General features: G+C 45.5%; 3 protein-coding genes, 4 long non-coding RNA genes and 1 pseudogene across 27 annotated transcripts; 2 read left to right on the top strand and 6 right to left on the bottom strand.

Moving 5' to 3' along the window:
- Window positions 1-2,225: 2,225 nt before the first annotated feature.
- Window positions 2,226-21,613, bottom strand: LOC120888936 (uncharacterized). The gene is made up of 2 exons (XR_013425488.1): window positions 20,129-21,613; window positions 2,226-19,613 (listed from the first exon to the last, which is right to left on the bottom strand). It is a non-coding gene; the product is annotated as an uncharacterized LOC120888936 (long non-coding RNA).
- Window positions 21,614-44,383: 22,770 nt separating this feature from the next.
- On the bottom strand, window positions 44,384-49,163 carry Sox4 (SRY-box transcription factor 4). The gene has a single exon (XM_078020600.1). The coding sequence runs from the start codon at window positions 48,366-48,368 to the stop codon at window positions 46,959-46,961; it is 1,410 nt and encodes a 469-aa protein (XP_077876726.1). The 5' UTR covers window positions 48,369-49,163; the 3' UTR covers window positions 44,384-46,958.
- Window positions 49,164-91,362: 42,199 nt separating this feature from the next.
- Window positions 91,363-121,944, top strand: LOC110598537 (uncharacterized). 9 transcript variants are annotated; one of them, XR_013425487.1, is made up of 9 exons: window positions 91,378-91,763; window positions 104,163-104,237; window positions 104,653-104,802; window positions 109,733-109,987; window positions 112,573-112,767; window positions 116,310-116,484; window positions 117,717-117,832; window positions 118,324-118,457; window positions 119,066-121,944. It is a non-coding gene; the product is annotated as an uncharacterized LOC110598537 (long non-coding RNA). The 9 variants fall into 9 exon arrangements; XR_013425481.1 differs by having other exon boundaries at window positions 91,363-91,763; window positions 112,573-116,484; window positions 117,773-117,832; XR_013425480.1 differs by having other exon boundaries at window positions 91,363-91,763; window positions 112,573-116,484.
- A 127,573-nt stretch (window positions 121,945-249,517) lies between these two features.
- On the bottom strand, window positions 249,518-883,273 carry Cdkal1 (CDKAL1 threonylcarbamoyladenosine tRNA methylthiotransferase). 6 transcript variants are annotated; one of them, XM_078020596.1, is made up of 16 exons: window positions 883,158-883,273; window positions 882,263-882,306; window positions 873,972-874,143; window positions 872,261-872,373; window positions 799,866-799,950; window positions 727,005-727,101; window positions 714,238-714,286; window positions 694,920-695,040; window positions 640,699-640,802; window positions 556,029-556,195; window positions 525,263-525,408; window positions 478,529-478,709; window positions 453,825-453,887; window positions 385,352-385,435; window positions 382,459-382,623; window positions 249,518-249,697 (listed from the first exon to the last, which is right to left on the bottom strand). In XM_078020596.1, exons 3-16 carry the CDS (start codon window positions 874,136-874,138, stop codon window positions 249,572-249,574), a joined length of 1,668 nt encoding a protein of 555 aa, XP_077876722.1. In that variant the 5' UTR covers window positions 874,139-874,143; window positions 882,263-882,306; window positions 883,158-883,273; the 3' UTR covers window positions 249,518-249,571. The 6 variants fall into 6 exon arrangements, 5 of the variants coding, with proteins under 5 accessions (XP_077876722.1, XP_077876718.1, XP_077876719.1 ...); XM_078020592.1 differs by lacking the exon at window positions 249,518-249,697 and adding an exon at window positions 339,634-340,024; XM_078020593.1 differs by lacking the exons at window positions 249,518-249,697; window positions 883,158-883,273 and adding exons at window positions 339,634-340,024; window positions 882,735-883,146.
- A 41,299-nt stretch (window positions 883,274-924,572) lies between these two features.
- Window positions 924,573-995,496, bottom strand: E2f3 (E2F transcription factor 3). 6 transcript variants are annotated; one of them, XM_005329151.5, is made up of 7 exons: window positions 995,119-995,496; window positions 935,656-935,767; window positions 934,233-934,452; window positions 933,007-933,165; window positions 930,018-930,132; window positions 928,967-929,102; window positions 924,573-928,057 (listed from the first exon to the last, which is right to left on the bottom strand). In XM_005329151.5, the coding sequence occupies exons 1-7, from the start codon at window positions 995,494-995,496 to the stop codon at window positions 927,795-927,797; spliced, it is 1,383 nt and encodes a 460-aa protein (XP_005329208.1). In that variant the 3' UTR covers window positions 924,573-927,794. The 6 variants fall into 6 exon arrangements, with proteins under 6 accessions (XP_005329208.1, XP_040138036.1, XP_077876725.1 ...); XM_040282102.2 differs by having other exon boundaries at window positions 934,233-934,434; XM_078020599.1 differs by lacking the exon at window positions 995,119-995,496 and adding an exon at window positions 993,937-994,281 and having other exon boundaries at window positions 934,233-934,434.
- Window positions 995,497-995,863: 367 nt separating this feature from the next.
- LOC144366386 (uncharacterized) lies at window positions 995,864-1,008,814 on the top strand. Of its 3 annotated transcripts, none has more exons than XR_013425479.1 (3): window positions 995,864-996,290; window positions 1,005,973-1,006,121; window positions 1,006,332-1,008,814. It is a non-coding gene; the product is annotated as an uncharacterized LOC144366386 (long non-coding RNA). The 3 variants fall into 3 exon arrangements; XR_013425478.1 differs by having other exon boundaries at window positions 1,005,973-1,006,479; window positions 1,008,348-1,008,814; XR_013425477.1 differs by having other exon boundaries at window positions 1,005,973-1,008,814.
- An 82,616-nt stretch (window positions 1,008,815-1,091,430) lies between these two features.
- Window positions 1,091,431-1,092,189, bottom strand: LOC101978398 (uncharacterized protein C4orf17 pseudogene; annotated as a pseudogene).
- A 6,475-nt stretch (window positions 1,092,190-1,098,664) lies between these two features.
- On the bottom strand, window positions 1,098,665-1,103,096 carry LOC144365917 (uncharacterized). The gene is made up of 3 exons (XR_013424639.1): window positions 1,102,819-1,103,096; window positions 1,100,310-1,100,446; window positions 1,098,665-1,099,479 (listed from the first exon to the last, which is right to left on the bottom strand). It is a non-coding gene; the product is annotated as an uncharacterized LOC144365917 (long non-coding RNA).
- Window positions 1,103,097-1,122,915: the final 19,819 nt, after the last annotated feature.

Genomic DNA, 1,122,915 nt, shown 5'->3' with positions numbered 1-1,122,915 from the left:
GCCACTATTGCAACATGTTGTGTGAAATGATATATTGTCTCATTTTCCTGTGAGCCATCATTATGAACAAGTCATCTAAGGTCCACATAATTATAGCTCCCTAAGGCCATCCCTAGCTCTAGAACCTTCTCCAACCTAATCTGGTTACCTTCGCCTTTGCTGTTTTGAAATTCCCCGTGGTGGCCATTAGTGCTAGTCACCAAGCCCTGCTTTGAGAGGTAGGGCCGTTCCCAGCCCCTTCAGATGGAGTCCTGTGGTTGTTTGGCCAGGGAGATGTGGGTAGAAGTTGTGTTCCTGTCTCTTCCTGGTGGAGGCCTTAAGATCCATGTGGTTTTCCCATGTTCCCTCTCCAGCTGTCAAGGCTGATGCATCCTAGGTGCCAGAGCACTATCATTTGGATCTAGAATGTCCTCCAAAGACTTGGTGAACAGAGGGTGGCACTATTGGGGGGTAGGAGAGGAGTTGAGGTCTCTTGGGAGGAAGCAGATCACTTGGAATGTGCCCTGGAAGGATGTGTCATGTACCTTGCACCTGTTTTCTCCCCCTCCCCCTCCCCCCAACCTTCCTGGCCACCAAGAGGTGAGCAGCTCTACTCCACCTTATGCTCCACACCATGATATTCTGCCTTGACATAGCAATAGGGCCAAGCGACCCTGGACTGGAACCATGAACCAAAATGGATCCTTCCTCCTCCAAGTCATTTTCCCCCGGTTTCTGTCATAAAAGCCAATAACCAGAGCGAGCCCCCAGCCAACTCTCAGTGGTCATTTTAGTACATGAAAACTAAGACTTCCTGTCATGATCCACTGAGATTTGGGGGTTGCTTGTAACGCCAGCACCACCTGGGTGACTCTGGTCAGGTACTTCTGTTCCCTACCTTTGCACAGACACACACGTGGTTTCCGTATGGTTTGGAGATCTTTGAACATTCCTACAGAGGCTCACGTCCACTGCCCACAGCAGTGTCCAGGTGGGATTCAACCTCAGTGGTACAGACTGTGCTGGGCAAATGGTTTTTTAAAATAAAACGTTAGCTAATTTTGTTGAGGAAAAAGAAAAAAAAGCCCACCAACCAATTATTAGGAAGGGAGCAGAATTTTGGGCACTATGCCTTGTTTTTGCACCTGCCCACACGGTCAAGGCCTTCCGTCTTTGTAGTTGGCTTCCCAATTGGATCAACTCCAGGAATTTTTATCTTACTGTCTTTCTTGAGGCAAATCATTGGTTTTATTTACCTAATAAAACTGAGAAGTCATTAACTTCTTCGTGGGGTTATGATGAGGATTAAATGAGATACTAAATTAAAGTGCTAATCCGGGGGCTACGCATAATAATAGTTACCATTCAATTTCAAATACTCCTGGGGCGGGCCTAGCAAGTTCCCTGTGGTCAGAAACATTGCCTATTTGGAGAAGTTCTTCATTTTCTGAATTCCCAGCAATGATCACTTTATTGAAAAAATATTTTTAAGATAATGAATAACCATCTTTTTCCTTTCCTGAAAGGTATCTGGAAAATTAAAATACTGTTCTGTTTCTAAGTCCTACGGATAGTTGATTTTGCTTATACTCCTGCTGTTGCAATTCCATTGTTTCTAATTGTTTCCATTTCTGAGGGTGACACCCTACAAGCTCCACAGGGCACAAGGCCCTCCCCACTCCTCCCAAATGTGCTGTAGCAGGGCTTTGTCGGCTCCCTGTTCACTCTTCTCTCTGAAGACACAAGTACCCCTTGCTCTCCTGCTGGTGTTTTTGATGTGGGGGGTGGAACCCAGGGCCCCTGCCTCTGACTCCACCCAGCCCCTCTACCTCCTATTTCCGATCCTCACTGGGCCCTCAGATCCTCTTACAGCCACCATTCCCTGTGGGCGCACTCTGGAAACTCCAGGTGGGATTAAGTGTTCCTCCTCCAGGGCCCTATTGCCTGTCTACCCTTTCAGGAGGGAATGGATTTTCTTAAGAATGGAATCCGCTTGGTGCATGTCCCCTGGCTCTGCCACTCACTAGCCCGTGATCAAGCTCACGATCCAGTCACTTTGCCTTTTGGAGCCTCCATTACCCCGCGTAAAATGACACAACACCACCTGCACGATGGGACAGGGAGACCAAATGTTATCAAAAGTGAAAAGCACGGAGCACGCCAGCCTGAGGAGTAACAAGGCAGCTGTCATTCGACGAGTACATTTTATTTCTAGTAGACGCAAAGACAGTTAAAGTACTAGAACAGTAGATGATGAAATTTATTTTGATTCTCAGCTCTAAGCCTCTGGAATTGCAATCAATGATCTTCCTTAAGGATGACGGACATTGAAGACAAAAGCTACCCAGACTCAGGGTACACGAAGTCCCATCAGGAACTGGATTTACTAATCAGCAGCACTGTGTTCATTACATTGAAACGTAGAAGGAACAGTAGACCATCGAACCACCTTGAGAGACGGAAAGGAACCCGACGTATTTAGTTATCATATTGGACTGGACAGTATTTCATCCAGGCGACCGCAAAGTTCCAAGGATCTCTCTCTCTGTTCTGTGTACAGTTGTCCTTCTGAATCCAGGGGGCTTGGTCCTGGGACCCCAGCAGATACCAAAGTCAGTGGGTGCTCAAGTCCCTTATAGGAAATGAGGCAGCGTTTGCATGTAGCCCAGCCACACCCCTGTACATCCTTAATCATCTCCAGGTTGCTTATAACACCTTCTATAATGCAAATAGTTATGTAAATATTTATGCTGAATTTTTTTAGGGAATCATAATGACAAGGAAGAAAGTTTGCATAAGCTCAGTACAGACTCAATTATCTCTAAAGCTCTCAATTCACATTTGGTTAAACCTGTGGATGAAAACCCACAGATAAGAAGGGCCAACTGTCCATACATGAAGCACTCATGTAAGGCTAGTTCCCATTTTCCCAATAAGAAGATCGTTTTAAAAGTTATTTTGACCAACATGAATCTATGCACTCTCAGATCAGATTTGTACATATTCTCTATGACAATTTAGTCACATTCATAAATGTAGAAGTCATCATTTAGTAACATTTCTCTCTTTTTTTCAGGCCACTTGCAGTTTATGAAACAATTTTCTCTTCCTACACATCATTTGCCACTTGTCTCCCTTAATCAGAGTTGGGTATCTTTATTCTCATTTAAATGGCTTAAAACACAGCTCTTTGAGCTCCCAGTGCCGACATCATAAATCATTTCCCAAATACTCCTGCACATGATTTTAGCAATATTATTCAATGTGCAGTTGAGGAAGCCACCCCACGGCACTTGCTTTACTTTAAAAGACTGATTTACAAAGATAAAACTTGATGGTCACCACAGCACAACCCAGAAATAAATCCTTGTTTAAGTCCCCACAGGCTCTCCTGGCCTCCTTGCTGTCTTATGTAGTTAGGCGGCTGCCCTAAGCATCCCAAGGCAGCTAAAGGCATAAAGGTGGAGGCTCACGGAGAACCCCCAGTAGAACTTGTTCAAGATAAAGGAGAGATTACATCGGAGGCAACTGGGTACAAGGCAAGCCCCTTTGTGGAGGACCTTTCCTGGGGACAGATCTTACCTTACATTTAGAAATAGGCTGCTGTAACCGTCTTGTTGCCAAATGCTCTCTTGGGTCATGGCAGAGCTTTTCCATGTAAGGGAAAAAGGATCCTGACCAACTCCACCTGTGTCTCTCCCGACAGCCCAGTCGGCGGCACCTGCCCCTCTTGTTGTGCTGGACGCCTGAACCAAGAAGCATCTCCAGGTCCTCATCCCAGCAGAGGCTGAAAAGACCTGGGGTGGGGGGAGCTGGGGATGGAACCCAGGGCCTCAGGCCTGCACTCCACCACTGAGCCACCCCACCCTGCACGATAGCCTTTACATACAGTTTACAATATTCCCGCTGTGGTTGGTTCTTTTTCTCCCCAGCACCTCTACACCTAGTGATTTTTTTACTACCACCTGACTACCCCTTCATTTGTGCTTCTTAAATCTCACTTCCTGTAGAATTCTTTCTGTTCTAGAACTTTGTCTGAAACCTCTCCATTAGTCAGACGGGCAGAAACCTTTTAAGTCAAAGGCACCTCACGACTTGGGATCACGGCAGGGTTCTTGGGTGGTGGCCCTGTGTGGAGAAGGCCGTCCTCACAGCCCACGTGACTGATGGTAGGGGAGCGGCAGACACAGCCTCCAGGAGAGGGAGGAACCCCATCCTGTTCTTGGTTGAGCGGCACCCAAGTGGGGTGTGACTCCTGGTTCTGTTTCATAACTCACCTCTCATATCTAACACAGCATCTGCAACCCAAAGGCAACCCAGGGAATACAAAGGCCCTTACCTGCTGCCTTTCAATTTTGCAATAACTGTGTGCTCCAAAATTCATGTGACTTGTCTGTCGTGGCTTTTTATTTCCTGTGGAAATACTTATTTGAGATGATAACAGCCTTAAACAAGAATAAAACTGAATGAATATTTTGCTTTGTGGAGAAAGGTATTATTAGATTTTCTCCTGCAGGCTTTAAAACCTAGACACACACACACACACACACACACGCACACGCACACACACACGCACACACACACACACCCCTCTCAAGGTCATCTTAGTCCTAGAAGTTTCTGAGACAGACATTTTTATTATAGCTTTGACTTAATCCAGAAAGCTTCTCACCAGGAGTCACAATTAGAAAGAGAGAAAGAAACACATCTTTGTTGCTTTTTATAGGTTGAGTTGGTTTTTTGTTTTGTTTTTCTTTTTTGAAACAGGGTCTGGCTATCACCCAGGCTAGACTCCAGCAGGGGATCCTCCTGCCTCAGCCTCATTTAGCTGGATCTGCAGGTGTGAGCCACCACACCCAGCGCCTGCCACCTGGAGCCTTCTCTTATGCTCTCTGTTCATGGCCCTGTGGCTCCGGTGTAACGTGGACTGCGAGTTCCTGCCCCAGTTTGGAACAGACAACCTGGCCTTTGCCGGGGCTCTCCCCTGCCCGGTGACGGCAAGCTCTCTACACTGCTCCAAATTCACTTTCCCTTTTGGTTGATGTCAGTCTCACCATCCTCCCTCTATTTTGGAGCCTTTTCTTCTCTCGTGACTTACTGAGTTGCTTTTTATCTGCGGGCAAGCTCGGCCCTCATCAACAGAGCTGGGGCCGGGTCCTCTTCTCGGAGCAGGCAGACACTCTGACCGCAGGCTTTCCCAACCCACACCACAGGTGGCCCCGTAAGCAGCTGCTGGTAGCCCCCGAGGACAGACCCTCGTTTTCAGGGAACCATACTGGGGTCATCATCCTATTTAAACTCGGGCAAAGAGGCAACCATTTGTCTTCTCCTTCACAGCCAGCAATTTTTCCCTGTAATAAATGACTTCATTCTGCAGCTGGAGCTACAGAGGTTAAATTTACAGCTAAGTACAATCCTTTACTTGTTGGAGCACCTTCCAGAGGATTCTCTCATTTATTAGCAAAAATATCACTCTGGGCCAGCAATAAAAGTGGGATGTGCTCAGGCAGAATTATGAAGAATGAGGGTGAGAGCCTGGCGTGGAAAAATCTAGATGATTAAACCAAAAGTGTTTCTCGAGTCTCCTCCTAAACGTTGGAGAAGGGTCTTTTCGTATCCCCAGGCCCAGTGTCCCCCAGGAGTCAAGGCCTGGCCGTCTTCTCCTCCTCTTCTTCCCCGTGTCTGTGCAGGCCGGCCTCGAGGGCTGCTGGCCCCCACATCTGGACCTGCAGCCCAGGTCCCCTTCCTTGAGCCAAACACCACAAACCCAGCCACTCACCGGACATCCCCGACATGCCTCTCACGGGCCTCGCACTTGACATGTCTTCCCTCATCTCGTCAGCTTTCTACATGAACCGGAAACTCCCCTCCACCTTGCTTGTTCTTGTTAGCAACACCATGATCTACCCCAAAACATGAAGGGCCTTCTTCCCCCTCTTCCCTGCTGGAACAAAGGGCTGTCCATCTTGGGTCCTTGGCACCTCTGACGGCCTTCCCCTCTCGTCCTACCCTCCCATTCAGGTAACACCCTCCCTGCCCTGTACCTAAACAGTATAATAGGATTCATCATAGGTTGAACATTAGTGTCCCTGCACCATCCCCCAAACCCAACATGGAAGTCCTGGCTCATAATGTGGCTGTATTCGAAGACGGAGCCTCGAAGGGAGCAATTAAGGTTGAAGAGGTCATAATGGTGGGGCTCTGAGTCTTAGGATTAGTGGCCTTATAAGCAGAAACGCTGCAGACCTTAGTCTCCCCCCACCCCTCTGTCCATGAGCCCAGGGAAAAGCCAGGTGAGGACAGTCAGAAGGTGGCTATCTGTCACACCCCATGCAACCACTGTGTCTAATTCACACCTTTCTAGAACCCTGACACACTGCCTGCACTTTCAAGGTGTATCTTCCCTATGAAGCTGCGTACCTTATTTATCAATGCATTTGGAGTACTCTATCAGTGATGCCAAGAAGAGCCAGCCTCACCAGAAACTGACCTGTCACAACTGGTTCAGGGACTCCTGGCTTCCAAAACTGTGAGAAAATTAATGCTCTGTTGTTGAAGGCACCGAGTCTGTAGTTTCTGTTACAGCAGCCCACATTGACTCATACAGTCTCCACACAAGTCTCCTTTGTTATCACCACAGTACTACGCCCAAGCCCTCTGAAGCACTGTTCCACCATGCTCTTTGTAAAAATTCAATGCTAGTCACATTATGCCTGCACTTAATAGGTGGGAAAAGCTATCAATGGCTCCATCCACTGCCAGAGTCCAAACTCAGCTTCTGTGATGAACTGGCCATATCTACCTCTCCTACCATCTTCCCTGCCACACATCAGCATCTCCACCCATCTTAATCACATACAGCTCCCTAATGGGCCTTCCCTCTGTTGCTCTCTGTCTCCCCTTCCCTCGCCCTTCCACAGGGGGACTCACACCATCCCACCCTACTGAAGGTCAATTCTTCAGCCGGGGTCTCCTTCTCACGGCTGCCTCCCCTGTCCTTCAACCTGCAGGGAGCTGAACCTGGCCTCACTTTAATGTGCCCCTCTATTAGGAGGTGCCCACACTGTCTGGGCTTCCTGTGTGTGTCTGCCATGGGAGGCCACGGGCCTTATTTATCAATGCATGTCTAGCACCTTTTAACATCAGTGTCTGGCATACAGTAGGCACTCAATGCTTGTTGAATTGGAAAAATGATGGAAGCCTGGGGAAAATATGAAAACAGGTTTTCCTTCCTGCTCTGTGAAGACACCTGACCTCCTTTCATCTCTGTCACTCTTGGTCTCTCTGGAATAGCCTCAGTGCTCCTGTTTGTTGGGATTTTTTCCTTTCCACTTGGCATTTAGTTCTAATATGATGGATCCACCAGTCACAGGTTCCGCACCTTCGACCCAGTTATTGATTTCACAAAGGGATTCATAAATCCTGGCCGGATCCCTGAGAAAGGCCATGTGAACATCGCCTTTTATTCTGATATTGATTCTTTAGTTACCTTCACATTTCACCTGCTTACTTACCCACTGAGTTCGGCTGCCACTCCGCCCTTTAAACCACGTCCACTGAGGGTCCACCGGGTCACCAAAGCTGCCCACTCATCAAGCTGGAGTTGGTGCTGTTTGCCTTTCCCTCATCCCCTGATCTTCCTCCCGCACCCTGTATTTACTCTGCAGACGCTCAGATTTGATAAAATTTTCTATAAAAGTTTCAAGCTTTTTTGAAATTGAGTTTAAGCTCCAACTGAACTATATTTCTATTATTTTCACTCTCTGCGGAACTAGGACTTTCAGACACAGATACTCAGTGACCCCTTGTAGGATGTGCCTGGGTCACACGGCATTGACCTCTCCTTAGGGTATCAAAAGCCACGTATGACAGCAATTTCTGTCTATTGTCACCATGTCACCAAGGAGGTTTGTAGTCTCTCCACCCATGTCCTCTTTATGAGAATCTGCAGGAGAACTCTTTCACAGGTATTGGGATCAAAACATGTTTCCTTTATAGTCTGGCTTTAATCTTATGGGTAAGTCTTATAATTGAGCAGGCTTCCTCTTGCTTTAGTCCTCAAAAACACACAGCCAGATTTGCTGCTTTTACCTTGCACCTGTTCCAGGTGAGAAGGTAAACCGTTTTGGTGTGTGCTCATTTGATCCCTCACTTTAGTTTTTCTAGACCCTTAATTTCTGTCCAACAAATTATCTCAAAAGTTAAGTTTCACTTTTTTGTACTTCTGTAAAATGTGTACCTGAATCAGGACATACGTAACTTCCAGTATCTTTTTACAAGAGGGAAACTGAATGTCCTCGTGAGCTACTAAACTTACCGAAGGTGCTTTAGGAATGGCTAACCAGTGATGCCTGTCTTGCTAGCCTTCCTCTTACTGGCTAGCTATGAAGTAAGTACCGCAGGGTTTAGAATATCGTGGATGCTGGGGACAGAACCTGGGACCTACCTGCGACACCACTGAGCTCTGCCGCTGACCTCACTCCCAGCCCTAGAATCATTTAGATCTAACGTGTGTGGGCTCTCTTCAGTCTTTCCATAAAAGTTTTAGTGTTCGACCCAGGAAAATCAAAGTCCACACATGGCGACGTCTAAAGAATTGTAACTCATAACCCTCAGACCTGAGGCTGTGGTCAAGTGCTAGACCCTCCCCACACACTTCCATTTTCATTTCCTCACATCTGTAAGAACAAGGAGTACATGCCTCTGGCCTCCACAGCTCTGCGAGATTATAGCTGCAAAGGCACTTTAAGAAAGGAGCACTATATGAGTATTAGAGAATGGCTTTGAGTCAGAAAATACATCATTATCATCTCTACCTAATGATATCTTATACACAGAGCTTCTGACTCCTCTAAGTGGCACAGGTCACAGGAAGGATAAAAAGATATTCATGGGAAGGTTTATTAAGTTAAAAGAAATGTGACATTGTAGCCATAGAAATGAGGAAGGGAGCTGGCTGAAGTGGTGCACCCCTGTAATCCCCAGGGACTCGAGAGGCTGAGGCAGGAGGATCACAAGTTAGAGGCCAGCCTGGGAAACTTAGTGAGATCCTGTCTCAAAATAAAATAAAGAAACAGGCTGAGGGTGTAGTTTAGAGGAAGAATGCTCCTGGGTTTAATCTCCAGTACCATTTGAAGAAGGGGGGAGGAGGAGGAGGAGGAGGAGGAAGAGGAGGAGGAGGAGGAGGAGGAGGAGGAGGAGGAGGAGGAAAGAAGGAAGGGAGATGGGTCCTAGAGAAACCTACATGCAGCTAGCCAACTTCCACTTTTGTGTTTCTATACCTCCATGGTTTTTAATCATTTTTTTATGGTGGTAAAATAGAGACAACAAAACTAACCATGTAAAATAAAGACACTGTGCCCACCTAAAACTAAAAAATAAATATATTTTTTAAAAGCCTGCAGTTCAATGGCACCCGGCACATCCACAGTGTTGTCTGGCCATCTCCATCTTCTGGCACACCCCATCACCTCCACAGAAGCTCTGCACCCACCGGCTAACTCCTCACTCACCGTCCACTGCTGAGGGCCCCAGGGATCGGTCCTGTGCACGACTGTCTGACTCCTCAGGTAGAAGATGAAACTTCCTTCTGTGCATGCTTCTCCTCCTGTCCATCCAGGTAATGGATTCTTTTCCTTCTCTGTGACTAATTTTCTTTTTCTAATATCTTAAATTTTAAACCATGTCTTGCTTGCTCCCATGTCTGGGGCAGAGTGAGAATGTGTTACCTGAATTCAAACCTTAGCCTTGCCCGTTCCTATGACCAGGCAGTATCCTAGTTTCATGGGCTTGACTCCTGGCACCCAGGCAAGCACTGACCGTGCCCTCTCCCTAGTGAGGCTCTGCCTCTGGCCTCTGGCCTGGCCACTCTGAAATGCCTGTGACCTGGCTCACATGGAGGGAAGAATGGAATAATATGGGTAAATCAGTACGAACTCACTTGAAACATGAGTTCATTTATGAAAGCTAATGCATTATATAGAGATATAGATCAATTCCAGGCACCAACTATTAGCTCCCTGAGAACGTCTACTCACTCTTGTGTAGCCTCTGTGGAGAGATGAAAGGTATCTGTTAAACAAATTCAGAATAAAATGCTTCCTTTGGACAGATTTTACCATAAAATCTAAACATTTAAGAAGAGTAGGACATATGCTGAGCAGAAGAGGAAAGAAAAAGGATTCTTACGAGTTTATTATGTGCCAGATAACCTTGCCGTGTTCATATTCAGGATTTCATGTCATACTTACATGAACCCAGAGGGGCAGGTGTTACCTATCAAGCCCTCCTCTTAGAGAGGCTAAGTACATTAGTCACCTCTCTGTAACTATTTTAAGTACCTGAGAAAGTCAACTTATAAATAGAAAAGAATTACTTCAGCTCACGGTTTTGGAGGTGCCAGTCCATAAATGGGTGACCCCATTGCTGTGGGGCTGTGGCAAGGCACCTCAGCATGGTGGCAGCTGCAGGAGTGCTGGAGAAACAGAGAGAAAGAGGAGGGACCAGGGTCCCAGTGTCCTCAAGGGCACAACCCCAATGACGTGGTCCCCCATAGCGCCACACCGGGGACCAAGCCTCTAACACACAGGTCTTTGGAGGAACATTCCAGATGCAAACCATAGCACTAAGGAGCCTGTGCCAGCTTGTAGGGTGTAAGAGACAAAGCTAGAACCCAACCCCAGATACGCGCCCTTGAATTTTCATTCCTTTTTCATTTCTATACTGAGACCACTAAAATCATTCTTAAGTGTAAATTGGCAGTTTATTATTTAATACTTTACTTTTCTGTGAAATGGCTCCTGGAACTTTGAGCTCTTGACTATAATTTGTGTCGAGAAGGAAAGAAAAACTAAAAGGATTGGATGGTGGATTAATTGTATCTGAGAAGTGAGGTGAGGTATGCACTCACGTACCTGGTGAGCAGGTGTAGCAGGTGTAGTACCCCAACCTAGGCAGCAAAGCTATCGATCAGCATTGAACATTGGTTCTAGGCCCCGAGCTGATGTCTTTCAGGACTGGCCTCAATATAACCAATACATAACTCACAGATTCCAGGGTCAAACCGTCCCCAAGTCTCTGGGGTTAATAATGGAGAATATTAACAGGACTTCCTGGAACCTGACCTGTTCCAGAATAATAATAATAATGCCATAATTCAGATATATTGACTTTAAAAAAGACTGGTGATCAAAATACATTCGCACATAAAGTACCATATAGAATATGGAATTTAAAGTATGTTAAGAGGTTCATTTTGGTTTTTGAAATCTATTACTTAAACTATATGTTAACTGAATAAACAGGAAAAATGTACTAAGTATTTATTGTCATTATAATATCACTTGAAACCTTCTGTACTACCCAGAAGTAGCAAATATAACAGTGAATTTAAAACTCTAGAAATTCACAAACTTTCAACCAACAGTCTTAATTAATAAGTATGCTTGTAGTTTTATACAAAACCAAAAGGAACAAAAATTCATACAATTTTTTAGATGACGTTTGCATTTACAAGGAAATCCTTCTAGGTGCATAGTTAGGGGTTTCAAATACAACCTATCCTTTCACTAGCAGAAACCAAAGGAAAGCCTAATCTTCTAAAGTCATTTTCTGAAAAATCTGTCAGTGTGGCCTCTTTGCTTTGGCCAAATCGTTTCTTCACCCATTTTTCTTTTAATTTGTAAATCTGCAATCCCTCCTTCTCCAAGGCAAAATGATTTTTCTGAGATTTTTAAACATAGTCTTTTTTTGGTTTTGCCATTTGTTATCATCTGTACCTTCAAGTTCAGAGCCATGGATTGACCCACTATGACATCATGAACATGGCAGCCTGTCACAGCTCAGGGGTAGCAGTCACCATGCACAGGGTATCATGGAAAATTACTCTGGAGTGGCTGCAATGGCAACTTATTTATTAATGAGATGATCTTCAACTTTCACCAATATGGTGGACAGGCAAACTGAGCTGTAATCCCTAATCACCACCACAACAGAAATACTACATACACTCAGATCCGTGTGTGTGTGTGTGTGTGTGTGTGTGTGTGTGTGTGTGTGTGATGTAACCACAGCCTATGGGCACAGAGACCAGAGGAGTAGCAGGCCCTAGTTCACGGGGCATTTCTGTGCTAGGACAGGAGATGTAATATTGAGCCATACAATAGTGCCTCTACAGCTGAGATCTCTTAATATCTCTTCATAAGAAAAGAAGGCAGAAAAACCTCTACTTTCCCTCTAAGAGATTCTACAGAGGTGTTCTTACCAGCCTGCAGACCCACATAAAAAAGTCCTGAGAGGTCAAAATTTCAAGCCTGCATGGATAGAGCATTCACATTTTTTATAATTATTTGTTTCTTTTCTTCAGTGCTGGAAATTGAATTCAGGGCCCATGTGTGCTATGCATACATTACCACTGAGCTATGTCTCCAGCCCTAGGGTTCACATTTCTATTACCACGGGAGGCAGGAAATCCAAGTGAAAAATTGCCATAAGAGGAGCATCAGAAGCTGGGGTTGCAGCTCAGTGGTAGCGCGCTTGCCCAGCATGTGTGACCCACTGGGTTCGATTCTCAGCACCACACACAAATAAATAAAAATAAATAAATAAAGGTCCATCAACAACTAAAAATATTTAAAAAAAAAAAAGAGGGGCATCAAATCAGTAAAAGTTCTGGAGCTCTGGCATCAACAAGACTGCTCTTACAGCTGCTCATGAACTCTGTGGACACTTGCAGCCACGTAGGACTCCTATGGATACCACGATCCTCACAGAACACGAGCTCACAAACAAAGAGAGGTTATAAATAAAGTATGTCTAAAACAAAATCGTAAAAAAAGGAAGTAAAACCATAAAGAGTGAGCAGAACAGTCTCCCAGAGTAGGCAGAGGTGGAAAACACAGTTATAGAACTTTTAAAACTGAAAAGTAATGAAGGGGTGCCTTAATTGGAGTTCTCCCAAGAGTAGACTCTTGGACAGGAACGCAGGAGTTGCTGGCTTATTAGCGAACTGTATGGAACTGCAGGCAGGTAGAAAATGGCCTGGGGAGAGGAAGGCAGCCAACCAAGGGTGTGCTACCAAGGGCACTTACATGCTAGGGAACGAGAGCCCACCACGTGGGAATCCACCCCGATGTGGTGCCAAGCAGGCTGGAGGATTAGCCTACCTGAGGGGCGGGAGCGGTGGGTATTCAGTGCAGCAGCTCCTGAGAGTCATTGTTGTGGGCTGTGGAAGGAGTATTTGTTTCCCCACAATTCCAACCTTTAGTTACAGGGACAAAGTATACCGCAGTCCTCACGGCTGGAAGTCAGCCAGAACACACTGAAAGATCCCCCGGGCATGGGTGAACCCCTCACTCCACACTGAGTTGCAGAGAAAACCCGAACATGGCTACAGGTAGATGTTACAAAGTGAAAGAAAGGCCAGAGGAAATATCCCAGAATGAAACAGAGAGATGAAGATAAAATGCATGAAAGAGAAAATAAAAAGCTTTCGAGGTTAAATTGAGAAGGATAATCATATATTAAGTACTTTTCAGAAAAAAAAAAGTACGGGAAAGAAGAGGAGAAATTTTTCTATATTAATATGTGTTTATAAATCCTTGAGAATTTAGTTTTGATGACAGACATGAACAACACACCGAAAAATTCAAATCCTCAAGAAAAATAAAATAAGTGCAGCCACAACATAATGAAGATGGAGAAAACCAAAGACAACTAACTATTCATGCAACCAGGGGGGATGACTGAAATAAAGACATATTCCCATCCTTACATACGAATACGCAACCAATGTAACTCCATATCACGTACAGCCACAATAATGGGATCCTAATTGGAACAAGTTATACGTTTGGGAGGAGGACAGAGGTACTGGGGATTGAACTCAGGGGCACTCAACCACTGAGCCACATCCCCAGCCCTATTTTGTGTTTTATTTAGAGACAGGGTCTCACTGAGTTGCTTAGTGCCTCACAGTTGCTGAGGCTGGATTTGAACTTGTGATTCTGCTATCTCAGTTTCTCAAGCCACTGGGATTACAAATTGCGCCACCGCGCCTGGTGGAACAAGTTGCACTTATTCTGTGTATGTATAACATGTCAAAATATACTCTACTCTCATGTATATCTAGAAAGAACAAATAAATAAATAAATGGAAATGAGAAATAGTAAACTTCCATTAGCAATAATATAGATGAAACCATGAGATCACAATATCATCAAAGTGCTCAGGGAAGTAATGTGGAATTCCACAGGCAGTGTAGCTATCATTCAGGAACGAGGCAACACAGAGATGCTTCAAACCCACAAAGACCTAGGGGCCTGGGAGAGTAACTCAGTGTTGCGGTGCTTGCTTAGCAGGCGTGAGGCCCCGGATTCAATCCCCAATAAAAGCAAAGTAAGTAAAAAGGACCAAGACACTTTGCCATTTGCCTACTTTGAGCAAGAAGGAAATGATACTTGATGGAAAGAACAGCAAAAAAAAAATTAAATAAATAAAAAATAAAAAGCAATTCCTAGGCCGTGAGAAATGTAGATAAGCATTCACGAGAAAACCAAGGATAAGCAAACGCAATTAGAAGAGTTGAGGGGGGGGATTAAAAACAGGGGAAGCCACACAACATCAAATATTGAAAGAGGAGACTGAAATTAAGACGTTCTAACAGGTTTTGTGTGGTTCAGGAAGACGGAGATAGGAGCAGTGAATTTCAGACTTTAGGTGTCACCTGAATGGTAAATGGAAGGGTCGTCCTCACAGTACCTAATTCCCAAACTCCAGAACTGTGGCAATCGAGATACCTGGCATCCGGGTCAACAGACAGCCAGATTACCCGAATGAACAGAGTGGAAAGTCCAGAGAGGGACCCCCACCCCCCTGCGCCCTCCCTCCCGGCCAGTCACTTGGTTTTCAACCAGCATGTCAAAATCCAATAGGGAAACAAGTCTTTATAACAAGTGGTGCAGAAACAACTGGTTACCTACCTGAAAAGAAAGAAAACAAAATAAACCGGAAATTAGTGCCATGGAAAAAGGCCATCGGACACAATGAACATAGAAAATCTGGACCACACGGATCCAGGGGAAAAAGACAGGCTGTGCCTACCCATCTAGACGGGTCTTACAGTTAACCATGAGAAAATGCTATGAACAAATATTCATGCCAATGAATTTGAAAACACAAATCTGAAATTTCGTAAAATGTCAAAATAGGTTCAAGAAGAAAAGAAAACCTGAATTTGCCTGGAATCACTAAGGAAATCAAGTCAGGAAACATAAATCTGTTCCCAAAAATGGCATCATTTTACAATTTTTACTAAGTGAAAGAAAATAAGAGGAAGGGGACAGACACGCTCCATCTTTCATAAACTATTCCAAAACTGGAAACTGGAAAAAAAAATGAGCCAGTTCCTACCTCATTTTATGGATCTGATATAGCCTTAATACTCAAACTGACAAAGGATAGAGTAAGAAAAAGTATAGTTTAATCTCATTTATTAATATAGATCTGAAAACCCTAGTGAAATATCATAAAACTTAATTTATCACTGTATTTTAAAAAGTAATAAATCATGAGCAGGTCTGGTCTACCCAAAGGATATATGAATCATTTAGCATTAGAAAAATCTATTAAAGTTATTTAACCAAATAACAGGTTAAAGGGGGTAAATGATCAGATCTTTTAATGATTTCAGATAAACAATTACTAAAATTCTTGATGTGTTCATGATAAAACAAACAACTTAGCAAACGAGGAATGGATCTGCCCTTTCTAAATGGGATACAGGATATCTTAAAACAACTTTAGCTAACGTTGCCCATCATGGCAAACTGTCAGAGTCTTCCCTTGATGGCCAGGGAAATGACGAGACGCCAATCTCGTGGTTTCTTTTCGATATTGTACTGGATGTCCTAATAGAACCATGAAGGAGGAAATCAGAGGGTGTGGAATTGCCCTTTGGCATCTACTACCATGAATGAAGTGGTTTTAGGAAGAAACTGTGTTGTTTGTTAAATTCTCTCGCTAAATTACGAGTGGGGAGTTGAGGGCTGGGGCTGACGGGATCCAGGGTATGGGAGAGAAGGTGACTCAACAGCTCTTTGTTTGAAATAGAGATTTTAGCCCTGACACAGAGAATGCAGACCTGGGAAAGGAAGGGCTTCACCGTCAGAGGCCAAGGCCAGGATTGCAAAGGGCAAATGATCTTGCAGCCAGATGTTCAAAGCGCTCTATCTGAGTAAGTCTTTCAATCTTACTCAGAATCTTCGGGAAAGATTTCTACACCTTCTGGGAATGATTTTTTTTTTTTTTTTAACTTTAAAACAAAAGAATGAATACCGATCTGGCTCAGTGAGAAACAGAGCCAGAAAAACACAAGAATGGATAGTCTCAAATAGAAAATAACTCAAACAGAAGAGGAACCCAGTGCCAGAGATAACTCCCCTGAGAACTCACACAAATTTGGTGCCTTCTGATAGCAGGGACTTGGGCAAGGAAGTCAAGCAATTTCGTGACAATATTAAGGGTTGAAAACCACGATGCTCTAACAGCCAAACTTAAAAAAAAAAAAAAATTGCAAAATGAGTCTGAAAAGCTTTGGGTTTAGGAGCTGGTGGAGCTCAGTGCGGGATCCTGACCGGCACGTTCCAGGGCCAGGTTGGACCCCCAGCACTGAAACGTCACAAATCTTTACCATCTGAGTCCCACTGGCTGTGAGGCTGTACCCCAAGTGCTGTCCCCTACTGATCAGTGACATGGACATGATGAAGCAGAAGTTCTGAGGTGTGTTTTAGGAGATTCACTGGATCCCCAGAATTCACTGATGAAGTTCTTATTTCCTCTTAGGCTTTTGGAATATTTCACCAGAATATGAAACTGCCTGGGGAACATGGAATATGAAAAAATAAATTCTTTAGGGACTCTTAATTTCCTGGTGAATATGATTTATATTAGAATATCTAGGCAGTGAAGTTAATGTCAAGGTATAAATCAGTTCAATTAAAAAGTGAATATCAGTGGGTGAGACGCTGTTTACCTGTTATCCTGCCTACTCAGGAGACTGAGGCAGGAGGATGGAAAGTTCAAGGACATTCCGGGCAACTCAGCAAGACTCTGTTGCAAAATAAAAAACAAAAAGGACTGGGGATGTAGCTCAGTGGGAAAGGGCCCCCAGGCTCAATCCCCAGAACTGCAAAACAAAACACAAAAGTGAATCTCACAGTGATCATTTAGCTTGAAAATATATATATATATATCTGTATCTTGGAACATGAAATAATTTAAGGTGACTAATCTGAACTACAAATAGTTTTCATTATGGTCAGAAGGCATTATTACTATTTTGTTGATATTTTAGCTTTCAACTCACATTATTTTTAAAATTATAACAATAGAAGCATCAGCTTTGTTTTAATGGATAGACTTAGTAAATACGAATATTCTGGCAATATAAATATTCAGGAGTTATAGGAAGTTTAGTGTACCAGTGTTAAAATCATTTCCAGAACATGAGAGATATTCTAGTTCTAGTTCCATAACATGTGTCCCTATTATTAGTGGAAAGTCATCACTAATGTAACCAGTATTCACCACGACCCCTAGTCCTGGGGATTGAACCCAGTGAGACTCTGACACTGAGCTACCTTCCCAGCCCTTTTTATTTCTTATTTTGAGACAAGGTCTCATTATGTGGCAGGGGCTGGCCTTGAACTTGTGATCCTCCTGCCTCAGCCTTCCAATTCACTGGGATCACAGGTGCGGGGCACCATGCCCCGTGCACACACTTCTTTATTCATACAAAAGCCTTTTCTTTTTTATATCCCATGTTCCCAGGACAGTTTCCTATTCACATGAAATATTCCAAAAGCATAAGAGAAAATAAGATCTTTCTCTATAAATTCCGGTGTTCCAGTGAATCTTGTAAAACACACCTCAGAACTTCTGCTTCATCATGTCTGTATAGCAGAGAGTTGGGGATCAGCCTCACACCAGTGGGACTCAAATGGTAAGCTTTTTTATGTTCAGTGCTGGGGGTCCACCTGGGCCCCTGAGTGTGTGGGTCAGGAGCTCCCCCACTAAGCTCCACCAGCTCCTGGATCCGGAGCTTTTCAGACTTACTTCACCAGCCACTTAACTCCTCTGCCAATGTTGCACTGGATTTTTTTTTTCCCAAAAAACATTATTACCACTTCAATGAGCCCTTTCTCTTCATCATATACTTTTTTTAAATTACAAAGCAGGATATTTGGGGGAATGGTCAAAACTTCTTGGTATGTGATTGGAGCTCCATTTCTGAACATTCCTCATAGGGCTGGAGACTCTCGTCCTTTCCAGAAGACTGAGGACTCTACCTGATTCATCCTTATCTCCTTCATCACAGGTGAGCCATGAATTTAGTCACAGTTTCTGTACTAAAGCTCTTTCCTGTGAGCAGACATTCCATACAGCCAGGATCAGCACGTGCCAGCCTAAAGTAACTTTATTGTTGACATTTTTCTAGAAAAGCAAGCAGCGAGAGCTTCCTTACAAGGTGAGTATTTGGGGAATTCATTTCCTCTCTCCTCTCCTCTTCCTTAACTCAACTGAGCAGCACATGAAGATTTCTCAGACCCGACAATCGTGACCTCCTTAATGAATGACAGTGACCTGGATGCTACAATATGCTCTGACTCTCAGTGTCCGTGATGGATGACAGAGCCAGACCTCCGCTCAGATGGCAATACGTTCATCACAGCCATCAAAAATTACGCTTCCCCACTTTTCTGACCTCATCACTGAGTACCCCTTCAGTTCCAATCCCCCTGACACCCCAGTACACCTCCAGGCCGACCCCAACACTCCTTCAGCAGCAGTTACACAGAGCAGGGAACCCTCAAAGCCCTATGCAGCTCCCCACAGAAGGTGCGGCCAATGATCTCATTCAAGAAATAGGAGGAGACCTTAAATGGCTTGTACCTAAGGGAAGAGGTTTAAGCTTCCATGGGGCAAGGATTTTGCTTCCTGATATTTACAAACCCCACCCACCCCTTTGGCTTGCATGGCCTTGAGTTGACACTGGAGCTTCTTGGCCTTCCCTGAGGCCAGTAATCACGGTGTCACACAGGCCACTTCTTGTCCGCCTTCCTCTTCAGTCGAACAGGCAAACAACAGCATCTCTCCGGGAACTGGGACAGACAACCCTTTCAAAAATCACGGGATGAATCATGCCTACTTCATATCCTGAACACAATTAGGTCCACTTCCAACTGTCTACCAACAATGACCAGAAAAGGCACGCAGAAGTAGCTGCATCTGAGCCTCCTTGTTAACCATTTCGACCTCAGAGCCCCAGTTCAACTCCACACCAGCAAAACAGACACACACACACACACACACACACACACACACACACACACACACACACTTTTGGCAGTTTCATTTGCTCCAGACTCTCAGAAGACATCAGAAATCTGCAAAAACAGGAAGAATCGTGGACTGTTTTTTCAGTTCATCTTCTATTAATTTCTCTTTCTTCAGATCTAAGGTTTTCAGCTCTGCCACTTGGATAGAAGTAAAGTACTTACAAAAAAAATCATATCTTCAGTTTCCAGTAGCTATTCCTTTTCTCAGTTTGGGGACTCATATAACAGGGAACAAAAACCTATATGAAAGAAGAGGAATATAAATATCAAATACCAACATAATTACTGTGATTATATATTACATCAAGCCCTGATTTTTCCTGCAACCAACCATAAAGTTTGTAGCAGCATGTGTTAAATAAGAGTCAATTGTTTCTAATAAAAGGAAGAAAACTGATTCTTGAGACTTCTTCCTGATTACCAGATTCATCTTCAAGAAAACTTTTACAGATTCATCTTCAAAGAGATTTTGACCTATATACAGGACAGTCATCGGATACACACACACACACACACACACACACACACACACGCATACATATTTGTTGTTGTTGTTTGTTTTTCAGGACTAGAGATGGAACCCAGGGCCTCAGGCATGCTAGGCAATCATTTTGCCACTGAACTGCACCCCCATCCCTGAATAATTTCTTAGAAAGTCTTCTGGATCTCATTTTTTTTTAAATAACTTGATGAGAAAGAACAAAATTATTAGAAAACAATACATTTATACTCAATTCATGGGAGAGAGCCTGACCTCAGACAGCAGAATGGAGGGGGCATCCTGAGCAGGAATGGTGCAGCCCCTGCAGTAAGATCTGCACAGGAAGCTGTGCGATTGCCCTGCCTCTGCTCCACCAGTGAATGCTGCCCTGTGTCCAGTCTGTGCCCTTTCTCTGGGCGGTGTCTCTCAAAGTCTGGGCCACAGACTAGTGGTCGGCAGACTGTTGATGGTGCACAGGAGGTTGGCTTAGAAATTGAGATAAGAGTTTAAAACTTTTATAGCAACATGAGAACTACTTCATGAATATTGACTCTAATAATTTAAAATCGAAGCATACCCTTTCAATATATTGATTTCTTTACTTTCATTTTTTCTAGTAATTCATTTATATGACATGTTATAAAAGAACCTGCAATACATTGAGAATTTAAGATTCCAAACTGGTTCTTTACCCCAATATAAAAATTACTCAAGAGTTCCATTTCTCAAACTTTAGTGGCCACATACCACTCTGATGATTTTACCATGTCTTACACCAACTTTATTGTTTATTCAGTATCTTCTTGAGCAAATAACTTTTTATTCAAATAATTTTAAATGATGCTATATCACCACCATAAGTCCAGTATCAATGCAAGTAGAAAATAATTATAAGAGCAAATTCCAGGAAAAGTAAGCAATGCTAGTTAATTTTTAAAATGCAATAATATAGGGCTGGGGTGGAGCTCAGTGGTAGAGAGCATACCTTGCCATGTAAGTAATTTAAAATAAAATAATAAATAACAATCTTCAAGTAATGACAAGCCTAACTGATTTGCAAAGGTGTAAAAAAACGGTGAAAGAATAAAAGAACCGTCTTTGTATCTTATCAGCCCATATAAAAAAAACAGATATTGAACTCAATATTTCTCAGTTCCAGACAAAGAAAATCCAAATATCCAAAAGATATTTATCCCTTCTTAGGAAAAAGTGAATCCTTAGAATTAACTCCTAATGAAATTGAAGAAGCCATTTGTCCGACACATCTTCTTTTACCAAGTAGCCTTGTGAAGAGAATTTGAGGCCTTCTGAACTGGCGGGGTTCTGGGGTAGCCCAGGGAGTAAGGCACACAGGGTTTCCCTGCCCTGGATCCCGGGCATCTAGTTTGAGAAAATGTTTCTGAAGACCATTTATCAAGGGAGATCTTCATCATTTTGAAACTCTTTTCAGCAAAATCTTCAAATGAACTTTCTAAAAGAAACTACAAGTCGTTTCAGTAAGTATTATCAGTGAAATGGATATAAGTTTCAGAACTTGTACTGGGATCTGAAGAAACCACATCTCATGCATGGAACATACAACTGCTGCCGTTTCGCACACTCTGAATAGGAGCTAGGCACTTTGCTAAGTTTATATGTGTGTATGACTACACATACAGAAATATACATGTAATGCCTACATGTATGAATATGTTACATATGAAGTATAAGTGAGAAATGTATATGTCATATATTTTATTTCATTTTAATATACATTTAATATCATTTTATATTTTATAAAATTATATAAATCTGTATGACAATTAGATTAAGAAATAATATATAAATATATAGGAAATGAGGTAATTATATACTAAAGAAGATTTTGTAATGTATACCATATATTCAAATATAAAAGTGGACATGGCTGGTGGACTGCAAATTAGTGCAACTAATCTGGAAAGCAGTATGGAGATTCCTTAGAAAACTTGGAAAGGAAACACCATTTGACCCAGCTATCCCACTCCTCAGTCCATACACAAAGGATTTAAAATCAGCATACTATAGTAACGCAGCCACATCAATGTTCATAGCAGCACAATTCACAGCAGCTAAATTGTGGAACCAACCTAGATGCCCTTCAACAGATGAATGGATAAAGAAACTGTGGTACATCTACACAGTGGAATATTACTCAGCATTAAAAGAGAATAAAATCATGACATTTGCAGGTAAATGGATGGAGTTGGAGAATGTCATGCCAAGTGAAGTCAGCCAATCCCAAAAAACCATAGGCTGAATGTTCTCTCTGATAAGTGAAAATGGAGAGGAGGAGGCATGAAGAAAATGAAGGAACTTTGGGCAAAGGGGAGGGAGTGTGGGGAGGGTACAAAGGGGCAGGAACGATCATGGAATGAGACAGACGTCATTACTCTAGGTACATGTGACTGCACATAGGGTGTGACAACCAGAGAAATGAAAAGTTGTGCTGCAACGTGTACAATGAATCAAAGTACTTTCTGCTGTCATATATACCTAGTTAAAATAAATAAATTTAAAAAAACAAATATGAGTGTGGAATCTCATTTATTCTCTCTCAGTGGAAACTGGGCTCAAAGAGGTCTGGTGAGCTCACTGGATCATCAGCAAACATTGTCTGAGTGTGTGCTGGTTGCAGTTCACCATCCTAGGCACTGGGAGAACAGGCTACACAGCCACACAGGGTCATCTGTGTCTTGGCAGTGGCTGGGGGGAGACAGGAGAATCCATGAGATAATGGCCAACTGCGGTCATCTGTGAAGAAGCGCAGGGGCGGGGAAAGAGCCCTGAAGCCGAGATCTGGATGAAGAGCCAAGCACAGAATGAGGAAGACCGAGACGGAGCAGTCCAGGCACAAGAAACAGCTACTGCAAAGTGCTGAGACAAGAACACCTTGGCATGTTCCGGAAACAAAGAATGCAGGGCCGCAATCTCCTGAGCAATGGGGAATGCCGCCGTCAGGGTCACAGAGGCCCTGTAGGCCTGCTGAGGAGTGAAACTTACTCTCTGCAATGGAAAACCTTTGGAGGGAGCGACACAATCTGGAAACTACCCCCAGGGCTGGGGGTGTAGCCCAGTGGTGCAGTGTGAGCTCGGCACGCACAAAGCCCTGGGTTCCATCCGCAGAGCCCGCCCCCCATCCTTCTGGATGCTGTGTGAGGAATACGGTATATGGGGGGGGGGGCGAAAAGGGAAAGAAGACACAAAGTTCAAACCTGTGCAGAGGTCTCCACCTTCAATGGTTGGACTTACGGTTCTTGGACGTTACAATGGTGCAGAGTATTTTACAGTCAGCAGCAGTCACACTTTGAATTGGATTCTTGGATCTCTTCCCAGGGTAGTGATATGCAGTCCAATCCTCTCTCCTGATGCTAGGCAGTGACGGTGAGCCACAGCCTGCCCACCCAGCGATCACCAGGGGAAACACGGACACTCTGGAGTGTTGCTAAGCTGCCACGGTCAGTAGGTGGGGTGTATTCAGTGCATTGTCAGCACCCAGAGGTCTCAGATTACTACAGGTTCCTCAGGACGTGGCACCATGGTAAGGCAAGGAGCAGTGGTGAACTGGCTCAGCCAAAAGAGACAGTGGCCTGAATAAGAAGTGGGAACTAGGGATGGAGAGCAAAGGGCAGGTTTGAAGATAGCACCAGCTGGGCTTGCCGTCATGTGCAGGAAGATTCAGGGTGAAGGAGGAGAAGCGGAAAGACCCCTGGTTCTGATAGGAGCAAGTCTCCTCTGGTTTCATGGACTTGAAAGAGGCTGAATTAGGCTTAACCCCAAGTCTGGCTGCCCCGGCTCCAGGGCCACTTGTCCATCGTTCTCATCGTCACTGAGTAGAAACCCTGGTCTTCCCCGTCACTTACCCTAAGCTTGATGTAGCACGTGCCTTCCCCAAATCCTTGGATCTGGGTCTACTCGGGATGCAGATTCTCAGAGCAACCAGAGAGGGGGAAATCCGGAACCCATGTTGGAGAAGATGCCTGGGACCTCCGTGGAGGGAGCGGTGTCAGCCGAGAAGCCTGCTAGCCTCTCAATTCCTCCGCCCTCCTGCAGGAGATGGAAGCAGCACCCAGTGGAAGCAGCATTGGGAGGTCACAGGAGCAGTAGTTGCTGGTTTCGATCAAGAAAGAGAGATCCAATGGGCAGAAAACCGAAAGGGGCTATGACATTTGGCTAATGAGCTCCAGAAGGTTAGGAGGGAATTTGTATTACAGCGGGTTCTGAGGTTAAAGAAAGACGAGGCAGTGGGGACACAAGTACAGATCAGACTTTCAGGCAGTCTTAGCCCAGTGACAGGAAAAGAAGAGGTAGACTGATAGTTTCCAGAGAAAGCAGAACTGAGAATGATAATGTCAATGTATGCCATATGGGAAGGCAGTTTTCAAGCATTATGCAAATAAATGATTATTCTTTGGCCACATCATATGCTGTCTTTGACTTATTTCTTTTCACCTCAATGCTCCTATTTCCAGAAACAAACTTTAAGTGAAATAATAAACCACATTTAATATTTTTTGGCATTGCCAACATAATGTCTTATGCAAAAAAAATGAGTAAAAACTTGATTACTAAATAAATAATGTCAAAATACATGCAAGTGTTCAGGATGATAGTATAGATTTCTCCATTAATTTGTGTTCTACAGGGTACGTTGCTACTAAGCCCTATGTTTCTTTGTAGCTGTCATAATATGCCCCAGAGCGCTGAGCATAGTAGGTATTCAATTAATATTTGTTGATAGATTTTAATCACCTATATGAGTTAACCTCCGGCTCTTGCTTCCAATGACAAACCATCTTTTGGCAATAACCAAAATTACGATGCAATTACATTAAATTGCATTCAAATATATGGATTATCTCACCCCTTTCCCAGTGAAATCCAGATATGCTATTTTATTTTGCCAATTAAACTACCCCTTTATCAAAAGTCCATTAATCTCCTGGAGGTACCACCGTGCTCATTAACTAAATGTCAGGTAGGCACCGAAGCTACTTTGGATTTCACTTAATAAACCAGAGCAATTTAAAGTAATTAGTCATATCTTGTGAAAAGAAGCCAAAGTGTAGCCTGTTTAACCTGCTAGCCATCTCATAAGCCGGAGGGATGGGGACCAGGAGGCTGCTGCTCTGCCAGGGCTTTCAAGTCAAGCAATTATTTACCCTAAAAAAGGACGGAGCTGGCTGGAGGAAAATTTTAAAAAGTCATCCCAAATGTTTATAAGACATCTGAGGGCTGGGGATGGAGCTCAGTGATAGAGCACCTGCCCAGCTTGTGTGAGGCCCTGGGTTTGATCCCGGCACTGGAGAAGAAAAAAAAAGAAGACGTTTATAAAACATTTTTTTAAAATGTTAAACAGTCCAATTTACTGCTTAGATTCAGCTTATTTGTCTGAAAACTTATTTTAGCAACATCTAAATTATAATTTTTCTTTTAATCCAGTTTCCCATTTTAATGATTTGCTTTCCAGAATGATCAGCAATTCTTTATATTACTTTAATACCAAGAAATGAGTTATAAAATGTGTGACTTTCCACATGGTGATTTTCAATATATGGATTATCATTTGGTTTTATTTTAACTCTGTACACTTAGACATTAGTGTACTTAAAAATGCTTTCAAGAGGGGAATGAAATTAGGCTACTCTATTGACAAGCTCTTCAATATAATAGACTGGTTATTATAAGAATCAGAAAAATTATAGACAGTTCTTCTATATTAAGATACTGATAAAATAATCTGTATAATATTAATTATTATAAAATGAATTTATTCCACATCTTACAAAGTTACCATAACTAAAGAATTAAACAAATTGACCCAATTTTGGGTATCCATATTCTATAAACCGCATTATGCAAAGGCCAAATGATGTGCTTCTCTCATGTGAAAGCGACATGACTTATTAACCTGCTGTGTTAATATGCTACTTCAAGAAGTGAAAGGTAGTCAATATTTACTGAAGACTTTCTATATCCAGATACTTTCTGTAGGTCTCTTATTTAACCTTCACAACACACTCTAAGGTGAATACAATCCTCATTTAACAGATAAAATGAGTTTCTGGGCTGGGGCTGGGGCTGGGGCTCAGTGGTCGAGCGCTTGCCTCGCACACATGAGGCACTGGGTTCAATCCTCAGCACCAAACAAAAATAAACAAAATAAAGATATATGTGAATCTGTGAACAGGGTTGTTTTTCAAAACATTTATTTTTAAAAATAATAATAATAAAATAGATAAAATGAGTTTCTGCAAGAGACACCGGGTTGGTGTTTGAAGAAAGAGCTAGGGCCTCCAACATGGGTTATTTCCCTTTATCAAAGGGTATTCCTCAATAAAACAAAAATAAACAAACAAATAAATAAGCAGAAATGTGTTCTAGTACAATCAAAACATCCACATTTCCTAACAAAACATGATCTCAGATAGTCATTTGTAAATTCCTCTGATTTTTCCTTTGCATTAAAACCTTGCTACACTTACTTACTTCCTAACCAGCTGGTTGCCTCACGGATGCACAATCCAGGGAGCAGACATTTAAAAACGGGCCTGTAGAAGGCGAGAGCTTACAAGACTTTTGACATTTGCAGAGAGAGGGGTGCATCAGAAGTGACCCAAACCAGATGGGAGTGGAAAGGCCCCCAAGAGGGCGCCCATCCTGAAGGAAGAGCTTTGAGCTGATGAAGAGGTGGGCAAGGGGACACCTGGAAGCCCGCAGAGGGTTCAGGAGCACACAGGAGAGAAAGTGCTGCATGTTCTGGAAACAGAAAACATTTGTGTGCTCCTGAAGTATAAGAAGCAGACAACTATAATGCACCAAGAAAAAGAAATGTGGGGGGAAAATAAATAAATAGCAGTGTGAACAAACAAGAAGGAGGAAGAGCAGCGGCAGCGGTTGAGAGCACAGAGGGACGGAGGGTGGCAATGAGTGAGTCCAGGAAGCTAAGCCAGGCCCAGCTCCCCAGGGAGCCCACCAGCTGCAGATGTGAGCCCTCCTGAAGGGGTCGGGGGGCTTCAACCGTGAGTGAGGTGGCTGGCTTTCTATCTCATTCTTTACTTATTTTTTGGTGCAGGGATGGAACCCAGGGCCTTGTGCAGGCCAAGCAGGTGCCCTACCACCCAGCCCCACTCCAGCCCTGGTTTTGGGTTTTGAGCAGATCACGTTGAGGACAGCGTGAGGCGTGGACTGACGCAGAGCAAGACTGGACAGGGAGACAGCTGGAAAACTGACAATCTCACAGGCTGGAGAGCCGGTAACGGGGGCCTGGACGCATGGTGGCAGAAGGACTGGAGTCGAAGAGGCACGTTCCAGGGACACAGAGGGCGAAGACACTGTGATCCTGGACTTGGAGGGAAGGAGCGCTGAAGGAGCCCACTCCAGTGGGTGGACAATGGCGTCATTCATCCAACAGAGTAACCATCCCCGGAAGAGCAGCCAGGAGGGCCGGCCCAGGAATTCATGTCCAGACCTGAGAGTGGAGGAGACGGGAGACACTTCGGCGGAGCTGGTTGGTGAGGACTTCAGCAGGAAGGCACGGGCACCCGGACACCGAGTCCAGGGGTCCCCAAGTGCTGTGTCGTGTTTGAATCCATGAATGTGAAGAAGAGCACCTCAACTCCACGCTCTGCCTCACTGGGAAAGGTGGGGATGAGAAGACAGAGCCAGGGACCACCAATGTCTAAGGAGTGGTGGGCAGCACAACGCCCAAGAGGAGCAGAGGGATGGCGAACTAGGAGACGATGGCGGCACAGAAGTTGAGGACTTCACGGCGGAGGACTGGTCAGTAGCATCCAACGCTTCAGACAGGACCAACCAGGCCAAGAAGGAACAGCACCCACAGGGGACTTAGCAACAGAGAAGACCTGGACTGACTTGGCAAGAGCCCGGTCAGCAGAGCGGTGCGAATGAGCGCCAGGCGCGAGTTCTCATCTGATAGAACTTCCTGAATGAAACAAAGAAATCATCCATAGCTCGTTGGCTAAAGGCGTTCACCAATTGTGAAGTTTACACTTTTTTTTTTTCCCAAGCAATTTCATTTAGTTGGCAATTAAACAAGTAAAGCACTTGTACAGGCTTTTCTTAATTACATATTTCTTAATGCATTAATTTTCATGCACAAGCAACCCCATCTGTGAAATGGGTTTGCTGCAGTATTGCATTAAAGCTGGGCTTACATGCAAAAGCTATTGTTAACTCAAACCAGTGAATGCAGTTTGCTCATATGGAATATAATTACAAGAAACTTAGAATATGATTCCAATGCTGAGAATTTGCAATCACAGTCTAGTGATGATTTAAAAACTATGTCCTGAAAAGTTCTTTCACCTTCTACAGGTATAAATACCTCCAAAGATTATTTTCATAGAATGAACTCGTTTTTGAGTGCTGATGCTAGAGATTAGAATTAACCCCTAGGAGTATAGTTAATCGTGCTGTATTAGGCTTTTACTAATAGCATTTTTCTTCAGAGAATGTGATGTATAAACCAGCTTGCCTAAGTCAAGGTAGTGAGAACCCTCGCCTCCTGCATATTATTTCAAAGACATTTTTTTCTCCTCCCTCAGTTCACTTATCTAAGTTTTAAAATAATGAAGGCAAATAAAATAAACTTTTCTTGAGGTAGAAGTGTTCCATGGCATGGCTGAAACTGAAGCCTATGCTGGTAAATATAAGACATGAGGTGTGGTGTGTGTGTGTGTGTGTGTGTGTGTGTACGCACACGCTTTTGAGAGGGGAGAGAGAAAGAGATGAGAGAGAAAGAAAGAGGATCAAGAAAGGACAGACAGGAGGAAATCCTCCCTCTCCTCTAGTCCTGCTTAGAAGTGTTTATTAAGAGTAAGGTTCCGGCATGGCTAACCTCCTTGTCTCCTTCTGAGAACAGCACGGAAGTCAGCGGAGAGAGGGCCCTGTGATGCTGTGGAGCCGTCAAAGCACCAGAAACTGCACCCTTGACTTCTTGCTGGGCACAACAGTGACCTTCAAAACTAAGCCCAGTCCTAGAAGGGCGTCCGTTCCTTTTGGTGGAGAGAACGGGTTTTACGCATCATACACAGTGCAAGACACACTCCAGGACTGTGCATCTCTCACCTGGGACTTAACAAGCAAAGGGGTTTAGTCACACCACGTAGGTGCACCAATGTCTTCTGAGTTGGGAAAGGTACTCTGTTCCAACACAGGGGTAGTAAGGGCTACTTTGATGAAAATTAGGGTAGAAAAATGGTTTACACTTATATATATGTGTGTGTGTGTGTGTGTGTGTGTTTGTGTATGTGTGTGTGTGTGTGTGTGTGTGTGTGTGTGTGTGTGTGTGAAGAAGCAGGAGTGGTGGGGCACTCCTGTGATCTCAGCAGCTCCAGAGGTTGAGGCAGGAGGATCTTGAGTTCTAAGCCAGCCTCAACACTGTAGCAAGGCCCTAAACAACTTGGTGAGACCCTGACTCTAAATAAAAATATTTTATATAAAAAAGGGGGGGACTGGGGATGTGGTTCAGTGGTTAAGCCCCCTGGCTCAATTCCTGGTACAAAAAAAAACAAGCAAACAACAACAACAAAAAGCAGAAAACAATCAAATTAAATTTTTAAAAAACCCACATGATTTTTGGCCATAGTGCAACTAAGAGTATGGTTTTGGTTTTGTTGTTTTTGTCTGTTTTTGTGGTGCTGGGGCTCTAACCCAGGGACACACACACACATACACACACACACACACACACACACACACACACACACACACACACATACACACACACGCCAGACAAGGGCTCTATCACTGAGCTATGCCCCAGCCCCCAGTTTATGAAACTTTTTTTTAAAAAATCACTTACATTTAATAATAAAAGACATTTCAAGCTTTAAAGTTTTGTGCCCATTGAATTTTAAAAGATGAAAAATACAGAAGAAAATTTATTTTAAAGTCTCTTTTAGTAGGGGAGATTGAATTTAGGGCCTCACACAGGCTAGGCCAGTGCTCCACGGCTGACCTACAGCCCCAGCCCTATTTCAAAGCCTTTAAATTAGATCAAGGCAACTATGCCTGATTTTTGGCCCACAATTATAAACTGTAATATCTTAAGAAGAACAGTTATCTTAATTTTTGCAAGAGAGAATACAGAATCGATTTAAGAAAAAAAAAAGGTAAGTTTTCTTTGTTTTGAGATTTTAATTAATTTTGGGATAAATAGATTTTCCCTCTAATGTAAAATCTGGCCTTCTCTGTGGGTTAACACTTGTCGGGAAGGTTACTCACCTGGCAGTACCCAGGCCTTGTCCTGCCGGGAAGCTCTCTACCCCCAGCTACACCTTCTAGAGTGAAATCTTCTATTTGGAGACAAGGGCTCCCTGAGTTGCTGAGACCGGCCTCCAGCTCTCCACCCTCCTGCTGGCCTCTCTGCGTGCTGGGGCCTCCGGTGTGCGCCATGCGCCCGGCTCGGAAAGTCTCTGGAGTGGAGCAGACGGTAAGAATTCCAGGACAGCTCAGCAGAGCCCCCGTGCTCAGAATTGACACCAGACAGAGGGTCAGGCCTGGAACCCTGGAAGGGGCAAGGGAACAGAGGACCGCGAAAACCGAATCACCAAACCGTGTTGTCAGAACGCGCAGAGGAAGCCCAGGGTGAGGAGAGGGGAGAAGGAAGGGCGCAGGAGGTTCCGGGGAGCTGGGCTTGGAAGGGCAGGAGCAGATGGTGGAACAGGGACACCCCGGAGTACCGCGAGGGCTGGTCTCCTGCCTGGTTACAGAACAAGCAGAGCAGCTTCGTGTCCAGCTGCGCCACGGAGAGTCCTGACTCCTGAGCAGAAGCTCTGAGCTAAGGGTCACCATGAGCGCTGGCCTGTGCCCTGGGGTGCGCCTGCCAGGCCCCAGGAATCATCCCAGCGACCAGTCAGACTGACAGGGGACAGAGGGTGGCCCTGTGCATCTAGGCACAACTCCTGGCGGTAGGCAGCAGGGCAGAACAAGCATCCTCCATCTCCAAGGAGGCAGAGAAGCACGGAGGTGCATGTCTGTAATCCCAGTGTCCCGGAGGCTGAGGCAGGAGGATCTCAAATTCAAAGCCAGCCTCAGCAATTTAGTGAGACCCTGTTTCAAAACAAAAAATAAACAAGAATTGAGGATGTGGCTCACTGGTTAAGTGCCTTTGGGTTCAATCCCTGGTACGGGGGTGGGGGGGGGGAAACAGTAAGATTAGCTACAGGAAGCTCCAGAAAAATCCAAGAATTTCATTCTATTGAGACAATTGTGATCATTGGAAAAATGAACTACCAATGAATGACATGGAGCCCAGCTGGCTTTGGTGGAATCATGATTTGCTTGTTACTTTATTCTCAAATAGGAGCTACTAATCTGGTGGATATGAATATTGTACTTAAGGCAAATTTTGATTTGAGCAAAATATTTCCTAAAGTTGCATATTTCCTAAAGTTCTCACCCCCGATGTGGTGATTCCTAAAGGAGCCTTTTGTTTTCTTTCTTCTTTCCTTTCTCCTGTCTTTTTTTTTTTTTTTAATATGTCGGAATGGAACCCACAGCCTCCCAGCTAAGCCTGTGCTCCCCCTGAGCCACACCCCCAGTCTCCCTGTGTTTTCTTGGTGTGTGTTCAGAACCTTGTTATTTTTAATAGTGGAAAACCCACATGACATAAAATTGACCATCTTAACCGTTTTCCCCCACCTTTCTTTTCATTTTTCCTCTCTAGCTTCCACATAGGAGACAAAACAGACCTTTTGTTTTCCTTTGTGGCCTCATTCTTGACAAACTCTTATTCCTTCATCCATTAGGAAGTCTTGCAAATGAAATCTAATACATTGGTATTGAAGACATTCATAAAAGTGGACTTGTTGATCCATGTAAATATGATGGCTGTTGCTATTATCTGTGAACAATTCATGTCATTGCTCACTTTTAAAACATTACCTGGAATCATGAGCCATACTTTACATACCTGCTTTATGCAAAATGGACAAGAGGGTGGGGTGGATATCAGACTGCCGAGGTTCAGTTCTGCTTCTTATTAACCATGGTCTGGGACAGATTGCTTCACCCCTCTGTACTTTATTTTCCATGCAGTGTGCACCATTATCTCTTAAAGTTGGCATTAAATACAACAATGTATCTGCCCGGAAAGAGCAAGTATCTAACAGGGGCTTCATACAAGTTGCTGTTGACGCCATCAGTGGTGGTAGGGGCAGTGGCAAAGCCTAGTGGTCACATCTACGTGCCTCCGAGAAAGCCAGCCTAACTTCCTATTTGAGAACTGTGTTCTCTGTCTGTCTCGGGCAGGCAGCCAGCCCAGGGCCCAGGGAGGCTCGGTCCATGTGGGTTTGTTCCCCCTGCCTGACGAGGAAGGAGCCCAGGGTGCTGTTACTGAACTGGCTGCACGTAGCTGACAGTCAGGGCTCTGGGTCAGCCTCTTGCTGGACCTTCCCTCCTGACCACAGGACGGCACGGCTTTCTGAACTTCATGCCCTCCACATGCTGAGGAGGAAGGAAGCAGGACCAGGCGCTCCGCAGTGGCCTCTCACCCACTATCAGGCAGGAAAATCGCCCCAACCCCCTTCCCTGGCGACTTGCCCCAGGACCTCCCCTGGGACACAGGCTGCTGGGCTGCCACAGGCAGAAAGGGGCTGGGGCGTTGCCATCTGGCGTCTCCCGCCCAACAGTGGGAAGGGGATCTGCCACCGAGGAAAAAGGTGGCCTGGAGTCTGCCACTGCCGTCCTTCTCATTATCCGCCAGATCTGTTCCTTCCAAAGGCTCACTTGAGATGCCCAGGCCCAAATCTCCTGCCCTTCCTCCACCTCCACACAAGGGCTCATTGTCAGAGGCACAGAGGCCCACAAACGCCCTCCCATTCCCCAACGCATCAGAGCAGGTCCTCGTCAACCAGCTCAGAAGTTCACAAACATCCCTAAAAATACAGGGAAGCCCTGGGCCAGATGGGCTCCGTGGCCGGGCTGGGGCGGATGACTCACTCTTTTGTCCCTTGTGTTCCAGAGTTTCTTTCTCAGAAATCCCCCTGATCTCATCTCCCTGTTTTCTTCCTCTTCCATTAGATGGATCAAATGTCTTTCAAAATATCACCTTCCTCTGGTGGCAATGTGACAGCAGGAGGACAGTGGGAGAAAGAGGGGGACCAGCAGGATCGAGTGTGTGTGTGTGTGTGCGTGTGTGCGTGCATGTGCGTGTGTGTGCGTGTGTGTAGGAGGATAGAGAAAAACAAGATTTGCCTTTTAACTTCACCCATTAACTTCCCAACATAATAAAAAAAAAAAATACAGCAACACTTTCTGGCCATTTGAGGATCTGAGCCCTCTCGTCCTTTCCCACCCCTCCCTTCCTACCTGGTACAATTTCTGCTCCCCTCTTGGCAAAAAAAAGAAAACAGTAGAAGGTTACAAAGATATACAGCTGCTGAAAAACGTCCTCAGAGCGGGAAGCCCCTGTCAGCACAGCTCTCGTTTTCCACCTGTCCTTCAGAGGAAGCACCTGGGCCCTCTAAACCCCGCTCTCTGCAAGACTCGCCTAACCAGCTGCCCTGGGCCCATCTTGCTTTGCAAAGATAACAGAGAATCCCAGGCACACAGCTCACCTCTCCGGGAGCCAACGCAGGCCCCAGAAGTGGAGTCCCGCTGGAGAGCTGGTCAGGGATCACACCACTGAAGGAACAGGTGGAAATCATCCCTCGCCAGCTCAGATCACTGGAGAGTAAGACATGAGTGGATCCACGATGGGCCCGCCAGCAGCAGATAAGGGTGCTGAGGCCGAGCACCCACAGGAGAAAAGGTCCACGTGGTGGAAGACAGGACGCCCCAAGACAGCACTGGTGTGACCAAACTCCAAGTAGATGGGAAAGTTGGGGGCTGCTAAGAGGAGTGTGGGCTTCATGTTGAGGGATGAGCCTTGGTCTTCAAAGGCCCTTCTGGAGAACCAAGACCACGCAGCAGGGTGGGGTTCCCCTGGCCTACTGTCCTGTGAAGAGCATTGATAAAGCTGCTTGGGAATGGCCGCCCTCAGCTCACAGGAGCTGGCCCTCCACACCACTAGCCTGGTGAAGTGGCTTCCTGGTGTCCCCCTTCCTGGGGTAACACTCTGCCTGCTCTGGGAACTGAGTGAGGTCGGGAATCCATGCAGACACACAGAACCTGCCTGCACAACCTGGGAGTGTTAGCATGGGTCCCGAGTCCCTCCCATCTTGATTTAGATAATCCTGCCACAGTCTGCAAGGGCCTGAGGCTGTAGAGCAGCATCTTGGGAGGCCCCAGATAACGCTTTCAGGAAAGGTCAGCATATGGTTTGTGGGTTGCATAAGAAATAGGTGGTCTTGAGAGCTCAATTTGAGAAATATTGTTAAAGCATTCCATTAGGGGATAATCCTATTAAATTTAGAGAATTTGGCAGAACAAGGATTTGTGAAGGAATGTAATGTTCTGGGGGACGTTAAGTGTCTCTGAAACACTGAATAAATCTAATAACAATAACTCCTTGCGTTTGTGAGTTGCCTGTAGACACCAAGTGCTTATGCATGTGCTGTGTTAATTACCGAGGGCAGGACCATCAGAAAATTCTACTTGTTGGAGGTTGCTGTCAGCTTCCTGGAGCTTTTGACTCTTCTCTGTCTCTCACAGGATGGGCTCCAGAGTAACTTTGTCTATGTTACCTTGTGGTGGCTGAGCTACCCTTTCCCAGCCACCCGCTTTGCCCCTAATGGAAGAGGATAGAGCCCACAAAACACACAGAGGTCTGCGAAAATATTTATAATGAATTCCTCAAGTGTGATTTGCAAACCACCTGCATCAGAAACATTATTGTTGGTTTAAAAATACAGACATGCACAAGTTCAAATTCCACCTCAATACGATCAATCCACATTTCCAGGCATGAGGACTGGAAATGCAGCTTTTTGACAATCGCCCTAAACAATCCTTACGCATGCCAGCCATGAAGGACGGTTGTTCCGATGTTTTCAGTGGGACAACTAAAATCACAGGCTGCCCAGCAGGCTGCGGGGCCAATGGCGAACATGTAAAATATAGCATATGAAAAGAATTCCGACTCACAGACCCACTCCTGAGCCCATGAATCCCCATCCAACCTAGGACTGGGAGCCCAGGGTGGTTGGGATACACACAAAGTTTAGGGAGAGCCAGAAAGTTCAGTAATTGAGATATACAATATCTTAATGCAATGTGTGTGTGTGTGTGTGTGTGTGTGTGTGTGTGTGTGTGTAACTGGGGGTTGAACCCAGGAACTTGTGCATGCTAAGCATGCACTCAACCACTGATCTATACTCCCAGCCCCATGTAATATTTAAAAAAAAAAAACCAAAATTATTACATAAGAATATCTATGCTAAACCTCTGAAAGGCACCATCAGTGTTCCTCACACTTCCCTTTTGCCTGAGGCTCTGGTGTGGTGTGCTGGGCACTGCCAGGAAGGCTCTTGGTTCCCCAGGTCACTTACTAACTGGGATTCATTCCATCTGAAGGTGGAGCCCGGGACAGAGAAATACCGACCCCCTCACCCTCCTTGGCCGCCCAGAGGGTCGGAAGGTGAGAGCCTAACTTCATTAATTTGGACACACTCTTCTTTCCTCGGCAAAGGAACGTGAAATTGAGTGCCCTGGTTCTTAACCAGACAGAATTCCATTCCGGTGATGGGATTAACTTGCCCAAGACATACAGGCTCATCAGAAGCCTCACGCACTGTGCTGATGCTCAGTTTAGGGACTCTGGGCAGCAATTGTGATGGCCAAATAGGTCCCTCTGTGGGGTGTCTCTGTGCCTCAGATGGAGCTTTCTGATACTCTTCTGGGTGTGTAAAATTCTAAATCCTTTATAAACATCAATGATTGGCATAATTGGTGTAATTATAGGTATCTAAAGAGGAGAAAATGTCTGTGTAACAGCTGCCAATCGCGGGTTTCAGGAAACAAGCAGTCACTTGTGGAGCGCCGGGCGCGGGGCATAAACGCTGGGGTAATACCATTTCCAGATGGACCAGCTTGAATCAGAGATGGCACCGAGATAGGGGAAACGCGCATCCTCCCAAAACAGAGCCATGCACAAACCCAAGGCTGGCGAATGGCAAATGCCACGGGGCTGAGTGGAGGGGGGCGTGTCCGGCCACATCCGTAAGAGCTAGAGGTGAATAGTTTCTGTGGCCTTTAAGCAGGTCTAGTTTTAGTTGTTCCGCTGTTTTTAATGCCTGTGTTAATGGTAGCAGAGACTAGAAAGCAATCGTCACTAGTTTGCATATGTCTGTCTTCTTACCAGTGGGCATGGCAGGACAGGAGATTTTTGAAATTCCTCCACTCCCCAAATATTTGGGGCTGTCTTTGTTCATAAAGCACTGTGGCTTTCTGAGCAGTTCTTACAGCCGATTCTGTGAATGATACCTACCTGAACCTGAACACACGGACTCCCACTCTTTTGGACAGCTTTGGACAGGTTTGGAAGAGTTAGGGGAATTAATTGGGAGAAGTTGAAACAACCTAGAGGAACTGACCCTCCGGCAGATTCCCAAGGCCTGTGAGCAGTCCGCCTGCCCACGAGGAGGAGGTGGGTCACCAACCTTCTGCTGAAGGTGAGCATCCCCTCCCACACTTCCTGAATGTCCTCACCTCCTTTTGTCCAACCACCCCCACTTCTACAAATGAACACCTTTCCTGGACCTAACTAGCATCTTCATTTTAAACCGTGAACCTATCTAGTAGTTAAGAGACTAAGGACAATTTAATCAAAATATTTCAAATCATATTAGTGTTGTAACATCTGCCTAACAAGGAAAGGAATTTTTGTTTGTAGGGGACAGGATTTTCATGGTGACATTGATAGTGAGAGTGAAGCTTTGGATCGCAGATGATTTTACAGGGCAGAAGGGCCCCAAACGTCACACAGGTGTTGGGGATTTGGTAGGCTCCTTCTGCTGATGGGGTCAAATGGCCTCTGAAGTTCCTTTTTAACCTGAAGAGTTTAAAATTCCATGAGCGGCGACTCCGTGATGATATCCTAAGGTGTATTTTTTAATAAAAAAAAAGAATTCTTTTTCATTTTAAAGAAGACTCTTTTATGTAGAACAGATGAAAGAGGAACTGCTCTGGTTGTGTTGTTGTGGATTTTCTTTGTGCACGCTCCCGTCAAGACAGAACCGGGTGGTGCATCTCGGGCTCTGAGATGACTGGATAAAGTGGGATCCCTTTGTGCTTCCAGACAGGGTATCCCTAAACCTCACCCAAAATACCTTTTGCCATTTTGCCCTGTGGATGTCCTACCCGTGGGATGTGGAGTGACAGGATCCGTGTCATGGGCACAGAGAGAAACCAGACAAGAGTCCCTGATGACATGGTGGTGTGGGACCAGAACCTTCCGGTCCCTCAGTTATTAAAAGTCAACCCAGTAGTTACATGTATCCTGAGACATGCCTGGAGCCTCCTCCCCTCCTAAGTCAACCGGAGATGCCTAGAGTGGAGAGATACCCCCTCCCTGCTTCAAAGCCTGGCTCCTACAGGGTGTGGGGAAAGCAAGGATCCAGGGGACCTAATGGCCACGGGTGTGGTCCACGCTGTGTCTATCACTGAGCCAACTCTCCCCCAACACCTGTGGGTGGAGGATGGCCTCCTGGCAGGTGGCGGCCCCCTGCTGGTTTTCCCAGGCACATTTACAGGGTTTTTTCCTGATGTCTCCATGTGGTTAGAGCTCTCCGGCCTGAACTCTTCCTGACCATTGTAATTTCTGCTCCCTAGAGTGTTTTCTGTAGCCTGCTTGCTTCCTGGACTCCTAGTTGTGTCTACCTGACTCAGAGACTCACGTCCTTGCTCTTACCTTGGATGGTAAAAGGCGGATAGTGGACCCCCTCCAGCCTCCCTCCCGGCCCAGCTTCCAAATCAGATGAGCGACTACGGGAGAAGGAACGCCCACCTCTCTTCCTACAGACACACACTCCAATCTCTCCAAATCGTTGTTCTGGAGAGAACCTTGAGATTTTCCCATCAGTCGGCTTTGGAATGAGTCAAGCACCCACTTCTCCATTTTCTCCCTTCCTCTTTTCCAGCCGTACACTTACGTGGACCGGGACTGATTATGGCAGAGACCTTGGGCTTCCTCTCCCTCCGACAACGGCAGTCCCAGGCAGAATGTGAGGGAGGGCTATCAGGTCCCAGCAGCGGACATAAAGGTCAGGGACAGGAAAGTGAATCCGCTCACTTAATCGGAGGGTGGATACTGCAACGTGGGGTCAGAAGCGTCCTGCAGGCAGTTCACTTTTTGGTGAACGATCACTGAGGTACCAGGGCGTGCACAGCTATCTTGGTGAAGGTGAGACACAGAGAAAAGAAGGATTGAGTGCTGGAAGTCAGTAGAGGCCCATAGGGAGACTAAAGCAAGACCTGAGCCATGTGAACACCTGCAGCTTGAGGCTCCACGAGGAACTGCTTAACCCGTTCCCAGAGCTGCCTGCCTCGTGGCGGCTCCTTCCTCCAGAGCTCCTGTGAGATCTCCAGCTTCTTAGAGCCACTCATTTCTTTGCAATAAAGCCCCATGATTTCAGGTCCCCTGAATGAATTTCTGTGCCTTGCAATCACAGCCTAGCAACCAAGCAAGACCAATAACAGAAACAAGAAGCGGCCCGAAGAGTTCCAATGGAGGAGAGCTGATCTCTGTTTGGGCCAGCAGTGCTGAAACTGCTGTATTTCGTCGCCAGGCCCAGTGCTGAGACTCTCTCTAGCATTCTATTTTTTCATCCATGTGTTACCACAACCTAGGACAGAAAAATTTCTCAGCATGATTTACACATGTCTCTGCACACATGCCAAAATAACCTATTCCCCTTCTGTAGAGGATAAAATGATTGCTTCAAAGTTTGGTTTAATTTTGAACCTTAGTGTGTTTAGACTTATCTTTAATTTTTCCTCCCCAATACCCACTTTACACCTAGCCATCTTCAGGGTGAGAAAATGTCAAAAGAGCCTATGCCTATAACACGAGTCTTTCCACTTCTAGTAGCTACTCAAGAAAAACACCCACATTGGAAAAGACGTATATAAAAATACATGGTTATAACCATGAAAGCCAGAATTCATCTTAGCTAGTATTTCCTTAATTTACTTGACCCTGATGTTTACAGAACACCCATGATACCCTAAAAGACACAATTTGGGAATAATCTTGGGTGAAACCATTCGAGAAATACTTTTTGCAACTTCTGTCCCCAGCTTCCCAATTTCCCCTTGACAACTTTTGGATTCACTGGATGCTCATCCAAAAGCTTAAACTGAAACTCTTAGCAAACTTCCAAATGTACTTAGCACGACCTCTTTCAAAGACAGGCCTCTGAACCTCCTCCTGCCCAGGGGAGGAACAAAGTGCAGTGTGTTTTGAGGCTGCAGCCCCACAACTTCCCAGGAACTTCAAATAAATTATTCAGAGTCTATCTTCTCCAGGGATTGGCAAACAGGAGAGATAAAAGGCCCACATAGGGAGTGTGGGAAAGGGGAGGGAGAGAGCAGGGGCTGAATGCTGGGTGGGTGGGTGGGTGGGGATTCCAGAAGAGACGATTTCCCAGGTTTTAGGTGTTGGAGCTGGGGAAGTCAGGACGGGCACTGGTAAGAAAGTGGCAATTAACCACACTGTACAATGGGAGCTAATTGATCCTTAATCAGAGCCAGGTGCTCAGCTCTTACAAAGCAGTCACAGGCAGCATCCAGGGAGCCAACCATCACCGGACACTAGGGACAGCCCCAGAGGTCAGGGCGCTCTGCCTGGCCTCCGGCTTCTCCCCTGCATGCTGTGTCAGGAAACAGCCCATTTACTGGGTTTTAAACTAGAATCATGTAATTGGAAAAACAGCTCAAGAACCGAGGAGGCTGAGTCAATCATGTTTCAGTTATTTCTTATGTCCTACCCTTTAGAAACAAACAAACAAAAAAACTTAAATGGAATTCTCATTCGAATGTCTCGTATGTAAAGCAAAGCAATCCTGTGTAGGAGCGCACCAATGAGTCCCAACTCCGACCTGAAGAAATCTGCAGGGTGAAGGAAGAAGGCCCTGTGGAAGGTTCCTGCTATGACTTGACTTGGGCCTGGCTCCTCTGGCAGGACTCCAGAAACCAATTGCCCTGAATTGAAACTGTCAGAAGAAAATAAAATGGGCTGAATTTACGATCACCTGTATCCACAGACATCCACACACAGAAGTGCTTTGTTAACGAAGGCACAGACCAAAATGCAGCCGCCGGGTCACACAGCCCCCTGGGAAATACCGTTTGGTGATGTGAGGTTTTTTTTTTTTCTTCTTCTTCTTCTTTTAACATTTAAGCAGGAAAACAACACATGCAGGAAACCATAAAACCCTTCTAGTTAACTGTAGCCAACGGTCAATCTCATTAGGATAGAATGGTTAGGCTGCGGCCTCTCCATGCAGGGTCCGCACTTTCCCCGGAACAACTTCCAATTTTCACACTTGTTGGAAGCTGTCAACAAAGCAGAAGTTCCACTCTCTATATTTATACCCTTTCCCTTCTCCTCTGCCTTCTAACCTCAGTCCCCTATGTTCCTCTGTGAGCACACATTTGAACTGGCGCGCGCACACACACACACACACACACAGACACACACACATACGTGTGTTTACTCAATTAATTAAACTGACACTTTCAGCTGGAGTGGTAGTAGACATCCTTGGGAAAATCATGGGGATCACAGGGTGGAGGGGAGCTGGTTGTGGTGGGGAGTGCAACCAGTCCTGGCCAGGGCCCAGCCCTGGGGAAGTTCATTTCTCTTTTACTCAAATGGAGAGGACATCTATTTTAAGGTATCACTTCTGAGCTGACTGAGGCGCTCAGGAAACAGGGTTCCAGGGCCCTCCCCTTCCCTGCTGGGCTCAGAGCTTGCCAGGCAAGGGCTTACCACTGAACAGCACCTCCTTTCTCATTCTGTGACCTCAGTCACCAGCCACCAAATCATTCTCAACTCAGCTTCTCCATGTTAAAAAAGTGGGTGGTGGAGAATAATCCTTTATCTACAAATTTATGGAGAGAATATGCTAAAATGCAATGGGAGCAGTAATTTCCAAACTTTGGTGAGCACTGGAAATGTCTGGGGAGCCTATGAGGATCCTACCTCCACAGTGTGACCGAGGCCTGGTAGTCTGCAGAATCTCTACCTTTAAAAAGAATCCTCCAATAATCCTCAGGCTCTACCAGACGGGAAACATGGACTCGGGGCCTATTGCTGAGCCTGCAGTGTCTCCCGTGTGGCTGGCAGGGTGCTGGCTTGTACAGGCCTGACCTTTCTATAACAGCCATGAGGTCAGGGACCTGGAGGTATTTGCTGAGCACCCCCAGTGGCTGGGCACTACCCGCATCCCGCAGGAAACAGGGGTTCACTCCATCCTCACAACTGTACACCTCAGACAGCAGTGGATTTAATGATTTCTTTGAACCCTGAGTTTCCAAGAGGCTAAGAACTCTTGACAGCAGCCTCTCCCTAGGGAGCCAGTTTCTACCCGGTTTTCACCAAGTGCAGGGCTCCCATTTCCCACAGGCAGCCTAAGATGCAAATGCATTTTGGATGCTCTGCAGGCCCCATGGAAACAATGCAAATGTTAGGTCAACAACTAAGAAACAAACCCTTGTTATGCAAAAAGAACTAAGGAAAGCAAATTTGGGGGTACAAAATGGATTCAAGGTCTAGTCTAATGGGAGGGTCTGGTCTGGTGTCCTGGAGTGCTGGAGACCTGAAAAGGTGGACGGAAACCATTGTGTGCAAGGCCTTGACATGTGAATCCTGCACTTTACTCTGGGCAAAGAGACATCGAGGTAGACACTGGCACATGCCTGGAGGTGCCCTGCCCACTGCAGCTTTTTGATAGCTATAGTGAAAAATCTAGAAATGTGTGTGGAGGTGATTTTCAAGGCTGAATCAGAGGGTCAGGGGTAAACATGAATGAACATGGGCTGGAGGGGGATTTTGCAGGACTCAAGGGGCGGGGAGGGGGAGAGCAAAACAAAAACCCCCAGAAAGAAGGAGCAAGCACACAACCTTCCACCCTAACAAATCCATATAGGTAAAATGGATTTTCATTCCTGGAATTCATCCTTTTTTTTGGGGGGGGGAAACATATGCATCTTTCATATACTTTCTTGGAGCTCCTAAATTGTTTAAAATTTATAATTAATGCTGGTTAATCCATGAAACCTACACTGCTCAATAAACCAGTCACAAGACAGAAAAAATAAAATTTATGATGAAGCATTCTGACCAAGGCATTCACCACACCATGTTTGCAAATTGGTGTGTTTCCTACAACACAGGACGTACTTGGTAAAGGGTGACATCCACTATCTCCTCAGAGTCCCTTTGTGTCCCCTGTCACCCCAGACCCTCAGCAAAGATCCAGATGGCCTTTCCAGGCACCTGACCCACCAGCCACAGCATCACCTCGCATGGGCCATTATGTTTCTCAGTACCTAAAGGGTTTCAGCTAGGTATCGATAAAACCGACTTCAGCAAGTAACACTGATTTACATTTCTGATGGAACACAGGGCCAGAAGCAGTGTCTTTTAAGAAAAATTGCTTGATAATCTTAAAAGAAAATCTGAAACCTACTCTTTTCCATTGATCCAAATTATCCGGAAGAAAGCCACACTAAACTATTGGGTTTCTTAGGTTTGTTATGCCTTGAGCCACCGACCATGTATCATTTCTGAATGAAAATTGATTCAGAAGAAAAAGTCCAAAAACACATTTATTCTACTACTTGCTAGGAAATACATACTATATGTTGCCTTTAAAGGCTTAAATGTCGGATCGGGGTTGTACTCAGTGGTAAAACACTTGCCTCATATGCATGAGGCACTGGGTTTGATCCTCAGCACCACATAAAAATAAATAAATAAAATAAAGACTTGTGTCCATCTACAAATAAAAATAGATTTAAAAACAAACAAACAAACAAAAAAAGCTTAAATGTCTATTAAAATCCCTTGAATTCCCCGCCCCTCCCCGCCCCCAGTGCTGGGGATCAATTCCAGGGCTTGTTACATGCTAGGCAAGCCTTCTACCACTGAGCAACATCCCCAGTCCCATAGTTCTTAAAATATTTTAAGCATCTGCCCTTACATGGAAAAATCAAGGGAAAATAAATAGTTCTAGCAGGAGAACCATACAAAATAAAAATAGCCTTCACATGCATCATTAAAAAAAAAAAACCGGCATCATATAGGTCAACTAATCACAGTAATCATCACCATGAGGATGAATATTGAACTTGAGCATTGTTCTGCACAAGAGTCCTTCCTCCTTTCCCCCAAGATCTCTGAAGAAACCTAAGGTGCTGGGCTGTTTCAAGATCTTTTTTAAAAATGGGATATTCTAACTGCAGAATACACATGTAATTAAAAACTTGTTAGGAGCACACATGAAAAAAATTGGAAATTAATAGCTATCTTTAGGAGATGAATTATATTAAAACAATCATTGTATTATTTTGGAGAGGGAAAAACTACTGCTTCTTACTGAACAAAATGCTTGTTTTGGCCTACAGTCTCCAAGAATCTCTTCTTCCAGCTACACATTCCAGGACCCAGGCCACTCCCTCACCTAGCAGCAATCCAGACTGGGGGATTACTCCCCAGCACATCTGCTCTTTAACCCTTCCTCTCCAGTGCTGAATGGCTGAGACACATCACGTTTTACACATTTTTACTTAACAGACATTTAGAAGTGAAGATGGCTTTTGTTACAGCTAATGGAGATTGGTGGCCTCACCCCAATAAACAGGAAATGGTGCCACTTAAGTTGTATGTTCCAAACCAAATAGTAATGGACCCAGTGAACCCAAGGCACTTTTGTGTCCTCCCATACTGCTGCACCTGGTGCTCAGAAAGAAAAAGCCCTGCCAGATAAAGCCCACCGTGCTGTTCAGACCGAGTGGGCTAGCCAGGCACTCCCATTGTGGTATTACCCATGCAGGGCACAGCACAAGATGGGCGATCTGGGCACATGGTGAAGACTTACACACCTTTTGCATTAGCAAAGGTGTAACTAGCAAAGGCTTTCTCCACCTCTACTAATAACTTACCAGGCTCATTATGTTCTTCTGGGTGCAACAAATCCTAGCTACTACTAGATGGTCAAGTACTGACAAGGTAAGGAGAAAGCAGCTTTAGAAGCATAAAACAAAACCACAAAAAGACCTGCCGGTGGGATCAGTGAAGAATCCCATCCCCCACGCCCCTCCCCCCTTCCAGATTTCAAGACAAAGGGTGTGCTCCCTTAAATGCAGTAAACTCAGAAAATTCCTCGAAAGCTGCGTGGAGTTGACACACATTCAGCTGACGCCATCATTTCGGGGTCAGGGCCTGCCAAATCTGGCCAAGAGGAACTTGGTACTTGCCAATAAGGTGGCATTTAGACCCTGCTTCTCCAAAGCCAAGGCAGATGGGATGGGTGGTCTACCCACAGGGTAGGGCCCTCCTGATCTCAAGTGCTGGGCAGAAGAATGACAAAAGTCAAGATGTAGGGTTCAGTTCCAGCTGATTTTATTTCCTTCTCAAAAAAAGTTATTTACAGAAGGTATATATCAACAATCTGACAGGCAGTGAACTTGACATGATTAGCTGGCATGATTTTTTTTTCTTTATTTTTTTCCTCCCCCAAACATTGTTTTTGTGGCCTTGAATTTTAAGACAAATATTCTACACGGCATATTGCACAGGATGGATGGCAAAAAAAAGTTTAAAAACAAAAACCCTTAACGGAACTGCCTTAGAAGGCAGACGTCCCGGTGCCTGTCCTTATTTTAAACATACATACACACAATCTTTTTGCTTATTATAATACAGACTTAAATGTACAAAGATGTTCTCCACTTTTTTCAATCTTAAACACAACAGCTATAAACCGGAACACATATGCTATCATCATGCCATAAGACTAAAACAATTATATTTAGCGACAAGTAGAAAGGATTAAATAGTCAAATACAAGAATGAAAAACGCAGTACATAGTGTCGCGAACTCAAATCGGCATTTAGATAGATCCAGTAGTTTAAACGGCACGTTTTTGCTTATAAAAAAAGTGCAAAAAAGATGTGGTTTACAAGTTAAAGCTACAGGATCCCTTTTTGCTGTAAATGCACCAGTTTTAAAGCCTCTGGACAGAAGAGTATTTCGTCTAAATATCTTGTTTTTCTTAAAAAGCACTGAATGCTTGCCTAATTCTCCTCCCCATTCTAGAAGCCTGGGGTTGAAAGGGTGGACACTGGTGGCAGGTTAAGGGATGCTGTCACTTTAAGAAGCCTGCAGATTGAAGTGTAAACATGGAGAAATTAGGGGCTGATTTTTTAAACTGTGTGAGATATTAACCAGCCGCCCTGTTATAAAATCAGGAAATCCAAACAGCGATTTACACCGATTAACACCCCCTTTATATATTTTTTACAAAAATACACTGAGAAAATAATCAAACGTTTTCATCTCTCTTGTCTTTTTTTGTTTTTTAAAAGTGTCAAAAGTCTACATTTAAATATAAAAAATTAAAAGTTAAAACTCTAGCCCTTCAGTGAAGGAGACGTAAAATGGCGTGGGTAACAACAACTACAAAAAAAGAAAGAAAAGGAAAAAAAAAAGAAAAGAGGGAAACAAAGAAAAAGAGAAGAAAGTTAAAAATAAAGCCAAAAGAAAGCCAAAAAAAGAAAAAAGGGATAACATAAGAAAAAAAAATAAAGGTTTGGCCAGTATAAATACGTCCACATATAAAATGGCATCTGATTACATTTACAAGGAAAAAAAAAAAACAACCAAAAAAAAAATAAAAATAAAACCCCAAAAAACGAGGATGGAGCATCGGTGAGGGAAAAACACGTCTTCTCATTTACACCTATAAGGAATAAACACATACACACTGAGAAAAAATTTGGTCCTGAATTGTTTTTTTTTTAAAGTCCAGCACAGATTTGAGTTGCGTTTGAATCCTTTAAAGAGTTAAGAATGAAAAAAAGCTGGTGATAATTCTGTTGTAGGAATCAAACATAGCGCCATCTATCTGCTTCTTATATTACCCTACACTATTTTAAAAACTGCTCAACAGTCTTATACAGAAATCTTTAAAAGATAGACAGGATAACATGCTATATTAACCCCACCAGTGAAATAATCCAACACCATCACGATTCCGAGTAAGAGAAGAAACCTTTCCCCGAGCCACTCGCCCTCCGCGGCGCGCGCGCCTCAGTCTCCTCCCGGCGCCCGCCGCGCCCCGGGCACCCGCGCTGCGCCCCGGGCACCCGCGCTGCGCCGGACCCTCGGGTCCGCGTCCCCCGCCCCGCCCGCCGCCGTGGCTCCCCGGGGCCCCCAGTCCCTTCCCCGCGCGGCCACGCCGCCGGGCCCGCCTCGTCTCTCCGCCTCTGGCTGCAGGGACAAGGAAAAAAAGAAAGAGGGACAGAAAAACCAAAAGGGGCGTTCGCCAGCGTGGAGTCTCGGTCCCTGCGCTCCCCTCCGCGTCTGCGGGCCGCAGACCTTCGCCCCGAGCCTTCCTCCCCCGCAGGCGCTGCCAGGGGGTGGGGGCGCGCAGCCTTCATCCCCGCTCCTCTCTCGACCAATTAACCCAGTAAAAACAAAAGCAAAAGCCACCAAAGAGGCGAGGCGAGAGGGCGAGATTCCTCCAGTCTCCAAAAAACTCCCCGGCTTCTTTCTTGCTGGGGGTGCGCACAAGTCCGGAAGCTCGCTGGAAGGAGGGGGGGGTCTCTTCAAGCAAAGGGGAGGAAACTCGAAGTAGCTTTTTCGCCATCAACAACAACATCAATAACAATAAAGGTCGCCCTGTCTACCTCGCCTCCTGCGCGTCCCTCCGCGGGGCCGCGGCGCCACGGCCCGGGAGGTGGGGATGCGGCGCGGGTCCAAACGCCCCCGCGCTCCTCTCCAAGCCAGCGCTGCTCACTTTTTTCTTTATCTTCTTTTTAATTTTCCCTTTTCTCTTTCAACTCTTCATCTGTTTTTTTTTCTATTTTTCTTTTTTTTTCTATTTTTTCTTTTGTTTTCTTTATTTTTTCCTCTCTCTTCCCCTCGTCCCTTCTTCTCCCCGCCCGCACCCTTCAGTAGGTGAAGACCAGGTTGGAGATGCTGGACTCCAGCCAGTCTCCCGAGATCATCTCGCTCACCTCGGGCGTGCAGTAGTCCGGGAACTCGAAGTGCGAGCCAGAGCCGGGCTCAAAGTTGAAGTCCAGGTCCCGGTCCAGCGCCGACGACGAGCTGAAGCTGCCCAGGGACATGCTCTCAAAGTTTGAGCTGGGGTTCAGGTCGAGCAGGTCGTCCTCAAACTCGTCGTCCGAGGATGAGCCCGAGGAGGAGGAGGAGGAGTGAGACGAGGTGGAGGACGCGTGCGAGGGCGCGCTGGACGGGGCGGGCGAGGCGGCGCGCAGGCTGGCGTAGCCGCGGTGGTCCGCGGGCGAGCGACTGGCGGCCGGCGACGAGGCGGCGCTGCTGCGGCCGCTCAGGCTCGGCGCGTCGGGCGAGCAGCCCGCGCCCCCCTCCTCGTACAAGCCCAGGGGGTCGCTAGGGTCTGCGCCCGCGCCCAGGCCGCCCACCGGCGAAGCCGACGCGCCCAGGCCGCCGAACAGGTAGACGCGCTTCACCTTCTTCTCGGCCAGGTGTTTGCCCGGGGCCGCGAGTGCGGTGGAGGCCGAGGCCGCGGCGGAGGCCGAGGCCGCGGCGCTGGGAGTCCGCGCCTTGTACAGCGCATGGTGGTCGGAGGCCGCCGCGGCGCCCAGGGGCAGCAGGGCGGCGCCCGCCTGCTCGGCGGCGAAGGAGGCGGCCGCAGCTTTCCCGCCGCCGCCGCCGCCCGCCAGGACCAGCTTGGCGTGCGGCTTGCTGACCCCGCCGCCCGCGCCGCCCGCCACCTTGGAGCCGCAGCTCTTCTTCTGCGCGGGTTTGGAGTTGGCGCCGCCGCCGCTCGCGCCGCCGCCTCCCCCCGCGTTGCCGCTCCCGCCGCCGCCGCCGCCGCCCCCGTGGCTGCCCCCGCCGCTGCCACCGACCTTGTCTCCCTTCTCCCCGGGCTTGGAGGCGGCGGCGGCCGAGGAGCCGGAGCTGGCGTTGCCGGACTTAACCTTCTTCCTGGGCCGGTACTTGTAGTCGGGGTAGTCAGCCATGTGCTTGAGGCGCAGCCGCTCCGCCTCCCGAATGAAAGGGATCTTGTCGCTGTCTTTGAGCAGCTTCCAGCGTTTGCCCAGCCGCTTGGAGATCTCGGCGTTGTGCATGTCGGGCGACTGCTCCATGATCTTGCGCCGCTCGATCTGCGACCACACCATGAAGGCGTTCATGGGCCGCTTGATGTGCCCGCTCGGCGTCTTGCACCAGCTCGGGTCGTCGGCCTTGCCGCCCGTGGAGGCGGTGGAGCCGGGCGTGGGGGAGGAGGCGATGCCCAGCTCGAGGCCGGCGCCCGAGTCCGAGCTCTCGCCGGCCAGCAGCGCTTCCGTGTTCTCGGCGTTGTTGGTTTGCTGCACCATGGCCCCGGCTCCGCGGGCGCCCACGCGCGCTCACACCCTCGCGGCGGCCGCGGCGCGATCGCCGGGCCCTCCCGGCTCCCCGGGCCAAGCACACGCCGAGCTGGCGGACGCGCGCGGCTGCCAAGCGGGCCCCTCAACTCCTCGCCGGGGCGGAGGTGGGCGAAGAGAGAAAAGTCCCCAAACGATTCGGGAGAGGAGTACTCCGCCTCTCGCAGAGGAGTTATAGTTCCCAGACTGGAGAGCCTCTCTCCCCCGCTCGCTGTGGGTCTCACCGCGCTGCAGCTTGCTCGGTGTGGGCTAAGGTGGAAGAGGAGTTTCTTGAATGCTGGTGCCGAAGCTTCTTCCACTGCAAGTTTCTCGCCGCCTCCCAGGCAAGTCTCTCTCTCTCTCTCTCTTTTTTCTTTCCCCTGAAGCAGTTGATTCCAGTTCACGAGCGCACTCGGTAGCTCAGGAAAGCGACATAGTCTCTATCACTGAGTCCCTTTCCTACAATGCAAAGCAAAAACGACTCTGGCTCCGGGACTCTCTGTGGGCGGAATCGGCACTAAGGAGTTTGTGCAATTATTTTGTTGCAAGGTAGGAAGCCAAAAAGCCTGCGTGCAGCAGACTGGCATGAATAAATGTATGTTTCCCCCTCCCTTCTGCAAGAAGGGAGCTGGTAATGGCAGAGTTCCTCCAGTGCAGACTCTTAAAGAGCGTGCAAGAGCTAGAGACCCACGAAACAGGCCTCTTCCCTGCACACACAGTTTCTCTTGCTGCAGCTTAGAGCAGACCCCAATTCCGCCTCGCGCCTCTTTATCCTTTCACAGACTTGGCCTCAGCCAATCAGCCGCTGTAACTAACGCTTCCTCGTGCCAAGCCCCTCCTCCGGGCTTCCCATTGGCTTGGAACCCGGTGCAATAATAATCTCCGCGTGCAATGAGAAGCTCCAAATCTGACCTCATTCCAATTTACAGAGCAAACTTTTTAAAAGGGCTAGAAGTACAGCTGAGATTTCTGCTGCCTCTTTTTTCGTTTTGCTGTGTGTGTGTGTGTGTGTGTGTGTGTGTGTGTGTGTGTGTGTGAGAGAGAGAGAGAGAGAGAGAGAGAGGGAGGAGAGGATGTTAATGCATGAAATTATTAAGGGGAGAGACGGAAATGTATTCTAACCATTATGTTAGATAACAAGGGGCTTGGAAAGGGGGGTAAGGGTGAAATACTGTAAATGGAAGCTTTCTGCTTAAAAGCCGAGTGATTATTTTTATTAGTTCTTTTCAGCATTGGAATAAAGAATCAGCCTCTAGTGCAAAACCTGTTCCTGGGCTCCTTCTTAAAGCCCAAGATGTAAGGGGGGGGGAGAGGGAAAGCCACAACAATAAATCAGTGGATATTGAAAACCGTTAAGAAAGTGGTACCTAGACACCTGTCATCACAATTATTTTAACACCTTTAGGTACAGCACAGATGCTGATGTATTGTGTAAATCTCTTCAGAACAGTTTCTCTGCTGTTTGTGGAAGGCAGAGAAGATGACTTTTTGCAGTAATTGCTTACTCTTAGCCAACAAGGGTTAAGGATGGTTATTTACAATGATTGAAACTCCCCGGTAAATCCTGAAGAGTCCAAACACAGGCACTTTCCCTTGAAACACATTAGGTCGTGCTCCATAATGACCTCAATGGGAGACTCTTCATGGGGTTTTGAATAGGATGATAATGGTGAGGAAAGGATGGAAATGGACTTTAGTTTCTAAATATTTGTTTTCCACCTTTTCCAAAGGAAAGATTGGTTCACTCTATTCCTCTTTCCCCTCAAGTCCTCCTCTTCCTCTCCCTCACGTGTTTTCCCTACATGTGTGTTAATTGTATCAAATGGGACTAACTGGTAGCCCAGGAGGACCCAGCCTCTGAATTAATGTTAGGCCTGGTGTCCAGTCTTTCTTACTGGTTTTGTCACTGTGGGTCTGGGACTGTCTCAGTGAGGTCATCTGTAATTTCAGAACACGAAGCTCCTCGGTAGATGGTTGTGGGTGTTCAATGACTTTGGGACTGTAGGGGGACTGTTCTTTCCCTCTGTGAATGCTGTACCCTTGGCCCCTCACACACTGGTTCTAGTAAACAGCAGCTTGTTGTTCAAGAGGCTAAAACGGGACAGGATGGCTACTGATGTGGACATTTCACAGATCATAGATGTGAACCACTCAGGGCCACATGGATGTTGTCCTCATGATGACGATGTTCCAAGATAGCAATCCCAAGAAAGGAACTTCATGAAGAATATTGAAGGATGTGGCAAGGACACTGGGCCTAGGTATTCAGATGACACGTTCATTTGGCCACACAGATGAACCTATTTCCCATGATCTGAGAATTCAAGTTTTAGTAAAAACTGGCCTTCCTTAACACTTTCCTGAGGTCAGTGATAGGTGGGGTCAGGCAGGGCCAGGCCAACGTAAAGTCAGCTTTGCACTCAAGGGCTGGATAGTATATTTCCATCTTTTTTTTCTTGTCAAATCTTTAAAGTATGTAGGCCCAGGTTGTCAGGTTTAGAATTTTAATGAAAAAAACACCCTATGGAGAGAGCTGATTGGATCTCTAAGGATCAACCACAAGCAAGAATGTTTTAGTGGATAAAAGCAAATAATTTTTGCCCATTAGCTACCTTGGGTATTCACTACTACTTTTTTTCCCCCCCTAGAAGAGTGAATCTTAAAACAAAACCAAAAAAAGCTCCCAACCAAAAACACAATGACAACTTTTTTTTTTTTTTGCATCACAAATCTAGTATGTCCTCATAATAAATTTTTGTCATTTTTTCTGCTATGCACAGAAACACACCTGTAAATGTTTTTTTTCCAGTTGTTGATTGACCTTTATTTATTTACTTATATGTGGTGCTGAGAATCCAACCTAGTGCCTCACATGCTAGGCAAGCACTCTACCAACTGAGCCACAACCCCAGCCCTGTAAATGTTATTAATCTGATATAAAAATGATCCTAAGAAGTCTGTTATCTATGAGGTCAATGTTTTCACTAAATTAAAATAAGAGGATAAATATATTTATTTTGGGATTTGTACTAACTAATGATTTGAGGGTGTAGCTAGTTTGATAATTAAGTTGAGTGAGTTTCATCATAGTTGATTATATTTCTAACATCATTTACACTTTCACCATTGAATATGATTGGAGAAAAAAATGGAAGTTAAAATAGCCATACCAATTATGATCATGTTTAAGACAGATTTTTTTTAAAGAGTGTATTAAAAAGTAGTTGCTGGTCTAATTCTGTTGTTAGATATTTTTCTGTATTCAATTCATCAAACAGATTTTAAGACACACCTCTACTTTATATGCCACTAAGGAAGAAAAACTACCAATGGGGGGGGGGGAAACAGTTTTTATCCTTCTGTGTGGAGGATACCTCCCTGTTGAAATGAAAAGTTTTCTCTTTAAAATGAAATATGAAATCAGTAACTTCCACTGACTTTTCTAGATGATTTTTTATGTAGATACACATGAGTGCTTAGACTTCTGAAGTAGATCTGTTCTTAGGTGTTAGATTGCTTAGAATGTGGAAAAAAAAAAACATGTGACAAAGGGCCTCTTAGTAAAGCCATCTTTCAACTGGGTAAAGTATGTGCATGCAGGAATGTATTGGGCTTCTGAAAACCAGACAATGAGAAAAGATTTCTGTGTTCTCATTACCTAACTTCATATGTTTTGTAATCAGTTCTCCATTACTGACATTTTTTTTCCCAAATACCAGCTCTTCGGTGGCCCCTACTTGATCAGTACTGAGTGTTCCCTCTGCTGGTTTTGCAGTACATGAAGTAATTCTTAATGCTACTCTTAGCTGTATTAACAAAAAGCCAAGATCATTTTGCAAAAAAAAAATAAATAAATAAAAATAAAAAATAAAATAATAAAATAATCCTGCTTTAGAATAATAAACTAATTGTCTTCACTGGCAATGATGTTGAGACATTTCAAATGTTGAATTAAGGTAAAAATAAAAAAAATCACATAAATAATGGAATCCATTTGAGATGCACACATAATGTCTGCAAATGCATTTCTTCTGTCACATACCTGCACAACATAAAACGTTGTGTAGGGGGTATAGATGAAAATAAGATTCTCTCCCTCTCCCTAATATAGTCCTATAGAACCAAGGGGGAGAAAGACCTGGCTGGAGATTAGTTTAACAGATCTCCTGGATTTGCACGGATTTGCACGATTTTTGCCTTGCCTTGGTTGTAGAAACTGTGATTGTAGGAGCTGGTCTGACCTGACAAGTCTTCAGTTCAAATAAAACAAAGAGTGGGGAAAACCCTATTGTTGTTACTTTCGTTGACGGGGAAGAAGCCCCGGGAAACCTGATGTCAGTGGCCTTTGTCCACTGAAAGGCCCCAGGCTTTTTGTTTCACACTTTATGGAAAAAGACTTTCCATCCAAGGCTGATTTACTCCTCAGTCAAGGAGACAAACATAACTTGCACCTCATCTGTCTGGGCTGATAAGGTGGTATTGGAACTGGACTAGGGGAAAGGGGTGGTACTGCAAAATATAATATATACATAATTCTTATTTGCAAGGTATCAAGACAGAATTCCGGGGTAAGTGAAGTATGATATATTTTTACTCTTAGAATAAACTGAGATATAAGAAACCCTCATTGCTAACAATTCCACTTTCTCTCCCCTCATAATCTCTCACTAGCCACAGTAGACTCAAGTAAGTTCTACAGAGCAGTGCCAATCAAAGCCAACCCATTACTCCTTTCCCCTCAATTTCCTGAGAACAAGCAGAAAACGAGCGTTGGCACGGGCCACGTAGATTGGAGCAGAAGAGCCGGCTCTCTGCAGGTAGAGCCGTGGCACACCCACGCAGAGCTTGGATGGCTCTGCAGCCAGCCACTTCCACTCCCGGGAGCGCGGCCGCCAGGTGGCAGCGCTGAGCCTCCCTGCGCGGGCGAGGAGGCGCTGCAAAGCGTGGGGTGGTCAGCTGGCTTTCTTCTCCCTCCTGGTCCTCTCCCGAGCGGCTGCACCCTCCACCACCACTTTACCTGCTTTACGTAGCGGTGGGAACGCTCGGCGGCTAGCAGGGCATTTTTTGTCGGTAAATTCGGACCCCCCCCCCCAATAAATCAATTGCCGCCTCCCGTTCACTTGTCCGAAGGTCCCGAAGTCTGGGGAGGCACGCCCCTCCGGTCGGGTCAGCCGAGCGGGAGGTGGCGGGTCCCCGTGCTCGCTCCGTCTGCAGAGGCAGGAATGGCTTCGGACGCAGTTCCTCCGGAGAGCGGCTGCCGCGAAGCCGCGCGCTCCGCTTCAGGACGCCCGAGGCCACCCCTTCTCCTAAGGGACGGGTGCCCGCTCCGGAGCCCGGGCGCGCGCCGCCAGGGACTCGGGGTGCCGGCGCGGCTGAGCCTCGCCTGTCGATCACCGTTACAGGGAGGAGACAAATGGGGACCGACTCGGCGGCGCTTTCTGGAGGAAAGTCTCCCCGACTGTAAACGCGTTCCAGGCGACCTGTCACCAGTCTTGGGTTTAGGTTTCACGGCCCGGGAAGTAGCCCAAGGCGCGCGCGTGCACGTGCACCCGGGCGACCCGCGCAGCGCCCCTGCGCGCCCCCGACCTCCTCTGAAGTTGCGCGGGCCGTGGCGGGCGCGAGAGGCCGGGGTGGGGGCCCTTTCCCCAGCGCTCGGCTCCTCCTCCTCCCGCACGCCCGGAGCCAGCTGGGCCAGCGGCGACTGTGCCCAGTTCCGCCACTGACCGGAACTGGCAGCCGCTGGCACCCGGCCCTCTGGGTGCCCAGCGTCCTTCACTCCGACGCCTCAACGCGGTGAACCTGGCGCGGACCCACGCTTCAGCGAGCACACGACCTTCGCCCGCGGGTGGACACCCCTCCCCGTCCCTGCAGGCGGAGGCCCCATTCAGCGCGCAGCTGCTGCGTCTCTTTCTTGAGGGCAGAGCGCGGGGGGCGGGGAGGGGATGTGCGATGCGCCGCGGGAGGGAAAAGGCGCTGAGCCAAGGGAGGTTGACAGTTTGGTTGCACCCGAATCCTTAAATGTCCCTTTCCCGGGGACCTCAGAGAAGCCAGCGTGCCTGGGTGCCCACTCGCGCGGAGAAGGCAGAAAGGCTGGGGGACGCGGAGGCGCCCCAGAATGCCAGGAGCCCTGGCCAAGGGGCGCGGCCTACGCTCCGGATGACTCGTCCCCCAGCAGCTGGAGGAGGCGGCTCTGGGTCTGAGAGAAGGGAGCATATGGCAAGTAGATAACAGGCTGCGCCCCGGGCGCAGTTACTTGGAAGCCAAGCTCTGCCGAAGGCTCGGCTTGCTTTGTCCTCTTGGATTCGCTGGTCTCTCCGCAAGCAACCGCCGCAGTCAGGCCTGGCGCAGGCGTGGAGCAGGGCTCCCCACCCGGCCCGGGCGGTCCGAAACCAGCCCAGTGGCCTTGGCAGCGGTGTGGGTGGGGACACGCCCCGTGGATTCCCCGCCCCCACCCCGACAGCCAAGTGGAAGCAATTACCCTTGGAAGCCGGTGGGGAGAGCGGCTGATTTCACTTATGGAAAAACGCTGGAGCAGGGAGCAACCCTCAGCCAGCGTTAGCAAACCCGCTGACCTGCCACTGGAGGCCGTGCGAGGGCGGCCGGGGAGGCCACGGAGTGGGCAGAGGGAAGCAATGAAAAGGTCAGATAGCAGAAAGGGGGCGGCGGAGGAGGAAAGGCGCTAGACCGCAGAGAGGGGAAGACCGGAGATGGCACCGGCTGCCTCGGGTCAGCGGAGGAGAGAGGTGGGTGCGTGGCCGGCAGCTGGCGCAGAACGCCCGCGCTCCGCCAGGCACTGGACCTTTTTTCTCGATGTGGTCCAGCGCCCCTACTCCCAGAGCAGGCACGTGTCACGTGGGAAGCGGACGGCGCCTAGGGCGCGCGCGGGAGGGGAGGGAAGGAGCCAAAGAACCCCGTGCCCGCTCGGTGTTGGGCGTGCTGCACACCTGGCTTGGGACTCACGCTCTGCTCCCAGCTACCGCCTCTCGGGCTGGAGAAAGATGAATGCGGTGCGGGAGGAGTGGTACCCGCGGTGAACTCAACATTTATAAAGCTCCTACTGTGTGCTGAGCGCAGCCCCGCTCCCCTCCACCGATGGGCCTTTACTGTTCTGCTATCCTGCAAGCTAGAAAAGAATCCTGTGTGCATTGTAAAAGAAATTCACATTTTGAACCTTAATACATAAGCAAGCCGCCAGGCCAAGCGGGGCGATTGAGACAGTGTGGACTCTGGCAAATTAATCTGTGGATTTTTGTGATTTTCTTCTCTGCTCCCCCAAGCACAAGACTCCCCACGCTTCCTTTCCCACATTCTCACAACCCACAGATCAAAATTTAAAACAAGTTAAAAATAATTTATTGGCTTTAACTCTCAAGGCCAATAACTAAAGGCTACTCTTTTCCTCAAACTTAACTAATTTTATAAACGTCAGACCCAAAATACTATCTGGGTATAACGCCTACTTGTAAGCCTGAAATAAAATTTGGAGGTGATATAGTCTATGCATATGTCATTATTTTAAAAAACATAATGCTGAAACAATACTGTGGTAGAGAAATACAACCTACCTAATTTATAATAAAACAGTATACACTTCAAATGTGTGTCATAGGGCTGTATTTCACAGGAATGTCTGAACTGCCGGGAAGAACCAAAATTATCCCTACTACTGCCCAGATGTGAATTATGGACAATGGGTGCCAGGCAAGTTCTAAGTAATGAGGGCAGTATTGATATCCTGAACTTTTATATCAGACCTGTGAGGTTGAAATAGATTTGCCTTCTGGTATTGGTGACTTTGTGTGGCCCTTTTTCTCACTAACCCTGAGTTTGTCCACTGACTTGGTTCAGCCCCTGGGGCACTAGCAAGCTCTCATAAGGAATTGGCTCACATGATTATGAAGGCAAACCAACCCCAAGATGTGTCCTTGGCAAGCTGCAGACTCAGGAAGGGCAGTGGTACACAGTTCCAGTTCAATGTCCAGCTTGAAGACAGGAAGGAGAAATGCTCTCTTACTTGGGGTGTCGGGGGTGGGGTGGGGAATCAGCCATTTCATTCTATTAAGAACTTCCGTGGATTGAGGATCTCCCACATTAGGGAGGGCCATCTGCTTTACTCAGCCTATAGGTTAAAACATTACACACACCAAAACCAAACAAAAACACCCTCACAGAAACACCGAGAATGTCTGAACAAATATCCGGGCATCTCACGACCCCGTCAGCGGACACATAAAATTAAACATCACACATAGTTACCAGGGTTCCCTCTTAGAGAAATGACTTTATTCAAGGATGGCTTGGAGCATAGGTTAGTAAGTACCCATCCAGAGAAAACTGGAGAGTTCTTCAATCCCGCCTTCTGACATCTGGCCCCTCCAGCCAACAAATAACAGTACAGGTCCAATGACTGAGATTTACCCTCAAATTAGAATATATATTTTTCCTAATTAAGATGGATGTTATCTGATAGACTACGGCTAGGCAGTAATAGCTTACAGTAGGTGGTGACTTTTCCTGAGGCTCAGGAAGGTTCTGATATGGGTGGGAGCAGACCCGGCGGGAGCAAAAGATCGCTGGCTCAGGGGTGGTTTGAGCACAGTGCTCTGGCTAAAGGACATGGCGTGACCGGTGAGGAAAGGGAGAGCCAGAGGTTAAAGCTTGCAACCCTCTGTAAACATATAGCTTTAATTTCTTGAGGCTGGAAAGTCCCTGGTGTTAATATGCAAGATAGTATCACTAAAACAGCTTAGAGTTTAAGGTATGTTGTAGCTTAACTCAGAATAGACTCAGCTTTCCTTTTCATGTATGTGCCTCAAGGGGAAAAATTTTTAAAAGGCTCCTGAGGGAAATCCATATCTTACCATGTGATTGGAGGATATTCTTCACTAACCTTCCTTTAGAAGTGATTTTATGATGATAACCATGGTCTATACCATAGTCCAAATTTCGGGTCTCCAGATTTTTAGAAGATTCTACTTCTTCTTTAAAAGAGTAGAGAAAATATGTAGGGAACACTCCCTCGGTTCTCAGAATCAAACCCAGGGCTGGGCATGTGCTAAGCACCACTCTACTATGGAGCGCCAACCCCAAGAAGGTTCGTTTTTGTAGTAGCAGGATCAGACCCAGGGCTAAGCCTGTGCCCCACCACTGCGCTCTGCTCCCCCTCCCGCTGGAGGTGACCTGTATCATTTGTGCTCATAGCACTTAAGGAGGCTTGTGACCCTGCCTAGAAGGATTGGAAATCTGCTCACCTCTGTATCCCAGCAGGGAGGAAATTGGGAATGGGCAAATACTAGAGAGCTGTTGCAGATTATCTATGGAATTGACAAGCTTCACCTATCAAGTGTTTGGGTCAGGTTTTTTGGGGAGGGGGAGGGGGTATCTGTGACAAAAAGACCTGACAAGAACAATGTAGAGAAGGAAGTTTATTTTGGCTCATAGTGTCAGAAGTCTCAGTCCATAGACCCCTGACTCCATAGCCCTGGGCTGAGGGTGAGGCAGGACATCACGGCGGAAGCCTTGGCAGAGGAGAGCAGCGCAGACTGTGGCCACCAGGAAGCCGGAGAGCTCTGCTCACCACATTCAAAACGTAAACCCCAAAGTCATGCCCCCAGTGACCTTCCTTCTCCAGCCACACCCTACCTGCTGACAGTTAGCACCCAGTGAATCCATATCAGTGGATTAACCCACTGATGAGGTTGTAGCTCTCATAATCCTTTTACCTTTGAACATTCTTGCACTGTCTCACTTAAAAACTTAGGGGAGACCCCTCAGATCTAAACCGTAACATAAACACTATTGCTCTTTCAGCTTCAAAATAAAACAGTTATGCTCTTCCAGGATTTTTTTTTTTTTTATATACCTGAACTAACATTTTAGGGTACTGTGATTTGTTGTTTTGTAGTGCTGGGGATTCAACCCAGTCTCATGCCCACTAGGGGGGTGCTGTACCACTGAGCTACTATACCCAGCAGAATATTTTTTAATCACATTAAGATTTAAAAAGCAATCTTTAGAGACATAAACACTTGTACTACTGAGTATGACGTGGCAGTAGCAGAAAGCTATCGTAAGTAAAAGAAAAGACATTATAAAAACCATTTAAAAGATTAGAGATCTACAGAAGCATATGAGACCAGAGGAAGTAAAATCTGGAAAGAGAAAAGGCTTTTCCGTATGAGCAGAGGCTTCCCAGCGGTGTTCACAGATGGAGCAGACAGCCCTGCTGGAGGGAGACGATGGGGGGGGGGGGTTTATGGCCATGTGGGTTGACGCGGACACACGGCATCATCGGATGGACAGCCATTTTTCCTTCCAGGATATTTGCTGAGTGCCAGTGTATACATGAGGCTGGCAGGTGGGGTCACAAAGACAGAAATCAGCTGAAGTACCTAGGGAAGGGACACGCAAAACAGAGCACCCCCTGCCTGGTGGAGCCCCTTGCTATGCAACATCTCTCTCTCTGTCTCTGTCTCTCTCTCTGTCTCACACACACACACATACACACACACATACACACACACAAACACCCCCCACACACCTCCCTTTCAAAACGTTTGCTAGGCTTTCAACCTGGATGAGGAGGGAAGCTAAAGAGCTAAGTTCCAAATCTCAGACAGAAAGGCCTACCAGACTGTCAGTCAGAAGACCAGAAGGAGCCTGGGGGTAAAGCAATGGTAGAGCATGCCGCTTAGCAGGCACGAGGCCCTGGGGTCAATCCCAGCTCCCAAAAGAAAAAAGTACAGGAAAGTCATGCCCAAGGAAGGACTGGACTAGAATCCAGAATGGCAGAGTAAAATGTCTTCCTAAGGTCTCTTGTCCCTGAGATGACAAAATTCCCCTGGAGGTTGGAGTCTGCAAGAAACACAAGAAGATCCTGGCCCTTGAAGCAGCTGAAACCTCAGCCTGATTGAGCCTAACTCAGAATGCAAGCCAGAGCCCAAAGGCTGGGTGCAGTGATCAGCCCCCTCCATTCATCTGCCCCCACACACAACCACAAGCCCTCTCTGGGGAAGGAAGAACTTCAGTCTCTAAAGTTCTTTTCCATACAGCGTACAACAGGAGACACAAAATAATGAAATGTGCCAAGAGGCAGAAAAATATCATTAGTCGAAAGGACAAGTAGATGGTAGATGTGGTCGAGCAGGTCACCCAGAGGTTAGAGTGACCAGACATGGACTTTAGCTGTTCTGAGGGCTTTTAATACAATAAAATGTGGGAAAAGTAGAGGGAAAGATGAAGCATTTACAGAGAATTGGAATCTTTAAAAAGCAAACAAATGGACATTCTAGAAATACAAAGTACACTATTTTAAGAATTCATTGAGTGGGTTTTATATACAACTAGAAAAAGAAGAGGATCAGTGAATCCAAAAAGAGTCAGCAGGAAGTATTCAAATGTAAGTCCAGGGGGAAATGAAAAGGGTAAAAGAGTTTGAGAGGCGTGTGACACTGAGCTGCTGAGACCTGGGCAGGAGAGGGAGGGAGCGGCCCGGGGCAACCCAGGAGGAGATGTTTCCTGAGAATTTTACAAAATCAATGGTAAATATCAACCCAGAGGCCCATGGGTCTTAATAAGCCCCAAGTTGCTTAAAAACAAAGAAAACGACTCCTAGATACAACTTTGAAAACAGCATTAAAGAGAAAAATCTTTAAAACTGCCGAAGAGGGGGAAACACATAGGAGAGTATGTTTAGGATGAAAGATTATCCGAAGGGAGAAAATGTGAGACTTTTGGCTAACTTTTCAACAGATACTATGGAAGTCAAAAGACATCTAGGGACATTTCTAAAGTGCCGAAAGATAAATAATAATAATAAAAAAACTGTCTCTAAAATTATACAAATCAAATCCCTAAAACAAATGAATCAAAATCCCCAAAACAGATGAAGATTACAAAGAAATTAGACAAAAGCTTAGAGATTTGGGGTTTGACAGACATACACGCAAAGAAAGATTAAAGGAAAAATTTATGATGAAGGGAAATAATCCCAAAGAAAAGTACAGAAATACCGGAAGGAATGAAAAGCCTATGAAAGTATAAATATGTGGGTAGATTTAAAGGGGTATTGGCTATTTAAAACCCCATGGTGGCCACATCTTTGGGGTTTATGTACAACAGTGAAACAAGGCAGCTATAGCCCAAATCCAGGGGGCGCTGCTGGGGTGAAACTGATGTACGTTTCCTACGGTGTTTGGGAAGTAGTAAAAAGTCAAATAGAAGATCTCAACTACCGAGACAGGTCAAGCCCCGTGGCCCAGATCCACCCTCACCGGCCTCTGCAGGGCCAGGCGCGCACAGCGGGTCGGGTCCACCCTTTCCAGGCAGGGCAGACAACCTCCAGAGCCTAGCCTCTGGTGCAGGACCGCCCTTCCTGCCAGCTGACTACCAGATCCACCCACTCCAACTTAGGCAGATCCCAGACCCAGGATGCAGTCCACTGAGGGACAGCAGCAGGGTCTGGAAGCCCAACATCAAAGTGAGGTACAGACAACCTGCACAGGTACTACAAGAATAGAGGGAGGAAACTGTAATATCTCAGAGAACATGAAAAACAGGGGAAGAAAGTGCCCCAAACCAACCAGGACACTGTAATAACAGAACCCATGGACAGCGGAGTTGATGAAATGTCAGGAGCTCAGAAGGTTCATAATTAATATGATCTGTGAACTAAAGAATGACCTAAATGAGCAAATACAGGCAAAAATTGATCACTCCAACAAGGAGATGAGAGACAAATACAGGTAGCAAGAGATTACTTCAAGAGAGGTAGAGACTCTGGAAAAAAAAAGTCAGAAATCCTTGAAATTAAGGATGCAATAAATCAAATAAAAAACTTGATAGAAAGCATCACCAACAGACTAGATCACTTGGAAGACAGAACATCAGATAATGAAGACAAAGTATACAATCTGGAAAATAAAGTTGATCACACAGTGAAGAAAGTCAGAAACCATGAACAGAACAGCCAAGAATTATGGGACAGCATCAGAATTCCCAATCTAAGAGCCATTGGGATAGAGGAAGGCACAGAGTTTCAAACCAAAGGAATGCACAATCTCTTCAGTGAGATAATATCAGAAAATTTCCCAAACATGAAGAACAAATTGGAAAACCAATACAAGAGGCTTACAGGACACCAAATGTACAAAATTACAACAGATCCACACCAAGGCACATGATAATGACAATGCCCGGCATACAGAATAAGGATAGAATCTTAAAAGCAGCAAGAAAGAGAAATCAGATCACATATGGGGGGAGAGCAATTCTTACCTTAGCATATTTTTCCACCCAGACCCTCAGAGCCAGGAAATCGTGGAACAGCACATACCAAGCTCTGAAAGAAAATGGTGCCAACCAAGAATCTTATATCCAGCAAAACTAAGCTTTAGATTTGAGGATGAAATAAAAACCTTCCATGATAAACAAAAGTTAAAAGACTTACAACTAGAAAGTCTGCACTATAGAACATCCTCAGCAAAATATTCCAAGAAAAGGAAATGAAAAACAATGATGAAAAAAGTTAAATATGCACAGGCAGATTTTAAGGTAGCCACTAAACCTCTGGAAGAACAGTACAAGCGGATATAAACCAAAAAGCTAATAAGGGAAATAAAGTGGATTATTAAAATATTTGATTAATTCAGAAGTCAGTAGGGAAGGCAGAATCAAGAAACAAAGCATAGATAGAATAAGCAGAACCCAAAGAACAAGACCAGACTTAGAAGCAAACAGAATCCCTCATACAAATGGACTAAACGTGTCTATCAAAATGCCAAATTGGCTTATTAAAAGACCCAGCTCTATGCTGTTTACAAAAGACACATTTGAATAGTATTGCACATATTTTGAATATTAGGTACAGAAGACAAGTTTAAAAATAGACGGATAAATAGACCAATGCTGTAAAGCACTAGCCAAAAGGAAGCGGGTGTGTTTCCGTTAATATTAAAGAGATTTTGAGGCAAGAAATACTTCTAGAGATGGAACATTTCATAACAACATAATGTAATTGAAATGTAAGTTGAAGGCGCCACATCCTTGAGTAACCCTGTGGTCTCACTGGGTCCCCTACTGATCCACGTGTTGAAGCTTAATTGCAATGCAGTGGCTTAGGGAGGTGGGGCCCGTGGGGGGTGACTGGGAGGTGGGGGGCTGCAGCTACGTGAGTGGGATCAGTGCCCTTGTGAAGAGTTTGAGGGGGCCCACCTGTCAGGACCCAGCAAGGAGTGCCATCTATGACGCAGAGAGCTCAGCCTTCTCCAGACGGGGGCTGGGCTGACCCCTTGATCTTGGACTTCCCAGCCTCGGAACTGTGGAGAAATAAACTTCTGTGGTTCGTAAACTACTCAGTCTAAGCTATTCTGTTACAGAAGCCCAAACAGACTAAGAAATTGACTAATAGCTAAAAACAGCCAAACACCAATAAGATTCGAACACTGTCAACTGATTTGACTTCATTAACACAGACGAAATAATCCACCCCATACTGAAAATACACAATCCTTATTAAATTTTGTGCCTTACATCAAGTTTCAGTGATTTCAAAAGACTAGTATTTCACAGAATTTGCCTTTAATCACAGTGGGACTAAATTAAAAATGAATGAAGAAAATGTTATGAGAATAGCATTTGATGATGAAATTTTACTTTGAAAACTAGGCAGCCTATTTTTAAATAACACATACTTCAAGATTAGAAAATAGAAATTATTTTCAACATATAAAAAATAAAAAATATGGCATCAAAATATACGCAAAAGGAAAATTCACAACTTTACATGTATATGATACAAAAGGAAACCTAAGACCTCTTGGGTTCCAACTAAAGGAAGTATAAGCAGTAAATCAAGTTTAGTGAAAGTAAAAGGAGGAATAATTTAAATATAAATGCAGAAATCAATGAAATCCAAAGCAGTTGTACCGCAGAGAAAAAAATAAGTTGGTTCCTGGAAGTAATTAATACTCCCAGTAAATGAAGAGGGGAAAAACCCCCACACAAATTACCAATATTGTGAATGGAAGAATTGTCTTCACAATTTGAAATCACTGAAACTTGATTCAAGACAAAATTTAATAAGGATTGTGTATTTTCAGTATGGGGTGTATTATTTTATCTGTGTTAATTAAGTCAAATTAGTTGACAGTGTTCAAATCTTATTGGTGTTTGGTTGTTTCTATCTATTAGTTAATTTCTAAGTCTCATACAAATAACATGGACATGAGAAAGTTTATTAAAAAAAGTTTAATAACTGTAGATTAATCAATTAACGATTTGAAGGAAATGGGAAAATTACCTACAAAACACAACTTATAAAAATTGATACATAAGGGAGAAAATACGAATAATTCTACCTCAATTAAATAAATGGAATTCATAATTTAAAAGCCTTCCCACCAGGAAAACATTAGGGTCAGGTGACTTCTCTATTGAATTTTCCAAAATCTTAAAAGAAAAAAACATCACCAGTTATACAAAATAATTTTTATAAATAAAATCCAAATTCCAGAGAAAGAGGGGATGCTTCACAATTCTTTTAAACCATATAATTTCAAAACTCAAAATACAAGGATATTATGAGAAGAGAAAATTACTTTCCATTATTCTTCATGAACACAGATGCAAACAATTTTTTAAACATTTTTGGTATCTTTATTTCTGCAGACCTAGAACATTTATAAGTTCGTTTTTTGAAATACAAAAATATGTTCAAAACTGTAAGCAGATAGATTCAAACATTTTCAACAAAGCACTAGTAAGTGAAATCCAGCAGCATATAAAAGGATAATGCATCATGACCAAGTAAAGTTCACCCCTGGAATGCAAGGTTGGCTTCATACTTAAAATAATCAATGAAATTCACCACATAACAGATTAAGGGAGAAAAGCCATATGATCATCTCAATAAGTTCACACAAAGCAACTGATAAAATTCATATTCTGTAAGGATGGATGGAGACATATATATATTCTTTTTCCTCCCCCCAGGAAACTGGATGCAGAAGGGAATATTTCAATCTCATAACCTAAAATAGTGCACACAGTAGAATTTTGAACATTTTGACTGAAGTCATCCCAGTGGCTTGGGAGGCTGAGGCAGGAGGATCGCAAATTCAAAGCCAGCCTCAGCAACAGTAAGACGCTAAGCAACTCAGTGAGACCCTGTCTCTAAATAAAATACAAAATAGGGCTGGGGTGGGGCTCAGTGGTTGAGTGCCCCTGAGTTCAATCCCTGTAGCTCCCTTCCCCCAAAAAATATATTTACCATTTAAAACAGCATCAAATATCACAAAATACATAGGAATAAATTCCACAAAAAAAAGTGAAAATCCTCTTCTCTGAAAATTCTAGAACTTTTCTGAGAAATTAGAAATGAACTAAATCAAGAGGTATACCATGTTTTAGGGTGGAAAACTCAATTTTGTAAGTTGCAAATTTCTCCAAAACTCACTTCTTGATCGTTTATTTGTTGGAAATATTCAAGCCAACCATAAAATTAGGTAGAAATATGAAGGACCTGGTATAGGTAGAACCATCCTGAAGAAGCAGACCAAAGGTGGAGAACTTCCTACACTGTCAAGGTTTAAGATGGACAGTAATTAACCCAGGGTGGTACTGGTATGAGACAAAGTGTAAACCAAATGAACAGAGAGTCAGGAATAGACTCCATCCAAAAAGGAACTTGATGTATAACAAAGACAGCCCAACAATCTTGCAGGTCCCTATTCCCAATAAATGGTGCTGTGGCAACTGTACATTCACATGGAGAGAAAAAATAAAGTTTGACCTCTACTTTACATCAGGCATAGAAAATAATTTATATTTATCACAGACCCAAGTATGCAGAGAAAATATGGAAGATACCTTTATGAACTTGAGACAGGCAATGATTTTTGCACAGGACACAAAAACACTTCAAGGAACCAAATACTGGAAGAAGGTATTCATAAAACATGTATCTGATGAGGGCTGTCCTATTTTCCCATTTAAGAAAAAAACAGCCCAAGATCTTGAACAGGCACCTCACAAGAGTTTTATAAACGGCCTTGAAGCCTATGGAGAGAGACCTAGCCAGGAAATACAGGATCAGATCCCATGAGACACCACCCACTAGAACGGCTGATGTAAGACAATGACACTGGCCAGTGTGGTGCAGAGAGGGGCTATGTGGAACCCTCACACACTCGCTGGCCATGTGCATTGGTACCATTCTCTGGAAACTTACACTTCTTACTCTACTTACACTACTGCTTTGTCCAGGAAACTCACACCTGATTCATACTAACTCCCCCCACACACACATACACACAAAATAAATATGTAGTTACACTCAAAGACGTGACAAGGATGTGTATGCCCCAAACCTAGAAATATCCCAACTGCCCACCAACAGAAATATGGATAAGTAAATTATGGCATTTTCATGGAATGGAATGTTACATAGAAATAAAGGAACAGAAGGTATTTCAGCAAAAAAAAAAAAAAAAGAAAAAGAAAAAAAGAAAGAAAGAAAAGAAAAGAATATAAAAGAATATTTGTATGATTCCATTTATTTAAAAGTCAAGAAAGTTAAATTGAATTGTTAGAGTAGTGGTCACCTATATAAGAGTGTTTAATGAGAATGGTTATAAGAGAACTTTTAGAATACTTGAAATACTCAATATATTTATCTGAGAAATGCTTGCATAAGTGTATATTTATGTAAAAATCTATCAAAAATCATACTAAAACTCAGTATTGTGTATATCTTTAGTGTATATATACCTTAATAAAAAGATAAATAAATCAGAAAAAGGCAAAATTATTTCTTAAGTCTATTAGTCCACTTCCTATTACCATAACAAAATATCTGAGTCTGGATAGTTTATTTAGCAAACAGGTTTGCTTATCTCACAGTTTTGGAGGCTGAAAGTCAAAGATCAGGTGGCCCCAAAGATCAGCCTCCAGTGAGAGCCTCACAATGGCAGGGGTGTGTGTGAGAGTGGTCAGCGTGAGATGGAAACGGAGAGCTTGCTGTATCAACTTGCTCTCTTGGGGGAGGGAGGTCTGAGAAGAGAGAGAAGAGAACCATGTAGGAAAGCGGCCGGCCGAGGTCACTACATGATGAGGCCGCCAGGCAGTGCCGAGGGCTGGAGATGTTTCCCGTGACACCAATCCGTGGACGGTGGCCCTCAGCCTGAGCAGGGGAGCAGGAAGACAGGTGGCTGGGGTCACCTGGGGCTGGGGTGGGTGTGTGGCCGAGGGGCGAGAGGCCAGGGGTCACTGCAGCGTTTGCGAAGGAGTCACCCAGGGGCCAAGAGCGCAGAGGCAAACCGAGGGGAAGGGGTGGGTGGGCACAGGAAAGCCTGGGCTGAGCCTGGAAGTGTGAGATGGACACCCGGGGACGCCTGGGCGCTGCCCCCGAGGGTCGGAGGCTCCCTAGGCCCCGGGTTCAAGTCCAGAGCACAGCTGCTCAGTATTTTGGATGAGTCACTCAAGATGTGCCCACGTTGCCACAGACGACGGTAGGCCTTAGGTGGACCGGAGGACAAGGGACAAGAGGGTGACGGGCGATGGCAGCCAGGAGGAGCAGGAAAGTGGGAACCGGCTGGGTGGTCTGAGTGCCAGGGAGGAAGCAGGCGCCCAGGAGGCTGCCCGGGTAAGCAGGAGGGCTGCGGGGACAGGAGGGCTTCCGCAGGGAGGCAGCTGGCATCTGGGCGAGGCTCCACAGGCAGGGCTTTGGAAGAAGGGGCAGCAGGCCCAGCGCCAGGTCCGCACGCTGTCCTTCCTTCCTTCTTCCTTCCTTCCTTCCTTCCTGCCTCCTTCCCTCCCTCCCTTCCTCCCTTCCTCCCTTCCTTCTTCCCTCCCTCCCTCCCTCCCTTCCTCCCTCCCTTCCTTCTTTCCTTCCTCCCTCCCTCCCTCCCTTCCTTCCTCCCTTCCTTCTTCCCTCCCTCCCTCTCTCCCTTCTTTCCTTCCTCCCTCCCTCCCTCCCTCCCTTCCTTCTTTCCTTCCTCCCTCCCTCCCTCCCTCCCTTCCTCCCTCCCTCCCTTCCTCCCTCCCTTCCTCCCTCCCTCCCTTCCTTCCTTCCTCCCTCCCTCCCTCCCTTCCTCCCTCCCTCCCTCCCTCCCTCCCTCCCTCCCTCCCTCCCTCCCTCCCTTCCTGCCTTCCTCCCTTCCTCCCTTCCTTCTTCCCTCCCTCCCTCCCTCCCTCCCTTCCTCCCTCCCTCCCTCCCTTCCTTCCTTCCTTCCACCCTCTCTCCCTCCCTCCCTCCCTCCCTTCCTCCCTCCCTTCCTTCTTTCCTTCCTCCCTCCCTCCCTCCCTTCCTCCCTCCCTCCCTCCCTCCCTTCCTCCCTTCCTCCCTCCCTTCCTTCCTTCCTTCCACCCTCCCTCCCTCCCTCCCTCCCTTCCTCCCTCCCTTCCTTCTTTCCTTCCTCCCTCCCTCCCTCCCTTCCTCCCTCCCTCCCTTCCTCCCTCCCTTCCTTCTTTCCTTCCTCCCTCCCTCCCTCCCTTCCTCCCTCCCTCCCTTCTTTCCTTCCTCCCTTCCTTCTTCCCTCCCTCCCTCCCTCCCTTCTTTCCTTCCTCCCTCCCTCCCTCCCTCCCTTCATTCTTTCCTTCCTCCCTCCCTCCCTCCCTCCCTCTTAACCTCCTGCTCTGCTCCCTGGGGAGGGGGGTTCTTCACACTCCACGCACCCTGCTGTCTGTCCTCAGAACTGACAGATGGACGTCATACCTACAGAGTGGCGCCTCCACAGAGAGCATAAAATGAAGGACAGACTCCCCAGGCCCTTGTGACTGAGGAGAAGGGGGCGGCCGCAGTCCTCAGAGGAGGAGGAGCTGGGTGTTTAGTGGGTAAACAAATTGTGTCCCAAGAACACAGTGTGGCCGAGACCCGTTATGTCCGTCACCTGCCCGGCTCCTGCGGTCAGCCGTGGTTGCCTCCTGGATGTATAGAAGCTCTTGGCTGCTTAGAGTTTTAAAGGTATGAAGTGAAATACCTAACAGAATGTGGAAGCTATGGCCAATCCCTGCCTTCACCAAGCCTTTGGCTAGAAAAAGTTCCCTGACTGCAGACCTCTCGGGAGCAGGGTGTGGTGTTAATTAGATAACGGATTGATTAAAATACCGTCTCGATATTTGCTCGTGGACCAAACAATGATACATTTTCCCTTGTCTCTCTGTGTGTGGAAGGGGGTCACGTAGATCCGTCTTAGTCCTTGGCACATACCCGCATTGTTTGTGCCAAATCAATCAGTAGAGACGGGAACACTGAATCATGTGTCAACACTACCATGAAAAAAAACAAAAAAAGGTTCTGGTACCCAGAATGGGCACCAGGAAAAGCAGCTGGCCCCTGTTTGAAGGAGGAAATAGAGCAAACACCAGGTACTCTGGCACCATGACTGGTTCTGGTCTAAAATACCCTAGTGCGTCTACGCTTTAAGAAGTAACTTTCTAGTTCTCTTCCTGTTGGGTGAAGCTCCCTTTGGACATCTTTGGTGAGAAGAGTGCTCTGAATGGCCCTGTCCGTGAGTGAGAGTGGAAAACAGCCCTGACAATGGAAAGGTCCAAGGTCTGCTTAGGACTGTCCAGTCTCGGTTGCACCACGGTGCCCTGATGGTACCTGGGGATGAGGAAATGTGCCCCCACCAGGCAGGTCCCATGTGGGCAGACAGGGTGTGTTAGCTTTCCAGGCTGGTTGACCTTAAGGAGCAGACCTCTATTCTGTGAGGGTTCTGGACACAGGAGTCTGAGGTCGGGGTCAGCAGGGCCCTGCGCCCTCTGAAGGCTCCAGGGAGGATCTGCTCTCTGCTTCCTGTGTGCGCCAGCAGTCCCCGGTGCGCCTTAGCTGGAGGATGCGTCACCCCCGTCTCTGCTTAGCTGGTACGTGGCGTCTCCCCGAGGTTTCACCCACGTCTCTCCTCCCCTAAGGGGACCACTCATGTTGGACCACCTAAACGTCCTCACCTTCACGTGACCATTAGGACATCCGTGTGTCTTTCTCCGATGCAGGCGGACAGCGCCAGGTGCCCACTTGGGCGCAGCGGCAGGCCAGCTCACTCGGCTCCTGAGACACGTCGTGCTTTGCCCTGTGGTGACCAGCTCGTCAGTGCCGGCCTTCATCAGTGGCCACAGGTTCCTGATGGACCGGGCTCCCTCGTGGCGCACACTCTCTCCCCCCGGTCCCTTGTCAGGAACCTAGAAAGTGCCCCCTACGCACCGCTCCTGTCCCTCACTCCCTGCCGCCCCCCATATGCCACCACTTCAGTCCTCTCCTCTCCCTACCGTCCTTCTCTACGGCTCAGACCTCGAATGTCCCCAAAGGTCCAGTCATGGAGGCTCTCCCCAGGGAGGCAGTACTGGGCCGCGGTGGAGTGTTTGAGAGGTGGGACCTACTGGGAGGAGTGAGGTAATGGCTTGTGCTGAAGTGGGTTTGCTCTGCCACTTGCCCACTAGGAAGCACTCTGTCACCACAGGCCCAAAACGGTGGGGCCAATCCATCATGGACTGGAACCTCAAACTCAATGAAAATAAACCTTTTCTCTTTATAAGTTAGTTATCTCAGTAATTTTGTTACAGTAACAGGAAGCTAACATTCTCTTTTGCTCACCTGTTGGAATCCAGCCTTGAATAGATCCAACTCTTAGCCTCTGAGTTCAAGCCTGAGTAGCTGGGTACTGTGAGGGGAGATCCCACAACCATTTACCTGGTCAGCTTTCTCTTCAGTTCTCTACAGATGTGTCACCCCCTCTGTAAGACCCATGAGCCAGTGTCATCCCCAGATGCCCCATCATGCACACCTGTCCCCTGAACTCCTAATCCATGGAAGAAATACTCAGGGACTTTCTCTTAGCTTCAAGCCCCTGATTCTGCAAATTAACCTTAATCTGTATCCATCACAGACTCTTCTTTCCACATTCAGCAAGGAAAATAGTCTGTCTGTGGTCTTCAGCTGCTTGCCTGGCCTCTGGACTCCACCCTTTCTGTCCCCTGGCCGTCTCCAGGCCTGTTTGTCATGGTCCCCGACCTTCACTCTCCAGCCCCTCAACTGGCTCTTCCCTATTGAAACATTATATCTCTTTCGTTTTCTAGAAACAAGCCTTCCCTCACCCAAAAGCCCTTCTTCAGCCTGTTGTTCACCTTCGGGTTTAAAAAAATCACTATCATACACTTCATGTCCTCAGAATTTTGCAGGTGCTCTGCCTTTAACTGTGATCTTCTCTCTCTCCTCCCGTTCTCAGTTAAGTTATCTGTATTTTCTGCCTGCAGTTACACACATTCGTTCTTAGATCCAGCTGATCACTAACCACCTGCTTGTTGCTGAATCCCGTGCCGTCTTCTCTGGTTTACCTGCCTTTCCTGCAGCAGGTACTACTTTTTTAAAATTCCACTTCCTGAAATGTTCTCTGCTTGGTTTCTTGACACCAGGAACTTCTCATCTTACTCCTGAGTCTATGATGTGTCTTCCCATTTTCCTTTAGAAGCCACTCTTCTTCTCGCTGTCTCTTAAACATTGTGTTCTTTGGCTTCTGTCCTCCACTCTGGTGAATTTACAATAATTTGCGAATCTGTAGTTCTAGCTGAGATCCCTGCAAAGACGCACACCCTGTATCCCAGCGCCCGTCTGACAGTTGACTGAAGTGTTCCACGATGCTCCGATGCACCTTCAACAGCAGGCTCTGCTCTCCCAGCGCCCTCTGTCTTGCCTCAGCTCCTGGATCCCATCTGTTGATCCTGACCACAGTGATGCCCAGGAGACAGGTACCTGCAGCAGATACTTCCTGGGACTCAGCCCACCTCCGGCCCCTGTGCATCTGTAACGGCCTGTGCCTGTGTCTTTTTTGCCGGAGGTTCCTTCGAGCCACAGGAAGCTGCTTCCCCTCGTGGGTCCCTAATGGACATGCTGGGGAGTCAAGCCACCAGCCAGTGACCAGTGGGGATTAGTTATTCGTGGTCCAGGCCCTCACCCTCTTGGGTGGCCCAACTGGAGGGCACTTGTCCTCCACCATTTCCCAGGGTTTCCCCGGGGATCAGCTCCACACAGCCGCGGCACAGCACGCCTGACCCTGCACACTCTACTGTAGCCTTTCCTTCTCCAGAACATTCCTCCCTTTCCTTCCAGTGTTCCCTGTTCTCCCAAGTGAAGGACTTGCCTGGAGTATTTGCCTGGAGGACTCTCTCTCTAGGAAAACCAAAGTCAGCCTCCGTCCTCCCCTCCTTCCCTCCCTCCTTCCAGTCGGTCCCACCACGTCCATGGAGCCACCTGGTACCCACCGTGAGGAGGCAGCATCTCTCCACTCCCCGCGTCCTGCTGCCTGGCTCACTGGGACCCTCTTCTGCTGGCCTCCCTGCCCACCTCTAGTCTTGTCCCCTTCAAGACCTCCTCCTCCTCCTCAGGACAGGGGTCATTGAAATGTGCAGATTGGAGATGTCACTGCTGCACCAAGCTTCTTGGGCTCTGTGGCGGTCCCACACTCACAGCAGATCTCCAGAAGAGCTCTGTCCTCCCCACTAACTGGGATTTAGTGTCCTTCCACCAGCGTCTCCCACTCCTTGTCTTTGCCAAGACGGACATCGAGAGGCTCCTCCTCTGTTTTCTTCTAGTAGTCGCACAGTTTCAGGTATTTCAGTTTGTATTTAAGTCTTTCATTCATTCTGAGGTCGTCTTTGTACATGAGATGAGGAAGGGGATCCCCTTTCATTTCCCTGCCTTTGACTATCCGATGGCCCTGGCACCGTTTGTTGAAGGTGCTCTTCTTTCCTCACTTGTTTTGGTTCCTTTGTCGAAGATGAGTGGATGACAGACGTGAGGTCTGGTTCCGGGCTCTCTACTCTGTCCCACGGTCGGTCCGTGTGTTTTCATGCCGTCTTGATTACCATAGCTCTGTAGTGCGCTGTGAAGCTGGTAGTGCGAGGTTCCCTCTTGGTTCTCTCTGTTCAAAATTGTTTTGACTATTTGGGGTATTTTGTGATTCCATCTGAATTTTAGGATCTTTTTCTTTTCTACTTGTGTAAAATATGCTATTGGAATTTTGGTAAGAACTGCCTTCGATTTATTGTGTTGAGTTGTATGAACAATATTAATTCTCCTGATCCATGAGCAGGGACTATCTTTCCATTTATTTGTCTTTCATCAATTTTTGTTTGTTTGTTTTTTGTTTGTGGTATTGAGGCACCCAACCACTGAGCCACATCCCCAGCCCTTTTTATATTTTATTTAGAGACAGGGTCTCACTCAGTTGCTTAGTACCTCGCCTTTCCTGAGTCTGGCCTCAAACCCACAATCCTCCTGCCTCAGTGTCTTGAGCTGCCGGGAGTATAGGCATGCACCACTGTACCCAGCTGTTTTTGGGTTTTTAATGTACAAAATCTTTCCTTAAGTATTTTATTTTATTTTATGCTATTGTAAATGGGATCATTTTCTTGATTTCTTTTTTGGATAGTTCATTGTGAAGTTATTCTTTCATGTCAGTTCATTAATGTGATTATCATTTGAATTCTGTTAAGGCAAACATGATCACATTTTAAAAGAAAAATGTTACTGTTATATCTATCCAATTTTGCAAAATGTGGACTTCAAAACTTTTTTGTCTACCCAGGCCTTTAATCTAGAAACATTCTTTTCCCATTTAAAAGTATTTCAAGATTGTATCTATGTATTCCAATCACACTGATGGAAATGGGTATCCTAGACTCGACATCATATTATCTGGAATGTAGGTGTTCCGCTAAAGGATGTGTATTCATCTCCTTTTGTTAATATAGTAAAATACCTAAAATCAGGTACTTACAACGAAAAGGGATTTGTTTGACTCACAGTTTTGGAAGGTGAAATTGCAAACAGCATAGTCCCAGCCCTGAGAGAGGGTCGCCCACCCCTGCTGCGTCATGTCATGGCTGATGGCATCACACATGGAGGGGAGCACGTGAGAAAGAGGGTTGGAGGGAGGGAGGATCACGGTGAGACGAAATGCCCAAGAGTGACTGGAAACTGTCCAGCTGGCTTTGATAAGTGCCTTTCCTAAGAGCCAACTCAGGACCCACACGAGATCACCGTCCCTCGGAAGGCAGCACCCCGGGGACCTGAGGGCGTCCCACTAGGTCCCCTCTTGAAGGTCCCACCACCTCTTAGCACTGCCACGGTGAAGACCAGGTTTCCAGCACGAGAGCCCTTGGGGAAAACACCCAGACCACTTTCAAACCAACAGACACAAGCCACGCTTTATTTAACTTCTCCTTTTCTTCTTACTGGGGTAGATCCTAGAAGCAGGAATGTTAGAATGAGACCCATTGCCCAGAGTCCCGATTCCATCCATTATCAAGCTGCTTGAGCAGAAGAGGGTTCCTTCATCCCTCTGTGTCTCAGTTTCCTCATCTGTTAAAAAAAAAGTGATGTCTCCACTTTAGACTTGTAATGAGGATAACTGAGACACCATGTGTAAAGAGTCAGCACATAATAAACTCTCAAAAATAGCATCATTTTCATCACCATCCCTATTACACTATTTGTTAGTTGAAAAAGAAACTATGGCTTTATCTCGTGTATCTTCATCACAGTGCTGTGTTGTGGGTGGGGCCATGATGTGTATATCACTAAGAAACGGAGGCCTAGAGAACTTAAAGTCACGTGCCAAACAGCAACCACAGATCATGTGCAGGTGCTCTTCACGTGCCAGGTGCTGTTTCAAGCTGTTGTGACGATGCTGCACTCCCCTTTGGTTCTAAGATTCCCCTCCGGCTCTACAACTCTCCTCAGATCTACGACAGAGTGCGTGGCTGGACAGAACAACGAAAAGAATGAATGTAAAATTCGAAGTTTGGGAGAAATGCAAAAGCACCTTTTGTTTTAATTTAATTTAATTTTTATTTTATTTTATTTTTTTTTAAAGAGAGAGTGAGAGAGGAGAGAGAGAGAGAGAGAGAGAATTTTTAATATTTATTTTTTTTTAGTTCTCAGCGGACACAACATCTTTGTTGGTATGTGGTGCTGAGGATCGAACCCGGGCCGCACCCGGGCCGCACGCATGCCAGACGAGCGCGTTACCGCTTGAGCCACATCTCCAGCCCATGTTTTAATTTTAAATGCAGGAACATCTGAAATGTAGTAGTAAACTTCTACCTGCTCTTTGGTACCATCCAGAGTAAACAAAACAGCCCCTCACTCACCCACCTTCTTTGGGGGGGTTGGGATTTTGTAACACAAACTTCCACGAGTAGCCAAGCCTTTTGAAGAAAACAATTTTAATTTCAATGTCAGGGCCAGCTGCGGGTTTGTGAGGTCTGGTTCAGGCTGGACTCAGGCTAAGGCACACTTGGAGCTCTCTGGGACAGAGTGACCCTTCTCCTTCCTCTGTGCCATTGATGTGCCTGTCACACTCAGGCAGGGCCCATGATGGATCTTCCGGTGCAGGTGTGGCGAGCCGAGGCTGGGTGTTGGAACTTGCTTCATTCCAGGCAGTCTGCTTTCATGTTGATTAATTGCCATCAGGAATAATAACTCCGCAAAGCAGACCATCAGGAAGCTACAGAATCGATACGTTCAGCCTCAGAATATGCAAAACTAGTCACTGTCTCTGAAATGATTAGAGGTGCACTTTGTGTTCCACGTGCAAGGAAGGCACGAGTTCATCCCAGCGGAATTTCCAAATGCGTCATGGTAGAGTTGGAAATGTTTAGTTTTTAAAAATAAGTCGGCTTTCAAAACTTGCCCCCTCGGCCCCCTTGAAAGATTTTCCAAATTTTACCACGAGAATCAGTGACTAAGGTTGGTGCTCAAGGACGGTAGGAGTAATAGGCTCCCTTATGTCTAGGGCTCCAGCCTCCTGTCCACCTTGGCATCCTGGCCTCCTACATGCTGCTACCAAGGTGATCCTAAACCCAGACATGGTACCACGGCCCTGGGCAGGACCCTTCAATAGCTCTGGAGCACCTTCTACCTGTAAAACCCCACTCCCACCTGTAATTCTCAGGGGGGTGTTTAATGGCCACCTGTGGCTGCCCTGCTGATGTTGAGAGATGCCGCAGTCACAGCACCCTCCAGTTCTCTCCGGTCTAAAGCAACAGCTGTTCGTTTTCCACTCATTCCAAGTCTGCCCTCCAAGGGGTCTAGCTCATGGGGAGCATCGCACAGCCACATCTGCCATTCTTTTTGTTTTATTTGATTTTTTCAGTGACTTTATTGAGATCTTGTGCATGAACAACTCATTCACTCATTTAAACCACAATTCCCTCGTGCAAAGCACGCAGTCCACTGGCAGTTAGCAAGCTCACAGAGTTGTGCGTTCCTGGTCACACTCTGTGTAAGAACACTCTCGTTACCTCTATAATCATTCCCTGCCATCCATTCCTCCTAGGCCTGTCCAAGACAATCTATTTCCATCACTACTGCTCTTGGTTGTCTTTTGTTACGTGGAAAATAAGTTTCTAAAGGCCACCACCTTGGTAGCAGTGGAGACTCACGCCGCAGCCTGAAAAGAATTTGCCCTTTGTCTTTCGTCATTGTGCATCGGTCAGAACTGACCAATGGCTGAGCCCAGCTGCAGTGGAGCAAGGGAATGACTCTTCCATCTGGGGACAGAGGACAGCTGGGAGTCTTGGTGAGCCCTTGTCCTGCCTGTCTTAATGGCCTCTGTGTAGGACGTGAGTTCAACACAGCTCTCGGTGACGGTCCTTCACGACGGGTCCGTCCCCTGTCCACCTTGCCGGCCTCCCTGTTCTCTGGTTTCTTCTCACTGAGGCCATTCAACCTATTCCAACAGACCACAGTGGCTCTCCCTTTGCCCAAGGCTCTCACTCTGCCCGAACGCTCTTGCCCTTGTCTTCATCCAACAATCTCGCAGCCGCACTTCAAGACTGCTCTTCAGTGCCACCTGCTCTTGGGAAACTTGCTGCCACTTTGGTTTCTTTGGTGACCCTCTCTCTGTCCATTGCTTGGGGAGCTCATTTCTGTGTTACCACTATCACGTTTTACTGTCACTGAGTGTCCCTCTCCCAGGTTAGACAGAGTTCATTGAGGGAAAGAATTCTGCCTGGGTGACCACTACCCTAGTCTCTCCATCCGGATTTTTTTTGCTCTATCTCCTCTTTGGGAATCTGGTGAAAATGCTGAATGTGAGGCAAATTGTCTACATATTGTGAATAATTTCAAAGAGTCCTGGGACACATCAAATCCCTCCGTGGATCTGAGGACGCCTGGCCAATACCCCCACACTGATTCCCGAATTCATCAAAATAGCACTCAGTTACCAAGGGCCTGACGTGCAGCAGACGATTCTGAGCATTTCACAGAACCCACTCACTTATCCCTCAATCACCCTGGAGGGCGGATGTTATAATCATCTCCACTTTACAGATGAAGAAACCCAGGAACAGCATCCAAGTCACTTGCTGGAGACTGGTACTGAGCCTGCTATCTTCACCACAACATGACCCTGCTTCTCAGCCTCCCTGGGAGGCTGTACACAAAGCCAGGAAAAGAGACTGCAGGCATGTCCGCAGCATGACTCACGGAAGTAACGCAAGCATGGTGTATACCAGAACAGTTAATGAGCTTAAAATCGCTGAGCATCTGAAGAGGCCCAGCAAACAGACGTCTTGTAATGACATGAGCTTTCTCAGTGATGCAGATAGCATAGGGTGTAAGCTACCTCCAGCCTTCAGGTGTGTCAGATACTCAGTACCTGCCTGTGTTTCAGTGCTGGGCTTGGAACCCAGGACCTTGGAGAGGCTCTACCACTGTACTCTGCCCCCGGCCCACATGCGCCATGTTGAATTTGCTGTGTCCTGAACAGACCAGGTGACAGGAGAACGCCAGCAGACCTTAGGATATCATTGAATTTGGAGCCCAGCATCGACCGTGGGGGAGGACTGGATGGGAAAGCACAAAGCGTCATGGGGTTTAGGGAAGGCACAGTGAAACCTGCCTCCTGGGCCCCGGCCAGGGAAGTTCTGCAGCCAGGAGAAGGGAGAGAGCTGCGGGGGAGGTGAGATTTTTCTTCCTTTTTTATAAGAAGGAGGCTTTCCAGTCTTTGGTGATAAGAAAGGGCTTTGCAACTCCAGTCCAACGTGGCTACGAGGGTCACTCAGGTGGCACTTCAGGAAAAATGGAAGGGAAGGTAGGAGAGAGAGAGAGGACGAGAGACCAGTGGGTGACCATCACGGGTCAGTGACCACAGTGAGTGGTCCCAGACAGGGTCTCTCAGGTTGCCCACCTTAGAGCTCGCATTCCAGTCATTGATCCAGAGGACACTGTCAGGCACTGGGTTGGAGGAGACTTCTCTTGCTTTCAGAAACGTGCAGCCCACTTGCAGAGACAAATCGGAATCTTAGGGATTCTACGTCAGCAGCTCCAGTGCTGGGAGCAGCTAGAGGCCTGGAGACGGGAGAGCATATCCAGTGTCCTCCATTCTGCATGGTGTCTAAGGCCAATCTGAGGGGTTCTGCAAATTGCTTCAGGAGCCGCATCTCCCAGGAAGATTTATCTCTTGTAGTTCCATATGTGGAGCGCCCAGGTGTGCACAGGGCTAATGCACAGCCTCAAAGTTTCTGAGGATAAGACTCTCCATGTTCGGAGCACGGACAGATGTCCAGATCAACCTTAGGGATCAGGGGTAGGTGACGTTGGTCTTTATACAAGTTTGTGTCCTCGGTAGCCAGGGTTCTTGCCTCTCCACCTCTCAGATTGCTGGTGATACTGCCCTGTCCTTCTTTATTGTCCTCAAACTCATCCATCTCACTGGTGCTAGATAATTTGTTTTCTGAGCATCAAAACAGTCTGATTAAAGAGAAAGACCCAAAGAACGAAGTAACACAGGACTTCCAAAGAAAAATACGTGGAACTAAATTTGGAGAAAAATGTTATTTCTTTTTTTTTTTAATACCCTAGAAAATATTGCCTTGTGTTGCTGAGTAAGTCATTTAAAAATATTTGCATGGAGATGTTTTCAAAATGGTCTAATATTAGCTGGAAGAGGCTTTCTAACTAAACTGTTTTAAGGTACAAACTCTATGGAACTCTTAATCCAAAATACAGTCATTTTCTCACGCATCATCGAAAAGGCACTCAATCAAGCTAGCTTTCCACGAGCCACAATAAACGGAGACGCTAATTATCCAGTCTGCATCTCAAGTTGTGCTGTAATTGGCTAACATTATTTTTTGCCCCTTTGGAGTTGGATGCGCTTCAGCATTCTAAATTCCAGTCTCTTCCTGCTTCAAAACACATGGACAGTTAATAGAGTACATTTGTGTCTCATTTGATTTTTGATTTTGTAACGATCTCTCTGTCTTTTCATTTCTGTAACCCATGGCTATGCCTCTCTTACCAGTCAAAACATAAATTTTCCTAGAGACCAGCCTCTATAGTCCTAGAGCAAAAGAATTTAGATCTTGCAACAATGATTTGCGTATTTGGACCAAGGATTCCCTCCACACTGTGAATTTGCACCTGGATGCAAATCTGGGCAGAGTGGCTCAGAAGTGGGCTCCAGGGAGAGGGGGTTGGTCATATGTGGAGATGGCAACCAGGTACTCAGACAGGACTGAGTGAAGCCCTGACTTTCACCCTGTTTGGAGACCTGCTTAGGTGTGCAGCCATTAGATGTTGGCGGGTCAGTTGAATTCATGTCAGTGGCCTATGGTTGTCACGGCCTCTCTGGGCCGTGCACAGGAGAGGTCATCAAGACCTCTGGCTGCTTGTGAGGTTTCTATTCAACTGCATAAACTCAGCATGGGAATGTGTGTCTTTCCTGCTCGTGGCCCCTACTGTTCTTGTACTGGGCACCCCGTGTAGTCTTGGAGTGTTCTTTGAGATGCACGGCCTTGGGGTTAGCACCCAGAGGTTGTCTTTTTTGGTTCTGAGTTTGCTATCTGGATCAGGTTATCCTGGGAAGAGGTGGGCTTATGTGGAAGACTGATCCTCTCATTTCTTTTCACCCAGTGAAAACGTCAGGTGGTTAGACTGCAAACCAAATATACATCCGTTGGGAAGAGTAGACTCCCAGGAGAAAATATGAACAGTTGAGAATTGCTGGAAAATGAGATAAGGTGCATTCTTTCCCCCACTTTTTTTTTTTTTTTTAGATAAGAAAGGACTGTAAGTTACCCTGGAATTCCGCTTCCTGTTTTAAGATGTGAATTTGGAACCATTTAGGAACAATTGCTTATCCACATCAAAAGGGCAAATGAAACTAGAAATACCTTTTAATGCCTATCCAATTACCTGAAGACGATTTTGCAGGTCTAAGTAGAGAGAACATGATTTTAAAATGAGAGAGGATAGCTCAATATGTTAATCTCATACAAAAATTAAATCAGATTGCTCATCAGAACCATATTTTACCTAATGTAGTTTTACTAAATAGGGATTTTCAAGAGTAGCTCTTACCACTAATGCACTGATAACACTAGCTAAGGGTTATGCACTACAAGAAGATTTAAAAAAAAATTAAGCTGATTAGAAATGTTATGAAATTGCATTGGTCTATTAAAGAGCACAGTACTCATAGGTGGGCTGCTAAAGATGTCACTGAGCATTCAGAAGCTGTCTCCCCCAAATTCCTCTCCTTTTGTGCTATAGCATGTGGTATACAAAAGCATCTCACAAGATGATGTGAATAGCCCTCTTTTTAAGTCCCTGCTAGGATCATTGCCTCTTTCAAAGGGTGACTATGTTGATAACTTGGGCCCTGAACTCCTGGAAGACCCTGGGGTTACGTTTAGGCGTCCTGGCATCTGTATTTACTCCAAGTATCATCAAGGACAGAATAAACAGCATTGCAAGGCACGTGCTCTGTTTTCTGTAAGTACCTACTATAATGATAAGGAAATAGAAAATATGATGCTTTCATGGTAGTTTTGGGATTTCCCAAAGAACAGAGACCAAAATGAAATATTATATTTAAAAAATGGGCTCTCATGTGTGAAAAGATTGGAAATTATTAAAAATTCAGAGTAGAAACTGTCATTAACGAGACAAGTTCCCACGGTCACAGAAGTTCCTCGTGGGCCTCTGAACTTCACATGGTCACATTACTTGATTCTAGGAATGAATCCTGTTGCCACAACATACAGGAAACAGCAGTGTAGACTTGGGGCTTGTGGGAAAAGCACATTCAAATCATCAGCTGAGATGGAGTCCTTGAGTTTTGTTTTGTTTTTTGAATGATTTCAGATTCCCACACGGCCGCGAGGCAGGTCTCAGCCTCCCTGCAATGGTGGTTTCAGCCAGCCAGGCTCCCCTGCAGCATGGTCAGTGAAACGTGCCCAGCTCTGCCTCGTTTCCCAAGCTCAGCTACACTTCTCCCACCCCAGGACCTGTGTTGGGTCAGGAAACCCAGAGCAGCGAGAGAAGCACCGGCCGGAACGGGGTGTAGCAGACATCACCAAGGCAAAGTGAGGAAGAGCAGGTACTGGTTTCTCTGGTTCCACTGGCTAAGGAGCACCCAGCGCACCCCTCACACCGATAGAAAGGAACCTACAGTCTAACACTCAAACACAAAGGCCAAGGGAGGAGGCGTCCCTAAGCACAACCAGGAAAACGTCGACTTCCACTCTTGAGTAGGCAAATAAATCCATTCATCTCGTACACGCCACAGATGTCTTTATTGATTGTGAGTGGTCACAGCTCTCTTTCATGTTCCAGGACTCTGGGTCTGAGGAGAGAAGGGAATGGGGCCTGTCAACCTTTGCATGCAACTAGGAAAGTTTATGGCTGGCCAGGTGCAAACGCCGCCGTATCTAATCTTGCCCTGCGTCTGCCGTGCGGCAGCTGCAGCCGTTGGAGGGAGTGAGGGGTTACGAAATATCAAGGAAATGTTTACGCAGTACTGCCCAGAAATTCACAAGCTGTTTGCCACTCGGAGTGACAGCTGTTAATAGGGATGAGCCTTTCATCCTGAGGTCCCAGCCGTGGGTGCAAAGGTAATGTGACCCATCTGGAATCCAAAGGGGAACGGGGGACCCTCGATCTGTCTATTTCCTTTACGGCACTGGGGCCGCTCAAGTTGCCAACCACCTTTGAGTGTTCCTTCATTACTTCTTCTGGTTTCCCGTGATTGTGAGCAGGACACTCAGGGCCCTAGTGACCTGAAAAACAAAAAATGTCCTCTAATCCTCATTCATGCCCAAGGATATTGGAAAGGTGGATGATGTGATTCGGGAAAGGTTAAGGGAGGTCTTAAGGAGATAATGTAAGGGGCCTGGGTCGTGGCTCAGTGGTAGAGCACTTGCCTAGCACATGTGAGGCACTGGGTTTGACCCTCAGCACCACATACAAATAAATGTATTCATTTATAAAATAAAGGTCTACAAAATGAGATAATGTCACATAACAGGAAGATTTGTTGGAGTTGTCCACACAGCATGGGGCAGCGTCGTCACCACTGGCTGTGAGAACGTGATCGTGCATGCAGCCCCAGGACTCTGGACTGAGTTGGGACGAGGCCCTGGAGCACCAGTTTCCTCCTCGGTCCCAGGAGAAGATCTTGGCCAGGTTGCTCTAGGATTTGCAAATTTACACTAAACACATACCTTCCGTCCAGAACAAGGGCAGGCGCTATGTCAATTAGACAGAAAGACTCAGCCTGCGCCTCATCTAACAGTAGGGGCAAGGCCAGCACGGGCCAAGCAATTGCTGGCTGATGTGCCAGTGTGTAGCACGTAAGGTCAGAGTGTAGAACACCTGCAGCGTGGTTGGTGACTGTGCACCCTTGGGTTCTGACTTAGCTCTGTTCTCTTCAGGTTTCTTGTTCCTTAAATGTTTTGAGGCAACCACATAGATGGCATCGGGGGCAGGTTGGTAGAACTGCACTTGCTAAGTGGGCTGGAAACCTGGTGACAGAGGTCTCATCAAAGAGGAGTTGTTTCTAGCACATGGCAAGGAGTTTGGAGGTCCCAGGAGGGGCAGCCAGCAGCTCCACACAGCCTCAGGCCTCCGCTCCGTCATCTTGGAATCTGATTTTCATCCTCTTTCACGAGCTTACCAGGGGGACCGTCCAGTGACTTCTGCTTTTGCCACATGGCCAGATCTATATCACATGCCCACTCCTAGCTGCTGGGGAGGCTGGGAGAGAAAGCACCTCCACGGGATCCATTGCTACAGTAGAACCAAGCAATGATCTGTCAGTAAGGACGAAGCTGAGGGTAGTTATCAGGTGTGCATTAGCTAAAGGCGTCCGGGGGACTCAGGTGGGGAAGACAAGCAATACCTTGGATGATAAGAGAACTCAGAAGGACCTCGGGAGGATAGAATAACAGGATGAGTCTAACATGCAGGATTCAAGAAGGTTGAATGACAGTCTTGCCCCGGAGGCGGAACTATCAAGTTGGACGCATGGGAGATAGAAGGATCAATTGATAGAATTTCAGACAGGATGGGAGAAATGTTTCTGAAGAGCACCCTATAAAAATGTTCATTCACTTTAACGTACCCAGCAGTATGATCAGCCATCAAAAGAATATCTGACATTTCTTCAATGTATACTGTTAGGTCATTTAGGATTGTGAGATGGATATATTATTGTTATAACCCACATTTTATCTTTGAGAAAACTAAGGAATTTTAAGTAATGTGACCAAGGCCTCCAGTGGGTAGATGAGCAAATCCAGACTGGAACCTAATCCTAGAGCTCTTATTGATGGTCTCTATGTTATATAGTATTCCCCAAGGGAAAGGCATCTATTGACTAAAAAGCTGAATAGATCTTGGGCTATATTAAAAGCATCATGATGTTTATGTTTAAAAAGATGGTAGTCACGGTCTTTTTGGATCAGAACACATGTGCAACGTTGCGATCGATTCTAGAACCCACACACAGGAGCGGAGAGCTCCTTCCTACACTGGTGCCACCTTTGCCTGTCTCTGAGGATAAGAGGTCTGCTCACCGTCTGCCTCTGGGATTCTATCACTGACCCCTCTGTAGCCCGTGTCTACACTGCAGCACATTTTAGTTGTTTTTTCTCCAGCCAGTAAATTTATTCAGGTTCCCACCTAAATAGGCAACCCCACAGAGCCCCATTTGTAGCATGTGTGTCTCGTTCGCTGTTCCTGAGGGGTCCTTACTGACCTTCCTCTTCAGAGCCTCCAACCCCTGCTCCTTACACTTCTCTCCTCATCTTCTCAATTCCCACTCGTCGTATCCAAATCCCCAGCAATTGCCAAATTCAAGTTCCTCCCCAGTGATATCTGTCTTTATAAGAAGTTTACAGACCAGATGCTTCTATCTGAAGGGCTGCCCTCTTATCTGGTGTGCATCCAGAAGACATTCATAAATCCACTAGGATGTCTGGTTTTGGCCAATGTGCTCTCCTACAAATCAACAGAACTTTTAGTTCATCACCACACTGTGAACCTGAGCCCGGCGTAATTTTACTAGCTTGCTACTAGTTTTCTCACCACACTATTCTTAACCCGAGAAGGCTCGCTGCTTTGGATCTTTTACACTCAGGCAATACTTTTGGTGGCTGTTGCCGTCTTTGACTTATCCTGGGAGTAGTGGTGCGTTGAGTGATAAGGGTGAATAAAAAGTGGCTGGTTCCCTTTTGGATTATCAGAGCTGTAGGCATGAGTGGCAGAAAGGATCTAAGCAAAGAAAATCCATTATCTGCGTCTGTCCCTGGATTGTCATCTGCCTTGGATTGTCATGTCCAGTACCATGTCCCCTGAAAATGGAACACACTTGAATCACTTTGGCAAAACATTTTGGAAGTAGAGAGCTTCACAGAGTATGGACCTAAGTATTAATTACATGTACATTAAATTTACACTTCTAAACTTTACCATCTCAAAGTCCTAAGTCTTGCTGATTTTAACTGTTAGGCCACTTCTGTAAGCAGCAGTTGTAGGGAGCAATAGCTTTCAGGGATAACCGTAAAAGAGGAAGTGAACCAGCACTTAATATTTTGTGAAGATGCAGAGAATAATTTCTACCTGATAGTTATTTATCTTCTTGCAACTTTTGGCTCTTGGCCAACTGCTGAGCATGATTAGAGAAAGAAATTGCTAAAGAAAGTACGGATGGAGAGGCAGGGTCCGGCAGCAATGCGGAGGAGGTGAGTAATGGCACGTGACTAGACTCTTAGATGGACAGAATTCCTCCAACTGATAGCGACCACTATCACATCAGTGCTTATATTCTAAAATAGCACTTTAAAACTTATAAAAGCACATTCTCATGCATTATACATTTGTATGCTTTACTTGCAAGTGTTTTCATTCCCAGCTTGAAATTTATAAGCCTGAGATGGAGGTGGAAGCCATTTACCCAGTGTCTCCTGTCTCCCAGCTCCAGGATTTCTCTCCCACACTGCACACACATGCTTATTTAATCTCATCTCTGACCCTCCATTAATTTCCATTCCTTGAGTGAACTGAGAGGAGAGAGAGATTGAGAGAGAGAGAGAGAGAGAGAGAGAGAGAGAGAGAGAGAGAGAGAAATGTAACCAGGATTGCCATTAGAATATGGAACTGGTAATACCTGGAGTACAGTTCCCAGCATGTCCAGATGCTAGAAAGAACCTTACATTAAATAAATAAAACCCAACCCCACTGTGTATTTGTCCAAAGATAGACTGCATTCAACAACCAACTTTAAAAAGCTAATAACATTTACACAATGTAGCGGGGAGAAAACAAGCTCTATAACCTAGTTTTTAAACCTATACTTACAGCCTATACTTTAGTGTATTTTACCAAACAATATTATTTAGAAGGCTTATGGCTTAGTGCAAAACAGAGCTAAGGGGGAAAGAATAGCCTGAAAGTGTTCCTCGGGCAAAAGAAATCATTTAGGTGACTATTCCATTAAACATGTTTTCATAGAGGGATCAAGTAGCATGCAATTATTTTGCAATTACCTTTCAGCCCCTTGCTCTGTAATTATTCATTTGGTCATATGTGCTTTACAAATTAGCGCCCCCAAAGATCTAAAAAGAACTACATAGGAACATGGTGATTATCTTTAGAGTTACATGGCTTCTCAAAGGGTAATTGCCATTTAATTTGCTAGCTCTGAATTCATATCACGACCGCATGGTAATCAGACACTTATAGGGTGCCTTTCATGGCTGTGGGTCCTCAAAATATTGTGCAGGGCTAAACCATGGGAAAGGTCTTAGGAACAGGCACAAATCCACCATGGCGAGGGTTATATGTTGTCACATGCTCTTGACTTGTACAGGGCTTGCAGTAAACACTGTTGAATGCACGTGTGTGTGTGTGTGTGTGTGTGTGTGTGTACACGTAGGTACGCATACACCCCCTGTAGCCTCCTCAGCTCTCCCATAGGCTAACTGACTTCACTAGGCTGAAGAAACCTTCACCCAGTCAATTCAGGACCATTCCATTTAAAAAGTAACTCATATTGTTTAGATTTGGTCCATGGTCAAGTGAAAAGAAACAAATATTTCAACTTTCTTTTAAGAATCAAGAAAAATGTAAGTAAAAACATCATCATTAAATACTAGGAGTAAAAGTACAAAGTTTGAAAAAGACAGCACAAAAGATACCAGAGACTACCTAAGGCCATTACAGGCCGGAGAACCCTGTGTCTGGTAAAACAAATCTACCTTGAACATGAACCATCCCTTGGTGTCTATGGGGGATAGGTCCAGGACGCCCCTGAACATACCAAAATCTGTGGGCATACAAGTCCCTCACATAAAATGAGGTATTATTTGTGTACACCCTACACAATCCTCCAATATACTTTAAATCAGCTCTAGATTATTTATAATAACTAATAGAGTGTGATATAAATATTATTAAGCAGTTATTTTTATATTGTTTGGAATTAATGACAAGAAGAAAGGTCTGTGTTTGTTATGGTTTAGGTACGAGTTAACTTCCAAAAGCTCATATATGAGAAAATGCAAGAAGGTTTAGAGGTGAAATTATCTGGTTATGAGAGTCTTAATCTACTCAGTGCACCAGTTCACCTGAATGGTTAATTGGGTGGTAACTGTAGGTGGGTGCGTTGTGGCTGGAGGGGGTGTGAACTGGGGATGTGCCTTTGGGGTATGTATTTCGTCCTTGATGGGCCAAACCTAGTCTCTCTGCTTCCTGATTGCCATGTCCTGAGCTGCTTCCCTTCACCACATCTTTCTGCCATGATGGTCTGCCTCATCTTGGCCCAGAGCAATGGATTCAGCCATCTATGAACTGAGACCAAATAAGCTATTCCTCCTCTAAATATTTTTGTCAGGTCGTTTGATTACAGTGGGGGGAAAACACCTGAATAAACTGTGTGTATTTAGTACAGACAATTTTTTCCTAATGCTTTTGATCTACAGTTGGTTGAATCTGCAAATTTGGAACTCACGGATGTAAGGGCCAGGTGTTATAAAATGGCATGGCTTCTGCAAAGGGCAGAATTATTGGCTACTTTAGCCTAAACTGTTTGTGCCGAGCCAACTCCTATTGATTCGCAAGAGCAAATTACGAAATATCCAGCAATTTAACAGATTATTAAACTGTTGGGATCCTGAACTCAGTCACAATGGGAGTATTTATGCTGCAAACCAGGCTTCACCCTGACTCAGGCAGCCAACTTACTAGCCTGGTTCTGAAGTCAAATATCATTAAAAGAGCAGCATAATGAAGAGACCCAACTTTCTGATGAATCTATGGACAGGTCTATCTACTCACCAACTCAAAACTTTGCCCCTTGTCAAAGGGACTCCTAAGTCTAGTTTTTATTTTTCCTTCTTTCTCTAGTTTTTTTTTTTCCATCCCACTTAGAGACTATTACAACTAAACACTAATTTTTAGGAAGCCTATATTTGAACATTAGTGGTAAAGAGAACGAGATTTGAATTTGAACCCAGATCAAACACACCTAGGTTTGAATCCACTAGCCTACTTCACCAGGTGTATGATTTGACCAATATTCACTTCTTCAATCTTTTGGTTTTATGTGAAGGGACATAGAAATACCTAACTAATGGAGCCATTGTGAAAATGGTAATGGTATCTTCCTTATCGGGTTGTTGTAGGAATTAAATGGGTTACTGTTATAATAATTGTGGGAGCTGACGGGGATGTTAATCGGCTTGACTGTGGCAACCATTCCACAATGTATGTGTATATCACAGCATCACACTGAACAACTTAAATATGCATGTTTTTGTCAGGCATACTTGATCATTTTGGAAAAAAAAGAGAGAGAGAAAGCCCTTTACATGTACTTATTATTGCATTTATTATGGGGGAATACTAAGATTATCATGGCACCTTAGAGACACTTGGTTAACAGTTAATGTTTTTATTCTTTTTGCAGTTCTGTTATTATGCAGAGTTGGTATTTGATTCAAAACGTCTTTTTCTTGCAGGTGCTGGGAGGCTGGTGTCTCTTGGGCCATAGTCTGGCCATATAGCGAGCGCCTATTGTCACATCTGATGCTGTGTTGGGGAGTGGACTGTGAGGTCTCAGAATGAGCCAGCCTGGATGGGCTGGACAGGGGATCTACAACCTGCCCAGGAAGGAGCAGGAGAGCAGGAACAGGAGAGCAGGGCGCCCTCGGCCTTCTCCCAGCCCGTAGAACTTGCTGCCTGTGATGCTCAGACGTGGTCTACATGGGACACCCAGCTTTGCTCTGTGTTCTCCTGCAGGGGCCTGCTTGAAGCCCAGAGACCGAGGTGCTGACCTTGCTTCTCTTTTGTCTTGGTGGATGGCCAGATGGATGGAAGTTAGGGATTCTGCGCCCCGCCCTGCTCAGCTGCTTCTCTGCCCTCTCCCTGTGGGGATGGCTCTACCTTCATTGACACTATAGAGAAGCCAAAGGGCAGGGACACAACCTGTGGGGCCCACGCAGTTGCCACCCTGAGGCCAGGGGGAAGGCGGAGCCCACTTGACCTCCCAACCCCTTGCCCTCTGGGGACCGTGACCTCTGGAACCTCTAGGCCAAGCTTCTCCTCCTGAGGTTCAGTCTCGTGACAGGGGAACTTGAGCTCTGAGTGCACAGTGGGTCTGGGCAGGTGGGCAGATTGACCAGAGTCCACAAGTGCGAACAGGAACGGGCTGTGGGGTGAGAGGGGAAGCTAAGTTCTGCCCATAGCGACCCCGAATCCATGAGGGTGTCTGCCAGTGGGCATGGGGAACTCTAGGATCCCCATGGAGACCAAGAGCCTCTATGCTCCAGTCTCCTCAGTAAAATGGTGTGACGCCAGTGTCCATTCTCCCATGTCCTTTCAATCACCCCTAGATCACCTACAACACCCAAGAAAGCTTTATGTAAATGATTGCATGGTATCATTTATGGGGCTGATTTCTAGCTGTCAATGGGGTAGCACTGAGTAGAATTCTGAATGCTTTAGAATTCTCTCTTGCTGTAATCCCAGTGGCTCAGGAGGCCAAGGCAGGAAGATTGTGAGTTCAAAGCCAGCCTCAGCAATTCAGTGAGACCCTGTTTCTAAAAATATATAAAAGGGGCTTGGGATGTGGCTCAGTGGTTGAGGGCCCCTTACCCCGAGTTCAATCTCAGGTACAAAAAAAAAAAAAAAAAGAAAGAAATCTGTCATCAGCTGGTCCCAGCATGCCACTGACTGTCATATAATAGAAGGGAGTCCGACGTGGGTCAGGACGCGTCCTGGGCCTGCTGCCCCTCTGTCTGCATGTTGCTACAGCGAGACTCATCCTTTTCTGGGCTTCAGTCCCCCCTGCAGCTGTAAAAGCTGAAAGAATCAATTCCTCCACACTCTGCACCCAAGGAGCCTGGCGAAGGGTCCGTGCCGTGTGAATTAATCAGTTTGGAAAGTAGAGTGCGTCTTAAAGGTGATCATCGTAATCGGCTGGTTCCCCCAAAAGATCTCTGTAAGAAACACATTCAGGGCCGGGGCTGTGGCTCAGCGGCAGAGCGCTTGCCTTGCACATGTGAGGCACTGGGTTGGATCCTCAGCGCCACATAAAAAATAAGTAAATAAAATAAAGGTATTTTAAAAACACAGTTCAATGTTCAGCTTAATGAAGTCCATTAACTAATCTTCTAGCCTCCTTCTGTCTCCTTCTCTTGCCTCGGTTCTTCTTGAACTTGCTTCCTTATTGAGTGATCCTTGGGACACAGAGACTTGGCAATTTCACCTTGGAAGTGCTTTGATTGACTAAGGGGAAGGTTCTTAATCGAGATATCTAATATAATTAGCTTCCCTTGTAACCCTACTGACTGTACTGCATGGGCCTAGAAAACCATTATCAGAATGACCCATAGCCTTCTCAAGGTGGCCAGAGAGTCTGTGGCAAACAGTAAGTTAATTAAATACTCATAAAATAAACCAGAATGGAGGGCTCCAGAAGGCTGAACAAAGTGATTTCCCCCTTATCTGTGCAGAAGAGGGCAGGTTTCCTGCAGAGGTGGTGTGTTTGGTCCGTGGTACCAGAGGTTCTGCTCCAGGGCTACTGGGCCCCATCCCTCAGGGGCTCCATGCGGCTGAGCATTACAGGCAGAAGCCGTGGTGGAGCAAAGCTCCTCACATGGTGGCCTAGGAGTAGGGATGGGGTGGGGTGACCACAAGGTGTCCTTCCAGGGCACAGCCCCCATAGCCTAACTTCCTCCCACAAGGCCACACCTGAAGTAGTGCCACCTCCCAGTGGCACCATTCCCCCAGGACCAAGTCTCCAACACACAAACTTTGGGAGATATTTAAGATCCAAACCAGAAGAGGCATTGGAAGCCACATCCTCTCTGGCCTCTCCTTGCAAAATGCAAGGGAAAAACAGAATACGTGCTTTATTCTTCTGAATAAATACATGAAATCAGCTGAAATATATCAGCCATGTAGTTTCAGTTGACTTTCTTTCATAAAATGTGTTATCCATTTCCCACTCCCTTCTTTGTATTTTAATTTCTTAATTTAAGTTTTTAAAGTTATTTTTTAGCTTTTGGTACTGGTGGTTGAACTGGGGTATGCTTTACCACTGAGGCCCTTTTTTTAAAAAAAAAAATTGAGACAGGGTCTTGCTAAGTTGCTAAGGCTTACCTTAAACTTGCAATCCTACAGCCTCAGCCTCCCCAACCGCTGGGATTAAAGACGTGCACCACGGTGTCTGGCTTTCGTCTAGTTTTGACCTTTATGTTTACTATCTAGAAATTTTCTCTTTCAAGTGGGAGTCATGTCAATAGAACTAAGTGAGAAGCAAACTGAAAAATAAAATTCCTAAGAGAGAAATGAAAAAAAAGTCACTGAAAACCTCCTACAGTGAGAAGCAGGGCGGAGTCCAGGAGGGATCCTGTGCAAGCTCTTCGTGCAACGTGTAGATGTGACCCTGGCTCAGAATCATAAGCACCTGTCCTGGGGTGCTGGTCCACAGAGCCCTCAGTGCGTTCCGAGTGCCCTGGAAATCACGGGGACACGAGGCGACCTTCAGAGATGCCTCCTTAGAGCAGGGTGCTAGGCAAATACTAGCATTGTTATTCTTTTTAGTACAAATTCATAATTGTCTCTCTGTTAAACATTGCAGCAAGCTAAATTAAGTCAGCATGATTACAGTCATTAAACCAATGCCCGGTAGTGACTGACTTCTTATGTTAGCCATTCCTCAAACCACTGGGGCAATAGCACATAAGGCTTCTGCTCCATTGTCAGATTAATGGGGGTGCACCACCGTGGTCCACGAACAAGCATGCTCTCCGCCGTTACAGCCGCCAACGGTGATTTAAGGCCACAGCTGCACCCCTTTACTTGGGGTCTTCCCTACTGCTCTGACCATTCTGTTAGGTACCATTGACTAGTTCATGGCAGCTTACCAGTATCTTAAGGCAACTTCTACCTGTCAAAAAGAAAAAAAAAAATTAAAAAGAAGTGTGCTTTTAAACCCAAAATCTGGGCAAGAATTCTCCCAGAATTATTCTTGTGACCCTGAAATGAACCCAAACCGTAGGGACAGTGATGGTTTTAACCTGCGTTCCTCATTGGAAGGGTCACCTAAAGAATGACCTGCCATCTTCGCACACAGCACAGAAACAGTTAAGTCCGGAAGGCTCTGAGTTAAGGCTCCGGCCACCCAAAGCAAGCAGTGCCTGAGGCACCTGCCAGGGTGGGGGACAGGAGGTGACCGCTGTCCTGTAGTCGCCCCTCGCATTCGAGGTCATGCGCCTGGTGCCACCTTAGCCACTGGCCTGATGCTGCAGAGGACACTGAATGATGACTCCCTGCGAGTCAGCTGACTGCTCTGTCATCGCTGCATGCCAGCCCGGCTCCACAGTCTCCTGGTCGCACTGCGCCCCAGCAGAGGCATCCAGCTGGGCACGAGGCGACCGAGTTTTAAAGTTCCCTTTTCCTGCTACTACTTAACATTTTTCACAGGAGGATCATTTACCTTCCCGTAGCCAGGAGCAGAGATGCAGTCGGAAGGCGCACGGGGGCTTCTAACTTGGCCGCGTGAATTTTCAGCTGGGCAGGTACTGCTCGGGGGACCCCGTAACCAAAGTGCCTGTGACGGGACAGGGCAGGCTCTCCACCACGTGTGTGAACAGTGTGGGGGCTTCTGAGTAAAGGCTAGGACAAAGCAAGGGTGCCTGCCACCGTGCGTCTGGCTGGGGCCTGGGCGACTCACTGCATGACTCACTGCATGGCCGCTGCGGGACTCCCCAGCTCACATTTGAGGCTGGTCCCGGGGCTGGCGAGATCCTCTCTAATCAGTTAGAACGCGGTTTAAAAGAGAAACCAGACTCACTGACCTAAATCAATCCCAGTCCTCTCTGGATGCGGGACAGCTGTCCACTGGCTGCGACGCCACCAGCCATCGAGTGGAGAACGCGGTGACTACAGTCTGCAGGTGGAGACTGAGAGAGTGACAGTCTCATGTTGGTCCTCTGATGGCTTCTTCTAATTTTTCCTAAATAATCATGATCGCTAAGCGTACAGTGGTCTGGATGAGTCTTCCCGCCATGCAGTTCCCCGCAACTCTGGCTGGAAATCAGGGTGCTGGGCATGTCCCGGTTGGCATGGGCTGTCTCCTGCAGTTCACTGTGCAGCTAGGATGGGACGGCAGGCAACAAAGCAGGAAGCAGGAAGCAGCACTCTGTCTTCTCTTGTGATGTTAGCGGAACATAACTCTTCTCCGCAATGATGCCTCTGTGTGAGTGTGTGTGTGTGTGTGTGTGTGTGTGTGTGTGTGTGTGTGTGGCATATTTTAATTCATCTGATCGAAGAGCCAAACAGATATCATCGTGGATGTGGTTTTTAATGATTGGGGAGGGGGGAAGACAGCCTGTGGAGACAGCAATTTGAGACAGCGGCGCATTTAGGTTATTGCCAATTTGAAATACTGGGTTTGTGAAGCCGAGCCCTAAGGGACAAGCTCGGTAACCGAGAAAGAGATCGTAGATAAAGAAATAAAAATGACAACCGTGGTGGGGGCCCTGCAAGGGGACCATCAGGGCATCAGTGTGTGGATGGCAATTTCGCCCGGCTGAGATTGAATAATTCATAGATTGAAATTACCCGGCTTTCACCTTTCCATTTAAACCGGCATGATCTGAATCTCTAATAAATTTTCAAGATAAAGTAAAATGCCAATTTGAGTCTGAAGAGCTTTTAAAAGCAGATGCTGCATCCCCGAGTCTTTGGGCACTTTTCACCGTTATCCTGTGAGAGAGCTGGGCTTCCGTCCCCAAGCCCCATTATGGGGGAAATGACGGTGATTACGATAGCAACAATAGAATGCCATCAAATGATCTCTAATTTACCTAATTTGCTAAGACTGACTGTGGTTTTAACTCCCATTGTGTGTCACCATGCCCGGGATCCGAGGATCTATCTCGCGCTGGAACAAAAGTGGGGTGGCGTGTGTCCTAGTTACCTCCGAGAGACCAGCCTCTTAGGTTACAATGTCTCTTTCAAATGGTTTGCATTTTTGCATCTTTTTTTTTTTTCCTAATGCCACTATCCTATATTCCTGTTTGGGGAGAATGGTGAGCCTGTCATGAGACGGGGGTTTATTCTTTGTTAGGGGACAGCATTGACTTGTTAATTTAGACACCTTCTTTGTTTAGTACATAGAGCATGTGTTTACCAGGAGGGAGGAAAGATTCTGAGAGTAGCTGAGTAACGCAGCCAAGATGAAGGGACACCCCCGTCTGCTTCCAGGTTAGAAATCCTTCCGGGGAGCTGTCATCTTGGTGCGGTGTGTTACGAACCGCCCAGACTGAAAAGCAGCCCAGGTGGCGCGGCCGGTGATCACCCCTGTGGGCTCTCGCCAGCGGCGGAGCGAAGCTCTCGGGCGACCTGTTTTGTCTGTGTCTGCTCAGTGTGGAGAGGTCTGTGCTCCTGGGGAAGCTTTTCTCCGACCTGCTGCCCTGTTGGTCCGAGGGCAGTGGTGCCATCCCGAGAGGACAGGGTGGCATGGATCACAAACCCTCCCTGGAGAACAGACTCTAGCCACTTAATAGGCACAATGACTTTTTGGAATTTTCCTTCCAATAGCAGGAAGATGGCAGGTGGGTCGCCGCCAATCAGTGGTGTGTCCGGGTCTTTTGCCTCAGGTAGGGTTCTGAGGCAGGTCTCAAACACACCTGTCTGGTATTCCGGGGGGTTTTGCGTGAGACTCTCAGCTCTGATATGTGCCTTAACTCATCATCACGGCTTCACCCCTGCCAGGGTCCAGCACCCACAAGCACCTCGTCACAAAGAGGTAAGCTGTGCTTCTAATCATTTATATAATCCAATGTGCTCTTCATTGTCTGATCTTGGTGATTCTGTTATCGTTTCTTCCCACGAGTTATTCTTACTGCCCTCCGGGGTGACTCGCAACTGCTTTTATTTCTGTGTTTCTCTAAGTTCAAATGAAAACATGGTGTTTTTAAAAGTGATTTAAATTTAGTTTTTGTTCTCTTTATCTAGCAAAATACATTCAAGGTTTTAATGCTTTTCAAAGGGAGGGAGGAAACAGTTTTACTTAGTGAATAATTTGTTAAAAATAGTAAGGAATTCACTGGGTATCAATTCTCTTTCTACATTGTTTTCTTTGGATGGTTCTCATTTCTAATACTGAGCCCATTATTCTTATCTTTCGAGAAAGAAGCTCTGCTGCTAGTGACAAAAGACTTTTTAAACCCACACTGCTTCTGTGCCAGAGTGTTTTCTTTTTTTTCTGAACACATCGTCTTGATATTCAGCAAAGGGTTTTTGATTTCTGGCATCCTAAGTCTCTTTGATATTCGAAGTTTGAGCAGAGTCACCATTGATTGAGCAGAGGGGTGAACAGGTCTGGTATTTAAGGAACACACGGTATCCAAAAATATCTAAGAATAATTCAAAATCAAACCTTTATCACTTTGGGGAAACTCATTAGAGACAAATTATGTTCCTTTGATAAGCATGGCAACTTTGGGACCTATTATTTTTTGAATCAAGTATTTGTGCTTCAGAGTTCTGGGCAATGAGATTTGCTTTGTTTCTTTAGGATGCAAGGGCCGGAATATTAGTTTTTTATTTAAAATATGAGCAAGAATTTACTCCTGTGTTCTAGTGTTTGATGAGATTGAAATTCACTTGTTTTATCACAAAAATCAGATTTATCCCATAGAACTGCTGCCTCAAAAATCTTGAGTTCTACTATCACTTTGAAGTCAAATTTCCTTTTCAAACTTTAAGTGATTGAGAACGATATTTTAAAAGAAGTTCGTTAGTTAATTTTGATCCATTTTTGACAACTCTTCCACTATTTATGGACACATCCTACTTATACAGCTCCGGATATGTATGATATAGGAGGAAAAGACTACAAGGAATATTATTTGAAAATAAAAAATCACCACGAAAAACAATGAGCAGGGGATAATTGAGGTGAAATCGTAGACAACAATGGCTTAACGTTGAATTTTAGGGTTTTTTTTTTTTCTCTTTCTGCTTGTTTTTTTGGTGAACATGAGTCACGTAAAAAAAAACCAAAAAAACAAAAAACCCTCCGTCTTTTCTCCGAGTCGTCAGCTACAGTCACAAGGAATGAGAACACATTAACACATTCAGAGAATCCACAGACTGTCTCTCCTTTAAGATTGGACATGCAAGTTCTGTCACAAATTGTCATTGCTGCCCATTAGTTTATATGGAGTTTCATCTTCTTACCCTAAAGTTCAACTTGGAGAAAGAAACGAAACAACATAAAACGAAACAGTCAAAATTCTTCATGGGCAATATCTTCACTGAACATCTGTTAACTAGTCAGCAAATGCCTTGGTGAATAGATGTGTTTCACAGGGAGTCAAATAGGATATTCATCGTTGGCAACTGCAGCTGGATTTCTCTGATCAAACTATTTTACGAGAACAATGAATGCCTGGCATAATTCCTCCTAAGTTTTAAATGCCTTTGCCCAATACCAATATTTGTACTCTACTAGTCTGCCGCAGAAGAAAAGATGGGGAAGACAAAAGAATTAGGTAAAGATGAAAGAAAACACTCCATTATTGGTACATATTTTTCCCCCAATGGAATGATCAAACAAGGTAGATAATGTCTGCAGATAGTTTGTTCTTTTCTTTCTTTCTTTCCTTTTTTTTTTTTTTAAAGAAACTGTTCTCTCTAGTAAGAACCTTTTAAATATTCTATTAGGAAAATATTCAAACGTAGAGAAAAGAAAAAAAAACCCAAACTGTAAGTAGCTGTACCCCAGCCACCCAAACTCTGTAAATAACATTCAACTCTACTTGCTTTATTACATATCTATGCAATTACCCATCTCTTGATTCACCTATCAATCCATCTAATTTTTTTGGATGTATTCCAAAGTGAGTTGCAGACAGACATCAATACTCTTCACCCCTAAGGATATGCCTGCTGACGTGTTTAACCAGAATTCAACATTTGTTGACAGTGATTTCTTTTAAGTAAAATTTGTATGTGATGAAGATAGAATTTGGGGGTGGGGAAAAGCACTGTTGGTTTGTGTGTGTGTGTGTGTGTGTGTGTGTGTGTGTGTGTGTGGCACAAACTCTCTCTTTAGTATGAGGAGGGCAGGATGCAAACCCTCAGGACTCTATATTATGACTGGGAAGGTACAAGTCCCTGGTTTATGGCAAGGGAGACATTTGAGGTAGAGGCAGATGAGCCCTCCCCAGCCTCCGCCCGTCCAGGCCCAGCCTCACCCAGCAGGCCCGTCATCAGCGTGGGGATGGGAGGTGCAGGCCTCCGTGGTGATTCCCAGGGTCTGCTCTTGCCTCTGGATGGGCTTTCCTTTCTCTTGGGGGCACAGGCAAAGCAACCCAGTGGCCTCTTGGGCAATCGCCCTGTCTACTGCAGCTGCAGCCCAGTGGCCTCTTGAGCAATCGCCCCGCCCCTCGACCGCAGCCTCCTCTGCCCCTTCTGCTGCTCCCCAACCTTCCCCCCTTGGCTTTCTCGTCTCCACTGTCTCCTGACTCCTCGTGCTTCTCTTCTCACGGGGACCAATCTCATCATTTCCCAGGTCACTCTGCAGCATGCATTTTCATGGAAATGACTAAAGGAAGCCAAGAACAGGGATCCGTATCTTTGGGTCTGATGAGTAGCGAGAGGAGGGTGGCCCTCTCCAGACCCCTTCGCTCAGCTGCCTCTTGCATCTGGTCCTGGGCTGAGATTAGTCGCTTCTCTCTTGACCCCACACCAAGCTCCTCTGAGATTTGTGTCTCTGTGCCACCGAAGAATGGGGACGTTTTCTGAGCTTCCAGAATGTGCCAGTGTCCCAGACGGCAGCTTCCACCACCGGCTTCAGTCCACAACGTTCGCATTCAGAAGCAGCAGGGCCTTGGGCCCTGTCCTTGGCTCCGGGGGATGAGGGGTTCCCGAGCTGCACCCAGGAGCAGCCCCTCCTCGGTGGTGTCTCCCGGGCCCTTCTCGTCCGTTAGGTTCCGCAGCCCACGGTTTTCACAGGACAGTCTGTGCGAGGCCTTTCCTGCCTGGAATTCTTCCCATTTGCCAATTTTCATGAGATCGTATTTGACTGGAACAGACTGGCGGAGAGTCCAGGTTTTGTAGCAAAACAAATCTGGATCGTAACTTTGGTTTTGCCACCAAACCGGCAGCGAGACGGCAGGCAGGCTAGTGGGTGAGCCTTACTTCTTCAAAGTGTGGCCGTGAGTCTCGGATGACGTCGGTGTGTACAGGCAGTGCACAGGTGCAGTGTGTTCCCCATGCCTCGTACGTGTCCCTGGGCACGTCTGTGTCTGGCGTGGTGCCTGGCACCCGCTGGATCACCCTGTGAACCCACTGTGCTCTATCCCGGTGTCACAGAATGCCCCCATCCTGGAAGCCAGCTGGCCCTCCACCCGCCGGCCTCCTCTGTGCGACCTCCCACGCTGCCTGGTTTTCCAGGGTCCACGCTTGCTCACCCCAAGGGAAATCCCACTCAAGTTCTTCCTTGAGCTCTAAAAATATCCCGTCTTCCGGCCCAGGGTGGAGCCCAGTGAAGGACGAAGCCCCTTCAGGGGGGTGTCCAGATCTTCCCAGGTGTCCCCCAGGAGAGTGGGCCTTTCAGAACTCAAGGTCACAAGATCAAATGGTGGAAGTAGGACTAAAATCTCATTTTAATAAAGGGGAAAAGCAGAGGGCCTTCCCCTCCAGGAGGGTCAAAGAGTAACTCATGCAAGATCAGCTTCCCACACGTCCTCTCCTGACTCTTGATCATGGAGGACACAGGATGGAATGCAGCGGATGACGGGGGTTCCACATGGGAAATACGGCCCTTAGACCCATGTTTATAGGGGCCACTGGCTGGATCCACGCCTCACAGGGCCACACTCTGCCCCTCGGCTTTCCCTGTCATGTCCCCACCCACAGGGCCAGGAGTGAGTGGACCAAGGAGACATGTCACCCGGAGCCTGGGACGCTCTGCATGGCCAGACCTTGGAGTCCTGATCTACCGCTGCTCCAGGGCCTGCAGACTTCTGCGCAGGGACAAGCTGTACCGCCAGTGCACGCTCTCCTGGGTCTCACGGGTGGATGGGGGAGCAAGAGAGAGCTGGGGGAGTGCTGAGGGAGGGGACGGGCAGCCAGCCTGAGGGTACCCACCGCATTCTGGTACAGAACACCAGAAATGGGGAGAATCCTAAATTTGATCCTGGTCTTAGGAAGATGTATTGGTCAAGGTCAGAGCAGAGACCATGTGTGAGTTAGTAAGATGCTTGTTTGATTAGGACTTTGGGCATCAAGCATGTGCCACGGAGGTCCCGGTCTGTACCCTTGCCCCACCAGGCCCTGCTCACTTTGGGTTGGGTACCAATTGGAGCCGGGTCTCAGACCCCCAAGAAACTGATCAGTGTGCCATTGTTGTACGGTGGGTGGCTAAATTCTTTACCGTTGGGACAGAGGGAAGGGGGCTGTTTGCTGGCTAAGCCCTGGGAAGCCTGTTCCCTTAGCGAGGCCTGCCGTCTACACGTGTTTTTGAAAGTTGGTACATGCTACAATGGCAGAAGTTCTGTGCTGTATCGATGTAGCTTCCAACAAGTGGAAACAATTCTCTCCCCTTCTCTCTATTTCTACTCTTATATCAAAGGCATAAAACAACATGGAGCAAATTTTATCATTTTCTCAATTCCCAAATGAAAATTCAAAGGGCAAAAAGAAGGAAATTTAGAAGTACGGAAAAGTGACAGTCTAAGAAGAAATGTAAACCTCACCCAGAGTCCTGCTGCTTGTCAGCGGGACACTGTCACGGCCCCGTCTCAGCTGTGAGGGTGCGCAGCACATCCTGGGTGCAGCCTGACTTTGCACACCTGCTTGGTAAGCTTCTGGGGGGGGTGTCATTGTTGTTTTTGTTGGTTTGTTGTTGTTGCCATCTGAGAATTGAACTCCACACACACTCCACCAGCCTTCGATCAATTTACACCCTCAGCTCTTTTTATTTTGAGACAGGGTCTCGATAGGTTGCTGAGGCTGGCCTTGAACTTGTGATCCTCCTGCCTCAGCCTCCAGAGTCGCTGAGATCACAGGCGTGTGCCACCAAACCCTGTTGTAACCTACTTTAAAAAAAAATGTGTTTACTGGGTACGTTTCCAGATGACTGAAACAGTGTTTTACGAGGCATCAGGTCTTTCCAGACTTTTATTATCATAAAGGTAGCTGGACGACTTCTTGGAATTTTAATCTGGAACAATGGAGACTCTATTGGGAACACTGGCCTGTTTCCTAGGCTGATCCTCTTCCCTTTTTTCTCCTGAAGCCTTCATGGGGCCGCAGACTGGGGCAATCTGGGTCTTCCTTGGTCCTGGAGGCAAAACAACAGCCCCTGTTTTCAAAAGTGTGTCCCTAGGGGGATGAGCAAGCTGGGAGGCCCAACATCTCCGAGTCAGAGGTAGGAGAGGGGTGAGGCTCTGCTCTGAGCATGTCCAGGAGGCTGGAGTCCTCGGGAGACAGGTGGCCACCTGGGGCGGCAGAATCCAGGAGTCGGTGGTGACCCCTGGGTCCTCCCCCGGATCCTTGTGGCCTTATAAAGGCTTCGCCGAGGGACTGGCCATGCTGGCAACTAGGAAGATGTATTGGTCAAGGTCAGAGCAGAGACCATGTGTGAGTTAGTAAGATGCTTGTTTGATTAGGACTTTGGGCATCAAGCATGTGCCACGGAGGTCCCGGTCTGTACCCTTGCCCCACCAGGCCCTGCTAACTTTGGGTTGGGTACCAACTGGAGCCAAATTCCTGTCATGCCAACCCAAGGTTGGGCCACCATCCCGAGGGATGGAGCCGAGAGACTGAAACTTGAAAAAGAAAAGAAAGAAAAGGTGGTCACCCACCCTGGAGGGTGGCGATACACGAGTCTTAATTTGTTTAGAAAGATGATATGGTGCTAAGCATCAAGAGAAATTACGTCCCTTTCCTAAATAACACCCTTGTTTATGTGTGACTTAGTATTCCTGATAATTCCCTTAGGATAAGTTCCTGGAAATGAAATGAACAGAAAAAGAGGAAGGCCCACGGCTTTCTGTATGTGCTGTGTTGTATTTGGGAGTTGTTGTATTTTTCAAGTCCACGGATTCCTCTATTTATCTCTGACAAAATTCTAGTAGAGAAAAGAGGAAAAGCAAAATTAGCCAAGCTGATTGATCATTAAGTATAATCGACCATGAAGTGTAAATTTCCATTTTTAATCTACTCCATCCCAGAAGACTTCAATTGCTTTATTGATAAGCCCAGGAGATAGTTAATCATTAAGTATTTAAACAAACAGTAATAAACTTGCACATGAGAAAGTGACACACACACTTTATCAGTTAGGGTATTCTGTCAAGAAACTCTCTAAAAGGCCAGAAACAGAGAGGTGTTAGAATAACACGCCCAATCCCTGCAAAACCCGCCTCCCAGCTCTTCCCAGCCCTAAGGAAACTTTCACAGACTCCGGGGCCTGCCCCAGCAGCCCGTCCTTGGGATGCGATCGTCTTTACTGAATGAGGGCATTTGTTATGGGGTAATTGGGGAAAAACAAGACTACTTGGGCTTATAGCGTTTTCAGGCATTTCTGCACACGTCTGACTTGACCAGTGTGGAACCAACCAGAGAGAAAGTGGAAACTGAGGCCCAGCGAGGTCAAAGGTCTCGCCAGAGATGCCACAGCATCAAGAGGCAGGAGGGGCCGGGCGGCTCCCGTGGCTCAGCTCTCGGGAGGCCTCTGTATTTCTCACGTGACGCAGCTCCATCTTTGGAAGACACGACGTGTGCCCAGGTACAAGGTGCTGAAGACAGTTGAGACACTGGTGTAAAACCTGGGGGAAGGTCAGCGGACTGGAGAGGTGGAGTGGCCCGGCGAGGGACAGGAATGAGGAGGACCCGGGTTTAGGAGAAGGTCGGGGGACGACTCGTCTGGCCCCTGGGCTTGAAAGCGGATCAGAGACCGACACCACGTTTACCGAGGGCTTTAAGGCAACCCAAATCATTCTGCTCTTCCTTCCTCCCTGTCTGCTTCTAGGCCTAGGAACCTGCAAAACCTGCCCCTGACTCTTGCTCACAGCCACACCACGGCGCCGTTCACCACCCACTCAGGACGCGGCTGCCCGTGCCCACGCCCTCCACACCGCAGACACGGTGACCGTCCCATTTCAGAGGCGGTGGTCCGTCTCCTGCTGGACAGCTTCCTCTGCTCAGTCTTCATACCTGGCTCTCAGAGGACCGAGGAGGCAAGAAGCACTGCTCCTGATCTCAGCCGAGTTGATGCTCAAGAGGAATGAACACTCTCCAACATTTCACACCCCAGGGCTGGGCACAGCGATGCCTGGGAGGCTGCGGCAGGAGGATCACAAGTTTGAGGCCCACCTGGGCAACTCAGCGAGACTGTCTCAAAAACTCAAAATGGAGAGTACTGGGAATGTAGCTCAGTGCTGAAGCACCCTGGGCTAAACCCCTATCATCTTAGCAAAGGACTGCACGGGTTATGAGACAACTGGAGAGCACAAGACCATTCGGATCTGCAGCGTTTTCAAGCATTTCTGCACCCATCTCATTCGACCCATGAGAAACAAACCAGTAAGAATGTGGAGACTGAGGCCCAGCGAGGTCAAAGGTCTCTCCTGAGATGCTGCAGCATCAAGAGACTGAGATTGTGCCCAGCTCCCTCAAAATCCCAAAAGAATCTCAGGCCCCAAATACCACCGAGAAAGGCACCGTGACAGAGGTGCTTGGCTTCATTGGCCTTCGCTGGACTCTTATGGTCAACGGATCCTTCAGTCGAATTTGCAGGGGGGCTGAAGTCCCCTCTCTGGACCTGCTTTGCCAACGAGGTCGCAGCTAGTCTTCCTTCACCACTTTCGGTTTTCCCGCTGCTCCCACCTGAGCTGTCTCACGCCTCTCACTGCCCTGGACTCAGCCCACCTGGGAGCCCAACAGCCAGCGCTGCTCCCGATGGTCCACTGCAGACGGCTCAGGGCCCACATGGCCAGCCGGGCTCTTTCCTCGCTCCTTGGAGGATTCTCCCTCGCAGGAGCCACCTTCCCCGTCTGGGGCTGCCGAGGACCACCAGGACCACCTCACACAGACCAGCTCTCCCGGGAGCTAAAGGTCTGAAAGAAGCTCTGAGGATGAGCAGTGTGGGGCAGGGGAGGAACTGAACAACTTTAACACCAGGTTCACCTTTTAATTCTTGCACCAGGAACCCGACTATATTAACAGACCAACCTTCAATGTTCCTGAGTCCTGGTCTCAGAAGTGATTCCTTGGGTTAGCAATGGTGGGCCTTGGGAGAAGGTCAGTTTACAGGAGGAGGCATCAAGATTTCAGGCAGAAAGTGTGCGAGGTGGGCTGAATCAGAGCCGTCTTCCACCCTGGCTTGGCCACCGACTAGCCGTGTGGCTCTGAGAGGTTTGTTTATTCTCCCTGGGCCTCAGTTTTTCAATTTTAAAAATGTAGGGAACAGCAACTCCTGGAAATGTCATGAGTGCTAGCTATGCACATCCAACACGTAGAACACTCAGTGAGTAGGTGCTCAATAAAAACCAGTTTGGACCCAATGCATCCGAAATGACCTACAGTGCGCTTCACACAGAGCCTGGTGTGAGGTGCAAACAGGCACCGTCCGATATTGAAACTGCAAAGGCCAGAGATGCTCGTGGGTTTCCCTAAACGAATCTGGTCATGCCAATAAAAGTAAATATGCATGAAAGAGATCATTTGTCTGGATATTATGAAACCTAGTTCTAGTTCCCATTCTGGTCATTTAAAAGACCAGAGGGAGGGGTGCCTTATAGGACATCTCTAAACCTGGTGCAGCAAGGGGGCTCTGTGTCAGTCATTCTCGTGTTTTCTGGCTAACGAGGCCCGGCTGGATGGAATCTTTTGCGGGTTTGCAAAGTTGAGGCTGCTGGCACAGCGACATTGCACCACATTTGCAGATCTTGGGCAAGTTCACAATGATGCATTGTCTTCCCTCCTCCGGGGCACGAAGGGTTGTCTGGAAAAGGCCTGCTGCTGCCATTAGGAGCCTGGGCCGCCAAGTCTACAGGGCGACGTGAAACAGAAATAAACCACAGGCTCTCAACACGTTTGCAAGTGATTTACAAATGTGTTTACTTTAAAAATAAGCATAACACACAGTCTTGTATAATATTATGTCTAGAGAAGTTTTGTGACTGTAACGTGCCCACAGCAGATGCAAGTCATGCCTTCTCTTCTATCTGGTAGGGACTCTCAGCTTTATCCCAGTGCATTTTGGTAAACTAAACCCATCTTGATTTCCCGATATTTTGCTTATATCTCACTTTTATTGAGTACTTTTTTCTTGCATACTTGAAACCGTGTTTGAGTAAGAGGAACAGCATGACACTGAGAATTGCTAAATCAAAGCACCTTTCAAGCTTCCCAACGAGGTGGATGGAGGAGGGAGGCTGAAACTGGGGGGACGGCCATCCTGCATTCTTTGGTACTTCACAGGCTGTGAAAGGTAGAGGATGTGAGTTTGCAACTGTGAATCAAAGGATCACAGAGCGAATGGAATCATCTGGTCTGACTCCAGGTCTCATGCAACCAAATGCCTCAATCTCTGAGACACATCATAAAGAGCATTTCTCAACATGAAGCTCTTGAAACACAGAGGCCTGGGTAGCCTGGCTCGAAGGTTGGGAAAGGCTTTGCTATGTCCAAGTGAAACTTCTCTTGCCTCCTTAATATATGCGGAAAGTAGCCAGCCAGTGCTCTTGTGGTTGACAACAGGCTGAGTGGGCCAACCCTGGTTCCTACTCACTTTCCCAGGTGGCTTTGCCTCTGGGAGGAAAGGTGTGAAACGTGTGGGTCAGTGGGCAAATACCTACTGGGTTAGCGTGAAGCAGGGCTCTGGATAGCTTTGATTTTCTCCATAAAAGATGACAAATTGTCCAGCAATGCTACTTTTCTTGTCTTGGATGCAGATGTAATGCCTGGAGTTGCACTACCATCTTGGGGTCATGAGGCAAAGACCTAAGGAATCAGCCGATCCACCCCCAGTAAGTAACCTCTCACCTCCAAACTTGTAAGAAAAATCTACCTCTACTCCCTTAGGTCACTCTTGTTGGGTTTTCTATTATTTGCAATTGACGTTGACCTACCTAAAAGATTTCTTGTGGCTGAAAAAACAAATCCATGCACTTCCTGAGACAGCTGTGTTCCTACTGCAGCTCTATAAACTCCTTCCATCCCCAGGTGAATCAGTCTCCTGAAGGTGCTGGTTCTTTGCCACCCCCTCTCTGCTGATCGCTGCTCAACTGCCATCCCTGAGCCTGCCCCGTCCTCAAGACCACATGTCCTGAGTGTGTGTGTGTGTGTGTGTGGGGGGGGTGACAATGATGGAATTGATTTAGTTTCTCGTAGTTATTAGTTTGAAGAACAGAGTCACTGACTCTTCCTGATTTAACTGCACAGAACAAACCGTTGACTCACAGTGCCGTCACCTGCGTCTGCCAGTCCCTGAGACTCACAGAAGAGCAAGACAAACACTGAGAGGGACAAAGACACTACCTCCCGGCCATCAGCCACGTAGAAAATGCCACCTGCAGTTTTCCGTCACTCCAGGTAATCACGGACCTTCTGCCACCGAAAATAAAAAAATAGAACTCAATTTCTCTTAGAATAAGCAAAACTATCCTTAGAAATTAGATAGCTACTAACTTTTAAAAAGATGGTTGCATTAGATTTTCTTTAAGTCTCCTTCCTGCTCTGTCTTTGGAGAAATGGCTGCTCTGGGGCTGGGGTGGGTACCCTCCTGGAAGGCGCTGGTGTGCCAGAGGCCAGAAATCACTGGAAGAGCTGGGGAGTCGTGTGGGAAGGCCCAGAGCCAGCTGGCGAGGTTCCACCTGGCCCAAACCCAGGGCAACTTGAGCCTCGTCATGCAGACTTATATCACCAGTTTTAACCCATCAAACCAAACAGGAAACAACGAGTCCTCACGCATTAATAAGCCATGTGAAAATCTGACCCTGAAGTTTCACTTCTCCACATGGGTTTTCACTAGGAAGGGGAAATCTCGCCCTGCAGGGGAGAAGCCCGGCAACCTTGTTGGAAGCAGGGACCTGAGGCCACCTGTAAGGGACAGAGTGCAATCGTGCACCACTTAGCGGGGTGGGGGGAGGGCGCTCAGGGCCCCTCTGTGCTCCCCCAGATGCGCAGCCTGAGTCTGACCTGGGGAGCAGCCCAGCGTCCACAGGAAGTAATGTCCTGCCGGGTGCAGCTCCTGCTTGCCTCAGAAGTACGTCGGGCTCAGGAAAGGAAAAGGTCCAGCATCTCTTTCCAACTAAAGACAGGTGAAAGGCCGCCATGCGTGGCTCTGGACTGGATCCTTGGGTTATAAGGAACACCTCTGAGGCTGTTGGAGAGACTTAACGGTGTCTGAGGATTCGGGGACACCCCATGTCAGTGTGAGTTTTCTTTGATGCATGTATTGTGGTCCTGTAGGAGAACCTTCCCTGACGGCAGGAAAAACCTGCCGTAAAGTATTCTGGGTGATGGGACATTAGGCCACCAACGTGCCCTCCTGGATTTCTGTGATTTTGTGATTATTTTGAAAGTTAAAAATAAAGTGTTGTCTATAATGAGTCTAAAGATCAAAGTGAATCTTAAAAGCAAAACCAACAGTTTCCCACCATTAAAGATCTGACGGCCACCTCTTTGCTGTGGAGTTTGCATGAGGAGAAACTCAGCTTTGTTGTAGGAAATGAGTGGATATATAGCCCATAGGGCAGGCTCATGCTAGACACCTATTGGATGCAAGGCAAGGCGCTAAAAGGAGTTTTTGGAAACCAGTCTTATGTGACTGTTTGCAAAAAGCCCCCAATCTGCCTACATGCACGACCCTGATGGCAATTCCATTGCATATGATTCTAGTAGATAATACATTCATTCAAAACTTTTTTTTTGTACCAGGGATTGAACCCAGGGGTGCTTAACCACTGAGCCATGTCCCCAGCCCTTTTTCCTATTTTAATTAGGGGTAGGGTCTCACTGAGTTGCTTAGGGCCTTGCTAAGTTGTTAAAGATGGCTTTGAACTCAAGATCCTCCTGCCTCAGCCTCCTGAGCCACTGGGATTACAGGCATGCTCCACTATGCCTGGCCTTTCTTCAGATTTTCCCCCCAAATGTTATGCATGCAAATAAATGCAAGAATAAAGGAAATTCCACTATGGGTTCACAGTTGGTGTGATAGTGCAAAAGAGAACGATCACATTTGTGGTAAACTGTAATTCTTGGAGCCTGACTCCTGTGACATACCCTTGTATATGCAGCACATGTCTCGCAGCCTTTTGTGTGTGTGTGTGTCAGGGATTGAACCCGGGGACACTTAACCACTGAGCCACATCCCCAGCCCTTTTTAGTTTTTGTTTTGAGACAGGGTCTTGCTAGGTTGCTCAGAGTCTCACTAAGGCTGGCTTTGAACTTGTGTTCTCCTGGCCTCAGCCTCCCGAGCCGATGGGCATTTGGTAGACTTGGTCCAGCCCCTCTGGGGCTCTCATCTTTGATCTTCACTGTGGAATGGGTGACCCGTGTATTGGAATCAGACTTGCAATATTAGGGATGATTTATTTAAAGCAACGGATACTCCAAAAAGTCCAGTCGCCTGGTGGCTCATGGGGCCTGGCGGGTTCCACGGTGGAGAGAAGAGCAGCAGCTCACTGTAGAGTGTGCCTCCTCTACATCCTTTCAACTCCACACGTGCGAGCCAAGTCCAGATGTGACCACAGCCCTCATCGAGTTTCTCCCAGGCCCTGAGTGTAGATTTCTTTCCTCACCAGAGTCACACACCAGGGACAGCAGTGTAACTCCTGTAGATATCAAATCGCCGTGCACAAGACAGAGAGACCCAAGGAGGTTTCCAGTTTAAATGTTCAGGGAGGAAGCCTTTTCCGTTTTTGAGTCTGGACTCCAACTAGACCAGGGTCACTTAGTTACGGTTGCCTAACCAGATCTTAGGGGACGAGCTTTTGGGTGATTGGCTAAGGCGAGTCTTTTCTTCATTTTGGTAAAGATCTCGTTCTTATTTCTGTGGTCATGTTCTGATGGGAGCCAGGGGTCAGTCACTTGTTTAACAAATGCTCCAAGGGCCCACGGCCTGCCCATGAGCAGGGGCCTACCCTTGGGCAGGGCCACCAGGGCCCTTGTTTTTGTGGACTTTGCTGCTGTGTGGATGCTCTGGGGTGGGCTGCAAGGCATTCCAGTGAGGGAAACTTGGGAGTTCACCCAGATCCAGGCACCAGCCAAACACACACTTGCCTGGTCGCGTTACAACCACTTTTTTCCCTAAAAAAAATAGAGTGAACAACATTTTGAGAGCTTTTGGAATTCTGCGGGGTTTGGGGCACTTGTTGTTCAATCCACATGCCACATAGATATCTTGCCTGTGTTTCATGTATAATGAGGACCCTCTGACCAATTTTCTGGTTTGTTTTTTTCAGATATTGGAATTAATCTGCCCCGTTCCACCCACATCTTCCTGCCTGTTTCTTTGACTTTGAAAGGAACACCCCCCCCCTGACTTCAGTGAGACTAAGTGGGGAACTAACATTTAAAAAGGAGCACAAATGACCACGTCCTTGTGGGCTCTGGCTTTGTGGCGGTGTGCATAAACTACTTTCATCAATGGGGGAGGAATTCTAGGCCGGCTTCCCGAGAGGCAGTAGGATGCAGGAAGGAACTGGGCTGTGGCATCACCCTGGCCACTTGAATGTGATCTTGGGCGAGTGACGTGAACTCTATGACTCTCTCATCTGTGAAATGTGAGAATGTGGGTGGAACTATGTCTCCCTCCCGTTTGATTCTCACATAGCGCTGTCGCGAGAATTGAGACAATCTATGTGAATGGTTCGGGCTCATTCAGGCAGGGCTTCGGCATGCCCAGAAATACCTGGATGGACTCTGTGTGTCAGCCTTCCTGAGATGGATATGTGCCGACTTACCCCACCCTCTAACATGTCAGCATGGTTCATGATGGTTCATCTAGCTGTCGCAGGGCTGGGAATATGGCTCAAGCAGGAGCGTGCTCGCCTGGCATGCATGCGGCGCTGGGTTCGATCCTCAACACCACATACAAATAAAAGATGTTGTGTCTGCCGAAAACTAAAAAATAAATATAAAAAAATTATCTCTCTCTTTCTCTAAAAAAAAAAAAAAATCTAGCTGTTGCATTAGTTAGGATAGGCTGAGTCATTCCGCAATAACAAGCAAACCCCTAAATCCCAGTAGCTTTCAGAGAAACAAATAACATCTACTCTTATCACTACTATTATTATTATTATTATTACTTTTTTAAAAATAATAATTTTACCCCAGGTGCCTCTCCAGGGAAGGTTTCCTTCTTACAATGATTCAACAAATCATTGCCTCCTTATCAAAATAGACTTCCATGATGCTGAGGCCCGGACAGAGGGTCGTGCAAGGGAGCCCTGGGGATTCATTGTGTGACTCATGTGAAATGTCATTTATGTGCACATTTCACTGGTAAAAACAATGGATATGGCCAGACTGAAGCTCAGGGAGCTAAAGAAATGCAATTCCTTGTGTTTCCAAAGACAGGACGGGAAATATTAGCAACCAGCACTGATAACTCCCATTCTATGCAAGTAGGTGATCTCTAATTGAGGGAGCAAAGAACCCCTGAGAGCCAGAATTCTTAAATTTGCAAGCCATGTAAAACCTGCACTGGTCACTCCAGTGACTTCTGAAAGTGACACTCTGTTTTAAAAGAACAAATCTGCTCACTTATATATTACATGATTTGTCTTCTCATTTTTTTTCATCTTTTCTGCACTTTTGGGAGACAAAGAAATGGCAATGCCAAGCACACGGTGAGTGCTCTCAACTGATTGACTGATTCGCACCATCAAAATGAGGTGTGAGTCAATCGATTCTCCTTCCCAAAGGCAGTGGATGAGCAGAGTGCATTGTATGTCCAGAGTCACGAGGCAGCGAGGAGCCCGAGAAAGACATCCGCGCGTCCTGCCAGGAGCCACAAGACTGCTTTATTACTTCCTTGAGAAAAATTGGCCCCAGAAGAGTTATTCATGTTTGCTGGCAGTTTCCACAGGTGATCACCGCTGTTAACCTTGGACTGCTCTCATGACAGAAGGTCAGGGGCAAGGATGCTGCAAAACAATGGCAGACACAATAGAGCAGTGTCCCGCCGACAGGTCACGGGAGAGCATCTTCAAGGAGAGAAGGACACACCTCGCACCTCTTAAATCTCAGCTCCGACCCCATCTCCTCCACCAGAAGTTGCTGAACCCCAAACAGAGCGAGCAGCTTCTCTGGCTCTGTCTCTCTTCCTGGGCTGGAAAGTCAGGTGTCTGTGGACAGCTTATCCATCTTCTTCTCTGGATCTTGACCTTGCTAAGATGCAGATCAGGTGTCAGAGAGACTTCTTACCCCAGCACTCTTAGTCAGCTGAATAGAAGCCCCACGTGCACTTCAAAGACCCAGACCCCAGCTCTCGCCTCTGCTCCTTGTTGTATTTCAGAATTTTAAACCAACATCCGGATGCAAAGAAGGGGACCCGGACAGCTGTGCGTCTTCTCTCCACCCGGCGCACCTACCAGGCAGAAAGAGAGACTGTGATTCTGTTGTAGAGCCGAGGCTGTGGGTCCAATTTTATTTGATCCCCAAACAACCAAGCTGATTCACTGCCAGATCTGGCCTTTCCTTCCAGTATACCTCAATCTCTCCTAATTGGCCGTGAAATTCCTGGGAGTTGGCGGTTTCGGGCATGGAGAAGGTCGGTCTTGTTAAACGCCCCCAGGTCTCATTTTGGCAGGGGGGGGGGATGGGGCTGGCAGCCCTGAAGTGAAGCAGGTGGAGTGAGGATTAGGTCACATGGCGGGAAGGGGGCTGTGGTGGGCGGCAGCTGGAGGAGTCCCAGGTGTGCGTGAGTTGGCAGGGGTACAAAGAGCAAGTTGCAAACAGCTCAAAGTCCCTGGGCTGTGCAGCTGCCTGGCTGGCACTGGCTTCAGACCCACCTGTAGGTTGACGGGCACAACCCACCTCTACCTTGGGGGACCTGGAAGGCCTGAGAGCGGACCCCGCCCCTCCCAGGCAGGAGGCTGGAGGACCAAGCCTGGCCCTGACCACCCCTGGGAGCCAGCTCATGGCACCCGGTCACTGCCCAGTGCCTGAGGCAGGGGGCAGCCCCAGGAGAACTAAGATAAACATACGCAGTTTCTTTCCATGCCTAGAAAGTTAAGAGGAAAAAAACAAAACCTGAGCCGAAGACTAAGTCAACGGGCAGAGATGATCCAGGGCAGGACAACAGGCTCAGGGCCTCTCCCAGCTGGGCTGCGGGAGCCCGAGTCAACACACTCCAAGACCAGCCCTTCCCGGTGGGTGGGGCTCTGCCCTGCTGCCCATCCGCTGCGGTTTGGGGGGATGAGGCCGTCTGTGGGCGGGGTTGAGATTCAGAGGCCGTGACCTGGGGAACAGCTCTGGGTCTCCAAGGGCAAAGGGAACTGCGGCTCCCACAGGTGAGACGGCAAAGGGCCTCACCCGCTCTCCACGGGAAGGCCGGCCCCAGAAAGCCCAAGCCAGGAGAAGGCTGCTCTCCACTGCTCCAGCCCTGTGCTTCCTCCTGGCTCCCCAGAGGCACAGGCGTAGAATCTGCTGCTTCCCTATAACAGAACCTCAGCTCAGGGGTAAGAGGATGCTGTATTGGGGTCTGGAAGGTTCCCAAAGGCCCGTGTGTTAAAGGCCTGGTTCAGCTTGCTGTCATGGGGAGGTGGTGGAACCTTCCAGAGATAGGGCCTTGTGAGAGGTCTTTAGATCATTGGGGTGTGCCCCCAAAGGGGATTACAGGACCCTGGTCTCTTCCTCTTCTTCTTTTAAAATATATTTTTAGCTGTAGATGGACACAATACCCTTGTTTTTATTTACTGTATATTTGTGTTTATGTGGTGCTGAGGGTGGAGCTCAGTGCCTCGTGCGTGCAGGGTGAGCCCCTACCACTCCTCTTCCTCCTTCACTCCTGGCTCATTTCATCTCGTGCTCCCTCCGCCATGATGAGCTGCCTCCCCACAGGCCCAAAGAGATGGGATCAACTAGTCGTGGACTAGAAATTCCCAAACTCGGAACCAAAACTGCCCTATTCTTTGCATAAGTAGATTGTGTCACATGTTTGTCATAGTGATGGAAAGCTGACCGACACAGAGGACAGTGGGGACATGCACAGTTGTCACACATTTGCCCCTGCAGACCACTGTATCTGGGTGTGACCGTGTGACGCTATTGCCAAGGAGGACATCGGGGAGAGATTTCCTAGTACAGGCAACACCCATGGTGTATTCACCCTCGTTCAGGACTTGGAATGCAGCTGGGGCTCTATAATTCCTCTTTCTCCCAGGAAGAGGAAAGCCATAGACTAAACGTGACAGAGCAGAAGGAACTGGGTTCTCGGTGCCATTGCTGATGCTGTGGCACCAGCCTCGACTTCCAATCCCTGGTCTCCTATTATAGGAAGCCCGTGGTTCCCAGACTTGGGTGGCCGTATGAGTCACCTGGAGGACTCATAAGATCCAGAGGTTCTGGGTGGGGCCCTAAAACCTTGTATCCCTAACCCCAGTGATGCTGATGTCACCCAGGTTGAAGCCATCCCACCCGACACCCCACCTTCTAAATCCTCAACGGCCAGCCAGTCCACCTGACCCCTCACCCCCGGAGAGGGCTCAGGACTCATTTACCACAAGTCATGAACGCCCAGGGAGGTCTGCCATCTATTTGGATTCTGATCAGAGAGGAATCACTAAATCAAAGAATTTCTATTTTTGCCTACAACCAAATTTAATCATTTTTCTTTTGCATAGAGAGTAATTATACACATCTATGGGGTATGGCGCGATCATTTGATAGATGCACGTGAGGCATGATGATCAAATCAGGGTCGTTATCACTTCCCATTCCCTAAACATTCTCCATCTTTAAAAACACCCAATCAGCTGCTGGGAACACCTACCCCTGCTGTGCTGCGGGACACTAGCGCTTCTCCTGTCCAACTCCACTGTGCCGGCCATTAGCCAACCCTCCTCTCCCTTCTCCCCACACCCTCCTGGCCTTTAGTGACTGTTCTCTGCTCTCCTCAATGAAACCAGCTCTTCGTAGCTCCTCATGGGAGTGAGTATGTGCAGTATTTGTCTTTCGGGGGCCTGGCTTGTCCCCCGTTCCTTCTGTGGCTGCAAGTGACAGGATTCCTTTCCTCCTTGTGGCTGTGGAGTGTTCCGTTTTGTGTAGACCCCCCCACGTTCTCCTCATCCATCCTGATGGGCTTCTTGGTGCGGCGTGCTCACACTGTGCTGTTGCTGTTTGTTCTTTGTTTAGCAGCGCTGGGGATGGAACCCGGAGTCTCGTGGGCGCTAGGCAAGCTCTCCACCAGCTACATCCCAGCCCCAGAGTCTCTGCTGTTACCCACCAGGCGGCACTGGAGCAGAATGGGGGAGACATTCAGAGCAGGAGAAGGTAGCCTGCAGCCTCTGGTAGCAAGGGCTGGCTCACAACTCCACCTTCCACTTACAGGTGAATGGCCTGGCGCTGTTTCCTCCCCCAACTGTGGAACCTGGGGCAACTCTTTCCTCATCTATAGAGCTTATCAGATGGGCTCGACATCAGGCATAAGTGCCACTGGGGAGTCAGAGAAGGGCTGAACATCCGTCACCGGGAACAGGGTGTGGGGACTGTCACAGAGTACCTCTATGCAGCATGGTGGATGACAAACAGTAGCACAGGCAAACCCTGAGACTCAGGGATCAGTGAAAAGGAGATGCAGTGCATGTTACCAATTAAAGAATTATAGATAGATGCATTCCAAATAATACCCATTACACACAGAATGAAACAGATCCATATTAAATACATCAGAATGGTAATCTGTGAGGTGGGACATGAGAACAGCACAGGAATGTGAAGGTGAGGATTTGAACACTAATGAGCATCCATCAGATTGACCCAAACCAAAGTGTCTGACAATCCCAAATTTGAGTGAAAACGAGAAGGAAAGGGGGCTCTCAGCCCCTATTGAGAGGAGAGTGATTCGGTCTAAGCCTGGTGCCGCCCCTGGTTGTTTCCAATACGCACTTCCTCTTCTACAACACCCATCGTGATTCTCGAGGATAACTTCATGTTCCCGTCCCCTTTATAGCCAGGTGTGGCCATGTGAACAAGGCCCAGACAATATCATATGACTGGAAGTGTCCTTTGAAGTTTCCAGGGCATTTCCTTAAATGAGGGAATCTCAGTAAGTGATTGGGAGCAAAGGTGGATGTCAGAGAGCGATGGACATGGTCCAGCACACCCAAGATCTTCCCCTGCACCTGGCCCAGCCCAGACCCGGGAGTGAGGACTCTCGAATGCTCTTGCTGTCCTTGGAGGAAGAGAAGAACAGCCCTGGAACACACAACGTGATCCTGCCATATGTAACTTGGCCTTTGCAGTGCTACCCCGCGAGAGGAGAGGGCTGTCCGGAGGGGCCCACCATCAACAGAGGCTAAGTGGAGAGGTCTGGGGAAGAAAACGTGTAGTTACTTTCTAAACATCTGCTTCAGCCTGGAGACGTGTTGACCAGCATAGTGCCCCCTGTCCCACCGTTCCCCTTTCAACAGATGCACAAATATCTGGGTTTGTTCCCGACGCCTAGGCACTGCCTTAAAGAAAGATGATGAACTCAATTTGTTAGCTCTTTCCTAAAAAAGAAGACACTATGGTTCTTAGTCAGTTGACTTGTCTCCATAACAGTGTGTCTACCACTGAACACCACAGTCCACATCTGTTCCTAATGAAAATCTATAATCAGCAATGCCCACTGCCTTTCAAAACTTATTTTCTTCATCCCCAAACTATGCACAGACCTGGCCAAAGCTTGTTTCTGTTGTCACCAGGACATAATGGCATTGCATTTATTCCAGGATGAATAAATCAACAGCGATTCCAACTAGAATCTGTGTCAGCCACTTAGGCTATTGCAAATTTGAGCCTCAACTACAAATGGACATTTTCATTTATTAAAATGCTGAAGCAGGCAGGTTTGGTTTGGTTCGGTTTTTAAGTTCATAACATCCAACCCTTTATGAAACTTTGTTTCAGGTCACAAGGCTAAAAGACGTTTGATAATAAAAACAGCTCGCGTTTTCAGTAAAAACAGATTCTCGAGGGAGCAGCCTCAGGACACACTTTTCACAAGAAACATTGATTTGTAAAACTTGTGGGCTTTGAACAGAGTATCAGATTAGGCCACCTCTAGAACAGAAGGCCAACTGGCACCGGCGCCAGCTGGCCAGCTCCGGTCCCCGCAGGATGACTTTGTAAGAAAGGTCTGAGGCCCACTCTCGGCCAGCTACTGCTGCGTGAAAACAAGCCAACTCAGAGCAGCCTTTCCCAAAGTACAGTCTGCAATCCTGGTGAAAGTGTAGCAGCCCTTATCCTGGGAGTGACAAACCCTACATCTTTTCCTTTTCTTCCTCTGAGAACAGTGGATCCTCAGTGTGTTTTCTGCAGGGAGCCATTTTCAAAGGGAAGGACATGTTAGAAGCTTTGGCAAATTTCTGTTTGTCTCAGAGCTAGAGGAGGCAGGGTAAGTGTGTCAAGCAAAAGAACACGAGACTCAGCCACACTGGTGCACGTGACATGGGCAAAGGGAGGCCCAGGAGCGGTGGGGTGCCTCCTGGCCTTGGAAGCAGCTACGCGTGGCCTCCTGCTCAGGAGCAATGAACTGCTGTGTTCTAGGAATCCGAGGTGGCCACAAAACACGGGTCACTTGAGACAACATCAGGTTCTACTCCCAGGCTGATGTTCTAACCAGCGTCTTGGAGCTCTGGCAGATCAGCAACAGAACAGTCTGGGGGTGTGAAGGCACATCTTAAAGGATGTATCTTATTTAGCTAAAATCTATATTATTACAACAGGGATTTGAAAGTCATAATTTGAGATCTTAAGAACAAAGTGGAGGCTGGGGATGTAGCTCAAGGGTCAAGCACCTTCGCAGCATGTGTAAGGCCTCGGCTTCCATCCCCAGCCCCTAAAAATAAACAAAACTGAAGTGTAAAATGAGAGAATGATTTCAGGGTGGTCTTTCTCTTTCTTTATTTCTCTCTCTCTCTCTCTCTCTCTCTCTCTCTCTCTCTCTCTCCCCCCCCCCCGCCGCCCCCCAAGGAAATTTTTCTTTTTGATGAAAAGAAAACTGATTTTCAAGGAGGCAGGCGGCCTTCAGGCCAGTAGGGCCATGTTGGGTTTTGCTCCATCAGTGAGCTTATGTGTAGAGAAAGAAAGGAGTGGGTTTGTGTACAGAGATCTGCAGGAGATTCTCCCAGAGAAGCCTGAGAGAAGTGGGGGAGTATTCCAAGGCCAGCTCCTCCTCTCCAGGGAGTAGGTAAGGGACCCTCTAAGTCACTGCGGTGAACAGCAGGGTGTCCTATGAGGTCGGAGACCAGAAACTCCTGGCACCTGGCTGAAGTCTCCAGACACTCAGTCTTAGCATCCGTTTGCTCAGGGCCTTCTGTGCTGGGCACAGGAGTCCAGGGCTGTTACTTTGCATGAGCAACTGAAAGGAGCAGAGGAACCAGGGAGCACAGACAGAAAGCACGTCCTCCGCTCCTCACAGGCCTGAGCCGTCGCCTGCAAACTGTCATCAGAAAACATAGATCCAGGTCCAGAAGCAGCTGCCGTCACTCAAGACTGAGAGCCCTGAACAGAAAAGAGCCGGCTTCCCGCCACCCTGCCTCCTCCAGAGCCCCGAGGAGCCTGGCACAGCTCACAGGAGGCCCCTGTGTCCAGGGGCTGGGCACAGCAGGGACCTTCCTCCAAAGGGCAGGGTTACAGCTCCATGGTAGAGCCCCCAGGTTCAGTAGCCAATAACAAGTAAACAAGGCATGAGCCCCACAAGGGCAGGGGTCCATGCCTTTGTTCACTCTGTGCCCCTTCCCTGGGCGCTGGCAGGGCCTGGGCAATGCTGCCATGGAAGAATGTGATAGAGTCAGTTGAGGCAGAGAGGCAGAGAGGCCCTGCCGCTGTGCCGAGGGCCGTTCTCACCCACAGGTCACTGAATACCACCTCATCTGTGCCCACAGCCGCAGGCTTGAGATGCCTGGTTCCCTCGCGCAGAGAACCAAGGCACTCAGGATGCGCTTCCAGCAGGTGAACAGCCAGACACGGGAGACTCCAGGCTTCCAGACGTCCAGCCAGAGCCGGGCAGCACCTCTGACCCTCTGCAGAGGTGCCTTGGGCCAAGGACAGAGGAATGGGGTGAGTGGCCCTCACTCTCATTCATGTGTTTTTTATTTCAACCAGGGTTTGCTGAGTGCCTGATACCTGCCACCCGCTATTCTAGGAGCAACAGATGGAAGAATGGACAAAAAGCATGGAATCCCTACGCTCGTGGGGCTCACATCTTGTTTATTTATTATTGGGTATTGAACCCAGGTGGGCTCCACCCCTGAGCTATGTCCCTGTCCTTTTTATTTTTTGTGACAGGGTCTCCCTAAGTTGACCAGGTCGGCTTCCAATTCGCCATGCCCCTGCCTCCACTTACATTTTAAAAGCCAGCAGATAATAAGACAACATTTTCAATGTGCATCCTATTGAAAGAAAGGTCTTTCAATAAATTGCATGCAACAGAGTTTACCTGAGCAGAGAATGATACAGGAATTCCAGAACCAGAAGAAATTCAGAGAGCAGCCCGGCACTCCAGCCAGGCTCTGAGGGAGAGTGGGGCAGGGGCAGGGGGCATCGCGTGGTTGGCTAATACGGGTTCTGTCCAGTTTGGGCCTGGTGTGATGAGTTGGCTGCCCATGATTAGCTGGAACCCAGCTATTTGTGATTGCCTGAAATGCACTGTTTATCACACACACACACACACACACACACACACACACACACACACACATTAAAAAAAAGACATACTACTGGGTCAAGATTTGGTTTGTTTACGTCTAAGTCTGCATTAGAACTCAAAATATGAGACAGCTGGAGACTAAAGGTGTCCTGCATATTTTTCTTTAATTAGCAGTCGGGCATTTGATGTCATGAGTGCCAAGAATAAATATGAAACAGAGGACGAGGGGGAGGTATGTAGAGAGATACGTGGGGTGGGGAGGTCCAGGGCGTCCCTTGAGAAGGTCGCAGTGGAGTGAAGACATCCAAGAGCCCAGGATGTGCAGAAGAATATTCCAGCAGCCGGCAGAACCCGGGCAAGGCCTGCGGCAGAAGCATGCTGGTCACCTGGCAATGAGTAGGAAAGAGGGAAGAGGCTAGAGGGTCCAAAAAGTGGTGAAAGAGCCCGTCCACAGAGCCTGAGACGCGAAGTGAGAAGGGTACGGAGCAGAGAGGTGTACTGAGCTGCCGGAGGTCCTGCTCCTGGTGGGAGGGGTGCTGTCCCTCAGCTGCTTGCACTGGAAGCCTCATTGGGAGCACGGTGCAGCAAGGGCCCTTGGGTTGTTAGAGTATCTGAGTGCTTGTCCCCCCTTCTCCCTCAACAGGAATCCCCCCAACATAAGTTCCCCAAAGAGCGAACATTTCCCGTTGTGCTCCACAGGGTCTGGAATACAGAGGGCCGTCCGGCTGACCCAGGCAATCACCACCCAGTGGGAAGGAGGTGAGAACTTGGGGTCCATGAGCTGCTCTGGGGCTCTGCTTCTATGCCCTTCCTTCCAATGTCCACTTTGAGTAACAGAGGGCAGGAGATGGGCTGCCTCCTGCTGCAGATTTGAACCAATGGCCAGAGGCCTACCCCGGGCAGGTGGGCGGACTCTGAGGAGGCAGAACAAGAGGTGCAGGAGCAAGGACCCACTCTTAGCCTCCCTGCGAGGTCCGTGAGCTCCTTCTCCAGGCTCTAAGGGGGTTTGACAGGGGGTCCTGCAGGGCCACACTTCACCTGGGCTTTCTGGCTCTGGGGGCAGGAAGCTGGGAAGGAGCCCGCAGGCACGGAGTGGAAGACTCCATGGGAACTCTGGTTTTCCTCCAATGGGACTGGCTGAGGTCCAAAAACTCCAAGGGGTCCTCTGGAAAGAACTGCGGACATGTGTCCCCAAACCAGAGCCCATCACACTGTGTTTGCTTTATTTCCCCCTAATTCTTTTTTACTAGAAAAGCAAAACCATTTGGGAACCTCCAGTGGCTGATACAAAGGCAAAGGAATTGGACTGTGAGGCTCTAACCAGCATCTGCAACCAGACAGGATGGAACTCGTCTCAACCGAAGGCGGAGCTGAAGGTTAAAAGGTAACTTTGCCTACAGGTTGGGATTTGCACACACAATCATCTGAGCGCTGAGTCTCAGCACAGATCCCGGCAGAGAGGTTGGAGCTCATCTCACACCAAAGTCTCAGGTGAAGGGGGACTTGACAACTGAGATGTCTCTAATAAGTGACAAAAATTATGTGAGTAGTAATCGGACGTTTTTCGAGCTAAAGTCTCTATTGAAATAGAAGGCGTCAATGAGCACTCTTAGGAGACCTGCTTAGACGAAAAACAGAACGGGGATCACGAACCCCATTAACTCACATGTCCCAAGCCTCTAATGAAACATTCCCGAGGGATCGGGAAGGATGCGCTGAGCCTGCAGAAACTTTGCAAAGCTCACGCATCCACTTTGCAAGGTCGGATAGCAGAGTCCTCCATGGATCTTATAATTCGGATTTATGTCTCCAACGCAATAAGATAATAGCAAACGAGCACCTGCTTGCCTTTCTGGAGGAGGAATGATGGGCTCTCTAAGGACATTCTTTACTTTGCCGCACTGTCTATTTTTTGTTTCTATAAATTCTCCACCCTGCCCCAGGTTGGAGCTAAAAAAATCTATGGTTACCATCAAATCAATTTCCCCGCAGAATGAAGAATGCGGCGACCACCATCCTTAAAATTCATCGTTATCCGTTAAGAACCCGGGTCTACAAGAATCGTGGAGATCAAGAGGGCCTGCGTGGTGAGGGCGAGAGGATGCCGGGGAAGACGAGATCCACATGCTGATTATTTTCTGATAAAAGTGTTTGCTGTATCTGAAAGTGGAGGGAATTAAAAATAATCAGATTTGTTTAAACCCAGTTTCCCTATTATTCTATAGGTTACCTTAACCCTCTTCTGACATTGATTTTTCAACAAGGGTGATTATTTTTTTCAGACATAGAAAACAGCCAAACTGAAGTTATTCATACCTATGGGATTATTCTATAGTTAATTTTACTATTCAAAACTTGCGAAAATTACATGCTACAGAACATAGTCATGGGTTTCACCAGCAGGGCGGGTCTTTCCAGCAAAATCACTATCTGTCAGCCAAAAAAAAATCAAAATAGAAAATAGCAATAACAAGCATAATTGATTGTGCACCTATATGTGATAGGACTTTATGTGTAGTTTATCTCTAATCCTTCTCAACAACCCTGAAAAGTAGTGCTAATAATAATTCTTATGTTACAGAAGTCATCCCGGGTTTAATAGAGCCTTGTCCAAGGTTTAACAAGTGTAGAGGGGGACCGTGGAGCTCAGTGGCAGAGCAAATGCTTAGCATGCTCGAGGACCTGGGTTCCATCTCCAGCAACCCCCGTCCCCAACAAAAGGTAGAACCAAGACTCGAACGTGCATCTCACTCCTGCCCCTGAGGACTTTGCACTGTTGTGCTCTCTCAATACCATAGATAGTAGGTAGCCACCAACAGGAAGTGCAAGGACCCCAGGTTTCATAGATCAGATCCCAAATCCACCGTGCAGGTCCATGAATTACTTCAAGTGCATCTGCGTGCATTCTTCTAATCAACTTCTAATCAGCCTCCTTAACTGCATTCATATTCAATGGGCGTCCCTACCCAGTAATGGAAATAGAACTGGTCTTGTTTGCCTTGTGCGGATGGAGCACCTGCTGTGGTTTGGCACCAGGGACAGGACAGTGTGCAGGTCTCAGTCTGTCACCAGTGCTGTGGCACGGCGGCTGTAAGCTCTGCAGCAAGTTTTCAAATGCATTGATTTTTAAGCTCAATACCTCTGCCGCTGCGTCTCATTAGTTGCTTCAGCCGACCTCCGCTCCACCCACAGGACGCCTAACCGATGGTGCAGCAAAGCTTTGCCGGCTGCATTTTTGTTTTTTATTTGTGTTATCAGAAGTGAGAAGTCTTGCATTGGAGGCCAGCTCTGCATTGGAATCATGGGCTTCTCTGCGCATCAAAGTGGGGATGGGGACCTCTGTCTCCAGAGTTATGGCTCAGACCTTCAGCGTGACCCCCAAACATTCACCGTCTCCTGTCCAGCCCCACCCACGAAAATTCTCTTTACCATCTGGACCCCATCTTTGTTCCCCAGTGCTGGGGATGGAAGCCAGGGCCTCGCACGTGCTAGGCAAGTGCTCCACCACTGAGCCACGGTCTACCCTGGACCCTGTCGCGGTCATCTGTTTCCTTCACAGTCCTCAGAGCAGCGGTGGCGTAGAGGGGCCCTCAGCGAACCCTGAAGGAGGAGAGAGCCATGTCATTAGCACAGGAAAGGGCCTGGGGGTGACAGTCCTCCAGGTGGACAAGACTTCATTCTGTAATTATCCCAGCTGTCAAAAGTCATTCCCAGAAAGCGGTTCCCGGGAGGGCCACGACATTGCTGTAGGACTCAGTGAGGATGTGATTCTGAGGGAAGATGAGTAGTGACCGCCAAGTGCTTTCCTTGTGCGCTGCTCTTCCGAAAGAGGCTCTGGGTACACAGGTACCTGAGCATCTAGTTAAGACCCAAAAACACAGTGTTTAGTTGTCCCCCATCGGCCCAGTTATAAAATGTGGGTACACTATACTCTACTCATTAATATCATCTGGGTCCTAGAAACACATAAACCCACAAGATGTCATGGTCTGGATCCGGGGTGTCCCCAAAGCTCCTGCGTTAATCCAGGGACGTTGAGAGCTGTGACGCCCACCAGTGCATCCTGGTGGTAACCGTGGGCAGGTGGGGCGTGGGTGGAGGAGGTGGGTCACAGAGGATGTGTCCCCAGAAGGGACCGTCTTCCCTCTGGCCTTCCTCCTTTCCCCCTGGCCGGCACGAGTGGAGAAGCTTTCCTACTCCACACCTCCACCATGATGCCCACCTGGCGTCCAGAGCAACCCACCCCTTCGACCATGGACGAAACCTCTGAAACCAAGAGCCAAAATACACGTTTCCTCCTCTAAGTTGCTCCTGTCTGGTCTTTGGGGCACAGTGACAAAAAGCCGACTAAGCCAAAGAAACCACTTTTTAAATGGAAGTCTTGATATTTTGTCTTTGAGATCTAAGAAATGGGCTTTCCTGAGCAAAGCTTCCGTCTCGGCTGAGCAACGGTACTTTCTGGTAGACAAAGGAAATGCTGTGTTTCTTTCCCGGGCCGGCTTCCTGACGTCCACTGCTTGTCCTCTGCCTTTGGGTTCTCGCCGGAGACCACCAACATTCTCAGACACAGTGAAGTAAAGCAGGAGAGTTTCAGAGCGCTGGGGGCTCCCCCCGGGACCATCCCAGCCAGATCCCAGGTTTGCTGTGGATCGTAAGCATGACAGTGTGAAGCTCGACAGATTCTTCTGGAATTCTCTGTTTGTTTTCCTTGTGATCTGACTCACATAAAATCTATTTTATTTCTTCTTCCAAACTCCTAGGGAGTGTGGTCATATGATTCTAGCAGAGGAAAACATTGTCAAAATAGGATCGAGAAGTTATCACTCTTACATTGTTTTCATTAAATAAAGAGCTTCCATGTGCAGATCTAATGCTGTGACTTTATATCTTAAATTATCTAACATATACTACAGCGTTTTAGAATTAGTGCTATTTAGTCTCCTTGGTATCATCATAGTTTTTTATATGCATCTTAAAGAAAAAGTCAATACATATGAAAACAGAGTTATTTTGAGAATGTATGTACTTACTTTCCCTGTTAAAACTATTTAATTGCACACACACTCATACACAAGGAAAAATTAGATATTTTACTCACAAAAAGCTGACAAGGGTTACCTCAGGGTCATGAGAGTGACGTTCCATTTTCTTCTTTGTGTTTTTCGTGATTTTCCAAACTTTCTGTAACAGCCAAGTGTGTTTAACAAGAGTATACACCCAAGCAATTATAGTAATTTGCACAGATTCCTATACTATAAACTTCCAAACAGAAACTTTAAAATGAACTTTTAGAGTCGGTGGCGTTCAGAAGCAAACTGTGTGTTATTTCTAAGTTCTGTGCTCTATTTTCACTGTGGCACAGTTTTTAATGGTGTTTTGGTCCTCATAGAAGAAAACAGCACCTTAAACCAAAGGCTTCCTCACAGACCCTCATTTATCTAGATTTCAAATGCATTTTAGGTTAGGGAGCAAAAGGGAGGCAGAGAATGGGTGAAGAGGGTCTTGCAAAATCATGGCCTCAGGCAGAGCTGACAGTAGTACTCAGGAAGATCTACAGCAGAAGGTGGGTCTGTCTGGACAAGGTGAGACTCTGGTAAGCACTGTCCAACTCTAAGGTGGCCTTCCCTGGGAGAAAAACAGAAAATGCCACAGCATGAAGCCCGCCTAAAAAACCTCGACTGAATGCAAGGGATGGAAAGAAGGCCTTTTAATAGAGAATAAATAGTTTATTTCAAGAGGTACATTTGGTAGCCGGGCACAGTCAAGTATTCCTGTAATCCCAGTGACTCGGGAGGCTGAGGCAGGAGGATCCCCAGTTCAAAGCCAGCCTCAGCAATTTAGTGAGGCCCTAAGCAACTTGGGGACACCCTGTTTCTAAATAAAATATAACAAAAGGGGCTGGGGATGTGGCTCAGTGGTTAAGCATCCCTGAGTTCAATCCCCAGTACCAAAAAAAAAAAAAAAATGGATTTGGCTGTAAGGCCTCCAGGATCACATGGTGGTGCAGTCATGGAGCTCTGCTTTGCCGTCAGGTAGCATGGGGGTCTGAACCCCGCTGATTTTGTGTGTCTGTGTTCCCATCTCGGTGCACATTTGCGTTTTTATAGGAACATATCTTTTTTCCCACAGCTTTCATGAAACCCTCAAAGGGCCCATGACCCCAAAAGATTAAAAACTAATGTAATAGGAAAAGCAAGAGCTTCGGCTTCAGAAAAATTGAGTGCAAACTTGTCGCTCACTCGCGGTGGGAGCTGGAATGAGTTGAATTTCTGGAATCATGATAGATAATCATGTATTCCATCACACACGTTGAAATAACACCTAAGTACCCACAGCCGTGTCTGCCACATCCCAGATGCTCTGTACATGGCAGCTATTATTAGATCTATCGCATCCTGTAAATAGTCTGGAATGTTCTGGCAAAGCCTGTCTCGTCAGGTGTCCATCCCCGCATGTCCCTGAGTTGGCAGAAACCATATCTCCGCTCTCTTGCCCCTTGTCATTGACTCTTCATCGAGAGCGACTCCCGTGCCCTCCCCACGCTGTCCATTTAACACTCGGCAGAGCCCTGGGGACCGCTGTGACCCAGTCCAAGGGCAGCCCAGCCACGTGCTTCCCGGCCAGGACCTGGGTCTCAGGGGTTCCTGCGCACTCCTTGAGGAGGGTCCTCTGCACAGGTCTCGGGTCACGGGAGCGCCTGCCCAGGGCAACGGGCCTTGGCTCTGCCCAAGAGTGGCAGGAAGAGGGCTCCCAGAGCCGGATCCACGTGCCTTTCAGTGACAAGAAAGTACCCATGTTAGCCCCTCCAAATCCTGATACAAGTGGGACCAGAAAAGCACCAGCATTGACTTTGCTCTTGGAAATATTAATTCTGGGACTTAGGAAGCGACGGTTAAAACTTCACTTGCGATTCAGTCGTCTAATGTGTGGACTTGGAAGAGCTGGACCTTACCCTAAGAACTTCATTGTAACTCCCCCTCTGCTGCCTGGGGACCCCTGTGTACCAGCTTTGAGTTTTCATTTCATTTAAAGTCCCTATAAACCTGGGCACGTGGTGGGGTGCCTCAGCGAGGATTCTCAGGAGCCCCACGTTTTCTTGGTCCTCTCTCACCCTGACCTCTCTGACCTCGGCTTCCTGCTCCCCAAGGTGGCTGTGGCCCTCCCCACCTCCGGGACCTTGCTCTTGGGGGTAGCTGCCATTCCCTAGAGACTTGGGACTGAAGGGCCTCATCCTCCAACAGAGCAGGCCACGCCGTGAAACTGTATCTCAGGGAGCCTCCAGGACTCCAGGCAGCCTCCCGGGGTCCTCTGACTCAGGCCCAGGGTCTCCCTTCCCCTTCTTTGAGACTGGGCACAGTGTTTCTCTTTTTTTAATATTTTTTAGTTGTAGATGGACACAATATCTTAATTTATTCATTTTTACACAGTGCCGAGGCTCGAACCCAGTGCCTCACACGTGTGAGGCAGGTACTCCACCACTGAGCTACAGCCCAGCCCCAGCCCCTTGGGTTTGTTTAAGTTGTTGGTGGATGTTTATTTTATTCATTTATTTATATGCAGTACTGAGAATCGAACCCAGTGCCTCCCACATGCCAGGAAACTGCTCTACCACTGAGCCATCACCCCAGCCCTTGCTTTGTTTTTAAAATAACCACTTTGTTTTCTTCTCATTAAGCAAAAACTCTACGAAAGGACCGAGTACTACCAATACCCACCCCCAAATTTTCCTTTTTGAAAGACTAGGTTCTGATTTGTCATTTCTTCCTGAGGGATAATCTCAAGACCATCAATTTACCAAATGGAATCTGGGTTCAGGAAGGCTGTCACTGCAGGTTGATTGTTAACAGCAAAACAATGATGATGATGATGATGATGAGGATGATGATGATGAGGATGAGGATGAGGATGATGATAAAAAATTAATCCAAAGTTCCAATAATGGGAAATGGTTAAATAAATGATAATAGTCTGTAGGCATTGAAAGAATCACCATAAAGAATATAGCAACAAGGAAACTAATCACGAGCTAGTGTACGTTAAACATAGGATGCAAATTTCTGAGTAAGAGAACACTGAGCTTGCAAATGCAAAGAGAAGGACAGAGAAAGCAAAGGGTAGTGTGTCGGTGGCCGAATGTGGCTCCGTGTGTCCTTGGTCTCTGGAATAGAATTGTGCAAGTTCTAATCGGCACAGACTTTCAAATCAAATGAATGAAAGATGAAATCAGCTTTAACATATGGGATCATCCTGAAAATAGGAAGCTTTGAGCCAAAGAGTTGAGAGAGGAAGCCATGAACACCTTGGGCATCTCACAGGAATCCCCACCAGATTCCTAAATTCTGTGCTGTGAATTCATCTCTTATTAATCTCAGTGCTACCCCAGTTACGGGTCAACCCAATGCTCTAGAAAGTGGTCAAGAAATGGGCAAAATCCCAGGATTCTCGCAAGCAAAATGTGTGAGGGTCCACACTGGACCCACGGCCCCTCGCCAGCAGCCAGCTGGGCCCGTTCCTGCCCAGACTCCAACGAGCTGGAATTTCTAAGCCTCAGCATGAGGGAAGCAGGGCATTATTGGAAAAAAAAAGGCATTTTCCAGCCTCACAGTCAAGACCCCCTAAAAGGGAACCAAGGACTTTGAGAATAACCTAATGTCGGGTGCCACGCGTGACTATGCTCCAGCATTTCCTGTGCCTTTGGCTGTAATGAGGACATGGAGGCTTCCATGGCAGGCACTGGTCCTGGGCCGCTGTCTGGTCGGAGAGGCAAGGGGAGTACACATTCTAGAAAGAATTCTGCTTCAGCTGGTTTCTTTTCAAAGTGTATTCTTGGTGCTTGTTTTTCCTAAAGATGAACAGAAGTTAGTCACTCCCTCCCTCCCTTACAGGCAGTAAGATGAGTTGTTTCAAACTTGAGTTTTTCTGGGAAAAGTGGCAGTTTGCAGAAGCAGCCGGCTCCTCAGACTCTGCTCCCCTCCCCTGCTGCTAATGAAGCAAGCCGAGGACACTGTTTCAGTCTCAGTCACACCGTGTCCCCGGTCTCTTTTTCCAGCCCTCTTCCACCCACGCCGGTTTCCCTCCTCTACCTGGTCCCCCCACTCGTGTTATCGCAGACTTGAGCTGCGCCCGTCTCCGGGGAATGAGAGGGGAGATAGGGGGATGTCAGTTGCCATCACAGCTAACGAGAGCCTCTCCCGCGGCGTCCCGTGAGCCCTGCCAGCCCTGGGAGATGCCCGCTATCGCAACCTTCGGGCGGTTTGGAAACTTTTCAGGTTGTTTGCGTTAGTGGATTTGTTCCAAGCGAGCACATGTTTTTCAAAAAACGAATGCCAAAGATAACAAAAAATGCAAAGGAGAGGGGGGACGGGGGACTTATCCAGAGCCAGGAGTGAACCAGGATAAGGACTTACTAACAGCTGCACGTTCAAGGGCACTTGCCTCCCGCCACATTTATAAGGACCCAGAAAGACGGAGGTTAAAAACAATGTTAGTCAGCCGCTCAGGAGGCAGTGACTGGGGACCCCGCCATGTGCTGGGCATCGGCTTCATGTCCCGTGGGGCAGGGGTCACTGCGCTACTCTGGCTTAAGTTGTTTACAGCTGAGTTGGAGTGGTCCTTGTTGACGACGCGGTTTCCCAGCAATCTTCTCCAGCATTCTGATTACTGTCCCCGTCATTAGCTGCTGTCATTTGTTTTCGGGGTTGATGGTCAGCACTGTGATTGCATTTAGAACGCCGAGTGGGTTTGCATGATCACCGGCTGCACCTCTGGGTGGCAATCACTGCCGTTTCTTGAACCCACTTTAGATTAGAAAGAGCAGGCCACTTGGCTCTCTGAAGGAGATGGAGAAAGATGATGATTCTGTGCTGCTGCACTTCAGCAGGCACAGAGCACGTGGGCTTCCAAGGCTTTGCTATCATTCATTAATCATCCAGCCCCGTGCTCCTGGGCTCTGGGCCACTTGGGCCCCCTCTGATCTCCGGACGGGCCTCGGAGGCTGGGGAAGGGTGGCTGGCGGGCCGCGTTCCTCCCTCCCTGTCAGGAGTCCCACCCTTTTGCTGGGCCACCCCACCCGCCTGGGATCTGCACAGACTGGCCCCATGACTTGTTTGAAGTTTTGTGTTTGATGTTCTCTGAGCGGGACATTCCAGAGTCACACGTGGTTATTTGGGATGACGTGAGGTGTTGGATCCCCACCACAGTGGCTCCCCTTCACTCACTCACCCCTTCACTCAAACCTGCCCGAGCTCTCCTTTGGACAGGCAGAGGGTCAGGCGCCGGAGAAGGAGCGCAGCCGTCCCGCCATGGTGAAAACACGGGCAGACGAGATGCCTCCCGCCATCCAGGGGACCCAGGGGACCCGGAAGACCCGCTCCTCCTGGAAGGCTGAGGGGTGGCCTTTGGGGGGGCACTGGGAAACCCCAGTTTGTGTGTGTGCACTGAGGGGGAGACGGGGAGGGAGGGAGGAGGAGACGAGGTGAACAGCGGGATCCATTATCCCAGGGACAACACGACGTGGAATCGGGGATCAGAGGTGTCAGTCACGTATTTGCCCAGATTACAGGTTTGTTGTAAAGAATGACGGCGACAGAGGCTGGAAAGACGGCGTGGAGGAAGGTTCCGGAGGCCTCCAATGTCTGCTGAGCAGGGCGGACTTCTCCATTCAGCAGAGTCCCCGCTGGTCACTAAGTGATTGGAAACAGGACAGAACGCCCAACAGGAATCTGCACCCACGGCAGTGGGGGAGTCGGGGACATTAGTTAGTGGATGAGAAAACAAGTGGCCAGATGACCAAAGAACAAGCAAGGCCAGGAAAGCGGACTCTAAGAGGGCCACTGGTCACCAAACCAGGGGAAGACTAGAGCAAGGGACGTTGAGACCCACACGGCTGACTGCAGAGGGTTTCCTGATTTTCTACCAGTCGGTCAGTCAAGAGTGCGAATGGCAATTACCAAGAACACAAGCCACAAGGGGCTGGGGTGGTGGCTCAGTGGTAGAGCGCTTGCCTAGTGTGTGTGTGAGGCCCTGGGTTCAATTCTCAGCACCACCTGTGAGTAAATTAATTAAATAAAGGTCCATCAGCAACTAAAAAAGAAAAACATTAAAAAAAGAATAAAGCAACAATAAATGTTGGAGAGGATGTGGGGAAAAGGCACACTCGTACATTGCTGGTGGGACTGCAGATTGGTACAACTACTCTGAAAATTTGGAATGGAACCCCCATTTGACCCAGCTATCCCACTTCTCAGCATATACCCAAAGGACTTAAAACCAGCAGACTACAGTGATGCAGCCACATCAATGTACATAGCAGTTCAATTCATAATAGCCAAACTATGGAACCAACCTAGGTACCCTTCAGTAGATGAATAAAAAAAGAAAATGCAATTCATCTACACAATGGAGTATTACTCAGCCTTAAAGAAGAATGAGATGGTGGCATTTGCCAGTAAATGAATGGAATCAGAGAATATTTTGCTAAACAAAATAAATCAACCCACAGAACCAAAGGCTGAATGTTTTCTCTGAAATGCAGATGCTAATTCACAATAAGAAAGGGGGGGAATAGAGGTGCTTTGGATTAGACTGAGGGGAGTGAGGAGAGGGGAGGGGTTTGGGGGCAGGGATGATAGTGGAATGAATAGGACTTTATCACCCCATGTGCATATGTGACCACACGACCTGCGTCATTCCACGTCAGGTACAGCAGAAGAGTGACAAGCTATGCTCAAAGAAAAAAAAGTGTGGCCTTTGCTTCCTCTTCCGCTCCTCCACTTGTAGGTGATCCAAGGGTTCAGCACTCTGTGAATGTGGGATCTTCTTTGCTCCTGGGTTCCTGCCTGCACTCCCTTCTGACTGTTTCCAGCCTGTGGTCCACACCAGCCTCCACAGGACACGGACCATGAGGCCTGCAGATTACAGAGATGGACAGGAAGCTGGGAGTGTGGGCCTCGACACCACGTTGGCCATTTCACTCAGCACCACAGGCTTAGGCAGCCTCCCCCAACTCAGACAGCCTCCCTCATGACAAGCAGCCGTGTGTTTGCTCCCAGACACAGACGCCGCAGCGCTGGCCCTGATCCACAGTCTTGTTATATAAGGGAAATACAAGAACAAAGTGGGAGCAGATACCATTTATTGAGCATCTACAGTGTGCCAGGTCTCAACTAGCCACCGGCCTGCATTATCTCACTTAACTCTCTGACTCCATGAGGCAGCTATTATTATGCCATTTTTAAAATCTGTTCTAATTAGTTGTACATGACAGCAGAATGCATTTCTATTCGTTGTACACAACTGCAGCACAACTTTTCATTTCTCTGGTTGTACATGTAAAGTCGCACACGTATGCAGCCATACATGTACCTAGGGTAATGGCGTCTATTTCATTCCACCATCTTTCCTACCTTCATGCCCCCTCCCCTTTCCTCCCTCCCCTTTGCACAATGTTCCTCCATTCTCCCCAGGCTCCACCCTCCTTTATGGATCAGCATCCACTTATCAGAGAGAACATTCATTTGCCTTTGGTTTTTTGGGATTGGCTAACTACACTTAATGTGATATTCTCCAACTCCATCCATTTACCTGCAAATGCCATAATTTTATTCTCTTTGAATGCTGAGTAAGACTCCACTATGTATATATAACACAGTTTCTTTATCCATTCATCTACTGAAGGGCATTTACGTTGGTTCCACAGTTTAGCAATTGTGAATTGTGCTGCTATGAACATTGATGTGGCTACATCTCTGTAGCATGCTGTTTTCAAGTCCTTTGGACATAGACCGACGAGTGGGACGGCTGGGTCAGATATTGGTTTATCCCAAGTTTTCTGAGGAATCTCCATACTGCGTTCCAGATTGGTTGCACCATTCTGCATTCCCACCAGCAATGTATGAGTGGCCTTTTCCCCACATCCTCACTAACACTTACTGTTGTTTGTGTTCTTAATAGCTGCCGTTCTGACTGGAGTGAGATGAAATCTTAGAGTATGCTGCAGTCCGGCTGCAGCAAAATAACCAGGGGGTGACAAGCAACTTGTGTACATTGATACAGCAGGAGTGGGAGCCGTTTATTGTAGGGCAGGAGGGGTATATATACATTCCACACAGCTTATCTTAATTAACATAAACCAGATACAGCAGTCAACCAATAAGGAATCTCCACACTTAATGGCTCGCTGGCGTTATTTCACAAACCACTCCCTCTGGCAAAATGCCAGGTGCTATCCAGACTTGTTTACAGACCTTAACAAGAGTAGTTTTGATTTGCATTTCTCTAATTGCTAGAGACGTTGAACGTTTTTTCATATATTTCTTGATCGATTGTATTTCTTGTTCTTAGAAGTGTCCGTTCAGCTCCTTGACCCATTTATTGATTGGGTTGTTTGTTTTTTGGTGTTAAGTTTTTTAAGTTCTTTATAAATCCTGGAGATTAATGCTCTATCTGACACATGCTCTTAAAATGTAGGCTCTCTGTTCACCTCATGGATTGTTTCTTTTGCAAAGAATAAGCTTTTGAGTTTGGATCCATCCCATTTATTGATTCTTGATTTTATTTCTTGCACTTTAGGGGTCTTAAAGAAGCCGGATCCTAATCTGATGTGATGAAGATTAGGGCCTACTTTTTCCTCTATTAGGTGCAAGGTCCCTGGTCTAATTCCTGGGTCCTTGATCCACTTTGGGTTGAGTTTTGTGCATGGTGAGAGGGTTTAGTTTCATTTTGCTGCATGTGTATTTCCAGTTTTCCCAGCACCATTTGTTGAAGATGCTATTTTTTCTCCAATGTATGTTTTTAGCACCTTTGTCTAATATGAGATAACTGTATTCTTGTAGGTTTGTCTCTGTGTCCTGTATTCTGTATCACTGGTCAACAAGTCTATTTTGGTGCCCATACCATGCTGTTTTTGTTACTATTGCTCTGTAGTATAGTTAAGGTCTGGTATAGTGATGCCTCCTGCTTCACTCTTCCTGCTAAGGATTGCTTTGGCTATTCTAGGTCTCTTATCTTTCCAAATGAATTTCATGGTTGCTTTTTCTATTTCTATGAGGAATGTCATATTGGGATTTTAATTGGAATCACATTGAATCTGTATAGCGTTTGGGGTAGTATGGCCATTTTGACAGTATTGATTCTACCTATCCAAGACCATGGGAGATGTTTCCATCTTCCAAGGTCTTCTTCAATTTCTTTCTTTAGTGTTCTGTAGTTTTCATTATAGTGGTCTTTCACCTCTCTTGTTAGATTGATTTCCCAAGTATTCAAGGCTAGTATCACCCTGATACCAAAACCAGACAGAGACACATCAAAGAAAGAAAATTTCAGAACAATATCCCTGATGAACATAGATGCAAAATCTCTCAATAAAATTTAGGCAAATCGCATACAAAAACATATTTTAAAAATAGTGCACCATGATCAAGTGGGATTCATTCTAGGGATGCAAATTTGGTTCAACATATGGAAATCAATAAACATAATCCATCACATCAATAGACTTAAAGATAAAAATCATATTATTATATCAATTGATTCAGAGAAAGCATTTGACAAAATACAGCACCCTTTCATGTTCAGAACACTAGAAAAACTAGGAATAGTAGGAACATACCTCAACATTGTGAAAGCTATCTATGCTAAATCAAAGGCCAACATCATCCTAAATGGAGAAAAATGGAAGCTATCTCTCTAAAAACGAGAACAAGACAGGGTGCCCTCTTTCACCCCTTCTCTATTCAACACAGTCCTTGAAACTCTAACCAGAGCCACTAGACAGCAGAAAGAAATTAAAGGGATGTGAATAGGAAAAGAATAGATCAAACTATCATTATTTGCTGATGACATGATTCTATACTTGGAGGATCCAAAAAATTCCACCAGAAAACTTCTAGAATGAACAAATGAGTTCAGCAAAGTAGCAGGATATAAAATCAATACCCACAAATCAAATGCATTTCTATACATCAGTGCTGAATCCTTTGAAAGGAAAACTACCCCATTCACAGGAGCCTCCTTGTGCCATTTTATCGTCAAGGAGAAAGAACCAAGAGCAGATAAGGGACAGCCCACATTAGTTCAGATGGGAAGAGGAAAACCACCAGCCAGCAAGATGCACCATCTTAGCAAAGCATCCTACCAAACCTGACTCCGGTTGCTCGATGCTGAGACTCATTGTTCTAGGCTCCTCCAGACAAGGATGAAATGAGCTTCTGTGCAGTTTTAAATGCAGGAGCCTCAGTTACTCAGAATGGAAATAAGGGAATGAGGAATAGATACACACACGGGTGCACTGGATAATTAAAACGAGGTCCTTCCAGCACCAAGCCTTTTGTATGTTCACCCCTTGGGTGAGGGTCCTTCTAAAACTTTTGTGCACTAGTTAACAGACATACGGACTTGGTCCAGCCCCTCCGAGGAGGTTCCTTAGAGACAGGGGAAGCTTTCACTGAGGCCGACAGACCAGCGCCTTCGCCATGGGGTGGGAGGGGTTCTCTTGTGGGTTCTCACTCGGTGTCACCCCTCCCCACCATAATGAGTTGAATTTTGTCCCCTCAAATTCACATGTTGAAGTCCTAAGGCTTAGACTTGTCAGGAGACAGGATCTTTCCAGGGGCAATTGAACTAAAATGACGTCTTTAGGGCTGGCCCTAATGCCACCTGACTGCGGTCCTCAGAGGGGAGAATTAGGACTGAGAGACATGCACAGAGGGAGAGACGGTGTGCAGGGCCACGGGGCAGGAAGGCCATCTTCAGCCCAGGAGAGGGCCTGTGTGCCCGCAGTCCATGCGGGGAACCAACTGTACCCAGCCTGACCTCAGGCTTCCCGCCTCCAGGCATGTGAGACATGGACGTCTGTCGCTGAAGCCACTCGGTGTGCGGTACTTTGCGCTGTGGCCTTGGAAAACTCACACAGGCCCTCAATTCCAGGAGAGCTGAAGTCCCCTCTCCCTTCCTCCTGTCATCAGCTAGAGTCAGAATCCACACTGACCGCGCCATGTTCTCACCAGGACCTGGAAGCCTCCTTCGCGTCGCGCTGTGCGAATGGCAGAGTCTGTAAGAGCAAGGGCTGTCAGACCACTCTTCCTGGAGGGGACAATTCAAGGAGTGAGTTACTGTGGAGGTGGCCACCACTTCTGAGCCCAGGCTGCTGGAGCAGGTGCTGATGCTCAGACAGACAGGAGCGTCTACACCGCGCGCCAGGAGTATTCCAATGAGGTTTAAAAACAGGCACAGGCAGCTTCTTGCTTGAGAAGTGTGAATAACGGGACGGCCAGGTCAGCAGCCTCCTCGCCGCTCCTTTTTAAAGTAATTTTCAAGGCAAGTGCCAACACAACTCTCTCAGTTGGCTACTGGACTAGTTAATGACTCCCAGCTCAAAAGGAATGACTTTTTTGAATTACCCACTTGACAGGACTCCTGGAGGCAACACCTCCCCCCCCCCCAGCTCCCCTGGTGGAAGCCAGCAACTGCGTTTAGTCAAAGCCAGTCCTCAGGATGCACTAACCCCTGGCTTTGCTTTTCAAGAAGACGAGGTCCACATCAGAAAGCAAGTGAGCTTCTTGCTGTTTGTACTGAAAGTTTCCTGGCGAACAGTTCCTGCAGGCTGCTCGGCCCAAGGGCCTCTTTGTCTCGGTAGGTCTGACTCTGCGAAGGCAGTTGGTCACCTACGTGGGGTGGCCAGGGGACTCCGGGAAATGTGCCCCTCTCCAAACCCATCAATTCCTCCGCTGGCTTGTTGCGAAAGTCTGAATTTCACAATGAAAACATCATTTCTGCATCAAAATGTATCAATCCTGGAACAATTCACCTCTTCTTCCTACCTGAACCTGCCCGCCTGGATGGGGCCCACAGAGACAGGTCACGCGAGCCACACCAAGCTCTGGAGGGTGAGATTCAGCTTTCCAGGGAGTGTCGGGCAGCCCAGGAGCCGGAGCAGAGCCCCAGGCTGAGGGTCAGTGTCCTGCGGAGCTCCGTGAATGCCGGGGACGTACTGGAGTCTTCTGTGATCGGCTGCGGTGCGTGCTCAGCTGCTCAGTGGGCCACCTGGGTGAGCGAGAGCCAGGTGGCATTTTAAACAGCCCTCGTGTTTGCATGGCTTGGGCATTTCTACATCTCTGGGTGGCTTTCTTTGTGATCCCAACCCTGATGGTGGCATGAGAAGTCCGGCTCTCTGTGAGGGTTTTGGGGAGTCACCGGAAAGAGATGGAAGGAAGCTAAATACAAATTTCTGCTGGGTCAGGTTTGGTGGCCCTGTCCCTGTAGCAAAGTGACTTCTCAATGTGCCTCTTGGACGTGGAGAACAGTGACGCTGTGGGGATCAGGGTCAGGAAAGGACTTGGGCTCAGGAGCAGCCCGTGCAGAGGGAAGGGAAGCCTCTCGGGCTCAGGACAGGGGCGTGGCGGTGGTCTAACATCTCTCTTATCTGGTGACATCCAGGGGACCTGGGGCCAGTTGCCCCCACTATGTCCCGGGGCAAAACGAAAACATAGGGCTGTTTGTTCAAAATGCAGGAAAAAAGGGTGATGAAAGGTTTTAAAAGAGCAGGCCTTTTCCTTTCTTCCAGGTCTCTCTCTTCCATTGTCATGGTGTATTTTTAAGTGCACTGTTTGATTTTAATCAGAGGAAATCGACATTTTAAGTTATCAGTATGAATTTTACCACTCATCTTCCTAGAAAGCAACGACACTTCTAAAAGGCATTTAACCATTTTAATCACCAACGTTACGCAGTTTGTACGTGAGATGTGTCTGGGCTGCTCTTCCCGAGGGACCCTGAGCGAGCCCCTGGGCGAACTGCCTCACCTGCCTCTAGGTCCACTCCACCGGGCAGTGTGGGAGGAGGGAAGGGAAGGGCCAGGGCGACCTCGCTCCCCGCCCTTGGCGCCCCCATTTCCAGCGTGTGTGTCTGCTCACGGTGGCAAGAGCTGGGTGTGGAAGGACAGGAGAGGGCTGCTTGGTCACCTCTGCCTTAGGGTGCATTCGAGGACTCTCTAGTTTGAAGGGACAAGGTTCCCAGAGCCTGCCTCACTCAGAGGGACAGACCTCCCTGCTTCCCACTCCCTGGGACTCTGGCTGCACACTGATGCCCAAGGGTCAGCTGTCATTCTGTGCCCAGTGGAGGTGGGGTACTGCAAGCAGCCAATGACCGTTCAGCTGAACCACTTTTTGGCTGCACTGTGATGCGGGAGCAATGTGTCTTTGATAGAAACCACACTGCAAACGGAATTTGGTCTCTTCCCAGGCTAGCCATGTGTGGCACCCTCCTCTTTCCCGATACTGCGCAGTGGCCCTGAGCCCCAGCTCCCAGTGACACTCCACAGTGTTTGATGGCACCGGACGAGGAAGGCCAATACGTACCTAAGAGCGTTTTTTAAATGGACGAGACTTCCAACCTCCGGAGGGCTTGTCCAGATGAGACCCCGCCAGAAGCCCAGAAGCACCTGTCGGAGCCGGCGGGAGGCACGGCTCCTGCTGCCTCTGCCCAGGGGTGCTCCCCGAAATTATTAAGACTTTCACAACAGAGACAACCTGGCATTTAAGCAAGTGGCAGCCCTGTGAGCTCAGGCCACTGCCCTGGGCAGCTGTGGGCCATGTGAATGTCCACTGCCGCCTAGATGGAGCAAGGCACCGAGCTGTCACCTAAGCTCACTTAGGGACCCGCGGGCCACCTCCCATGTTCCTCCCTCACCACTGCTGATGTCCCCGCGGCTCGGCCCCATTATCTTCCACTTGGTCTCTCTTCCCTTCGCTCAGCACGTCTCAAGGTGCAGTAGCTCTGCTCTGAGGACCTGGCTTCTTTCCTGGGCTATTATTTTTTAGTTGTCCTTCTGCCCCACCCCCCAAAGAAACTGTGTTGAAGTTCTGACCCCCAGGACCTGGGATGTGGCCTTCTCTGGAGATGAGCATCAGGCTTGATATGCACAGACTCAGTTCTTAGGACCACTTTGAATTTTAACGCACACACCTGAAGGACGTCAGTGTTGACGTATCCCCTTTTACAGAGGAGAAAGGTAAGGCAGAGAGAAATCAGGGCCTTGCCTTAAGATCACACAACTTCTCAGGAAGAAGGGGGGTTTAAACTGCGACCGTTAGACTCCAGAGTCTCAGCTGTTACCCGTGGTTCTATGATGACAAGATATTTAATTTTAGATTTAGAAAACCAAAAGGAAGTTGGAGCCCTACCTCACACCATATACAAAGATTAACTCAAAATGGATTGAAGCTCTAAATCTAAGAGTCAGCTATGAAACTTAGAGAGGAAAATAGGTGTGAATCTTTTTGATATTTGATTAGGCCACACCTTCTCAGACAATGATACCAAAAGCACAAACAACAAGAGAAAAAAATAAAGTTGAACTTTATAAAATCTAAAAACCTTTGTGCACCAAAGAACACACGATCAAGACAGTGAAAAGACAATCTACAGAACAGAAGAAAATATTTGAAAATATGTAGTTTACTAGTATGGTAAAGACTTAGTAGCCAGAATACATTTAAAAACATTTACAATTGAACAACATAAAGTTAAACAACCCATTTTAAAAATTGGCAAAGGACCTGAATAGATATTTTTCCAGAAAACTTTTCATGATAACTTACAAGCACAGGTAAAGGTGGTCCACCTCATTAGTGACTAGGGAAATGCAAATCAAACCATGATGTCATGGCTCCTTATACCCATTAAGACGACTTAAAAAAAAAAGTAATAGCACAGGTCAGGTAGGGTGTGGAGAAATAAGAACCCCGTAGCTTACTGATGGGAGTACAAGATGGTGCAGAAATGGTTTGGCCGTTCTTCTAAAAGCTAAGCATAGAGTTATCAGATGACTCAACAATATCACTTCTTGGTATATACTCAAGAGAAGCAGATATTTTTCACCATGATATGCAAAAGCTTACGTATGAATGTTCATACCAGCATTATTGATACTCACCGGAAAGTAAAACAAACCATCCATGGGTGAGTTTATGAACGAAGATGGCACATCTATGTAATGGAAAAGTATGCAACCACACAAAGGAATCAGTCATTGGCACATCCTTCACCGTGGATGGACTTGGGAAGACTTTACCATGTTTAAACAAATCAGGCACAAAAGGTCACATATCTTGTGATTTCACTTAAATGAAATAGATGAATCTCATGAGGTAGAAAGTAGAGGAGTGGCTGCCAGACATTGAGAGAGAAGGGGGTGAGGATGGCTGGCACAGCAGATGGCTCTGAACTGGGGTGCTGGCAATGGGTGTACCACCTGGTGAACTCACTCGAGGCCACCGAATTGCACACCTGAAAAGAGTGAATTGCATGCTGTGTAAACGATATCCTCAAAACAGCTGTCACGGGTGCCGATAACACGGGTGCACGTAGTTGGAGAAGGTCCCTGCGTTACCTTATGGAGAAGGCAAGTTTCCTTTGCTTTGGACTAAAACTGCCCCCAAACAATTGAGGATTCAAACCACAAGATTGAACATGGATGCTCTGATTCAAGAGGCTTTAAGAGGAGTAGAAATTGAAAATGCAATGTTTGTTCTTATTGTCAAAAGAGACAGTGTGTTGACTCTTGGGTCTGGAGGTTTCTGACCCCTGGATTTGAATTTCTGTTAACAATGGGATGCAAATAGGTTATGCTGAAGCTCTCTCATCTTGGTCTTTATTCTAGTTAGGGAAAACTAGCACAACAAATGGCATGGAAATCCCTACCATTGCCCCTGAGTTCCCCCTCCCATGATTTACTCCAGTGTGTCCATTCCTACACAGCTCTGAACACCCCGTGTAGTCACACGACTTTGTGGCCACACCTGAACTTTGACCTCCATGTTCCCACTGACAAAGGACTTCGGGCAAGCTGCTCCATGGCTTTGAAAGTGAGTTTTCCTACTGATCAAATGGGCAAAAATCATGTCTCCTTTGCTAGGGATGTGCCAAGATTCAACAAGGTATCTATCTTAAAGGACCTGGTAGAGAGTAGGTGCTCATGAAACGGGCCGTATGGTGATGAGGGATGAGTGGGAGAATTTCCTACAGACCAGATAACATGGGCTTAGTAAATATATGCTAAATAAACACACAAGTGGATCACTGCCTTCCTTCGGGAGCACACCCATGAAAACACTCATCTGGCCCAGCATCCCTGATGCTGCCACCCTTGGCTGCAAGATGCTCTCGTGACCTTGGAAGGTACCAAATGCACCTTCCAAGGTCACGAACACCAGCTAGGGACAGGCTGCTCGGGGACATCATTTTTCTTTTGATTATATTTTCCCCTATTGAAGAAAATGCACTCGCACCGTGTTTTGCCAAACCGCATAATTTGCAGAATGAACTGCAGTGCCACTTGGAAAGACCTCGTTGGGTTTGGGCCACTGCTGGAAAGTTGTCGTCCTCATTTAAGACCATTGTTTTCTCTGGCCAGTTGCCTCTCGTCTCCAGATGAAGAGCCTCTCTGTGGTGCCTGGAATCTTGATGTTGTTTTCACTTTTATGCTAAATTTCACCAAATTAACCCCCCTCCCCCTGCCATCAAGCTCACCCTCGATTTCAGAAATAAAAACTGCTCTGATTCCCCGTTGCAGAGGCCTGAGCTTGTGAAAATCCCTCTCCCCCACTGGCCTTAGTCATCTTTGGCCTAACCCAGCTGGCCATCTGCTTTCGTTGGCAGAAGGAAATAGTACTTCTCTCCATTTAGAGTGATGCTGGCCTGGGGCTTAGATCTATAGCATTTACAGTGTTAAGGTGTGTTCCTACTATCCCCGCTTTTCCTAGTGTTTTGAACATGAAGGGTGCTATATCTTGTCAAATGCTTTGTCTGCATCTATTGACATGATCATAGGATTCTTGTTTTTTGAGTCTGTGAATGTGATGAATCACGTTTATTGATTTCCGTATGTTGAACCAACCCTGCCCCGCCCTGGAATGAACCCCACTTGATCATGGTGCACTATTTTTTAAATATGATTTTGTATGAAATTTGCCAGAATTTTATTGAGAATTTTTGCATCTGTGTTCATCGCAGATATTGATCTGAAGTTTTCTTTCCTTGATGTGTCTTTGTCTGGTTTTGGTATCAGGGTGATGCTAGACTCATAGAATGAATTTGGAAGGGTTCCCTCCTTTTCTATTTTGTGGAATACTTTGAGGAGTAATGGCGTTAATTCTTCTTTGAAAGTCTTGTAGAATGCGGCTGAGAATCCATCTGGTCCTGGGCTTTTCTTGGTTGGTAGCTTCTGATGGACTTTTCTATTTCATTACCTGAAATTGATCTGTTTAAATCATGTACGACCTCCCCATTCAGCTTGGGTAGTTCATATGTCTCTAGACATTTGTTGATGTCTTTGATATTTTCTATTTTATTAGAGTATAAATTTTCAAAATAGTTTCTAATTATCTTCTTTATTTCAGACGTGTCCATTATGATATTTCCTTCTTCATTTTGTACTTTAGTAATTTGAGTTTTCTCTCTTTTCTCTTTGTTAGTATGGCCAGGGGTTTATCTATTTTATTTATTTTTTCAAAGAACTGACTTTTTGTTTTGTCAAATTTTTTCAATTGTTTCTTTTGTTTCAATTTTATTAATTACAGCTCTGATTTTAATTATTTTCTGTCTTCTACTATTTTTGGTGTCGATTTGTTCTTCTTTTTCTAGGGCTTTGAGGTGTAGTGTTAGGTCATTTATTTTTTATTCTTTTAATAAATGCACTTAATGCAATAAACTTTTCTCTTAATACTGAATTCATAGTGTCCCAGAGATTTTGATATGTTGTAACAGTGTTCTCTTTTACCTCTAAGAATTTTTTTATTTCATCCTTGATTTCTTCTACTATCCATTCATCAGTCAGTAGTGTATTATTTAGTCTCCATTTGATACAGTGGCTTCTATTTTTATTTTATCATTTATTTCTAATTTCCTTCCATTGTGGTATGATAGAATGCACAGTATTATCTCTGTTTTTTTTTTTTATTTACTGAGTTGTTTTTGTGGCAAAAGATGGTATATTTTAGAGAAGGAGACATGTGCTGTTGAAAAAAAAGTATATTTGCTTGTTGATAAATGAAATATTCTATAATGTCTGTTAAGTCTAAATTATTGATTGTATTATTTAGTTCTATAGTTTCCTTATTTAGTTTTTGTTTGGAAGATCTGTCCAGTAATGAGAGAAGTGTGTTAAAGTCACCCAGTATGAGTGTATTGTGGTCTATTTGCCTCTTGATATTGAGAAGGGTTTGTTTGATGTACATAGATGCTCCATTGTTTGGGGCATAAATATTTATAATCGTTATGTCCTGCTTATATATACTTCCCTTAAGAAGTATGGAATGTCCTTCTTTGTCTGTTCTGATTAACTTTGGTTTGAAGCCTATTTTATTTGAGAATGGAAACCCCTGCTTGTTTACACAATCCATATGAGTGATAAGTTTTTTCCCGTTCTTTCACCTTTAGCCTGTGGAGGTCTTTGCCCATGAGGTGGGTCTCTTGAAGACAGCATATTGTTGGGTCTTGCTTTTTAATCCAATCTTCCAGTCTATTTTGATTGATGAGTTTAGGCCCTTAACATTCAAAGTTATTATTGAGATATGATTTGTATTCCCTATCATTTTGATTTATTTCTGGTTCTTGATAAAAATCGGAACAAGACAAGGATGTCCTCTCTCACTACTTCTATTCAACATCATCCTTGAAACTCTAGCCAGAGCAATTAGACAAAAGAAATTAAAGGGATATAAGTAGGTAAAGAAGAATCTAAACTATTACTATTGGCTGATGACATGATTCTATATCTAAAAGAAATTAAAAGATCCAAAAAATTCCACCAGAAAACTTCTAGAACTAATAAATGAATTCAGCAAAGTAGCAGGATATAAAATCCACACCCATAAATCAAAACATCCCTATACATCAGTGATGAATCCACTGAAACAGAAACTAGGAAAACTACTCCACAATAGCCTAAAAAAATGGGAATCAATCTAACAAAAGAGGTGAAAGACCTCTACAATGAAAACTACAAAACACTAAATAAAGAAATTGAAGAAAACCTCAGAAGATGGAAAGATCTCCCATGCTCCTGGACAGGCAGAATTAATATTGTCCAAATGGCCATACCACCAAAAACGTGATACAGGTTTAATGCAATTCCTATTAAAATCCCAATGAAATTCTTCATAGAAATAGAAAAAGCCACCATGAAATGTATTTGTTAAAATAAGAGACTCAGAAGAGCTAATGCAATCCTTAGCAAGAAAAGTGGAGCAGAAGGTATCACAATACCAGACCTTAAACCATACTACAGAGCTATAGTAATGAAAACGGCGTGGTATTGGCACCAACATAGACTTATAGACCAAAGGTACAGAAGAGAGGACACAGAGAAAACCCCACATAAATACAGTTATCTCATACTAGACAAGGGTGCCAGAAACATTGACTGGAGAAAAGATAGCCTCTTCAACAAACGTTGCTGGCAAAACTGGAGATCCATATGTAGCAAACTGAAATTAAACCTCTCTCTCTCACCGTGCACAAAACTCAACTCAAAGTGATCAAAGACTGAGGCACTAGAACAGAGAGCTTGTGCCTAAAAGAAGAGAGAATAGGCCCAGATCTTCGCCACATTGGCCCAGGATCTGACTTCCTCAACAAGACTCCTAAAGTGCAAGAAGTAAAATCAAGAATCAATAAAGTGGTTGGATTCAAATTAAACAGATTCTTCTTATCAAAGGAAACAATTAATAATGTGAGGAGAGAGCCTACAGATTGGAAGAAAATCTTTACCACATGCACCTCCAATAAAGCATTAATATCTAGGATATATAAAAACTCAAAATAAAACCACCAAAAAAAATAAATAACCCCATCAATAAATGGCCTAAGGAACTGAACACTTCACAGAAGAAGAAATACAACTGATCGACAAATATATGAAAAAGTGTTCAACATCTCCAGCAATTAGAGAAACGCAAATCAAAACTACTCCGAGATTTCATCTCCTGTCAGAATGGCAATCACCAAGAATATAGGCAACAATAAATGTTGGCGAGGATGTGGGGGGGGAAGGTACACTCACACATGGCTGGTGGGACTGCAAGTTGGTGCAGCCACTCTGGAAAGCAGTGTGGAGATTCCTCAGAAAACTGGGAATTGAACCACCGTTTGACCCGGCTATCCCACTCCTTGATTACCCAAAGGACTTAAAATCAGCTTACTACAGTGACACAGCCACATCAATGTTTACAGCAGCTCCATTCACAATAGCTAGACTATGGAAACAACCTAGGTGTCCCTCAATAGATGAATGGATAAAGAAAATGTGGTATATATACTCAATGGAATATTACTCAGCCTTCAAGAGTGAAATCATGGCATTTGCCAAAAAATGGTTGGAGTCGGAGAATATCATGCTAAGCGAAATAAGCCAATCCCACAGAACCAAAGGCCACATGTTTTCTCTAATATGCGGATGCTAATTCACAATAAGGCAGGGGGCACTAGGGAAGAATAGTGTTACCTTAGATTAGGTAGAGGGAAGTGAAGGGAGGGGAGGGGAGGGAAGGGGGGACAGGAAGGACAGTAGAATGAAACAGACATTATTACTGTATGTATATGTGTGACTGCATGATCAATGTGATTCTGCAACATGTGCACTCAGAAAAATGAGAAATTATATCCCATGTATGCATGATATATCAAAGTGCATGAATGCATTCTACTGTCATGTATAGCTAATTAAAACAAATTTTAAGAAAGGAAACAGTATTTGCTTAATGTTCATCCATTTGCTCAGAGGAGCCTTGTGATGTTCAAGTTCAGACCACACCTATCACCACTAGCTGAGCCAACAGCCCAGTGTTCTGCATCAGATGGGTTTTGGTAGCATGGGGGTGTTCCAGCACCGCAGGTTCAAGTTGATACTGTGTGCTCTGATCCCCACCCCCAAATTATAAATCACTCTAAAATCCAAAAGTAAAAACATAAACTAAGGTGAAATCATAAAATGGAAGGTATGGTTCTGCCCTGGGTATCTAATCAAACTCAGTGTTTTGAAACTATTCTGCTAATTCTCAAATGCTCCCTGGTAATTAACTGAGCTGTTCAAACAAACAAACAACTAAGGAAATACAAAAACTTGACTTTTGTCTCCTTCCATATAAAAATGTGAATCTACTGTTGGTAACAAGGAAAATAATGTGTTGGTTTTGATGAAATTCTCTCCTCTGTCATACTCTTGCATCCAAGTTATGAAAGAGGCAAAAGTTAGAAAAACATCAATGCCCCTTGGAAGGCCAGGCTCATTCACAGCGAGTGAGATTGGGCCTCCCCCACACTGAAGCTGAGTGCACCCCCAGGGAGGTTTGCCCAACAGACAGGGTAGCTGGCATCGCCCTGGGCCACTGTAGCCCGGGACACGATGCCCTGCCCACGAGGGGCATTTTGCAGGCGACAATGGTAACCGCCCTGGATGTCAATCCCTCTCCCAGACCCTCTCACTTGCCTGTTATTGATTTATTATCCGTACGCTTGTCCAGACCCTAGAGCTATTTATCTTTTCACCATGGCAACAACTTCGGTATGCGCACAATCTACTACATAAATAGGGCTTCTCTTTATTTTCCCCTTAAACTGGCTTTTTTAAGCTTCAAAAAGATTCTGAGATCTGGGGAGCAAGTTCTGACACGTGTCCCCCTCCTCTCGTGACTGCATGGACTTTCACCAGTCCCCTCCTCTTTGTCTTTGATGGCTGATGCTTCAGTCCGGGAGGGAGCTGGAGGTGGGCAGAGAGGGCAGACTGGGAGGGAGACGGGAACAGGAGACACTGAGGCTGGGTACCGCACAGGCCAAGGCTCACTGACTGCTCCCAGCACCCTGCAAGAAAGTTCTGCATGTTGATTTGTTTGGCTTTCTCAAGGGCCTGTAGTCAGAGAAAGAGAACTGGGTGAATCTGCTGCCGCACACATCCGTGGGATTAAATACAAAGTCCTGCTATAATAGAGACTTTCTCGGTCACATATATTAAACCTCATTGACAAAACGTCACATGTTATGCAATTCCACTTAGATGAACATCCAGAATAGGCAGATCCACAGAAGTGGGAAGTGGAGAGTGGCTGCCAGGACAAGGGAACTGAGCCGTGGCTGTGTCATGGGCACCAGGCCTTATCTGGGGGCGATGAAGATGTTTTGAAACTGGGCAGGACAGTCACACCAAATTGTGGATGTGCTAAATACCATTGAACTAATATATAGTTTAAGACGGTTGATTCTGTGCTAAATGAATTTTAACTCTACCTTTCACAGGTGCAAACAAAACAGAAAACCTCTCAGGATGAGAAGAGAATCTGGACTCATCACTGAGCTTAATCGTTACAATGCACATGAGATTCTAGAAATCAGAACCCCCTAAAATGCTGTTTGGTTATCTATAATGCACATTATGTATAAAACGCATATTGGATTGAACATAAAATATATTGGGTTTAAGAGATATCTGCCTGCCAACGTCAAAGCAGCCACTTTGCAACTATCCCCAGTGAAGAAGAACTATCCTCCCGCCCAGACGGCATGAAACCGTGCAGGGTAGCAGCCAGGTTGGAGCCTGGCAGCCCAGGTAGGTAGGAGCAGGAGCCAGGACCCGGATGCAGAATTCCAGGGTGACTCAGGCCTAACAGGAGGACTGTTGCCTGCAGTACCATGAGCCGGAGGAAGAGGGTCATGAAATGTCCCCAGGAGCATAGCTGTGGCCTGTCACCCAGTGGACACTGACACTGAGATGGGAGGATTTGGGATGATTTTGAGCAGAATGGCAGTCTTCAAAGGACTCCTTTTACTGCTTTGCTGAGAAATAGGGCTCCCCAGGCACTGGCTAGAGGTAGGGAGGTGAGTGAGGATGCTGTTGTGTGTAACAAGAGAGAGACAGGTGGCGGGGCCAGGTACACATGTGGGAGCAGCCAACATGGCCAGACCCTCCACTGACGCTCTTGGACCGGGGAGTCAACAGTTGGTGGTGGATTGGACATGAGAAATGTGATTGTGATACAAAAGTTTATAGCCCGAAGGAATAAGAGTGGAGTTGCCATTTGCTGAGGTGGGGAGACTGCAGGAAGAACAGGTTTGCCAGATGAGAATCAGGAACTAAGTTTCCGAATGTGTCAGGTTCAAGATGCCCAGGGGACATCAGATGGCAGTTAAGTCACAAAACCGAATGAGATCACCCAGAAGCAAGTGGCCCCATGTTTGAAAAATCAACTAAAAACCAGACAGCCCCAAGTGCTGCACCAAGCAGGTCATTTATGCAAGGAGGGAAGAAGTCCTCACTGAGCTTTGGAGACTGCGCAGGTGTTGATAGGCCAGATCCAGCTTTTACCAGGCATCTCGAAATGGTGCAAGAACGAGGGCACCTACATGCCACAGGACGACGGCAGACCTCCCAGGACAGACGGGCCGATCCAGCAGGGAGAGGTGGGACGGTCACCGATAGCAGCTGGCTTCCTGCATGGCCTCATCTGCTGCAGGGACCCAGGGAAACTCAGCAACCGCGTCCCAGCTCACAAAAGGCAGAGGCACCCGTTGCCCGTGTGTTTGTTCCATTCTATTTTATTATCTGGAATAAACACGTGCATTCGAGCCAGACCTTTGGGGGAAAAAAAAAAAAAAACGTGCAGAACCCACAGCATGAGAATTACCAATAGGGTCATTTCTTACTCTTTTCAATCAGCAGATTGACAAGGTCCCCCTCTAACGAACCTGATGATTGGCTACAATGAGGTGACAGTGGCCCCAAATGCCCATTCCCTTCTAACCGGCCCAAGTTCTAGAAGACCCTTAAGACTGGGCTCCCCCACCCCAACATGTAGCTGATGACTAATTGCATTTGCAACACACACAAGAGAGAGAGAGAGAGAGAGAGAGAGAGAGAGAGAGAGAGAGAGATTTTGCTGCCTGTTCTCAGAAGGTTTCAAGGAAAAAGCTCTTTCGGGCTCCCTGCAGGGTGTCGGTGGGTCTGTCTTACTAATTTCCCCCTTTCTTGTCTCCTACTTGCACAGGCTCTGCATTGTTGACCCAGAGCTCCCGCTTTTACGGGTAATTTTGTTAAAATCAGACTCTGCCTTTCATTGTCTGTGATGGTAGCACTTTAATTTACTGACTCGCTTAACAGGACCAGAATCACTTGGGCAGAAAGCTCGGCGAGAACCACTGATTGCTTTTATCCCTTTCCTGGGGCAACACTCTTCCTTCTCCGTTAGACGGTCCTTGTCTTAGGCGCCACATCTGTTGCTCAGCAGAGCCGAGGCGCGCTCTGGCCTTCATGGCCAGTGACTGACGGGAACTGGCGACAGGACCTGCTCTCCCAGAGCTGGCCACTCCAAGGCAAGGACGGGGGCCGGGGCCGGAGCGACTTGAGGACAGTGGAGAGGTCCCACACTGCCGCAGGTCACGGAGCCGTGGCTTTACGTTACGCTTTGCCTTCTGGGAACATCCTCCAAAGGGCATCCTGTTGAAGTCACTGCGGTGACCAAGATGGTGGGCGGGCGACACCACAGAAAGGAGGGAGTGACGTCCAGGTGACCTCACAGGGCTGACCGGTGGTGATGGTGCGGGCAGCAACCATCAGAGGGTGGCTCCCGCGGCCCACCCTCCCGGGTGGTCTCAGAGTTTGTCTCGTGAAAGCTGGCTGTCCCGGGCTCACTAATTATTGAGTTGCAGGTTTCGTTAGGCCGTGATTAAGATTTGTCCTACTTCCCAGAGGTTATTGGCGGTCTCTGGAGATGTTGTGGGCTATCCCACCTGGGGGAGGCAGGGGAAGTCTCCTAAGGTTGGTGCTCAGAGGACAGGTACGTGGGTCGGTAACGCACAGCCTCCCCCCCAGAAGGATTTTCCGACTCAAGATGTCAACGGTGCCGCAGCTGAGAAACAGAGTCACGGGCAAGTGGCCAGACTTGCGGAAATGATAGACCATTAGCGTAGCAATGTCTAGTTATATTTTGCTCACGAACAGAAAGGAATGGATAAAAAGGAAGAATGTGAAAGGTGGCCCTTGAATGTGGTTCTTCTTTAGAAATCCATCCTTAGGTTCGGGCCCACAGCCTGCTATCTGAAGAGTTGGCTTTCACTTCCAATGTTGGTCTATTTGCCACCACCCCAGTAGCCACAAGGAGATGCCCCTTCACACGAAGAGATCCTGTACAGTGCCCTGTGGTCAGTAAGTTCTGGAGAAAAACCTCCTAAAAATAAGTAGTCCAGTTGATGCATTCCGAGGAGGTGCAAACCTGCCTGTCACAGCACCAAGGCTTCTAGACACATGTTTTATACTTTTTCACAAATATCTACTGGAACCTACATTAACACTGGACACCTCTGTTTCTTTTAGTGTCAGAAGTATCCTGAGTTAGCATCACAGAACACTCCATTCTCCACTATGGTTTCTTTTTAAAATGATTTCTTTAGTGCATGATAGTTATGCATAACAGTTGGATTCGTTTTGACATAATCAGACGTGCATGGAATTTAATTTGCTCCATTTCAGTTTCCGGTGCCTCCTCTTCCTCTCCCCTCCTCCCTCCCTCTCTTCCCTTTCTTCCACTTGACTGCTTTTACATCTATTTATTTATCTATTTATTTTTATGATACACCTACGGGTGGAATTCACTGTAGACTGTGCATTCATGGTATATTGTGGTATATTCACACATGCACTCAGCATCGTCTTGTCAGATTCCTTCTGCATTCCCTCCCATGTCTCACCCTTCCTTCCTCCCCCTCAATCTCCTCCTTCTACCCACTGCTCTTCCTTATGATGGCTGATCCCTCCACCACAGTTTTCCTCCTCCTTAGCTCTAGCTTCTGCACATGAGAAGTAACATTTCACCCTTGATTTTCTGGGCCTGGCTTGTTTCCCACTTAGCATGATGATCTCCAGCTCCATTCATTTGCCAACAAAGGACACGATTTCCTTCTTCTTTATGGTGGAGTAGAATCCATTGTGTACATATGCCATATTTCCTTTTTCATATTTGCTGATGGTCACCTGGGCTGGTTCCGTAACTTGGCTACTGTGAATTGTGCTGTTCTAAACATGGATGTGGCTAAATCCCTACAGCATGATGATTTTATTTCTTTTGGAAAAATACGTAGAAGTGGGGCAGCTGGGTCATACGATGATTCTATTTCCAGCTTTCTGAGGAATCTCCATACTGCGTTCCTGAGCGGTTATACTAATTTGCAGTCCCACTAAAAATGTGTGAGCCTAGTTCCGCCCGCCCCACATCCTCACCAGCACTTATTATTTGTATTCTTGATGACTGCCATTCTGATTAGAGAAAGATGAAATCTCAAGGTAGTTTTGATTTTCATTTCTCTGATTACCCGCAAGGTTGAACTTTGTTTCATATACTTTTTGAACATTTGTTGAAAAGTATTCATTTACTTCTTTTTCCCATTTATTGATTTGTTTTGTTTGTTTGTTTTGGTGATAAGCTTTTTGAGTTCTTTATATATTCTGGATATTAATCCCCTGTCAGAGGGGTAGCTGGCAAAGATTCTCTCTAATTGCGTAGCCTCTCTCTTCGTGCTGTTAGTCATTTCCTTTGCCATGAAGAAACTTTTTAATTTAACGCCACTTTTGATTGTTGTTGTATTTTGGGTGGGGACCCGCCAGGGATTGAACCCACTGGTGCTTAACCGCTGAGCCACATCCCCAGCCTGTTTTATATTTTATTTTGAGATAGGATCTCCCTAAGTTGCTAAGGACATTTCTTAGTGGCTGAAACTGGCCTTGAGCTTGCAATCCTCCTGCCTCAGGCTCCCAAGCCACTGGGATTACAGGTGTGCACCACTGTGCCTGGCTGATTGTTGGTTTTATTTCTTTAGTGTTAGGGGTCTTGTTGGAGAGAACAGTGCCTGCACCAATATCACTCATCTACATATGGATATGCAGTTTCCTAGCACTGTTCCTTAAAAAGGCAGTCTTTGCTCCAACATATATTTTCAGCATCTCTATGGAGTATCAGATGACCGTACCTATGTGGTTTTCTGTGTCTTCTATTCTACTCCTGTGGTCTCCGTGACTACTTGGATATTGATACCATGCTGTTTTTATTATCACAGCTCTGGAGTATAATTTGAGATCAGGAATTGTGATGCCTCCAGCATCGCTCTTGTTTCTCAGGATTGCTTTGGCTATTCTGGATCTTTTCTTCTTCCAAACGAGCTCTAGGGCTGTTTTTCCTAGTTCTGTGAAGGGTATCATTGGTATTTTGATGGGATTGCATTGCATCTGTGTAACGCTTTGGGTGGCACGGCCTACAGAGTTTCCTACTCTGATCATCATGAAGGGTGTGATAAGCTGGGCCCCTGGCATGTGCCCTGCTGGTGACGAAGGCACCACGGTGCCGCAGTCCTGATTGGAAGCTGACGTATCTTAGGATAAAAGAGAAATGCTGCTGAGCAGTCAGGAGAGCCTGTCCAGACCCCCAGCCAGTGGGAGAGGGGAAGGAGGCGGGGGAGGCAGGCAGGACAAACCCTCATTCTGCAGACAGAGGCTGGACAACGTCTCCTCCACCACAACCAAACCTGGTTCCCTCCTCTGCTCCTTTCCATGAGGCACTTAGAGAAGGAGAAAGTGCAGTCCCTCTTCCCCCTCGGCTTTGTTCTTTGAGCCAAGTTGTGACAAGCCACTGATTCCTACCCTATAAATTATTTAAAATTCTACCTTCACATCGAGATGGAAAAATCAATCTCCCTGATTAAAAAGTGCCCAGCTTCACATGGCCAAATGTCTCTTTAATCTTTTAATTATGTCTGGTTACAGACAGCGCAGGCCTCAGAGAAGCAGCGAGGTAGGCTCCGGGATAACTGGGCTCAGAAGGCCTGGGAGTCCACCAGCCTCTCTGCTTGGCCATCAGTGGTTAAGGGGGGCTCCTGTCAGGTGCACTGCCAGACAACTGCCACCCCCCCCTCAATACACCATCTCCAGCCACTCTTTCAAGGAAAGTTCTGTGGATTCTAATTTCTTCCATTAAAATCAAAATCCTAAGACCTCCCTGGAGATGTTGCCCGTGTGAAGAAAAGATCCGGGGCACCCAGTGTTTGCTCACAGACCTGAGAATCCAACCACAGCTCACGGGCACAAACACAGTGAGCTGAGGCAACTTAGGCGAAGGCACATGTGTGCACGTGGACTCAGGGCACCGAGATGTCGGGGAGAAGCATGAGTCACTTCAACAGCCCACTCACTCCTCGTGACAACTGCTCCTCCCTAGGAGCTAGATGGAAGCCAGTCCCAGAGGCTCTCCAGTGTCAGCAACAGATCACTGCATGCAAAGCGAGAAGAGAACGGTCCAGGTGAGCCTGGCTGTGACCCTTGGAGAAGTCATTTATGATGTGAGTGGTGTGAAGATGCAGCGAGGTCTGTGATAACGCAGCTCAGAACCCAGAGCACTTCAGATCCATAGTCGTGTGGCCTGCTCTTCCTGACCCCACCTCAGCAGAAACCCTGGCTGACCACCCAGAGCTCCTGCACGATGGAAACCACTGTTGTAAAATATCCTCCACCTGATACGAGAGGCACTGTCAACTTCACAGCCCCCTCTTGGAGGGTCTTACAGGGGGTCGGCACCACTTAGCCCATGAGCCCTAGTTAAATCGAGGCCGGACAACGGGCTCCAGGAAACCTGCACAGTGGACCCGCAGATGCTCCCCCCACTTGTCCATCTTTCCACTGTTGGGATGTTGGACACCTAAGACACCCGCGAGTCCGAAGCTTCTGGGGTGACTGCAGGTGGCAGGTGGAGCAGGGGTTACTGGAAATTCTGGGGTCCTCCATCAGCAAGCTCAGCTCTGCTCTGTGTAAGAGGGGAACGAGGGTGCTCACGGCACCCGCAAGGCTGGGGGCCGCATGGCAAGGTCTTGCTCACCAAGACCCTGGATGACAGGAGTCCATATAGCCCTTGCTCTCAAAGGAGAAAAGCTTGTCTATTCTTGAGTTTTTCTAATCACACACACAAAAAAAAAGATAATTTAATTCACATCTTCTATAAGATGCTCACAATTTTTCTAATTTCAGCACCAGCTGGCTCAAAAAGCCAACCTTGAGCTGATTGAGACACCAGGTAAGCTGACATGGTTACACTGGCCTGATGAATTCCCTTGTAAAGCCAACTTTAAAAAGTTATATATTCATGTACTTAAAATTTCATTGTATACCTCTTTTGTCTGAAGCCCTGTGCTAGTCTCTGGAGAACACATGCTGCACTTGCCTTTTCCTGTGGGATTGGAAGGACCTTCTGCTCAAGCGTGGCCCTCTGGCCCGGCCTTATTTAAAGCCTGCAGATTGACAGTAGTTAGCACAGAGGTAATACCTGGAGCCCAGGGAGCAGACAAAATCCCTCTGCGGGGAGGGTAAAACCCAAGCCAAGACCATGCAATATCAGAGCTGGTAGAGGACCACCAAAAGGCATAGGTTCAAAGGGTCCCCACAAGGGACTTTATTTTAAACAAAGAGGGGTGGTGGTATTTAAAAGAGTCGGTGCCACAGAGCACTGAGGAATCAGTAAAAGAGAAGCAGCCATGGGTTTGTGGGTCCCTGGGAACAGGGTGAGCTGAGCACTAGGGGGACTCTGTAAAGGAAAATCAGCCCTGGCCTCTAACTGAGTGGACAAAAGTGGCTAAAAGCTCGGCATTAAAGTTCCATGTTAAACACCGCATTGTCTGCTACCATTTACAGCCACTGGGGCCTTCTGTACTGGCCACGGTGCAGGCTGCCAAGGACTCTGACCCGTGGGGAGCGGAGACATCGCTGTCCAGACTACAGCTGAGAGCACCGAGGCCAGGGTGGCCGTGCATCGTCCAGCCACAGCATTCCTGCCTGAGCCAGAGGGTGACAAGGAATGGTTTGACCACACATTGCTCCCGCAGTCACCATGTGGCCGCGAATGGAAGGCGTGGCTAGAAAACACCACGTCCAGCTCCGTGGTAAAAGCCACCGGCACACGAGAAAACACATATCCTCCGCCGGCCCCTCCATGCAGGGTCCCCAGCCAGAGCCCCTCTTGTCATCTGAGGGGCTGCCAAATGGACTCTTGAACTATGAATGGAGACAACCTAGGGCTCGGGACGCCTCTTACTTCACGCACTTTCCCTGTTCTTCGCTGCGGTGTGCACCAGCATGGCGGGGTCGGAAGCACCACTGGGCACTTAGCTAAAGGGCAAGGGTTCCTGACCTCTATGAGCAGCCCACAAAACTGCAATCCGGGGGCTCCGAGAAGAAGACTGGCTGATTAGCACAAGCCAGTAATGAAGGAAGTGCACGCTAAGGGAAGGAAGGGGCCCAGAGTGATTGCTATAGCAGGGAAATGCCTCAGCCCAGGGAATTCAAATATCTACTCACTCATCCATTCAATGATACGCACTAAATGCCGACATCAAGCCCGGCGTCACGCTAAGGAGGTTCTACGAGACAGCAAGAGGTCTCTGCATTCGAGAAGTTCACACCAGGATGGTAAAAGAAGAAAGAATAGCTACCATTTATTTTACACCCATGTCCTCTCAAGAACTGCCCGTGGCCCTTTACCAACATGTGCTTGTTTGATAAGAAAAAAAACCCAACAACACAAGTTTGGTATGATTACTTAGTCTAAAAGAATAGGAAATGGAGGTACAGCAAGATCCAGTCACTTGACCAAAGTCACAGACTCAACACACGGGATTCAAGCTCAGCCTTAGTGGCTACAAAGACCAGGCTCTTGCTCCTGCCCCACGTGGCGTCCCCCAAATTAATGACTTTCAACTTGCCCTCAGAGATTGCACAGACACACTCACAAACAATAACAGCAACACGCGTGTCACCATATCACGTTATTTATACGGTTCATGCTGAGTCCTGGGAGAATGGTCAACCAGAACTGAATGACAAACCCAGGCCTGGTCAGAACATCCAACTTCCCCATGTTAGTGGCTTAACTCTAAAGGAAACCTGTCTTGGCAGGTATCAATCCTGAAATAAGTGCTATAAAAATATGGCCTCTGAACCCCCCACTCCCATTTCATTTATCAATATGTTAAGGCCAACAGCCTTTTAAAAGTAAGCTTTAATGGGGCTGGGCACATAGCTCAGTTGGTAGAGTGCTTGCCTCGCATGCACAAGGCCCTGGGTTCAAACCGCAGCACCATAGGAAAAAAAAAAAAAAAGCTATAATTCTGAAACAATCATCAACAAAATTATAAAATTCGTAGCCACTTAAATATGGGACATTGAACAAATGACACATGCCCCCCCACATGCGTGTGCCCGTGCACGCACACACACATGCACACACCCTCATTTATCTCCACTCCATCCTGGAAGCCCACTTAGGTGTCAATAAAAGAACACAAAAAACATAAGTCCACAAGAATGAACAGATCAGCAAAGAGGAAGGACATCCATGGACAAGAATGTCAACAAATATCTGCTGGATGGAAAGCTATTGAAGGAGCCACAACAGTTTATCCACAACAGAAAAGGCTGCTCTGAGCCCACGGAGGTGGCACAACAGTAAACAGACTTGTCGTTCTTTAAACTCTGGGAAGGCTCAGGAACAGAGGCAGGGGCCTGCAGGAGCTGCAGGCACAGGGTCAGGGTGGATTGAAAATCAACGTCCAGCGGTTACTCTTTAGATCCGGCTGTCACCATTACTTCCTATCACCAGGTGGTTTATACTCTCCAAAAATTAACAGACAGGCGCTGGTCAGGGACCCAAGGCTCAGAAGACGGAGAAAGGGGGCCCATTCCTAGGAGTCTGCTTATCACATTCTCCTAGACCTCTTCCTCCACCCGCCATCCCAGAGGCTTGTGATTCCCAAGGTGTTTGAAGGTTCCTCCTGTGGAGAGGTTAAAGGGCTTCAAGGAAAGACACACAGACTTCAGGGGGCCCAGGAAGAACGGGTGTCTCCCTGCCTTTCACGGAATCCCTCAGTCGCGAGCCCTGGAAAACCTTCACTTGGCACGTGGCATCTCCCAGCCAAGGACCAGCAGATTCGAGAAGAGTGTCCAACATGAGAGAAGCCCCGGCAAAAATAAGGAAAGAGCAAGAGAGGCAGCCAGGGGAAGACACGCAAGGCCGGGGAAGAGAACGCTCCAGAGAGCCGCGGATTCCCACCGAGAAACATCCCTCCTTAAAACCAGAATAGGGCCGTGAAAACTGGAACAATCCCAGAAGATGAAGGTCTCCTAGAAATCAAAAATAGAAGCCCTAATATCAAAACTTTAGTAGGAAGTTGGGGAGATAAAGTGGATGAAATCCTTCAGACGATGGAGCAGGCATTAGGACGGAAAAGATAGGAAAATGTGAGTTTAATGATCTAAAGGGCCAACAGATGACCCATAATAGCCCCTCCGAGGAACGGGAGGAAGCAAGCTGACCCAGGAACAGTAAGGGAAAATGTCCTAGGTTTTTGGAGTGAAGTAAGGAAGAAAGATCCAACCAAGGCACATATCTTTGAAATTTCAAAACTCCAGGAAAAACACACACACACACACACACACACACACACACACACACACAGTGCTCACGTAAAAACAGTTCAGGTGCTTGGAAGATCTGCAGAAATCAATGAAGCACTATTTTCCAAGTGATAAATGCATGATGTTACAAAATCACTCAAAATCCCCTTGAAGTACACAACAGGCCAGAGGATTAATGTGACCCAAAACGAAAAGTTCATCGATCTGACTTTAGATTCCTCATTACAACTCACCTTTAAGAAACTATCACACGTTGAGTTTTGGTGAGGTATCAAAGACTGAATCCCACAACTCTCTGAAAAGGTTATTAAAATATTCTTCCATTTTCCAACTACCTATCTGAGGCCAGATTTCCTTCCTGTTTTTCAACTAAAGCAACAAATTGCAACAGATTGAAAGCAGAATGCAGCTGTCTTCCATTAAACCATGCATTAAAGAGATTTGAGAAATTGTAAAAGCGATACTCCTCTTCCCACTGATTTTTAAAGTATTTTTCCATTGATAACACACTGTTTACGATGACAGGAAACGGGCTATGACTGTTATATCTAAAGGACTTCATAAATGAATAAAAAGTCATAGGCAATCCGAACGACATCGGACTTGTAAAGAGAAACATTGAAAGCTAGAAGATAAGGTTCAATGCCTTTAAATTCAAAGTGAGAGTTATTTTTAGCTGAACTTCCAAACAAATGCCAGGGCAGAATCAAGATATTTTCAGGCAGGAAAGTTCCCAGTAAACTTACCTCACATGCACTCTCTCTCAGGAAGGGTGTGCCACCAAAATGAGGGCACACAACAAAAAACATGGGAACCAGAAGGGAGAGGCTCCAACGCAAGAAGGAAGCCAAGAGGGTCACCAGTCTGATGGCACGAGGACGGCCTGGGACAACGGTGGTGTGCACCCCGAAAAACCAGTCGAGGTTGGACAAAAGACAAGGGTCTCTGAAAGGAGATCTGGACACACTGAGAGATTATCTGTCATATATGAATATGTGGAAGATTTGGGGAAGAGTGTTGGAAGACTTAGGGACAGTTGTAAGCAAAGCCAAGCTGGTGAAAAACAAGGCAATTATTAACTCCAACAAAAACAAAAAGCTGTACAAGAAAGGAAAAGAAATTATAGCATAGTGTTGGGTCGGCAGAGAACAGTATTTACATAGTTATAATAATATAAACCTTGAATGTTGATTTAACCAAAAAGAGGAACAAGAGGAAACGAGACTTAAATTGTGACCAACTAGAATAGTCACTAAACAATGAACCAGTAGGGTATGTAAATCATTAAAAAATTCAGAGGTAAATACCAGAAGAAACCTAAAGTTTCTTAAAAATAACTGCCTCTAGGAAGTAGAAAGGGTGATAAAGAGAGTGGGCCAGGGGAATGACCGTGTTTTTCCTTTGCTTTTATTTGTTATAGCCCTTCAGTAAAATTTTATTTTTAAAATGTGTGCATTTGTTCATATAAATTTACACTGATTTTTTTAAAACATTAAGCCACAATAACACTGATTACTAAGAAGGCTTGTGACCAATAAATTAGGTATGTTTCTGCTCTAGAGGGTCAAACCATGTAAACACAAGTCTAAGGAAACCGTGTGGACTGTTTTCTAATATTACAAAGCCTAGGAGACTTCCAAACCAGTACAAATGTATTTGCCTCATCAATTTGAAGAAACACTACAAATGCAAAGAGGTTGCCTAAGTGGATAGCCCCACGTTTTCCCTAGATGTTCAAGAGTAACCCCCAAGGCTTCACCACCATCTGAGTGAATATTCGTACATGGCGGCAGGGAGACCATGGGTGTTGGGGAAACCTGGAGTGTCTTTATGGAGTCCGATTCCAACAGGGAAGGCCTCCGGGACAGGTCAGTTAGGTACAGTAGCACATGTGCAATTTAATGGGCAGGAAGGAACCGATCCCTTCCCGCTCACAGAGGTCAGGTTGGAAAGGAGGAGAGTTGTAGAATGGCCCTGGAGGGTTCTCAAAACTGCAAATCTTCAGAAAACAAGACACCAGGTCACGGGATGTGACCTGCCCATTCAGCCCCAAGCTGCAATTCTGTCACCAGGGCAGACATCCTGGTGGACTGTTGACTGCCTGGGGCACATGGTCACCACGCAGCAACAGCTAGCTGCTTTGGATGAACGGTGGGGATGTGTTAATGACTTTGATCAGGAGGGTCCATATCATTATCACCTCTTAATTACCTTTTGGGCAGTGGGAAAGCAGCTGTAGAATATGAACATCAAAGATCTCTGGGACAAAGGGGCCCTGAAACAAGTCCCATCCTGCAAACAATCTTGATTTTGGAACATTCTGCCTCCATTAATGGTCTTTTTTTTTTTTTTGAAGAGGTTACCTGCCATTAGTTAAGAAGCCAAGTGCGGGCTTGTGATTGATTTGGTGTCTGACGGTGGGAAGGCGGTTTCCTTCAGGCTGTGTTGAGTCCCCGAGTTCCTGCAGGTAGCCTCACATTTATTTTGCAAATCAAGATCCAGGAGACGCCTTTTAGGGCCACGATGACTTAAGACAGCAAACCCCGGTTTTCATTTGCCGCAGCACCCAACAAAATGTGGTGCCTGGAACTGCCACACAGTGTGATCCAGTTGAACAAAACGTGTTTATTTCAGAGTTTATAGCAGTCTCACTATTTTGGGTTGAAAGTGAGTGCTTTTGAGATGCCTGTCAGGATACCGCAGTTGTAGGAGGAAATGGATCAGACAGCTTTTCGTTACTAAAATGAAATACCCGAGGCAATCTACTTAAGAAGAAAAGGTGCTTATTTATTTAACTCACCATTTTAGGGATTCAGAATGTAAGATCAGGTGGTCCCTTTGCTTGGGCCTCTGCTGAGAGTGGTGGATGGTGTCACATCACGGCAGGAGCACGGGTTTGTGTGGTTTTGAGTCAGAAGCAGAGAGACAGATGCACAGGGCCAGCTTTCACCTTTGTTAACACCTCTCCCTGGAGAGCTACCCAGGGGACCCCAGGAGAGCGGCCTCAATCCCTCCAGAGGGCACACCCCAGTGACCTAAAGACCTTCTGCTAGGCCCCACCCCTTACAGTCCCACCCCTCCCAACACCCCACCCTGGGAAACAAGCGTCCCACACACCAAGCTTTGGAGGACCAACCACTTCCAAACCACAGGCCGCTCTAGACCGTCTCTGCTTGCTCCACGCCATGGTCACCTAACTTCCTAAGCAGAAACACAGGAGTCCAACTTGCTCCGTGAGCTTCACGCGCCCTCCCAGCTGGGTGGGGTCTCACTCTATTCCTTCTCACCGAGACCTCCTCAAATCCACACCCCGTCCTCTACCCATGGGAAGGGAGGAGCCCCCAGAACCTCAGTCCTGAGGTGTCCTGGGCCTGAATCTGCTGAATGGCCAGCCGGGGTGCCTCGTGCCCCTCTCCTCTCTCCACCGCCAACCTCACTTGTTACTGTGGTGCTGCAAGGAGCTCTGGGAGCTCGAATCCTGAACTCAGCTCCCATTACCAGTCCAGGATTCACCTGTCCTAATGTCCTCTGGCCCTCAGTGGAAGCATTTCGCAGCTGTATAAAATGCCCTCTTCAGTTTTCCCCGCTATCTGTAATCATGTCTTTGTGTGTGTGCCATACTGGGGATTGAACCAAGGGAGCTCTACCACGGAGCTACACCCCCAGACTCCTTTATCTTTATTTTGAGACAGGATCTCGCTAAGTTCCCTAGGCCAACCTTGAACTTGGAATCCTCCTGCCTCAACCTCCCAAATCACAGGGATCACAGATGCAGGCCTCTGGGCCTGGCCATCAGTTATAATACTCCATTCTTCCTCTAAGACAAATGACTTCTGTACGGTTTGGAAAAATCCATTATCGATGCTACCAAGAGAAGTGGGAGATGCAGGAAAGAGAGAAAGAGGGAGGATGAGAGAGAGAGAGAGAGAGAGAGAGAGAGAGAGAGAGAGGGAAGAGGGGAGGGGAGGGGAGGGGAGGGGAGGGGAGGGGAGAGGAGAGGAGAGGAGAGGAGAGGAGAGGAGAGGAGAGGAGAGGAGAGGAGAGGAGAGGAGAGGAGACCAAGTTGTGGACACGCTGGTTCTTGAACTTCACCTTGTTAGTTTTATTTTTAGTGATTTCATCTGTTTCCTGGTTTTGCCTGGACCACAAGAAGTAAAAGAGTTATTGAAGTCCTTTACGTTCACGAGCCCAGAGCAATCTAAGATTATCCCTCAAATGTGAAGTCACCATAAAACCCCACATGAGGAGTGGGCAGCTGAGATGACCGCAGACTCTATTATTTGCATAGGATAAAAATAGTTTAGAAAAAGCATCATCTAGATTAATAGTCCCCCGATCTTTCTTCAGTGTTTCTGCATTTTTGTGTCTTTAAAAAAAAAAAAAAACCTAAATGGGCCGTTTGAATTCTGTGGGAAAATAAACCCTGCAGAGAAGTGCGACTCTCTGGTCCAGTTTGCATCTGTTCCTCACCCACGAGCAGGCCCCGAGCTCAGGCCTGGGCACTTGCTCTTTCCTCTTGCTGGTGGCTGCCGCCAGTGGACCCCTCATCACAGCCAGGCTGGGCGAGGGGACAAGTGTGACGCATGAACACAGAGGGTGCAGGACAAGCCGGGCCTGCTCCTCCACTCCGCCCGCAGCTTCTCCCAGGGCCCACCCACAGCCTCTGATGCTTCGTTTCCTCTGGAAATGTCTGGAAGCAGTCCTCAGTCGTGCCTGTGGCTGGTGTCCGGCCTTAGAGGGTGGTGTTTGAGAACGGCCCTCAGTTAGACGATGTCAGTGAGAGCACCTGTCTCCCAGGGAGGAGGCGAAGCTCCCACACACCAGGTTTGCTCTGGGCGTAAAGACACAGGAGAGGAAAGAGATCAAGGAGAGGGCACCCCGACTCCTAGACACCACCTAAGCAGAGACTGGGAGTGTGAAGTCAGGCAGGTGCTGTAGCCGAGCAAGAGAACTTCCCCATGTTAAAGATCCCGTTCTCCTGGCCCTACAAACAGTAGCAAAAGCTAGAGTGCTGGACTCTGGCCTCAGGCTGCTCAGGTCTGAATCTCAGTTTTGCTACTGATTTGCTTGGTGACCTTTCCTAACCTTCTCCGTTGTTTTGAAACTTAACCGTTTGTGCGACGTGCTGGGGATGGGCCCCAGGGCCCCAGATATCCATGGGAGGCAAGCGCTCTACCACTGAGCTGCACCCCCAGCGCCTGGCTTTGAAAATTAAAAGTGATACTATAATGGAAAGTTTAGAATCGAATCCATCTATTCTGATACTTAACACTACCTAATTAGTAACTGTCAGTAATGATAAGCTCTTGGTAAATTCAAAACGTGTTTGGTTGACAGTTACCATTTCCACACAGGCAAATCCTTGACAAACATTTTCTCCAATTCTTATAACACTCTTTTTCTAAAAATAATTTAGAAAAAGCATCATCTAGATTAATAGTCCCTCTGATCTTTCTTCAGTGTTTCTGCATTATGTGTCTTTAAAAAAAAAAAAAAAACTTAAATGGGTCGTTTGAATTTTGTGGGAAAATAATCATTTTGTTCCAGGAAGGAACAAAATGGTTTGCAATTCTACAAGTTGGTGACAAAAGGACATCTCCAAATTGCTTCTCCACCAAGCAAACCGTGTAAGTCTTCTATCACACTGTGTAGCCTCCTTTTACGATGTCCAAATGTGGTACACAGCTCTCAATCTCCTTCCGTCTCCTCCAGCAGCCCCCTTCAAACTTTGGTCGCAGGCTGGGAGACTCCTGTTCCAATGCCATTCACGTGGAGGACACAGCTCCAGGTAGGTGAGGGAGCCCAGGGAGACCAGGGATGAAGGGGCGGGGTGCAGAGCAGGTGAAGGGGCGGGGTGCGGAGTTGGAACCCTATCAGCATCTGAACAAATGAGTTTACCTGTGGTTCAAGGCAACGCTCTGAGATTACACTGCGCTGCACTTTAGGTACACAGTGGATATAATAGGCTTTTATGTGCTCCTAGACCAAGGACATAATCACCATGCAAAACTTTGTTTGAATTGGAAAAGGTGTTCCAAAGTTCCAAAAAACATTCTTAGCAATGAACTGTTAGGGCACAGCTGGCTCCTGGTTTGCAACTTCCTGTGTGATTGTAAGTCAGCCTCCTTGTTTCCCTCCCTGGGCCCAGAGCAGGTCTGACTCCACCAATACCGGCTGAGCCCAGCAATGGTCTACTTTGAACTCAGCGGACTACAAAGCTGGCGCCACGGAGGCAGCCAGGTGCTCTCAGCAACCTGAGACCTGCCCCTAGCGCAGTGGTTTCCACAGGGCACTGCGTTTGTTGGCTCATCTCTCCAAGAGACTGTGCCCGGTCTCAGTGACCTTTGTAGCCCCAGAGACGAGCAGAGGCTACCGCCAGCAGGTGCTTAAGACTCACTGTTGAAGGAATAAATTAATAACAGGTACAGAGGGAAGGGTTTCCCTGCCGTCTAACTGCAGAAGGGGGAGGGGGAGGAGAGAAGGCACAAGAAAGGGCCACGGAAGCTGTCACCTCAGCGTTTATTTGCTTATTAACTGGGTTTGAAAAATCCCAATCACATCAGTGAAGATGATAGGTGTCGAGTAAGAAGAACAGGAAAAAAAGAGAAGAGTTTGTCAAACAGGCATCAGTCACAAAACAGGACCACGTTCCATTAAGGGAACGAGCCAGGCAGATACCACAAGTTCCCACTTACATGGAGCATCTTATAATGGAAGCTAAAAATGTCCATCTCATGAAGTCGAGGGTGGGAGAGTGGAAGCCAGGGCCTGGGAGGGGAGGAGAGTCCAGGAAGGCCTGGTTCACAGCTTCCCCGGGTGCAGGTGGGCAGGAGGAACCACTTCCTGGGTCTGTGGCACAGCAGGGTAACTGTGGTCCACAAGGGTACATCGCATATGCACTTCAGCAGAGCTGGTAGGCAGGACTTTGAGTGTTTCCAGCACAAAGAAATCATAAATGTTCAGGCAATGCATATGCCATTGACCCTGATCTGACCATTGTATAGATGATGGTTTTCACCTGGAATGTCTCCCAAAAGCTCATGTGTAGAGGGGGAGCCTTTTAGGCAATGACTGGGTCATGAGGGCTCTGACCTCATCAGTGGATTAATCCACCTGTTGGATTAATCCATTGATGGCTGAACAGACTACTGGGAGGTAGGACCTAGGTGGAGAAGGGGGGGTCACAGGCCATGCCCAAGAAGGACGTATATATGCTCTGGTCTCCCTCCCTCTCACTGAGCGGCTTTCCTTGGCCACACCCTTCTGCCATGAGGTTTCCACCTTGCGTTGAGCCAGCCACGGTCTGAAAGTGTGAGTCCAAATAAACCTTTCTTCTTCTGAGTTGTTCATGTCAGGTATTTTGGTCACAGGTATGAAAAGCTGACTAAAAAAAATGTATATGTATTTAAATATCATACTGTACCCCATAAATATGTGCAATTATGTTATGTCAATTAAAATATGTGAAAAATATTTCAAAGAGGCTGTTCCTAAGGAGCTGAGAATTTCACTGGAGACAAGGATTGTATGTTTTCTCTCATAGGCAGAAGCCAGAGAAGGCAAAGGAAGAGAAAGAGTGTTGGGGGGATTCTCATGAAAATCAACAGGAGGTCAGCAGAGGAAAGAGACCAGGGGGCAGGGGAGGGGGAGGGGGGATTGTGGGGAACAGCACTGGCCCGACTATGTTGTTCTATTGTGTGCAGACATGAATGTGTAACAACAAATCTCACTCTAAAAAATGTGGAGAGAGGAAAAACCATAGATAAATAAAAAGAATCTCGCTAGGAAGCTAAAGTTCACACACGACGACCAAAGGACAATATAGCCTCACACACCACACGATGAGTCTTGAAATTAATTGTTAGAGATGCAAGGTCAGAAAACGTGAGGTCGGAAAATGCATCTAGCAGCGTGAACTGGAGGTCGGGGAAGATCTTGCTGCTGTGTGAGACTTGGGCTGGCCCTGGAAGGACACAGGGAAGAGCAGTGAAGAGGCAGAGTGGAGTCTCTCCCAGCATCTGTGAGACCAGTTTGTCCAGGGAGAGAGACAGGCAGGGCATGGTGTGAGGCATTTGCAAAGGATGTGGTAGCAAACAGAAGCAGCCCAGGAGGGTTTGGGCCAGGGCTCCCTCTCCATTACTTGTCTCCTCTGTCCAGTGGACAAGGTGATTTGCATTGGCTGGAATCACCCGTGGCTAATAAGTTCACGGGGAGGTGACAGATCAAAGTGGTAGTGGCAATGCCAGGTGTCTCCTCCTGCTTCCCAGATGTTGAAAAAATCTCTCTTTCCTCAAGTTCTGTGACTTCCCAGAACCTGCAGGTAAAAGGCTGGGGACGGGCCTGAGAGCGGGTGTGTTAGGAGAGGCAGATGGTGCTGGATGGGACCTGGGGTGGTTTCTACTGTGAGCTGCTTCTTGGGCCAGATAAAAAAAGCAATCAGAGAAGTATCCTCTGCACCCCAGAGCTGGGAGAAAACCTTCCAGCTCTCTAGATCCCCAAGATTTTCTAGAGGAAGTTAAGGATGAGTTTTTCTCTTTATCTCCAGAGACGAACTCTAATACACTTGATGGATTGTGTAATAATGGCTATCCACGGAAATAAATTTACCACCACACTTGAGATATCATTAGACCATCCTGATTAGCTCAAAACAATAACTGTTTGGAGCCATTGTGATATTTACAAAGTAGCAGAGCTTCAGCAAAATGAAAACATGCCATGCAATAAATACCTTCAAATTTTATGCAGATGACTCAATTTGAATAAAATAAACATTAATTAAGTGTACATATGCAGATTAATTCTAACTAGCCATATTTCCATACTTGCTTCTTAACCATAATCTTATTGCTATTGGCCCTATCACTTAGAACATATTAACAAAGAATGCTTTAAATTTCTATGCATCAAATATGAAATATTTATTCAAACAAAAATGTATTTTAAAATATACTATGAAGCAATAAGTAGTAATTTTATGAGACTAATTTTATGTTAACTTGAGAGTTTACTTGGGAATAGGGAAACTCATGTATTTGTACGTATCTCTACTCTATTTATACAGTCATACTGGGTTGGAGTCTTAAGATGATTTCTTCTGGAATTAAAAAACAGGGATCTTCTACCAATAAATAAGCTTGTCAGAGCAGGTTTGGGGAAAACTTTAAGAAGAGTCTGATCTTTTGTTTGTAGACCAGTGTCGAATCATAATGGTTTTAATGAATGTCCGCTCTGCAGCCTGAATACATTCCAAATCACATTTCCCACAGACACGAAGGAAGAGTCATTGCTTACAAAATCCATTTTGCAGATAGAAAAACTGATTGCAAGAATAAATGACCTGGGCCAAGACAGATTGCCAATAACACGCACAATCAAATCAGCTGTCTTGACTTGGAGCTCCAAGTTCTTTTCACAAAATCTCATTTACGTCCAGGATGTCACCAGCACTGGGCAAGATCTTGCTGAGCCTGGAGAAGGGCTCACAGGGGGAAACAGAGGGTCTCAGGACGCGTCTGCGCAGCACACACCCCTTTTCAAGTTCAAATGGGGTCAATCATCAAAATCACTCAGAGAGGCCTTCAAGACAGGCAGAAACTGTGTCCTACAGCAGAGCTAGTTAAATAGCATGTCGGGAGGAGGAGTCCTCTTACGCTTCTTTTTTTTAAAAAAAAAAGGGGTGGGGAGAGAGAGGAGTCATGGCTGGCTGGCCCAGCTCCCTGGTCTGCTCCCGTTTGGGAGCTTCCTGCTCCTGCGACCCTCTTTGTCTGTGTTTTTGTTTCCCACTTGCTACCTTTTCTGTCCCTTTAGTCTTATAAAAGCTCCCCTCCAAAGGATTTTGAGGCTCATGCAAGTTTGGGAAGCAGATGATCCTGGATGGTTTTTAAAAATTCTATTTTAGAAAGAAAGAGGAGCGACTGGCCGGGGGCCTCTTTCTGGCCTCGGTTGGCATTTGTGAAAGCAGTTGTCAAGGCCCCTAACCCCACAGTTGGGCTCTATCCACATGACTTCACCAAAACATAGCCACCTTCCCAAAGTCCCAGCTCCTAATGCCATCCGTTGGGACTCGCCATATGAATTTGGGGACATAAACATGCAACTATCTAGATGTACATTGTTCAAGATGATAGGCACTAAGTAAGCCCATGTGGCTACTGAGCCCTTGATACAAGGCTCCTCCCGGCCCAGATGCATCGTGAGTATAAACGACACAGCAATCTTGGAAAACTCGGTACACACAAAAACAGAGGAAAATATCGCATTTATCATTTTTGGACTGACGATATGTTTAAGTGAGGATATTTTAGGGATATTTGTTGTGCTAGCTAGCTTCTGTTTCACACATCCTCTAGAACATTTAAAATCACTTCTGTAGCTTGCATTTACGTCGTACGTTCTGTTGGGTACTGGTGTTCTGGTCTAGTGGTTCTCAAATGGGGTGACTTGGGTCCTCGGGGACAGTTGGTAGTATCTGGAGACATTCTGTGGTTGTCAGCTGGGGCAAGTGGGTACAAGTTGTTAAAAGCCCAGGATGGCCCTCGGTATCTTACAGAGCACAGGACGACCTTCCCCATAACAAAGAATTACCTGCCCCAATTATTAACAGTGCCAAAGCTGAGAATCCTGGTCCAGAGAAATCAGCGAATAACATGTCAGAAGAGCTTAATGAGTGGAGGTGACAATCTACAAACCTGTGGTGATATGGAATATTTGTGACCCCGTCATCCGTAAGTACATTGTTGCATTGCAACCTAGAGGGCCTGAGGCCAGAAGCATCCTGTGTGTGTGGCATGGGACAAAAGGACATGGCTTCACAGAAGAGAATCCAGAGCAGCCCAGCTCAGAGCCCCCAGGGGACACAATATCAGCCCAAGGAAGAACTCTGCCCCTTGGCAAAGGTCTGTAGTTTGGGGCCCACGCTTGGGGGCTTGAGTAGTCCCGAGTCTCATCAAGTCCCAGGTGAAAGGCCTTTCTGCTTATAATTCACACAGGAGCTTCTGGAATAAAGATTTTGCAGTTCAGAAAGAGCCAAGTTTGGTAAGCAGCTCATCCCAACCAAGTCTGTTTCCACCTGTGTGTTATTTAAGGAAGACATTGGTTGAAATCAGTCCTCACCCTGGAACGTTCTGGAAGGTGCTTTTCTTTGGAAAGCGTGTCCGATTTCAGCTGGTTATGTGCCTTGTGTCCTTTCTTCCTCCAAAGCACGACGGAGTTCTGACTATTTCAGCTTTCCGGCTGTCTGGATTTGAGTGAGGAGGTCATCACATACTTGGATTGGGTGCGCCCAGTATTTCAAGGTGGGGATCTAAGGGTTGGGGAGCTTCGGCGAAAGGTCTGGAACCCTCACTTCTCCCTCCCGTCCTCAGACGTCCTGGTGCACGGTGCTTACCACAGAGGTGCCTCAGGCGCCTGCAGGAAAACCCTGGCTCAGTGAGTCCCCGGGGCTGGGAACCTGCAGCAGCCCTCTCACACCACAGTTCCCTCCTGGAACGGTACTTCTCCCACCTTCCCCGCCACAGGCCCTGCACCCCCGCACGTCGCCTTCTCAGAGTGTGAGAGCTGCTTTGAGGTTTCCATAAATACAGCTCTCCCCCTCACGCATTGGCATTTTAATTTCCAGGGCACCTCGGGTTATTTCTCAAACAGGCACAAGGTGGTGGTCCTTAGACTCACCATCTCCAAACGTCAGGCTCCACTTGCAAACAAAAACAAGTGGGTTAGTGATGGGTGGAGAAAGCGGTTATCTTGTTATAGAAACCACTTAAGGAAGACCAGGATTGGTCTGCAAACACTGTACTTCATCGTTCAACCACAGGAAGAAAAAAAGAAGCCACACTGCTTTACCTAACCCGAGGACCTCAGATAACCTCCAGCCCCCACCCTGGCAGATGCATCCTCTGCCTCTCAAGCTAATGATTCCCTGAAGCAGAACACACGTAGGAAAAGCATAGTTTGGATAAAAACAAATCTAACTAAATTACATTGTACCTGTCACAGAAGAGCAAAGGGGACTCCCAACTGAGTGGCAGCAGACCCCAAATACCCCAGGCTCCTCCTGCCTACATGGAAGGATTGCATTTCCCCACCCCTTGAATTTGGACAAAGCCTGGGGAGTGGCGTTAGCTAATGACACATGAGCTGAAGTGATGAACGTCTCTTTGGGTCAGTTTTGAGACAGACAAGGGCAGCATGAATCATCCTGGATAGTCAGATTCCCTCTGCAGACCCTCTTTGTGTACCACAGTGTGAAATGCTAAGAAACAGGGATTTGGGCTTTTTCCTCACTGTGGCATACACTCGCTTGTCCTGACTAATAAAACACATCACTGAATACTGAGCATCTTGTTTTGATCTTCTGTAACTTTTGCCAAACCATAATATGTGTTCCTTTCAAGCTAACCTGCAGGGGGAATTAATAGACACTCTTGAAAGGGATCATTTCAGAGAGAACAATACATTTAAAGCCCAGAGAGCAGTGTTGGGAACAGTACAATGGTATTCTGATAACCGGCATTTTGACTGCCATGGGGTAGTTTTGTCTGTCTCACCGCGTTCAACCTGATGGCTTGCTCCACTTTTCATCTATGCCAATCCTACAACATTACTGAAGCCTGATTTAAAAAAAAAAAAAAATTTTTTTTTTAGTTGTAGATGGGCACAATACCTTTATTGTATTTATTTATTGTTATGTGGCGCTGAGGATCAAACCAGGGCCTCACATGTGCGTGGCAAGCGCTGCACCTCTGAGCCTCAACCCCAGCCCCTGCGGGATGATTTTTAGTGGCCCATCTTCCCGTGCCCTGATTTTGGGTACAGCCAGCTCTCCCACTGTCTCTGATGTCCATGGTCTGCCCTGGACACTAGCAGAGGGGAGACGCTGGCCTGAAGATCACCCATAGCACCCGAGACTCTGCGTCCACTTTCCCACGCACTTTTGCCCCAGTTGACCCTGAGCACTAACACAGTCACACAGGCATGGAGACGGGATGCGATCCACAGGGACATGTGGGCCAGCTGTGGCACTGGCACCAGGGCCTGGTCAAGCACACCACGTTGCTGGTGTGGGCAGATGCCAGGCACCGCTGCCTACCCATGGCTGGGAAGCTCTTCTTCTTTCTGCTTTCCACTTAATTGGCTGTTCTACCAAAATGAAATGTGTACCTCATTAAAGAAAAATCAGACCATTCCACTACGACTGTAATGAGGACGTGCCGTCCACCGTCTGTCCCTCCCGACCCTCGGATGATCCACTTGAAAAGTTGGTCACATTTTCCCCGTGTCTCTGTAACCTGCTTCTGCTCTGTTCCACGACGTCTCAGACTCACACTGATGTATCGATTTCCCACTATAGAACACAAAAAGTAGATCTGCCTTATTAAAACCTTACCCACATGCAGCTTCGATTCGTGTGTGCTGTGTAACGACCCAGCCCCAGACCTATGGGCTCAAAGAAACCATTTCCTCATGATCCTGCCATCAGCCACTTGAACTTGAACTTGGTCTGGGTGGAGCTCATTCCTGCAGCTGGGCAGTTCTGAGACGGCGGGGGCTGGACCATCTAGTGGCCGAGTTGGGATGGCTGTCCCCTGCTCCTGGGCCCTCACAGCCAGGCCTGCTCGCTCACGCAGCGGGCGGAGGGTGGCAGGAGCCAGAGGACAGGTGCGCAGGCTCAGAACTGGCTCCTGGGGACTCTGAACTCCCTTGGAAGGCCAGCTCTGTTGGAGGGTGGGGAGAGGTCAGCTGCATCCCTCAACAGGAGCCGTTAACTCTTCACAAAGAGTGAAAAGAGAAGAGCAATCATACTCTGTCACGCGCACAGATAACACGCCGACCTGCTGTGGTGGACTGGCTCCTGGACATCCCGGGAGCACCTGTGGGACCCCTTGAACCTGCCCTAAGTGGGGGAATATTTGCATGTAACCCGCACACATCCCCCTTCACTTCCCATGGTGGTCACGCTGTGTGGTTTAGGGGATGATGACAAAGACGTGAAGCTGCAGATGTTCAGGACAGGTGCAGTTGTTAAAAACATCGACTGGATTCAAGGTTGGTTGGATGCACAGGTGTGGATCCCACCACAGGAGGGCAGGAGGCCAGACAGCACACACGCCACCCTCCCTGTGCCGCTCCTTTACAGCTATGACCGCGTGGATATCACCACCCGGATTGAACCGGCATTCAGCATCTCTCCTGGAAGGATGATATTTATTTACAGTTAGACCTCACGAGGTGTTCCGCTCTGATCTACGGAGCCAGTGATTGTTTCATCTGTTTGCCTGGTTTGGGGCCTGGGCTCAGGACTAAGCCAGCTCCACGCCCTTGTGGTCAGCACACCTGCTCTGAGCACAAGCCCCGTCAGCGGCTCGGCAGGTTCTTTCCTCCACCATTACCCCTTCTTGGACAGCCCCCTCCCGGAGCCCTCTGTCCCTGGGGCCTGCCACGTGGCAGTCACTCCCAAGTCCCTTCAGTCATCTCTTCCCTAGATACCCTATGTCGTGGCTCCTAGCATCGTATTTCTTCCTCCTCATCTTGGAGCACCATATCTTCCAAGAGAGTCCTAAGAAATATAAATTATTTTAGACTTTTTTATGCCGGAAAATGCTGACCCCATGGGCAGACTTGCTGGAGAGCCTGCATGGGAGTTCTGAGATGGAACTTATTGTCTTCAGAATTGATAAGGCATTGACCTCCTTCCTGCCAATATTTTTGAGACCTCTGAGGCCAATAGGAGGTCTGATCCTTTGTAAATAACCACATTTTCTTCTCTGGACATTTTTAGGATCATCTCTTTATTCCTGGACTTTGGAAAAGTGATACTGAGATGTCAATAGAGATGATTTATGTGTTCATAAAGGTACCTTGACTCTTTCAATCTGATAACTTTTTTACTTTACTCTGAGACTCCTCTTGAATATCCTTTATAGATACTCTGATCTTATTTTTTTTCTTAAAACAATTTGTTTTGTTTTTCAATTTTTTAATTTCTCGCTTTTTTAATGTAATATATTTGATGTGGGTTCTTTTCAATTCTAAGAGCTCTTTAAGTTTTCCAAATATTCCTTTTTAAGAACACTCTGTTCTTGTTTCATAAGTACAATATCTTCTATACCTCTGAAGGGTTTTCTTTTTTTTTTTTATAACACTGCTCCCTACATGGCTTCTTTTCTCTGTTATGTTTATTAATTCTGAACTTTGCCTTTTGTGTTGGGCATTTTGTTCAAATATCTGTTACTCTTTGACTGTCAATACTTAAAGAGAAGTCCTAGACTGTTAATGGTATCCCAGAGTATACAGATGTGATTTGAAACTTTTGAGGTTCACTGTAGGGTGATCAGGCATTTTGCTTTCTATTGCAGCAGTAACAAATTTCCACAAACTTGATACCTTAAAACAGCACAAATCATATCATCCTACAGTTGAGTCCTACAAGTCAGAAGTCTGATACCGTCTCACTAGACTAAAATTAGGATGTTGACTGGGCTGTGTTCCTAAGGTTCTGGGGCCTCCTGAAGAGAACTCATTTCCTTCCCTTCACCAGCTTCTACAAGCCTCCCACATTCCTTGACTTTTGACCGGTTTCCTCCATCTTCAAAACCGCAGCAGGTGTCACACGATCCTCACATCACATGACTCTGACCTTCTCCGTCCCTCTCTTCCATTTCTAAGGCCCCTGGTGATTGCAAAGAGCCCACCGGGATAACCTCAGGTGCTTTTCCAATGTAAGAGTCGGCTAACCATTTTAATTCCATCTCCCGCCTTAATTCCCCTTTGCTGTGGAACCTACCATCTCCCAGGTTTCAGGGATGTGGACAGTATCTTGCTTAGCGCACGTCTGTAGACACTTCCTCCTGATCTAATCAGCTGACGCAGGGAGGAAGCCCTCTCCTCCAGCAGTGCCCGTAGGAGCCTGGCTGCCAGCATCCTAGGATGGTAGCTGGTGCTGGTGGTGCCACTGTTTGGTTGGCAGATGCCCTGCTAGTTTCCTAGGTTTCCAGATGATACCAGCACCCTGACCTCTGCCCAGTGTTCCCCAGCCCGGACCCTCTTAGTCATGGCCAAGGGGGAAGGATGGTGGCTGGAAGCACCAGATTCCATGGGCAATCCAAGGGTCCAACTCGCCCCTCACCACTCCTCCTGTCTCCAGTGCTGCCCACACCCTGCAGGGGTTGCTGTGCCGGGACTTCTGAGCCTGTCCAGGGCTCTGTGACCCCATTCAGCCTAATCTGTGGCTTTGCTTATCACAGACTCTCCTGTGGCCTTCTTCTGTCCAGTGGGCCAGTTATTGCCCATCCACAGACTATTCAGCTTTCAAAATATTATTCTTTCCTCTTTTTTTCTTAATCCGTCTTATTGAAGTGTGACTTTTCATTCCTTCCTGTCTTCCTCGTGGGGCTCTGGGAGGGATTGGAGGAAAACTCATTTTCCTAAAGCTTCTGTCCTGAGCTGGAAGTCCCCACGGTGTGGTTTTGAGAAGCACCCAGTTACTGTGGCACCAATTATATCCTCTGTGTTCTGCATGGCCACCAGTTTCCATTAGTTCTCATTAAACACCAGTGACAGGAGTTTAGATGTTTTTGTATTCCCTGTGAAGGAAAAAAAATGGATTAAAAGTGGCAATTACCAAGCGGCAACCTCAAAATAGTAACGTGAAAATAGCCTCCTTTGCCTGGTCCAAGGAAGGTGTTCCACGGGGCATTTGTATGAATTACCAGAGACCCACGGGTCCAGGCCTTCATCCCGATACCCCTGAGCACAGCCCCATGTATACGGAGCTGGTGCTAAATAAGGACGTGACGGAGTCACTAATTGCTTCTCTCTGTGTTGAAGCCAGGAGGACCAGCTCACCGCTCCTTCCAAATGTCCTGAGTGGGTGGTGAGAAGTCCCACCTCCCCGTCAGTTTCAATGAAGGCGACATATCGAATTCTCTGGAAAGCACTGGATAGAGTTTGCTATGTCACATGCTGGTTGCCCTGTGGGGGCAGGTCAGATGAGTCACCTGCAGTGGACATGGGTCTTCTTATCTCCTGGTGACCCTGGCTGTGAGCGGCTTCCCCTTTCCACCAGCGCACGCCGTTTCATTCATCATGCTCTTTCCTGCTAAGATGGAATGAAGTTCCGTCAAATACTATTTTGACAACCCGGGTGGACGGGGTCCTGTGGGACAGCATGGCAGTTACCACATCCACCCCTTCCTGCAAGTATCTGCGCCCCTCCTGGGTGCCAGCAATGTATACCAGGAGGATGTCGGCGAGGGCCACCGGGGCCAGCGTTGAGCTACCAGGGACCTTGGACACACGCACAGTTTGCTCAACACAGCAACTTGGCAGCCCCATCGGAAGATCTTGGCTGCTTCCAGAAACCTCCCACCCCTGGGCCAGTGTCCCTAGTTGTGTTGGGCTTTGTTGATGCCTGAGAGCGGCAGCGGCCTCCAGCACTGCTGGGACACAGAAGCCTGTTGCATTAGCAAGATCTGCTTCTCTGAAATCTCCTAATTAGATGTTAACACATGACATTTCACATAGCTCAGCACACAGAACAGGCAGTTCAACCCGCGCACTCAAAAGTTGACAAGTGAGAAAGAAGGAAAAGTTGACAAGTGAGAAAGAAGGAAAGGTTATGATACATTTTGTTCCTCCAAAAAAGTTAGGAGATAAATTGTACACAGTGGTACTCTGTGAAGCCATATTTACCGCTGCAAACTAGAACCTCATCTGGAATGTTTGGAGGGTGAGAAAACAGAAGGGGGAGGGAAAATCTTTCTTTTTAATCTGCTCTGCAAAGACATAAAAGGAATGCAAGAGATACTTCTTAAAACCTCAACTAGCTGGGTGACCTTGGGCACAGTCTTCTCTGGAGACCTCGGTCTTTCTCATTTGTAAACAAGGAGATTGGATTATTTATACATTGAACTAAGAGGCTTCTTCCAATGTTAAAAACCTGAGATTTCGACTTAGGTGATTTTCACAAAGGCTCAGCTCCATGATACCGGCATTGATAATGGCATCCAGCTTGGAGTTAGCCCCCTTGTACAAAAGCAGGTGTTAGAAATTTGTAATGAGTCAGGAATACACTGAAAGATTTAGCAGAAAGAAATAACATAAGGTTCTTTTTTTATTATTTTAAAAAATGGCAATAGGATTGATTGAAGAGCTCTGTGCTTTGGGAAATTGCCATCCAGTACCAAAGGAGAGGCTAGTGATACCAATTCTTTCATTTCATTATCCAAGGCAAAACTCTGTACCTGCCACTGTGATTGGCTCACCTGTCGACCCTGTCCCCGGGAGATCTGGGAGTCCACAGGAAAGACACGGTGTGCTGTGCTCCGCAGGCACCACACCTCTCAGCAGGGAAATGCTTCATTACAAATGATCTTACAGTCAGAAAGATGGAACTTGAAAGAATCTTCAGCAGAAATTTTGAAAGCTAGATTTCTGTCTCGTGGTTGGCCGTGAAAGCCTGCAGGTTCGTTCCCCTGGACTGACGGGAAGGACGAGCCGTCCACTGCGGGTCAGCGCAGTTTTCCACGGCACCAGCAACTTTCCCGATTAGGAGTGAGTTCGACGGGCAGACGGAACAGGGTGCTGAGACAGAGCTGCCCAGGAGCCTCAGGGCGCAAGCTCAAAGCCCTGCTCTGTGAGTAGTAGCTGAGCAGTTCAGGGCCAATCTCTTTCCTATCTGGACCCCAGTTTCTCTCCCCGTGTGTCACTCCAAGTTACATTCTTGGCAAGGACCTCTTGGGCAATGTGTGCTGGAAGAACATCCAGCTAGACACAACTTAAAGAGAAGAGAGATCTAACTGCCAAGCTACCCTACCATGCTCATTACCATCCACGAGAATTCACTCCACGGCTGGGGAACACAGGCACCACGCTCCCGGAGCCCACGTCGTGCACGTTGTGAACCCAGCCACAAGGCCAGCGTTCACTCCTCTCCTCGACATCCCATTCCTCTTGCTCACACTGCTGTCTGCCAGTGCTGCTGCCTATCCAGAGTCTTCCACCTGAATTATGAACAGTGGCCCCAGGGGTCCTTCAGTGAGGACCGTGAGGCTTCCAGCACGTGAGCTGACATTCCCTGCGCTCCCCTTAGCGTACGATGCTGATCTTTCCCTCCCTCTTTTAATGATTCTCTATTTTCCAGACAAGGTATTAGTTTGGGTCTTCAAAATTCTTTAAATCTTGTTCTCTTCTATGACTATACTCACTCAGGATCAGGTGAAGCTGCAAATGATAAAACACTAAATAAAAAATAAACACTAAGTGAAAGAAGGGAAATCTTCTTTCTTTTTTCTCATACAGAAATGCTGGAGGTAGGCGATGTGGAGGGCATTTTCAGGAAGTCCATCCGTGGCTCTTCTGTCTTGCTGGACTGCTGTTTTCAGCACAGGACGTCTATCTGTGAGCCCAAGGTGGTTGCTCCAGCTCCATCCATACCTCAGCATCCTGCTCATCCTGAAAAGCGGTACCTATTCCTTTAACGGTCGGCTCTGGGTGGTCACGTGACACTTGCATTTACATCTCATTGGCTGGAACTCACTCATGTGGCTACCAGGAGGCTGGGAAATGGAGTCTTCATCTCAGGCAGTCAAGAGCAGAACTTCAAGGGCACATGGAGGGGAAAGATCCCAGGAATCCACCCCAGATCACGCATCCTGACGAATCCTTCCACCGTCAATGTGTATGCGATATTTTTCTGGAAAAAACTTCAAGATTGAATTAGGGGATATGCGATGGATTTAATGCCAACACATCCAGGCACAACTGTGTCCACCTGCCAGGGTGAGGCAGGTGAGCAGTGGCTATGGGTTAACCAGAAAAGCGTTCATGGATATATTTCACCTGAAATAAAACGATTAGGTAGAGGTAAAATTTGGCAGAATAATGAGGAAGCTTCTTTCAAGAATGAGCAGATTTTGCAATTTGGCAAAAAGAACAAAGTAAAAAGAGTTTTGTTTTTGTTTCTTTTCAGCGTCCTTCAATTCTAACTGACACGTGCCCCTCCTCACAGATTGCTGTTCCACCGGTATGGAATGGTGGGTGCACACATGCGCGCACACACACACACACACACACACACACACACACACACACCCTGCACTGAGGTGTGCACTAATGTTTCCATGAACCACAATGTAAAACTCTAGCAATCTGCTCTACTAACTCTCAGCTCCTTAAGGCAGCTGGCTACACAGGCGGGAGTCTTGTACCAATTAAATGGAAATTAAATCTCCCAGGAGTCAGTGTGATTTCCATTCTAGTCCACAAATGCCTTGGAGATCATTTCTTGCAGAATACTATGAGGATCACAAAGAACATGATCCGTTTCTGCCTTCGAGGGAGTTCTACTCTGGTGGAGAGAGAGCCATGTGCACACCTTCCAAGGAAAACACACAACACGTTCTCCCACTCGACGATGCTGGGGGAGCAGAACCTGGTCCCAGCGTGGGAGAAGGAGGTGAGAGATGGCAGTAGTCAGGGGTGGGGCTGACCTACCTGGAGAGAAGCAGGTCGTCCCAGGTGGAAGCGGCAGACGGCAGAGGGCTCAGAGGGGGACGAGGACAAGCAGTCCAGGTGAGGGAGCCTGAGGGTCCAGAGAAGGTGGAGGGGACACATCTCTCCAAGTGTGGATGGAGTCCTTCCACGGAGGCCCTGGGACTGTGGAGATAACGGACACGGGCAGCTCCAGAAAGTCCAGTGGGGAAAACCCAGGGCAGGGCTGGTCCATGAGAAGGTCCTCTGAAGGCAGCAGGTCAGGAGCGGGCAGGTGGGACACTCCCCTGATCCAGACAAAAGGCAGCCCAGACCAGAGCAGGCCACAGGGCAGGGAGGAGACAGTCACCAAAGGTGAGTGTCAGCTGAGAATGAGGCAGGGCCTCGGAGGAGGGGACCACTACATCAGCCACCAGGCCCCTCCCAGCCCAGGGAGGACCGTGCAGAATAGAGAGCAGGATCGTAGGCTTGCAGGGGTGAAGGGAGTCCTCCTGCCATCCACAACAAGGGGCGCCTTTGTTTTTCTTTTTAAAGATGAAGAAACTGACTTCAGGGCATCATGGTGGCAGAAGAGGTGTGCACCTGCTCTCGCGGACATGAGTGGTCTCAGCAGGGAAATCCATATCACCAGATGGAAAACCCCGAGTCAATCACAAGCTGGGAATCACCTCCAACACATGTCACAGCTGAATGGCTGATGTCCCCAAGGATAAACGCCCACGTGACAAAAGGAGAAAACAAAGCACCCCCCAGAAAACGGACAAGGAACATGGACAATGGTCGACACAGGGAAAAGTAGAACACGGTTCTGACGCACCTGGAGAGACATTTGACCTGACTCAAAACCAGAAAGAAGCCAGTTAAAACAACACTGATGGCCGTTCTCACCTCCACCCAGCAGGAGCACCGGGGCACTGGCCAGGCTGAGGAGAAGCAGCCTGCTCTGCGGGTGTAAATGTGAAGCAGTGGACCCTTGGAGATGATTTGTTGCAGAACACTATGAGGATCACAAAGAACAGGCAACATGGTGGTTCAGACCAGCACTACTGATGCTTTGGTCCTCTCACCAGCAAAGCAAGCCAGCTTCTGTGCAAAATAACATAGTTCATAAAGTAGCACACATGCAGATGATATGGCATCGTTATTTGTTATAGCAAAAGATTGAAATCAACCCAACAGCCAGCATGGGGAATAGAATAGTTACTGTGGAATACAACGCAGCTGTGAAAAGGAGAGGGGAGGTTCTTTATGTCCTCACACTCAGCAGACTCCAGAGTATTTGTTAAAGGCAGGAAATCAGAAGGTGGAATATGGAGATATATGTTATCTTTGGTTTCACAGTAGGGGGATTTTCTGATGCAGGAAAAAAAATACTGTAAAGATAAGAAACTAATAAATAATATTGACCTCTACAGGATAGACTTTTGGGATGAAAAAGGAATCAAAACTAGATGGTTTAGCGTAGACTTTTCTATTTTACTCACATTTCTTTACTATTTACGTATGTTAATAATGTCTAGATGTTCATGGTCTTATCACGGCCCAGAAAGGTTTGAGCTAGTCAGACTGGTTAGGGAGCCCTTCCTGGAAGAAGCAGCACTTGAGCTGGATCTGAAGAATAAACAGGAGTTACGGGGTCAAAGAGCAGGAAAGGCCTCAGAGTCACAGAGGGAAGCCTGTACAAAGGCCCTGGGGTAGAGCAACAGCTCTTATAAAGAGCTGAAAGAAAACGGCACAGCAGAGGTTGCCTGAGACCAACAAGGCTAGACCCATGGGAGCAGGCTGGACCACGTGGGGCTTGTAGGCCACTGGGACACATCCTGTTGCTGTTCTTTTGGGGGGGGGGCGTACCAGGGATTGAACTCAGGGGCACTCGACCACTGAGCCACATCCCCAGCCCTGTTTTGTATATTTAGAGGCAGGGTCTCACTGAGTTGCTTAGTGCCTCCCTTTTGCTGAGGCTGGCTTTGAACTCACGATCCTCCTGCCTCAGCCTCCCGAGCCGCTGGGATTACAGGCGTGCGGCACCACACTTAGCTCTGCTGCTGTTTGTTTATTCAAGAGTGTGAGGAACTGCTGAAGGGTTTAACTGAGCAGAATGAGAGGGCCAGGGGAGTTTTACTTCCTTCAGGGCACAGTTTAAAGTCATTGTAGAAGAAAGTAGTCACTATCCTTGTTCACAGAAAGAACCGTCTGCCCCCCCGCCCCGGCCCCCCAACTTCCCCTATAAAATCACAGGAGATGCTTGCTAGCAGCATTCTACATATTCCAATTATGATCCATAGGTTGCCATTTGCTAAAGACATCACACAAATTGCACCAAGGATGAAGTTGTTATAGTCTAATTTACATAACTTCTCTTCGTCTCTAGGCAACGTCATCACCCTGGCTAATGATGGCTCCGACCCTCAGAATCTTTCACAATCCGGTGAAATGAGTGAGGGAGCCCATTTCTCTGTGTGCAGGCCGGTATCACAGCCTATTACACCCAGCCAGGGAGGAAAACCCATTTTTAATGCACCATTTGATAAGAACACTTAACCTCAGTGTGTGTTGTAATTAGAGAGATAATTAGAACTGTACCAGAACCTCTTAAGACTAGCGACACATTTGATATTCACCTAGAATAAAATCTGCATGAACACAGGCCGATCCAAGGAGTGTTTCCCCTAAAACAACTTTCCCTGGCTTCCTCTCCCCACCCGACAGCTTTGGCCGTCTAAGAAATGTAAAAATGTAAAGAGAGAAGAACTTTATAGGTAGTGCGTATCACGGAAGGCTAATGGGTTCAATTCAAAAATGCTTTACAGTGATTTGAAAAGGAAAAAAAAAAACTTAATTTTAAAAATCAGCTTCAGAGGCCAAGCCCAGGGAAGATGAAGGGAGCCATGCACAGAGGCAGCAGAACCTGCTCTTGCACGAATCCACTCGTAAATGTTAATATATGCATAAGAAAATTGTGTTCCTTAATCTCTGAAGAAACACTTATCACTAAGAACCCTTTAATTCTTTTCCTGTGCTTGATTTATTAGCTTATGAAATTATGTTAATAGCCTTCATGTTAATGGTTTGGGGGCTCAAATGACCTGATTTTAATAATGAAGTAATTTATGCAATAAATGCAATCAGCCTCTATGAATCTCACTTAACAGAACATATTGGTGATGAGCCAATGCTAAGGCGAGTGACAGTCAGCAGGGGGCCGGGCGGGCCTGCGGCACAGAAAGCAGGGCTCTCTGCAGGGCTTGGAGGTGGGCGCCGCTCAGGGCTCCTGACCTGCTCTGGACCCCAACAGCTTTGCCAGAGAGGTTGAGACGGAATCAGAAATTAACTCACCACTGTTCCAAGAGTCGGATGCACCAGGGACTGCGGAGTGCACTTGCCCAGGAGGTGAGTGCCTGAGGGGAACACGTGCAGAGTCTCCTGAAAGAGGTTCCTGCGCAGCCCAAGACGCAGCGGTGGACGCAGTTCCCAGGAGTGTCCCAAGAGGACCCCGAGGGGGACAGGAAGGATGGCCAACCCTGCATCTGTAAGATCCACACCGAGAAGGAGAGGTGGGTACCACAATCGCAAGCCGCTTTGGCTGTTGACAGGAGTGTGTCGAAGGGTTCGAGTTGTCTGGTTTGTGGAGGTGGTTTTTCTCCCCATTCCCTACAGATCTAAGCTCAGAACTAGTGACTATACCCCGACGTGTGCCCATCTTAGAGCGAGACGCGCCCACCCCTGCGGGGGCCATGGTGTTTTCCCCCTCTGCCTTCAGAGGTCTCCAGGGAATAAGTTTCCACGTTCTTATCTCATTACGTGGGTATTCCTCCCAGGAGCTCATCTCACCCCCAGATGGAGTCCGCTACACTGAGCTCGGATGTCCTGGAAACAAAGACACAGCCCACTCACTGTGCCCCCCCACCACCCCGCCCAGGTTGAGAGGAGCCAATGGCCTGACAGAGCGTCCCCTCTCCAACAGGTCCACACGACAGCACCCGCCCCTGGCCCCGGCTCTCCACTCTGGACACGAACATCCCACAGGTTTATTTATTTACTTATTTGTCGTAGTTGTAGGTGGACCGATGCCTGTAGGTACCTCTATGTGGGGCTAAGGATGGAACCCAGAGCCTCACACGGGCTAGGCCAGCGCTCTGCCACTGAGCCACTGCCCGGCCCTCGCACATGACTTTGAGGAGTCTCTTTCCCGCGTCGCCCGTGTACTTAGTAAGAAGGAAGATTGTCACCGACATGGAGAGACAGTACAGAGACCTAACCCCAAACTCAACTCCAAGTCACGGTGCTGGAGGTGGAGAGCTCCCGCGGTGGAGTTTTGGATGGAATTCTGTGGCTTTTCATTACCCCTTAATTACGATTTTTAGTTCAAGTGACATTCCCCTCAACAGTTGGTACTCTCCAGCTCACAGGGATGGTTTCTTCCATTTTGATGGTAAACATCATCCCTCAAGCAGAAAGAAAAAGGGAGGGGTATGATAGCCGGTTGGAACGGCCGTCTCTCACTCTCTTTCCAGGTCCCTGGCTCTCCAAGGCCCTCCTCCTTCCCTTCCATCCCTTCCCCTAGAACCCCTGTCTCTCTGGATCACACAGCACCCCACCCTCAAGGACCACTGCCCCAGGTAGAGGCTCTCTGACCACCTTGGGAGGGATGGCCACTACTCTCAGCCGGCTGCTGAGATGCCCCCGTGTCCAGAGACCCTGCACCTCCTGTGGCCCCGACGGCTCAGCTCCCTGCTTTCTTCCAAGGGTGTCTGGAAACTCGGGAGAGTCCCACGCCTCTGACTGGCATCCTGGCACAGATGTTGAGTGTCAACTGACCACCGCTGACGTAAACCAGCGTCCTGTCCAAGGAGAGGCTCCAAACGAGGCTTTGAAATCAGTGATTCACAGTTCATCTCCACCTTTCAAAACAGGACCATATACAAGTCACCCCGCTCAGGCCAGGGGTGCAACCCAGGTCCCTCCTGAGCGTGGGCTTCGCGTCTTCAGTCCACACCTTGTTGTGTACTCTTTGGGCCGACCCCAAGACTCTGGCTTGTTTTGTATTTAAACTTGTTCTGAAATGAAGGGGTGACAGAAAGGAGATTTACTATGGCTAAAACAGCGATTTCTGGGTTTAGTGAATATATTTTTCCAAAGCTGGCCAGAAATAGATCATTTTTAAAATTTCAGGGCCTATATACAAGGCAGGACCACAGTGCTGTGGTGGAAAGGGCGGATTCTGGAGCCACGGAAGCCTGGACGGGGACCATCCCCCCTCCTCTAACGGCTGAGTGAGCTCCGGCAATGGCTCAGCCTCTGCGGCTCACTGTTCTCATCTTTAAATGGGGATAAGGAGACCTTCCCTTTTTGACTGTCGTGCCACCAAAGCACTGGCAGTGGGTCTGGTCTCGACTCGATGCCCAGGCGCTTGCTGTCATCAACTCTCAGGATGGTACAGGGTGCCAGGCCCCATGCTGCCAATCACAGGCCACTCGCTCCCGGGCTGCAGAACAGACCCCGGGACGCTCCAGGTGGCAGCAGAAGAAAAAAAAAATGTCCTTCATCTTTTCACTTCCTCTCTGGGACTCACTGCCCTCGTTACCACTTAGGAGCTTTTTGACTCAGCAAGATCTTGAGAGGATGATCATCCGGACGCCGGTCCAGGGAGTTGGAGGTTCTGCCTGCGGTGAAGAGGCGGCCAGAGGAGCCTGTGACCGCCACGGCGGCCCTCGGAACTGGAGCCCCAGCCCTGTGTTCTAGACCCAGCCCAAGTGGGTGGCTCTGTCAGCCCCTGCACGGAAACCAGAGCCCCCGCAGTCCCAAGAGGTGAAGCCGCCGGCCTTCTCCCTGCTGGGACCCCTTCCCACCTCGGAAGGAGAGATTGTGTCACAGCTTCAGGCTCTGGGGAAATGATGACAGGGCTTGTGGAGAGAATTAAAAACCACTCATCCAAAGCAGTTTCGCAACGTCGTCTGGGGGGGGGGAGGGAGGAAAGGTCAGCAATTCTCTCATTTCCACCCCAACGTGATGATTCCCCAACCTGACATTTCTTAATCTGAGTTTATTTTCCAGGTCATTAATTTGATTTCTCAATGTTTTGCAGCCTTTAAAAGTCTCAGTGAAAAACAACATCCTCGATATCTATCATCATTTCCACTTTTTTCCTTATTTTTTTTCTCTTGTCATCTTTGATTAAAAAAAAAAAAAAGATTCTGTTTTCGTCACCATTTTGGCATCGTGTCTGACCTCTCTGCATTAACCCAAGCTAATTCATCGTAATAAATCAATTTCAGATCTCCTGAGAGACACCAACTAAAGAGCAAGGCAGGCCTACTTCCTGGCCTGGGGAAGCCAAGAACAGGCAAAATTGAAGCTTATTTTTTTTTTTTATCTCTGTGGCTATTGTGCTGAAAAAACAAAAAGCCACGTTACCCACAGAACATGCAACATCACATGTGGGAAGCAGAAGGTGTGCTAAGTCGTACATCCCCCCAACATGTGCCTAGGTGCCTCCCAGCTCTCCTCAGCTGCCTCGCCCTCGCCCTGACCACGTGTGACTCCAGGTACAATCCAGACGACTCCCCTTGGCCTCTGATTTTGGCAAATCCGTCTCCTAGAACACAGAAACCCCTAGGTGCACAAGAATTTAAATTCAAGAAAAGAGGGAGAGCAGTTGAATTCCAAGCACGTCACTGGCCCATGGTCCTGGTTAATTTGAAAGGTCAACTCCACGGGATTCAGGGACGCCAAGGTTTACGGGCTTCTGGGTGTGGCCATGAGGGTGGGTCTAGGAATGATTGGCATGTGGGATTAGCCAACTGGAATGGAGACCCTCCTAGGCCTGGGCAGCCCCTCCCATAGGAGGGGGCTTGGAGGCCATAAAAGTTGGAAGAATAAGGCAGCAGCAGATGATTGCTGCTGTGATCCTCTGAGGATATCAGACCCCCACCTCTTCACTCTGCCAGCAATTCCCCTGTTAGGGTCTGTAAACAAGTCAGGATGGCGCCTGGCATTTTGCCAGAGGGAGAGGTTTGTGAGGTGGCGCCATCAAGTTATTAAGTGTGGAGATTCCTGATTGGTTGACTGCTGTATCTAGTTTATGCTAATTAGATAAGCTGTGTGGAATGTATATATACCCCTCCTGTCCTACAATAAACGGCTCCCACTCCTGCTGTATCAATCAATGTACACAAGTTGCTCGTCACATCCCCCCCCCCTATTTTGCTGCAGCCAGACTGTGGCATTCCCCAGGAGCCTTCCATCTCATCTAGGATACAAGGTCCTTCCCTCTTGTTCTGGGGCTTCCGCGTCTTGGGTTGAGATGCTGCCGATTCCTCCCGCTCTCCAGCCTGCAGATAGCCATTGTGGACTATCCAGCCTCTGGCCGCAGAAGCTGCCCTCTTAAATGCCCTTTCTATAATCATGCTTCCTGTTGGTTCCGCTCCTCTGGAGAACCCTGGCCAATTCTCCTATTATCAAAAGTGTAAGTTGGGGCTGGGGCCGGGGCTCAGCCGTAGAGCACTTACCCAGCATGTGTGGGGCATGGGGTCGATTCTCAGCGCAGCACATAAATAAGTAAGTAAGTAAATAAATAAATAAATAAACAAACAAACAAACAAATAAAAGTCCATCCACAACTAAAATTTAAAAAAAATAAACAAATGAAATCCATCCAGGCGAATTCCGATGTTATCCGCAGCGGTTCAACTGCGCAGAGCCTCAGCAGGGTGTGTGCTTCACCACGGGGCTGAGTGCAGGCAAACCTGGGCCACCTGGCCAAGCGCGGGGCACCTGGAGCTCTGGAAGGGCTTGGTGTCAGGGCAGCTCTGAGCGTCCAACACTCACCCAGAGCTTTGGTGACTGTCCTGAGGCTGTCCTGAGGTGCGTCCACAGCTCCCCTGCTATCCCCTGTGAGGCTCGGTCACCACTCTGCCATTCCAAGGCTCCCTCCACACAAACCCTTCCTAAGCCTTACTGTCACCCGTTCAGGCACATTGAGTGCAAGCTGTTGGATGCCTTTAAAGGACCTGGGTGGAAATGAAAAGGTGGGCTATGTTGTCAGAGTTCTGTAAAAATGTTTTAAAGCCCGAATAGGTTTGTTGTCGTTGTTGTTCTTAAAAACAAAATTGTTTTGTTAGCTCATTTTCCAGGCCTGCCTTTGGACATTGATTGGAACTTTAAGGCAGTCGAATTGGGGTCCTCGTGCAATTTCTCATTAAAACTAGTGAAATAGTCCTACCAGGGATATCGGAAGCAGAGTGAGAACCGTACCTGGCTGCGGGCCCAGTCCCCCAAAATAGCTCTCCTCCACCTTCCTCTCCACTTGCCCACACAGGGACGGAGGGTCCTTCACGCCTCCTTTCCTCTCTCCTTCCAGTGGAGAGGGTTGCTCTGACCATTGACCTTGTCCAGTAACTTACTATTTAAAACTCACATCCGCTGCCACATTTGAGGCTCGCAACCCTTACCGGCCAGGTAGGTGTGATAGCCACCCCTTTTCTTATCTTTTGCAGCACTGAGCATTGAACCCAGGGCTTCATGCTCTCCAAGCAAACACGCCACCACTGAAACACAGCCCTGGTTCTTTTTATTTTATTTCCAGACAGACTCTCACTAAGTTGCCCACCCTGGCCTTGAACTTAGTTCCTCCTGCCTCAAGCTTCAGTCTCTAGGATGACAGGTGTGCACCCCCGTGTCTGGCCTCACGCCCATTTTACAGAGAAGGAAACTGAAGCTCAGACAGCATACGGGATTAAACCAAAGCCCTTGGTTCCTAAGCGGGCAGAGCAAGGATGCTGAGTTCTTTCACGTCCCAGTAGTCGCCGCGTTCTTAACGGGCAATCGTCTTGGAGGGTAGAGAAATGCAGGATAAGTGTCTTCACCATAATTAATCAACGTACCTTTATAGGTTTAAGTGCTTTTCCTTTTTTAAGCACTGTCTATTTTAAAGCTTATTATTATTCTGTTGTATAATTTCAATGTTAAGGGTCTGAAAATTTGAAAAGCACACCTAAGTGCCTATAACGTAAAACTTTGTTACAGGAATCTAAGAATAACTGAGCACTAGAAATTTTAGCAGCATATTGTATTAATAAATGAAGGGGAAAATACAGGATTACACCAACATAAGACAAAAGAGCATCTAGTTCAATCCCATAGGCATTCGTGGGAAAAGTTCTAGGTAAAGTGAAAGGAACTTCTTTTACAAGGTAGAAACCAATTTATCAGATTCATCAGAAACCAATCAATAACAAAGTATGGATAAATTTCCATTAAAATCAGGAATGAGATTAAGCTGCCCAATACAACCATATTATTCAAAAAGTGTTTTGGAGACAACTAGAGCTGGGGGGAGAACTGCAGAGGAACTGCCTGGAGACGCACGAGCAGGGCCCCAGGACTGCACCTGACAGTCTTCCACTTGCAGAAATGACAAGAGAAGTTCTTCAGGTTGGAGGGAAATGGTAATAGATGGAAACTCGGCTCTACAGAAAGAAATGAATGCTACCAACCAGAGTGAATGTGAGGGAAAGCATGGACAGCTGCCCTTCTTATTTTTCAAAATTCTTTAAAAGAGAATCAAATATTTTAAATCAACTATAAAAACCCAGGGTTTTGGATTTTATAACATGTACATAAGTAAAATATGTTGACAAGAATTCATAACAGATGGAGTAGAGATAGATGCAATTATACCTTTTCAAGATTTTCATCTTATATGAAGTAGTATAACATTTATCTGATAAGAATTCGTAACATAATTTCGAGAGCAAGAATTTTTTTTTAAAATTCAAAGAATACCTAAATAGCCATATGGGTTCAACAATGATGAGTATGGTAAATCATTTTTTTACAAAAACCCTCTACCCAGATATTTTATGGCAAAATTTCCAAGGCAATCATAAGAGTTTCAAGAAAGAAACATATAAACCTGCAACAGAACAAGAATCAGATTCACGTTAGACACTGGTAATACTGATGAAAGAATATAATAGACAATAGCTTCAAAAGTAGGAAGGAAAACTGTGAGCCAAGGGTTCTATACCCAGCCCAACTATTGCTAAAGTGTGAAGATAAAGATGTGTACAGGAACCACTAAAGGCTTAGGCTTTTGTTTTGTTGGTCCTATGGATTGAGCCCACAGGCACTTTACTACTGAACTACACCCCCAGTCCTTTTTATTTTTATTTTTCATTTTGAGACAGGGTCTCACTAAGTTGCTGAGGCTGGCCTTGAATTTGCAATCCTGCCTCAGCCTCCCAAGTCATTGGAATTACAGGTGTGCATCACGGTGCCTGGCTTGCTTTGCTTTTCAATAGTTAAAAAATGAGAAATGACATAAGAAATCCGTGGATTATAGACAAGGGATGGCATAGTCAAGTAATAATGCACTAAGACATAATTAAATGAAGGGATTACATCTACATGTAGCAGTACTGATAAATCTCAGAAGAGCAAGTTGTTGCAGGATATCACAGCATGTGCCATAAGTGCACATTGACATCATTCACATCACAGTCCACATTGTCATCACTACGAATGCTCACGTAGTTCTTCCTGTGTACAGGCACAGGTTAGGCCCTTTCTGTATTTTAACTCAATTAATACATTTAATAAAAAGCTCTGAGAAGTAAATTATTATACCATTTTATAACCTGGAGAACTACAATTTGGAGAGGTTAGATAATTTGTCCCAAGTCACAAAAACTAATAAATAATAAGATTAAATGTGAATCCAGGCAGATGAGCTCAGAGTGCACACGTGGTCCCCCACAAAACATGCTGTGTGCTCCTTGTGGAGTCACCTTCCACAGCAAATCTAGGAAAGCATGGGCAGGAAGATAGACCAGCTTCAGGACGGTTGTTACCTCTGGGAGGTGCAAGAAGGAATAGAATAGGGAGAGATGCCCGCCCCATCTGAAGAGTTTCATCTCATTAAAAAAAAAAAAAAACAAATAGAAAGCAACTGTAGCAAAGTATTGTCATGTTGAATCAGGGTGCTGGATGTGGAGTGTCTATTATCCTCTGAGATTAGGTACCTGTGTAAAATGTCTTAAATAAAAATAAAGTCATAAATACCATGAAGTTAAAAAATGTCTCTCCAACCCAGGTTGTACCCTTCCAGGGAGGCAGAGGTCAGAGAGGGGCAAATAATGTCCTTATTTCAAAAAGACTTCATGAAACAGAAATGCAGAGCTCATGACCCGTGTCTGAAGAGCTGTAACGCTCCTGCTGTTTGGTGCACGAAGTAAAATCTGTATCTCAAACCAAGATGGCAATTCCCAAATTCATCAGTTTCATCACCGAATTATAAATCGTATCAGCCTCTATTCCACCAGATGAGTCAGGAGAATACTTTCTGGATTGCCTTTGGTTCCCATTTTGCTGTGAATTTGGGCCTCTGACTGAAAACCACAGCCAGGCCACCAAGATGACTTGTTTTCACAGTTTAAATTCTCCCAGGGAATCCACACCATTGTTCACAGTGTAATCCAATTATGATCTCTAGATTTCATTCCATCAGACCTACCAGAGAGATCTATGGCTAAAATTTAATTCTAGTACGCTTCTCATGTGGAGGTGACATTTTAAGAATCAGCTGCATAATTAGTGTTCTTACTTTTATTATTGCACCAATTCGTTTTTGCTGAATTCACAGAGAATGAGAGGCAAATCAATTGAGTATTAGCTGATTCCCTTTAACCAACTTTGAGTGCTTTATGCGAAACACAAGACTCTATTCTAATGTGGGTGAACACACAGAAATACACATGAATAAAGTCCCTGTTTTCAACAACTCTCCAATTGGTAACAGAGACATGAGATCCATATAAATAACCATGATGCAAACTAGAATATTAAAAATGCCTGTGAGACCAGGTGCAGTGGCCCACACCTGTAATCCCAGCAACTTGAGAGGCTGAGGCAGGAGGATTGAAAGTTCAAAGTCAGCTTCAGCAACTGGGAGGTGCTAAGCAACTCAGTTGGCCCCCTCTACCCATGGTTTCTGCTTCTGGAGATTTAATAGACTGTGGATTGCAATGTTTCCCATTGCCTAGGTTCTGAACATGTTCAGACATCTTCTCTTGTCATTATTCCCTAAATAATACAGAATAAGAATTTCTATGTGGCATTTCCATTGCATTAGTTATTGTAAGTAATGTAGAAATGATTTCAAGTCCATGAGAAAATGTACATAGGTTCTAGGAAAATGCCATGACATTTTACCAAAAGGACATAAGCATCCTTGGATTCGGTGTCCCTGGGGGTCCTGGAATAATTTCCCATGAAGGCCAAGGGAGGAGGATATATAGTAATCAGCCCACGGGATTCAAAGATTAGGAGACTTTCTGGCTGCTGAGAATTGAAAGCAGGTTATCAAGAAAGACTCCTTTGTGGTAATGAGGTTTAGGGGAGGTTTCCATAGCTACAGTTTCAGGAGCTGGACAGAGAGGAAACTTGGGGGCAACGGTAGAGAAACACAAGTGTGCTGACTGAAGATTCCAGGTGGGCATGAGGCTAAAACAGAAAATGAGGGTAGAATGGTGTATTGGTCCACTTTCAGTTACTATAACAAAACACCTGAGGCTCTTACTTAGAAAAGACTGGTTCATAGTTCTGAGGTTCCAGTCTAAGATCTGGAAGCTGCGTTGCGGCTCTGGGGAAGGCAGTGGGACGGAGGGCCTACAAGACACCGCAGACTGTGCACATCCTGAGCAGGAAGCGGGCAGACAGTGGAGAGCAGGGTTCCACACTCGTTCCAAGGCCCACCGGGGACCCTAGGCCCTGCGGTGAGGCCCCACCTCCTGAAGGTCCACAGCCATTGCCAATGACCCACCCTGTGGACCATGCCTTGTGGACCACGCCTTCCACTGTGCCCTTGGGGGAATACCCATCCAAAGTCGACAAACGTTACTGTGTCAATTGCTTTGGGCCGAGATCTCTGAAGGCTGGCTGTGGCTGATTTAACACGAGGCTCTGTGGGGTCCCCTGGGAGGGTCCCCAGGGCTGGCCTGTTGGCGAGTGAGCTGCCCCTGAAGCTTGGCTCCTGGAGGGACCCGGTTTCTTCCCCTCTCTGCTCTCCCACCTTGGGCTGCCTCATGCCCAGGAGTCAGGCAAGCCCAGCAGCGTCCCAAGACAGATTTGCCCCCTCCGAGACTCTCGAGAGCAAGGGCACCGTCACCATGGCTTCCAGAAGGCTCCCGCATCTGAGTCACCCTCCAGAACCAATCTCCGACCAGTGGGTCGGGATCATTCTTCCACCTATCGGCACCTGCCCTGGAAGGCCTGCTCTGAGTGGGATAAGCAGATTATGAAAGCTCCCAGGGAGAAGGGCAAGCGCTGGCCCTGGAGGGCGCCCGCAGTGGCCACTCAGGGCACCAGCGGTTGCCACGGGGCCTTCCGCGCACTGTCAAGGTGGGCTGTGTTTTAGTTCGTCTGTCACACGTGTGACCTAGAGGGGCAGGTGCCTCACCAGGACTGGGCGAAGGCAGCCAGACTCTTCGTGGACACTAAGAGACACGCAGGACTTCGTTCAGGGAGATGAGAATGTCAGCGTTTGATATTCAGAGACTTGGGAGGAAGAATTTGTAGAAATAGATGGTTCATGTGCTCAGGAGGAGTGTGGCTTCTCCTCAAAACCACGACGTCTGGTCTCTCTCCCTGCACATGGGGCCTTCCTCTGCCCTCTCTCTGCCTCTGGGTGGCCTGTCGTGAGGTGGGCACTGGCTGAAGGACAGCTGTGGCTCTCAGGTCCTGTGCAAAGGCAGCGGGTCCTGCCCTCTCCTCCCCTTGGGCACAGAACCGCACTCTGGGTTGGACCTGCACCTCCTTCCTGAGGTGCTCCGTCTCCCCGAGTGAGTAGCTCTCTCCCGCTCAGTTTCTTGGCTCAGTTCCCCCAACTGGGCTCCGCTCAGCTCCTGCTCACCCCTTTCCTCTGCTCTTGCTGTGCAGACTGCCCCATGGATGCCCTGAGGCCCTTCCAGGCACCCACAGGTCTCTCCTGCCTGTCCCTCCGCTCACTGTGCCCAGGCACACGATATCCTTGCTCCTAGGCACCCCAGGAAGTAAGATCCTTTAAATTTATTTTTACTTCTTACATCTCTGAACTCATCCTTGTCAAAGTTTTTCCCAGACTTTAAAAATGCCCACAGGGTTAAATTTAGAACTGAGGTCACCAGAGAAGCTCAGATGCTGGCAGAGAGCCAAGGCCTGAAGAAATCAGGCTGCAAACCTGCATCTGAGGTCGCGAGTGGCCCGCGTTAAACCACAGCGAGGACGAGGATCACGTCCCCCTCCCTCCTGGGCCACCTGAGAGGCGTCCCTTCTCTCTGGCCTGCTCTAGTGGCTCTGCTCTGGGCCAGTTTCTGCCTGGGAATGGACCCGTGGTGACCTCCCCAGGGGACAGGGAGGAGGAGTGCAGGCCAACTCCCGCCTAGCAGCTCTCCCTGCTCCATTTCCATTTCCCCTGAGCAATTTCACAAGTCCCCAAGGCTGCGGCCATAGCAGGGGTGGGGGAGCCTCAAGGGACAAGCTGGGGGAGGGGAATGAGAGATGGCTGGGGAGAGAGAGGAGGGACAGCCAACCAGCCAACCCAAGGCCGGTGGACTGCAGCTTTCCCCGGCCTCAGGGACCCCTGTGTGTAGGAACCCCCACCCTGCCTGCTCTCAAGGCCCTCTCCAGTCCTGGCCGGGACCCAGCAGCAGCGAGATGGACCTGTCTCTCTCAGCCCCTCCAGGGCAGAGATGGCGCTGGGGGCTGTGCCCTCCCACCAGCCCACGCTGGAGACTTGAACACACCTCCCCCAGGAAGAGGCTCCACGGGCAGGTAGGCTGGGTGCTTCCGAGCCTGGACTCTAGGGAAGGCCGCACACTCTGTGTAAGGCAGAGTCCGTCCCACCGTCCCCACCCCACGGCGCCTGAGCTGCAGACCCAGCCTCCAGCCCAGCTGCTGCTCCTGAGGTTACTCCAGATGGCTGTGCCTGGCAGGGCAGAGACGGGCCCCGAGAGGAGCCAAACGGCACCTGGAATTTAGACCCATCCCCTCTGCTGTGCTCAGATGGGACGTCCCGTGCCGCACCTGAAGATTTCCTCGTCAGCCTCCTCCCCTAAGTGCCTCCAGCAGGTTCCTCCTGGTCCTGGACAAACACCAGTTCTGCCCATGTCATGGATTTCGTCGATGGAACTGAAGACAAGCCGGTGGCTTCTCACCCTCTGTCCAGATGGGGTCAACAGCACCGTCCCCTTGCACTGTTTGCTCTCTGACCGCCGCAGAGTCACCATGCTCTGTGGAAGCACAGGACACTGGCCCCAGGTTATTTTGCTCTGCAGAAAGAAGGTCAGGGGATCCTCCTCACCACAGTGAGATCCACGTCATCCCTAGCTCTTCCCTCTCCTGCCCAAGTCTCAGCAGCCCTTCCCTAACTCATGACTTTCATTATAGAAACCACTCAGTTTGTTCCAGCAGATTTCTAATCTGAAGCGAGGGATCAGCAAGTCGCCCCTGAGGTTGGCCCTAGATGGGGTGCGCGGTCCTGGGACCCCAGCTGTGGGAGGTGTGGGAGCTGAGACTCTTTCTGTCTGGGAGGCCCCATATTCAGGATGAGCACAGCAGAACAGCGCCCGGCTTTCCAAGAAGCCCTCTTTAGAAAGTAACAAAGTTAAAGACACTATTTTCCATATTTCAGAGAGTTCCCAGTAAAACCCGAATCCTTCATTTCAAAAAGTAGACCAGGATAGAAGTGCAGTTGTTATTAAAAGATCCAGCCGTTTAAATTGCAGGCCTCAAAAATCATCCAGGACCAGCCTGTCCTCTGGCTCCGTGCCCCATTGTCCTGTGATTAATAAGAACATACATTTCCCTGTCCTGCAGGCTAACAAGTCAGTAAGGAGAAAGTGTTGAAGGCCGCGTGGGGCCCAGGAAGAGGGGGACTCTACTAGTGACCATTTCAGCTGCACCTGTGGGGGCTGTCCCGTGCTGGGTGCACACGTGCTGAGAAGATCGGGCAGTGGTGGTCTCTTCTAGATTCTTCTGCCTTTGGGCACAAGGCCCAGGCTTGCTCTCCATGATGTCTAGCAAAGCTTCCATTTGTCTCCTATAAAAATCACTCAGCTTCCCGCCCAGGGTGGTGCTGTGGGTGGACGTGCTCACGCCCAGCCCCCATGGGCAGTCCGTGGTGGGCCTGCACCTCTCTCTCCCAGGAGAGGGGAAGCAGGAAGGCCGTCCACAGCATATGGCCACCATATGCAGATGGAAGCTCCAAGTGGGTGGCAGTGTCCACCACCCATCCTTCTGTCATGGAGATGGACACTTGCTACCCACAGACTAAAAGCAATTCCCACCGACTCAGCTGAAATGTTGGATTCTAGCAGATGATTCGCAACTGGTGACATCATCTGCTTAGTAGGACATTGACAGACAGAATGTTTACTTCTCAGAGTGAGATTTCCTCATTCCACCTTTTGTGCCTTTTTTTTCCCTCTTATGGTTGTTAATCAAAACCTTTAAACTTTTAATTTTAAGTGAAAGAAGATAGCCTTTGAAAATTTGTCAATCACTTCTCTACCCCAGAGCTAGCAAATCCTCTGGGAGGTTTCCCTTGATCTGGGACACATAACTTAAAGTAAAGGAGTAAGTCCACAAAGACTCTCTGGTGAACTGGAGTGGACTGGCTGTGTCAGTCTGTTTTCAATTACTATAATGAAACTCCTGAGGCTGGGTACTTATAAGGAAAAGAGGTTTATTAACTCCTGGTTCTGGAGGTTCAAGGCTTGGCCACAGCGGCAAGGACTTCCCAGCACATGACATCACAGTGGTGGGGGTGCGCACAGGGGAAACCACATGGCCAGACAGGAAGCCAGAGTGCAAGGAGGGGGTGGTTGGGTCTTTTTGTAACAACTTTCTCACCAGAACTAACTCCAGGCTCCACAGGAACTACCATTATCCCTTTCCAGAGAAGCACCCGCAGTGATTTATGGAAAGTCTAGAAAATAAACCGAACCCTGCTCAGCAGAGGGAGAAAGAAGCCCTTCTGGTACAGCTGTGCCAGGCCTGCAAAGCTCTCCAGGCCAGCCAAGGGACACGAGGGGTGTCCTGGGGTCACCACTGAGCACAGAAATGCACACCAAGAGCTGTAGGCCTCGGGAGCCCAAGGTCTGGGCCAGCAGGGGTGGCGTCCCTGGGGGGCAGGGCACCCAAGCTGCAAGTGTGGGCCTGCAGTGAGAGGGTGGCAAGGGCCAGTGGTGGGCTGCCCAGGGACTGGTCAGGTGCAGCTTGTATTCTCTCCTGGAGGTGTTCCTGCCAGGACTAGTGATCCTGACGATTTAAAGGGAAGGATTGTGTGTCCTGCCAACCTCTGGAAGCTCCAGTCAAGTTTAATTTGAAGAACAAAAGAACACAGCCTCACTGCATCCAGGTGGGACTCCGGTCACTCAAGCTAAGTTAGAATTAAAAAACAACCCATAGAGATGGGTCAGTTGTGATTTGGCAGAGAAGAACTGACCAAGTCCAGGTTCATCTACACCCTTCATAAGTGCTGGGAGGTCCGTACAGTAGGACACAGAGCCAGCGGCTAACCCGGTCACTTCCATTGTCAAAACTCGCAAACCCTCCTAATGTGTCTTTCTTTCCAACTTTAAAGAGTGTGAGAGATGAGGCACACGCCTGTGATCCCAGCTACCTGGGAGGCTGAGGAGGGAGGATTGCAAGTTCAAGGCTGGTCTGAGCAGCTCTCAGCCTTTCACCAAGAAACTGAAAAGAAGTGAGTAAGAAGACCCCTGAGTCCAGGCATCAGAGCTGATGGGAGGAGAGAAAGAAAGGAGAGAGAGAGAGAGAGAGAGAGAGAGAGAGAGAGAGAGAGAGAGTCTGAGATTTAGGAGGATGCTCTGCACTGGGATTTGGAGACTAAGGCTGGATTTCCAGTTTTCCCGTCGGAGACCTCACTAGGAGAGCCCTAAGATAACTCCAGAAATAAATCTCGGCTTTTACCCTGCTCCTGGATCTCTCTCCCAAGCCCCTGCCCTCTGCATCTGATCACAAGGCCATATCTCCCCCAGGATGGCGCCCTTCAAAAGCAACATGGCCGATCGAGTCCAGATTAACCTTGGCTTTGGTTTATTTTCTAGACTTTCCATAAGTCACTGCGGGTGCTTCTCTGGAAAGGGACAATGGTAGTTCCCAGTGAGTTGCTTCAGGCCGGCCACCAGCCTCTGCCCAGCCAAACCGCTGCCCCTCCTCCGGGTTCTCTGTCTGGTGAACAGCTCCTCCAGCCTCTCCTCTCCGCCAGACAAAGCCCTGGAGACCGGCTCCTAGAAACTGCCTTCTCTCCTGTCTCCACTCCCACCACCGAGGCCTTGGGGAACCTCTCACCTTCCTCCTCGGACTGTCCGCAGTCTCCTAATGGGTCCTCTGTCACAGTCTCCTAATGGGTCCTCTGTCGCAGTCTCCTAATGGGTCCTCTGTCGCAGTCTCCTAACGGGTCCTGCTCTTTCCGCTGTCTGTTACCAGAGCCATCTTTTGAGCACCTAAGTCTGGTTTGGCCATCTGCTCCTGGGGTTCTCCGGGAACTCTAGAGGGGCTCCCTGCCCTGGGCTGTAGCGAGGCCCGTGGCCTCTTCTCCGGGTGTCACTCACCCCTGCCCCCACGGCCACCACCCTCCTCCTTCCAGCTCTACGACCAACCTCCCCAGCCCCGGGAGGTCCCCCCCAGCCACCTCTTTTCTGTCCAGCACTGCTGACACTTCAGAGCAGGTCTCCGCGTGGAGTCCACCTGTCCGTCAGTCCCTGGGGACGGCTGGGGGGCAAAGGGCACGTCTTGTTTATCCAACATCGAGTGCAGCCTGACACACGGTCAGAACTTGGTCAGCATTTTTGGAAGGGAGGAGAGGAAGGGAGAGAAGAGGGGGATGAAGGAGGAAAAGGAAAGAAAATGAGAGGATGAAAAGCAGATATTGTCCGGATGTTATTACCGCATTGTTTTCCCCTCTCTTTCTCTCTCTCTCTCTCTCTCTCTCTCTCTGCTGGGGATTGAACCCAGGGCCTCGTGCATGCGAGGCAAGCTCTCTACCAACTGAACTACATCCCCAGCACTCCCTTCTTTTTCTATAAAACCCTTTCTAGAGGAACTATTTTTATAAAATTAGGTGAACCTGATTACCAAAAGCAGTTCATGAATTCAGTTAGTAATATTTTAAAAAGATATTGGTTCATATTGTATGATGTGGCCATTGGTGGAACACCTTAATACTCACGTTAAAAAAAAAAAAACCTGTTGTGACCATGATGGACATTGGCCTAATTCTGGCATCCAGACGCCCTTCCTGTGTCTGGAGGTGGCCTGTGCCTGAGCCTTCTGGGGAGGCACAGCAGCATCCTCTCTGGTGCTACAGGGTTGAGTACCACGTTCCCAGCATCCCTTGCAGCAGGACCCAGCTCACATGTCTAGGGCTCTCCAATGGGACATACCCATGCGGAGCAGGAGCCTCTGATAGGAGGACGCCAGGGCAGCACTGTTCTGCCTGGTCCCCAAGTCTGGTCCTCCAGCCGTTCTAGAGGCCTCTGGGCCAACTAAAAAGGGAATTCCACAATCTCCTTTATGCTTTTGGTTCTTTCTGTTGCCATGAGCAGACCCTGAACTTCCAGGAACTCCGTGGCAGTTGGTGAGCGCTTCTGGCTCGAGTTCTCCAGGCCTTCCCGCGTGGTGATTGGCACGGTCTAGTGGATCAAACAGGGAACGGAAGATGAGCGCATTCCTCAGTGTTAGAGGAATTTTTCTAGGCAGATTATTATTCACCAAAGCTTCATTAGGGCAAGTTTTCTTGCTTTAAATAACATCCCTCGGTGCACGGTATCCGGCATACAGTAGATACTCAGCATGTACTTGCCCAGCGGACTTATGAATAGATGTTTTTAATTCAGGACACTGTCACTGAGTGTCACTATGTCACATTGATACTAAGATAAAGCCCTACACTTAGAAGAGAACCAACTGAACGGTCTTCGGAAATCCGTTCACACATGTGCTCCAATGATAGGCCCGCTCAGGAGCGAAGCTTGTGGATGTTCTAGTGACCTGTTGAACTCAGCAGTTGTTTACTGATGGTTTCCTGGAGATGTTCAAGGTGGTCGCAATCAAGTTAGGACTTCTCCTCGGGCCGCTCCTGACACCTGGCCAAACTCCCGATCTCTATGACCCTCGGTTTCTTCTTCAGTAAAATGGAGATGACAATCTTTCCTTGAAAGTTTGTTAACAAAATCAAATGGCGTTGAGGCCCATTTCCTTCTGACTTTATTAGTCCTTTTCTACTCTAAGTATCTTAAATTCATCTTGGCAACACTCCTGAGCACCTCTCTGCTCATGCACTGGGTTGCTGTGGATGGGAAGGACTGTGATGGAAGCCAACCCAGGGACCATGGAGGACGGACAGAGGATGGGCATTTAACAGAGGGAGGGGGGACAACTGGAAAAGGGTTGCAGAGGAGATATCCTTGAGGGCAGTCCCAAAGGAGGACAGTCAAGGGAAAGAGAAAGGAAGGACGGTCTGAAAAATGAGCGGCATGAGCAGAGGCAAACCCGAGAACAGCTCTTCGAGTTTCTGGGGAGTGAAGTTCAAGATGGCGCCGGAGGGAGCCAGGTGTGTGGAGGGAGGAGGGTCCGGTGGTGGATGGCTTTGTGTGTTAGTTGAGGATCGTGGGGTTCTGAGTGACGGGGAGCCCTGGGAGACTGCACACAGGGAGGTTCTCAAAACCTCAGTCTGGAGGTAGTAACGGGGAGGACCATGGCACACCAAGACTGGGAGAAGGGGCCTGTTAGGGGCCTGCATCCTGCTCCAGGTGAATGACCGCGTTGCTCCAACGGGGGAAATGGGAGAGAGCCAGAGATGAGGGAAAGAAGGAGCCTGCAGGGGGAGGCCGAGGGTCTCCTCGGGGCCTCCAACACCTTTCCGTGTCAGCACGCGTCTCCCCTGTGCTATAAATTATCCATCTTTCTGGGCTTCAGGATAAAATATCTTACATTTTCCAGACAATCTTATTCAGAAGCTCAAATGAGTCTCCAGCCAGGATTTCTTTTCTTATTCTCACGGAACAGCGTACGGACATTGAAATCAAATGGGAAAAGGAGAGCCGACAGGATGTTAGGGTGAACGTAGGGGGACTCGGGCTGAGACCTGGGCTGTGGCTGCCGCAGTCTGTCCCGTGGAAACGAGGCCAGACAGCTGTTTCACAGGGATTTACATTCTCCACCCCCTGAAGCCAATCTAATCTCATCCTGGTGCTCACAGGCCAGGTCAGCAAGGACACGGTCTGAATTCAGAGCCGAGATTCCGATACGCTGGCTCCGTTCCCAGGAGGCCAGGTCAGGATGAGGACCAATATTTCAACGGCTGGGGATTAGGAAATACACGTATCCAGTCTTGTCTGTTAGAGAAACCAACACGAAACCGCGAGACACTCTGCATTCTGCAGAGACTGATGGGGAAGCGTTTGGCTCGGCTGCAGACATGCACCCACTCTTCTCGGGCTTCTGGACTAGAGCAAGTTTTGCAGAAGAGCCTCAGACTAAAGCTGCGGCGATCTCAGAGGATCTCGTGGATGAGGTCCTCGCGGCCCTGCCGAAGCAAGGCCCTGGCTGGGCGGCAGCAGGACAGGGCAGCTCTCGGTGTGATTGTGTAGTTCCCCGTTGTTTAGCAAAGGAAAACTCACAGGGATCAGAAGGGTACCATTTGGCTTGGGGAGGAAGCTGGCTTTGCGGAGATTTGGCAACCCTCTCCGGGTCTTCTCTCAACAGACACTTGGAAAACACAGGCTGCCAAAAGTCGACCTGTGGCTTTCCTGCTTGTATCAGAGGACGGGGGCAGAAACCACAGTGTGACCGAATCTCCTCCCAGGGCATGCTTTGGCAGGTATAACGGGGTGGGGGCGGGTCACCTTTCCCTTCTTACCCCTCAAAAATAATGAATGAAAGCCACTTATTTATGAAAGGGGTTTTCCTCAGGGAGAGATTATGTCTGTGGAACCCCGGGGCCCACCTGGATTCCCCACAGCCACCGGCTTTTTCCAGGGCAGGCTTTGGCCTAGCACCTCCAGGTGTCCACAAGAAAGAAGAGAGGAAGAAGGGAGGGAACGGCTGCAAGATTTAATTGCAACTCTGACAAGCATCAGATCAAAGGAGTCTCTGCTGGGCTCTTTGATCTCTTGATAACCACATTTAGCACCCTCCCCTGGCCATGCCTGGGGCAGACGGCCCTCCCATCCCACTCCCTTTCTAGTTTAAATAATTCAACTGCTAACCATTTTCAAAGGGGTGAAAATAAGCCAGTGCTCTAAGATCCAACTCGCTTGCTAGATGGAGTAAAGCCCCTTCACCCTACAAATACCAGCTTGAAAAATAAAAACAAACACAGACAATCCTGCAAGGGGAAGCCTTGCTTCTCTACCTTATCTGCCTTCAACTTGGGCGGCAAATGCACAGGAATGGGGTGATGACCACAGCTCCACCTCCAGGGGTACGGGGAAGGGGCCGGGGAGCATCGAGGGGACGGGGTGGCTTCCCGTCCTGCTGCTGGAGATGAGGCACGGTGACCTGCACCAGCAGCCTGTCCCTCCAGAGTCCCAAGACAACTGGATGGATTTCCTCTTCCAGCCCCACACTGCCCAGTGTGTCCAGGGCTGGGTCTCACCATCAGGCGTGCCCAGAAGGTTCCATTCCAACGTAGCCTTATTAATAAAACATCAGGGAGGAGGAGAAGCCATGGCCCGAGAGTTGCCAGATTTTGGGAACAGAAACGCAGGACACCCAGTCAAAGTTGAATTTCAGATAAATGATAACCAATGTTTTTATCTAAACACTATTTGGGTGTCCCCAGCTCACAGCTGTCTCCTTCCCGCTCCCCAAAGGAGCAGGGTAAACCCAGAGGCTAGTGGAGCTGATCCAACATAAGCAGGCGTCTTTCATTCCAGATCTCTCTTTTCACGTTAATCAAAAGCTCTAGATCTTATCCTCTAGAACGCTCTGTTCTTCCCTTAGAAGCAGAGCAGTGTGGGAAACCCAGTCCCAGAATGAGGGGAGGGGGTCTTAGAGCCAACTGCAGGTAGTCACCGGGGGTTCCTCACGCAGGTGAACCAGGGTCTGCTCACGACCTGCCCTGAACCCAGCCAGCACCACGGCGGCTCATCAACCTGGAGCTGCCTCCCCATCTCCAGGGGAGCTTGCTCAAGCCCAGGTTGCCGGTCCCCAAGTTTCCGCCTCGGTGGGTTTGGCGTGGGGCTGGAGAATTCCCAGTTCTTAGAAGAAGTTCCCAGGTGAGGCTGTCTGCTGGCCTGGGGTTCCACTTGGCGACCCCCCACTCTAGGACCCGAAAGGGGCCTTTTTCAAACTGACAAACGGTATTTGGACCTGAAGTCCAGGTACCCCTCCCACCCCCCATTTGGAAACATCCCTCTCCACCTCATTCTCCCGTGTGCAGCCGGCACCCACAGCGCAGCAGACACTGCGTGAGTCTCGGGACCTTGGGTGAATCAGACCTGCTCTGCAGGAGCCCGGGGAGGCCAGGAAGAGGAGGAAGGGAAGGCTCTCAGGGCCTTCACCTTGAGTGGACTCGGGAAGACGGGGGATGGGTCACCACCAGGGCAAAGGGCAGTGAGTCCACAGGCAGGTGGAGACCAGCACGCAGGCTCAGGGCGGCTTGACGATGAGTCGGTGAGTCTTGAGGGTGAGGTGGTCAGGCGAGTCATCGGAGATTGTCTTTATCTTCTTTCTTTCCAGCCAAAGGTGAGGTATCGGGTGGTTTTTAAATAGAGGGATGACTTCATCAGGCCTGCAACTCGGAGATGTTTGAGTGGAGGGGTGAGGTTCCTGGAGAAAGCTGTAGAGAGCACTGTAAACTGGGCACCTCACAAAACAAGTTTCTTTCTCAAGATTCGGAAGCTGGGAAGCTCAAAGTCAAGCAGATACGGAATCGGATGAGGGCCCAGTTTGTGAACATGGCACCTTCCAAGGGTACCCTCATGTGGCCAGGGGCCAGAGAGCACTCAAGGTCCCTTTAACAAGGACACTAATCCCCATCAGGAGGATGATGGCCTAGTCGTCCCCAAAGGTCCCGCCTCCTGACCAGGGGGCTCTGGGGGTGCACACACAGCAGTCCACAGCAGGGATATCAAAGTCGGCGCTATTGCATTTGGAGCCCCCTAAAGGTGACAAGCGTGGATGACAGCAGGACTTAGGAGCCGAATACCACCCTGGGGCCACTCTGTCTCCCACCAGCAGGAGGGGCCTCTCTGAATCTGAGGGAATAGGATGTAAGCATATTTATGCTCCTGCCTAGTCTTTGCCATGAACCGTGCATTTCTGCTCCCGTAACATCCGCCTTCTTAAGGGTTTTTTTTTTTTTTTAACTCATTACTAGTTGTTAAATTTACTTTCCGTCTCATTCCCAGACATTTATTTATTTGTCTAAAATCATCTCACGACTTACTCCCTGGGGCAGAAAATGGTAAATAAGTGACTGCTAAAATTCAGTGTGGCACACGACAGAATGGAGATATCTACAAAGATGGCAGAGGAAGAAAAGAAGATAACTTCCAAATGCTTTGAAATTAATTTTATGGAATTGAGCAGAAAATGTTATTCCCTAGATTGAAATCTACCTCCAAGAAGATCATGTACTTTTTTTATATATATATTTTTCAGTGATCAATAGACCGTTATCTTATTTATTCATATGTGGTGCTGAGAATCAAACCCAGTGCGTCCCACGTGCTAGGCAAGTGCTCTACCATTGAGCCCCAGCCACAGCCCTACTTTTTCCTTCTACGGTGCCTGACGTATCACTAGCACTGCACTTAGACAGCTGTTGGCAACTGAAAGAAAAACTTTCTTAACATAGCAACCTCATTTGAATATCAAAATTCTAAAATAAATAGAGCAGTCTTCATGATCTGACTTTCCCTAGATAAGATTATCTTATTTGCTTGAAAACATTTTTAACTTGCTGTGAATGCGGCTGAGAGTGTGGTATTCCACGGCCGAGGACAAAAGCCTCACCTGCAGAGGGGTCTAACGTCAAGTGGGGTGGGTGGGCCTGGTGGAGTGGCTCCATTGAGGACACACAAGAAAAACACTTTCAGGAGTTAAAATCTTAGAAGAGACAGATTTGTCTGAAGTGGCGGCGTTCATAGGAAAACTTGGTGGAATCTCTTGGAATAAGGAGAGTTTTCAAAGTCATCTTGCACTGACCTGATGCCATACTGAAAGGACAAAACCCTCTAAGGTCACCAGGAGTCCTGGGGCAGCAGCTCCTCCCCCTGCATGGTGACCTCTGGCAAGTCACAGGAGGTACCACCCACTGTGGTGTCCACAAAGGTCACTGTCTGCCTTTGAGAGCGCCCAGCTGTTCTGTCCATCACAAGATGAGAATTCAAGGGTCCTTCAGAGCCCAGCGCCCGGCCCCAGAGGGGAAACCCACACCCCACAGCCAGAAAACTTCCAAAATGGAAGTCAAGGAAAATTGATTTGGGAGCAGAGAACAGACCGGAGATGGAAGGACTCACTCTCCCTCCTTCTGGCTCTTTCTGCTGCACTGATCCATGGTGGGGCCAGTTCCTGACGTCACCTCTACTCGTCCTGAGCTCAGGGAAGCCACTACTGGGGGGTTGTCCTGGTGCCACACCTCCCAGGGGCTGGCTCCACGTGACCCAAGCCAGGCGGGGCTGTCCCCCAGGCCCCCACCTGCAGCCTCAACAGCTGCACTTTGCTGGTCCCAACCCGGGGGAAAAGGCCCCAGGTGAGTGTCTTGCAGCAGGCACCTGGGAGGGCCAGAGTGTCCAGGAAACAATCAAGAAAATCACTTCTGCACATGTTAGCAGCTGGACCCCAGGGACGTTGTCAGTCCTGGGGACATCGCAGGATGACCCAGGTTGGTCACCGCTCTCACGTGCCCTGCTCCTCATCCTCGCTGTCCCTCACCTGGGGACTTCACGGGGCCCTCCAGCGGCCTGGCTATTTTCCATTTCCACAACCGCCTGCCCTTGAGCTCCCCGCAGGCCCCTTGTCTTCAAGGTGCCCAGACCGTCTCATTCCTCATGTAGCCCTCCTGCAGCCTCAGCTCCGTCAAAGATCCCTTTCTTGTGGCGTCACCAGTTTGGTGTCACCAGAGCCAGGGAGGAGTCACATGCGCTGAGGTGTGAATCAGGCCCGGAGGCAGCTGGCGGGAGGGGGCTGCTCCTGCTGTTCCTATCCCAGCGGGGGCCCGGCTTCCCAGCCTCCTCCTGGGCCTTGGGTGGCCATGAGTCACAATCCTGGCCACTGAGAGGAGGCAGCCGGGGTGTCCTCGACAGCGTCTGCCTCCTGGAAACAGACGTGGCGGCCACGCCGCGGCCCTGGCTCCTCCCCTCCCTGGTGGGCCCTCCCTCCCGCAGGGTCTCCCTCTGGGGCTCTGCCCACTGGTCCCCCTCCAGCTCCACTCCCTGCTCTTCCCCCTCAGGCCAGCCTGGAAGGAGTTGGCGCAGGTTGATGGACTCGTCACCTGGAATGTCTGTGGGCCGCTTGGTGATGTGAGACTGACCGTTGACAGGTGCTTCCAGGGACAGTCTGGTGTCGTGAGCTACAGGCACCACACTGGCTTCCAGAACCTGATGGCCTTGCCTAAAGGGGACTTTACACCCACTGGTTCACACCCTCCGCTCCCCTGCCCCTGCCCCTGGCAACTACCAATAGGTGTTTGGCTATTTAGATTTCTCATATAAGTGAAGTCATGAAGTATTTGTCCTTTTGTGACTGGATCCAAATGCCCTCGGGGCTCATCTGAGTTATTGTAGGTAGGGAACCTCCTCCCTTTTGAAGACAGAGTAGTATTCCACGGTGTGCCCACATCTGAGGCTCTACCTTCAGTTTTCACCTTTCTCCAGATTCCCAGGTAGACAGAGTCCCAGTCACCCTTCCCTGGAGGTCCAGGAGCATGGCCAGGGCTGGAACCTACCCACGCTCCCAGCACTGCCATCGTGAATCTTGAATAAATCTGCTCTCGCCTCCCTGCTCTCCCGGCACTTCCTCTGTTATCACTGGTTGTGGGGCCCAGTGGATGTTCAGGCCAGAAAGACCTGGTTCCTCTTCCACTCTGCTGGGGCTGGGGAGTAGAGGGGGCCAAGTCGCCTCATTCCTTTTGCCCTCGAATTCCTGGCTTGCAAAGCGGAGCCCTCAGTTACGTACTGCGGTAAAGCAGAGGCAAGCATCCACACAAGCACGGTCCACGAGGGTAAGAGACATCAGTCACTGTCCCCCCAGGGCAGACCACAGGGCAGGACACCTGGCCCCCAGGGCCACCTCCCCACACAGCTGCACCTTTTACCCTTGAGAAGGGAAACAGGCTTTGTCAGAGCCACACGACAGTCACCTTGTCCTTAAAGCTCCGTGATCTCAGCGGAAGAAGCTGGGACACAAGGACAACTGTGGAAAGGAGACCAGGAGAGAGAGCAGGACCAGACAACGGCACGATGGCCCCAGAGAGGACCCTGATTCGTTTCTTTTCTTTGTTGCTGTTTTTGTGTCCTCTGTTTTAAAGATAAACTGTCCTGTTCAGCTCTGATCACGCCTGCGGTGTTCACATTTATCAGGTTGAGATGCGTAACCGGCTGGGCACAAACCGCCATCAGGGGCGCCTGCCGTGTGTTTGGGCAGGAAGGGCCCAGCGGCCCGACGAGGCAGGAGCTGAGTGCGAGGAAACCCTGTTGACTTACGTGTAGGACTGTTCCCAGGCCAGAAAACCACCTCAAAAACAAACAAACGGACACTCCGGGGTGTTCCCAGAAGAGACGCAGGTCGCTTAGTCAGCTGGGGTTCGGTTCTGCTCCTCCACCTGCCGCGGGTGGCAGGGTCAGCCTGAGTGGTGAGCCACACTGCCGCCTCCCACAATCCGGACCACAGCCCTCGGGAAGCCGGGCCACCGCCCGGCAGTTAGCAAAATGAAATTTCCTTCTCTAAAGGCCTGCCCCTGGATGCCGTCAGGAGTTACTGCTGACTTCTAGAATGTTCTGGAAAACCCCTGGTGGTTGGGATTTCAGAGTCGCTTCCTTAGGAGGAAGCCGTGAGGACTTTTCCCTGAAGAGAAGGGCGTGGGGTGGGGACGGGGACAAAGTGAGCCGCCTGACCTGAGGGAGGTCTCGGGGCGTGGAGTGGCCGGGGGAGGCCCTGTGAGTCACGCCACCCTCTGTCCTCAAGCAAGAAGGCAGGTGCGGCCCAGCTCTGCCCACCTGCTCCGTGCCCCAGTCTGTGTCCAGCACAGGGCACAGGGCCTGGGTCCTGGGCCTCCAGGCAGGACTGTCACAGCTCTGCCCACAGAGGGTGGGCTCCCCGGTCCCCATCTCCCCACCCAGGGCCCAGAGCAGAGCCGGCCACCTGCACACTGTCCATGAAGCTGGCACCCCCACCCGTGGGCGTCTGCTGCGAGACAGCACATCACACACGGCGGGGCCCAAGGTCAAGTCGGATGGCGATCCTGACTTCGTCCTTGTCATTGCTGTCGAGGTCTGGCATGTTAGACTTGATTCAGCCACCGCCCCACACAGACCTGAAGGAGGCCGTGTGCACACACCGTGAACTCAGAGCCCCGTTTCCAACCCGTCCCCATACCCAGGCCTAGTGCAGGCGAGAGAGAACACCCCATCTTCTCCTCCCTTCCCCTAGGGCTTATCCTGAGAATTGGGGCAGCAAGATGATGTGGAAGGGGTCAATCAAGAGCCCAGGTGACCAATCACCTGGTGGATCAGCTCCTAAGTCAGGAGACTGACTCTCCCGTTAAGGGCCACGTTATGTGGATCCTCACCCCAAATTCACACGTTGAAGTCTTTGCCCCCCGTACCTCAGCATGTCACCTGATTTAGAGATCCGGCTTTCAGAGGTCACCGAGCTACACTGAGGCATCGGTGGGCACTGTGGGATGGGGGCCCTGATACAGCCTGACTGATGTCCTTATAACAAAGCGAGACTTGAACTCAGACCCAGGCGCACAGAAAGGACATCCGGTGAGGATAGAGACCAGGTGCTGCTTGGACAAGCCACAGGTCACCAGAGATTCGTAGCCAACCACAGAGAGAGGGGCGAGCATCGAGCAGACCTCTCTCACAGCCTCCGGAAGAACTGATCCCACAAGACCTTCATCTCGGACTTCCTGGCCCCAGAACCATGAGACAATCCATGTCTGTCATGGAAGCCACCCGGTGTGAGGGGCCTCGTTACAGCAGCCCTAGCAAACTCATACATCTCCGTACTTCAAAATCCTGTCACCTGTGAGCAGGGCACTCTAATGACCAGAGTCACCGGACAACCTTCCACAGGCTTCAAGATCAGCTCTGCTCTTCGGGAATAGTGTATGACAGTCTCATAGAAATGAATAAAACTCGTCATCGTTTATGATAAAATCAAAAGGTAAAGACGTGAAAGTCCCTCCCCTCTGGGGAAGACGTGTCCACCTCGGTCGTCACTCAACCGTGGCCTGATGAGGAGGGGATGGTCCTCTTAAGCCCAGGAGAACCCCAGAACCATCCCCCTGGGTTCTTAACCTCCTTTATCCTGTGCTTCCCACCTCCCCAAAGAGCCGTGTAGATGTGAATGAAAATAAGGAAAAATATGTCCCAGATCCGTGACACCCACATCTCCTCCTCCAGCCACAGCGGGCTGCTTCAGACCCTCTGGTGCATTAATATCTTCATCGCTGATGGCTAAGGGGTGCCGCAAGAGTCAGGAAGAGGCAGGAAGATTCAAAGTACAGTTGAATCTCTGGGGTCTTTGGGATTCCAACGTGTGCAGCAGGTTCCAAATGGAACCAGGTCTCCCTTCCCGAGGGAGACTGATCTGGGAGCCTTCCTGCCTGGAGTCACACCTCCAGTGCACCTTAGGAGCCCTTGGGCTGGAAAACCCATCTGCAGGAAGGCAAGCGGGCTGACTGGGTGCTGTCCCGTCGGTTTTCTGGATTCACTATGGCAGACAGAATCCCTGCGGTGACTATCCACGTGGGAGCCAGGCTTGGAAACGCTGCTCTTGGAAATGTGCCGTTGGGAGGACGGGGTTTCATCATCCTCTCCGGGCCCTGTCCCCAGCATCGCAGCCGCCACCAACCCCAATATTTACATTTCCTCACATTACTTCCCTTTGATGTGACTTTTCCCTTCCAAGCTCCCAGGCTGAACTTTCAACAGAACTCCACCCAAAGCCGCTCCCAGCACGCCGCAGCCTGATACCGTTCATCACAGAAAACAGCTAGAGCATTAAACAGGGATAAGAATCGTGCCCTCCCTTCCTGTCCCTGAGGGCGACACCTCCTGCCCACCCTGCCAAGGGCCGTAGCCAACATTCGGTCCTTGAGGGGGGAGAGTGGCTGTGGCCGGTGGGACTCATGACGCAGTCCTCCAGGGGTCTCCAAGCAGGGAAGCCAGCAGCCACCGAGGCTGTTTCTGGGCCGTCTTCAAGATTCAGGCCACAGGCAACGTGGCCCCTGATGCTGTGTGCCCCGGGGAGCACACTGCGGACATGTCTTCCTCAGGCCTTCTGAGGGCCCCTCCTTTTCCATCCTCTCTACCATAGCTGTGGGGCTCTCTGAGCAGGAGCGTGGGGCCTGGAGCCCTTAGAGACAACCAAGGAGAGGGAAAGGTGTCTGTGGACAGACCGACCTGGGCTGGGTGGCCCTCTGCCGTCCGCTTGCTGTCTGATCTTTAGAAACGCGCTTGGCTTCGGGTCTGTCCTGAGGACTGAGGGGCTGAGGGGAAAGTCCTAAGGTGGGTGGGCAGTGGCCCACAACTATCATCCCAGTGGCCTGGGAGGCTCAGGCAGGAGGATCATGAGTTCAAAGCCAGCCTCAGCAAAAGTGAGGCACGAAGCCACTCAGTGAAACTCTGTCTCTAAATAAGACACACAGTAGGGCTGGGGAGGTGGCTCAGTGTCTGAGTGGCCCTGAGTTCAATCCCTGGTCCCAGGGTGGACTCAGAGCAGGGCTCAGTAGTTGCTTGTCCTGCTGGTGTGTTCCAGATGCTGGGTGTTAGGCCAGGGTGAATCCAGAGAGAGAATCTAATGGCGTTTTTGGCCTGAAAACCCTCAATTTCCTTTGCAGAACACAAATATGAGAGCAACACAGGGATTCACATCTCTTCTTTGGGTGTTTTTCTCTCGGTCCACTCAAGGTCCTAGTGGGTTCCTATGTACCTATGTTTTGTTCAAGTCCAAAACTCCGCCCACCTCCACTCGGTACACCACATAGAAAACCAGACACGAGACACAGAGAATTTTCCTGATGAGAGTGACCGTCCCTCCCTCACTTACAGGTGCTAGTAACCCAGCCCATCCACCTCTCCCTGGCTTCCTGTCACCTGCACCCTGGCCTTCCGAACCTGTCCTCCACTGGTCTGCCCAACATCCGGGGCCCTTGCCCTCCCAGCTCTCACCCCCAGTCCTGGGTGGTCAGCGCCATCTGCTCTCTCTCCTCTCATGCCCACGCCGCTGGGCAGTGTTGCAGACTATCAAGAGGCTGATCTTCCTTCATCATTCAGCAGGGACTTCCCAGGCTTCCCCACGGGTGAAATCTTTACTGGGCGGAAAAGGGAGACCCATCCACCAAGGCATCCAGTGAGCAAACCAAAGGGCTCCGAAGGGCACCGCGCAGGCAGGAGCCCTGGGGAGCAGCCTGAGAGGCCCCGGCTGAGTCTCAGGGGCAGGGTGTGAGACAGGGCTGGAGAGGCAGCTGGGTCCAGCCACCGCCCATCCCCCCAGGAGCTCCCGGCAGGGTCAGCATCCTATCCTCAGAGAAGTGGGCGCCATCCACAGAGGTAAGCACAGGAGGGTCATGACGGGATCGGGATTCCCTAGAAAAGCAGGCCCACCCTGCAGTCCGTCCGGGGGCCTCCTAGGCATCCGGGGGGGCCTCCCATGTCCCCCCCCTGCTCTCACCCTCAGCTCTCACCCCCCCTTTCCCTGGTGGAAAGACCCAGGCCACTCTCTCCCTTCAGATGCATCCCACTGTGCAGCAGGACGGCACAACGTGGCATCCTCACCGTCCTCGTGCACCCCTCGGTGGCAGTAGCACATCGGCAGCACCAGGCGACCCCCCCACCCCTTCCAGGACCTGCCCATCGTCCAGCCTGACACTAGCCCTACGCGGCCTTTCTCCTTTGACTCCCGTCCTCTGCAGACTCCCCAGTGGCTTCCGTCCTGCCCCTGAAGGGAGGGGCCTGTCCCCTGCCAAGGCCGGTCCCTCACACCTTCTCCACCTTCTCCAGCCGGCTCAGAGCCCTGGTCCTGGGCACGGCCAGCTTCTGCCTTCAGTCTGCACTTTCCTTACCCCACTCTGAAGAGGGACCGTGTCCTTCCTGGGCCGACGCCTGTGATGAATGAGCTGGCGGTTCCCGAAGCCTTCCTGCCTCGCAGCTGCTCCCTGGCATCACCCTGAAGTCCCCCTCACTTCAAGGCTCAGGCTCCCAGTGATCCTGCACACGCTGTCTGTCCTGCGAGTGCCACTACGTCTGCAACCCCAGGCACCATCAGCCCTGGCCTACCTCCTCCCTGACCCTCTGAAATTCTTTGACTCCTCGGCTCCTCCATGCCGTGCCCCAGCTGCCCTAACACCCAATGCCTCTCTTCTGTCTCCTTCCCTGCCCCAACCAGGCAGCTCCCAGGGCGGTCCTCTCGCCCAGTGCCCGTCCACCAGGCTGTTCTCCAGCAGCCAACTGGACCCTTCCACAGGGACAACCTGTTATCACCTCAAGTCAACAGCTCCAAACCCAAACTCATCCTTCCCTGAAGTGCCAGCTTCATCAGCTCACGTCCCAGAGACCAGCGTTGCCACTCCCTAGTCCAGGCCCTAACTGGCACTTCTCTCAAGTGTCACAAGACCCTCTCAGCTCAGACTGCATTCTGGCCCTGTGTGAGCCAGCCTACCTGTGCTCCTAAAACATAAGCCGGATTATATTCCAGTCCTCCAAGACCCCCAGGGATTGCAGAAAGCACAGAGTACTGAACTCTGAACAGTCCGTGTTTTACCCCCTGTGCCCTACAGTACTGCCACCCAATCCCCTATTCATCTGTCCCTCTGTGTCTTAGCCCTATTCTTGTGTCATTGTTGGGTAAAACAAGGGTGACTTGAACACAAGCTCTGGGACCCTGTGACCATTGATCTGATAACCAAGATGCCTGCTAAGTGGCTGGTGGGTGGGTAGCATATACAGCATGGATACACTGGCCTGAAGGGCGACTCACGTCCCAGGAGGGACAGGGCTGGATAATGCCAAATTTCATGATCTAAAACCTATGAATTCTGTATTCTGGAAGTTTCCGTTTGTTATGTTTAGACTGTGGTTGACTGCAGGTAACTAAAACTTTGGAAAGTGAAACCTCAGATGGAAGACTCCTGTATTCACCTGTTCAAACACAGACTTGACCCACATGGACACACCTTTGAACTGCCCAGCAAAGCCCTGTGCTGGCCCTAGCACTCTCTCAGCCTCACCAATGACAACGAGCAATCTGAAACATCCCAGTGTTTCCACGGCGTTCTGGGCTCCGTCCCACCCTGCTCCCCGGGACTCTGACGTCCCTCACACTCTCCAAGTTCCCTCCAGCAGATGTGGCTCCTTATGACCTTCTTGCGATCTCCCCTACTGACCCTCCCTGTCCTTGGTGGCTCTGATGGGTGCCAGCAGCTTCCCCTTCCGTCTCTTCTGCAAACCCCTTTTCCTTGTTTATAAAGGTGCCTGGAGACGCCCCCCATGGCCTGTCCTGGCTCCCCCCACCCCATGTCTGTGGTTCCAGCAGGGCAAAGCCTGGTGCAATAGAAAGGACGAAGGGCCAAGGTCAAGGGCCCTGACCAGTTCCACAGGCTGCTCCAGCAGAAACTGTCATTGGCCATCCTGGGACTTCGCTGCCTCGTCTGGGACCCTAATGACTCAGATCAGAAAGTCTCCCAACCTTCACAATCACAACCTTGTCACTCCTGTGTCTGCCGCCCCCTGCGACAGGGCCCCTTGTTTACAGAACAAGTCTGCTGTTTCCCGGGAGGGTGACGAGGTTCTTCAACCAGGGACACGATGACACAATGGCCTTCATCAGGAGGAAGAGTCGGTTTTCCCCCAGCTTTTTCCTCATTGGCCCCTGACTCTGATTTCAAATGTGTAATCCAACGCGTGCTCTAAAATAAGTCATGGCACAATAGGGACGTGGACACACAAACTAAGCTGCTCCAGGTTCATCAGCACAAAACAACCCGTGTATCCTAGAACCCATGGGCGCTACTCGGAACAAGCTTCAGAGAATGTCCCCATCCCTGGGCTTGAGCACTCACGGAGCCACAGGGGACATGGGTGGGCATCAGCCCATGGCCAGGTGGATACATACGGCAGAGGTGAGAAGCTTCCGGTGCTGGGCCCAGGTCATTTCTGGGTGAGCTCCCCGCACTTCTCCTCTGGAGGTCCCTGGGCTCCCAGTTCTTCCCGGCCCTCCCTTGCAGCCTAGCAGAAGCCCCGCTCCATGCCCCAGCCCTGCCGAGGCCTAGCGGCTCTGGAAAGTCTGATGCACGCTGGACCTCACAAGCAGACTCGGTCAAGAGCTCAGCCACAGATTCCTCCGGTGAAGTTCTGTGCCCTCAGAGTCAACTCTAAGTGTGCCTGCTCCTGGAGAAGAGGGAAGAGAAAGGACCCGTGCCCCACTCGCTCTCCGTGGGGCTCCCATCTCCAAACAGGAAGGTTTCCACCTGACCCCTCCTCCCCCCAGCACAAAGAGCCCCGTCACATGATCCTATCCAAGCTGAGCCTTGAAGGAAGTGAAGATCTTTTCCTCTTATTTGTTTTTTGTTGCTGTTTGTTTGTTGGGTGCTGGGGGTGGAACATGCTAAGCCCACATGCTACCTCCGAGCCACACCCCCAGCCCTGCTTGTACATTTCCAACTCTTGTCTGGGACAGAGGGTCATCTAAGGTTAATCTTGAGAAAAAAATGCCAAGGAAGAGGGATTGTGATCTTAGCCTGCATATCCCTGCCCTTCTGCAGGGTGTTTGAGCACAGGGCTCCCACTTTTTCTGGAGAAAAGACCCAGCCCCAGGCATGCACACCCCAAGGAAGAACTGTCTCCACTGGTAGTCCCAGCATCACCCTCATCAGAAAGTCCTCGGGGGGGGGGGTGGTTAAAATGCAAACTCCGGGCTTCATAGGGAAGGGGTGTTGGAGGAGGGCTTGAGGGCCCGCTCTTAAGCACAGCGTGCATTTGGGCCATGGGCTGACACAGCTCAAGGACTCTTAACGGAAAGCACCATCCTGTCTTACGGGAACTTGAAGATTTAGGGCCAATTTGTAGGGAGTGTGGGAGACCCAGGGTCAGGTGGGGACAATTTGGAAAACAGAGGTTTTATTTATCACGTGAACACACCACCTTCAAGTCATGCTACCTGAGTCTATTAATAGGTTCTACCTGCTCTGACTGGCTGGCACCCCAAACCTGTGCCAGTTTAGAAACTCTGGAAATAGGATTGCTGCCAGGCATTTGAAATGAGAGGCGGGCGTCAGGAATGTGGCCACCCCTCCTCGTGGGTTTGAACTTCCGCCCACAGTCACTTAGGGAATCAAACTCTGTGCACTGGTGGAGGAACAGGGGAGGGAATCAAAGCTCTGCAGAGCTGGGCTCCTCCTCCTCCTAATATAGATGCCACTTATGCACATTTTTATATGCATACGACTTCCTTATGTGCCCGGAACCGGGAGACTTCCTGCCACAGTCTCCACCACAGATTTCTAGAATTCAACTAAAAGAGTCTGAGAAACAGGCCTCTCCTGTGTTTTTTTTTTCTTTCTTTTTTCCAAAAATAGTCCTCATATGGTGCATTTAGCAAGAGGGATGAATATTTTCCGACCTTGATTTACACAGATGTTGCTTAACTGATGGTGGGGTCACGTCCCAGGAGACTCGTGGCAAATTGGAAATATCACAAGTCGAAAATGCACTTAATACACCTCACCCCCCAAATATCCTGGCTCCGTGTGGCCTTCCTACACCCGCTCTGAACACAGACTTGCATTAAGGTGATCTCACATGCAGCCTGTTTATGATTTTATCGAATACTGGACAGAAAATAAAAAGCAGAATGGTGGTATAGATGGAAATCCTAAGTCAAGGCGTTGCAGGCCAAGCGTCTCTGTGTCTCTGTGTGGTCACCTCTACCCCCACACACATGCCCAGAAGACCACTATTCCTCGAGTCCATTATCCTTCAGTGCAAAGATAAGACCGAGCAAACTGTGCTTGCCGGAGCTGAGCTCCCTGGCACACAGCATCTCTGGTGTAAGTGAGCCAGCTTCAATCAGCTGTGACTGCAAGCTGTGGGTCCCCTGGAAATCGGGTTCCTGGGCCCTGCATCCCACTAACTAGATTGAAGTCTTTGGGGGTGATGTGCCAGTAGTCTGCATTTTGCGGGGGGGGGGGGGTTCCACAGATTAAACCCAGGGGCACTTAACCACTGAGACACATCCCCAGGACATTTTTATATTTTATTTAGAGACTGGGTCTCACTAAGTGGCTTAGGGCCTTGCTAAGGTGCTGAGGCTGGCATTGCACTTGCAATCCTCCTGCCTCAGCCTCCCAAGCCTCTAGGATTACAGGAGCGCACCACCCTACTCAGCTGCATTTGAACCAGTCCCTCTGGGGACTGTGGTCATTGTGATGCCCCATTCCAGAGCACACGCCTGTAGGATGGCTCATCCAATGGGTAGAATCTGGGTCTGAGCAGCAGCTCAGCCTCCTAGCGAGGCTAGGCAGCCAGGCAAGGGGCCCGTCCTCCTGTTTCTGAAGTCTCTTACAGCACTCTAGTTGCTCAATATAGATATGAATTTGGTAGTTTCTCCTGCTTTTGATGGAGAGAAGAGGTGTTGGGAAATCCCAGGGAGGGAATGGGCGGGTGAAGGGGCTCATGCTAATAGCGTTTTACTGTGACTCTCATTTGATCAGCCAGTCAATGGTGATTTCTGTCCCATATTCTAGAGCCCCTGGGACGGCGGGTCTGGAAAGGCAGGCCCTGTCTGAGCACGCGTGGCAGGCCCATCTGTATCCGGAGTCAGCTCCTGCGGACTTCTGTTTCACTCTTCCTCATGGCCGAGGCCTCTCTGACGGCAAACTGACATGAAAATTCTCCTTTGGAAATTAAATAACATTCTGCAACCTGTTCACTCAGGAAAATGAAAAATCGCATCCCATCTGATTCAAGTGTATGATATGTCAAGATCACTGTACTGTCACAAATTAAAACAAATTTTAAAAAGAAATTAGATAACACTTTGGAGAGTAAGTATAATAGATTTGTGACTGGGTATCGTCTCCGAGAAAGAGAATACTTTTCCTGCAGACTTGGAATCATGCTCATCTTAATGAACCTCGATAGCCTACGGAATTAGAAGTTCAAAAAAAAAAAAAAAATCACAACATATTTAGTGGCTGAAAACGGTCATCAGGACCAGGAAGGGCCCTGGGTAGGCAGGGAAGAGAAAGACTACTGCTCATGAAGTGGCTTTCCACACTCGTGATTCTGAGAACTCTAGTCCTGCTAAGACAACTGAGGAGTTGAAGTTCAGTTCTGTGTCCTAGGAGGAAACATTGGGCTTTTAGGATCACCTGACTGGTTTTTTGGAGTTCTATTCCAGTCACCACCTGACGCTACGTATTTCAAAACAATAATGCTAGAGTTAACTTTTTAACAAAAGAAATCATTTTAAAGGTTCATGTTGAGGAAACCACATGAGGAGGGCCTTATTCCAAAATAAATAAATAAATAAATCTCATTTTGGCTTCCCCTAGTCGCAGGATTAGAGGCCTGGCTGGAACTGAAGTTTTCCTTTAGTGCGATGGTGGAATTTCCACCAAGGTCAGAGTTCATCCCCCTAGCCAAGGTCAGACAGGGCGATGACTTGGCAGTAGAATAAAGGGCTCAAGAGGGATGGAAAAACGAGATTATAAAAAACATTAAAGTACATCTGCCTCCCCCCAAAGTAAAACATTTCAGCCTAAGACTCACATATATGATCCAGATTAGCAGAAATATTTAAAAGCCACAGGAAGAAAAAAAAATGGTTTGCTTTTACTGCTTTTTTCCAAAGATCTCCGAGTCTGTGCAGACACACCCAGAGCATTTGGCTGGGTCCCCAAACTCCAGACTCTGGTGCTGCTATAAAAATAGCTGCAAGCTACGAGGAATGAAGGGTGGGAAAACCCTGTGCCTCTGAAAGGGGCCTTGTTTGGCTTCACCCTCGACGATTTTTACGTGTACCAACTCATTTGTCCACAAGGATAAATACAGTCACGATGATGGTCACATTCGCAGGGCAGAGAGTCACAGGAAGGGAGAATCTCCCACAGTGTCACGCTTTGGGGGAAAAGAGAGAGAGAGAGTCCTTCCAGATGTTGCTAGATAATGCTGAGCTGTTTCCATCAAAGCCGTAGGAAGGGCATTAGCTCACATGGAAATAATGTGTGAACCGGCTGGGAGGGGTTCCTGGGCCTTGCCCTGCTCCTGCCTGCAGCTGACCCTCCCTGGGCTGCTGCACAAGGCTCCCCGAGGTTCCGGGCTGTGGACATGGGTTAGCAGAACTCTGGTAGAAATAACCTCTGTTGAAAAGATAAGCAATTAACACCATCGGTTGGGCGGGAGTAAAGATGCCTCAGAGACTCAAGAACAGAAATCCCGGGGCTTCGGGTCCCACAAAAACGCTGAGAACACCACAGACGTGCCCGGGAGAAAGGTTCAGAAAAACCAGGTGGATTCATGTTCCCTCGGTAGAGAGAAAGCTGTCTTCCCTCCATGACCACTGGGTGAAATCTGCCCCTGTCGGGTTGCACATTTTTATTCCTGTCTGTAATGAACAATCTTAGTAACCTGAATTGATCTTACATCATTTTAATTCTAATGAAATGTTGAGATTGTCAGCTCAAATTAAAATCTCTTTATTTCAGGGTGAGTAAATATGAAAGGGTTCTTTGGATTTAAGCTTTGAGCTTGAGTTGGGAGCTCCTAAGAAAATTATGCAATGCCCCCCATTCTGATATCTATAAAATAAAAATTTTTTAAAATACAGTCTTGGCAAGGTGTGCAGGCCTCTCCTTAGCCATGTGATGGCCAAGGACGGCTCCTGACCCCTGCAGGGCCACGTCCACACCCCGTGGCTGCGAGCAACCGCCCAGAACTCAGGCCTGATGAGACAGCATTCTGGAAGAGCGACTCCTGTCCTCGTCCCGACTCCAGTGGGCATGAAATTCTCGATTGAGCAGTTGGGGAGGATCCATCAGACCTGTCTGGTGAGCCGGGTAAATTGGGTGCAGAGCACGTCGGGGCCCGTGACCCGCAAGGTCAGCTGCAGCTGGCAGCGGGCAAGGTTGCTCCCCGCTGTGGGTGTGTGGCAGCGGAGCCCCAGGCTGAGGGAGGGGAGGGTGGCTGGGGAGCAGGAGCCCTCAGGGAAGTGAGAGGTGGGAGCGGGAGGAGGGAAGGAAAGGGCCAGCCACAGGAACACTGGCAGGTGGGATCTGGAGTGTTTCTCTAAGCTCTCGGTATCCAAGGGAAGGGGCTCTTACAGAGAGAGGAGGTGGTGCAGCAGGTGGACGGCTCAGTCAGACCAAACCACAGTGGCCAGACGGCCTTCAGTATGGGCACCGTGAGGCCCACAGGAGGGGCTAAGAACGTCACGGCTCTCCAGTGACAATTAGGTGGAGGATGAGTTCTCGGCATGTCGGAAGGCTGTCGTGTGGGATACACTGACGCTAAGACAATTACCCATTATCTGAAATTCCGACTTAACTGGATGTCTTCACTGGCTGAGCCTCGCAGCCCAGACCTACTTCGCTCCGCACACTGTGACCCTTGACCGCATGGGCGGTAAGTCTGCAGCAGGGTTTTGACACACACCTCCAATTCCTTTCCTTAAGGAACTAGGGGATGAGGAGGGGACAACCTCTACTGGTGTGGCCTGGGAAGCAGCCTCCGACCCTCTTGAGCTTGGACACCAGTGTGCACCCCATAGGTGGTTTGCAAGCCACCAAGCACACAGTAGGCCCTTTACTGTTCCCCACCATGATGGCTAAGGCTTCATCTCCCTTCAGAACAAAGTCTGCAAACCTTCATGTATTAACCGCTACGGAAGCCTCTGTTTGCCTCCAGAATATGCTTTGAAAGGCTTAATGTTCCTCACTAATTCGGGAAAAGCTACACAAAAATACAACACGTTCTTCTTTCTGTGTTTTCCTGTGCACCCTCTGCATGGTGCAGGCTCCGGATGGCTGTACTCTGTCTCACATCAGGCTTCCTGGAGCCTGTCCCCCTGTTCCCGAGGATTCAGGGTACCGTGGACATCTCCTCCACTTTCCTTCTCCTTAGCTGACAGTCTCACCCTCTGCTGGGAGGTCAACTAACCCAGCTCTGCAGGGATGGTCAGAACCCCCCCAGCCGGGCTCCCTCTGCTGTGGCCCAGGCCGACATAACCAGCTGCCGCTCACCCTGAGCGCAGGGAGCTTCATCAGGAGCAGAGCCAGAAAAGCACGTTGACCCCACCACCTGCAGGACACTCCTCAGAAAGCATGGTGGGAGGTGCAGCCCCTGCCATGGCAGAGAGGGTGAGTGTCCCAATGGGGGCACCTTCTCTGGGGACCCTGGAAAGCGGGTAAGAGGCTGTGGAAGGGAGTTCCACTGTGAAGGGCAGATGCAGGGCAAATCACCCCATTGTCTGAGGCAGAGGGGCCCAGGACCCAACTCTTTATGGTCCAGGGAAATCTGCCAGAGCCTTGATATGGAGGCTGGGTGGGGAGGGGAAGGAGCCGACGTGGGGAGGGGGAGGCCGGAATGAACCTGGAACTGGTGGCTAAGAAGGGCTGTCCCTCTATTTTTCTTTTATATAAGCACACATGATTTTTTTGGTTTGGTTTTTTTCCTTCCTACACAGTCTTACGGGGCCAAGGTTGCCTGGGTGGCTGCAATAGCTCGATACATCCTCATTAAGGACGGCAGCCGGAGTGTTCAGCCAGTTCCGTGCTTTGCAGAAATGGGAGGAAGGCCTGGGAGGGATTGGCCACCTCCGCGGGGTGACATCTGAAAAGGCAGGCTGGGTCAGCACAGCAGATTGTTCGCAGCTTAAAGCTTCAAATTAGATTATTGATTAGGTTAATTTTCCGTGGGATATTGGATTTGGTTTGCATTTCAACATCAGAGTTCATTAAATTTGCATTGCAGTTGATTATCTTCCATTAAGAAGCACATCTTGAAGTTTCATTACTGGGAAATGTATGTGCGTCGACACCCCCTTAGTTCCAACGCTGAGAAGGCAAATATAGGCGCTTCCTATTGATTTCATTGAATTTTGCTCCACAGCCTAAACCCATATTTCATTTTCAACCCCCATTCCAGTTTCTTTAAAAATCAGCACCGCTCCCCGCAGCACAAAGTGGGGCAAGCCCAGAGACTACTGTTAAGTCCCATCAGTCCCTCTGCGTGGTGCAGAGAGGACAGAGAGACCAGGGCGGCCGAGGGTGTGGCTCAGAGGTAGAGCGCTCGCCTCACACGCGTGAGTCTCTGGGCCCAATCCCCAGCACCCAGGGGGAAAAGCATCGAGTCATATTTCTGTCTAACTTAGAAAATACTTGACTCAATAGCTTTTGAGGGCAACTTCACTTAAAAGTCTAGTTGGGAGTTGGGTTTTTATTCATTGGTTGGTTTGGTTAGGTTTTTGTGTTCCAAATATAACCATACCTACGGGGTGGTCTGTTTCGGGGGTTTTGGTACAGGATATTGAACTTAGTGAGGCCCTGAGCAACTTAAACAGACTTGACTTTACTGCTGAGTCACATCCCTAGTCCTTTTAATTTTGAGACTCACTAAGTCGCTCAGGGCCTTACTAAGTTGCTAAGGCTGGCTTTGAACTTGTGATCCTCCTACCTCAGCCTCCCTAGCTGCTGGGATTACAGGTATGCACCACCACGCCCAACCAGACCTGGGTTTGTAAAGCTGTATTCCAGGTAGATAACCCAGGGCTGATACGTCTGATCACCACCACTTCACACTGCAAAAACTTTTAAGAAAGAATAAAAAGATGGTGAGTTACGGTTAGTTTTACAGATCCGAGAATCCTTCCCCCGGCCTTGGCTTTGGGAAAGGCAGGTGGCTTCCCCCTGGAAGGCAGAAGTGTGCGTTCAAAAGCCAATGAGAATTTCAAAGAGGAGTTCACAACCTCTGGACTTGTCTTCAGTTCTCACTTGCGATAGACCAGTCCTCCTGGGGGGTGAAGCAAAGCCGTGGAGACGCCGAGAACCCTCAATTTCCTTTTTCTTCTTGACGGCAGCACCAAGGAGGTGCTTGTGTTGGACGATGACAGGCACCAAGCAGGGAAGGCGCTTGTGAGGCCAACCCTGTGTCTAGATCCAGAGGCCACACATTGTCTTGGGGCCTCCGATGTGAAATGGTGAAACACCAACCCCACACAGGAACCCCACAGTCCGGCACAGGCAGGCGGTCAGAGGGAAGAAGCTGCAGGGCCTCTCCCTAAGGCACAGAGTGAACTCGGATCGCCTCTGTGTCTGCCTGTGCATCCTCCTGTAGGAACTCCAGTTCTGAGCTGGAGAAGCTTCCAGACACACGCCCCTCCCAGGTCCCCCCAGGGCCCAGAGCGCAGGAGCTGTGTTGATGGGGAGACCCCGAGGACAGGTCGCACCTCCAGGGCTCCCTAGTCTTCCTGATGTATTGTCACAGCCACAGACTGAAGGGGGCGAGGGGAGCAGAAATCATGACCTGGTGACTAGAAGCGGTCTCTACTGCAATGCCTTCTGACATGACCGAGTGTTCTCCAGGAGAAACTGTGTGCACACAAGCTACAGAGGCCACGCAAGGCGACCCTACACCAGGCGTCCCTGCAGACAAGGCCTGGCGGTGAGCGGGATGTGCCCGCAACAAGACACTTCCAAAGGTTGGAGCCCAGGCAGCAAGGGTCTGTGCAGGGTCTACCCACTGCAGGAAAGCACAGCTCAGACCCAGGTTCAGTTAAGCAACGTGTTCAGCCCTGACCAAACAGGGTCACCTGGGCTGGGCTGCGATCCAAATCCAATACCCATCCGTCTCCATACCAGCTGATTCCAAATGTGAAGGGGAAGGAGACTCACTGTTTAAAAATCTCCCCAGGTGACGCTAACTGAAGTCAGTTGAGACAAGCAGAGCTCAAGATACTCTTAACTATTTCCAGTTGGGGCAGGCAGCGCTCTTCTGTCGTGGACAGCAGGAACTTGGCCCTCGCTAGGCACAGGAATGAATGGCACCTGTCTAAAGGGGCGTGGAAGGCGGCAGATGAAGGTAGGAGCTGACATAGATGCTTGGGCAGCTGTAACTAGTCTGGTTATGAAACCTGGCTTTGGGTCCAGGAAAAGGGAACAGAGTCTGATCCCGTCTGCAGTAGGCAGATGGCTGTGGTTCTCCCTTCAAAGCCAGGTGGCCCGTGGCCAGCTCTGCTCCCTCAGTGCCAAGCTTCTCAACAGCCATCACAGCACATGGCCCCCCATGCCCCGTCACCCCAGAGGCTGAATTCATGTGGGCCCAATTGTCCCATGAAGGCCCAATTGTCCCATGTCTCCCTCTCCCACCACCCTTCCTCCTCTCCATGGATCCAACACAAAGTTGTGCTAGATCTAGCAGAAGACCTAGCCCAGGCCTGTTTCTCCATCCCACAAATCCTATCACCTTCCTCCTGTGCAATTTTGGGTATGTCGAAAACAATTAGTCCAGCAGATGGACCCCAGCTTGCCGTGCAGAGGAGGCAGAGCAGACCCACCCAGGCGACATGCGGAGGAGCAGACCGACCCGCAGCAGCCCCCCATCTACCAACAGGTGGCTGTCCCAGCCCACTTCTGTCTAGAGGCAATGACCAGGACCAGGAAGACCAAAACCAAGGTCCCTGTAGGCCTGGTTACACCGGAGGCGAGGTATTAGGGGTAACCTGCGGGAACACTACAGGATTACAGCATAGAGCCTGTAACCCCGCCAACCCGCACTGCTAGAGAGGCAAAGCAGGAAGTCCCATCAAAGCCATGTTGGGGAGGTCCGTCACCACGGAGCGATGCAGCATTTCCAGCCATCTGCAAAGCACCTAGGAGATGACTCCCTCCATCAGGGCTTCCTCCACCTTCAGAGAGCAGCAGACCTGTGTCCCCCGGTGGCTTCTGTTTCCAGCACAGTCTTCTAGGACTTGGAGATCGTGAGCACCTTCCCACGTGGCTGGACTTCTCTCTCTTTCACCATCTGAGCATCGCTTGGGATTGAACTGGTCTGCTAGCGAAAGTTCTCCTGCGGTAGCTCTGGATTCTATTATCAAACCAGTTTAATCACCATCTGCTTTGAGAGTTGACATCAGCAATTTCTAGTTGAGGGGCACAATAAGGCCACGGGGTGGGGGGTGCACTTCTAGCTCTAACGAACGATATTCTCAAAATTGACCACAGCGCCTATCAAACCCTTTTCCCTTTGACAGTCGGGTTCTCTGTCATGCTTCTCTTTGCCTTCACTCTCAGAAGCCCTCCAGAGTTGTTCCAGAGACGCCCAGAACACAGCTTAGCCCCTCTCCGTGTCCCTTAATAAACCCACTCAACCTGGGCTTGGATGATTCCATTATCTCTATGGATGTCGCCAGGCATCTGTGGGCTCCCAGGAAGGACTCGCGTTGCAGATCACATGGCCTTCGACTGTCTGACTGTCCCACCTGTCACCTTTATTTATCCCTTGGTGCACTGAGCTAAAATAATAAACTAAAAACAGTGTTCTTAAAGGAACCATCGTGAAAGGGTGGGATCTCTCTCCCACCACTGCTAACCGAGGACCTTCACAATCCATGGGCACCCTGCTTCCTCTGTTTCCTCCCCCAACTCCAGTTTCCAATGACCCAAGGTCTGGAGCATCCTCAGATATGCACTCAGGCCCTAGCTTTCGTGACAGCCACCCAAAGTGCCACAGCCCTGGTACTCTTGACCCTCCCCACCATTCCCAGGGAATGAAAGCTCTTGCATTTTCCAAGCAGACTCTAATGTTTAAAGTAGGTTTTTGTGCCCAGCAAAGTTGAGAGGAAGGCACAGAGATCTCCCGGGTCCCCCCGCCCCCATTCTCAACAGCCCCGCTGAGGGATGCACTTGATACCGCGTGTGGACCAGGGCGTGCACATGCTCTCCTGCGCCAGGGAGATCTGCTGGTCTCACTAAGCAGGGCCAGGTGCAGGGCGTCCAACGCAAGCTGCGTGGTCGTTGTGATAGTGTCCAATGCAGGGGGACGAGTTACAAGAGTTTCTCAGAAAGAAGAGAGCCTTGTCCCTGCTTCTTTCATTACATCTGGATTCCCCACTTCTCTCTGAAACACTCTTATTTCCAAAGCAAACACACCTCAGTCATGGCTCCCTGGTGAGCTTCCCCGCAGCGAGTGGACCGTGGCCGCCTGTGGACACTTGGATACTACCGTGACTGCTGACTTCCTCACTGTCCAGTTGGAAGAGGCCTCATTTTTAAATGATTCCAAAGACAGAACTCGTTTCAGAGAATGGTTTCTCAGGGAGCTCAGATGTAGCAAAGTGTGAGAATTTCGAGGAAGAGTTCAGCTCATTATTGCATAACCCCTGAAACTCCTGCTAAGCCACCAAGGTCAGAAAATATAACTTTTGAACACTGGAATCAAAGACAAGAAGAGGGCAATTGGCACTTGCTTGACATTTGCGGAAAAGCAGGTTTTTGTTTTTGGAATCAGGGTAACTTGAGTGATCATGAAAGACTGAAAATTCTTCCTTCCATTTGGCCTCCCACAATGAATAAAGCTCATCTCAACAGGGTGAAGGAGAGTGCTTCCCTCTTTTTGTTTTCTTTCTTAAAAACAAAACTTGGTCAAGCAAGTGCAATGGTGCACGCCTGTATTCCCAGCCACACAGGAGGCTGAGGCGGGAGGATCGCAAGTTCAAGGCCAGCCTCAGCAGTCTCTGTCTCAAAGTAACAATAAAAAGGGCCAGGATGTAGCTCAGTGGTGGAGCACTTGCCTGGCCAGTGTGAGGCCCTGGGTTCAACGCCCAGTGTGCAAATAAATAAATAAAACTTGGCCAAGCAACTTAACTTTGCAAATTTCTATTTCAAAAAGTGTTATGCTTAGCTGGTAGAACTAAAGATGATATTTTCCAGATGTTAAAAAAAAAAATCTTTTCTGTGGCTATTATCATTTTTGGACTTCGTTAGCAAGTACACATACACTGAAAAATGCTACGGTTCTTAAAAGACAAATTAAAATCTTTCCTGGGCAGCACCATGGGCTAAACATAGAGGTAAGCGGGTTAGTTTATTTTAGTCATACGTATTGTCAACTTTCCTAAACCAATTTGACCGCTCACAGGTGACCTCCAGGGGCTGGGGCGGTGGTATGCATGTGGATGCGTAATCACCAGCTTTCCTGGGGTGGGGGAGTCCCGATTCGTAGCACTGACTCATTTTTGTGGAGGATTTCCAGGAAAGCAAAGCTCATGACGCTGCTACATACATTAACTAGTACACAGCACCTGGACACCCCCGGGTTCTGGGAGGTGGGTGTCGTCCCAGGTCTCTGCCTCTTTGGACACCTCACCAGCAAGTTTCTGGAAGGACTGATTTGAAGCCTGTGTGGTTTTCCCAAACTCAGCAGCCGAATTCAGTTTCCTTCCCAGTGGGTATCAACCCACAGAACCAGGGGCCACCAAAGTGCCATTTTGAGAAATGGAGCTCGCTCCGTCCCTGCTCCTGCCCAGCCAGCTCTCACAACGTGAGCCCTCCCCTCCTCGACAGTGAAAATGCTTTCCAACATTCCCTAAGCAAACATCACGAAGCCTCTGTGGCCAGCGGAGACAGCTCGAGGCAGAGGATGTCCCTCTGGGCCACGGAGCAAAGGACAAGGAACGCAGCACCCCGGGAGTGGGTGTTCCTGAGTGGTACGGACTAGCCATTCCCGGGCAGAGCAAGATGCCCATCTGTGTACCTCTCGGGCTGTTCTAGGTAAACCCGCCAGACCCCAAGGCTAAGTACAGCTGGGTCCTCACACTCCCTGGGACCTGCCAGCTGGGGCACGGTCACTGTGTCCCCTTCGGACCGTCCTTGGCAAGGGAAGGGAAAGCCAGCCACTCTGAGGACTGTGAGTCTACAGATGGGTCTCGCCACCATGTTCGCCCGGGTTCCTCGCTCCAGACTGACCAGAGGACAAGTCCCTCTCTGTTTGTGGGCTTGGCTAAGTAGCCAGGAACATAGAGGTGGAGGACGCACTTAGGGCAGGATTCTGAGGACCCGAGGAGGCTGAGGACGACTGAACACGGCTGAGCAGCCCAGGAACACTGGCCTCCATAACAAAAGGAAGACACCGCGGCTCGTTCCATGCTCCCTTGGTCACCCGTGGTCACCCGTGGTCACCTGGTCTTGGGCACTTTACCTAGTCTTTATCTGTAAGACAGGGAGTGTGAGCCGCTTCCTTGGGGAGACGCGCATTGAGTGGTGAGACAGAATCCCCACGTGTTCGCGGCCCCGCACAGTCCCTGTTGTTATCACTCTCGGCTGAGCAGGGCCTGGCTAAAACTCACAGCCAGTTTCTCGCTGCCAGAAGCCCTCTAAGACCAGGGAAGTAGGCTGATTTCTCCAGCGTGGCTTCCTGTCTCCTCCCCCAGCCCTACCACTGACTCTTAACCCAGTTTGTCAAATCAGTGTATCAGTCCACCCGTTAACGACCTCTTTCTTCCTTTTAACACAGCATCGATTCCAGGCTGGAGGAATATGGAGAAGCTCTGGGAAGAACTGGGAGGCAAGGCGTTGTCAGGGGGAAAAAAAAAAGAAATTAAAGCTAAAAATAGCTCATTGATTATCCAGGGAAAAGAGGATCTAGATTTGACTCTCGGCAGCTGTCATTTTTATTTCTGCGAGACCATCATGCCTCCTGCTGTTTTAACCCAGTTTTTAAGATTTATTTTACACACTCCAGCGGCCGCCTGCCTGTCAGGGTAATCTTTATTGCCCTGATGTATTTCATGCCAAGAGATTTGTCACTGCTGAGAACATCTTCCGGGGTCCGTGATTTAATGAGTCAGCCTCTGTAGGTCCGTATGTAAGCAAGAACAGACCATCCACAGACACCCTCACATGAGCAAAGAGGTGTTGTTTTCCTTAATTCCTAAAACTCAGCTCCCCTCTCAAGATTCCTTTTTCTTCCACTTGGGAAGCTTCCCCTCAGGCCCTGATGATGCACTCAGCAGAAGCGTCCGGAGGGGCCTGGCTGCAGGCTGAGGACCACATTCTCCCCACCCCATGGGCACCAGCCTGCCCAGGGCCCGGGCCTGGAGGAGGTCAGGAGGGCACACAGGGCCCAGAGCCACACACCAGCCAGGGCAGGGGGGTGAGCTCGTTGCCCTGCTCCCTCCGCCCCTTAGGATTGGCCTCTGAGACCTCCTGAGCCTGGTCCAGTCACGAGACCCCGGTGGCCTGGCTCTGCAGCGCCCCCAGCTGAGGTCTCTACAGATGCCATCCACCTCTGCAGCCTTCTTCAGGTGGCCTCCTGGGCAGACCCCGAGGTCAGCCTTCCACCCTGGCTGTCCCCCCAGAAACCAGATCAAGGACCCAAGACACTAATCAGCGCGTCCAAACCGAAAGGCAGAGGTTGTCTATTTGCCGTGTTGTGTCAGAGAAGGTGATGCCCGTAACCCAATGAGAGTGTGACAAAAGGGCTCATTGGGGACAGTTAAAAGCTCAGCCAGTGCAGGGACCGTCAGCTCTGACTCCCAAGTTCTGCCAGGAACCAGAGCTGTTACCGTCTGAGGGCCCTCGTGGTACCAGGAAGCACCTGGGAACCCCATCCCCTGCCTGGTAGGCCTGTGGGGGTGGGGTTATTGTAGAAACGGGGAAGACCAGGATAAAGAGCAGCAGAGTAGGGCTGGGGTGTGGGCAGAGCACTTGCCTAGCATGGGCGAAGCCCTGGGTTCCATCTCCAGAACCGAAAAAAATAAAAAATAGAAAGTGGCGAGGCCCCAGCGCCCCACAAATGGCTCCGTTCCTAAGTGAGAGCAAAGGTCATGTGGTTTCAGATGCAGGGGAGCCTCCTTGGGAGCCACGCCACCAAAGACAGAGTCCACAGGTGATGGAAACGGGTTTTTTAAAAGGTACTCTACAGAAGTGACAGACGGGTTTGGAGGTGCAGGAGACTTTGGGGCTTTTGTGGGGATTTGGTCTTGTCTGTTTTGACCAGGGCCTTGCCGTGTGGCCCAGGCTGGCCTAGGACTCCTGGGCTACAGCAGCAGGCCCGGGGCAGCGGAGCCCACAAGCAGGTAGAAAGGGGGTGTCCCTCAGGGTCTCTGTGCAGGCTGACCTCCCCCCCAAGGTGCTCGGGGACGGTCCTTTCCACCTCTCTCCTGCTGCCGCTGCAGGGCCCCACTGAAGCCTCTTCCCCGGCTGCCCTCCCGCTCCAGGCAGGGCGGAGACACGCCATCAGGGCCTCAGGTTCCAGTCTGTGCAGGGACAATGGCCCAGAACCTCACCTGCTCTTCTCTCCCAGCTCCCAGACAGTGCCCTGGCCTGTGTGTGCCTAATAAAGATGTCAACAGCAAGGCTTGATGAAGACCTGCTATTTCCTATGACTCAAGAGTTTCAGATCAGCACTTACTAAAGGAACAATATTAAAGGAAAACCCCTCTATTGAAGATGCCTCTTGTTATTGTTGAATTGTACCCCAGAAGTTACACCCCAGTCCTCACCCCGGTACACGCGAATGAGGCCCTTTTTCGGAGGTAGGGTCTTAACGCAGGCGGTCAGGTAATGCTGAGGGCAGTAGGATGGGCCCTCAGTCCACTGTGACTGACACCTCCCAGAGGCAGAATGCCCTGTGTAGACGCAGCCCAGAAGGTGGCCGTGAAGACGGAGTGGAGACTGGGCTCACACTGGCACCACCTGGTATTGCTGGGGACAGACACTGGAATGGCCAGCGAGGGTCTTCCCTAGAGGACTCCAAGAGCGATGGCCCTAACGGTATCTTGATTTCAGACTTTGGGCCTCCACAAGTGCAGGAGGACAGATGATTGTTGTTCTGAGTCGCCCGTCCGTGCTGATTGATTATGGGTGGTCCCAGACAATCAATGCACCTCTCCCAGTGCCCCCCCCAGCCTGGGCCACGTCCCAATGCCACGTCCCTTTACGTCCCTTTACTCATCTTCCCGAGGATGGGCCCCTTCCCCGGAAACTCCAGCCTCCAAAGTGCTCACTGTGAACAGCTTTTCCTGACAACTAAAGCACACCCTCACTGCCATCTGAGACTGGTCCCGGGGCGCTCAAGTGGCCTCTGCCCTCAAGGAGCTGATGCTCTTGCCAGAGGGGGGCGGGGGAAGTAAAATCTAGATTTTAAAGAGTGAAGCGTGAACAATAGCATCCAATTTAATGCCACAATGCAGGACAGCGCTCGAGTCCTGGGGCGTTCAGAGAGAAGGGCTGAGAGGCGGCAGGAGGCTTGGGAAGCAGGGATTGTCACAGGGAGGACAAGGACGAGGGCTTGAGGCTGGACACTGCGTGGGGGAGAGTCGTGCGCCCACTTCCAGCTGTGGGAGGCAGGGGAGGCCCAGGGAGCCTCCCTTCTCCTGGGTTGCAGAGGGACCTGGGTTCCAAACAGGAGGGAGACCGTTGACCTCTAACTTACAAAGGGGCGTGGTGGCTCGGAGGTAAGTATCCACTCACAAAAAAACAATTCTCAAGAGACAAGGAGCAGCCAGGCCAGGTGGCAATCTGGGAGGCTGAGGCCGGAGGATTGCGAGTTCAAGCCAGCCTTGGCAACTTAGCGAGGCCCAAACCAACTCAGAGAGACCCTGACTCTAATAAAATATGAAAAAGGACTGTTGACGTGGCTCAGTGACTAAGTGCCCCTGGGTTCAATCCAAGGAACCAGAATAAAAACGACAAGGAGCACTGCAGTATCATAGTGAGGTTGAAACCCTTCATCCCTCCCTGCCCTGGACCTGGCCAGCCTCACCCCCGTGCTGGGTGTCCAAGTGCCCACTCAGAGATACGTGCCACAAATAGCCCCGCAAGCATTCCTCCGCCAGGGGTTGTGGACGCCAGATGCTGTTAGCAGCTCGAGACCAGGGTGACCAGAAACAGGGACTTCGAGATACCCTGTGATCCAGCCCCCGGCCTCCGACTGCCGTCATGCCTCTTGCCCATCTGCTGAGTGGAAAATTCTTCTCTCCAGGAATGGCCTCGCCGACTCCGTGGACGTGCACCAGCTGCGTTGAGGCTGCCAAGCTCTAGAAGGTCTTTAAGATGAATTTTCAGAACATGGCTCTGAGTGTTTTGGTCATTCCAAAATGGGCCGCTGGCCCTTCCCAGGGGGCCTGGGGATGAGACATCTGAAAGTGTCACTGATGTTTCTGTGGTTGGCTGATCCTGTGGGATGTGCTCCTGCAGGCGACCCTCTGTCGTGGGTCCCTAAGGTTTTCAGAAACTCACAGCTGTGACTTGCAATGCGCATCCGTGGCAGAGGGTCCCTCCGGCCCTCCCCACAGCCTGGCGCTCCACGCCCTCTGGCGCCTTCTCCTCGGGGTGGACTGGGCAGCCCTCCAGGATTCACCACGGTGTCCAGGCAGTTCGCCAGCCGCGTTACTGTCCTGAAAGTCTGTGTGGTCACTTCACCACCTTCCTGCCAGGCCTGGGGAGGGGACTGAGCCACCTGGGCACCCTGAGCCGAGGATCCAGGCCGGGGTTCTGCCCTGTTGCCACACGTGGAGCAGAGCCACGTCCAGGTCATCTCTCCTCCCTCGACACATGTCCTTGAATATGAACTATTTCTTACTGTAGATCAGGATCTAATTTTTTTTCTGTAAAGGCCATATAAGGAAACACTTGTTGCTTTCTGAGCCATATGGAGAGAAAGGTATTTTGTTCTCTGCACTTTGCCACCACCGTGCTTCCTCGCCTTCCCAGGGGTGACTGACCTGTCTCCTCGGTACTCAGTTCTGACACTCAGGCCTAGAGGAGCATGCCTGTGTACCAATAAAACTTTATTTATAAAATCAGACAACGGGCCAGATTTCATGTGTGGGCCACAGTTGGCCGACTCCTCTTCATCTGATATGTGCATCTATGTGCTGATGTTTTTGAACAGCCCATTACTATTTTAGGGAATTTTCGTGGACAGCTAAGGGAAGCAGGTGGGGCCAGTGTTGTACATGCTCACTTTACATATTAGGAAACTGAGGCTCACCAATTACTTCTCTGATATGAACAGTCAGAAAATCACAGTGGAGACCCAGCCACAGGCCTTTTGTTTCCAAGTCCAATCCATCCACTACCACACCAGTATTTTTCAGATGTTGTCTCTCCCTGTAATAGGCACTAGGTGAAAGAGGAGTTCTGGGGTCAAATAAGTTTGGAAAACTTCACATTCATCAAGGTTATGGAGAATGTTTGTGTCTTCTGTGAGATTTCTAAGAGGGGATTGTAATGCGCTGAGTTTTCCCAACATACCAGACACCAGTCCTTTTTGCTTCATGTCCAAGAAGCTGTTAGGATTCGTGTTTCCTGGACTGGAGTCTAGGAGACCCTTCACTCAGCAGAGAGAAGGGCGTTTGGGGAGAAGTGTCAGACAGAGACCCAGACAGACAGGTAGAGGCGCCTACAGCAGCCCACCTCAGACAGCCCAGGGGAAACTGAATGACAACATCTGTCACACCTGTGCCCAAGTTCAACCCAACCAAAGCCACCCAACCGAGCAGGGAGGAAAACTCGTCCCCCCCGTGGGACACTGTAACTGCCCCTGGCGTTGTTCGTTTATCTGTTTTTGTTTATTCCATCCTGGAAGAAATCACTAATCTGATTAGTCACAATCCAAATTGATAGTCAGACCCTCTTTTTCCCCTTTCAGTCCCTCACGCAGAGGGGACAGGCCCTGACTGGGATTTAGAGTGCAATTCAGTTAGAGTCCTAGTTCCTGAAGAAGTAACTGCAATTAGTAGGATACTTCTCTGAGCCCATGAAGTGGGTTTTGATGATATTTTGAAGGCGTATGACTGGGAACCCAGGGAGGTCAGCCCCTGGACTGCAAACACCCCATCTCCTACAGGATTTGGGAGGGAGCGGTGCTCAGGGAACGGGACCAGGATGAGAATCAAAATCCACAGGCTCACCAGTGGCACAAGTGCCCGAATCCCCAGTGCTGGTCTTTCTGACAAACCAGGTTGGAGCCATAGCCAGGGCTCACTTGATTGGCCTATTCACGGGGTCTCCTTGCTGGTCACCTGCAGCCCCTCCCCAGCCAAGCAATGCCCCCCTGGAGGTCCAGGGGATGCCTCTTGTCTACTTCAGAGTCAGGACTCTAAAGAAGTGCACCTGCGAGTGTGACCTTATTTGGGGACAGGGTCTTTTTATACATGATAAGGTCTTGAGAGGAGGAGCTCCCTCTGGATTATCCAGGTGGTCCCTAAATCCAAAGACAGGGAGAGGCGCACAGAGGCAGAGGATGGAGTCACAAGCTGGGGGCCCATGTCACCAGTCGCCTTGGCGGGCGAGGCCCCCACCTTCCCCTAGAGCCCTCGGGGGAAGCTTGGGAGTGTCTCGATTTCAAAACTTGACCTCCCAGACGGGGAGCGAATGAACCTTTGCTGTTTTGAGCCCACGGTGAGCATCTGAGCTGCCATTCCGGGATTCTATCTGGCCCACTTCCTGGATCTGAAATCTGTAGTCCATCCTCCTCCCCCTCCCCATTTAATCTAGGATGATATTTTAATTTTGTTTGTTTCATCATCCCAGGGAGAAAAAAAAAACAACAAACTTTACCCAAAGTTGATTCTTGTCTCCTCTGAGAAACCACAAGGGCCAGGGTGAACCCAGGGGCAGCGCTGAGGAGGACGATTTGGTTGAGAAAATGACCTGGGTTCCCAATACGCACAATTACACGGAGGGCTTTTTTGTTTTGTTTTGTTTTGTTTTAATCAAGTAGGTCAAAAGGCACCGCAGATTTCCAAGGAATGAAATGACCGAAGGCAAGTGTCCCCCAGGATTTGAACGGGCCCAATTCAATTACGTTTCCGGCAGGAAGGCACTTAATTTTTCTAATAAGCAGGTGTCCAGCAGGAGGCCCGCAGTAAGCAAGCTCTAATAAGAAAGCAACCGGGTGCTCCCAGTGGTCCCTTCTCAACTTTCCGGGTCTCGCACTGTATTTTTCCATTACAAAAGAGAATGGGAGGAAAAAAGAAAGAAAAAGACTAGGCACAGAGGGCGGAGAAGGGAAGCTGGAAATTCCTGCCAGAACAGATCTGTTCCACCAAAGAGGCACCGAAGAGCACTCTTTCCCCTGCCCTGGAAATTCTAAATGCCACTGTCCCCCGTGAGCTTTGTTTCCCACTAAACATGCAGAGCGGAGGTAGGTACTAGCTGATAACATGGCCCTGTGCTGCGTTTGGCAGAAGCACTTCTTTTTCTTTTTTCCAAGAGCCGAACCAGGTTCTGGATCACAAGACCTTTAGAATGAACAGCCAGCAATTTTTTTCCTCTGCAAAAATGTGGTGCCTGCCTCTTCTCTGACCTCACACTGGAGACGGGCCCTGGGGGCTGTAGCAGGGCTACCTGGTAGAGTTTTGTAGAAATCACCGTTGAAGAAGGGGGTGTATTCATATTGCATTTGAATTTTGCCCGAGATGTATGTACACATCCCTCTGTGACTTCATAAATATTCCAGAGCTTTGGACAGAGAAAGGCGTGACAGTCACAGTAATCTCAGCCTCCCGGTCTTAAGGGCCCGTGGCCCGAGGCCAGTCATGACTGGGGTCGAGCTCAGCCTGCTAAGAAGCCACCAGCAGAAGTGCCTCGCCCGTCCCAACACTTATGTCCCCCTGAATGGTAGACTCCAATAAAGGCAATGATTTGTCTCCAGCTGGTGCAGTTGTTAAATTAGATGCCTGATGGGTCTCCAGAAGTAATATTCTCCTCTCAGCCACCGTGAGAACCATCCTGACTTGGGGACCACTAACTCAACCCAGGCAAAAGGTTCTCAACTTGAAGCCTAAAATTTTCAATGACAGTAATTTGCCATATGGAGGCAGGAAAAAAGTTCCAGAGATCCACAGTAAACTAGGGGAGGAAAAAAATCTCAACAGAAGGCTTAAGCCATTTCACTATTGTAATAATTATTCTTCTAATGTTTTAATCAAAAGAAGCAGCCTGTCTCTCTCCCCTCATCTATATTCAAGCCACCACACTTTGTAGGTGTTAATCTCCACGCCTTCGGGCTGTTAGAAGGGAGCGGGAAATTGGCAGTCCCTGAGCCACAGAAGCCTGGAGAACGGTACCTGGCACTGCCCTTAATTATCTCGATTATGGTAATGTGTGTTGTTTGTCAACAGCTCGGAAGAGCCGGGACTGCGAGGCAGTCGGGGAAATTGGTTTTTAGATGTAGGTTTGGGCAATAAAGGTTTTCTTTCCTTTGTAATTTAAAAAAAACTCATTAAAAATGGATTTTGTATTTATAAGAGTGAAAGAAGAAACTAAAGGTGGCCCATAATCCCAGCTAGCATGTCTTTTCTTAAAGCCATTTGTCCAATGTGGTTTCAATAGTTTTACACACTTCTTCCTCACAAGTGACCAAAATATATGTATGCATGTGTGTGTGTATAAACACAGAGGATATAGGAGACGAAATAATTCATTTTCTGGGAGCTAAGTAAATACATAAAAGTCGCACTAAATAAGGTATAAAGTCAGTATCGCATACATTCAAAACCCTCTGGGGCTAGGCATTTAAGAACATAGGGATGCGATCTAGTACTCAGAACCCTGACCCTGGTTGTCCTCAGAGCAGCATAGCAGAACACAGAACACGATTCCTGGGTCGATCTTTTCGTTCCCAGGGCAAACAACCCTTCACGGAAGTGAATTCGACTAACAGCCATGGGACCATTGCCAGGCACAAATCGAACACGTGCAGGGTGGGTCCCCGAGTCCACGGTGGGTCCCCGAGTCCACGGTGGGCAGAGAACTACCCGTGCCCATTTCCTCGAGCCCTCGCTGAGGACGGAGTTTGGGCCCTTCGGGACCTGTCCAGATTCAACCTTTCCCAGCATGAACACGGGTGGGACAGGACAAGCTGGGCTTGTTGGAGAGCTGAGGCTCCCGTTTCAACGACCCTCTGTCTGCTGAAATGAGCTAACCAGACGGGTGGTTCCCACCTGCCAGCTCGGGGCACCCCTGAGCTGTGGCTGGCCCGAGAGCCCGGAAGAGCAGGGAGCAGCCAGGGCCTACGTGGACAGGGGCACGCTCCCATTCTGCCCACGGCACCAAGGGCACCTTCTTCCTGAGGGCCCTCTAGATGTGTGACCACCTGGTGAAAGGGTCCCCAAACAGCAGTGTCGACACGAGAAAGAGCGAGGTGGCCATGTGAGGCCTGGATCTAAGCCCCACATCCCCACGGAGCAGCTGGGGGCCTGGGCAGCTCACTCTCCACTAGCTGACCGGGCTGGGTAAGGCCTTTCACACCTTTCACCATGTTGAGTAAGGCCCCTGGCATTTCCAGACCACGTTCCCAGTGCAATCTCTCCCGCGGGGTCACTTGTAAAAATCAAAACCAAAACCAAACAAGTTTTATTTTTAAAACATTACCAGCTCCCAAACGCTGAGTGGACATGACTTTCCGCCCTGCTTCCTTTCAGAGCACCCTGCCTCTTCACCCGCAGGGCTCTTACCGCCACGGGGGAGGACAGGCCACCCTCACAGAGCCATTCTACTCCAGTGTCTGCACACCGAGCCTCCCTGTGGAGCAGTGATCCGCTGCCTGGGTCCTGTGTCGGAACTTTATTCCATACAGAAAAAAACAGGAACTGTCTCCCTGTAAAGGGTCCAAGAGAGCCGACTGAAAACCAGGGGAGTCAGGCACGGCGGCCTCTGCATCCACAGGGACCCGCAGATCCCAAAGTGCAGAGGGAAAATATCTGGGAAAAAATCGTGTCTGAAGTGAACGTGTACAAACTTGTCCCTGACGCTGGCTCTAACCAACTAGTTACAGAGCATCCACGGCCTGTGACCCAGAGATGCTGGAAAGTACACAGGAAGACGTGCACGGGTCACATAGGACAAAGCCACCCTGTTCTATAGGAGGGAGTGGAGCACTGGCGGGTGCAGCGTTCAGGAACCGCCTATCACAACCCTCGAGGATGCCCAGGGACCGCTACGTCACACCAGATGTCCCGACTGAACACTGGAGCCTCGGGTTTGCCACGTCCCCCGCTGGAGAGAGGCTGGGGGGCTAGGGGGTGGAGGGTTTTCCTGCTCTGCGGTGGGTTGGCGTGTGGTGCACCATGACATCTGGGGTGGGAGGGGACCCATTCTCACTGTCACCTTCATTCTGTCCCCCTGGCTGCTAGGGCTAGGGGACAGCGCCAGGGGTGTCTGTCTCTTGTCAGTGATAGTCTAATTCTGATTGGGTTGTCAGATACAATACAGAACGCCCAGGCAAACTGGAATTTCAAATAAATGACAAATAGTTTAGAACAAGTGTGTCCCAAAGACTGGTAAATCTATCCCTCCTAAGTGACTGCCGGGCGGAGGAACCATGGAATCATGGATATTTTTTTCTCTTTTTCAGGAAGAGGAACCGCTGAGCTCTCCTCTCACTTCTTCCCCTTATATATGGGAACAGCCGTGGAGCCGGAAGCCTTCGCTCGCTCACGGCGACAGAGCCAGGCCCAGAATCCCACAAAGGGGCCGTTTTCTACCGGAGCGGTTTTGTGACTGACTTTTTTTTTTTTTAAAGCTATTTAATACAAAACGTTCTCCGTTTTTCTGAATATTTGTACAAATGGCTGAGCTGAGATTAGGGGGTGCTGTGGGCACGGAGCCTTTGTGCGTTGGTGGCCCCCAGAAACGGCAAGGACTAAAAGGTTCGTTAAGGACTCCCTTCCCAGGAGTCGGCTGACCACAGGAGGAAGAACAGGAGGGAGTTGTTCTGAGGTCATTCCCAGGGTTTCCGCCACCCTCACTGGAGGTACTTGTGCCTTCTAGCAAGGGGCGACTTAGAGCATTAAGAAAGCAAGTTGGCCAAGGCAAGACTTGTACCCAGAACACCAAACCTGAGTGTCGTGCTTGCTCTGGGTCACAACCCTGCCCTCTGCCTAGACCTGCCTGCAGACCCTGGACACTCCCGCACCACAAGGGCCCCGTGGGCCTCCACCCACCACGGCTCCCTTCCTTCACTTGGGAATACGGAGACTGGGGTTTGTTTGGAAGCAGATCTCTAGCTCAAGGTCAAAGCACACAACAAACCAAAGTGTGGGGCCTAGTGAAAGCTGGGTTTGAAGGAAGGCGGGAGCCCACTGTGGGAGGCCTGGGGATGTTCAAGGCCTCGGCTGTGTGAATGTAAACTAGGTCTTCTTTCCTCTTCAAGTGTCTTCCACTGTGCCCTGGGAGACGCTTGCGATACACAGGACATGATGAAAGAATGCTGGGTGACAAGGTGGGTCTCGTCACTCTTCCCCACGCTGAGGAGCTGGCCCAGCAATTTGACTCCGTCCTGTCCGCGTCTGAGGTCTGCAGAGTGCCCTGGGAGCTGTGTTGATGGCACCTCCTCCGCACTCGCCTTCAACAGCCCACAGCCCCCGCGGGACTTTCCCCAGAGTGTCCCACAGTCAGCCCGAGGCCCCCTGGCAGGCCCTGGGTGACTGCACAATCTCACACCTGCCAGTGCCGGAAAGTTCTGGAAACAAGGACTCTGTGCCAGACATTCCTTTGGAGCCATCCACTTAATCCGGGCCTCACTCTCCTGGCCATGGGGTGAGTAAAAATTCCTTGAACTGGTGAAATGTTTTGCAGCCACAGTTGACGACCAGCAAATCCGAGAACAGATGCAGATGCAAGGCCCCAGGAGGTCTCGCCTGGCCTCTGCCGCCCGGCTCAGGGCCTCTCTCCCAGCCTCAGTGTGGGGCTGACCTCCACCTCAGGCACCCTGCTCTCTGCTCCTGATGACCCTGAAAGACAGAGCCATGTGCATGTCCTCCCCGGTGTCTTCTCTCAGGGGACCCTCTGGCTGTCCTGGGAGGTGGGAGGACACACACAGACGATGAGCCGGAAGGCCAGAGGGTGCCCTTCAGAGGGGACAGTGGCCTTTTCCTGGACTACACACGTCCTCGTAACACCTCACAATCTAAAAGCGACCACCAGGGACTATGGCCACAACTTTCATCTGGGCCCACTTACGGCCTTTTTACTGCTGGTCAAGGTCTGACCTGTCCAGAGCCCTTCAGAGGGACCAGACACCTTGAGATTGGAGGGAGGAAGCAGGTGTCTTCTATGAGCTTCCAGAACCCCGCCCGCCTCCCTGTAGCCTCGCTCATGCTCTATTAGAACTGATGGCTGAATCGTCTTCGTGGGATATTTTGGAGAAGGAAGGCCCAGTGGGATGGAAAACCACCTCCCGCCCTGACCAACACCTGTGTGCGCAGGGGCCTGGACACACGCTTCTCCCTGACCATGTGCCTGCTTCTTTTCCCCTGGAAGACGCTCACACCCTTTTTGCTACGCTGGGACTCACTCACTTTCTTTTTCCTTAAAAGTACATCCTATTATCAAACTCCACGGGGGAGAGTGATGGCGATATTTCTTATTCACCTGGCAAGGTTTATGGCTGATTCAACAGGAAAACAGATTCATGGCAAAGCACGGTCAACACATTTAGTACAAGTCTTGTGTGGCCCGGGAGCCTTGAGCAAGGAGACGCAGCCCCGGTGCCGTCAGCAATGGAGGACCCAGTGGAGGAAAGCAGGCCAGGCCTTGGGCTTAAGATCCAAAGTCTGCTGGGGACCACAGTGACGGTGGTTCGTTCAGATTCTTCCCTAGGTCTCAGTCCTCCTCTCCTGTGGGGGTGGCAGGCCACTGTCACAGGAGAGTTTCCAGGGGAGACGGTCAAAGGGCCTCCTGCACCTGCCGTTTTCTCAAACACCAGGGAGCCACATTTTGGGGTAATGTTTCCTGCACTTCTTTATCAGGATAGCCCTGAATCTAATTTTCCCTGATTTTACATGCATACATAAAAAATAAACATATCAGCACCTTTATGGGAAACTATCATAGGAGAACTAACGAATGCCTAGAAGTTCTCATGGTGTGATCGTCTCAAAATTCTTCTTTGGATCTCTGTTTCCTACCATCATGAGCAAGTCTGCAAAAATCACTGCTGACTGTCCTTGAATACTATGTCTATGGGGCAAATTCCCTGCAGTGCCCAGTTAAAGTACATCTGCATTTTATTTTTTATAGGTGTGACCAGATTGCTTTCCTAAAGTCCTGTAACAATCATTCTCCTTCCCGTCCACTCGAGGATCCCGGAGCACCCTCTCCCCCACCGCTGGCGGGTGCTGGAGGTTTGTCCGTCTCCTTTCCCTGGTTAATGGGTGTACAGTGGCACTTCCTGGTTACTCTGCCTCTCCCTCACTCCTGGGCAGTTGAACATCTTTTCAAAGTGTTTCTGGAATATCTGAATTTTCTTTACTTTGGATTCTCTGAACTTGCTTAATGGCTTTTCTCTCCCAGGAGCCCAGACTCTATCAGGGCAGGGGCCAAGTGCTTCCGTTAGTCCGGTTATTTCTGGTTCCCAAAATATTTACTGGCAAACAGTAAACGCTTGATGAAAAATGATTGAGTGAACATATGAACATCCTTCCATCCCTGCCATCCTCCTCCATGACAGCATGTGCAGGGATGGACCAGCAAAGACGATGGCCACAGCACGGCCTCCACTGGAAGCCACTGGACCGCTGGACAATGGTGTTACAAAATAAAACAGATAAGAAAGAAATGGACGATGACCACAACACTTAGCTTTTATTTAGCACCTGCCTTAGGCAGCACATTAAAAGTTCTTAGTCAATTCTTTTGTCTAATCCTCACAATAAACCTATTAAATTTTAAAAAGTGATTATAACCCTGTAGGCACAAGTGATCCTAATCATTTAAGGAAATGCTTCTATAAGCATAGATAAATAACTGGAAAGATATACACTGAATGATTAACAGGAGTGTATTTCTCTGAATAGAAATGTACGGATCATCTTTATTGTCTTTTTTATACCTCCTTTTCTCAGTCTCTTTCACCTTCTATAATAAAAAAAAAAAGAAGGAAAAAATTGTTAGCTATCCCTTAATGGTATTTTAATATCTAGTTATTTCTTTTTGTTGTTTTTAATAAGTAGTATATATATAATTTATATATCTTAAGAATATATATGTACTCTCTTATACACACACACTCACACACACACACACACACACACACACACACACATACACACTCACACTCACACACTCACACACAATCCTGCAATCGCCTGCTGAATACCCAAGGAAATAGCTCATTGGCCACCTCATTTTTCCTAGGTAATGTATGTCCCGGGGCTTGTTTCCCCGCGAATGAGGTATATTTGTCTCCTCTGTCTTTTAGGGTTGGCCTCGGGGCCATTAATCATTCTGTCTGGAGCCCAAGGAGAAGTGTCCAGGAACAGGGGGAGGGCCAGAGCCGTGGGGCAGCTGATGAAGGTGCTCTCCACGGGGAGGGGCCTTGATGGAGAGGCCATGTCCCACCTGCTGCTGGCCACACCCTCGGGAGCGCTTCCTTCCCTCTGTCCTGGGAAGTGGACGGGCTGTTCTCTGGGTGTTCACGGAGACGGGAAAAGGACTGGAATCCAGACACCAGAACGGAAGTGCGGGACTGCCCACCCTCCACCTCCAAATGGACACGTTCAAACAGGAAAGGCAGAACCCCTGCCTCTGGTGCTCTCCAGGCGTCCTGCACCCTCAACAGAAGCTGCTGGGCGCGATGCCCCTCCCCGCCCTGTGGACATCAGGCAAAGCCCAGGGTGAGTCCAGGGGCCCAGGGAAAGCCACACCCAGACACAGCAGAAAGGCTACAGGTCAGCCCGAGGGAATTAAAGTCTAACAGATACAAGACGGTCCTCCAAGGACCCTGCAGCAGGGAGGCCACTGCCCCTTCTGCTGTGTGTCTTTCTGATGGCACACTCCAGTGGGAACTCAGGTCAGGGACCAATGAAAGGCCACCTGGAGGCTGGGACCCGCACACACCTGGTTAATATGGCTAAAATAAATCTGGGCCTGGGAGTTGTGTCTGCGGGAAGTAACCGTCCCTCCTAGACACAGGGTTGTCCCAGTGGGTCAAGGTCCTCACCCAGGTAAGTGGGGAAGGGTGAGCCCTGGAGACAGGTCTCCAGCTCTCCATGGCCACGGTCTCCTCCCTTAGCAGTGTGGCCCTCCTCAGAGAAGATGCCATTCACGGTCCACCCTGCACAGCAGGCACGTCAACCTGAGTGTCCACTTGTGTTTCATGGAAATTCTACATAACACGAGAACCTTCCAATCTGAGGCCCCAGAGGCCCAGGGACAGCTGTGCCCTCTCATGCTTAGGTTGGATGAGGAGTGGACAGGGTGGGGGACGCATGCTCGCAGAGCTGTGCTGTGATGGGAGTGAGCTGGGAACTCAGAGCCTGTGTCTTCACCCGTAAGGACATGCCCTCCTCTGGGCACACAGAATCACCTCTCATCGAGATCTCGTGGCCTGCTTCAGGAGGTCAGAGGATCCTTCCAGGGCCTGCTTCAGGGGACAAGGGTGGGAGAGGGTCAGAGAGACCTTCCTGCCTCGGCTGTTTTCTCAAATGCCAACTGGTCCTACTTGGGGATGTCGTGTCAGGAACTCCATCTCTGCCAGTCTTCCTCCAGCCGACCCCAGGGCCCACTCCTGACTCCCCTGGCACAGTGCTCGAGGGATCTGTCCCTCACAAATGGGAAGCACCATAAGCCATGGGCCCAGGAGGTGGAGCAGCAGTGGCCACCTCTCCCTGGGAAGCCCCTCCAGTGCCCAGAGCCCCCAGCACACACCTCCTTCATCCTTGCTCCTGAAAACATAGGTGCCGCACCCGCTCCGGGAAGCAGATGAGGCAGACTGCAGGAAGTCTGGGAGCCAGAGGGATGCCCCCAGGGTCTGACCCAGCCATGCTGCAGCCGGGCTCTGGTTTATCCCAATGCCTGGGTTCCCCCCCGCAGCCTTCCGACCACTCGTGTCGAACCCAGGCAGTTCCCAGCCCTGTGCCTGTTCCCTCGCGGCAAGATGGTGGTGCAGATGGCCCCCGGAGGACTGAGCGTGCTAACCTGTTGAAAACACGAACAGGTGTGCTGGGCCCACTGTGGTCCTGGCCTTTCATTGTTTGCTTTTAAGACTTCAGAGTACAGAATGGATAGAGGAACGCTGAATTTTAAAAAAGAAAAAAAAACTAAACTAAAAAAATACCCCCAAGCAAAGCCACCGCACGGGTCAGCTGTGGCCTTCAGAGACCTCAGGGGCCAGATCCCTTCAAAGTGAGCCAAGAAGACCAGCAGAAACCGAGAGAGAGATTTGCAAATAGGAGCAAAAGAAATCAGGCTGAGGGAAATGCAAAACTGCGTGTGGATGTAGTGACACCTGTGACACCCCCACCCCACCCCACACACAGGTGTAGGGAGGAAAGGCAGTCACCTTAGGGGACACCCCAGGTCGTCTGGGAAGCTGAATCCCTCCATGGCAGAGAGTCACAGGATGTTTTTGGCATCTGTAGAAAGAACTCCAAGAGCATTTAATCAGCAGATGAAACTTCAGGACCTTCGCACGCACTTGCTGGAGACCAACAGCATAATGAGGAAGGGGTGAGGGGTCCCATGAATATTCAGGGTGTTTTTCCGCGGGAAGAAAGTTCCCTTTGCCCAGGGCTTCCTTCACCAGGCGTCCCAGGCAGACGCTGTAACCCCGACTCCGTTCCCCTTTATTCCTCCTGCACTGGGGCCTCGGCCTCCTTCTGGATTCCCCGACTCAGGACATCCATCATTTCAGGGACTGACTTTGCCAGGAGCATTCCGGTATCAAACAGAAAACAAAAATAGATGCACTTCACAACGATCCGAGTGTTGTTGTGTTTCTGAATCTGTTTGATCCCCCAATCTTTTTTTTTTTTTTTTATCCCTGCCGTTTGAAATAATCACCGGACTCTCCTGAGAAGCTTGAACTCACGTTAGACAATTAAACAGATCCCTGGCACCACCAGGGCCATCTGCCATCTGGGTGGCACGGGATCAAGGTGACGGAGCCAGAGGTGGTGACGGAGAACCCTTGCAGCTGTGAAGAGCTTTGACGATCCATCTCCCCACAGCTGCTGGTCCACATGACGCCCCTGGAGCAATCCTGCAGAAAACGGCCTTTTGTGCTAAGATCGTGTGGGCTTTGGCCCCAACCTTCTCTCTCACGTTTCTTAAATTAGAGGAAGACAGAGCCGAAGACGTCACTCCAAAGATGTAACTTTCTTGTCCACTATCATCACGGCATCGTGTGTTCCTGAGAACCCAGGGAATTGCAAGGGGCATATCGTAATGTGACAATCTAGGGACCCAGGAGCATCCGGGAGCCCCACTGCTCTGAGCACAGCCATCTGCCTGGACAGGTAACTCGGAGCCCTGAGAAGTTCACAAAGGTGCCAAGATGTGTGAAGGTGCAGGGGGATTCTTCTGCCTTAAAAAAAAATAAAATCCTGTAACCGTACCTCTGCATCTATAAAAATATGTATGCCTCTGGAAGCACTGGTGGGCTGTGTGTGCCGGTATCAGTAGACACAATGAAATGGTAGCAATGCAGACCCTTTAGATATTTGTAAGTAGTCTGGTTCCAGAAAAGATTTGGGCAGCTCAGAAGAACACATCATTTAAAATGAGATGTTAGTTTGCTTTTTAAATTGAGGTAGAACACATATGACAGGTGAGATATATACCATCTTAACCATTTTTAACTGCAGAGCTACAGAGTGTTAAGCATATTCACGTGTCTATGCAACCAAAGTCCAGAACCTTTTCATCTTGCAAAGTTGAAATTCTATATCCATGAAACCAACTCCCCATTAACAAGTTGCTTTTTGTAACCAAGTTTGTGGATTACTTAATGAAAATTAAAAATACTTTTAAAAACATAGCATAGTAATGGTCTTTGCTGTTCCTTAAAGCTTTGGACTTGTGAGCATTTTAAAAAAGGTCAGCAAGGAAATCAGATCCAAAGACCAGCCCCGGAAGCAGTAGCATGAAGTCTGTTGCTCTAATATGTAAAATGCATATGCTGAGGTTCCATACGTTGCCAGAGCCAGGCCACGGATTTCACGGGAGGCCTGTTAGCAGGCTGGTGTAAACAGAGAAGGATAGGCCGTTACAGGGAGCCACAAGCAAATTTGCTGCCCCTGAGACCAGCCAGAAAATTAGTTTCAGGAAAGGCAGTGGGCAAGAGGGGTGCACATGATTAAAGGTGTGTACGAGAGGGGTGCACGTGATCAAGATAGGAGCTGCAGGGGTGGAAGTAGATAGACCCTGGCAGGAGCCTAAGGAAACCAGAGTATCCTCCTAGAGTTCACAGATGGTAGGATTGTGAGCACTTTGCTTGACTCGGGCTGGGGTGTGAGAGTTTGAAGTCTCCAAATACTAAAAAATCATAAAGGTACAAGGAGACAGAAATGCTAATTACCCTGATGCCCTTATTGCATATTGCGTACATGTGTTGAGTTTTCACACTGTACCCAGTGTTATAGTTAAAGCTTCGTCCCAGGGTTTCATAAAATGACTTCCAGACCACTCTCGTATCATCGAATCAAGCCTTTATTGAAGCACACCGGTGGCGGCTAACCAGAACATAAAGCTGTTCCCCTGATCAGCCCTGAACAATTGCAAGGGCACTCCTTATAAGCCTGAAAACCGCAAAAGGGATGTTCGGGGGTCTAGCCAATGCAAGCCAGCCAGGTTACAGAAGCGGGACGGTGCGGTCAAGTGGAGGGAAGCCTAACCAATCACAGGTAGCCCAGTCACCCCAGTTACAGAAACAGAGCCCCGTCACCCTAGTTACAGAAACAATACCCCATTAGGTAGTTCCGTGTTCTCAAAGGTTTCTATAGCAAAAGGAAAAGAACATCTTGCCCCAGTCAGGACTCTTCTCCTTGGCATGGTTGTTTTACAGGATGAAGTCACAAAACAAAATGGAGTCACATTGGCTCCTACTACCACACCAGTAAATATGCACAATTACTTTGCAACAATTAAAAGGGAAAAATTAAGAACAATAGAAGATGCTAATTGTAGATTCCAGAGCATCGAGGGGCGAGTTAATCCAGAGCAGGGTCACAATCAACTGTTGTATGAATGAGGGAAAGTTCCGCTCCCCAAAGGATCCTCCTTCTGCCTAAACCAGTGGGGACACAAAGAAAACACTTTCAAATCTATTCCTAAGCTAAGCACCTAGAATCCGTATCCCAGCAGATCCTGTTTTAAATCGTATATGATTTTATGACATACAGCAATGTAGCGCAATATTTACGAAAACATACATGCATATTGAGTATAAAAACACACGGGAGGGAAAACAACTTCAGAATAGAACGTCTCTCCAAGGACAGAGAAAAGGCGGGGAATGGCTTCCACAAGAGATCTGGAAAGAGACAATTGGATATTTACCATTTCTTATAAAATATGAAATAGATATAGCTAAATGTCCACATTTAAGCATCTGCCTCAGTCCATTTTCTGTTAAATATCAAAATACCTAAGACCAGCCAGTGTGCTGCACTCCTGTAACCCCAGCTACTCAGGAGGCTGCGGCAGGAGGACTGCAAGTTCGAGGCCAATCTCAGCAACTTAGCAGAGATCCAGCCTCAAAGTCAAATAAAATGGGCTGGGATGTAGCTCAGAGGTAGAGCACCAGCTTAGCAATTCCCAGTACTGCAAAAATAGATGAATAAATAAATATCATCATATTGTGTGCATGTGCGACTGCGTAACAACAAAGCCCACCATTATGTAAAACTATAATGCAGCAATTTTAAAAAAGAAAAAAAATAAACAACAATAACAAAAAACCCTATGACCAGGTAATTGATGAAGAAAAGGAGTTTATTTGGGCCATGGTTCCAAGGCTGGGAATTCTACAATTCCCTCTGCTGAGGGCCTGGCGCTTCATCCTGGTGTGACGGGGTCATCACATGATGAGACAGAGCAAGCTGCTAACTTGAGTGTCTACCTCTTGTTAAAGCCACCAACACCATCACGGGACTCTCCCTCGTGACCTGATCTAATCCTAATGACCTTCAAAGGCCCACCACCTTCAAACACATTGACATTTGACTTGGGGGACTGAGTGAGCTGGTGAGGGACACATTCAAACCACCCCAGTGTTCACGGTGGGTACCACTTATTCTCTGCTCTTGTTCTGCACGTCTGAAGTATTTCAAAGAAATTTTGTTTGTTTATGTAAGAAAGTGTCATTAGAAAAGAAATGTTCCTGGCTATAGTAAACTCTAGATGACTCTGTCAGCTCAAGGCAACATCAATTTTGTTCAGGTGAAGATGTCCAGGGTGTGCCAGGCCCTGGGCTCAACTCAACACCACAGAATAATAATAATAAAGAATGCTTCAAGGGCACCCAGAGGCAGGGGCCACGGGAAAGGACAACAGCAAGGCCTGGGGCAGGAGCGAGGCCACACTGCTGGCCTTGCATGGGAATGAATGTGCTTGTCAGGACAGAGTCCAGGAGTGGGAAGATGAGGCTGGCTAAGACAGGCAGAGAGGTCCACAGCACCAGGAGTGGAGGAGACGGTGCCAAGGTCAGCAGGAAGGACGAGGCTGTGCCCAGGTGTGGGCGAGACCCGGGGAGCCCGGCCCGGCAGTGCTATCCAAACAGACGGGCCTCCAAGGGACACACTGGCTCCAGGGAGCGGGCCAGCCCTGGAAGCTGGACAGAAACTCTGTTTGGCCGCACAGGACTGGACTGGCGTCTTGCCTTCGAGTCCAGGGACTCTCCCTTCACACCTGATGCGTGGAAAACTGACTGCAATTGAACAGAGGCCCCAAACTAACTGGGGTGATCACAGCTTTCCCCGATGCCCAGGGGAAATGCCAGCGAAAGAGAGAGAAGGGGGTGCATGGGACAGCCCTGACCTACCCTGCCTAACTCGAGAGCCTTCACCTTGGCCAGGCTGGGAACTGGCCACTCACCTACGTCCAACAGCTCATTTAAGACTTGCAACCACCCAGTGATCTGGGTACTAGGATCCCCACTTAACAGCGGAAGAGACGGAGGCTTAGAAAATGGGATCAAATCCCAACCTGCCTGATTCCAGAGCTCACAGTCTCGGTCCTGGTTATTCATAATTTTCTTTTGTTCTCATCAAAAATGCTCACCCAGTCGCCCGCCTGGCCCTGTTTCGGGGACTGGGGGTGGAGCGCTGCCGCACTGATGATCTCCCTGTCCTCTCAGCAGGTCCGTCTAGCTCGCCACTCCCCTTCTAGGAGGGAATGTCAGAGTGGAGGCTGTTTTAGAGGGTGCCCCAGTAAACAGCCTGACCTTTTTTTTTTTGAAGCGTGATGGGGGACTGCAGGGCGTACTCCAGCAGGACGCCTGCCCCCGGAGAGGCCGGCGTTCCCAAGAGACACTTGGCATTGCTTCTGATGTGACAGACCTGTGACGATGACCTCCAAGCTAAAAGGACAGGAAGGGGACTCATCCGGTGGAACCCTGCAGACGGGAGGCCCTGGTCCGGCCAGAGCAGTGATTATTATTCAAGCCTGGGGAGAGGAAAAAGTCAGCTCAAAAATTGCTTGTTCATGTCATGGTAAATCCTTAATGCTTTTAATGAAAATTCTTCTCCTTCATGAAATATTTTCTATTTTAAAGAAGAGCAAATTAATACAGCATTTCCAATAGCCTTTAAGTCAGGTTTAATTGGGGCCGTTCCCTCCAGTGAATTGAAAGGTGACTTTCGTCTTCGTTGCCGGGTGGAATGTTAAACTAGAAGCAGGGATGAAATGTCAAGGTAAAATAATGCTAATAATTATTCTGAATGTTACCTTCTCCTTGACCTTGGAATTTAAAGGGCCAGAATGAAGGCTTTTTGTCAAAAGTCAAGAAGTCATCCAGAGACACTGCTGACATTTATGATTAATGTAATCTGGGATTATTGGGAGAGAAATGCAGAACATGATTAGCGTCTGGTATCTCGTAATTCATTTTTATATTATTATAGAAACCATATAGTATGTGAACATAAAAAGAGCGGACACGCTGTGGATATTCCTAATCTTCAGAAATTCAAAAAGGAAACCTCAAAAGATAAGTAAGACTTTTTAATTAAAGCAGCAGTGACCAAATAATTAAATTTATAGCTTTGTAGTAAAAGAAGGAAGAAAATGACCCCAGTCTAAGGAGAGATAATGATTTCTCATGCATAACATGTGCACACACCAAAAAAATGTGCACATAAAAGAAATCAAGCCCCTATCTGCCAGGACCCATCGCTTGGAGAATTTTCTGGTTCATTTGCAGTGACAAGAGAGTCGGGCGCAGCTTGGGGAAGGCTCCTGGGCACGGCGCCCTGAGCTGGAAACTCCGCCGCGCTGGGAGAGGAGGTTTCGGCTGATCGCAAAGCACTTCTGCAAGGAGAGGAGGTCTTTCCATCAGCTGCGGGTCAACCATAGCTCTGGCCAGGCGGAGGGCAAAGGTGGGGCACCTGCCCTCTGTGACTTGGCTTCCCGCTCCCACACACCTCAGCAAGGTCCTCCAATGATCAGAAAGAAAAAAAGGTGACAGCTCACCAATTCAAAGCCAAAAGGCTTTGAGAGGGAAAGACGGGAGGTAAAATGGGAACAGGGAGCGTGGGCACGCAGTCCAGCAGCGTGTGTGTGTGCGTGTGTGTGCGTGTGTGTGCGTGTGTGCACCCGTGTGTGGCTGATGAGTGAACCAACACGTAGCACTTGGTGTGCCTACAAGTTGGGTCCTCCATCCCCACCCCTCAGGACAGATGGATGGCAAGGAGGAAGAAGAGGAGAGAGAAAGAGGGAGGAAGGACGGCAGGAAGGAGAAGCCAGAGAAGAGAGACGCACAGGCAGCGGCTGTGACACCCACACCAGAGGTGTTTTTGATCATCCTTGGTGTCTCTGCAGCTGCTGAGACTGATTCTCTGGTCTAAGCCTCCATCTCCTGCCCCCAGGGCAGCCTCACTGTGATGGTGTGTACATCCATGCACACACCCATGCCCACGCATTCCCTGCGTAAAATCCAGTGGGCCATGGAAAAGGCACGCCCCTCCTGGGGTCTGTGCTGCCTGCCTCAACCTGCAGACCCCCAGCACCACAACGATAGCTCAGGGAAGGCAAGAGAGGCATCATTTTGAAAGGGTCAGGAGCATTTCTCGTGCTGCCTGCTATCCTGAAGGTGTTTGAGAAAACAAAAGAAAGTAATATGCTTGCAAAATCCCAACAAACTTGAGGAAATTATGTGCAAAGATCTTACTACATCAGTGGAGCCCACACGAGGACTAGAAAAGCTTCTACTGCATCCGGGATTTGATATGCGGCAACCATCACAGCCCTACTTATTCCAACCCCAGATGTGGCCGCCTTAGATAAACACATCCTCCAACCAACGTCACCGGGACACAGTCAATGCTGAGCAGACGTAAGTGTGCAGGTCTCTGAGCATCAGACTCTATCATTGCCACGTGGCAGGTAGAGGTGGCTGCTGGAGGCCACCAAGACCTCAGCAAGTAGCTTTGTTCCATCTTAACAAACACTTGCTGCACACACGGCGGGCACTGCCCATGGCCCTGGAGTACGGTAAGGGACGGGCGCGGGCCCGCCACCCCCATGGTCTAATGGAGGAAGCAGAAAAGCAACACAGCAAGGAGAAAACATGTTGAGCGTGTGTGGGCATGAGTGGCAGAGGCTAATGACAGGTGGAGGGACGCTTCCCTGCGGGGGTGGGCAGAAGGACCAGGAGACCTTGCAGGAGGGAGCTCTTGAGCCGCAGCATTGAAGAAAGACTAGGAGTGAGCCAGGAGGAGAAGAAGCGGGGTGGATGGGGCGGGGGGCTGGTTGCCCCTAAGAAACGCTGTGCACCCAGGTACAGCAGCCCCTGTCTCTGTGAATGGCACAATGGACCTGGGCCGTGGGACCTGGGGTCCATGCTCTCCCTGCTCTTGGTCTCTGCTAGAGTGTAAATGTGGGCAGTGTCTCCCAAAGTCTTGGTCCTCAAGATGGCTCTACTGATAGGTGGTGGAAACTGTAGGAGGCAGGGCCTAATGGGAGGTCTCTAGGACATTGTGGGTGTGGCTATGAAAGGGCTGAGGGAACCCCACACTTCCCTTTGCTCTCCCCACTTCCCAGCTCACAATGGAAGCTGTTTGCTCTGACAAAGGCTCCCCACCATTGCCATCCAGAGCCCTCACCAGAAGTCTAAAACCACACAGCCACCCAATCCTGGACTAGAACCTCCAGCTAAAAAGCCCTTTCCTCTTCATAAGTAGCCTGCCTTGGACATTTTGCCCTAGTAACATGAGGCTAAGACACTACCACAGCCCACATCCACTTTGGGTGCTGTTGCCTTAACTCCAAAGCATATTCCAAACCAATCCAGTCTCCTTTACACAACTCCGAGCAGAGGCCCTCTCCTCTCTTCCCTGCAATAGCCTCCAACTTGATGTTAGGGGCTGAATGTGTCCCTCCCTGACGTTCCTATGTTGAAGTCCTGACCCTGTCCCTTCTGTGACTGTATTTGGAGGCAGGGCCTTGAAAGAGACGATTAAGTTAAAATGGGGTCGTTAGGATGAACCCTAGTCCAGCCTGACTGGCATCTTTCTAAGAAGAGGAGATTAGGACACAGAGACGCAGGGATGTGCTTGTGCCCTGAGACACCACATGAGGACAGAGGGAGAAGATGCCGTCCACAAGCCAAGGAGAGACCACCTACCCACACCTGGTCCTTGGGCTTCCTACCTCCAGAGCGGTGAGAAGTAAGTTCCTTGGTAGGGTCTGTAAACAAGTCAAGATGGTGCCTGGCATTTTGCCAACAGTATTGGTTGACAGGCGAGGCATTACTATCTGCCTTTGGAGTTCTCGTGGGGATTCCCGGGGATTCCCTGAGAGTTCCCATTGGTTGGGGAAGTGCAGGAGGAGGGATTTCTGGAGGGGATATTTTCTGGTGGCTGGTTCCTGGAGGAGCCTCGTGGCGGTCGGCAGATTTCCCCAGAGCGTGTGTGGAGTGTGCTGGTGGAGTTCAGAAATAAAGTTTGTTCCTGCTTCAGTGGCTCGTGATTTGTGCCCAGCCAGACTGCAGCATTTGGTGGCCCGTACGGGGAGCCCTGGTACACTAGGGGGTAAGTGACGAAAAAAAGCTTCCCGTCCATAGATAGGACAGGAGCAAATCTGCTCGTCCCTAAGTAGATGGGGAGAGAGGAAAATGGCCATTTTGAGAAAATGGAGAAGATTGATGCAGTATGTGTGTGTCTTGTTTTGTCTTGAAATGTTGTATTGTCCTTGTGACGAAAATATGGAAGGGGTGAGAAGTAAATTACTAAGGGAAGGAGGCACCCCAGAGGAATCAAGAGCAGTTAGGGCATGTGTTGATGGAAGCCCAGGAACTCTAGTCAGAAAGAAAAAGAAAGTTCAGAGGAGGAAGGATTATCAGGAAAAAGTTGCAGCAAAAGGCTATTACTGAATACTTTTTGTTACCGGAGGAGGGTGCATGAATCAGTGCGGTGGCTGCCACGTGCGCAAGTCGGTCATGGCACAGCAAGGACTTTCCAAGCAGTGGCAGGGGGCTCTTCCCCACCCTCCCCCCAACCTGACCTGGAGGCACAGTCTCACAGGCTCTTGCTCCCTGTGCCCGGAAGCAGTTTGAGTCCAGGACATTCCCAAGGGCCATCTGGGGCTGCCCAGGACTCTGCAGGCGGAAGACAGGCCCCGTCCCTGAAGTTTGATCATTTCCAATGTCAATAACTACAATGGTTCTCCCACATCTGGAGGCTAATGAATAATGAGCACCATTAAGGCCTGTTTCAAATGTAAAAAAAACCTTGAGATAATGTACTAAATTGTTCAGAAGGTTGTTTTCTTAGCGCCTGCTGGAATACTACAGGATTTTCTTTAACATCATTGCCAGAGTTCCTGCCTTCGTCCCAGTGCCGGTGAGGATGAGGGTGGAAGAATTTCCAGTGTTGCTGAGAACTGGATGAGACTTTGGATCAAGCTAGCTGCCTGCAGAACTTACCTGGACTGTGATTTAAGCTAGCTGCCTGCAGAACTTACCTGGACTGTGATTTACCTGGACTGTGAGTTAATCTATTGAGACACTGCTTTACCTGGACTGAGACAACAAACTGTAATCTACAACAAATTGTAACTCGGTATCTTTGCTAATGGTGTCATTGCTGGTATAATTTTTCCAAGGGCTTCTTGCATGGAGCCATCAATTGGCTTCGTAATGTGGCATTTTGTATCCTCCCCTTCTGCTTGTAGCAGATTATTTATGGTGTTTGTGTAAAAACCACTATGGTCATTATTTAAATTAAACAAAAGGGGGAAATGTTAGGGTCTGTAAACAAGTCAAGATGGCGCCTGGCATTTTGCCAGGGGGAGTGGTTTGTGAAGTAACGCCAGCAAGCCATTAAGTGTGGAGATTCCTTATTGGTTGACTGCTGTATCTAGTTTATGTTAATTAAGATAAGCTGTGAGATATATATATATATATATATATATATATATATATATATATACCCCTCTTGTCCTACAATAAACGGCTCCCACTCCTGCTGAATCAATCTTCACAAGTTGCTCGCCACCTCCCAGTTATTTTGCTGCAGCCGGACTGCAGCAGTCCCTGCTGTTAAGCTGCACAGCCTGAGATATTTTGTTATAGCAGCTTGAGTAAACTAATACACTTGTCTTCCTGCTCCCAGCCTTGCCTCCTAAAATCCACCACCCACAGCAGCTAGCGTGATCTCCATAAAGCAGAAAGCATACCACATCTCTACCCTGCTGCAAACCCTGAGGCTTCCCCCAGATTCAGAATAAAATACAAATTCCTTGTCCTGGTCCTAGAGAGGGACAACGAGAGCCGAGGTCCTTCCAGATTTCAGATCAACGCGTCACTTACCCAGAGGGGCCTTTCCTGACACATCAGTGTGGCTTATTTTCTTCACGGTGCCCATCGCCATCTGGCATTTTCTTACCATTTCCTCCTATGCCACCCCCCCCCAGAAGCCTGCTCCTTCGTCCTATGTCCAGAGCCTTCATCTGCCCCTGCAGACCACAGTAGGTGCTTGCTGTGGCAGGGAGTGGGTGGGTGTGTCCCCCAGCCCAGGGCACACAGGCTGGAGCTTGGTCCCCAGGGTGGTAAGGTTAAGAGGGGGTGGAACCTTTAAGAGCTGGAGCCTAGTGGGAAGTAACTGGGACATGGGGGTGTCACCCTCCGGAGGAAATTTTTGGTCTCACAGGGTGGGAGACAGTTACTATAAAGAGCAAGCCTGACGTCTCGCCCTGTGATCTCTTCTGCCTGCTCTTCTGCCTCTGTGATGCCACCCGCCATGAGCCCCACACCAGAGCAGAGCAAAAGAAGTACCACACTCTTGACCTCCAGAACTGTGAGTTGGATGAACCTCTTTTCTTTGTAAGTTACCCAGTTTCGGGCGTTTTTCTACAGCAACAGAAGATGGACTAATACGATGCTCCCGCTGTTTTGGACGAGTGAACGAGAGGCAGTGGGTGACCTATTACAGAATGGCATGTCGTCCAGGTTGGTCAGAGGTGGGAGAGGAGGAGCCTGAAAAAACAGACAAGAGTCAGAAGGTAAAAATTCTTGGATGCCACCAGAGGGGGCATGAACAACGTCATGGCTGAGCTGACCCTGAGTCTCCTGTGACCGCACCTCCTGGGGTCAAATGAACAGTTTTCTTGTCACAGACTCTGCTTTCTAAGAAGCCCCATGAGAAGAAACCCAAACCCTGTCCACCACTGGGAATCCACACCCACTAACGTGGCGGACGGACTCTGGGGGTGCAGGGGGTGAGGCGGGAGCTGACCGACAAAGATCACCACGTGACCAATGATCGGTGGGAACGGCTGGACAGGAGGCCTCTGTCAAGAGGGTGGAGGAGGGGGGTGCAGTGTGAAGTCCCCACCTGCTCTGGGGTCCCACACCTGGAAGAGGAAGGGGCTTATGAGGGAATGGCAGGAACTCTCCCTGTGAGGGCCCAGTCCCTCTGCAGTGGGCAGAGGAAACAGGCCTCGAGTGAGTGGCAGAGGAGAAGCAAAGGGTATTGTAAGGGACAGGTCTCCCAGCAAGGGGAGAGAGCAGGCAGTGACCCGGACCCCTCCGGGAGGCCCCGCCAGAGAAGGCCAGGCAGAGGGGTGAGTGCCCTTCAGGTGCAGGACTCCCTCCTCGCCCCCCAGGTCTGTGGAGAGACTGGAGGAAGGGACCTGGGACCCTTGTCGAAGGGACCCTCCCTCTGACCCAGGTGGACAGGGGCAGCAGTCATAGGAGTGTAGATTTAAGAGCCATAAGAACTTCAAAGTGAGAGAACACCAACGTATTTTAAAATATCACTCTGAAGGCCAAATAGAACAGGCACCCAAAGTCTGAGCCTTTGAATTCTGAAAAATCATCACATTCTCTAACGTCCAGCTCAGTTTGATAGATGACTTTTATGATTCCCAAGACTTCTAGGGTAGCTCGTTGCTAGATTAACTTAACCTCACAAGGAAACGCCTCTCCATAAAATAATGATAAAATTTAAAGAGGTGCTCTGAGGCCTACAGATGTTACCATTCCACAAAATAATTTTTAAACCATAAGTAAATGTCCAATAGTTAACAGGAATATTCTGTTTTCAACTAAAGACTATAACCTCCATCCTGATAAACCGTCTTACTCATGGCCCTAGAAGTTTCTCAGTTGTTTCCAAACATCAAGTCAACCCACTAAGGGAAAGACTTGTCAATTCTACTCTTTAAAAAAAAAAAAAAAACAAAAAAAACTTTGAGACAAATTTGGTCAGCATGTTTTGTTTTCAAAAAATAATCAAAACTGGTTTTAGCAACAGAAACATTTGAGAAACATTGTTTGGATAAGTTTATTGTCTTGGGAAAGTGACAAAGTTGCAGAGGTCACTGGGATATAATTTCTAGCATATGTATGTTCTAAAAGGCAGACGTGATTTTCCATCATGTGATATCCTTGGGCGCACTGGAATGATGGAGATACAAACAGAGAACACAAGCATTTCACGTACTAGGGACACAGTCAAGATCTGATGGAATGCTCTTAGAATCTCATTGTTCTTGAGGTTTTAGGCCAAACAAAATGTAACTAATGCATGCAAACCAGCCATGTCATAACCAACTGTCCATCTGGTTGGGTTTTTCCAAAAAATAAAGGAAGTGATAATGTTTCTTATGTTCAGTTGTTGAAATTCCTCTGCTTAAAAAAATGATACCAACTTTGGTACATCGATAGACATCAATGCAAGAGCTCTTTAAAACCTCACAGTGAAATACCAGTTCCCAGCCCACATCCCTTCCTACCAGCCCACCATGACACCAGCCACTCAGGGGCAAGTTCATCACTGCAGTCTGTAAGCTTGATTCTTCTGTTGTCCACCAAATATATTCTCCTACAAAACTACAGAAGGTCCTTTATAAAAGTCAACAGTAAAATTCACAAAACCTTGGTAAAAGAAAATCTGCTTTTGGAACTAAATATATTTCATCAGAATCTGTACCAACGACCCAATTGCACAATACATTTGGTCAGTTCTGTCCATCCCTACATGGCAAGGGATGGCCTCAGAGCAAACTTTTTAGCTGCATCCAGCCCTTAAAAAACAACTGAGAGACTTTGAGGATTAGAAAATTTCTTGGTACCTCTACCAAGCAAACTCCTCTCCAAACATCTACATAGGAATTTTTTTAAATGGTATAATTGAGGTATAATTTGCATCAAATTCATCCACTATAGGTTCAAAATTCAATGATTGCTGATTAATTTATGTAGTCATCTAACTATCATATCACCATCATGATCCAGTTCTAGAACATTCCAAGAGGTTCCCGTGTGCCTTTTTAGAGTTCATCTTTGTCCCATGTCCCAGGTGCAGAGACCACCCTCCTATTTCCTTCTCTACAGAATCCCCCTTTCTGGGCACTTCCTTCCTAGTGCTCAGAGCCCTGTGGCTTCTCCTGCTGCTCTTCTTCACTGGGTGTGGTTTAAGGTTCACGCCTGTCACACTGTTAGGGTCTGTAAACAAGTCAGGATGGCGCCTGGCATTTTGCAGAGGGAGTGGTTTGTGAAGTAAGGCCAGCGAGCCATTAAGTGTGGAGATTTCTTATTGGTTGACTGCTGTATCGAGTTTATGTTAATTAGATAAGCTGTGTGGAATGTATATATACCCCTCCTGTCCTGCAATAAACGGCTCCCTCTCCTGCTGTATCAATCTACACAAGTTGCTCCTCACCCCCCGGTTAGTTTGCTGCAGCCGGACTGCGGCATCATACTGTATCTCAGTGGTTCCATTTCAATTGATCAGGATCCCGTTGTGTGGATATGCTACATTTTGTCTACCCATTCACCAGCAGATGGACATTTGTACCGTTTTTGTCGAACGATGTTAAAACACCGTCAAATCTCTGCATGGACATCGGCTGTTACTTTCCCTTGGGTAAATACCTAAGGGTGTAATTGCTAAGTCGTAGGTGAACTCTGTGCACCGGTCAAGTTTCTCCATGTTTTCACCAACACTTGGCATTCTCAGATTAGTGGGTGCACTATGGTAGTTTACTGTGGCTTTCATTTACATCTCTCATTGAGAAATGAGAACGTCCTTCCAAGTTCAATTTAAAAATTGAACTATTGTCTAGTTGTAACAGAGTCTTTTAGAAAAGATATAGCAGATATACAATGTATACAAATACATACTTTGCAGAAAGGCAGATTGATGGCTTGACTCTGCTGGGTACAGGTCACCAAATGTGGAAACATTTTCCCTCATCCCATGGCTTATTCTCAGTTTCTTAATGGTGTCTTTTAAAGATCACGGAGTTTTAATCTTGATGAAGTGCAAATTATGATTTTTTTAAACGAATTGTGAGTTTGGATGGTGCTTAAGACACCACAGGCCAACCCATAGTCACAAAGCTTTTCCTCTCTTTTCTTTAAGAACCTTTAGAATGGAAGCTCTTATATTTAAGTTTATAATCCAGTTTCAACTGATTTGGGTGAGTAATGTAGGATTTGGGTGAGTAATGTAGGATTTGGGTGGAGGTTTGGGGTTTTCTCCTCAGATCCCATAGAGAAAACTGCCGATTATTCTGGCATTATTTGTTGAAAAGTCTGGTCTTTCTACACTGATCTGACTCTGCGCTACAATCAAAGCCCAGTAGAATGCAAATGTTAGGATTTATGTTTGAACACTCAGCTTTTGTTCTATTGATCTGGACACTTATCCCATACCATAATCTTAGTTAAAGAACACTTATGGTAAAAGTGGAAATTGGGAGGTGTGAGTCATTCATCTGTGTTCTTCCTTGTAAACGTTGTTTTGACTCCTCTAAGTCCCTTGCATTTTCTTATACACTTAGATAAGTTTGCCAATCTCTATCAAAAACAAATGAAAAAGTACTAAAAAAGAAAGCACCCTGATTTATTCTTTTGGAAAGTATTGTGCATAAATTTGTTCCTAATTTCATTTCTGGATTGTTTGTTGCTATTATAGAGAAACAACTAATTTGTGTATCATGATCTTATATCCTGGGACCATGCTGAATACTGTTACTAGTTCTGGTAGCTCTTTTGGACAGTCTAGGATTTTCTGCATGTAGGATCATGTTGTCTGCAAACAAAAACAATGCTGCTTCTTCCCTTCAGCTCCTCGCTGTTGGCCTGTTTTACTTCCTTAGTTAGCCACTGCACAGAGGTTTAACAGGAATGGTAAAAGCCTTCAGTCTCTGCTAAGCACGCTCAGCTGAAGACGTTTTTATACATGCGTCAGGTTGAGGAAGCTCTGTTGTTATTCCTTGTTTTCCTGTGAATGAATGGGTGTTGGATGCTGCTAAATGCTTTTCCTGCATTTAATAAGATTATCATCAATTAATCATGTGGGTTTGGTTTTTACTGTGTTAATATGGTATGTGACATTAATTGACTTTTTGATATTAAGCCAACCTTGCATCTCTGGAATAAATCCCATGTAGTCAGAGATATCATCTTGTTTTGTATGCTGCTGGATTGAGTTTGTTAATTTTTTTAAAAAAAGAATTTTGCATCCATGTTCTTGAGGAATATTGGCCTAACGTTTTCTCTTCCTGCGATGACATTGTTTAGCTTAAGTATGAGGATAATACTGTCCTCACAGAAACAGTTAGGAAGTGTTCCTTTTCCCCTATTTTCTGGAAGAATTCATCTAGAATATGTTTCATTTCATTTTTAAATAGGTGTTAGAATTCCCCAGTTTTTTTTTTTTAAAAAAAGGGGGGATTAGGATTTTCTTTGTGGGAAGATTTTTAGTTACTATTTCAATGTTTTTACTGACTATACATCTATCAGATTTCCTGCGTTTTTTCTTGAGTTAATTGTGATAATGAATGCCTTGCTCCCTATCTAATCCGTCCTTCTTATTGCACTTATCTATGCATTTGTTCACCTCAATTCTGTTTCTTTCTAGATCAGCAGTGAGCTCTCTCTTCCTTCCTAACTCTGATGGTTTCTGTCTCCTCTGCTTTCTTCTCCAGTTGGGCTAAAGATTCACCGGTTCTCTTCAAACAGCTGGTGTTGGCTTCATGGTCTTCCCAATTGCGCTTTTTATTTTTTGCTTTTTACTTCATTGATTTCTTTTTTCCTTCCTTCCACTTCCCGTGGATTTCACTTTCCCTCCTTTTCATGGTGGAAGGCTAGATTGTGGATTCACGACTTTCTTTGTTAGTACAGCTGTTACAAGCTATCACTTTCCCTCAAAGTACTGATCTAGCTGCATTCCCAATTTTTGGTATATTGAGTTTTCATTTTCATTAAACTAAAAATATTTTCTAATCCCTCTTTGATTTTTTTATATCCATATGTCACTGGAAATTGCTTTATTTAGCCTTCACATATTTGGAGGAGTCCCCAAAATTATTACTTTTATTGATTTCTACTTTAATTCTTGTGATTGAATGATTTCAATCCTGTTAAGTTTTTTAAAACCTGTCTATCTTGGAAAGTATTTCCTTTGCACTTGAATATATATTATGCTGTTATTGGGTTAATGTTCTTTAAATTCCATGTAAATTAAGTTTGATAGTATTGTTTACATCTTCCATATCTTTACTGATTTTATGTTTGGTTGTTTCATCAATTATTGAAGGTAGGTTATTGATATTTTCAATTCTGTTGAACTCAACATTTCTTCTTTCTTTTGTCAGTTTTGGTTCATGGATTTTGGACCATTGTTATTAGGTAGGTATACATTTATCATTGTTATATCCCCTCAAATGTTGATCCTTTTGTCATTATAAAATGTCCCCTTTGTCTCTGACAATTATTCTATTTTCTTTTAATTGAAAAATAATAACTATATATATATGTGTGGGGCATGATGTGATGTTTTGATATTTCCTTACATTATAAATCAAGCTAATTAACAGATCCACCATCTCACATATTTATTTTGTGGTGAAGACATATAAAATCTACTCTTTCAGCAACTTTGAAATACACAATGCCTTATTATTCATCGCAGTCACCACTCTGGGCAGTAGATCACTGGGCCATCGTCCCTGCCCCAGACCCCCCACAGCCCCTGGTACCCATCATTCTACTCTCTGTTTCCACAGGTTCAGTGTTTTTCAAGTAAGTGAGAGTGTTCAGTATCTGCCTTTCTGAACCTGGCTCATTCTCCCTGAGCCAAATGGCCTCCAGGTTCATTCACGTTGTCACAAATGATGGAATTTCCATGATCTAAAGGCTGCATAGTATTCCATTGTGTGTAAATACCACACTTTCTTTATCCATTCTTTTAGGTTGCTCTGTATCTTAGCTTTTGTGAATAGTGTTAAAACAAAGGTGGAAATACTCTATCTGCACCCAAAGAAACACAGATATCTCCACAGCACACTGACTTCCATTCCCCTGGATATGAATTCAGAAGCAGGATTGCTAGGTGTCTAATAATAATTTTTACTACAGTCTACTTTCTCTAATTGAACACAACCATTTAAGATCTCCTACGGTTATACTATTTGCACGGTATATATTTTTCTACTATTTTCCATTCAGTCTGCTGGTGTCTTTGACCTGAAAGTACATTTATTCTAGATTGTCTATTGTTAGATCTTCCTTTTTCATTCATTCCAGGAAGCTCTGCCTCTTGATTGGAGTATTTAGCCCATTGACATTTAATAGAATCCTTGATGTGGTTAGACTTACATCTGTCATTTTGCTACTTGTTTTCCATGTTTCAAGTCTTTTTTGGTCCTCTGTTCTTCTTCAGGATATTCTTTGTGTTAAATAGCTATTTTCTGGTGTTTTATTTTAATTGATTCTTTTCTTTTTAGCTCTTTTTTTAAAAAGTTATTTTGTTAATGGTTGCTCTAAAGATTACCTTGAGTGCCCTAGCACATAACATCTGCTCCCATTTGCTTCTGACTTCATTCTGGTACAGCACGGCAGCTGAGCTTCATACAGCCCCACGCCTCCCTCCTCTGTTGGGCTATTATGACCCCAGGTATTACCACACATCAACAAGACCGCGGGATAGTTAGCGCTCCAGGCAACTTTAAATGTCTTTTAAAGAACTTCAGAAATGAGAAAAGTAAATGTCAGTGATCTCTCACATTTTCCATTCTACCCTTGGCTTTGTTCTCTCCCCACATACTCCCTACCTCGACCTTCCCTCCCACTCTCAAGTGGCCAGCACAGGAAGACATGGCCATCACCTCAGAAAACATCAGACATGAGATTTCTGACGTGGGTCCTGAAGGAAGAGGCTTTTCACACCCATTTCAGGCGCCATCCTTGTAACTATCCCCTTCCTAGAATTGGTCTCCTGCACAATCTGGAGAGGAGCACCGCAGCCTGTAGTCAGGGTCTTCTGTTCCCAGGCCAGCTCCGTGCCATTCCCGAGCCTCACCCTTGGACAGGTGCTGATTTTCTTCCTTCTGCACCTGTCCCTGGCAACCTCGTTTCCTGGACGTTTCCCTCCTCTGAGTGGCCGGTCTATTTCCTGGCTGTGATTCCTTAGAATATTCCTCCTAGACATTTTTGAATAAAGGGTTAGCAGGAGGATATCTTTCTGGAGTGCAAAAACTGAGCCCAGACTTCAATCTATTATAAACAACACCCAGGGGGAAAAATCCTTCTGAATTCCAACTGTTTCAACTCTGGGATAATGAATTGAACTCAGACTTCTAAGTTTGCACTCCACAAAGAAGTGTAAAGTCATCATTCTTGGGCCTGATAAAACCTGACTAAATATTTCATCAAGATAAAATTATGGTCATTAAGAAAATATTCCAACATGCCGTCCCTATTTAAAAACCTATGTATGTAATGGCTTCATCAGCATAAATACGCATGTGCTTTCTGTGTTGTTCTGTTATTGCTATTTTCTATTGGTGGTTTGGGGTTTCTAAAAATATTGCCCATGTAACTAACTCCTCCTCTCGTTTAAAAGTGTGAATCCAATGTTTATATTTATGATATCCTTGATGGTAAGTTCAGTACAGTTCAAAGCAAGAGAAAGACAAGAGAAGAGAGGGAAGGGAAGGAGACAGATATAAGCTGAGAAATGCTAATGAGAGTTGGGAACAATGTCCTGGGTCTGAGCCCTAAACTTGACCTAATTATCACCCGGGAAAGCAAAACCTTGGGGCCCTGAAGTGAAGGAAAGGTAGAGAATGGGGTTCAGGAAAGTCTACAGAAATCGTAGATTAGTCACCAAGATACTTTAATTAAAAAAAAAAAAAAAACAGGTTAAAAAGACATTCTTTGTCCTTTGAAATTAATGCCCTAAACAAAAGGCCCATTGAAATGGAAACCAGCGATATCTTCAGGAAAACAGAAGGTGTTTGATGCAGAAAATCACTAACATCCCACACAGCCATATTTTGTTATTGGCAAACAGAAAGCAATAGTTCAAAATTTATCAAGCTTATCAGTTCCACCTAATTAAGGATATAGCCCAGAGGGCACAGAAAACAAAACTCTAATAACTCACTCCTGAGCTCCTGGCCCCAGTGAAATCTAATATCCTCCTTGAAATGGGCTTGGTGGTCCCTGCTCATCTTGACCTTCATCAGCAAGGCGACCACTGGAGACTCGCTCTGCTGGGCCCGGGGGGATGACGGAGCGATCCCCTTCTCGGGTCTGCAGACCCTCTCCAGCAGGAGGGCTGCCAGAGGATGCCTGAAGTGTGTCCCCGTCCTTCCAGGACAAAGAGGCCTGTGGGATCCAGGGGAATGACTGAAGGCCTTCCATTTCAATCCCTGCCGCCGTCTCCCGCTCGGTCCGTTTCTCAATGACGACGACGTTCTCCCAGGAAAACCTGCCTTGTCCACCCACGTTCCAGGGTGAGGCCTCTGCGCTCCTTGGGGGCTTGGTGGGCGTCGGAGGGGCTCTGTAGCGCTCAAGTCAGAAGCGCTGGGAGCATGGAGGGCTGCGGATCCCCACACCCAGAGCCCCCCGAGTTCCCTGCCCGCTGTGCCCACATGGCAAGCTCTTTTCCTCTGGAAGCCACTTCATAGAGATCCCCCACGAAGGGACAGTCCACCTCAGGGTGCAGGTCTGTGAGATGGAGGCCGATGCAGAGCTGGGGCCAAGTCAGGCTCCAGGACCTCGCTGCCGAGGGCGTGAGACTGGAAGAGCCAAGGCCAGGGGGAGGCCAAGGCAGCAAATCACTTCCGAGGAATCAGACGCCGCAGCAGCCATGCAAAAGCTGGCCCAGGTGGGGCAGGCCGAGGCTGTTCTCCTGCCACGAACTCAGACCAATCAGTCCAGGGACACCAGGTCAGGGGAGACCGGAACAGGCACCGACGGGGGCAGAAACGGTTCTGTCATCAGGACCAGGGTTGCTGGGGGAGGGGACCTGCCTCCCAGCAAGGTGGCAAGGACGAGCTCTCGGCAATGTCCCTCACATCATCACTGACCTCATTAGCACTCCTGGGAGCAGGTCCCCCGGAGGTGATGACCTGGAATCACCAGGTCCAGAGCCCGCAACTAAGAACCACTGGTGGTGACTCACCCCGGGGTCCAGAGCCCGTGACCAAGAACCACTGGTGGTGACTCACCCCGGGGTCCAGAAGCCCGTGACCAAGAACCGTCGGTGGTGACTCACCCCGGGGTCCAGAAGCCCGTGATCAAGAACCGTCGGTGGTGACTCACCCCGGGGTCCAGAAGCCCGTGACCAAGAACCGTCGGTGGTGACTCACCCCGGGGTCCAGAAGCCCGTGACCAAGAACCGTCGGTGGTGACTCACCCCGGGGTCCAGAAGCCCGTGACCAAGAACCATCGGTGGTGACTCACCCGGGGGTCCAGAAGCCCGTGACCAAGAACCATCGGTGGTGACTCACCCCAGGGTCCAGAAGCCGTGACCAAGAACCATCGGTGGTGACTCACCCGGGGTCCAGAAGCCCGTGACCAAGAACCATCGGTGGTGACTCACCCCGGGGTCCAGAAGCCGTGACCAAGAACCATCGGTGGTGACTCACCCGGGGTCCAGAAGCCCGTGACCAAGAACCATCGGTGGTGACTCACCCCGGGGTCCAGAAGCCCGTGACCAAGAACCACTGGTGGTGACTCACCCCGGGGTCCAGAAGCCGTGACCAAGAACCGTCGGTGGTGACTCACCCCGGGGTCCAGAAGCCGTGACCAAGAACCGTCGGTGGTGACTCACCCCGGGGTCCAGAAGCCGTGACCAAGAACCGTCGGTGGTGACTCACCCCGGGGTCCAGAAGCCGTGACCAAGAACCGTCGGTGGTGACTCACCCCGGGGTCCAGAAGCCCGTGACCAAGAACCGTCGGTGGTGACTCACCCCGGGGTCCAGAAGCCCGTGACCAAGAACCGTCGGTGGTGACTCGCCTGGGTTCTACGGACCGTGGAACTGAGCCCCAGAGGCTAAGCGCACACCTCCTACGGTCACAAAGCTGATGTACAAAACGCAATGGCCCCTCCGTTCCTCCCTCGCTGTCCCCGGGTCTTCCCCACACGAAGCTCTGACACACCATGATGCCCTAGGCTGCACGGGCCCTGCAGGTGCCCCTCAGGTCACAGAGGTCACTCCTTCGTGGAGAAGGACCTGGGACCGCATCCCGGAAGACCTGGAACACAACCTTAAGGAATGCGTATTCTTCCCATAGTCCAAGGCTCTTCATATGAAAAATGTTCAAGGTCCTAAAATTATAAGAGTGTGGCAGGAGGCGGGGGTTGAAGAAGGTCTCTCTTCCTTGGAAGAACTATTTTTTTATTGTTTATTAATTGATTTTTTTTTCAGAAGAGCAAAGTGATGATTGAGATCATGGTTTCCCAGGGACGAGGGTCCGGGGGTCCGAGGCCTGGTCATCTGAGGGCTGACACGGCTGTGGCAACATTAGATGGAAGGGCGAACAGAGATTCTTCAGAAAACACTCCCCTGTACTTCTCAGGTGAGAGGAAGACAGTCCTGACTCCAGATGACTTTCAGGCATAACTTGAACCTCAAGGTGCAGAGCGGACGGGACCTTGACGTTCTCAGACAATCCAGAGGACGAGGCGCGTGGTTCTGTTTTGTTTCCTTTGTGGGAAACAAAGGGGCGGGGGTGGAACCCAGGGTGCTCTCCCATGGAGCTACACCTCCAGCCCTTTTATTTATTTATTTTTTATTTAGAGACTGCTCTTGTCCCAAGCATTGGGTCTCACTAAGTTGCAGAGTGTTTAAAAAGAAAATTCTCAGAGAGATTGCTGTAGCTGTAGATAAAGGGCAATTCCACGTTTGGAAGCTGGAGAATGTCAGGACCACATCACCTTCCCTCCTGGGTCACAAGGAGCTTGGGATTCCACTTCTAAATCACGGCTTCTAACAACCTTACGTTCTTCTAAAGAAGCGGCTTTCCTTTTCCGTCCCTTCCACGCTCTCAAAGAAGTAAACGTCATCTTCCTTGGTATCAGGAAATCCGGTGATCCTGTGCTTTCGCCGACATAACTCCCATCCTTCCCAGCTGGAGCTACCTTGTTAAGATGAGGAATGCACGCACACATCCAGCCAAGTGCACTGGGAACTCAGGGACAGAGGGGAAGGGACCTCCCCCAGAGGCCACCAGGTGTCCCGGGAAATCACCCCCCAGGTCTGATTTGCTTCCCTGACTTTCTCCTCTTTACCAAGGACAACAAGAAGGTCCGAGGGGCCTGCTTCCCCCCTCCTCCATGTGCAGGGCTAGCCCTCAGCAGAACTGCCAAGTCAGAAAAGTTTGCCTTCATCAGCCTCTGCAAACTTTATGGCTTTGGGGCTTCTAAAAATTGAGTCTGACAGCTAAGGAGTTTGTGGTTTTCAAAATATATTGCCTGTCTGGCTGTACGATCCTTCCTTCTGCCCTAACTCTCTCCTATTTGATTGACATTTCCAGCACCCCTTCCTTGTCACTCCTGTGCTAAGAAGTGCATCTCACAACCAGGTCTCAGACTTCGGAACGTGGAAAACTTAAGGCATCATCTCTCCCAGTGAGGCTGAAAGTGTAGAACACAGCTCCAGTTGTACAATAAAAGGCTTTATCAGAAGATGGTATCTTTAATCAATGATTTGGAAAGGTAAAGAAAGCAGAAGAGTGCTTTGCCCAGAGACACCTGTAAACTGGGCTCCTGGGAATTTTCCTGTAAAACAAAACATTCGGGACAAGAGCAGACAACCCTGACTCCAAAATGGTTCCACAGTCCTTCGTATTTCTGTCTGTTGACAGTGCTTCTCGAGGCACTCATCTGTTTATATGACAAGTCAATCGATTTAGCACTGAAAACAGGCTGAAAAAGCTTCGGTTTCTACATACAAAATGTTTATTGTTAAAGAAAAAAAATGCAGCTGTTGCGTGGCTCACAGTTCCAGCCAGGCATGTCCAAGATCACTTTACACCAGGACCCCCACAGAGAACCAGGAATGAGCCAGGAATCATGGGCTCATTTTTCACATGAGCCAGAGAAGGGTTTTAAATCCCTTCTACACAATTTGCAGAACTCCTGCTAATGCAAACCATACTGTCTAAAGTTGGGTAAATAGCAAACACAAAACGACTAAGGCTTTTCAAAAAATATTCTCCTTTCACCAACCTTTAGGGCAGGAACCAGAATAGTACTTTGAACCCTCATGGATCCCGAGGCCAAGTCCCAGATCACTGCCTGGCTCAGGAACACTCTCCTTCACCTTGACTGCTTAGGAGGGGAAAATAATAATAATCTGCTATTACCAGCATCAACCTAATAGGGTTGTTCCTACTCTGCTTCATCCCAGCCAGAAGAGCTTGGCCAAGATTTCTGTTTTCCTAAAGGCTGAATGAGAATGGCTTACAAAGATTTGGTCTGACAGTTGGGGAGTTGGTGGACTTCAAATCACATTGTGTGTCTTGCTGTAGAATTAAAACACTGTAACCGAGACGTAATGTTTCTGCGAAACCTAATTTTGACCAACTAGTTACAAGCAACAGGCATTGTCAAACAGGAAATTCCATAATTCAAACAGACCATTTATCCATTTCTGCATTTCAGAAAAATCCTCGATGGGATTTGAGTTTTTCCAGTTTTCTTTTCTATGCATTGCAAAGTCCCCCTCTTGGCTTGCAATTCCGTTATCTTGACAAGGGGACCATTGTGCCCGTCTCTGCCACCAGAAAAGCAGCTCATTTGAAAGGTTTAAGAAGGCAGTGCTCCCACCCTCAAATGGGACAACGGACAGGCTCCCCCAAAGAGAAAAGATACAGAAACCCAGTGTCTACCTGCAGCGGAGCCAGAGAAATCCATGACCACAGCTTCAAGGCAGGGAGACAGACAGCAAGGGGGAGGGCTGGGCAGAGGAGGGACGTCCATGGAGTGGAGAAGCACGCCAAGTTGCCTCCTCAAAAATCCAGAGCGCCTCGGGGTTGCAGGCTTCCACTCCAGTCCCAGGGAGGTACGGGCAAGGCAGAAAATGAACACAGGGGGTTGTCTGCCATTCCACCTGGGAAACAGGTTGACCCTGGTCTCCTTCTCCACCCACAGCCAGGAAACCTCCAGAACGGAGAAAGCTATCACCAGATCACTCCCTCGGCCCCACCGAATCCTCAAGATCCAGAGAAAATAAAAGCAATTCAGAGAGCAAAAGAAATCTTTAAGAGATGACATTCCTGGAGCAAGAATAAGATGCTACTTTAAAATGATATAATAATGCTCTGCAGTTAGGAGCTTCTGGGAACTAAAATACAAGAGTCAGATGTACAAATTCAGTAAAGCAGAAAGATAAGGCAGAGTCTCTAAAAACACATCTTGAAGAGGACAAAAAGAGGGAGAAAAGACAAGAAAATCAGGGATATGACGAGAATGTCTAATATTCACATCACAAGAGTTCCAAGAGTAAAATAGAAAACATTGGAGAGAGCATTACATCATGATGATGATGATGATAATAATAATCTAAGAAAAACTGCAAAACTGAAGTAAATGGAACTCAGCTCCGGTGTTCTGTTTAGAACACTAGAAGCAAAGAACAGATCTTAACTGCTTCTGGGAAGAAAAAAATAAATAAGCAAGGCTCCTCACCATGGGGCTGGACTGGGGGCAGCACCGGGTCTCAGCACCAGCATTAGAGGCTGGGAGGTCAAGGAGGATGCAGGCAGGATCACCAGGAGGAAAAGTCCTCGGGCAGGAAGGGCAGCGAAGGAGACTGTGCAGCCACAGTGTGGTGCCTACCACCGCCCAGTTGCGTAGCATCACCATGAAACAGAACACCACCCAACACACGGATCTGATGGGACTCAATCAGGGAACTCAGTGACACCAGCGTCATTGTCAAGAGGTGCCAGGTGAAGGCAGGTGCACTCTAGGGAGGCCCCCGGCCTGCCAGACCCTGGGTCGTCCTCCCCTCCAACGTGGGAGCGCCTGTGACTCCCTTGTACCTACTGGATAAGGCAGCGGGGGAGGAGGTGGCAGACACCATGCAGTCCCAGATGGGCTGGCTTGGATCTAGCGGGAAGGAGGGGCTGGATCTGCCCAACTTCACAGGTGAAAGCCTGAAAGAGGTTTTTCTGTTGGCCTTACAGATGACAGCTTGAAGGTGGCAAGGGACATGGGGTGGCTCGGAGGGACTGTGAGCAGTCTATGCCAGCAGCCAGCAAGAAACAGGGATGCAGGGCTACATAGTTGCTGCCACGAGGCTCCTATTGTTATCATTGCCATTAGACTCTGAAAATCATATCCAGGTATGATTTGAGTGAAAATATGATAATCTTTACAGAAAGTACCAGAGGAAGATTTTAAAGATTACAGGATTTGTTGCAAACAAAATAGGATAAGATAGATAAAAGTATTTAAAAATTAAAAGTGCTATAAAGAGACAGGACCTGGTAATGAACTTCCAGAATCTCAGTCCATTATTGAATGTTTGTAACCGCACCCCAGCATTTACTGTTGAAGCCCCAACCTCTCGGGTGGTTGTATTTGGAGATGAAATTTGTAAGGAAACGTTTAATGTTGAATGAGGCCCCAAGGGTGAGGTCCTGATCAGAGACCGTTAGTGTCCTGTCAGAGACACCAGGAGACTCAGCCTCCCAGAGGGTATGGGAAGGCCAAGGACAAGGCCAAGGACAAGGACAAGGACCAGGCCTCAGGAGACCATGCCAACAGCCAGGAAGGGAACCTCCATCAGAAACGGAATCAGCCGGAACCTCGGGCTTAGACTCCCAGCCTCCAGAACAGGAAGAGGTGGCGTCTGTTGTTGCAGCCTCCCGTTGGAGACTCTGTAACAGCAGAGCTGAGACAGGTCCCGCTCTCCAGTATTTTGTAGTGGAGTATGATCATTTTTAAGTTCATTCTAATTACATAAATTTAAAGGATTTTTTAAGATAGAAAATCCACTTGCTTCACGGATGGGAACAAACAAGAGCATCAGGATACAACGGGAATGAATGGTCCACGTGGGGGACGGCAAAGGGGGGAAGGACAGAAAGCAGTCGTCTGGGAATCAACTACAGTCCCACACAAGGATGCCGGCCACGCATTGTTTATCAATGAGAAGCTGGAGACCAAGAAATGTCCACTAATAAGAAGGCCAGATACTATGTCATGGCCTCACATTGAAATAGTAAGCAGTCATTTAAGTGAAATATTATACAGTCATTTAAAATGGGGTTTAGAGGAATAATTAACGATTTAAGACAAGCCACCCTACCATGGAACTGCCTGCTGGTTCCAGACGTGGCAATGCCAGTATGCCTCCCTCGGGTACCCAGCACCATCACCTCCTCCAAAGTAGGAACCTCAACCAAACTTCAACACGTGGAGCTCCATCCCACGGCTGAGCACCTGCCCGCTGTTTGTTCAAGTGCACAGAGGGGAATACAAGATCTTGACCTGCTTTCTGAGCTCAGGGCACCCCGTATTCCAGGAGCATGTAGCATCACCACTGCAGTTCTCAGGGGGAGGGGAGGAGCATGCCCCCTCCCCCAGAAGGTGGCACGGGAACACAAGGACCACATGGGTGGCTGGCTAAAGCATACCGAGTTGACTGTATGTTTATCAACAAAACCCACCCAAAGTCAAGTTCAGTGTGCTCAGCTGGAGGGGGTACCCAGAGATGAAGCAAGGGAGCTTGTGGGTGTTTGAACAGGTTGGTAAACACTGCAGCACTGCAACTCACAGAGCCCACAGGGCATAAAGGGTTACTGGGAAACCCCCACCCGCCACACACTGAGGAAGCCACCACGGAACCAGAAATGCCGTGTCCCTTCCTGTGCAAAGCCCTCTGTGATGCGCTAGGTACCACGACACGGAGTGACAGCCCCCCACTCCCTACTTCCTAACAGTCCTTGGGACCTCGTCTCCCCAGGGATTTGGCGGGGCCAAGTTCAGGTTTTGAACATGGAAAAACTGTGTCCACCCGCTCTCCCCAGAGGACATGATGCCGTCCTAACGCTGAGGGCCTCGGAATGGGGCCTTTTGGACACAGGGCTGTGGCAGACTCACTTAGGAAAGTTAGGATGAGGGCCTACTGGGTGCTGTGGACCCTGCATCCCGCGAGACTGAAGAGGAGGAGGCGCACAGACGCCTAGAGCACCAGGTGGCCGGGGAACCAGCCTGCAGCGCTGCATCCACCGGCCCGGGAAGGCCAGGGGCTACCTCGCTGGAAGCAGGATCTTCCGGGGACCTGCAGAGGGCGAACCTTCGGACGCCTGGAGCCAGAACTGCGAGGGAACCCAGCGAGTGGCCCGTGTCACAGCAGCCCTGGGAACACAAGAAGCGCAGAGGGAGCATGCTGTGGGGCTGCTGGACGCCAGCGGGTCCCGTCGACACAGCGCAGTGGAGCTACCAGAGATTACGAGGAATAGGGCCGTCGGTGAGTTTCCTGTGCTTACACACAAATGTCCCATCTTCAGACAAGGGCAGCTGAAGGAGACGTCCACATAGACAGGACGTCCACTCAGCAGAGAGGCGGAAGGAACTTAACCTTCCAATATGAAGAGCTGGACTCTAGAGTCACCTGGAGGCCTCTTGCCCAAGACTATTCCTCCATCCAAAAGGTCCCTCAGGAGAGCTCTGCCGAATCTGTGTGGGCTTTGACTAAGTCTTTCTGGTCACATCGTAAATAAAAGACAAGCATTTGGCAAATTGTGCTCCAAAACCTGGCCTATGTCTTGGTCATTAACATCCTCTCCACACGGAAAATAGTCCAAGCCCCCTGACATAGACTTTTGCTTTCAGAATTAAGGCTGATGTATTGGGCAGCTCCTGGGATCCAGATTACTTATGAGCTTCCTTTATGTATAAGTCTTGCTTAATCACATGCCTTGACTCCAGGGTGTGCTAAGCTGTCGTAACCAAGGTGCTATGACAATGACCTAGAAAACGGGTGCAGCTTCTCTGTGAAAGCCGTTCTGCACAGGTAGATAAATCATGTTCCTGTTTGTGAACCACTGGGTCCCACATGACGCTCACATGCAGAATCGGGCCAATTTGGGATCTTGTGCTAATTATTGCAAAAGTGGGCCCAGGAGAAGTTCCAAAGCCAGAATCTACGGTGGAGGTGGCGGCCACATCTGGGACCTGCAGCGGTGGGGGGCCAGAGCATTATTATTCAGCTTTGCTCATTTAGGCTTTCCGCCGGGCACGGTGCAAACAGATGCTGTGCTGCGTGCGTGGCGATCTCATTAAGTGCATGGGCTGCTTTCCTAAAAGGAAAGGCAATTATTGTCCATCTCAATTGTCCCTGCTCGGCTTGTGTGAGGCATTTTAAGAATGCATTGCAAGACCGGAACCTGTGCGATTTTTAAATAAAATTCAGAGATGGTAGAATCCATGCCACAGCTAACACCTATGTTCTCACCTCCCAGTTTCAGAAGCTTTAACTTTTTTTTTTCTTTTGATCTCCTCTGATGTAACCGCCGAATTCTGAGAACTACGTTAAAAGAAGACTTAGGAGTCTCCATCCCCAAGGAGGAGCTGATTAAAACTGACCGAGACCTGTGTAAACTACAGAACAGAGTGCCCGGGGGTCCTGTTCTTGTCTGGGATGCTTGCTCTCCTTCACAGGTTCCCAGATCTGCTCACTGTACAGCAGAATGGGTCTCACTGAGCTCGCGAGGGTGTGGGTGGGACGCACCTCTGCCCACACCAGCCCCAGGCTCCTCTTCTCAGACCCTCGGTCCGGCTCTCTGGTTGTGGGTGCTCCAAGCCCAACAGTGCGACGGAGCCGAGGTGATGTTGGGAGACACGGAAAGCCAAGCATGGGATGTCCACGGTGGACATGGTGGCAGGCCAGGAGTCGTCACGAACCTCAACAGAACCCCAGCCGGGGTGCAGCCTCCAGAGACGCGCAGCCTCAGAAGAGCTTCTGCGCCTCTTCTCAGAACTTCCAGGGACCTCCCCCCCGCCCGGCCACACAGCACCTCCAGCCCCGAGGCCAGGAGCAGGATCCCACGGCGTGAGAAGATACCGTTTCTCCGGGGAACCACATCTTTCTGTCTGTCTCAGCATTTTAGAAGAAAAGGATGTCGTGAATCTAGCTCTCGGCAGAGTGCCTGCCTATGACCAACTGGATGGAAAGAAAAGAGCTCCAGCCCCGAAGTTCAGTCATGAATGATAATTATTATGAATGTGGTCATCTATTGATTAGTTATAGATGTTTCAAATACTTTCAATTAGTATTGTCGTTAATTAATGTTAAAATCATTTAATGTAAGAGTCCGAGGCAGAAGAATGGCTTAAACCCAGTATCCCTCGACCAGCCTTGGCAACACAGTGAGACTCTGCCTAAAACATTAAAAAAAAAAAAAAAAACAATAATGTTGTGAACAACCAATAATAAAAAAAATAAAAATAAACAAAAATAAACAAATTAAACTTTAACCTGCACCCTGCATTCATCAGCTGAACATGCAGCAGATCCATAAGGGAATATCGTTTGGCCGTAAATAGGAATGAAGCACTGATGCGTGGATATGGAGTCCACACAGGTACCCTGAACACATTATGCTAAGTGAAAGGGTCAGGCAGAGCAGCCCAGAGCCTACGGTCATCTCTACACCAAACATCCAAAATAGGCGAATCTGGAGAGACAGGGAAGAGATGAGTGGTTACCACGGGCTAGCGGGAAAGCAAACAGGAAATGACTGTTTAATGTATATGGAGTTTCCTTTTAGATTAGTGGAAAGTTCTGGAACTAGACAGCTGTAACGCTCACACAACATTGTGGACCTATCACTAAACTGAGCACTTGATGATGGCAAAAAGCAGTGAATCCTGTGACATGTATTTTACCATGATTTTTCTTTTTTAGAAAGGACTTGACCTCTGATTTTCCATTTCAGCATGTTCTTGGGTCTATCTTCTTGGATATGTTGCAGGAAATCTATAACAAGCTGCTTTGTGAAAATCTTTGCACAGGGACGTGTGTGAGTGGAGCAGAAGAACACTGTGTTGAGCACACCCTTGGTAGCCACAGCCACCCGGACACCAGGCCACAGGGACAAGATGGTAAAGGGGCGTCAAGGGGACAGCTGCACCCAGCGCACATCACAGCCCCCTCAATATTCTCCCTCCACCCCAAAGCAGCTCACGAGATAAATTGCTAGCCACAATTTACAACCGGAACCTGACGTAGGAGCAGAGGCTGTGGTCGCGTGTTCCTGCTGCACAGTAGGGACTTCCAATGCAGAGGGCACAAGAGGCTTTATCCACAGGGTCTTGTAGACCCTGTCAGAGGCTCAACGTGGGCCGGAGAGCCTGGTGGGGAAAGGAGGGCAGTGTACTTCAACATGCTGAGACGTTTCTTTCATTTTAAATCGTTTACATTTCAAACTCCATCTCTTATTTTTCTCAACAACATAAAGCATCAGCGTATCACTTGCCTCTCCGCTTTCAAGCATGGAGACTAGAAATCTTCATTTGAAACATTAACTCAGGGGGCCGAACTGGCAGCGTAATAGATTTCACAACTGCAGCGGCAAAACCTGCCTGGGCTTCCTCCAGTCAGGAGAAAGCTCTGTGATTCTTTGATTGATCCAGGAGCATTTAAGGCACAAATATATCTATGCAGAAAGGGATTGTGTCAGCTCCTGAAGTAGATGACGGGAGGAACCGTTCGTGCCAGCCCTGATGGTGCCTGTGCTAAAGGTGAGAATAATAGGCTGGGTGAGAAAGGACTGCTCAGACCCAGAGCAGTCAATGACACCTCGGAATTGCTTGTTGGAGCTGTGATCACTCTTATTTCACATGCAAAGCACACTGCATTAGCAACCAGATGGTACCTGCCTTTTCCTTGCTGGACTTCCCAGGGTTTCCAAAGACGCTTGTCTGAATGCGTCCACTTTCTCTGCAGCCTATTAAGGTTCAGCCAGCTGACAAGACTACACACAAAGAAAAATGGATCCCAGCAGACACGCACAGCTATTTACGGGACTCGATCAGAAGAAAGGAGAGAGAGAAAGAACAGCTTGGACGTCAATATGGCCAATACCTTCAAGTCTCCTTTCTAACTCCTGAAAACGCATAAAATGCCAAATCTGAGAGGGATGTCGGGGCAACCATTCGGTGTGCTGGATTTAGTCCGTTTCTGACACATAGCAAGCGACCCACAGCTTAGGAACTTGGACAAACCACACCCATTATCTCACACTTTCCGTGGGCCAGGGACACAGGGGTGGCTTGCCTGCTGTCCTCTGCCACAGAGGCCTCTGGTGGCTGCAGTCCAGGTGAACTGCAGGGTGCTGTCCCGTGAAGGCTGCACTGGGCGAGGGTCTACTGTCCAGTCCACCCCTCAGCATCCTGTGAGCCCGTCCTGGGCCGCTGGGCTCAGGGCCTTTGTTCCTCCAGAGCTGCTGGCCAGGGACCCCTCTGTCCCTTGCCACGTGTGCCTCTGCATACAGCAGCCACACAGGGCAGCTGGCTTCAGCCAGCAACGGGGAGACGGCAGAAGAAGCAGGGACAGGGCCGACATCAGGGTCAGCTGCAGACCAGCCTCGGAAGCCGTTGCCCACGAGTTTTTCTGCTGAGCAGGAGCAGGAACCTGGGAGCACAGGAGGGGAACTCGGCAGGGCCTGGGTCAGAACCTTGAATTCAGGACATCTATGAAGGAGCCGTTTAGAAACGGGAATTTCGCTCACAAGATCTGGGAAGAGGGAAGAGCAAGGGTTACTGCCGGGCAGCTTCTCTGGGACCTCAAGCGCCACGGATGTCACAGGCCGGCTGCGGGAGGCACAGCAGGCCCCGCGCCCACCCTCCCAGCCAGCCCTGCCTGGGTTCCCCGACTGCTTCTGAGATGCCTGCAGGCTTACTGATTGTCCTCAGCGTCACCAAGGAACGCTGATCCACCCTCCACTGTGTGTCCTTACAGGTTCGGAGGCAGGCGAGGCGGACAGCTGCCTTGAAACTTCGACCACCTACAAAAGGGGACTCTTTGTAGCTCCAGAACCCAACCCTGGACATGAGTGGGGACATGCCTTTCCATCAGCCAGGACCAGGGAAGCCGGAGGACAGGCCACATCACGAGCTTCCGGTCCTGTTCCCCAAGAGGCGGGGGACGGGGAAGCAGGGCTGTGGAGCAGGAAGGGCAGGAGGGAGAGGGGCCTGTGCCCACTGGGTCCACTCACCCCCACCCCCAAAGTCACACAGGGCTTCTTGTGGGCCATGCACTCCCACAAGCACCCCTAGGACCTGACCAGCGGACTGTGACATCATCCTCCAGCTTGGAGAGGGGTGACTACAACCGGCCACCCAGGGCTGTCAAAGTCCTGTGTAGTCGGAGAGCCACTGGGCTCAGATGGATGTGGGGTGTGGAGGGAAGGCCGCAGCAGCTGCACCCAGAAGCAGGCAGACCCCGCCCACCCGCGCCCCCGATGCTGGGAAGGTGGCTCCCGGAGGATGGTCGGCTGAGGGTGCCGGTTGTCGCCCTTGATTTGTTTCTCAGCTCCCCTCTGCCACCCACCTGACACCCTCGGGAGCTGCGACCTTCCTGTCCAGGATGCCTTTCCTTTGCTTCTAAGGTGATGGTGAGCACCCACCAAGGCGGGGGCTCTGAATCCGGAGGACACAGCCAAATGCAAACGAGCCCCGAGCTCCAGCGCTCTCTGTCAGGCCTGCAGCCGCCTCGATTGCTCACCTGGCTCCAAACGCTGCGTCTCTAGGGAGAGAACACAAGTCCCCACCAACACGAGGGAGACCGCCAGCTGAGAAGGCACCTCAGAGTGTTGCGCGGCCTGAGGACGCCCCTAGAATTCATGTGTGGAACCAGCTTCCTCAGTGCTGACAGCGCTCTTGACATGGCGGAGGGTCTGGGCCGTGGGGATGGGCGGGTGGCTGCACGCCTGCCTCAGGAATGAGTTACCTGCTGTGGGGTCCAGCCTCCTCTCCCTCTGCACTGCCTGTGAGCCTTCATGCAGCACACGACCTTTCACAGATGAGCCTGCCTGGCCTGGACTTTCCGGCTTCCAGAACTGTGAACCGGGATAGGCCCCTCCTCTTGTATCCAGCTCTGGTGCTGTGTTACGAAAGTGGACAATGGCCAGACACGGGGTGCACGCCCGTGATCCCAGCAGTGAGGGAGGGTGAGAAGGAGGACCGCAGGTTCAAAGCCAGCCTGGGCGACTTAGTGAGACCCTGTCTCAAGATAAAAAATAAAAGGGGGTGTGGCTCAGTGGTTACAGGACCCTGGGTTCAATCCCTGGTACAAAGAAAATGGACTAAGAAAATGGACTAAGAATGAGTAAGCCAGCCTTGAGCCCTTTAGAGACATGTGAGAGTATGTGCAGGGATAAGACTAACCTGAGCCCGAACCTGCCCTTAGATACCCTAAGTGCACCGTAGCAACTCTGAAGTCGTTTGGGAGGACAGAGATATTTGCACAGCAACCTAAATTAACACATGAGCTGTAGGCTGAAGGGTTCCAGAATCCGAGGATTAGCCAGGCCAGCCAGCAGACATCCCCAGTCCAAACAAGCCGACCCACACTCCCCACCCTGGGCTCCAGGTCTGCAGACAGCTCAAAAATTCAAGAACAGGAAATTTATTTCAAGTTTTGATTTCAAAGAAAATCAGGGTAACTTTAAACACCCAATTTAAAACTGAAGCAGTCGCCACAAATTCAGCGTCAATGTTTCTTTTATGAGCCCCTCACTCCTGTTCACAAGAAACTGATGACAATATAGTACTTTTTACCTTTAGGTAAAGGCAGCCATCCGTTGGTATCCACAGGAGATTATACCCCAACCCTTCAAAGATACCAAAATCTGAGGATGTTCAAGTCCCTTAGATAAAATGACTTAGTATTTGCACACACTCTATGCACATTTCCCCATATACTTTCTCTCTAAATAACTTACGATATGTAATAAAAGGTTAATGCCATGAAATTTGTTATTTCACTATGTTGTTTAGGGAATAATAACAAGAAAAAAATCTGTACACATTTAGAACACACACAATTATTTTCTGGATAGTTTTGATGCACAGTTGGTTGAATCCACAGATGAAGAACCTGCAGGTATGGAGAAGTGGCTGCACTTTATAGAACACCCCTTAGCAAAGAAGAAGGGGCCTTGGGAGTTTCTTCCCAGTCTTTTTTCCTAGAAGATAATGCTTGATGGGCTTCTCCAAACGTAGGTTGCATAAATCCTCATGGTTTTTCAGCTGGTCTCTTGTAAGATGTGAGATTACAATAAAACCACTCCCTGCTTCTGTTTCTAGCCTGACTTAATAACTTACTAATTGTAATGGACTAAACACCAGGCACCGACTCACTCCTGTCGGGGCTCATTTCTGTCACCATTCTGGATCCATTGTGTTCTGCGGAGAAGCATGCAGGGAAGAGCCCAACGGGTCACCCAGACACGGCGGACCCAAGCTTGATATCACAATCCAGAACATGAGGCCAGATGGTCCGAGAGCTGGGGGACAGGAGAGGGGAGCTGCCAGTCAAGCAGGCACAGCAGGAGGAGTGCCAGAGGTCACCCAGCCTGGGCCGGTGACTGCGAGCTCTCAGTGATGTGTGATCGAGTGAGCCACAGTTGTGACACGGAACCGAGGGGTTTTTAGACAGTGCTGAGCTCCGCCTTAGATAGCCAACCTCCACACCATCTTCATGTGGTGCTTTCTGGGTACCCTGGTCTCTTCCGTCCTCACGGCTGGATTTGTGGGGTGACAAAAAGAGGCGACTGAGACAGTCTTCTAGAAATATGAATCACCTAGATTGAGGAGTGACAAAGAGGTGAGGAAGTAGGACCCAGGGTGGCTTGATGAGCCCTGGAGCAGCCTCCTCACCGTCAAAGCAGCCCATCCTGGGAAGTGGGGCCAAGAGGGGTCAGGTGTGCTGGCCAGCAGCCAGGAATGTAAAGCACGGACACGGCGGAAGCGTACATGCTCTGAGTCTGATGCTCTCTCCAGGGCTACCCGAAACCTTTACGTGCAAGATGTTAGGTCGCAACGCCTCCTTCCACTGCCCAGTCACGCTGGTGAGATGCACCCAAGCAAGGCCAAGCGCAAGAAATGCCCCTGAGTGGGGCACGTGTCTAGGGCCACTCAAAACAGCAGACAGAAAAAGCAAATCAGAGCTCATTTGCTCTCAGGAAGACGGTTCTGGGACAACACACTTACACCTTAATTCAGATTCTGCCTATAGATACCATTTTTTTTTTAAATTTTGGTAAAAGGCACGTGACATCAAGATCGACCATCTTAGCCACTGCTAATTGCACAGGTGAATAACACAAAGCACATTGGCATCATGGCGGGACCATCTCCACCTCCCATCTGTAAAAGGCTTTTCTTGCAAAACTGAAGTTCTGCGCGGGGTATGTTTCAGCGGCGCCCTCCACAGGGACCAGTACTTCCTTGGCTTCTGGTGGACAGGAAGCCTGGTTATTTATGGGCTCCCATCTCTCCTCACCCCTTCCTCCCTCCAGCTCACACAGGAGGGCACGGGGCCCAGCAACCACCTTCGTTCTGTGTCTGCACATTGTCTGCAGAGACTCAGCACCGTCTGTCCCCACCCCCGAGTTTGCTAAGACAGATTTCTCCTCTCAACACTGTATTTATTACCGGGGTGTGAAGCGCCAATCTGCAGATGCCTCTTCCACCCGCCTGCTGTTAAGAGTCTGCTCAGTCACTGAGCCCTCTGGCCCGTACAGACTTCTGATTCCCTCGGCTATTGCATGGACAGGACAGGACCAAGTCCCTTCCGCCCTGTCTGAGTCCTGGCCTCCTGAGCTTGCTCTTGTAAGCCTTGGCTGGTAGCTGTGGGAACAGCAGCAGCTTAACCCTTGGGCAGCCGCAACCACAACTGCTGCTGTGCCTTCACAGAGGACTGACTGTGCTTGCTGTCTCCCTGTGACATTATCACAGCAAATTGAAGGTTACTTAAAAAAAAAAATAGGTGGGGGACAGGGGTGACTGTCACAATAGGAGACCAAACACTGTCAACAGATAGAACAAAAGGAGGCATGGAGCTCTTTAATTAAGGTTCTCCAAGGCAAGAGAAGCCTTGCTGTAGTGACCCTGCTGTGCCTCTGCCTGATTAGCTTCCATGCATCTGCTCCGTTTCCTGGTCTCCATCTGTACTGAAGGAGAAATTTATTCGGGTGCCCTGCTTCCCCACACAATGACTCCAAGGCATCAGCTGGAGACAGACTAATGGTGATGCGTGTTGACAGGGCGTCTCCTGAGCGCCTGGCTGTGTGGACGGGCAGGATGACAGTGCCTTACACACACCTGGGATTCACACGTAGCCACGCGGTCCACCCAGATGTAGTGCCCGCTCCCAGGAAGACCAGGAGTAGGAGGATGGGCCGCGGCGCTGTGGAGTGTTCACAGCTGGAGACGGACCCCAGCTATCGGCTCGGCAAGGTCGGATGCCACAGAACTCCTCCTCACTTAGATCAAAAGGGCGTGCGAAGCGGGGACTTTCTGCAGATCACAACGCAAGGGGCTTCTCATGTCCACGCGGGACGAGCGAGTGGCTTGTGCTGCAAGGATTCTTCCTCACCAAGAAAAGGACATCCAGGGACCAAGGACTGGTCAGAGCTGTGCGGCAGAACCTGGTGTGCGCTGAAGATGCTTGGCTCGATGACTCGGGTCCTCAAAGAGCTCGTCTGCCTTTTTTGTAAAGGTGAGGATTTATTAAAAGTAATGCTCCTGGGGCTGGGGGTGTGGCAGAGCACCTGCCTGGACTGCGCCAGGTTCTGCATTCCAACCCCAGCCCTCGAAAACCAACAAAATAACAAAAGCAGCACTCCGTAAAGAACCTAGACCTCTTCACTAATACGACATTCTGTGATTCAGGAAAGTTGATCCCATAAACTCAGGTTGTCAAAACAGCTAAGCTGATCTCTCTGTACCAACAGATAACCTGGAATGTAAAACATTCTCCTAAAGTGGCAACTTGGGGTTTAGTTAACAGTCATGTGTACGTGCTGACTTCTTAGTGTTTTGATTTTTTTAAATTTTTTTTCTAGTTGTAATTGGACACAATGCATTTATTTTATTTATTTTTATATGGTGCTGAGGATTGAACCCAGCACCTTGCATGTGCTAGATGAGTGCTCTACCGCTGAGCCACATTCCCAGCCCCTTCTTAATGTTTTGTGTGGTTGGGATTTTTTTGTTTAGTTTTGTTTTTTTACTGGAGATTGAACTCAGGGGGCCTTAACCACTGAGCCACATCTCCATCCCTTTCTGCCCTTTTTATTTTTTTGAGACGGGGTCTCACTAAACTGCTTAGGGTCCTTCTAAGTTACTGAGACCGTCTTTGAACTTGCGATCCTCCTGCCTCAGCCTCCAGAGCCACTTTGATCACAGATGTGCACCACCGTGCCCAGCTGACTTCCTGGATGGGCCAAATGTACCATGGTAATGGAGGATGTGGGCATCCACGGAAACGGCTGAGGGGCATTTGAGAACTCTATTACCTTTGCATCTTTCCCTTCAGCCCCAAATTATTCCAAACGAAAACATGTATTTTAAAAATTAAAAAGAAATAGATTTTCCCCCACATGTAAACAAAAGTGATGTTTGGTTATACTGGGCATCACAACATAACGTCTTGCAGCCCTCTGATCTCAGAAAAGACACAATAGACCAGGTATCGACCTTGCCATAGCTGTAAACATAACACGACCTTAGATCATGAAGTCACTGCTTCAGCACCTCCTGTTTTCTTGGAGGCAGCAGGAAGAACCTCAGCCTTTGAAGGAGAATTCTAGATTCCATGCTTGAGCTTTGAGGGTAGGAACTGGCTCAAGGTACGGGGAGAAGACGACTCACAGGAGGAATTTCCCTCATCGGCTGACCAGCCTGGGAAGTCTCAGCACGAAGCCTTCTCAGCACCGGGAGCTCCCAAGCCCCGTTTTGCCTCCTGCACGCTGGGTCTCCACTTCTTGTCCACACTGGCATGTAGAGTAGGTGAATTCTGGTACAGGTATCAATAGTCTAGCCACCTCCCCCCCTGCTTAATAGAATTCATAATCGGTCACCTCCTAAGGGACTGAGGGATGGCTTCACCCACTCTCCACCTGAGACCTAAAGGTAGGTTTTAAATTAAGCAAGGACGCACAGGCAGAGGTACTTTGAAGCTGCATAATTACAAGGTATAATCGCCACTGATATCATGACTCGTCACTGGGCCAGGATCACACAGCTGCCTAAACCCGCAAGATTCTAAATTCCAAAGAGCCTGGCCTGCGTCTTCATGATTTAATTATGGACAGCCCCGAGTCCCAGGTGAGGATGTGTTTAATAGATGAGCAGCTGACTGTACTGTGGACTCCTTATACACAGGCTCACTCTCGTCTTCGGAAAGAGAAAGGGTTTGCTTTCCAGTTTGAAAAGGGAAGAGGGAAAAGCCTGAGTTTATTCCTGGGAGACAGCAATGCAACTGTCACATTCTGCTCTGTTATATTAATTTTAAAGTAATTTTTCTGAATTAAGAGAAAATTGAGTGGCAAACGCTTCCTTTTGGAGACTGGTTCTCCACCAAGGGTTCCTGGGCTCAGACTCTCCAGCTGCCTGTGTGCAGGAACATCACATCTTCTCCTCTCTCTCCTCCTACTCTCCCATTCCCCATTTCTCTTGATCTCACCAAACCCCCAGGCGACTCCTTAAAAGCAGTTCAGGACAAAATAATAAAGTTCCATGCTGAATATCAACAAAATCCGCCAGGATGAATGGAAGGAAGGAGAACTTTTCATTTCATATCTAAGATGTTAAATTGGGTGCTTACGATTCCCCCGATTTAGCTTTTTTAATTAAAAAATTCAAGCTTTATTCAACATTTGCATATTCATGCCTCTGTAATGTGCACTGATTGCATTAAAGGCAGGAAAAAGCATGTAAGTGCAGCACAAATATAGTTCCTCATCAGTGCACCGTCTATGTGTGCATAGATAAATATTTCCAAACAAATTAACATACACCCCGGCACAGGTGCTCCGGCCCCGCGGCGGCTCCCTCCAGCTATTTCCATCCCACAGTCCCTTCCACCAACTTCCAAGAGCCAGAGCATCAGTTTCCAAGTTGTATGACCCGGTGATCTGCAGGATTAGCGGGACCCCAGCAGCAGTCAGGGGAGAAAGACCTTCAGCTGCGCTCGCAACGGAAACCCGAGCGTGGCTTGCACCGGCCAGAGAAGAGCGCCAGGAGCGTATGGTTGTTAATCACATCCCTGAGGAGTGAGGGCTCCTGGCCAGGTGTGGCAGCCACTGTCCACGGCCCACCGTGAGCCCTCTGACCTCTGCTTTCTGGACCCGCGAGTCTGTGTGAGGCCACAGTGTGCTCAGCTCTTAGAAACAGGCCATCTTCCAAGTCAGGGCTTAGCAGACAGCCTCGGGCCAGATGCAGCCTGGATCCCAAACAAAGGCCATTGGAACGTGCACGCCCCCTTGGGACCTTAGCCCGACAACTGCCCCTGCTCTTCTGAGGGAGACTTGAACGTCCCAGCAGAGACTACTGACCTGCAAAGCCTAAATGTCTACCCCTTGACAGAAGACCGTTGCCAGCTCTGAGCAACTTCCCAGCCTCCCTTCTGCCAGTCTAGCAGGGGACGAAGGGGACATTGCCTCGGCTGCTCCTGGATAGCGGTCGATGTTAGAATCACCACTGGAACAGGAGCCAGGCAGGGGCAGCGCATGGGGATGGGGAGGAGGATCTCAGCTCAGGACGTGGGAACGCAGGATTCCAGGTACTTCTGGAAAGTCCCATAAGAAGAGGCCTAGATGGAAGACCTAAGGTCAATCTAGGGTCAATTGCTTGTTTAACTCACACAGGCCTGCTGGTGTGTAGAGGGCCTCACAGCCCCCGGGCAGAGTCCAGGTGCCGGGAGGAGCCCGGGCCTTGGGCCATGATGGTCATTAGGAAAGCCTGTGTCTTCCCGGGCGCCCACTCTGGGCTGATTAGCTCTCCACGAGAAGGAGCAGGGCTTGCTGCTATAAAGGGCTGGCTTTCCCCGGCCGGCTGCCCTTCTCCCGTGTCCTCTTCTGCCACGAGATGCTCTCACAAGGCCACCAGCTGCAGGTGCAGTGTCCCTGGACTTCCAGAAGCGTGAGTAAGCTCGGCCCCCTTTCCTGATAAGTCGCCCAGATCTCAAGACTCCTGGTAAAGAAACCGAGAACGGACCCAGACAGGGCTCTTCTCTTCTCTCGCTCCCTGCCAGCCGCCTCCCTGGGCTCCCGCTCCCTGATCCCTCCGGGGTTCCTCCCGCACTCCTCCGCCTCCCTCCCCACCCCGCTGGCCCTTCCTCCTCCTCTGCCTGCCCGCGTGGTCTGCCGTCCCTGGACGGGGAGTTCCTTCCCCGGGCTTTGGTAGGTCCCCACGGGCTCCCAACCGCCCCGTGGCTCTCCACCCCCGTGGCTCTCCACCCCGTGGCTCCAAGCTGCCGGTTCCAGGCTGTGGTGTTTCCTGGCTCCGAGCTGCCGGTTCCAGGCTGTGGTGTTTCCTGGCTCCAAGCTGCCGGTTCCAGGCTGTGGTGTTTCCTAGGTCTTGACCGTTGCTCCCCTGCAGGGGAGCCCTGGTGGCAACTGAGACTGAGTCTGGGCACTTGTTCTTCCCCCTAGCGGAGAACGCTAACCCGGGAGTCTGAGCCGCGGGCTCTGCATCCTGGCTTTACTTGCTGCGCCAGCTTTTCAAATTTCTTAATTCACCTCAACTTTGTCATCTTTCTTATGCCTCAAAAGAGGGACAAAGCCCTGTTGGACCAGGTTTCGTCATGAGTGAGCTACGTCACTAACAGAACAGTTTGTCTTTCCAGGAAGTCAGAATTGGTGAATCACAAAGTCACCGACGACACAGCCCGCCTCAGTGGCGGGTCCCTGGGTGCTGGCGGGTCTCCGGGTCCATAGCTGGTGGCCTGGCTTTGCCAACATGCTTGGTACTCCCTGTATCCATGTGCTTCTGATTAGCCTGATAAGCTCCCAGCTGGTCATTCTTACTGGTGTGGTTAACTCATCAGTTTGTGCCTTTACGGTCGGGCCAGGCAGATGGCGTGGCTTGTGCAAACAAGGTGAGCAGTGGCTCCCCTGGGCACTCGGGTCAAGTGGAGCAGCCTGCGGAAGCCCTGCTTTAGGGGGGAGAGGCAGGGGTGGGCAAAACGCTTGTGGTCCCCACCTGTCCACTGGGGTCTTCCACCTGGATGTGCTCTGGGGACGCTGACTTCTGGCCCCACTGGAAAGTGGGATGAGGGACCGTGGCTTCGCTCTTCCCTGGCTCCCAACTTTGTGCTACAGGCCGAATCCTGCCCCTTCCTCTGGCTTCCGGGGTGTGTGGGAAGCTTACTTCACCTCCTGGCCTTCACAGAGGCTCAAGGCTGGCCTCGGGCTTAGCTGCTTCGGGGAGGGGAGGGACTTTACTCTTCTGACTCAAAAGCCAATGTGGCCCACGTGTGGATCTTCAGAGGCCGGCTTTAGAGCGAGCCTGGGTCTTGGGGATACGGTACACGGGTAAAACCAGCGGCCTCTGCCCCTCCCTAGGGGGTGACCCCGGCTGCTCACTGAAGGGGGCATCTCTGCACCCCAGTTTCCGGCACGTTCCTGTGTTGGCGCTTGCCGAGAACATCCTTCAAGCCTTCCCATCTGATCTGAGATGAATCTTGGCCGGTGTGGAGGACCCTACTGCCCCTCTGGAGCCTTCCCCAGGGGTCGTCCTTGGAGCCCCGCAGTGCACCTGTGTATTCCACCCACAGGAGACGGCAGGAGGGAGGGGAGCCCGATTCCCAGGGCAGAGCCAAGGATCCCCACGTAAAGATGGCACTCCTGGCGCTCCTCTTGACTGCGGCCTAGGACCGGGAGCTGCCCAGGAAGCTGGAGTGCACACGGGAGCCGGACCCGTCCCCGAGTCCAGGGGCAGAGCCCGCTGTCTGGCAGGAGGTAGTGGGGGCCCGGGCCTGGCATTTGAACAGGGTGTGGCCAAGCCTGACGCACAGCTTGGGCAGGGTGGTGGCCCGCCGCCTGGAAGTCACCTCCATCCTGGGCTTTGTACAGGGGACATGAGAAGGTGCTGGGTGACTGAGGCTGGGGAGAAGAGTGCCCATCTGTGCTGGCCAGGCCCACCACATTGGACGTGGATGGGCGGCTGAGCATCTCTGAAGGCTGCCAGGAATCGGGAAGCTTCCCATCCCGATTCCCAGGTCTCTTCCCTGTGCTTTGTGACCATAGCAAATGACTCAAAATGGCACCTTCAGAGAGCCGGTCCCACTGGGAGTCGGGGAGGCCAAGCTCGCGTGCCGGTGGGCAGCCTTGCACGGAGAGCTGAGCTGTGTGGGTCAGCAGGGCGTCCTCCACTCGGCAAGGAGGCCGCAGGAAGAAAGGGGCGGGTGAGACTGGGTGTCGCAGGCTGGCAGGCCAGGGCCTGCGGGATGGTCAGGGCTGAACCAGTACTGCCCCCCCGGAAAGGGGTTCCAGCTGACTGCTCCCCTTTAGGTGACGCTTCACTAGGACAGCTCCAAGTCCAGGCCGCCAGAACCTGTGAGCCTTATTTAATGTTTCCACCAGTGGGATTGAGGGTCCAAGATGAAGTGACCCTGGACTGGGGGCGGACCCCAAGTCCAATGCCAGGGGTCCTCAGGAGCAGGGTGTTGGAGATGCAGACCCAGGAGGGACTGGAGCACTGCCCAAGTCCCACGCCCAGAGCCGCCGTCTGGAAGAGGCACGGGCCGAGCCCCACTGGAGACCCCACAGAGCCCCGCTCTGGGACGTGGGTTCCAGCCTTTGGGCCCCCAGAGCTGTGCAGTAAGCTGGTCCACTCTAAGCCCCTGTTGGGGGAGGTCAGTTCTGGCAGCCGTGGGAAGCTCCGCAGCCCACCCTCACTGGGGCATGTGACGGGGGGCGGGGGCACCAGCAGGTCCATGTGGTGTGCCAGGACCAGGAGACCAGAGACCACACAGGGACAGTGGCTCTCCTCGGGTCTTGGTTAAGGGCGCTGGGAGGCATGGACGGCACCTGAGGGCGAGCTAGCTTAGGAGGGCACCACGGAGGCCCTGCAGGGCGGTGGGCTTCCCCTGGAGCCAGGTTCCTTCGTCTCGGCTGCACCCTTCCGTTTTGATGAGTTGTTTTGGTTTTTATTTTTAATTCTGGTGAAATACACAGCACATACAACTTAGCATTCACACTTGGATACCCTTGGAGTGGTAGAAAGGTCACTAATCAGTGAAATGAGCTTGTTTTTTTTTTTTTTTTTGTTTTTAAGATGGGGCCTCGGTTAGATGCTTAGGGTCTTACTAAATTGCTGAGGCTGGCTTTGAACTTGCAATCCTCCTGCCTCAGCCTCCTGAGCCACTGAGATTACAGGCATGCACCACTGTACTTGGCTGAAGTGACCATTTCTAAGTCTATTTATATGGCTGTACCACCCACGCCCTGAACTTTCATCTGGCCAGAAAAACTCTTGCCGTGTAAGGAGCACCGGTCCTCTCCACTGTTCCTCTTCCTACTTTCTGTTCCCATGAATTTGACTAAACTGATGACTTTCTATTTTTTTCACTTTAAATAAACACTTTATTTCTAGATACGACAGTAGAGTGTATTCTGACATTATGCACATGTGGAGTCTAACTTCCCATTCTTGTGGCTGTACATGATGTGCATTACACTGGTCGTGGATTCACACATGAACATAGGAGAGTTATGTCTGATTCATCCTACTGTCCTTCCTATTCCCACCCTCTCCCTCCACTTCCCTTTGTCTAATCCAGTGAACTTCTGTTCTTCCTTCCCCTCCCTCCTATTGTGTATCAGCATCCACATATCAGAAAATACTTGGCCTTTGGTTTTGGGGGGAATCAGCCTTTTTCACTTAGCATGATAGTCTCCAGTTCTATCCATTTACCAGCAAATACCATAACTTCATTCTTTATGGCTAAGTAATATTCTATTGTGTGTGTATATCATATTTTCTTTATCCATCTGTTGAAGGGCCCCTCAGTTGGTTTCATAGCTCTACTATTCTGAATTGAGCTGCTATAAATGTTGACATGGCCACGTCACGGTAGTATGCTGTTTAAGTCATTTGGGTATACACCAAGGAGTGGGAAAGTTGGGTCAAATGGTGGTTCCATTCCAAGTTTTTTAAGGAATTTCCATACTGCTTTCCAGAGTGGCTACTCCAATATGTGTTCCAACCAGCACCGTATGAGTGCACCTTGTCCCCATGTCCTCGCCAATGTTTATTGTTCCTTGTATTCTTGATAATTGCATTCTGACTGGAATGAGATGGAATCTCAGTGTGGTTTTAATTTGCATTTCTTTAATAGAGATGTTGAACATTTTTTCATATTTGTTGACCTATTTCTTTGAAGTACCTGTTCAGCTCCTCTGCTCATTTATGGATTGGGTTACTTTTTTGGTGTTTAATTTTTTCTAATTATACATGGCTGTAGAATGCACTTTGACACCATACGTAAATGGAGTAACTTCTCATTCTTCTGGTTGTACATGATTTAGAATCGGGCTGTATATACATAGGGTAATAACATCTGATTTCTTCTTTCCTTCTTGCACCCATACCCCCACCCCTCCCTTCCTAATCCAAAGTAACTCTATCCTTCCCTAGCCCCACCCCCCATACACATACTTATTGTGAATTAGCATCCACACATCAGAAAACAGACTTTGGTTTTGGGGAACTGGCTTATTTCACTTAGCATGATATTCTCCAGTTCAATCTGTTTACCAGCAAATACCGTAATTTCATTCTTATGGCAGAGTGATCTTCCACTGGGTATATATACCACAATTGCTTTATCTCTTCATCTATTGAAGGGAACCTAGGTTGGTTCCATAGTGTAGCTATTGTGAATTGAGCTGCTACAAACACTGTGGCTGCATCACTGTAGGATGCTGGTTTTAAGTCCTTTGAGTATAAACCGGGGAGTGGGATAGCTGGGTCAAATAGTAGTTCCATTCCAAGTTTTCTGAGGAATCTCTATACCAATTTCCAGAGTGGTTGCACCAATTTGCAGTCCCACCATCAGTGTGCCTTTCCCCCCACATTCTTAATATTTATTGTTCCTTGTATTCTTGATGATGGCCATTCTGACTACAGTGAGAGGAAATCTAGAGTAATTCTTATTTGCATTTCTCTAATTGCTAGAGATGTTGAACATTTTTTCATAGACTTGTTGACCAACTGTATTCTGTGAAGTGTCTGTTCAGTTCCTCAGCCCATTTATGGATTGGATTGTTTGTATTTTGAGTTCTTTACCCTAGAGGTGCAGGTGGAAAAGGTTTTTCTCCCATTTTATAGGCTCTCTTCACGTTTTTGACTGTTTCCCCTCTGTGAAGAAGCTCTGGAGTTTGATTCCATCCATTTATTGATTTTTGACTTTCTTGTGCTTCAGACGTCTGGTTGAGGAATTCAGTCCCTAAGCTGACATGATGGAAAGTTGGGCCTACAGTTTCTTCTAGTCGGTGCAGGGTCTCTGGTCTCATGCCTAGGTCCTTGATCCACTTGGAGTTCTTTGTGCAGGGTTGGAGGCAGGGTTTTAATTTCATTTTGCTACATATGGGTTTCCAGTTTCCCAGCACTATTGGTTGAAGAGGCTGTCTCTTCTCCAATGTATGTTCCTGTGCTTTTGCTTAGTATGAGATAACTGTATTTGTGTGGGTTTGTCTGTGTCCTCTATTTTGTACCATAGCTCTCCATGTCTATGTTGGTGCCAATACCATGCTGTTTTGTTACTGTGGCTCTGTAGTATAATTTAAGCTCTGGCATTGTGATGCCTCCTGCTTCACTTGTTAAGAATGACTTTAGCTATTCTGGCCCTCTTATTTCTTCCAAATGAATTTTATGACTGCTTTTTCTATGAAGAATATCATTGGAATTTTAATCAGAATTGCATTAAATCTGTATAGCGCTTTTGGTAGTATGGCCATTTTGACTCTTAATAATGCCAAGAATGAGGAGATCTTTCCATCTAAGTCTTTATTTTATTAGTGTTCTGTAGTTTTCATTGTAGAGAGCTTTCTCCCTTCTGTTGGCCTGGGGGGAAAAATTGGGATTTGATCTATAGTGAATGGGACAGTTTCCCTAATTTCTTCAGTTGATTCATCACTGATGTATGGGAAAACAATAGATTCAGGGGTATTGATTTTTATATCCTGCTACTTTGCTAGGATAATTCATTTGAGTTCTAGAAGTTTTCTTGGAGTTTTTTTGCATCTTCTAAATATAGAATCATGTCATAAGCAAATAGGGATAGTTTAAGTTCTTATTTGTTTTTTTTTAAATTTTTAAATTTATTCTAATTAGTTATACATGACAGCAGAGTTCAATTCAATTTATATTATACAAATAGAGCACAATTTTTCATGTCTCTCGTTGAACACAAAGTAGTGCCACACCATTCGTGTTTTCATACAAGTACTTGGGGTAATAATGTCTGTCTCATTCCACCATCTTTCCTACCCCCATTTCCCCTCTTCCCCTTCTTCCCTTTTACCCTTATCTAAAGTTTGTCTATTCCTCCCATGCTCCCCCCATCCCATTATGAATCAACCTCCTTATATCGGAGAAGACATTCAGCATTTGTTTTTGGGGGGATTGGCTAACTTCACCTTGAGTTCTTATTTGTGTTCCTCTGATTTCTTTTGTCTAATTGCTCTGGCCAAACTTTCCAGGACTGTGTTGGATAGAAGTGGTGAAAAGAGGACCCTTGTTACTTTTCTTTTTTTTTTTTAATTTAAGAGGGAATGCCTTCAATTTTTCTCCATTGAGAATGATGTTGGCCTTGGGTTTAGCATAGATAGCTTTTACCATGTTAAGGTAAATTCCTGTTATCCCTAGTTTTTCTAGTCTTTTTGAACATGAATGGGTGCTGCATTTTGTCAAAGCCATTTCTGCCTCTCTTGAATATCATGCGCTTCTCTGAGTCTATTGATGTGATGAATTATGCTTATTAATGTCCATATATTGAATTCCATCCTTGGGATGAACTCTACTTGATTATGATACACTCTTATTAAAGTGTTTTAATGGAATTTGCCAGAATTTTATTGAATTTTTGCATCTATGTTCGTCAGGGATATTGGTCTGAAGTTTCCTTGATGTCTGTCTACTTTTGGTGTCGGGGTGATACGAGCCTCAGAAGGAGTTTAGAAGGGTTCCTTCATTTTCTACTTCATGGCATAATTTGAGGAGGGTTGGTGTTAGTCCTTTGGCGGTCTGGTAGAACTCGGCTGAGAATCTGTCGGGTCCTGGGCTTCTCTTTGTTGGTAAGCTATTGATGGTGACTTCAACGTCATTGTTTGAAATTGATTTGTTTTCAATTTGAGTCCTCCTGATTCAATCTGGGTAAGTCATATGTCTCTGGAAGATTATCAATGTCTTCAGATTTTGTTAGAAATTATATTAAGATGTTCTAGTTATCTGAATTTCAGTACTCTCCATCATGATATTTCCTTTTTCATCATGTATTTTAGTAATTTTAGTTCTCTATCCTTATCAGCTTGGCAAAGGGTATATCAATTCCATTTTTAACAACTTTTTTATTTTGTTGAATTTGTTATTTTAATTTCATTTTTTAGCTCTGATTTTAACTATTTGCTGTCTTCTACTGATTTTTGGCGATTGTCCCCCCACCCCCCAGAGCTTTGACATGTAGTGTCAGGTCATTTATTCATTGACCCTTTTCTTTTTTTTAATGAATGAGCTCAATGCAATGAACTTTCTTCGCACAACCACCTTCTAGTGTCTCAGAGATCTTGATAGGTTGTGTCACTTTTCTCATTTACCTCTAAGTATTTTTAAATTCATCCCTTATTTCTTCTGCTATCCATTGGTCATTCAATAGTGTATTATTTAGTCTCCAAGGGTTAGAATAGCTATTTTTTATTTCATAATTGACTTATAATTTCATTCCATCATGGTGTGATAGAATGAAAGGGATTATCATTTTTTGTGTCTATTTACTAAAAGTTGCTTTGTGGCATAAGATATGGTCTATCTTAAAAAAGGATCCATGTGCTGCTGAGAATACAGCGTATTCAGTCATGGATGGATGAAATGTTCTGTGCCTACTAAATCTAAATTAATCATATGTACTATAGCGTCTTTGTTTTGGTTTGGAGGATCCATCCAGTGGAGAGGGGTGTTAAAGTCACCCAGTATTGTTGGGGTCTTTGCTTCTTGAAACTGAGAAGGGTTTTCAATATACATTAATGCCCCGTGGTTTGGGGAATAAATATATACAATTGTTGTCTTGTTAACGTACGATTCCCTTAAGCATTGTGAAATGTCCTTCTTTGTCTCTTCTGGTTAAGTCTGGCTTGAAGTCCACTTCCTCTGAGGACAGAAACCCCTGCACACTTACGAGATCCATGTGAATGACGTTTTCCCATCCTTTCACCTTCAGCCTCTGGGTGTCTTTGCCTGTGGGGTGAGTCTCTTGGAGACAGCATATTGTTGTCTTGGTTTTTTAAATACAATTTGCCAGTCTGTCTTTTGATCTATGAGTCTAGGCAATTCACATTCAATGTTATTAATGAGGAATGACTTTTATTCTCTGTCACTTTGACTTATTTCGGGTTTTTCTCCTTTGTTAGCAGTGCAGTAAACCGTTTGTCCTCTTTCTCAAAACTCTGTCCTGGTTATTGGATGGGCGTCTGGCACAAAGACGGAGCTTTCAGCAACAGCTTGGCTCTGGAAGGTCCCCCAAAGGCTCGTGTGTGGAAGTGTTCAGAGGTGGGCTGTGGGGAAGTGACGGGGATCGGGGCTCTGACCCATCGGTGGGTTAATCCACAGAGATCATATTTGATGGAGGAATAAGGATGTGGTGGGAAATGTAGGCAGGGGAGGCAGAGTTGGAGGAAGAGCATCGCTGAGAGCAGGTTCTTGGGGTTCATACCTGGTCCCCTCTTCCCTTTCTTTCTCTGTTTCCTGGTTGCTGTAAAGGGAGTGGTTTTCCTCCACCACAGCCTTCTGCCATGATGCTCTGCCCCACCTCCAGAGCCATGGAGCCAGCTCACCAGGGACAGAGACCTCTGAATCTCCTCCTGGAGTTGCTCATGAAGGTCTCACAGCAACAAAAACCTGGCTGTGAAGCACAGGCTGTGGCGTCACGTGGGGGGGTAGTGTTTGGGGGAGGGGAAGCCAGAGCTGATCCACCCCAGTTAATTATATGACCTGGGAAACCTTGATGAGCCCGTTTCCTCACCTACACAGATGACCTAGTGACAGGGACTGTGTCATCCTGGACTGGGAGGATGAGGCGAGGAAGCACACATAAAACGCTTAGCACGGCGTGGCACAGGAGAGTCGTGTTAAACGAGAGATCCTGGGTCTTGGGTTGGTTTCCTTGGACTATTCCTACAGTGCACCTCCTCCCTTTCCTGGTTTTCACCTTCATTTTTCAACTTCATCAAATACTTATTGTATGTTCTGTAGTGCACGCTTTCTGGTTGTGAATTCTCTTAACTTTTCCTTATGGAAGGTTCTTATTTCACCAATTCCGAAGCTTGATTTTGCAGGGTGCAGTATCATTGTCTGGGATCCATTGTCTGAGTTGGTGTGTATGACCCCAAACCCTCCTAGCTTTGAGGGTCTGGGTGGAGAAATCGGCTGAGATTCAGATTGCTTTCCCTCTAAATGTGACCTGTTCTTTTTCTCCAGCAGCCTTTAAGATTCTATCTTTTTTTTCTGTATTTTAAGCATTTTCATCATTGTCTTGGTGAGAATCTGTTATAATTTTGTATATTTGGGTCCTGTATGCTTCCTGGATTTGATAGTTTTTTTTTTCATTTTATTCTTTAGGCTTGGGAAATTTTATGAGATTATTACATTGAAAGGATCATGCATTTCTTTGGTTTATATCCCAAGCCTTCATTTATCCCAATAAACCTTACATTTGGTCTTTCCATGTTATCCCACATAGCTTTGAAGTTGTATTCATGGTCTTTTAACATCTTTTTCTCCATGGTAAACTTTGTTTTCAAGATCATATATTTTTGTCTTCATTGCCTGAAACTGTCTTCCAAGTGGTCTACCACGTTATACTTTCCATTGATATTTTAATTTGGTTTATCATTTCTTTCATTTTGAGTATTTCTACTTTTTTTTCAGAATTTCTTTCACTTTCTGTATCTTGATTTCCTTCCTTACATCATCCTTTACCTTGCAGATCAGTTTAACTATGTACATCTTAAATTCCTTATATTTCTTCCCTGTGGTATTGGTGGACTCTGTTTATTGGAGTATCTTGGTTTATTTGGGGCAATTTGTTTCTTTACTTTTGCACACTGTTTGCACATCTACCCATCTAGGTATGGCTTTAAGGCAAAGTTTCTATCCTGTGGATGTAGTGTCCCTTAAGGTTTTTAGTATCTTACTATGTAAAGTGAGACAAAGAATAAAACATACAACATTAAGCCAAATAGTTCCTGCTTTGTCTACAATGTTACTTGTCATAATAAAAAATGATATCATTTATTGCCTACAGTAATAAAAACAGTTTGCAAAATGGCTCACAATTTCAAATGGTGGACAGGGAGAGAACAAGTGATGTAGGATGGGATGATTATGAGGGAGGAAGAGGATAGAAATAAAAAATTAGAGGGGAGAACTATAGAGATTGGCTGTTATCAGAAAAGAGAATGAAGGGAAATATAAGTATAAAAAGTAAAAAGTTGAAATAAAAATAACAAAACTGGAATATACTAATCAAACATTCTAGTCCTCAAAATACTGACTCATGGAAAAATAACTGGCCTCAAAAATAAGGAAAAATTAAGGAAAAAACAAATATGGATATACATATATATCCATGAACTATTGTCACAATTAGAAAAGAGAAAAATCGCAATTAGAATTTTAAGAATTGTTAGACTTCAGAAAAGATGGAGATTTTCAACTTCCTCCCTGCCCTCCCTCCCCCCCTTGCCATCTCCAAGCCTCCCTGCCCTCCCTCTCCTCCCTCCTCACCCCCTCATTCCTTACCCTCCCTCCCTCCTGCCTCCCCTCAGATGTGCCTGGCCCTCCCCAGCCCCACGGGCACTCCCCTGCTGCAGGGATCAGGTCTGTCTTTGGCCTTGGGGGCCATGATACTCTTCCCCATGCTCTGTCCTCTCTGCAGAGCAACCAACCCGGCTCCCTAGGTGACTTGACTTTCTGGGGGACTATGTGTTGCAGCCCCTGCCCCCACCTGGTGGGAAGCACCCTCCATCTTTGAGCGTAGTCTGCTGTCTTGTTGGGTCTGGTTTAGGGTGCAGAGGCTGCTGCCCTGCTCCCTACTTGGCACCCTGTGCTTATTTCAATTTGCTGAACCCTGAGCAGGTGCAGGGTGCACAGTGGGTGCTCCACACACCCTAACGGCAAACGCTCCCTGAGATCTGTAACACTTCGTGCTTCTTCCTTCTTGGAAATGACTTTTGGGGACCATTTTTCCCTCGAACTGTGAAGAGACTGCCTTTCAAAGCCCTCTCCTCCACCAGGCTTCCGGGAATGACTTCTAGCTGACAGTACCACCCTCTACCTGCCCTTCGTTAAACTGTTATGCAGTAGGTTAACTTCAAACACTTAACCCCCCCCACAACTCTCTTCATTAGCACCTCACTCTAAACACGTTGAAGCTTATGCAACCATGAAGGTTGATTTTTCCAGCACTTACGCCCCTTACAAATACTCCTCATATGTAGTACTGTTGGAAGCACTGGGTGCCCAAGCCATCAAACACCTGATGGACAGAGCTCAGCAAGGCCAACTCCGCAGAGGGGCTGGCTACACAACAAAGCCCAGGCAGCAAGCACACCTGGGCAGGCAGGCACCTGTTCTTATCCCCAAGGCAGCGCTGCCCCTGGCTCTGATGGGAGGGGCTCAGGGTCTATGCTATTGGCTAATTTTAAATGGGGGTGGGCCTAGGGATGGGCTGTAGTTAAATGGCTGTGATTGGCTCTTGCATCCCAGTGAGGAGGCTAAATCCTACATTCTGAAAAGGGACCAGTGGACCTTCTGTTTCTCACAGTACCGTCCAGGTCATCGAACAGGTGACACAAGCTCCAATAGGAGATGTCGCCGCAGAGGTGTGAGCAGAACTGTGGAAAGGGAAACGGAAAACTGTGCAACTCCTTCTGCCTCGTAGTCGGTGAAGCCTTGGAGGGGCCGTGTGAGCGGGGTTCTGAAGGATGAACTCACCACAGGTTAGGTAGGTCGGTAGTTCAGGTGGCTGACATAGTGAATGCACGGTCTCGGGAAATAAGGAAACTTAAAAGTGGGCTGAAGCCATGTGACCAGAAGACCTGACAACTCTGGAGGAGGAAGAGCTTATCTGGGGCTCACGGTTTCAGAGGCCTAGACCTTGGGTCCTGAAGTGAAGTGGCACATCACGGTGGAAGGGTATGAAGAGGAAAAGTGGCTCAGGTCGGGCAGCCGAGAGGCAGAGCCCTGATCAGCAAGGACGAGATAAACCCCAAAGGCACATTCCCAGTGACCCGCCGCCTCCGGCCACACCCTACCTGCCCGGCTTACCACCCAGCTAATCCCTACCAGGGGATGGGTCTGCTGATTGGTTAAGGCTCTCATGACCTGTCCACTTGCCTCTCAACCTCGCGTTGTCTCACGTGTGAGTTTTTGGGGGAACCCTCCCATCTAAACCATGACCGACCTCGGGTGAACAGGAGTGAGTTGCTGTGGGGAGGACTGTAGGGTTAGTTTGCAAGGCAGCTCAGTGGTGTAGACAGGAGTCCAGATGTTACGTGGCCAGCAAGCAGCTGCCAGTCACAGCTCATAAAACTGTGTCTTCGTACAAACAACTGGAATAAGTTTATGGCTTGGAAATGATGGTTGGCACATGCACGAGGCTTGGATCAGTCCTGGACATCAGAAGGCACTAGAAGGATCCCCCTGAATACGTGCCCAGAGAGGCAGAGGGAGGGACCGTGGCAAGGCTGGGAGGCCTGTCCATCACTTTCCAAACCTTAGCCGCTAGTGCGCACATCACCAAAGATGCAGTGACACAGATGAATGCCATCCAACAACCCAGTGTTTCTGCTGCTCTGTGGAAACTGCAGGCCCTACCCACGCACCAGGTCGCTCTCCAGGTGGAGCAGAGACGCTCTGCTGCCCTCACACCTGCTGCTGAGGACCCTGGACACAGGCCACTCATTCATCCCTCTGCCTCACGTCGGGAGGGCCCACCGTGACGCCCCAGGCTCACCGCCCTGGTGAAAGTCACACCCCGCATCTAGAAATAAATGTTCTGGAGAGTCTCGGGGGAAATATGTCAAGAAAATCGGGTGCAGATTGTTGAGCATTTCTGTAACACTTCTCAAACTTCTGTCTTCACTTTCCTTCTCCAAAAAGTTGCAGTAGGGGGGAGCCTTGACCTCAGACCCGGGCCCTGTCGCTGTCTAGCACGTGGGCTCAGTCACCTCACTTCTGATTCTCCTGTACAACAGACTATTGTAATGATCAGAGACTGCGCAGTAGAACAGCGCCTGTAACACACTGTGCCCAGTACTAACACCGGTGCTTAGTACTGGGTCGTTCTTACTATAACAAAGTCCTCTTGAGAGCCCAAAGACCTCCAAAGTCTAAGGACAAGTTTTAAGAGGGACCGGCCTGTGGGTGAGTGGTCAGGGTGACATCCTGAGGACTGGTCCCTGAAACGCCCTCCTGGGGTTCGCCTCCACCCTGACCGCCACATCTGTCCCTGTGTCAGATCTTCCCTTTGTGGTAATTCTAAGTCTCGTCTTTCAACCCTGCTGTGGAGCTGACTCTGCTTCCCCGGAGGGGCCCGTGCTGAGCCTGGCCCTGAAGCAAGTTTGGGTTGGCGTTCAAGCTCTGGAAATGCTCTGAGGACTTCTAAAGTCACAGGCTCTCTGAAGTGAATCTATCGGCCACACGTGAATCGCCCAGTTCAGGAGGAAGCCATCGCACCTGTCCATTTGTCACAGTGACTTAACCACGTATCTCCTCGCCTCCTTTTAAATTAAAAGCAGGTGGGTTGTGAACATCCTGGCCCATCCAGACTCCTCAGGACGGCGCGACCACACAATTCACTGAAATCAAAATCCTCGCAGGAGGATCCGAGGTGGACAGGCTGCCCCCCAGCCCCGGGGACGTCGGCACCCTCAGCCCCACTTCCCACCCAGCTGTGGAGGAGGACCCCACTCGGAGCTCCCTGGGAGAGTCCAGCCCTGAGCAGAGGACGGACACGAGGGGAAGGGGATGGTCTGCTAGGAGGGCAAGGCCGGCCTCAGTGTTTGGGATAATGCCCTCTCCAGTGGGGTTGGCTTTTTCAGTAACTGAGGCAGAGTTGGCAGGAGACTTGGCAGTGAAGCTGTGGTCCTGCTGTCGATTCAGCCCCATCACCTGCTGGTCTGCTGTAGTTTCTTGAGAGGAACAAACACCTGGTAAGGGATGTGTTTTCTTGGTTACCCGAGTTGTTGGCCTGCAGCTGTTCACAACAGGCTCCAGGGACATGCTTTTCGGTGCTGTCCACTGCAGCGTCTCCCTCTTCACCTGACTTTCTGACTCGCGTCTTCTCCTAGTCTGAGTCGGGGCTCACCAATTTTCTCTTTAAAGAACCGGCTCGTTGTCTCTCTGTGTTTTTCAGTCTCTTGGTCTGTTTCACATTTATGCTCTGATCCTCGATACTCTACTCATCTTGAGTCTGGCTCTAGCTCTTCTAGCTCCTATGCAGCAATAGGTTGCTGACATGGTTCTGCTTTTCCTGATGTGGGTGTTGACAGCTGTGACCGTCCCCATGGGCTGGGTTTGCTGTACCCTGCGGGTTTCGGTACATTGTCTCCATTTTCATTTGTCTCAAGAAATGTTTCTTTTTTGATCTTTCTTGATGTATTGATTGTCCAGGACAAGTTGTCGAATTTCCAGTACTTGTATAGTTTCTGGAGTTTTTCTTATTTTTAGTCTTGCTGCATTGTGATCACAAAAGACACTTGATAGGATTCCAGCTTTACAACTTGTTGAGCCTTATTTTGTGGCCTGTCATCTTATCCACTCTGGAGAGTGGTCCATGTGCTGATGAAAATGTGTTTTTCATCTGGGGTACAATCTGTTCTTGTGGACTTTGTCTAGATAACCCACTTTCAGCAATGGACAGAGTATTAAAGTCCCCAACTATTATTGTAGTAGAGTTATTAAAGGGAGGTATAATTTTCATTATCTATCTGGGTCATGTGTTTAGAGCTGTTACTTTTGCTGAACTGACCCCTTAGGTTGCTTAATGACTCCCCCGTATCTTCGGGCTTTTTACTTATTGCCTGTCTTACCCAGTGTTAAGTATGGCTCCTCTTTCTTCCGTATTCCACTCGTGTGGAATCTCTTATCCCATCCTCACTTTCAGTCTCTTTTTAGAGATGAAGTGAGTTTCTTATAAACCACATACAATTGAGTCTTTTTTTTTAAATCAATTCACTCTACATTCCTTATTTGGAGAATTTGTCCCTGTGACATTTAAGGTGATTATCGGTATGTAAGTTGTTACTGCAGTCATTTTGTAACTTGTTTTCTAGTTTCATCGTAATTCCTTTCTTTTTCCCCTTCTCTTAGTTTTCCCTTGTGGCTGTGATTTGCTCTAGTACTGTGTTTTAAATCTTACTATTTTTGGTATTGCTATTAGTTTTGCTTTGTGGTTACCACGAGGCTTACAAAAGTTTCTTTTGACTATTACAAGCTGTTTGGAAATAAGAGCAACTCAACATCATAAAGGGAAGAACATTAAAAAAAAATACACTGACTTTAAAAGGCTCTCTTGGCTGAGGAAGTAGTTCACCGGTAGAACACTTGTCTAGCGTGCACGAGGCACTGGGTTTAATCCGCAGTACTGTCAAAAAAAAAAAAAATCACTGGTATTTTTTCCTTTTGTACTGAGAATTGAACCCAGGGGCTCTTAACCACTGAGCCACATCCCCAGGTCTTTCTCAGTTTATTTCGAGACGGGGCCTTGCTGAGTTATTTGGGGACTCTCTAAGTTGCTGAGGCTGGCTTTGAACTCGGAATCCTCCCAAACTGCTGGGATTACAGGCACACACCACTGCTCCTGGCCACGTTGGAATTTCTGGTGACCCATTTTGATCTTTCTATACTGCTTGTCTTTAAACGTTGATGTAAGTTAACGTTTAGACATTTTGGGTTTTAGTTTTCATCCAAAAGATGTGGATGGCTTACCTACGCGCTCACGATACTGGAGCGTTCGGATCAGTCTGCCCAGTTACCCTTACGAGTGAGTTTTATACCTTCTGGGGGCTTCTGCTTACTGACGTCTTCCAATTTGAAGAACTCCCTTTAGCACTTCCTGACTGGTTTGTGGTGCCGGGAGAGACCCAGGGCCTCGTGCGTGCTGGGCAAGGGCCCTGTCACTGTGCTGCACCCCCGGTCCCCTGCAGCGTTCCTTATAGGACGTGTCTGAAGACATATTCGCTCAGCTTTTGTTCAGGAACCCCTTTCCCATTCCTAAGGGGAGTTTTGAGGGCATGGTATTCTGGGGTAGGAGGGGCTGTCTGAAGTACCGGGACGATCTCTTGCCATTCTCTTCTGGCCTCTCAGGTTTCCTCCGAGAAGTCAACCGTGAGGCAAACTGGACAGTCTCGTGTGATCTGTTACTTGCAGCCTTGGACTGCTTGATTATGATAGATTATAATGTATCCAGGGATAACAGGAGCGACGGCCAGTGTCCCATTGGGGGGTTCTTCTTCCTTCCCCAAAGAAAGTAAGCCACCCTAAAATGTAAAGTCTCCTTGGTAAATAACAAAACGGGTATTCAGAAATGATTCACAGATGCAAAGCCCCACATGGATCCTCATGGGCTCTGGAACTAGACAAAGATGGCTCCGGTGGTCTATCTAGGGGGGTACATCAAAGGCGGGGGAGAGGTTTCGAGGGTGGAGGCTTGCTCTGGGATGTCTTGCAGTCAGCAGGTTGATGGGCATCTTCTCGGGTCCCACCCATCTCGGGTGCCGAGTGGGATCTCTGGCAGAACTTGAGGGGAAGTTCACTTGCATCAGGCCGTCAATCCCTGTGGGGGTGCCACAGGACATCCCCAGTGCCAGACTTACCCTCACAAGGCTAGAGTGCACAACAGTCCACACACAGCCCAGGGACAGCTGGTGACACTGGGTAGACTCTGGTGACCTTTGACTTATGGTACCTGGACATTTATATTCTCCAGGTTCAGGAAGTTTTCTGTTCTCTTTGTATAAACTTTCTCTACTCACCTGGCACCTGCAAATTCTTCCCAACAACTTGAATATTTGCTCTTTTATTGTTTTCCCCTGGTTCCCCTTCCATTTTTCTTTCATGTTCATCCATTTTCTATTTGCTGTCCTCCTATTGGTGCTTTTTTTTGTATTTTTAGTTTCACTTAGTATATTTTTCAGCTCAAGGATTTACATCCAATTTTTTAAAACTATTCCTCTGTTTTTCCTTCTATTTTTCCAATAGAACATTGAATCTTTTCTGTTCTTGCAGCTCTTTGAATCTCCTTTAAAAAGCTACTTCAAGTTTTCCATCTAAGAGTTGACCCATCCTCGTTACTAACTGCCCATTTCCTGGCACTTTACTTTGACCACTAGATGAGGTTGGGTTTCCGGAAGCTCTTGATGCTTGGTATGTTGTCTAGGTGGTGAAGGATTTGGTATTTTTTCTTGACTTCATGATCTGCCCCTCTTTCCAGACTCTAAGCAGCTGCTGATTTTCTCTAAGCCTCTATCACTCCACACTTCAGCACTGACCGTACCCTAAGAGCAGGCCTCCCTCAAGTCTGCTTTTAGTGCAATGTCTCTGGTGGGGCACCCGAGTGATGCATGGGACAGCATGTTCCAGAGTACCTGAGCAGAATTGCCCATCCCCAAGCCTCTGGGTAGCCCAGACATCTCATTCAGTCAACAGGCTGTGGTCAGACACCGGGATTCTGCCTGGCTCTGGGCACAGAGTCACCATGGAGTGACCAGCCCAGTCTCCTGTGCCATGCCTGGGCTACCAGTAATGCAAAGCAGTGTCACACTGAGCCACAGTCCACTAAGCATGGCACTGGGGGATAGCCCTGTGATGGACTGCGTAATACCAAGGTGGACTCGCGGCCCAGGACTTCTGCAGCCATCTACAGGTCTTCAGCACAGACGTCTGACAGACTGGGGCTGCATGTTTCCACTGGTACCAGGGATGTTCCAGAGGCTTTGACCGTGGGTTAGATCTTACAACAGCTCCGCTCTGGGTTTCAAGGCAAAGTCCTGAGCTTAGTGCCCTCCTACCCTCTGTGAATGGAGTCTTGCCCTGTGCTTTGCTGCCCAAGGTTGGGGTAGTATTGGCAAAGGCATTCCCCTTGACCACCAGGGCTGATGCAAATCTGGCTCATGCTGGAGACTCACAGTTGCAAGGACCTGCATAATCTTGGGGGGTACTCCCAGGCCCAGGTCCATACCATAAATAGCTGGTGGTGATGCAGGCCAAAACACAACTGTCCCACCATGATAACAGGTCTTCACTTGGAGCCTCCCATTCTGTTCTAGCATATCTGTGAGCCATGGCAATAGCTATTCTGTCCATAGTGGAGGAATGACAGGTGGTGGAGAGAGTCCCTCATCCACCAAGGCTGAGGCTGATCTGGGTCATGGCTGAGCCTCACAGTGTAGTTGGGATAGGCAACAGATTGTCACCGACCAGCTCCAAGGCTAGCAGTAGGACAGAGGAGACTGAAATCTGTCTCCCCAGCACACAGTCCCCATCTGATGCTGGAGCAGGTCTGGAGGCTCCATCTGTGAGCTCTGGCTTGGGGATGAGGCCTTATTTTCTGCCTGGTGCCACATCTCGCCATGGTGGACCTGGCTCTGAGCTCCAATGTAAAGTCTGTGCTATCTTTTATACCCCGCTCTCCAGTAAATGGAGTCTTGCTGTCACCTCTGCTGCCAGAGGATGGGTGACAGGTAGTGAAGGTGGAGAGCCACCTAGTTTAAACAATCCAGACACTCATTCTGTAGGTATTGACCTGGTGTTAGGGGTCATCAGGCTCTGCCCAGGTGCTGAGGTGGGACTGGTACTGGGTCTTAAGAACCAGTGCCCAGCTGATTCCCTCTCCCTCCCCCAACCAGGAGGCTCCATGCCATTTGGAATTGGGGGAGGGGTGACACAAGGAATTCTGTCCTCTCTGCCTTTTTCAGTCTTTTTATTAAATCGGGCACCATATCTCACTTGTGAAGATAGTTCAATGCATGAATATTTATTCAAACTGGTGTCTGTTGGAAGATGAACACGGCTGCCATCTTGCTGTCTCCTGGGTAGAATAGTTTGTACACAACTTCCTTTTCTGGCCAGTAGGTGGTGCAGTTGGCCTAAGACAGCTTAGTTGTCCAGCCTGCACTGACATAAAACCCAGAGGACACGTCTACTCTGGCACTGTGTGGTAGCACTTCAGTGCACAGGAAAAGGTGATCACAGGGTTTGGACTGTTGGAGGAGGGAGGCATCCACTGGTGGTCTTGCAAAGCACCCCTGTGGATAATGGGGACTTCTGTTTCAGACCACCCCCGAGTTCCTCAGGGCTGAGGATATCGATATTTTGGCAGGCCTGGGTGGGTGCTGAGAGCCACAGCCCAGTCGGAATGGCCCCTGGCATTTAGCCAGAAGTAATGGTTGAGAGGGAGCCATTAAGATGATGATAATTAAGCTGTCTATAATTGCTGTGCCTGGATGATGCTGGATTGAAACAGGCTGTGTATTCAATTGTATATAGACCCCTGCTGTCTGCCTCAGGGCCTGCTACTTTGGAGTTCTTGCAGGGACTCCTGGGAGTTCGTGTTGGTTGGGGAAGTTCCGGTGGAGGGAGTTGCGGTTGGTGTGTGGTGTGTCCCAGAGAAGGCCACGTGGGTGACGTTTGGGGGAGTTCGGAAATAAAGTTTGTTCCTGCTTGAGTGGCTTGTGATTTGTGCCCAGCCAGACTGGAAGGTGGGAGCCTGAACTTAGTCATTTTACTGAATAATGAGGTTGTAGTCAAGTTCACGTGGTTGAACTGGAGCTAGGGACATGGGTGTTTGCTTCTGGACTGCCTAGGGGAACTTTATGGTGGAACTATTGTTTCTAATACTGGGTCAAGTTGGCTAGCTAATTAAAACACACCTTTACGAAGCCAGGCGTGGTGGTGCATGCCTGTAATGTGGCTCTGGAGGCTGAGATGGGAGGATCACAAGTTCAAAACCAGCCCCAGCAATGGTGAGACACTAAGCAACTCAGTGAGACCCATCCCTAAATAAAATACAAAATAGGGTTTAGGATGTGGCTCAGTTATTGAATGTCCCTAATTTCAATCCCTAGTATCAAAAAAAAAAAAAAAATGCAACCCCTCCCTTCCCCGGAAAAAAAGTTTAAATACGTTTGTCCATTCACATAACAATCTTTCCTGTCTTGCCACAGTGGTTTTTGGGTGGTTGGTTTGGTGGTTGTTTTTTTTTTTTTTTTTTTTTTTTTCCTGTACCAGGGATTGAACTAGGGCACTCAAACTTGGAGTCACATCCCGACCCCTACTTCGTATTTTCATTCAGACAGGGTCTCACTGAGTTGCTTAGTGCCCCACCATTGCCGAGGTTGGCTTTGAACTCCTGATCCTCCTGCCTCAGCCTCCTGAGCTGCTAGAATGACAGGTGTGAGCCACTGCGTCTGGCTCACCACGGTGTCTTGAGTGTGGGTCTGCCCACTGGAATCAAGTGGTCATTCTGGTCCAGGGCACACCCATGGACAGCATCCTGGGCTCTTCTAAAGAGTGGGGATTGGGTCACTTGGTGGGGGGCAGATCCTTGTACCGTCACACAGCTTTACCCCTTCAGCTATGTCTCCATTTTTGTTCAAAGAGACCCGAGGTCATGATTTATCAAACTCTCGTTTGACTTTGTGATGCGGCCGAAGCCCATTGTGCGGTTACAGTGAGTAGGTGTCCTATGGGGGGGACGAGCACTCCTGTGCAGCAATCGCTGGAATGAAGGGTAAAACCGTATCTCCCAGTTATCTTTCCCCCTCTTTATTTCTTTTTCTCCAGTTCCTTCCTGCAACGAGGTGACAGATGACGTCGTGGGGTGGTGGGAACCCAGCTTGGTGTGTAGAGAGCAGCTTCCGAGCCAAGTTGGCCTCGGTCTGCAGATGGCCACCTGGAAGGAGCCGGCCAGCGGGGCCAACAGAACTTGTGCTGAGCCTCCTGTTTGGAGGTGTGGATTTTGATGGTGTTTGTTCTGGGGACTTCATATTCTGTGTAGGCTTTTTCCACGTTTTTGCATCCAGTATGCAAGGGACAGACGATTTGTCCTGCAGCGGTTCGAAGTGCGTGTGCCCTGGAGAAGGGGTGGGGGCTGAGCAGCACCGCTTGCCTGCAGAAGGGCTCTGGGTTTTCAGATGTCGATGGCATGGCATGAGACGCGTGTAATGGGAATTGCTCTCTAGACAGGTGAAGGGAATCGTGGGGGAGGGGAGTTGGTGACTGATCTGTGATACGGGGCTGCTCTACCATGGAGTGTTCTGATTTGTCTTCAGGCACTTTTATGGTAAGCATGCCATTTTGGGGACCACATCCACACTAAGAGTCCTTGGCTGTGAGCTGGCCCTCTGTGGAGTCTGGGGTGAGATGTGAGGAAAGGGACCCTGTGCAGGGTCACCGGCAGGGTGATCTGGCTTCCAGAGCTCCTGAACTGGGTGCTAGACAGCCAGACACAGGGTCCTGTGCCGTCCTCCTCCACAGGACGTACGTTAGTGCCACAGGCACCACTACACAACCACTAGGTTGCCCCCAGATTTAAATGCAAAAGTAAAAAGGTGAGGATGTGGAACCGCAGTATCTTTCCTTGCTGGTGGGAATCAAAATGGCCCAGCGACTTGGAGATGGTGTGGTAGTTCCAGGAAACTGAACATCTTGGACCAATGATCCAGAAATCGTGCTCCTTGGTATTCACTCAAATGAGTTGAAAATGATCAAGCGCACACCCCTGCACACGCATTTACACCAGCTTTCGAATAACTGCCCAAATCTGGAAGCAACCAAAGGGTTCTACAAGTGAAAAACAGTGGGGTAAAAAGAAACGAGCTATTGATCCACAACAGTGTTGACAAACTTTAAATGCTATTGCTAAGGGTCAGAGAGGGAGGAGAAGCCAGTCTAGAAGAGCTATAAGCTGTGTGATTCCAACTAGGACATTCTAGAAAAGATGAAATAGAGATGAAAACGGGTGGTTTCCAAGGTTGTGGAAGATGGGCAAGAGGATTCCAAAAGTTAAGAATCGGGTTCCATTCCCAGTTTTCCAAGGAATCTCCACACTGCTTTCCATATTGGCTGCACCAATTGGCAGTCCCACCAGCAAAGTATGAGTGGCCTTTTCCCCCACATCCTCGCCAACACTTATTGTTGCTTGTCTTAATAGCTGCCGTTCTGACTGGAGTGAGATGGTATCTTAGAGTAGTTTTGACTTGTATTTTTTAATTGCTAGTGATGATGAACACTTTTATATTTGTTTGACTGTATATCCTCTTCTGAGAGGTTTCTTCAGGTCCTTGGCCCATTTATTGATTGGGTTATTTGTGGGTTTTTTTTTTTTTGTGTGTGTGTGTGTGTGTGTGTGTGTGTAGCTTTTCGAGTTCTTTATATGCCCTAGAGATTAGTGCTCTATCTGTGTGAGGAGTAAAGATTTGCTCCCAAGATGTAGGCTCTCTGTTCATCTCGGTTTATTTTGCTAAAAAAGTTTTTAGTTTGAATCCATCCCATTTATTGATTCTTGATTTTAATTCTTGTGCTATAGGAGTCTTATCAAAGAAGTTGGGGCCTAATCCCACATGATGAAGATTGGGGCCTAGTTTTTCTTCTATTAGATGCAGGGTCTCTGGTTTAATTCCTAGGTCCTTGATCCACTTTGTGCATGGTGAGAGAGAGGTGTTTGATTTCATTTTGTTGCATATGGATTTCCAGTTGTCCTAGCACCACTTGTTGAAGAGGCCATCTTTTCTCCAATGTATGTTTTTGGCACCTTTGTATCCCTCTCCTTGGTCTACACTCAACAACTTAAAAACAGCACACTCCAGGGACACAGCCACATCAATGTTTATAGCAGCACAATTCACAATAGCTGAACTGTGGGACCAACCTAGATGCCCTTCAGCAGATGAATGGATTAAAAATGTGACATATATTCACAACAGAATTTTACTCGGCAATAAAAGAAAATCATGGCATTTGCATGTAAATGGATAGTGTTGGAGACGATAATGCTAAGTTAGCCAATCCCCAAACAAATGCGGAATGTTTTGTGATATAAGGTGATGGACTCATAATGGGGGGGGGCGGTAAGGAGAGGGAGCATGGGAGGAATAGACAAACTCTAGATAGGGCAGAGGGGTGGGAGGGGGCATAGGGTTAGAAATGGTGGTGGAATGTGATGAGCATCATTATCCAAAGTACATGTATGAAGACACAAATTGGTGTGGATATACTTTATATACAGAGAAGAAAAGTGCTTTATAAGTGAAAAATGATTTGTAATGAATTCCGCTGTCATATAAAAACAATTTTAAAAACCTACAAAAGTTAAAAAAAAAAAAAAAAAAAAAAAACCTATGACACTGTCATGACGAAAATAAGGCACTGAGCATTGTTTAAAAAAAAAAAAAATTCGGAATGAAGAGTAAACCTCAACGCATGAAAAAATTATCCCAGAGGTCAGGATGGAATGCAAAATATTTCTAAATGAATCCCCAATACATGAAATGGCTTCAGTAAAGGGGGTGACAGAATAAAGTGCTCAACAAATGAACTTTGGAAAGGAGTGGGGCCTAAGAATGAAGGAAAGGAACCACCGCAGAAGTAAGCTGTACTCTAGCCCATAACCTCCCCACGGGGTACAGGCTGAGGATTCTGAGACTGCTGTGCACGTTTGTATCCTGGAGCTCAACGGAACTATCCAGGGGGTAGAAGATGGTGGGAGTCAAGTTCTCAGTGTTAAGATGGGGATTTACACTTGAGCAAGAGAAGGCTAGGACTGTACACGAGGTACTGGTTTAGAAGACAGTACGAACACACGTTTAACCTGGTGTAGGGACAGAAGGCTACATATCAAGTTGTTTACGTGAGTATCCAGTGCAGTACACACGTTTCCCTAACATAGCTGAGGGAGTCTAAAAGCAATGTCACCCCAATAGCAATAAGCACACCTAACACCAGATCTTGGTTTCTAAAACCACTGTCTAAAAAGAAATTGGGGGTCCTTGGAGAAGTGGATCCTCTTAAGACTGGTACAGGAAGTGTGTAAGACGATCATGGAGTACGGTGTCGTGCCAGGAGTAGAGTGACCAGACAAAGCAGCAAACTGATGGCAGTGCCTCAGAGGAACGGGACGCAGTGGAGACCAAAGAGCTCTGAAAGGCTAAAGGGGCACATCTGGGCAAGAGTAAAGGAAGTCCTACTGGTTTATGACCCCACATGTAGAGTAAGTTCCCGGGGTCCCCGCTCATGGAACGGGACTGAACCAATGAGTGTCCTGTGCTGGGGAATTCCATACAACTGTGTAAGGCTCCCCTTAGGCGGGTGCACACAATGGCTTCCTTTCACTGAGGGTCTTCACCCAGAGTTGGCTGGCCCCTGGGAGCTTAGGGCATCCCCAGGATGGTCCCGGGGGAGTTGACTATAGAGGGCCAGATTGTGAAGACGGCAGTATGCGTTTGTCCTTGCTGGGCCCTCTGGCACCTGGGAGCCCTTCAGCAGGACGGAGCTGCTCCTGGTTGTGGAACAGGTGACCTGACAAAACCCATTACCACAGGGTGGTGCTCCCCCCTTGTAGTCAGGGACCACCCGCCTCCAAATAACCTGAGGGGCTGGCTCAAGGCAGGCTATGTAGACCTCCTGGGTCACTCTGGGTTGGGGACTCTGGGTGTGAGGGGCATCATTGCCAGGAATCTGCATTTTTGAAAAAGTATCTCTGCGGTTCTTATGGCCATGTCAAGGCTGGAGAGTGCAGCTCTATCACTGACAGAAATAAAATGCTGTATTTAAAAGTACATAAGCCATGCCACTAGGTAAAATTAGCTGCTTCTACAAGACACTGATCTGGTTTTCCTCATAAGCCAACATCACAGATAACAGGGAGAGAGATGAAAGCCAACTTCAAGGGCGTATCGGTTGGAGCTGTAGCTCGGTGGTGGAGCGTGAGCGCGTGCTTAGCAGACGTGAAGCCCTGGGTTCAATCCCCAGCACCAAAGTAAGACACTTCAGATATAACCTAATCAAATCAAATAGCCATTGTCTGGTCTTGATCCAAAGAAGCCAAAGGCAAGATGGCATTTCAAGGTGACCAGGGAGATGTGAACATGGTCTCTGAATCGATGTGAAGGGATCGGTTTTAATTTTGTTATGGTGCCTACGTAAGGAGAGGCCGCTTCCCACTTCAGTTGAAGATGGAAATTACATGGAAATCATTTGCTTTAAAGTACTCGAGCAGAGACTAAGTGGTGGGGCCATGGGTCGGGGAGTGGTTGCTACAGTTGTGGCTGCTGCAGATGAGGGTGGGGTGCGTGGGAACTTGTTCTCAAGTGTTCAAAATGCTTGAAAATCTTCATAGCAAACCATCAAGCAGCTCTAAGGAAATGGAAATTCATGAGGCAGCAGAGTTAAAGGTAGATTTCTAGGAAAACGGTTTGGTGGATCCCCAAAAACCTAAACAAAGAATTGCCACTTGACCTGGAAATTCCACTCTGCTTTAGATCCAAGAGGATTGTAAACTGGTACCCAAATCCATGTGCACATGGGCTCACATGCTGTTCACAATGGCCAAAACGTGGAAGAAGCCTGAATGTCCACCAATGGATGGATAAACCAAGTGTGGTATATACATTGGAGTACTATTCAGCCATACAAAACAACTAGCCATAAAAATTCTGAAGTTCTGATATGTTGCATCATGGGTGACCTTGAAAACAGTACTCTAAGTGGAATAAGCCTGACACAAAGGAGAAATACACCTTATGATTCCAGGTACATCAGGTATCAAGGGCAAATTCATAGAACCAAGAACTAAGTTCCCCAAAATCGGCATAAGACTGGGGTGAGGCACAATGAGCCACTGCTTGGAGGCAGAGCTGTGGTCTTGGGTAAAGGAAACACCTGGAGACAGGTGGTCCCTGGCACTGTGGACGTACAGCGGGAGTTCTCTGTACCGTGGCCAAGTTTATGCCGCTTCACCCCAGTTTAACAACGGGAGCTGGCGGTCCAGCCCTGGGAGGAAAGGCTGAGGTGGGGTCACGTCGGGGTTCCACACACCGACTTGCAGGTCTCCTCTCTGACCATGGAAGACGTGTGGGCAGGTGTCTATGGAGCACTGTACTCTACAGGTGGACACAGCCTCTCGATCCACTTGAGCTTGCTTGATTCCTTGGAGAAAGTGCTTTTTTTTTTTTAATTTTTTTTTTTAAAGAGGAGAGGGGGGGAGAGAATTTTTTTATTTATTTATTTTAGTTCTCGGCGGACACAACATCTTTGTTTGTATGTGGTGCTGAGAATCGAACCCGGGCCGCACGCATGCCAGGCAAGCGCGCTACCGATTGAGCCACATCCCCAGCCCCTTTTTTTAAATTTTTAAACGTGATTGTATGAAGTCAGGTCGAGTCTTTACTCTGGAAAAACTGTTGGTTTAATTGGACTAAGTCCACAGAATCAGACCGTGTTTCAATGTTAGATTATCATGACGCCATGATGCCCCTTATTCTGTCAGATTTTTAGTCGTCCTCCTCCACCTGTCGGCACAAATGCCTTCCCTGATACAAATGGGCTCTTCAGAGTCTGGCGTCTACAGAAGTTTTGACGTGAAGTAGGCCCAGACAGTTTGAAAGCTAGAAGACGCCCTGCTCTGTGCCCACCCAGGCCACGGCTAAGGGGCCACCTGGTACGCCAAGGGCTGGTACTTATGGAAGGTGGGTCCGAGGCCTGCATGTGTCCAGGACCGACCTCGATGACTCTGGTCTTTGTGTCCTGCAGGACAGTTTGGGCGTCTTTCCGTCCTAAACCTCAGTCTTATTCAGTGTCATGAACACCCCATCCACCTGCATGATGACATTCCCTGGGGTTCACTCTGAGTTCAGGTTGTGGACGGGGAGACTGCAGACTCACTCCGCAAGGCATGCGGCTCAGTGGGTGACCTGTGAGGACACACCAAGAGGCCAAACCAGGAGCCAGACAAAGGCAGCTGTGGAAATGCAGGGTTTCCATTGTCCCCACTTGGGCCTTTACCTAAAAATGATCTTTCTTTAAATGCTGTTTTGTTTTGGTAACATGGACGAGGAGCTTAGCCACTGAGCCATATCCTCGGCCCTTTTGATTTTGAGACGGGGCCTTGCTAAGTTGCTTAGAACCTCAATAAGTCACCGAGACTGGCCTTGAATCGTCATCCTCCTGCCTCAGCCTCCCAAGCCCCTGGGATGACAGGTGTGCCCCATTGCACCGGGCTCAAATGCAGTTCTTAAATAAGTGAAACAGCTCTTTACTCCAAGAGTGGACAAGGCTTTAGCGGGAAGAGCTTAGAAAAACTCTTGGAAAACAATCAAATGGATAAATGATAAAATCACACTGTTAATTGGTAGTTGGAGAATAAACTTAACAGGAAAATTAGGGGTTTTTTGTCTTAAATAAAAGCACACCTAAGCCCGGGGTGGGCTGGACAACTGGGCAGTGACCGAGAGGCTCAGGTCTGAATCCAGGGCAGGGCACTCAGAGGGGACAAAGCCTGTCGGGGAAACGTGGCTGGCTGTGCTCCACCTGACGGCTGATGCCCACAAGTGAAGCGGGTGGTGCTGGAACCCCAGGAGGGTCTGTGGGTGCTACAGATTTCTTCGCGGGAAAGGAAGTGTCCTCGTGGATTTCAGGAGAGGGGGAGGAGAACCTGAGGCCAGGACCACTTCTGGGCAAGCTGCTGCTTCCCCAGTTCCAAATGGCAGAAGAAACTGACGGAACAGGGGACAAGAACCAGAACCTAACATACCGGACCAGGCCCACAAAGTCCAGGCGGCCAGCTGCCAAGGACGGGGGCGGAGACCTGGGATGGAGACAGAGGTGGGCTGGGGTGACTGACGCCTGTCAGTTCCGTCTCCCCGTTCTGGTTGGTGGGTTTTGAACTGAACACCATTGGCCTCACGCCCCGAGTCGGCCTCACGCAATGCCCTATAAGGGGGACTTATTAACACTTATTTTTCACCGTTACTGGTAACCTGTACATACCAAGAACTGGGTTTTCCACTCTGTCAAGTTTTCCTTTAAAATAAATGGGCCTCAATAATTCATGGGAAACCATTAAGTAAACAATTGTGGTGGCAAGTAGCTATGCCAGAAGACGTGAGATTTGGGGACCCTCTGCCTCTGGACCCTTCCCTGAAGAGAGGGGGCTGCCCCTGATTGGTGCGAAGAGCTGCTTCAAGACGGACCTCTGGAGAAACTGTCATAAGACATTTACCTCTGTCCTTCCCCAGGTCCTAGGTCGGGAATGGTGGGCTCCTCTGTCCTCCCCAGGTCATAGGTCAGGAATGGTGGACTCCTCTGTCCTCCCCAGGTCATAGGTCAGGAATGGTGGACTGTCTGTCCTTCCCCAGGTCCTAGGTCAGGAATGGTAGACTCCTCTGTCCTTCCCCAGGTTCTAGGTCAGGAATGGTGGACTCCTCTGTCTGTTCGAAGGTCATAGGTCAGGAATGGTGGACTCCTCTGTCCTCCCCAGGTCATAGGTCAGGAATGGTGGACTGTCTGTCCTTCCCCAGGTCCTAGGTCAGGAATGGTGGACTCCTCTGTCCTTCTCCAGGTCCTAGGTCAGGAATGGTGGACTCCTCTGTCCTTTCTCAGGTCATAGGTCAGGAATGGTGGACTCCTCTGTCCTTCCCCAGGTCACACGTCAGGAATGGTGGACTCCTCTGTCGTTCCCCATGTTCTAGCTCAGGAATGGTGAACTCCTCTTTTCTTCACCAGGTCATAGATCAGGAATGGTGGACTCCTCTGTCCTTCCTCAGGTCATAGATCAAATATGGTAGACTCCTCTGGCCTTCCCCATGTCATAGGTCAGGATTGGTGGACTCCTCTATCCTTCCCCAGGTTTAGATCAGGAATGGTGGACTCCTTTGTCCTTCCCAAGGTTTAGATCAGGAATGGTGGGCTCCTTTGTCCTTCTCCAGGTTCTAGGACAGGAATGGTGGACTCCTCTTTCCTTCCCCAGGTCATAGGTCAGGAATGGTGGACTCCTCTGTCCTTCCTTAGGTCATAGATCAGGAATGGTGGACTCCTCTGTCCTTCCCCAGGTTTAGATCAGGAATGGTGGACTCCTTTGTCCTTCTCCAGGTTCTAGGACAGCAATGATAGACACCTTAATCCGTTTCCAGGTCTTAGGTCAGGAATGGTGTACTCCTCTGTTCTTCGCCAGGTCATAGATCAGGAATGGTGGACTCCTCTGACCTTCTCCACATCCTAGGTCAGGAATGGTGGAACTCTCTGTCCTTCCCCAGGTCTTAGGTCAAAAATGGTGGACTCCTCTGTCCTTCCTCAGGTCCTTGGTCAGGAATGGTGGACTCCTCTGGCCTTCTCCAGGTCATAGGTCAGGAATGGTAGACTCCTCTCTCCATCCCCGTGTCATAGGTCAGTAATTATGGACTCCTCTGTCCTTCCCCAGGTCATAGATCAGAAATGGTGGACTCCTCTGTCCTTCGCCAGGTCATTAGTCATGAATGGTGAACTCCTCTGGGCTTCCCCGGTCATAGGTCAGGAATGGTTGACTCCTCTGTCCTTCCTTAGGTCATAGGTGAAAAGTGGTGGACCTCTTTTTTTTCCCCAGGCTCTAGATCAGGAATGGTGGACTCCTCTGTCCCTCACCAGGTCATACGTCAAGAATGGTGGACTCCTAGGTCCTTCCCCATATTTAGATCAGGAATGGTGGACTCCTCTGTACTTCCCCACGTCCTAGGTCAGGAATGGTGGACTCCTCTGTCCTTCCCCAGGTCTTAGGTCAAATATTGTGGAATCCTCGGTCCTTCCCCAAGTCATGGTCAGGAATGGTTGACTCCTCTGTCCTTCCCCAGGTTCTAGATCAGGAATGGTGGACTCCTCTGTCCTTCCCCAGGTTCTAGGTCATGAATGGTGGATTTCTCTGTCCTTCCCCAGATTCCAGTTCAAGAATGGTGCTGTCCTCTGTCCTTCTACATGTCATAGATTAGGAATGGTGGACTCCTCTACCTTCTCCAGGTCATAGGTCAGGAATGGTGGAATCCTCTGTCTTTCCCCAGGTTCTAGGTCAGTAATGGTGTCCTCCTCTGTCCTTCCTTAGGTCATAGATCAGGAATGGTGGAATCCTCTGTCCTTCCCTAGGACATAGGTCAGGAATGGTGGACTCCTCTGTCCTTCCCCAGGTTTAGATCAAGAATAATGGACTCCTCTGTCCTTCCCAAGGTTCTAGGTCAGAAATGGTGGACTCCTCTGTTCTTCTCCAGGTCATAGTTCAGGAATGGTAAACTCCTCTGTTTTTCCCCAGGATATAGGTCAGGAATGGTGGACTCCTCTGTCCTTCCTTAGGTTCTAGATCAGGAATGGTGAACTCCTCTTTCTTTCCCCAGGCTATAGATCAGGAAGGGTGGACTCCTCTGTCCTTCCCCAGGTCATAGATCAGGAATGGTGGACCCCTCTATCTTTGCCCAGGTCCTAGGTCAGGAATGGTGAACTCTTCTGTCCTTCCTGAGGTCCGAGGTCAGCAATAGTGGACTCCTCTCTTCTTCCCCAGGTCATAGTTCCAGAATGGTGGACTCCTCTGTGCTTCTCCAGGTCAGAGGTCAGGAATGATGGACTCCTGTCCTTCCCCATGCTATACATCAGGAATGGTGGATTCCTCGGTTTTTCCCCCATTTCATAGGTCAGGAATGGTGGTCTTCTCTGTCCTTCCCCAGGTTCTAGGTCAGAAATGGTGGACTCCTCTGTCCTTCTCCAATTCATAGGTCAGGAATGGTGGAGTCCTGTGATTTTCCCCAGGTCATAGATGAGGAATGGTGGACTCCTCTGTCCTTCCCCAGGTCATTGGTCAGGAATGGTGGACTCCTCTGTCCTTCCCCAGGCTATAGATAAGGAATGGTGGACTTCTCTGTCCGTCCCCAAGTCTTAGGTCAGGAATGGTGGACTCCTCTGTCCTTCCCCAGGTCATAAGTCAGGAATGGTGGACCCCTCTGTCCTTTCCCAGGTTCTAGATCAGGAATGGTGGACTGCTCTCTCTTTCCCCAGGCTGTAGATCAGGAATGGTGGACTCCTCTGTCCTTCCTTAGGACATAGGTCAGGAATCGTGGTCTTCTCTGTTCTTTCCCAGGTTCTAGGTCATGAATCGTGGATTCCTCTTTGCTTCCTCAGGTTCTAGTTCAGAAATGGTGGTTTCCTCTGTCCTTCTCCAGGTCATAGATCAGAAATGGTGGACTCCTCGTTCCTTCCCCACGTTCTAGGTCAGGAATGGTGTACTCCTCTGTCCTTCCTTAGGTCATAGATCAGGAATGGTGGACTCCTCAATCCTTCCTTAGGACATAGGTCGGGAATCGTGGTCTTCTCTGTCCTTCCCCAGGTCATGGGTGGGGAATGTTAAACTCGTCTGTCCTTCCCCAGGTTTAGATCAAGAATGGTGGACTCCTCTGTCCTTTCCCAGTTCATAGGCCACTAATGGTGGACTCCTCCATACATCTCCAGGTTAGTTAAGGAATGGTGGACGACTCTGTCCTTTCCCAGGTCATAAGTCAGGAATGGTGGACTTTTCTGTCTTTCTCCAGTTTCTGGATCAGGAATGGTGGACTCCTCTGTTTTTCCCCAGGAAAAAGATCAGGAATGGTGTACTCCTCTGTCTTTACCCAGTTCATAGGTCACGAATGGTGGACTCCTCTGTCCTTCTCCAGGTTCTAGGTCATAAATGATGGATTCCTCTGTCCTTCTTCAGGTTCTAGTTCAGGAATGGTGGTCTCCTCTGTCCTTCTCCAGGTCATAGATCAGGAATGGTGGACTCCTCTTTCCTTCCCCAGGTCATAGGTCAGGAATGGTGGACTCCTCTGTCCTTGTTTAGGTCATAGATCAGGAATGGTGGACTTCTCTGTCCTTCCTTAGGATATAAGTCAGGAATCGTTGTCTTCTCTGTCCTTCCCCAGGTCATGGGTCAGGAATGGTGGACTCCTCTGTCCTTCCCCAGGTTTAGATCAGGAATGGTGAACTCCTTTGTCCTTCTCCAGGTTCCAGGACAGAAATGATGGACTCCTCAGTCCGTTTCTAGGTCAGGAATAATGTACTCCTCCGTTCTGTCCCAGGTCATTGATCAGGAATTGTTGACTCCTCTGTCCTTCCCCACGTCCTAGGTCAGGAATGGTGGACTCCTCTGTCCTTCCCCATGTGATAAGTCAGGAATGGTGGACTCCTCTGTCCTTCCTCAGTTAATAGGTCAGGAATGGTGGACTCCTCTGTCCTTCCCCAGGTCAGAGATCAGGAATGGTGGACTCCTCTGTCCTTCCCCAGTTAATAGGTCAGGAATGGTGGACTCCTCTGTCCTTCTCCAGGTCATAGGTCAGGAATGGTGGATTCCTCTGTCCTTCCCCAGGTTCTAGTTCAGGAATGGGGGTCTCCTCTGTCCTTCCCCAGGTCATGGATCAAGAATGGTTGATTCCTCTTTTTTCCGCAGGTCATAGGTCAAGAATGGTGGACTCCTCTGTCCTTCCTTAGGTCATAGATCAGGAATGGTGGACTCCTCTGTCCTTCCCCAGGACATAGGTCAGGAATCGTGGGCTCCTCTGTCATTGCCTAGGACTTATATCAGGAATGGTGGGCTCCTGTGTCCTTCTCCACGTCATACTTCAGGAATGGTGGACTAATCTGTCCTTTCCCAGGTCATAGATCAAGAATGGTGGACTGCTCTGTCCTTCCCCAGGTCCTAGGTCAGGAATGGTGAACTCCTCTGTCCTTCCCCAGTTCCTAGGTCAGCAATGGTGGACTCCTCTGTTCTTGCCCAGGTCATAGGTCAGGAATTCTGGACTCCTCTGTCCTTCCCCAGGTCACACGTCAGGAATGGTGGACTCCTCTGTTCTTCCCCAGGTCCTAGGTCAGGAATGGTGAACTCTTCTGTCCTTCCCCAGTTCTTAGGTCAGGAATGGTGGACTCCTCTGTGCTTCCCCAGGTGATAGGTCTGGAATGATGAACTCCTGTCCTTCCCCAGGTTATAGATCAGGAATGGTGGACTCCTCTGTTCTTCCCCAGGTAATAGGTCAGGAATGGTGGACTCCTCTGTCCTTTCCCAAGTCATAGGTCAAGAATAGTGGACTCCGCTGTCATTCCCCTGGTCATAGGTCAGGAATGGTGGAATCCTCTGTCCTTCCCCAGGCTATAGGTAAGCAATGGTGGACTCCTCTGTCGTTCCGTAAGTCTTAGGTCAGGAATGGTGGACTCCTCTGTCCTACTCCAGGTTCTAGATCTGGAATGGTGGACTGCTGTCCTTCTCCAGGTCATAGGTCAGGAATGGTGCACTCCTCTGTTCTTCCCTAGGTCATAGATCAGGAATGGTGGGCTCATCTGTCCTTCCCCAGGTTCTAGGACAAAAATGGTGGACTCCTTAGTCCTTCCCCAGGTCATAGGTCAGGAATCGTGGTTTTCTCTGTCTTTTCCCAGGTCATGGGTCAGGAATGGTGGTCTCCTCTATTTCCCTAGGTTATAGATCAGGAATGGTGGACTCTTGTGTCCTTCCCCAGGTTTAGATCAAGAATGGTGGACTCCTCTGTCCTTTCCCAGGTTCTAGGACAGAAATTGTGGAATCTTAGTTTTTCCCCAGGTCATAGGTAAGGAATGGTGGACTCCTCTGTCGTTCCCCAGGTCATAGGTCAGGAATGGTGGACTACTGTCCTTCCCCAGGTTCTAGATCAGGAATGGTGGACTCCTCTGCCCTTTTTCAGGTCATAGTTCAGGAATGGTGGACTCCTCTGTTTTTCCTCAGGTTCTAGGTCAGAAATGGTGGACTCCTTTGTCCTTCCCCAGCACATAGTTCAGGAATGGTCAGCTTCTCTATTTTTCCCCAGGTCAAATGTCAGGAATGGTGGACTCCTCTGTCCATCTCCAGGTTTAGATCAGGAATGGTGGCCTCCTCTGTCCTTCCCCAGATCCTAGGTCAGGAATGGTGGACTCCTCTGTCCTTACTTAGGTCATACGTTAGGAATGGTGGACTCTTCTGTCCTTGTCCTGGTTCTAGGTCAGGAATGGTGGACTCCTCTGTCCTTCCCCAGGTCATAGATCAGGAATGGTGGACTCTCCGTCTGTCTTCACCTGGGTCCTACGAGAGCCGGGGCCCCTGTGTTTTCAATCTCTAAACCCTTCTTCCTCCCAGCCTCCCTTCGACTCCACCATGGACACACCTGCCTTCCTCCAACTAGGGGCACAACGAGTCCCGGGGACGGGAGGCAGTGAAGGTTGACCTCGGTGCGAAGTAAAACACATCAAATTGGCTGAGGTTTAAAGTTGTCGTGAAGAGGAGCTGCCAGAGATCAGCAGCTTGAAATCACACTGACAGTGCAGTGGCTCTCTTGCATACCACGGGGAATTTTAATTCCAGTCTGTGAAATTGTAATTGCCTCTCGGAGCAGTGAGGGATCCTGGGTAAGGGACACAGCCAGGCTGCATGTCAGAGTTGCCACTTGCTGCCACATCCGATATCACTTGCTGTTACTCAAAAATCACTCCTGACTTCCATAAGGGAAGTGAACTGGGGAGTGAAACTAAATTAACAGAAACTGTCAGCCGCTCAGAGCGGCAGAGACAGCAGTGTGACAGAGGTGGGTGACTCTCATCAGAAAAGGCAACTTTTTCCTCTTTCTTTGGTTAAGATAAAGAGTTTCACAAACAAATTCCATTCCTTAAGGTCTGCGGTTAGATAATGTCATTATTAAGCCAAAAACTATCAGTCTGTGGCATGATAAGATTAGAGCTACCTATATCTACCCAGTGCTTCCTGGAAAGAGTGGGGGCGGGGGGTAGGGGGGCTCAAAGAGTAATTAAAATAATGAAGATAAAAAGTGTCGAGTTGATGTTTGTGATGGACTCAAATTACCTGCTATCAAGTTAAACTGTCTGAAAAATCGCTTCCTGGCTATGGTTGGCTTAGAGAGAACCTGAGCTCCACATCTTGTTACAAGACATTGGAGACGAGAGGTACCTGCATAAGGGAGGACCTCACCTGCCGTCTTCTAAACACGGGAGCTCGAGCAGCGTGTAGAGGTTCTGAAATCGCACTTCCCCCTTCCTTCCCCAAAGACATTCCTTAGCTCCTTTTCTAGGAAAAATTTGAGACTGTAGCACTACATCTTTCTTCTAGAAATTCCAGAGAAGTCGGATATGAGCTTTACTTTTCCTCCTCTGACGGATTTTAGGGTGAATTCCACGTGGTAAAGTCGACTCCCTGTTAAAGAAGGCTGGGCTTAGAAGATGCTGGTGCCCACTGCGGCCTCTCGGGGAAGACCACTGGCCAGGGCTCTGTCTTGCTTTGGTCACTGTTATTTTTGAGTGCTACTTTGTCATTACTGTCATAATCCAAAGTTGAATGGTTTTTAAGAGACGTTTATACTTCTTTATGGGATACAGTAGGATGATTCAATACACATATAATGTGTGATAATCAAATGGGGATAGAAGTACTTCCATTGCTTCCAAAGTTGAATTCCCTACTAGTTTCCAGTCATCTTGAATTTTTTTTTTTGACTAACAGATACCTTACTGGGCTACAGGAAAGCCAAACTCGGCCTCCTCCTGTGCTTTGACTCCTCCTCGCCCCTCTTGTAGGCTTGCCATTCTTCCTCGAGATCAACTCTGCAGTCTCCGCTGAGTTAGCACGGGCAGCACTGGGGTTTGTGTTGGCTCTCCATCCCTTTCCTGTGAGGACAGGGTTTCCTGCCTCGTCACTGAATGACGGTGTGTGTGGACACACCATATTTTCTTTATTCACCCAGCAGCCTACTCCTGATAGGCATTGAGGCTGACTCCGCATTTGAGTCACTGAGAAGCCCCAAGTACACGTGGGAGGGCAGGTATCACCTGGACAGAGTGAGTTCACCACCACTGATGCACACCCCATGGCGGATGGCTGGATCACATAGTGGGCATGTTTTTAGTTTGCAAAAGAACCTCCATACTGTTCTGTGTAATGGCTGCACCAATCTACATTCCCACCAGCAGTGTGTTGTTAGAATCCTTTTTTTTCCTTTTGGGGGGGGGTCCTTTTGATGATCTCTCACCCCAGCTATGAATGGATATCTTGGGTTTCCATTTGCATTTCCCTGATTAATGATATTGAGCATTTTTCATTTGCTTTTGGCCATCTGCATGTCCAAGAAAAGTCTATTCAGATCTTTAACCCAGTTTTTAAATAGATGTTTTTAGCTTTTTAAATTCCTCAAATATTCTGGACACGAATCCCTCATGCAATGAAAAGTTTGCGAATATCTTCTCCCATTCTGCAGGCCATCTCTGATGGTCTCCTATGCGGTGCAGAAGCTTCTTAGCTTGATCTGGCCTTCCATCTGCCTGTTTTGTAGCCTGTGCTTTTGGTATCCTATCCCCACCTCAAAAAAAAAATCATAGCTCACCCCAGTGTCTTTTTTTTTATTGTTGATCGTTCAAAACATTACACAGTTATTAATACATCATCTTTCACAGTTTGATTCAAGTGGGTTATGAACTCCCAACTTTACCCTGTATACAGATTGCTGTATCACATCAGTTACCCTTCCATTGATTGACATATTGCTTTTCTAATGTCTGTATTCTGCTGTCAGTCCTATTCTCTACTATCCCCCCTCCCCTCCCCTCCCCTTTTCTCTCTCTACCCCTTCTACTGTAAATCATTTCTTCCATTTGTATTATCTTGTCTTACCCCTCCTTTCCTCTTATATATCATTCTCACTCCCTTTCCCTCCCACCTCTCATCCCTGTTTAATGTAAATCTTCTTCTCAAGCTCTTCGTCCCTACCCTGTCCTTGTTTACTCCCCTTATATCAAAGGGGTCATTTGGTATTTGTTTTTTAATGATTGACTAGCTTCACTTAGCATAATCTGCTCTAATGCCATCCATTTCCCTCCAAATTCTATGATTTTGTCGTTTCTTAATGCAGAGTAATACTCCATTGTGTATAAATGCCAAATTTTTTTTATCCATTCGTCTATTGAAGGGCATCTAGGTTGGTTCCACAGTCTTGCTATAGTGAATTGTGCTGCTATGAACATCGATGCAGCAGTGTCCCTGTAGCATGCTCTTTTTAAGTCTTTAGGGAATAGACCGAGAAGGGGAATAGCTGGGTCAAATGGTGGTTCCATTCCCAGCTTTCCAAGAAATCTCCATACTGCTTTCCAAATTGGCTGCACCAATTTGCAGTCCCACCAGCAATGAACAAGAGTACCCTTTTCCCCACATCCTCACCAGCACTTATTGTTGTTTGACTTCCTAATGGCTGCCAATCTTACTGGAGTGAGATGGTATCTTAAGGTAGTTTTGATTTGCATTTCTCTGACTGCAAGAGATGGTGAGCATTTCTTCATGTACTTATTGATTGATTGTATGTCCTCCTCTGAGAAGTGTCTATTCAGGTACTTGGCCCATTTATTGATTGGGTTATTTGTTATCTTATTGTCTAATTTTTTGAGTTCTTTGTATATTCTGGTTATTAGGGCTCTATCTGAAGTGTGAGGAGTAAAGATTTGTTCCCAGGATGTAGGCTCCCTGTTTACCTCTCTTATTGTTTCTTTTGCTGAGAAAAAACTTTTTAGTTTGAGTAAGTCCCATTTGTTGATTCTAGTTGTTAACTCTTGTGCTATGGGTGTCCTATTGAAGAAATTGGGGCCCGATCCCACAGTATGTAGATCGTAGCCAACTTTTTCTTGTATCAGATGCCGTGTCTCTGATTTAATATCAAGCTCCTTGATCCATTTTGAGTTAACTTTTGTGCATGGCGAGAGATAGGGATTCAGATTCATTTTGATGCAAATGGATTTCCAGTTTTCCCAGCACCATTTGTTGAAGATGCTATCCTTCCTCCATTGCATGCTTTTAGCCCCTTTATCAAATATAAGGTAGTTGTAGTTTTGTGGATTGGTTACTGTGTCCTCTATTCTGTACCATTGGTCCACCCGCCTGTTTTGGTACCAGTACCATGCTGTTTTTGTTACTATTGCTCTGTAGTATAGTTTGAAGTCTGGTATCGCTATACCACCTGATTCACACTTCCTGCTTAGCATTGTTTTTGCTATTCTGGGTCTTTTATTATTCCATATGAATTTCATGATTCTTTTATCTATTTCTACAAGAAATGCTGTTGGGATTTTGATTGGTATTGCATTGAACTTATAGAGAACTTTTGGTAATATCGCCATTTTGATGATGTTAGTTCTGCCTATCCATGAGCGGGGTATATTTCTCCATCTTCTAAGGTCTTCTTCTATGTCTTTCTTTAGGGTTCTGTAATTTTCATTATATAAATCTTTCACCTCTCTTGTTAGGTTGATTCCCAAGTATTTTATTTTTTGGGGGGATATTGTGAATGGAGTAGTTGTCCTCATTTCCATTTCAGAGGATTTGTCACTGATATACAGGAACGCCTTTGATTTATGCGTGTTGATCTTATATCCTGCCACTTTGCTGAATTCATTTATTAGCTCTAGTAGCTTCTTTGTAGACCCTTTTGGGTCTGCTAGGTATAGGATCATATCATCTGCAAATAGTGATAATTTAAGTTCTTCTTTTCCTATTTTTATGCCTCTAATTTCTTTCGTCTAATTGCTCTGGCCAGTGTTTCAAGGACTATGTTGAACAGAAGTGGTGAGAGAGGGCATCCCTGTCTTGTACCAGATCTTAGAGGGAATGCCTTCAATTTTTCTCCATTCAGAATGATGCTGGCCTGTGGCTTATCATAGATTGCTTTTACAATGTTGAGGTATGTTCCGGTTATCCCTAATTTTTCTAGAGTTTTGAACATAAAGGGATGCTGAACTTTGTCAAATGCTTTTTCTGCATCTATCGAGATGATCATATGGTTCTTATTTTTAAGTCTATTGATGTGGTGAATAACATTTATTGATTTCCGTATATTGAACCAGCCTTGCATCCCAGGGATGAATCCTACTTGATCATGGTGTATAATTTTTTTGATATGTATTTGAATCCGATTCGCCAGAATTTTGAGGATTTTTGCGTCAAGGTTCATTAGAGATATTGGTCTGTAGTTTTCTTTCTTTGAAGTGTCTTTGTCTGGTTTCGGAATCAGGGAATGAATTTGGAAGTTCTCCCTCTTTTTCTATTTCCTGAAATAGCTTGAAAAGTATTGGTGTTAGTTCCTCTTTAAAGGTTTTGTAAAACTCTGCTGTATACCCATCCGGTCCTGGGCTTTTCTTAGTTGGTAATCTTTTGATGGTTTCTTCTATTTCCTCTATTGTTATTGGTCTGTTTAGGTTGTCTATATCCTCCTGACTCAATCTGGGCAGATCATAAGACTTAAGGAATTTATCTATGCCTTCACTATCTTCTATTTTATTGGAGTATAAGGATTCAAAATAATTTCTGATTATCTTCTGTATTTCTGAAGTGTCTGTTGTGATATTGCCTTTTTCATCCCGTATGTTAGTAATTTGAGTTCTCTCTTCTTCTCTTCGTTAGCATGGCTAAGGGCCTGTCGATTTTATTTATTTTTTCAAAGAACCAACTTTTGGTTTTGTCAATTTTTTCAATTGTTTCTTTTGTTTCAATTTCATTAATTTCAGCTCTGATTTTAATTATTTCTTGCCTTCTACTTCTTTTGCTGTTGTTTTGCTCTTCTTTTTCTAGGATTTTGAGATGAAGTAAGAGATCATTTATTTGTTGGTTTTTTCTTTTTTTGAGGAATGAACTCCAAGCAATGAATTTTCCTCTTAGAACTACTTTCAATGTGTCCCATAGATTCTGATATGTTGTGTCTGTGTTTTCATTTAACTCTAAGAAGTTTTTAATTTCCTCCTTGATGTCTTCTATAACCCATTGATCATTCAGCATCCTATTGTTCATTCTCCAAGTGATCCATGATTTTTCCTTCCTTCTTTTATCGTTGATTTTCAGTTTCATTCCATTATGATCAGATAAGATGCATGGTATTATCTCTACCCCTTTATATTGTCTAAGAGTTGCCCTGTGACATAATATATGGTCTATTTTTGAGAAGGTTCCATGTGCTGCTGAGAAAAAGGTGTAACTTCTTGATGTTGGGTGGTATAGTCTATATATGTCAATTAAGTCTAGGTTGTTAATTGTGTTATTGAGTTCTATAGCTTCCTTATTTAACTTTTGTTTGGAAGATCTGTCCAGTGGTGAGAGAGGTGTGTTGAAGTCTCCCATGATTATTGTATGGTGGTCTATTAGACTCTTGAACTTGAGAAGAGTTTGCTTGATGAACACAGCTGCACCATTATTTGGGGCATATTTATTTATGATTGTTATGTCTTGTTGGTGTATGGTTCCCTTGAGCAGTATGAAGTGTCCTTCTTTATCCCTTTTAATTAACTTTGGCTTGAAATTTATTTTATTAGATATGAGTATGGACACTCCTGCTTGTTTCCGCAGTCCATATGAGTGGTATGATTTTTCCCAACCTTTCACCTTCAGTCTATGAATATCTTTTCCTATCAGATGCGTCTCCTGTAGGCAGCATATTGTTGGGTCTTGTTTTGTGATCCATTCTACTAGCCTGTGTCTCTTAATTGGTGAGTTTAAGCCATTAACATTTAGGGTTATTATTGAGATCTGGTTTGTTCTTCTAGCCATATTTGTTTATTGATGTTACTAAACCTGATTTGTTATTCTCTTTGACTACTTTCCCCCCTTTACTGTCCTACCTCCCATTGTTGGTTTTCAATGTTATTGTCCATTTCCTCTTCCTGTAATGTTTTGCAAAGGATTTTTTGAAGAGATGGTTTTCTAGCTGCGAATTCTTTTAACTTTTGTTTATCGTGGAAGGTTTTAATTTCATCTTCTATCCTGAAGCTTAATTTCGCCGGATACACGATTCTTGGTTGGAACCCATTTTCTTTCAGTGTTTGAAATATGTTATTCCAGGATCTTCTAGCTTTCAGAGTCTGTGTTGAGAGATCAGCTGTTATCCTGATTGGTTTGCCCTTAAATGTAATCTGCTTTCTTTCTCTTGCAGCTTTTAAAATTCTCTCCTTATTCTGTATGTTGGACATCTTCATTATAATGTGTCTAGGTGTGGATCTCTTATGATTTTGCACATTCGGCGTCCTGTAGGCTTCTAGGATTTGGGATTCTGTCTCATTCTTCAAGTCTGGGAAGTTTTCTTGTATTATTTCACTGAATAGACTGTTTATTCCTTTGGTATGGAGCTCTGTGCCTTCTTGTATCCCAATGACTCTTAAATTTGGTCTTTTGATATTGTCCCATAATTCTTGGATGTTCTGCTCATGGTTTCTTAGCAGACTTGCTGAGCTGTCTATGTTCTTTTCCAGTTGAAATACTTTGTCTTCATTGTCTGTTCTCTCTTCTAAGTGATCTGCTCTGCTGGTAGTATTCTCAATTGAGTTTTTAAGTTGGTTTATTGTTTCCTGCATTTCTAGGATTTCTATTTGTTTGTTTTTTAGTACCTCTATCTCCCTGTGAAATTGATCTTTTACTTCCTGGATTTGTTTGTCAATGTGATCTTTCATTGTCTGATTTTGCTGTCTCATGTCTTCCTTGAGACTCCAGATCATCTGAAGCATATATATCCTGAACTCTTTATCTGACATTCCATCTGTTGCAGCTATTACCTCTTCTAAAGTTGAGTTGACCTGCATTGCTTGTGGTCCTTTCTTTCCTTGTCTTTTCATGCTGCTCACGTTTCTTTCTGCTTGGTGAAACTGTTGTGTTTATGAGTTTTTCCCCCTAATTATTTATATTGCTCTTGTATAGTTGAAAAATCTCCCTTGCAGGGCGGGTAGTGGCTGTGCTCCTTCTCTAGTTGGGGTGATCTCAATACCGCGTTGGCAGGCCACTAGGCCTGCTCTGCCGGTTGTTCGCAGGTCTGCCCACCCTGCGGGAGCGGGTGGCGGCTCTGCTCTGCCCCCCCTCCAATTGTGGCGATATGACTATCACCCCCTCGGGTCTTTGGGCCTGATCCGGATGCGGGCGGCTGCTCTGCTCTGCCCCCCTACTCCAAATGGAGTGGCGTATCTACCATGCTGGCAGGCCTCTAGGCCTGTTCTGTTGGTGGGTCTCAGGTCTGCCTGACTCTGGCTGTAAGGGGAGTTGGGTGTCGAGAGTCCTTTGGTCCTTGCGGTCACGCCCACAGAGAGATTTTGAAGTTTCCCAGTTGTTCGCCAGGTGGGCGGGGCTATTAGCAGAGCCCGGAGGGCATGGCCATGTACGGGGCCATGCGGGGACCCTTCTAGCTGAGTCGGGCCACCAGGAGCCACGTGAAGAGCGGGGTAGCTGTGTCTGCGTGGTTAAGATCCGGGCGGGTGGTTTGGCTGTTCGCCGAGCGAGAGCAGGGCCTCCCGGGAGAGCTGATATGGCGGAGGCGTCTGCCGGTTTGGGCTGCCACTCCGCTCCGGGCCGCCGCTGCTTTCAGAAGCTGCTGGTGGTTGCGGGATTGGACCTCTGCGCCCGCCAGGGGGGCCACCTGTAGAGCCGGGTAGCTGCGACCGCATGGTTAGGAACTGGGCAGGTGAGGCGGCTGTTCCCAGAGCGAGCACTAGGCCTCCCAGGGGAGCCCAGATGGCAGAGGCCGAATTCCGGTTCGGGCGGGGCGGGCCAAGTCGCTCCAGGTGTCCGCCGCTTGCAAAAACAGCTGCTGTTTGCAGGAGTTGATTTCTGCACCCGCCGCGGGGCCACCTGACTAGCCGGGTAGCTGTGGCTGCGTGGTTAGGAACCGGGCGGGTGATGCGGCTCCTCCCAGAGCGAGAGAGCTAAGCCTCCCGGGGGAGCCGCTTGCGGGAGCGGCTGATGGCTGCGGCACTAGATTTCTGTGCCCGCGTGGCCGTCCAAGATCCACTTCTCTGGGACAAACTGTCACTTCCAATAAACCTACCAGTTCACAGCAGCTCTCTTCTTAAAGGAATTATGCTAGAAGTTCCTCTGTAGGTAGGCTGCCGCTGTTCTGATGGGTCTTTCTTATCCAGTTAAAGTGGAGACGTTAGAATCGCTGCTTCCTCGCCGGCCGCCATGTTGGATCCCCCAGATTTTTTTTTTTTTAAAAAAAGATGATATAGAGAAGGAAAACAAGTTCCTACCTTCTTGGATCACGTAGTCTTGAGAAAAACACTGAATGATAACAATTCTGACACAGGAAGATATAATTTTCAACTCTTAATGAATTAGACAGTGATCATAAGTGGCTGCTAAAGCCATTAAGCAAAAGGTTAAGGGGACCCTGATCACCCCAGTGTCTTGAAGTGTTTCCCTGAGAATTCTAGTAGGGATTTCGTAGTTTCAGGTTTGACATCCAGGTCTCTGACCCATTTTGAGTTGATGTAAATAGTGAGTGAATGGGATCTAGTTTCATTCTGCAGATACAAATCCAATTTTGCCAGTGCTATGTATTGAAGAGATGGCTGTGTGTGGATTAATTTCTGGCTCTTTTCTGTTCCATGGGTCGGTGTGTGTTTTTGTGCGAGTACCATGTTTTGGGTTACTGTGTGTTTTGAAGTTGGGTATTGAGATGTCTTCTTCCAGCTTTGCTTAATTTTCTTGCTCACATTTGATGTGGCTATTCTAGTTCTTTCATGGTTCCATGCAAATTCTAAGATTTTTTTCTATTTTGGTGAAGAAAGTCGTTGGTATTTTGATGGAAATCACAATGAATCTACATATCCCTTTGGGGCATATGGTCATTTTAAACAACATTAACTTTTTCAGTCCATGAACACGGTATATCGTTCCATTTTTTAAATGTTCTCTGTAATTTCCTTCATCAGTGTTTTATAATTGTCATTATAAATATCTTCCTCTCCAATTTATTTTTTGTGACTACTGTCAGTGTAATGGCTTTCTTGACTTTTCCAGCAGATTCATTATTGGTGTATAAACATGCTGGGTTTTTTTGTACATTGACTTTTGTACCTCGATTTCTGTTTCCTGCAACTGTATGGCATTTATCGGTTCTCACACTTTTTGGCGGAATATTTATGTCTAAAATCATGTCATGTGCCAACAGAGATGATTAACCTCTTCCTTTCCTTGCCCAACTGCTCTTGCTGAGATTTCTGGGCTCTATTTACTAAGAATGGTGAAAGGGAACATTCCTGTCTTGCTCCAGACCTCAGGAAATGGGCCTTTCCCCGTTTGGTATGACATTGTCTGGGTTTTCCTATGGCCTTAGTATTCCGAGGTATGTTCCTTCCATGGCTAATTTGTTCAGTTTTCATTATGAAGGAAGTTGAATCTTATGCTTATTCTGCTTCTACTGATCTGATCCTGGTAGTTGCCTTTCATTCTGTTAATGTGGTTTATCATGTTTTTTTTTTTAATGTTGACTAGTCTTTGCATCTAAAGAATGGATCCAGCTTGATTGTGCTGTAGGAACTCTTGACATGACGATGAAGTCACTTTGCAAATTAAAAAAAATATTTTAGTTATATATGACTGTAGAATGCATGTATGCATTTTTATACATCATATATATACACACACATATATATTATATATATAAAATGGGGTATAATTACTCATTTTTCTGATACCAGTCATGAAGTCACGTGTGTATATGTATATATGCATGTGTGCGCATGCGTGCATGTGCATGTGCGTGTGTGGGGGTGTATAGTGGTAATGTTGTATCGTTCTTCTATCATGCCTATCCCCATATCCCCTCCCCTACCCTCCCTTCACTCCCCTCTATCTAATCTAAGCTAACTCTATTCCTCCCTAGTGCCCCCCGCCACCCACTAAGACATGACAATCGTAAATATTCAAGCCTCAAAATTTGCAAGTTTTTTTATTGGTAATGTTTGTATTAATGTTCACTAGAGACGTTGGTCTAGGTTCTTTCCTTGTTTTTAATTATTTCTTAATGTTGTTGGTGCTGGGGATTAAACCCAGGACCTCATGCATGCTGGGTGAGACTGTACCACTGAGCTATACCCCAGGCTAGCTTTCTTTTTGCTGTGTCTTCGTCTGGTTTTGGTGTCAGGACAATGCCGGCCTCATGAAAGGAGTTGAGCAAAGTTCCTTCCAATTCAATTTTTTGAAATAGTCTAAAAGGAATTGGAATTAGTTTTTCTTATGTTTTGTAGAATGTGGCAGTAAAATCGTCAGGTCCTAGACTGTCTTCTTTTTAAGATGGGAGACTTTTAATTCTTCACTTATTATTGATGCTCTTTTCTATTTCTATGTGATTGGTGTTTGGGTTGTATGTATTCAGGAATTTGTCCATTTCTTCTAAACTTTCCAGGTTTTTTAGCACATACTTATTCAAAGTAGTTTCTTATGATCCTTTGTGTTTCTGTGGTATTTATCAGTTATAATGTCTCCCTTTTCACTTCTGAATTTTGTAGTTGGGTCTTTTCTCCATGGTTTGTTTCACTAAATGTTAGCTTTTTGAAAATAGAAACAAATTAACTATTTCATTGAATTTTGGGGGGTGTTTTTCCCCCTAAATACTGTGCTCTGATCTTTATTTCTTCTAATTTTAGGTTTGGTTGGTTCTTGACTTTCTCAGTCCTTGAGATGCATCCCTAGGTCATATATTTGAAGTCTTTCTAGTTTCTTGTGTTTTACACCATTTTTGCCATATTCCACAGATTTTGATAAGGTGTGCTTCAAGAAGCTGTCTGGTTTCCCTTCTAATTTCTCCCATTCCCCATGGGTTATTGAGTTTCCCAGCAGAGGGTCGAACCCGGGGCTTTGCCTGTGGGAGACAAGTGCCCTACCCACGGGACTGCACCCCAGCCTCCCACTCGAGTTGAAGAACATGTCAGTCAATTTCCATGTAACTGTCTATTTTCCATTATTCTTGACTATGTGGTCTGACAAGACACATCATACTTCAGTTCTAAAAAACTGAGACTTGGAATTGAGAACTACCATGATCTATCCCAGAAAACGGTTCATGTAATGATTAGAAGTGGGAGTGGCGTTCTGTATCTGTTGGATGAAATGCTCTGTAAATGTCTGTTGGGTCCATTTGCTATTTTCTCTTGTGATAGTTCAACTTGGATGTCTCTTTGTTGATATTTTTCTCTGATTGACCTGTCCGTTGAGGAAAGTGGGGCATTGAATTTCCCAATTGTTGTTACACTGAGTCTCTTTGGATCTATTTCTATATTGTGGCGGTCCTGTATTTGGTACCCCTGTATTTACAGTTGTTACATCTTTTGGCTGAACTGATCCTTTTATTAGCATTTAATGAATTTGCTGCTGTTTCTTGGTCTTTAATATGAAGCCTACTTTGTGTAGCTACTCTGTTCACTTCTGGTTTCCATTTGCATGCTATATTTTTTCCATGTATTTTTACACATGTATTAAAATTTATTTTAGGCAACCTAGAGTTAGGTCTTTTATTGAATCCTGTTGGGATCTGCCGCAGTCTGTCTGGGCACAATTCAGGAGCCACTTGTCAAAAGAAACTAACTTTATTTTTAGAACTACAAACGCCAAACAAAACAGCTCCTCAGGAAAAAACCCTCAGAGCCCAACTGCCACCACCAGCTTCCACAAGCCTCTCACCCCCACACCAGCCTCTCCACCTCCCACAATCCTCCTGCTCTTGAGGCCGATTGGCTGGGTCGCATGGGCAAAACCAAAGAAGTCCCCCAATGAGCAGCTCCGTGGAGGAGCCAATCAGCTAGATGTTGCTGGGGCTGCTGTGAGCCAATCATCAGCTGGCAGTCTGAAGGGCAGGGAAACAGCCCAATGAACATCACCGCAGAGGAGCCAATCAGCTAGATGTTGCTGGGGCCGCTGTGAGCCAATCATCAGCCGGCAGCTGGAAGTTTGCTGGGGCCCCTTTGGCTGTGGCTCTCAGCAGGGATCCTTTTGAGCTTGAATATTTCAGACATTTTCACCTATTTTATAAAAATGGAGTTTTAGTGCCTTTCTCCTCTTCTACTTCTATAATTTGTAAACTTTTCTTCACATACACCTTGTGAACTCCTGGCTGTTTCTGTTGTTAATATTGGGGATTCAATCCAGGGCATTTAACCACTGGGCCACATCCCGGGTTGTTTTTTTTTTTTTTTTTTGTATTTTATTTAGAGACAGGGTCTCGCTGAGCTGCTTAGGACCTTGCTCAGTTACTGAGGCTGGCTTTGAACTTGCAATCCCCCTGCCTCACCTCCTGAGCCACTGGCCTGTGCCACCATGCCTGGATGCTGTTTTTCTATTTGGGGCTGGAATAATTCAAAAGACTTATCCTCAAGTTCAGAAACTACATCTTCCATTCATTCTAGTTTGCTGTGAGCTCTCAACTGGAATCTGTATCTCACCGACTGAGGTTTATAGCTACCACATTTCCACTTGGTTCTTTGTGATTTCCATCTCTTGGTCGACTGTCTCATTCCACCCTGAGTTGTTTCATTCTGTGCTGTCCACAAGTATTCTCGTGCAGTTCTGAGTTTTCATAGGATCATTCTATTGAATTTGTGTCCGTAGTTCGTAGGTTTCCTTTAGACTGGGCTCTATTCCTGGGGAACTTTTTTCCTTTGAAGTACCTTTCTTCCATGTTTCTTGGGTTCCCACCTTGATGTCTGTGCATCAGGTGTAACAGTCACCTCTTCTGATTTTTTTATGGGGTATCTTTTTCAGGAAAAGGTCTTTTCAGTTAGATGGGACATAGTCATTTGGCAGGTGATCTGGCTCTGGCTGAAGGTGAGCGCACGTGCAGCCCTGTGTGACTTGCTCAGCTGTGACTGCTGTCAGTGTCTAAGTGCCTCACGGGCAAGACTGAGCACGGGTCCACCTTTGCAGTGAACATGGTCTTCCAAGGCACGTGTGCCCCGGTCCCATGTAGTAAGCTCTGAGGGCACTGAGCTTGTGACGGCAGCTGCCATGCTCTGGTGCAGGATGCAGAGGACTGTCCCCGGGTGACACAGGGCAAGCACAGGTGATCTCAAGGGTGGTGACACCAGCATCCATACCCCCAGAGCCATGTTGTGTGAAGGACACTTCCCCATGTCCCTTGGGATGAATATGGAGATGCAGCCACATGATTGGGTGGGGCCTCTCCCTCGGGTCCTGTGGGGTTGGCATGGTGATGCTGGGATCTCTGGCACTGGCAACCACAGGTTCAAGGTGGTGGGATGCAAAGAGGGCCTTCCCCAGCTCCTGTGGGTGAACGTAGTGGCACTGAGGCTTGTGGCCCAGGCAGTGTCTTTCCTGGAGCTGCAGGATGTGGATGCGGACTTCTTCAGTTCCCAAGGGACAAGCATAGGTGCTGGTGGAGCTTTGGGAACCACCGCCTGTGGGCCCAAGGCTGTGGATGACAGAGGAGACCTTTACTGGTCCTGGGGCACGTGGGGCTGATGTGTGCACCTGCAGCACTGGCATGTGGTCCTGGAGGGTCAAGACGGGGAGGAGACCTCCTCTTGGTCCTGTGGAGTGAGTGCGAGTGACACCGGGGCTTTTGACATCTACCTGTAACATTCAAGCTGTAGGACATGGAGTGTCCCCAGGTCTGGGGGAGCAAGTGCTCATGAGGCAAGGTCTCCGACATTGGTAGGCATGTGTAGGAGCTTCAGGACGGAGAGGACCTTGCCCAGGCCAAAGGATGAGCATCAGTGATGCCAGGGGCTTTCTGCTCCAGCACCACAGCCCCAGTTCCTGAGGGGCGAGCATGGGTGGGGGTCCCGCTTGTGGCTCTGCCAGCTGCCAGTCCTGAAACCCCAGGGTGCCAAGGCCTGTGAGACCGTCAAGCTCCTGGTGCTGCCGGGGCTCTGCCTGCTGGCCCCCAGTCGGGTGGAATCGAGTCACGGCTGTCTCAGTAGCTGGGCTCCCGGGGTCGGAGGGCCCATGCAAGGTTCTCCTCCAGGGCAGAGCAGTAGCTTGAGACCAGCCCACTGCCACACTGGACGCAGCCACCTACCTTTTGGGATGTGAGGTGTCCCCCAAAAGCTCACGTGTGAGACGATGCAAGAAGGTTCAGAGGAGAAATGGTGGGGTTACGACAGCCGGAACCCAGCCAGTGAGTTAATCTCCTGATGGGGCAGACGAGTGGGATCTGAAGTGCTGGGTCTGGCTGGGGAGGGGGAATTGGGGTGTGGCGTTGGGGTGTATGTACTTGTGTCTGGCGAGCAGAGTTGCTCTCTGCTTCTTGGTCGCCATGATGTGAGCTGCTTCCCTCTGCCACACACCACCATGATGGTCAGCCTCATCTCGAGCCCCGAGAAACGGAGCCGGCCTTCTGTGGACTGAGACCTCTGAAACCGTGAGCCCTCAGATAAACCTTTTCTGATTGTGCTGGCCAGGTCATTAGTCACAGCAGTGAAACAGCTGCCTTACACACCCGTGGTGTGAAACGCCCTCCACCCCACGGAGCCGGAGCTGGCTGAGGTCTCCACTCCAGGTGGCCTCTCTGACTCTCTGTGCTATACAGGGTCCCCGTCACTTCCTTGTTGATTTCCAGATCCCCCTAATGGCTGTCCTGGAAGGAGTATTTTCTTTCCAGGAGCAGTGGCACACACCTATCATCCCCACGGCTTGGGAGGCTGAGGCAGGAGGATTGAGATCAAAACCAGCCTCAGAAAAGTGAGGCGCTAAGCAACTCGGTGAGACCCTGTCTCTAAAATACAAAATAGGGCTGGGGACGGGGCTCAGGGGCTAGTCCTGGAGTTCAGTCTCCGGTGCCCGGGTCGGGGGACAGTATTTGCTGCCCTGGCCGTGCTCTGGGGCAGAGCTGCCCACCTCTGGGCCCCCTTAGATCCTGTTTTCTTCCAGTGTGTGGTGCTGGGGCTTGAAGGCAGGGCTCTCCCACTAAGCCACCTCCTGGCCTCCTGACTTGGGAATTTAAAGGCTGACTCTTGCCTGCCAGTGCTGAGTGAAGTTTTGGTTCCTCCACGTTTCTCTGCCAAGAAGTATTTTCCCCTCTCCAAACGAAAAAAATGTTTGACATGGAAGCATTTTTTAAAAATCCTGTTTCCTTTTTTAAATCGCCAAATATGATCTTGCCAAACTCCATCTCTCGGTGGTCGTGTGGCAGGAGCCACGTGAGGTCTCCTGGGTGGCCAGCGGGTCTGGAGTACACACAAGGAGCCGGCGTCGGACCGTCGGCTGAGGTGTGCTGGGTTTGCTCACTGCACGGGGAGGACCACGTGATGCACTGGTGTGTGTAGTTACACTGTAACCAGATCTCGGGGCTCAAGAGATGGATATTCAGCGTGAAGAAGAGAGATCCAGTCACACTATCCTTCACCATTTCTTAGCAAAACCGGAAGCTTGGGCCACTCAGCCATTCTTTTTTGTTAATCTGGTATCCAAATACCCCGAGACCGGTTCCTGTTCGTTCATTTGCTCGCTCGTTCACCTGGTTTCTCTCTCCATGCAGGAGGAGAGGCTCAGTGATGTAATGGGGACTGTCTTAAAGGCAGTTCAGGAGTGGAGCCTGTAGGTGGGCCCTGAAGCATCTCGACACCAGGACAATGTTGGGCTCCTTGTTCGGAAACGGTCCAAGCTGGAAGGTTGGCCTTGGACAGGTTGCCTCGCTTGCTGGCGCTAGTCTCCACCTGTAGGTAGGAGGTTCACCTCATGGTCTCTGGGCCTCTGGCTCTTCCCCCAAGCTGAGGGAAGACTTCGCCATCAAGACAGGCCAGGTTCCCGATGGGATAGACATGCACAGATCCCCTCTGCCATGTACCAAGAGGGCCTCTGTGCAGTTTCCTGACTTACGGAGAGACAGAGGCTGTTTAGGGTTGAGCACCAGAAGGCAGCTGGTGGGAATTTCTGGGGCTCCACGTTGGTGATTTGAACGTTGGGTTGCCTGCCACAAGGTTTGCTTTCAATAGGAATAGTTCGAGGGAGAGCTAGTGTCAAATTGCCTTTTTTAAAACTTTTGATTTGTATACTTAAAAGTATTAATTTCCTCAACTGGAACTACCACATTTTACTGTAGAATTTTCTTATAGCTTTTAAAAATTCTGATGGCCCAAGGCAATCTGTTTCGGTAAGGTAACATTTTTCTGAGCCAGCATTCAACCAACTTCTCCCCCAACCCCAGCACTGGGGACTGAATCCAGGGCCTTGTGCATGCTGGGCAAGAACTTTGCCACTCGGCTTCTGCCTTTCTTAACATTGCTTGGGACCTCTCAAACTTTCTGCTTTAAAAGATCTTGGAGGATGTTGGGTTAAGAGAAAGAGAAGAGGGATCCAAATTCAAGGCTTGAAAATCTTTGTATGGAGGTCAGAGACCTTACACCTTAGTTTTTCTTGTTGAACATCCTCTTATCAGAGATGAAGACCTAAATCCAGGGGAAGATGGAATAGTTAAGGCCACAGTGTGGCAGACCTTCCTTTGGTGGCTGTCATTCATAGAAGGCTCAAAGCCCAAACCAGCCTGGATGTTTCTCCATGTGAAACACCTGAAAATAGCATTCGAAAGACCCTCAAACTCCAGGTAAGCCAGCCTCTGTAGGCTTCCCTCCTGCTCACTTCTGTTTGATTTCTAGTTTTATCGTCAGTTATGGGGACAGATGAGACATGATGACGACTGCTCACTAGTGTCTGCCGGGTGACACAGTGCCAGGATTAGGCTCACTCACTCAGGCCCTGAACACGGAGCCGAGACTGAAACCTGGCCTCTTTCTGCAGCTTTGTAGACAGGACAAGCTTTAACACTTTAATGGGTCAGTGATCAGGAATGTGGAGTTTCCTGTGAAGTTTGGAATTGAGGGCAGTGGACCATAAAGTGGCGTCTACGGAAAGCAGAAGCCCTTCTCTTACCCCTCAAATGATACCAAATAAGGATGTGGAAGTCACACAGGCTAGGGAACAAGACACAGAGAGAAACAGAAAACCAGGAACATCTGCCCTCTAAGATCCCACCCTCAAGATGGTTATCACAGGTGGCTTTTCCGTTACGCATTCGCATCCATTTATTAAGAGAGTGTGTTCTTGGCAGGTGAAGTTCCAAATCCAGAGAGCTGGAGTCGCCCATTTAAATGGGAGCAGATGAGCAGAGAAGGTAGCAGGTGCTGCTGCAGGGATAAAGGGTTGCTAGGGCCCCAGAAGCCATCCAGGGTGGAAGAGCCAAAAAAAGATTAAGGATCAAAGATGTTGAACTACAGAGACGGGAGCTGCCTCTGACGGAGGCACTCTCCTGATTAAAACAGTGGTGGGACCCACACCTCCAGCTTGGGCTTCGTGTTACAGCCACGCTGCAACACAAACGCACCCCAGAGCCGCAACAACCCCAGTGCTGGTGACAGCAGTGCCCGAGACGAGAGCCGCCCCTCTGGCTGAGCAGGGCCACTACACTCTCCTGGAAACCGGCCTGTCGGGAAACTGGGTCACGGACAATGCACAGAACCCAAGGGCAGAGGCTTAACTCTTCCTAAGCCAGGCACCGTGGTCCCCAGTTGTTTCCCAGGGTTGGTGGTTGGTGTAGGGTGAGGACGGGGAGCTCACTAGTGGGAGCATCGGCCCCTCCCTGCCGTCGCAGGTTGTCTTCCCGAGCATAGAGGAACCTGCAGCATGCAATAGGAGCCCGCTTAGAAGCCTACACTAGCTCATCTTTAGCTGTTGGACGAAGCCCGGGTTCTTTAGCATGCCATCAAAACTCTTAACAGACAATGAACTTTCCCATGTGTATTATTGCTACTTACAGCTTTTCAGCATAACAATACCTGTGTCCCCTTTCCTCAGCTGCAGGAATCTGCATTACACCCACTGTCAATTTGCCTATTCTAGGTACTCCATGGAAGTGGGTCGAGGCAGGGAGATTAGGGACCCTGCCTGCAGCCCTACTCCACCTTGACTAGTGGAGCCGTGAGGCTAAGGAACTCCCTTTCATCCTGCCCCTGGGAGTTACGAGAAGTGGGAACTTCTAAGCATCAACATCAAGACCCTGTTTTCCAAACGGCATGCCCACCTATCATAAGCAGCATGTGCAGGGACCCGGGTTTGACTTGGAGGTTTAAGACTCCACACGTACTGCTTCCATGCATCTGATGTAGAAGCCGGGAATGGACATCGAGCACAAGTGCACAAGGCAAGTAACGGGCAAGTAACGGGCTCTGCCATCACCTCTTGGCATAAACCACTCCTAACAATAAAGCCTGCCAAAGGCGAGCAGAACTCGAGAGCACATACAGGCCACACGTCCGCCGAGTCCACGGATGGGTCTTGGTCAGCCTGCCGTCAGGGTGCCGCGTATCTTCCTCCCTCAAACTCTTAATTGCTTCTGTCTTGGTGAGTTCTGGTCACCACTCCCGTGTCTGCCACCTCCTGTCACATGACAGGGGTCATATAATATTTGTCCACGTCTGGCTTTTTTCACTACAAGTTTTTTCAAGGTTCATTTGGGCTAATGGTGCAAGTGTGCTTAGCACGCAGGAGGTTCTGGGCTCCATCCCCAGCACCAAACCCCAAAAAGCTTTGTGTGCATTATAGCACACATCAGAATTTCACCCCTTTTCAGGGCTGAGTGACATCCCATTTTATATATGGACTGCACTTTCTCCGACTGTCCATCAGTGGACAGTTGGGTTGTGTTCGCCGTCGGCCATGCACAGGATACGGCTATGAACATTGATGTAGACATCTGAATCTCTAGTTTTAATTCTTTTGAAAATTTACCTAGGAATGGAATTGTGAGTCTCATGGGAGTTCTAGGTTTAAACTCTGAGGCACCACTATGCCGTTATCCAGTGACGACATTTTCACCCCTGACTTGAGGGTTCCAATTTCTCCCCATAACTTGACATGTTCTTCTCTCTTCCCTTGTAGCCATCCTAACGGGTATGTAAGATCTCACTGTACTGTGGGTTTGCTTTTCCCTGATGACACTGACGTTGACCATCTTTCCATGTGCTTATTGGCCACTCATATCCTTTTTTTTTTTTTTTTGGAGAAATACCTATTTAAATCTCTTACCAATTCTTGAATTGGGTCATCTTTTTTTGAGGTGTATTTATCTACTATATTCTGGATGTTGAGCCCTTTAAAAATGTTATTTGAAAATTTGTTCTTTCACTGTATGTCATCTGCATTCTCAAGACCGTCCTTTGTGCCAAAGTCACTGAGTCCAATTTATCTTTCATTACCTGTAATTTTGGTGACAAAGTCATAAAATCATTGTCAAATCCAATGTTGTAAAGAATTTCCTTCAGGGTTTTCTTCTAAGAGTTTATAATTTTGTTTAGGTTTTTGTTTGATCCTTTTGGATTTTTAAGATGGTATCAAGGAAGGTACGAACTTATTCCTGTGCACGTGTATATCCAGTTTTTTCCAGCAGCATTTGTTGGAAAAGTCTTTATTGTCTTGTTGAAAATGAATTGATCGCATATGTGGGCATTTGGTCTTACATTTGCTCTTCTATTTCACTGGTCTATGTCTGTCCATATGACAGTACACCCTGTTCTAAGTAGTGTGGCTTCACAGTTGGGAAGTGTGAGTCCTCCAACTTCTTTTTCAAGGTTGTTCTGGTTACTTGGGTCCCTTGGCAATTCCAAATGAACTTGTGTTGAATTTTCCATTTCTAGGAGAAAAAAGATTGCTTGAATCTGTAGCCCTTTTGGAGCAGTACTGACAGCAGTGCTAGGTCTTCCTCTCCATGAAGGTGGGATACCTGCTTATTTTTTAGGTATTACTAAATTTCTTCCAGCAATGACTCTTGGCGTTCAGCATATAAGTCTTACACTTCCTTGATTAGATTTACTCCTGAATATTTAATTAAAACAGCCAAACACTTTTTGGATACTCTTGAGAATAGAATTATTTAATTTCTTCTTGGATTATTTATTGCTGGTGAAGAGAAACAATGATTTTTGTATTTTGGTCTTGCATAACTGTAACAAATTCACTTATTAGCTCTAGTGAGTTATCAGTTTCTTTGGGATTCTCTAGACAGAACCATATATGTCATCTGCAAATACAGAGAATCGTGTCTTCCTAATTTCAAAGCCTTTTACTCCTTCCGCTTATCTGAGAGTGTGAAATAGTACGCATTCTTGTCTTATCCCTGATCTTAGGGGGGAAACTTTTCAGCCTTTCAACGTCAAGTATGATGGTAACTTCAGGTCATAAATACTCTCTATTAGGCTGAAAATTGTCCCTTTTATTCCTTGTTTTCTAATCTCTCTTCATCGTGAAAGAGTTGAATTTTGTCAAATGCCTTTTCTGGTCAACTAGATGACCATGTTCCCCCAACCCCTTTTGTTCTATTAGGGATGTACTACATTTATTTTCTTGTGTTGATTAACACTTCAATTGCTAGGATAAATCACTCTTGGTCATCATAAATAATCCTTTTAATATGCATTGGATTCAATTTGCTAATATCTTCATTTTGGCATTCATATACTCATAAGGGATATTGGCTGGTTACTTCCTTTCTTATACCATTCTTCTCTGGTTCTGGCATAAGGGCAATGCTAACTTTATGTAATGAATTTGAAAGTGTTCATTTCAATTTTTCGAAAGGAAGGATTTGTATTCCTCAACTAGAAGTCACTTCTATAGCCATCTGGCCTGAACTTTTTTTTGTTAGGAGTGTAATGTGTCTTTCATGCTGCTCAGGGGGGAGCCTAGTTTAGGGGAAGAAAGTCTTGTCATGAGACATTTCCTTAAGAGGATCAAGCCCTGAAAACCAGAATTGTCCCAGGAACCCTCCCACCCCCAATATATCTAGTTCAATCTTAGGTTCACTTGTCAGATAAATTTACATTATTCTGGTTATTTCAAACAAACTACTCTGCAAAGGTAAAGATACCAGACAGTATCCTTCCACAAGGTGGACCAGGACCTACCTTCAGGGCAAAGAGTATCATTAGTCACCTCAAGTGACCATGAGGGAGACAATACTCGATTTGAAAGCAGGTTGTGGGGTGTGATCGGAATCCCTACTTATATATATCCTATGTGGATGGTATGCTGTGTGGTTCATAAAGTCGGGCTGGAGTACAAAATGTTTTAAGTAAACAAACATGTCTTATATCCTTAGATCTATTTAAAAACCATAATGTTATTGTTTATGGATATTGGGGTAAATACAGAAGTCAAAAGGTTAGGCCTTGGAACAAGTCTGGGATAACATGGTTAGCTATTATGATTAATTAGGCATATTATAAGCAGATTAGATAAACACAGGAGTTAAGATTTCTAGTTCGGCAGGTTTTTCTGGACTCCAGCTTCACCCTTATCTTCCCTGGGGCTCCCCCTACCTTCCCTGGCCCCCCCACCTTCTCTGCCCCCTCCCCGCTTCCCTGGACTCTTACCTCATCAGAACACACAAGTGTGTTCACATGTCCTTAGCTAGGAGAGCCATAGAGACCAGATGCACTCCTTGCTTGGACTTCCCCACAGTTGGGATGTTTGGCCACAGAACTCCAAGAAAGGAAATAATTGACAGGAAACTACTGAAGAATAACATCTGTATTGCCTTTTACCCTCCAGGCAGGGTGGGGGAGGGCAGGACTTGGAGGCCTCCCTACTCATCCGGCTCTTTTCATCTTGGGCCATAGAAAATCTCCTTGATCTTGGCTCGCCACCCATATCTGTGCTCTACACTATTCATTAATTTGATCTTGTCAAATACAGCTGGAATCGGTTTTCTTTGAATTTTTTTTTCCTTGACTGTATCTGTTAGATTCGTGCCTCAAGGAACTTTGGATAACTTTCTATGCTATATGGAATTGTGAGTGGTTATGCATTTATCAGAATTTAAAACACCCAACTATAAAACTGGGGTCACCTTTAAACAGCAGAAGTTATCAAGAAATGGGAGGAAATGGTATATCAATGGTCAAAAGAAGAGGGACAATCTTTGGACATGATCTCATGTCGTCTTTCAATGACTCTCATTTTCTAGGCAAGGCTCAAAACGGGAAAGTGGCCTGGCTGGAATTTAAACCAAAGTTTTGCTGGTGCTCAAAACCCCAGCTCCTTTTTCTTAGATATCTGCCTAAAATTCATATTGGCAACAACTAGAACCTGAATCCAATTGATTCAGATCTTTAACTCCTATATGGTTTCCACACCATAGAAATCAAATTCGGCGATAAGCCAAGTGTAACTTATCAAAGATGTGCTACGGCCAAGTCAACTTGAAAGTAAGGGGGAAATATTTTGAGAAGTGAGTAGGACCCAAGATGAAATGTTAAGCATGGATCTTGTAAATTAGGTTGCAACCCTAGAGCAGACGTTTTCAAACTTCCTTGACTCGTGACATCTCTCGGCCAAAGAAACAACTAGGCGTTCTGTTTATTAAGTAGGTAGGCCCTAAGAACTTATTAAGCACTTGTATGTGTCCTAAAATATCATGACTATTTTCTTAGGAAAAAACCTGTATCTTAAAGTATTTTACTTCATATTAAAAAGACCACAATCATTAATGGCAGGTGTACATCTCCCAGGCCCTGGGCCCCGCCTCAGATCTTGGAATATGACAACTGTGTCCATTTCTGCTCCACATAGGTTTTTTACTGGATAATAGCAGCCATTAAGAATATAGTCTTACAAAAATATGGCATAAAAATTGCATAAATTGATATTGAAAACTAGAAACCATTTTGAGCTATGAGCTTACATAGTATCTGATGCTGTTTCTTCAAAAATTTAAAATATCCCAGGGTACTCCTGAGCTCACCGCAGCAACCCGGGGTGCCTTTGGGCCTAGGTAAACCTCTTCATACGCACACTTACATATTCCACAGGATGTTTTGATTTATACAGTGCTTCTGACGTACCATTCGGTTTCTACAGTTGGATGGTTGTGCCAAACTTGAGGATCTCTCTTCCCCTCTTCCTTGGTCTTGGCTCTTCATGACTTTCCTATCTCCTACTTTACCTCATTTAAAAAATACGAGACTTCTTGCAGCTCCATTTCTAGCTTGAACTCTTCCCCCATAACATCTAACGTACAATGAAATTTTCAGCCAGGCGTAGAGGCATACAAGTAGTGTTCTGACAGAAGCATACCTGAAAATCTAACTTTTAGACACAGGTTCTCAGTTGCAAAGCAAAGTGTTTACCAAGGAATTCTTTAGAGTCTCAAATTGACTATTTTATGCTTAAAGCAGGGAATAAAAGAAAAAGATAATATTTGTTTAAAACATTTATCAAAGACCACACATATTCCCAGAGCAGGGCAATGGAGTTGAGAGTTGGGCTCCCCAGAACCCAGGGGTCCACGTGGTCAGTCCTAGGTATCTGTGCTGGCAGCTGGGAGTGTTTAGGCCAGATGCGGGGTGAGCAGGAAGACGTCCCACTGCACCAGGGATGGCTTGGGAGTTGGGCTGGGAGCAAGTTCTGCCCCTCTGCAAGTTAACTTTTGAGTTTGAGGGTCTTCCCCCCGCCCCCCACCCAATTAAATGGGAATAATATCTATCCCAAAGCTGTTTCTTCAGGACCCATCAGCACCAATAAAATGGATGTTGCAATGTCTAGTGCACTTAAAGGCTGGACAGGTAACTGTTATAAATATTAAAACGGAGCTGGCCCGTTGAAGGGGAGCAGCAGAGCAGGTCTGACAGAGAACGGAAGAGGCACTAAGAGGAGGCAGAGTGGCCAGGTTCATGTCCTTTGCTGGTGGGGCTGTGGAACTGCTCCAGAAAACCATTTGGCAGTGTCTACTAAAGTGGACGTGCTCAAGTGCTAAGGCCCAGTGGTTCCACTCCTAGATCGGAGTTCAACATCCAAACACTTAGTTGTTCCAGAACATCTTTATAGCAGCACAATCCACGGTAGCCAAGAAACTGGAAACGACTCGAATGCAGATACGTCAACACAATGTGGCCTTTTAGCCATTAGGCTCTTCAAGGAATGTAAAGGAGCCGCTACTGCCCAAGACCCAGACGCATCTTTCAACACGTGGAATGTGTTTGACATTTACATAAATGGAATCACACGCTAAAGAGGTGAAATGTCTCCAGGTACAAATTGGAGATAAAGGGTAGCAGTCACCTTTTGGGGGTGAAGTTCAAGGTTAGGAGGACACAAGGAGCTGTCTGGGGCTGGCTGCAGTACCTACTCCTATTTTGAAAATCACTGCCAGTTATGTACATTTTCGTGTTTTATGCTAAGTTTAAGAAAAACAACTGGCCAAAGCATTGATCTCTTAGCGAGGAGAGAGAAAAATAAGACGGAAAAACATTTTGGTGCTTAGAGAACATAAAAGGAAACATGAGGCATAATGACAATCACCCCTACCACCTGCAGGCCAGATGAGGTGCCCGCCATCCTCCTCTGGATGAGGTCACGCTTTAGTGACAATCCTTCCACCCCAGCGAGAGGCGTGCTGGCGGGGACTCCGCTTCTGGCATTTACTTAAGGACGCAGGTAGAAGGACTGGTAAATTAACATGTAGCCAGGGCTGATGATGCACGCCTGTAATCCCCCCGTCGGTATTTCTTTCTTCACAGATGAGGCAGGAAGATTGGAGTTCAGAGCCAGCCTCAGCAACTTGCCTGTGGAAGGTTTCACCCTGCCATGGTCCCAGCAGCAGCAGCAGGAAGAGCACGCAGCCCAGTACAGGGCTCTGAAGGTGACTGTCCTGGAGATGGGACTCTCTGCTCACATCCCACTGGCTAAAGAAGCCCCAGGGGCTGCCTAAGTTCAGGGTAGACGGGCTGCACTAGGGCAGGTAGGGACAGGTAGCTCCCTGGGGCCACACCCCCACCGCTCAACCCACTCAGGTTCTTGTCTCAGGAGGGGTATTGTCCATCCTTCTCCCCCACCCCCAGCCCTCCAGCAGGAGATTTGCAGACCGCTGCCACCACCAACAGTGTGGCTGACCTGGTGTGTGGTCCAGGCCCTGATGCAGGACAGTGGCTTTGCTCCCTCTTTGCACCAAGTGCAGATTGGAGTTGCAGCCTCAGTGAGGCTCAGTCTCGGGGAGGGTCCCCGACCCTTGAAAGGATCCTTGAGGAGGATTCACGGGGCGGGGGGGGCTAACGAGTGGGGCTGGTGAAGGGATGGGTGTGTCCTCTCAGGCAGAAGAGGAAAGCCCAGGGTGGGGTGGGGGAGTGAGAAGGGGCCAGGCTGGATGTGGACTCCTGGGAGAAGGCCTGCTTGGGACCCCAACACCTTGTCATGAAGGGAGTCACTAGGTGAAGACTGAGGCAGCAGATGGAAATAAAAACGTGACCCGATTGATCCAAAGTATCCAAAAAGGGATGCCGTTTTGGACCAACCCACTCTTTCCAAGTCTGCTGTTAAGCGGACGGTTCTGGCCTCTCAACCCTGCCCAGAGTCCCTGAGGGAGCGGGTACTCCCCAGTCTAAAGGGATTCTAGTTCCAAAAATGGGTTTGTACATAAACTTGTCAGGTAAGTGAAAAAGCACGAAGAGGAAGATACACTTAAAAATGTTTGTTAGGGATCCCAAATCCTTCCACCTGAGGAAAACTAGAGTTGCCCTAGAGTTGGGGTCAGACTCGACGGCCGTATTTCTTTTTCCAATCGCTTGCGTGTCTTACCAAAAACAAACCCAACCCTTTGGCTTTTTTTTTTTTTTTTTAATTTGAAAGATGTGCTACACCAGCTGCAATTCGGTTTTGGGTCGAACAGCCAAAGGGCCCAACTCGGCGCGAGACAGGGTGAGCCTCGTCAGAGGCGGCAGTCCGGCCCTGACCACCGGCTGCCCTGGAGCCCCGGCGGGTGGCTCTCCTGTCCGCTGAGCATCTCAATCTCTTCTTCACAGACGCTCCAGTTAGCTGTGTCCTAAGTGTAGACCTTGACCAAGAACGCCAGAAGCAGCGCCAGCAGCGCCAGGCCCACGGCCACCCGCAGCGCAGGGTCCTGATGGAGCCCCTGCAGAGCGGCTCTGGGACTCGCTGCAGAGGTGGGGGGCACCGAGCTCGCAGCCCCAAGCCGCCTTCTGAATTCCTGTAAGAGAAACAGAAGGAGAAATGGTTTTTTTTTTTTTCCCCCCCTTTTGCAGGCAGAGCGAGCCCCGTGTGGTACCAGTCGAGGAACGGGTCTGGGCCAGGTGCTACCTGGCTCCTTCAACACGGGCACACCCGAACGCCCACCGCGGGCCCCACAGGCCCAAGGCAGAAGCAGTTCATCACGTTCCAGAGCCTCAGGACACTGAGACAGCGTTTATGCAGCATCAAGGCACAGGAGACGTAGTCGCCTCACAGACGGATCTTTCAGGAATGTGACCTTATCCTCTCAACAGAAGAATGAAATGGCTTCCAGGTTTATTTTTTTCTTCCTGTCATTCAGCAAACACATAGCTTAGGACAGATTGCAGCCAGTCTGCAGCAGCAGGAGGGGTCACAGTCTCTCCGTGGACCATGGCATACCGCACAAACAACTATCTTCTCCCAGACAAGGAAAGGGTGGGAAACCACTAGATCAGGAACTGACTCTGCTGCTTTTTAGGTTTCTGGTGAGGGGGATAGAGAGAGAGGAGTACCCCGAGACGGAGTGGTTCTGTGTGTCAAAGCGTAACTTGAGTCCTTGGGTAGGAGACTCACTTTCTCTATCTCCCTGGGAATCCCCGACTTCCCTCAGCCAAAACCTCGTGGTGAGAGATGGAGGTAGGGAAGGGGCGGCTGAGAAACACTGCATAAAGGCACACTGAGGGGGAGAGAGGAACTCCACCACCCACGTCCCGAGCCCTGCACACCTCTGGCTTGGGTGGGGAAGCAGGACTTCTCCACGCACAGCAGAGAAGCCCGGGATGGTGCTCGAGGAGCAGAGAACTGAGAAGCAACTGGTAAGTGTCCTTGGCAGAGGGAGATGACGGCAGAAGGGATGGAGAGAATGGAACAACAGGTGAGTGAGCAAGGAGAAGAATAAAATGGGAACTGGGAAAATTCATGTTTACGACGCAATTTCCGAAGGCTAATATTTACATGTCATAGATGTAGGAAAAATTCTTATTTCGACTGTAGGAGACTAATTGCAAAACCAACAAAGCTGTTGGCTACCAAACCATTGTTTACCTCTGTTCTCCTCAGGCATCTGGGCAAATATCGTGCAGGTCTCCCTGCACTGGGTCCTTAACAAGGAGCCAACTTCCCCACAGCAGGGCAGGCGATGGCAGGAGCTCCGTGGTGCACCCACACTCTCGCCACCTCTAGGAGGCAGCACTTGTGAGACCGGCTTTTTGTACCATATTTTGGAGCTGGGAATGCACTGATGAGTTTGCACTGTGAGTTGTGAGCAGCCCTCACACAAACATGGCAGAGTACTCGTGGAGCTGAAAGACTGAAGGTATGTAAATTCCTCAAGAGCCGTATGGCTGGAGGGGGACCTTGAGCAACGCTGGCTGTCACCTGAGCTTGCAAGGGGGGAATCTTGGGTAACTTTGGGTTCCTGCTGAGCCCCACACCTGCCCATCCTCAGATGGCATGGCACTAACAGAGCTGCCTAGTGCCCCCAGTGCATACAGCGAAGGGGGTCCAAATGCACTGTTGCTGAGGTCCTGCCTCCAGGAGGAACTGTCACGGCACTGGCAGAGGGGAACACCACAGTTCTGCTGCCACCCGTCTGCCCACTCTGGTCAGAGGACGGGTTTTTCAGGTGCCATCAGGGAAGAGACTCTTGATGCAGAACTAGCTTCATCGGTGCCCAAGGACATTCCCATTACAATAGGAGACACAGGGAGCACCCCTACCTGCCTAAACTGCTAGAATGCTAATAAGACCACATGTGTGACCTGCTGAGAGTGGGGGTCTCTACCTTTGATACCCGCTGTGAGGGTAAGGAAGACAATTCTGTGGTGTCCAGCTAGAAACAAAGGCAACACCTCCAGGAGAGAGCTGCCTTCTAAGAAGGAATCAGCTATTCTAAAGGGGTATGAACTATGCTTCCAAAGGACTGTAATAGTGGACACCACAAACACTGAAATAGATGAAATCTTTATCAGGCATTTTAATGGGATAGAAAATAGTTACAGGATTTGAGGAAAATAAATGAGGATCTGAATTAGAAACAACAGGGAGATGTTGAAAACCTCAACAAAAGACAAGATGAAGTAGAAGAAAAAAATCTGTACTTGAAGGCAAGTAGATAAAGTTTATGGGCCTAGAAAAGATATGGACAGAGATACAGGTCACTAAAAAAGCCCCAAATAGACTTGTGAAGATTTTTCTGATCATATTCCAGTCAAACTGAAAAACAGATAATGTTCAAGAGAAAAGTGCCAAGGTCATTCATAATAAAGGCATCCCCGTCAAAACAGCAGCAGATGTATCAGGATGTCATTCCCTTTCCGTCTGGTAAGGTTTCTACTAAGAACGGAAAGAAAATGACCAAGATCAAAACTGGGAATTCAGGACCATCAGACCAGGCTCTCAGGACACCCGAGGGAGTCCTACATCCGGAGGTGACAGAAAACATGAGAAGAACAGAACTTTATTAATAAACCACCAGGTGAAAGAGGGAATGGAAATAAAGAATCCTGAAAAGAGAAAGTCCTTATTGTAATGACACTGAATGTAAGTGGACTAAATTCTCCCACTAAGAGACACAGATGGAAAGTTAAGTTTTGCCCTCTAAGGCTGGGAAACCATGATCCAAGCAAGTGGAACCCTAAAGTCAGCAGGACCAGCTACAACGACCTCTTTCAAAATAGACTTGAAGATGAAAACTACAAGATAAACAAGGTAGCCATACACTGATGAAGGGATCCACAAGAAGATACAAACCCACATGCACTTAATGTTGAAGCAGCCAATTTTACCAAAAACTATTAAATATAAAGAGACAGGCTCTGATAGTATATGGATTTCAACATGCCCCTTTTGTTAATGGGCAGACAACTTGGACAAAACAGACTCAAATGGACTTGATAGACATTTACAGAACATCCCAAGAAAATTCAAAAACGCTGAAGTCATATCCTGTACCCCTTTGGATCACAATGAAATGAAACCAGAATCCAACAAACTGTAGGACTTGTACAATGCATGGAGGCTAAACTTATTTTTGAGGCATTAAAGAAATTGGAAGGAAGATTTTAAACATTTCTCAAAGCAAATGAAAATAGAATCCACAAGTTTTAGTAGACTGTTACTTACTATCTAAAACAATATTTAAAAAAGGACTGGGGGTGTAGCTAAGTGATGAAGTGTTTGCCTAACATGTGTAAAGCCCTGGGCTCAATTGCTGGTACTTTTAAATAATCAAGGAAATCATGTCCTGTTTTCCTTCTGATCACAATGAAATGAAACCAGAATCTAACAAGTCCCAGATTAAACTACAAAGATCAGAGCAGAACTACAGACTTTAAATACCAATGATAAAGATTTTTGTCTTTGAAAAGATGAACAAAATGGACAAGCATTTAATTATAATAACCAAGAAAAAGACCCCAATAAAGATGAAAAGGGAGACATCGAATGATAATAGAAATACAAGAGATCCCTGACAAATAAGAAGCTACGTGCCATTTACGTATGTCAAAATGCATTCTACTGTCATGTATGACTAATTAGAACAAATACAAAGAAATACAAAAGATCATTAGGAATTATTACAAAAGACCATGACAAATTAGAAAAGTATAGAAATGAACAAATTTCTGGACACAACAGGACACCTGAATAAATCAACACTGAGATAGGATCAGTAATAAAATCTCTCTATAAAGAAAAGTCCAGGACTGATGGATTTACTGCTGAATTTTACCAAACTCAAAGACTAACACAAATGCTTCTTAAAGTACTTCGCAGGATTGGAAAGGAGTTCGTTATAACTCAAAGACCAACACAAATGCTTCTTAGAGTACTTCGTAGGACTGGAAAGGAGTTCATTATACAAGGCCAGCATAGGACACACCAACAAAACGACAGAGCAAAAGTTTCCACCAAAACACCAGCAAGTAAAACTAAACCACGCACCCGGAGGCTCGCTCACCAGGGTCAACTGGGATTCATTCCAAGGACTTAAGGATAACTAAGTCAATAAATGTAATATTCATCATGACAACAGCTGCAGAAAAAGCATTTGATAAAATTCAACGTCCCTTTGTGACAAAAGCCCTGGACAAATCGAGTAGAGAAGGATCATACTTCAACCCAAGAAAGGCCCTACGTGACAGAGCCATCCCCGCAGCCTGCTGCCTGGGGAAAAGCTGGAAGCATTTCCTCAGACCAGGAACAAGACGAGCGTCCACCCGCACTGCTCCTTGTTCCGTACTCTAGGAGGAGTTTCTCCTGCCCGACTTCTCTGGCTAAAGACACCACCAAGAGACTACCCGAACTGAAACGAATTCAGTCAAGTGGCGAGCTGACAAGAAACCGGCAGCTTTTCTCTACTCCGATAACAATTATAAATTGTTTTATAACAAAGCAAAAACCTGCCCAAGGAAGCCTCTACAATGGAAATAGACTACTAATAAAACAAACGGGAAAAGGGCTCCCATCGTCACGGACTGGACAAGGTAATACTGTTCAAATGGCCACACCTCCAGCTCAAATGCAATCCCATAAAAACGCCTTCACAGGATGAAGAAAAAAATCGTACAGTTCATATGGAGACACAAAAGAGCCTGAATAGCTAAAGCTGGAGACATCACAATTCCCGACTTTTAGACGGAGTCGCAGTGACCCAAACAGCGTGGCATTGGCATATAAAAGGTCAGAGAGCAACGGAACAGAACATGGTTCACCCAGCAAAGGCCCAGAGCTGGAGAAGGAGGTGAAGCTGGAAAAACAGAACATGCACCTGCAGAAGCCTCGACTTGAGGCCCAGCCTTCTGTACGCAGACTGACCCAGAATGAACCTGATGTCCAGTCGCTTTGAAACTAGAAGAAAATATAGGGGAAACGTGAAGAGACGGGCACAGGCAGTGATCTTCTAGTCGAGACCCCAAAGCACAAGAAACAAACATGATGAATGGTATTACTTCAAACGATTTATGCATGAAACAAAAAATAGTGAAGAGAACCTATGAAATAGGGGGAAAAATTGCCAGCTATTCACCTGATAAGGTTAATATCCAGAATATATAAAGAACTCAAAATACTTAAATAGTAAAATTAAAAATGGGCAAATGATCTGAATAGACACTTCTCAAAAGAGCATTTTTTCCCTATATTTGTATTTATTCTATCAGTGCCACCAGGGAAATGCAAACCAAAATCATGTTATCCACTAGTACTAGGGCTATGGTAAGTAGCAACAGCAAATGCTGGCCAGCATGTGGACAGGCCAGACACTGTTGGTGGAAATGTGAATTAGTACAGTCATAATGGAAAATAGGGAGATTCTCAAGAGAAAAATGGAACTACTATGATTCAGCTATCCTGCTTCTGAGTATATATCCAAAGAAAATGAAACCGGCACACCAACAAGCACTTACACACCCGTGTTCACTGTGGCACTATTCACAACAGCCAAGATGGGAACTGGCCTTGGAGAGCTGCTGCCCACGGATAAGGAAACTCTGGTTACATACAAAATGGAGTATTAACTGGTCGTAAAGAATGAAATCCTTTACTACATACAGCATTTGCATTAAATGGGTAGAAGTGGAAGTCACTGCATTAAGTCAACTAAGCCAGACACGCCACGCCAAAACGATGCTGATCTGAAGAGAATGAGCACTAGAGGGAGTGGACAGGAGGACAGCGTGTGCTCCACGCCTGTATGGAGTGTATCAAAACTCGGCTGTAAAGCAGCGCTGCTCACTTATCTCCGAGTTCTTGGTCCTCAGTGTTCAGGACTGAACAACCGAGCCGGTGGAGAAATTGAGGGCGTGTGATCCCATGAGAAGTGCAGCCATCACGGACGTGCAGAGCTCCTGGTGGCACCTGTGACCTGTGCTGTGTTTGGGGCCCTATTCCACATGCCTCATGAGTGGCTGCTCTGAGCAATCGGGAAACCACAATTGGAAAGAGAATGGCCTAAGGGGAGAACCGAGAGGCCAAGGAGGACGAGGGCCTCGTGCTATGTCACTTAGAGATTTCACAAATGCCCTCCCTTAGGACTGAACCCAGATTTGGTAAGTCCTTCAGGACTCCGTCTGAGGGGGAAAAAAAATGAAAAATTATGGGGCCTTTTTAGAGATACTGTACCTAAAGTAAGAGGGCCTGAACCTTCAGCTCCACGAGGTTGGGGAAGGACCCAGCCCTGTTCCCAGTTCAGAACGCTGGACCTTGGTTCTGTGTGTGCAACTGAAGAAACTGCCACTCGCGATGGGTAGGGCCAGCCCAGGGGTCAGGCTGAGCCAGACGGGACTGGGCGAGTCTCGGTGTTAAGCATCTGGCAGGATTTAGAACGCATTCTGCTCCACAAACCTGCAGTCAGGTAACGGGCCCTTGGCCCCTCCTAATAACCTGGGACTTTTGATGACAATTTTATAAAATTTCTTCTTTGATTTCTTCTAACTCATTTGCCATAAAATTTTGCTCAAAATGTAACTCGCCCACTAAGCTGCCAGGGTAGGTTATCTGTCCTCACGTTCAGTGTCGTCACTCTCCTCTGAGCAAAATAAAGAAGTTAATGCCCAATCACTTAACGTTTTAGAACCTAACTGACCTGCCAAGGTATTCCGATGCTGAGCCCCTCTCCTGTGCCTGGTGGGCACATCATGCAGATGCAAGAAGCCCCCCGACCTGCCCCCCCTGCAAGATCAAGGCAGGTGTGACAACCAGCAGGGAGGGACAGGGCCCCCTACTTTGTGACTTCCATTATTCCCACTTCTTCCTGAAGCAAGATACTGACTAAAGGAGACTGACACTGATTTAGTACAAGACTGAAAGTTTCTCAGATGGCAGTGCGTTCCCCAGCCAGCTTTGTTACTAAACAAAAGCTAATCTAGAAATGTGGGTATGAAGGTATTCGAAGATGTAAATGCACAACCATGGCAGATTTTAGTCAGAAGCAGGGGTTTTGAACAGAAAACAATGTAGCACTGATAGAATAAAAAGTGCTTATAAGTGAAATTATAGAAAATAAAAGTTAACACAATGCACAGGGTAAGGAATGCTATTGACTGACTTCAGAGGAAAACGTACTGTGACCAATGGTCCCTAAAAGGAAAGAGGAAGCTGAACCTTGGACATAATCAACATTACCAATTCCCTCAAATTCAAGAAATTTTATTGCTTATTAAGCTGTCAACTTTAAGTTCTTAAAAAGCTAAATCTCAAACACTATCTACTTTTTTCAAAACAAACTTGAAACAAGGCCTTTGTTCAAAGAGTTCGATGTATTTATCCAGTTTTAACAGAAGAAGGGAGCAGCTGGTCTTCAGTGGGTCCCTGATTGTAGTCTGATGTTAAAGCAGAGCTTATCAAGTACTATCACAGCAGAAGCAAGCACGTACATCAAAATATAAAGATCTGTTAAGTTCAGAAATGAAGGCTCAGAATCCTACCAGAGATGAGAGCATTTGGAACTACACCAACAGTCTTGTTCCCTCCATCTCTAGCAGTTACACATGTACCACTGGAGAAGGAAGTAGTGCCTTTACCTGGAGCACCTTTAATGCCATGAAGGGGACACAGGACCAACTCTGAGGACCATTAAGTGCTTGAACTCCTGGGCTTCAATGCCAGGTTGCTCTGAAGGTTCTTGTACAAATTATCTTCTATTTCCTCACTTAGAAATGAAGGCATCTGTGCCTCACAGGGTTGTTAGTGGCATAGTGTCCTGAGCACTTAACACTCTGCTCATGTCTTGTCAGGAATTGCTCTGTCTATGCCAGGGCCATGCTGTTTGGGTCACTACGTAGCTTGTCTTGGAGTCAGGAATTGAGATTCTCCCAGCTTTGTTCTTTTTGTTCAACGTTGCTTGGGTTGCTTAGGGATTTTGTGCTGCTTTGTGAATTTTAGGATTTTTCTAGTTCTGTAAAGAGCATTGTTGGTATTTTCTTGGATCACGGAAGCTGTAGCTTGCTCGAGGTAGTATAGACATTTAACAATGTTAATTTGTCTAGTCCCTGGAACATGGATATCTTTCCACTTTCTGGTGTCTTCTCTAGTGTTATATATACAAAGCAGTCTGGTGCTCAGCCATAAAGAATAAAATACTGACATCCAGGTGTGGTGGCACATGCTTGTAAACCCACAAACTCTGGAGCTAAGGGAGAAGAACTCGAAGTTTTCAAAGCTAGCCTGGGTAACTTAATGAGATATTGTCTCAATATAAAATAAAAAGGACTGGGGATGTAGCTCGGGACTTGTCTGGCATGAGTCAGGTCTTGGGTTCCATTCATAGTATCACAAAAGGAAATACTACCATTTACAGCACAGTGGATGGAAGAGGAGGGTCATCATGCAAAATAAGGCAGACGAGAACTGCTGCTTCTCTCCATATGGGGAAAGTAAAAATATTTGACCTAAAGTACTATAAAGACAGTCAATAAGACAGTCTGCTGGCTGTCTTATTAGATTGTCAGGTTGAAGTGACAGTCGTACATCACTAACACTACGTGGTGAAACACAGCAGCATTGGGGCAAAGCTTTCGGTGGAGAAGTGACAAGGTATATAGCATCTGCTGCTTCTGAAAATTACCTAAAGTACAAGGACTGCAAAGTGTGGTGGGGGAAAAGCAGAGACACAGCGTGATGGGAGATGACTGGAGGGTGCTGAACGAGTATGGAAAGATCACATTAAACGTCATGAAGGTGTGTTAATAACAGGAGAGTGCAGAGAAGAAAAGCACACCCCAAAACCTCAGCTAACATATTCCATGGCAGCTTGGGTTCTAAGACAATGTCGATGGTTTCAGGTATTCTCTTGGCAACATTATAAAGTGACTGTTGTGTTTCCTTCTCAGACAGGATTGGTCCATCCATGACGGCTCTGTTCCTCATGCAGCATGCTGAAGAGCTTGGGTTTTGATTCTGGCAGACTAGAAAGGGAGTCCAAGTTCAGACGGCTCTGTGGTGTCTCACAGGAGGACTGAGCTCTTTGCCTAGTTCCCCTTCCTGTGAAGGAGCAAAATCAACCTCTCCCCCAAGACACTGCTGGAACCCGGAGGTTCGTCCTGAAGGGCTGCCGTTAGTTACGAACAGGAGTGTGCCTGGAGACGAGCTCAGAGCCTCCTAGGGCACCCGGCTGGTGAGGTCCTGTCTTGAGGAAGCTACACACAGTCTACCCCTTGCTCCCTGGGTTTCTGAGCAGGACTGTGGAGGGAGCCTTCTGGGAAAGTTCTTAATAACTCGAACCATCAACTGGGACATGAACTGTACAGGAAAATCTGTCTCAACTGCCTGCCCGTCCTGTGCTGGGGCCTTAGAGCTGAGTGTCCACAGCGGTGAGGTCTGCCCTCCTCTCCACTGATGTCCAGGACGGGGCTAGCTGAAGGGGTTCTGGCATTACTACCTGTTCCTATATAATCTCATTTTATACAGGTACAAATATTCTCTTCATGTGAAATGCCACTCGTCTGCTGGCTGTCTTATTAGATCGTCAGTGATGTATGACTGTCACTTCAACCTAACACGACGTGGTGTAAACCCAGCAGCATTGGGACAAAGCTTGCGGTGGAGAAGTGACAAGGTATATTAGCATCTGCTGCTTCTGAAAATTACCATGAGTCTAGGGCTCTGAACAACACAGACTTGTTACAATTCTGTAGGCAGAAGTTCTAAAATCAAGGTTGGCGGGGATGTGTGCATCCACTGGCAGGTGGCCCTTCCCTCTGTCAAAGCCGTAGCAGCAGGCTTTTTATTGTGACCTGTACATCAGAACCATCTTCCCATCTCGAGATCCTGAATCACTTTTCCTCCATTAGGTAACACGTTGGCCACTTCCAAAGCCCAAGACATGGACTGCTGTGACCATCTCTAGAGCCACCAGTGGTCCTGCAAGCTCAACCCACCAGGCTGCATAATCCATCCTATCTGCACCAGAGGACGCCCTCCAACAGAGGTGGGGCACTGCCAGGTACTGTGGCGGGCGGGCAACAGGCTCCTGGAGAAGAGGGCAGGGAGCGTGCAGGCTCCGCATTCCCTCACTACTGAGCTAACAGACCTGCTGATCCAGCTGCTTACAGAGAAAACGGGCCTCCAGGGCCACCCAGATTTGTCCTGCTCCCAGAACTTCGAGTCCCAAGCCAGGCCTGTGGAGAGGGCAATCAATGGTGCTGAAAGGTTGTTGGTCTTTCTACTTATTCTTCTGCAGAAGATATTTGTGCTCTTTTCTTGGGGACTAGATGGGTTTGCACCCCCAGTGGAAGGAAGTCATGCCATTCAGAGAATGCTGCAGTTCTCCAACTTCTCATAGAAATATTTATAAACTAACACACCTCCGGTTCTGCAGTCTCTTCCATAAGAATTCAGCAGGAAAGGGAGAGGACTGGTTCCTTGTGGTTATTTTTTTTTTTAAACCACCCTAAGTAGAAGGAACGTGCCCTATATTCGTTCTCTCCTCTAATCTCCAAAGTACCCCAGGAGTCGGGGAGTTAGCCCTGTTAAGTCACTTGCCCGACTCACAGGAGGTGGACTGAGAAGCTGGGTTTAGTCATCCTGGGCAGAGCCCCACACCAGAGATAAATTTACAACCCAACATGAATCCGAAACACCAGGCACTGCATGGTCACTAAAATGACCCTCAGGATTGAGACCTTGTGGAGGCCATGGCAATTTGTTTCCCCACAAAAGTTGATTCCAGGAAAGCTAGCCTCGGGTGATGCAGATGTACCTCAGCTGCAGACACTAAATGTCTGAACACACCCATGGGCGCACACGCACACATACTTGACGTGCTCACGTTAGAACACACCGCGAACGTGCTTAAATGAGGAACAGTGGCTCTGAGTCTGCTCAAATAGGAGCCCTGCCAGGGAGCTGCCACCTGTCTTCCCATCTTGCAGGGCAGCTTCTAAATGAGTTCTTCTGTCCCTGACACCTGCAGGTGTTGCCAGGGGCCCTGCAAGTGCACAGCACGTGCCAGCTCCCATCCTCGGATTGAGAGACACCCTATCCCTATGCTTCATGTCACCACCAGATACCAGGACACACAGGGGATTCAGGGTGCCTAGCTTTCTTTCTCCATTATTCTTCTAGGCACCCAAGCATCTTACTACAGGCTGGAATGCACAACTTATCTCCAAGTCAAAGGTGTCGGTATTTTATAGTTCTTGAGCTCTGTTTAATAAATGTTACTTGTATAGCCCATCAGCATTATAGGCACCTGGAATATAAGAGGATCAACAAAATTGAGTTTGCAATTAATTAGGCCTTTTCACTTACAATTTGTCAGTCTCACAAGAGCACGTCGTCAGCCTTTCTGTCACAGTTGAACATATATACAAGAAAATCACCCTGTTAATGTCATGGATGGGTTTCTTTTGATAGGAAAGTAAATAAGGGCTTTGCTTATACAGCTGAACATAAGCTATCTACAGTATAATCAAATGAATTTCAGATTATATTCTGAATAACTTTGCCTCGACGTCTACCAAAGGACCAGATCTGATATGGCCTCTGCCCAATCATTACTTTCCATAAGATCCCATCTGCCTTGTGATGTGAAAACACTCTCTCTGGGCTTATTTTAAAGGGTTCAAAACCTCCTGCGTTTTCCTCAGGGCTTGCTCAGATACTGAAGAGTTCGAAGAGCAGCTGCTGAGGTTTGAAGACTCATGTCAAGATAAACAAGGCTTTGTAACAGTACCCACCACACCAGGGCTCTGCAGAGCACCTCCTTCACCAAGCGTGTGACCAAGGTAAGGACGAGATCTTAAGACACATTCTGTACTGCCATAAACTAGCAAAGGACAGAGGTGGCTGCTTAATGCTCCTTGAAGACTGGAGATTTCCCTCTCGTATTGGCACTGAACCCAGGGGTGCTTTACTGCTGAGCTGCCAGGCTGTCCTGGAACCCCCAAGCCTCCTGCGTTGCTGGGATTACAGGTATACCACCACACCCTGGTAAAGTTTTTAATTGGACACAACCTTATTTTTATGTGGTGCTAAGGATCGAACCTGGTGCCTCACATGTGCAAGGCAAGCGCTCTGCCACAGCCCCTGATAATGTTAACACTTTGTTAGCAAGTGAACTTAGACTGTTCCAATTTTTGGCCTGGTACATTTACCTAAATGAGGGAGGGAGCATGGGGAAAGTATCAGATCTAGCATTAATAACAGTACAAAAACCTTTGCCAACAGTGGTGCATTACCATTTGTTTATATATAACTTCTCTAGATCCACAAAAGCTGCGAGGTGTAAGCTTTGCTCATAAGGTGTGTGTATTAGCAGCTTGGGGTCTCGCCTGAGGATACGTTCACTTCTTCCTTGCCAAAGAGAAGGCATAGAGGTTTCCCTTAAAATTATTTGGGGATGTGGCTCAAGCGGTAGCATGCTCGCTGCCTGGGTTCAATCCTCAGCACCATATACAAACAAAGATGTTGTGTCTGCCAAAAACTAAAAAAATATTAAAGAAATTCTCTCTTAAAAAAAAAAAAAGAAAGAAAATTGTCTCTAAGTTGCATATTTACTGGGTCAAAGTTTGGAATTACTTAGTAAGAGATTCACATGACATTTCCTAACTAAACCTCAGCCGCAAGAGTGTATACATTCGAAGGCTCAGCTGGGCAGGACCTGATTCTAGACTCATTCATGGGGGCTTCTGCATAGGGCATGAACAACATGGCAGCCCCCAGATCAAGTAAGCAGAAACCTAAGTTTAGCCTATAGTCGAAGGCAGGGTATTACCTGAGGGTTTGAATACTGGACCTTGACATGGTGCCGGGATGAGCACGGGCCCAAAGGAAAGCTGCCCCAGAGGTGCTACAGGGAGAAGTGAGCAGGTGAAGCTGCTGTGTGATGCAGTTTTTCAATGATTTCTTAAACCACACCGGAAGCCCTTCTCATCCATAGAATGCGCACAGGAAGTGGATAATGAGGGTGTTGATAAGCATAACAATCGGGTGCACTGAATTTAATCAATTCAACTCAAAATAATTAGTCCTAAGAGTTTCCTTCCACCTAGGTAACCAGGAGAGAGCTCAGTGGCAGATGTTTGGTTTGTTTTAAATGAAAAAGCTGCGTGTGATACGAGCTGTTATTGTAATGCCACCCTCTCCTAAGTTCCAAGTATCATTTTCAATGATACTAGAAATATGGTTTTAGCATCATTGAGCTCCAGGAACTGCATAAAGCGAATAAAGGAGACAGCAGGTGCTTTTTTTTTTTTGTCTCAGAGTCTTGTAATTGACGAGCTAACATGTAAAAATGTTCCCTGCAGATTAACATGATAGGTAAATGCTGATAAGCCAGTTAAGAAAAATTACATACTATTTCACTGAACTCAACCACTGGAAGAAAGCTCACATCTCTAAAGTTCCTTTATGCATTTTTCCAAAAATCGATTCCAAGCTATGCCCACTCCCCCTCATTTCTATTTTGAATACAGATACTTTTAATAATCTTTCATTTCAAGTGACTTACATTTATTAAAGTGGTAGGCAGCCTTGAAGATGGCCCCCTATATTCAAACCCTCAGGTAATACCCTGCCTTCGACTATGGGCTAAAGTTAGGTTTCTGCTTACTTGATCTGGGGTCTGCCATGTTGTTCATGCCCTATGCAGAAGCCCCTATCAATGAGTCTAGAATCAGGTCCTGCCCAACTAAGCCTTGGAATGAGACTGTACACCCAGCCGCTCCTTACCTACAGCCTCACCAGACCTCGCGCCCTCAGATACTGTGTGTGGTTTTAAGCTGCTAAATGGAGATAATTCGTTACATGGCAAAAGATGCCAAGAACAGGGCTAGAAACCAATTCACACATGCAGAAACTTACTTTATAACAGAGGCATTGCAGACCAGTAGAATAGACTTTGGATAAAATGTTCTGCAACAATTGGTGTAGATGCCTAAAGCAATGAGATTTAACTCCAGGTATTTAAGCCACAAAATGTATTCTAAAACGTCCTAACGGGAGGTTATGACAAGCCTCAAACAGAAACAATTGCTTTGTAAATAGCTGACTTTAGAGTACCCACAGGAAGACAACCTGGAAAAAAGAACACAAGCAAATTTCAACCACCTCCTTACAGAGGGGGACCCACGCTGCCCCGCCGAAGAAAGTCGGGAAAACCCAGCAGCCCCGGTCATAGCGTAAGACTGGTCCTCACAGGCTTCCCGTCCAGTTGAAGGAGCTGGCTGGTCTAAGAACCACGGCTCCAAAGGAGGTCACTCTGGCACTCCTCAACCCAGAAGCCAAGCTCGTGCAAGGCTAGCAACTGGCCTGCTGGTGTGTCCTCACAGGCCCCTGGCTGTCCTGTAGCCTCAGGACGAGGTCTGCCATAGCCACAAGCCCACAACCCAACTGCACAAATGAGAACGTATTCCTTGAAGTTCAGAGCCTTAAGACTGCAGCTACTACTGTTAAGGACCCCATGGTCACCTGCAGCTCTGGGGACATTTTAACACCACCTGAACTCGTCCAGCAGAATCTCAACATCTCCTCTCCAGCCCCTGACCTTCAGACAAACTGCAAAAAGCCCAGCATTTCTCACATGGTGCCTCGGAACCTGGAGAAGACCCCCGTCTGGGTTCTGCAACTCCAGCAAAGTGCTAACAACCGTTATTAAACCCACTGCCCCCCACGATTGTCCCAAAGGACCTAGAGAAAGTCCCCCCTTGGTCCCACGGAACATAGGTAAGGTCCATCCCATTCTCTGGCTCTAGAACTGTGGCTGCTACAGGCATCTCCCACGTTCATTCTGGGTGACTTGGGGAAGAATCCCCTTCCCATCCTCTGGCGCTGGGACATGGCTGCTGCAGCCACAATCCTTGGTGTCACCTGTGCGGGACAGTCTTCTTCATGTCCTGCATCACTGTGGGAACTAAGGTCAGAGGCTCCAGGCCCATCCATGCCTGACATCACAAAGCGGCACAAGTATGTTCATGATTCACTGCAGGCCACACGACAGAGGCACTCAGGGACACGGCGGGCATTGGCCTCAGCTGGGAACTCGCCAAGGCTACACGTTGAAGTCCATCTATGACCAAAGGACCTACCCACCTGGTACCTAAGTTTCCATCTAAACAAAAACATCTTATGAAATAAACTCCGTAAAAGTGAGACAACTGTTATACCAGACATCAATGAAAAGGTAGAAGAAATTTGAAACACAACATCCAAAGGAACACAGTAAGCTTCCAGAATATTCATAGCAGTTTGAAGAATATCTATGAAATTCCTGACAAAATAATGAATGATCCTAAGTAGGATACAAGAATATGAATGAGGAATTCACCAAAGAAACAGAAATCACAAAAAAGAACCACTCTGAAAGGGTCGAGCTAAAAACTTCCAATTGACAGCAGGTACAATAGACTAAAATGACCACACAGGCCTCTGCAGGGCCCAGGCAGACCCCGGAGCCTAGCCTCTGGTGGAGGAACCCCCCTTCTGACCAGTGCACTCCCGCAAGAGCCGAGATACAGCCCAGAGAGCTCTCAACAGCCCAGGCGGGATCCAAGTTTTCAGTAGGCAGGTTCACCCCCCACCCCCAGCAGGGCCAGACACTGCTGAACCTTTGGCACAGGACCACCCCTTCCTACCACGAGACGACAGTGGGAGGTCAAGCCCAGCGGCCTACTTCCACCAAATCCAAATCTACACAGGTCCCAGGATGCTGTAGCATCCACTGAGGGACAGCAGGAGGGTCTGGAAGCCCAACATCAAGGTGAGGTACAGACAATCTGCAGGGGAACTACAAGAATAGAGGGAGGAAACTGTAATATCTCAGAGAACATGAAAACACAAGGGAGGAAAGTGCCCCAAACCAACCAGGACACTGTAAAAACAGAACCCATGGACAGCGGAGTTGATGAAATGTCAGGAGTTCAGAAGGTTCATAATTAATGATCTGTGAATTAAAGAATGACCTAAATGAGCAAATACAGGCAAAAATTGATCACTCAAACAAGGAGATGAGACAAATACAGGTAGCAAGAGTTTACTTCAAGAGAGATAGAGACCCTAAAAAACAAAAAGTCAGAAATCTTTGAAATTAAGGATACAATAAATCAAATAAACTCAAACTCAATAAAGAAAGCATCACCAACAGACTAGATCACTTGGAAGACAGAACGTCAGACAATGAAGACAACTGGAAAATAAAGTTGATCACACAGTGAAGATAGTTACAAACCATGAACAGAACAGCCAAGAATTATGGGACAACCTCAGAATTCCTAATAAAAGAGTTATTGGGATAGAGGAAGGCACAAACCAAAGGAATGCACAATCTCTTCAGTGAGATAATATCAGAAAATTTCCCAAACATGAAGAACAAACTGGAAAACCAAATACATGAGGCTTACAGGACCCCAAAAGTACAAAATCACAACAGATCCACACCAAGGCACATTATAATGAAAATGCCCAGCATACAGAATAAGGATAGAATCTTAAAAACCACAAGAGGAGAATCGGATCACATATAGGGGGAGACCAATTCTTACCTCAGCAGACTTTTCCACCCAGACCCTCAGAGCCAGGAGATTGTGGAACAACATATCCCAAGCTCTGAAAGAAAATGGTGCCAACCAAGAATCTTATATCCAGCAAAACTAAGCTTTAGATTTGATGATGAAATAAAAACCTTCCAAGTTAAAAGAATTTACAATTAGAAAGTCTGCACTATAGAACATCCTCAGCAAAATATTCCAAGAAGAGGAAATGAAAAACAGTGATGAAAAGTAGCAGAGGGAGGAATTACACTAAAAGAAAATCTAATCAGAGGAGAAAGCAAGTCACATTAAATACCAAAAATAAACAAAAATGGATGGAAATAAAAATCATGTCTCAATAATAAACCTGAATGTTAGTGGGCTAAACTCATCAATCAAAAGACAGACTAGTAGATTGGATTTTAAAAAGACCCAATAATATGCTGCCTCCAAGAGACTCATCTCATAGAAAAAGACATCCACAGACTGAAGGGGAAGGGTTAGGAAAAATCATCCCACCTACATGGACTGCGGAAGCAAGCAGGGGTTTCCATCCTCATATCAAATAAAGTGGACTTCAAACTAAAGTCAATCAGAAAGGATAAAGAAGGACACTACATACTGCTCAAGGGAACCATACACCAACAAGACTTCAGTTATAAATATACATGCCCCAAACAATGGAGCAGCCATGTTCATCAGACAAACCCTTCTCAAGTTCAAGAGTCAAACAGACCACAACACAATCATCTTGGGTGGCTTTAACACACCTTTTTCATCACTAGATAGATCTTCCAAACAACAGCTGAACCATAGAACTCAATCAGTAACTTAGACTTAACCAACATAATAGAATATTCCTGCCTTCAACGAGAGAATACACTTTCTCAGCAGCACGTGATCCTTCTCTAAAATAGACCATACACTAAGCCACAAAGCAACTCTTAGCAAATATAAAAAAGTAGAGATACTACCCTGCATTCTGTCAGATCATAATGGAATGAAATTAGAAATCAAGAAACAAGATCCACTCCAACTCCTGGAGACTAAGTATGCTACTGAAAGAACAATGGGTTACAGAAGTCATCAAGGAGGAGATGTCTTTTTAAGTTTTTAGAGGTGAATGAGAACACAGTACAACATACTTAAATCTCTGGGACACTATGAAGCCAGTTTTAAGAGGAAAGTTCATTGCATGGAGTTCATTTCTTAAAAGAAAAAGTCAACAAATAAATGACTTAACACTACATCTCAAAGTCCTAGAAAAAGAAGAACAAATCAACAGGAAATAATTTAAATCAGAGCTGAAATCAATGAAAGAGAAACAAAAGAAACAATTGAAAAAAATGATAGAACAAAAAGTTGGTTCTTTGAAAAAGTAAATAAAATGACAGACCCTTAGCCATGCTGATGAAGACCCAAATCACTAACATATGTGATGAAAAGGGAATATCACAACAGACACTTCAGAAATACAGAAGATAATGAGAAAATATTTTGAAAACCTGTACTCCAATAAAATAGAAAATATCGAAGGCATCACAATTTTTCTAGAGTCATATAATTTGCCCAAATTGAATCAGGATGATTTTCACAATTCAAACAGATCAATTTCAAGTGATGAAATAGCAGACACAACGATGGTGGAATGTGATGGACTTCATTATCCAAAGGGCACATATGAGGACATTCTCAACAGCCTCAAAAAACCCTTGGGAATCAACGAAAGAGGGGAAAGAGCTATATGATGAAAATTACAGAACCCTAAAGAAAGAAATCAAAGAAGACCTTAAAAGATGGAAAGATCTACCCTTGCTCATGGATAGGCAGAATTAATATTGTCAAAATGACCATACTACCAAAAGCACTATACAGATTTAATGCAATTCTGATCAAAATCCCAATGGCATTCCTCATAGAAATAGAAAAATTAATCGTGACATTCATCTGGAAAAGCAAGAGACCCAGAATAGCTAAAGTAATCCTTAGCAGGAAGAGTGAAGCAGGTGGCCTCACTCTACCAGACCTTAAACTATACTACAGAGAAATAGTGACAAAAACAGCAGATATTGGCACCAAAACTGACTGGTACATTAATAGTACAGAATAGAAGACACAGACTAACCCACAAAACTACAGTTATATTAGGCAAAGGTGCGAAGAACATGCATTGAAAAAAATGGTGCTGGTAAAATTAGAAATCCTTATTAATTAAACTCCTATCTCTCACCATGCACAAAACTCAACTCAAAATGGATCAAGGACTTAGGAATACAACCAGAGACACTGCATCTAATAGAAGAAAAAGTAGGCCCCAACTTCCTTATAAAACTCTTTTGGCACAAGAATTAAAATCGAGAATCAATAAATGGGATGGACTCAAACTAAAAAGCTGCTTCTCAGCAAAAGAAACAATCTGTGAGGTGAACAGAGAGCCTACATCTTGGAAGCAAATTTTACCCCTTTGACATCAGAGAGAGCACTAATCACTAGAGTATATAAAGAACTCAAAAAGCTAAACATCAAAAAGCCAAATAACGAAATCAATAAATGGGACAAGGATCGGAAGAGACACTTCTCAGAAGATGATGTACAATCAACAAATACATGAAAAAACATTCATTACGAGCAATTAGAGAAATGCAAATCAAAACCACTCCAGTCAGAATGGCAGCTATTATGGAGACAACAATAAGTGTTGGCGAGGATGTGGGGAAAAAGGTGCACTCATACACTGCTAGTGGGACTGTAAATCGGTGCAGCCAATTTGGAAAGCAGGTTGAAGATTCCTTGGAAAATTAGGAATGGAACCACCATTTGACCCAGCTGTTCCTGTCCTTGGTCTATATCCAAAGGACTTAAAAACAGCATACTCCAGGGACACAGCCAAATCAATGTTTATAGCAGCACAATTCACAATAGCTAAACTGCGGAACCAACCTAGATGCCCTTCAGTAGATGAATGGATTAAAAAATGTGGCATATACAATTTGGAAAGCAGTATGGATATTCCTGGAAAAGCTGGGAATGGAGCCACCATTTGACACAGCTATTCCCCTTCTCGGACTATTCCCTAAAGACCTTAAAAGAGCATGTGTACTATAGGGACACTGCTACATCGATGTTCATAGCAGCATAATTCACAATTGCTAGACTGTGGAACCAACCCAGATGCCCTTCAATAGATGAATGGATAAAAAAAAATGTGGCATTTATACACAATGGAGTATTATTCAGCACTAAAAAATGACAAAATCATGGTATTTGCAGGGAAATGAATGGTATTAGAGCAGATTATGATAAGTGAAGCTAACCAATCCCTAAAAAACAAATGCCAAATGTCTTCTTTGATACAAGGAGAGCACCTAAGAACAGAGCAGGGAGGAAGAGCATGAGAAGAAGATTAACATTAAACAGGGATGAGAGGGGGGAGGGAAAGAGAGAAAAGGGAAATTGCATGGAAATGGAAGGAGACCCTCAATGTTATACAAAATTACATATAAGAGGAAGTGAGGGGAAAGGGAAAAAAATAAGAGAAATGAATTACAGTAGAATGGGTAGAGAGAGAAGATGGGAGGGGAGGGGGGATAGTAAAGGATAGGAAAGGTAGCAGAATACAACAGACACTAGTATGGCAATATGTAAAAACGTGGATGTGTAACTGATGTGATTCTGCAAACTGTATACAGGGTAAAAATGGGAGTTCATAACTCACTTGAATCAAATGTATGAAAACCTTCCAAGTCTTCAAAAAGACGTTTACATCCAAATACAAGAAGCTCAAAATATCCCAACTAGCTTCACCCCAAAAGACTTCCAACAAAGGCGTATTAGAGTAAAAAAATAAAAAAACAAAGAATTATTGGAACAAGAGATGAATGTCAAGTCGCATAAGGGAATAAACGTAAGACTTACAGAAGGTTTCTCAGCAGAAACCTTAGAGGTCAGAAGAGAGAAAACAGGATTATATATTCATAGCCTTGAAAACAAAAACTGTCAATGAAGAAGAATAAACCCAGCAAAACTATCATCTAGAAATTAAGAAGAAATGACTCATTTTCTGCTTTTCTGGGAGTACTAATTCCTGACCACCAGAACAGTCCTCCAAGGGAGTCACAAGAACACAAGGACGATTCCACCATCATGAAACACAATGCACAAAACTCACCAGAAGAACAGGTACATAAAGAAAAAGTAGAAAATGAAATCTCAGCATGACAGAAAACTACCAAGTCACGAATAAGAAGAGAGTACATAAAATAAGCGTACCATAGATCTTGTCAGATCACGTGGAATAAAAATACAATAACAACAGGAATAATGGAAAATATACAAATGCATGAAAATTGAATGCCTGTCCTAAATGACCCAGAAGTTATGGGGGAAATTAAAGAAAAATGCATGCACACGTCAAAACTCATCTATGGAATACGGCAAAAGCAGTCCTTGGAGGGAAGTTCACGGCAATCCATGAATGTATAAAAAACAAAGGCTTCAAATAAATGACCTAGTGATGTGTCTTCAAGGACTTAGAAAACCAGGAATAAACCAAACCTACAGTTAGAAGAAATAATGAGAGCACAAATAAATAAAAAGCTAAAACTATACAAAAAAAATCAATGAAATAGCTGGATTTTTGGAAAGCAACCCCCCCCAAACATTTAGCTACATTAACCAAGAAAAAAATAAGACCCAAATAAGTAAATTCGAGGAGGAAAAGGGAGACAATAAAATTGATCCCACAGAATTACAAAGGATCATAAGAAACTACTATGAACATTTATGACAAAAAACTGGGAACCTTAGAGGAAATGCATAAACTCCTGAGTGCACACAAGCCTCTAAAACTTAGCAAGAGAAGCATGAAATCTCAACAGACCAATCATGAGTAGTAAGATTGAAACAGTCATTAAAAATCTTGCAGCTAAATAAGCCCAGGTCCTGAAGATTTTACTACCTAATTCTACAAAGCATACAAAGAGCAAATTTAAGTTCTTCTGAAACTATGACCAAACAAATGAAACAGGGCTGGGGATGTGGCTCAAGCGGTAACGTACTCGCCTGGTATGCGAGGGGTGCTGGGTTTGATCCTCAGCACCACATAAAAATAAAATTAAGATGTTGTGTCCACTGAAAACTGAAAAATAGTATTAAAAATTCTCTCTCTCTCCCCTCACTTAAAAAAAATGAAATAAAAGGAACTCTTTTGTGAGACCAGAATTACTCTGATATCAAAACCAAACAATGATACAATGAAAATTGGAGACCCATTAGCTGATGAACATCCTGGCAAACAGCACGTCGAGATGACTGTACACCACGATGCAGTGGATTCATCCCAGAGAGGGAAAGACGCTTCAACAAACTCAGATCAAGGAGCACGGCTCAACACATCTCAGATCACATGGTCACCTAAGTAGATGCTAGAAAAGCATGTGATAAGATTCAAACTCCCTTCATGATAAAAACTTTTTACAAAGTGGACAGAGAAGGAACACACTTGAAAACACTAGAGGTGTCCATGAAAACCCATGGACAGCATCAAGTTGAATGGGGAAAAGCTGAGAATATTTCCTGGAGGTCGAAAGCCAGATGAAGATGTCCACTTCACCACACTGAGTACGAGAAGTGAGTACGAGAAGCCTTAGCTGAGAAATCCATACAGAAAAATGCAAATGTTCCTCACCAAAAGCAGCCAGAACTGATAAAGAAATTTGGTACAGTTGAAGGACATAAAATCGACATACAAAACACAGCAGCATTTTTATATACTGATACTAAACTTCCTGGAAGAGAAGTAAAAAATAATAATAATAATCCCATTCACAATAGTTAAAAAGTAACAAGAGGGGCTGAGGCTGTGGCTCAGTGGTAGAGCACTTGCCTAGCATGGGTGAGGCACTGGGCTCGATCCTCAGCACCAGATATAAATAAATAAAATAAAGGTCCATATATATAAAAAATACTTTTAAAAACTACAAAAAATGTATAGAAATACATTTAGCCAGGAAGTAAGATCTATACAATTAAAATCATAAAGCATTGATGAAAGAAACAGAGGTCACAGAAACGGGAAGATATCCTGTGTTTTTACATCAGAAAAATTAATACTGTTAAACAATCGTGGCTTCTTGGCGGGGATTAGTGGGCCGGCTGCGCAGTTCGGCGGCCGGGGAGCCATGTTGACCGGGGGGCTTGGCGACGCGTGAAGCAGCTGGGGCCCTCTCGGAGCTCCGTTCTCTCTGCCAGAGCCAGAAGGCGGTGGCAGTGCCGCCGCCTCTTGGCTGCCGACCGCTGGGACCGGGACCTGCATTCGGTCGCCCCGGGCGTTGTTGGAGCCGCTTTCCTTTCGCGCCTCGCCCTGGGACACGGTCCTGCACTTGCTGGCCTTATAAAATGAGTTAAGAAGTATTCCTGGAGATCCAACATGGCGACGGGCGCGGAGAGATCAAGTCTCTGACCTCTTCAGGTGCACGGGCATAGGGAGTCGTAAACTGTCTAAATGCTGTTTGCTCAGGATGACTAGGCGATGCTGAGCTGACGTGGATCTGGGGCAAACAGTTTGGGCCTCTCAGAACATACACCGAGCCTGGATCTGCTGAATTCAAGCTCCAGTTTGCATGCTTCTCGTGACTCAGCACTAAGGATCCCGCTGAAATAACTGGACGGCCCTTCTGAACTTACAGAGGTTAAAGCCAACCCAGCCTAAATAGGAGGTGGCCACAGGATTGAAATGGGGCTTGGGAGAGACAGTCAGGACCCACCCGTTGCATTGGTCACCCGGCAGAGGGAACGAACGGTCACCATTTGCACGGGATACCACCATGGCAGAGAACTGACGTCATGGGCGGAGGAGATACCTTCATTGAAACCAGCGGAGACAGGTGTGTAATCCCCTAGCCTTCCCTCTCCACACAGCAAGGAAACCTTAAGGGCCCCTCCCAACTCTCCCGTGAGAGCGATAGCCAGACCAAGGGAATCAGGAGTGGCGCAGGACTCGCGGCACAGAAGGAACTCCCGGCTACCGCTCCCACCAGTGCTGACAACTGAGGTCTCTAGCTACCGGGGGCGTGGCTGCTGGAGGTCAAGCAAATTCGCTGGGGGTTCTCAGCCCCAAGCTATACAAACTTGGGGTCTGAGGGAATGCAAACAGGGAGAGTGTGCCCAGTCGTTCAAGAAAACAGGGCTCCCAGAAGCAGCAGACCTGGCGTGTAGCCAGTATTGTGGTGACTGTCACAGCGGGACTTGGCTTGAGGAAACACAAGAGAAGGCCCTAGACACTCAGGGTTGGAGACCCGCCCAGTCTGGGAGGAAGAGCTGCTGCACAGTGATTGGTTCCCACCTATTGACAGGAGAAACTTGGCCTGGTGGGCACAGCGCCACCTACTGGAAGAGAAGTTAATCGAACTCTATGACTGCATTTATTAGTATTATTATTTTTTTTTAATTTGGGGTTTTTTTCTTTCATTTTCATTTTTTGTTGTTGTACTTTAACTTTTTTCAAATGTTTTTAATTTTTAAAAATTTTTTAATTTTATTATTTTATTATCATTTTTTTAAAAAAAATTCTTTATTTTCTATTTTTCTTCCTCTTTTGTCTTTTCATTTCTTTTCAATTTTCTTATTCCCCCTTCCTTGAATTCTACCTGCCTACTCTCATTCTCTTTAATGACTTCTTCCCTTCCCTTCTATTATCTTTCCTCCCAAGCATCAAATAAATTTATAAGAGTAAACAGTAACTCAGCAGTCAAACAGAACAAGAAGTAACATGAGCAGCATAAAAAAGCAAGGAAGAAAAGGACTAAAACAATGAAGGACAGCCTAAATATTCAGGAGGACCTAGAGTCGTCAGAAAAATGGTCATATGAAGAACTCAAGGAATACGTTAGACAGATGGAATGGAACCTTAAAGAGGATATGAGACAGCAAATCAAACAGTGAAAGAACACATTGAAAATGAATTACATAAACAGATAAAAGAAGAAGTTAAGCATCTTTATCAGAAGAGAGATTATAAAAAAAATCAAACAATAATTCTAGAAATGAAGAAAACGATAAACCAAATTAAAAACTCAATTGAGAGTATCACTAACAGAGTGGAGCAAGTAGAAGCCAAAACGTCAGATAATGAAGACAAAATATATCATGTTGAAAAGAGTCTAGCCAACTCAGAAAGGCTGGTAAAAAATCACGAGAAAAACATCCAAGAGATATGAGATAACATAAAAAAACCAAACTTACAAGTCATCGGGATAGAGGGAGGTACAGAGCTTCAAACCAAGGGAATGAGTAACCTGCTGAATGAAATAATTAAAGAAAACTTTCCAGAAATAAAAAAGGAAATGGATATACAAATTGTAGATGCACACAGGACACTGAGCACACAAAATCACAGTAGACCAATGCCAAGACACATTGTTATGAAGATATCCAATATACAGAACAAAGAGAAAATATTAAAAGCTACAAGAGAAAGGAGGCAGATTACATTCAGGGGTAAACCAATAAGGTTTACAATGGATTTTTCATCACAGATGCTGAAAGCGAGAAGATCCTGGAACAACGTATTTCAAACACTGAAAGACAATGGATGCCAACCAAGAATTCTGTATCTAGCAAAATTAAGCTTCAGGTACGACAACGAAATAAAAATCTTTCATGATAAACAAAAACTAAAAGAATTTGCAGCCAGAAAACCAGCATTACAAAGCGTCTTGAGCAAAACACTACACAAGGAAGAAATGAAAAACAACAACCAAAACCATCAGTGGGAAGTGCCTCGGTAAAGACAGAGGGCGGGGGGAAAGATAATCATGGAGAAACAAACTAAATTTTTTTTAAAAAAGGATAAATAATCAAACATGGCTGGAAGTCAAAACCACATATCAATAGTAACTCTAAATGTTAATGGCTTAAACTCTCCAATAAAGCAACATAGGCTGGTATCATGGATTAAAAAAAATCCAACAATATGCTGCCTCCAGGAGACACATCTGATTGGAAAAGACATACACAGGCTGAAGGTGAAAAGTTGGGAAAAAATATACCAAGCACACGGTCCTCGTAAGCAAGCAGGGGTGGCCATCCTCATATCGAATAAAATCGGCTTCAAGACTAAGTTAATCAAAAGGGATAAGGACATTATAAACTGTTAAAAGGAACCATTCACCAACAACACATAACAATTATCAATATTTATGCACCAATTATGGTGCTGTGATGTTCATAAAACAAATTCTCAAGTTCAAGAATCAAATAGACCACAACACAATAATTATGGGTGACTTCAACACACCTCTCTCACCATTGGACAGATCCTCCAAACAAAAGTTGAATAAAGAAACTATAGAACTCAATATCACAATCAATAAGCTAGACTTAACTGACATATATAGAATATGTCAACTACCATCAAGTGGATATACTTTTTTCTCAGCAGCACTTGAATCCTTCTCAAAAACAGACCATATATTATGCCATAGGGCAACCCTCAGTAAATACCAAGGGGTGGAGATAATACCATGCATTTTATCTGATCATAATGGAATGAAACTGGAAATCAATGATAAAAGAAGGAAGGAAAAATCCTACATCACATGGAAAATGAACAATATATTACTGAATGATCAATGGGTTACAGAGACATAAAGGAGGAAATCAAAAAATTCTTAGAGATAAATAAAAATACAGACACAATATATAGGAATCTATGGGACACAATGAAAGCAGTTTTAAGAGGGAAATTGATCGCCTGGAGGTCATTCCTCAAAAAAAGGAAAAACCAACAAATAAATGAGCTCATACTTCATCTCAAAGCCCTAGAAAAGGAAGAGCAAAACAACAGCAAATGTAGAAGAAGGCAAGAAATAATTAAAATCAGAGTGGAAAGCAATGAAATTGAAACAAAAGAAACTATTGGAAAAAATTAACAAAACTAAAAGTTGGTTCTCCGAAAAAATAAATAAGATTGACAGACCCTTAGCCATGCTAACGAAGAGAAGAAGAGAGAGAACTCAAACTACTAACATACGGGATGAAAAAGGCAATATCACAACAGATGCTACAGAAATACAGAAGAGAACTAGAAATTATTTTGAAAACCTATATTCCAATAAAATAGAAGATAGTGAAGACATCAATAAATTTCTTAAGTCATATGATTTGCCCAGACTGAGTCAGGAGGATACACACAATTTGAACAGACCAATATCAATGGGTGAAATAGAAGAAGCCATCAAAAGACTACCAACCAAGAAAAGCCCAGGACCGGATGGGTATACAGCGGAGTTTTAAAAAACCTTTAAAGAAGAAGAATAATACCAATACTTTTCAAGTTATTTCAGGAAATAGAAAAAGAGGGAGCTCTGCCAAATTCATTCTATGAGGCCAACATGACCCTGATTCTGAAACCAGACAAAGACACCTCAAAGAAAGAAAACTACAGACCAATATCTCTAATGAACCTAGATGCAAAAATCCTCAATAAAATTCTGGCGAATCGGATACAAAGGCACATCAAAAAAATTGTGCACCATGATCAAGTAGGATTCATCCCTGGGATGCAATGATAGTTCAATATACGGAAATCAATAAATGTTATTCACAACATTAATAGACTTAAAGATAAGAACCATATGATCATCTCAATAGATGCAGAAAAAGCATTCGACAAAGTACAGCATCCCTTTATGTTCAAAACATTAGAAAAACTAGGGAAAACAGGAACTTTCCTCGACATTGTAAAAGCAATCTATGCTAAGCCTCAGGCTAGCATCATTCTGAATGGAGAAAAATTGAAGGCATTCCCTCTAAAATCTGGAACAAGACAGGGATGCCCTCTATCACCACTTCTATTCAATACAGTTCTCGAAACACTGGCCAGAGCAATTAGACAGATGAAAGAAATTAAAGGTATAAAAATAGGAAAAGAAGAACTTAAATTATCACTATTTGCAGACAACATGATTCTATACCTAGAAGACCCAAAAGGATCTACAAAAAAACTACTAGAACTAATAAATGAATTTAGCAAAGTGGCAGGATATAAAATCAACACGCATAAATCAAAGGCATTTCTGTATATCAGTGACAAAACTTCTGAAACGGAAATGAGGAAAAAACACTCCATTCACAATATCCTCAAAAAAATTAAAATACTTGGGAATCAACCTAACAAAAGAGGTGAAAGATTTATACAATGAAAACTACAGAACCCTAAAAAAAGAAGTAGAAGAAGATCTTAGAAGATGGAAAAATATACCCTGTTCATGGATAGGGAGAACTAACATCATCAAAATGGCGATATTACCAAAAGCTCTCTATACGTTTAATGCAATGCCAATCAAAATCCCAACGGCATTGCTTGTATAAATAGATAAAGCAATCATGAAATTCATATGGGAAAATAAAAGACCCAGAATAGCAAAAGCAATTCTAAGCAGGAAGTGAGAATCAGGCGGTATAGCGATACCAGATTTCAAACTATATTACAGAGCAATAGTAACAAAAACAGCATGGTACTGGTACCAAAACAGGCGGGTGGACCAATGGTACAGAATAGAGGACACAGAGACTAATCAACAAAGCTACAACTATCTTATATTTGATAAAGGAGCTAAAAGCATGCAATGGAGGAAGGATAGCATCTTCAACAAATGGTGTTGGGAAAACTGAAAATCCATATGCAACAAAATGAAACTGAATCCCTTTCTCTCGCCATGCACAAAAGTTAACTCAAAATGGATCAAGGAGCCAGATATCAAATCAGAGACTCTGCGTCTGATACAAAAAAAAGTTGGCTCCGATCTACATATTGTGGGGTCGGGCTCCAAATTCCTTAATAGGACACCCATAGCACAAGAGTTAAAAACAAGAATCAACAAATGGGACTTACTTAAAAAAGTTTTTCCACAGCAAGAGAAACAATAAGGGGTAAATAGGGAGCCTACATCATGGGAACAAATTTTTACTCCTCACACTTCAGATAGAGCCCTAATATCCAGAGTATACAAAGAACTCAAAAAATTAGACAAGAAGATAACAAATAACCCAATCAACAAATGGGCCAAGGACCTAAACAGACACTTCTCAGAGAAGGACATACAATCAATCAACAAGTACATGGAAAAATGCTCACCATCTCTAGCAGTCAGAGAAATGCAAATCAAAACCACCCTAAGATACCATCTCACTCCAGTAAGATTGGCAGCCATTATGAAGTCAAACAACAACAAGTGCTGGCAAAGATGTGGGGAAAAGGGTACACTTGTACATTGCTGGTGGGACTGCAAACTGGTGTGGCCAATTTGGAAAGCAGTATGGAGATTCATGGGAAAGCTGGGAATGGAACCACCATTTGACCCAGCTATTGCCCTTCTCGGACTATTCCCTGAAGACCTTAAAAGAGTGTACTACAGGGATACTGCAACATCGATGTTCATAGCAGCACAATTCACAATTGCTAGACTGTGGAACCAACCCAGATGCCCTTCAATAGATGAATGGATAAAAAAAAATGTGGCATTTATACACCATGTAGTATTACACAGCACTAAAAAATGACAAAATCATGGAATTTGCAGGGAAATGGATGGCACTAGAGCAGATTATGCTAAGTGAAGCTAGCCAATCCCTAAAAAACAAATACCAAATGTCTTCTTTGATATAATGAGGGCAACTAAGAACAGAGCAGGGAGGAAGAGCATGAGAAGAAGATTAACATTAAACAGAGACATGAGGTGGGAGGGAAAGGGAGAGAAAAGGGAAATTGCATGGAAATGGAGGGAGACCCTCATTGCTATACAAAATTACATATAAGAGGTTGTGAGGGGAATGGGAAAATAAACAAGGAGAGAAATGAATTACAGTAGATGGGGTAGAGAGAGAAGATGGGAGGGGAGGGGAGGGGGGACAGTATTGGATAGGAAAGGTAGCAGAATACAACAGTTACTCTAATAGGGCGTTATGTAAAAATGTGGATGTGTAACCGACGTGATTCTGCAATCTGTATTTGGGGTAAAAATGGGAGTTCATAACCCACTTCAATCTAATGTATGAAATATGATATGTCAAGAGCTTTGTAATGTTTTGAACAAACAATAAAAAAATTAAAAAATAAAATAACTTGCCTAAAGTGCAGAGATTTAACAAAGGTTTGTCTAATCTATGTCTTCTTCTATTTTTTTTTTATTGTCCAAAGTGAATTTTATGTTGTTACTTGTGAACCATTAAACAATCACATGACAGCAAACAAACAAACAATCGTGCTACCCTATGTGATTTATACGGTCAATGGATTCCATCAAATATCAACAACGTTCTTCACTGAAATAGATAAACACTCCACAGTGAACTGCAAAGACCCAGAGTAGCCAGAGCGACCGTCATGACACACACACCGCAGCGAGCTCGGAAGCCAGCTAATCCTCAACAAAGCTGCCAGGAACAGCCAGCAGAGAGGACAGTCTCTTCAGTAACCAGTGCCGGCAAGACTGGACACACACGCCGAGGATGAGACCAGGTCCCTCTCCCCGACCACGTGTGCAGACCGACTCAGAAGGGACCAGCACCTGGACGTCCAGCCTGGAAACTCCTGTGCGGTCTCGCCTTCCTCCGAGGTCCCCTAGAGCATGTGCTCAGGCTGCCTCCTGCAGGTGATCCCCAGTGCAGAGGTCGGGACCCACCAAGGCCGCAGCGCCTGTGGGCACGTCACTGGGCCCCAGCAGAAGGGCTGCTGAGCTACCCTACCTTTGAGGCAGACGCATGAGTGGCCAGGAGGGAGCGGCTGGACCTGGCCACCGAGGTGGTGTGGTGGTCAGCCTGGGGCCTTTAGGGTGGGAAGAGAGAACCCATGTGCAGGACGACCAGATTCTGGTCCTGTGTCCTAAAAGTAAGGGGACACATGTATATGCACAAGGAATCCCCTCATTCCCGAGCGTCTGCTCCACGGCAGCACTGTGGTCATGAGGGTGCAGCAGGGGGGAAAGCAAGTCCTTGGACACCCGGAGACGGGCCACAGCAGCCTGGTGTGCGCCACGGAGGTCGGCAGACTAAGAACAGCACGTGCCAGCTGGGACGGCCGGGGCGTGGTTTTCCAGGTTTCTGAGGGTGACCTCAGTGATAAGGAGATGGTCCAGCAGACATCTCATGACTGGCAGTTCACAGGGACGGCTAGCAGTGGGCCCAGCAGGGAAGGGCCCCCGAGGGAGTGCACTTGGCCAGCGAGCTGCCCAAGGAGAGAAGGACCTGGGAGGCCACTGCAGGGTCTCTGGCTTTCACTCCAAGCTTGCTGGGAAGCCCTGATGGTTTTTGTCTAATCCTTTTTTTGGTGTGTGTGTGTGTGTGTGTGTGTCTGCCTATTATTATCTGGAATAACTGTAACTACTTTAACTTTTATTGTGGTAAAATATATACAACAAAATTTATCACTTTTAAACCATTTTTGAGGCACAGTTAAGTGACATTCATTACACTTACTATGTTAATCACATTAGTTAGTTGACTAAATTGTGCAGGCTCCACTATTTCCAAAATCTGTAACCGTTAGGAAATAACCGATCAAGCAGAAATACAAATGGTCAACAAACACACGAAAAAATGACCAACATCACTAGCAATTAGGGAAATGCAAATCAAAACCATGCTGAGATGTCTTCTCACACCAGATTGAAAGGCAGTCATCAAGGGTACAAATAATAATAAATGCTGGAGAGGATGTGGAGAAAAAGGAACACTCTTACATTGTCGGTGGGACTGTACATTAGTACAACCACTATGGAAATCAGTAGGAGATTCCTCAAAAGACTAGGCGTGGAACCACCACATGACCAGCTATCCACTCCTCGGTATTGATCCTGAAGAATTACTCATCTTACTGCAGTGACACCTGCACACCCATGTTTATAGCAGCACAGTTCACAATAGCCAAACTAGGAAACCAGCCTAGGAGTCCATCAATGGATGAATAGGTAAGAAAATGTGCTGTATCTACACAGACGAGTTTTATTTAGCCATAAAGAAAAATAAAATTATGGCATTTGCAGAAAAATGGATAGAACTAGAGGTCATGGGTTAAGTGAAATAAGTCAAACTCAGAAGGCCAAAGGTTGCATATTTTTTCTTTCATATGCAGAAGGTAGAGGGGGGGAGGAAAACACAGGTGGGGGTACATCTCATGACAATCTAATGGAGATCAGTTGAGGAAAGGGACCAAGGAGTGGGAGGTGGGGAGGGAGGGGGAAGTGCTGGGGGGGATGATACTGGCCAAACTGTGTCGTCATGGTGTGTATGTACGACTGTGTAACAAGAAACCCATCACTAGGTACAGCACCAATAAGACATTGGGGGGAGGGAATAACTGGGCAGCCCCACTCCCACCCTGCTAACTTAATGGGCTTCCTGTCTCCTGAATCTGCCCATTCTAGACAGCATGCACAGTGCAATCAGGTAGTGTCTGTCCTGCTCTGGTCTGCCTTATCCACTTCACGTAATATTTCCGAGCTTTATCCACGGCAGACTTTACTTCTCTTTCTGGCTGAGTGAAACTCCACGGTATCACACACCACACTGTTTGCCTGTCCATCTGCAGGGCAGGTGGTTGGCTACTGGGAGTAATACTGGTGTGAGGGACGGAGTCCAGACACCTGAGGGTGATTCTGCTGGGTACGTATGCGGGAGGAGAAGTGCAGGGTCACCCGGAGCAGAGGAGAGATTCCACCAGGCTATACACATGGTAAAAACGGACACTAGACAGGCAGAGGGAAATATTCTCAGATAACCCAGCACATAGCTGGAAGATCACTCTCCAGAATATTTAAGAAGATGATTCCTGGTGAATGCCACCAACCATACCGTAGAAGCTTTGTGGTAGTTCAGAGGAGTTGAACCTCAGATGAAGTGTGCAGAAGAAACAGCCACTCTGTGTCGGTGGAAAAGGGAACTTAAAACACCATTAAAAAAAGAATTTTAGGCAACCACCTTAGCAAATGCTATTATTGCTTATAAATATGCCTGAAAAGACCAGTGACCACAACTTCTTATGGTATAAATGTGACTCAATTAATCAGGCTCCAAGTCAACCTTCACTGACCCTCAGTCATGCTGCCAACCCCACACCACCCAGTCACTGGCCACCGTCTCACATCATTGTCAAAACAGCCCATCAGCAGTGGCCCACACCTCAATCCCACATTGGGAGGCCGAGGCAGGAGGATGGCAAGATTGAGGCCAGCTTCAGTAAGTTAACAAGACCCTTAAGCAATTCATCAAGAGACTGTCTCAAGATAAAAAAAAAAAAGGGTTGAGGGATATAGCTCAATGTAGCTCAGTAGTAAAGCACCCCTCGATTCAATTCGCAGAATCAAAACAAAACCAAAAAACCTATCAAATAAGTTTTATTATTCCCAATTTATAGACGAGACATACCTAGCGCGGCTGACCAGGAGATGTTGATGCCGTCAGCAGGGGTAAAGCCAGAATCCCAAGAGCCACCGTCTGCCCCAAAGCTCACGTGCAAAAGGACTATTGTTATGATTGAGATATGGAGAATTGAGTCCAGGGTCTGGTGCCCTTTTCACTTTGTGACAGGATCTTGCTAAATCGCCCAGATTGGCCCTGGGCCTACGACCCTTCTGTGTGCAGCCCGTGCCCAGCTCTGTCTTTTAAAGAGAATGCTCACAAGATGGAAGCCTTGGGCTCCAGGGGCCCGTGGAGGGAAAATGCTAATCTTGATAAAGTCGGTAACAGTCTTTGCTCTTACGGGTCTCAGATCTCCCTCTCAGGCTGGAGAACTTGAGAGGCACGGCATCCTAATTTTAGAGGTTGACTTCCTACCAGATAACTGTCCCTGATAAGTAGCTTGACATTCGCTTTGACTATGTTTTTCAGTGAATCACTGAAGAAAGGAGAAAATTTGTGTTTCCAACACTTCAAGTTTAAAACATGCAAACTATGTTTGAAATACACTATTTCTTTAAGCATGCTCAGTTTTATTTATTTAAAGCACAATGCAAAGTCAGGATTCAGAGTGTGAGAGGAGAAGCAGGCTGTGACTTCATCATCCGAAACGAGAAAGGAAAGGAAACTAAAATTTATGGTTAGAAGCAGGCCCTGCTCTAAAGTACTCATCCTTACGTTCCCATGAAAAGAATTTAACCTAACAAGATTGCTATCAGTTTAAAAAGGAGCTTTTGCAATCTGCTTATCAAGAGGTAAAGTGACTTCAAAGAGAAGGTTGAGTGGCTTGACTGATTTGTTTAATGCTTGAAGACTATATTAGTGTCCTAAGTTGAAGCAACAGAAAATTCCAACATATTATGTACTGCCTACTTCCCTGCTTCTAGAGAGTCTACCATTCCACCCTGTATACCACTGAAGGCCAAGTTCATTCAAAAAATAGGTGCTCAGCATCGACTCTCAGGGGGACAGTGTTCGGGCCTGCAGCAGGTGGTGAACTGTCCTACAGGTTGCCCATGCTGCCGTGAGCTTTCCCTCACATGGACATCTTACGATATGATTCTTGTGCTCAAAATCTTGCCCGCATGCATGGTAGAAGCTTCTAGTATTCACCTATATCCTCTCCTTTTTGTTTATACAGAATGTATCTCCAAGACTCTTGAAGTCAGTGGGCCATGTGGACGGCTCTGGCCAATGGATGTGCATAGACACACCACGTGCCAGTCCTGTGCCGAGGCCGGGGAGGCCTGGGTCACCAGCATTTCTCCTGCTATGAAGAAACACAGTCCACCTGGGTCTCTCCCCGAGTGTGGACAGACAGTCCTCGACTCCAAAGTGCTCCTAAATAGTGCCAGACACCTGGTGTAAGCAGAAACTCTCTCTGTTGGGTGGACAGGATGGGGATTTCAGGGTGAATTTGTTCCTGCAGCACAGCCTGACTGATCTTGGTTAATACATGCGCTTTGCCTAGTGTGTTAGGTACAAATCCTCTCTCTTCAAAACCCCGTGGTCCATCTTCATACTGAACATTATTTCTGTCCTCCAACTGCCCCAAATTGCTCAGATATATTCCTGGGCATTCTCTCACTTGACTTACTTTCCTTTCACAGTGAGAAAAACTCCACAGTCCCTTGTCTGACAAAGTCCTCCGTACTTCAAGGTCCGGTTCTGATCCCACCACGTCCAGGAGACTCCCTGTCCTGGAGACTGAACATCCTCTCCACCGTGACAGTCCCGTGTTGTAAACGTCACCATGCCGGTTTAGATCCCCAAAACATGGCCCAGCCTCCTTGGCCCCCGAGTTCCACAATCCCCTGTCACACCTGAGCGCGCTGACCGGAAGGTGAGGAAGCGGACAGGTGTGGGCCTCCCCTCGGCAGCCCCTGTGTGGTTCTGGGTTCTGCTTCCCTGCTCCTCCAGGGATCCTGAACTGGCTGGTCTCCCTTTACAATCCACTTTCTATTTAAACTAGTGCAAATAACCCGACCCAGGCGTTCCCCGACACTTGCCAAGGACCTTCCAATCCCATGTGACCCGATGCCATCCACTTTAGGACTTGACACATTACTGATTTTGTTTCATGTGTACTTTGTCTTATTTTTCATTTGAGCTAATGTAACAGAGATGCCACAAGCTGGGTAGCTTCTGAACAGCAGGAATTGGCTTCTCACAGTTCCAAAGCCTGGGAAGCTCAAGATGCCGCCGACTGGTCTGGCGAGAGGGGCTTCCTGGTTCCCAGACCACCTCTTGCTGAGTCCTCAACAGGTGGAAGACACGCGGCAGATTCTGGGCCTTTGTTATAAAGGCGTGGATCCCCACCATGGCGGCTCCACCCGCACACGCTAGCCACCTCCACCTGCTCACATCACCCTCCTGAGGAGGTCCCCAGGGAACTGGGAGACACCGCATTCAGACCACAGGACCCGTTTTCTCTCCCCAGCTCTCCTCAGTGTCCTTCAGGGCAGGGTCAGTTCTTGGACCTTGGCCTTCTAAGCAGGGCTTAATGGGGCTGCATTTACTTTACCATCCAGCACGTTTGGGGAGTGAAAAAAGAACTGTCGTAATGACACCAGACCAGCAGGGACAAACGGGGACAGGGCCATTCTCGGCACTGATGGCTGAGTAAAAGGCAAGGAGAGACATCTGAAGAAGCGTCCCTCAAAACGACGGCTGTGAAGGCACTTCTGGACACCTGGGGTCACGGCACCAGGACACAACATGCTCCAGGCACCTCCCTCCTCCTGCTGCCAGGGAGGGAGGGGGCGAGGTGACCTTCCAGGGTCAGCCAGCTGCTGAAATGCCACTGTGGTTCCTGCAAGGGAGCTACCACTCGGTGCTTTCATGACGAACAAGCCTCTGGCTAAGGGATTCCCTCTGGATTTGGTAAAAATGTCCACGGGAGCAGCTGTGGCCTGGGGCTTCCTTAGGACCCCTTCCCCCTCCCCCTCCAAACCCTCCCACAAGAGTCACACCCAACAGCAGCGCTGCCAGCAGGGCAGCCAGATCCGAATCTCCCCAAAGTCCACACGGCTGTGGCGACTTGGGTCTGGACTGTCCCTCAAAGGCTCAGGAGCTGGCAGCTTGGTCCCAGTGCTGCAGTGCATCAGAGGAGCCCTGGAGAAGTGGCTGGCGCACCAGGGCTCTGAGCTCATGCGTTCACAGCTGAAAGGGCACTGGGAGGTGGGCCCAGCTGGAGGAAGCAGGTCACCGGGACATGTCTCTCAAGGGTGACTTTGTCCCTGGCCCCTTCCCCTCTCTCTGGCTACCACGGGGTAAGCAGGCTCCTCTACCACACGCTCCTGCAGGCCCCAAGAAATGCAGCAGCCAACCCTGGAGCGAGCCTATGAAACCATGAGCCACCTTTCCTTCTTTAAGGAATGACTCCCAGGTGTTCCGTCACGATGGGAGGAAGCTTACCTGACACTGTCATCATTTCCATCTCCAGAACCGAGCCCACTGCCTAGATCAACTCATGCCCAAGAAGGCAGGAGCCAAGAAGCCAGGTACTACCTACGTCTTGTAAATACGAGCCATTCCAGCTCAGGGGCCTGGTTCTTGGCTCTTGCCCTCAGTCTTCCTTGCTCTGGGATCTGCCAGTGCCTCTGTGTCCAGCTCACGGCTCCTTCTGTTCCTAGCCCAACACAGGCCAAAGATACCAGGCCCATCTGTGTGGGTGCGCACAGCAGCGTAGAGAGCACTGTTCACTGTGTTCTGCTCCCTTAACTCGGGCTGGTCAGCAAACAGAGGCATTGCAAGTAAAAGCCTCAGTACCAAGCACATAATAGAGGCTCACTAAAGGGAGCTACGGTGGTTATCAAGGCACAATGAGCTCCTTGATGCGCGCGATTCCCCTCGCTGTGCCCCAGATGCCGCCCTCAGGAGCAGGCAGAATATCATCAGGGATTGCATCATTAGTGTTGCAAGTGAAATGAAAGCTCCTTGTCTAGCATCAGCTCACTCTGATGATACTGAGGCTGGTACTGAAATTGATAGTGGAAGGTATGGTAAATGTACTAAACAGAGTTTAACTGACATAATCATACTGGTTTGGTGACAATATCCAAAAGACACAGCTCACATACAATAGGAGCTACAGGTCTCAACTGTGGGACTCAGAAGTATGTCCTAACTGTTCTGTAACAGAAACTGAGCTAGTACAATACAAAAATGCATGCAACAGCCCACACTAAGTGTGTGTGACATCAACTTAGTATATGGGTAGTAAAGGATTTATTCACATCATTTTTAAAATAAACTAAGAATAACAAGGAACTGGAGAAACTTTTTGGGATTGGAGCCAACCTCTTGGCGTGGAAGGAAAATAGGAAGGAACACACCCTCATTTGCTTCTAACACGGTTAGCTGATCTGTTTGAAATTAGATCCACTTTCACCTGTGTTCACTTAATTATTAAGCCATTCTTAACCTCCTCAATGCAGTCTTCATATGCTTCAAATGTGACCCTAAACTAACAGACCTTTCACGCTGGTGGTTTTGGATGTAGGCTAGGTGGGAAGTGTTTTACTGGTGTTTTTCTAAGGGTCACAGCTTTGAGAACACAGTACAGTCTGTACATAAAACCCAGTGCACCCAGTGTCCTGCTGGCCCTTTGTCTGTGATGAGGAAACAGGCCACTCTTCAAAACTTCTGTTTCCTTTCCAAGTGTGGCCGGCTGCGCTGGTGCTGAGCCATCTAACCACCCAAGTGAATCCGTTATGAGGATCAAAGTCCTGCAGGAAGAGAAACAGGGGCAGCCAGGCACTGGGGGCAGCCTTGCCTTCACTTTGGAGACACACAGAGGGGCCAGGTCTCATTTTGGAATATCCTCCTTAAGAAGGACCCAAAGAATGAGAGGAAGAAACACCCGTCAGCAAGAACAGCCAGTGCTACAGGATCGCAAGCGAATCTCGGTCCATTTGCTCTTCTCAGTATGGGCAGGAACCTCCAAGTGGATCGGTTTTAGCTGCCATTTTGTAAGGAACCAATGGTGGTGAATACATTTGAAATGATACAACAATGTGCTCTTTTGACCTTCATTAATTAAATAGTGCCTTCACATGCATTACAAATAACGTCAGTAATGATAACAGCAATGCAGCAAACATTAACTGACTGCTAAGCTGTGTCTGTCTGATAAAGCAGGTGCTACAACCTGTTTGCAAAGGGGAGAACTGAAGTGGACTCTGTCCAAGATCATGTATTTTCATAAGTGGTGGACAAGGGCTCAAATGGTAACGAGAATCCCTGTTTTTAATTGCTATACTACACTGTATAGTGAAAACCAAAGGAAGCAGAGAAAATTTAAAAAAAATTAAAGTATTAGACATCAAAAGCCAAAAAACTGCAGCTTTCTAAAGCTACTGAGTTCTTTCATCACATATTTAATATACCTACTATGCATCAGGCACTTTGTCGCAGCTCCTCACCATCCCAGGGAGTCAGGAAGGACCGACAAGCCAGCTTTGGAGTTGAGAGCAGGAACTGCTGAGGGACGGGCGCTCCCGGGGTCCGGCCAGCATCTTCAGGAGAGCCAAAGGCGGAAGCGGCAGGTGTCCCCGAAGTGAGGGGGAAAGTGGCCTGCCGTTCGCAAGGACCACCGCTCTGCCCGAGAAGGGCCAGTCCGCCAAGGGCCAGGGCATGGACGCAGCGCGAGGGCCTCGTGCTGAGAGACGGGGGCAAAATGAAGCAGAGCCGCTGTCGGATTCCAGGTAGGGGAGGGGCTAACGCAGACCCAGAGACCGCCCAGGGCCGAGGTAGGCGGGGGCGAGCCTGGTTACCTGGTCCGAGCTTCAGGTGTGCAAGCTGCGCACAGGTCTGGGTGGGGGGCACCGTAGGTGACGGTACGGACGCTGCGGAACCGTGCGCTTCAAAACGGTTACAGTGGCAACTGTGAAATGCACAGCGCATTTGAACCCAGTGAAGGGACCAAGGCACAAACGTGGGCCTGACGGTGGGGAGACCTGGATCTGACTCGCGCTCGCCTTTCCCACTCTCTGCTTTTGTGATTCTGGTGAAGTCGTTGTTGCTCAGGGTCCTTCTGACCCTGATAAGCACCCCAGAGGGCCAGGCTTGGGGCTCTAGCAGCAGCAGGGCGCATTTCCCCAGTGAAAGCTGAGGATGATTATTCTGAGATCTGACCATGGGTGTGTTTAAGAGGAATCCTCAGCTTTTAGAGGTATTTATCTAAATGTGTCCAGATAAAATAAAATGATAAATGGAATTTCCTTAGGGAAAACCAGGGTAGCGGTGCAGTGGTAGATGTGGATACAGATGACACTAGACTGGCTGAGGTGACGGTGGTAGAGGTGACAGTGGTGGTTGGCACCGCTGCATTCTTCTGGTCTGTATGCAGGGAAGTTTCTGCACTGCTGAGCGGTGGGGGGTTGGACAGAGGTGACACCGCGTCGCCTCCCACAAGTTTTCCTTGGATGGAAGGACTGACAGCACAGTAATTTTCCATGGAAATCTCAACCATCTAGAAGGATCATCACAATAATCAGGTGCCTTGAAATCAGGTGGCAGTGAGTGCCCAGAAAAACCATCAGGCACTAGTCTCAACATCCCCACTCCGTGTTTCTCTCATTCCCTGTCCCTCTAGGCCCCTTCACTTAACACACATGCCCTTCTGCCATCCCCACATCATCTTGTCACCCTGTGAGGAACTACTGACACACAGACGGAGACATCACCCTCCAAGGACGTGTCCTGCTGTGCTGTCTGAGGTGGCCTGGGAAAGCCGGGAGGTCAGCATCAGACACGAACACTGCCCCTGGGGATGCAGAGCCCTCCTGCCCACGTGAGACTCATTTCCTAGAAAAGTGTGTAGCAGTGTCACCAGAGAGCTTGCTCAAAAGCAGATCGGCAAGCTCTGCTCCCAGAGTTCCCGACTCAGGAGGCCCAGGCTGGGTCTGAGCACCTGGAGTTTCCACAGGTTCCTAGATAATGCTGCTGCGTGAGTCTGGGAACACACTTGGAGAATTACTGTCCCGCAGATTCTATGACAACTCTATGAGCCAGGTGTGGTGGCACAGCCCATAATCCCAGTTACTTGGAAGGCTGACGTAGGAGGATGGCAAGTTCAAGTCCCACGACTTAGCAAGAGCCTGTCTCCAAATAAAATGAACACAGCTAGGGATGCAGCTCGGTGGCAGGGCACAGAAGAACTTCTGCTGGGACTGGTTCCCTGGCACTGAGCACAACATCCAAACAGAGAAACACCTCTACTCCTGCCAAAGACAGCTGGCACTGCAGGATCGGAGCTCAGATAATTAACAGAAATAGAAAATGCTAACACTGAGGGAGTCTTCAGTCTGCTCATGTTTTAAGGACCAGCAGACTGGAAAGAAGGGAGAGACCTTCCCATGCTGTGTACAGGGACAGCAGTGGGTGTCTCACACACACTGCTAAACATACACTCTTACATCAACACCAAGACAGACGCGACTGTTCCCATGTAACAGGGGAAACAGAGCCCTGAGGAGCTCTGGGCAGGGGTAATTGGCGAGTCCAGGTACAAGCTGAGGTCCTAGACCCCAAGGCCACATTGCATCTGCACTGAGTTAGGCTGATGTCCCCACTCAAGAGTTCCTGCACCTTTACCCACTGTCAAAGAGCTCAAAATGCGTAGACACGATTATGACATCTATCAACCCCGTTAAACCCTATGAAAAGAGAAGCTTGTCTCTTCCTCGTTCATTTGTTTTGGTTCTCTTATCAGCAGAAACACATGTAATACTAGGAGCAATTTGCTAAGAGGCCCTTTTGATCCAGAAAGTTTGGCATATCTTTAAAAACTGACAGTAATGATGCAGAGTGAGAACAATGTCCATTTATCTATAGGAAGTCACATGGTGATAAAGACTTGCCTGGCATTTCCCTGAATGCACATCCCACAATGTTCCTGATTCTATGGCTCCACACAAGAGATAAGAGTCTATTTCTAGAAGTCCAGGTGGGACAGCAGCCACCGGACCTTCCTCCCCATCGTCTTACCTAGGGCCTGGGGCCCTGTGCGGAGAAAGGCGGTGGTAGGGTGGGGCGGAAAAGTCTGGCCCCAAGAATATAAGTGAGGTCGTCCTTAGCTGTAGTTGGGGAGGGGTGAGAAGGGTGCTAGTCTTCCCTGTTTGTGATCACCACAATGTTTTAGAATGCCACCCTTCCACAGGCACATAGAAGGGATTAAAGCTGGCAACGTCTTTGAGATGATAATTTGCCATTTGTTGTGAAGTCCTACTCATGGAGACAACTTGAAATCAACCTAGAAAAGTGCTCTATGTAGGAAAATGAGAAATAAAAAACTAGCCCACTTCCTTGAAAAATTTCAAAAGGATTAGCTAATATACAAAAAGCCAAGTTTCTAGCAATACAATTTAAATGCTAGATTACTGTTCCTCCAAGGACATCCATCCTAGCCTGTAAATAAGATTTTTTTTAAAAATGAAACAACAGCAAGGTGAAAGGTTATATTTATCAGGTTTTTGCAGGATGACACCCGTCAGGATCTTGATGACAGATAGTCCATGCTATTCCACTGGGGTCACAGGGCCATGCAGACGGTTCCTTCTCCTATACCTGTCATACCCAAACTCCACTCCTGCTAGACATGAGCCCTCTGCAGCAATCAGCGAGAGCACAGATGATCCTACCCTCTGTGTCACTCACTATGGCCCAAGCAAAGCTACTTTTTCTTCATTTTAATTAATATATTCTTTCAATTCATTTGAAGGGAAAGCTTTACAGAGATTAAAGCAATTTTGGAATCACCTGGCCAGGTAAATGTTTTTCTGTGTGTTAAGGCATTGCTCTGGACTTTTTTTGGAGCACTTAACAATTGTGTTGGAGAAGGGACATCAAATGATGCTTAGAAATGCGATACACATTTTCATTTCACACTCCATCAGCTTTTACAACTGCAGCTCAATGAGATGTAAGAGAGGACTTGGCAAACAGCCACATTTACCAAGGTATAAAATAAGGGTCAGGTTACTTTTTCATAGAAAGAAAAAAGAACACGTTGAATTTCACTCTCCAGGACGTTAGTGGTTCCCTGGCTCAACCCCAGCAAAAGGCACCATGCGGCTCAGCCTGGTCAGGGCTGCTCTAGCGCAGGCTCCTGCTGCGCCATAAACGGCTCCGAGGCAGGAGTACATTCAAGAGAACATTCTTTTCCTCATCCCCTTCAACTCAGGATCTACAGATACAGAAACAACTGGAACGGATCATCCCTGGTGGTTACATCTTTTACCTGCAAATACGGTGCCTGTCACCCTGTGCTGGTGGGAGCAGAGACAGTTCATTCCCTTTGCAGGCAGGGAAACAAAGCCATGGGCATCCGCAGCAACGCCCCTTTCTAATGCAGGTTTCAATCTGTCTGAAGGGACGAAGCCTCGTGCTATGTAAAAACGGACTCCATGATGACAACGGGAGCCTGGTCTGGAGTCCCATGCTACAGGCCGCCGTTCCCTTGCTGGGGGAAGAAAGCGCCTTTACTTACCTGTGCTAAGCCCGAGACCTCTCCTTTTGCTAGCGGTTTGCTGATGGATGGCGTGAACACTTTGGCATCCGATACTGGCCGTCCTTTCATAAAATGCTTTCCTGATTCATAAATGTCCACTTCAACCATCTTCCCCATGAATGGAGGGTTCTTTGGCACTAAAACCTTTAAAAAATAGTTGTAAGAAAGATTAATTTTTAAAATAAACTTTTAGAACAGTTTCAGATCTATAGAAAAAGCACAGAGTTCTGGTATGCCCCACACCTAGTTTCTCATATTATTATTAATTTCTTACATTAATATGGCACATTTGTCATAATGAACGAATCAAAATTGACAGAGTACTACTAACTAAAGTCCTTAATTGATCCTTGTTTGTTTGTTTTTTTAGTTGGCTCCTCATGTCCTCTTTCTACCCTGGGGTCCCATCCAAGGTGGGCCCTCACTTGCAGATGCCCCGGATGTGATTCTGTAGGGTGGGAGGCCTTTCTGGGAGGACCCCCGGGCAGCAGGCAGCGCTCTCCAGGCCAGAAGCCTGTCATCCTCAGGCGTGGGGCAGGCAGGCCGGGGGAACCCCAGCAGTCAGCCGGCCACTCCTGGACAGGCCTTTGAGTCACTGCTCTGCTGTCCCAGGTGAGGAAGAAAACAGACAATTATGATGAAAGCTTCTACTTTCAGTTCCTTCCAAATGAGCTGTCAGAGTAACAGTTGGAGTTGACACTTCAAATGAAGGCTGTGTGTGTGTGTGTGTGTGTGTGTATACACATGTGTGTGTTCCAGGAGAGGAAGGTTAGTTAACAGCAACTTCCTCAGTGACACTCGGCTGGTGTTCAGTGCTGAATGATGTCCCTGCTAATGGCCGCCACTGCCTTCTTTTGCTCTAGGAGGAAATGCAGTCCTGGGAGCTGAGCTCCGTGTAGAGCCGCAGTGCTGAAGGGAACTTTGGCTGGTTTGTAGGAAACTGTCAGATGGTCTCTTTCCACAGGAGATTACTGGTAAAAGTACTTGTTTACCTCGAGCAAACGTTCCCCTCCTTGGGGACTGAGAGGTAGTTTGTGTGCATAACGTCGCCTCACACTTCTATTTTCGTACTGGAGCAACCTGCCAGTCTTTTCAAGTTAGGATCCAAAACAACTAGGCCGACTGTAATCCAGCAACACTTTGATATTTAGATACAGTCTTCATCTCTGAAACTCATCTTATTTAGAAAAATAATTTCTATGACATTTTGGGCTTAGCTGTAGAGAAAAAAAAATCCGACCGGAGCCAGAAGTTCCACGGCCAGTTTCTCTGGGAAGCAAAACTGGATCTTGGTCTTTCTGAGTTTGGTTTTCATGACCCTTGAGTATAATGCTTCATCAAAGTCTCCAAAAAGGTCACCTGGGTGTGAATTACTTATGGCAAGCAAAGGAACCGAAAGAACTTCCGTTTTAAGATGTGAGAGTCCTTTTAAATTAGTTTTTATAAAATAAGAAAATCTCTAGAGCCAACTGTCCCTGCGAGATTTGGTACTACTCCAGGGGAAAATAAGTCCCCTGGATCTGCTGCCTGGATCTGAACCAAGGGCTCAGGGTTTTTTCTCCTCCGGTTTTAGTCATTGGAAAAAGCCCGACTGCCTGACATGGGAGGAGATGGCTAATGAGGCATGCCACTGCCTTTAAGATGAAAGGGTCCCCTGCTGAGGCCAGACCCAGATGGCAGGGAAGGACATGGAGAGCAGCCCCAACACAACCCAGTCCCCCCCCAGGCTGAGCAGAAGGCAGGCACGAGCGAGCGTGAAGGCGCTCTCTGGGGCACGTTTCCTAACGAGGCTCAAGGCGGACTCACTGCTGTCCACTGGGGGCTGGCCTTGGGGAAGATGTCCCCAGGGTTACCACAGACCCACGGCCAGTCTGAGATCACCGCACGTGAGCCACCAAGCCGAGGCCCCCTTGGCTACTGCGTCCGGCCTGCTCTCTCAGGCGGTGTCCGCCCTGCCCAGCCCTAATCTGGCCGCCCATGCTGACCTCAAGAGCCTCCAGGCTCCGACGCCAGCCAGGACCCACAGGAGGAAACACTCTCATCTGACGAGGAAGAGCAAAAAGCAGGAAACCCCTCGTGACTCTGAGAAAAGTAACTAGGATCCAGAAGGATCCATGAGTGTCCCTGACCCCCACAAGAGGCGCCCTGCCAGGGAGGGCATCCCACCTCCTCGATGGCCTCTGCCTGTTGGGCCCTGAGGGAGGCCCGTCTCCTTCAGGTGCCTATGGGTGGCTTTCCCACCCGGGGAGGTGGCCCTCGAGGGCTAACATGGAAGTCAGGCTCCTGGTGGGGCGGGCAGGGCAAGGAGGTGGCCGGAGGGAGCCCCCAGGGAGGGAGGCTGGATCATCCTCACGCGGAGTCAGGGATGGGCCTTCTCTGCTCCCAGCATCTGTATCAAGGCAGAAGTTAAAACAACAAATGCTGGAACTAAACAAAACTGCAAGCCAGCCCACTGACCAAACAAAGACGCTGTACATGGCTGACAGTGAGAGGAAACCCTGCCCTGTCACGCCGATGGCGCCCACGCAGACATCCTTCCTGTCTCTGAGCAGGTCTCCCCTCCCCAGCTTTGCCAGGCTGCGGGGATTTGGAAAATGCTAACCGCAGGGTTCCAAACTCCCCAAAGCCGAGGGCTGTCCTGTCAAAGATAAGGAGGACTGCAGCACACTAAGGACTGACTCCTCTGTATCAATCGTCCTGGAGAACAAGCCACCAAGACAGACCCCACAGGAACTTGTCTGGATTGATGCTGCACAACAGCCTCACTGTGGCAAGATTCGACGCTTTCCCCTTCTGAATCCCCTTCACTTAAACTTCCAAAACCCTTTCTGATTTTGCAGAAAAGTCAAGAATTTATTGAAGTGCCTCTTACCTGCTCATAGAAGCGATTGTGTGCAACATAGAACTTGGAATCAAAAGATTCTTCTGTTACTAACACTTGCTGTCGTTCACCAATCTGTGGAAAGAAGGGGAGAGAAAAAATGGAAAGATGAAGACAAAAACCTGAGAATCCAAGAATAAATCCAGCCCCAATGGTCCTGGTCACAGTCATGTCCAGCTGCATCAAACAGCAGACGGGCAGATATTCAGCCTCACACTGCTCCCATCACCGACTCAAGTTTCTTGAGAAACATGAACTGAGTGGTGATTTAACATTAGCATAGTATGAACTCTTATTTTCTTACATAGCTACAAAAAAGAACTTGATTGTATTTCTTCCTTCGGCATAAGATAATTAAAGCTTCTAAGACATACAGAGTCTTCTAAATATCACTTTGCTTCTTGAAATAAAGTCACAAAACAAGCCAGAACAAGCTGCTTCTAATCCAAATTCATGAAAATATTTTGGCACTAGGAAAGGGTAGTAATAAACATTAATTTGAGTTATGAGGGATGGAACACTAAAGGAAGTGCCTCCCAAGCTAGTCTCCGGGTCTTTGTGTCCAACTCAACGGCCCACGTGATGCCCAGGTATTTACTTATTATATACATTTTTCTCTGCCACAGGCAACTGTCTCTGTTGCAGCCCAGACCTTGTGTTTATTTTTGGTTTTGAGAGGGAGCAAATATATGGGACTACATTTTCAACCTAAGCATACATTTTTAATAAACCGAGAAGTCAAATCAGCCAAAACAATGGTAGAGTAATGTAACTATCCAAGAAAAAGAAAAAAAGAAAAAAGTCTACCATTCCCAAGTGTGTTCCACTGTGAGACACAGCATTTAAAGTGACAATGGCTTTTTTTCCCCCCAAGATGGTCAAATGTCTGCTCTAGCAAACCATCTGTATTCAACCATGGTGCCTGGATTTATTTCTGCTGTTGCTACTTGATAAACAGACCCTCCCAAAACTGATACACACCGGTAAGATGGTTTTTAAAGAGAAATTCCTACCCCCATGTGCAGGGACTTGTCACCACACACAGGCAGTTATCATTTAGGAAACACAAACACAGCTGCACTACGGAGGAACAATGAAGAGAGTCCAGCTCCCCTCGCCACCGCACAGCGCCAGCGTCCCAACAGGCCACAGAGCACTCCCAGCTTGCACTCCTCCAGAATGGAGTCCTCATAGCAAAGGCCACACCGTTTCCGAGAGGATACTTATCAAGACTTTAAACCAAACTGTAACATTTATCTCCTTCAGAAAATCGGGTAGCCCAAGAAGAAAGTTCCAGAGCTTTCATGGCTCTGCATGTCAAAAAAGACGGGTGACTACGGGGTTTTGCTGAAGTGTATTATTCTTCTAGAAGGAAACCTGGGATGTTTGCACATTTCCCAGGGTGAGTTGCTTGTGACTCAGGATGAGTGTCTGTTGATGATTCTTAAGGAAATGTGCAATTAAGCCCTGTCTAGCATGAGGTTTTCAGGAAATTAACAACAATGTGAGAATAGAGAGCCCTGCACACACACACTGCTTCTCTGCTCTCGATAGAGAGCATGTGGACAGCTGCGGCCACATTTTTGGGCTGTTCCATTTCATCTGGAGATAAGAATGACAGGGGCACACACACAGACAGAGGCCTGGGCTTTCCACCGGCAGGGAACTATTTGTAGGTGACTATCTGATACTGTTTGCCAGAGGGCTCGGGGACCTGTGTGCAGTGACTGATGGTGAGGGAGGACTCTTTTCCAGCCACTGCCCTCAGCCACTGCCCTCCCTGCTGAGGCCCTTCCAGTTCCCCAGGGTGTGGAGGAGGGGGCTGGGGCAGAAAGCCCAAGGGGCACAGGAGGCTAGGGCTTTGACCAAAAGCTCCTGCAACCCATCCCTGTTGCCCTAAAATACACTAAAAGACAAAACCAAACAATAAAGAATCTCCTGCATATTTTTTTATGAGTGAAGTTGTGTTGGAGTGAATATCAAATACAACCTTTAAGAGAATCAAGTATTTCAACAAATCTTAAGAGCAACAAGAATTGTGAAGGGGTGGTTCAGATAAGACTTTGGAAGAGGCAACTTGGCCTTGGTGATGGGGAAGGGGCCTATGGGATGGCAAACGTGCACAAGCCTCAATCCCTCTTCCAAATGAAGCACTTCCCTGCACTTCCAACTGCTGTCTCCCGGGCCACGGGATAACAGTGTGGTTCAAGAGCCTCAGACAACGAGATTACCGTCATGAGCCCCACTTGCCAGTGTCCTAGGAGTCTCCTATTACCATGAGGAAGTCCCCAACCCCAGAGAAAAAAGCAGGGCATCTGGAGCCAATGGCCAAGCCAGCTCTCCCGAGGCCACCAGGACCTCACCACCCAGCCTCCTATTACGCTGATGACAGGGATAATTCCTGGAAGGGGCACAGCTCCTTTTATAGAGAAAGATGAGAGGACACGGGCCTCATCAGCATTGTGCCACATGTGCACTCACGTGACATCTGCTGAGCAGCAACCCTGGCCACCTCACCACCATGGGGGGATCGTGGTGCCCAGGCAGAACCACCCACAGGGATGAAGGGTGCATCACCTTGAAAATGGCCAAACAAGATCCTACAAATACGCAAGAGGCTGAAAATCATGGTTTTCATAAAATTCATGGTTGGCAACGCCATGTAACTGTTCAGCAGGGACGACAAAGCTGGCACGGGAACTGCAGGGCCACCGAATGCTCCGCAGGACAGTCAGGAAGGCGCTCGCTCAGGAGCAGGAGCAGTGGCTCCAGCAGAGCCCAGGAGAGGACACTGAAGAGGGCTTCCGAAGCCCCGAGTGCCACGTGTCCAGACTGGATGGGAGGGGGGAGACCAGGGGTCTGCCTGTGCGTGGGCCTTCGCTTCCCTCTCCTGAAAGCTGGGGGAGGAGGGCGGAACTGAAGAGGAGGGAGATGGCCACACAAGGGCTGCCCAGTCTGAAGTCCTGTCAGGCCCCAGGGTTCAGGGACTCGGGTGGAGGAAGGAGCTCTCTCCTCACGGCTGCTTCTTCTTGCTCTTAAACCAGCAACTTGAGTTTTAACACCCACCAAAGAACACTTACGAAGTCTCTCAAAAGGCTATGAAGTGACCAGAAGTTTCCCTAAAGAAGTTCAAAATGTCAGCCAAGACTGTTCTACAATCCTAGGAAAGATGCCTCTCTTACTTCTTGTCTGCTTTCTTAAGTGAGCAATATTCCTAGTTGCTCAAACAAAATGCTTGCTTAATGTTTTGTAAAGTGTCAACGCTGGAGAGTTTTCCCTGGGGACTTGACCCCACTGGACTATTCCTGCGGGGAACGGTTCCCTTCACAAAGCCCAGCTCCCGCACATCTGTCAGAGGACTTCCTAGGAAACACCACTTTCTCCACTGACAGCTGATGAGTAATTACAGGGTCTACCTAGCTTGTTAAAGTGGAAAAAGACTGGAGACACTTTCAAAAGTCCACAGAGCTAATTAAAGAAAGGGACGAGCTCCACAGGTGAGGAGTACAGATGCCCAGATCTTCACTTAGTACAGCTTTACCTTACTTTAAAAAGCCATTGTATTAAAAAACCGAATTATAGTCTTGTAAAACCACCTCTGCATTCACAGGTGGTGAAATGGTCCCACTGGAGAGAGACTGTGCGTGACTGGGGAGCTCCTGGAGCTGCTGCAGGAAGAGTGAGTGTGGTCCCGGGGCTAGGCCTGGGTGAGAAGATTCCAGAAAAGCACTGTGCTTCTCTCTAAACCCCGGAGGCACAATGCAAAGGCAGTCTCCCCTGGACAGCCCAAGACTAAGAACTTGGAGGGGGCTTGGCAATCTGTTTCAGAAGGAAGCAAGGTCCTCAAGACAGGTGATGTGCTCAGCCCAGAGAAGAGGAAAGGAAGTCTCTGAACCATTCTGCCACTAACTGCCTCCGGCCTCACTGCTGGCTGTAGAAGACGTACAACATCACTGATCTAATTCTGCAGCATGTGACTTTTCCTTAAGTAGAGAAACAGCTGTGACAAACAAAAAGCAAAGTTTTTAAAATTCAATCTCTGGGTGGATTTTTCACCATCTTACATAATTGGCTAGCTGTGTCATTTGTGTCACATCTCTGCTTAAAATTTCCCAAGTGCCTGAAGTTGCAAGAAACATCAGTTCTAACCATATGGCCAAAGAATATGCATAAAACACACACTTGCATTAAAAAAGCAGTGGTTTCCAATAGAATTCGGTTGCTGAATGAATGCTCATTCAAGTACACTCTATGTCCCCATTTGTCCTGAAACCAACAAAATCCAAAAGGCTATATAAGGATTTAAAGAGAGGCACTGGAAAGAATGGTCTGAAGAAAGGCAGATGCTGCCCAAAATTAAACCAAGACATTAGAGTATTTGGGCTAATACCATCAACTCAGTAGGAAATGTTACTTGCATAAACACTCTATACTAGAAAAAGCAAAAGGTTTCTTTTAAAATTATATATGGCTTTAAGCATCAACTTTGCATAAAATTTACTTTTTTCTTCCTTCTCACCTTTGTTTTATATTTGGAAAACCTGAGATATGGTTTTAGAACATAATGTCAATTCAATTTCTATTTTCAAATACTGAGAAAAATTTCAATATTTCAATTTGACAATAGTAACAAAAAATTACAAAGGTCAGATTATATGTATTTGAGGATCATGAAAGATAAACATTTCTTTCTTGAAAATAGTTATAAGGTAGTAAAGAAATTATTTTGCTTGCCTTGGAAAGTTTCTAATAATGACTTTTCCTATCCATTATTTTCCTAAGGCAAAAAAAGGAGATTAAAACCATACATCAAAAGTTCTTACGGTCATTTATATCATGTCCTAATAAATTTGAATTTTATCTGTTTATTCTACAAAGTATTCTGATATGCTACTTCTGCAGCTAATTTTTTTTTAATTGTAGATAATAAAATACAACTTTTCTGTGTAACTCTGGGAAATGTCAAATGTCTTCCTTTAGCTGCAATCAAATTAGTTTTATTTTTTTTCCCTAAGCTTCCTGGAACATGTTAAACTCAAGGCTGTGACCTTAAACTCTGAAATAATATTTCTAGTGTCTGTACAAGAGCCTGCCTCACTCACACCTTTAGACTAATTACTCAGTGTGCCGTGGCCAGCGAACGGCTGTGGTTACACTAGGAGAAAGTCTGGTCTTGTTCTTTCCCAGCAAATGAAAACGATAACCTTTCCATTTTGACTCATCACTCACAACAGGCAGAGCATTCGATGCTGGTCTCCAGGGTACCCTGTCATTTTCCTGGCTGTTTCTGTGGCCCTGCAGATGCTGGAATTAAAGAAGCAGGCCTAGGGCTGGGGATATAGCTCAGTTGGTAGAGTGCTTGCCTTGCATGCACAAGGCCTGGGTTCAATCTCCAGCATGACAAACAAAACAAAACCCCATCAGGCCTCTTTGTGTTAAAAACACTCAACAGTAATAAGAGTAATGCCATTTAAAGTTTTTAAGTATTTATTTATTTATTTGGGGTACCAGGGGATTGAACTTGGGGGCACTCGACCACTGAACCCCAGCTCCAATCCTATTTTATATTTTATTTAGAGACAGGGTCTCACTGAGTTGCTTAGTGCCTCACTTTTTGCTGAGGCTGACATTGAACTCACCATCCTCCAGTCTCAGCCTCCCAAGCTGCTGGGATTATAGGCATGAACCACCATGTCCAGCTTAAATATTTAATACAGGCTCAATGGCTAGGTGCCATGAGTGTCTTAGTGGCTCTATTAATTCTTCCCCATATTTCAGAAATAACCCACACATGAAAATAAACAAACTGCAGAACAATTTGACTGTTCAAGAGTCTTTCCTTCCAAACCAGTGGTGCAAGCCACAAAGGCCAGACTCAAGGCAGTTCAACTGCAACATACTGATCTAAGAAGCTGTGGCTTCTGTAAACCTGGTGCTTTCTCTTCAATTGCTGGCTGGTTTTCTTCTAGCCATGTGCCCACTCTAGTGAGAGAAAGATAACTCATGGGAATCTCCTCCTAGTTGGAGGCAAAAATCTCGTTCTTCATAATAGAGTAATTTTCACCTGCTGATGGAGAGTTCATAACAATGCCACGTACTTAAGTGACAAGCGATGACTGATCAGCCTCAAAGACCTACACTGAGTGCTGGCTGTACCTCCAGCTTGAAACACTGCTAAGTTTTAACCAATGCTGGCACATTGGAGATTCTAGAACATTCTAAGGCATTACCTACCATGCTTTTGTGGAAGTTTTAAAAGGTGGTAAGACCCTAACATGAGACCTCCCCTCTCCTTGCCAAGACCCAGCACAAGCATGCTGCATCTACTCTTCCCCACACTGGGCAAGCGCCACACTGTCAGGAGTACGTGGAAGGTGCTCACACTGGAGCTAGGTCCTGTGGCCACACAGTGACAGCAAAATCATTCTGTGAGTTCTTACTGAGAGAACCACGTGGGCCCTCGTGAGATATGTGTGTGGAGCCCTTTCTGACTTAAAGCTCCTCCTAAAATGTGGGTGCACTCTGTTCACACTTCACCCTCCTGGTCTTTCCCCGTTGGTTCCAGCAGTCACGGTGGGCAAGCCTGGACCAATCTGCTTTGGTGGGCTTCTCACTAAAGGCACAAGAGTGCGCTGTGTGACTCAAGTACAATTTTGTCAATTATACCTCAAAAAAAAAAAAAAAAAAGAGAAGAAACTGCCAAATACTCATTTTTAACCATAAATTTTATGTTGCCATAAAATGAGAAACTTTAAAATACTGTTAAAAAAAATAGTTTGCAGTGATCCCCCCTTATCTGTGGGTTCACGTTCAGCAGTTTCTGTTATTTTTGGTCAACTACGGCCTAAAAATGTTAAATGGAAAATTCCAGAAATACACCATTTCTGTTGTTTGAAATAAACAGTTTTCTGTGCTTATTTTACACAGAAATAAACAGTTTTCAGTTGTGTGCTGTTCTGAGTAGCATGATGAAATCGGTGTTAGCCATTCCACCCGACCCAGGACATGGATGGCTCGTTGTCCGGAGTGTACACACTGTATGTGCTACCTGTTCCTAGGTTCAGTGGAATGAGGTATTGAGAGAGATGGTGAGGCCTCATCACAAAATTTTTAACTATACTATATTGTTATAATTGTTTAGTTTTGCTATCAGTTATTATTGTTATTCTCTTACTATGAGTAATTAATAAATAAAACTTCATCATAGGCATGCACAGGGAAAATAAAAATAAGAACAGCATTTGGTACTATTTCTGGCTTTGGACATCCACTGGGGGCCTTGGAATGTATCCCCTGTGGATAAGGAAGGACTGCTGTATATCAAGTACTGTAATAAACAAAGTTTGAAAGTCACAGAAAGCCTATTTGCAGTTTTATATATGCATAATGAGCTAGAATGCATGTAATATGTTATCTATTACTTACGTATTATACATTACCTATATAAAGAGGTAATATATAATAGGTATATATTATATAATATATAGGCATATGTAATATATAGGTATATATATAGGCATATGTAATATATAGGTATATGTATGTGTGTGTATATAGTGCGTATATACAACTATACATTTAATATAGTATATATAATAGGTAATAGATGATAGGTATATGTTACATATATAAAGACGCCTTACCAAACAGTAAGAAAACAATGGATGCTCCCCATAGAGAAGTAATTTAAAACAGAACATGCTGAAAAAGCAACTTAAAACATAAAAATCCAGATCATTTATATACATATGTGAAAGTTCTACCTCACTCTTAGCAAAGAAATAAACACTGAAAAAAGAAATACCCTTTTCACACACACACACACACACACACACACACACACACACACACACGGGACACACGAGGACACACTGCTGTCAGAGCTCCTGCGCAGGTGCTCTTGGGGTGCTTTTGGAAGTCCCTTCCTTCACTGGTGACACAATATGTGAGACAAAAACAAAGGTGGGGGTGGGGTGGGAGAAAAAAGAAAGGAAAACAAAGAAAAAGAAAAAGAAAACAGGCCAAAGCTGAGTTTGAGAGCAGGCTCCGTGTCAGCGCCAGGTCACCTGCAGTCACACTTGCAGTCTTTGCCCAGGCCTTATCCCAGGGCACTGCGAGGGGCTGCAGAGAGCCCAGCACCTCCTGGCCACCACCACACTGTCCACAGCACAGGACCCAGAAGCATTCCAACAAAGATCCAGGCATCTGGAGGGCTGGGGAGAGAGAGGGAGAGAGAGGGAGGGAGAGAGAGGGAGGGAGAGAGAGGGAGGGAGGGAGAGGGAGGGAGAGAGAGGGAGGGAGAGAGAGGGAGGGAGGGAGGGAGGGAGGGAGAGAGAGGGAGGGAGGGAGAGGGAGGGAGAGAGAGGGAGGGAGGGAGGGAGGGAGGGAAGAGGGACACTTCCAGCCCCCCTGGTGGCCTGGGGCAGCTCCTTCCATGTACTAAATTATAAGAGGCTGCGTAAACTAGAATGAATGTTTTAAATCATTAATTCAGAGTTGGTGTGGATGAGGGAAGAATTAACAGATTATTAGTTCAAATTCTGATGAGAAAGCTAAGGCTCCTTAGAGAATGTGACTTAGTCAAGGTCACGCAGATCACAGTGCCTAATCTATAATATTAAAAATGGATCTTGTCCTGACAGGTGTACTAAGCAAGGGGCAAATTGCTCAATTACTGTGAAACTGCTCAGCCCGGCACTGTGGCCACTGGCTACACACAGCTATTAACTACTTGAAATGTAGCAAATCCAGATTGAGATGTGCTAAGCAGCAAGTAAAGTGTACACCAGTTTCCAACACTCAACAAGAACAAGAGAATGTCAGACATCCATTAATGTTTACTTTGTTTACATGTTGGAAAGAATACTCTTGCCACATTGATCTCAATTAAATATATTATTAAAACTTATTAAAATGCCACCTTTTAAACTTTTCTTTTTTAACTGTGGCTACCAGATCATTTAAAATAACACCGTCATTCATACTGTATTTCTATTATCCAGGGTTGTCTTAAACCATTACATTGTTGTTTTTAAGGACTTAACAGATATCCCTTATTTTGCTATTTAGAAAGGATTTTTTTGGTCACTTTTCAAAAACAAAAATTATTAAATTCACCAGAAACAAAACTATCATTGTGGCAATCATGTAAATGCAATGTTTTCTTTGATTTTAGGAGAGAACACATACTTGTCAATAAATTATAGATTTGGGGCTGCTAACTTCCTCTGCTTCCATTTTCCTGGCTGAGTACAGTCGCCCTAAAATCTTAAGGCAACATCTACTTGCTGGTCGTTTTGAGGAAATCCAGGCGGCCAAGGAGAGGCTATCTGAATCTTCCAATCTGTCACTTGCCATTTTGTATGGCTGCAAAAGCAACCATATAAGGGACAATGGCTGGCGTTTGGACTTCAAAGGCAGAAATTGATCATTTCAAATTAAATTTTCACAAAAGTCAAAAATAAATGTCCAAAATACACACTGCCTTTGGTAAGATAAATCTTTTATGAACGCCCCCATTACCAAAGAGCTCAGCAGAGATGTGAGCCCTAAGTAACAGTGCAGCACAGCCCGCCATCTTTCAACCATTTGCCACTCAGGACTGCAGGGGAGGGAGCAGAAAGGGTTAGGCAGAAGTCACAGAGGGCCAGCTCTAATGGTGTCTACTCAGCATAACAAAGGACATGGCCACCATCTTTCAGCAGAGGGCAATACATCTCATTAAAGAAGACTGAATGACTATTGTGCTCTGGGCTCCCTCCCAGCCCCCCTTTCTTGGCTGGGCTCCGGGGACCCTGAGAGCTGACTGCAGAGCTTCAGCTTTATTGGCCAGGCGTTCAGGCTGCAGGCAAAGAGCCCGCTTGTGTTAGGTGCACCTGCATCTCCATGCTTTATTCCCATTCGTCTCCCGCTGAGAAAATGTAGCTTCCTCAAGCACATACAAGTCCTGTTATGCTCTTTATAGGAACATAATATGGAGAAAGGTCAATGGCCACCCAAAAAAACCCCAGAGTAGTCCCCTTGAAATATCTTTATTTATTTAATCAATAACACTGATTGATCTATGTTTCACTTCTATTTTGATTTTCTCTTTAATGTTACTTCTCCGACTTAGACTCAATGAAACTAAACTGAAATTCTACCAATTTTAGTGCAACCAGTAATTAGCTGGGTGCACACGGGTGTGCATGTGTGTATACACACACACACACACACACACACACACATGCACGTACCCACTGTGTGATATAAATGAGGTAGTTTGGTTCAGACCTCTCCTATTTCCTCTTATGACAAGTAAGAAAATACATGAAATGACCACAAGGAAGTGGAGGCAGCAGATAAGCAAATGGGTAGCTTTTGTATATGTTAAATCAAGCATTAAAGATGACACCTAAACCAAGAATTTTTTTTTTCTTTCAGGGAGATTATGAAGAAATTCAAGGAATTCAATGTAGTTTTTCATATCAAGCTACTTTGGGAGGAATATTGAGTGGGGAAAGGAGAAAAAAGATCAGTTTTTTTAATTTTAAAAAATATACCTTTATTTATTTGTTTTATGTGGTGCTGAGGATCAGCCCAGTGCCTTACACACACCAGGCAAATGCCCTTCTACTGAGTTACAACTGCAGTTCCAGGACCAGTTATTTAATCTAAATAAATTTTCAATTCTGGTCTGTAGTTTTTGATCAGTGACACTCTTCCAAAGGGAATTTGGTAGGAGAGATGCTTTGATATATTTTAATAGCCTCTCCAGCCAAACACAATGCTGCATTGCCTACCTTCGCCAGAGCACTGCCATGGCTGTGAGCTTCTCTAGAAGGAGCTGTTTACCACAGACTTAGACAGGAACCCTGCAATCCTCCCCAGACTAAATAGCAGAAAGCCAGCCAAGTCACAGGAGTGGTGGGAAATCTCCTGAAGCTGTTTGGTGTGCCTGGGTTTCCAAGCCCAGGAAAGATGTCTGCAGCACAGGAGCTGAGACCTTGAGAACTTTCAAAGCCATGGCCTGGGGACCTGGGGTGAGCGGTTTCATGCTGTGATACTCTGCATGTGACAGCATACAGCTAAAATAAACCTTGGGATATCGCTGAAATCCCAGAATGCCCTTCTCTACATGGTGAAATTTTCAGCAAAGAGTCAGTTTCCGCCTTCCAACCCCCAGGTGGAATTTTTGCTTCTCTCTCCCACTGAATTTTTCCTGTTAGACAGGAAAAATACATACAAACATGGACATATATTTACTTCTTGCCTTGAAGTCTTGTCAAAGTGCAGCATGCAAATGGAACACATTATAAATTCTATATTGCATTTTTTGAGGGTGGGGGGTACCAGGGGTACTTAACCACTGAGCCACATCCTCAGCCCTTTTTATTTTGCATTTTGAGACAGTGTCTCCCTAAGTGGCTTAGGACCTTATTAAGTTGCATTTGAACTTGAGATCCTCCTGCCTTAGACACACAATTTTGTAGTTTGATCCCCAATCAGTGACCAGATCTCTCAAATGAACCATGGTCCTAGGGGGTAAGTAAGTAAGATTGTCTTCTATTTTGAGGCAGAACTGAGCCAATGGACAAGAACCTGAAGGTGACTGAACAGGGAGTCAGGGAACCTCTGGTCCCTTCTACCTTTGCCACCACATTAGCTTTTTTAACTGCAAGTAAATTATTTCACTTTTGGTCCTCAATTTTTTTACCTGAAAAAAAATGAGGGAAAGGTAGGTATGGAGATTCCTTATTGGTTGACTGCTGTATCTAGTTTATGTTAATTAAGATAAGCTGTGTGGAATGTATAAATACCCCTCCTGTCCTACAATAAACGGCTCCCACTCCTGCTGTATCAATGTACACAAGTTGCTCGTCACCCCCCTTACCCGCCCCACCACCCGTTATTTTGCTGCAGCAGCCAGCCTCCCCACCAAAGCTCCTTCCTTTCTCTTCTGGTGCCCACAGAGTTTGAGGTCAAAACTTTGGCCAAAGGATAAACAGTGCAGAGCAAGCCCAACAGCAGGTGATGGGAAGAAAGGGAGACAGTTCCTGGAAAAGCAGCGGAGAGCTTTGCTGCTGCCTCCAGGTGGGGTGGGGGTGGGGTCTTGTAAGGAGCACCTGCCATAGACATGCTGGGACTCACAAAGCTGCTGGCCATAAGAACAGCAGTCATAGGCATACTTAGTCATGTCTGGTTGCAATTGATAAGGAGCTGTAAGGGGCATTAGCCGTAGGCACACTTGACAATGACTGGTTACAATCCATAGGGAGCACAGCTCTGTGGACATATGCAGAGAACATGCCCTGTTGCAATTACATCCCCTCACCAACATACACCACCAACTTGCAACTATATTTAAACCACTTGTCCTGCCACATCCATGAGGACATCAGTGAGACTGGCTGTCTTGCTGTCCATCCCCAGGTGGACTCCACCATTCCCTGATGTCCAGCCATTGGCTGGAGAGAACCTCTGGACAATGACAACATCTGCTCTTCTGCTAAGAGAAGTTGCATGGCATCGGAGGGATTTCAGGGCTCACGGTCGCTCTAGGACTGTGTGCTGTGCGTGTCGTGTTTAATCAGTGTGCATTAAATGCTAGTTGGGGTGCTCCAGCACACCTAACAATTTTGCATTAATTGTTTCTGTTTGATGATTGGTTTGAATATATGCTTGCATTTAAAGGCAATCCGCCTCCAAGAACCTATTAACAATGCCACTCGCGATAGGTCTGTATTCAACTAAGGCCCAACTTTCAATGCATCTTCCATTTACAATAAAAAGATAGCTCTGTGAGCCAGACTAGACGGTGCATGCCTGTAAATCCCAGGAACTCAGGAGGTAGAGTCGGGAGTATCACACATTCAAGGTCAGGCTTAGCAACTTGGAGATAACACTGTCTCAAAAAAAAAAAAAAAAAAAAATTAAACAAAAGGCCTGGGGAAAAAGCTCAGTGGTAGACTAAACTGAGGATTTAGTCAACAGTTCCCCCAAAAGAGGTATCTCTTTTTGAAATATATTCATGATTTTGATGGTACTCCTGGATATCTTTATTTAAGTAGTCAAGAGAAAATTTTAAGTCTAAAATTGTCTTGCGGCTCTTTCCATTTGTTGCTTCAGAGCGGGAGTAAATTTTAGAAAGCAAAGTCGTATGAATATATTAGAATTGTTCAGAGTCCAGATTACTGTTCAACATGCTAACAAAGCAGAAGGCTGTGGGAGGAACAGAATTCTGGCCCCGAGGAGCACAGTGGGCCTTCCTTCCTCCCTCCTGAGGGACCAGTCCCCCAACCAGACAGAACCCTCTTGCTCCCATCTCAAAGTCATAACTCAAAAAGATCGTGGATAAGACAAAAAACATTTAATGCAGAAAAAGAGGAGAATTTTCCAATACTGATAAATCTGCAATTCAGTTTTCCAGGAGCTAATGGAAAGATGAATTGTGCCGTGGGGAAAAACCTAAGCAGCTTCTTGTCATTTCTAAAACATGATCCTGTGCCCGCCTGAAAGAGTTAAGGCTGTATGCTGTATAAATATTTATCATTCTTCTTTCAAAAAGATAAGAAAAATTTCCTCTGCATACATGAATTTCAGATTGCTAAGCAAACATGGAGATATGGTCAGGGGGCCCATCCTCTTAATGAGGATATGGTAATGATAATGATTTTTTTTTTAGCCTGCTTATATGTGATCAAAACCTAGAGTTTTGATTTTATACCAAGGCATGTGCAGAGCCAGAAGCAGTTAATGCTTTTAGAAGCATATGGATGGGATGACAGGAATACCATCAAGGGCTTAAAGTGGGACCAGGGTGAAAGATTCATTAAAAGTGATAAATAGGATATGCCTTTCCTAATGCTCTGCAATTGCATATTCAATATAGCAGACCAGTGACTATGCATTTTAACTGTCTTTATTTTTAAGAGAGCTGCCAGATTTTAATTACAGATTAAACAGTTATTTGCAAATGAGTACCTCTTCATTATCATATGAGAATCATAACAATCAACAATTCTCTGTTACTAAACAGCACGTAGGACAGCATAAAGTTTAAGAGTAAGATGGGGGGCTAGGAGTTACTGCAGTAGGGAAAATATCCTATTTAATTTGAGCAATCTGATTACCTTGACATTTTCAAAAATATTTTTTAGTTGTAGTTGGACACAATACCTTTAGTTTGTTTATGTATTTTTACGTGGCACTGAGGATCGAATCCAGGGCCTCACACGTGCTAGGCGAGCGCTCTACTGCAGAGCCCCAGCCCCAGCGCTACCTTGACATTTTTTAAGGGAAAGAGATGACCTGGAAGAAAGCTCCCAAGATCCACAGTTCCACGAGTAGAGACTCTTCTTTACTCACTATTTCTAAAACAACATCTGGCCTATGAATGGTTCTGGAAGATTTGTTGTGTGAGTGAACTGCTATTAACAGGTGAGTAGCAGCTCTATTGTCAAGCAATGATAGTTAAAAAAAAATTCTAAATTGGGATCTGATCATCAATGGCATTTTTCTCAAAGGACTAAATTCTGTAATTTACTCCTAGGGCCTTAGAAGAATTTCATCCTCTGCTACCACCACAACAAAGAACAGCTCTACCAATCTTATTTCATGTAATTCCTTATTTGTCATTTTTTCACATGTGAGTTTCTGATTCAAAGATGCAGCACAGAAATTGAAATAACTTGCTCAATGCTACTATTCGAGTTGGCCAGAGCTACCAGGTGGTGTTTTCCATAGTACACAATACCATCCCATCTCTTTGCTGCACAAGAAAGCATAAAACAAGCTCTTCAGGAGAAAAGAAAAGGTACTCTAAGAACCACTAATGACATATCCTCTATCAATACCATAAAGTAGAAAAAGATGGAAAATGAAAGGAATTTCCATTATTACCATTCACTAATCAGTAGAGAAAAAAAATTATAATATGGTCTCAAAAGGGCCATCTAGAATTCTCTGCTTTTTAGTAGGTTAGAACATATCAACTACAGAACTGTTAATGTCAAAATGTGAATTGAGGAAATCTACATAGGAGATTTGCAGTTACTTAGTTCTCTTGTGACGCTATCACAGAATATCAGAGACTAGGTAATTTGTAGAGAAGAGACATTTCTTTCTCTCAGTTTCAGGGACTGGGAAGTCTAAGGTGCGGCACCACGAGGGCCTTCCTGCCGTGCCATAATGTGGTGGAAGGTAGGATGCCCAGGAGAGGCCAAGTGTGCAAGGGACCTGCACACATCCTGCCCATGGGAACCTGCCTGCAGTGACAGCACTAACCCACCCACTCATGGGGCTGAGCCCCCACCGCCTGAGACTCCCACTTTGGTGGTCAAGTTTCAAGTTTCTTGTTTCTCCAAACAAGAGCTTTGGGGGACACATTCTAATCACAGCGCTCTCTAAATTAACTTCAGCAAGATGTAGATACAGGGGCTTTCTCCTGTCAGGTTGGGAGAACTGGGGAAAATGAAAATCAGAAGAAATGGTCCTTGCTCATCAGGAACACTCTGCAGACAAAACCACAATTCTCTAAAAGATGCAACTGTTCCCTCTTTTTTTTTTTTTTTTTTGTGGGGAGCGAGGGGACACACAAGATGAATAAAAATTAATGAAGCAAAATTGGTAGCCAGAAGGGTCACTCATACCTACCTAGTCAAAAAAGACCTGGGAAGAAGTTTTTAAATACAAAATGTGAAACCAGCTTCCTGAACAGTTCATCTGAGGCTTTCTAGAAATCAGAGAAAGACCAGATAACTATATTGGGGAGCAGACAACCCATCTCGGGTTGCCTGGCTTCTGAAAACACCAGCAGGTGAGACAGCCGACTCCCCGGCCCAGGGTGTGTTCCAGGCTGCACAAGGACCGGCAAAAGCTGCTTCAAATGTTGCAGACTCACTCACACGAAGGTGCAGGGTTGGAAGGACTGATGAGAAACTTGAAGCCTCGAGTGGAAAAGTTTAGTTCTCCTCCTCTGAACCCCCACGACCAGGAGCCCGGGCACCACTAGCAGCACCTCTGTCCTGTGCTGGCGGGGTCCGCCTCGTGGCACTACCAAGGGCCCCACAGGGCAAGTGCTGTGTTATCTTCACTGACACTCAAGGAAACCAAGGCCCACCCGGGGTTTTTGCTAAAGCCACACAGTTTATGACCGCAAACATGGGTGATTTCCATGTTTTTAAAACATTCTAAAAGTCCAGGTGCTAGTCTTGGATTACTTTGGAGTGTGCATGGACAGAGACTGACTTGTGTAGCGGACGAAAGATGGTTTAATGCGGGTAAAAGCTGACAGCTTAAAATATTCAGTCCCTAAAATTGTATTTCTGATCTAAAATTAAAAATGGATGTTATAAGAAACAATTAGTCATGTGCTGCATAGCCACACTTCAGCCAACAGTGGAGCACGCATGTGCCACTGGTCCTGTGGAGTTTATCACCTAGCCACTGGAGCCCTCTTGGTTGTATAAGCTCACCTTCTGATGCAGACAAAACTGCCTGACGATGTGGTGGACACATGCTAGGTGACACATGACCATCTTTCCAAGTCCTTTATAATTGCCAGAAAGCTACTAGGCAGTAAGCAAAGAAAAACCCCTGACTTTATTAAACTATTAAAACCAGCACCTTGAAAACCTGCGAGAGCCTCTGGGGAATGCTTCCACTTGCTCTCACTAGACACCTCAGGTTCGGAGCCTGGCCTTGTCTCCCGAGGTTAAAGGGCCCAGCCCGATCAAGGAAGTGTTAGTCTGTAAACAAGTCAGGATGGCGCCTGGCATTTTGCAGAGGGAGTGGTTTGTGAAGTAAGGCCATCGAGCCATTAAGTGTGGAGATTCCTTATTGGTTGACTGCTGTATCTAGTTTATGTTAATTAGATAAGCTGTGTGGAATGTATATATACCCCTCCTGTCCTGCAATAAACGGCTCCCACTCCTGCTGTATCAATCTACACAAGTTGCTCGTCACCCCCCGGTTATTTTGCTGCAGCCGGACTGCGGCAAGGAAGGAAACCCCTGTGTCTGCCAGCCCTGTAATGACAATGGGGCGGGTCAGGGCAATCTGTTTTACAAGCCTATTCCGCTGTCCCCTGCCCCAGCCTGGGCAGGCACCTCCCATCCTACTTTCTTGGCAGAGCTGTCCTGGCCTCCCCTCCCCTTGAAGTTGTGAGAGAAGACCAGGGTGCCCTGCAGTGGGGAAGAGCCCCTGCCCTCTGGGTGAGTTTCCAGCAGCTACTGGGAGCACCGTCAGATTTCACTGTAGAAGTGTTGTTGTCTGGTTCAGAAGTAGGAGAAACACTGCAGGCTGGAGCCACCGTCCCCAGCGCCTGCTCGCTCTGCTGGTGGACTTCCACAGTGTGCGGAGGAGCGCTGGCCCTGCTGCGCTCCCTCCTGGAGCTTTGCCGAGATCCACGCATAACCAGGTCTCTGAACAAGTGACAGGCGCCGCCCCTTAAGACACTGGCAGATGCTACAGCAAAGCAGGTTGTTGGGGTACCCCGTCACTGTACGCCTCCAAAGGTCCAGTGAGGGCTCAAGTTGTTGTGTGGAAACATTGTTGTGTTTATCAGTTTCAATCAGACTAATTCCTTTTGCAACATGACCACCTCCTTTTATCCAAATAGAAGGCCTTATATACAAAATTGGTTAAAAACAATTTTTAAAAACTGTGTCCACATTTCAAATAAATATGGCAGCCTCTTGGGTTTAGAATTACATAGAACACACTGTGCTCACAGCACAGGCATACTGTGTCCACTGTCACTGGAGTTACAACATAAGAGGCCGAGGAATAACCAAGAAACCATAGTCACTGTGCAAGAATTAAATTATAAAAGACCCTCAAGTACGTAACTCCAGTCACTCTTTAGAACGAGGACGAGAAAGGCAGGCTCTGTCCTCCTGCGTTACCCCAGGACACTGTCCTTCCCTTGGATACTGTGTGCTGGTCCTGTACTCTCTCCCTCTCCTCTGCCCTCTGCTGACACCACTGGCTGGAATTGTGCTTTAAGTCCCGTTTCCTCAGCAGTCTTCCTCAGTTTTCCTCAGACTGGAGAATCCCCACCGGGTGATGAGAGGCGCGATGGAAGTGAGACTCGGACTTGAGCCGAGCTGCTCAGTTCCGCAGCTGTGGCCTGGGAAGGGCTGGCGTTATCAACTAAAAGGCTGGAGGAGGCCCTTCAAAGTCTCATTTCAGAGTTGGTCTATTCAACGTTCTGGGTAGGTGGTAGGCTATGGGGAAATTTTTATCAAAAGTATCCTATTTATAGCACGGGTTTCCCTCATCAATTTTTGGAAAATCATCGAGTATACCAGTCAATGAGGATTCTTCGGTTTCCATATGGAACCAATGTTTCAGGAGACGGAATGGTTCTCTCTGAAATACTGTCTAACAACGGAGCTACTGAAGAGGAAAAAACAGACTCGTTGAAAACCTGAAATAACGTCCAGCCAGGCCGAAGGCTGTATCTCACTCTTCAAATCAAGCATCTCGTTCTATAAATCAAGAGCTCGGGCTGTGTTCAAAACGCCCACTTTCCTCATGTGTTCAGTTTTAGCAGTTAATAAAAGGAGAGTAGAAAAGACATCTCATGAATTGAAACTTCTAAACAGAATTAAGCAGTGAAATCAAACCTAGGAGCAATTTATAACCATTACAACCCAGAACTCTCTCTTCCTGTATCTGATAACAGATATAAGCTCTGCAAAATAAAGTGTGTGTGCAGGTTGGGGGGGGGTGGTTGGTCAATTTATGAAAACAATCATTACCATGATACATAAAAACTGAATGTCATAAAAATGGAAATAAGGTGACACATCAAAGTGGAGGGGAAACCTCTAAGCAGAAGGGAAGAGACCTGGCCTGAAACACAAAGTAGAATTTTAGAGATTTGCATTCTGCTCAAGTCTGCTTATATGACTGAGAATACCCCCAAGTCTAAAATCGTATTTCAGTCTGATTCTAATTTAAGGAGAAGGAGCCTTGCTTATGCACATAACTCAAGTGAACACCAAAGCTGGGGAGTTCTCCAATCACCCTTCTCTGAGGTTTGCTTTTCAGAAACCGACTTTCATCTGTGATGTCCTCTGCACACTGCAGTGGCAGGAGGACCCTCTGCGGGCGCTGCTCCAGAGCACACCCATCACCCTTTATAGGCAGGCAGCTTCTGCACAAATGAATTCAAAGTCATATTTCTGTCTGCTTTATCTAGACTACAATTTGGAAAAGAGACCAAGCTGATTCAGACTCGGCACTGAGCAGACGAGCCGCTGAGTTAGCAGCCCTGTCTGTAGTAACAGCACATCTCTTAAATATCATCCTGGCCACCTCTCTGGGCCTCGCTGCTTGTCCTCATTGCAGTACCACCAAGGTAATCCCCAGAAACGTTCAAACAATCCAGGTTTTAAACCGATTAATGCAGAGAAAATTGTTCTTTACTTGCATGCTCTATTTGGGTACATGCAAACCAAAGCCAAAGCCAAACCTTTAATGGGTCCCCTCACCATATAGTTTTAAATGACAGACTTAACTCCTGTTCATCTAAAGATATATGCCAGGAAAGGATTTCCATTTTGTTTTCTCATTTAACACATAACAATAGTAAGCACTGTACTGGCATTTGCAATAGGAATGCCTGGAACCCCCTCATGCAGTGTGAGTCTCTGGATGAGGGCTTGGAGATCCTGAAGGACTGTTATGGGTTGCACAGCTAGCTCTCAGGTGGGACAGTCTGGCTCCAAGTCTAAGCTCTAAGCCATCAAGTTATGCTGCTGCTTTAATTTTAGAGCCAAATGTAGTTACAGAGTCACACCCAGATCCTGACCTAATCCTGGGGCTGATTACTACAGGTGATTGGCCATGGAGCTACAGCCATTCCTATTTTAATAGAAGACCTTTGCTAAACCAATATGAAACAGTCACAGCTGCAGTAGATAGAAGTCAATGACACCTTTAAAAAGTCACAAAGGGATCAAAGAGACTATGGAGGAGCTGCCCAGAACACGTCAAAAGAGAATACCAAACGCACTGCCACATCTAAGTCACGGCGGCTGGGCTGGGTAAGAGCAGTTCAGCTCCTCCATGTCACGGAGTGTCACTGATGCTCAACTGGATCAACAGCCTCCTAATGGGATTCCTGACTCTATTTTATGTCTCTCTGATCCATTTTCCATAATCCATCCAGAAGGAGATTTTTGAAAACTCAAGTCTGGTCATGTCGAGGCTCCACTTGGAACTCTGCAGGGGCCCCCGTCAGGAGAAAGCCCAGCACCTCACGTGGCTGCACGAAGCCCTGCTCCATCCTCAGCTGAGCGCCCGGGAGGCCGCGTGATGAAGACACCACGACTCATTTCACCACTTTCCTATTAATAGACACCTGGCCGGGTTCCAAGCTCTGGCTGCTACCAACGGTCACACGCGTCTCTCTGGATACACGGGTGAGTCTTTCTCTAGAAGTGGAATTACTAGGTTGAAGGAAGAATATTTATGCTTATGATTTTTCACATGCACAGTTAAATTGCCTCCTAAAATGGCTTTATCAATTTGCACTTTCTCACATCGCTGATGAGAGCTTTTCTCCCTACAGCCAACAACACTGTACATTAGCAATTAAGAAAAAAACAACTCTTGCCAACATAAAAGATGAACAAATATTTTTGTTGTAATTTTCATTTTCCTAATTGCCAGTGAGAGGAAACACCTTTCATAAATTTATTGTATATCTCTGCTCATTCTTCTGTTGTACCTCAATTACTGGATTATAATTATTACAAATATTTTTCCCTGGCTTACTGCTTACCTTTTAACTTTGTTAGCATATCATTCATTATGTAGACGATTTTAGTATTTTTGTGCAAAAATTTATCAAAAACCCTGTTGGGCTTTTGATTAAGATTATATACCGAATATGAATAAACCACAATAAAACTCACCATTCTGTATAAATAATATATCAACTAAAAAAGATTATATTGGCTCTGTAGCATAAGGGTGGGGAGAGCTGATATGAGAACATTACACTGTCCTACCCAAGAGCATATTAGGTTTTATTGTTTAAATATATCTTCTGTAATCTTCAGGAAAGCATCAGTTCTCATCACAAAGGTCTTGGACATTTCTCTCTCGTTAGATTTGTTTCCTGGCATATTTGCTCACTTTCTCCTGGGGATGAGATCTTTTTCCGTTGCATGTGTGTTTAAATTGTCCCTTTCTGGCAGTCTTACTTTTCCAGGGATTTCGTAGCGGGCACACATTCAATCGTCTTACTGTTTTTTCAGTTAACTCTGTAGGGTTTGCTGTAATTGTCTGTGTGCTTCTCTGGACTCAGACTATGGAGGAGAATGAAAGCCATTCCCACACCTCAGTGCCCTGCTCCACTCCCCGGGACAGCTCTCTACCCAGTGTGCAGTGGGTGACTGATAAGTGCTTGGGCACTAGATAGAACCGAGTGCGGATTCAGCTTTCTTTTCTCAGAAGTGGGTTCCAATGCATGTCCATTTTTCTTGACAACAGTTGTGCTTCTTGAAGGGTTGAACCTAGAATTCTGCTCTGAAAATGCCTAATGATAAACCTATGAGAATAGCACAAAGGAAATGTCAAAAGCACTCTCCTAAACCATCACCGATGTCATGTTCAAACAGAGCAAGGGGGCCAGGTCAGGTGGTACGGCCTATAATCCTAGCTACCCAGGAGGCTGAGGCAGGAGGGTGGCAAGTTGGAAGATAGCCTGGGCAAAACAAAAAATCAAAAAGACAGGCAGGAGCGTGGCTTGGTGGTAGAGCTCTTCACCAGCACGCACAAGGGCCCCTGGTTCATCCTCCAGTGCTGCCCAAAACAAAACCAACAGGACAAAACACAGAGGAAACCCACCCATCAGCACCGTCTTCCCGCCATTGCCGAGATGCTTGCCCCAGACCTTGGGAAGGAGGAGATCTGGCGGCCTCTGCGAATACCGTATTTGAGATAAGCTAACCACTAAAGCCACTTGTCACTTTGCCCCCTCACCTGGGCGTGGCGGGGTGTGTCTTCCTTGGAGCCCAGCACAGACCTGGTCAACCACTTGGGGCAAGTGCCTGTCGTTTTAAGGGACAATGTGAAGACAGGCGTCCACTCACTCCACGGGCTGTGTCCTGCACGTCACCCCGTCTTCACTGTAGCTTTGTTTCTCGCCCTGTTGGGTATGAATTTGTCCAGACTCATCAGATTTGGACGGCTTTTCTGTCACTCTTTCTTTATTCTGTCAGAAAACTGACAAAGCCACCAAGGGCCACGTGAGTCAGGTCACACAAATTCCTGGTGGGGCCCAGCATTTGGAGCTTCTGCTCACTTCTGCCACCTCGGGTGAACTTCGTGATGTCCCTTCTGTTCCTCCTTAGCGACCGCCCTGAAGATTCCCTCCCTGACTTTCCTTGTGCCTGCGCTCCTTTCCCCTGGGTAAGAGCCCCCCTCTGCGGGTTCCTGCTCTCTCGATGTAAGTAATTCCCTCCTTGCTTCTCGGGTGGCCTGGAACTTGGTCTTGCAGGCCAGGAGTTGCGTCCACCACAAAGCAGGCTTGTCTCGGGTGGAAAAGAACACACTTCACATTCATGTTTGGGTGAGGGAGAGTGCTCATCCACAGGCAGAGAGGAGGGGCCATGAGACAGGGAGAGACCGAGATGGAGAGGAATCAAAAGAAAGATGAAGAAACATGGAAGCTCTGTTGGTTCGTGGGTAAAGACATTACCTAAAAGAAAACTGCTTCAGAGCCTGCTATTTACAGGGCTGTGGGGACCACAGTGCATTAGAAGTTGTTTCATAGCTCTTTGAAACTACCCTGATTTTTAAATATTCCCTTCAGCCCTTAGAAACAGATGGTACACTTTTTATTTTCGGATTATCCCTTCTGACTTTTCCCAACTGAGGTGTATTACTTTCTGGTTTGTAAGACAATAGCTCTGAGTCCAAAGAAATAAGCAATCACACATAAATTTTTTTTGCTCATGTGTAATGAGGTCGGTTAAGTATTAAGAATTCTTCCCAGTAGTGAATTGAAATGAATCTGTCTGCAACCTCTAGTGCTGTCTGTATAGCATCCGCCCAAATGAGCCGTCTTTCCAGCCTGGCTGAGATTTAGGACCCTGAGGATGACCCCCTCTTGATTTCATCTTGGGGCCCTTGGTGAGCAATGCTGTGGAAGCAACTGCCACGTGGTGTCACCTGTGTGGGGCGTGGTGCTCCTGAGCCAGAAGAGGCTGGTGCCTGGTGCTAGACCAAGGCTGCTCGATCGCGTTGATCTCGACCTGACAATGCTCATTGACGTGATTACACTTCTGTGCACAAGCCACCAGCCGGTTCTCTGGAATTGGCTACAACCTTTGGTGACACGCAAGATGTCCAAATGCGGCCTGGAATTACCACCTCACTATTCCTCAGGCTTGCTGAAAAATGAGAATGCAATGTCGGCCAGCCACAAAGCATTTGTAACCCAGCAGACCCTCCTGGGTGGGCGCAGTGGGAGTTTCTTTATCAGCACACGACAGTTTCAGGGGCTTCTGTAGAATAAAATGCCTGCGAAGCTCAACCATGTATTCTGACGTCAGCTTGTAGGTCCGTGAGCCTCCGTATGGCTCATGAAACCACTTAGAAAATAGATTTTATTCAATGAAATGAATTGATGACAGTCCTGACTTATTTCATTGGTACGAAGAGTGTGTTAGACAGGACACTGTCACCTGGCCATGCATTCATAATACACCTAGAATTTTGGTCACTTAATCAATTTACAGGCTTACAAGTTGTCTCTGAATGGGCAGTCACATGTCCAGGGAAAGTCAAGGATAGAATATGGAAACCCTTGCACTTGCCATAGATTTGATGTGAGAAGAGTGTGTGCTCTTGGCCACAGCGAGGCCTAAAATCATTAAATACCTGGTTATGCAGGGTAAGCGATCTTGGGTAGCTGCTGTTTGCTACAATCCTCATGTCTGTTCTACCTTGGTTGCCATTTTCATTCTAAGCTAATTAAATGTTTGCTGGTGCTTACAGAACAGTCCTCCCAAGTTCAATCATGGTGACTTTTAGTGGCACATTCATCAGAAGTGGTTAAGTCAATCGACTGTCAGCTTCGACAGTGCACCGGGCAGAGTATTTTGGAAAATCAAAATCTAGCAGAATCATTACTCAAACTCCTCCTTGCCTGGCTCAAAAACTCCACTGAAACCTAAATTCATAAAACCTGAGAAAGGACAAAAGCTGATCACAGTCCACATTCCATGTTGGGCTCAGCGAGCCGCGGGGCCTGTCATGCTTTTCTGATCTCACAGGGTTTCACCCACATCATCTCTGCTGTCCGGGACAGCCCTCGGGAGCACCACCATCTCAGGACACAGACAGGAAACGGAGCTCGGGGGGCTCCCGACAGGCGGAGGGGGAGCCGCCTGGGAAGTGGTGGAAGCAGGCGTCCCTCGGGGCTTTCAGTCTCCAATGTCTCCCAGGGCGATTCCCTTCCGTCTTCACATCTGTCCTGGAGTACGCGGGCAGTGATGTGGGCGTGAACAGGAGCAGCACTGGGGCAGACGACGTGCTGTGGTGTACGTAGCAGCTGCTCCTCCACCAAAGCCCACGTTCAAACACTTCATTGGAGGTCCACCTCTCCCTGTCAGCACTCTCCTTGGCTTTTCCACCTAACAGTTTTCAATAGTTCAGTGTCAGATGACAAGATCTGCTTTGGCTGATGTCCAGTGGACCAATGGACCTGGCCCATAAAGAAGGAGCTCAAAGAGTCGGCCTTCCACACACCCGGGTGCACACGGCCACCGTGCACGTGGCCATCCAGCTAGGTGTACACCGATTCATGCCCAGCATGTTAGATGTGATCCACTTGGTGCTACCCTCAATCTCTCCCTTTCCCTTTAATTAAGCCTTAAAATAGACAATAGGATTTCCTTCCCACAGTTCAAATCTCACAACCTGAAACTGGTTAATGGTCTCCCCTGACCTGCAGTCAAGTTCAAAACCCGCCTCCCACCACCCCGGCTTGTGCAGCTCGGCCTCGCAGCACTCTACCTGCAATATCCTGCTTCTGGGCGATGCCGGACGCGGTGGGCTCTCTCTGCACCTGGGCCTGCAGCTGCCCTGCTCTCCTCCTTGGTTCAGTCACTAGGTCAGCCGGGACCACAGTGGAAGCTGATCCTGCACCAGGTGTTTTTCTAAGTGGCTCACATGTGGAATGTGTGACACACCTGAGTGACGCCAACGGCCCTGTGAGGTCAGTCTGCTGTCAGTGCCATGTTATGACGTGGAAAATACCAGCACAGAAAGGTCACTTTCCAAAGGCCACAGGGGAACCCAGGGGAAGTAAATGCCAGGGCCTGGCTACGAGTCCAGGCAGCGTGCTGCCAGAGTGGCCTCTCACCAGGGAGGTGGCCTTCCAGCTCAGGCCTCTCCTCCTCCTGAAGCCTCCCAAGTGGCCTGTCCTCAGGGGGGTGAGGACGCTCTTCTTGGGCCACTCAGGCGGACATGGATTCCCGCCAGCCTCCTTGACCAAGCAGTGAGCATCTCCCACGCTCTCAGCACATGACTGGTGCTACGGAAAGGCCTTGCTGAATCCAAAGGCGTCACGAGAAGTGACAGTAGTGTACTAACTCCATCCTTTACTAACACAGCTTTTTCTCAATGAGACTGTTGAACATTTCCTGCGGCATCAGGCAAAATAAATAAGATGGATAATTATAAAGAGTTTTTAAGACCCCAAGATGTAACGTGAAGCTACTTGTGTATCTGCTGTACCTATTAAGAACTGCTCCGAGTAAACAACAATCATTTAATCTTCCCATTAGCTCCGACTAGTTTTGGCTCTTCTTGGGTCAGCCCCAGAACTCACAGGATGATGTTCTTTTTATTAAGACAAAAAATTCAACACCATGCGTTAGGAGGGCCGAGCAGTCACAAAGCCGACCTCAGGAGTGGAGCAAGTGCCCGAAACCCTTGGGACCACAGTCACTGCAGCAGGCCGGGTGGCCCCTCCTCTCAGGACACCAGGGAGGGAGCCTGGGAACGGCAACACGGGCACCGGATGCTCAGTCCCTCTGTGCTGGGCCTCGGCCGGGAAGGCAGGCTGCCCCCAGCATACACGGGGGGGGGGGGGGGGGAGGGGACAGGCTGTGCATCACCCTGATGGGCCACAGGGAGGTTGGGACTCATTCATTCCAGTGGTGAACGACCTTCCCGATGTGTGCTGTGGCCACGAGGACCAGGGGACATTCCCGTGGTGGGGCTTCACAGCTTAGTGACAGATATGAGCCAATGTCACGAGCAAGTGCTGGCAGTGCAGAGGCAGACATGGGGACAGTGGCCTCTCTGGTGGCCCAGGGGTGGCGCTGGTCCATGGATTCACCCTGGGGTTTTTCTGGAATCTTCAGAGCCAGCAAGTGGCAGGACGCTACAAATACGCCGTGGAGTCTGCCTGCGCCAGGTGAAAATCTCCACCAACGGAACTGCCAACCCGAGTCCTAGGGCCAGAGCTGGTCGCAGGCCAAGCCCTAGAATGATCCTCAGCTCTGGGCCTCGTTTACAGAGGCACCGTTTTCTGTTCAGCGTCTCTTAGACTGTAAAGCACTGCCTCCGTCGAGAGCGTGTGCATTTTCAGGACCCAAGAGAGACGGAAATTTATGGGTCATTACAGTCCCCGGAGGGCAGGTGGGAGTTGTAGCCTGCCATGGTTTCAACAGGGTCCCCTCAAAGCATGTGCTGGAAACTTGAGCACAATGGTGTTGGGAAGTGGGCAGAGCTCAGGTCAGGAGGCCACCACTCTCATGGTGGCCCGAGGTGACCCCACCGGCCCCTGCGGGGGAATCTCCTGCTTTCTCTTACACAGACACTCTCTCCTGCCCTCTGCCTTGAGATAACATAGCCAGAAAGCAGTCATGGCGTTTGGGTCCCTTGACCTGGACTCCCTCTCCTCCAGAAATATGACAAATAAATCTTCTTTATAAAGTAACCTGTCTCGGGTATTCTGTCATAGTAGCACGAAACTGAGTAAGACAGATCCTGATCTCTTGTCCTGACAACCACCCTATTAGGAAATGCCTCTGGATGTTCTGTAGACTCCTGGGAAAAAGCTGTAAATTAAGGAATGTTGCAAAGTCAAAATTTCAAAGAATTTAGCGGGGTTTGCAATTTCAGTACCAAAGAAATTTAGAAAAGAGATCCGTAAGAATCAAATAAGCCATACTTATCAAAACCTAATTTAGAAATTTAGAAACAAAGACTCAAACTATAAGGACACTCTGTTTAACCAAGACAGCTGCTCAGAGTTACTGATCATCGCAAGATTCATGCAGCAGAGCCCTGGGACGCTCCCAGTGTTCTCCTTGAGTCAACGGACAAACTGAAAACCCTCTTTATCAGGCTGAAGTTGGCTTGCAAGGGCATTTTTGGAGTTTGAAACCAGTCTCTTTCCCAAGCGCATCTCAACCTCACCCCTCTGCTTCCTGCATCGGACGCTTCTTCAGGAGCACAGCAGCAGAACCCAGTCCTTAGGTAGGGCCCAGTTACTCAGGGCCTGATGCTAGTGCCACACACACTCACATTCAGGGCTGAACCAGTGACAGCGAGTGGCACTTTGCATGTCCCACTCCAACATGCCTGTCCCTGCACCACAGCTTACCTTCTTTCCAAATGCAGCTTTTAGTAGAAAATGACAACAATCATGAGACCTTTGAGACTTAAAATCTGAAACACAAACGTTCAAGCCTTAATAATAGCCTAATAAACTCCTCTCTGGGTCATATTATGTCTGCTTAATCAGGCCCAGCCATCAGGGAACAGACGGGAGGCAGGGCTGGCAGCGGCTTGACAGAGGGTGAGTTTTGAGGCTCTCATCTAAATTTACCTTTTATGTGTACATTTAACTTATACAGTCAAAACCGGAAATCTGAAAGATCACTCCTGTCAACATACTAAGGGATAAATCCTGCTGAAAGGTAAAGAGTAACTAAATCTCCAGAGCAGCATCTCACTGTGGCAGACACCTTCTTCCTTGCGCTGATGGCGAGACGCAGTATCTGCCCGAGGACCATTCCACTCTGCTTTCTCTAGGACACACGTGGTTTACAGTGTGGCACTAGTCAGCTGCTTAGACTGGTCTTCCTACGTCTGTTGCTGTGTAGAGACCCACCAAGGAACATCTCAACTGTGACACTGTCCGTTGTGCCTGACATTTGGAAGGAGGGGGAAACGCCGTCCTGTCAGGCACACGAGGAGGACAGGCCGTGTAAGGTGAGCTTTTCACCATGCCTTGGACCTGGACGAGCAGGTGGCTGCTCTGAGCCACTGCAGGCTGGTCTGGGGTCCCAGGAGGGCGGGCATCCTCCTCCAGTTGCCTCCACGTACCGTGACCAGGAGACATCCTGGACCACAGGTGACTCATATTTTTCCTTAATTTTCATTTTCTAATTTTCCATGGTCTGTTTTCTTATTATTTATTTATTTGCTTATTGATTGTGAGTTAGGGATGAAATCGAAGGTCTCACGTGGATGTGGGCCTGCTTATACTACCGATGAGCTACACCCCCAGCACAGGGTCTGCTTTCCTGATTCAATGAACCACTGTTTCTGTAAAAGTAGATGTGTCCAAACACTGTGGTGAGAAACCACCCTCCTGCACCTCAAACCCAAAAGACAGAATGTAAACAAAAAGGAGGGCCGCTCCTGAGCCCCTGAGGGCCCAAGGGACTTGCCTCTTCCCCTCCACTGCAGCTTTCAGACTTTCATATAAAGGACTGATGGATTTTTTTTTTTTTTGGTACTGGGCACTGAACCCCAGGGGTGCTCTACCACTGAGCTACATCCCCTGCCCTTTTTATTTTGAGACAGAATCTCACTAAGTTGCCGAGGCTGACCTTGAACTTGTGATCCTCCTGCCTCAACCTCCCAAATGGATCTGCAAAAATATTTATAGGTCATCAATATACTACATTTTGCCAAAATGGTTCCTCAGAGAATTTTCAAAACCAAAAAAGTGAAAGGTAATCCAAAACCACAGGAACAATCCCGCACATTTGGCGTCCCTGTGGACTTCTGTACACTTCTTCTGGAAATACAGAATATGAAAAGGATCAGGCGCTCATTGCAAAGACCTCTTCTAGAGGAGCAAGGGCCTCACTGACCTCCATCTTGCCTGTCAGGTAGACACACCCTGGACTCCATCTGTGATGAGAGAACCAGAGGGAAACTTCTCAAACTCTGCCTAAAGGTGGGGTCTCATTTTTTAACATCGACTAAGAACCGATGTAAGATTTCAGGGAAGCCATAACCAAGTGAAGCAGGTGTCACTGTGGAGCATGGAGGCTGTGGGCGCCATGCGGGCCAGGGTGAGAGGCCACACTGTCACGCACAGAGTATCTGGACACAGCACCTCACGGAGCAGGCAGAGGACAGGCTTGTCCTTGTGCTGGGCTTGAGTCTAGCGGTGGACCAAACGCTAGTGAGCAGAGACCAGATACACCCACAAGTGTGACGCGGTAACTGCCCTGGGAGCTGCTGGGGAGGGCTGGTCATCCTGGGGAGGCCCTCAGGATGAGGTCTGCAGGGTGGCCTGGCCCGAGTGGGCAGCAGTGCTGGGGCCCGAGGAGCTGGAGAGAAGCCAGAGCCCCCGCAGGACCGAGTGGGAACGAGGCGGGCAGGCTTGTGGGCAGGAAGCCCTTCCTGTTTCTCCTCGGGAATGAGATCTGGGTGAGCCCAGGGACCTGCATGCTGGGCAAGGGCCCTACCTGTCCCCGGCCCCTGGGGGCAGCTTTGAGAGGAGAGCACTAGAAAGCAGCTGCTAGGCTAGGCCAGACAGGAGGGCGGCCGGGCTGGCGCTGGTGCCCAGGAGACCAGGCTGGCCGGCTGCCATCGCGCCTCCTCTTCAGAGTCAGAGAGAGAGAGAGAGAGAGAGAGAGAGAGAGAGAGAGAGAGAGAGAGAGCGCGAGAGAGAAGGCGCATTCCCTCGGGAGCTGCATCTATTTCTCTCAGGGCTATTGCACTCGCTTTCAGCCATACTTTAGCAATTAGCCTGCTGATAATGTTGCAGACGTCATTTAAAAATTAAAGAATACATACATAAAACGGTTTCAGAAAACAAGGGTCGAGAGCCCAGTATGAGACATTAAGTAAAATTCTTCAGATTATCCAATAGGCTGACAATGGTCAAAACAAACATATTTGGAAAGCGCGAGCTGTCACAACAAGTACTTCTCCTGGACAGATAGGTCCTGTTCAATTAGACATATAACTGCAATTGCAAAAAACTAAAAATGTGTAATTAGGGACATGTATTTTTCTAGCTGAAAAATAACAAACTGAAAACTTAAAAACTCAGTGGGAAATCCATGTGGATGCCGGATGGGGTGCTTTGCACAGGGTGTTCCTACTCGGGTAGGTTGCGCGCTCAGCTTCTAGAACTCATCTGTCTTCAGGGCTGAAAGTGACAAGGAGTGTCTAGAGGAGCGTCCCACAAGCTCTCACTGCTCTCACTCAGGTTTCAAAATAGAGAAGTGGGAGTGCCCAGGACACGGGTGGACAGTCATAAAACTAACTGCATATCTGTGGCCCTGGGAACATCGCGGCAGGGGACAAACTCTTCCTGAGCTTCAGGGAGGAAGTGGCCAGTGCTCGAGGTGATCTGGCCTGCAGCCTTCTTCATGCTCCCTGGAGGCGGCAAGCTGAGGGCAAGCTGAGCAAGAGGCTGACCTGTCACTGGGACGCCAGGACAATCCGATACGAGGGGACCTTACGCCTCTCCAGATGCGGAACTCACCTAGGTGGGAGACACAGGACGGCTTTGCCCTTTCTGAATGAGGCAGGGTTGGACAAACTGAAGGCAGGTCACCAACAGGCAATCCTCAGACACAGCCCAAGTCACACGGACTGTGTGCGATATTCAGCTACCTTAACACACTCACGTGAACACCGCACTTTCACACAGGCACATAACGCCTTGTCTGCTGACCTAAGGAGAGGGGACGGTAAAGCCAGGAAGAGGAACAAGCGCTTGCAAACAACCCTGGAATGAAGAGGGTGCGCTACCAGACCAGGCGACCGCTCCACAACTACCAAGAACAACACGCCTCTGAATGCCCTTTCTTTCCCAGCCAACACGCACAGCAGACGCAGACCCGACTGCAAAGACGCGGCTCAGAGCAGAAGGGTGCCACTGTGGAGTGCCAGGCCAAGTCCTGGTCCCTCTGGGCACACGGTGCTCCGCCAGTTTCCACAGCCAGGGCAGGGAGGCGCTGCCTTTCTCAGAAACGGTTTGTCTCAGTGAGGCCAGTTCCGGGGACTGGCAGAGGGCCACCGAGCAGCTGATTTTGGTTAGGCTGACTCAGGACCAGCACAAGCAGCGTGACTTCTCTGTCAGGGTCTTGACTTCGCTGTTTTCTTCATGTCACTCAGGCAGAGACTATCGACCAGCTCGAGCAAGGTGTCCCCACGAGCACCCGGTTTCGTGATTTTAAGACACACTGTGCTTGCTTCATCCAGACCAACGAGAAGAGACCTTCTGAAGGGCAAATGGTGACCTTCAAGAGCTGCTTACTTTCTGAAAGGCACAGAGCTGGAGACTTCGCTTACATTTTTCTTGTTCAAAACCCTGAAAAGCGATCATTCCTAGCCTTGTTTCAACACTGCGACCTAGAGCAGTGGAGCCAATGTGCCCAAGGTCACGGAGCTTCTGAACCACTGAGCAGGTCAAACCGAATGCTTGCTGAGGTCTGCCAAGCTCAAGAGCAGCTCTTTCCGCTGCCACCGAGCACCTCCCTAAACAGCAGAGTAAAACAGAGAACAGGGTCCAGAAAAAGAACCAAAGGAGCATATGCTGAAAATCCCAGCCAGGGGGACCGTCCACTGTGCTCCTTGGCCAAACACGCGGTGGCCAGGGTTCTGTGCCAGCGCTCCTACGCTGTGACCCTTGGGGTCGGGTCGATGCAAGGAGGACAGCACACCCCACTCTTGCCCCGGCTGTGAAGAGGGGTCTCTTCACCCCCCTCCAGTGGCTCTCAGGCCATCGGCCTGCCGCACACCCTCGCTGTGCACCCTCTTCCTCACAGGCAAGCTTTTCCCTGCACAACCCGTCCAAGTTCCCACTCCTGACAGACGGGCTGAACCATCAGTCCATAAAAGAGCTTTCCTCTCCCTCCCTCCCTTCTTTACAAAAGGAATACTCTGTTCAGAAATTTTTAAAACTTTAGAAAGGCATAAGAAGGAAATAAAACCACCTGGGATGTTGCCACCTGGACTTAACCACTGTTAACACTATGCTGTACACTCACACCAGTCTTGTCCAAGCAAACGTGCAGTTGTATACACCTGCTGGCTGGCATACATGTGTGTTACCTTAAATATTTGTAAAAGTCTTGACCTATCATCAATCAACATTCCCTCCCATCATTAAATATTCAGCTATAATGTAATTTTAGTGACTGCTTGGCATTGTGATCACGAATGTGGCTTATTTATTTAACCCACCACCTATTACTGGGTATTTAGGTTGTTCGTTCTTTTCAGTACTGGGATTAAAGCCAGGGGCACTTTGCCACTGTTACATCCCCAGCCCTTTTTGTTAAAAAAAAAAAAAAATATATATATATATATATATATATATATATATATATATATTTTTTTTTTTTTTTTTTTTTTGAGACAGAGTCTTGCTCAGTTGTGGAGGCTAGCCTCAAACTTATAATCCTCCTGCTTCAGCCTCTTACAGAGCTGGGATGACAGGTGTGCGACCACACCTGACTTTAGGCGGTTCTTTAGGTAGCATTTTGTAACAGTTCCATGATAAACATCTCAGAGATTTGTTTACTCAGCTCCATGGCCAGTTTTTTCTAACTCGTTCCTAAGCACATTTGGAAGACGCTGGTTCACCCTGTAGGCTGCCCCTCTTACAGGGTTTATGAGTTTCATTCCTAGAAGGATTTACTACTAATGCAGGGGACGTGGGTCTCTTAAACACAACGAATAATCACGAAACTGCAAAGTGACTTGTGATTTAACTGATTCGTTCAACAAATGCTCATCTCCACACATCTGGGGTCCTGGGGACAGAGCAGCAGTTGTGGCCCTGGTTGTCACGGAGCTTCAGCTATCTCCAGACAAAAGACAAAGCCTTGGCAGCAGCCTAGAGAGGCCACAGCAGGCAGCGATAAGAGGTGACCTGGTGACCAGTCTTCCCCACCCCTCCTCAAGCCAAGCCCCAGCCTTCGCTCCACACAAGGGTCACCTGGCCTCCTGCCTTGTCCTCCTCCTTCTAGCTGGACTGGGTAAAACAGTCTTGTATCTCAAAAACTCCTTCCAACTGTGAAAAGAATCGCTACTAAAACAGCCACTTCTCAAAACCATCACACCCACCTACACCCCGGTGACAAATAGGGTCATTTTGGAGGAAAATTAGGAAAAAAAAAAAAAAAACACTTAGAGAAAATGTTGTCTAACATTTAAAAATATAAATTTAAATGTTTTCTAGATTATGAGGATTTGAATTATAATATTTTCATAACTAAGTTTCTACATGTTATAATACATAAACAATTTTATAAATGGCTACCAAAATTGGTCAACAGTCAATGGCCGATAGGTTTTAAATGAAAACAATCAAAACACATGGCAATTATCTTCTTAAAATGTCACCCTTATATATTTTACAATTTAGCATTTAGCCACCTCTGAAGCCTAACCAGAAAGGAAAGTACTTTTCTATTACATGTAGATAAGAATCAAATGATTAAAACTTTTAACATCATGTCTAGTGGGGCCCAGCTACATCTCTGCTTTAGGAACAGCAATACACTTTCTCTCAAAGAGTAAATACAGGGCTGGGGCTGGGGCTCAGCGGTGAGCACTTGCCTAGCATGTGTGAGGCACTGGGCTCGATTCTTAGCACCACATAAAAATAAATAAATTTAAAAAATTATTTTATAAAAGAGTAAATACACAAAAACTAGAAAATGGAGACAAATTTTGGTCTTCACAAATACATGATGGAGACCCCCAAAATGGGAATACATGATCCCTTACTTGATTTGTTTGTTTAGGGTATATATAAAACACTATATAATTAAGGGAGAAATGAAGTTGTTAGAAATAAGGGGTACTGGGCCTCCTCTTTCCATAGAATGGGTTTTTCTGTATTATATCTTCATAATTAAATGAAAAGCAAACCCAAGTCTTCTATGGTGTGTTTCCCCAGGATGCAGGTGATGTGCATGGTGTTTATCCACTCTTAGATGCGAAACACTTCTCCCATCTCTTTACACCTCACTGAAAACACATACTTCGGCTATTTCCAGTTTACAGATGAGGAAACAGAAACCGAGGAGGAGAGGAATTATCTCTCCCAGAGGTGCACAGCTAGTTAACGGTGAGCTGGGAACCGAGCAGACACCAGTGTGTCTGGAACTCCCATGCCTACAGATCTGGTCCATCCCTGATGGCCCTACGGGAAAAGCGCAGTGCCCTTCTGGAAATGTCTCGGAACATCTAGGAACCCCGAACTGTCACGGTCCCCCCCCTTCGCCCCCTCCCTGGCCTCCAACGTCTAGTCCTCTGATTTACTTCTGTGATTCAGATCAGGGAAAGAAACGCAACCAGCTAAAGCGGAGTACCCTCTCTTCCTCTTCTCATCACGCCCTTGCCGGAATGTTCCTCTGCCCTGTGGTCAGTGCTTCTCTCATGAGCTCCCCTCCTTCCAGCCGGGCCCTCGAGTCCTTACCTTGTCCACCCAGCTGTTTACTAAGGCAGTTTTCTACGCAAAGCCAGTGCTTCTGAAGATAAACCCTGCTGCTAGGAGAGAACAATTACATGTGCACACCAACGGAGGTGAGCCGTCCCATAATGTGATTAATATAAAGTATTACTATTGATGATTAAACAGCTGCTGTAATAGAACAAATCTGACATGTGCTCACTAACTTATCAGAACAGAGGCAGAAGCAATCCACGTTCAAATGACATTAGGTTAATTCATTAACGTCTTAAATAAATCCATTCAGAAGCAATTATTTTCTTTGTATTTCAGAATCCATGGTTAGAAATGACAATGCTTAATGATAAGAAAAGGAAATCGCCTACTTCCACCCTGCCAATGAGGTTGTCAATACAGATGACAGTGCTAAAAAGTCGTGTCAAAACACCATTAGAAAAAACAGGTTAAGAATATAATTGGGGGCACATACAAGTTACTAAATCATATATGTCTAGTTCATATAAAAATGAATTTTCAAAACATCACCTACTGCTGAACCAGTGAAATATGAATTATTCACATGGCTTTATATAGTAGGGGATCAAAAAGAGAAGAAGAAAAGACTCAAAAATAAGTTTCAGTAAATGGAACAGGGTTTCCAACCTGCTGGTATTTATTCTCAGGCAAATGAAAGAGCACCCACGTGCAAGACCACAGGCCCCAACACGCCTGGTCCCCTGGAGCTGTGCAGCACACAGCTGGAGTGGCCAGAGGAGGTGGCACAGGTCAAGGGTGCCCTGTTGCACAATGGTCTTGCAAGATAAAAAACGATTCAGTTTTTGAAACCAGCCCTTGCCTTCAAAATGATTTTCTGGTAAATGGAAAAAAAATGGCATTAAGCATGTTACAGATATGACCAAACATATGTTATAATGTGGGGCAGTAACTAAATTCCAAGATGCAGCTGGCAGAGGCTCTGGGGATGGCATAGCGCTGTGCTGCTGAGAGCAAGGACTGCCATCAGTAGCCGCCCATCTCCTGAACCTGATGCGGGGAGGCTTGATGAGCAAAGGTGCGGGGGGTGACACAGGAAGGACCCAGGCGGAACAGGCTTGGCACGTGCAGCAGTTTAAGGTGAGAGCACTCTTGAGAGAGTACACTCTCAGTACTGGCTCCGTGCTGCACCCACTGTGCGCCCAGTCCACGGTGAGCGAAGCAGGGCTGCGAGAGAAGGTGGCAGGTCCAGCTGGGCTGCCCACCTGAAAGGAGGGAACAAGCCATCATCCACAAAGGATGACACGGAGACTACTGGGGACAACAGGCAGGACTCCAGGAAAGGCTGGAGAGGCCTGACTCAGAAGAGGAGCAGGAGCTCTGCCAACGAGAGAGGAGACCAGAAAAGAGACCAGGCAGGAAGCACCGAATGTTTTGCAGAGGCAAAGGAGAGACCAAAGGAGGCACAGGTGCCTTCACCTTCTAAGTGAAAGCCGCACTCGACTGCAGCGTGCACAGGGCGTCGTCGGCAGAGATCCCACTCACCCAGTGGGGTGGTGACAACGGCGGAGCAGGCAGATCTGAGCCCCGACAGTGGCCAAGGCCGAAGGTGACCCGTGTGCCTTGGGGAGAGCCAGAAAGGTAAAAGCAGCACAGATTTCAAACCCATGCTTCGACTGTCCTGTGGTTTCATCAGGAACTGTGTGGGCACTGTGGGAGACTGAGACAGAGTCGAGATATGGCTCTGGTCCCTGAAAAGGTACACACCACCCAGAGACAGTTCATGGTAAAACGTGAATACTTGCCTCCCACCTCCCAAAAGGGGAAGCAAAGAGGGTGAAATGTTCCTGTTCATTGCACAGCACCTCTTTTTAGAGTCTAATTATGTTTGCATTGATTATTTTATTTATAATAGTAATTTTCCTGCTTTTATACTGGAAATAGTAGTAGATATTTGAGTTCTTTTGTGAAAAATACTGTTTCCTCTCAAGGTTCAGTGGACAAAACAGGCCAGAGGGCTTTGGCTGGTCAGGGTCATTTCTTAGGTAGACGGGATAGATGATTTAAGAGGAAAACACCCTTCCTGTCACCTCGGGCAGTGTCCCAGCACCTCACAACACAATCTGCTTTCACCTCCATCCACCCCGAGGCTGGGCCAGGGAGGGTTAAGCTCAAAACCAAGTTATTGTCGCTTCTCTGGTTTAGTACAGCTTTTCTATAATTCTCCAGAGCTAGGCAGCTGACAGCATGGATTTTTATTGAAGAAATGCTATGACATTTGTTCTAAATGTCACATTTCTCCCCCACAAACTAAAAATAGCATGTCGCCATACCCTACCCCTAATAAAATCGTTGGCTTGGAAATGACGTTGATAAGCAAAACGAAGCATATAACCTTCCCACTCCCCTCCTAGAGATGTTTTATTTATTCCTGAGTAACATTTGGTGTCTTTGTAGGCTGAGAGCAAAGGGACAAATCAGTGGATCTCACTGCTGAGGCACCCTGACAGTACGGGACTGTCATTTTAAAGCCTGTCTCAGGCAGGCACGGCTGTCAGTTGAGACGTGATCTAGTGAGTGACAGGAAATATCTGTAGAAATAATGTGTGCTTTCGTAGTAATGTGACATTTCATGAGCAGTTCGACTGTTTCCATTACTCTGATTTCAGTCTGGTGGAGAGTCAGCAGGGGGTATGGAAAGCCTGGCGGGATGGGACAGGCTTCGGGGCCACCTGAAACCAGGCTGCTGTATTCAATGAGACTTTGACCTGAGGCTTCACCAGATCAATTCCAAGGTCACTGGCTTGGACACTGAAAGTCAAGTTTCAAGCCAGCTTGATGGAGGTCTTGGCAACACTTTCCTGTGTTATCATCTCAAATGGGTTCGAAGAGTTAGCTGTGCAGGGAGAACTCAACGTGGGGACTGCTCAGCCGTGGTGGAATTCCCTTGAGTGGTGGAACACAGGCCCCAGGCGGAAGGGCAGGCCATGAAAGCCAGATGGTACCAGGTGCTCCCTGATGAGTCTCAGGAGCCAGGAGTCAAGGGCGTAGGGAACCCTCTTTCCTGGCTTCTGGAAACCCGTGCTGCTTGGCCAACGTGCAGTCCATGTGGCTGTGGATGCCCACGACTCCTTACCTGAACAGGGATGCTTGGGGCACGCCTCCTTGTTTTGCTGAGGCGCACTTGGAATTTCCAAATTTCTTTCAGGGAAGAGATGTAATGGATTCAAGGAGCCACTGCTGACACTTCCCGGTGTTTGCACCTACCAGGCTCTTGACCTGCCTGGGTACAGTCACCCGATTTTCACCTACTTTCATTAGCATAACTTAGGGAGCTGTGTACCATACCAAGGGCTGTCAGGAATTTGAGGACTCACAAAGGTGTGAGATGCATCACTAGCAAAGGTCAAAAGACCATCGCCGACAAATTATTGCAATCAGATGAGAAAAGTGCTATTTCCGTTGTCTACTACCAAAAGAATTTCACTATGTAAAAAAAAAAGTGAATTACATTTCCTATTTTGTGATAACTCCTAGTCTCCTAAATGTTTGCTTTGCTGTAAGCTCCAAGGGAGACGGGGACGTTTGTCTTAAGCATTTGCCTCCCTGGGCACCCAGCAGATACCAATACACACAGATGTGTCCTTTACAAGACTAAAGCCAAGGCCTCTGATCCTCAAGATGTAAAAGTTCAGGCAGAATGAGGCAGGGGGATTGTGAGTTCAAGGCCAGCCTGGCCAAATAGCAAGGCCCTGTCCAAACAAACAAACAAACAACAATAAGAAGACGCGCAACTTCACCTTCTGCTCTAGGAGTTAACTAAGAACCCACAACTCGTATAGTCTGCAGTTTCTGGATCAGGATCAGTGATCTTGGTTTTGGTCAGTGGCTTGTCTGCAGCCCGGTCCTGCCTCTCCATTCTCCTAGTTCTTACTATGTACTCTAAGAACTTTCCATCCGTAAACGTCTACTCTTCCAAATCACAATCAGATGCTTAAAACTCTCACCATTTTCATTAATTTCAGAAATATAATCAGCATTTTGAAAAAGCCTGCAGCAACAGTTACTAGTTAACAAAAAAACAAACAAAAACACACAAAAGCCCAGAAAACCTATAAATTAAAAAAAAGGATGAAAATGTTTTTTCTGGAACTCTATAGTATTCCGATCCTGTGCTTTCTTCAGAATAAACAAAACATTACAAAATCAGGTGCTTCTGCATTATGTGAAGTAATCACTCATTCTTCTTTATTCTGAGAAACTGGGCATGCATGAGGACATTGGGACTTTGATGACTTGGAGGTTAATGCTTCGTATTAGGTTGGATTTTCCCCAGAGACGAGTCAGGAGCATCTTCCCCACTACCTGGGCCAGGGAAGGGCGGCCTCCAGTCCACGGGTGGAGGCCCAGCATCTGCCTTTCGGGCCTTGGGTGGAGGTGGTTTCTTTGACTCACAAACCTCTCATCCTGTCTGCCTTCCCATCCCCCTCACAAAAACCACACATTTATTAACCGAAGCTTCCAACTGTGACAGAAATCATAGTTAGGTTAATGGTACAGATGGTGTGAAGATGCAATCTAAAAGCATGATTAGAAACTCGGGAGCTAGGAAACCCAGGTTCCCCTCGGTTATGGCTGACCAGACAGCCAGGAGGAAGCAGCACGCTTTTGGTAATTAGCTTGCTTTTATCCACCCCTGTAATTAGAACATGCTCTTTCCCTACTTAATCCTAAAACAGTCATTAGTTTTAATAAACCTTTCTAGATTGCCACAAATGAGAAAATGAATTAGTTAAAAAGTAAGCATTAAGCTGTATTAGCAATGGGATTGTAACATCATGTGAAGAAAAATGTTTTTGTTTAATTATAAGGAATAAATACATCATTTTATAGCATGTTGCAAAAGATTCTTCAGATTTTTTTCTCCCTTCTTCCTCGCGGCGGTTCACGCAGTAGGGAAAACATGAGTGTTGCCTCCACAGACCGCTGGCCTCCACGTGGAAGGGGTCGCTGATCATCCTTTCGCCAGTCAAATCAAGTCCCCTGACCCAGGGGAGAGGGCGGTCTTAGTCGCAGGGCGCCAGTGAGGGTCTGGATGAGCTGGCCTCTCTGGCCGCGAGACCTCCCCTCCCAGCCCTGCGGGACATCTCCCTCGTGTCCTCCAGCTCCACAGCCTCCTGCCCCCAGGACACTCCGACAACCTGGAAGGAAGTCAGTCACCTACATGGTGCTACTTTTCAGATGATCACAGGCTAGACACTTTCAGAGGTAGAAGAGCCAAGAACCCAGGTTCTCCATGCCTCCACCTAACCACACGTTCTCTGTACCGAAGGATTTTTTTTGCAGAGCTGGTGCTGAAACCCAGGTGACACACATGCTAGGCAGGAGCTCTACTCCCAACCCAGGGCTGCTTCTATGGAGAAGTGTCTGAATCACCCCAGCTCTGGGTTAAAGACCCAGGCGGGTCCTCCCCTGACCCTGGTGATGCACACAGTGGAAACCCCTCTCTCGGCAGATGTGGTCTTGAAAGGGACATTGCCTGCTCCGTCCCCTGCCTGGGCTTGCTGAAGAAGCCCTCTTCGGTCACATCAGTAGACACTACCGCTGATGCACCACGGACACCGGCAGGCTTCTAAAAATGTAGCTTTGGGCCTGGATCAGAAGAAGGAAGTAGAGAGGAAAGCAGAGGTTTATTCTGATCACAGGACTGGAAGAACCCTGGGTAGGAAGGCAAGTTAGAGAGGATCCTACAGAAGTCTGGCCTCGTGGTGCATGCCCGTAGGCCCAGGGACTTGGAAAGCAGAGGCAGGAGGACCGCAGGTTCAAGGCCAGTCTGGGCACTGCAGCAAGACCCTGTCTAAAAAATAAAAACTAAAAGGGGCTGGGGCTGTAGCTCAGTGGTAGAGTACCATGGGTTCAATCTCCAGTACTGAAAACCCCACATAAACAAATAAATAACAACAAACCCCAAATGAAAAGAGTCTCTTACAGAAAGCAGTCCATCCTATGAACAACACTAGACTAGAAATGATTCTACCTATGTTCTTTCTCCTCCCCAAACTACGACGATTCTGCAGGAAGGCAACTGGGCCCAGTTGGGACTTGGCACTTTATTTTGAGTTGAACCTACCTGGAATTTACAGGCTAGATTGCAAAGACCAGAATCAGACATCAAAACCCCTTCCCCCTGGGCTATGGGCATATGAACTTTTTTTTTTTTTTTTAATTTTGATAGAGGAATGTCACTCCATGGAGATGTAGGCTGGTTGTGTCAGCTGCACTATTATTCTGATTTCAAAGTAGGGAAAAAAACCTAAGACTCAGAAAATACATGTTGGAGCTGAGACAACTGCCTGTCCCTGATACTCAAAGCAATGTTTGATGACGTTTTCTTTCACTAGGTGACTGTATTACACATAGTGCAGACTTAGGGACAGTAGACAGATGTCACATTGGATGTTAGAAGTTAAGAAGCAAATACTCTACAAGCCAATTCTCATGTACATTTATTTAAATAAAATCTTTACATCACTTTCTGATTGCTGTGCCAACAAACAGTGCCAAACTATTAGGCTCAGCCATGAGCTAGCCATTTAGGGATTTCTTTGCAGTTCTTTTGTTCTGCACTACTGAGGATTGAATCCAGGGCCTCAAGTGTGCTATGCAAGTGCTCTCCCCCCTGAGCCACACACCCTACCAAGGAACTTCAGAAAGAGATTTAGCTCCTCTGTTCTGCAGAGTAGTTAGATAAGATGATGTCTGTGATTCTAATGCAGAGATCACTTGATTTCACTCTACTGTCACTATCACAGACCGCAAATCAATATATTGTTCTCCGCTGAGATTGTCCTTGTCCCCTAAAAAGAAGCTGGGGATTGGGCTGGAGATGTAGCATGCACACGCGCGCGCGCGCGCACACACACACACACACACACACACACACACACACAAAGTTGGGAATAAAGTGCTGCTTCACAGATGAGCAGGGTGTGAAGACAGGTGCTACGGCATGGGAGAGAGTTCCAATTTCCTTGGATGCTTCTGATGTAGTCTCACAGGAGAAAAAGGAAGAAAACCTCTTTTTATTAAAATTTGACAAAGCTTTGGAATTTTTACTCCAAAGCAGTTTATTCTCAATGTGCAAAGATCAGCCCAGTAAATAAATATAGCTACACTTTCACCCTATCTTACGCTTCCACAGGCCTGTGCTCTTCATCCCTGGGAACAAAGCTGAGGACCGGCCCCTCTGACAGTGGGGAGAGCTAATCTGGAGTGTCAGCATGTGCTATGCCACCCAGGGCTGCAGCCCCATGGCACGTGGAACAGGTCAGCCCAGGGGACCTGACCAACTAGGGCTCCAGCCTGCACAGCAGAGCTCATTTGGGGCACCTGATGAGGTTGAAATCACTTTGTGTAGATCTCAGACGCAGAGGGAAGGAGACGTCAAATGAAAATCTCAGAAAATACGTGAAGCCGTGGCATTCTCCTTGCCTGCCCTCTCACCCACCCCAGCTGTCCTGGGCTTGCTTCCTGGGTGCTCAAGAACAGCTGATCCAGGTGAGCATGCACACTCGCCCTCGTACTTGGCACATGGAGCTGCTGTACAAGTGCTGTCAATTCCAGGGACTTTCCTTCACCTAGAGCACATGAGCAGGCTCAGCAAGCTCCCCCTCATGCGCCCTCCCAGCTCCAGGGGCATCAGGGCAACTTGCAACTTTATGCCCAGTTTCCCAGATCAGAACACCCAGGATGGAGGAAATTAGAGAACTTGTTCAAGAAAGCACAGCTGGATGGCGAGGTGATTCTGCAAAACTCTATGCAAATGGAAAATCGATGACAATTTTGGCACAGGTCTATAAGGCAGGATCTAAAATTTGACATAGAATGGTCTTTCTAGTACACCATGCCCACTAAAGTCTTGCTGGTTCCCACTCCACACTCCTTCATTAGCCGTAAAGAGTCCTCACGAAGTGGAAGGTGTACAGCCTGAGCCCCTCCAGACGGGCCGTCACCAGTGATCAACAGAGAGCAGCAGCACACACCTCTGGCCTCCTGACCAAGGTCCCTGGAGACACAGGTCTGCAGAACTAGGCATTAAGAACCAGCCTTGGTTCAGTCAGCAGTATCTTGGGTCAACTGGAAGTGCGAAGAAAGCACATGAAATGATTCCGTGGCACGTGTTCTATACATACAAGGGCGCAGCTGACCACGTTCACGGTCTCTAAAAGTGTATCAGTTTCTGTTTATTGCAAATACACCAGGAAACTGAACATCCACCGCAGGATGGCTTGGCTGGCAAGACCCAGCTAGAAGCAAAAGCCTGGCAAATTAAGAAACACCAGTTTCTAATTTGAATAATAGCATGTCGATTCTGTTTAAAAACAAGAGCTCAGCTTTGGTCTGAGGCTGCTATTCACCCTCATTTTTCTTCGGAAGGAAAATGAGAACTTTTGTGATGACATGCAGCAGTAAGGGTCTGCTTTGCACTCAAGAGGCAAATTTATCATTATAGACACAGTTGCTTTGATGACACACCACTTAAACAGAAAAGACAAAAAAACCCTTCAGACTTGAGAAACGCCGAGAGAAAAACAAACTTTTAGAAATTTATTACTGTGTGTCTTTAACTTTCCTAACACAGGACACACTGGCGTTTGCTATTGGCTGCTTTTATATTTGATCTTCTGGCAAAATTGCATTTTTAACTTCTAAGAAATAAAATATGACTAAATGAAATATGAATTTAGAGATTTCTGCTGCAGCATCTGAGAATAAGGATTAGGGCGAATCAGCAAATTAATTATGTTCCATCCACTCTGAGCCTGATAGGATGATTATTTGGCTGCGAGCTGCATAGATCATGCTTTCTTCTCTGTAACAACGCAAATTAGATATTTATGCTTCTATTCCAAACAAAGCAGACATGCTGTCTGGCAGGATTTTTTTGTGCACTACTTAGAGCTCTTGTCAGTAAAGCTATGAGTTTGATCATGTGGCACTCCAACCCGGCTGTACATAAACAATCTTTATGAGGGTCACCCTGCTTCTCATTTAAAAGTCAATAAATGTACCACTGCCATTACCAACTTCTAATAATTTTGTAAAAGTCATGTCCCCTTGCTTGCATCTGCACACAGGCTAGTTCCCATTACTCTTTCAGGCTGTTTTATGCCTTTCATCCCCCTTCTCCTCTGAAGTATTCTCTGTGTGCTCCCACCTGCTTCTGGACCAAACATGGCTCATCTGAAATCTCCCCAATGCCCAGCACGGACACGGAGCTGCTCAGATCCTGGGCAACCAGCCCCTGTCTCCCGCATCAGCCTATGAACCCGGGCAGCCTCACTCACTGGGCACTGTCAGGGTGGAGCGCGCACTGGCAGCCAGGGTGCGCCTGGAGGTAGGGCTGGCCTCGGCTGAGCCCCACAAACCCTGCCCCAGGCGCTGGCCAGACTGGCTCCATCCACACAAGGCTGCTTGGGTTTTCCACCTGATATGCAGCTCTGCTCAGCACTGCCTGCCCTAGAACTGCAAGGAGAGGGGACCTAATCCTACCCACTGCCTCCATCTCAAGTCAGCGGCTCCTCTATCAGGAGGGCAGGGAGGCCAGGAGGACCTGGAAGCACCTGGGGACCATCATGCTCTTGGTGAAGTGGCCTAAGGGCCACAACAATTCTGCAAACCTCTGAATACGGATCCTAGAGAAAACAGTGGACACTTTTAAGTCTAAGGAGAAAGAGGGAGGAAATGGACGGCGTCCTGGTTCTCGCGACCCTCTTCAGGAATGTGAGTTCTGAACGTGGGACAAGCTTTCAGATCCCCTGCTCAGTCACAGTTGCTAATGAGGCTCCTTCACCCACGTCATGCTTTCCCTTGAGGCTGTGGCTTCTGCCGAGCACAGGACCGCTGTCCCCGCTATCCCTGGTGTCCCTGGCATCACACATGTTCTCCAGAATCCAAATGAGCTGGTCCCTTCACCCTCCTCAGTGCACGAGTGCTAACGCGAGGGACCACGCAGAGCTGGGCTCTCGGTGCCTCAAGCGGAGCCACCGACTCCAGGAACGTGACTCAGAACACCCTACGTGACAGCGACCGAGTCCCACTCACAGACACTATGGGCACACACGCAGATCTGCTGACACGGGGACAAGTGGCCCGAGGACGCTGACTTCACCAGGGTCTAACTGGGCAGAAAGCTCCTAGGAGGAGTCACTTCTCCCTGGTTTGGACGACCACACGCAAGTCTGGCTGTCCTCTGGAAGAGTGGCAGCCGTAGAAGGTGCTGGAATACGCCCACAGATACCAGGATAGACACTCATAGGTTGGTTATGATGCAAAGAAACACAACAAGGTAGACTTGTGGAGAGTTGTAAATGTTTTTGGGTTTATATCCCTGAGAGAAGTTCCCTGGCGCTCTGTGGGCCTGCTGTACCCCCTTGGTCGACGGAGGGCAGCAGAGGAGGAAAGCCCAGGCTGGCCCACTGGCCCCTCTGCCCTGCCTCCCTGCTGGACCCCACCAGCGCTGCTGCAGCAGTGAGGCCCTGGCCTCCCAATGTCTGCCCTCCTCCCTGAGCTAACGAAGGGGCTTGCTTTAAAAGGTCTCCCCCCCAGCCCTGTCCACGCTTTAGGATGGATGTCCTTAATTTTAAAGACACACAGCCCCATAGTTTATACATTGCTTGAAGAAGGAAATTAAATTATGTTGTATTTCACTAGCATATGGTCGCTCGTAGGGGAAAATAGTTTTCACCCTCCGCTGTAGACCCTAGAGGGAACTTGTATCAGAAGAGAAATGCAGGCCCCAGGAAACACCGGTATTCATCATTCCACTGCTTCTTAAAATGGATTGAGACCCAGGAGGAGAACGTACCCTGGGCACACCTTATAGCAGATGGAATTCAGGAAGCTACGCTGACAAAACAACGCACACGTCTTCAGAGTGCCGAGAAGTTCACAAGCCGAGGGCAGGTAGAACCGGACGTCTCTATTTCCAAGGCAGGAGACCAGGCTCAGACTGTTATATCCTAAAATGAGGGCTACCTTGGAAACAGGCTGGCCAGTGTGCACCATCTTTAAGGCCATCCAGCTGGCTGAGAGGCAGAGCCGAGACTCCACTCCTCTCTCTCACAGCAAAACCAGTCCTCTTCCCAGGATGCTAGGACCACGTCAGTGCCCTCGTTATATAAGGGTTCCTATTTGGTAAGTCAATGCAGCGTTCTAGACAGTGGATGTACTTTTTAAAAATCAATCAATAGATGGGCATGAGGTCATATGCCTGTAATCCCAGCAACTCAGGAGGCTGAGGCAGAAGGTTTGCAAGTTCAAGACCAGCCTCAGCAACTTAGACCCTTTCTCAATAAATAAATAAGTAAATAAGATGTAAAGTACTCCTGGGTTCAATCCCCAGCACTAGAAAAAGAAATCAATTAATACGATGAATTAAGCAATAATGGGATCTAAATTTTTGGAAAAAAATAGTTTTTTTTTTTTAAAAAAGTAGTTTTAAAATAAGAAATAGATGAACCAAGTACTAAATTATTGATTTTACTCTCAGAATTATGTTTTCCATCTCAATATCTTCAACTCTGAGATGACAGTTTGTGCCTGGGTGTCGCGCTTTACATACTCTCTCTGTTGGAGCTGCTCCTGGTGTTTATGTGCCTAATTAAACTCACTGCAATCCCATTTCAAACAGAGGCGCACTCACCTATTTCTCAACACAAGCCACGATCACTTCTTGCTTCCCACGCATTATCCCATGATTGATTACTAGTACAGTGTGGGCCGCGTTCGCATTCTGTGGCTCACAAGCATTAATCTTCGCTCACTCCTCAATAGTATAATTCATTAAAATACATACTTTGAATTTGGGGCACATATAGAAGATGTAACCACACAGGAATACAGTGCTGTTTCAACAAAACGTAATTAATAAAACATAAAATGTGTTTTATGAAGTTATAGTTTTAATTTGCTACCTTAAGAAATATGCTCTAGCAATTTTATACAAGGTAACTTCCCAGGAGAATTTAAATCCCTTACCCTCTCTCCTCTGGGTACTGAAAGGATTATGATTAATGCACACTATGTTTCTCCTAACTGGAAAAGGGCCTAGCAAATTTCAAAAACAAAATTTGAGCTACTGATGGGTACGACGGTCCTCAATCTGGAGCAAACTTTGTCTGCCTTGTAATTCCTATCCTCCCTCTCTTGGCTTCTCTTTTTTTCTTGAAGTTATCACACAGCAGGGGACAGTGTGTCAAGAGTGGATCCAGCCAGAGGCAGCACAAAAGAGCAGAGCCACATGGGTTCCAGTGACCCCTGCAAATGGATGACCTACATTTGGTGCAAGTAGTTCACATGAGAAAAAGCCAATCTGTGTTCAGCTTGATTTTAACCTGTATTTCCAGAGGCAATCAGAGGGCCAATAATGCAAAATGGGTAAATAAGTGTGACAGGCACAACCACTCTAAATTCATACACGACGCAGGCAAAATTGTATGTGTTCATGTAAATGTGCACATGGTCTTCTTTCTCTTAATTCCTCACTCTTCATAAACAAATGTACTAGGGGGAGGTTAGTACCAGCAGAAACGGCATTAATGGGTCGCATATTAATATTTATGTTTTACTATATAAAGACCTTGCATACATTATGACTCTGCTCTACAAGCTGAATGAATAACTAATGATACATTATGTATGGGTACATATTAGGCAGACATGTCTACACCGTCTTAGTTCGGGATATGATGAATGCGGCCTAGCAGAAGCCAGATGGTGCAGAACCAGAACCATCAATCAAAATGAAAAGACCACTGCATGCTCCCCACAATGAGGTTCTCACAAATGGAGATTCTGCTCACAGACCCTAACTGGTAATAGGCAGGAAACGCCAAGAACCTCGCCGCCCTGCCCCACTGGGATAAAAAGTCACAGCTCAGGCTTGGCTAGACAAAAAATCTGGTACAGGAATACTGATCCTGGAGTCCTAAGATCCAGAGTCAGAAAATCCAAACAAAGCAGCAGCCCATCCTTAAGTTAAAAAAAAAAAAAGAAAAAAGAAAAAGAAGAAGAAGCTGCTTTTAAATTATTTTAATAACGTTTGCACTGATGACAGTATCTGTCAAACAGTCCCCATTTCCCTTTGATTTAGGATGGGACAGTGCCACATAGCAAGAAAGCAGCTGCCACTGTCTGCTTGACACGTGAGCGGCCTCCTGCCCCTTTCCACAGGCTTCATTATAAACAGCCACATGCCTTCGGGTGCTCTGCAGCCCTGCTCCACGGGCCCACGGGACACCATCTCAGTCTCTGTTATGTTTCATAGGAACGACTATTTCTGGGGCAGTTGCAGGGAGAAAGGCAGCCGAAAGATGTTTCCTGTTTTAACATCTTTACATAAAAATAATATAGAAACACAAGGTGCTTTGTCTTCGCAGATGGCTCATGTGTGCTTAGAGAAACGTGGAATAATCCCCAGGTACGGCGGAGCCTCACAAAAAAATTTAGACAAATATGGAGGCTCCACCTTCTAGTAGTGGATGAAAAGGCACCTCTGAGTTCTCCTTTTGTGAAGTTCTGAGGGGTGGACAGATGTGCAAGTGAGGAGAAAACTGCAGGAAACCCGGCTTCTTCCAGAAGAGCTCTGCGGCAGGATGATGATAATACATTAGCAGTCACACACCTGAAGGCCGAGCAAAGGGACGCACACGCTGCTTAAAGACACATTTCTGCTTTAAGGCAGAAACTGCACTGTGACCCTCGTAACTCGGTGTGCAAGACAGTTTGAAAAGAGAACTTCTCTCCTACTTACAGCATTAACAGAAAAAGGACTGACTACTCATTAACATAAATAAAGATCTTAAGTTAGATCAATGCACTTAAGAGATTTGTAAATTTTTGCTATTTCCTTCTCTCTTCATTGTTATGTGGTTCTAAAATAGGACTGGCTTCCTAACATACACAAAATTTTGTTACATCATTTCCTTTAACAGCATGAGGATTTTGCACACCAGTAAAATTTTGCATGAATAATATCAGTTATTATTCCACTACTTATGTAAACTGTGATTTACTTATATAATTAATTTCCTTAATAGCAAATATTTGTGTTTCCTCTCCTACTAATAATAATGCAGAGAACATTTCATGAAGAGAGGTATTTCTGGTTAAGATAATTCTAAGGAGAATGGATTTTCAGAGGGTGAGCTACTGGGCTGACATGAACTTACGGCCCTCTCTAAAATGTATATTTTCATGAAACACTCTGTAATTTCAATCCAAATCTCTTTGGTAATTTTATAGGTGAAAATAATACCATGGTACAACTGACATTTGTATCGCTGTAATTATCCATAGCTAAATAACTGCTTTTCCTTTTTAAAGTTTTATTGATGGCTTAAAAATAGATCATTCTTCTCTATTAATTCAATGATTTATAAAGTTCCCCACTTTGAAACACTGAATTTGTCTGATTACTTGGAAGTAATAATTGCACTCCTTGAAGATATTTTAAAATAAAGACTTTCAGATGGGTGTCTCCTGAAGCCGCTTCAAAGTGGTGAAAAGTGGACAGGAGTAATGGCCCTGAGCTAATCAATAACATTTCTGCCTCTCTTTCAGCGTCAGGAATGTTAAGTGACAGCGGTCCTTCTCACTGACCCCTCCCGCGGAAGGAGCCTGGCTGTGGACAGCTGGCAGCCTGCTCCTGCCTCGACTGGGGCTCTCCCGTGCACGTCAAGAGGCCACGCGGGTGAGAGAGGCACCGGCGCACACAGCAGACGGGTGGCTGAGGTTTATGTGCACGCGGGAAGGTCACCGAAACATCCCAACAAATGGAAGTTACACGGGTGGGGACGTACGCACTGTTTGGAACCAGATGTAACTGAGGCAAAACCCCTAAAAGGAAGCACCTATGGTGAGTAATTGGGGTTTCCAAATTCAAGGGTGTTTATGTCTAAAGTAGACGACAAAGAGGAAAATCACAGCACGTGCACACACTCACGGATCAGAGCTAACCTGAGCTTGATCGGAGACACCCAAATGTTTTCTCACACAATCAACCTTTTCAAAACAGTAATAGTCACAACTTCTGCTCCTCGCCCCAGACAGCACTGTCTCCAAGGTGGACAGTTACAGACGGACACCCACGTGGCACAGGCGTCAGACTGAACCCCGGTGTATCTCAGGTGCCATCCTGCACCCCGTGCAGACTTCAGACCCCGGCTCTTACCCTCACGAGGTGGCTGGTCAGGGGAAAGAGGCGCAAGAGCACCAGGGACAAGGGACCCAACTCCCCGCTTAGGGGTAGGGGTCTTCTGTGCGGACACGGGGTTTCTGACAGTAGGCCGCTCACCCCACCCACTTCCCAACGAGCCACACTCTCCCTCGGGTGCTGGCTGTGAAGAGGCTGCCGCGAAGCAAAGAGCTCTCCGGCCTGGCCACTTGTGTGGCTCTGAGCTGGGGGAAGGGGCAGGCCGGTCCCAGACACCACAGCAGGCGCAGCGCCTGGCCACAGGCTCCAGGGCTGCAGCGGGGCGCAGGCCCCAGCCAAGGCAGGCAGCCAGGTGCACAGGCTCCCCAGCACAGCCACCCCAGGCCTCGTCACAGGGCTGGGGGCTGCTGAAAGGGGGAATGTGCTAGTTTCCATCACAGAAACTGGAAATGGAGGTTCCCCCGTCCTGTAGAAAGCAAAAACTGGAAACCAACAAAAGTTAAAAAGAAAAATAAACAATAATGAGGGGGAAAAGATAAACAACGAAACCACAAGCGACAAAGAAGGAGCAGCCTGCAGTGAGGGACCGCAGACGGAGAGCACCCAGCCCCTCTGCGGTGGTCAGCCCGCTGGCCGGCCGGGCACTGTCCCCCCGCTGGAGAGGAGGCGGTGGAAGGGCTCCATCCAGCAGGCCAGTCAGCCCCTGCTTCCCCTGCGCCTGCACTTCATGACTTCCCGACTACACTCTGCTACTTGATCATCTAAGGGACAGGTCTGCCACCAACGCCCAGAGCGCCGGGAGTGCTGTAGGGAGGCGTGTTTGGGTGGCGGCGTCCAGCGTTGTTAGGACAGTGCCTCTGCTTTCTCCCCTGTTCTTTTCGGGGGTGGACTAGAGCCGGAATGTAGCGCCTCCTACACCTTCATACAGTGGACAGCGGCCTGCATCCGACGACGGCCACCTGCTGAGCAGACCACGTGAGGAAGCAGCGCGTCCAGTGCAGGTGGACAGGGAGTGGACTGTGGCTCCCTCTGCGCTCAGGCTAGCGAGCTCTCTGACCCCTCCCACCTCAGGCTTGTCACTGAGGTGGCTTCCAGGAGAGTTTCAGTGCTATTCTAAAATGAGTTGTTTCCCAAAACAAGACAACTTCAATTGGTTCAGAATACCATTTTCATTTTCCTCCTTCAGGGTTCTAGCTGGTTAGATTTCTTTTTGTCTAGTTGAAGGACCCTGGTAACATTTTTCAGTATTCAATCCCATGATTTCTTTAACAATGAAGACATTATCTCACTGCTCATATTCTTTTATAGATACTTAATTAGAGCAATAAATGTTTGATACAATTTGTAATAATGATCATTATAATAACTGAAATTTATTAAGCACTTACTGCATTCAGAGCACTGTGACACTCTTTTCAACATGCATTCCCTTATTCAAACCCGATGATATCTTCAAGGGAGAGGTACTGCCTTTTAATTCCCATTTTAGACATGAGAAAGCTGATCTCAGAAGGCGAATCATCTGACACACACCCAGGAGACGGTGGATCCAAATCCTGCATCTCTACTGAACAGATCCCAGAGTCTCCAGGCCTTCCCTGGGCACAGGTCCTCACTACTTCTGAGCCGTCTCCTTCCCACTGTCACAGAACGTCAGCAGGGCACTTAGTGTGCTTGTCTATTCTTTTTTTTGCAGGGGGCAGGGGGGCACTGGGGATTGAACCCAAGAGCCACCACTGAGCCACATCCTCAGCCCTTTTAATATTTTTTCAACTTTGAGTCAGGGTCTTAGTTTCCCAGGCTGCTCTTGAACTTGCAGTCCTCCTGCCTCAGCCTCCCCAGTAGCTGGGATTCAGGCTGTGTTTGTCTTTCTGCCTTTGTTCCCCAGAGCCCAGCTTTTCTCTTCAATCACAGCAGTGACTCAGATTTTGTGTTTTTCTTATTAGACTGTGTGCGTGTTAGTGGGCACTGGGTCCTGAGCCTGGCAGTTTCCAGTGATCTGACACTGCCAGCCCTTCCCATTTTATTTGGAGATAGGGGCTGGCCACGTTGCCCAGGCTGGTCTCAACTTTGCAACCCTCCTGCCTTGGCCTTCCAGTGGCTAGGATTTAAGGTGCGCACCTCCATGTCTAGATTTAATATACCTTTTTTTTGAGAGAGAGAGAGAATTTTTCAATATTTTTTTTAGTTCTCGGCGACACAACATCTTTATTTTATTTGTATGTGGTGCTGAGGATTTAACCCAGCGCCCCGCACATGCCAGGGGAGCGCGCTACCGCTTGAGCCACATCCCCAGCCCTAATATACTTTTTATATAAGCTATTCTGAGGTTTCTTTACACAAAATAAAAACAAGTTTTAAGTAATAAAGCAATGTATTAGTAAGATGGAATCGCATTTATGTGCCAGGTAGTCAACCTGCAGAGGTACTAAAATGAACAGAAACACGTAACTCTGCGTTTCCATTAGATGCTTTGACACACATGGTCTCACCTGATACACATTCCATGAAAGGCATTATTTAGATATGCATTTAGCAGTTAACAGAACCAGTGATCAGAGAAAACAAAGAACTTTTCAAGGTCATCCAGGTAGTTAAATGGCAAAGCACAAAAGCCAGTTCTTCACACTCTGCCGTACCATTCTTTTTATATTTAGTGGAGCAAGTTATAATACTTGTAAGAAAACTTGCACTCATAAATTCAATGACAAGTTATTTCCTTTACAGTATATAAAAATAGAACATGTGTGTTTATTCACTTCATTAGAACTTTAAAATGGTCCAGTACAACTAAACAAGTCTACTATATCTGCATGTATGACGTTTCAAATTAAATAGATATTGCTCAGTGTTGGTAAGCCCTTACAGATGTACGGCACGATGACAATTTGCAGTATTGTGAACATTTGGGTTGTGCCCTGCCTTCCATCCTCAGAGAATTCTCTGCTCTCAGTCCCTCACTCCTTGGTCAGGGAACCTCACCCCCAGATCTTGGAATGAAAACCTTGACTGGGTTTTCAATCAACACATGAGCCCACTGTCCTAATTCAGGGAAGTACCGTGACCCACAGGATCAGGTGTAGTGGAACTCTGGTTGGCTTTCCCAGGGCAGAGGCCTTCTCTCTTTATATTGTTAGTATGAGGAATGAGGTGTGGCACTGCAGCAGCCACTTTGCTACCTCTAAGGACAGAAGCCTGAGAACAGCTGAAATACCAAAGTCTGCCAAGTGAGGCCTCCTGGTGACGCGACTGGAGCCCTGAATCAAACCCTGCTTAATGCAAAACCACCTTGACAGTGCAGTTAAGGAAGCTAATAAATTATAAACATAAATTATCTGTTTAAAAGAGCATGAGCTAAATTATTCACAACAGAGTCCTGAATGAGCCAACTAAGATCCCCAGGGAAGTGTCGCATTCTCGGGTGAAGAACGGTGTGGGTAACACAAGAAATTCAAAATGGCGGCCGGCTCAGGACTGCTGCTGGAGTGGCAGGAACAGGAAGCAACTCGCGAGGGGGCCGGGAGGCGGCACGCAGAGATCCAGGTGAGGCAGGTGGGCTAGGGGAAGGCGTGAGGCTTTGAAGGGACACCAGGAGAAACGGGAAAGGGTGTGACCGTAGAAGCAGGCAGGGGCCAAGGTGGGGTGCTCACTGAGAGGGGAATGAAGGAAATGAAACCAATCTGTATATCTGTTCCCTTCCAAATGTTAGAGGCCATGCCACAGACGGGTTGCACAGACACGTGGGACCCAAGCACCCAGGTGACAATAGTGTGCCATCAAGTTGGAGAATTCTGAAGCCAAGCCCTTGTCCTAGAGCTGTGGAGTGGGGGCTGGGGTGAGCTGGAGCCCAGGTGCGGCGTGGGCCTGAGGTGCTGACCCGTTGCACTCAGGCAGCCGGGTCCAGGCCCGGTGCAGACACCGCTCCACAGCCTGGAGCCCCAGGCATCACAAGCGGGAGAGTGGCAGTAGGGAAGGAGCGGTCAGGACTGCAGGGCTAAGCAGCAGTGTTGGTGCTCCTCCAAACCCGACTGGCACAAACAGTGTGGACCCAGGCGCTGCGGAAAGCCCTAGGCTAGCTGGCTTAGGGGCCCTCGGCCTCTGCAGGGTCCTTCCTCTGTTATTCACACTTGAATAAACCCTACTCCTTTCACTCTTGCCTTCTGTCCTCCCCTGAATTTCATTCTTTGGATTTGTGAAACAAGAACCCAGAAAGAAGCTGGTGGTGATCTGCTGAGGTGTGTCGCACACTGGGGTCGCAGGCCCCTCTACAGCCGCACCAGGCCACTCGATGGCGTGGAGAAGACCTGAGACCCTCAGAGCGACGCCAGCATTAGCTGTAGCCCTGGGTCTGCAGGTTACACAGACCCCACCCGCCAACAGAAGTGGAGAATCAAGTTTCATCCCAACTCTCATTTTGTAACCAGGAACAGAAGAGAGAGATTTTAAGTACAGAATGTGGAAATCCTGCAGAACCACTGTCGTCCACATACGCCGTTTCATTTCCTGTGAGTGCATGGAACAAAAAGATGCTCTGGACATCTGTACTCAAAGCACCTGCGTGGGAGAGAATTAGACCTTGGACAACAGACCCATTCTTCAAGTGAACTTTCTTAAATATCCCCTCTGTGTCGACCACTGCACTAGTCCTTCAGAGCTTCCCAAGCAAACCCCGTCCTCAGTCTTGCAGGGAAGACAGAGACCAGGAGGGAGGGGAGGCAGCGATTGTGGGAGCACGTGAAAGGGACACCTAACTTTCACGAGAAGCTGAGTACAGAAGCCAGACAAGAGAGAAGGGGAGCTCTGCGTTCTGAAGGGGAAAGTAAAGCAGGGCGCTGGAGAAGCAGCAGCTACTAGCACAATCTGCAGAGATTCGAGAACAGAGTGTAGTCTCATTGCATTTTGTACGTATCCTCATCAAAGCAGCAGGAGAGCAAAGTGGGTGTGGGGAGAGGTCGGTCAGCATGGAAACGGGAACAGCAGTTGGAGAGATAAGAAATCCAGGAGAGCACTGCCCAGGTCTCCACGGAGGTAATGACCATGAAGAGGGACAGCCAGCTCTAGATTGGTTATGGGAGTGATGGGGGAAACCTGATCAATCAAAAGTCATGGGTACCCGGCAGAGGAGCCCAAGATGGCATGGGCTGGGGCTTAGCTGCTGGGAGGCTGTGTTGACATTAGTCCTGGTGCTGACAGTGCCTGGAAGCGGGGCTGGGGCAGGCTGGGGAGGACAGTTTGTGCCAGAGATGTTGAGGGTGAGGCTCCACCCAAAAGGAAAGGCAGCTACTCTTCTCTGCTATATGCACTTCAGGCATGCCCGGGAGCCAGGTGGGCCGCCTGGGAGCAAGATGGGCAGCCCAAGAACTGGAGAGAGATGGCAGGAGAGGACCAGGACGAGGGTGGGAGATCAACCCGCGGCGCACAAGGACTGTTTTAATCCCTCACCTGAACACTGCGAAACACACACACTGACAAGAGTGTTGTAATCCTGGAGGGACATTATTATACGTTCAAACTTCATTACCACGAATACTCAGTTGGAAAGACAGTTTTCACCATTAGCTCAAAGCCATTTGCTTTATTTCAGCATGATTTCAAGTGCTGCATGTTTAGATCTATCAAGGACAAAAAGCAAATATTAAGTCAGTAGTCAGTCTGGACAGGTGCCGCAGACCGGAAGTGGGGCAGCTGCTGGCCTCTGGGGACACTCATCTGGTGACAGTGTGGTGCCCATGCTCTCGTTGTTCTGGGCCTCCCTGCAGACTTGGATGGTGGTTGAGTGGGGGGTATTAGGGTCCCCTTAATTTTTCAGAGCAAACTATCAGGGTTTGACCTTATTGTCTTCAAGCAGTGAAGGGAGAGTGACCACACATCAGACGAACACCCTGGCACACATTCTGCTAAGGATGGACTTGTGGGACAGGGAGAGGGGACCTCAGCCTGGTGCAGGTGCTCAGAGAACCACAGAGCACCTCCATTCCTCTGTGAGGTCTGTGAGCGGGGCCTGCAGGGATGCAAGGCACAGGATGAGCTTCCAAGAAAACCGGCTCACGGTGGTCAGCGACTTCCAGCAGCAGGACCAGGCTTAACCCCACGCACACTGTGGGTGGTGCAGAGTGGCAGGGTGTCACAAGACGGGGAACAGAATGCAGCCATAAGACAGGTGCTACTCACATCAGTGAACGCTGATTCTAGCCAGAGCTCAGCGTTAGGCACAGCAGGTGTATCTAAAGATGTAGAGAGCTCCACTTAAAATTCTCAACATTTCTGTTCTACACCTCTTCAAACAACTAAACAGGTATTACTATTTCTTTTTGGTACTGGGCATTGACCTTGAGGACACTTTATCACTGAGCCACATCCCCAACCTTTCGTATTTAGTTTTTATTTTGAGACAGAATCTTCTACGTTCCCCAGACTGGCCTCGAATTTGCGATCCTTAGCCTGCTGCGTGGCTGGGATTGCCGGGGTGCGCCACCAGGCCTGGCAGTTTACCTTTTATAGTCTCAAAGATTCAGAACAGAGACCTGTGCAATATAGAAATATTTAAGTACCGATCACCAAGGTAAATAAAGTATAAGTACAGAGGAAGCTGCGGAGTGAGAAAACCCCGAGTCAGAAGGAACGTCACCACTGAGTGGACCACAGGTGCGAGGACGTCCTACAGCCCGCGCCTCAGTTAAGGCAAAAACAACGGATCAGATTCAGCCAAGATTCAGCCAAGAAAACCACGGGACTTCAAAGGTAAGGTTGTGTTTCTCCATTCTTTTTGTAGTGGAATTACTGCCTGAGACCACATCAATTGCAAGAATCGCATAACCATGTATTGGGTTTTAAACATACAAATCCCAAAATGTAGGATTCACAGAAATCCTGTCAAATTCTTATTAGGATTCCATACAGACTACGGAAAGCACATTGTGACCCGGGTCTGGGAAAAATTATTGATCAATAGTATTTTCAAGAACCCTTTCAGTTCAGGGTTTTGGTTTTATAAGTTAAGGGTCTTCACATTTAAACCATGCTTAGTCGGGCTAAGTCATTTTAACTGGAATCACGCAGTTTACGATGAGGTCGAGAAGCCCTGGAGTGTGGGGTGGGAGAGGGCAGGCAAAGACCACAGAACTCCTGCAGCTGCTCCTCAGAAGAAAATCAACATTCCTACACAAACTCCACTCGAGTGTTGAGGAGGAAATGGTCAGTCCCTCCAGTCATCAGTATTTATACAGCACTTCCATCTGCCAAGCACTGTGCCAGGTGTCAGAAATCATGACTCAACAAACGGACGGAACTGCTGCTTACGCTGTAGCAACTACGACTCCACACTAACAAGGGCCACTTGGTCACTTACTGAGAACTCACCGTGTGGCACGGGTGGTAGAGTAAGCGTGACTATCAGTTACTTACTGAGCAGGTAGCACACACTGGCACTATCCCAGATGCTCTCCATCTCACTGTGACAACCCTATAAATAGGCATATTTCTCCGACTCGGAGACACACATCTTCCCCTTACATTTTAGTTTCTCTGAATTGGAGAAATTCTCACCACTGTAATGATCAGTATATTTTTTCTTCCTATTGCCGTATAAACTAATGGCGAGTATTAGAACTGATAGTGTTCTAGAGACTGAAATAGAGCATTACTTTCATTTTATACAGGAGAACACTGAAGTATTAAGAGAACTTATATCTCTTCCCAACATCACAAGGATGACAGGTAGAAGAGTCAGAGATCTGAGACACCCATAAGACAAACATAAATCAAAACCACCATAAGATGCTTTTTCCCCTATAAGGAAGAGATTTCTTAAAAGCTGGGTGACGCAGTGTGCAGGCAGGGAGTGGGGACGCAAGATTCCCACCCCGCTGGTGGGAACGTGTGTGCACTCAGGCCTGCTGAGCAGGCTGCAGCCACCTGGTTTAAAAGCGCCAGCTCCCCCCCAGCTCCATGCTACCATGTGGCACACGCATGCGATGACATGTTGTGACGCTACACTCTGCAGCATTCAGATTAGAACACTAGGAGACCCATCAATGAGTTTAGTTAAATAAATACAGTAAACATCTAGTACAGAACGTATACCTGTTTTTTTTTTTAAAGAAATGAGGCAGCTCTTTGCACACTGACTATAATTAGCTTCAAAATACACTGAAAAGCAAGAAATAAACAGAAGATTTCTAGTATGTTGTCTGAATTTTAAAAAGGACATCTCTATACACACAAAATGACTGTAAACTGGACCCAGTGGTGCACCCCTATAATCCCAGTGCCTCAGAAGGCCGAGGCAGGAGGATTGCAAGTTGAAGGCCAGCCTCAGCAACTTAGTGAGACCCTTTCGCAAAATAAAAAGGGCTGGGATTGTAGCTCTGTTATAGAGTGCCCCTTGGGTTTAATCTCCAGTCCCAAAAAACAAAGCAAAAACAACAATATCCTCGAGAAGCGTACGCAAACCCAGAAATAGTGGCTCCTCTGGAGGGGAAAACAGGGGCTCTAGGGCAGGTTCCAGGGAGAGTGTCTGAATAAGGTATCAAGTGCACTTATGACCTATCTCCTAATTAAAGCACATCCTCCTGTGGGTCACTACAGGACATTCCCACATCCCACTCTGCTCCCGTAGACAGAGCCCCAGACTGGGAATTAAAGGGCTGAGCTTCAGTCCTGTGTTGGCCGTGGGATGATAGGAAAGGCCTAGTGTAGCTACGACCCAGAACCAAGAAGAATAGAATACTCGCATCACCCCACACACATCAAATCCCAGCCCACAGGGCTGTGTGGGAGGGAGGGAGAGGAAGAGGTGACCTCGTGCCTGAAGACACCCACAGCCTGACAGTGGTGTCGACAGACACACACCAAAGCAAAGCAGTCACCATGCAGCCATCGCGGCTTTGCCCCCGCGATGGCAAGCACCTGACCCCAGCTGTGGGCCTGTCTGTCTCCCAGCAAAGGAACCCAGCTGTGAGGACAGGACAAGTCACACCAGGCGCCCTCAGGCCACACTGCAAACGGACTACAGACTCCACATCAGAAGGCAGAGTGACCCTGGTCTTGAAGGATGAGAAGAATGATGGCAGGAGACAGCCCTTCCCGTCCCTTCCTGTCCAGCAGTGGGGGGGTCCAGGACTCCCGGGCCCTCCCCACCCAGAGGGCAAGACTCACTGGGGAGAGCAGAGGAAGCTGCACCGAGCCTTTCCGCTGCGGGAAATGGGTGCCACAAGGTGCCCCAGTGCACAGCCCACCAATTCCACAGCCAACAGCAGCGTGAGGAGGGCAGAGAGCAGGAGCACCCAAGAAACTGCAAGGCAGGCCAGCGCGGGAGTGGGAGGAGAGTGAGGAAAGCACACACAGAGAAGGCTGGGGGGCGGCAAGAGAAGGGAGTGAGCCGAGAACAGAGGCCGTGGACAGGAGGGAGGACAGACGGCAGGACGTCATGAAAACACTCCCTGTATCAGCTTCAAATTTCATTTTAAATTACATTATAAAAGAACATAAGAAATAAGGGGAATGAGGGCACACACCACTTCCCCAGCACGCCAAGGCCCTGCGTTCCGTCCCCCATCCCCACTACTGCACTGAGAGAGAAAGAGAATACAAAGAAACACTTTAGAAGATCCCTCCTTAGGTTATGGATTTGTCTTACGGTTACTATTGCACTTTCCAGTAATTAAAAACAGAAGCCTCCTTTCTAATTGATGTCTGACATTCTGGTGGCTGTAGTTGTTTCGCGGCACCAGGGATTGAACCCAGGGGCGCTCTTCCACGGAGCCACATCCCAGCCCTTTTTGTTTTTCATCCTGAGTTAGAGTCTTGCAGAGGCTGGTCTCAAACTTGAGCTTCTCCTGCCTCAGCTTCCCAGTTACTGGGATTACAGGCATGCACCACCTGCCTGGGTTACAATGGTAGTTAAATGAAAAGAACTTGATTCTTTAGAACTCCTTTACTTTTATTTGACATGTGCAAGTAAGATGCCTTTGGAATTCTGAAGGCAGAGTGTGGGGTCATGGGAGATGGTAACCTCATCAGAAGATGATTAATGAATTTTCTTCTCAGATGTAAAAACTCTAGTTCCCAGTTCAAGAGAAGAGTGTTAAATGTATATATTTAGAAGTTCCATAAAGGCTAACTCTAATTATGTCTTCCTAATCTTGCAAAAAAAAAAAAAAACCTTAGAGGGAATGAACTATTGGCTGATGAGAACATTTTGGTTCACTAGTCTTTGTAGATGATTCTGGAAGCTGTCTGATGCAGCTCAGAACCCAGGTGGAAGGCCTGTGGTCATTTGGGAGCCCCACACAGCTCGGGCCTGGTGAATCATGTGCTGTGGAAGACGAAGGCCAGGCCTGGGGCCTTCCCCGAACAGCCTCAGCCACACTTCACCAAGCACAGGGCCCTCCACAGCCTTAGACTCCAGAGTGGAGCTTAAAAAAAAAAAAAAATGAGACCTAAACATAGATTTCAGATGACCAATGAATAAATTTGTAGTATAAATACGTCCCTTATATTGCATGAGACAAACTTCTACTGAAAAACACTCACTGCTCACCTGAAATTCAGATTTAACTGGGTGTCTTTTATTTTTATTTGCTGACTCTGCCAACCTGCACGCCACTGGCCTCACATACCAAGTGGGGCGTGCTGGCCGTGCATTACCCCAACAGGAGGGAGAGAAGCTGGCTGGTGGTAGTGCATGTGGCTGGGGAGACACAGAGGAAGACGGCTGATGGGGCAGGGATGGAGCAAGCCCGGCACTGTCAAGAAGGAAAGGGAATGGTGACCATCCTCCTGGGTGCCAGGAGCCGTGACAGAGGACACTGGTGAGTGGGGGCAGAGTGGCAGGCCAGCAGCCTAGCAATGGTCAGTGCCCACTGTGGCTCCTGGTCCAACACAGAAACCTCTCTGAACCTTTGCTGGCCTCCTCCTGTGGAAGAGAACTTCACAGGGGCAGTAACTAACCCACGACAGCAGAAATGGAGGTACCTTTAAGCTTGACAAATAATCTGAAAACACAAGAGGTATGTTTCTATGTAAACCTTTGGGTTAATTTTTAAAATCAGCACTTTTACAATAAATGTTGTAAAGGATTTGATCATGAACTTGGGTTTTCCTCTATTACTGATATTCCTGGGAGTGCCTGGATCACATGGTAGAGGGGATAGAATATTCTACGAACTACTGCATTCTTAAACCATGGCCTGGCAAACTCACTTCTGCATTATAATGGCTAATATGCCATAAAATAAGTCACAAAGTTTACCTACTTATTTTCTTCCTGGAAGCTAAAAGCCTCTGGTCTCCGGATGGCAAGAGAAGAATGTGAGTGCCTACGTTTAAAAAGAGCTATGAATGCCGACTATGATCATGGCTGCTTACCTGCACACAAACCCTAGAGAAGACCACTGCTGGTCTGTGGAAATACCTTCCATTCTCTGTTCTCTGTAAACAGAGTTCGGGAAGTTGTTCTGTGCAGCAGGATTTGTACCACAGGCTGGTGATTAGCACAGCTGGGGTCCTGGTCAGGGGAACAGGACAGCACTTTGGCCGCTCTCACTGGCTCTGCTGCACCTCCCCATCTCCCGGCCCCTGGCCCCAGCTTTGCTTAGTGCTTTAAGCTTGTAGTCTGCAGCTTAGCCTATTTCTTTGTCCTTTAGCCTAAGGGTATCCCCTGCGGCCTGGGCTCTAGGAACTCCATGTCCACTGGACACTACTCTGCCATCCAGAAGTAAGAAGGCCCACTCCGATCCTGACATTCCCCCTTCCATCAGAGAATCTAATGCTGGGATTGTCAGCCATCACACCTTGTGACACAGTGGCTTGGAGGTGATAAGCATGGGCATGGAGTGAGGCCGCTCTGCAACAGACCTGCTTTTATTTTAGTCTTGAACATCTCTCTGTTTGCTAATGTGTAAAACAGGAACAAGAAGCACACTCACTTTAGAGAGCTGGTATAGGGTGAGTGAGTTGGTGTAGCACACAGAAAGCTGTTAGAATAGTGCAGTTATGTGGTAGGCTTTAAAAGGTAGCATCATCATCATCATCATTTAAAAAAGATCTCTGCAGCTTTCCCTCCCTTTGCCAATTCATGGGGTGACTGGCAGAGCAGATTCTGGCATCTGTAGTGCCCGGATACATCATTTCAACAGCATCAGACTCTGCATTTGTACATACTTGCCAGCCACCCATCCCTGCCGTGACACCACTGTGTATAAAATGTTGAAGTTTTAGAACTGTATTTCATTAAAAGGAAAAGGGAAAACATACAGGTACAACATCAAAGTTAGGTCCAAGGCAACAGGATCTGCTCTGCAACTTGAACCACAAACTGATGAGGGTTACAAAGGGGAACAAGCTGTGGACCCTGGCAGAGACGGGAAGCAGGGCGTGGGCAGAGATGCTGGCTGCCACAGCTCTAGGCTGAGCTAGGCCTGCAGTTTCAGCAACCACTGTACGGCCACCTGGAGAAGTGACATCTTAATAACCACAGGTGGATTCCATGCCAGGGGAGCGCTTTGGCCTGTCTTTCATTCCGAGGCTGGACCACTCATTTGGCCTGAGAGTGAGCCTGAGAAAATGGATTTCATGTTTACTGCAGTATTCACTGCCCTGTATCCCAAGGCCTCGACCTGAGCATGGTTTTCACATGAGGACACTCCATCAATTAGACATGTATCCAGTATTTAGCAACATCCTTAAAATTACTTTTTAAACATTTTTTATCTTTGCCAAGGATGGGAAACAGAGTTAAGTGCACAACTGGCTTTGGGCCACCTGCTGCAGAGGACTGTTTTCAGCAAGGGGTAAACACGCCAAATCCAGGCTTACTTCCTTATCTGCACACGCCATGAAAACCTGGCTATCTTAGGGTGCCGCATGCATTCAGACTATATTTGCTATTTCCAGACAGCAGACAGCTCAGAGCTCCACGGGGCCAGCAGGCAGAGGCCCACGTTCACTCCTCTCTAGGGCAGCTCCAAGCACCCGGGGCGGGGACACGTGATGTGATTCCAAGCCCAGAGGCCACTGAGGGCTCCACGAGGCTGGGCCGCCTCAAGAGCCAGCAAAGGGCCCTCTGTCTCCAAACTAAAGAGTCGGGTGACGTGACTTTTGATATCTTAAATTGCCAGAGAGATCTGATGAACAGAGAAACATAAATCAATAAGTGATTTCTGAACTGAAACTGCCTCCTGCATATGAGGTATGACAAGAGTATTTCTGAAATCTGATGTCACAGAGACTTACTAGGCTCTCAGGAAGGAGGGATGGTAGAGTAACCCAAGACCTCTGACACACAGTTTTACTGTATGCTTCTGCCCAAGCAAGGCCGCAGAAAACACTATTTTACATTTGCATTACATAATACTTCACTGTGCCCTAGTAGAAATGAATCCCAGATGTATCTGGAGTAACAATTCTTAAGGTAGTTTTAGGAAGTGTGGATTACCAAAGCACATATGGATACCGTTTGTACATTTAATACTGCAATTAAGAATTAATTGCACTGATATGGTACTCAGTCATTCCACTCAAGTTATGTCTGCAACAATCTTTCCTGAAGATAAAAAATGTAATAATTCTCAAAGATTTTAGTACTTCTATAAAATCTAATTATAAGTGAATCGTGTGGGCTACTCTTGGTTCTGCGTCCTGTGTCTCCTGAGCACATATTTGCTGTCCCCTACCTGACTGTCCACACATGTTCGCTCTTTGCTTTTGTTAACCCCACCACTCTCTACAGCTCATTTACCCAATCTTAAGAACTAGCTGTTCCTAAGAATTTTTAAGAGAAGTGCAATTTGTTCCTAAAACACCAATGCTTTCAAAAATAAGATATGTACATCTTAATGTTTTTAAACAAAACATCTGCTTTTCAATGTAAATTAACCCCAATTATTTCCCCCTGGGACTACTAGCCTGTACTAGGAGCTCTGGGCTTGGTCTAAGTTAAGTGCTCTGGGACGCTGCACTTTTCGAGTTCCTCTGTTAATGACCTGCAGTCTTTACAGCCTGTCCTTGCTTGCGTTTAGTGTGCTGTCACTGCTCTCTGAAGCTCTGAGTTCCTGAAGCAATAGCCACCCTCTGTTAGGCTGACTGTGGCGCAGGTAACTGGGACTCTACCTTTGTAGAACTGAATTTTTTGGGAAAGAATGAGGTGTGGGTAGATGGGGGCTGAAGAAGTAATGGGGTCAGGGGAGAGAATGAAATAATGCTTTGAACAGCCTGCCTGGCTTTCTTGCAAATTCCAAGCTGGGTTCGAACCGCCCAGACCGGCACAGTGCTGGCGGAGCATAGCACTAGCTAGTTCTCCCTCCTTCCACGCAGAGTGACCTTACCAAGAGCTCTCACTCAGAGCTGCCCCCTGGACACGCATGAATTTACTTAAGCTTAGTTGAGAGAAATCCAGGTATGGAGAAAGACAGTTAAAATAACGGTCAGTCACCAGACAGAAAGCAAAGCCCAACACGGAGCTATGAACCACATGACCCCTCAGCACACCTTGATCTATGACTGTACCTGTGAGAAGATGACCAACATGAAGACGAGATGCCCTCTTCACAAGGCACATACAGCGCAACAGTGACAACCTATTGAAGGCTCACTCTAATGGTGGAGTAGATGATAAGTCACACTGATGAACTGCATTTAGGGATTTACTCAAATGTCCAGATGTTGTAAACTGTCACAGACTTAAACAGAATTTTCTTTTTCCTTCCAAGCATTTTCATATTTTATGATTTTATATTAGGTTCTAAACATCTGTGTATGGCTAATAAACGTAGATTTCCCCCAGAACACACAATTCTGATAAAATCGAACAAAGAGAAAAAGAGACACTAAGATTTTCTTCAGGCCAAGGACACACCACACATGGCTGGCATAAAGTGCTGTAATTGTAGCCTTCTCTCGCTTGTGACTTACTTGAAGGAAACCCACGGAAGGTTGACCTTCTGTGACCTGGAAGGCCTCTGCCCTGCGACCTTTCCCGGTAGGGATTACGGCATGCTTTCAGAAACCACAAGCCATGTTTGCTATTTATTAAAATCACGTGGGAAAGAATGCCTAAAATACAATCAGATTATCTACTCTTTTGGATTACATTTACTCATGTTCCTTTTTATTACAGATAAATGGGAACTGGCTCTGGTCAAGACTTTCTGTGCAAGTTTTTCTTTTTTTTAAAAGACTAGAAGAATTCCTGAAAACAATTTTTAAAAATTGGACATGCAACCAGACACAAAAGTCTGAAATAAAATCCTTCCAATCGGGAGCCACGTTTCTTAGTGTAGGGAATGATGCATTTCTTAGGACTTATTCTGGGTACACTTTTTGCTTTGAGCTTTGTTTGCTTTTTGCAACAGCATTTCAGAGAAAACCAACTGACCACTTACAACCTCAACAAGGGCTTGGGGGTATGATTAAGAAACGCACCTGGACTCACTCGAACAACACGTTTGTTTAACCTGGTGACTTTCCTGTGTCTGGGGTCGGGCAGGAGCAATCTGGGCTGGGGGCAGGAAAGAGTGATATAGCTGACTCACCAAGAACAAAACGGTCGCGCTGGCTACCCCTGTAATTAGAACCGCTTTAACAGTTTCTAGGAGGCAAGGCTAGCATTTAAATGACCCACTATAATTTGGGATGAAATCCCAGGAAATCAGGCCAACTTTGGAGCAGGAGTGGCATTTTTTAGTTTACTCAGCATGATGAACCCACTGAACGCCGAGTGTTCCTCCCCTGGGACAAACGTAGGTCAAGGGGAAAATCAACTCTAAAGGGGTTTAGCCAGCCAGGAAGAGAATCGGAGCACCCGCTCCCCGGGGCAATGAGGGCTCATTTTACTTTTGCATCTTTCTTATTATGGAAAATTTCAATCATATGACAAGATACACAGGAGAAGCCACCACACGCCCATCCCTTACCAGTGTTGATGAGCAGTTGTCCCCGTTATTTCACTGTCCCAACTCACCCCCTCTTTGACTTTCAGAAAGCAAATCGCAAGCAACTGGTTTGTGCTTTATAGAAGCTTTCATTTACAATTATGTGTGTTTTTCTGACGATCACTCCAGCGAGCTCATTGAGCATGAGATGTTAGAACTAACGTTAACCACACCTTGTAAAATGTTTTTACAATAAAACCTATCTGCCTAGAACTAATTTGCTTGAATGTAATTGGGTAATTAAAATGACAAAGTAACTTGGAACACAACCCTCTATTATTTTAATTATGGGGAAAAACAGCATGCTAAATTGAGAACACAGTGCCTGTTACTTTATATGGTTCCAGTCTTGGTGCACAGGCCAAACAAGAGAAGAAGTCAAAAGTAACCTGTTAGAGCTGCCTGAGAAAATGGGAGGAGGTTACGAAGGGCCCAGGGGCTGCCTTCAACAAAAGTTCCCTTTTTCCTTCACCACACACACACACACAACAACAACAACAACAACAACAAGAAACAGAAAGCCAACAGACCAAACCTGGAGCTTCAGAAATCACTCATCAAGCAACCTACCTACTTACAATAATTTATGACCAAAGTTAAAGCAAAGATCAAAGGGAACTGCATCCAGCAGGGATATCCAGCTCTTCATTGCCTGATGACTAATTTGTAGGGGAATGAAGTCTTCACAAGAGAAGCCAAAATCATCGGAGGTGACTTTGATACAGTGCCACAAAGGATATGAAGAGGAAGCCAGGAGGGCTGCAGATGGCCAGGTTCCATCAGGAGTTCTAATAAAAGAGTCATGGAATTTCCCTGAACTGCAAATTCAGGAATGTTAGAAGTGGGCAAAAGTTAGGCAAGCCAGGCAAAACCTTTGATATGTCACAGCCTGTGTGTGTGTTGCTGTGGCTAAATGCTAACTTAAGCCACTGCTGGGGTTAATTAAAAGGCTTTATCTCCCCCACTCCCTCCCCCCCAAAGGCAACAGCCCATCAGTAATCTGGCCAGTCGGGTTCCTTCTGCTGTTGCATTACCCATCAGCCTGCTCCGACCCGGCATGGTCAGAGGTCACTGGCTCTCTCAGTCACCAACAAAGTTATATGCTCTGCAAAGTGACTGATTTGGCTTCAAAAATGTTAAGTTGAAATGACTTAGTATTGCCTGGCGCTACAGTCGCGTTCACATAATCATCTTTTACAAATTTCTGGTTCTTGAGTCAATGGTCATTTTAGAAACACCAGAAACCATTCAGTTCTCTTCGCTTCCATGAACCACTGGCATGAGCACCTCGTCCCGAGGCAGACAACTCTGCTCCCAGCTGAGGGAAGCGGCCTTCACACCTCTTATTTTGACTAGTTATACAATCCCCACCACATGTCTGCCCATAACTCCATAGAATAAGACTTAAGTTTATATTAGCATTTCAACTGTGCACATTTTTCGTTTGCTCCTGAAATCACCTCAAATTAGCAGATTTATTAGAACCTTACTTAGCTCAGAAGCTTAACACCAGTCTTACAGATCTTGTGATATATTCCCATGAAGAGTTAAGCATTTTCTCAAAAATGAATTAAAGTATGTGATTTTTTTTTTAAGGGAGTCCTTATCTTTTATAAATATAGAGTAAAATACTTAGAAATCTGGGAACTCTTCAAGTGGGGAGGGGGTGGAAAGTGTGGGGTATAAAATGAAGCAAAAATGACTGATAGTCTTCATAAAGCAGGCCACAGTACAGGGAGGCCATGATAGTTTTTGGTCTTATTCTGTCCAGCAAAACTTTCTTTTTAAAATCTGTTTATTTATTTATTTATTTTTGGTGCTAGGGATTGAATCTAGGGGTGCATTACCAGTCAGTTACATCACCAGCTCTTTTAAATTTTTTTTTTTTTTAATTTTGAGACAGGATCTCACTAAGTTGCTTAGGGCCTCACTAAATTGCTGGGGCTGGCCTTGAGCTTGTGTCCTCCTGCCTCAGCCTCCCGAGTCACTGGGAATACAGGTGTGCACAACCACACCTGGCCCAGCAAAACTCTTAATAGTAAATATTTCAGATACAATGCTGCACACATTTTGTAAGGATTCTCATTTAGCCAAACAACAACCAGAGCAATGGGTAACCAAGATTTGGCAGTCAATGTTTCAACTACCTTTACCAATCTAAAAACCTAGCTTACTCACTTGACTGTTTGAAAATAATACACAAAACTAACCAAAAACAACAACCACCACAACAAAATAGCAAAAACCAAACAAATACCCCAAATCTGTCTTTTCAGTTCTTGAGATGTCACTGGCATGTTGATATTTTTTGGTGGTATTAGAGAGAGAACCCATGCTCAGCAAGTGCTCTACCACTAAGCGACAGTCCCAGCCCTATCAATGGATTTTAATGTAAATGGAATATAATTATTTTAGTTTAGAAATTCAAATTTTCTGTTATCTTTATAGGTGTTGACAATTTAAATTGAAACATAAATGTAACTGGTAAGCGTACTTTAAAATAAGCATACATTGGTAAAAACTGTGCTCCATGTTCAGAAAGACCTCAGTCTGAAGGTATCATTACTGAATACAATCCTGGAGGTTTTCATATTAAAATGCCAATCATCACCAATAACCAACACCCGAGGCATGACAGCGTGCTCCTCTTACCTTGTGATCATACGGACTGTAGGAGTGAAACACACGAGAAAGGTCTTTGGTCCTGTGTTTCTTCTGTGGAAGAAAAAGACAAGCATTGAGGTTGATGGTGGCACAGTCCACACAAGGCACACAAGCCTGCATCCATCTGTACAGAGATTTATTCAGAGATTCTTCCTTTGCGCAAGCTGAGGGGACACATGGGTAAGAGCAGAAACCAGTGACGTGACGGTCATGCAGATCACAGTCACAAAGCGGCTGTGCACCCTCTTTCTAAGTTTCAAAATTAAAACCAATTATCATCAAAAACTATCACAAAATGCATGATTCAGAGACTGAAAGAAAAAATAGTAAAAATAAAGAAAACTCAACATGCATTTTGGTCACTTTTAATTTCACTGTAGCAACAAGTGCTCCTCCTCAGAACTGGCCACATGCATCCCCTTGGAGGCTCTGCCACTCGGTTCCCTGGCACAGCCTGAGCCTGTCTGCCCGAGTCCAAGAGGTGAAAGCACTTTGTTCTTTCTCTGCTACAGAGCCCAGGTGCTGTGCACAGTGTCCCTTACAGTAGGCACTCAATAAATGTTGGCTAAATTAATGAATAAGTACATCTGAGTTAGGCACACGACCTGACATCTGTAATGATGAGCACCTTTCAAGCTGAACGGCGCTATTCAAGTCCCCTGTCTACCTCCTGTGACAAGTGGGAAGTGTGGGTGTCTCTCATTACAGCCAACTAGAGCCACGGCTTTCTTTCTCCTCCACTGTGGCCTGCCCTCCCACAACCACTAGGAATACCTGGGGCCGAGTCTTCCACGTGCACCCATGTGTGCACGCACACATCTTTAGAATGGACACGAAACGTTCTCAGCTGCTAATTTATTCTATGTAACTGTTTTCCATCATAGAATTAGCCCACTGCCACATCTTAAAATTCTGTCATGAAAGCAGTCATCCATGTGTCCTTACCCCTGCCCCTGTCCTGCTTCTGCTTCTCCTCTGATCTTCCAATCACCAGGTGCTGGGGCTGCGTCTGTCTGGCTTGGGAGAGACTCCTTGCCTGGTATCCACCTGGCATTGGGGAGCATGCCCTACGTACTTGGTTACCCTTGTGGGCGCGTCACCACACCTCCCCACACCTCCCCACACCTCCCCAGTGCTGGGGGTCACAGCAGATCCCCTGCAGGGTTCTGTGCAACTTCTGCAGCCACCCCGCTCAACAGCACCTCTGAGGTTCAAATCAGTCGTCACACTCATCGTCTCCCAGAGGCCAGCGCACTATTCCAGAACTACTTTCAATTTGTGATGCCCACCGAGAGCCGTCCCTCCCAGATTCTGCCGAAATTCCTGCCCTGTGTGTCCTGCTCTTGGATGGTCCTTCTGACCCCTTGGCTCAGGAGTCACTTAGCCCTCCTTCTCCCCTGCAGAGTGCTGCACAGTGGAGCTGCACCTTCCAGGGACTGGACGCAGCTCCCTTGGCTATGAAAGGCTGCTCTGGGAGCCTTGGGATGTGCTTTGAACAGATTACTTGCCGTCTAAGTTTTCATGAGCTGGCGATTCTCTCTCCCTCTCCTTTTACACACTTAGCTGATGTAACTATTCTTGGCTTATACTCCACGAATACTAACACTTCCCTTGGTAGAGGATTTGATATACCACACTGGGGAACATTTTATGTTTTCCAGAAAGGAAATGGTGCCAGAGAAGATAAAATAGGCAGCATATCAATATTTAATTTAGGAAGTGTCCCAAGGACTCGTCAGTCTTAGAAATGGTTGAGCTACTAGTTTAAGGTGGCAGATAGATAAGCAAGTTGCTTTGTGTGATCTTTGTGTGACCTTGGTGTGTGGGTTTGGCACCTCCATGTTCACAGCCAAGAACCACATGCCCCTACTCTTTCTGGTTTTGGTGCTGAAATGGAACCTGGGGCCTCACGTGTGTTAAGCACGTGCTCTACCAATGAGCTACGCCCCGGCCCTAACGCCTTCTATCATAATCGACTTTGCCTAAGTTCGGGAGGGAAGTACAAAGCGACTTGGAGTGGCCCAGAAGCAGCCAGCAGGGAAACAGTGCCCCCCAGCCCCGTTGTTACTGAAACAACTTGGTCATACACCAGTAGAGTTGGCTGTGAATCATAAAGGCGGTGTGTGTTCACCCGTAATCTGAAAGTCATTGAGGTTCAGGAAGAAACACCCTGAAATCCTGAGTGATTAACTATCCAGTGATACCCCTGCTCCTTCCACTTGCTCGGTGACGGTGGTTCCAAAGCCAATCCTGGCCTCTGTCCTGAATGGATGAGGATGAGGGGCAACCATCAGCTGTCGTTTTGGGGATCTGCCTTCAGCATGTTCTCCACTCAGGCCGGGGGTCCTGCAAGCTGGATTCTAGAGCAGGCCGAACAGACGGGGGCTTCTAGCCGCTCGGGAGTCACAGGGGCACAGCTGATCTCGGAGGCTCTGAGAGGAGCTCCCGCACCAAGTTCCCGCACTGCGGCCACTGGGAAGCTCACAGGTAACCAAGACCAGGCCACCGTTACCAGCGAGCCCACTTCCCATGCAGCAGCTGCCAGAGGGCTACACGGCAAGACCTGCTGAGCTTTGCCATCAGCAGTTTTAACTGAAACCCAAAGCTGAGCCAAAAATGGAATAATTGGGTATTTTCCTATTGCATCAGAGACATGTCTAAGTTACCTCCACCTTTCAGCCTGTTAAAACAAACACCAGAGTCATGCAACCACCTGTTCATTCTCCAAGTGTTTGAAAAGTAAACACATGAAACAAGTGCGGGGATGAACTTGAGCGACTGTGGCCAAAGTGCCGTGAGGGCCACAAACGTTTCTCCCAGAACTGGACCAGGTCCCTGGAGTCACCTTCATCACTGAGCCAAGGCACAGGCCACGGTGGGGAGAAGAGGTGAAAAGTGCATGCTGGGTGCTGCGGTCTCCGCGGCTGCGCCGGGTCCCAAAGAGAGACGTCAGTGTGCAAGTCTGGTAAAACCCGAGTATCCTGGGAGGCAGGACAGCCTCGCCTACAGGGACTGCACTTTACAAACTGCTTTTACTCCACTCCGAGGACCCAAGATGCTGATGAACCTGTTTCTTCTACTCACGAGTAATCCACCTTTCAGACAAAACCACACAAAACCAAAGGCCCCAAGGGAGCATTCTGAACAGCCCAGTGGCCAGATGACGTAAGCACTTCAATTTGACCAGAGGTATACACCAGAGCTCTGACCCAGAGGCGGCTCCGGATGAGATGAGAAGCTGCCGTTTGAACGTGAAGACACACAGTCAACTGAACTTGACCAACAGTCACATACTTGTTCTGGTTTCCCATACAAATGCAATCATTTCTGTGCCCTTTCTCTAGTTGCAGATTACATCTTTCTTAAATAAAATACTGCTATAAAGTAAAGCTATAATATGGCCATGGACTTCATTAAAAAAAAAAAAAGATTTTCAAATGGTGCAGCCCAAAGGCTGAGAGCTGATATATCTTCGGCATGTTGGAACAGCATTGGGGTGTTCAGCAAGCCTGCATCACCCTTCATGGTAAGAAGCCCAAGGAGGAGGCTTGGGTTTCAACACACTTATTAGTTCCGGTTCCCTTGCTGGCAAAGACAGTAAGAAGTGGCTAGCTGGTCAGCCGGCAGTTAGCAGCAGAAAGGTAAAGATTAGGAGCCAAGACAGCTGCAGATTGGATCCTGGGGTTCTGCCTGGTGTGCCTCTGTGCCACACAGGGCGCCCGACACACCGGGATAGTGATGGCCCTTGGGAACTAGGGAGCTGCCTTCTAAAGAAGTCTCAAGAGATATAGGGGTCAGGGCTCCAGGGTAAAGGCTGGGAGTCCAGGACTTCTGCGGCCCACAGTAGGGAGGCCATACCCTAAGGCATGGGGTGGAAATAGCTGGGAGGTCAAGAAAAGACAAAACTCACATGGCGACAGCCAGAAGGGCGCCGGTGAAGAACTGGTCAGGCCTGGGAGAGTGAAGGTGAGGACAGGGGCTTAGCAATAGGGGTACTGGAGTAGGGACAGGAAGTGAGGTGGCCCCAAACCCTTGCCAAGCAAGAAGACTTCAGGACCAAAGATGTGACCCATGCTGAGGGAGTTCCGAGTCTGCCCTGAGGTCTTCTTTCATACTTCCCGAACGGCAGGTTCCCGTGGTAGGATGTGGACATCCTGGGCCCATTAACTTCAGTCTGCAATGTGACAATAATTGGTTGGAGAAGAAAAATACTGTTGCCAACTGAACAGTTTCTTGATAAAAGTAAAACAAAACCCAACTGAGTCTACAGCTAGGTCATGCCAGGTGAGGTCACGCCAGGTGAGGGCTGTAAGGAAGCAGACTCACAGACACAGGGGACAAAGGGAAGGGGCGAGGCTGATTAAGGAGCTGGCCTGCAGACACAGAGGGATCACCTGTTATCTCACCTTGCCGTCCCAGCAAATTGGGAGGCAGAGGCAGGAGGATCTCAAGTTCAAGGCCAGCCTGGGTAAATCAGCAAGGTCCTACCTCACAGTACAAAATGAAAAGGGCTGGTGACGAAGCTCAGGGGTAAAGCACTGGTTCAACCCCCAGGGCTGAGTGCGGAGTGTGGCCAAGTGATGAGGACACATGAAGGGGCAGATGAACGGGCGATGAACAATCAGACTTGTATCTCCCAAAGAGCTTCCTAGTGGTGCTCGAGATGCAGACCACGTGGGAGGAGGCTGGAGACCAAGGACAGAGGCACCCGAGGCTATCGTGACTGTGCTGAAGGAAAAGATGGCCCAGAGGAGGAGGGCCAGGGAGAAGGTGGGCAGACTGAGAACTAGCCAAGAGGCGGGAGGGACCACAGTCGGCAACTAGTTACAGAACAAGAGGGAGAAGCAGAAGACAAGGTCGAGGTTACTGGATTGGCTCATGACAAGAATCTAGAATGAGAAGCAGGTCTGAGGACCTGGTTCAGTCTCAAAGACCATGAGGCTGCAGTGGCTGGAAAACAGGAGAGAGGAGGAGGAGTCGGATGTGAGGGCGGGTGCTCAGAGAGAGATGTGGCCACAGACCTGGGAGTCGTGAGCACCCGGGGTCATTTAAAGCAGGGCATGGGCGAGATGACAGGCATGGACAGAGCCAGGAGGAGGACACGGGTTGAAGTCCTTGGAAGCAATGGCTCTGGACCCTGGGCGAGGTGTCCACTCTGAACTTCCTGCACAAACTGAGGGAGGCTGGCGGCTCTCGGCCTTGCTGCAGGTTAGGTCACCAGGAAACCCTTAGAGCACACCGGAGTTCCTTCCTGGCCCCAGGCTCTGATTTCACTGGTTCTGTGGACGCTGGCAAGCTTGAGGGTATTTCCAACATGTGGAAATGAAGCCACCAGCCAGGATCATCTCTAAGGTGACTTCCAACTCTTTAACCTCTGAGCTGCTAGAGCACCCGCTGCCTTTCAGCTGCTGCGCTCTGCCTGCTGGAGCCTAGGGGCACGTCCAGCCTAGCCTCTCATGCCTGAAGCTCTGCCTTGACCTCTTCCTTGACTTAAAGATGCACTCCACACATGGGAATTCCTCTGCGGACACTGAGGCTTCGGCTGCAGGACAGGTTACTGCTATCTATCTAGTCCCTCAGCTGGTGAGTGCTTCTGTAAAATAAATGGAAAGCTACTTTAGCAAACCTGAACCTCTACTTTGTTATTCATGTACAGAACACCAGAACTGCCTTAAGAGCGCTCAATAATACCAGCACTCGATCTCAGTCTTACTATTCTATTGTGCTGTGCTGAGGGTGTCGCTAAGATGGTAATACTCAGTCAAGATCCAGGTCAAAGAGGGGGGGATTCATCAACTTTAAAACGATGAACCACAAAGTTTAGAGATCAATTGTAAAAATCAATAATGTGAAATATGGTTGTGATAAAACAAAACACACAGGGAAGCAGTCAAAGCCCACCACCCCACCTGCTGTCCCTCTACGCAGGGACTCAACCAGCCTTGCACCCAAGGAGCACTCCCCCCCCCCCCGCAGCCCCTCTGCTTTTTCCATAAGGCATATAAAATACTTCTTTGTTTTTCTTTGAGAAATAACCCTCTGTGACAGTAGGGAAATGGAAGAAAAACAAGCTTAGCCTCTAGTAAGACCAGCAAAGTAACCTAGGTGGCCATAGGCTTGGATGAGTCTTGAATTCCTCATCTCCACCCAGCTGCAGCGAACTCAGGGAACGGGGGACAGTGTAAGCCTTTCTTAGAGGACACCACATGGCCAGAGTCTAAGAGCACAGGTTAGAAAGTAGATGAGTCAATCTGTTCACCCAGCTGTGATGGTATTGGAAGACAGTGACCAGGCCCACGTGGGAGTGCACAGCTGACTGCAGAGCCCAGCAGCAGGTCTCAGCCTATGGTTTCTAAACCCACCTCAGTGGAAGGAAGGTGCCACCGTCAGCCCCTCAGGCTCACAGGGCCAGGGAGTGGGGTGGAGGCAGAGCAGGCGCCACTTCCCTGGTAGGTCCTGAAGGAGGCGGCAAGGAAGGCGAAGGCGAAATCGGCACTACCCCAGGGTACCTGATAAGATAACGCAGAAACAGCCACACTTTGTCCTGTCAAGCTCACCTTGTTTTCTAAAGAGAACAGTAATTTACAAGAAAGGGTCATTTTTCAGCAACAAGGGCACGGCAGGCACCGAAGGAGAGAAGGTACTAGTTGTTGCTAAAATGAGCAGCCATTATAAGCAACAGGACAGAAACAGGCTTCAACAGACTCAAATCCCTGCACAGCAAATGGACCAAGTCAGAGGGCACCAAGCAGCACACACTGCACAACGGCTCGTTCACATGGACCACGTCAGAGGGCACCAAGCAGCACACACTGCACAACGGCTCGTTCACACGTCCTTTGTAGGGCAACTTCTGGGCACCCAAGGTGGCATGCAAGACCGTGAGTTACCATAAATATCAATTCCATATCACTGACTTTCACGCTGCCCTCTAAATGACCACAACAGGAGGGCAAGCTTGAACCCTTATCTGGATTACTGTAGCAATGCTTTCTTTCCTGGACTACCTGAGCCCCACCTGAATCCAGCGTTGGCATATATGACCTATGAGTCAAACATTGCTGGCCTGCCCGGCTCCTTTTTTAAAATTTGGCCTTGGGAATGGAACCCAAGGGCACTTAACCACTCAGCTAAATTCTCAACCCTAAAAACAAGACAATTTTTTTTTTTTTTTTTTGTGAAATTTTGAGACAGGGTCTCACTAAGTCGCTGAGGCCTTCTTTGAATTCGTGATGCTCCTGCCTCAGCCTCCCGAGTTGCTGGGATTACAGGCCACCATGTCCAGCGGACCTCTCGTTTTACACACTGTCCAATTGTTTTTACAACTTATGTAAAGTTGCACTGGAACACAACCACGTTAGTTCCTCATGTTATATCTATGCTTTGGGGCTATACGGACCAGCAAAGGGGAAAACATTTAGTAGCCGGCTCTTTTCTAGACTTTGCCAATCTCAGCTCCACATTATTCTTTTGCATTCCTGCCTGCAAAATCACCTGGGAATTGGGATTTGAAAAATCTCCTGAGGTGAACGTAATGTGAAGCCAGGGTCAGAAACGTTGCTTGGGCCACCCCTTTACTGAGGCCAGAGTGAGTGTTTCTAGTGCACAGTCATCTAATGTCTTTAGGAACCTTCAAGGATTTCCTATTGTGCAAAGAATCAAGTTTCCAGTTAGCATTAAACCTTGTCCCACTTTTGCCACTGACACAGAGACAATGCCTTGCTCCTGACAGACCAGTGTCGTCCTGACTCCACATCTCACTAAGCCACTCCTTGGCCAAGAACCTCTCCACCACCGTCTCCACGTGGGTTCCTCCAAGCTGGATCCTCTACCCCAAGCACACTTTTTAACTACGGATTCCTGCAGCTTCTTAGCTGCTGTCACTGTGTTGACTCCTTGAGGAACGGCCCCTCCTCTGTACCCGTTCACTACGGTGTTCGCATGTGGGAGATGTCAGTGAATCACTTGCTGGCCACCCCTTCACCCCACATTTCAGGGTCACCTGCAGAGGCCTTCTACTTTCTCAATCTCTCAGCCCGGGGTACCCTTGCTACGAGACCTAAACTCATGACACAAAACCACTTTTAGTAACCTCGGCTTCCCTGTTTCTTTGTCTTCGTTCACGCTGCAGACTCCCACGCCCATGCGTTCTCCCAGTCCCCGATCCCTGTGTATGGACTGAGACCACCTGAGCACCACCTGATCACTGCCCTCCGCATTTATATTCAACTGGGTTTCTTTCTCTTCCTCCTATTCCCAGCCAGGGTTCTGCCTCATTCTCACGTGCTCCATCTAAAATCCATTCTGAGTTCCACAACGTAATCCATTAACTGGAAATCCCAGTCACACATCTCATTCCACACCTGCTGACCACACTGCAGACACTGTACCAGTGCGTACACCAGACGAGGCTGCTGGACTCAACAGAGATTAAGAACCTGAGGAATACCATCAATGGATGTCCTTAATCAGAAACCAGACACGTACTGAAATGTTTGCTGTGTTCCTCAAATTCTGGATATTAATATTCTGCTCACAAAGTGGCTATGGCAAAGAAAGACCTGTTCGTGGTTCTTAAATAGGTTACTAAATTAATTGCAAATTTTTACTGTGGATATAATTACTACTTTTAAAACTACAAATGGTTCTTTCAGGTGAGAACTGTAAAATACTCTGAATTTGAAACATGTTGCCACGGGATGTTGCTTTAATTCAATTTATACTGTAGCCATGAATTTATTGGCATGTTTACACTCTCAAACTTTTTTCTCCAAAAAAGTTCTACATAGGATAAGGGAATGACATCACTTGGTATCTTGTGCTTGAGGAAAAATATTAGGAGGGACACAAATTTTCAGTTTTTATTGTGGTTTACTTTACCTTAAATAATAAACCAACCAGTAACAGTTTGGAATGTTGTTACATGACTCATCATCTCTCCATGTAGTAGATGCTGGTTTTGTTTTTACAACATACCCAAGCACCTGAGAGTGTAAGAATAAATATTGTGTCCTACGAAGGTCCTCCCTTCCCTGTGCTTACTTTGAAGAAACTGTTTGATAAAGCAAAGAAAGAAAAGTTTAATCTAACTAAATTTTGTTTCCAACAATTTCAGTACTGGTTGAGTCCAAAAATCTGACATCCTTGGATTTCAGATTTCTGATTAGAGATATTCAGCAGTTAAAGTCTATAAAAAATATCCCAAACACTGAAAACCTTGAATCCTGGAATCCTGGTGCAAAGCATTTCAGGTGAGGGAATCCCAACCTGTGTTTCCCAGGTACAGCATTACCCAGGCTGGAAGAGGTTTCACTGTTACCTCTAGAGCATAAGACATGGCTCTAGTGTGTGGCATGTCTTCCCTGGCGACATTCAGGAGGGTTAACAGTGCTAGTGGTGAAACTCTAGGAGGGTTAATAGTGCTAGTGGCTCCTTCCTCAGACCCAACAGGCAGCTCGGGGCCACAAACGTGCCATCTGTGTACTATGTTGCTTTCATTTCTGACTTTAAGGTTCCATGTGATAAATTTTTTGAAATCAGGGAGGTAGGGGAGGTGATTTTAGCTTTTTTCCATTTGCTTAATAATGGTGTCTGATAGCTGTAAATTAAGTAAAGACTGTTTACAATTAAGCAAAAAGAAAACAAAAAAATGAAGTCAAGTTAGAGTTGTACCAAGGACAGAGAGTAACAGTTTGCAACTGGGTAAGATCAATGCATGTGGGTTTTACTAATCAGCCTCCTAGAGTTTTGTGCACTTCTAAATTGTTGCTAAAGATAATCTGACTTACAGAGAGTCGGTAATGTGTCCTTAGTGAATCCACCATTCAGGGATTGATCTAGGCGTGCAATACAGGGTTGCACAAACCCTATTAACACTCGCGCCTGGGACCAGCCTTCCAGAGGCGAATCCACACAGTGCCCAGGGGTAAGAAATGATGAAAAAAGAATAGAGAAAACGAAATTTCTGTGACCCACAGATAAGCTGCTATACAGCTCTAAAAACTGATCTAAACCAATGCATCTCCTTCGTGACCCTGAAAAGCCCCCGGGGTTACCCGCATTTGAGGAGAGCCTGGAAAATTGTTGTGTGCCAGTTATTGCTGCATCTCTGGATAAGCACGCAACTCGTTTTTATGATGATCCCGTGACTGGGACCTGGAAGGTCAGACGTGACAATGTGGGTTTGATAACTCTCCTACTTTCCACATCTAATTTAGCACCTACTGTAAAAAATCATTTCTATCAGCAATGCAACATCTCTGATATCGCCTCTGCCCAGCACACCAATAACAGGAGTCTGAAATTCATTTCAGGGGTGGCTGGGCTTTTTGACCTATCTTCTCCTCAAGTACTAAGTCAAAAATAGACTTATTTTTGTTCCATATATTAAACATACATATTTTCTTTTTATCTTTGGCCTTTATGACAAAGGAGTCTTTATTTGATAACCAGCAGACAATTTAATATACAGTTCTATCTGCCCCATTCTCTCATCTTTATGTCAATTCAGAAATCAGTCCATTCTATTTTATGTACAGCGAGAGGTCACCACGGAGATGGCCAGTGGGTGGAAATGTCTGAAGCTGGCTTTTCACAAAGTGGTATTTTCAGCCAGAGCAGGAAGAGTGCAGGTGTGTGTGTTGGGGGGAGGGTAGGGGAATGCAGGAGGGGGGCTAGGAAACAGGAGAGGCCACAGTGGGAAGAGAGAGGCTGAGCTCTCCCTGTAGCCTCGAAAAATCTCAGGTATGTACACAGCTCCTGTTAAAGACTGCTTCCTTGGGCTGGGCTGTGGCTCAGTGGTAGAGCACTTGCCCGGCAGGTTTGAAGTACTGAGTTCCATCTCAGCATCACAAAAATAAATAAAGGCACTGTGTCCACCTACAACTAAAACATATATTTTTAATATATTTATTTTTTAGTTGTAGTTGGACACAATACCTTTATTTTTATTTACTGTGGTGCTGAGGATTGAACCCAGGGCTTTGTAATGTGCTAGGTAAATGCTCTACCGCTGAGCTACAACCGCAACCCAAAATCATATTTTAAAAAAAAATGCTTCCTCGGAGACTAATCCACATTCATCTGAGTAAGGAAAAAGACGCTGGACCATGCAGGTTCCTACACTAAGTGCCAGGCTTGGCCATTTTCAGGGATGAAGAAATAGGCAGAAAATGATGCTCCCATAGCCACCCAGAACCCCGAGGTTGAAGCACTGCAGCACTCTCTCAGGCCCTCTCCTCTCTGAGGGAGTCTGCAGATTGTCAGGGGCTCAGCCCAGCCGTGGGTGCAGCCCCCAGCTCTGCCAGTCTCCCCACCTGGCCCCGCTCTCCCTTCCCAACATCTGCAAGGGAAGAGCTGAGGGGAGACACAGCCCTGCCACCCACTTCTTGGGTGTCACTTGCCTTCTGCTTTCTCACCGGGACAGGATTCTAAGATAGGTACGTGTGGTTTTCCTTAGAGACAAACGGCTTAAAATACAGACACGTTTAGGAGGAAAAACGATGTGTCTCTCAGCTCATGGCCTACCTGCGATGGTTTAAAGGAAGTGAACTTAAAGTGAGTACAATCAACGTCCAAGGCTGAACTTCTATTTCTCTTTCACACTTTGTTTCAATTGGTGCATTATAGCTGTATATACGGACTGGATCTGGGGTTACATATTTGTACGTGAACACAATATACAGCACAACAGTATTTGATCAATATTATTCCCCAGTGCTTCCTCCTCCCTCTCAAGCTCCCCCTCCCTTGTCCCTTTCCTCTATTGATCTCCCTTTGATCTTCATGCAACATCCACCCCCATCTTCCTTTTCCTGTTTCCTCTCTAGATTCTACATTGAGAGAAAACATGGGACCCTCAACCTACTGAGTTTGGCTTATTTTGCTTAATATGATGGTCTCAAGTTCCAACCATTTTCCTGAAAATGAAATAATTTCATTTTCCTTTATGGCTGAATAGATCTCCACTGTGTCTATCTACCACATTTTCTTTATCCATTCATCCACTGATGGACAGCTAGGCTGGATCCCAGTGAATCGTGCTGCTGTAACCATGGAAATGCATGCGTCACTGCCGCGAGATGGCTTCAATGCTTCAGGGCAAGTACTGAGGAGTGGTGTGCCTAGACTTCTCTGACCTCCATACTGACTTCCATGGGGGTTGAACAGTCCCCCCAACAGTGTAAAGGGATCCCATTTCTCCATCCTCCCAGCATTATTACTTTCTTGATGACTGCCATTGTGACTGGAGTGAGAAGAAATCTCAGCATTGTTTTGATTTGTATTTCCCATTTTGTTAATGATGTTGACCATTCTTTTATGTATTTGTTGGCCATTTGTGTTTCTTCTTTTGAGATGTGTCTATATAACTCATTTTTTCATTTATTAATTGGGCTATTTGCTTTTTTAGCTTCAAGTTTTTTGAGCTCTTTATATATTCTAGATATTAATCCTCTGTCAGAAGAGCAGCTAGAAAGGTTTTCTCCCTTTCTGTAGGATTTTTATTCATATTCCTAATTGTTTTCTTTGCTGTGCAGAAGTTTTTTAATTTGATGCTACCTCATTTATTAACTCTTGACATTATTTCTCGAATTTTAAGGGTTCTGTTGAAAAATACATTGCCTACACCTAAGAGCAGGAGAGTTAACCCTATATTTTCTCCTAGGAGTTGCACAGTTTCTGGTCTAATTCTGAAGTCTTGGGTTCAATTTAAATTGATTTTTGTGCAGGATGAGAGATAAGGGTCCATCTAATTCTACAAATGGATAACCAGTTGTTTCAAGGCTATCTTTTCTCAAAGTCTTTGGTGCCTTTGTTGAGGATCAGATGATTACAGATATGTGGTATGTTTCTGTGTATTCTGTACCATACAGTATGTGTCTGTGTTTATTTTTATGCCAGTACCATGCAGTTTAGTTAGGTATTATGATGCCTCCAGCAATGATTTTTTGGCTTAAGATTGCTTCAGGAATTCTGGGTATTTTATTCTTCCAAATGAAGTTTAGGATGGATTTTTCCTTAGGTCTGTGAAAAAATTTAATAGGTATTTTGATGTGGATTGCTTTGAATCAATGGATTGCTTTTGGTAGTATGACCAATTTAACAACATTAACTCTGCCTGTCCATAAACATGGGAAGTCCGTCCATCTTCTGACTTCAATTTCTTTCTTCAGGGTTCTATAGTTTTCATCACAGAGGTCTTTCACCTTTTTCATTGGATTTATTCCTAGGGTTTTTTTTTTTTCTTTCCTTTTGAGGCTACTGTTAATGGAATTGTTTCCCAAATTTCTCAGCAGGTTTGGTCTGGCACACAGGAAAGCTATTGATGTTTGTATGTTGATTTTGCAACCGGCTACTTTGCCAAATTTGTACATTAGCTCTAGCAGTCTTTTGGTGGAGTTTTTGTGTCTTACAGGTATAGGATCATACCTTCTGCAAACAGTGATCATTTGACTTCTTCCTTTCCTTATCCCTTTAATTTCCTTCTCTTGCCTAACTGCTCTGGCAACAGTTTCTAGGACTCTATGAAACAGTAGCAGTGAGAATGAACATACTTGTTTTTTTTCCAGATTTTAAAGAAAATGCTTTCAGCTTTCCCCACTTACTATGAGGCTGAGTTTGGGTTTCATACGTAAACAGTGTTGAGGTAGGTTCCTTGTACCTGTAGCTTCTTCAGTGTTTTTATCATGAATGGGTGCTGCATTTGGTCAAAAGCCTTCTTGTCATCTATTGCAATTACCATGTGGTTTTCATCCTTAATTCTGTTAAGGTGACAAGTCACACTTACTGATTTGTGTACATTAAGCCATTCTTGCACCTCTGGAGTAAACCAAATCGGCTGTTGTGTACAGCCTCTTTATTATGTTGTTGAACATGACTTGCTGATACTATATTAAGGATTTCTGCATTACTAAGTTCATCAGGATATGTCTGTAGTTCTCTTTCCTTGACGAGTCCTTACCTGGTTTTGGTGTGAGTGTGATACTGGCTTCATAGTATGAAGTTGGAAGTATTCCATCCCTTTCTATATCATTTAATACTTTGCGGAGTATTTGCAAAGTTCCTCCTTAACGGTTTGGTAGAATTCAGCTGAGAATCTATTGGGTCCTGGGGTTTTCATTTTGAAAGACTTTTTATTACTGCTTGTACCTCATTGCTAGTTACTGGTCTGTTAGGTTTTCTATGTCCTCTTGATTCAGTTTTGGCAGCTCATATCTGTCTGGAAATGTGTCCATTTCTTCTAGGTTTCCCAGAAGTTGGGTATGTTTTTTCAAAATAGTCCCTAATGATCTGCTGGATTTCTGAGATATCTTAGTTGATTTCTCCTTTTTTATCTCTAATTATATTAATTTGGTAGGAGTCTCTTTTTCTTTTGGCTGGTTTGGAAAAAGACTCATCAATCTTTATCTTTTCAAAGAACCAACTTTGTTTCATTGATTTTTTTGGGGGGAGTGGGGTAGGGTACTAGGGATTGAGGCACTCGACCACTAAGCAACACCCCCAGCCCTATTTTGTATTTTATTTACAGACAGGGTCTCACCGAGTTGCTGAGGCTGGCTTTGAACCTGCGATCCTCCTGTCTCAGCCTCCTGAACCCCTGGGGTTACAGGCATGTGCCCCTGCATCTGGCATCATTCTTTTTTGTTTTTTTTGTTTGTTTGTTTTGTTTTTACTTTTCAACTTCATTGATTTCTGCTCTGATTTTAATTATTTCTCTCCTTTTACAGTTTTTGGAATTTGTCTTTTCACAGGCCTTCAGATGCATTATCAGGTTGTTAATTTGGATCTTTCTGATTTTCCTGCGTAGGCACTCATGAGCTATATACTTTTCTCTGAGCTCTGCCTTCACAGTGTCCCAGAGGTTCTGGAATATTAGGTATATTATACCACTATTCTCACTTGGGACTAAGAATTTTTAAATTTCTCCTTTGATTTCATCTATCAAGCACTCATCATTCAAAGGAGCATTGTCTAATCTCCCTGTGCTCATATAGTATCTGTATGGTTTGTGTTGATTTCTAATCTCATTCCATCGTGATCTGATAAGATGCAAAGAATTAGATACTATCTTTTGCATTTGCTAGGAGTTGCTTTGTGGAAAGGCCAGACTTTTGTGGCATCTCTGTAGAGGCTTTATATTTTCAAATTGTTCATCACTATATTTTCAGGATAAGATTCACTCGTTCACTCAAAGATTTGTAAATTCTGCTCCATCCGTTTTATCGGTAATTTAGTGTCCTTACCTTCATCCAGAGTCTGAATCTATTGGCTTCCTCGATCAGTGAGAGCCACTGCCCACCAGTAACTTCTTCACCGACCTTTTTATTTCTATGAAATGTCGGAGGTTCTTTGTCAATCTTTGCCTAGTGGTGGGGAGCTGTATGTTCTTTTTACTTCTTTTTCTTATTCAATCCCAGCATCCTCCAAGGTCTTTATCTTCACATGCACCTACATTAGTCCATTTTCCATTACTATCATGTAATGCCCGAGGCTGGGTAATTTGTAATGACAGTTCTAGGGCATGGTGCTGGTATCAGCTCCTCCCTGGTGAGGCCCTCATGGAGGATGTGACCACAATGGTGTGAACACACATGTGAGAGGGAGAGATCACACTGTGAGACAGAGAGCCAAGCACAGAGGGCTTCCGCTGGGCTCCGCTCCCCTCCCCCGCCTCCCAGGGAGGGCGAGTGACTCTGGGTCTCCACTGAGCTACAAGACAAAATTGCCATAAGAGCAAAATGTCTTGAAAGTCAATATCATTTGGTCATATTATTATTTTGAAATTCTGATATAAATATTTACTGTCTATAACATCAAGGAACAATAGTCAGAAAAAAGGAGTCTCCATCATTTCACTTAGTGGCTATGCAAACGAGCTTCTCTGGGCCTCAGCTGACTGGTCTGCAGAGCACAAGGATGAGGCACTGGGATGTGGTGGAAGGCGACCAGGAGACAAGCAGGGAGAGGCTCAGAGCTCGCTGCTGCTGACACTGGCAACTTTCAAGCTCTTCTCATGGTTCCCTGAAGACACTTTATTATGACAACCAAAATGAAGAATCAGGTCCGACTCCTGGATTCTAAGGTCTCGGATGGAAGACGGTCCAGCGCAGTTTACCCTCCTCACTGCCTGCCTGCTCACACTTGATGAGTCTGTCCTTGATTATGAAATGCACATGATCCCAAGGGGCAAGAGTGAGCCAAGAGTCGCACGTTAGGATGCCGGTATATCCTGTTGACCTGAATACACGTTTGGCCTTAGCTCTAATACCTGGAGCTATACTACTTTTAAGTCCCTGGGAAGATTATAAATAGAAAGATGTTCAACAAACCACAGTTATCACAGAAAAAATATAAGAACAAAAAATAAGATATAGCACTGTAAGATTCTTTAATTTTGGAACATACTCCAGAAAGTCTACTCACTTCTCAAGTTGCTATTAAGGTAATAAAAATGAGTTCAAATTGAATATTATAATTTTAATAAATCAAGTTCATAAAAAGGCATAAAAGAATTATGTAGATCCTTGCAATATTTTTGAAACTTGTATAAACCATGTAATCACTGCTAGAAAAAAGTTAGATTGAAATACAATAAAAATGAGTTTTCAAAGCATAGAATTTACATTCTCTATATTTAATATAAATCCCCTCTTTCTCAACCCTAATATTCACCACTACACGGCATCTTAGGAAAAAAAATTATAACCACCAATCTTCTTACTCTTTGGCAATTAGAAATTCATAAGAAGGATAGAAATAAATGCCAAAAGGAAAGCCAAAAAGCAAACATTTATAATAAGCTGGTTGAGTATTTCTTCTATGGGTTTTGTTGGTTGGTTTGAGCGACTTTCCCCGAGCTCACGCAGCACAGATGAGGCTGCCACACTGCACTCCAGGTCCTCAGAGTGCACCGACTCTATGCTGGACGGCTCAGGACAACTGAAGTGCTGGTTCCCACGGCCAGCCATGAGTCCCCAAACAGGGCCATCACTGACTTCTTCTTGAAAAGGCTTATGATTAACGAAAGACCCATAGGAAAAAGCTCTCCATATCAAACAAAAATCTATTTCCCCCCTTATCTTTACCATCCTGAACAAAAACCAACCCAGGAACAAGAGGCTCCATCCTGGGTTAAGTCTACACCCGCTAAGTAAACAGGCTGGCTCTGGTCTGACTGCTGGAAGATGTCGATTCTCTTGATAATAGAATTCAGTTCATCTATGTCACATCAGAACTGAAGAAAATGTTGGGCAGGGAGTCAAGAAGTCAGGTCACAGCACAGAGAATCAGGGGAACAGTGAGGAAACACAGAGAAGGTCCGGATTCTGACAGAGCATCCCACTGAGAGGAACCAGGAGCAGGCTGTTAATTACAGTCTCCTGTGGGCATAAAAATGCACAGCAGGCTCCTGGTGGCACTCGACTGGGCAGGCCCCATGGCCCTAGTCCTGCAGTGTCCACCCTGGGGAGCCCTTCCTCCTTAGAAACAGCACTGTCCTCTCATCACAGTGCCAGGACTCTGCTTCAGTCTGCTCTGCACTGACCACATTTGCTAACCTAATACTTCAGGTGCAAGATGGCGGACAATCAAAGGGGGATATTGAACAGCCAAGGACGGAGCCCAGCCGGCAGGAGCAAGCTTCAGCAAAAATACAGCTAAGGCTAGCACCCTGTGCATGGCTGAGGTTTAACAATAATTTCTGTTATTTCCACATTCTTCAAAGTTCCAGACATTCTCACCTCCATTTCTTTAGTTTTTGAATGTAAGAGCAGATAAAAGGATAAAAGGGAAGCATTTGACTTAAGGGTGCAACAGAAAGAAAGAAAGAAAGAAAAGAAAGGGAGGGAGAGAAAAGGTCTAACCAGAGCTTCAGCTTTTCAAATGTTCTTCAATCTGCATGGTTTTCTGCAGGTGCGACCCCTGACCCACCCATAGACACACAGTTAGTAAACTTACCTTGTGGGGCTTAGAACAGCAAAAACACAAAGAAAGATGGAGAGAGTTTAAGGAAAGAGCCAATGCTGAGACTGCCCAGGGAAAGCAGCTTGGAAAGGGAGAAAACAAAGTGAGAGTCAAAGGGAGTCGACCGAAGGGGCGAATTGGGTGTGCGTGGGGGGCTTCTGCTTCAAAGGCCTGGTCTGGAAGCAATCTCAGGACCCTCAGGAGCAAGGCTGGGGCGAAGGCTTGGTCTGTGCCTGGGCTTCTCCATTTCAGGCACTGCCCACCAGCCCTGTAAGATGCCCTTGCCTCCCATGTCTGCTCTGAGGGTCTGGGGTACACAAAAAGCCAGTGAAGGGACCTTCTGTTCAGTGACTTAATATTCCCATAGAACACACAACAGCATTGCTGATGAGCCCACAGACAAATGCTATGTGACTTTCCCAGCAAGCGCCCCCAAAAAGATTCTGCTTCAAGAAAAGGACAAGACAATCCGCACATCTAAGAAAGGACTGCTGTTCAAACTGCACAAAGAACTCCTAAACCGATCAGTAAGGGAACACAGATGTGCAAGGGACATGAACAGACACCTCGTCTAAGAAAAAATACACAGGACAAGTCCAGGTACGGAAGACAACGCAGCATCAGCGGATCCCACATTACCATCAACGTGCGGGTGCAGCTCAGCGAGAGGGAGCAAGCCCTGCTGGATTCCCAGTGCAGAAAACACTGGCCCAAAATAAGAAGTGAGCTGCACACCATCCCCACAACTACAAGGGCCCACACCAGAACACCAAGAGCGGAATGTCGCGGAGGATGTGAAGAAACAGAAGCGGTGCTCCAATGAAGTGAGCTGCCAAGCCAGGAAAAGCCACGCAGGAGGATCACAGCCATTTGACTAAGTGCCAGAAACCAGTCTGAGAGCCACACACTGCTTGTTCCCAAACATGGAAGTTAGGAAAAGGTGAAACCAGGCCGACAGTAAAAGGGCCAGTGGCTGTCCAGGGTCAGCGGAGGAGGATGACCATGCAGAACAGAGGATTGTCAGAGCAAAGGAAGTGCAGGAGCTAAGCAACTCGGAGAGATCCTGTCTCTAGATAAAATACAAATAAGGTCTGGGTGTGGCTCGGTGGTTGAGTGCCCCTGGGTTCAATTCCCAGTACCTACCACCCCTCAAAAAAGTAAATTAACTAAAATTAGGAATTCTATATGTGCGTTTGACAGCAGACCAAAGCAAATGAAGAAAGGATTAGTGAATCAGAATAGCACTTCACAAATTTTAATGATGAAATAATTAAATAATTAACTTAATTATTCAATTAATCTTTAATTAAAGATTATGAGGGATGGGGCTGGGGATGCAGCTCAGTTGGTAGAGTGGTTGCCTTGCATGAACAAGGCCCTGGGTTCAATCTCCAACACCACAAAAAAAAAAAAAAAAAAAGAGATTACGAGTGAGCAGGTACAGGACAGGACAGGGCGCGAGAGTCTGAGTTTCTAGCTGTTTCCTATAGTTTGGATTTTGAACACACCCAAAGGCCCAGGAGTGGAAAGGTTGCTTCTCAGCTTGTGATGTTACTGGGAGGTGGGGGCAAAAAGTAGTTAGGTCATTGGGAGTGATGCCCTGAAGGGGACCTGGGGACCCCCATCCCCCTCTTCCTCTCTTGCCTCCTGGCTGTCAGGAGGTGAACGGCCTCCTGTGCCACACAGTCCCACCATGGGAAAAGTGCAGCCACAGCCTGAAACCGGAGGGGCCAACTGAGCATGAGCAAGAACATCAGAAACCACGAGCCAATATAAACCTCCCACCTTTATAAGTTGATTAGCTCAGGTATTTTGTCACAGTGACAGAAAGCTGCGTCACACACAGCCTCCTGGGAGGTAACTGGGGCTGGTCCTCAGGGTCCATGATGCTGTTGCCCTGAGGGCTCTGCTTGGATTCTGAAGTGACTAGCAGGGAACAAGAAAACATCCAGATAAATACAAAGAACAAGTGTGCAGAGTATGGGAGAAGACCTACCAGACATTGAGGGGCGAAAATATCAACATGCACAACTAAAATCCCAGGGGAGACATGGGAGAAAATGAAGCAGGGAAAAAACCTCTGGGGAGGATGGTCGAGGTTTCCAGACCTCGTGAGAGCGCCCAAGGAGAGTCCTCCCAAGTGAGATGCGCTTGAGCAGCAGGCCACGCAGGGAGGGGCCGTCTCCGGGGGACCTGTGGGGGCAGCTTCCATCTCACAGAAACCCAGGGAGACCCTCAGAGTTCTTGAGAGATTACTTCAGAAAACACACACAAGAAAATAAAAGTGCAAACACGGATTAAAGGGGGCGGAGGCTGGGATCGAGCTGGGATGAGCGCATGCCCAGCGCAGGTGAGCCCCGGGTTCCAGGCCCGGCCCTGCAAAACCCACACAGCACAGAGCCCAACAGGAAGAGAGGCTGCTGGACCCTGATATTCACGGCAGGTCAGGCTGACAAATCACCCCACTGCAAACACGCACTTCCCTTCATAAAACCGGAAGGCCCTCTCCAGAGGGCAGGCCAGAGTCGGAGGGCAGACCGATGTCAAATTCACAGTCCCACGTGGGGTATGTGGGGACGGATCTAGGGGTGAAAGGGATGAGGGAATTTGGAGGGCAACTTAGAATTCAGCTTATCCCAACAGGCAACTCTACAAATATTGAAGGAAGAAATAAACCAGTTCTGTGCAGAGTCTTCTAGAAAAATGGAGAAGAGAAAATATTTCCCAAGTCGTTTGATGAGGCCAATGTTACTCTGATATCAAAATCAAGAAGAGATTACAAGGAAACTACAGATCAATCCCTTCCATGGACAAAAGTGCAAAAGTCTTCATAAAAATATTTCCAAACTCTCAGAAAACTAGGACGAGAAAGGAACTTCTCTAACCCCACACCCGCCACAGCTGACTTTTACTCTCAGTGCTGAAACGCCCTGCCCTCAGGTTGGAGGAAGATGAAGAGGGTCAGTTCCATCTGCGAGCACGCTGGCCATTTTGGCCAACACAATAAAAACAAGGAATAAAAATTCCAAGGATTGGAAAGGATAAAATAATACTATAACCATCAGATGACATAACAGCATACATAGAATCTAAAAATCCAGAAAACAATTAGAATTAAGTTAACAACACAAATAAAAGGTAAATACTTTTAAATCAGTCCAATTCTAAATGACAAACATGAAAATAAACGCTTTTAATAATATCCAAGAGAACTAATAACTTTCACCGATTTATGAGACTTGTGTGCAGATGACTCTAACACATGACTGACACAAGCTGGGGAAGATCAAAATCGATGGAGAGAGATTCTCATTCAGAAACAGAAAGCCTGATATGCCCATGGTAAGTGCTCTCAAAATGCTCCACAGGATCATCATCTTAATTAAAAGTCCACAGAATTTTCAGTAAAATTTGACAAATTTAGAAAAGCAGAGGAACAAGAATAAGTACAATAATTTTCAAGAAAAGTTGAGGGGCTGGGGATGTAGCTCAGTTGGTAGAGTGCTTGCCTCGCTTGCACAGGGCCTTGGTTTCGATCCCCAGCATCGCACACACACCACACACACACAGACACATACACAAAAGTTGCGACATTTACGTTGCACTACCAAGACCTATGATGAAGTTATCGTGATCCACTTTGTGAGCTGACGGAAAGATTAACAGAGACTGACGTTCCCAGACAGACCCTGACCTGCACAGACACTCAATTCACTATAAAGGTGACCAAGCAGAGAAGCGAGGAAAGAATGAAATTTTTCAATAAATGACGCTGGCTCAGGTGGAAGTCCTCCCGGGAAGGCACCACGACCAAGTCCCGGACCCCTCCTAGTGCACCTGCTGCCACAGAGGAGTGAGCTCCAGGAGGCCACAGGTCCAAGGGTGGAAGCTTTCCAGAACAGTCCAAGGGAGGGTCTCTATGACGCCGTGGAGAAGGACACACAGAACGCAGACGGCAGGACACTAACAAGACCGGAGTGAGTGGCACCAGGCTCAGATGAGGAATGTCGCTCTCAGAGCCCCAGGAGGAGGCGCGGACAGGGCCGCAGGGTGCGGGAATCTAGAGTGGCTCCCATGTCACATACAACTCCTGTGAACTGGGTGGGGACAAATCCAACCGCTAGGCACGCAGGTGAGCGGGCAAAAGACCCAAACTGCACCTCAGGGGAAGGTACCCAAGTGGCTAGTGCACCTGTGCCCCATACCACAGCTACAGGGGAACGTACAGCCGAGGGGATGCCACCACGTGTGGACACCGAAACAGCGCTGTCAAGCGCTGTCGTGTACATGGAGCCTTTTTTTTTTTTTTTAATGCCTTGCAATGGGGACTGTAAAGTCACTCAACTACTTGAGAAATTTATTTGTCAAAATAAAGTCAATCCATTACATTTCCCATGACTCAGCAATTACACTCCTTGCTAAACACACAAAAAACCTTCTCATCCAAGTGAGTAAAAGCAAGAATGTTGCCAACTGTATCAGTGACATTATTATTAACATGCTGAAAATATCTACTTCCATTTTAATAAGACGGATAATTCATGCTGTTTGCAATGGAACACTATTTGCCCATGAAAATGGTTCAGTTACAGCTACATTTAAAAATAGCCTAGATTCAGAAACCTAATATTTAGGGAAAAAAAGTCAAATTCAAATACTGATAAATTCTTCCATTTACATCAAGTTTAAGAACAGTTCAAACTAATTTACAGTGTTAGAATGATGGCATGTGCTTCCTCTGGGGATGGAAGAGGAGAAAAATCCATTTACAGCACGATGGGACCCTCTGCCAGGCTAGTACAGTTCCTGTGCGTGCGTGTGTGCGTGCGTGTGTGTGTGTGAATGGGGATGTACCTAAGCATTCACCTTATGACAACACCACTACAGACGCTGCGGGTGATTTAAGGCAGGAGGACCACAGGTTCAAGGCCAGCCTGGGCAATGCAGTGAGACACCGTCTCCAATGTACAGAGGGTAGAGCACCCTGAGCTCCATCCCAGTACTACAGGAAGGAGGGAAGGAAGAGGAAGAAAGAAAACCACGTGGCCTATTTACCAGATATTGTCCTACCCCCCATCCACAAAAACCTCTGGAAATGAATTAAAAATTGAGAAGGGCTATGGTTTGGTTTAGTAGTGGAAATACATTTATTTTTTGGTACTGATAGAACTGAGGGGCACCTGACCACTGAGCCACATTCCCAGTCCTATTTGGTATTTTGTCTCCGAGTCACTTAGCACCTCACTTTTGCTGAGGCTGCTTTGAACTTGCTATCCTCCTGCCTCGGCCTCTCGAGCCACTGGGATTACAGGCATGTACCACAATACCCCACTCATATTTTTTTTTTGATATTCATATGTGACATAACAGAGAAAAACGATAACAACTCTAGGTTATTCCCTCTTCTATTATTTATGAAAGCATTGTGATAAGAATGCATAATTTTTTAAGTTACTAGAAACAATGGAAAATTTCCAGTGTGAAAAATTCTACATCCTTTTCAGTTCAAAAATATTCTACATTCTTTTAAGGTTTACATTACACTTACCCGTTTTTAGCCAATGAATCCAGAACTTAAATATTTGTTTCGAGACCATTAATCTCTGAGCCTTCTGAGAAATGGATTTATTGGATCTCAAACTTTTTCACACTTACCTTGAGTCCTATAATTCTACCGTATCTATGAATGTGAAGGGAGGAAAGTAAACTGAGGTTTGCTGTGAATGCCACATACATGGGACAGGTGGACGGCCAGACAGATGAGCAGCAGCACATCTATTTCATGGAGAGGTAGGAAAACCATGGGGCTTGTAATGAATTATGAAAAGAGTCTTTTAAGTAGCAGGGAAATACAAAATCTTACTTGCTCACAGATGTGTGTGTGTGTGTGTGTGCGTGTGTGCGTGTGTGTCTGTGTGTGTGCGCACGTGTCTGTCTGTGTGTGTCTGTGTGTGTGTGCGCGCGTGTCTGTCTGTGTGTGTACGTGTCTGTGTGTGTGTGTGTGCGTGCGTGTGTGTGCGTGTGTGTGCATGTGTGTCTGTGTACGTGTGTGTCTGTGTGTGTCTGTGTGTGTGTGTCTGTGTGTGTGTCTGTGTGTGTGTGTGTCTGTGTGTGTGCGTGTGTGTGTCTGTGTGTGTGCTTGTGTGTGTGTGTGTGCCTGTGTGTGTGCCTGTGTGTGTGTCTGTGTGTGTGTGCGTGCCTGTGTGTGTGTGCCTGTGTGTGTGTGTGTGTGCGTGTCTGTGTGCATGTCTGTGTGTGTGTGTCTGTGTGTGTCTGTGTCTGTGTGCGTGTGTGTCTGTGTCTGTGTGTGTGCGCGTGTGTGTGTGTGTGTGCGCGTGTGTGCGTGTGTTAAGGGGATGAACCTGGGGCCTGCTAGGCTATGCAACTCATGCTCTCACACACAGATATCCAAATATTTAAACGCTGCCTAATTTTGAAACATCCAACTATCTCACACATGCAGGCAGATACTGCATAATAGTTAATTTTTTTTTTCAGGATGATATTTAAGCCTCTCTCCTCAAACGAAGAAAAAGGTGATATTTAGCCATCTTTAGTCACCGAAGGTCATTTGACTCTTCTGTGGTTCTTCCCCCTACCCTCTGCCCGATTCCAACTTGGGATTCTCAATTGAAACTCAAGGGTTAACCCCATGAGCCAGGGCCCTTGGGTGGGCAAGACAGATGCACTGCATTGGCACCAACTAATGCCTTAAGAGAAAACTATCTTACCACTTGTGCTGGCACCTGCTCCAGTTTTGCAGCAGGAGTTCCGGGTCTTGGGTAAAACTGGTTAATAAAGAGGCTTGGAAATTTGTACTCTTCAACCAGCTTCACCGTTTCTTGAAAATCCTCATCTGTTTCTCCAGGAAAACCACAGATGATATCTGTAGCAATAGTTATTCCAGGAACTCTAGAAAATAACAAGGCAAGAGAGTAAGAGGTTGACACGGCAAGCCCTAATTATTCCATTTCTCTGACAGGTTAAAAAAAACACAACATTATTCTTCACATTTTATGAAAAGGAAATTTGCAAATAAGTTTTAAAAGTCCTAAATATTAAAATGTTGAGGCCAATCTCAAATTTGGGATCTTCCTGCCATGAGAGTCCAGGGGAACAAAGGCTTGTGTACACACCTGACTACAGTTCTACCAATAAAGGAAACAACCACTGGTTGCCATGGAACACTTGAGGAAGTTGTTCAGATTTTAAAAATCGGCGCAGAGTTTAGGACTGAGAATGTAACCTCAGATTATCGGAGAGACGTGCTGTGGTTGGTCTTCCTTAGCTTCACTTTGGTCCATGCACATGGAACTGGGTACTTTTCCAAAGAGGGTAGCAGGAAAAAGACCATGAGGCCCCACACAGTTCTTACAGGTGCTCCACAATCCTCTCTTTGTAGACTTTCAGGTTACAAACTTTCAATGTTTTACAATTTCATGATTTTAGGTCTCTAAACTTTCACACAAGGTAAGGCCCAGCAGAATCATTCTTTCAGTCTAGGAAACTATCTTATTTAATTTCTTCTGCAATTTTTCTTTCCTAAGGACTCCACATTTTTTAATGTTGAGATTTTAGGATTGGTCCTCAGTTTGTTCTTATTTTTCATGTTTTAGCTACTGTTCTATTTTCTGGAAGATTTACTTAAGCAACTCTTTCAACTATAACTGAAAAAAAAAAAAAAAGCACTGACTCACTCCAGCAGTCAGTCCCTCTGTCCTCCAGGTGCTGGTCCTGGGTCTCCCTCATGGTCTGAGACATCCTATGAGAGGACAGTGACTTCTGCTCTCCCTTCATTTATAAGGGCAAAGCACTAAGAGCTTTCTATCCCAGAGTGACTGGGTAGCAGGCTGCCTTTGTCTTTCACAGGCCCAATGGGAGGGTCTCGGGGTCATTTCTCTGTGGGCCAGTTTCTCCAAAGTATGCTACAAAGTCCTCTCGTACTTCAACAGTGACAACTTAGCATTAAACTTTTGAATAAAAAACGTATTAAAAGAATTAAAAAATTTAATATTATTCTGAATCCATGAACAAGAAGAAAAAAACATTTCAAATCACACAATAAAAACCCATATCAGATTTCCTATCATATAAATATAATTCTATAGAGATGATTTCAACAGTTTGGGGGGCAGAAGAGAGAATAGGGATGTTTCAGGGAGGAAAGTCAAATCACTAAGTTCTTCATACAGGCACCATCATAAGAACAACAGTTTTCCACACTTTGCACACTCAAAAAAGCATGAGAAATTTATTTAGGAAATATTTCACTTCTGATTTCTGCTTTGTCTCATCTAGCTATTAATTTGGCCAAACTTTAATTAGTAAGACAAATTCCAAAGACTAGAACTTTTCTCTGTAGCAATAGAAAATTTTTTAAAATTTTACTGATATAAATGCATTTTTCTTCTTTAAAGGGCAATTATCAAAACTGCATTTTAAAAAAAGCATAAAATCATATGCTTTCTACAGTAAGGTGCAATAAAAAGCCTACTTCTCTGGACTAACTGAAGCATGTGGAACAGGAAAGTTACATAAATAATATTCAATTAGCCAGACTTCCACTTGCCTTTTAACTATACCTAATCAAAAGAAATTCACAACTAAGAATAGAAGTAACAGATCACAGCAGATAATGACAGAGAAGCCAGTCTCCCCTGGGAAATTAGAAGAAAAAGAATGCGAGTGAAAGACTGCAGAGACAGAGACAATTGGTCATTGTCCCAGCCTATGAATTGGAATGAACTTGGCAACAGGGCACAGGGTATTCCCGCAGGAAAGCCCCATCCTGAGTCCTGATTTCCTCTGTCCTCCTTGATCCTGCCCAGCCGAGCTGGTAGCATTAAGCAACACCTGCTGACTTTGGCCCTGGGGCCTAGAGGAGTCATGTTAACAGAGGGGATGTTCTGCTCACCCAGGTATTTGATAACTGACACAAAAAGTGGGCCAATGACTCAGGAAGAGAGGGGTTGGCATGATTTAGTGACTTATTCTAGTCAATATTTTAGAGCAGAAGCAGTTTAATTGGTTTCAAAGTACATAAGAACAGAAGTTAATTTTATTTTTTAGATTTATATCAGCAAGGTTTTATTTAAAAAGAAAACACATGGCAGTAAAACAAAAACAAATCCCCCCTAAAACAAACGCAAGGCCTAGCGTCCCATCCACTAAACAAGATAAGCTAATTTCTTAGACCATGTTTTGAAAGTGAAGGCTACACATTAGCGTGAGATGAGGCTCATCTATCTAGACATTAATTTTATATATGCAAATGATGCTACTTACACTCTTGAAAATCATTTGGCCCCTCAGGAACGCAAATCTCATACTGCTAATTTACGTAAGAAATAATTCTCCTATGTATGGGAAAATCACAGAAATTTGAAGTGGAGCAAATTCTAACAATATCACATGATTTAAGTAGCAAAGAAGAAATCATAAGGAGTGTAAAACAGAATATTAATCCAAATATGCAAGATGCTAATTCTGGATAAACACTGTGTTTAAGATGCTATGAATTTTCAAAACAGTCAAATTTTTAAAATTATCATTTCCACAAATTTACTGAAGCTATGAGTGCACTGTATGAGATCATTAGTTTATGTTTTAAATTTTTTTAAAACTTTCTATATTCATGTTTTCATAGTAGTTTCAGAGAATAATTCTGAAAGATAGAGATAAAAATGTTCAATTAGTTTAAGTAACAGGGAAATTTTGACCCATTCTTTTTCTATCTTACATTATACTGGCAAAATTGGTTTGTTAAATAACTTGGAATGGAATAAGAAAGATTACAATTATGCACCTGACCTTATTGGAAGTAGTGATATGCTCAGTTAGGAAAATCTATCAGGAACACATAAAGGGAGGACATACTATTTGCAAGCTCTAGGCTGGTACTGAAAAATCCTTAAATGTTTCAAGAGTTTATTATTTTGCCTAGAATAAAAATACGTAAATGTACACACTTTGAACACCTAAAATACTACTTAAAAGGTATTTTAATTCATCTCAAGACTTCCATTTTACTGGCAAAAACATGAAAAAGGCGATGCTATTTTAAATCAATAAATTATGAGCTCTGAATTCCATGTGAAAAAAGTAGGACCAATGCAAAGCTACTTATCTCCAAAGCCAGAGATCAGAGCCATCAAAATTATTAGGCATAACTAAAACATAATTAAAAGACATCTTTTTGAGTCCTGCCAAGATTTATTTCAGGACAATTATTCAAAACTTTTCATAAAAGTAAACTAGAGGTAGACAGGGAACACAATATCTTGAACTGAGTAGAGTTGGAAACATATCTAAATATGTGGTATGCAGTTAATGTACTTCTTAGAAATTCATAGAACTGGTAGAAAGGTATAGTCAATAATTTAAGGTATAGTCAATAATCTAAGCTTTTGTCTCAAGAAGCTAATAAAGAGGAGCAAACCTAACTCCAGGTAAAACAGAGATGAAAAAATAAAGGTAAGAGAAGAAATCAATGAAAACAGCAGGGAAAAAAAAATCAATAAAAGCAAAAGTTGTATTTGTGTAAAGAAAACTTCAATAACTTACTAAGGTACTAGCTGAGCTGAGAAGGAGGATCACACAGATGACCACATCAGGCATGAAGGAGAGGATGTCACCACAGATGCCACCAACATTAAGAAAACATTCAGTGTATCATAACAACTATGCCAACCCATTCACAATTTAGATGAATTGGGCAAATTCTTTGAAAAATTAAGCTATAAAATGGGCTCCAGAAAAAAAAAATAGAAAATCTGATTATACTATTACAAAATCGAATTTGTGATTTAACATCTTGTCACTGAGACAAAACAAGGCAGACTCAGGTGGCTTTAGGGTGAATGCTATTAAACATTTAAGAGACAGTAAAATTGACTACAGAAACTATTAATAGAGACGGGAAAAAGAACCCATTTATGAGTCCAGCGTTAGCCTGCTATGGGAACCCAAGATGAGCAGTGATTCTAGACCAGACTCCCTCAGAGCAGGAACAGGGATTCTTAATAGTATTAGCAAAAAGACTCAGCGACAGCGAAGGAGGACTGTATGCCATGACCCGTTTTAACACAAGGCTGGTCTGACGCAGGCAAATACCCTCAATGTGATGAACCATACTCAAGGACTTTAAAGGCCTCCTGGGAGTTTAAGATTCGATTCGGAAAACTCCCACGACCCAGCAGACATCCATGGCACCCGCAGGAGGACTGGCAATGGCCAGAGCATCTCCATTCTCCTTCGTCAACCCAACCGACCACGGGGCGTGTCAGCACAGAGGTGAGGACGGGGGTGAAGGCAAGTGTCCCCAGGGCAGGTGGCATGAGCTCAGGCTCAGAGACTCCAAGGAACCCAGTGACCTTCCAGAATGAGAGAGTTGAGAGGCAGAGGACGAGGCCAACACGCAAAACTCAGCTGAATTTTTATATCTCAGGAATGATCCATCTGAAAATGAAGTCAAGAAAACCACAGAAGAACTAAACCTCTGAATAAATTTGAGAAGTAAAAGTGCTGTATGCTACAAATGAAAGAAGTTTTTCTTAAAATTTGCAGATAGAAATCAAAAAGAAAAATAGAGCATTCTCACTGAGTGGAAGATTGAAATCTCTTTAAACTGGTTTATAGATTCAATGCAGCTGCTATCAAAACACCAGCATGTTTTTCTACACAAGTTGACAAGCCAATTCCAAAATTTATATAGATAGGCAAAGAACTTCAGAAAGTGAAAACATTTTTTTAAAATTGTTGGAATAAATGAATCCGATGTAAATATTTATTATAAATTTTAATAAATACCAATACAGTGTGGCAGCAGTTTTCAACAAAACTGCCAAAGCAACTCAATGAGGGAAAGGAACACAGTGCTCTTGTTAATATGATGCTAGAACTGGGTGCCACACACACAGCCCCAAACTTACTAGGCCCTTACCTAATATAATAAAAAATTTCAATATGGGGTTGGGGATGTGGCTCAAGCGGTAGCGTGCTCACCTGGCATGCGTGCGGCCCGGGTTCGATCCTCAGCACCACATACAAACAAAGATGTTGTATCTGCCGAGAACTAGAAAATAAATATTGAAAATTCTCTCTCTCTCCTCTCTCTTAAAAAAAAAAAATCAATATGTATCACAGACCCAAATGTAGGAGCTAGAATTATTTAACTTGTAGGAGGAAGTGAGGGAGAAAATCTTTGTGGCCTCAGGTTAGGAAAAGATTTCTTAGCTGTAACACCAATTGCAAAAAGAAAGAAAGAAAAGCTAGATAAACTGATAAATCTCTTTATAAGCAAACACTAAAAACTGACAAGACAAGCCACAGGTGAGGAGACAATATTCCTAAATCTTATATTTCATGAAAACACTTATTCCCGGGATTCATTCAGATCTCTTCAGCTCACTGACAGGATGAGGAATACAGTCCCACAGGGGAAAGGCCTGTGACCAAGGGTTCTCCACGAACATCTTAAAGAGCCACCAGTTGCCAGGCGAGGGCACCACGCTTGTCAAAGGCCACACCCAACACAAGGCTCTTCTGAAAGGGCTGAGAAGTCGGTGCACATGCAGAGGAACTGAACCCAATCCATCCTGGGCAGGAAGGTGACCTGGTGTGGTCACCTTAGAAAACATTGGGGCAGTTCTTAAAGAGTTAAACACAAAGAGAAATGAAAACCTACGGCCATGCCCCACTCTGCTCGTGGATTTTCAGGGTGGGATTCTTCATAACAGGCCCAACCTGGAAACAGTCCAAGTGTGTGTCGGCGGTGCAAAGGAAAACAAGATGTGGCGTGCACACACAGTGGAAAGGTGCTTCATGTAAAAGAGCCACCGGTGGAGCCTGCACCAGCCCAGATGGATCTCAAAAACAGGAGATGAAGGTGGACAAAAGGGCTACCTATTACTCCACTCCTCTGAAACTCCAGAAACAGCATACCTTGTAGGAGACAGAAGCCAATCAAGGCTGCCTGAGACTTGGCGCCGGAGAAGGGTTAAATAACACAGGCATCAAGAAGCACTGTGGAACAATCATCAAACCAGATCCTGTTGGTAGCTGCACCATAAATGCATTTACTACAAACCTTCACACTCTCTGCTCAACACTGGGCGAATGTCTGATGCTGTCTAGGTGAGACCAACAACAAATCTGTCAAACGTTTGTGTGGGAGGCAGACTTTCTGAAGACACGGAAAGCAGGAATCCTCCATAATATGTTCTTCTAACAGGTCTCAGAACTTGAACTTTTGATGGGTATAGTCAATTAAATGTGGACAGAGAGGGACTGAAGGTAAGGATGCTGAAAGGCCAGGCTAAGGCTGCAAGGAATTAGGTTCAGAGCCAGAAATCAGCAATAATTTGAAAGAAAACTTGGACCTATTTACCAAATACTATCATGTGACACTAATCAAGCAGTTCACTGACAGAGGAAATCTGAGAAACAATGCAACATTTTCACATCAACCTAGGGACTTTTTCAGCAGTTCTAAATTTTTTCATGATTTTATGAAAAAAATTCTTAAACAATTGGAGCTAAAAACAGAAGAAAGCATCAAAAACATTATAGTAAACGTTAAAAAGCCATGAGTCACTCAGACCAAAAAAAAAAAAAAAAGGCTAGGTGGCTTGGAGTCCATTCCTGATCCCTTAACAGGGCTGGTAGTAAAACCTCCCCTCAGGTAAGTAAGACCTTCCACCCAAACTTCCTGCACACTATTCAGCCTTAATATGCTTCAGTTCTCTCTTCCATAAAACAGGTATAGTTAAAGGCATTCATAGAGAAGCTTAATTAATACATTGTTCAATATGGGGCCGACCACACAGTGCAGAACCGTATCTGCTACACTACTGTAACTAGGTCAGAGATGCTACCAAGTACCATTTATTACAGAAATACTAAGAGGCAGGCAATACGTTAACAACTTATACCTTCTTTAATACCACCTTCTTGTGAGGTAGATTCTATTTCAGTCTCCACGAGACATGACCATAATAACCTTAGACAACTAAGATTCAGAAAAGTAAATTACCGATAGTCACAGACGAGCTGGGGTGTGGAGGAGGGACCCATTCTGCAGTTTTCAGTCCCCATCCACAGCCAGCTTCCTTTTTTACCTGACTCACTGATGTGCTCCCTGCTTTGATGCTCTATGAGCACTAGGGGATCATAAATGAACAGAAAACAAAACCATTCTTAGTAACAATACTTGTATATCAGTTTGCTGAAATACAGTACTGCCAGCTGGTATATTTGGAATTGCATTTAAAAAGAAGGTCATCATGGTCCATCAAAGTCAAGTGAATTGTAAAAGGTCACCCTGAGTACTGCTGGTGGGACTGGAATTCCTACCCAAACCTCCCCACCTAGTCTGGGCTGGCGCTCTACTGGCCCTGTGAATGCCAGGTGATGCAAACCCAAGATGGCTACTGGCTGAACTCACTCTTCCTAAGCTCACTGATGCTTTTACTCATTCATTCATTCTCATTAGGCACATATGACAGCAGAATGGGAGAGCAAGTGGCCATCCAATCACACCTGCTGGGTGCTGGCTGCTGTCCTGTGTGTCTTGCACTCAGTTGACCCCCACAACAGTCTAAGAAGGGATGTGCCATTATCCTCCTCCTGAGGCTCAGGTGAGGAAGACACCTGGTGCTAATGTGGCTGGTACCCTGGGCGCACATCTTCCTGGGTCTCAGTTGCCTTCCTCGGACACTACTGCTTCTTCCTCTTTCTGAGCCATCCACAGACAGGAATACCTACACTGACCTACTGCTTGATGAGTGGGGAACGTCTCCCCAACCTAGGCTCTCCCGTTCCAGCACACATATGGCTCATGTTTCTGTTCACGTGCCTTGTGACCTGGTGCCACAGCTCAGTATTAGGAAATTATATAGAAGGATGCCAGTGTGGTGGTGCACACCTGTCAGTCCAGCTACTCAGGAGACCAAGGCAGAAGGATAGCAAGTTCTAGGCCAGCTTGGGCAACTTAGACTCTGCCTCAAAATAAATAATAAAAGGACCCTTCAGTTCAAAACAGAAAAGAATTTATAGAAGGAGTATATAATCAGAATATAAAACATACTTACAGAGAGCTTATATAACAAGTTTGATTTTCTTACCACAAACAATATTCACTAAAATTGGAAGACACTGACATTTGGTGAGATGGTTTGTGTGTCAAGTTACAAAATTTTAAAATGCTCTAGATCTGAGCAACATTCTGGCTGAAGCGAAACCTGACCAAGTCCTCCAATATCTAATGAAGAATCATACTTTGCATTTTTTTTCTGTTTATGAAAGTGAATTAAGATAAAACTGACTGCACTAATAAAAACAGATCAATAGAAGTTAAAAACTAAAGATGATCTAAACTCAGGCAAATTTTCACTTAAAAAGTAATCAGCTAAAGTAGCAGTTCTACACACGATTTTGTTTTGAGAAGTTGCAATGCAGGAGTATTTTCCCATCCATCAGTTCATGCATCGTCCATCCACCCATCCCTCTGTTCTTCTAAGTATGCCACTCACTGCTGAAGGACACGGAATCACGCTCCTACTACAAGCTCATGGAAGGACCTGTGTATGTACAGAATATAATTCCGACAGCCGTACTTGTAACAAGTACCAACCTCAGGCATGCAAAATAAACAAGGGCATTGCCAACACTGCTCTTTTTAAAAATTTCACTCTAAGGTTCATTTTCTTGGTGTCTGGGCCCCCCAAAATCACACATAGAAACGTACATATACTTTTATGGAAAAAGTGTTCATAGTTTTCTTTTGAATCTTAAAGGCTTCTGTGACTCAAATACAATTAGTAAACATTTCTGTAATGCTTTTGGATCAACCAAAAAATGTAAGAAAAATGAACTGCAGGATACTAGGAAATCTTTGACTTAGAAACAAAAACACACAGATTTCATTAACATAGAAAGTAAAGTGTCTGAGTAATCTGAGTAGAAATGATCATCTTCATACAGTTAACCTAAGAGAAGATCACAAATGTAAAATGAGGCACCATCCTGTCATTTATTATGTGATTCTAAGAAGATGAAAACTGGCGTTTTCTAGCTTTCTAATGTCTCTCTTACCAATTTCCTATATTAACATTCTCTGTTAGCAAACAGCAGTTTCTCTTACTGACGACACCCTGACTAAGACCATCAAACTCACTGATGCTGAACTCCTGCCACTTCAGTGAGGCCCACCGACACACTCCACATTCTCCTAGGATAAAGTTTCAAAGAGGAAGATAATAATAAAAAGACACAAAACAAAGCCTCAACCTGATTTGTCTGGAAACTGAAAACAATAGGACTATAAATGTATTCCTGTTAATATATAATCAAGTGTGACATATCTCACAGAACACCGCCAGCAATTTCTGCCCTGTAGAGAAGTTTAAATCTACTTGTTGAAAGAAACTGTTTTCAAATATAGGCAAAACCTGCATGCTACCGTGTAATTAACATATTGTCATGATGTTTATAATTAAAAGTAGACTTTCAAAGACCTCTCCCTGACAAAAATTTGGTAGTTTTTAATTATTCCCTTTTCAAAATTTTTAGTTGTAGTTGAACATGATAGTTTATTTTATTATTTTACATGGTGCTGAGGATTGAACCCAGTGCTTCACACGTGCTGGACCAGCTCTCTACCACTGAGCCACAAACCCAGCCCTAATTATTCCTTGTTATTAAAAGTAACAAATCAACTTATAATAAACCAAAATAATCTAGGTGAGTCATTTGGCTAAATTTGGTAGAATTTTACTTTTTTGAAGAAAGAAGGGAATACGTGCGACAGGAGTGAAAGAAGAAATATACGGGAAAAAATCAGCAAGGTCTGGTAACGTTTCATAAATGTCTGGATACTGAGCGATCAGGATTAAAAGTGACAAAAACAACAAAACTATTAAATTCCTGTAGCAAAAACTGATCAAGTATATGGGGAAACTGTTTCCCAAACTCAGAAAAAAACAGAGGCAAAAAATAAGGGGGCAGGCAGAGACAACCCAAAGATGTGATGCCACTGCATCTCGTGTCACCCGTGACATCTCCAAGCCTCGTATAGATCCAAAACATACAGCTGGCTTCAAGCAAAACCCAAATGAATCATCGCTGTTAACTAAAAACTAAATACATACTGTGTTAAGTAAGTTTTTCATCCTGTAACATCATGCTTGTGTTCCACAGCAAATATTTTGGAATAAAATAAGCACAAAGACTTACAGAAGACCAAAGATACTGCTTTAAAAATTAAAAGTAAGCACACTGCGTAACACTGTTACAATATTTAAAAGGAGCCAGATTAAATTTCACGGAATTTTTACACATCTGTTATTAAAATAATTTTTATGGCACTGCTGGTTAAAGTGAAGGTATTTACCGTCTGCGGTACTGTTAACACAATTCTTATATGAGTTTTCCTGTTTCTATGGTAACGTGAATTATAAGGTTCAATGAGGCCGGATTCAGTGATGTGTATTTTTCTGTTATTCAAGGTGAAAAGGAAATGAAACATTTCTAACATTCATAAACGGCAGCAAATGTCTGAATTCCATTTGGAGATAAGATGATAATTACTAAAGTAATTAGAATTCTTCCTGGATGGAATTATTTTGCCCACAGTGGAAATTTACATTTGGGAATGAAAGCAGGGGCCGGTGTACATTCAGCATCAGTAATTAATTACAACCAAAACCAGGTCGCCGTTCTGATACCCTGGAACAGACTACCTCCCTTCCGCCTCTGCCTACTATATGAAAGGAAACTGGTCCCCGCCCCCATCCCTGAAGTCAGAAAGATAAAGTGGGTGAAATCATTTTATTCAAGAGAAAATCCAATTACAGAAATAATCAACTTTTCCCTCTTGCTTTATTTTTTCATATTTGAAAGGGCATTCACATTAGCAGAACCAATTAAACGAATATCAGGACAGGGCACAAAACTACAGAGTTGGGCAAGTTTCTTAAATCTTTTAAAATTAAACTTTCAAAAAACCACTTATTGAAATTTGAGAGACTTAAATCCAAAGCATAGCTCTCATTCTGGAAAGCGTAAATGGAAAATGACTAACCATCAGGACTTAGGAAGAAATAATTTATAAAATTATAAAGACAATGCAGTTGGCCCTAGTCTCCAGTTTACTAGTAGGAAGAAATCGGGCCAATTATTACTTTTTTTTTTTTAATTGGGGATTGAACCCAGGAGTGCTCTACCACTGAGATGCACTCCAGCATCTTCTATCTTTTGAGATGGGGCCTTGCCAAGTTGCTAAGGCTGGCCTCAACCTGCAACCTTCCTGCTTCAGCCTCCTCAGTGTCTGGGGTTCTGGGCCTTTGCCCTGCGCCCGGCCACACCATCACTTGTAATGGTGTGTTGTCGTCCAGAACTGGCACCTAGAGACACTGTACTGCAAGTCATGTGCCATTCTGAAGTATGATCTGTACGGTACCATCACACTGCTACTGGTAGACACATACAAATGGGAATAAGTGTGTGCACGTTTGCACACACATAAGGAGAGATGAGATGTTACACCTGAGTGATAGAAATGAAAAATTCTCTAAATCTAACACAGAATGCTTCATTATTACTTTCTTTATTACTTATTAGTTGAACTCACTTTGTTTTTTAATTCAGTTGACCCTGGTCAGGTCAGAGGCTGGTAAACTAGAGCTCCTATGCCAAGTCTAACTGATGTCGATTTTATACATAAACTTTTTTGGGATATGCCTTGCCCATTCATTTACATGCTCTTTACTGCAGTTCCAAGTGAGAGCTGAGTGGATGTGACAGTTGCCACAGAGACCACATGGCCCACAGAGCCAGAAACACTGGCCGTCTGCCGAGCCTCCAACCGACCTGGTCCAGGACTCTGATCTTGGACATATGCTCCCAGGGACCTTGGAGGGTGAATTTGAGGGGCAGTGGCACACACGGCTCTCTAGTACCTGCCTGCTCTCTGAGTGACCTCCTGAGACACCATCTCAGCACCTGAGATATAGTCCATATGTACCTGGGGCCCAGCTCTGAAGGACTTTCCCTTGACTTTCTCCGGGCACCTTACTTCCTCCCCGTTCCCTTGTTACTTCTGCGACATCCCATGAGGATCTGAGTGGTGCTTCTCCCCTTCGTTCCTTGTCTCAAGCTTGAGGAGCTGCACGCCCCTGGTGGACAAGGCTGAACCACACTCATGCCCACTGTGGCAACGAGGCTGCAACCCCCCAGGAAGCTGAGCTGGGCAGAGGTGCTCCCAGAACTGGGGCGACGTGCAGGGGGAGCCGGGAAGGGCGGGGAACTGAATCCACGCACCCAGTGGAGCAAGTCTGTGTGCCTACTTAGTGGTTATAGTGATTAGTCTTTGTTGTGACTAATGTCAACATGAACAGTCTAAGTCCTGGAAGTTAAACTGCGGCAGAGGAGGCAGGTGGACTTCACAGGGCTTTATACACAAGGAGGCTCTTCTGGGGGAAAGTCTGGACAGACATTACTGGAGAAGCACGAGATGACCAAGCTGCTTATGACGGCGGCATCACTTTCTAAGTGAACATTTTTAAAAAGTGTATTGAGCGTTCTTGCACCTTAAAGTTCTACATCTACACATAATGAGAACGGCGAGACTGAGCTGATGCTTACATTAAATGCATGAGTTCATGTGCAGAGTTCAGTTAAAATGTGGGGGAGCAGGTACCCCTAGAGGCTGGGGAGCTGGGCAAGAGCTGTGGCGCGTCAGACTCCAGGTCACTGCTGCTCAACTCTGCTTGAAGACGGCGACCCCAAAGTCATTCACTAAGCGGACGACACGTTCTCCAGCGGCCCTCAGTCTGAGCATCCACCAGGATGGCTGCTGCCACAGAGACAGCAGGTGGCCCAGAGCCCTCCCCTTGGAACTCCTATGAAGCGCCTGTTCATCAGGCGCTGTGGCTTGATGCCAAGGGCCTGGGACGCTTCAGGACACGGCTTCCTGGGTGCCTGTCGGCTGCCATTGCTCCAGCTCCTACGGCCACACAGCCACCCGGCGCTGCCCAAGATGAGCTTCGCTGACCTGCATGCCCTCCCCAGCTCCCGCGCACCCCACTTGCTTCCCGCCACCCAGCTGCTCGGGTTGGCTGCCTGCTTCCCACACTCCTTGTCAGCAGCCATGCTGGCGGGAGCAGATCCCAAACCAAGAACAAAGCCACTCTCAGGGAGCATCAGGGACTACAAAGACCCCAGGCTTCGTGAGGGAACAGCACAGCCTCAGCACACGGACGCACTAGCACACTAACATGGCACTCCTGACACCAGCCTCCCTGAACCTGGGAGAACAGGTGAGTCGGCGAATGCTTCTGGAGAGCTTACTCTGCCAGGTGCTCTGTTAAGTGCTGCTCACATCGTGGCTTGTTAATCTCCAGAGAAGTCAATCACACTGGAAAATTTTTCCTCAATTTATAGATGTGGCAGCAGAAGCACAGAGAGGTTAAGTTACCTACCTAAGATCACACAACATTAAAGGTAGATTCTGGATCCGAGTCCTCACTGTCCATTTAGTGAGTCTGCGACCTGAAGTGATGAGCCGCCTCCCCTGATGGAGAGCTGTGGATACTGACTAGTGCTGGACACACAGTTCCAAGACGCCTCCTTTCCCTGAAACAGTGACCATCAGGTGCCTTTGAGACCCTTGCTAGATGCAGGAGAGCTGGCTGACAACCCACCGCTGCTAAATAAAAACCCACTTAAGGCTATCTTCACATGCTACCTCCTTCATCACAGGTTCCTCTAGTGTTGCAGAGCAAGGGCCCTGGGAGAAGGTCCCTCCTCCCGGGGGACAGAGCCACTGTACAGCAGAGCTGCTCTGGGATCTGGACCTCGGGCTCCTGATGCCTCACCCACACATTTATCATTGAAGGCGAGGAAGAGAAGTACAGAACACCTCTCCACAGAGCCCACCCCGTGCCAACAGCCAACACAAAGTGAAAGATCAGACGCCAACAGGCTCGTTTTCAGTGGTGCTGAAGTGAGGGAAAGACGGGACCCTGTGAGACGAGAGCCATTAGTCGTCAGAACTCACCCCTGGCTCAGGAGGAACACAAAAAATCCTGTTAATGTTTAACACTTCACTGAGTGTCCCACATAAAAACGCCACGGTTCTTGCAGAGAAACTTAAGGAACATTTAGGAAACTAGTAGTCTCCAAGACAGACGCACAAACCAAAGCACCTGTCAATCATGTGACTAGAGTCAGCATGGCCTCCGAGGCCCTGGACGGGTCACTCACAATGGCCCTTTCTCTACACTGTCTCCATCAGCAAAACAGTTGGCATCACGACGTCCCTTCCAAAATTCACGCTGAAATTCAGTCTCCAGTGCCACAGCATTTAGAGGTGTGCCTTCAGCTTCGGGAGGGGGCCAGGTCCTGAGGGTCAGCATTGGTTAAGGGACCCCCGTTGAAGGGAGCCATCTCTGCTGCTGTCTCTTTTGCCACATGGGAACACCTAGATGGCTTCACCTGTGAGAAATGCAACTTCACTAGACCCCAACCTGCAGTGCCTTGACCTTCAACTTGTTAATCCCTGGAACCATGAGAAATAAATCACTATTGTGTCTGAATTACCTAGTCTCAGGTTATTTTGTTAGCAGCACAACTTAATTATGAGACTAAAACATCAAAACCACCCTATAAAAGCAGGTGATATGTTTACTTTGCAGAGGTTCAGAAAGGCAAAGTTTTGCAAGGAGGAATCAGAAGTTGAACACTAATTCCTACCTCTCAACACTGCCGATTCAGGCTGGGGGGGCCCAGAGGTAGAGGCTAGAACGTGTGGGGCCCTAGGTTCCATCTCCAGTACCATGAGAGAAAAAAAAGGCTAATAGTCCTCGCAACTCATTTAAGATAATAATGATTTTATTATTTATTACAATTTATGAAGATTAATTAGAACATAATTAATATGCTGGTATTAATTTTTGCACGCACAGACAACTTTTGGTTTATGATCTGAGAGAACCTAAAGGCCAACGTTTTGCCTGTGACCACCAGTGTACACACACAGCAAGGGTGTGAATGCACCCAAGGCTGCTGGCCACGGGCCAAGTGGAAAGGTCTACAGGGTGACGCCTTGGTGTAAAGATGGTGAACTGACCCAAGTGTCTGTCAGCTTTTTCATCACTGGGACCAAAGACCTGACAACAACAATCAGAGGAGAAGAAGTTCATTTGGGGATCAACAGGTCTCAGTCCATAGATGGCAGACTTCATAGCTGTGGGCCCTAGACGAGGAAGAAGCAGAGAGCTCAATTGCCCAGAGTCACACCCCCAGGAGGGGGGTGACACCCACCTCCTCCAGGCACACCCCAGCTGCCTACAGCCACCACCCAGCTAATCCAGAGCAGTGGTCTGACCCATCATTAGGTTTCACCTCTGCCTGGCCCAGCACTGCCCCTGGGCCAGGGCCTGTTTAAGTGCTTTGCACACACACTCATTTAACCTTCAACATGGTGGGTATTCTATTATCCCTATTTTTAAAAAAATTTTTTTTTTCTTGAGGCTCAGAGAGCTTACATGACATCCCCCAGGTCACAAAGTTAGTAAATATCAGTGGTGTGATCTGAATTTAGCAGTGTGGTTCCAGATGAGCTCACTGCTCAGGACTGTGTGACCTCCCGGTAAATAAATATAACTCAAGTCATCACGCGTAAGTGAGAGCTTCAGAAAACAGACCCCAAGACAGTGTGCAGGAGGCAGAGATGCAAGAGGCTTGTGTGACAGCGGTGTGCTAGTTCAGATTTGAGCAGCTGAGGAGGACAGGGCAGAGACAGGTGGCACAGATGCCCACGTCCTATCAAAATACAAGAGATGCATTTGATTCAAAGTTTTTCAATAGTCACAATAAGAAAGAGGTGAAATCAATACATTCTTAAGCCAACATGTATACTATATCATTTTGATATGTAGTCAATATAAAAACTAATGGGAAATGGTAAATATATATATTATATATATATATATAGAGAGAGAGAGAGACTTGAAATCTGACATGTAATTTATACCTATGGCACATCTCAATCTGGACTATCCACATTCCACACTCATCAGACACGTGCCACAGGACTGGGTGGCCCAGGTACAGGTAGGAGCGAACACTCTCAGCAGGAGGAGAAGCATGACGCGGGCATTCAGGTAAAAACCACCAAGCCCCGCCACCATGGGCCTGGTGCACACAGACAGGAGCCCTGGGCTCCAGCTAAGGACAGAAGCAGCATCAAGAGGAGCAGCTGAAGGCTGGCACCACAGGTTTTGGGAGGAGCAAGGCTTTCACAGCTGGGCGTCAGGGAGAAGATTCTGGAGAGAACTTTCGAACGGAGCACAAGACAACGCTGATCTCTGAGACAGGCAGGGGCAGAGGTGAAGCGGCAGGAGGAGGAGCACAACCCCTGGGAGTGTGATGGACTGGGGCGAAGGCTGGGTGGAGGCAGGTGGTGGTGGGGAGAGGTGGACACAGTGATGCAGGGAAGCCAGACAACGACAGGGTTCCAGTCCTGGAAATGACCCAAAAGAGAAGGAGGCCATTAGCCCACATACCTACTCAGCGCGGAGAGACGGGAGACAGGTGACAGCAGGGTTCATCTCCCAGGGCTGCTGAAGAAGTGCCCGCAGAGAAGCAGAGGGGAGGTGTGGTGAGGGCAGGGAGGCTGGAAAGAGGCATGAAGTTCTACGATAAGCCAGAGGGCAGATGAGTGTGTGGCTGGATTTAGAGGGAAGAAGCCACCGCAGTCTCAGAATGGATTAAGACCGGGACACACAGACTCCAAATGTTCCCTGGGAGTGGAAAAAATTGAAGAGAGAAAAATACTGCAGAAGAAGGGGGGAGGAATAAGGAAGGTCTACTTTGATCAGGAAGCTCAGAGCTTTCTAGTTGAGCATTATTTTATTCACCAGGTTCAAAATGCACACCAAACCCCCTCTACTCTTGGATTACATGCTTCAAAATTAAGTTCTACATTAAAGATTTGAAAAGGAAATACAAGAAGCTAACATTGTTTCAATATAATTTCTCAAAATCAACTTTACTGATGACCACAAAACAGAAAGGAAATTTAACTATAATAATGTGATTTTGCAACTATCCACAAATATGGTAGTCCAGAGATAAAACTGAACATCAAGTTCCTATATGTCAAAAATTAAAAATGCTACCAAAAACTTTTATCAAATGATCCAATAACAAATGTGCTAAGTATTTCTATGCTAAGTGGTAAGACATCTTAAGAAAAAATTGAAATAACAAGAAAAACAAATATCATTTTCATACTATCAGTGATGAAAAGCCCCACATAGAAATTTGATACACAAATCTGTATAAAATTAGAAATTGTTTAAAGGCGTTAGATACAGATGGACACAACATAATGCCTTTATTTTTATGTGGTGCTGAGGATCGAACCCAGGTCCCGCCCGTGCTAGGCGAGCGCTCTACCACTGAGCTACAATCCCAGTGCCACATTACATGATTTTAAGCTTGAGTTTTTTATTCAAACCTTCTGTTTCGATTACTTTTTACAAATTCAAATCTGCTGACGGTGTGCATATTCCCAATAAATACAACAGCGTGAGATTCTATACCGGCAGGACACCTGCTAACATCTTTTATTCGTGTGCGTGATCTCCGTGCAAAGCAATTATATTATTTCAAATATTTTAAAATGTTTTCTATTACTGCCTAACATAACTGCAGGTTACCTAACAAATCATCACATTCCTTTCGCACTCTGTCTAAATCTATGAGAAAAAGACTTATTTGTGGTGGTGTGTACAGAAGTCAATAATAGCTTCCAAGTCATCTCAGCCTGGTTTACTTGCAACTGATTGCAGACGTGAGAACACAGCTTCCTATCAAATGCAGGAGAAAGGTAGGCAGGCGGAGATTTGGTTGTTACTCTTGATCAGCTCGTTGGCACTGGTTCCCAGTGTTACAAATTCTGGAGAAGACAGTGAGAGCTAAGAGCCAGCTGCCCCAGCTCTGCAAACCCTGTGGCCATCCCTGGAGTCCCTTGGAGGTCTACCATCACATGGGCGCTGACCTCTCTGCAGCTCCTCACCCGCGGGTGAGGGCCTGAAGGTACGTGAGGGCACGAGGCTTCAGAGTGGTGCTAGAAATTAGGTACCTGTCACATTCTTCTATATTTACTGAAACGACAGTTGTTTAGGTACAACCTGTGATAGAAACTGGTGAATCTGAAAAGTAATGAATTTCTGTACATTAACTCCAGGTCACATCTTATGGATAGATGATGTCACATCTTCCCAGTACAAGCATTTGAGGAAAGAAAGGCTAGTTTTGAAGATTAATAAAGAAATATTACTTTGGAAACTGAAACAATGATCCAAAGCATAAGATGGTTTAATGTACCTAAAACGATCTGTTGACGTCGTCCTCAAGCAAATAAGCATTGATGGTGAGGCTACTGGAGCCACCTGCATCTATAATTCACATGACATGAAATATTAACTGGAGCAAGCAAGGAACCGTTAATAGCTTATTATGTATTCCACCTCGTTCTCATCTCACTTTTCACAGTGACGTTGACTACTCAACAAAAACAACATCGGATCCCAACTTGACTGACATTCATCTCACAGAGAACAGTGGCACACTCAGGTTTATCATGGGGACTCAGGCCTTTAGACCATTATTGTTTTATGACTGAAAAATGAGTGACTTAAGACAAAAAGCTCAACATCCTTAAACTTCATTTCTATTCATTCTCTAATAAATACCATCTGCTGTGTACTTTAGGGATATAATACCCGTCAAAAACTCCATCGTATTATGAGAACCGGCACCAAGTTGATCTGAAATGCATATTTGAACAGATGTGTTTAAATTACATCTCCCTCTATCCACATGCATAAATTCAGAGCAAGCGTGTGTTGATTTAAAATGCATAAAAAAAGGGATTTGGAGATGCATCAAAAGTGAACAGCATCTCAACGGATCAAGGCTCACATTACAAAAGGTCATTACTAAAAATAAAGTCTGCATTTATTAAGGGTTGCACCGGGGGATGTTCATGGGAACTGACTTAATGTTTGCTGCACAAAATCAGCCACTGAAGCTATACTAATTTTTTACAACTCTTCATGTCAGACATTAAAACTGTCATGCATGAACAGAAAAAAATGGGGTAGCAGACATCAAAAGAGAAAATTACACAGCGTGTCTTCTGACTGACATTGGTTTATATGGTTCAGTCCTCCGTGTTTCAACCACATTTTTGCATTATCTCTCTTTTTTTTGCCTAACACTAACTCATTCAGAATGTAATATTGTTCAGAAATCATATTTTTAAGATATCCTTTCAAAAGTTAAAATTGATCAAATCCTTTTGGAACCACAAAGTGCATTAATGTTTAGCAAGAAACTAAACATACAAAAATATACAGATATAAAAGTATCCGACCTCTACCTGTCCTTTCTGTTCTATAAAGTGATCATTCCATGCTGGATTCTCTCAATGGCTGCCGATTCTCCTGAGGTTAACAGTGTAAGAACAAGAAAACCAACTGCTGAGTGAAATTGGGGGTAGCCACATCATCAACATGGACTAAGCTCACGCCACTTACATGAGACACGTATAAGCCCCTTCAGAAGACTCAGCTCTCAACTGAGAGGCTGAATGTGAGGATAAATGTACACTACTAATTCCTGAATATTCATTGCTAAATCATGCTATTACTACTGCTGGGTATACCAGTTAATATTTTCTTTAATCATAGGTGAGAAAAGTAAGGGTTAAATATAAAACAAGGAAAAGCTCTTTAGATTGACAATCTTTCAAATTCACCCTTATGGTACTGTGCTCTGTAAGGGCAGTTTGAGAAAAAAGGGATGGCCATGTCAAAGGAGTTTCAGATGTGTCCAACAAGGGGATCTCTGAAATGCAAGAAGAAAATCAACATTTGCAGAGCATATCTAGTCTCTTAAGATGTAGATTTATGCTCTACTTTTACTGATATTCAGAAATTTCTGTGAAGCTTGAATTAATTAACCAAGGAATTGTAGTAACACAGGAATATCGCTGTAGAGATTTTTAATTAAAACCCTAACTATCTTCTGGGTTTATGTGCTGTGCTGATTTTTCCCTTCCAGCCCCGGCCACTCTGTGCTCTCTCTGTGCTGCTGGGAGCACAGGAGGCTGGACCCCACAGAGTGGGTCCCAGGGGCACCAGACCTTGCACAGCTCCGCCCACTGAACTTCCTTTCCCTTCTTCAGACCCCAGGCTTTCTGCCTGGGCCTCCACACATACAGCACTTTTTCTTACTGCTCTTCTGAGTCTATTTGACTGGACTAGCTTCTGCTCTATTCAGACCTCAACGAGCTTTCTTCTAGAACATCCTTGAATTTAAACTTTACTCTGTGCTTCTTTCAAGCAGCTAAACCCTCTGTATTGTCTAATGTTCTATCACAATTGCTTATTACTTGTTTTATTTCCCCCACTAAGACTCAAGTCCCTTGAGGACAGTGACCATGTCTGTCTCGCATGCCACACATTCCCAGGGTCCAGAGCTCAATGCCTGGCACAGAAGAGGTGTTTCATATACAAGTAAGTCAATGGAAGACTTCAAAGTTCCTTTGTAAGGAAGAAAAATCAATTCCCATAAATAATATCTACTGAGATGTGACTCTCAATTTTTTATCTGGGATAGTTGAAATTAAATATTAATGTAATACATTTCATATTTAAAGATAAATGTAAATTGCATAATAAGCCTTCAAAGCAATTAATAAACTAAGGATGAACTATTGGAGAATGAACCAGTTTGAACAAGGCCATTAGCTAGAGCTGAACTGTAACACAATAGGAGCTAACTACACGAGGCTATCCAAATTAAAGTGAGCTGAAAACAAAGTTTACGTTTCAGTTCCTCAGTTGTCCTAGATACCTTTCAGGTGTCCAACAGCCAGTATACCATATTTGACAGCATTGATGTAGAATATTTCCATCCTTGTGCAAAGTTCTACTGGACGGCATTGTACAGGGAGTTGGCAACTGTAAGTGATAGAACTTAAAAACAAACCCTTAAATTTTCCTTTCCTCATTTTATAAAAGTGAAACACCCGATTACCATGAAGAGTGAATGAAATGATGCTCAAAACACCTCCTCTTTGTCTAACACGCGAGGGAAGATCAAATCAGCACCCTTCCTCTCCTCTCATAATGCAAAGGTACTCTGCTCAAACAACACATATCATGTGTTCCCCTCCTATTTATGTTCAGGGCTAAAACACTGGTTTTCAGCTCATTCTGCAGGAAAGGGAAAGAGCTTGAAGGGCCCTGTAGAGACGTGGTGTTACAGGCCTCCTATTTCCTGACTCAACAAAAACAGCTTCAGATTTAATCCTTACATATGGAGCTTCCCCTTTAGATTTTTTCCCCCCATTAAAGAACTGTCAGTGAGGCAAAGCAAACAAACTTTAAAAATCCCCAAACCAATGTCCTGGAAGCTGTAACTTCAGGCAGGCGTTGTGAACCCAAGCAGAAAGGCCCAGCACCACCTGACTCCCCGGCATCACCTCCTTCCCTACCATCCTTTAAATGTTCTACATGCACTGAGTTCAGGACACTGGAACGAACATCAGCAATCAATTCAAAAACAAGCAATTATTTTGAGTGGTTTTACTTGGCTTTGACGATTTGGCGAATTGACTAATTTCACTAATACTGCTAAGTTGCTATTTGTAAAGTCAATGTCGAAATGGAAATGAGTAAAATTTGCCTGTTCAAACAGTTTTCATGGAACAACTACAGAGAAGATTTTCAAAGCAGTTGAAAGAACACTAATTCATTACAATCTGAAGTGGAATCTGCTATGATGTGCTACAGCTGTTGGTGGCTAAAAAATACATGAAACACAAAAAGGTTTAGATGAACGAATTACAAAGTTTGTGAAATATAAGCCTTTGTATTATTCCTCAGCAGGTATTTTGTAAAATGTTCAAATATCATATATTATTACATCGAAAGTACATTTCATTCTCAGAATAACTTTCATCAGTTCTGTGAACTTTCCTTAAAAAAAAAAAAAAAAAAAGACTATCTTAACTTATCCCGCTATACAGTAGTTTGATGATTTAGTACTAGTACACTTTATGGGACTTTTCTTTTTTTTTGCTCATGACCAAGACTGAATTTTTTCCTCAGATGGAGAACTGCCTAAAACCATTATTAAGAATCACTTGTAAGTTAGTTTTTGCTACAGACTTAATAATGTTTCTTAAGAAATTCAACCTAAAATAAATTTTGCATTCATGCTGAATGTATATTACAGTAAAGTCATTTTAACAACTAGTGTTAAATTCACAAGCGATATCAAGCTTCATTATACATTTACAATGACAACAAAGTAAAATGTATTCTCCATTCCCACAAAAAATTGTAGCAGATATTTTCTGAGCTCACTTATAGCATATTTCAGATCTCAATGCAAATGCAAAGTAAATGTCCATATTTAAAAATCCATTGACCTGTGCCACTGAGAGAAGCTTATATCTATTTTCAATTGAAAGTGACTGATCTAATGTAGAACAAATAGAAGAATCTAGTAGAATTCTATAAATGCCTTTCAGTTGATAAATATGCTTAGTTCAAATAATGATATGCTTTGCTCACAAATTGATACTAACATTTGGCAGCATGCATCTGTGTTAAGAGACATTTTCAAAGGTGAAATACATAAAACCTCATTATTTATCAGCACTGAAAAATCAATATTAACAACTGATTTTGCTGATAGGGAATATTAAACATTTAACTGCATTGAGTAAAATGTTATCCCAAACAAAGCAATCCCATTCTTAATAGCAGACCTATATTTTAAAAAGTCATTAATATTTTCAACTTTATCAATACAAATGTGTTTTCCTTCTTTAAAATATATATGTATAAATACATACATATACTGATGGGTTTGTGTGTTTAAAAAAATGTATGTGTTCAATTTTTTTTTAACCAAAAAAGCCTGCTGATTCCTAGACTAGATGCTTATCTAATGATCCTAATTAGCTTGAAATTCATGTGAAACCTTCCTCTCAAACATGAGTTATGCTCAAAACAAACTACATAGATGCTGAATAATGTTCTAAACAATAACAAGACATCACTGTGCAGGAGATTCCCACAGGGCACTGGGCTGGATGTGTCTTATTTTCATGACAGTCATGATTTATTCTGAATAATTCTATAAAGAAAAGGTGAGTGGGTCTTAACCATCCCAGTCTTCAACCTCAGACTCGGACTCTGGCTTACTGAAAAACTGACTCTTGAAGCCATGTTTAATTATACTTTGCCATGACTACTTGAGATTGCTTTAGATAGAGAGATACTAAAATAAAATCCATACAGAATCTCAAGTATAAATATCAATATGCACAAACATTAACAGAATAAATATTTCGATATAAGAAATTCTTAACATGCCACTTCAATTTTGTTCTATTTCATTATAAGAAGCCCGGTAAAGACAGTATCTCCTCATATGTGATGTGTAATAATCCACTGTACTGTAAACTTTGTAAATTAAAACATTTTTTTGAAGTAATTGAGTTTATAATTTACAAATAAGATTCCTAAAATGAATTTTTGTACCCTTGTGGCCTTTTTTTTTAGATAGGGAAAATGTTATATTTGATTTCTACAATTGTATTTATCAAGTCAAACCAAGATTGGTTATTTTTTAAAATACAAGCAACAAAAATAATTTGCTAAGATCAGGTTACTTTTTTCTTTGCACTTACCAGACCAGCTCGTCTGTGAGCTGCCTTAGTTGGCCACTTACTTAAACTTAGCACGTGTAATTCCAAACATGGCATTTTATAAATATTTTTTATTGAGAAAACTTGAAGGATGTTAAAGTCTCCTGTGATAAGACATCAAAGGCTCAAAGGTAAGACTGGAGCTCTCAAGAGTGACGATGACAAAGCCAACACGTGGCTACAGAAGATGACATTGTCTCCCCAGCCCAGAGGACAGAGACCACCTGGCAGCCCCAGAACTCCGTCTCACCTTCAGAACCCAGCGTGGTTTGGCTTAATTTTCTGTAACTTCTTTCCAGATTCTGAAGACACGTCTGCTGAGGAGTCTTGTTTGAGCAGCTGTGCTCTGGATCCCAGGCTTCTAGAACCCAAGCTGGGCTCAGTCCTTGTCCCGTCTCCTCTCTTGCCTTGCAAGTCCCTCCATGATTCCAAGCATGCTGTCCTTGCAGTGAAGGACCACATCAACCCAGCTTGTTTTGTGGCTCCTCAAACCCTTTCTCTGGCTGGTTCCAGACATTTTCTGTTCCAAATTTCCACAGGGACATGCTATAGCTGCTGCTTTTTCTTCCTCACTTTTAATTTTCTGGTAAGCACTCTATTTCCTGGCTCCTGCCCCATCATGCTGATAAAATTCAGATCTCATTCCCAGCAAATCCGCAGATGCTCCTTTCTGTCCTAATTCTACCTGACCTACTTACCTACACTTGACACTACTACACATCCACTGTAGCCGCCCATTTCACAAATGTACCGTGCACCTACATCCAAGCCAGGTCTGGAGCAGTGCTACGGCCTTGAGCCACCATCTGCTAGTGCAGTGAGGTGGGACAGAGGCGGCAGGGCCTGACCCACGAGGCAGGCAGGGAAGGTACCCAGGAAAGTGACACAGCAGGGCCTCCTCTTGCAGCACTCCTTCCCTAGCTTGGCTTTCGGGCTGACTTGAAAACTACTCCCAGTGTTTCCTTCCTGAGGGTCTCTAAACCTCACAAAGTCTCTCCCCCACATCCAATGGCCCCTTCTCTCTCTCTCTCAGTTTTTTGGGTACCTTTTTTCCAATGATATCAATGGTTTCTGTTCACCCGTGTTAGAAAACCTGGTTGATTTTAACTCATCTGTTCTGTTCTTTATAACTAGTCAAGCATTAGCTTAAAAAGAAACCCTTGGACATGTCCTCAGAGCTTGCTGTCCTCCCTATTTCCGCTGCCGGCTCGGAGCTCATCAGCAGACCCAGCTCACTGCTCAACGCCTCAGCCTGCCGGAAAACATGGTCACTTATTCACTGACTGCCCCGAGTCTAAACACACAGGCGGGGCTTCTGAGCCCTTCAAAATCTGGGTCCATCACAGTTCACCAGCCTGGCCTTCCACAACTTCCCAGCTATACTCTCTTCAGAAACCGAACCAGGTTCCAGAGTGGCAAACTAATGCACCCTGATGATCATGCTGCAATTGGCATTGGGGACACCCTCACTGGAGGCACCCCTCCTATCCAGCCAAATGCAAAAAGCAGAAACTCTTAGGAGATGATCTTCAATGGAAACCATTTGTAAACATTTATTAAGTGACTACTACAGACCTGGCATTATTTAAATGTTTGGAATATTTTTTAAAAATTACTTAATTTTTACAACAAATTGATGAAGACTGGTATAATCAGACCCATTTAGGAGACCAGAGAACTGAATGGTTAAGTAACTTGTTAAGCAAAACTGGACAGAGCCCCCAGCCCACTTCTGAGCTTCTCGGGAGTAAAGAAATGAAAGGGAACACCTAAGCCTTCTTACCTGCAGCTCTCTCCAAAACTCAGGCCAAGCCACAGGCACCATCCCGTCCTGCACAGAAACCAAGAACCACAACTTTCCAACTACACTCTCAGCTACCGACAGGCGCAAAATGGGCTGGGAGGTTCTGAGCCTGAGACGAGGTTGGGCTGAGCCAGGTCCACAGGTTGTCAGCACAAGAACAGCACCAGGACGGCAGGAAGGAGGGGCTGAGGGGACAGGGCTGGCAGGAACCTCCACAGCAAGATGGCACGTCTCCAGACGGTCCCAGCACATGGGCCCTGGCATGCAGGGCTCTGCTCCTGGCTAGTCCACCCAACTCCAATCTGGGTAACGCTACACAGGGGTCTTGGGAGTGCTACCAAGGTCCCAGGTCAGGGGACATCTTAAGACAACCATATTAACCCCATGTACTTCCTCCCACTGCTGGCTGGGGGAGTCAGAGACGGGCTCCACTGGCCTGGAGGGAAGCCAGCCTCCGGGTGTAAACCAGCAGGGGGCCACACGGAAGGCACCCGGAGCTCCTCCAGGAGCTAAGGATGCTCCCAGCCAGCCCATGGGCAGGAAAAGGCCACAAAACTGTCATGATATGAATTCTGTCAATTCCCAGAGGACAGAGTCACCATCTGCAAGTGCAGTGAGGTGGGACAGAGGTGGCAGGGCCTGACCCAGCGCAGTGAGGTGGGATAGAGGTGGCAGGGCCCCATCCAGACCAATACCTTCATTCCAGAGCCAGGAGACCTGGAGGAGAGGAACCCACTGGTAGTAGCCAGACTTCCATCCACACAGACGGAGATGACGTGTGGGTACTATCCTAAGCCCCTCAATTTGAGGCAAGAAATAACAAACCTGCAGAGGGTGAAATGGGGCAACTCCTCCTGAACCCTGGCTTTCAGTGACAGGGGACAGGCAGAGGGAGATTCGATGGGCTCTTTCCCCCGCCCATCAGGGCGAGGGGATGACTTTTCGAAGTGCTCCCTTTTAAACTTCTTGAAAAAACTTCCCAAGTGCACACTTTGTTTCCCCTGTGGGGCCGGGGATTGAGCCCAGGGTGCTTCACTGCTGAGCCTCAAGGGTCCTCCCTGCTCTCTCTTTTTTAAGCTGTAGTTGGACACAACACCTTTATTTATTTATTTTTATGTGGTGCTGAGGATTGAACCCAGTGCCTCGCACGAGCTAGGTGAGCGCTCTACCACAGCCCCATTCTTTCTCATTTTTGAGACAAGTTCTTGCTAAGTGGCTGAGGCTGGCCGTAGTCTTCTGCCTCAGTGTCGGAAGTGCTTGGATCATAGGGGTACTCTAAAACGTGGGGTTGACGCTGCCACGTTACCTAAAAGTTGGGGAGACTGACCCCGTGTCACCACCTCATTCTCGAGGGTGAGTGTGCTCCCGACTCCCACTGCCGACTTCCACACTTACAGGATCTCTCTTTTCTGTTCACGTTCATTCTAAGAGTGACTCACATTCAAACCAGAAAAAGAACAATGAGGGCTGGGGCTGGGGCTCAGTGGCAGAGTGCTTGCCGAGCATGTGTGAGGCACCGAGTTCAATCCCCAGCACCACATAAAAATACACAAGAAAAATAAAGGTATTGTGTCCATCTACAACTAAAAACAAAAAAAAAGAAAAGGAAAAATGAGCTTGAAGCCTCTAGTGAAATGCTGGATATAAGAAGCAAAAAGAAAAACAGTGCCAATCTCATTATCTCCACATTTTAAGTCTTGATCACTTAAAAGCGGAAGAACAATGAAGAGAAATCACAGGGCCCTACTATGTTCGTCTCCCTCTTCTCAGGCAAGCTGAATCTGCATCCAGTTACCGGCCTAGCAGGCACCTGCCACTAGCTATGTGACTCAGAGCCACTGTAAGTCTCGGTTTTTAAAAGTGCAAATCGAGGACAATACCCAGCCAGTAGATGGGACTTCACCCCCATAAAGTCCATGCATCAAAACCCTAACCCCCAACACATCGCTCGCAGCCCGAGGCTGACAGGGGTCGTAGGGGCGGGATCTGGCCCCCAGCACTGGCTCCCTAACAAGGAAAGGGAGACACCAGAGAGATGGCTTCCTGCGCCACGGCGGAGGACAGGCCAAGGGAGGACACAGCGGGAAGGCAGGTCAGGAGAAGGGCTCTCGCCAGAGACAGAACCGGCCCCTGCCCTGACCTGGGACTCCAGCCCCCAGAGCCCTCAGGCAACAAGCCTCCATGGGCTCCCTGGGCGGCTGCAGTCTGGTGGCCCTCACAGACCGGCCAACCCAGCTGAGCGCTGAAGACAAGTCCCGGTCACTGGCCCGGAGCAGACCCTGGGCGGCTGCAGTCTGGTGGCCCGCGCAGACCGGCCAACCCAGCTGAGCGCTGAAGACAAGTCCCGGTCACTGGCCCGGAGCAGACCCTGACCTGGGGCGCGCAGCACTGCTGGGATCCTAGGAGGCGAGTCAGACTTGGGGAGAGCGACCCAAAGGGAAGTCCTTCCAGCAGTCCAGAAGGACTTACAGACCCAGGGCTGCCTGCACCCTGTGCCCCAAGGTCCTGCCACTCGCCTCCTGCAGATGCCCTAGCACCCAGCCACGGGGTCTCCCCTCTGCCCAGAGGGCCTTCCCCAGTCCTCCTCCACACCCCCAGCCCCCGGGTCCCCGGATGCCTTCCGGGCTCCTGTGTTCTCCACCCTACTTCTCCCCTCTGGTCGTACTCAGCAGGGGTGGCCCAGACAGTTCCACCTCAGAGTCCTGGCCAGGGCCTCCTGCAGACTGTGCCTTGTCCCCGACTGTTTTCCAGAACCAGGCTGACGATCAATCTCCTGCTCTGTCCCACCACCACTCATCTCCCTGCCATCAGCACGTGCCTTGGTGTGCTGAAGGGAGGGGGACAAGGTCCCACGCAGGGAGGAGGAGAAGCTGGCCAGCGCGTCCTGTGACCTCAGGTTGATGAGCAGGGCACCTGAGGTGGCCTCGCTGGGAGGCCCCGTGTGGCAGCTGAGGACAGGTTAAGCAGTCAGCACGGAAACTGGGGGGAACTGACCCCATGGTGGCCAATGGCACGCTGCAGAGGGACAAAGGAGAGCGGAGCAGCGAGCCGCAGAGAGGGCTCAACAGAGATCCACTGCCACGTTCTTTGGTGAGGTTCAAGCCAGATGCAAAGCGTGGGGGTGCTGGAGGAGCCCGCTGGGGTCAGGAGGAAGGACGCTGGGCTGCCGTCGGAGCCACAGCCACAACAGGACCACAGGTGCAGGCTGGTGGAAGTCCAAGACCAGAGAACAGGGAGAGGCCCAGGGATGGGAGCACGTGGGTGGGGCTCGCTGAGGAGTCTCCGGGCACCTCGAGCAGCGAGTCACCACTGTGACCAGCAAAAGAACGCACACACTCACGTCCAATAACAGATCAAGATGCCCAGATGACCTGGGTGTCTGGAGAGGAAGCGTGTCCTCTGATAACATCCCAACGGGCAGGGCACAGGTGTCTGGTTCCACACGCAGGCCGTCTCCATCTTCCTCCCCAGGGAATTCCTGGAACGTGCTCACGCAGTTGGCCTGCTCTCATGGGAACAGTCAAACACCGACCGTGACTCGACAGCAGGCCGAGTACCGTAGGACATCAGGCAAAGATGCAATCACAACCCTACAGACACTGGGTGAAACGGTTCCAGGTTACCCAAGTGGGGAATTCCAGAACAAAGGTGAGCCTCGGAGTTTGCTTCACCTAATTCTCTCATTCCAAAGGTGGGACTCGGGATGGGGTTGTAGCTCAGTGGAAGAACACTTGGCTGGCATGTGTGAGGCACTGGATTCAAGTCTCAGCACCACATTTAATAAATACAATAAAAATAAAGGTCCATCAACAACTAAAAAATATTTTTTAAAAAAGATGGGACTCAAGTGGAAAACAGAGTCATTTCTCCAATTCATCAATAGGTTTAAACCTATTTCTTGCCTTCCAAATGTCTTCATTACCTATTTCAGTTGAACTCCACAAAATGACCAGAATTTATAAGGATATGCAGTGAATTTACAGTGAACCTAGAAAACAAATTGCAAATGTGCTCTACTCCAGTTTTATATTATCTACCATTAGTATATTACTTGCCACAGTATGATACATAGATAATTAATTTTAACTTGCTTCTATGGTCTCTACCTTGAAAAAATAAACATTAAAAACACCCTCTTTCTATGATAGTTACAAAATCAAACAACCCACGTATTTGAGGTCAATGCAAAGACAGGAAGTAAACTCCACAAAACATCACACAACCTATAGAGAATGGTCTGACTCTATGGAATAATACTGGGTCATAGAAATGATGAGGAATGAATATGAATTAACAGGGATTCAGGTGTGAGTTCAGAGAACAACCTAAACAGATGAAACTTAATATTCACTGTATTCTTTCTTCTCTAAAGTCTAAGCCAACAGAAAATCAAGCAGAGGAAGAGCCTGCTGTCAGGCAGTGCGGGAGGCAGCACTTTGTCGGGGCGCACTTCTCTGCAGTCAGAAACGGCGACGGGGACTTGTAACACCCCTCTAGGGCTAAGGGTCCAAGCGAACGGCTGAGCACCCAACTACTCCAAGAGCACCCTGGGAGGGTCAGTGCCACGGCCTGGAGAAGCAGCAGTCTGAATTCTGCCTGTGGTCACTTCATTTCATCGCTCATTACCTTCCCATCGCCAAACAAATAAACAAACCAAAATCCAAGTGTGGAAAGAGAAGCCAGAACGGATGGCAGAAAGTTCTAGATGAAGACAAATGGATCTTTCCCAACCTGTGCTGATGCGGAAGAAAGATCCTCAGATTTGCTTGGTTGGCCAAGGCTCGGGCCACGGGTCACCTCCCCCCACTTGTCTTTCTTTTCAAACTTCTCTTTGGTTTTGAAACTATGAAAATGGGCTAAGCGAGTACCTTTACCAGTGTCATCAACAGCCAGACACGTTTTTAGTTAACTACTCTTACCCACCTGCTTTTGTACATGGTTTTGTTTTTTCTTAAAGGTTATATCTGTTCTAGCTATTTTTTCTTATCTTTATTGTACTGAAGTAAGTTTTAAAGAATGAAAAGATGGATGGATATCCCTTCCTTTCTTCTTCTAGAACTTTCAGCGCATCCCTTCTTTTGCCATTTGGAAACATGTACAACTGACCACATTAGACAAGTGTCCACCCCAACCCTGGGTATCTGTCCTCACTAGCAATGAAAGGCATCTTTTTTCCAGGTAGTACTTGGATAATGTAAGACCAGGTTTTCTGCCACTCAGTACTTGATGAAGACCTCAACAGATGCGGAAGAATACGAGGTCTCTGGTCCCAGCTGACTCTGTTCTTGATTTAGCCTGGCTCTGAACACACTGTGTGCTTGGACTTTTTCCTGCAGGTGACCCGGCACCTCACCTGCAGCAAGGGCTAGTGATGAGGACAGGTGCGCTGTGAAGGGGCGGCAGGAGGAACTGTTTCGAGTCTCAGGAACGGCCAGCTGTGACCCTGCATGCAGACACGTCAACCCTCCACTGACTCAGTCCTGTAACTGATAGCACCTGGCCTCTCCGACTGGCTTCTAGAGAGCCTGGGTGACACACACTCCCGTCTAAGGGTGTTTGGGACTGGGATAACTACTTTGTGGCTGGGATAACTACCTTGACATTGGAGTCTGCCTACAATAACTGTGTCCTTTGGTTTCTTCAACTGCATTTTTTAAACTCCTACACCTCACATGTGTCTCTGTAAACTGCTTTGATTCCCGAGTGCAGAAAAACAAATTCTGTTAATACATCACGATCGCACAGGCCCATATCACCTACCAAACTGCTCTGTACCCTGTCTCAGGAAAGAAACTGCTAATGCTTTTTTTTTTTTAATTTTTTTTTAATTGCTAAAGTGAATCTTCATCTCCTCACAGTGATGTGAAACGCAGCAGATATCAACTAAGAGAAGCTGTATTTCTTCTTTCCTTGGTTAAAATATAACTGCCAAGCCTTGCTATTTTATCATATCTTCACCTATTTACTTGAAAATTAATAAGAAAGGAAATGCCACCTACTAAAATTCAATGGCAAGCCGAGGCCCTGAGACACAGAGCCAGGTACCAACAGGAGAGCCTAGGGTCACAGTCACCTGGGCCCCCTGCCCATGCGGTTCCGCTCTGTACCGCACTCACCTTCAGACTAGGCACCCTCTCATCTGACCAACACACCCACACCCACACCCACACAGGGGCTTTAACTCAGGGCAAAAATGGATCCCATGGGAGGACAACTTCCATTTGTTTGTGTATATATTTTTTTAAAATAAAAACTGCTACTATTGATGTCAAAGGCTAATGGTAGAAAAAAATGAATAAATTATGAGTAGAGAAATATTTACCTCCAAACATTATAAGAAAAAAAGGTGAAACAAAGTGCTCTTCCCCTGTATTTTTCCTCATGCCTTCACCCTGAGATCACTCTTCCCACCGGTGTTAACCCGTGATCTCATCAACAGGCAGAGAGTGATTAATGCCGATACGATGCCACCCTGCTCTGCCCTCGCCCAGAACAGGCTGGACAGACACGAGTTTCCGTGAACCATGAAGTGTAAGGGTATGGACGAGGATTACGAAACAGAAAACAATGACGCCTTTCTCATGAAACCTCAGCAACAAGGAACGGCTAGAACTGAGCAGAAATCACTCGAGCACCAGGCACCAGCGCTGCCCACAGGCCCCCGAGATGACCAGGCCGGGTCTGCACACAGCAAACGGCACCGGGGCCCCAGGGCCAGGCCCTGGACTCTGCAGGGACACCAGGAGGGAGAGCCTGACCTGAGGGGTCACCCCGCCCTGTGCACACACAACAGCAGCTGGGCTTACTGGTAACGGCTTAGAGCTCGGCCAGCTGACCAAAGCCAGTGTCAGGTCTGAGCATGAGTCAAGTTCTTGACAACCTGAATCAACAGTGTGGGTGCAGCCAACTGGCCACTGAGCCCAGTTCCCGCCATTGAGCCGAGTTCCCGCCACAATCTATTGTTAGAATTAACTGAAACTGATTACATCTCTCAGGACTCTGGGCAGCAGCCAGTCCATGAGACTCTTAAAGATAATTCACCCCCCGCAAATAATGCTCAAAATTAACTCTGTAACTAGGCATGAACCTGCAGAACAACTTGGAATAAACACTGTTTATTTTTATTTATTTTTAAGCTAACAGTAGGATGAGATAATGTTTAACACTATTTGAAGATCAAAGAGCTAATGCTGATTTTACGTGTAAGTAAATTTCACACCAGCAAGGAGGAAGCAGCGTTGGTAATCATTACCCTTCCACAGCCAGGCAGCTTGTCTAAAGAGTGCTGGTGCGTCTATCAGAAGCACATACAATTTCTGCCCAGGGACCACAACTGATGAAATTTCTTTCTAAACAAAATGTCTTCCTGTATTTGTCCCTTTTCTGTTGCTATAACAAAATAACTGAAGCTGACTACTTTATAAAGACAAGACTAGTTTATTTGGCTCATGACTTTGGGAGCTGGAGGATCAAAACAGCATGACATCAGCTTCCTAGCAATGGATGCCTGGTTGTCTCACCATAGGCAAAGAAGCAGAAAGAGAACTGGCTGTGTGCAGAAAGGAGTGGGTCACATGGAGAGACAGGAAGCAAGGGAGATTCAGAGGCCAGACTTGCTGTTCTCTTCTGAGGCTACTGATGCCAAAGCCCCTCTGCTGGGCTCTACTTCCTAAAGGTCCCTTCACCTTGACACCACCACCCTGGAGGCCAAGCTTCCAGCATGTGAGCGTTTGGGGATACTAAACCATACACAAACAGCATCTGCACACTGGCCACCAGAGTCCCTTCCCTGTCATTTTGTTACTTCTTTTGCTTTAGGTCCCCAAAGACCCCGGTCAGACACAAATTACACTCAAGAAAGATGATGTTCCAGGTATTGTCACCAACAAAACTGTAATGGAAATGACGTTCTATGAGATGAGCCACCAGGGACCAGGACTGCAGGGGACCCAGGAAAGCGACGTTCACAAGAGGACAGACTGGCATGTCAAGAGGGCTCCAACTACCGGGGGTGACTTACAGTGCGGGGCTGCGTCTGGTGACCAAAGGAAGGAGGGCTGCAGGACGGTGATGAGACTCTGGTCTTGAAAACAAAGACCCCGACTGATGACGTCGTTCCCACACACCCTGGTGGACATTCATGAGTGCACAGCTGTTCCAGGCACCCCACTCGCCATCCTCGGGAAATTCACCTGCGCCCTAACAGCACACATTCGAAAGCTCGGAGAAAACAAACAGGAAAATGCTCTTGCTGGTTTTTTCCTCCATACTGTTTCATGCGTCTTGGAGTAAATGGTCCCCGAGTGTCGGATTCCACCAAATCTGCACCAGATTCCCATCTTCCAGGTGTTGATGGAGCCGTGATCCAGGTGGAGTGCACCGAGGTAGGCCAAGTCAGGAAATGTGATCAAGATTACAGATTTACACCAGCTCAGCTGACCTAGGCCTGTGCTCCTTTCCTGCATCACCACCATTCTGACTGCAGTTACTACCACAAGAAGCCACGCTTGGGAGAACGTTCCAATGGTACTTCACCTTTCCCAGGTGTCTGGGCTCAAAGGATGATGCCTTCAGCATTTTTCCTTTGGTCTTCATTTTTATTTAGATAATAGCATCTAGGACTCTGTTAGAGACCTCTTCTGTCAAAAACAGCCAAAAAAAAAAAAGCCACTGAAGATGCAGGCTCTTGTCAGTAAAACCAACCGACTTCCGCACTTCCACTGACATTCTGAGTGAACAGACCCGGCCATAGACGTGAAAGGGAGGGGAAGAGTCCATGTCTCTGGGTTTCAGGTGGAAATGAAATCAGACAGTGCATGCCTTCTAAGCTTCACCTCCCTGGACATGCTTGTGACCCTGCAAGGTGAACTGGCCAAACCTATCTTACCTTCAAGCCCCCACTCTCTTTAGAGGAAGAAAATTCCTCAGACTTCTAACTACATCATTTAAAATACTGGTGTTAGAGAAGCATTTTTCCTCTGGAGATAAAGTATGTACTGGGTAACGTGTATTTTATTGTTTGGGGTGTGGAAGGGAGACCATAACCACTGTGCAGATAGAACTGTCAGGGGGCGGGGGAAGCAAAAAGGTAAACAACTAAGCAGGAAGACACTTTTAGGATTATTTCCTCGATGCTAGCAGAAACGAATTAAATGCCATGTTGCTATTTAGCATCTCCTAGTGGCCTTCTGGCACATGAAGCATTCTGAAGCATGAGTTTAACTAGGCTCCATTTCGTCTACCAGAGTTTGGATAATGTTTCCTATGTACATTCAATTAATTGAGTAGGAAGGCATTTTTTTTTAAGGAAAAACAAAAAAAATCACTGCAAGGCAGAGTACGAGCCCGTGTATTGAATCACCCACACCAGCACAGCCACAGGCTGTGTGACAGCTGAGTGACGCTCAGAGCTTGTGGCAATAGTATCCTTCACATCTCCCACACCTACATCACTAGTATCTGTGCTACGTAGCCTCAAGACTATCTTTTAATGCAAAATAAAATCCTGCCAGGAACTCAACATCTACTCGCAGCACCTGACCCAGCAGCATAAAGAGTGCAACAGGGAAGCTCATTAGGGTCATGTGCTGGGTGTACAGTATTGGAACAAACAGGCACCCGTAGAAACCGTGTCTCTTAAGACACAGAAAGAAAAGGGACGGTTCATGGACTAGGAAAGTAGACATCAACTAATTAAAACAAAACATAACGAAAAACCCACCCTAACAAACAAGGAGCACGACAGGGGAGAGGGCAAGGGAAGTGGGCCATTTGCCACTGAAAAAGCAAACCTCCTTCACATGACACCTCTGCACTTGAGCAGCTGCAGAGGGTTGCAGACCACTGGCCCGCCCTCCCTCAACATCCAAAAGTACTGATTAGAAACAAAAGTTTGTTGTGATCTGAATGAGTTCATTTTACCAAAAGCACCCAACGAGGACATCCCACCTGTACGGGAGCAGACCATCTGTGTGCCAGCGACGCCAGCCCCTAAGAGGAGGCCAAGACAAGCTCGGAGAGCTGGGCAACCTACTGAGGCCGTCTCCAAATACAAAGGGATGGGGATGCGGCTCCGGGGTGTGGCCTAGCGTGTGCGAGGCCCTGGGTTAAGCCCCAGTCCAGGAAAAGAAAAGAAAAAAAAAAGCATAAGCAATCCTTCCATTTTACATCAAATATAACTTTCAGTATATAGACAGGAGCTAATCCAAGACTTAATAAAAGGCAATTTCATTTTTATAAAAAAACATTCTACTAAGGCGACATGAAGAAAACAGAAATCAACAAAAATTATAACATTACATGTTCATGTTTTAAACGATTTCATGAATTTTGGTTTTAGCACTTTCAGGCAAATTAGCAGGCAACCGCTTCATTTGGAATCAATTTTCCTTTATTTTTCTCAGCAGTTCTTTCATAAAAAAGAAAAAGAAACTATCTGCAAATACACCAGTGTAGAGTGCACAGCCTAACTGCAGGCACTTGACTGAATTATTAGGCGTATTCCCCTGGCTTGAGATTATTTTCTGGAAACAGTCTTGGATTCTGTGTTTAGCTACCTATGTAAGAAGTGCTGTTAATCCACACCTCTCTAAAGAGGACAGCACCGCAGCAATTTGTTCTGGGGAAGGTGGAAATCCACATTACCCTATTGCTATGCACCCACAGGCCCTCCTCTGTGGCCCCATTGACTTCTGGCCCGCACGAGCACAGAGGCTGAGGGCCCTTGCAGGTCTACATTAGCTTTGAGAAGGTGGACATTATTCTTATTCATACAAATGTCAAATTCCTGCTGGTCACCTCACCTAACAGTGTTTATACCCCAGCCTACACGCTTGAAAACATCTCAGAAGGATTAGATTTTAGATTCTTTTGAATTAGGCACCCAAGAAAGGGAATTAAGAACAATTTTTGCTGCTGAACAGGGACAGCAATGCAGTATGAAAGTTGATCATTTAAAAAATACAAAACAGCTCAGTGGAACAAGCTTGCTTACAAAAACAACAACAAATCACTGTCGTCCAGAGAAGAATTAACAAGCCAGCTCCGGGAAGAAAACGCTGCTTTCTATTCTACTGAACACCATTATTTTGCTCTGAAGCACGGGCCTGTCCATGTGAGGGTCTGGAGGCAGGTGGCACCTACCAAGCCGCACCCTAGGCACAAGCATCTTTGCCCACCACTCAGAGCCTGCACATTTAAATGATGCTGTTGTCACCTAAGACTAAATGGTATCAGGAGTCCTAAAAGCACCAGTTACTTGCAAGAGAAAAAGAAAGAAACCCAGTGGGCCGAACTGTCAACAGGAGGTCAAACTTGCTGCTCAATGAAAACATGTCTCCAGGAAGAAACTCTTAAGAAGTCAATATTTTGCCCATGATACAACTAAAAGACTGAATCACTAGGAGTGTATAAGAGAGAGTCATCACTGGGCAGCAGGATGAAAGCAGTACTTTCTGAAGGATTTCCTTTTGAGGGGTCTCATACGCACTTGGCAAGCGCTCTAGAGACACTGGCAGGAGCCTATGTGAGGCCAGGTCTAACGTCAGAGAGAAACCAGGTGCTTGGCGTGATTATCAGATTCATTCTTCTTAGGGGCAATTGCTAACTGAAACATGAGAAATTTTTAAAAGTTCATGTTGCAGTAGAGACTCTGGTGGCTGTTAGGGTGAAGACACGCGATGTTCCCCAGAAGCTCACGTGTGAGACGTGGGAGGAAGTTCAGAGGGGAGAAGACGGGGTTGGAAGACCTCGGCCTAAGCATGCACCAGCCCCCTGACAGGGTTACTGGAGGGTGACGGTGGGCAGGCAGAGTGTGGCTGGAGGAGCTGGTCCCTGGGCGTGCACAGGGGTTTCCAGTTTTCCCTGGTGAGCAGAGTTCTCCCTGCCTTCCTGTTGCACGTCCTGAGCTGCTTTCCTCCCCCACCACACCTGTCCACCTGATGTTCTGCCCCACCGCAGGCACGTGGCAACGGAGTCCGCTGTCTGTAGACAGAGACCTCTGGAACCAAAGTCAAAGAAACTTCTCCCTCTCTAAAACTGTTCTTGTCAAGACTTTTGGGCACAGTGGTGAAAAAGCTGACTAAAACAATGGCCCCTCCATACCCGTTCCCCTCTTCTTCCAGAAAAACAAAACTTGAGCTAGACACATAGATGCCTGGAATAGATGCTGTATTTCCAGGCTAGGAATGGTCAACGCCAACTAAGTGGAAGTGTCACGTACGACATCTGAGGTGGTAGGAGGGGGAAGCACTAGCTGGCTAGGATGCAGCCTTGAGGGTGAGACTTTAAGCAGTAGCCTGGGACTGGAGAGAGAAACTCCTGCTGAGAGGATCGGAACAACAAGACAGAATCCTAAGACCCTGGATACTCTGGACATGCCACTGTAATATTTTTTTTATGTGAAAGAATAAAATCTATCTTGAGATAATATTTTTTTTTTGGTCACTTGCAGCTCAAACAAATTAAATCTAAGGTGTGATACTCTAAACCTAAAACTATGGCTTCAGTTTAGCCGGGCGGTAGGTTACCAGGATTCACATTGCAGAATGGAAAGCCAATTATTGTAGTAGGCTAGCAAAATGCTAGGTCAAATCATCACCTCCCAAGACTCAGAAGGCCAACTAAGGGCCACACCTATGCTGTAGCAGTGTCAGAAGAAAGAGTGTCAACCGTCATCGGGGTCCTTCTGATTGCACTTAGCAATGAGGAACCCAGATAGGGCAAGCGGGTTACAGAGACTTAAGAAAATAAAACTTTAGCAGGGCACAGTGGGACACTCCTGTAACCCCATTGCTTGGGAGACTGAGGCAGGAGAATCACAAATTCAGGCCAGCGTGGGTGATACTAGCAAGACTGTCTTTCAAAAAATAAAAGGATCTCTAGTCTCTCCCTCCCTCCCTCCCTCCCTCCCTCTCTCTCCCTCTCCCTCCCTCCCTCCCTCTCTCTCTCTCTCTCTCTCTCTCTCTCTCTCTCTCTCTCTCTCTCACACACACACACACACACACACACACACACACACACAGTCATTCCCTTGTGCCGCAGTCTGGCTGGGCACGAATCACGAGCCACTGAAGCAGGAACAAACTTTATTTCTGAACTCCACCAGCACACTCCACACACGCTCCCCAGGAACTCTCCCAAATGCCATGTGGCTCCTCCAGGAATCACCAACCGGAAATCCCTCCTCCGGCACTTCCCCAACCAATGAGAACTCTTCAGGAATCCCCGCAAGCACTCAACCGGAACTCAACGGGAACTCGGCAAGAACTCAAAAGTCATCCTCTTAATGGCTCGCTGGTGTCACCTCTCAACCACTACTTCTGGCAAAAATGCCATGCGTCATCCCAACTCGGCTGTGGCCCTCAACACCCTTGAAGACAGTTAAGACAATTTCCAAGTTTTACAAATCTCCTTTGGTTAATTCCTGTGTCTGACAGTCTAGAACAAATAAATATTAGTCAAATAAATGTACAAGTTATGTCTTTGGGAAACTAATGTTGATTCATGAAGATTTTATGGGATCTCACTTCCAGAATTTAAATTGGCCAGATCTGGGGAATCTGAGGTTCACTCTTTAACAACAGTAACTGTGGTCCACCACCAGCCTTCTTCCTACCGTCCGCTGTGGTCTTAGTAACAGTGCCTGCTGCAAAGCCCAGGAGAAGACAGAGGACTCCATGCCCCCTTGATCCTCCCTTGGTTCTCAGAAAGAACCCAAGGTCCCAGAGTCGAGCAAATAGGGAGGACGTGCCCCAGGAGCCTCCAACAGCACCAAGAGCCGACTCTCCTCGATCCGTGACAGGTGATGAGGAGGGGCAGCGCTGGGAGCCAGGACTGCAGGAGGCTTGAGCTCCATCTGGATATTGGGCTTCCGGATTCTGGGGACAAAAAGGATGAGGAGGAAAAAAGACAGGAGGACTTTGGGAGAAAGCCCTGCGACTTGGAGCCAGCATCCCCAGGGCACGTGACTCTACACAGGCAATTTTGTAATTCAAAACATCCTCCAGATTAAACCCTCATTTCTTGCTTTTAAGGTTTTCTTCTTTTGGTCCTGTTCTCATGCAGCTTCTTTATCTCCCCTAACCCAGCAGCCCTCAGCCTGAGGGGGGGGAGAGTCAAAGGGAGGGGAGGGGGCAGAGGAGGGTGTGTTAAGGCATGTGTAATTATTTTTTAACTAATGAGTCTTTTTGTTTTAAATATCTTTATTTTCATGTGGTGCTGAGGATCTAACCCAGTGCCTCATGCATGTGAGGCCAGTGCTCTACCACTGAGCCACACCCCAGCTCTAAGGCATGTATAATTTTAAAAGTTCTGATTGATTGCATGGTATTTTTTTTTTTTTTTTTTTTTTTTTGGTTATCGGTCTCTACAGTTTCCAAACATTATCCACTCTGGAAACAATCACAATGATAACGAATAGAGTTCCAGAGTTAGAGGCTGGAGGCCAACTCTGAACTCTGCCAGCTGTCGGCTCTGTGACTCTGGGCAAGTCACTTAACCTCTCCTTATCTATAAATAGGGGTGATAATATTTTCTAACATGTGCGGTTGTGGGGATTAAAGGAGTGAGGCCCTGCAAAGCACTTAGCTCTTTGCTTTCAACATATTATAGATTAAATTAATATTGCCTAATAAGTATGCTAGCTATTAGGCAGCAGGGGATCACAGAAAACAAAGTCTCTAGAAGGAAAAGTGGGTTCCCTGAAAGGGAATATATCAGTTTCCCTGCGAGGAGCAGGATATTTTCTTGAAGAAAGCACAGCTTTAATTAAAACACTGAAAATATCACCCCGTCTTACTCTTCTGGGTTCCACAAGTGCATGCCTCCCAGTTTCTTGATTTGGGGTCTCTTGTCAGCAGTGTAGAAAGGTGTGGTGGGGACGGGATGTCAGAGGACAACCCGAGTGCTATGGAGGAATTGGGGACACAGCTGTCAACAGGAGACCCTGAAGACTTCTGAGTGTAGACCTAGGACACTTCAAATGCTTTTGAACCCCTGCGGTGGTTGGGATAGAGAAAAATTGGACTTTTCTTTTTCTTAATCCCCAGAGCACCCAGCCCAGCGCTTGCTTACAGGAGGTCACTCTGGTTGACAGGTGACCAGTGGCACCTCCTGTTCCTAGAGCTGCACCATCCCTTGGCTTCCATGGTGCTATCCCTCCTAGGTCTCCTGCAAAGCCCGGCTCTGCAAAGCACCTGCCCAGAACCTTCCATCTCCTGAACTCGGGCTCCCTGCCCTGCTCTTCTCTGCCGCTCGTCTCCTTCCTCTGGATGACCTCGACGTCCCCAGCTTTCTCCACTGCTCAGGTCTGGTGATCCCAGCCCTCGTCTCCCTCTGGCCCCCGAGCCTCCCTATGTGGTTTTCCAAGCTCTAGCCTGAATGCAAGCCCAGCTTTGTCGCGCGAATGCCTTCTTCTCATTCCCCCCATCTCGGTCACCCACATTGCCACGTCCTAAGACAGGGGACACCAAGGAGCCAGGTGGGCACCTGGTGGGCACCTGTGCGGCCCTCTTCCCCCTCTGCCAGGGGAACGCCCTGCACCTTCGCTGGATGCAGGTTCCTGCTGCATGGGACAGCAGGGCGCCCTGAGGGGACCAGGTGGGAGGCGGTGGCTCAGCAGGGGCTCATCTGAGCCTAGCTAACTGCAAGGCCCCGAAGGGACCTCAGATGTGGCCTTCCTCCTGTGTGGGGGCGCTGTCACTGTCGCTGCAGGTCCTCAATTCCAGGCAGACAACCGCTACCTGTGCGGCCGGAACCGGGAGGAGCCACGGCAGAAACTAGGGCTGATCCCTGCGGCTTGGCCCTGTGGCAGGCTTTTTGCCACTAGGAACCCAGACATTCACGCCATAAAACGCACAGTCTGCCAGCCACACGTGGGGGGCCATGTGCGCTGCATGAGGAAAGCACCCCAAGACCAGGGAAGGGCTCGCTGCTCCACAGACGGAGAAGGGACTGTTGGTGGCTGGGCCACAGCACTCAGGAGGGAAGTGCCTCAAGGTTAAAGGACCGGAGCTTCTGGTTTCTGAGAAGGAGAACACAGTCATATCCCAAAGAAAGGATTTAGGCTGGAAGGAGCTTAGGAATGATAGATTATTCTCTTGACCAAACTAGACACAAAATGGAAAGCTAGGCTGTCTGGAAGTCTGCTCACATTCAACCCGTGGACTAACCTTGGGGTAGTCCCCAAATCACATGGTATTGAGCACAGGATGCCAACATCTATCTGGCATATAATCATCCGCATACAGACACAGTGCTGAATTGAAAAGAAAGTGCATGTGTTTCCCTATTAGATAACTGTTCCCATGCTACCGTCATCCTCTTGAGAAACTCAGGGTGTAGCAATATAGGAAAGGGAAGAGAAGTTCTCTCCTTCAGAAGAAATCTGGCAACAGATGCAAGAGTGCCCCATCCCTCTGGGACACCTCAACCACTAGCTACAGAGACGACAAAGGCCCCCAGGAAACAGCTGTGAGGGGCGGCTCTGCCCAAGTCCCTCTGCGGGTGCCCACTCAGGGGGCAGCAACCCGCCTGGGGGGCAGCTGGAAGCAAGCTTACTTGTCTAATCCTTGCTGAATCCTTCTCTTATTTTTTCAAGATCTTTTCTCCTATTCTGATAAATATTGCTACTTCAGTTTCTAAGCCACTAGGAATAAAACTGGATGGACAAATGGAATAAAATACAAATTTAACAACTTTCATCAGATTCTGTTCCCGTAAGAGCACAAGGCAGCCCGACTAATGACAGGAAAGGAAAATGACTTGGGATGTTAATGAATTAGCATTATTATTTGCAGACAGACTGGAAAAGTAGGTCACCGGATAGGATAGGCCATGTGAGTCACCACTGTGACTCTGAGATCTCCTGCCAGCCTGAGCCCAGCTTCGTGCCCTTGTGCCCCTTCTGTGCATGAGTGCCAGGCGGAGAGGTCAGAGGATGACCAGCTCTCAGGGGAAAGCCACCTCATGGGTCCACCCCTTCTCTTCCTCCCCAGGTGCTCACCAATTGTTAGCTGTGGCAATTCCCTGGGTAGTCTCTGTAAACTTAGAGGGATGAGAACCCATGTCACACACTAAAAAGGGTTAATGTTCTACAAGAGACAGGACAAATAAACTGAGAGGTGCACAGGACTTTGACAAGTGATCATGGTGAATTCTGACATTAACAATGCCATGGGACAAAAAGTCAACACAAGTGCTATAATAAGATGCAACCTGCTACTGCTCACTAACTCGTCCAAAATGTCTCCAAGCCCAAGGAGGACAGAGATATTAGGCTCTAATTAACATAAACCAAAAAGACACTGATACATAATCTGATTCACTTCTTAAAATGTATAAATCAATAGGATATCTTTCATAATTTTTTCACACTTTTATGTGTGAATTTGAGGTTTCAGATTCCTTTACTTAGCTTTCAAACAGATGCTTGAGAGAAGCGCTCTGCAAGGTGTTGATTCCTGACCGAATGCTATTATGTGGCTTATGCTGGGGCGGGGTTTTGTGCAATCACTGCTGTGCAAAAGAGGGCTCCCCAGTTATAGCCCATGTCCAAGGCCACACAGCTTGGGAACCCTAATCATATCATACTCCTCATAATGTACTCTAAGAATCCCAGAACTGTGAAGTAAGTATCTCAAAATCACCGTCCAAATTTTACACTTGAAAAAAAAAATCCCACTAACGTTTTAAAAGGAGAACAGTGAAACCAGTTGTGACAATTTATGAATGTAGTAAAATTAATGAGGTACTTATTAAAAAACATAGAACATTTTTTTTGAATCAGAACTGCACCTCTTACTTTGTTCTAAGTAGTTTTTTTCCACGACCCTGTAAATCCCATTATGTACTTCAAGAAATCATCTTATTCATTTAAATAAAAACATCTAATTACTTAATGTTCAACTGGATTAATAAAACTGAAAAGAATCATTTAAGTCATGAATGTCTGCTCAAGACCAGCTGTTTTAAATTAGTGTATTAAGTAATTTAGACACTCTTTTTTCACAGAGGTTGCATGATTTAATAAATCCCCATATGCCTCAACATGTGCCAACACCACCAGGTTATCTTCAATCCAGCTGCTGTGCGGAGGATGGCTGCCAACGTTCGAACAACTGCAGAGAATAATGACTAGGCTTCAGGTTGGCTCAAATGTCAGCTTCCATCGCTCCCAGCTGAAGGGGGGCCAGGTGCAACATCAGGAACATTAATTCAAGACTTCACCTCTACTGTTGAGACACAGGGCTCCACAAACACCAATGGATGCAGAGCCGCAGGTCAACTCCTAGTCTGGACTTTTGCCTTAAACCCTACAGGTTCTTCTCAAGATGGACTTTTTGTGGAAACAGTGGAGGAGATGCCTGCTCCTTCACTGCCGACGTGAAGAGCTGAGAAGCCTCTCGAAGGAGAGAAAGGCGGAAGCTCCTCTTATTAGTGAGAATCCCATTACAAAACCTAACAAAAGGTTCAAGGACTTTAGGGGAAAAAAGAAGGAAATGAAAAGGGCCACATTTATATGGGATTCACAGAGCAAACAGATAAGGAAGGAGCAAACCTACCATTTTAAGTCGGTGTGTTATGAAGGAGCGCTGGGCGTACCAACAGGTCACCTTCTTAGGGTGAACACCCGGGCACATCCTGACTAGTGCCTCCACAGCAGCCCTGAAACTGGTGTTTCCAAAACAAGCACTCATCTGTCACAAGCTGCACTAGCCTAAAGTAAGAAAATAAGGACCAGAAATCTGCTTCATACACTTCACCTCTGTCTAAACGTCCACCCTAATGGAAAGTTATTCACTGGATCAGGGTCCTCTCCAGAGGACAGGAAACTTCCTCCCACTGAAGAGAGAAGCTGGAACACACCACCCCATGGGAAAGCGCTGTACTACTCCCATAAGCAACAACATGGACTGGAGGAAATGGACAATTTTAGGGTTCCAATGAGCTGCCTAAAGCTATGCAATGATCACTTCGTTACATTAACAGCAATAATTGGACTTTTTCCAAGTAGAGAACCTGAAATTTTCTCAGTTATCTGCTATACAAAGTCCATATTGGCTGCTTGCTATAGTTTTCCAATATACATTCTTCTAGAAAAGCTACTCAGATGCCTCAGGTAGTTGAAAATCCAAAGAAAAGACCCTCAACTGAATGTAGTCAATGAACGATGGCAAGAAATCATTTTCTAGCGCCTCGATGTGCTCATCGTCTCCGACCTCCACAAAGCTCAAGGAGGCTGCTCAGACTGTTCAAGATGCAGCAGATTCAACATGTCTGTCTACAGAGCAACTGAAAGGACTGAACTTGTTGGCAAATGCTGTACAGGTAAACAGACACAGTAATTCCACAAACTGAGTCAGTGCTCGCCCAAAGGGAGGCCAGAGTGGTGACGATTCCTACAGCTCACTCCACCGCACAATGCAACTGGGAAGCCTCCGGGTCTGTTCCTCACCAGGGATGCATGTCTGCGCTTGGCAAAGCCTTGTGCAAGATGTGCGAAGTGTGTGCGATATCGGCTGCTGTTTCAATAAGCAAGAGAAGGAATCTCACAGGTGAAACAATTTTTTTTTTTCAATTTTGAGCACATTCCATTCACCAGTGCCAGCGTGCCTTCAACGACTCTCCTACATGAGACACGTTACCTACAAAAGCTTGATTAACATTAAGGACAGGCCATAGACCAACAAGTGATGTTTAATATAAAAATCTGTATAAATCTTTAGCCTTGACCAGTTCTGTTAGAGATCCAAGAGTATTAGACAGGGTAGACAGCGTTGTTTTGAAGGCTGTATGTATATACGGACTATAATCATGATATCTTGGAATAAATATGCTTTCTTTCCACTACATTGAATATTTGAATGATTAGCTGCATTTGTGTGGATGCCCACCAAGTGCCTATTTCTAGGGTTAGGATAATCAAGAAAAGTCTAGAGGTGGAAAAAAAATTAAGAGATACATAAAGGAAAGACGAGAAAAGAAGAAAAGAGTAAACTGCTTACCATCAGTACAGAGCAACCATATCCATGTAGTTCTTCGACATGGCACAAAGGTACGTAATTATAAACAAGAAGATGGAAATAAAAAGCTGTATCTTCATCAAGAAAAACAGCAGTGGAAAATTTTATGGAAAGCGAGGAGACCCCAAAATACACCAAGATGAAAGACAAGTTCCCCGAGCGTGAACCGTGGCCTGGGCTTGGGAAGGTCTCGGGCCTTGGCTGGCACCTCTGCTCCCTGCCTGGCCTGATCACAGGCCCTTCCCCGTTTGAGCAGGACTCTGAAGAACATGATTACGGGCTGCCAGGGTTCTTTAAGGAAACTAAACTACCATTCACATCTGGGACTATGAAAACATGCCTTAACTTTGGTCAGTAGGAGTTTGAACTTCAAACACCAGAATCCTCCCGCCCCCTTGACATCACAAGTACTCAAGTAAATAACGGAGATCAGTGGGTAAAAGCAGCGACATTCCGAACACTCCTCAAAAAATGCAAGTCAATAGAAAATCACCCATTTTTTAGTGCCACGACTTGGTCCCTACGTCCATGTCAAAACCCACTCATGACTTCAGAAAGCCTCTCAGGGGACTGCAAAGCCCACGCAGGTTTCATCCACCAGGTCAGGTATGAAAATAACCACAGCTCACACCTCCTTAGAGACTAGACAACACATGGGGCGACCTGCACAGGTGGCAGGGGACAGGAGAACCCACAGCGAAAGTGCCCAAGGGAAGGAAGGCCTGCAAGCCTCGAGACCCACCTTCTCCCTGCACCTTTCCCCGTGAACTGCGCCAAGTTCCTCGTCCCCACCCACTTCTGAAAGAAGAGAAATGGTGACTTTCGAAAGCGCCAGCAGACTTACTTCTCCTTCAGGAAATCCACGACTCTCCGGAAGTCAGCCACGCAGTATTCTCTTTTCATGGCCATGAGCACGCTGTCGGAGGCGGACTGGACGGGTATGTGCAGGAAGGAGTAGACTCGGGGATGGTTAAGGATCTTCGCCATTTCCTTAAAGAAACGGAAGGAGAAGACATTAATCCCTGCAGCAAATCAGGGCGATTCCCCGAGATCAGCACCTGGTGCCAGCACAAAACAGCTGAAAATGGGCTTCAGCGCTCTCCCAGGGAGCCTCGGCTGGCGAGTTCTAGGATGACATGTGGCGAGTTGGTATCCCTTCCAGGAGCCCAGAGAAGAATCCTTTCCTCAGGTTCACTCCTCCCCTTCACTGCCCCTCTTAGGTAACCAAAAAAAAAAAAAAAAAAAAAAAGATATAGAATCAAAAGATGCCTAAAGAACAGAAGGATTTTGAAGTACTTCAAGGTAAACATCACTCCTCCTTCACCTCCCAGGTCCCGATTCTGCTTTGCCAAGTAAGAAGGCAAATGGCAAGATTTGAGCAGCAGTTGAGACCTCGTAATCCTCTGCATTTGATTGGAGGAAGTTTCCAGATTTAGGTTAAGTCAACACATTTGTTGTTGTTGTTAACATCACTATTATTTATAAAGTATTGTTAAATTATTACTCAATATTTTTTTTTCTTATTGCACTTGGTTACTGATCAGGTATAATTTTGGTACCTACTATGGAAAGGCACGTGACCAATGAGAGCAGCTGGTTCGACACTGGGTACCTACAGTTAAGACGCAGAGTTGAAGAGAAAGGAAAGAGAAGAAGAATCTCAGACACAAAGTTGGAGAGAATAAATTACAGTGAATGAAACTCGGAAACTCAATGTTTTAAAATCTCCGAGGATCCTACGAGGGTACAGAAGAGTGGCAGACGTAAAGCCATTTGCACAGGCTGTAAACAATGACAAACTGAGCCCTTCGCCGCCACACACGGCCAGGTCACCCATGAGAGACAGACCATGCACAGAGTCCAGGAGGGACGAGCTGCTCCTTAATACCCTGTGTGTGCCCAGTGACTCCCAGCTTTGAAAGTTCGACACTTGCACATGTGTTATAGCCTTTGGTCCTCAAGATGACGCTGTGAAGGACCTTAGAGCCAAGAGCTGGCTGATTCTCACGTTTACCTCTTGGTTACCAGTCAGGCCTGCGCGAGAATCAACCTGGCCCCCTGCGTCCCCATCTTCTGCTCACTGGGAACTCAGCGTTTCTACTGAAGTACAAGGAGACAGAGGAACTGAATCAGTCAGCTTCTTAGCAGAAGGTCAGTTGTTTTTAGGAAAGTTCTTTCCATTAAGGAATTTGTATTACCAAATAGAAGTACTCACAGCTATCCTTTATCTACAGTTTCTCCTCCAGAAATCCTGGGTTCCTGTGCGCCAGGAATCTCTGTGTTACTAAACTGGGATCGCAGCTGACTCCCCGCCCAGTGGTAAACCAGTGGTTCACCTTCAACAGACTCCCAGTTCCGGGCTGAGCACTCTGGAGCTGTTCATTCTGGCTCAGCACCCACTGCACAGGCACTGCTGGCAGAATGGCCTCGTCCCGCATGCGTGCCCTACAGAAAACACGCTGCCCATCCGCACTCTCTGCTTCTCAGGCTTTCACACTGAACAGGATCCCATAACGCTCGAGGAGAATAACTGCAAAAAGACCTTATGCTCTAACGGGGTGGGGCAGGTGCACCAGCTTTACAGGCCTTTCAGTGTATCTACTATGGTGACAAATGACGTGTTGTCCCTTTTCACTGATTTTTTTCTAGTTAAATATGACATCAGGATGCACTTTTACATACTCACAAAGCATGGAATATAATCTGCTGATTCAGTCCCCAGCACTCCCCTGTCCTTTCCCCCTCTTCCTGCTCCCTCCCTCTACTCCATTGACCTTTCTGCAATTTAGTTTTTTTTCTATTATTGTAGTGAACATATTTGATGTTGGGATCCATCCTGGTATATTCATCATGTGCATAGAAAAGTTCAGAGAGATTCATTCCCCTGTTCTTCCCTAATCCATCCCTCCTCCTTCCCACTCAATCTCCATGGTCTGTTCTACGGATCTTTCCTCTATTTTGATGAAATTCCCTGCACCCCTGTTTTGTCCTTTCCTCTCATCCCATTTTGGATTACCTTCTGCATATCAGAGAAAACTTTTGACTTAATATAATTCTTCTTCCTGACTAATACTTCACTGTGTGTGAGAGAGAGAGAGAGAGAGGGGAGGGGGACAGAGAGAGAGAGAGAGAGAATATCACTTTTTCTTTATCCACTCATTTAAGGGCACCCAGGTTGGTTCCATAACTTTGCTGTTGTGAACTAAGCTGCTATAAACATTGATGTGGCTGCGTCACTCAAGTAGGCTGATTTAAATCCTCTGGATATATACCAAGGAGTGAGCTACCTCGATCATATGGTGGTTCCATTCCTAGTCTTTAGACAAATCTCCACACTGCTTTCCAGAATGTTGGTGGGACTGCAAATTAGTACAGCCAATGTATGAATGGACTTTTCCCCTACATCTTTGCCAACATTATTATTACTTATATTCTTAATAATTGCCATGCTCTCTGGGGTGAGATGAAATGTCAATATTGTTCTGATTTGCATTTCCCTAATTGCTAGAGATGGTGAACATTTTTTCCATATGTTTGTTGACCATTTGTATTTCTTTTTTTGAGAAGTGTCTGTTTAGGTTTTTTGCCCATTGGTAGACCGGGTGATTTGTTTTATATATATATATTTGTTTTATATCCTGGATATGAACGCTCTGAGGAGCAGGGAGCACTCCTACGTTTTTCTTCAAGCAGTTGCAGAGTTTCTGGTTTAACTCCCAGGTCTTTTATCTAGTTTAACTTTTGTGCAGGGTGAGAGACGGGTAAAATTTCATTCTTCTACACATGGATTTCTGGGTTTCCCAGCACCATTTATTGAAAAGGCTTTCCTGGGCCGGGGCAGTAGCTCAGTGGCAGAGCACTTGCCTTACACATGTGAGGCATTGGGTTCGATCCTTAGCACCACATAAAAATAAACAAAATAAAGACATGCAACTACAAAATATTTTTAAAAAGGCTTTCTGCCAATATAGATACCACGACATTCTTCACAGAACTAAGAATACAGTTCAAAATTCATTTCGAAAAGTAAGACCATAAGACCCCAAATATCCACACAACCCTCAGCAAGAAGAGCAATGCAGGAGGCATCACAATGCAGTGCTGACGTTATACTACAGAGTTAGAGTGACAAGAACCGCATGGTACAGACACGAGGAACAGAAGGCCCAGAGGCCAACCCACATGCGGTTGTCTCATACTAAACAGAGGTGAAGTGAGAGACGACATCGTAACACTTTATAAAACGAACTTGCCCGTAGCCTCTGTGCCTTGGTTTCCTCATCTATGACGTGGAGGTATTGATAGTACCCTCCTCACAGAGCCCCTGGCCTACTGTGCAAGTAAATGATGGTGATCAGGTGTGCCTGTGGAGAAGACTGACAGAATCCCAACGTGATTCCCATGGAGATGATGTGGGGTCCAGGCTCCCGAGGCTGGGGAGCACCTAGCTCTGATGAAGCATGGACGCACTCTGCTCCGAGCTGGCTGAGCGCCTGGGCAGAGGGCAGGTAGTAGTGGCACGACTGTGCACCTGCGTGTGTATGCTCCCATCATCGAGCTCTGACAGTGAGCAGCGTGGAGACAGCGTCTATTGGAACATAAGGCCACTGATAATTCAGAGGTCCATGTCTCCAGGCTTCTAAGACACAGATGGCAGGGCCTGGAGAACTGGCTCCCCCCTGATCAACGTGGCAGGGGTGCTGTCCACCTGACCGGCTCACTTCACAAGCTCCATGTCTGCTACGCTCCCTTAATATACTAAGGAGGGAAAGTAAATGAATGGAAACAGTCTTGTTTTAAAGAACTGTCCTATACGTGGGTATGTTCAAATTAATCGCCATATTTTACCTGGTTTTGAACACTTATACTACTGGCTACCAAAGTCCTCAGGATGTGAAGGTATAACGGGTGACACTTGGTCCGATTCCTTTACACTCACATTGACGACTATCAGGGGAAGGCCCTGCTCTCCTGTAGCCTGTGATGAAGTCCACGCACATGCACAGTCCTGAGCTCTGTGCTTCCATACTGGTTTAAGGTCATCTAAGACACTTCGTTAAGAAACAACAACCAAAAAAAGCCAGGCATGGTGGCACCCACATGGAATCCCAGCAACTGGGGAGGCCAAGGCAGGAGGATCACAAGTTCAAGGCCAGACTTACCCATTTGGTAAGACCATGTTAAATTGAAAAAGGGCTGAGGGCATTAGCTCACTGACAGATTACCCTGGTGCCCACAAAAACAAACACCAAACCAAAAAATAATTGGTTCTTTTAAAATGGGAAGAATAAAATATAGATGATATTATGTGGGTTTTAAAATTCCTGTTTTCGGCAAAATATATATTACACTTAAAATTTCAACTATGTTTAAGTGAACAGTTCAGTGACATTAGGGACAGTAAAACCCCGTACAGCCATCACCCACTAAGCATCTGCAGAACATTTTCACCCTCCCAATCTGAAACTCGATGCACACTAACTGCCACTCCCACTCCCAGCACCCCGTTCCTGGCAAGCCCCCATCACCTGCTACCTCTGCATCAGACCATTCAAGGTGCCTCGGAGCAGCGGCACACAGACTTTGTGCTCTGGTGCCTGGCTGACTCCGCTGAGCATGTTTCCAAGGCCCCTTCCTGCTGTGGAAATGTCATGTTACTGGTTTTCTCTCTGTTTTTGTTCAGACAGCTGGAAGCTCACGGCTCCGTGCCCGAGCTCACCACAGTTTCCACGTCTCACTGCCGCAATCGCACCACACACCTTCTTGCCCAGGGCAGAATTTGCTTATCTTTACTTCTCTGTCTGCTTCTCAGTGCTGGCACACACCCGTGAACTACAGCATGAGCACGAGATGACACCATCATGCAGCACACAGGACGGTTTCCAGCCAGTCCTGCAACACGCCCAGGGAACAGTGGAGGAGCAGCGCCCTTGTTCTCCAGGGTCCCGTTTCTAGAGTCACCTTCAACAGCCGCAAAGTCACACAAGTCCAGACAGAACAGGACCCGAGGCATACTTCATCCATCACTTAATTAATATCATTATAACAGCCATTAAGTGAATCACCAGGACCTGCATTTGCACTCGGAGATTTAATAATAAATTACCACTAAAAGCATCAGAAAGGGGAGGAGAAAGGCTCAGAAGGGAAATTCCTGTCCTTACCTCCAGAATGGACAGGACTGGAGGCATGAACGGTCTAATCTACAGGTGACCTGTAACTTCATGTAATAGGAAATTCACTTTTAAACTCTAAAGGGTTCACATCTTCAGGATTTGGGGTAAAGCAGGTTGAGAGAAAACATCCCTTTTAATGAGCTTTCTCAGACCTGGGCACGCGGGCGCTCCTCCCCCACACTTCTCCAGCTCAGCATCAGCCAATCTTTCTGCACATCAACACACAACGCGAGACTTCATGCTAATGCCAAAAGGCTGCAAGTTGTGGTTGTACACACAATTTATTTTCAACTGACATCATTAGCATTTTATCTTATTTTAAAATTACTATTCTGCTCCGATAAGACCAAGGCCAAGAAAGCTCTAGTATCATGTCATGATTGTAGGGGCAGCTGCCCAAATCTACATCAAAGTCAAAATTCATGAAACTGAACACATACCAAAAAGTTATCAGTACTGTATTAGCTTAAGACAACAAAGGGAAAAGCTAACAGCAAACTGTTGTGATCCAAATGCTATCTATAACATGAATAGATACACTTTCCAAAAAGAGGCACAATCCACCTAGAATTGCCTTTTTTTCCATTTAAAAGAAAGACTGAGGATGTGAAACACTAAAAGAACAAATTGACAGCTGGTCAATTTAATGGGCAAAAGGCAGTTAAACCATCAGCTGAGATAGTTCTATTGGCTTCTCTAAAACATGGACATAAATAATTAAGGAGTCTAATGGAAAGGCAGATGCTAAAGAGTCACTTTACGATCATTGATCTACCTATGGTCTGATTATCCAAATTGAAGATTACCTTAGGTAACTGTACCTTCTTGTTGAAGGTAGGACACAGTACCAGAATGGCCTAGTGACTTAACTGCTTTAGTTATGAGTGACTTGGTATGTACGCAGCTAAGCCAGACTTGTGGAACATCAAACTGTCTTTCTAGGGTTTGGATGAAAAGCTGTTAACACGCCCCTCTACACTGTATGAGCAGATGAATGAATACGTAACCGCCTCCTGCTCAATATCAGGCGCTCTGCAGGTGGCTCCGAGAGCTCCTCCAGCTCCTCACCATGCAGGAGCAGTGCTCAACAGGCACTTCTGGGATTTCTTTGGCGATTGTATTACTGTGTCCAAGGACTCTGTAGAAGCCGTGGGATCCCATCTGTGCTCCATCTCTGGGGTGCAGTCTACTCCCCCACACTCAGGAGTAGCATGTGACTTGCCATGCCAATAAAATAGGGAGAGAAATTGCATATGTAGGCTACGTCAGTGCTTCTCTCTTTCCCTCTTCTAAATTCTGGAGAGGAGACAACTTGTGTGTGGACAATCAGTCCATGATGGATATCCAGCCTGAGCAAGAATTTTTGGTTGATATAAGCCACGGAGTTTTAGGGGTCATTTATTAACAACAGTTACCTTTACTGGTTCTGATAACTCACATTAAACGTCAACTTGATTGGGCTAAGGGATGCCCAGATAATTGGTGAGTTTTTATTTCTGGGTGTGTCTGTGAGGGTGTTTCCAGGAGGGACCACCATTCAGATCAGCAGACAGAGTAAAAGATGCTCTCCCCTCGTCAGTGGGGGTGGACGTCATCTAATCCACGGATGACCCAAATGGAACACAACAGCAGAGGAAGGGGGATTCTCTCCAGAGATGAGACTGCCACCTTCCTTACTCTGGACACAAGTACTCCTGGTACCTCGGCTTTCAGTTATCTGGACTTACACCAGTGAATCCCTTGGTTGTTAAGTCTTCTGACTCAGGGTCAGCTACCCCACTGGCTTTCCTAGTGCCCCAGTAAGCAAATGGCAGATGATTGGACTTCTAAGTCTCCCACTGTGACAAGCTAATTCCCATAATAAACTTTCCCACCCACCCACTTGTGTGCATGTGCCCTGTGTGTATTGTTTTATGGATGGAATGACACATCTCATCTTACAGATCAAAAAACAAAAGCATTTAGAGACTGTCCAAATTCAATGTCTATAATTGGGAGGAGGAGACTCCGTAGATTCAGAACTGAAGCCTGTCCAGGGAAGGTCCTTTTTCCTAACAGACTTTCAGTAAGTCCTAGAGTGGAAAAGCGCTTCATTTACCAAGGTACAATGGGGGAGGGAAAGCAGGAATTCTGTTAGACGGGCAGCCAAGGTTTCACCCAAGGGAGAGCTCAATTTTGAATCATAAACAAAACGTTTTCTAGGCAAACAGCAAGAGGTAAGAGATGTGAACTGGCAGAAATGAAAACGGAGGCCAGAGTTCAGCAGCTCCATGCCAACTGATCATAGGAAATTCTGATCCCACCTCGCAAACCTAACCATAAACACCAACAAAAAACCAGTCTGAGTTTTTTGTCCTCATCCTCATGATGCAATGAAATTAAACCACTCAACTATAAACAAATCAACTTACCAGTTTTTTGTGTTTTTTTTTTTTTTTTTAAATCATGACTGATCATCCTGAAAAAAGGCCCAAGTTGCCCTCCTTTATGCCCAATAAACTGTTCTGTTACTGACATGAAATGGAGACTGCAGGCCACTTTTTGGTTTGCGGTTTCCCAGTTCACAACTGTTCTTTTGTACGGAAAACAAATGCTTAAGATCCTAAATTGATGTGACTTTAATTTTGACAAATATATGTTTTATGTTATATGTTCCATAAAATGTTTATTTAAAATTATTGTATGTTATATTTTATGAAGTAGCCCAGTGACATGCAATTTTTTTAGACTTCTATTCATCACTTATCTTGTACATTTGGAAAAAAAAAGCCCACGGGGAGTAGTTAATGATTCTCTACGTATTTACTCTTGTAGTAAATGCACTTTTGTTTGAAATCATTCTAAAGAGAAATTTGTCCATTTGATGGTTGGGCTTATAGGATTTTACAGGGCTAAACTTGTTACATTCCTTTAGAAAAGGATGCATAACCAGTGCACATAATATAACAGGAAAACATTTAAAAATAAATGATTTCCCATAATATAAAAGAAATACCATATTCCTGTTAAGATGTTTGAAAACCAAAGATAGAAGAAATGCTAATCATCGCCCCCTGCCCCCCCAAACAAAAGATTATTAAAAGAAAAATTCATTACTCTTACATCATCTTGAAAGAACTAAATTATAAAAATGTATCAGATTCTATCGAGTGGGCTTGGGGAATGTGAAATGATTTTCAAAGACCAAAATATTAAGCTAACAATATTTCTTGACAATTCATCCTCAGGGATGAGCTCTATTTCTTCAAAAGCAGAGGAAGAAAACCTTTCTTCTAAACAGGGTCCAAATCACCCAGGCACTTACACCCAGGGGCTCCCAAGCTGGCACATTAGCATAACAGGAGGGAGAAATCTGAATATGAAAACACACACACAGAAGCTGCAGAGACAGAAATCAGCTAAACACCTTCAACCAGTGCTGGGTTCTGCACAACAGAGAAAGGGGGTCCCTGGAGCTCAGACAGGAGAATGGAAAGAACAGACAGACATGGAAGGGAGGGCTGTGGGAGAAGAGCAGAACAATGAAGAGGAAAGAGAAAGGAGGAAGGAGGGCCCCTGCAGCCGGCCTCCTCCCCAATCCACCTACTGTGAGCCAGGCTGAAACCAGCGACCTTGAGAAGTCCTTTAGATGCAGGACTAGTGAGGAACAAGAAGGCCGTCCCTTCCAAATTACAACAGGGCTGCAGTGACGCTGGGGCTCAGGAAGCAGGCTGTCATTGTGACACCCCCACAGGCTGAGGGCTTTGAATTAAGGGACACAGGGCTGCATGAGGAGCAGGGTCTCTAACAGGCCCTGGTTACTCCCCCCAACCACAGGGTAGGGCTCTCTGGAGTTCCTGGTCCGAAGGAAACTTTAACAAAAGAAGTGCCTTGGACTCCATCCCTAAAACCTCATCTCCCAGGAGAACCAGTCACCAGAGGAGAGACAAGCCTAGGCCGACTTTACATCCCTTCTTCTGGGGGCGAAGCAGAAGAACCACCAGAGAGACCGAATCTGGGCAATGAGACATTTGTCCCCAGGTGCTTTCCCCTAACTTGTCACCACCTACCCCAGAGCCCTGAGGGAACTGGGTACAGGCCATGGCCTGTTTCTGGCCTCCTAACCCCACTAAAGACCACTGGACAACAACAGCAGTGTAACAGTGATATAGCCTTTCACATCTGTATCAGTCTGTTACCTGTGGCTGGGTGATGTAGGGTAAGGCCACAGCAGGAACACCAGAGGGCTCGCCTCTAACACAGAGCCCCTCTCAGGGAGCCCTCTGCTCCACTCTCCCATGAATGGAGAAACCAAGTGCCTCAGTCACCTCCCAAAGCTCCTCCTCTCAAGACTGCTGCTCTGGAGACCAAGCTCCCAACACCTTACACCTGAGGGGCGAATTCAAGGATGACCAATTCTGTGTGCTGGACGCTGTTCTGAGTGTCATTCAGTAGCCACTGAGGCTCCGGACACCTCTGGGAGGTTGCATCTTTCTCATTTAAGACTCAGCAAGTCCGTCACAGGCCCAGAGCACAATGGTGGGGCGAGAACATAAACATCTTCCTTCCTGCACTGCCGGAGCCAATGGGTCTCCAAAAGTATACTTCCTATGGACAGATCCATCTGTGGTCCTTCCTAACCCTGTAATAATTCTTGAAAAATAGACAAACTAATTTGCAGAAAAGTATTAACAACAAACCATTTCTGAGAGTTGGGGAGGAAGGAAACATTGGAGAGCATTCTCCACAAAATGAGATAAAATGCAGATGTTCCTCAGCTAACACTGGGTTATATTCCAATGAGCACATCACTGAAAATATCAGAAGTAAAAACTCCACCTAACAGTCTACCCAACATCCTAGCACATCAAACACACGCTTGAAAGTGATGGGCAAGGTCAACCTTTACCTCTGGGTGGCGAGAGAGCTAGGAAGGGGTTAGCGGGCGCATTATTCTGTAGCCTCTACAAATATAAATATCTAATGCACCCTCTTGGCAAGGTTCTGCCTAGTGATAACAGAAGCAGTCATCTGATCACAAGCATTTGGAGATGAAATTTCATCACTGTTGTGGTTTGGATATAAAGTGTGCCCCCAAAGCTCCCGATTTAGTGCAGGGAATGTTCAGAGATGAAATAATTCCAATATGAGAGCTATAACCTAGTCAGTGGATTAATCCATTTGATAAGACTACTGTGCTGGGAGTTAACTGTAGGCAGGTGGGGTGTGGCTAGAGGTGGGTCGTGGGGGTGTACCCTTGGGGACTGTATCTTGTCCCTCCTCCTCCCTCTCTCAGCTTCCCTGCTTCAAGAGCTGAGCAGCTTTCTGTCACCATGTGCTCCCGCTAGGATGCTGTGCCTCCTCTTAGGCCCACAGCAATGGACCAAGCACTGAACCTCTGAAACCAGGAGCCAAATAAACCTTTCTTCCTGAGCTGTTTTTGTTGAATAATTTTGTCAGATAAACAAAAAGCTAACCGATATAAAAATTTAGATAATTGAGCTTGATTTGCAAAGTTCTCTCCAGTTCTTTCCAATGATGGAATATTTCCCGTGATCAAATGCACTCTAAATACATAATATCAATGCATTCTACTTCTCTTACGGATTGGACAAACACAGCAAATCACAATGGAGACTGAACATTGTGTAGTAGACACCAAGAATTTCCTTCAACATTAGGTGAGAAACTGATTGCCAAATTACACAATCTGGCTTCTAATATTTTAAAAGATGGCAGGAGTCAGAATACAGAAGACAGAGCAGCAAGAAATGACAGAACGTGTGACGTGCTGCAGTGAACCAGGACAGAGATGGGGGAGAACCACAGGTGGTTCTCTGTGTGTGCAGAAGATGACTTTGTCCCTTCCTCAGATGTCTCTAGATCACTCTCGGTGGAATTCACCCACGTGCACAGTTCACCAGAGGAAAACGTGGGTGTCCCTGGAGGAATGGTGCCAAGCAGTGGGACAGCACTTCCCAGATGAACAAATCCACACAAGGGACGGGTCCGCCTGAGCCAAAGGAACACGTGGACACACTGTCAGCTAAGTGCAGGGAGACGAAGCCAGCCATGACACCCGACACAGCTCACCGGAACTGAGGCGAGTGGGAGACTGACATTTGGGTGTTTAGCTTTATTTTTTTTAATAAACTAGTAACTGGATTTCCGTCATCACGGAGGATGCCGGGAACGAACGTGTGCACTGTCTGCCCAGAAAAGCTGCTGGCTGCAGAGAGACCAGGTAAAAAGGACACAGTGTGGGTGGCAATTAGGCCACGGGGGGGGGGGGGCCACCGAGCCCTTCAGGGCGCACACACCAAGCTGAGGGTAGGGCTAGGCGACCCTTTGCCCAGCTACAGTGGGTCCCACCCCTTCTTCCTTCCTTTCGGGATAGGAATATCCACTCTGTGCGCTGTGTATTGGATATATGGCTTCCTTTTGATTTTTTTCTTCTTTTGGTACCATGGATTGAAACTCAGGGGTGCTTAACCACTAAGCCACATCTACAGCCCTTTTTTATATTTTATTTTGGGACAGGGTCTTGCCGAGTTGCTCAGGGCCTTGGTAAGTTGCTGACGACTGACTTTGAAACTCACAATCCTCCTGACCAACTGGATTACAGGCAGGTGCCACCTGGCCTTCCTTCTGATCTTTACAGGTGCTCACAAGAGTCTGCCTAGAGCCTCAGGTGAGATTTTGGACTTGAAGTTGTGGAAAGTGATAAAACTTTCAAAACTATGGGATCCTTGGAGATAAGAGAAATACATTTTGCATTGTGAGACGAACATGAGTTCTGAGGGGTCAAGTGGAGAATGTTATGGTTTGGATATGAGGTATCCCCCAAAGCTCCTGTTAATGCATGAATGTTCAGAGATAAAATCATTGGATTATCAGAGTGGTGCCCAGTCACAGCTTAAATGAATGGAGGTAACGACACACAGCTGGGGTGTGGCTGAGGAGCCAGTCACTGGAGGTGTGCCCTGCAAGGGGCATCCATCCTGCAAGAGAACCCCCTCCTGGTTCTCTTTCTCGACATGAGGGGAGCAGCTTTCCTTGGCTGGGCCCTTCCTCCATGATGTGCCGACTCCTCTTAGGCCCACAGAAGTTGAGTCAGGCAACTCTGAACCCAAGAGCCCCAAATAAACTTTTCTTCCTCTAAGTTGTTCTTGTTGGCTGTTTTGGTCACAGAGACAAAAATAAAGCTAAATGAAACAAAGACAAATAATGAATATTACAAAGTATATACAGAGCCTGAAGAGAAACCCTTTTCAGGGTAAACAAGATGCATGATCAACTAACAAGATAAATCACCCAAAGAGGGAAGGATACTATTCAAATACCATGCTAGTGCCTAATCTTCTTTTAAATTTCCTGTGCAAAATAGAAGACTTTCAAAATAAATAAAAATTGTTTCTTAAAAAAATTTTAAAAACCTAGGGCCTAGGGATGTGGCTCAAGTGGTAGCGCACTCGCCTGGCATGCGTGCAGCCTGGGTTCGATCCTCAGCACCACATACAAAGATGTTGTGTCCACCGAGAACTAAATAAATATTAATTCTCTCTCTCTCTCTCTCTCTCTCTCCCCCCCCTTTAAAAAAAATTAAAAAACCTTACATTCACTAGCCATTTTACTCTTGATATCCTTATACCAATTATAAAGTCATAATCCAATTCATCTTTTTCACTGAACATTAAAATATGCAACATGAGAAATTCCCAAAGTCCATTTCCAAGCAGATATACAGTGTGTCATCACTTGGTAATAAAACTTTTAGCCTGTAACACTGAAAGAGCATGAGAACACGGTGGTTTTAAATACAGCTCAACTTCACAGAATCTGCATGCCTAACCTCTGTTTTCTGCTTATGTATTCATAGTACTTTGCATTGCTAAAAATAATCATACATTTCTGCAGTAAGAAAGAGCATAATACCAAACCCCACTTAGACTCCTGTGGATGTAATGAGGGAATCAGATTTTAAAATGGCAAGACTGTGACAGGAAATGTCTACCTTCAATCATCACAGAAACAGCTAACGAGCTTTTCCGTACGCCACAGCACCTCCTGAGAACTTTAAGGAAAAGGCCCACCACATGTGAAGCCCGTCAATGAAGGGTCTGAAGTGTCGCACTTGTAAGCATCTCAAGCTGACTTTGTCAACCCTGTCCAACGTGGAACCTTCGAAACCTTCCAAGTGGACTGTCCCTCAGGATTCCACTATGCATAGCTGAGGGGCCATATCTGTAACACATTACAGAACCAAAGAAGCTGCCATGAAGTTTTTAGTGTTATTTTCAAAAACACACCATTTTTAATTTAGTTTACCTAATATCATCTCAGTAATCTAAAATTTTAGATTCACTTTCATGACTTCAAATCATGTATTTATCTTTTTTCTTCAGTCAGCAAAATTTAATTAGATTAATTTTTAATTAGATATGTAAGGAAACAGAACACATGGATTTTTTAAAACCATAGAAGAAAGAGACTGGACAGAAGCTAAGAGATCACATGGCCCAGACTCCTGTCCATCATGCCTATGTTCAAACAAAAAAATTAAGATCTAAAGGGGTCAGCAGGGGACACAAAACTTGCCTAGGCCTCCAAGTTACAGAATGCAAGAAGTAGAGTTAGAAACCAGTGGTTCCAGATCTTCAGCACAGTGCTCTTGAAGACAATGTGCACCTTTTAATTACAGATTTATGTAAATTGCACTGACATGTATTCTAATAAAGTATGTGGTTTAATTATTGTGTGGTTCCATCTGCCATGATACAGTCAACAAAATCCTATGTTCTGAATTATTTCCTTCTCTTGGAGGCTATATTCAATAACCCATTAGGAAAAAACTCACAACCAACCACAAACTCTTGTCCTTGTTGAGGAAAATACACTGGGTAATTTCTTGAAGGATATTTTCTAATTCTTCTCAAAAAGTCTCTTTAACAGCAGCAACTCTTACACGTTTGCCAAGATTATGAAAGCCCAGTATATTTCGCCTAAGATAAATGATTGCATTATCCACTAAAAACGTGTGCACAATGTTCACAGAAACATTATTTGAAATCATCAATATTTGGAGATGAACCTAATACTCACCAGGAGAATGAGTAAACAAACCACGGAGTATTTCCACCACACAACACTTAACACCACCAAAATGAAAAATAAATTACGGAGACACACAACATGAACCACCCCTGTGGACTTTCTGCCACGCCGGAGAAGCCGACTCGGCTCAGGGCATGTCTCAGGACCCCACTGAGGAGGTACCTGCTAGGAATGGGCGAGAGGAGATCACACGCGGTCCTGGACACGCTCCGAGTGTCCAGGGGCTGGTCACCATCAGGAGAGCATTTGTAAAGATTCACAGAGAAGTGCGGTCACTGTACTTTGCTGTATTTGTTTACCACACAGGAAAGAGAAAAAAAACACAAACGGGAAGGAGACCCAGAGGCTGGCTGGTGTCAAGCATGAGCCTGGATGAAGCTGGCAGTTTTGGTCCATTGCCATGAGGGAAGAAACAGACGGACTCATTTATTCTACCTCCAGGGGCAGATTTCAACCACAGGAAGTTTTTCTTCCTTTGCACTACATAAAATACTTTTCTAACGAAAAGTAAATTTTATTAATACCTAATGACAAACGTGAGTTTAAAAAATCACTACTATAGTTATAAGCAGTGGAATATTATTTAGCACTGAAAACAAATGGGCTATCAAAGGAACTTTAAATGGCATTATGAAGTGAAAGAAGCCAGTGTGAAAGGCTGTCACTGCGGGATCCTAACTGTATGACATTCCTGAAGAGGCTGACCTTGGAGACACCAAGAGCAGATGGTGGGCAGGGCGGTGGAGAAAGCAGGGATGAACAGGTAGAGAGCGGGGCTTTCTAAGGTGGCTAGACTGGCCTCAGGATATTACAGTGGCAGATGCACACCATTGTGCACATGTCAACAACCAGGAATGTACCTGGCAAGGCAGAACCCACTGGAAACCATGGACCCCGAGTCGACCGTCAGACTCCACTCACATCCAACTCCCGGAATCCCAGCCCTTCAGAGCACAAGAAGTCAACCAAATCCTCAGGTATTTCTGGTTTTAGGTAAAGATTCTTCAGGTCACTAATTTACATGGGGAATGTTTATTCTTTCCATGATCAGCAGAGTTTTTCAAATGTCTGACTGAAGATCTCCAGAACTTCTAGCAAGTTTTTAGTTATACTAAACTAACCAGTACCTACTTTACAAAATGACTAAGTCAAAAGGACTATTTCTACACTAGGAACAATACCTGTTGCTTAAATATTACTTTGTATCCACACACGTTGCAGAAATATTGTCCTGATGTTGCTGAACACATTTACTTTATGCAATGACATGTAAATGAAAAATAATCATGTATGAAACATGTACTACGCATGTAGAACAGATACTTTCAGAAAGAAGTCCTAAATATAGTGATGGGCTTGTAGGAAGAGGGATACACATGAAAAACACCAACTGGATGGTAAAACCAGGCACTAGAAACCTAAACTGAAGGTGGGTAATTGCGGCAATGATGTCTACACTGCAGGATTCTCACATGGAGAAGATGGAATTCTGTAATTGGTCAGTGGGTTCATAGTGAGTTGGCTTGGTGGGGATGAGTCCAAAATGAAAGCATCTCTCTAATTTATCTTCCCAGCTAGCTCCAATTATAAACAAATAGATTCATCTTGAGGCAGACACAGGCATATAATAGAAATATCTATATTAATGCATTGCTAAAAACTGCCTTCCTATTTTGGAGCCACAGTCCAAATATCTCACTTCTAAGCTGTAACTGATTGCAAGACAGTCAATAATAGCTTTTGCGGGGAGAAACAAACAGAATCATCACCATATTAACATTATATGTTAATTGTAGACAATAATCTGAGCCTGAGTGAAAATAAAGAAAAAGCTTTGAAAACAAAACATGAATCATTATCAAGGTTGTGTGCCCTCCCACCGCTAAGTGCCATGGATCAAACCCAGGGCTCTGCCACCGAGCTGAGACCATGTTCTTCTGTGGCAGACTGCTGGCTGCCCACTAACGTCTTCAAGAGCAGAAGTCCCATTTCCAATGAGACCAGGAAGACCCAGCTAGATACTCAGTCCCTACATGGCCCTAAGACCAAGACAGGGCCAGGAGCAGAAGAGGTCCCTCATTCCTGGGCACAATCGTTAGCAGTGGCGTGCCTTTCCTCAGCCTGTGTCCCCTCTGCTGCCCTGGATACAAACCAGGTGGTAAGACAAAGAGCCACCTTTGACCCAGAGAAGGAGCACGCAGTGAAGGGAGCAGAGCCTGCTTTCTGTGAAGTTCACTGCTACACTATCCTCTGCAGCTCCTGAGGGCGAGGAGCACCTACCCAAAGCCGTGCTGCAGGGAGGGCTGCAGTCCAGTGAGCCATCCCTCCGCTTGCTCAGGGCCCGGGGCCTGCCAACCTCTGACACAGGCTGACCCAATATGAGGCACACTGTCAAAGCAAGTGTCAGGGTGACCTTCTCACATTGATGGCCAGATGAGTTGGCCTAAGAGCTCTGTGACATGCCCCCCCCCCCTTTGGATTCCATGTACCAAGAAAACGAGTCTCCAGGGCTTTAGAAGGCTCTGAGTTAGAGACCAGATGGAAAACTTTACATCTACCTCATTCAGCTCGCTCCATTCAAAACAGAGGCTCACCTGTGAATGGACTGATCAAGATTCAGCAAATAACCCTGATCCAGATTCATACCTTCTACTTTGGGGAACACTTTATTCAATCCATGTACGTGGACAGATAACAAAATCATCATAAAGATATAAGAAAAGTGTTGGTCAGAAGATTGAGGGATATTAAAATCTGGGTTTACCTCCGCGATGGGGAGATGATGTACTGTGAATTCCAAATGACTCTTTAAATTCCTGAAAGCAGACACCCAAAAGGAACGATATTTACCAAGCCCATATTACAAATTCTGTGCTTTGTAGATGTTAATTTCGAGATGGGATCTTTTTACTTTAGTAAAGCAGCATCAATTCCAAATGTCTTTTCTCCGATTCACAGAGGATCAACTGACGACCCATGTGCCCAGCGTTCCAGAGCACCATGAAGATAATGGGCGCTAGGCCAGGTGCCCCACGCCTGTCAGCCACCCAGGAAGCCGAGGCAGGAGGATCACTAGATCAAGGACAGCCTCAGCAACTTAGCAAGACCCTGTCTCAAAATAAAAATATTTAAAAAAGGGTCAGGGGTGTGGCTCAGAAGTAAAGCATCCCTGGATTCAGTCCCCAGTGAGGGAAAACCTGTGTGGGGTGTGTGTGTGTGTATGTGTGTGTGTGTGTTTATAAAGATGATGGTGAGGCAAAGGGCAGAATATCTATCAAAGCAACTTGGAGGGGCTGGGGCTGTGGCTCAGTGGTAGAGCGCTCACCTCACATGTGCAAGGCCCTCAGTTTGGTCTTGAGCACCACACAAAAATAAAGTCATTAAAAAGTAAAAAAGCAAATTGGAAATTGAGACCAAGCACCTACAGGACACGCGGCACAGTGAGTGGGGGACCCAAGTCATCTACCACAACAAGAATAACAAGATAACACTTTGTGGCTTTGGAAAAAGACTCAGTAAAGGAAGGGAATGAAGCAATTAATTGCCCTGGGCAGTAATGCAGGTTATTTTCTTGTGTGGTATCCAGAGCTGCAAGTATCTAATATAGTAAGCATTTTACTCTGTGAATCTCTGTGCTCTCTGACGGTGAATCAATTAGCAGTGTTCTTCTGCTGTCAATAACCCACTAATGACATGAGTTCTTCCTAAAAAGCTTTACTAGGGTGGAGCATCATAGTGACCAGAGGCACCTTTGACACAGAACACAAACATTAAGAAAATGGATTTAACCTCACTTAGGAATGGCCTGACCGAGAGGCAAACCATTTCCAGGCATAAATGACATTCCCTGAAGTAGCAGGAATGGGGAGGTAAAGACCTCTGAAAGTCCTCTCCTCCTTCAACACAAAGAGGACATGTCCAAAACTGTCAGCATCCACTTCTTCAGAATGCTGGACAGACTGGAGGCTTGCAGCAGTCCAGAGTCTTCATTCAAGGAAAATCAAGTGGCGTTTCACCTGCCCCACTCGCCCCTCCTACCCCCTGGCTCCATGGAGCCTGGAAAGTCAAGAGGCTGCCGACATGGTAGAACCAAGGCCTGCCAGCCAGAGGATGGGAACCAGGGGGCTGGAGCTCTTTCAAAGTCTCATTCCCAGGAAATTGTCATTATCTGACCTGACTGGGAGTCCAGGACCACTCCACTTGCACAGCTTGCTGTTTAACATGACCTGGCACTCACCCAGCAAGAACAGCCTTTGGCCCAGGGGCATTTGTCAAAAGTAATCAGTTGTAATTGTTTATCATCAGAGTTGTCTATGGCTGTGTGGGCCAAACAGCAAGCAAACCAAAAAGCTTAAAAGGAAAATATGGAATGTGATATTCAGAGGGGACCTTGGAAATAGCGACTTCTTCCCAGGGATCTTGCAGGTGCAGGTTTTACACGTGCTCAGTAAGGACCTGAAGAGGCGGTAAGCGCTCATCTTTGGATGAATCTGAGACTAACAGGGAGCGAAGGTGAAGGCGGAGCTGTGAGCTACCTGCCCTGGCCCTGCAGGCAGGCTCTCACGTGACACGGGGTACAATCTTACAAAATGAGTTCAGAAAAGTCACTCAGCAAACAAAAACAGCAGCAAACTCCAGGGAAGGGAGAGAATCTGGTTTCCAGAGCTACTACTTTATATTATTTCCAATGCCCAATTTCAATGCAAAAAAAAAAAAAAATCACAAAGCATGCAAACCAAACAAAAACAAAAAAATGCTTCCAAACAAGAAGAAATTATGGGCTGTTATGGTTTGGATGTGAAGTGTTCCCCAAAAGCTCATGCATGAGACAGTGAAAGGAGGTTTGGTGGGGAATCATTGGGTTATGAGAACCAGTGAATTAACCCCATGGTGGGTTTAACTGAGTGGCAAGGGAAGGTGGGTAAGCTGTGGCTGGAGGGCCTGGGTCACCGGGGTGTCTTTGGGGTATGTATTTTGTACCTGGGGATGGGGTCTCTCTGATCATCATGTGAGCTGCTTCCCTCTGTCCCACTCTTCTGCCATGATGCTCAGCCTCACCTAGAACCCCAAGGGATGGAGCTGCCGTTGCAGTGTCATGGTTTCAGACTATTGAGAACTCTGACACCAAGAGCCCCCAGGTCAACTTTTCCTCCTCTACAATTGTTCTGGTCTTTCAGTCACAGCAGTGAAGAAGTTGACAAAAACATGACCCACACACAGGGAAACCCTTCAACAGAAACTGTCCCTGAGAAAGCCCCAAAATTACTAGGCAAAGGCTTCTGATCAGCATTTTAAATATGTTTAGAAACAAAAGAAAAACCTTTCTAAAACAGTAAAGGAAAGTAGGAGAATGGTTTCTCATAAAATAAAGAGAAACAAGAATGTGACAAACTGGGAAAAAAAAGAATAAGATGAAATTCTGGTGTGAAATACACACATAAAAAAACAACACTGGAAAAAAAAAAAAAAACCACTCCGCTGCTCAGCAGGAGATCTGAACAGGAAGATCAGGAGTTAACTTAGAGATGGGTCAACTGAAATTACCTGGCTTGATGAATAAAAAGAAAAATAGCTAAATAAAAATCCACACCACCTTGGAAATGTGTGAGTTCAACAGAGTCGGGTCTGTCCAGGCAGCAGGCACACCTGGGTGCACACACACTGGGAGCCCAGAAGGAACAGAGGGCAGAAGGAATTCTGGAACAAATCATGGCCGAAACCCACCTCATTTGGAGAAAAGCATTGATCTACACACCCTAGCAGCTTTACAAACTCTGGTAAAGTGCATCAAACAGACTCGTGTCTCCACACATCATTGTCAAATGGTCCCCTCCTGACAGAAGGGAGCACACCCAGCAGCAAGGGAGAAGCAGCTGACCACAGCGTCGGAAGCTCGGTGAGACCACCAGTAGTCGATTTTTCTTTTGTGAAGTTTTGTTTGGTTTCCAAGGGACTGAATCCAGGAGTGCTCGGCCACCTGAGCCGCAATCTCAGTCCTTGTAAGTTTTTGAGACCAGGTTTCACTAAGCTGCCCAGGCTGGCCTTCAACTTGGAATCCTCCCACCACAGCCTCCCCGTAGCTGGACTACAGGTGCTCACTACCACACCCAGCTAACAGCTGACTCTTCAAAGGAAACCACAGAGGCCAGAAGCCATGTGGGGGGCATGAGGTCCTAGGCTCCATCCGCATCCCCCACCCCCCTAAAAAGCCAATTCACACAGCAACCACTTAACAAAAAGCAAAAGAAACAACAAAGGGGAAAAAAGATCATTAACCAAGAATTTTATATCCAGAGAAGCTCTCTCTCAAAAATGGAGAATGAACTCAGATATTTTCAGATCAACCAAAGCTGACAGAGAATGTTGCGGATACCTGCCATACAGGTAACACTAACGGAGACCGTCAGGTGGAAATGAAAGGACGCTGGAAAGAATCTCCAGGCCACAAGAAGAATGAAAAGCAGCAGCAAAGGCACCCGTGTAAGTAAATATGAAAGACAGCTGAGATGTGCTTTGTTCGAAACCACTGCTTGCAAATTATTTGGTTTAAAGACAAGTGAGTAGAGCACTAGTTCCACGTCTAGATGTGCTGCTGCTCAAGAAATGAGAGCACAGAGAAGGGAAAGAGGAGGAGAGCGCCCAGGAGCCAAGTCTTCCCTGCTAGTACAGGAAGCTGACATCGCTCCAAGGAGAGGGCTCTCAAGTAAGTGGTTATTGCAGGCAGGCCATGCAGCTCGGCCTGCTACCACAGGGATGCACATGCCATGGGCTTGGCGCCTAGCACAGCCAACAAAGATGATGGTAAATGTCCCCGAGGCAACTATTAAAAAAAAAAATTCAGGAAACAATAAAGGCCCTAAAATGACAAAGAATATCCACTTATTACTAAAGCAGGGTGGTGCAGGCTTAATCCCATCCCATAGAAACACATGCTGAGGTCCAGCATACCGCAGACAGCGTCTGCAGAGAGAATCAAGTTAGGAGGCGACTGTTCGGAGCCAGGAGGCGCCCTGACCCTGTGACTGGGACTGTGAAGAGCACCTGCCGGCAGGAGGTGGCCCTGGGAAGTCTGACAGACTGGGGTGCTTCCTCACAAGCCCAGGGACACTAAGGACTTCCAGAAGCCACCACAGGACAGGACAGGAGACAGAACAGATTCTCCCTGAGAGCCTCAAAGGGAACCATAACCCCTTCCCCACCTTGACTTTGAACTTCCATCCTCAGAGCGCAGAGAGACTTAACTGCCACTTCTTTAAGCTCCCCGGTGGGTGGGACCGCGACAGCAACTGAACTGGCACCAATGCAGTCTTGCAAGAACAGGGGAACAAGACCAGCGAGGGTCTGCCGAGCCGGGACATGGAGGGTGACAACACAGCAGCCTATCACCTGAAAGGCCAGTGCCTGAGTGTCAACTGATGGGAATGTGAGCTGCTGCTCAATGTCATACCGCAAATGAGAAAGGACAGAAGGTCTGCTTTTAGGGTACATTTTTGGGCTGAAGAGGTAGTTCAATGGCAGAGCGCTTGCCTACCATGAGCAAGGCCCGGGTTCCACCCCCAGTACAACACAACAAAAGCCCTCACAACCCACCCAGTCTCACCCAGAGTCGGCCATTAACCCACCCAGTCTCACCCAGAGTCGGCCATTAACCCATCCAGTCTCACCCAGAGTCGGCCATTACGGCCACATATCAGAGGCAGACTTATCCACAACACATCTGCTGGGAGGCAAAGCACGCATTATAGGTAGCAAACTTTCCACAGCAATATCTAAAAACAATAATACATGCCCCAAAAGGAAACAGAGTAGATTTTTCCCCTTAAACTAATGAACAACTGGAAAACTTTCAACATTACTCTAAATAAATCAGTTTGATTCTCTGTTCAACACGCTGCATTCTGATTTTAAAATTTATAACCTATGTGACAGTTCTGTTCTAATACATGCAAATAAAGAAATTCTCAGCAGCAAAAATAACTAATATTTCCAATTTCAGATACAATCATTATTTACTATTAAGTGACAATAAATTTTTGGACTTAAGTTTTGAAAGCTGTTTTAACATTTTCAGGTGGATTACTTGTGTGGCTGGAAGGGAAGATGAGGGATGTCGTGGTTTAGATGTGAGGTTCTCCAGAAGCTCACGTGAGACAATGCAAGAATTTTCAGAGGCGAAGTGATAAGAATATGATGGTATAACTTAGGTGGTGGACCAATCTGCTAATTAAATGGGCAGTAACTGCAGACAGGTGGGGGTGGTGAAGGAGGTGGGTCACTGGGGGTGTGCCTTTGAAGTTTACATTTTGTCCCTGGCGAGTGCTGTGCTCTCTGCTTCCTGATGCCACATCCCGAGCTGCCCCTTCCTCCCCACCCCACCCTTCCCCATGATGTGCTGCCTCACTCGGGGCCCAGAGCAGTGGGCTCAGCCATCTATGCACTGAACCCCAGGACCATGAGCCCCAAATAAACTTTCTTTTCTCTATATTGTTCTTGTCACATCTTTTGGTCACAGAGACAAAAAGGATGAGTAAAACATGGGGAAAACAGAGATATCAGAGCTACAAACCACCACCAATTTAGTGGATAAGAAACAGAAGCAGCTGAAGAAATGAACTTTTCTTCCTGCAGACATGCACAACGTCCCTCCTCTACTCTAGGACCCCTGACTTCATACCAACTTTCCTCTTCTACACCACGAACCACCTGTGAACCACCAGCCTAGTATAAAATATGAAGATCTCATTTTGCTGCCTGCCACAGCCTTCACAGGCCCTCAGAGCCAAGCGACCAAGGCAGAGCGCGTGGCACCGAGGACCAAGCAGGAAGGAAGGAGCGTGGGTTGCTTAGGTGGCACGACTCCCTGTGCCCAGGAAGACTTCACCAGAGCTTTCCTCAGAGGTCTCAGGTAACTGGCTTCCGGATGAACGAGGGAGAAAAGCCCACAATGTGGAGCACGGAGTGTGAACTACACTGATGTGACAGTGATGTGGAGACCATCTTAGCTACTCTGGTTAAATCAAGGATTCCCGGAACAGCACAGTGAAATGCCTTTTAGTTGCAAATTACACCATATACATCTCTAATGTAAATTTATACTGGACCACTAGAAGATGAAATGTGAATATCAATTTTCACGTTTCTCAAGTATGCTAGAAGGAAAGCTATACACACACATACACATAAAAATAAGTAAAATACTACGTATGTATATAAACATGGCTGTTAAAAAATACACGGTGTGGCATGGCTTCAGATAGCCGACTATGGCAACCATTTCCTCATAAAGGATTTGACTAAGCGCTTTTCACTCACCACGTTCTTCTTTTCCAGTCCGGAAAGGCATCACCTCTTCTGGGATTGAACATCTGTGTGTCACTGCCTTTCAACAACAATATGTAGTAATTTAGGCCAAGGGCAAGAGAAAAATAATCCATGATATTAATCTTTAAGAAATCCAGAAAAAATATACCACAGTGTGGACTAAAGCATTCTAGGATATCCAAAAATAATTTGGACATTTATATTCCCGCAGTGGAATATAAATCCACGCACATGTCCACATAACCTTTGTAATTTAGAAACTGATCAGAGAGTCGCAGAGGGACCGGGGGAGGCCTCCCTATGTAAGAATTAATGGCCATAAAATAGCTTGTAGGCAAGGCCTTTTCCACTGTGCTGCCCGGGAAGACAGAGGAAGCCAGTGTTTTTGACAAAGCATTCATCCACATTCTCCTCAGAAGACACAATAAGGATGGCAAGCACAAAGTAACAGCAGGAATGAAGAGCAACCGGCCCTGGGACCAAGTCCGTCTGTCAGTGAGCTCATTTCTCTTCTGGGTCCCTCAGTCAACAGGGATTCGACCCTGGTAATGTCACACACCGAGGCCAAGACAGACAGCTGCAAGCTATGAACCCAGATGAAGGAAATTTGGCTTTGTGGGCAGGGCTGGAATTAGGGGTGGAAGTCTGGACAGGGTGAAGTGATATCACAGGGACAAAGAGACTGAGACTCCTGTATGGGCAGGGGCGTGAGCTCTTTGCTTTGGATTTTGGGTTTCTGGTGGAAGGGCCTCACTGAATCATTGCTGAGCCAAGAGCCAGATCCATCCAGGAAGCTGCAGCACTAGAATGTGGGGTGGAGCCTAAACCCTTGCAGGTGGGGATCAGCATGTCAATTTCACTCTATGGGAAGTAGTCAAATCACTCAGCTGGCCAGGGGGGCCACTTCTTTTATCCACATCCCCTCCAGGGGGCATTCTCTGGACTTTGAGAACCAGGCTCCAGTAAAGCGCTGTGGAGTGGACACACGCGCACCCGCTTCCTGCACGTGGGGAGTCCCCAACTTTCAGAGGCACTTTGGTTCCCACTTTCTGGGTCTCGCTGACCTCTTGATATTTATTCCTGAAAGCCAAGGTAAGGATGAAATGAACACGGATGACTATAAATAGCAAGGAAATGGGGGCACCAGTAGGTAGAGCCACAGCCTGAAAAGCCTCAAAAGCCCCGCAGGGAGAGGACGGCAGAAATAAAGAATGCCTCATTTTTATTTCCTCACTCAACATAAATCATCTGATAGCTCACCCTTTTATTCATCAAAAAATGGAAAATACTTTGAATTCAACAATGAAGAATCTATTTACATATTTTTCTATTGTTCTGGAAAGGATAAAACCTTTGGAAAACAAATTTGTAAAGAGCCTGTTTGGACCGTTGAGTTCAGTGTGGAAATTCTGTACTGCTTTGATGGACATAAGCACAGCAGGCACTAGTTGGCTATTATTTTGAAACTAGGAGACACTTTTCAGAAGCCTGCCAACCCAAAGGTATTATCAATGTTCATAAAATACCTTGCAACAAAAGTCCTGGACAGGTATCTACATCTTTCAGCAGATACATTCATTTTGCTAAACATACAATTAGGTTAGAGCAAAAACTCAGTGAACTAGAAGCAAATACAAATATCCAGGGTAGCAGGAGGCTGGCGGGTAGAGTGAGTCAAAGATTCCAACTAAAACCAGATGGAATATTTAAAATATTACTACTTGTGGTTAACCTTTTGATGACACGTAACATAAACATATTAAACCTAAGTCTTATACAGTGCCAAATATTTTAATTCAAGCTAAATAAAATATATAGCATAATATTAATGTAAATGTTAGAGCCAATATTTTCCAGCAAAATTTTATAAAGTAACGTAACTTTTAACGTGAATATAGGAATAGTCCTAACTAAACAAATACTTCATTTAGAGTAATTTTTTTTAAAAAATATTTATTTATTTATGTATCTTTACTTCACATTATTCTGTTTTTATGTGGTACTGAGGATCGAACCCAATGCCTTATGCATGCTAGGCGAGCACTCTACCACTAAGCCACTACCCCAGCCCCATTTAGAGCAATTCATTGGCCCTTCCTGAGGCAACTTGTAAATGATCACTAAAATTCTGATACCACTTTGACACAGGTCTCTGAAATTATTCATCATGTTACAGTGAGGACCAGAATAGCTTATGTAAAATTCAGATTCTTCTTATTGTCCCTCTTGCTAAACAGCTTTAATACCTTTTCCTTACCAGCCAACCCAGAAAACTAAAACTTCTAATAATTTCTCCTCCTTGAGTATCCACTGCTGACTTCCCTAGTAAAGAATCTAAACAGCAGTTAACAATGAGGAGGAGGAGGAAGGGAAGAAGAGCCTACAGATAACAGAGCCTATTCCGTGAGACTTGTAGTCAAAGGACAGCTAACAGGCAAGACCAGAGCTGTCCGCATTTAGTGTGCACGGAGTGGGGTGTTAGCACACAAAGGAAATGCACCTCCTAAAGGTGGTACCAGCCGTGGTGGAGCCCAGGGCAGTAGGGATCATGGTGTACCCTGATACAGAGAGAGGCCTATGGTGGGAAGGTTCAGGAAGGTTCCTGGGACATGCAGGAGTAGTGGTAGAAAGCACAGTCGGGCTGAGGAGACCAAAACCATTTCCCAGTCCACTAGCAACTGGGTCACCCAGCTACCAGGCGTTTCCAGTAGTTAGCTTCTCATCAATAACATGGAGGTGCAAACACCTGCGGAGCTCCCTTGCCGTGGGAGAGCGAGCACATGGGGAAAGCAAGCACATGGCTTCCTGGGAATGCTATGCATGGGGTCAAGTGTGCTGATTTTATTACTGTTGTTCCTGTTGTCCAGTTTTGAAAATAAGTGACCAGAAATTCCCAGGGTCTTGCTGGCAGCAGCCATCACACCGCCATCACAGGTCTCACCACACCTGGGCTCACTTGTTACTATCCGTCTGAATTAACACCATGGCTGGGGGCTGCCTGCTACCAGGAGAGCAGGGCTTAGCTATGCAGTTAAAGAGGGATCAAATGCACAAGATGCTCAACCTTCTCTAGAGCCAGAGTCCCCTGAAAGGCAACACATCGGGATTACTGCATGAGGGAACTGATGGGAAAGCAAACTCAGGGAGACACTGCCTATTTGACACCAGCATGGCAATACGTTAGTCAGCAAGTGTAAGTATAGCTGATGAACACCCTACTACTGACTGTCATCACATGGAACAGGAAGGAGATTAAGGGAAAATCTGACAAGTATGAAATGGCTAAAATTATGTACATGGAGGTCTATGTATGTGTGTGATTGAGGAAAAATATATACACATACACACTAGAGTGTTGTTTCTGGGCTACACAGGAGGCATCACAAGGTACTAAAAAAATTAAAATTAAAAAAAATAAAGGATGTAATGAAATAGTGTTTAAGGCCCCTGAATGTACACTGAAGAGCTTATCCTTAGCCAATAGGCGATGGAGAGGCCTTGGACTTTAGGATAAGGTCAATTTTTTTTATATGACAGTAAATACGTTTGTTCTACTGTTTTATCTACCATTTCTAGTACCAAATGCAAATTCAGTCCAGTATCGCACATACTCGTGGCTGTTCCTTGGGTTTGCTGGTGTTGCCAGCATATTTATGTCTGACACACTGTCACCTATGTCACCATTAAGATGAATCCTGTGTATCTTTAAGGCAATGAGGAGGTAGAAATGAAGACTGTGAAGGCTCCAGAAGCTACTTTACTCTCGGCTGCCTTCGGTGGCGGGGAGCTCTGCCTTTTACTCAGTAGGCATGTCTGCAACAGCTCCTGAACAGAGTGCACACACAATGCCAGATGCTGGATGAGGCCTTCAAAGCGCATCCTGAGGGTGGAGTAGCCATCTTCTATTCCTACAGAAATTTAGTAAAACAAATCCTCAGCTCATATTTTTCCACACTATTCTTTTAACATAACAATAGAAAAGTTGGAATTTTCCTTTAAATAATTTCACTTTAAACTGTGTGTGTGTGTGTGTGTGTGTGTGTGTATGTATATATATGCTTTTTTTTTTTTAACCAAAAAAATAAAAAATCTTGTGAGTCAGGGATGTGCAGTGAACAGAATGGAGGAGGAGGCCGGGCCCGCGAAGTGCTCTGTGATTACAGTCTGCTGGTGAAGCTTCTTCCAGGAACACAAGGAGCGCAGTCCCAGCAATGAACTCAGGAAAGCCTCACTCTGAGGGTCTGAACGCATCAGGGTTAACAGCGCCTTCGCTCAGCTCACCCTGCTGTTTTCCATTTTCATCCTCTGCCACCCTCCTCCCCACTCCGTAGTGGGGACTCTTAGCCTTTTTAGAGAAGTCAGGTGATTCTGGAGACTGGCTGGTGTAGCGCGCAAGATGAAGGACAGTGTAAGGCCCCTCCAGGAGCCTCACAGCCTCCCTAGTGACCTTCTCTGTTAGTCAGGACACACTTGGGGACTGCTGTCACCAGGAGGAGGAGGAGGAGGAGGAGGGTGAGGGTGTGCAAAGCTCCTGGGTGCAGATGGCCCAGCTCCTCCCAGCGCACCTCTGGGTGCCGGCTTCCCCCAGGTGGTGCAGCGGCGGGCCCTCCCCTGCCTGCGAAGCACATGGGAATCCTCTCACCCTCCATCACCTTCTGCTGCCTGTCAAGGTCAGAAACTTGAGGGGTCAAAGCTGCTGACTGGGCTGGGGGCCTCCTTCATTCACTCCTTTACACTCGTTTCTCTAGAACTAGTGGCAGGGTAGACGCAGGGATGACAGGACCACGTATGTCCTCACTTCAAGACAACAACATTGTGAGAGGGAAGGCCAACATCACACCCATTTCAAGGCAAGGATTTAGAAAGCATCACATGTGACTATCGACTTGTTCCCAGACTCTCTGAGCTCTATGAACTCAACAGTGTTTTCCAGGTGAAGGATAAAGTCATGCTTAGCACCTCGGGCTGATTCTGAGCAGCTCTCCTGGAGCATCTGTGGGAGGCCAGCGACAGTCACTCCTGTAGGTGGTGAGCAGGAGGACTGGATCTGGACGCAGCAGGGCTGCTGTAATCTTGCAATCAATTAAAATGCTGAGTTTATTCCAAGAAGTACTTGAAGTCACCTCAGAGCCAGAGCGTGATTTTTCCCCCTTGTGTTTACAGTTGAACTTCTCCGACTTTAGCTTGCACTGTCCCTGAATCCATAATCGTATTTTTTTTCCTTGTCTCACCATGCCATCAAAAACCGCACACTGGAGGGCCCAGCTCCCTTCCTACCAACTGCCTACCCAGCACGCTGCTGGGTCTTCAACGATGCATGCTCCACATTTACTGCAAACATGGCAAGACTGCCACAGCTTTTAGCATATTTCATTTTTACACAGAATCACTTGCTTTCTCAAGTGTTGAGTCAAAGTGTTAAGTGAAAGTTGACGTGTCTGTGAATTATTTTTAAAAGCAAATCATAATCATCCCACAGGCTGTGAGGGACCAAACTTACCATAAAATTCCTATACCCTTTTCTAGAAAGACCTATCTGGGAAAATGTAAATAACACAATTGAAATTGCTATATTTCTTCATTATATATTTACAATTAACAATCATATTGTTATTAACACTGTTCTCAGAATTTCTAAATTACATTGTGGATACTAAGGTGGCTATTTAACAAAAACCTCACAAATGTAGAACAAAAATCAAGTCAACATGAATAACTTAAATATTCAAATACGTATTTGCATTTATGCATTAACTTTCAGCAATTTTGGCTGATTTGTTATTTTTCTGCACAAACATACAGCAAAGGTCACACCTGATTAAAAATAAGAGACTTCCTTCCCCACTTCACAAGACGTTCTCAGAGCTCCGGACTGAGGTCCAATGTCACGAACCTATGGCAATCGCCTCTCCAATAAAGCCCTGCATCCCAGCATGCACACTTCTTTGCCATGCTGGGCACTGCACACAGGCCACTGCACAGGCCAGACTATGCTCCACCTCTCAGGTGAGGGAGCTACATCTGCCGACCTTTTAGTTTTTTGAGACAAGGTTTGGCTAAATTGTCCAGGCTTTGAAATTGCAATCCACCTGCCTCAGCTTCCAGAGTAACTGGGATCATAGGCCTGCACCACCACACTCAGCTCATTTCATTTACATGGTTGTTCCCCTGTCCACACTCTTTCCTCAGATATTATTATTATTATTATTAGTAGTAGTAGTACCACCAACACCATAAGGGATTAAACCCAGAGGTACCTTACCCCTGAGCTATATCACCAACCCTTTCTGTTTTTTGAATTTTGAGTCAGGGTCTCATTAAGTTGGACCTCCCAAAATTGCTGAGGCTGGCCTTGAATTTGTGATCCTCCTGCCTTCCAAGTTGCTGGAATTACAGGCATGTGGGCTCAGTTTACTATGGCATTTGTCATCTGTAACAGTTGCTATTTTTTCCAGTTTGACAACTAGCTGTGTAAGGTGAACGTCCTGCTCTGTGGATATGAAACCAGGGGCCTGAGGGACGCCCTCTTCTCTGCTCTCAGTGATCACAGATGAATCAAGTGGAAGGTCATCACTGTTTTTTGATTCCACTTTGTCCCTGGACAAAGGGACAAACTCAATACACCCCTAAACATAGGGTGCAGTATTCTTATTAACATGGCTGAAGGCGTGTGGATGACATCATATTGGCTGTTGATGCAAAATTAATACAACGCATTACCAGTTCTGAAGTAGGCAGGGAGGGGTGGAGGGGACCTTGGGTGTGGGGAACTGAAGAACTGCAAGGAGCCGACAAGCATCCGGGAGAAGGGGTCCAGTATTGAAAAATATAAGGAGCATTCACTGATGATGAGGAACCAGCAGCAAACCGCGTGGACTGACACAAGGGGATCTGAAAGACTCGATTCGCTGCTGTGAGGTGCCACCACCAAGGTGAAATGGCTTCCAGTGAAGCTGAGGAGACCATCCCAGGCAGCCTCAGGTTGGGCGGGCGATGGTGTCACCAGGTCACTGTCCTTACCTCCAGATGCTCTAGGATATAGGGGGGGTTCGTCATGCCGAGCCTCAGCATCGCTCCCTCGGGAATGACTTCAACCAGGCGCCACAGGAGCGAGGGGAGGTCGGTGCCAATATCCCTGCCGTAGGCCCCCGTGTCTTCACTGGTCAACCAGATCTCACAGACACCCTCTGCGAACCAAAGGAGATAATGAACAGATCTGTTCAGAGCTGCCGCACCCTACAGCTGCTCACCCTCCTGATGCAGCCTCCGACACCATGCCGCAGGCAGTCTGGGCACTCAGTTGCAGGTAAAGCAGCCATCCCTTAGTGGCAGGGGTTATTAAGTTCTGTTTATGAACACCCCCGAGTTACCAATGTTGCAAATTGTCAGTGTGTCCTAGGAAGTGATCAACGCGCACAGCCAATGGGTTCAACTGAGCTCCCTCCCCAGCAAACTGGTCGGGGCTAGGGCTTCAGGCCCACCTCAGAGAACACCCAGCTTATTGAACACCGTGAGCCCTGGAACTGAAACTGTCCCTGGAGAGAACAGGTACTGTCAGCAGTCAGCCTATCACCAACCCAAGGAAAAACGTCAAGCATAGCTAAGGATTGACTGTCAAATTACTAATTCCAAGGAACTACTTCCCTGTAATAGTTTATTCTAATCTTTCTTCTCTATTCAGGTAAAAATACTGTTCATTTTATTGCTGTGTCCAAAAATGCTGGTTGCAGCATAAACGGTGTTTGTGTTGGAAGGCCATTCCCAGACTTTGTGCTCCCTATTTCCCACCAGACTTAAAGAAAGTGCATTTATATTTTTTTTTATAAAGAATCCTCTCATCAAATATTACAGCTTGCAAAAACATCCTTCCAAAAATCAAGAGGAAATCCTTTGGATCACCTAATGCCATTTCAAATGAATAAAACAGAGTGAAGGAGAGCCACCCAGGGTTTCCTGTGCACACACAGAACATGTCTGAACCCATACTCAATTAAAGGATCAGCCTACTGCAGAAGGCCACATGACTCGCAGGCCAACACAGAGGAACCAGCCTGTGAAAATGTTCATGCTCCAGTGACTTCCTGCCTCTGAAGAACCTCAACACACAGGCAGGCGCACGAGCTAGGACATCAGCCAAAACCAAAGTAGAAGTTTCTAGAAAGTGTCTTGACATTATCATTTTAAATTGACTTTAGTGGACAGAAGAGTTTCAAAACTATATTTAAATTTCCCGAGCCAAGAAAGACAACAAATACAACATATAGCATTTACAGGAACGTGGATAAAATTTACAGTATAAAAAGGCAAAAAAAAAAAAAAAAAAAAAAAAAAAAATCAAGATTTTTCCACAGCTTGGAGTTAAGATTTCTAATCACTATTCTTTGCTTTAGAGAAAGGGACAAATTCACTTTGTTTTAAAAACAAATCCCCCCCGCCCCCGCCCGTGCTGGGATTGAACTCAGGACCTTGCACATGCTGGGCACACACTCTATCACTAAGCTACACCCCAGCTTTCCCCTAGCTTTCTGAGACATACACAGCCCCACCCACACCCACACAACATGGAAAATACAAAGATAGAAATACAATTTTAGTTTTCCAAATTAAAGTATCACTGTTTAGCACTGAGAACAGAAGATCTCAAGAGGGCTCCAGTTAAAAAAAGAGATGTTTTTAGTATAAAAGTCCTAACCAGGCCTCGTGGCACATGTTATGATCCCAGCTACTCTGTAGACTCCAACAAGAGAAGTCCAAGTTCAAGGTCAGCCTGGGAAAATTAGGTGAACCCCATCTCAAAATAAAAAAAGGGATGGGGATGTACTCAGTGATACAGCACCCCTGGATTCAAATCCTGAGATCCCCTCCCCCCACAAAAAATACCAAAAAAATAACAGTTGTGTTGAGAATATAAAGGTTTTCTTTAATTTAAATAAATAAGCTCCAGAAATAATCAATCTTTGCCCAGTTTTAATCATTTCATAAGAAGAGTATGGCATATCACTGGCTACCAAGAAAGAGGCTGGCATGTCTACTGGCTATCTTTGTAAGTCTTAAAATTTTTATAAACATGCTCTGTATACGAAATAAATATTGTTCTATTTAAAAATGAACTGCAATTAATGGTGTCATTTTAAATTCCTAATATTATATATGCCATCTGACTCTGGACTCATGCAACCTTTAAAAAAAAAATACTTTATCATAAAATCCACTCCAGGAAGAGAAATGGGGAGCAACAACACAAACAGATCTCAAACATTCTCAAAGAGGTTATGAAAACAGGACATTATCCATGATTTTCCAGTTACTGGCATTTGAGCAACACAATATGAATATTTTAAAATGAACAGAATAATTTTAATTTATAATTTTTCCATCCAAATGGTTCCATGTTATGCCTCCTGTGGAGACAGAGATTCTGGAGCAGTGCCTTGCTGCTGGAGAGGAATACAGAGGGAAAGTCACCGTGAACAGCATGGAAACAGCAGCCATGCAGAAAACCAGTCAGCCAAGGGAATGGCAGGGGTGGGACCCACGGCCCCCTGGTGGGCTGAGACTTCAAATCAGATCACCTAAGGGGAAAGAGCTGTAGTAGGAAATCAGCAACCACAGGAACAACAGTCTTTACCGCTCTCATCAAGGCTGCTAAAGTACCCCATGTAACAAGGACCTGGTGGAAAACAAAGAACCAAGAGCCTGTGCGAGTGGGAAGCCCTGGACTCACAGAAGGCATTTCATACTAAGGTAAAGCTAAGTGTGGAATGCCCAGGCCCGACATCCTTTTTTCTTGGGAAGTCCCATGATTACTCATATGGCAAGCAGTTCCTGTCAGGCCAGGCTTGCATATGATATCACTGGGGAACCTGCGGGCTGCAGCAATCAGTAATGGACACACACTGGGACACACTCATGCTTAAATCTGCACACTTAACTGGCCATACTTATGGACAGAAGCGCTCGCCTCAACAGCTTCGTTCCTGAAGGACTTCAGTTAGCAGCTGTATTCCTTTGCACATTCATTTCTTTGTACGTCTATCAAAAATTTATCAGGCCCTTACCTACTATGTGCCCTGCAGCTCTTCCAGCTCATGCCAAACGTAGGTGTGCCACTGAACTTCTGCTAAGGTTGGCTGCCATCCAGGAGCTGGAAAGGGGACAGTCATACAGGGGACCTTGTGTGCAGCCCTACTGGTGGTGGGGCTGGAAGGGGGTGGCCGTGGAGAAGGACTCAGATGTGAGCCAGCTGGGCTGCCCTCAAGTGGACCTGATGTCAGTCCCAAGGAGAGGGCCTACCCTGCACTAACTTGGCCTTTGATTAATCCGTGTCCAAAAAAAAAAAAAAACAAAACAAAACGAACACATGAAATTGAAAAAGAAATACAAGAAAAACTAAGAGAAGCAAAGTGAAAGTCCAACTAAAGAAATAAATACATGCAGCCAAAGAAGTGCCGGTGGGCAAGTGGGAGACAGAAATTAGCTTTCCATTCAAAGAAGATATATCACTTTCTGAAAATTGTTGATCTCTCCAGTTTGGTTCATTTTCCCCAAACCGTCCAGTCTACCTGACTTTTCTAATGTCCATGAGGTTCACCAGATCATCCATCATTTTTAATCCCATCCACGAGGCGTTAATTCTGGTAAGAAGCAAATACGAGGAAGGTAAGAAATGCATGGAGCAGGAGGAACCCTTTGCAAAGTTGAGTTACCAGGCTCTACTCTCCTCTCACAGGCAACTGCAGATCAGCCAGCAGTGCAGACAAGGATACTTTTCCCTGAATAGAGAGCAACCTCAACAGCTAGCTAGATTCCAAACTATGCTCCATAGTAATTTGATATGGCAGAAAATGGAAAAAACAGAAAACATAAAAGGTTAAAATAATAAAAGATAATATTTGATAAAATTGTCTCACAATAACAAAAAAAAAAATCAAACTATGCCAAAACTCAATTTTAAAAGCTTATGACTGACTGCAACTTTTCCTATGTATGCGCTTCACTGTAATAAATTAAAATACAGGTAAAGACTGGTTTCAACTGTTAGAAACAGGATGCTTCTCTGGCAGCTCTTGCTTTATGGCTGGGGAAAGCTTCCACCATAAATTGTTTAATTATTCCACAACAAGTTTCTGAAAGTAAGGGTTGCAAAAATATAAAAGCAGCAAGCCATGAGAGCGCGGCAGTTAAAGGACACTAGATGGCCAGAGGACCTGCGTTAATCAAACATCCTCAGAAACCTTCTTCCTTTCTCCAGCTCACTCTTGCCCTCTGCCTCCGACTCCTGTTCTCCATTCCCACCTTTAGCTTGTCCATTCCTCCTCTCAATCCCATCCACAATTCCTTCCCAGTTCCTCCAGTCTTCATTCCCCCAATAAGGAATACAAATCAGACTTTATGGGCTTTTTCTTTTTAAAAATTTACAGATTCCAGAAATATGACCCTCTATTTGAAAGGTCTGAAATTTTCTTCAAAAGAAACTTCTATATTACACACACACACACACACACACACACACACACACACTCAGGTGCCTCTTCAGCCTATTTATTTAATACCAAGTTAGATAATATAATCCTTTTTGTCCCTTTTAATAATACTAGTGGACACTCAAAATTTCCATGCTGTTCTGTAGGTAAAAAAGGACTTAGATAACCTTCTTAGGCCCAGTTGTAAATCTTAAGCAACATCCCCTTGGCCCATGCCCTTGTAAAATGAGGGACACAGGCAAGTGCAGGGAAAATGGGCACAAAATTGTGCAGCTCCACCTGGCCCCACCTCCAGCCCAACTCCTGATACAGCCCTTCTGTAAATATCGGACCCAGCCCAAGGTGGGGCTGCTTACTTGCCACACAGCTCTAATTCTCCCTTGAATGTGCATCAGCCTTTCTAAATAAACCTCCATCTATGCCTTAAAAAATTATTAATGACATCATAATAGAACCAAACTATGCTGTTATATAATTGACAAATCTGACAGTAACCTATCTCAAGGCCCCCATACAAGATAATTGTTAACTAGCAAACTCACCAATTATATGTTTATAGTACCTTTACAAACTTTCTTAAAAAGTCTTACTGACATCAGTGTTTTCTCCTCCCTCCCTCACACCCTCCCTCCCTTCTTTCCTTCCTTCCAGGGTTCTGGAGATTGAAGCCAGGGTCTCCTGCATTCTAGGTTAAGAGCTCTCCCACTGAGCTACATGCCCTGTAATTCTTTTCATTTTGAATAATGTGAAACACAGAAAAGTTTCAACAGAGCCATGGACACCTGCACCTCCGTCACCAGCCTCTTCAGTAAGGTTCTGCCCTGCTGTGGGCCCCCTCTCCATACCCACATAGGCAGGTACCTTTTTTCTGAACCATATGAGAACAGATGTGGACATTATGGCACTTTAAACATGTCACATATATCTTCTATGATCAAGAGCATTTTCCCTCATAAGCACAACCCCACATGGCTCCCAGCAAGCCTAACAGTGGGGGAAACTCACTGCAGCCGGAATACCTGTATCCCTTGGGACTCAGATAATCTTAATAGTCGCTGCAGTTAGATCTCTATGCTTTAAGCACATCTTGTCTCCTCTATCTAAAAGGCCTCTGTGCTCTTATTTGTATGGTTAATACCTCTCCAAAAGCCCTTTGTGACCACTGAGACCAGTTTAAGTGCTCGGTTCCCGTCCTCTCCCCCACCTTGATATAACTCTGTAATCCAACATGTTGCAGTGATTGGTTTGTCTGTCCTGAACAGGATACAAGCATCCCACAGGCAGAGACCTGAAACTCTTACTAAAACACACGTCCCTGGGGTATACAGTGGTGCCTTGCTGAATTTTGGTTCCATCAGTCTATTTTAAAGAGGTTGCTTGCTATAAAAAAATCCATGTGTTTGGATCCACTAAGTTCACTTCAACTTACATTTGAAAGGTCCCTCCTCCTACACACAAACACAAGTAAACACATACGTACACACACAGAATGTGCACAGGAGCGCAGGAGGTGCCGGGATAGGCCGTGAGAAAACCAGCACAGTAGCTGGTAATTTCTGTAGATCGGCAATGTACACAAATTTACTCAAGTTTTAGCACTAACTTAAACAGCTATAGAATAACTTAGAGAGCAAAGAAAACTAAAGATGTAAAGGGTTTTTCATTATTTGGACTATTAAACCTCATTATGAAATGAAGAATAGAACTGAAAATTTTCAAGAACAACTTCTTCATGACTCAGGTTTTCTGGTCCTGAAGGTCTTTCTCAAAAGTGACCTCCACCAAAAGTATAAATGGACCTTGATATTCTTTATTTATAATTTATTTATAATTTATAATTAAGGACATCAAGTATTGTTTTCTGCTTTTTATTATATTCTTTTGGGTTCAGTTTGAAGGGGCATCAGGCATACAGTTTAGGTCCTCATACAAGTGAAACGTCTTTCATTCACTCATTCCCTCCTCTGACAAGCAAAACCGAGTACTTGTTACGGGCCAGACCCTGCTCTAAATTTGAGAGAGAAAATCTGCCTTCATGAAACTGACTCAAGCAGGAAGGACACTAACACACACTTCAATTTTAAAAGATAAAAGGTATGGGTGATAAAGGAATGGAGGAAGACACTGTTGTTTTGTGACAGGAAGAGTGGAGGAAGACTCGTGATGACACAAAACCCGAGGGAGCCAGCCAGACTAGCAATCTAGAAGAACAGCTCTCCAAGTAGAGGGCCTGCCAGGACCGAGAGCTGGTGACACGTGGCAGCAGTTCCCATGCCACACCAAGAGGTCAGCATGGCTAGGTCGAGTGAGCCACAGGCTGGGTTGGGCTGAGGCGTAAGTGTGAAATGGGAGCCTGTGGTACAGAAGTCGTAGCAGGAGGCTCAGCCTCCCTGGGATGGCCAGGTGAGCAGAAATGACAGGTGATAAGCTCTGTGTGGTCAGGTGTGATAAAGAAGCCACCATCTACTGTGCTCGCCAGCAAGAGCTCTCGGGGACTCCTGAACACTGAATGCAGTTCTGCACTACAGAGCGGGAGAAGAGGACGCAGCCTCACAGTCTCTCTAAATTATGTGAGTTTCTTTAAATTTGATGGGGGAGGCACAGGGAATTTAGTAAAATTGAACAAAACGTATGAAACAAGAGAGGAACATAAATGGGTAGGAGCAAAGGAATCCCCGCCAGCACCACCTTCTTGCCTTCCCCTGTCGCCACAGCCGAAGGAGGGTGCTGCTGGTCTGTTTCTCCTTTTCATTCTTCCTTCCTGGCACACAGCACCAGGTGCACATTTAGCATCATTTACATTGAAAACCCACAAATAAACCAACACTTGCCACAAACTTAGAGTCTCACAGAGGTTGAGCCACAGCTACAGCTTCTGGAGGGACAAATTAGAATTTGTAAAACAGAAGGGCTCTTGGAAGGTGAAAAAAGGAAAGGAAAGCAGACTGTCCTCAAGCCCGTTAACCACCCACCAAGCAACAGTAACTCGGTCACACTGACTCTCCCGAACTGAGGTGGTGAAGATAAGGGGCCACAGGCATGTGTATGGGCACGTGCTGCTCCTATACGATGCAAGAGCAAAGAGCAGCTCTAGAACAAAGAACCAGTCAAGTCTGAACGTTCTTCAAAGCAGTAAGGAGTTCTCCTTTGAGGAAAAGAAGACTCATCAAGATAGGAAGGTTAGGGTTATCATGTATCCCGTTCCCAAGGATTGGACCACTTGCCTCTTCAATGTAAAATCTCTAAGAACAAAGCACTATAAACACTTGCAGATGGATTAATGAAAGGTGCCTTTAATATTTATTAAATTAGGGGCTGAGATTGTGGTACAGTGGTACAGCACTTACCTACCTTATATGAGGCACCAGGTTCAATCCACAGCACCACACAAATATAAATAAAATAAAGGTATTGTGCCATCTATAAGTAAAATTAGTTTACAAAACATACTCATTACAATAGAATAACCTGCACTCCAATAACCAGCTCTATAACTTGTCCAAAGCTATGCTAACCAAAGTGGTATCTGCAGACCTACTTGCTACCTACAGTGCAAACTCTGGCCGCAATGACAACAACACATTAGTTTAATTAAAAGGAAACACTGAGAACTTCCACTTGCACACCTAAAGGATTAACTGTTACAAGAACTACTTCAATACTGTGAGTCATAAGAACAACTGGCAAGGGGATGGGGATGTGGCTCAAGCAGTAGCATGCTCGCCTGGCACGTGCAGGGCGCTGGGTTTGGTCCTCAGCACCACGTACAAAGAAAGATGTTGTGTCCACCAAAAACTAAAAAATAAATACTAAAAAAAAATCTTTCTCTCTTAGAAAAAAAATAAACTGGCAAAGTCCATGGCCCCAAAACCAGACAAGGAGCAGCCGGCGGTGCACAGGTGCCATTCTTGAGAGAGAAACAAGGTGAGCAGTGACTTCCCCACCCCAGTGTGGAGGTGTTGCCCAGTGCAGAGAGCGGGAAGCCGAGCAGAGCCTGCTGACCCTGCTGAGCTGATGAGGTCAACACTGGAGTTCAGAAGGCAACGATTCACAGGATGGAATATTACAGAGGAGAAAAGAGCAGAGATCCATGCCCAAAGAGCCACACGCCCAGGCGGAGAGCGCCACTGAATCCAGCTTAAGGGAAGAGGGAGGAGGACTTGGTGTCGGAAACTCTGCAAGCTGGAGTGTGGTGGGCAGTCAGCCCTGAGATACCGAGAAGCAGTCACCCCGGAAAACACTGCAAACATGAGGCAAAACAGACTCTTCAGACAGACAAGGCAGAAAGAATCAGAAACCAGAAGACTCCATATACCCTAGGAGAAAACACACCTTTATGCAGAAGAAAAATAACACAGAAAGGAAAGGAAAATATCAGATAATACAAAAAGGAATAAATTGTATCAGAAATGGTAAATGAGTGGGAATTCATAAAAAGTATTTTTCCCTCAATTTTTCTCTCTCAAAATACAATTGAATGTTTAAAGCAACACATTGTTGGGTCTACTGTCGGGAGCTGCCACGTAGGAACCAAGTGTCCCTTAGCCTTGAGTGACAAGAATGTGCAGGTGTGGCAAGCCAGCCACAGGCTGCGTGTGTGTGCCCTGTGGGTACTGAGCACACAAAGTGGACTGGACCGACATTGCCCCTCTTTTGGGGCAGGCCTCGCTCTGCCATGATCCCCACACAGCTCACGAGATGAGCAGGGCCTCTCCAAATGTCAGTCCACCTGCCGACACCAGACATCATGAAGCCAGACTCAACCCCCTGAAACCTGACCCGGCGCCTCACTTGAATGGCTTCTCCCCAGTAAAAGGGTTCAGAAGCACATGTTCTCTCCTCCTTTCTTTGCACGGATCCCTGAGGTCAGAGGAGCTGTCGCAGGACCCAAAGAAAAAGGTATTTGTCTGTCTCTGTGTGGTTATTTCCCCAGTGTTTTAGTTGCGAGACATCACAGTCTAGACATTATTTTAAAAGAAAAATAAGCACAAAGGACAAAAGAAAGAAATGAAAATATACAATTACATATCACACACTGTAACTAAAGTAGTGAAATATTATTTAAAAGTAGTTTGCAAAGGTAAAAGGTATGTATTTCAACCCTAGAGCAATCACCAATCAAACAAAAGGTACAGCAGCTCGGGAAGCTGAGGCAGGAGGATCCCAAGTTTAAAGCCAGCCTCAGCAACAGTGAGGCGCTAAGCAACTCAGTGAGACCCTGTCTCTAAACAAAGTACAAAATGAGGCTGGGGAGGTGGCTCAGTGGTCGAATGCCCCCGAGTTCAATCCCTAGTTCCCCCACCCACCCCAAAAAAGGTACAGCTAACATGGAAATAATGAAAATAAACTTGAACTTTAATACTCAGTTCAAAAGAAGGTAGGAAAAGTGGCAAGAAGGAAAAAAGAAATGACACGGATTATAATAAACCATTAACTCCAGAGAGACAGAGGTGGAATGGGACCAGGGAGCATGAAAATCGTTACCTTTAATTCTTTCTCCAAAAAAAGTTTGACATGAATAAGATAAAGTGTTAAGATACGATACAGACTGTAGTTTTTTAAATTAAACTGTGCCAATTTTTGTAAGTTTTATGTTGAAGTCATTTTTAACTTAAAATTTTAATGACAATTATCTCTGATTAAACAAATGTCAGTGATCTTCATTTTTCTATTTCATAAAATGCTTCAAAAGAACTAAGCCGGCCAATGTAGTCAGTGTGTGTTGAAATGAGTGGCCCTATGAGCGTAACTGAGTGTAATCACATTTATTAAACTTGACTATATGATGCTAATTGAGAGAACTAGTAGTAAACCTGAAAATAGAATGTTAACTCTCCTCTAGCCCAAGGGGAAACCATAATGCTATTTAAAATAACTCCCTTGTAGTGGTGAGAAATTATCATTTTTCCCCCCTAAGAACTCAACTCCTCAAAGAAAGGTCAAATACAGTTGCCTGGTGACACCTATGAAACAACAAACCAATGGCCTGGCCTAGGCCTCACCTCACCCATCCAGGGCTCCTGTGTGCACCTGGAGATGAGGTAAAATTTTAATAATTCAGGGCCCGGAAGAGAAGGGAAGCTACATCTCTTGGGTTTATCACCCTATTCACTAACAATAGATTCTGTTGCATAGACGTTTTGGCACTATGCCTAACACAATGCTTATTGGAGGGATTCATCAATGTGTTTTAATAATATATACACAATTATGGGGGGAGACATATTGGGGACTGAAACAGGGATATTTTACTACTGAGCTGCATCCCCAGCCTTTTTGTTTTTAATTTTGAGACAGAGTCCGGGTAAGTTGCCCACACTGGCCTCAAGCTTGTGATCCTCCTGGCTCACCCGCCTGAGTGCCTGAGAGTACTAGACGTGCACCCCTGTGCTTAACCTCAGAGATAATTTTTAAAATCAGAATTAACCAGATAGAAAACGCCAAAAGGCTTTATCTACTCCATTTTACAAGCACCAGTTCTGAGGATCAGAAAGGCTGAAAGATTTATCCAAAGTTATATAGTACCTTGTAGCAGAGAAGAAATTAAAATTAGTCTTTTAATTCCTGGAAGGATCTTCAACATAATTGTTTGTATGTCAATTCAGTGACTCAAGGAGAACACCTATAAAACATCGGCTATAATTACGGTGACATGAGATTAACCAACCAAAGACTCAGAAGACAGATTTAATATCATTAACCAACCAAAGACTCAGAAGACAGATTTAATATCATTAAAAATAAGAAATGACCGATGATAAATCAAAACAACGTGTAAAAACATGAAGCACATGAAAGCATAAACCAGCACTAGCCCTCACAAATCCCAAGCACATGGGCTACTGAGCACGTGAGGTGCAAGCAGTCCAAGCTGAGAGGTTCTTCTAGGTAGAAAGCACACACCAGAGTTTGAAGACTTGGTATGAAAAAACCAACGCCAAATATTTGATGAAGTCTTTCTAGATTGATTACGAGTTGAAATGATTACATTTTGGATATACCGGGTTAATTAAAATGCCTAGCCTAAATAAATTTCATCTGTACCTTGTGACCTCTTAATATAGCTGTTAGACAATTTCAAGTCACACACATGGCTCGTAGGAATTTCTACTGGACAGCACTATTACAGACTGTACAACAACCTGGGATGAAGACTAAGAATTAACATGAGCTGGACTGGGTGGTGCACACCTGTAATCTCAGCAGCTTGGGAGGGTGAGGCAGAAGGATCACAGTTCAAGGCCAGCCTCAGCAACTTAGTGAGGCTTTGTCTCAAAAACTAAAAAGGGGTAGGGATGTAGCTCGATGGCTAAGTGTCCCTAATTCAATCTCTGTTTAAAAATCAAAGAGAATTAAAGTAAATTTTAACTTATAAGTTAGAACTATATTACAAATTATACTTCCTTCTATATAATTAGCCTACAAAACCAGAAGATTCTTCATGCCTAATAATTTGACTAGTAGACATAAGCTACATACTTTAAAGAATTTGTACGTCATTCACAAATATTAGTTTTTATTTCCTTGACTGTTGACATTTACTGAAATTCAGAAAATGCACTGATTAGGTCAACTGGGCGGTCACTCCAGGCAGGAAGGGTGTGGCTGGAGGAGGTGGGTCACTGGGCCTGCCTCTGGGGTGTGTGTTTCTTCCTTAGTGAGCAGTCTCTCCTTCCCTCTTGCCCTCCCCCTGCTTCCGGGTGCTTTCCTTCACACACTCATGTTTTGCCTCCTCTCAGCCATGGAGGAATGCAGTTGGCCATTTAAGGACTAAGACCTTGGAAACCATGAGCCCCAATAAACTTTCCTCCTTCAATTACTTTTGTTAGGCCTTTGGGGCACAGTAGCAAAAGAGCTAAGATACCCAGGAATTTGACATTTAAAGGATCCATCCAGAAGATGAAATGAACCAGCAGCCAGATGTGAGACCCATCCCTGATGGGAAGCCCAAGCGTCCCCACCTTTTAGTACTCCCTAGAGCGTACTTCACCTACAAACTGTTCTTCCTAAAGCTGCTTGTTTTCAAGATGCAATGAAAGTGGAGCGCCAAAGACTTTGGAAAAAAGAAGGGGAAACTTAACTGGTCTTGAAGGGGAGAAAAAAATAAAAACACTAACCCAGAAGCTTAAATGGTTTATGTAAATTGACCACAACATACTTTTCATTATTACCTTTGGTTATCTCATAGACATCTACCTTTGTATTTAGAAAATACTTTGAACTAAGTCTGTAATTCAGTAATTTAATAATTGTTCTCTTTTGTACATACTGGAATCCACTTCCTGAACCACTCTTCAAGGTTTGGTGACTTTTAACTCATCTAATTGATGTCACATGTGTAAGCCAATAGATGTTCCCAAACTGTTGGACTAGCTTTGACAAATGAAATATACTCTACAAAATTACTGTAACTTGATATGTATTTTTGTTGAAATTTTTTGTTAAATTATTTACCATATTATTTGAATGATTTATTGTAAATACAATTAAAATATATCTGTTGTTTTGTGTATCTATGTATCAAGGTTAATTTCCCACCCTCCTCAATAAAAGTACAAGTGTACCTTAGAAAAATAAGAAATCCCAGGGATCGAGGTAGGAAGACTACAAGCCAGCCAGGAATATTTTCTAGCCGATAAAGTAAGAAAGTGCTTGAAAACTCTGAAAGAAATCAAAAGACCACAGGAGCCAAATTGAAGAAGCTCTCAATGGTAAGTCTGGGACAATCTGAGCAATAAGATCAACCACAAAAGTAATGGACTATCAAGTATAGAACAAATAAATACTTATGAATCCACACTTATAGAAATAAATATTCAAAAACAAAAGTATGAGGGCACAGTTTTTCCACATTATCATTTCAATTGGTAAATGTAAAAGGAAAGATTGAAAAATAGTGTCAGCAAATATCCCAGTAATTACTTGTAGGAGAAAAGAATCAGCAATGTATGTCAAAGTTTGTGGGCAAAAGTGAAGAGAAAAGGGCATTTGTATAGTTTTTTTTCTCCTAAAATACTTAATAAAATCAGAAAAAAATCACAACTTCATACGGAGAAACTGGGCATCCTTACCTAAGTGACGAACATCAAGCCCACCAGAAATGAAGTGCTTGCACATCGTGGACCCTGCAGCCTGGAAAGCACTCATCAAAAATGCACAACCTGAATTTAGTCACATGGAAGCACCCACAGAAGAACCCATGTTGAGGGAGGTTCTAGAAATAATGGGCCGATACATTTAAAAAATATCAACATTATAAAAGAGAAAGAGAAAAGACCTGATTCAGACTAGAGGTGACGAGACTCAGTCATGACGGTGGATCCTGGGCTGGGTCTGGGGCCAGAGAAATGATGTGAGTGGGACAGCAGGAGAGTTTGGGACAGGGGTGGCAGATGACGTAATAGCATGCTGCAATGCCAAGGTCTGACAACTGTTCAAGGTCATATGAGATACTGACATCCTAGGAAGCTGGAGGAAGGGCAAATGTAGACTCTTCACCTATTTTTTTTTGCACCACTTTTGGAAGTCTGGGTCTTTTACACAATAGAAGTGAAGGAGGCTGAGTACTGGGTTGAGATGAAGGACACGAGGACATGGACCTTCCCCTTCCTCTTCACTCCAGAGGCTGCAGGCAAAGTGCGAGTAGCATAGACCCAACAGTCTTTCCAATTCATATCCCAGCACCGAGTCAAAGCTTGTCAATTTAAAGCAGCTGTTAGGGCACTTCCCAAAATTACCACCTTATTTAAAAAAGAAAAAAAAATTATTATTCTTCAAATAAGCATCATCACACAAAGCAGAATTCTTATGTTCCATATCTAAAAATAGAAACTAAAAGACCAGCCTTTAAAACCATCACAGTACTGTCCTCATCACAAGCAGATGGGGTTCTGGAAGCAGTTGCCCACAGGCCCCTTGTGAACTGCCCCAAGTGTACACACTTACACACGGATGACAAAACTTCAATAACACAGAACTGAAGAAAATGAATCTGCACACGATTTGAAGTTAAATATTTACAAACTAGGTAAGTGACACTGTAAACAGGGGCCAGAGAGGAGAAAGTGGTCATGTTAGCAGGTAGGAAATGAGGCATTCCATGTTTTTGAGGTATTGAGATGAGACACAGTAAATACAAACCATATTACATCTCCACATCTTATGTCTTCACTAACAGAAACAAGACCGCAGGGAACAAGACGTGGTCGTGTGAAGGAGTCAACACAGTATTCCTCTCTTCCAAAGGGAGAGTCCAATCACTGGCAGGCTGGCAGCACATTTCTTCATGGAAAACATGGGGACATATAGCATGCAGCTAGCAGAACATAATGCCAAGTCCGCACACCACGCAGGGCAACATTAAAGGTCACAGGATAGAAGGGAAGAAGGCGGGGTTGGAGAGTATCTGACTACCTAACAAATGCAACACGATTCAGCCTGAGACAACCAGGCATCCATGGTAACTACTGATTAAAGAAGAGAACATCTAGAGAACATTCCTTATAAACTGCAAAGCTATCAAAAGCCGTTAGCAGTAAAAATGATGTGAAACATTTGATTTAATAAAGTGTATGTAGAAAGCAGAATTAAATTCAGGACTTGAAATATTACAATGGCTTGATAATAAGCCCTAAAGGTCAGAAAATAGCCTCATGAAATGAGAAAGGAAAGTTCACAAATGAGAAAAATCTGCATAGAAGGACCTTGGACTTCCTGGTAGTCTGCTCCTTACTCCTTAGAGATTCCACATATGAATAACCCAGTGAGCACCACGTGCTGGGCACCATGCAAGAGCACAGCGGGGAAGAAACCCTGCGCACAGAGGGCAGGGCCACCCCAGTGTCACACAGCAGCAGAGGCAACTGTATCAAAAATGCTCAAGTCTGAACAGGTGTCTCCATCTAACTCCACTCCTCCACCGAGCGATGAAATCCACTCCAGTCCTCTGATTTGAAGACTGCTCTCAGCGTGCTGCTCTCCTGGACCCTCCCAAGTACTCATTGGCCTCACCCCCTAGGTCAAGGGAGGGAGTCTACCTCCTGCTCCTGGTCTCTGTCTACCCACTGGGATCAAGGCCATAGTCCAAGTAATGCCTGGAATGTTACTGGTATTTCACACATTAACCAACTGTATTTTACCACGCAAATAAACTAGCCTGAATTGTAGAATTTGCTATTGACCACAGAACTGCTGTCAGGGACACCAGAGCTATTTTTCTATAAAAAGGCCCTCAAATTACAAAATATGCAAATTACCTTTCTACCAGCAATGTACCGAACAGTCTAAGATTCTGAGTGCTTAAAAATATTCACCCAACTGGGATGATTTCAGATTAAAGAAAATAAGGACTGTGCAATTACACACACTTACCTTGACAAATAGAAAGCAATCTGTGATTAGAACATGGCAATTAGTTACAAAATGCTTCACATGGATTTAATTACCCATCAGTCTACATGTAGCTTAATTACTTTTATCTCATTGCATCAGTAAAAGATTTCTGCCTGAGGCAACTGCCAGTCATATATTTATAAGGCTTCTAGACTTTACAGTGAATATATTATAACATTCAGGCAAATGTGCTAAAGTTACAGTTGCAGACATTCTTAATTTTAGGCCTCTGGTTTTAGTTCATGACTACCTCATCCTTTTTAAGTCACCAGCTTTCAAACTCATAATGTCACTTATTTGGCTAAATAACTCTCAACATAAACTTTACCTTGGTATACTCTAGTCCAATAAGAATCAAAAGGAAAGATCTTTGAAACCCAAACAAGTATCTTTTTGCCCTCAGCCAAGGATACAGTATGCTCCTGCAAAAGGTGGACAATCACATTCACAAGAAGGTGGCCCTCTTTCTTCAGGATGGCAGAAGAAAGTCCTCTTCATCCATGCTACTCTGCTGCTGATTTTGGAAAGATGGGGGCTTCCTGGGGTGAATTTTTTGAGATTCAGAATATAATAACTGTCTTCTTTCCCAAGCCCCACCTCAAGCAAAAAGCTTTGAAATCCAGCCAAGCAGGGTTTGGTTCCTAGCTCCTCTGCTCATTAACTCAGGTCCCCAGGCAAGTCACTTAATGGACCTGGGGGAGAATACTAACCATCTCCTCTGACTGCTGAATGCAGTAACACAAACAACATCGAGGTCTGGCGCCTGGCCAGGATGTAACAATACTGTTGGGGGGTTCCCCAGGAGAGGCCGGTGTGGACCACAGGAATCCATCAGAAAGCGCGCTCTCACTGGAACCAAGTCGAAAATGCCTTCCAACGACTTTCTTTCAGGAAACGTGTTTTGGAGATTGGTGGGAAAATTCATTTCTCTAAAATGAACTTCGGGACTGCAGAACTTGGTATGAGGGGACTCTAGCTTCAGCCTAGTTCAGATCCACTGAAGACCTCCCTTCTGTTCAGGGAGGCAGATTTGGGGGCAGGTGGCCTGTGCCAGTTCAACTCAGGGACTCCTAGGAGGCTTCCCTCAGGGCTCACAGGTCATCAGGAACCCTCTCCAGTTCCTCTTTTACCCAAAGTTTCTTTCTACTTATTAAATATAAATAAAAATGACAGGAAACGGGTCGGTGCTCCTGTGTAGAGAGCGTGTTAAGAAGCTCAGGTGGGGGCTGGGTGGGCAAGATTGAGCAGGCCGCAGTGGGAGGCATCTGGGGTGACTGTGATCCTGACAACCACACCTTGACAGAGCAGTTTGGGGCTCATGAGAGAGTACACAACAACTTAATTATAGTCACAGAAACCCAAAAAAATTTTAATTCCTTTCAAAACCTTTCAAAATTCCCTCCTTGAATATATTTAACTTTCACACTATGAATTCATTTTCCCCATTATTGACCCTCCATTGTCATGGCTTGGAACTGGTTCACACGTCACCATGATGTTTTCTACTACATTTGGAAGAAATAATTGGAGAGAGAAGTATATGATGCCATGTATTATGGGTATGGGTGAGCACTAAAGCAGAGGCAGAAAAACCCTGATGTTTGAGATGCAAAATAAATAAATGGAGATGATCTATATTGTAAGATCAACCCACTGAGGATTTTATGAATTTTACTCCATTTATAACTTTAAAGCAAGCTATAGACAGTTGTTGTTCAAAAAAATATCGAGTCCCCTCAGGAAAAGGTGATTTTTTCTTCCCACTGCAGGTCACCTAGCTCTTCGCACAGTGACTCTAGAGCTTCATTACTACTGTCGCTAAAGGAAGGAAAGCAAAGGGGCAGAAGCGAGGGAGACACTCAAATACTTCACCTGTTACAAAAAGCACTTAAAGTTTTCCCCAGTATTACTGTGGTTAAGGAAATCATGTTTTAGAGGTAATCAGAGTCACAGAGACAAATGCCACCCACATGTAAAAAGAGAATGTCCTTGCACTTTTTACTCCCTTTGGTAGCGTGCTGGCAGGGTGCTTACCAGCAATGGTGTAGTTCAATGTGGAGGCCCACTCCTGGTTCTACCTCTCCCGGGCAGTGAAGAGCACACACCAATACACCCTGTGAATGTGTCTGTTATGGGCACAGTGGTACCGGATGATTGTCCTTCACTGCCCACAAGTCTGCAAGTGAACAACACAGCACAGCGCCTGGTACCCGCAAGGCCAAGGGTCTTACAGTCCCTCTCCCAGGGGAAGTGACTTCAAGGGTGAACTGTAACTAGGAAACACCTCACAGATGGGAAGGAATGCACATTCCTCTATGTCCTGTGGAATGGTGATTCAGGGTAGAATAGGCTTTAGAATTTGCATGGGGATGGGGGTGGGTGTTCTGGCCTGAACACTTACCAGCTCGGTAGCCTAGGCAGCCCTGACTACCTGGACCCAGGTCTTCCCACCTGTGATATGACAGTAATGGTAATACCCCACCTGGAGAAGTGGATGTAAAGGTTACATGAGATCACTCATGTAAACAAATGTCAGCCACTGTCCTTAGTCTGTAAGATACCAAAGAACAGGGAGGGGATAAGAATCCCTTCCAGGTCACAACATGGGTCTTCTTAGCAGGACCCGGGATCATTGCTTTTGGAAATAGGAAATGACAATTTGTTTACTAAGGCATTTGAGTTACTCTGGAATTGCAATTTGGAGGAGAAAACTACTTCTTAGACAGTAAAGTTACAATAAAAGGGATAATTGTGGCATAGCCTGTTCAGACCTATAGGCAGAAATTGCCCCGTCTGCAAATGGGAACTACCCAAGCACAGAAATAGAGCTGGGTGCAGGGCTTGAAAAACAATAAAGTTAATTAAAAGAAAAAAAATACTTTTTATAGAGTTCAAAAACAAGTTAATTTTTCTCAAATTCACATTTATGGTGTTAACAGTCAAGGAGTTAAAAAAGCAATGAAATAAATGCTTAAAACCACTTCAACTGACTTCTCTTAAATAGCTTTCATTAGTGTGGTTTGAATCTTTTTTAAGTCATTAAGTGTTTACAAAATTAGATTTTTGTTTGTTTGAATGCAGTTTCTCTTGGTAGTTTTTGTTATCAACAGAGAAGTTCAGAAAGTACTTACACTTTTCCTCCAGAAAATGCAAATCAACTTGATAAAGAAATTACCCTGTAAACCAACTTTATGAAAATAATTTAAAACTAATAAGAAAACACAGTTTTAGAGTATTTAAACAAACCCTGGAGTCCTAAATCAGAAACTGATACCCTTTAAAAAACAATGTACAAAGGCTTGGAGCCTTTTCCCCTTGTATTCTGTGGATAAGAGGAGGTGTTGACTCAAGTCATGGCTTGGCTGATGAGCCCTAAAGGGGTTTATCAGGGCCCCTGTCCAGTGGGTGGACACGTCTGCTAGTGGCCCTAGAGGTGCACAGGTGGAAAATCTTCAGATGTCATCTAGCAAAACTTAAAAATAACACATTGGCCTGCTCTCTGCCGGCCTCAAAACAATAATAATGCCTAACTTGATGATCATGAATGTGAAAGAAAAAGCTAAATATAAAGCAAATGTTCCTGCAAGTAACATGAAAACACACAAGGCCCAGACAGGAAGTCTCGTCCCTGCCCCTCCCACCATCTCACCTTCCGCCCCACGGCCCTGGGGCACCACTTCTGTCCTCCTCTTCATTTTCTGATATGCTGGGCCATACAGCAGATGCTGTCATTGGCGCCCAGGTGAGGCTGTACCAGAGGAAGAATGGGGCAATATCTTTACATGCCCCCTCCTCAGGGAAGACCTGGCTTTCCCCCAAAGAAAACCCAGCTGACAAATGGCTGCATACATTAAAGTCATCTGTTGCCACCATCTGCCCAGGGAAGATACCCACTCAGCTTAGACCTTTGAGTGGGGATTTTTGCCACCACTGGGAACCCGCCATATGGAGGAACTGCCAGGAACTAACAACGGCTGGAAGGAGAGGCTCATTCCTACTTCACAGCGCTAAGACTGGGGTCGGTGTATTTTCATTAGAAGATGTCATGAATATTGACACATCGGCTTTACTGATATTATCCTCAAGCTCAGTTGCAACTCAAAACAATATCCCAAGATAATATGAATCAGGACTCAAGTTCAAGCATAATTTGAGTTGAACAGATTTCTGTATGAAAAAGGTACTCCCCTGCCTCCCACCTATTCTGGATTCTCAGCATCTGATTTATAGAAGAATTTCAGACATCTCAGAGACAGTCTCTGGAGGGAAAATGATTTTAATTGGAGCTTTTCCAGTATTGTCACACTTTAAATAAAATATCTGATTTTGTCAGATCTTGGTTTCTTCTTCTGAAAACCAAGGAGTGTAGACCAGGCTATCTACTCAAGGTTTCTGGGTTCAAGATTCCGTTGACACGGACATAGGGAATAGGTCCACTTCTGAAAACAAGCCCCACGTAACACATGGCTTGATACTTCAAGTGACTCATGGATCTTCAGAGAACAATCTGTAGAAAACTCCTGGATTGTATGTTCCAATGGGATGTTATGATCAATGTGCTTAATGAAACATTTTTTAAAACAAAGGCATACTGAATTTCTTCACACGCCCGTTTCATGAATGTTGAAGGATCATTTGCAAGATGCTATTTCCTCACAGCCTGCCTAGGGCTCCCATGCACTCCTTCTGCATGACTGTAACATAATTCTCTATCAGGCAAGGATGGCCAGTATTGACTGGCATAGGTCATAATTTCCCTGGCCCGAGACTTTCAAAGCTCTCACCAAACATTAATAACATAGCTAATGAAACTAAATAAGATCTTCTAAGACAAACTATTCCCCTTTTACATCAAACACAAGCTATTCACTTTGCAAAACAGAGTTAAGACTGGTTAAAAAAGAACCAACTACCAATAGATGATAGTTCAATTAATATCTTCTAAGATTTTAATAAAAATTAACAAAAAAATTTATATTAAGGTCAAGATGACTATTAAAGAAAATATAATGTAATTAGGATGTATAGCTCTTCTGAATTTATACTATGAAAACACCCCAGGGTCAGGGGAGAATAACTCTTATCCCTGGATTCAGGCCTACCAGTTACCAAGGCAAAGAGGAAATAGTAAAGCAAAAAAGCACATCTCTGATTTTAAAAAATCCAGGATGCAATTATTCAAATATCCTTCACAGTCCAAAATTCTAGAGCCTACAACACATATTCCTGTCCAACATAGGTCAAAAATTTTCATTTTCCACATAGCTATACTAGTGCAGTTGAAAATCGATTAAAAAGTAATATTAATGCAAAAGAAGAGTACTGGAATTGAATTATTAATAGGCAATACAACTGTCAATGTTTTTGTTTACCATTCTTCACTGCCCTTGCAAACAATTTCAAAATGGGAGGCGCCGAAGCATGAAGATTGTTTGCAGTCATCGGATTTGAAATCACAGTGCTGGGAATTGGTGGGATCCTTGCTTCCTTGGGTTATCAGACAGTGTGAACTCTCTTTGAAAGCAGACTATAAATTCACAAGAGAGTCCCTTGCCTTCCATCAAGGACATGTTTTAAATGACCCCCATCTGCCATTTCAATGTATTGTTCCCAAAGACTTCCATAAATATTTAAAATAAGAAAGGCACTCTTTAAACACAATGAATAGCTTATGAAATTAAAGTTGGCTGATGGATTACATTGTATACATAATACACCGTAAATAATGACAAAGAAAATATGAGTAGCATTACTAAACGCATCTCGCTTCTCTTGACATTTCTTAAGGAATATTCAGAAGACACTTAGGTATGAAGGTCGAATTAACTGACATCACAGGGTGAATAACTCTGTAGAGCCACACCATTCCAGCTGTGCATATGCTCTCCTGGTACAATGTTCCACTGGGAAGGCTGACACTGGCTTTCCAGCTCTCAAGAAGAGTCCACCTACTACCTATATGCAGAAGAGTCACAGAAGTAGTGGGCCACAGATCTCGAGGCCTGCGTTTTAGTTTCTTGTATTCAAAAGGAAACAACATTTAACTCTGGACATTTCTACGGACGACATTCGATGTGCATTAATTAAATGAGTGTGTGCAGCTATTACCAGGTCCAACCACAGGTTGCACTGACAATTTCTCAGGAGAAATGCTCTTTTTCTTCCTGGATCTGGTCCGGCAGCCGGCTTGCATCCTTTCCACTCTGCTGAGCACCCCCTTGTTCTAACTCCACCTCTTCTCCTTAGAAGTCCTGATCATTTGAATTTTCTGTCCAATCAAATAATTTCAACATCTTTTAAAATTAATTTTCTCAGATCTCTTTCCTAACCCATTTTCAATGACTTTCTCCAGGATGTAACAGAAAAATTATTTCTCAACATTTACACTGCATACCCCAGGGTAATGTTAAATCTTTCAAGAACAGTATCTCCTCGACATAATCTATGTGTGCTACCCAGATTTTATTTCTCTTTTTGGGTGAGTGCCAAGCCTCAATTTTTTACATAAATAACTCTTCAATTCAACATACCATAGAGCTATTGATGTGCTTGACCAAACTTTCCACAGCTAATTTAATTCTTCTATTCTCTTGATGCCTCCAATTTCTCCTATATTCATGTCATGCTTCAATACCCTTTGTATGTTTTCATTCCATTTACTAAATAAAATGCAACATTGTTCCAGTCTAAAATCATCTGCAGAAAACCAACCTCAGCCTGCTAACAAGCTCTGATACCATCCAACATTCATGGATTCATTTCTCTAAAAGTTTTATGGGAAGAAAATGCTGAAACTTATCAAGACTTTTATTTATGCCTACATAGTTAACACTAACTTCTTCCTTCTCATTTAGATAGACCATCACCACTTCCTAGAATAAAACAAAGCTGGGTAAAGTATTCCTCAAAATGCTGTAGAACTTTCTAACTAGTACCTTCAGCTAGATACTTTGATTACTACTAAAGGGTCTAGTAACTTCCCATTTGCTATACAGTATTTCACGGAACAGATTTCATCAATGCAAAGTAAATCTTTTGTTTCAAAATGCACTAAGGAAAAAATGACAAAAATGCTTTCACCCATTATAAAATTTCACCAACTGCAAGATGCATCTTCATTTAGATGTAAAAATAAGTGCACCCTAGAATTTATTAAGCAAGGTGCTCTAATTTACTGCTATGAAATAGTAATGTTCTATAATAACTATATCCTTGAGCATACTAACATGGTATTTAAAATGTAAGTTCCAGAGTTAGTGACATGACACAGACCAATCTACTACTAAATCAATACTGTTAGAATTTTGAACATCTTAAATACCTAAGAGTTTATATGTATATACTCCCCCACACCCAAAACCTTTTAAAGTCACTTTCTTTCTTCTGTAACCTCTGGCTTGTCTCAAAGTATATTTTAGTCAAATACCATCCCTCCTAACAAAGAACTTATGCCTAAGGCTTAATTGAAGGCATGTGCCTTAAATACTATGCACTTATCATAACATGCCATCTCAAATGATATACAGATGCAGTTTAAATTATAAAGTATTTGGTAAATGATGGACATTTCATTCTATACATTATTTAGACTCATCAACCCAAACTTTACACAATTAACAGTACTCTAAGAAAAAGTAAACTTTAAAATCGGGATTTATTTATAGCCTAAAATGTCAAAAAGCTTTATAATGATTCCTGCTGTCTGGTTTTGAACGTGGATTCATGATGGAAGTGCAGTACACCCTTTGCATTTTAGTGGGCAGTGATTCATCTGAATATAAAATTTGTTCCTCAAATAGTACCACAAGGTTGAATTAAGTCTGATAAGGTTTTGATTTTTTCCCCCCCTCTCTCTACCGCTGGCTAAGGTGGTATGACTTCACACAAAACCAGTGTGAAATATGTGCAAATATCCTGTTACACGTTATTCAAAGTGCCTTGAAGAACCCTGCTCTGGAAAGCCCGTGGAGGTACTTCACTGAAGCCACAGCATTCGAACAGACTAAGGCCTGCAGAGGAGCTGCACATCAGGGCCAGCGCCTCCTGGTCTGAGGAGAGAGGTCTGACTTACTCTTCCAGCCTAAAGGGGGAAAACAGCCCGAATCTGCAGCTGTGGAGCAGCTAGTGAGAGGGGGTTTGAGTTTCCCAGAGCATTCTCCCACCTGGGTGCTGTTTGAGCCACATGTGAAGAACAGAAACCAGAGAAGGTAAAGCTCAAACCCAAGAAGTTACTTCACCAACAGGAATGAAAAGAAGTGATTCTCAGTAGTTGTTGCCAGATGTTAAAAGGTAACCTTGAAATCAAGTCACAGAGCTGGCCGGGAGATTAAGGCTGACAACTGTCTGGAGGAAAATAGGCAATGATGGACCACAGGGCCCTCCGACTTGACTCTGAGGTCAAGTTGAGAAAAAGTAAAAAGTCAAGATTCCTAGAAAATGCATTCAGGTTCCTCTCGTTTCACTTGAAATTACTGTGAGACATAAGCTTAAAATAGACCTGGAAAGCCAGAAGCAATGACATCTTGGGGCCTTAGTCATATCTTCACATGACAGGAATAAGCACCTGTCTTGCTGGGGTTTGAAGGGCTGAAAGATCCTGATGTCAGGCATCTACCAACACCCATACCTAGTCAACTCTTCATAATGTCCAGCCATTAGCATCACTATTTATGTTGCAGTTCTGGGGGTCAAACTCAGGGCCTTGAGCATGCAAGGCAAGAGCTTTACCACTGAGACCCATTATTATACATATTATTTTTTTTTTCTAATACTGGGGACTGAATTCAGGGAACTTTGCCACTGAGCTGCATCCTCAGCCCTTTTTATTTTTTGAGACAGGGTCTTGCTAAGTTCCTTAGGGCCCTGCTAAGTTGCTGACGCTGGTCTCAAAATTGCAATCCAGGCTTCCAAATTGTTGGGATAACAGGCATGTATCACCACATCCAGCTGGTTGCATTATTTTTCAATAAGAAAATTTAAAGAATACTTTAGATTATAGATCCACTATATGGAGCTCAGGAAAGGCAAACAAGGAGCAGAGGTCCACAGATTCTAGAAGCAGTTTTTTTTTTTTTTTTTCATTCTAACTGCTTTCTTGGGCACATGGTCAATAAACAATGATAAACTAGCATCACTCTTTAAATACTAAGTGGAACTGTGGATGCCAGTAAATAACCCTAAAAACAACAAAAGTAGTTTTGGTTTAGTTACTTCCATGTACAGTCAACAAAAATGTGACTGTTTGAACCTATTTTAAGATTTTTGATCTTGGAATTATGACAAAGGGAAGTCAGAATTCAGGAATGGTAAGGAAAGATGAAAGTTCCCAACGCCGAGACAGTGATCACAGGTTGTGCCTTGTCTCTCAATCAAGAAAGGAACCTCCTGGCTTCCCAGGCTGCTCACTGTGCCTCACCTCAGGGCCCTGCTAAGTTGCTCACGCTCCCAAGTGTGGACTCCGGGTCGCACCCAAAAGCCCATCTTTGATCTGGACTTCACTCTTCATTTACGGTTCTACATTTCAATGTCTTCCTGGAAATGACATCATTCAAGTTTTGAGATCAGATCCTGCCCTTGGCCCCTGTCATTAAAACACAGCTAGACATATGTAGTCTGTGTACCCTAACGAGATGTTTCTCAGGCTAATTGCTAACTGATCTCCTTTGGGGACTTGTTGGTAAGCGACAGCAGCCGATTCTGGCTGATCCCATGGAAAAGGAATTCAAAGGATATCGAGATGCGGTTCAACACGAGCTCCAGAGAATGCCCAACACAGTACACAACAGGCCCAAAGAGCAAACTGTCGACATTCCTGTTGTTCAAGGATCCCCTCCTGCAGACACTTCACCCCCAAGGCCAAAGCCACTTCCACCACTGGGGCCAGGAAGAATGATTCTAGGTAGAGACTCTGTCCTCCGCTAGCTCCTTTCTGGATTTAGAGTTGCTCGGTCCCATTCTTGTAGATCAGTTACCCGAGTTCTAGTGTAGGGAGTTGGTTGTCCTAAGGCTGGAAATGCCACGATAGCAAAAGTGTTAAAAACTGCCAAGAAGCCAAAATACCACTAATGCCCCCTGTACAGGGTTGTCACACGAAATAGGTAATTCCAACTGAAAACAGCCTAAGAAAACAGTGTCCATTTCTTCATCCTGAAAAAGACACATGCTTTTAAAGCAAATAATTAAATCATAAATATTGTAAGGAAATATGGTTGAGATACAGCAGAGCCTCCTATCCTGGTGTAAATGCACTAGGAATAGTGGCGACAGGTGATCCACAGGGTTCTCAGTTTCAACCTGCCAGGCAGTACTGGAGGTGCTGCCGACCCCGCACTGACTCCCCCACACCTGCTCACTGATGTCCCAGAATGTGGCCTTACCGCCTTCCTCCCCCTTGGCCACAGGAACCCCCTGCCCACTGACAGGCTTTCTTGGTGGTTCTGAGAAAACCCCCGTCCTCATGAGGCACGTGCACCTGAGAAGAACCCGCTTTGCTTACAAGCACTGGTCAGGAAGGGCAGAACTCCAGGACGCGAGGGGCGCATCCCTGCTCCTGGCCACAGCAGGGGTAGAAATGCCGTGCACCCCAGGGCTGCGCGCCTGTCAACCACTGCTCCTCCCACGCATAAACCAGTGAAGTGGCCTGACGGAGGGTCTCCTCAGGCCCCACCACAACTTGGCTGTATGTGCCTTCCATGTGCAAACCGTACCTAGGGACAGGAATGTGAGTGAGCCAAGAAGCCGAAACACAGAAGCAAAAGGAGGATCGCCTGCAGCCAAGACAGAAAGCTCACTTTCATACGCCCGAGAAACGATCAGGACAGACTCTCAGTGCTTAGATCTAGGCTGGATGATAGAACGCCGAAGTCTCACTCTTCTTTAAGTGTGTGTGTGGGGGTGTGTGTGGGTGTGGGGGTGTGATGTTATGTAAAAGACTGAGCATCAGCAGGCTGCTTTACTGGAGTACAAACCCCAAGACCACAAACTCATCTAACTTCCAACAAATATAAATTCGATATTAGGAGGATCCTCATTTTGCTTTTTAAAATAACCTTTTATGAGCACGTGTACAATAGAAAGTTCACATCAGGTAACGTTTGCAATATTTGCATGGTATTGTCTTAATCTACTCAGCCTGTGACAAAATGCTCAGACTGGGTCATTCAGGGCTGACAGAAATAATTCCACATAGATCTGGAGGCCAGACATCTCGGATCAACTGGCCAGGGGATTCGGTGTCTGGAGAGTGCCGTCCCCATGGATGACATCTTCTGTGTGTTCTCACCTGGAAGAAGGATGGGGCTCTTCCCTCAGGCCTCTTTTCAGAGCCCTCAGGACCTGGTCACTCCCCATGGGTCCCACTGTCTAATACTGTCACCTTGGTGATCAGGTTTCAGCATATGGCTTTGGGAGGGACACAAGAACTCAGACCACAGGAGTCCTATTCAATCTCCTAAAAACACGTATGATAAAAACAGGATCATGAGCATTCCTTGTGCATTTGCACATGAAACGCTTTTGCTCACTCGTTAGTGCAATAAACATATCTGAAAGCCTGCTAGTTGAAATGACTTCCAAAATATTGTGCAGACTGGTTGCTTTCTGTTAATTAGCAGAGGTCCCTCCTTCACACAAGACCTGTCAGGGAGGGCCTGACTGTTAGGACTGAGGTCTACCCGAGCATCATCAAAACAGACAAACGGACAAACACCCCCCCCACACACACACACACACACACACAACACACAAAACACTTCACTGGTTAATCACAATCTCTTGAACTCCTTAACGCTTTGCATTTGTTCAGCCCTAAAATATAAATGTCCTTTTGGATTACACTAGATTTAACTTAGAGGAAAATCGAGGGACTCTCCCCATTTCTCCACCGACAATAAGGTTTCCAATGTCTCGAGCATTCAGCTGAGATCTGCAAGAAGGCTCTACCCTGTGCAGGCAATAGTCTATCTGCTTCTTCTCAACTCAAACTTCTTTTTAATCAGTTTTTTTTTTTTTCTTCTGACTTTCACACTCACAACCATTTGGTCCACCTCAGTGCTGTGCTGTTATTTCTTTGCCCATCTGCCCACTTATTTGCCATTTACCAATGGCCTCTAAAATGTATGTAGATCTTCCATTTCTTTTTCCGTCCTTCAAAAATCTTTCATTTTGAATTAGTTTGACTCACATAGAAGCTGTAAGAATAACAGAGTTCCTTGTATCCTTTATTCAGTTTCCCCAAATTATGTTATATAACCACAGTATCAAGTATCAGACCAGGTCACAGACAATTCTCATAACTACAGGTCTTATTTGGATTGTACCAGTTTTCCTATGAATTCACTCTTCTAGAAGGAAAGAGAACAATTTTGTATATTTCGTTGCATTACAGATTCATGTAACAGTTAACACAGAACTGTTCCATCACAGCCTCCCGAGTCCCCCGAGCTATGCCTCCTTGGTCAGTACTTCCCCAACTCTAATCTGTCAATCATTAATCTGTTCTCCATCTCTGTAACTTTGTCACTTTTTAAATATGTTATACAAGTTCATACAGAATGTAATCATCTGAGATTTGCTTTTTTAAAAAGCTCATAGTGTTCTTAAGATTTGATTATTTGGCTACATACATTGATACTTCTTTTATAGCTTAGTACTACTCCATCACATGGATATACCACAATTTTCTTATCAGTAGATTCTTACTTTTAGTAATGCAGATTACTTGCATAATGTATGCAGGCCTCTTTCAACTGGCTGAAGAAGCTAAAATTAAAAAGACTGGTTCCTAGAAGAGTAAGAAATTACGCCTCAGATTCAAGAAGGCAACACTGATGACTCCTCTTGAAATATCCAGCCCATCTTGCCTTCCCAGTTTCTACCATTATGTATGCCAATTCCTCAATCCCTGTGTGCACACTTGTATGTGTACACACACAGATAATCAGATGAATTGGTCTTATTTCTTTGGAGAACTTTGACTAATACAGTATTCTAAGATTGGAAAACAGAGATGTCTACTCTCATCACTTTTTAATTTTCCCCCATTATGTAAATATATATGACTTTAAACAAATATGAAATGAATATATTTCTTTTACGTATCTGCATATTGGCCAAAGATTAAAATTGAAATTCAATGTATTTCAGCAAGTATATTCTATAAAAAGGAGTTAAAAATAAGTGAACATATGCCTGCTTTTATACCCACCATGATAGGCTAATGAAAAAGAAAATGTTCAGGCCTGTAACTTAAGCTTAGAAGTAACCCCTCAGGGACACAAATGAAACTCAAACTTTGTTAAAGTGGTACCATAATGTGTAGTCTTAAAGACCTTTCAGGGGACTATGTCACTGATAAGAAAATTATTAATATATTCTATACAGTAGCAGAGTTTTTAAAAAACCTGCTTCAGTGTTTTAGAAAGACGACGTAGGAATACCTAGGTAAAAATCATTCAAACCTTAATGACAAATTTCTAATGACCTTCTATTATTTGCAGGTACTGCCCTAGGCTTTGGGGGTCTAACAGTGAAAACACTATCCCACCCCACAGCTCACAGAATCTACAATGGACTGGAGTAGAGGGAGGTGAGGGGAATCACAAATGCATAATGAAGTCACTCACTGTAAATTCTTGAGAGGGAAATCTAGGCAGGAGATTGAGAGATGGAGGTGCAGATGGTGCTGGGTGCCACTTTAGAGAGGAGCATAAGGAAGACCTCCATGGGAAAGTGACATGTTGGAACAACCTGAGCTCTGCAAGGCAGGGGTGACCTCTGGCTTCCCACAGGGATGAACGGAAATCAAGGCACTCAGAAATCTCTCCAGGGAGGCTGGCCCCTGGGCCTCCAGCTTATTTACTGGGCGACCTGGCTGTCACAGGCACCTGAGGCCACTGGTGACTGGCCTCGCTCCGCAGTTCCTGAATCAGGACATCACGTCCACCACGTCATGTCCAGACTCCTGCATGCCTCACCCTGCTTAGGAACTGAAGGTCTGATCCGAAGCCCACCCCCTCAATCCCTTGTCATGAGCAGAACCGAGGAGACTGCCTGCAGCTCCAGAGGGGGCTGGCCTTTACCCAGGATCCCATCCAAGAGAGCCCTCTATTCCCACCCAGGCAGGGAGAGTCACACAGGTTTAGTTAAACTCCACTTCAGAGGAAGGAAGAAGAAACAAATAATAGTGTAACAGAAAGTTGGGGGGTTGGAGGGAAAAGAACACTGGAAAATTTTATGAATTTGAATGAAACAAAAATAATAATAAAACTGGTAAAAATCAACAGCAGAAACAGAGTCGTCTTCATATACTTTCACTCAAAACAAAATGGCAGTGGATCATGGTTACATCAGTCACCATGTGGTAGAAAAATATAAGAGCTATCAAACTATTGGGTGGTCTCTCTCAGATGAAAGTCGTCAGATCCATCTGACTTTGATCTCTCATTCACAGAAATAGCCTGGAGAAAATTCTCCACCCAATAAAAATAATAAATCTCAGAAGCCACACACTGTAGGCCAGAAAGCACCTCTGGTGAGCAATCATCCTTGCCAATGCCCTCGGCGAACGTTAACCGCTTCAGTGCTGGGAACACCACCAGGAAAGCCCAAAGGCCTCAGATCTCAGCCACAGATCTCAAGGCTGGGCAGGCTACAGGAAGGGGGAAGGAGAGAAAATCTATAGAATTCTCTAAACCAGAAAGATGCTATTGCCAGGAATCCTTCAGGGAAACTGTTAGGTGCAACCAAGAACGTAAAATCCAGAAATTAAATTTTAATTGTGTCTTCTGGTCTAAAGGCCAAACTAAAAGAGCATGAATAACAGGTTTACAGTAATACACAAGCCTGACTTACAAGGTGTCAATTCTCTTATTATTGGTAAATCCATGAACAAATACATTGTAGGCGACTTTGTCCACATGAAAGATGACTGACACATGCACACATGCAAAGCTAGAATGTGTGTGTGTGGGAGATGATTCTAGAGCAAAAACAAATACCCTTTCCCTCTTCCAAGCCTCTGTGGAGGTAAATATGTGGTGGCAGCATCCTGTTCTAGAAGGAGCACAGAGCAGCACATGGGGCTGGGAACCTGAGTCGACTCTTGGTTTCACAGTTTAGTGACCACGACTTCACTAGCACACAACTTCTCCTCGTGAGAGCCTCAGTTTTCACCTGCAAGGCAGACTAGTGACCAGGGATGCTATGGTTTAAATACGGCCCCCTAAACGTGCACACTGGGAATTTAACTTGCGGGGCTGGGGTGTTAAGAGGTGGCACCTGTAAGAGTGAAAAAGCTTCGAAGGCTCTGCCCTCGTGGACAATTAATGACACTCTTGCAGGAGTGGGTTTGTTAGGAAGGCACCTCAGCCCTCTGGCTTTTTCTCATGCTCTCTTCTGCCACGTGATGCCTTTGTCACGTAGTGATACAGCACAATGGCCCTCGTGAGCCATGGCCCATCAATACAGGACTTCCCAGCTTCCAGAACTGCAAGCTGAATACACTTCTATGTTTATAAATTACAGTCTGTGCTCTTCTGTTACAGTAGGCAAAATGGTCTAAGACAGTGTCTAACTCACTACCAAGGTCGAGTTAAACAATGATTGGGTATCTGGCATGTGACCCTCACTATTAAAGCTTTCATTACTGACAACTACTCCAGAATCATATGTTGACATGTTGGTAAACATGGACTCCTTAACCAATGGCTTGCTGCATTGGCTCAGCTGGTCACTGAGGCAGCAACAGGGTTTTCTGAACAATGACTACAAGCAGAGTGGCTGTGAGGACAGAAATTCCTGGTTGGAAGCTAAAGGCCTGCCTGCCTCCGCTGGGGCTCTGGCAAGCTGCTGTCTAGGGGATGTATCCCCTGGCCATCCTGCATGTGCCTATCTCCAAATTTCCCCTTTTTGAATAACAATAGTCATGCTAGTTTAGAGCTTCCCCAGCTGACCTCACCTTTACTTGATGACAAACCCTAGCTTCAAATAAGATCCAGCTCTGAGGCATTTGGGGTCAGAACTTCAAAAGACAAATAGGGAGAATGATTTACCCATTTCACCAGGCTCCTTCACCAGAGGCCAGGAACCAGAGCACACGAGGGTCAGACGTGATGCCTACCTTGTAAGTCCAGAACTCCCACCTTGTACTCATCTGGCCCAAGCTACAAGTCCAAACAGCTGTTTCTGTAGCATGAAATGATTTTCCTCCATAGGTAACCCTGCTTCCTTCCAGTAGGACTCCACATTAGATTCAAGTTTCAAATCAACAATAACTGATTTTCCAATATAAACATGTCCCCGAGACTCCGAGACTCCTGTATTTGTGCTGGCTAACACTGGCATACTACCCACCAGGGGAATGCATGGTCCCACTGAGATCTACCTCAAGGACACACAGCAGTACCCAAGTCCTCCTCCACCACCACCGTCCCATAGGAACTACCAGACATACTTGCTACATTCAAACCTCCAAGGTCCACCCCAGACCCAGATTTGCACACTGCAGAGGGCAGCTCTGGACAGCTTTATGTGTCACCAGGAGCCCAGGTAATTCTTACCAGGGACAGCAAGGACAAGGAATGGCTGAAGAGTGGTTAGAACGAGAAGTGCCAGGAGGAGTGACCTGGTGGAAACCAAAGGAGAAATGGAGGGCGGGGACACGACTGCCTCCCTGACCTGCAGCACTGGAACCCACAGGAAGCTTGGACGGCACACAGGCTGCTCCAGAAGGCTTCTGTCCCCTGAGCTCCTGCCACTAGGGGAAACAGGCAGCACCAGCACACTGAAGCAAGCCCCACCCACCCCCAGTAGGGAGGCGGGGGGGGGGGGGGGGGGACCTGCTGCCTGGGCCCTGGCACTGCAAGTCTGCCACCACAGAGACCCGCCCAGCAGGGTGTCGGGACTCTCAGCACCCTGGCACAGGGGAACAACCTCTCCCTACAGGTGGAGACTGCCAGGGCCGAATGCTGGCTCACTGTGGGTGGTCTCTGTGGCTCCAAGTATTGAAATGTGTGTCCAACCCTATCAGCAGGCCAAGCCAGGCAAGTGCCATGTTAAAATAAAGCTGTGCCCCCTAAACTGACTTCAACCAAAGCACCTACAGCGTTAAATAAAATTCATCGACAGCATAGGCAGTAATCATAGACAATACTAGAGGCTTTTTAAAGCAGTGTCACTGGTTTAAAAAGCTAAACCACAGTGAACAAGTAGACTTGTGGATTAATTCTAGATGATGCCGAATTGAGATATGTTCTTTGGACAGCCTGAGCCATTTTTGATCACTTTACCAACTCTGATTACCTAATCCCATTTTCCTCTTGCACTGGATGTCGGGAAAGATCTGTGAGCTCTGTGTAAGCTGAACACTGTCCTACAGAGGCTTAAATTCAACAGAAACACTTTTTATGTCTCACTTCATACACACAAATCACACACATCGACGTACTACAGCTTATTTTAGTTTAGCATTTTAATTGACACTGTGCATCTTTATTTTATATAGTCTGCTTACTAGGAAAGGATGAAACAACCATAAAGAAGATCCAACAGAAAGTGAGAGGGCTCATCAGAACACACCAGGTCAGCGCTCACTTGGACGTACTGGAGCAGGACGCCCGAGGATAACAGGAAGAACAGTACTCTTCAGGAGTGAAGTGGGACCAGTATTCCACCAGAAGTATACATGGTTCTCTCAGAAAGAACAGCCAAGAGTCAATTATTTAAATTTTTACAAAAACATTAACACAATTGCTCTGAGATAGACAATAAAATGAGAAAACAGACTGTAGGGAGTCTACTCATTAGAGGATTGTTACTTGGGATAAAAATGCTTATTATAGGAGCCAATTTCTTGTCAAGTGGAGGAAACAATTTTCCCTACAGACATGGCAACATCTGAAGATCGTATTCTGCTTCATACTGTGTAAATATGTTATTTCTTTTAGTCTTCATAAAGAATTGAAGGATGAGAAAAAAGTAGTATTTATGTGAAGTGATAGAGCCACTATTAAAATCTAGATCATGTGATATCCAGCCCAATTTGCTTCCATTTGACTACAAACAAGATTCGGAAAGGAATTTTTTGTAACTGCTCAATTAAATTTGTATTGAGGTGCTGGGGCTCAGCGGTAGCTCATTTGCCTCATAAGAGTGAGGCACTGGGTTCGATTCTCAGTACCACATGTAAATAAATAAAATAAAGGTGTATCAACAGCTAAAATTTTTTTTCTTTAAATTTGTATTGAACAATTCCAATCCATCTTTAACTGTTTTTTGAAGTTGTAGATGAACAGAATACCTTTATTTTATTTATTCATTTTTTATGTGGTGCTGAGGATCAAACCCAGTGCTTCACAGGTGCTAGGCAAGGACCCTACGACTGAGCCCCAATCCCAGTCCCCCATCCATCTTAAACAACACTTTTATAAATCAACACTAAATATTTTCAAGTAAATCCACTTAAGCTCATCCAAATGTGATAAATAATACACTGTTCAATTCTTATTAAGTTGATTTTGCATTTTTAAGATTTCACTTTTTGCCTTTTAGTCAAAATTACACTGGCCTTTACCTCCCTTTAACAATTCTAGGATTAGTAGGAAAAACTCATCAACTTTCAGGAGCCCCATTACTGATTTGGGGTAGGGGTTGCTGGGGCTCAAAGCAGGGCTTCACATGTGCTAGCCAAGTGCCATGCCACTGAGCTGCAGGCAGATCCCACCTGTGGTGCTGGGCCTGCTTCAAATGGCTCAGCTGGATTCCAGAAGGCCTTCCCTCCAGTGTAAGGAGCAACCTGCAGGAGGCTGGGAAGCAGAAGCCAGGCAGCAGCCAAGGCCCTCTGAACTGTCATGGTTAGAGGAGGTGACAGCAGTGCTGAGATGCTAAGGGACCCGGCTTCCCCTCCTCTGCCCCAGCTGACCATCATCAGCCTGAAGCCCAGCACCCACACCGGGCAGCAAACACACACACACACACACACACACACACACACACACACACACACGGAAGCTGCTGCTAGGCAGAGGCGCAGCTCCCCACCCACCCAACTGGGGGCCGGCCCTGCCTAGGTGCCCACTCTCCACCTGAGCCCGGACCTCCCCCTGCTCCCCTTTGCTGAGGAAGGTCCACTCCCAGGACACACCATCCCGCATCTCACAGTGGCTCCGCCTCCCTGCACTGACCCGGATGACACACGCCATCTAGACCACAGTGGGCAAGCGGAACCCAGTGCTGGTGGCGGATTGTTTGATTACTACTTCCTCCTCTTTTTGGGGGTCGGGGGTAGCAGGGATTGAACCCAGGGTGCGTTACACTGAGCCCCATCCCTAGACCTTTTTATTTTTTATTCCGAGTCAGAATTCATTTTTTCTTCCGTTTTGTTTTTGGTTTTTGGTTTTGGGAGCATGTTGCTGTGCTGACTGGTTCCTGGACATATATACGAACACAAGCTTGTTTCTTTTTTCCTCATTTCAGTGTTTTTTATGGTAGTTGCTTTTCCTTGCCTTGTCCTTGAAGGTTGGGGTTTTTGATTAGTACACTTTGGTTTGTTTTGTATTGTTTTTCACTTGTTCCTCTTTCTCTCCTTTTGTGAACAGCCAAATTCTGTTGTTCATTCTGTCACACCCCCTTTACTTTGTTAATTCTATTTCTTATCCTCCTTCCTTGTAACCATCACAAGCTGCATCTCTTCCACATTCTCTGTTCACTTTTTGAAATGGTGAAGTTTTTTATCTATCATTTTATTTTCTGACAATTAACTGTATTCTTACCATATATTAGCACTAGTTGGTTTTTATAACTGCTGCCCCCACCACAGTGATGACTTTGCAATTACTACTGCTGTGGATGACAAAGTTGACTCCTATTTGCTTTAATGTCAGAAATAGTGTATGGTAACTTGTTTTTTTCTGTTGGCAATTGTTGACCGACCTTACCAAATCTGCTTTTCTTTTTCTGGCAATATGCAGTATTATATTGCTACATACAGCACACGTTGCAGTGGGAACCAACATTTAGTTTAATACTGTGCCCTGTTTGCTGCAGTGTTTACCCTGTTCAGTAGGCGGCTGTGAACCTGCAGGGACACTACAAGTTCACAGGGTAGAAACTCTGCTGCTGAACTCAACCAAACTGCGCCTTGCTCCATGTACAAATTAATGACACTCAATCTTTAGTACTATTAATACAAAGAAAAGAAGTGACAAAAACCCACAGTAATGACCAGCCCCAAGAAGAAACAGCTAGGAGTGGGCCCCGAGTTCCACCTACACAATTCCATTGCTACAGCAAAAACAGAGGAATAACACAAAGGCTGTGGACACTACACCTACAAGGGACTCTCAAACCGGATCACTCTAGGACACATCAGCACTGGAGATTGAGCCCCAGGAAGGCACCCACGTAAGAGTGGACCAGAAATGCAAACTAAAGAACGCATAAAACTCAACGCATGAATACAGGAATATGATAAGGAAAGTTAACACTATCTACTGCGTAATTCACCAGCAAATTACTTCCCAAATATTGAAGTGGATGAAGAGTCACACAAGGAATTCAAAAGAGTCATTATAAAAATGATCAATGAATTCCAAGAGAAAAACAACGGAATGAACTAAGGAAGTCAGAGATATGAATGAGAAATTCAAAATGGGGATAGAAATACTGAAAAAGAACCTAACAAAAATGTTGCTAATGACTGGTCCCAGAGTCCCTTTCAAAGTCACCCATGCCCTTGAGGACCAGAACACCTCCCACTTGACCCTACATATAAAGATTCCCAACCTCCAGATGGCACCGTCCTGGGGAAAACCTTCCACGCATGGTTCTTTGGTTCCACATACAGCATTTGGACACTGGGTTCCTGTCTTTGCCCGGGTGTATGGTGGCCGTCTTTGCGCTAGGGATCACCCACAGGTGGTGGTCTTATCAGATATTTTCTGGGGCTGCACCTTTCTCTGCCCATGTGGAGTGATTTTCCCATTTCCTGCATGCACACGGTTGTTGAACGGCCTTCCATATCTGGCTTGCAAATAGGGAGAAGAGATAAAAGGGGAAAAAACAGCCACAGGCTCTCTCAACTCCCTGGAACTCACTTCAGTTGGATTTGGCGGGTGGAGCGGGAGGGGGGTGTGGGATGAAAACTGTAAACTGCTTCCCACTCAGAAGTATGTATTTCCAGCAGGAGAGGACAGAGTCCCTTGCTGCCCACTCTTGCTCCTGCGAGTTACATGCAGGTTCCTTCTGCAAGTGCCTGCCTGCCATGTGGCTAAAGGGTGGGGGTGAGTAGCTGCTACTCTGCTAAGAACTAAAATTAGCCAAAATTAACCACATCTTACAATCAAAGCCTCCCCCTAGAAGTTGCAAGCCCTCAACACATTCCAGAGTTTCAAAATAATTACACCAAATGGGTTCTCCAGGGAATTTGCTAAATATATGGGAAACAAATTCTTGTGGCACCGAACTGTTCAGTATTACTAGGATCTCTTCTTCATATTCACTTTTTGGGTTTATAATTACTAACCCTAAAATGATTTATGTTCATCTTGATGAGAACAAGAAACCCCAACTCCAAACACGTTTCTAAGTCTTTCATTCCTTAGTGGTAGTTTTGAGCACTTTCAAATAAAACATTTTCTATTCAGCAGCAGCACTTTCCTGACCAGAATTCTCTTCTTCTCAGTCTCTATGTGCAAGTATATGGAAAAATACAATTATGATTAAGCAATCAAACTAAAGCATACAGGAGCAGAAAATCATCTCATCTCCTCCAATAAATATGTAAGAAGCACTGTAAAAGCAAAGCTAAAAGGAACATCAAGACCAATCTCTGCAGACTTCTAAAATGATGCATATTACTAATGTTCAATTATAAAATCTCAAAGGAACTCAGACTGAGTAAAGTAACGGACATGCACTTACCAACTCCACAGCACTCCATTCAAGAACACATCTCCAAATGAGGGTGCTTGGCAAGATTAAAGGAGGTAGTGTTTCAAAGACCAACATCCCAGAAAAGCTTTGAAATAAAAATTAAGACTTTCAGCATTAACAGTGTGTGTGTGTGTGTGTGCGCGAGCGCGCGCATCAAGTGGGCAGGCTGGGTCTTTAGTGTGGTTCTTTGAATACAGAAATTTGGCACAGACTTGGTGAACAGGACTAGTAGGTAGATAGGCTAAAAAATAATTTGTTTTCCTTACCCTGAAGTCACAAATTGAAGTGTGCCCATTTTCCTTCAAAAGTCACTCATTTCCCATCAGCTGAACACTGTCCCCATGTAGAACACAGTGACAGCAGAGTGAAGGAGGATTCCCACCTGTGTGCACAAGCCCAGGTGGGTCACAGCCATGCCCATGCCGGCTCACTAGGTGGGTTTCAGCTCCACACATCACCAGTGCTGTCACACCTCACCAGCGACCATTCTTCTATTATTGCCATTTTGAAATCTTTCTCTTTTTGTGCCTTTTGGTATGCCATGCATTCTTAAATATCACCATGATTTTACTCTGCACTCCATCTCGAGATTTCATTGGCATTATGGTATTCAATGTAACATACATGCCAATAATTCCAAATTGAGATCTCCAGCAGAGATACCTTTCCTAAATGTCAGTATAGCCATCAGCCTCCTCGATGGGACCTGTTTGTTATCTCCTGGCCATTTCACAGTAGTGTGTCCAAACCAAAGCTGCAGAACTTCTCACTTGAATGCTAGCCTCTTCCGTCTTCCATATTAAGTATATTTCACCTTTTCCATAACCTGGAACTGCTCATGCCTCCCTCTGTCTTGCTCCCCTCTCATTTCTAAATTCAGTTTATTTTGCCTTCTAAATACATTGTACACATGGGTGTGCACATGGCGGGGTGCCTTGAGCGTTCCTCTCTCCCACCTCCACTTCCACGGTGCTAAATCAACCACAAGTGATTTCGTCAAGTAGGTTTCTATCGGGTTCCTCCACTTACACCTGGGCCCCTACAATTTATTCTCCACACAGCTACAGATATCTTTAAAATGTAAATAAGATGTCATCTCACTGCCCAAAGCCTTTGGTGATTTCCCATTGTTCTTGGAATAAAATTCAGAATCCCTACAAGGCCGGTTGCTATTTCCAATGCAAGAAGTCAGGGTAGTGGTGGCTCTAGTGGTGCCCGGAAGTGAGAAGCCTCTGTCTTCCTTAGTGCCAGGAACTGCTTCGGGTCTGCGGAAATCACCAAACTACACACCTGAGATGGGCGGATTTGGGGGTATGTGTGTTAAGATCAAATAAAAACATGAAACAACAACAAAAAAAATCACAGATGGAACACCACCAGACCCTGCAAATAAAGGCAACAGTCACATCAAATGCCATCTCCGTATACACAGGACATCATGAAAAGGTGACAGCATGGCTGGGGCTCTCACACAGCCTGCTGCAACGGGTTCTCCGTCTCAGAGCGAGCCCAGCGAGGCTGTCCCCTCTGGACTTCAGAGAGCACAGATGCTCCTATTTTAATACTTGAACTCCAATGGACATTACCTCTTGTCATAAATATGAAAGACGACACATCCCAATGATTTTCAGTACTTGATGGCTATAAATAAAAACCATTATGAATCACACAAGCCCTTCATGATAAAGATTTTCCATTTTATTTTAATATTCAACTTCCAGGAAAAAATTTACACATATGCTCACACGTGCACAGACGATTTCCTTAAGGAATGCTGTCCGTTTCCTCGTGTTTCCCAGCACATTTCTTAGAGCCACAATGGTAAGATTTTGAGGAACCAAGTTTGTGTTCCCCCCTTTATTAAGAAATACGCTATTGAAAAACAGGCGATCCCATAAAGAGAAAGCTGGAAAGGACTCTCCCCCACGGATGGTGTTCAAAATGACCAGGGGAAGCTTCTGGAACAGCTCAATGGAACGACTCTCTCTCGTGGTCACCTTTAAGAGCAGCCTTTTCCACTCAAGTCGCAAGGAGTGATGTGCCACCAGCGGCACCTTCTTCAGGGGCTGTTGCTCTAACGCGCTTACTGCATACTTAAGGGGGAAAGTGGGAGCCGCGTGAGAGGTCGGGAGACAATAAGGACCAGGCCAGGAGCTTCTCGCTGTTCAATGCAGGAGAATGATGAGCACTAGCAAAGGTGGGGCTGTCTCCCCAAGGCAGAGCAATCATCGTGGTTTTCATTCTACTGCTTCAGCTGTTGGCCTGGGAAATCTGCTGTGTGATCCCAGGTGTGCATTTTTCACCACTTTCCACGTACCTGCAGTGCACACTTGCTGTCTGAAGGAGGATACTTGTGGTAGAGAATGAAGGGGGCCACTGTTGAACTTCACTTTTTCTCTGAATAATCCTTGCTGCAGGTAGAAATGGAAGGATGAGCAGCGCACAAGGGTCAAGGGCAGGGAGAGCAGGGGGCCCAGCAGCATCTCCCGTCACAGACCTCACTCAGCACACTCGTGAAAGCAAACGCCTGTGCTGCTGTGCTCAGGTCTTAGCCTCTGTGCCTGGGCATCCTCACCAGCAGAGTGCGGGTCCCAGTAACGACTTCATGGAGTACTGTGACTAACCAACAACACTAGCAGTGCAGCAACTGCTTAGTCCTGTCCCTGGTCAGCAGTAGATCCTCACTGAACGGTTCCAAAAAGCAGCACAAGATTCACTGCAGCAAGAAAGCACACACGATGCTCTACCAGTAACACCCGGTGACGCAGGGTCAAGAACCAGCAGAGAACGCAGGGCACTGTCCAGGTTGCCCTGCGCTCACAAATGCTGCAGTATGCACCCCACAATGCAACCTCAGCAACGACGCACCTGTAGAAGAGGTCTATTGCGCACAGCCTGGGTGTGCAATAGGCTCTCCCCCCTGGGCGTGTACAAGCACATTCTATGATGTTTGCCCAAAAATAAAATCTCCTCCCACACATTTGTTAGAACGTATTCCCCCTGCTCAGCGACACATGATTGCAGTCGCCCACGGCCCTGCCTCTCCATCTCTACACAGAGGAAATGTGGAACTTAGCAACACGGACTTCCAGATACTTCCTGGCACCACTGCTCTGTACACAGGAGACATTTGGAGGGCTTTAATTTCAGTGTAGACTACTTGAGTGAACATAAATTAGGAGGAAATGCTCTAATACAATGTTATTTTTATGAAATAAGATTTAAAAAACAGAATCCCATTGTATAAATGAAAATACTTATGTTTAATTGTGTCAGCTTTTCACCACTGTGGCCAAAATACCCAACAAGAACAACTTAGAGGATGAAAACTTACTTTGGCTCAGTTTGAGAGGTTCAGTCCATGGTCTGCCTCTGCACTGCTCTGGATGGGAGGAGAGGCAGAGCATGCCGACAGAAGCGGCGGGAGAGGAGCTGCTCTGCTCAAGCAACCAGAGGAAAGGGGAAGGGGCACAACCCAGGGACACACCTCCTCCAGCCACGCCCCATCTGCTTACACTGACCACCCAGTCAGCCCAGACTAGGATGGACTGATTAGGCCACAGCTCTCACAATCCAGTCAGTGTCCCTCCGAACATCCCTGCATTGTCCTAGAAGCTTCTGGGGGACACCTCATATCCAAACCCTAACAGTAATTGACTTCAAATATCATCTCATTCAATGACCCTCATAATGAGATGAACAATGATTGGATTCATTTTCCTATTGAATCCACAGGATTTAGAAAGAGGAATTGGGTTTCCATCTCTCCGACTTCAGATGACAAGAATAGTCAAGAGTCAATCAAAAGTCAAGAGGGGTCACTTTAGAACTACAGTTATCATCACAAAAACAAGCCCACACTTAAGAAGAGCTTAGGGGAAATTCAGCAGGAGGTCACTCTTAGAAAGAATGTCACACTTAGGGAATCTGCTCCAGTCCCTGTCCAGTCTGCCTAACACATCATGCAAAAGATGCTCACTAGAGAGGGTAAAAAGTCATAAGGAACGAGAACCCACCCCAAACATTGAGGGAGGAGGAGGGAGAGAGATGAGCAGGCAGAATGAAACACACCCACTCCAGACGCAGAGACCAAGGAGAGGGACAAAGACAAGCAGGACTCAAGGCAACAAGAGCAAATGAAACAAAGCTCAGGCCAAGGTCTAACAGTAAAAGAAGCCAAGAAGTCTGTCATGTCAGAAGACAGACATCATGAGCCACATTCACCCGAGAGCAGCTGAGCCATCCTCCTGCCCAGGGGCAAATGAGAAAGTTCAGCTGAAGTAAATCTATTCCCTGAAGAGCAGCCACATTTCCAAGGTCTTCTCTGCAGATCCAGAAACATTTCCTCAGCTCGGCTGACCTCCAAGTTGTTCCATGACCCCATCTTAGAGTCTTAATGTAATCTTAATTGCTTAAAATGTGTTTTAATTAAATAATTAAATGTATTTTTAACTATGGTTAGCAAAAGAAAGCTAATTCATGTTCATTGTGGGAAATAACGATAATAAACACTATAAATGCACATTGAAGATAAAACTAGAATAACTTAGATATTTTATTTCAGTTTGGTCTACTCTTCCATACAGACACAAAGAAACTATCTTTCCTCTACATTTGATTCTAATATAGTTCCTTACAAACAAACAAACAAACAGAAAAACCTGACCATAGCTGGCATGGTGGCACATGCCTATAATGCAGCAACTGGGGAGCCTGAGACAGGAGGATCTTAAGTTCAAGGCCAGCCTCAGCAACTTAGCAAGGCCCTAGCAGTGTAGGGGGATCCCGTCTCAAAATAATAAAAAGGCCCAGGGATGCAGTTCAGTGGTAAAGGCTTCTGGGTTAAATCTCCAATACAAAAAAAAAAAAAAAATCCTGAATGCAAAGCTGAAGATTTGGTGGAAAAGAGACAAAATCGGAGCTATTTCTTGGAAGACCTTCCTAAGCACATTTTTTTCTCCTATGTACAGGTATATTGTCTAGAGCACCTGGCCGACCACCACATTCCCAGGCCACGGGAGCTGCGTGCAGGACGTGCAGCCTCCGGCTCACTCGGGCATGACACGGAGGGCAGCCTCCCCTCATGCTGCGTCTTCCTGTCCCACTCCTGAATGCTCCATCTCCTTGGGGTTAGAAAATGTGGCCTCTTAAGTACCGACCCATGTGACCCAAGTGACTTCTGAACAAACCCCTATAATTGAGTCATCTTTCGTTAAAGTTGGGGATTTCTTGGTATTAAGAGATGCTCCTTTGGGAGTCCATTGGGTCCTGAGGGAGGAGTGTTAATGTCCTTGTGAAGAAAGAAGCATGAGGGGCGTCTTCATTCCTTCTGCAAGGGAAGACTCAACCAGAGGCATCATCTTCGAAGTCGAAGGGAGCCCTTATTACACATGAGTCTGCCCACACCATGATCTTAGATTCCCTACCTCCAGATGTGTGAGCAATGAATTTACGCTGGTGATAAATCACCCCGTCTGAGGTGTTTTGTTGTAGCAGCCCACCTGGACTTAGGTGCAGGTCCAAGTAGAAAAATTTGACACTACCCTCTGAACCCAAGATCATTTTAACATGATAGATGGCCACAATTCTCTTTGAGAAGTTTATTTTGACCAAGGTGAGGAGAGAAGAGAGAGGGAGCATGAACCTGGTGACCCTTCCGAGTAGTGGCCTACCTCCAAAGACAGGTGTTAAGGTCTGTAAACAAGTTAGGATGGCACCTGGCATTTTGCTAGAGGGAGTGGTTTGTGAAGTAAGGCCAGTGAGCCATTAAGTGTGGAGATTCCTTATTGGTTGACTGCTGTATCTAGTTTATGTTAATTAGATAAGCTGTGTGGAATGTATATATACCCCTCCTGTCCTACAATAAACGGCTCCCACTCCTGCTGTATCAACGTACACAAGTAGCTCATCACCCACCCCCCTCAGTTATTTTGCCCAGCCAGGCGGGCTGTGGCAGACAGGGACAAAAACCCAAATGAAAGAAAAAGTTAACAGAAAAATCAACCTCGTGAGTTCACAAACCAAACACCATTATATACATTTGTTTCTAAACCACAAAATTCAAACTGTCATTATTGATATAAAATGTTCTTTCAGTTGCATTTGAGTAAATGCAAAAATATGCTTTTTACATCAATTTGGCTAGTTCCAAATATTGTACTCATTTTATCACAACTTTCTTATCTGTTTTCTCAGACCATTTTTAAATTTCAAAAAACGATTCTAAAAGAAAAAAGCCACTTTCAATGCCAATCCCTTCGTTTTCATTTGTATGTGTTCCCTTCCAATCGTTGCCCAAAATGTTAATTGTTTTTTTTTAATGCGGCTCCAATGATGCTGTAGACAAAGCAGTAAGTGGCAGCATATCAGAGGCTGCAATGGAGAGAGGAAAATAAGGTTTCTAGCTTATTAAAAGGGCCACAGGGTGACAAAAGTTAAGAGCAAAACTTGAGGAGCGCCTATCACAATCTGCACGTTCCCACCACACGAGCACACATGAGCGTGTGTGTCTGGGCAGTGTGGTGCTTACGTGGGGCAGTTTGTTATGGGAAGTCATTCCACTCTTTCCAGGAATGATCATGAATAGTGGCAGTTTAATGATGTTAAAGAAACGGAGACATGACAGGCTTCTCACAACTGCCAATGTGAGATGTGACTTGCAAATTCTGAAACCCCCTAATGGAAATTAACAACAGAGTCGTGATGAACACCTACTAGATGAATACATCCATCTAGCTCTCATCTACACACAGGAACAGAAGGCACTGAATTCATCCTTGTGACGGACATTTTAAAAATGAGAAGAATTCTAAAAGTGAGTAGCTAAGCAATATGGGGAAATGGAAACACGCCTCTGGAAGAAATCTAAGAGCATTTAGGTAAAACCCAGCAAAACTGCAAGTAAGTATATTCATTAACCTAAAGTAACTCACGTGCACAAAAGGAAGTAAACATGCATATGGTCCCTGCAATTCCCCATTTATAGCTGGAAACAACCCAGATGTCCATCACCAGATGAAAAAATTATAAATTATTATTAAAATGACAGAAACTGATAAATGGAGCAAGATGGATAACTCAATAAAATGAGTGAAAAGAGTAAAGCTGAAAAGAATCTGAGAGTACAAAACCATTTTTCAGAAACTTACATCCTTCTCCCCCTCAATACAAACCTAATTCACGGCAGCAGCTATTTCTGATAAGCAGCAGAAAACAGAAACTGGTACAAGATGAAAGGGAGCCAAGTCCAACTTTACCTTAGCATATTATTTATTTACCTGTAGCATATTATTTCAGATTCGTTTAAAAAAAAGAGTGAGAATCTAAGGAGCATGTGACAAAATCAACACTTATTCATTCTCTGGAAAATCCACTAGTGAGTATGGCTCTATTTTAGATGTTTTTTCCCCCAGCGCCTCATGCATGCCAGGCAAGAACTCCACCACTGAGTCTCACCCTGGACCCAGAGTACGTAACCTAGTGGTTATATCTATTTGCCCAAAATCCAGTTTAAAAAGTGCATAATCTTGTCTAAAAATAAAAACAGCTACTTGTCTGAACAAGGGGCAGTTATTATGCCTGCAACACTCAAACACAAGATAAAAGGCTTCTTCCAACTTCCCCACATGGAAAATCTCTGATTCAGAAGAGTGAGTTTCATAAAATAGAGTATCATTCAAACTTCTTTCAAAAACAAAGCAGCACGATTGGACAGTTTTTGAAAATTTAAGGTGCCAAAGCCTTTGTTCCCTGCTGAAGTCACAAAAAAATTATATATTATGTTTGAAAGCACAGAAAAAAGGGTAAGTTATAGACCACTGACTTACAAATCACTAATGTTACTAAATTTATCACCGCTTAATTAAAACGATAATCCAAGTGGTATGATAAGAAAAAATAATTTTTCTTAAATATGCTTATTTACCAAAAACAACTGACTAGAAATAGTTGAGGTCAACAGCATGGTGGACTGGGAATCATCCCATCAGACTAATTTCCAACCAGCATTTTAATCCTAAGCAAAAGCCAATGAACGAAGTACCACCCTTGACAATTCCATTCTCCCTCCCACGAAATGTACTTAGCACACAATTACACAACCCAAAGTTTAAAGAATGTTTCTCTTCCATGTGTTTAAATTTCATTTATACCCACACCACTTGGGTGCTTTGACAAGGAGTGTATCAGCCTGAGAAACGTGAATCTCTGTTCTAGTAAGAAACATCCGAAGTGATATCCCAATCTTTCTGCTCACTAACCGGCACAATACTGCTACTAGCAGCAACAGCCATCAGTTACTGAGTAGGCAGACCATGCCCCGCCCTGTGTCAGCCATTGGATCCCTTCTGTACCTCTGTGACCATTACTGTCCTCACACTGCAGAATGGCAACTGAGGATACAGATGGTGACTATCCTATCCCAAGGCACACAGATTTTTGCAAATAGGAGAAAATGCTTCATCTGACAGAGACAATAAACCTTAAAAACAATATAAATAAGTAGAGCTAGGGCTAGAACAAACATTTGAACAAGGAGACAAATACACTGCAACATTCATATCATCTTCCCCCATGGTCAGCCCCTCTCACTCAAATAATTCAGGCCTATATTCCTGAACATACATCCCCTAATCGTTAGCATGACTGTGGAAAAGCAGTTGCTGAAGGCATAAAGCTAAGTCGAATATGCCAAGAAACACTCAGTTTCCGGGTGGGGGAGCCAGGTCCCTGAAGGCCAGTGTTCCTTTGCTCTGAGACAAAGACAGCCAGCACCTCACCCAGCAGAGAGGCTCTAAGCCACACTGAGGGCAGCAACTCAATGTCCTGAGTTGCCCCGTTTACTGACAGGTAAAATCCCAAAGAACTTAGCACGTTATGAAGATGTCCCCATGTGCTGCTTTTGTGATGCCAAGTCGGAAGTATCAACTAAGAAGCGCGGCAGCCACAGCCTCACATGGGCTCCTTCCAGACCCACCCACAGGGTAATGCTGTGTTGCTCCAACAGCTGTTCCTGCTTACCTGAGGTGGGGCAGGTGCAGACAAAAGAAGCATACATTCTGCACCTGCTCCCTTGAATGCAGCTCAGGTACATCCGTGGGAGCGACCTTTGTGCGCCTGTCAGGAGGAGCAGATGTTCGGCGGAAGACCAGGAGGTTCTCACCCACTTGACTTGGCCTCAGTCTCATTCATTCAATTTAACCAATCTGATCAAACTCTATTGACAGATGCTTAAGGCAACTGCTTCCAGAAAGTTTGGCTTATCTAGAAAAGCACTGACAGAAAACACTGGCACAAAAGAAATGAGAACAGCTTTAATAATCTGTCTTTTCATCTATAAATATTTCATTATTACCACACCTAAGAAAGTTTCAAAATAGTCAATTTTGTAATTGTGCACTTTTTAAAGTTTCTTTGATTAAAGATCCAAATGAGGTCAACATGTCGCAATCACCTATTGAATCTCTTTTAATCTGTCAGAGCCCCCAACGTTCTCCCCTCTCCCTCCGAACCACTCCTCACTTCTCTTTGTTGAAGAAACTGTCCTGGGGCCTGTGAACTGTCTCACAGTCTGCATTTTGCCAACTGCATCTCTGAAGCCTAGCTCCGCGTGACCCCATGGTGTCTGCATTACCTTAATCAAACCTAGCTTTTGAGTAAGGTCTCTTCTTTTCAGGATGGTGGTGGAGGAAACCACTAGAAATTACCAGAGTGCTTCCCACAAGCTGAGCATTTCCCAAACAACTTGCTGTGAGTCGCCTGTGCACTTGTTAAAGATGTCATCCCAGACCCACTGGGGCAGGGGCGGAATATAGAAAATACACTTAGAACTATTATTCCAGATGACTATTTTAAGGAACATTAAAGCCCAACAAACTCTGAGTGTCACCAGGAGGTTCTAAGATGCGTTACATTTATTTTCCATCAGATTGTTTGATATCACATTGCAGTTAACAGGAAAACGTGAATTTCTGAATGCTTCTCTTCCCTGAAAATGCAAGGAATTATTTACTGCACACTGATCCATCCCCTATGTTGCTGAGCCCGTTTTTCCTCATGACACTTCAGTGTTCTAATCTGGACACCAGAGACTCCTTCACTAGAAAGGAAGTTCTGGAGAAGAAACTCCTCCTTCCTGAGCATCTTGCTTAGAGTCTGCAATCTGATCATTAAGTGGCAAGCAACCTCGAGATGCAGCCTATGGTATGGGCAGTAACACGTGGCCGGTGCCCTGTAAAACATCAGGGTGCTGCCCCAGGCGAGTGCCAAGGGCCGCAGAAACATGCAGGTGTTTTGTCTCTGCATGGCTATCATCTGCTTTCCTTGTACAGTTCACTAGCTGATTTGAAAAATCTACATAAAATCAAACACACAGATCTTGAGTTCTGACACATGTAGACATCTGTGTAACTCAAAATACTCTCAAGTAATAGAACAACGCTGGTCCAGCAAAGTGACCCAAGCCCAGTATCAGACCATCCCCCACACCCACACATGGAGGCAAGAAATACTGTGACGCTTCTCCCACCACAGGGCAGCTTTGGCCACCAGAGGCCTGTCTGAAGGGACCACATCATGTGCTTTGCTGTGCAATGTTTGACTGAATACGGAGATAAATTCATGGTATTGTTGAAAACAGTAGTTCATTCCTTGTAATTACTAAAAATATTTCATTTTGACAATAAACTTGACTTCACTTATTCTTGATTCCATTGAGAGATACACAGACTAAGTTTTGGTCATAATAAATATTGCATATAAGACTTTTTATGACCCTTTGAAAAATTTCTCTTTGGTCAATTAATAGAATTAGTTAATAACATAACAAATCTGCTTATTTGTCTAAGAAACAGTCAGACCTTCTTCCAAAGTGCTTAGAAGGCTCAGTTCCCAACAACAGTGTGCAAAGGAGATGGTGCGAATCAGCTGACCACCCACACTAAGGCCACCTTCTGGGCTGCCGACCTTGTCATTTTGGTGACTGCACCAAGTATAGCCATTATCCGAAGTGCAGTCCCAACTTGCATTTCTCTTGTGAATCACAATGTTGAAAACTTTATGTACTATTTGGTCATATATCTGTCCAAATATTTTGCCTATTTTAAAATTCACCCATTGTCTTTATTAATGAGTTGTAAGAATTCTTTATATCCTGGATATCAATCCTTTGACATATCAATACTCTAGGTATATTTTCTCCCAGGCTATGGCTTTAATGACCATTGTCACAGTGCTTTTTAACTTTTCTATTTTCATGACACTTATAATAATGTGGAGCTATCACTGTAACGTCCAAAACATTTTTGTCACCACTAACAGAAATTCTACATCCATTAAACGCTAATCCATTCAACTCATTCCTTCCTCTGCCCAGTCCCTGGTAACTTCTAACCTACATTCTGTCTTAATGAATTTGTCTATCCAAGATGTTTCACAGAAGTGGAATTACACAACATCAGCCTTTATAACGCACAATATCCATATAAGACTTTCGTGTTTCACTTAATTCACTTAGCACAATGTTTTTCAGGTTTACCATGATACAGCATGTATCAGAACTTCATTCCTTTTTATGGCTGACTACTACTAAATTATGAGTATGAGATTTTTTAAGTGGGGGAAGCAAAATGAGGATTGAACACAGAGCCTTGTGCATGCTAGGCAAATACTTACTCTGCTACTACCCTCAGACCCATGTAGAATAGTCTGTCTCTCCATCCAGCTGTTGATTGACACTTGGTTTTCTTCAACCTTTTGGCTACTGTGAAACATGCTACAATGAACACTGGTATATGAGTACTTAAATTACTGTTCGAAATTCTTTTGAATAGACCAATGTATTTTTTCATGTATTAATTTTTTTTAAATGTCTGTTTAAGTCCTTTGCCATTTTCTAACCAGGTGATTTGGTATTTTTTCTCCCATTCTATAGATTATCTTTTCTTGATAATGTCCTTTGCTGTATGACAGTTTTACATCTTTATGATGTCCAATTTATTTTTTCTTTTGTTCTTGTACTTTTGGTGACATATTTAAGAATCCATTGCTAAATCCAAGGTCAGAAAGATTTAGCCCTATGTTTTCTTCTAAGAGTCTTACTGCTGAACTCTGATATTTAGGTCCTTGACCCAGTTTTTGTATATGGTATGAGCTAGGGTTTAACACTATTCTCTTATATGTGGAACCAGTTGGCCCAGGACCGTCCACTGAAGAGACCACATTCCCCACTGAACGGACAAGGTGCTCGTCGAATATCAACTGGCCACTAGTGAATGGGTTTAGTTCTATCTAGGCTGTCAGTTAACTGCGCTAATCCGAATCCACTCCCAGGCAAGTGCAGCGCTATTTAGATTACCACAGCTCTGTAGTAAGTTTTGTTGGAAAGTGTGAGTCCTCCAATTTTATTCTTTTAAAGGTTGCTTTGGCTATTCAGAAATTTGAAGGCAAGCTTTTCTCTTTCTTCAAAAAAAGCTGTTGGAAGTTTGGCTTGAAAGTGTGGAACACTGGGCAGTGCTGACATCTCATCAATATGAAGTCTTCCTTCCCATCCCCAAACATGAATGTTTTTGCCTTTATTTTGGTGCTCTTTAATTTCTTTCAGAAACATTTTATAGTGTTCAGTGTTTGATTTCTCAACTCCTGCAGTGAATTTATTTCTAGGCATTTTATTCTTTCAGATGTTAAGGAAACTGCTTTCTCAATTTCCCTTTTAGGTTGTTTGCTGCTGGTGTAGAGAAACACCTGATTTTTGTGTTTATAACAAAAACTTTGCCTAATCACTTAACTCTACCAGTTTTCTTAAAAATTCTTATGGATCTTCTATATACAGGGTCATGTCACTTCTGAACAATTTTACTTTCCCTTTCCATTTTCGATACATTTTCCTTTGTTTTGGGGCCTGAGTAATCTCATCAGCGATCCCAGGCCAATGCTGGAAACAGGTCCCTGGTTGTTCCTGGTCTTAAGGGGAGCTTTAGTTCACTCTTCCTCAAGAGAGCAGACGGTACAACCGAGACGTTTAGAGATGCCCTGAGCACACTCGGGAGGTTCCCTTGCATTTACAGTTTGAATGTTGTTATCAGGATGAGATGTTTAGATTTTCTTGCATGCCTATTCTGGGTCAGTTGAGATGATTCTGTTACATGCTATATGACACTAACTGATTTTCTTACATGAACCACCCTTGAATTCCTGGGATAAATTCCCCTTGGGATGGTGTACACAATCCTTTTAAGTTTCAGTAGCTAATGTTTTCCTTGCAGATTTTGCATCAGTACTCATAAGAGATATATATCTGATTTTTTTCTGATATCTTTTTCTAGCTTTGATATCAGGTTGGCCTCAGAGAATGAGTCAGAAAATGTTTCTCCTCTTGCGTTTTTTGGACGATTTTGAGATAGACTGGTATTAATTTTTTTAAATGTTTGCCAGGCTTCACCAGTGAAACCATTTGGTCTTGAACTTTATTTGGTACAATTACTTTCTTATTAAAGTCTGTTGAAAGGTTTCCTCCTATCATATTATAAAACTTTTCCAATACACAGAAGTAGTTGAAATAATGTAACAATTTCACCACAAACCCTATATACCTACCACCTGGATTCTACAATGAACATGGTACCACTCTTATTTACCACATAACTATCCATCTATATTTGCTTTTATGTATTTCAAAGGAGGATGTACACTTTTCACCCAAACACTGTGGCAAGCACATTGTTAGCTAGAGCTGCCATAAGCCACATGGGACTATTTCCTTTTATTTTTTTTATTTTATTTTTTTTTTTATTGGGGTGCTGCCCGAAGGAGAGGCAGAGAGCAGAAAGAGGAGAGGAGAAGGGCAGAGAGAGAAAGAAGAGAGAAGAGAGCTCCTTTTAAATTAAGTAAAATGATATAAAGAAAACAGTTGCTCAGTCATACCAGCCACATTTCAATGCTCAAGGGCCACATGCATCTTGTGGCTCCATAACCACTGGAGAAATGGCCCATCATATCCACTGATACCCACATCCAGAGGGTACATAGAGCAAAGGCTGAGAACTGGGGGGTCCATGTTTGAATTCCACCCACCATAGCAGAAGAGGGGCATCTGCCTGCAATCAGTCACATCTGTGTTGGCTAAAAATGCAACAAGAGGGAGAGAGAACACACCCGGAGCAGGTGACAGAAGGCTCAGGCTTGTATTTCAAATCCCACTCCCCACAGTACCCCTTCCCATCCAGCCACTTACCAAGAGTCAAGGTTGAAGATTTCCTTCAAGATGGACTTAAGAAGGTCCTTTTGGAAGGAGGACAGGTACTACTGCACGTGACAACTCATAGTAGTACTTGTAACACCTAACTTTACCTCTATCTCAAAAGTGACCACAGACGTCTCTTCCAAAGGATGAACAAAATTATGAAAGATGAACAGAAAAATGATTGTATAGCATAGGAAAGTTTTAGCAGAAAGAGGGAAATAAATGAAGGTACTAAAGACACTGATTCTTGTCAATATAAAGTGTAATAGAAAAGACAATATTTTTCAGGTTTTGAATCTTGTTCTTGATATTCAAAAACACTGATATGCAAATTTGATCATTACACACTATACATGCATTGAAATCAAACCATGCCACAAAAACATGTACAATTACTATGTGTAGATTAAAATTAAAAAAAAAAACACTGATTCTAGGAATTAAAGGAGATTATTATGGAAAGACAATGACACAGTAACACATTTATACAAAAGTGGAAGGGTCCTCAAACTAATGAATAGATAAGCAAACTACAGTATGTGCATATGGTGGAACAGCATTCAGAAACGAAAAAGCAATATACATCCAATAACATGGCGAATCTCAACCACATGATGCTAAGTGAAAGAAGCCAGATAGAAAGGGATTTTAGGGGAACAACAAAAAAAATCTTTTCCCTCCACCTTCCTAGGCTCTCTCGATGGACCCTCCAAATTAGACTAGCAAAAGACAAAAAAAGTAAACAAGTGTATTTAATATAGTGTTTGTGACAAGGGATCCTTAATAAGGAAATGAAGACCCCAAGAAATGGCAAACCTGAGTTTGTCATATAGGTGTGATGAAGAATGTGAACTCATGGGGAAGTTTGGACTGGAGGCAGGGACCTGAAGAGATTCTGCAAGGCCAGTCTACTGTGCTGCACCAAGCCTCTGTCTTGGAAGATGAGGATGCTCCTTTCCTCTGGGTGTAGGGAGAGCAGCTCGCATCACAATCTTATGTCCTGCTCCAGGGCAAAGTCACACAGTCCTACCTATACCAGTCCCTTCTCAAACTCCTTCAGCCATTGGATATTTCAAGATACCTTATTTTGGAATGGCATGTTCTGAAACCCTTCAGGCTACATACCATGTGACTCAATTCATATAACACCTAGAAAAGTCACAAAGACAGGAATAAGTACCAAGTTTTGCAGAGAGAAGAGAGTTTAGGTATAAAGGACAAGAATGTCATTTTATTGGTGATATGATTGCTCTGCAGTTGTGGATACAAATTCCAAAAAGAAGATATTTTAAAGCATATGATTAAAAATATTTTACAACTCTTTTGAAGGCAGAAATAGAAAACTGGAGATTACATAAAAATGGATTGAGGAGGACAGACCCCAGAAACAAAACCATAAATAAAGCAAAGTGCTGGAAAATAGAGAAGACATTTCAGACAGCCATTGCAGGATATGTGGAGCCCAAAGAAAAGTAGAACTAACATGATTGTTCACCTAGAAACCCCCAAAGAATCAACTAAAAAGCTACAGGATTAATAATTAACAAGAAAGTTCAATCAAACATCTAGATGAATATAGCAAAATCAATAGCTTTCCTAGCTATAAGGATCAAATTAGAAAATATAAGGGAGTCCATTCACAAGAGTGAGCTAAAAAAGAAACTCTCAATAGCAAATGAGCAATACTTGGAACATATGAAAGTGTGTCCATGTGTCACACATACACAGAACACACACTTATGAGCATGTAAGGCAGAGAGGGAATCCCAAGCCAGCTTGTTTCATGGAGACCTGGACTAGCAGCATCATTATCATCTTGGAACCTCAAAGAAATGGACATTTTCAAGCCCCACTACAGATCCTACTGAATCATACACTCTGGGGATGGGGTCCAGCAACCTTTGTTTTGAACAGCCTGCCAGGTAATGGGGGTGTTCCTTAAAGTTCCAGGAGAAAGACGCTGGTGCTGTTGGTTTGAGGATCACATTTAGAGAACAGTCTAAGGAATGTCCAGCTACAGGGAGGACAATGCACTAGATCCATGGTAGCCTCCCTTCTCCACGTGCATCTACATTGTCTTGAAATAAGCTCCAGATGTATACAGAGTTAAGTGCAAATGGATCAGCGGGAAAGACAGACATGCGGTAGGCATCTCCCCTCTCCTCAGACCTCAAGGTCCCTTGGCACGGCAGCCCCTCACCACCCTCCAGTTTACTGTGCGTCCTCTTCAGCCTGCTCGGCTGCTCAAGTGTGAATGAACAAGGAAGTTAGTATTTTTATCCTCTGGGGACTTTTTAGCAGCCATTCCCCTTTGTAACACAAGGGTCATTATTTGAAGTTTAGATAATCAACATTCAAATGTGTTTTCTGACTCACACTTTAAATTCAGGAGGTTCTGTTGTACATATAATGAAATTTATAAAAGAAAAGATCATGAAAGAATGTATTCTTAACCATAAAATATATGACTACTTGGCATTTGGCTACCTATTTTTAAATTATGAAAAGTATTGAGCTTTTTGATAACATAAAATATGCAGAAGTACTTACTACTACCTCACATTGCCACTCTATGTATTCTAGAGACCTTGGCAAACATCTTCATGCTGATGCATAAGGGAATTACTCACAGAATCTCCAGTAAGAGAAAATATATCCCTTTATGCTTCTCTCTCTCTGCTTCATATTCTCTCTCTCTCTCTCTCTCTCTTTCTCTCTTTCTCTCTCTCTCTCTCTCTCTCTCTCTCACACACACACACACACACACACACACACACACACACAGAGAGAGAGAGAGAGTCAGAAAGGTATGCAGAAGGCAGAATTTATTTATAAAAATATTTTCTAGAAATCATTCAGTTATTAAGAGAATCAAAACCGTGGAAGGGAGAGGGGATAAAAGTAAAGAAAAAGAAAATAAAGATGTATTTCCAGCTTTTCCTTATTACAAATGCAGTCTTGTGGTTTGGGAAGAGGCTCTGGTCCACTTCCTGCTTGAGCAAGCTGCTTCTGGGACTCAGCACCACCCCAGTGTGGGCGGCACACCTCAGGGGTCACGGCTTAGGGTAGGGGTCAGGAGTCCAGGAACATGGGGTGGCTTTTAGAGGCAGGCAGGTAAGAAGAGTCAGGGGAGGACTGCAGTGAGCAGTCCAGGAAATTCAGCCAGGACAGGAAGGCATCTGCTGCCACCGAGTACAAAGGAGAACCAAGTTAACTTTCAAAGTAACTCTGACCAGTAACTCTCTCCTGTTCTTCATCCAAAGTAGGAATAATGCATACACAAAAGGGGTGTTCTGTAAATGGCATAAAAACTGCTACATTCCCTCACGAGCAGGAAGTGTCTTTGTATTGAGAGTGTTTTGTAAGCACCTGGGAGCAGTCTGACTCCCAGAGAGGAACTCTGCTTTTGACCAGGGAGAGCAACACTTCACACTAACTGAAGCTTCCCACTGCTTCTCTGCTGCAGAGTCACCACCTGTGGGCAGGAGGGATGTGGCTGGAGGAGGTAGGTCACTAGGAACAGGCCTTTGGGGATTATATTTTCCCCTGGTGAGCAGAGCTCTCTACTTCCTGAGCAGCTTTCCTCCTCCACGCCCTCCACCATGATGCTCTGCCTCACCTCAGGCCTAGAGCCAAGGAGCCAGCTGACCACGGACCGAACCTGTGAACCATGAGCCAAAGTAAGCGTCTCCTTCTCTACATTGTTAAGAAAAGTTGTTAAAACAAGTATGCAGGAACATGGGCAGGGCAGGTTCCCAGTACAGAGAAGGCTTTTATAGGTCACAGCTGAGAGAAGATAAAAACAGACAAGAAGGGCACTCAGCCCAGCTGGTCTTACTTCCCAAAGTCCCAGTCCCACTCTATTCTACTAGCAAAATTTACTACATGGTATAAAGACATCCTTCAACCTAGTAGTGGTGATAAGGTGCAACAATAACTATAACACCAAGTAGAAAAAGTAAAATGTCATTAAATACCCAACAGTGTCAAGAAGGGAGACTGTTTCTGGTGAGAGAAATCAGCAAATTCCAAACCTAATCTGAGACACATGGAAAAGTGTGGGCAGGTGCATTTGTCAGGAGCAACAGGAAGTGGGGTGGCCAGGGCTAAAGCCGGCAGCAGAGATCACATGTGGCTAACGTCCCCTCCTAGGGAGCTGGGATCCCAACCACACCAAGCCAACCACAGACACTTCAAGCACTCAGGGGGCAAGTTAAAATGGCTGAGTAAGAGGTTCTGCTTCCAAGAGAAGAAATGCTCAGTTAAGTGTGATCCCAGTGCCCAGCTTTGAAGCCAGGGCCACGTCATGAGTTGTGCATGGATGAGCCATGGTAGAAATGCACGCAGAACTTACTCAGGGTGACAAACAGGTTCTCTGAGTTCCAACCAAACCATAGCTGAGGAAGCAGCGTCAGAGCCAGCCAGGGGAATGTACAGTGACTCACTAGTCAATCAGTGACATGGGTCTCAGCCCTGCGACAAAGCTCAGGCTGGCCTGTTCAAGGGCTACATCAGTAGTTCTTGGTTTGGTCAGCCTGTGAGGACTCTGAAGATTCCAGACAGCACTGACGGAAAGAGAGGGATCCAAAACTCCAGGGACATTTCCAAGATACTAGATGAACAGCCCCTTAAACCTCCTCAGGCTTTCGATGACGAAGAACTGTGTGTGACATTCACAGATCTGTCAGGGTCAGCATCGCTGTGCTCATTAAACAGCTGAGGTATGTTCGTGCCTCTGAGTCATAAATGCTGTTGCAAACCTATTTTGGGTGAAGTGTTCCATATTTTACATCACTGCCTGCAGGAAAACTTCCCTAACCACGCAGGTCTTCCCCTCACAGAGCCGATCAGGCCACAGTGCAAATGCTTATCGATTCTCCTGGGTTCACAGTGGTCACACCATCGTCCATTAGACATGCACTCCAGGAGGCCAGGATGGCACTGTCGCCAGCAGGACTTCCAATCCCAGGGTATGCCAACTACACTGTTGACTGAGTAAGGGGACTGGCTGCTGCCAGCTGACTGTGCTAGCACATAAAGTTATAACATCTACAACTCCAAACCTGTAATGAGAAGTCTGGTAATAGGAGAGGAGAGAGAGAAAGACATAGACCCATGTGTGTATCACACGAGGGCCTGGTCAACCCTTCAACTAATTGTTTTGACAACTTAGATGTGCTAAAGCAAACTACTCAGAAGGAAAATGACTTGCCTCATCAAAATGAGGAAAGAAACAAAATGTCCAATAATCCTAGAGTGGGTTCCAAGGTTGTTTCTCACTACTTATACAATCAGAAGAGATTCAGGTTGCAAGAAACTGACAAAGTACGCCCGTAAGATGCCAACATGATGTCTGAATTTTAAAGTACGCAAAACACTCACTATAAATTTGTCATTTTAATAAGTTTACACCTGGGGAAAATAATGAAAGCAAACAAAACATGAAAGTAATTTCTCATCTTTGAAATCAACACACTGGCCCCTCAGACACATTACAGAGAACAGGCTAACCTTCATATCTACTTCTTATGAGTATAGGATCACACCTGGTAGCACTGTGTGACCTCAACAGATCACCCGGGTGGGCGCTGGTCCCTATGAATGGCATTAGGACAACACAGGCCCATGCTCTTCTCCCTTTATTTACACGTGTCAGGCCCATAGAAACAGCGTCAGGCCGAGGTGGCTGTCCAAGGAATATGAATTGTCCCAACAACTCTATCAGGAGGATATTATTATCGCTCTTTTATAGATGAGGAAGACGAGACTCGAAAGTTGAAGAAATTTGATTCATAAGATCATATGGCTGAGAAGCAACAGAACTGAATTCACATCCGAGTCAGAGTATAAGTTTTGAATATATCCAAAGAATTCATCTCCCACATGCTCAAAATAAAAAAGCTTTAGAAATAAAAAAATATTAATCAACTTAATCCAGAGTATGAAATTTCCCACCAACATAAACAGTCATTTTTCCTAAAATACATCTGCATCATAAGAGACAATTACTCAAGAGCTTTTGCTCAGGATGACTCTACACGAGGCAGAAAAGGCATCCTGATGTTTTGATGTGCTGGTGGCAAGTAGCAGCAGCTCACCCCAACTGTCTGGCAACATCTTCACACAAAGGATACACTGAATTCCTGCTCTAAGTGGAAGAATCCGCTTCTGAACTTGCAGAGACTTCTGTGATCACCAGTCCAGCTCTGCCGGGTTGAAACTACAGGTTCTCAGATTCATTGGCAGCAACCCGGTACCAGTGTGTTCTGACCCTGAGTCAGCTTCAAAACCCCAGCAGCAGCTGGTAGGAATGGGAAGCTAATTCATTACAGATGGTAAAACGTGAGCTGCATTTTCATTTATTTACATTTTCCAAAATTTTGAATCTGCAGTTAGATTGTCAAATTATTTTAACTTGTAAGTTTAGCCTTTTTCAATTCAGTCCATGCTCAATAAAAATTAATGTTTATATGTTAAAAATTCTTTCAACAAGCCCAATTAGTCCGATATTCCCACAGTTTATATTTTAAAAGCTATTTAATCTGGTGAGCCTCTTCTGAATGTCTTATGATACAGATCACACACACAGGACAAAATTAGGCCTAAATCATGCCAAATGTTTCAAATACAACTATTATATATGAGAATAATGTTCAGTACCTTTGTATTTTCCACAATCGCCATGTTCAGTAATGTGAGACTAATAAATTAATAAATTGTGAGATTATTAAATAGCTTTATAGACCCTTTTTTCATTAGTTAAGGTAATAGTGACAGAAAGCACATTACTATTTAATTTCTAAAAGCCAAATGAAGAGAGAAAAAAGCATGTGCCCAAATCAAATGCTTACAGCGCTGCTGCCCCCTCCTGGAATCAGCCATCCAACCCCCCCAACCACATCTCAGAAACAATAGCAACATGAGATATTTTCATTCCAAGTAGTGAAACATTTGATAAAGAATTCTAGGAGTTTAATTTTTCCTTCTATCAATTCAAAGGTCTATAAAGATATACAATTATCAGGTCATGAATGACGATTCTCAAATCCCCAGTTAAACTTGCTACCCACTTATTAAGGAGGGAACGTTCATTTTGAAAGTCTTTAGCCTTCTTCCCATCAGTTCAAAATCCCTCAATTTTTTTTGACACGAACTCCCCTTTTTCCTTGTTGTGCCAGAATAGGAAATGTCCCTAATCTTTTGCTTGTCTAATCATATCATTATCATCCTTTCCCATCTCCTTTGAAATCTCCCCAATTAAGAGGCCTCACATCCAGGAATATCAAATTTGGCTTGCTCCTTCCCTGCTCCTTAGAACCCTGAAAACGCATAAATAGCTTGCTGAAAAGACACTGTTTCCTCCACAGAATTCCACCAACCACCCCAACATTTCCACTCTCCGGGGCACCAAAAGGTAGTTTTTAATGGGGCTTAAGCAAGGTCCACTGGGGGCACAAGGTTCACCCCATCCCAACCGCAATGATTTCCCTCCACATCCTATAGCCCAATGCCCGCGAAGTCAGTACAGACAACTCTAGTCCAACCAGCGTGCTTTCAAACCAGGGCTTCCCCATTCAGGGCTGCTACACGTAAGCCCCTTCTACACTCAATTCTGGATCTGCCACTACTGTTCCTTACGCCCCACCATGACATCTCGTTCCACGGATTTCCTTGCCACACCTTAGCCAATTCACTGTGATTCAACTTGCTCTGCAGTTACTCACTAGAGCCTCCTGGATGTTTTAAAAAAAAAAGCCAGGTTGCTTACATATTTTAAGGTTCAAAGAATATTAAAAATTAAGCATGGTCAAGACCGCATTATAAGAATTAGACTATGAAACAAGGCAGTGCCTTAAAAAATTCACAGAAATAAATATAATGACTGAAGGCATGGCAGATGTGAGACTGGGTCAACGGATCACCTGTGGTGGCCCTGCTCAAAGGTGTTAATCCCCAGCACTCGTTGGGAATAACAGAATCAACATGATTGTGGGCTGGGTGGGGGCAGAGCTCAGTGGTAGAGCACTTGCCTGGCATGCACAGTCCCTAGGTTCAACCCCTAGTACCATTAAAAAAAAATCATGGGTGGCAGAACCATAATTTCTTGGCTATGTGAAATTTGGGAAAGTTCTTTCATCTCTTTGGGACACAGTATCTCTCATTTGCAAAGCAGGCAAATTAGACGACATACTTAAAAAGGACTTAGGGAGACCACAATTGTACATATAATCAAGTTAGTGCCTGGCACATAACAATCCTACAATTATGATCATCATCATCTTCATCATCATCCTGTGTTTCCTGTGATAAAGTTACCGAATCTCTGACAAGTCTCCTAGGTGATTCTTATGCACCCTAGAGTCCCAAGAGTAACTGATTAAACTGTTTTCTCAAAATAATCAATGAGTCTCTAGTTGTCATATCAAATGATCACTCTGGACACCGCATGCTTCTCAACTCTTTGCAAAACAGACTCCGCCCTCTTCAGCTGTCTACTCTGGTGTTTGGCACCCAACCTTCCCTTGAACTTGAACTGGAAAATTGAATCCAGGTGATAATTTGGAATGGACACCTCCACAAGAAAAAAAGCAACATGTCCACCTATTCAGGTTGCTATAACAAAATACCTTAGACCGGGTAATTTATAAAGACAACTTTTTGCTCAGCTCTGGAGGCTGGGAAGTCCACGAGCAAGACACCAACCAGCAGGTGCAGAGTGAGAGAGAGTTCCTTCCTTATAGATGGCAGCACCTCTGTGTCCTCCCACAGCAACAGAGAAGAGGGGATTCTACAAGATCCCTTGGGTCTCTTTTCCAAAAAGCTTGGATCCCTTCCGCCAAGGCTCTGCCCTCCTGACCACAGTGCCCACCTGTCAATGTCAGCACATCGGGGGTTTGAGTTGAGCCTGCAGACTCAGGAGGGGCTTTTGCACCATGGCACCCCGAGGAGACACTAAACCCCAGCTGAAAGTCCCCTTCCCAGCAAGCTGCTTCCACTTGACCTCTTTCGTTACTAACACGCCTTTTCCCGATCACTCAGGTTTCCAACTTGTCATTTGCAACTGGGTTCATGTCCTCATTCTCCAATATTTTAAAATCCCTGAGTCTATAATACCCTTTGGTTCAGCCTCCTTTCCATTAACCATTCCTGAAGTGTAAGTCTGTCACCTGTAACGCTGTGACAGCCCTTAACGACCTCCTTTATCTCCAGTGTCTTCCCTTTTCAAATCGTCTTTTACATTACAACCCAAGTACTTTCCTACAACAGATTTGTCATGTGTTCCGAGTAAAAAATAAAAAGGAAGTCTTGATTTTTCCCCCAATAAATACAAGGTCAGTTAAGCTTCTTGGCATGTGGCTTCAACAGCATGACCCTGAGGAGTCCTGGGCCCGCTGCCATGGGCCTAGCTATTCAGACGGGCGGTACTCCCTGCCACATCGCGAATGTGCGTATGTTCAGAATTTGCTCACACCCTTTCCCTAGCAGTGAACAGGAATATCCTTCCCCATATTACCATCTTCCAAATCCCACAGGCCCTTTGAAACCAGCGTAAAGGTTACCTCCTACAACCCAGTAACAGCTCGAAAACCAAAATTCATCTCTCTCCACAAGGATGACCCTTGCTAAATCACTACTTAGCTCTGAGAACAATTTTGATTATCAAGACTACAGTAAATTAACCTTTTGAAGAGATAATCAGGAAAGAGCACATTAGGAAGACTTCACTCAGAGTAATAAAGAAAATATTGCTGTTCTAATATATACATTTTAAATTAAAATATTTTCAACAATATAAATTGTTGAGTAGGTTTTCAGACACGATATACTTTTGTGGCCATTCCCTTCTATAACTAAAGATATCTAGAAGTTATAACTACAGTCTCAAAGGAATATTCTTAAGTCTGTTCTCTTGCTCCATGTCTGGGCAAAACAATTTTAGTATAGGCATCTACTTGAGCACAGATCAGATCATTTGTGAGCTCCAACTCTAGTATATTAAACATTCTTTCTTCACAGGTAAAGGGGCAGATTCTTTATAAATTAAGAGAATGGTGTAGAGCTGTGACATACAAATTCAAGCGATGACATCAATTTCATGGAAAATTCAGATTCTGGCTCAAATTAAACAGTAAGTGAATGACAAATTAACAGTTAGTTAGTTTTGATTGTCCTGATATCTGTCCCTCAGTATGGAGGAGCCATTGAGCATCCACCTCTAAGACAAAGCCACCTTCCAGGGGGACTGACAGAGGAAGTACCAGAGAACAATGAACCAGGGTCATGGTCAAGGGCCAAGCAACACCAACCCACTGGTCTGATCCTGCTAATCTGTTATTTGATTTTATTGGGGTTTTTGCAAGTGTTGGTGTAGAACCAAGGCCTTATGCATGCTAGGCCAGAACTCTACCACCAAACCCCTCAAATACTGCTAAGTGTGTTTATTCGATTTTGTTTTTACTATTGTTGCTTGTATCTACTTCAATAAGAAAGATAGTTTTGAGTTAGTTACATTCCCTAGAGTTCCTTATCTTGGGTTCAGAAACCCTGAAGAATTCACGGACAGATGTGGGGGAAAAGCCTGAACATGGATGGTGAATAACAAGATCACAACTTTGCCTTCACATACTTCTTGCCAAAATTTAGCAATTCTACAACTATGAATATAGGTGATAAGTTAGATATTCACAGTACCTGTGATTTTTGTCCATAAGAAATGAAACACTTTCACATCACATTACAGTTATTCCAGATTATCTTGAAATACCATCCACTACTTTGAAAATATGGTAATTATTAGCCATGCAAATACATCTTGTTATTTAATGTAGTGATAAGGAAGCAAACATATTCCTATATAGCAAAATACAGTTTTCATGTAGCAATAATATTCCAGTGTTTTCTTTTAATCGTATGAATTTCATCATAGGCATTTAAAAATATCTCCATGAAAAGAGCTCCACAGGCACTTTCTCCTAACTGGTTCATGGCCTCAGTCAGCTGGCCTTTCTCATCCGTTATCTAGAACGGAGGGTAGAAGGCCTTCGCTGCCTAAAGGAAAAGGCAGTCCAGTAAATATGAGAAAAGCACTTATCCTTGTGCCTTCCCTGCATATGATTTGTTATGAAGACAATTTAAACATCAGAACATGGGTCTTAAGCCATTTTTGTCCCAACAATTGGTTCTGTTGATGAACATGAGCCTTAGCTGCAGTGACCCCCCTATGAATGGCCATGCACAGGCCCTATGCTGAGTGCACCCTATGAATCCTCCCAGGTGTGTAAGGTAAAGGGTGATTATCACCACACTACACATGAGAAGTGTGGTGGACAGGTCATCTACCAAGTGTCTCTCACATACACGAGGAAATAGTCCTGATATTTTAAATGACAAACATAAAGGAATAATTTCAGGAGAGAAAGTACTGCTGAAACACCTTCCCTTGCTACATAGTGTGCAAATTAAAAGAAGTTTTCAGCCACTTCTCATTGCTGTTCTAAATGAATTTATTTAGTTTTTTTTAAAAAAGGGAGGGGGGAGGAGAGGGGCTGAAATATATTTTATTCACCTATCAGACTTATTCAATACAAATGTGTTAAAAAAAATTAGCTGGGCCTTTCTAGGTACTAGACAAGCCTATAACTCTTTTTCATAAAGCCTGAGGGGTCTGGACACCAGGCTGGGGCATTTAGGTGGCAGCTGTGTCACCAGCAGAAGAGCTCTCCACATCACCGCAGCATTGCACTGGCAAACTCACTCAGGGACCTGCCTCATCACTGGAAGCAGCCAGGTAGGTTCTACCAGAAGCTTGCATATTTTTTCATATATTTTTGCACTTTCCATTTTAGGAACATTCATGGTAAGGACATGAAAAATGAATGGGAATTCTTTTACAGAAAAAAATTTTTATTAGGGCATTTCTATTTACAGAAAACTTCTGGAAGCACCAAGACTGTACATATAGTACACTTGTGCTTGGAAAAGAGAATGTGAAATCACTAATGGCACAGACTCTAGGGACACTACCCAAGCTCTTCTGACACACTGCACTGCTATAAAATAGTGTATAAAAAGTTGACTATCAGATGTTACTTTACTATCACTGATTGTATTACAGCTATGTACTACAGGTCCCTTACAAATATTTCATATTAAGATTAATAAAGCAGTCATATATAAACTATGTACCAACATTGGCTGCTGCCTTCAATATGGTATTTTTAATATTATAATATTAAAATTAATGCAAATTCTAAGCATTTTACTTCCGTAGACAACAAAAAGCCAAAAACAATATTTTCTTTCTTTTGCAAAATTTTAACTATTCTTATGTGCCTAGGTTCAGTGGCACTTAGTAATCTTCATATTATTGTAAACTGTCACTACATTTTCTTATTCTGAAACCTGACCGAAAAATAAGTTTTTGTTATATCTGATACAAAAACTCCGAACTACAGAAATAAGGCATACAGTTTAAAAACTGACCAAAGAAAATGCACTTTAGCAACTATTTACTCTTTTAGACATGCATTATACTTTCACTTAAAAATTATTTTGATGGACAAAGTTCACTTGGCTAATGTAAACTAGACAGTTATTCTATTTAAAAATAACTATAAAAATAGTAAGCGACTTAGAATCAGGTGGTGATGTAAATGTTACCAAGGGTAGTTGGCATTACTAAGTAAAAAAAAATCGACGAGATGATTTGTTTTAATCTGTTTCACATTGCCAGGGTTGTAAATTACATCATATCAACCCCACTGTGGAGAGTGACTCCCAACGAAAATGAGATGAGATACCGAACAGATGAAGTGCTGTTCAAAGTCAATGCAGCCCAGACTTAGGGGACAGAAGAATTAATGAGGAAATGAGAACCTACCAGATGGTGCCTCCACGCTGCTGCTCGCTGCACATCCGCCACCTCAAGCAGCTTCTATACATGCAAAGCCCCAGGGCCCCACCTGGTAGCAGCATAATTACCCTAAATGTGCACTTATGTTTCATTACACCTTGGCCATTACTATGCGCACTGATTACAAGTATCAATCCCTTTCATTTTCATACACCTCTGCAGTTCCTTAGCATTCAACTGTGAAAACTCAGCACTCCAGTCACTTCTAACACAGGGCCCATGCTGATAAAACCACAGAGGGTAAATTATTTGTCACTCTACAGGGTGCCAATTCAGTTTGATAAGGATGACATCATGCCCATTTTACCAATAACAATGGCACTAACAAGAACGTGTAATCAACAAACCTCAGTCCTCTGCTAGCCCTGGCAGGTGCAACTCTTTTTATGCTAAAAATAAGCCAACATTAGCTTCCAGCTCAAAACTATTTCTTTTATCACAATGCTAAGCATAAGTTGGCTTCCAGAAGGCAGGCAGCTGCCGCTGCCAGGCCGCTTCTGCAGATGCCTGCATTAATTGTATCAAGGCCATACTGAAATAAGTGCTTATTCAGCACAATGGCTATTGGGGAGCAGCTGGAGGCACAAGACAAACTGTCTTGAAGAGAGTGCACCAACCCAGTGTGTAAATTACAATGATGAAGCACAAAGAGAGTCCACGTTTAAGGGTCTAATAGAACTGCACAACAGTGTGGAAATTCAGCGTTATCAGTGGAGTCCAGGTCTAATAAATAAGAAGCTCACCCTTTCAGATTTCACCAAAACCACTTCCAGAATGGAGGCAATATTTAAGTACCCTTTCGACACAGCAGAAATAGGAAAGTCTTCATTAAAAATAACAGCAGTGTAGACACTGGCTTGCTCATGGGTACCAATTGCAACTCCCCTCAGGTAAATGTGTGTGCACCTGTGTGCCTTTCCATTAATTAAATACAATGTAATAAGCAAGGCTGTTGTTATAAAGAAGCAACATGTGTCTTTAAAAGGGACAACCTGGCTAGCTTCCCTCCCCATCCGCTTACTTACTGCTCACTCATGCCCCTCTCTGTAAGGCATTTTGTGTTCATTTCCTTCCATCTGGTAATTTTTACATTAGTGAGGAGAAATGAATTAATGGTGATCCAAAGCTATTCTAGGTGACAGGTAATTATGGAGCTTGCAATCACTCCAGTCTGGAAGTGGGTAGAGGACTGGCATACATTAAAGATCCTGCTCAAACAGTGCAGGCCAGGGAGGAGGATGGAATGTAAGGGGAGAAAAATAGGTCAGGGCCAGGCTGTGAAGTCCTGTGATTCTCCCAGCTTGGCCACGGTCTCTGTGGTCATGTTTATCTTCTCTAGAAGAGGCTGAGGATGGCCACACTCCTGCATTAGTTGAGAAATTGCCCTGCAGACAGAGTGGTCCTAATAATGCAATCTACCTGGCCAGGGTGCTGGCTGGAATTTAGATTTGCACCAGAGACAAGACTCCACAACAGAACATCCTTCAAGCACAAACATACTTTCCCAAGTTTCACAAAATGACACTATCTACACTGCAAGGAAAGAATCACACTTTTATAAACTGAAAGGAACTCAAATCTGAATCGCTAAGTACTGACCAATTTTCAAATACTAACGCATTAGATTGTTCTCAAGCACAAGTATCCAAGTAAACTGTTCTTCCACTAATACTGTTTTCTTTCAGGTGACATTTTGCACATGGAAACAAAGACTTCATAATTTATGACTAAAAAATTGTAAGGGGCTTACTCTGTATACACTAAGATATAAAAGCTGAGCTGCTGGCTAAGCTCACTCAGCAGATAAATGAGCTGATCCTCCATTTGGGCCTGTGAGTGTAAGCTATTCAAACCTCAGAAAATTAAATTGGCTTCTTCCCACAAACTGTCAAGGTATCAAGAAACAGTTAAAAATAGGAACAGTACGTCTTGAATGTCAACCATCTACCTATGTCCAGTTTATGTTAATTCTACCTAAATGCTAAAAGGTATTTTGCATGAGGAGAGTGAGCCAGGTTTGTGGAAGCATTGCCAATTATCTCTAAACAATTTAAGTATGTCTATATTACTCTGCTGCTATAATAGTTTTCATTTTTACATAGCATTTCCCAGCAAAATAGCCATGATGGTAAAATGGTTTTACTATCATATATGAACCATCACATAATCTGCAATCCCATAAAATAGCAATTAATAGCACGTCTTCATTCAAATGATAAATGGGCAAATTGAAATATGTCTAACCGGCTGAATCACAATGGACACAACTTGAGTGATTCCACTTATTATCACGTGGTCTTACAATCTAAAAAAAATGTCTGCATGAATATTTGAGGAATTAAAAAATGAACTTAAAAAAAGAATGAAAACAAATATCTGGCATAAAACACATACCAGCTCTTATGACCAAAGGGTCTTAATAGTTGATTTCTTCCCCCCTGAAACAGTTCTTCGAGTGTTTTTGATATTTGACAGATATATTAGCTCTTCGGCGTCATTTATCATGTTTATTTTTAATAGGTTTTGCTCAGAACAGCTGCCTAAGATGCTAATCTTTTATTTTTTTCTTGGGCCCTTTGTAAATATTTGAAATAACTATTCATTAACAATTGCACATTTATTCAGGCCTGTTGTACAACTTGTGAACTGGAATTAGCTTTTATTTTATTTTTTATTCTATCTGCTGGCCAGACTAGAGAAACCCTGCTGTTTGGGTTCAATCTGTCAAGGTTCAAATTATCCTCCAACTGAGAGCTAATCAAGGGCGTCTGACCTCGTTTGCAAATAAACTAGGAACAAAAGTGCGTTTATTTTTTCTTTCTTCTGAGTATTAGTTCTCAAAAAGTAAAGCAAAATAAGATCACAAATCCAATTGCCTAAAATTAAAACCAGGCGTAACTGGCAACTGAAGATGAACAGGATTTATTCAGTATTTCTGATGTACCTAGTTTTCAAGCTATGAATCCATTTTTAAATAGAAATTGGTTTGCAAATACATTTCAAATTAAAATTCACAGTCCATTTAATGCCAGTCTGTGGCATGAAGAGAACATAGATTTTAGGCAATCAGGCTACTCTGGTGAGTTGACTGGAGACTTCATGGATCCCAAGCTTTAAATTAATAGGTCCATGTAGCAGAACTAATCTTTCTGCATCATTAATATCATTACTATATCCATTTTATGTATGTTTCTAAAATATGAAAAAAGGTTTTCAAACATTTCCAATGTCCAAACTTGGCAGGCATTTTTATAATTTCAGCAGCATTTTTAAAATGTATCCTACTGGACTACTCAGTGGGCTTTAAGTACTGTGTATTTAAATGCTGTCACAGTCATACTTACTATCAGAGACACTAAAACACTTTTTGTGTATTAAGGTTGCAAGACACTACAATTATAGCTTGGGTCTGGTTTTCAGCATTTTGTTTATAAGAGGTATCTGATCTTTGCAAACAGCCTAGGAGGACAAAAGGGAAGCCCCGGGAAAACATCAGAACTTTCAAGAACATCATGACTGCAAGCCCCATAAGGACAGCCTCAAAAAGGATCCCAACTGATGAGATGACCTGTGAACTGCACCATAGCAACCAACATGCTTGAAACCCCAAGCCTGTAAACACAACATCTGCCCCACAGGGGGCGTGCCACAGGGCACAGTGCACCCAACCACCAATCAGAATGCTATCTCCATGCTCCTCCTCAGACTTGAGGTATAACCTCTCTCTGCTTCAGGAAAACAGGGACAACAAGTTCCAGCAGCTGCAATTCACAGCAAAGAGAAGGATGAGATGGGAAACTAGGGGCAAAAGCACAAAGGAAATTATTTGATACTCACTGAATTAGACATTTTTATCAACATAAGGACCACAAAACAGCATCATGTCCGAGTTATATTACAATCACACATTCAGTCATCAAAAACAATCATCACAAATAAGAGTGAAAATAAAACAAGGAATAAAATCATGAATGTGCAAAGGTTTTTGTTTTATACTCACTGGCTGGAAGATATAATGAATACTATGTAGCATACGAAATCAATTTGTATTTATTTAGGGATAGCAGTTTTGATTGCTGGAGTCCACATTTGAGAAAAATCAGCAATATACTGCCTGAATATATGGTGTCAAGAATTAGTTGATATTTGATTTAAGAAACACCTTATTGCCTAAAAGACTGGTCCAGATTTCCATTTTGTGTGTCCTTTATTCAGAACAAGACAGTCAAAACTGAGTAGTACTTTGTGTTTTGGCAATATTATATTTCAGTAAATAAAAAATGTTTCAAACTTGCTACCAAGTCATATTTAGAAATTGCAAATTATTTCTAATGTTCCAACGTTAACTACAGAAAGTGTAAAGAACATTTCACCCTCTACTTAATAGGTACTTGACAGACATTTGTTAAATAAACAAACAATAGTAAAAACAAGATTAACGTGTAAACTAACCTTGGCTAATGTGCTCAGTAAAAAATCTCAACCATTTTCTGTTATTTATACAAAGTAAGCTATCTGAAAAGTCATCAATTTAAGTCAAGAAACATACAAATAAATGCAAACTACTAGTCATTCTGAACAAAAACAGATTTTTAAAATTTATAGGGAATGGGTATTTTCCAAGTGACTACAACATTTGTAAATTTACAAAAAGCAAGTACTACTTGAAAGTTAGTTTCAAAAATATTGTTTGAGAGACATTTGAATATCAGACTAATACTGTTAGAGAAGTTATTCAAAAATTTTTATTCAAATTATTCTCTACTTAACACAGTGCCAAGTTTCTCCTACTCTAACCCCTTTTTCTTAAACTCATTACATAGTGAATTACATTTTAAAGTCAGTGCAATGGTAACCAAAGGTCAGACAATTGCATATAAGTTATTTCAAGTTGGAAAAATAAAGCACAGCTGTTACAGTGAACAAATGGATATAAAACAGAATAAATCACTTAAACACTATTTGCAGCAACCCCGTTTTTCAAAAGAAACATTTTCTTTTTAATTTCAGGCTTTTTCAACACTTCCTGTGTAAGAGTCACTTTGTTTCAAATATTGCCTTGCTTGCCGTTATTTGCTTACATAATACGGATGGGTATACATTACTATCCACAAAATAAACAGTCTTAATTGTGCCCAATCCAGACTGTCCTCCTGAAATTACCTCACATCTGTGAACAATCCGTCTTTCCCTCATTACCAATCAAGGGTACTAGCTGGCTATGGCTTCCACATCCAGGAGCCACACCAGACATTTACACGGTTCGTTCTGAGAACACTCATAAGCCTGGTAGGGAAGGGGAAAGATACAGTTTGCCCACTCTGCAGTTCTGTGAATCCTAAGGGCACACAGGCATTCATCCAAAACACATTTATGGAACATTCACTGTGACATCAAGATAACTGAAACCGGGCTGGGATTGTAGCTCAATGGCAAAGCACTTGGCTAGCATATGTAAGGCACTGGGTTTGAGCCTCAGCACCACATAAAAAATAAAGGCATGCTATCCATCTAAAACTACCAAAAAAAAAAAAAAAAAAGATAACTAAAACCAAAAGTCCTTAGTGCAAAGTATAGGATATAAATATTAAATAAATCACCTGGGTGTGGTGGCACACACCTGTAACCCCAGTGGCTTAAGAGACTAAGGTAGGAGGATCATTAGTTAAAAGCTAGCCTCAGCAACTTAGCAAGGCCCTAAGCAACTTAGTGAGACTGTCTCCAAATAAAATACATAGTGTATGTGTGGGGGGGGGGCGGGTGGCTGGGGATGTGGATGTGGCTTAGGGGTTGAGCACCCCTGGGTTTAATCCCTAGTACCAACAAAGCAAAACTAAACAAAATAAATCACTTTAAATCTTTTCAACACTATCACAGATGACTAGAGAAAAAATTCTGTGTGGCTGGAGAACTGACTACGTGGTGAGAAATGATGTGAGATGACCAAATATGAAGGGACATCGTGTCATCCTTCAGTGTGCTCCAAGGACACCCGTAATGGCACAGTTGGAACCTTAAAAATGAAGACTCTGGGGCCAGACCCAAGATCCAGCAAGGTAAGATTTGCCTGTGAGCAAAATCCCCAGGTGGTCTGAACAGACTTTAAAATTCGAGAAGCGTGCTCACGCGTGGCCCACTGATGCTTTTTCAAAGGGAGCTCATAAGCACGTGTGTATGTGCACAAACATGAAAAATTGGGTCACAGAGAAATAAGTAGTTTCTTAGGTACTGATTTTCTCCTGTTCTCCCCGTTTCTTGCACTCTTATACTGTCAACAACAAGAACCTATTAAGCATTTTCTAAGAGTCACAGACTTAGCACTAAACATTTAGTGTCTATACTAAATATCTAGTAAATACGCCTTATCCTTTTTCAGATTGGAAAACTGAGGCTGAGAGAATAACTTTGTGCGAGTCGCAGAGCTAACAAACTATGGAAATGGAACCGAGCCTCTCCTTTTCTTAATCAAAATGAAAAGGCCCCATAAGCTTACCTGAAAGACCACTCTCATCCTGAGTGGTCCAAGTACAGGCTTCAGGCTATTCTGCTACCTGGCCATTGGCTCTGTGACGTTAGCTTTCTCTATACTTCACAGTTACTGCTGATAGGTCAGTAATTCTTAAAACATTGATCTGAATATTACCACATATTTAGTTTAATGGAAAACAAGTCCACATTTACCTAATTTTAAAAGCCAAGGGAAATCTAAGGCATAAGGATATCTTCCCGACACTACACTTTTAAAAAATACCTAACACAATGTATCCATTGCTACAAGATTCACCATACCAAAAGTCAGTGGCATAAAATAACTTGTTGGCATTCTACAATCTGAGCTAAGCCTGGTTGGGCAGGACTTTTAATCAAAGTGGCGGCCAGAACATTCACCAGGGCTTCTTTATTCACATGTCCAGAGTCTCGGTTAGGCAACTACAATGTCTCTGGGCTGGCTAAGGCATAACTGCTGGTAGGGACAGCTGGACCTCCTGATACGGTAGCTCAAAGTTCCAAACAACACTCCACAAGAACAGACCCCAGACCACAAGTGGTTAAAATGCTTTGATTCTGTGCTCCCAGAAAATCCTGTGTTAATACAGGCATGTTCAGAGGCGAAACGACTAGATTATGAAGGCTGTAAACTCATGGGTGCATTAATCCAGGTGGTGGATTAATAATCAGAGTAGCCTGCTGGGTGTCCCATCTTCTTGTCTCTCTGCTTCCTGGCTGCCTTGAGCTAAGCAGCTTTCCTCTGCCACACCCTTCCCCCACACCCTTCCCCCACAAAGGTCTGCCTGGCCTCTGGCCCAGAGGAGAGAGAGAGCTGACCAAGGACTGAACCTCTCAAATGCAATCCAAAATCGTCTTTTCCTCCTTTAGTCCTTTCTGTCAGGTATTTTGATCAGAGTGATGAAAAGTCAACTAACACACTTATCAAACCTCTGCTTTCATTCTTTCTAATGCAGGACAAGACGTGGTCCAGCAATCCACACAGATGGGCATATGTGCACAAAGATAAGGCTAAGAGTCTTCTAGGTAGTCAATGGCGGCTTCCAAATAAGAGTCTTCCTGGAATTTTCAGTTCCAAGTGCCCATTTGGCACAGAAGGAAAAAAATTCGTATCAAGATTACATTATTTAAAAATATATTAATGAATTATGTAATAATTATGTGATACATAAAATGAATTAAGTTTTAATAGTTCAAATACTTCCCATTATACACATGGTGTTTAAACCCCGAGTCCAGCACACTGCAAATGGCAAAAAATATGGCCCATTCTAATCAATTAGCTTTTGGCCACTTATCATCCATGTGCTTGGTTTATTTATTCTCTACTTCTTATTTCACAGTCTGGCTTCAAGCTCTGACTTTCATCTCTTTTAATGGAGGCTTTCTGGGCTATCTTTCTTCATTTGGCCCTCCTTCATAGGATGCCACCATGTTTCTGGGCTCCAGCAAGTCTACATGTCAGGTACACATGTGTGTACCCAGATCCTACATCAGACCTGACTCCTGAGATGTCGAGAGTCCACCTGTCCTCATCACTGAAGCCTGTCACTCCACCCCCACTGGGGAGAGTCTTTGGGAAAAGCAAATGTGTTTCTCACCTGTTTCACCAGAGCGCGTGACCAGGCGAGCCTGGGAGACAGAGGACATCCGGAGCACAGGGCCTTGACGTCGTCCTCTCCCCAGGCTTTGCACTGGCTCTTTCAGGCCTCGCGGCCCCTTTCCTTAAATGTTGTCTCCTCCCCTGCTCTTTTCCTCCCATAGCCTGGGGGTGACTAAGATGCTTCTGGCATTGACAGTGAGGAGCTGATGGAGAATCCAGGTACCCAAGGAACAAGCTGGTGTGGGCACTCAGCTCGGGAGACACCTGTCCCTAGCGTTCATGTTCCCTGTCTGAAATGAAAAGGTTGACAGAACTGCAAGTATTTAGCTCTCTTCATATAACTGTAGTTAAGACCGCAGAGCTAGGCAGGAAACAGGGGACAGGAAAGGGATAGTCAGGTCACATACAGATTTCTCCTGCAGGAGATGTTTAATACAGCTCATTATTTGTTGGAAGAAAATTCCCAGAACATCAGGCTATTCTATAATCAAGGAGAATCTACCAATTCCACATCATGTACAAATAGATTTTAATGTATCAAATATTTCAAGTAGTCAATTCTGTTTCTCTATTTTAACCAAGTAATAGAAAGTAACTCTTACTTAAAATACAAATGCTTTTACTTTCTGTTCTCAAAAACTGATCTAATATGTAATTCCTTAAAAACAAGGTTTGTTGTGATTATGTAGTCTAACAAAAGTGATACGCATTCATGGAAATTTAGGAAATACTGACAGAAGGAAAAAAAAACTTGAATGTGCTCTTTGTCCAACAAAAGTAACATTTGGGCTTAATTTATCCTCGTTAGTGTTCTCAATTCTTTCTGTTTATTTCTCTTTAAAAATGGTTGTGATGCTATAGTTTATAATTTTACAACATGACCATTAACCAAGACCACCATTATTCCAGATTACTATGAACTGTGTAAATATTACTCACAAGTATAATATTCCACCATGCAATATACCAAACTTAAGTGCTTTCCAAAATAACAGGATTGGAAATTTCCACTAAAATATAGAAATTTAGAATTTCTTAAATTCATTCTTCTCAAAGAGAAATACAAAAAAAGGTATAATTCATCAAGGAAAAAAAAAGATATGTTCTAAAATTATACAAATTTCCATATTATTCCTATATATACAAATGAGTTAATTACTTGGATTATGTTGATACACAGTGAAAAATTATTTCCCTAATATAGGCATGTATCTTTTATAAAAAATGTATTTTAGGGAGTTAAAGTTCTCCTTTTTCTAATTATAACAGTGCGATATTCTGTTTTGAAAACCTAACTCAAACTGTACCAAAATCATGATACTTTAAAATGAGATGGGGGTAAAAAAAAAAAAAAAAAAAAAAAAAAAAAAAAAATCAATACAGACTTTAAAAAAAAAAAAAAAAAAAACAAGCTAGTCCTCAGGAGGGATCTGGGCTAGTAATTCCTAAACTGTTGGGAGTTTTAAACTAAACACTCCCACAGTTGAGCTGTCTCATCTGTCCAAGCTGCTATGACGAAACATCCCAAGACTAAGTAATATTGCAAATAGCATAAATGTATTATTGCTCACAATTGAACATTTTGAGCAAATGAGTGGGTATATTTAATCAAGACAGTTCTCTCCACAAAAATTTCTAGAAGTGGTTTGTGTATCCAGTGCCTCCCAGTCATGTAGGAGGACTCAACAAAAATGCTCATTCCTGGACCTACAGCAAGACTACTGCATGAAGCACCTGGCCAGACACATGCATTTCAGGTACTCTCTCCAAAGATCCACAGGTTATTCTTACAGATAGCAAAGTGTAAAACTCACTTCTACATGGAGAATTGCTATCACACCAATATTCACCATCCTTAACTAAATAATGCAATATACTGTTTCCATTGTTTATGGTTATCTCGGCTCCCTAAAACACTGAAGTAGTGGAAAACGTTGGGACATCATAAGTCCACAGGATAGAAATGCTACTGCTTCAGGCACATACTATTAGGTAAGTAGACACACAAACATGAAAATGAGAATAAATCATCACAGACAACCAAGATACTCCAATAACAGTAGAAGAAATGTCAGAAGGAGTTTAGAATGTACATAGTTAAACTGATCTGTGAAGTAAAGGATAGTATAAGGAGTGAAATCAGAGAAAATGCAGGAAGTGAAACATCACTTCAGTAAGAGATTCTGGGGAAAAAAAGAAATCCTCAAAATGAAGGAATCAATAATGCAAATTAAAATTCAATTGAAAGCATCACCAATAGACAGATATCATATTCTGAAGCTGTCTTCCAAGTTAACAAAATATAGCAAAATATATAGTCTTGAAAACAAAGTTGACTGTGGAGAAATGATGTTAAGAAACCATGAACAGGGGCTGGGGATGTGGCTCAAGCAGTAGCGCACTCGCCTGGCATGTGTGTAGCCCGGGTTCAATCCTCAGCACCACATACAAAGATGTTGTGTCAGCCGAAAACTGAAAAATATTAAAAAATTCTGTCTCTCTCCCACCTCTCTTTAAAAAAAAAAAGAAAAAAGAAACCATGAACAGAACTTCCAATAAATATGGGATAACATGAAAAAACCAAATTTAAGATTTTGGGGGGATAAATGAAGGCTTTCAGATACAAGCCAAAGGAAAGCACAACCTTTTCAATGAATTAATATCTGAAAATTTCACAAACCTAAAAAATGAAGTGGAAAATCAAACCTAACATTGCATCTCAAAGCCCTAGAAAAAGAACAAATCAACACCAAAAGCAGTAGAAGACAGAAAATGATTAAAATCAGAGATGAAAAGAATGAAATTGAAATAGAAATAATCCAAAAAATTGACAACACACAAAGATGGTTCTTTGGGAAAATAAAATTGGTAAACCCTTGGACAAGCTAACAAAGAGAGAAAACTCAAACTGCTAAAATTTATAATGAAAAAGGAAATACCACAAGAGACACTACTGAAATAGATGATAAACAGAACCTATTTTAAAACTTTGTACTGTAATAAAATAGAAAATCTTGAATACTTGGAATGGATATAGCATTTGACCCAGTTATCCCACTCCCCTCAGTTTACACGCAAAAGACTTAAAATCAGCATATTGACTCAGACACAATGTTTGTAACAGCTCAACTCACAATAGCTAAACTATGGAATCAACCTAGGTGTCCTTCAACAGATGAATGGAGAAAGAAAATGTGATATATATACACAATGAACTATTGCTCAGGCATAAAGAATGAAATTATGGCATTTTTCACTAAATGGATGGAACTGGAGAATATCATACTAAGTGAAATAAGCCAGGCCCAGAAAACCAAAGGCCAAATGTTTTTTCAGATCTGCAGATGCTAACTCAGCTAACTCGGTTCTGATCTGTGGATGCTAAGGAGTAACAAAAGTATTTTGGATTAGACAAAGGGGAAAGCAGGGGGAATTGGAATAGGGAAGACAATATGAATGGGACATTACTATCCAGGTGAACTCATGACTACACCACCAACGTAATTCTACACCATGCACAACCAGAAGAATGAAAAGTCATCCCACATATGTCAAAATACTTTCTACTATCATGTATAATAGGAACTAAAAAATACTTTTAAAAATGAACAGTTAAACAAAGACTGTGTGGCCCACAAAGCCAAATGTGTTATCTGGCCTTTTAAGAAGATGTCTACCACCCTTGGATCTGTGAGATACGAAACACCCTCGAACACCGAGTTAGCAGGCAGATTCCAGCTGGAACCCAAGGGTCAGAGGGGAGACCTCACTCAATGAGGCCTCCCCGCTCCTCCAGTGGAGGCAGCTGTGCCTCGACTTCAACATCGTGTGGAGAAAGCATTCCCTTTATTGCTAATAAGATCTGAACGCCAGTGACAGCAGCTCAGAAATCTGAAGAGGTAAATGCCAAGTAATGACACGGTTTTCTTGTGGACAGCCTACACAAACATTCCCTGAAATCAAAGTGATTACTCATCTCCACTCATTTGAACTAGCTGATAAACAGCCATTTAAGCACTGTACCCCCATCCAGTTACAAGTAACATGTACATTACATTTTCTTACCTCTCCCGTAATATTTGTTAATTTTTAAATTTATCTGAGGTACCAGGGTTGAATTCAGGGTTGTTTAACCACTGAGCCACATCCTCAACCCTTTTTTGTTGCCTTCATTTTTATTTTTTATAGTTATAAATGGACAGAATGCCTTTGTTTATTTTTATGTGGTGCTGGGCAAGCACTCTGCCACTGAGCTACAGCCCCAGCCCCCTTTTTGTTTTTTGAGACAGGGTCTCACAGCAACTTAGTCACTGACCTTGAACTTGTGATTCTCCTACATCAGCTTCCTGAGCCCCTGGGATTAAAGGTGTGCTTCACCATGCCCGGCTAAAAATGACTACTCGAAGTCATGTTTTTGTATGGAATAGCTTTTAAAGGTTAGGTTTTTATATAAATCTTGGATTTTGTAAGAAACAATGGAACAAAAAGCCATATACAACACATCCAGAGTTTCCACATGTTACCAGTTAAAAGCATTTCTAATGTATTATTCAATGTCGCTCAGAAAAGGATGTATGAAACACTCCTCCTAGTATTCGGAGCATAGGAACAGGAAGCTTCTCGTGGTAATCCCTATTTCCTTTCACATGCTCACATCAAATTATGTAAACCATGCTATTTCTCCATTCTTCTGCAGAACCTGAATTCACCAACTGGTAAAATTATCTTCCCTTTTCAAAACACAGTACTGCATTTTACACAACTTTTATTTTCATGGTCTATTACATGTAATCATTTAACACAAGCTGCCCCAAATCCGATTTGGAAGTTGACAATGTATAACAGACATGTAAATTAACATCATTAATCCTACAGAAGAAATGGATTTCTCAATTTTATTTGAACACAGCCCAAATGAAAAGAAAAAGGAATTAAAAAGACATTTAATTTAACTGCCATATACACTAATAGAACGCAATTATTGGCCTCTCTTTGGTCTTGGATCAAAATCCTCATGTACTAATGACTAAAGGTGATGAGTCAAATGGGGCGTGGCGCGAACCATACAATTCAACAATCTGCAGCTTCACCATGGAAAACCAGATACTGCTCATGTCCTTCCTTATCTAAAAGGATAAGCAATGTTTCGAGCTCCATTTTGTAATTCATCTTGTATTCCACGGACAGCATTCTTCTCAAGTCTTGAAAGAGAATTCTGTCTTAATTACAACATTAATAGTGAAATCTCTGGGCATCCGGATACTTTCTTCCTATTCTGAACATTTCATCTTAATTTACATGACCATCCCATAATTGGTTTATGCCAGCTATCTTGCAGAGGATTTTCAGATTACCAGAGAGCAAAAAGCAGCAGCACACAAATGAGCTCTAGAGTTGCAGAGGATAGCTATAAAAACAGCTCATTCATCATTTCTCCATTTTGATTCCAGAGACAGCAGTGAAAGGTGGCGTTTCCACCCCACTCGCAGAGCACACTTGAGAAGCTTGATCCGCCACCTCCACAACAAACTGACCGATTAGCTGCTGGAGAAAAATCAATACAAATATCCTAGAAAACACCAGCTTGCAAATTCATTCTGGCCCTAACAAAGTCCTGGTCACCATTTGACATGTTTTTCTAGCTATCTGAAATGCAGCCATGTCACACCCTTGCAGCCTTAGGCCCCAGAACACAGTTAAGGCCAGGCATGTTTTAAAACCCTCATCAGAAGAGGGGAGGCAGGAGGAGGTTGGTCAGGAGGGCAGAGGATCACTCCCAGTGAGACCAAGATGACATCCAGAGAGTGACCTGGATTTTGCATTTTGCACTCAGATGCAGGTCCGGCCACAAAAATGAAAAGCACACTAAGAGGAAAAAAGTAGTTGTTGAAATCCCAAGGGGGAGTTATATCAGATACATTCTACCATCTTTCTATCCTAAAATATGAATGAATCCCAGTGAAACTCCGCATCATGAAAAACCACAGGAATGGAATCCTAATTAGAGTAAGTTATACTCTGTGTACGTGTAATGTGTCAAACTTAAAAAATACACACACTCATATATGTATATATATGAGAGAAACTAAGGTTTCTTTTTAGAAATTTGTTTCACTTTGATGCTATACATTCAACTTTATTGAACTCTTTCTCATTTTCGGCAGCTGGATGCATGATTGGCGTGATCTTAGTTCTCTTGGAAGCCCTTTCACATTCAGGGCAATTTTGTGATTGTTTCCCTCTCTACTGAATGCTCACGTGCCTTGGTGAGCATTATACTACAAAGTAAATTTTAATAAGAACTTTTTATAAATATGCTTCTCTATAGGAAATTGTGATTTTATTGCACATTCTATGATGTCAGAAAACCCGAATTCCAATCCATATTCCACACACTTTTATAGCTTTAAAAAAGACCAATGTGTGTGGCCGACATAGTAGCTATTTGAAAAGTTCAGAAAAGAAAATGCCACCATAAGGATAGGAACTCGAACTACTACTGACAGTGTGGGGCCTGAAACAGTCCTAAAATTTGCTGACGATAGACTTTTCATTTCTGAGCAACTTTCACAGAGTCATGCTGTGAACTCACTATAGGCAGGCAAGCTAGTCATGGTAGAATACAGAATGCAAGGGGTTTTTACCATTAACACCTGAATTATTAAAGAACTAAATACAGAAACAGAAACAAGAAAATGGTTTATTTCTCATATTTACCTTTATAATTATGCTGAACAATTTTAAAGCTCAAACAGGAATTTTTAATGAGATTATTAAAATCCCAATGTCTATGCAGGAAAAAAAAAAAAAGATGATTCTCCCAGACTGGGGATGTAGCTCCATGGAAGGGCACAAGCAATGTCTGGATAGGAAGGATGGAAGGAAGGAAGGACGGAAGGAAGGAAGGACGGAAGGACGGACGGACGGAAGGAAGGACGGATGGAAGGAAGGACGGACAAAAGGAAGGACGGAAGGACGGAAGGACGGAAGGACGGAAGGAAGGAAGGAAAGGGGAAGGGAAAGGGGGGAAGGAAGAAAGGAAAAGGGGGGAAGGGAGAAAGGGAAAGGGGAGAAGGGGGGAAGGGGAAAGGAAGGGGGAGATGGAGGGGGAGGGGGAAAGGAAAGGGAGGGCGAAAGGGAGGGGGAATGGAAACGGAGGGCGAAAGGGAGGAAGAAAGGAAAGGGAGAGCGAAAGGAAAGGAAAGGAAGGGGGAAAGGAAAGGAAAGGAAGGGGGAAAGGAAAGGAAAGGAAGGGGGAAGGAAAGAAAAGGAAGGGGGAAGGAAAGAAAAGGGAGGGGGAAAGGAAAGGAAAGGGAAAGGAAGGGGGAAGGAAAGGGAAAGGAAAAGAAAGGAAAGGAAGGGGGAAAGGAAAGGAAGGGGGAAAGGAAAGGAAGGGGGAAAGGAAAGGAAAGGAAAGGAAGGGGGAAAGGAAAAGAAAGGGAGGGCGAAAGGAAAGGAAAGGAAAGGGGAAAAGAAAGGAAAGGGGAAAGGAAAGGAAAGGAAAGGAAAGGAAAGGAAAGGAAAGGAAAGGAAAGGAAAGGAAAGGAAAGGAAGGGCGAAAGGAAAGGAAAGAAAAGGAAAGGGGAAAGGAAAGGAAGGGCGAAAGAAAAGGAAAGGAAAGGGGAAAGGAAAGGCGAAAGAAAAGGAAAGGGGAAAGGAAAGGAAAGGGGAAAGGAAAGGAAAGGGGAAAGGAAGGGCGAAAAGAAAGGAAAGGGGAAAGGAAGGGCGAAAAGAAAGGAAAGGGGAAAGGGGAAAGGAAAGGAAAGGGGAAAGGAAGGGCGAAAGGAAAGGAAAGGGGAAAAGAAGGGCGAAAGGAAAGGAAAGGGGAAAAGAAGGGCGAAAGGAAAGGAAAGGAAAGGAAGGGCGAAAGGAAAGGAAGGGCGAAAGGAAGGGCGAAAGGAAGGGCGAAAGGAAGGGCGAAAGGAAGGGCGAAAGGAAGGGCGAAAGGAAGGGCGAAAGGAAGGGCGAAAGGAAGGGCGAAAGGAAGGGCGAAAGGAAGGGCGAAAGGAAGGGCGAAAGGAAGGGCGAAAGGAAGGGGGAAAGGAAGGGGGAAAGGAAGGGGGAAAGGAAGGGGGAAAGAAAAGGGGAAAGAAAAGGGGAAAGGAAGGGCGAAAGGAAAGAAAAGGAAAGGGAAAGGAAGGGCGAAAGGAAAGGAAAGGGAAAGGAAGGGCGAAAGGAAAGGAAAGGGAAAGGAAAGGGGAAAGGAAAGGGGAAAGGAAAGGGGAAAGGAAAGGGGAAAGGAAAGGGGAAAGGAAAGGGGAAAGGAAAGGAAAGGGGAAAGGAAGGGTGAAAGGAAAGGAAGGGGAAAGGAAAGGAAGGGGAAAGGAAAGGGGAAAGGAAGGGCGAAAGAAAAGGAAGGGGAAAGGAAAGGGGAAAGGAAGGGCTAAAGGAAAGGAAAAGGGAAAGGAAAGGGGAAAGGAAGGGCGAAAGGAAGGGCGAAAGAAAAGGGGAAACAAAAGGGGAAACAAAAGGGGAAAGAAAAGGGGAAAGGAAGGGCGAAAGGAAAGGAAAGGGAAAGGAAGGGCGAAAGGAAAGGAAAGGGAAAGGAAGGGCGAAAGGAAAGGAAAGGGAAAGGAAGGGCGAAAGGAAAGGAAAGGGGAAAGGAAGGGCGAAAGGAAAGGAAAGGGGAAAGGAAGGGCGAAAGGAAAGGAAGGGGAAAGGAAAGGGGAAAGGAAGGGCGAAAGAAAAGGAAGGGGAAAGGAAAGGGGAAAGGAAGGGCTAAAGGAAAGGAAAAGGGAAAGGAAAGGGGAAAGGAAGGGCTAAAGGAAAGGAAAAGGGAAAGGAAAGGGGAAAGGAAGGGCTAAAGGAAAGGAAAAGGGAAAGGAAGGGCTAAAGGAAAGGAAAAGGGAAAGGAAGGGCGAGGAAGGGCTAAAGGAAAGGAAAAGGGAAAGGAAGGGCGGAAGGGCTAAAGGAAAGGAAAGGGGAAGGGCGGGGCGGAAGGGCTAAAGGAAAGGAAAGGGGCGGGGCGGGGCGGAAGGGCTAAAGGAAAGGAAAGGGGCAGGGCGGGGCGGAAGGGCTAAAAGAAAGGAAGGCGGCGGGGCGGAAGGGCTAAAAGAAAGGAAGGCAGCGGGGCGGGGCGGCGCGGAGGGGCGGCGCGGAGGGGCGGGGCAGGAAAGGGCGGGGCAGGAAAGGGCGGGGCAGGAAAGGGCGGGGCAGGAAAGGGCGGGGCAGGAAAGGGCGGGGCAGGAAAGGAAAGGAAGGGCGAAGGAAAGGAAGGGCGAAGGAAAGGGGAAAGGAAAGGGGAAAGGAAAGGAAGGGTGAAAGGAAGGGGGAAAGGAAAGGGAGGGGGAAAGGAAGGGGGAAAGGAAGGGGGAAAGGAACAGAAAGGAACGGAACAGGACGAAAAGGAAAGGAAAGGAGGGGAAAGGGGAAAGGAAAGGAAAAGAGGAAAGGGAGGGAAGAGAGGGAAGAAGGAAGGAAGGGAGGGAAGAAGGAAGGAAGGAAGGAAAGGAGGAAAAAGAGGGAGGGAAGGGAGGGAGGGAGGGAGGATATTGCTAGCAAATCGGTATCTTTAAACTGTGAGCTAATAGACTGATGTTTCCTACAGTGGTAAGGGATAAGCCCATCCTTATCATGAACTTGCACTTCCCAAATTTAGAAAATGAAGGGTAACTGTCATACTACCTAGTTTATACACAGACGTTTCTATTCCACATATTTTAGAAGTAACGGAGAAAGCTGTCATTTCACGGTCATCACTCATGTCACTCTTAGGGTATTTCAACAGTCTCATGTGTAGTACAACACACCACTGCTAACTTTTGGCAAGTTCATGGAATCACTGGCCTTTACTAGCCCAACTCACTTGAACACGAAAACCTGAACTCGTAACTGACATCTCCTGAAGAAACACAGTAAACCTCTGTTGCCCAGAGGACAGTGCTAAAGAAACAGAGGGTTACATTGGATGGCTTTAGGAGAATTCTCCAACTGGGTCAAAGCAACTATGTTTCCTTTTTTCCCCCATCATATATATAAAACATAACTGTGCCCACAAAAAGTCACCATCATATCAAATGTTAGCTTCAGTTACAAGTAAGGATAGATACCAGGGAATGGAGAAAATAGTGTCTCTCCTAGACCACCATTATACAGGTTATATTTTTCTTTGTATGTATGTTCTAACAAAACTTTACTTGTGAACACTGAATTTGAATCATAATTTTCAGAACTCATGGTGTATTTTTTTCTGGAAGTTTTTCCTTTTTTCCCCTTTTTAGTGGTATGTTACAGTTCTACACAGTGGTGGGATTTGTTGTTCCATATTCTCACATATAAACAATATAACAATTTGGCCAATCAGGTTTATCAATTAAATTTTCAAGTATGATAAAGTAGGTTTCTAAAAATTATATGTGGCTGCACTTGAAAACACACAATGTTGAAAAAGTACTAATTTGTATGCCTTCTAATTTGCAGTAGTTAGTAGATAAATCACTTATGTTTAATATCCTCATAAACCGACAGATACATGGAATAGTAAGCAGTAGATAAGAACATTGGCAAGAACACCAGATGCATAAATTAGGTTTCTAGGTGAATTCTTGCCCCTTCTGAAAAACCCTTCAAGTCTTCATGCTGCAGAGAAGACACTCACCCGGCCTTCCTCGGACTGGCAATGAGACTCACCGCGTCTCCTGTTTCTATTCAAAATCAGCTCAGTACGAACACAAGGTAAGAATAAGGATATAAAATCAGAAAAAAAAAATGTAGGGAGGAGTCAATAAATCAATGAAGGGTCTATTTCTCTCTACTAAAAGAAACATTCCAAATTCGTGTTGATAAAAGCTTTGGCTAGACTAGACTTTATAGAAAAGGGGCTGGAATGCACACTTCTGAGATTCAGGGTACGAGGTACTGAAAGCAGCCTTCCAAGCCACTTGCTCAAAGGAAAAGCACATTGCCAATAACTATCAGCCCACAAGATTATGAGACAATAGATGAGCTGATGTAGGATGACAACACACACCACTGCTCCACACATACACATTACAAACAAGGACAGAAGAGGAAGTTCATGTCTAAGCAGTTATGTGTCAATACCACAGTTACTCATGTTAAAGATAAGTCTCCCTCCACGCTCAGAGACACCAGCCAATCACACTTGCCAGCAAGGGACAACTCAAGAGCACTCTGTCCCTCAGATCTGCCCGTCAGGACCGTTCTTCCCTGAACCAACAGTCCCCCAGAGAAGAACAGTGGCCTCCTCTGTCCCTGCATGGGCAACCTCTGTTTTCCTTCAGAGACTCCTGGACACCCTCCTGGCTCTGTTTCCTAAATTGTCAAGAAAATCACCAAAAAAAAAAAAAGCGGAGGGGGGCAATCCGAGTATTTCTCTCGGATCTCAGAGGCTGAAGGATTTAACTTTTTTTTCTTCTTTTCCATGGAGACTAGAGATGGGGTGTAAAGACTCTGAAATGGGACATTTACCTTAGAGTAAAATGAAAACAGTAAAGCAGAAAAATAAGATTTAACCTAAGTGGTTAAATCTGACAACATCTATTAGTTAAGCCACAGTATTTGTCAACTTCAGAAAGCTGAAGCAGCAGGCATCTAAAGTGAATAATACTTAAAATACTGACTGTTTCAATAAGAAGACTAATGTCACGCACAATTCTAGAAACACTTACCTTGAAAAGACTGTTTGGCTCTATCTACTAGTTCATCAATGGGATAACTGGCCAAATTTCCTCTGGCGTGTTTAGTTTTGCAGTAGGTACATGCATTGAGACACCTGTTCAAATGATAGCAATAGATAAGACTCAAAGTTTTAAAAACAATGTGTACATAACATGAAGAGAGACAAACTAGTCTTACTTTAATAACATTCACTTACTTTATAAGACAGACAAACAATGAATATCTGAATGTCTCGAATTTATTTTATTCCCACCAGGTGAAGCAAGTTGCAATTTATCTTAGTTTAATGGTTGTTACAGACCCTAATATTATCTTAAAATACAAATATCCGTGAGAAACAAAGTTCATAAAACATTACAATTATAAGTCAAAAGAAATTCAACACACTTTTTTGTAAGCCCCTGATATTTCTTCAGATCAAATAAGTAGAATATTTTAGTATTTCTTATACATACTTTATTACACATTGTTATTAGGTGTCCACAAAATATATAATATATATTACACATGTATTAATATATGCATTGATATATTATAAACATATTAGGTATCCAATAAAGCAAGAAATTCAAGAATGTTTAGATGTAAAAAGACTGGGTTATGAGAGTCTTAGCCTAATCAGTGCACTAATCCTCTGATAGGGATTAACTGGGTGGTAAGAACTGGCAGGTAGGGTGTGGTTGGAGGAGACAGGTCACCTGGAGTGTGCCTCCGAGGTTTATAACTTGTCCCTGGTGCAGGCAGCTCTCTGCTTCCCGATTGTCATGTCCTGACCTATTTGCCTCCTCCATACCCTACCACCATGGTGTGCTGGCTTGTCCTGGGTCCAGAGGAATGGAGTGGACCATCTATGGATTGGACCTCTGAAAACATGAGCCAAATAAAATTTCCGTCCTCTAAAGTTGTTCTTGTTGAGTCTTTTGTTGACAGTGGCAAAAACAGTGACAAAGATAGAAATGATAAAGCAAATTCATGTAGCCTTTAAGTAATGAGATATATACATAAGTATGTATATATAAAATACACATACATTTGTTATATAGATTATGCAATTTATGTGTATTTACATAATATTATATATATGAATAGGCAACATAGCATTCTTTAAAGAAAATACGCCATTAGAAATTTTTCACTCCTTGAAATAAAAACAAAGTATTAAAACACATTTAGTGATCATTCTCTGGAATTATATTAGTCAAAGTCAAGAAGTGGAGGGCTAGGGGCAGCCCCGTGGTACAGTGCTTGCCCAGCACACGAAAGTCCCTGGGTTTCGTCCCCAGCACCGCACCAACACACATTCACCCCCCACACACACACACACAATGAAATTGAATGACAATATTACTCTTAGAAATTTCAAAATAGGCATTTCCCAGGAGGTTTTAGACACGATTTAAAAAATTGTCTTTCTGTTGACAATGTTGATTCTACATTTATAACTATAAAACTTAAGTAAATTTCTTATTTCAAAATAAACAGTGACAACATAAAAAAATTGTTAAGCTTCATCAAAAAGATGAAGCTCAACAATACTGATCAGAACAAAAAGGAACATCTTTTTGATGATTCAGTTTTCATAATGAGCAAAAAGGTTTTTAAAAGACCATCATTATACATGCTTTGAGTTTACTATCAAGAAAAACTGGAGTTTTAATAATTGAACCTGAACAACATGTGGTTTTACGGATACATAACCATAAAATACATAGGAATCCCTGTCCTCAGAAACAGACAAGGCCTTATCTCTGGAAACCTTTGCATGGACCTTGTAAGGAAGTTAACACTTACACTTCAAAACATGTCTTCCTGTTGAACCTCCACCCCACCTTACACTTCCAGCACCCCCTCCCTCCTCAGCAGTTCACATTTAGTAAACAAATTGTGGCCATCTGGCAAGAGGCTCTAACCCTAACTGCCGCAGGTCTTCTCCATCTCATCTCTGGGTTTCCCTGGTCTGGAAGACACTGCCGCCTCTGTGGTCTCGTCTCTTTAGCCCCTGCCCCAGACACTGTTGGAGACACTGACATACATACACTACCTCCTGCAGCCCCTCCGGAGGCCACTGCTACCATCTCAGAGTCAAGAGGCCACTCAAGGCCACCCAACAGCTGAGATTCAAATCCAGGCCTGCCAGATATCAGATGCCACACAGTTTCTGTAACGAAGCCATGATGGACCCCAGAATAAGTGTATGTCCACTACCCTGGAGCTGGGGGTGTGGCTCAGCAGGAGACCATGTGCTCAGCAAGTGCCAGGCCCCAGGTTCAAACACCAGCACCAAAAAAATTCCAAAACCAACAAGAGCAACAACAAATCCCAGATATATACAAATGTAGAATTCAAAAGATAAGGCAGGCAATCGCCCAGCAGGAGGCAAGATGGCAGACTGCTCACCCTCTATGATATGAGGTACTGATCCTTCTAGGGGTGAAGCTATTTATTTAACACAGGTGTGTCCCTCTCCTTTCCTTTTGAGAATCTAAAGCCAGACCTCTCATCTCTTCACTGGTCTGAACTCCTCACTTCCACCCTAGCTGCTCTCATCCAATGTCTATTTCCCATCCTCTTGCTGGATCTGCAGCAAAACGTGTCTCCTCATCCGACTTGCCATGTTGTCTGCAGCAGCCCTGAGCTGGCACACAGAAGACCCTCCTCAGTGTCTGAGGTCAGCCGCTCAGTGCAGGGGCAACTCCTAGGCTGTGGCCTCTCCACCTCCCAACACCACCTCAGAACTCCTGATCCCTTTCTTCATGTGTCCCTTTAACAAAGAAGAACTCCATAAATTAAGTGGACAGTCTTCTAGGCAGCTGCTCACGTTTCTGACTTCTGTTTTTCTTAAAAAGTTCTGTCCCATGGGATGCCAGTGGCAAGAAGGGAATGATGGCAGAAGGAAAGCAGGAAGAAGGGGAACATGTTTAAACATTTATAACAAAAATTGATAAACGTAAAGCACTTAGAAGAGTCCCTGCCCCTAGTAGGGGTCTGTAGGTGTCAGCCACTCATGGTTCAATGTGACTGTTCTAAGCAATGCTGTAAGGAGAGGATCACACATGGCAATCACACATGATGTTCCCAACTTTGTGGAACAGATGTGCTGCTGAGAGCTTGGCTTAAAAGTCAACTGTGGAAACCAAGTCATATTTTCCTACTGTCTCATTTAATAAAGGTAGAAAGGTATTCTCATGGAAAAATCACTCATTAAAATGTACTAAAAAGTTTAAATAAAACAAGCTGATAGTTTAAAACATCACATTCAAAATAACTCAGGAAGTGTAAATATTACAATGAGAATTCAAAATATTCTTCACTAAACTATTTTTCAGGGGTTAAGTTTGTTGACATGATATTTTTGGAGTCTCTACTCTTTATCATATAAGAGGAATTCATTCTTATCCGTGGTAGTCAAAATCATGTTTTGAATTATTAATATACTTTTATAGTGTTTATTCCATCATATTAAAGTGAAGGTTTCTAAAGTGGACATTTCTTTTAGCATGTCATAACAGGAAAAGCTCAAGCATTAAATCTGCTAAGTCTTACTTTTAAGAAGGACAGAGCTTTGTTATAATGCACAGGAAAAACACACGGTGCCAAATCAGAGAAGAAAGAATGAGCTTTTTGATGCTTAAAAACAATTTTTTAAAAACTAGGATTTGTGTTGACCCATCGTTTCAACATGTCAAGCTTCCCTTAAAAATAAAGAACTTCATAAATGAAACTATCTACTAAGAGTTCCTATTATCAGCAAACAATTAAATAATTGTCTAAGTCAAAACACTGAGCCAGTTTCTTCAACTTTCAGAAAACAAAAGATCCTTCAAGGTTGACTGTTGAAAGCCAAAACCAAAACGAGAGGGCTGTTGAACTACAAGAAGATGCAGAGTCCTAGCAGACCCCCTGGGACCCCAGGATCACAAGCCTCCCAACCTTGCTGTGAGGCCACCAGCCAGGAAGTAAGGAGTCCTAGAAGCAGTATAACCCTGAGGTCTTAAAAACACATTTGTGGAAGAATATATTTAAATTACATATAACAATAAATTCACAAATTCTAATGTTCCAAGGGATTTTAAACATGTTATACATCAATTTAATACACAAGTACATAAAGCAAATAAAAACTAAGCTTTTACATATTTAGTTTTTCATTTTTTTAAAGTGCATCTTCAGATATCACAAGTCTGGAATAATTTTTTAAAAACCAGAATTACGCTCTTAAAAAAAAAAGTAACCCTTATTGCTTTTTTTTTTTTTTTTTTTTTAAATGAAGGAGGGTGGCTGATAATAACTCAGGCTTCTGTTTCTCCCCTACTGCAGGTCAAGGGTGTATCTGAATTTGTAAAAATTATTTGATTTCAAGCATTAATACTTAAAACTGGCATATTCTTTTCACTTTTAATCAACCAACAGAATATAAAATCTTTCTCAAAGCTTCAAATATTACAAAACAATAAGTCCTCAGTAAGCTAAATCTTGCAAAAACCATACTGTAATCTGGTCACATTCTCTATATTGAGGCGTCATCCAGCAAAGGAAAAACTGAAACCTAAGAAACAAAGAGTTCACACAACCCAGGCTGCGCCAGGCTACACCGTTAAATATAGCCCATTGTTGAGTCCTCAACTTGGTTTTAAGTTCTTCCAGGAAAAGTCCAAACTTTTTGACCTTTCAAACAAATGCAAGAGACACTCACATCAGCAGAACATGATTAGATCTTCAAGTGATAGTTCATTGAAACCTTTTCACCAAGATCAAAATCCTGAACAAAGGAGAAGGGGGCACTTGGTGAGCGAGCAGAATACAGCTCCAAGCCCTCAGCTCCTCAGGGACTGTTGCCAGGAACCCCTCCCCGTCAGGCTCAGGCTTCTCCCCACGCCACAGTCTTCATAACTGAATTTTATCTTCAATTGTGCCATTTCTGGAGTTTTTTTTTCCTGCACTAGAATATTTGTACTACACTCTGGTTTGTCCTTAGACCATATAAATCTTTCCTCTTCTACTAGAATATCTATGAGAAATAAAACTACATTTGCATTGGAATTTCTCTTTGTTTCTTCCTACTTGGTATATTTTTTGCTTTGAAAAGTGCCCTTGTATTTGAACTCCCCTGGTTTCTCTTTCACTTTGCCTAGAAGAATTATTCTGATCATCAGGACCCAGTAGTGCTTATAAAATTCAGCACCAACTTTAAAATCACTTTGGGAGGAAGGGAGGTTAATAGTAGTAAAAGACAGTTTCTGCATGTTTGCCAGACTGTCAATTACACATTTTATGTTAACTGTTTCATTGATCATTGCAATAATCTTGATAAAAATATTCTTATTCCTGTCTTCTGTATAGGAAACTGAGGCTCTAAAAGACTGAGAAACTTGCAGACAGTTACCCAGAGTCAAAGAGCCTCATCAATCTTCGCTGAAACTCCTTCAGCACCAATTGTACTCTGTGCTTGCCTAGTCACAATGACTCACGGTGTGTAATACATGAAGTGTGTGCTTATCTTAATATTATAAAATTACAGTTTACTTAAGGAACAGGTATATATATATATTTTTTTAACCAGTTTTAATATCTGCTATAGCATTTACCAAAATACCTTATATACTATTAAAACAACAATAAATACTTGAAGCTGTTGGTGAATTCATAATGAACCAGATCAACTTCGAACCAATACTTTGATGCATGCACAGCCAGGAAGCATTAAGGGAAAAGGTGAGCAGTGAGCCACAGCAAGACAGGACAGGGAGTCAGGAGTGTAGGAGACGCAGGGCAGTAATACGGATCTTGCCAGGCAAAAAGATCAACGCTCCGTCAAGAGGCCAGGACAAGAGGCTGGGAACAGGAAAGTGTGAAGACTAGACTATGAGACCAAAACCCTACCCAGAAATGCACCACAATCTGTCTAGCATGCCGAGTAAGAGAAATGGAAGGGCCTGGGGGTCCCCCAAAGAGCACCCATTTCAGTCTTGACCATTTCCGTCAGTTTCCAGAACTTGGGACACCAAGTAACACATTTAAAATGCACACACAGGACATCAAATAGGATATGAACTTTCTGTTTTGCCAAGTGGGGACATTCTTTTTCAGAAGTTAGATGACCTCACACTACACCACTCCTATTTTATAAGAAACAGCCTAGCATCGAGTTAGGAGGAAGGTCATGATGAAAGCCCCAACACACAGCTTCATGAGAAGCCCTATCCGCTGTCCCCGCATGTCTCACCTCACCGCAGTCCAGCGAAAACCACCAAGGTCCCCAGAACCGACTGCTGTGGTGACTCTGAACAATTACGTGTTTGTGTTACATTTCTGGGGAAATCTCTGCATCAAAGATATACAGGAAAAAATGAGCAAAACAGTGGCTACCTGTCACTGAAAGGCTAGTTTGAATCAGCTGATATTCTATTGGTAGAGACGTAAAGACCTTTTAACAGGTAGTAGTGACGACACCAGCAACTTTAAATTGTTCTGTTTGTAGTCAATCCTTGACTGGAGCTCCACTACCCCTAACACGAAGACCCATTTTCTGAATGTGTTTACAAAAACAGGAACATAAAAGATGGAACTGTCAACCAAAGAGTGCTCTCCTCCAAATTTTAACCTCTCCCACCTACACTGTTATTTTTAATTTTCTAAAACAATGGCAACAGTCAAAGAATTAAGGCTAAGATATTATCTGTCCCTTCCAAAGTCAGCAGTAGAGACAGCTGCAGTTGCCAAATATTATTTGCTGATAAAGTTGGTCCTTGGAGCTGGAGAGCCCACAGAAAGCTGCAGATCTCAATTAGTTTAGGAATGTCCAACCTGGAAATCAAGGAACTTTCACAGCAAGAACATTATCTCCTGCCACAGCCAGAGATTTCATTTACACAGTGGGCATATAAATCATGTATAAACATATGATTCTTTCATGTCAGACATGTTCCTAATATCCTTGAGTCACACTGGAGTCATACCCCGAGAACCTGACCTGGCAAACATTGTAAATTTAAAATGCAGTCAATACACTTACCTATGGAGCACCGTGGCTCAGCAGCACAGCGCAGTTCAGAGGGTCAGTGGTCTCCTGTTGAGGGTGCGGGCCTACCTGGGAGCTGTGGCTCACTGAGCTGGCCAGCCTCCCCAGAAGGGATTCTACCACATACTGCTAGCTCAGGGAAAGATCAAAAGTCAAAGTAACAGTTCTTACTGAATGTATCACTTTCACACGGTCCTAAAGTCAAAGCATCCTAAAGGAACTGTCTGTTCACTGTGCAGTTAAAAAGCTCAGTGGTACAGCATGTACTCTGCATGCTCAAGGCCCTGGTTCAATCCCTAACACACACAAAATATACACAGACCACCAGGTAGAAGTCTGCACACATGTAAATCACCCACAAAAGTGCACCTGCCCTCAACTCTTCTTTCCATCTCCACCACAGCTATCCCTGAGGCCTAAGAATTTCTTGGCTTTTAGGCTTGGTTTTACTCTTTTTAGGTACAGATCCCTGGCTCACTCACCAGATATATTCTTGGAGACCCTGATTCACTATAACAAAAGTCACATATTTGCACTATTATATGTTTGAGTCATTATATGCTTGAATTTTTGTGATAATACTAGAAATTAACATTTATTTCCTGGTGAATTAATAGTTGATGCTCATCTGCTATTAAACCAAAACTACATTTCCAAATATTGCAACAGTCAACATGTGGAAAGTAACCCGTAGCAAAGACCAACCTAGGGGTTAACCCAAAGACCTGACGAGGCCATATGTTAACTCTACCAACCAAAAGGCCTGAATACGGATCATACAATAATGGCCTAAAAGCACGGGTATCAGCGAGGAGAGCTATTGTTTCTGCTTCCTCAGTGGCTCTAGAGACTGACGTCTGCCAAGGTGAAATCTCACAGGAAACACTGGCTGGAGCTAATTCTATAGCATGTAACAGGTACCCTATTTTGGCGCCTGGGATAAAAGGTATTGTTCTAACGCTGGTCAAAACATCCTGAGAAAATGGGGGGGGGGACCAAACTTATATTTCAAGAGTGTTGGAACTATAAAGCTAAATTCAGATAAATTCCTAACTGTGTGGGAAAATGACTGAAATTGTTTTGGTCAAATAATGGTGAATTACATCAGGAAGACCAATGGGGACTTCAGTGGGAAAGCACTACCTAAGCACTTCCACAACTGCCCTCTACTTTCACTTTGACAAATACTCCAAATCCAAGGTACACTTCCAGCAAGACTACGATAACGGAAGCAGAATTCAAATGCCTGTCTCCACCTTTTGAGACTGCCACCCAAAGCAGGGCCAAGACAAATGCCATTTACCAGAGACACCCGTGAGGGTGCGAGCAGGCTCTCTGCTGAGCGGCCCCTGGCCGTCAGGCTGATTCCCAAAGGTCACTGATGGGAGAGTTCCTCCCACAGGCCTCTGCTGCCCAGTGGTCCAACGTGTCTTCTCCCTGGGACGCCACACCCTATTTCCTTGACTGACTGCAAGGATCTGTTGACTCTGTAATAGCTCTCTCATTATTAGCATGAGGGAAGAGGTCAAAACTACCCCCTGAAGTGCACAATTCTGTCCTTTACAAAGAACCATGGATTATCAGAAAGAGCAATAGAAGGCCTGCCTAAGATGGCTGAGGTCCTGGGTTCCATCCCAACACTCAGCCAACTAAAAAAAAAATTCAAAATGAACACTGATGGCAACACCTTTGAGATGAACAAGATTCTACGGAATGAATGTAAATCTTAACATAATCATATCATCTCAATGGCTAGCTGGCATCACCTTTCAACCAAAAATGCCATGCATCATATTACTTGGCTGTGGCTCTTAGCAGAAAAGAACTTCAAGTGGAGACAAAATGAAGAATGACACAAGGTACAGCCTGCTTCTCGTCTAGAGTCACACAAGCTGAGGCTGATAGCAGAGAAGGGCCAAAGGCACTGTGACAGCACAGCCTTCTTGGCCTTTCTAACCCCAAAACACTAAGGCTCCAGCAGGGTTCAAACCAAAGTCAACAGAACAGAAAGCCTAATGAGGAAGTCAAGCTTAGGTCTGTGACAGCAGAAGCTGGCCAAGTCAGAGACTCACAAGAGCCGAGACTGGAACGCAGAGACAGCCAGCCCCCTCTGCACAGCTGTCCCTTCCCAAGGACCTGCAGGAAAGCATGCGCCACCTAGCAAGGCAGGCCAAACTGAGCAGCAGCCCAGATGCTACAGCGGAGGCTGAGGTGGGGCCAGGGACTCTTCACAAGGCCCAGGAGTACCAATGGAGCCCGCTCGCTCTCTGAGAAACCTCCAGGATCAGACAGGATGGCCCACAGGGGCTCGGGAATGCTAACTGCAAATGGAACTGATCACAGCAAATCCACTGTAGTCCCTCACCTGGGTTTAAAGGGAGCTCCCCCAAATCACACACACAATGTCTAAGTCAGTAATTCTTGCTTACTTTCTGCAGTGCTAGGGTGGAACCTAGGGCTTCTCACAGCAAGGCAGGTGCTCTACCCCTGAACTGCACCCCAGTCGTGGTTTTTAAACTGGGAGGACAGATCAAAGCACAGACTGTAGCAGTCTTTGAATGTCAGAGGTGACATTCAAAACTTTGCTGTGCCCTGCTGTACGACAAGCCTGTGGGCCCTCCTGGGCAGCCTTGCATTCATTCCAAGTGGAGCTGCAGTTCCCAAAAGGGTGGTCACCTGGGGTGTGGCACAGAGGGTAAGGAAAGAAAATACACTCTGGGTTCTCCCACCACACTAAGAAATGGTGACATTAACCTCCTGCCAGTACAGGTATTCAACATGCCTGGAGTACGAAAGAAGGACCAGCGTGTGTTGCTTTTTATCATCCTCCCCTTTTTATTTTTGTGGTGCTGAGGATGGCAACCAGGGCTCAGGGATACTACGCAGGTGCTCCGTCACTGAGCCACACCTCCAGTCACATTATCTTCCTCTTAAAAATGGGAATTCTTAGATAGGTACATGGTGCACATCTATAATCCCAGTGATACAGGAGGCTAAGGCAGGAGAACCCCAACTTTGAGGTCAGCCTCTGCAACGTAGTGAGGCCCTAGGCAGCTTAATGAGACCCTGTGTTTAAAGAAAAAAAGAGCTGGGATGTAGTTCATTGGCAGAGTGTCCCCAGTTCCAAAGGGGTGGGGAGCATGCATTCATCTTGCACTTGCCTCACCATTATGAAGAGACACATTTGTCATTCTTCACCATTATGAATAGACATACATGTCATCCTTCACCATCAGCTGCAAGAACATGAAGAGATATATCAGACCAGGGAGGATGGACTGTATCACCCAGATATCCTGGTCTTGGCACCAGATGATACTCTGGGCGTCCCTGTTTGGGGAGGTAGGAAAGGGTAAGTCTTAGTTAAGAACACCTACAGGAGGAACAGTGTATGTGGTCCTCTGGGAATTAAAGGTGTACTGCGTGTTGTTAAGGATAATCCCTGAGCAGTAACCTGAGTACTGGTTTTCTCCAGGACTAGACAGCTTGAGAGAAACGAACCTGGCACCAGTTCTGGCGTAGAGCATGCTTTTCCTCTTCCAATAAGTGGCGAGTTCATAAACTCAGACCCATGCCAATCAACATGCGACATTATCATGGAACCTGGAATCAGCTAAGAAATGCAGGACAGGATTCCTATCAATAAAATCACTGTGAGAAAACAGTGCTTTAGTCTCAAAACAGTCCCTCCCTTTCAGAGACGGTGACAAGTCTGCACTCAGGATGAGTTGATCCTCAGACTATAAGCTAGGAGAGCTATCACCACAGAAACCACAGAAGAATGCAGTCAAGGTGCTGGGTTAGGTGCAGCTTTTAATCTCAAGTTACACCTGTCATTGCATCCCATTATCATCAGGTCATCTATGACTTGCAGTTGAAAGATGTGAACTAAATAAGCAACATATTCACTAAATCCACTGAGACCCTCACAGAGCCAACTAAATGGTGCTTGCCACAATAATCTCACATGCTTCTTAACCGAAACAGTTCTCTTTGCATTTGCAATCCATGTGCCAACTTTGAGAAATGCCAAGTATTGGGTCATATGAGATTTACAAGATGAACAGAGCATCCTTGTCCTCAAACTAGAAACATCATGACCCCAAAACTCTATAAAATATATTCTGCAGGGAACAGGTTAGCTTTCCTGAATTCTGGGGTTTGCTAAGACTTAAGAACCATAAGAAAAAAAAAAACAATCAGAGAAATAACCCCAAACTGAAGTTATTCTAGCTCAACCTTCTGGTTTTATAAATAAGAAATGAAAACCAAGTGATTCAGCTGAGTAAAAAAGCTCAGGTTTCCTGAAATACAGTTCGATACTCCACACTAACCCGTCTTCCACAGCAAAGATAAGGTTGAGACGTGCCCCAGTCCCACCCACAACAGTGTAGAAAGAGAGGAAGGGGGCGGGGGCAGAGGGAGCATTCTCAATGTTGGTGGAAAAATAGCTTCTTTTATTGTGATCTTACTACTTCAGGTGTCCTCTGTCACTTTCTATTAGTTTGTATTAGTTTTTAAATTCAGTTCCAAAATGCATAATTCTAAATTTAATTTATTAAAATAAAATCTTCTTACAAATTCATCGTCTCTGAAAACAAAGCATCATAAATGGAATATTGAATAGAATCTAAGATTACTGCTCTCGACTTAATATCTGTAAAGTGCTTCAGAGACCTAGGAACAAAAGATGGCATTGTACTTTTGTCTGTAACTAGGTCATCTTTATTTGGAGAAAGTAAAAACGTAGTAAAAGTAAAAATGCACATCTACTATTAATTTGTTGATAATCATTAATTCTATGGGTCTCAGAAATGAGATGTGTTAATGTCAATCTCTTCCATACTCTCAGTATAAGACCTCAGATAAAACATTTGATGTAATATTTTAAGACTCTTGTTCACAGTATTCTACCTAAGTCCAGGGTTCACCTACATAGCCTTGTTCGCTCACCAGTATGACTGAAGCTGAAGGGCAATGCCTTGTGTCTCACCTATCCAGGGACAATTGGTGAAATAGGAAAGGAGGGGAGGGCCTAAGGTAACTCGCACCCGTAGCACTCACTGCATGAAGTATGCAGGAATCCAAATGAACCACTAAGGACTGTTCTAGAAGAGTGGATTCCTTTCGGGCTTTGCTGGAGTGTAAAATGACAGACTCTCAACAACAGTGGACAAATAAAATGCGGCAGATGGCGAGAAAGCAAAGGGTAAGCTGCAAACAGCCCAGTAGCTCCTTGAAGAGCCAATAGTTGAACTCCCAGATGTCCCAGGATTCCACTCGTGGTCAAGTGAAGGCAGGGACTTGGAGGTTTGCACGGCACGGTTCACGCGCAGTAGCCAAGCTGTGGGAGCAACCCTAGTGCCGCCCTGGGGAGGTGTGCACCAGCACATTGTGGTGCACATATGCAAGTAACAGCACCTGGCTTTAAAAAGTAGAAGGTGACACACAGCACATCCTGGGTGAATCTTGAGGACATCTGTGAAGTGGGAAAGCCACTCACCAAGAGACAAACACTAAATGATTTCACTTTCGAGGTACCGAGAACAGTTGATTTCAGAGATGGGAAGCAGAATAGTATGTAAGAGACCAAGTTTAATGAGACTAAGTTTCAGGTTGAGAAAATGAAGAGGTTCTGGAGATGGATGGTGGTTACAGTTACACAACAAGAACACAGTTAATGCTTCTGAGCCAGACATGTGAAAACAGTAAACACGACTAACTTTATAAATGCATATTTTGCCACAATTAAAAAAAAAAAAACAGTAAAGACTGGTTACTGACATCGCACCATAAAACCTTCTAAAGAAAATTCTATAAATACTTCAAGAGTTCACTGATCACCTAACGATCAATGAACCCAATATTATAAATGCCTGCTAAATATCAACACAATATGATGAAAGAGGAAATGTAGTCCTTTTTATAGAATTAGCTCTGTTATTCCTATAATGACTGCCAACTAAATCTCATGTCTAAATATAATAAAAGTTTTTGAAACAGCAGAAATTGTTCTTCCTAGTTCGAGGTTGTTTTTCCCACACTGGAAGACAGCAAGAGCGACTCCACATTTGCTGTTTGTGTTTCGTCACCGCTTTTAGTCAGAACAAGAGGTCTGCTGCCTACACACCACTTCTCAGCATCAACACCCATCTTCTTATGCAACTTTAAGTTCTGTTGGCAAGCTGAACACATTTTTTCCCAACCACAAACAAAACTTCTTTTGATACTCTAAGTGAAGGTTCAAGGAAATGTTTTCAATAAAAAGGCTATTTAAAAAAATAATGTGGAAGGGCATCCACAGTCTTTGGAAAATGTAAGTGGTAACTTGGTGAAACTTGAGTTCTAGATGTAAGCCATGCAAAACTTGGTAGCTCCTCATGGGAAAAATCACCTATCCTTATGTCTTCAATCAGGAACTTCACAAATGATAAAAGAACTCAAAAGTCCAAAATGCTTTAAAAGAGGATGGGGGATTACTGTGTATTCCATGCAATTTCATAATTTCATGAACTTTTTCAAAAAATAGTTTAAAAACTACTTTGCAATTGCCCTTGATAATAAAAGTGTTTAGCTTTCATGGATCATTTCTTAGAGGTGTAGAAAACTGGCTTCTATTGAAAATGTGAAGCTTAAATCAGCTTAAACCCTAGCAAATACTTTTGATATCTCATAAAGAAGTTTTGTTGCTAAAAACCCATCTGTAGCACTAGCTTGTCACAAAGATGAACCACAAAAGTTCAGGGACAGCACAGTTAGGGTCTGCTAAAAGTACTCTACCTGTGTGAATTAACCCATTAAGTCCTGAGTTTTCAATTCCACAAGCAGTTCAATGAAACTGACTCAGCTGTATTAAAACAGCTGGGAAATCAAAATGAAGAGCTTATTATATAATTTATAACCATTAATGATATTAATGACATCACCAATGTTTATGAATATTATCCCTCATCATTTGCCTATTACTTCTCTCAAAAGAATAGAACCATAAAACAAATATTCCAAACTTACCATCAGTGATATATTTGTTGCTCAATCCCATAAATGGGAAAGGGGACATAATGGGTTGTTAATCCTGAAATCCAGCCCAAGAGGCAGGTTCTAATATCATTTCCTGTTTCACAGAGATGAAATTAAGGCATGGAGAACAAAAATCATTGGACAAATATCAACACATCAGACACCTGGTTAAGCAGGAAAGCCCAGATGGTCAGACTGCAGTGTCCGAACTCTCAACCTTGGCACACACCAGCCATCGGAACCCACTGGGGGAAATGGATGATTCTGATAACACTGAACCAGCTCTGTAATTATGACACACTGTAAAATAGTTCAGCTGACTTTTTGATCATAGTTTTGTTGGATCTATTGTTTGTTTTGTAACTGTGAGGCACTGTAGTAGAAGAGTATCATTCACAGGATTAGGCAGTAATAAAATCTAGACTTTTTTGGTACTGTCCAAAATCAAGGAGAAGGTAAGTCATAAAGATGAAGGGCTACTCCTTTAAAATCTTCTAATTTTGCAATCAATACACAATATAAAAATAAAGCCAAGGAATCCAGTACTTCAAACAGCAAAGGAATAAACAAACTTTTCAGAGAATGAAAAAGGCAGGTGACTAATGAGAACTTTTATGAACGCAGGGTCAACATTTTTAACATCTTAGCCTCAAGACGTTGAGTTATAGGTAAATTGTCCAAAATAAGAGGTGGAGGAAGGACAGAGCTGACGATAAGTCTGACTCACAGGCATCTCCCAGGAAAACAAAAACCACCAGACATTTATCTCTTAAAAACAAAAGACAATGAGTCTGGCACCAGCCTAAGAAGCAAGAAATACCATGTGCGAGTCAGACACTCGTGTGTCATTTAAAAATAAGAAGGGGAGAAAGGCACATGATGAGAGAGCACTTCTGAATCTGACCTTCTGTGAAGTACACAACTCCATTTATAACTTCCCCAAATATTTCAAAACATCTGAAAATAGCAAGTTTCACAAGACAAGCTAGAAAGAAAAGAGACTGACCCTATGTAAGTCAGAGGATACAATATATTATAGTAAGAAATTGCTGTGTTTAGGGATTTAAAAAAAACACTGGTCACAATGGCTATATTATTTTGAGTGGGTTCTCCTCCCTGTATGGAAGTGAACTCTAAAAGGCCAAACATCTCTCCCCAAGTCTCCCTGGCTGAGAACTGTCTCAGATAAACCTTTCCTCAAACCCCAGCTCCTATCTCAAAGTAGACCGAGGGTGGACACATAGATTTAAACATGGATTCTGCTTGATGATGACAACATGAAATAACTACATGTACCAAGACCACATCTTCTGGAATCAAATTCAGTACTTCTCTATGCATAGAGACAAAGAAGCTCATGTCTCTAAAATGTAATCTACCTAAAATGTCCCAATTAAAAAAAAAAATAGATGGGCTGGGGAGAGCGGTCAGTTGGTAGAGTGCTTGCCTAGCATGCACAAGGCCCTAGGTTCAATCCCCAGCACCACCAAAAAAAAAAAAAAAAGGATGGAGAAAAGACCTAAGTCCAACAACAAACAAAAAGAAAATTGCAGTGGGGGGGGGGGGCTATCTATAGGGCATGCCCATATTTGGAATTTGGCAATATTTTATTAAGTCAGAACTAATAATCAGAGAGGCTTTATATCAGTAAATTGAAGCCATTTAAGATTCATTAATTACATTCGTATTGTCAGCAACAGTTTTAAAGTATTTACAGTAAATACAGCCTGTCACTAAGGGATATGCTTTCATGTCACACACAGTGCCAAGAGGAATCAGGCAGTGCTTTACGAGTTCACAAGAGCTGCTTTAAAAGCACAGTGTGTGACACAATATTATTACTTACAACTAAAGTGCCAAACAAAGTAAGACCCAACCAAAGTTTCTAAACCCTCTTTCCTCTGTATGTACTTGTCCTAGACCAGCAGTCATCTCTCACAAACCCACACATCCCCATTTGGGGTAGGTTCTCTGTGTAGCTTCTCACCTGCACCCCTTACTGGGAAACCTGCAGGCTCACCAGAACTCAGTCTGAGAACTCGGGCTTACTGAACTGGGTTTCAGGTGATCTTGTCAATCAAATCATGCTCAACACACAATCACTGAACATATAAAGGGTATTTGCAGAATTCAGAAGTGATTAAACAATGACTTTAAGAGTATGATCTGGGAGAGGAGAATGGAAAGGAACAGAAGGAAGAGGAGAACTGGAAGAGGAGGTACGCAGAAGCCAAGTGAAAGGTGAAGGCAGGGAAGTAACCACGTTTCCAGATCCTCCCAAGACAAGCTCTGGTACTTGCTCTCGGCATCCAGCTCCGAGACACACTGGCAAGAAACAGCAGAGATACACACAATAACCTAACTGCGCTCACTACTCCACTCAAACCCTCTCCTAGAACGAGCGCATACCTCGCTACTCTTCTATTAATTATCACAAATATGCCACTGCAGTAGCCTTTTAAAACAGAAGGGACAGACTACAGTCCCTCTCCATGGCACTAATGCAAATACGTCATTCTTACATCTGCTGAGCGGCTTCCACAATCCCACCTGCTGGAATTCATGCCCCTGTAGTCCCTCCTCCTCAGTGTGGCAGACACTTAACTTCTAGCCAACAGCCCTTGGGAAAGGTGACGCAAGGCCACCTGGGCAATACATGCTGTAGGACTGCAGCTTCTGGGTGTGAGGGAGCTAGCTTTTTCTGGCTCTGGAGATGTCACTGTCACGGAGTAAACTGCCACTCTGTTCAGGCAACACTGCAAGAGGCCGAGGGAGGCCTCTGGCTGACAAGGAGAAACAGAGAGGCCCCTGATCCAACAGCCAATAAGGACACACCCAGCCAAGAAGGAAACTTGGAGAAGCCTCTTTCCCTGGCCAAGACTTCAGAGGAAACCTCAGCTCTCAGACACCATGCCTGCAGCCTGGCAAAAACCCCAACCCTGTACATAGACTCCCAACTTGCAGGTGTGGGGAAGCGTGTTTGAAAGAGCTGTGTTGGGGGAATATCGCATACACTGGTAAGTACTATGTCAGAGCTTCTAGACCTGTCACATCTTCTACGTGTATGATCACCTGAGGGTCAGGACACAGTCACATACTTAGCCTCGCTGCAGTCCTGACTACCTAAGGCAGGCGGGAGAGGAGCTGTGGCTCTGCTGGCCCCTCCCACACTGACCCACTGGAAGGAACACACACTAGTGATCCTGCAACTCTCAGCCATCACCATGGCCAGCCACAAAAATGACCTGAAGACCATTTGCTAAACTGTAAGTTGTGGTAGACATTTCAATGTTAAAACAGATGAGAAAATACCAGAGTGCACCCTTGTAAACACTCGCTGTATCAACTCAGTTCAATTCTATAACAACTGACTCAGTTGGCAACCCATCAGCTGGAAAGATCCAAGCGGTGGAAAGGGACACGTGCACTCGTAGCCATATGTAAGAAAACATGACAGGACCGCAGCAAGAGGCACCAAAGGAAGGAAGAGCCCTAAGTGGATCCAGGGAGCCACAATGAGGGGCATTTCAGACAGGCCTCAAGTAAGAAGGCAGCACGTTACAGACGGACCAGGGCCGTGGCCAGGAGTGACACCGCCTCCTGCAGTCAACAGCCAGCGCATTACACTGACAGAGGGAAAGGGGCGGCAGAGAAAGAAAAGGAGAATGTGAGCCTGAGTGTCCCCAGCAGGGGCTGTTCATCAGACTGCAGAGGCCGCCAAAAAAGGATGACAAGCATCTGCTTTGCTTATTAGAGATCCAGAGAGAAGTTTAAACACACCAGGCCCAAGAATGGGGTGCTCTGTGCAGGTGGCCTGGTGCTATGAGAATCTAGAAGTGACATCTGAGCAGCATCCCCAGGGCTAGGCTGATGTCATCACATCATGGGAGCATGGCGAGTGGGACTGAAAGGGACCCACACACTCAGTGATGTTTGTATCTGGCTGATCCCATGGAGAGCCTCCTTTCCCACTGGGCCTCTCCACGTTTTGCAAATAAACCATTTCAGTGAAAATGAATCAGCATTAATCAAAACCAAATATATTTTTGTTGCTCGAAATTTGTTTTCATCAACATTTCTTCATTAGAACGACTTTACAAATGGCATTATGATCTAAAATGCATTACATCATAAACTCAGCTCAATATTGGGGGCTAGCACACCTTCTCTGCAAAGTAAGTAGATCAAGTTTTAGGGTCACAGAGTCCCTTTTACAATCCTACCAAATGGTGGGTATTTACAAAACCAGTCAGTGGGAAGGGTTTGGCATGAGCCATACACAGGTGACCCCTAATCTCTATTTTCTTCCACTGCTTTCCTTCCCATAAGAGTACAACACAACCCTTCTCTGCACACTGGCCTTTCATGATTTGATTCTGTCCTGCTTCCTGTAGGGAGAACTGTATGCCAGGTACCAAGTTAAGTTTATTACCTCCAATTTAATACAATAGCTTTTGGAAATGAATGATAAGAACACAGAAAAGAGAATCCTGTCAGCTTTGTCTTCAAATGAAACCCAACTTCTTCTCACCTCCACCATTAGCATTCAAGCTGCTCATTCAGCAAACAACTCCCAAGCACACACACGCTGTGCCTGGACAGGTTCAAGGTGCCCCACACACCACAGAGCAAGACAAAGAACCCCTGACCGAGGGGAGCTTGCATTCTGGTGAGGGGTAATGTCCACAGCAGTAAACCTAATAAGTCAGTGCCTAGGCTTTGTGGAAAGGAGGAGAAAAAGTGGGCTGGCGGTGCCAGGGAAGGGGGAGGGGATTTTAAATGGCTGGGGGAGGCTAGGCTCCAGTGGCCAGGAGACTGCTCCAGAGGAGGCTGGGCTGGGGCTTCCCCCAAGCCTCTAGGCTGCAGCAGCTGGCCTGCTCTGTCTCCTTCCATTCTGATCTGTTCCCAAGTGTCCTCATGGCAGCCACGTCCAGCGAATCCCACCAGAGCAGTCTCACTGGGACCCTACTGCCCTCCCCTCTCATTTCAGGCTGGTTTCGCACAGTGGCCTGCACCCAGAGCCATACATGCCAAGCACCTTCCTCTCCCAGGCCTCTGGCCACGGTCTCTCCAGACATCCTTCTCCAGACATCCATGTGGCCATCTCCCACACCTCCTTCGCGTCTCAATACCATGACCCCAAAGGCTGTCCTCCAAACCCCCCGTCCAACAGGGCCTCTGTCGCCCTACGTTCCCCAGGCCTGCTTCACTTTTCCCCATTATGCGTTCTGCTGCTGACATTTCTAGATAGTCGCCATGTGTTCGCCTGCCTGTCCTTCTAGAATCCGAACTCTGAAGACAGACACTGCTCCCAGTACAGCCTCCCAACACCTCCAACAACAGTGCCCAGCACACGAAAGCCCTCAATACACACTTCTGAATTAAAATGTCTATGAACAAGGGAAAGAGGCACTACCTTATAGAAGAAGAACTAAAGCTATCCCAAAACCATGCGGCGAGAGTGGCCACACAGGGCCTCGGGCTTAAGTCGGCTGGACACCTTGCCAATAGTCTCTTAAGGCCTGGCCCTGGGAAGCTGCAGACAGAAGACATCAGGAAGTCCACATGCTAGGACGGACCAGGTCAATCTAACAGCAGGTGACCTGTTGCTGAAGAGCACCAGCTTGGTATTTCACAGCTTGGATATAAGCAAATAAATTACCTAATTGTAACTGCCTCATCTATAAGTCCATAATAATATAAGTTCTTAACCTTATAGGGTAGATGGGAAGAATAAAGTAGTTAATATCCGTCGATTGCTTAGAAAAGACCCAGAACAGCATAGATTTGGTTGACTTAATTTGATGATTGAATTGAAATGGCTCCCAGGCATGACAACCTGACCCCAACTAGACTGAAGTGCAGGTAGGTTCACCCAGGATAGCAGAAGAGGAGTGACTCGCATCAGAAGCCCACCTGCTCTCCACCCGCTGTGCTCCCATGGGAGGAGCTGGGGGGGGGGGATAGTGCTGCCTACATATTTTCGGGCCCAGGAGGCTCTGCTAACTTTAGGGACTTCTAGGGAGCAAAGAAAGCAAGAACAAGCTCCTAAGATCCACCCTCCCCCCTGGCAGGCCACACAGTGGATCTCGGCACATAAAGGGTGTCCTAAGTCTACACAGGTTCCAGGCAAAGAGTCTATTCTGGATGGAGCCCCAGGGCCCTAGGCAGTGTGTGTCTCTGTGTGTGGCCTCACTGATGGGGCTGGCTCTGCTGCACAAGGCTTCTGGTGAGGGGTGGCCCACAGAGAACGCCTTAAGTACTTAACAAAAGTGATCACTGATATTTTTCGGTATCATATATACTTCTATCTTCCTGTTCCTATACTCAACATCCTTTTGTAAAGTAAAACATAAAGAAATTCATGTACATTTTAAAAACTTCACACTTTGTATTTTAAAAAGAGCCTCATGTGATTACTGATAGAAGCGTTTGACGTAGCACAAGATGGCATATGTCATATGCTCTTTAGATTGCACCCATGAATACCTGATCCTCTTAGCCTAGTGGGCTAAATATTCTGCAACTAAAGTTTTGTGAAACAAAAGTTCAGACATCAGTCTGACCATCAGGAGCACAGAATATAGAGCCCCCACCCCCCAAAATAAAAAAAAAAAATTGCCAGTAAAAATGTATATGCTGTGATTTTTTAATTTTTTTTTATTTTTTTAGATGTTGATGGACCTTTATGTTATGTATTTATGTTTATGTGGTGCTGAGGATTGAACCCAGTGCTCACACTTGCTAGGCAAGCGCTCTACCACTGAGCTACAGCCCCAGCCCCCCGTGATTTATTTTAAAGATAGAAAATCACTGTACTCCTAGAAGCTTGAAGTCAGGGGATGTTTACAATTCACACCTATCAGATATTCTTAAAAGATATAGTCTAATCAATTTGCCTGTCAATATGAGAGAGATGCTTGCTTAAAAGTGAGCTGAAATTTCTCAGAACAGCCCAGAAGATAGTTATCTTAGTGAGAATTATCCCTTAACACAGGTCAAAAAAATAATTCTAGATTAAAGCATTTAAGCTTCCAGATAATAAAGGCTGCATTACTTTTCCATTAAGTCAAAGATTTGTAATAACATATGTTAGCTACCCGAAACAGGAAAATATAGAAAATATCGTATGAAAATGATAGGCCCAGATGAAACCAGTTCCTTCTGAGATACAAATAACTACTTCAACCACATGATTAAAGTACAAATCGGCAGGCACCTGTCCCATCCATACGCTAGTTAAGAACTTACAGGGATCGAGGAGCTTTCCCAAACACATTCCAGCTGATCTGAATTCTGAACACATGTAATAATCAACCTGTCTCACTAGGATTAGTAGCTTCTTTCACTACCTCAAGGGTACCATATCCCCTCTGTGACTTCACGGGAACAGAGCACTTAAAAAGAAATACCATACTGGTATGGTGTAACATACTTAAGAGAACTTTAATCTCTATGAATTTATATAAATTCTTACATGTTTGCTTAACTTTAAGTATCTGTTCTAACACAGCTTCCTCCCTGATTCTGAATGAGGCCTTATAATTTGAGCCACAGTGGGTAACTGTGTAATCATGCTTGTTTTCAGTGGTCAGGATACAGTCCTTTAACTTTGTTTAATCCGTAACGTTTTAAACATTGATTCAATTAACGGGACAAGAAAGTCATGGTAGCTCAATTTTAGTAAGACGACTCATCAATTTTCTTAAATATAAAACAGACAAAAGAGATAATTGGTTGATACTTGAATTGCTATTTATAACACCATCTGACAATGCTATAATAATCTGAGTTCAATGCTCCACAGCATGTAATGACTGAAGTGTGAGACACATGACATTACGATTAATGTGCAATTTGTAGGATTTAATCCGGAAGCACATCTCAGGTGAAGAAATTGCTAACTCCACTGTGAGACATGTTAGCCAAGACCATAAACTAACCCAACAGACCAAACAAGACATGGGAAACCTCTGAGATCAGCGCTCCTCTCAGAAATGACTCATGAGCTTCAGGGAGCTCTGGAACAGCTGGCCCCACACTAGGGTGGAGAGGACTAAGGGGCTGGCGACGGGGACGAGAGCCCTGGAGCAGGTGAAGACCTTTCCTCAAGATCAGGAGGATGGAGGGCAGAGGGTGGACCTTCGGGCTGACACACACTCGCAAAGACTGGCACCATCATAAGCATTCCGTGAGACAAGCCATCTTGGCAGAATACAACAGTTACTAATAGGGCATTATGTAAAATTTTGGATGTGTAACCGATGTGATTCTGCAATCTGCATTTGGGGTAAAAATTGGGAGTTCATAACCCACTTCAATCTAATGTATGAAATATGATATGTCAAGAGCTTTGTAATGTCATGAACAACCAATTAAAAAAAAAAAAAAACCTTGATAAAAGCTCCTTGGTGATGTCAATCAGGAAAACCCTCAGCCACCAACAGGAAATCTGTGAGCTCCTGGACCACAAAGAGCTGCTGAGACAAATGGAGCCTCTGTGCTGCCCGAGGCCAAGCAACAATGACCCAGTCACACTTCCAACTCTTTGATTCTGGAGAGAGGAGCTGGGGCTCAAACCCAGGGCCTGGTGGAGGCTGGGCATGCAGCTCTCCCCTGGAGCCACACCCCAGGCCTCCAGAAAGTGCTCTTAGAACACCCAAAATTTCCCATCTCAATTTTTTAATTCAATAGCATAAAAATTTCCCATCTCATTTAATGAAAAACATTCAGTGGCATAAAATTTCACATCCACTTTCCCTGATCATCTAACAAATAGACAACATTTAAAACCTGTGATTTACTCTGAAGAGGTGGTATATGAATGAAAACTTAAAGACTGAGCAAAATCCCACTTCAATTTTTAAAAATGAGTGGCCTGAGAACAGTTTATATGGGCTGTTCACACAGAACTCCTATCTTTAGTCTACAGGTACACGTTTTTTATCAGAAACAATGAATGCTACAAGCAGAATTGTAGAATAAGTCCTAAGGTCTGGTTCCAATTATACCAATAGCTACAACATGATTTTTATCTTAATTTTCTAATACATAAATAATTCTAATTCCTAGTTTTTACAGTTTCAAGAATAAAAGAATGGTACATAACAGCATAGTACATGATGCCACAGACCTCACAGAATGTGGGGTCCTTCCCCATATCCTGCCCCCACAATCTACTATGCAGGCTAATTAAAAATGCAAAGTGTTAAGACCACCACAACAAAAATAATTAACTCACCATAATACTAGTTATTAATTCTTAAAATAACAATAATAATGATATAAATAAACTTTTATTCAAGAAAGGAGGAAAATGACTAAAGAATGTTACAATTATTGCAAATTATGTAAGGACCTACATGAATTTCACAAGAAAAGGGCTAGAAATGGCTAGTTAAAGCAATCTCAAGCCAGCATTAATTTTTGGCATTTTCTGATGCAATTAGATTACCTTTGCTCTTTTATGATACATGAGTTGGGGGGGGATACCATATTCATTAATTTTATTGACTTAGAGATACAAAGAAATTAGTTTCTAGAATGATATAAGAAAATTCTCATCTTCTAATATTAACAAGCCCTAAGGAAATTTTATGAGCTCAGATTCCCCTTTCTACATTGAAGCTCTGCTGGGTAATGATAAAAATTTGCATCTATGGGTCAACTGTAAGTATAGGTGGTTACCAGCACATCTCAACACTGATAAACTCTAGGGCTGATTTTGCCTGGCAGCAGTGTTCATTTCAGAAATAGAATACCTTGAAATCACTAAAGGAAAATGACAACCAAACACTGCACTGGTTTTAGTAGCAGTTCCCTCCAAATTTGCATTTACATGGAACCTATGTCAGCTACAGGTCACTAAAAGGAAGTCCAATTACAAAAGGGGCCAGCCCTAATCCAACCGCTGAAGTCCTTCAAAGAACAGGGAAATGTGATCACAGATGCAAAGAAAGTGCCTTAGTTATCCATCACTGGGACCAAAAACCTAAGAGAAACAATGCACAGGAAGAAAGACTTATTTTGGCTGATAGTTTCTGAGGTTCCAGGTCACGGTCAGCTGGCTCCATTACTTTGAGTCTGAGGCAAGGCAGAGCATCATGGTGGCCAGAAAGCAGAGAGCCAGCAAGAATGGAACAGGAACAAAGTACACCCTTTCAGGGCACACCACTAGCAACCTCCTTCCTTCATTTTGTCCCAACTCCTGCAGCTGCTGCCACCTCCCAAGAATGCCATCCGATTATTAACCTATCAGTGGACTCATCCACTGCTGGGGTCAGAGCCTCTGATCAAGTCACTTCCCCAGGGCCCCACCTCTGATCACTGCTGCACTGAGGACCAAGCCTTCAACACATGAGCCTTTGGGGGACATTCTAGATCCAAGTCAGAACAAAAGGCCACGTGAAGACAAACCCAGAGCTATGCTGTCAAAGCCAAGAATTATCAGGCACCAGAAGGGGCAAGGTAAGGAAGGATTGTTCCCCTAACCTACATCGTGATTTTGGATTCTAAACTCTGGATCTGTAAGAGACCAATATTCCATTATTTTGAGCCCCTATGTTTGTGCTACTTTGCTATGATAGTCATAGGAAACTAATACAAGCAAGTATGTGCTCAGAAAACCAATCTCCATGTTAAAATTAGCAGGCTATGATGTGCATATAAGAACATGACAAGTTAACAAACTGCTAACAGTGATCATCTCTGGGTGGTAGACGGGCTGACTTTTATCCTACTATTTATGCTCTTTCCAAATCTTCTAAACCTTTTTTCAATAAACATGTTTACTTTTGTAATCAGAACAAAAGCCAATAATGGTCACCCCATAAAAAACAGTAGAGAGCTAAGCTAATCAGCATGCAAGCCTTAAAGAAAAAACATGCAAAATCAGAACGGACAAGAAATAAAAAACCATCAAAATAGAGGGAAACAGGCATTTTAAATAAGACACTACTTTATTCTAACTTAAGTAAACGATTTTGAAAATCAAGATAAAATGGGTAATTCTGCAGAAAAATACAATTTGCCAAATCTGATCCCAGAAAAGACAAGAAGTCTAAAAAGTCCAATTACCATAACAGAAATAGAGAATCTAAAAACTTCTTCCACTCAATCCTTGGAGACTGGATGATTTAAGTGCTACATAAACTATTCCTAAAAACAGGAAGGATAATATCCAAAACTTTTCTTTCTGTAAGATTTTAAAAACTGACAAAGAAACCAAAAAAGAGAATTGCTACCATTTGCAGAAAAAAACAATATAAAAGTGCTAAATAAAAACCTGGCAAAAGACTTTTGCTTCTGGCCAAGGAGTGAGGGACTGGATTTACCCTCCCTCAATAAATTACTAAAAAATGAGAAAAGATAGATGAAAAACATCTACTGGACGAAAGGCAGTGCCAATCAGTGGTAAGAGGAGAGAAGAGAAATACATGATCCAGGTCTTCTAATTCTGCAGCACACTGTGTAATGGCTTCCAGAAGTCAGAGTGTAGACAGGTGTCCAACTAGAGCGGGCACCCTGTCCACATGAGAAGAGGTGCACAGCCCAATCAGGCCAGTCAGTGGTGGCAGGGCCAAAGGGGAGCAAGTTTCAGGGGACCTCTGGAGAGAACTCCAGATAGGTCTCCTACCTACCAAAGGGCCCACAGGAAGGAAGCCCGAAACAGAGCACCTCTCACCCACTGGGAGAAATGACCTCCCAGGGCATAGGACAGAGCAGAGTCAGTGTCCTTGACAGCCCTCACAGTGGAGGAAAGTTAGCCCTCCACTAAAAGCTAGGCTGTACCTGCCTGTCGTAAATGAAGAGCAACCCAGCAAAGACCAACTGTTTCCAAGCAACTTAACTGTGCCCAAAACACTGGGAATAAAAATAACCAGCACCCAATGACACAAAATTTACAGCCTGGATCCTCACAGACAATTGCCAGACCTGCAAAGAAGTAGGAAAATGTGACCCATAATGAAGAGAAAAATAAGTCAACAGAAATAGAATGAGAGTGACACAGCTGATAAAATTAGTCAGCAAGAGTGCAAACAGCTAAATACATCCCATGTGTCCCCAAGGTAGAGGATCCAGGAGAGCCAGGAGAGGAGCAGACATTCACAGAAGATGCATAAAAGACCCAAGTCGAGCTTCTAGAGATTAAAAAGAGAATAATAGAGAAGAAAAACAAATAGATGGGAAAATCAGCACATTCAACACTACTCCAAAAGACTAAGGAACTTGAAGACAAAATAGGAACTCGGAATGAAATACAGAGAGAAGGCTGGAAGTGACAGACTGTGAGCTGTGGGACCCCAGGAAGCAGGCAAAGTGCCCCATACAACCCCAGTCCTGGGAGGGGCGTGGGGGAGAGCATGGGGTGGGGCATGAACAGGGATTCCAGGAGGAAACACCCGCCCAAGGTTCCTGAAATCTGACCCCACTCAGAACTCATGGAGAACCAGGAAACTCAGCAAATGCAGGGTAGAAACAAGAGAAACCACAACAACAATCCTAGTCACAACGTCACAGCCACTGATAAAACTTTAAAACACCCAGAAGAAAAAAAAAAAAGTGGACCATTTTTACAGGAACAAAAATCAAAATGACAGCTGACTTCCGATCAGAAGTAATGAAGGGGTAACAGATGGCGCAACATCCTTAAAGTATTCCACAAAAAAACAACCTCCAAGTTAGAATCCTGAGCTCACTGCAAGTATCACTCAAAAATAAAGTGACACAAAGATGTTCTCAGACCTCCAGAAGTTAAAGGAATTCAGCAGCCACAGACCAGCACAGAAATGTCAAAACTTCCCAAAGAAAAATTAATAACAAAGAGATCTGGACCCTCGGAGAGGAATGACAAGTGCCCAGACCAATGAAGGGTGTGAGTTCACGCAGAAGAGCTGAACGCCTGTTTGGAAAAGATCTTCAATAAACATTTGTCTGCTGTGGACAAAAATCATACCAACTGTGTGGTCCACGACAGAGAAGTGAAGCCGAGCGGGAGGAGTGCCCGGTGGCTGCAGGGTTCTTCAAGGACACCCAAGGTGGACGGTGCAACACCCAAAACCGCAGAGCTGAGGACAAACGCTGTCAAAGGGGAAGCAGCTACTGAAACAGGACCAAAATAAAGAGGTAAAGTAGAATAGGAAACTAAGAGCCTGACCAGTGCTGGATGATGTAAAGAAACTGCTTCAAACCCGAGGACATTGGCTTGTAATGTTGTATTTGCAACGAGTCAAAGGAAAGAGTGAACAAGATGCTTTCTTTAGGGACACATAACTGATATTTACAATTAAATAGCATAGTGCCTGGAAGCTGCTTCAAAACAATCCTGTTTGGCTGAAGACACAGGAGAAGGAAAGGTGGGGGAAGAGAGATAAAATAATGTGGGTGCTCCCTTGTTGGGGCTTGCTAAGAACTTGAGGGTTCTTATACTATCGTTTTTCAAATTTTGAAGGAAAACGGGGGATGAAAAGATGTGGAATAGTAATATGTAGAAAACGTGGACAAAAAAATGACCAAGGTCAGTCTGTGGAGCTGTCCTCACATAAGTTTAGATGAGATTCGGTGCTTCTCTAGAAATGTCCATTTCAACCAACCTGCTACTTCTCTTTTCATGTATTAAAACTTTTTTCACATTATAAAATTTCTGAACAATTTTATAATTATAAATATTTCTGAACAATTTCTATTCCTAAGACATCAAAATTAAAAATATCTTTGTTCGGGCTGGGGATATAGCTCAGCAGCAAAGCATTGCCTAGCACGTGTGAGGCACTGGATTCAATCCTTAGCATTACATAAAAATAAAAGCATTCTGTCCATATACAACTATGAAACAAATTTCTTAAATAAAATAAAAATTAAAAAATTGTTCTGCAAGAGTTAAATATCTTAAGAGACAAAAATCAGCTAAGAATACAGCAAAAAGAAACAGGCCAATCAGCCTGATTCTGTCACTTGGTAGATTCGAGAATGGGAGCAGTACATGTGTACCTTCTTCCTTCCTAAGCTTATTTATTCTCAGTGGTTATCTGTTTGGCTGATTTTATTCAATACAACTGAATAAATATTTATTGAGTATTTACTGTATGAAGAACAAGTGAGAAAAAAACATAAAAGGACAAAGGTTTGCTGTCTCCTCAGAGACCAGGAAGAGAGTACCTCATCCCCACCATTTCTACAGCACTAATGTACTGACATCAAATTTTCTGTTCACAGCTGGCTCAGACAGATTCCTACTTCGCATGCTGCATTGCTGATTTTGATACTAGCAAAAGACAGCCCAAAAAGTTGAAAATCACTAGTTACATAAAGTAAAACAAAATTCTTCATATTATTTTAAACTATAAACGGTATGGCCCTTATGCTGATGAGTAATGTGCGGTGCACACTGAGTCAGGGAAGGTATGGCCCCAGAGTGACGGCTGGGACTGGGAGCTCCAGCTGCACACTCTTAATTAGGAAATACTGACCTTAGATGTCTGTTACAGTAAGTTGTTTTGGAAAGAGTCCTCAGGCAAAAAGATCATAGATTTTGTTATGCTTTCCACTGTAAACAAGTTTTTGCTTTCCCTCTGATAAAAACACTGTGGTTTCTGTAAGCAACATTAACAGAGCTGGAATGCATGCATGTTCTTTGCCTTCAGAAAAAGTTCTTCTGGATTCGACTTCAAGTATTACAGAAGATATACGTAGTGAAAGACAATCACACAGTCAAGAAGAGAATGTGAAAGATCTCACTCAGCCTAAAATCAAAGAATAGTAGCTACTTAATGACCAGAGTCTGAATTTCAAGAGGTCAATTTAAAAATTAGCCTTATTTTATAAGAGAAAAATCAGTGTATTTTTTAAATTTTTACTTGGGGGGGGGGGGCGGGGAAGCAGTGCTAGGGATTGAACCCAGAGCCTCATGCATGCTAGGCAAGTGCTCTGTCACTGAGCCACACTCCCAGCCCTCTGCATTTACCTTCTGCAGGATTACAGATCACATAAACCGTACCTATTACAGTCTTGTACTAATGACAACACATCCAGCTCCACTTTCATTCATCGAGCCCAGATCCAAATCATCGCCTGTTAAAAATTTCCCATAAGCATCTCAAACATACAGGTCCAAAACTCACTAACTTACCTTTGTCCCACCCAGATCTCCCCTTCCTTCATGAGCTCCTTGGCCATAAGACAGTTTCAAAATTTCCCAGCTAGAAACTGTGAACACCATCTCTCCCTATTTCCATCACTTCCCTCCATTCCACATCCCATCAACTAACAGTAGGAGGATACCTTTTTCTTCTATGAAGGACTGCACAGGCTGACCACAGTGGCACACACCTGTAATCCCAGGTATTCAGGAGACTGAAGCAGGAAGATGAAAGATTTGAGGCCACCCTGGACAACTTAGTGAGACCTTTTCTCAAAAATAAAAAGGGCTGAGGATGGTAGAGTGTTAGATGCCCCGAGTTCAGTCCCTAGTACCAAAACCAAAACACATAGTAAATACTTTTGCAGGCCAACCTTTCCACGACAAAACGCAATATCAAGGTTATTATGTACCTCCTTATATAATGAGAGAAAACAAATTACAATAAGCTTTTCATTGACAAAATTTTAATACAAAAACTAATTTTTAGCACAAGCCTATTAATAAGAAGGCAATATTTATTCTTGTAAAAAAAATTTACTTAATTTAGGTTCAAAGGTAATGAACCTTATAGTAAAATGTTATAACAGATCGTCATCTGTTAATAGTGATATGTAAAGAGACTTTTTTTAGTTCATCTTTTAAAATCCATGTTTAAGACTAGGTATGGGCTGGCATAGTGGTGCACACCTGTAATCCCATGGCTCGGGAGGCTGAGGCAAGAGGATTACAAGTTCAAAAACACCCTCAGCAACTTTAGGTGCTAAGCAACTCAGTAAGGCCCTGTCTCTAAATAAAAAAATTTTTAAAAAGGCTAGGGATGTGGCTCAGTGGTTGAGTGCTCCCGAGTTCAATCTCTGGTTCCCCACCCCAAAAAAAGGCATGGAACACCATATGACCCAGTATACCACTACACAGTATTTATCTTGAAGAATTAAGTCAGAATACTATAGCGATACATGCATACCCACATTCAAAGCAGCACAATTCACAACAGCCAAACTATGGAACCAGTCTAGGTGTCCATCAATGACTGAATGGATGAAGAAAATGTGGTACATATATACAATGGAGTTCTGTTCAGCCATAAACAAAAATAAAAATTATATCATTTGCAGGAAAATGGATGGAAATTGAGACCATCATATTAAGTGAAATAAACCAAACTCAGAAAATCAATGATTACATGTTTTTTCTCACATGGAAGCGGGGGGGGGGGGGGGGGGATGGGAGTGTGGGGGGGCGATATCTGACGAAAGTCAATGGAAGATCCATAGAGAAAAGGACCAAAGGGTGGAAAATGGTGAAGGATGGGGAAGTCAGATTGGCCAGATCATATTGTTATATTGTGTGCATGTACAAGTATGTAACAACAAATCCCATCATATGTGCAACTATAATGTACCAATAAAAAAAGTGGAAGGAGATAAAAATGCCTTTTCACACAGACGGCAAATATTGATAAAATAAAAATTCACAAGCATGTGATTTTCACTGGACAAATTCATCACTTGGAAGTGTAGAATTCTTCACATTTGTCTTTTAACATGTATTTACAATGCAAATTATTAACAATGAAGGTAGGTGAGAGTTCCTTATTGAACACTTAAATGAGTTTTAAAATATAAAAATTTTCTTTTCTCTTGTATTGAGTTCCAAAGAAATGCTTCTAGGACTCAAGTTTGGTCTCAGAATTGTTGGGGGGTGAGTGCAGGGGATTGAATTCAGGGCTGTTGTACTACCGAGCTGCATGCCCAGCCCTTTTGAACTTTTTTTTTTTCTTTTTTTAGAGAGACAGGTTCTAAGTTGCTAGTGCTGGCTTCAAACCTGCCATCCTCCTGCCTCAGTCTCCCAAGTCACTGGGATTACAAGAGTGCACCATATCACCCTGAGTTCAGAATATGTATCTGCTACAAATTTGGAAGAGAACGACAATGCATTAAGTATAGCAAGCAGCTTGACATGACTTAGGATAGAAATGTTTAAATGACTTTCAAGTCAGTTTTACACATAAGTATTATTTTGCTTTTTGGTTTTAACTTAAATATTGTTAAGTCTTCAGCAAAACCCGACTTCATAGCTATGTAATGTTTAGAAGTAGTAGTTGAGGGTGCTTCTTCTCCCTCAGTTGGGGGGGGGGGAAATCACAGTAAAACATTGGCACTGCTAAGACACCAAAGTGGTGAACCTTAAGGTCAATTCAAGATATTTAATGTCAGTGTCTAACAATTCATGGAACTGATAAAGGACAAGTCTTCAAAAGCAAACAAAATCCACCAATGACACTATTGGTTCAACAACACATGACAGTCTAATATCTTCATCAAAACTTGAATAATACCATGAGTATAAATAATGAATAACTAAATAAATAACCAAATACAAGAAATATATTCTTTAAATATCCTACATGTTTACAAATTTGCAAATTTACAAATTTTTCTAGACACATCTCTACCATCGTTAGTTTTAGCTCATCTTAGCAGATTCCACTTCAGCTGGAACTGAATTAGTGCTTTCTGAACCTCTTTGTAAATATTCTTACTTGTAGCTGTTCTATAGAGACTATTCAGAGAAGTTAATTTTCATTAATTTCAAAATTGGCATTGACTTCTCTAGTAAACAACTGAGTACTACTGGAAACATATGTTAACTAATCAAGTTCCGAAGACAAGCATTTGAAACCATCTACCTTATTTTCAAATTAACTATTTCTGTAGCTTCCTATGTGCTCCAATCTTTGGGTAAGTGTTTTCACCTAAAAGTTAATAGTCTTAGTTTATTTTTGATGGACACACTTCATTGCTACAAACATAATTTAATTATATTACAACTTTCCTCATTTTGCTAACAAATAGGCCAGTCAGAAACTTAGTTTGGTTGTAGTCTTATTTTCATTTTTTTTTTTTACTTTTATCAAGATACTCTGCTGTGAATTCTGTGATTTCAACTTTAAATTTTTTTGACTGTTACTTTCCTCTGAATTGGGAGTATCATGATGAGTGCTTAATCTGCTAATTCTAAAGCATATTGTATTCTCTTAGCACCACTATAGTTGTCTTCTGCTGTGGCATAATGGGTATGCCTTGCTCATAAAAAATAAAATGAAAAAATGAGATACACATCCACTCAAAAGGCTGTTTAGTTAGTTATAAGTGTGATTCTTAGTGGGCCAAGAAGCAATGCGAATACTGAGAGCTCCTGTTTCAGGAATCCTGAAACCATACACACGTTCAGCAATTCACAAGGACTCAGTGCTGGGGAGATGGCTGCATGCACAGCTATCAGCAAGAGGAAAAATGCACCCAGTGAAGGCCAGAGTAGGCACAGTTTTCTGTTCCTCTTTTCAGGAGGTGCCACAGAGAACACACTACTTCTTGCAGGAGTGAAATGCAGGGACACCTATATGGGATTTTTCAGCTTTAGATAGCCCAATCCAGACTCAGTTCAGGAAGTTTATTTGCAGTTGGTCTCAAAGGTACAATGACTCGTCAGAATGGCAGACCCCAGAAGGAAAGCAGATGTTCTTTAACCTAAGCAGGCAAGCCAGTCTTAAAAACTTAATGAAAATTCTACAAGCTAGGTTACCAGGTGCCATCCAAGAATCAACCTCACTCCCATAGCCTCAAGCCCATGCCTGTCCTTCTAAAGTTGACAGCTGCAAACCTGCTTCAAAACCCCTTTCCCGAGCAGCACCACGTGCCTTCTCTGCTGCTCTGTCCAACTCTGCCACTGTAGCCCCATAGCAGCCAAAGACGAGTTAAAAATGAGTGTGGCTATGCTTCAATTAAAAAAAAAAAAAAAAACTATTTATGAATACTGAAATTGGAGTTTCATGTAACTTTCATGTGTCACCAATTTTTCTTTTGACTTTCTTCCCAAGCTATTTAAAAATGTAAAAGCCACTCCAATTATGAGCTGTACTAACACAGGCAGTAGCTAGATTCGGCCTCCAGGCTGTAGCGTGCCAGCTCTTGAACTAACCAGTTACCTATGTCCTTGAACCCAGTCACTCTTGCCTCTCACCTTCTACTACCTCTCGCTGAGTCCACATTATCATTGTTTTCTGAAATTTAAAATTCACCACTCTTTATCATTGTATCCTGTCATTTACTATAGTAGCAGAGTAGGCCCTCAAGATAGTTTTTACTGAGTGACTATGTGAAAAATCCAAACTCTAAATTGCTCCAAAATCCAAAACTGAGCGTTGACTTGAAGCCAATGCTAGTGTGGAGAACTCCACACCATAAAACATAAGGTGTACATGAAACAAATGAATTTCATGTTTGAACTTGGGTCCGGTTCCCAAGATCTCACATTATTCATATGCAAATACTTCAAAATCTTAAAAATTTTTAAATTCAAACTACTTGTTTCCAAGCATTTTGGATAAGTAATATTCAACATGTACCGCAATCCCCGAACCTCTGAAGATATTTTTGAAATCTGTCGTAGGTCATTGTAAAATAGTAGAGTGCAGTTGTATTCAGATCTACAAAAGTACCACAGATGTCCACAAATGAGAAAATAATTTTCAAAATATTGGAAATTTTTTTTGACAAAGATCTAAATGTCACATTTCATTTGTTTTCTCTAAGCAGAACTGAAATTAAAATCCATCCATCCTTTTCTAGTGCTCTGCCTTGGTGCTACACCATTTTAAACAGGTCGTACATTCTCCATCTCGTATGTACATCACCATATAGTCTTGTTTCTTAACTGTTTTTTACCTTCTCCCATAGTTATTTCTACAAAATATAAAATTATCTTCTGTCTTCTTCATTACTAAAACCACACCAATAACACTGGCTCCCTTGATTCTCCCAATCTAAAGCCCCGTCTCGACTCTCCCAATGGCACAAACTTCTTTCTCTTGAAATTGCTGTAGGTTTCTGATGAACTCTTTACCATCCATTTCAATGGCTTTAAGTTCTCATCGATTGTTCCCCACTCTGCATCCTTGAGACTTCACCACGACATACACATAGCCCAGAAGAGAGAAGAGCCCTGCCTGGAGAATGAGGGAAGAATTCACCAACACGGGGAAGGCCGAGCAAGTTTTGGAAGATGAGTGGCGCTGGCCAGGCAGACAAGGCAGAGCAAGCATGCAGAGCAGCAGGCCAAGCCATCGATAGGTGCTACAGAACAGAGGCCCACATCTGCACTCCAGCACCCATGAGCACACACACAACAGGGAGGAGAGGGGCCGCGGGAGCCGTGGGGCTTTGGCTGCAGTCTTGCTAACGTTTCCTCTAACTTCTTTGGGAGCTCTCTGACCTCCATTCCAAAGACATGCCCATGCAAATATTAGGTGAGGGTTTTTTTCACAATTCTAGTCGCATTAAAGTGACAAATGCAATAGGCTTTGCATCAGTTTGCTCAATATTCTTTTTTTTTTTTTTTCCCCTCCAGATTGAGAGTAGACACTATCAGCTATTTGGAGGTTGAGCCCATTAATGGCCTCAAGTAATTCCTGCCTCTGGAAGGACAGCACCTCAGGACACCTGCAATGCACTTTATAAAGCACCTTTGGCAGTGCCCTCCTCTCCCGGGGTCCAATGAAAAAGCCTCCCGTCAGGGTGCCCTATCATACCACAGACTGCCGGCTCCCACCACCCACCAACCTCAGCAGTCACATGCCAACGGCCCTCCAGGCTGTGGAAGCCCATGGTAAAAGAGAAAAAAATCAGAAATTTCTATTAAGCTGTTTATAAATGGCTGTGATTTGAGGTATTTTTAAATTGACTCTCAAGTCTGACTTTGTGGTAACCCTTTGTAATCACCCAATTGAAAAAAATGATTATTTTTGAGTGAGAGAGAGAGAGAGAGAGAGAGAGAGAGAGAGAGAGAGAGAGAGAGAGAGAGAACGAACACACACACACACACACACAGAGACTATAAAGGTCTTTTTGTTTGACTAATAAAACAATATGACAGGGGGCTGGGGCTCAGTGGTAGAGCTCTGGCCTAGTGTGTGCAAGGTCCTGGGTTCAATACTCAGTACCATATAAAAATAAATAAATAAAAAACAAAGGTATTGTATCCAACTACAACTAAAAAAATATTTTACAAAGTATGACAAAGGCTGAGAATACTTAAGTATTATATTTTCATTTTCCTCCCTTTTGTGAGAGGACTGGATGAATAGAAGGACATGTGTATGCTTTTAGATTTGAGAAACATAAAAACAAAGTATTTTTAACATGAAGACAAATCATTTGGAAAAGAAAAACAACTCAATTTTTTAGGGTAAACAGAAAATATTCCAAGTGATAAGGAAACACATCTTTGAAGAAAATACTATTCGATTAAGTATGCTGCATAATAGCAAGCTTGAAAATATTTAACACATTTAAGAAGGATACCAAAATAATCTCATTCCATTATTCCAAGGATGTAGAGGGAGTGGGAGAGAGAGTGTGTTTACAGCTTTTCCCTCAATACAGTAAATACCGAATATGATTTTTTTTCAAAATTCAACATCCTCCTAAGACACATGTATTGCATCGTCTCCTATTGTTACATAAAAACTTCACAACATTGAACTAAAATTAATATCATGTCTAATGAAGGACTTAGAGCTAAGGGCTCTGACACCTGCCATGTGAAGATGTAGTTGAAAAAATACAACGGGCTGATGGGCAGGCGGAAAGGGACAGCTAGAGGTGTCCTCTGTGGTATAACAAGGATAGCAAAATATTAAGGAGAGGGTCTTTACGGTGCATGTGCAAGTATACAGTGGAAAATCCTTTCACCTTTGCCACGTGGAATCTTTCCAAATAAAATGCCAGGACAACGTAAACAAGCCTGCTTTGGTGTCATCCACACACCTACCAGCTAGTACTGCAGGATAAACTATTGCCTAAACCACCCAACAGCATCAGCAGGACAGTGCCTCTCACCATCACCCTTCAGGCTGACCGGCTTCCGTTGTTCCATCACATTTCCTGTGATTCCGAGTTAATTTCCAAGTTGATACCTACAGAGGATCACCAGAGCCTTGATAATACGTCTGACATGCTGAAGGCCGAGATACCATTTGATGACACCAGGGAGAGGTACAAAGGGACAGGGCTGCGAAGGGCACCTGCTGCGACTCTCCTCTGCACCTTTAGGAGTTACTATGCCTTATGGTGAAAATTCACAGGAAACTGTAACAGCCCTTTATAGGCAGCCCACCCAGGGAACAGACCTGGCAGAGCAAGAACATGTAATCCCTGGCCTTAGACCTCCAGCCAAGGGGATTAGGGAATGGGAGAGGAGGAAGGAAGTCAGTAAGCATTACCTCCAAGGCCAGAGGTTTTTTAATATGGGTTCCTGAATCCCTAAGGGTATCCATATGGGTTTCAAAGATTCTGTGACTCCCAGGAGAATACACAGAAACATTTAAAGTGCTATGTGTATTGTCTCCCCCAACCTTTTGTGGTGGTGGGAGGGGAGTTTACTTTGCCTTGGGGCAATTGGAAAGAGAGTTGCTTTACACTTTTTTTTTTTTTTTAAAACTTGTGTGAGAGTTTAAGTTTTCCTTTCTAATACCCAAAAGTGAAATGTTGATTACAGAGGCCACAGCAGTCATCAGAAATTAAAACTAGGGAAAAAAAAAAAAAAATCAGTAAAAGCAATGTATACCTTGATGCAGATATTCACAAAAAGCAGCATGTTATAAGGATGGCATTAGTAATGCCCTACTGACACACAGTGGGGCTGCACTGGGACTTTCCAGCCTTCCCGTTTCTTACACCTGTAACAAGCATTGACAAGCACTAACTGAATCATGAATGGTATCTGTGAAGAGAGTCAGTTCAATGTCAGAAATTCAGAGATTCCTAACAGCTGGGCTACCCCCGAGTGCCTACTATGTGCCAGTGACTGCCTTAGGGGACTGGACACAAAACCTGGAGCCACACATTGCAGCCAGGGATGGCGAAAGCAGCTGCTTCCTGTGGCCTGCAGCACCCGGAGATCCGCAGGCTGCAGCTTCCCCCTCCGCCCATCTTTCTAAGAACAATAGATGGTGGGGGGTGAGGATAGGTATCATTTAGGGAAAAAGAGGAAAGAATGATGTCATCAAAACAGGAAAAAACTCCTATTGAGGGTCAAAGGAATTAAAGAGGCTGCTCATGACAGTTTGACAAGTGCTACACACACACACACACACACACACACACACACACACACACACACACACACAATAGGGGTCACTCTTCCAAGCACATGGTCAAGATGAATCACCAGTGAATACCAAAACCTGAAGAAGGGCTGTACAGTATCTTTTCAGATGAAAAAGGTTAAATTTACACAAATCGCTCTGAGAATAAAAACGGCCGAAGACTTGGGGACGGCTGCCCCTCCTACTGCATAGATCACAAGGCCTTTTGTGGCCTTCTGCTGTGCAGAGCAAGGAAGCCGCCAGGCTAGGGGACTCGCATGTGCGAGTCACGCACAAGTCAGCCTGCCTACAGGCCAGACCCTGCCGTGTGCAACCGTGACGCGCTGGTTCCAACCCAGTTCTACCCCTGCCAGCTCCTACCTCTGGCAGCAAGAGAACAGTTTAAAGCTGTCTTTTGAGGAACAAATGGAGATTGGCAACAGTTCCCAAAATGGAAGTACTTTTGTTAATGGGAAATGACACAATGTAATTAAAAAGTTTTATTTAATAAATCATGGCACAGTCCTGTCATTTCACTGTCTTATTATTATTATTCTTGTATTACTAGAGGTGACAATATTCTGTTCGCTACTTAGGATAAATCTAGTCATCCTTCATTTGCCCTCAACTTTGTTCCAAAGCTCATTTCACCTCAGATTCCCAGACCCAGTCTCAGTCCAGGTAACTTTGCTTCCTATTTAAATAAGGAACAGACTTTTGCATAAATTTCAATCCACCTAATCATTTGTAAAGGTGTTTACTTACACACACACACACACACACACACACACACACTTGAAAGAATCAAGTTTTAAATCTATTTTTCTAAAAGTATCATAGTAAGATTGATTGCTGGATAGCATACTGTTCTACATGTATAGAATTATATAACTACCACCAAAATAAGGGCTCAGAAGAGTTTTGTTACCCCAAACAATCCTTCACGCCATTCCTTCATAGGAACTCTGTCCCTGCCCCACCCATGCACACTTCTTACTAAAGGAAACCACTGATCTCCATCATTAGGATTTATCTTTAAGGGAAGATCATGTAAATAAATCATGGGACTGGCTTTGTGGTGCACTCCTCTAATCCCAGTGATACAGGAGGATCTCATTAGAGGCCAACCTTGGCAATTTGCCAAGGCCCTAAACAAATTAGCAAGACCTTGTGTCAAAATTAAAATCTAAAAAAGGGCCGAGAATGTGGCTCAGTTGTTAAACACCACTGGGTTTAACCCCTGGTATCAATCAATCAATCACAAGGCTTGCAAGATTGATCCAAGATGTTGAGGGCCTTGATCATTCCTTCCTTTCTGTTACTCAACAGTATTGTACTGAATGGATGAACCAGTTCATTTATCCACTCACCCCTTGAAGGACATGGGAGTTAATACTTTGCCTTGGGGCAATTAGAAAGGGAGCAGCTTTACATATTTTTTTTTTAATTTGTGTGAGTTTAAGTTTTCCTTTCTCATATCCAAAAGTGAAATGTTGGTCATAGTATATGCCTACCTTTTTAAAGAAACTGTGAAACCATTTCAAAATGGCTGTACATTTGGCCTCCTCAGCAACAGAGATCGAGAATTCCAGAGGCTCAACCCCCTCACCAGCACCTGAGCCTCAGTGTGTCTTCTGTTCACAAATCTAACAGGTGGCTTTAGAATCCCCCCGTGGTAATGATGAACAAAAAGGCTTTCCATATGCTGTTTTTTATACATTCTCTTTGTAGACTCGTCTGTTCAAGTCTTCCATTTTTTCAAATTGAGTTGTCATTCTACTATTTTGTGAATTTGGGATACAAATCCTAGGCTGCATATGAGATTTGCAAATAAGATCTTGCACCAGGCCGTGTGCCTTCTGTCCTCCTAACAACGTGGCTCCCAGAGCCAGGGTTGACTGTAAGAAGGCCATCTTCTGTCCCCCTCTAGCCTGTGCTTCGGGTGTCCTGTGCACGAACTCTTTGCCTTAACCACAGTTGCAGAAATACTGTTTTATTCTTTTCCATTTCATGTTATAGTATTAAATCTCTGTGGTGTTTTATATTTGATCTTGGATTTCTTTCCACATACGTAGGAAATTGATAAAGCTTTATAAATGTGTGTGTGTGTGTGTGTGTGTGTGTGTGTGTGTGTGTGTGTGTGTATCCCCAAATGTGTGATTTAGCAAAACACCGCTTTCTCCTTTGAAAGGACTCTGGCACTGACCATGTCTGCTTCTGGTCTCACCACCTGCTTCTGTGACTTTTGTGCCCATCCCCTGAGCACTACCATGTCATCCCAAACTGTTAAGTCCTCTCAACCACAAAATAGGAAAGTGTGATTCCTCCATCTTCACTCTTTCTCCAAACTGTATTAGGTAACTATTTTCTATAATGTCCATGTACAATTTAGAATCAGCTGGTCCATTTCTTCAAGAAAAACCCTGTTAGACTCTACATGGAAACTACTCTAACTCCACACAGGAACTGGAGGAGATGCGACATCCTCATGGCGTAGACACTGCCAATTCACGCACACCGTACGGACTATTTGCCTAGGTCCCATCGCTTTCTCAGGTTGGAAAGGTTTCCACATACAGATCCTATACAGTTTGTTAGATTTATAACTAAATGTTTCACTTCTTAGAGCTGTGTAGAATCAAAATGTTTTTAATTTCAGCTTCCAATTATGCATTGCTAGTATATACAAATAGTGTGCTAAGCAGACTGAGTTCTAAGAGCTTTATTGTGAACTCCCTGGGATTTGCTACGTAGACATCACTGAAGAGGTATCATTTTTATCTCTTCCTTCTCACATAACTGACATAACTAGTACAGACTTCTTCAGGAATAAGAACTCAGGCAGTTACTACTCTCAAATGCCATCCCTAAATAAATATAGGCTGGCTCTAAGGCCAACTCACCGTCAACCACTCTCACCCCAGTCTCTTTCCTTTTCCCTTGGAGCTTGCATTCCCATCCACCCAACATGTCCCATATGCAGCCCACCCAGGCAAAGACCAGCTCGACATTCAGGTAGTGTACTCCTTAAACAAGAAAAGCACCATACTTACTGCTTCTGTTTATTTTCAAAGAATAAACCAAATTTACTTGTAAGCTATTTAGCAAAACACGAACTTGGCAACAAGTCACAGTGAAAATTAAGTTTATGTACCAAAAAAAGAATTAATGTTAACATGAAACCAATCAATTATGGCGTTCCTCAGAAAAGTAAGACTTGAGAGTATCTGGAGAGGTGCCCCATCAGCCCACCTCCAGTGCTCCAAGCCAACTATGCCAACAGAAGGGAACTTGAGCGGCTGTTTTCCAATTCTTCCAAGGATGGTATCATTCTAGAAGCTTGGGAGAGCAGCTCTTTCACTACAAAGAGTGGCTTAGGTGTAAGTTTAAGCCGAGTTCTCTCAGAACACCAACGGGGAGAGGCTGTATATTGACATGGTCAACACTCTGGAAACAGCAGGAGACTTCAGAACAGACCACATCACTGACATTTGGAACCTGAGCTATGAGAACTCTTTACTGAGAGCTTCCAGGCACTAGTCACTATTAAGGGCTAGAGATGAAAAGACAAGAAATTATAGGAATAAAGACAATGGTGGGTCCAGAAACAGAGACGGAGAGGGCAAGCACTAACCAATTCTCTCAGGAAGAGGACACCAAAGTGGCACGAAGACTGGGATTCTTGTGAAGACAGACAACAGCAAAAGGACAGCCCTTTATCCAGGGGATCCAGGTCACACTTCAGACATGACTGAACACTACGGGCACAGCCATGCCATTCTCTAGTATTCTGACTTATGTGTACACTCAATGCTAGCTAACATCTTCTAACCATGTCTTGAACACCATGAAAGCTTCTAACGCATCCATCAGCCCCCAAACCCCTAAAGGTAAAGGTGCGTGAGTCACCTGTGCGAGCAACTCCTCTCCCAAAGGAGATAGCAATATGCAGGCCACCAAACCAGGGGATGACAGGCGATGACCCCGAAGCCCAGAGGGCCTATGAAAGAAAGATTTTTGATCTCTAAAACCCTTTCCAGCTCAGTCTATGAATGTGCGACTATGCCAAAGGGGTTTTAATTATCTAAAAATAGACCTGTATTAAGAAGGTGTGTGGGCAGTTGGGATATGGCCAGGGGGCTACAAATAATAAAGGAACTTATTGAATATTTTGTAAAAGCTATCCCTAATTAAAAGGGCTTTTTTTCTATCCCTTATTAAAAAAAGCTTCAGACTATTCTCATTGGTTGGCAAAAGATCTTAAGCAGCCCAGCCCCTTAATAAATGGCTTGAACCAAACTTCTGCTGACAACGTGGGCTATCGAATTCCCCTCTGCCCATCCAAGTACTTGCCAAGGAAACATCACAAAGGAAGGATCCAGAGTCCACGTATTTACAGCAGAAATGCTCAAATTCACCTACTTCCTCCTCATCTACCACACGACAGCAAGGTCCAAAGAGCGGATTTAAAAGGAAAAGACTGGAGGTGCAGAAGGTGGGAAGATGAGAAGGAAACAAAGCACTGATTTAAAGACAAGGAAAAGACTAAAAGACAACAGAAAACACACGCCTGAGACCACCAGTCCATCCAAGCTGCCCAGGATCTGGAGGCTTCCAGCTTCAGCAGCCTGTCAGACACAAGCCAAGAAGCACTGGGAGGGAGGAAGGAACGAACTGGGCGCCACCCCGCTGCTGCTGCTGAAATAAGCTCTCGTGAAGCACCTCAGGAACATGCCTAGGAGGGAGCCCTAGGCACTGCTGGGTACTGGATTAGGGTGTAGGAAAACAAGGTGGTCCAATGAAAAATTAAAGACAAGCCCCAAAGCATCTACGTTATTCTCGATCTTCCATCACTCACCCTTGAAAATCTACATTAAGAATTGAAAGTTAACAGTGTGCTCAATATGTCCACTACATTCCAAATAGAGTTAGAGTATCTGGACATATAAAATTAAGAAAATTAATAATTTTCATACATTTTTATGTGGTGCTGAGGATGGAATCCAGTGCCTCACACGTGCTAGGTAAGACTCCACCACTGAGCATCCACTCCAACCCAAGAAAGCTAATCATTTAAAAAATAACTAAAAAAGCAAAATACATAAGTTCATGCCAACTCACTCACACAGACGACTCTCCTCAGCCAACCATCAGGTAGCCCCCGAGCACCCGGAAAACCAACCCACTTTCACCAGCCGCAAAACCAGCCTCATTGCCCACCCATGGGTATGTGACAGAGGAACATCTCTAATCCCAAGATGCATTCAAGGTGCCACATCAAGAGGGCCACTGACACTTCAATGCATTCCTTTGCAGACAATGGAAAATTAAGGTAAGAAAATGGGTGGGAAAAAAAAATCAAACTCAAAATAGAAACAATGAGAAAAAGTTTCAGTAGGCATAAAAAGGCTTCAACAATCTCCGTCCCTAGAAGTGAAATTAGAGCTGCTTATTTTGGCAGAATGTGCACAAAATAAATGTCTCAAGGACCAAGTGTTGCCCGAATTCCCGATTAAAAAACAGTACGCGATAATAGTGGGTGAATTCCCAGTGGCAGTCAATTACCCAAGTGGGGGTGACCAGCTAACAGGACAGGCACTTGTGCGCAGGACACAAGACTCGTCACCAGGCTCCACAGCAGGGCGCAGCTTTCCATTCTCCTATCTGTGGTCAGGCGCAGAACGCTAACTCCCACCCATGTGAAAAGATCATATTCCTCCAGTAAAACAACACTATTTTCTTTCATAAACTTTCATAGATGTGAGGGGCAGGGAATAGGAGTTGGGGAAGAGGAGGCAGGGACGGACAGACCAGAGGAGCCCCTCAGACAGCTCGACTCCCCAGCGCACCACCGAACCAGACTTCACGGGGACCTGACAAGACAGAGGCCATTCACAAACCCACATGACCTCAGTTTGTGCTCATTTCAGGTCAGCCTGGAGAACTGCAAACACACACATCTCGCCTCCCAAAGCTATATACATTGTTTAAAAACGAAAACCAAGATTTTTTAAAATGATCCCGTCTTCAAGTTTCTTCAGTGGAGTTATAGGAAAACAGACATTCCTCAGAGACTATTTCATCAGATAAAGCAAATGAGGTCTTAACTGCATGCACTATTGCCTTTCTAAACAGCCAAACAAAACATTCTGCTTTGTCAGGGTTAGAAAAAATAAAACAGGCTACCATGCTGAGATGCAGAAAAATAAAAGCAACATGGTTTGGAAAATAAATGAGATATATATTATTCTTGACTGGAGAAAACTGACAGGCCGCCATCCAAAAATTACATGTGTAGCCAATTATACATAATTAAAGTTGGGCTGCACAAATTGGGGTATTTTTTTCCCCCTTCTAATGACAGAGCTAGAAAAGTGGTTTTCTTGAAATTGACAGATGGTGCCTCTTTAGATACATCCACACCTCCTGTGCCCTTCCAAGTGCAACTCTTTTCATGCATCCCAAACTCAAATAGAGCCTAAAAAGAAAAATAAGACAGGAGGGTAGAGTACTTATCTCTCCGTGTAAAGTTGTATGATTTAGGAGTCCCATAGTTTAAAAAAAATCATCACTGTAAGCAATTCAAGTTCATTCCACCGACGAGCTAACTGCATTTCAAGAGCGTCTGACACAGCACAGGCTGAACGTGTAGCAGACGTTCCCCCAGTCCACCTCAGCTTGCCCAGCTCAGTTCAGTAGCCCAAGTTCTCCCTTCTGTGTAAAAATCTGGTGCCTAGGTGACGTCCTTCTCAGATTTAATAGGCTACCTGCTAGATGAGTCTCAAACTTCACCTCTAGCTAAACTACCATAGAACCAATCTGTGCACAGAAAACCAGGTATGAGCCACTGACCTTGTGGTTTAATAGAAAAGGCCTGGTCAGCTGGTGTGGTTGGAATCACAACTCTGCTGCTTCCTGGCTCTGTGATCCTAAGCAAACTGCAGTGTCACGAAGCCTGAGGTTTGTCTGCACACAGTGGCCAGAGTGATGAACTTAATTATGTACTCAAGAGATACTACACCAGACATTATGCTAATCACCTTAACGTGATCTCTTCTCACAACACTTATAGATGAAGAAGTTGAAATCAATGAGGGGTACAGAAACCCATATAGTGTCCCTGCAAATGATGAAAGGATCATGGCCAGACGGGAATCCACAAGACCTCCTCCCACCTTCTAGCCTTCCCGCCCCTGCTCTGTTCCCTCACAAAATAGCACCACCTCGACCCTCTCTTCATTCCTGGGCATGCCGTGGCCTGCACAGTTCAGCACCACTGTTACTGGGTGTCATTTGGGATTTGGTTTTTTGTTTGGTTGTTTTTTTCCCCCTTTCCTTAAACTGACCTTTGAACCCACTTAGGAGACAAATTTTAATACACAGCCTAACCATTACTTTCCAATAAAACCTCTCTAACTCATCCAAACCATCCATCATGGTGCTAAGATAACTTTGTTCACTCCAGAATTCCTTTGTTTACAATGTTACAATTAAATTGCTTTGTGCATGTATCACTTCCTATTTACCCAGAACTCTCAAAGGCATACACCAAAGGAACCTATATTATAGTCTCAGAAATTAATAAATGTTCAACTACTTTTGTAGAATAAATGTCCAAATGCAAAGCCCTTCGATTTTCTCAAAAAGCAAATCCAAACAACTTTTACATGTGAAATAAACTAATTTTTAAATTTACAAATACAGTAAACTCCCTAAACTGTGAAAGTATTCTGAGTTGTTCTATTAATGTATGCCCATACCATGTAGACTGTGAACTGAAGGTGTGTTAACCGTTCTATTCAACTTTCAACTGAGGTTTTTATGTTGGTGTGCCTAAATTTGACTGTCTTTTTTAACCAAATTTGAAGTCTTCAAACTACATAGATTTTTCAGAGAAGTTAAAAGCAATATGTATCTAGTGAGGCCAATAGACCCCTCTAATATGACAGAATATAAATGATTCTCTGACTCAGTGCTAGTAAGAAACTTATAGGTGCATTTCCAAGTATAAAAAAATAATGATTCCATAAAGGAGAATTAACAAAGATTAACATTAAATCCCAATCCTGATTCTGTCTAAACCTTGTTAACTGAGCCACTAGCTTCGAAGACATTCCCAAGGCTGGACTGGGGAGCTGTGACACTCAGGATGACTTCACAGGTTGAGCCAACAGTGCCATCCACTGTCCTATGAATGAGCTTCCCCAACACAGCTTTATAAAGCACCACAAAGAAACAGTACCTCCAACTGCCATCTACACGCTATCTAGGGAAATACATTTGGGGACTCCCTGGAAGACATCAAGAGAGCTGCAAATTTCAGGACAAGTGACTTTTGGATAAAAGGGTAAAAAACTGCCACAAGTTCAAAATGGCCATAAGTAGTACAGTTTCATTCCATTCATAGTCCAAATTAACATTCTTTTTTTCCTCAAGGAAACAATTATCCATAGCAAGAAAAGTAATTAGAATTATATCCCAACTCAGCCAGAAAAGTTTTCCTGCAGTGGAGTAACCCTGCTGTCACTGAAATGCTTAACAAATAGTTATGGAGTCAATACTGCGAGACGGTAGACTAGAAGCTACAGGAAAAGACCAAGACGGGGTTTTCTGCAGTGTCCTTTGTCAAGCACCACTCACAACAGAAGAGGTGAAGCAGGAGACGGAACTGAGGTGGTAAACAGGAGGAGTCCTAAACCTACATACTAGTCCCGCAGAAAGGATAAGAGGTGAAACCAGATAAGATCCTGGAGAATGTCGGCAGAGTCCAGAAGACATAGCAGCATCGAAATTCTAAGGAAAAACTCACTAGTCTCTGTGAGGCTACAGACAGTCAGCAGGACCCGTCCATGTCCAGAAGAGATGGCCCTAAGAGGTTGCTAACGAGGGACCTGGCCAGCGTTTGACTCCCAACCCCAAACACAGAGCTCTTCTTCTGTACCGTCTGAACTGTCCAGAACAGGGTGGTGTCACACTCCAGAATCATGCCCAGGACACAGTTCCTGCCCTGCACAGCCTGGAGAGGAATACGAGCCAGAGCACCTTTGGACTCCTCTTAAGGAGGTGCGAAAATTACAGTGATAACTTCTAGATTTCACGTTACACAAGTGCCATGTTCAACCAACTCATGTCCTTTTGAAAAAAATTTAATGTACAGAAGATAAAGACCAGAAGTTGGTTTAGGCTACCACTCTAAGAACAGTCACGCTCTTTCCAACTCTGTATGGCTTCTCCATCTTTTACTGTTGGTCAGTACCACAGGCTTTGCTAATTAGCCTATTAAATGATAAATAAATTTTCATTTTGGAAAGTAGCGGTTAACTAGTAACCATAGTAGTTACCGAATGGCACAAAAGATGAGACAGGTTCTTAGTAGTGAAATCACCTGGGCTCTAAATAAGTGAATTGCCTAAACATTTTTCAGAATAGGGTGAAAAATCTCACAACACACAAGCCTACACTGTTTCTCAAACCATCTACACTGACCGACCAGGGCTGTTACTTCCTACCTTTTGTAAACTAGTATTTGTGTAAAATACAGTAAGAATAAATGCCAAAGAGTTCTAAGATTCCTGCTGTTTCTGTCCGTGTCACAAACCAGCAATCCACCATTAGTGACATGACACTGGTCCACGGTACACACTTGGGGCAGCACTGGCCTCAACCAGTAAGGGTGTGAGCCACTCTCACCTCACTGGGCAGAGGATTCTGGCTGCTGAGGCCAGGTGGTCCACAGTGACATAGTCCATGACTCATCTGGCTCAGGAGAGCCTCACAACCACCCAACAACTCTAGGAATTTTATGTGACAAAACTTGGCTTAGGCTGATTTGCAGCCATCGGTGCCTGATAGACAAAAGTGATCCCGATCCACAATTTTATATCTCTGAGTGACAAAGTCTAAATTATTTTTAGAAAATGTTTTATCTTGAGAAGTTGCCTTGGACAAAGGTGTCACAAACAGTTGTCCCCAGGACAGTACTGAGGCTGAATGTCCTGCCATCACGTAAGCAGACTTAGAACAGACCGTGGTTCATGTGAGAAGAACAGCTAAGCAACCATCTGGAGTGAACAGAAACATGAGGAGCTCTTTGCTCTGGACTTCACATTAAGATGGAAGGCAGGCGTTAACCAATGAGTGTCCAATGTACTAGGACGCACAGTCCTCTCCAAATAAGAGGTCCCAAACAAAAGGGGAAGTGTCACCCCAGGACAACTTCAAGCGCAGCATCACATATACTCAAACTACCATAGAATCCCTCGCCACCTCCACTTTTTAAAGAACATTTGTATTTAAATACCTTGAAAGTAGTTCTTCCACAGAATGTGAACTTCAGAAGATTGTAATTTGGGATGACCATAAAAAGACAGTACTTGGGGTTCCTGCTTTCCACAAGGGTGCTGACAGTGGACCAAGGGTCAGGAGAAGCAGCCTGTTTTACTCTGCGGCTGCCACTGCATCACAGGGAGGCGCAGCAACAGGACATCGAGTGTCTGACAGCTCTTCAATCCAGAGCTCTAGGTGGTGCTGCTGGTTCCCTGGCCCTGGCAAAGACAGACGTGTGGGGACCTAAAAGCACGTTCCCAAATGTAGATCAGGTGGTCGGGCAGCTGCAGGCTGCCCTGTGTTTACAGTGGCAAGTTTCAATATTGGGTCCCTGTTAGTTACCTGTTGGCCTGGGAAGTGCTCATCTCTGTGGGTGCCGCAGTGCCTAACACGGTAGCTGGCAATGTTGTAGGCACGTGATAGTTATCTTTTCAAAGGTACTATAAAACACATCTGTTAGTAACTCTTTTGTATTTTAATCATTAGAACCAGAAAGTTAACAAAGTGTTATTGACTGTAATATTTAAACAATTTCATTTACATGGAATAAACCTGCATTCTGTTCTTTCACCCTATTCAAACATTTAGAGAGAGCCTGTATATCCAGGTCTAGAACAGAGATGCCTAAATTCTACACATTTCAAAAAGAACGTGTAAACATTTGAGTTAGAATGTTTCCACAGCTAAGAGTTATGAGGGGAGAGCACAGATGCTCTTAAAATTATACTGAAGTATGTATTTAAGGAAAATTGAATTCCTCTGAAAAGTCCCCATATACCATTATTCCCCGTGTCCCATTGTCTCACTAAGGGCAAACAAGCAGACAGAGAAGATGAATTTGAATAGAGAAAGCACAACTATCACAAGGCGGGCAGGACTTTCTAAGGTGTGCTCAACCCAGGGGAGGATTTCAAATCTCCCAACTAAGGATAATCTGGTAAGGGTATCTAAAAAATGACAGAACTTAACTACTACTCAGCAGCACCCAACGCTTGACTTTGGAAGATGAAAACTGCCAAGGGATTATCAAAAAAAGATGACCTTAACAATGATAGAGAAAGCAAAACACAGATTTCCCAATGTCCACCTTTTTATTTTTGTCCCCTGCACCACACCTTACCCTTGTCTCACACTCTGTTCCCACTGCTAGAAAAAATAAAGAAAGCACACAAGTGGGGCCTCTGACAAAAATTGAGATTCTCAACCTCATCTCACTTCTTCCATGAGGCAAAGTTGATTCCTAATTATGTGGACCACAGCACTTGGTTGATATTTTGTTTTTTAAAGTCTACACAAATATCCACACATACCCTACCCCATTGCGCATCAGAACGATGACCTCACCCTGCTAATTTAGTAAGAATGAAACACACCTGCATGAATCTTCAAGTCTCCTATTTCCACTGCAGAAACTCGATTATTTCTACCAGGTATTGAATTAGAATCCAACATGTTTAGATATAGCTTCCGGTTCATAGAAAATGCACAGGATAGAAAGACAGCTGACCCTCACCACCAAATCAAGAAGGATAGAAGCAGGTAAGGCAGGAAGGAAGTGAGGGGGGGAGAAAGCTGACAAATCCAGATAAGACAGGGCTGCTTCTCCTTCACTGTCCCTATCAGTGTCAAAGAAACACTACCTGACACTAAACTGAAATGCTCCCCTTCACTTGGCCTGGAATCATGAAAGCACTGATCTGCTGTCTGAAGACCCTTTTGTAAAAACAAACTGACAACTTGTTGTGTTTCCTCTCATTCTGAATTCCCGTCTCTGGGGAGCAGGAAAGCAGCCCTTCCCACCAGGGCCGACTCCTCCTCCTGGGCCCTGGACCCCATGTAAACTATTCCTCCTGCAGGGCACCCCTGAGCCTGGCCCATCTGCTCCTCCTCCTGCAGGGACTCCTGAGCCTGGCCCATCTGCTCCCCAGCAAGCCCAGACGGAGGGAGGTTTTCTGTTCTCTAAAGACCACCTCTGTTATTCCATGGTGGGATTCCTCTATACTTGGATTTCTCACCTGGTTCTCACTTTCTCAGTCTACACACCCTTCATGTCCTGAGGCATGGGGTGCCCTGAGACACTGCAAGGCAGTCAACTCTGACTGCTGGGGGACTCAGCAGGACCCCTGCCTCCTGATCCCACCCAGACACTCACCAGCCACCCTGTGTGCTCCCTGGGCTCCCATATAAGCCTCTTTCTGGCCTTGCCATCCTACCACCAACCTTTCTCTGGAATTCCAAACCCACTATTGTAAACTCCACCAGAGTACAGTCTATGTGCTTCCCACCCCCAAACTACTCTCTGCCCTCCTTCCTTCCCTGCTGGGTGACCACCATGGCTGCTAAGCGCTCTTCCTGCCCCCCCTCCCCCTACAGCATCCACCTTACGACTGCTGGATGATTCTCCTGATGCCTGGTCTGATCATGGCTGCCACCTGCCCCAGCTACAGTGGCTCCCCCATCCTCTATGGCTTCACGCTGGGGCAACTAGATTATCTACATAAAAAATACTTTTCTCAATTTTCCTCTGTATGCTGGGAACTCCAGATGAGAGGAAACAATCATACTTCTCACTCACATATTCTACTTCCATGCCTTTATTGTTTCTCTCTTCCTATATTTTCTCAAACCTCGAGCAATAAGCAGGACAATGGGCCTCCAAAGATGTCCACCTTCTAACTTCTAGAAGCTTGAGTAGCAAAGGGGAATTTCAGATGCACGTGGGATTAAGTTGCCAATGGGCTGATATTAAAACCGATGGTCCGGGATGATTCCCGTGGTCCAAGGAAGCCACTGAAAGTGTAAGAGGTAGAGGGAACATGGAACAGCCACCAAGGGAGGAGAGTGCTGTGGCCCTAAGAGCAAGCAGAGAGCCCAGAGCAATGGGGGAAGCCTGTAGGTGCTGGAAAGAAAAGAAACCTGTTCTCCCCAGAGCCTCCCAATGCAGTCCTTCCAACCTGACTTCAGGAAGAACTATGCTGGACTTCTGTCCTCAAAGAACATGCAATAATAAATTGGCATTAAGCCACCAAGTTTGTGCTAATTTCTTACAGCAGCCATCAACATAGAATACAGCTCCATTAGCAATTACCAAAGCTCCACCGAACTTTTAGGGGACATCGGTAAATCCATATTTGTCACTTCCTTGCTGCACAGTTGTGAAGCCATTTAACCTCCATACCTTAGCTTCCTCGTCTACATATTTAAAAGAAAATCTCTTAAGGTGTTGTGAGAATTATAGGAAGCAATATATACAGTCAACATAGCAAACAAATAGAAACAGATCAATGAACAAAAAGTTGAAGAATATGAAGCAAAAAAGATGTTATTTTAAAATTAAAAGAGCCCATATAACTGTTTTCTGTATCTTTCTTTATAATAGGAATGATTTGAAAACAGGACTAGCAAACCTATTATACATACTATGATCAAATAAGCAGTCCCTTCACCTATCCACATGTTCAACTTCTGCCTTGAAGAAAGCAATATTCCTTCTATAGTTTTATCTTAGAAATACAGTGGAGCATCACGGCTCTGTGCAGTCTAATGGTAGCTTCATAATTCACCAATACATGTAATAAAAGTGGGGTGCAAATGGGACGCTCTTCTTAAATGAAAACTGTATGAAATAGCTATCTCACTATTGAAGAGTGTTAGGATTGTGGTAATAAGAATAATTTTCTTTTTTTTTTTTAACCTTTATTTTATTTTTATGTGGTGTTGAGGATCAAACCCAGTGTCCTGCATGTGCTAGGTGAGCAGTCTACTGCTGAGCCACAACAGTCCCTAAGGATAATTTTCTATTGAAAAATTAACTATGCTTATAACAATTTTAAAGTATTTAAAAGCTAGTGTTTAAAAAATAAATTAAAAGGACAGAGCTCCACTGGCAGCAAAAAACAAAAATAGAAAGTCAAGCTGTGGTGATACAGAAGGATGCTGTGGACAGGTATTCGTGAGGCTGCTACCATGCATGAGCATGTGAGAGGGTGGCAATTACTGTGACAGGAGGAGGAGCAGTCAGCAGCTTAGAATCCCAATTCAAGATGACGTGCATCGAGGTCTCTCATTATCCAGGTGTATCTGCTAATGTACTTATAAAGGGCCAATTCTATATTCTAGTATGAAGTATTAGGAGAAGATGAGAGGGACAGCAAATTCCCAGTGAGCTCTAAGTAGCTTAGAATACAGTTCCATTTGAAGAAAATACTAAATCCACAAGGAAAATTGAGAGTATACATGAAAAATTTTAATCTAATGCTATTTAAATGGTTACCTGAAGCATTTTTTTAAATTTGAAATGTTAAATATTTATAAAAATATTTTTTTTATTTTAGTATCTAGCAACAAAAAATAATGGCTTTAAAGCACTTATTCAACAAATATTTACTAAGAACCAAATTTGTACTAGACACTGAACTTGGAAGTAAGAATGTGAAAATAACTGGAGTACTGCCAGCACCCAAGAGGACTGTAAATGATGAGGCCCAAGGGTCATGTCTGCTAAGCAGGGAAGGCTCTGGTGCACAACGGAGGAGAGCGAGCTACCCAGTCGTGAAGCAGGACCGCCATCCAGAGACAGCAGACATGACTGAGCACTGAAGGATCATGGGAAAGGACAGCCATGTGCACAAAGCCCTCAGAGTACAGAAAGGCCTAGAATGGGACAGTGTCAGGGACCACAGGATGACCAACCATGGGGAGCAACATGTGCAGACGAAATGGAGAAGCACAGGGGTTCTAGAAGACAGCTAAGGTAGGCTCAAAGCAGGGGAAAGCTGTCTTGAAGACACACATAGATCCTGGTCTAATAGGGGCTGACAGATGGTGACATAGTAACACAGATAAAGGAATGTGTCTGCCCAAAAGGGAATTGATGAACAACAACAACAACAAAAAAGATGACTCAAAAACATTGTGACTTGGCCCTCTAGGCACTGTTGGGAGAAAGCATGCTTAGGCAGCAAACTTAAAGAATGACTTCCAAATACTTGAAAGAATTACAAACGTCAAGGATTACTGTCCAGTGGGCAAAGCAATCCACACTATGAAGACAATATAGTATAATCCCTTCCCGTTCAAGTTCTATAGCTCAACCAATCCTTCAGTAATCAGCATTTAGGAGGGCCACACTGGGTACACTGCCCTGTGGTAACAGAGCCATCAGAGGTCCCTGTCCTCATGGGGCGCCACACCAGTGAAGAGCAATGATAAGATATAAATGAACATACATGTATTTTTTATACGGTGATGAAAGTTAGAGAGGAAAATGGGGCAAATACAATGAAAGCGAACTGGAACACGGCAATCTTAAATAGGAAACCCAGGAGCTGAAAGAGGCACCGCTATGTCCGGGAAGAGGAAACAGCAACACAAGAAAGGGAACAGAAACCCCTGTGCGGGAGTGTGGCTGCAGCCAGGGGAGAGCCAGGCGCTTGGCCAGGGGACACCTTGCTTCTCACTGTTCACTCTGGTTAGTCTCTGGTTTCCCAGCTCCTGGAGTCTGGGTTTCTGATCCTCAGCGCTAAAGGCCAGAGGCTGGGCTACAACCAATCCCCCAGGCCAACTGGGAGCCACCCCAGGAGGCTTGGAACTGAAGACCAGATGACTCCTTCAGCCTTCTCTGGCCTTTGCCAACAGAGTGAGTGATGAACCACAGTGCAGTGAGACTGGAGAGAGATGAGCAGAGGAACCCAGCGGCCACAGAGCAGGAGACAGACAGGGGAGGATGCTCAGCCCACCTGTCCTCAGGGGAAAGGGGCCCAAGGCCAGGAGGCAAGTGGCAGTCAGGAGACAGCAGGCCAGCTTAATCCCTGGGGACACGGGCGCTCCCAGGGCTCCCAGAACAGAAGCCCCAGGTTGCCTCGGATTTAGAGAAAATCTACCTTTTTCAAGAAAGAAACCAAAATTAAATCAATGCAAGAATTAGTAACTAGAGGAAGAGTTATAATCAAGAGGGATTTTAGACAAAGGTGTGGAAATTAAAAATGTACTTGATAATCATAATCATGTGGCTATTTTTTTTTTCCAGTTTAAAAGAATGACATTTTAAAACAGGCATCAGGTCTTGGGATGCAGCTTAATGCTAGAGCACTTACCAAGAGTGGGCAGGACCCCAGGCTCCACCCCAGCACTACTAAAGTACCCTAACAAAATAAGCACTTCAAATAACTAATAATGAAAGCCTGTGTTTTGGACCACATTTACCATGACCCCATTGAACAAATAAGCAAAGTCGATGGGTCATTAGCTCTTCCAGAGAATGTTCTTTTTACAAAAGATTTTAACCAAGGACATAGCTAGAAAATGAAACCTGTATTTACTACCAAAAATGAAAAGAATATAAAAGACATAAAATCCTACTGCGAACATGTAATCTGCAGACAGAAAACATTTTAGAAGAATCTTATATCCACAACTTTTGAACTTTTATGATTTTTCTTTCCCAAGAAAATGTTCAACTACTTTTCAGCATCACATGTCCAGGGTAAAAAAAAAAAAAAAAAAAAAAAGGTGAGCACACAGAACACTGGATATTTTATGAGTAAGACTGAGAAACACTTACCCGGTATTGATGGAAATTATTTCTATCAGTGGGTTCTTCCTGATCTTGGGCAAATCCAACCGAGCTCCCCCCAGCCGTTTTCCATTATCCTTCTTCTGGCCCAGAAGTCGCACAGAGTGGCCTTCAAATCAAGAACATAAGTATACATTAGTGAGTTGCACAACTCCACTTTAATTTTCCGCTTTCAACAAATGTGCTAACGTTTGCATTTAGTTTCATCTTTTATGAGGGGAAAGAAAAAAGCACCCTAGAGAAGGTGTGGTCATTTGAACCTAGGAAAAAGTTCAGAAGAAAAACAGCTGTGTTCTAGGTCTGCAGTTAAAAGTATTTTGCTTACACTAAGTTGCATACTCATGTTGTATACTTGAGAAACAGAAAGAGACAAGTCCTCGGAATAGTCCCACAGGTATAAATGCTCTATTAAAAAAAAACAAAAACAAAAACAGAGGCCCCTCAAAGCAAACAGAAAATCAAAGAATAATCAAAAGGCAGGATAAAATTGCATTTTATGCTTTGATATTTTAAAACACACTTTTTTATTTTTATAAATTGTCACATAAGAAAATCAGACTACTACTAAGTGCCATTACAATTTTATAACTTTTTAAGCACTAACATAATTTAAGGCTTATACAAAAGATAGTACTAAGAATTTGCATACCCCTTTCACATTCTTCATTTATCTTACCAGATTTGTCATTTGGTTTTTTATGTACAGTACTATTTTCTACAACTTTACTCAGACATATGCTATATCCTGTAAGATTTACCCAGTGTGAGCATACAATTCAATGATTGTAAGTGAATTTATACAGTTATTCAATCAACACAATTACCCAACTTTAGACCATTTCTGTCACCTCTCAAAATAGTCCCATACCAAATATGGCACATTTTGCTGACCCACTGACCAGATGATGGATATTTGGATTGTTTCAAAGAATGGCCGTTACAATAATGTCTCTAAGAGTAAAACTGGTGAATCTATGTTTACCTTTTTAAGAAAGACGCTTTTCACAGTGATACCATTTTGTATGCCCACCTTCATCAGGAGATTTGTAAATATTTTCCCCCAGACTGTGGCTTAAAGCTTCATTTTCATGATGGTAGCTTCTATTTAAAAGTAAATGCTTTTCAATTCAATGTTCAATTTTTCTACTTTTCCTTCCATGGCTCATGGATTTGTTTTCATATCTAAGAACTCATAGATGTGCCTATCCCAAGGACGTGAAGATTCTGTATTTTCTTCTTATGTGCTTATGTTGAGGTCTAGGATCTACTTAGCCTCTTCTCTGTACAGTAGGGGTCTGAGATCACTTATCCGTCAGCCGAGACCGTTTCTCTTCCTGCTTCTTTAATGGAATTGCTATCACACTTTATATACATAGTTGCACAAAGCTAAAAACAGCGCTATAATTTTCATTTTAAAAGAGAAAAAACATGAAATACATACTTATAGGAGTATATTAACCGACCTGTATACCATTTCTAGCACTTTCTGTGGTTTCTTGAAATTCATGAGATACTACTTCCTTTCTGCCTAAAGAACTTTCTAGTATCTTCTAAATCAAGTCATTTAGCAACAATCATTCTTTGAGACTATATTTTCCTTCATTTGTGAAAGATAATTTTCAATAATTGGTTACTAATTGCCAGCTTTTTCTTTGAACATGCCACATTCCTTTGACATTTTTGGCTTCTGATGTCAACCATTAACCTCATTGTTGTTTCCCTGATAAGTGTTACTACTTCTCCTTTCAAAATTTTCACTTTGCCTTCCAACAGTTTGCTGATGGGAGTCCAGGCACGGATCTCTGATTTTTCCATATGGAAGTGAATTAGCTTTTTTGATCCACAAAGTCTTTCCTTAGGTTTGTGATGTTTTCACCCAGTAGGTTTTTGTTTTAGTTTTTGAACTCTATCCTAGTCCTCTGCGGCTCCCATGACATTGTGTTAGTGTGCTGGATGTGGCCACAGAGGTCTCTGAGGTTGTCTACTCAAGGTTCTCCAGAAAAACAGAACTGAGAGGCTACAGAGAGAGAAGGGAAGGGATTGATTAGGGAGTCAGCTCACTTGATTGTGGAGGCCAAGAGTTCCCACGATGGGCCATCTGCAAGTCAGAGAACAGGGAAGCCAGGAGCACGGCTCAGTCCAAGCACAGAGCCTCAGAACCCAGGAAGTGGATGGTGCAAATCTGCAGTCAAGGCTCAGGCTAATAGCCCTGGAAGCAACTGGTACCAATCTCAGATCAAAGGCTAAAGAATCTGAAGTTCTGAAGTCCAAAGCCAAAGAGAAAACAAGTGCTCCAGCTCTTGAAAAGAGAATAAGAATCCACCCTTAGTCCCCACCCACCCTGAGGGCAAATCTTCACCACCCAGTTCACCAACCCCCAAGGCCGTCCCCTCTGGAGGCAAATCACAGACGCGCCCAGAGCATCTTCATTGCTCTAATCAAAATCAAAACCTCACAGCTTCCCTTTCAGCACAGGGGGAAGGCTCAGTGCCTGTCACAGCATGGACAGTAAAGGTGCTTCACCAGATAGCCGAGTACCCCTTCAGTCAGGGTGACATCTAAAGTCAGCAATGAGAGAGGCCCTGCTCCTTTTAGTTCTGCTCTTCAGATAGGACCATTTCTCTAATCACTCTCCAACGTGACTGGTAATTTCCGTAAGCCACCTAGAAACCTGCAGCGGGGCCCTGACGAAGGCTTCAATCTGTTTCTGCGCTTTTCAACTCCAGATTCTCCACGTGTTCCTCTTCATAACTTCTATTTTCAAGTCACTATCACAATCCTTTTCTTGGATTTTTCCACTATGCCTTCCCTTACTTTCTTGAATCCTTGTCTTCTAAATCCAACACTGTTGGCCACTGAGGAACAAGGATCGACTATTCTTCATCAGGAACATGGTCACACTTGATTTCTTTCAATGAATCATGATGGAGTCTGAAGACTTGACCTCTGGGATTACATATCACAGCAAGTCAAAATTCACACCGCCCCCCAAGGACAGTTGATCTGTGGAGACTAAATCTACAAAGCTCTTCCTCTCCACAATGAATGGTTGCCGATATCCCTGTTTCGGGAATGGCTTCCTAGGAGTCACCTCTGTACTGACAGTGTTTGTGAAGCCAAAGACTGATCACACTCGTTCTTAAACACCTTGAGCAAGGCAGATTCCTACTCTACCAATGGCTCCGAGTGAGCCAGTGGGGGCACTTCACATTAGGGCCATTTCCAGTTGGCCCCACCTTGTCTTTTCTCCCTGGCACCTTGGGTCCTCTCCGAGTCCTGTGGATGTGCATGCAGGCTCCATCAGGCAGACAAGGGTGGGTGGCTTGGGCTCACTCCAGCCTCTGCTCTGTTCACGTAGAAGCTCCAGTCAACTGAAAGTACGTGGAGAGCATCTCAAACTTCCTATCCCTGTTTCACCTACAAGAATTCCCTGTTAAACCCAGGCTCGTTCGCCTGTCCATAGTTTGTGTATCAAATGCCAGCAGCCTAGGTCCAGTAGAGCTGCAGACCTTCTCTATTAGTTGCCACCAAAATCTCCACCATAACCGACAGTTCCCCAAATCAACCGAGCCATCTCAGCAGCAGCAATAAAGCTCCTCACTTTCACAGCCCGCTTCCCCCTGGATGAAGGAACTTGTCCAGCAGCTGAGAAAACAGGAGCAGCCCCGGTACAACACCACAGACTTGTACTGTTTGTAAAGAGACTCCAGTTGTCATCATAAATAAATTTCTGTTTGCTGAATGCTTTTAGTCAAGTTCCAAAATAAGGCATAATTTGCTTTTGACCATTTGTACAGCTTTATTGTGACTTTCGGGGGGTAATTTGTTGAGCTCCCAATGCAATCATGCCAAAGGCAAATCAAAGGCAACCTTTATAAGGCAATCATTTAAAATAACTGCAGATGCATAATTAGTGCAGATATAAGATTCTAAGCAATTATATACACGTCTCATCACCCCTCATTTCAGAAAGACAGATTGCTTAAACATCTCCTGAACAGACAGCTTCTCACGACCAGAAGTAATAAAACCATCAGTCACAGCCTTTTTGCACTAATCACTTTAATAAGAAACATTAAGGAATCCACTCATTCTGGAAAGTTTTACTTTGACACAAGAACACAGCTAGAGTCAAGCAAGTGTTTGGCAAACCAAATTTCAGAGATTTAAGAAAAGTTGAACGCTTCAGTCAAAAGTCCAGTGGTTGGGCAGGTGAACAAGACTGGCATGGCTACACCAGTTTTCTGAGAGATGACCAAGGTGCAGTCATGGCTGTGCAAAGGCATGTCATGGTCATAGTAGGATGAGACAAATTTCATTATATCCCTGCTGAGACTCCAGTAATATGCAGCCTGCACTAATAACATTTGATAAATTATTCATCTTCACTATCTACATGCAAATAAAGGAACATATCTCTGCCTGATGATATAATGAGTTATTTTCCAATCCAACGATTCATTAGAGAGCAGCAGACCTAACAATGAGTCTCAGGCTTTTTTTTTTTTCTTTTAAATTGAAAAATACAGTACACTAAAGACAAAGTAGGAAATCATATAAAAGTTGCTTGTCCTATCTGGCCAAAGACAAAAGAAAAGAATTTCATCCAAATAACAATCATTTTTTAAAAAAATGGAATAATGAAACAAAACTTCTGTGATCTCCCACCTCTTTCAAAAATCCTATTTCATATGAAATTCCTGGTTCAATTTAATTCCTTAAAACCAGAAACCACAGAAGAACATATTGTGAACATCATCTAAGCCATGTGCAAGCTATCAATCCTGGAGCCACCGAAACAAACCACCTTGACAGATGAGGAATAAAACTGAAGCCATGTCTTAAAGCATGCATTTTCTTTAGCAAGAAGAAACAAGGGCTCAGGGCCAGAGAAGCACACTGAGGGATTCAGAATGCAGGTAAAAAGGAAGTGTGGGAGCAAACTGATCTCAAAACGGACACGCGAAGCACCTCACATTATTACCACCAGACACCCACACCCCTCTGTCTGACCCCTTCTCTAGCCAGCGAGGCCCAGAGCTGAGATGGAGAAAGGATGGCAGCTCAGCAAGCACCGACTGTGGTGAATGTCACCACCCCTCTCCTCTGGCTGAGGAAAGGGGCAGGAAGTAAAGAGCGAAATATCCCTTGACATCATTTCCACTCCACATAGGGAGAACCTGGAGGAGGAAGTGCTAGTGGGAAGACAGGGAGGAAGGGAGCTCAGTGTGACAAACTGACACTGAGAACATGAGAACATGAGGAGGTGGAAGTGACAGAAATGGAGACACTCGATTCCAATAGCAGGATGAGCACCATGGCTGCTGGTACACAGATGGAAACGCTGCATCTTTGAGATCTTTTATCTCATCCATTTTAAACGTAAATTCATGTCTCTTCTCATCTAAATAATGGTAGTTCAGTGCTTTTATTGACCAACTTTAATAAACACCTAATTTGAAATTTGCATCACATAAAATCCAACTCTGATGAAACTAAATTTATTTTAAACCTCAAAAGCCTTCAGCAGGTATTTATAAATCGGATACAAAGCCTTGATTCCATGCTGATTTGTACATCTGATCTAATCCACCAAAGAATGTCACTAAAGCATTTTATCAGCTGAGATTATTATTTACTGAAAATTTCTGTACCAAAACTCCAGTTGTTTCTATAATTCCCCGTTGTGTCCACACTCCTGAATTCATAATGCTGAAACCCTACATGAAGTGTACCCAGGCACTGGGTGTTACTTGCAGTAATCGCCGTGTGCTAGTTGAATCGAGGTTTGATGTTGTCCATAAACCTTTAAGAGCAGAGATCCTTCCTGAACCCCACAGAGCTGGCCGCACTGCACATTGCTAGTGCAGAGAGAAACCACCCCACGTGCACTGGGGAGCAGCCTGCTGTCACCCAGAGAGCCGGCCCTGGAGCATGCATGCACCAGCTAAAGGTCAGAAATACGCTTAACCACGACCCATGTGCTTACCGACTGTGTGATGGCCTCTGCACACACTCACTGCTCTGGATCCCTCAAGCTCCAGGGGGTGGTGGAGATCGGCCCCAGGCTGCACTACTGGGCACAGAAACACCAGCCTTCTCACCTGGCAGTGTGGGCTCCTGCCGATTTTTCCCCATTTAGTTTTTTCTCCTCCTCAAGGATCTATAAAATGGCCAGCCTCTCCTCCAGGACTTTGTTCAATCTGTAATTGTGAAGGCCATTCACTGTTCCCTTCACGTGACCACCCACCTCACCACCAGAAAGCGCTCTTGCCAGGCCATCTTGGTCTCTAGCCAATGGCACTCATTTCAGAGATTCCGCCCTGTAGGGTACACACCCAGAAGACCCAGCCGAACTCTAAGCTCTGGGTCAGCCTGTTGGAAAACGTCCCAGTAAAACAACCCAACACGATGCTGGGGGCAGAGGGCAGGAATAGATTGGCAGAAAATTCAGGCAAAAAGAGTAATTAACACACTAAGGACATCTACTCTCACGTAAATTTGGTCAACTGGACTTCCATTTGAGATTACCAGATGAGAGTGATCAATTTAATCTGTATTTTTACCAAATATTCAGCATTGTCACTGAACATATCTTTCCAATTTCACAGAAAAGCAAAAGTTGTTCTCCAACTACTCCATTCAATAGAGATCCTCACTTCCAGTACTTCTCGGGGGAAAAAAACCTTTTCTGATTCCATGCAAAAGTGAAAACCTCTCTTGAAGTATTTAACATCTTTAAAGAAGAAAAATGAAACAAAAAGTTGGGCTGAATGGAAGCAGCAGGTTTGTTACGGGTCTGGGTTTCAAAACTTCACACATATTGACGTCAGAATTGACTCAACATCTTCCCGATTCAAGCCCCAATTCTTAGCTGTTAAGATGAGACAGCTTCTCCTTCAGCCGGTAGAAAAGATTTAAATATTAGCTAGAACACCACCTAGAAAAAGATTTTAAAATGAGAAAAGAACAATAAAAATAAACTGTCCAAAGAGACAAAAGTCCAAGTGCAAATCAATGCAAGCGAAGAGCGGCCACTCACGATGGGACTCTCATCATCTCTGCTGTCTCCAGAGCCAGGCTGAGGACAATGAACCCAACAGCTCACCTGCAGGCAGGTGGGCTGGGAGGAGGGCAAGGTAAGGTCACAGTACAGTTTATACCTCTAGAAACATGAGGATCAGTATATAAACTCCTACTGCACATAAAAAAGCACCCACACTGATACCAATAATGTGAAATCTGCCTATGAACAAGGACATGGAAAGATGAAACCATTTGTTGGAATGGAAGGTTCTTAAGCCATTTTTTCTTCCATTGGCTTGTTACAGCTGATGTATGTAAGTTATTTGTAAACAGAAGTCATATGATAAACAACCACATAAGCAAATGCCCTCAGACTAATGAGGATGCCTTCCAGAGGCAAATTACAAAGAGCAGTTAGCTTTCTGTCTCTATTGTACTTTGTATAAGCAGATGTACCCTTTATGACGGGGAGGTTTCTGCAGTACCAACTTACTTCTCGGAATGTAAACCAAATTTGTGCATCGACACAGTCACAAGCCAAAGGACTCCCATCAGCAGCTCAGCATTAGTACTGAACCTTCACAGAGCTCCTCTGATCACTCTGCCATACTACAAGAGACTGGGCTCAATCCCAAATTTGTTCAACAGCTCCAAAACTTCAGTGCCTACAACACAAAACTATGAATGCCTCTTGTCGGTACCTAGAGCAGCCACACAGCAATAAGGGCAGCAGTACTGCTCATGCCAAACCTGCATTCCCCAGATTACCATACCAAATGAGAAAAGCAGCAACCACCACACAAAAGGTGGCATTCGAGCCTTCTGAAAATGAGAACCGCAAGAGAAGGTCCTGCCAACCTTCCAAGCAGAAGCTCAGATTCCCACTGTCAGCCACAAATGAAAATGCCAAGCCCCCTCCTGTTACTGTTCCAGTCTGGCCACCCCCAGGTGAGAGGCAGGAAGGAGAGGAAGCTGGGGAGCCCTCCCATCTTAAGATGGGCCTGAGTGTCCCATGGCCTTTCAGTTCTGATCCGACCCACAGCTGACACATCACAACCAAGAGCTGCCCGCTGTACTGTGGGCAGGAAGCACAGGAGCAGAGGGAGAGGGAGGAGCTCCCGGGGCCTTCAAGCCAGTCTCATTCCTGCACCCCTGGGGAAGAGAGTTGGCATGGCCTGCCACAGAAATGGTGAAAGCCACGTTTAGAAATGCAAGAAAAACAAAGACGATGTGAATTTTATATTGTGATTCATTAATGAGTACATACAACTGAAGCAAAAGCTTCATAATCCTCTGCATAAGTTTAAATGGTATTTAGAAATACTTCAGTAGTTAAATGCAAAATAAAGACAGCCAAAATACAAACACTCACGTCTCCCCTAAAAATTCTGTCCCGAGCTACCACACTGACTTCTGCCCTCAGGGGACTTCAGATCTCCAGGAAAATCCACTGGTAAATGACAGAAGATATGATCACGGATTCCAGGTAGAGCGGGACCCAGGAGGGAGCCTTGGACTCGCACAGGAATAAAATCAGCAAAGCTTTGAGGAGAAGTGACAGGACACCATTTTTATACAGAACCGTATGTACTTCGCAGAATGTCTGCCAGAATTCCTGTTGTTGCCCATTTTCCACTTCTTAAAACCAATCGAATTAAGGGCCTTTCATTAAAGCAGACTGCCCTGAAGAGATTAAGACCTGGCATGAAGAAGCTGCCCAGAGAAAAGACACACCTTTGAAAATAAAAATATTCCAGATATTTTTATTTACAAAATAATTTACAAAAATTACATGGGCTCAAAATTCTGAGCTCTGGTCAAAAGATGAATCAAATGTTGTTCTAAATTTTTTTAAATTTTAAGAATTGACAACTGATGAATATGAACTGTTAAAGATTTAAAACTAGCTGTATTAAAATACTTCTGGTTAGAGCTATAATACTTACCTGGCTTAAATGCAACAAGAATTTTAAAATAAGCCATTCTCTTAAAGAATGTGCAACGGTTTTCTTGACTTAACCATTTAACAATAAAAACCTATGTGTTTTACATAAAAATTTCAACAATTACCCTTAAAAACACACATAGACAAAATAACTTCCTCTGTAGAATCTCATTAACTTTTTATTGGTTAAACCATATTTTTTTATTGATGACTACAGTAAATACTTTTTACCCACTCATTTCCCAACTTAAGCACCTCACAGCAAGAGAAGGCTCAAATTTTCTACTCCACACTTTTAAAGAAAAAAATCTTGATAAAGAAAGTTGTGTGGGGAAAAAGTTTTTTTTTTATTTTCCTACCAAAAAATGCTTTCACACTGGTACAAAATTAGATGGCAAAAAAACCCGAAGAGGGAAAAAGAGCTCAGACAGAAAATGAGATGTGTGACCGGGCAAACGCTTGGGAGGATTTGGAGAGAGCAAGAAAGCAGCATCCTAGATGACAGGTGTGAGGAAGGGTAGTACAGTGCAGGGGCCTCCCTTCCCTTGTTCAGGATAAGCAGCTTCACAGAGGAGAAGGCACATGGGCTCTGGGACCAGAGGACGAGGTTCCCCTCACCTTAAGGCCTGGCCGCACAGCCAGTAAGGCCGAGCGAGCTTCGGAGTACAGATGGAGGGTGAGAGCACATAGAGGGTTAGCCAGAGGCATAAATGGTAGTTATAGCAGCCACTGTAATGACTACCACTGTGCTCCTAGGGAGGCTGACAATGTCTTGGTGGGGGCAGAGGGGAGGTGGGTGGTACTGGGGATTGAACCCAGGGGCAGTTTACCACTTAACCACATCCCCAGACTTTTTACTTTTTTATTTTGAGGCTGGCAGTGAACTTGAGCTCCTTCTGCCTCAGCCTCCTGAATCCCTGGGCTTACAGGTGTGTGCCACCACACCCAGCCCCTAATGATGCTGCTTAAAGCAAGGCAAGTAGGCTTTAAAACATTTAAACACTAAGTTAAAGTCAAATCCCATTTCTTTTAAAAGTTTGGGGGGCTAAGAAATGGGTCACAAATAATTGTACTGATAAAAATCATTTGTAAATAATTGTTAGATATATAAAAAAGATTGGATATGTAAAAAAGCCATTTTACTCCCATGTAATGGCTCCATTGCTCTGTGCTTTCATGGACAGGAGGGAAGGAGGCTGAGGTGGCACAGGATCCTGGGTAAGCTGGGTGTGTGCACTCCAGGGCAAGGTGAGGGACCATGGCTATTCCACCTTGCACACCTAAGTGACGTCAACAATACCCAGATGTAAGAGTGGCTCACATGGCCAGGAGTCTAGGTGGAGGGCCACAGGAAAGACCAACCACAGTTTCTCCAGGTTCTGATCAACCAGCCTGCTGTCCTCTCTCTGGCCAGGGAACCAGTAACCACCCACAAGAATCACTGTTCCAGGTAATAGGTATTTGGTTTTGTTTGGCTGGGGAAGTACCAGGAATTGAACCCAGGGTGCTTAACCACTGAGTCGCATACCCTGCCCATTTTATATTTTATATTTGAGACAGGGTCTTGCAAAGTTGCTGAGGATAGCTTTAAACTTGGAATCCTCCTGCCCCAGCCTCCCAGGCCACTGGGATAGCAGGTATGCACCACCTTGGCCACCCAGGTGATGATTCTGTTTTTATCTTCTCAAAGTACCTTTTTCCTTAAAAATTGTCACCCAAAATAAATGTCAAAGTCCCAAAAATAAATGTGGCCCTGGATGGAAATCAAAGTTGCTCTGGAAGTTCCTGAGCAACACTAAGCAGTTCACAGCCTCCTGCTGTGCAGAATCCCAGGGCAACTGAGCCCAGGGAAGGCAAAAGAATCAAAGAGCCAGGCTCCACCTAACACCAGCTCAATGCAGAGGTACCCCAAAGAAAACGTACAGAATGCTCGCCACAGCTTTGTTTTGTAAACAGGAAGGAACAGAAGAAGTAAAATGTGGCAAATAGAGACTGGGAAGTGGGATAAACTCCAGTCACATCCTAATCCCTTTTGCTAGAGATCACTGTCCAAAATGTCAGCATCTCATTTCCAATGACAAACTCTGAACTCAGTCTTCCATTACAGACTCACACTTCAAGAACTTCAGAGTAAAGGGACCTTCCATGTCATACAATTCACAACCCAGGAAACCCAGAGCAAATGAGGCTCTGTGGGTTGCTGGCAATGACCCTGTCGGGGGCAGGCATGAGTGTCTCAACACAGCTCTTCGCAGGCTCAGTCTAGGACCCTGGTCTGTCACGGCAGTTGACTTTTCAGAGTGGCTTTAAGAAACAGTGTACCTGCATTTTTGGAGTTACAATAAAGATTTAATGTGTTCAAGGCCATTTTTTATAAGGACATTTCAATTACTATGTCTTTATTACTCAATAAAATGTATACTTTGTTACAAAATGGTGGCACTGAGATAAATTTCTACCTAAAATCCATAAACTTCTACCTAAGATCCATTCACAGTTGATATCTTAACTACAAATTCTGCAAATGAGTTTCCCCTCTCAAACTAGGAAGTATGTGAAACTGGTTTTTACTCTTGGTCTCAGGAGTGATTGTATCATACCTGTAAAATGCTTTTAGTGTGTTACAGGATGAAGAAAACGTGTACATCAACCAAATATTACAAATGAAATGTCAGAATCAACATGTGCCAATAATACTTCAGTACTAGGTTTTCTAATCAAGGTCCATCCCACAAGTGATTACTCTAATAGTAAATTATTTAGAGAGAAAATTGAATTTAAATTTCCTATAAAGCCACATCTAAACTGTAAAATTACTCTAAGCTGAAAAGTTTTATATTCACTTGCTTGTGAAATAAGTTATTTTCCTGAAAATAAAATCATGGCTGAGTCTATTCCACACTGTGCACCAAATAGAAGTTAGTGAAACACCCACGTCATCTTATAAATTGTAACTTTTTTTGTATATTTATCTTCCTACCAAAATTTCAGATACTGCAGGACCTGGTTTCCATTTGTTTATGGAGCACTCAGACATAAAGTACTAAAGGAGAACTATCAATTTAACTTACTGTTTAAAATGGTCAAAACGGAAAACACCCCAGTGCACCTATTATTTCAGCCCATTTGAAAACTGCAATTAAGCTTGCTAACATTTTTCCTAAGTTCATAATCTCAACTATTGTGATTATATTTTACTAATTGAAAATAAGAGATTCTGTAAATGAAAAACATAACCTCTTCAGGTGCTTAATAACACATATGAAGAGTAGAAATTCATTTTAAAAAGATATGAAAAAAATCTTGTCTTCTTTAAGCGTGTATTTTTTTTTTTTTTTTTTTAAGTTCTGGGAATTAAATCCTAGGCCTCTAAGCTACACCCCCAGCACTTTTTATTTTTTATTTTAAGACGGGGTCTAAGTTGCTGAGACTAGCCTCGATCTTCACAATCCTCATGCCTCAGCCTCTAGATTTGCTGGAACTATAGGTGTACATAACTGTGATTTGGCTTAAATTTCTCATTTTAAGAATTATACTAAAATTCTTACAGATATATTTATTAGGCTGAGGATGTAGCTCAGTGGCAGCATGCACAGGCCCTGGGTTCAACCCCCAGAACAAAAAGTTAAACACACACACACGGTTGTAAGTGAACATGTTTTCTGTGAGAGTTTCAAAACACAAGTAACTGATTTACTGGGGGGTGGAGGGTGTATATGTGTTTGTGTGTGTTTCTAATAATACAACTCCCATTAGAGTACATAGGATAAAATTAGATATAACACAAATTTTGGAAATGAGGTTTTATGTTACTTATTTTGTAGTAAAAATTAATGACTGAGAACCTTAGAAGTCAAACTGGCATATCTGAGTATACTGAACACCTGAAATGAAAATGATTAATATACAGACATAAAATTGTTAAATATAAACTGCTTTACAATAACAGTTTGCACAAAATTCTAGAAACTAATGATACATTTTTAAAGTAGTCTCATCTTTATGCAATCTGCCAAGACACTACCAGGTTCACAAGTTTAAGCATGTAAACACAATTTAATGTTAGGGAGGTCCTTGTCGGCATTTAAACAAGGCATGATGGGCTACTTGACCAGATTGGTAGAAGAACTACTAACAAAAGGAGTGGTCCGTGGAAAGCCCAGGAGCCTTGGTCTGAATGTCCTTTGTCTTCAACAACCCAGTCCAGTAATGCATGGTAACAGCGTGTTATTTGCCGTAAGACAATCCCCTGAGTCTATTCCACACTGTGCACCAAATAGAAGCTAGTGAAACACCCAAATCATCTTATAAATTCTATCACTGAAGCAAGATAGTTTCAAGAGAAAATGCATCTGAGTGGAAAAGAAAATGTGAGTGGTGAACACAATCAAGCTGCACATTAATTAAATTTAAGACAAAGAAGAAAAATGTAAAACAATTCTGAAGCCGTCATAAAGCAGCAGAATCACCTGGGAGACAAATTTACACATTTATTTGCATTCCAAAATGGTTTAAAGGTTGAAAAACATTAGACAAAGTTAATTAGCCACTTGTACTAAGAGAAAGGTAAATATGACCATTTACACTGCCTAAGGAAGACTTTTTCCAACACGTTAATTACACACACCAGAGCTGATAAATAATACCCATGCTGGTGAGTCTGTGTGTGGCTGGAAGTAAGACTAACCCGTTGGCTAAAGAGGTCCTAAAGTCAAAATATATAGATGAGGCATCACACAGTGGTTCCTCTAACAGAGACGTCTTCCCAGCCACGAGGTGAAACCCAGGCACAGAATAAGGCAACGTGAAAAACCAACTCAAGTCCTGGGCAGAATTTTGCTCCAGGGGACCAGAATGAAATTTATCTCCTCTTATTTTGAAAAATATTATGACTTGAAAAACTGTTACCAAAGAGATAATACAAAGAAGTTCATTCTAGAAAGAACGCATGTATACGTGTAGAAGTCAACTACAAAAGAGATAACAGAAAGGAGCGATAGCCGAGGAGATGAACGGACTGCATTTAAGAAATGAAAAGATGCCTGGCCACCAAACCAACCACAAATGAACACCTTGCAGGAATTAAAGAAAAACAGGTTCACTGGGAAAAAGCTAAGTGACAGGAATCCCTGGCTCCTTTAGTGATAGAAGGGGAAAGTCATCACCTCTTCACTCACACCAGTGAGACTACTCCCATTCCTAACTGGCGAAACCAATGCACACCTTTTTCTAGCGTTCAGGGTGTGTGAGATTACACGTAACAGGATGCATGAAAGCATATTTTCAAAGCACGTACCAAAAATAATGGTATTCTAGTGAAAAAGCACATGGTTTTTGGAGGGGTCAAATACTGTCCCACTTCCTAAGTCTAGAAAACCTCTGAAGAGAAATTCACCCTGGACTAATTGGGGTGATGAGCATCATGGGGGTGGGGGGGAGCCCACACGTGATCCACTTCTGCCTGCACACCCTGACACAGCCTGTTTACCAGCAGCTTACACTCACAGAAGATGCCACACGCCGAGCGCAAAGCCTGATGGTGAAGATCACCAGCAATGGCCTACCTAAGAAACAGCCACCCGAGAAGCAACCCGGAATTTAGGTCAGTCTAACCAAGATGGCATCACTTACTGAGAAGTCAGAGAAAACAGAAAATCAATTACACTTGTAGATTAGGCCACACTGGGAAAATCCTGCATTACCGCCACTTGAGGCATTCGGAATTAGGCTGAATGAAATACCAGCAGACATATTAAGAACAATAGAATCTCTTTCAACAGGGTTGACAGAAGAGAAAATATGACTTAATAACAAATATTTTTCTGATTTCAATAGGCCACATTGACTTGCAATCATGTGCTTTAGGTTATCCAGTTAGACTACAGTTTTACAAAGATGAGAATATTTTTAATGATTTTAGTGTTGTTTAGGGACTTCACATATAATTACTCCTTTCAGATCTTTCATACCAAAAAAAAGCTTTTAATGATCACATAAAAGTGAACATGTTTTTAAGAAAGATGTGCAGGGGCTGGGGTTGGTGGCTCAGCAGTAGAGCGCTTGCCTCGTACGCGTGAAACACTGGGTTCCATCCTCAGCACCACATAAAAATAAGCAAAAAAAAAAAACAAAAAACGAATGTGCAGTCTTTCAACATTGCTTATCTTTCTTCCCTTAGACTCAGTCCTGTAACTTTTCAAAATATCAAAAATTATACAGATTCATTATAACCTAACAAAACCTAAAGCAAAAATTGTCAGGAGATAAAATTTTCAGACCCACTTTGAAACAGTGAGGAGTTGTTCAAAATGAACCCAGGAAACGAAAATGGCTTCAAAGACACAAAAGCTCTCAATCAACACGGGAAGTACACAGCCCACCACTGTCCAGGATTGCTGGGCAACAGGATGCAGGAAGGCAAGAGCAGTTTTCTGTTTGGATTCAACCAAAAGAGACAAAAATGAAAACGAGTTCTGTATGACTGTGTTCATGACAACAGAGTTGAGTCCTTATTGACATATCTTACTAACAGTTTTAAAACATCACTTGGTGTCACAGAAGCAACAATAAGAACTCAAACGGTCTGTGACAGAAGCTATGCATCCAAACTCTCTTCAAGGAAGAGGCCAGCAGGGCCCAAACACGGAAAGGAGCTCTGAACACAGCAGAGCCTGGTCTCTCCGTGGCTACCTCCTTAACAATTATGGTAGCAGCAAACCAGATGTCTTCTCTGCATAATCAAATATTTCATAAAGGGACAACTCCAGACAGTTGGGGCAGGTTAGAAAACAGGAAGAGACAATGCAATACTGAGGGCTGGAAACAGGCCTGAAGAGGCACAGACAGGAACAGCTCCAAGATACCAAACAAAGAAACAATACAGAGGGTCACCAGACAAAAGCCGAGGCTCTGGGGCAAGAGAAGCAGCCAACCAGAAACAAGACAAGAGGGAGCCAGAGATGGGGACAAGACTCCTATCACAATTCCAACCTCCTACTGGCCAAACACAGGGAATGACAGATGGCAGGGATCCGACCACGGAACCCATGCAGGTTCATCTCCGTGAGCAAAGACCAAGGTGGGGGTAGACCTGGAGGGGTAAACAGCCCACTGCCCCTGCAAACTCCAAGATAAATGTAAAGCAAATTGAAAATACTATGTAAGAAACATCTAATAGATCACAGGCTGGAGCTAAGAGTACATGAACGGCATTAATATAGAAAAAATGGAAATGGAAGAATGGAGTAGAAAGCTAGTAGGATCATGCTGCAAAGGACCAAGATGATTTGAAGGTATCAGGCTACCACATAGGTACACATGCAGGACAGTGAAATAATCCCGGGTCAAGGGCAGCAGCTCGCAAAGTCAGATGGAAAGGAGCATCACTGATGACTTAGACGGGTTTGTCTGTCAAGCCACCCCAGCATTAAGTGGGCAGTACAAGGTCAACACTAACAAGAAGTGAGCCCCTAATATGTTCTGGGTTCCTCAAAATTCACATCCTTCTAATACTCTCCTTTTTAAAGTACGAAAACAGCCTCAGGAGAATATCTCTTTGAAAGACAACCAACAACTGGCGGATGGCTACAAAGGCCACATTATTTCACCAACAAGCAGCTGCCTAGAGGGAGAACCAGGAGAGACAAAAGAACAGAAGTTCACCTCCAGGCCCTGTTTTCCATCAACCAGGAGATCCCAGACAAGTCACCCGATGCCTTCATAGCTCACTGCAAACCAAGGGCAGCTACCAAAATTAATCCCCCATTTCCCAAACTATCTTTTTCCACTAATAGCACTTAATCCATCAGCTTTCCCATCCTCAAATCAAACTGGCCAATGAGTATTCCCGCCACCTTGATCTTCAACTCCGATTCCTGCAGACTCTCACAGCCTCTCCAATAAATCCAATCAAGCCCAAACTCACCAGTGAGAAATCATCCCTAGATAACCCAGCCTGGGAACAAAAGGCCTTCTATGATTTCCAAAGAAATTACATCTCTGCAAGCCATCTGGGCAACTTCTATGAACGTTGATGCCAATCAGTAATTTTTTAAAATAGTATTTCTTGGAGCAATTTTAGGTTCACAGCAAAATTGAGCAGAAGTACAGAGTTTCTATAAACCACTGCCTCCCCACTACCAATATGCTGTACTAGATTAGTACATTTATCACAAAGTCTACACTGACATCATTACCACCCAGAGCCAGTAGAGTTCACTTAGAGTACGTTCTGTGGCTTTGAACAACCGTACAATGACATGTGTCCACCATTAGAGTATTATACAGAATAGTCTCTCTGTCCTGAGCATCTTCTGTGCTCTGCCCATTCACTTCCTCCCCACCCACCCACAACCACTGACACTTGACGCCACAGTTCACCTTTTGCAGAGCATCGTATACAATGTGTAGCCTTTTCAGATTGGCTTCTTCTAATTGGCAATAAGCAGTTAGGGACCCTCTGTCTTTTCAAGGCTTGGCAGTGCATTTAAGTGCTAAATAGTAGTCCATTGTCTAGATGTACCCCAGTTTATTTATCCATTTACGTATGGAAGGACACCTTTGTTGCTTCTAAGTTTTAGCAATTGTGAATTAAGCTCTTATAAACATGTGCAGGCACACATTAGCTTCAGGCTGACTAGGTAAATATCAACGAGCATAACTGCTGAAGAACAGTTTTTGTTAAGAAACAGCCAAACTGTCTAGCAGAGGGCTGCGCCATTTTGCTTGCCCATCAGAAGAGTTCCGTTCCTCCACAATGCGCTAGCATTTGGTACTGTGTGTTTTGGACTGTGGCCATTTTACTAGGTATGAGCAATGTAGTCTTGTTGCTTTAACTTGAAATTCGCTAATGACATATGTTGAGCGTCTTTTTTAAATGCTTAACTGCAGGTGTATATTTTCTTTGCCAAAGTGTCTGCTAGGTTTTTGTCCATTTTTTAATTGTGTTGCACATTTTCTTACTGTCCAATTTCAAGAGTTCTTCACTTACTTTGGATACAAGCCCTTTATCATATGTACTTTTTACAAATATTTCCTCCTATACTGTGATTTCTCATTTTCTTGGCAGTCTTTTGTAGAGCTGAAGTTTTTGACTTTAATGATGTCCAACTTTTCAATCATTTCTCTCATGAGTCAGACCTTTAATGTTGTATCTAAAGTCACTGCATACCCAAGGTCACCTAAACCTTCTCCTATGGTATCTTCATTACCATTATTTATCTTTCTAAAAGTTACTGAAAGGCCACTGTGTGTCTGGTGCTCAAGACCCGATCAGGCAGCAACCTCTCAAGCATCTTGAGGCACTGCTGAAGCAGCTCATCCAACAATCTGAGAACAGTGCTTCTCGATGACATTACACTGTGATTTCCCTGCTGTCAAAGTACAGGCTTTGGATCCAGAGGATCTGGCTGGATCTTTGTCACATACTAGTCATGGGCCCGGGGTCTCAACTCAGCGGCAAAAATGAGCAAAATATTTAAACCCATTTTACTTTACGGTACTGTCATAAATATTACAACAGCGCACAGACGATGCTACTCTCTAGATAGCCATGGGACTGGAGTGGAGTTCAGCAGTGAAGTGATAGCCCAGCATAAGAAAAGACTAGGTTTCCATACCCAGCACCTCAAAACAACACCAACAAAAAAAAAAAAAAGAGGAAGGTGCGCACGCGTGCGGGGTGGGGTGGTGGGGGCGAGGGTTCTGCAATACCTTCTCCAATGTATAATTTTGAAAATTCAAAGTAATCACTACTATAAATTTTTAATTCTGATAGTTCATATTATTTTGGAATTTCAAAAGATAACTAAGGTTAGTATCATTCTAAGTCTATAATCGTCAATCCCAGATAAACAAAAGTTCAAAATTAATGCACAAAAACATGGAAGACATTGGGCACAGGACATGCTTCAGTGAGCACCGGCTAATGAAATAATCAAAGCACAATTCTATTTTCTAGTGCCACTACCAAATTTATACCTGAAAGTCTATAAAATAGTACTCTTAAAATGACAAACTAATTATCTGATGTGAATGAAAACATTTCCCTATTTTAAAACTGATTAAATTCTGTCTTCTGATCTAAGATTCAAACTAAATCCATTATATAGAAAAATAAAATTTTAAAAAAATTGACTAGAGCCTACTTCATTGACTCATTTGTATGGCAATCAAACATACACTTCCTGGTCAATGCATGAAGTCAAGGACAAAACTGAATGATTTTAGATGTAAAATAACTTTTATAAAGATGGCCTATAAGTGTGAACAGAGAAGTGTTTTTATAACATGGTTCAGAAAATACATGTGCCTGCTTATCACACTTTCAACAATTACCTTTAATTGTTTCCTCCACAACTTCCACCACGCGATCTATCTGTTGAACCTAGAAGAAAAAACAAACAGACAGCAATGGTAATGGAGAAGAAAACGTACTCACGCTTCTGCCCGAGTCGATGTGTATTTCCTAAGCCCATCAACGCTGGTTTTCTTTAATTAACACATTTGGAGAGATTATTTAAAAATTCTATACTAATATTTTGTGTAATAATGAAGTATGAAATTATCACCATCTTCTCCCCCAATGATGATTGAAAACAATAATCGTACTGCTTTCAAACAAACTGCCTGGATAGACTATTTATGTCTCAATGTAACTGGAGATATAAATTTAAGTTTAATTAAAACATGTCTCCTCCCACAGAGCTTTAAGCAAAAAGGATGTAACGACAATCTACCCAAAAGGACATGCTAATACTAAGGAGTGCCATCCCTAATGCTGTGCTTTCTTGTTTTAATTGTTAAAACCCTAAGAATCTCTACCAGGCATCAAGTCCACGAAATACAAGGTTGAACAACAGGCTCCTGATCCTGTGCCCGTGACCGGAGGAGCCCTCCCAGGGTGCCAAAGGAACACAGGACAAAGATAATAAAATCAGACCAAGGGAACCAAAGTGACCTGAGTGACAACGGGAGAAGCCCACCAAGCAAACTGCAGAAGGATGGCTCGAGGTCGGAAGGAAAACGGAAAAGGCAAAGTAAAATTATGATCCAAGAAGCTAGAGGAATAATCAGAAAAAGATCAAGGCTGATTCTCTAAAGATGCTTAAATTATTATCGTCTTCATACAGAAGAATCCTATGTGCACTGGAAAAGTGAAAACCAAATACGACTACCAAAAGAAAACAGCAGCAGGGCATGGGGGTGCACGCCTATAGCCCCAGCAGCTCAGGAGGCTGAGGCAGGAGGATCTCGAGTTCAAAGCCAGCCTCAGCAAAGGGAGGGCGCTAAGCAACTCAGTGAGAACCTGTCTCTAAATAGAACACAAAATAGGGGTGGGGATGTGGCTCAGTGGTCGAGTGCCCCCAGGAGTTTCATTACCAGTACTCCCCCCAAAAAGGCAAACAACATTCCCCTCCTCCATTTCCACTCCACAGATAAAATCACTTTATGATGAGGCACCAGGTATTTTTCTCATGCTGAACATTTATATAAAAAGTATTTTCCTGGGCTGGGGCTGTAGCTCAGCGACAGAGCACTTGCCTAGCATGCGTGAGGCACTCAGTTCGATCCTCAACACCACATAAAAAATAAATAAAATAAAGGCATTCTGTCCATCTACAAATGTTTTCTTAAGTTTTTTTTTTTTCCCCTGAATCTTTCTATAGTGCTCTTCTTTTTTAAAAAATGACAGTGGAAACTTGTGTGCGCGCGCGCTTTGCCCCTTGACTTTTCTCTACTTTTTTCTTTATTCATCCTCATTGCATGGATGTTGCAAAATGTGTTCATCCATAATCCTACTGATGAAAGAATGTCATCACTCTACAATAATGCTATGAAGAACTTGACTGAGAAGAACCTGTTCAAAAATTTTTATTATAAATACAATAGCAAGTCTCCTAAGATCTCCTTTCAACCTCAGTGTCCTACAGGAAAATAGGGAAGACAAGTGTGCATAAACCCTGCCCTGCCAGGGGTAAAGTGACAGAGAGGAGGAGCCAGCAGTGCCGAAGGCCGCTCAGGTGGTAAGTCCACACAGCCCAAAACGAACCTGTGTTTAGAGGTCGACAGACTTAGAGGAAGTGAGCTCTGTGGTAACAAGCCATGAATAAAATGAAGACACTCACAGCTGGGGGCAGAAAGGGAAGGAGAGAGACTCCAGGTAGCCGAGGACATGGAGACTCGATGTGTTTGTGTTTGGATCAGTGCATTTCTTTCTTTTCTCCCTTTTTGTTTTTCTAGTTTATGTGCTAAGAGGAGAACAGGGATAGAGAAGGAAGAGTTGAATACAGGACAAAAACATGATGGTGTAAGGGCCCTGAGCGTGGGGGACAGGGTGCAGGCTTCTTGTGAAAGCAGAGGTCGGGGGACAGCAGGGGAGCAATGCCCATGCTCCCGGGGGATGAGGGCCGAGCAAGCTGTCGTCTGCTGGCCTCGGTCTGTCTCAACAAAGTGAGAAATTCATGTGCTAAGAGTGAGAAAACGTGAGGAAATAAGAAGGGAGTCAATGTCCACAATCGCCTGTTATAAGAGCAGGAGCGAGTGGGACTAGGAACTCGTAAAAATCGTCAGGACTAAGAAGCAAATTTCTAGCAGCAAGTTCACTACAGCTGACCCTCTCTCAAGGCCTAGCGGCTTCAGTATAGGAGGCAAATAGGCCGATTCAAACTTGCCGATTCCATCACTCACTCATCATTTGTTGATACCTGATGTATACCACAGATCCAAAAGGCTAGAGTAGCAGCATTAAGAGGTTATGGAAAAGACTAGAGGGAAATGGAAGGTAAAAGCTGACTGTGCGTTTTGGATAACTTGAAGTTTGGAAAATAGGTGAAGAAGTACAACCATAACGAAGAGATGAAGTGGGCAGGGCTGGGGCAAGAAGGAGAGGAAGAAGAGAAAAAGAAAGTCAAGCAGAGGGCACAATCCAGAGTATGGACACAGGCATTTGGTCTTTTAGAGTAATCCCAAGTTCCAAGATCTGGTCACAGAAACAGGTTGCTGAAAAACAGTGGAGCTGAGAAATAAGGAGGGGTGAGGTTAAAGTTTGGTGAGACATCAAATAAGGGACAACATTGACACTGCCCAGGGTGACAAAGAGCTGGGCAGGACAGGGCAGAGTTGTCCAAATTTTCCACTGAATGTAGATGAACAACCAAGATATCAAATGATAATATTAGTTAAAGAATAAGAATGAAAAGAGCAAAATATGAGATAACTCGGTTGCGGGGCCAGAACAAGAGTGCTCTCCCATGCACTTGGAGATACAGAAGTTCAAGGGAGCACTGCACCCTGCCTTGAACCACCTCAACTAAGAGGCCATACTGCCAAGGAAGAGAACATGTGGAGGAGCAGTCTGCTACAAGTACGGTGAGTTAAAACAATAAAAGTCTTGGAAGAAAACAGACATAAATCCACGCCAACCTGGATTAAACAATGATCTCTCAAATATAACAACAAAGCATGAGTAATGAAAGAAAAAACAGATAAAGCAGACATCACCAAGAGCCAAACCTCTTGGTCCATCCAAGGACACCATTAAGAGAGTAAAAAGTTGCAGAAAATGCAAGAAAACTTTTACAAATCATGAATCTGACAAGGGATGTTTATAATTATGAGAAGTCCCACAACTCAAGAATAACAGAAATATCAATTAAAAATGAGCAAAGGAGCTGAATAGACGCTTCTCCAAGGAGATATACAAATGGCCAGTAAAGAGATGCTCAGCACCATTAAGCCAATCAGAGGATTCGAATTGTGACAACAAGCAGGAGACTGGGATTTTGTGCACATACAATTTAAAAACATGAAAACATTCTGGAAATGGATGGTGGTGAAGATTGCAAAACAGTATGATCATGCTTCATGCCCTTGACCTGTGCACTTAAAAATAGCTACCATTGTCATTTTCATCATGCATATTTTACCACAATTTTAAAAAACCACCCAGATGAGCTCTCACTTCACACCCACTGAGGTAGAATCCTAAAAAACGCTGATAACAGTGATGGTGAGGACAGGAAGCACTCCTAATGGAGCTAGACTCAATGCAGCCAGTGTGGACAGGTCTGCAGCTCCTCAGAGGGCTGACCAGTTTCACTATGACCTAGCAATTCCAATCCCAGACATACACCCAAGAGCAATTACAGTTTCAGCCACACAAAAACTAGTGCACAATGTTCACAGCACTATTCAGAATGGCCAAAGATGGACACTCAAGCACCCTTCAGCTGATAGATGGGTAAACAAAACGTGGCATTTCTACACAATTCAGTATCGAGTCATAAAAGGGAATGAAGCATTCATACAGCATTACACTAAATGAAAAGGCCAGACAAAAAAGGTGACATGCTTCCATTTATACGAAATGTCCACAAAGGGGAATGACAAGAGGTTAGTGACTGCTGAAGAGTGCTGGGTTCCTTTATCCAGTGATGACCACAACGCTGAGCGTACCTAGAGCCATGTTACCCATATAACTGGAGGCACTGTCCACTGGTGGATTGCATCTCAATAAGTGATGAGGCAAAAAAAAAAAAAAAGCAGAAGGTGGTCACCTGTTCTAGTGTCAATGTCATTAAGTCAAAGGAAATTTTCTAGATTAAAGAACTAAGAGACCTGAAAACTAAATGCTACTGTAGAAACCTGGATGTGCTCCCCACCCCTTTTCCTATAAAGGGCATTACTGAGACAAGTGACAATAACCATAATGAAATAAAAGTCTGTATACCAGCTTACTGTATTTCACCAACGTTAACTTCGTGATCTTGGGGATGACCTGCCTTTTTGAAACACACAGGTACTCAGCAAAGGCACCATACTTGCAGCTTACTCAAGAGGATCAGGGAAAAAACACACGCATATGAAAACAGAACAAATTTGTTAAAACAGTAATACTGGGGAATTCTGGGTAGAGGGCATATGGGAAATCTTTGCTTACTTTTACAAGTTTTCTGTAAGTATGATATTATATCAAAATTAAGTTTCCCGGTGTATGTTTACGTATGCATAGAGGAAATGAGGGCAGTTCTTTTACCCTGCTGGTTGTGCAGGATATGCTTCAATTAATATAGCTGAAAATATATTCTGATTTTTGAAAAGCACTCCATAGCATTTGTATTAAAGGTGAAAAATTCTGTATCGCCCACAGATGATAATTACTGGCTGTTATGAGAAACTCTAGGGTTTGAGAGTCCACAAAACTTAAACAGGTACAAAGTTGGGCGGGGGCACCTAGTTCAGCAGTAGAGCACTTGCTTAGCATGCTCTAGACCCTTGTTCCATGCCCAGCGCTGGAAAAACAAAAAACAAGTAAGTACTTGATGAAAAGCAGCAGAACAGTTGAAGCTCACAAGATGATTTCCAGAACATACTATGTCCATTTGCATTTCCAGTAAAGTGGGCAATGGAAGAACCAGCGGGGGAAGAAAAAGGAGAAATGACAAGAGAGAGAAGCAGGGAGGGGTGGGAGTGGAAGGAGAGCTCAGGAGGTGGATGGGGGTAGGAGGCAGGAGAGGGGGAGAGGCCAATGTGAGCAGGAGCACAGACCCAGATTCACACATTCTGACAGAGAATAGACGGAATTCATTCTGGAAGAAAAGGAAAGCTGTTCTTAATTAATACTATAAATTGTAGCCCTGAATACACAAGAGCTTATTCTCTGGCATATAATTCAAATAAAATAAATAAAACAGTATCTCGTGTCCTTCAGGCACTTAGTTATAAATACACAGAAAAAAAGCAGGCAGTGTGTTCCATTACTGACTCCATATGTTCTCAACAATGAGGAAAGGAGTTAATAAACAACTCATAAATAACACTCATGAGTCATTCTGCCGAGGAACTTTAAAAAGAAGTTCATAAAAATATTTTATCCCACTATTATCAACTACTCCAAATTTATAACTGATCATGTATTGAAGAAACAAGGCTAAACAATGGCGCCTAAGGCCAGGAGAGTGCTGCTCCAAAACCTCCTCACTGCTGGGAGCAGAGCGGTCCCTGGTGTCCTCCGCAGTGGTGGAGACGTCCCCACGCTGGGCTGGTCCCAGTGGTCCCTGGTCACACGTGGGTGGCACAGACCTGAGGCAGGCTGCTCTGAGGAGCTGAAATCTGGATTGAATCGTCGCCTGTGGCTAGGTAGCTCATGGCAGCACTCGCTCTGGCCACCCAGGACACCAGTGCACATCTGGAACACGACTCTGCCCAACCAGGCTAGAAAAGAAGTCCACTCACGTGAGGCCATCAGAGAACAAGCCGAGGCCCTTCTCCTGTCCGAGATTCTACTCTAGCATCCATGAAGTATCTCCCCACACACCGAAAAAATAGGGGCTGGATAAGTGAATGACTAAGAATGCAGTGTCAGCCGTGCTTCTTCAACAGCGGCTTGGTTTAAGGCGCCCTGCTGATACCTCACAAGCACTGTCACCATGGGTCCTCACATGCACTAGTGAAGACACTGCTGTTTTCAAGGCCGGAGGGACTAAGGTACAAGGATATCCAGCTAAATTTCTGCCCCAGAGTCTCAGATCTTGGGTCCAGAATGGCAGACAGGTGGACTGCTTTTGAACTTCCTTTTCCCTATGAATACAGAGGCCAATCCAAATAATGGGAGGATGCTACCCAAGTGGCCCCAGACCTTCCAGGTACCCCCAACCCTCATCCCCCTAAACTCTCCCCACAAACTCTCACGGTATGAATGCAATCACCTGAGAAGCTAACCCTGCACCGCACACTGTTAGAGAAACTGGGGGCATCATGGTGAAAAACGGAGTCCTCATTTCACGGATCTTTCATTCCAACTGGGGAGACAGATGCAGTAACTGAAAATTGTGCTTTCCTATCCCGACAGATACTATAAAGAAGAACAACATGGGAACGGTAAGAAGTAGGCGGGACAGCTCTGCAGTAGTGTTGCAGGTGACATTGGAACAGGCAGCATTAATCCTAAACCACACAGCACAGGCATCAGTGAGAGCTGGAGGGGGGTGCAGGGGGAGACAAGGACCCAGAGAGAAATGATGAGGGATTATGAGGTGAGAAGGCCAGCACACGAGGGACACGGTGGTAGGAGATGAGGCCAGATACCCAGGGGAGGAAGATGATGTGATACGTCGTAAATCCCACAGTCTGGATTCAAGTCTGCTTGCAAAAGAAAGCCACTGGGAGTTAACAGAGCAACGTGAAGACTGCTCAGACCAGTTTACTGAGAACCTGCAGGGACTCTGCTTAGCCACGATGGTGTGACTCACTTCATACTTGTATGAATCTGGCTGGGGCTTTACAGTCTCTTGATGTTATCCCAGGACATCTCAAATTATTGTAGAAGGAAAGGGCTAAAACATCATAGGCACACAAATGCACACAAGAAATTTCTCAGCTCTCTTAATCTTAGATCAATTAAAAAAAAAAAATCTCATTTTCATTCTAAGAAATACCAGACCAGAACTTCAAAACCACCCAGAAACTCAGGTCTCTTTAAAGAAATAAACTGGTTCATTCTTTTAGACGTGAGCCCTAGCATTCATAGCATCAATGACTGAGACCTTTCCCCCTCGGGTCTTCCTGGTGCTCTTGGTGAAAGTCATCTCTTGTTGAAAACAAAAGACAAACAGAAGCGTATATGGTGAACTTACTTCTGGACTCTGTTCTGTTTCACTGGTCTGTGCGTCTCCTTGTCCCAGCACCATGCTGTTTTCATCACTGTCACTTTGTACAATATTTGAAACCAGAAAGTGTGATCCCACAACTTTGTTTTTCTTTGCCAGGATCATCCTAGCAACTTGGGCTTTTCCGTGGTTCCATGTAAGTTTTAGAATTGATTTTACGATTGCTGTGAAAAACTGTCATTGGCATTTTGATAGGAAATGCATCAAATCTATTACACATACATAAAAATCCACTCAAAAGAGGTTACAGGCTTAAACACCAGACCTGAAACCATAAAACTTCCAGGAGAATAAATGGGGAAAAGCGTCATAATGCTGACCTTGGCTAAGACTTTTCAGGTATCACACCTGAGATTCCGTTAATGAAAGCAAAGATAAGCAAAGGGGGCTACATCCAGCTCCAAAGCTCCTGTGGCTTGCAAACAATCCACAACGGAAAAGGCTGAGTGGGCTGGGAAATCGAGAACACTGGGACTTGTGAAGACTCGTACAACTCAGCAGCAGAAAACCAAAGGGCCCAGTTAAAACGAGGGCAAGAGTCAGAATAACAATCTTCTAAGGAAAGAACACAGATGGCCAACAAGCCCATGTAAGATACCCAGGGTCACCAATCTCCAGGCAAATGCAAAGCCCAGCCACTGAGATGCCAGGGCACACTTGTTAGGATGGTCAGCAGCGAGACAGGAACTAAGGCATGCTGGAGGGGTAGGTGGGAGGGAAGGAGCTGCGCACCACCAAGGGCAATGCAGGCTGCGGCAGCCCCGTGGGAGAGCTGGGGAGGCTCCTCTAAGACTAAGGAGGGATGTCCCACAGGACCCTGCAAGGCTGCCTATGGATAGGCAGTCAAGGAAGGGAAATCAGCACCTGGGAGAGACGCCTGTGTCTCTGATCACTCCATCATCACCATGATAGCCATCCTGAAGAAAAAAAAATAGGTGCCCTTTGGCAGATGAATGGAAAAAGAAATTGTAGTAAACATAAATGATGGAGTACTATTCGGTCTATAAAAAGGAACACCACCAATGGCCAAGGCATGGATGAACCTACAGGACCCTCTGCAGAGGACAATAAGCCAGACGCAGAAAAGCAAGTGCTGCATGATCTCAGCCATAGGTAGAAGCTAAACACGAAAAACGGCCAAACACACAGCAACAGGGCACAGCCCCAGGGTTACCAGAGGTGGGAAGGCAATCTGGAGAAGGAGGTCAAAGAGTGAAAACTCAGTCACACACAATGATTAAGACCAGAGACCCGGTGGGCCTCCTAAGAACTGTGGTTAGTGACGCCATATTACAATGAATTTGCTAAGAGGGAGGTGAGGTGCTCCTCTACATGCACACTCGATAGCAATCACAGCAGGGGAGGGACAGCAATCTGCTATTTACGTGTACCAGATCCACATTTCACATTATAAATGTGTCTGGTAAAAGGGGAAGAAATAACGTCTCATCTTTGGTCAGAATTATACATGTAGAAAAGTCTTCCCCATCAATTATATATTCAACTTTTTCACTTTTACCGCAATGGGGATTTGAACCTGTAACAGTATCAGGAAGGTCAAAGTTTGATATTCACTTCTCTAGAGAAGATGTTTTATTTCTAAAAATTTTGCTCTAAGCTGTTAGGAAAGTCCCTACCTTAAATGGTATCAGAAGAGAACAGAATTTTCAAATCTGTTAAATTTGAGGAAGTCCATGGCAGTCACTGAGCAGCAGCAGCAATACACAACACTACATCCCAGGCACCAAGCAGAGCGATGGTTAAGTACCTTGTGTGAGGTCACTCTGCTAGGAAGTGGTACAGCAGGGTGACACCCTCGTGCATTCCAGCCCCCGAATCCATGCTCTTAACCACAATGTGAGTGACATTTTAAAATGGGCTCTGAGTTTACGTGTCCTTCAGGTATGGTGCTGACACCCACCTCCCTCTTTTTCCCCAGTAACTAGAGGGTCAAAATCTGGAATATGACAGAAAAACTATTAGAAGACGATGCAGAGATGAACAGAAATAGTTTCCCAAACTCTGCCCTGGCACCCACACCCTTGTTAACGTGCCAGGCCGACCTCGATCTGCTCACCCTTGGCAGCAGGGCACGTGGCAGAGACAGGTTGCTTTTCAGCCTGTTTCAAACGCTGACTGCCTCACACACGTGATTTGCAGAATCCAAGTGTCCACATTGAAGCAGTTACTAAACAGTCTGCACCTTCAGGATTATGGCAGCCAGCCTGAAAGGATGTCGAAACCACTGCAAGTCGACCCAGAAGGGTCCCCGAGACGAGCAGACACCTGTGCTCTGCACACTTCCGCGCTCTCCCAGACAAGGCCCTCTGCCTGCAGGGCACACAGCTGGCCTGTCTGGAAGTTCTGTCATTAACAAAAGCCATCTCTATTAACGTGGATACTGCATAACTGAGAATTAGCCCACTCTAAGAAGAACTAGCTACTCCTGACCAGTCGACATTTCCAGGCAATTCCATGTGTTCTAGGGGTCATCCCACTACAGTCTCTAGGAGGCTGGAGAAGTTCTGGACTCAAACCAGCCATTCTGTCTCAGAACCAGAATGCAAGCTCTTTGAGGACAGGGACCTTTGGTCATTTCATGTTAGCTGCAGGGCCAGCACCTAGAAGGTTCCAACCACCAGGTCTGCATGCAGTAAGACCATCTGGTCACCTGGGGAACAGGTGCCGTGTTGGGTGTGCCCCGACATAGGACAGTCTCAGTGGAAGTTTATAGAAGCACAGAATCCAATTAAAGCTATTTCTCCTTCTACCTGTTAACACCTTCCATCACAGGAGCTATATGAAGAAGTCTCATTCTTTACTCGGCCTGCAAATCAGCTGTGCAATACAGCCTCAAGCATCCTGCTAAAAACAGCTCCTCATGCCACTGAAAGTAAACTTTTTAATACTTAAGAACTACTTTTCCAGGCCACGTTTGTACCTCAGTGGTAGAGCACTTGCCTAGCACATCTGAAGAGCTGGGTTCGATCCTCAGCACCATATAAACAATAAATAAAATAAAGGCATTGTGTCCATCTACAACTAAAAAAATATATATTTTAAAAAAAGAACTACTCTTTCTTAGCATAAAATAATGTGATTCATTTTTTCATTTTATTGTGACTTACTATAATTCAGAAAGTTTCTAATTTTGCAGCATTTCTAAGAATTCTAATCAGAAACAGTCCTCTACAGGCATCCAATTAAAGATAGTTTTGGTTTCCTAACCTAATTTTTTTTTAATTCAGTCCTGAGTATCCAATCTTCATATATAAAAAGTCAATTAAGACAAATAAGATGTCATACAGTTTCCACAATAAAAAAGTTCTATGAAAGGGTACTGACAGAGAAACACTTTGATAATACTTCATGCTGGTGAGTATAAAATCAAATTACTACATGAAATGTTAATGATATTTAATTGTGGAAACATTTTACAATATGCTAAGTTAAAATAAAAAGCACACTGTGGGAATTAATGTATTCTGTGTATTTCCTAAATATCAGGAAATGTTTATATGGAACAATAAAGAAACAAGTGATGGCAAGCCCTTCAATAGACCATCAATGCAGGACTTTAATAGTTAAAAAGCTCATGTAAAAAACAGAATATACACATACAAAACAATTCGAGGTTGCGATTAAGCAAACGATGCAAAGGTTAAAATGTTCACAGGGATAAACAGTCATAATAATTGTGTATAGAAACATGAATTTCTTTACACTCGTTTTTCAAAACATGTGTTCTTCAGTTATTTCTCCCATCATAAAGGAGCCAGATAAAATAAATCCAAGGAATGCTAATGGCAATGAAATGGGAATATGAGACAGAAAAAAGGGGTGTCAGGGAGGCAGCTGTGTCTCAGCACTGCAAACTGCCTCCCACAAACAGCACCAGGCACCCTCCCTTATGCTAGGAATTCTATTTTCTTCTTTCTCTTTCGGTGCTGGGGCGCAAATCCAGGACCTCAAGCAAGCGCTCCACCACTGAGCTACACTCCCAGCACCCCCACACCGTGTTAGAATGTCCAAACACACAGGAAGCTCTTCCTTGCACACAACAGAGTTCAGAAACACCACTATAAGGTACACAGAGAAGAGGCTTTTTCTATTCCCCAGAAAGTCTGTTTTTCCAGCCATGTAATTCCTTGGGATGAAACCCAAGATGAACTGCAAGCATGTACACATTCCATCCTAAGAAAGAGCTCTAACTATTTCCCATTTCCCCACCGCAGCAGGGTTCTATTTGCAGAGTTAGTGCAACATGAAGAGACAACTAAGGAGGCCCATGTTCATTTCATTCTTTAAACCAGGAGAATCACAATGTAAATAGACAAATGGTGAAAACAAACTAGAGTCAAACATTTAGGTGTTTGTTTAAAGGGAGAAGGTATGTTCAAAGATTATTAAATTTGCTAGGGGGGCAGGGCTTCACAGCAGAAAACAAGCCCATGACATGGAGAACCCAACATGAGACCTGTCAGGAGGGTGTCAGAAGAGGAATCCCCATTAGCAAGCTCAATGCCAGCTGCCCATGTGAACCTTTCTAGGTACATGCGGTACTTTAATGTATTTCAAAACATTAATAAGGCCTGTGCCAAGAGGATCGTTGGTCAGCTTACAGAGCACTGCCTACTAGAAGGCTTGGAAGGAAGTGCCACTACTGTAAACCAACACTGACCGACTGCCCACTACATATGGCTTTCAGTGAACAGAGGAGGCTCCAAAGGAGAAGGGAGAAAACAGGGCAGGCTGCAGACTCCACAGAGCCACTGCCGTCGGGGACAGCAAGCCGGCAGCAGGACAGTGCAAGGCTGAGGCGGCAGCCAGGGAGCACAGCATGCGCACCCACTGTGCTAGCATTGTGGGGACAGCTGGGAAAGAGGGGAGGAAAACAAGGAGGACTGAAAAGTGGTCCCCGTGAGGATAGTAATTAATTCCCACAGAGATTTGGTCTTAAAAAGATCACACATAAACCTAGAAGCAGACTCTAAACATAAAATTTTTAACTGCATGCTGTGAGGGTAACTGACAGGTAACTGCACGCACAGCCGGGGGACCCAGGGGCAGGGTGGCACACAGAGGACAGGACATGTCGTGCTACAGCCGAGACGTGGGGTGGGGCATTCCAGAAAGGCACCTAGCACTAGAGGTGACAGGTAAGTTCAGAAGATGGGAAATGGAAAGGATATGGAGAAAGACGGCAAGGGACAGAGACCAGGTCACTCAGGGACACAAACCCATGGCCATGTTTTAGACTGTGCTACCCTTTCTTAATGAGAAAACCCAGAAAGCCCCTGTGGTAAAAGGAAAAAGTTAGACGTGACCAAGTTTCCAAGGCAATAAAGGAAACACGTCTAGGATAACAGGAAATGGCATGTAGCTCTGATCTGCTCACAGCAGAAGAGTGGCTTCTGCCACAAAGCGCCAGCTCACCCCGATGATGCTCAGCCCCTTGAGGTAGTCCTGGCGAGGCTGCGCCTGGGGCACGCACCCGGCAAGCACGACTTTCTTGTTCTCCTCTTGAGCTTTTCTAAAAGATAAGGAAAGAACAGTGTGAATTCTTTTGCTCACAAACACATCCTTGAAACTGCTCTTAGTACAGGTAGGTCCCCAAGAGTAACAGGCTGTCCTGAACCCAGGATGGTCTGACAACTGCTGAGGAAAACAGACTTCTGCACCGTGCACCACACACTACGAACGAGAGCAGACCCGCCTGGCAGTGGCCTGCATCCTTATCGTCTCATTACCAAACAACGATCACACAGAGTTCACACGGATTTGAACCACCCTTGAAAAACACATTTTCCAGGTACACATGATGACCCTTCTAACTAGGTACCTATTTAAAATATTAATAAAAATGGACCTAAAACCGTACATCATCTTTCCTAGTTCTTAGAATAATATCAAAGTAAATTACATCTCAAAAAGATTCAAACAGGAGAGCAGAGTAACTAGAAGGTGTAACATCCCCTCTCCTGGAAATTCCCACTTCTTTCCGACACCCTCCTCCCATTTCTGCTCCCTAGAAAACCTACAGTTATCGACGGCTTATGCTTCCTGCCAGCCTGCCACCCACGTCCACACCAGCATCCACCATAACCAGATTCCTGTGGGATACAGACACACGAACATGTATGCATACACACATATCCACACTCAACATTGATACACACGCACACTTGACTATTTCAGAACGGATTTCTGTGATACACAAACGTGGATGTGAAATCCACGGTCATTCACACATTTCCCTAGCACAAACTCTAAGTATGATATCGCTCGCAGGGATACATGTCTGGCTGTTGGATATTCCTTCACTGCATAGGGAGCTGGAGTGGACATAGCTCCTTGGTGCACACTGCACCCAGCAAACACTGCTCTGGGGCTAGAGACGGCAGGGAACCCAGCAGAGCTTTTATCTTTTCCTAGAAATTATTCATATCCTTTGCACACTTTCAAATTAAACTTTCAGATCTTCAGTTCTGTGAGGACGAGAGCTTTGGGGTGTTCTGGTGCTCTTGTTTACCTTAATTTCTGTGTTTTCTGCACAAATCTGGGTCTCCTGGTGCCCCAGCACACTCTAGGTTTCTGAAACCCAAGACAAAGCTGAGGGTGTGTAAGCCCAGTTTATGGACCTGAGACTTTCTTATTAAATGGCCAATCACAACACCTTGCACACTGTGTGAACTTTTCAGGAGCACACCTTCAAAACTGCAAGTCAACCAAAACTGGGACTAACAGACCAGCTCTTTGTGATAAGAGAACCACCAAAATCTGGGAAGTACAAAGAGAAAAACAGAGAGCACAGTCCTACTTTAAGAGCACCTGTGAATGTTTCATTTCAGGAGCTTCTTAGAGTACTTTGATATAATTTTCCCATTGAGAATTCTGAGAAATCTTGTTAATAAATGTTTTTAAATATCCGACTTTGGTAGATTGCACAAAGCATGCAAGAGAATTACTGCCTGTTCTGCTACCTTTTTATCAGTATGAAGCACATCACTGCACACACACACTTTCCTTACAGTAAATGTGAAATGCACCAGAAATGGAACATTCCTTCCATTTTCATTAACAATCTCTATGAGGAGGAGGTGCTCTTCCCAGGAACTTCAGCCATGCCACCCAGAGTCACCACCAAATAGCCAAGGAGACGCTGACCACCCACAAACCCACACACACAGCCTGCTTCCTAGAAAGCGAATGGTCGATCCCTAACGATTCAGTGTCTGAGGACACAGGACAGAAGAGGTCCGGAGCCGGTGAATTGTGGCACAGAGTGGGGGAGAGATAAAGGACAAGGAACAGCACACGGCATCAGGGAAGGAGCTTTCAGTGACAGAGGGCCACACCAGTGACCAACAGGGAGGGGACGAGACTTGTGCGGCAAGAAGACAGGAGCCAGCCTGTGGAGACACCTGGGAGGGCGTCCATCAGCAGAGGGAGAAGGGCACAGGACAGAGGCGAAGGCCAACTTGCTGCCACAGGGACAAAGACACGAGGCAGAAAGCAGGCCCCTGGGAGCCTGGATCAGGTGGTGGGACAGTCAGGGATGACCGGGAGGTAGGAAGGACACCATCAGAAATTCCACAGGAAGGGAGCTTCGGAACAGAGATGCCCGACTTCACAGTTTATTAAAACACTATTTCAGGCTTTTGTTGAATTTGGCTTGAAAATGGAAGGGCAGACCGAAATATAATGAAGCCAAAAATCACAGCCCAGTCATGGAGCAGTAATGCCACACTGTATATGGGACCAAGCAGGGCAGCAAAAGTTTAAATGCAGATTCTCAGAAGAGTCTTCCTTTAAACATTCTCTTCATACATCCTATTCTTTTTCTTTAGGAGCTTTGTTTGGGTTAATAAAAGCCTGAAATTTTTTTTTTCTTTATTTAGATAGGTACCCAGCACAGACATATTTTTAAAAGCTTTTATCCTTCAAACTATGAATGTGGATAAGAACAATATCTTAAGAAAGCTTAAAACAATACAAATTACCATATCTCCCTTTATAAGGCCCCAATGCTAATTAAAATGAAAACTGAACGTACAGTTAATTTAATGTTTCATACTCTTGAAACATTTCCAAATAAAAATATGGCATACCCTTGTCATGAGCACTAATTCGAATAACAGAAGAGATAAGAAGCCTTTCCTCTTCCAAGCATCACATAAGAAACAATTTGCAGTAAATCTTAAAATTCATGGCATCATCAAAACTACTTAATGCTGCCCGAATACCACCCCCTTATTCCACAGGTCAGAAAATCAAGATGCAGAGAGATGGAGGTGGTCCGCACTGCAGCAGGGAAGAACACCCAGGACATCCTAGCTCCTTGAAGAGCACCTTTCTAAACACAGGGCCCACATGGGTTTTCACTGTGTGACCAACACTGGAGACACATCCCTTCATTAGAGCAGCGCAGAAATCGACAGAGCTGCGACACATGCCTTGACTTCCAGGTAGAAAAAAACCCAGTGGAACTTTTGCCAGCTCTTGCTCACAAAACAATACTCTAACAGAGCCATCAATTCATGGGCTAACAAAAAAAAGGCTGATTCTCTACAGGAAGCAGGTAAGGACTGGCCATGGAGTCCTCTCTGAATTCTGGAACCAGTCAGGGGCGGAGGGGGGCTGGCATTCATGCAACTGCCTGCCACTGCCTTCTGCTCCAGAAGCTGGAGAGTTAGGCTATGAACTGCCCACAGTTGAAATAAAATCACAACAGGATTTGGTGGGTTTCTCCATCTGAAAAACTCCTCCATTTACCTACATTTATACATGTAACTGGGGTTCTGTTCAAACCCAAGATCACAAGACCGAATCTCAGGATCACAAGGCATGATTCTATATTTTGTGCAATGTGAGAAGATACTGTAATAGTAAGGGGATTAGTCTGTGTCCAAAGAAGAGTCCAAAGGTAGTCATTTCTCCATGTCTGTGACAAGGGCAGCTAAATGGGGCCCCCCCACAGATGATCAAGACAGTCCTCCTAGATTCACTTTTAAAGAAATGGCTGCTGTGCCTAACAGAACTAACTGCCACACCTTGATGAAGTGGCCACATGAACCAATGAAGAAGTTCCCCTGGGGACCATGAGTGTTAGCTCGGTGGCACAGTGTGAGCTCAGCATGCACAAGGCCCTGGGGCCAATCCCTGGTGCTCATGTGGGCATGCACACAGAGGACCAAGTTCCCCCTTGATTCCCAGTTCAGCCAGGTTCCTTTATTATGCTTACTGCCAACACCTGTGGGAACTATTGCTTATTAAAAGGTAATTCAGCATTTCTATTTTCATTCCACCACTCATTTGTGGACTTCATGCCAGATACAAAAAAAAAAAAAATGAAGATAAAGAGTCAACAAAATCAAGTTCAGTTTAGAGGAAGAAGGAAGAAATGGGCTTGGAAGCCGTTTCCCTCACATGAAGGACAAGAAAGACCCAAAGGCATTTGATTACTTGGGATTGGCTAACTTCACTTAGCATCATCTTCTCTAACTCCATCCATTTACCTGCAAATGCCATGATTTTATTCTCTTTTATTGCTGAGTAAGATTCCATTGTGTATATATGCCACATTTTTTTATCCATTCATTTATTGAAGGGCATCTAGGTTGGTTCCACAGTTTAGCTATTGTGAATTGTGCTACTATAAACATTGATGTGCCTGTGTCCCTGTAGTGTGCTGTTTTCATATTTTTAAGTCCTCTGGGTATAGACCATTTTCTCTGATATAAGGAGAATGATTCGTAGTAGGGTAGGCAGGGGGAGCATGGGAGGAATAGACAAACTCTAGACAGGGCAGAGGGGTGGGAGGGGAAGGGAGGGGCAAGGGTTAGAAATGATGGTGGAGGGGCTGGGGTTGTGGCTCACTGGTAGAGCACGTGCCTAGCATGCACAAGTCCCTGGGTTCAATCCTCAGCACTACATATAAGTAAATAAGTAAAATAAAGGTATTATGTCCAACTACAACTAAAAATTTTTAAAAAAAGAAATGATGGTGGAATGTGATAGATATGATCCAAAGTACATGTATGAAGACATGAATTGGTGTGAATATACTTTGTATACAGCCAGAAAACATGAAAAACTGCTCTATATGTGTAATATGAATTGTAATGCATTTCGCTGTCACATATGAATTAAATAAATAATGTTCACAATTGGGAAAAAAAAAAAAAAGGAAGAAAGAAATACCCAAAGGTAGCAAGGAGGACTAAAAGTAGCCCTGGCGACAATCCACATACACCACTGTCCAGACCTCAGGGTAGCATGACTATGGACAGAGGCTTCCCTGAAGCGAAGACTCCCAGTAAGGTCAGGTCAGGTACAGCGGTGAGGGGCTGAGACCAGAGTCCTGTTCCACCGAAGCACAATCTGTCACTGCTGTTGCCCACTTGGTGTAGCAAGGGGCTGTGAAATACTTTGAAGAAAGGATTGTGTGGCTTTATTTTAAGGGAAGGAAAAAGAACAAAAACAGACTTCTGTGAAGGGGTTTAGTTGGTTCACTTTAGGAAGGCACTTCAACATGACACACAGAAAGGTTTTTAAAAGCAGTTACAGGGCAAAGTGACAGAGGAGAGGAAATGACTGGACCAGAGACAGGAGAGCCAGGAAGAAGTGGCAACCTGTGGCTGAGAAATCATAAAATATGGACTGGTGCCTGCAGGCTGGTCAAGGGTGACAGACATGAAGTGGATGAGGAGCCCCAGGGGTCAGGCAGCCCCGGGCTCCATAGGGAACGCGCTGCAGACAACAGTGATGATTCCTTGGGCTTCTGGGTCGGTGCTCGTCTCTGAAGCCTGCCAGGATGGACATCAGGAACCTGACCGTGCCCAGATACCCTGACAGTCCAAAATCAGGGGGAAAGCCACGTAATCCTGGGAGGCTAGCAACAGTCAGGCGGGCACCCACAACTTAGTGAGTGGTGAGGCTGGTGACTGGTGCCTGGGCTCATTTAGCTCTAGGTAACCCTACAATGTCACGTTTCGGAACCTGCAGGATCACACCCTGGAAAAATACTAGCACACCTAGTTGTGTCACCTGGAAAGTCAGCTTGCCTCTGTGGCATGCGTTTCCATTTCTCCAAAACCGAAACCCCAAATCCTTCATAATGAAGTGGGCAGACCGTCCACCTTCTAAATGTAGCTCAACAACTCTTTTCTGAAAAGCTGATGGCCGTGGGTTTCTCCGATTCAGACGTTCAGCAGTAACACACTTGTGCAAACTAAAGGCAAACCAGCCAACAGCAGGTCATCCTTCCAGTTCTTCCCAACTCTCAGAATTATTCCCAACATATCTGCTCCCTCCCACTTGGTCCACCAAGAAATCCCACTGATGGTACCTTGGGAACATGGGCAGGTTCCAACCACTTCCCCCAGGTCCCTGGCTGAGGCACTCATGTCCCCACCCTGCTGGCTGCCACCTTTGTGCCCTTAGAGGGCAGTCCCCACACAGCAGCAGAGGGGTCCAGCCAAGACAGAAGCCAGAATTCAGCACCCCACCCTCAAGGTCTACAGCTCATTGTCTCACAAAGGTTAACGGCAGGTTCTTGCCGGGTGTAATGGTGCACACCTGTTATCCCAGGCACTGAGGAGGCTGAGGCATGAGGATTACTAGTTCAAGGCTAACCTCAGCAATTTGGTGAGTCCCTCAGCAACTTGGCAAGACCCTATCTCAAAACAAAAAAATAAAAAGTACTGGGGTCAAGAGCCACTAAGTTCAATCCTTAGGAAAAAAAAAAAAAAAGAAAGAGCAAGGAACACCATGGTCCTGGGGAAGAGCAACAGGGTAACTGAGCAGGTAAGACTGCAGACTGGAGCCAGATGCCCGGGTTCCAACAGCAGCTCTGCAATTTACTTTGTAACCACAGGGGAATTACTTAACCGCTCTGAGCCTCTGTTTCTTCATCTACAATAAAAGTTCATACATTTAGAGGTTGATGTGCTAATATATGAAGAGCATTTAGAAGGGGATGGCCCTTGGGAAGTGCTTGGTCAACATTCATTGTTATTTAAGAGAATCGTGGAGATCAAGTGCTAACAGGGAAAGTTGGACAGTACATGCTTATGAGGAAGGAGCTAATTATAGCACAGGACGCACACTGTCTTACTGTTAAACAGAAGGTATCAAAAAGGTGGACACATAGGATCAACTGTGACAGGAAGTACTCCAATTGTGAATAACTATTTCCACCATAAGGAATTAATAAAGACGACACCTCCACATCATTCTTAAACAGGAGAAACCGGTCCTGGCAGCTGTGAAGGGAACCATCCCACAGCCCCTCCACGGGCATCATCCCAAGACCAAGACCAAGACCAGTCTATGAAGGCCAAGGAGTCGCACGCTTCCCCGTCCACCTTGCTAGTGAGCTGCACAGACCTGAGCCTCCAACACTGAACAGATTTGCCCCGAATGGTCCACGTTCTGTACAATATCCTTTAGAAACAATGAGGCTTCCACTTCCCTTCCTCAGAGGCAGAGTCCTCCTTACCTAAAACTTCCTGGTGAACCAGTGGAAACCCTTCTTTTATTAAACTCCACCTCTGAACGAGCTTCCACTGATTTATCAAATACCTTCATCCCCTGCACTCAGATGCATCCCAATTCATCATTAGTCAAAAAGGAAAACAAAAATGTCAGTATTCTACAGGAAATGTTTGCAAACCCGAAGAGCTTCCATTCCCCCAGGGACAGCACAGTGAGCCCCAGGGGCCTGTGGGCCATCACCTCAGATAATCCCTGGACATAGGAAATCTCCCCTCTGAAAGAGACACCCGACCTTTCTAGTCTTGTCATTTCATTTAATGAAGACGAAGCTGAGAATCACAAAGATTAACTAGGCGGCCAGAGGCCTCAGTGAAGACAAGGTCAGCCTGGAGTCCGCCATTTTGGCCCTCTGCTTCGATATAGTGATGCCCTCAACCAAGGGTTGCCCAAGCCACAGGGCTCTAAGGCCCCATAAGAGCTCATCTCGGTAGGCCAGGTGTATGTTCTTCTCCTCAATGTGCCAACTTCTAATCTATGTCACCATTCCTGACTCTCTAATCTAGGTCACCATTCCTGACTACTAAGCAATGAATCCATGGAAATTTCTAGAATAAACAATGAAAATCAACAACTGCATTTGCAAATTCATCACCCAATATTTACTTGTTGGTTATAGTATATGTGATGTACGTAGAGGCCCACCAGCTGCCAAGGGACTCTGTGCTTGGAGGAACACATGAAGTTGAGAAGACCCCCCCCCCAAAAAAAAAAAACATTCAAGTATCAAAATCCAGATACACAAATGAATACTTTCAAGACCAAGCCTAATCTGATTTTTTTAAAATAAAACTTTCCCATGACCCCTATTCACCCCAATTTAATTACTTTTCCACAGTGCAAGCCCTCAGCAAGCCCAGGCCCCTGTTCCTGGGTCTAACTGCCACATTTACTGAATTCATCGTCTAACTCGCACATCTCAATCTACAGTAATTACCACGATCGCCAAAAATGACTGAAGTCACCAAGGCAGCGACTCCTTGCAGCTTCCGGGCTAGGACCGTTTCTTGTTCTGATCTGACAATAAGATTGACTGACTGTTGGACACTGCAGAATCAGAGCAGTGGACGACTAGTACATTTATTCTTCTGCAAACAGGCAAACTCGGAACAGGTTATAGGAACACTGTTCTCACTATGAAAAGGAGAGCTGGGTCTGTGTGTTAATGCTTATTTTCAAAGCAAATATGAGCCTGTATACGTTCAGCTATTCTCAGTTTATATCTTAAAATAATACATATTCAAGATCCTCCCAGACCAGCACATCGTACAGGTACTTTTCTTTTTACCTTTGCATAGCAATGTATGGAATGAATGACAATTTATACGTAACTAGCTGTTGATGAAGACAAAGAAAGACTCCTGTTAGTTACTTTAACAAAAAAAAAAAAACACCTTTGGAATAACCATACGTGTATAAACCTCTATACAATTTCCTAGAATTGCTGTGCAAATTGATCCAATTTAAAAAAAAAAAAAAGAATGTCTAAAGTTAAATGATGGCATCAGTCTACCTTATTTTAGGGGGAAAATTTATAGTTCTGGCTCCTTGAATTAAAAGGCTAAAGCGTGTAAGATAATTCTAATGTTTTCTAGAAGGAAAATGTACACTTGGGCTTTGTTCTGCTCCCCCTACTGAGTACTACATGAGTTGGAGGACTATCAAACCCTGGTCCAGGTTCTGGTGGAAGACCCAGCCAAACTTACAACTTAAAATGTGCTTAAAACCCATAGAAATTTAGGAGCAAAACTTTCAGTTTTTCACATCCTTCTTCAAAGTCACTTTTCCAAAGAGGTACTAATGTAAAAGCTGATTCCTTGGGAGAAAGGTGTAAGTGAAAAGCCCTTTGTTATTTAAAGTGCTTTAGAAAGTAGCAAAGCAAGCCTCTCCCAGAAGTCACCTCTCCTTGGAAAGGCCAGCATCTGCAGGTATGGTCTCCTTGGCTCCTTCACCTAACCATGAAACCCATCACCTGCTGGACAGAAGCCAAGAGACCAACCCCCCTTCAGCAAGCCACCACTGCTGCAGGATCAAGAGGTGTCACCGAGGACCATATATATTTTAGGACCCTTTTTAAAACTCATTTTTAACGTGCTCTTGGTTAACTAGCTAATTCAGAAAGTACTGGTGTTACGAGGAAATCATTTAAAAGGTTCTGCACTGATTCAGAACACTCATCCTTTTGGGGGAGGGGGGCATAATACAGGGGATTAAACTCAGGGGCACTCAGCCATGAGCCACATCCACAGCCCTATTTTGTACTTTAGAGACAACCTCTCAGTTGCTTAGCGCCTCGACACTGCTGAGGCTGGCTTTGAACCCGCAATCCTCCTGCCTCCGCCTCTGGAGCCACTGGGATTATAGGCATGCGTCACCACCCCTGGCTCACTGGCCCTTTCTGTAGAGTTCTCTCCCCTACCTGACCGTAAGCTCCTTAAGGGCAAGGCCTAGACAGTTCACCTTACAGGACTCAAGAGTACATTTTCCAGAAATATTTGCAATTTGACAAATGAAAGAAAAGCTGATGACCAGAAAATAAAACTAGAATTATTAACTCAAGTTGTGATTAACAGCTGTGCTCCATCTCTCAAGGAAAGATCATAGAAAGAAACAGACATTACTGTATGTGTACATAGGACTACATGACCAATATGATTCTGCAACAGGTACACTCAGAAAAGTGAGAAATTATATCCCATCTATGTATGATATATCAAAGTGCATAAATGCATCTACAGTCATGTATAACAATTAAAACAAATCAAAATTTTTTTTAAAAAAAGGTCAGCCTTAAAGAGGAATCCATTTTTTTCATCATTTGAAATAGAGAGGATCCAATGAAAGAAAATTTATTTGGTTAGGGTCAACCTCATTTATCTACATTTGAATCTTACAGCAAATCCTTCACCTTCATTTTCACAAACAGTTTATAATTACTGTAGAACTGTTGAGAATTTATTTTCTTGATGTTTAAACACCACCCCACCCCACCCCTCTCCTTTCTGCCCCTTCCATTTTCCCTTCCCTAACAACACAAGAAAACTATTTCCATTTTGTCATCCCAAGGGTAATACAACTACAGGTTATGACTAGTTGTCCTCAGATCAGAAAGTCATTTGTCACAAGCTAAGTAACTTAATGCAAATTTTATACCCGCAGAGAAGGAAAAGGGTTCGTTTAACAGCAGTAGTGTCACCATGCACCCCTGTCCCAGAGAGCATAGCAATTTTAAAGAAACGCTGCCCACCACTGTGTGAAAATGGCCCTTGTCCACATGAATGGACACACAGCTTGTCTGTTGGCAATGCCAGGCGAAGGACCAACGCAGACACCATTTCAAAGCATCAACTGAAGTAACCAAGACGGCTGCACTCACCACTCGGCAGCCCGACGCAGGCCACACTGCCCACCAGGTTCAGTAGGACCCGTGTCTCCACCACAGAAGGAACTGAGCTCAGCGACTATTCAGAAAAGGCGCCAGCCTGGGCCCCGGCAGCTCTGGAAGACAAACACCGGGGAGGAGGCCTCTTCTGGGTTCCGTTTCCCACCTCCCTGGGCAGTGGCCACAGTAAGAAGCCCACCACATCCACGTGCAGCAAGCAGGACGTTTTTACCTGGTCAGTAACAGTTACCGAGTGATCCCTGTGGGAAATGCATGACATTTAGGATCAAAAAGCACACATGCTCTAGGACACCAGGTCACAGCTCTGGAATCCCAGGGACTCGAGAGGCTGAGGCGGGGTGGTGCCAAGTTCAAGAACAGCCGAGGCAATCTAAAAGACCCTGGGTCAAAACAAACAATAAGAACCACCGGGGATGCTGCTCAGTGGAAGAGTGTCCCGGGGCTCAATCTCCAGCACCTCCAGCACCACGTGAAGAACAAAATGTGTGCTAAGGGTAAGATCAAAGAGCTGGTTTAACTACACAGTCCTATTAATTATCCCAGCAAACAAAGCATGTCATTCTTGGGATGATGCTTTTTTCATTATTAGGGCTAGCTGACATCTGTGGTTGATTTAAAAATGCCATTTGTCTCTGGAGATTTTTCTCTGAATTCTACTGACATTAATCATTACGTGTCCTTTAAATAACTGCATTTCCTACTAGTGAACAGAAGTGAGCGCCACGTACAGGCACATCATACACACGTGCACACACAAGACCTAGGGAGAGAGAGAGAATGGACACTATTGCTGAACACTGATTAACCACAAAACTAGTAAGGGGCCACTTTTTTTCATTTCTACACACATAAAAAATAAACAGCCATATAATTGACATTAAAGTTCTTAATTTGATGCTAGAAATAAAAGTAATTGAGTTTTCAAAGAAATAGGGGAATTACACTCAGAATGACCACAGGAATCACTGTGGTGGAGCAAGTTATAACTGGAACTACAGTGGCCCTGTGACCATAGCCTTACTGAAAACACGCACGGGTGCAGAGGACTGGCTTCTCAATCCTTCTAAAAGGTGAAGCCGAATAACATGGTCTGAACTTACAAAGGAGTGGCAGGCAAATAAACACAAGTAAGTACCCGTGTCTCCCCAAAATTACAAAGACAAAAAAGGTACACAGAAGTAGGAGCCATTCTGTGACACTGATGGAAAACTAGGGGGAAGAGACTGAGCAGCCCAAATTACAGGGCAACTCAGATTAGATTTTTAAATGTGACATTTACAAAGAAAGCCACAAATCAAAGGTGAAAGGGGCTGAGCAAGCTGACACCCATGATTACAAATGGACAGGGGACTACTGGAGTCCCCTCTTCACAGCAAGCAGCTTACAGAATCAGCCAGTTGCTGAGCGCCCAAGTGCATCTCCCAACAGAGGAGTGGAAGCACCCACACACAGGTCCCTGGAATATGAGCACTACATACAGGGGAGCAGGAGAGCATCTCCACATGACTTAGCGCACTGCAGGACTCAAAAGCACACCTCGGGGACCATCCCATCTCCTATCCCAGGATCTTGTCATCTTTGGAGATGCAATTGGCAAAGTTCAGAAAAGCCCACAGGTCTTTAAAAGGTAAATTATAAAGGAAAAAAAAATGGAAGAAAACCTGTAGATTAAGAGAGAGTCAAGATATATGGCAGGTTTTTTTAAGCAAAAATATTTAGCTTTACTGCCTAAGAACATTTAGGGGAAAAAATCAAAATGAAACAAAGAATAGTTATAATAAATATCAAAGAGTGGCCACTTTTGGAGGTTGGGACAGAGCTGTGACTTTCATGGGACCTCAGAAGGGTTAGGAGTCGTGGCAATGTCTTACTTCTTGACCCGAGTAGTGTTGCACGGGTGTTTGAGTTAAAATAATTCAGACTATACATTATTGGGGGACTTTAAATTTTTATTGCACATAATACAAAGTTTAAAAATGAAATACTTTCATAAAAACTACTCTAAAACTAGATAACCAGAGACTTCCCACAAAACAAAAAGAGGAAGAGAAATAAGCTGTGGTACCTGCCTCCGAAGTCTTTTGAACCTTCCTATGCATCTCAGAACCCACACAGACGTGGTTTCGGCCCATGGCATATAAACAGGATGTCACAGTTCGCTGGAAGAACCCTGAGGCACACTCTCGGGAAGCACAGAAACTGCCCTGGGTTCTCTGACCATCCCCAAAGTGACAAGGATGGCACTGAAGCAACCAACTCATGCAGAATCGTCACGACGGGGATTTCAAGGAGCACCACAAACCAGCCTGTTTTCCATATTCGGTGGTAATTAAAACCTACACTATTGAGAAGACTGTCAGGAAAAGCAAACGCACAAAGGTTCATGGCCACAGCTCGGGAGCTGTGCCTGGGCAAAGTCATTGGCGCTCTTTCTGAAAATAGAACAGCTTCAAAGACAAGCTGTGCTACAGTTGGAATGCCAAGTTACCCCAAAGGTGCACATGAAAGGCTCAGCCCCCAGGGGGTGCTCTAGTGGGCGGAGCTGTGGATCCTGAGGAGGAGGGGCTGTGAGAGGCCTTTGAGGCAGAGGACACACCCTTCCCAGCTCCTGATGGAATTGCTTTTACTGCACCATGTTCTCCCTCCATGATGCGCTGCCAAGGCCCAAAGCAGGGGGCCAATCCATACAGACGGGAGCCTCCCAAACCAAAACTGACTCTTTGTAAGCTGACCGTCCTGGGTGTTTCATTTTAGCTGCAAGTTGACGGTCCTGGGAGTTTCATTTTAGCCGTGGGAGGCTGGCCCGGCACATTTCAAGAAGGAAAAGTCCACACTGACATCTGAAGACCTCAATTCAGATCCTGGCGCTGCCAGGAAATAACAGAAAAGCAAATCTCTTCTGGTTAGTTTTCTCACATTTTAAATGAAAATGATGAAATAAGATGAACTCTGAAGCTTGTTCCAGCACTGAAGAATCTATGATTGTGGTAGGAAACACTGGCTCCCACAGGCAATAATTGCCACCAAAATCAAATAGGATTAAGAAATACCACAGTAGCAAATGACATTATTAATTTTTTTTCTTTTCCAAATAGTAATTTTTTTTAATTAAAAAAGGTAGAATTTATTTGAGCCCACCCCCACAAAGCTGCAATCTGTGTACAATTTCTCCACATCCAGTTGAGACAATCCTTAGTATATTTGAAAATTAGTAAACGAAAATGTAAGAACAAAAGTCATCTTAACATCTTGAGTTCTATTTTCTTCATATATCCATTTGTAAAAGAGGCAATGGTTTTTAAAAGCTAAAAGAATATGCTATTAGAAAACAGACAATGAGGCTGGGGTTGTGGCTCAGCGGTAGAGCGCTAGCCTAGCATTTGCGGGGCCCTGGGTTCGATCCTCAGCACCACATCCAAATAAAATAAAGATATGGTGCCCCTCTATAACTAAAAAGAAAACAATGAGTTCAGCTCCCTTCCTTTTGCCCCGGGTTTGTGCTGTACCAATGTCAACCCAGCACATCAGACCCTCAACAATCCCCAGTCACGACATTGAGGCCCTAACACAAGAGCACAAAATGAGAACCGAACATCTCTGCAGGATCAAAGGCAAGGCCTTAGGGAGTGGTCCTGTGAAACCAGCAGTGTCCCCGAGAGAGGGACAACAAGGACCCAGTGTCGTGCTTGCACTCGTTACACTGCTACAGGCTCTGCCACAACCATCTTCACAGGCATCACGTGCTCCCTCTTGAGCTCCATGGGCAGAACCCGGGAGTTAGAGGAGGGACACGTACTTCACACACCAGGTAAGGGCAGGCCAGGGGCGTGAACGGACACGGGATGCAAGAATGAGAGATGAACCAACACTGGGCCCCACCACCAGCAAAATGGGATCCTTGGAGGACTCACCCAAGGGGTTGGAGGAGGGGATCCCCCTGCTGACACAGAAAGATAGGACTTCACATTAAAACCTGAGAAAAGAAGAGCTTGATTCAGGTCACCTGTGCAGAAACAGGAGGCCTCAGAGCTTCAGGAAGGTGGGACACTTCATCTGGGGGTGAAGCCCAACTCTCAAGGCCTCGTCTGCTACTCTACCATGACAGCTCACAGAGAACCAGGAGAAGGCGAAAGGCACAGCTTCTAGATTTCTAACAACCTATACCAAAAACGGGGGGCTTGTGCTACACCATAAATGGCACCAGTGAGACTCAACTCTCCCTCTCTCAGTAAGGTGTTTTGGTGCATGTTGCTCACCATAACAACAACAAAAAAAATCTATAACTATGAAGAATGCTTCCAACGTATCATTTTGAAAATAAAACATTTTCTTTCTAACATGGCCTTCCCCAGTTAAGAGTCTCAGGAAATGGAAATGGAAAGAGCTGCTGTTTCTTCACATCATCGTATCTAACAAACTACTTGATCTCCTACAGATCACCTGCCCTTACTCCTCGGAAGCCCGATGCTTCTGCCTGTGCACAAGATTCCAGCCCTTTGATCATACTGTTCCTGTAATCACCCTCTTTCCTTATACTAGGCATTCTGTCCCTCTACAATGGATCACACCCAACAGTATACAAATATCCATTTTAAAAATATACAATAAAAACTCCCTCTTGATCCTACGCCTCTCCCTACCCAATTCTAGCTCCGTTTCTGCTTGCCATTGTAGCAAACCTCTTCTGAATGCAAGTAAAGCCTCGCCTCATTCTGTTCAAACCCACTCAAATCAGTCTTGCATCCCCACTCTCCATTAAACCTGCTCATAAAAGACTACCACCCGCCCTCTTGGCAAATGCAATAGATCATGCTCAGCCTTCATTGGACTCAGTCTCCCAGCATATTACACAGCCGTATGCACCCTCTTCTGGAAACATCCTTCACTAAAACTCTGGCCTCCAGATCAGTGCTCCTCGGCCGCCTCTGCTGGTTCTCGTTATAGGTCGTCTCTCTGCCCACCTCGACTCCCTAATGATGTCCTTTAGTCCCATGGCATTATACACCACCTGCAACATGACTTTTCCCAAATTTGCATCTCAAACTCCGACCACAAATAACATATCAACTGAGCTACTTAGTGAGCAGCTCAAGCAGACACCAAAGAACTCTTGGGTTCCCCTTCCATGTTCATCCCACCCCACACAAGATCTGGAAAGCTTCCCCCGTTCTTTCATCCCAGATGAATGACACCAACATATGCCCAATATCAACTTGTCTGCCACCAAAAGCAAAACTAGAAGTCATGCTGCATTGCTCATATCCCAGCTACCTGCAAAGGCCACTGACTCCTTTTAAGACAGAAAGCCCTTCCAGCACACCACTGTCCAGAAGACGGCCGCCTCTGGGTGGCTCTCCAGTCATGAGCAGAATGATCTTAAAATCTAATTCTTCAGCGGGTGCAGTAGTGCATGCCTGGAATCCCAGGGGCTGGGGAAGCTGAAGGAGGATGATCCCGAGTTCAAAGCCAGTCTCAGCAAGGAGAGACACTAAGCAACTCAGTGAGACCCCGTCTCTAAATGAAATACAAAATAGGGCTGGGGATGGGGCTCAGTGGTGGACTGTCACCGAGTTCAATCCTCAGTACCAAAAATAAACAAAAATCTTATTTTCCAGTCTTCACAAATTTCTGCTGTTGCTGCATTAGTCCCATCTCCGATGTCGCCACCCTCAGAAGGCCTGCCCTGACCACTCCATACAACACAGGCCCCTTCCACTCCACCACTCATAGTTTAAGCCTGATGACCTTTTCAAAACAACACAAAAGATACTTTTTAAATCTCCCACCCCCATGTGGGTGAGAAACTAACATCACAGTACACACACAGCTGGAACAGGGCCACCCTTTCCCAAGATGCCAAATAAAAACGCATGGCAGTCTAGGAAATCCCTTCTCATCTAGATTAGGCTCTAGCCTGCCCTCGCCTCACATTCTACATCTCAGTAGAAAGATTACAAATGAAATGGTAAAATAAACCTATACCACAGCAAAATGCCACGTTCCATAACACCTCCAATTTTTTTCCAATATGAAGTCTCTTTTAATGCTTATTTTTCACAAAAGCAATATATGTAAGCTAGTGAAAAAACAAAAATACTGATTAGTAAAAAAAAAATCAATTTTTAAATTCTTAAAATAATATGCCATGAATCATTTTCCTTGAAATTATATTTTGAAAAACAGGGTAACTTTACTGGGAGTCCAAATGCATCCAAAGCTCACATCACTGGCTTGCTTGAATACCCTGAAAAAACTGAAGGCCAGGTTCACTTCTCTCACATTTTGGTTTGACAAAACCAAACCAAGCAGGTGAGTCGTTTTTCAAACACATTTATTGTGTAATAACTTATTGAACTAAAAAGCTCTACAGGTAGAGGGTATGTCTGAATTTTATATTTCAACTGTAATTATTACATTTCTTGAGCTTAGATTGCTTTGTTTTTATGCACAAGTCGAAGTCAATCACAAAAGTTCGATCATCATCCCTTACATGAACTCGAGTTCTAGTATTTACCTGTACCACCTCTTACCACACTCTTTCTGGGGACCCTGAAAACCCTGTTGGCTAGCCTTGCAAACATTCTCCATGAATGCACTCACCCATGAATTATTCGAGTAATGAAAAAGGTGGTCAACCTCCTGACGTGGTAGGTATGACTCTAGAGGGTGAGGATCAGGAGTCAAGAACAATCCTCACCACTCCCATCTTAAAAACACCCCATCATTTCTTAAAAAAAAAAAAAAAAAAAAAAAAAAAAAAAAAAAAACCCTAAGATACTAGGAATGTCAGTAGAGGACAGAAAAAGGGAACTCACCTCTACACAAGAAAAAAACCCTTGTTAGTGAGCTCTTACCCACATTCCACAATTAATCCAACCAAAGCTCCAGAAGAAACAGCTTTAAAGGAAGCTAGTAACGGCAGAATGCCTAGTCCCAGGCGTGGGCTTTGCGCCAGGCCGGAGGGAAGCCTCTTACCTGTGCTTCCTGAAATAATTAAACATGCTCTTTCTGCTACAGACATCAAGCTGATTGGAAGAGGTAAGAGCCACACAAGTGAAAGTCTTTGATTCTTAAAATCTTACACAAAAAAAGGTGTTTCATACTGAAATAAATAGCACTTTTAAAATTATTTAACTTTTTCTTGAAGACCAAGTGTCAGTTTGAACATTGGCTATTATAGTGTTCACTCTCCAGGGGCTTAAATCTGACCGAGTGCTGAATCCAACATTGTTTCACACCTTCCACTGACTTGGCGCTGACACACCAGCACAGCCTGGCTCTGCACTCTGGTAACCATGGAAGAAGGGTTACCTGAAGCCCCCTCGGTCTTCAGGTAATAACTGGGGCGTTTCCTCCAGTCCCGATCTCCGCAACTTTGGACTTGAGATGTCCCTTTCTGCTCTCCTGCTGCCCCTGTTCAGCCCCTCTAGACAGTACTGTGCCCTGCTCAATTCTCCTGGTTTATGTGCCTGTCTCGCACTAGACTCCAGGCAATTATGATCGTCTCCTCGACACACCTGGTTCCTCCTAGCAGTGGTCTCATTTTGTCATCTGTCCTATGAGGCACTGTGCTCAGGAAAGAGTCCTCCCCACACCAAAGTTCAAAGCTGGATTTAAAAAAAAAAGTGGGCTAACTCAGTCATGAGTCCTCACTCCCTGGCTAGTGAACAGCTCTTGCCCGAGTCTGGAGCTCCAGGATCCAACTCAGCCAACTGGTGTGCAGTCCATCCTTGGGGAACTAGGGCGACAAGTATGGGAGGGACCTCTTCATCAGCTGTCCTCGGGGCTGCACATGTCATCAAACTGCTGCTACTGCAGCACTACTGCCACCATGGAGGAAGATTCCAGAACAAGTCAGAATGTCAGAACCCAGAGGCAGAAGGCCCCTTGCCACCTTAACTTCGCGGAGCCACGGAGTTCATCAAGTTAGGACCACCAGTCTCCGGACTTCCCCTTATGCCAGATGATGAACTCTGATGGGTCAAGCTCCAGTCGAGTCGTCTGTTAGGTACAGCCAAAGATAACCAAGCTGAAATCACTTCCTGCCATCAAAACGTAGCAAAGCAAGTTGTGAAACCACACTGGCGGACACCCCATCTAACTCTGGTGCCCTTTATCACTACGGTGCCATCAGGCGTTCTTAGCCAGTGGGGCCAGGCTCCCCACCACGCCTCCTTTGATGGTACTCCGGTGGTCCCGGAAACCCACGCTGCGATCTTGTATCTGCACACTTATTACTGTGACAGTGCTCCGAGACCAGGAGCCACCGCAGCTCATATTTGGCTCTGAGGTACTAGAGGTAGTGGGACGTTACAGGCACACCCCTACTGGATGAACTGACATGCTTCCAAACTAACGCTGTCTGCCATCACCCAGTGCCAGGGGACACGTCCAGAGCACAACCTTGCTGCACCTTTGACCCGCCCCTCCCTGCTCAAATAAACTCACATCACATGTGACCTTAATTCCACTAAGCGCCACACCTCTAGAGAACAGAGGCACGGCCCCCAGTTCCCAGGAAAGGAGTGGTCACAGCCAGTGAGAGAAAACCACATGGGAACTCCGCAGGTAAAGGAACAAGGACCACAGAGACCCGATGTTCTGTTAGAAATCACAGCTACTCAACCAGACCCAGAACCAGACATCTGGATTCCAATTCCCAGTTCAGGGCCTCTCCACAATCTCACAATGCTTCCAAGCTTGGCCAAACAAAAAATAATCCATTATTGTATATTCAAGTAAATCAAAAGCCTTTCGGCAAGTTAGGGAGAGACGCACATAACGCACATTGCCTTATACAGTGACTTATTTTTCCAAGTGAGCTTCAGTGTCCAACTTATCTCCTCTTCCAGGCAGGATGACTGCATTTTATTTAAATTTAAATAGATGTTACCTATTCAAATGTGTTTTAGTGGAGTCAATCCCAATTGATTTTTATGTATCTACTTTCTACTTTACAAAAACAATGATGCGTCTCAGATTTATTAAATTTAAGGAGACCAAACTTGCATTTTTTAAAGCTAAATGCTGTAATTGCCTTAATGAAGTAATTATCATGTAATGTTGATTTCACCCAGCAGCCTTTTGGTTATGAACCTAATTATTCTGGGAAATCTTAACTTTGAGCTCAGGAAATCAACGGTCTTTAGAAACTTATTTATAAAGGTTAATTCATGTGGGATTTTAGTGAATGTCACAGTTGATTCCAACATCCATGTCACTCAAGATGATTATCCCAAGCCAATCACTGTAATTTCACCTCCTCTGCCCATACCCGGGAGAGAGCAGCCTGCAGCCACTGTGGACCAATGATATATGAAGAAATTCTCACTCTTCAAAGAAAGGCAGGCCAGTCTCTGTCCCAGGAGAGATAAACGAGGAAAATAAGGATACACTTGTTGCTCTTATCCTCAGATCCCAGAAATTACCAGGTTTAAAGGAAAAGCCAAGACAGAGAAAGGCAGGGGACCAATCTGAGTCCCTTATGACAACACTGAGTTCAGTTAACCCCCTCTGAAGCCTCCTGGGACCTCCCACCATGCAACGCAATCCTCTTCCCCATTGTTGAGGAAATTTCCCTTCAGAGTTCTATTACTTGAAGCAAAAAGCATCTTCACTGATCAAGCAGTAAACTCTACTCTAGGGACAACAAGCCCTCCAAAGGAAAGTCTATAAACCTATATTACCAAAGGAATCCTACAAAGTACTTCTTCTCTAGATGCTCAAATACTGGCTGCAGTGCATGGGTTTTCTATAGAGCCTGAGGGACTCCAACACTCTCCCTAAATAAACAATGCCTGGTCCCAGGCGTGGGCTTTGCATCAAGTCGGATGCAAATAACTTCTGATTTGGCAAACTGTCAAGAAACTAAAAAGTAATTCTATTTATTTATTCATTTATTCATTCATTCTTTTTCTATCTCCCCGCCCCCCCCCCCCAATAGTTATTAGCACCCAGCGTACTCTGGGATCTGAGATAGAGCGGTGAACTGACCACACTACCTGCTCTTGGAGCCAGCACACAATTATAAGAACATAAGCAGCTTCCTCGTGGATTTGGTTCTCACTGTAAAAAAAGCATGAAGCACCCAGGCAAGTTCCAGTTTCATCTGGAAATTATGACCCATTGGGCCGACATAAACAAGATGGTCTTGGTGAGCTTTTTTACTCAAGTAGGGTGAAAAAGAAAAAAAGCCATGAGATTAAGAAAATCTGAACAGGGGAAAAAAAAAAAAAAACCAAAACTACTGAGAAGTATAGAAGGAAAGATACAGAAAGACCAAGATTACAAAATCACCTACACACATACTCACCTTCCAAAAATAAAGAGACGGGAAGTTAAACAGCATGTTTCAATTTCACCACTGGAGAAGCAGGAACTTGGGCAGAGGGATCTCAGCTTAAGGAGGTCTCCAACCCGAGATCTCCCAACACCTTTTCAAGACTCTCAGAGCATGAGAAAAGATCAGGTCCCCAGCCCACATGGGTGTCTCCAAGCCAAAGCTCACTCTGCCTAGGCCACTCACAGCGGCCCACTGTCCTACTAAGTCCACCTGTCATGTGAGCGGGCCGAGCAGTCAAGGAACAGTGCACCTTACCAAAAAAGACAAATTCCTGCAACCCTTTCTATTTCATGAAAAATAAGGGCTTGTAAGCAGAAAGGGAAATTGTTTAAGAAACAAATTCTAAGGTGCTAGATGACAATTTCTTTAATTAACTGAAAAAATTAAATTTTCAGTCTTTCCATACTATGCAAGTTTTGGACAGGTACTATTAGGCAATTAAATAACTTGGACTCATTTGCTCAAAAGAAATATAATCACCAAGTAGCCACTAAATTAACAACTTTAAGTAAAAAAGTAAAGTAAATGAGTTATCAGGAGAGCATCTAACTAATGGGTCACCCTTCTAGTGTGTAGTTTATTTTAGAAAAAATAGGTCATTGCAATTTTTAAGTGCTATGATATTGCACTTTTAATATTCTACATATTAAAATGGTTCCGGAGTTCAAATCATAGATCAATGGTAACATCACCATAGGGATGTGTAAGATTAAGCCTTAATCCACAGAACAGAGAATTTTTATCCAAAGCTCTTCTGAAATGTTCATTTGAAAAGATCTAGCAGAAAGCTTTTTAAAAAAAAAAAAAACCATAAACATTTATTTAATTTGCAAATGTTTATTTAGTGATGACTTTGTATATACAGAGACACCATACCAGCCACAATTAATACCATTTAAAATACAGTTGTCAAGCTGAGAGTGTAACTTTTGCCTAGCACGTGCAAGACCCAGCATTATATTTCCAACACTGAAAGCGCACGCGCACAGACACACACATCCGTCAGTATCTTCAGGTGCTGGTTCCAGGATCCCACATACCAAAACGTATGGATGCTCAAAGCATCTTCCCCAAAATGTCTCGTTACCTGCATGTAACCCCTGCACACTCTCCACATGCTTCACGTCAACTCCAGATTACTTTTAATAACTAACACCATGGAAACAGCTGCAGATGTATTATAAGTGCTATAGAGAGAGATACACTATGTTGTTTTAAAAACGCAATAAGGAAAAGAGACTGTGTGCTCAGAACAAATGCAATTGTTTTTCAGTCCCAAGTTGGGTGGCTCCACGGGGGAAGCCACCGATGGGGGACACTAACCATAGGAATCACCGTCAAACACCCGGGAACACTGGCAAGGCTCGGCTCAAGAGCACAGTGAAATGGCCATGGCTCCTACATGGGAAAACTATCCTTGTCTGCACCTCTCATCCCAGCACGTGACTAGTAGCTAGCTCTTTGTCACTCTGAAAAGTGTCCCAGCTTAGTCACTGAATTATGGTCACCCTGCCAAGGTGGGTAAGCAGACAGGTGCTGTATGGTAGCTAGTTACCATAATGCCAAATATTGCCCAGATTTCTTTTTTATGTTGTAGATAAGAATAAGCTACCCTTAGATAAAATGTAAAGACTCTGATGTTATATCAACATGATAAAAGCATTCTGTGATTGCTGAATAATAACTTTAAAAGGGATTTGTTTTCTTAATTCAAACGCCCAGTAGTCAAATATTCCATCATTCTGTGCCACCAGATTAATGGTTTGCAACTAACCCGGGCAGATCTCAACAACCACGTGACCACAGAAGGCACCAAAACACTGGGGCCATTTGCCACAGGAACAAAGGCCTAGCAGGTGGCCATCCACTGCTCCAAAGGAGATCAGGCTGCACAGATCACCACCACCCTCAGTGCATAATATTGGGTGTAACACAACCCCTCATATCCAATTTTCAAAATTAGGACAAAATCATTTTTAATGACAGACAAGCCCCAACAGGAAAAAACAATAGTCCAAGGAATGCTGCCAAGGACCCATGAAAGGGGCCCCTCCCAAGACCCAGAGGTGGCACTGACCCAACACCCTCACCCCAGTATTTGTTCAGTGAAGCAGCGCAGTATCTGGAGCAATCCCGAGGCCTCATTAAACACCAGGTGGTATACCAGGGTCCTTTTTTCTAAGTAACAGATGGCTCCAACTTTTCATCTTTATGACGAACGGCACAGGACTTCTGCGAGTGCAACTGTCCTCCCAGTCCTTCATGCAAGTGGGACGATCACTCATGTGACTCATCACTTCACATCATAAAGAACAGGTGAGGCAGATGCTGCGCTCCTGGGTTATTTATGACTTGGCACAACAGACGTGCAAATGATGCATGCAAACAGACGTACACAGATGTACTCAGGTGTGGGCAGGCACTTGATGGTATTCCATTTCCCCAGTTGTAAAGTTAGGGAGCCAAACTAAATGAGCACTTTGGTTTGAGTAAATAAAGCAAAATGTTACAAATCATAAATAAAGACCATGAAGAGAAAGATGTGTCCAATGCCATTTAAGCTTTGAATTGTAGGATATTTGTACTAAAATTTAAAAAGGCGAAGTGGGCAGAAGCTGGGTCAGCCAATGAACTTCTGATCACTACAACAGCTCTCTCCCCCCAACACTCACACCTCCGTGAGCTCCAAATAACTTATTACATTGTATTGGTATCACTGCTTTATTGCTGATAATTCATAAATTAGACACATTAAGAGATTAAGTTTTATGATAGGTCCGTTTCTATTGGAAAAGACATAGCATATACAAGGTTTAGTACCATGGAGTTTCAGGCAGCCAGAGTCTTGGAACTATCTACCTTGGGCCAAGGAGACCAGTGCACATCAAATTCATCCAAAAAGAAGAGGGGCCAGTTAAGACAGATGATTCATTGTCTCCCTTTCCCACCACACCCTCCACAGCCAGGGTCTACCCACATGGGAGACCAGACAAGGTTAGTGAGGGCACAGCGTCCTGTCCCAACAGCGGAGTTACGTGTGACAGAGGAGTCTTCAGGGGTAGCACCCTAAAGCTTTTTGTTCAAAGGGCCCACCTGCCCCAACCTCAGGGACCTGATCTGCCCCACCTTGCTCTGTCCTATGAAGTGGGGGGCAAAATGTGTGCTTTCTGGTGGCTGCTGGTCCTGGACATGGACATCCACGAGAGAGACGTGGCCTCAATGTTTGGCAACATTACTAACTGCTCACTGCAGACCCACTCACAGAGCAGCTCCTCTGCAAACACGTACAACTCAACACACCAGGCACAGAGACAGAGACCACAAACAGAAAAACCCTCAACAGGCTTGCACCAGGCGGCACTGCAGACACGCAGACACCAAGGAAAATGGTTTAGGTTTTCACAGACTCAGATTTTCTCCAAGGAGGTAACAGACCCCACTAAAATGCACAAATGCTATAGATTCCTGATACATTTTGGGTTTGAGAATTGAAATACCATATTATTACTACCGAGCAAAAAATGTGTCCTGAATTCCAAAAAACATTTGCAAAGAGTTTTGACTGAACTGTTTATAAGTGGTGACCTTCCTGGGACTACTTCTCTAAACGTCTGAATGTCTACATTTGTCCTAAATATGTGTGGTATTTCAATTACTATCACTAACCCTGAATGTCACACAGTCTGTACTATTTCAAAAACAGTAGCTATATAATAGTCGTGACTGGTGCTATTTTTTATAAAACATATGTTTTGTGGAAAAGCTTAAGTAATTATGTTACTATGCCAGAAACAAAATTTCATTTATTGATACACATCCTTTATCTTAAATGCTTATGACCAGAAGTATTTCAGGTTTTAGAGTTTTTCAGAGTTTGGAATATTTGTAGAGACTTTACCAAAAATTTGAAATTTATGGTATGCAAGTACCCATTATGCACTGATCCAAAAATCTGAAATCCAATACACTCCAAAATCCAAGTGTTTTAATATCGTGTTAGAGTTCCAAACATTTGACTCAGAGCATTTTAGATTTTTGAATTAGGAATATTCAAAATATACCTGCTTTATAACAAAGAAACACCATATAAAAATATGTGCTCAATGATATTAAACAAAACTAAAATGCCATAAATATATTATCATTTGTAAAATGAGGGGGGAAAGTCAGTTTATTTTTAAATATCTACCTTTGCTTACATATGTTACACAGGCCCTAGGTTAATTAGTTCCCACTGAGGTCTGCTACCTAGCATGCCTGGCAATTACAAATTCCAGGATCATTGTTTCTACAAGTTCAGGAACTTGACCGTTTTGTACCACACTTCCAGGAAAAATTAACACATGGAGTAAAGCTGACTTTTAAATTTACAACTATTAATTGTCATCCTCCTCCTTTTCTCCCCTTTAGCCTAGTACAATGAATAATTATTGCAGGCTACGCACATTTTAATTGAATGTGAATTGTTATTCTCCTTTTTGTCTGGCTTTCTGACCCATTGATTCCAAACTTCGTGTTCTGTTGCAAATTAAACAGATGACCACCCGTGCACAATGGGTACTTGCATACCATAAATCCAACAACATACACAGGCTCAGGGCACTGCACTATCTCACTCAGAATTCCATCTTGACACAAGTGAGGTTTAATTTGAGGAACAAGGAGCAGACTAACTGTTTTCCTGGCTGCTTGTCTAGGGACTTCATCCTTGGATCTTTGTTTTCTGCTCACAATGCTGTCCCCTCACATAGAACTTAGCTTGGTCAAGGCGACTTGAACCAAGAGCCACTCATTAAATCTAGAAGAAGCTCCTCACCTACCATGCCCCTCTGGCTCCTTCAGCTCCACCCCCCTAGATTCTCCGTTGCTTCTTGAGCTACCAAGCACACTCCTCCCGGTTTTCCACTGCTACTCCCTCTGCAGAGAAAGTTTTTTTTTTTTTTTTTTTAAAGAGAGAGTGAGAGAGGAGGGAGAGAGAGAATTTTCAATATTTATTTTTTAGTTCTCGGCAAACACAACATCTTTGTTGGTATGTGGTGCTGAGGATCGAACCCGGGCCGCACGCATGCCAGGAGAGCGCGCCACCGCTTGAGCCACATCCCCAGCCCCGAAAGTTCTCTTCTTAAATGCTGCCGTCCCCACTTCATTCGGTTCTCTGCTCCATCAGGTCCTCTCACCGAGCAAGGCTCTCTTGACCAAGCTTCCCAGAATAACATCCCACACCCCCCAAGAGACTCTTTCACTTCTTCACAGCATTTGCTACCTGTGTTGCCCTCCTTTTCCAACTGCGATGCAAGCTACATGAAAGCAAAAAGTTTGCTTTGGTCACTGCTGTATCCCAAGGATTTAAAGTACTTGATAAAGTCCCATAAGCATTTGTTTCCTTCCCCACAGTAAAAAGTACTGTATTTTATTCAGTGCTGCAATCACGGCGCCTAAAATAGTGCTTAATATTTGAGATGCTAAATAACCACAATACAGGCCTGCTACTTATGATCACTATGGTTGATAGTGGCGCTAGAGATGGAACCCAGTCCCTGGTAGTGGTGCTGGGGATTGAAACCAGGGCCTGGTGTATGCTTAACTATACCCCAGTCCCTGGCCTTTTATTTTTTTGAACTGGGAACTGAATTCAGGAGTACTCTACTACTGAGCTACATCCTCAGTCCACTTTATTTTTTGAGACAGGGTCTTGCTAAGCTGCTTAGAGACTTTGTAAGTTGCCAAGGCAGGCTGAGAATCTGTGATCCTCCTGCCCCAGCCTCCCGAGTCACTGAGATCACAGGTATGCACCATGACGCCTGAATGGCCTGCTATTTTAAATGCTCTCAATTTAAAAATAAAAAGAATTTTTAGTGTTTAATCTTGATCATATAAGTTCACTAATAACTAAAACATTTAAGCAGTTATCAAAGTTTAAGTTAACACCATAGTGAACCATATGTGAACACTTGGTACATTAAAATTATTCCTGAAAATATGTAAAATTATATAGTATCAAGTTTTTACACTATAATTATATTCTTCCTTCCAAAAAATGTTATAAAAAAGATGACAAAATTTTTATTTTATGGTTTTCACCGGCATACTATATTTTGATTGTTTAATAGTTCTTTATGTTTTCTTATTAATTACGATAATCTTCACCAGAAAAAGTTGGCCTCAACAACACGGTAACTCTAGCCCACTAAACGCCTCCCAAGGCCAGTGTGCTAGTGATGATGCTGGGAGACGATGGAAACTTGAGGAGTTGAGGCCTGGCAGGAGACCTCAGGTCACTCTGGGTGTGCCCTCAAAGGGCTCTAGCCCCTTCCTTCCTCTTCCACTTCCTGCCCATGAGATGAACAGTTTGCTCCCCTTTTGTACCACCCAGCACTCACTGGAGACCTAAAAGGGGTCCGGCTTATCATGGACTAGAACCCATAAAGCTCTGAGCCTAAATGAACCTTCTCTTTGTAAGTTAGTTGTGCCATGTATTTTGTTACAACAATGGAAAGCTGACTAACACAGACCAACTGTAGCACAAGACATTATAAAAAATTTTATTGTATGTAAGTGGGATAGTGCTTTCTTCAATGGGATATAAATGCTCTCAAATTTTGACAGAGAAATTTTGACAGAGAAGATTAGCATGTGCAACAATGGCACACAAATTCATGAAGCATTCCTTTTGTTTGTTTGGGTATGTGTGTGCACAGGGTATGAGGGTGAGGTGGTGATTACTAGGGATGGAATCCACAGCCTGACACTTTCCAGGCAAGCACTCCACTACTGAGCAACATCCTCAGCCTTTTTAATTTCAAGACAGGGTCTCACGAGTTTCCCAGGCTGGCCTTGACCTTGTGGTCCTAGCCTCCTGAGAAGCTAAATTATAGGCACGCACCACTGCGCCTGGCAGCATTCCATATTTTTGCCTGTGCAGAAACATCCTACTCATTAATATGTACAATATTGCACATTAATTTTAACACTCTGAAATTAAATTTAAGTACAAAAGTAAATCTACATATAATTATTTAGGAAAAAAGTCAGTACTAATAAAATGATTCTACTTTATTTTACCATTAACTCATTTTAGTACTATTTTAAATAAATTATTTCAAAATTTACAAATAGGATAATAACTAAAATATTTTCAAAATCATCAAACAGCCATGTGGATTTGGAAAAGTATTATATGGCTAAGTAGTTATTCGGCTAAATAAAAGTAGTTACATCGCATAAATGCACCGGTAGGAGCTTTTTCCCCCCTTTCTTTTCTGGACAGAGCCAACTAAACCAAGGGTTAGTTTTGTTTTTCCTGGACAGTGCCAGTTGACCATTTTAGATGTAGAGGACAACACAGTCCATGTTAAACCTACTCAACCTCCTGTAGCAGTATGAAAGCAGCAGAGAGCGCATATTAGCTGACTGGTACAAGGCTGTTTCAATAAAACTTAATTTACACACATAAGCTGCAAGCTAGATTCGTCCTGAGGGCCACAGCTTGCCAAATCCCTGGTCTTGATCACTTACACCGGAGTAACTTTTTTAAGCCCAGAACCACCCAACTTTGGAATGGTCACATGCCAAAAGTCAATTTTGTTTTTAACATCCACCATGTTTGCAAAATTTATTCCAACAGAAATTATGTAACACCTAGTTGAGGGATTCTCGATACATAAACAGTCTTTCCTCGATCTTCCTCCGCTGCCCCCACCACAAACACAGAGGAACACGCGTTCCACAGACCCGGGTCCCAAGACTTGGACTCCAGAGCGCACCAGGTAGAGACGGAAGGCAGCGAGCGTGCTGCCTCCCCTGCGTGCTGGTCGCTGGCACCCTTCCCCTGCTTCTGGCCACTCTCACAGAGCCCACCGCTGCCCGCCGCTCCTCATCACCCACCCTGACAACTCGCCACCATCCGCCCTCACTCCCAAGTGCCTGGAGCTTTTCAAGATGTCTGCATTCCGTTTCTGCATCTCTTCTCCTTTAATAAAGCTGATCTCTACTAAGAAACGAGGAGAAAAACCAATTAAACTAAATAATTAACCTGTGAACATTTTCTGTCCTTTAACTGGCACAACTTCTGCCCAGGCACTTCATAAGGGTGGTGGGGTGACAAAACACACAGTCCCAGGGCTGTACCATGCGGGGAAGAGAGCGTGGAGGGAAGGCCCCAAACAGCACAGCCCACCAATCCTGCAGGAGCCTTCTGGTCCACTCCCAAGGTCTGTCCTTCCCTAGCACACCTGCCCACCTCTGAGCCACATATCTGTCGTGGAGAGTCACTAACTCAGGTGGGTAGGGAAGTAAGGGAAGTGAATGAAGGCACAACAGAAAACAAGGTCAGGACCAATTGGAGACAGGAAGGGACAGCCACTCCACAGGTCCTACCAACTGCAGGAACGCAGGACGGGGCATATGAGCAGTTATTCTAGGCCAGAAACAGGTTTTGAAATGTGAAACTGTCCGATTCTTAAATCATGTGCAAGCCAAAGAAAACTCATATGGGTTCACTTGGGCCCCAAGTCATCAGCACCAATCTTTGCTCCAGCAAGACCCTGTCCTGCCCATTGCAGTTCTCCAGGGTGGCAGCAATGTGTGGGCAGAAGCCGTGGGTAAAAGCCACAGGCGGGGCGCAGGTTTCTTCATGGATCAGTAACAGATCTGGAACCCACAAGTGATAACATCTCTACAAATTTGCATTACGCTATGAAAACTGGGAAAAGAATTATTCAGACATCCATCCCCAACATCAAATAATTAAAACTGCTTTCCTCTCCACAAAAGCCAGACATGCTCATAAGTCTACAAACGTTTTTAGAAAAAGATAACACAAAAGGTTTAAAAATCCCCTAAAGCACCCATCTCAGATGTAACCACTGTACACCATTTGGTGTTGAGTGATTTCAGTCAAAGTGTAAATCATTTTGAAATAATCCACACAAGTCCCATCTGGTCCTGAAGTCACACCAACAGAGGCTCAGTGGGCAGCTTTCTTTCCCACTCCTCTGTATATGCTACTCCCTGTTCAGCTGCTATCTTGCCTCAATCAGTAGACTCTTCCTGCAGCAGAAGGTGAATTTCATGCTATAAAACAAATCTGAGCTTGCCATGAAATCTGGGCTACTTAAGTTAGGTCAGACCTGTCACAGGTCGGGCCTGCCAGCTGCCGTGCAACTTCTGTTCCAGTTTCTGCCTGGACCTGTAATTACTTATAGTTTGCACCTGTCAAAATTCTGCAACAATGACTCCCCTTGTTTCTCGGGGTTTACAGACGGTATTCAAACTTAAGTGTTTCAAAACCAACGCTTAAGGCACACATATGAAGGGGCTCACTGTCACTCAGTTCTCTAAACTTTTTTTTTTTTTTTAACAGAAGTAAAATAAAAATGAGTGGAAAAAAATAAACTGGATTTTGACAGTAAAATATTAAAGTAACCAATCTCCATCTTCATGACCATAGGAAGTACCCATGAATTCTTAAAAAGAAAAAAATGCAAACGATTAATGAATCCAAAAGCCAGACCCCTCAAAGCAAAGTTTAGAAATGCAGGCGATGGATGATACATTTTTAACATGCGGTCTGAAAACACATTTTACAAAGTAATACAAAAATATAATATAATAAGCCAACACCATCATCTTAAAAGACTATTTAGTCATTACCACTACAAATGAATCCAACCTGGGGGGCTAGATGTTAAATAATTCAGTGGGCAGGTAAAATGAAAGTCCACCTCATTCAAAAGCAGGCTGCATAAACAACACTGAAAATAGCTCTGTGACCACTTAGCAAAGAAGTGTAAATGAGTCTTCTCACCCTAGCCCTTTCTGCCATAAAGCTCTGCTTTGCTGAGCTTTTATTATCCTAAGTTATGCAACTCTATCCAGAAGGTGCATATTTCTTTAAGAAATCAGCAGCCCTGGGTAAACAGGGTGCATCTGGTGAACACATGTCCATGAGCAGGTAAACACATGATTTCAGTAATTAGTTCCAACACCATCTGTCAAGCAGGTAGTTCAAAACCTACTCAACAGGAAAGGCAGTTTGAAGCAATTTTTAAGCAAGTACACTTCTCGTCTGCTTAATAAAAGTAAAGATCAAAATACAAACCTGGAAACCTGTCTGCCTCTGCCCTGAAGTTACCCAGGGCAGAGGCAGGCAGCTTCGCTCCTATAACTAACGAGGATACTGCTGCACTGCTTAAGAGCAGGCTCTGATTAATTATCCCCAGAAGAAAATTTCTTATGATTAAAAATGGCAGTAATTTATTCATCACTAATCAATAACTAACAAGACTAGTCTGTGTAATAAATTAAAGCCTGTCACCTGTCTGCAAAACCGCCTCACCATTAATTAAGGAATAAACCACTCTGGTGACAAATGCTTTGAAATATTTCTCAATATCATTAACTCAACTTGAAAAACAAACTGATGCAAAAGAACACAGGGAAAGAAAAAATATATAGCAGAAGAGAAACAGGAATACAAATCCAATTAAGGATCTGAAAAAAATTTTGGCTTTAAGAGACTTTAAATTTTCATTGCAGCTCTGCCTTGATGTATGTCTAGAAACTAACGGCTTTTTCCTTTTGACTTCTATCATTTAAACTTCCAAAGTGAGGCATGCCTATAATCTCAACTACTCAGGAGGCTGAGGCAGGAGGATCAAGTTAAAGGCCAGCCTCAGCAACTTTAGTGAGACCCTTTCTCAAAAAATAAGAAGGGTTGGGGATGTAGCTCTGTGGGACAACACCCCTGGGCTCAGTTCCCAGTCCTGCAAAAAATAAACAGCCAAAGTGAGGCAAGACAGACCACCAAGGACCGACTTTTTCCAGATAGATTTTTTTCTTTTAGATTCAGTTCTTTTCCCTTATCTTTACCACAGTTTTTACCCAAGCAATACTGACATAAATTTCACTTCCTTTGTCTTTCCATCTCTCCACTATGAGACTGAACTATCAAAAATAAAATTACTTAGCATATGCCCCTGATAAGAAGTAATGAGAACAGCAAGTCACCTCTGTGGTCTCCCTTCCAAAAACCCCTAGTGCTACTCTAAACACAGGAGAAACATCAGACAAAACCAAATTGAGGAACTTCCTACCAAACAGCTGACCAGCCCCAAACTGAAGAATAAAATCGAAAACAATCTGAAAACTGTCAGACTAGGGAAGACTAAGAGGACACACCAATTGAATGCGATGAGGCATTCTGGATGTGATCCATCCAGAAAAGGGGAATAAGGGGGAAACTAGTAAACTCTATAAAGCATGGCATTTGGTTAATAGTGACAGGCCAACACTCGTTTTTTGTTTTAAAAAAAAAAAAAAAAAAAGGACCATGGTATTAGTAAAAATAGAAACACTGAGTGCAGATACATGGGAATGTTCTACTTCATCTTTGCAACTTTTCACTTAATCCAAAGTTAAAATAAAACAATTGCCTAAAGATGTGTTTAGTGCCAAGTGCAGTGGCATACGCCTTAATCCCAGCAATTTGGGAGACTGAGGCAGGAGGATCATGAGTTCAAAACCAGCCTCAGCAATTTAATGAGGCCTTGAACTTAGACTTTATAAATAAACAAGTTTTTAAAAAAGGGCTGGGGATGTTGCTCAGTGGTTACGCACCCCTAGGTTCAACACCTGGTACCAAAAAAAAAAAAAAGAAAATGTGTTTAGTGAAATTCTGAATGTCTCTTCAACCAAAATCCACTATGCTACAGCCAGGAACAATACAAAGCGCCATGACAGTGGAGGTGAACACCCATGGCAGCCTCATAATGCTGGGCAGAAGCTCTCCACATACAGACACACAGCTAAAGGACGTCGGTCTGAAACAAGGAGTCTCAGTGATACCAAGTGTTTGAGTTATTTCTGTCACAACAGCTCTAAGTTACTTTAAAATCCTTAAGAATGAGATGTGTGTCCAGGTCCACTCTTCAACTCTAGGGCATTCAGGCAGGTGGGCCCCAGGCTCTCTGATCAGAATTCCGTGCCCAGAGAAACCAATGACTGATCACATTCTGTACAGCAGAATGGGGCCTGAAGCTTGAGGAAAAGCAGCTCACCTATCTGAAACTTGCTTAGCAAAAACTAAGTTTTGCAAATAACAAAGCTAACTTAATTTAGGGCCGATTTTATTGAAAGTATTTCTAACTTGACATCCAGGCATGGCCTTTCAGAAACCAAATGTAATTGTTTGAAATTTTTTTATTCTTTTAAAATGTGATTTGGGGGGTGGGGAATTATTAAAGTAGTCTGACTCAAACATCCCCCAAAACCACATAGCCCTTAACAGCAACTCTCAAGCAACAACAGTTGCTTTTAATTAAAATTAGTTTTCCAAAACGTCAAAAGCACAATTTCACATGAAGACATTTTTTGCTATGATCATTAGTTCCAGAGGCATCGTTAGATTCCCCACTTCTCTCTAGTATCTTCTATTTTTATCATGAATCCCCTTCTGATCAACTGTAGGTTACTTAAAAGAAATTCCTACAAACTAATGGGCAAAGCTTTTTTAATTAAATTCATTTTTCCTTAGATGATGCAATTTCATTTTCCAAAAATTGGCTCCTCTTTTGATCCAACAACTACAAAAAAAACTGATAAGATCGCTATTGAAGAAAACAATTTGACATTTCAAACTGATAAGCCAAATCAGAAATCAACTGTCTTAGGAAGTCAGGCTGATATATGGTGCATTTTTAGATTTCAAACTATTTTACCTAGAGACGCAAATGGTCTGCACCTCTCAGTTTGTCCCAAAATAACATCATTGTATTTCAGTCATATTCAACAGGCCCTTCACACTAAAAGTCTGCCAAACATTTTGTGGTTTCCAATCAGCCAGTGCTAGGGAACTGCCAATATTCTTTTGAGGATTTTTCCACCTTGAGTGAACTGACACAAGGAAATGACATTCTACTGAGCCACCAGCAGCACTGCTAGAAGTCAGATTATCTTCGTGGATAAGTTCTGATAAAGCAACACATACGATTTTTTTTTTAAATCCCCCTGAGCACACATGGAAAAATTCTGAGACTGATTACAAGTGATGTTGTCAAAATCGAACGCCACATGTACAACCAGAAGAACGAGAAGTTATACTCCATTTATGATGTGTCAAAATGCATTCCACTGTCATGTATAACTAATTAGAATAAAAAGGAAAAAATTGGAAAAAAAAAAAGGAATGCCCCGTATCTGCATCATGTGACATTTCTGATACCTACAGCTTGCATCAAGTCTAACAGGAAAATCTGGAAGGAAGCGGCAGGCAGGGTCCTGGGTGGCTACAGAAGTTAAGGGGAGGGCTGCTCAGCGCTAATCACATTCTATCCTCTGTAACGTGTGCCTGGAATCCACGAGGACACCTTTCAATTCAACAGATGAAGCCCCCCTACAAGCTTCCCACCATGCTTTCATCTGAGGTTCATTATTTCTGAAACAAGGGATGAAGTTTCAGAGAGCAAGGAAAGAGCTGACCATCTAAGACCCAGAAGGAATTCTGCGGCCTCTGCAATCAAAAGCCCTAAACAGTTTCAAACTCTATAGGCAAAGCACAAGAAAAGATATAACGACAACCGACGACGGAGGAAAGCTACTGTCACTGCACGACTCATTTCATGATGCCCAGGCTCCAGGCAAAGCTGACCAGCACACCCACAGAGGTCAGGAAACGTGGAGCCTAAGAAACACATGGAGATCACTCCTCTGCTGGCCATCGTAAACCTTCAGTCACTTTGACATATTAATCTTCAACTTAAAATCCCAGCAAAGGATACTGACAACTGTCCTCAGCTCCGTGTCCCTCACAGGAACCTAGAAAGTCTGCAAAAAATCAGCTTATGTGGACGTCCAGATGTCCTAGTGCTCAGAATCGGCAGAAGCGACCACACTTCAACAAATCCCTAAAACAGGCTTCTACCACATGTTTAGAAGGCACACAACAAAAACTTAAAGTGAAAAACTTAAAACGCTTGATGTATGCCCAATTTATGTATGTTTGTAAATAAGATACTTGTATTACTGCACAATTGACTTTGAGTTGAAAATAAAGTTTTTAACATATTCTTGGCCCGTGCCATGTACTTTTTGACCTGGCCTAGGGACATGTGCACCCCGCTTTGGAGACAACTACAGGAAAAGACAAACCAGGCAGAGACTGTTTCCTTCCCAAAGGCCTTGGAGCCCTCTTAGGTAGGCACTGGCCACTGAAACCCTCACCGCTCACAGGCGCTGCTCTGTGCCTAGGACATCATCTTCCTCGAAGACTGGGACTAGAGAGGCGCAAAGAGATCAAACCACTAGCAGCAAGGCCGCTGGCCAAGAACACTAATAAGGAAGTTCAGTAAAACGATGGACTACATTGTCTGGATTCATTCTGTCACCTAGCAAGGTACCCGAGCAAGCCTCGTCTCAGGCCATTACTCAGAGCAAGCTCCATTATCAATCACCCTCTCCAGCATCACCAAGCAGAAGGCAGGCTGGCCCCCAGACATCTGCACACACCTGCTCCCAGCAGCAGGACTGCCCAGGGTCTGCTGGCCCAGAGACACCCAGCCCCGGGGCAGCACTGTGAATTCATATTTCCTGCAGGAAGAAGAGCTGCAGAAAGCCAAAAGAAGGAACAAAAGAAATGGCAGCTTTCAAATGCAAGCCACCTAATCTCTTGGCAGGCGGGGCCCTGCAACATAGAGCCCCCAAGGACCTCAAAGCCACTATCATCTATTACTTACGGTAATTCCTGCTTTTCTGAAAATCTGTATTATTGTACCTGATCTACATTTCATCTTAAAGTATACTGATTATATTAGAGCAAAATATTAGTCTTTCATATCCGATTTTTTTTCGTATCAATCGTTGATTTGTTTTTACATTAATAAAGGTACTAAAGCAGGCAATACTGGCAACAGAATATTACTTGATGAATTCACATGACATTTGCAAAACTTCTCTCAAGGCTTGTACCTTGAATTCATTCATGATTGTTTTCATGAGCATGCTTAGAGCACTTATGTCTTTAGAAGTCCTTTTGTGGCTAATTCTCAACATAGGAGCAACTCACATAAGCACACCTGAAAGTATGAGGTCTATAGTAAAGAAATGAAAACTAATCCAAATAATGTAAAATATTTTATTTCACTTATAATCAAAAATACATATTAAAACAATGAGCTACCATCCTATTTGCCATTAACTTAGCAAAAATGATGATGGTAATACAAAACCACACGAAGGAAGGGTGTCCTCACATTATCACACTACTGGTAGGGAGGCTAACTCATTCGTCTATTCGAGAGAGCAATGGGGCAGTCATTAAGAGTGCTTTATTTTTGACCCAAAATTACACCTTCAGGAAACTGACCTACACTTTAAAAAAAAAATGATACTCAGAAATGATGGCACAGGTTTATGCCGAACGATGCTCAATTAATTGATGACTACCATACATTTATAGTAGCAAATGGAAAACTCGAAAAAAAATCTACATACTCAACAATAAGAATATCTACATATTATATCCTTAAAATGAAATATCACTCATTTAAATATCTTTTAATAAGTTTAAGTGGCTTTTTAAAGGAAAGATACAGAAGTATTTATGAAACAATTTTCTCTCTATAAAAAGAAACTATTTCTAACCTCATACCCCTTCTCTCCCTTCCTCTCCAACCCCTCTGCCCTATCTAGAGTTTGTCTTTTCCTCCCATGCTCCGGCTCCCTATCCCACTATGAATCAGCCTCCTTATAACAAAGGAAACATTTGTCATTTGATTTTGGGGGATTGGCTAACTTCACTTAGCATTATCTTCTCTAACTATCCATTTACCTGCAAATGCCATGATTTTATTCTCTTTTATTGCCGAGTAATATTCCATTGTTTATATATGCCACACTTTTTTTTTTTTATCCATTCATCTATTGAAGGGCTTCTAGGTTGGTTCCACAGCTTAGCTATTGTGAATTGTGCTGCTATAAACATTGATGTAGCTGTGTCCCTGTAGTATGCTGTTTTAAGTCCTTTGTATACATGGTGGAATGTGATGGTCATTATTATCCAAAGTACACATGTGAAGACACGAATTGGTGTAAATTTACTTTGTATACAACCAGATATGAAAAATTGTGCTCTATGTGTTTAATAAGAATTGTAATGTATTCTACTGTCATACATAAATTTAGAAAATTTTTTAAATTAAAATGAGAAACCAATACAGAAGGTTGGAAAAGCAGACTGTGGCATGTTAGCCACAGCAGCAGAGGATACAGATGACTTTTAAATTATTTTCCAAAGGCTCTATAATTTGTACACTATTTTATAATTGGCAAGAAAAAAGTTTTAAAATCCATCAATCAACACCAAACTTTTTGAAAACTGGGTATTTTTAACACAAGGACCAGCTTCATGAAACACAAGCCACATACAATAAAAACAATTTATCATACACTTCTGGATAATTCTGCAATTTCTTTGAAGATCAATGTCACAAAATAACCTTAGCAAACAACAGACAATGGTAAAAACACCATAAGCAACATTCAACAGTACTCAGGAAATGGGCACTATGGGTTTCCCCAGTGGTTTTGGCTCTTTAACGACGACTGTGGGGACTTCAGGTTTCTGGATCAGCATGTAGGAAGCTTGGAAGATACTGCTTCCTCTTCCCATTAGGTAAAAACTAAACACCCTGGGATCAGTTAACTCTCTTAGCCACATTACAGAAATGAGGTGAGAGAACGGGCACTGCCTTAGGATCAGAGCGACCGAGAGGCAGGTGGAACAGGCGAACCCAGTGGACCTGCCCAGGAGCAGCGCTGGGGCAGGAAGCCCGAGCTGTCTTGATGGGTGGCAGGAGCTGCAGGGGACAACTCTGAGGGTTAATACTCTGCAGTGCACAGCGACTCCTCATGGTGGCCCCACACTTGCATCAGTTTTACTTTCAGGATCTTGATCTGGTTCTCAAAGTCCTTGTCTGAGAAAACCCCTCAGGCTTCCAGGAGGGAAAAGGGAAAGGGGGCCATTTGGAAATGTTCCACAGTACTGCCCCCCCCCCGGGTTTTTTTGGTACCAGGAGTTCTACCCAGAAGCACTTAAACTCTGAGCCACATCCCCAGTCCCCACCCCCAACTCTTTTTTTTTCTTTTTTTGTCAGAACACTTGGTCTTATTGGAACACTTTTAAAGTATACAACATAGTCCATGAACATAGGCATCTTTAGATTAGGACGAAAATGAACAACTTAAGGAACTATCGGGAAGTTTTCGAACATCTGCAGACTTGGCCTCATGTTGATTTGCCTGAATTCAATAAAAAGTGTAATTTGGAAATGGGAAAACACAAGTCTAAAACATTAACTACTGGATCAACTTGCACATTCTGCTCTCAGTGTGGACGAGGTCCCAGTAACCAGCTTCCTAGTCCTTTTTTGTTTGAGACAGGATTTCACCGAGTTGCTCACAGCCTCATTGAGTTGCTCTGGCCAGCTTTGAACTTTCATTCCTCCTGCAGCAGCCTCCTGGGATTACAGGTGTATGCCACCATGCCCAGCAAGTACTTGGTACTTAAAGACTGCACCCAGGAAAAACCAACCAAAGCCAAACCTGCTGGGGTTGCTCAAAGCTTGAGACACCTGACCGTAGGGGCATACCCACCTTCTGTGGACTCTAGCATCCAGTCTCTGCCAGAGGGAACCAGAAGCACCATGAAGGTCACAGTTCAGAGGCACAAGCTCACCCAGACACTGAGACCCATTCATAGGACCTCAGAGCACACCTCTCTGCCCCAGCATCTCATGACCACATTCCTAGGGGCCTACTGAGAGCAGTTCCTTTTCTCCTGGGGATACCATGACCAGGCACCAAGGAAACATTATAAGGCTACTGAAGACAAAAAAAAATTCAATTTGAAGAGACAGCCAACACCAGAACCAAAAAGATTTGGCAGAGATGCTGGGATTATCAGAACAAAAATTTAAAACAATGATCAAGATGCCAAGTGCTCTAGTATATAAAACAGTATGCAAGAACAGGTGAGCAATGGAAAGATGCTCAAAAAGACACACTCAAGAGCAAAGCCACTATAATAAAGGATGCTTTTGATGCTCCTCATTAGATTAGGCATGGCTTAGTGAAGACACCAAGTCTGTGCTAAGTGGGACTGAGGCTATCCCACTGGAAAACCACAGAATATGCAAGAAATGGAGGGCTGCAAACAAAATGCACAACATACACTGGGATGCCAGTGCAGAAAGAGAGGTAAAGGAATGGTAGAAACACCTGCGATGTTCAGCAACAATGAGTTCACAGTCATTCACTGAATGACTATGAATTCATTTAAATTCCTATTCAAATGACAGAAAACCAAAGACAAAGGAAGCATCCTGAAAGAATCCAAGGGGAAAAATACTTTACCTACACAGAAGCAAAGATAGAAATCACAATTGATTTCTCTACAGAAGCCACATAAGCTATCAAGGAACTAACCAAATGATTATATCAACTATATCAACAATCACTTTGAATACCAATGATCATTTAAACTGGTAAAAGAGATTGATAATCTTTAAAAATCAGTGACAAACAGGAAAAAAAGACTCAACCATATGTCATCTTCAAAAAACCCTTTAAAGATGAAGACACAAATATATTAAAGTAAATAGGTGGAGAAAATATACTATGCTAACATTTATCAAAAGAGAAGCAAGAGTAAATATATTAATTTCCAACAGAACAAACTTCAGAGCAAGAAAAAATATCAGAGAAATGAATGAATCCAGTACTGAGAGAGATTTTGTCACTATCAGAAATGGGCAACAGCAAATAATATATATCACATCACTAAGAGCACAGTGGAACTCAAAGGCACCATCAATCAACTGGATACAATTGACATCCATAAACTACATCAACCAAAACAGCAAAGTGCACATTCTTCTCAAGATCACATGAAACATTACCAAGAAAGACCATATTCCGGGCCATAAAACATACCTTAGATTTTTTCAAGAGAAGAAGTCACATGATGTCTGCTCTCAGACCTCGGCAGAATAAAAGTAGAAATCACTGGACAGTAAGCTAGCTTAAAAATCCCCAAATGCTTGCAAGTTAACAACACACTTCTAAATAACACGAGTCAAAGACAACTTCTTGATGAATTTAAAGATATTAAATGAAAATGAGAACACAACTTATCAAAATTTGTGAGATGCAACAAAGGCAGTGCTTAGAGGGACATTTATAGCCTCGTACCCACACAACAGAACAGACCTGAAACCAATCACCTAAGCTTTCACCTTATGAAACTGAGAACAGGAAATTAGATCCCAAGTGAAGAGAACATATATTAAAATCAGGACAGAAATCAATACCATTTCACACAGTAAATCAATAGTGAGAAATCAATGAAAGGAAAAGCTGGTTCTTTGGAAAGATCATAAATCCCCAAGTCTCTTCCAAGGCCAACTAAGAAAAAACAGTGGAAGCAAATGGTCAGTGATCACACAACACACGAAATGTTTTAATCAACGAATGACCACACACATGATGAACCATACATATGGCGGAGCTTCCTCAACGTTGAGCAGAACTGAAAATTCCCATCCCCTTTTGAATCCAGAACACGCATGTTACATAAAGGTTCATGGTAATGGCAGGGTACACAAACCTCCTGCATCACCAGTTGTACAAAAGAAGGGTGCATACAATTACCCACAGTACATATGCTTGATAATGGTAATGAATTACTATGTTACCAGTTTATGTATCAACCATGTTACACTTTAGATCACAAGTTTTGAGTGTGCAGCTTCTGTTTATTTTTTTTAATTACCATAAAACAATATGCATGTTATGCCAACAGCATGCATCTCATATTTACCATCTCTTGACTGCAACATTTTCTTTTGTGCCTAATTTAATCTTGTGTTGTTTTGTTTGCTGTGGCCCTGTGAGAAGTAGGCTATATCATACATACACACACAAGAAATGTGTGTGCATATTCAACAGGTGTGCATGAATGTATGCACATATGCTACACGTATGTACATGCATGCCCCAGCATAGATGTGAAACAGGCTGTATCATCTCTATGAGTACACTCTATCATGCTCACACTACAATGAAATCTATATAGTGAGGCATTTCTCAGAATGCTTCCCTTTCAGTAAATGACATATGACTATCTGAAATAAAAGAAGCACATCACTGTGGATCCTAAGAATGCAAAGAAAATTAAAGGCAGGCTTTGAAAATTTTTATGTCCATAAATTTGATGATACTCAGGGATGGGGTTGTGGCTCAATAGTAGAGTGCTTGCCTAGCATGCATGAGGCACTGGGTTTGATCTTCAGCACCACATAGAAATAAAACAAAGTTATTATGTCCACCTAAAACTAAAAAATATTAAAAAAATTTTAAAAAAGATTTAAGAATACTCAATGATATTAATGAATACTTTTTGATACTACATATTGAACCCAGGAGACTCTGAATAGGCATAAATCTATTAAAGAAACCGAATTAATAATGAATAACTTTCTAAAAATAAGCACAGTGCCCAGGTGAGTTCACTGGTAAATTCAACAATACATTTAAGGGAAAAATTTAACTCATTCTGAGGGCCAGCATTACCCTAGCAACAAAACAAGCAAACAAAAACAACACAAGCAACAGACTAACACTTCTCATGAACATAAATGCAAAATTCTCAACAACAACAACAAAATCTAACCCAGGGGGCTGGGGTTGTGGCTTGGTAGCAGAGTACTTGCCTCATACATATGAGGCACTGGGTTCGATCCTCAGTACCACATAAAAATAAATAAGTCTTAAAAATCCAACCCAACAATACAAAAAACAAACAAAAAAAACAATGAGTACACCCCATGACCAGGTGGTGTCTGTGGAAGGTATGCAAGCCTGGTTCACCATTTGGTAATGAGTGGATTCATCACACCAACAGACAGAGGAAGAAAAATCACATGAGCCTATCAATAGATGTAGGGAAACCCTCAACAAAATCCAACATGCATTCATGACAAAAAGCCCAAGCAAGCCAGGCATGGAAAGCAAGTTTCTCAACAGGAGGAAAAAAACTAAATAAGAAAAACCTCACAGCTATTGTCGTACTCAATGGTGAGAGACTTAAACTTTCCCCCACTAAGATCTGGAACAAAACAAAGGTATCCCCTCTTGCCACTCCCTTTTACCTTCATACTGGAAGTCCTAGGCTATTCAACAAGAAAAGATTAAGAAAGGATTAAAACTCTTTATTCACAGATAAAATCACTGCCCAAAAGGATTGACAAAAATTACTCCTAGAGCAATTCACCAGTTTAGCAATGTTGCAAAATACATAGATAATATAATAAAGTGATTGACTTTTTGTATATGTCAGCAATGGACAAGTGAAATGTAAAATCAAAACTACAATATACTACAGTAACACTCAAAAAAAATTGGTACACTTGGTCCTCCAATGACAAGGGTTTGAACTGTGCAGGGTCCACTGTACACATTCCCCCCCCTTAGATTTCTAACAATTGGGGGAGGGGGGGACCTGCAGATAACGCATGTAACCTAAAAATACTGAAAAAAAATTAAGAAAAAGTTACATGTTATGAATGCATAAAGTATATGTAGCTATATTTTATCCTTTATTACCATAAAACACACAAATCTATTACTAAAGGTTAAAAATCATCAAAACTTACACGCAGAACAAACAATGCACGGTACCTTTTGCCATGGAGAGAAGCGTGCAGAAGCGTAATGTTAAGTGAGATCCTAACTGAGGTGGTGCAGGGTTCACTGGGAACACTGCAACACTCCTCATGGCCACATGAGCAGCACTGTTCTCCGGTAAACTGTACTGTAGTAAAATGTGACCTCCACAGTTCTTGCATACTCTACACCATATACAGTACATATAGTATATGCAACAAATATTTTGATTCACTGTTACCAGTAAGGTTTCTGGGAGACAAAAATTGTCCAGGAATTTTTGACTGGGCAGAGGGATGGCTCCTCAATCCCTGTGTTATTGAAAAGCCAACTGCACTTAGGACATAGATAAGGGAGATAAGTTATATACAAAATCTATATGAGGAAAACCACAAAACTCTGACAAATTAAAGAAGAATTGAACAAATGAGGAGATATTCCATGTTCATAGATAGGAAGGCTGCATAGTTTCCAAATGTCAGTTCTTCCCAACTTGACATGGAGAGTCAATGAAATCCCTATCAAAATCCCAGCATGTTGCGTCATGGATAGCAACAAGCCGATTCTAAAGTTAACATGGAGATGCCAAAAAACTAAAACAAAAAACTGAAGGAGAACAACAAATTCAGAGGAATGGAACTACTTAATACTTTACCAAAGTACAATAATCTAGACATACTGTTAAAGGAACAAAACAGAGCCCAAAACAGACTCGGGTACATATGGACAACTGACCTCTGGAAAGGAATAGACCAATACTTCACCCACACAAATATCAGCCTAAAATAGAACTCGGACACAATGTACAACGCAAAGCCACAGAACTCCAGAGGAGAGGGAAATCTACATGTCCTTTGGTGTGATAATGTTTTTAGAAACACCAAAGGCATGATCTGGGAAGAGATCATTAATCCAAAACAACACAAAACAAAATACCAGAAAAGGAAAAGAAAATCTGCTCCTCAAAAGACATTCTCAAAGAAATTAAAAGACAAGCCAGAGATACCAGGAGCTCAGGAGGCCGAGGTAGGAGGATTGCAAGTTCAAAGTAACTTAGCAACTCAGTGAGATCCTATCTCTAAATAAAATATTTAAAAGGACTGGGAATATCATTCAGCAGATAAGCACCCCTGGATTCAATCCTCAGTAGCAAAAAAAATTTTAAAAAAGCCACAGACTAGAAGAAAATACTTGAAAATATATCTGATGAAAGACTAGTCCAAAATATACAAAAACGAAAATGAAACAAAAAGAAAACGTAATTTAAAAAGGAGTTAAAAACCTTAACATACTCCTCACCAAGCATATAAATAAAGCAAGTAAGCACATCATATATCATCATGCAAATGAAATTAAAACAATAAAATACCACCACACACCTTTCACACTGGACAAAATCCACAACCCTGGCAATACTAAATGTGGCAAGAATGTGGAGCAACAAGAGCTCTCATTCATTGTTGCTGCATATGGGACATGATACTCACTTGGCAAGACAGTTTGGCAATTTTTCTAAACATACTCTAAAACTAAACATAGTCCTAGCAAAAGACCTAGCAATTGACCTCCTTTGTATCTACCTCAGTTAAAAATTCATGTCCAAACAAAATCCCACACATGAGGTTTATACACCTTTACTTATACTTCAAATTTTGCAAGCAAGATGTCCATTACTGAGTAAATGAATAAATAAATCAGTACAATCAGATAATGGAATGCTGCTCAACATATTTTTTAAAAGGAACTATCATAGTATATTCATACCATTTCATGTCTTCATACCTGCACTTTGGATAATAATGATCAACACATTCCACCATCATTAATTACCCCATGCCCCATGGTGTGAATATACTATGTATACAACCAAGGATATGAAAAATTATGCTCTATGTATGTAATAAGAATTTTAATGCATTCTGCTGTCATATACATTTAAAGAAATAAAAATAAATAAAATTCACCAATTAAAAAAGGAGCTATCATGACATGGAGGAAAATTATATCACATTACTAAGTAAAAGAAACAGGTCTGAGAAGGGTACAAACTCTGAGACTTCAACTATTTGATTACCTGAAAGAGGCAAAACTATGAAGAGAGTAAAAATGTCAGTAGTGGTCAAGGGCTAGGGATCAAAAGGCAGAGAAGAGAGAGTTTTTAGGGCAGAGAAATTACTCCATGATACCGTACTGGTACACAAATGGCATTACACATTTGTCAAAACCAACAGAACATACAACACCAACAGTGAACTTTAATGAAACTACTTTGGTAATAGCAATGTATCGATTAGGTTCATCAATGCTAACAAATGGACAACTCCCGGAATACTGACAATGGAGGAGGTTGTGCTGGTGTGGGGACGTGGGACCTGTAAGAATTCTCTATGCCTTCCTCTCCACGTTGCTATGAACCCAAAACTGCTATAAAAAAAGAAAATCTCTTAAAAGAACTCACTGTGGAAAAGATAAAAGAATCATTTATTAATTTCATTTTTAAGAGGATGATACTATCAATAAGCAATTTTCTGCTAATAAATCAATCAACAAGTACAGTCATTCCTTGCTATCTGTGGGGATTAGCTCCAGGACCCTCCAAAGAATCTAAAATCTGTGGATGACCAAGTCCTTTACATGAAAGAGTGCAGTATTTGCATACAACCTACATACATCCCTCCATATAAAATGAATCAACTCTAGTTTACTTAACACCTGAGCAATGTGCATTCTATATAAATAGTTACACTAATTGTTGAGGGAATAAAGAAAAAAAGCCTATACATGTAAAGTCACAATTTTTTGAGTACTTTTCATTCATGGTTGAATCCCAGATGTAGAACCCACAGATAAGGCAGGTAGGCTTTATAAATAGAACTAGGGCTCCTTAAATTAATGCTGGATCACTACAACAAACTTTGGAAATATTCAATAGGGTTATATTCCCAAGACTTACTTAACTTCTAACCTCTTCTGGATATTTCAGGATTTTTGGAACAAAAATGAAGTTTAAAAATCAACTCCTTCACTTCTTGGCAACATAAACTCAAGGGCTGACACTTCTCTAAACTTGAGATTAAATAAGTATAGTGCATAAAAGTGCCTCTTACTTTGCTCAATAAAAGAAAAACCGTTTCACTTAGTGGAAAGAAGGGATAAAGAAGGGAATAGACTTAAATCCATTCATTCTGTATTTCAGAGGCAATTTAAGCTGAAGATACTGAAATAAAAAAGAGCTCAGAGTTATTAAGAGGAAATATAACCTAACCAAAAATTAAAACACAGAGGGTGTCGTACAAGTATGGAACTTCAGGATGCGTCAAAGGAGAGTGAGTTGACTACCTGGGCTGGAGGTTTAGGGAAGGCTTTAAGAGGGACATGCTGCTGGATCTGGATAAAAAGTAAGCGCCATCCAGAGAAGAAATGGAAGATCATTAAGGACAGTGACTGTTATGGCAAAAACCAGACTTTAGGTGCGGTGATGCACATCTATAATCCCAGCGGCTGGAGAGGCTGAGGCAGGAAGATTGCCAGTTCAAAGCCAGCCTCAGCAAAAGTGAAGCACTAAGCAACTCAATGAGACCTCCTTGTCTCTAAATAAAATACAAAATAGGGCTGGGGATGATGTGGCTCAGTGGTTGAGTGCCCCAGAGTTCAATTCACAGTAACCAAAAAAAAAAAAAAAGTTTCTTGCTATGACTAAATCATTGTGCCCACCTTCCCCCAAATACTCATGCTGACACCTAATCATGAACGCCATGGTATTAGCAGGTGTTGAGGTCATGAAGCTGAGCCCTTGTCAATGGGATCAGTATCCTTATAAAAGAGGTTCCACAGAGCGACCTTGCCATCTCTGCTATTTAAATAAACTATACAGTGCCTTCTGGGAATCCGGAAGCAGGTCCTCACCAGACACTGTATCTGATAGCATCTTGATCTTAGGCTTCCCAACCTCCAACACTGAGAAATAAACCTCCATTTTTTATAAGCCATCGACCCTATGGGATTTTGTTACAGCAGTTCTAGCAGACTAAGCCAGCCTACAATGTCACCGGGAAGGAGGCAGGATCAATACTATCCCGTGAGCTCCACCAGCCCTCCCACACACCATCCCTCACTCCTGTAGCAAATGAAAACTGACCAGGACTGGAACCCTGAAGAAATGCCTTTCTGCTGGAACCCACCTTGCAGATTCCCCCTGGCACCCTCTACCTTCAAAGCAGTCGGTACACCAGTTACCAGGACAACTGTCTCATGGCCCAGGTCCAGGGCTAAAGCAAGGCAAAGGCAGATCAGGAGTGGTGAGAAATGATAAATGACAACTGCAGGCTGTCTTTCCTATCAAAGAGTACATGAGACTCTGCTCTATTCATCTTTTGATCCATAGCCCTTAAAACAATGTCAGGAGTAAAATATTATTTGATAAGTCTGTAAACCTCAGAATAATGGAAAGAACACAAAATTTCAACTCAGGCAGAGTCTGATCCCAATCAGCCAGGGCACACAAGCAGAAGGGAGAACCGGGTTTCCCAAAGGTTAGGCAGGCACAGGACCACTGCTGCCTAGAGACTTCTGAAGTCCAGATCGCACTCGGAAGTTACTGTCACGGCTTTTTATAATACACTCTGGAGGAGGCATCTCCATGCAGAGAAACCTTCTAGAAAAACTGGGAATACATTCACATCACCCTAAAATAGCTAAGGTAAAGTGGGCCAGCAGGGAAGAGGATGTGCTGCCACAAGCAGAACTAAGTCCTGTGTCATTCCCACCCCATTTCTCCACTGTCCACAGAATACCATCTGTTCCTTTAAGGTACTAAATGCTTTAGTATCTTTGGTGTCAAAAGCTGCTACATTGCCTTAAAATTCACATCCTGATGTCAGAAAACATTGATAAAACAAGATGCCTCTTTGTGGACAGCAAACAAGGAGCAGAGCTTTCATTCTGGCCTGATAAAACAGCTTCACCTTGCTAAACGGAGGCAGCACTGATGAATTTGTATTTTTTTCAATGTCTTTTAATGTTCAAGACTTGATCCAAGTGACCTGTCATGCCACGTTTGTATATAGAGCAGTATCTACAAAGCAAAGATTATCTTTTAATCAGAATAAAGTGCTTTCAAGAGAAACAGACTCAGAGGGAGACAGCATTCACTATTAACAAAATCTTGCTTATACAAAGAACCACTCCAGAGGGATGACAACCTATAGTCGCTATTCCAGCCTTCAAAAGGACTAATATAGAATGCTGTGGTTTAAACAAGTGAACATAAGGAACTGGACATTGCTAACAGCATTCTACCGGCAGGAAATTATTCTTCCTCGGTGTTCCTTAGTTTGGTATGTATTTATTGTTTAAAAAAATTAAAACATTGACTTCAAACATAATGTTGGAACTTTAAAATCTAACACTTGGGAATCTAATCTAAAAAAATTAAAATTCTTCATTCAGAATCAACTTTGCTAACATGATTATTTTCTTAAAAATATATTCTCCCAATACATTTCAAAAGTGGTATTAATTTCTCAGGAGCTATGCAACCTGCACCTTTGCATAAAGCATTCAACGCAGAACTAGATCTGAAGCCCTCCTTTAAAAAGTGCCACTTACAGCTGAGCACAGGGAGGCACATCTCCAGTGCCTAGTGTCCAACCAACCCAAGATGACGGACTTCTGAACAAATGGCCAAAGGGTCTCCCCAAAGAGCAGTATGAACTCCAGGTAGCCCAGGGCTTGGATAACAATGGCATTCTCTTTACCTCCTAGCCACAAAGTCTAATTACTAACAGGAAAATAACTATTCGCTGCTGCTAAGTGTAAAAGAGCCTTTGTGAGCTGGCTTCAGAGAGTCAAACACTGCTCACATTATCTCCACCCCCAGCACTAATCTAGGCCTCACCTGGAAGGGCAGGGCCTAAACGGTAGAGAGGCATGGAAGGAACAGCCGGAGCCAAAAGTGTTCTTGGAGTGTTTCCTACTGTCTGCAGTGTTTCTCCTTTAGTGCCTGGGAATGAAGATCCTAGAATTCATTGGAGACCTGGATTTGGACTTTTGCCTTAAAAAAAAAAAACTTCCCAACTAGGCCTACCCCAATATTATCCAATTTAATACAGAGTTCCATTCTAACACTCTAATAAAAATTTAATAGGGAGTATTAAACAAATGCAGGAAAGCCATCAATATAATAAAAATAAGACCTAGGAAACAGTAAGTCAAAGAGAAATTAGTGGAATTAGAAAAAAATCATGCAATTAGAATTCACAGAGGAAACATTCGAAAAAAAAGCAAAAATAAAAAGTATTTAAAACTAAAATCCAAGAGAACTTTCCAGAAAGTTAAAAAAAAACACCCTATATTGAAAGGGCTATCCAGAACCTGGGAGAATTTACATGGAATAATCGATTCTAGGGCACATCCTTAAACTCTTAGGCTTCACTTCAAAAAAAAAAAAAAAAAAAGGAGGGAAGGGCAGGAAAGGCAAGCATTATTTTGCAAATAAATTTAACAGTTATCCAAAATAAAATGAAATGCCATGTACAATGGAGAAACAGTTCTTTTTCAAATTCAATTAAGAATAATGAAGTTTACATCTAACTAAGCTCTGCTTTAAGTATCAAAAGAGTTAAATATAGAAGAATCCATGATTGCTTCTTAAAGAATCTCCCAGAGGATGAACCGAATGCAGTCAGCAGATGTTGTGAATGCAGTCATTCACACATGTAACTGTGGATCTAAAACTAAAAGGTGGGGACATAATCTTTACCTCATGAAGATACTTTACAATGTATCAAAAAGTGAAGATAAAGGAGAAGATGGATATGCAAATGATGTATGTTGCAACAAAGCAGAAATATGAAAAAGATGCATACTATAAGAAATATGAAAATAATAAGAAATATGAAAAAGATGCATACTATAAAGGATCAACAACCAATGACCACACACATACACACACATCCCAGAGCCAACTCCACAAAACAAAAGTGAACCTGCAGAAGAAAAGCAGTAGCTGCTAGACACAGTGGTACACGATTATAAACCCAGAGTCTTGGGAGGCTAAGGCAGGAAAATCATGAGTTCAAAGCTAGCCTGGGCAATTTAGGGAGATACTGTCTCAAAATAAAACAAAAAGGGCTGGGGAGTGTGGCTCGGTGGTTAAGCACCCCAGGGCTCAATCCCTAGTGAGAAAATAAAGGAAGGAAGAAGGAAGAAAGAAAAGCACCAACAAGAGGAGACTTTAGTTTTTAGACACGCTCCCATGCGATACATTCAAGCAGCACAGGTGGGGGTGGTAGACAAGTGGGTGAGGCAGATCTCAGGGATCTACAGCACAGCCTAGCAAGAGTACACTGTCCACTCAAGCACCTGTTGAGTACTCTCCATATTAATGACACACTAAATCACAAAGAAAGTATCCCATATCACAAAGGCCTTCAAAGCAAAAAATGTTAAAACACTGCTCACAAGGCAGTAAGATGAGAAAGAAAAAGGAAAAAATTCCTTCCTCTAAACAACTCTTGGGTGAAAACGGAAATGTAAACTGAAATTACAAAATTTCTAAAAAATTATGCTGAGTAGACTATGCATTAGAATCTCCAACACTTTAAGCAAAGAAATTTAATATTGATCAAACTTATCCATTAAAAAAGATAAGTGCTTAGCTCAAAACTCAAGGGAGGGGCTGGGGTTGTGGCTCAGTGGTAGGGCACTTGCCTAGCACATGTGAGGCACTGGGTTCGATCCCCAGCACCATATTTTTTAAAAAAAAGGTATTAGAAAAAAGATTCACTATGATAGAAACACTTCATGGTCAAAAAATATTTTAAAAACAAGAAAGCAACAAAGGAAGCAAAAACAAAAACATCAAAATTAATGACAAGAAATATGCATAAAAAGAAGAAACTTAAAATTATAAGATCACTTTAACAGACTTCTACTCAAATAAATCTTAGAACTAAGATGACATAGGCAATTGCTTACAAAAATATAGAGTACCAAAATTGTCCTCATTCGAGATAGAACAGTTAGAAAAATTTCCACAGAAGATAGTTTATTTAATAATCATCCCACAAAAAAGCAGAAGACCCAGGTAAGTTCACAAGAGAAATTCTACCAAGTTTTCAAAGATCAGACAGTTTCAATGTTCTATAAATCGTTCCAGAATGTGAAATATGAAGAATGTCCTAATTTTTTTTTCTGAAGCAAGTACAATATTAATACCTGAACTCAATAAAGACTTTAGCAAAAATTATACGTACACCAATATAAATGGGTGTCAATGCTAATATTTTTAGTATTTTTGCACAGAGAAAGCAAATGGAATTCATAATAGTGAGAGGTTGCTTTGACATTAGAAAACCCGCTAATATTATACATCATATGAATAACTATAAGGGGGAAGATTTATTTTTATTTATTATATATTCATAATTAATTCTAAAGTGCTCTCAACACAATTCCTCACCCACACCTGATACAGTAAGAAAACAAATTTGTGGAACGTCTCTCACACACACACACACACACACACACACACACACACAATTTTTTATTCCAAAACCAACATGTTACTTAATGAAGAACACACTGATGTCACCTCCAGTAAGAGGAATCACAGACCAAGATCATCCACTATCTTATCTCCACCACTTTAATACCTCTAACTGTTTTCCAGAGCAATTTAGAAGAAATAAATAGGTTAGAGTATTAAAAATTGGTGAAAAAGAATTAGAACTATTTGCAGATAAAATGACAGTATACTGAAGAATCCTGGCAGGGGAAAGATGATAAAATAAACTATAAAGAACTTCAGTTAAGTAGGATAATATAAAATGAACATAAAGAAACACTAGTCTTTATTTAGAAAAGGGTAACCAGTCACAATGAGACAGAAAACCTTTATATGAGGTAGCAAAAACATTTACTACAGAAACAAAAGAACAAAGAAATAATTATAACAAGATACATCATAAATCTGTACTGGGATAATATCAAACACGGCTGAAAGACTCAAAAGTAGGCCTGAATAGATGCAAAGCTACCTGCTGTTCTCAGAAAGGATGACCCGACATCATAAAAATGTCACTTCTCCCAATTTATTGTAATTTCTAGTTTACTCATAAAAGTAACAACTAGGTTTTTCATGAACTGTGACAAGACATCAAAGTTCCTCTGAAAAATATTGACAAGAAAGAATAATCATAAAAATATTTTAAAAAGAACTTCAAGGCAGAATGACTCCTAACAAATGTCACATCATAATATAAATAGAACTTCCAGACACCAGTGTGGACGGAACACAGATAAACAAACGTGTGGAATACAACAGGTTGCCCAAAAGAGACCTAACGGGAAATGTGGGACGATCGAGATGGCATCTCACACACTACAGAGCGCTAGGACACCTGGACAGCTGGACAAAGGCACAGGCAGACCCCTATCTCACACCGTACTCGAGACTCCACATAGTTTTCTTTATAGTAACCAAGCCTCCCAATAACAAGTGCTAGGAGAAAACATGAAGGAATCTCCCTTTAGCCTCAGTGTACAGAAAGTTACGACTCAGCCTGGTCTACAACATAAATAACAAACTTAAGAACCTGTAAAAATCAAGGCTAGGGATATAGCTCAGTTGGTGCTTGCCTCCCCTGCACAAGGCTCTAGGTTCAATACCCAGCACTACAGGAAAAAAAAAAAAAACCTGTAAAAATTGAAACAGGTTAAGAAACAGATCCATGATTATATCTATATAAGTACATATATATTTTATATATACACACAGCCAACCATATGAAAGGTGTTCAAACTCACAACTAGAGAAATAAAAATTAAAACCCTGAGATACCATTTCTCTACTCTTGAATAGTGAAAACTATAAAGTATGACAACAATGACATTCCATTTGAGAGATTTAGGAAATGCCGTTTTCACATACTCCCTTTAGGAGAACAGCATGGTGTTATCACACTGTAGTCACCGCCTTATCTGCAGGGAGTACATTTCAGGACCATAGGTGGATGCTTCAAACCACAAAGTTTCAAAATCTACATATACTATGCTTTCCCCCATATTTACATAACTATGACAAAGTCATTAGGTACAGGATGTAATAGTAACAAATGACAACTAATAAAATGGAATAATTCTAACTATGTGATGCAATACAAGTTAAAAGAATGAGGTTTCTCCGTCTCAAAGTATCTTACTCATCTGGACTCACCTTTCTTCTCATAATGTGACAATGTCAACATGGGGAGACGAAGGGAGGAGAATGATGCAGACGCTCTCATGCAGTTTAGTTACTAAATAAAGGTTATATGAATGCAAGCAATGCAATACCCTGGGAGTCCATCAGGAAAAGGTAATAAGTGACCAACAGGTGGGTAGAATACACAGAGTGGATACACTGGAAAAGGGATGATTAACATCCTAGGTAAGATGAAACGGTGTTGCGCAAGACGTCATCACATTACTCAGAATGGCACGTAATTTAAAACTTATAAATTGTTAACTTCTGAAATTTGCCTTTTAATATTTTCACACTATGATTGACCATGGATAACTGCCACCACAGAATGAGAAAATACTGATGAAGGACAACTACCTGTTCTATAAGTGAATTTGACTTTCTATCCAGCAGTCCTCACTCTAGCAATGCATCTTGAAGATATATCTCTAATATAAAAATACATACAAAAAATTTGCTCATTGGAGTATTAAAACTGCAAACTATTGGAAATAACCTAAATACCCATTTGTAAGTAGTTGAATAAAACATCATGCGTCCACTTGACAGAGCAGTTTTCCACAACAAAATATCCATAATATACTCATTTAAGATCAAATGGAAATTCTTTTAATTACATAGATTTTATACATAATCTGTCCAATTATTAAAAATAACCATGAGTCTATGCTGACATATTTAATTGAATAAGTAAATATGGGATGAGACAATCTTTCCTTATAATAAAATCTTAATAAATGTAAATCCTATGATCAAAACAGAAAACCACCACTCAACTCACATTCTCAAAAACAAAAGTCAGCTAGAAAGTGGGCAGAATCCATACTGGCATACACAGGATAACAGATCAAAACTGTATTGAAAATTAAAAAAAAGAAAAATCCCATTAGTGACGGCCTCAGTGTCGCACTTCTGTAATCCCAGCAGCTCTGGAGGCTGAGGCAGGAGGATTGCGATTTCAAAGCCAGCCTCAGCAAAAGCTAGGTGCTAAGCAACTCATCGAGATCCTGACTCTAAATAAAACATAAAATAGGGCTGGGGATGTGGCTCAGGGGCTGAGTGCCCCCAAGTTCAATCCCCAGTACCAAAAAAAAAAAAAAAAAAAAAAAAAAAATCACTTTGGGATGACAAAGGAATGAACTAACCTAAATAACTTATCAAAAGTCTGAAAAGTTGAGCTTAGTGTGTTCCCCTGTAATCCCAATGACTCGGGAGGCTGAGGCAGGAGGATCACAAATTTGAGGACAGTCTCGGTAACTTAGCAATAATCTGTTTCAAAATAAAAAATAAAAAAACAGCTGGGGATGTTACTAGTAATAAAGTACTCCTAGTTTCAATCCCTCGTACTGGGAAAAAGCAGAAGAAAAAAACAGGGGGGGGCATAAATATTATATTCTCACTAGCAAAATTTATTTTTCACAGGAGAATGGGTAATTCTGAAACTAAGAGGACTGAATAAACATTTGAGCATATGAGATGATTTGTGTTTTTCACTGATACAGAATAGATATACATTTAAGAAAAGGAAAAGGGGAAGAATAAGTCTCAGGAACTTGAAACAATCAGAGGGAAAAACATAGCATCATGTTTTTCTAAATACAGAGATAAAACAAACACCTTTAGATTTTCACACACACACACACACACACACACACACACACACACACCACCTAACTCCGTCCAGTAATAGTACTACTACTTAGAAACAAGAGCACCACAGCAGCAATGATATGCCAAACGCCCAGCTCTTGGCACATCTCCTGATGCAATTCACCAATGAACGGAACCCGGGCTCCTTGGAGAAATGGCCCAATGCAGGCCTTAGAGGAAAATGAGATGAGCCCAAACTTAACCTTTCAGAGTCAACAAGTAAGGAAATGTCCCAAAGACACAAGTGTATTAAAGGACACAGAAGCACTACATTACAGTGTGAATGGACTCAACTTTATCCAATTACACACTTCAAAATGGGTGAGAAGGCTTTACAAAGCAGTTCAACCTTGTGCCATTTGCATTCATAGTAGGCCAAGCTCAATTTGTTGTTAAAATTCCATCTCGGGAAGGGGAAAAGAAACATACAGAAACTTAAAGAAGTTTCCACTGGCCAAACTGGAAGCAATTTGAGCAATCATAGGATAGTAATGGATCACATCCCATAAAATAAGTAATCTTAAAGACATACTGGTATAAATAAATGAATGACAGAACAAATGGAGAAAAGAAATAGTTCTTTGCAGTAAAATTCCAACTAACAACTGGAAAAGGCAGGCTGGCAATAGACGAATCACCACTTGATAAGTCCCATGGTTTCAGTTATTATACGAATAACAATGTTTTGATTGCTATGATCATCATCAATGTTGCCAAAACTATAAGGGTAAGAACAAGATGGACAGGACGCTGCTTCCCAAACAACCATAAAATACACATTAATTTCAAAAACAAAGATGGCTAATTTTATGATGGAGAAAAATGACAGTTAACCATTCTAAGTAAAATTAACACCTGATTACTACATGTTAAAGTTAATTAGAGTTAATGAGTACAGAGATGCATAGAGGGCTCGAGTCTCCTTGGTGTGACATACACCAAGACTAACACGACATTCATCACACCTGTGTACTTAAGGCAACGCAGAGCATCTGAATGTCACAGGAAATGTTAGGCCAACTCAAATGGAGCAGTAATGGAACCTTGCTATTGAATATTCTTCAAAGTGTCAAGGTCATAAAAAACAAGGACTGAGGGACCATCCCAGACCACAGGAGACTGATATGACATCACATAAAAATGGCTGGTTGAGTGTGGTGCCAATGATCATTGCTTTGGGAAATCCTTAAGAATATCATTCAGGACAAGTACATTTCATTTTTAAGGACAGTGAAAACTGAAATCAAATGCAAAAACTATTTGCAACCAATGGGAAAGACACTCACTCACTCCATACATATTTAACACAGTGGCCAGAGTACAGAAACATTTACTTTAGATAAAAGTAAATGCAGGCCTCTAAATCAGATCCTACACCAGAGAAAAGACAAAATTTGAATAGGGTTCATACAAAAACCATTTTATCAATACTGACTTGCTGGTTTGATAATTGCACAATGGTTATATAAAACTTTTAAATAGTGAGGAATAAGTTTAAGGAAGGCTAGAAGTTTAAGCAAGGCTCTGTACAATTTTTTGCAATTTTCAGTAGGTATATTATTTCAACATACAAATTAAAAATTATTTAAAGTTCCAACAAGACTTTTTTTTTAAAAAAAAAAAAAAAGAATTTTAATATTTTTTAATTTTCGTCGGACACAACATCTTTGTATGTGGTGCTGAGGATAGAACCCGGGCCGCATGCATGCCAGGTGAGCGCGCTACCGCTCGAGTCACATCCCCAGCCCAAGACTTTTTTTTTTTAATAAATGATACTTATAATAGCCAGTTATTAGGGAGAAAACCAAACCAAACATCCATCGACAGACAGGTAGATCAATAAAATTTCAGGTACATAAACCTAGAACACTGTGAATCTGTACACAGGAGCATGGACTCACGAGTAACAGGAGGGAAAATTTTACCCGTATTGAATTATTCCAGTTTCTACAGAAGAAGAAAGGGAGGCACGGAGGGACAGGGAACTGGAGGACAAAGAGGAGGAAACAGTGGGGGGGGAGGGGAGGGGAGGGGAGGAACCCATTCCCACTTGCATATACTACGATAGAGGATACAGAATGGTTGGTGACAAAGCTGGTTTCTTTTGAAATTTCAGCTGTGAAAATATATTACTTACACCAAGGATAAAAGTACATGTAGTGAAATGTTAGTATCTGGGGAACCTGGGTAATATACATACAAAATTTCAGTGTACGATTCTATTAACTTTTCTGTTAGTTCAAACTCACACCGAGCCAGGCCGGATGGTGCACACCTACAACCCCAATGCCGCCAGAGGCTGAGGCCGAGAAGCTCAAGGCCAGCCTCGGCACCTGAGACTCTGCCTCAAAATGAAAAGTCAAAAGGCAAGGGATGCAGCTTAGTGGCAGGGCACTACAGGTTCAATCCCCAGTACCAAAAACAAAAATTATGTTGAAATTTAAAACACACCCAAAAAAAAAAAATGGCCTCTGCACATGGCATGAGAAACTGAGGCCACCTTCTAATGAAGCTGGTAACCTCACCATCTCACCCAGGACCAAGCCGTTATCCTGAACTCAGCCGAACCAAGAAAATAAGGGAGAGAGCAGCTACACCGGGATGGGATAACATCTTTGAGCAGCAAAAAAAAAAAAAAAAAAAAAAAAGAATCAATAGTGGAGCTATGCTTCCGTGAAGGCTCTTGTTCTGAGATAATAAATTCTGTTTATTGGTGGGCTAAGAGAGTTGTAAAATGAGATACACAGAGTCAGCCTGAGTGCAAACTGGAATAAGACCCAAGATTTTAAAAAACGAAGCACATTCCTCTCAGTTCAGGAATCCCTGCCCCAAAGGGCAACCGACCACATTTACCTCGCCTCACTACCACCATCTGGCTGAGCCTGCTCCTCTTACTAACCCACCAACTCCTGAGATCAGGGATTGCATCCTGTCATTCTCCGAATTGCCAAAGCCTGTAACATGTAGCATGCATTCAACAAATACTCGTCAAATTAATGAATACCCATGCTCATCAGAGTATCACATAAAAATGGCTGGTTGAGTGTGGTGCCAATCATCATTGCTTTGGGAAATTCTTAAGAATGTCATTCAGCATAAGTACATTTCATTTTTAAGGACAGTGAAAACTGAAATCAAATGCAAAAACTATTTGCAACCAATGGGAAAGACTCACTCCATACATATTTAACGCAGTGGCCAGAGTACATAAACATTTACTTTAGATAAAAGCATCAATCCCATTACATTAATATCCAAAATTTCTCTCTTCTGACCAGCCCTAAAATAGAAAGATGAGCCAAGTGATCTGTTATATGAGTGGTAAGATGAAGCTCTCATAATTCAATATTAATTGACAAAATGAGCTAGTTTAATATTTAAGCAGCAAATAGAATCCAGACACCTTAAAAATATCACAAGGCACATTTTGTGTGTTAAGGAAGTCAATAAAGAGTAATGTCATCACAATCACTAGTAAGTCAAAAGTGCTCTGAAATCCAGTGGTGGATAGATCCTCGTGCTGCTTCTCACCTGGGTAACTCAGTGTGAGCAGATTCTAGGATCAGCAGCTGCACAGTGCCTTAATGCCTGCCCACAGAGGCAAAGGCCTAAAATAGCATAAGGAAAACGCGCAACAAGACTTTGTATTACAAACAACATTGTGACAAATGACATTATGTTCCTATCCTGGAAGACAGGTGATTTCCCTACCAGTAAGGCATAAAACACAGGATTGCTAGCTCAAAGAGCAGACATATTTTTGTAGTATTTATTGAAAAGTTGGTTTCCCAGAAGGTCATAGCAATTCACACCTCAGCCAGCAATGTACCCAGGCAGACCCATTTCTACACACCCTCGGGAGCAAATAACCCATTTTGAAAAAATCTAGTGGGCCAAGAAAATAGCATCTCATTTTAACATGCTTTTCCCTGACTACTGGTAAAAATGAAAATCTTCACGATTTTATTTGCCAGTAGCAATTCCTCTTCCATAAATTGTTTCTTTATCTTTGGATATTTTTCAATCAAGTTGCCAAATTATTAACATTATTTATAACATGTGGCATATCTAACATGTATATAATGTCCTGTGTATCCCTATAACATATGTACGTGGGGGAGGGTGTCCCTATTCTCCTGGGTTTTGGAGGTTTTTTTGGTTTTTGCTGAGGGTGGTCAGGCCATACAGAAATTTTAATTAGGTGGTTTAACCTATTGAATCTCTCTGGCTGTGAAACTGAGGTTGCAACTGCCACTCTGTGGTCAAGTCAGGTGCAAGGCATCTCCCACTGCACAGGTTTCTCCCGTATGAAGAGTTCCACATGTACTGCACCGGTTCTAAAGCCCCGCTACCATGAAAACAAAAAACTTGTCTACGACGTTTTCCCTGGAACCCAACTGCATTTTATTACCGAGTATTTCTTCTAGAGTTTCAGGAATCCAACTTCTGGGAACGGACAGGGAAGGGCGTCCTTTGTTTTATTAAGAACTTCAGCGAGAGTGGCTGTCCCTTTTGGAAGGGCACATGGGCTTTGGCACTGGGGCTCTTGGCTAAGCTGCTGAGGCTCCGCCCACAGAGTACCTTCGCACGCTCCCTGTGGCTCTCCACACAGGCCATGTCATCAAGTCTTCTCGAGTAGTGCCTGAACATTCCACCTTGAAATACCTATCATATTGCCTTTTTATTTCTTGTATTATATTCAGAGCTTTGTGTTAACTGATTTGTAATTAATACATAGGTAGATCACAACACTCTCATGGGTTTCAGTTAGGAATAATAAAGGTATATTGCAAAGTACTTATTATAAAGGGGATCAATAGCTCTGATCAGTTTCAAAAACACTTTCCCAGATCTAAAACACGACGACTTTTCCCATCAGATTCTAGGTGTCTGACCCTTCCCTCCATCACCACTAAATCCAATGAAGCTCCTCCCCCATTTCCACCAACCCAGGCCATCTTCAGCCCAGGACCCAGCATCCCTGCTGCATCCGTGTTCTCTAAGACCAAGCTCGAGGCTCCCCAAATCCAAGGCTCCAGTGGTTGCAGGCAGTGGGACAGTGAGGGTCAGAAACTCCGGCACCACTGGACCATGATCACTACGAGTTGTGAAAGTCCAAGTTACACTGTATACCATTCAAGTCCACTATTACCTATTACCAACTAGGTTTTTTTCATATTTCTCTATATACAAATAATCTGAAATGCCAAGATAAATAACAAAAAGCTTGCAATCTAGAAGAGAAGCTTAAATTTCTTAGAATTTTCTCAGTGGTATATCCAGTTCCACTCTCATGTGTTTGAATAATTTCCATTTTTTTAATTTACTTGATCATTGACATAATTTCTTTGTTAGTCATTAAAATGGTAAAAACATTAAAACAATGAATTAGTTAATGTTTAAACTATGGGTGACCAAATTAGAAAATATGTTGACTCAAACCATTTTCTCATTTAAAGAAAAACATGTCTTTCCTTTCAGAAACTATCATAAAATATTGAAAGGCATTTAAGGAAAGCACCAAATTAAACTTTAGTTTTGCTATAAACCTGCTTATCTGATCCCTCTTGTAATAGAAAAGAAATTTATGAGCTTGAAAGCACATCATTGGTTGGCACAAAGGATGAGCTGTTGACTTTTAAAACATATTGTTAAGGAGATCCTTGACATCCACTTTAATTTGTATTTTTCCTAAAACAGCTTCTATCATATGATTATGTCAGTTTCTTTCTTAATGCACCTACACTGAAAGAAAGCAGACAGGAATACAGTCGACGTCAGAAAACCACCCAAGCAAGGGCCATTAGAGCACAATCCCGCCCAGCAGTTCCTGTCCAGTGGTAGAACTCTACAGGAACCTTCGACCAGGATGCACTTGCAGAACCTGCAGACGGTGTTCTGAGGGCTATCTGACACCTGTGACCCGCTCCAATAGCTCCAACCGCACCAGCCCAGTCAAAGCGCACAGCAACCCCCTCCAGTTGGCTAGATTTTCAACAATTTCATCTTATTCTCTATTTCCTTCGGGTTAAACACAAAAGATTAAATTTATATCTTAGTGAAAGAAAACATTGTTCTCAGCTGTAATAAACTTCTTGCAATCATACAAAATCTTCTTTTCTACCATTTAATTACAAAATGATTTTAACTTCAGTCAACCGGTTTTTCCAATTGGTTTATGGTATCAACTCCTTTAAAACTTCTAGTTTCTACACCAGGATTATAATTACTGCTTCAAGGAGCTGGATCTCAGAAACAATGAAATATCCTTTCTTTATAAATTCCTTTTGAATAAGATCACTGCACTTAAGAGTAGAAAATAAATGCAATTCCCAATTTTTTTAAAAAAAAGTCTGTTTATAGAATCTCAGCCATGAACTTTCATGTATTTTGTTGTTACTTCAAAGACTAATCAGGGTAAACAAAAAAAAATTTCAAGTGTCAACTGTTATTTCTTAAATGTTGAAGTAAAGGAAATTGGGGAGGAAGGTCTTTTGTTCACAAATGATGAACACCTCCTCCAATTCATTGATCTTGTGAAGTGATAAATAAAATGTATATCTTGCCCCGAAATTTTTGAGTTCATATTATACAAAATTAAATGCGTATGTATGAGATTTTACATCAGCCATTTTGCTTATCATTTTCTAAGTAGTGTATTTCTGTTTCTCTATTTCAACCTTACTGCCTTTATGTGGACTGGTGATCTCCGCTGTGCATCCTGGTGACCAACTACACACACGCGTGTATGTGATGACGCGCAGTGTATCAGTCAGTACCACTCCCCAGCACTGATCCCTCTCCTCTGCTCTACTGACCTCCTTGTGCTCTTCATGCGATCAGCACCACCTTTCTTTTCCTTTTTCCTCCCCAGCTTCTGCTTCAGAGAAAACACGACCCTCAATCTTCTATGTCTCCTTTATTTTGCTTAACATAACGGTCTCAAATTCCATCCATTTTCTTGCAAATGACAATTTCATGTTTATGACTGAACAAAACTCCACTGTGGGTATATACAACATTTTCGTTATCCATGCATCTGCTGATGGACACTTAGGTGGTTCCATATGGACAGGGACATGCATGCATCCCTATAGTGAGACCAAATCCTCAGGATACATACCGAGGGATGGTACAGCTTGTCAAACGGTGTTACCATGCCTAGTCGTTTGAGGAACTTCCATACTGATTTCCATAGTGATCGTACTATTTTATAATCCCACCAATAGTATGAAAGTGTTTCTTTTACCTCCACATCATCTGCAGCATTTATTATTGTTTATATTCTTTATTAATTTTTTTTTTAGTTAGCTGGATGCAGTATCTTTTGTGTGTGGTACTGAGGACTGAACATAGTGCCTTACATGTGTGAAGCAAGTGCTCTGCCACTGAGCCACAACCCCAGCCCCTATTGTTTGTATTCTGAATGACTGCCATTCTGACTTCTTGTGCCACATTTTAGACCAGTAACACAGATATCAAGTCAGTCCCTGGAACATCATCCCTTTCTTCATGACAGAATTCCACTTCTATTGGATACAACAATGTACGAGGACAAGTCAAATGCAACCCATTTCCCAGCCGAAGTCCTCTGAGGTGGTTCCAGACAATGAGATGCCAGCGCAGGACATCCTGGACAGCTCCTCCCACGGAGGGGCAGTCTCAGCTGGCCTGCCCCCTTTGCCACTTTCTCAACTTGGCAAGGTGCATATGATGGCCAGAGAGTAGCAACTGTAAGGTAAAGACCAATAAAACCACAGAAACTGCAAGCTCAACTGTAAACCAAGGCCAGCAACTTGCAAGTGTGCACTTGGGAACATCATAGAAAACTAAATTGTTATAAAGGCCTCTACTTTTTAGGTTTTTTGTAACACATAGCTGAACTTAAGTTCAAAGTAATACAATCTAATAAGAAAGTAATACAAAAAAGGATCCCTGAAAATCCAGAGGAGGGAAGGCATTAGTTCTGACAGAGGCAGTGGTGGAGACAATCAGGAGCATAAAGGAACAGAGAGCAAACATGAGTTGGCGCATCCATCTGAGTACCTATCATTGTCACCCTCTATCTCGGTGCAGAGATACAGACAGAAGACACAGTGGCTGTCCCCAAGGAACTTGGAAAAAAGATACAGATGAAGAGATTTTTAAAATACAGAGTTGCTGGGCTCAGTGGCATACATCTGTAATTCCAGCTACTCAGGAGGCCGAGGCAGGAGGATCGCAAGTTCCAAGCCAGCCTCAGCAACTTAGAGAGGCCCTAAACAACTTAGCAAGACCCTGTCTCAAAATAAAATATGAAAAAGATCTGAGGATGTGGCTCAGTGGTTAAGCACCCCTAGGTTCAATCCCTGGTACCAAAAATAATAAATAAGATTATTTATATAGGGCAGTCACATAGCTGTGGTCTGCGTCACTCACACCCACAAAGGTAGCACCCCATCTTCTTCAAATGTACCACAGGTACTGGCTGCAGCATTAGAGACATAAAACAGTGCAAGAGATAAATGTACTCTTTGGAAGTAACTATGGATGAAAACCCTCCTCAAAGCATTAAAGGACTTTCACTGGCTGAGAGCAGAATTGTGTTTCACCTATGGATCTTATTTCTCCTGCACTAAAACCCCTATCCAGCTTTCCAGGGTCTCAGAAAACCAGGCCTTACTGTCCTCTAAAACCCCAGCCGCCTCATGAATGTGGCCTAGAGAACAGGAAAACTGAGTGCAACCAGGAGTAAGGAGCAAAACAGTTAATATTTATACTTTAGGAGCACGCACTGCGGTTTTAAAGGAAACATCTTTTACTTCATTTATTATCAGTTATTAAACACCATGGAGTGACTAAAAATCAAGAAAAATTATGTTGCCACACTTGGAGCACAGACTAAGGAGAGGCAAAAACCAAGAGTCTTTCTTTCCCTCCCCCTCCCTCTCTGTTGTATAAACACACACACCAAGAATAAGTAGAATGTCTTTCAAACCAAAACAATAGGAAATCACTCTTGGCTGAAAGAACAGGCTTAGATCATGTTGATTTCTTCTTTAATCCTGCTAGAGCAAGTTTCTGCACGCTCTCCGGAGCCTCCACCTACAGAGCTGTTAGGACAACAGCCAACACATATATTTAATTACGTAAGTACTCAGGGCTATCAGCCAGCTGTTACCAGTACATAATACACTGACCTCTTTCACTCACTCTCTTGCATAAAATGGCAAAAACAAAGCAACTGTTGATGTGACAGTAATCATGAAATATGCAAAGTACCAGTCTCCAAAAAAGACTAGAGATAACTACAAAACTTAATTTTGCATTTTTAAATGATTTACTACCCCTGAACTGCTTTTCTGTTCCCGATTTGCAAATTAAGTTACTAATATTTTTTTTTAACTGTGAACTTATTCTTTCATATTGTGTTTGTTCTTCTTAAGTCAACCATGAACTCAACTCTGAAATATCATTTTCCAGTTTATTTCCAGACAGATTCCTTCCTGGAACACGGCATGTGATCATCTTCCACTTTCCTTCCTTCCACATCCATTCACCTCTCACTTTCCATCGTCTGGGGACAAAGCCCACAGAGGAAACCGAGCCAAAACCTGCGCTAGACACCTAATTCCTGCCCCTCGCTTCAGGAATCGACAAAACTCTTCACTGAATGATTCCAGGAAGCTTCTTCCTCCAGTGATACCAATGTCAACTCCAAATGAGCTCCTGCAGGTGGGGAAGACTACAAAGTCCCAGCTACCCCAGAAAGCAATTCAACACAACTGCGACAAACACACGTGTGAATAAAGTGAGTTCAGAAGCCCTAACCCATGACACCAACTTGTCCAGGTAGATTTGGCCTCCTTCAGATCAGTGAAGAACAGCTCTATGCTACCTATTTACCAGGCACTGTTCTAGACACCATAGATACCTCCCCCAAGGAGGGGGACAACCTCACCAGCCTTACAGCTCTGTCTCCTCAGGAGATCCTTCCCAAGTCAAGTTGATCTTTGCAAACTTCTACTTCTTCCCTCACAACAGCTGATTAATTTGTTTGTGGGGTTTTTTATTTCTTTCAATTTTGGTGGTATATCTGGTATTTTTTGCTCATTCATCAAAAGTGAGCAATTTGATACTCAGATGTGAGGCAATGTTGTAATATTAATGTAGCAATATAGTTATACAAGTTCTAATATTCCTAACAATACATTAGCTGTAACCTGTTGATGCAACAACAGAATGATGGTTTTTAAACTCTTCCCCCACCCCCTAAAAAAGAATCCATTTAACCTAATTTATAAATATGCATGGAGTAATTATAATTGTGTGCCAAACTCAAGGCCAAAGGCTACCAGGTTTTCATCTACCCTCCCTACTCGCTGACTCATGAGATGCTTCCGTTAATCCAACCGATCGTGATTCTGAAGCTGGCCCATCTCTTCAGTTTGGTGGGAGAGTAAGAACCTGCCGTTCACAGCCCTGCTCTGCCAGCATGACCAGGGGACTGTGCCCTGTCATAACTTTCGTTTGGAAGGTAAGTTGGACCAGTGGTAACAAACACAACTTCTCACCTCATCTAGGATGAGAGGCAGGTTTCTTTCTCTTCCATAAGCAAACCAAAAAAAAAAAAAAAAAATCCTGCTTTGCTTTTTATAAGACGACCCTTTGACATTTGAAAATTAGAATGTTTCCTCTTCTTGGAAATATACATCCTGTCTTTGACAAGGGACTCACAGTGATCTTGGGACATCATTCTTAGAAGAGTCAAGGAGCAGTCTGTCAATCGTCTGTTTCCCAGGACAAAGAAAAACAGAGTCGAACTCTACAGAAGAGAGCTTTCCTGAGGTCAATCCCCTGACATCTAGACTCACAATCTAGGAAAGAACCAAATGATAAAACAATACAATGCAACACGCAACAATAGATGTTGGCCTGGGGCAGATGCAGCCAGAACCACGGGTGCTCACCCTGTGGACCCTGGAGGCGGGGCAATGTCTCCCAGGTGGTACTGCCTGTGACATCAGTGCCAAAGTGCCCTACAGGAGTCGGGTGGGGTTAGTGAGCAGGTGGCTGTGGGTGTGCACAGCGCATCACACATCTGGGAGAGAGGAAGAGGACTGTCCAGGACAAAGGAAGGGTATACCCAAACACAGCAGGTGCTTGGAGACTTTATGCCTGGGAGAGAGGATGCAATCCTAAGGGGAGGAGCAAGAGAAAAGGTGGCAGAGATAAGCAAGTAACAGACTTGAAACCACCATGTTGTACCAAGATGTCAATCTTTATCCTAGAGCTGAGGGGGAAGGACAACAGTGAAAGTTTGAAGATGAGGAAAGCATGAACTGGGACAGAAAAGCCGCTGAAAATCAGCTTCCAACTTACTGAAATGTTAAGTAAGAGTGGAGGATAATGGGGACCGCACCCCAGAATGGGCAAGAGCGAGGAAGAAAGGAGGGGGTTCAATAGGCATGTGCCTGGGCTGCGATCATCTGATGAAGCAAAAAGACACAGTGCGTCTGTCACTGCAAGTTCCAAGAACACTCATCAGGCACAGCAGCAGTGCAACGCCAAGCCTGGCCCAAGAGAAGGGGAAGGAGGGCGCAAGGACAGGAGGCGGCGGCCTCGAGCATGGGTAATGGACAGGACAGAAAATACCAGTCCACGAAAACCCCAGCTGGCCTCCAACAAGATGGCGGTGACAGCAGAAACACCAGCTGGGGGCAGGGCGAGGTGGACCCAGAGGTGGCTCAGACATGGGGAGCTGAGGTTTCCACGGGTCACCACATGAAGAAGTCCAGGGAACACTGTGGATCTCAGAGACAAGGGTCAGAAACATCCTTGGAAGAAATCTATCCATCAGCATCTGAATAATGGGCACAGAAACGGTAAGAAAACAAACTGACATTTAAGCATGGCACTGTGGAGAGAAAATAATCATTAAAGGCAATACCTGATCAATAATGCATATTAAGTGAAAGAGTACAACATTCTGAACTTTCCGTACTGGAAACTGTTGGGGGACGGTGGCTGAAGTATAATGACTACAAAACATGGACTGCCCGCTGCAGCTGCTACTGACACTTCCACAACACAGGAGGAAAGTCTAAATGGAAATAACCAAGTAAAACACAACCTTCCCCAAACAGTGTTAAAAAAAAAAAAAAAAGTACAAATGAAAAAAAAAATCTAGCCAAAGTCAAATTAAAACCCAGTGTGCTTTTATCTTCCAATGCCAAAAATTTTTAATTAAAAATTAACCAAGAGTTTTTACTTATAAATAAATAACCAGACTCACTAGTAGTCAGGCTAACAGAATCAGCTGGGGGTTTTATTTGCTTTTAAACTCCATAATTACTGACTGAAAGGGCATTCACTTCTCTATTCTTAAGTCAGCATTTTTGAAGGCAATTTATTTTATAAATTCAAGCTGGAATAATATTCCTGTACCTCCCCAATTTTAAATTATCAATAAGAACTCAACAGAAATAAGAATTCAAAGATAAATGGACATAAAACAAGAATTCTCACAGTAGAAAAGAGCATCCAACAATTTCCAAGTTTGTTCAATGGAATGTTCTATAAGGAGCATTTACAAGAAACTATAAAAAAACAATGTTACAAAAAGCAGGTCTCCTCTGCCAGACACACGCTTTTCCTCTAGATCCACTTCTCCCCTATTTTCAACTGTTCTTGCCAGGAACCCAAACCCTCCCTCTGGCATCACCATTTATTTCTGTAGGCAAAGGCAGTTCAAAGAGCGAGTGGCTCTTGTCTGTCCACTATCAGTATGGCTCAACCACGGTGCCCATTTGGGTTAATAATGCACAAGGTCAAACAGAGGTTGTCAGTTCATGATCAAAGCAAGCTGGCGATTCTTTCTGTCATTTATACAGAACACACAGGATGTGTTTATTTTTACCAGCCTCTGAATGACCTCCTGTAGGTGGCATGGAAAAGATCCCACATTTCTATAAAGCACTGGTCAAAGGACTTTTCTTATTTGATACTCTCATTAGGAGCAAATTTTGTTTTTTTAAAACTTTTGATCTTTTCCATTTACTCAAGAGCCCCTCAAGTTAAAGGCCATCTTGTCTAAATCAAATTGGAATAATGGAGAAAACGAGGACAGGGCACCTGAGAAACGCTCCAGAGGAAATGGTCTGCCTGATAAAGCACAGTGCCCTGCACGCTTCCTTCCAAACGAGTGCAGGCAAACGCATTCAAGTTCAAAGGGGGCCCCACAAAGTCGTTCTTACCTCTATTTTTGCTAAACTCCTACTCTTATTAATCTGAACAAGAAGGCACTGTAAAACCTCAGGAAAAGTAAATAAATGAATGGGGGCTGGGGTTATAGCTCAGTGGCAGAGTGCTTGCCTCGCATGTGTGAGGCACTGGGTTCAATCCCCAGCACCACATAAAAACAAAATAAAGGTACTGTGCCCGTCTACAACTAAAAATATTAAAATATAAGTGAATGGAACTCAGCCCATGGTTGTCTTTTGAGGAATTCACAATTCCTGGATCTTAATCAAAGAGACTGTCAATCACACGAAACACAGAAGTCCCTCGGTTCTTTTTCTTTGCTCCTGCGACAAAGAGGGGGTCTTTTGCCTGGTGGCTCAAGAGGTAAAATAAAGTGACAAATAACGAAAGCAACTATTAAGTACTAAGAGTACTCTGGAAAAGAAAGAGAAGCAGACAGGAGAGGAGAGCCAAGCGCCAAGGTAGAGTGCCCGCCAGAGGGCACAGCCCTGGGCTCCACCCAGCCCAACAAAGAGGGTGCAACTCGAGCACCCTGGGTAAGCGGTCCAGGTCAGGGAAACAGTGCCCACCGACTAGTGCAGTTTTTTAAATGAATTTGGGCAAAATGGATCAGGTGCTTCAGAGGAAGGAGACCATACCATTGCACTCTTCCTGACTGCGTTTTACCTCCCTCTCGGGAAAGGAAGAAAAAATATAAAATGCCTACGAGAGAGACTGCAGGGGACGGCAGAGCTGCGGGGCGAGAGCAGACAAATGTGTGAGCGACTCGGGCGCAGCGAGGTTCATCAACTCCTCCTCCTCTTTGCCAGGAGGTGGCAAGAAGCATGAAGACACCTAAATAAATCCAGGTGCTTGACAAGAGTTGGCAGTTTGTCACTCCACGCCTCCAAGGCAGCACCGTCACTGGAATCTAATGTCTTCTCAATGTTAATTGTTATTGTACCTTTTTACAGAATTATGTTTACTCGGGAAACAAATCCATGATTAACTAAAGCGTCACCTTAGAACTAATTGTAATGATCAAAAGGCTTCAAAAGTCACTAAAATATACTTAATCACATATAAAATTCTTTAATTTTTCAATCAAGCCTAAGAATAGACCAAAGGAACCTGGTTCCTGCTACCCTGGTCTGGTGATAATATTACAAGCATTTGGGCTGGGGCCGTGGCTCAGTGGCAGAGCGCTTGCCTAGCACAAGTGAGGTACTGGGTTCGATCCTTAGCACCACATACAAAAATAAAGGCATGCTGTCCATCTACAACTACAAATTTCCTTTTTAATTGCAAGCTTTTTGTATGGGTCATTCCTACTTCCATTAATCATTCAACCACCGTGTCATTACTGTGAACCACGTTTGTGACACAGCTCACACATGCTGCACAACCAACCCACAATATGTGAACACTTAAACTTTTAAAAATGGTTTAGAAGATACTCTCCAGTTACCTTATACAATAAGCATGGGAAACAATATTCTCTGGGTTCTATTCTTAGGGGGTAGCAATAGCAATAAAATATCTCCATATTAATTTGTCTTTCTTATGGGGAAAATACATAAGATGAGAATGTAGCAGACTTCTCACTTGAAAAAGAAAAGTAATGAATAGCATCTAGTGGATGCCGTCTCTGCCCCAGTGAAACTCTCCCTTCTCCTGCCTCCCAGCGTCACCTGGCCTCCTGCTCCACCCTGCCTCCTCGCCTCCTGCCACAGCTCAGGAAGAAAGGTACCCAGCCATCACTTCTTTGCAGTTTTAAATCTGTTCAATTCATTGATGCCTGCCCTGCCTCAAGACTACAACTGCTTAGCGACATCTTCATCTGTGGAGAAAATAAAATGGATAAACCCACACAACAGTCAGACTGCCTGGGTTAAAATCCCACCTCCACCGTGTATAAACTGAACAGCCTTAAAGAACTTCATCTGTCAGACAGCTGTTACTTCATCCCTAAAGCAACACTAGAAATGGAGTCTACCACTCCGAGGAGCTGCAAGAATTATGCTACATAATACACAACTCATGAAAGTGCAAGGAACGGCGCCTGCCACGCACAGGAAAGCGCAAGAAGAGCCAAGCACAGTCATGACCTGTTAATATATTCCACTTGATTACAAAGAGCTCGTTCCAAACCAAAACAAGCCCTCCCTCAGCTGATCGGCCTTTCTGAAATTCCTTACTGCACTGTAGCCACAGACCTTGGAGTCACCTTCAACTTGAGAAGTGTAAGAAATCTTTCCTCCTCCTCCAATTCCCCTCAGATCCTGGACTACGACAGCCCAGGCCTAACAGGACTGATCTACCCTATTCCTTACACCCAAGCATCCCTCACATTGTTTCTAGAAACAATCCTGAGACCAAGGGAGCAAACACAGAATCACAAAAAAAAATAATAGTAAGTTAATCATTAACAATAGTAGGAATATTTAAAATACTATCCAGATAAAGGTCAAAAGAAGGAATGTTTCTTTTTAAATAATACTGAAGCAATTCAGTATCTACTACAATGGAGGATATCTAAAAGATGCACAAGAGCAATACTTTAAAATTTTTAAATCCTTAGAAAGTCAGAGTAGACCTAACTATAGACATGTCCACATAGCAATGTCCCCATGAGATGATAGCACCTGATAACACCTTAGCCAAGCAATGTAAGTACACTCTAGGATGATCCCGCAAAGATGCAGTGACCTAACCACACAGTTCTGAGACCTGTCATCATTAAGTGACCAGGAACTGTACCTCCCTCATGGAGGGGAAAACACAAAATTGAAGGTTCAAATCTTCAAGTCATCTAAAACTTCAGTGTCTTCACAATTAAAATCCCAATGGCATTCCCTGTTGAACTTAAAAACCAATATTAAGTTTATTGGAAGGAAAGAGCAGGGAAGAGATAAGACACATAAGGGCACTAGCACTACCAAATACCTAGAGCTCATACAGATTCCTACCACTTAGGACTGTAAGAACAAGAACCTGAATAAAGAAGTTAGTCAATGAAACAAAACAGCCCAGGGACAGACCCACACAACTACAGACACTCAACTCGTCAGAGCGGGCAATACATGAGTAAAAGGCAAAAGCGTTAATTTACAAAACTGACACTGGAGCCCCTGTATCGAAAAAGAAAAAAATGAAACTGGACCACTTCCCAGGACCACCCCAGAAAAAAACAATTCCAGACAGAGTACAGATCTCAATGTGGGTTAAAATCATGAACTTTTTTTAAGAAGAAAATACAGGAGAATGTCTTAGCAGCTTCATGGTAAGGACTTGTTAAGAACACAGACCAAAAGAACGAACAAATTTTAAACCAGCATTGCTTCTCGTCAAATGAAATCTGATGAGAGTGAAAAGCACCACTGGAAACATCTCGGGACTCAGGATGCTGGATGATGTATTTTTGCCACAAAATAAAAAGAAAAAACTCACAGAAAAATGGACAAAATACCTACAAAGCCATTTCACAAAAAAGGGAAGACGCAAATGGCCAACACACAAAGATGCCCGAGCTCATTGCTGATAATGAAAATGCAAATTAAAACCACACTGAGAGACCATCCTCGTCAGATTTGCAAACCTTTCGAAACCTGACTGTGTCATCATTAGCAAGAACAGAGAACACCAAACATACACATCCATCACGGTGACCCCACCGTTCAAGGACTCGGCGCACTGCCTAGAGCAACTCTTGTGCAGATGCAATGTTTCAACGGCAGCAGTGTTCACGAAAGCGGAATAGCAGGCCAGAGCAGTGGCACCTGCATGCAATCCCAGTGACTCAGGAGGCTGAGGCAGGAGGATCACTACAGTTTGAGGTCAGCCTCAGCAAGACCCTATCTCAAAAAAAAAAAAAGAAAACTGGGGCTGTAGCTCAGAAGTAGAAAGCTCCTGGGTTCCCGGGTTCGATCCCCAGTACCAAAGAAGGGACAAGGGAGGGGAGGAGAGGAAAGCAAACACCAGGGAAAATGAAAACCAGGTCAACGGTACAATGGAGAAACAAACAGTGGCAAATTCATTCAAGGAAATGCTGTTAACAGCCCGAGCCATTTTACACCCACCAAACGGATAAACCACAAAGTACAATGTGAGGAAAAGAAGCAAGTCTCAGAACAGTGTCCATGGACTGAAGTTCAAGACGGGATCCACAGTGAGGTTAGCGGTACGCTGGGAAGTCGACCGAAGGCCATGACTCAGAACGCAGGAGAAGGACCACTCAAGGGGTGTTACTCAAAGAGGGACACAGGGCAGTTTCTATGGTTCTGAAATGATAATTCTCATGCTGGCTGGTTTCTACCCGGGTGGTACGTGTTATTTTAAGCTGTGTCTGTGTAATAGATTTCCTAGTAAAACCAGCGGGGGGAGAGCGAGTAGCAGGGCAAAGCTAAGAAGCAGAGAACCTGAGGAGGCCTGAGCAGAAGGCAGGGGGAAGGCAGGGTGGACAGCACAACAGGCCCTGGTGGACTTGGGGGTGGTTTAAACCCTGATGAAAGGCGCCAGTGGGTTGGAGAGGCTCAAGTAGAGAAGAGGTATCCCAGGAGGTGGGTGGGATGAAGACAGAGCGCCCCTGCCACGTTCCTGAGGGAATGGCACAGGCAGGGCCTCTGCACCCATCTGCCCCACGCCCTGCCACTCCCTGGGAGGAGCAGGGCTGGCGGACAGGGCCTAGGAGAGCAGCAGGAGCCGGACCTGGCGACTCCACACAATCCCTGGGTTCCAAGAGGACCACAGGACCCACAGCCATGCACTTCCACCACCTGCTGGGTAACTCCGCAAACACGCACGTCACATCAGAAAGGTCCCCACTACAGCTTCAGTCTTCAAATTCAAAACAGTGAAATCATACAAGCCCAACTCGGACGCTGACACCGTCTCATCATTTATATTGATGCCTGGAAACTTTTAAAGGCCAGTTAATCAGGGAAAGAGTTAAAATTAGTTATTAAAAATAGGAAAATCAGGGCTGTGGATGTAGCTCAGGGGTACAACACCTGCCTAGCATGTGAGAGGCACTGGGTTTGATTCTCAATACCACATATAAAGCAAAGATTCAATGACAGCTAAAAAATATTTCTCACACACACACACACACACACACACACACACACACACACACACACACGCACGTAAAACAGAACAAGTTCCACCTACTTAATGGAGTTTCTAAAGTGGTCTTCGGCTGGATTCTTCACAGTGCAACTGTTCAGGAGCCACAGATCTGCATCTGACGCGTTTTCTAGGTTTAGAAAACAAGCACAAAAATTAAGTATCACTTTTAATCAAATCAAAAACACCCAAGTGTTCACCCGGTGGCATGGGACTGCTGGGGAGGGAAGAAGGTAGGAGGAGGGTGGGCGGCCATGGGGAGCAGTGGACCTGAAGGTGTGCTCTGTGCGGCCCCGCGGCGTGTCAGCATAAGAAGCACAGCAGTCCCCTCCCCGTCCCCACCAGAGCTCCATTCCACAACTTCCCACCCAAAGCGGAACGGGCCCAATCTGATCCCTGAACACAAAATTAGTTTTCAGTGGCCCACGCCTGTAATCCTAGCAGCTCAGGAGGCTGAGGCAGGAGGATCATGAGTCCAAAGCCAGCTTCAGCAACTTAGCCAGGGCTAAGCAACTCCGTGAGACCCTGTCTCTAAATAAATACCAAAAAAAGACTAGGAATGTGGCTTAGTGGTTAAGTGCTCCCCAGTTCAATCCATGGTACCAAGACAAAATTTAGTTGTCTTTTATTTATAATTTCAACACTTTCAGGCACAGGTATCAGCATACACTGTGTATTCTGTTGCTGGAGAAGTTATTAAAAGTATAACTTGTCTGCCTTGAAAATTAACGTCACCTCAAAATGAGTCTTTCATTACTATCACCAATTTGATTAAATATAGTTACACACTATATATGGGGTGTGCATACATGTATATAAATCATTATTATAATACTGTCACTGGCAACACAAGAAATAATCCAAACTCGTGCTTATTTAAAGTGAATTTTTGGGCTAGGGTTGTGGCTCAATAGCAGAGTGCTTGCCTAGCATGTGTGAGGCCCTGGGTTGGATCCCCAGCACCACATAAAAAAGTAAACAAAAATAAAGGTATTATGTCCATGTACAACTAAAAAAAAAATTTAAGTGAATTTACAAATACCTACAACTTTGTACCTATTCTACCTTTAGTTCAGATACTTTGATTTCCCAACAGGATCTTAGACATTACAGGAGAATGACTTAAAGGAAGGAAAACGAAAACCGAGCCCCAGAGCGCTTCAACAGCACTGCAGTAAGACCCCCAGGACAGACAGGTGTCCCCGTGCACTCCTTCCCAGAAAGGCAGATTTGAGCGAAGGCTACAACTTAGTAAGAACTTCTTTCCCCTCAGTATTTTAAAAAAAAAAAAAAAAAAAAAAAAACTATCATTTTTTAAAAAAGAGGCAGGATCAAAAAATTCTTGAAATAACAAAAAGCAAGGCGAAGGCACTATTACTCGGTCAACCATGAGAATTCTCCATCTCCTCTCACCCCTTCCTCTCACTCCCCCACCACCACCCTGGTCTGTTTTGTCACCAATTAGCTTTCTCTGAGACAAATCTGATGTCACTTCCCGGCTCAGATAAAGAGGAGACTGGCCGAGCCAGCTCTAGCCACCTGCTGTCCCCACTCAATATGCATTTCTCCCCTCTACCCTGTCCAGCCAGGGCCCTCGGCCCAGCCTCCAGTCTCACCTGCAGGCTCATCGGCTGCCTCAGCTCCGCACCCCGATCACTGACCTGCAGAGAATATTCTTCCACTTTAAAATTCTGTACTAAGATCATCCACCTTTCCAGGCTGTCTTCGTGGTCTTAGATACTGAAGGCTGTATTTTAATCTGCTGTTCTCTCAATGTCCAAATCCCAATGCTGAGATGGGTACACACCAGACACTCAAATGGCCATGGAAGACCCGAGGTGCACGTAGGTAGGGGATGCGACAGGGAACGGTGGAATGCTGTGGGCCACTGCACAGGGCACCTCCACCAACTCCCACCAGCTTCCCAATGCTCTGGAGGCCAACGTGGCCTTCTGAAATAACTTCCAAGAAGTGTGATGTACTTAAATGTCTACTACGGGACTTCTTGTTCACAGCTAGATCCCCAACACTTACGTCAGTGCCTGGAACAGGGCAGTCGCTTATTAAATATTTTACTGAATAAATGTTGGATTTAAAACATATCACTACTATGAGCAATGCACTACAGACAAGAAAAGCTCGTGGATACCTGTTAACTGATGATTGAAAACATGTAGCAACTACACATTTAAAAAAAAAAGCCACACTAACGACAGAACTGTGCCAGATGCCAGCTTGCCTCCTGGTCCATCCGTCCATCCAATTACCTTCAAATTATTAGAAAACTCATGCCACAGGCACTCAAGGAAAACTCCAGCAATAAATAAGAGAAATTAGCCTACTTTGGAATTTTGCGAATGGTGGCTTTCGAAATAAAGATCATCAATATTATGCTTGATGGTCCAGTAATTGCAATCAACAAGAACCCTGTGAATATACCCAATGCAGACAAAATTACCTACACTTTTAGAGCCCCCCGCCCAAGAGAGAATAAGCCTTCTCCAATGAACACAGGAAATTCCTAATTGTTTCTCACTCAATCTGGAGTTAGTACTGAATATTGTCACAAAGCGGCTCTACTGAAAGGCTTCAATCAGTCACACTGCAGCCAGCACACACTAAGGATCTCCCAGGAGCAGGCTCCAGACTAGCTACCGGGAATGTGGCTGGGAAGAGACCCTCCTCACAGTCTTGATGTCTGACACATGAGACATTAAAATTTAAATTAAGTCGGGCATGGCAGTGCATGCCTGCAAGAGCTCGGGAGGCTGAGGCAGGAAGATCGTGAGTTCAAAGCCAGCTTCAGCAGAAGTGAGGCACTAGGCAACTCAGTGAGACCTTGTCTCTAAATAAAATACAAAATAGGGCTGGGGAGGTGGCTCAGTGGTTGAGTGCCCCCAGGTTCAATCCCTGGTACTCAAAAAAAAAAAAAAAACAAAAAAAAAACTTAATAACAAAAAGCAAAGAAATAAACAGAATCATTTGAAATGCCAACCCATGATGATGATTAAGAAGGGTAGCAGAGAAAACCAGGGGTGCCGACTCGAAGAGCCCTCCCTCCGGGGTGGAAATGATGGGAAGGAATCTGCCATGCAAAGACGAGAAGGAAGAGCACACCACAGCGCAGAGGCCCTGAAACAGCACCACGTTCACCATGTCCTAGGAAGAGGGAAAAGACTGGTGTGTGCGGATGCCTGGAGAGTAGGGAAGAAAGGTCAGAGGCAGGCAAGGCCCAGAGTCTGTTGAAAATGAACAACTTAGGATTTTATTCTAAGTGTAATAGAAAGTCACCACTGGATTTCCAACAAGAGCCAAGTTCTACTTCAGGAAGAACACTCTGGCTGCACTGTGAAGACTGTAGACGGACAACAGTAAAGGCAGTGGGGGAAAGAAAGTAAAGGCAGTAAGACAGCTAAAAGCTGTTCCTAGGAGTACATGAAACACCATGGTAACTGGGATCACAGCTATGGCAAGAGAGAAGCAAGTGGGGGAGGCATATTTTGAAAATAGAGTGTTAGCTTTCCAACACTAACAAAATACCTGCGATTACTGACTTATAAAGAGAGGGTTCATTTTGGCCCAGCTTTGAAAGTTCCAGTCCATGGCCAATTGGTCCCCTTCTTTTGGGCCTCTTATGAGGAAGCACATCAAGGAGGGAGGAAATGGAAGAGCAAAACCGTTCAACTCATGGCCAGGAAGCAGGGGAAAAAGAGGCCCGTGTCCACAGTCCACTGACCTCTCTCTAGGCTCCACTGCATCCCAATAACACCTTCCTGCAGGCCAACCTTTCACACACGGGCCTTCAGGGAACATTTGACCAAACCAGAGCACAGTAACGAAGCCAGATTAAACAGGAGACCCGCAGGAGGAATCGAGTCAGGCTCCGAAGCACACAGGAAGGATGATTCCGCCTGAGCAGCAGAAGTATGCAATGCCGTTTGCCGAGATGAGGGAGGTGTGGAAAGCAGGATTTTGTTTCAGTCGTGCTATGTTTGAGATCCCTATTGAATACCTGGCTGGAAACACACATCGGCCTTTTGCACACATAAATGGAAGCAGGGGGAGTCTCGGACTAAAGACAGAGAGGATCAAGGGTCTACCGAAGACACCTGAATAACTCAAATTCTAGAAATGGACAAGTTCACCTAGCGAGAAAGTACGGAAAAAACGGGTGGGAGTGGTACGAGGCAGAATCATGGGTTATTCAGAGGTCTGGTAGGAAAGTTCATGAGAACGAAGCTGGGTGCAGGGTGAGCAGGCAGCTACTCGGGGAGGCTGAAGCAGGAGGTCAAGACTAGACACACAACACAGTGAAACCCATCCCCAAAAAATGAACAAGATAGAATGAAAGCTACTAGGAAGCATGATGTCATAAAAGTCCAAAGAAGAAAGTGCTTTTGAAGAGGAATTACGTCAAATACCACAAGTTCAAAAACAACCTAGGGATAAATATTTACACTATTAATAAAACAGGACAATACTTCCTATTTTTCATTTTCCATTCTCAATTTCGAGTATTAGATTACTCTGCCTGATCCCAAATCATCTAGCTATGGTCCTTTTTACCAAGTAACAGGAAAACTCACTACAGAAGAAAAGTGGATAGGAAAATTGTATGTGGCTATTCGCCAATAAAGTGGCGATTCCATGTGGCCTGCCCCGTTATGAACATGGTTCTAGCTTCTAAGATGGTAGATGGTGTCCACACTATCCGATCTGTAACTGTTTTTCCAGAGAGGTGGGAGGCTACATTCACGTTCTCACCAGTTGTAAGAAAGGTCCCCATTTCAAATACCCGTGTGGAGGAGCAGCGGAAACACCTGGAGAGGAAGAAGCCACCAACTGACGGCCACCTGGAAGTGACCACATCCAGAACAAGCAGGGAACACTGGGAGACTGCCTTTCAGGACTCCACGCCCAAAGCCCAAGACAGCTGCAAGCAGCCTGCCACCTGTGGATGACTTGGCCGTGTGAGGACAGGCTCAGAGGTGGACACGCATGGTCTGCGTCAAGCACCTCGGAGGCCTCCCAGGGCCACGGCAGGAACAATAGTAAAGAGCAGTTAGGGAAGGCGACAGACGGGTGGTAGAAGGCGCAAGGTTCGGGGGCAGGCTTGATGCGGACCCGAGAGGTCCACCTGCGGCGGGGTCTGGCCTGCCGCCATGATGAGCCTGTACACTGCTGAGGAGCACAATGTCCCAGCGCCAAGCAGGATGTCGGTCTGGCTTGGAAGCCTGCGACTTCAGGCTGGCCGGAGGGGACCTCAAGATCCGATTTCCCAGTCCTTCACCATTGTGAGTGGCACTCCAATGAACAGCACTGTGCACACAACATTTTGCTCTTTTCCCAGATTGATTCAACAGTCCAATCTTTTTGGACTTCAGTCCAAAGACAAAGAGCAAGTTCACTCCTGGGATACAGGCATGATTGCACAAATGGTACAACTCTGCATTGTGTACAACCAGAGGAATGAAAAAATGTGCTCCATTTGTGTACAATGAAAGGAAAAGCATTCTGCTGTCATGTACAACTAATCAAAAAATTAGATTTTAAAAAAATTCACAGAAATTATGTTGTCATATTCCCCTCCATAAGGGTGTGTCCTTGTGCTTACCCACCAATGAGCCATTTTAAATTTTTCTTTTTCTAAGCTTTGCATGGACATCGCTTTTATAATTTTTTTAAATTTTAATCCTCAACAGGGACATGAGGATACTAAGTTGATATTCACCTGCATTGTTTGAATTTTGCAAGCATATATTCCTTTTTAAAGTTTGCTTTCTGTGGAGCTTAGAAATCAATAGCTCCTTTCATCTTAAGGTGAGGACATAAACTATTTCCTGCTGTGATCCATCACAAAAACAGTGGCCTGGTACATATTTTCCAGGGACTTTCCTCCCCATGCTCAAAGCTTTTGTATTCACTGAATGGAGAAAATAAGGGCCATCAACAAACCAGCCACTTTGAGTGGGAGAAGAGAGAAACTACTATTTGTCTTAATCAGAAGTAACTTAACTTTCTAAACTCATATGCTACAAATTATACTTGAATCCAAAGCAATAAAAACCTGATTAGTAATGAAATCGCCAACATTACTGAGTAGACCTCCTATGTCCAGTGGTGAGCCGACCATGTCACAGGCCCTGTTCCCTGTAATGCCCCCAATCTGACATGGGTTCACTCCTCCAATTTTACAGAAGAGGAATCTAAGTTTAGGAAGGAAAGTTACTTGCCGAAAAATCACACAGTGTAAGGGTGGTCTGGGATTAGAAGTCCAGACAAACCGACTCCACAGCCCGAGAACTTGGGGAATTAGCAGGCCTCATTAGTGGCTCTGTGTCCCTTGATCAAACATAATGCAGATGATGTCTGAAAACAAAACCGAGAAGTACCGCATGGCCTTGAGGGTGTCTCAGAATCTTTCTCAGAAGACTAACAATCAGGCTTCAAAAGCGGCTGTTTTGCTATTACCAAAATTTCTGTCAGCCCTTGGTCCTTCTGTAATCAATGGTAATGGCAGACAGGAAGGAAAGGGACAGTTCATGATGAGGGCAGGACTGTTACCCCAAGCACAGGGGGCCTCACATCCCCGTCCCCCCTCTCCCTGCAGGCTTCTGCCTGGCTCCCAGCAGCTCCCCCAGGAACACACAGCATTCCTGACAGCCAACCAGAGAGGCAGCACAGGTCAGTAAGGGAGGCTCCTGGTAGAGTTAAGCCAGGAGGCCAGCAGGCGACTCGAACACGCTCACCAACAACAGAGGGGAAGGTTGGGGCTCGGCACCCAGCGCACATTTTGAGTTTCTTGCTGGAGGACAAGTCACGTCCAACCAGTTCAAATGTCCACTCCACTGAATCATGCCCAGCGAGTTTATTTACATAACACACACCACTGCAAGCCCACTGAAAACTCAGAGTATGTTCTCATAAAAGAGGTAAAAGCGCCTTTAAAGTGTAGGTAGAAAAATAACTTCTTGAAACCAATACAAGACAAAATAAAAATCCTGGTCAGTGAACTCTTTTACTCTAGATGTCATTTATGGGACTGTATAAGGCGGAGCATGTGGCGACCGTGTTGTCTGTTTTCTAAGAGCAGTCACAGCGATTCATTAGGAAGTGTTCTCCCATTGGGCAGTGACTGAAGGCTCCTCTAGCCTCCTGGAGGCCTGGGGCTGGGGCTCAGGGTAGAGCGCTTGCCTGGCTTGTGGGAGGCCCTGGGTTTCATGCTCAACACCTCATATAAATAAATAATTCACTGACAACTAAAAATATATGTAAATTTTAAAAAGGGAAGGAGAGAAAGAAGAGGGAAGGCAGGATTCTCCCCTTAGCTAGCCTGGGTTGAAGAAGTGGGAGGAGGAGGAAAAGGAGAAAGAAATCCTGAGGAACCTGCAGCCCCAGTCTGAAGCTCTCCCAGTACAGATGCCCTCAGCTGGACAGTGGAGTCTGCGGGGAAGTCCTGAGGTCTGCAGAACACACAGTCCCACAGGGAAGCAGTCTTTCTCGGGGATTACTTGCATAATGAGTTTGCTCTTTTAAAATAGTCCGGCAGAGCACTTCACAGAAATAAGATAAGCAAACTGAGGGTCAACTTGAACTCTGTTTGAAGGGGGGAAAAAAGGCTTTTTTTAATGTGAAAGATAACAGCAGGCAAAGTTCTACCAATAACTACGGAAAAATCCATTATATAGCTAAGTAATCCTGCTCACAATCAAGATGAGAGTGCCCAACACACCTTGTACTTACTACATAAGAACACTACTAATAATCCCATCTTCATTTCTAATTAAATATCTGTTGATCCTGATATGTAATGACTTGAGATGTTACTGTGTCTAAAGAATCACAAATCGGACACCTGTATATCAAACAGGTTTTATAAATCAAGAACGGATACATATTTCAATGTACGCTACAAAGTCACTCATGATCTAGCCACCACCCCTCCCCATCCAAAGCCACAGCTCACAGCCCTCCATCTTGCAAGCTCTTTTCCTGCCACAGACTTCGAGACCTAATATGTTAATTCCAGAATATGACGATGTCTTCTAACCTGTGGACTGCACAGGAAATCTCCTTCCTTTTTCAAATATTATAGAAGTGATATACCAAAAATAATCCTATGTAACCAAGGAGCAAATCTTAACCATAGACACTCACTCACTAGTAAACTGCCAAACATCTGGTTTCTAGTCAGATTACACTCAGCTGTTTAGCACAAACCAGTAATTGATCTGCTCAGAATGTGCATTTCCAGGATCAGCCAAAATTCTAGATAAAGGGAAGGGTAGATTATCTGAATAGCATCTTTAATGCAAAAGCCACTCTGGGTTTTAACCCAGCAAATTTACTGGATCAAAACAATGACCAATTTGGTAATTTTTTAAAAAGACAACTATAGGAAATTGCCAAAACAAAGAAGATCCAGGTCAATAATAAAGTTTTGACTCTAAAGTGCAAAGAAAATTAACAAAGATCTGATGAGTAACATGACGACACTGAATACAAAGAACAAGGTAGCTTGAGGCCAGGGTCCTCCTCCACTGGTCAGTGGTCATGCCACACTTGTGCTCGAGACTTTGAAAATGACCTGGCCCTCACAGAGAAGCGAAGCAAGCCAGCTGTGCCAACGCTACATTCACAAGCAATATCACCATACACCAGTGTCGAGCTTTCTAAAATCACAAACATGTTTTGCCAGTTTGAGACAAAGGTAAACAGCCACAAAGGAACAATATTGCCTTAAAGGACCTTTTGGGAAAGAAGAACTATCAGAAAACATGAGACATGTCACAGAAGGTGGGCGCTTGTTGAGGAAAGAAGTGGACATTTAATTATCTGACATCCCTTCACACAGGGAAGGAGAATTATCTTAATAAAATGACCAAGATCATTTAAGTGCAACTTGACCCCTAGAATGCACTGATAACACCCTTTCTAAATTAATGCTAACACCCTCAACTCCAAATCTCTAATTTGGCTTCAAAAAAACTGCACACAATAGGAAATATTACAATTCACTGATAGAGACAAATAATCCAATTTAGAAATGGGCAAGAGATCTGAAGAGATATTTCTCCAAAGACATACAAAGAGCCAATAAGCACATTAAAAATATGGTCTACATCATTGGTCACCAGGGAAATGCAAACCAAAACCACAGTGAGAGAGCACTGCACACCGACCAGGAGAGCTACACACTTTTCATAAAGACAGATGTGCTGGCAAGGACGTGGGGAAACGAACCCTCAGCCACTGCTGATCAAAACGTCATCTGGCAGCTCCCCAGATTTTCAAACAGAGTTAACTCATGGTCCAGCAATTCATCCCCTCAGTACATGCCCTGGAGAAATCAAAACGTGTCACACACAAACTTACACATAGGTGTTCACAGTAACATCTTTCCCAACAGCCAAAATGTGGAAACAAATGTCCGTCCACTGTTCAATGGATGAACACGATGCAGTAGTATTCATTATGGAATACTATTCAGCACGAAGAAGACATGACAGGCTGATAGGCCAATACCTGCTAAGATGCAGAGGAATCTTGAAGACATTACGTGAGGTGAAAGAGCTGCCAGAAACCACATGCTATGTGTCTCCATCTCAATGACATGTTCAGAAGAGACTAATGCAAAGGCCAAAGTAAACTGGTGACTGCCTAGGACTAGGGAAGATAGGGGACAGAGGGGGACAGCTAAAGAAGGTGGAACAACTTCTTTATGTGGTGACCAATGTTAGTGATGTTAGCAGACACTAGTTACACACTGAATTTCATATCCAGTGTATGAACTGCACGGCACCTGAATGAGAACCTCGATCGCGCTGTTAAAAACTAGAGCACCTAGGGACGAGCTCAGGCCACTCGGTCACACGGCTCCCCTCCCTGTGCTCGCTGCCTGAAGGTCTCTCCCTGCATCTGCCACAGAAACTCTGACTCATCTCTCATAGATGGGTTTACACGCACCTCCCAATAGCAGCTTTCTCTCCTCTTTTCAAAAAGAGGAAGGCGCAGCTCCCCATGTGCACGCAGAAGGGCTCGAGGCACATCCCGGCATCGATCCATAAATAAATGGTCCCTCAGTCTGTGGACCCTTAAATCCCCGCAGGCTCAGAACTGGAAGACGATGTGCTCTGATTATTGATGAACGAACAAACGAATGTGAAGAGACAAGCAAAGACCAAGGAGGCAGGGACAAGATGAGCTGGCAGGGAAACGGGCCGGCTGGCCGTCAAAAATCAAGAACTCAAGTTAGGTTGGTTCCATAGTTTAAAAGCTGTTGTGAATCGTGCCACTATAAACATTGATGTGGCTGTCCTGTAGTATGCTGATTTTAAGTCCTTTGGGTATAAACCAAGGAGTGGGACAGCTGGTTCAAACAGTGGTTCCATTCCCAGTTTTCTGAGGAATCTCCACACTGCCTTCCATATTGGCTGCATCAATGTGCAGTCCACCAGGCAGATGAGGGATAAAGAAATTGTAGTACATATACAAAGTGGAATATTACTTATCCTTAAAGGACGAAATCATGGCATTTGCAGATAAATGGATGGAACTAAAAAATATCATGCTAAGTGAAATAAGCCAATCCCAAAAAACCAAAGACGAATGTTCTCTGATAAGCAGATGCTGATCCACAGTGGGGGGGTGGGGGTGAGGAACTTTGGTTTGTGTAGAAGGGAGTGGGGAGGGGGCCTGTGGGGATGGGAAGGATGGTTGAAAGAGACATCATTCCCCTATATACATGTATGATTACACCAGCGAGACTGCACCGTGCAGCCAGAGGAAGAAGTTGTGCTCAGTTTGTGTGCAATGTGTCAAAATGCATTCTGTCATGTAAAAAGAAAAAACTCAAAAATTCAAACTAGAGAAACACTTTCAGTAGAAAGCATCAAGCTCTAATCGAGACTATTTCCTCCAAGGGATCTTCTTTTTCTTATAGGAAGAGAGTGACCTTGGATTCTATGGGATATTATGTACCTATTAAAAAATTCATACTAGGGCTGGGGATGTGGCTCAAGCGGTAGCGCGCTCGCCTGGCATGCATGCGGCCCAGGTTCGATCCTCAGCACCTCATTCCAACAAAGATGTTGTGTGCACCGAGAACTAAAAATATATATATATATTAAAAATTCTCTCTCCTCTCTCACTCTCTTTAAAAAAAAATTCATACTAAATAAAAGATCATGGAAAATGCTTTTTCTGTGTAATGGATGTTATGAAAACTTATACCTTTGTGTAATTATAGAAAAAGCACAGGAAAAGAAACTGCATTAAAAACAGACTAGAAGAAAATGCACCGAAATGTTTACAGCATTATATTTAGATAATGGAACTTGAGTTCTTGAAGTCTGGCCTTCCTAGATTCTAGATGCTTCTAGGCATGAATCTGGACACAGAAAGGCCAGTCTTTTCCCCCAGCCTGACCCCTACCACCCAGAGGTTTTCACAGGTCTCTGGCAAGGTGCTCAGCATCACCTGCCTGGCTGATCTGGAGAGTTGGCTCGAGGCCCAGGGTCTTTTTCATCCAGTTGCACAACAGAGAGCCACACTGGGACCCAAAGAGCTGGGTTTCTTACATATGCCTTGAAAAAGCCTGTATCAACAGATCAGTGAGGACCCGAGGTGCGCTGCTGACTGTGGGAAACGGGGCTCCAGTGGGAAGGAACTGATGCCCAAGACCTAACACTTAAAGTTCTTTTAACACTAATAATGTGGTGACCGAGTAGAAATGGCCGTCAACAAAGAGAAGAGGCCACGGTTCCCATGTAGAAGCCCAGTACAACTGTGACCCCAGTGACAATGAAATCTCTGAGCGGGTCAGAGAGGACTCCAGTGTCAGCTATGATCCCTGCGCTGTGTGCATGCGGACAGGACTGCACCACAAGCCTGAAGATGCACGAGAGAAGTCACATGGAGTGAAGGATGCTGATGTCACCAAAGACGTCAAACAGGCGCCAGGGTGGCAAGGACCACTGCACACCAGGGGCAAAAATATCAAGGTGGAATAGGTCAGAGGAATAAGGGGTGGGCAGGACTTCAGAGAGGAGGGCCTGCTGGTTGAGCAACAGGACAAAGGACTCCGAGGTGGTGAAGTTTAGTGCGATTAAACACTGAATTTCCTATACATTTTGGTTGACTGTGGAATAAGTTAGAACTAAATAGCCACATTTGCACAGCATCTTACCACTTGCAAAGCATTTTCAAATATAATGTCTCTTCTGAGCGCCCCAAGAGCCCCATGAGATATTTATAATCCCCATCTCATGGATGAGGAAACAGGGACACAAAGAGATCTTGGGACTTGCGGGTGACTATGGTAAGCCAGAAGCCAGGCAGCAAGGCCAGTAGGGATGAAGCCCGCTCAGCTGCTCCATCTGCTTCCTGCCCAAGGTTAGGTCCAGTGAGATGAGCCAACGCTGCCCAAGTACAGGGATTATTTCTTTTGAAATGTCCAAAACAACGAGGCTATGCATATTTTTCATCTGTTTTTCTCTAGGGAAATTCATGTTTATATTTGGAATGTTACGATTTTCCTCTTGCTACTCTTCATGAAGAGATCTAGCAGCTATCAGCAGGGAACTATGAGGACACCAACCCAGAGGGGCCTGGCGGACCTTCACATTCCCCTCCCACACCAACTCAGTACAAAGCCACCAAGCCACCGGGAGGAGCCGAAGAAGGCAGCTTCAGGAAAGGGACCCGACCCCAGGGGACAACAGAGGAGCAAGGCATGACATGGGCATCAATGCCCGAGAATAAGCAAGGTGGAGTGGCCACAAAAGGGAGCACCCTGGCACAAGATGTCCATCTGAGCCAGGTAAAAGCGTCCACTAGCACAGGGTGCCCGTCACAGAGCCAGAGAGGCCAAGGTGGCTGGATGAGCGCATGCAGGGACAGCCAGTATGGGTTGGCAGATCTCAAGTGCAACAAAATGGGCATCTGCATGAACATCATCTGGCCTAGGCAGTCACAGCCCAAGGAGGTAAAGAAGGTATCCAAGCTGGGCAGGAGGTCGCAGCTGTCCAGTGTCCACTGTGAGAACATGAACGGGGTGAGGGAGCACCCATGCAGGAGAACGGCCTTGGGGCTTGGAGACAGCCTCCCCACCACAACCCCTGAAGGCTGAGGAGCATGTTCTCTAGAGGGGCGGCTCCTGGGGACCACAGGCATCCAAGAGGTGAAATCTAGAACAGGAAGTTTACAAGCCTCAAAGAGCCTTCTCATAAAATCCATGCTAACTACCAAGGGGGGGAAATAATTATTACAGTTAAAAAAAAAAGCAAACACCACCTTAACCAACAGTCAAGGTCAATGTCATCAATAAGGGAATCAATCAAAGGCAGGCAACACTCGACAGGATGCACTGCGAGGAAGACGGTATCACCTCTGGAGATGGTCCCAAAGATGCACAGGGGAACCTTCTCACCGGGAGACAGCTGGCCAACCCCAGTCCAGGATGATCACTCCAAGAGCTGCCCAACACGTCACGAATGTCAAAGGCATAAAGGAAAGAGAGAAACCTGTCCAGATTAAAGGAGTCCTAAAGACGTGGTAACTCAATACAAAATGTGATTTCTCGCTATATAGGACACTACGGGAAAGACATGAACAAGGTTTGAGCCTTAGGTGGGAGGATTACGTAAATGTCAATTTCCTATCTTTGATGGCTGTATGGTTTTAGGGATGATTTTATAGGAAATATACACTGAAGTGTTTGGGATGATATGGCACTGAGTGACGAGTTGATTATCAAATGGCTCAGGGAAAAATGATTTGAATTGTTCTTACAATTTTCTGTAAGTATTTCTCTCTTTTTAAGTTTTATTTGTGAAACAGAAGAGATTAGACAGGATGCTCTGCAGTGTAAGAGGACATAGTTGCCCCCCACAAAAGAAAAGGAAAGGAATGAAAGGCACCCTAAAACAAGGAACATGGCGTTCGACCACGTGGAAGTACTTTCGCTACAAGTAAAATAAGGATCAGTGTGATGGGAACAAAGTGAGGACCAAGAGACAGTCTGAAAAAGTGTGCTTTAAAAATGTTTATGAAAGGAACATTTTAAAAGCCAAAGAGAAAAAGGAAAACTCACATGTAATTGTGTTCATAAATCTCTCCCTATACAGAGAGGAACACATCGAGTTGACTCGGAGCCAGGGGATGTCCACAGTGCCCTAAGCACTCTGTCTTGGATCTTCAGGCTTTCCCATTTTATTATTCATCTACTACTCTATTTCCAACTAAAAAAAATCATCCAGTTTCCCTGTATAGTAAAAGTATCCATAAAGCTTCCAACACCCATTCATGATAAAAACACTCATAAAACTGGAAAGAGACAAGACTTACTTCAAACACATAAAGTGCATCTACCAGAAACCCTACAGCTTACATGAGACTTAACAGTTGAGAGACTGAATTCTCTCCCGACATGAAGAATAAGGCCAACACGTCCAATCTCACCATTCAAATTCAACACACTACAGGAAATTCTACCAGCAAGACCAAGAAAAAAATGCATGCACATCAGAAAGGAAGGGGAAAAAACCTGTTTCTATTTGCAAATAGCCTGGTTTTCTATGCAAAACAATTCCAAGCAGTTTACAAAAACACTCACAGAACTGACAAATGAGACCAAGATCACAAAATACAAAATCAGTGTGTATGCCCCAATGACAAATGAAATTGAAACTAAAAAGCAATATCCCTTGGAATTACAGTTCTTCAAAGAAAATGAAATATGTACTTATCTACCAAAATATGTTCAGAATTTATATTAAAAAAGCATAAATTTTGGAAAGAAATTATCTCATTATTGTTTTAATAATTTGAAAGAACTAACTATGTTCTTGGACTGGCAGGCTCGACATGGTAAATAAGGATGCCAATTCTCCCTAGATTAACCTCAAAGTTCAAAACATTCCTATCAAAATCCCAGCAAGGTTACTGTCAGACCAACTTACTCCAGAATTTGTTGGAAAAGAAAAGTTCCTAAATAGCCAAAACATTTTGAAAACAGAATCAAGTGGGAGGAACCAGTGTACCCGATTTAAGGACTGAAATAGCTCCAGCAACCCGGACTTTGCGATTAAAAGTGACACGGGAGATCCTCCCAGGAAACAAGAACCCCAGATCAACTGAGGAGTTTACTCCACAGCCAGAACAGAAAGCATGCGATGCTCACATCCTGGCGGACCAGTAGCTATTCTGAGCTTCCAATTCTCCCCATTCTAAGCAGGGGGGGTCTACTGCATTCCTTATGTGCTGCAGTCTGCTAGTGTTCTGACAGCACATATCTTCTCTTAGATTTGGGCCACTTGACAACAAGCTACAACCAAACTTAATGGAGAAAACTAAAATCCTGGACTTTGAGGTAGATACACTTGTGGCTAAGAATACACATTGTCACTCTTTAAGAGACGGTGGCCTGCACAATGCATTCCTGAGAAAGAGGATACACTTGGACTCGTTAGATTTTACAGATGTTGGTTAGCAAGCCCAGTGACTACTCCCAGTCTCCTCAGCCCTCCCACCTCACTCACATTCACAGCCCCCTCCCCCAACACACACACACACACACACACACACACACACACACACACACACAGTCTGAAACCATTCTGGCCATGAGACCAGGGGAAGTCTGCTGGGCTCCAGGTTCCCAGGAAGGCCTTTGGCTCCTTGGGAAAATGAAGAGGGGCAAGTCAATCCATGTCCCCTTGTCGTCACATCCCCAACAGAAAGCTGACGCTCAGAGCAGGAGCAGGATCTTGCAACCACTAAGGCAAGGCAGCTACAGACCAAGAGCCACAGTCGCTGCAGGCAGACACCTCCAAAGTGTTTCCTGTGTAAGACTACACTGTCATTCACTCAAGCTACCAGTAATTGGTTATTCTGTTACACACAGTGAAAAGCACCCCAAACTAAAACATTTAACAAATATTCAAGTGTCATGAATGCACTAACACTAATATTTCTAGCGCCTTTTTCAGTGCTTTCATACATACCCACTTGATACGCTGTCGCACATTCTCATGTCGTACTTCACCTAGCCTCTCTGGACCTCACTTCCTCTCTCATATCCAACGTGCATTTTTGAGTGCCTACTGCATGTCAGATCCTCCTCTAGGTGCTGGGTCAACAGGCTGATGGAAACTTAGCAAGACCCTGCTTCCATCCAGCTCAGTTTCTAGTCAGAAGATTATTTGCAAAGACAGGTGGGAGATGACCTCTGCTAACAAGGCACTGAAGCTAGGCTCCACACATCAGGAAATAAAGGAAGGGGCTTCTGAATGGTCAGACTGTGTTTAGGAGGGGGGAAAAGGAACAAAAATGAAGTTAGAAATAATTACAAGCCAGGCACGGAGGCACATGCCTGTAATCCCAGCAGCTTGGGAGGCTGAGGCAGGAGGATCATGAATTGAAAGCCAGCCTCAGCAAAAATCAAGGCACTAAGCAACTCAGTGAGACCCTGTTTCTAAATAGAATAGAAAAAAGGGCTGGGGATGTGGCTCAGTGGTTGAGTGTCCCAGTTCAATCCCAGTACCAAAATAACAACAACTACTACTACAAAATACAAGGGGTAGGAAAAAAATGTATATGCTCACTCACATCTATGAGCCCTTGTATCACCCATGCAAGGTACCTACAGGAAAGAAACCACAGATCCCAAGCTGGACTGTAATGGCTGGGGACCAGAAGCACAGCTCAGAGGGTTTACACACAGTGCTGCTGTTTCAAGCCCAAGAAAAGCTGAAAATCTAACATTGGTCAAAGAGGCAAGTCTCCCAGCTACTAGTTTCACAGAATCTGACTTGATCTTTTTTTTTATATGACAGTCTACATTTTCTTTTGAGGTATTTATAATCTTAACTACAACAAAATCTATTTACGTTGAGCTCTACCCAGAAGCAATTCATTGATTGTGGATGCTTAACTTTTACCTAAGCCCACAGGGAAAATGAATCTGAATATTACAAATCACTCAAGAAGGTTAAAATACACAGAACACATCTCAGTCCAAAAAGATTAAATGCTTATTAAACTGTACCTTATAGCAATATATTGACCTTTTTACACACTATATAACTGGAGTCATCAGAAGGTCCCAATTTTCAAGGATTGAAAACTACAAAACATTCAAACCCTTTCAATTAATTTAGTGACCTGCACTTACTTCCCTATGAGAACTGTGGGAAACACACTAGACTTGTACACAACACACTACTGAAATTCAGGCTTAAATTTCTTTTTTCTTTTGGGGTGGGGTGCTGGGGATTGAGCCCAAGGCCTTGTGCATGCAAGGCAAGCACTGCCCCGACAGAGTTATATCCCCAGCCCTTGACTTTAACTTTTGCAAAAAAGGTAGAAGGAGCCAGGCATGGTGGCACATGCCTCTAATCCCAGCAACTCGGGAGGCTGAGACAGGGGGATCGTGGGTTCAAATCCAGCCTCAGCAATGGTGAGGATCTAAGCAACTCAGTGAGACCCTGTCTCTAAATAAAATACAAAAAAACGGGCTGGGGATGTGGCTCAGTGGTTGAGTGCCCCCAGGTTCAATCCCTTGTAACCCCCCCCTCAAAAAAAAAATGGAAAAGAAAAAGGTAAAATGGCTGCATCCTGCTTGAACATTTTTAATATTAACAGTAAGATTTTCTCTGACGGCCTTCTTATATTTCATAGGAAAAAGAATACAGATGAGAGCTTTGCAATATATTCAAGAGAAGTTTGTTGAGGTAGAAAAGAATATGTAAGATTAGTTATAAAGACAGATACAAGTCTCATCTAAGGTATATTCTTACAAAAAGGTAGACTTCCCCCACAGAATAATAATTTTTCCTAGGAGTTCACTTTCTGTAATAACTTTATCCAGAATGCTTTGAACTTTTATCTTATTGTAACCAGAACATAGACAAATATTGTCTTTTTGAATTAGGTGTGCAAGACATTCCAGGAAATCATCCTATTACTCAGAAAACAGATGAAAAGAGAATAAGTTATAAACCATAACCTATGGTCTATGCCAAAAAGTATGAAAACATTACGAACAGAACCTCATTCAAACAAAATTATTATGACAAAAAGGCCATTTCTCTTCCATAGTATATTCATACCCATTGATATGAATATAATAAACTCAATTAAATTGCCAAGAACTTGGGCTTCTGTACACTCTGTAAAAATTCAGTACTACACAGAACGCAGAACCATATATAAAAGGGGGAAAAAGTGCTAAACAGTCTTATGTAATTTGAACTTCTCAAATGTTCACATCTCAGTTTTTCCCCACTTTTTCCTTCATTTGTAGACATGGATGGTTGTGATTCATTCTAGCCCTCAGATATAATCTTCGAGACTGCAGCCCAGTTTTGTGCGAGTCTGTGGGGCGCAGGGCGATGGTGGGTTTCAAGAAGGCATTAGGATGAGAAAAGCAAGGACTGAATCACAAAGGCAGGACCTTGACGTTCCACATGCAGGATGCAGCCTCAGCTACACGCCCATGGTCTGCCAAGTCTGCCCCAAGCAGGAGGTTGGTTACATGAAACATCTTCAGGAAGGAAGAAAATACTGAGCAGATAAGTAACAATTAAAAAACCTGTCATATATAATGCCCCCCCTTCACTCACAAGGGGTGAACACGGCGTGATGGGGCGCGCTGGTGGCCGTTCCCATTGGTCTCGGTTTTGAACAGCCTTCTCCACTGGAAAGTCAATAAACAGAGTGGAGAGCTAACAGCAGCCCCTTTGCACGTCCCTCACCTTCAGGAGCACTCCAAAATACCCAACGCCTACTTGGAAAGTCTGAAGCCCAATCCTTGGAATTAGGTAGTGAACTTCCAAACTGCACAGGATCTAGTATCAAGAAAAGAACTCCAAAAGAGCTATGCAGCTGAAGCTCTCCACTCTCAAAGAAAATGCACCAATAAAACAATGTTCCTAAAACATCAACAACAACACAGCCACACTTTTCCCTAGTACAGATGCATATATTTCCTTGCTCTGCACTGAGAGTGTTCCTTGTACCATGGCCTACACTTTTCACATGCAGAAATTCATTCAATCTGTACAGCAATTCCACAAGGCAGGTACATGACGATTATCCCCATTTTACAGATGAGGAGACTGAGCCTACATAACTCACCAAGGTCACACGTTACAAAAAGGTGGGACAGGCATTTGAATTTCATGCTCTGGCTCCAGACTCTGCAATCTTAGTCACCAAGTCTGTTAAATGCATTCAAAAGCACCAAGAAATAGATGAGTAATAAAATAAGGAGCTGTCATGTAAATCCGTTTTTCTTCATGTCAAGTACCTTGCCTTAGAAAACAATTCTTCCCTATTAACTTCCACGTGCTTCATTTTGTAAAACATACAGCAAGCATCCTGCATCATACAAACATTTTTAAAATTGCCACACCCTTTCTATAAAATGTATCAATAGGATTTTAACAAGATTTGAAAATAGAAATTTGCCTTTCTTACCAAGTTTGGAAAGTACCCTGAAAAGGATCACTTTGGGGAGGGGGGCGGGGCAGGGAAGGATTGAACCCAGGTGCACTTAACCACTGAGCCACATTCACAGATCTTGTTTTTTATTTTGTGACAGGGTCTCACTAAGTTGCTTAGGGCCTCCCTCAGTGGATGACCTCAAATTTTCAATCCTCCTGTCTCAGCCTACCAAGTCTCTGGAATCACAGGCATGCACCATAATACCCAGCAAGAATCACCTTTTAAAACCTTTCATATCTGAAGTTAGTGCTACAAATAAGTCTAGGCTAGCACGTCATAAAACTGTCACACTCTATTCCCCAAATCCCAAATGGATCAGTGCATAAACTTATCAGTTTGGTTATAAAATTAGTTTTCAAAAGTTATTCTTCTCATAAAAGGATATATATTTTACCCAAACTTTAAACTCTTTCTTATGTTACTGAAAAGTGAACGGGCTTTCTGTAACAACCAAATTTGACTAGAACACTTCCTTTAAAGAGAACCTACGCTCACTTTACCCTGGAAATAAAGATTTGTACTTTATTATCTTATCAATCAACAAAACACTCTTAACGTACAATTTTCTTCCTCCCAAATCCACACAAAAACAGCATCATTAGTCACCCTAAATATGCTAAGCGCAAAAGTATTTTATTGAAAAAATAAAAAGCTGGCAATGACAATAAATGGCTTCCTTTTTGTTTGAGATTAGTCTAAAAAACACATTTTCTAATGCAAAAAAGAAAAAAGGCATTTATGTTCCTTCATTTATAAAATCAGAGTTGTGCTAGATGACAGCTAAGCTATCAGATATTATGATTCCACTTAAAAGTGAATACTCCCAACTTAGGGAGGCAGTAAGAGTGGAAAGCGCTTTAATCACCAGGAAAAGACCAAAATAACAGATTCACTGAACCCATGGTAAGCTAGAGCGCCCGGCAGAGCCGACGGAGGAAAACTGGCCCAAAGAAAGAAAATTGCCACCATCGTATTTTAAGTAGAGAAGGGACCCAACTCTATACTCTTCAGGAAAATGACGTCCTGGGAGAAGAGGAAACAGAACTAAAACCACTCCTGGAGAGGAGCAGGTGAGCAAGCCCTGCCCAGACCAGGTACCTCGGGGAAGAGGACAGACAACCCAAGAATGGGGACGGCCTACAGGACACGCCCAGAATGAACACCGACTCCACCCCAATCTGGAGCCAGGCCTGGGCAACAAAATGTCTGCTATAGGTCAGGACAAAACTGTCACGAATTTTTGAAGATTTACACAAATCAAGTAGAGCACTCATAATGAATTTGGAAACATAAGAGTCTGTTTAACTTCACGCACAGAAATACTTACACACACACGCAAGCATTTTCTTGCTCTGCCACTGAGAGTGTCTAAAAGAAATGACACCCAGTCACAAGTACACCTAGCACCCAGGTCTTGGCTTGCACTTCCATTCTCTAACAAACAAAAACCAAACACCCAGGGCTTTTTGGAGAAATGGTTGTTTCTGGGGCTGGGGCAGGAAACATACCAGGTGAGTCTAGAGCGCTTAGTAGGGCCAGACGGAAACAAAAACTGATGGGGATATATCAAAGGGACGCAGGAGCAACTAAAAGATCTCCCAATGGCCAAAGCTGGAACCATCAACCAGGACAACGTCATAACCCACCGTGTTAAATAACGTCAACGTGTCTACAGCAGCGTAAATACAAGACTAATAAACGAGGAGAGGAAGCGACAGATCTCCTTTGCAGAAGTCCATACACATCATGTAGGTAGTCCACTCCAAAGGAAGGAGGACCTAGCTCCCCAAAAAGTGCAGCCTGGAAAGGGGTAGGATGACGTTAACAGCAGTGGTTACGAAGCTTGCTGACAGCACAGACCCAGGAGGAGGGGAGATGAACATGGCACTTTACTTGTGCATCGTCCTCAAAACAACCCGTAAACCACATCAGTCATAAGACTATCCCAGAGGAGCTCCAACAGAGGGGCGTTCTACAACAAAATCTAGTGCTCCTTAAAAACGACAAGGTGTCAGGAACAAAGAAAGTCTGAGGACTGTCACAGGGAAAGGAGCCCACGGGGAGGAGACAAGTGGATGTCATGTGGCATCCTGGATGGCATCCTGGAACCAAAAAGGGACAGTAGGCAAAAACAGGAATACGAATCAACCACAGACCTGGTCAATAAGGGTGCTTCACTGGGGTTCACTATTTGTAACAAACCATCACTCGGATGTCAGGTGCTAACAGAAGCTGGGGAGGAAACTAGGAGCGCTCCCCAGCGTCCACTCCGTGGTCCTTCATGTCTGCATCTGTGCCAAAGAATGAAGTGATTAAAAGGAGGAAAAAAACATTAACATCTAAAGTGCCTTCCATCACAGACACAATAAGTAAGGGCACTAGTTTTCCAACTTTCCATGAATCCAACAGCGACCATCGAATGTTGAAGAGAACACTGCTTCCAGCCCGCACCGCCACACCCCAGATGGGAGGCAATGGTCCAGAGATCTGGCCTCGGGAGCCCCCGCTTTCCCACCTACCTACGGGAATAATGTCGACTCCGTGGATTTGAAGATTAAGGAGCACAGCTGCCTTTACAAGGGATTCGGCCTGTGTGAAAGCTTAACAAGGGCTACAGATATGTAGGTCCTTTAGATTTCTTGAATATAGAAAAATTTTCAGTAATTCTAAATTCAATATTTCTAAAAGGATGTAACGGATGTGGAAATGGAGCACCTTTCACCATCTTGATAAGGACGTATCACCCGGTCCAACTACTCCAGATTTTACCGTCTCCCTCCTTAAAGACTCAGGAGCTTTCCTCCCAGTGCCCCACCCCAGATACACAGGGCCACCCGTCGCCCCTGGGCTGAGCTTGCTCCTGCTCCTTGAGTGTGGGGGTGCAGGGCAAGTGGCCTTCACCCTCGCTGGGAACGGAGCCGCTTCAAGCCCTACCTGGGCCTTACCTAATGGGGATGGGCAACCCCCTGAAACCCAATTCCCCTAATTTGGATGGAACATTCTATGGAACCTCTTTTTGTGTCTCCCCCTATAAAAATAAACAGAATCCGGGTGCTCGCTCTCTTGCTCCTTCCAGGGCTGGAGCTGACCCATGGGTCACCGAGCCGTCCTGCCTTAGAAACTTATGTTCGTGTGCAGCGTGGTTTCTTCGCAGATTCTTAGTTATCAATACAGCCAGCTCCTTGAACCCAGTTCATATTGCAGCCTGGCCAGCTGATAAGTTAGCATTTTACTTTCACAGAAAATAAGCTTTTGGTCCTAAACTTGGTTTCATCCATTAACCAACGCACGTGAATAGTACAGCTAAGCACGTGGCAGGAGGAAACTGAGAAACTGTCTCAACAGGGAGTTTGCTTCCACAGACAATTTGCCTATATATTGAATGAAAGGGAGGGAAAAAAATTGTTCCGGTTCATTACACGAAGTCAAAACAGAGAGGTATTAAGTCATTATTTTGTTTTCTTCTTTTTGGTACTGGAGATGGAACCCAGGGCATGGCAGATAAGCACTACCAGAGCCTCTTCCCCAGCCCACATTAAGCCACTTATTAAGACAATGTGCTGTGACCTTTCCAAGCGAGTTGAACACATGCAGAAATTACAGGGGCATTTAAAAGATATAAGAACTTTCAAATGACCAGACAGCAAAAACTGTCAGATCGACTCAGAAGTGCCTCCTCAGATTCTTCTGAAACTGCCCAGCTCTAGAAGACCTTAACAGCCATATCCATGGAACTCTCTGGACTGCAACAGACTAACAAGGCACGTGGACACAATGCAACAAGAGAAACAGAACACTTCCAACTCCATCTGCTCAAAAAGGGAAGAATTCTCAAATTGGACATGCAAATTTTGCAAATGATAACTTGCAGCATTATAGAGTGAATGTAGACTTCAATTATTTGTAAATACTTCGTGAATACCAGGGCTACTTGAAGAAAATGGCTCATCACTGACAGGCAAAATGGCCTTACGTGATGTCTTGAAGCCCAGTGTATACACATTATAAAATGACCAAGTTTAGCTGACTGGCACATGTATTACCTCACATAGTTGTTTTTGTGAACACTTTGATTCTTTGGGAGTTTTCCAACAATATGTGGTTAACTAATTGCCAGGTTGTACAACAGATCTTTCATACTCAGTCCTCCTATCTAACTGAACCCTCAAAGGAGTTTTATAGACTAAAAGAATGTGAACGGTGCCTTAAGTTTCTGAAGCTGCATTTGGAATTCCAGTCTAAGGCTATATCTCACTATCAATATCGAGCACCATGAGGGTAACTAAATTATAGATTAAATTGAAAGGAAACACATGCTCACAGACTTTACAAATGTGATCTACACTGAAATTTACAGCAATGTAAGACATTTGTACTCATCGATATCATGGAAGCACGGGGAAGCATCTTCTCGATGAGACCAATAAATTGAACAGTTTGGTGGTGTAATTCTAGACTCAACTACAACATGTGCCTTGACACCCATATTTTTAAGCCACAAATTTGATTAAAATATCAATGTATAGCATTGCACCATCTACCCACTTTGAGAGACTTATCCGCACTCTGCTGGACCAGCCCACCACTCAGTCTTACGGGTCACAGCCCACACCACAGGCTCACCGCGTGGCCAACTAGTGAGGTCATCTGACAGCTCTACTAACCAAATGCTTAACACCACAGGAAGGACACCGAGGCAGGTCTCCCTAGAAATAAGTGCAGGAATACTATGCAGTTAAAGGGCTAACACTCGAAAAAAAATTTCTTTTTTTTTTTTTTTTTTTGGTTCCAGGGATTGAACCCAGAGGTGCTTGACCTCTGAGCAACATCCCCAGTCCTTTTTTATATTTTATTTAGAGACAGGGTCTCACTGAGTTGCTAAGTACCTCACTAATCTGCTGAGGCTGGCTTTGAGAACTCGCCATCCTCCTGCCTCAGCCGCCCAAGTTGCTGGGATTACAGGCGTGCACCACCTCACTCATCTTGAAGCAACTAATTTCTAATAAAAGCAGAGGTACCACGTGTTACCTCCAAGGGGCTTTTCTTATTTATGAAATTAAAATATTTAACTTACCTTCTAAAATGCCCATACTTCTTAGAGTTACATGCAGAAAAAATGTAAGGGACTAATGACAAGGTATCCAAGATTCTTTAAATGTCTTCAGCAGAAACAAAAATGAACAAATGATAACTTTAATTACTGAATCTGTTGACAGATGTGGAGGTTTATTCAACTATTCCCTCTGCTTTTGTGCAAGTTTGAACTTTTTCATAATAAACTCTTAAATATGAAAGAATACAAACATTTAAGAATTTGTATGTGATGATGCTAGCATTTCAAATTAGCAGAGGAAAGATAAATTACTCAGTTAATGGCACCAGGAGATCCAGTTAGTCGTGAGGGGAAGCCAAGCTGGACCATCCATCACACATAGATCAAAATCTATTCCGCGTGACAAAGGTTCAAATGTAGGAAAATGAAACCAATAAAGTAACAAAAGCAATGAGAATTACCACCATCGTGGAATAGGAAAAACTTTGATAAACTCATCTGAATAAAAAAGTACTTGCTTTACAGCAAAAGTAACCATAAACAGAACAAAGGGGGCAATGTGTCAGAAAGGGCTAATTTCCCTGACAGACTACCTTCAAATTAGTGTCACCCAACAGAAAAACAATGGAGGGATGTGGACAGGTCATGGGAAAGGAAATAAAAATGGCTCTTAGGAGGAATGCAAATTAAGAGACACTGAGCTACCATTTTTCATTCGTCAGATTAGCAAAGATCAGAAAAGCTCATAATGTAATATGTTGGTGAGGCTCAGGGGAACTAGCAGGTTCGCACACGGCTGGTGGGAGTATAAATTAATGTAATCTCCACAGAAGGCAATTCAGCAATATACCTATTAAAATTATAAATTTCATACCCTTTTGACCCAGTAATTACACTTTCAGGTATTTATTCTAAAGATATATTTATTCACACATATGCAAAACCACACATGCAGACAAGGTCACGGGAAGTGCTGCAGCACTGTCAGGAACCAAAAGAAGCAACTGAATGTCCAGAATGAAGGCCCGGTGAAATGAACTGTCCCTGCATCCAGGCAACAGAATGCAATGCCACCTAAACGGAGTGAGGAATCTGCAATGAACTAGTCGAAAGTGGTCACTAAATTGTATTATTAAATGAAGAAGCAAAGCACAACCTTTGTGAAAAAGGAGAAGGCAAAAACAAGTGTCTGTAGACACACAACACTGGGTCTCTTCAAAACAGTAGCTAGCAGATGGATGGAGTCATTGCTGCACATTCATTTGACCCGTCCCCACCCACCCTGCACTAGGATTGAACCTGGGCCTCACATGTGTAGGTAAGTGCTCTACACCTGAGCTACAACCCTGAGCCCCTCCTTTCTTGGGGGGCGGGTACTAGAGATTGAACTCAGGGACTCTTGACCACTGAGCCACATCCCGGCCCTATTTTATTTAGGGACTGACTCACTGACTTACTCAACACCTCTCCATTGCTGAGGCTGGCTTTGAAACCAGGATCCTCCCACCTCTGCCTCCCAAGCAGCTGGGATTACAGGGGTGTGCCACTGTGTCCAGCCCCTCCTTTTGATTCTTTTGCATTTTCTATTCCATGAATAAATTATCCATTCAAAACAATGTTTTTCATATTCTTGGTTTAGCCCAAAGTTGTGGCAGTGCTAGGAGACAGAGTCTTGAGAACATACATTAGTAAATTGCACTAGTTGACAAATGAGTTGGTGCTGGGTCACAGGGAGAACCTTCCTCACCCAATATATAGCCAAAATAGAGTTAGCTCCTGAAAAATGACTATCATTTTAAAATCACCTTTAATCTGTAATTAGCTCATTGGAGACTACTGAGGTAGCAGGCACAATCAATGTATTTACAGGTACAAATTACCAAGAAACAATGCACAGTTTGCCTGGAGGATTAGATAGACATCAATGGAAGGAAATTATTCTGGAGCAGTTAGTTTGGACATCTCTGGCCAAAAAGTAAGGTAAGGCAAGTGGTAAGAAGAAAGTAACCAGGGCTGGGGCTGGGGCTCAGTGGCAGAGCACTTGTCTACCATGTGTGAGGCACTGGGTTTGATCCTCAGCACCACATATAAATAAAGGTACATCAACAACTAAAACATTTTAAAGAAGAAGTACCAACAGAGAAAATGTGGAAAAGTTTCATAGGCATGAAAGACAAGCCCAGAAATTACTGGGGAAACAGGGACAGTCACCTACCACATAAAACCACTACAGGTAAATGGTGTCAGGAATGCAGGGCTAGTCTGCATGAAAACATGGAATGCTCAACACGGATTCCTTAGGCAGTCAGTGCACACATGGATGATTAAACATGCAGTAAAATTAACTGCTACCATGGATACTTTACTGCTGTCGAGGAAATTCCAGAAAGCAAAGTAAAAAGGCAAACAGAAAATATGAAAGAAAAGTTAAAAGGCAAAGAGGACCTTTGGAGTCACTGCCGCACATACTTTTGACCCCTCCCCAACCACCCTACACTGGGACTGAATCCAGGACCTCACACATGCTAGGTAAGTGCTCTCCCACTGTGCTACAACCCCAAGCCCCTCCTTTTGATTCTTTTGAATTTTGTATCACATGAATAAATTATCCATTCAAAGCAATGTTTTTAATATTCTTGAATAACACAGAAAAAAATAAGGGCCTGGAAATAAAGAACAGAACAAGAAAACTTCTCTAAGACAGGAAGTTTCAAACTGACAGAATTTCAGAGTCCTAAGCAGTACCTGAAAAAAAGAAAATGGAAATACCTTTCTAATATTTATCATGACTAAGTCTAAAGACCAGGTTCTGAAGAATTTTTGATAGAGAAAATATACCCACATAGAGAGGGAAACTTTGAATTCATTCATGTATTTAAAAATTTGAAATATAACAGGAAAGAAAACAAAGCTGTAAGAAAACTACTTTCAATCAAAAAATTGAGACATCACTATAAGTACAAAACATTCTCAATCATGAAAGAGAACCGACTACCACAGAGCTTTTCTGGAAGCATCATTCAAGAACTGGACTAGCCTGGACAAAAGTGAAGTTCATTGCTCCATCTCCCTTCCTTTTGGATTTCAATTGTATTTTTTCATCCAGGTAAAGTGTGCTCACAGGCGGGAGGCAATGAAAGCCGGACCTCGAAGTTACTGTCCCACAGCGAGTTTGGGGCTGAGGAGGGGCGAGGGGAGAGGGCAGGAAAACATACCCACACACAATTTCCAAGATGTCCAAGAGCCCAGGTGGAGACAGCCGCAGAGCAAAAGCACACACACCCACTGCCACCACACGCAGCACGGTGACTGCAAAGACCCCTTGCCCCAAGGCCAGGCATTCTGCCATCAACTCATACAGAGCAAAACTATTTCTCAGTGCAGCTGGGGAGCAAGGAGTCAGACATGAAAAGGAATCCATTATAAAGGTCTGAAAATTAAGATTCTCTTTATAATAATATTGTCCCAAACCAGAAAGCCTATGAAAAAAAAATTTCTTGGAAGACTTGCCTCCGTGAAAAGCCTTCACCACCTCTCAATCTGCCAGCTGTGGTCACAAACTACACACAGTTTGATACCATTAAATCGAAGTCACACCACGCAAATCTTTTTTAATAACAATTATGTGCTTTTGCCACAGCACATCATCCTTGCTGCGAGTAGGTGAAGACCCCAAACGGGCACCAGGGGGCTGCATCCTCATGGGTTGCCCAAGGTGCACCAGCTCGACTGTTTGACTAAACCAGCTGAAAGAACCCGACTGCAGGCAGCTTCAGACACTCCTCCCCTCGCCCCATGCTCAGAAACCAAAAGCCAACTGGCCTGCTCACTGCTGGTGCCTGCCACAGCTCTAGCAGATGGTGCCATTAAACGAGGAAGGTAGGTACCGAATGCAGCTAATGACTAGCCATGTGTCACCCCGAGGCAGGCTGCTCGTCAAGGAAGCAGCACACTGGGTTTTACTGACTTGTTTATTTTGGGATCGAGAACATAGTACCATGTAGCTAAACAAACTGATGCTAACTTGGAACCAAGAAAAAACTAAAGGAGAAACAGACATTCACCTTTTTAAAATTCGTTCTTTTTAGTTATATGTGACAGTAGAATGTATCTGAACATATTACACAAACATGGAAAGTCACTTCCTATTCCTGTGCCTGTCCATCATGTGGAGTTACACTGGCCATGTATTCATGTATGGACATAGCAAAGTTATATCCAATTCATTCTACTGTCTTTCAATTTTTTAAACTTTCAATTTCCAAAAGTAAACGCAGGCACACTAATTTCACTCTCTCAATCAATGAGAATTTATGACCAGTTCAGAAACTGCCTCAACTTTGGCCATGGGCTTCAGACGTTGCTTGAAGTCATGACACTGTTCACAAGACAGACACCAAGTGCCTTCTTTCTTCTGCACAGCGTTACCGTCCTAACAGCAGTATCTCAGCCCACACTACACACATGGTAATTCATTTCAGGAACAGAACACACATGGCAATCACTGGGCTGTTTTTAAAATATCCTGAGCTATCTCCGTATCTACTAAGCACTATCTCAACAAACCCTTATCATTCTTAATGAAAAAGGTTTAAACAAATACTAACAAGGATTCAAAATGTTCATCTGTATTTTTATGAAACCCTGCCAAGGAAAATGGGCAAAATAGCTATCCCATCAATCCTGCTTTGTATAGTGTCAAATTGTGCTTCAGGGGCAGATGATCTTATTTGGAAAAAAATGGAACTCTGAATCTTCTAGTGCTGACATTGTGACACCAGGTATCATATGATATAAAAAAAATCTAAGAATCGATGGATCTTTTAATAAAAGCAAAATTGATAATATATTCATTTAAAAATACATAACAATTTCATTTAGGATCAAGTATGATTATTGCAACAAAATAAGTTTGGGCATTTCAATGGAATTACCTTAGCCCAACAATAGGGGGAACATAAAACCTGGACTACATGCTTCCTCGGTCCATGCTTCACCCTTTTTTGGTCATTGGAAGAGACTAATAACTTAAGAACTACTTTCCTGTCTTTTTGCTCTTTCACTCCAGAAAAAGAACGTCTTCATCTACTACAACCCGTGTGTGGCGAGCGTGAAGGACTCGCTGAGGGGTCAAAGTTCCAGGCACAATCCCTGCTGAATGCCAGTGGCCCCACATCCCACAACCAACCAACCATAGTCTAGAAGTCCAAATCTCCATCTTTGAAATGATACTAACACCACGTACCTCACAGGACTTGGTCAGAGAACAAGCTGAGATAATGCACATAAAGTGCCTGCATCGAGTCAGGCAAAAGGAATCTAAAAAGTAAAATGCGTCAGTTTATAAGGATCACAACAGCCAGAGTAGCCATCAAACCCTCAGCAGACACAACAGCTTTGCCGTTTTTACCCTGAGCTGGAACAGATTTTATGAAGCACTTCAGGAAAGTGAGTTCTCTTTTCCATTTTACACACAACTTCTGTTCAGCATTTTAGGATCAACTCTTATCTGACTGATAAATTTTCCAAGAGGCTCCAAGAAGATCTCAAAATTCAATAAATAGCATAAAAATATGTCCTTAAAACATTGTGCTTCAGAATTAGTGCTGACATTGTGACACCAGGTATCATGCTTCAGACTCTTCACTTTTCTCTTCTTGCATTTTTTCCACCAACAATTCTTTGGGGAACTCAACTCCGACTTCTGGGACCTTCTTGAAAGTCCACACACTCAGCCTCTCTCTGGGCCCAACCCTACCAAGGAGGTCAGGTGCATCTCTCCTGCCTCTCCCTTGCCCGTGTTCGACTGTTTAGATGGAAGAAACCTGGAAAGAGACAGATCTCTCATGGAAACAAAGTATCTGTCGGGATCACATAATGGTTCCAAATGGCTAAAAACAGGTTCCCATCATACAGAAAGGTTTTAATTTTCTAAGTACTCAAAAATGGGGGGGGGTTGGTTTGTATGATCCTAATCCATTAAGGGCTGCATAAATACATGGTCTCAAATATGAAATTAAAAGCTCCCACCTGAAATAATCAAAATAGGCAACACACACAAAATGATGGTTTTCAAAACACTCAATATGACATAATTAAATAACCCCTGAAAGGTGGAGAAGAAATGAGGTGGGTCTCACACTGCGCCACCTTGTTGCCATGACAGCCAGAGACTCCCCTGAAGTTGACCACGGCAGTCCAGAGGTCTCGCAGACACAGTGAAGGGCGGGAGAAATCAAAGTCGGCAACAGTCTGCAACAAAGTCCCAACGTCCACTGAGTACTCATCAGCGACCACGTGTGAGCAAAGCACCCAAAGCTGGCGGGAGGGTGACCTCAAAAGAATAAAGGCAGAGCTCCCCCAGGGCTAGGCAATGCCTGTTCTTTCCAGCAAGCTGGGAAAAGCTCACGACTCGTGTGGCCCTGGGCAGGGTGCACAAAGGAACCTTGCCTCAAAGCCAGGGAATGAGTAGCCCCTGACTGAGCATGGATCCAGTCACGCTCAAAGGTTCTAAGCATTTCCGAGGAATTTCACTGGGACCCAGAACACACCTCCAGAATATTTACCAGAACACAAAAAAATCCAGCATCCAACTATGAAAAATTTGTAAAGTTTAGAATCTAATCGAAAATAACCAGGCATGCCAAAAAAAAAAAAAAAGGAAAATATGATCATAAAAGAAAAAACATCAGTCAATCAAAACTGACCCAGAATTGACAGATGTTAGAAGTCGACAAAAACTTTAGCAAGTTATTGTAACTACATTACCTACGTTCAAACTTAAGTGTTGACCTAGAAGATCTTTCCCCTTAAGGGGAAAAAAAACAAAAGACTCAAAATGAAGTTCTAGAAATGAATCCATCTCAGTCTGGGTTCTTCACCGGAGACTTAAAACCTTCCTTCTCAAGATATCCGAGTCACCACTCACCCTACCCTGTGTGTGGCTGATGTCATCTTCTGTTAACCTTTACTAGTGGCAATGCAACTACTACAGGTGGCCCAGAGAATCCCCTGGATTCCAGATAGCATCTCCTCCGTTCCCTGTGTAACAACGCAACTTCTCCTTGGTAATCACAGTCACTCCCACAAGCAAACTGGCTCCTGTGCCCACTGGTTCAGTGGGATGAGGACCCCACATGATCAAGTACCCACCATCTTGCAATTCAATGTAACCATTGAGTGTCCACGAATGGAAAGAGTCTCCACTGAGGAGACCACAACCTCCAAACTGGCAGACATCAGTGTTTCCAGGACAGAAAGCAAAAGTCCCCAAGAAGGTTACCCGGCATCACAGCGAGTAGAGCCACTCTCTTCCACCCCTGGATTCCCAAAGCCATGAACTACGGCTACTAGAGAAACAGCACAGGTAATGGCTCCAATTCAAAGTGTATACTATACCCTGTAAACAGAACAGGTTTTGTCTCTCTCCTGGCACTGTGATGGCACATTCAGTGAGCCATTCCACCTCTCACTTAGACCAGCCCCTCTGAGTAATGGGGCACATGGCAAGGCCAGGTTTCTCCAAGGGCATGAGCCCAGAGCTACCACTTCTCTGCTGTGGAGCAAGTTCCTTGACCAGAAACAACACCATGCAGAAATCTGAGACAGTGGATAAGGTTTTCCAGATCCACAGACGGTGCTGCTGTCAGAAGCATCCTCGGTAGAGGATTAAAATCTGTGTCCAGAATGTGTGGCTACTCCAGTGAGGATATTTCTCTTTGTCCTCTCCATGAAGGAAGAGGTCCATAACCCAAGACCAGCAGCTGGCTGCTTCCCTTGGAGAATAGTGTCACATCAGGGACTCAGTGTTGGGACTCTACGGCTGGCAGGCCAGGCACTCAGCAGTAACATTAGCTAGGTGAGCCTCATTACACACCAACAATAGTCCTGCTCCTGGAATCCATGAATAGCCTTCACCACCGCCAACACGGCCATTTCTTCACTGGTCCACTGAGCAAGGCCTAGGGTGGCTAGACAGAGGCCCATCTGTTTGCTTCATTAGGAACAGTCTTCTCTGCAGTAGATGCTGTCTGGTGGGCATTCAGAGAGGTCCATGCACACACCCCTTCCTTAGATGTCCTTGTCCTCAGTGTTCAGATCCCACTTGCTCCGAGACTATGACCATCCAGGCAAAACGTCAGCCACTGTCCAGTGAGCAATGCAGACATCTGTCGCTGGTCATCTCCTACTTCAGACGTTAACAGGCAACAAAACATCCTGCTCAAAGTCCTGCCCACTGGGAGGATTCTCCTTTGCCATTGTCCTTCTTGGTCAGTCTTGGGTGGGGCTTTAGTGTCTTTGCTTTTCAGTAGTACCAGCGTTGTCCAGACCCATTTGTAAATCAGGCTCAAGTTTCTTTCTTCGCCACTCACCTGGTGAAGAGTGTCATCCAAGAAAGCCACAGGCATGGATCCAATGAAAGGGGGAAGTATAAGCTGGCATCAAAGGAGCCTGAGCCATGTCCTCAATGACTATCTTCACTTCTGCACCTACCCAAACTCTTAGTGATCATTTCCATTTGGTAACAGGTTGCTCTTCATACAACCTAAGGCTAAATGGGTCAAACTCCACTAACTCATGATGGGAAACTGGATGGCAGGCTCGCCCACATCTCAGGATTAGGTGTTCAGCCTCTAGCAAGGCCAACAGAAGGCCGGGAACTGTTTCTCAAAGGGAGAACCATTATTCGCAGAAAAGGGCACAGCTTTGCTCCAAAATTCCTGAATGTCTCCACCGAGAATCTCCACTGGTGTTTGCCAAAGGCAATTAAAAGCAGAAAAAGGGAAAGGTAGGAGAAGAAAAATCACCGACTATAATCTTCACTCACAGTACCATTTCTTGTTTCCAAACTCAGTGGGATGTAGCGGATGCCACTCCCCAACCCTACACTCCTAAGGTTGAAATGGAACAGTAGCACTACAATCCCGTGCATTAAGAAAGCTTATCAGTGAGCTTTCTGCCATTAAGAAAATGGAGGTGACCCTCTTCTTTATATTAGAACACACATACAATGAATATGATTGAAAGGAATTAGAAGCCAAGATGGGTGAGAATGAAGAGCCTCGCTGCTCCACACCCAACCCACAAAACTCATGTCCCAAGGAAATAAGAGAAACAGCAGGTGAGGCAGCTGGACCTCTCAGGAAGCATCCTCTGAAGAATCAGAGGAAGGAGGACACATGGACAGAAAGGGCAAGTCCTCCAATTTCCCACACAAAAAAGAATCAGCAACTTGGCAGTTTGCCACCGATCCTCATGACAACATAATCCCGCCTCTTTAAAGATGGTTGTAAACCAATAACCAATGGGGAGCCTGAAATTCCAAGGACCAAATGACAGTGAGCTAACCCCATGCCTCCCTTCCCAAGAGCCGGCAGACCTTTCTGAATTAACTACAGCACATGGAGGCATCAAATGCCTTCGAAGCTGGAGATCTTATGAGTTAGTTGCCTTTCCAGTTATAATGGAAAATGAAAACTGAAAGTCAGGGAAGAAAAATGTATTTATTTAGTTGTAGATGAACACAATTCCTTTATTTTTTATGTGTTGCTGAAGATTGAACCCAGTGCCTCACAAGTGCTAGGCTCTACCACTGAGCCACAATCCCAGCCCCAGAAAAAAGTTTCAATGCTAAGACTTAGCAGTCACTGGACATCAGAGCTGACAAGGCATCCCTTAGTGCTGACTGACACAGTGGGGAGCAGGGATGTGGCAGAACTTCCTGTCTTTGCTCCCACACTCTATCTTTAGCAAAATCACTGCAGCCCTTTGAGACTTGAATTCTTGTCTATAAAATAGTATAATAATGCCATCTATCTCCCAGATCTCTCGAGGATTACATGCAAGTACACATAAAGCTCTCTGCCTGGTGCCTCTTACACAGCAAGTCTTCAAAGTTGCACTAAATACTACTAAATACTACTATCAACTGACCGTCAGCAGCCCTGACCTTCAGCAGAATTGTGAAATCAACTTTTCCATTAGGTCCGCCTATCTCCTTTCCCAATCACACTTAACCATCTGGCAACCCAGTAACAATGATGTGTAACTAACAAACATGAAAGAAGAATGGTGCAGAAAAAGGCACTAGGTTAAATAAATAAAACCTGGATGCCAGGTTGCAGTAACTCATTCAATAACTTGGCACAAGTCTCCCGATCTCTATGTGCCTCCATTTTCTTAACTATAAAACAAATTTAAGCTAAATGTTGTCACGACTTCTTTCCTCCTTCATGAGTCTATAAAGCAATAACTACATATTGAATTTCTAAGTTCTATGTTATTATACTTCTGAACAGTCCTCTCAAATTTTATTACATAAGCAGCTCAATAGCAGAGAAGAGCTGAGTACTCAATCCCCTTTTCCGAGGATAAATATGATTCCCAATTTTTCTTCCCTCCATCCATTCAATTCAAAACTTTTTAACTTATCACTTATTATTCTCCCCCTCAAAAAAACTTTAGTTAAAACTTATACATTATTTCTGAAATAAAAATGTTATCCTCAAATTCAAACATTAACCTACCTATAAGAAAAAAAGAATTTAAAAAAATCAGCCTCATCCAGTGGTTCATACCTCTAATTCCAGGAATTCGGGAGGTTGAGGCAGGAGGATCACAAGTTGAAAGCCAACCTGGGCAACCAGGTGAGGCCCTGTCTCAGAATTTAAAAATTAAAAGACTGGCCAAGCACAGTGATACCCCCATTATCCCAGCAGCCTGGGAGGCTGAAGCAGGAGGTTCACAAGCTGAAAGCCAGCCTCAGCAATTTAGTGAGGCCCTAAGCAACTTATTGAGATCTTGTCTCAAAAAAATATATATAAAGAGCTGGGGATGTGTCTCAGTGGTTAAGCATCCCCGAGTTCAATCCCTGGTACCAAAATAAAAAAAAATTAAAGGACTAGGGATGTAGTTCAGTGGTGGAGCAGCCCTGGGTTCACTGGCCAATGCAAAAAAAAAAAAAAAAAAAAAACCATGATCTTTATTAGATGGTCCCAAGTAGTGCTACTGCCAAGTGATCAATAGCATCGGATCAACCTACATTAACTCAAAATTAAACAAATTGACACCGTTCACATTTAATTGTGTGTTTCTGCTCTTTCTCAGAGGTACTGAGGCTTTTATAATCATGTACAAGGCATTCATCAATAACACTGATTTTCTCAGTAATCTGACCTAAGTGTGGGCCCTGGGGAGAGCAAGAGGAAGAAACTCAAGACTCAGCAAAACCACCCAGGAACCTGCCGGCACCCTCAGGGATCCTGGATCACGCTGACCAAAGGCACTACTGAGTCATTCAGCACACAAAATGCAGAAGTAAGGACACGCTAGACGTTGAAACGGCATGCCTCGCTGCATGCAGTACTCATCCCCATTCAACCCTGTACAGGAAGTGATTTTTATAAACCTAATCCTTTAAATAAACTAAGGGTGTTTGCTAGCCAGAAATAAAGAATGTATAGACTATTACAGAATAATTTATCAAACAAACTTTCAATACTCCCCTCTATTCGGTTTTTTTTTTTTTAAACACCATCTTTAGATTAGCTCAAGGCAAACAAAACCTTATAAAAAAATAACAGCAAATACCATAATATATTAATATGTTGTGTATTATTTAATTGCCATCTTATTTAAAATGTATTTCAAAAGGCAAACGGGGCACTCATAATGAAAGGAGATACATTTGGGAAACCATTTAAGGACTAATGCTTAGTCACCACCTCAAAAGTGGCATTCATCCTGAGAGCCTGCCAACAATAATGGCTTCAATGAAAATGACAGCATGAGACTGCTCAAACAGAGGTCTCTTCAATGCCTAAAACTCTTACTGATGTATTTACAATAGGTGTGCTCACAGATAGCAGAAGGCAAAACACAGGGTGCCTTTGCAAATCCCAGAGGTCAACAGCCAGGAACCCCATCTGAAAAGGAGACCTGCATCAACTCGCTGTCCCAGCAAGCTGTCTGACACACATGTAAACACATGATCTCTAACAAAAAGAATTGCCACATCCACACAACCATTACCGCAAAAAGGACCAAGGGATTGGGAAATCATCCATTAATGCCACAAATAAAACCTTCTAAAACGCAAGAGCCAACATGAAGTGCATACAGTGTCAAAATTAGAGAACAAGTCACAGGCATGGTCCCCTCTGATCTAGCTACCAAGAACGGGATTCCTGTGGACAGGATTTGATACAGCACAGCTGCCGAAACCTCAAACACTCCACCCACAATCTCCAGTTGAAAAGGTAAACTGTCAGACATGTTGCTGACACCCTGACAGAACGCTCAGCTAATTTCTAGAAAAGAGAACCAGTAAACCAGATGTGCCGAGATTAGCTTTGCATCTCAACAGTCAATTCCAGAGTCACACATGCTACATAAGACTTAACATTGGCTTACTCACTGTGCCTTAAGCCATCAAGACTGATTTTATGCAAATTTTCATCAAGTGTAAACGAAATTGGGTTAATAATCATAGGTCTAGATTCCACATGCAAATTTCATTTAAATACTTAAGACACAGTTATCCTGGGAACCTGACCTGCCAGACCCCTTTTTATTTGGCACACAATGTAATCTTTCATACGCACAGCATTTGAACTCTTAACATACAAAGCTAAATAAGCTAAGTCATTATGCAAATTTTACAAAACTCCTTTGAGAAACACAAATAAAAAATACAGGTGGTAGTATTTGAATAAAGCACCCAGTGTTTGCATGATTGAGTCAGTTTGCATAGGATGGGTCAGACATAAGCAGATCCAGGGAGGGTGGAGGGAGGGCGGAGGGAGGGCGGGCCTTCTCCAGAAACTTTCCATTCTGAAGATGAAGCAAACATGCACCTTCAACCTGAAGCACCTTGGGAAAATCAGGGGAAGACACACAGCTGAAAGAATTTATTTCCAAGTTTAAAATGCTATGAGTTTATTCTTTGCAAATTGTTAGCTAACATTATCTGTTAAAAATATAAGTCCAGAGTTATTAAGATGTGATGAAGGGGAGAAAACTTTAAATATTTGTGCATGCTTGCATTTGTGTAAAATATGGAAGGACACAAGAAACTAATGTTTTAACCTGGAAAGGGCATGAAAACTGAGCAGATAATATAAAAAAGACTACAAGTATTTTTAAACCATGTAATGATATAGCCCACTTTAATATCAAAAAATGTAAATGACAATATCACAGCAGAAAAGACTCATTAACTACAAAAGTTAAAAATATAATTTTAATATTCCAACAGATTACAATTAAATTTGAGTAAACCAAAAGGCACTGAAGCTCTCCTGTAATTTTATAGTATTAAACTCAGTTCTCGTTATATACAAAACCCCCAGAGTTTTGTATGAGTAGAAATGCCAGTGTTTTAGGTCTATGAAAAATAAATGTCCCCTTCATCTTCCTGGGGCAGAAATCTTACAGCATGTAGTAAATCTATTTTAATTACCTTCATTCTCAGTACCAAAAACTAGTTAATTATTGAGTTGATAAAATCAGCTATTTGAAATACTCAATCTGATTCTAGTCTCATATGTATATTTTAATGAACAGATATTTCTCAGTAGGCCACTTTTATGAGTTTCAAACATGTCTATGCTCATGACAGGAGGTCATGTCATTAGTGAGCGGTTTTAGCAAGATGTGTCTGACATACAGCACATGCCACACTTAAATGCAAACGCTCAAAGATGGCTGTAAAAAATGGCTGTAACCTATTTTTCAGTCATCACTGTATAGTCCTCAAAATCAATATGAAGCTCAGTAAGCTGAGGTTTCAGTTATAAAACAATTTTGCCTTCTGGGGAGAAAGAAAATTGGTGTGTGACATTAACAAAAGCAAATTTTGACACGAAAGTAGCCCAAGCCACTGCTTTCCCCAGGTTCCAAATTACTTTCCATGCTTCCTGCAACTCGAACCATCAAAATGTAAGGAAATGCAACTTCACCTAACAATGCTTCTGAAGCCCTGCAACCCTGGCGAGCCCGGGCTCCATGCACCCCAGCCCCGTGACTCTACAGCATACAGGCTGCCCTTCCCAGGGTAGGCTGAGGTCTGCACCCGAGCTCCAGCCACCATGCTCACAGCAGATACCAGAGGACACCGAGGAGGGAATGATGGGAGACGAGGGAGGGAGAAGTAACCCAGCATCCCCCTGCTTGTAAATCTAGGGTCTCCACCACGTTCCTCTCACCCTGCTTTTGTGACATTCCAATCACATCTAAAACCCTCAACGCCCAAAACAGTCCCTGCTAGGTATCCATTTAGTAGGACACACTGAAACACTGCAACAGATTAAGAAAAAAGGAAACATATCAGGCAGGGCCTGCAGGAGAAAACTTATAAAACTAGGTACTATGCCCAGAGTAGGTCATTTACATGCCTAGTCTAACGGGCAGGACAGCCTTACTCAGTACAACATACCAATCTTCACCTTAAAGATGAAAAATCAGACTCAAAGTTCAGTGGGCCGGAGAGCAGTCTCATAACGGCTAAATGACACGCAAGAATTCAGGTACAGGCCGCTGATGTTCATAGGAGCAGCCACAACAGTAAGCAGCAGCAGCCCACTAGTTTTGTATCCACTATTTCTTCCCCACAGGAAGAACTTCCAGTGCCTTGAATATTTTAAATTCACTTGCAACACATAACAATCGCATGGAACAGAGGCTGTCACCCTCCTGTAGATGAAGGATCTGGGAGAGGCTGAACAGTTCGCCCCAGGTCACACAGAGCATGAAGCAGCTTGGGGCCCTCACCCACACTCTTAGCTGCTACCCTGCACCCCTCTCCAATCCCTGCAAAAAAGCCTTGCAAGTCCACAGTCCTGAGGAACTCTGTGAAGCTTTAATCTTTAAAAAATAAAAAATCATTCTGGGCCTCAATTCTTAACCCTTCACTTCCCTAGGAGGAAAGCTACCTAGCCAAATGATCAGCAGGACCTAGCCAAATGATCAGCAGGATATTCTCTTCCCGAAACCTGGGCTCCATGCTGTGAATCAAGAGCACCCCCCACCACACACACCCTTACAGAGCTGAGGGGATGACAAACAATGATCTAATCAAACTGGAAGTAAGATCCTGGGGTGCTCCAGGAGAACATCCACCACAGAAAACCTCGAAAACCACTCAATTACAGAATTAGAAACAACTACTTGCAAAGTTAAGGTTTTCAATTTCATTGACTTTCAGTAAGAGAACTGATTACACCTAAAATCAAACAATTATCTAAAATCTTTTCTTCTCAGAACACGTGTAAAAGAGACAAATATAAAAACAGAAATGAACCACTACTAAAGTAAAAAAGCAACATGTATATGCAAGGCACTATGACAGTGTATTTTAGTGGTTCTGATTAATGCGATCTGGCCTGAATGTTTGCTGAGGTTGTTTCCAGCGCTGGGGATCCAACCCAAGGCCTTGAGCATGCTAGGCCAACACGACCCTGAGCCACACCCCCACTCCCAGCCTGAGCATTCTTGAAGTGTGAATCTGAAAACAAAAGAAAACTCGGATGTTGCTGGGTACCACAGACACAGAAAGACCACCAACACTTTCACACAGCACTACCTCAATGAGGAAGAACAAGATACCGTCTTTTTGTAGTCAAGTTTTTACACTGCCAGGAACAAGACCTTTTCATGTAAAACCTGAAAAGAAAGTCTTACATTATAAGGTTTCAAAGTCTTCATTTCACAAAATAAAACTTAAGTACATATCCTATAAAACAAAAATGGATAATTGCTAAACTAGATTGGAGACATGTTGATTAATTAACCACAAGAAAAATAACCGCTGGTTCTCAGGAGTGTATCTATGACAGAAGCAGCAATAAAATGCAAAGTACATGAAAATGTTTTAAAAGGCAGTCTCTCCAACCACCCCATGCAAGTCAGCAAAGGAGATAGAAAACAATAAACAAGGTTCAATAGAAGTATAATTGGACTAATTTTCCCTCTGAACTTTTGAAAGACTGCCAAAGAGACCTAAGCAAAAGGGGAAATTTTTTTTCAATAAAATTTTACCTCATAGCCACTGAAAGTAGGAGTGCTAGAGGGAAAAACCAAAAAAGAAAACTTCAAAGAGATTCTGTGATCGAAGATGCCTTATTCTCGACTACCTCATCTCAGAGATTAAAGAAGATTTTAAAGCTGTTCCATGGACACTGAGATCAAACATTTATAAATGTTTATCATTTTTCAAGTCCTAAATTCAAAGGTGGGCTCAAAGCAGTCAGAGGACCGTAAGGCAGCAGGAGGAAAGGCATCCCGGTGCAGAAGGCAGCTGGGGAAAGCAGCCTCTGGGTTATGGGGAGGCAAGAGCAGGGAAGGCCGGGTCCTCACTCGGGGCCCCTCAGGAACCACAGCACTGTGAAGCAGGACCAGGGATGCCCATGCACCTCCACTGGACCCCACGAGCCTCAGTCATCAAACGAGCACGTAGCAGCTGTGCCAAGAGCCCAAGGTCAGCACATAAGCCTAGTTAGGGCCTCTCTTCTGAAGACCTCAGTTCACATGTTCAACTTTGGAAAGTCTGTAGACAACTGCGGAGTGATATTACCCCAGTTAGCTTTCTACAGAATGCCCATCCCTTCACGAGGAAGGCAGGAGCGGGGTGAAAAGGGAGAAAACATTCCATCCCCATCAACTGCTGCTGGCAGCCAACTACTGAAAGACATGTCCGCATAGGTGCTATTGCAATCAGACACATTTCTTATTTTTAAATATTAATCTCTGAAAGAGTAAACAAATTTAAAGTGCTAAAACAGCTACACTGACCTTTTCACTATTTTATTTCCAATCAGTGGATACTATTATTACATCATATAACAAATATGACATTCCCTGAAAGAAGCAAGAACATCTTACCTTACTTTTCAGCATTGTTGGGTTTTTCTTTTTTGAGGGTTTGGTTTATATTTTTGGTTGGGGCAGGGGGAAGGGTACATTGGTTTTTGTGTTTGTTTTCTGCAATGCCCAGGACAGAACCCAAGGCCCCATGCTAAACAACTCATGCTCGTTTTTGTTGCCTAAGCATGGGCAGTATTTACAACAAAGTAAAGCTAAAATATGAGTGAAGTCAGATGACTTCAGTATCTCCCCTCATTCTTCAAGGTGAAGCCTTGAGCCCTAAGGCAAGCCGTCACTAATCCCTCTGGGTAGGAAGCTTTGCTCATTGGCCCACAAGAGCCTCTCCTCGACTCCAATTGCTACTCCTTCCCTCACTATTTAATGCCTACTGCAGGCTGGCCGCACTTCCAGGTTGTGCCACGGCAGTATCAGCAGACAAGGCCCCTGCTCTCTTGGAACTTCCTCTGTAGGGGGGATCAGTACCCAAACGAAATACAAAAACAGAGATGGAGAAGGCTATTTTATACAGAGGTAAGAAAGGCCTCTCTGATTAGGTAACACTCCAGCAAACACCTGAAGGGAGGGCGTAGGCAGAGTGCAGCCACGTGCTCAGTTAGTCCAAGCAGGAGGAAATCAGGAGTGAGCGTGGTGGCAGGAGATGGGGCCAAGAGAGGTCCAGCTCACCCGACACCTCAGGACAAATGAAAAAAAAAAACTGTGGCTTTCACTCGTGGCTATTGACATTTAATTATACTAAGTACAATTTTAAATTCCTCATTGAACTGGGCAGGCCACACGTGGCCAGAAGCTACCATGTTAGCCCAGAACAGCATTTCCACTGCTGCAGAAAGTTCTATTGGATAGCACAGAGCAGAAAAATAAAATAATCCGACTCAGGTCTTTGGACACCCCGCCCCTGTGCTTGGGATGGAACCCAGGGCCTGGCACGAGCTCTACTATGAGGCCAAATCCCAGCCCCCAACTGAGGCTTTAAGACTCTCTGGCTACTGTGTGGGAAACAGACTGTGGAAAAGCAGGGCAATCGGGTTACTCTACACTAGGCAAGATGAGGCTGGGCCACCAAGGGGACAGCCTGAGAGTGGTGATAAAACAGAAGGGGATCTGGGCTGGCTGGATGTGCTGACATGAACACAAGACGGATGTGTGACATGAACACAAGAAGTCAGCCTCTAGCCCAAGCCATCAAAAGCACACAGGTTCCTCTCACTGAGGCAGGAAAGTACAGAGGAGCAAATTTAGGGGGGAGTCTAACAGTCTGTACCTCTTAAAGACCCAAATTCAGATGGTATGGAAGCAGAGGTTCCAGAGTTCAAAGGAAATATCTGGGAAGCCTAAGCATATACAAAGTACTTAAAAGCCGTGGAGCGCCATAAAATTCCAAATTAAATGAGTACAGGGAGGAGAGGTAAAGCATAGTGCCTTGGGACCCTCCAACATGTAGACGTCATAAAATGAAGGAGACCCAAAGCGGCTTCAAGCAGCAGCCAGTGAACTAGGAAAAGAACCAGCAGCCAAGGAAGAAGAGCAGTCAGAAGGCCCGTGAGACAGCCATTCTCGAAAGAGCGGCCAGGGTGGCCAACGCGAACGGATACAGCCTAGAAGACAAGGACCAAGAGCCAGGGCAGTGGTGCCTCCTGTGACCCAGAGACTTCGGAGGCCGAGACAGGAGGATCGCAGTTCCAGGCCAGCCTCTGCAACTTGGTGAGGTCCAGTCCCACAAGAAAAAGGGCTCAGGATGTAGCCGAGCACCCTGGGTTCAATCCCCAGTACCAAAAAAAAAGGATAAGGACTCAGAAATGGCAGTCGCATTTGGCCACAAAGAGAGCACTGGTGAACTTGGCAGGGCATTTTGAGTAGAGGGACGGAGAGGAGTGGAGAGAGAAGGAGCAGCAGCAACTATACCAACTCCTCATAGAGTCCTGCCATGAACAGGAAAAAAATGCCATAGTTGGACAGGAACCGCCCAGCAGGACAATGGCACCCAGCAGAGAAAGGAGCAAACTGCAGGAGCAGGGGCCCTGAGCAGGTGAGCGGGAAGTGCACCCGCAGCCTGCGGGGCTGGCTTCCAAGGGAGCACAGGGGACCAGTCCCCAGAGCTTGTGAAGCAGACCCAGGCAAGTCCAGCGGGTGTGGCTCTACCACCAGCACCTCCCACACCGACAGCTTTTCAAAGCAGCGGGCTGCTTCAGTCATCTTGGTGCTAACAAGCTGCCAGACACTAAATTATTCAAGAGTGTTCGTGTGTGTGTGTGTGTGTGTGTGTGTGTGTGTGTGTGTGTTCTCTCTCACACACACACACACACACACACACACACACACTCACTAAGAACTACCCAGGGACCTTGGTTTAATCCTCAACCCATGTAGGACTTAGTGTCAGCTCTGAACTGTGAACCCCGACATTACACAGAGGAAACAGGGTCACGGCCATCACCCACCACATCCCTTCTCCCACCCTCTTCCTGCACTGCACTGCTCCTGGGTGGGGCAGGAGGGCTAGGTGTGTCCATCCTGCCCCAAAATGACTTCCTGCTTATTTTATTAAAACCCCAAAATGGCAACTAGCCACTATTCCTACTGACCTCCCGGACACTGACCACCCTCTTTCCTCAGAGCAGACTACCCAGTTCTGATCTCCTTAGAATATAATTGATCCTCTTTGCCTTCAAGCACACTGTAGAGGGCCTCATCCACTGTGACCAGACCTGACCCCTGTGTGTTCCCCCAACACCTCCTCCCCCCAGACTTGCAGACACCAGACCCTTATTCACAAGAAGCCTTTACAATTTGTAGATTTTTAAAATAAGAATGAGATTAGGAACTAACTATATAAAATGTAATTCAATTTCCTGAGCCCCATTCAAAGAGTAAGGATATTGAAAACAAATCAGATGTGAAATGCGAGTAGCTGCATTAAAGGAAACCAGCAAACATCAACAGAACTGATGTTCATTAAAGGAGCCAACCAAGACCCTCTACTGCAGAGTGATTCCAGTCTGCTTCCTAAACGTACTTTCCTGACTTCATTTTCAATAGAGAAGTCTATGCTTATTAAATCAAAAATTTGCCAGAGATACAAAATCTTTAATCTCAAAAATTTTGTGAGTAGCAAGAAGTGTTGAAAGGAGTTCTCTACAACAGCATGCTGAAACTAATTGGGAGAGGGGCTTTTACTAACAAAAGTGTCTGATTAGACAAGATAATGCAATACATCTATTATATCTATTGAAACAATACCATTCACACCACAATAACCAAGACTCTTAGCATTTCCATTATAAAAACCTGTTTTTCAACTCTGCCACCTGCCATCCATTTAAAAAAAAAAAGTGTTCTCCCATAGCATTCAAGTGTTGATCCTGAAAACCTCCTACCACCACTCCCAAATGTTTTTGTTCCGTGGATTATCATGCAAATATTTCAAGAGTGTATTTTGTCTTTCCACCTAGTACTGGCTTGATTCAAACATGAAGATTTTAATGTGCAGGCAAGGATCACAGGATCATTCTTTCCAGAAATACATCAGTATGTGCTGGAAGTCAATTTGATACAATCTTAACATTATATCTGAAATTACTCTCACACCAGAAATAGGAACTTCAGATATTTATGATACTGAAGACATCAATATTGATAAATCTGACTCCAGGAGGGAAAAAAAAAAGTCTAATCGGGTAATGTAAAACAGCCATGTGAAAATGAAGAATGGCGAGGGGGAAGGGTGGCTAAATTCATAGCAAGGAAAGGCAGTATGCAAGGGTGAAGAAAACACCAAGACGACAAAGCCTGTCTGTCCTCCAGGAGAGTTAGCCACTAAACGATTCCATAAGGCAAGGCAAAGCCAACTTTCCCAAAAACCATATCCCCCAGGTTGGTACTGGGGTTGAACCCAGGGACACTCTACCACTGAGCTACAGCCCCAGCCCTTTTTGAGACAGGATCTCATTTAGTTGCTCAACCTGGCCTCAAACTTGGAATTCTCCTCCCTCAGTCTGCCAAGTGTGTGTTGGGGGGGGGGGGTGTCAGGTGTGTACCCCACTCCCAGCTATACTGTATTTCAAATGAAGTAGTCTTATTCATCATCAGGAGCTCTTAATCTCTCCATCACCTTATTCCAAAAAGAGCATCACTTGGAGAGACTCAAATATTCTTAAAAAGAAGGATGTCTGAAACTTGAGGCAGACACCACCCTGAGCAGCAGGACCCCTGGCAGCCTAGAGGAGGCTGGGGCATCCATCACCGACTCACTGCAAACTAACAAATGCTAAAGAGACTGATCACCAACTTAACTCACATTGGCCAATGTCAGATTTCCCAGCAAACAAGCCTTTCAAAAATTACTTTAAGAAACACTAATAAGTGGTTACAATGTCCAGATCAACACACATGCTTCCACAGAACAAAGACAAAACCACCATCTGTACTCAGGAGCATGGACACCTGGGAGAGAACTCATCACAAATGACCACTTCATATATGGCTTCAGAATATGCTGGATTCCAAACAAATCATATGGATCTCAAGTCTAGAAAACAACCAAAAGCTTATTCTAAAGAGAAAAAAAAAATTCCTTATGTTGGGCTGGGGATATAGCTCATTGGTGAAATGCTTGCCTCACATGCACAAGGCCCTGGGTTCAAGCCTAGTACACCAAAAAAAAAAAAAAAGAAGTTTAATTTGTTAAAGATGCACCTATAGGATTTAAATAAGACTGCTTCACAGTAAGTCAGGAGAAAACATTAAAAAATTCTCTTAAGGAAATTTTAAACGTACATGTAACTTAAGTACATATAGGGATAACTGACAATTCCATCTTTATTCCTAAATTTATGTATTCAAGTCGGCCAACACTTTAATCTTCTCCTTGGGAGAGTGAGGACATCACTTTATTTGGGAATCATCTATATTTGCCACCTGCAAGTATGAAAAAAGAATCTTCTGCTTTTTTATATTCCCCAGCATAAATCATAATCTCATATTTGGGTAGTTAATATTTTACTTCCTATAAATAAAAACAATCACCATATCTTGTGGGGAAAAAATTGATGTTTACAAGGTTAGATTCATAAGGGGGGAAAAAAAAACCTTCAAATCCAATTGTGAATTCTTTTTGGTGGTGCTGGGGATTGAACCCAGGGCCTTGTGCATACAAGGCAAGCTCTCTACCAACTGAGCTCCATCCCCAGTCCCAATTGTGAATGTTCTATGTTATTCTATGCAACTAGATGTGCACTGTTTTAAAAAAAAAAAAAAAGGGCTTTCTAAACCCAGAGTCCACAAGAAAACTATTGTTTTCTGACCATGCTGATCCTTAGCAAGAAGCTCATATTTGTGCAGTGCTCAGAACAATGCCCGGCCCGTGGTAAAAGCCAAGGAAGTTTCAGACAGTGCCATGAACTACTCAACCGAAAAAGGGTCAAAGGTTGTGACATTATTTACCGACTTGTATTTTATTGCAAAAGTCAAAACTCGCACTTTCAAGTCATTTGCTATAAATTATATACCAGTAAATGAACTCCAGACTTGGGCACCGCAGTCACCGAGGGGCAGTCTACACTGGCTGGCAATCCCCACAGCCCCGATTCTGAAGGCTAAAGAAGCCGTCATAGCTGACCCCGTGCCTGTCATACTACTAGGGTCACTTCAACACTGACATTTAATGAGGAACAGCATTAAAAATGAAGGCTAATGAAACTGGTGACAAATTAATACTTTGACGGAGTATAGAGGATTTTTCTTCAAGTGTTTGCCTGAAGTATACCAAAAGGAACTTGATCTGTCCAAATCATTATTTTAACAAGGGTCTTAAAAGGATGACCGCTTTGTAAAAGGAAAAGACAGGGCTTCATCTGAGGCCCCACAGCATCGAACTCAGTATCCTTTACGCAGTAAAGTGACACTGCCCGGGCCTGTGAAAGGACTCCTGAAATTCTTCTCACCAAATGCAAATACTTTGATTTAGTCAAAGGAAAGTATTCCTTTACAAAACAATGTGAAATGAGAACAAGCTTCAGAGAGAAAGTCTATGGTATCTTTATTCAAATATAAATGTGATCTAACTGATTTTTCAAATTATAGCACAGAATTATGGAAGTCTGACTTTAAAAAGTGCGTCTCATCAGAATCCCACTCAGGGTTTCACAACATCAAGACGCAGGTTAGGAGGAAAGGGGGTGCTCTACCACATCAAAGGTGGGTCCCCAAATACATCTGGGCTTCTCTGGGAAAAACTGATAATTGACTTGAAGATGCAAAAGGTGCTAAGTACCAGCAAAACCACCTAAGCATGAGCTGAGGGCAAGACAGGGGTCCTGGCCCAGGAACAAAAAGATGCATCCAGAATGCCTCACCAGAGCTGGGAAAGGTGACCAAGTAAAGGAAGGTCATCTTTAAACAGAAGTGACAAGCAGCACTGTGAAGATGGGGGCCCTAGGCCACCCTGCAGGCCCAGGTCAAGGGAGGAAGTGGGCGGCCCGTGGGCAGGAACAGCAGTGGCCCAACAGCACAGCAGGCCCTCGGCAGTGAGGATGCACTCTGAGGCCTCCCAAATTCATCTCCCTCCCAAGCGAAGCAGACAGGAACCACTGCTCACAACCAAGGGACTGGAACCTGCGCTCCATCCCTCCAGCAGCCCAGTCCTACAGGCACTATTTTCATTTAATTCTCACAACCACGCCACTCTATGAAACCGATATTATTCTCACAACAAGCTACCAAATGTCATGGACTTTCGGGTGCTTGAAAACAACTGAAGCCCCAAATGTTAAACTCACAAATGTCAAGGATCTACTGCAGGTGTGCCCAGTCTCCCAGAGTACGGGGACCCCACATGGTAATATAATACTTTCAGCTGCTATTGACTAATTCAGACACACCCACACCCAGAGACCCCACCCCCAGGCCCGCAGTCCCAGGGCCAACCAGCCAGGGCTGTGAGCGCAGGCTGGAAAAAGCATCCAATCTTTACACAATGAGCTTTGCTGAGGCCTGAAGTACTTACACTGCAGACCACAGCAGACTCAAACCGTAAATTATCCCATCCTAGATACCCTCCTCCTCCCCTGCCAGAGAACGATGGCATTTCAATACCTATTCTGTGAGTTATACAAGTTACAAACATTTCAACCACTAAATCCGCTCGACACCGCCATCCCTACACACCCTCAAAATGCTGCTCCTGCCTCATCACCAGGATGGAGTACCAGTAGTCAGGTACAGGGAGGGGAGACTCACACCACAGGGACTCAAGTGCAGACTCTGAAACCACAGTGTCCCCAGCTCCATCCTTACTATCCGACCTAGCCCAGTCCTTTACCCCTTAAATTCCTCAGAGGCCACTGGAAAAACAAGAATGGAAAAGAAAAATTCCCAATTCTCCAGTTGGAGAATGAACACATGTGCAGCAGCTAGGAGTGGCACGCGGTAGGCGATGTACAAGCCTCAGAGGCCACTGGAAAAACAAGAATGGAAAAGAAAAATTCCCAATTCTCCAAGTTGGAGAATGAACACATGTGCAGCAGCTAGGAGTGGCACGCGGTAGGCGATGTACAAGCCACCCCTCCAAACACAAAGCTGGGCTGATACAGTTTTTGAACAGAGAAGGACCTTGCCAGAGAGATGTTGAAACATTTAGCATGACTCCTCACATGTATGTACAGAGATGTCGTCTTCCCCGCCAGCCCTAGTGGAGCCTCAGCTGGGCATTCTTACACAACGCCTCCTGCCACTGCCCTTCCACATTCATCTCCTGGTTCCTGACATTAGATCATCAACACCCACCGTGAACAGTACTTAGTCCTAAAGACAACCATCAGAATTTGGTACTGCAAGTTGCTTTTGGCAAATGTTAATTCCTTCATTGGATGTCAAGACTTACCCAATGTGTCTGCCAAAAGGAACTAAATCAACAATTGCAGAACACAAAAAAATGTGTGTCAAGAATTTCATTTCAGGGCTAGCACACTGTAAATGTGAGTTACTAATTCAACTAACACCAAAAAAAAAAAAGCACTCAATTTTCTACTTTTAAGGCAAGAAACGAACTTGTATTTGACTGCTAGCATATATTTTTGTTGCTAGAAGCAAATGGAATTTATACATGTAACAAAATGAATAAATGTCCAAAATATTTTTGATGAAAGAACCCAGGCATACAGGCACATACCAGAACTCCATTTATGTGTCTCACAAGAATGAGTAGGGGCAGAACACTTAAGATCTGTGCATTTCAACATAATTACACCTGAATTTTTTAAAAATTTGAATAGCAAATGCATCCGTATATACACTTCGTATGTAGTGTAGATATATCATACACAATTAGCAATTCAGGTGAGAGAAGATTACAGTAATTGCTTGAGAAATACAGAGCCAAAGATTTATGAGTTGCGGCCCAGGGAAGACGAATATTTTTATCTATTCTATTATAGCTAAGCACAAATCCCTGTCCCTACCCATCGTCTTTACATCCTCCTATTGTGTCGCTCAGGCCTGATCACGGCTCCTTCTTCCACTCATCTCCTAGTCTGCAGTCGCTGCTTAGACCACGATACTAATGGAGTTAACGAAGAGCAAGACTATGAATACCCAATCAAAACAGCAATGTTTTTATTAAATAGACCAGCAGCTGTGTGAGCAGAGACTTGTAAATGCATCTGTTCTACAGGACTCTATGTTTAATTCAATTTGTTCACATCAGAGCAGCAAGGCCCTCTAACTATGGCTAGACAAGGAAACGGTTTTGCTAAACGGAACCCTGCGATCAAATGGTGTTTGTCAAAAAAGAATTGCACCTCTTGGTTCATTCACTCCCTCTCTCGACAAGCACTTACTGAGCACACATTCCATTCCAGCTGTTCTGTACAATGCTGAGAACACAAAGAGAAGCACAGGCTGCTGGAGGTGATAGACATCTGAACAGATGGTTATAATACATTGGCAGGTTCAATAGTACACAGAGGTCTGGGGAGTACCATGAAAGCCCAGAGCAGGGCAAGATTTCCTTTGAAGGTTAGAGCTTTTCTGGTGTAAAAAGGCAGAAAGGGAAAATGAGAAAATATACACCCACCCACTCCACCGGATACATGGGGGCTTCGGCTATAAGGGGAATGCTTTATTTCTAAATCTGGGCAGGTGGTATACAACTGTGCCTTCTCTAATTTTTTTAATGCTTTTCTCAAACATTTCATAATAAAAATTTTAATGCCACAGTATCTGTATCCTTTGAAAGCCTCCATCACCAGCAGCTCCATCTCCCTCAAATAGCTTTGGAGATGCCAGTGTTAGCTCACCAGAAACAAGGGGAAACGGGGGACTGACAGGCTGAAGGGTCCTGTCGTAACAGCCATGCCTGAAGCCTTCACAGGTACACGGAGACCGGCCCCCAAGATATCAAAACACAGTAGGAAATAAAAAAAAAATAATAAAAAAATAAAAACAGGTATGCAGAACATATTCCAATTTCATTTTATACATATACAGAAGAGGTTAGATATATACCTCTGCAGGAGAAAGTTTTATCAGAAACAATGGACTCCATTCCCGCTGATCATTATTTCAGTGGACATTTATCAGACATTTGCTCCATGCCAGGCTGGTCTAGAGGCAGGAGGTAATCAGTACAGACACTCTAAAGGGAAGGGCGGGAGGGGGGCCCTACAAGGACCAGCATGCAGCCCACTGTAAGGCATGGAACAGAGCATGGGGAGGCAGCAAGGGCCTGGCGGCACCCAGCACCCTCATGGGCCAACTAATAGATGCACCTTCCAGGAAAAAAAAAAAAAAATTAGATATCGATAAATAAGAAATCACACCATCTCACCAGCGCCAACTTAAAGGGGTAAAGAGAATAATTTTCTGTAACTCATGTCAAAGTTCAGAGTGCCACTAGGAGGCTAAAATTCTATTATCTCAGGCCCAAATGACTGACAAATACAATCAGAGCCTTTAAGCAAAGGCCAACTCCTGTGGCTGGAGCAAAATACATTCCCATGTAAAAGTTAACTCAGCAACTTACTCTTTTTCTGTTCTTACTACAGTGCTTACTGAACAAGGGTCTTAGAATCAATTCTTTAGAAATCTTCATTTTTTCCATCCTGAAAAAATACTACTTAGTACAATATAAAATAAAGCCCTTACACATCTACGTCAATACCTAAGTGAATTTAAGGTACTTTAGAGATTAATTGCTTTACACGGGCTTTCTCTCCTCTCGGATCCCACAGTTCCTCACAGTAAGAACAATACTACTGCTCGCACCCCTCCTCCCCCCTGCACACACTGGAGAGTTTAAAGGTAAGGGGCAAGACAGATTTGTGATGTTTTGATAGAGCGTGTTGCCTTGGAAACGACTGGCTTGTTCCTCATGAAGCACCATGACCTCACTGCAAATGAAAATGGAAAAGGATGATTTCTGAGGATTCGACTGAGAGAAAAATTAATGGCTAGGAAAAAAAGGATCCAAAAGCTAAACACACAATCTGAAAAATACTGCAATGTCAAGCACTGCACTGAAATATTTTCAAAGAACTTTTAAAAGCTCTGACCTTCAAAATAGGACTCCTGTAATCAAAAAGAAAAACACAATTTTAACATAAAGACAAACCATACAAATGACCTGGACCTGTGGTTTCTGAATATATACATTACAACCTACATCCTCATGGGCTACAAGCGAACTGCTGTGGCAATGCTATAAATTGAGTCCACATACACCCACCCCGCCCCCCACCAAAAAAAAGCAACCCTTTTTTTTTTTTTGCTTTCTGTGGTGCCCTGTTTATACAGCTTATCCCTTATCACACTGACAAGACTGGGAACCACAGCAGATGGTCCCCCCAGACATAATTCTAACAGGTTTTTTGTGCAAACAAAAGATAAAGAAGGCTACAGCAATGATTTACTGATATCTAAAGTTGAAAACTGACAAAACACAAACTGCTTTTTTTCTTACTGTTTGAACTGTTTATCCTTTAAACTACTAAATAAGATAAATACGGCCAAAATTAAATGTGACTTTAAAACTACAAAACCAAATACCCAGCTTAACAGCCATTAAGCTTTGTCTTTGAGATACCAAAATTCCTAAATCACATTAAAAAAAAAATTAGCCTCCATTCCTTTTGTACCAGCAAAGGGGGAAATATTTGTAAATATTTTGTCTTTTCAAATTCTATTTGGTTGGTTCATCCTAAAACAAAACCGTTTATCTGGGCTTTTCTTAAGGAAAATACATTCAAATTGAAAATTCCAAATTATTTTCCCAAGAAAAGAACCCTAAAGAACAACTCTAGAATCTTGGTTGTAGAGCTAAAGTCCATTCTATTTCAAAATTATCTACCAACTGAACATAACACCAAATGGAAAATGTCCCAACTACTCAGCCTTTAAGATTAAACAATGTTTACACACCATAAAACAGAAGCTCCCTCCTGACAATCTAACTGCAAAGAACACTGTTTTTATGGTATACCTGGAAATCCAGAAAGGGCCCCAAATGATAATATATAATGAAACTGACAAGCATCTGAAATAAACTACCCAGACATCAAGCAAAAATACACCAGACAGACCCACAGGGCTCTTTTAATGTAGGTCATGATTGTCAGACCATAGCAAAAACATGGTGACCCTTGATAAAAATTAACCTTGATTATATGTAATCATGCACATATTTTGCTCTGAGTAACCAGACTTCAGAAGCAAGTCTATAAGGCTGCAAGAAGCGGATCTTGGTCAGCTCTGAGCTGCTTTTCACCAAAGAAAATGTCTGCCATCATATTTCTATCCATGGAGGAACAGGGGTAGCTTCCTCTGAAACGGCCCCGAGCACTCCATCCCATACCAGCTCAGATGGCATCCTCTTACCCCTGAGGGGCATAACATGGTGGGGGAGGGGCAGATTATAGAAGCAAATTAAAAAATTGGATCAGGAATAACAGCCCAAATCATCTCTTACATACTAGCTTTGGGTTTAAAAAAAAAAAAAAAAATCAGTCTCTGACTAGAGGACAGGTGGTATTAAAATGCTTATTCTCCAATTAATCCTCGCCAATACAGTATTCTCCAAAATCTTTCAGGATCACCAAATTTCTCCATGCAGAACCAAAATGAATACATTCATGTGATAGTTTATCTACACATAACTAGTTAGTTTGGGTGTCAAAAGCAAACACTAACAAGTCAAAATTTCTAATCTGAACCAGTCTGAGCCAGCTAGTTGTACTGCCTTCCAGAGTCACAAAGCAGACGTTTGATTGTGCTAGCCAGCTATTACACACGAGAACTGAGAACAGGACCAAGAAGGAGACTGTGCTCAAATCAGTGCAAATCCATTACTACTGGATGAGTGGTGGGTCACAAAGCTCACCTCTGGAGGGCATACATCATTCAACGGAAACAATAGGTGTTCTCTGTACAACGTTTCCAAATCCAATCTAAAGCCACTGTACCACAAGGAAAGCACATATTTCTTCTGATGTTGGGTATACCCAAGATTCAGAAAATGCTAAGTGTATTAAGTATAATCTAACAGTGGCTATTTGATGTTCTGTATCCAAAACCTAATATAGTGTATTTCTGAACAGAAAAATAAATTGCCCAACATAAAAGAAATCCGATTTTTATTTTTACTTCAAAACCATGGCATTGACTTTAAGAGGAGACACAAAGCATCCTTGATAGAAGAGGTAAGTAAAAACAAGCAATGTATTTTCTTTAAACACATACTAGGTTCACTTCCATCTGCCATCTTTTTATAACATGAAAAGTCCACAGTTGAAATTATGTTTGCTAATAAATATAACTTAAGAATTTTCTTTAAAATGAAACTGCAAACATTATGAAAACTGTTGCTCACATACAGCACCAATCACATGCTATTCTCGTTATGGTCACTACTTGCTTACTCTCAATAGATAAATATCAAACGCTGACAAGCACAGTAAAACACTAACACTGAAATCCATAATGGAAATTTCCAATCTGAAAAAGATCTTTAAAAAAAAAAGCCATAAACAGGAAACGTGCAACAATGAGTTATACAATGTAGCCCTTACAATCCTGAACCTACTGAATGTCATCATATTAGGAGGAAACTCTGGCTACACTAATTTAATACTTAAATGTTAATACAATTTCCCCATTACTACATCTGCCATGAATGTTTCTTAACCAATAAAGAACAAGTGGTATGTAAGGAAAATCCTCTCAAGAACATCTTGGTTACATAATCACAAACATACATTACTCCCCACCCCCGCCAATGTTTTTTAAATTAACGTTATGTTTTAAATCTTTAGGATCATTTGACAAAAATTAAGTGAGGCATTAACTTGATTTTAAAATATAAAAATATAACAAGTTGACTTGCATGGCACAGGAATATATTTAAAAGTACCAAGTTTACTTAAAATATGCAAAGTCCAAAAATAAGTTCCTTGGCCACTTTGAAACATGTGACTGCAAAACCAGGACTAGGTGAAGCTTGTTGCAAACACTACAATGCAGACCCGTTTACATGAGTGATAAAGTGTAAGCAAGCACTCGGCACATCTAGAAACACTGCTTCGGAAGGGTTATGACGGAACCTGCGCACTGGCTGAACCTGAGGTGTTCAGGATTTAACCATTAATTTACTCCATATGCTGGACAGAATGAACGGCTGCAGGCTGGATGCAGACTACCACACCAATACTGAATGCAGACTTCCATGCAGGTTGGTAGTCACTCCAAGTGGCCCTCCACAGGCACAGAAGGTGCTCACTGGGGCTGAAGCTCTGTAATAGAGCACTTGCCTACCATGTGCAAGGCACGGAGTTCAATCTTCAGCACCACATATAAAGGTCCATTGACAACTAAAAATGTATTTTAAAAAGTTGTGTCACAAGGTCATCTCCCCAAAATAGCTCCCAAATGGGGCTGCCTTGAGGCTGAAGCATGAGGTATGCTAGAACTAACCTCTGTCTTTAGCCTGGAGAAAACTTGCTACCTAGGAACCAATGAATTTAGTTGCTTTCGCCAGTGTCTCAGGAGAAGTCAGAGGCTGGGGTTGTGGCTCAGCGGTAGAGTACTTGCCTAGCACATGTGAGGCCCTGGGTTCGATCCTCAGTACCATATAAAAATAAATAAAAACTAAAAGGAAAAGTCAGAATTAAACTGCTTGAAGCTAACCTGGCTGCTCCAGAGCCAACTGCTCTTGAAGCAGCCTACAGTCTGGAGCTTCTTCTTAGACCTAGAGGCCAAGTAAGGGTTCCATCTTCATTTTGGATGCCTCACTGAATTTCTAAATTAGTCCTTCCATTTTTAATAACTCCAAATTATTTTTCCATTTTTTATGAGTATAAATTTCAGTCCTCCTGAATAATCAAAAGCTCAAGATAGTAGGCCCGACTTATGCCAAACAGGTTTATTTTCCAAAAACAGAATTCCATGTAACCTTGAGAACATGAAGCAGCACGAGTAACCACCACCCAGATGCTCAGATATCCTCTAGAACTGCTCTCCAACGTCTAGGATCTGCCCTTTCCGTTTGTACCTGCAGTGCTTCTTCATTTAAATAAAATTTGTAATACAATCTTCTTTAGAGTTCTCCCCACCAAAAAAAATTCAATGCATTGTGTACATAAAAGCAGACAGGTCCCCCCAGATTAGTAATTAATCCTCTCACATTGCTTCACTTCCTCATTATCCACCCAACTACCAGATAAGTGAACAGAGAGAAGGACAGGCGGACAGAGAAAAACAGAGGTCTTCTCACAAGGGGAGACTGTAGTGTTCACTCCTGAATGCAGACCATAACTGGCAAATGATGAATATCTAATAAACCAACTCAGAAGGCACCACCCAAAGTCCACTTTCAACTCATTCACTTTCTTGATGCTAAACAAAGGTGCTGGAAGATTACACAGCTTGGTTCAGATCCCAAGGCAAGTCGGGCAACCTTGCATGCTCTAGGTCAAGAGACGCTCCTCGAACATTGAGCTTTTTCCTTTTTTCTTTCTTCCTTCTCCCTGCCATCTGCAGTGTTGATTTCTTAAGTTCAACATAATTCTGTGCAAATTTAGATAGGCTGCCCCTTCCAGAAACATGGTGGGGAGCAATCCCTTCCCAATGAGGGGCTTATATTTCTGAAAATCCCTGAGCCAATAGAATATATTTTGGGGGAATTTCAAGATCTAGTGGTGAGACAGAACATGCAAGACAGAAGCACAGGAGCCACCTACGGAAGCCCGTATCAACATTTTAAAACTTACCAGAATAAAGACAGCACACCAAATATAAGGACCCTCAGGTGACGCTTTACCTTTTCAGTCCACAGCAATGGCTACTACACTTGTCAAGTTCTCTAACCATTCCTCACTTTCTACAAAATTCAGCCCTTCCCTGCTACAGATTCAAAAGCATCTCTTTCGAGTTGCAGCAGACAAAATGCATTCTAAGAAGATTTCGGTGTACCTGAACCTTTTTAAGTGCAGTCGGCTTTGTTTTTATCAGATTCCCGTTCTCTAGGGTCTTGCCAGCCCCAGGACCCTCCAACATAGCTTCATCTCAACTCTGACCCAAGTACAAGGGTCCAGTACCACTCGCCAAGGCTGAAAAGTTCAAACTTCTACACGTATTCTATTAGCCACTTTTCTCCGCTTTTAATTCCCAATCCTCAATTTCCTCTTTTCTAAGTCTCAAAAATGGGCACTTAGCTACAAAGGAGAAGGCTTTAATCACTCTAAAACTATATAGAAGTAAATATAGTACAACCCACTGGAATCCACACAAAGGATAACTGCATGGAGGAGGGGTTCCAATTCAATAGCCATTTTCATATTTGGATAAAGGGTTTTTCCAGACTCAGTAACACCTTTTAAGCTTAAAACACCACCAGCACTCAGCACTCTGGTGGCAGGCAGTTGGTGCCAATCGGTATGACATGGTTAGACTTCTCAGTGGCCCGTGATCTGCACCAACAATGAAGTCTGACTGACTCCAACTGTTCCTGGCTGAAGTAAAAGCATTTCCTTGGCAGGTGGCAAAGGAACGATGAGTCAGGAAGAAACACTCCACACTGGCCAGGCACCTCAAGGAACCACCAGGAAGAACCCCAATGTGAAAAGAACCAATTGAGGAAACTAACAAAGAACAATGTGCCTATTTTATTCCATCACTTCAAACATGAAATGTATACTTACAGGGCCCATGAATCACAGCGCTTGAAAAGCACCAATAAGGCCACTTACTTTAGTTTTTGAGGCCTTTTTATGAGCCTGACCGAAGAACAACTTGAAGTAGAAAGGTGTTACATTTAATTCTTCCAGGTGTTAACTCATGCCATGTCAGGAACCCAACAGCAAACTTGACAGCAACACAAATGAGAAACCACTTTTGTATGGTTTTGTTTCCCATAAATGACAAATACTGATACAAATTCATCTAAAATAACCTAATTGAATGCTTACTGTGGTAAAATAAGGGAGTAGTAGATACTATGAATGCAAGGAAAAAAGGGACTGTCTGCACTCTGGTTCAGGCTAATAGCAGACAAATATACAGTCAGCTGTATAGAAGCAATTATGTGCCAAGAAGAAATGAGGACAGAGTAGGCCACAGTGGTGTCAAGGAAGAGCACAACCAAGAGAGGTCATGGTAAGGAGGAACACTTAGAAACGTTCACCACCCCCAGAGACCCCCCCAAAAAAATATTGCAACTTCTAATTTTTTTTTTTTTTTAATGCAAGAGTGGGGTGTTACTGGGGATTAAACTTGAGGACACTCAACCACTGGGCCACAACCCCAGTCCTATTTTGCATTTTATTTAGAGACAGGGTCTCACTGATTTGCTCAGCACCTCACCATTGCTGAGGCTGGCTTTGAATTTGCAATCTTCCTGCCTCATCCACCAGAGCCACTGGGATTACAGGTGTGTGCCACCACGCCCAGCCCTACTCTCCTTTTAGGAGATCACTCCACTCTGCCTCACTGGCTACCAAAAAAGCCATCTATAAATATCCTACTTTGCCTCACTTTCTAATTAATACTGGACATCAGAAAAAGTTTTGTAGAAAATAAACAAAAATCTGAAGGACATTTCAATAGATTAAAATGGATTAAAAACTTGTTTAAATCCGATTTTATCAGCATACCAGTTTATTTCAGGGATTCAAGTTTAAAACACTGACACATAACAAATTCTTTTCTGTTGGTGTCCCTGGGCAGGCTCAAATTCATTAATTTTTAATAGCTATCATTTACCAACTATTCATTAACCACCACCACCACACTGTAATCCACTTTAGATCAAGAATCACAGGCTAAGTCTTTAGAAATACTTCTCTGATCATGTCAGGTATGCCAATTTAGAAATTGCCCCAAGTTTGATATTTGAGTTAACAGTGTCTCTCAAAGCAAAATTAGACCTAAAATTGGGAGACTACAATCTCAAGACAGACATGGTATTACGTCTTTCACAAACAGGGCCAAAACAAAGAAATATTCCTCTTAATAATCATTTTCTATAAAAAGGACAGAAACAATTTATAACAAAGAGTATAAATTAGGAAAAAAGGAATTAGTCATATTTAATAAATATTAATTACTTCTACGGAATTTTCGTTTGAACAGATTTTTTTATATTTGAGTTCTCCCTGCTGTTTCGGGGCTTGGTCTCCTTTATCCCATTTCCACAAAAGGTCCTAAATTTCTCAACCACATATTATATACCATTTTCCTACCATGGGGATTTTTAAACACATAACCCTCAAAGTTCAGGAAATTTAAAAATTGGGTGTAATAGAGTGGTTTACCTCTTTAAAACTGCCTATGACATTCAGCTTTCATTCTTGTGAGATTTTCTCATTGGCATTAAACAAATTTTTTTTTTTTTTTTAAATCAGAAGATGTTAATAAGCCCTTGCTTAATAAAACCAATGACCCAACTCCCTTTCCTAATTAAAAGCTGACAGTACTTGGAGTACTTACTATTTGCAATGAATGTTCAGACATAAAAGTCTTATTAAAATTATGTCTATTTTATAATTTCCTCTATTACTAATGCATGCTTAAAGAAATTGATTCTGAGATACATTTTTCTTGTTCTTTTCCAGTCCTTGACACAGACTGGTGAGTGGTACTATGGACTAACAAGCAGATTCAACCAACACAGATGATTGAAATTAAAAAGCTATAACATATTAGCATATCTAGGCCACACAGAGGGTCATGAGGTAAGATCATCAGCATAAATTAGCACATCATTACAAGGCATCTAGAAAAGCCAGACCAAATCTGCAAGAGATCTTTTTTCATAATATATAATGCTGTTTGATTGGATTTCTTTTAATCACAAGTATTATTTGGAGAAAAAAAAATACACTATATTTTACTACTTTAACTCCTACCCCCGAGATGCAAATTGGAGAATGCAGAGGACCCAGGGAGGCTCAGGAAGAGTGGGGTGGGAGAAACTGGTGGAAAGCACTTTTGAGATATTTGACTATCTTTGTCATTTTGTGCAGAACAAAGGTTTTTTAAAAAAAATTACTGAATATGGCCTGGGGTTGTGGCTCAGCAGTAGAGTGCTTGCCAATTATGCTTGAGGCACTGGGTTCAATCCTCAGCAACATATAAATGTAAAATAAAGATATTTTGTCCACCTAAAACTAAAGCATAAAATATTTAAAAATACTGAATACATTTTTGCTTTTTCTAATTTCCTTACAAAAATCTGGGACCATGAAGTCTGGAAACATGAAGCTACCTAGGAAAAAACATCATTGTTATTTACCAAATCTGTAGAATCTTGCACCTACAAAAAGAGGGGGCACAATCCAGACTCATTTCTTGTTCAATCATCAAAATACCACTCAATCTCTACCAGGAATAACTCAAGATGTGGCCTCGGAACTACTGAATGTCACAATACAATCTTTATACTTCTCAGGGTATCCCCAGCTCACAGGACCTCTGTCAAATACTGGAAGAAAACATCTAGAAGGCGGTCTTCAGCTACTAACTACTGCTGAATAATCAAGTCCTCTTAATTATGCATTCTTCAACAACTCAGTCACATCACACACGTATCACATTACTAACATCAACAAAGGCAGCAAGGAGCGTGAACATTCAAATGTGAACACACATACTCCATGAACCAAAAACCAGCACCTCACTGCCAAGTGTGTTTGCACGTCCTCCAAGTGCGCAGGCACACGCGTGCATACACACGATAACTGAGGCAGCCCTTCAGAGGTAGGAGGATGGGCTTCTCATGGGAAGAGACAATTGTGTCCAAGGCATTATATCCTAGTAGATGATTTTTAGAGCAAAAGCTGAATATACAAGTTATACTTTTAAATAAAGGAAATAAAGGGCACCTTACAGTATCTTGTATTTCTAACCTTAACCCCAAAACGAGAGTCAAGAATTTTATGCAAGAGGTGGTTTGTGCTTTTCTATTTCTGGTTAAAAAAAAAAAAAAAAATCACTGGCAAATGCTGTTTACAGTGAAAAAAAACTGCAGATAGTCCTAGACATAAAAATATATTACTTGTATTAACCTGCTTAGGTCACAAACTGTATTAGAGGTAACATGCTCCAAGAACAGCCAACAGGAGGTTTAAAGAGGAGATGGATTCAGCACATCCTGCTGTATAAATAATCCTCACTTCAAGTCAAATTCGTATTATCTCATTCTTGCATTTCTCACTAGAAAAGCTATTCGTAGAACCTAGGTTCTCCTTTTTAATCACACAACTGCCAGAGGAAAAAAAATCAAGCTCTGAAAGGTTTTGCTAAATTTTCAAAGGTACTTTAATATGAAATGACTTTCCAAAATGGATGAACCTAGGTAGTGTGACCTAAAAGCCACACAAATCATTTATTTATGGCTGTTACGTTTTAATCACGGGATTGTTTTTAGAGGCTTAAAAAAAAATTAATGGTTTTGCTACACAAAAGCAACTATGTTTTCCATGACACATTAGCTGTCACATTAAGACAAGGTTTTATCATTAATTATGCTGGATTAAACATGAGTTTATGTCTACAAAATGATTGTTAAGTAACTGAATTTCCAAACCATCTCAAAATAAAAATAAAAGTCCTAGGAAACCATACATGAATTAAAGACCCATTTACAAAACAGAAAATTAAATGTGAAAAATATAACCTCAATTTAAGACATTTGCAGATAAGACATCCAACACATTATTTCCTCAAAAAGCAAATTAATTAAAATATTAAACATGAGTCAACAGTGCCATCTTTTGGCATATTTAGGAACTAAGTTCAGAATATCTTTAATGTGCACAAATAAAGGAGAGAGCAAGAAATTTTAAAATGTTTTTAACTTTAGAGTGTCTAAACTCAAGATTAGCTATTTTAACTTATAAATATGTTCAAAAACTATTACCTTGTTTCCACTTCACTTTCATGAGGTTGGTAGGTCATCATCCCATCTTATCCGGGTTTGGAAACTCCCTCAGTTAAGAATGGATGAACACTACTGGCTCAAACTGCCTCTTTTCAATTTCCAACATTAGTTCATTAGATTTATGTAATGAGCCAAATCATAATTATGTTCCAAGTAATGCACACATTTCTATATTGCGTAAGATTTTGCAAAACAGTTTTATTGTTTTTACAATGTTTCTTTTATACATTTGGCAAGGAAAGATGTTTATGCTTAAACTATTACATGAATACATAAACCCTGACTGCATTCACGTAGCTATTTACATTTTACAAATGCAAAAAATTTTGTGCAATACAGTATTCTTATCTATGTCGATGAGAGAGAAAAACTACAGTCTTCTTTAAAACCAAAAGTCCTTCCTTACGACTTTCATAATACACCTTGTCCAAGTCACAAAAATGCTGCTACAAATGAGACAGAAATGATAAGCATCCAATAATCTCCCTGCAGCTTCTTGGCTTAATTTCACCTCACGCTGTTGTCCACACACCATTTTCACTGTCTCCCACTTTCACTCCTCAGTGATGTCCCGAGCAGGGTTAGCAGACCATAACATTTGTCATAGAACATGCTCACAACTCCTTTGTAAACCAGCTAACAATTCACAGAGAAAGGAGGAGCTATTCCCAGTCATCTATCCTTAGCTTTCATTCAACTATTACTATAAATTTTACTCAAAACAGTCAAATTCTTTGAGGTTTTAAAATCAAGATTAAACATATGATTTCACCATAAGTTACACAATAATGCAAAAAGATCAGAAAGACATCGGGTGAAGACAAAATGGCCATTGAACTCACCAGAAGGGTGACAGCAGAGAGCCCAAGGGCAAGCTGTATGCACATCTCCTCTGAAGCCCAACCCAGGATCAAAGGCAGGCATTAGACACTGACTCCAAAACGCACCTGGGAGGCTGTCTGGCCTGAACTTCCTCAGAGCACATTTAAGAGAAAGCACAGCATAGACACGGAAATTGGCAAACTAAATGTGATTTAGTGGGAAGACTGAAATAATATCCTAAGATAAGGACCCCAAAGCTTCTCCACCTTTAGGAGGGCTGGGTGCTCACATTTAGGAGCAAATAGCTTACAGATCTTTTCTAGGGACTCATTTCCTTCCCCTATGTCTAGGTGGATGAAAATTTTCATTTTGAAAGCCCTTAGATTTGTTTTATTCCCCTAGAAAAGAAAAATGTCATTCTCATTCCCATCTTTATACTGGGCTGTTTATTAATCACTGCAAGTAACTCAAGTTTTGAATACAAGAAATGCTCCCAGACCTTTTCTCTTTCTGGGAGGTTACAGGAACACAAATTGAAATATATAACTTTACCATATTAATTTTAAAGGAACATCAGAATTTCTAATACTAAATTCAATCCCATTAAATTGAAAGCAAAAATCACTGCTTCCAATTTAATAGGAATGGATTAAACTAGACTTCTGATTACATATAATTTGTAGTCTGTCAGGAAAAGTGATGGTGTAAGGATCTTATCCAAGACATGTCAAGACTGCAGAACGGACTTGACAGCCACCTCAGCAGGATGCTACTGAACGCCCCGAGGGACTCGCACACACCATACATTGAACCTCCTGGATATACCTCAATCTTTCATTATTTTAAATTTAAAAATAAAGTTATTTCCATACATTATATTCAAATAAGTGTTTTTTTACTTGTTCACTAATGCTCACAAACACCCAAATTCCGATTTTGCATGAGGAGCCATTTTTAATGATACCAGCAATGTCAGCCAGTGAACACTACATACCCCGACTCACTCCTTCTTCAGACAGGACCGTTATCTGCATTACTGAGGCACAGATACTGTCATCTGCCCAAAATTACATGGCTAATCAATGGCAGTAGTTTTCCAGTCTGGCTTAATATTAACAACTGGCTGACATCTGCTCTTAATCACTGAGCAACAGCATCTCTAAAATGTCAAAGGTAAAGATGAGCAAGACAAACAACTCATCATAGGAAAAAGAAAATATAACAGATCAATTACCCTAAAAAAGGAAATGGAGAAAGAGTTACTTTCTCCAAATCGTGGAAAGGAAAAGCAAATAAACAAGTAGAACTTGATAGCTAAAATGATCAGGTTAGGACAAAAAAAAATAATCATCACATATTGTCACAATTATCAATAAAAAGTCCTTAAATCAGCATAAACACAGCACCTATGGAATTTAAGTCTGATACTATATAAAAATTCTTTTACCTGTAATCCCAGTAGCTTGGGAGGTTGAGACAGAAGGACTGCAACTTCAAAGCCGGCCTCAGCAACTTAGCAAGGCCCTAAGCAATTTAGCGAGACCCTGCCTCATCTCAAAAAAATAAAACAGGCTGGGGATATGGCTCAGTGCTTAAGCACCTCAGGGTTCAACCTCTTAAAGGGGGCGGGAGGACACCTTAGAAACAGGACACCTTAGAAATTTGAGCATCAACAAACTATGAAGAAGCAAAAGCAAGTCCCTGCAGATGTTTGATGTTCAAATCATCTCTCAAGTTAGTTGTACCAAACACACTTTGGTACAGCAGGGAGGGGCAGCATTTTGAAGTGCAGCGAAATCCATTCTGTTGTACTTTAAAATCTCTTTAACCGGAGTATACTAGTGCTTCTGAGAATCAATGAGCTCCTCCACATCAAATCCTATGCAAAGGTTACTATTTCCTATGTGTGGAAGTGATAAAGGGAATAAATACTATCCTTAGACTCAAGAGCCCTGCCTTAATATGTTCATATGGACAGTGACCTGACAAGATCTAGGGCAAACAGGGCAACAGAGCAGTGGGCATCAAGCAGCAAGCCAGTGTCTTGAATCTTCCAGTACCTGGCCTGCACCACACATGGCAGCAGGTGTCTGCACAGGATCAGGCTGCCTCGGAAAATGCAAATTTGTCCAATTCTTATAAATGCTGCTAAAATTTTGAGGGAAAAAAATAAAGCACCAACTAATTTAACAACTTCTGGTAATTTTACTATGAGACTATTTGTGACATGAAACTCATTTTTCAGACAACAGTGCTGACCAGAGCAGTGATCGTGTGGTACAACACTGCCATCTATCGTTCAAGAGCTAAAAATCATCGCATCTTCAATGCAAACCATTTCATTTTAAACTGAATGCCAGAAGAGCCAGCAATATTCTACATGTTCAATTATCATCCCTGAAGGGTCCCCTGCCCCCCCAGAATTAAAGACGATGTAAGATAATTTTTAAATGACACCTTCATGGTAACATATCTGCTCAGTTTTTTTAAAGAAAATTAAGATTTAGTTTTAAATATTAATAAACTTCAATATAAACCTTAATAAATGAACCATCTAAAAAATGTTTTATGAAATGTCCAAGAATAATTTTAATTACTTAGTGATTAATTAAGTATCAAGTTTCTGAAAATTTATGGGCATGTTGACTTATTCACAAAAATTCTAATACAAAAGAATGTTTTAGGGGGCTGAGGATGTGGCTCAAGCCGTAGCGCGCTCGCCTGGCATGCGTGCGGCCCGGGTTCAATCCTCAGCACCACATACCAAAGATGTTGTGTCTGCCGAAAAAATAAAAAATATTAAAAATTCTCCCTCTCCTCTCACTCTTTAAAAAAAAAAAAAAGAAGGTTTCAGGCTGTTCAATTTCAGAAGGCAAGCAATTTTTGAAGGACTAGAAACAGTTTAATGCTACACAAAGTTTACTCACAAAAATTAACACAAGTATGTGCTGAAGTATTACTACCACGTTACAAAAAGTACAAACCAGAAGTGTGAGGGACTGAACAGGTCAGGCCAAACTTGACCAGGATAAAAAAAATGTTGAGTTCACAAAAAATAAAAAGATGAACTTTTCGCAGAACTTTAGTACAAAACTGAAAGAACATGAAAACTTTATTAAGATAAAATAAGCTGGGTATAGTGGTGAGCCCCATCCACTCAGGATGCTGAGGCAGAAAGATCACTAAGTTCAAGACCAGCCTCAACAACTTAAGACACCCCACCTCAAAAAGGCTGGGTTCATGGGGGATAGGGCTGTACTCGGTGGCAGAGCGCTTGCCGAGCATGTGAGAGGCAATGGATTCGATCCTTAGCACCACATAAAACAAAATAAAGGCATCCTGTCCATCTTCAACTATAAATTTTTTTTAAAAAAATTTTTTTTAAAAAGGACTGGGTTCAATTCCTAGTGTTAATAAACTTCAATATAGACCTTATTGTAAGAATTTGAATCAGTTTTTGTAATATAAAATATAACTCCTTATAAAAAGCCACTTCTCACATTTCTGTGTCATCTTGGACTCACTTCAAAATAATGTCCTTAAAAGGTCTTATAGAAAAAAGGTAAGTTTCTATGTAAATCTGATGTAAACTATATTTAAGAATTTGTTTTAAAAGCACCTTAAAATTTTTTTGAAGATTCATTAGGAAAAATACTGGTAACAATATGCCAATAAATCGATATAGTATCTTTACCACAGCACTCTTAAGAAAGGTATCCATTCAGGTCTATCTGCAGTCACCTAATAATGTCATCACACTTCTGCAAGGTGTACTTATCCCTGAGGCCACAAAGGCCATAGTGAGTTCTCCAAAGTTATGGATCAGGTAGCAATCAATTATGTGTCAATGGCCTGTTGAATCACAGCATTTTAAGGCCCAACTGTATACATGGTTTCCGCTACATTTGCCCACATCCTTCCAAATGAAGGGGTCATTCGTTAATACACAAAACACACCCTGCTCCAATTTTCTTACATTCGTTTCATTGCTGTCTTTGGTTTTACTTAGAAAAATCAAGTCTGTTCTCTGTAATTTCCACTTTAAAAATGTCTTTTAACCTCCATAAATTGAGGCTCATCTTCCACAACGTCAACCATCTTTTACTTTGTCACTATTTCCAATCTACTTTCCTCAATAAGAGGGAAATGTGGTGTGAAGAGCAAATCCTCTTAACTCAAATTCCTTCTGAGATCACAAAGGGACTTTTCCTGGCTCAGGCTAGCCATTCCAGAACTCCAGTACAGGATTCCCAAATTTCATTCACCTGTAAGACAAGGTCTGGTCAAAAAGAGGCTGCATTTACTCTTAACCCCAGTTGTGTATTAGACATGCCACAGTGTCACATGCTAGAAAAGTCTCATCCTACATTTAGATATCTCCAAATTACTTTCTCTCCCAGATCCCAATACTGTGAATTGTTTTCTTTTTGTCATCCAGAAAGATAAAACCCCTCAGACGTTTCTCCGTAAAAGTTGGAGAGAATGGTCAGAAAGTCCCCTGCCACAATTCCAGAGTCACCTCCTGGAACAGTGTGTACCTCCACCACCCTGTGTTATCAGATCCTCTCTAGGCAGCTTGGAATAAATTCTCAGCTTTCTACATGAGAAAGGGGACAAGAACTAGAAATGCATGAGGCTTATGAACAACCTTAGTTCATATAAGTTAATACAGGAAGACTCCCAGGAACCAGGAGAGGTGCCAGCGAGCTGCTGCAAGTCAAGCAAGTGCTTTAAATAACGATCTCAAGTCTACAGTCTTCCCATACACAGGAGAGAGATCTTTGTTCTATATATATCTACAGATATATAAATATCATATAGAATATAGAAATAGAATACAGAAATCTAAGTATAAAAAGTAAAAGCTTATAAATTTAGCTTGAATATCCACATGAGGGCAATTTACACACCAGCAGATACAGCTCCTATTTTAAAGCATGAAACATTTTATTTGTCTTTATATAACCCTATTACGTCCAACTTTTAAGCCTTAAAACACTGTTGAAATTCAGAAGTTAGACAAAAAAAGAAGGGAAAAAAAGAAATCTCATGAAAAGGGAAGGGAGACCACTGAGGTATAGAAAACGTGAATCGGGGAAAGGAAGGGTCAGGTACAAGGGTAAAGAGGAAGCCAAATTATGCTCTGTGCAGGTGAGAATGTACCACGAGGAAGCCTGTTACGCATGATTATAATTCACCAATGAAAACTTTAATTTTTAATAATGCTAAGATTCAATTACATCTATAAGCTGACTATTTCAGACACTCTGCACATGATCAGAGTATAATTTATTTCTTCTATAATACCAGATGGATCTCGGAATCTTATAGGGCATCATCTTTGAACTCCAAAAGAAATTCTGCAAATGTACCCTAGCTTATTTTTGTTTGGCACCACATAAAAGAATAATTGAATAAAACAAAGATTGAATCCAGTGCCTCACGCATGCTAGGCAAGCACTCTACCACTGAGCCATGACCCCAACCCCCATTTTTTTTAGTATACTATTCAACACAAAACTAAATAGCTCATTATAAACACTCATTACTATTACATATGGTATAATATGAAATCAAAACCCAAAATGTAAGGATATTTTTAAATAACTTTTTTTTAAGACAACAAAGTCGGGCCTTTATCCTCAAGAGCATGCTACATAAAAATTTCAAGATGCAGGAGTATTTTTCAGACTGTATGACATGATACAATATAATCATGGTGAAGATAAAGGAAAAGAAGTGTAAAGAGCAAGTTAACAGCCCTGCACTAAGATAAGCCAATGATTTTATTACCGATTTCCACAAAAGGTCCAAGAAGAATTAAAAAAAAAAATTCAAGGTTTTTCCACATATTTTTCCACTGGTGACGACTTTGTATTTTTATTATGGAGGCGGGGATGGACCAGGCAGCTCTCAGCTGACACTGCTACCTGTGACTAAAAAACTCACTTCCAACTCCTAACTCGGCAATGAGACTAATATGAGCATGCTCCTGTGGTGCAAATGCAGTAGTATCTACCCCCATTTCCCATCCCAGGACCGAAAGCCTTCTAATAAAGGGTCACATGTAAGGCAGGCTCTCAGGAAGGACCAAATCTCAAAAATGTTGGACAGCAAAAATTACTCTGATAAAAGCTGTTACTATTGACAGATTTCCATCTTTTGCACAAAGATGAGGTGGCTAACACAAAAAGTAAGGCTGTATAGGCAGACACACCTGTGCCCAGTGTCAGCTCAAGCATGCACTAGCTGGGTGAAGTGGCACAGTCCACCGTCTTCTCCAATCTCCATCTCACTCTAAAACTGAGTTACCTCATGCCAGTTATGTCGGCCGATTCCTGCAATAACACAGTAATGCCCAACACACGCTGCCTTACAACCAAATCAATGCCCCTCCTAGGAATGTATACAAAAATCCTGTCCCCACTGAGAACTGCTCTGCCCAAGATAAGCATAACATGCCTTAAGTTTCTCAATTAGTTGCATTCTAGGAGCTGGAGTCTACTGCTTTCTCACTTTCCACAAAATTAAAGTATCACTGTATTTTATCATAAAGGTAAACTCAACATATTAGTGTGAGACTGGGCGTGGTGGCACACACCTATAATCCCAGCAGCTCAGGAGGCTGAGGCAGGAGTATCGCAAGTTCAAAGCCAGCCTCAACAACAGCAAGGCACTAAGTAACTCGGGGAGACCCTGTCTCTAAATAAAATACAAAATAGAGCTGGGGATGTGGCTCAGTGGTCGAGTGCCCCCAGTACTCAAAAAAAAAAAAAGTACTGGGGAGTATTCAAAAAAAAAAAAGATTAGTCTGAAATGTCAAGGTTGCCAACTCTGACATAAGGAGGCAAAAATCTGTCATTTTTTAAAAACTACATACACTCCTACTTTATGTGCAACAAGCATGATTTCTCTAAACACAAAAGGGTTGCTCTAACATCCTTCAAATTCTGATGACTAGTGGGGTTCTTGGATGTTTTTCTTGTGCAAACTTTTCCATACAGATATCCCATTGACCTCAGTTAAAAAAATTTAATGGTACTTCAAGTTAAATGGTCTGAACTAAAGAACATGCTATATTAATCACTCAATTTTACTAACTTCTATACCCAATAAACTAATGTTTGTGAAGAGAAATTTTCCTTAATTCAAAAACATAAAATGCTACATTCTCACTTGACATCATTGCAAAGTATTCAGAAGATCAGGTCATAAAAAGGCCTTTAAGACAGTAGGTCCTGCTACCATACTATACAATGGAAAAATAATTATGAGCCCGAGATTTACTAAAATAATTTCTAGATTTGACATGGAACCTGAGGCTTTTCCTTTGCCAAAAACCAAATAAACTTGCCTGCTGAAATCCACGGCTAGTTCATTTCACATCTCTACACCTCCTAGACCTGTAACATGTGACAGGTTCAGAAAACATTTACTGAGTGAATGAACTATACGCAACTTGTACAAAGAAACTATCAAGAATTTTAACAGCCAGCAATTTAAAATGATTGTTTTCTGGAATGAAGGGATTCCAAAATGAACAATTCTGACTTAGCTAAGCTTATCCACAAATATTTCATATGCATTGCACACGTTATTCCCGTTTATGAGCTAGGGCCTCAGTGTCCTTGAGATGGACTCCCCCCACCAACTAACCAAATACGCTTACTATCATTCACAGCAGGTAACTAAAAACTACACCTAACACAGCTGTATCTACCACAGTCATATCCAAATGAGAGTGATCCCTGAAGTACTCACCTTGGAAGACTGAGCCTTTATTTCACTACTGGGTTAGAGACTGGTGACAAATTCTTTAAAGTAACATTGTTCAACACATCACGTACCTCACTCACCAGATCTGGCCTCTGTCCCGACTATTGCTAACACTAAATACACTCTCAAAATATGAAATTTGCCACCAATGACCACACCAAAAGTAATCTGCCAGTATCTCCAAAGGAAAAATTGAAAAGCAATAACCAAAGCATTACTGGGAAAACAGTAGCACCTATAAAAGTAATTTACTTGAAAAATACATTCCTGGAATGTGTGCATTCAGAGCATACTTCTTAAAAAAGCAATACTATCTGCAGGGGAAGTTTTACTACTTTTCATGATTCTAATTTAATCATGTTTCCATGCATCCACGATATCCTGAGTTTTAGGGACTAATATCATTTCTCCTCTAAGTTTCATTCTTTGAGATGAGAGGTAAGCAAGCACTGTTTTCTAATACTTAATCCAAAAGTTATGAACCAGCTTTTTCTTCAAAACAAAAAAGTTTGAAAATAACAGCCAACTTCCCTGAGCCTTTATAAAGTTTTACTATGAATTATTCAACTCACAGTAAAAGCAACTTCAAGTAACTACCCACACAGCTGTTCTTTGCAAAATAGTGCAAACATCTATAACTGGCAATTGAGAGCTAATTTTGATTGAATTTTTTGGGTATTGTTTTCAATAATCTGTATACGTTATACATAATCTACATTTTGTACCTATTTATATCAATTACACACTTGCTATTCTAGGTCCATATTTTAACAAAGACAAATTATTAATTTCTATAAACTCCTACTACTCCATAATAATGAAACCACATAGACATAGGTAATCCAGAACTCATTTATCTAAATATATCTACAGAGAGCTGCGGTGGAGCTCAGTGCCTAGAATCGGCAAGTTCAAGTTCAATTCTAAGTTCCAATACAAAAAAAAAAATAAGATTTCATTCCAAGTGCCTGACAGAAGCAATCTGGTTTGTATTTCCTAGGCCTCGAGCACCTGGACCAGTGGAGGAAGCAGTCCTGCATTCTGTTACAAATCAGCCACCTCAGAAGGAAAGATGGACTGTGAGCGTCTGCAGCAGGCACAGTCAACAGTATGATTATCACAAACAAGGGTAGATAATGCAGGTATGTAAGAGTAACATACTCATCAGCAAAAAAGAAAATTTTATATTCAAACAACTTTTTAAATATTCCCAAATAAGAAATCAAAATTATGTGTGCAAAGCAAAGCTTAACATTCTTAAACCTATAAGGACTGCTCTTTTATACCGAAGACAGCCATCATCAGACCAAACAAATGGACTAAATTTAAATCAAAATATATTGTCAACATGCGATCTCTTTTTAATGTTTTAGGAAATTATCTTAAAGGCTATTTTCTTAATAATCAAACTATACCATTGAAATGTGTTAAGGCATGCTCAGTAAAAACTACTAATGAATACAATTTTTTTTTTGTTTTTGTTTTTTGGGGTTTTGTTTCTTTAGAAGTGTCAAGGTGATGAAAGAAGAGAAAAAAGAAAAATGGAGAAACTGTCAGATTCAAAGGACCAAGGAGACATGACAATAATGTAAGATGGGACCTGAACTAGACCCTGGAACAGAAAAAGTTAAAGGAAAAACTGGGAAGACTAAAAGGCTGTGCAGTTTAGAGAAGAGTACTGCACGAGTGTTAATGTCCTAGTTTATTAATTACGTAACAGTTATGTAAGGTGGCAACACTAAGAGAAGGTGGGTGAAGGGCACACAGGAGCTCTCTGCAGCTTGCTACTTCTCACGTTCTAAACTTATTTTAAAATATATCAATTTATTTTGAAGTAACTTTAAAGATCCTTAGTTTTCTAGGTATAATAGCTATCATTATTTTGCCTTAAAATCATTACATTATGCTAAGTACCTGTCAATTGCTGCAACCAGACTCTTTGAAACCTGTAACAGACTTTTAATACATTACAGAACACATTACCTGTAATTTTATAGCCATAAGCAGCTAGCTGTCCAGCCATATATTCTCCATCTGAATTATTATGTGAGCAACCCCATGTTCGTATCCAAATTTTCTGTATGCCTGGAATAGTGCTGTTTTAAAAAAATAAATAAGCAGTCTCATTAAGTGTTTTTAAAAAAGAGGCAGTGGATGATTTCAGAGCATATTACACAAAAAAGAAAACTACAATTAATTCACTGGCTGTTCATTAAATGCACCAATTAAAAACCCGTTCCAAGACGACTATTCAAGATAAACCAACCACAAAAGTTCAAGAATCTCTTAAAAAAAGAAAAGTGGTTTTTTAAAAAAAAAAGTGTTTGTCTGAATTTTTTTTAATATCTTTTAGATGTTGATGGACCTTTTATTTTATTCATGTATTTATATGTGGTGCTAAGAGTCGAACCCAGGGCCTCACGCATGCTAGGCAAGCAGTCTACCACTGAGCCACAACCCTAGTCCTCCTGAACTGTATCATTTTTTAGTTGTAGGTGGTCATAATACCTTCATTTTATTTTTATGTGGTGCTGAAGATCGAACCTAGTGGCTCACGCATGCTAGGCGAGTGCTCTACCTGAGCCACAACCCCAGCCCCCTGAATTGTGCTTTTAAATCCTGCTACTGACCATACTACCATTAATTTAACTTCTTAAAAAATGCACAGGAATTGAATCTAGCAGTAATAGCAAATGAAATAAATATATCTTTTCAGACTCCTTCATATTAGCTACAATCATCTATTTTAAAATGAACAATTTAATCAAAATTAAAAACTGTCACCCTACACCATTATTAAAAGTATTCCATCTAGGTGTGATGGCACACACCCATAATCCCCAGCGACTTGGAGGCTGAAGAGTACAGGTTCAAGGCCAGCCTGGACAATTTAAGAAAACCCCGTCTCAAAATTAAGAATAAAAAGGGACAGGGTAGAATGCAGCTCAGTGGTAGAATGCCCCAGGTTCAATCCCCCATAGTGCAGTTTTTAAAAAGTACTCCATCTATAAAAATAGAGTTTAAAATATAATATTTTTAGGAAGGGAAAAAAGTTTCGTTTTTAATAATTTCAGGTAAAAAGAAACTACCTTAAGGATGTGTTCAGAATATTATAAACTTCAGTCATAAAATAAGCAATTTTTAAATTTATAAATTCTAAAAGCTTAATGTTCCAGACAAAAATAATCAACTATATTAAAACTCTCAACAATATGCTGAACAATTGTAGAGCTCCTTAAAACCTTACAATTTGGCAATCCTTCTTGGCAATGTTGCCTTAGAATCTTACTGACCACGGTCCCACCGTAACAGTGGAAATGGTAATAACTCTTGTGCCCAATGCGTTAAGCTGGTCTGTAAGTGTTCACTACCAAAGATCCAAAACTCATAAGAATCACAAATCTCAAAAATTCTAATTTAGAAGTACCACAGAATTACATACCAATTGCAGTGAAAGAAGTTTCTATTGTTCTGGGCCCTGCCTTCCAAGAACATCCAACTGGACATCCTTTTCTTTAACCAATCACCTTGCCTTGCCAAATTCAAAGCCACTGAAATAGGAGGTGGGGGAACTCTCATGTTTCCTACCAAAAGTCCAAAAAGCCCAAAAAAGAAACCCTATGCAGATCACACAGACTAGTCCTGCCAGTATCTTGCCAGAAATTAAGCTGCACACGTTTCCAGGAAAGCATACCTGTCACTTGGCGGACTGTTCTCTTCTGGGAAGATCTGGGTATTGCGCCTTCGCACTTTCGGAACCACCTGCCTTCTTGAAGAATGTCTGTCTTGTGGCTTTGAATCTTCCTGGGACACAATGTCTTCTATGTCATCCAGCAGGGTATCACAGGATGCAGAAGGCATCTTTTCTATCACATAAAGTCAAACAGCACAAGCTTATGACATCTGCTTAACACAACATCACCTATAACAAATTTTCAGCAAACTAATCAAGCCTGTTAAGTCCACTTCAAGTTTAGAGAAAATGCAGGGGATAAACACAAGGAGACGATCAGAAGTCACACTGATAATGGGACATTAAGATTCAACAGAACTATTTCCTCAACAAAGCGACTCCATGGGGAAAAAAGCAAGCAGGAGATCTCAAGATTAAAGGAAAGGAGCCAGGCATGATGCCAAGTGCCCATAATCCCAGCAGCTCAGGAGGCTGAGGCAGGAAGATCACAAAGAGCTCAAAGCCAGCCTCAACAAGATCAAGGTGCCAAGCAACTCAGCGAGACCGTCTCTAAATAAAACACAATATAGAGCTGGGGATGCGGCTCAGTGGTCCAGTGCTTGGTACCACCTCCCCAACCCCCCCCCCAAAAAAGATAAAAGATTTTAAAGATTTTAAAGCTCAAGACCTCCACCAGCTTAGGAAGGCGGCCATCGTTGACAATAGCTACCATGGCCTCCAGGGCTTGGAAAAACTCAGTGGCCTTCAGGCCAAGCCTCAGCAGCTTCATGTTGTGTCCCTGGGGGCTGCCACTCTCTATGGCGACTGTGGCTAAGTCAAGACAGGCACACGCAGATGTCTACGGAAATTATGACTGCATGAAAGACTGAGGCGATGAGGAAGGCCGCTGTCTTTCAAGATGAAGAATGATCTTTAAATATAAAAAATTTCTTTGAATTCAGTTTCATGGAAGTTTCTCACCGACCTGTGTCAGCTAAGAAATCATTCCTCTAATTTTGTTAAAAAAAGGTCTAACAACTAATGCAACTCATGTTCTTATTTTATCCAATTATAATAAACTTTGGGAAATAGTTAAAAAAATCAGAACATGAGCTAGATATTAGATGAGGATATTATTATAAATCATTATTGTCCTTATGTTCAAAACCATTTTTTCTTTAGTTATAGTTGGAGTTTATTTTACTTATTTTTATGCGCTGCTGAGGATCGAACCTAGGGCCTTGCACATGCTAGGCGAGTGCTCTACCACTGAGCTACAACCCCAGCCCTCAAAAACTATTTTTATTGATACATATTGAACACTTCAAGGTGAAATATCGGGTTTATATTTTAAAACACCTCAGGAGGCAGCTAGGGGCATGGCTCAGTGGTAGAGCACTTGCTTAGCAAGCAGAGGCACCAGGTTCAACCCTCAGAATCACGTAAAGTTGTATTGTGTCCAACTATATATATATTTATATATATATATTTTATAGATATTTTATATATAGATGTTTTATATATATTTTTATATATTATATATATATTATATATATTTTATATATATTATATATATTATATGTATATTATATGAAATATATATATTTTATATATTATATATAAAATATATTATATATATATATCCACCTTAGATTTTCTTCAGGGGGGTAAAAAAAAAAAAAATTAGCCAGGGGCATTGGCATATGCCTGTAATTTCAGCAGGAGGCTGAGGAAGGAGGATCACAAGTTCAAAGCCAGCCCCAGAAGCTTAGTGAGACCCTAAGCAACTTGGTGAGGCCTTGTGTCAAACAGAATAAAGGGCTGGGGATGTGGCTCAAGTGGTTAAGTGCCCCTGGTACCAAAAAAATAAAAGATTAAAAACATTTGTAACTCTTAAAATTAGAAAATAGGTAGGTTTCTTCTGTTAAATGTTGTTTTACTTTTTATACCTTTATTTCACTTATTTATTCTTCTGTGGTGCTGAGGATGAAACCCAGGGCCCCACACATGCTAGGCAATCACTTTGCCACAAAACTACACCTGCAGCCCGACAACAGCTATTTAGTACTCATTGATACCTGATAGAATGAATACCAAATTTTTCAGAATTAAAGAAGATGGACACATCTTCATTAATTTGTCCTCACACAACGCACAACTTTGGAATCATACGTCAAGAAAACACGAGACTTTGAAAGGGGAAAGAAGGCACACTGGCTAGGGAGCGCAGAACCCAGGAAAAGGTAAGAGGTCTTTTGCCTCCTATATCCAAACTTGAGCCGAAGCAGCCCGCAGCCCAGGATGCCCACAGGTGCAGACAAGCAGGTCCAACAAGTCGGCCTCCTCAGGAATAGAAGACGGGAAGCTTGGATCATCGCCGCTCCCCCCAGCCTCAGCCCCACACACGCACTGCAGTCCCACCCACAGGCAGTCACAGGGTCAAGTGGGGAGCCCGACTTCCCCCCTACACGATGCCCTGACGTGCCCCACGAGAGTAGAGTCACAGAAGGCCAGGCGGGGACCCCAACTTCCGAACCAACCAACAATGAGGCCCACAGTTGTCAGTGTAGACCAGACTGAAATGCGAGTCTGGAGCCCTTCACAGGGTCAGCGCAGCAGACAGCCCAGGAGGCACACGGCAGCACTAGCCTCCCTCTATGGGGAGCAGGTGGAAGCGGAGGGGGCTCATCTGCCCACAGAAGACAAGGGCTCCCAAGCGGGATGCGTCCACGCCCACCCACCACCTGCTGGCCTGTTCTCAGCCGTGTCACTGAACCAGCATCCAGAGCCCGTGTTCTCAGGCGCCTCAAGCCTTCCTGATGAAGGTCCCTTCTCTTCACACCAGATTCCCATCTTTCCATATCACTCAACTAACAGTGGCTTCCAGCCAGGCTCATTTTGTGCCCTTTGTAAAGAGTTCTTTACCACAAATTATGTGCTGTCCATCAGACAAACGAGTGTTTGAAACTCATCTAGTTTTACTGTTGGTAAGAAATAACCCAAATGTCCACCGTTAGGCCTGGATGTAATTAACATACATAATCCATGGTCAAAGTAGGACTGTCAATCCCAGCCCTCTCCTTCCCTAGAGCAAGAACAAAGCACAGGACCCAAGCCCCACTCCGCCAGTCACCTGTCTCCTTGGCCACAGTGATCGGCTCAGGCTTGGTCAGGACAAGCCCAGCCAACCAGAAAGGACTGCAAGGTCTTCTGAGCCACAGCTGGTGGAAGAGATGGCTTCTCTACTCCTTCAAGTGGCTAAACTGGAAGGATGTCAACTTTGGGATTGCAGGGGCCATCTTGCCTGCCACAAGGAGGAAGCCTCGAGAAGGAACAAAGCCTAGTAGGAGGCAGGGAGAGAAACAGCCGTACTGAGGCCATTTGAGCACCTGGGCCCAATCAGTGCTTGAACCCTGGTGCAGCCCACTTCTGCCCACCACGTGAGCAACTAAATTCCCTGGGGCTTAAATTAGTTTGAGTTGGGCTTCCTGGTCTTGCAAACAAGAGCCCAGGTACAGCCCAGGTAAAGTGAAATGAACCAAGTTTCAGGCTTTTTTGTTTAATATTTTTTAGTTGAAGATGGACACAATACCTTTATCTTTATGTGGTGCTTAGGATCGAACCCAGTGCCTCATGCGTGCTAGGGGAGTGCTCTTCTCTTGAGCCATAATCCTAGTCACCAGTTACGTCTTTACCAAGTTACTCTTGAAGTCACTCTGGGAAAAAAAAAGTCTTCAGTGGAATTTGGGAAATTCTGCCTCCTTTTATATGCACTGTGTACTGATTAACAACTGTGAAGAGCTGCAGTCGGGAAACTTTAAACTCATGATCTTAGGAATTTTCTAAGATTTCCTTTCTTACAGATCTCAGACTGAAAGATGGCACTGAAACTGCAGGCCCGACGGGCACAGCCCGTCCACCCCCTGCCCCTGCAGAGGGTGGCCTCCTGCCTTTACTGGGATGCGGTCTCTTCACCCCAGCACTCCCCCTTCCAACCGCTACTCCTGGAGGCAATCCTTCCGCTCTCTAGGCCAGCCCGGACTCCAGCGTGCTCCCTCTCCCCATCACGGGTGGCCTCCATGGAATCGAGATCTAGCGATCCACACCTGTTTCTACTACCTCTCATTTAAAAGACAATAAATCCCTCTCATGAACCCACTCCTCCTCTCAGCTCGCCTTTAAAGAGAAGCTCCCTGTATTTACTGTCTCTAATTTCCCCCTCCCATTCTCGGGACTCGCACCCACCACTACACCACCAAGGCCCTCGGGGAAACCCTCCAATGACAGACCCCGACCAACCCTCAGCCGTCTGATGAGAAGCCATTTGTGGCATCTGCAATACCCACCACTCTCGCCTCAAGGCGCTCTTCTCCACGGCCCCAGGATGCCCTTTCCTCATTCTCCTCCTGGGGCCAGCCTCCAGGGGCTGCTGGCTCAGTCCTCCTCTCCCCCTGGGACGCCCAAGGCTTCTCTGTTTACAGGCACTCCCTGGTGATCTCATCCCTCCTGTGGCCTTGAAATACCCACTGTGTGCTTACGTAACAGCCCGCTCTTCCCACTCAGATGTCTGCCTGCTGGACATCCCTGCCTGCACGTCCATCAGCCATTTCAAAGTTCCACAGTCAGCCAGGACCTGGACTCTCCCGGCTTCCCCCACCCCAGCGGCCCCCACCTCCTCATGCCAATGTGATTATCCGACTCCTTTCCCTCACCCAAATCCAATCCACCAGCAAAATCCTATTGGTGTTACCTTTAACATCTACTCAGAATCCACCTGTGAGCACAGCCCCCGTCACAGCCGCTCCTGCCTGGAGGGCTCTTCCTCGCAGCCGAGTCCGCTCCCCCCAGCCCTTCACGCACAGCGAGGCCTCTGCAAGCCACCCTTGCCAACTTCCCATCCCTCCCAATCTTTTTTTTAACCACATACTTCATCACCTGCTTATGTGCTTTTGCTGCCTTTTTGTTCTAGAATATTTACTCGTGGGCTGGGAATGTGGCTCACCTGGCACACATGCGGCCCGGGTTCGATCCTCAGCACCACATACCAACAAAGATGCTGTGTCTGCCAAATACTAAAAAATAAATATTAAAAAAAATTCTCTCCCTCTCAAAAAAAAAAAAAAGAATATTTACTCGTGGGGGTAAGGGCTTCTGCATGCTTTGTTCACAGCTTTTATCTCAGGAGCCTGCAACTATATCCAGCACCAGGTTCTAAATATTTTAGTGTAGACAACAGTTTTTACAAGATATGGAGCTGGCTACCTCCCTCTTCCACCTCCCACTATTTCAAATTTGGGGAGAGGTACTGGAGATTGAAGCCAGGGGCACCTCCCTTTTTTTAATTTAGAGACAGTGTCTTTCCAAATTGCTAGGTGCCTCGTTAATCTGCTGAGGCTGGCTTTGAACACACAATCCTCCCGCCTCAGCCTCCCAAGTTGCTGGGAGGACAGTCGTGAGCCACCGCGCCCGGCTTGGGTATTCCGAGTTAGCCAAACTCGTCCGACTCCAAGGCCTTCACACGTGTCCTCCCTCCCCTGGACATTCAGCCCCCAGTCCCTGCATGGCTCGCTGCCCGCTTCTCTATCGCTGATGCCTCCTCGGCCTTCACTGGCTGCCTGCCTCAACACCCGCACCGCCCAGGCCAGGCGTCCTCACACTCCCACCCCCGCTTGTTGTGCTTCCTCACGGCACCCACTCACACCTTCCACAGGCCTCGTGTCTCATTACAGCTCACGTTCCATAGACACAGGTGTCGCCTCTTTTCCACCACTCTCTCAACACCTGAGGACGCTGAGCACACAGCAGCGTGTAACAGTCATTACCTGACTACCAAGCTTGCTTAAATAGAGGGCGAGGTCATGCCTTTCAGAGTTTGAGAATTACTGAAGGACTACGAATAACCAAATGACAAATTAAAAGCAATACTTTTGTAAAAAGTACACAATGTTTACATCCATACACAACTGTGTACAGATCCACCGAAGGGAAACAGAATGAAAAGAGGGGTGGAAGGAGTCTACTGTAGGAGACACCACGCCATTACAGACTTCAGGAAGCAGGGAGTATTGCTAAGCTCCTTACGTTATAGAACTGGAGTCCAGAGTGGAGCTAAAATTAGAAGGCAGGCTTCCTCGAAATACTATGCTCTTCCCCTATGGCTCGGCCTCACGGGCAAAGAGCAAAGCAAGAATCTAGTGTATCACCAATGGGCAACACGTGCCAGAAAATGGGAAAAGGCAAAACAGGCGATTCACTTAAATACAAACGGGAACACCTGGGTGGACACCTGTTAATTCCCCAAAACTCGGGTAGTTGAGGCAGGAGGATTACAAGTTCCAAGCCAGCCTAGGCAACTTGTTAAGACCCCATCTCAAAATATAAGAGGGGCCAAGGATATAGCTCAGGAGTAGGAAGTCTCAGACCAGGTTCCCAGATCACAAGAAAAAAAAAAAACAGCTAGTAAAAATGGGAAAGTATGTACAACCGAACTAAAAGCTGATTGTTTCAATACTTGCTATTTTTCTCCACTTCACAGATTACACTGACAAAAGGCCTTTACCTGAAAACATGTATAAAATGGGTTTCAAAGGGACTGCAGGGCAACTCACCAATCCATCTGAAAGTTTGAAACTTGTATATCCTTTGACCCAGCAATTCTATTTCTAGAAATTCCCTCTAGCTGGGGACAAAGGAGATGACTATAACGTGACATAGAGGTTCCTAAACCTGGCTGCATATCATGACACATACACAATCTCATTCATCACCATGAGTAAGTGGAAGTTCTTACCTCAAACAAACTGATAGAAGGAATTAAGCCCTCAAGAAAAATTTTAATAAGTAACAAAAATGAAAGTTTGGGTATAAAAGGAAAGGAAGACAACATTCAAATAAGGCAACAGAATCATACGAAATTTTTTTCTCAAAGGCAGAGGCAATCAAGTCTGATAAAGGGAATAAAGTCAGTCAGTGAAAAGGAGAAATACTGACAACAGACACTATCCTAGAACAGCGGTCACTTACCTGGGAGAGTTATTACGGAGCCTTCAGGACATCACACACCCAGGCTCTGGTCTGACTCAGAAATGCCAAGAAGCACAAGAATTTAAAAGCCGCCCAGGTAAGGCTGGGGGTGGAGCTCAGCACACGGGAGGCCCGGGATGAATTCCCAGCACGTGGAAAAAAAAAATTCCTCCCAGATGCTGCCCCTAATCATCCCTAATTGAGAACCACAGCAAGGCAGGCACACTTCCATAATCCTAGCTGCTCAGGAGGCTGAGGCAGGGGGATCTTGAGTTCAAAGCCAGCCTCAGCAAATTAGAGAGGCTCTAAGCAACTCGGTAAAAAACTGTCTCTAAATATTTAAAATATAAAAATAGGCTGAGGATGTGTCTCAGTGGCTAAGCACCCCAGGTTCAATCCCTGATACAAAAAAAAAAAAAAACCTACACAGTTCTCCTTCAGCAATGGTAGAAGTCCTTTGAGTGTTCATTCTAGCCACCTGAGGAGCTTTTGAAAATTAACAACAACTTGTGTTTAATCCCCAGCACCAATAAAAAAGACAAAAAGAAAATTACCAATAACTAAGCCCGAGACGTGTCCCGAGGTTCAGGGAGGGGTTTTATGGAGTAGAGGAGAACACAAAGTGAACAGGCAGCACCTGGCCCCCTGCCTGATTTCAGTCCAAATCGTAAGGATAAGCCCAAATCAGTGGTGCACACCTGGCATCCTATCGACAGAGGATGAAGCAGGAGGATCGCAAAACAACCCAAATTACAAACTACCAAAAATAAATTATAGGCGAAGGATCTGAGCAGACATTTCCAAAAAAAAAGATACACAAATGGCTGATAAACACATGAAAAGATGGTAATCCCGTCAGCCACTAGGCAAATTAAAACCACAATGATCAACCACTTGGAATAAAATGAACAGATCAACAATATTGCAACACTTGAGTAGTACAACACAGAGGTAGAAGGGGTACAGAAACAAACCTCAAGGAACTCCAAATTTCACTGTCAAGCAGAGCAAAATGAGCCTATAAGAGAAACCAAGCAGCAGCTCCCAAAGAAGGTAAGCATGCCAAAGATGGCAAAAGAAGAGAACATGTGAAGGAGGTGAATATGGTCAGCACTGTTGAATAAAAATGAAAGACTAGAATAAATGAAAATGTCCCTTGGACTTAGTGATATAGAAATCATCGTGTTTTCATGAAATGATGGTAAATTACTAAGAAATTGGGCTACTTTTCTGCAATGCTAATGTGCAATATGGCACTCAAACATAAAAGATTTAGAGTAAATCAGTACCTTAATTATTTGCAATTAGTCTCAAGTCCTCTTGAAAGATGAGTCTGGAAAATAAAAACTGATTAGAAAATGCAAGTCCTCAATACGCTCACAAAACCATTGTAAGGGCTCTTCAAAACTACCTAAAAGGAATCACGCTGCCTAGGAACGCCTTTCTGTACAGCGGGGTTAATGAAGCTGCACGCCTGGCTTGCTGCTTACAGAGGCTGCCTGTGCAGACAACCTGCCTACCTGCATCTGTCAAGATGCTACCCCCTGCTGCAAGACCTCGGGCGGTCGCAGTAACCCACAGATACACCCAGGAAGCAGGTACAGACCAGGCTTGCAGATCGCCTTCCACATCACACCAAGGTTGCGGGGGGGGGGGGGGGGGTATGGAGTAAAGGACACAAAGTGAACAGGCAGCACCTGGCCCTCTGCCCGACTGAGTCCAAATCCTTACTAAGGATAAGCCCAGATCAGTGGCGCACACCTGTCATCCCCGCGACAGAGGCTGAGGCAGGCGGATCGCCAAGTTCAAGGCCAGACTTGCAGTTTGGCGGGGCCCCGTCCCACCGTAGGAAACGGACGGGCTGGGCTGGGGCTCCGGGGGAGCGCCGGGTGTCCACTCCGGTCCCCGGCGGGTCAGCCGGACACCTGCCAACGTCCGTCGCCCCACGAATCAGCCACGCAGACAGTGGGAGGACAAACGAAGCAGCCAACTGCGGACCCGGGATCTAGAGGGCCAGACGCCCCGGCCACGGCTGCGGCCGAAGACCCGGTCCCCCCCGACTCCGGTCCCAGCTGGTGGCAGAGACTGAGAGCGATCGGCGCGACCACAACAACCGCGGAAACGAGGCTCTGCCACAGAAGTGGTGCAGGTCACATTCTGACCGCAGTAAGGGAAAAAACACACCTTTCCAAAGTGGGGGGAATCTACCCGCCGCTTTCCGGAAACGGCAAGGAGTTTACAAGGAGCGCGCCATGACACTTACGTCCCGCCACGTTGATGTACGCATGCTCGGCGACGGTGGCCCTGAGAGGTCAAATTGCGTCACTGCTGAAAGCGCGACTCCCGGTTGAACTCTACTTAGGAATGCCTGTCTTTCCAGTTCCTTTGGTTGCAAGAGCCAAAATGAGTCCCCAAGTCCTCAGAGTTCTTAGAACCGCCGACTGACTAACTCCCGAGCTCTTGTAACTTGTCAGGAACTCTGCGAAGCACTTTACACAAACATGATCTATTTATTTATTATTAGTGTTCCTGGCTTACACCCACAGTTCCTCTACCAGAGTGATGCTCCCTAGGCCCAATCCACTTCTGACTCCCAGAGAAACTGCTGTCCTCACTGGATTTTGGTAGTTTGCCCAAACTTTGGTCGGAAGGATAAAGAAGAGTTGGAAGATTAAATCTAATATGAATCATTTAACACCCAAGGGTTGTGTTGAGCATTTCTTTACTTAGAAGGCAGTTCCTACGTCCCTACAATGGAGTGTACTGATTCTGACCTTTATATAAGTTATCTCACTTGATTAGTATTTGCCCAAGACAGTATATTTATTCGACTTTGTTGACCAGAAAAGTTTCTCCAGCTTAAAAAGTGGAGGAAGCAGACTGTTAACAGGAGTCAGAAATTGTGTCCTCTGCCCCACTTTGAGTATCATCACAATTTAAGGCAATTATTTTGCAAATGTCTCTCCTAGTATGTCTTTCCTAGAATTCCTCATCTACTCCAAATGCCACCTTTTGCTCATCCATGCCCACAAGACAATCTAAATGGTGACTTGGGACCCACCTGTAGCCCTTACCTATGCATGTGTAAATTATGCATGTGTCGATTACCCTGGTTCTTTCATTACACCAAAAGTAGGCACTGGCTTATCTTGGTTGTAATTCCACTGCCTAACACATAACCTTGAATTTATAGCCTCTCAATAAATATTTGTTGAATGAATGAATGATTCTCCTTTTCCCCAAGAGCTCATTGAATTGGGTTAAGAAAATTGTACTGAGTGTGCACCCCTTAACTTCAAGCACTGTGATAGGCTTTGGAGCTACAGAGAAAGAAAGAGACTTCATGGTGGTTGTAGGCTACTGAGAAGAAGCAGTTTTGGTAGAGAGTGGCAATCACTGTGAAGGAGGAGCGCACAGGACAAAGGTGTAGTGAGGGAGAGACACAGATTCACTCCAGGATGGGGGAGAGCAGACCCATGGAGGCCTGGAACTCTGGACAGTTCAACACTGTAAAGCAGAACAAGTGAGAAAGGAGAGGTCAGCTGGAGAGGGGCAGGGCAGGAACAGATTCAGGTGAACCTGGTGCAGTAAACCACAGACATTAGCCCTAGTCATGGGATTATTAGGCAGCATGCAGTATCTGAGCAAATATCTCAGGAGAACATGTTCGAGGACAATACTTCAGGCACAGAGGAATAGCGAAGGCCTAAAGTGGGCTGTTAACTGTGAGGAGGGGGGAGGGAGGATAGACCGGGAGAGCTGCTGAGGAGGTAGAGTCAGCGAGACTTAGTGATCTCTGGTTGTAAAAGGAGAAGATGGAAGAATGTCTCCAGGTTTTCAGCTGAAGCCACCAACACAGATTCCTCCTCCACGAAATCTGCTCTTCAGATACTTTTAGTCTAAATCACTTGGAAAGCCAGGGACCCTGCCTCTAGGAATCTATCTTACAGAAATGACATATGTTCCGAGTGTTTTTGAAGCATCTCTTATAATAGCAAGAGTAGAAACCCTCTCCAGCTCTGCAACAGAGGATTGCCTACATGCATTTATAGTATCTGTACAGCTGTTGGAGAAGAATGAGATGCTTTTAATGTGCGACACAAGATAATTTCCTAAATGGAAAAAGCAACTTGCAAGAAAGGAAGTGCAGGGTTGTATATAGTAATTGGAGTAAATATACGTATTATTTCTGGCAGGATATATAAGTAACTGGGTATGGTGTTGTCCCTGAGATAAAGCACTAGGAGAACAAGGTAGCTCAAAGGAAATGTTCTTTTCCTTACTTTATCATTTCGTACCTTTTATGTTTTGCAAATGTGTTATTTATCCAAAAAGTAAATTATAAAAAAACAGATTTTATAAGAAAAATTAAAATAACATTTGATAGTTTATCTGTTGTATTGTAATATTATTCAACAATTATTTTGAGATTTAACTTTACAGTAATATTTAAGTTTTAAATCTCCAAATCGGTGAGATGAATTTAACATAAAATTTATCATTTTAATTATGTTAAGTGGCAATTCAGTGCCACTAAGTTCGTTCATTTTTGTGTAACCCTCACCACCATCCATCTCTGGAACTTCTTCATCTCCCCACCCTTCTTATTTCTCCCTCTCCCCAACTACTGGCAAGTGCCCTTCTGCTACCTGTTTCTATGAACTTGACTACTCTAGGTGACTCATATAACTGGACTCGTACACTATTTGTCCTTTTGCAACTGATTTATTGCACTCAGTCTAATACCTGTGAGGTTCATTCATGGAACATGTCAGAATGTCCGCCCTTTTTAAGGCTGAATAGTATTCCATTGCAGGTATAGACTACATTTTGTTTATCAATTTTAAACTTTCATGCTTTATTTCTCAAATCAGATTATAAAATAGATACACCAAAAATAATACACTTCATTTTATCATTGTTTTCTCAGCCCACAATTTTACACTAACGTTTACTAAATGTTTAGCAGTGGGCAAGCCAGTATAAAGACACATTAAAATGCAAATGAACCTATAAAATAATGGGGAAAGCTAAATTTGGGGAGAACTTTTAAATGTGTACCAGTAACCATGTTAAGCCCTCTTTGTGGATTACCATCCTTACTCATCCCTAGAGCTTTGAAGTAGCCCTAGTTAGTTCTAGTTCCTCTCTCTTAGGCTACGCTGTCAATTGTTTTAACAATTTCAATCCTTTTAACAATTCTATATGAGTACTTCACAAGAAGCTGTGTACTTCCATTAATAATAATGCAAAATTTCAAATAAAAAAATATTGGCAAGAAAACAGAAAAGAATGATAGAGAATGTGTGGAATAAAATCCATATGCCTTCAGAATGATCTGATGTTTTATGTTAGTCTGACAATGAAAATTAAAGGGAATTGTGAGCAATAATAAAATTAGAGAATCCTTACTATCTCAGACATGAATCAAGCAAGAATAAAATAAGAAAAATTTTAAAGTAGGACCAAGTATTTAGATTTTGCTTATGATTTGAGCATTAGCCATTGTACTTATAAATGTATGTCAATCAATATCCTTTTATGATGAATAATTCATGTATTTAATTCACTATTGAAAAGTGATTTTAAAAAGTTAACATGAAATTTTCAGTGTGGAATATTAGATACACAGTAGAATAAGATTTATTTTTATTTTTTTTTTAAAAGAGAATTTTAACATTTATTTATTTTTTCTTAGTTCTCGGCGGACACAACATCTTCATTTGTATGTGGTGCTGAGGATCGAACCCGGGCCGCACGCATGCTAGGCGAGAGCGTTACCGCTTGAGCCACATCCCCAGCCCCTAGAATAAGATTTAAAACAGGTTAATCTAGTTCTTATGTCAGAGACAGAAAGAGTAATAATGCTGTTGTTAAAGTTCAGTAAGTCACTGTGCATGCACAAGTACATTGTTATTTATATTAGCTTTTCATTGCATATGAAAAAACTCCAGCCCTAATGTTTTTTCCATGCTAGAGACAGACCCCAGGGCCTTGTGCCTGCAACGCAAGTAGGCTATCACTGAGCCACATGCTACCACCCAGCTCCAATTTTTCTTATGTAAGAGGTGAGCTTGGCACATGTCAATCAGTGGTACATTACATAGTGGTTTGAATTCAATCTAATAAATTGGGGGTCAGAATAAAGTTCCCCACCTGGACACTATACAACTAAAGTAGTTTTTCTAGGAGGATGTATCAAGTGTGTTACACAAATCCAAAAAGAAAGATGTTGATGGTAAAGACAGAAGAAAATAAAGAAGAATGTAATAGCTAGGTCAAAAGAAAAATGAATGAAATGGATGAATGCGTCAATGTGGAGGGTAAAAGAGAAGGCTGCTGCTGTTCCTAAATAAACTGATCTAAGGTAATAGAAAAGCTTGACATGAAATAGCCTCCTTTGTATGTGTGCCGAGTATGCTCCTTGTAATGTGACCACTAGGGGTCAGAGTGCTATACTTCTAATATGAGCCATCCTATCAGTTTATGCAAACCTGTTTGGTTCAATTCCATAATTAATTCTATCTTTCACTCTCCCACTCTCGGTACAAGTGGTGTAGAGGCTGTGCAAGTGGCCCGTGGCCCAGGACCTCGCAATGAGAACACCACATTCTCTTGCCAGAGGGCATGTAACCCACACCAGACCAGAGCACATTCTGGGCTCCGCATCAACTGCAAGAATCCGAGGCTGAAGTTTCCAGACCTGCCATGAGGAGGACTCATGCCTGACACCAAAGCTATTTCAGAGGAAAGCAGGGCTGACTGACGAAGAGAGAGGTCAGCAAGTTCCAAAGATGACCTATGGCCTCTATACCCGGTGTACCCGGAGCTGAGCGCTTCAGTTTTGTGAATAAAAGTCTCCACTTTTCTTCCCTTAAGCTAATTAAAGTGGGTTTTTATGATTTTCAACCCAAAGAGTTCTGGCTAAAGCTCCTATTCTCTTAAAGATTAAAAATAACAATATGAGTCAGGTGCGGTGGTGCACGCCTGTAATCCCAGTGGCTCTGGAGGCTGAGGCAGGAGGATCCCAAGATCAAAGCTGGCATTAGCAATTTAGCGAGTCTCTAAGCAATTTAGCAAGACCATGTCTCTAAATAAAAGATAAAAAGGGTTGGGGAAGTGGCTTAGCAGTTAAGTGGTTAATCCCTGGAATAATAATAATTTGAATCTGTTGTCTAACTCTCTAATTGCTTATAAGTGTCAGTGGGAAACATGTTTTCTCTATCCTTCTGTAATGCATGACTCAATATATAACAAATTTGCTAAGTTATATAACAACACGTTTATTGCACATATGCAGGACACTAAGGACTGTTCTCAGTGCTCAGGAAACAAAACATACCAATGTCCTGCCCTTTTAAGCGTTTATATGCTAGCAGGAAGAGACGGACCAAACAAACATGACGTTAAGAGCGCATTCCATGTTCAGTGGTGATAAAGATGGCCAAAAAACGACAGCAGATTACAGAGAACCAAGAACCAGAGCTTGAGGTTTTTAAGGATGGAGGTCAGAGTAGGTTCATTGAGAGAAAAGAACCTCTAAAAAAAAAAGGCTTGGAAGGGGTGAGGGAGTGAGCCAAGGAATAGTCTTTTTCTTGGACATTCAAGAAAAAGAGTCCAGCTGGTGAAAGAGTCCTGATAGGAGAGTTGTGGCATCCTGGAGAGCAGTGGAAGCCCAGAGTGCTTGGGATGGAGTGAGGCTGAGTAGTAACAGAGGAGGTCAAAGGAGATCCTGGAGACAGTGAAAGAAACCAGATCGTGGAGGACCTCATCCTTGGCTTTTACTCGGAAAAGAAAAGAATGCAGGGCTGGGGTTGCGGCTCAGCCGTCAAGCACTCGCCTGGCACGTGCGAGGCTCTGGATTTGATCCTCAGCACCACCTAAAAATAGGTAAAATAAAGAAATTGTCTTCAACTACAACTAAAAAAGAAAAGAGAGAGAAAGAAAGAATGGCAAAAGAAACTCGGGGGCCAGTAGAGGTTATGAGAAGGAGGTGGGTTAGCAGACTGTTGAGTCGGGTGGGGGGGGGCAGGCAGCTGGTCCCATGGTGGCTCCAGTCCTGGTCTTTGGAGGAACCTCCATGCTGACTTCCAGAGTGGCTGCACTAGTCACAGTCCCACCAGCAATGTAGGCGTGCACCTTCCCCACAGCCTTGCAGCAATGGTGCTGTCTGAATCCCGATGGCGATGGCGGCCATTCTAACAGGAGCGAGCAGAATCTCGGTGCAGTTTTGATATGCACTTCCCTAATCACTAAGGGTGTTGGATAGCCTTTCCGGTACTTCAACCATTTGTATTTCTTCTTTTGAGAAATGTCTGTTTAGATCATTTGCCCATTTATTGATTGGGTTATTTGTTTTTCTGATGTGAAATTCTCTAAGTTCTTGGGGATGGGGATGTAGCTCAGTTGGTAGGGTGCTTGCCTTGCATGCACAAGGCCCTGGATTCAATCCCCAGCACCACAAACAAACAAACAAAAAAATTGTAAGTTCTTTATATATTCTGATATCAATTCCCTTTAGAAGAACAGCTGACAAAGGAACAAAAACTACCAAATTGTGTTATGTCTATGTATAATAAATACACCACAATGAATACCACTTTTATATATAACTATAATACAATAATTAAATAGTAATAATAATAATAATAGAAGGAAGACAAGAAGAGTAGAGCAAGCAGATCAGGAAGGGAAAGGGAAGGTACTGGAGAATGAGACTGATCAAATTATGTGCATGTGCAAATATGGCATAATAAATCCCACCATTATGTATAACTATGATGCACCAGTAAAAATAATAATAATCCAGGAAAGTAGCAACAGTTCTGTAGCAGGGAACTCAAGAGAGTTGAGAGAAGTGGTTTGACTGGGGACATGTCTAAAGACACTACCCACAGAACTCTCTGTAGTTTGAATTTGTCATAAGAGAGAAAAAGAGAAATAAAGATGACTTTAAAGGTCTAGGCCTGGACAAGAAGAATGAAATCTCCCTGAACAGAAATTGAAAAGACGCCGACAGAGATCATCCGGGAATGAGAAGGTTGAGATCAAGAACTCAGGATTTGAAACTTTAAAATCTTTCTACCTCACTTTTCATTTTGAAATTTAATTTTAGAGTTCATAAAAGTTGCAAAAATAATTACAAATAATTCACCCGTGTCCTTCGTCTGGCTTCCCCAGATGATAAGGCTCTATGGAGCCAGAGCACAGCCATCCACACAGGGAATTCCCAGGATGCTACTCACTGTCCTAGTGCAGAACAGTTCCTCATCCTTTATCTTTCACGACCTGGACACTTCTGAAGAAAAATGACCAGTTGTTTTGCAAAATGTCCCTCCCTGGGAGTCACCTGATGTTCCCTCACAGCTGAACTCGGGTTGTGGATTTTTGACAAGAGCCCACAGAGGTGATGCTGAGCCCTCTCCACCAACCAGATCAAAGGCTCAGCTCGGTCTTGTGAGCAGGGAGACCCTTCGAACGTGGTCTCCCCCTGTCACATTGCCACTGCTCCCTTTGTTATTAACAAGGGTCTGGTGCGAGGACACTTGGAGGTTATGTAAGTGTCGAGTGCCATAGTGAGTTCCTGCCCCCTAATTGAGGCCCCCTTTAATGGCACTTGTAGGCAATGATTATCACCGTGGTGTTTGCCAAATGGTGCTTTTCCATTTACACCACTCCCACTTATATTACTGAATGAGCTTTCCTTCTCACTTGTCTAGTAATTATTTATATTAGGATGGACTCATGGTGTTTATTTTATGCTATGATTTGTAATCCACCACTAGCATTATTTAGTTGCCGGTATTATTCCAAAGTTGGCCTTGGTTAGGTTGACTTCTGTATTCTTTTTCCCATGTCAAAAAAATCTGGATATACATATACATACATATATGTATATGTTATGTATATCTATATCTACATTTTTTTATCTATATACATATATGTATATATATATGTGTGTGTGTATACCACACACACACACATTTTTCCCTTTTATTCTGTAACCACAAGAGGCTTAGGTTCATCTTGCACCTTCTCTGCCCCAACCCTGGCATCAGGCAATTCTCCAGGAATCCATGGGTCCCATTAGTTTAAAATAGCATTTGGAAATGGCCAAGATATGGGCACCAGACTTGCTCGCTGCTTGTCTGGGTCATTGCCTCAGGAGCTGGGATTTAATCATGTTAAACCTGAGGTGTCCATCAGGCATCCAAGAGAATGGGTTAGCTTGGTGGTTGGGTTTATGACTCTAAGGGTTTTTGTTTTGCTTTGTTTTGGGTACCAGGAGGTGAATTCAAGGGCACTCCACCACTGAGCCACATCCCCAGCCCTGTTTTGTATTTTATTTAGAGACAGGGCCTCACTGAGTTGCTTAGCGCCTCAGCACATTGCTGAGGTTGGCTTTGGATTTGCAATCCTCCTGCCTCAGCCTCCCAAGCTACTGGTATTACAGGTGCATGCCACTGTGCCCAGCTTGATTCTGAGGTTTTAAGGAGAACTTTTGGCTGAAAATATGAACTTGGGGGGTCACTGGCATGAAGGTGACCTGTAGGGCCAGGAGAGGGGGTGAGATCAGCTGTGGAGTGAGACTGAGTCTTAGGGCACCCAGTGTTAAGCCCGGAAACAGTCCTGAGAAGACCACCCAGGGGGGGAGGAATATTTCTGTGGGGGATCGGGGCCCCAGAAGCCAGGTGGTGAAAGCGTATCACAGGTGGGTGGCAACGACAGGCCACGTGACATGAAGAGGGCATTGTCGTGAGAGCGAGCCACCTGGAGGGGCAGTTCTGGAGCAGTGATGTGGGGGAGAGCCCAGCGGAGGGATTCCAGGATGAAGGGGATCCAACAGAAGGAGTGCAGACGGCTCCTGGAAGGTTTGCTGCAGAGAGGAGCAGACTGGGGGTACAGCGCGGAGGAAGGGGGTGCGGAAGGAAAGAACCGATGTTTAAGAGAGGAGGACCAGGAGCCCACTCGTATGCTAAATAGGAACGGCCTGTGGAGGTGGGGAGATGGATGAAGGGCGAGGAGGGGAAGGGCTGCAGGGGGATGCCTGAGAAGGGCCACTGATTCTCTGTGACTTGTTACCCCACTTATTTCCAAAGCACCTTGTCACACCACTGTAGGTACAGACGCCTGGGGAACGAATGGGAGTGGTTTACTTACTTTTCAAAATCAGATACCTTTGGCTGATGCTATTTTCAAATCCCAATTTAAAGATGTCATTTTCCTAAGAAACTAGAGCTTTCTAGAAAGACAGAAGTGACTGTCAATAGTCAACTATAATATACTGGAAATGTATTTTGCTGGCAAGAATCAGCATGTGGTCACTGCCAGGAAGATGTGGAAAGAGAAAAATCTCTCCTCTCTCTCTCTCTCTCTCTCTCTCTCTCTCTCTCTCTCTCTCTCTCTCTCTCTTTCTCTCTCACCATGGAGCAGTCATGGTTTTTATTTGGGGATAAAACACATTCACTAAATGATCTCTATTGGTTACATCTCTCACTGGCTTCTTTCCAAATATTTCCCTGCAAGTGATGAATCTGTAGGAGAAATTCAGAGATTTGCAATTCCACCAAGAGCAAATCTCTTTGAGAGTGAGCGAGGAGAATAACAAAGGTCAGAGAGGGTTTTACTACTGAGAAACTCTTTGTCAGAGAACTGAACAGAACCCTCGCAGCCACTGATTTCATGAGAATTTACTCCCTGGACCTACAGAAAAAGCACATTTAAATTGCAACAGCTGGCAGCGGAGAGAGCAGAGGATTCAGTTTCAGTTTATTTGCTTATTCTAAATTTCTTGAAGAACCTCTTTGAGGTTGTCCATTCAATAGGAGAGTAAGAGCAGAGATCAAAGAAAATGCAAGCCAGGAGAAAATAAAGGAAACATTTTGTTTTAATTTTGTTTGTGTTCTTTATATTCATCCTCTACAATTTCTCAAATGGTAAGAAGACAGTGACTTGTTACAGCACTTATTTTCAAAGCACATATTTGATTATGTTATGTCTAAATATGGGCAGAATTCACATCCTAAATGAATTTACTCCCAGCAAAACTACTCCCTGAAGTCGATTGGTTTTTACATAATTATGATGCATGGTTATACAAATGACATATGTCAGTTTATTGAATTGATTGTTGATCAGATATCTGAACTAATGGAAGAAAACAATGGTGTGGTTAATCCAAAATAATCTAATGTCATTAATATTTGATTTTGAAGAAAGAATTGTCAGATAGCAATGGATCTTGGTATTTTTAACAATCTAAAAATCTTAAAATCTTCGAACAAAGCAAGGAGAACACACGGAGTAGAGACAGATGACGTTCAGAGCCAGGTCTCACACGTACTGACCTTGCAATAACCGCGTGGGAATCGATCACCTGGAAGTTTCCCAGCTTCCTTATCTATTGTACAGCTGTGGGCGACGGTGCTCGGTTTCCTGTTAGGAAGGACCTCCTCTTACTTACTCGATTCTGGGCAGGGATGTGCCACCTCGGCCTCTATATTGGGCATGTAACTAAGACCAGTTCCTGGAGCCTAGTATCCTCTGGCCACTGCAGAGGATTTGGTGAGTACATACGACCTGGTGACCCATTCAACCCACACTACCCTCCCTGGAAGAGAGTCCATGAAGGAGCACAGGCAATGGCCCCAAGTCCCTAGTTACCATTGTAATCCGACATAGCCGTGCCCTCTGACCCTGACTGATCCGTCTACACTAGATTTCTTACCAATGTGGGCAAACCAGACTTCTTTCCTCATGAATGAAAAATTGGGACTCAGAGTCCAGCCTCCTTGCAGTGTATGCCCAGTGTCCAGTACCTCGCTCTAACAATGTTAGGAAAATACCCTGTGACTGTGGGAGGAGAGAACGCTGTTCTAGAGAGAGTGTGGGGGGACAAAGAAGCAGGCCCGGGGGAAAATGAGTGGAGCACTCCTGATTGATTCCGGAGGCCAGGCTGCATCCTCGACTCTTGGTTCTCTAAGGGCTCACCTTTGACCCTTCAAATTCATTTCCTGCTGGAAGCCAGCTCTAGTTGGTTCTTATTGTCAGTCGAGAGCCTTAACTAATCCTGCAGCTCCTGAAGGTGTCTTCAGAGAAGGCAGATGAATGCATCCATCTAGGGTTGGGATTCTGGGAGTAAAAAGACAGGAAGGGAAGGAATGGAAAAGACCATTGGGAATGTAGTTTCTATGGCTCAAAATGGGGTCAAGTTGGGTTGAGAAGAAGGAGAATCCAAAATGGAATAAACGCAGCTAGAACAGGTCTGATTTGGAAGGCAGTATGAGTCTGCCGCCCTGTGGGTGTCAGAAATTGAGAGGAAGGAAAGCAGGATACATTCTAAGAGTGAGATGGCAAAGTAGATGAATCCTAAATTGTAACAAGATCCAGGATGTGGCTGGGAGAGTGGACTGTCGCGGTAGGAAGCAGTCGTTGTAGGAGAGAGGTGGGGACTGTGAGGCCAAGAAGAAGGTGGCTGAAGTCAGGTAGAGAAGAACGTGTTTTCTAGAAATATGGTAATTGAGAGAATCAAATTACATTGGAGAGTTTATTCTCAGTGTCAATAAATTGAGACTGAGTAGATGAAATATAATTGCATAACAGGTCCTGACACCAACATATATAACATTAGTTGATAGCTGCAATAAATTAAATGAGGTAGAGGATATGTATTTATAATGCATTTAAGTAACCTCTAACTCCCCCTCCAACTTGCCATGGAAACATAATTTAATACTGAAAACATAAGAAAAAAAGAAATTACATGAAAAAAAAACCTCAATTTCTTTCTAAAGAATTGACTTACCCTGGAAAAAACTAAGAACATAATAAAAATACATTTAAAAATAATACTTTGAGAAAATACCTTTGTGAGGCTGGGGCTGGGGCTCAGTGGCAGAGCGCTTGCCTAGACATGTAAGACACTGGGTTCGATCCTTAGCACCTCATGAAAATAAATAAAGACAAGCTGTCCATCTACAACTACAATACATAAATAAATAAAATAAAATACCTTTGCAGAAGCACGTCTCAGAAACCATAAAGTGCAGGAAAACCCTGTAGAAGAAAATATATGCCTTTAAATTATTTTATTATTAACAGAAAGACAATTAGTTAAAACGTTCTATTAAAATCTTAGAAAAGGGGGCTGGGATTGTGGCTCAGCGGTAGTTCGCCTAGCACGGCGGGCGGGACCCGGGTTCGATCCTCAGCACCACATAAAAATAAAGGCATTGTGTTGTATCCATCTACATCTAAAAAACAAATATTTTTTAAAAAATCTTAGAAAAGTAAAATAAATTGAATGGATTGTTGATCAATCAATCCACTCAACCCTGAGTGAAATAAAACTAAAAGCATATTAAGTAAATTAACAATTAAAAACACTTGACAAAGAAAGCCCAAAGCTGGTTTTTAAATAAAGACCAATAAGGGGCCGGGGCTGTAGCTCAGTGGCAGAGCGCTTGCCTCGCACATGTGAGGTACTGGGTTGGATCCTCAGCACCACATTAAATAAATAAATAAATAAAAGATATTGTACCAACTACAACTAAAAAAAATTTTTAAAAAGACTAATAAAATGAAGAAGTGATAAATGTAACAGAATAAAAAGAAAAAGCACAATACTTAAAAATGAGAAGGCAGATGGGGCCAACGTCAAAAGGGACATGAACTTACACAGGAAACAAAATCATAAGAGAGCTTCTATAGAAATAGGAAATGTTGATAAAATTCGCTTTGAAAAATAGCAAGAAAACCTGCAAACAACCCAGTGTCCTTCAACTAGTTAATATATAAACTCTGGTACATAAATACAATGGCATGTCACCCCCCAAAAATGAACTTATACATACATCAATGTGGGGGGAATCACATTGTGATTCATGAAAGAAGCCGCATTACAGTGACTACACGGTACACAACATCTTGAAAAAAGGTAAAACCTAAAACAGAACAGAGACTGACAGGAACTGGGAACAAGGGAGGGACTGGCTAGCAAAGTTCCTCTGCCTTCCCCACCACCGTCTCCGCTGTATTGGTAATGGTATTTGTTGCCTGACTGCATATGCATTTGTCAAAACTCTTAGAAGAATGCACTAAAAATAGTGGACTCTACTGTATACAAATTATACTTCAACAAACCTAACTTTAAAACTTTTTGAATAGACAAAAATATTAAAGAATAATGCTAGCTGCGCGCAGTGGTGCATGCCTATAATCCTAGCGACCTGGAAGATTGAGACAGGAGGATCGCAAGTTCAAAGCCAGCCTCAGCAAAAAAGTGAGACTCTAAGCAACTCAGTGAGATCCCGTCTCACTAAATAAAATACAAAATAGGGCTGGGGATGTGGTTCAGTGGTTGAGTGCACCTGAGTTCAATCCCCAGTACCGCCCCCCAAAAAGGAATAATACTAAAAATTAGTAAAAACAGTTTTTGTGCTCTTCTTCTTCTTCTTTTTTTTTTAATGTGGTGCTGGGGATTGAACCCATGGCCTTATGCATGCAAAGCAAGCACTCTCCCAATTGATCCATATCCTGGCCTCATAAAAAAGTTTTTATTAAAAAAAATTACTATAACAACAAAAATTTAAATTATACATATTTTTTTATTGTTAGATAGGGTCTCACTCAGTTGCTTAGGGCCTTGCTAATTGTCAGAGGCTGGCCTCCAACTTGTAACCCTGCCTCAGCCTCCTAAGCCTAGATTATAGGCCACCAAGCCTGGCTAAATTTTAAATTATATTTAAACAGAAATCTGGAACAAAAGAAAAACTAGGGAAACCAAACTTTTTTTTTTTTTTTTTAAATTGAAATGGAGCCTTGTTATGTTGCCCAAGCTAAACTCAAACTCTTGGGCTCAAGTTTACCTAAGACTATAGGTGCATGCAAAAAAAATTGTGACAAAACATTATTTTTGTCTGGAAAAAAAATACCTGACTACTCCCACTGACTCCAGAGGCTGAGGTAGGAGGATCTCAAGTTCAAAGCCAGCCTCATCGACTTAGTGAGGCAATACCCTGTCTCAAAATAAAAAGAGCTGGTAGCGGGGGGATGTGGCTGGGTGGTTAAGTACCCCTCGGTTCAATCCCCAGTACCTAAAAAATAAAAAGAGAAAGAAAGGGTAATACTTTGTTACGGACCCTTCCTTTTCCAATAGTGTGGCAAGAGCGTTAGAGGTTGCTGTAGTGTGGATCGAGAGTGTGCCCCAAAGGCCAGGTGTTAACGGCTTGGTCCCCAACTCTGCTCTGTTGGCAGTGTGGAACCTTGAAGAGATGGGAGGTCTTCCTGGGGCGTGTCCTTGAAGGGGACAGTGGGACCTCCTACTTTTCCTCTTCTGTTGCATGCTGGCCAGGAGGTGAGCTGCTCTGCTCCACCACGTACTCACCACCACGCTGTGCTCCTCGGCACAGGCCCGAAAACCATGGAGCCAAGTGATACTGGAATGAAACTTTTAAAAACACAAGCCAAAATAACCTTTTCCTAATGATGAGTTGATTTTCTTGGGCATTTGTTATAGTAACAGAAAGCTGACAAAGTGGTGTGAGGGGGGAGGACTAACGATTATTTTTCTTTCTTTTTTGCCACACCTGAACTTTGGTTAGTGTTCCCCTTCAGGCCACCCTCTGGGCAACGTCAGACGACCAGCCATAGACCTGGCTCTAGGGGCTTCTGTTTCTTAGCAGTAGATTCTAATGCTCTGTCCGTCTCTTCTAGCCCTCGGTATAAAGGCCTTCGTCTCCACATCTGTCTTGAGGCAATTCTAAATGGCATTCTGGGGCCGGGAGGAGAGGCTAGTCTGCTGCAGGCCCGCATTCCAGCCACACTTTTGTAAATGGTAATTGGCCACTTTGTCAGGCAGAACTGCATGAAGGGAGGTGGCTGGATGAGACCTATGGGACCAGGAGTGTTTTAAAAATATTGATGCCAGCTCTTAGATTTCAGAAGAGCCACTTTGAACCAAGGCCCTCCTTCTGCAGCTGTGACACAGGCCACAAGACACAGTCAACACGCTCCGAAATTCAGACATTGTTACACTGTGTTCTCTAACATTTCAGACTTTTACCAAAAAATGGTCCTAGTCCCCAAGACAAAACGCATGATAGCCATTCGGCCAGGTGTTCCCTATTTCATAAGAGTGAGGATGATTAACTTTCAGCCTAGGACAGAAAGGCCCTCATTCGTCTTGAAACTACCCTTAGTTTACATGATTCTGTAATTTGGTGCCTTAATTTATGCCCAATTCCAGTATAAAATCCTTCACCATTTAGAACTTCTTCTTGGATACAAATCACAGAAATCACAATCTGAACTGGCATAGATTTTTTTTTTTTTAAGGGATGTTACTGGCTTATGTAACTGAAAAACCTGGGTTTTCATCTCACATCAATCAAGGCTGGTTTGGGATTAAGGTTAAACAGAAATGCCATTGATTTTGTGTCTTGAGAAGGTTTCCAGCTCCAGGGACAGCAAGATGACAGCCTACAGTGACCTGATTCAACTCGGTAAAAAAAATAAATTCAAGTGTGCCTTTTAGTAACCCCGGCATCGTCTGTTTTTATTCACTTGATTGGAGCACATAGCTGTCCCTGAGCGTGTTTGTGTATTGAGATATCATTCACACACCTCATACTCTACCCCATGTGAACTCTTTGGAAGTATGGGACATGGGGTGGCGCCACCTGCAGGGCCTGGCTTCCCAGAGTACAGGGACATGAGCCCAGGAAGGCCGAGGGGGGCTGGCCCCCCAAACTGAGTTTAGATGGCATGGCTGACTTCTCGGGAAGCCCCCTGAGGGGTCTGAGAGCTCCAGTTCTGTAGAGCCTACAGTCACCACTGGTGGCCCTTCTTGGAGACCCTGGTCTTCTACGCACGCGGAAGAAGGCTTGGCCCTAGGTTCTATCCACTTCTCTACCTGGCTCTGGGTTTCCTGTGTAGTAGACACAAAAGACGATTTTCTGAATCTCCTCATTTTCAACCCACTCTTTATCTGTCCTGATGTGAAGTCCGTCATCCCCCAGCAACGTTCTGGCTGACTGAGAAATGTCCCCAGCAGGGCTTCCCCATCAGAACCCTGCCATAGATCTGATTCACAGGCTCCTGGCATGCAGGGTAGGGTTAAGAGCCTGACTTGGAACCAGTTGGTCCTATCAAGACCACTGACTCCAATTAACATCAAATTAAAGCAAGCTCACTGTTTCAGCCGGCCGGCTGCCTCTCCCACCCAAAACTGCAGGAACAAGACAGCCCGGCTGGTCGAAATAATAAGGTTGCTTTAATTTGATGTTAATTGGAGTCAGTGGTCTTTTCTTGTGTCTTGGTCTAACATTTTGGAGGCCCCAGCGAGATGGCTCCCAATTTTAAGAGAAAATCAGGTTGGGTCTATCACATACCACATTCTAATTCAGTGAAGGGGTGCATCACTTAAATTCCCTGAACTTTGCTTTGTTTTGCTTTTTTGTTTTAGTACCTGGGATTGAACCCAAGGGCACTCAAATACTGAGCCACATCCTCAGCCCCTTTTTTGTATCTTATTTACAGGCAGGGTCTCACTGAGTTACTGTGGCCGCCTTCAACTTGAAATCTCCTGCCTCAGTCTCCCAAGCTGCTGGGATTACAGGGTGTGTACCTTTAATTTCTTTTTTTTTCTTTTTTTTTTTTAAAGAGAGAGTGAGAGAGGAGAGAGAGAGAGAGAATTTTTTTAATATTTATTTTTTAGTTCTCGGCAGACACAACATCTTTGTTGGTATGTGGTGCTGAGGATCGAACCTGGGCCGCACGCATGCCAGGCGAGCGCACTACCACTTGAGCCACATCCCCAGCCCCCTTTAATTTCTTAATTTAAAAGATGGGGATAGATGATATTATCCCAACGAGAGTTGTGAGGAGTATAAATGTGATGTCTGTCTAAGGAGACAGAATCTATGTCACTTTCTGAAAGTCTCTTATGACCTAATAAGTCAATATGGGAAAAATGCTTTGATGTGTCTCTTGGGGCTAAGGCTCCAGGAGGGAAGTTCTACTATCAAGATGCTTAGAGGAGGGTCGATCCTGTTCACTACGCCTCTTTATTCCTCAGAGTGGACAGGTCTGGGTGTGCCCGTTTGGACAGGTGGGAGTTAAAGGACGAATCAGGCTGGGAGAAGAGGGAAAGAACGGATGAAGTCAGTGCCCACGGACAAGCAGGGTGCAGTGGGAGCGGCTCCCGTGGGCTCCGGGGCTGGTCCATGGTGACTCTTCCCAACCCTACACTCAGACGGCAGGTGGTTGGTGGAGTGCCTCAGCCACGGGAGATGGAATGTTCCCACCACAGAACCTGGCAGCTCTACAAATCCGACGTCCCACCACCCACAACCCAAAGAACAAACTGGCGACCACTTACCAGCATGCCTGGAAAACGTACCCCCAGGTCAGGACTGCGCCGGGAGTGGCTTGGACAATGACCACTGAAGGGAGCATTGTTTGGGGGGTTTCTTCTTCTTTCCTTTATGCTTTTGGGAAGGTCCCTTTATTCACTAATGTTTTTATGTGAGCAGATTCTTGAACAAATGGGGGCCAAGGATCCAGCTGCTGTCTAAGCCCTGACAAGTGGAAGCAAGACCTGTGTTCAGTGGCATCGGTCACGACAGAAACAACAAATGGCCCTTGCCTTCCCTGCGAGGGTGCTGAAGGAGCCTCCCTCCGAGGGACCAAGGGAACAAGGGACCAGGTTCCTCCGCCCTCGCTGCACCGCAGGATGTCGCTCAGGGGCCCAATTATCTTCCAAGAGAGCAGGGAAATCCTCTCTGAGGTGGTGACATTTAAGCAGAAGCCTGGGATGAGAGGCACCAGGGGAGGGAAGCCGTCCAGGTGCAGGGCAGGGCAGAGCCAGGCCCAGGGGCAGGAGGGAGGGCCAGGAGCCTGCCGAACAGGAGGGAGAGGGCTGCGTGGGGAGGAATTAGACTCAGGCAGAGATCAGCTCTGCCAGGCTTTCTGTGCCCTTAATCAGCAAGAGATACGTACTGCCCTCCAGGAATTTGTCAGGGATTACAATGTCAAATTTCCTGATGCTCCACATTGACTAAAGCTCGGTTGACAGATCCAATATTAATAGAGGATCGCCTTAAGGGTATGGAGTGCATGCTTGTCTCTAGAAATCTATCGGCCGGTTAAGTCAGACGAGCGGGGAGCTGGCCTGCACTGACGAAAGGTTCCGGGACTTGGTGCCATGTGGCCCGATTAAGGGACATGTGGCAGCTAGTAAGTAAATGCCCCCAGTGATCCTCACCTTTGTATATTCTCCTTCCACAGTGACACTGGCTGGCCTGCGTCCTCAGTAGGGGACCAAGGAATGAAATGCGTGACTTCTGAGGTCAGGTCCTAAAGGGCATTGAGCATCTGCCCTTTTGTCTCTTGGGTCATTTGTTCTGGGGACGTCAGTGGCCGTGTAGAGAGGACACTTAAGTAGTCCTGTGAAGGAGTCCACGGGGAAGTCCTCCAGCCAATAGCCAGCGCCAACACGACAATGATGAGTGTCAGCTCAAGCAAGTCCCCACCCCGGGACGGCCTTCAGATAACCCCACCTGGCCAACCCTGACAGCCACCTGGGCAAGGCACACTCCAGCCAGCTCCCCAAACTCTGACCCTTGGAAGCCCCATGAGAGAATAAAGGCTTGCTGTTGTCTTAAGGAAATGCATTTTGGGGAATCTTGTTATCCAGCAACAGATTAAAGCAGCCATTAAAAAGACACAACTGTAGTAACCTCTTTGCTGTGATGATGGAAATTTCTCCGAATGCTTATATAGCACTAAATGAAATAATGTATATCGATATTTTAAGGCATGAAATGAAGTCATAGCATGTAGTAGAGGCTGAGTAAATGTCACCCATTATCATCATTAGTTGCTATTACTGTGATCACTATGATTTTTATATTTCAGTTTTAACCAAATCGGCTTCTCCTGTTTTTCAAAATCATTGAGTGGCATGGCAATCCGGATTGTGAGAACACCCCACACCCAGACATTGTCCTGGACGGATTTTCTCCTTCTCTCTCCGTATCTGGTCATTACGGTCTAATGATCCCATCTGCCAGGTACTTTAGACTATTTTCTTCTCTACTCCACCGCTGTGGTTCGGCTCCCTATCACCTCCCATCTAGGCTATTAAATAATAGATTTGCAAATGGTTTCCTGCCTCTAATCTTCTTCCCTTTGAAACTGTTCTTCACCCTGCAGCCGGTGGCCTGTTGGCACATGTGCAGAGGCATTCCCCCTCACAGAATCCTCGCTCTGGCCCCCGGCAGCTGCAGGAAGTCCAGTTCCCTCAGCAGGACCCGTGGACGCCAGGCCTGGTGCCTTCCTGCAACGCCCTGGTTGGTGGCATCTGGCCTGTTTGGAGGGCTGCTGTCCTGCAGGGTCTGCTGGGCTTTGCTCTGTGGGTCTAGATTAAACAGCCCCACCCACAGGAAACTCTCCGAGTGCCCACTGGCGAGTTCAAGGTCTCACCACAGGAAAGCACTCCCGAGGATGCAGGTGACAGCTGGGCCACTCGGCCAGTGGAGAGTCGGAGCTGTCACCCCCCCAGACCTGGACATAGAGGTTTAAAGGTGACATCAGGGCCTTTCCCACCCGGGATTCCGCTCTCAGTCCCACGTCAGCAGACTGCATCCCTAAACCTCTGCCCTCAGACTAGCACTGCCCACGCCCCAGAGAAGCACGTTTCCTTACCTCGAATCCATGACCTTGAAACAAAAGGAGATACGCTGACCAGAGGCCATGGAGTTTTGGGAGTGGTGCCCCATCAGTTCCAGGAGTGGGTACCGCTTCAGCAGGGACAGGTCTGAGGACAGAGAGAGTTCAGATTCATATGGTGGCACATCTTTCCTCTGGAGACGAATGTGGCAGGTTCCTGATAATTAATCACCTTCCCTGAGGGGCCTGAGCCTCCACTTTCCGCCCGTGTCTCAGCTCTGGAGGGTCTCTTGAACCAGCTCAATGTTTGACGCAAAGGACAGCTGTACAAAATTTTGTGGAATAAATAATTCATACCCTTTAAGTTTTGTAGCCATAGAGGTCTAAACACGATAGGCTGGTAACATGATGCCGATTCTTTCCGTGAACATGGAAAAACAAATTTGTGAACAGTTTTTAGTATTATTTATCTAAACATGACTAAAGTTGAATTTGAATTTCAAAACGTCCAACTTAAATTTCATCTTTAAACATGGTTTGATTTGAGGGGCTGGGGTTGTAGCCCAGTGGCAGAGCGTTTGCCTAACGTGTGAGGCACTGGGTTTGATTCTCAGCACCACAGATAAATAAATAAAAATAAGGTTCTATCAACAACTAAAAAAAAATTCAAAAAAAAGATATGATTTGAAAGCTCATTATTTATTAACTTTAATTTGTATAAGGTCATTTAATAGATAGCTTTAAATATTTTGGAAGAAAACAACATTTCCTAAAACCTTGTGTAAAAAATAATTTTTTTTTTTAATTTTTTGGTACCAGAGATTGAACCCAAGGGCGTTTAACCACTGAGCCACATCACCAGCTCCCACCTCTTTTTTAATAATTTATTAATTTTAGTTGTTGATGGACCTTTATTTTTTATTTATATGTGGTGCTGAGAATCGAACCCAGTGCCTCCAACATTGGAGGCAAGCACTCTACCAGTGAGCCTCAACCCCAGCCCCACCAGCTTTTATATTTTATTTAGAGACAGAGTCTGCTGAATTGTTTAGGGCCTTGCCAAGTTTCTGAGTCTGGCTTTGAACCCCTGATCCTCCTGCCTCAGGCTTCTGGGCTGCTGGGATTAGAGGCGTGTGCCACCATGCCCCACTGAAAAATGATTTTATTTCCCAATATTTTAATTTACACATTTTGATAAAGACAACTTGAATTTTGTGCACATTAAATATAATTACGTTTTATTTCTAATCTCAGGCTATTACTGTCAGATCCTAAATTATGTGAGAATTTTTATTATTATGTAATTAGTGTTTTTGGTGAAATAAGTCAAGAAAAATAAAATCTAAGAAATAAACCCACAAAATCTATGAATTACATGTCTAGGCTTATTTTTTTTCCCACATCTACACATAATAGGTCCATCATAGATGTCCAGACAGGTGCAATTCTGGTTAAAGCCAGAGCACAGTTTCGCACACTTTAAAAATGTTTTTTGGGGCTGGGGTTGTGGCTCAGCGGTAGAGCGCTCGTCTTGCATGCACGGGACCCTGGGTTCAATCCTCAGCACCACGTAAAAAATAAATGAGTGAAATAAAGGTATAAAAAAAAAAAAGAAAAAAAATGTTTGTTGTTATAAAGGGGCATTTATCTATCAAGGCAGAAGGTTGATATAGTTACATGCAGAGACATAGGAGGATTATTTACATATGTATAATATGTAATATTATATATGAACACATAGATATAAAACACACGCGTGTGCACGTGCGTATGTACAATGCACACATACACATGTGATTCACACACACACACACACAACGCCCTCATCGCTCTCGCCTTAGACTTCGGGAAGCACCTCACTCTTCCCTGGGGCCCTGTGTCATCTTGTAGGACACGCTGTGTCTTTGGAGAGCAGTGATCATGACTTTCATCTTTCACCCTCTGTAGTCTTTGCCGAAGTCTAAAGTCACCCCTGGCTCCTCCTTGATTTATTCTCTCACCCAGATGTCCAGACAAGCCTAACTGGCCTTCCACACTAGGCTCAGAAGAGCGCGTCCAGGGTCTTCCTGGGAGTGAGCCATGCGCAGTGCGTGGGGCTGGGGAGGACCCAGCAGGGCTGTGCTCCAGGTCACACTCTTAGCCCTCGTCATGATGACCCCTCTGGGCTCTTCTCCTTTTTCCTGTTTGTTGACGGTGAACTTGGAGTTTCCTTAGAAAAAATTCATTCTTACCTTTGAAATAGCATTGAAGCCACTTTCCGCTCTTTGTGTTTTGTTTACAATTTCCCTGCAGGTCTGACCCTGTAAATGTTTCCTTTTCCAGGAGTCTCCAGATCTCTGACATGCGGCGTAAGCCTTCTAGACTTCTAGGGTCATCATGAATGGCTGCTTTTACAGGATCCTTCTTGATGCTTCAGCAGGGGTGAGTGCAGGGAGGGACTCGTCTTTACCCTTAGCACGACATCTTAATCCCGACTCATCCACTGGCGCTTGCTATCTCATTGCCTGGTACTTGTTGTGAGCGTTAGACACCCATGTGCTTGAGTTCCCAGTAGGTGTGTGCACACACACGCACACACACACACACACACACACACACACACACACACACTGCTGTGATAGTGTTGTACTAGTCTGTTGTTTTCTGTTTCTTCCTTAAATATTCCACCTTCCTCCACCTGCTGAACTCCTGCACGTCCTTTAAAACTTGACCGGCTGTAACATTGTTTTCTGCAAAAAATCACTAAATAAATAAATAGATAGATAGGTAAATGGAATTTCTCGGATGCTTCAGCCTGACTGAAGCCCCCTTTTCTAACGCCTGTATATGATGTATCTCCGAGATTGTCAAGGGAGATATTTGGGATGAACTTGCGCTACAAATGATTCCCTGTTGATCTGAAATTCAAACAAAATGAGGTCATTTAAAGGCTTTGCTTTCTAAATGTGGTCGCACTCCACTTCTCCTGGCGGCCACCTGCACAGAGTTCGTGTGCTGGCACGTGTGCCTGTCCCCAGCCACTGGGAGCTCCCTGAGGGCAGGGCTGTGGCATGTTTTGGTGAGCTGCTGGGAGGGCGGCAGGGTGGGGACCATGTCTCCCCTCCCCGGCCATCTCTGGTCTCCTAGTGGCTGGCAAGTGGTCTGACACAGTAGGGCAGGTGAGTTGGGATCTTTTGGCTGCAAGTAATGGAAACAAACTCAAGCCTGACTCAGCAATGAAGGGTTTCCTGTGAGGAGAACTCCGGGGCCAGAGTGGCCTCCGGACGGTCATCTGCTGTGGCTGACTTGCCTCTCGCTGCCATGGCTCTCGGCTGCTCGGTTCACATGGAAGAGGACTGAGCAACCCTCCTGAATGGTTGTACCTGGGCTGTGTGCAATCATCTGAGCCCAGGAAGCCGGGGCCACGTGACATCAGGGGCTCCTGTGGATTGATAGTGGGGGAAGGCCAGGTGCTGAGAAGGTTTCTGCTACATAGATGTTGTATTAGGTTTCTCCAGAAAACAGAACCAATGGTGTGTGTGTGTGTGTGTGTGTGTGTGTGTGTGTGTGTGTGTGTCACAGAGAGAGAGAGAGAGAGAGAGAGAGAGAGAGAGAGAAGGTTTATTTAAGGCATTGGCTCTTGTAATTCTGGTGTCTGGCAAGAGCATAATCTTCAGGGTACATGAACAGACTGGGGACAGGGAAAGGCTGACATAGTTCAGGTCCACAGGCAGCGCCCCCTCTGCTCTAAGCTCAGTCTTTTCTATTCAGTCCTTCATCAGATTGTATGTGGCTCACCCACACTGATTCTAGTGTTAAGCTCCTCCCAAACACCCTCACAGAAACTCCCAGGTCCTGTTGGACCATGCATCTGGACACCACGGTCCAGCGAGGTCCACATAGAAGATAATTTCAGTGCTCGATAAACAGTAGTTGGGTATGTGGGCTCTCTCTCGTCCAGTGAGGAGGTCCACAGAACAGGGCAGAGGAGAGTGTGGCTTCAGGGTCGCTTATCAAGACCTCCGAAGACCAAGCAGCAAGCAGGTCTGATTTTATTGCACAGTTACCATGTATATATCCTCAGGCAGGAGCTAGGCAGATTACAGGCAGCCACCAGTGCAATGTCTGCTAACTGTCCTTGCAGCGACCAGTCGAGGAGTGGGCTGTGGAGCAGGCACAGGGACCGCAACACATCACATGGCCTCATGCCCAGGGTGTGCCAACAGGGTAAGCGGCCTGCTGCTCACACGCCTAGCAGGGGGAGTGGCCTGTCACTCAGATGCCCTTAACGTATGCCATGTATGCAGTACTCCATGCACTTGTCCCCATAGTTGGGTGGAACCACCTTTGTTCCCATTGCTCTATGAAGACCCTCAGAGGAATTGTGATTAGGGATCTCAGCACCAGAAATGGTCAGGCATTCTCCTGGGCCCTGGTTTGTCGTGTCTGGTGAACCCTAAATCATGGAATGGTCCATTTCTCTTCATATTGGGTCTAAAAAGCTGGAGTTGAGACCAGTGTGGTGGCACACACCTGCAATCCCAGCGGCTCTAGAGGCTGAGGCAGGAGAATCGAAAGTTCAAAGCCAGCATCAACAACAGCAAGGTGCTAAGCAACTCAGTGAGACCCTGTCTCTAATAAAATACAAAATAGGGCTGGGGATGTGGCTCAGTGGTCGAGTGCCCTTGAGTTCAATCCCCAGTACCCTCCCGCTGTGCCCCAAGAAAAAGTTGGAATTGAGTTACTGTTGCCTTTTTAGCAAATGGGAAGTAACTTCCATTCTGTACACTAAACTCACTCCTATCCACACATCATCTTTGAAACTACCTTCATTTTCCATTTCCTAATTGCCTCACTAACTTGTTTTTAGGTTTACTTAACAGCCCTTTATGACAAGAGTATGAATACACGGAGAAAGCAGTTGTCAAAATTCTTGTTCTTTTCATAGAACAAAGACCAAACTTTTTCATTTTTAATGATGCTGAAATGAACAATTGGCATTTTTAAAAGTCGTCATATGATCTGATTCCCACGTCCTTTCCGTTCCGGGATTCCTGTTTACACTTCTAAAAGGAACTCAGTGCGTGCCACCAACCTCTCACCCAAGCTCAAGGAAAGTCAAGCGCTCAGGCTGCAAGGTGTCCTCAAACACCTCCAGGCACTTTTTTTTTTTTAAACTAGTTTAAATTGCTCTTCTCTTACCATCTTAAAACATATGCTCTTTATCTCAGATCTTCCAAAGTGCTGACTTCTAACAGGGCCCCTTGTTCAGGGGCGGCAAAGCTGAAGAGCCAGGCGCAAACCAGGGAGTTGCTGGGCAGCCACGGCTTCAGGAGGAGACGTGATGGTCTCATCTGAACTGTCCAACCCACACGGCTGGAGGGGAGTTTTCCTGAACATTCTGCCGCTACCTGAGGGGCGCTCTCAGCGGGGCTCCCTGTGACATCCCATCGGGAGTCCCACCAACAGACTCAGGGGGCAGCTTCCCACAGGGCAGGCCGAGACAGAAGGCGGCAGAGGAGGCTCTGCATCCCCCTTTCTGTTATCAGGTCACCTCTGGCCTGAGTGAGGAAAACACAGCCTGCTGGGTTCAGATGTGAGATGTCCCCAAAGCTCATGTGAGAGGCGATGCGAGAGGGGTTCGAGGTGAGATGGCGGGTTACAGAGCCTCAACCTGATTGGGCATGAATCTGGGAGGGGTTGACCTGTGGTGACGGTGGACGGGTGGGCCGTGGCTGGGGGAGGGCCGACCCTGGGGGGGTGTGTGCCTTTGGGGCTTGGTCCTTGTGGAGGGAAATGCTCTCTCTGCCTCCTGGTGGCCACGTCCTGAGCCACTTCCCGCCACCACACTGTTCCTGATGTGACGTCCAGCCCCGGGGGATGGAGCTGGCCTTCTGTGGACTGGACCTCTGAAACCACATGAGCCCAGAGAAACTTTTCCTCCTCTGATTGTCCTTGTCAGGGCTGACTGTGACACGGCCCTCAGCCAGAAGTTTCCACAGGTGATCTAGAACACCGCTGGCTACGAGGTTCGGGTGATCTATTCAGTCAAGCCACAAAATGGCCTGAAGAAGTATGCAAGGGGAAAGCTGGTCATTTTACCAAAGAGAATATCTTTGTGATTTTAACTTCAGGAGGTAAATAATTAAAGGATGGGGAATGTATATGGAATACATTTTCCCTCAAAGTACAAAACATGGGGGGAAAAATAAAAAAAAGAACACCGGCCTAAAGAAAGTCTTAAACTGAATTAAGTGACTATTTCCAGAAAATATTTATTAGGAAGATGATTTGATCATCGGCTCTTCCACTGATGTGGGCTGTGAAGGCCAGAATTGTAGCACCAAGGCCTTTGGTGCCGAGTACTAGCTCTGGGTGGCAGCAGCAGGGATGGCCGCAGGGGCAGTGGGCAGGGGTCTCCAGGTCACTCCACACTCACTGGAGAGGGGAGAAGTGAGGGAGGGCAAAGTGGGCATGGAGAGGGCAGTGACGTGTGGAGCCGACGCAGTCAAGGGCTAATAACGGGGTGTGTCTCACTGGTACCATGGGCTGCCCAAGCCCAGGGCCTGGGGCCACGCCCAGCTAACAGAGAGAAAGAAAAAGAATGAGAAACAAAGAACAAAGAAAAGAGGAAAAATCAGCAAGAAAAATCAGCAAGAAAGGCCTTTCTTCCTAGTATTTTCACAAAATCATCAGAAGGAAGAAGGCACCCATCAAAGGGTCAGTGACGTCTTGTGGTCCGGGCCTTTGCTCCACCCTGGCCTGCCGCGAGGTTGGCCCCTGGCAACCAGCCCACCTTGCCCAAGGCTTTGTGGGAAAGTAGTGGAACAGCTGAGCCCAGCACCTGGAGGAGAGCGGCTTTGAATCAAGGCAGTTCCTGGCCCTCTCTGCGCACATCTCTCCCACGAGGAGGCGTGAGTAGAGTCGGCACAGTAAAAATCTACCTTCCTCTGTCTTCTTGTTTCTCTTCTAGGTTTTCTGTGTCTGATTCTTAAAAATGAACTCTTTCCTTTCTCTTGATTCAACTCTCTCTCTATCAGAAGCACTGAAGGAGCATGGTGGTCCCCTCTAGATAGATCATTTGGATAGCGGCCATGATTAAATCAGAGCACACTGGCTCATGAGACATCATACTCGCCCTTCTGAAGACCAGTTGGTGGTCCAAGAACCTGGCAATCCCTCACTTGGTCCTTCTGGCATCTGGGGCTCCAACATCAAAAAATCATTTTTAATCATGTAATCATTTAGCACACAAAAAGATGACATGTAGTATAAATGTGTTTGATGATCACGTAAGTACCCGTGAGCTCACCACTTAAGAAGCCATTTATACTGTTGTATTAAACTGTGACCAACCTGAAATTTATTTTTTCATGGATCATCCTTTTGCCAATGACATCCAGTCTTTTTTTTTTTTTTAAGAACTTTATTTTATTTGTTTAGCCTTTCTTTTATGTGGTGCTGAGGATTGAACCCAGGGCCTCACACATGCTAGGCAAGCCCTCCACCACCGAGCCACAGTCGCAGCCCCGCCATGCACTCTTGATCAATGCCTTGCGGGAAGTCTTCAAGTTGGGTAATGACAGGCCTCCAGCCCCAGCATTGTTCTCCTTCAATATTTGGTTGCCTATTCTGGGTTTTTGCCTCTTCATATAAACTTCAGAGTGTGTCAATATTCACAAAATAACTTGCTGGGATTTTGACTGAGACTAAATACATAGCTCAAGTAGGGAAGAACAGATGTGTCAAAAGATGAATTCTTTCCAACCAGGAACAAGAAAGAGCTTTTTATTTATATAGACCTTGGGTTCCTTTCATCCAAGGTGGTAATTTTCCTCATTTAGATCCTGTACAGTTTTTTAGGTTCACATCTACTTATTTCTCTTGATTTCATGAAAATGTTGGTGTTTTGTCTTTTTAATTTTAAATCCCAGTTGTTCATCACTGGTAAATAGGAATACAACTGAAGCTGTGTACTAAACTGTACCCTGCAGTATTGCTTTGATCACTCATTAGTTCTAGTAGGTTTTTCATTGTTGTTCATTGGGATTTTCTGCCTAGAAAATCATCTAATCTGAAAACAGTTTTATTTCTTCTTTCTCAGTCAGTTGACCTTTTATTAACTTTACTTGTCTTATTGCATTAGGACTTCCAGTATGATTTTGAATAGATTAATGTAAAGAAATATCTTTTTCTCTGTTCTTAATTATAGAGGCAAAACATCTAGTTTCTCACCATTAGATATGATGTGAGCTGCCAGTTTTTTTGTTTTTTTTTTTTTTTATAAATCTTCTTTCTAAAGTTGAGGCAGCTCCCTCTACTTCTAGTTTGCTGGAAGTGTTTCCGGAATGGGCATTTCTATTGGTATTATCCCATGATGGTTCTTCTTTAGCCTGTTGATATGATGGATTACTTTAATTGATTTTTGAATATTGACACAGCCTTGCACGTCTGGAGTAAACTCCCCACTTTATTGTTGTGTGATTCTTTCCACAGGTTGTTACATTTGATTTATTTTATAGTTTGTTGAGGAGTTTTGCATTTATCTTCATGAAAGATCTTTGTAGCATTCCACTCTTACAATGTCTTGTCTGAGTCTGGCATTAGGGTGACGTGGACCTCGTAGAAAGAGTTAGGAAGCATTTCCTTTGTTTATGTTTTTTGGTCTGGAAAAGATTTTAGACAAATGGCATACTTTCTCCCCTAAGGGTTTGGTAGAATTCACTAGTAAATCCACCTGAGCCGAGTGCTTTCTGTTTTGAAGTTTATTTAAACATTGAGTCAATAATTTTAATGGATTTTGACCCATCCAGATCATCTCTCTCTCTTTGTGTAAGTTTTGGTTGATTATGTCTTCAAAGAATTGCTCCATCTAGTTTATTAAATTTGTGGGCATAAATTTGTTCATAATATTCCTTTTTTTATCATTTTAATGACCATGAGGTGTGTACTGCTGGCCACTCTTTTACTGTTGTTTTTTTCCAATGAACCAAATTTGATTTTATTGATTTTCTCTATTGATTTCCCATCTCCAACTTTATTGATTTCTGCTCTAATTTTCATTAGCTCTTTTCACCTGCATACCTTGAATTTAATTTGTTCTTCTTTTTCTAGATTCCTAGGTTGGAAACCTAGATGATTAATTTTAGACCTATCTTCTGACCTGATGTATACATTCAATTCTGTAAATTTCCCTCTAGGCATAACTTTGACTTCATTCCACAAATGCTGTTAAGTCTTACTGTCATTTTCATTTAGTGGAAATACTTTTTAATGTCCCTAGAGATTTCTTTGATCTACGTGTTATTTAGAAGTGTGTTAACTTCTAACTCTATGGATTTTCCAGGTATCTTTTTTTTGGTGGGGGGTGGGAAGTACCAGGGATTGAACTCAGGAGCACTCGATCACCAAGCCACATCTCCAGCCCTATTTTGAATTTTATTTAGAGACAGGGTCTCACTGAGGTGCTTAGTGCCTCGCTATTGTTGAGGCTGGCTTTGAACTTCTGATCCTCCTGTCTTAGCCTCCCAAGTTGCTGGGATTACAGGCATGCACCACCGGCCGGTCTACAGTTATCTACCATGGATTTCCAGGGTTGTTTTTATTGGCGAATGTTCCATGTGTGCTCAGAAGGCATGTCTATTCTTGGTCGTTAGAGGAACAGAGGTGTCAATTAGATCTAGTTGATGTTGCTGTTTATTCAACTATGTCCTTGCTGATTTTCTGCCTAGTGAATCTGCTAATTGCTAACAGAAGAGTGTTTAAGTCTTCAACGGTAATAGTAGATGCATCTGTTCCTCACACTGCTATATATTTTTCTTTGTGTATTTTGACACTTGCTGTTTAGGTGCACACACATTAAGCATCAATATGTCTTCTTGGAGGACTAACCCCATTATTATTGTGTAATGGCCCTCATCCCTGATACTTGCTTTGCACTATAGTATGTTTTGATGAAATTAATATACTTCTCCAGCTTCCTTTGGTTTGGAGTACTGGGGATTGAACTCAGGGGCACTCGACCACTGAGCCGCATCCCCAGCCCTATTTTGTATTTTATTTAGAGACAGGGTCTTGCTGAGTTGCCTGGTGCCTTGCTTTTGCTGAGGCTGGCTTTGAACTCATGATTTTCCTGTCTCAGTCTCCCGAGCCGCTGGGATGACAGGCGTATGCCACCGTGCCTGGCTACAGCTTTCTTTTGACTAGCACTTGTATAATTTTCTCCATCTCTCTACTTTCTTTATTTAAACTTATTTTATCATGGTAAGAACACTTATCATGAGATGTGCCTTCCTAACAGATTTATAAGTGTGCAACATGAAACCATAGGCACAATGCTTTACAGCAGATGTGCAGAATTTAATCATCTTTATAACTGAAGCTTTAGACTTATTGACTAGTGACTTCCATTCCCCCCTCTACAGCCCCTGGAAGTCACTATTCTACTGCCTACTTCTAGGGTTGGACTCATTCTGTCCCTCTGTGATTGGATTATTTCACTTAGCCTAAGGTCTCCGAGATTCACCCAGGTTGTCACACAGGGCAGGATTTCCTTCTTTTTAAGGCTGAATAATATTCCGTTGTATGCATGTGTCGTATTCTTTAGCCATTTGTTCATTGGTGGACACTGAAGTTGTTTCAACATCATGGCTGGTGTTAAAAATGTTGCCATAAATATGGGTCATAAACATCTCTCTGAGGGCCCGATTTCAACACTTTCAGATAAATACCAAGAAAAAGAAGTGCCGAGTTGTATGGTGGCTTTATTTTTAATTTTTGAGGACTTGCCATACTGTTTTGCATAGCAATCCTTCCGTCTGACATTCTCACCAGCAGTGTCTCAGGCTCCCCGTGTCTCCACAGACTCACTCACATTTATTATCATTCACTTTTAATAATAGCCATCCCAACAGGTGTGAGGTGATACCTCACAGTGGCTTTGATCTGCATTTCCCAAAGGACGAGTGACACTGAGTACCTTCTTGCGGGCATGTTGTCCATTTGTATGTCTTTGAAGAAATGTCTCTTCAAGTCATTTGCACATTTAAACAATCCAATTATTTGGTTTTTATTATTTACTTATTTTTTTGCTATGAAGTTAAGGGAGACCTATATACTCATTGGACAGAATTCCTTATCAGACAGGGAGTTTTCGGATATTTCCCCCCACGCTGCGGGTTCCCTTGGCTATGCAGAAACTACTTGGTTTAAGTGGCTTCCACTTGTTTCGTTTGCTTTGTTTACCTGTGCCTCCAGTGTCATCTCCGGGAAACCACTGCCCAGACTCAGGTCACGGGCCTTCCCTCCACTTTCTTCTAGGAATGTCAGTTTCAAGGTTCACCTTGAGTCTTTAATTCATTTGGATTGGTTTTTGGTGTAGGTTAACTGTCCGAATGTGTCATTTTTGTTTCCCCAGTATTGGTAGTGGAAATATTTGTCCCCAGTGTGTATTCTTGGCACCCTTATCAAGGATCAGTTGCTGCACCATTGCTCTCTGTCTTCATAACGTCCCACGCAGATGGATTATTCTAGGTCTGTAATGTGCATTGAAATTGGAAAAGGTGATGCCTCCCTCTCTAGTCCTTTTTTTTTTTTTTTTTTCAATTGGGGTCCTTTGTGATTCTAAATACATTTTAGAATTTTTTTCTATTCCTATAAAAATGCCATTGATATTTTTAATAAGGATTGCATTAAACTGTATATTCCTCTGGGTAGTATTGATATTTTAACAATATTAAGTTTTCCAATCTATAGTCACAGGATGGGTTTCCCAGTAATTCATGTCTTATTTAATTCCTTTCATCAATTTTTGTTGTTGTTTTGTTTTGGTACTGGGATTGAATCCAGGGGCACTTAACCACTGAGCCACATCCTCAGCCTTTTTTATTTTGAGACAATCTTGCTAAGTTGTTCGGGGCCTCACTAAACTGCTGAGCCTGGCTCTGAACTAGTCCAAACCTCCACCTGAGCGGCTGAGCTGCTGGGATTGCAGGTGTGTGCACCATGCCCAGCTCGTCAGTGTTTTGTACAGTTTTTCAGTGTACATGGCTTTCACATCCTTTGTTAAATTTATTTCTAAGTATTTTATTTATTTTTGATGCTGTTGTGAATAGGATTGCTTTAATTTCCTTTTCAGATAGCTTGCTGTTAGTGTACAGAAATACAACTGATTAGTGTTGTTGATTCAGCATCCTGAAACTCTATTGAACTTATTTATTAGTTCTAAAAGTGTGTGTGTGTGTGTGCTCCTTAGAGTTTTCTACATGTAAAATCATGTCATCTACAAGCAGAGACAATGAAGCCAAGTCCTCGTCAGGACACTGCAGAACAGCAGCGTGGACAGCTCAGGCTTGGCACCGGGCTGCCGGACAGGTGCAGGCCTACCTGAGGTGCACCAAGCCAGTGCTACAGCACCCAAGGGCACGCCAGTCTGCTGCATCTCAGTGGCCCGTCTGCTGCAGAGGCCCACAGCGCTGAAGCTCGTAATCACAGCCTCCATCATCCATGGACCTCTGCCTTCCCCTTCCTGACCAGCTGGGAGAGAATGGAAGTGGGCGACCTGGATGGAAGTCCAGGCTCAAGAGAGTAACCAACAGCATTAGTACTTTTCCAAACCGTGATTGGCAAAATCTTGGACCAAATGTATTTTACCCAAGTGCTACATAACCCCTAGACTACCACACTCAGGGGGCAACCTCTGGCAGGTGCCCTCTTACACTGGGGACTTCTGTTTCTACTCACACTGGAATCAATTCTGCTCTTAGACTCACCACTCATCCTCGTGGGACTCCTGAGATAAAAACCCAGAAAGAAGAAATTGTCGGTGAGCTGCTGGGAGTCTGCCCCAGCACCGGAGGGCACGGCCCACCATAAAGAGCTGCAGCACTCAAGGGCAGCGGGGAAGAAACGGGCTTTCTTGGCGGCAGAAGACTGCAGCTTGCAGACTCCACCCGCTAACAGAAGCAGAGAATCAGGTTCCATCTCAAACTGGTTTCAATGATTTTCCCTTTTGATTTAGATCTCTTTTACTTTTTTTTTTTTTAATATTTTTTAGTTGTTGATGGACTTTTATTTATTATATGTGGTGCTGAGAATTGAACCCAGTGCCTCACACATGCTAGGCAAGTGCTTTTCCACTGAGCTACAACTCTTTTACTTATTTTTCTTACCCTATCTCTGGCTAGAACGTTTAGTGCTATATTGAACAGAAGTGGTAAGAGGGGTCAGCCTCCCCTTGCTACTCATCTTGAAGGACAAGCTCTCGGTTTCTCACCAGGGCGTGGTGTTGGCTGTGAGCCTTTCCATATACCCAAAGTGGATCTTTTGTAGGTAACAGAGTTGGCTCCTGTTTTTTAATTCAGCCTGACAGTTTCTCTTTTCCTTTTTATATTTTTAGCTGTAGATGGACATAATACCTTTATTTATTTATATGTGGTGCCGAGGATTGAGCCCAGTGCCTCACACATGCCAGGCAGGTGCTCCACCACTGAGCCCCAGCCCAGCTCCGTCAGTCTGACAGTTTCTTAACAGTGTGAATCAGTGTCTTTAGACCACCGACATTTTAAGTGATTTTGATAGCATGGGATTAATACCTACCATATTTGTTACTTTTTCTTAAAGTCACTCTTTGTTCTTTTTTTCTTTAACCCTTTTTTGTCTTTCCTAATTTTAAATGAGCATTTTTTTAAAGATTTTTTTGTAAGAGAGAGAGAGAGAGAGAGAGAGAGAGAGAGAGAGAGAGAGAGAGAGAGAGAGAGAGAGAATTCTTTAATATTCATTTTCTAATTTCGGCGGACACAACATCTTTGTTTGTATGTGGTGCTGAGGATCGAACCCGGGCCGCACGCATGCCAGGGGAGCGCACTACCGCTTGAGCCACATCCCCAGCCCCTAAATGAGCATTTTGGATGAGTCCATTTTCTTCCTTTCTTAGCATATTGCTTATAAGTAAGTATAAAAGTATTTAGCATGCTTATTCATGAAGAGTTTTAGTATTTGACATACAGTTTGCAGTAGACATTTACAACTAGTCTAGATCTACTTTATGGAAACACTATAGGTAACTTGATAACCTAAAATGCTCCAAAATCTGAAAAATTTGAGTGCTGGCATGATTGATGTCACAAGTGGAAAATTCCACATCTGACTTCACATGAACGGTCACAGTAAAGGCACAGGTGGGCTGGGGATATAGCTCAGTTGGTAGAGTGTTTGCCTCATATGCCCAAGGCCCTGAGTTCAATCCCCAGCACCACAAAAAAAAAAAAAAAAAAAAAAAAAAGTAAAAGCACATGTGTACAAAAAATAAAGTTACCTTTGGGCTCTGTGCATAAAGTATATATATATAAACCATAAAAAACCTTAATGTTTAGGCCTGGGTCCTATTCCCAAGATATCGCATTGTAGATATGCAAGTATTCCAAAATCCAAAAACTATCTGAAATCAGAAGCACTTTTGGTCCCAAGCATTTGGATAAGGGATATGCAACCTGTCTTCTGCTTTACTGGTGGTGCAAAAGTGTATCCTAATTCTCTTTCACATCTCTTGTAACATTGCGGTCATTTTCTTCACTTCTCCATAAATTATAATCTTCTTATACACTGCCATTATTATTTTAAACTATTATCTATTAGATAAATTAGGTAAAAGAAAAAAAAACCTATTTTGCCTTCATTCCTTTCTTTCTTTCTTTTTTTTAGTTGAAGATGGACACAATACCTTTATTTTATTTATTTATTTTTAAGTGGTGCTGAGGATGGAACCCAGTGCCTCACGTGGACTAGGCAAGTGCTCTGCCACTGAGCCCCAGCCCCGGCCCCGGTTAGTCTTTCTTACAAGGTGGGTCTCCTGGCAACAAACTCCATGAATGTTTGGAGGACGATTTTGCTGGATACTGAATTCTCTGTTGGTGGCTTCTACCTTTCAACACTTCACATATTTCAGTGAACTCCACCCTGCTTGCACAGGTTCTGAGAAGAGTTCTGATATAAACCTTCTCTTTGCTCCTCTATCCTACTGCATTCTGCCCCCACCCCACCCCCAGGAGATGTCTTTCAAGGTTCTGTCTCTGGCTCTCTGCAGTTTGACTATGAGATGCCCACATATCAATTTTTTGGTATTTATCTCCCTTGGTGATCTGTGAGCTCCCTGCGTCTGTAGTTTGGTTCCTGTGCCTACTTTTGGAAAATTCTCATCTCTAATAGTTTGAATATTTGTTCTCTTCCACCCTTTTTCCCACTAGGATATTATAGGTCTTTTTATGCAGTCACTTTTCTCTTTTGGTTTTCAATTTGTGAAGTTTCTATCGACAGGCCTTCAAATTCACTGATTCTTTCTTTACTTCAACACGTCTGGTCTACTGATGAGCCCAACCAAGATCTTCATTTCTGTTTCCATGTTTTTAATTTACAGATTTTCTTCGCTTTTTTTCCCCCCATAGGATTTCCATTTGCCTGCTTATGTTGCCCATCTGTTCTTATAGAAAGCCCACATTTCACATTAGCTCCCTTGGCCTGTCAATCACCGTTGACTTCCCAGTCAATTCTCAAACGTCCGCCATGTCTGAATCTGATTTTCACGCTTGCTTTGACTCTTCAGGCTGTCTTTACCTTTTGGCATGCCTCTTAATTTTTGCTGAAAACCAGACCTCATGAATTGGGTAAAGGAACTGAAGGAGGCGGGGCTTTAGCATGAGGTTTTAGGCTTTTCTAGAGACTCCTTTCAGCTATAGAGCCTGAGGCTTGCGGTTCTTTCCCTGTCATCAGACAGACGCACTGATGTGGTAGTCAGATGTGGGGAGAGGAGGGAGCCTTCCAGAACCTCTGAGCTGGTTTTGGTCTTTTAGTGTCTCTGGACTGTGACCTTCACATGTCCCCACCTGCTGCACTGGGTGGGCTGGCTGGGTTCCCAGGGGCTGGATCTGGTGTTTTCTTTCTCCCCTGTTGGCAGGGTTATGGTAAAATAGTTTTCTGGAGGGCAGACCTTTGTTAAGGAGACCAGAACGCTCTGGTTACCTTTGCCCCCTGCCCCACCAGACGCATGATGGAAATTTTCTCAAATCTCCACCTTGAGGACCTGGTTGAGTTGGTGGAAGAAAAGCTCACAATGGTGTGCGGGCTTCCCCCAAACCTGGTCCTCAGATTTTTCTCTCTCCAGATCCTCTTGTCCAGGCTCTCACTGTCAATCGCTTACCCTTTAGGTTTTCCTACCAAGTGCTGGTGCCGGGGCAGTCTCTGCCTGGAGAGCTGTGCTTCACGGGAGCCACCTGCCCTCCGTGTCCAGGTGGTGGTCTGCATCTCACTTCTCAGGTGCACCTACAGGACAGCTCTCGGGTTCAGGTGTTGAGTTTTCCCCTTGTTGCCACCTGTTGTGTACAATCCGTGAGATCAAGATGATTTCTATACTTTTTAAATGACTAAGCACAACAAGAATAAAACTTTACAACAAGTGAAAATGACCTGAAAATAAAATTTTAACAACCATCAAGTTTTATTGAAACATACCAATGCTTTTTTATTTACATAAGGTTTATAACTACTTTCCCATACGGGTGCAGAATTTTGACAGAGACCTATGGCCCACAATGCCTAAAATATTTATTTCCTAGCTCTTCCCAGAAAAAAAAAAAAAGTATTTCAACTTTCTGCTCCATGTCTCAACATTTCTTTATTTTTCTCATCTCATTTTCTCTCTGTGCTACATTCTGGTAATTTTGTCAGAAATATTTTCCAGTTTATTATCATTTCTTTCGCCGTATCTAAACTATTGATTTGGTCATTCGTTGTTTCTTGGAATTTCTTTCAACAGATGCATTTTCACTTTGTAATGTTTTCTTTCATTGTTTTTCTAACCTATCTGGCAAATCACGTTCACCTCTTGTTGCTCACTCATTTCTGTGGTGACATTTCTTTAATCATTTCATATATGCTCATTTTACGCTCTACATCTGATAATTCCCTTATTGGAATCCCTAAAGGTTGAAACGTGTTCTTTGCTGCTTTGGCGATAGCTGTGGCCTGTTTCCTGGGGCACTCGGTGACCTCCGTTGGTCAGCTCACACTGGTGGGTCCAGTCTGAGGGAGGACATTCGGAGCCTGGTCCACACAGGACTCATCTGCTCTTGCTGGAAGCCAGGGAGATGCCCGTGACCTGGGAGTGCTGGAGTCTTCAGGTCCTTTCTGTGACCTTTCTGCTGCCCGCGACCCTCCTTCTCATTCCATGGGACTGGTAGCTGTGCCGAGGAGTCTCTCTCTTCTCATGTGTGCTTCTCGACCTTCCCTTTCAGCTCCATTTTCTTTCTTGTTCTTCTCCTTTGGGACTTTCCTGTAATCTTCACAACAAACAAAAAATCATGTTTTCTGTTCCTACCAGATGCTTTGTCATGGGGGGGGGGCGGGTCCCTGGCCGTCTGCCCCATTGCCAGAAGCTGAAGTTCCCTCCAGTCCTTTTTTTTCTGTTGTCATTATTATTTTTTTTACAAGTGATCTTGGCCCCAGGTGCTGGCTCGTCTCCTTCCCAGGACCGTGTGTGCGGACTTGTCCTGCGCTCTCTGCCTCCTCCGCTCCCTTCATCCCACCTGTCGGCCTGCCCCTCTCCTTGGCATCTGACTCGGGCTCCGAGTCAGCGGTGCTGGCGCGACTTCCTCTTTCACTAAAGGAACTCTCATTCTTTGGTTTCTGGCCAAGGACAGAACTCAGCTCCTGGCTCTTCTTAACTTCTGGGGTCTCCTTCCCCGTGTAAACACACCCCAACCCCATGCCCCATTCCCATTCCCACCCATCGCCACACGCTTATTTGGTGGTGATGTCCTTGTTTCAGATCTCTCCTGTGGACCTGCAATGCTCTCTCTTGCTCCTTTGGCCTCCAAGGTCTGCTCAAGGCTAAATGCTTCTCTTTCTTCATTCGCAGCGCTGCCCGAGTACTGTTCTGTCGTTTTCGGATGGATCAGTTATTCTGCAGCTGTTGCCATCAGTTACAATGGCTTTCAAGGAAGAGACAGGCACGGAAAACTACTCTGGAAACCATAAAGCCCCCTACAAGGCTTAGGACCATTCAGGAATGAGATGGTATAAATCAGGCTGCAGCTAGGCAAAACCCCCGATTTTGATGATGCAGAAAAAGTGTCTTGAAGACTTCCGAAGCCGGAAAGTGGCCCATCCAGGAAGGGAAGTCTTTTAAGGAGGAAACGGAGTATCTTATTTAGAAGCTGCTGCCAATTTGATTCTTCCTCTATTTAAAGAGAACATGTCTATTTTTATCCAACACTGACGACAAAAGAAACGCCAAGTCCTCCAAAGCTCTTCTTCGCGAGGATTCTCATCTCCCCCACTTCTTGTGCACAGAGGAAGAGGGATGACGGCCACGCGCTTGGGAAACCTGGTGAAGAGTGAAGGGACAGGTCCAGGGTCTTTAGAAGCTCGGGTTACTCCAGAGTGACCAATGATGGAGGCCAGCCAGGCTCCAGTTCCGGGAGGAAGGCTAGGAGGAGGCAGGGTTTCCGTGATGCTGGAGCAGAGGACCAGCAGCCTTTGGAGATGCAGCAGAAGAGTGTTGAATGAGGGGTCTGCGCACCTCTCCTGGATGGAAAAAAGGAAAAAGAACAAAAGGCCCTTTGTGGATGTGAGCTTGTTCCCACTCAGACTCTGGGGCTCCGTGATCATGGCAGCCGCAGTCGGGATGGGAACGCCAGACCCTGTTTTGCTGGTTCCTCTCAGTCCCCTGGGTTCAGTTCCTGTGGCTTTGTCTCCCGGATCCATGTCAAGTCAGGCTCGATGGCTAATGTGACAAGGACAGAGAGGCCCTGTCCTTGGGCTAGGCAAAGCTTGACATATTCCGCGAGGGCACATGCCCAAGTCCTGGGGCGGCCTAGCAGAAGCAATCCTGGGTTTCCACGCTGCGTCCAGGCAAGTCCCTGATAACACGGGCCATCGTGGGGATTTATCCCCACGGCACGTCCCAGACACGTCACTGTCAGGAACTCCCCAGACTTTTTTTTTTTTTTTAGTTGATGGACCTTTATTTTATCCATCTATTTAGATGTGGTGCTGAGAATCGAACCCCGTGCCTCACACATGCCAGGCAAGCACTCCACCACTGAGCCAACCCCAGCCTCCCCAGCTTTCCGACAGAATGTCTGGTGTTATAAGAACTTGGGAACACTTCACATCCCTCCGACTTCAAGATCCAGATATAAGGGCCTGGTGAAAGGCTTCTGCTCTTGGCATTTTTTGTACTTAGACCTTCTACTTCTGAGGGGCACTCTCAGCCCTTTTTATTGTTTTAGTTGGAAACTGGGCCTTGCTTAGTTGCAGAGGCTGGCCTTGAACCTGGGATCCCCTGCCTTGGTCTCCAGGGTGGAGGCTCACACCACTGCGCTCGGCTTGTTCTTTGCAGTACAGGACACACTGCAACCCCCGCTGGCCTGTTACTGTGACTTCTGATGGACTCCAGCTGGCGGTTCTGGGCAGTCGCTGTCGGGCCTCTTGTGAACATCCTGGGCCTCCTCCTGACTTCCTGAAGCTTGACCAACAATTCAGTCCTGTCGTTTGCCTTCCCATCAGTGTTGGAGCCTAGTGCTAGGTTGGGGCTCCCTCCTCTCTGGATCCCAGGGGATGGAACTAGTGGTTTCTTCCATGGGGACATGCTCACCCCAGAATCTTCTGCGACAGCTCCTGCCTCCGGGCGTACAAGTCTGAGCTCGGGAGTGGCTCAGTGCTCCTGCAGCACCCTCTGGTGCTCCGGGGCGACTCCAGCGGCTGCATCCACCCCACCTGTCCTCCCAGGTCTTGCACCAATGGCTTCAGAAAGAGAAGTCGGTCATTCAAGACGTCCGTATTTGCTTCTCTTAGCTCAACTTGCTTCTCCCCCAGGTAATGCAAACTTCCTCTTGCTGACAGGAACGAGGCCTTTTTAAATTTGGAACCCAGCACCCAGAGCAGTGCCTGACATATCGTCAAAACTCCATGTTCGAAGAGCGACTGAACAACTGAATAGGTGAACAACTCTTTCCCTTCATGGCCTGCGGAGGAGGAAACGCGATTAACTTTCCCCAAAGAATCTTACTTTCTGCCTTGATGACTGAGAACTGCTTCCTAAACTTCCCTCTGCACAGAGCCCGTTTCTAAACAATACTCAAGTAGGCTGAGTTCTTAGGATACGGACACATCCCAGCCCTGCGTCCACCATGCTAAAGAACGCAGCCCTATGTGATCAGCTCAAATTCACCCTGTCCGATTTTTCAACTGCTTTCCAGGGTGGACGATTCTCTTGTATTTGCCAGCCTTGTCCCCGTGGGTAGACCACCTGGAAGAAGGACTTTGTATTGCTTTTGTTTTTTTCTGTTGTCAGTTTTTATCACTGGCTTGACTATGGGCTTGAACGATCTGCTGATCCGACCTGCAGATCACTGGGTAGGATGACAGATTTTGGGCTTCCAAACTGGGCAAACAGAACTCTTCCCAGAACTATAACTGAAGAGCAAGAAAGCACACACGAAAAAGCTTCAGTGTCCACTACGTCTGTGTCCCTGAGTGCTGCCTTTGGACAGCTCCCCGCACCCCAGTCATTTTTTAAACCACAGAGCACTCATTTGCAACATAGGAGTATGGCATGTAAATATTAAATGTTTATTCCATGCCAGGCACCGTTCTAGGAACTGAGGTCACAGCATTGAATATAACAACCTCTCCTCACTGAGCTTATGTAGGAGAGAGATAACAGATATATAGTATGAAGTAGTAATGCATGCTTTGAAAAATACTGAGCACTCACAGAAGGCACGTTCTTCTAGTCTAAGGGTGGAAGCCACACAGATGCCCATCAGCTGAAGATGGATGAACAGATGGATTATTATTTGGGCATGAAAAAAGGTTGAGGTATTGATGCAGATGAACCTTGAAATCAGTAAGCTACAAAACCAGACACAAAAGGTCACATATTGTATTATTTCTTTCATAAAGAAAACCCAGAATAGGCAAATCCAGGGGGAGAGAAAACAAATTATCAACTGCCAGCAGCCGGGAAAGAGAGCCATTGCTTAATGGGTATAAGGTTTCCTTTTGGGGTGAGGAAATAATTCTGGACCTGGAGGTGATGCTTGTATAATATTATTAATGTATTCAACATCATAATGGTAAATTTTGTACCTACTCTATTAAAAAGTTCCTGGCGTATGCCATCCATCCCACAAACCTATATTATCTCTTACAGTGAAATAATAAAGATGTCTCTCAAAACAGGAGACCCCCGGGGTAATGATGGTCATGCAGCCTTTAAGAGCATGAACAAGATACTAACACATGGCTTCCCAGGATGCAGAGTGGAAGGAAACCATGTTAAAACACACATGTCCACGGACACAGGTCCATGCGTGTCTGGAAAGCGACAGGACTGGAGGTCAGCACCGGGCCAAGGAGAGCAGGTCACCTCCAGGCTGAAGGCCAGGAGCAGGCCATGTTTTCGTCATGAACTTCATTCCTGCCACATGGATTTTCCGGGTGAACAGTCACAGCACGTCGAGGCTCTGGATGACAAACTCGGAGTCAGTCCCGGGACCCAGCAGTCAAGCACCCTGATCTACTCAGAGGGGGTGCTATAGGAAATGCAGAATCGAGTGCAGGGGAGGTGATTTCCAGAGTGGAGAACTAAAATGTACTGGCTTCACGCTCTGTATGAGAGGATCAACTTGTCCTGGTGTCATTTTCTCAGTGCAAAAATCCCCCTTCGATGCTGGGGAGTGGGCTCCACAGACAGGCCCCGGGGACAAGGCGAGCTGTGCTGCTCAGAGAGCAGAGCCCCCCGTGGGCGCCCGACACCGCAGGGTCCCGGTGAAGGGCCAGGCACTTGGTGGAAAACATCTGCCCACGGGTCCCTGGCTTTGTAAAGAATGTGTTTAAAAGTTACGGCGGTTCAGCAGCACAAGACAATACTAAGAAAAGCCATCCACAAGTCTCAACTCTTAAAAAAAATCATTTTATTGATCCTTTACCATACAAAATTTATTCAAATTACATCCATTTGAAGTGGTAAGATCACAGCTAGAGAACAGGTCGCCCTGTAACAAATCTATTTACAAAATCCATCATAAAAGCTTTTTTTTTGTTGTTGTTGTTTGGTTTTTTCCTTTTTTTTTTTTTACATTATTATATTACATACTTTCTTTTTTAAACTAGGGTACAACACAAAGCTAAACTGATTAGTAGGTTGCCTACTCCCAATCTTGGGAGAAATACTTCCTTTTTTGACAAAATCGCGTACCCCATAGGAAGAAGCCCCCTCACCCTGACGCGTGCCATCTGACCGGCTCCGCCAGGCCCTTTCCTGCCCACTCGGCCCGCCAGGCACGCAGAGGTCTTGCCTCCTCTTTCCTGAAAGCTAAAGCCTTAAATACTGCGGTTCTATTTACAGATCTACACGGACGACAAAAACGAAAACCAGAACCACAACGAAAAACGAAAAAAAAGGTCACACTCTTAAAAAATTACAAACCAGCTAGAAAATATTCTGGCAGTGTTTACAAATTAATTGCTATTTTTTTTTTTGTACAAAATTGCTAAATAATGAAAAAGGTGAGTCGACTACATGTCCACTTAAATAAAGCGATCGCTATGCACAAGTCTGTACATATGAACACACGCCTAACACTGTTTGACAGCTCATGTGTCGCCCGCTGTACACTCTAGTTTCTAAGGCTCACGCAGTCATAATCCGCACTCGCAACTCTTAGCCATTTCGTGTGTGAGCTTTAGTAGCAGCAACTCAATGGTACCAGGAAACCTGCATACTCAGTACTTAAAAGGAACACAAACACTGTAGTACCAACCCACTTTGTGTGCCAGATACTAGGTGAAAAGAAAGGGGTTAATGCAAACAGAAAGACAGGATGGACGTCTCATGAACGTACACCAGGCAAGGCCCATAACTGGGAAAAATCTTATGCACGAAGGAACTTTTAAGACTTATTAGTATTCCTTTCATTTTTTTTTTTAAACAATAAATACGGCATTACATTAAGAAGAGGTTCAACGAGAAAGTCAACAAAACACACAACAACCCAGCCGGGGGAGCTCAGTCTTTAGACTTTGGGGAAAAAAGATCAGCTCTGTGCAGCTGGCGAGGAGAATCACACAAAGCCGGAGGCAGAGGCAGCTAACCGGAGGACACAGACACGGGAAATGGGGAACGCTTGGCATCAACGGTTTCCCGCACAGGAAAATCCCCACAGTGCATTTCCAGTAGGCACTTAACACAGAGTCCCCGCCCTCCTCCACCCCATGCTGCATCTCGGACCACACGGCTGTTCCGTACCAAGTCCAGTGTGTGTGAGGGAGGCCGGGGATGGAGGCTGAGGAGGAGAGAGGAAGAGAGTCTGCACCTTGGTTTTCCTTCCCAAGCACACACCACGCATACCCACACACAGAGCTTAAAGTGCTGGTGTCGTCTGTCTCGACCCCACCACCACTTTGCATATTGGGGAAATCTACCTAGAGTAAACTGGCCGGGGTTCTTGTGGTTTTGGAAAAGGTTTTCCTAAGGGACATTTTCGATTCGGCTGGATGCGTCGAGTGCCCACCGTGTGCCCACGGGCGGGCCGGGCACACGGCGTCTCCATTCAGCTGTTGGCTGGGAGGTTTATTTCCCAAGACCCCTCATTTCCGCAGCCCTTGCGTCCAAGGATGGACTTGAGGTACTGTGCCACACTCCCAGGACAGGGCGGCCGCGGCCACCTGTCCCCAGGAAGGCCATCTGGGACGTCCATGACGGGGAGGATGTGCAGTGACAGGAGGCCTGTGATGGGGACACCATTCCTGAGGAGTAGAGGGGACGCCCTGGCCTCCAGCGCCGGGTTCCCCACCCTCCGGCGCCCCTTCATCCAGCTCACTCCTTCATGGAGAAGGGGCGCGGGTCCGGCCAGGACCATCCACCCGACAGCGGGGCCCGTCTCACCAGCTGACGGAAGGGCCCTGCAGAAGGCCGCTCCCGGGACGCCTCCCCCGCCCCCTCCCCGAGGCCTCTCCATCTGACCCCACCCTGAGAAGTGGTCTCCCTGAGTGTGGCTAAGAGCCCTTTCCCCGGGCACAGGGGCCCGGGAAGCCCAAGGACGGAGGGGTCCCTGCCTGCTGCTCGTCTGACCTGCCGTCCTGCCCCACAGCCTCGCGTCTCATCGTGCCCTGGGCTCCCCTCCCGGGAAAGGAAGCCAGATGGGACACTGCTTCCTGCAGAGGCTGGTGGACCTCAGGTCACACAGGCTCACGAGGTTCTCTCCCTCTGCTAAAGAAATACGAATTTGCAAAACCTGCTTCAAAGTAAACACTTAAACTGAACGGTGATGGCAGCCACAGGGATGCTTCAGTGGCAGCTAGAAAAGATCGAAAGTTTAGAACGATCCACAAAGAACACCTAAGTAGGCATCTGCTACAAATCAACTGGAAACTCACAATACGCTGGGGACGGGGCTGGGAGTGGTGTGTGGAGGCAGGAAAACCCACAGCAGCTTCGAGCGCCAGAGCTCCAAGAGCTTCTGTGTCTGCATCAAGTACTCTGAGAACAGGTTCTTCATCCGAGAGGCTGCGGAGGATCTCGCGACCTCCTGGTGGGACACACAGTCCATAGCTTAAACTGAATTATGACAGTAATTTAAATATTCCTAAGAAGAGCTGAAGAAATCCATTTCATACTTTTGCATAACTTCAAGTTTGCATTGGCTGCAGTTCCATTCCAGATTAGCAGACCCCAAAGACATGCATTCTGCAGAGAAGGCACGGCTTGAAATGCTGTTAAGGAAGATTGCTGTTTCCCAGCGGGCCAGGTGGCCAGACCCCATTCTACAGCCCATCCGTCAGGCACAGCAAGCCAATGGGGGGGGGGCAGAGGGACGGGGAGAGGAAGAGGACAGGTGAGAGACACCTGATTGCACATTTTCTCACTTGTTGACTCGTCCAGGAGATTTTGGAGCCTGGGACAAGGCAGGGCTTTCCCAAGGGAGCCTGCAACTGTGCGCTTAGACAATTAAGAAAAAAATTCATTAAAATGTCAGCTTTGTTCCGAAGTTTGTAGTTTACTTCATGGTACTCTCTTAGAGGAAGAAGGTGGGAAGGGTCAACACTGCATGACAGACGCTCTGGTTCCATGATAAAAAAATATCCGTTTATCAGGAGAGTTCACACAAAGCAGGATCAACTACACATGAAGTCTTCCACCAGCGGGAGCTTTTCCAAATCGTAAGCGTCGAAGAGATCGCTGATGCCTTCTTCCTCGCCCAGGCTCAGCAGGTAGTCCTCCTGGAGCAGGGGGGGCAGCAAGTTCACAAAGGGCCCTTCCAGGTTGGAAGGAATTTGGTCCTCAGTCTGCTGTAAGAGGTTGGCGGGGGAGGCCAGGGGAGAGAGGTTTGCCATAGAAACCGAGCAATCGCTATGTCCTGAGTTGTTTGAAGCCAAGTCTGAAAGGGAAACAATGGGTGTAAACAAAGAGTTAGGAGAAAAATCAAATTCATTTTTCTGGAAGAATGAGTAGGTCACCGTTGCTCCGCTCCCCAGGACGGCTTTCTGGTACAGATCACCTTTTATGCTAACAGGCATGGAGGAGTGTGTCCTAGCCTAACTCATCCTTTCAAACACCCACTGTCAGAAAACAAGAACCCAGCAGCTTCAAAGACTGGAGGCTAACGAGTTCAAAGACTTCCCTCCAGTACCTACTCATTGTTTTGAGAAAAACAAAACACACAGAGTTAAAAGTCGGCTCCCTAGTAGGAATTCACTAATTTTAACTTCTTTTTGGAACGACCAGCTTATTAGAGATATTGCATAGAATAAGACACATTCATTTGGAATCTCGATGGTGAAAAGGGTGGTCTTTTGCTTTACCAGCTCGGGTGCTGTGTATTTGCTCAGTATTAAATCAGACCAATTCACTGAAATCACTCCTATTTTTGCTGCTATATTAGCAGATGGTAGGGTAGAAAATGCAAAAAGCTTTGTCCTAGCCCCAGAGCGGGAAGGGGAAGTTAGGTTTATTTTCCCCCCATATCCTGTCCCCACCACGGGAGGGAGATAAGACAAAACAGCCAAGCCTCAGTCTCTGCACAGGGTTCAAAGGTGCATGGCCAGGTGTAGCTGATGCCCTCCAAGAGTGGCACGACCTCGGTCCTCACTTCAGCAGCCCCCAAAGCACTGAGGAAACGGTTTCTGCTGATGACAGAAGCCTGAGGGACTCTGGTAGCAGAGGAGGAGCCATGTGCCCAAGATCATTATTCTAAACTGTAAACAGCCTGGCTTAGACTACTCCCTCAGTAACAGGAGAAGTTCCGACACTCTCAACATCGTTTCCAAAAGACAAAAGGGGTCTTTACCTTTGGAAGTGGGTTTGGGGATATTCCCATTGTGGTCTTGGTTGTTTGCTTTCATTGGACTGTGGGTCTCAGTCTCTTCTGGACACAAGTAAACCTCAATGGGTCCTTGGGTACTTGCCAAATGTATTTGTAGGCTCTGGGAACAGAAGTGGGAGAAGTTCAACCCAGAAGCTCTTTTAGAAATGAAAACCTCAGCCATTTCCATCTACAAGTGGACTGTGAGGGTGACATTCATTGTTCCTTTTGGGTCTTCAATGGTGGTCTAACTCCAGGGACAACTGTTAACCGCTAGAGCAGGGCCAGCGGGCTACAGCCTGAGGGCCGAATCCCAACCCCTGACTGGCCATGCAAATAAAATTTTACTGGAACTGAATCAAGATGGTTCTAGTCGTTTGTGGCTGTTTTCATGTTACAGCGGCAGAGTTCAGGAGCCAACAGCCGGCACAGAGGGTGCACGGCTCACAAATCCACAGCCAGGCACCATCTGGCACTTAGACCACAGTCTCTTTCTATCTTCTATGCAATCTCTGTCTTATAGTTTAGGTCTATATTATCAAAGAATATCCAAAAGCAATCACAAAAATATACTCCCTACTTTCTTAAATCTTTCCATTTCCCCAAAGTCATTTTTAAGTTCTTTAAACACTATGAGTAATTTTTAAAAAAAAAAATCTTAAAATGTGCTAGGTTACGGAGATACTTGAAAACACGGGTATCTCTGTTCATGGTGGGGGCCCACGCACAGGGGAATCGATGTAGAATTTCCCGAGTGGTTCTAACTAATCAGAACCAGCAGAGAGTCAACTGTGAACAAGAAAGCAGGAAGGGACAAGGCGTCTGACAGCTCTAGTTGAATGTTCCGCTAGGTTGAAAATAGACTTTTTGGATATTGAACAAACAGTGAACTGTTAAAATGTTTTTAAATTTAGGGTTAAGCAAAATAAAGTGTCAAGTGCTCAGCAGGGGCAGATGCCAACCAGAATCACTGGTTCTTGAGCACCAGGCCCCGCAGAGGTCCCTCTGCAGAGGCACACAGATGCCGGCTCCTTACCTCTATTGAATCAGGCACTTCAAGTCTTGTTTCTGGAGGGGCTTTCACAACTATAACAGTTTGGTCTTTAAGGCCACTAATTTTTCGAATATCTTGATATGTAACATAAGCTAACGTAGTGAGCGTTAAGGAAATCTTCGTCTAATTGCCTCGAACACAGCCATCATGAAATATGACAGACAGACACATGGAAAAAATTCAAACCACTGTGTGACTTGGAAGAATACATATGCCCGTCCTTGCGAATCTTCAATATATGGGGTTCCTCCAGTGAATCTTTATTGGTTGATGTTGTAGACAACAAAAGACATGTATACTTTACCGTGCCCATTTCTCAAAAAAGTCTATGGCTATTTCAAGTATTACAATAAACACAGAAACAGAAGAGTTAAATCATCAAATAAAAAAATCAAAACTCATTTAGGTCAGGGATTTCGAAGCCAGGTCCCTTTAGCCAAGGGTATTCCATGAACTCTAATAAAGTATTCTGTCACTCAAATTGAATGATGGCTGATCCCAAATTGCAGGAAAAATTTAAGGTCTACCAATCATGATTTTTTTTGGAGCTCCAATCACTTCTTATGCTATTAGTAAGTGCCAGCAGCCACCAAGTGAATGAATAAGTAGCAAACGTCTCAGTGTCAGAACTCCGAACGCTGCTCAGGCAGACGGCTTGTTTTCTTAAGTGCACCTGGGCTGGTTGTGATTATATATCACCTACAGATAAGTGTCATTATTTCTGTTAGGAAAATTATCCTTTGTGTGATATTATGAACTCTACAGATATTTCAGTGTTCATAAGGATCCCTCCCAGGTGCTCACGACCTGAATGAATCGGAGCAACGCTGACGGAGGAACATTTCACTACTCCTGGGAGAAACTTCTGAGTACTGCACAATTCTTTTGAAGTGTCCTGCAAGCACAGCCTCAAGAGACATGGTGACAAAACACGGCACTTACTTTTGCCTGCACTGTCAGAGAACAGGCTGCATGGCTTTCTGTGCAAGGGACATGGAGGAACATAATTAACGTACAGTGTATTTAGCGGAATTCTTCTTACATAAACCCACAAAATATGGGTAGGATAAAACAGCAAAGTCAAGTAAAGCATTTCTGCAGGCGACACAGCTGATAGTGTCTGTGATCCGGCCTGTGTCGGGGCCTCGGGGAGCCTGGGCAAGTGGTGTCCCTGAGACTGGAGCTTCTCCTACATGGAAGGAAGTACGCGTCCATGTTCCGGAAAGAAGCACAGCCACATGAAATCTGCTCTCGCACGTGGGGACAACTGTCACGGACCCTCCTCTTCAACTCTCAGCCGTTCGGACCACAGGAGGGTCAGTGTGAGCTCGATGGTGACTGCCCTTTCAAGAGTCTGGGTGATGGGTCGTCACTGTCCCACCAAGGAAGCCAAATGGGGCCTTTGTTGAAGACCAGAGCGTTCTGGTCCTTTCTGAGAGCCCAGGGAAGCCAACCACCAGGCTCCCACGCTACAGCCCGCTGTCAGAAAGCAAGGTGACGAGGACTTATTAAAATGAAAATTCATCTACAATTACTCAACATGATGCAGGAAGAAAACTTTCAACACATTTGTGAACAAGCTGCTCCAAATTGGGAAATGAATGGCGAACTGAAATAAATTGTGCAAACACATTTTCTAATCTTCCAAACTTAAAAGTGCTTCCTTTGTGGCTCCCTCCCGAATCTGCTTCTCGGGTGAGCCGTCCCCTGCAAGGACGCTTTTATTTTCTGCAATAAAGGCCCCAGAGAAGGCGAGCACAGGTGACAGTGGTACCGGCCACATGCTCCAGAAAGCTGCCAATCAGGTGCAGCCACAGAGCACTGCCCAGCGGGCGCCCCACTGAACAAGGAGGGAAACTCACTGCTGGTCTCTCCCTAAACCCACTCGGCACCCTGGGGCTTCCAGCCGTCACCCCTCTTCTCCAGCTCACAAATGTTCAGCCAGCAAGGTCAATCCTCTGGTCAACAGGAAATGAACAGTTGCAAGTTTAAAAAAAAAAAAAAAAACTGCTGGAATTGAAAAATAAATGTCCCCAGATCCTCTAAAACAGGGTCTGCTAGAAATGAGACCCTAGGTGACTATGGGCAGGGCACATTTTATTTTCTAACAAAGATAAACGTGGAATCATCAGAAGATTGAACCTAAAGTTAGGGATGAGGTAACATATGAATTGTTTTTATCTGATCACTGAGAATATTGGCAAATCTTGTCGACATAATGAAGTAAACTCCCTCTTATTTTGTTTGTAGTAAGATGATGAAGAACAAGTTTTCCTTTGACAGTTAAAAAAAAAGTGTCAGTAAGTTGAAAATAAAAATCGGCTTTTCATATTTTTATTTCTGAGGACTAATGTTTGAAGAGGAACAGGCAAGTTGAGATTTCTCAGGTCTTGGGGTGCTTGTGAAATCCGTTCTTGGAATCAGCATAATGCACTTTCAGGGTTAGAGTACAATTTTTCTATTCTCTTCCAAACCCTTCCACTATAGCCCAAGTGGAGAGATGCACCAAACTCTAATTGCTACAGTGTCTGATGGAAAGAAAATAGAATGTGAGAACCCCAACAGTGACAGCTAACACCCACCAAAAATCTGGGAAGCCAAAGACGAATCTGCCGAGTGTTGTCATTAATATTAATACTGACACTTTACGTATCTTTTAATAGTGTGGCATTACGCTATGAGCGTATCCATATGTTCCAACCACACATGAATATAATGCTTTGAAAAACAGTTCCCTCTTGGCTATCAAAATAGATAATGACAGGATCCAGTCGGATGACTATCTTACCATAAACACTGACTTTGGAGGCAAAGCTAAGAGAGTTTGCACACACAAGGGTGTACAAACACACGCAAACACACTCATTTGCACAAGACCACAGTAAAATCTACCTTAGGCATAAGTCGGACTGTGAACTCTGGAAATAGTCCAGAAGGCACAGCCCCAGTGAACCGGCGGCACAAAGGATATCTTTGATTCTCTGAATCCTCGGTTAACAGTTTGAGGTCCAGGGTGCAGCTTTGGATCAGTTCATCTAATTTCTTCTCTTCCTGACTGAGCTCGGTCACTTCTTTGGACAGGCCTTGACACTGGGCCAGCATGCCCCCGTCCTCAGACAGACTGCAGCCCCTAAAACCCAAACACAGACTCTTTGTGGCTACTCAGGAGAGAGAGGACAGGGAGAGCTGGTCCTTCGGGTCAGTGTCCCCTCTTACCACAGGAGGTCACGGTGCTCGTTAACCGATTGTTAAAGTGAGAACCTTAGGTAGGGTTTCCATAAACACAGCCCTGCGCTCCTCATACCATAGAAACTGGGTGAAGAGGCAGAAATTCAGAGGGCAAAAAGAGTGCAGCCACCTCGCTCCCGACTGTCCCCACCCGCCACAGGCCTCCTGGGAGAGAACGGGGGAAAAAGCATAAAAAGACAGACAGTAAGATGGAATGGTTCGAAATTCAAAAAAACATCATCCATAAACACAGAAGACCCAGGTGATTTCCGGGGGTCTTACACCAGCAGCTAAAAAGAAGGTAAGGGAAAGAGATGTGCTAAGTATCTGTAGGAACAAAGGCCAGCACTCAACAGGTTTCTCTAAAGCACAGGTCAAAATGGGTCACCAGACCGTCCGATTCCAAAAAGCGCCAGAAGGTTATCTATTCATCTTATAATGCTTGAAATCTATTTTTTCGAAGCCACCCTAAAACAGATTTATTCCTGCTGATGTGCTGTGACACTTCAAAGCTGTACTTACAAAACACTGGCTCTTTAGAGGCTCTGCCCAGGATCACGGATGACGGGCGTGTGGGCGTACTGGGGACAAGGGACACCATTCTTCTTTAGAGAAGAGACTGGGACAGGTGTGTCTCGCTTAATTTACACAGAATGGGAGTCAGCTCACCAGGACCGGGGACACACACTCCGTGACGGTGTGGTTGTACAGCCCTCATCTCCAGATCCTCTTAGAGACGGGCTAGACACGTGTGAACTCTATCTGATCACACACGCGAGAGGCAGACCTCAGTGCGACGGAGGAACAGTGTTCCATTAACAACTTCCTCCTGGACCTCGGGTCCCTCGCTTGATGCATTTCAAACGGAAATCCTTCTACCCCTGACAGTATCGGGATGGGAGCTGTGCATGCACAAGACTTCTGCCCAGGAAGCCGAGGAGGGAGGAGCTGGGAGCAGGGGCTACTCACATCCACTGCACGTTGTTCTTGGACTTCTTCTTGATGAGGTGGATGCCCTCCAGCACGTTGGTGATGTCGTAGATCCTCCTCTTCTGGACCTTCAGCACCTCCGCTGCCTTGTTCAGGTCCAGGACCCCGTCCGGCGACTGGCTCAGCAGCTGAATGAACTTCTTGGTGAGCAGACCCAGGGACGTATCATACCGCGTTTTTTCTGAGGGAGATTTTGGAGCTTAAAGAAAAACAAAACCCGAGCGGGTGGGGGATAGGGGAGAGGTAAAGAAATGAAGGGTTTCTCCGCAGTTCAGCAAGCCCTCGTCCCGCTGCAGCCCGAGGATTAGCATCTGAAGCAAAGCTCTTGTTGGGGTCCGGGGTGGGGTTGCAGAAAGCTATGCCACTGCTTTACTAGAAGAAGGGGGCTGATAAATGCCTGCGTGTGACCATAGACTTTCCCTGGACTTTTTAAAGTGGCTTCTACTTTGGCTTACCCTACTCCCTGGATCTAATGAAGTATCTCACACACAGTAGGTGCTCAAAACGATCTGTTAAGTGAGTGAAAAAACTCTGTAGCCTCTGGGAATTGCACCTGTGGGCTGAACCCGAGGGACAGGGCCACCCTCTCTCCAGGACAGGGTCTCAAACAGACTCATGTCAACTTGCCTTGCCGGCTCTGGTGTGTGTGGAGTGTTTGAAACATTTCTCAAATGTTGTTGAAGAACACCGGGAAAAGTCTTTCATCGACTCTCTCCATCTCTTGCAAATGGAATTTCCTTACTGAATATTGTCTTTATCATGGTATAGGTGCAGGACCGAGGTTTACGTTCAGCAGTGGGTGCACGCTGCGGACGGCCTAAAGCACAGACTGTAGCTACAGAATAAAGGGTAAAGTAGCTCTCCCATTAAATAATGCCAATAATTTGCAAAGGGGCTACTTGGCTATTTCTAACCCACTGGCCTCTTTCTCTCCCCAAAGAAAGGATGACAGTGTTTGATGGAAATGGGAACTGGCTGCAGTGTATTGGGTGCAATCGATTCTTCTGCACCACGTGGGAGGCTGAGATGGAGGTCGGCACAGACATGACTGACAGGCACAGTTCATCGACACCCGGCTAGTCTCGGCATCTGCAGTAATGCCCATGAAGGGAAGTCAAAATAAAATTTGATTATAGAACAAAGATAGGCCAAAAGCCTGTCTCCGAGGGCAGAGTCAAATTGCCTTCCGCTAGAGAAGTCTCCCCACCTCGAGTCAGTAGTGGGGTGCTACAGTGAACGCAGGTGTCTGCAGGCAACGTATTCAGTTTGGACAGGCTCAGAAAGAGACGAAAAATGAACCAATCATGCCAGAATTGTCCATGCCTTGCCACCTTCCAGCCACAAGCTCTGCAGTGGGGACCCCACACTGAGGAGAAGAGGAAGGACGGGGAAGAACCCTTACTTTTTGGACTGTCTGGACTTCGCAGCGCGGCTCTTCCTTTGCCCTTGGGGGTTTTTAAACCATCTGAGAGGTACTGATGGCCGCTGTCTCCCAGCTCCAGCCTTCGCTTCGCCTGTAGTGAGAGAGTGCAATGATTGTCACCAGTCATGCCGACGGCCACAGAAGGATGCCCGTGCTCTGCCCTGCCAAATGCTGCCGGCTCTGCCAGCTCTCAGCCCTCGGGCTGCCTCCAGGGGCCAGGCCGCACAGAGCGCTCTGCACCCACAGCGGTCGTGCGTTCTCTCGATGGGCAGACCTGGCAACCCTCGTCAACCGTTCAGGTGCCCCTTGGCTCACTGAGCCACTGATTCAACATCCGTGCCAGGAATGGGGCTGGAGGCTACGAACATCACAGGCTGGGGGCTGACTTGGACCCCCTTCCGCTTGCTCCCCAAACACGGTTTATTTGTATCCTAACACTTATTGGTTTTACTGTAGAAGTTACTGTACTTATCTGTTTCTCATTTTAAGGCAGAGACTGTTTCCCATTTATCTTTGTATACCCAGTGCTTGGCGCAGAGCCTGGGTTTCTGTAGGCATTCAATCATTCTCTATTTATTCATCAAAAGAGTGACTGAGTGGTAACACAACTAGCCACAGACTACAAACAGTCCATCATCAGAAAAAGAAATACTGCAAATATGCAACTGTGGGCTTCAAACCAGGGTTACTTTCTCCAGTTTATCACCGAGCCTGGCAAATGAGAAGCCCTACATTTTTAACTTAATTCTATTCCACTTTTAAATATCTGGGCAGTGTCTTCTATGCACTGGGAACTGTGCTTAGGGTACAGAGGTAAGCAAGACCGATGAGAGTCCCTGTCTTCCTGGAGCTTACAGTCCGTCTCGGACTGAAGACCGATGACTAAGAGGTGACTGTTAGGTACCAACTGCACAGCCAGGATGTGTGTTCAGACCCAAGTGGCTCCAACCAGCCCCAGTGTGGAAATGGCGTACGTGGGCTCATTGTGGGGAAGATACTTCTAATCACTCCCTGTGAACAGTAATGACTTACAAGATGAGATATCCAGTTCCCGAATGAAAAAATGACCAACTAAACCTTACTGTCCTCTACAGCAACCCCTGCCACCTGCTCATCTGAATCCACGTGGGCGGTGAGTGTAAAATACACGCTGGATTCCAAAGACACGGTACAAAAAAGGGACACAGGAGCTGGGGATGTGGTTTAGTGGTAGACATTTTGCCAAAAAAAAAAAAAAAAAGAAACAGTACAATCTCCATAACGTGACACTGATTCCACATTAAAATGAACTTTGGCCTTATAACATCATTAAGCAAGTGCAGCCCTACTGGTGATTACTTCACCTGGTTCCCACATGTTGCCCTGTGGCCTCCATTTGGGGCCCATATTCTCTGTCCACTAGATCTGGACGGTGCTGAGCTATGAAGCTATCTGTGTATAAGGGCAATTTGGTAATCTGCTTTCTTGTTTTGGGAGCAGGGGGCCATGCTAAGGATTGAACACTTGAGCGTGAGGTAAGTGCTGCTGCTGAGCTCTGTCCCAGCCCAGCAAGCTGCTTTCTCCACGCCATTGTGCCCTCCCAGCTCTGCCATGAATCCTGGGGTCCGGGGGCCCTGTTGTTTTGGGTGGCCTGGCAAACACTCCAGCTTTGTTTGGGGGCTGACCTTCCCCGTCAACCCGGATCACCCGCACACAGTGACCCAGGCTGGGCTAATCACTGTGCTCCATCCTGTCCCTCCCCTGGTGAATGGGTTGGGAGGCACGTGGCCAAGGCTGGGTGAACAAGGGACAACCCCAGGAATTTTCCTGGAACTACTGGCAAGCAGTTGTGTCCTTTCCAGTAGGGCTGATAAGCCAGGAGCCAGAGGCTACCTGGGAAGGAGCCCGCAGGGGAGGCAGAGTGGAGATGGAAGGGCATTCCAGGCTGGGATTGGGCACAGGGCTAGGGCCGTACGTGGGGTGACTGCTGGTCTTCCCCAGTTGCAGTTGTATAACCAACAAAATCTTTGTGGTGCTGGGGATTGAACCGAGGGCCTTGTGCATTCGAGGCAAGCTCTCTACCAACTGAGCTACATCCCCAGCCCCCAAAGTCTCCTTTTGGCATCAGCTTTGAGATGGAACCTGGACGGCGGTTGCAAGACTGAGCCAGGCAGGCAGGGCTGTGAGGGGAGCTGGCAGGCCTGGGGAGAGCGCCGGACTGTGGGGGTCCCTTCCCGTGCTCAGTGGCCATACCACCTAAAAGCAGATCAACGGCTTCGCTATGGAAGCCTTTTCTTTCTGAAGAAGGCGATCCAAGAGGACACACAGCTTATCCTTTGCCCAAGCTACAGTCAATAGAAGGCGGGCAGAGTTGGAAAAGATTTGAGACCTAGAAATCCTGGGTCCCTGGAACTATATTCTCCACCAAGCCCATGGTTCAAGAACCACCCCTGTCAGTTTCTCCCTCCATCCCATACTAGTGGTTCAAATTGACTTGAGGCTCACAGATGCATGAGGCCACAGGCTAGGGACATTCCCAGAGGTCTGCTGTCAGAGACTGGGAACTTCAAGGACCATGGCTAGTCTCCAGGTGTGATTTGGTGACTAAGCCTCCAGATGAGATGACCAAACCTAAACCTAAACACCAGGTTAAAGGCACTTTTACTGCCAGAGAATCATTAGGTTCAGAAAAGAAAGGCCTCTGACCCCCCAGCCTCTCAAGGGAATCAATCACTAGGCCCACCCACAAGTCCACACGGGAAATAAATGAAACCACAGTGGCTCCATAACCAGGCCCATCTCCGCCCAGTGGCTGGTGCTCGTTGAGAACGTGAGCAACGACGGCAGGTGACACCTGTTCGGCGTGACCCCTTCTTGAACGATGTTCTCTGGAGGGTCGTCCTTTATTCTCCCTCCGCTGCTTCGTGGATGGGGAGGCTGACCTGGACTTGAGGGCTGCAGGCTACCTGGGTCCTGTGTGTCCTTAGTCTGAACGGGGTGCGCTGACTGCAGTCCCTCTGGGGGACAGGCTGAGCACTGATATACGGTGGAGCAGGATCGTCTCAGTGCACAGCAGATGCAAGCACACACGGATGAGGTGGCAGGATTTCAATAGTTCATGTGGTCTCCGCCTACGCTGCCCGGCTCTGGGCTGAGCAGCAGAGCCCATAGAAATTTCAACTTTTGCTTGCCCAGAATGTGAGAATCTTACTGAACGGAGAGTTGTGATGTGGTGACATGCATTTGTTCTTCGTCTGGTTTTCTGGCACACAAATCCTAAAACCCTTGGACTCTCCAAAGTGATTTTTAAAGAATGCTAATGAGTTGACAGATGGCTGGTCACCGGGAAGACCAAACCATGACTGAGGGTTGGGACTTCTGGCCCCATCACCAACCCCAAGGTGTTGATGTGGATTGGGCTGAAGGTTGAATTGACCATCAGTGGCAAGAGCTTAAACAATCATGCCTGAGTAAAGAAGCCTCCACAAACTTGAAAAGACGGAATTTGCAGAGCTCCTGGGTGGCTGCCCACAGGGAAGGAAGGTCCTGGAGGGTGGTACAGCTGGAGACGGAGGAGGAACTCCATCCACGGTCCTCCCGTCTCACCCATTCATTTCCTTCACAATGTCTTTATAAGAAACAGCCAATAAAGTATTTCTGAGTTCTGTGCATTGCTACACCATGGCAGTTGTAGCCTGAAGAAAGCTCACAAAACCCTGATTTATAGTTGCTTGGTCAGAAGCCTGGGCCAGCAACCTGGGGCCTGTGGTTGCCTTGGGAGAGGGGTCAGTACCTGACAGTACCTCCAGGTAGAGAGTCAGGACTGAGCTGAACCAGAGGACACCACTGCAGAGCCGCTGGCCCACTGGGTGTCAGGGACACTACCCCCACGATTGGTCACAGAGGTCTTCTGAGCTGACTGTGAGTACTGACAGTGTCTTGTCCCTCGATATTCCTACAAGAGGCACTCTACTGCCTGTAAGCACGGAAGTGATCTGTCTGGTGCTACTTGGTCCCATGAGCAGTAGAGACTGGGTATGCAGAACTCCCAGGGCACCTTCCTGCAGTAATTTCAAGGGCAACTTTTACTGTAAACGAGGCTGGTGCTGACTTTGGAACCTCGGCCCCTGTCCTGACAGGCCCTGCTGCGAGTGCTTCTGAAAACCCACGGGCAGCGGGGAATGAAGGCCCGTGGCAGGCAGGCGTGGGTGAGGGCGACACCTGGCTTCTGCCTGCCGGGCATTTGTTGCTCCTAGTTTTTCCTTTGGGGAGGTGACTCTTCCGCAGCATCGAGTTCAGGAGGCTTCTGACTCTCCACACTAAGGGCAAAAGGCCCGCGATTGCTGAGCATTTCAGGATGAGCCTTCCCGCCAAGGCTGCAGAGGCGAGTACAGTGATGTGGAGGCACCAGTCGCACAGCCCGAGCGTCTGGTCCATGGAGGGGCCCATAACCAGCACACTGTCACCCAGTTGAGCCTGGGACTGTGTGAGAACCACTGGCTTCTTTTTGCCGGAAAATGCTGGTAAGATGGAAGCTTGAAGCCACTTGGCGACTGAGTCAACACAGAAGAAAAGCCTCGTTCAGAGCCCAAGAGAGGCTGGCCCAATGCCCAAGAGAGGTGCTCCACGCAGCCCCAAGGTGGACAGTATACTTGTAATTGTGTGAGCCAACGGATTCCCTGTGGGGGCAGGAGGCAAGTGAGCGAGGTCACTTCCACTGTGATCAAGAGTCCTGACGGATATGGACTGTTAGTGTTCATTACCACACAACAAACCCTTGAGTGCTTTCCACCGGGTTACCTTATTCTCAGGCAACTCCATGAGATGGTTGTTATTATTACTTCCTGTTCAGGAGAAAACTGTCATCTAGAGCACCTAAAACAATCTGCCAAGACCCAGTGCTGCCAAGTATGGTTGCTCAAGTCTATACTGCAAACCACTTCCTGCCCAGCGACCTGGGAGGCGAGGCAAGAGGATTGCAAGTTCAAGGCCAGCCTCAGCAACTTAATGAGGCCCTAAGCAACTTAGCTAGACCCTGTCTCAAAATAAAAATATAAAAAAGGATTAGGGATGTAGCTCAGTGGTTAAGTGCCCCTGGGTTCAATCCCCAATATCAAAACAAAAAAACCTTACTGAAAAGATGATTGTGGAAAATTGCCATATAAAAACATTTGGAAAGCTATATTAAATTAACACTGTGTTTACAGAGAATTTGAAAAAAACGCATTCATAATTAAACAAACAAACAAACAAAAAAAAAACAAGACTTTTTTATACCATAAATGAACATGACAGTTTAAGTAGCAAGAATGGGTATCCATGGAAAGAAAGTGTTGCTCTTATTCCTGATCTCTAGCTCCTTTTCTCAAAGATAGGTATCACGAAGATACTTGGCTATTCTTTCCGATTGTCTATGTTAATGTAAGTTTGTACAGACATCTAACACCACGAGTTTTCAAACAAAGGTTCACACAAATGGTAGCAAGCCACATACTATTCCACAATAACCCATCTCAGGAGTTTAATGCCTGTTGGTGCGTACAGAAGGACCTTACTTTTCATAGAATGCTGCTTTGATTCAACGCTTGGTCCCTTTACTTAACCATAAATATACTAATGGAAATTCAACACTCCTCTACTATAACCATTTCCCCGTAAATATTCATGACTCTGTGGCGTATGTACACATCTTGCACCGAGCCACAGAGAGGTTCAGGATTTACCTGAGGATTCAGTTAACAAGTGACAAGGACCAGCATCTGAACTGTGGTCTGTTCAGCATTTGTCAGTGGCCGTGACTTCCTTGGTCTCATTGAGAAGTCCCTCCTTGCTTTACAGCTGTCGAGGCTTCCGCTGCATGATTTCACAATGACACCTGCTCCAGGTCTCCTGCCAGACCTCAGGCCCAGGTCTTAGGTGGCTCAGAGTCCCCAGAGCCTTACACAGGGCACCATGGAGTCGTACCTCTTATTCAGTTTGTATGAACCAAGGAATTCCTGGAGTTCTTTGATGGGTAAACCACACGGCTCCAACATTACCCACCTTCAGGGGACAGATGTGTGTGTACGCGTGTGTGTATGTTGGAGTTAGAAGATTTTTAAAAAGCATACAGAGGAAAATTTAAAGTTGCTGACTTAAAGGTGGAAAAAGATATGTAAAAAAATGATCCTATGGGGGTAAAAACTGTAAATCTCACAATAAATTTTCCATATATCCATAGAGGAAAGAATTCTGGAAGGATCCACATAGAACGTTAAGTAATGGTGGCCATGTTATCTCTGGGAAGTAAAATTAAATATGGATGACAACTTCATTTTGATAATCTTGAAACATTTTATTGCATTTTAAAAGTATCATGTCTATTTATATACATTAAATCTATATCACTCAAACTAACAATTCCAGAGTATGTCCTGAACATTTACATTATTTCTACAGTTTGTCTATTAAAAACAACAGTTACTTGAATATTTGTATTTTTCCACATGCGTCTAAGTTAAATGCCCAATCTCAGAAGAAAAATTCCCTAAGTCATTGTACATTTATATAATGGAATGTTATGTAATTAATAATGATGTACATCTACATATGCAAGTTTTTTTTAAATAGCTGCGAATAGTAAAACAATTTTTTGGTGGGGGAAATTATATGCATAGAAACCAAGTATCTGAAGATCGATACTATACCAAATAGTATGAAAGCATTAATCTTTGAGTGGTAGGCTTATGGTGATTTCACTTTCTTTTTACCTTTTCATACTTCAAAATCATTTTAAAGTAAACGTGGGCTAAGTGCATAACAAGAAAAGCAAAAATCATTTTCATTGGGATTAAACAAAAGAAGTCTGCTGGTTTATTTCTTAGACTGTCGAAAGGTTTAGGTACCATTCAGTGTACCTAAATACAGGTTTAAAACAGATGGGACATGCTAACAGAAAGGGCATCCTTGCGTCAGGGTGGGACCCAAATCATCCTTATCCACCCCGCAGTGAGCCCCAGGAAAAACATGAGGTCAAGAACAAGGCATGGCCTACCATGTATTAACAAACCAAACGCTAAAATAAATTCCCTTTCCCCAGTGAATAGGAGATCTGGGCCAGCCTAGAACTGAACAGATGATATAGTTTGTTTCAAAGTCAAAGATGAGATGGAGTACTTTGAACAGAAGAAGGAAAAGAAAAGGAAAATAAAGAGCGAGGACAGGGTGAGCCCACTCGGGAAAGGATCCACAGGAGGGGATTCCACCGTGGCAGAGTCGCACTTGGACTTCATGCACTGGGCAAGGGCATGGGATTTCAAGAATACCTAGTTTCTAGACATGACCTCATGCCAGCTCAATCTGCCATTTTTCATCCCATTCAAATGTTTGTAAGTGTGAGGGCACGTGATTTTAAAGGGGGCACAGTGGTCCCTGCTCATCAAAGAGGACGCAGGAGCTGGGCCTCTGATGGCAGTCGGCTCTGTCCTGCAGGAGGGAGTGAAGCAGGGTCATCTCACGGGCTGTGCATGCACTGAGCACAGAGACCTGGGAGAGGCCTGGAGTGGGGGTCCTCGTGGGCAGAAAGGGGCCCTGGCACACCAGGACAAAGGTGGGGACACCTCACGGTCCCCTACCCGCCAAGCTCCAGACTACACTCCCAGGGCCAACTAGCAGAGGTGAGTTCCCCAGGCGAGATCCCAGGTCTTCTCTGAGCCTTCTTCTGTGGGAGGCTGAGTTCAGAACCTCCCCACGGACAGCACCTGTGAGCTCCTGGGTGAGGCGCCTGTCCCCAACCAAACCACTGGGAAGAGCCAGCCCTGAGCTCAGGGGGCAGCAGCTGGCCCTCCCCACCGCTTCCCACTCAGGTCACTGGGGTGGATCCCACGTGCGGTCATTTTTCTTCTCTTGACTTATTAACTAGGGCATTTTAATGTCACGATAAGTTCTACCTGTGGGCTAATTTGGGGTGGTAGGGGGAGAGGGAGGGAGAGAAAGGTAGGTAGGTTTCTAAAGGAAAAAAAACCTCACAGTGACTCAGCTTTTGAGATAGAAGCCATTCACTTATAAACTAGTGTCTTCCTTTCTGCAATGTATACATTAATTTTGTTTTTAAGTATCATTTAAGATAGTTTAAACATAAATAGATGGAAATGATTTGCAGGAGGCAGATCATCGAACTAGGCATTGAACCCAGAGGTGCTCTACCACTGAGTTACAACCCCAGCCATTTTTATTTTAAGACAGGGTCTTGTTTAAGTTGCTGAGGCTGGTCTCAAACTTTGGATCCTCCTGCCTCAGCCTGCAGAGTTGCTGGGATTACAGGTGTGCACCACCATGCTAGGCTGACCCGTTTTTTAAAAGCTGGGCCATCTCAGAGGAACTCACATTGCCATTTCTCCTGGTGGCTTCCTCTGTGTCCCTAAGTAATATGCTCACATAGACATTTCTTTTCTTTCTTTTTTTGGTACTGGGGAGTAAATCCAGGGTGCACAACCACTGAGCCACATCCCCAGCCCTTTTCTATAATTTATTTAGTATTAGGGTCTCACTGAGTTACTCAGGACCTTGCTAAGTTGCCAAGGCTGGCTTTGAACTCGCAGTCCTCCTGCCTCAGTCTCCCAAACTGCTGAGATTACTGGTGGATTATGATGTGCAGCTGTCCTTCAGCAACATCACCCACTCCTCCCCTCCTCCCTTTCTCCTGAGCCACATCATCACGTCAGAATAATGAGAAGCCCGTGCGGCCCACGATTGTACAGAGGGGAACAATGCACTGGAGTCAAGTTGCCTTTCTTGTTCTCCGTGGCGTTTCCAATCCCGCTCGTAGGCTCCACCGCACCCTCCAGCTCTTCCAACTCCCCTCCTTTTCAGAGATTCCATGAGATCCCCCCGTTTCCTGCTGCTCCTGACCAGCTGTTCCCAGGCCTGTGTGTGCCTGCTATTCTGCCATCTCCCTTCACAGCTCACAGGGTTGATGCCTGGGGTGGACATTGGTCACTTGCTGTCCAGTGTCTGAGCCTTTCTCCTACGACAGGAAAACCTCCACTTCACCCACCTTTGTGGGGGGCAAGCCCACCCCCGTAGGACTGGAAACCCCCTCTCGCCAGCTTCCTGGAAGCTCAGCCAGGCCTGCTCCGGGGTGGGTCCAGCACAGCCCCAGAGTGGCCCTGGACCTGGCGTTGCTCCTGCAAAGCACAGCAGTGGTGAAGGCTTGGGGTGGCCGTGGGCTGTGGAAGCTGGGGCCCAGCCTCGGAGGTTCTCACTCCTGCCCGGTCTCCAGGCTCTTATCTTCCCGCTGATCCTGGGAGTGATCTGCCGCCTTCCAATAAATCCCTTTTCTGCCTTAATGAGCCAGAGTTGGTGCCTGTTGCTTGCAACAGACTCGGCTTCCTGATTCCACGGTTAATCAGCTGCCTTCCTGGGACACATCCCAACAGTAGTAGGGAAGACAAATTTTCAGTCCTTATTATTATTACTTCACACTTGGTAGTTTGACTGGGAATTCGAGGCTGCAAATCAGCGGCCTCAGATGCAGAGGGCGTTTGCCCCACTGGTTTTATGCTTAGTGATGATGAGAAACCCACTGCATTTGCATTCTCTGGAAGTCATATGGATATTTTTTGCTTTTTCTCTTTTTGGTGCTGGGCATCAAACCCAGGGCCTTGTGCATTTTAGGCAAGTGCTCTACCACTGAGCTACATCCCCAGCCCTGATTTTAAATGTCTCTAGAAGCTTCTAGGCCTAACATTTACTGTAAAAATTTACTACAGGTGTCAAAGCATTATTTTCCACTGTGTGAAGAACACATGGGCACTCCTGGCCTTCAGCTATGAGTAATATTTATATTATAAATCATTCTCTCTTATTGTCTATCTAATATGTCAGGAATTCCTAATTTTCTTTGGTCTATTTCCTGGTCTTCTTGTACTAGTTATTTGTCTTTACATCAAATTTGGTTTCCCCCTTTTTATTTTAGGCAGTTAGATGTTTAGTCCTCAAGGGCAGCTGCTTTGCTCCTGACTGAGCTATTTCTATACACCTTGTTCTTGTTTCATGAAAAAAGTATCTTCTTTCTGATCACACTGATTGGATTTTTTTCAAACACTTGAAAAAAATGCAAGTGTTTTTTTCCTTTTAATCTGCTTTGTCTCCAATCATCTTTCCCTATCTTTTTAAAGCGTAAAGGAACAGGATTTATGAAACATGAACCCAACTCTCACAGTGCGAGAGGGGACTGGAGAGCAGGTTTCCCCGTCTTTCCCTATCTTAACAATGCTGCAGCTTCTTCTCAAATCGTCAAGTCATGCTTCCTGTCTGTTCACATATAAAGATAAAGCAGTGCATTGACAACCAGGAGCTGTATGAATGTGGACAAGTCTTGTCAATCTGTATACTTTTACAGTTCAAGTTGAGGTGGTGTCCTTCAAGGGCAGAATACAACCAATCTCCTTATTTGCAGACTTCTCAACAATTACGTGTTGGAGGGAAAAACTCTTAGATGCTGAACGTCTATTCTCCATAAGGACCTCCACAAGGCCCCTCGTGCCCTTGGCTCTACCCCGAGCTTCCATGACTCTCCAGGACAGATGGACACTCTGGCCATAGCTCCCAATGTTCTACTCAATGTTTCCTGCATCTGTTTTTGGTGTTCCAGAGATCTGTAGAATAACCTTGTTCACTTAATCTCTTGTTTCCAAAGATTAAAAAAAGGAAAAAAATCATTACTTTTCCATGGGGTCTCTAGGGAAGACGCAGCATGTACAGCAAGCTGCTTTTCCGAGGCAGAGGCATCCCTCTGTATTGAGTCTCATTCATCAGCCAGTCACACCAACTGCCCACTACAGGTACTTCATACTAATAAATGAATTTACACACAGAGACACTTTCTTTTCCATGAAATAATTGCTAATATCTCTCCTACCTATCTTTACCCTAACAACTGAATATTGATCTTAAAAAGTAAAAACCTCTGGGGCTGGGATTGTGGCTCAGAGGTTGAGGCACTGGGTTCGATCCTCAGTACCACATAAAATGAAATAAAGATATGTGTCCACCTATAACTAAAAAATAAATATTGGGCTAGGATTGTGGCTCAGCGGTAGAGTGCTAATCTAGCAGGACAAACTGTGCACTTAAACTGGTAACTTATAAGAGGGTTTAAAACGTGCTCGTATTATCAGATTTGTATGGTGCCATTTCTCTAAAATTGCTGCTAACCTTTAACATGTTGATATTGCCCATAAAATGAAATGTGAGATTCCTCCAGGCATCTCAATGGCCCATAGCCCAGGTGGGTGGTCAGGAAAGCAGGGCCCCAGCGCCGCCCGCCCCCTGCCCCAGTGCCCAGCGCTCCTAGCCGGGCGCTGCTCAGGCTGTCCGCACTTGCTTTCTGAGCCCTGATTTTCGGTCTTTTATCTTGCTTCATCTTCAGGACGATGGCCCAGGAGTTGGCAACGTTTTCCGTAAAGGGCAAGGTAGTGACTAAGTGGGGCCTTATAAGATGGCGCTGTAGCTCCTCTGTGTAGCAAGAACAGACTGGGGCGTCCACTAGTGGGCGGGCCACGTTCCCACAAAACCTTAAACACAGGCAGCAGGCCACATGTGCCCTCAGAGCAGCCTGTGGACTCTTGGGATAAAGCCCCCTCCAGCTGGGTTGTTTTCCTGAGAGCTTACCAAGCTGCTCATACCCAATTCTAAAATCCCATGAAGCGAGAAAGCCAAACACTTTCTCAGGTATTGGAATTACAAGTCCCTGCCATGCTTAGTCCTTGGAGGACCAGAAACATGGACTAAAAATAAAAGCAACACTTTAAGCAATCCCTTTGAAGAGCTGGACCCAATCCTGCAGAGAACAATGAGTGGACTCCTTTGTATGTCCTCACCCATTCAGAGCTAAATGGTAGTCTGGGTACAATGAGGAGCTGTGAACAGGTTCTACTACGGGCTGACAGCTCTATTTTAGAGGAGCTACTGAACTGCTCCATTCTAGCACCAGCACACTGGCTTTCAGCAAGCTATTTTCCACTGAGACTTTCCCGCTCTCTCCTTTCTTATGCTGGGGATTGAACTCAGGGGCTTCGCCAATGAGCCACATCCCCAGACTCTTTCAGTTTTTATTTTGAGACAGGGTCTGGCTAAGTTACCCAGGCTGCCTTCAAACTTGTAGTCCTCCTGCCTCAGCCTCTGGAGTAGCTGAGATTGCAGATGAGCACCACCAAGCCTGGCTCCTTCAGTGAGGAGTTCTTGACGCAGCAGGAGAATTTCTGAAGCTAACCCAGAGCCGCTCATGGCGCATGCTTCAGCATGGACTTGCTGAATGGCTTACGCACAGGACTCGTGCGTTAAACCTCAGCAAAGCACATGCACCAGTGTGGCTCAAAAGGGCAGGTATCTCTGTCCTGGTGGACACAGTTTTGTAGACTATCCCCTGTTGCAGGGGCGTAAAAAATGAACTCCAAGAAGTAATGATACCTTTGGAAGACGTATGAACAGAGAACTTTCAGATAGTCAAATGTTGCTTTAGGGAAAATAAAGGACAGGAAGTTGGGATCTGCCGTCCTACCCCATGCCAGGGACATACAATACTTACACATGACCTGAGGGCCCAGGGTGCTGATTTCCTGCTCACTCAACCTTCACTTAGTGGCAAACTCTATTCCGGTATTTGGAATCCCGGCATTGGAGGCTGGAGTTCCCAGGCTGCAGCACTGTGAGGAGCAACTGTGGCGGAGCTGGAAAACCTCTTGAGCTGAGGAGTGAGATCAGAGTCTGGGCAGGTCAACATGGCTAGACCCACAGAGTACCGGGAGGAAGGGAGGGCCTTGGAGAGCTGTTGGGACCTCGAGGATCCGCAGAGCACTGGGCACAGCAGACCGTTTCAGCCTGGGAGCTCAGAGCTCCTGCAGGGCCAGGAACTGCACCCAGACCAGAAAAGAACCACGAGACCCAGATCAAAGTGCTGGGAGGGTGCTGGCCCATCAGGGAGGCAGGAGAGCCTAGAATAGATCCAACATCAAGTTGTTCCTAACAGCAGGTCGGAATGACACTCAAGAATGTTTACAGGGAAAAACTGAAAACATTTCTTTAAAATATGGGACAAGACAAGGATGTCTACTCTCACCACTCCTGTTTAATAGAGTGCTAGATGATAGGATCCTATATCTAGGAGGTCCAAAAAATCCACCAGAAGACTGCGAGAGCTAATTAAAAAAAATGACAAAGCAGCAGGTTACGAAAATCAATATACAAAAAAAAAAAAAAAAAATCAATGCCTTTCCTATATACCAACAACCAATCTGCTGAGAAAGAAATCAAGAAAACGGTTTAATTCACAATAGTCTCAACAAAAAAACAAACAAAACCCTAGAAATAAATCTAACCAAGGAGGCGAAAGACCTGTACAACGAAAACTATAGAACCCTGAAGAAATTGAGGAAGGCCTCAGAAGATGGAAAGGTCTTCCATGTTCATGGACAGGCAGAACTAATATTGTTAAAATAGCCACACTATCAAAATCAACATACAGATTCAATGCAATCCCCATCAAGACACCAATGACATTCTCCACAGAACTAGAAAAATCAGTCCTAAAATTCATCTGGAAGGACAAAAATGACCCAGAATAGCCAAAGGAATTTTAAGCCAAAAAAGCAATGTTGGAGGCGTCACGATACCTGACTTTAAACTATACCACAGAGCTATGGTAACAAAAACTGCGTGGTACCGCATAAAACAGACATAAGGCATTGGTGCAGAATAGAAGACACAGAGACACACCCAATCACCAGATTCTTGACAAAGGTGTCACAAACACATTGGCAAAAAGAAAGCCTTTTTAACAAAGGTGCTAGGGCAACTGGTTATCCATATGTAGAATAAAACCAGCCCCCAGGCCTCAGGTCTCACCCTACACAAAAACAAAAAAACCTCAAACTGGATCAAAGACCTTGGAATCAGACCAGAAGCTATGCAATACCTAGAAGATAATGGTAGAGTCCACACTCCAGGATACAGACAAGGACCCCTAAAGCTCAGAAAAGAATGCCAAGAGTTAATAAATGGTACAGCATCAAACTAAAAAGCTTCTGCACAGCAAAGGAAACAACTGGAAATGTGAAGACAGAACCTACAGAACGGGAGAAAATATTTGTACTATCTAGAATATATAAAGAGCTCAAAAAACTTTACACACATACACAAAAATCAAATAACCCAATTAACAAATGGACAAATGAATTAAAGACACTTCTCAAAAGGAGAAATACAAATGGCCAACAAAGACATGAAAAAATTTTCAATATCATCAATAGAGAAATGCACATCAAAAGTACACAGATTTAATCTCGAGCCAGTCTGAATGGCAGTCATCAAGAATACAAACAATAATAAAGTGTTGAAGAGGATGTGGAGAAAAGGGAACACTCTTACACTGTTGGTGGGACTGTGAATTAGTATAACTGCTATGGAAATCAGCATGGAGGTTCCTCTGAAGACTAGGCATGAAACCACGGTCTGACCAGCTCTGCCTCTCCCCAGTATGTACCCTGAAGAATGAAAGTCACATGTTACACACAGTGATCCATGCACACCCGTGCTCACAGCAGCACAATTCACAACAGCCAAACTATAGAAGCAGCCTAAGTGTCCACCCATGGGTGAATGGATAAAGAAAATATGGCCTATGTACACAATGGAATTTTATCTAGCCATAAAGAAAAATGAAAATATGGCATTTCTGGTAAATGAGTCCTTCATGTTGAGCAAAATAAATCAAACCCTGTTCTAGTGTGTGTGTGTGTGTGTGTGTGTGTGTGTGTGTAGAATGTGTAACAGCAAATCCTATCACTATGTACAACTACAATGCACCAAAAGAAAAAAAAAGGTGGGAAAAACATTTATAGAAAGACAAGGCTGGTATCCAACAATGACTAGCAGTCTTTCAATATGGTCATAGAATAATCAATCAATCAACTGAAACCTGCTCAAAAAAACAATACGATGTTAGACTTAGTACACAAGGACATAGAAAAAAGTTTAAGTAATTGCATCCCACATTTCAAGATTTTTAGTGGAGACATGGCTAATATAACCTATAGGTCCAAGAAGCTCCAAGAATCCAAACCAAACCAACAGAAAGGAAGCTATATCAAGCCTTGCTCAAAACCATGATAAAGACAAAACTTTTACAAATAAGGAAACAAAAATGACAGCACATCCTAATTTGTAACAATGTTATCAGGAAGCCAGTAGAACAACACCTTTACAAGTACTGAAGAGCACTGTCAAACTGGAATCCCATGCCTTGCAAAAGTATCTTTCAAAACCCAAAGGCAAAATGAGACATTTGCAGAGAATTCTTCACCAACAGGCCTGCACTAGAAGGAACACTGAGGGAAGTCTTTTGAGTAGAGGGAAATGATGGTAGATGAAAATATAGATCTACAAGAAAGAATTCAGAGCATCAGAAATGGTAACCACATGGGTAGGTATGTAAGTTTTCTCCCCCTGGTATTTGAATCTCCTTAAAAGACAACTCTCTAAAAATATACATAGTAAGTTGTATTGTGGAGATCACAACATATGTTTCAGTAAAAGGCACGTCCACAATAGTACAAAGGGAAGGAGGGGAGAAATGAAGTCGGTACTAAGAAATACGTAGACAGAGGCCCGTGCAGTTAAAGTTAAAAACCATCCAAATGACTTGCTCATTAGTAAGGGAATGGTTACATAAACCATTCTATATATGCTCTCCTATTGCAGAACATTATGCAGATCTGGTCTTCGTTGGCTAAAGTAAATCTCTGCTTTACCTAGCAAGGAAAAAAGAAAAAAGAAAAAGCAAGTGCTAACTATGTGCAGTGCAGTTTCACACATAAACACACAGGCAGAGGGGCTGGGGCTGTACCTCTGTGTAGAGGCCTCGCCAAGCCTATGTGAGGCCCTGGGTTCCAGGCCCAGAATGCAAACAAAATTCAAAAACAACCATGGTCGAAAGACACAGAACAGGGCTAAGAAGGAAGCCCACCGTGAGGAGGGCAAGGAAATTAGTGGAATGTGTGTGAGAATATATTATTGTTGTAATTCATTTTGAAAACTGGTGAACAGGGTGTGCACACGTATAATCCCACAGGCTTGGGAGGCTGAGGCAGGAGGAACACAGTTCAAAGCCAGCCAGCCTCGGTAATTTAGAAAGGCGCTAAGAAACTCAGCAGACCCAGTCTCAAAATAAAAAAGGGCCAGGGATGTGGCTCAGTGGTTAAGTGCCCCTGGGTTCAATTCCTAGTACCAAAAAAAAAAAAAAAAATGCACGGAGGAAACACACATTGAAAGAAAATAACCAGAGAGGTCACGAAATATTAGAGGAACCAGAAATTAAGGTGAGGGAGAGGGAAGGCAGGCAGGGCCACTGGACAGCCCAGCTCTGGATGGCCTCCATGGAAACTGTCAGCAGCATCTAGTGAAGCAGGAGCAAGATGGGGGGCAATGGCTGCCTCCGGTGTGGGACCACTGGATTCTCCTTCAGTATCGGCCCTGCACATAGCTAGGTAACCCCGAATCTTCAGAAAGGAAACTAAAAAGTACCTGATGCTTACTGGGTACTTTCATAGTGATTCCATTAGTTAAGAGGAAAAAAATCTTTGATTTGTTAAGATGAAATTTTCTTTTTATTTAAAAAATATCAATGCAGTCAAGATGTCAATCCTCAGATGCATTGACTATTTATGAGCAGTGACATAACATGTTGGTAACCGGAGCTCGGGAACATTCTCTTCCCCAAGGCAGAGTGGTTCTCGGTTGGCACAGCTGGCACCAGGGTTCTGGATCAATACGTCTCTGCAGATGATCCCTACACTTTCATCCCTGCTGCTCCTCCTCCCACTGAAGTTCTTCCTGATTTTCTCCCTAAAGAGCAAAATACCATGGGCAATCTCCCGCAGACCCCACTTCATGTGGTCCCCAGAGGCACCTGCAGAGTTAAGCCAACGTGAGCTGGGAGAACCATCCTGGAACACCCATTGTGGGGCGAAGGCATAGGATCTCCATCACTCCCATTGCTTTTCCCATAACTTCCAGAGAAAGACCCTGGCCCCGCTCCGCTGACCCTGGCAGTGTGACCAACAGACCTTCCAGCTGCTGAGCTATCTCAGCAGAGGACAGAACGGGGACCCCTGGAAGGTGAGCTACACTGAGACAAGATGGGCTGCAGGATGCAAACTCAGCTCTCCTGAAAAACGACATCCAACACAGAACACAAAGTGACCTCGGACTCCACCCGGAGTTTCTCTTACAGGCTGAGGACGTGCAGAAGCCTCTGGGAGCAGAGACTGCTGCTGGAGGAGGACTTCAAGACCCCTCTGTCTGAGAATGCAACAAATGCATCTTCTTTTAGATCTTCTGGCCAAAGAACATAACCATCAGAGCAGGAAGCGCACGATTCCTTGGTTTGTAACTTGGCGACTCCCAGGGATGGCCACACGGGTGGGACCTGAACTCCATCACACTGATGTGGGCAAACATTTCCATAGAGATTAGGGCTCAGAAGCCTCTCACCACGAAGGGATCAGGAAGAGGTCTTTGTGAGCTTTCTTTTCCTACTTCATAATGAGCCACTACCTTTGAGGTCAAAGAAAAAGTCCTCTGGCCGCGATGGCTAACGAACACGTGTGAAACCATGCTCATTTTCCAAATGCACATAACAAAGATCTTGAAAACACACTAAGAAAGAAAGTTTGGAAAACGGAGACAGGAAGCCAAGTGATCCCTAGCTCTGCTGATACTGAAGTTGATGAACACGTAGAAAGAAAAATGTTTTCAAATGAATTTTGGAGAAAAAACAATGCAAGGGTGTTGGGCAGGAAAGGGCCAATGGTAGAACTTATACTAATGATAAAACCAATAGCAAACCAGAAGTTTGTCTAGAACACTTCTCTATCCAGCATCGCAGGTGCTTTTTAAAATTTTATTTTGAAACAGGGTCTCGCTACATTGCTAAGGCTTGCCTCAAATTTGCCATCCTCCTGCTTCAGCCTCCCAAGTAGCTAGGATTACTGGCACTCGTGAAAGTAGCACCTGATAATCTCTTCACCATCCTACATATCTTACAATAGTTCGAGGTATTAGATGCTGCTCAGAGAGCTGCTTGCTAGCCGGGAGGCTGAAGAGAGAGCTAAGGACCTCAGAAAGTACACTAGCGGAACCTCACAAGTGGCAAAACAGCCTTTCCCTGGGCGATCCTTGTTTCCAGATGTAGACAAGGCAAGAGTGGAGGAGAAACACTCCCATCATCTCGGAAGCTGCCTCCATGAGATCCTCCTACAGCTTCTTCCTCTGGTTCGCAGTTGGAACCGCTCACCTGTGGCCAAGTGAGCTCATCACCCGGAAACGCACTTCATTGATGGCTGACCCCAAATGACCTTCAAAGAACTCTGCAAGTGCTCTTACCTAGAAATTCACCTGGGGATGCCCACTACCAACTTAACTTTCCGCAGCGAGTCATTAGAAACGTAAAAAAGTAACTATCAGGCTATTTTTAAAGCAACAAAACACTTATCTTGGTGGTAAATGAAACTTCATGATTGCCACAAAGTTCACAGATCTGAGAACATTATTTCTACAATACAACTACCTAATTAAAAACGGCCAAGAATTTTATTAGATATATGGCTAATGACTTTGGTCTTTTTTTTCCCCCAACCAGTAGACTGACATTTTTTTTTCTTCCCAAAATATACTTGCATTTGCACCTGTGTGTAGCATTGCTCACTGGGATCTGTGCACGAGCATGTACGCTGTCAACATCATTTCATAAAACGCAAGAGGAAGAGACAGGACTGTGTGAACCACATTCCAGGTTAGGAAATGCTCTTGCTGATGCCCTCAGACTGGTCTACACAGGTGGATACACCCAGGGCAGAGACGTTCAAAAGCATGTCGTTTCCATGGGTATTAGTGTATAATTCTTCTTGTCAGTTTGCAAAATATAAGTTATTACTTTTTTTAAACCAAGACTGGAAGAATGGGAAGGAACTTGGCCAACTCACAGAGCCCTCCCTGAGCCTCAGTTTCTTCATTCGCACAAAGTGAAGGAGGTCTAGAAAATTCCCTGGAATGCTTTCCAGGGCTTGAGTGCCCGTCACGCTGCCTGAAGCCTCGCATGCTAATGAAGTTAACGGGTTTCCCGCTTTTTTTCTTTATGCTTTCCACCTCTGTAGGACTGACAGAACTTGGCAAACACTGGTTCACCAGGAACTTTTTTTTTTTTTTTTTTTGCACAGTGCTGGGGACCAGGTCAGGGCCTCTCACATGCTAGGCTATCACCGAGCCATACCCCAGACTGGCCAGGAACTTTGACCAGATCATGCTGGGAACACAAAGTAAGGAAAATGTGCTTCGACAACCGTCACAGAATCCTAAGAACACTGACGAGCACCCAGAGGCTCCTGACGTGGGCTCAGTCTGCAGCCACACACAGCGCTTCCCCCAGCTCCTTGAACTTCAGGAACAGCCTGAAGTTCAAGCCGGGATTCCCAAGGGCTGGGTTCTAGAAGTGGTTGGAGGTGTAAAAGGGCTGAAAGCCGAGTACTTCCCCGCCCTGTCACCACACAGCTCAGGACCAATGGCACCGGGCACCAGCACCCTTGTCAAGGTGGCTGGGCCACCCTGCCTCAGGGCCCATGTGAAAGAATGTAGGCTTTATGATGAGCAGGGCCTGTCTGCGGAGAAACAGGACGTCAGGTTTTCACCCCATCCCCACCTTCCCTTTAGCCAACTACACAGAACTCACCACAGGGAAGACTGCGCACAACCAGTAAATAAGACCATGGACGCTGTGAGGGGGGCACCCACTGCTGCTGTGGGGGAGCGCGCTGCTGTCCCAGGAGCTTGCTGACAGCAGAGGCTCCAAAGAGGGTTCAGATCAATCTGCTAACTGCATCCGAATGGAGCCAAGTTGGAAAGTCCAGCCCTGACCTCTCTGGCACAGATGGCCGTTGGCATTTTATCGCTTTGCTTGCAGCCAACAAAACCAATCAGCAAGACTATTACAAGGAAATACGGAGGATGTGGATGGAAACGTTCTGCAACGTGGGTTCTTCAAAAGACAAGAAAGGCCTCCGCAAGGAGCCGATGTAAGCTTCAGGCAAGTTGCTAACTCAACTACGCGCTTCTTGTTTGGATCGGGCTGGCATTCAGGACCACTGTTTTGCATGTGGTACTTTGGGTCCTTGTAATAATAACCAAGCTATTTTAAATCAAATGCACAAGTCCTGGTTCTCAAAACTTGGCACTCAAGCCCTGGGAAGCATTCCAGGGAATTTTCTAGTCCTCCTTCACTGTGTACCAAGGAAGAAACTGAGGCTCAGGGAAGGATCTGAAAGTTGGCCAAGTTCCTTACTCTGCCTCCAGTTTCTAGTTAAAAAAAATAAAATAAAAAGTTATTGGAATCAATGAGAAGAATTAAAAAAAAAATACCCGTCCCGATGTCTCAAAGTTTCAAAGCCATCAGGGTTTTAATGTCCTGAAAAACTGAACCCTGGCTGGCGATTAGGGTCAGAGGTGACCACTGTGTTTGGGTTCTCTGCCTTTCCCCACCAAATGTTAAGTCCCATTCTGGAGGGACTAACAGGCAGAGGTTAACACGGATTCTGTTCTGGTATCAAATTATTTTTAACAGCAGAGGGAAAAGGGATGGGGAGGAACAATGATGCTTTTGTGGGGTGAGACAAGTCTCCAATGCTACAAAACTTCCTAGCATATTATAGAAACCAGTTTTGCTGGTTTTTAATTATATGACAAAGGAAAAAACTGATCCAGTCGGCAGAATTTTGGATGGAACATGTACTAGTCCAAGCACTAGTGACTTTTGGGACAAAACCCACAGACCTTTCCTACTCTAAGAAGGCCGGTGTCAAAGAACAGATACCGACGTCTCCTGGTGATCTTTGCATCTTTACCTGTCAAGAAAATAAGGACAAATCCTAGCCACTCAGAAGGCAGTGCTCGAGGGCTGCGACGTGCTATTACAAAATTAAAGGTAACTTCCAAGGTCCTGGGTCTCAAGGTGGAGCACGCCCAGAATGATCTGGAGTTCAGTTCAGATTTGCGGGTCCTCTCCGCACTAGGGCTCTGACTCTGGAGGTCAAGGAGGAGAGTCTGCATCTTGGATAAGTTCCCAGCTGACGTCGATGCTGCTGGTGTGTGGGGTCACACAGAACCCTCCCTCATCGGCAGAGCTCACAGAAGGCACGATCCCCGAATAAATACCAAGAGATGGTCCCACCCAGCTTCACACTCTGTGATAGACATGGCTACTCCGAGTGGAGTGAGATACTGTCTTAAGGTAAATCTTGGGATTTACGCCAAGATGCAAAATTCTGTCATCTCCCTCGGGAGGAACCCACAGGTGGGTCCAGTTAACTTCAGGAACACACACTACCCTCGGAGAACAGAGTGCAAGAGCCGCCTTAAGTTAGAGAAGGACCTTAGCATTCTTTCCAAAAGTTGTTGACCCATAACTTCTTGTTTTACAAGGGACACTGGCTATTTTTCATTTACAAAGTGTTATAATGGTGGCATTTAAGTGGGGGTAGAAATGGGCTTTTTGACTAACTACTTAGGGCAACTGGGTGGACATCTGGAAAGAAAGTTGAGCCCACAGTTTACAGAGTGGCAGGATAAACTTAAACGGAACAAATACTTAAGTAAAAATAACAGTAATCAAATTCCGAAGGAGAATGAGCCCAAGCTTCTATATGTGTGTGGAGGGGGACAGTGCAAGGTACCTTCTGTGACCTGAAACCGGGAAGCCAAAAGAATCAAAGAATGAATGGAACAATGCTACATAAAAATTAACTTCCGCAGAGGCAAACAAAAACCTCAAAGACTAAAGAAAATGATGGACATAAAAATTAACTTCCGCAGAGGCAAACAAAAAACTCAAAGACTAAAGAAAATGATGGACAGGGAAACACTGGAGATTAGACTGAGAGCTCATCTCCCAGTTCAACAAAAAGATCAGCAATTGGGCTGGGGATGTGGCTCAAGGGGTAGCGCGCTCGCCTGGCATGCGTGTGGCCCAGGTTCGATCCTCAGCACCACATACAAACAAAAATGTTGTGTCCGCCAAATACTAAAAAATAAATATTAAAATTCAAAAAAAAAGATCAGCAAACTAACAGGAGAGGAAAGCCAGTATAGAAATACCCAGCATGGGAAGGGGGACAGGGCAAATGGACATTTTTTTAAAAAAAGAATTTTTTTTTTTTTTTTTAGCTGTAGATGGACACAATACCTTTATTTATTTTTTTTTAATGTGGTGTGATGATGGAACCCAGTGCCTCACACATGCTAGGCAAGTGCTCTAGCGCTGAGCCCCAGCCCCAGCCCCATGCATTTTTTAAGTATGCAAATCTAGAACATATCGATACAATGTATTTTGCATCTGAGATTGGCAAAAACCCCAAATGTGTGCTGACTCACTGTTAGTGAAGCCCTCCTACAAGTGCAAAATGAAAGAATCCACAGGAAGGGCAATGGTCACAGGTGCCTGTGTACATGCCACCAGCCCAAGCCCCAAACCCCTCACAGGATGACCTTAAAGGTACCTCTATACATAGGAAGTGACGCTCACACTAAGTTGCAACTCTGAAACAGAAGAAAGCAGAGAAAACCAAAGAGTCTGTTCAGAGGGACTGGTTTAATGACCCCAGGCCATCCATACAAAACAAAATTCCGTACAGTCTTTAAAGATATGAAAAAAACCTCTGTAGTGACCTGGAAAACTTACTTTAGTGTTTGATGTCAAAACAAAGTACACAATAACATCTAGCTGTCATCTTCTCTAAGTAAGAAGAAAATAAGGAATATTCATTTTTGAATTCACGTGAACAGTGGAATAAAACCTATGAGAACTTAATGAAGTGTGACCTGTTAAAAGTCAGGGGAGGACAGGGTAGATGGGAGCAGGTCAGACAGCAAAACTTGGCAAGGTGTGACCTCTTATAAGTATCTTTATAGTAGTCATTGAAATCAAATTATGGAACTATGTAAAAATGGGAGAACCAGTTACATCAACATTTTTTTCTTTACATGTTTTTGTACAATCCAAAGTTAAAAAAAAAAAAAAAAGTACGTAGCAAACGTGAGTCCAGGGTTACCACTCACAGGCCTCCAGGAGGCCAGAAATCAGACGGCAAACTCCACTTCCCAGGCAGGGCTCTCCAGAACCGCGGTACTACAGCAGGTCTGTGCAGATGAAGGAAGCCAGGCTTTTACCATTTACTGGATCATTCAATTTCTATAAATACTCTCTTCCAATTAAGCCGATGAATTCACATTTCTTTGCAGTCGGTGCTTTTAAGTGAAGCTCAGATGTCTGACGTGGAATTCTCCACCGTGGAGTACCCCCAGCCTTGTTTTAACAGACAATCAACGTAGGCACCCAGTGATCGACTTCAGGAATATAAAATACCCCAGATCCGACAAGAAATGCAATCTACCCTTCCCCTCATCTCAGACCTGTCTCTTACTCAATTCAAATGAGGAAACACCTTTTCGTAGGACCTAAAATACAATAAGGATCACACCAGGCGCGGGACCAGGTTCCTCGTCCCTATGCTGGTTTTCAACTATTCCCCAAAAGATCCTATTTTAAAAAGTATCTACCTCCCACTTTCAGATGTCACATGGGTACATAAAGTAAAGATGAACACATGACCTGCTCCAGGATGTGACAAGGCACCAGAGGCCCATCTCTAGGACTGTCATGCAAAGGGCCCAAGAGCAAGCCAGCAGGTGCGGCCACTCCTACACTGACCCCAGCCCCAGGAGCCTCCAGGAGCACAGACCAGCAACAAGGCAGCAGGCCCAGCGACACCACGCTCCTTGGGGAGCTGATGGTCATCTCTCTGGAGCTGTTTCTAGGCTCTGCATGGAGCTCTCACGACAACCAAAGCAGAAAGAGCCCTTTCCACGCTGGCATTCACAGTGCCTCGGCCAGCTCCTAACTGCCAGGGGTCATCTGCTTGGAGAAAGGCTGGGGATAGGCAGGGGCAAAGACTTTCCATCAACCCCAGGAATGAAATGAGTAAATCCTATCCACGTGTCACCAGGAAACACAGTGGAAATGTGGTGGTCACGTGCCACCTCCAGGCCTGGGCAGGCTCTCACTCACGGCATCCCTGGGCCAGTCACTTGCCCTCTCTGGGCCTCCTCACCAGACGAGCCTCAGGATGGTCTCCCCCAGCCCTCTGGGCTGAAACCCAGGCTGCTGATTCTGACAGCTTGCTGTCATTGGAAAACCCAGTGACTGGCAAGAATAAATTACGGCAGTGACTGCTGGTGATTGTCTAGGATGAAGGAAAGCACTGTGACCCAGCTCACGGGCAAACGGCTTCATGGCCCGATCCTTTACCCATCTGATCCCTGAGTGTACAGGAGTCTCTGCATGGGACGGCACAACGCAGACACGAACTCTATTTCATCCAGCCATCACCTCGAGGCCAGATCGGTACAAATCACTGCTGTTCTGGGCGGCGGGAGGAACCTGCCCGGACTGCTGGGGGTCTCGGTCTGGGGCCGTGGCACTACTTCCCAGACCTGCTCAAGTGCAGAGGCCCAGGCAGAGAACACAGTGGCTTGAGGTTACGAACACAGTCCTAAAAAGCGAAATGGCAAGACCTCGCGGCTCTCTGTATCTCTCCCATACACACACGCCCTGTAACTCAGCAGAGCTCAGCTCATCTGTCCCTTACACCTGCTACCACGGGCATTGGCTGGCACTGTCCCCTTCAGTGTGACTGGACAGGGCAACGTGAAGCTCCTGCCTGGTTTCCCTGACAAGACACAAGCTCCTGCGTTGATATAACTTGACAATTAAAAAGAGGTGACTGTCTCTGGGCCCAGGGTGGCTGCACTCCCTACCTGCGAGCAGGAGGCAGTGGCGGTCCAGCGGCTTTTGTTAAGCCCACGTGTTTTTACTTCTAAACTCTCCCTCTCCCTGTCGAGCTGTCGCTCCAATCAAACATGACACGAGGGTGGATCACAAGTCTCGATTTCCATTTCCTAGTCTGGGAACGGGCATTTTACGCTGGAGTTAGCAGGGATTCTGACCTCCAGAGCCACCTGCTGGAGTCACAGACAACGCCCGCCCCCTGGTACCTCAACCCCTCCAAGGGTGGTCCCAAAGCTTCTGGTGAAATCATTCAATGAAAAGAATTAGAGCTAACACAGACTGAGCTGCTGTGCTGACCCGCGTCATTTCACCTTCTCCAAACTTCTAAGTCACCGAGGAGAAACTGAATGTCAGCTAGAACGTGGCCAAGCGGAGAGCGCCCTTCTAACGCCCAATTTGCAGTGCCCCCAAGAGTGAAAATGCATTCCCTCGCTGAAAGGAGGCACTGATTACAAGAGGCACCGCACAAACGTAGAGGCCCACGTTATGACTCCCACGTACAAATGAGGGAAAATGCACGTTTGAAACATGGAGACTGTCCGCATCCAAGCATTCGGCCAACGGAGGATTGGAAATACTTGGGAAACCGGTGTCTGCATTCAACAGGTAATCAACATTCCCCGAGCCACACAGTGTAACACAGCCTCAATCAGAGTACAGTTAGAAGTAATCCAGAGATAACCAAAAGCATGGAGGTTGTGTGAACATCGTGCCACTTTATACAAGGGGCCCGATCATCTATGGTGTGTCGTCAGCCTCCTGCTGCCGTGACAAAATGCCTGGGGTAGTCGACTTGTGAGGAGGAAGCTTATTCTGGCTCATGGGCTCAGTCCATGGGCACTGGCCCCACACTTTTGGCCTGTGGTGAGTGGCCAGGCATGGTGGGGAGGGCAGGGGGAGCAAAGCTTTCTACCTCCTGGCAGCTGAGAAAGCAAGGGCTGGTTCCCAAATCCCCGTTGGGGGCCCCTGGCGACCCAATTTCCTTCCACTAGACCCCACCTCCTCAAATCCCACCACCTCTCTAGTGCAACAGACCGGCAACCAAGCCTTAGCAAGTGGTCTGTAGGGACAGCAGGTACAAGCCACAGCATGTGGACTGTAGTACCAGGGGGTCCTGGAACCATGGACACTGAGGACGAAGACCCCTCCAAGGGCTTGCTTTCCTGGGAGGACGATGAGGTGGGCACTTGTGTTTTTAAGGCTGGGTGCTGCTGTCACCAGGGATTCTTAGGCAGAAGGACAACACATCATGCCCTGCTCCCCTCTCCCTTGAGGAGGAACTTGAGACCTAAAAGATAAATTTGTCCAAGGGCCAAGAAGCAGAGGCCAACACAGCCTTGCTCAAGACCCACTGGGCACCTTCGACTCTTTCAGCCTGGCCACTGCTCTGGGGCACCCAGCCTCAGAACTAAGCCCAGAGGCTCCGAGCCCCAGATCCCAGTCCCACCACACCCAGCCATGACTCAGGGGGACTTTCCAGTGCCATTGGATCAACTCGAAGCCTCTTCCAAGACTTAATACCAAACTCTTGAATCAAATGGTTAAGAAAATAGGTTTTCTCTGTTTGGTTGCTTGTGTGTTTTTGACATTAACATCTCATTTCCAAGGATCCTGCTTCTAAATGGGGCTGTAGAGCAAGGTCAGGGCCCACGCCACTCTCCTGCCTGTCCTTCCAGATCCAGCCACACCCAGTGGCCGAGATGAGAGTGGCCATCCCCAATCTCAGTGGAGAGGACACTAACGTTTTCCAGGGTCCACTAGGAATCCTGCTAGATCCTGTGCACTCCTGTTTTCTGAAGGAACGAGCAAGCAACAGACGGAACTTGTCGAAGGCGTCCATTCCAGCTGCCGTGAGATGGACTTCTCAAGGATGGAAAGGAAGTTTACTTCATGAGAATGGACTGGTAGGAGTCGCCGGGCACATAAGCAAGTTACTCACCCTACACACGTGGACGGTTCCCACAATGTTCAGGACACCACGGGACAATGACATGTCAGTCTTTCCCCTGAAGAGCTTGGCAATGCTCAGTAGTGGTAAAGTGCTTGATCTGAAAACCAAACCATTAACTGGATAATTCATGTGAAATGATGTTCAGTCTGAGGAACACGAGCGACAGGCTACTGAGCACCAAGGTTCTCGAAAAATGTCATTACTAATCCCAAAATGGGAATTTCCGACAAAAACAGTGTGACCTTGCAAAGAGTAAAGTAGGGAAAGTCCTGAGCTGAAACGCACCAATCCAACCCAGGAACCCAACCAAGAGCCAAGGAATGTGTGGACGGGGACCGCGTGGACGGGGACAGAGTGGACCTCGAGGGTCCAGGGAGTCAAGCCCAGGAAGCAAGTCAGACGTTCCCGTTCCCACCCTGCCCAGGCTGGCGGCACCGGGCACCACCCCTCCCCATGCCCTGCCAGCGATTCCGGGGCAGGTCCAGCTTTCCTTGTTGACAGACTTGCTTCGGTTTCCTTAACTGCCAAAAGAAGATGGCGGTGACCGTGAGCCACCTGCTGTACCCAAGGTTTCAAAGGCTAAAAAATATAAATAAACCACCAACAAGGATTTGGGGCGTCTATAAAAATGATGATCAGGTGTTCAGAGAAGGCTCCGTCTGCGAGGGCCAGTGCCGGCCACAGCCCCCCTGTGAGGGCACACCAGGAGCACTTCCAGCACCTCCCAGCCCGGCTCCTCCGCCCGCTACTGCACGACGGTCAGCAGCCATCAGCGTGGCCTGCTGCAGACCCTCCTGGCACTCTAAGCCTGGCGTTAGGACTAAGAAGGACGCAAGTTACCAGGATAATGGTGAAATGACACCTGACACGGGAAGAGCCGCTCACTGGAAAGCAGAAGGGGATCAATTTTTCATTGAGGTGAAGCCGCAGCTATGAGGAGGCGGAAGCAGTCACCAGGGGCCCCTTGGACACTAAGGACACAGTCCCCAGCGCCTGCCCAGCACATCCAGCCAGGTCAATGACAAAACAAACCTGCTCCTTCTCCAGCAGAGGCCCTGACCGGCAGGCAGACTCACCCAGGAGCAGGAGTCCAGGACACCCCAGGATGCATGAGGGTGAGGCCTGGTCAGCACACCAGGGGGAGGCATCCGGGGGGTCAAGACAGCCCCGCCCCTGCCCTCCCAGTGCGGCCAGCAGGATGTAAAATGGGGAGCAGCTCAGCAGGTCCTCAAAGGGCTGAACAGAGCAGTGACGCGGCCAGCAAGGTGGGGACAGGAACGGAAGCAGGGACTCAGGCGCTCTCCTCCGGCAAGTGCCGCAGCATCACTCAGGACAGTCAGAAGGCAGAGGCTCCCAGGGCCCATCCACCCCGGGGTGGAGAAGCACCACGGAGCCCTACTATTAAGTCACGGGGGAAGGGGATCCTGATACATGCTGGGACACGGTGAGGGCAGAGCACTGGGCTCAGAGCAGCAAGCCACGCACGCAGAAGACAAGGCTCTGGGTTCCTCTCAGAGTCGTCAAGTTCAGGAGAGAGCAGAACAGGGCACCAGGCCCGGGGGAAGGAAGGGCTGCTCCTGTCAGAGATGGCGACAAGTTCTGGGAATGGTGACAATGGCTCCATGACACAGCAGTGTACCTAGTGCACTAAGTCACATGGAATGTCCGCTTTCCACAATGAATAAAATAAGGACGCCTGAAGGGGGGGAGCTGCCCACCTGTGCACGCTGGACAGGTGCCTCTGCCCCACCCTGCCCACTTTCCCCTCCTTAATCCATCTGCGCGTTCCTTCATTTGAGACGTCCTGAGTTTAGTCCCAGCCATGGTGGGCTCAAACCTGGAGAGCAGAGGCACAGCACAGGCTTACAGTCCTGGGTGCCCATACCCCACTGCCGCTCCAGCCTGACCCCCTTCAAAGGAAAACAGGTCATTGTCCACGAGTCGGTCAGAGACGGTGACTGTCATCACTTCAGATCTTTATGGAAAGAAAACACACAGTGGGTTGAGGACGAGACCCAGGCCAAGGAAAAAGGCCTTCCTCCAGACACCACGAGGCCTCCGCACAGGACAGGAAGGGGGACTTTCCCCTCTCTCTTTGGACCAATGGGTACATTTCTATAGTGACAACTGCCTAGTCTGGAAGTAGATTAGGACTAAGGTAAAAATTCCCCATAGCATCTTGTATGCTTTGGAACGTTCTGGAAACATGTTCAAAGTAAGCTGATGCTGACACTACTGACCGAAGTTGTCCCAGCGTTTCTGGATGACTGAGTTAAGTAATTGTCCCAATTAACTGGTTTGGTTTTAAGGCACCTGGCGTGAAATGTGTTGGCTCAGTGTTTGTGGAATGAAGAATATAGTAAAAACAACCTCCTCATTGAAAAGCTGAGGTCAAAACGTGAAGAAAGCAGCGGTTCGATAACTTGGGTAAAGCCTTGCTGTTCAGCGAGGAGCACAGCAGTGAAGGGGTCAGAGGGCACGTGACACTGGTGGTTTCTGTGCGGGAGGTAAGGGGGTGCTGGGTACGATACCCTGGCCCGAGGAGGTACCCTTGTTTTCCCCACTGGAGTTTATAACCAAAACACAACCCTAAAGGAAGAGAAGGATCCATACTGGTCATAAATATAAGTATTCTCATTATACAAACTTTTTTTAAACAATTTTTTTGTTGATTTTATTGAGGTGCAATTAACATACAGTAAGATTTACCAATTTTGTGTGTGTGCATGTGGTGCAGGGGATCGAGCCCAGGGCCTTGTGCATGCGAGACAAGCACTCTACCAACTGAGCTCTACCCCCAGCCCCTCATTACATAATCTTAAATAGGATGAGGTTTGAGAGGTAACTGAGATGTAAGAAAAAGTGACAGGGGAAAAGATGGCTGCTGGGGACGTGCCATCGCACTTGTGAAGAGCACATGGAAAGAACTGAGGAATGAAAATTAGATCAGAGAGAAACGGACGAGTGCACTAGTGAATAAAGGGGCGCGTGGTCTCCTCCCTGAAGGGCAGCTAGCTTCGTCCACCCGTGTCCACACTGGCCTCTGCACCCTGCAACTCAGCTCACCATGCAAGTGAGTTTGCATTCTGCTCCACATTGGCAAAGCAGTTTGTTGCTGCTACTTATTTATAATGTAATTCCCCCGATGGCTTTAAAAACAAGGGAAGAAATATTTTCAAACAAAAATCATTATTTATACAGCTGGAGTTTCCATTTGGTTAGAAAAATTAGTAGAAAAATGTTTGGTAAGAATATGAGATAAGTTTTGACCGTTCTACAAACCTCCTTACCATCAGCTTCCCAATCCCCTGTCCTACATTCCTCAGAGTCAAGAAGGGTAACCCCAAGCCAGGGCCGGTCGTGGGTTCTCATCTTGGCAAGGGGGGGGGGTGGAACCTTTGAATCAGCCACAAGAACAGCTCCACTCTAACAGGCACTTGCTTCCCTTTGAAAATGGACAGGAGCACCTGCTTGCTGGAGTCCAGAGAAGCCGATTGTTCAGGCTGGGGTCTCTGGAGCAGAGCGCAAAGGAGACATCTGGCAATTATCTGGCTAACTTAACCAGATAATCCATGCCTGAAAATTCACTCTGCTACCCCCATCGCCCAGACTTGGGATGCTCGTGGGAGAGCTGAACAGGGTAGCTGCCAAGTCCCCTTGATGTGCGGCCAGGCCACACCTGGGTGGGCTGTTCCAAGGGGGTGGCTGCACCGCAAGCCACCCTGGATCCTTGACCCCCCTGAAGGACCAGCAGGGTTTTCACGGTACGAATTTTAACCCCTGCCTAAGTGCCCTATGCTCTTACAGGACACGGCTTTCACACACTGAATCTAGTCACCAAAAGCTGCAAACTCGACTCGGGGCCCAAAAATGAGCTGAAAGCCAGGTTTTAAGTGTACCTGCTTCTGTCAGAGCCACGTCGGAGAGAGACACTAGAGCGCTCTCCACCAAGACATCCTAAAAGGAAACGGACTGAGTAAAAATGTACCCGGAATGTGTAAGATCATGCAAATAGAGTAGCTGGAATTTAGAAACAAGCTTGTCCTTGTAGCCTGTCACCAAAGACATGAGACTGACACCCTCTGGCTTTTTACACAAAGCCCCAGAAGGCTGTTCAAGGTGAGCTGGCGAGAGGAGCGTCTGTCCCATTTCATGGATTAAGAAAACAGAGCCCTCGGGTCTGCTCAGGCAAAAGTCGGGTCAAAGCGAAACTTGAACCCAGGTCTTCTGATCCAAGCTTCCTGCCCTTTCCGTCCCACCATGCCTAAGGCTAAAGTTAACTTAAAGCAAATAAAAAATATCACGTTACCCAGGCAAACCTGTGGTACTCACCATCACGAATAGTCTTAGAGTCACACATGTCACAAAATAAATCTTACCACCGCGCGGCTTGAGGCCGGGGAAGGTGGATACGAAGAAGGCTGCTGCTTCCCCACGGCCCTACCTGGTCCCAGGCAAGGGACTTCCCCGTGTCCCTTCCACAATCAGCAGATGATGAGACTCGGTGGCCTCGGGTTTTCCTGTTCACGGGTACTTGGAAGGGAGCTTGTTAGTTTTCTTCCTCTTCTGGACGTCAGACACCTCTCCAATTCAGTGGCCTCCCATCCTCCTTAACTAAATGAAAGCTTGGTTCTAAAACGCTCTCCAATGACTTCACCCAGTGCAATCGGGAGGACAATACATTAACTCTACAGGAGAAACGCGTTTGGGAAGGATTTAATGTTTTCTGTGGTTAGTGCCATTGCTTAGTGCCATTCCCAAACCTGATGGGCATCAGCCCATCTTTACACCCTATGCACAGATCAAGGATATTGGAGTAAGACGACAGAGTAGTCCTGACCTGGACCGAGACAAGAACCATTCCTTTCGAATGGATGCCATTCCCAAAGCTTTTGAATTTTGCTCAAATCACGGACCACCTGCGCTGCCTAGAATTCCATGAAGGCCGTGCCGACCAAGAGACCTCGTTCCTCAGTGGGATGTCCCAGCCAGGAACACTAACCTATGGAAACATTCCTGCTCCCACAACGGACCCAACTTTACAAAACTCTTCATATTAGAAACTCACTGGAATTCCGCAGCTTATATCACCAGGAGTGTGTCCGTTTGTCTTTACGCTTTCTAACCCTGCCTGGCAAGCTTTTGGGGAGACACAGGAAGGGCTGGGTCACTTAACCACATCCCCAGCCCCCCGCCCCCTTTTAATACGTTATTTTGAGGCATGACCTAGCTAAATTGTTTAGGGCTGCACTAAGTTGCTGAAGCTGGCTTTGAACTTGCAATCCTCCTGCCTCAGCCTCTGGGCCGCTGCTCCCACCCTGCCCAGAAATAATACGGGGCTTCTAATGTGGGAAATCATCCAGCACACAGAGGTAGAGGAGGAAAACTTGGAATCTCCACTCCAACATAAATACACTAAGAGTTGAGCCGAATAACTCTCTCATAAAGAAAATCCTTTAGTGTCTTAGTTTGGAAAAATTCTTTTCCCAGGAGGTAGGGAGGGACCAGAAGCCAGGAAAGAGCCATAATAATAATGGTCACTACCACTACTACTAGTACTACGCTTATAACAAAAAGAGCCCATTCTTACCTCCTGCAGCTCTTTAATTATGGTGTGTTCAATAATTCAATTAATTTTAGTAATGCTTATTGTTCCCTCTTTTTGAAAAAAGTTAACGAATTGGCTTGGTAACCTCCTCCACGCCTCATTATTCTAAAGCGGTCTGGTCCCACTCTCAAATCAAAAGGCCTAGCAATACTCGTGAAGTCTCCAGACAGGAAACCCGGGTGGACTCCTGATGGTCCACATGACTGTGGGCACGATGTAACCCACCCGGGCCTCTAGTTCTTCCTCTGTAAGAGGGATGTACCTCCAAATGACTTCAAACAACAACTCAGATAAAAATCAACATGAAGTATGCCTAAATAATCTAGCAGGACCTCACCCGTCCGGGGCCACACCCATTTGCCACTGGGGCTGGTGCCAGGGGTTCTGGCCCTGTGTTCCTGAGCCCTTCTCCCCGATGACAAGGCTGGAGCTGGTCCCTCTCTCGGCTCCCAGCCCCCTCCATCTGCCAAGCTGTCTCTGCGCGGGGTTGCCTGTGGTGCTGCCCCTGGTGCTCGTCCACACCAAGGGTGGTCAGGAGCATCAGAAGGCACGGGCAGGGAACCAGCAAGGAGGGTGGGCATTCAGCTGCCCAGCCCCCTTCCGGTCCTTAAGAAAGCCAAGCACAACTGTACACCAGTTGCTTTAAAAGCATTTTAAGAGAAACCTACTTCTCTCCATAGTTTACAGAGAAAGAACAAACAAGGTATGTTCAGCAAGGGTGAAAAATCCAGTTACATTTAGATGCTGCCCGTGCTGAGATTTAGCACAGCAGAGAAGAAGCCGAGGGGTACTGTCATCTTTCTTTTCACACCTCGGTATCAGGTTACACATCGAAACCACAATTCTAGCATCTTCAATTGAGAGATTCCCAGGTCCGAGAGGTTGATCCACCTCCTGATCACACAGATGTTAAGCAACCAGTCCACAGCTTCTCGGCTCCCCCAGCCCATGTGAAGTTCTCCAGAACTCAAGCCTCCAACTCTTACGGGGTGCTTCTTTTTTTAGACAATAACATGATTTGCTTGTGGTCATTTTCCTTTAATAAATTTTTGCCACAAGTGAATCTAGGCTGTTTTTAATTAAAGTCTTAACCAAAAGATCATCTGGAAAGCCCTGTCTCTCCCACCAAGGAGGGCTGTCCCAGGATTTTCCTGCTCAATCAGACCCTGCCATGTCCTCTCTCAGTCCTGATGAGTCCTCTTCCAACCCACCTCCAAGAAGCGCCTTTCGCAAAAGGGCCACCCTGACATTAACAGAGAGGGGAGGGGACAACAGACCCAGAGCATGGATGGGGCCATCGGTTAGGACAGGTGACACAGGTGACAGGGCCTCTCTTACCCAGATTCCACCAGGGCTCTCAGCTTTTCTGTGCATAGACTCCCCTTTGGCTTCTGGTGGGGACTATGGGCCCTTCTCGACCTGACATTTTCATATATCTAAAATAAAACACAGGATTCCAAAGAAACCCTCTGTACTGACATCTACCTCTTCACAGTTCAGAAATTTATGATGCAGTGATATGTGTCTCAGGACACAAATAAAAAGATTCAGTTGCTGCTGGGCGCAGTGGTGCACACCTGTAATCCTAGTGGCTTGGGAGGCTGAGACAGGAGAATTTTAAGTTCAAAGCCTTAATGTAAGTTCAAAACTGTAAGTTCAAAACTACAAGGCATCAAGCAACTCAGTGAGACCCTTTCTCTAAATAAACTACAAAACAGGGCTGGGGATGTGGCTCAGTGGTTGAGTGCCCCTGAGTTCAATCCCTGGTACCAAAAAAAAAAAAAAAGACTCCGTCGCAGGTCAAAAACTGTAGTTTTGAAATCACGATGAATATAAACAACATTTTTAAAAAAATGACTGTGGTTAGGAAGTCACAATGAGCGTGAGCAGAATGTCAAGATCCCTGCAGCCAAGCGTAATACGTGATGAAAACACCTGTATTTCTATGGGTGATGATGTCAGAATTCTCGGGGTCACTGCTGACATTCATCGTGGAAGGAAATGCTAAATCCCATTACAGGGTAATAAAAGAATATCTGTAATTCTACCCAGGGATCCATGTTAAGAACCTGGGCTATGGAACTGTCTGTGACCCAGGTAAGGTCTGGCTCATTTTCGATTCCTGAGATCTCCTCGGCAAATGGGTGAATTTAACTAAAGCCGGACACAAGGAGTCTGCATTAAAGAGAAAAGAAAAAAGACATGGGGAAGTGGCTCAGCAGCTTCAAGGAACTTCCAAATCCAAGGCCAGTCGAGTTCCTCACTCACAGGTCACCCCGTGTCTGGTGACACTGAGGTGCCGGGTGAACAGGAGCCTGACTTCCAACAGTGGTGAAAGATCAGAAAGGAAGACATGGACGCAGGGCAGTGGCCACACAGTGGAGGGCAGCAGGGGTCTTCTGAGGGACGGCGGAGCCGGGATGACAGGGCACCAAGACACGGTGGGGAGACTGGGCCGGCCATCCGGGCAGCACCAGGGCCATGCAGAGGGCTGGGCAGGAAGATGCACAGCTGCTGGCCGGCCTGGCCCTCCTTCCCGCTACCTTCCCAACCACTCTGCACCCCGGGCCCCTGCTGTTACCCACCCGCCAGACACACTGTGCAAGGCTCCCTCGCCTCTCACGCTCCCCCTGCCCCCATTCCTCCCCACCCCACCCCCCGCCCCCACTGCCCACATTTCACCCCCCAGGCCACTGGTGTGACCGGATACTCAGGGCAGAAGTTGTTCCCCGTCATCTCACTGCACCACCGCCTCGGTGACAACCTCACCCTGAAGCACGGCCCCCTTCATCTCTGCCAGTCCACGTCATACTGCTTGTGTCACGTAGGCCTGAACTGTCCTCAGACGACACACGCCTCATGCTCTTGTCTTCTCACGTGACCGAAGCCGCTTTGGGCCTGCGAGGGTCCAGGTCTTCTCCAGGACACACAGGGCCGCGGGAGCTGCAGAGGCCACTCGCCAGACTCGGGGGAGATGGCCAACTAATGCGACAGACCCGCCCCCCCAGGCCCTGGAGACAGACTCAGAAAGGTTCTGTGAGAGCCTGCGATCTGGAGGCCAACAGTCACGTTGGAGTGGCTGATGTTTGAGATCAGGTTCTTCTTCGCGGGTGCTGTGGGCCGAGTGTGCCCTCCCAGATCCTCACACTGGATCCTAGACCCCAGTGCCCCAGAATGTGACTGTGCTTGGAGACAGGGCACCTAAAGAGTTGGCTGAGTTAAACTGAGGCCATCAGGATGGCCCTCATCCAGTGTGGATTCACAAGAGAAGGAGAGAGCAGGCCATGTGTGGCCAGACGGAGGGCCACGGGAGGCAGGCAGCTGACCCTGCCACACCCCGATTCTGGACTTGCAGCCCCCGGGACAGTGAGAGAATGTTTCTGCTGCCTAGGCCACCTACTCAGGGTTCTGCACAGCAGCCCTGCTGCTTCCCTAGAGAAGAGGTGTGTACACCGAAGGGTCACCGAGATCAGACCACGAGGAGGACTGGGTGCAGGTAGGGAGTGATCCTGAGAGGCAGGGGTTGGTCACTAGGGGTGTCTGAACAAGGCCAGGACCACAGGTAACAGGGGCTTCCCAGGAAGCACCCCGCATGCCCCGCAGAACTGTCCAGGGGCGCCAGGGTCATCTCTTAAACGGTTCCCATTCCACACACACACACACCCCCCCCCCCCCCCCGTGAGGCTGTCCCTGGGGCAGCCACTCCCGACCCAGGCTGCTGTGGGTGTGCGGTGGCACCACACGGGGCGGTGATGCCCTAAGAACAACCCTCAGGGAGGCCACCACAGCTCCCTGGGTGGGCCTGGAGGGCCTGTGGGCGGAAGGCCACACTTCAGTGGCCAACCGTCGTCTCTAAGGTGGCTGGCGGCAGCCAGAACCTGCAATGAGCTCCTCTGAACCATAAGGTGGGGTGCTGGCCTCCTCCTTCCTCCCCAAAGATGACCCCGGTGTCCTGGGTCACTGTGAGAGGACCTGGGCCGCTCTCTGGCACACCCCCGTCAGCACTCTGGAGAATTCTGAGCCTTAAATGGGCTCTTCATGGCTTGGGTGTTTGTTGTTGTTCTAGTTTCCAACGCTGATCCAATCATACTGCCATCAACCTGTCCCACTTGCTACCTGGGCCTCAATTCTAGAGTTAGTTTTCCCCCTTAGGAAGAGCTGGGGGAGGCGTCTGATCACCTGGCTGAAGTTCTCGGTCAGCCCCAGGAAGTCCACCTGTAAAAAGGGTTCTCTCTCCCTCCCAGCCGTCCCCCTGGAATGAAGGTAACAGGTCAAACATGGCACTTCTGAGTGTCACATCAAATCACTGATTTTTAGTTTACTGGAGTTACAATTTAAGACAAATAAGTATGACTGAAAAACAAATTTTCTACTTTACCTTCTGAAACTCATTTTCTTCTGTATGGCAACCAGTTCTCTGAGAGTTACTGCTTAAGCCTGGTGTGAAGTACAACATCGGAGACATAGTTGTGCAGGGAGACATCCCACAGGAGGGGGTTTCCCAATTATGCTGAGTCCTATCTTTAGGGTGATGTGGCAACTAAGACCACGGAACATCACATCAGAATTTCAGACAAATAGCAAAAATTTTTTCAATAGGTTTATCCTAAACATTGGATGGTACGACTTACACTAAAAAGGTTATTTGTTGTTTATCTGAAATTCAAATTGAACTCAGTGTACTATATTTTATATCTGGAAACCCTATCAATATTTCAGAATAGAAAAAAATCAGCAAAATTAGAATTTAAAAGAATTTACATTTAAAATAAGACTTGCTGTTTTAAGTTCAATTAATTGCAAAATGCTCCAAGCAGGATTGATCAGCGTACCCTACCCTCTTAACAGAGAGGACACACACATTTCATAACTGATGGTTCATTGCAGCTGGGGCAGTTCAATTTGAAAGAAATTAAATTGCTTAAAAACTAATATTAAAATTCCCCCAGGAATCAATTTATAAGAACAAAAGCCATGTATTATTTGTATAGAAAAGAGCAATTAAAATGTAGTAAGAAACACATTTCATTTGTAGAGCCTCCACTGTTTGGAGCTTACAGAAACTAAAACATCAGTGTGGGTTATGGTCCTGGGAAAAAACTGTGGAGAAAGATTTCTGATTTGATCTCAGACTTTTATATATTTCAAACTACATAGGAGAAGAGAAATGGCTGACTCTCCGTCTTCCTCCTCCCCTCAGTTTGAGAAACGGTCCCAGATTTTCCAGTGATATTAGGCAAAGGTTGCCTGCAGAGGAAGGCCACCTGAGTCCAGCTTCTTAACCTCCGCACCACAGCAGGCCCGTATCCTGGGGGATCCATCCCAAGACCCCCGTGGACATTTCAAAACAAAGATGGAACCGAACCCTGTATATGCTATGATTTTCCTACACACACAAGCCTATGACACAGTTTACAGTAACTGACATTAAAATAGAACAGGTATTAACAGTTAGCTATGGAAATGTTCTCTGTGTCCCAGTCCACCCCCGAGTCTGTAACCATCCTTACTGGCAGCCAATGTCTGGGCATTACTGGTTTCCGGGGATCCCTGGCTGAGGTCATCATATGCGCTCGATGTCTTCTGGGGCAACACGTGGTCATCAGTCTGGACATGTGCTCTTTTCTCATGGTCCACCCCCAACTCCAACGCCTTTTCCTCCTCCTCTTTTTTTTTTTTTTTTTGTATCAGGGACTGGACTCAAAGGTGCTAAACCACTGAGCCACATTCCCAGCCTTTTTAATTTAGAGACAGGGTCTCACTGAGTTGCTTAGCTCCTCACCGTGGCTGATGACGATCCTCCTGCCTCAGCCTCCCGAGCAGCTGGGATCACAAGCATGCACCACGGCCCGCTGTCTTTTCCTTCTAATCAGATCACTACCACGCACTGGCAGGACTTTTACAGTCTGAGGTGCGACAGCAAAACCAGCACAGATTATTATCCTTCTTCACAGTTTCACAGACAGAAGACTCACTCTTCCTGTGGATCTCAGGGACCTCAGCACACTTTCCCCCTTTACTTCACCTTTTCACTCACAGGAAGCGCTCTACAGCTTCTCTTGGGCCAATCCAGACTCTCGGCAATGCCACTTCTGTGCTCTGAGCCCATGAACTGAAACCTGGGCTACTCTAACAGGAGCACGCGTCGCACAGCTGATGGTCGGGGTGGTGACTGGAGTGGCCACGGAGTGACCAATGGGTGGGCAGCAGGGGCGGGCCACAGGAAGACGTGAGAGTCCATGACGCCACTCCAGTGGTGTGCACCTGAAAGCTGACTGCTTATTTCTGGAGTTTTCCATCTGTTTTGGAATGAAGGGAACTGGAACTGTGAAAAGTGGAACGCAGATGAAGGGGACAGGGCACTGACACTTGGGGTCAGCTGACTGTTTTAAGGAGGGACTGACCTGTGCATCGCAGGACGCTCAGCAGCCTCCCTGGGCTCCCCCGTTGAGACGCCAGCAGCACCTCCGTCCCCTATCACCACAACCAAACAGGTCTCCAGAGGTTGCCAAATCACTTGGGGCACATTAGTGTCCCCACTGGAAAACCACTGATCCAAGAGGGCTTTAATAACTGGGATCTGCCCTGGCAATTATACAGTTCTGAGCTCTCAGAAATACTTAAAAACACAATTTCAGGGTAGCTTAAAATAACAGTGAAACACCACAACAAAATCTGCACCAAATCCGCACTGACCAAAACTGTCCTAAGTAAACTTACAGGATGATTAAAATAAATAGGTCTATCTCCTAACGGTGCCTTTGTTCTCTTTATGTAGGAAAAGCTGTGTCTCGGCCCTACTCTCTGGCTGCACACTGCACACAGGAGGAGCCAACCTTTTGCACCTGTGTGTTCCAGAGGGGCGCTCACTCGGCCCAACCCTTCAGCCGAGAGGTAGGTCATTAATTGCCCCGTGTTCCGGCTCAGGACACTCAGGTCCAGGAAAGTGAAATAACTTGCCCTGAGCTTTCGCAGCTTTTGAGATTTTAAACTCAATCCATTCCAAAGTCCAAGCCCTTAGCCACACCCCTCACCTGAGTGTGTGTGTGTGTGTGTGTGTGTGTGTGTGTGTGTGGCGCAGGGATCACTAAATGTTTGATGCTGTTTAACTTGGAAATAACAGTGCCTCACAGGGCGGTTCACTTAGGTGTGGAAGGACAGGGACCAGAGTCCCAGCACCCAGTAGCAGAATTACCGGCCACTTGGGCAGCACAACTTCCCCAGCGTCCCCAAGAACTCAGTGGCCTCAGTGAGTGCCTGTGGCTTGGAGCAGCCTCCGGTTCCCTCGGTGCCGCGCCATCTGGCCTGCATGCAGCTCAGACCGACTCACAGTTGTCACGGACCTGCATTTTGTATTAGTAGTTTCAGAACCAAACGACTGTTCTGAACTTCTAAGAGAAAAAGGGCCACAGACCAAGTGCTCTGGTGACTCAGTCAAGAAAGCACAAAGGAAACAATCTTGGGGTTTCAAAGCCTCATTGGGGGAAGAAGTAGCTCTAGGAGCAGACACAGGGAGGGGTCACAATTCCTATGACATGATAAGAAATGCAATTGGGTGGAAGTCGGCTCGATCCATGGGGGAGGCAGGCAGCAGTGGGGAACTCTCTACCTCACCATGATGCAAAACCAAACCGAACCCCAACAGGCGATACTGCCTCACGTAGAACTTTCAACTCTAGATGAGGTTCAGACACAGCACCCCCACCTTCTTCCCCCAACATCACCGTGGAGAAGCTGCTGATAGGTGGCTCTGGGCGCCAACAGACGTGACTATTTGAAGAGAAAAATGTCTCACCCGTAGTTTCATGAAGCCACATTTAGATTCTAGGTCTAATTTCAACAGATATCAGCACAGCAGGGCTCAGTTACAGTGGACAGATCATTTGTCAAGAATGGAAAAAGCCAGGGTGCCGGGCAGTTGTAATGGGGGGGTGTGGAAAGGAAGAGGCCCAAGTACAGTTTTAAAGAAATGAAGAGAAAAGCTGCCAACAGTGAGCTGAGTTCAAGTGTAAGCCCTGGGCAGGAGGGAAAGCCGGCTGGCCGAGGCCAGGCCAAGATTCAGGGTCACAGGCACCAGCGGTCACTACCCGTGCAGCCTATTGTACAAGACAAGATCGGGTGATGGAGGCCGATAAATAAATGAACAGCAAAACACAACCGTATGTTTATAAAGGCCTCTAAGATTTAATTCCCCTAACTTATACCAGTAATTGTGGAAGAAAAGGTACATTAAAGGACTTAGTATATGAGAACAAACTTGCTGATTAATTATTTGACCACGAGAAATTCACTAAGCGTCTAATCATTCATATTCTAGAGTAGTATTTCCGCACAGCTATTCTGTTAGATATTTTAAATTATAATTTCAAATGGACTCACTGTCACAGGCCTCTGGGTCCACTTTACACACAGATCAATAGGCTACTACTAATAAATAGGGTTAGCTTTCTAAGGCTCCTGGTGGGAGCTCAGTGGGCCTTCTGCTGGGGAGGCAGCCTTCAAAGTCCTCCAAAGAAAATTACTTTCCTGATGCTCGTCCCTAAGAATCAAGCGAAGGCACCAGAGAGAATCTAAATCAAGAGGCAACCACCTGAGGGGAAGAGGCTTAGAGGTGGGGATGATTGGTTTAAATACACAGGAATAATGCTCCGGCTTAAAGGCGCCTCCCCAGCAGAGCTGGAGACTCTGGATCTACGGGGACCTCTTCCTCCACTAACACGTGCTGCGTTTTCTTCAAGGTGGAAGAAAACTCCTGGGGCAGGGTGGGTGTGGCTTCTCCTGCCAGGGAGCTCCCTGCTCAGTGTCTGGGCTGGGAGATGGGTCACAGGACCACCCACCCCACAGGGCACCCAAATCCAAGGATGCTCAATCCCTGTGTAAAATGGTGTAGCCATTGCCTGTAACTTGCCTGCTTCCTCCTGGGCACCATCAATCATTCTGCATCACTTACAATACCCGATACAATGTGAATGCCATGGCGGCAGCTGCTACCTGTATTATTGAAATGAAAAAGGTCCGTGCTCCTTTAGTACAGAGTGTATTGATAACATTTTGTTTCCTGTGGGTTGAATCCACAGATATGGAACTTACAGACATGGAGGGCTGGCTGTCCTGCAAACCACACCTAGACCCACCTCCCTAACAGGGCCACAGAGGGTTCAGCAGCCTCGTGCAGACAAAGCAGCACCTGATCAACCTCTCTCCTGCACCACTTGAATTTCACTTCGGAGTCCCACCTGGACTCATGTCCTAAGTCTGAGCAAGTCTCCTCGGCAAGGCTAGTTTTCATGTCTTGCTGCCCTGATGTGTAAGTCCCAGCGGCTCAGGAGACTGAGGCCGGAGGATCACAAGTTCAAAGCCAGCCTCAGCAACTTAGTGAGGCCCTAAGCAACTTAAGTGAGGCTCTGTCGTGAAATAAAAAATAAAGAGGATGGAGATGTGTCTAAGTACCCCAGGTTCAGTCCCTAGTACCAGGAAATGAACAAGACAATGCAATTGACATATTAACCATATGATGCTTTTATCATTATTTTAGAACATACTCCTTCGATTTATTTAAAAAAACGCAGACCATAGAGCTGTATGCCACGTTGTGGCGGCTGCAGTTTCATGCACCTCCTGTTTATGGGGTCTTGAGGCATCGAGAGGCTGCCCAGCTACAGCACCTAGGCTGACGGAGTCAAACCTGCAAGCCACCATCTCTACGGCTGTATTGCCCAATGACCCCTGGGGCAGGATGTGTCCTCATCGCCAGGTGACACGTGACTATTCATGGCTGTCTAATGTAGCAGAGGTCTTGTGAGGTTGTCTGTTACCCAGGACAAACCTAACTCTGCCAATGCCACTCACTGCCACAGGACATGGAGCAGCCCCCATCACCCACCCTAGGGCCTGTCCGTGTCCTGGGAGAAGACTCCATGTCCAGGGGCACAAGTGCCAAGAGGCTCCTGAGTCAAGCACAGTGGTTAAGGTCGAAGAATCACCCGGACTTGATCTGGAGTCCTGGTCACCATGTGCACAAGTGCAGCTCTGGACACATGCATCAACAAGTGGCCTCCTTGTCCTCATCCACAGACCAGGACGTTGGTACCCTCTAGGGTTGCCGTAGTAGAGGAACAGTACACATAAAATGCTTACTGCCATTCCCAGTGCAGGAAAATACCCTCTAGGAGCAGACAGTCCTTAACCTCCTTATTACCCTAAATTCACACGGGATGGGAGAGAGGAAAGTATATTAAAGAGAACTATAACTTCACTGAAAAAACAGCATGAGGAGGTGGATTTTCCCTGTTTATAGAGCTACTCTACTTGAAGCAGTGAGTTGTGTACACTCACAAGCACACATGCACACGCTCAAGCACACGCACACACACGTGTGCACACACACTTTAATATGGTGAAAACTGGCATTTGGAATTGAGGAGTGGCCTGCACCACTCTGTAAGAGCACTCTTGTAAATGGGAAAACCATGAAGTCAGATCTTTGAAACCCACACACACCCTTCCAAGGAAGTTAAAGGTCAAAATAATAGAATCATGAGGTCAAGAAGAAAATACAGGAGAACACTGCTATACTTTGGGGATTAGGAAAGTTTTTTTCAAAGCCAGCCATCAAACCCATAAACTGCAAATGGTGTAATTATATCTATGGAATGAATACAACCTTCTACAGAGAGAAACACATCATATATAAAATTATACAAAAAATGGCAAGCTGGGGAAGAATCTTTACTACACAGGTACACCACAGAAAGCCCACTATCTACGAGTCACTGAAGGTCCAATAACTCAATAAGAAAACTATAAATAGCCTCGCCAACAGAAAACAGAGAAATGCAAATGGAAGCAAGATGCTTTAATTCACTTACCTATTATCTTTCATTATCTATAAAAGATGACAATAATCACACCCACTCATAGGGACAGTGGAGTTTAAATTAGTGAACTTCACATAAAGTGCTTAAAACCATTGGACATTTATCAACATTCAACAGCAATGTTGCCAGTAGTAGCGACAGCAGTGGCGGCAGCAACAGGAATAATGAAGAAAACACAAACACGAGATCCCGCCTAGCATCACCAACAAAACCCCCACTGGCAAAAGTGCCAAAAAGAGGCCCCCTCGGTGCTGGTTCAGCCCTCCCTGGGGACAGTTTGGCCCTCCCTATTACCAATCTACCTGCACTTTAATGTATGTGTTGAAGACACAAAAGTGCAACACGCAGGGCTGGGGTGTGGCTCAGTGGTAGAGTGCCTGCTTAGCACATACCAAGGCCCTGGGTTCCATCCCCAGCAATGAAAAAAAAAAAAAAATACAGCCTCCAGAAATACACACAAGCACCAAAAATATATACAGTCATATGCCATCTAATGAAGTTTCAACCAGTGACAACCACATATACAGCCTTGGTCTCATAATAAGGAGGTGAAAAGACACTATCACCTCGTGACAATGTGATCACCCTAAGACACCATTACTCGTGTCTGTCAGATGCCCGTGGAAACAAACCTACTGCATAGCCAGTTTAAAAGTTTATACATCATGCACAACTTCAGACAGAATGTAATACTTGATAATAAAATGACAACGTGTAATCCCAACAGCTCAGGAGGCTGAGGCCGGAGGATCACAAGTTCAAAGCCAGCCTCAGCAACTTAGTGAGGCCTAAGCAACTTAGTGAGCCTCTGTCTTGAAATAAAAAATAAAATGTGTCTAAGTACCCCAGGTTCAGTCCCCAGTACCAGGAAATGAACAAGATAATGCAATTGACATATTAACCATATGATGCTTTTATCATTATTTCAGAACATACTCCTTCGACTTATTAAAAAAAACGCAGACCATAGAGCTGTATGCCACGTTGTGGCGGCTGCAGTTTCATGCACCTCCTGTTTATGGGGTCTTGAGGCATCGAGAGGCCGCCCAGCTACAGCACCTAGGCTGACGGAGTCAAACCTGCAAGCCACCATCTCTAAGGCTGTATTGCCCAATGACCCCTGGGGCAGGATGTGTCCTCATCGCCAGGTGACACGTGACTATTCATGGCTGTCTAATGTAGAAATGTTCAAAACAGTTACAGTCAGCCCGACCAGAGGACCGTCAGAGGGGAAATGACTGAGCACGTCTGGGCACAGCCACGCAGACTCCTGAGCACCAATACACTGATGTGGAGTTGGGCCCCCTACCTGCCGAGCCAGACCCGCAAGCCACCAGCCCTTCTCCTGTATTCCAAAACCATCTGTACTTTTACATAAAATACACATTTGCCAATGGATTCGGAGAGGCCAAGCTTTCATTGGGGTTACCTCCGGGAAGGCAGCAGGTCTAGGGAATGAAGAAGGTGTTTTAATTTTCATTCCACTTCGTGTTCTTTGATTTAAAAAATTAAATAAGTGTATGCTAATAAGTACCTTCTCTAAAGAGAGGAGACAAAGTCAGTTCCTGCCAGCCACAGAACTGGACACCCAAGTAAACAGTAATGTCCACGCGATCCTTAAACAGCAGCAGTGTCCCCCTTCGGCAGGTCCACTCCAAAGAGAGCCGTCATCACAGCCGGAGGAGCCTAATGGGATCGTGCCACTCACTTATTCCGACTCTGCTCATAATACAAATTTCTGCAGTTGCACCTGACAGTTCTATTTCTCGGGGTGAGTGAATGAGTTTATCAGCCCTCAGAACCACCTACCACAAAGCAGTCTTCCAAAGCAGCAGATCTGAATTCAGAACCTGCAAAATTGAAGGCTTTGCTACTCCAGGGAGGTCTCGCTAAGGTGCAGACACGTTGCCAGAGACCTACCTGCGCCAAGACGGGCAGCCAACACCAGGTCTCTTCCTCGACAGGAAACAAAGAGTAGAACTTGGAAGAGCTCAGCTTTGGCCACCCGTTACTGTCAAATGTGACACGACCTCACCAGAACCTTCTGACAAGTATTCATGAAACTCGGCGGCCAGAGGTGCTCTAAGATGCCGGTTTCTTGTACTCCCCAAGCCAGAGGGCAGGCTACATGTGGGTTCCCACAGCTGGTTTTGGACAGGATGGCAGCCGCTGAGTCAGGCCAGATGGGTGGGGGGGTGTCCTGGGCCACACCCAGGCCACCCTTACTAAATAGAGAAGAGAACCGAAAACCGGGGTGAGAGAAGCTCGTCCCAACACTGTGAAGCAAGGCCGGAAGCAGAACTGAGCACTGCCACCTGCCTCCCACCCTCCAGAGCGCCGTCAGCCACAACAGGCAAACTTACCGTCGCGCACCAGAGCCATTTGGGCTGAAGGTGGACAGAGAAAGAGGAGATGCCCGTCCGTGCCTAGGGAGGCGTTTTAGAGAATCGACACAAACCTGGACCACAGCAGAGCCTTAAACCCCTCAGGCCTCCTGAGGACGCCGTCTTCTTCCAGAAGGAGCTACCAACGGACCGGACACTCTCTGAATGGGGCTGGAATCATCAGTGTTTGCAGATTAAGTGACGGCGCTGAAGGGACAAGTTACTTACAAGTGAACCCAGGTTGGGGCTAGAGCAAAGAAAAGTATTTCTACCAATCCGGTGTGAGTTTTCTATTATTTTTACTTTTTTAATACATCATCATGAAAGATATCCAGGACTTTTTAATAATTTTATGCTTTTAAGTTGATTTGATTTTGTATTTCTTTGCCAACAGAATTTCTAACCCATCTAGGCTTCGGATTCTCTAGCTTTGGTTCTAGCTCATAGGATGGCTCTTCCTACTCACTCAAACTCTGAATAATCCCAAAGTTCCTCCTGATGGACCGTGGTGCCCACGTGATGCCCACGTGATGCCTTCCCTGGTACTAACAACAATCTGCACGGGGCAGGAAAGGCACCAACCCCTCGGAGCCCCGTTCCCGCTGGATGCCCTCCCCGGGCCGACCACTCCACCTACTCCTCACAGGATCCTTAAAGACCAAAGCCCGGACAGGCAAGGAGCGGCACCGCTTCATCTCCAGATGAGCCTCCCAGTCTCACGGGCAATTTCGATCACAGAATCAAAGATTTTTTTTTTTTAAGCATTCTTCTTCTTTTTTAACCTTTATTTTATTTATTTGTATGTGGTGCTGAGAATTGAACCCAGTGCCTCACACGTGCTAGGCAAGCGCTCTACCACTGAGCCACAACCCCAGCCCCGGAATCAAAGGTTTTTGAATGGCACTAGATAAAGACAATTTAAAGGAATTAAAAGAAACAAAATGACTGTCAAACAAACATATCCAAATTCCTTGGAGAAAAGGGGTAGAAGAGGCAGTTTCCGCATTCATCGGGAAAGCCAAGGCTGAGGGTTTCTGACACCCAGGCCTGTGCTGTGCGACTGGGATCCCTCCCTTGTTCAGGAGGAAGGGCCAGCCCAGGGCAGATCCAGAGGTGCTGCCAGCTTGGGCGTCTGGACACAGCCCTGCCTGGAGCCTGGCAGGAGTGCTACGCCGGGGTGCACACAGCACTCAGCCCAATCTAAGCCTTGGGCCTTTCTTTCCCGAAGGCTGTCACACCTGGTGCATCAGAATGACCGGGGGCTTGTTAGACCACTCGCTGGCCGCACCCCCAGAGCTTGACTCCTTAGGCCTGGGGTCCCACCTGGAAGCTTCCACTGCTAACAGGCCCCCAAGTGATGCTGCTGGTGCGAGGGAACACATTTTAAACCCACTGTTGTGACAACAGTAACAATAACAACCAGACCAGACCCCAGCAAAGACCAGACTGGGTATCTATTAGACGGCAAAATCTCGATCAGTGACGACAGACCACACAATGGCAGAGAATTCTGTCTGTCCTAACACAGTCCCTTGCACCCAGGAGGGAGGAGGTGTACACCAGGTGCCCAATACTATTTGCAAAGTCCTCACCGGCATCCGAGTGCCTAGCGCAGGGCCAGGCTGAGCCGGCACCAATGGGCACTACTGCTCCCAACCCTCATCATAAACCTGCAGGGCAGGGACTAGGACCTTCCGCCTCGAACTGGAGAGAAAACAGCTCAGAGGGCCAGTGATGTGCCCAGGTCATCAAGCTACCCAGTGGTGAAGCCAGCATGCAGAACCAAGCCGGGAAGCTCCGGGGCAGAAGGTCTCTCTCGGTGACCCGGCAAGTCAATGATAAATGCAAAACTTCCTTCCCTGAGCTGCAGACTTTGATCTTTTCTTCTCCAAGTTACAGAGAGGTTTCTTGCTTCCCATTAATATTATGTCCAACCATAAAAAGGACAGAGCTTCAGCTGGCCACAAAGAGCACAGGTTCTCTGCACTGTCCACCAAGAGTGGGCGCAGCGAATCACAGCTCTGGGGTTCCCTGGGGCTCTGGGGCAATTCAGTAATCAAACCCAGCTACAAGAAACCATTTGTTTCTTTGTAATAATTTAAACTTTACACGTGCACTGTATTGAGCAGATGCTTACGTAGTTCCTATTTCTGCCCCTTCCTCAAGGTCTAGTTCGGGGGTTCTCAATCAGTGGGGGTTCTGCCCCAGAGGATTTTTGGCAGTGCCTGGAGATGGCTGCGATTGTTCTAGCTCGGGGTGCCCTGGCATCTAAGTGAAGTCAGGCATGCAGCCAGACATCCTAGATGCACAGGTCAGCCCTCCACCACAAAGAAACACCAGGCATCAATGGGGCTGAAACCCTGCCGTCAATCAACACCTCCTGAAGCCTCCTTTGGCCTCTCCCAAGTTCAATGCTTAAGAAAGTTCACTGCTGTTTCCTTATGGTCCGCGTTGCCCTCTGTCTTACCTTAATTATTAGAGAATATGTTTCATCTCCTGTCTCCAGATAACTCATTGAGGGCCAGAGGACAACTGAGTCACCCTGAAACCTCCCCGGTACCAGGAACTAAGTTTTCACAAATGTACAAAGTGAGTGTTCAGTAACTGTTGTCCAGCTGTTGAAGAGAGTAAAGATCCTGAGTTTAGAGTCCATCCACACTCACCACTTCTCACCCTGGGGTGTGGATGGTGGTGGTTGGGGGGCAGCAAGGAACACAAAGTGCATTTCCTGTAAACACTATCTCACTTCATCTTTCCAGCTGGGAAGAGGACAGGGTCATTATTTCTGGTTGGTGTCACTCACAGATGTAATTTGTGAAAGGTCACATACTGGTAAGTAGCAGAGCACAATTCCAGAGGCACATCTGCAAGTCCCATGCTCTTTCTGTAAGCCACCAAGCTGCCCTGGGTCTCCAGACTGAAAACTTGCACCCTGAAGACCACCCCCAGAACTAGCATGTCTGACACACTAACAAGGGAAAGCAACGTGAAAGGCTGGAAACTTTACTCCATTATTAGTGTGGGTGTCACAAGAGTCGCTATGCAATATAGCAACAAAATCAGCCAATTCCAGGAGGGCCTCGGAGAGGCCTCAACAGTTACATCTTTAAAATCAATTAAAAGGATATTTAGAATTGACATGACTGTTTCCTCCAGAAGAGTATTCAGACTCTCATCTTTAAACTTTAATATGATAGAGCTTAAAAAAATAAATTTTTATATATTCTTTTTTTTTTTAATCAGCAAAATCAGTGCATAGGAAATTATAGTAAAAAGGGCCATCTTGGTTTGGGACATAATTACGTGACCTTCCTTTATGCACAGCATCTCCAGCTGGCACAGGCTTTGAGAGGTTGCAAACTAGGGCTTTGTCAAAGCAGCTAGGAGCCAGGCACAGACCTGGTAAATCATGCAATAAATAACATCTGGTGGTTCGTCTCTGGGAGCCCTGACAGTATCGATCTCCCAAAATCCACCTGCTGAATTTGTCTCCTTTTCTTATTACAGAGGAAGAGGAGACAATGATGAAGGGTTTCTGTGGCACCACATTCGTTCCCCTGGACACAGGGAGATCAGTTCTGCTCCTGTCCACTAGGACTTCCACGAGAACCTCCAGGCCTCAGCCCCAGGCCCTCAGAAACCCCGTGGGGCCACAGCGTCCCAATCAATCCCTCACCCCCATCTAACAAATCCCGAGCCCAGCTCGGCCTCGTCCATTCTTCCAGCCTCAGCAAATGAGCATCTTGGGAGACAGGATCTCCCACTCCTCTCCCTCACCCAGGCCTCGCACCCACCTGGCCTCTACACACCCTCACACTGCCATCGGCTTCCAGGTTCACCAGCTCCATAGCACCCACACTCCAAATGACGTGCCCCGGTTCTCTTCCCAGTCACATTTCTGGCTCTCTGTCCTCCTGGTCACCTGGTTCAGGTAGGCCCGGATCCAAAAGAAGGGAAAGGCTTCCCATGGCTTAGGGGACTAAATCTCTCCAGGCAGGGCATGTACCCCTCGGGGTCCCTTCTCGATTCACCCCTTTGGGTTCTGAGTAACTCATTTTGGGTGCTGTGCTTGGAGATGTCCTGGAGATCAAGTGGGTACCACAAGGCAGGGAGGGAGCCCTGGGTCCCTGGGGACAGGTCTGCTCTCCACAACCAAGGAAGCGTTGAGAGGAGCTGCAGGTGCATGGATTCTGTAGGAGGCTCCACCCTGGCCGGCACAGTCTCATCCAAGAGCCTGTACCTGTGCTCCAACACCTGCGGCGGCGCTCTCCAGGGTTTCAGACCAGGTTGACAGCTCAGCATGGAGCCTGGAAATCTACATCTGGAACAAGGCCCACAGGCAACTCCCATTACTGGTTGAGCATACCTAATTCAAAACCACGAAATGCTCTAGAATGTCCATGAGTGTCCATGTCCCTATAAGTAAAACTGTCACATCATGAAACTTGTTTCAAGCACAAAATTATTAAAAGTACAGTATAAAAATGACCTGCAAGCTATGTATCTAAGCTATTTGTGTAGGAAACACAAATGCAATTGAGGCTGACTCATGTCCCACCAGAAGATTATCTCATTATGCATATGCAAATATTCCAACCCCCCCCAAAAAAAACTCCCAAACCTGAAACCTTTCTTTTCAGCCTCAGATGGCTGATCCTCACCCTGCATCAGGGGAACTTGGAAAACACTGGATTATTCTTTCTGACAAGTATCTTGGGCTCTTACTGCATACTTAACACAAGGCCAGAAACCAGAAGATGAGACCTTGCAGCCAGACTTCCCGGGTTTAATTTGGTTGTCCCACTTATTAGGAGGGCGCTGGGCCAGCCCCTTAACCCCTAGCTGTCTGTTTCCTCCGGTGTCAAACAAGGATGGCGATAATACCCACTTCATAGGTTGTTATCTGGATAACATGCGCTCGGTCCAGGGCCCTCCACGCACGTGGACACTCGGTAAACATCAGCTATTATTATCCCAGACCAGAGACTGCCGAGTGGCGGCCCTTGAGCCAAATCTGGCCTAGAGACCTATTTTGTTTGGCCTGCACATTTTCCTTTTTAATTGAGCCAACATTTTAGAACTGGTAGATTTCTGGCATTTTGAGAAGGTTGAGAATCTGGCAACACACAGGGCCTGCCTTCCCCTCTGGCAGCCATGGCCTGGGTCAGGTCCTGCAGACCCCACTGATAGCTCCATTTCTTCTTTGTGCAAGCACAGACTCCCCCCACCCCACTTACTTCCTGCCTGGCCCTTGAATGAAGGCCATTCCTACTCTAGACCAGTTTCACCCACATGTCCTAAAGGTCTTGCTACTCTCACATGGTGACTGCAGTCCAACTCTTCCCTCCTTACATTAGCCGACTTTCTGCCTCCCCTCTGCCTAGCTCAGAGGTTCGAATGGAGAAAGCACGTTAAAACCATGTGGGACGTTAAAATCCCTGTATGTACCCCTCAGAGATTCTAAAGAGTCGGGGTGAAGTGCCAGTTATCAGCATTTTTTCAAAGCACCCCAGGAGATCCCAATGTGCACCCTGATGCGCTCCAAGATTGACAGCCAAGGGAGCAGTGGCCTCCCATTGGCATGGCCCAGCTGGAGCCTGGTGACTGCTGCTCTGCTGCTTCCTGTGGACACCATACACCGTACACCGAGGACTAGATGGGTCTTGTTCTCTCTGGACTCCTGTTCAGTCTTGCTCACACATCAACTTGTGTTTAAGCTCTCAGCTCCCCAAATACAGCATCAACTCCAGTGGCCGGACAGCCTCCATGTGTCCCCAACAGGACCCAAGCAAGGACTCTTGGTGCCTAGCAGGAGCCCCTCTCCTCAAGCAGCTGCAAGGTGACAACACAGAGGGAAAGGCCAGGTGGCTCCTGGGAGGGCTTGGGTTGGAGGAGTGAGTCACAAGCACCCAAGATTAGGATGCCAGGCACCAGTTACTAGCCAGGGAAGCCAGGGCTCTGTGCATGGGACTCAGGTTCTGTACAGTGGCCTTAAAGGTACAGGGGGAAGGAGAACAGCAAGGGTGTGATGCGGGATGGGAAGAGAGACCCCTGAGCAGATGCGCTGGAGGACAACGTCAGCCACGAACCAGAACCAGCACCCAAGCCCAGGAGGTGAGGCTGCTCTTCCTCCACCGGAGGAAACCCGGTAACTAATGCCGTAGCTCCGGAAGCATTCACAGAAGGCTGCAAGTCTCACCGTTTCAAGCCAGGCAGAGGGAGGGAAGGAGGCCCAGAGGTAGGTCCATGCCCCTGGGGAGACAGACACAGTGGGGCTCCATGAGCGCCAGGGTCCAGGGGCTTTGCGCCCTGGCACCTACAGCACAGAGGTGAAATTCTGTCAAGAGTGCCATTTATTAGCACATCGCGTCACAGGGAAAAAGGCTCCATTCACGACACCATCTCCACTGATAGCACTGTCACAAGAAGCAGCTTATTCCGTTTTTCTCCCAAGTCAATGGACAGCTTGTAAAGAAATACAAAGACCCTAAATCCCAAGGACCATCAGGCAGATCCGTGGTTACAGGGCCCCCCTCCCGTCTCCCCGTTTTTAGAGCTGCCATTTAGGGCTGAAAAACACACGGAAGCTTCATTTAGCAAATAAATCCCAGGACAAGTGACCGATGGCCCCAGTGCACATTCACCTTCTATCCAAGGAACTCCCAGGCTGGACACTGGTCTGAGCCCCTCCTCGGTGAGGCCCCACTTACTCTTCCCCTGGGCCCCACAGGAGAGACAGGTGAGAGAATGAAGACACCGTGGACGCCTTTGCCCAAAGTCTCAACTGGTCAGTGAAGGCAGAATGAGAGCCCACTCACTGCAGGGCCATCACCTGACCTCTGCCTTTCATACGCCAGCCTCCTCTCCAAGGGACTGCTGGATGCAGAAGGGCGCAGAGGGGACACCTCCTCTTTTATGTTCCTTGAACGCATCGGAAATGGCGTCAGGCGGAGGCGGCGGCCCCGAGTGCAGATCCTCCACACATGCAGGTCATGAAGAGCAGGACAGGAAGAAGCCTCTCACAGCAGTCGGTCGAGAGCACGCTAAGGAGCCACGCTGCTCTCCAGGTGGCCAGGCCAGAGCTGGTGGGGAAGGCCAAAGGCCTTCAACTCCGCTCCCTCAGACAGCCTCCAGATTCCAAGTCTTCCAGAGGCAATCAGCCTCCCTGGCAACCACACTCGCATCAATAGCTACGTGACCTTACGGCTGCCAGGCCCTATCTGTGCAGGGCGCCTTTGGGCCTGTGAATTAGAAGGCACAGATCCCTGTCCCTAACTGGGCAGTGAACCCTTTCACTTTCAGGCTTCAGGGCTTGAAGCAACTCTGTTGTAAGCTTTCCCAGTTAGTTCCACAAGCAAAATACGGCATTTTAAGGAAATTAGGTCTGGATTTTAGGGGATAATGATGTTCTCTGCAAGAGTTAACTCATCAGCCACTTTGTTAAAGCAGGAATCTCCCCGAAGCCAACCACATAGGAAGAGAGTCAGTGGCCCCCTGGGCGGAGGGCAGTCACTCAGGTGGTCCACGCTCTGTCAAAACCTCCCAGGCCGGAGCTGTGCTGCGTCCCTCTCCAAGAGCTTCACAGATCCTTTTAGGTCCTATTCTCTGTCAAGAATATTCCTTACTTTGGGGGCTGCAGACGTGCCAAGTCCATAGAAAATAATCAAATGTGCAAGTACCAAAAATTCAAAAACACTACTATTACTTTAGACGCCAACTCATTCCTTTCAGATTTCAACTTCACTTTCATGTAACATCTAAAGTCACCTTGCTTATTCTGTATCCTTGGGAATAAGTTGTCAATCTATACTCAATTGTTCAAAGGACACTTTTTTTTTATGTGCTCATTAAAGAAACGTAACCAATCCCGACAGAAATCTGAAATGTGTCCTAGACATGGTAATTTTCCCATATAGGACCCCTACGACATGGTTCACCCTCTCCTGGCACATGAGGCTTCTTCTAAGAATGCAAGTGTTCCGTTTCAGTTCTGGCTTGGCCACAAGCTGGCTAGTGACCTTGAGCAAGCCATTTGACTGCATTTAACTTCCTCACCTGCAAGAGGAGGGGACCGGGTGATGAGGACTGGAGTTGTAGAGCTCTCAGTGTTGACTTCACACCATGGCGAGTATTAAGTGTTGCTGATGCTAACCTCAAGTGCTGTTCTTAGGGACTGTCCAGTTGTAGGATCCTTTTCTGGACACTACAAACGGCCCCAGACAGGTGGGCTACTGCCACGGACAGCCAATTGTTCTTTGTATCCCCTCCCAAATTGCACCAGCTGTCAGTTCTCACTGCTCTAAAGCTCCAGCTGAATTAAAACCCCCTGCCTTAGTTTACAAAGCCCAGTGCAGGCAGTGCTGGGACCCCAGCAGGGCACCCATGGGTCCCATCACTTTGCCAAAGTTACAGTGTAGACAGCTGTGGCGGCCAGAGACCTTCCAACCTCCATTAAGTTTCGGGTGGGAGGAGACTGAGAACACATCCTTATACACCGTAGGGGAGTGTGTCAAGCAAGTCTTAACCAGAAAATACAACGGACTTCCCTCCCACTGAAGTAAAACCCCCTAGGTCACCCCTGTTGGCCCCGCCCCTAGTCGCCAGTTTCCGGGCCCCCACCTCAGTGGGTGCTTTTTGTACCTTCCATTGCATAACTTTCCTTCGTGAGAGATACATTTCCTCAGTCACTCTTAGAAGGCAGACAGGACCGAGGGAGGAGGAAGGAGATACATTAGTGGTTTCCTACATTTACTACTTTCCCAGTTATCTTCCCTTCTTGGTCCCATGAAAAATGATTAGCAGAAAAGAAAGCTCTTCAGCAATGGTAAATACAGCCCCTGAAACACTATTTTTAACTGCTAACAAGCATGAAAATACGCACTAACCACGTACTTAGAACCTCCAAGAATTCAGAAGTCCCCCTCTTTAAGAAACAAAATGAAACAGAATCTGATAAGAACTGAAGTCCACCCCTCTACCTTGCACTCTTTGGAGTAGTTTCTCTGAGGGGCTTGATCTGCCGAGTGCAGGCGACTGATTTCCACCTATCCTAATTATTATGAGAAAGAAGATGGTTAAAAGGGACTGGGAGTTGGTTAGCTTGGGAGAGCGGATGTGAGTGGTCATACACACAGGATATCTATAAATCAGGTTAAGTTAGAAAACCAGCCAGAAAATAAACCTGTGTATCTGAAGCCATTTGCCAAATGGTTCCAAGTCCCTGCAAAGGGGGTTAGGGTGTGGGTGGTGCATCTTGAGGATGGCAGTGGAGAGGAGTTAAAGGAAAACTACTGCCTCAGATTTGAGAAACCACAGGCCTCCCCCCACCCCCAGTCTCCAGGTGTTGTTATTTATTCACATCTCAGCTTAGAGTATTATTTTCTGTTTTCAAGTTAGCTTTACACAGCCCCACATTAATCTCGGAATCTACCTTTCCAAGTATTACACAAGGTGGCAATTTATAGAAAAACAAAAAACCCCTTTCCTGCTCTCAGGCTGAGTTGCCCTGCTGGGTGCCCCGGTGGAGGGCACTTTGTTCCTAGGATGACCAGAGGCGCCTGGGACCGGTTATAGTGAAGTCATTGGTACTGCCCTGAGTCTGGGCCGTGGGTTATATTAAAACTTCCATTTTGGGGTATGTAGTGACTAAAAATTCTCTGTCAGCTTTAACTTGGCATCAACCACGTATCTCAGCAGCAAGATTATTGAGTACAGAACCACAGGAGCCCGGCATTTTTCTTCTTTTATACTCATGCAGGAAAAGAGACCCTGCTGAAATAGCACCTACGGTTCCTCCCTTCTCAGATGAACATTTCAAGCATCGAGAGTTCTTTCCCAAAGTATAATCAGCAGGTTGCTACGGTTGGATTAAATTAAATCTGATGTGACAGGCCACTGCCTCTTGCATTAATAGATCCCAAATATTCTGGAAGAATGAAATATTATCAGCTTCTTTCTAGAAAAATGAAGAGGCAGAACATGATGAAGCCCGTCTGGCTCCAGTAAAGAGCACTTCTGACTTGAGGTTTCTTTGGAGTTCGTCAATTTCCAACAGCTCCAAATCCAAGACTGGATTTATGTAGTGAAAGTAGTAAAGGTTGAAAGTTCAGTTCTCACAAAGGCCACTAAGCATAAACTGCATCCTAAGTTGGCAGGCCCATGGAATCATGGGAAGCAGGAACCCAGGTATTAAAAGTAGAGGATGAGTTGACCTAAATTTGTCACAGCCCAAGGCACTCACTCGGGAAGCTCAGTACCACCACATCCACCACAGGCCTGCCTTACTGAAGTATCCCTGTTTTATCCACTGCTAGGATGACCATGGTTTATTTCCTTAAAAACCTAAAATTATGTACGTATAAATCAATTACATGCCACTTTAGAAAACTTTCAACGATTCTGTTCACATGTAAACAAAGGAGCAGTAGGCATGTGGTCTTATACCATTTCACTGTTGGGGAAAAAATTACATGTCTGAATAATGTTATAGAAATCTACTCTTTGCCAGACACTGTGCTATTTTAAATGCATTATCACATTTAGTTCTTTAAAACAACCCTGAAGTTAGTATTGTTATTGTCCTTATTTTACAGAAAAGGAAACTAGTTTTGAGAGATTAAGCTATTTGCCTAAACCAGACACCTTGTAAATGACAGGAGGCTGTGCCAGTAAGCCTCCCCCATCTATTTCTCTCCCATTAAAAAAGGTGAGGAATTTGTTCCTGGTTAAGTTCTTAGATGTTCTTGAGACAGAAGTTGGAATCAAAACCAGATGGATCTGCAGCTCTGGCCATATGAAGAATTCTCAAGATCTTCTTGGACAGAAAGTATTTTGGTGGGCCTGGCTATTCACAATCATTTAGCTATCCCATCCGGTAGCTCCTGCTTAGGGAAAGAATATCAACAAATTTCAACACTGAAATAGAAGTCTGATAAAATTATGATAAGAAAAAAATAAATCAAACTTCATGTGTAGTGTTTAGGACTTTGTATGCACCAACCGCCTACCCCTCCCAGAAGATCCAGCAATTAAAACACAGACTAACCAACTATTCAGCACTGCAATCTTATACAAAACTGCTTCTGAATACTCATAAGTTGTATTATATACATTTATTCATGTAATGAAAAATTATTGTGTAGTACAAATTCTAACGAACATATATTCTTGGAATAATAACCCCTCCACAATGGGGATAAAGTTCTGAAATAACTTGGAAGGTGGTGAAGGCAAATTTTTATACTTTAAATACTTAAAAACAGCAAACTACATAAAAATTCAGTCAGTCTGTCCTGCAGACGTGGTCCAACTAGCATTCTAAGATTAAAAAAAAAAAAAAAAAAAAGGTTATTTGGTAGTTTCACAATTTCCCATTATCAAAACTACCACCCATAAATCTCAATCTGATCCAAGAAGTATGTCAATAAGCTGTTTGTTTCAGGTTAGGTTTATGATGTAGTAACAGAACTGTGTAGGGGGAAATATGCTTAATATATGTCCAAGCATGTTTAGGTCAAATAGCAAGACATTTAATGCCAATAAAACTGTAGAATATTCTTGGAACTGAAAACCCAGCACAGAAATACTGTAGAGTAAGCAGGTACTGTACTCCGCTTCCCCCCTGCTGGCAGACCCTAGTCACTAAAAGAAACGAGGAGCTTTTTTGACTGAGACTGTATCACACATCCCCGGCAAGTATCTCTGGTACTGGAAAGCACTTCAGATGGAACCCGGGGAGAAATTAGGAACAAGGAAAAAATAAAAATTGCAATTATTCCCACACCCACCCCATTTCCCAAAGTGCTGCCCATGTGCAGACTTTCTTACAGACCCCCCGCAAAACCTGGATTCTGCAAAAAATGAACCCATTTGGAGCTAAGACAAGGTGAGGTCCACTACGTGTATGATCAAGCCACCATTTATCGAACGAGCCTGGTTCGGTTCTAGCCTCATGGGGCCAAGGCTCACCACGAGGGTGCAGACCAGGAGGCATGGAGGAAGGGAATGAAGGAGAGAAAAGGAAAAAGGGTTAGACCTCCGGGCCATACTTCTTTCTAGTACCAACAAAAAGAGAAGCCGCATACTGACCTAAATCATCTCTCAAAGGCGCTTTATAAATTACAGGGACAAAGGGAGGGGGTGGCGGGTGGCCTGGGAACCCTACAGACACCCTACCCTCTGACCCGCCCCCTCCCCCTCCAGCACAAGGGAAGGAAGGCAGAAAACAGAGCTCAACTCGGCCATTGGCGAGAAGCCCCTCCGGTTTTCAATCGCCCATCCATCGGCCCCCCACAAAAAATCCACGTAAACACCGTGCCCACCCCCCGGGGCGGCCACTCCCGCCCCGGGGCTCCTAGGACCGGAGGCCGGGGCATTTACTTAGTTAGATTTTTCTTGCTTACTCATTTCCCTCAAGCACCCAACCCCCCGTTCCCACTCCAAAACCCCGCTCACCCGCCTACCCTCGCGGCTTCAGCCCCCACCGGGACCCGGCGCCCCGCGGCGGCGGCGGCCCGGGCCGTCCGGTCACTAACCTGCTGCTGTAAGGGCATTTCCGAAACCCGCCTGGCTCCGGGGGGAGGTGGGGGGCCGGCTGGAGAGGGGGCCCGAGGGCCGAAGACCGGCGGCGCCGGGCGCGGGCGGGCGCCGGGGGTGGGGAGAGGAGGGAGGTGGCGGTGCCGGGGGCGGGTGCGAGGGCGCCGGGACCGTCCCAGGCCAGGGAGCCGGCGAGCAGGAGGAAGTGGGTGCCCCCTCTCCCCCTCCAGCCGCCGCCTCCTCCCCAGTCACAGGCGCGTCCTCCGCGCACGTGTGCGAAACGTCACCGGCGGGTCCCGGAGAGAGGGACAGACCCAGGCGGCGGGACGGGAACCCAGCTGCCCCCGCCCTCCGTCGCCGGGGAGCGGGGAGGGGGACAGGGCGGGGAAGGAAGGGGCAAGGGGAGAGGCGGGTCAAGGGCAGGCCCGGGCCCGGCGTGGAAGGCCCGGGCGCTCCGGCCACGCGGGCGCCGCCGCCGCCGCCAGGATGCGCCCAGGCCGGAGCCCCAGCCCCAGCCCACTGCCCCCAGCCCAGACAGCCCACGCCCCGGCCCGCACCCGGCTGCCAGCCCGACCTCCCCCGGCCCCGGCTCCCCGCCGCCTCCCCAGCCCCTTTGTTGCGCAGAGTTCCAGATCCCAAATGTGTCAAGCGAGCGCAGCGGGGGAGCCCCCTGCGCTCGGCGCACGCCGCAGGGACCCCCGGCCGGGCTCGGGCCTCGGAGGCCGGCTGGGGTCAAGCACCCCAACCGTGCCCCAGTTCCCACCCCCTGGGGTCCCCGACTCCCCAGTTCACTACTCCCTCCCCCACCCCTTCTCCATCCGGGGCGTGACCCCTTCCTACGCCCGAGAAAGAGGAAGCTTCGAGTTGGAGGGGAGGGGAGGGTGGGGGTAGGGGAAAGTGCAGGAAAAGCAGGGGGGGCCGCGAAAAGTTTTGGAGTGTTTGGTGTGGTTCGCGCCAAGCCGGTCCCCGCTGCCCCGCGCGCCGGGCCGAGACCCCTCGTCCTCCCAGGGCCGGGGGAAGCACACGAGTCTAACAATAAGCCCGCGCTGGAGGGGCAGCCTCCGAGGCCCACGGCGCTCGGCCTCGCGCTCGCCCAGGCGGCCCGCAGCGCGCCCACCACCCCACGCGGGGCGAGCCCACCTCCCGCCTGGGCTGGGGACGGTGGGGAGGGAGGGTATTACCGGAGGGCCGCCGCCGCCGCCGCGTCCTAGCGCTGGTGGCTGCTGCAGCAACCCGGCTCTGCTGGAGGGTCCGTGCGGCGTGGTGTAGAGAAGGCTGCCGGCGGTCTGCTCCGCGCCGGGGGCACTGGGGAGTAGGGGGCCGGCGGCGACCGTGCCACTTTGGAGGGAGGAGGAACAGGAGGTGGTGGAAGTGTTCGTGGTGAGGATCTGGATGTATGCGCCCGGGGCGGCGGCAGCGGCGGCGGCGAAGCCGGGGCTGGCTAGCAGTGCCCTTTTGTCCATGGAGGCTGCAGCGGCGGCGGCGACGACAGCCGCCCCCTCCCCACCCCCGGCGGTCACCAGATACTGCTCCAGGGCGGGCTGGATCCCCTTTCTCATCTCTCGCTCCTGCTCTTTTTAGTGTTATGGAATATTAACGTATTGCTTTCAATTTCTTTATTATTTGCAGTCGGAGTTTCCAAGTCTCTCTTTCTCTCCTCCCCGCCCGACGCTTCCGAGCCCCCTCTCTCTCTTTTCTTTTTATTTTTCCGCACCGCACAAGCCCCGGGAGCCAAAAATAATCGGGGCTCTGGAGAGAGGAGGGTCCCGGCCGCAAGGATATCAGGCCCCGAGGGGGGATGGAGGCGTCGGGGGCAGCCGATGCAACGGATTGAGCGGCGGCGGCAGCCCGGGTGCTGCGGCCGGCAGCTGAAAAATGGCTCCAGGAAGCTGCTGCTGACAATGAATGAAGGGATACGGTTTACGCGCCAAGGTCCTCCCGCGAAACTCGGATTTCCCGCCGGCTTTTCAAACCATATTTGCATATCCCCGCCCCTCAACCCGCCGAGGATCGTTCCCACAGCCCATTGGGTCTCTACCTCCTTACCTCAGCCCCAATCGTGGAGCAAGGCCGCGAGTAGTTGGTTTCGATTGGCTGCCGTGCATCATGGTTACCGGGGCGACAGGGGCTCTATTTGCATAGGCCGCTTTGATTGGTGGGGAACAGAGGAGAGTTTTTAGGGGGTGGGGCAAAATCTTCCCTTCTCTCCCACGGAAGACCACGCCTGGTCCAGGCCCCGCCCCTGTCCCCGCCCGCCGGGCCGGCACTGCTGACCTGGGCAGGGACTCCGCACCCCGCAGACTCAGTGTGGATCTAGTGTGGAGCCCAAGTTTCGCTTTTGGAAATATTCAAGGTGACCAAGGGGACAGTTTCGGGAACTCTCTTTCCTTTGACCGGTCGGTGTAATCGATGAAAAACTGCAAGAGATTCTCCCCAATATGTGCCAAAGGCAAGTCTGACCATGCGGACGATGCCTGGCAGGTGGGAACCGAGCCCTTTAAATCGTGGGGTTTCCCCTTCCTGAAATTCAACCAATGCCGCAGCGAGAGCTGAACCCGAGGCGAGGCTGATAGACAGAAGCATATGGGCAGACAGAATCGTGGGGGCAGAAGGTTCGGCTGACGCGATTGTGGGCACCGTTTAGCTTCCATTCCAGATCATTCCTGCTCGCTTGGTTGTTAGCCTAGATCTGTTTTAAGTAAAAAATTAACTCTTTGTCAAATGAAATCTTACCACCGTATTGGTTGGATCCCAACAGGCAACTCCTCTGGCCCAGAAACACCCAGAGCAGTTAATCAGGGCTAACCTAGAACTGATCTGCAGGCTTCTAATCCCCCCAGCAGTAATCCCAAGAAGTACACGCTTCCATGATGACGTGGTGCTCCCCACGAATGCCGCCGCGGCACCAGCGCTCCACACCCTCGGTTTCCTAGGAAGTTTTCCCACCGAAAGCAAAACGGTGACCCAAATCCATTCCAAAATACTTTAAGAAATATATATTTTTTTTCCTTTCAGTAACTAGAAGTTGTCAGTAGGGAAGTATTGTAAATGATTATCAAGCTGACTTCTGTATTGGTGCAAGTTTTCAAGGGTCTTAAAATTGAAACCTCTTGTGAGGCTGAGCGGGAACAGGGACCCCTGCAGGAATGTGGGGAGAGGCCTAAATGTGAAGACCACGTCATCATTTACAGTTCCAGCCACTGAGAATCCTGTAAAGCAGCTGAAATAGTGCACGCATGACGAAGAAGATGGCAATATCTTGAGCCTTTTCACCATTATTATTATTTTCCCCAAACTCATATACTCAGTCCTATGAAGGGCCAGACCACATAGGTCAGTTCAGGCTAAGGCTCCTTAATACTTCAGTTGTGTTCCCTTTTCTGATACTGGATGAATTAAAAGTACTATTAAACCCAGCACCAGGCTCAGGAATATTTTGGTTTTGAATTTAACAAGCAGAAGATTGATGGCCTAGGATGCAAACATTTGTTGACACTGATAGCACTGATTCAATCTTCAGGGCAGATAATGGTGGTATTCAAAGACAGGAATTCCTGGTTGAGCTAGAGATATAATAGCACGTCCTTTATCGCATTCCATCAGTGTCGCTTTCCACTACAGTAGTGTAGCTGCTTGTACTTATCATCTGCATAATATCACTGAAGTATGCAGTCAGTGGATGTGGGTGGGGGCGAGTTATGGAGAAGGGACGGTGCCACTCATACAGTTATAGACCTGCATCTTACATTAGAAACAACCTGGGACCCCAGCCTTGTGAAAACTTGGGTTCTCCATAAGTGATTGCAGTAAGAAAAATATAACAGCCGCAAGAAAGCAAGAGTTCACAATCCAGAGCCATACTCGTGATTCTGGTTTAGCAATGTTTTGAATGTAGGGTCTTTGGTAGAAAAAACAGATGCTTCGGCATTTTGTGTCTGGTGAACTCCAGGGTGAGGAGGAGAAGGGAGGCATTCCAAAAGACAAGAGGAGGTATTGGAAGATAACGTGCTAAAATGTGAGACGGGCTATTTGTCTGTGGAGAGATAGCATGTAAAGAGAATGGGCTTTTGAGTCAGAATGGGCTGGGTTTCTATTCTAGCCCTGTCACCTATTTGCTATGTAGCTTTAATCTTTAAAAGCCTCTTTTCTCATAGGTTAAATGGGAACTCACATTGCAATACCCATGTTGCAAGGTTGTGTTGAAAAGAAGCAATAATAAATGTAAAGTGTCAGTCAAGGAGCAGATATTCAATAAGAGGTGGCGCTTTATGATTCTGCTTATTTGTGCAATCATATTGTAGTTCATTCTGACGCCCAGTTTCTAATCTTCCTAGAGCCCCTGGACGTCTACTTGCTGGAGCAGCTTAGCTTTGTCCCAGACGAGGAGTGCAGTCATGTCCCCGTTAGTAGGGATTAGAGAATCCTGATTCAGAAACTCGGGATAATAACAAAAGTCAGTTCTGCTGTTCATCCCACTCCAACCCGCTCGTCTGTTAGTGGCCAGCTTCTGTCTGCTTCCTAAGTCTCAGTGTTCCTTACTTCTCCTTACATGAATTTCTGTAGTGCTAAGTCAGACCCTCTCTCCTTTTGCCCTGATAGCTTGTTCTCCAAGAATCACCCTGTTTTGTTGGTAGAATGGGCCCCCCCAAAAAAATATATGTCTACATTTCAATCTTCATAAGTGGAGATGGTGATCTTATTTGGGAAAAAGGTCTCTGGTGATGTAGCTAAGAATCTCAAGATAAGATTATTCTGAATTATCTCACAGTGAGTTCTAAGCCCATGACAGTATCCTTAAAACAGACACCCAGAGAGGAGGAGAAACACAGGGGCAGAAATCGGAGTGAGCAGGTACAAGCCATCAGAGGCTGGAGGAGGTGAGGAACAGATTCTCTGCCAGAGCCTCTGGAGAGAGCAGAGCCCTGCCAACACCTTGGTTTTGGTCTTCTGGCCTGCGGAGCTGTGATAGAATGCATGACTGTTATTTTGTGCTACCACATTTGTGGTGATTTGCAGGGCAGCCTAGGAAACCACACAGCCTGTTATCCTGCCTACCTGAATCTTCAAACCTCTCAACTCCTGCTCACTTCATTTTTATTGAGACAAGATACCCTCCTTGCTGGACACCAATGATACAAATTGCTAATCTGAGATATAGACATTGTTGATTTTCCTAAGTATGACCTGCTGAGGAGAAAATGCAGATTCACCTAAGAAGCCTGTGAAAATGTATGAGCTTCCACCTGCTGAATCAGAATCCTTTGAGGGAGGGCACAAGAGTCTGCATTTCACAAGTCCTTCTAGGTAATTCTTTTTGAGCACTAGAGACTGAAGATCAGGCCTTCATCTAACTTTTGACTTCTTCCTGTTATTTCCCATTGCTACAACTAGAATTGCCACTCCACTATCCAGAGTGTCTGTGTGTGTGTGTGTATGTGTGTGTGTGTGTGTATATGTGTGTGTGTATATGTGTGTGTGTATAGTATGTGTGTGTGTATAGTATGTGTGTGTGTGTGTGTGTATATATATATAAATATATATTCTAGCTTTTTGTCTCTGTGACCAAAATACCTGATGAGAACAACGTAGTACAGGGAAAGTGTATTTTGGCTCATGGATTCAGAGTCCATAGTCCGCCAACTCCAGCACTCTGCATCCGAGATGAGACAGAACATCAGGTGGAGGGGTGTGGCAGGGAAAAGCTGCTCAGCTAATAGCAGCTGGAAAGTGGAGAGGGTGGGGGAGGAAGGGACCAGGGACAGAGATAGATAGATACCTAAATAAAGTTTGGTATAACAATCTTCTCTGAAAGTCTTCATTTTCAATTTAGAAATATAATTTTGCCAACGTCCATAAGGTCTATAGAAATTTCTCCCAAGAAACAATCCCATTCAGCAGTTCTGTGATAACTCAATATTAAATCTTCAGATGGAAAAATTATATTCTAGGTGATTAAGGAAACTGAACATAAGTATAACGAGAGTTTAAATTGTGCCTTTCATTTAGCTTAGCCAAATCTGCTTGCCACATCAGATTTAGAGTATGTAGCTTTAAATTTTAAGATCTGGAGAAAACTAGTTTAAGAGCTTAAGGCTTTTATATGGCAATTCAGTTAGTTGCCCACAATGAAATAACATTCTCTGTTTCATCTTCCTGGTTTGGAAAAAAAAAAGAGGAGCATATTCTTAAGTCCTTACCACATCAAACACTAATAACAAAATTTCTAAGAGCATATCCTAGGAAATTGACCATTATAGTAATTGTAGACAGTGGTCTATATACCAGTGTGGAATTTTTTGTCTTCAGTTCTTTGACTAGGAAGGTCCTGTTTGGATAGAGCTTCCATGTTTTTAAATAGACCCGGGATGAGCTTCTGGCATATAGCAATGTTCGGGATCCCAGCTTTGGAGTCCATTCTCTGGTTGGGATCCAAGAATCTGCATTCTGAGCAGGGTAACTTCAGTTCAGGTGGCCACAGAACACACTTTGAGAAACACCTCCGTGTAGAGTCTCTGCACTACAAATGGGCTTCTTTGGCAACTGTGGTATAGAACACTCCCTTCTATGCAACCCATGTCACCATTATTAACAGAAGGGTTTGTTCAGGTTGTACTGTGACTGGGAGTTGCCTCTTTTGCTAAAGTTCTTGTTCAGTTAACAAGAAATGTGATTCAGACAAAATATACCAGGTGGAAAAGAAAGTTATTACACCAAAGGATGCATTTCCTTGTTGTTTTGAAACAGATTCTTAAAATACAGATAAATAAAACCAAACCGAATAAATATATGGCTTCATGGGTTTTTATAAGATGAACACCCTTGTAATGAGCAGCCAGGTACAAAAATAGAACTTTCCCTGCCCCCTTGAACTTCTTTTCATAAACCCCATCCTGAGCACAACCCCTTCCTCCCACCAAAAGTAAGTACTAGCTTGACATTGATAGCCTTCACCCGTTTGTGCTCCTTCCAGCCATCATCCCCTGGGCCTGCATCTCTAGGAGTCCTGATTTAGTCTGGCCCATTTAAAAAATGTTGAGAAGTCTTGCAGGTCTCTCTGGTCAATGGTTTCTCAGCCATCCCTTTAATTTATGCTACAGAGTATCTTGGAGAATGTAATGGGCTGAATGTCCACACACACACACACACACACACACACACACACACACACAAGGTACATCCATCAGAAGTTATGAATTTCACCCTACTTAGAAAGGGGGGTCTTTGTGGAATAGTTTAGGTTAGGATATCAAAAGGAGATTTAGGATGGACCCTAAATCCAATGTCAAGAGCCCTTATAAAAGAAGAGAAAAGGAGAAACACAGAAAAGGCCAAGTGAAAATGGGGGCTGGCACAGAAGTGGGAACATCCAAAACAAGGGATTGCCGGCAGCCACCGGCAGCCAGGAGAGAGGAGTGCTGTCGACTCCAGAAGAATCTATTCCACAGGCTGCAAAACTAGGAGGGAACACATTATTCAAATCACAAAATATGTAGCAACTCATTACAGTAGTTTCAACTCATCAAGGAACGGTGGTCACTTAACCTCCGGTCTGGGTCGGGAAGGTTGTGCACTCCTGGGTGCGGTCCACTGCGTCCACTGCGATTCCTCCCATTTCCTGCACAAGGCACACATTTTTATGTGGTTAGTTTTCTGGGGCTCTGTCTTATGGCCATCTTCAGGTTTACCTTTCTTTTCCTCTGAAACATTGATTTTTGAGCCCACTGTTGGGTTCCCATTGGAATAACGGCACACAGGCAGATTTTTCCGCAAGCATCACAGAGAGGAGAATTAGAGCTGTTTTCTCTCCAGATTCTCAGCATTTGCAAAAGTGACTTGAAGATGAGAAGGGAGTCAGGGTCCTGGGTTCACTGAGGCAGTGATTGCAAAGAGAATTGGAATAGCAGGAAGCAGAGGAGCACGCTACCTTTTCATGTTTGGGCGTCTTGCTGTACCTCTTTCTTGTGGGTTTTAAACAGGGAACGTTGTTGGCAGCATATCTTAAAAGGGCCTGTGGGTAGAAAATTACGTTTTCTTTTCTACCTTGGTTTCCTTGACAGCACTCCCTCTTGGTTCTCTTTCGACTCCTCGGGCTTTCTGGATCTCGTTTTCATTTTCTTCTTTATTTCCTTTAAAAGCTCTTCTTCCTTCTCTTTTTCTAGACATTTTCCATGGATCACCTTTTTTCCCTCATGGCTAAATGCATTTGAGGTAACATTTATTATTTTAACCATTTGTCAGTGTACAATTAAATACATTCACAATATTGTGTGAGCATCACAACTATTTGTACCCCCAAATTTTTCATCATCCCCAAGAGAAACTGTGTTCCCATTAAACAATAGCTCCCCATGCCAGCTTCTCCCCGTCATCTGTATCCACTATTACAGTTTCTGATCCATGAATTTGATTTTTCCAGGTACCTCATATAAGTGGGATCATGCAATCTTAGTCCTTTCATGTAACAAAATATGTCAAAATTCTGCTTCGTTTTATGGCAGAGTAGTGTTCATTATATATGGATCCAGCATGTTCTGCATATCTGTTTGTTCCTGACACTGGGTTGTTTCCACCTTTGGCTGTTGTGAATGATGCTATGATCGCTGGAGTACAAATAAACCCCTGCTCTCAGTCCTTCTGGATGCATACCCAGGAGAGGGATTTGTGGGTCGTCTTGTAGTTCTATGTTTAACTTCTTGGGAAACTTCCTAGACAACCTTGTTCTTACCCAGCTCCAACTATACTGTATGTGATGTTGTCCAATAGAACTTCCTTCAATCGTGAAAATCATCTATAATTCCATACCGTCGAATATGGTAACCATTAACTACATGTGGCTAATGAGCACAGGAAATCATAACTAGTATGGCTAGTGAACTGAATTCTAAAGTTCTGTTTAGCTTATTTAAAACCACAAATGAAGGGGTGGGTTGTGAATCAGTCGTAGGACGCTCGCCTAGCACGTACGGGGCCCTGGGTTCGATCCTCAGCACCACGTAAAAAATGAATAATAAAATAGAGGTATTGGGTTCAGCTACAACTAAAAAAGAAATACTAAAAAAATTAAAAATAAAGATATTTCTTTGTTTTATTTTAATCACATGTGGGCTAGTACACTGAAAGCATAAATCTACAGGCTTTTTGAGTTTTTATTTCTAATCCAGTCTTTTTTTCTGAGTTTCAAATACATACTCTCACTGTTTCCACTAATGGTTGATTCCAAAAGATGCAATCCCAAATGCTGAAATCCAAAATATCAAAATCTCTAAAATCTAAAATCCATAAAGATCAAGAGCCCAAAAATATAGTTCTGGAAAAAAAATAATGTAGAAAATTATTTCAAAGACATTGATTTACATTGTTTAAAAGGAGTTTTATTTGAGAAATGTAAAAACATGAAAGGACATATCAGAGATCACTTTACATAATAAAATGGGCAGTAATGACTTTGCAAGCAAAACCCTAGCTAGTGATCACAGACCCCCATATGTGACGGCATGAGCAACTGAACTATACTCACCAGGAAACAGATAAAAACAAAACCAGTTAGAACTCAAAGTCTGTCCACAATTACACTTCAGTGCTAAAAGTGACGTGGGGATGGAAATGCACGGCCTAGCACACCGTGAAAACTAAAGCTGACAATTTGGGAGGGGGGCACTAAGTGAAGAAAAATGAAAAGAAAAAGCAAACAAGAGAATTCAACATATGAGAAAGTGTATTACAGCCTCAGACAGTGGGCAGCTGCAGGAAGCCTGGATTTTTTTTGCGGGGGGGGGGGGTGCTGGGAATAGAAACCAGGGGTGCTCAACCAGCCCTATTTTATATTTTATTTAGAGACAGGGTCTCACTGAGTTGCTTAGCATCTCACTGTTGCTGAGGCTGGCTTTGAACTTGCATCCTCCTGCCTCAGCCTCCTGAGCCACTGGGATTACAAGTGTGTGACACCGTGCCCAGCCGCAACCATTAACTATCTTTCCAAGTCTGCTGTCAACCTTTCTTTTTAGGGCACTGTTCTACATGTGTGGCTCCTTTTGAAATTCTTGTATGATTTGCTGGCTACCAATGTGACAATTATCTACTGAGTGCTTCCATCTTCTCTGCCACACTTCTAGGTTTTGGGGGGCGTGCAAATCTGTTCCACACGCAGGTATACACAGACCACATATTTGGTAGGAACAATGCTGGTGGTGGACCATCAAGATCGCCTTGCCTTCTTATCCTACTGTGCACATAATTATATTTGAACCAGTCAGTAACTTTGCTGCTTCTTCAGGAAAATGTGGCTTTAATTCATTAAAAGCTCCTGGAATTTCACCAGTTGGAAAGAATGCCAATGCAGACAAATGATGCATTTTTAAACTCTAGTTTTCAACCTCGTTGCCAAATCGAGTGGCCGATCCACTCATCTGAATTTTCTGCCAAATACATTGGGCTGAATGGAAAAAAACAAACTTGATTGGTAACAATTTGAAATTCGCTTTAGAAACCTTGATTGGACCTAATTCCATACCTGTCATTATGGTTCAGGTATCCAGTTTAAATCTATTTTTCTTCCACAAAATCCACCAAATATCCAGATAAACATGTATATAGTTCTGTGAACTTTGGAGCCATCAGTACATACATGTGCAAATAAATTCTAGATTTTTTAGGTCCAATGGGGACATGAATCATATACAGTTAGTGAAAGAAAAAGAGTGGGGGACAGTCTTACAGGTGCCATCCATTAGCCAAGGTGAAGCATGCACGAGTTTGACTATGTTAGGATTTAGCGGTGAGCAGAAATCTATCTCCTTCAACAGTTCAATCACTAACCAAGAATAGTTCACCATTTAATGTGTTTTGTAACCCTGGAGGAAGCTCTCTATCAGCAAGCATCTTTGGTTCAGAAGGTCGCTGAGCTTGCTGAATTCTTTTTGTTCTCTGATGAAGACGTTGCATGGTGCTCGGTGTGAAGGGCAGAAGTCGCATGCGACCGAACAAGTCAGCAGGGGGATTCCTTGTCTTTTTAACCTATGTTTTCACTTCTATGATCCTCAAACCCTCACTGCTCCATGATGCGTGGTGGTGAGCTAGAGATTTTACAAGTATAGCCCAACCATTTAAAATTTGGTTTCTGACTGGCCATTATCTTAAGCAGTTGCCTGGATTCACAGCACCAATGACAACCCTAAGACACTAATCCCTTCCCAAGAACTTGTCTCTCTGTGACTTTGCCTTTTATATGACTTTGCATCCCTCCCAGTCAGAACGATGATTCTTGGGACTTGGGCTTTCAGGATTTCGACATTCTGGATTTATCTTTTGGGATTGCAATATTTAGCTTTAGAGATTTGGGTCTCTCAGGATTTCAACACTGGGGATTATGGCATTTGGGATTGTGTCTTTTGGGATTATGAGCCAAACCCATTGGAGAGACTTTATTTGAAAAGATCATCCTCTGCCTCTGACCAGCCAGCACCAGGGGGGACATTCTGGAGCAGGGAGGGAGGAAGGTCCTCACACCAAAGAGCAGCTGCTTCCACTGTTGATGACTGGAGGAAGCTGAAATTCTGCATCCTCAGGCCCTGGCAAGGAGGGTGTTCCAGGAGCAGGACGATGACGGAGCAGAGGCTGGAGAGGAAGTGGAGGCAATAAGGGGAGGAATGAAGAAAGGACAATCCGGGGCCATCTTTCCTTCCAGTTGGTTTTATCTGGAGTTGACCTGGTTTTTTTCCTGCCCCAAATGGTGAGAATGCCATCAGGAACCGTGAGGAGCTCAGTCCTCCAGGCTCCCACTAGTCCTGTTCTTGGGCGGAGTCCCAGGTTGGAGTCTAGAATCTCCCCGTTGCAGCAATGTTCCGAGGTGGGGCTTTGGGGAAGTGACTGGACCCTGAGGCTCCGACATCATCAGTGGGTTAATCCATGGAGAGCTGGATGGACCACAGGGAGGTGGTAAAACTGTAGGAGGTGGGACCTGGTTGAGGGAGGAAGGTCCCTGGAGCCATGTCCTGAAGGTCATTTCTTGTCCCTGGTCTCTTCTCTCTGTTTCCCAGTTGCTGTGAGCTGAGCTACTCTCCTCCGTCACACCCTCTGCCATGATGTTCTGCCTCCTCTCGGGCCCAAAGCAATGGAGCCAGCCAACCATGGACTCTGAAACCATGAACCAGAATAAATATTTCCTCCTCGAAGCTGATTTTCCCAGGTATTTTGTTACAGCGATGAAAAGCTGACTAACAAGGGGCCAGGGGAGGAAGGAGGAAGGGAGGAGAGAAGAAAGGAAGAAAAAGAGTGAAAGAGAGAAACAGAACCTGATGGAAAAGCTGCTCCCTGTGTAGTCATTCTTTTGGCTTTGGACTGCAACAGGAGATCATTTGTCCGTCACCTTAGAAAGCCTTTCTTCTCCTCTTCTCAGATTACCAAAGGAGGTGACCTTCAAACTGAGGGTTCGAAGCCATTCCCTACCACGGGGATACCATTTCCTACTTTTAGACATGCCTTAGTAAATATTTGTCTATTGATTGATTATGTCTGCGTTGCCCATCAAACCATATCCACCCCAGGTATGTAAACATCCTGCCCCGGGACGCATTTCCTACTTGTCATGTTGAATAGGAAACAGAAGGGAAGGAGGCCAGGGAGCCGCATGTGTTACCCAGACGCTCCTGACCCACCACACGGTGCAGGGCTGAGGCGCTTCAGACCATCCGGCGTCAGGATCCCCGTTTGTGAATGAGTGGCTTTCTGCAGGGAAGAGAAGGGGCAGGTTAAGAAGGAATGTGTGGAATTATTGCAAGAACTTCTGGTTCAATTAAAGAATAAAACCTACAAAAGAAAGGAAAAGGAAAATAGGCCAGGGGCCTTTTTATGTCCAGAGCGTGTTGGTGACCGTTTCACAGGAGCTGAGACTTTGTCCTTTTCATTGCTGACCTCCCAGGGCCCCAGCGGGCGCACCATGAATTTCATTTGTTGAATGAACAAAACTCTGGAAAGATTCAGGGTCTGTGAGAACACCCACTGGACCTGTGGAGTCTCGAAAAATCAAAGTTTTTTTGTTTTGCTTTAGATGTTGGATTCTCTGTTCAAACAACCCTTGCTGAACACAGCTACTTGGACACAAGTCCAGGCGGGAAGTCCAGTGACATCCGGCCTCCTTTGTCACCAGTTATGATCACTGGGTCTGAGGAGAGGCACAGGCTCTGGTGTCCTTGGGAAGCTGGCCTTGGAAACCGGCTCTCAGGGTCCACGGGGCCAGGCCCGAGAGGCTCCCTGGGGACTCTTCACGGCTGGAGTTGGTGTTCCCCTGAGATTTCGGCAGTCGTTTTTCTACCTCTGACACTGCAATGATACGTCTGTGGTCTCCTAGAGAGAAAAAGAAAAAAAGTCAGCCCTCAGAGCCGACTTGGCCTCTAAGGGTTGCCAGAGTTAAAATAGATGCTCAGAGAATGTCTGTCCACCTGGTCTTGCTTTCTCAGAAAATGTGGGGATAAGGAAGAAACGTTTTGTTCTTTTCATCCTAGAAACCCCCCCACCCACCCACCCACCTTGAAGTGTCTCTCCCAGTCTCATTTTCCATCACAGCCTCCCAGTGGACAGAAGAGGACAGGCATTTCCCTCTAAGTTTATACACTGGGAAACTGAGGACCAGAAATATTTATTAATCTGCTTCTTATCAAAAAACAAACAAAACAATTTAAAGCAGAGCTTGGACTGGCTTCCACCGGCAGGTTTACAGTGGTCGGCTCTCCTTAAGCATCAAAAAGAAAGGTCTTTTTTTAGGAGAGTGACTAGAACAAGTCCTTCCATAAATGTCTTCTAGTTAGCAGAAAACTGACAATATATGATTACGATCCAACCTCATGGTTTGGTTGAACCGTGAACGCATCTACTGTTTTACTTGAAAGATTATAAACTTGATGTCATTTAATGTTATTTTATGCACTTTGGGCCGCTCAGCCCTTTTATCAAAATGCTACCTTGGAAGCTTCCTCATTAGCAATATCCACACAGTATTTTTCCCATTTATTTTCATCCACCTGGGTCTCTCCAGAAGATTCTAATAAGCTTCCCCGGTAACTAAATTCCTCTGTTTTCTCCCGGTACCTACTAAGGAATGGACCTTCTCTGAAAGGCACAACATTTAATGTCTTAGTTCACACTCTGGTTCTCAGTCTTTTCTAGATAACCTTGAAAGGGCATCAGCTCTATGGTGTCCTTTAATATCATGGGAACATGTTCATCATGACCCAAACCGGGCAAGGACTTCCTCTGAAATTTATCCCAGATTTGGGTCCATATATCATAAGAATGAGTTTATTTATGGACAATGATTGTGTGAAAATTTCTGTAGAAATACAGAAAATTCTAATCATTGTGGCACTCCCAAGCAGCTCTTCTCAATCTGAGCATGATTTCTTTTGGTTTTGATCAGGATGTGTGATGCATAACTAATGGATTCCCACCGCCATCTGGCAGGCTGCGTGAGTTCACAGCTCATGTTACAGCAGAAGCAAGACCACGGCCAAACTGAAAGCAAAAGTGGGCTACAGCACCATCTTACCTGACCAGAGAAAGTCCCCGTCGGGCCACCTCAGTCCTCTCTTCCTTTAGCAGTTAGCCCTGTCTGCAGTTTTTCAGACAGGGCCCTTTACCTGCCCTGGCAGAGGTAAATCCTAATTTCCAAACTGTTCAGTTACCAAAGAAGAGTGAGCTTATTTGTAGTGTTCCCAAGCTTTCTTTAGTTTGAATCATCCTTTCATCACTAATTATTATAACACAATTGAATGTTATTTGGATGATGGATTCTGAGGACTTCACTACTCAGGAGAAGATGCTCAAGTATATTCTCTAAAACTCAAAATTTTATGTTTCATAATTATAGGAAAATATCTTGATTAACCTGCTTGAAACTCTCGTTCCTATCATTAGCTCTTCACCTTGAGATGGGTCACTAGATGCTTCTAAGTAATACTGGAGCCAATGAGGATGCTGGCGGTCACAATTACTTTCAGGGTAATTTATGGTCTTAATAATTCTTCTGTGAAACATTTGTTCCCTTAAGAAGTACTTACTGCCATGTCTTTTTCACATTATCCCACTCCCAGGTTGGAAATTTTCTCTGCATCATATTCACATATGCAAGTCCGTAATATATTAGCCATTCCTGTGATTGTAAGTCACGGCGAGCCAACTCAGATTGGTTTAGAATAACAATTCTATTTCATTGATTTTAAAATCTGCGTTACAGGGCTGGGGTTGTAGCTCAGCGATAGAGCACTTAACCTCGCAAGTGAGGCGCTGGGTTCGATCCTAGCACCACATAAAAACAAATAAAGGCATTGAGTCCATACACAACTAAAAAAATAGATAGATGATAGATAGATAGATAGATAGATCTGCATTGCATTTCTTTTCAATATTGCTGACATAAAATGTGCCTAACAACTGGTGTCACATCCCAGTTTCACTGCAAGTGCATTTTACATAAACACATACGTAACATGATGGTGCTTTTTTAAACTGATGCTGTCTGAGACACCGTTTACAGCAGGTTGTGAGAAGCCTGTAATAAGGGTAGGTCTCAGGGGTTATTGAACGAGGAGCTCAGACACCACTGGAACTCTGACTATGACCTTGGCTTCCCTCTTTGGTTGGCTTTATTTCTTTTCAATGCAGACTGGCTTCCTCTAAGTGGCAAGGGACAGGGCTGCCAATGACTCTCTCATTTTTCATCTTACAGATTCCAATAAGACTCCAGTGGAGGCATTGGTTGTCTTAACCGGGGTGAGGTGGCCACCCCTAGATCGGTGTGATCATTTTTGGCCGGGGACACGTAGTCATGCAATATAGTAAAGACAGCAATGAAGAAGACAGGTCCTAGAGTGGCCATGGGTTTGGAGTGGCCATGGGTTTGGAGTGGCCACGGGGGATACACTTCCCAGAAGCAGTGAGAGCGATGCTGGTGGACTGTGCCATTGATGTCCTCCCCTGACCCATCTCTATGAAAGGGTGACCAGCTGTCTTGGTTGGGCAATGTTAAATCTTTACCAGTTTCTCGTCCTGCTCTTCATTCTCATCACAGCTAGAGTCTCTCAGTCATGCTCAATTCTTACTCATAGCTCAGCCCTGCCTAAATTTCTGGACAAAATTAAAGGGCCAATTTGGAAAGAAAAAATGAGATGCTTATAAAATTGTTCCTCCACTTTTTTTTCAATCCTAGCAAGAGGACAATATTTCTTTGAATGCATAGGGGAAAAAAGACATATGCATAGGGTTTGGTTATAGTAGAATATGACTTCCAGGTTGTGTCTTGGAGGTTAGAAAGCTAGAGCTGCTTTTTAGACTCCTTGGTAAGAAGCTTCTACCAGACACTTGGAAGGAGAAGTGAATGCATGAGCTGGCAGCCCACAGAGCTAGGGTCCCCAGGTGGTGAACCGTCCCTCCCGGGGCTCCTGTATGGAGGCACAAGTGTTTGGTGTCCAGTGATCTTGGAAGGAGCTGAGAAGTTTCCCAGTGTTGGAAAGGATCCCGTATGGTTGGGTATTTTTCCTGATGACATTATACCTACCTGTGTGGCCACCAAATTTAGTTCTGATCCCCTTAGAAACTCTGCAAGCTAAGCAGGGTATGGTGATGCATGCTAATCCCAGCTACTTTGGAATCTGAGGCAGGAGGATCCCAAGTTCCAGACCAGCCTGGGCAATTTAGAGGGACCCTGTCTTAAAATTTAAAAAAATTTAAAAGGTTGGGGATGTAGTTCCATGTTAGAGCATCCCTGGGTCCAATCCCCTCCACAGATAAACCAAAGGGGAAAAAACACCCAGAAATATGTAATCTTAGGTAACAATAATAAATCCATTTTAAAAGTTTAATTTGTTATATATGACAACAGAATGCATTACAATTCATATGACACATATAGACCTCAATTTTTCATATTTCTGGTTGTACACCCATTTCTTTTGAAACTAGCTAGAGTGGATTCTGCGGTCTGACACTCAGATCCCTGCACTCTCACACTGTTAGGAAGAACATCAGAACTTTTCATTTAGTCCTAGAGTATGAATAAGTGGTCATCTGGAAAAGCAGTCCATGGGGTCAATGTTCTAATCTTTTCTCCTTGACACCCACTTTATAGGTCATAGCCCGTTCACCTCCGCTATCTCATGAAGGGTTGCCCAAAATGTTTGGCCCCTGTTCCTGATGCAGCGGTGGGAACAGATACACTTCCTTCAAGAGGCTGACCCATGGTCAAGGACACGCTCAAAAGTCCAACTTGCTAATCCATGACATTGGTCAAGTTTTCTAACTCTTCTGGGCTTCAGTTTCCAAAGAGAAAAAAAAATACTTTTCTTAAAGAATCATTTAGGGAATAAATAAGGCAATCTATGAAGAACGTTTGGGACGCTGCCTCAGGTACCATAAGCTCTCATCAGCATTGGCTCATTATCGTTCGCCTGTGCTGGGACACGAATTGGTACCTGCTCTTGGAGAGCAGTTGGGCAGCATCTATCAGAATGTCTGTATGCTTTGGGCTCAGGAGCTGCTGTTTGCAGGTAACCTAGACAAACGCACTTGCTGAAATGCCCACTGGTAGGAGATAGTTAAACTGATTATATCACACATTACTCTACTGTGTCCGCCAATACAAAGAATAATGGAAAGCTACATGTTCTGGCATGGAAAGATCACTCAGACATGGTTCTTAGGTTCAACAAATATTTATGAGGATTTGCTGTGTCCTGGATGTTGCAGGTGCTGGGAGTTAGAAGGATCACAGCCTGGAATAGCCCCTAGTAGGATCCAAGGAATGTTCAGCCCTCGTCCTCACCGGAGGCCCACTGTGTGCTGGGCTGGGCTCCTCTGCCCAGGCTGTAGAGTTGTCAAGCTGGATTTTCGCAGTCTATCCAGCGGGTGCACCAGGACTTGCTTTCGTGCACCACCACCTTCTCGTATCCTGGTCCACAGGGAGGACCTCCGTCTTGCAGGTCTATGAAGGACCAGGGCAGGTGTTCAAGTGGCTGCAGAACCTCTGTGGACATTGTCTTGGTCCCTTAGGCCACCTGGTGCTCCAAGGCAGGAAGATGACTGTCTCCTCTTCTGTCACCATGGTTACTGCCAGTCCTGCCCCTCACTCCCAGTTGCACAGATTTCCTGGCATGTCCTGTCCCACTAAGTGCACCAAGTCCATTGCTCTACTTCCTCTTCCTGTCTAGTTTCTGGAGCAAGAAAATTGGGGTCTTCATTTTTTTTGAGTTGTTAAAAAATTTATTTATGTATTCTAATTGGGTATATATGACAGCAGAATGCACTTTGATCCATGGTACACAATTGCAGCACATTGTACACAATTCCAGTGCCACTTTTCATTTCTCTGTACACGACGTAGTTGCACCACATGTGCAGTCACACATGGACCTAGGGTAATGATGTCCATCTCATTCCACCATCTTTCCTGTCCCCACGCCCCCTCCCCACCTCAGCTGTTGGTCTAGTTGCCCTTTGGTGAGTGGCAGAGCTGGCAGCCATTGGTTCCCTGGCAGATGAGGCTCCTATTCCTGCCCTGGTCCTTCATAGACCTCCAAGATGGAGGTCCTCCCTGTGACCAGGATACGAGAAGGTGGTGGTGCAGGAAAGAAAGTCCCAGTGCCCACACTGGGTAGACTGAGAAAATCCAGCTTGACAACTCTACAGCCTGGGCAGAGGAGCCCAGCCCAGCACACAGTGGGCCTCCGGTGAGGACGAGGGCTGGACACTCCTTGGATCACACCCCTCCCTCTCCTTCGCCCAATCACAGTTCCTCCATTTTCCCAATCCCCTCCCCCAGTCCTGATCAGCATTCACTTATCAGAGAGAACATTCCGTGGGCTCTTCAGATTTCATTCCCAAACTACTGTTCATGACATTCGTTTTCAGTTGTAAATATTTCAGGGCTTTGATTTTGATGTATAACACCAAGATCTGGTAACTAAGGGTACGTTGATTTGTCCCAGAGTCTCTGGAATTCAAAGCTTGGCCTGTGAGTCACCTGCCCGGCGCCCCTACCCAGTGCCTCCTGACCCCGCCTTCCTGCCTGTGCCCGTGGTGGGGTGCGACTACCAGCACTGAACACGAACAACGGCCATCTGAAAAACACAAAAGGAAAAATACCAAATACAAAATCGTTGTGATGAATGCCACCAAATCATCTCCCATCCCACAGAGAAGGGAATCGAGGAAATCTGCCTGGCTTTGTGGCTGGGGACTGGAGATGGACAGCGAGTGAAAACAGGCTTTCTATTTTTACTCTGAAAACTTCTTTTTGTTTCTTTGAATCATTTGTAAAAATATTTTAATGTTATCTTCTGTAATTAAAAGACACTGATTAAAAAACAGTAACGGGGGGCTGGGCTGAGGCTCAGCGCTAGTGCACTTGGTCGGCATGTGTGAGGCTGGGTTTCAGTATAAATAAACAGAATAAAGGTCTATCAACAACTAAAAAAATTTTTTTAAATGGATTTTTTTTTTTCCCAAGCAGGCCACAATTTGGACCTTGGCCTTGTCGTATGAGTCTCTGTCCTTCGACCCTTGGACCTTCCCGTCCCCTCACTGTGCCCAGCCCCAGCTCAAGACGCCCTTCCTCTGGCTGACTCCTTCTGGGCACCTCCCAGTGCTCCCCTCCTCCTCCTTCTCCCCTCTGGCGGGGCTGCAGGAGCCTTCCCGCGGCTGCACACTGTGGTCAAGGTGCTTAGCAGGTGGTGAAATCTGCACATGTGTTTATCTTCCCCTCTGCGCTATGACTTTGGAGGCTGGAAGTTGCATCTCTTTCATGACTCTGTCTCCAGATCCCAGCACACTGCCTGGTCCACACGAGTGTGTAGTCAATGTTGATTTAAATTTTGTTCTTGCATCCAAGCCAGAGTATTGCTGCCCTGTGCACAAGAAATATTTGCAAGTGTAAACAATAACACCAACTCAGTTTATTCTTCGGAGTGACAGTTCTTTTTCTTTATCTTCCTTATCCCATTTCTCACATCACTTGTTCCAACCTTTCCTCACATTCCAAAGACCCAACTCCCTTTCTCCTGAATTTACTCCTGGAACACAGGAGGTCAAGAAGGACCGGCAAGCTGCACGGCGATGCTCCCTGTCAGAGTGGGAGCTACGTCCATGGCACGGTCAGTCAATGGCCACCGAGCAAGGAGGGAGCTGGGGACAAACACCCTGACCTTCCTCCCCTTGCCTAGAGGAAGCACATTGGTGTGGTTCCCGCACAGCCTCCCACACCACAGGAGAGAGGTAGAGTGGGTCAGCAGAGGGACGGCGGCCAGCGAGTCCTCAAAAAGCTCAATGTCTGACTGCACTAAAAATAGGCAGCAGGGCGAAATGATGAGCTGTGCTTCAGACGACCCTGGGGACTGGAGAGAATGGACCCAGGGGGGGCAGGACTGGGGAGGGGGAGACCAACAACCAGAGAGGCGGCAGAGGAAAGGGGGACCGTGAGGCTGGAACCGGGCTGAAGACGGAGGACGAACTTGGAACTGTGCAGGAGGCAAACGTGTCGGGTCTCAGGGGTTGGACGTGAGGGATGAGGCAGCGAGGAATCTTCAAAGTTGCTCCCAGGTCTCTAGCCCATAGTGGGTCCCGAGAAGAGGTGCAGACCAAACAGGAGAATGAAACTCCGTTGGGACTGGGGAACATCTAGGTAAAATCGCTTAGCAAGGCAGGAAGAGAGGTCCAGGCAGGAGGAAGAGGTCCAGGCAGGGGAGGCCGTGGAAGGTGTGGAAGCGCCACCGTCAACGAGGGGGACACGTTGGAGGGATGCATGGTTAGTCAATTTTGTCACTGCTCCACCCTCATGGACTGTACCTGCACCAAGATGGCTACGATGTCACCAGGAGATATCATCCTATGGCACCATCACATACGCTGCCCGTCACCACCCAGGGGTCCTTATCTGGCACGTGACTATAGATGGAATCACTCAGGGAGGGGTTGAGAGAGAGGAAAGGACTCTTTAGGAAGACTGAGAGACCGAGGTCAGATGGTAGGGGGAGAGAGCGGGAGGGGGAGGCATAGAATCTGGAAAGGATTTAAAAAAAAAAAAGAGTCAAAAGATCCAAGGAGCCTAAGGTTTGGGCACTCTGAATTCCTTCTCCTTGAAACTTCCCTGTCTTGGCTTCCTGATTCCTCCCCTGGTGCTCCTCCTTCTTCTGTCCCCTAAACATAGGCACACTCCACAATCTCAGGCACCTCTGATGCTCCTGACCAGTGCAGTGCTTATTGACTTGCTCAAAGTGAACTCTGAACACAGGAGAGTGCCTGAGGCCGGCCTCCAGACTCTCCCGATTCGTGAAACTATCCTCTGGGCCAGGCTACACCCCTCTGAGAGTGACTTGTACCTGGGCCACTGTGGCCCTCTGTCACCTCCATGTGAGATCTCTGGTTTTCTCTGCCTTCTTCGCTTCCCAGTTAACATCTTTACATGTGCCAACAGGTAGATGTGCCACGAAGAAGTAACGATGTCAACAATATAAAATAATTATTATAAAGAATACGTCATTGGAAGTAGGGCCACGATCAACTTCCTCTGTCTCTGTGTCTTGTCAAGCCTGCAAGTTTTGTACACACCCATCCATCAAAAAAATGTAGACAAGGACCAAAGAGCAATTAAGACGGGGGGCTGAGCAGGGAGGAGGGTAATGTGGAGGCCTTATATAGGCAGGCTGTGCTTCTCCACGCTTCTCAGTGGAGGTCTGGGCTTTGCTCCTCTTTCTCATCTTTGATATGAAGAGATACATTTTGATGTTTTTTGAAGTTATCCAAGTGCACCATCATTCTCAGTGGGAATGGGATCGCTGAAAGACAGTCAACTCTAGAAGACAAGGTATGAAGTCCGGAGACAGCTTCTGGAGTCCAGGGTTTGCCGGCCAGATGCCTTTGTAGAAGCAGCATCTGGGCATGGGGCTGGGTTTATTGTCGATTGGTGGACTATTACATGCCCACAGCGGAACAGTGATTACCAGGCAGATTCCCACCTCCAGGAATTCATTACAACAAATGGCCCTCTCTGTCTTCCGTTAATCCAATCTCCAGTCCACGCTGCGCCATGTCAGTCCTGCTCGGGTGGAAAACGGAGGGCCTCCCTGCTTATGTAACTTGTAGTTGAGTGCTTTCTGCTCCAGCCATGCTTATTTGTGAGTCATAATTATGTGTGTGTTAAAACACCGCTGCAAGCTGTGTGTGCCCGTGTGGGTGTTTTATGTATGGGTGTAGTCTGCAGCCTGGGAAGCTAAACCTGTTGGTGAAGGGATTTTCATTTACCTAAAAGAAAGATCTTAACACTTAGCAGAGATCAGATTAATTTCACGCAAAATACAGCTTGCCAGCAAAAGAAAGTGTAGCTGGATGGGGGCTGCCTTCCCTCCTCCTAGCTACTTTCTGGAGATGCGGATGGCAGGGAGGATACAAGGACTCAGCCCGGCAGGGCAGCCTGGGGTTAGTCCTATCTACCTGGTAAACCTGGGGTCGTCCACCTCTGGAGGGGGATTAAACATCTTTTTGAGTAGAGGACAGCCAGGGGGCATAGATGGCATCAAGTCTTGGGCTCTCTGGCAAGCTTCCTTGTCCCTTAAAAAGGAGGACAGTGGCATCTACGACTTGGGGTTGCTGGAGGCTGGAATGAGTGAGGCCCCAAAGGAGCTGCAAGCCCTGCTCCTGGTGGAGCTTGAGGGGCTGTCTTGGAAGGGTTCCTAATCAGGAGCTGACTCCCCCAGTCCTGCAGAGGTGTCCCAGGGAGTCCCTGGGGCTGTTCCCTCGCTCTCCATCTTCTCCTGCGCGTCTCCCCCGTGGTGGTTCTCACTTGAAAGCCCTGATCCCAGGGTGGCCCTGCCCTGTCCTTGCCACGTGCTAAGGGCAATTCCTGCCTCTCCTGGCCGCCTGTGTTTGTCTTTTGTTGGGCTGAGTTCCCTCTGCCCCCGCTCCACCCCCAGCCCCGCAGGCACCGGGCTCGGCTGCCTCCTTGCCAGGGCTGGTCCTTTTCATCCTGCTCAAGTTCGGGCAGCTCTGTCAAACCCCCCGTCTGCTCTGATGGAGTGTGGGTGACTTGGTGACTGCCTTCCCACCTTACGGGGGCCAGTTGTTTTCCCCAAGCTGCTGGAATGTGTGTGCTTGGCGTTTGCTTTTCTCTGCCCTCTGTGTGTGGCAGGGGCTCCTCTAGCTGATTTCCAGCTCAGGGTTGGTTCCTCCTGGGGCACCCCATCTCCCAGGCTTTGGCACCCCTCTTCAATCAAGAGTGTGGCCCTGGAGCCTCTCTGCCATGGTCTTCCTTCCATTTGATTGACATCCGGCAGCCATTTTTACTCAGTGCAAACAGAGAACAGAAAAGATGAGGATAACCACAAAGAGTGGGGCTTTGAATTTTTAGAATATTGATGACGATGTTCAAGCCTTTGTGACTCATGAGAAAAGAAGTTGGGGTTGGGGGTCCTCCAAGAAGCTGCTCTGCTGAGCTCCCAGGCTCTTCTTCCCGGACCACCCTTTGGAGGTTGGATTATAGCCCTTTCCTCATTGGACGACTGCTGGTCAATGTTGGAGGACTTGCTTTTACTCTTTTTCTGTATTTCCTTAGGAATTTGCTATGAGGCAGACTCATTTCTCCATACTAATCTAGAAGCTGTATTTTTTCCTTTTACTGTGGATGAGACCCTACTCCCCATGAAGTAGAAACCCTGGCCTTATTATGCTATGATTCTTTTTTTTGGAGGGGGGGGGAGGGCGTTGGCTGTTTCCTTACAAGGCTTTGCACATCAGTCGGCCATAATTTCCCTTGAACCATTTGATCAAATGGTATCATACTTTATTTCCAGCTTTCCAATATCATCCCAATAACCAAGGTAATGGTAGAGTAGGGAATTGCTTCCATGTGCCACACAAGCTAATTTGCAAAAACCAGCCACAGAAACAGGTCTCTCTCAAGAGCAGTGATGTGTGGAGTGATGATCAGCGTAGGTTTTAGAGCCAGATTGCCTGAGTCCAATTTCAGTCTCTACCATTTTTTGGCTCTCTGTGAAAACCTGAGCAAATTCCTTAGTTTCCTGTACTTCTTTTTCCCATCTGTAAAATGGGATGATAAGCATGAATTTTCTCTACTTCTTAGGGTTCCTGTGAAGCACAACCAAGTTCTTTCCATGGCGTGTTTAGAGTGGTGCTTACCTCATTGTGCCCATTTAGTTTGTGACAGCTATTCTTTTTTTTTTTTTTTTGTGGTGCTGGGGATTGAACCCGGGCCTTGAGCACGCAAGGCAAGCTCTCTACCAACTCTGCTATCCCCAGACCCTCATCTTCTTTTCTTTTTTCGTTGTCATTTGTTTAGTATCTAACCTAGCAGTCCTGCTGATAGAAAGAGAAGGAGCAACAGGAAGAGGGACAGATGAAATAAGCAGCGATATTGAAACTGGGTGTTGGGTCCGTGGACATTCATGATACTAGTATCTCCTTTTTATGAATATTCATTTTCTATAATAAAAATTTTGAAAATCAAATGAGATGCACGCTGGGAATGTGCCAGTGTGGATCAAGTGCAGTGAGATGGGAGTGCTGGTGGACTCCAGGTGGGACGCCAAATTGCTACCAGGTGCTTGGGCAACGATTGGACAGGGACGATCAAGAACTTGAAGGGATTTTCTGCAGTTACCATTGCTGCCTGGGAAACTATGCAGAAGCTTGGCGTAACCCGACTGTTTCATATGGACACAGATTTGGTGGCTTAGGGATTTGGGCAAGCTAGATCGGACTGCTCACAGTTCCTGGTGCATCCGCTGGTAAGACTTGGAGCCTGGGGCTGCTCGGCCTCTGGGTTGGAGCCTTCTGAAGCAAGGCTTGTTCACTCAGTCCGGTGCCAGGACTGGTATGACGCAAAGACAAGGACCCCCGTGCGCCAGCCCCCTCCCCCCGTGCCTCACGTGGCCCCAGGTGGCTTGGCTTCCTGGCAGCTTGGTGGCCTGGCCGTCTGGTTTCTGTGGCAGCTCAGAGGTCCAGAGCCAGCCCTTCAGGTTCAGAGACCACTGAGCATTGGGCCTGCTCGCTCCATCATGGGGGCTGCCAGGAGCCTGCCTGGATTCCAGAGTCTGGAATAGACCCCACCCTCCATGGGAAGAGTGCCAAGGAATTTTGGGGTCAGTTTCATAAACTCTCATATTCATTTTTCATTTTGATCTAGAGATTTTACTTGTAGGAATTTATCATAATAAAATAAATAATCCACAAGGGGGAAAAGCTAGGGGTGCAGGTGAGTGGGAGAGCAGGGTCTTGGCATGCACCAAAGTGGTGGTGGCGGGGAGAAGAAGAAAACTTCATGCCAAAATGTTATTTTAGTAGAATTTGTGATTAGAAAATTCTAGAAGTAAGCTTAATGACCAGCAATAGGAAAATGAATAGATAAATGTTGGCAAACCATGAAGATATCATAAAGCTGTTTAATTGATGTCAGAAAGATTATTTTTTGAGACGGAGTCTTGCTGAGTGCCCAGGGTTGGCTTCAGGCTTGCGACCACGTACCACCAAGCTTGGCTGAGAATTCTTTTAATACATAGGAAAGTGTTTTAATTTTTAAATTAAATGATAAATGTAGGGTTCATATTAGGTATAACACGATCTGAAATGTCATAAAATCTGAATTATTAAAAATTGTGTAGACAGAGACAAGAAGGAAATATTCAAATATTAACAGTGAACATCTCTAGACAGATTAAGGTCAATAAAATATTTTCTTTATAGGTTTCTGTTCTCCCCCAAATTTCTACAATTCACGTTATTACTTTTGTGATTAGAAAAAAAAGTCATAAAAAAATTTTTAAAAAATTTATAAAATGGGGCTGGGGATGTGGCTCAAGCGGTAGCGCGCTCGCCTGGCATGCGTGCGGCCCGGGTTCGATCCTCAGCACCACATACCAACAAAGATGTTGTGTCCGCCGAGAACTAAAAAATAAATATTAAAAATTCTCTCTCTCTGTCTCTCTCTCTCTCCTCTCTCACTCTCTCTTTAAAAAAAAATTCATAAAATGTTCAACGTATTTAGCAGGGCACACGCCTATAATCCCAGCAGCTGAGGCAGGAGGATTGCAAGTTCAAAGCCAGCCTCAGCAATGGAGAGATGCTAAGCAACTCAGTGAGACCCTGTCTCTAAATAAAATACAAAATAGGGCTGGGGATGTGGCCCGATGGTCGAGTGCCCCTGAGTTCAATCCCTGGTTCAAAAAAAAAAAAACAAAACAGAGTTCAAGTATTTTTTGCATCAAGGAAAAACAGTGGCTCTTAACCATTTTGCTTATTACATTGAGTTGAAATTGATTTGATAAAAACTGGAACTTAATCCATTGGGTGACTATAACAAAATGCTATAAGCTGGGTAGCTCACACATGATGAAAATCTCTTTCTCATAATTCTGAAGACTGGGAAGTCCAAGATCATGGACTAGCAGATTTGGGTGACAGCCCACCTTCTGGCTCTAGGCTCATTCTGGGGTGTCCTCACATGGTGGAAGGGGTGCTGGGTCTTCCTTTGGGCTTCTTTTATGGGGGCACCAATCTCATTCACGAGGGCTCCCTGTTCGTGACCTCTACAGCCCCCAAAAGCCCTCCCCTCAGGGTTAGGATTTCGGTATGTAAATTTGGGGGGAATACAAAGATCCAGACCATCGCAGGATCACCAAACGGATACCCCTGGACCCCAAAAGTGGGGATGGACGAGGCTGACGAGGAGTGGACTTGCAGTGTTTCCATGGACCCAGTTTTGCCCTGTCCCTAGCTGTTCCTCAGCCGGCCCCTCCACTGCAGGACCGGAGAACGGCTCCCAGCCCGGGGAGGCAAGGTCTGGACGCGGTGTGTGTGTCACAGCCCGGTGTCTCCTCCCCAGCTCTGACTGAAGAGGAGCAGCTAAACCCCAGTCCCCAGCCCAGCCAGGAGCTCTCCTCCACAGCAGACTCTGCTCTTCAGCCTTGGCTGTGTCTACTCTTCTTCCCCCCACCTTGTCCTCTGCCCTGACCTCCGCCCACCTCCTGAGCCCCAGGGAGTCCTCTGTCGTGCCTGCTGCTATGCCACTCCGCCTTCCAAGGCTGTGGACTGTCACCCACCTTTCCCATCTCACTCCTCCTTGCCAAGGGCATGAGGGGAGTGGATGAAGTTGGTTCTAGAATCTGTGTCTAGCCTCCCCAGAGTCACCTGAAGCCTGTCTGCCCCAGGTCCGTGGCCTCCAACAGGACCCTGCCAGCTACCTGGCTTTGCATCTCAGCCTCCAGCCTGGACAGATGGTTACAGGTGGTGCTTCATATCTGTGGGGCCTGCCTCCAGGGAGTCAACCAACTTTGCATCAAAAAATATCTGGAGTTGGATGTGGTGGCAAACACCTGTAATCCCAGCAACTGGGAAGGCTGAGGCAGGAGGATCCCAAGTTCAAGGCCAGTCTCATAAACTTAGTGAGGCCTAAGCAACTTAGCAAGGCCTGTCTCAAAATAAAAAGGGCTGGGGATGTGGCTCACTGGTTAAGTATCCCTAGGTTCAACCTAGTACAATTCAAAAAATTGTATCTGTACTGAACATACATAGAACTTTTTTGCCTTTTTACCCTAAATAACATAGTACAATGACTATTTGCATAACATTTACATTGTATGAGTTATTATACGTCATCTGGAAAATTTTCAAACTCTATGGGAGGATGTTGCGGAAGTACTGTACCATTTTATACAAGGCACTTGGGCTTCTGTGGATCTTCTTATCTACATGGATCTTGTGGATGGATGCCAAGGGACAACTGTATGTATTTTGGCTCCAATGGATAACCAATGTGACTTTGTTTCAATTGCTCTATGATGATGTATTCTCTTGTTCTTTTCTTAAAGCTAAGATATCTTTGGTTAAAAACAACTATCAAGTTCTTGTATATGCTAGGAAGTGCTGTACCATTGAGCTACACCCCTGGCCTTTCTAAAAAATTTTGCTTTGAGACAGAATCTTAAGTTGCCCAGGCTGGCCTCAAACTTTCGATCCTCCTGCCTCAACCTCCTGAAGAGCTGGAATTTAGGCATGCACCACCATACCTGTACCCATCAGTAAATTTGATCTTTAAACCATGGATATAGTTTTCCTATAATTTATGTAATACACTACTTTTTAAGAAAGATCTCAAACATTTTATCAGTTGATTTCATCAGGCCACATTTTAAATAACCTGGTGCCAGAGCTATGTGTTATTCCTGAGTTTATTTTCATAAGAGTTTCTTGGTCTAAGTTACTCCTGATAACACCCTGATGTTAACATTCAGTTCTCCCATACAGCCTTCTAGAACAATTTTTTTTGGTTTAAAACAATAATAATTTATTACTTGTCACAATGCGTTGTGTTGTGTAGGTGACACCCCTAATGGTTTTCCTTGGGCTCACTCATAAAGATGTACTCAGGAAGGTCCAAATGTCTTTACTCACAGAAATTCATGTGGTTGTCAGCTGGGGTTTTGCTTTCTGTGGCCTCTCATATACTCAATAGATTAGACCAAGCTTCTTTGCTTTACATTCTCAGAGTATTATTCCAGAGAAACAGGAGCAGTAGCTTCGAAACTGCAGGATCTAATGTTCCAAGTAAGTTCTTCCATATTCTTCTGGGCAGCACAGGTAATAAGACCATGCTTTGTTCAGGTGTGGAGAAGTAGGGTCCTTCTCCTGTTGGGGCAGTGAAATATGGTAGCCATATTTTCAATCTTCCATTCATATATGTCTTGTCTGCATTGACTACTTTCTTGTTTCTTATGAGCAAATATTCCAGTCATTTAGAGTTTGTTACTTGTAGAAAGAGGTAACTTTTGGAAAATAATAGGATTTAGTTTCTCCCATAGTGTGTGAGAAAGCACAGTTTACCAGCCCTACTTACAGCCTCACAGAATTTTGAAAGTGTTGAGGTTTATTCAGTATATTAAAAACTTCCCTGCAAATTTCTGAGCGGATTCTAATCAACCTAGAAGAAATAAGCATCCTCAATCCTAACTTTGTGTAAGATCTATGAGTCTTCTAGAACAATTTTAAACCATCAAAACTACCCATATCTGCCAGAATGCATGCCATGGGGCCTTTTCGCACATTGTCACCTCATCTAGCACGCAAGACACTGGCACCAGCTGTCTACTTCCTTACTTTCTGGTTTATTTGGTATTGTATGATTCAAAGCAAGTCAGATAGGCGCGGAGCCTGCAGGCTGGTGAGGACCAGGGAGAGCGTGCCCAGACTCCGAAGGACACTGGAGAACCCTTCCTCCTGAGGCCGAGGCCCCATTCCACGGGTGTACAGGATGGTGGTCGTGAGTGTAACTCCCAACGCCCTCTCTGTCCTCTTTACAGGCACTTGGTGAAATTGTACTTCGCTGCTTTAAAATTAGGTACAGCCAAAGAACTGACCAATAAGTTGTGAGCGGGAGTAACACACGCTTCTTCTGCACACAAGTCTGTATCTCTGAGTGCATAACTGGCCCTGGTGAGGCTCTGGAATGCTGGGTCCATTAGTCAGGGTGACATGGGATAGACTCCTGTCCCACAAGGGCCCAAGATAGACAATAACATAAGCATGAAAAAAAAGCCACTTTGTTTGAGGCCACTGGGATTTGAGAGTGTTGGCTACCTCAGTAAATCTCAGTCTTCCTGATGGATACAGGAGCCGTCTCCGGGACGGGCAGGCGTTTCGGTGGATGTGGATCAGGCTGTCCAGTCTGACGCTGGGCTGGTGGTCCTGGGTGGCCTGCAACACCAAGGGAGCAATGACAACACTGAACTTGATCTAGCTGGGGTTAACAGTCCTCTCCAGTCCTGAGGATTTGCCCCTAAGCTCCGAGGGAGGTGCCACCCGATGTCATCTGAACATTGAAATATGAAATCCCAGCAGCTGGTGTCTTTGGCCACAGTAGGTCCACATGTGGCGGAAGGAAGGGGTCCACCCTAGAACCAGGGTGAGGACTGGGCAGCAGCACAGCCCTGGGCACACTGGTGGGCACACTGGCATGCGCCGATGAGGGTCTCCAACCTTGAAATCTGCCCCTCGCACAGAACCCTGTGCTCAGAATCACCTGCACTTCTGAGAAGTGTTTCAATGGGAAAAAGAACGGTGTCAACATCAGGAGAAATTAAGAAACTGTAAGATAAAGCAGGGCGGTCGTTTTCTTGACCTATTAGTTTGGCAAGATATTTTAGAGTATCCTGTGTTGTCAAGGGTGATTGAAGTGTAAATCGCTAGTCTTTTTGCGGACTGATAAGGTAATAGATATGAAAAGTCATGTTAGTCTTCTCTTCCAGGTGTAGGGTTTTTAACCAGGCTGCGCCCATAAAGATGACCTCCCTCCTTTCCTTGCCGCTAGGAATGGTCCCATGTAAGTTCTGGTCCATGGGGTGAGAACAAAAGCAATGTAAGTGGTATGAGCAGGCGCGAGGTCCCTTGATCCCTCTGTCCCTTCCTGCCTCAGGAATAGAGATGTGATGACCGGACAGGAGGTAACCAGTGTTGCAGAACCATGATAAGGGAAGAATCTTGGTCCTTGACAACATGGGACAAAAATCACCATGCCAGCCCTGACTTCATCTACAGTATCAATAGACTCCTCCATTATTTCAAGTGCTGCATGTCACAAACGTAACCAAAAAATATCCTAACTAATGCACCAGAATCCCCACTTTTGGAGCTTTGCCCTAAGTTAGTAATTGAAGATACATGCAAATATTTAGGGAGTGATGGAATCTGTCACAGGGCTTCCTATATATGTTAAAGTTGCAAATAAACTAGTGGCTTGGTTAAATAAACTGTACTTTATACAATGGAATACTATAAAACCACTCAAATTATTATGTAGAAAACTATTTACTGTAGCACAGACATTTTTTTAAATACACATATAAGACAAGAAAACAATTACCAGTGTGTGTGATCTCGCTTTTCCCTCTCTCCACCTGTGAAAGAGAATTCCACTCTGCCCACCAGGTTTCTTTTTCTTCTCTCATTCTCTGTGGAAGGACTGACCTTGCAGACAAAATTCTTTGGACTTTTTTTTGATGAGAATTGAAAAGAAAGAAGAAGAAGAAAGACAAGGCACCTTGGATAGGGTCAGAGGAGGGTGCTTTCCGAGGGGTTTTGAGAAGTGAGAGCTGAGCCGTCGTGGGAGACCATGGGTGGGAGAAGAAAAGGACATTTTAAAAAAAACTGTACCTGTGGGTCCCATGCTTCCCCAGGTATTTGGGCCACAATGACCTCAGGCTGCCAAGCTACACAGCCATTATCTGGCTTCTCTCTCCTCCCGACACAGAAGGGAGAGGTCCTGAAGACGCTACCAGACACCCAGGCTTTTCCTCTGGGTGGGGAGAATTCCACTTTCTACTTTTTGGTTTTCGGATATGATTTTTCCATTTGTAATTAAGAAACAATGCTAAGATTCGATTTTAAAAAATGGTTCCTGAGTTTTATTCACAATTGGCATAACTTGGAACCAAGATGCCCAGAGCAGGTGATTGACAGGTCCACCGTGGCGCCTCCGTACAATGGGATTCTGCTCAGTGGTAAAAAGAGATGAATCTGAAGCCACAAAAGTCACGGAGGAAACTTGAATTACTTAGTGACAGAAGCCAGTCTCAAGTGGCTCCACACTGTGTGATCCCAGGTGTAGGGCACCCTGGTTTACACCAGCCCTGTGCGGATGACAGGGAACGTAGGTGGTTTCCAGAGGTCAGGGCAGGGAGGGACGAACCGCATAGCTCAGGGGACTTTGAGGGCAGCAGGACTGCTCTGACGATGCCGTCACTGTGGATCCATGTCACGCCTTTTCTGAATTCACAAAATGTACAACGCCAAGGATGCACCTGGTACAAACTGTGGCCTTGGCTATAATGATGGGTCAGCGTGAGTTCATCAGTTGTGACTGGGGTCCTGCTGTCTTGGGGGGTGTTGAGAGTGGGGGACAACAGGTATATAGGAACCTCGTGCTTTTCATTCAATTTTGCTGCTAAAAATTACTCTTAAAAAAAGGAAGTCTTTTTTTTTTTTTTTTTTTTAAGTTCCAAACATTGTGTTGACCACAAGAATGAAAAAGAAAAACAGTAATTGAGTCCTGGTGACAAAGGTACAGGCAGACACCGTCCCACACGTCCCTAGCACAGGGAGAAGTAAAGGGGGTGATAAGTTCCTGCCTGTGCTGTCCCCAACCCACCGCACACATCCCTCTCTGCTGGAAATAGCCATCAGCTTCGCCCAAGCCCAGAGCTACTCAGAGCAAGGGCAGGGGGTGTTCGCTGGTGGCTCACTGCCCTGTGTGGGGGGGACGAGGGACGTTGGTCCACTATCTTATTTCTGGGGAAGACGGAGCCATAAACAACCCCTGGACTTCTGTTGAAGTCCCTCCCTCTGTCCAGCCAAACCCTCACCATAGGTGGCCCGACGGACTTCCTGTCCCCACCCCTGGTTTTCACTCTCAGTAGGACTAGCACAGCCCCGCTGGCCAGGCCTGACCACTTTGCTCTTGTGTACAAAGAGCATGAACTCTGCCTCTGGGACCCTCATCTGTAGAATGGCCCACACCTGACGGCTGAAAGTGACAGCTGCCCAGATCCTTCTGTTGTCCCACGTGTGCCACCTCCATGAGGGGCAACAGGTGGAGTCCAAGGTCCTGGCAGGCTGAACACGGAGGAGAACAGAGAGGCTGCTCTGCTCATTCGCGTCAGTGATAATCGATAGACCCTGGCTGGCTTGCTCTTTGAGCTACCCATGTCCTGTTCTGCATAGTGAGAGGAGAGGAGCCGGGCACCCACGGTCAGCCCCCTCTGGAGGACCCCCTGTCGCCCGCTGCATTGTTTAGAGAGCTCACACCCAGCTTTGCCTCATGAAGTGTGTCCCAGAGACTGACATGGAGATCACTCTCTAGGCAAAACTGTAGTTCTGGGCCTGTGGGAAGGCTGGATGGGAGAGGCCGTGATTGCTGTGGAGGGGATATTCCTGTTGGTCACAAGGAAGGGTTAGTCCTCAGTGGGCACTGAGCTGCCCAGTCATCTGGGTGACGTGTGGCATAGTTTCAGAGGAATGAATTTTCAGATCTGCTAGTGCAATTGGCTGTTGTAACGCAGGTGTTGGCCAGAGACACAAGGGCCTCAGTAAGGAGATTCAGGAATCTAGCTGGGCTCGCTATACAGCTCGGGATACACAGGGCTGGGAGACTTCCCAGATGGACAAGGCCATTGTCTTCGTACCACCTGAGGACGTGCATATGTATATGACAACATATGCCCCATTATTAGAAATCCAAACAATGTAGGCTTCCAACGATAATGGCCATGCTGGTTTGCATAAATTTATAGAATGAATTTAAGGAGCCCAAAGGTCATGTGAATAAAAAATCAGAAAAAAATATAGTGACCTTAAGACAAAAAGCGATTGATAATCAAAGCCAAGGTTGTTTCTAAGCGTGGCACCTAAATGGGAGCTGGGGATTTGGGGGCTAAACTGACTTTTATTTATGGAACTCTATGCAAAACAAAACGTGAGCTCCTTGTTCAACCTCTCCTCTTACTCTGCATAGGCATCGTCAACATTTTAAAATGGAATTTCATCCTCTCTCAAATCCACCACACCTTTCCAGTAGGGGCCAGCGGTATGAGACAGGAGTGCATCTAACTGCAAGCAGCAGAAAGTCACGGCACGCAGGGATGTAAACGCTTATTTTTTTCGTGGTATTCCAAAAGATCTGGAGGTGGGCAGTTGTGTGTGTTGGATCCGCGAATCAACAACGGGGAAGCCAGCAGTGTGCTTCCACCAGTGCCAAGGTCAATGCTTGGCACCAGAATCACGAGCCACCACACAGCTTTGTAGATTCAAGCAGCAGTTCTTTATTCCCGCTCACACACCGCCTCCACACAGGTCCAGGGGCAAACGCGTTCTCTCGTCTCCCGCACAATTCACCTACTCCACGAGGCTATCTCCAAATCCCATTTTAATCTCACGAGAACTCAACGGGAACAAGCAGCAGGAACACCCTAATCCCAGCAATAATCTTCAACTTCCAACTTCCCTAAAACCCATTATCTTAAACTGGCAACGCCTTAAACTCAAGGAGCCGGTTACTTCCTCAAACCTGATCAGCTCTAAACCCGGATCTGCCTAGGTCCTTGAGCAAGGTCACCTCATTAAAGCATGCATGCAATGTCCCATCAAATGTCCTCTAAGCAGCATGGGGTACGCTTGGCAAGGAAATTTCGATGCGTCATTCCTACTTGGTAATGGCCCTCAGCACACCAGGTGGGTGTAAGACGCCCCCATGCCCTCCCTGCCCAGCTCCTAGAGCCAAGGTTGGAAGAAGGTTGGGAGGACAGTGCCAGTCTTATCTAGAACCCAGTTATAACTAAGTGACACGGATTACCCCAAAGCTAAGTGCACAAAACAACCGTCCCGTAATGTCCACGGATTCTGAGGCACAGGGACTTGTGCAGAGGTTGGCTGTGCTCTGCCATGTCCTGGTCTCAGCTAGGGAGACTTGAAGATTGGGGTGACTCGATGGCTGGTGCCACAGCCACTGAGAGCCACCCTCCCCTGCGGCTCTGGTGGGCGATGTTGTCTGTTGGCTGCACATCTGCCTGTGGCCCCTCCCTGTGGTGTCAGGGCATCGGCAGGTTGGGCTTCCTCACAGCATGGCTGCTCACTGCCAGGCTCAGTTTTCCAAAGACCAGGTGGAAACACATAGCGTTTTCATGATCTAGCCTCAGATGTCACCCTTGGTGTTAGGTCCGCCTTAGTGTACTATTTAAGAGGATGATAAAGCTCACTCCAGGACCTGGGGAAGAGGAAGGTGGACGTTGTCCCTTCTCATCCTGCGAGGAGTTTCAGGATTACATTGTTAGACCTGCGCACAGGGTGCGAGACACAGACGTGGTTCTGTTGGACAGACAGACGGTGTGTTGACTGTGTGTTGCTTTCCTGAAATGAGCCTGTTCTTACATCTCAGTGACCACACCATGTCACACATGCATGCCGAGTGGCTGGGAAGGGTGGGGAGCACAGCTGACCTTCAGGTCTACTTAGTGGGAGGTGAGGGGGCAGAGGCAAGGAACATTTGCTAGGGAGGTGACCAGGGTTTGTCACCCTCCCACCATGGCCAGATTCCACCTGTCCCTCCTCTGGGCGCTCTGCTCGCCACACATGCCTCAGACAGCACCTGTCAAGCTGCATCGTATTTACGAATTTGTTTTTTTCTGCCAGGTTCCGAGCACTTTATTCCTGAGGACTGGAAATGATCTGTCTTAGGATCTCCAAGGCCTGTCGCTGGGCCTGGTGCACGTGACATTTAATAAAGCACTCATGGCATAAGGAACGGAGACCCAAGCACCAGAGCTGAGTGGAGTAGCTACTGGTCTCAGATGACAAGTAATTTTTGTGGAAAGACACAAAGAAGTCCGGCCCCAGCAGCCTCGTGGCTAAGCTGCCTGCTGGTCTGGAGATGGGGAAGGACCCCACAGTGGGGAAGGCCCTCTGGAGAATGTCAACCACACCCCCCTTCCCGTAGAGGAGGCTTCGACACTGACGTCATATGTGTGCCTCCGAGCCCACTGGGAAGTTCAGGAGGGCAGGTGTTGTCGCTCCCGTTTGTAAAAGGGGCAGACGGGTGAGAGGACTGCTCCAGCCCACCCGCAAAGGACAGGCGTGCAGCTCTACTTGCGAATGAACCACACGTCCATGGTAGGAGACCAGGTGAGTCTGGAAGTCTGTGCAATGCAGTCCAAGTACCTCCTGCTGGGTTGCAGACTGCTTTAATTGAGGGTGCAGTTTCTGAAAATAACCACTAAGTCTGAAATTATAGGTTTATACCCACTGCATATGCAGGCGTGAAGAGACACCCCACACCCACCAGCCCCCACACACATGCGGCCTGCTCTCCTTGTCTGTAGTCTCTGTGTCTGTGGGTTCCACCAAACGTGGATTGAAAATATTCAGAAAAAAGTTTTGTTTGTACTCAATGCGTACATACTTCCGTGTTGTCCTTATTCCTAAACAATACAGTCTAACAACTATTGACCCAACATTTACATTGCATTAGGTATTAGTGTAAGTAATCTAGAGATGATGTAAAATATTGAGGAGGATGTGCATTTTTTTAATGCAAATACCATGGCATTTACGTATGGATTTGAGCGTCCATGGATCTTCATGTTTCATCCCAGAATCAATGCCCCGCAGATACTGAGGGACGACTTCATGGACAAACACACACAAGTTGAGTATCATTACCTTCAAGTCATAGGTTAGGATCACGTAAAATGATGTCTCAGAGAAATAGACATGATCTTCTTTGGACATCATTCTTCTTAAAAGTTGGGGTAGAGAGGTGTCTGTTTGAAAGCTTAGTTTCACTTGATTATTATTTTATCATCATCATCATTATTTTTTTTTTTCCTGAGGTGCTGGGGATGGAAGCCAGGGTCTTGTGCCTTCCCGGCGAGGGCCCTGAACCCCTCCCTCCAGCCCTCTTAGTTCTTAAATGCTTGGCTCGGAGCCTTGACAGTAGTTGAGACACGCAAGAATTGTCTCTCGGGAAGAAGGAGCAAGAAGGACACGTGAATGGTGTTAACTCTGCACCATGTCGTCTTTGCCAAGGTCCCTGGCAGAGTCCTGGGGACAGGAGAGTCACACTCAGGAATGTTGAGCCTCAGTGGCCCAGAGTTCCAGGGCAGCTCCGAGCTGAACTGTCAGAAGTCAAGTCATGAGAACGTGAAAAAGAGATTCTACAGCGAAAGAAGAAGCGACCCACGTTCATCAAGGCACGTTCCACGTTTCTGGGGGAGGCAACCTGTCTTCCTGAGCCCTGCAAAGAGCGGCTCAGAAGAGGAGAAACCAGAACGAGGGTCCCCCGAAGACCGCGTCTGGGCTGGTGGCTGTGCAGGACGTGGCTGCGACGCGGGAGACCAGGTGAGTCCGTATTCCTCACGCTCAAGATCGCAGATGGAGCCGTGACCGCTTCAAACAAGTGATTTGGATATTTGCCGTCTCAGCCCAAGAAGAGATGGCAAACTTGGTGCTGAGGGTGTCAGCCCCTCCAGGACGGTGGCCTGCTGCAGAACAAGGCGCCGTGTCTGTTCACCGCGGTGTCTCCCGGGTGCCCAGCACAGGGCCCTCACTAAGTGGTAGCTCAGTGAATGTGGTTTCAGTCGACAGCTGGGGGTAGAGGCCGCCATGGCAGGTGACAGGGAGCAAGTTCTTGACTGAGGCTCAATCGACGTGTCAAAAGTTCCCAGGGAGACCCCATTAGAGGCCGAGGTTATGAAGTGAAGCACAGGGTCCGAAACAGCTGGGATGGTTCTCTCTCTCGCCCTCAGAAGAATGTGACCCTGCCCCTGGCTGCAAACACAAGGGAGAGGGTCCCTAGTGGTGCTCAAACTGCATCTGTAAGGACCTTCCATGCCTTGGGCAGCTTCTTGGAAATAATAATGATATCTATGAGTTTCCGACTCGAGCAGACTTTTGATACGGCACCAGATGTAACGACAAGTACCCAGAAGCTGGGCGTGGCCCGTGCAGTGCGTCTTTCGGCCGCTGACTGCGGCTTGTTAGGATGTTCCGTGACAACATTTGATAGTGCTGAGCAAACCTTGACCTGGCTGCCTAGGGAGAACCACTTTCAGTTTCAGTCTTCTTCCTTATTCAATTGTCACGATCCCTGACACCTGAATATGAGGTCAAAGTTTTAAAATCTACTTAGCTACAACAACCTCCCGTGGCCAAGGAACACGGTGGACGATAGATCAAACTGTCACCTCCCTCGGTGGTGCCATTTATCATGGCTTCAACTCTTACCTGTGAGCTCTCTCTGCAACCGAGAACTCCTGCCTGAACTCCGCCGTGTTCCTAATTCATTTAAAACGTGTTTATTGAGCACCTTCTACCTAGAAGGTGCCAGGTAGTACAGGCTGAGGGTGGAGATACAATAAGGCACGATCTCTTCCCGAGGAGCCCACAGATGGTCAGAAAAGACCTGTACCCAGGATCCAAGCTCATCGGTTCTGATAAAGACATGACCACAAGATTCTGGAAGCACCAGGTTTGGAGATGGTGTGGAGGAGGCTTCCTTTAGGACATGACCTTTACGCGGTCGTTTCCATTTGGCCAATAACGGAGTCCACGCTGTTCTCTGCTACCTCTGGTGCCTCCTCATTCCTCCGTCCTCCGTTGGTGTAAATGGCTGCGATCTCCCCAGTGCCTCAGGCTCAGAACCTGGTGACTCTGTGTGTCACCCCGGGCACCGTGGGGCCATGAAGCCCGATCAGCTCTTCCCTTACACTTCAGGCCCCTGAAGCCCAGACTCTGAAACTGCCTGGAGACCTCATTTCCTGCCTTCAGCCACCACCATTCCAGGACCCAGGAGTATCAAAGTCCAAGACTCGAAGCCGCCAGCCAGCTAAGCTGCCTACCTGTGCACACCTGTGCACACCTGTGCACACCTGGGCCTCCCTGGGGAAGGTGGAGCTGGCTCCCGGGTGGCACCTCGGGCTTCCTGACCGTCTGCAGTGACTGTCCTGGAGAGAGCTGAATGTGTCTGTCTTGAAGATGAAGAGGAGAGGAGGAAGGAAATACCTGCATCCACCTGTGAAAATGTGTGCAGTGGGGACAGCGGGCGTAACAGGAGGAAGGGAGGGGGCACAGGAAGTCCCAGCAGCTCACCAGGAAAGCCAGCAGGGGAGCACTAAAGGTGACATGAAGGGACACGATGCCAGGGAGCAGGTGTTAGTGACCTGTGCTTGGTGCAACCTAGGACCACAGCCTGGTGGCTTGGGGCAAAGGGAGTCCACTCCCTGACTGTTCTGGAGGCCACAAGGCTGCCACCAGGGTGTCCATGTGGCCACACTCCTGTCTCTGCAGGCTCTGAGGGGACGCTGTTCCTCACCTTTCCTGGCCTCTGGTGGTCCTGGGCTGGGGCTGCGTCGCTCTGGTCTCTGGTCCAGGAACTCGTTGCCTTCTTTCCTGTTTGTGTGTTCTTTGCCTCTCTCTCATAAGGACACATGGGGTTGCATTTGGGACTCACCTAGATGATCCAGAGTGACCTCCCTGTATCAAAGCCCCTTTGTGCCATAGAAAATCACATTTACAGGATCTGGAGAGTACAACGTGGTAATCTTTGAGGGAGGGGGGTAAGATTTAGCCTACCACAGTAACGAAATAAATTTTACACATGATCCAGGCCTATAAATCTGATCTACTGGTTGTGTTAGAACTAGAGCTGGGTTTTGGAGATGCAGATGAGGCACAGGACGGGTCTTTGCAAGGAACCAGCACATGCAAAGGCCCTGGGGCCCCTGTGAAGATGAAGGGAAGTAGGGCTGTATATGTCTGTGTGATTTTTGTGGTAGTGAGAGAGCAGACTGGCTATAGAATTAAAGAGGGAACAAATAACAGGAGAGCTTGAGCAGCTGAGGGCTGGTTCTGACAGAAGGGCCAAGCTGTGGTGTTAGAGGAAGTAGTATCTTGGCAGCTGGTTTGTAGGAGGTCTGATCTGTCCTCATCCTGTTGTCGACACTCCATTTCTGGCTCCGACATTGAAACCACTCAGAAGCTTAAACTAATGGTCCAGATCTCCAAATCCCACCTCTGGACAGCATCTCAGATTCTCCTCTCCACCTGCCACTCACAGGTCTAACCTTGGATAGGGCTGTAGATAAAATCTAAAGGACCCTGCCGACCAGGTCCCCTAAGTACCTCTTCAGCCTTACAGCGTCTCTTTCCTCATTTCCCAACAGCCCCCTTTCAATCCTGTGACTGGCCGAGCTCAGTCCTGCCCCAGGGGTGTGTTCCTCATGTGCTCCCCGCTGCCTGTGGCCCGTCCCTATTTGCAGAGGCGGGTGGGCGGCCGACACAGGTGCTCAGAGCACCTCAGGCGCAGAGGAAGCCCTGGAAGAAGAGTGCAGCAGGTTAGGTGGCGGACAGGCATGGCCGGGCCCGTCCTGAGGGGCCAGGGAAGGCCTCCCCAAGCCGACAATGTCCGAGTGCGACGTGAAGGAAGGAAGGAAGCCACGAGGTAGGAGGGAAGTTGGGGGGGGGGGCAGAGCAAGCTCCCAGGCTCTGGCTGCGACTCAGGAACAGGCCGTCTGGGAAGGCAAGGACCGCAGCACCCGGGAGACGCCTCGCGAGCAGTGTCCCCCCTGTGAGATGACCGTGGGGTGAACGCGGGGAGCAGAGGGGACGTGGAGGAAGTCGGTCAGAACCTGGATACACTTTGAAGTGGAGCTGATGGGATTTTCCGGCAGATTAGAGGTGGGGCGGGAGAGAAGGAACACTCAAGGGCGGTTCCCGGATTTTTGTTGTCCCCTAAACAACCAGCAGCGTGGGGTCTCCCTGGACCAAGCTGGACCAAACTTCAGAGGAGAAGCTGGTTTGGTTGTGGTGCGTTGCATTCTGCCTACTAGGCGTGCTGGGGGAAACGTTGAGGAGGGGCCGGATACGAGTTTGGGGTCTAACTGGGATGGTCCTGGGGAAGTCCTGGCATCGTCAGGGGACAGAGAGTGTCTACAGTCACCAGAAAAGTGACATCGGGGGGGTTGATGAGGAGGGTGAGACCTGGGACCAAGGGCAACTAGGGGCCAGCCCAACAGCGACTGGAGGGAGGACAGGGAGGAGGCCAAGGGGGTCTGGGGACCCAGTGGAGCAAGCTTTCCATGTCTGTTGTGTTAGCTCTTCTCTTTCCCCTGTGCATGTATTAGATGCCACCTGAATACCTGGTGTTTGTTGAACGAGTAAGAAATGAGGTGAAGTGAGCGCCTTTGCTGATCTAGCTCAGGGGTAGTTCTTAGTTTTGAGATGGGGCTCGAGCAGATGAGCAGGACTTCACAGAGCTGGGGCCCTCCAAGCAGGGACTCACCAGACAGGCCCCGGAGGTGGCGTGGGGACAGAGGGCCTGGAGACGCCCTCAGGGGCCTGTGTGTCCTTCCGTCTGAGGAGAAGAGGGACAGGCTTCCCCGCAGCAGGCACAAAGGGACTGCCCAAGTATCCTTGGACCACCCCTGACCACTCCCCAGATGAGCTGACTCTTGGTGACTGACCAAAGGTCAGTTGCCCACCAGGCTGATAAGTCACAGCGGCTGATAAGTCACTGATGAGGGCTGGTCCTTCCCCTGCCTCCAAGAGCATCTTCCTGGCAGCCAGAGGCCGTTCCCGCACTGCCCAGCACCCTCTGCCCAGCCGTCTCCTCGGGTACCACAGCTGTGCGTCTGGGGAAGGGCAAGGCTCACACGGATCCTCTGGTACGTGGCAGGCATTGCAGCAATCCAGACCCGGATTCAGAAACCACGAGGGGCCACTGTGGTCCACAACCTGCAGCACTGACCACCCAACAGCTATGCCTGGAGAGAGGAACACGGTCACTTCCCAGGGTCCCCGGGGAGGATCGGTTCCAGAATCTTCACAGACGCGAAGGTCCTCAAGTCCCTGGTAAATAGTGGAATATTGGCACAGAACCTCTGCCCACTTCCCCAGGCTTTCAATTCCCTCCCGATGGCTTAAAACACCTAAGAAAATGTGAATATTACATAGTAAAGAGTCACTACATTGCATCCTTAGGGAATAATTATAAGAAAAAAGTTTGTACTGTTCAGTAGGATGCAATTTTCAAAAAGTATTCTTGATCGGCCGTTGGTTTTGGCACAGAGGATACGGGGGGCCAACTGCATTTAATTCAAAGAAATGAACATAGAATAGTGGAACCTGCGACGGCATCCCCCCGCATTCAGGAGAGGGACAATTCTGGAGTGTCGGGATCCACTGGCTCTCAGTGTCGGGCCGGTTGGTTTCCTAATTCCGTTTCTCTTCCTTCTTCCTGCACAGGTGGGTGACCCGGCCTGTAGCTCGGTGCTCCGTGATCGGGAAGAGAAGGCCACTCAGTCAGCACTTCTCAGAAGTGTGATCCTTCTCTGAACTGGACCTTCTGTTTTAGGAACACAGCGCTGGCTTCTCTGTAGACCACGCCCTGTCCTAGACGGCGACTGTGTCAGCCTGCTCCAGTATTCTGCCCTCGGGCTCAGCCTCGTCCGGTTCCTGGGACCCAGACCCGCCTGGCAGGGTCTTCAGGCTCCACCCGCCCGCTCCCTGCCCTCGCGGTTTGGATGCAGTCTCAGGGATGGTAATATTTCTGTTTATGGGCATCCATGCCAAGGCTCCAAGCTCCGTGCGTCCTACTCATTACACCATTTACTCGCCACAGTGACCCTGCCAAGTCTGTGTTCTCAGCCCCGTCCTCAGACGAGGCGTACACAATTCAGAGACCAGGTAATTAACGCAGCCATTAAGTGGTAGAATAAAGGGGAAAACCCCGATTAGTCTCAGTCCAGACTGCAGGTCGCATTCTGCTGCCCCAAAGTCTTGCTGTCCCTGGTCAATGTGCAGGACTCTTGAGGTGGCCCCACAGGCTCCACCTTCCTGCCTCCCCCTCACACCTGCGCCCTGCCTCCCCCTCACACCTGTGCCTTGTCTGCGTGACTGGGTTCTGTCCCGGATCCTGACCTTTACTGCTGGGACTTAAGCTCTGCCCTGACCTGGGTTTACTTTGCTGAGACTTTCACATCCATCGGGGGTGGGGGTGGTGGGGGTGGGGGTGGGGGCCTTACCCATTTCCTCTCCCTGGGGCCAGGCTTTCCCAGAACCAGGATCCCCACTCCTGCTTCGCTGTGTGCATGGCCCCTTCCTGGATGGTGGTGTGTCTTTTCCTCGTCCTCTGCCAGCCCCCTTCAAGGGGCTGAAGACCTGTCCATCCGCCCATGAGGTCCTGCTGTGTGGAAGGGCCACATCATAATCGTATGTTGCTTTGACGGCTATGAAACTGCCCCGGGAGGTAACCTCTGTGTCCTGATTGTCCACTCTGCACTCCCCCCCAGCCTCATGGTCTCCCATTGAGTTTTTTAACCCTGATTATTATTAATCAAACTCCTGATTTATGACCTGGCTTCGGGTTTGCTGTCCGAGATTTGACTCGACTCCCCGTCTCTGCCCTTGCTCACGGGAGCGGCCGCCCTGGGTGAGACAGCCGTGCCCAGTGACCTGCTCCAGCTCCTAGCAGTCTTGCCCTGGAGGTTTCGCCGGACTCCCGCCTCTCCTGCTGGAGATTTGAATGCTGGCCCCCGCCCAGGGCAGACCCTATCTGTGGTTTGGACAGCTGACTCTTCTCCTGGAGGCTGGGCCACAAGCCAGATTAATCCCTCTTGCTTGGTCACTGCCAATTTTGAGCTCACTCTTTCGGGGCTCACCCCCGACGGAGGTCCCAGGATGCCGCCATCACAGAGCCCAGCTCTGCATCCACATCCACCCACCTCTCAGACAGTGCCTGGCTGAGCCACCGGACTCAGGTCTGGGGCTGTGCGGGGTTCCCGGGACCCAGGGCCTGCTTTCCCCTGCTGTGCTGCCCACCCTGCTCTTGGCCATCCACATATGGACCCACTGACACCAGCTGTCTCCTGAATCACCACTCACTGTGTCACTCTGTGGAGGGTTCCAGCTGGCCAGACGCCAGCCAGGCCCGGGTCTCGGTGACACTGTCCACCTTGTGACTCCACCACCCCCATTGCGTGTTCTAGGAGCTGGTCTCCCTGGGGCCTGGCTGCTCCTCACCGCCCCCTCTCCCTGGCTCTGATGTTCAAAATCTAACGTGCCCTGATGGGAGTGGCGGCAGCCTGTGGTTCCCCAAGCATGGTGTCTCCCTGGGCTCTTCTCACGGGTCCACCTCCACCATGCGCCGATTTGCATTGATTTCTGGAAGCTTCATTTTCGTAAGTCACCTCCTCCCTTGGGTTTCAGGCTCCTTTAGGGCAATAACTGTCTTATCTTGAACTAGTTTAACACGGACTGAGCCCTTATTATGTCCTTTGCCCATGCTGATCCCAGGGTGGGGTAAGGGGACAAGGTCCAGCACACACAGCATCATGAGTCAAAATAGGCCTCACGGACAGAGAGATCATGTGATCGATCATCCGGATGGAGAGCAGGAGGGTTCCTAAAACCATCAAGCTATTTGATTTATTACTGTCCTGGGAAACTGGAAAGTATGGTCCTGATTCTTGGTTTTTTTTTTTTTTTGGTACCAGGAATGGAGCTCAGGGGCACTCAACCACTGAGCCGCATCCCCCGCCCTAGTCTGTATTGTGTTTAGAGACAGGTCTCACTGAGTTGCTTAGCGCCTCGCTTTTACTGAGGCTGGCTTTGAACTTGCCATCCTCCTGCCTCAGCCTCCGGAGCTTCTAGGATTCCTGACGTGGGCCACCACACCCGGCTGGTCCTGATTCTTGTATGCTGTCTAGTCCAGCTCCTGGTGTGTGTGTGTGTGTTTTAACTCATTTTTAGGTGTAGATGGACACAACACAATGCCTTTATTTGTATGTAGTGCTGAGGATCGAACCCGGGTCCCACCTGTGCTAGGCGAGCGCTCCACCACTGAGCCACAATCCCAGCCCCTGGTGTGGGATACAAGCTCTGGCTAGCAGCCAGGCCAGACCCAGAACTTTCCAGCTTTTGTGTTCCAATTTCCAGCTTTTGTGTTTCTATTGTTTTTCATTTGAACCTTAGCCTTGTAGAGATTTGTGATGGAGTCAGCAAATCTCCAAGAATCAGGGAAAACGCAGGACAATGTAGGATTAACTGCCAAGTAAATGATACAGGCAAACAGTGTCCCCAGGGGTTCCTCCGGCTAGGCCCAGGAGGCCACATCAACCAAATCTCTCTTCTTATATCTGGGCCCCATATCGGTTTCTACAAAATGTTTATCCTCAATAAAGACGACTCTGGCTTTAAAGAGTATGAAACCTTAAGAAGTCCAAGCATTCTGATCTTTGTGGTATCGAGAAGGCAGGGTCGGAGGAAGGAGAGATTCTTCTTGTGGTGTAGGCTTTCGGAGGCCCTGGGACTGAAGTTGGGCACTAAAAGACAGGTAGACTCTAAATGCTGTGAATGTGCTTCCAACCACATCAAACTCAGTCATGTGATCAAAGTCGTTACCCGATACACTGATGGACATGTTTTTGGCCCTCACGTGCACATCAGTACATTTCGTGGTGTTAAAATAAAGGTATTATAGTTAACCAGCATTGTCTCCTGTTTGTTTTCTGCTCCCTGCTTCATTCCAGATCCTTACTCTTCACTCCGGATCCTTCCGACTGCATACTTGGCTTTGCTACTCTCAGTAACAGTCAGGAGTCTTCCTCTAGCAGGACGGCCCCTCCCCCAACACTGAGGGATTCTGTTGCCTTGATTCCTAGGGAAGCTGAGGGTGCTTTGATGGCACTGCTGGTCCACAGGTGGGTGGCTCAGTGGCTTCTAGATGGGTATGGGTGTGGTTGCAGTCAATTGTCACTTGACAGAGCACTATGACCTTGGCCCCTTTCTCGCAGGAAGTAGAGGCCCGATGAGCTCCATTCACGCCATGAGGACCCTGATCCAACCTGCAGTGCATCCTCGGGGCTCGCTGCCCTGCAGCAGAGTACGCCTCAAGAGATAAGCAGAGGCCTGAGAGCAAAGCCCAGCTAGCGGCGACTCCAGCTGCCGTGTTGGTCGGGAGGCCGTGCACAGGGGCCCGGGCTTTCCTGCTCATTTCCACAAATTCCAGACCGCAGAGGGGGTGGAAGAGAAGCTAGCTCCTGTGACTCAGCCATCTTATGGCTACAGTGGTGTCCAAGGGTGTGTGACGAGCTCCAGTTATGCTCAACTTGGGGTGAGAGTTTTTTCTTTTTTTGGTGTGGGGCTGGTGGTGGTGGTGAAGACTAGCTAAATTCAATTCCATTCACATCTACAAAGGTTTTCTGTTTCTTGAAAGGTCACAAGCTCAGCATTCTACTCTTCAAGGAGGCACAGCACCTTTCTGTGACCCGAGAGGAAGTGGGAAGAACCCTCCTTCCTTTTTTCTGGGAAGATGGAAAATCAGTTCCCTCATTTCATATGTTAGCGTAAAGCTGAACTACACACAGGCCCAAGAAAGGGACTGGCTGCACTCATTCAAATTATAAGCAGACAAGCCAGGGGCTGCTGTGTTATGCTTGATGTCTACCACTATGTAAAACGGTCAGGACAGAGTGCAGAGTTCAAGCTGCCACCCGTCATCGGGGATAAATTGCCCTGCATATTCTCATGGACCCAGAGAAATTCACAGCTTTACTTATTTATTTAAATTTACGTCTTCAACTTTTCATTGACAAACATTAAATACGATCAGGGTATACAACACGGTCTATTTTTAAATAATCGCTACTCCTGGCACCTAATAAGCACTTTGTGTAGATCCTCTTATTGCAGCTTCCTCACGACCCTGGGAGGTGGGTGTCACCAGCACTGTTTTGTAGGTGAGGGTTCAGGCAAGGAAGCCCAAGGCGGTAGAGCTGAGCTCTGAATCCACATCTCTCAGAAGCCTCTACTGTCAATCAAAGGCCACTCACAGATCGCCCCTTCACTGTCTGTATTTAATTGTAAACAGGACATTTTTGATCAGGGAGACCGTGGCTGGACCAGTTCAGTGTCCTACAAGGCAATGCACCCTGAAGAAATGCTTCCTTCTTCAGAAACTGCACTAAGTTAAAGAGCAACCCTTATGATCAAGAAAGAGCTGGAAACGGGAAGCATTCTGAACATTTTACTTATTTCCTGTCAAAAGCATATTTAAAAACCAGAGACTCAACTTTTCTGTCACCCAGGCACGAACAGGCATTGCAAAGGTATCTTGCTATAGAACCTCAGGGAAGTTATTCTCCAGGAAAAATAATAGTTATTTTAATACTGGCTGAAAAAAGAAAGTCAATTTGTCAATTTTAGCCTTACATCAGGGATGGACAGATGGCATACACCCCCGCCCCGCCCCAGAAGTCAGGAGTGGAGAAGGTAAAACTTCTACACTGGGCTCCCAAACACCTTTGCACTTTGATTTCTGCAGTGCTTCATGCTCCATTTAGTAACTTGACTGCAATACAATCTGTGTTATGAGGATTTGAGCACATGTCTTTTAGCTGGTAAAATAAATGTCTTCGTGAGCTTCAGAAACACAAACAGGAAATTGATTTATACTGAGAAGCAACTAAGGATTAGAAAAAAAAAATTCAGGTGTCAAAAAAAGAATTGACATGTGGGAAGAAAACAAGAACAGGATTACGAGGAAGACAGAAAAATAACAACATGGAGAATAAAGGTTAATAAGCAAGCTGGTTAGGTCTCAGCTTCTAAAAATGTGAGTTGGTGCCATTCTCGACTGACTGATAATTAAAGGATTGGATCTGACTCTCAGCTTTATCTCTGATGTATGAGACTTTGAGAAATGCAATTATTCCGTGACTCAATTTCTTTATCTGTAAAATGGAGTTATTGAGCCACCTACCTGACTCTCCTTGTTGTTATAAAGATCACCAAGATAAGGATTACAAAGTGCTATAAAGAAATCCACTGCATGATAGATATGGTTCCTCCTCTCATCCTAAGCCTTGCTGGATTTCACTTTCAGTTTTCTCTAATCAGACTTTGCTAAAGCAATATGCTAAGACAAAACTGCAGGTATTCAGCCAGTTCCCTGTTCTGGATGATGACTTCCATTCTCCTTTATTGTAGTTCTTCTTTGGAACTCATAAGGAATCAAAAGTTAATCAGTCACCCCCCAAGGATTATAAATGAAGCCTGAACTGGAATACCTACCTAAATTCCGTGTCTTAAATTTCAGGTGTATGTAAGAGGATATTGGTTTTGAAAATAGGAAATTGGATATTTTATCTTGTGGTGCACAACTTATTATTGTTACATAAATTCTTAGTGAGAATATTGATTAAGAGGAAAGATAGAAAAAAATTGGAAAAATCAATTCATTATTGTAGGAAAACAAAGCGGATTGCCAGTACCTTGTTGTGCTGACTTCACAGAAGAGTTTGATGCCATTAGAAGATTCGGTCAACTCCAAGTTCTTCTGGGAGTTGTGGAAGACTCTCTCTAAAATGTCCTGAAAACAAGGGCACCTGCTCGTAGATGCCAGATGGGGCTTAGCTGCTGACACTCTTTTCAGGGCTCAACTGGTGAAAGAGTGAGATGAGAATTTCCCAGTGCAGCAGCAACCATCTTGAAAGGGCACTGGGTTAATTCTTAGGGTATCATCCAGATAAACTTGGAAAAGAGACCGTGGGTTGCTTGGACAGAGGATGGAATGGGGATCCGCAGGATAACTAAGTCAAAGAGCAACTGTATTATCAAGAAAGAGCTGGAAACTGAGTTTACCTCCTGCCTTCATCCTGATGTAGCAAGGCAATTGGCCCAATTCACGCCTCGCCACGATGCTCAGGGCCAGCCGAGCTCTCTAGCCTAGAAGAGAGGAGACTGGCCTGCCATCTACAGAGTCTGGGATGAAAGAGGGTAGACCAACCATGACTGGAAAGCAGAAGACATGCTGGGAAACAGGACTTCGCCCCGTGCAGGTGACCTCGCTGCATTGGAGACACAGAGGACGACAAGCCAAGATGGGTGTCTAGAGCCAAGTTCGAGCCCAGGTCTGTCCCAAGAGCACTTGAATACAGACTTTTTTTGGTGGTGGTGGTGGGGTCCAGTGAGGGTTGAACTCAACCCCTGAGCCACATCCCAGCCCTCTTTTGTATTTTATTTAGAGACAGGGTCTCACTGAGTTGCTTAGCACTTCCCCGTTGCTGAGGCTGGCTTTGAACTCGCGATCCTCCTGCCTCAGCCTCCTGAGGCGCTGGGTTCACAGGTGTGCACAGGGCGCCTGGCCTTGAATAAAGACTTCTGAGCTCCCACTGTGTGGCGTCCACTCCACTCCCGGTTCTTGAATGGAACCTGTGACTCGGGGCTGGCCAATCGCTGCACTGAATTCCCCCTGTAGCGGGAACTCCTTCAGAGGTGACAGAGGTTCCTAGAACCCGGATGAATCCAGGACCCAAGTGGGAGGTACCAGAAAGATATTTTTCTCCTGAGATTGCTAACAGAAGGGATGAATGAGCCTGGAACTGCCAGGAGCCACCCCGTAGCACCTGAAATAAACCCATCCTGCAGGAAGCAGAACTGAGATGAAAAATCCCAGAGTTTTGAGAATGATGTGAGAGCTGCAAGATCCAGGCTAGATCAATGTGGCACTAGCCCTGAAGTGCTCAGAGACCAGTCAACAGGTTTCCTTCTCCTCCCCCTCAGCTGAAGAAGCCAGTTGGCATGAGTTTTACGTCGTCTGCCACCAACACTGAGTTTTGATACGGAGACAGAGATGGAAAGACAGCTCTCCTGATTCTGAGGGGTAGGCAGACCCACCAAAGGCATCCGGCAGTGTGGTGGGGGGAGATCACAGACACGAGTTCCTGGCTCCATGGGGGGAGAGCAGGAGATGCATTCTGTCTGGGGGAGTCGTCTTCTGAGCCGGGGAGGGTGACAGTTGGTGACGAGCTTATACTCCTACTGACCATAAGACATACAGTCGCTGTTCCTCCAGCTAATTGTTCTAGGAGGACCCAGTGGTCTGCAAAACACTCCTGGCAACCCCTTTTCTTCTCCAGTTTCCCCTGTCGGTGCGTTTCCACTAACTGGTGGATAGTGCTGAAGACGGCACTGTCACGGACCAGGCAGGGGAAGTGGCAGGACAAGGTTTTCCTTGACGGAGGGCCCTTCCAGTGTGCAGAGAGGTCATGAAGGAGGCGGAGACGCTGAGACATCTGTACTCACTGCACCGTTAAGTCTTCCTTAGGGCTAGACGTACTCTTCAGGAAGATCTACTGAAAAGCGCCAAATTCCGAGTTTCTCTGGCTCCTGTGTCCTCCTCCATGCCGGACAGCCTAGGTCAGCTTTCAGGGACAGCTTGTGTGGAGGGCTGCTGAGGCTGTTTTGTGTTGCATGGTTTGCAGGGTAAAGACTGGCAGAATTCTCTAGGACAGCAGACCAGCTCAGGGGAGGCAGAGAAGCGAGGTGGAAAGATGTGGCTGCAGAATCAGAAGGCTCTGTTTTGATTTCTTAATGCACCTAATCAAGATAATGACCTCCTCTGCACACTGACCATCTCATGTGTGAAATGAACATGACCAGACCTCACTCCCAGGATTTCTAGGAGAAATGAACGGGATCGAGCGCCCATCACGTTGCTTGTCGAGCCGGTGGTCTGTCCTGACCTGCAGGAGTGGACGGTGAAGGGCTGTGATCAGCGTTCGCATCCGGTTTGACTTGGGTGCTCCTTCCCAAGCCCAGAGAGTATAAGGATTAGCCAGACCTCCACTTGTGCTCCAAGCTCAGTGCACCCCAATGTACTCCCTTCTGTCCCCAGATTGCGAGGGGAGGAGCTCCTGTTCACACTTACAAAGCAACAGGGAGCTGGTGGGGCAGGCGTGCAGCTGGGATCACAGGAGGGAGGGCAGATTAGAGTGACAGGTGGCTGGGAGAGGGTGAGGGGCTGCCTCCCAGGCTGCAGCGGATTCACTGGCTGAGGTCCGGGGACAGGTCTTGCCAGTTTCAGGGCACGGCCCCCTCCACTTGGCTGATTTGGTGACACATTGTTACCGAATTGTCCTTGGAGAGGTCCCCCTAGAGGTCTGTGGAAGCTCCCTGAGGGTAGGAACCTGATCTTTGATTCATTGCTCCGCACAGTGCATGGTGCCTGTCACAGAGGAGACACAACGAAGATTTAGGAGGGTCTGCAGAAACAAAGGAACCCAGAGCCCAGCCCGCCTTCTCTCCTCCGAGCGCCCCCCAGGGCTCTGTCTGATTTCTGAAAATCTGATTGCAAGTCTCTGTGCCAGATGACAGGGCTATTCCTCACCCTCCCTCCTTGGCTACCCGGATTAAGCATCCACAAACTTAAGCCAGCTCTGAAGATGCAGGCTGAGATATTATTTTTTTGTGGGGGGTGTATCAGATATTGAACTCAGGGGCACTCGACCACTGAGCCACATCCCCAACCTTATTTTGTATTTTTTTTTAAGAGACTTAGTGCCTCTCTGTTGCTGAGGCTGGCTTTAAACTCATGATCCTCCTGCCTCAGCCTCCCAAGCTTCTGGGATTACAGGTGTGCACCACTGCACCCAGCTTGAGATATTCTTGATAATGAGTCAAAGGAGATTAGACTATGCAGGTAAAAGCCAAATGAACCTTCTGGTGGTTTTTGCTTGTTTGTTTTGTGGTAGAAGGAGTTAAACCCAAGGGTGCCTTACCACTGACCTGCATCTCCAGTTCACTTTTGATTTTGAGAAAGGGTCTTACTAAGTGGCTGAGGCTAGCCTCAAACTTGCCATCCTTCTGCCCGAGCCTCCAAAGTCTCTGGGTTTACAGGTGTGTACCTGGGTCCTTGTTTTGCTAGAGCTGAACAAAACATTCAAAGAGCTTAATTTTCAGCTGGATAGTCTGCTACATTTATATGCCTATTATTGAAACACTTCTTTAAGTTTTTGCAAACTGAAACTCCTTCCCCCAAGATGACAGTAGCTTCAAGACTTTGTTGCTTTTCTGTCGCATCAATATCCCACCTGCTCCTTCTTCTCTCCTGACCTCCGTGTTCTCTTCCATCCTCAGCAGATACCTTCCTAAGCTAAAAACATCTCACCCAGTTGGAAGGGCAGGTAAGTGCTCGCTAGTTGAGCGGACCCCTGAGAAGAGCTTTCCTAGAAGTTTAAAATCTTCCGTTTCCTTTTGCTGACCTCCATTTCACAATGGGATAGGGAAGTCGAGCCCATGTTTTTAAGGCGTCACATACCAGCCAGGTGCAGGGCGTGCATCTGTAGTTTCAGCTTCTTGGGAGGTTGAGGCACGAGGATGGCTTGAGCCCAGGAGTTCAAGTCCAGCTTGAGCAACTCAGAGAGACCCCATTCCTCCAACCCCACAAGAAAGAATAGAAAAGCAAAACACCTCCCCAAAATTGAAGTGAGAGAAGAGGAGAACAGATATTGGGCAGGTAATCGGCAGCTTCTGTGCAATCATCGTCTCACCTGAGATGAGTATAAGAATTTAACAGAACTTGTAGGGTTAAGGAGAAATGTTGGTGTTATGGTTTGGATGTGAGGTGTCCCTCAAAAGCTCAGGTGTGAGACAATGCAAGAAGGTTCAGAGGAGAAATGGTTGTGTTCTGAGAGTCTTAACCCAATCAGTGAATCAATCCCCAGATGGTCAGCTGAAGGAAGGTAGGGTGTGGCTGGAGGAGGTGGGCACTGGGGACATGGCTTTGGATGTATAATTGTATCCGGCAAGTGGAGACCTCTCTCTCTGCTTTCTGATCATCCTTGGAGCTGCTTCCCTCTGCTACACTCCTCCGCCATGATGTTCAGCCTCACCTTGAGCCTTGAGGAATGGAGCCAGCCTTCTATGGACTAAGACCTCTGAAACCTTGAACCCCCAAATGAATTTTCCTCCTTTACAATTGTTCCAGTTAGATCTTTTAGTCACAGCAGCAAAAAAAAAAAAAAAAAAAATTGCCTACAACAATTGGTGAGATCCAAAGGGCAGACCTGTGGAGGCCAAGCTTCAAGGGACAACTTCCAGAGCCACCTGCAGGGCTGCCTGTCGGCCGAGGTGGCTTCCAGGGCCAGAACCTCATCCCTCCCCACCAACCAGGACGCTGCTGATGGAGAATAACCCAATGTCTCCACCCCTGGGCCCCTGCTGCCTGCCTCCCTCCAGCTCTGGAGAGGTGAGCCCAGCAGAACTCACTTCCTCAGAGGAAATCGCCCGCCGAGGAGTCTGGGAAATGAAGTTTTTAGTGTTTGAGGCTTGAATTATACAGAAGTGGATTGGAATGAAGTTGAGTAAGCCAATCTGCAATATTTACCCCAATATTTTAACCTGATCATCTAATCTGCAGATTTGCCATTTACTGCCACTATACATCCACTTCATTATACATCCATTTCTCCATTTAATGAACGATTTTCAAGTGCATGCTCGTATAAGGACTATGTTGGATACTATGTGTGAGCGATTAGGATGTTAAGGGCTGTACAGGGGTGAAATTTCAGAGGCCAGGATGATGAGGGCCTGGGAAGTGGGTTGTGGAGAACCGGGGTTGAACCCAGGCTCTGCCTCTGAGCTCATCCTCCACCGTGGGCAAGCCCTGCGCTTCAGCCAGTCCTTTCCAGGAAAGACCTAAGTCTCAACACGGTCAGATCTCCCCACACTAACGGAAGCTAGAATCTGAACTTTCATGCAAACTCTTCACATTTATCTTAAAACAAATGGTTTTGAAGCACTACTAACTGGATGCGTTAGAATTACTGGAAACTGTAAAAAAAAAAATTGATGCAAACCCCAGTCTTATCATGAGAAGAATCAAATGAATCCAACTGAAGGCCATTCTGCAAATACCTGCCAATCCTCCCCAGGACTGTCAAGGTTACCAACGCCCAATCTAAGAAACTGTGTCAACCAGGAAGAGCCCATGGAGAACACATAGCTAAACACGATGTGTTGTCCTGGGTGGGATTCCGCAACAGGCAGAAAGAACTCGGGGAAAACCAAGAAGTGCTGAATTAGGCGTGGCATTAGTTAATAACAATGTGCAGCACTGGCTCATTGATCGTGGCAAATGTACCATGCCAGCGGGAGACGCCAACGGGAGGGGAACTGAATATGAGGTGCAGGCCACACCCTGTCCCATCCTCTCAATCATTCTGTAAGCTTATGACTGCTCTAGAATTAAAAAAAAATCAAAATCAAGTATTGATGTCTAGGACCCTTCCTAGACAGATTAAAGAAAAATCGCTAAGAGGGTGGCACCCAGACACGGACGTTCTGGGGAGAGCCTCCCAGGTGATTTTAATGTGCAGTTGGGGCTGAGAATCAGCGCTTTACATTCAGCAACCAATTCATATATTTTAAAACACTGCGAGGGTAAAACAAAACATCTGTGGGGCCATATGCGGCCTGTCGCCACCAGTTTGGGAATTCTGCTCTATGCTTTCAAGAAAATCATGGTATATTTAGGGAGAAACACATGTAATCAAATACGAGTTGGCGACTGAAATGTGCACGGTGCAGAAGCAGTCCCCACGAGGCAGCGGTGCGGTGGAGGTGGGAGCCAGGCGGTGGTCCATGTCACTGAGGTCTCTTTGTACAAACTCCTGGCATCTCCCCATCGCTCAGCTATTTTTCTTTTTCTGCACCTTGTCAGCTATGATTGTTCTCTGGAAGTGGGGGTAGGGAAGGCGAAGATGATCCGCGGAAGGACAGCCTTGCTTCTCAAAGAGTGGCCACTGACCAGCCGCGGTGCTATCGCGTGGGAACTTGCTGGAAATGCACTCAGGCCTCATTCCAGACCACTGAATAGGAATCTGCATTTTAATAAGGTGCTGGAGGGATTTACAGGGACAGGGAAGCTGTCGATTTGAGAAGCTCCGATGTAGAAGAAGTCCTGTCCACCAGGAAAGGAGCTGTGGAATCCATTCCTGACCTGAAGGAGGTGCCCAGGAGAGGGGAGGGGACAGCAAGAGTTTAGTCCTGAGTGTCCGACTCCACCTTCAGGGTTGGGTAGCATTGTGGCCACCAAGAATCCTGGGGGCAGATTCTGTGTATCCTTGGGCATGTCGGGAGGCAACTTATCCCTTGATGATGAGCCACCAGGTACCAGGACAGTAGGCAGCACTGGCAGAGGGTGGGTCTGGTCTGACGGTACGGGGGGTGAGAGGGTGCACCAGGGTGCTGCAGCCTGCACTTGGCCCTGAGAGGAGTAGAGGCTCCACGAGTCAGTGCAGGGCGAGGACAGGGCTGGAAAACGAAGGCACTGGGAAAGACCATGGGTTTCTGCACCTGGTACCATCTTGGTGGTTACTAGTGTGGGTCTCCAGAAGCCTGATTAGGCAGGTGACATCTCAGCAGAGCCAGTAAGGGAACGCAAGCCGCCACCTCCCTACACCGAGGAGCGTGTCCTCATGCCTCCAAACGCCCTCTTGGGAAGCGCTGGGGTGCCTGAGCTCCTTTGAAAGGGAAGAAGAGTCGGAACTTCGGGCCTCGTGGGGCACTAGAGCCTGCCCTACCTTCCTGAAAGTAGCAGTTTTAAACCTAAAGAGTCTGGATTACCGTCAACTGGCACGGTGGGGTGCTCCCACTTCAAGGAAAAATCCAGAGGAAATGAACAAGGTCATATACGTTCGTTGGCGTGCCTTTCCACGCGGCTGCCCCAGGAAGGATTTGTTAAGGCTGAGAGGTGAGAGCATTAGTCAGGAGGACCAGAGGGCACGCAGGCCGCCCAGGCGAGGCACGGGGCTGTAAATACCTGAAGATAGTCCAGAGCTTCTGACCCTGGAGGTGGGGTCAGGCCCTGGAGGACTTTGGGTGCCCTGCTCTTTGGATTTTGCTTTTATGGGCAGTTGTGGGGAGGAAGATGGGCACTATAGAATTCTGGGTGGACCTGGAGCCTCACTTCAGAATCAGCAGTCTGGCACCACTGTGGGAAACCAGCAGGGGCAGGAAGACAAGGCCAAGCAGGAAGCTAACAGATGGGGAAGGGTGGGAATGAGTTAAGGAAGGAGGGGCAGGTTTCTCTGGTGATGCCTGGGTGGCTGGAGCTGTCATTCACTGAGACAGCTGTCACTCACAGTCACCAGGCAGAAAAGAGTGACCCCTCATGGCCTTGACCCTCACCTGCATAAGCATCACCTACGGTTCAACCTTTGGGCTGTTTCTAACATCTTGCTGTTAATGGGCTGCCACGAACGTTCTTATATATATATTGTTTTTAAAATTTGGAGTTGGGAAGGTCTGGGGCTAGAGCTCAGTGGGTAGAGCCCTTGCCTAACATGTAGAAGGCCCCGGGTTCGATCCGCAGCACCACAGGGGGGAAAAAAGTATAAAATTGGGAGTTTGGGGAGAATGAGACTCTACACCCTAACTATGATCATCTTGTCAGTATGCAAAACATTTTATAACGCTTTCCAGTATGGCCCTGCTGCTTCCTGGAAAGGCCCATTGCTTTATAGCTCACCAATATAGTCTGTTCACTTCCGTGTTCACAGTCCCAACATACTGCACTCTTAGGACATAAATCAATTTCAGCTTGTTGAGAGGTATCGTCAAGCACAATAAGATTTCAGAGAATATCTGAACACGTAGTGATTTGCGATTTGGGGAGCATCAAACTCAAAGAGGGTTTGGGCTCCGTCATAGAAGCACAAAGGTCAGACTTGAACAGTGAATTTGGGAGCAGCACAAAGACATGCGATTGACTATAAAGCTGCCTTCCATCCCGTGGAAAGCTCCTAGTTATGTAATGACCTATTTGGGGGCTGCTTCTGATTGGTCGAGCTTAAGCTCTGCTTTTCTTTAATGTAGGGATTTACGTGAAGTAGCTCCCGTGATGTTTAGCTTCTGTTGGCAAAGCCTCGCCAGGTTGAGGGCACTAGGAGGCAGACTGGCTTTGTCTGATCACGGGTTCTTCAGGCCTGCTATCTATTTCTTTCTTTTAATATTTTTTTAGTCGTCGATATACCTTTATTTTATCTATTTATTTATATGCTGTACTGGGGATTCAACCCAGGGCACCCCACCTACCAGGTAAGCGCTCTACCTCTGAGCCACACCCTCAGGCCCCTGGTACCTATTTCAATTAACTTTAACACCTTAGTTTAAAAGGTCGATCTTAGGGCTATTTATTTATTTTAATTTTTTAAAATTTGTTTTAATTAGTTATACATGCCAGTAGAATGCATTTATGCATTTTGGTATATCATACATAGATGGGATATAATTTCTCATTTTTCTGAGTGCACATGTTGCAGAATCATATTGGTCATGAATTCACATATATACATACAGTAATAATGTCTGTTTCATTCTACTATCTTTCCTGTCCCCACATCCCCTCCCCTCCCCTCCCTTCACTTCCCTCTACCTAATCTAAGGTAACGCTATTCTTCCCTAGTGCCCCCACACCTTATTGTGAATTAGTATCCGAGTGTTAGAGAAAACATGTGGCCTTTGGTTCTGCAGGACTGGCTTATTTCACTTAGCATGATATTCTCCAACTTCAACCATTTACTAGCAAATGCCATAATTTCACTCTTCTTTAAAGCTGAGTCCATTGATTATATGTACCACATTTTCTATATCCACTCATCTATTGAGGGACACCTAGGTTGTCTCCATAGTCTAGCTATTGTGAATTGTGCTGCTATAAACATTGATGTGGCTGCGTCACTACAGTAAGCCGATTTTAAGTCCTTTGGGTATAAACCAAGGAGTGGGACAGCTGGGTGAAATGGGGGTTCCATTCCCAGTTTTCTGAGGAATCTCCACACTGCTTTCCATAGCGGTGGCACCAATTTGCAGTCCCACCAGCCATGTGTGAGTGTGCCTTTTTCTCCACATTCTCACCAGCGTTTAAAGCTTATTTCCATGGTCAGCGGTCAGGCTGTGAATTAGTATGTATTGTGTCACTCTATTTTCTCATGCTACCCATTCATCTCCTTTGATATTTTGATAATAGTGACTGCTATCATTTAGATTTTAAGTGTCCCCAAAAGCCTATGTGTTAAAGTCTTGGTCCCCAAATTGACACCATTGGGAAGTGATGGGATCTTAAAAGATGTGGGGCCTCTGGGAACGTCTTAGGTCATGGGGTACATGCCTCTGATGTTCCTGCTTTCCCTTCTCTGCTGGGAGGTAAGTGGTCTTTCTCCACACACTCCTGTGAGCTGCCTCACCACAGGCCTGAAAACAAGGGGGCCAATGACTATGGAGTCAAATCTCCAAAACTCTAAGCCAAATAAACTGTTCTTCTTTATAAGTTGATTATCTGAGGCATTTGTTATAGTGACAGAAAGCTGACTGGCACAGTGACTGTTGACCTTCCATATTTAGAATATAATATTACCTTATTGCTTCTAGTTCTAAGAGCAGATTTTATTGCATTGTATGATATAAGGTGATAACATATTTCTTGATATTAATGTCCAGTTATCCCACTAATAATAGTTGCTTGATGTCCCTTTCCCTGTTTGTATTCTCTTGGTTTTCATTGTTTGTTGGTTTCTGAAATGAACAACTACTTCTATTGGAATATACGACTCTTCTCTCTAACCTGCTTCTTCATGGAACTCATTCTTGTCAAAAGTGATACAGTATTTTTTTCCTTCCATATTTGCAACTCTTTATTATAAATAATGATGGACAATTTTTCTAGTAACATGTATGTATCTACACATATATCTAACGACAGGACTGCCTATGTATGAACGTGTGTCTATTTATTTGAAGTGAACATCCCCTCAAGACTTTGTCACCATCCTAATATAACAGATGGTGAAGCGGAGGACTGGCTCGCCCGCCCTTTCCCTACCACCCCGCCAACCCCGCCGTTCAAGCTGCTCACCTCTCCATGGCCAGCATCGTCCGAGGTCTGCAGCTGGGCTCAGCAACCCCAGCTGCAGCCCGACCTCCTGTACCTTCAGACTTTACCTGGAAGGTGGCTTGGTCTGCTCATGACAGCCACCTGCTTCCTGTCCCAGGGCCACTTTCCCTGGGTACTCGGAGAACCCTGCCCTTCCGGTACTGTGTCACTTGGTGGGCTGGCGCTTGCCACCCTTCTTACAGAAAGTGCAGCGGGTTTTAGGAGCGTTCACCACGCTTATGGGCTCCCCATCAGCTCAGCAAGCCCTGACATGACACCCACAGGGTAACCACAGAGGCTCTGGTGACAGAGTCCTACTTGGAAGCTGAACATTTCCAGTGTTCTGTGCTAAGTGTGGTCGTCACTGTCAGGTTTAAACACACACTACTAAGAAAGAGTTCCTAGAGTCTTAATCAAGAAAACATTCGGATTTAATAGATACTTTCTTTGCACTTGTTCATGTAATTATACAGCTTTTTTCTGTCTTGTTAATCAGAAGCTTTGTCTCCGTAATGTTTTATTTCAACATTGGATTATCAGCCCGCGTTCCTGGAACAGAACTTACCTGACCGTGGGTGATGATTTATTCTTAAGTGTTTGGAATGATTTTCTTTTTTCTTTCTTCCTTTCTCCCTTTGTTTTCTTGCTTTTTTTCTTTCTTTCGCTTTTCTTTCTTCCTTTGTGTCTAGACTGATAATCATAATTTTCTTTTTTGATTTGGCCTTAGGCTTGGAAAACTATTCCATACTTAGCTTATCAAATCATTTCAGACACACACTGTATTTTTCAGTTTTCTGAAACAATCGATGCCTGATATAATTATTTGTTATTTGAAAGACCTGCAAATTCAGCAGGGACAAGCCGCTTCCTTTTGTTTTCTTCTAGATAATTAGCTTTCTTTATCCTACAACAAGCCTATGATAATAACGAGCTTTCTTTGTGCAGGGTGAGGTTGCCAGGGTTGCTGGTGGCCCTGGGCATGGCATAGAGAAGTCCCTAGAAAACTTGGTGAGCGCCTGCAATCCCAGTGCCTGGGGGGGGGGGGCGCTGAGGCAGGAGGATCATGGGTTCAAAGCCAGCCTCAGCAACTTAGTGAGGCCCTCAGCAATTTCAGGAGACCCTGTCTCAAAATAAAAACTAGAGGGTAGGCTCAGGCCCATCTTGCCTACCCGCCGGAGTTCAGGGCCTGGCCTACATCCGCCTCCACTGACCTGCGCAGGAACCCAGGCCCAGGATAGGCCCAGTTCCACCCCAATCACCCCAACCATACCACCTGAGAGCCCAGGCCTAACCCACTTCCATCTTGAGACACCGCAGCCACCCCCATAGCCTTCCCCTGCAGTAGCCTCTATCTTGTGACGACAGACAAGGCCTAGAAGCAGCTGCATCTTGGAGCAGGCCTCCCAAGGTCAGTCTAAGGCCCACCCTTTCAGCCCCACCTCTGAAAGATGTTGCATTCATCGTGGGGCACCTCCACTGCGATCTCTGTCACCTCTGCTATTGCCGCCACTACCTTTAGTTCCAGTAGCATCCATGTGGGACACTGTCGGGATCTGGAAGCCCAACACAAAGTGAGGTACAGATGATCTGCAAGATTACTGCAAGATTATAGGTTAGAAACTGTGATACCTCAGATCCACACTGCAAGGAAGGAAATCACATAGACAGCAGGAGAAAACAAGGAGGAAAGGGCCCCAAACCAACCAGGACCCTATAATAACAGAACCCATGGACAGCGGAGTTGATGAAATGTCAGAGGAGGAGCGCAGAAGATTCATAGTTAAAATGATCTGTGAACTAAAGAATGACCTAAATGAGCAAATACAGGAAAGAATTGATCACTCCAACAAGGAGATAAGAGAGCAAATACAGCAAAATCAGCAGAGGGAGGTATTGATCATACACACACACACACACACACACACACACACACACAGAGAGAGAGAGAGAGAGAGAGAGAGAGAGAGAGAGAGAGAGAGATAGAGATAGATAAGGGAGCAAATACAGATAGAAAAAGATTACTTCAAGAAAGAGATAGAGACTCTAAAAAAATCAGAAATCCTTGAAATGAAGGAAACAAACCAAATAAAAGACTTAATATAAAACATCACCAACAGACTAGATCACTTGGAAGACAGAAGTCAGACAATGAAGACAAAGTATACAATCTGGAAAATAAAGTTGATCACACAGTGAAGAAAGTCAGAAACCATGAACAGAACAGCCAAGAATTATGGGACAACATCAGAATTCCCAATCTAAGAGTTATTGGGATAGAGGAAGGCACAGAGTTTCAAACCAAAGGAATGCACAGTCTCTTCAGTGAGATAATATCAGAAAATTTCCCAAACATGAAGAACAGATTGGAAAACCAAATACAAGAGGCTTACAGGACCCCAAATGTACAAAATTACAATAGATCTACACCAAGGCACATGATAATGACAATGCCTGGCATACAGAATAAGGATAGAACCTTAAAGGCCACAAGAGAAAGAAATCAGATCACATATAGGGGGAGACCAATTCTTACCTCAGCAGATTTTTCAACCCAGACCCTCAAAACCAGGAGATCATGGAAGAACATATATATACCAAGCTCTGAAAGAAAATGGATGCCAACCAAGAATCTTCTATTCAGCAAAACTAAGTTTTAGATTTGATGATGAAATAAAAACCTTCCATGAGAAACAAAAGTTAAAAGAATTTACAACTAGAAAGCCTGCACTACAGAACATTCTTGGTAAAATATTCCATGAAGAGGAAATGAAAATCAGCAGAGGGAGGTATTCACTAAAGGAAAAACTAATCAAAGGTGAAACCAAGTCAAGTTAAATATCAAAAATAAACAAAAATGGCTGGGAATACAAATCATGTCTCAATAATGACCCTGAATGTTAATGACCTGAACTCACCAATCAAAAGACGTAGACTAGCAGACTGGATTAAAAAAAAAAGAGAGAGACCCAACAATATGCTGCCTCCAAGAGACTCATCTCATAGGAAAAGACATCCACAGACTGAAGGTAAAAGGTTGGGGAAAATCATACCACTCACATGGACTGCAGAAACAAGCAGGGGTTTCCATCCTCATATCAAATAAAATAGATTTCAAGCCAAAGTTAATCAAAAGGGATAAGGAAGGACACTTTATACTGCTCCAGGGAACCATACACCAACAAGACAACAATTATAAATGTGCAGGCTCCAAACAATGGAGCCTCTACATTCATCAAACAAACTTTTCTCAAGTTCAAGGGTCAAATAGACTATAACATAATAATTCTGGGTGACTTTAACACACCTCTTTCACCACTGAACAAAGAAACCATAGAACTCAATAATACAATCAATAACTTAGAATTAACTGTCATATATAGAATATTTATTTCATCCTTCAAAGAGCAAATACGATTTCTTCTCAGCAACACATGGACCCTTCTTTAAAATATACCATCTAATATGCCACAAAGAAATTCTTAGCAAATACAAAAAAATAGAGATACAACCCTGCATTCTATCAGATCCTAATGGAATGAAATTAGAAATCAATGATAAAATAAATAAAAACTACTCCAACACCTGGAGACTAAATAATATGCTCCTGAATGAACAATGGGTTGCAAAGACATCAAAGAGGAGATTAAAAAATTCTTAGAGGTAAATGAGAACACAGATACAACATGTCAAAATCTCTGGGACACTATGAAGGCAGTTCTAAGAGGAAAATTCATTGCATGGAGTTCATTCCTTAAAAGAAGAAAAAGTCAACAAATAAATGACTTAATACTATATCTCAAAGTCCTAGAAAAAGAAGAACAAACCAATACCAATATCAATACCAATACCAATACCAGTAGGAGACAGGAAATAATTAAAATCAGAGCTGAAATCACCAAAATTGAAACAAAAGAAACAATTAAAAAAATTGACAAAATAAAAAGTTGGTTCTTTGAAAACATAAATGAAATTGACAAACCCTTAGCCATGCTAATGAAGAGAAGAAGAGAGAAAACTCAAATTACTAACATGTGATGAAAAAGGAAATATCACGATACATACTACAAAAACTCAGAAATACAGAAGATAATTAGAATTTAGTATGACAACTTATACTCCAATAAAATAGAAAATATTGAATGTATCAACAAATTTCTAGACTCATATGATTTGCCCAAATTGAATCAGGATGATATAGACAATTTCAAGCAAAGAAATAGAAGATACCTTCAGAAGTCTACCAACCAAGAAAAGCCCAGGACTAGATGGATACACAGCTGAGTTCTACAAGACCTTAAAAGAAGAACTAACCTCAATACTCCTCAAATTATTTTGTGAAATCGAAAAAGAGGGAGCATTTCCAAACTCATTCTATGAGGCCAGTATCACCCTGATTTCAAACCCAGACAAAGACACATCAAAGAAAGAAAACTTCAGACCAATATCTCTAATGAATATAAATGCAAAAATTCTCAATAAAATTCTGGCAAATCAAATACAAAAGCATATCAAAAAGATAGTGCACCACGATCAAGTGGAGTTCATCCCAGGGATGCAAGGTTGGTTCAACATACGGAAATCAATAAATGTAATTCATTACATCAATAGACTTAATGATAAGAATCATATAATCATCTCAATAGATGCAGAAAAAACATTTGACAAAATACAGAACCACTTAGTGTTCGAAACACTAGAAAAAGTAGGGATAACAAGAACATATCTCAACATCATAAAGGTTATCTATGACAAACCTCAGGCCAACATCATTCTAAATGGAGAGAAATTGAAAGCATTCCCTCTCAGAACTGGAACAAGGCAGGGATGCCCTCTCTCACCACTTCTATTCAACATAGTTCTTGAAACACTGGCCAGAGCAATTAGACAGATGAAAGAAATCAAAGGGATGCATATAGAAAAAGAAGAACTTAAATTAGCACTATTTGCTGATGATATGATTCTATATCTAGAAGACAAATAAAAAATTCCACAAGAAACTTCTAGAAATAGTGAATGAATTCAGCAAGGTAGCAGGGTTATAAAATCAACACCCATAAATCAAAGGCATTTCTGCATATCAGTGACAAATCCTCTGAAAGAGAAATGAGAAACACTTATCCATTTACAATAGCCTCAAAAAAATACTTTAGAATCAACTTAATGAAAGAGGTGAAAGACCTCTACAATAAAAACTACAGAAGGCTAAAGAAAGAAATTAAAGAAAACCTTAGAAGATAGAAAGATCTACCTTGTTCTTGGATAGGCAGAATTAATTGTCAAAATGATCATATTACCAAAAACATTATACAGATTTAATGCAATCCCAATCAAATTCCCAATGACATTCCTCATAGAAATAGAAAAAGTAGTCATGAAATTCATCTGGAAAAATGAGAGACCCAGAATAGCTAAAGCAATTTTTGCAAGAAGAGTGTAATAGGTGGCATCACTATAGCAGACCTTAAACTATACTACAGAGCAATAGTAACAAAAACAGCATGGTATTGGCACCAAAATAGATTTATAGATCAATGGTACAGAATATCGGACACAGAGAAAACCTCACATAACTAGTTATCTTAGATTAGACAAAGGTGCCAAAAACGTACATTGGAGAAAAGATAGCCTCTTCAACAAATGGTGCTGGGAAAATAGGAAATCCATATGCAACAAAATGAAATCAAACATCTATCTATCACCATGCTAAAAACTCAACTCAAAGTGGATCAAGGACCTACGAATTAAACCAGAGACCCTGAATCTAATAGAAGAAAAAGTAGGTTCAAATCTCCATCATGTCAGATTAGGCCCCAACTTCTTTAATAAGACTCCTATAGCACAATAATTAAAATCAAGATCAATAAATGGGATGGATTCAAACTAAAGACTTCTTCTCAGCAAAAGAAACAATCAGGTGAATAAAAATTTGCTATTTTGGGAGCAAACTTTTACCACATGCACATCAGAATAGAGCACTAATCTCTAGGATATATAAAGAACTCAAAAAGCTAAATAAACAAACAAAAAATAACCCAATCAATAAATGGGCCAAGGAACTGAACAGTCACTTCTCAGAAGATGATATATAATCAATCAACAAATATATTAAAAAATGTTCAACATCTCTAGCAAGTAGAGAAATGCAAATCAAAACCACTCTAAGATTTCGTCTCAATGAAGTCAGAACGGCAGCTATTATGAAGACAAACAACAATAAGTGTTGGCGAGGAGGTGGAGAAAAAGGACACTCATCACTGCTGGTGGGACTGCAAACTGGTGCAGCCAATATGGAAAGCAGTATGGAGATTCCTTGGAAATCTGGGAATGGAACCACCATTTGACCCAGCTATCCCACTCCCTGGTCTATACCCAAAGGACTTAAAACAGCATACTATAGGGACACAGCCACATCAATGTTTATAGTAGCACAATTCACAATAGCTGAACTGTGGAGCCAATCTAGATGCCCATCAGTTGATGAATGGATAAAACTAATGTGGCACATATACACAATGGGATACTATTCATCATTAAAAGAGAATAAAATCATGGCATTTGCAGGTAAATGGATGGAGTTGGAGAAGATAATGCTAAGTGAAGTTAGCCAATCCCCCAAAACCAAATGTTGAATGACTTCTCTGATATAAAGATGCTGATTCATAATGGGATTTGGCGGGGGAGCATGGGAGGGTTAGATGAATTCTAGATAGAACTAAGGGGAGGGAGGTGAAGGGTGGGGGTGTGGGGGTAGGAAAGATGGGGGTAGAATGAGATGGACATCATAACCCTAAATACGTGTAAGAAGACATGATGGGGTGGATCTACTTTGTATACAAACAGAGACATGAAAAATTGTGCTCTGTAAGTACAATATGAATTGTAATGCATTCTGCTGTCATATATAACAAATTAGAACAGTAATAATAAAAAAAGAAGGGCTGGGGATGTGCTCAGTAGTTAGATGCCCCTGGGTTCCATTCCTGGTACTAAAACATAAAACAAAACCCTGGTGAGCTGTCTTTCAAGGCCCCCTCTGTGGAGCAAGGCCTGCATTTCTGCCAGCTCTGTTAGTGCTCGTAGTTTACATTTTTGAAAACTCATCCATTTCAATTTGTTTATCAAGTGTTTTTAATATACAATTGAAAATGTATTTCTCCATTTCAGTGAAATAAAAAAAAAAGATGTTGGTTTCAATGATAATAGTTTTTCCCATTATGGGTTCTCCTTTCATTTCAACGATTAACACTTTAAAAGACTGTCAGAGGATCTCTTGTCAATGATTCTAGTTTTTTTTCCCCTCTACTTTTTACTTAAGCTTAATTTATTTGTTCTCCTTTTCCTACTTTCTCTTAATAACTTTCATTCTTTTAAAAAAGCCAGTAGTTTAGAAGTTTCATAAAATAAGAAAGATTATGCCTCAGCTCCACAACCCAAAGACAACTTTTGTTGTTTTCATGCATTTATTTCTTTATTATTTACATAATTATGAATGAGCTCTATTTATATCTTGCTGATCATGTATGTACATTATATAATATACTTTCTAGAATATATTGGGATTTTAAAAAAGAACATATTGGGATTTTATGGCAGATTTCTTTTTCTTTTTTGCTGTCATTTTAATTTTAATAAAGTAGATAATTTCGTATTACATAGAGAGCAAGTCCATCCAGTCACTGTTGATAAAGTTTTAGAAATATTTTCTATAAAAAGTTTAGTATTTGATTGGGAATTAGTCCATTATAACATAACTTCTACTGGCACAGAGTTCCCATCCTCACCCCCATTTTTATTGACTTTGAGAAATTTTAAAAATACATAAAAGTACAAAAAATAAGACAAGCTATCCGTATACCACAATCCAGAATTAGCCAGTATCTTCATATATTTACTTGCAGTCTTCAAGAGAAATGGATGTTTATATATAAAAAGCTGAAGCCCCCTCCCTACCCTATGTCCCATACTTATTCCCTACCCCTTTCACTGGAAGATTTCTTTTGTAATGAAGATCATTGTTTAAGAGATCAATTTAAAAAACTTTTAACCAGGCGTGGTGGTACATGCCTGTAATCCCAGTGGCTTGGAGCTAAGCAACCCAGTGAGACCCTGTCTCTAAATAAAATACAAAATACAGGCGGGGATGTGGCTCAGTGGTCGAGTGCCCCTGAGTTCAATCCCCAGTGCTGCCCCTCCCCATTTTTTTGGTGATGGGGAAGGAACCCAGAGCCTCTTACATACTAAGTACATGCTCTACCACTACATCCCAAGGCCCTAGTTTAAACGTTTAATGAGTTCTGATTTTGTTCTTTTCTTAATAGCTTTTGAAAATATTTCTTTTAGTTGTTGATGGACCTTTATTTTATTCATTTATTTATAAGTGGTGCTGAGGATCGAACTCAGTACCTCTCATGTGCTAGGCGAGCGCTCCACCACTGAGCTGCAACCCCAGCCCTGATTTTGTTCTTTTTTGTCCAATTCTCCTCTTACTTTGGGACTATGTCATGTAGAGTCTCTGTCCTTTTTTTCTTCCTATGAAGACATTTCTTTTACCTTATCTGGCGGATATTTTTGGCCACCCATTCACTAGGAAAAAAAATGTCTTTTAACTTCTAGGATTCTACATGTCTGTTAATTCTACCTGATTTATTTCACTCATCAGCTTGATACTTTCTTCATTAAATGCAGATCCTCTTGATTTGTCGCGTGGAACACTGACATTTCAAATTTCCGTTCTGTTTCCGCCTGTTTCTTCCTCGTGCAGGGCTCTGTTGTTCTTGGTCTCCTGTTTGCTAGAACTTTCTCACCCCACAAAGCCTGTCTTCATGTCCATTTCCTGCCGCAGTCCAGCTGCAGCAAAGTAAGGGGAGGGGACGAACAACTTGTGTAGATTGATACAGCAGGAGTGGGAGCCGTTTATTGCAGGACAGGAGGGGTATATATACATTCCACACAGCTTATCTAATTAACATAAACTAGATACAGCAGTCAACCAATAAGGAATCTCCACACTTAATGGCTCGCTGGCGTTACTTCACAAACCACTCCCTCTGCAAAATGCCAGGCGCCATCCTGACTTGTTTACAGACCCTAACATTTGCCAGGCGCCATCCTGACTTGTTTACAGACCCTGACAATTTCTATCTGGCAACTCCTCCATCACCCAGACAGAGGGGCTGCCACGCTCCCTCGGGGTTTCCCAGCCGTGGCCCTGGGCTCTGGTTTTGTGGGGCTGCTGCCACAGTGTGCCTCCCACCAGGCCATGAAAGAGCAGGAACCCGTCCTGCAGTTCTGGAGGCTGGAGGTCTAGAGCCAGGCCGAGAGGGTGGGCGCCTCTGGAGCTGGGCGGGGAGCTCTTCCAGGCTCTCCCGGGTTTGTGGGTGGCTCCTTGTGCCCAGGTCTCTGCACATCGTCTTCCTTCCATGTGTCTCTGGGTCCACGTTTCCCCCCTCTTTGGGAGGACACTGGTCATTAGGGCCCACCCCAGTGACCTTATTTTAACTCCATTCCCTCTTAGAGACCTTCCCCCCCCAGGTGGCCAGCCACATGGTGAGTTTTTTGGGGGGATTAGGAGTTCAGCACGTGAATTTTGAGGGGGTCACAATTTAACCCACAATAGCATATTTACAATTTTATAAACAGTTAAGGGAATTCTGGAATCCTACGGCTTGGGAATGCAAATGTGTCCCCCCCAAGCCTTAGGGTGCGTTCTATGGTGATGCACATTCTGCGGATGAGGAGTGATTTCCATGGAAGGGCGTTTTCCTTGGCAGGAAAAGCTGGGGAATGATCTAGCAAACCACTGCTTCACATTTGGTTTGCTTATCTCTTTAGGTGTTGGGTGTTTTTATAAAAATTCAAGAAGTTCAACATTTGGTATATGATGTTTTAGGGGATATTCAGTTCAATTCCATTCAACAGATTTTTTTTTTTATAATGCTGGAAATTGAACCCAAGTACTTTACCACTGAGCTACGCCCCGAGCCCCCAAGGAATCTTTATTAAGTACTTAGCATGTGTTGGGCTTGGTAATTGAACTAGTACCTTTTTTTTTTTCATTTTCTTATCAAATATGTCTTTATTTTAGCTCTTCTTTCTTCTTGCATTTGAGGAGTTTAACAGTATGCTTTAAACTCTTGATTTCCTTTTGAGATGAAGATCTTATCTATTTTGATAAGATTTTCTAACATTTTTGAACACTAAGTATTTAAACACAGAGCTCACTCCTATACGTTTCTCATATAAACTGGTGAACTTTCTCTCCTAATGGGGGAATAAGGGGTCAAAAGATGTCTGGGATTTTTTTGGGGGGTGGGGGCAGGGGAGGAGTAGGCATTAGGGATTAAACTCAGGGACGTTTTATCATTGAGCGACATCCCCAGCCCTGCTTATTTTGAGACAGTGTCTCACTAAATTGCTTAGGGCCTCAGTAATCTGCCCAGGTTGGCCTCGAACTTGCGATCCTCCTGACTCAGCGTCCTGAGTCACTGGGATTGCAGGTGTACACCACCACACCCAGCTCCTAAGAATCAAAAGGTATTTTATGAAGCTGCCTCAGGGGCAGAGGTATGGGCAGAACCATCTGGCAGCAGTTTGTGTGTGTGTGTGTGTGTGTGTGTGTGTGAGAGAGAGAGAGAGAGAGAGAGAGAGAGAGAGGGAGGGAGGGAGGGAGGGAGGGAGGGAGGGAGGGAGAGAGAGAGAGAGAGAGAGAGAGAGAGAGAGAGATGCTGAGAGCCATAGCCAAGTCCGAATGACGCATGGCATTTTTGCCAGAACGGAGTGGTTGAGAGGTGGCCAGCAAGCCATTGAGATGATAATGGTTATGTTAAGCTGCGTATATTAGACCCCTGCTGTCCGCCTCGGCCTGCTACTTTGGAGTTCTCACGGGGATTCCCGGAGAGTTCCCATTGGTTGGGGAAGTGCGGGAGGCGGGATTTCCAGTTGGTGTGGGTTGTGTCTGGAGAGGAGCCGCGTGGGTGGCATTCAGGAGAATTCCCGGGGGAGCGTGTGTGGAGTGTGCTGGTGGAGTTCAGAAATAAAGTTTGTTCCTGCTTCAGTGGCTCGTGATTTGTGCCCAGCCAGACTGTGGGGGAGAGAGAGAGAGAGAGAGAGAGAGAGAGAGAGAGAGAGAGAGAGAGAGAGAGAGTGTTTGATTTGAAGAAAGCCATTGCTCCTCTGTTCAGGTTCCCTTTCCCAAGCCTGGTGTGCCCACCCCTGTGCTGTGAATTCTAGCTGCTTCTGACCCACAGCTGTTCTTAATCCATAGAACTGCCCTTGGCATGGAGCTGTCTCCCCTGGGAGTCACAACCCAGTCTCTGTAGCCAGTTGGTCACATCCAGCGGTCCCAAAGCTCTGGATGAAGCTAGGCTCTGGCTGAGACCACCCTTGTCCGGCTCTTCCCTCCTGCCCTGTTCTGTGTTCCTCCCTCCTCTAGGGCAGGTGCAATTCCTCCACAATCCCTGGCACAAGAGTCCCCATCTCAGGTGCTGCCCAACCTCAACACAAAGGGGTTCTGCAGGTAAAGCCAGGAGAAGACCACGGATTTATTTTCACTGTGTTGTGAGGGGTGTATCAGGGGGTCAGAACCCTTGGGCTCTAAGGAGAGAAGTTAGAATCTGTCTTTCAAATGCCCTCTTGCTGTCTTCTGAGAAGGAGCCCACTGGAGGCCATTTTCACTCAGCAGATGCAGGGTGGCTATTCGTTCATCACCGTGGGGAGTGTCCAGGCCAGTGGACAAGATCCAACGGCAGCACTGCTTCAGACTCTGGTACCAAATGCTTTGCTCAATGCCTTCCTGTGAAGTGTCTTCTCTGGGCATTGTTGATCCTTGTTACTTGTGAACCCTTCTCATTCATCTATTTTCATTGCATTTATCCCAAAGAACTAAAGTCGGCATAACTGTCGTGATGCCTACCCACACTTCAGCTCCGCTCCCCATGGCCACGTCATGGCACCAGCCTAGGGGTCTGTCAACAGTTGGGTGGATAAAGAGAAAAAGCGGTGCATATACACAATGGAGTTTTAGCCATTAAGGGATGAAATGATGTCATTTGCAGGAAAATCCAGGGAACCAGAGAATATCAAGGTAGGTAAAATAAACCAGACTCAGAGAGTCAAGGACCAGATGTTTTCTTTTTTAGGGAGGAAAAATGAAAAAGAGGATTATGAGACCAATCGAGGAGAGGACGGGGTATCTGGGGAGGGAAGAAGGAACGAAATTGACCAAATTACGTGCTGTGCGTGTGTGACTCTATCACAACGAATCCGCTGTGATGTATCGTTATAATGCACCAATTTAAAACCTAAAAATTTTTTTTTTCCTGTTTCTGTCTTGTGCTGAGAGGTGACTACCTGAAGTTTGGGGCCTCTGACTCGGGAGAGGTAGAGAGCGTGGGAGAGGAGAAAAGTGGAGGAGGAGAACAGGTCAGGAGGCCGGGGGTGGGTGGCTGGGAAGAGTGTCTCCGCTCAGCGGTGAGAAGCAGAAGCGGCTCCCCCCACGTCCTGCATGTTCTCCCCCCGAGTTCAGTTCATGACCTGGCCACCTCTGTGCGCCTCATTTCTCTCTGCAGTCTGCTCCTCTGGCCCATTCCTTTCTCTCCACATGGGTCCCCCTTTTTGGTAACAGCCATGTTGCCAAAATACCAGAGCTGGGCTCCGTTTCAGCTCCGTTTACCCTTGGGCTCAGGTGCTGTTGTGTGAAACTCAGGCCACATGACCACACGGAGACCTTGAGAAGTCAAAGCCACACGCTGCTTTGGGGGACCTAAAACAAGAAGGTGCCCACAGGTAGATTTGGTTTAGTTCCTGAGACTGTGTGAATGCCTCGCTTATCATTCCTCTGGGATCCTTTAGAACAGATTGATGACATTTCAAAGCAAGGAGGTCAAATGTGGCCCAGTCTCATAGCCTGAGGGAGGGCCCGGAGCAGAGAAAAATGGTCTGGGAAGGGGGGGGGGGGGGCAAATGGCAAATGACCACCAAGCTAATAGGACCACCTTGCATTGTGTTGAGGCATAATTGCTATTTTTTTCCTTAATAAGTTGTGTGCAAAACAGTGGGGCATCCTATAATCTACAGCTTCACAGGTTTGATAGCATATGATCAGTTCAGGATTGTATTCAACTCCGTGTAAGAAAAACTAAATTAAATTTGGTAAATATAGTTTGCTTTTCTCACGTGGCAGGAAGCACGCACAGCCAGGTGGTTCTGGGCTGGCCTGGCATCTCTGTGATGGGGCCCATCATGATACCCAAGGACAGCCCGGTTCCCTTCTATTTTTCCACTCTTCTATTCTCAGCATGAAGCTCTCTTCCACGTGGTTCCCTCACAATAACAAGAATGGATATTGGGTAGATGAGGAACCGTGTTGACACCCCGTGCTTCTCTGTATGGCCTAATCTGTTTTAGTGTCCCTGTTATCTTGAGGTTGGATCTTCTTGTTCTGTATTTTCAGTGTGCTGTTCCTTTTTTCGCAATCTTAAAAACCACTGCAATCTAGCTTTGATTTTTGTTTCTTAAGAACATCATCAATGCTACATCAATTCTATTCTTGAAAAGGTCGTGGCTGGGCACGGTGGCACATGTCTGCAATCCCAGTAACTCAGGAGGCTGAGGCAGGAGGATTTCGAGTTTGAGGCCAGCCTCGGCAACTTAGTGAGGCCCCCATCTCCTCCCCAAATAAATAAACAAACAAACAAATAAAAGGGCTGGGGATGTGGCTCCACGGTCGAGCACCCTGGGTTTCGTCCTCAGCCCAGCAACAAACAAGTGCACAGCCTAGAGGACGTGAGATCATTTCTTCTTGCTTTGAGTCTTGGGGGACGTGGCCAAGTCCTCCACAGTGCAGAACTCGATGCCTGTGATTTTGCTGTCCCCGACTGTTTGGTAATTATTTTTGATTTCTGTGATAAAAACATTTAGATTCGCTTGGTGTTTTGGAAGCTTGCCTTTTTGTCTTTGTTGTTGATCTCTCTCTCTCTCTCTCTTTGCCAGAAATGCCAACTTTTTACAATGGATATTGTCAGAAGGAGGTGATTTGCACTAATGTTTGTGGGATCCACATGGAGCTCTCACATGGAGTGATTTACGGTGGTCCAGACCAAGATGGAGTCCGTCAGGGCCTTCCCTTTACCTCTCGTCTTTTATCAATGGCCTTAATTTTAAAAGCTTCTATTTCTTGCTAGAGTCTTATCACTTATCAACTATCTACTACAACAGGAATCAGCACATTATGGGCCATAGACAGAATGTGACCCATCACCTGGTTTTCGGTTTTTGTTTTTTGAATCACCTGGTTTTGTAAGCAGAGTTTGACTGCAGCACAGATGTGCAGGCCTGTGGCTGCTTTCGTACAACCAGACAGAGTAGAGAGGTTGTGACCAAAATATTTGCTATCTTACCCTTTAAGGAAAAGCTTGCTCACCCTTGCAATTGAGTCTCTTTGAATCTACAGCACCCAAAGGTTGCATAATTTGTCAAAAGTCACCCACCTCGTAAGCTATGCCAGGCTCTGCATCATTATTTATGATTCGTCTCTTTTATGTAGGCAATGCCACTTACACTTCACAGCAACTCCTCACTCTTCTTTTGTGGATGAGGGAACCGAGCGAGGCTTGGTAGCCTGTCCCAGGTCACATAGAGGGTGAGTAACAGAGCAAGGACTTCCCTGTGGGTCTGTGGGCAATGGCTCCGCCTTTCTCACGCAACCCTGCCTCCAAGTACTGTATTGGTACGTGTGTTTCTTCTTAAAGGTTTTCCAAGGAGCAATGATATGATCCTTGCTTTTAAAGTTGTTCTTAAAAATAATACTGAGCCCAGATCTCTTTACAAGTAAAAGTAAGGAAAACTGCCTGTGGGCTGGCGCTGGAGAGCCCCGGTTTTATTCCTCTATTGCCACTTTCTTTCTAATCCCCAAGCAGGTGACGGTATCATTGACATAACAGGACAGGCCCTGCAGGAACAGGGTAAGCCTGAGCTAATTAAATTAAAGTCCTACCACTCCCCCTATTTCGTGTTTCCAGATCAGCAGGCGATCGATGCAAAATTACTTCTTTTACTCTCTAGCCCCCCTGGGTGGAGGGGACTCAGAAGGTTGAAAAGAGAAACTGGAAAAGACTCTCCTTCCTCTATTTCTTCTTGACCTTTGAACACACACCACTGCGAAAGGTAATCATCATTTTATGATGTCCAAAGATTCCTGCTTCACCCAAACACAGGAGGGACGTACAAAGCCAGGGGGGACCCCCACTCAGGCTGCGCTGTGCTGGGCTGTCATCCGTCTGGTCTGTGGGAAGAAGTTGGCAGCCAGATGGAGGTTAGTAGAAGTGGGGGACAGCATAGCAGCAGGAGTAGGAAAAGCGGCTGCGAGAGAGACAGAGAAGCAGGACCCCCCCACACTCCAGTGCAAATCTCCACGTGGGTCTTGCAGGTACAGGCAAGTGCCGGGACACAGACACAGATGCCACGTGGCTGAGGCCAGAGCCCGCGACAAGATGCCTAATGCGTGAGGTTGTCATGGTGCTGGTTTCACACCTGGAAGAGTAGAGGCCTCTCCTGAGGGTTCACCACGGAGATATGCAGAGATGAGGATGCCTAGTAGGACCCAGGCGCACCTCGGCACCTGCCAGCCCCTGCCGGCACGTGACAAACAGCTGCGGAGGTGAAACCTCCAGCCAAGGCTGCAGAGGCTGGTCATGCATTTATTTACAAGTTGGTCTAAAACCAAACATCCCGGTCAGCGCGAGTGGCATGTGCTAGCTTTGCCCGGCACACAGGAATGCATGTGCCGGTGGCTGCTTCTATCAGGTGGTGTTTGAAGGCTGGGGGCCCATTCTGCAGAGAGCAGGAAGGAAATTTTTAGAAACCTCATGGGACAAGGAGTCCCCTTCTAATTATATTTCCGCAGGTCTCCTGTTTTCTTCCCAGCCTGCCCTGCATCGAGCCCTGGGGTACTAACAAGTAGCAGGTGAAATTCACACCAGGCAGTCTGCCAGGGTTTGGAATTGACACCCATAATTCCCAGCGGGCTATTTTTGCAAAGGTGTAAAGTTTGTTCTCTTAAATTACTTTGAACCTACTTCCCATGATTTTAGAGGCACTTTTAGCAGGACCCAAAAACTCTGGCAGAAGGTGTGAGAGATTTTGATTATTATAAAGATTCATGAAATTAGTTATGACACCAGCCTTAAGAACCCCAAAGATTGAGGTAGTCATTGTTATGCTTTTTCCTTCAGAAGCCTCTGCAACAGGACAAACACATCAATACGTCACTTATTAATTATCTTTATTATTATTCTGTAAGCTTCCACACACCACTGAAAAGAATAATTGGCAGAATTAGTGGGAGAGTCTAATGATGCATTTAATGAGAGAATAATCAGGTGATGTTTCATCTGTATTAAACAGAATAAACAAGGAAATTCATTCATGAAACAGAAATATAGTCTAGGTCAGAGTAGAGAACATTCATGCTGTAGGAGACCAGCCCCAAACACTTCAGAGCCTCTGATCCCAAAAGAGTGACCGAATGCACTGCGTTCTGGCTCATTTCTGTGTGGTCATGGCGGTGCAGGAGAGCTCAGCCGATCGGTGAGCATTCAGAATTTCCACCACCATGAACATGAACACTCTTAATCCTCCTTCTACTACTATAACAAAGTCCCACAGATCAGGTAAAGCATAAACAACAAAGGTCTACTTGACCTACAGTTCTCCAGGCTGGGAAGTCTAGATGGGGGCCACTACCTGGCGAGGGCCTTCTTGTTGCATCATAACCTGGCAGAATGCATCCCAGGGGAATGTGGGGAAGAGAGAGGGAGAAGGAGAGGGGGCCAAACTCCCCCAAGAGCTAATCCACTCTCACGATGACGACAATAATCCGTTCTTGAAGGCCGAGCCCTTATGACCAGTGGCCTTTCAAGGTTTACGGTGGCAGTTGACTTCCACATGAGTTTGGAAAGGGACATTCAAGCCACAAAAGACAGCATTTTCTACCCATATGATGAACAACAACCACAATAACAACAAAAACAACAAATGCCTGGAATTAAGAAATAGCTGATAGTGGGAAGAGGACAAATAAAACATGTACAGATTGTATTTATTTTTATTTTGCTATTTTTAAGTGCTAGAGTAATCGAATCATCCCACAGGAGGGGGGCGCGGTGAGGAGGCCCGTGATGCAGGCAGGCTGTCTAGACTGGCTCGGGGTTGGCATGGCATGGAGTCCCCCAGCAGTTGGCCGCTGGGGCCTGCATTAGCCCGACCAGCTCATTCCTTTGGACTTGGGTGGGAGGTTGCTAAAGAGCCAGTGTCCAGACAGAAGGAGATCTGGAGTCTGGGTAGCTCGCTATGAAAGGCCACATTCTCCAAGGTGGCAGGAGACTGGCTGGGGAGGTCGGGTTTCCCAGAGGGGGTTCTTCTGCGCAGTCAGGGAGACATGGGGTGGTGGCTGGGAGAAGAGGAAGCTCTGAGGATACCAGGAAAGGTGGACTCACCCATCTCACCATGAGCTAGTGGTCAGTCCAAGAAGGACAACAAGATATGGTTCAGGCATCTGCTCCCCCCTGTTTCCTGCAGGTTGGGAACTAAGGAAATGCCTCTGGATTTCAAAGGCCTGCTGTCAATGTGATTCGTAGAAAGGGGAGTTGGGGAGGCACAAAGAATCTAAGAAATAACCTGTTGTGGGTGGGCCCTGACTTTGGCACTGGCGAACACTGTCGATCAGGGAGCCTTGGCCTGGGGGCCACAGAACAGACTGAACCGTGATCTCTGCAGAACCGTGGATGCAGGGAAAGCCAGCAGATGGTTTACAGAGATCTGGCCAAGGCGCTAATAGCAACAGAGCCCAGGGCTTGCAACTGCTTCGTCAGCTGAAGCCCCACACGCAGCACAGACGAGGGAGTGGGCCGTTCCAAGGTTACGCGAGGACAGGCTCTGGCACCCGAGGCCTGGCTGGGCAAAGCAGATTTCCCCTAATCTCCAAACACGTGGTCACGTGGGCGCAGCCCCGGAGGGCTCACACAGTCTCTAAGGAAGGCTCTATTAGTTTGCATAATTTCATGCTCCTGGGGTATTATCTGCAATGTTTGGGTGATAGGCAGAGGTCACCAAATTACAAAAGTCGACATGGCTGTGGCAGTGATCTCCTGACACTAACTTTCTTGGTTTGTTTGTTTCTTTTTTTTTTTCAATCATTGATTATGGCTGTATTAAATGAAACAAAACTGGATTGATTGTTAAGAAAAGCTTACACCAGCAGTTTCCAATTACAAGGGCAAGTGTTGGAGGCCCTTAAAATGTGTGTGTGTGTGTGTGTGTGTGTGTGTGTATACATGCATATACACACATATATACACATACACACATATATAAATTATAATAAAGACTAATATTTATATATAATACATACATATATACACATACATATATATAAATTATGTTAAAGACTAACCTTTTATATATATATATATATATATGTTATATGTGTATCCCTGATCCAAAATACTTGTAACCAGAGTGTTGCAGTTTTAGGTTTGTAATATTTGTCTACACAATGAGATATCTTGGGGATGAGACCAAAGTCTAAACACGAAATTCATAGCTTGAAGGTGATTTGCAGAATATTTTTAGTGTGCCTGCAATTTGACTGAAACTAGTCACTGGTGTGGAATTTTCTATGCATCAATGATCAGAGAGTTTCAGATATTGGAGCATTTTGGATTTCAGAGTTTTGGGTTAGAGATGCTCAAGTGTAAATATATGCCTGGACCCCACCACAAACATCTTGACGGTCCCCATCCCACCCCCATCCCTTTCCACTTGAGTTTATTCCGTTAATATTTCCGTTACAGTGGTAGGTAGTTATGGAAAACAGATAATACATTCCAGCAGCTTAAATAAGAAGAGAATAATTTCTCGCATGGGAAGGGGTTTAGAGTTGGCAGGTTTCATTTTAGCAGTCAGACAACCCCAGGGCCTCCCTGGGCCTTTCCTTCCTGGCTGCGGGACGGTCGCTGTACCTGGAGCCATCTTGTCCAAGGGGGAGGGAAGGGGGAGAGGACCACGTCCACATTCAAGCATTTGCTTTCTTCTGTCTCGTGTCCTGAGCTGGGTCGTTTGGCTGTGTTCAGCTGCCGGTCTCCAGCAGGAAGGCTGGTGGAGAGGCGATGAAGACTCTGGGGACAGCCACGGAGAGGGTCTATTACATTTAGGATCTGGGAACAATGACCAGCTCTGGTGGTGGACCCCCACGATTGAGAGCACCCTGCCTTTAAGGTAAGATTGTCACGGCTGAAAGCCCCCACTACGTGTCGGTCTGTCGGGACACCCTCTAATAGCACGCAAGAAACTCATGCCCAAAGAGCAGCCTTCGCGGGGCATCGAAGGCCTGGCTTGAGCTCGTAAGGTAGCCACGGCGGTGCCTTTCGGCAGTTTTAAAGCTGAACCTGGCTTGGAGGTCACATCTTTATTCTCCAGCAGCTCCACCGCATATTGGACAGTGAGTCAGATTTTGCTGAAAGGTAATGAAGAGGGAAGACTCAGTGTGTGACAAGAGCTTCGCTGCGTGAAGCAGATGGGTAGCTGCAGGGGAGCCAGGGAGCCCGGTCAGCGGCAGTGCAGCAGTGAGTCCTTCTGAGGATATGCTGAAATAACACGCAGCCGTGTACACATCGTTAGGAGCTGCTTAGGAACCGAGCAGGGGCTGCCTCTATCCAGTCACGTGACCTTAGGCAGGTCATTAATGTTTCTGGGATTTTATTTCTTATGTGTGAAATGATTAAGTTAATTTGAAGACCTTATTTATTTGTCTTACTATTATTATTTTTTTAATACTGGGGGTTGAACCCAGGGCTTCACGTCTTCCGAGCACATGATCCAGCACTGAGCCAACCCTCCGGCCCGAGAGCTCTTTTAGTAGAGAAGATGATGATGTCTCCATAAAGGCGGAATATTGATCTACACATTTACCTAAATGAATTAAAGAATGTATGGCCCAAAGTTTGGATATCATAATTAAAGTTGATCATCGCAATCAAAAAGAGAAAGAATAGTATTATCTTTTATTTTTTAGATGGAAGTTTAATTTTTTATTCTGTATATGGATTTTAAAATATGACCAGCTTGGCAGACCACAAAAGCCCACAAATCTGAAATTAATTGGCAACATTGAATATGTATGTTCAAATACTCATTCAGATGTAGAACTTCCAACTAACTGCTCCACAGTTATCAGCATTTCCACCAAGATCATATTTATGAGCTGTTAAATCTGCATTTCTTGCCCAGATCTCTCAGACAGCCTGCTGAAGGTGTTTAAAATTCAGTTCGTCTTCGGCAAAACTGCTTCTCCTGCTCCTGAGTTTTCTAACTCAACGAATGGACTCTCTACCCAGCCTCCCGCTTATCTCTTCTAAATGTCTCTGGGTCTCTGGAACTCCCCGTGCAGCCGTTGCCACCAACCTGCCTGGTCCAACTCTGTGTGATTGGGACAGCAGCCACCTACCTGGGGTCTCCCATTTTCATGACCCTTCTGAGATGCAAATCTAACGATCCTCCATTCATTACCTATTGATGGAATGTTCCCCATGCCAGGCCCCAGGGACGTTCCCCGGGATTCGGTAGTGGCCACACACAGTCCCTGCCTTCACAGGGCTTCCGTTGTGGAGAGACAGGCAATAAATAAGTGAGCAAGTGGGTTACAACAATAATAGGTAGAGAAATGGGCCCCGAAGAAAGACGAGGAAGGGAGGTTTCTGGGTGGTGGTTGGGGCAGAGGCTGGGGGGGCTGTTTGTGCAGGATGAGGGAGGAGGCAAACCAGAGGACCACCAGAGGGACAATGTTCCAGGGCAGAAGGCCCTCACGTGGGAGGTGGTTTCTCTGCTCACACAGGCCAGGGGAGCTGGAGAGGAGGGAGCCAGAGACCGAGGGGAGGCGGAGGCAGGGAGGCCCAGCAATACTACCATGCCAGGTCTTGGCTGCCCCTGAAAGCCAGCTCCTAAGGTAACAATGGCTGTGCTTCTCAGTCGTTTTAAATCTGAACCTGCCTTGGAGGTCACACCTTTATTCTCCAGCAGAATAAAGGAGACCGGACTCGTGTTTCCAAATGACCGAGCTCTCTGCTGCGTGAGAAATAAACCGTCAGGGCCCGAGAGCGGCTGCGGGGAGATGGGTGAGGAGGCTGGTTCACAGTTCCAGCAGGAGATGACCGTGGACTTATTTCATTGTATTTCTTGTCCTGGAAAGAGACAGATTCACACCTTCACCTCCCAGACACTCCAGCGGCCTTGCATTCACACCGCCACCACCTATTTCTAGAACCTTTTCATCTTACTAAACTGAAGTTCTGTATCATCAAACAGAAGCTCCCCATTTGTCCCTCCCCCCCCAGGCCCTAGAACCAACCGTCCTTCTTTCTCTCTATAAATATGACAACTTTTGGTGCCTCTTGTAAGCGGAGCCACACGGTATTTGTTCCTTTGTGATGGGCTCCCTCCAGTTAGCATAATATTCTGAGGGCTTGTCTGTGTTTTGGCGTGTTGGAATTTCATTGCGTCTTACTTAAGACTGAATAATATTCCATTAGATGTATGCGCCACATTTGTTCCTTCCTCCACGGATGGACATTTCACTTGTGTCCATTTGATAATGCTGCTATGATGTTCAAGTATCTCTTTGAAACTCTGCTTTCAATTCTCTGGGATATATACCCAGAAGACAGATGGCTGGATCATGTAATTCTGGTGGATTGATTTTGAAAGACAAGATAACAAGAATCTACTTCTTTGCTTAAAAATTTTCCGTGGCTTCCTATTGCCCTCAGGACAAAGTCGAGAGTCAGTTTAGTAAGGTTCAAATTTGCTACATTTCAGACAACAAGAAAAAAACAGACAAATGGTTTTGCACCAGACTAAAAAGCATCTGCCCAGCTAAGGAAACAATCAACGGAGTGAAGAGTCAGTCTCTGGAAAATATTCACAAATTTACGCATCTAAAAAAGCATTAAAATCCAGAATATATAACAAGCTACAAAATCCCAAATAATACAGTTTTAAAATGGGCAAAGAAAACCCAGATGCAGTGCTACCCGTATGGAGTCCCAGCTGTGAGGGAGACTGAGGTAGGAAGATAGCTTGAGTCCCGAAGTTTGGGGCTGGCCTGAGCAACACCGGCAAAGGACCTCAACAGACGCCCCAGGATAGGAAGAAATACTCAGCATCCCTCGTCATCGGAAATGCCAATCAAAACCACGTGCCGTAGCTCCTTATTCTCACCAGAATGGTTATTATCAAAAGGAAAAAAGAAATACTGGGGAGCGGGATGTGGAGAACTGGGAAATCTTATGCACTGTTGACGGAAATTTAAATCAGTCCAGCCACTATGAAAAACTGTATGGATGTTCCTCAAAAAATTAAAATAGAACAGGCAAGAACACCAAGATATCAAGAAATCCCACTACCGGGCACGTACCCAGAGGAAATATAATCAGTCTGTTGAAAAGATATCACCACTGCCATGTTTATTGCAGCACTATAAACAGACTGCACACAACCTGTATCAACGGGTCAACAGACGAAGAAGGCACGGCACGAGGCACAGCGGAGTACTACTCTGCCATAGAAAAGAATGAAATCCTGACATTTGGGGTGTGGAGGATCTTATGCTGCATGAAAATAAGTCAGGCCCAGAAAGACAAATACCTCATGATTTAAGAGTGGAGAGAGGAGTGGTGGTCACCAGAGGCTGGGGGAAAGTGGCAGGGAGGTAGGGACAGTAAAAGATTGGTTAAGGGGTACTGACTCACACCCCCACGGGAGTAAGATCTCTTTTACACAGAAGGGTGATTACAGTTAGCAGTATCCTGTCACATACTTCAAAGTAGCCAGAAGAGAGAATTTTGAATATTCTCGCCATGAAGAAATGGTTATTAGTGTTTGTGATGATAGATAAGCAAATATCTTGATCTGACCATAATGCCATGTTTGAAAGTAACAAAACACCATTGCACTCTCTAAACATTTGATAGTATTGCATGAAAGAAAGAAAGAAAGAAAGAAAGAAAGAAAGGAAGGAAGGAAGGAAGGAAGGAAGGAAGGAAGGAAGGAAGGAAGGAAGGAAGGAAGGAAGGAAGGAAGGAAGGAAATCCTGCATGGATCTCGTCTTTACGGATTTTCCACTCTCTCCCCACTCCCACTCTCTACATTGCAGCAAATTTCTTTAAATTCCTAGAATCGGCCACGCCAGAACCACCCCACTCCTAGTCCAGCTGATTTGCCCTTGACCTTCATTCTCCAAGAGGCCTCTGTCCCTCGGAGCTGAGGTCAGGTGGAGCCTGCGGGTGCCACCACCCGAGCCTGCTTACCCCCCGCATCTCTCATCCTGCAGGGCTGCTGTGGACTCGTCAGTTTCCCTTGAGCCTTGAGCGCTGTGCCTGGCAGTTCCTCAGACCTCTCAGGTGGAAGAGAATCTATTGAATAAAGGAACAAAGAAAGACGAAGAATGTTTCCATCCCTCCAGACACAGCTCTTTAAAATACGAGTTACAGATTAAAACGTGTTCGGGGCCAAACAGAGCAACCTAACGCGGGTCACCGACACTAGGGGAACCCGTGGCCTGCCACAGTCATCCTGCACAAGGGGTCACCACCAGCCACACCTGGCCCTTAAGTGAAAATCAGTTAAAGTCAAGCACGGCGTAAGTTCAGTTCTTCCATCTCCCTCGCCACATTTCAAGCGCTCTGCAGGGAGCCACCTGTGGCTACTGACCGCCAGTCATGCTGGGCAGCGCAGACTCAGGACAGATGGATCATCACGGAAATTTCCGTTGGCCAGAATTCCTCTAAGGAGGATGTCTCACCAAGGGCAGACAAATACCTGGAGTACCCCAGTTTCTAACTCTTGTTCTTAAAAAGGCATCTTCAGGTAAAGTCAGATGCTTGGAGAATGGAGCACTTGGATGCCTCTTTGCAGAAATGAGAATCCATAGGACAGAATGATCATCCAGAGGACAGAATGATGCTGAGGATGTTGATCATTACCTACTTTCCATGGTGAAATCTTTATAAAAGCCCTGTAGGAAAAAAATCTCTCTGATCTTAGTGTCAGAAATAGTTATTTGTTTCAATATCACATTTATTCTGTAATTAATCACATTTCCATCTTTGCACTAGCTGCTAAATGTTTAAAGTCACACTGTGACCCAGCTCTAGCAGGTGAGCCAAACCTCACTCTGTGCCTAGTGGGACCCTTTCCTCCCTTTAGAAAAGTCATGTAACATATGTTTTGTAAGTATGCTATTTTTTTTTGTGTGTGTGTGTGTGGATCTAATTTACTTATTTTGGTGCTATATAATATTCCATTGCACTGAATTTTAATTCTCCATCCCTTTTTGTTTTTGAGATATGTGGGTAGTTTCCATTTTTCTTGATTACAAGTCATGTCAAGGGATGCACCTGTGCATCTATGTGACCTACTTGGGGGAGAGTATGCTGGGAGACAGGAGGCTGGGTCATAGGGAATGTGTACGTACAAATTAGAGGAGCTGCCAAGTTATTCTCCAAAAGTGCCATTTCAATTTCCATTTCTACCAGCTACATCAGAGATCTTCCTCCTCACATCCTGCTATCATTTGACGTTATTATAGTTTCTCCCATAGAATGGGTTTGAAATAGCTTGCTTTGGTTTGCATTTGCCCTCCACCCCTGAGACTGTGTCTGTTTCTATCCTCCTTTGCTTCATTTGGCTCCTTCCTTGGTGACTTCCCGCTGCCCAACCTTTGCTCATTTTCTATTGCAATATCATTTTCCTATTGGCTGATGGGAATTATGTAAGCCCATTAAAAAAAATACAACCAGCTTTATTGGATATAGTGCACATGCCATGAAGTTTACCCTTTCAAAATGTATACTGCTCTGCCTGTTAGTACATTTACAAAGTTATGCAACAATCATCACTTTCTAATTTTAGACCATCTCTCTGAAGAAACCCCCTACCCATTAACAGCAATGCATTCCCTCCCCACCCCCAGCCCCAGGCAATCACCAACCCACTCTCTGTATCTATAGATTTGCCTATTCTGGACATTTGTTATAAAGGGAATCATGCAATAAAAATCCATTTTGAAATAAGATGGCAGGTTCAAATAGTTATTTTAATGAATTGCAGGATAATTTTGCATGTTTGAATTTATGTAAGTGGCCTACTGTGCTTAGATGCATTTTACTTCCGTCTAAATGTCATTTCTTATTCCAACGTAAGTTATGATGAGCAAATATGTATTTTTAAATCCTGGCTTCCCATCCCTGGCATCTTTCACCTTCAAGGATTTCCCCAGAGATCAAAATTTCCCCTTTGAAAAGCACTGGTCCGGAGCAAATCATAGTCTAAACACAGCTCTTATAAGAGCAGAGCTAAAATTCAGTTTTGTTTACATTTGGCTGAACTAAAAGGGGTCATTTCAAGAAAGAGTCAAGGACTAGAAAAGGAAATGGCTTGGAATGAGTCTAAAATATTTAATGTTTAAAAACTGGGGTACTGTAAGAGAACTTCCAGCTATTGTCAACGGCATGATTGAAGAGAAATGGAGTGTCAGGGCATCCAGCCAAACCAAAGTTCTTCAGAGACGAAAATCATGAAGTACATATTTCTATGTATATATAATATAGTACAGAATGCAGATCATGAAATCCCTCTAGGGAATACATGCTTTGAAATCTAAAAGTGGGAGTGGGGGAAAGAAGGGATGGTTTCTGCAGGAGGGGAAATCTATACCCAGAATACGTTAACCCACAAGACAAAAGGGTTAGGTTAGTGATGTGGGTTTAGTTCTAATCAGTAAGTCAAATACAATGTTCACATATTCTGTTTTTCTATCTTTCCCAAAGCAAACAGTGGAGGTGGTTGGTAATTTTCCTTGCACATTCTGATATGGATTTAAAGTTCAGTCTTATGTGGTTTTCCGTGGAAGTCTTCTCCCTATTTTTATTGCCTTTTGGAAACACAAGGTATTTCAATGTGCCTTTCAACGTGAATGTGGTGTTATTTACCCCTCTAAAATATAATCTCTTCTAAGATGCTTTGTAACATATATAGCACTTCACACATCTCCACAGGGGCTTAACAAATGCTATTCACTGCCAGAGGCAGATAATGCCCATGAAGCTTGCTGTACAGGCCCACGTCTTCTCCCAGGAAGGATGTGCATTTAAGATCTTGGAGTATGCAACGGAGCTAAGCTTAAGTGCAGTTTTCTTGACTTGAAACTTCCACTTATTTCTCACCGGTTAACCTCATCTATTTATCCTGCTTTTAAGTAGAAAATTGTCAAATCCTCTAGCGATCTCCTGGTGTAATAAGGAGATTCAAGAAACATCCCCGGGAATGCTTCAGTAACAGGGGGAGCTCACTCTACACCAGAGAGTATTTTTCAAGGACCGCAGAGTATTACTTCCAGGAACATACATAAACTCAGTCTGCAGGCAAGGTGCTTTCCTGTCAAGGGTCCTGAGTCTGTGTTTATGTCTCATTTGCGACGGGCTGCATAAACACGGACACCCAGCGTGCTAACGTACTTAAAGTAGGTTGTGCAAAAAGACTTGAGAATGTTATGCATTCTCTTATTTTCTTTATTAATTTACTTATGGGGATTTTTTTTAAAAAAGAGATGAGCAACAGTAAAGCTCCTTTTTAGATGTACACACTTCAAAGTATTTAAATGATCAAGGTTCAGTCAATAATACCTAAGGTCTGCACCCCAGGTACTTACCAAAGAACCCAGCAGTTAATGGGCTGCCAAACGCACAACAGAAGCAATTAATATCCAGAGAGGTGACTTCCAGGACATGTGAATTATATTTTTTCTAGATCTTTCCACTTCTGTTTCTGCAGCCCTACTTTTCCGTACAGGTGGGTCTCAAACCCTCTGTGTACCAGATTCATGAGCGGTGAACACTGCTCCCCTCAACGCCGAATTTTGATTCAGTTATTCGGAGATAGCGCAATTGTTGGTTTATCAAGTAGCTCCAGGTGATTTTGATAAAGTGAGTACCACTGACCATTGGAAAACTGAGTGGGAATACACCAAACTTCTGTATGCTATCTACCCCTAGATTACACTGAAGGTGGATACAATAATTTTTCATATGGAGAAATTTTTTGCTTCTCTTGAGAAACTGTTTTTTTTTCCCCCCCTTAGGATGCTATTTGATATTTGTTTTAGTCAGCTGTTTCATTGCTGTGACCAAAAGACCTGAGAAGAACAACCTGGAGGAGGCACATTTTATTTCATGCTCCCAGTTTCTGAGGTCTCAGTCATTGGATGGCTGACCCCATGGCTTTGGGCTGGAGGTGAAGTGCAGCATCATGGGAAAGGGCGTGGTGGAGGAGAGCGGCTCAGGACCTGGCAACAGGAGGCAGAGAGAGATCTCTCACCAGGGACAAATATCAACCAAAGGCACACCCCCAGGGACCTGCCTGCTCCAGCCACACCCTGCCTGCCTACAGTCACCACCCAGTTAATCCACAGCGCTGGATTAATGCGCCGACTCGGTTACAACTTTCACACTCCAATCATTTGCTCAGAAAATTCTTGCATGGTCTCACCCGTGAGCTTTTGGGGGATGCCTCGCATCCAAACGCTAGCAGTATTTCCTGTAGATCTCTTACCTAAGAAATCATAGGACACATTGATCTGGGGATTGTTGATGGGAAAACTTTGCTTCTGAAAAATTAATGTTCTTTCAATTGATGATCAAAAGAATAAAAATGATCACTTTTTGGGTCTTGGACCGCAGGAAGCCCAGGGACTCAGCAAGCCTGTCATCACACTTTCTGCCCTGATTCTTGTCACGGTGTCTTTCTCGGTATGACTTCTGAACGTTCTTTCTGATTTATTTATTTATTATTTATTAGTTGTCATCGTGCAAATAGCTCTTCCCTAGGATGCTTTTTGAGAAGTAGGAAGGAGAAATTATAACGAGTGTATAAAATACCTAAAGTGGTTGTGGGTTCATAATGCGACCAATAGTTCTCCACTTCCTGAGCCCAAATGCAAGCCAAGGCCCAGAGTCCGCCCGGGTCGCCTCATCACGTGCTTCACGCGGATCTTGGGTTGGTCTTATTGCCTGTGAGGGTATTGTCCCATTCGAGCTGGACCCACATGACCTTTATCTTCACATTCCCAGTAACTCTTCTTTACTGACTTTCTCAAACTTACAGTGTTTTATGAATCCATTGTCTTCAACAATGTCAACAATGTCGCATGTTAAACATTGACTCACAGGAAGATTGCATTGATTTCCCCTAAGATCCTCATTACCAAGAACCCGAAACAACTTAGGCATTCTTCAGAGAGCAAGGGTATGTCCATATCTTATGTGAATTATGCTAAATGAAGGAAGCCAATCTCAAAAGATCACATTTTACTGGATTTCATCTATTGAGATATTGAAAATGGAAAAACTATAGGGACAGAGAACAAGTTGCCAAAGGTTGGGGTCAGGAGAGGGGTCTGACCAATAGGGGAATCTGAGAGATTCTTTAGGATTTGGGAACAAAGAGTTTTGTAGAAGAATCTTGTACATGCGTTAAAGAACATAAGCATTCATTAAGACTCATAGAATTGCACACCAACATGGATTCTATCATATGTAGATTTTGATTTTTGTTTTAGTCAGCTGTTTTATTGCTGTGACCAAAAGATCTGAGAAGAATAACCTGGCAAGTCATAGAGTAGGAGGAAGTATTTCCAAAACATGTATTTGATAAAGGACATGTATCCAGAATATATGAAAAATTTTCAAAATTCAATAATAAGAAACAATCAAATTAAAAGTGGCAAAAGATTTGAATAGACACTTCATCAAAAACACTATACAGATGCTAATTGATCACATGAAAAGATGCCTAGCATTGTTATTAGTCAAGTACAAATTCAAACCTGATTAAATCTACTTATTAGAATTGGTATAGAAAAAGGGGGCGCATGCACGGTGGCACTGGGCTTGGGAAGCAACTCAGTAAGATCCTGTCTATAAATAAAATACAAAAAAGGGCTGGAGATGTGGCTCAGTTGTCGAGTGGCCCTGAGTTCAATCCCTGGAACTATATATATATATATATGATTAAAAACTGATAATAGCTAGTGCTGGTGAAGACGTATAACAGCTGGAATTGGTGGGAATGTAGGATGCTTATGGCCATTTTGGAAAACAGTTTGGTATTTTCTTAAAAAGTTAAGCATACCTCATGATCCAACAATTTCACATCTATATATTTACCAAGGAAAATGAAAACATATGTTCCTATAACAACCTGGACATGAATAATTATAGTAGCTTTATATATAATTGCCCCGAATTGGAAACAACCCAAGAGTTTTCCTGGTGAATGAAAAGCAAACTGTCACCCATCCACAGAGTGGAATGCTACTCGGCAAAAAGAACAAGCCGTTGATATATATGCGGCAACACGGGGAATTTTTCAGATGCGTTATGTAAATGAAAGAAGCCAGACTCAAAAGGCCACGCAGTGGATGATCCCATAATGACGTACAGGACAGGAAAGCCTGCCCTAACAGAAAGCAGAGTAATGGCTCTGGAGGCAGGAGGAGGGGTTAGTTGCAAAGGGACAGGGGATGGGGTAGGACCGCTCTGTCTCTTGATAATGGTCATAGTTACACGACCATATGCGTTTGTCAAAATCAGGAGATGTCTGCACAACAGAGTGCGTTTTTGTGTAAGTTATGCAGTGTGATTAAAAAATCAGTAGGTTCTCAGCTGAGAGAACCTGACACTGTGAGTTTCACTTTTACTTTCAAGTTTCTTTTCCAATCAACCCAACATGTGTTAAGTGTTTACATTTATTATCTTTCATGCTGAGCATTTCTGGAGAGGGTTTTGTGTTGTTTAGATTATGGCTCAGAGGTAACAAAGAGGGGGACTATTTAAGACACAATCTCACCAGCTTAGAAGTGAGGAGACTAATAAGAACGCAGACAGGAGGATGGCGGTTTTGGAACCTGGTTGGCGGCCGAGGCACATACTCAGGGACAAATCAGGGGCACCTAAACATGAGGAACCTGTTTTCATGAAGTTTTACAACGTGGCGACTTATAAAGAAGGGCACCATACGTTGTTCTGTCTCGAGGCCAGTTCCCAATCTGTCTGTCATGGCCGTAGGGATGGAAAGAGAAGGATAAATCCCAAGACACTGAAACAAAGGGTGGGGGCCACAGCTCAGTGGCAGAGCGAGGACCTGGGTTCAACCCAGTCCTGCAAAGACAGAACAAAGACCCACAGAAGGAATAAAGTAGAGAAGGATTAAAAGAATGATTTCCGCTGGGCGCGGTGGCACATGCATATGATCCCAGTGGCTGGGGAGGCTGAGGCAGGAGGATCGTGAGTTCAAAGCCAGCCTCAGCAAAAGTGAGGCGCTAAGCAACTCAGTGAGACCCTGTCTCTAAGTAAAATACAAAACAAGGCTGGGGATGTAGCTCTTTGGTCCAGTTAAACCCCTGAGTTTAATCTCTGGTACTGCTACTACTACTACTACTACTACTACTACTAATAATAATAATAATAATAATACCAGTATTTTCAAAGTTATGATTTTGCAAGAATTTACTGTTCATAAAGAGGACAAACTTCTCAGAAGTGTCAAAATTCTCAGGGGAAACCCTGCTTGTCCTGGGCCCTGTGCGGTTTGGAGTGAGAAGGGACCATCTGGTGGGAGATGGCTCTTCACGCCAGTTGCTCTGGGCTGTTCCTAAGAGAGGCCAGGAATCACGTGCTGAAGAGCTTCGCCCTGGGGGTTCCCTCTGCCTGGAATGCCCTTCCCCAGAGGCCACATGGCACCCCACAGCCTCTCCACTTGGGACTCCAGCTCCACCTCACCTAGAAGCCGGTTATTCATGGTCTGTCTCCCCACCCCCCAATGCACGCCCCTGGTGGGGGGGGGCTAGCTCTTCTGGTCATCCATGCATCCAAGCACCTACAATAGCAGCTAGATGTAGAGGCCAGGTACTGTGATTGACACTACCGAGTGTGTGCTCTGACCACACCCCTGGCCATTACATCCTTGACATGATGGCATCCTTAGAGTTGCCTTGCGGGTGAGTGTTATGGCTAGGTTCCCATTTTACAGAGAAGGAAACAGGGGTGCAGACTGAGACAGAGACGGACCCATGTGGGCTGTGAGAAGTGGAGCTGGCATTCAGAACACAGCCCCCAGAGCCTGGGGACAGGCCCTGCTCGGGCTTGATTGGCAGCTGGAGAGGCAGCAGATTCCTAGTTTATTGACTAGGAATAGATGAGACTTCCTGGGTGGACCTACTATGGAAGTCTCGTGAAGTGACCCAAAAGAAACCTAGCACTGACCACAGGAGGGGACAGGGGCTGGAAGTGACCTGTGATGTTCGTACACCCAGGAAAGATAATGAAAGTGAAATTTGAACTCAAAACTTCTTCACTTCTCCATAGTTCATGGGGAATCCAAAGTGTAAAATCGCATCTTTACAAGGTGGATGCAGTTTGAAGCCCTTTCATTCTTCTTTATTTGGGGGAGGGAGAGTGTAAAGTCTGCTTAAAATAAAACCCCCTTCATGCTGGGATTGTCTACAGGGATTGTCTGACCGAGTCATTGCTTGGTTTCTATTTCCCTGTATAGACTGGACAGTTTGTTATTCTTTATATAAAAATCTCTAAGAATCCCCAAACCAGAGGGGATTAACAACACAAAAGTCGTTTGGGGGGGAAATCTGAATCTAGATCTCGGTTTTTCTACTTGTAGCAGCAGTTCTGATGACAAAAATACTCCCAACCCCCTTGGACCTGGATTGGCTCTTCCGGTCCAGGCGTGGGGCAGGGTGACCTCTCTCTCGCTTTTGATGACCGCCCTCTGGTGGCTCCTGGGGACTCTGCAGGTCTCCATCTTGCTCCGGGGCTCTTTGTGAGACAGGGCTTTGTCTGGCGCTCGGGGACAGCCCTGGGACAAGCTCTGGCGGTAGGCTTCCACCACTCAGCAGCCTCCGCTGTTCTCCGAGTTCAGGGGAAAATATGTTGCTGTTATTTCTAGATTTTATTCTTTGTATATCTTTATGCCAACTGCTGTTACTGCGACCAATTTTAGTTGTAATTCTTTTTCTCTTCCTAGTTTGTGGAGGATAATTAGTAAATGAGAGCAGAAAAAAATTAAGTGGCTTTAGAAAGGCTTCACATTTAAAAATCCCAACTCCATTCCTTTCCCAAGTGACTACATTTTTTTTTTTTTTTGTAAAAATATAGTGTGTGCTTAAGGCTGAGAAATATCAAAGGTTTTGGGATTGTGGGTTCATTTCATTTAGAAGCTGTCTTATGGTGGGGCAGGGGGAGGTACAGTGTGAGGTGAAGAGGACACTTGGCTAAGTCCTTAAAAGCTGTCCCATCATGCATAGACCCTTGATAATATATCCCCCTGGAAAATAACCGAATGTGTATATCGTCATGGCTTCAATTCATTATGCATAATGCCTGCCATTTTAATTTCACTAATCAAGGGACAATGTCTTATGTTTAGTTTGTGAAAGGTCTTGGGTCTTTGGAGTCAAACAGAACTGAGCTTAAATCTAGCCTCTGACAGTGAAGACTGTGGCTTTGGGCACATTACTTAATCTCTGTTTGCAAAAGAAGACACAATCTCCACTTTGTGAGCCACGTGGCACAGAGGAGGTACCATGTGAGGTCCTTGCCCCCAGCCGCCACTTAGGGCCTGGTGAATCCCCCTTCCCTCTGCTGCTCCACCCACTCTGCTGCGGTACCAGGATGTGGTTGGGAGGGAAAGAGTCGCACTGCAACATCCAATGGCCAAGAGGTAAGGAGTTGAAAGTCACTCCATGGGTACACTCAATCCGCCTCCTGGTGCTAGCAATTTTTCTTTATTTGCTTGGAAATTTAGGATTGTCGAATCTTTCAGGTTAGTTGAAACTTTTTTCTAAAAAGTCTTTATTTGGCAACCCCTAATCATGAAGTTTGCTTAGGGCCTTGCTATGGCTGAGGATGACTTTGAACTTGCCTTATTTGGTTGGAACTGTCTCTGATGTTGCCACAGGCACGTCCACTCTCTTTTGGTGAATCTTGCCTGGTTCAGGTCTATCATCCCCTCTCTGGAATTCTGGAAACTGTAGCCTTCTGAAAGCAAAACGTTATTTTTATAATTCTTTTGGCAGCAAACCCTAATCTGGGCTGGTGTGAGACCACAGTCTTTAGTTACTCTCCTTCATGCGTCACTGTTCATTATGGGATGCCACCTCAAGCCCTACAGTGGATGTGATGTAAGGGACGACTCGTGGCCTGTATTAACCTTTAAATGAAAATTCATCTGCTTTGAAACACATTTGGCTCTGCAGTTTGGGTTCAGAGCTTATGATTCTCTCTGTGTTCTTATGTTTTAAATATGTATCTTTAAGTAGCATTTAGCTGGGTTTGCTTTTAATCTAATATGGTGAACACTATTTTAAATGGAAGCTTTTGGCTACTAAGTAGATATTTCTGATGCATTTTTCTTTTTCTTCTCTCTGTCTCTCTCTCTCTCTCTCTCTCTCTTTTCTTTCTGATCTTCCCACTACATTGGTGCTCTCCTCCTTCCTAGTGTTGCTTGGATCAATTGAGTTTCCCTTTTTCTTTTCCTCCCAGGGTTTTGCTCAATTAGCTAGGAAGTTGTACCCTTTTGACACTTTTTATGATTATTTTTGAGATATTTTCATCCATATTTAACTTACAAAGTCCAACATGAATCAGTGTCTTCAGCCTGGACTTCAGAACCCCAAGGTCTTTCATTGTTCTGACTCTGATTACACTCGACCCATGTGCACACAGAATGTGACTGAATTTGGAAATAAGGCTGTTGACCGTGTAGCTGGTTAAGATGAAGTGGTGCTGGATGAGCATGGGTCCCTAACCCAGTGATGACCATCCTTATAGGAAGTGGAGAGGACACTCAGAGAGCCGGGTGGGACAGATGTACGTGGGGAGCCACCTGTTGTCCTGGGCTGAGCTTGCTCCCCTGGCCTGGGGCGATGAGGGTACCCGTCTGGCAGGCACCCAAAAGCTGTGCAGGGCAAGTGGCCTTTACAGGAGCCTGCTTCAAGCCCTACCTGGGCGTTACCTGATGGGGATGGGTAACCTCCAACCTGATTCCCTTGCCTTATTTGGGTGGAAGTTTCTCGAATGTCTTTTCCCCAATAAATAGAAGGTTTGGGGTGTGCCCACTCTCTTGCTCCTTCCAGCGCTGGAGCCGTCCTGCCTTAGAAACTCATGCTCCTGTGCGGAGTGGTTTCTTGGCCGATTTCTTAGTTATTGATACAGCCAGCTCCTTTGAACCCAGTTCCTATCGCCAGCCCGGCCAGCTGGTGGTAGATGTGGCCATAAACCAAGGGATGCCAAGAACTGCCAGGGGCGACCGCAGTGGGAAGAGACGTGGAAGACTTTTCCCAGGAGCCGCCAGGGAAGGTCACCGGGCTGACGCCTGAGGTTCTAAACTTGTAGCCTCTGGTTGCCTAGTCTGCAGATTTCCCTTGTTTTAAGCCTTCTTGTTTGCACTAGTCTCATCTGGCAGCCCAAGGACACTCTCTCTTCCCCCATTCATTCTTCTTTCCGCAGCCTTTGGCCGTGGTCGATCTGCTGTGTATCTGTGACTTGCCTCTTCTGGACATTTCTTACAGATGGAGTGGTACAATGTGTGGCCTTTTGTTCTGGGCTGCTTTAGCTTAGTCTGATCCTTTCAAGCTTTGTCCACGCTGTGGCATGTACTGGAACCTCATTTCTTTTTCTGGCCAAATAATATTCCATGGGAAGGATGTAGCCCATTTTCCCTTATCCGTTCATCCGTTGGTTCACGTCTGGGTGGTTTCCACCTTTTGGCTACTATGAATACAGCTGCTATCAGCTTCTGCGTGCAAGGTTTTGTGTGGGCACGTTTCCACTCCTCTTGGATATAGATGCCTAGGAGTAGAATTTCGGGGTTTCGTGATTACTCTGTGTGTAGTCATTGGAGTTACCAGGCTGATTTCCAAAGTGGCCCCCCAACTTTCCTTTCCTGCCAGCAGGTCCCAGTTCCTACACACCCTCACCAGCCCGTGTCATTACCTGGCTTTTTTATCTTTTATTTTTTGTGATACCAGGGATTGAACTCAGGGCCACTCGACCACGGAGCCACATCCCCAGCTCTTTTTCTAATTTATTTTGAAACAGGGTCTCACTGAGTTGCTCAGGGCCTTGCTAAATTGCTGAGGATGACTCTGAACTTGCCATCCACCTGCCTCAGCCTCCCAGGTGCTCCCATCATAGGCGTGTGCCCCTGCGCCCAGCTTGTGCTTTGGTTTTCTCAGCTATAAAGTCTGACAGCAGCCACACCCACTATCCATGGTGAGCTGACTTTGTGCGTGGTGTGAGACACGGGTTCCATGATGTTCTTTTGCCAACGGCCACCCAGTAGGGGCTGAGTCATCTGTTAAAAAACCGTATTAGATGATCTTGGCATCCTTTTCAAAAATCATCTGGCCTTAGATGTCTGCTTTTATTTCTGGATTCTCAGTTTCATTCCATGGACTGATTACTGTGTAGTACATTTCGAAATGAGAAAATTTGAATGTGCCAACTTTGTTCTTTTTTAAGATTGTTTGGCTATTCTGAGTTATTTGTAATTCCATATGAATTTTGGAATCAGTTTGTCAATTTCTTTTTTTAATATTTATTTTTAAGTTGTAGTTGAACACAATATCTTTATTTTATTTATTTATCTTTATGTGTTGCTGAGGAGTGAACCCAGGGCCTCGCACATGCTAGGCAAGCGCTCTACCGCTGAGCCGCAAACCCAGCCCAGTTTATCAATTTCTATAAAGAAATTTGCTGGGGATCTGACAGATATGGCTGAGAATCTATAGATCAACTTGAGGACTGTTGCTGTCTCACCCATTCAACCTTCCAATCCATGCACCTCAGAAGTTGCATTTACTTCCATTTTCTTTCATTTTTTTCAGCACTGTTCTGTAGTTTCAGAGTATTTTGTGCCTCTTCTGTTTTTTTATTTTTTTTATTTTGATGCTATTGTAAAAAGAATTCTGTTTTGTGGGGAGGGGGTCAACCCCAGGGCCTTGTGCTTGCCAGGCACTCTACCACTGAGCCACCTCCCCAGCCCCCAAAATGGAATTCTTAATTACAGTTTTATGTTGTCCATCGTGAGCCTGTAGAAACACAACTGGTTTTTGTATTTTGATCTTATATCCTGTGCTTGCTAAATTAATTTGTTATTTATACTGTTTTTAATCGAACATTGTGATTTTTCTATAGATGAGATCATATCATCTGTGAAAAGAGATAGTTTTACTTCTTCTTTTCCAACCTAAATTTATTTATTTTCTTGCTTAATTGCATGGTGATTCCGTGTGGAATAGAAGTGGTAAGAATAGACATCTTTTCCTCTGCTTGACCTTAGGAAGAAACCATCTGTCTTTCGTCATCAAGTGTAATTTTAACTGTGAGTTTTTGTAGATGCCATTTATGTGTCTGTGTAAATTTTCTTCTATTTTTAATCACAAAACAGTTTTGGATTTGCAAACACCTTCTCTGCATCTGTTGAGATGACCTTGTGAGTTTTGCTTTTTATTCTGTTGATGTGTGTGTGTGTGTGTGTGTGTGTGTGTGTGTGTGTGTTTAAATTAACTGAGGTCTGGATGTGAAAGCCACTTGGCATTCCTGGGATAGTCCCACCTAGCTGTGGAGTATCATTCCTTTCTATGATATTGAACTTGGTTTGCTGGTATTTTGCTGAAGAGTTTTGTATCCATGCTCAGGAGGTGGTATCTATAGTTTTCTATACTTGTAATCCTTTAATTTCTAGTAGTCTCATTCTCTATTTTCTTTTCCAATGTAGCTTAAGATTTGTTAATATACTGAGATGTTTGAGGAACCTGTTTTTGGTTTCATTGATTTTTCTCTCCTGTTCTTATATTTGCTAGTCACTAACTTCTTTCTACCCTTAAATGTTTTCTTCCTTCTGCTAGTTTTAGGTTTTCTTTGCTCTTCTTACTCTGTGTCTTAGGAAGAAGGTTGGGTTGTGGAGTTACCATCTTTTCTTTCTTATATGTGTTTGTGATAACAGCTCTTCCCCTAAGTGCAGCTTTAGCAGCATCTCGTGGTAGGTTTGGGGCACCGTGTCTCCCTTCATTCACTTTCAAATATTTTCTAACATCCCTTTTGATTTCTTCTTTGACTCAGCTCTTGCCTTCCTCCTCCACCTCCTCTCCTACCCCCTCCTCCTCCTTCTCCTTCTCCTTCTTCTTCTTTTTCTTTCCTGGAACATCCTTTTGTCATTGTATCTGAAGAAATCATCACCAGATCCTGGGCTACTTAGATTTCCTCCAGTGTTTTCTTCAAGGAGTTTTATAGTTTTGCATTTTTTTAAGTGAAGCAAATATTTTATTTAAATCAGTTGTCAAATCACAATTTATCCAAATAAACATAACGCAACCTTGTTTTACAGTTTTGCATTTTACAGTTAGGTCTCAGAGCCATTTTAAGTCATTTTTTGGTGAAAGTTATTAAGTCTGTGTTTAGGTACATTTTACTTATCTATTTGCATGTGGAGTCTAGCTGCTTCAGGGCTGTTTGTTGAGAAGTCTACCCTCGTCCACTGAATTCCCTTCACGTTTCTCCACTTAATTGTCTCGTTACAGATTTTACATCTTCAGGAGTTCCTCTAGGGCTTATTATATATATATATATATATTTATTTTTAACCTTGCCAGAATCAGTTTTCATGAACCTGTGAATTTAGTTCTAGTGTGATTTAGAGTGAAGATTCCTACTTAGCTTTATGCTCGTTCCTTTTCCTATTTTGTGATATCACTGTTTCACACATTATATTTATAAATGTTATGAACCTAATGATATATGATTATGATTTTTATTTCATAAGATGCTTTGTATTTTAAGGAAGCTGAGGAAAGAAGTCATGACAAGCATGTGTCTACAGCTTTTGTTGTGGTGAGTTTGGTTGTCACTGGTGGTGATCTCAGGAGCACATTTTCCTTTCTGACATGTTTCTTTTGTTCTTGAGAAGTTGAGTTACCATCTGGAGCCATTTCCTCATCCTGGGACAGCTTTGTTCCCACCCACCTCTTTGTGCTGTTATTGGTGAATGTGTTGCTTTTACCCATGTTACAGCCTCAACAGTGTATTCTGTATGTCCTCTTGTATAGTTGCTTTATAAATCAATTTAGAGGGTGGGGAAGAAAAATATGCATCACGCTGTTTTCACTGCTTTTTTTCTTTTAATAATTGCATAATTAGTGTTAAGATTACCCTTTGTTTTCCAAATGGATTCCAATTATCATCTGGAACCAGTTGCTTTTACTCTGAAGAATTTCCTTTAGTGTTTCTTATAAGGCTATCAAATACTCAATTTTTGATCATCTGTGGTTGCTTTTATTTTGCTTTCATTATGGAAAGATAACCTTACTGTATAGATGATTCTTTCCTTTCCTTTCTTTCTTTAAAAAAACTGCCCCTACCCCTGTGCTGGAGGTGAAACACAGGGACCCTCACCTGCCCCACTCATCTCTGCACCCCCAGAGCCAGGAGGCAGGATTCTGGATTGAGGGCTCCCCCTTCATGCACTTGGAATTGTCATCCACCGCTCTGTAGCCTCCATCATTTCTCCTCAGAAGTCAGATGTTGATCTTATTGCTCTTCCCTTATAATTGATGAAGAAATTTTCTCTTGTTGCTTTCAGGATTTTATCCTTATCTTTGAGAGTTCAGTAACTTTACCATGATGTGTCTGTTGGTGGATCTCTGGTCATCAGTCTTATTGGAGTTTACTGAGATTCCTAGATGGATGTGTAGATTATTGTTTTTCAATTAGTTGGGAAATTTTCTGTCATTATTCCTTCAAAGTATTTTAAAATTTCCTTTCTCTGCCCTACATTTGGCACTCCCATTACACTCAAGTCAGTGTGTTTAGGGGTGGTCTACATTTATCTGGAAACTAAAGAAAATAATGCCTATCTATTGACCTTTCTTGATTTTAAAAATCGTTTTTGTTAATATTTCTTTGTAGCCTTTTATGCAGGTGTTTTGAGATTTACATGTGGTGCCATAAAGAGGACTGCTTGATTGAAAAATAATAATTTGATGTTGAAATGAAAGAATTATTTCAGTCTACAGTTTCTACCTTTGGTATGTTAAAGGATAAAATAGTCTTTGAGGACAGAGATTGTATTTTTGCTGTATTCTCCTTGCTGACATTGGTTTTGCTGACCCTCTGTCCAGACCATTAGACATGAGAGGACTCTTTGGTTTGATGAAATGTTCTGCAACAGATATTTCTATAAACAATGAGGTCTGGTGCTCAGCCCCTGGTTGGTTGCTATCTATTTTAGCTCCAATCAGCCCTTTTTACTTTGCAGCTGAATTTGGGATGATTTAACTGGGAGTGGCTTCCCAGTCTCGGCTGCTGGTTCCACAGAGGTGTTTCTTCTGGGGAGGATCAACAAGTTCATCTCAGCCCACTCAGAATGAATCAAAGCTGAGACCCCTTATTTTTCCTTTTCTTTGCATGAAGCAGCCGCTGTGTAACTTCTACAAGGGAATCAGTGCATAAAATGCCACCGAGCTTTGATAGGATCTTTCTTTCTTGATCTGGATAGTTTGGTAGGCAAATGGTGTACTCTTTGATGTCAGTTTTGGTTCTCATCCCCTCTGAAGAATGGGAGCCAGCAGTAGAGGATGCAGTTGGAGGTGATGGTGGATTTTTAGCCTTGATTTCTTCCTTTTTAATTAAGAAGAGATTCTCACTGGGAATTTTGAAGCACTCTGATTTTCCTGCTGGGCTCTAAACGAGGTCAAAGGGGGCATTTTGACATTGTTTGGGGCTAGTGACAATCCTCTAACAGGACTCTCCAGAGCTGCTCTGTTGGGGTGGGTCATATATTTTGTAAGGGGTATCTCATCCTTCTCTAAGGGGTTAAACTGGCTAATGCCTCACTATGTTCTGAGTTCAGTCTCACGGTCATTCACAGTACAATAAGAATGTTATTCAAACAGTTTCAGAGGTCTCAATCCATAGATGGATGACTCCATTGCTGTAGACCTGAGGTGAGGCAGAACATCATGGTGGAAAGGTGTGGAGGAGGACAGCAGCACAGGATATGGCCAGCAGGAAGCAGAGGCTCACATTTATTGAGTTTTAAAATCTCTGCCTTTGGATTGCATAATCTAAGTTGATCTTTCATTAAGTTTGCTAATTCTTTTCTTTTTTAACCAGTTCAAGTTTCTGTTGAGCTCCTCTGCTGAATTTTTCATTTCAGTTATTATACTTTTCAACTCTAGAATTTTCATATGGTTCTTTGTCATAATATTATCACCATACTTTATTTTTCAGTCATGGTTTTCTTTAGTGATTGAAACAAATTTATAATGGCTACATTGAAGGTTTTGCTAAGGAGTGGAAAAAGTCTGGATGCTCTTCCCCCAGACACTTCTGTTGATTTCTTCTTTACAGTATATAAATCATGGTGTTATATGTCTTTGCATGTCATGTAGTTTTTTTTGTTGGAACTGGGCTTTTTAGATGTTATTGTTATATTCTTAGTACTGATACTCTTCATACTCCAGGGCTTGTTATTATTTAATTCTTTATTTGTTTAGTGATCAACTGGATTATTTTGGAGCAATTTTTAACCTCTTCCCTGGTGCTAAGACTGTGATATTTTCCCTGGGGGCTCAGCTTTGATTGTGCACACAGTCACCCTGAAGAGATGGTGGTTTAGGGCCTATTTGCTTATCTCTTCCCCTAATAACCATTAGCTATTAAATTCCCATTTCTGGCAGATTTATTCTTTCCTGCAGTGTCCTGGGTCATATACTGCTCCACAGACTAAACTGTACTTCATATGTTTTCCTTGGAGAACTGGAAAGAGAGCTGGGAGAAGCCTGCTCAGACTCAGAACACATCATGAACACTGACCTCAGAAGCTTTTCTTTAAAAAAATAAAACTGGGTTTGATTTATTTATCCAATTAATCTAACAACTTCCTTCCAATTACATTTCACGAGAATCTACACTGTTTTTGAGCATACCTAGACTTGAACTTCTCTACATTCTTTTGTAAATAAAGTCTGTTCCTTTGGGAAGATAATAGGAGATATATACCTCCACCTCAGTCTCTCTATATATTTACCTGCTTCTCTCCCCAGGTATATCTCTGAACCTGGCTCTGGGGATGGGGTTTGAAAAGATGGCATGCTTCTCTCTGAGCGACACACCTCCTTAGGATCTGTGTTCTTGATAGGGAGGAGGCAGTGGTCCCACTACTTCCTAACCTGGGACAAGGAAAACCAGTCCCAGTATTCCCAGCAATGCCATACCCAAGGTACAGCCCTCACCCACAGGTGGAGATTGGGTGGGCGAAGGCAACTTTCACTTCTCAGCCAATCCTCTCTGGAACTTGGTCTCACCAACAGAGAGGTTGGGAGGAGCATGAGAAGTGCTGACAGCCCACTTCTGGGAAGACAGGCCTCTGACTGGCACCTCGGGGAGAGGGAGTCCTGCAATCTTGGCCGAACCGCACTGTCTCAGCTTGACTGATCTCAGCTTGCTGAGTTGGAGTAGAAAGGGGGTCTCTCCTCAAATTCCACATTCTTGCTTACTGAGTTTTAGTTGATTTTCCTAAGTGAAATGTTCTTTATTTGCTCCATGTTCTTGGGTCCACTCCCAGAGGAATTCATCATTTTTTTTCTTTTAAACAATTTTCACCAATTTTGCTGGCAGAGCAGGTCTGCAGATCTTGGGATTTTGTGTCCCTGTTAATGCTCCATGAAAGGTGATTTTAATTTCTTTATGATGATCTGTCATTTATCTTTGGATGCTTTTCCTCCTCTTTTTTAAACATTGAAAAATAAACTTAGATTGTCAAAATATGTTTTAATTCATACCTTCAGTAGAATACACTGGTGTTAGATGTACAGTTCTACAATTTTTTAAGAATGTACTCAATTGTTAGCTGCTACACAAATTAAAATATAGGATATTTTTGTCACCACAACATTGCCCACTTGCAGTCAATTTTTCTCCCCTGTTACTAGGCCCTGCAAAACACTGTTTTGTCTCTATAGTTTTATTTTTTCATAAATATTATTTAAAGGGAATTGTGCTCTGTTGTACTATGTATAGGCCTTGAATTGGGCTTCTTTGGTTTAGTGTCATGTTTTGAGATTCATCCTTAACAGTTGTGCGTAACTGTAGAACTGCAGTTTGTCTCCCTTTATTGACAAATCCTATCTGATTGTGTGGATTGCACAAGGTGTTTATCTGTTTGTCAGCTGAAAGACATTTAGGCTGTTTCTATAAAGTTTTTGGCGATAGTGAATAAAATTCTTAAAATACTTAATAAGAATATTTAAGATGTGCGTCTTCATTCATTGTTTCTTCCTTATTTCTCTTTCCTTTGCCTTTCTTTCCTCTTCTTTCTCTGAAGATGAAGCCCAGGCCCTTGCACAGGCTCAGCCTGGTCTCCACAACTGAGCCTCATTCCCAGCCCCAGTTTTCATTTCTGTTGAGTAAATATCCAGGAGTGCCTTCTGGTGAAGGTAAGTTTAGCTTTACGAAATGTGGGTTTTCCAAAGTGACTCCACCACTTTACATTCCCCCCAGCAATGAGAATGTTTTTTTTTTCCAGCTAGCTTCTCTGTTTTTTGGTGCTCTGAATTTTTTTTACCACATTGTGTTCAGGTATAGATGTATTTGTATTTTTTCCCAAATTGAAGAATTTAAACTTTTTATTCATTCTAAAAAATTCTTAGTTAATTTTTCTTCAAGAGAAAGTTCTATAATTTCAACTCTCTTCTTCAGAGCTCCTATTGCATGTATTTTAGGTTCTCTTTCTTTAAACTGCCCATTTCTGAACCTTTCTTCCATATTTTCCATTTGCTTTTACTTTGGGCCAAATTATGGGACATTTCTTCGTGTCTATCTACCAATTTACTAATTCTCTTCTCAACCGTCATTATTGCTTTTTTTTTTTTTAAAGAGAGAGTGAGAGAGGAGAGAGAGACAGAGAGAATTTTTTTTAATATTTATTTTTCAGTTCTCGGCGGACACAACATCTTTGTTGGTATGTGGTGCTGAGGATCGAACCCGGGTCGCACGCATGCCAGGCGAGCGTGCTACCGCCTGAGCCACATCCCCAGCCCCGTCATTACTGCTTTTTATGTGTCTACTCAGTTTTTTCTTTTTTTTTTTTCTTTCTCGAATTTCTGTGAGGTTATTTTTCAGATCTCTCTAGCTGTATTGAGGTGATGCTTTCTCCTTCCACATTTTCAAATTCCAACTTTTATGTCTTTAAACATTTTATGCAGCTATCGCAAACTCTGGCTGTACGATGGTGTCTGGTCCTTCCAGCACCTGAAGTCACCAGCAACTGTAACTTCTTTTTTTTCCTTAATATTGTTTTTAGTTGTAGATGGACACAATCCCTTTATTTTATTGATTTATTTTTATGAGGTGCTGAGGATGGAACTCAGTGCCTCGCACGTGCTAGGCAAGTGCTCTACCACTGAGCCACCACCCAACCCTCTAAGTCCTTTCATGTTGCTCCCAGGACCTTATTATGGGGTTTCCTGCCTCAGGGGCTTCATACTATTGGTTGTGAACTCGTATTTGGAAGAAGTGGATCTATGGGAATCCTGGGAGGACTGAGATAAGAATGTTTTCCTCCAAAGAGGATTTTCATGGGTTTGGTTTTGGCCCTGGGTGGTAATGATAATTGGGGACTATTTTAATTTAATTTTCAAATCTGAGGATTGAGCCATTGCAACAGATATTTAATTTCAAAGCTCACATCCACATGTGTATAAAGTTACAAATTGTCATAAGAGACTCCCCGGCCCCCAGATTCACTGGTAGAGAGAGATTTCCGGTTTGCCTTCTTTTCTCTATGGCCAGGGAGCTTTGCTGCTAGTTGATACTTTCTCAAAGATCAAGGCCCTTGGGCTGGGGATGTGGCTCAAGTGGTAGCGCGCTCGCCTGGCATGCGTGCGGCCCGGGTTCGATCCTCAGCACCACATACCAACAAAGATGTTGTGTCCGCCGAGAACTAAAAAATAAATATTAAAATTCTCTCTCCTCTCTCTCTCTCTCTCTCTCTCTCTCTCTCTCTTAAAAAAAAAAAAAGAACAAGGCTCTTGGAAGGACCTAGATTCATGAGCCCTTGGGAATGCCAGGCTCAGAGACCTGTAATCACCTCTGGGGGGACCATGGCTGAGCACCTTGCTCCCGTGCAGCTGGGAGAGAGCTTGACAGTTCTAGAATTAGCATTTGCCCCCAAGGATGTCCCAGCGTCTGCATGCACACACCACTCTGGCTTTAGAAACGTTTTCCTTTTATTTTCTGCTGTAGGGAGTAGAGGGTACCACTAGGTATTTATTTTACTCTTCACCACAGAGCAATGCGTTTTAAAAGTTTTTGTTTTGTAATTAGCCCATTACCTGGGAATTTTTCAGGGAAATGACTGTTTAGAATATCTAGACAATTATCCTCCTATAAACAGAAACTCTAATTGATTTAGACATTTAACTATGAATGGATAATTAGGGTATCACAGATGAATGTTCATTCATGTTGTTAAGGATGATTTTGGTGTTGTGTCTGTGCAATATTTCTAAATGTCTCTAGGTAACACAGCGTGTTCGGCTTTCCCAGGAACTTGCAGAATTGGGCTCCAGAGCGCTTGGAACCGGCTACCAGTGACAAGGAGTCCCTTTCTGCTGCTGGAACCCTTGCCTACGCACAGCACCGTGTAACTGGTGTCTGTCTAGGTAGAGGTGGGAGGTGACAAGTGCATATTATTTTAGTTTTCTTCTGCCTGATTGTTAATAATTGAGCATCTTTTCGTGATTATTTGTCATTTGAAATTAACCTTGGGGTAACGACAGTTTCTACTCTTTGTCCATTTTCTATGAGGTTGTTTCTTTCTTATTGATTTATAAATAATCTTTGAATGACCATTTTCATAATCTAAATATTTCCCCTTTCTGCATCTTGTCATTCTGTTTGAGGCACGCAAGAGACGGAATCAACTTTTTCCTCTGTGACTTATGCTTTTGGCTTTTATTGGTGGACTTCCATCTACTCCTGAAGGAAAACATATTCTCCTAACATGTATTTGGATCCTCCCTGATGGAAGGATCTCAGAACTTGTGACCTAGGACTTAAATCCTCCTCTCCATTTCCAAGTTTCTGTTAAGTAAAGGTCATTTTGTTCTGGGGATGGGGAGAGGTTTCAGGATGATTGGTAAATCTTGCCTAAGGGCCATTTGACTCCAGGAAGACCCCTCTTACCCTTTGAGTCTTGGCTCAAAAGCCCTTCTGTAAAGCCTTTTACTATTTACCCAATTTGATTCAACTTACACTTATTGAGCACCTTTTATATTCTTGGATCTTTCCCAGAAGCTCAGAACATAGAGTTGAACAGAGTTTATCTCAGTCTGTTTTGTGTTGCTATAACAAAATACTAAAGACTAGGTATTTATGAAGAAAAAAGGTTTATTTTTGTTCCCAGTCTTGGAGGCAAGGAAATTCAGGATCATGGGGCTAAGAGAGTTTGCATTCTGTGGAGGACATAGATTTAGCCACTCTGAGCACATCTTTGCCTGTGCTCTCCTGGGTTATACAAGCCCCCACCATGGTCATTAACATTTTGGGGGATGTACAGGGGATTAAACTCAGGGCACTTGATCACTGAGCCACATCCCCAACTCTATTTTGTATTTTATTTAGAGACAGTGTCTCACTGAGTTGCTTAGCACCTCACTTTTTCTGAGCTGGCTTTGAACTCACAATCCTCCTGCCTCAGCCTCCCCAGTGGCTGAGATTACAGGTGTGTGCCATCACACCTCTGTGGTCATCATCTTAGTAGAATCACCCATGCATGGTTTTCCTCTCCATCGTCAATCCCATGGTCCACCTCCAGTGTCACCAGACCTTGCTACTTCTCGTTACCTGTGCAGTGACCTCCACCTGCCTCCTGGGCTGGGTGGTGGCCTCTGCCTGGCCCTGCTCCTGCTCGTCACTCTCAGCAGTCCACTCTCCGCACGACAGCCAGTGTGATTTGCTAACATGCGAGTAAGTGCCTGTCACACGGTTGCTCAACCCCCACCTGGGGCCCCCATCTCACAGGAAAGATGCCGCAGTCCGGCTGCAGCAAAATAGCCGGGGGTGACGAGCAACTTGTGAGGGTTGATACAGCAGGAGTGGGAGCCGTTTATTGCAGGACAGGAGGGGTATATATACATTCCACACAGCTTATCTTAATTAACATAAACTAGATACAGCAGTCAACCAATAAGGAATCTCCACACTTAATGGCTTGCTGGCGTAACTTCACAAACCACTCCCTCTGCAAAATGCCAGGCGCCATCCTGACTTGTTCACAGACCCTAACAGAAGGAGAAGCCCAAGTCTTCCACCTGTGCCCTCAGGACCTGCCCGCCCCACGCCTGGTCCAAGCAGCGTTCCAAGCCCTCTCTGGCCTCGTGGTCTTGGCTTCCTGTGCCTGAGCCCCTGACCCCGGGACTCCGTATCCCCACATGGTGACTCCCTCACTGCCTTGGTCACAGAGGTCACATTGTCATCAGGGCCTTTGCCGTAGGTTGGACTCGGAAAGTCCCCAAAAGCCCCTGGGTTAGGGCTTTGTCCCCAGCTTGGAGCCACTGAAAAGGAGTAGAACCTTTAGGGGGTGGAGCCTAGTGGGAGGCTCTGGGTCATGGAGCTGTGCCCTTGGAGGGGACTGTGGGACCCAGGCCCCTGGGCTTTCTTCCCGTCACCCGGAGGTGAGTGTCCTCCTCCACGACGTGCCCTGGCCACGGTGGCTCCCTCGCTGCAGGTGACCACAGGATGAAAGCTTCACCACGGGAGCCCAAATCCTCCATTCTGTCTGGAAGTCGGCCACGGCCGTCGTGGTGACAATGACGGGAAGCCGGCCAGCAGGGCGTCTTGACTAGCCTGTAAAGACAGCGCTCGCCTCCTGCCCCCGCCCCATCTCTCAGGTGGTCAGCTCTTGGCTGCTGCGACTGAAGGGCCTGATGAGCTGTAGAGGGGGAGAGTCTGCCCGGTCCACGGAAGGCCGGCTCCATTCCTCGGGGCTCGAGTGGGGCTGGACATCAAGGCGGGAGAGGGAGGCAGAGGGAAGCGGCTCACACCATCAGGAGACAGAGTTTCTACTGTCCAGATAAAAAAATATGTCCCCCAAAGCCACGCCCCCAAGTCCCACCTCCCCAGCCACACCCATCACCCATTAGTGGCTGATCCCATCAGGGGGTCGAATCACTGACGGGGTGCGGGCTCTCTCCACCAGGCATTGCTCCTCTGGACCTTCTTGCACTGTCCACACCTGAGCTTCTGGGGGACACCACAGCTGAACCATTACAGCCACCGTCACCTTATCAGCCCTCAGCACTTCTGAATCCCTCTCTCTACCACCCCAGGGCGGAATCCCCTCAGGGCCTGAACAGGGTGGGCTCCCGGTGCCTGTGGACTGCAGGAAGAAACCGGTGAGGACAGGGCTGCGTGAGGGGCAGGTCTAAGGGGGGGGGGGAGACAGCGCGCCATGACAGCCCTGGACACCATCACAGATGTAGGAGGAGGCTGGAGGTGGACCAGATACAAAGCCACAGAGAAAAAGGCGGGACCCGCCAGGGGGACTTAAGCTTTAATTCAAAGCGTGGAGCGCAGTGACACAAGAAAGGCTCAGCTCCACTCCCATCCTCGCCGCCCTCAACGGTGACTCATCTACTGACTCATTCACACTTTCAAGTGCTTTGGTTTTCCTGTCTGTGTGCAGAGGCAGAGTAGAAGCCCAGGGACAGGAGACCTGCCTCTCTCTCAGTCACCAGCTGCTCTTTAGGCCAACTGTGTGGTCACATCTGCTGGGGATTAAATAGTTAAGAAAAGGATCTCCCAAGAGGAAGATGGCAGCTGGATTTTAACCCTAGTTGTCACAGCAAGAGACTGTCACTCAGAGGACAGGCCACTAAGGTGGCCTGCGTCTCACCTGCAATTGACGCATTTTCTGCTGAGTGACAAGGAGTCCAGCTTTTCCTCACAGGTGGGGCAGGTCCCCAAGCCTGGAGCCCCTTCTGTAGTTCTGCGTCTCCTTCCATTTCTGCAACAGCTGTGGGATGGAGGCACCTAAAGAGACGGCGAGGGAAAGGTGAGGGCCTAGGCCGGGAACCAAGCCCTGGAGAGCTGCTCCGTGGGCGAATTCTAGAGATGACCCCACACCCGGCTGTCAGAGAAAGTCAGTGGACTCCTTTCCCTGTGCTCAGAGTGCAGCGCCCACTCCAGATTCCCTTGTCCAGCTTCTCCAAGGAACTAACCTTGTTAGAGCAAAGAGCCACTGGTGATAACACCAAGGTGGTGGGCAGGGGGCAGGGGAGGAGCACCAGGGCAGACCCACAGGGTGAGGCCCGGGGCTTGGCTCCTGGGGCAGGGGAGGAGTGAGGAAGGACACCCAGAATCATCCTGATGTGCTGAGTCTCGCTGGAGCGTGAGTGAACTCAGTCTCACCTCTGCGCCTCGAGACGGTGGGACACCAGCCCCGTTTCTGCAACCATTAATTGAAAGCACAAAACCCAAACCAATATGGCGGATGGAACCAAGAAGAGGAAAAGATGTTCTGCTCCTCTCAAAGACCTTCTTCGAGACACTTTATCCATGGCAACTGGCATTTTGCAACGACACGATTCCCCGTGATTGCCGTCAGGAAAAGAGCAAAAGCAGGAGCCTTTGAAGATGGGCCTCCGTGGCAACCGGGCCCATTTGCCCTGTCGGGGACAGACTGCTAAACCGGTCCTGTCGGTGTCGGGACGCATTTAATAGGACTTTGGTGTCATTGTGGTGTTTTGATGAGGTGTGGGGCAGCGAGACAAGGGAGCTTAGCAGCCCCGGACAGTTGCCATAGTAATAACAAATGCCATTTTCCAGCTCCATTAGAATATTTTTAGAATTGAACTTGCTTAAATATTGTGATAGCGTTCTCTCTAACATAAACTGAAATACAGAAAACTCATGAATTTGCTCAATACTCCTCCTCACCAAGTCCTTTAATGAACACACTTAGGAAGAGTGTCTAGAAATTCAAGTCAAATGAGAAGCTGTCACTAGAGTCACTTCTTGAAACCCTAATCCAACCCGACACCTTCAATTTTTCTTTATTCCAAAAACTATAGCCCCTCTTCTGAAAGTGTCGTGAATTATGGACACCGGGCTAAACCTTGCTCCAGGATATGGAAACCTAACAATCTCTTTGACAGACTGAAAAATCGGTAGGTAGCAAAGACCCAATCTTTCCCGATTGAATTCGACCAAATTGAAACCAACCAAATTCAAGTCTGTCACCAGGAGGGCCATAAATATCCCATGTGGATTGAAATACACGGTGTGCCACCCACTTCCAGCATTTTCCAGGGCCAAGGCAAGAGTACCAAGGTAGGCTCACACGACGGTGGTCTAAGAGCCTAAGCCACGCTCACAGCTTATTGGTGACATTTGGTCTGTCCTTTGATAGTGACAAGACACTTGGCAGGCAGGGTCCAGTTTGGGATTCCTGGACTACCTGATGCTACACACCAGCACAGGATGGCGGGAGAGGCTGGTCCTGCCCCAGCCCACGCCAGCCGCCACCCTTCCCTCCCTGCATGGGCTCCGTCCTGGACCTCAGAGGTCTCTCTGCACGTGGCCTGCGTGGGGCACCCTAAGCTCTGCCTAGATAAGCTCTGTGCACCCCACCACCTCTCCACACCGCCCATGCCCCCTGCAGGCCGGGAGGTTACTCTGGCTCTTCTGTCCGGAAGAGAAGAGGCTAGTGTGGGACCTTGGAGGAGGCCTGGAGGCCACTGGGGAGGGGAGCTCTTGGGTCCATGGAGTGTGACCCACTAGGGAGAGCTCTGAGTAGCTGTGCCCGCGGAGCACGGCCGAGGAGAGTGAGTTGAGTGGGTGCAGGGCAGGGAGCCTCCTCCCCCACCCCCGGGAGGTGCCGGAGCTGCCTGGCACCAGCTACGGCCTGAAGCCCCCCGACCCTCTCTCTGGGTCGTCTGCTCCCAGGGTGCCCCGTGTACCTTCCCAGAACCGTGACTTTTATGGGCTTCGGCCCAAACACGAGGACCTGCCGCAACCCAAGGGAAAGCACCCGGCCGAGCAGGCGGCTTCCTGGCTGGGAGCCTCCCCTCCTGGGAGCTTGGGCTGCACAGAGGACACGGGCGCAGGAGGCTGGAGCCACTCTCTACTGCTTTAGGGGCCTCCTTCAAACCCATCATGGCCTGGCCCCGTCCGTCCTGGCCCCTCAGGCCACCTGGGCATCTTGCTCCTCCACCACGGCTCCCCTTCCAAAGAGGCCAGCAGGGCCGGTGGTGCCCTCCCACGGCCAGCCCTGCTGTTCCCTCCGGCTCTCCCGCCTGGCATCAGTGGATCTGAGGGGGGCCCAAGGCCCAGCCTGGCTCCCTGTGCACCTGGCCTCGCCCACAGAGCTCTTCTGCTTCCCTCCCGCCGGCCGAATGACTCACCCGGGGGTGGAGTGGGGAGCACCACACCTGGGACTGCGCCGTGTGCATGGGGAGATGTCATTGTTCTGCTCTTTCATTTGATTTTACTCTTTGAACCAACGCAGTCAAAGAAATGAGAATCAACTCCTTGTTGACATTTCCTCACTCACTTCGTATCAGGAGCTGGAAAACGAGATGAAGAGTGACCTCTTCTTCCTCTTTCTCGTTTTTAGTTTTTTCGAGGGGGCCTCTCCCCTTCGCTTGATCTCTGCTCCTCAGCTCATTTCCTGCCAGGGTGATTTCAGGTTCAACCTGTTTTTTAAAGTTATGAATCATATCAGTGACTCAAGGCCAATTTTGGTAGGAGAAAAAAAAAATCTAAGCGAGCTTTCTGGAAAGAATCAAACCTACAAGGGAATGTGAACTATTATTCTTGGAACTTTTGGCAAACACCTACTAGAGAATCGTTCACTCGTTCATTCAGCAAAACTATGTTGAAGATATGCTCAATGGGTGGTACCACATGTAAAGGCAATAAAAAACGTTTCTCTGAATGATGCATGGATTTTTTTAAAAGTTTGATTCTTGTTTTTATAGGGTAGAAAACAGAAACAGTGCAACTGTGTTGCAATGAAAAAGGACAAGAAGATTATAGCATTATTCAACCCTGAGATAATGTATATAATTCATACATTATATACATTGTATTACATGTATACATAAATTACATATCTATATACATTACATACATTGGTGATTTTCTAAATCACCAAGCTAAAGGAGATCTTAAAGATTATACACATAACTTTTCAATTTCACTAATGAGAAAAGGGAGGACCAGAGAGGGTCAATGACTTTCTCAGGGTTGCCCAGCTGGTCAGTCTGTAGCAGAGCCTGGATTGGAATCTGAATCTCCCATCTTTTTATGAGCAAATGCCCCTTCCAGGAAAAATGATTGATTTCCTCCAGAAAAAATGTATGATTTTTGTTTTGTCTACTATGAAAATGAGATTGTATGTACTAAATAACCGAAAGAAGTAGAAACTGTTATAGGAATTCCTGTGCTAGGAAAACAGAATTACTGTGTAAAGTCAGCGGATTTAAGAACCTGTGTGGTGTGATGGTGTGCATCCGAGGTCCCAGCTACTCAGGAAGCGGAGGCAGGAGGGCACTTGATTGCAGGCGTTTGAGGCTAGCCTGGGCAACATGGCAAGACGGCTTCTGGGGGCCGGGGATTCACTCCAGGAGGTTCCCTCTGGAAGAACTCTGGGAAGGAAGATTACGAGTTGTTTTACTCTTTGACCTCTAGGTGGGGAAAGAGATTGCGTGCTGATGGTGATTTCCTTAGAGAAGGACCGTCATGATTTATCAAAGACTAATTTGTTTTATAAAATTTTGTTCCATATTGACAAATTTTAATTGCACCTCATTATGGGGTACAGAGTGAGGTTATGATGTATGTACACAACGTGGCATGATTACATCAAGCTGATTACCGCATCTATCACATCAAATGCTTGTCATTTACTGTGGCAAGAACACTTGAAAATTTACTCTCAGCAATTTTAAAATACAAAATGTGGTGTAATTAACTAACGTCAGGCGGCTGTGCAAAAGACCTCAAAAACCTTATTCCCCCTGTGACACTGAAACTTCGTGCCTGCGTTTGCCGAGCCTGTCCCCATTCCTCCTGCCCCAGCATCTGGAGACGACTTCAATTTCTGCTCCTGTGAGTTGGATTGTCTTAGGTTCCACATGTAAGTGAGGACCCAAGGTGTCTCTGTGACTGGCTTTGTTTTTCACTTCGCATACTGTCCTACAGCTTCATTGATGTCACTGTGAATGACAAAAACGTCCTTCTTTCTCAAGGCTGAATAGTATCCCTTGTGCAAACATATACTTTCTTTATGCAGACACTGCGTTGATACTTGCTATTGTCAATGATGCTGTAGGGAGCAAGCAGTGCAAGCACCTTCCAAACACTTTGGACATGTTTTGGAAGTGGGACAGCTGGGACGTATTGTAATTCTGTTTTTAGATTGCTTTTGGTGCTGGGATTTGAACTCAGGACCTCACATATGCTAAGTGCGTGCTTACCCACTGAGCTACTTCTGCACTCCTCTCCTTGGTTTGTTGAGGAGTGTTCACACCATGGACTGATGGATGTTCCTATCAACAGCGCACAAGGGGTTCCTTGGATCCACACCCTTCACGGCACTTGTTACAGGTTGTCTTCTTGATAATGGCCATGCCCACAGGTGTGAGGTGACACTTATTATGGTTTTAATTTGCATTTCTCTAATGACTCATGATGTCAAACTTTTTTTTTTAACTGTTGGATATTTGTTTGTCCTACTCTGAGTGACGTCTATGAGGGTCTTTAGCTCACTTTTAAATCAGGCTATTTGTCTTGTTACAAGTGAGTTTCTCATACGTTTTGAATACCAACCCCTTATCAGATGTAGGACTTGCGGATATTTTCTCCCAGTCTACAGGTTGTCTCTGGACTCTGTTACTCGTCCCCTTGGCTCTGCAGAAGCTTTTCAGTGTCCTGAGATCCATTTGTCTCTTTTTGCTTTTATCGCCTGAGCTCTGGGGGTCAAATCCAAACAGTCGTTGCCCACACCAATGTGGTCTAGTTTTATCCCTGTTTCCTTCTAGTAGTTCTGTCGCTTCGGGTCTTAAGTTTCAGTTCTTGAACGTTTTGTGTAGGTGTGAGATGGGGGTCCCGTGTCGTTCTCTGGCCTGTGGGGACCCACTCTCCCCCAGTGCCCTTTACTGAGAAGACCACCCTCGTTGCATTGTGTGTTCTCTTCGTGGGGGTTCCATTGACTGTGAACGTGTGGATTTTGTGGGATCTCTGCTCTGTTCCATTGGTCTAGGTGTCCGTTTTTATGCCAATTCCATGCTGTTTTAATTATTATAGCTCTGTAATATGCTTTGGAATCATGTCATGGTGATGCGTTTTTTCTTTGTGGTCAAGATCACCTTGACTGTTGTTTTGTTGTTGTTTGTGTTTTGTTTTTTGGTACCAGGGATTGAACTCAGGGGCACTCGACCACTGAGCCACCTCCCCAGCCCTATTTTATATTTTATGTAGAGACAGGGTCTCACTGAGTTGCTCAGCACCTTGACATTGCTGAGGCTGGCTTTGAACTCACAATCCTCCCGTCTCACCCTCCTGAGCCTCTGGGATCACAGGTGTGGGCTGCCATGCCCAGCTTGACTATTGTTTTTGAGTTTTTTTGGGGGGAGGTACCCCTCTCGGTTCCAGGATTCTTGGTGCATACTTAAAATCCATGGATGCTCAAGTACCATACATGAAATGTCATGGTATCAGCATATAAGTTACATATGCCCTCCTGCGTACTTTAAACCATCTTTAAATTACTCATCATACCAAATACCATCGGATACTCTGTAACTATTTGCTCTACTGTGTTGTTAGGGGATAATGACAAGGAAAAGTCTGCACATGTTTAATATAGCCTCTGTTAAAATTTTTGAAAATACTTAAAAACACTCTCGATTCACATTGTTTGAGTACACGGTTGGAAAAGCTCTGGCCACAGACAGCTGAGTGCATGAGGTCAGGTCATCTCCAAAGTAGCACCTTCACCGTCTTCCTTTGCTATGGAAATGTTTTTTATTTATCAGAGAATAATTTTAATTTGTGACTTAAGGGAAAGTCTAGATTTTCCATATGGGTCCTTGGAGAACGATAAACATTTCCAAACTTCTAGATGATCAGTCTTGGAGGATATAAAAATTCAGATATGAACCAAAGTTTAGTTTATAACAAAAAAATAACATCATTATAAGTATGCTGGGTTTTCATCCTGAGCTGGGGTTGTGGCTCAGAGGTAGAGCGCTCACCTAGCATGCGCGAGGCCCTGGGTTCAATCCACAGCACCACATAAAAATAAGATACAGATATTGTGTCCACCTATAACTAAAAAATAAATATTAAAAAAATAAATTTGAGTCAATTGGTAGCAAAGAAAATGTTCAGATTGGATGGAAATGAATAAAAAGTGAGTTGAATAAGAAGAGATTCAACCGAGCAGGAGATATAAAGGGGGGCTTTTTGGTTATTCATTTTATTATTTATTTATTTATTTATTTATTTATTATTTTAGCACTTAGTTATTTTTCAATCTTAAATGGCTACTCTATGGGGGAAATGAAATACAAAATCAATTATCTTAACTTGTGAAATTACACAGACTTCCATAATGTCTCGGGGGCATTTTCAACTTTAATAATTCAGATTAAAGGAAGAAAGAATTTCAAAGCCAATTTAGAATTTCTGTTTATACTAATATATATATATATAACACAATCCTGACTCTGGATTTGAGTATCTTTGAAAAAGAAAAAAATGGTACCGTAAGCGAGAAGGAAAACCTGGCCCTTTGAACGTAATTAAAACCCATGGACCAGGAAAAAAAATTTCCTCTTGCCTGTGAATACTGTTTTTAAAGTATGACTTCTGTGCTCCCAAACCAGGTATTTTAAGTTTAAAGTTAAAAAATAATAGCTGCACCTTTCAGAAGAGGTATAAAGAGGACTTCCCTGCATCTGTGACGTTGTCCTTTCTTTCCAATGTGAAGGAAACACGGGGGCAGGGTGGTGGCCGGAGCCTGTTGCTTTAGGGTCTATTTGAAATACAGCGGCTTCCCCAAGACCTGGCCATTTCCTGAGCCACGTGTGCACCCTGGGATCGTGGCGTTGACTTCACAGGGGGACATCTCACGACAGGAATGGCAGGCGGAGTGGCTGGAACTTCCAGATGACCACGAGGCCCGGAGGGGGCTGGTGGAGGCCCCAGGACCTCCCTACAGCACCCTGGAGGCTCGCTCACGGCAGAGGGCAGGAGGGCAGGAGGGCGGTGGGACAGGCCACAGGCGCATGGGGCCATCTCCCCTTGGGGCGCGTCCCCTCCCTGCTGGGCACTGGCTTTGGGGAGATATGGCTACCAGGGGACCGAAGAGAGCCCTCTCCAGGGCTTGGGAAAGGAGCTGTGCGCGCCCAGCTGGTGGGGAGCGGACACTTTGTGAAAGGTCACGTTTAGATTTCCAGAGGAGCCAGGAAGAAAGGCCAGGGTTTCAGAGGCAAAGGGTCAAATGCCTGGCCCCGGTGGAGGACGTCTGACCATGTCGTGACCACAGTGTGTCCTCCTGTTCTCCAGGGTTTTGTTGCTGTGACCAAAATACCGGACGAGAACAACTTGGAGGAGGAAAAGTCGGTTTTGGAGGCTGAGTTCACGGTCAGCTGAGCCCACTGCTCCGGGCCCGGGCGAGGCAGGGCCTCATGGCGGGAGGAGCAGCGGTAGAGCAGCCCAGGGAGCAGCAGAGGCCCTGCCTGAGGGTCATGGTTAGGGGAAGGCACAATAAAAACCGTCCAGAGCTCTCAGGATGCTGTTAGCCCATCTCTAAGGTTCTGTGACTGGCAGCGCTGTCCAGCTGGTTGGTGGCCAGGAAGCAGAGAGAGGAGGGGGACGGTGCCTCAGGGAGGACGCACCCTTCCAGGGCACACCCCAGGGACCCTCCCCTCCAGCCACAGCCGCCTGCCCGCTGTGGTCACCACCATCCAGTCCATTCCAAGGAGGGTGGACTGACCAGGTTCAGCCCTTGTGTCTGATCATGGCGCCTCGGGACACCCCAGCCTCAACATGGGAGCTTTGGGGGACCCCTCATGTCCAGACCCGAATGTCCTCCTTGGGTCTCCCAGTGTGGTTTGGAGGGGAGAAGCCCAGGGGGCAGCAGAGGCCCTGCCTGAGGGTCATGGTTAGGGAAGGCACGTTAGAAGCCATTCAGAGCTCTCAGGATGCTGCTAGCCATCTCTAAGGTTCTGTGGCTGGACAGCGCTGCCCAGCTGGCTGGTTATATGGTCACTCCGGGTTCCTTCTAGCAGCAGATGCCACATCAGGTAGCTGTGTGAAACAGAGAGGCGGGTTCTTGAGGTCTGCTGTGAGACACTGACTGCTTCTATGAGGGTCACTGTGCTAACCATTTCTCTGCAGGAATCACCTGATCCCTTCTTCCTCATTTAAATAGGAAACTGATTCACAGAACTTCATTAGGGCTGGTGGCATAGTTCACTGGTAGACTGTGTGCTTGCCCTGGGTTTGATGTCCAGCACCAGAAAAGAAAAAAAAATGTTCAAAAAACTTGAAAAAAAAGTTTCATAGTAAGTGGTGGAGCCAGGATTTGAACTCAGGTGTCTCATGCTACAGGTGGCGCTATTGTTTGGACACTGAAAGTCGCCAAAGGTCTGTGGGTTAATGGCTTGTTCTCCAGGGAAGTGCTCCGGGAGGTAGTACAACCTTTAAGAGGTGGGCCATAATGGGAGGTTTTAGGTTATTGGGGACATGTCCACAAGGGGTGTTCTAGGACCCCAGTCTCTTCCTTTCCCTTTCTTTTGCTTCCTGGTTTATGAGATGAGCCGATTTCTCCACCATCCTTTCCTCCCATGAGGAGCTACCTTCACCAGAAGCTCAAAACAAGGGCACCACTTGGTCACCGACTGCAACCTCCAAAACTGTGAGCCAAGATAAACAAATCAATTGCTTCGGGCATATTTACAGTGATAAAAGCTGACTCATGCACCCACCTTCCTAATCCGTTCTAGAGGGTTCTGTCTTACCCTAGGTCCTCCTTAGGGGTGGAGGGTGAGGTGTATGGAGACACAGAGGAAGGCCGTCAAGGCAGCTACAAGGCTGGGAGAGGATGTGAGGTCCCTCTGGATCCCGTGAGCTCCCGTCTCCCAGGGACGTTGTGTAGTACCCCCAGCCCTCTCCATCCGCCATGTCCCTCGGTGTGCAAAGCTCGCACCTTTCCAGAAGCTTCCCGGTGGACCTACTTTCCCTCTAGTTACCCCCCAGGATGGAATCCACCAGTGTGGTCAGTGAGTACTTGAAATGTGGCCAGCAAAACTGGGGAACTGCATTTTAAATTTTATTTTATTTTTTTATTAAAATTTAAAAACTGAAGCAGTGTAAAATATTTTCCCACTACTATTTTGGTGAGACTATATTTCCCTTTATCCATGATATCAGTAATGAGGTATTGTCATATCACACACACGTCTTGATTGTGGGCATCATCTAATATCTACCTAAACATCACCTACCTAGTCGGTCAGTAGACTGACTCAGTTTGGCTGATTTTTCTACCCACACCAGTGTCCTGTCACGTGTCTATTTCAATATTTTATGCAGAGAGCATAAGTCACAGAGATGTAAATCATAATTGGTAATTAAATGGAAACATTATTTTAATCAAACTGCCTTCATTTTTCTCGTTTGCTACCTTGTCCTGTTAGTCCGAATTCTCCAGAGAAACCGCCAGCAGGAGGTATGAACGGGATTTAGAATAAGGAATTGGCTTCTGCAATTCAGGAGACTGAGAAGCCCACGACCTGCAGTTGGCAAGCTGGAGCCCAGGAGAGCTGTGGGTAGAGTTCCCATGGGAATCTGGAGACCCACAAACCAAGACAGTGAGTTCCCGTCCAAGGACAGAAGGTCAGCGTCCTCGCCCCTGTTGGCAGAGAGAGCGAATCCTCCTTTCCCCTGCCCTTTTATCCTCTCTGGGCCCTCAACCCATCGGGTGATGCTCATCCACATCGTGGCGTGCACTCTGCGTCACTCCGTCTCCTAGTTCAGATGCTGACCTCCTCCAGAAACGTCCTGACAGGCCCACCCAGAGATAACGTTGAACCAAATATCGGGGTACCTCGTGGCCCAGAGCAGTCAAGATGCTCTGTGGCTCTTGGTTAAGAAAAAGGGGACACTGGAGATTCCTACGCTGGAGATTTGTGATATAACTTAGCAAACCGGAGGCTTTGCAATATCTGGAAGAAAAGAAAGATTGAAGAACTGATTTAAGTTCACATTTCCCAATCTTCTTTTTCCACTGAGTTTTTAGTTTATTGTTGTTCCACCTGCTGGGGTCCCCAACAGGAGAATCACTGACACGGTGGCTGCCGGGCAGTTGGATGACGGGTCCCATATTAGGTCAAACTCCAGGCAGGGAGGGCTCGGCAGCACTCTGGCCTCTTCTAAATAACGCACAGTCCTCTGGCCTCCGGTGGGACGTGCAAAAAGACCAAGCACACGTCACCATGGGGGCTGCTTTTGGCAATGCCTCTTGGAAGGGCAGGTCTTCTGGAGCGTAACCTGGCAGGAGGTGACATGAAGCACAGAGAGGACCGTGCATTTTGACCATGTGGGAACTTATATAAGGAAATAAGTCCGAAGAATTTTTAAAAATAAATCTACATGTTCCAGGATAATGATAGCAGGGATAGTAAAAGCAAGTGAAATTGCAGGAAACTCAAAGGTTCAAGAGGAAAGTAAACCTTAAACAAATGGACCCAACCACCCAGGAGCTGTCCCACCATCTCCAAACCCAGAGGGCGCCTCGCTGTGTGGGAAGTGGGTCTGACCCTGTCCTCTCATCCCCTTCACTCCATGGCTCATCGTCTCAGAAGTCTGACGTCTGAGCTGAAAAGACAATCTTTCTACATTTCCACAAGTATCACCCTACGATGCCTAAAGAATTGTTAAGCAACGCAGAACTTTCTGAAAACCTGTGGAAATGAAGACCAGGAGTCGGCTCTCCAACTCTTTCTGCTCACTTCATTCTCCACCCTAGAGAGATCACTGCTGCAATAGCTTTCCGTGACCTTCCAGAACCTTCTCATGCTCACATAATCAATCACAATCATGGCAGGTACGGTAGTGCACGCCTGTAAGCCCAGCAGCTCCAAAGGCTGAGGCAGGAGGATCATAAGTTCAAAGCCAGCCCCAGCAACAGTGAGGCACTAAGCAACTCAGTGAGACTCTGTCTCTAAATAAAATACAAAATAGGGCTGGGGATGTGGCTCAGTGGTCAAGTGCCCCTGAGTTCAATCCCTGGTTACCCACCCCCACCAAATCATAATCATAAATACAAGCAAAAATACTTTCCTGGTATAGAAATTGGTTGACACCACACAGGGTACTCTGTAAGCTGCTTTTCCCTGCAATAGAAAGCTTCGTATAGCTACAGATCTATTTCGTTTGAATGTCCACCTTTTCGCTCATGTACTGTCATAGAGTGATTTATTCTGTTATGGACAGTCGTGGACATCTGGATCACTTTTCTTTTTTAAATATTTCAACCAGTGCTGTAGAACATTACACTGGGCCTTAGAGCAATAATATCCCGTTCGTGGCTCATGCAAGATGAGGGAGAGGTGCTGAGCGAAGTGGAGACACAGTGCTCCATGGGGCAGGAGAGAAACCTGCAAGGACTCCCGCACCCGCCCGTTTAGGAAGGTTTCCGGGGTCTGTAGACAGGGGTGCACTGATATCTGCCCTCCTTAGCCAGGACAAATGCTGCATCTTGTATCCTCTCACACCAAGACGGGAGGGAGCCTGGTGCCTGTCGGCCTCTGAGTTCTAGAGGGAAATGTTCTACCCTGACAACGGGGCTGCCACTCACTACCCGGGAGGTCTGCAGGCCTGAGAGGGTCCTGGCGCAGGAGAGGGCTCACGTGGGCCATGACATCCGGCAGATCTTATGGTGCTGGAAGATCAATGGTTGTAAAAGCTGCAGTGTGGCTTTTATGGAAGCCCTGGGTGGAGAAACACACATCAGGCCTCTGGGATTCTGAGTGATGCATGACTCTACAATAAAGAATGATGTTCTTTTTGAAAAGCAGCCCCTGGTGGGTCATTGGTCTGCAGAGATGAATGCCTGGGTAAGGCACAGGTGATCTTGCTCCCAGAGCTGCTGATTAGATTCTAGGAGCTGGAGAGGCCCAGCCAGGGTCCCTTGTAAGACTGACACAAGATTGAACTTGACCAGGGGTGAGAGGGCTCCATGAGAAGGTAGCGTCAGACTCCACAGCACTGCCACAGTGCACCAGGGCTCTGGCAACCATGAATCCGTCTATGCCTGTGATTTTGTAATTTCAAGACCATTTCGTAAATGGAATCACACAGCATGTAACATTTTGACATAACCTTGTTCACTCAGCAAAGTTTCCTTGAAACCCAGCCAACTTGTTGCATGTATCAACAGTGAGCTCCTTTTTATTGCTGCATAGTATTCCGTGGTATATGAATGTACCACCATTTATTTAAACATTCACCTGCTGAAAGATGTTGAGGTTTTTAAAGACATTGGGCAAGTGTGAATGAAGCTGCTATAAACAGTCATGTACAGGTTCCTGTGTGAACATAAGTTCCCATTTGTGTGACCAAAATACCCAAGCGTAGAATTGCTGGGTTGTAAGGTGAATCTGTGTTTCCCCTTATAGGAGTTACTTCCCAGCAGCGTGGGCACAGCCTGGCTTCTCCTGCCCTGTTGGCACTTTCTGGTGTCTCTCAGTTGTATATCAGCCCCTGGCATGGGTGGGAAGTGATGCTCACTGTGGCTGAACTGCGTTTCCCTGGTAGCTGACCATGCGGATCCTCTTTCCCTCGCCGCATTCTCTTGGAACATGCAGTGGTTCTTCAATGGTTCTCATGAGTTTTGCTCTCCTAATTGTTTTTTTTCTGTAATTTTCACAGTTCTTTCTGTCTTCAAGGTAAATATCGTCTTGTCTTTCTAGCCTCTTAGGAGGGTCCCTCACAGGGAAACTTTTTCATTTCACTAAGACCCAATTTTCCCTTTTATGGATCATGATTTGGGCATCAGCCTGTGAACTCTTCACCTAGTCCCGTGTGACGTTGTAAAATAACAAGAAATGCAGACTCGCTTCTCCCCCAGGTTCCTGGCGCGGGGCTCCCAACCCCTCCACCTTCCTGGGTGAGGGACATGGGAGCATCTTCTGTCTCAGCATGAGGTCCTGGCTCACAAAAGCTTCTCGTTCCTTGGAAAGTCCTTTGCTTTCCTGATGGGCCTCTGTCAGCCACCCCTGAGGTCACGAGGTGGCTCTGGGGCCCTCCCCAGCTTCAGGTGGCAGAGGAGCAAACACCATCACCAGATGGATGTGGCTTTACCCCCTCCTGCCCCTCCGCCAGGGGAGGGAGAGGGCTGGAGGCTGATCATCGCCAACCTCTGTAAGCGCTGAGCGATGGGGTTCAGAGCGCCTCAGCATCCGTGAGCACAACCGCATGCCAGCAGGGGGGCACCCCAGACCTCACCCAGGGGGCCCGCTCGGTCTTGAAGATATCCTTTGTAGCCAGGGCAGCGGCTCACACCTTTATCCCAGGCTTGACCCTTGATGGTGCTTGTTAAATTGGAAACACAAATGTCACCTGGTATTAGAAAATAAGTGTCTTAGGTACCTAAGCAGTTTTCATTTGGTTTCCAAGCTCAGTATCCTCCTTACATCTGGTTTATTGAGGTCGAGTTTACATAGAGCAAAGTGTGCCCTTTTCTTGGGGTGCATGCCATTCAGTTCATGGGCCTTTGACGAGGAGGGTGTGCAACACCAGCAACAGTCAGACATTTCCATCAGATCAGAAAGTTTCCTTGTGACCCTCAGGCCTCTCCCCCATCCAGGACACCAAGCCTGCTCCTTCAGTTTTGCTTTTCTGGAATTTGATACCAAGAGAGTTGTATGGTAGGTAGCCTCTTGTGCATGGCATCCTCCACCTAGGGCATCTGTGACACATCCGTGTTCCTGTGTGTTTTGGTTTACCTTTTTCTTATTGACTAGTATTTCATAGCACAGATGTACCACCATTTAAGGATAAATCAAATGAAAAAAAAATAGAATGAATCATCTATCAAAGAAAAAGAAGGAGAAGAAGAAGAAATAAAAGGAGGAGGAGGAGGAGGAGGAGGAGGAAGAGAAGGTCTTGTACACCTGTAATTCCAGCAACTCAGGAGGCCAAGGCAGGAGGATGGCGAGTACAAACCAGCCTCAGCAAAAGCAAGGTCCTAAGCAACTTAGTGAGACTCTCTCTCAAAATAAAAAGGGATGGGGATGTGGCTTAGTGGTTCAGTGCCCCCGGGTTCAATCTTTGGTACCATTTTTTTTTTTTAAAGAATAGGTGGCATCTTCTAAGAAAAGAATCAATGCAATGAAATTTAAGCAAGTCAAAGGAGGGAAGAGAAACTATAATTTCTCTCCAGCTCCTCATTAAATTCATCTTAATGTCTTCATTGAATGCCATGCAAGTAGGAGGAGCCGATATTGAAAAAAGTACCTCAACCAATCTTTTCTTAATTAAAAAAGAAACTTTTGTATTTTACTTTTTGTTGGCGTATAATAATTGTACGTATTTATGGAGAACGCGGAGACAACTCGATACATTTCCACAAGGTATGAGGCTCCAGTCAAAGTAACTAGCGTCTCCACCTCCGCAAACGTTTATCGTTTCTTTGTGCTGGGAACCATCAACCTCTTTTCTTCTCCTTCTTTATAAAACAGATGACAGATTGTTGTGAATTACATAACTCAGTTAATCTTGAGGAAGTTTTCCCCAAAACTGAGAAGAATTGGTTCCCAGCCACCAAATTCATACTTGGCTGATCACCAAAGGACCTGGGTGTTGGCTTGGCCACACCTGTTAGGTAAAATACACTGCGTAGGTGTGGTGCCACTGGGTGATGTGACCAAGTTCCTTCTCTACGCAGATGGCAATAGGAAGCAGAGGTGAGTGCTGGCAGAGTTCATCATTATCACTGTTGGCAGTCCTGGGGACTGAACCCAGCAGGGGCTTACTGCTGAGCCACCCCAGCTCTCTTTTACATGTATGTAGATATATTTTTAATATTTAAGAGTGACCTCAGACTAATGATCCTCCTGCCTCAGCCTCCCGAGTAGCTGATATCACAGGCGTGTGCCTCCACACCTGACTTTATCAAATAAACTATTCCTAGTTTGCTGTCACCTCCTTTTCCTTCTCCTTTAGAACAAAAACCAAACTAATCCAAAATATCTGTACGGCCAGACCCCTCGGACACCCTATTTTGGGGAACTCTATTCTGGGCCACTGGAATTTGTCTTTGTGCTGGGTGGCTCTTCGGTCTTGTGCTGGGTGACTCCACCTGCCTTTAGGGAGACATGAGCATACACACTCTTCCCCCGGCTGCCGGTGGCCGGCCTCGCTGTCCCCAGGACTAGTGTCAGCGGCTTCAGGAGGCGATCGTTTTGGACTAAACCCCAACCGACCAGGCTGAAAATCAAAATGGAGTCGCTCATGCCAAACTCCCCCATCGCCAGCCCGACACGAAGCGGTTTATCCTGAGACGTGGGGATCAGAGAGAGAACGGCCAACTTGCCCCCAAAGTCCAGTTGCAATCCCTGTAGCAATGAGATTCCCTGCCACCTGAGACCACCTGTTCTGACCCGGTCAGTTGTTTTCCTGCTCTTCTCTCTGTCCCCACCTGTCAGGGAGAGGACCTCAAGTGACCCGTCTGCCTCCTTTAGCCCTTCTCTGCCTACAGAACCAACCTCCTTCACTCAGATCATCAGAATTTACGGAACGAGGTGTTGCCTGATTCCAGACCTGAAAACCAAGCCGATTAAGACCTTCACACACGGCTGTCCTTTCGTCCTGTGGCCCCAGTCCTCTGCTCTCTGCCTGATGGGGTGGGTTCCGGCCACCTCCCTAGGAAGGTCTGACCTAGAGACCCTTCGCGAGGGCTCTCCTGCTGGCTCTTTTGAGGCCCTGTCTTCTTGATCGCTCCTCCCATGGATTCTCCTTTTTCCATCTCAACAACAAAAATCTTCGCCACGCCAAAGGACGGTGAGCCAGGCGGAGTGAGTCCCAGTGTTCTGTGGCACAGTCGATGGCCTGGTCGGTGACCTACTGGAAGTCTATGAGGAACTAGGACGGCTCCAAACACCGGGACATCGTCCTAAGACGGGAGAGCTGTCGCCCTCTGGCCACCCCCCCTGTGGACGTGAGTCACCCCTCTGTGCTCCCCAGGTTGGCAGAGTTCTGATGACCTCGCTGAGGCCTTGGCCCCTCAGCCTCCTCGTCCGCTGCCCGCCACGGTTGAGTCCTGAAGTCAGAAAGTCGCGGTCTCAGTGACGCCGGTGGTGACAGGACTGAAGCCCGTGCGAGGGTCCCATCACGATGGGGCTTGTGGGACACCACGTGAGGTTTCCACAGCCAGAGTGTCACAGCCACGCCTTTGTCAGCTGCCACCCCGAGCGGCAAACTCCCGTGGGACACGACCTCAGTCACTCTTTCCTTCTGTTTTGGCCAAAGCTTCTGTAGTCACTTAGGAGAAAACACCAGGGAGACCCGAGTCACCGGCTCCTCCTCTTCCTCCTCCCCCTCCTCCTCCTCCTCCTCCTCCTCCCCCTCCTCCTCCCCCTCCTCCCCCTCCTCCTCCTCCTCCTCCTCCTCTTCCTCCTCCCCCTCCTCCTCCTCCTCCTCCTCCTCCCCCTCCTCCTCCTCCTCCTCCTCCTCCTCGGTGACCAGAGGAAACGTCATTGCTAACCTGTGAAACGCAGCCCGCCCGCTGAGGCCACCTTCCCTAGCAAGAACATGACCCTGTGGCCACCCAGGAGGGCGCCGTGGCCCGCGCCTGTGATCCCAGCAGCTCAGGAGGCCGAGGCCGGGGATCGAGAGTTCAAAGCCAGGCCACTTAGCCAGGCCCTGTCTCAGAACAACGACAAAACCCCCCAAAACAACAACAAGAACGACAACAACGACAACAACACACACCACGAAACACATGGGAGACGGGGCCCAGCGGTCAGCCCGCCTGCAGCGCTTTCCTCTGAGCAGGCGCGTGGGCTCCCAGGGGGAGACCCCACACTCCCTGGGTCTGGGGAGGCCACTGCTTCTCGGTTCAGACTCGGGGGACATCTTCCCCACTCTCTTCACCCCGGGGCCTCGCACTGTCCAAGGGAACCCCCGGCCTCCACTCCCCGCCTCACGGGCTCCTTCCCACGCGGAGCTGAGCCGAGCGTGGCGCCCGGCACAGGGTGGTATCGCCACCAGCCACAGCAGGCTCCTGAGGACCAGGGCTGGGTCCCCTCTTAGATCAGGGAAAGGGGTCACCAGGAGGGTGTGAGACGAAGGGGGATGTGTCCCTGGCGCCTGTGTAGCACACAGTGGCCCCAGGGCGCCAGTCCTGTTCCCTGGGACCTGGGGCTGCAGGTAGAGTGACAGCTGTCAGTCAGCTGGCCTGAAGGAGGGACATTATCCACAGGATCGCGGGTCCTGAACGGACGGGGACAGGAGCAGAAGAGTCAGCGTCGAGGTGGTGAGGCGCCAGCAAGACTCGACCAGCCTCTGCCGGCCCTGGAGGCCGAGAGGCTGAGGGCCAAGGGACATGGGCAGCCTCTAGACGGGAGAAAGGCAAGAGGACAGGTTCCCCCTCAGCCTCCAGTCTAGAGGGGCCTGGCTGAATGCCTGACCTCAGCCCAGGGACAGACCTGGCACCGCTGAAGTGCAGCACTGAGAGATAAGGTTTTGGTGTTTTTAAGCCGTTACGTTTGTGGTGATTTGTTACAGCAGCTGTAGGAAACTGGTCTGAGAGTCCACTGGCTGCCGCTTATTAGCTTTGTATGAATTTTGTGAAATTGCTTCATCTTTTTATCCTCCAAGCAGGGAATGCAAAACATGAACTTCACAGGACTCTTACCAGGATTCAAGGAGATGGCAATAATCCCCAGTTCATTGTCCATTAATTCTTTCTCTCTTTGTCCTGGGGGATTTAACTCAGGAACACTTGACCCCTGAGCTACAACCCCAGCCCGTTTTATTTATTGATTGATTTTTGAAACAGGGGCTCACTAAGTTGCTGAGGCTGGCCTTGAGCTTGTAATCCTCCTATCTCAGCCTCTTGAGTTGCTGGAATTACAGGCACGTGCCACAGAGACTGGCTCCTTAACTCTTTCTTATAGAGATGGTCAGTTCTAGCGTTTGACTGGATCCAGGCATTTCTAATGTAATATCCTTCACTAATAATGTTAAATTTTGCTTGAAAACATCAAGGAACAGGGAGCTCACTCCATCTATTCTATTTTTAGGCTTAAGATTATCACAGAAATATTTCTCTACAACTTTTATGTACGAGTTTTATTGTGTGTTTTGAAATTAATTAGAGTAAATAGCCACATGGACAGGTTGACTTATAAGGTGTGGAAATTAGAAAAAGACTTTCCCATTTCAAGAAGATTTCTTTTGTTTGAAATAATCCTACTGGTTTCTTAATGTGACATTATGTTGTCATCAGTTGGAAAACTGTTGTACATCTGTGATGTCTGCAAAGTGAACAGCGGCCCCTTCCATGCAGCCAGTTGCCCAGTGCACCACCTACACACATGAACATGGCCCCCCCCAGGCAATACAGATTTACACAGAACACTTTTAAAAAGTTTTCCTAAGAGCTGGGCATGTAGCTCAGAGCACTTACCCAGCATGTACAAGGCCCTGAGTTCTATCCCTAGCACCACCGAAAAAAATTTTCACTTTAAAGTGATTTCATTTGCCATTCACAAGGATGTGGATAATGGGAAATATTATTTTAATTTTACAGACAAGGCATCTCAGGTTTTTAATTATTTATCGATGACCTAGGGTGCAGCTCCCGGGTAGATCTGCAGGACACTCTGGGTTCCATCTGAGCACTAAATAAAGGATTGCTTAAGGGGTGCCCAGACGGCATGGGGAGGCTGTGGAGAACTGGGCGGACTCCAGCTGTTGTCTAATAAATTCCCTCCCTCCAGTGTCCTGTCGTTTGTGAAGTCGAGAACGGCTCTGCAGTGGCAGACGAGTCTGAAGTCTTTGTAAGACTGGGCTGTTGGAGGACCATGGGACTCTATGAGTGACCCCTGAGGGCCAGGGGCTTTATCCTATGTCACCCATTCTCTTGTGCTAGAAGGAATACATCCTTTCTGCAGATGAGGAAGAGACTCAATGGGGCGGGAACTTGATCAGATTCTGCAGCCAACTAACACAGAGGGAGAGGTGGCTATGGCACGCAGTTCTGAGTCCCAGGCTCCGATTTTCCTTTTATATACATCAGGTCAGCCGCACAATGAGGCCTCAAATGATCCTGCACTGCAGGCTTCCTGAGATTTTTATAAGTCAGTATTTTTCCCCCATATACTTGGTCTCCCCCCTCACTTTTTAAAAAAAATCTGAGTTAACCAAAGCCTGTGATTCAGACTGTTTCTTTAGATCCTGTCTTTTGGTGATCGTTTACAATTAAGAAATAAGAATTCTTCCCTTGAACACTTCCCGAGAGCCTAACTCCATTCCTAAGAGCACTTGCTTATTAATTGATCCCAGGTACTCCGTGACGCTACTGGAGTCTAATTTAGGGACTCCCGGGGAGTCGGCATCCTCCATAATGCAGAGGACACAGAAGTTTTGATCTTGTCACTGATCTGAACGGAGAATACGTTTTAAAGCCTCATTTCCCCCGACTCGACACACACGTCACACGAGGCTGGGGTTAAGAGTAGAAATAGCCTTCGTGATGATTCCTCCTTTTCTCCTTCATTTTATCGTGAGGAAATGAACTCAGACGCGTTAAGTGACTTAACGCAAACTCTGCAGTGAAGACAGGTAAGTTAGAATTAGGAAACAACAGCGCTTCCATGCGACAGGGTCAACATGTTCAAAACGGAGAGCTGACGGGGACATCCCTTTTTGCTGTAGCCTGACCTTCATTTCTCCTTTTGGCAACGGAACCCTGTTTTTCTGGAAATGGCCGCGGCCCCCTTAGTCTGGAGGATTGGGCTGGATCCCAGCTGCCCAGCAGGGCGCGTGGCCGGCTGGCCACACAGAGGGTGCGGCCTCCCGGGTTCAGAGGTGCACACCAGGCGCCCAGAGCCCAGGGGACTCGGTCCTGGAGCTTCTGTTGGGAGGCCGCACTCGAGGGCTGCAGAAGGGAGAGAAAGGAAGGCCACCCCGGGCTGCAAGCTGCAGGAGGCTGCAGGAGGCTGCGGGAGGAGGAGCCACCCCGGGGAGGCAGGGCCTGAGATGCAGGCCCCACAGCCCCGCAACCTGGGGCGGGATGAGTCTGCAGCCCCTTGAACCTCACAGTACCTAATGCTAACAGTTGGCGCCACAGCACACCTCCTTCCCAAGGATGCTTGAACTGGGGTTTCTGTCATTCAAAGCTAAAAGAAATGAAGAAGACCCTCCAGAGGAGCTAGTGCATGCCAACAGGGCTGGCAGACCTAACAGCCCCATAGCTACTTACCTGGGTTATTTCCAGTTCCATGCGATGGTTTGCAAGAGAGACAGACAGGGACAAAGACCCGTCCCTCAGGAGGAGAGGCAGGGCGGGAGGGGATCTTGACAGGACAGTGTTCCTGAAGGGACAGAAGCTTGGTCAGGAAAAGTGAATGCTGGGGCAAAGATCTTTCCGTACGCTCAGGCGCTGCACCTGGGTCGTTCTCTTTCCTTTGGTAGGACCAGCCACGTGGCTCAGAGTTTCCACAAGGCAGAGTCACAATCAAGACGGGCAACACTTTGAAACAGTGTCCTCCGTCCACCGCATCCATCATGGGTTACGTACATAGGAGTCCCATGTGTTGGTTATTTACTTGGGAAAACTGATTGACACAGAATGTTGACTCCTTAAATAGACCCCCTGCCCCACCCAGTTAATATCGAGAGCAGGATCCGTCTCCGTGCTGTGACGCTCTGTGTGGCCTGGGACCATGTTGGGAGAGGCTTTATAAATACGCTCAATCAATGTCTGAGCAAAATCATTGTGGTTTCCTACCTTCTTCTTACTCTAAAAGCAATTTCCTGCCTCTGTTATGGAATGTTGTGAATGTTTCTATCATTGACTTCAATTAGCAAGATATTTTTATGCTTTTTTTTCTCTTTTTTTTTTCCAGTGGTGCTGGAGATTGAATCCAGGGTCCCAAGTGTGTTAGGTAAGTGCTCTGCCATGGAGTCCTGTCTCCAGCCCTTTAATTTATCCTTTTAACCTACAATGATAAGCCATAGCTGGGCCTGGCTCTAGTTGTGATTAATATTGATGTATTTAGTTTCTATATATTTTATACAAACTTTTGTTGTATCCCATCTCACTATATCATACTGATGCATTTATTTCCTCTCATAAATCACTCTGAGAAGAAGAACTGTGTCACGTCAAACTCCATATGAGCCGGGCATGATGGTGCTTACTGGGATCCCAACAACTCGGGAGGCTGAGGCACGAGGATCATGATTAAAGGCCAGCCTCAGCAACTTGGTGAGACCCTATCTGAAAACAGAGAGGGCTCGGGATGTGGCTCGGGGTTAAGAGTCTCCAGGTTCAATCTTCATACAAAAAACGGCAGATGGATCAAAGATCATACCAGGTGCTATTTACTAGGGGCTCAGAAGCCCGTTGTGGTCATCAGCAAGACTCCAAGGAAGGAGAAAGGGGTTTACAAGCCCAGCTAGACAGAGGTGGTCTGGGGCCAACCGGAATGTAGCTGGCCTTTCTCAAGAACTGTTACCGCGTCTAAAGTTAGTGAAGAAATGTCAGGGTCTGTCAACAAGTCAGGATGGCGCCTGGCAAAAATGCCAGAGGGAGTGGTTTGTGAAGTGGCGCCAGCGAGCCATTAAGTGTGGAGATTCCTTATTGGTTGACTGCTGTATCTAGTTTATGTTAATTAAGATAAGCTGTGTGGAATGTATATATACCCCTCCTGTCCTGCAATAAACGGCTCCCACTCCTGCTGTATCGATCTACACAAGTTGCTCGTCACTTCCCGGTTAGTTTCCTGCAGCCGGTCTGCGGCAAAGAAACAGTCTAGGCACTAGTGACAGGTACGGCCCTCTCAGGTGACTATCTAAATAACTCCGTGTGAACTCTAAGGTTTGGCGCATGTGCCAGGGTCACCTGGAAGGCCAAATGGACACTGTCAAGACGCCTGTAGGTACATCCAACTGGATCCCTACAGACACACAGCGTGTCCTCTATTTTTTCTTGTTTTTAGAAAATGAATATGCTTTTTAAAAACAGCAGCAGCAGGTTCCAGGAAAATTGGAGAGAACAAGGAATCCCCACAAACTCTACTTGGCTTCCCACCCCAGGGTCCTCTGTTTCTTTGTTTTTTATTAGTGTGGAACATTTGTTGCCATCGATGGGTCAATATTGATACATTATTATAAGCTAAACTTTAGTCTGCACTAGGGTTCACTCCCTATTTTAAAAAAAATTTAAAATATATTTTTTAGTTGTAGATAGACCTAAT

This window comes from Ictidomys tridecemlineatus, chromosome 8 (assembly GCF_052094955.1).
Source record: "Ictidomys tridecemlineatus isolate mIctTri1 chromosome 8, mIctTri1.hap1, whole genome shotgun sequence".
In the NCBI taxonomy this organism is placed as follows: domain Eukaryota; kingdom Metazoa; phylum Chordata; class Mammalia; order Rodentia; family Sciuridae; genus Ictidomys; species Ictidomys tridecemlineatus.
Note: the sequence above shows the minus strand (reverse complement) of the source record. Positions and strands in the feature narration are given on the sequence as shown.

Excerpts from the sequence above, each read along its gene's own strand:
- Sox4 (XM_078020600.1), bottom strand. The coding sequence starts at position 48,368 with ATGGTGCAGCAAACCAACAACGCCGAGAACACGGAAGCGCTGCTGGCC.
- E2f3 (XM_005329151.5), bottom strand. The coding sequence starts at position 995,496 with ATGAGAAAGGGGATCCAGCCCGCCCTGGAGCAGTATCTGGTGACCGCC. Across the intron at positions 929,103-930,017 it reads AAGTGCCTGATTCAATAGAG|AGCCTACAAATACATTTGGC; the intron begins GTAAGGAGCCGG and ends TTCTGTTCCCAG. Across the intron at positions 928,058-928,966 it reads CCCCAAACCCACTTCCAAAG|ACTTGGCTTCAAACAACTCA; the intron begins GTAAAGACCCCT and ends TTTCCCTTTCAG.
- Cdkal1 (XM_078020592.1), bottom strand. The coding sequence starts at position 874,138 with ATGCCTTCTGCATCCTGTGATACCCTGCTGGATGACATAGAAGACATT. Across the intron at positions 799,951-872,260 it reads TTATGGCTATAAAATTACAG|AAAACGCGTCAGATGCAGAT; the intron begins GTAATGTGTTCT and ends TTCTAAACCTAG. Across the intron at positions 714,287-727,004 it reads AGGGGCTGAGCATCATCGGG|GTTCAACAGATAGATCGCGT; the intron begins GTGAGCTGGCGC and ends TTTTTCTTCTAG.